We start from the raw sequence: 1,117,474 nt of genomic DNA, 5'->3' as shown, positions 1-1,117,474 counted from the left end.
GGGGTGAAGGGCTGCAGAGCCATAGCCCACCTTTTGATAAACATTATTTCCCACAGAGACTGCTTGAGTATGGGGCCTCTCTGTTTGGAAGAGAGATCAGTAGTAGCTGAAGGGTTAGAAATACAACAGTATTAAGGTATCACTTGCAGTTGTTTCTGTAGGAGCTGTGAAGTCTGTTTCATGTATTTTTTTTGCACATAGAATGAAAACTTACAGGTCAAATTCACATTTTTCTTTCCATAGTTCCCTTAGATCATTTGGTTAGAACGTGAATATAATTTTAGGCATGCATTTTTGGCTGTATCTTACCATCCCCTCATTCTTTCAGAAATACTGTACATATTCTTGATTGTTGTAGCTTTGTGCTAAGTACAGAAGTCACATTGTCCCAATTTGTATACAGTTTCTTTGTAATCCTATTGAGAATTCGTAGGTTTTTTTTTTTAACATGACACATAGCTTTGGGATCATCTTTCCTCTTATACATTTGTAGAAATTTTCTTTGGATTGCATTGAATTTATGCTGCAAATTGAATATAGCCAACAGTTTTTAATACATCATTTCAGTTGTGCTATTTACAGTAGTATAAAGGGGTGAAATACCATTTGTTTTTCAAAGGACACTGTGTGTAAATCTGAAAACTGATATGAAAGAATGTATAAAGCCATAAAAGGAGGAGAAGGCAGCAGCTCTTGAAGCCTCAGGTGGGGCTGCTCCTAACTGACTTATCCATTTGGAGCTAGTGAGTGAGCTCCAGCACCATCTCTGTGGCAAGAATGAATAAACTAGTCATTCCCCTGATGCAGGGAGCTATACATGGTCTGGCATGGTGAGCCAGAGACCAAAGCCAGGTATCTGTCCACTCAGCATAAGTTCACAGTTTATTTGAGAAAAGTTGTTTTGTTTAGCTCAGAATTGAAGTCTGTGAACCCCTTGAGACAGGAGTCCATGGGACCCTCTCCTGCACACTACTGTAACTGTCATAATTCCATTTTGCCTCTGTAACTGTCACAAAGGGCATCTCTATCCCCTATGTAGGACCCATCCCAGATTATGCTAAGTTTAAGTGAAAACTCTAAACAAAAATTCACTAATATTTGAGCAGGAAAGCCCATCAATTCCTAAATTAACCCCCCACACACACACACATAAATTATCCCTGAGTTGGAGATCGGACCAATCTCTGAACAACAACAAAAAACAAAAACAAACAAACAAAAAAAACAGGAAATCCTGAACTCCCCAAAGCTCAGAACTTGAAATCCTACCAATCCTCACTCTGAAAATCTCTGCCCTAGAAAGCTCTACCCCATAACAAATCTCCTATGAAGACTGTCTGCTCACTTCTCTGCTGCCATCTCCAGGGAGAAGAGGCAGCCACTCCTGGATTTCTTCTTCCACTCGCTGGATCCTCCAATATAAATCCCCTTTTTTTTTGAGGTTTACTGGATGCTCTGACTCTTAGTGGAAAGAGCCAAGAAGCACAGCAGAGAAGAGGCAAAGGATTAGAGCTGAAGATCCTGATGTACTTCCTCAGTTCAACTGGGGATACCCTGCCATGGAAGCTATAGCACTTAATGCTGTAGAGACCTCCTCTCAGAGTTGTGTGGTTTTTGGGCTCTCATGTCTCAGGATTCCATTCTATGGGGACCCTGTCCCACCTCAGAGCTGTTTTTTCCTGTGTTCCCAAGTCCCAGGACAGCTTCCCATTTGAGCTGGCAGGCCAACAGTTTAGTTTTTGTCTGAAGGAATGGTCCATTGGTGAGAGTTGCCTGTCAGGCTAGGAGGCAGTTCTTCAGCTAGTTATGCTGGAGGTTCTGCTCTGTAGCTGATCATGCTTGAATGATTCGGTGTGAGGTGCTCTGAGCACTGCTGCTAGGTTTTGTGAGGGAAACTCAAGCAAGTTCCAAATCCCAAAATGATGAGTGGAGGGTCACAGCCCATAAATAGGCAGAACAGGTGGCTGAGCAGTGCTATCTGGAGTGGTTGGGTCCTTGCTGGTGGGATAGGTGGGAAGACAGATGGAGGACAGGCACAAGTGCTACTGAAATGCAAGTCTCTGCAGGTGTGGAAAAGGCACAGCCCTGGGCTGGAAATCTGGGCCTGGTAGTATTATGCTGTGTCCCTCAGCAAAGTCTTCCCCTAATAGAGGTGCTCATGTCACTCAAGACTCACTGGCCAATCAGGGAGTCTAGTCTAAAGAGAAGGCGGGTCCTTCTGGGTGCCCTGCTCTAGGTTCTGCTCTGTTTCTGAGCAAGCTTGAACATCTGCCTGTGATGAGATGTGAGAGCTGCTGCTGAATGTTGTGAGGGAAGCTCACTCAAGCCCCAAATTCCCAAAATAGTGAGTGGAAGGTCATTGCCCACAAATGGGAGTAGCAGGCTGCTGAGGACAGCTCGATAAAGTGGTGGGTCCTGAAGCTGGATGGAAATACAGATTTGTACACTGTTGGAGGACAGTCAGTCACAAGGGCTACTGAAATACAAATGTGTGCAGATCTTGAAAAGGCATGGCCCTGAACAGGAAGCCTGGTACTGGTAGTGTTATGCTTTTTCCCCTTCTGCACACTCTAACCCTAAGTGAGGGGCTCATGTCACTCAAGACACACTGGCCAATCAGGGCCTGGCTGGATAAGAGGAAATGTGTTCTTCCAGGTACCAAGGTACAGTTGTTACTATTTAGGCAGCTTGCTTCTGGGTTGCCTAGCATCCCATGATGTCATCATGTGTCATCTGCCAGGTAGCCACACCTGACAGGCATCGTTAAGTTTCTCCTCAAAAGGATCAACCTGCCACTTTGTCTCTCTCTTGCCCTCTTGTCTCTTATCATCTCCCTTTTCTCTGTTGGGGCACACTACTCTCCTCTCCCTATTATGTCTTACTCTCTTCTTCTCACTCTCTCCATTTCCATCTAATAAACCTCTTTCATATAAAATCTGCTGTGTGCATCATCATTTCATTGGTCCTGACATCTGGGCTTTTTGTCAGGAAGGACTGTCCTGGTAGCACCTGGTCTAGTCATTAAAGGACCCCTTTAATCTCACCAAGAGGCCTGCAATATTTTTTCCTGTTCTATCTATCCCTAACCACAATTTAAAACCTACACTTTCTCTCAGCTGCCCTTACTGCACACGCCTGTACCTCTGCTCAAGGCTGCTCAGACTCAGCATCCTGTCAGATGCTCTGACCACCAAGCACCAGGGAGGAAGCTAACTCAGGATGCACCAAAACCAGTTTGAGGAAACTGCTCACACCATACGCTGAAACTGCCACTTCAGACGCAGACACAGCCTGCTTCTAAGCTATTGCTGTTAGGTAAGCAATTTCTGGGGACCCTGTGCACACAGAGATGGCTTTAAATTGCACTGCTGCCTCAGGCCCCATGGGAGAGATTTTAAATTTCCTGCTGAATGCCTGCCCTGAGAGGCTGTCTTGCAGAGGAGGGTTTTCAGTTGTGCAGACTTCCAATCAGCTGTGCCACATGCAGGCAGATTTTCAAACCAGGGCATTACAGCCTTCCCACCAGAAAGCACCTGGCCTCTCTGTGTTGCCACAGTTGCACACCACACATGCCAAGCTGCCATGTTGATTTTAAAATAGAGAAGCCACGCCATGTACTTGCTCCACCCTCATTCCTGCAAAACTCCATACAGCACATTATAAACACTGGCTCTCAATATTTCTGACCTCAAAGGTACTACTTCCAAGGTTTTAAAAATCTTTTCTTCCTGATTTCTGTACAGTATGCTCTTAATATATGAATATATTTAAATGCTATAAATTCTTATGTACTTATTTTTATAATTTTCTCTGTGTTTACATACATAAGATTCCCTTAATCATAACTAACTCTGTTTATTTTATCTCCTTTTAGACTAGGACAACAACAAGCCTCATTTTAAATTGGTATCTATTAAAATTCAGTTATGTTTTACAATATATATGATTCAGCCCTGGTTCAAAATAATTTTTATAATGCTAAAATTGCAAAGTTAAAAAGTCTATTCAATTAAGCTAATTTAAAATGTATGTCTAACTGCCTATGTCTTTATCAATTCCTAAATTAATAAATGCTGTGTCTCCTGCTATGAACTGCCTGTGATCCAGATTCACCACTAGGCTTTCTGGCTAACAGGTTTGCTATACTAAATTCAAATGTAAATTTAAAATCGTTTTATACTGTTCTACTCTATTGTTTGTTTTAACACTCATAACTCAAGGGTTACTATGTACCATTAGTAATAATACTTTATCAATTGTTATAATAAATTAGGATCTATTAATTTTAGAGGCATTTATTTATGTTAAAACTTGATCATTGTGCTGTATCTTCACTATCAAAAGGTTAAAATATGCTTGATCTTCTTTTCTTAAAAAAATGGTATCATTATTAATGTGTTCTATAGCCTTAGACTTTTATAAGCTATAAACTTTTTATATACTAAATCATACAATAAAATTTCTGTGTTGTCACTTGAATGGACTATATTAATGACTTTTAAGGCTCCAACTTAACAGGAACAAAACCTAAAGTCCTAATATTTGATGGTTAACAAATGCTAGTTAATAGTCATCTCATAGCTGATCAAGTCCTCTAACAAATCCAGAAATATATTTATAGTCCTACAAATGTAAACATGGTCTCACTGCCTTCTTTAATAAACAGCTGAGAATGGTCCTTAGGTCACCATACAGGAGTTGGTAAAAGTATAGAAAGAGCCTTCCCGAAAGGCTCACCTACAGCAAAAAGTATGCTCCAGAACTTGGCTGCTGGTCTCAGGCATTTGGCTTTCCCGCACAGAAAACAAGAGGTCTGCAATGCCCCATTCCACTGGGGTATAGCCAAAAGTCAATTCCACAGATGAGTGTTTCAAATGCAGCCAGAAAATGCTGGTTGCATAGCTGCCTCAACAAGCCATGGCTGCCTGCTGGCAGACTGCCTCTGGAAGTCAAAATGCTCCCATGCAGGCTTGTTCTCTGTGCCCAGCTATGGAGGCTCAACCAGCACAAGAGCCATAGACAATTCCAGCCTTCCAACTCCTTGGCCTGGCAAAGGACAAATGGCTCCTTGATTCAGAGACCTCCACCACCCTCGCTCACCCCAGGATAACATTACAGGTCTGTTTTGGCCTTACAAGGGGTCACACAGACATATTACCAACTTCTGTCTTGGGAGACTTCAGATGTCTTCTGAATTCTGTTCATATGCAGGAGACCAGGCTTAAGCCTGGGTCCTAGAGCTCTTACTGTCAGTCCTAGACACAACATGCCTTGTTGTCAGACTCAAGAAATAGGCCAGGATATAACCTTTTGTCATCTCGGTAGCTAAAGGACAATAAATGTTCATAACAGTCTCAACTATGTCTCATGGTAAGTGACTAGATTCTTAGGCCTAATGATGTTTGAGTATCTAAGAAAATATTTTAAGGTTGGTGAAAACTTATAGATGTTTGCAAGTTTAAATGTTTTAAGGTTGGTAAATGCAAGATATAAATGTTGCAAGGTCTAAGGTGATTTAAGGTATTCTAAATAGGTAAAAAGGCTTAATATTTCCTCCTCTTGCTATGCTACTGTTACTTTGATGGTCCCGAGCTTTGACCTTTATCAATAGAGTTCTGATTTATTAATCTGACTCTAATTCAAAACATTCCACTATACTACACACTTTCATGGTTCCATTTTAAATCTCTATAAGGTTAAGATCAAGTGAGCTTTTGTCCCTTCAACTTCACAAAAGTTTTTTGCTTTCTCAGAGCTCACCTTAAAGAATGCTTATTGTGTTAACACAAATTGTATGTCTATTCCATTTTCTACAAGTTATATTTCAGTGCAGATTACAGTTGTTATGCTAACATGTCTAAAGTTTTATCTCCTTCATAAAACTTAAAAATAATTCTTGTAAACTGAAGGTAATTCATCTGAATCCACCTCTCGGGTCAATTGGGCTCCAGGTAAGGACTACACTTATTGTCTATATCAGAGGGTGGTATTCTTCCCCTTTCCCTGGTTTTGGGACTTCCCTTTCCTGGCTACCTGATTGCTGCATTCCTACATCCAACACTGGCTTATTGGTGAGTCTTTCCTTCTGGTTGGTATCAATTCCTTGCTACATCCATACATCCAACACCAGCCATTTGGTGAGTCTTCACTTCTGCTTGGGGCAAATCCTACCATTCTCACCAATCTACATTCAAACCATTCACCTAGGACCTCCTTCTCTCTTGGTTAAGACTTTCCTTCTACTGGCATGGTTTCTCTCCATCCACCTCTCACTTGTCTATGAAAATCCTAGCTAGGTAAACCATATCTGCTATATGCTACTGTGCCCTTGATCTCTGGCCAGTGCTGACCAGCTGTTGGAACAGATTGTACATACTACTCTAATTAAACCTTGCTCTTTGGATGCCGTGACAGTCACTGACTCCTACCTCTCCAGTAAATAGTCCATTCTTCCATTCCTCTAGATTCTCTTCTGGGATGTCTTCTGGAGAACTTAAGATTTCTACAGATAGTGCCCACTTTAAGGGCCTCTAAGCTTACACACCTCTATAACCAAACTTGACTTCAATTTTCTTAAATGACAGATCCAAAGCAGACCCTTCCTAATTACAGCCAGTGATTTGGTAAATGGAAGTTACTTCAATTAAATGGAGGTTCCCATGTTCAAGTCTCTTTGACCCAAAGTTTCCAACTCTGTTCTCTCTCTCAAAAGTTTTAAATGTACACCTGAATAAATTTTCTGCATAACCTACATGACTTTGTATTATATATATACATATATATATGTGTGTATATATATATATAGACAGAATACCAATATATAATACATATATATAGAAAGAATACAAATATATAATACAAATATACATATATATACAGATATATAAAATACAAATATATTTTTTTCAGTATCCTGCCAGATGCAGATATTTCCTATATCCACAACAGCACCAAAGCATCTACCACAAGTATTCCAGTCTGACCTCACACACTTCCTCAAGCTGGACTTGCAGTTTTTCTCCCAGCCATGGATGTTCTCACAAACACTGAACAGCATCAAAACAGCTTGTTCTTCCTGGACTTGACCAGAGTTTCAGCCTTTTGACCTACCTACAGAGCCCCCCAGTATCAGCAGGACATATCCAGAAGAGAATCTACACCCGTTATTCACTTATTATTATCAAAAGCCCACCATGATGTGTTTCAGTCCCAGTACAGGTAGTTCCAGGTTCTCCCAGCATTCCTCAGTCCTTACCTGTTAGCTTATATGGCTGGCAACTCTACAGCCAACCCTCTACCCTGAACTTTCCAGGGCAGTGGATTCTTCTCCTCCTCTTGACCATGTAAACATAATGATGAACTGTTGGAGGGACAGCTCAGTGGTTAAAGTGGTGCTTACTCCTCCAGATGGACCTAGGTTCAATCCCCAACACCTACCACTGTGTGTGAATCCAGTTCCAGCGGATCTCACACCCTCACACAAACAAAATGGCTAAGAGTATTAATTACTGTCAAACAAAACTGTACAATTCATCTGGCAGTGGGATTTTTGGGTGAATAAAACTTAGAGACCCAGAGCTGGAGAGATGGCTAATAGGTTAAGAGCACTGTATTGTTCTTCCAGAGGTCGTGAGTTCAATTCCCCGCAACCACCTGGTAGCTCACAACCATCTACAATGAGATCTGGTGTCCTTTTCTGGTGTGCAGGTGTACATGCAGACAACATTGTAATATAATAAATAAATGAATATTTAAAAAGTCAGAGACATGCTTGCCACTGCTTGCAGGAATGCTGGGGTGGCAGGCATGTGCCGACACACCGGCTTTATTTTTTTAAATATTTTAAAAAGATTATCTGTGTCTGACTCCCAATGCTATAATCAAAGGCACAAAGACCCAAGACTACCTTCTCAAAATGCCAGGGACTGGACATGTTTTAATGAAGCAGCACCACCAGCTCCTGATGTGGTGACTTCTGGGAAAAGTGGCTGTGCGATGACCTCACGCAGCTCCTGGCCAGTTGTGATCCCAGGGACACTACGGCATTGCAGGGAGACCAGGGGAAAGGCTGTGTGGGCTCTGAGGATGACAATGGGCCACAGCTGCTTACAGCAGCATGAAGAGGCTTTCTGATCCTCCTACTTCCAGGCTGCTCACCAAGTGAGCGAAGCTGAGGAAAAAGGACACTTTATATTGGGAATAGCACGTGGTGGATTCTGGGATTCCTAGGTGGCACCCAGGCCACAGTCCAGGCAGAATACTGGCAGAGACATAGATGCCTGACTCTAAGCAATCCCAGTATGCATTGCAACGCCAGTATACCGTTTATATAGTTCTCAGCTACAATCCCAGAAGTCCATGGTCTGAAGCCATGTTTGTAGTTATCAGGCAGGTGGACCTCTGCTGCAATAAATCTTGGGATGGTTGGTACTTCCCTTACCAGGGAGCACTCTGAAGTGGGACCTGAAGGGATAGAATTCTGTATGTGACTAGAAGCTTTGTGTTTACATCCCCAGAGCAGCGGCCAGGCCAGGGAGATGGTGGTATGGCCTTGGAGACTCTGATCCTGGAAGTCTCTGCTCCCAGCAGGGTGGATCCGGGAGCAAAGACTGAAAGGGCGGGACTTCTGCTAACCTGCGCCACTGTCAGGACTGGTTTTCCCTCGTCAGAATCCTTCTTATCCCAAGCTGTTTGCCTAAACTCTGAGTCCCACTCACACGGGGAGGCTGTCCATCTTTCTGTCTCCCTGAAGTCCATCAGCGGCTTGTGCATGAGGCTCCACCATGTCTGCATGCATCCTGGAGGAGGTGGATGCACACTGCCAGGGGTTCAGGCTATGCACGACCTTGTATAGATTGTATAGGTGCCCTCAGCTAGCCTTCAGGTAAGCAATAAGGCAGGACACTATAAATAATTTTTAGGGTGCTGGAGACTGATTAGGTAAGGTGCTCTGTTCTTAGTGGTTAGGGTACTTGGTCTCAGTACATAAGGATCTCACTGCATCTGTTGACCTGAGGGTATACACACATGCTGAACAGTGTATAAATAGTGTTGAGGGTGCAGGGGCCTGAGTAGCCAAGGTGCTCTGTGCTTTGTTGTTAGGGTTCTTGGGACTCAGTACATAAGAATCCTGTCACCTCTGCTGGCCTGAAAGCATACACACGTGGGCAGAGACAAAAAGGAGGAGGATAAAGAAGAGGAAAGGGAAGAAGAAAAGTAAGAAAGATATCTGTGTGGTTTTTACAGAAAAACTCCCAGCTAATTGAAACATGGGTACGATTTAGTGTTGATATGCTTTATTTGAACCAACATACACAGGTAAATGTGCAGGTATTCTATAGTGACATGAATAACTGATGTTTTCTGGATGGTAAATAAAATATTTTCAACCAGAAGGAAGGTGTGGAACATGGCAAAACAACACATTATATTTAGAGTCTGTATCTAATAATAATGGTTTGGTAAACTTTTTCAGAGGAAGCTTCTCATATTCAAAGACTGGCTTAAAGCATTTTCTTATATACCCTCCCAGTATACGTGTACCCAGGAGAGTCTTAATTCTATAAATTCTGGATTGACAATTTTGATTGCTTACTTCCTGCTTTGCTATCTGAAAATCATAAAACATGCCCAGCAAATATTTTTATAAAGATTAAACCAGAAAAAAATGGTGTGATGACCATTTGTGAGTCCATCTACAAAATATGGAATGCAGTGTATGCAGTGGCCTATGTCCTCCGTAAAATGCTGTTGAGCAAAACAGAAAAGGGTCTAAAGAAGACTAAAACAAGCAGGGGCTTCTACCATGGCATGGAAGCCTCACTCATAAGCATCAGAAGCATTAAGATCTAACATCACTGGTAAGTAATTTGCAGTTGTCAAGCCAGTACAATATTTTTTCTTATAATTAAATACATAAGTTTAAATGGAAAAAAGGTTCTATCACAGGCTATTTGTCTATATAAGTAATTATCTTACATGATTTTAGGACTGAAAGCACTGACTTTAAGACATTGCATTTAAATATATTTCAGCAAATGTTTTCCTAGGGTGAGATGAACCTCTGTTTCTGACATGAACTCAGTGGGAGGCTCTTTGTACACCTACCCTGAGCAGCCTGGCCAGGCCACAGAGGAAGACAATACAGCCAGTCCTGCTGAGAACTGATAGGCTAGGGGCAGAAGGAAGGGGAGGAGGACCTTCCCTATCAGTGGACTTAGAGAAGTGGTTGGGAGGAGATGAGGGAGGAGGCTACAGATGGGATACAAAGTAAATAAACTGTAATAATATAAAAAAATAAAAGTTTAATAAAAATGACAAAGAAGTCATAAAAAAGATATATGGGTAATCAATGTAAAATATAACAAGTTAAAAAACAAAATTTTTTATATTTTCATTCAATTTGTCCAATGCCATAAGATACAGACAAAGGGGTCATATCCAAAGCAGCCATTTCATCTAAAATACAATCTATATTTACGACACAAAACTTTAAGAAGATCCTTTTGTGGATGATAAATAGCTTGTTCTACAGTCAGCAGAAATTGAAAAGTAAATGCTTTCACAGATTATTGAGTATTGATAAGGTAAGTTGAAGGTTAAACCAAAACTGTTTCCATTATTAAATTTTAGAACACAGACAGTACTCATGAACCCGGGCCATATCTCAAGATGTTAGTGATAAGTAGATATAAACTTAGGACTCATTTAAACATACAAGCCTTCAAGGAGGGTATTATTGAGAAGATGGCTGAGCAAGTCAATTGAACTTTTCATTCAGTCAATGATAAGTAAATAAAAGAACTGTGAATGTTTAGTAAACTATGTAATTTTTAGTATTATGGGAATCAGTAATATTTGACATTGGTATTGGCATAGTCTGTAATCACAGCTTCTAGTCATAGTATATTAGGTAAGTTAGTACATCTCTTGTACACATAACTGTGTACCTATATAAAAGTTCTTTAACACAAGTTATTAATTAGTTAACAATATTAGGTTGCATTATTAATTTTCAGAAGTTGATTTTTTTCGTTATCGAGATCATACTGGTATCTCAACAAAAAGATGGAATGTTTTTCCTTTTATTTATCCTTTTCCCTTCTGTGGAATACTTTGAGGAGTATTGCAGTGAGTACTTTGAGATCCTTGTAGAATTCATGCTGAATCTCTGGAGCTAGGCTTTCTTTTATTTTTACATTTAATTGAGATTTAAATTACTGTTTCTATTATGTTTGTGATGTGTCTGTTTAAATAATTTACTTCATCTTGATTTAATGTTGCTAGATTTTATAACTGTAGAAATCTACTTTTTTTTACAATTTAAAGTTTAGTTTAATGAAGACCTTTATAATATGAACCTATGATTCTCTGCTTTCCTCAGTGAACACTGTAGTGTCTGTTAGATCAGGATTGATGCAGTTGACATGGAATTAAAAGAGAGAAGACAGGCATTTCTAGATGGAGGATTATTCTCTCAAACAGAACACTGATGCACTAGTCTTTTGAGGGGGTAGAGAGTGGAGATTCTGTGCTGTAGTACCATGGGCTGCAGGTTTTAAGTGGCCTGATTTGGGAAAACATATCATTGTGGTTTAGTGTATAAATTTCTGGCTTTAGTCCTGCCACTGAGGCTTCATTCATAAATTGTGTGTGCTGGCAGTTATCCTTGAGCATGGGGTAATTTGGGGGGGAAGCATTTTCCAGTGTGAGATTTTTTTTCTTTGTTAATGTTTCCATTGCTATGATCCAACATTGTGTGTGTGTGTGTGTGTGTGTGTGTGTAATAACAATGAAGAAAGATAACACAATTTTACAAAAGTGCAATGAGGAATGTATGGGATTGTTTGGAAGGAAGAATGAGGAGAGGTAATGATGAACTTATATTAAGCTTGAAGTTATACCAGAATTGAAATATAATAGAAATAAAAATAATAAATCAAATCACTATCATTGATGTATTAAACTTTCTTGAAGGCAGCAAAAGTTCTAGTCAATTTTTTTTGTGTGTGTAACAATCTTTGCCACTTTGTTGTAAAATTGAGTCTCTTACTGCTGGAGTTTTACTGGAACATGTTTATAAATTCCCATTAGTTTGTTGATTTTGGTGTTATCCTTAGATTTAAAAAAATATTATTATTGGTTGCTTTCATTCTTATATTTAACTATAACTTAACTACAATCAACATTCAGTTTCCTTATAAAAGGAAATAGGTTGTTCAGCCCTGAAAACATACATACAGATAGCATTATAAAAAATCATCAGTTTATTTTTCAAAATGCATGTATATATAACACACGAAATAACAATAAAGAAAGAATCTGTGAATTTGAAGGTGAGCAGATGAGAACATGTGGGAAGGCCTGGAGGGAGAAAAGGGAAGGAAGAAATTTTGTAATGAAATTATAGCCTTAAAATAATTTGTAAGTGTTAATATCCAGAAGTCAATACCCAGAATGGAAAAACTGAGGCAAGTGAATTCAGGGTCAGGTACTGATATTTGTATCTTTCTGTACACCTTAACTTAATTTATTTGGGCATCTTGATGAGGAAGTAAATAGTTTTATTTAGGTGTGAACCCCCATCCTCCAGACTTGGAGCCAGCTACTTTACCAGCTGAGCCACTTAAGGCTTTCTTTCTGCTCTCTCTGCCACCAAAATCACTCTTTCCCTACTGTCTTTATTGTTTAACAACAGGTGGTCTTAATTAGACTGACAATGAGCTCCAGACTTGTTGAATCAGGGACTCTCTTCAGGCCTCTATGGGCTCAGTGGCAATCCTCTGTCCTCTTTCTGAGGTAGGCTCAGAGGGATGGTAGAGGTTTAGGGGCCCATTAACCCTCTGCAATTGAAGGAGAAATGGAGATAAAAGAGAGAAGTCTCAGCCACATAAGCTCACTGAAAAAAAGTGGATGGAACAAGAAATTTAAGAAATTCCCACAAGCTTACATATGATGGTGATTTCAGCTAGCATCTCCCCTGCTGAAACTGTAGCATATTAAGACTGCCCTTGGGGAAAACATCTTCTTCAACCAGCTGTTATGGCTGGTTCCCTCATGCTTACACATAGACAAATGATAAGACATATAAACCTGTATATACCCATGCACATATTGCATGGGTGATAAAGAGGAGCTCCTTGCAAGCAGTGAATTGACATACATTCATGTCACATGTACAAAAAAAACCCAGATAGACATATCCCATGCAAACACATCAATATACATATTTACAATGCACAGATGAAGCAAATCCCAGTCTGCTTCAATCCTACTATTATCTGTTCATAGCTTTTATATTTCTGAGACAAAGGAATTGCTTCATAGCCAAAAATGATTACAGATAAAGATGAATTTAAAAATGCAACAGTTTACATGTATTTTCATTAAAACTAAACATTTCATATTTGGGTATCCATTATAGAAGTTCATAGTGACAAACGTTGACAAGTGTTAAATGTTAACAGGGACCAAGAGGTTACAAAAAGATATAAGTCACTTTTATATTTTGGGTTTGGGGACCAGAAAAGCTCCCTATATTTATGGTGTGTACAAGAATTAATGGAGTCATCCCTAGAGTGAGAACTTCTCTGAAGCCACAAATCTATCTCAATCCTAGTGAGGCATTGGGAGGCATCCAGAAAGGTATTTGTTGCTGCCATAAAACTGTAAACTTGTTTTAGAACAAGTTAACTTCTAAAATTGTTTTAGTCAAATCAGGAATTCCATAATCAGGAATTAATTCACCTGAATAGCAGTTCATCTTCATAAAGATCCCATAGGAAGTTTAAGCAATCGATAAAACCCCCGAAAATGAGTGTCCGTGCTAAGCCAGATTTTTTAAAGAGACACAGTAGCACAGAATAAAGGAGTGTCAGGGTCTGGAAACAATTCTGTGTGCATTGGGGAATAGACCTTACAAATCACCAGCTCTCTCTTCCAGAAAGCTCACATGCATATTAAGCTTCCCCAAATGAATGGCTCTTAGTATATAGTCTCAAGAAATCTTTATTTACTTTTTAAAAATTTTTTGAAATAAAAATTTCAAAAAAGTAATCATGGTCTAAGAAAGATTACAAACGGAGAGCACTCAATTATTCTGCCAACTCCTCATTTTTAGAAAGAGGGACTATATCTTGTCCTTTATTTTCCTTGAATTTTTATTCAATCTCATCAATTAAAAATATGAGCAAAGAAACATTAGTGATTTTATTTACGTTTTTATTTTTTCTTCTGTTTATCAGTTATGATATAATTTCATCATTACACCTACTCTTTCTTCCCTCCAGATATTCCCGTACACACACATATTTTCCAGTGTAACTATAGCTATTATGAGGAAATAAAATCTTATGTCAAAATACCTGATCCTTGGTCTCTTAGACATTTGTACTCCCTCCTTCTCAATTACATTAAAAAAAATCCTAAATTCACAGGATGAAGATCATGCTTATCTGTGACAATAAGGATATATATTAAGGATGAGGTTAAGAATTTTGTAGGCTGGTTTCTGCCAAGGTATGTGTGCCACTACCTTATGCTTAAGGTTATCATGTGATGCTGATCATTGTTGTGGTTCATAGGCATCATAGCAAGGTAGGACTATTATTGCTTCACTTCCTCTTTTGAAACTGTGCATTGCACCTTCTGATACATAAATGCTAGTCCTCAGGGATGGTGTGTTCAAGTCAGTTTCAGCTCAGATGTCTCTGGGCTAGCATTTGGTGTCATCAGCAAAAGGGAAATGCCTTCCAAGTTTGGGATAAAAGGGAAATAGCAGCAGCATATAATGTCTGAGGAGTATCTGAGACAGCTCCCACCAATAACACAAAAGTGGACTTCTCGTGCCTGGTGTTAGAGTTTTTGTGAGATGGAGGTACAATTGTTATCAAAGATGGCAAATTTTCATTTAAACTAAATTTTAGTTTTATACAACAACTTACATGGATTATAAATGTTTTAGGTAGAGAGATACTAGTATGACTCCATATTTTTCAGACCGCCCTCCCTTTAGTATTTCTCTCAGTCTCACCTCCATAATTATTATAACACCTCTTGTTTTCCCATTTTCACTTTGAAATCACTTGTAACCTTCTACATCATACTGCCCTAAAAATAACTCCATTTTCACCTTGGAAATAATCCTTTTTCCATTCCAGGTTTTTGCAATTACTGCCAGATATGGACTCACATTTCAGTTCATAAATACTCAATGTTGAGCTAGAAAGCATAGAAGAGAGAAAATGTGAAGTTTGTTTTTCTATGCTTGGATTACTTCAAATAACATGATTTTTTTCTAGTTCCACCCATTTACCTGAAAATTTTATTTTTTAAATTACTGAATAGTAATTCATTTTAAAATCAGGAACGAATGAACCAATATTTAGTTCATTTTTCAGGTTATAATATAATTACATCATTTTCTGCTTTCTCTTTCTTCCCTCTAAACCTTCCCAAACACGTCTCCTGTCTCTCTTTCTCATTAATTCATATTATGTGCATATATATATGATGTAGACTTCTACATATAAGTTGCAAAGCCTAATAGTGTGATTTCTATGCATGTTTTCAGGGCTGATTGTTTGGGGTTAGATGACTAACTGATTTTATGTTCTTTCCTGGGAAGAATATTTAAACCACTCTCAGCCTTTATTAATTCCCTGTAAATTTTTGCATAGGATTGAGGCCAATGGTTTGTTTCTGGAGGAAATTCGCATGTCTATTAGCATTTTCCAACTTGCAGTTCAAGGTTATGCAGGTATATTGGTAAGCTTTTTTTCTTTATTTTTTATCTTGTTAATCTTAGGTCTGTAGCTTCTGGCATTATTAGGGGACACACTACCAGAACATACTCTGATGCTATGCCTTATATATTTTCTTTTACCACCTGTTCTGCATGACCTCTGAGCCTTAGATCTGAGAATTGTTTTGTAGATGTATCAGGTGTGACTGTTCTCCAGAATTTTGCCTTATGACTGGTTGTGGATTTCAGTCATGATTGTTGTTGCCAAGAAAAGCTTCTTTGGTCAGTGGTGAAGTATACTTAATGGTGTGCATTATTAAAATATTTAGGTTGCATCATGTTTATATTCATGCATAGACTTACATGTATTGTAAAAATTTTATATAGATGATTCACAGTATGATTGCTTAAAACTCTTATAAATATTTACTGTTATTTCATTCCCTTCCTTAATTTATATTTATCCAACTTCATATTTAGAATAACTCCCGCACATTATTCCAATCAGATGACCTTTTCCCTGCCATTGTATTGCTTGCCCACCATGTTTTCTTGTTTCCACAGTTATTCCATCGTGAATACACACATCTGAACATTTGGAGTTAGATGCCCAAGTGTAGAGAATGAGAGATATTTGTCTTCTTGATATGGGTTACCTAAATTATAATTTTTCTACTTACATCTATTATGTGGATGATATTTTTATTATCCATTTATTATTTAAAGATATTTATGAGTTTCCATTTCCTACCTATTTTGAATAGAATAGCAATGAAGGTGACTGAGAGCACATTTCTAGAGTGGGATGTCGAGTCATTTTTTCATATGTCTAGGAAAAGAGAGCAGAATCAGGTAGTAGATTTAATTTTTTTACTTTTAGAAAATTCTCGACACTGATTTCTAGAATGTCTCAAACTGTTTTAAAAGCCCTCCCCTTTCTAGAGAATGATTTTCTTGCCTGTTCTATAAAAGAATCTCAAATACCACACAAAACCCTGCTATACTCCCCAAAATAACAGTGAACAAGTAATTAGTTCATGTACTATTTATCTCAATTACTATCATGTAATTACATTTTGAATATGTATATTTCCACAAGTTAATAATTAATTTGCATAACTTACTAAAATGTGTTTTTAGGAGCAGCTTCTTTTCTGAAATAGAATGTCTGTGATTGTGAGACAAAGTGAGGGACTCTTATTTTTGTTTAAATATACATTTCAGAAAAAGTTACTTAAAAGTGGGTAATTTAATTTCAGTATACTAATGGATTTTATTAGAAAACTAATGTATCAATTTTATTTGCTATTTTTGTTTTTAATACATCTCAAAGAGTTTTTATCAGGTCTTAAGAGAATAATGTAGCACTTTGGCAAAAAGATGCACCCCAGCAGCCCTGCACTGGAGGCCAAGATGGAGAAAACCTCCACAGCTACCATGGCTTTGCCCTTGGTACTCTGGTAGACAGGGATGAAGGTGACTCAGACACTGCAAAACACCAGCATGCTGAATGTCAGGAACTTAGCCTCATTGAATGTGTCAGGCAGGTTCCTCACCAGAAATGCCATAGTGAAGCTCCCTAGAGCTAGGGTCCCCAAGTAAGCCAACACACAGTAGAAAGCAGTAACTGAGTCCTTGTTGCATAAAATGATGACATGAGAATTTTCAGAGTGTACATCTGTGTCAATATAGGGAGGTGAAGTTCCCAGCCAGACTCCAGAGAGAATAAGTTGGATCAGGACACAGATGGGGATAACAGCACTATAGACACCTGAAACAAACAACCTTCTCATTGTTCTCTCAGGTTTCATGACTCTAAAGGCCAGAATTACAGTTAGAGTTTTTGCCAAAATGGTGGAAATAGCCAAGGTGAACACAAGTGCAAATGTTATTTGTTGCAGTATGCAAGAGGCTGTGTGTGGGTGGCCAATGAAGAAAAAGGAGCAGAGGAAGCAGAGGAGGATGGAGATGAGCATAATGTAGCTGAGAGTTCTGTTATTGGCCTTAACAATGGGTGATTCTCAGTGTTTGATAAAGATCCCCAAAACTGCAGTTGTGCTAACAGAGCAGAACAGAGCTGTGCAGGCCAGAGCCATGCCCAGAGGATCCTCAAAGGACAGGAATGTCACTATCTTGGCCAGGCACTGGATTCTCTCAGGATTTATGTACTGTTGACTTGGGCAAGATATGCACTCCTGCTGATCTGTTGGGAAGAAGTGAATCAACATTTCAGCTAATGCAATTATTTAGTCATTGCACATTTAATTCATGAAAGTGTTTTCCAATGAAGCCTTGCATATTCTGCTTCCAGTGTCATGAACTCTATAATTTCCATTTCTACTATTTATCTTGTTTATTTAATAATAATCTTTCTGCTTAACAATTTATCACTGTTTCTCTAGGACATTGATATCTTTATTGCTCATATTCAGATGAAGTAAAACTGTCAAGTAATCCTTCAAATGCTTTTTTTAATACATTGAGTTTCTAAGTATATATATATATATATATATATATATATATATATATATATATATATTGTATTTTGAACAAAAATACATTTCCTTGTTTCCACCATCATGGGTTCTTCTCATTTTTCTTGTTTCTCACAGTTTCAGTGGATAATTTTCACCCCGCTTCTATATAATTTTTCTCAGGGAACATGGAATAAGTTAGATACCATCTCCATGACCTATGGAACAATTCTGATTTGGTAGTAAATACACAACAGTTGCATCAACAATTGCAGCTATAGTGTCAGATCAACTGCTGTGGAAATTGCCCATAAATATCTATAGTTTTGACATCCTTTGACTCAGGACAGGATCCATTGTCTTTCATTATTAAGTTCCAGATTAATCCTGGGAATTGTTCTAATTTTCATTCTTGTTCTTCTAGTGATCTTTTGAAGACTAAAACAATGCTCTATATGACATACAGTAGGTCTATATGTATCAATCATTAAATCAGAAATGAGGAAATTCAGAACCATATTAACTGGAATGGTGAGACTCATGAAGCCAGCACAGCTAATTGACAAAATTCCAGCAAAGCTGAGCTGAATGTTCAATCAATATTCTTCTGTCTCTAACTCTTTTTTTGTTTGTTTTCTGTGTGTTGTATTACTAGGGGCTTTCTGCACTGATTCAATTTCTGTTTGTTTGTTTGTTTCTACAAAAAAATTTTTTGAGTCTTTTTATGATAATCCTATACTTGACTTTACTTATCCATTATTTGGAAATCTTCTTTATGCCCTGGAGATCATTAAGCACAGATAAGCAGATAGAAAGAGAGGCCATTATTACAGGAATTTTCTTGGGGTATCAGCCTGTAAACAGTATATTGGTTCAGGGTAAACAGAGAAAATATAAAAACCTTGGCAGGACAGGATATTCTGTTACAGATTTAAGACATCTTTTTATTATAGGCTTAGAGCTCCCTGAAAATGTAGTTTAAAGACAGGAGGCCATAGAGGATACACTCCTGATGGAATAAAACTCAGTAAATATAATAGACTGACTAAAATAAAATTTTCCTACTTCATAGCATAGATGATGATATATATAATAAAGGGAGTTATTTATTAGTATTTGCTATTCATAGAAAGACCAGATCAGGTATTATCTGTTTATCAGGACTATGGTCATACTGCAAAAACTACCAGCCTAAAAGCAGACTGTCATATATTAAATGTGTTTTCTTGAAGGAGACATTATTTAGATTCCTTAAATTAAAGTTATAGAGCTAATAATAATAATAATTAAATCTGTTTTGTTTGTACTTTTTAAGTATGTGATGAATGAACTAAAAAGCCACTCTGTACCACTTATATAATCATTAGTCTCTGTTTGTACTGTGAAACTTGAATAAAAACATGTCTTGTTGATAGTAAGTTAGAGCCACAGAAAATCCTGAATTTTAGAAGATGGCAGCAAGATTCCCCTGACCATCGCACCTAACTCACTCCCTTCCCTCACAGTCCCCTCATCTGCTCTGTGGAGCAACCTGTATGCAAAGACTCTCCAACTCTCCTTTCCCTGCTGAGGATGGCCCCACAGAAAGGCTCCTGATACAATCTCACAGTAATGAACTGCCAACAAGAGAAGATGCATGAGACAGATCTGGGCTCTCTGCACATATGTAACAGTCATTCTACTCTACTTGGTTTTCTTGGGGGCCATCTAATAGCAAGACAAAGGCAATCTCTGTCTCTTTTGCCTGCCATTGGATCATTTTCCTACAATTATACTGCCTTGTGTAACCTCAATCGCAGAAATTGTACATAATCTTTTTGCAACTCTACATGAAAAGGCTGGTTGCTATCCATTGGAGGCTTCCTTTTTTTTCTGATAAAGAAATGGAGGAGTGACACATGGGTTGGGAAGTGAGGTTAGAAGGAAAGACTGGGAGGAGAGGTGTGAACAGATGATGCAATATTACATAAACAAAATAAAGAATATATTTAAAAAGAAATAAAAAGATTTTAATAGAAATCAATGAAATAGAAACAAAGAAAACAATACATAGAATAAACAAAGGAAGAGCTAGCTCTTTCTGAAGATAAACAAAATTAACAGATACTTGTCTCAAGTAAATCAAAGGAAGAAATAGAGGACTCAAATTAACAGAATCAGAAACAACAGAAAAACATTACTGCAGAAACCAAAGAAATTTAGAATATTTAAAGGAAACATTAAAAAATACCCTATTCCAAAAAATACCCTATTCCAGTAAGCTCATGCACATATATGTGCATTTTATGTGTATAAGTTTTAGATTTGTGAAGCAATCATGATTTAAACATGAATTCAACAATAATTCAACCTAAATACCCATGAAGAAATTCAATTTTTCACAAAGCCTCCCCTCAAAAAAGAAAGAAAGAAAGGATGAAAGTTTAAAAAAAAAAGAGAATCCAAAAGAGAATCCAAGATGGTAGAGACCACTGTGCACCATATCTGAGAGATAGAGGTTCAGAGATTATGAGTTCAGTAAGTGGACAGGTGGCTAGATACAGAGCGTCAACTTTAGTGGTTCCTGTTCTGGAAAGGACATCCAGGAATTGGAGTCAATATGATCTCATGGCTCCAGAAGTAGCAAATTTTAGACAACGTGCCCTTCCACATATTCCAGGGAGTTTGGACCTCCAGATCCAGGAACTCTGTGTTCTAGTAGCCAGACTTTGGATCCCTCTTACTACCCTGAGGGCAGCGCTAGGATTCCTGGGACAGCATCCTAGCCACAAAACGACAGTTCTTCTGGTCACCCTGTGGGCACCAAATGAACAATAGAATCACACAGCTCCTGGATCCAAGATGGCAGAGCTCTGAGGAATCTGAGAACAAGGAGCACAGTTTTGGGCAAGCCTGCAAGCTGTAGCTGTAGCCAGCTTTCTTCAGAGGAACTCCAAGGATGCCATTGTGCCTTGAGCCCTTTGGGACACCTATACCATGCTCATGACCACACTAGCACCTGCACCCAGAACTTCTGGGCTCCAGTGCATGCACACCCAATGATCTTCAATTCTCCAGCCCACACCTCTTTGTATGCCCACACACTGCCCTTCAAGACACTGGTATCTGAATTGCCAGCACCCATTCTTGAGCCACTACACATTTCTCATTTCCTGAACACTACTCTAGACTCAAAAGACAGGAATATCCAGTCTTTGGTGCGAGTGTCAGGAAGAAACAGCTAAGGCTACAGACAACCAGATGACTAAAGGCCAGCATAAGAACATAGCCAACCAAAACCATGACATCATTGCCCCACCATAACCCCTCCCCCAAAAAAATAATGGATATTCTAATGCAACTCAAACACAGGACCTTCAGTTTCTATTTATGCAGTTGTCAGAGGCATATAGAGGAAAAGAACAAATCTCTCAAAGAAGTACAGGTAAATAAAACCTAATAAAGAGAGGTCATCATAGAGAGAAAACCACAACCAAACAGGAGAAGAAAATGAATAAAGTTATTCAAGACTTGAAAATGGAATTATAATCAATAAAAAAATCACAAACCAAAAAAATCTGTGGAGATGGAATACGTAGAGAAGAGATCAAGCACCGCAGAGATAAGCATCACCAACAGAATACAAGAAGTGAAGGAGAGAATCTCATGCTTTGAAGATACAATTGAGGAAACTGATACATCCCTCAAAGCAAACATAACAATGGAAAATTCCTGATGCAAAATATCCAAGTAATCAAGGACAGCATGAAATGATGAAACCTAAGAATAATAGGAATATACTAAAAAATGATTCCAGGCTCCAAGGTTCAGAATATATTTTCAATAAAGTCACAAAAGAAAATTTTCCAAACCTGAAGAGATGTCCATAAACATACATGTGGTTTACAGAACACCAAATAGACTAGACCAGAAAAGAAAATTCTTGTACCACATAATAATAAAAACACTAAGTCTACACAATGAGGAAAAAAGTATATTAAAAGCAGCAAGGGAAAAATATCAAGTATAATATAAAGGCAGACCAATCAGAATTACAACAGACTTTTCAACAGAGCGTATGAAAGCCAAAAGGGTGTGGGATGTTGTCCTGAAGACACTAAGAGACTAGAGGTACCAACCCTGACTCCTATTCCCCGTAAAACTTACAGTCAACATAGATATTCCATGACAAAATTAAGGTTAAACAGTATCTGTGAAGTACTACATACATAATAAAGTTCCTAGAAGGAAAACTCCAACCCATTGAGGTCAACTAAACCCAAGAAATATAGGCTATATAAAAGTCATGACAAAAAAAATTGAAAGAAAAGGAGCACACAAACACACTATCCAAACCAACTCCACAAATAAAAGGAATTAATATTCATTGGTCACTAATATGTATCAACATCAATGGACTCAACAATCCACTAAAAAGACACATGCTAACAGAATGGTTACAAAAACAGGATCCAGCATTCAGCTGCATACAAGAAACAACATTTCAGTCACAAAGATAAGACACTTCCTTGTGGTAAAGTGCTGGAAAAATGTTTGCCAATCAAATGTACCCAAGGAGAAAGTGGCAGTACCATCCTAATATCTAATAAAATAGACTTCCTTCCAAAATTAATCAAAAGAGATGTGGAAGGATTCTTCATCCTCATCAAAGAAAAATCCATCATGACAACCTCAATATGTTGAACAACTATACCCAAATACAAGGGCACCTGAATTCGTAAAAGAAACATTATTAAAGCTGAAATAACACATCAGTGCCAACATACTAATAGTGGGAGACTTTAACAACCCACTCTCTCTCAACAAGTGACAGATCATTGAAATAGAAGCTAGTGAAATAATGAAGCTTACAGAGGTTATGAACCAAATGGACATAAGAGATTTCTACAGAACTTTTTATCCAGACACAAAAGAATATACATTCTTTTCAGCACCCCACGAACCTTCTCCAAAATTAACCATGTATTCCGGCACAAATCAAGAGTCAATGGATTCAAGTAGACTAAAATAATCCATTGTATCCAATTACACCACCATGTTCTAAAACTGGATCTCAGTAATGACAGAAAGAGCAAAAGGGCCCATACGCACATGGAACCTGAACAACTCTCTATTCAATGACAGGTGTCAGGGAAGAAATAAAGTAGTTTAATGTTTCCTAGAATTGAATGGAAATTAAGGCACAACATGCCCCCAAACTTATGGGACACATTGCAAGTAGTGCTAAGAGGAAACTTCTTAGCATTCAGTGCCTTTATAAGGAAATTTGGGACATCTCATACAAGCAATCTAACAACACACCTGAAAGACCTAGAAAAAAACCCAATAAAATGTAGACAAATTCAAGAGGAGTAGACAGCTGAAAAAAATAAAACTCATTTCTAAAATCAATATACTAAAAATAAAATAATTCAAAGACTCAACAAAACCAAGAACTGGTTCTTTGAGAAAATCAACAACATAGACAAACCCTTAGGCAAAGTAACTAAAAGGCAGAAAGACACTATCCAAATGAACAAAATAAAGAATGAAAAGGGGGACATCGGTAGACACCAAGGAAATCAAAAGAATCATTAAATATTACTTCAAAATCCTATACATCTTAACATTTAAAAACCTATTTGGATTGGAAAGTTTTCATGATAGATTTCATTTACCAAAGTGAAATGAAGATCAGGTAAATAGACAGTCCTATTTCCCCTAAGGAAATAGAAGCAGCCATCAAAATTCCCATCCAAAAAAAAGCCCAGGGCTAGCTGGTTTCAATGAAGAATTCTTCCAAACTTTCAAAGAAGAGCTAACGCCACTACCCTTCAAACTGTTCCACAAAATATAAACAGAAGGAACATTACCAACCTCATTCTATGAGGCCACATTCACCTTGATACCTAAACCACACAAAGACCCAACAAAGAAAGAGAACTTCAGACCAATTACCCTTATGAAGATTGATGAAAAAATACTCAATATAATACTTGCAAACCAAATCCATGAACACATTAAAGATATAATCCAACATGACCAAGTAGGCTCCATTCCAGGCATGTAATGGTGGTTCAGTCTATGGAAATCCATCAATGTAATCTACCATATAATCAAACTGAAAGAAAAAGAACCACTTGATCATCTCCTTACATGTCAAAAAAGCATTTGATAAAATCCAACACCAGTTCATATTTAAAGGCTTGTAGAGATCAGAAATACAAGGCACATACCTAAACATAGTAGAGGCAATTCACAGCAAGCTTATAGATAACATCAAACTAAATGGGGAGAACCTCAAACCAATCACACTGAAATCACAGACAAGACAAGGCTGCCTGCTCTCTCCATATCTCTTCAACAGAGTACTTGAAGTCATATAGCACACTGCCAAGAATTTATTCTACGGAAGCCTTAGATCTTAGAAAATAATAAATATTTAATTAATCTTTCAACATTTTATTGTTTTCAATAAAACATAAAAATTCTGTTGGTTATCCATTTGTATGAAAGTTGTCTTTTTTGAATATAATAAATAGTAGATTATCATCATTATAATGTATATTCCTTCTGACTTTTTATTTTTTTATAAAAATTTTCATTTTAAAAATAACACAATTACCTCACTATATCTCTTCTTGTTCTTCTCTCTAGCCCTTCTGGACCCACCTTATATTTATTCTCTCTAATATTCATGGATTCTTATTTTTATTAAATATTGTATTTTGCTTGTGTGTGTATATTAAAAAATACAACCTGCTTTTCCAATATGATGTTACTTGTATATGCTACCACATAGTTGAGTACAATCCTAAACAGGCAGCCATATTTATATTTACAAAGACTAGCTTTTTCTACTATTTTGACACTGAAAATGACAACTATAATTGTTGCAAATGCAGTTTCATTTCTTGTGCATTGAAGAAACAATCACATATATACTTTTCATGGAGTTATTTTTAGGCAGGAATCATTAGGTTTTCTTTGTTACAGAAATAAAATTTCTCACCTTCACTGGGAGCCTATAGCATGGGTCACTGCAAGAGTTGAGATGCCCATTACATGCACCAAAAGGGAGGGTTGAGGGTTTTAAAGTAGGTTGAAGATGACACATTAGCATGAGAACTGCCGCTCAAACATTCATACATTGTGTGACAACATCAGTAATTACTAATGGATTAAGGGATAAGTGAAAGAGACATAGGGAAAAGCACAGCAATCCAACACCATAGTCACTTCTTCGCTTTCTCCTTCTACATTCTCAAGCAGTTTGAGGTAAGGTATTAGTTTGCTACTTGTCTGGTTGGAAATGTGCCGCTCTGGACAAAATACACAAGACAAACAGCAGATGGGTCTTTCTTCTTGTGGAACTTTCCAGAACCCTGGACCACAGCTCTGTGCACATACAGATTGTGGAGTCTGAGAGCAACACAGAAAAACTGGTCATAATATTGTACATTAATTTAAAATACTTTAGGCTAAATAACTTAAATGCACATATTCTATGTAAATTCTATGTATGCACGAGGAACTCAGAGATTTTAATAAGGGAGTGTAGAATGGAGATTTGAAGTTAGCACACTTTCCAATACTAAATGCTCAACATCCCTGTATGGTGACTAAACTGTGACTCACTTCTTCCTAGCCTTTTTGAAATGTATATGACATTCATATATTCTCTCCTGTGAGGCAGCAAGCCAGAACTCATTTATCATATGAGTTATGGAAGGGTTGGACTGTGAGAGAGAAACCCAGTCACTCTTGCCTCATCTATTTCTACCTTTACATTTCCAGTCTTGTAGTGTTTCAGCTGCAAAAGAAAGTTCAATTTTCTCATGGAAGATGATTTGTCCATTGGTGAATTTTGATCTATTACGGTGACCTTTACCCTTGACTTCCAATGCTAGGAATAATTCTATGCCTTTCTTCTTAAACAATAATGACTTCATCACATAGGAGTTTAATTAGTTGCACCTTAGTTAATCACATTAACTACTAAACTTCTAACACAACCTTAGTTTGTTATATGTTAGAAATTGTGTAGAACAGGAACTATTTCTATCTTTTCTTAAACCTCTTTTATGCCTTGATTTGGATTTACTGTCTCATAAATATGTATATATTAACAGTAATTTGCTTCTGGATAACTTTCTCAGGAGTTATGGGTGCATACTGCTCTTGCAGAGAAATATGAGTTCAGTTCCTAATACACATATCTGGCAGCACATATACATTGGTTACAGAAATGACTTGTATCAAAATCCAAAATTTGTTCTTGTTCATGCTAGTTCACAACCTTGTAAATCTATTGGTATGCTTGAGTATGAGTTGTATGAATGGATGGATGCTTGAGCATGAGCATGCATGCATAATAAAATATGTGAATGTATACATATGTTTGTATGCATGTATGTATACACATATAAACACAAACCCACACCAATATAACCATGAAAACTCATATATTCACTACAGCATGAATGAATACACATTGAAATTCAATTAATCTAATTCTAGCTAGACGAATTAGTTAACATTATGTGTTTCTTTTTATGTATTTTTATGTGTATATATACATAATTTTGAAATATAGAATTTTATTTCTAAATTAAAGTAATAAAATATGACTGAAGAGATGATTTAGTGTTTAACATGTTTGTCACATGAACATGAGAACCTGAATGTGATCATGCTGAAGGGATGGAAAGAAAAGTTGGGTGTAGAAAATATTCCTATAATACAAATTTTGTGATCATGAAGACAGTGAGAAAGTCAACGAAATGGTGTCCAAATTGAATACATCAAAATCATGAAGGTTTCAGAGCTATGTCCTTGTTGAAAATAAAAGGCAGAGCAACTGAGTAAGATAACCAGTGTTGATTATGACCCTAACAGGTACATGTGCTCACATGCATGAGCACTCACACACAAGCTCACAATCACAATAGAACTAAGAACGACATATAACAATTATTTTAAAATTTCAAAGAGACATCATACAATCAGGGAAATAAGGCTCATAAACACAATAAGGGCAACATACAGCAAGCCAATAGCTAACATCAAGTTAAATGGACAAAAACTTCAAGCATTCCCACTAAAATCTGGGACAAAACAAGGCTGCCTATCATACCATAGCCCATCAATATAGTACTTGATTTTCTACCTAGAGCAATAGAAAGGAGATTAAAAGGCTACAGATTGAAATGAAGAAGTCAATGTATCACTGTTTGTAGATGATATGATACTATACATAAGTGACCCCCAAGATTTTACCAGAGAATTTCTACAGGTACTAGACACTGTCATAGAATTGTTTGTATACCAAATTAACTCAAAAAACATCAGTAGCCCTCCCATATGCAAGTGACAATAGGGCTGAGAGAGAAATCAGGGAAGCAACACACTTCACAATAGCTAAACATACTCCAACCAAGCAATTGAAAGACCTGTATGACAAGAACTTCAAGTCTTTCAGAAAAGAAACTACAGATTTTAGAAGACTGACAGTTCTCCCATGATCCTGGATCAGTAAGATTAACATACAAAAAAAAAGACTACCCTGCCAAAAGCCATCAACAGATTCAATACAATTCCCATTAATTTCCTACATAATTCTTTGGATACTTGGAAAGAGCAACCAGTAACTTTATATGGAAATATAAAAGACAAAGGATAGCCAAGACAATTCTATACAATAAAAGAACTTCAGGCAGTATCAACATCCATGAGTTCTACCTATACTACAGAGAAATAGTAATAAAAATTGCATGGTATTGGCACAGAAACATGTTGGTCAATAGAACAAAATTGAGCTTCTAACTGGATGTCTTCATGCAGAAAATGCAAATAGACCCATATGTATCTCCCTGCACAAACTCAAGTCCAAGTAACTCAAAAAACTTGACATAAAGCCAGACTCAAAAATCTATTAGAAGACAATGTGGGGAAAAGCCTGGAACTCATTAGAATAGCAGACAACAGAACCAAAATATCACAGGCTCTAAGATCAACAATTAATAAATGGGAGCTCATGAAACTGAAAAGCTTCTATAAATCAAAGGGCATGTCAATAGAATAGTATGACAACCTGCAAACTGGGAAAAGAGCTTCATCAACCCAACATCACAGAGAGGGCTAATATCCAAAATACACAAAGAACTTAAGAAATCAAACATCAACAAATCAAATGATCCAATTAAAACATGGGGTACAGAAGTAAACTGAAAATTCACAACAGGAATCTCAATTGGCTGAGAAGCACCCCCAAAAAAATGCCCAATGGTGTTAGCCATCAGAGAAATGCAAGTCAAAATGACTTTAAGATTCCATTTTCCTCCAGTAAGGATGACTAAGATAAAAACTCACGTGACAGAGTTGGAAAGGAGAGATAGGTGGAGAGGACTTGGAACCATGAGGAGAGATGAATTGGACCTAAGATAGGACTAAAAATTGGTTGCTCATCCAGTGACAGAGAATACGCTATATACTCACCAAAACCAGGCAGAAACGTCATACAACCTGGACACACCAGGCGCTGGGCCTCCCAAGCTTGGAGAGCACAACGAAGAGATCCCAGGACTTCCCAGAAAGCATTGGGACTAGCAACCCAGTCTCCAGTTACAGCGGGACGTGGCGGCAGAGCAGCACTGAACTGGCGGGGCACCACAGCCCTCCAGTTTAAGACTAACCAGGGACAAACCAGAGAACAGAGAGCCTGGTTACCCCATCCCTGCTGAAGTGACCACCCTGAAATCTCCAGCTGCAGCAAGACCTCAGAACCTGGCAGTGACAGCAGCACAGAACTGGCGGAACACATCAAAGAAGCAGGGCCAAACCAGAGAGCAGAGAGCCCCGGATACCAAGATCTCTGCCAAGAGACCTGCCTGTAAGTGAGTGCACCCTTGAGAATCTGCAGTTCCCCAGATCCTGGGTCCTTCTAAATCAGAAGCCAGGCATCGAACCCCCCTCCCACCCACATACCCACTTTGGGAAACAGAGGGGCACTAGGGACATTGAAGTTCCTGCCCTGTGGGCCTGATTGAGGAGTTAAGACAGTTAATGCCAGAAATTGCGCTGCGATCATCATTAGCGCCTGCGACATATACAGTGCAGAGCCCCTCCCACACACTCAAGGGTTCAACATTAGCCATCACTCTGTCCCTCGAGAAACTCATCCACGCACACTTACACACACAGACACACACACGCGCGTGCACACACACGCTTGCATTAGCCCCGTTTGCGCCTGCGTACTTTCCTCCCACAGGTACAGCTAGTCCTCAGCACACGCTGAGAGTGCTCAGCTTCCTGAAGAACTCTCCAGACACCAGAGAGAGACAGCACCAGTCTGATCTGCAGAATCCAAAAACAAACAGGGAAGGTTTCAGATAAGCCAATGGCCAGAGGTAGACGAAAGAACACTTCCAACATAAATCAGGACATCATGACTTCACCAGCAAACCCCAAAATCGATGGATACACCAATTCAGCAGAAGCACAGGAAAATGATTTTAAAGCCATGCTTGCCCAATTATTTGAGGCTCATAAGGAGGAAATGAACAAGTCTTTCAAAGAGATGGCCAGTCAATTGGAGGCAAAGAAAGAAGAAATAGACAATATCCTTAAAGAAAAACAGGCAAACATAGCCAAACAAATAGATACACAAGTAGAGGAAAAATTAGTGGCATATAAGAAGGAAATGAAAAAAGAAATAGAGGCCATCGTAGAGAGATAGGAATCCAAATTCAAACACATGAAAGAAATGGTGCAAGGCATGACAACAGAATTAGAATCAATAAAGAAAACACAAAATGAGAAAACCCTTGAGCTGGAGAACTTGGAGAAAAATCAGGAACCACAAAAGTAAGCATCACCAACAGAATACAAGAGATGGAAGAGAGAATCTCTGGAGCTGAAGACACACTTGCAGAAATGGATACTTCTCTCAAAGAAAAAGTAAAATCAGAAAAGTTCCAATCACAAAATATCCAAGAAATCAAGGATGCTATGAAAAGACAAAATCTAAGAATAATAGGAATTCACGAAAAAGAAGACTCCAGACTCCGAGGTCCAGAAAATATTTTCAAGAAAATCATAGAAGAAAATTTTCCCAACTTAAAGAAAGAGATGTCCATAAATATACAAGAGGCCTACAGAACTCCAAATAGACTAGACCAGAAAAGAAACACATCACGTCACATCATAGTCAAAACACTAAATCTACAGAACAAAGAAAAGATATTAAAAGCAGCAAGGGAAAAAGGCCAAGTAACATATGAAGGTAGACCTATCAGAATCACACCGGACTTCTCATCAGAAACTGAAAGCCAGAAGGTCCTGGGCAAGTATCATGGAGACTCTAAGAGATCACAAATGTCAACCCAGACTACTATACCCTGCAAAGCTTTCAATCAACATAGATGGAGAAAACAAAATATTCCATGACAAAACTAAATTTACACAATATCTACACAGCAAACCATCCCTACAGAAGATACTAGAAGGAAAACTCCAATCCAATGAAAACAAATTAACCCAAGAAAACAGGGCATACAGATAATGTCCCAACAAAAATGAAAAGAAAACAAGCAATGAAACAGGGTTAGATCATCGACTCCATTACAAAAGGAACTAACATGCATTGGTCACTATTATCTATCAATATCAATGGACTCAACTCACCAATAAAAAGACACAGGCTAACAGAATCGTTAAGGAAACAGGATCCAACATTCTGTTTCATCCAAGAAACACACCTATGCAACAAAGACAAACACTACCTCAGAGTAAAGGGCTGGAAAACTGTTTTTCAAACAAATGGTTCCAGAAAACAAGCTGGAGTAGCCATCCTAATATCTAATAAAATAGACTTTCAACCCAAGTTAATCAAAAAAGATAAGGAGGGCCAACATATTCTCATCAAAGGAAAAACCCACCAAGAGGACATCACAATCTTGAATATCTATGCCCCAAATACAAGAGCACCGACATTCGTAAATGAAACATCATTAAAGCTTAAATCATACATTGATCCTAATACCTTAATAGTGGGAGACTTCAACACTCCACTCTCACCAAGGGACAGATCAACTAGACAGACACCAAATAGGGTAATAAAAGCACTCACAGAATCCCTAAATCAAATGGACCTAATAGACGTCTACAGATCATTTCACCCAAACTCAAAAGAGTACACCTTCTTTTCAGCACCGCATGGAACTTTTCCAAAATAGACCATATAGTGGGCCACAAAGCAAGCCTCAACAGATACAAAAGGATTGAAATAATCCCTTGTATACTATCTGACCACCGTGGACTAAAAGCTCGACCTCAACAACAACAGAAACAACAAAAACCCGACACGCACATGGAAACTGAACAACTTACTACTCAATGACAGCTGGGTTAAGGAAGAAATAAAGAAAGAAATTAAAGACTTCCTAGAATTCAATGAAAAGGAAGGCACAACATACCCAAATTTATGGGACACATTGAAAGCAGTGCTCAGAGGAAAATTTATAGCACTAAGTGCCTGCAAGAAGAAATTCGTAACATCACATACAAACAACTTAATGGCCCAACTGAAAACCCTAGAAAAAAAAGAAGCAGATACACCCAAGAGGAGCAGACAGCTGGAAATAATCAAACTAAGGGCTGAAATCAATCAACTAGAAACAAATAAAACTATCCAAAGAATCAATGAAACAAAAAGCTGGTTCTTTGGGAAAATCAACAAGATAGACAAACCCTTAGCCAAACTAACTAAAAAGCAGAGAGAAACTATCCAGATCAGCAAAATCAGAAATGAAAATGGGGACATAACCACAGACACTGAGGAAATCCAAACAATTATTAGGTTATACTACAAAAGCCTATATGCCACAAAATTTGAGAATCTAAATGAAATGGATAATTTTCTTGAAAGATTCCATCTACCAAAACTAAGTCAAGATCAGGTAGAAAGACTGAATAGCCCTATATCTCCCAAGGAAATCGAAGCAGTCATTAACAGTCTACCCTCCAAAAAAAGCCCTGGACCAGATGGCTTCAGCGCAGAATTCTACAAGACCTTCAAAGAAGTGCTAACTCCAATTCTCCTCAAGCTATTCCACAAAATAGAAACAGAAGGAACACTACCAAACTCATTCTATGAAGCCACAGTCACCTTAATACCTAAACCACACAAAGACCCAACAAAAAAAGAGAACTTCAGGCCTATCTCTCTTATGAACATTGACGCAAAAATACTCAATAAAATACTTGCAAACCGAATCCAAGAACACATCAAAGATATCATCCACCATGACCAAGTAGGCTTCATCCCAGGCATGCAAGGGTGGTTCAACATACAGAAATCCATCAATGTAATCCACTACATAAACAAACTGAAGGAGAAAAACCACATGATCATCTCCTTAGATGCCGAAAAAGCATTTGACAAAGTCCAACACCCATTCATGTTTAAAGTCTTGGAGAGATCAGGGATACAAGGCACATACCTAAAGATAGTAAAGGCAATATACAGCAAGCCTATAGCTAACATCAAACTCAATGGAGAGAAACTTAAATCAATCCCACTGAAATCAGGGACAAGACAAGGCTGTCCATTGTCCCCATATCTCTTCAACATAGTACTTGAAGTCCTAGCCAGAGCAATAAGACAACTAAAGGAGATCAAGGGGATACAAATCGGAAAGGAAGAGGTCAAAGTGTCACTATTTGCAGATGATATGATAGTATACATGAGCAACCCCAAAAATTCAACCAGAGAACTCCTTCAGCTGATAAACACCTTCAGCAAAGTGGCAGGATACAAAATCAACTCAAAAAAATCAGAAGCCCTCCTATATACAAAAGACAAAAAGGCTGAGAAAGAAATTAGGGAAACAACACCCTTCACAATAGCCACTAATAACATAAAGTACCTTGGTGTGACTCTAACCAAGCAAGTGAAAGACCTGTTTGAGAAAAACTTCAAGTCTCTGAAGAAAGAAATCGAAGAAGATATCAGAAGATGGAAAGATCTCCCGTGCTCATGGATTGGTAGGATTAACATTGTGAAAATGGCCATACTGTCAAAAGCAATCTACAGATTCAATGCAATTCCCATCAAAATACCAACTCAATTCTTTACAGACCTTGAAAAACAGATTCTCAGCTTCATATGGAGAAACAAAAAACCCAGAATCTCCAAAACGATCCTATACAACATCAGATCATCTGGAGGTATCTCCATCCCTGATCTCAAGCTGTACTACAGGGCAACAGTAATAAAAACTGCATGGTATTGGCATAGAAACAGAAAGGAGGATCAATGGAACCACATAGAAGACCCAGAAATAAATCCACACACCTATGAATACTCGATATTTGACAAAGAAGCCAAATCCATTCAATGGAAAAAAGACAGCATCTACAACAAATGGTGCTGGACCAACTGGATGTCTACATGCAGAAAAATGAAAATAGATCCATATTTATCACCCTGCACAAAACTAAAGTCAAAGTGGATCAAGGACCTCAACATAATACCAGATACCCTAAATCAATTGGAAAAAAAAAGTGGGGAACAGCCTAGAACTCATTGGCACAGGAGACAACTTCATGAACAGAACACCAACAGCACAGGCTCTAAGAGCAACAATCAATAAATGGGACCTCATGAAACTGAAAAGTTTCTGTAAAGCAAAGGATACCGTCATCAAAATAAAACGACTGCCTACAGATTGGGAAAGAATCTTCACTTATCCTTTATCTGACAGAGGACTAATATCCAGTATATACATAGAACTAAAGAAGCTGAAAAGCAGCAAACCAAGTAATCCAATTAAAAAATGGAGAACAGAACTAAACAGAGAATTCTTGACAGAGGAATATCGAATGGCAGAAAAACACTTAAAGAAATGCTCATCCTCATTAGCCATCAGGGAAATGCAAATCAAAACGACCCTGAGATATCACCTTACACCCATCAGAATGGCCAAGATGAAAAACTCAAGTGATAACACATGCTGGAGAGGTTGTGGAGAAAGGGGAACTCTCCTCCTCTGCTGATGGGAATGTAAACTGGTACAACCACTCTGGAAAGCTATCTGACGCTTTCTAAGACAATTAGGAATAGTGCTTCCTCAAGACCCAGCTATACCACTGCTAGGTATATACCCAAAGTTCGTTCAAGTACACAAAAGGGATACTTGCTCAACCATGTTTATAGCAGCTTTATTTGTAATAGCCAGAACCTGGAAACAACCCAGATGTCCATCAATGGAGGAATGGGTACAGAAATTGTGGTATTTTTACACAATGGAATACTACTCAGCAATCAAAAAGGAGGAAATCATGAAATTTGCAGGCAAATCGTGGGATCTAGAAAAGATCATTCTGAGTGAAATATCCCAGAAGGAGAAAGACAAACACGGGATATACTCACTTATATAGACCTATAAGATATGATAAACATAATGAAATATATACACCTAAAAAAGATAATCAATTGAGCGGAGAGGGGTAAGATGATCAATCCTCGTTTAGAAAGACAGATGGGATGTGCATTGAACGTATGACAGGAGTCTACTGAGCGCATCTGAAAGACTCTAACTAGCAGTGTTTTCAAAGCAAAGACTCATGACCAAACCTTTGGCAGAGTACAGGGAATCATAGGAAAGAAGGGGAGTTAGTCTGATGGGGAAAGGATAGGAGCTCCACAAGGACCAAATATATCTGGGCACAGGGTCTTTTCTGAGACTGACATTCAACCAAGGACCATGTATGGATATAACCTAGAACCTCCACTCAGATGTAGCCTGTGGTAGCTCAGTAACCAATTGGTTTCCCAAAGTGAGGGGAACAAGGACTATTTCTAACAGGAACTCAATGACTGGCTCTTTGGTCTCCCCACCCCCGAAGGGAGGAGCAGTCCTGTTAGGCCACAGAGGAGGGCTTTGCAGCCAGTCCTGAAGATACCTGATAAAACAGGATCAGATGGATGGGGAGGAGGTCCCCCCTATCAGTGGACTTGGAAAGGGGCACGGTGGAGATGAGGGAGGGAGGGACTGGGAGGGAATGAGGGATCGGGACACGGCTGGGATACAGAGTTAAGAAAATGTAACTGATAAAAAAAATAATAATAAAATCAAAAAAAGAGAAAAAATCTATAAAAATAAAGAGAAAAAAACCATAACTTAGTTATTTAACATCCATTGTTCTTTACCTAGGTTTTTCAACAACCCTCATTTTGAACACAGCTAGTAGAGACATATGAGTGTTTTTAGACACTTGTAAACGTAGACATACATCTCTAAGTCAGTCTCTGTTAACCTGAATAGATACTTATGACCTTAGGAATTTATAAACCGTTGTCAAACATTTGATGTTAGTAAGTTCTATTCTCCAGAAACAGAAATTGTATTCTTATATCATATACTCTATGTTCTGACACGTTTATTTTTCTAAATATGAATTGAATGCACGTCATACACAAGTATGCTGTAGTTTTTTAGCTATTAATCTTTTTTCTTACAATTTTTACCCTGACATTTTGTTGATGATTTTACAGTTTTAAACCAAACCCAAGAATTTACAAATCCTGAGTTATTGAATGTATACAAAATAGTCTTAGAAATTTTGAAATAAATTTTATATATAAGCTACAAGTTTTTCTTCATTATTTTATATAATTATTGATTTTACATTCTGATAGAAGCCCTCCCATTATCCTCCATTCCCTCCTCTCACACACTCTTTTCCTCATTTTCCCTTCTCCTCTCTACAGCAGAGAAAGGTTCCACATAGGCATCAGCCAGCCCTGGGACATTAAGTCTCTACAGGACCAGGATCATCCTCTCCGACTGAGGCCAGACAATGCAGCCTGACTAATGGACTAGGATCCAAAGTCAGACCTCAGGTAGCCAAAGGTTAAAATCATCAATGAAGTTTTTATAACCAGTCTTTGCAGACATAGCTCTTTCCAGGAGTTATCATTCATACATGTACACATTCGCACAGTTGAATATTTGGTATTGAGTAATTCCTGGGAAAGACTAATTCTCCCTCTGTCAATGGTTGCTAATTGCATGGTTTAGAACAATAGATTCTCTTCACAGCATCTAGCCATAGACCTCAATTTAATATATTGCAACCAAATGAATTTCTACTTGGTGATGGCTGGAATGAAGGCAGAATCTTTCCTTCAGTAGAAACCAGTGGACTTCAGGCTAATGATTTCTGTTACTCTGCCTCTATTGGGGCTAGGCAGGCTCTCACCTACCCGGGGTTTGGAAAGAAGCATCTGAAGACCCATCCCCAAACATGGAAGTCTGAGTGAGACAGTTCAGCACAACTACCTGCACCAAAATTACATTTCCTCCTATAATGAGTAATTTTTTACTGCCTGATAAGACTTGTGTTTTCCTCCTTTTTTTCTTATTCTAGTTTAACTTTTTTATTTCACTGCCTTACCTTACCCAGGAAACTCAAGTTAACTATTTAGTCTGAAAACTTATAGAAACACTTTTCCTTTAGTTATTACTTTTTACATTTTTATAAATTTTTTTGTATTTTTATTTTGGGTTTATGAGTGTTTTGCCTACATGTTTGTTTGTGTACCACAGGTATGCTTGGTGTGGGCAGAGGGGAGAGGAGGACCCCTAGAACTGGCGTTAAATGGTATGGTAATCCAAAAACTGGCTACTGTGACTGAATCAGAGTCCTCCAAAAGTGCATCAAGTACTCATAACATCTCAGTCATTTCTGAAGTCATTCCCCAAACACTATTTTACACAGGTGTATTTATTTTTATTTCATGTACTTGAGTGCTTGCCTTCTTGTGTGAATACAACATGTGTGCCTGGTGGTCTTAAATTCCAAAAGGGATCTCATGACCTAGAGCTACAGATGTTTCCAGGACATCCTGTGGGCACTGAGACTGATGCTCTTCTTTGTACAAAAGGGTCAATGTGCCTAGAGGCTTGGACATCTATCCATCCTTTAGTGCAACACTTTAACACTAAGAGTGCATACAAACAAAGTTGTTACAATTTTTGTAAATGAGTACGAAAATGAATAATTGCAAAACAAAAGTATATGTAGCTCTTATTCACATTCCTAGTGAACACCTTAGTGACTCTTCCGTATCCCAATGCTTCCATGAAGAAAAACATCATAAGCACCTATATAGTCAGCAGTCACAGGACATAAAAATTGACACTTTATCCACAAAATCTACATCAAGGAAACCATTATTAGTTATAGTTCAATTTCTGAGAGTTTAGGAGCCATTCCATGATGTTCCTGATTCATCAGGTGCTTATTCACAAAAGCTGTACATGTCACAGTAAAAGTCAAGTCTTAACACTTCTAGGTTCTGAATTTGATAAAGAGTTTCTGAAAAAATGGACTGACTACACTCATCATTCTGTTCTTCTGGTTTAGACCGAAATGGAGAAACTATCTGTATTTGCTGACCTTATACTTTGCCATTGGTCAGATCAATAAGGACTCACAACTGCTTCCCAATGTGACCTTGGGTTTCCATGTCTACAATGCCTTTAATTATAACAAAAGAACCTTGGAGGGACTTTTGATGTTGTTGTCTGGAAGAAGCGAGTATGTTCCTAACTACAAATGCAACACACAACACAAAGCTCTAGAAATCATTTCAGGAACAAAGTCAGAATTTTTTGCTGCAAATGGAACACTTTCAGAGCTCTACAAAGTCCCACAAGTAAGTTAGGAAAGTATTTTTGTGCACAATCACAGGTCAAACCTGACAAAAACAACACAAACAAAAGAAAACAGAGAAGTGTTTTATGTTTAGTATAGGCAGATTTAAAAGAGAAGTGAATATATTACTTTGATATGGCAATGGTTAACAGTAGAAAAAGTGTGGTAAAAATCATGCTCAGTACATTCTGAAAATTTCTAAGCAGATCACTTAGTGGAAACCATGACTCTATTGTCAAACACTGGAAGATGTACTGTGGATACTCAGGCTGCATTTTGTCATAAGTCAAATTGTACAACAAAGATACCTAAGTACCAAAGACAGCATATAACCATCTCAGAATTCCTGCAGTTGTCATTACTGATGTATGAAAAAAAGAAAGTCTGGGACATGTAACTAAATTTAGAACAATGTTCAAGGTCATCACTGATGAAAATATTTCAAGAAATTAACGATCACATGCAGGAAAGTAGATCTCAGAATAGCACCCACAGAGACCAACCATTTAACTAGATTGCCACAATTGACTCTTTCCAGGATACACTGAAGAAAGGCATCCATCAGCAGGCACTACTACATGTAGAGAAAATACTTTGTGAGCACAAGGGTCAGGAATAATCAAGATTATAAAACCCATAGTGTAACTCTGATTGTTATCACTCAGTTAAACAATTCGTAAATGTATTTTATCCTAATGTAAAAAAAATGAAACACACAATAATTTACATCTGTTTCAGAGTTTTGTCTCAGTCAAATCTATCATTAGACAGGGATGATGCAATAACTCCTGGCAATGTGATTTCAGATCTTCACAACTTGCACCATTTTAACTTAGGTAACTGAATCTCTAAAAACTTTGTTAGTCTCTTTCTGTATTTGCTTTCCTAAAGCTGATGGTTCTGGGAAATATGGTGTTATGTGACCAGAAAGTACTTGGTAATGCTTTCTGCAGTCTTTCACTACATCAGATACTCTGTTGCATTGTCATTGTAACAAAGGAGATCTATCAGGTCTTTCAAAGACAGTGAACAGAATATTGTTTACTCCAGATACCTTAGTAACCTTGGAGCTCATGGTACTTGAAAAAAAAAACATATTCCATCACATGATTAGAGAGACAAGCTAATCTCAGAGAAGACAGCTCCTCACCAATATTCCGTCCTTTGATTCTCATGTGCAAAGAATGAACTCACTTCCCCCCTCTGGGTGATGATTCCAAATATGTAAAACTCAAGAATCACCTTTTTTTTTTTTCCTTTGCTTCTTCAGGTCACATATGGTCCCTTTGATTCCATGCTAAGTGACAAAGATACATTCCCAACCCTTTATCAAATGTCTCCTAAGGACAGAGCTCTAACCCAAGGATTGATCTCTTTATTGCTCCACTTTGGCTGAAGGTGGCTGGGGCTCATTGTGTCTGATGATGGGAGAGGAAGAGAGTTTCTCTCAGACCTGACAGTAAAGATTGGATCAGAAGATATCGGTGTGGCTTTTACAGAAAAACTGTCTGATAACTCAAAATTTAGAATAATATATGATTATGGATTGCTGAACTTGTACCAACATATACAAGTAAATGTGATTTTATTCTATGGTAATATAGATGACTTGGTGATCTCCCTCCCATACATTAAAAATTTTTTAACAATAAAGGTGTGGATTATGGCAAAGCAACACCTGACATATTTAGAGTCTACATTCAATGACAGGAATTTTTGGATATCTGTTTTCAGAGGAAGCTTCTTGTTTTCAAAGAGGAGAAGTATCCCTGGCTTCAAGCACTTTCTTGAAGCACTTACACCCTCCCAGTACCCAGGAGATTCTTACTTCTCTAAATTCTGGGTTGACAATTTTGGTTGTTCACCTCTTGGTTTTCTATGTGAAAAATTTAAACCCTGTCCAGCTAATATTTCCCTAAAGACTGGGGATGAAATAAATGATGTGATGACTGCATCTGAGCCCAGCTATTCCATATAGAATGCAGTATACACAGTGGCCCATGCCCTCCATAAAATGCTGTTGACCCAAACTGAAATGGGACCTATGGATGACAGAAACAAGGGTGAGATTTTACCATGGCAAGTAAGCCTCATGCATAAGCAAGGGAATCACGAGGATCATATATTATTGGTAAGCAATTTACTGTGGTTAACCAAGAAAGCATTTTCTTCTTATAATTAAAAGAATATTTTAAAAGGCAAAAGGGTTTGTCATAGTATATCTATATATGTCTATAATTATCTGACATGATTTTGGAACTGAAAGCACAGATTTGAAGATATTAAATTAAAATGTGTTTCAACAAATGTTTCCTAACCTAACATGAAATTCTGAAATATACATATGCGATTAATGTAAAAATATAGCAAGTTCAATAATCAAAATTTATATTTTCTTGGAATATACCCATTAAAATAAGCTTTAGTCATAATGACCATATCCAAAGATGCTATTTTACATAAAATTCAATCTATATTTAATGACAAAAGACCATAAAATTAATAGCCTGTGCAAGTGACATAAGTAACTGAAAAGTAATGGCTTTTATAATTTCTTCATTCTTAATTACTTAAAATGAAGGAAAAACCAAGACTGTGCTTCTATTATTAAATGTTAGAACACAGTGCTCATAAGCTTAGGCACTATCTCTGTGTATTAGTGATAAATGGATGTGTTTGGGTTTTAAAACAACAAGATATAAACATGGGATTCATTTATATATATGAGCCTTGATGGTCACATTCAAATAGGGTGCCATGAAGAAGTTTGTTGAACAAATCAACAAGGGAGGATTGAACTTTAAATCCACTCAAAAATAAATAAAAATGAATTCTGAACATAGAATGCCCTGTATAATTTAGAGTATCATGTAAAACAATATTTGACTTAAACACTGACACAGTTTGTGAACACAGCTTTCTAGAGATGTGATATTATCTAAGTTAGTATGTCCTGTGTACAAATAACTTAGTACCTAAGCAACCTTTATAACATATACTATTAATTAGGTAACACAATATAGTGTCTCAGTAGTTGAACTGTTTACCCACTGTATTAAGTTAGATATGTAATTGAATCATGCTGCAGGATGGCTCAGTGTTACACATACTTGCTGCCCATACAGAGGACCCAAGTATGGTTGTTAGCACATACATGCTTGCTCACGAATTACTAAGGTACAACTGCTCAACTTACTAAGGTACCCACATGAAGATCCAACATCCCATCATTTACATATATGTATTCGACATAGTTCCACTCCATGTATGAAGCCCCCATGGATCTAGGTCAGTTTATTCTGTATTCTTGCAACATTCTAGTGCACTTGGGCTCCTTATATCCTTCCCAACCACTCTTCCATGAGACTCTTCAATCTCTGTGTGATGCCGGACTGTGAGTCTCATAATATGATTTGATTAACTGGTGAGGGTGAAGGGGCTCTGTTAAGTTAGGCTCCTGTCGGTAAACATAGAACATATCATTAATGGTGTCAAGGACTGGCTCTCTCCCATGGGGTGGGTGTCAGGTTGGCACAGGTATTTATTGTTCATTCCTCAGACCTACTGTATCTTCGTCTTTGTCGATCGCATAGTTAGGATACATTTTGTTTGGAAGGTTGTTAGGTAGATTGGTGTTTCCCTCCCACCACTATAGGTCCTTCCTGGCTAGAAAGGGGCTTTCTACACTCTCCTCTCCCACACTGATGGCAGGCTCAGCTAGAGACATCCCCATATCCTCCCTGTACTATAGCCTGACCCATCTCTACAGGTTGTCTCAATGATTTCCCCAACATTCTTTCACCCTTTATCTCCAGGCCCTTAAACCTTGCCTCCCAATTCTCCTCATATCTGCTTTCCCTCATTTCGCTCCACACAACCTCTCCTGTCCAGTTCCCTCTATATTTCCTCTTTCACTGTCTATTTAATTTCTCCATTTGAGTGAGATTTAAGAAGGTCCTACCTTGAGCCCTTTTTGTTACTTAGTTTCTGTGGGTCCATGATTAGTAGTGTAGGTATCCTGTGCTATATGGCTAATATCCACTTATAAGGGAATACATACCATATGTGTCTTTCTGGCCATGGGTTACCTCACTCAGGATGATCATTCCTATTTCCATCCAATTGCCTACAAATTTCATGATTTATTTGATTTTAATAGCTGAGTAGTATTCCAATGTGTAAATGTACCATATTTTCTTTACCCATTCTTTGGTAGAGGAACATCTAGGTTGTTCCCAGATTCTTTCTATTACAAATAAAACTTAATGTATACAGTTGAGCAAATGTCCATTTATGGTGAAGTAACTTTGTTATATGTCCAGGAGGATTATAGATGGTTCTTGAGGTAGAACTGTTCCCAATTTTCTGAGAAAGCACCAGATTGATTTGCAAAATAGTGGTCCAAATTTGTACTTCCATGAAAAATGGAGGAGGGTTATTTCTCTCCATGTCCTTGTCAACATGTGTTGTCAAATGAGTTTTTGATCTTAGCCTTTCTGGTAGGTGTAAGATGGAATCACAGAGTCATCTTGATTTGAGTTTTCCTGCAGACTAATGACATTAATATTTCCTTATGTGCTTCTCTGCCATCTGAGATTCCTCTGTTGAGAATTCTGCTTAGTTCCATACTGTATTTATTAAATTGGACTATTTGGGTTGTTGGAGTCTAATTTCTTGAATTCTTTATATATTTTGGAAATTAGCCCTCTGTCTGATGGATGGTTGGTGAAGATCTCTTTCCCATCTGTAGTTTGTCATTTTGTTGTGTTGACAGGGTCCTTTCCTTTAAAAAAAATCTTCTCAGTTTCATGAGGTCCCATGTATTAACTGTAAATCTTACTGCCTGGATTGTTGGTGTTCTGTTCAGAAAGCTGTCTCTTGTGCCAATGAATTCAAGGATCTTTACTATTTTCTCTAATAGATTTAGTGTTTGTTTTTATGTTAAGGTCATTGCTCCACTTTGAATTGAGTTTTGTGTAGGTTGATAAATATGGGTCTATTGGTATTTTTCTACATGTAATCATCAGCTGGATCAGAGTTATTTGTTAAAGATGCTCTCTTCTTTTTTTCCATTAAAGGCTTTGAAATTTTTGTAAAAAATCAAGTGTCCATAGGTGCCTGGGTTTATTTCTGTGTCTTCAATTCAATTCCATTGATCAATCTGTTTCTTTGTGTGTGGGGAGAGGTTTGTTAATTTATTTATTTTTAAATCAATTACAGTTTATTCACTTTGTATGCCAGCTATAGCCCCCTCTCTTATCCCGTCACAATCCCACACTCCCTCCCTCATCTCTTCTTATGTCCCTCCTCAAGCCCACTGATGGGGGGGGTCATTCTTCTCTTCCTTCTGTCCCTAGCATATCAGGTCTCATAGAGACTGACTGCATTGTTTTCCTCTGTGGCCTGAAGTTCTTTTATTGCACAGAAATGCTGGGTTATTATTTTTTTGGTGTTTAATATAATATTGAGAATTGTTCTTTCAAGGTCTGTGATGAATTGTGTTGTTATTTGGATATGAATTATATTAAATATATAGATTGCTTTTGCTAATACGGTCATTTTTACTATGTTAATTTTACCGAGCCATAAGCATGGGAGCTTTTTCCATCTTTTGATATCTTTTCAGTTTATTTTTTCAGAGACTTGAAGTTCCTGTAAAAGAAGTCTTTCTTTTACTTGGGGAGAGTTCCACCAAGATATTATTTCTGGCTGTTCTGAAGGATGCTATTTCCACAATTTTCTTATCAGCCCATTTCTCATTTGTATTCAGGCCACTACTGGTTTTTTGACTTAATTTTATAGCAACCACTTTTCTGAAGTGGTATATCAGCTGTGTAAGTTTTCTGGTAGAGTTTTGGGGTCACTAATATATAATAGCGTATCATCTGTAAATAGGGATGTTTTTACTTCTTCCTTTCCAATTTGGACCCCCTGATCTCCTTTAGTTGTACTATTGTTCTAGCTATAACTTCAAGTACTACATTGAAGATATATAGAGAGAGAGTGGCAGCCTTGTCTTGTCCCTGATTTTAGTGTAATTGCTTTGAATATTTCCCCATTTAATTTGATTTTGGCTATCAGCTTGCTGTATATTACCTTTATTATGTCTATGTATGGGCCTTGAAGCCCTAATCTTTACAGAACTTTTGTCATGAAGTGGTGCTTGTTTTTATCAAAGGTGTTTTTTGCATCTAATGAGATAAACATGTTTATTTTTCCTTCCAGTGGATTACAGAGATGGATTTAAATATGTTGAACCATCCCCAAATTCCTGGGATGATGCTTACTTAATCATGGTGGATGATGTATTTGATGTGTTCTTGGATTGGTTTGCCAGTATTTTATTGAGTACTTTTGCATCGAAGTCCATAAGGGTCTTTGTGTGGTTTAAGGTATTAGAGTGACTGTAGACTCATGGAATGAGTTTGGCAATATTTCTTCTGTTATATTTTGTGGAATAGTTTCAGGAGTGTTGGAATGAGGTCCTCTTTGGAAGTCTGGTAGAATTCCATGCTACAACCATCTGGCTCTGGGATTTTTTGGTTGGGAGACTTCTGACGAGAGCTTCTATTTTCTTAGAGGTTATAGGACTGTTTAATGTGCTTACCTTATCTTGATTTAATGTTGGCAAGTGACATATATCAGGAAAATCTTCCATTTCCTTTTGATTTTCCAAACTTGTGGAATACAGTCTTGTGGAATAAGACCTAATGATTCTTTGGAGTTACACTCCTTTTTCATATCTGATTTTGTTTATTTGGATACTATCTCTCTCCCTTTTACTTAGCTTCTCTAGAGCTTTGTTTATCTTGTTGATGTTTTAAAAAAAACAGCTCTTGGTTTCACTGATTCTTTGTATTGTTCCCATTTTTTTCTATGACCCTAACTTCAGCTATGAGTTTGATTATTTCCTCCTTTCTACTCCTCTTAGGTGTTTACTTCAGTCTGTTCTACAGTTTTTACATGCATTTTTAAATTGCTACTATGAGAATTCCTTAATTCTTTTTAGAAAGGCATTTAATGCTATGAACCGTCCTTCTCCTTAGCACTGCTTTCATTGTGTCCCAGAAGTTTAAGTATGTTGTCTCTTCATTTTCAATGAATTCTAGAAAATCTATATTTTCTTTCTATATTTCTTTCCTGACCCAATGATCACTGAGTCATTCAGTTTCCATTAGTTTTATAGGTTTTCTATTGTTTCCATTGTTATTGAACTCTAGCTTTAATCCATGGTGGTCTGGTAAGATACAAGGGGTTATTACAAATTTCTTATACTTCTTGAGGTTTGCTTTCTGACCAAGTCAATGGGTAATCTTGAAGAAGTTTCTGTGAGGTGCTGAGAAGTTCTTATATCCCTTTTTGTCTGGGTGAAAATTCTGTAGATATCTGTTGGATCCATTTGATTTGAGCATCAGTTAGTTTAATTGTTTCTCTATCTAGTTTCTGTTTTCATGACTTGTCCTTTGGCTAGTGTGGGGTTTTGAAATCTCCCACTATTACTGTGGACATATTAGTGTATTATTTAAGCTTTAGTTATGCTTCTTTTACAAATGTAGGTGCCCTTGTATTTGAAGCAAAATATTCAGAATTGAGACCTCATCTTGGTGGATTTTTGATATGATATGTATCCTTTTACTATGATATGTATCCTTTCCCATATCTTTTGAATGAATTCAGTTAAAAGTTTATTTTATTAGATATTAGGATGGCTTCTTTCAATTTGCTTCTTGGGTCCATTTCCTTGAAAAAGCTATTTCCAGCCCTTCACTCTGAGGTAATGTCCTCTTTTTTGTTAAGATATGTTTCTTGTATGCAGCAATCCTATTTATGCATCCATTCTTTTAGTCTGTTTTTTTATTGAGGAATTGAATCCATTGATGTTGAGTGATATTAATAACTAATGTTTGCTGGTAATTTTGATTTTTATGGTTGTAGTGAGTTTCTGTGTTTCTCTCCTTTTGTTTTTGCTGCAATGGTGTTTTTTTTTTATATCTTATTTGTTTTCTTGGGTGTGGTTAACTTTCTTTGCTTGGGGTTTTCCTTCTAGTGTACCTTAAAGCTGGGAAGCATAGACATTGGTGTTTTGGGGTCCACAGCATAGCCTCTTACTTGCTGTGGAGTTACTAGAGTCCTAACAGTCAGTAATCATGTCCACTGGGCACCTTCATTTTTGATCCTCTTCAAATCTCCATCTTTTAAATGGAAATATTTTCTGGTGCTGGAGAAAGACACAGGACCTTTTTCCAACTAAGGACACGCTACACACTATCACACTATACTATCTTCTATCTCATAGGTGATATTTCTACTTATGTTTAGTAGCTCTAGCATTACTTCCACAGGGAATAATTTTAATCTCGCTACATAACTGGGGAGAAACCTAAACAAAGCACCTTCAAAAATAAACCCATATCAGAGGGAGGGAAAATGAATTTCTCTTAAAGACCAACCAGTATTCTGTGTGGGTCACTCATATAAAATTTTGTCTCTCTTCAGCTGCATCCATTTTTGAGGAAAATTGAAGTGACAAATGCTGCTGGAGATGAAATAAGCTTTGATGAGAACAAGAATATTATGGAAACATATGATATACAAAACTTTATTGCATATAGTAAGTAAAATTCATTAATACTTAAAGTGGGAGAATTTGTCTTCAAGAGTCCACAAGACCAAGGCTTTTTCATTAATGAAGTTCTGATTCGATGGCCAAGCAACTTTAATCAGGTTGGGAATTTTTTCAGCATTTACTATAAAGGGAATTATTTGTAAAGAATTATAAACTTGATTGCGTAATGTTTATTGTAAAATTTCAAGCTCTTAGCTCTGTTGTGACTGTGAGCTTGTTTGTGGGTATTCATGCATATGAACACATGTGCTGGTTAAGGCCACAGTTAACTGTGATTATCTTTCTCGGTTACTGTCCGCTTTCTTTTTAAATAGGATATCTCTCTGAAACCTTACTTTCTGATTTTGCTGTGCTCAGTAGACAGCATTACCTATGTACTCTCTCTGTCTTCATGATCATAAAGCTTGGATTACAGGCATATTTTCTGCACCCAAACTTTCTTTTCATCCCTTCATCATGATTAAATTCAGGCTTTCATGCTTATGTGGCAAGAGCATTAAATACTAAGTAATCCCTTTATTTCTGTATGATGACTTTAAATCTGAAATATACCAGTATTTCATATATATATATATATATATATATATATATATATATATATATATGATGTATACATACACAAATAAGTACACTTACAAACGCACACATAATGTCAACTAATTCCTTAGCTAGAATCAGATGACTTGAACTTGAATGCTTGTGTTCATTGATGATGCAATGAATGAATGAATGAGTGTTCATGGTTATATATAGGCATATTTGTGTGTGTTACCACATGTAAACACACACACATGATACACACATAGATACAAACTTATCTATATATTCACATATGTTAATTATACAGGCAAGCTGAAGCTCAGTGCATCCTTCCATTCACACAACTCCAACTCAAACATATCAATAGTTTTACAAGTTTTTGAGGTAGCATATAAACAAGAAAAATTATGGATTTTGATACAAGACATTTCTGGAACCAATGTATATGAGCTGCCCAATACGTATGTTTGGAACTGAACTCATATTTCTATGCAAGGAGTTATTTCAGTCTTCTTATAAATGTTGAGACTTGCTTTGTTCCTGACTTTGTGGTCAATTTTGGAGAAGGTTCCATGATGTGCAGAGAAGAAAATATATTTGTTTGTGTCTGGGTGAAAAATTCTGTAGACATCTGTTAGATCAATTTGATTCATGACCTCTGTAAGCTTCATTATTTCACTATTTAGCTTCTGTCTCAATGATATGTCACTTGGTGAGAGTGTGGTGGTGAAGTCTCCCACTATTACTAAGTTGGAACTGATGTGTGATTTCAGCTTGAATATTTCTTCTACAAATGCAGGTGCCCTTGTATATGGGGCATAGTTTTTCAAGATATTGATGTCCTCATGGTGGATTTTTCTTTTATGAAGATGAAGTATCCTTCCCAATCTTTTTTGATTAATATTGGTTAGAAGTCTATTTGATTATATATTAGGATGCTACTGCCACTTGCTCCTTCAATCTATTTGATTAGAAACCTTTTTCTAGCACTTTATTCCAAGGTAGCGTCTATCTTTATGGCTGAAGTGTTTCTTGTATGCAGCAGAATGTTGGATCCTCTTTCGGTAACCATTCGGTTAGAATGTGTCTTTTTATTGGACTTTTGAATCCATTGATGTTGATAGATATTAAAGACCAATGAATGCTAGTTCTTCTTATTGTAAAGTTGGTGCTGATAGTGTGTTTGTGTGCTTGTTTTATTTTGATTTTTTGTTGTGATGTCATCTATATCCTGTGCTTCTTGGGATTAGTTGATCTCATTGGTTGTAGTTTTCCTTCTAGAAGCTTCTCAATGTCTGGAATGCAGCAAAAATATTGTTTAAATTTAGTTTTTTCATGGAATATCTTGTTTCCTCCATCTGTGTTGACTGTAACTTTTGCTGGCATTTGTGGTATCTTAGTGTTTGCATGACATCCTCTGAGGCCCTTCTGGCTTTTCATCTCTGTTGGGGACTCTGGTGTGATTCTGATTGGTCTGCCTTTATATGTTATTTGGCCTTTTCCTTGCTGCTTTTAATTTTTTATTGCGTAGATTTAGTGTTTTGATTATTATGTTGCACAAGAATTTTCTTGTCTGGTCTAGAATATGTGGTATTCTGTAGGCCTCTTTTATGTTTAAGGCTATCTCTTTCATAAGGTTGATGAAACTTTCTTCTATGGTTTTATTGAAAATACATTCTGGACTTTGGAGTCTGGAATCATCTGCTCATTTTATTGCTATTATTCTTAGGTTTCATCTTTTCATGGTTTCCTGGATGTCTTGAATGTTTTGCATCAGAAACTATCCTTTTTCTTTCTTTTGAGAGATTTACCAGTTACTTCAATTATATCCTCAATGCCTAAGATTCTCTCCCCAATTTCTTTTATTCTGTTGGTGATGCTTATCTCTGTGGTACTTGATCACTTTTCTAAGTGTTCCAACTACAGAGTCTTCTTTGTTTGTGGTTTCTTTATTAATTCTAATTTTCTAATGTCCTGAATAATTTTATTTATTTCCTTCACCTCTTTGATTGTGGTTGCCTGTCTATGATGGTTCTGTTTGGTTGTATTTGCCTGTATTTCTTTGAGAGATTCATTGTTTTCCTCTTCATATACTACAAATATTTGCATAAGCACAGATTTAATTTCATTTTCTTGTGTTTCAGCTACATTAGTATATCCATTGTGTTGGGGGGTTTTAGTGGAGCCATGGTGTCCTAGTTTTTGTTGACTGTTATTTTATGCTAGACTTTAGTCATGTGGTTGTCTGTAGCCTTGGCTGTTTGTTCCTGGAACCTGCACCAAAGACTGGACCAGCTTGTCTTTGGAGTATAGCATAGTGTTCAGAAAGACGAGGAATGTGCAGTGTGGCTCAAGAATGGGTGCTGGCAATTCAAATGGCAGTGTCTTGGAGGGCAGTGAACAGGCCATGTAGTGAGCACAAAAACAGATGGGGGTAGGTGAAGGTCAGGGAGTATGCATGTATGGGAGCCCTGATGTTTGGGGTGCAGGTGCTGCTGCTAGTCATGAATACTGAGCATATGCAGGTGCCCAAAAGGGCTCCAGGCCAAGGTGACAACTGTGTGGGTTAATCAGAAGAAAGCTGTGTTGCAGCTTACAGGCTTCCCTAAAACTGTGTTCCTTGTATACAGATTCCTCTCTGCTCTGCCATATTGGATTTGGGATCCCTGTGTTTCTCTTGTTCCCCTGGTGTCCACAGGGTGACTGGAGAATCTGTAGCTTGGTGGCTGGGATGTTGTCCCAGTAATCCTGATGTTGACCTCAGGGGAGCAGGAGGGATCTGAGGTCTGGCTGCTACAGCAGAGAGACCCTGGGGGTCCAAACTCACTGGAGTATGTAGAAGTGCAGGTGGACCATAGTTTCCTACTCCTGGACCTGCTCAATGGACTTGGGGACCTGAATCAGGAAGAACCAAAGCCATTCCCCCAGACCTAGCCACTTGTCCACTCAGTGGTCTCAGAGTCTCTGATCCTCTACCCTTCAGATATGGTGCACTCTGGTCTCTAACATCTTGGAGTCTCCTTTTGTAATCTTTCAGCTTACTTTCTTTCTTTCTTTTTTTTTTTTTTTTTTTTTTTTTGGTGAGATGCTTTTGTAAGCTTTTGAATTTCCTCATGTTTTTTTTTTTTTAGGTCTCTTTAGGCTGTTGAATAAAAGTTGAATTCATGTTTGAATCATGGTTGCTTGGGTAAGTCTAAAACTTACCCATTTCATGTGCATTTTTAAGCACTCTGCTACATAATATATTTTTTAATGTTCCCTTAGAATATTGTGAATTTCTTTGGATTCTGTAGCAATGTTTTTCTGTCACTTCTGATTCTGCTAATTTGAGCTCTCTATTTCTTTCTTTGATTTACTTGAGACAAGGTTCTGTCAATTTTCTCTTCAGAAAGAACCAGCTCTTCCTTTAGTTAACTCTATGTATTTTCTTTGTTTCTGTTTAATTCATTTCTATTACAATCTTACTATTTCTTTTTAATGGATTATTAATTTGTTTATGTACTACTGCACCATCTGATCACATTTTTCCTCCTAGTCCCTCTCTGTCACCTCACCTGCCAACCCATGTGCCCTTCCTCTCTTTCTTTTCAGAAAAAAAGAAGCCTCCCTTAGATATCAACCAGCCTTGGTATATAAAGTTGCAATAAGACTATGCACAACTTCTGTTATTGTGGCTACACAAGGCAGTCTAATTATGAGAAAAAATCCAATGGCAGGCAAAAGAGTCAGAGACAGCTTTGATCTTGCTGATAAGGGCCCTCCATGAAGAACAAGCTGCACAATGGTTAAACATGTGCTGTTAGAAGTCCCAAATGTGGGCCAACCTGCACAACTATTACATATGTACAGAGAGCACAGATCTGTCCCATGCATGCTTTCTTGTTGGAAGTTCATTCTCTGTGATCCTGTACCAGGAGCCTTTCTGTGGGGCCATCCTCAGCGTGGAAAAGAGAGTTGGAGTATGTTTGCAAACAAGGTGCTCCACAGAGTAGATGAGGGGTCAGTAAGGGAAGGTAGTGAGTCAGGTGCAGTGGTCAGGGGACTCTATCAGTTGACATTTAAAATTCAGACATTTCTGTAGCTCTGATTTACTATCAACAAGGAGCTTCTTTATTTATACAAGTTTCACAGTTCAAACATAGACTAATGATTATATAAGTGGTACAGAGTGGGTGTTTGATTATTTTCATTATTTATCCAGGGTTACAAGTTCAGCAACAATTAAAAAATACAAAAAGAAAAGATATTATTATTAGCCCTATGACTCTAAGGAATCTAAAAATGTCTCCTGCAAAGAAAACATCTTTAATGTATGACAGTTTATTTTTAGACTGGCAGTGTTTCTAGTATGAGTGAAGTCCAGAAAAACAGAAAATACATTAACAGGTCTTTGTATGAATAGGAAATACTAATAAATATCTTCTTTTATTATTTGCATCATCATCTATGCTATTAAGTAGAAAAAGTTTATTTTTGTCAATCTATCCTATTTACTGAGTTTTTATTCCATCAGGAGTGTATTGTCTATGACCTCCTATCTTTAAACTACATTTTCAGGAAGCCCTAAACCTATAATGAAAGGAACTCTTAAATCTTGAATCTCCTGGACTCTCAAGGTTTGCATAATGTCTTGTTTACTCTGCACCAAAATACTGTTTAGGGGAAGATACCCCAAGAAAACTTCTGAAATAATGGCCTCATTTCTAATATGCTTATTTGTGCTCCTGATGTCCCAGGCAGATAGATTTCCAAACAGTGGACACATAAAGTTAAGTTTTGGATTTTCATAAAAAGACTCAGACATAATTTTTTGTAGAAAAAACACATGGAATCATAGTACAGAAAGGCCCTACTAAGGAAACACACAGGAAAAAATATCCAAAAAGTTAGAAGAACAGTGATTTTAACAATCTGCTCAGCTTTGCTGGAATTCCATCAAGCAAAGTGGATGACTATCACCAACTCCAGTGAATATTACTGTGCCATTTTCCCCTTTCTGATGTAATGATTTAAAGATTTATAGATCTCTTGTGTGACATATAGGGCCTTTTTTAGTCTTCAGAGGATGACTAGAAGAACAAGTGTGAAAATTAGAACAATTCCTAGGATTACTCTGGAATTATAATGAAAGGACAAAGAATCCTGTCCTGAATCAAAGAATGCCAAAGACTGTAGAAATTTATTGCAACTTCTACAGCTGAGATAGGTACTGGTTGATCTGAGCTTAGAGCTGCAATTTGTTGATGCAAGTGTTGGTATGCTTACCACCAAATCAGAACTGTTTCATAGGCCATGGATGTGGGATCTAACTTCTTCCCATGTTACCTTGGAAAAATATATAAAAGTGGGCTAATAAATATCTACTGAAACTGTGAGTAACAAGGAAAATGAGAAGAAACCATCATGGTGGAAACAGGGAAGTGCATTTGGCTACACTGATGTGATCAAAATACTATACTAAGTAATTTAAATCACTTCATTTAAAAAGCACTTGAAGAATTACTTTATAGTTTTACTTTCTCTGAATATGAGTAATATAGATTTCACTTTGATTGCCTTAGACAAACAGTAATAAACTCTTTAAATGAAACTTATTATTAAGTATCAAGGAAAAAAAAGAATTGGAATTTATAAAGAGTTCATGATCTTGGCACGATCATGAAGCAGGATATGCCAGGCTATACAAGTCATTAAAAAGAACTCTTATGAATTAAATGTGCAATGTGCAAATACACGTATAAGCTGAAATGTTGATTCACTTTCTCCACACAGATCTGCAGGAGTGCATTCCTTGCCTAAGTCAAGACTACCCAAACCCTGAGAGAAATCAGTGTTTGCCCAAGGCAGTGGCCTTCCTATCCTTTGAGGATCCTCTGGGCATGGCTCTGGCCTGCACAGCTCTGTTCTTCTCTGTCAGCACATTTATAGTTTTGGAGATCTTCCTTAAACACTGAGAAACAGCCATTGTTAAGGCCAATAACAAGACTCTCAGCTATATCCTGCTTATCTCCATCCTCCTCTGCTTCTTCTGCTCCTTTTTTTTTCATTGGATGCCCAAACACTGTTTCCTGCATACTGCAACAAATAACATTTGCACTTGTGTTCACCTTGGCTATTTTTACTGTTTTGGCAAAAAAAATATAACTGTAATTCTGGCCTTTAGAGTCATGAAACCAGAGAGAACAATGAGGTTGTTTGTCTCAGGCATCTATAATGCTGTCATCGCCATCTGTGTCCTGATTCAACTTATTCTCTCTGGAGTCTGGCTGGGAACCTCACCTCCCTATATTGACACAGATGTACACTCTGAACACGCTCATGTCATCATTTTATGCAACAAGGGCTCAGTTACTGCTTTCTACTCTGTGCTGGCATACTTAGGGACCCTGGCCCTAGGGAGCTTCACTCTAGCTTTCCTGGTGAGGAACCTGCCTGACACATTCAATGAGGCCAAGTTCCTGACATTCAGCATGCTGGTGTTTCTTAGTTTCTCGGTCACCTTGATCCCTGTCTACCAGAGCACCAAGGGCAAGGCCATGGTTGCTGTGGAGGTCTTCTCCATATTGGCATCAAGTGCAGGGCTGCTTGGGTGCATCTTTTTCCCAAAGTGCTACATTATTCTCCTAAGACCTTATAAAAATTCTTTGAGATGTTTGAAAAACAAAAACTAGCAAATAAAAATTGATCATTTTGATGTATTAGTTTTCTAATAAAATTCATTAGTGTACTAAAATTAAATCATTTATCTACTTTAAAGTAACTTTTTCTGAAATGTGTATTTAAAGAAAAATAAGAGCCCATCACTTTGTGTCCCAAGCACAGACATTTTATTTCAGAATAGAAGCTGCTGTTAAAAACATATTTTAGGCATGGTTGGATACCATAAAAAGCTAAAATGATACGCTCAGGATGCGAGGCTAAGCACTGCACTCAGGGTCAGCCGCTTTGGACCCAGAGAAGAGCATGTCTGATTGCATGCGGGTTGATGCCCCAGGTCCCGCCTCTGAGAAAAAGGTATCGGACGGTCTGATGCTCTTTGGGTGGATGACACCTAAATGAACATCTGTACAAAGTCCCAATTTATTTCTAATATCAGAGATCAGACCTCTACTCTTGCCTGATGCGTCTAAAACAAAAAGGGGGAACTGTAGAGAGCTGCGGAATGCTATGCCTTAAAGATGGAGCTGGTTTCTGCCTTCCACCTTCCCGATGGTGAGTGCTCTCTGTCACGAACAACTCCACATTTGGCTAAGGCCGAGGATCTGGCTTGCTTCCATGTATGTGGACCTATCTGCATTGCCCCCGTGGCACGCCTGGGTTGGCTACCCAGAGGCTATTTAAGCTGTGGGCTGGCTTTCCCCGGGGTCCGAGGATTGTTCAATGTTCCTGAATAAACTGCATTGGAAAAAAAAAAACATATTTTAGTAAGTTATGCATGTTACTTATTAATTGGTGGACAATATACATATTCAAAATGTAATTATATCATAGTAATTGATATAAATAGTACATAAACTAAATACTTGTTCTCTTTGTTATTTTGTGGAGTATAACAGGGTTTTGAGTGGTATATGAGCTTCTTCTACAGAACAGGCATGAATATCGATCTCAGGAAAGGGGGGTGTATATCTTTTAAACAGGTTGAGCCAATCCAGAAATCAGAGTGGAAAATTTTCTAAACAGAACAAAATGAATCTGCTGCCTGCCTCTGCTCTATTTTCCTTGACATACATAAAAATGACTCGACATCCCACTCTATAAATACTTGCTCAGTCACCTTCATTGCTATTCTGTTCACAATAGGTAGGAAATGGAAACTCATAAATATGTTTAACACAATAAATATCATACACATAAATAGATGTAAGTAAAAAAATATAATTTAGGCAACCCAATATCCAGAAGACAAATATCTTTCATTCACTACTCTGGGGCATCTAGCTCCAAATGTTGTTTGTGAGTATTCATCACAGACTAACTGTAGAAACAAGAAAGCATGGTAGTGTAGCAATACAATGGCAGGCACAATTTTTCCAATTGGGATAAACCAGGAGAAGTACTCTAATTATGGAGGAGGATAAATATAAAAGAAGGAAGTGGGTGAAATAACAGTAAATTTTTTAAAGAGTTTTAATCATACTGTGAATTATCTACATAAAATCCCTGTAATACATATAAGTCCATTCATTAATATAAACATGTTGCAATCTAGATGTTTTTAATAATGCATACAGATAAGTATAGTTCACCACTGAACAAATTTTATGCTACTGCTATATCTAACCTGGAAACTACAATCCATTTCCACCTTAACAGATGCTTTTTGTTCGGTCTGAAATACCTGAAAATAACAGGATACAGAATGAGGAACTAGAAAAGTGAAGAGGTGCCATGCTAACTCCTGAAAGTTGAATTTCCACCAAGTGTCAGATTCTTAGAACATAACTTTATAGTTATTCTCAAGTGCCTGCTTTTTCAACAATATATGACATTGATGACATAGCATGAATGCCTGTGGGTGCTCACGTTCCCCTTAACATTCACCACAGTCCACCTAAAGAGGAAAGTACACATCAACCCAGCCATACACCCTTCACTCTCCAATGGTAACCTGCCTGCAAGATTTGCTGGTGCACTTGTGGCACAAATTTCATGCAAGTGACCAATTAATATCTGGTTGAGTTTCAGGAAGCCCATTCCATGAAAAGGAACCTTGATCCAACATGGCTTGCGTGGCCAGGAGCCTGAGTCTACACAGGCCAAGGACATCAGAGAAATGTAAATGCTATAGTTGTGCTAAAGGAGCACAGCCATGCTCACAGATCAGTGCCTTGCTCGGCCATCATATAAAACTTCCTACAGCAGATGGGAACAAATACAGACCCACATCCAGATGATTCACAGACAGTGATGGACCTTGAACCATTCCACCCTAAATGAGATGGATTCAGTATTTCCCTCCCCTAAGGGCTCGAGAAACTCTGTGCAGAGTGTAAGCACCAGAGGGGATGAAGGACATGAGAGTAACAAGGTCTTGTAAACACAGCGGGACCAACACACATTATGAATGCACCCTGACCCATAAGCTAGCTTTTTTTTTATCACATTCCCCTGTCGGGGCTACCTTGCCACGCCACAGGGGAAGAGGATGCACTGAGTCCTGATGCTACTTGATATGGTGACGTGGGTGGGTGGACACAGGGGAGGGGGTGATCCTCTTCTCTGAGGAGCCAGTTAAGGGGTGATAGGGGAAACAGGGAGAGTAGGACCAGGAGGAGAGGAGGGAGTGGTCTATGACAGGGATGTAAAATGAATCAATAAAATTTAAAAAATAAAATAATATTAAATGAGGGGGCTGGAGAGACATCACAGCGCTTAAGAGCGCAGGCTTCTCTTCCAAAGGTCCTGAGTTCGATTTCCAGCACCCATGTAGTGGCTCACAACCATCTATAGTAAGATCTGGCTCCTTTTTCTGGTATGCAGACAAAATACTCTACAAATAATAAATTTTCAAAGAAAAAAAAAAAAGAAATACACCATGGATCATCAACAAAGTTCCCCTCCCTCCAAAAAGAACACTCACTACCTCTTTAAATAATAATAATAATAAGTTTTAAAGTTAGTTTTCTCCAAGGGGCCACAAACCAGACTAACTGGTTAGCACCATGAGCAGCAACAGATGGCAACAGAAAAACTCAAGGGCATATTTGTGGGTTTTCAAGGCTACAATATATATTCAGTTCTTTTGTATGCATATGGCTTCTAGTTTCACGCTTTCATGGTATTTCTGTTTTAGCGAATATCTGTATCTCTGCACCCACGTTTCCCTCGTGTTTTTTCTTTGCTCTTTTTATGAATAACATTAGACACCTCAACCGTTTTATTGATTTCTGGAACATTGAAGGCTGACAATTTCCTCTTTATGAAATACAAAAGTGTGTCCTGTGACATAAATCCACCTCCCCAAACTAATGATCTGGCCTGCCATTTAGGGTTTCCTGGTCATGGGATTGGTGCAGCTTTGTGCTTCTTTGCTATCACTGGTGTGGTTCTGGGTCAATTCGTGAAGTACTAAGCCTTTCCTGGCCATTGTCAAGGGCAATCCCAGAATTCTAAGCCATCTCTTGATTATCTGCTGCTACTGCTTCCTCTGCTATTTATTCTTCATTGGCCACCACAGCACAGTCATCTGTGTCACCCAGCAAGCGACACTGAGGCTCTGTTCATGATCCATTTGGGGTGTATATGTTTGAGAGAGAGAGAGAAAGAAAGGGAGACAGAGAGATAGAGACAGACAGAGAGAAAGAGACAAAGAGAATATTGCTATGTGTGTGTGTGGATATTGCTATAATTCAGAAACACTGAGGCGGTTGCTGGTATCAGTCGTCTGTCTGTCCTCATTTGCTCTTGGATTTGCTCACAGATTTGCTGTCTGTGGAGTTTGCTGGGAATTTCTCTCCCATGTTGACAGAGTTGCACACCCTGAACCTGACTGCCCACTTCATCATGGGAATGAGAATGCCCACAGAGGCGCTGTGTCTACAGAGTCTGACTGACCCATCAGAACTGGAGTGATGTGGAGACGTTGATGTGTCCAGAGCCTAATAACAATTTGTCTTGGGCCATCTTTAGACCCTATTTGCCATTCTTTGCCAGTCTCTTGGACCTAGTGTCCTAGGACTGATGAATACCTGTAGGGTCATGCTAAATAGAACACAAGCTTCTCCCAGGCCTGTTATTAAGAATTTCACCTGATGGCATTGGAGGCCCATAGCTGAGTTTTCTGTTTTGCCATAACTTGCTTTTCTAAGGTCCTACTGAAGAGCATTTATGGCTGTTCTGGTAGTATAAATATTTAATGAGACTGCCTCCACATGGGAACATGGAATTATCACGGTGCTTCTGAGCTGCATCGCTTCAAAATATGCTTTTCTGGTTGTGATGCAGTTGCACATTTACTTTTTAAAAGACACATATGTTCATGTGTGTGTTTCCGTGGAGGATAGAAGAGGATAGTGGATCCCCTGGAGTTGGAATTACAATTGGTTAGGGGTTGCATGACATGGCAGAGGGATACATTTTAATAATTATTAAATGTGTGAGATACATTAACCATATCAAGTTTGGAAATCTTAAAAGGTGATAATCCTTGCAAACAGATAAATGTACCATCTGCTTCAGTATTCTCACCTTAGTGGCCCAAGCTTTGAACCTCAGCATTCAGAAGGCTGACACAGGAGGATCACAAGTTCAAGGCTGGCATCCCCACCTCCCCATGAAAAGGTGCAATTTACTCATCCAGTTAGCTCAGCTAAGGCAGCATACAGCCTCCCATGGTCATGAGTAAGAAACATCATCCTGAAAACACAATGATAAATTTAATTCACCATATGGTGACATTTGAGATGAGCTTGACAGTATTCATTCAAGCTTATGTGTGACGATAGGAAAAAATCATTAAGACATTTGTTAATCATCTTTTCATTTTCTTCCTTGGAAAAAAATGTCTTCTTCTACAGATGTTCATAACACATTCATTTATGTTTTAGAAAATTTAAGCAACATGAAGAAAAGTGAGACCAGGGCTAGATAGGTAGCTCAGATATTAATAGCATTGGCTGCTCTTGGCCCTGAATTCAATTCCCAGCAACCACATGGTGGCTCACAACCATCTATAGTGAGATCTCATGCCCTCGTATGGCTTGCAGTGGTACATGCAGGCAGAACAATGTAAAATAAATAAATAAATAAACCAATAAATCAGAAGAAAGGACCACAAACAAATTAATACCTTAAATTCCTCCTGAATGTTCTTGGATGAGGCTGAAGAGGTGGCTCAGAGGTTAAGGGCACTACTCGCTATCCTTCCAAAGGTCATGAGTTCAATTTCCAGCAACTACATGGTAGCTCACAACTATCTATACTGAGATCTAATGTGCAGGCAGATTGTTGTATAAATAAGAAATAATTCTTTAAAAAGTTTTGGAAACATGATCCTCCTGCCTCTGCCTCCTGAGTGCTTATCCTGCAGGTGTGTTCCCCACACCTAGCCTTATCAGGCCACAGAGGAAGACATTGCAGCCAATCCTGATGAGTCCTTATAGACTAGGATCAAAGGGAAGGGGAGGGGGACCTCCTTTATCAGTGGATTGGGGGAGGGTTACTGGTAGGGGAAAAGGGAGGGTGAGATTGGGAGGGGAGGGGAAGGGGGATACAAGGGGGATACAAAGTGAATAAACTCTAATTAATAAAAATAAAAATAAATTTAAACAATATAAAAAAATGTAGCCTTGTAAGATGAATGCTGATTAACAGATATAAAGAGGGGGAAACGAGTAAACAGATCAACTGTGCTTAGCCCACCTCATAGAAATTGTATGAACAGTTTCTAAGTATAAAAACAATGGGCAAGCTGGGTGTATTTTATCATGCCTTTAATTCCAACAACCCTCAGGAGGCAGAGGCAGGTATATCTCATAGAGCTGGATGGTAGCCTGGTCTATGCAATGAGTTCCAGAATAGTCAGGGGCACAGAATACTCTGCCAAAATTAATCAAACAAACAACAGATAGAAAGAACTGACAGCTCTTTGATCAAGTTTCTACACAGAGCTATTCATTCCCTCTAGTTATGTACATATCTTCTAGAAACTTGAAGTGCCTCACTTTCACTTGTATCATTGATATGATCTTCCCAAAATGAAATCTATGTTTAAACAGTTACAAAAACAGATGAAAGCATCAGCAATGTAAATGTTGGTCAAAAATAGGCAACATAGGGCAGGAGAGTTGGATCAGCAGTGAATAGGTTTCAGTGGTCTTGCAAATAACTAATCCTGATTGCCAGTACCTACATAAATGTGGAAATCAGGAACTATGGGGAATTGGAGTGAGTGGAAACAGAGCCGACGCAGAATCCTGGGAAGCAAACTCCAGAGACAAGACTAAAAAGGGCAGATCTAACTTTATTATCTATTGTAACAGCCTTTAAATGACTGAAAGCCCAATCAGAACATCCCATGCCAGACTCAACCAGCAACAATCAATGCAGTTGGTACAACTATAAGGAAATGTGGTAGTTGAGTGGGGAGGCAAGTTCACCTTAGGAGATTCATAAAGAAGGGGGAAGCAATCATCACCCTTGGCTACCATCCATTTTGACACTTCACTAGTGTGCTAGCAGTTCCTAGTAGATCAACATTGTGTGCAGTGGATCAGGACCTTTCAAGGAGTCGTAGGAGTCACTGAAACTTCACATGCCATTCTCTATGGGCCTCTAAAAGGCTCACCTTGCCATACATATGAGCACACACCTATCCATTACTCTATGTTCAGGAGTTCTGAGGCCAACTTCTAACTGCTACAAGGACCAGACACACGTGAGGTACTTAAAGAAAAATAATAGTATTCATTCAAAAAAATTTTTAAGACAAGCACTAAAAAGGAAAAAATATCACACAGTTTAAATAATATGACTCAGTAGGTTCAAGTAGTATTAATATCATAATGAAGATCAATACAAGAGTATATGCTTGACATGTAAAAAAAAAACCTACATTCCAGGCTTATCAGATAATAATATAAAAACAAAACTAAAATGCCTGGCATGTGAGCCACAACCTCCATAAGATTAACTCTAAATGGATCTTACACCTGAATGTTAAATGTTTAGGGCAGATCTTGTTGAAGATTTTAGAGAAATTATTGCTCTCTGGGTTTGGCATCTTATCAAAGATGCTTCTACACACAAGCCCCACCTTCAAAAGTTTTGCCCAAATGTAGCCTCATAGTGAAGTTATTCAGAGGCCACCCTGGGTCAATGAAATGACTAGGACCACAACAGGCCCAAGGAGGTGGCTGCAGATGGTCACTGCTTACCACCCAATTTCAGCGAGAATCCTCCTCACCAGCTCCTGGAGCTCAGCTTCTTGCTCTTCCCTGTTGTGGGCAGTGAACCTGAGATCACACTGTTGCAACTTTAGATTTTGCCAGATCTCCTCTTGCAGCACCCTGTGGTGCTCAGAGATGCTGCAGCAAGCTCAGAAATGGCAGAACCTGTAGCTTGGGGCCTGGAAGAACATGCTTCCTCTTATTCCTGCAGGCCCGAAATGGACAGTGTGTCTTGAGTGACATGAGCTCCTCAGGGTTAGTATGTGGTGAAGGGGAAAAGCATAACACTACCAAACCTAGGCTTCCAGTTCAGGGCCATACCTTTTCCAGATGTGCACACATTTTCATTTCAGTAGCCCTTGTGCCTGTCCTCCCATAGTTTACTCATCTGTCTTCCCATCCAGGGAGGACCCTCCACTCCAGATAGCTGTGTTGAGCAGTCTCCTCCTCCCATTTGTGGGCAATGACTCTCCACTCATCATTTTTGGACTTCAGAACTTGCTCTAGCTTCCCTATCCAGCATCAGCTCTTCCATCTCATCACACATGGACATTCCACTCAGAAATAGAGTATTACCTAGAGCTGGGCACCCAGAAAGACCTGTCTTTTCTTCTGCTAGATGCCCTGATTGGCCAGTGAGTCATGAGTGACATGAGCCTCTCTCTTAGGGATAGAGTGTGCTGAACGACACTGCATAATACTACTGGGCCAAGGTTTGCAGATGAGTGCTGGGTCTTTTCCACACCCACAGAGATTTGCATTTCAGTAGCACTTGAGTCTGTCCTCCATCTGTCTTCCCAACTATTCCCAGGCAGGAACCACCACTCCATCTAGCTCTGATCAGCAGCATGCTCATCCTATTTATGGGCAGTGATCCTCCATTCACCATGTCTGGACTTTGGAACTTGCTTGAGGTTATACCCTAAGAACACCTAGCAGCAGTGCTCAAAACACCTCACATAGAATCATTCGAGTCTGATCAGCTACAAAGCAGACTCTAGCGTGACTCCCCAAAAAACCTGGCTCCTAGCATGACAGGCAACTCTCACCAATGGACCAGTCCTCTGGATAAAACCCATATTTTTGGCCTGCCTGCTCACATGGTAAGCTGTCCTGGGACTTAGGAGCCTAGGAACAAGACAGATCTGAGGAGAGACAGTATTCCAATGAAAAGGCATCCTGAGATATGGGATCCCAGAAACCACACAGCTCTGAGGTGGGACAATGTCCTTATAGAATGGAATCTTGAGACAGGAAGGCCAAAGAACCACACAACTCTGAGAGGAGGCCTCTTCAGCATAGGTGTTGCAGCTCCCATGGGAGGGTATCCCCAGTTGAACTTAGGAAGGACATCAGGAGCCTTGGCCCTACTCCTACTTCACTTCTCCTTTGCTGTGCTTCTTGGCTCCTTCCAAGGAGAGTCAGACCTGGCAGTAAATCTCATAAAAGGGGTTTATATTGGAGGATCCAGCCAGTAATGGAAGAAATCCAGGAGTGGCTGCCTCTGCTCTGTGGAGAAGGCAGCAGAGAAGTGAGCAGACACACCATTTTAATGTTATTTGTTATGGGGTGGAGCTTTCTAGGAAAGACATTTTCAACGTGAGAATTAGGAGGATTTCAAATTCTTCACTTAGGGGAGTTCAGGATTTCCTGGTTTTCCTGTTCAGAGATTGGTCTGAACTCCAACTCATGGATAATGTGTGTGTGTGGGGGGGGTAGCTCAGGAATTGGTGGTTTTTCCTGCTCAGATATTAGTGAAGTATTGTTTAGGGTTTTCACCTAAACTTAGCATAATATAGGGTGGGTCCTACATAGTGGCTCAAGATGGCTTTAGTGACAGTTACAGAGGCAGAAAATGCCATTGTAATAGTTACAGCAGTTGTGGGTGAGGGACCTCTTGACTTCTGCCTCAAGGGGTTTACACAGACTTCATTTCTGAGCTAAGCAAAACAATTTTCCTCAAATAAACTGTGAATTTATCCTGAAGGGGCAGAGACCTGATCAAGTTCACCATGCCAGAACAACTAAAGCTCCCTGCATCTGGGGAATGGCTAGTTTATACATTGTTGCCACAGAGATGGTGCTGGAGCTCACAAACTACATTCATATAGATAAATAGTCAGCAGCAGCCCCACCTGAGTCTTCAGAAACTGCTGCCTTCTCCTCCTCTTATGGCTATGTACATTATTTCATATCAGTTTTCAGAGTTACATACTTAATGTAGTTTGCTAAACACATGATTATGTAGAATAATATCTTTTACCCATTTGTATTACTGTAAACAACAACACTAAAATAATATCTTAAAAATAACAATTTGCAGCTTAAATTCAATACAATCCAAAGAAAATTTCTAGAAATGTGTAAGAGGAAAGATGATTCCAAAGCTATGTGTCATTACAAAACCTCAGTATTCACAACAGGACTATGAAGAAATTGTACACACATGGGGACAATGTGACTTCTGTACTCAATGCAAAGCTACAACCATCATGATTGTGTACAGTATTTGTGAAAGAATGAGGAGGTGACAAAAAGCCCAAAATATAAGCCTAAAAATATATTCAAGTTTTAATCCAAAAACCTAAGGAAAGTCTACCAAGAGAAGTGTGAATTTGACCAAAGTTACATTCATTCTATGTGTAAAACAAAATAATGCAGAGTTCTCAACTCCTACAAAAACAACTCAAAGTGACCCGTGAACTGATGTATTTCTAACCCTTCACCTATTACTGATCTCTCTTTCAAACCAGATGTCTTGCACATGTGCCAGAACTATGCTTTTCTCAAGAAGGAAACTGCAACTTTATGGCACCCCAGGAATTACTGTTGGCTGTGATTCTGTAATGGCCCATTAAGCAGCTTGTTAGATACCTCTTTTTTGACAGGGAGATGGGCCAATGGTTGGTATGAATCAGGGATTTCTCCTTGGTTATGGTTGGAGACAAATTTGTTGACTATCCTCTTGAGGAAACATGTTTCCTAGCTTTCTAATCTCTAACAGCCATGGTTGCCATGATACTTATCTATGGGGTGTTTTAAAACAACCCTTAGCTAAATTCTACTTGGTGTGACTTCCTGTCTCCTACGCACTGGTAAATCCCTTACATGAACAATTCTACTCATTTACCTCACATCTCTATGATGAAGTGCTACTTAACATATGTGTTATTTACAACCTTCACAAAATTAACTCCAAATGAATCTTATGCCTAAATGTTAAGTGCCAAGATCATAACTTGGAGAAAATACTAGAAACGAGGCCTCTCTGAGTCTGCATCCTACCAAGGATATTTCCACTTTCAAGCCCCTGCTGCAAATGTTTTGTGAACCTGCAGCCCCATAGTGTGTAAGAAGGCAGCCTCCATATCCCAGCATTCTCTAAGCAACTCTTAAGTTCTGCTCTTCCATTTTACTAGAAAAGTTAAACTAACTTCACATTCCCAAGCTTGCAGGGTCATCTCCCACCCTACCCCCTGAAACATTTTCCTAATTATCTGTAAACAGGTTAAATTTGCTCTCACCTTAACAGAGGTGCCTAAACTGTAAAAATGTATCACCTACAAAGCCCTCACTTTGGACAGAGGACTCACTTCTTTGGTCGCTCATCACTTAGATCTCCAGACCAAATGTCTAGCGGAATGAATTAAGAACCTTGGATTCCAGACCAAATGTCTTGGAAAATAGTTAAAAGCCTTGAGGCTAGCTGTCCTGGATCAGCACAGCCTCCAACAGAAACTCCCTTGCTTAACACACAATTTTAAAATTTGATTGGATGACTCCGAAACTCACCAAGAGTGCTTAGCTTTGTGGATTTAACCCTTTAAAAATATAGCAAACCTTACCCCCTTGGGGACTTTTCAGATCCAGAACCGGCCACCTCCCTGAGCTCAGAAAATAAAGCTTTCCTTTTAACCTTCTGTTCCTGAAGTGAGATTTCTCGGCTTCTACTGCTAACCCAATATAGTGAAGATATTCAGATGCCCCCAATGCATTCAAAGCTAGCACAAGGGATCTCTCCCGTGGTCCCACCCATCCCCAGGAAGGACCCGACATGCAGGCCTTGCTGTTCAGCCTCCTGCTCCACCAGGTTGGGGGCAGCAGCCACACACTCACCGTGTTGCGACTTTGGAACTCGCCTGAAACCCCTCAGAGCACACAGCAGCCGCGCTCAGACCACAGCACACCGACCATCAAGCCTGCTCAGCTACAGAGTGAACAGGGAGCAATGCACCAGGAAGAACCCGCCTTTTCCGCTGACTGGAGGGATGACCCCAGCGTCCTGATTGGCCAGGGAGTCTTGAGTGACATGAACACATCTTTAGAGTACAGCGTATGGGAGCAAAGAGGTACAGTGAGTGATTCCTGTCGCAGATTCCATTTCAGGAGAAGACTTTTTCCAGACCTGCAGAGATTTGTATTTCTGCATCATTTGTACCTGTCCGCCCCTAGCATACCTTGTCTTACACTCAGTAGGCAATTTCCCTCTTCCTCTTGGAATCAAGGTGGCTATATGCTGCACAGTCCATTATTCAACCCGCAGCAGAGTGAAGCATATGTCCTACAGGTGGCAGGTTGCCAAAAATATTAAGAATTAAAGAGAAATTTTAGAAAATGTAATGAAATTTTTGTTCTGTAATTTCATGCTGGGGTCACATAAACCGCAGCTAATTTCCTCCGGGAACGTATAAGACAACCCAGGGGTAAAAAGCAGAAAACATATGACACTTTGAAATATTAGTATCAGCCAGCACTTCTTCCTCGACGGAAAGGTGTGGAAAACAAAGCTGTGTTAGTAAAGGCTCTCAAGACGAACAGAACTGATAGATGGAATTTCTCTGTGTATGTAGAAAACTTTTATTAGAATGGCTCATAGGCTGTGGAGAGTTGAATCCAATAGCTGTTCAGAACGTTTGGCTGGATAACTAAGCTTCCTGATTATCAGAATATTTCAGAATTCCAAAGAAGTAGTCGCTAATGTCAGTGAAAATAATAATGATAAACTTACTAGGCAGAGCTTAGGCATGCAGAAAAGAGACGGATTGACCATCTTCAATGTCCATTAAATATGTAGGCTGCCACCAGATATGTGGGTTTGCTTAAAGAGGGAGTTTATCACCTCAAATAGTCCAGATTAAAGAAGGGTTTTCCTATGTCAAAAGATACAAATAAAATAAATCGCTCACAGTACCCAACTATTTGGGCTTTTACTTAAACTACACTAATTTGGTTTCATGGTAAGTTCAGGGTATTTGTTTATTTTCTTTTTATTCCTTTGATTGTTTTGTTTTTGTTTTTTGTTTTTCTACACAGGGTTTCTCTGTGTAGCTTTAGCAGTCAGGGACTTGCTTTTGTTGACCAAGCTAGCCTCGAACTCACAGAGATCCACCTGCCTCTGCCTCCCTGAGTGCTGGATTACCTGTGTGAACCATCTTAGCACTGCAGAATATGGTATATCCACATTCTTCTATTCTTAACTCTAAAGGAAGAACCACTTGGCTCAACCTGCTGAGTTCTGCTGCTTGAAAATGGAATCATTGTTCAGTGAATTCTACACAAGCTTCCTTTTTTCAGACTTTTTCTTCACTGATTAAGGTTGGCTCTGCTGGAACTTGCTCCATAGAATGACGTTGAACTCAGAAATCAACATGTTTCTATCCCCTGAGTGCTAGTGTTGAATGTGCATACCACCATGCATGGCCCTAAATATGCATGGAATGGAAGCTTGGCTGCATGGGATCTTACCTTGAGGTCACTACTCCCTTATTTCCATTTCTCTAGCTCTTTTCCTAATCCACAGTTCCCAAATCCACATTCCTCCATAGAAAAGCATGATAAGGCATATTGCATCAATACCACAGCTCCTAGTAACAACTTTAGCTTTAGTTACATTTTCCATTGCTGTGAAGAGACACCATGACCATGGCAGCTCAACAAAAGAAAACATTTAATTTGGGATGGCCCATACTATAATTTCAGAGTTTTATGTCATGGAGGGGAACATGACAGAGGAAGGGCAGGCATAGTTCTGGAGAAGGAGCTATGAGCATTACATCTATTTACAATTAATTAATTAATTAAATTTTTTTTTTACTAATTACAGTTCATTCATTTTGTATCCCAGCTGTAGCATGTCATGATCAGCTTACACTTTCAGACCACAACAGGAGGATTACTTTGTTGTGTACATTAGCGGGATGAACGGAAACAATAAAGGATAAAGAGGAGCAAAATAGTAAAGACAGGAAAAGCTTGGTTTTGACAGACAGGATTTCCGTTCTTTTTGTGTAGTGGCTGAACATCACACGGGAATTCATGACAAGCTCTTTCTCAGGCCATGTCTAGATCTGTGAAATGAGAAACATTGCTCTCAGCAAAGTGAAACAAAGAAAACAAACTCAGGGGCTGGAGTGATGGCTCAGAGGTTAAGAATACTTGCTGTTCTTCCAAAGGTCCTGAGTTCAATTCCCAACAACCACATGGTGGCTCATAACCATCGCTAATAAGATTTGGTGTACAGGTAGAATGTTGTATAAATAATAAATAACTCCTAAAAAAAGAAAATAAAACAAACTCAGGTCATTTTCTGGTGTTATCTTTCACTAGTTTTTATTGACGAATTACAGAAGTTCCTGCACATTTCATTCCAAAAGAATACTCTTCTTTCTTTGTAAGGAAACCAAGTGTTTGAATAACTATTCAAATAAAAATAAATATGAAATACTGTCCAGTACACATATATTTATTACATATGTTAAACATAAAGAAACTGATATATAAAAATGTTAAATGTTTAAACACATTATCCAAAGCAAAAGTGAAATTCTCACCATCTACAATGATTATTTAATCAGAAAAAAAGAGATGAGTCACTTTTCTAAGAATTCATTTTTTGTTCAACTGTAATTTATTGTCATTGTTTAAATTCACCCATGTCACTGTGTTTTAAACTCATTTGTAGTTTTGCATGCAGTGTGATTTATTGACAGAAATCTCTCATACCATCCAAGTAAAGCAACTTTCTGGATTTTTTTTATAATCTCCTGTAACAGCACATTTGCTTCTCCTTTTTATAACAACTCTTGCTACAAAATCTTGACATTTAATTTTTCTTATCCACATACCACCTAAAAAAACATTAGAAAAACCTTTTGAAGAAGACTGAGTGGGATAGATTCTGTGATTTCAGCCCGACATTTACTATTGCCACCTGAAGTGTAGACAAGATGGTTGAATCTCTCCTATTCATCTGGAAAAAAAAACAACCTATGCACTAATAATTAAAATCAGAAGAAAGAATAAGTGAGTTGACACTGCCTTTGCTGCTTATATATGATGTCTCGTGACTAATACAGCCCTGACTGTGAGAGTCAGTTATAAGTGTATAATCCTTTAGTGATTGTTATTGTCTTCACTCTTTTATCATGATGTCCTCTTGAGGCACCAGATTATCCTGGGCAAACAAGCATGGGAGATATTTTAATATGTAGGCAATGATGACTATAACTGCAATGAAAATGAGAACTGTGATACTTCTCAATACCAACTACATGTGACTAGACAATCTAATGAGAAGATTGCTTTAACCCATAGCAATTCAGTCCTTTTATAAGAACTGGGCTCAATGTGGTTGTTATGTGACAATATGAATGTATTAAGTGTCACTGAACTCTATCCCTCTTTCTATAGCTTTGAACATCATTTGACAAAAGTTTAAATGTCACACTTACTGTTTTATGCCAAATTAATGACCATATAATATTGTCTCCCATTTCAAACACTTAACCTATGTTTTCAAAAGTAAAGGATAAAAGACTTTGAACTTTCAATTTGCAGCATAAATTACAAACAATTCAAAGAGAATTCCTAACAATTTAAGGAAAAGCTGATTCAAAAGCCATGTACCATGTAAAAAATTCAGAATGCTCATTACAACTATGAAGACATTATACACACACTGGTAAAACACGACTTCTGTACTTCCCTAAAACTAAAATAATCAAAAGGTAAACAGTATTAGTGAAAGAATAAGTAGATGCAAACAAAAACACAGAAAACATAAGCCCCAAATTATATTCAGGTTTTCATCAAATGACCTAAGGAACCAGGAAGAATGTGAACCCGATCAATGTTACAATTGTATGTATATAGAAATTACAGAAACACAATTTTCACAACTCACACAAAATAAATAATCTCTGACTCTCAAGCTACTACTTATTTCTCTTCCAAACAGAGAGGTCCCATGTTCTATACATCTATCTGTAAACGAAAGTGATCAGAAAAGAGGGTTATGGATCCGCAGCTCCTCAAGCCTATTTGTAATTTCAGCAAACCCAGCCACAATGATTCCCACACACAAAACAATGTTGAAGTATAATTTCATGTCAGCTTTCTGACATACAGATAATGACACAAGCTATAAAATCTTCCCTATCTACCTGCATAACACATTCACACTGAGAAACCTCTGCAGCTCAAAATTTTCTTTTGTACCTGGAATTTAATTTTCCTTAATCACACTGCTGTAGCTGTTGGTAGTGGAATGGGAAAGAGATTCCAATTAAATGTTGCCTGACACTGAAAAAGATCAGGCCACTCCTTTGCAAAAGGAACTAGATTAATTTTTTTGCACTTTTCATTTAAAATTTATTTTTGTACATGTTATTAAAAATACACTACATCATTTCCTCGTTTACATATCCGTTTTCCATCTCTTACCATATACTTCATTTCGATTTTTTCCTACTAAGTATGCAAATTTGTATAATTATATAAACAATACCTGCTGAGTCCATTTCTGTTGGGTGTATTTATTATTATATGTTAATTAAAATATATTACATCAATTTTCCCTTTCCATGTCCTTTCTTCATCCCTTCCCAAATTCGTCCATTCCAATTTTTCCTTAGAAGTATGTGAGCAATTCTGTGCAAATATATGAATTAAACGTGAATACATTTCTGTTGGTTATATGTATATGGTTTCAGCGCTGAAGACTTTCCATTGGATAGGTAATGAGGGAGCTCATATCTGCCTGAGGCTAATTTCCCCACTTGCAGGAGAGATTCATTCATTAATGACTAACAGGAGTCGGACCCTGAAGTGACCTAAGCTGCTTTGAAAAAGAAATATTAGAAAAGACAAATTGGTAAAAACCTCAGAATTGCTAGTGCCATGGCTCTGAATTTCTGTAGCTGCAGGGAAGACACCAGAGACAACGTGTCCAAGCCTGTGGCCAGGTTGTATTCCCCATAAGATGTATAATGTGCTTTGCAATACTTAGATATCCCTGTGATTTGTGTGATTAAAGCAGCATTCAAAAATCATTCTGGGGTTGCTTTTATTAATACCTTGCCACCCTTTGTGTCATCTTGGTTAACGTCCTCCAGCATAATCAAGTGCTCGTGACAGATATGCCAGCCAAGAGAACCATATTAAGCTTTGGAAGGACCAAGGGATTTCTGGGAAAAAATTGGCAACTAATGTTTGATTTGTATTGCATTCCATGGACTAAAGAACACAAAGGCCTTACCACATTGCTTATATTCATAGACTTTCTCTCCAGTATGAAACTTTTATGACAATGAAGACTACAGATATGTGCAAAAGTCTCACATTTGGACACATCTATTAGGTTTCTCTCCAGTAAAAAATTGTTTTATGATCATGAAAATTATACAAATCTGGAATAGCTTCACCATGCTAAATACACTCATAGTCTTTCTGTTAAGTATGAATTAGAAGATGATTCTGCAGAGCAAAAGTTTTACCACATTGGTTACATTCATCTTTATGTCTTAGGAGATGACTATTTCGTGCAGTTTCCCACATTGGTTACATTCATAAATTTTCTCTTCAGTGTGTATTCTTTCATGTATTTGGAGATTATTATGGCAACGCAAAAGCTATGCCACATTGGTTACATTCATAGTTTCACTCCAGGAAATGTTCTTGTTCTAGGAGATGACTGTTGCATGAAAAGCCTTTACGACATTGGTTATATTCATAAGGCTTTTCTGCAGTACGCAAATGACTATGCTATATAAAGATGATGACACGCTGATTACATTCATAAGGTTTTTCTCCAGAGTATGTGCTTTGATGATTTCAGAGCATACTCTTGAGAGGCAGACTTTATCACGTTCAGTGCATTCATAAGGTTTCTCTCCAGTGAGTTCTTTTATGTCTTAGGAGATGACTTAGACTTTACCACGTTGGTTACATTCTTATGGTTTCTCTCCAATGTGAGTCGTTTGATGTCTTAGGAAATTACCATTCCGTGCAAAGGCTTTACCACATTGTTTACATTCATAAGGTTTCTCTCCACTGTGAGTTCTTTTATGCGTTAAGAGATTACTGTTACATGTAAAGGCCTTACCACACTGGTGACATTCATAAGGTTTCTCTCCAGTGTGAGTTCTTTTATGTGTTAGGAGATTACTGTTACATGCAAAGGCTTTACCACATTGGTTACATTCATAAGGTTTCTCTCCTGTGTGAGTCCTTTCATGTTTTCGGAGATGACTGTTACGTGCAAAGGTTTTACCACATTGGTTACATTTATAAGGTTTCTCTCCAGTGTGAGTCGTTTGATGTCTTAGGAAATTACCATTCTGTGAAAAGGCTTTACCACATTGGTTACATTCATAAGGTTTCTCTCCAGTGTGAATTCTTTTATGTGTTAGGAGATGACTGTTACGTTCAAAGGCTTTTCCACACTGGTGACATTCATATGGTTTCTCTCCAGTGTGAGTTCTTGTATGAGTTAGGAGCTGACTGCTAAATGCAAAGGTTTTGCCACATTGCTTACATTCATAAGGTTTCTCTCCAGTGTGAGTTCTTTCATGTAGCAGGAGACTACTGTTATGTGCAAAGGCTTTACTACATTGGTTACATTCATAAGGTTTCTTTCCAGTGTGAGTTATTTTATGTCTTAGGAGAACACTCTTATATGCAAAGACTTTACCACATTGGTTACATTCATAAGGTTTCTCTCCAGTGTGAGTTCTTTTATGTGTTAGGAGATGACTGCTATGTGCAAAGGTTTTAGCACATTGGTTACATTTATAAGGTTTCTCTCCAGTGTGAGTTCTTTTATGTACTACCAGAATACTGTTGTGTGCAAAAGCTTTCCCACATTGGTTACATTCATAAGGTTTCTTTCCAGTGTGAGTTCTTTTATGTCTTAAGAGAACACTCTTATATGCAAAGGCTTTACCACATTGGTTGCATTCATATGGTTTCTCTCCAGTGTGAATACTTTTATGTGTTAGGAGATTACTGTTACGTGCAAAGGCTTTACCACATTGGTTACATTCATAAGGTTTCTCTCCAGTGTGAGTTCTTCCATGTCTTAGGAGATTACTGTTAAAGGCAAAGGCTTTACCACATTGGTTACACCGATAAGGTTTTTCTCCAATATGTGTCCTTTTATGTCTTCGGAGATTACTGTTACATGCAAAGGCACGAAATTGGTTATATTCATAGCGATCCTCACCATTTTGCATTCTTTTATATGTGTGAGGACTACTGTGATATTCAAAGCCTACATCATATTGAATATCTTCAGAGGGCTTCTCTTCAGTCTGACTGTTTTCATACCTGCAAAGATAATATGAAAGCTTTACCACATTCTTTACACTGATGAATATTTTTGTCCTTGTCACTTAATTTTACAATTTAGTGTAAAGGTAAAGAAGAATTACATATAGGTTTCATTACTATTTTTACAGAGTGTTCTTCTCTGGGTTGTTTTGCATATTTAAAAACGTGATTGTGAAAATATTTGTTACCTGGTTCACATTTATATCTTTCTTCTATAAGATGTTTTATCACATATTTGTAAAAAACTGCAAGACTTCAGAGCTTTAACATACTGATTGGCTTCAAAATTTTCTTATGCAATGATCCATGCTAAATTTGCAAAGGTAACTATGACAAACAGAAGAATTTCCACATTCCTAATACTTATATTTACTGCAGTGTGAGTTTGTGAGTATTGCTAATGATGTTGATGTTGGTGTATATTGTGTGAAACTGTGTCAATATATGTGAATGTTGATTGCTGAGACAGTAAAGAGAGCTAAGTGCTGGCCAGATCTTTGTATTGTTCTTTCTATGGCCCATCACCTGTCGTATGTTTTGTAAACCTTTGTCCTTCCTTACTTGTCTATTGGACATAATGAAGCGCTAACAACTGATATCAGGGCATAAAATGGAGGGCAGAACTTCTGAATGAGAGACGGTTGCTGGAAAGAAGAAAGCAAAAAACAGCCAATAACACATAGATAGGAACCGGAACAAAGAGATAGAGTTGGCATTGCAGTGGGACACTGTGCTAGGTTTGTGTTAAAGGAGAAACAGGGTTCGGGATCTGTCCAACTAAATTACCTAAGATTTACAATATTAAGCCTCTGTGTCATTATTTGTAATGCTGTAAGATATAAATATCCCACATAAATCATAACAGGTATCACTTTGTAAAAATCTCCTCAAAATGGGGACTATTACATCTTTTAGTTGTTCTGCGAGGTATATTGCTTCTTTCAATATCCTTATGCTATCATGGCTTGTATTCATTGTGACAATGATATACCCATTAAAAGAAGAAGAATAAATGGCATGGTTTCACATTGCATTCACACATTTGATTTTTGTTCATAATAGACATGTGCTATATGGAGTACAGTTTTTCCACAACAACATTCTTGACTCTAAAAAACTGCCCTTCTCACAACACTTAGCAACATTAGTACAAGTATATGCATAATCCCAGCTTTAATATGGACTATTTGATTAGTACAATGTTTTGGACATATTTTCATCACCTAGTTACTATAAATACCATTTGTGATATCTGAGTTGTATGAGATTAAATTGCATTTCTATTGCAAAGCTCTTGTAAGGCTATGATATAAATTGTGTTCTTGGGTAAGGTATGGTTTCCATGCATTCTTTCTTAAGGAGTGCCTTGCAAACACACATCAAATACCTAACATAGAGGTACATGGTTTGTTAACAAGTTAGTTATCATCAATAAATACACTTAAAGTAGTTCATTTATACTGTTCACTTCTCTTTCAAACTTCTAGGACATATTAAAAATTTCTCAGAATCATATTCATAACAGCTTACACATGAATATTACCTTGCATGTCTTCTAGAACTTTGACAATGCTCTTCAACATTATGATCTTCCCAATTGCAGCCTAAAATACAGTACCAAAAAATATGAGTTATTATTGGAAATAAGGCAAAACGTAGGTCATGATCTATGGTCAATGAGGTCAACCATTCACCTCATTCTTCCTCATCTGCAAGTGAAATTACAGAAGTGCATCAATAATGAAGAGTTTTCCCAATATTTTAAAAAATGAAGAAAATTCACTGTCATACCTACAGCCGTGAGATTTCTGTAGGTCTCCAGCATCACATCTTTGTAGAGGCTCTTCTGCAAAGGATCCAGCAAAGCCCACTCTTCTTGAGTAAAGTTCACATGCACATCATTGTAGGTCAATGCAGTCTTGGATATCCGCACATGTGTACCACAGAAAGCATAATACTACAACATTTGAAATGTATACTTCATTTACAATATTTTCACATAATTCTGGTGTTTCTTCCACTTATTTTCTGACACATGGGTTCTAATGTTAACCACCAACTCATTTTAGAAGGTACCTGAATAGAGGCTCACATCTCTTAATTTCTATATCCTTTCCTTAGGATATATTCTTTCAAGAAAAATTCCAATTAACAGACATAAAGAGAGAGAGAGAGAAAAGTAAACAGATCAACTGTACTGAGAAATTGTATGAACAATTACTATCTACAAAAACAATGGGCAAGACGGGTGTATTTTCTCATGCATTTAATTGCAAAGACCCCCAGGAGATAGAGGCAGGTGTATCTCATAGAGCTGGATGCTAGCCTGATTTATGCAATAAGTTCCAGGACAGTCCAGGGTATATAATAAAAACCTTATTACTCTGCAGAAATTAAGCAATCAAACAAAAAAATAGAAAGAACTGAGAGAGCTTTTTGTGAGATTCTACAGAGTAATACAGTCTCTCCAGCTCTGTACACATGTTCTAGAAACTGGAAATCATTTAAAATGTAAGATTAATACAATCTTGCTAAAATGAAATGTTTAAACTGTTACAAAATGATAGCTGAAAATATTAGCAATGTAAATGTTGATCAAAAATAGGCACAATAAGAGGCTAGATAGATGGCTCATTGGTTAAGAAGACCGTCAGTTCTTCCAGAACACCCTGGTTAAATTCCCAGCACTCACATGACAGCTCATAGCTATCTGTAACTCCAGTTCAATGGATTTCACACACATCAATACATACAGAATAAAATTAAATAAATTATTAAAAATAAATACATAGTATAAAATAAAAGAGGCAGCATAGGGCATGAGACTTGGCTCAGCAGTGAAGCGGTCTTGCTGGTCTTGAAAATAATTGGGCCTGATTGCTAGTACTTCTAATAGGTGTGAATCAGGAAACATGAGGAAAGTGGTTAGGGGTGACAAAGAAAACCTGGTAATGAAACTCCAAAGACAATACTCAAGAGACCTAACTTTATTATCCAGTGTAACAGCCTTTAAATGACTGAAAAACCAATCAGACTATTCCATACTATCCTCAAGTAACAGTAACAAACCTGGTTGGTATAACTATAATGAAATTTGGGAGTTGGTCAAGGGCAAGGTCACCTTAAGAGACTACCAGCAAGATGAGGGTTAGAAGTCACCACCCTAGCCTTGGAAACATTTTGAGACTTCACTAGTATTCTAGATTCCCTAGGAGATCAATACTGTGTGCAGTGGATCAAGAACTTTCAATGAGCCAAAGGAGTTGCTGAAGCTTCTTTCGCCTTTCCCTATGGGCCTCTGAATAGCTTACCTTGATATAACCCACACATAGGAGCACATACCTAACCATTATCCCAAATTCAGGAGTTCTAAGGCCATCTTTTGACTACTGTGAGGGTGTGAGGGCCAGGCACATATGAGGTGCTTATTCATATATATATGAAAAATAGTAGTATTCATTCAAAAAATTTAAAACAAGCACTATAAAAGAATATCACACAGTTGCAATCATATGACTCAGAAAGTTCAAGTAGTATTAATAACATAATGAAGATCTACACAAGAGCATATGCTTGACATGTACAAAACCTCCATTCCAGGGCTTATCAGGTAATAGTATAAAAACAGGACAAAAAGGCCAGCCATGTGAGCCCAAACCTAATCCTAAGACTCTAGAGCCACTTTCAGGTGGATTTCTAAGTTTGAGGCCTGCCTGGTCTATGTACCTGTTGGATGACAGCCAGGACTACAAAAAGCAACTTGGACTTCAGAAATAAAAACAAAAAATGAGGCCTATAGACCTTAAAGAATGGAATCATTCATTAAAAGTGTACCATAATAAATAAAATAAAATAACTCCCTAATGAACAGTGATGCGAAAATACTCAATATAATACTTACAAACCATATTCAAAGCCACATCAATAATATCACCCACCAAAATGAAGTAGCCTTCATCTCAGGGATGCACAGATGGTTCAAGAAATGAAAAATCCATAAATTTAATCTAACTTATAGACAAACTGAAAAAGAAAAAAAAAAACCTGTTTATCTGATTAGAGGCTGAAAAGGCCTTTGACAAAATCCAACACCCCAATCACATTTAAAGAATTGGGGAGATCAGGCATACAAGGTTCAAACTTAAATACAATAAAGGCAACAAAGAACAAGCCTATAGCCTATATAAAATTAAATCAAAAGGAAGATAAAGCAATTTCACTGAAGTCCTAGCTAGAGCAATAAGACAACTGAAGGTGATCAAGGAGATACAGATTGGAAAAGAAGATATCAAAGTATCACTATTTGCAGATGATATACTAGTATATACATAAGGGACCCTAAAATTTTACAAGAGAACTCCTACATCTGAAAAACACCTTCAGCAAAGTAGCTGGATACAAAATTTACTGAAAAAGTCAGTAGCCCTTCTGTATGCAAAGAATAAATAGGGTAAGAATGAAATTAGTAAAACAACACCATAAACTATTATCACGAATAGTATAAAATATTTTGGTGTAATGCTAACCAACCTAGTAAAAGACCTGTATGACTAGAACTTAACACCCTTGAATAAAGAAACTGAAGATATCAGAAGATGCAAGTATCTCCCATGCTCACGAATCGTACAATTAACATAAGAAAATGGTCCTCTTAATTATTTCAATCTACAGATTCAAAGCAATTCCCATCAAAATTCTAACACAATTATTTACAGACCTTGAAAGAGCAACTATTACCTCCATACATAAATATAAAAAACTCAGGATAGCTAAAATAATTCTATATAATAAAAGAACATCTAGTGATACCAACATTCATAATTCCAAGCTATTCTGCAGAGCAACAGTAATAAAAATTGCATTATATTAGCATAGAAACTGACAGGTTGACCAATTAAAGACCCAGAAATAAACCCACATTACTACAGGAAAGTGATTTTTGACAAAGAAACTAAAACCACAGAATGAAAAAGAAAAAAAGGACATTCAACAAATGGTGCCAGAATAACTTGAGGTTTGTATGTAAAAGAATGCAAACACATCCATATTCATCACCCTGCACAAACCTCAAATCCAAGTGTTTCAAAGACTGCAACATAAAACTGGATCTACTAAATATAATAGAAGAAATATTGAGGAATACCCTTGAACTAATTATAGTAATAGGTGATACCTCTGTGAATAGTACACCAATAGCTCAGACACTAAGATTATCAATTAACAAAAGGGTCATCATGAAATGGAAAAGAATCTGGAAGATAAAGAACACTATCAATAGGACAAAAATCAGCAAGCAAACTCAGAGAGGACCTTTGCCAACAGTATATCTATCTGATTAAAGGCTACCATCCAAAATAAAGAATAAAAAAAAGTATATACCAACAAACCAAATAACCCAATTAAATAATGTGGTACAGTTAGAGAACTCTCAACACAGGAAGCTCTAATGACTGAGATTCATTAAAAGAAATGTTAAATTTCTTTAGCAATCAGAGAAATGCAATTCAAAACAACTCTGCATTTCCATCTTACACTTGTCAGAATGGCTGCGATCATAAACTCAGATTTAAACACATGCTGATGGGGATGTAGAGCAAGGAGAACACACCTTCAGGGCTGGCGAGAATGAAAACATATACAACCACTTTGGAAACCTATCTAGACATTTCTAAATAAAAATTATGAACATACCTACCTCAATATGTATATACCTCAATAGCTATATGATCCCTGGGAATACACCCAAAAAACGCTCTACCATTCCACAAGAACACTTGATCAACTATGTTCATAGCAGCTTTAATTGTAATAAATAGAAACTGGAAACAACCTAGATGTCCTTCAGCTGAAGAATGGATAAAGAAAATCTGGTACAGTTACACAGTGGAAGATCACTTAGCTATTAATAATAAAGACTTCATGCAATCAGCAAGCAAATGAATGGAAAGAGGAAAGATTTTTCTGAGTAAGGTAGCCCAGACACAGAAATACCCACATGGTACATACTAACTTCTAAGTGGAAATTAATCATAAATTACAGGATGATCATGGAACAATCCACAGGGATCTGAAGCAAATTGAGGAAAGAAACAGGGTGGGAGGAGGAGCGGGGAAGGTAACAGGGATGAATATCAGGTATGTGGAGAGCAGATGAGGGAGAGAACTAGGAGAGAGAATAGAAATCAATACAGGGGGTACTACTGATCTCTCTTACAGAGAGGCCCCATCGTCAAGAGGTCTCTTTGAAAATGACTGTTATCACAAAAGGGCCATGACACTGCAGCCCTTCATCCCCCCCCCTTGTGCTTTCAGGCACACCCAGAACCACTGACGCCCATATACAAAACAAGCATGAAGAATGATTTAATATCTACTTTCTCTCACATGCATTGTGTAAGATGTAGAATCTGCGATATTCACCTACTATGTACACCTGAGAAACTTCCAGATCTCAGAAGTTGCTTTAGTTATCCTGAAATTGAATTTCCCTGGATTGTACCATTGTGGCTGGTGATAACAGAAAGGCAAATAAAATTCTAACCAAGTATTATTGAACCATGATTCCCATCACCTCATATATACTAGTTTTGAAATTCTGTATAATTTTTTTTCACACAAAATTGAATGAAGTCTAGGTTCAGAACTTTTCGGAACCAGACCTTACGATTTTTAATCTGTCTTCCTATTGCACAACAAAAACAATGATTGTGTGTGCATTCCGCAGTATTATTATGACACCATACCCTTCACTGTAAGGGGTGCAAGCCTCCCTGTCCCCAGGGAAACCACACTCAGGATGGGTCAGAGGCCAAGGGTTTCAGCCAAGGGCTTCCGCCCAAGGCAACAAATAGACAATGAGAACCACAAGTCTGATGCAGAGTCCGTGTTATTCCCAGCAGATCAGACTCAGATAGTTCAACAGAATTGCTCCTCCTAGCCTGGGAAGAATGACCTAAAAAACATACCATAGTGTGGTTTCTAGTCTCCCTCAGAGGTCCCTGTAGCTGCATTAGGAGAGAATCTGGCAGAAAACCTGCACACTACCTTTTACCTCTGTTATTAACTTGGATACCCCAGCTGGACCTCATGACACTAGTGGCAAGGAGCCCGTCTACTTGGGGATGAAAGATCAAATCACTCAGATAGCTGAGGCCTTCCCAACTTGGGGCAGACACCGCCCTAGTCAGAGAAATTTGTGTTTCTGTAAAATTTCAGTCTTTCAGAGCTCTTCCTGCTCCTCTTAAATGGAACATGGTTTTCCACATTCCATTACACACTCAATGTCCAATGTGGCCAACTCTACCTCACAGCTGAGAAGCCCTGCAGCCAACCTTTAATCAAAATCAAAAAGTAACAAGACTTAATGAAAAAAGTGACCATGAATTCAAAAGTAATTAGTGGTAATTAGAAAGTGAATTAAAAAAAGGAACAAAAATGAAAAGACATGACTCTTCCTAGTTATAATGGAATAAAAAGTTTCTGTTAGATAAAAAAAGGAGAGCAAAGACAGACACAGGGACATTTGGGAGAGTCCACAGTGAATATAACTCTGTGCCATATGAAGAGAGCAAGGACTTGAGAGGCAGACCAAGAGGCCTCATATTAAGCGAGTGAGGACTAGAGAGGCAGACCAAGCGGCCAGGATGGTAAATGACAGATGAAAAAAACCAGGTAACCAAAATGGTTGGATAACAAAAGGTAGAGAGCATTGAGAAGGATAGACAAACCCTTGTGCTGGAGGTGCTGGAGGGCTTGCTATGCCATCTATACCCTGTAACAGATAGAAACAGAAGGATGCTGGGAGAACCCGGAAGGTCTGCTTTGATATGCTAAATAGGTACCTCAGCCATTTGTCCCAATATTTAAGACTTAATAAGGGGGTCAAAGGAGAAGATTGATTTACTTATAATCTAAAACATTATTTTTAAAAAGGTGAAACAGGCTTTATGGGAGAATATTCTCCAGGAACTACATATATTTACTAGAGCACACCAAGTATTACTCACACATTTTTCTCTCATATTGTACATTTTCAGAAAGAAAAAATAACATTCTTTCTATGTCCAGCCATACCAGTTTGACCAGATCTCTTGTGTTGATTGAAATAGTATTAACTACAGAAATTTATTTTCTAGAAATTCAGGTCTGCATTCAGATTCTTGATTTCCATGGTCTGTGAAGCACCAAAAAAATGTCCATTTTGGATTTTTAATGATCTTCCAAAATTGATTACTTGACAATTCATTGTTACCTACTATCAAAGCATAAGGCTCTAACCTTTTTCACTGTCTCTTTAAGGGGTACGACTACACCAGCTTTAAGGTTTGTCAGTGAACTCAATTCTTAAGCATGTCCCTCTTTGTCATTCCCCGCAAATGAACAAAGAGGTTGGATGACACTCATTCACTGGTCTCTTTTCCTTTGCACTGACCAGTTAAGAGACCACCTGAAAGGAGTTACAGGTCAGTTTTCCAGATGCTGGACAGCAGAGGAAAGATTAGGTATTCAAAGCAAATCTAACCTGCATAGCATGAGGAAAGGCTGAGCTACAAGAGACATGGGTCTAAAAACCACAAATATCACAGTCTTTGATAAAAGTAATGAAATTCTTAATGACTGGGAAACAGTGGTGATTAAAAACAAATAAGAGATCAGATGAGTAATAAATAAAGAAAATGTAACAGAAAAACAATACCTACAATTAATTTTTTAAAAAGATAAATATAACTGAAAAATACAGACATATTTATACTGTATACTCACTTTGAAAAAAGAAATGCAGGACATTTCCCTGTGAAGCAAGAGAACAGGAGCAAGGTGACCTGAGTCAACTCAGCCTAAGAAAGATTTTCCTAAAGAGACAAAATTTGCAGCTGTCCTAGAATCAATATACTCAATATTGTTCACTGTACACTCAAATAAAGATTAATTAAAAAAAATCTCTTTAATGACAGCACTCATCCAGCTCTGGCTAATGTTCAAAGAGGAGCCAGCTAAACACAGATTTTGCAATCCACATATGTTGTCACCATTAAGTTTCTTTCATGTTCGGGCCCCAGATTATATTCCAATTTATATATGGACAGGAGACTGTAAGTCTAGCCACTTAGACATTTGCACAGCAAAGATATTCCAAGAATAATTTCTTAAGTACACCAGTGCTCTGAAACAAAAAGTTACTCATCAGCAACAGTGTCCTTAGTAGAAGGCCCCAGAGGAAAAAACTGGGATAAGTAGAGGGCAGAAATTAGACAACTTGGGGTGGAGAGGTCTTCTATGAGCAATGTCTTATGCCAAGTAACCTTCTTAAGAATAGCATCTTGCATACCACTTACAAAGAGAAAAGAAAAAAAGAAATGGGCAACATCTATGAAGCCAGGTGAAAGTTTTGTTACTGAGAAAAATTCAAGAGGAATCTAATGAAACATTGCTGCACAAGAGGAAAACGAGGCATCTCAAGAAAATTACTGGCCATGTCCAGAGTGGCATTGGGAGTAGAAAACATAGCTTTATGAGGTAGAAAGTGTGGGATCTCAGGATCCGAAGCAATCCCCCTCCAAAGGCCCTGACCCCAGACTTTACCAGCAGAACTTGTAGCAGATTTTGGAGAAATAAGTGCTCTCCTGGTTTGGCATCTTGCCAAGGATGCTTCTACACACAAACCCCTGCTCCAAAATTGTTGAAATGCAGCCTCCATAATGAACTTATTCAGAGGCCACCACCTGGTCTGGGAAATGAACAGGACCACAGAGACCTCAGAGGTGGCTGCATATGTCTGCTGCATAGCTCCTAGAACTCAGCTTATTGCTCCTCCTCACAGGGCAGTTACACTGAGCTCATGGGGTTGCAAATTCAGAGCGTGCCAGGCCTCCCCTCAGAGCACTCAGTGGTGCTTAGAAAACAAGCCTGCTCAGAAATAGGGAAGAACCTGCAGCTTGGCTCCTGGAAAAACACTCCTCCTCTTATGCCTGCCATCCCCGATTAGCCAGTGAGTCAAGTGACATGAGCCCCTCCCTTAGGCTTACAGTGTGCTCAAGAGACAAAGCCTAATTCCACCAGGCCTTGGCTTCCAATTCAGGGCCAGACATGTTTCTGATCTGCAGCAATTTGTATTTCATTAGCCCTTATGACTGTCCTCCAATAGTGTACTTATCTGTCATCCCATCCAGACTCAGGCAGGACCCACCACTCCAGCTAGCTGTGTTCAGGAGCTTGCTACTCCCATTTGTGGACAATGACCCTCCACTCACCATTTTGGGACTTTGGTACTTGCCTAAGCTTCCCTCATAACATTCAGCAGGGGTTCTCACATCTCATCACAAGCAGACATTCAAGGGAGTTCAGACCCAGAAGGATTCACCTTCCCTTTTGCCTAGATGCCTTCATTGGCCAGTGAGTCTACAGTGACATGAGCACCTCTCTTAGAGTTAAGAGTGTGCTGAGGGACACTGCGTAACACTACCAGGCCCAGGTTTCCAGCCCAGGGCTTTGTCTTTTCCAGACCTCCAGAGACTTGCATTTTAGTAGCACTTGTACATGTCCTCTTCTTTCTTCCCACCTATCCCCAGGCAGGACCCATCACTCCAGCTAGTTCTGGTCAGTGGCCTGCTTCCTCCATTTATGGGTATTGACACTCCACTCACCATGCTGAAACTTTGGAGCTTGCTTGAGCTTCCCTCACAACACCAACTTGTAGTGCTCAGAGCACTTAATACTGGATCATTCAAGCCTCATCAGCTACAAAGCAGAACTCCAGAACTTCCCCAAAGAACCTGCCCCTTTACTAGATAGGCATGTCTACCCAGAGGCTCTGATTGACCAGTTCATCTTGAGTGGAATAAACACTTTTGTTAGGGTTAGAATGTGCAGAAGTTACATAGCCTGTGATTCAGGCTTACTATCCTGGACCAAAACTTTTCCAGGAATGCAGAGAATTTGTCTTTCTGTCTGTCTTCCCATCCAGCTCAGGGAGGACTCACCACTTGAGCTTTCTCTGCTCAGCTGACTGCTCCTCCCCTTTGTGGGCAGTGATCCTGACCTCAGCAAGTCACAGCACTCACTAGGCACTTCCACTACTTCCTGGAATCAAGGTAGATAACTTGTATCATCAACTTGCAGTGGAATTATGAATCTGTCCCACAATTAAAGAGGAAATTCAAGAGTTTTGGTTTTTATCTTCATGTTGGGTTCAGGTGAACTGAAGCTACTTTTTAACTGGTAGCCATGATACTGACCTAACAGAAGAGCAAGAGAGTGAACACAAAAGTATGGAGCACTGTTGTTAGCCTGCACATCTTATTCAGTGAGAAAGGGAAAAAGAAACACAAGGTTGCTTAGATAAATTAACCCTAAGAATGGATAATTTATTTGAATGTTTCGCAGGCTGTGGTCCAACTAGTCCAAAAACAATGGCAGACTAACAATGGAAAGCTAGCAGTTGTTCAATCCATAAAGTTCGGTGTCTCAGATGAGTATCAGTATATACCAGAATTCCAAAGAAGTAGGCTCTAATGCTAGAAAATATAACCTTGATATCCAGAAGTAGGGCAAGCAGAAAAAGAGAAAGAGCTAATATCTTCCCTGTATTTTATATATATAGGATGCAACCAGAAGCTGCAGCCTATAGGTAAATCTTATCACCTCAAAGCACTCATATTCAAGAAGGGTTTTTCCATGTAATAAGTTATAATGAAGAAAATTCGCCACTGTACCCAACTCTTTTGGTTTTAGTTAAATAGAGAGATGTTCAGATTGACTGCAGAATTGCCACCAGAACAGCCAAAACAAAGAATTGAGAAAGCTATTATTTTGTCCTAGGGCAGGCAATGAGAGCACGAGAGTCCCTTCCAAAGCAGTTTTTCTGCAACAAAGCAACCATTGGGATTTCACATAGGGAATATTAGTATGTTCATTTGTGTGTTTGCCTACCCTAAGTAATGCTAAATAAAATCTATGCTCAATAAAATTTTGAGTATGTCCACAATGTAAAATTGGAGCTATAAGGGCACTCTTAGCTCAAAGTCATGCAGAAATACATATAAATCTTTAAAAATGATAGGCATAAATGCCTCTGGAATGTCCATCCTGGACTACAAAGTGCTTAGCTGAAAATGATGTAAAGGACGTCATGAAAGTAGACTGCTAAAGAGGCATTGGTGTCTGGTAATCATGATATCTGCTATATCAGGTGGATGCTTCAATGTAAAATTATACAGTTCTACAGAGAGCAAAAATTCTGAAAACTTCAAGGAAAATAGGCAAATACATCTATCAGCACTGTTGACACTATCCCTGAGGAACACCTTTGTTGAGTCATTTTAACCTCTCAATAAAGCTATTTTTTTTTCCTCTGAGAACACTGGCTCAAAGAAAGGCCATAGCTGGTTTCGTGAAGAATCAGTAGAAGTTCATTTTAACTACCCTGACGTCTCTCTCAGGGCTGTGACATCACTAAAGAGAATTCGATAGTTTAAACTTTATTTTTATTTTATGTATATGGGAGTTTTGTTTGCATGTGTTTGTGTGCAGTACTGAGAGACCAGAAAAAAGCTCTGGAGTTAACAGGAAAAGGTTAGCTACCATGTGGTTTCTGGGGATGAGAACTATGTCTTCTTTCACAACTACCATTGCTCTTAATTGCCATTCTTTTATTCAAAATTTATTTTATACATTTTAATTAACTATCACTTCCTACCTTCCAGGCCTCCCTCCATTCCTTCCCAATTTCTTTTCTGCTAATACGTGTAAATATATATGCTCAAATATGTGAATAAAATTTGTTGCGTCTATTTCTGTTGATTGTGTATACATGGCTTCAGACCTGACCATAATGCATTGGAGAATCATTTATGGAGCTCATCCTTGCTAAAAGCTAATTCTCCCAATTGTGGGAGACTTCCACTCTTTAAACAGCCACTGGATGCTGGGAACAGAAAGGTTCTTGCACACAAAGATCACTAGGGATAAAAGGAATGTTAAACACACAGGTGTCTTTTCCCAATGAAGGAGATTAAGTATCTGCATTCAATCCAAAAGGCTGGAAGCAGATTTTGATAATGACCTGATGACCACCTTGCTTTCTGTGCAGGTAGACCTCACCTACCTTTTTTTATAGAGCAAATATTACCCACATTCCCCAGAATGATTATTATAGATACTTTCTTCCCTAGACTGTTCTCATTTTGGGGTGTTATGTCACATGTAATTTTTGGCAGACTGACCTCTATGCTATCACAAAGAAACAACATTATGTTCTCTGCCTTTAAGCTCTAGAACACACATGTATGGTCACATGGACATTATAAAGGAGTTTCTATGTAGGCACAGCATTATCTTTATTTTTCACATGAACTGTTTCCTGGAATTTTTTTTTCCCAAATCATACTGTGTTTTAAATATGCTGGCAATGAACGGCTTAGTATTACACTCCCCAAGTCTGATCCAGGTTGACACAGTCAACCTGCTGCAGGTTTTCATTGTTATCTCTTAGCATGTATGTTTCCTTGTCTGATAGCTGCACGAACCAGCTCAACAGAAGTTTGACCCCAGGTGAACTAGAATGCCTTGGAGTGGAAGCATAATCAGAAATAGGAAAATATACCAGAAGCCAGGAGCATAGGTTTCATTCCCAGCATATAAGGCAGATCACTACTATTTGAAATTCAAGTTCCAGGGATTCTGACAAATTCTCCTGGCCTTGTGTTCAAGAGGAATGAAAGGAGTACAAAGACACACACAGTAAATACACTCAGACATTTAAAATAATGACTGATTTTTTTTAAAAGAGAGAAAAGAACTTGTACCATAAAACTTATTGTTGAAGATGGTAGTTTCAATCCCAGCACTCAGAACACAGAGGCAGGAAGTTCTAGAGATGTTTTGCTGTTGCTCCTGCATGGCTCTCATCAGGAACAGGTAACCAAAAATAGTTTGACTGTATGGAAAAGTAGGTGAGGATGAATGTTAGCTCCGGCCCTGGGCAGGAGAATTCAGGGTATCTTGGGTTGAGCGATGCCAGCCTAAAGGATCATATAACAGGGAAGGACTGAGGGATTGCTAGGAGAGAATTGGCAGCTAGGTCTGTTTTGATATGCTAAATAGGCACTACTGTGATTTGTCCCATGTTAGAAACCTATATCTTTGGAAATATAAAACTTAAGAGAACAGCATGGGAGATCCAAAATGGCAGTGCACACAGTGGCAAGACATTGTGTCTGAGGAGTAGGACAGCAGTAACTACACAGTGACAAACACACCAAACTCTGGGCCCTAAAACACCAGCAATTGTGTTTCCCGAGTGAGAGAAAACTCCACAATGTGAGAAGCAATTGGGTCCATTCTCACCTCATTCAACTAAATCCTGGAAGAGTTCCTGGGTCCCTGCAGGTGCTTGGTTACCAGCCCAGAGCCACACGCCTGTGTGCTCTGATAACCATCCCAGACTGAACTGTGGGTCAAACAAAACCATAGACTGGGATTTACAGTTCAGAGAAAACTCCATGGTGAAGGAAGCAGTCGGAACTGAACTCACGTCACCCAGACAATCCCTGGAGAAAGTCTGAGGGTCCAACAGGAGCTCACCTGCCAACTCAGAGACCCGTCTGCATGTCAACTCCCCATCCAGGACAGAACTGTGGGGCACCAGAGACTGTGTTTCCCTGTCAGGAGGAAACACCATGGTGAGGGAAACATCAGGTCTAACCTCAGAGCACTTAGCAGGTGTCCACATCTACCCCAAAAAGTTCACAGGAAAAGTTCCTGTGTTCCTGCAGGTGCCCAGTTGCCAGCACAAAGCCATTTGCCTATGCCTGCATGCTCTACTCACCATCACAGACTGAACTGTGGACCCCAAACACCAAAGACAGGGTCTCCTTGCCAGGAGAAAACCCCACAGTGTGAGAAACATCAGGTTCCACCTCAGGACACCCAGCTCCGGAACAGTTTCTGGGATCATGCAGGCTCCAGGCTTTAGCCTCCTGCTGCATGAATGAGTGCTGTGCTCACCTGCCACTGATTACTGTTCAGTTACTGGGGTACAGAGCTCCAACCTCAGACCTACAGAAGCCTGAGACTCCCCAGATCAGACGCCAGATACTGCTCCATGGTGCAACCAGTTATCCCTAGCTAAAATGACCAAACCGTGGGGCTCCCAGATTCTTCAAGAGGACTGCACCCAGCAAACAGAGTGTAGGATCACCATCAGCAGTTCATTAAATTCAGAAGAAAAAATCTCTTCTGGCCTCCAGGGATTCCTGCACTCATGTGCACAAATAGTTCCACACAGACCCCTACAAACAGACATAACTAAAAATAAAATAATCCTAAAAATAAATCTTTAAAAATCAAGGTATAAAATGCTCCCTATTTTACTGAGAGGCAGATGAGTACATAACTTGGTAAAAAGCTGAAGATCTTCTGAGCTCCTCATCTCTCCTCCTGCAAATGTTGATATTATCGGCTTGTGCATAAAAATCTTTAGACATGTTTTTAAAAATAGTATTTCACTAATGGACCTTAGCAATCATACAGAAATCCAATCTGTGTGTGAATATGCATGTAGTATATATGTGTGGGGCATTTATGTGCATATGTCTGTGTATCTATATATGTATGCAAATATGACTTGTAAATATATAGGACAATTTTGGGTGTCTTCCTCCATTTATACAAACAGTAAAATTAAAAATAAAATAATTAAAACATCAATAACAGTTGAATACTATTAGCACAGTCATTTTGTTACCTAAAATTTAATCAGAATTATCTGGATGGTGGGCGGCACACACCTTTAATCACAGCACTCTGGAGACAGAGGCAGAGAATTCTCTATGAGATTGAGGCTTGTCTGGTCTATAAAGGGAATTCTAGGATAGCCACGGCTAAAAACAAACTTATAATTTATCTCACAAAAAGATTTGAGAGATTTATGAAGCACAATAGACCACATGAACTAATATTTTTATGAGTGGGTTATAGAATTTAGTAAAAAAAAAATTGTTCCAGTAATCATGTGATTTTCAGGGTCCATAGTGAAGGAGAAGGAAGGTAAGAAGACTGAGAAAATCCAAGAAAACTTACTCTTGCCATGGTTATACATTTAGGCCAGCAGCATGATCATTCATGACAGAGAAAGCCTCATCCTTCATATCTTAACATTTAGTATGGGTGGTGATGTTTCTTTAATAGTACTCCTGGAACAACAGGTATGTGTACAGAAACTTCTACACGCTACCACTGTTGTGTTATTCTCATAGAACTTCCTGACTGGTGTTATTTCACTATCCCCCACATATTCATCCACTAGAGTAAAATTTCCTTGAGTTAAGTGAGGCAACTGAAAACACAGTAAATGGTGAGAATCAGGTTTCTCAATAAGTATTCCCTAAACACTTTATTTTAGAATACTTTTGTATGTAATTGATATTTAGCATTCACTGTATTCTTTTTTTTTAAAGTTTATTTATTTACTTTAAATTCTAATCATACACCCTCCAGTACTACTCTCCATTCCTATTGTCCCAATCCCCTCTACTCTTCCACTCAGAAAGGGGTCCTTGGTAGCTGCTAGGGGAAAAGGCCAAGTACCTATCTATAAATCCAGCACTACAGAAGGTACTACAAACAAAACTCCAACACAAAGAAGAGAACTACACCCAGGAAAACACAGGAAATATATAACACCACATCAGCAAAACCAAAGGAAGGGACACGGACACACACACACACACACATCACCACTACCAACATCAAAATAACAGGAAGTAGCAAAAACTTCTCATTAATATCTCTTAACATCAATGGCATCAGCTCCCTTGTAAAAAGACACAAAAAAGGACCTCTCTTTCTTCTTCATACAAGAAACACACCTCAGCACTAAATTTAGACATTGCTGCTATTAATGATATGTTCCTAGGGCTGATTAGGTGACTCAGGACCAATGGGCACTGGCTGCTCAGCCAAGTGGCCTACCCAGGAGATAGCTCACAACCGTCTGTAACTTCAATCATGGGGGAAGAGACATTCTCTTCTGGCCCCCACTGATATCATGCATGTACTTGTATATACACTGGCAAAACCTATGCACCTAAATTAAATCAATTTTAATTTTTAAGGAATAACTAACATATGTGAAGAAAATGTGTTTTATATTAGGGAATCAGATATGCATGTGCGCCTTTTCACCATTTTCAATGTCCTGTCCTCTAGGAGGCCACAAGACTACTACATCTCATATCCTGGACTTTAAACACTTGAACTAAATTAAACTGGGTTCACAAGAGGAGCAGTACCACTAAATCTCTAGTTCCCAATGATGTCATTGTAATGCAGAGGATGAAGATGCTGCATTATCCCTTCTGTCTCTAATACTGAGGCTGATAAATTCCCTGATAAATGGCTAGAGAAGGAGCCAATGGATTTCTAGCCTTCTGTGATTGGACTTTCTACATTGCTTCTTATTTTCATTGTTACCACAGTTCTCTTGATGTAAGTAAATGTAACAAAAGGCTTTTTTGAAACCAGGAAGATTATATTAGAAAAAAATTCAATAGTCTACATTTTTGGAATCATTTTGAGACAGGATATATCTACATAGCCATGGCTGTTTTAGAATTCAATCTGTGGGGATTGGCATGGTGGCACACACCTGTAATCCCAGCACCCTGTTAGAAAGTGAAAAGCAGATCTCTGTGAATTTAAGAACAGCCTGGTCTACAAAGTGAATCCAGTACAGCCAAGGAAGAACAAGCAAATTCTATCTCCAAAACAAACAAACAAAAGAACTCACTTTGTAGACCAAGCTGGCCTCAACCTCAGAGAGACTGTGCTGCCACTAACTCCCAGATCTAGGATGACAGGGATGTACCCCTGAGCCTCAGCAAAAATATGTTTTTAAAATGACCTATCCTTGAATCAAGAAATGAAATGATAAAATAAGATGTAGGAAAGAATGGACAGTAGTAATTCTTCAAATTCTGCAGTTATTTACACTTGCAAATCATTTCTCATTTTGTCAATAAATGGGTTATTTCCTTTGCTTGTTAATTTCATCCATTTAAAAATGTTTTCATGTCAGAAAGGCAAACTGGATGGACATTGGAAGAGGGAGAAAATAGTAAACAGGATAGGATCCAACAACAGAGGGCCTCTGAAAGGCTCTACCAAGCAGGGTATCAAAGCAGATGCTGAGAATCATAGCCAAACTTTGGGCAGAGTGCAGGGAATCTGGGGGAGAAATAAAAATTTGGAGGGGACAGGAGCTCCACAAGGAGAGCAACAGGATAAAAAAAATATCATATTCTCTTATCTGAGAATGATATTCCAACCCAGGACCCCTGCACAGATGTATCCCATGACAGCTCAGTCTCCAAGTGGGTTTCCTAGAAAGGGGAACAGAGACTATCTATGACATGAACTCCATGGCTCACTCTTTGATCACCTCCCACTGAGAGGTGATCAGCCTTACCAGGCCACAGAAGAAGAAATTCTAGTCAGTCCTGATGAGACTTGATAGGCTAGGGTCAGAGGGAAGGGGAGGAGGACTTCTCCTAACAATGGACTTGGGGAGAGGCATGGGAGGAGATGAAGAAAGGAGGATGATATTGGGAGGGACTACAGCTGGGATACAAAGTGAATAAACTGTAATTAATAAAAAATAAATTTTTAAAAATATTTGAGTGTTTGTGTATATACATCTATGCCATGCTTTGTATGTGCCAGTAAGAAGACAACTTTTTTTGCTGTCTATTATCTACTTCCTCTACATGAGTTCTAAACCTGAAACCCAAAGAGTCTTTTGGTCAGTAACCACACTGGCCCTTTTTTATGTTTAAAATTGTCTATGTATGTGCTGGTGTGTGAGTTTGCATACACAAACAGTCCAAGTATAGAAATACTAGAAAATTTTGTGGGAGTATTAGGGGCTACCCAGAGATTGAGCTCAAATCATCATGTAACCACAACCAACATTACTCACTGAGAAAATCTTCTGAAATTCACTTGTAGATCTAAGAAAGAGTTATGAACAAGTCTTTACTCCTAAGAATGAAGTAATACATTCCAAAACACAAAAGCACCAAATCCTTTTCAATTGCAAACAGCATTTATTATTCAAATAATTTTGTTTCCCTCCATCCTTAGATGACATGTTTATAATCAGAATAGAAGACAATATATTATTGATGTAATATTTCAACTCAGTTTATTTGAGTATCAATGAGCTCAGTGGGGACTGTTTGTGGTATGCAAAACTGGTAACAAGACCTTGACCATCATATAAGAATGGTCAAAATAAACCCCAAAATGTGTCATCAAGTCTTCACATCTGTCATGGACTAAGAACACATATTCACATTACACACATACAACATACTTTTTTGAAATAAACCTTATTGTTTTTATATCATCTAACACCTCCAGATAATTCTCTTACAAGGCAGAACTTCAACAAGATGTGCCTTATAATAACTAATGAGAACATGAAGAAGCAGGGAACTTCAAACAATATATATGTACATAAAACAAATATTCTATTAAGCAGCTTAATAATATTAACATTGGTAAAATATGTTGACAACTCAGAACACATTGGGGGTATATCTTCTACCCTTGGACTTGTACTAAGAAGGCTGACACATAAGAATCAAGAATTCAAATGTAGCCTTGACTAATAACTAACATCCAGGCCAGGTTTTAATACAAACATCTCCATCCAAGAAATCAATCCCTGATTTTTATTTCTACCTTACTTAATTTCTTAGAACATGAGCAGAATTAGAATCTGGGGCCAAATTACCACAGAAATGACCTCTAGATTAATTTTTCATGGAACCTACTTTCCACTAAAATCCTATGACCTCCACTTCCTCTGTATGTACTACGCTCAACATTCTGAACTTCCAGGTCCTACAGAAAGAGCCAATAAAGCTCTGGACTTTTGCCATCTCATGTTCTGATATTTTCCACATTCCTCAAAAACAGAACATTCTCATGTCTGTCCAGAAGCCAGTTCACTTTCGGCATACCTGTTTTTGCCCTAACTTGCTAATGTGCTGCTGTGATTGAATCCCCTAACCAAAAGCATCTCAGGTCATGAGTGGGTTTACTTGTTTTGTCCTGTCAGATCACAGTCCATCATCTTGGAAGCTTAGGATAGAAACTCAAGTTTCAAGAAAACTAAGGCAAAAACCATGGCAAGTATTGTTTTCTGCCTTGCTCTCTTGTTTCTTCATCGTCTCATGCTCAGCTACCTCTCTTATCCAGCCCATAGACACCTGTTTAAGTATATTGCCACCCTCAATGCTTCCCAAAGATGTCATCAATCAACACAATCTCTCACTTACATAGAAACCAGCCATTTTCTCATTAGTTTATTTATTTTTTTCACTTTTCATCCTCTTTGCAGCTCTATACCTCCTCTCCTTCTGGTATCATCTTCCTACCCTCTTCCCCTATTCCTCCTGCTTTTCTCAGGAAAGGGGAGCCTCCCATCCCAACTCTCCTCAGCACATCAAGTTGCATACAAACTAAGTGCATTTTCTTCCACTGAGACCAGAAAAGACAGAACAGCTACAGCAAAATGATTCATAATCAGGCAACTGTGCCCATGTCACAGACAACCTCCATTTCAAATGCTAGGTGACCAACATGAAGACAAAGCTGCCCATCAGCTAGATATGTGTATGGTGCCTAGATCCAGTCCATGCACCTTTTTTTCGATGGTGGCAACCAATCTTTTTATGATGGCCTGCCATCAACTGAATTTACCGATGGGGGGGAACTTCAGAATTCTTAGCAGTATTATGAAGACATATTACAAACACAGACAAAATATGATCTCTGCACTTACTGTACAGCCACAACAAAGAAGATTATGCAAAATATATGTGAAAGAATAAAGCTAAAATGCCAAGAACATAAACCCAAAAACATAGATAAGTTTTCATCATGCTACCTAAGGAAACTCAACCAAGAAAACTATGATATAGACCACTGTTACCTATGATTGTATACATAAATTAAATAAATGCAAATGTCACAACTCCCACAAAAATAACTCAAAGTGACCCCTACACTGTTCAAATTACCCTCTAGATGCTACTGATCTTTTTTTTTTCAAACAGAGTCCCCATGTTCTAGACCTCTCTCTGTAAAAGGAGGTCACCAGGTTATGGTACTGTATCCCCTCATACCCCTCTAGTAATTGCAGGTAAACCAAGTTCCACTGATGCCCATAAACAAAACAATTTTAAATAGTAATTTTATGTCTGTTTCCTGCTACACCTATTACAGCACAAGATGTGAAATCTTCCCCATCTAACTACATAACACCATGTATACTTGAGACACCGCTGCAGCTCAGAAATTTCTTTTAACCCTGGAATTGAGTTCCTTAAGTCACATCATTTTGGCTGCTGTTAGTGGAAAGATAAAAGGATGCTAATTTAATATCGCTAAAGTTTTATCTACATTTTGTCCTTGACACGAGTTTCTAACATATTTGTAAAATTTATCACAAAAAATTGAATTTATAAAACAAAGTTAAAACACATAGAAATCTGACCTTCATTTTTCCAAGCAAGTATCTTCCCCCTGCATACACAAAGAAAACAGCTCACTACATGACTCAAATGAGTAATTTTTAAAATTCTGTTGTTGTATTACAGCCTTTAACTTAAGAATTTAGGAATTTTAACCAAGAGGAAAGCAAGGTCATTGCTCTGGGAGCAACAAATTGGGATCAATATGACCTGAGCCAATAAAGCTTGTCTCAGAAATATTTTTCCAAAAAGCTGAAGATGCAGCTGTTCTAGAATTAATATCCATCCCCAGGGAGAAAGTACTGCAAACACAAATAAATGGTTAAGTAAAAAAATTCTCTTTAATAGTAGCAAGTATCTACCTCTAGTTACTGCTAGAAGAGAAGAGAGCCTGAAACAGATTTTGCAATCCATACATACAGTCATCCTTAAGTCTCTTTTTAAGTTCAGGCAACATGTTATACGTTAAACAATTTTAATATGGACTAGAAATTTCAGCCTAGCCACTGAGACAAATGGGAGATTTACACAGCAAAGGTATTCCTAGAAATATTTAAGTACCTCACTCCTCTAATACAGCAGGTCATTCTTCAGTGACGGGTTCATAAAAAAGAGGTCTTAGAGGTTTCAAATACTAGAAAAAGTACTGATTTTTTTTCAGTTAATTTTGTATCCAGCCACTTTGTTTAAGGTGTTTAGCAGCTGAAGGAGTTCTCTGGTTGAATTTTTGTGGTCACTCATGAATAGTATCATACTATCTTCAAATAATAATACTTTGACTTCTTCCTTTCAGATTTATAGTCTCTTTATCTCCTTTACTTATCTTACTGCTCCAGCTGAGACTTCAAGTACTATGCTGAAGAGATACTGAGAGAGTGGGCAGCCATGCCTTTTCCCTGAGTTTAGTGGGATTGATTTAAGTTTCCATTTAGTTTGATGTTGGCTAAAGACTTGCTGTATATTGTCTTTACTATGTTTAGGTATGTACATGTCCTGATTTCTCCAAGACTTTAAACATGAATGGGTGTTGGATTCTGTCAAATGCTTTTTCGGCATCTAAGAAGAAGATCATGTGTTTTTTTTCTCCAGTCTGTTTATATGGTGGATTACATTGATGGATTTCCATATATTGAACCATCCCTGTATGCAGGGATGAAGCCTACTTGGTCATGGTGGATGATATCTTTGATGTGTTCTTGGATTTGGTTTGCAAGTATTTTATTGAGTATTTTTGCATCAATGTTCATAAGAGAAGTAGGTCTGAAGTTCTCTCTTTTTTTGTTGGGTCTTTGTGGGGTTTAGGTGTGAAGGTGACTGTGGCTTAATAGAATGAGATTTCAGCTCTGAATTTGAAGTAGACTACTGCACTTGGGTGTGTCTGCTTAAGATGAAGTCACACCAGAATTCTACCAGACCTTCAAAAAGGAGCTACAACAATCCTTCCTAATCTAGCATGAAAAGAAAAGAGAAGAAAAAAGGAAAAGAAACAGGAGCCCTTCGAAACTCTTTCTAGAAATCTAGCATTGCTGTCATAAGCAAACGAGTTAAAATCACAAAAAAAGAAAACCACAAGCCAATACTCTTGATAAAAATAGATTTTCAACCAAAATTAATAAAAAAAAAATGAGGAAGGGCAATTCATTGTCATCAAAGGAAAATCCACCAGGAGGACATCATAATCATGAACATCTATGCCCCAAATTCAAAAGCACCTGCATTTGTAAATGAAACATGATTAAAGCTTAAAATGCACATCGATCACAACACCTTAATAGTGAGACTTCAACATTCCACTCTCACTAAGGGAGAGATCATCTAGACAGAAGCTAAATAGGGAAATAATAACAATTACAGAGGTCCTATATTTTAGGTCCTATATTTTAGGACCTCTGTAATTGTTATTTATTTCAATAACATAGATGTCTACAGAACTTTTCACCCAAACACAAAAGAGTATACCTTCTTTTCAGCACCTCATGGAACCTTCTCAAAAATTATAATCAGGCACAAAGCAAGCCTCAAAACATACAAGATCAAAATAATCCCTTGTATTCTATCAGACCAATATGGCCTAAAACTAGACTTCAACAACAACAGAAATAACAAAAACCCTATATACACAAGGAAACTAAACATCTCTCTACTCAATGACAGCTTTGTCAGGAAAGAAATGGAAAAAGAAATTAGAGACTTCCTAAAATTCAATGAAAATTACCCAAACTTGTGGGACACAATGAAAGCAGTGCTAAAAGAAAAGTTCATAGCACTAAGTGCCTCCAGAAAGTAGTTCAAGACACATCATACAAGCAATTTAATGGCATACCTAAAAGCCCTAGTAAAAAAAGAAGCAGAGGAGTAGACGATTGGAAATATTCAAACTCAGAGCTGAGATGAATGCATTAGAAACAAAGAAAACAATTCGAAGAATCAATGAAACTAGGAGCTGGTTCTTGGAGAAAATCAACAAGACAGACAAATCCTTAGGCAAACTAAGTAAAGGGCAGAGAGAAACTATCCAAATCAGCAAAATCAGAAATGAAAAGAGGGACATAACAACAGAAACCGAGGACATCCAAACAATCATTAGCCTATATGCCATAAAATTTGAAAATCTAAATGAAATGGACAATTTTCTTGATAGATTACATCTACCAAAATTAAATCAAGATCAGGTAAATAGAGTCAATATTTATTCCCCAAGAAAACAGAATCAGTCATAAAAAAAAATCTCCCTTCCAAAAAAAAGAAAGCCCGGGGCTAGATGGTTTCAGCACAGAGTTCTACCAGACCTGTATCTCTTATGAACATTGATGCAGAAGAGCTAACTCCAATTCTCCTCAAAGTATTCCACAAAATAGATACAGAAGGAACATTACCAAACTCATTCTAGAAAGCCACAGTCACCTTGATACGTAAACCCCACAAAGACCCAACCAAAAAACAGAACTTCAGACGATATCTCTTATAAACATTGATGCAGAAATACTCAATAAAAGACTTGCAAACCAAATCCAAGAACACATTAAAGATATCATCCACCATATCCAGGCTAGAGCAGTAAGACAACTAAAGGAGATCAAGGGCATACAAATCAGAAAGAAAGAAGTCAAAGATGATATGATAGTATACATGAGTGGACCCACAAATTCTACCAGAGAACACCTACAGCTAATAAGCACCTTCAGCAAAATTGCTGGACATAAAATTAACTCAAAAAAATCTGAAATCTTCCTGTTTACAAAAGACAAGTGAGCTGAGAAAGAAATTGGGGCAACAACAACCTTCCAGTAGTCACAAATAACATAAAGTACGTTGGTTTAACTCTTATCAAGCAAGGGAAAGATCTATATGAAAAAAAACTTCAAGTTTCTGAAGAAAGAAATTGAAGAAGATATCGGAAGATGGAGAGATTTTCCATGCTTATGAATCAGTAAGAATAACAGCAAAAATGGTCATCCTACGAAAAGAAATCTAGAGATAGATTACTGCAATTCCTTACAGACCTTGAAAGAAGAATTCTCAACATCATATTAAAAAAAAATAGTTAAAACAACCCAGTACAATTAAGAACTTCTGAAGTTATCTCCATCCCTGATATAAAATTATACTGTAGAGCAAGAGTAATAATAACAGCATAGTACTGGCAGAGAAACAGACTTGTGGGTCAATGGAATTGAATCAAATACACAAAAATAAACCCACACATGACTACAGAAGGGAGGACTAAGGCCAGAAATTTATACACTGAACCCCCACGGTATGTCCTTCTCTCTATCAAGCCACATAAGACTTCCAGCCCCCAGGACTACAGCTCAGAATTTCCACTTCCCCCCTCAAAAGACTAGCATATCAGTGAGAGAAAAACCCTGCTTTTGGAAATGCCTATCTGTCTGCTCTCTTTTAAGTCCATGTCAACTGTATCAGTCCTGATCTAACAGACACTACAACATGCACTGAGGAAAGCAGAGAATCATAGGTTCATATTTTAAAAGTCTTCAACTAAGCATTTAGATGTAAAAAAATAAATGGGTAGACTTCTACATGTATAAAATCTAACAACATTAAATCAAGAAGTAAATTATTAAAACAGACATGTAACAACCAAGATAGAAATGATAATTTAAAAATCTCTCAATTAAAAAAATATAAAAGAAAGCAAGCCTAGGTCTAGTGATTCAGCATGAATTCTACAAGAGTCTCAAAGAACTAACTGCAATATTCCTCAAAGTATTTCACAAAAGGGAAAAGAAAGAAACACGTCTATATTTTTGTGAAGACACCAGTATTATCTTGATTACAAAAAATCAACTTCTGAAAATTAATAACACAACTTAATATTGTGTTAACTAATTAATAACTTGTGTTATAAAGAACTTCTATATAGTTACTCAGTTATCTGTACAAGAGACATACTTATCTAATACATCATGACTGGAGGCCATAATTACAGACTATTTCAATATCAACATCAAATATTACTGATTCCCAGAATACTAAAGTATATAGTATACAAACATTCACATTTTATCTTTTATTTACCTATCGACTGAATGAAAAGTTCAATTGACTTGCTCAGTAATCATCTTGATATCCTACTTGAAGTTGATCTCCAAGGCTCATAAGTGTAAATGAGTGCCAGTTTATGTCTTGTTGGTTTAAAACCCACATATTACACTCATCACTAACACGCTGGGTTACGGCCCAGGCTCATGAGTACTGTCTGTGTTCTAAAATTTATTAATGGGACCACAATTTTAGTTTCACATTCATCTTACCTTATTAATACTAAATCATCTGTGAAAGCAATTACTTTTCTGTTACTGCTGACTCGAGGACAGGCTATTTATTGTCCACAAAAAGGATCTTTTTATGGTTTTTTGTCATAAATACAGATTGTATTTTAGGTGAAATAGTTGCTTTGGATATGCTATATTTTTACACTGTGTACAATTGTATCTTACAAAACTCATCTCACACTAGGAAAACATTTGTTGAAAGACATTCAAATTTAATATCTTCAAATGAGTGCTTTCAGTCCCCAAATCATGTAAGATATATACACATACACTTTGACAGAACCTTCTTACATTTTAATGTGTACTTTCAACTATAAGATGAAAATGTTTTATTGGTTTGAGGATAGTGAATTACTTACCAATAATATAAGATCCTGATGCTTCCCTTGCTTATGAGTGAGGCTTACTTTAACAGAACCTTTTTACATTTTAACTTATACGTTCAACTATAGGATGAAAATGTTTTATTGTTTTGAGGATAGTGAATTATTTACCAATAATATAAGATCCTGACGCTTCCCTTGCTTATGAGTGAGGCTTACCTGGTATGGAAGAAGCCAGTCCATGTTTCTGTCTTCTTTAGATCCCATTTCAATATTGCTCAACAGCATTTATGGAAGGCATGGGACACTGCATACACTGCATTCCCTATGGAATAGCTGGGCTCAGAAATGGTCACCACATCATTTTCTTCTGATTTAATCTCTATATAAATTGGATATGGGTCATGATATTTACATAGCAAAGCAGGAGGTAAGCAATCAAACCTGTCAATCCAGAATTTATGTAAGTAAAATCCTCTGGGTACTGGGAGAGTGTAGGTGACTAGAGAAAGTTCATTAAGCCAGGGATAAAGCTCTTGCCTTTGAATATGAGAGACTTCCTCTGAAAAAGTTCATCAAGTCATTCCTAGCTGATACAGACTCTAACTAAAATGTGTTGGTTTGCCATATTCTACACCTTCCTTCTGGTTGAAATATTTTATTTACCATGTTGAATAACTTCAGTTACTTATATGACGACAGAATACCTTCACATTTACCTGTGTATGTTGGTTCAAATTCAGCAAATCATCAGCAAATAGTACCCAAGTTTAAATTAGCTGGGAATTTGTCTTCCTTTCTTGCCGTCCTTCCTTCCTTTCCTTTCCTTTTCTTTATTTCTTCCTTTTCTTTTCTCTCTCTCTCTCTCTTTTTCCTTCCTTCCTTCCTTTCCTCTTCTTCCTCCTCCATCTCTTACTTTTTCTCTTTGCCCATATGTATATGCCTTTAGAACAGCAGAGGTGGCCAGATCCTTCCGTATTCAGTCCCCAGCACCCTAACAACTAAGCCCAGTGCACCTTACCTACTCAACCCCCAGCCCCCTAAAAATTATCTATTGGATCCTCCCTGCTCGTGCACCCTCAGGCCAGCAGAGGGCGCCAGAACAACCAATACAAGGTCGTGCATAGCCGGCGGGGTGCAACCATGTCTCCCAGAAAGCACGCAGGCCTGGAGGGAGCGGAGGACTGTGCGTCTTCTCGTCCCGCCATCCCCCTGCCTTCGGTTCTGCCCCACGCACGAGCCGCTCGGGGACTCCGGGCGGATGGATGGAAGGCGAAGAGTGGACAGAGGAGGGAGGAGGGGAACCCCAAAATCCCTCCTAATCCCCTTCCTCCCCGTCCCCACCCCACGTGTGAGCATAACTGCTTGGGATAAGAAGACTTCGGACCTGGGAAAACCATTCCGGGTAGCAGCGCGTCTCTGGCGGAAGTCCCGCCCCTTAAGGCTTCGCATCCAGATCCGTCCCGCAGAGAGCCGAGACTTACGGGCTCGGAGGCACCGAGGCCGCCCCACCATCTCCCTGGCCCCCGCCACGGGGATTTAAAAGCAAACCCTCTAGTCACAGACAGACCTTTATCCCTTCGTTTCTCACTTCGGAGCTCTTGCTGGTCACGGAAGTCCCAACGGTCCAAGATACATCGCCTCTGAGACCCACCGGCCTGAGAAATACAAAGTTGGCTTCGGAGCAAGGACTTCTGGAATTGTACGTAAGAACTACAAAAATGGAGTCAAGGGGGGCGCGATGCATCCTGGGATTGCTCGTAGTCACGAGCCTGCGTCCTTCCCTGTCCCTGTCCCTTGCCTGGACCGTGGACCCTGAGTCGCCTACAAATCCCAGAATCCCCTGCGCGCTGTTTCGAGCATCATAAACGCTGGGAGGTGGAGATGCCACATAGTCCTCCAGGGCACATGGAGAGACCTGGTTTGTTTTTCTCCCGCTGGTGCCCTTGCCGGGGTCGTGAGCTGTGGTGGCGGCTTTTTGGGATTCAGTGGCCGCGCGCCCCGCTTTCCGGGAATCTCATCGGGGTCTCGGGGCCCCGGAGGCTGCGATGGCGGCGGCCTGCTCGGTGGTGCTGACGTTGAATGCAGAAGCGGAGGAGGAAGAGAAGGACCCCGGGGACTGGCGGGACCCCGACACATCCGGAGACCCTTCTGGCGGCTGCGCTACGGGCCGTTTCCGGCCCTGGGGAGGCGCTGTGCCGCCGCTGGCTGCGGCCCGAGCGGCGCTCCAAGGAGCAGATGCTGGAGCTGCTGGTCCTCGAGCAGTTCCTCAGCCTCCTCGCGCGCCCTGCACCCGACCTCCCCGTAGGTGAGGATCCCCCAAACCCCGAGACCTCAGGCGAATGAGTCTTCCCGCCGCCGTGTCAAGGGCTCCGAAAGGGAAGGGCGTATTTCGGGGTGTCAGTGTTGAACAAGAGCCACAGTCCAGGGCCAGGAAGGCACGGCAAGGGTCTCGTAGCTCGTTCCCTTGTTTACCGGTTAGTAGTGAGGAGGAGGTGGACGCTGGCACCCCCCTTGTCTCCCTTCCGCCCATTCAGCCCAGTCAAAGCTGCTGGGAGATGCTGGCTAGCTCAGGCTAGCCCCGAAGCTGCGTTTCATGGGTCCCTGAGTTCAGTCGAGATGACATGGAACGCTTTGTTACCCTGTCACTCGGCTCACCAGCCCCTTGCTCTCAGCAGGGACATCGAGCACTAACTGAGGTCTTGCGCCCCTCCAGGCCACCCCAATCAAGGCCGAGGCTGGATCTCCCACCCGGGGAGAATGGCAGCAGCTGGCCTTGGACCCCCAGAATGGCTCGTGCGAGGAGAGCACGGAGGACTACGGGAGCACGGCCATGTTGGGTGAGTGATGCTCCTTTCTGAGGCCCTGTGGTCCACGTGGCCAGGGTCTCCTCCCGGATGCTGTCATGAAGTGTCCTTCCCAGAATGCCCCAGTTCCTGTCCTCCTGCCTCTGGAACCCCTCTTCTTCCCAGAATGCCCCAGTACCTGTCCTCCTGCCTCTGGAACCCCTCTTCTTCCCAGAATGCCCCAGTTCCCATCCCCCCACCCCCACCTCCCTCTCCCCAAGCACCCAGGGGAACAGTTCTTATAGATCGACTCCCCTCCCCCGAACCCGACCAAGACCTCAGGTCCTGACACTGACATTGGAGTCCTGGGCTGGGCCCGTTCTCTCTCTGCTCACATTCTCCCATTTCAGGCCTGGAGAACCAAGCTGCCTGGAACCCCGACCTGATCCCAAAGCCTGCACAGGCCTGGGTACAAGGCGTGCCCCCGGGGACAGACCCTGACAGGGAAGAGAAACCACCTAAAGATGCTGTACTGCCACTGCCACAGACCCAGGGTTCTCCAGGAGAGCCAGGGGCCACGGCAACCTTACATGTCCCTTGGGCGCCCAAGGAGGAACGGCTTTGGAGAAGTGGAGAGCCGGGGCACACGACCACCTTGCACACCCTCTGCGGGGCCAAGGAGGAAGAACTTTGGAGACGTGGAGAGCCAGGATGCACGGCCACCGCCCACACCTTCTGCGGGGCCAACGTGGAAGGACTAAGGAGAAGTGGAGAGCCAGGCCCCACGGCCACCTCGCAGGTTTCTGTGAGGTCAAGAAGGAAGAGCTTTGGAGAAGTGGAGAGCCAGGGTGCACAACCACCTTGCAGGTCCCCTGGGGGGCCAAGGAGGAGGGGCTTTGGAGAAGTGACGACTTTGGGGAGGTTGCCACTGCCCCTGCCCTTGCTGGAGACAGCAGAACCTGCTGATGGCTTTGGGGAGGTTGCCACCGCCCCTGCCCTCACTCAGTATCAACTGTGCCACTTTTGTTAAGTGGTCCCCGCTGGAGAACAAGTTTGCTGTGGGGAGTGGAGCTCGGCTCATCTCCTCAGTCTGCTACTTTGAGTCTGAAAACGACTGGTGAGCCATGCTAATCTCCCTTCCCTTTCTTCCTCCCTCCGCTTCCTCCTTCATCCCTTCATCTCCATCCTTCCTTTTCCAGCCCCCGACTTTTCTTAATTCAGGTAGGATGCGTTTCCTCCTGACTGCCTTGGAGCAGTTGATTGTAGGTGTTCCCTGAGAGGTCATAGGTAGGCTGGACCTTACTGTGGTCACAGATGTAGTCCCTGAATGTGAGCTGTACGTCAGCCACTTAGGCCAGTGTGGTGCACAGGCCTGTAATTCTAGCTTGACTTTGAGACCAGTGTGGGGTTCACAGCAAGTCGGAGGCCAGTCTGAACTCTGTGTAGGAAGCTCTTCCCTGACAGAGAGCAAGCCAGCCTTCAGCAGGAGCAGCTGTGCACTATAGGGAGCTCATGAAAATACTCAAGCCAGGGGGCCGGAGAGATGGCTCAGAGGTTAAGAACACTCACTGTTCTTCCAAAGGTCCCGAGTTCAATTCCCAGCAACCACATGGTGGCTCACACAGATCTATAGTGAGATCTGTGTGCAAGCTGAATGCTGTATAGATAATAAATAAATAAATCTTTAAAAAAAATACTCAAGCTAAGTCAAAGGATAGTCTTACAACATTAAAAGTGATGGTGCGTACACGACTTAACTCTGTAAATGTAGCTAAGGTTGCCTATGGATTTCAGAATTGAAATGGTTTTTATGAATGTATAGATCGGTTTTATTTGGAGGGGGTTTATGGGGCGGCTTGGAAAATGCTGCTGTTTTTGTCTGTGAGGACAGTGTAAACTAGGTTTTCTCCTTCCTCAGGTGGGTGAGCAAGCACATTAAGCCAATTCTCTCCACATTCCTCTCCTTGCCTGGCACCCCAACAACATTTTGCTGGCTGCAGGGTCATGAGACTTCAAATGCAAGTGAGGATACATGGGCACTGCCTGTTGCTCAGCATTGACAGGTACCCATTGGGCTCCTTTATTTGCAAAGTACAGTAACCTGTGAGCAGCTCAGCGATAAAGGGAATTTCCTGTTCTAGAAAAGGAGCTGAGGCTCAGCAGGTAGAGAACTTGCTGAGCTGGTTACCGTCCCCCAGCACTGCAGAAGCCCGGCAGGTGCTGCACACCTGTAAACCCAGCACTGAATGTGGAGCTAAGATTAGAGGCTCAGTTACAGACCGAGATTGAGGGCAGCCAAACTATATGAGACCCTTTCTCAAGAAAGAGAAAAAGAACAAGTGAATTGGTGCACAGTGATGGACAGAGAAAGTAGCAGAAGACATGATGGACTCAGCCATAGGGTTAGCAGGAGCTGCAGCAGGTCGTTGGGCACAGCAGCCTGGCCAGTACAATGAGGGATCTTAGGCAGAGTCGGTAGTCTTAAGTGCAGGGTGAGCTCATGCTATGTCCACCCATCCATCTCTCTCTCAGCCTCTCTTCAGTTATTAAGTCAGTTGATTTTATTTATCTCTGTGCATGTGGGTATGCACGCCTGGCAAAGGCCAGAAGGGGTAAGAGATGCCCAAGAGCTAGAGATGGTTGTGAGCCACTTGATAGAGGTGCTGGGAGCCCAACCTAGTCCTCTAGAAGAGCAGCAAGTGTGTCAACCACTGAGCCATCTCTTCGAATCAGTTCTCTGGGTTTTGATGTGACAAGGAGTTGGAAGCATGAAGCCCAGGTTGGTCTGGAGCTCACCATCCTCCCTCAGCTTCTTGTCCTAGAATTACAAGTCTGCACCTTCATGCTCACCAGCCTCTTTCTTGGACCGTTGCAGGTCCTCATTTTGTGTCCCAGGCCACAGACTGCAGAGAACAGTGAACCTGACTTTAGCCACGTGTCCCTGAGGGTATCTAGACAAAACATTCTTTCTGTCTTTAGCCCGAGGCTAGAGGAGACTTGCCACCCTGTTAGAGCTTTACATCAGCAGCAAACTTGCGGTTACAAAGCAACAATGGGAATAATTTTCTGGGGCAGGGCACCACAGCTCGAGGAAGGTTGGGACCTACCAGCCCATGTAAAAAGTTTCCAGAAAACCAGCCTTGTCGTTTATACTCAGGCCTAATTACAAAATGAATAAGGAAAGGAAAACAAAAAACAAAACAAAACGGGCAGTGTTGCTCAGTGGTCCAGCGTTTGCCAGGTTCAATGCTCAGCACCATGAACAGAAAACTAAGAAGAAAAATCTGGGTGGTGGAGGTGGAGCTAAGGTAATCTTGGGGGTCTGTGCTCAGGAGTTTGTGGTCTGTTATTTTTCCAGAGTCCCCTGGCTGTCCCAGCAAATAAGACAGAACGGGACTGTCTGGGTACGTTCACAGTTGCCCATGACCCCCAGGCAGGAGAAGCCAACACCTCTAACCCTGCAGACCCTCAGCTGCCGCCATCATTTGGAAGTTGGGCTTAGGGAGCTAGAGGTTTGGTTTGGTTTGGTTTTGAAAACAGGGTTTATCTGAGTCACTCTGTAGCACAGGCTGGCCTCGAACCCACAGAGATCCCCCTGCCTTCGCCTCCCCGAGTGCTGGGATTAAAGGCGTGCAGCCCAGAGTTGTTTAAAGAGTCTTGAGGTTCAGGCTTCTCTTCCTCCTCTACTCCTCCTTTTCCTCCTTCTCTTCCTCCTTCTCAAATCTTCCTTGCCTCCTCCTCAACTTCTCCTCATCATCTTCTCCTCAAGTCTTCCTCCTCGACTCCTCTTCCTCCTCCTCCTCCTTCTCCTCCTCCTCCTCCTCCTCCTCCTCCTCCTCCTCCTCTTCTTCTTACTCCTCCTTGACTCCTCGACTCCTGGTTTTCCTGCCTTGGCCTCCAGGGGCCACACCCACGTTCAGATGCTTCCCAGAGAGTCAGAAGAGGCCAGAGTAGGCAGATTCCGGCCCTTTCCTGTCCCTCAACCTCCTAAGGCCTCAGAGATGACAGTGGAGCTGAGGTGGAGAGCAGGCCTCCCTCTCTCAGCCCTTTGTTGTGTATCTTCACCTCTACCTTTATTTATCTGTGTGTGAGCGCCCAAGACCTGTGTCCACCCAGCTCAGTGCCTGGATTCCAGGTGCAGGCTGCCATCTCTGGCTCCCTGTGGGTGATGCGGATCCGAACTGGGGTCCCTGTGCTGGTCCAGCAAGCACATCCCTAGCTGGCCTTTTCTGCATCTGCCCATCCTAAACCACCTCCTTCCCCACTCTTTCTACAACCGAGTGTTCTCAGCCTACATCAAGGAGGTGTGCGAGAAGCCTGTCAGCCAGCTGATGGCCGAATTAGGCAGCAGCGGTGCCAGCAGCTGGTGCACGGCGTCAGCTTCTCCACCAGCTGGTGCCGCCTGGCCTGGGTCAGCCACAACATCACAGTGTCTGTGGCCGACTCCTCCAAGAGCATTCAGTGAGTCCTCGCCTGGCTGGCGGGGGGAGGCATTGGAGGGTACAGTTAGGGATCTGTACACGCTGGCCCTACATGGCAGCGAGGGGTCTGGACACGCTGGCTCTCCTTGGCAGCTAGGGGAAGTGTATACAGCTGCGGCTGGAGGCTCCGGAGTTCAAGGCCAGCCTGGTCTCTGTCCCAGAAGACCAGAGCTGAAGCTGCTGCCACCACCCGGCACACACGCCCTCAGCTCCTTCCCCTGACACCACCCCAAACAGGACAGGAGCCATCTTCCTCCTGCCTTCATACCGCCCCAGGTCTGCAAGGAGAGCCCGAATGGTGCTTTGTCACCAGACTGCAGTGAAGGTGGCAAGGGAAGAAGCCCGGAGTCCCCTTTCAGGCGGCTTGGCACTTGCCCTCCCATGGGCATCCTGGGAACGTGCACGGGGGATGGCCTCCTCCTGGCCACCCCATGAGGATGCATGGTGTGGACAGATCCGGTGTAGTCTTCCCCGTGCTGACTCTACTAGTTCTCTTTTGAAAGGGTTGCCATGGCAGAACTGTGCTCTGGGACAGCTTTGCTGGTATCAAGCTTTTATTTTGTTTTTTGTTTGTATTTTGTTTAGTTTTTAAATTAAATTTTTATTTTTATATTAATTATATTTTATTTGTAGCCCAGCTTTAGCCGTCATTCCTCCCTTCCTCCCCACTAACCCTCCCTCCCTCCTGCATCATTCCTCCCTCCCTCCCCACCAACACTCCCTCCTTCCTGCATCATCCCTCCCTCCCTATCATCCCTTCCTCCTTCCCCACCATCACTGCCACCCTCCCTTCCCATCATCTCTCCCACCCTCCCTCCCCATCATCCCTTCCTCCCTCATCTCCCTGCTCCTTCCCCAGTCCACTGCTAGGGGAAGGCCCCCTTCCATCTGACCCTAGTCTTATCAGGTCTCATCAGGACTGGCTGCAATGTCCTCCTCTGTGGCCTGGCAAGACTGCTTCTCCCTTGGGTGGTGGTGGGGGAGATCAAAGAGCAGGCCACTGAGGTCATGTCAGAGACCTTGGTGTCAAGCTTTCACTCCTCCCTGTGAATATACTCTTACAAGCCAGGCATGGTGGCGCAGGCCCACAACCCCAGGAATCCGGGAAGCTGAGGCAGGGGGATCGTGAGTTCAGGGCCAGCCTGGTCCTCAGGGTAGGACCCTCACGTAAAGGTGGCACTGCCCGAGTTTGGTACCCAGTGTGTGCTTCACATAGGAGGAGAACCATGTGTGATGTGCGTTCCCCCTGCGCAGGGTGTCAACTCTGAAGACGGAGTTTCTGCCACTGCTCAGTTTGTCCTCAGAGAACAGCATCGTGGCCAAGATGAGTGTGCACCCCTCCCAGGACTTGCCTCACATACCCTCCCCTGCACACACTTCCCTGAAGTGGGCACCCTAGCTGGGTGCCACCTGTGTATGCCATTCCTGGGGCACGCCCCACACACAGTCTCCTGTAGTGTGCCCCTTCTCAGGCTGCCACCTGCCTATGCCAGTCCCAGGATGTGCCCTTCACACCCTCCCCCACACACAGTTCCCCGCACACAGTGTGCCCACTTGCCTGTGCCAGTCAAACAAGGTGCACGTGCTGCCCAGAGTCTGGACGGAGAAGGGAGAAAACAGATTCTCACAGTAGTCCGCTGACCAGTGTACCAAACACACAGCATGATGAACTAATAACAACCTGAAATGATAGTGAGTGTGTAAAGGCCCTTCTCACGGGTTGCCCTGTGGCCTCAACCCTCTAGGTCAGCCAGGCTGGCATAGGTCAGCCAGGCTGGCATCTGAGAAGGAGGAGGCTGTCTCTGGAAGCTCTGCAGATGGGTCAGCTCACCTGGGTGTCCCTTGTCTGCCCAGCTCTGTAAGCACCTGGGGGTGACGGCTCTGAAAGGAGTCATTTGTGTCCGAATCTGCTGAGCCCTGTTCTGTCCCTACCGGCCCCGTGCTGAGGCTGTGGCCTTTCCTCCTCCCTCCCTCCCTGTCTTCCTCCTGCTGCCTTCCCCCCCCCCCAAGCTCCTGTATCCCTCTCCCTCACCTTTCCCTTATTTCTTTATTCCCCCTCTCTCCCTTTCCCACTCCCTCTCCCTTCTCCTCCTTCCCCCTTTCTCCCCTTCCCCCTCCTTCTCCATCCTCTCTCTCCCTCTTTCTCCCAGTCTCCCTTCCTTTCTCTGCCTCTCTCATTCTTTCTCCCTTTCTCTCCCCCTTTCTCTTTTCTCCCTTTCTCTCCCTCCCTCTGCCTCTCCCACTCTCTCCCTTCCTCTCTCTTTCCCTCTCTCTACCTTCCTCTTTCCCTCCCTTCTTCTCTTTCCCTTCCTCTCCCTCTCTCTCTCTCTCTCCATTTCTCTCCCTCCCTCCCTCTCTTTCTGCCTCCTTTTCCCTCTCCCTCTCCTCTGACACCAGATGGCTGTGAGCCACCTTTTGAGTGCTAGGACTCGAACTCAGGACCTCTGGAAGAGCAGCCAGCACTCTCAACCTCTGAGCCATCTCTGCAGCCTCCCTGACCTTGAACTTGTAGCCTTCTGGCCTCTACCTTCAGATGGCTAGGGCTCCATGCAAGCACTAGTACCCAGTATATGTGGCTTTGGAGACCTGGCCAGGTCCTGGTGTAGTCTCGGGCCCGCCCGCTGGGCCACATTCTGGGCGAGTGACCCCGCCTGCTCTGGGACAGGATCTCACATGTGGCCCTGAGGGATCTGGAGTCCAGTGTACCCCTAGCTGTGAGTCAGTGCAGGGCTTGGGGGGCTGGCCTCACTCCACAGACCTTACGGTCCCACTCTTCTTTCAGCCAGGTGTCCATTTACGAGGTGGACAAGCAGGACTGTCACAAATTCTGCACCACTAGCATGGACGGGGCCATAACGATCTGGGATTTCAAGGTATGTATCCCCAGTTGTGATTGTCAGCGCTGGGGTACAGCCTGGGCCATGTGCACCCACTGAGCCACCCTGCCACAGTGCCTAGCAGAAGAGCTGTCCTTGGAGTTCCTAAGCCAAGGATAGCAAGGTGCCTGGCGGGTGGGTGGGTGGGTGGAGGCTCCAAGCTGCCCTCATCCTCAGGAAAACTTGGTACTGTGTTGAAGGCAGCAGCCCACACAGCTGTGCACAGACACAGCTTCACAGTTTACACAGTAGGCCTTGGGCTCAGTCCTGAAATGCCCAGGCTTGGGAGGCTGAGGCAGAGGGATTGCTCTGAGCTTGGTGCCAGCCTGAGCTAGATAGAACCTTATCCCCACACACACCAAAAAATAATGCAACGAGCCGAGAAGATAGAACATACACGCACACACACACACACGCACGCAACAAGTGTGATAATACAAAGAGTAGTATAGGGCCTGGAGTGATGGCTCAGTAGTTAAGAGCACTCACCTAGGTCTCAGGATTTGGTTCCTGACACCCCCTTGGCAGCTCACGACCAGTTCCATGGAATCTGATGCTCTTCCACCTTCCACAGACACCAGGCACACATGTGGTGTGTGCAAAAATACATATATACATACATGCCTACATACATACGTGCATGTGTACATACATACATAAATTAGCTGGGTAGTGTAGCACGCCTGTGAGAGGCAGAGGCAGGGTCATCTCTGTGAGTTCAAGGCCAGCCTGGTCTATAGAGCAAGTCCAGGATAGCCAGGGCTGCTTAAAGAGACCCTGTCTCAAAAAAACAAAACAACAAAATGACATAAATAAATCCTGAAATAAAGGTCCAGACTTACGGACACATGTCCTTAATTCCAGGAGTCAGATGAGGATTGGTCTCCATGGAGTTGGAGGCAGCCTGGTATATAGAGTTCCAGGCCAGCCAGGGCCATGCAGTGAGGGAAGGAAGGAAGGAGGGAGGGAGGCTGTGCAGCCAGAGGTGTGTGAGCTCTTGGGGAAGGAGATTCCATGCCCTAAGTCCGGGGAGTACAGCAGTGTGGCAGAGAGCCAAGGTCTCCAGGGCTGACAGCTCTGCTTTCTCCAGACCCTGGATTCATCCATCTAGGGCCTCCACATCATGTGAGGAGGAGCTACCCGCACTAGGACCAGGGCTCCTTAAATGAAATAACATGTCTTGGACATAGTAATATTCACTTAATAAAATATATACTTTAAATATTCAAACTGTATGAGCAGGAACAGTAGACAAACCAGTAAAATAGTAGCTACTTCATTATTACAGAAATTAATTTTATTATGAGTCAGAGAGGAATAATGTTCAGAGGCACCTGGAAGAGTTCATAGCACAGAGAAAAAGAAGCAGACTTGATATGACCAAGACTGTCATGAAGAAAATAGAAAATATTAGGAGAAAAGTAGAGGTAGCTTAGACAGAGACAAAGTATGTTTTCATCAATGCACAGGCTGGATCTAGGTCCCCCTTCACTTACGTAGTGGATGTGCAGCTTGGTCAACATGTGGGTCCTCTAACAATTGGACTGAGAGCTTTCAGTGACTCTGTTGCTTGCCCTTAGTTCCCTTTCCCCTAGCTGGGCTATCTTGCCTGTCCTTATTGAGAGAGGATGCTCTTAGTCCTGCCTCATGTGATATGTCAGGGTGGGTTGGTACACATACTACTGAGCCTCTCTGAAGAAAATGAGGTCATGGGGGAGGGAATAATGATGGTGGGACTGTGAGAAGAGAAGGGATGGGGGCCTGTGATGAAGATATGAAATTAATTAATTGGTGGAAAGAAAGGTTAATTTCTAGGATATTTAGAAAATTAGGATACTACAGAAAGAGATGAGGCTGTTTGGGAAGGCACAGGAATCTAGATGGGTGTTTTGAGGTGTATAACAAGTACATTTACTCCCCCTTCAGGCAACCCGGAAGTCACCATGGGTGTTAATATCCTGATAGGAGCCACAGGTCAGTAAAGAGCAGTATGTTCCTTTTGTCAGAGCAAGAAAAATGGTTATTTTGCTGGACAAGGACTATTTCACTAATTCTGGATGAATGCTAGTTTTTGGTATATGTGTTTATTTGTTTGTTTTTGTTGTTGTTTGTTTCTAATCACTAGAATTCCTTTGATACTGTGTGTTGAGCAGGTCCAGTACTGACATTTTTGGATAATTACATTTCTGGAAAGCCTGATTACACTCTTCACACCTATTATGTCCTTTTAAAAAGTAATGGGTTAAGTTATCACATGCCACTATAGAGATTTCCTTCTGATGTGTTTTTATTTCCCATACTCAAATGTGTCATATTTTTAAAATCATAATTATTCAGCAGAATATCTTTATGAAGAACGTAACAGTCTGGTAGAATGTTGCTATCTTAATGAGAACTGTGTAATTACATGTATTAATGAAATTACACACTTTGTAGAAGTAAAAAATTATTACTATCACCAAATACAGTCACCATAAAGACAGATAATTCTAATTTTGAATGATTTGTCCATGATTATATGTCCAAAGTATACTATATATTTTATTAATAAATGTACACAGCATCCCCCATGTTTCAGTTACAATTCTTTGTGTATCTAGGATTAATATATAAAATTTACTGTATACTAATAAGCATGTACACTCCTCTCCACTCTTCCAAACTTTCTGACTTCTCTGTGCATGAAGCTTTCTGACCATATCTCAGTAAAGCACATTCATCTTTAAAGTATTCTATGATTTTTGCATGTGCTAGACGCCAAGGTTCACAGTTGTAATGATTTTGCATGCTGCCTTTTTTTCACCTGGGCCTTTAACAGGTTAAAAAGTTAGGAATTGATAATCTTTGGAAATGAATATAAATTTCATGATATTTTTACATTACTGTCTTTTAAATATTATTATTGTTTATTTGAATTTATTCAAATTATATTGTGGCTGTGGCCCCCTCTCATCTCCTCCCAATCCCACCCTCCTTCCCTCTTCTACACCTCTCCCCTAGTCCTCCCCTTTTATTTAACACTGTACAAGTATTCCTCCTATTTGACCCTATATAAGTATGCCTCCTATTGTTGCGCTGATATCATTACAGTTATCTATACTTTTATCTAACATCTATCCTCTATTGTCTATATCATATATCTATTATACACACACACACACACACACAGTTTTGAATATGTTATTTCTTCGAAACACATGTAGCAGATGTGCATCTTGGTCAGCATGTAGGACCCCTAACAATTGGACTGAGGGCTGTCTCAGACTCTGTTACTTGCTCTTAGTTTCCTTTCCCCTAGCTGGGCTGTCCTGCCTATCCTTAGTGAGAAAGGAAGCTCTTAGTCCTACCTCATGTGATGTGTCAGGGTGGGTTGTTATACACAGTGAGCCTCTCTGAAGAAAAAGAGGGAGTGGGGGAGGGGAGTATGATAGTGGGACTGTGAAGAAAGAAGGGATGGGGCCTGGGATGAAGATGTGAAATTTATACATAAATTAATTAGTGTAAAAATAGTCAGGGTATTTCTAGACTATTCAGGAAATTAGGGTAGTGCAGAAAGAGATGAGGCTCTTTGGGATGGCACAGGAATCTAGACATGTGTTTTGAGATGTATAACAAGTCCATTTACTTCCCCTTCAAGGAACCTGGAGGCCACCATGGGTGTTGATATCCTGATAGGAGCTACATGTCAACAGAGAGCCATATGTCCCTTTTGTCGGAGCAAGAAAAATGGCTATTTTGCTGGACCAGAACTTTTGCACAAATTCTTGATGACTGCTGGTTTTGATATGTGTGTTTGTTTGGTTTTTGCTTGTTTCTTTCTAATCACCAGAATTCCTTCGAAAATGCATGTTGAGCAGGTCTAGGACTGGTATTTTTGGATATTTGCACTCCCTGGGACCTAAATAGTTTATACTATTAGGAAAGCATGATTACTTTCTTTACACATGCTTATAACTGTTTTAAAAATAATGAGGTTAGTAACCACATGGCACTATAGAGATTTCTTTCTGATATGTTTTTATTTCCCATACTCAAATGTATCATATTTTTAAAATCATAATTATTCAGCAGAATATCTTAATGGAGAACCTACAAGTCTGGTAGAGTTTTGCTATCTTAATTAGAAGTGTATAATTACACATATTAATGAAATTACACACTGTGCAGAAGGCAAAAATTATTACTGTCACCAAAATACAATCATTTTAAAGACAGGCATTCTAATTTTGAATGATTTGTCCATGATTATTTTCTGTCCAATGTAAACTACATTTCTTTATTATGAAACAGAGTATCTCTCATATTTCAGTCACAATTCTTTGTTTCTCTAAGATGAATATATAAAATTTACTATATACTAGTAAGCATGTGCACTCCTCTCCACTCTTTAAAACTTTCTGACTTCTCTGTGCATGAAGCTTTCTGACCATATCTCAGTAAAGCACATTCATCTTTAAAGTATGCTATGATTTTTGCATATGTTAGACTCCAAGGTTCACAGTCTTAATGATTTTGCATGCTACCTCATTTCACATGGACCTTTAACAGGTTAAAAAAAATTAGGAATTTATAATCTTTGGAGATGAATATAACTTTCAGTGTTTTTGTTTTGTTTTGTTTTTACATTTTTTTCAAATTTTATTGCAGCTGTGGCTCCCTCACTTATCTCCTCCCAATCTCACCATCTTCTCTTCTCCCCCTATGTCCCTCCCATAGTGCACTGATAGGTTTCAAGAGCAGTGCCTCTGGCAGCTGCTTTGATATTTAAATCTCAGCAGTGAGACTGATGGCAAGGAAGAATTTGCAAGTGCATCTCCTTTTGTTTGTGACAGCAGGTGGGATAGCTTGTGAGGATCACACCTCTTCCTCAGGCTCCTCGTGGAAATTAACCCATTATTCTGAAATGTTTCTACTCTGGCCAGAGGTTGCAGCTAGGAGAGTTGCTGTTAAAGGCTAAAGGCTTTTTGCTGTGGCTGTGAGTTCGGACCTTCTTTAAAAAAGCCTATGTACTGTGTGTTATTTTATTAATTGTAATCCTCACTCCCGACTCAAGAACCCTTAGACTCTGCTGGCTAGCTCCAGCAGATAGGGAAGGTCCTCCTCCCTTTCTATTTGACCCTAGTCTATCATGATGTTTTATACAAGTATTCCTTTTATTTTTGCACACATATTATTACAGTTATCTATCCTTCTACCTAACATCAATCATCTATCTATTATCTCTATCATATATCTTTTATACACACATACACACACATGCATGTGGTTATAAAAATGTTAATCCAAACATGTGGTTCAAGAATTGTTCAAAATCAATGTTTTAAAGTCAACAGTTTGAAAGAAATGAAATGCATGTGTCACATGGTCAATTATGGCATGAGCCTTGGAATGTTGACCTCACAGTGGTTTCTCCCCCTGACTACTACAGAATGTGTACACTTCAGCAGTGTAAACCCATCTTCTTGAAAAGCTACTCATTACAATTTAGTACCATTCCCCAAAAGAAAGGAAAAAATACCTGAAGTATGCTTTGAGCTATAAAGGAGAAAGGTGTTTGTATATCTTCAGAACTATATCTGACCAAGTTATGAGTGAGGACTATTCTCTATACCATCTAATTATGCTACTCATCCTGACTACAAGTATTTGTTTTAAATTTGTGTCAGATTTCAACTTTAAAATCTCAAAAGTTCTCGGGTTTTTAACAGACTTTTATTGTTTCTGACACATTTTGTGTTCTTTGGAACCTAAATCTCAATATTTTGATAGAGATTCAGACTAGACAAGAACTGTTTTCCAAACATGCTCTTTTACTTTCAATTCTGTTATTATGAAACTGAATTGGTACTGTTTTTAACATACCTCATACCTTTCATTTATATGCATATTGAAAACCATTGACTGCTGTCTGTCTTTGACACTTTCATTCATTTCATTAAGTGCTTTCTAACTAAAATCTATGGGTTCTCTGTATACATTCCTTAATTTTAGCAGAGTAATAGTCACTTTTACAGGTATATTTTAAATATTCAATTATATGATAACAGGAAAAAACACCAAATCTTAGAAGATTACAGGAAAGAATTTTATTATGGATAAAAAAGGAAAAATGTTCAGAGGATTCTAGAAAAGTTTAGACCAGAGGGGAGAAAAACATACTTCATGTAACCAAGCTGTCTGGGAAAAAAGAAAGAATATTAAGATAGAAAAGTGGAAATAGCTCAGACAAGTAAAGTAAGTGACTTCATAGATGTCAAAGAGATGGAGAATAATTCTAGAATATTTTGGGAGTTAGCAGAGGGCAGGAGGAGATAGGCTTGTTTGGGAAGTGACAGGAATACATGTGTGGGTTCTGAGATGTATAACAAGTACTTTTACTTCCCTTCACTTGACCTGGAGGCCAGCATTGGTGCTGATATCACAGGTCAATGGAGTGCCGTATGTCCCTTTTGCCAGAGGCAAGGAAAATGACTTCTCTTGCTGTATAAGAACTGTCTGACAAATTCTTGATGAATATTGTTTTGCTTTTTTGGTGTGTCTGTTTTTGTTTGTTTGTAACCCCATAAATTCTTCTATACTCCATCTTGAGATGAACAAAGATGGCCATTTTTGGATATATGTGCTCCCTACTGACTAGTTTAAACCATTAGAAAAACCTGATTATTTTCTTCACGTCTATTTACATTCACTTACAAAGTAATGGACTTCTTTAGTTACGGTGTTTCAATGCCAATACATAGATGTATATCAGTATTTTTTACTGCATTCCAATGATTCAGCCATTTGAAAGAATAAGTATTGAGTAGAAAATCTTTATAAAGTACTTTATACAATTTGGTAGAGTTTTTCTACTGTAAAATTATACATATTAAACTACACACTTTACAGAAGATACAGTTTACTATCAACAAAATTCAATCATTTAAAGAAATAGGCATTCTGATTTTACATGATCTGTTCATGATTATCATGTGTCCAAGGTACACTACATATTTGATCATGAGATTTACCAAGTATCTTCCAAGTTGTTTCAGTCACAATTCTGTGTCTTTAGCCTTTACTATATACTAATAAGCAAGTATCCTCCTTTGTAGACATCAATACTGTCTGACTTTCTTGTGCATGAAGCTTTCTGACTATCTCAGTAAAGCACATTTCCTTGAAAAATCTATTTTTACATCTGTTAGGCTCTAAAGTTCACAGGGTTAATGACATCTCCATGCTGTCTTTTTCTGGTGGAACTTTGATAGGTTAAAAGCATTAGAAATTAATAAATAGGGATAAATAATATATTTCACCATGTTTTGCACCAAATATTTCATCTCTAATTGCACACATATTACATTAGGGTGAACAATGACATCCATGTTGCTACTCCAGTGGCCAATTTTTAGGGGTCGCCTACTTGGGCCTTCATTTATTTTTTGGGGGGGCCTTCATTTAATGTTTGGCATTAATCTGTCTTTTTTGTGATTCACTCTAGTATTTGAGTATTTCTTTTTCTCTACAATATGATGCTTTGCAATGTGCTTCCTGCTTTTATTTTTAAATCATGAATAATATTGGCAAACTTCATTAATAATGGATAGTCTTTATTACTCAAATTTTAAAAATGATTTTAGTTGAAATACAATTACTTCATTCACCCCCTTCCTCACTCTGAACAAGTGGTTCTCAACTTGTTGGTCCTGAACCTTTTGGAGATTACATATTTGATATCTTCCTAATCAAAGACTTACAATAAAACTCATAACAGTTACAAAATTACAGTTATAAAGTATCAATGAAATAATTTTATAATAAACCATAATAATCGTAAAATATGATTGTATCCTATGACATGAGTAATAGTATTAAGGTGTTAACCATTGATTTATATCCTACCAGCTACTCTTCTTCCAACTTGAGTCTTCTCATGACTCTCAAGTTGATCACTTGGGGGAAAAAAAGCCTATTTCTCCAATCTATTCCCAATACTTCTCTTCTAAAGTGACCTCTTCCCTTCTATTGCATTTTAAGTATGTTTATAGCTCAACTCAACAGAATCCTGCTTTGGGAATTGAGCCTGTGTTTTAAAACTATGCACCTTTTGAAATTTAATATGGATATCAGTCTTGTAATTATCTACTGAATATCTGTTCTGCTAGGTCGAGACCTGTCCCATGAGAATCCATATTTACCCACATGGAAGCCTATGAGGAGTTCACCACTGATGGAATATACCAAACCTTGCTATGCCAAGACCCCATAAAATGCAGAAGAGATAGAACAAGAAAAAAACAGTATCTCTCCTTGTTCATTGATGTTTTGGATGGGTCTAATAACCTGTGAGTGTATCCCTCATGCCTACCATACTATTAGAGGCTACACTTTGATTAGACTTTACTGTACAAAAATAAAAGTTTTGATTTATGTTTTGCTTTATAATTATTTCATTATTTCCCATTTTATATTTTATTACACATCCTGCCATGTTCCCTTACTTGGGCTCTTCTAAAATCATAGCTTCTTTTTCAACTAATTGTTGTTACACAAATATATGTACATTAAGGTACATGTATGTGTGTGGTTTTATATATATATATATATATACATATATTCCTAACTACATAAATATAATCAGCCCAGTCAGTATAATGTTAATTGTATATATGTTTTCAGGATTGTCCATTTGATATTAGATAGCCAATTGGTCTGCTCTTCCTATGGGAAGGGTATTTCTCTTACTTTCAAAATTTCAAATTGGCACAGACTTTTTGAAGTAGGGTTGAAGCTTAGTGGAATTTCTTCTGTATACATTTTCACTTTGTTATCACATGTTTTAGTCATAATTCATTTTTAAAAATGAATTAAAGTGTGATTCTGCTCTTTGTATTGAGGGAAGAATAGCAACAATCATGAAAAGGAGAGAGGTGTGGTAGCAGATGTCAGCAATTATAGTTATTTTGAAGCTGACTTATAGATGAGTATTGGAAGTTTGTGGACTACACTGTAAATTTTTTCTCAAAAATTATTTAAAATATGAAGGTAAAATCACTAATTATATTGGTTGCTCAAAGGAGACCATATAAGCCTCTGAACTCATAACTTCCAAATTAGTGTGAAGAGATGAGAAGCAGACACTATCCCTACACTCATCAGGGGAACTGCTGGTACCATGTAGTTCCTGCTTGGTGATCCTGCGGATGCTAAGGACTGCTGTGAAAATATATATATATTTATATATATTTTATATATATTTATATATATATAATTTTTTTTGCATTGTCACATATGAGCATGTAAGTGTTTTCTGGTTCACATATAATCTCCAGAGGCCATGATCATAGTTTTCATATTATTTTGAAAGGTATAAAATTGGTCCTGACCTCATCAATACATATTTTAAGGGGTATTCTCATAAGTATGTAAATGGATTTTAGGACAAACATCAATAAAAGTCTACTCAGTTTGGGGAGTAAATTTTCTGGACTTTATTGAGTAATATTTCTGAAGATCTATTTAATGTGAGAAAAATGAAAGGTGCAGGAGAGAGTTCTATACATTATGGGGACAACGAAATGCATCCATTTTTCTCTCAAACCTGAGAGAAAACTCAACCCCCAACGTTTTTCTCTTCCTATGAGTTCCCACCCTAGAAAATGGTGACTTAGTGTCTGACCAATGCAGGCCCAAAATAAGTGACTGGCCCAGCTGTCTGTCCATCTTTCTTGTCATTTCTACTCAGTTCCCCTTTACTCCACAATTTGAAATCCTCATTTTATTTTAAAAGATAGTAATCAACTCATTTGAAATAAAAGAAAATACTGATCATTTTCCATCGATTTGTGAAACAAGTGAATTTCACTTTGACTTTTGAGGATAATGGGTAGTTTTCTTAAAAGAAAATCTATTTGTTCCCCTTTGGTTGAATTTCAAAAGCAGTTAAAACTGTTTTGAGATTATCATTTATAGTGTGAAAAGAAAACTATCAAGGTTATAAGAGATGATTGTCATTTTTCCATTTTCACTGCTGATTATTTCTAATCAGAATTATTAAAATTAGAAGTTACAGGTTTTATTAAGTATTACTTCGGGGGGTGTCATCCAAGATGGCGGCAAACAGCATGCATCATATCTGATGGGCACAGGATCTGAAACTACAAAATTGGTGAGTGGGGTGCTGCTGAACCCAGAACAACAACATTGAGGCTTCCAGGGAGAAAGGGGACTGTGAACTGAGGCAATTTAGATTCAGGTCACCTGCAGACTTCTCCTGGTGACTCAATCCCTAGGCACTTCCCCTTATCTACCTCCTTACTCCTTGGCAGAGGCAGCGGAGGTAGCCCACAGTGCCCACCACAGAGCATAGTGTCAGGCACACAGTGCTGGCTGCTCCTATTAAAGAAACCTGGCTCAGGATGTGGGATAGAGAATACTCAATCCCCACCCCACCCCCCACCAGGCACTCCCCTAGGACTGGCTGCCATTATCCTTCCCTCACAGAGGTGGAGCTATAGAGACAGCTTCCAGCATCTGCCACAGAGCACAGTGGCCAGCACCCAGTGCCCGCAGCTCCTAGCACAGCACACAGTGCTGGCAGGCACCAAGTTCTGTGGCTACAGCACCACTGAGCTGACTGTTAGCCTACCCCCACATTTGACCCAGCAGGATCATATCTGAGAATAGAGAACAAGGGGAACCCCTGTGCTTTCAGATTGGTCCTGCTAGACAGTGAGTGTGCCTTCAAGTAAGTGCTTGCAGAGCCCCAAATCCAGGGACCCTCTACACAGGCAGCCAGACATCAGATCCCTACCACCCACAACCCTATTGTGAGCAACATAGGGATTCTTGGGACAGTGTTCTCAACAATGAAGCCTCTGCTGTGCAGGTCTACCAGTGAATTCCAGGCAAACAATTCCTGGAGCCCAGATAGAATTGTATACCAGTGGCCTGTAGGCCACTGAGGTAGTCAGGGAATCTGTGCCTATGCACCGCACCCACTAACAGCACCTGAGAATAGTGCCAACATTACATTCCTCCTTTAGGTACAGTAGAAACATCAATGCACATTCTCAAACCAGTGGACCTCTCTCCTCTTCCTTAAAAATACTCCAGACACCAGAAAAAGATTGACCCAATCTGAAGTGCAGACTCCAGGAATAAGCAGTGACGGCTGCAGATAAGCAGATGGTCAGAGGCTGGCATAAGAACACACACAACAAAAATGGCTTCAACAGCAACCCCCAAAATCAATGGACATTTCAGTTTATCAGAAACACAAGAAAATTACTTTAAAACTATGCTTATCCAGTTATTAGAGGCACATAAAGAGGAAAAAATCTCACAGAAATAGCCGCGCAAATAGAGGCACATAGGAAGGAAATGGATAAAGCTCTCAAAGAAATACAGCCAAACAAGTAGAGGCACAATTAGTGACATACAAAGAGGAAACGAACAAAATCAAAGCCATTATAGAAAGGTAGGAATCCACATTCAAACATGAAGGAAATGGTATAAGACATGAAAACAGAATTAGAGTCAATAAAGAAAACACAAAGGAAATCCTGGAGCTGGAGAACTTAGAGAAAAGATCAAGAACCACAAAGGTAAGCATCATCAATAGAATACAAGAGATGGGAGAGAGAATCTCAGGTGTTGAAGGTACACTTACAGAAATTGATATGTCTCTCAAAGAAAAAGTAAAATCAGAAAAGTTCGAAACAAGAAATCAAGGATACCATGAAAAGACAAAATCTAAGAATAATAGGAATAGGTGAAAAAGAAGATACCAGGCTCCAAGGTCCAGAAAATATTTTCAAGAAAGTCATAGAAGAAAAAATTCCCAACTTAAAGAAAGAGATGTCCATAAATATACAAGAGGCCTACAGAAAACCAAATAGACTAGATGAGAAAAGAAACTCCTTATGTCACATAATAGTCAAAACACTAAACCTATAAAACAAAGAAAAAATATTAAAAGCAACAAGGGAAAAAGGCCAAGTAACATATATAGGTAGACCTATCAGAACCACACCAGATTTCTCAACAGAAACTATGACAGCCAGGAGGGCCTAGCAGATGTCATGCAGACTTTAAGGGACCCAGTCTACTATACCCAGCAAAGCTTTCAATCAACATAGACGGGGAAAACAAAATATTCCATGACAAAACCAAACTTAAACAGTATCTACACAGCAAACCAGCCTTACAAAAGATACTAGAAGGAAAACAGCAATCAAACAAAAACATCTACATCCAACAAAACATAGGATATAGATAAGTACACAACAAAAAATCAAAAGAATAGAAGAAATGAAAAACAGTAACACCACCAACCCCACAACAAAAGAAACTAACATTCATTGGTCACTATTAACTATCAACATCAATGTACTCAACTCTCCAATAAAAAGACACAGACTAACAGAATGGTTACAGAAACAGGATGGAACATTCTGCTGTACCCAAGAAATACACCTCGGCAACAAACATAAACACTACCTCAGAGTAAAAGGGCTAGAAAAAAATGTTTTTCCAAACAAATGGACCCAGAAACAAGCTGGGTTAGCTATCCTAATATCAAACAAAATAGCCTCTCAACAAAAATTAATCAAAATAGATGAGGAGGGGCACTACATTCTCATTAAAGAAAAAATACACCAAGAAGACATCACAATTCTGAACATCTATGCCCCAAATACAAGAGCACCTACATTTATAAATGAAATATTATTAAAGCTTAAATCACACATCGATCTCAACACCTTAATAGTCAGAGACTTAAACATTCCATTGTCACCAAGGGACAGATCATCTAGCGAGAAGGCAAATAGGGAAATAAAGGCACTTACAGAGGTCCTAAATCAAATGGACCTAATAGATATCTACAGAACTTTTCACCCAAATTCAAGAGTATACCTTCTTTTCAGCACCTCATGGAACCTTCTCCAAAATAGACCATATAGTTGGTCACAAAGCAATCCTCAACAGATACAAGAAGATTGAAATAAATTAAAGACTTCCTAGAATGCAAAAAAAAAAAAAAAGAAGGTACAACATACCCAAACTTATGGGGCACAATGAAAGCAGTGCTAAGAGGAAAATTCCATAGCACTGAGTGCCTTCAAGAAGAAATTTGAAACATATTGTACAAGCAACTTAATGGCCAAACTGAAACCCTAGAAAAAAAGAAGCAGATATACCCAAAAGGAGCAGATGGCTGGAAATAATCAAACTCAGGGCTAAAATCAACAAAATAGAATCAAATGAAACTATTCAAAGAATCAATGAAACCAAGAGCTAGTTTGTTGAGAAAATCAACAAGATAGACAAACCATTAGCCAAACTAACTAAAAGGTAGAGAGAAACAAGCCAAATCAGAAATGAAAAGGGGGACATAACTACAGACAGTGAGGAAATTCAAACAATCATTAGATCTTACTATGAAAGCCTATATCCCACAAAATTTGAAAATCTAAAAGGAAATGGGCATTTGTTTTCTTCACAGATTCCATTTACCAAAATTAAGTCAAGAGCAGGTATAAAGATTGAATACTCTTATATCCCCCAAGGAAACTGAAGCAGTCATCAACAGTCTCCTTTCCAAAAATAGCCCTGGGCCAGATGATTTCAGCGTAGAATTCCACCAGATCTTCAAAGAAGTGCTAGCCCCAATTCTCTTCAAACTATTCCACAAGACAGAAACAGAAGGAACATTACCAAACTCATTCTGTGAAGCCACAGTCAACTTGATGCCTAAACCAGACAAAGACCCAACAAAAAAGAGAACTTCAGACCTATCTTTCTCATGAACATTGATGCAAAAATACTCAATAAAATACTTGCAAACAGAATCGAAGAACACATAAATGATATCAACCACCATGAACAAGTAGGCTTCATCCCAGGAATGCAGGGGTGGTAAAATATACAGAAATACATCAATGTAATATATCATATAAAGAAACTGAAAGAAAAAAACCCATATGATCATGTCCTTAAATGCCAAAAAAGCATTTGACAAAATCCAACATCCATTCATGTTTAAAGTCTTGGAGAGATCAGGGATGCAGTGCTATCCCTAAACATATTAAAGACAATAGACAGCCTTTAGCCAACATCAAACTAAACAGAGAGAAACTTAACTCAATCCCACTGAAATCAGGGACAAGGCAAGACTGTCCACTTTCTCCATATCTTTTCAACATAGTACGTGAGGTCCTAGCTAAAGCACTAAGACAGCTAACTAAAGGAGATCAAGGAGATACAAATCGGAAAGGAAGAATTCAAAGTATCACTATTTGCAGATGATCAGATAGTATACATGAGCAACCCCAAAAATTCAACCAGAGAACTCCTTTAGCTGCTTAACACCTTCAGCAAAGTGACTGGATACAAAATCAACTCAAAAAAAAAAATCAGAAACCCTTCTGTATACCAAAGACAAAAGGGCTGAGAAAGAAAATAGGGAAACAACACCCTTCACAATAGCCACTAATAACATAAAGTACCTAGGAGTGACTCTAACCAAGCAAGTGAAAGACCCGTATGAGAAAAATTTCAAGTCTCTGAAGAAAGAAATTGAAGAAGTTACCAGAAGATGGAAAGATCTCCCATGCTCATTGATCGGCAGGATTAACATAGTGAAAATGGTTATTTTGACAAAAGACATCTACAGATTCAATGCAATTCCCATCAACATACCAACACAATTCTTCCTGGACCTTGAGAGAAAAATTATCAATTTCATATGGAGAAACAAAAATACCCAGAATTTCCAAAATGATCCTGTACAAAAACAGATCATCTGGAGGCATCTCCATTCCCGACCCCAAGCTGTATTACAGAGCAATACTAATAAAAACTGCATAGTATTGGCATAAAAACAGAATAGTGGAAACAGAAGACCCAAAAATAAACCCACACACCTCTGGATACTTGATTTTGGACAAAGAAGCCAAAACCATACAGTGAAAAACAAAAAACAAAAACTAAAAACAAAAAAACCCAGCATCTTCAACAAGTGGTGCTAGTCCAACTGGATGTCTACATGCAGAAAAATGAAAATAGATCCATACTTATCACCCTGCACAAAACTAAAGGCCAGGTGGATCAAAGATCTCAACATAAAACCAGATACACTAAATCGGTTAGAAGAAAAAGTGGGTAAGACATTGGAATTCACTGGCACAGGAGACAACTTCCTGAAAAGAACACCAACAGCACAGGCTCTAAGAGCTTCTGTAAAGCAAAGGACACAGTCATCAAAACAAAACGACCGCCTACAGACTTGGAAAGAATCTTCACCAACCCTATATCTGACAGAGGGCTGATATCCAGAATATATATATAAAAAAGAAAAAACTAAAAAAATTAAAAGGCAATCAAGCAATCTGATTAAAAATTGGAGTACAGAGCTAAACAGAGAATTCTCAGTAGAGGAATACAGAATGGCAGAGAAACACTTAAAGAAATGCTCAAATTCCTTAGCCATCAGAGAGATGCAAATTAAAACGACCCTGAGATTTCACCTGACACCCATAAGAATGGCCAAGATCAAAAACTCAAATGACAGTACATGCTGGAGAGGTTGTGGAGAAAGGGGAACCCTCCTCCATTGCTGGTGGGAATGTAAACTGGTACAACCACTTTGGAAGTCAATCTGGCACTTCCTCAGACAATTAGGAATAGTGCTTCCTCAAGACCCAGCTATACCACTGCTAGGTATATACCCAAAATTGGCTCAAGTACACAACAAGGGCATTTGCTCAACCATGTTTGTTGCAGCTTTATTTGTAATAGCCAGAACCTGGAAACAATCCAGATGTCCCTCAACAGAAGGTGGATACAGAAATTGTGGTATTTTTACACAATGGAATACTACTCAGCAATTAAAAACAAGGAAATCATGAAATTTGCAGGCAAATGGTGGGATCTAGAAAAGATCATTCTGAGTGAGGTATCCCAGAATGAGAAAGACACACATGGTATATACTCACTTATATAGACCTATAAGATAGGATAAATGTACTGAAATCTCTACACCTAAAAAAGATAAACAAGAAAGAAGACCCGGGGTAATATGTTCAATCCTCACTTAGAAAGACAAATGGGATTGACATTGGATGTAGGAGAAAGCAAGGAACAGGACAGGAGCCTACCACAGACGGCCTCTGAAAGACTCTACCTAGTAGTGTATCAAAGCAGATATTAAGACTCATAACCAAACCTTCAGTAGAGTGAAGGGAATCATAAAAAAGGGGGGAGGGAGTTAATATAAGCTTGTAAAGACAGGAGCTCCACAAGGACCAAATATATCTGGGCACAAGGGTCTTTTACAAGACTGTTTCTCCAAACAAGGACCATGTATGGATGTAACCTAGAACCTCTGCTCAGATGTAGCCTTTGGTAACTCACTATCCAAGTGGGTACCCTAGTAAGGGGAACAGGGACTGTTTCTGACATGAACTCAATGGTGAGCACTTTTACCTCCTTCCCCCCCATCCCAGAAAGAGAAGCAGCCCTGCTAGGCCACATAGGAGGACTTTGCAGCCAGTCCTGAAGATAACTAATAAAACTAGTATCAGATGAAAGGGGAGGAGGACTTGGAAAGGGGCAGGGAGGAGATGAGGGAGGGAGGATAGGATTGGGAGGGAAAGAGGGAGCAGGATAGAGAAGGGATACAAAGTTAACAAACTGTAACTAATATTAAAAAAATAAAAATAATAATAACAAAAAAACAAAACAAAAAATATATTACATCAATTTCTCCCTTCCATGTCTTTTCTTTATCCCTTCCCAAATTCTTCCATACCAAGTTTTCCTTATAAGTATGTGAGCAGTTATGTGCAAATTTATGAATTAAACCTGAATCCCTTTCTGTTGGCTCTGTGTATATGGTTTCAGGGCCGAAGACTTTCCATTGGATATGTAATGAGGGAGCTCATCCCAGCCTGAGGCTGATTTCCCCACTTGCAGGAGAGTTCCATTCATTAATGACTAACAGGAGTCTGACCCTGAAATGACCTAAGCTGCCTTGAAAAAGAAACATTAGAAAAGAGAAAGCAGTAAATACCTCAGCAAACAATTGCTAGTGCCATGGCTCTGAATTTTGCACCTGCAGGGAAGACTACAGACTTTGGCCTGGGCTACTAACTTCCTCTCTTTGTTCTGAAGGTCTCCCACTATAACACTCCTTGGGTGACCTTGAAACCTTGAAATTCCTGCCTCCTCTTTCCTTGATTACAGACCTGTGTCACCATACCTGGCTTTAACTTCATTTAGTGATGTAATAGAATGATGTGACGAGTAAGATGAGTTGTTACACTTACCTATATTACAAAACCACTTATCTCTGTGAGTCTCAGTTTCACTCTCTGTAGAATAAGGATAGAACTCTGCCCTAGTCTTAGATGAGTTATACATTTGATGATAAAGTAAAGCAATGCTGCTCATAGATGGTAGGCAGTGGACTTTAACCAGAAGGGCTACATTAGATGGGAGCCTTCTTCTGTTACTGGAGTTAGAACCACAGCCCTTGTACTAACTACCATAACCAGTCAGGCTCAGCCATTCATCCTCAATAAGCCAATTTAAAAAACTGAATTATCAAGCCGTGACATGTCTCCTATAATGCCAGCACTCTGGAGGGAAGGGGGGTATATCTAGAATATATACTGAGTTCCAAGACAACCTGAGATACGTACTGGGATTATTTTTAAAATAAAAAAGAGAGAAAACAATGACAAAAGGAAATTATTAATGAAAACTGAAAACATATTAAGGTATTTATTCAGTTGTTTTGATCAGTGATGAAGTTATAAGGTAACTAATACATCCTTGAGGTCTTACTGAGAGACCAAAAGATTAAAAATCAGGTGCTATTATTAAAGTTTAAGGCCTAATCTAAGGCTAGCTGGGTGGAGACTTGTCCAGTAATGCCCTGAGGGGAAAAACTGTCTTACTGCATTCTTTCCCTGCCCTCTAAACAGTTGCTAGGAAACCAGCTCATATGACCAGGCCAGAACTGTTTGTAGTGTTGGCACCTAAAGTGGACCAATCATTCCAAAAGTCAGTTTCCTTTATCCAATCATGTAATGCCAAAGCATGTATGTTTCTGCTTGTGTTTTATTTTCCCTTAAAACCTCTGTAGCCCTAGACCTTGGGGCCTCATTCCTCTTCTGTTTCCACAGGAGGGTTGAGTCCCGTGTATTTATAGTGGAGTCTATTTATCCCTGGTCTTTTGAGGTTAGCAAACCAAGCATAACACTAACAGTTTTAGATGGAAGGCAAGATACACAACACTAAGTAATCTAACCAAGCCATAAAATAATTTTTTTCCCATCCTTAAATCCCTCTTTCATTCTCAGCTCCATTATCTCCTACAAGGTATTCAGACATTGAGTTAATGTTTATTTAGCAAAGAAGTTCTCATCTGGAGAAATCAGCATTTTCACAGAAAGAGATTTGAAGGGAAATTAGAATTTCATGGAATCCACAGTTTCACTAGATGTTCGCCTAAGGGAGAGACATAAATGTGTCTTTAGAATATCCTTATTCCTACCAGGCAAGCAGGTCAAAGGGATGAAAGAGTGGGGACTGAGGAGCTTTAAAATCCAATAGGATGTTTTTTTCATACAAGTCTTTCACTTGCTTGGGTAGAGTTACACCAAGTTACTTTTTGTTATTTGTGGCTATTGTAAAGGGTGTTGTTAATTTCTCAACCCTTTTGTATTTTGTATACAAGAGGACTACTGATGTTTTCGAGTAACTTTTTTATCCAGCCACTTTGCTGAAGGTGTCTGTCAGCTGAAGGAGACTTTTGGCAGGCAAATCATCGAAACTAGAAAAGATCATCTTGAGTGAGGTAATCCAGAAGCACAAAGACACACATGGTATGTACTCACTCATAAATGCTTATTAGACATAGAGGATAAACATACTGAGATCTATACTGCTGCAGTAGCTGGACAACAGGGAAGACCCTAGGAAAGATGATCAATCCTCATTTAGAAGGGCAAATGCGGTAGATACCCAAAGCAATAGAAGACAGGGAATAAGACAGGAGCTTAGCACAGATAGACTCTGAAAGAATCCACTGATTGAGGTATCGAAACAGAGGCTGAGACTCACAGTCAAACTTTGGGTAGAATACATGGAATTTTATGAAAGAAGGGGGAGATAGAAGACCTAGAGGGGAAAGGATATACAAAAAGAGACTAATAGACCCCCAAAAATACTGGTCCTTGGGGCCCTTGTAGAGACTGATACCCCAACCAAGGACAATGCATGGAGAAGACCTAAAAACCCTGCTCAGATGTAGCCCATAGACTCACACTCACACCCACTTATTCTTGAAGATGAAGTAAGAGAGACTCAAGCAGGTAGGTTTATTTAAGCTTCTCTTCATTTATCTTATAGGATTCTTTTACTTTACACAATCACATACATACATATATACATACATACATACATGCCAGCATACATACATACATAAATAATCACATCCTGGGTAGATGGAGCAAACTACAGAGAGCAAGTTTCAATCCATCCTACATATATACAACTTGGTGGACAGAAGAAAATCCAAAGAGTAAGTTCCAAACTCTCTTACATATGTACATATTGGTGGATGGAGCAAACTCCAAAGAGCAAGCACCAATCCACCTTACCTACATATACATACATCATGATGGATGGAAAAAACACAAAGGAGCAACTTCCATCCCAACCTTACATACATACATATACATGCATCTTTAAGGATGAAAGATACTCCAAAGAGTGAGGTCCAAACCACTCTACATACATACACTTTGGTTGATGGAACAAGACCCAGAATGCCAGTTCAAACCACACTTTTACTCTTTTACCGCAGCTTATCTATCGCAGCTCCTAAATTATTTTCTGCTCTCAAATTACACAAATCTGTTTGAGCTCCTTTACGAACATTTGAAATAACCTTAGAAGTACTTTTTTCTGCCTGTTTGGTTGCTTTAATTTTTCCAAGCAGCTCTTTAGTTTTACAAAGTAAAGTGATTAGGGAGTTTTATTCTAATTCTCTGTGTCTTAAAAACCTATTTAAGGGATTTGATAGATCCCATCTTACTAGTTCCCTGCCCCTGATGGCCACCCAACTTTACCTTAGTCAGTTGCTTTGCGTGTGCTCCTGTGGTCCATATAACTTGCCTCAGCTGGTCCTCCATCTCAGGTTCCCGGGGTTTCGGCTCCATCTGTCACCGGCCAGCAATGACACCTGAATACCACCTGAGAGAGGGCTGGGAGAGAGAGAGACAGGGCGACACAGAGGACACCAAGTCTACATGCTGAGCCAGGTGTTGATTTAATGGACGTCAGGTTAACACTTAAGTAGGCAAAAAAGTACAGTTACTCATGTAGGAGCTTTACTTGGTCAAAACATAGAAGAGCTCACTCAAGGTTACACAAAGCCTGCTGTCTGGTTACTATGGTTGCACAGAGTTTCTCAGGGTCAGAGCAGCCTGCCGCAGGACCACCAAGGTCAGTCCATGAGAAACTGGACTTTGGAAAATAGCCAAAGCCAAGAGGCAGAATTCCACTGCTCAGATGCCATTAACTCCAAATTTGCCATTAACTCCAAAAAGGCTACCACAGTCTCTGTGGACAGTGGCCTCTGCGTTCTCCGTAGACCATGGACTCTGTGGACCGTGGCCTCTGTATCAACCTCTGTCAACGGCAGACACAGCCGGCAGTCACCTCCACGCTGCTGGGCCCCAGATTGATTCTGCCAATTCTCTGTCGTCCTTCTCCAAACTGCTACGCCGTCTCTGGTCTTTGCAGACAGCTCCACACCAACACTGAACCCCACACGGCCCTTCTCGGCCTCATATCTAAACCCCCGGGGGCCCAGACCACAGCCCTCGCCCTGCGGCACGTGCACGTGCATGGCCGACATCATTGGACTAAGGCCACGCCCCTCATGACACAAGTGACAGATGTGGACGAACCACCGCCCAACCCACACCCCTCGCTCAGGGTTGAAGCCAAAGCAACATACAGAGGAGGGAGACTCCCGTGACAATTCTGGCCTTTATTGGAATTTGGTCGACAAGAGATGAGGAAACATCACAACGCCCGCCACCGCACAGGGATTTGGTAGATTTGACCGAGTCACCAGTGTTCGCCTTTTCAAAAAACAACTATTGTTTCTGGAAAGCTTTAAAGGGCTTTCCAGGACGATTGGGTCATCTAGGCGAAGACCTCGTCTCCCTTGCTCATCTCGTCCAGCTCCGCCCGGACACATGAATCAGTTCCTGTGAGGGAAAGCAAGTGTGTCGGCGTGGATTCAGGAAATTCAACCCTCGGCGGGTGTCGGCAACCTAGGAGACACGGGACCTGCTGCTCTTCGGTGGGAACCCAGCACTGGGGTTGGCTGGGCCTCAGGCTCCCGTGTGTGACGCTTGCTGCGCTGTCGGGTGTCCCGGGGATCCGGTATCCAAATTACACATTTGTACATTAGCTGCTTTGAACCATTTTCCCAGAGCGACAGGAAAGGCCGGGAGACATACCAAGAGGGTCGTTGGCCCGGACAGGTTCCCCGACGTCACGGAAAAGACCGTGAGGGAGGGGGTTAGGCCCTGACGTCCGTCCACAGGGCTCCGGGCCTCGGGAGTGTGTGCGTGCGGAGGAGATGAGGAGGGGCGTCGGGATATCTGCCTGGACAGTTGACATCCGTCAGGTTGCTTCCCGTGGAACCCGCGATCCGGTGTCACCAAACGCGAGCGTGTCAGTGAGTGTGTTCCTGCGGCCTCCATCGTCACGGTGGCTCCCCTTCGGGATGAGTTCTCCCGGGACCACCAAGGCTCCAGGGATGCACAAAGTTCACCATGTTGGTCACTTTCAGAGGCTACTGAAATGCGCAAAGACTGCCATGTTGCGATGTGCAGAGGCATCACCACGTTGGTCACATTCAGAGTTTAAAAAGGCTTCTCCACGCCGGTCACCTCCACAGGCTCCTGGGATACGCAAAGGCCTTGCCACATCAGTCATTCTCATTGGGTCTCTTGCAGCGTTTCCTCTCGCATGGGCGGGGGCGACAGGCGCGGAGGAGGCGTCTCCTGCACTGGTCGCCCGGGTGGGACCTTCTTTCCCACGTGGGTCTTCTGGTGCTTCCGCAGGCTCCGGCTGTACGGGAAGGTCTTGCCGCATTGGTCGCATGCGTAGGGCCGCTCCCCAGTGTGGCTCCTGCGGTGCGTCAGGAGATGGACGGGCTGGGAGAAGGCCTTGCCGCACAGCTCGCATGAATAGGGGCGCTCCCCTGTGTGGGTCTTGCGGTGACTGCGGAGCTGACTTCGGGAGGCGAAAGCCTTACCACACCGCTCGCACGAGTAGGGCCTCTCCCCCGTGTGAGTCCTCTGGTGGAGAAGGAGGCTGCTGGCCCAGGCGAAGGCCTTGCCGCACCGATCGCAGGCGTATGGCCTCTCCCCGGTGTGCGTCTTCATGTGCTGCCGGAGGCTGCTGTGGGCTGCAAAGACGCGGCCGCACTGGGGGCACCGGGGACACCTCCCCGCCACGTGGGTCCGCCCGTGGGCACGGAGGCCGCTGTGACTGATGAAGGTCTTGCTGCAGCGGTCGCATGCGTATGGCCTCTCCCCGGTGTGTGTCCTCTTGTGGATCTGGAGGATCGCAGGCTCCGCAAAGGCCCTGGCACAGCGGTCGCACGCGTAGGGCCTTGTGCTGGTGTGGGTCCTCTTGTGACCCAGGAGGTGGGCGCGGGCGGCGAAGGCCCGGCCACACTGGTCGCACGTGTAGGGCCTCTCCCCGGTGTGCGTCCTCCGGTGGGCCCGCAAGCCACTGCCACTCACGAAGCCCTTGCCGCAGAGCTCGCACGTGTAGGGCCTCTCCCCCGTGTGTGTCCTCCGGTGCACGCGGAAGTGGGTGTCGCACGCGAAGGTTTTGCCACAGAGGTTACACGAGTAGGGCCGCTCCCCCGTGTGGGTTCGACGGTGGATCTGTAGGCTCTTGTGGTGCGAGAAGGCCCGGCCGCATTCCTCGCATGTGTATGGCCTCTCCCCGGTATGGACCCTGCGGTGCAGAAGCAGCTTGTGCCTCTGGATGAAGGCCTTGTCGCACTGGTCACACTGGTACACCTCCTTGGCAGGGCGCGGCGAGGCTGGCGGCTGGAGGCGGTCCCGGTGTGACCTCGATTGCTCATGCCTCTGGAGGTGGCTTGGGCGCAGGAAGGCCCGGCCGCACGGCTTGCACGCGTAGGGCCTCCGGCCAGCGTGCACCCTCTCATGGGCCAGGAGGAGGCTGAGCCGGGAGAAGCCCTCACCGCAGTGCTCGCACATGTGGACCCTCCCCTCGGCTCCACCAGGACCCTGGAGACGCTCCCGGTGCGACCTGGTCTCCTCGTGGGTCTGGAGGCAGCTGAGGCGCGAGAAGGTCTTGCCGCAAGGCTCGCACCTGTAGGGCTTTTCCCCAGCGTGCGTCGTGCGGTGACGGAGGAGCGCGCTGCGGAATGCAAAGGCCTGGCCACACCGGCCACACACGAGAGGCTCCTTCCCGTCCCGAGTCCCCCCACACGTCTGGAGACTACCAGGATGGGCAATGGCTCTGCCGTGCTGGGAGCCTCCGGCCAGCCGCTCTGCAGTGTGATTGCTCTTCGACCTGCAAAGACAATTAACTTATTAATTCACTAATTAATTATTTAACTTATTAATAAATTGTTCATCTGCATGAATTGACGTCACAACGGGGTCTAAGGTTCCATCACTTCTTTTTCTTTACATTCACGCCGTTCCCCTCCGCCGTGGGTCGCTGGCGTCTCCAGAGACGCCCGTGAGGCCAACAGCGTCCGTCAGTTCCACTGAGCAGTCATAATGGCCACAGGATCTGAACAGCGTCACCGGCTCTGGCGTCATTTTACCATCGCCTTTCCCTGGGGACATGGGTGCATGCGGCTCTGTGAGATCTTTAACGATCAGCAGCATGCTCAACGCGGCACTTTTTCACACTGTTATTTCTCTCTAAAACGTCCAGGATGCAGCCGGGACCAGCGGCCCAGGCCTCCAACCCACCCCAGGCCCGAGGGAGGCAGGAGCAGGCAGATCTCTGGGTTCGAGGTCAGCCATGTCCACCAAGTGAGCAGGAAACGTTCCCTCCTTCCCTTCCTTCCCTCCCTCCCCCTCCTTCCTTCTCCCCCTCCTTCCTCCCCTCCCTTCCTCCTTCCTCCCCTCCATCCATCCTTCCTTAATTCCCTCCTTCCTTCCCCCTCCTTCCTTTTCTACTTCCCTCCCTCCTTCCTTCCTTCCTTCCTTCCCCTCCCTTTTCTATTTCCCTCCCTCCCTCCTTCCTTCCTTCCTTCCTTCTCTCCCTCCTTCCTTCCTTCCTTCTCTCCCTCCTTCCTTCCCTACCTCCTTCCAAAACACAGAGAAACCCCATTTCACAAACAACCACCCAAACTGACCAACCAACTGAGACGAATGAATGTGAGCCCCTGGACCTGTTCAAACTCCCCAAGAGGCGCGTGTGCATGGGTTTGCACGGGGACGTTACCTTCTGCTTCCTGGGACGTTCCCGGGACGTTCCTCAGCGCCATGGTCGTCCCAGCGGTCACCTGAAACGCAGGAAGCAGATGACGGAGATCAGTGACACACAGGGCCGCGCCTGACTCAGTCACCTCTTTCCCCCACATCCCGTCCCCACCTGAGTCACCTCCTTCCCCTGTCCCCACCTGAGCGAGAGTCACCTCCTTCCCCCATACCCAACTGAGTGAGAGTCACCTCCTCCCCCACCCCCGTCCCCAACCAGAGTCACAGAGAAGGACTGGGAGCCAACTGAGTGTCGCCCCCTCGCTCTCTAGAGTGTCGCCCCCTCACCTACGGCGGCGAGGTTCCGCCGCGTCTCCAGCATCACCTCCTTGTAGAGCACCTTCTGGGCGGGCTCGAGCAGCGCCCACTCCTCACGGCTGAAGTCCACGCGCACATCCTCGAAGGTCACCGGGTCCTGGAATGGGCCACAAGCATGTGAGCACAGGAAGCACACGACAGCGACAATGTACGATAATCGCTCACTTCCTGACAGGGAAGTGTTGGGGGGAGGGGGAGAAGCCCGAAGACGGGATCATTAGAACAACCGAAGCCATGTGTTCTAGACCCGTTAGAGGAGCTTCCCTGCTCCGTAAGACACAGATCTGAAGAGGCCGGACATGGGGGACCCTGAGCGACCTGCGACTTGGTGTTCAGTTCCTTGCACGAGAGGGCCGGGGAAGGAAGAGAGAAAAAGAGACACATGGAGAGAGAGAGACCGAGAGACACACATGGAGAGAGAGAAACAAAGAGGGCAGAAGAGAGAGACCGAAAGACACATGGAGAGAGAAAAACAGAAAGAGACACATGGAGAGACAGAGGGAGAGCAAGAGACCGAAAAAGATACATGAAGAGACAGAAACAGAAAGCAAAAGAGAGAGACCGAAAGAGACACATGGAGAGAGAGAAACAGAGAGAAGAGAGACTGAAAGAGACACATGGAGAGAGAGAAACAGATGAACAGTTACTGACCACAAAACATGGTGGGCAAGCTGGGTGCCCGTCGTCGTGGTTTTAAAACCGACACTCAGGAGGCAGAGACAGGTGTATCTCCCTGAATTCGAGGCCAGCGTGATCTCTGCAGTGAGTTCCGGGGCGGCCAGACATGGATTTTAAGACAGAGCGTCCCTCGTAAACCAACCAGGACCCGGATGGTCCAGAGCTGGGAGCGTGTGTCATCTGGGAGATGGAGGATGTTGAGGAGAACAGGGGTAAGGAGACATGGGTGTCACCCGGTCACAGGGAATGCACAGTGGAGAGCTCGCCAGGTGTTGGCTGGGATTTCCAGGAGGAAACACAGAGAGACCAGGACATACATACGGAATCGGTGAGATGGTGATTCACTAATGCAGCAGCGTTCTCCAAACACCTGGAAGTGGATGGAGAGTCCAAACCTAAGAATCCTTAGCATGGAAGAGGAGGAAGAGGAAGAGGAAGAAAAGGAAGAGGAAGAAGAATCGGAAGAAGAGGAGGAGAAAGGAAGAAGTAGAAGAGGAAGAGGAGGAAAAGGGAGAAGGAAGAGGAGGAAGAAGGAAGAGGAAGAAGATGAAGAGGAGGAAGAAGAGAAAGTGAAAGAATAAGAGGCAGAAGGAAGAATAACAGGTAGAAGAAAAAAGGAAGAAGGAAGAGGAAGAAGAATGAGGAAGAAAGAAGAAGATGAAGAGGAAGAAGAGGGAGAAAAAGAGAAGAGGAAGAAGAGGAACAAAAGGAAGGAAGAGGAAGAACAGGAAGAAGAAGACACTAAGGAGAGGAAGAAGGAAAAAGAAGAGGAAGGAAGAGAAAGAAGAGGTAGAAGGAAAAGGAAAAAAAGAGGAAGAAGGAAGAAGAGAAGGAAGAGGATAAAGAGGAAGAAGAGGAACAAGAAGAGGAAGAAGGAATTGGAAGAAGAGGAGGAAGAAGGTAGAAGTAGAGGAAGAAGATGAAGAGGAGGAAGAAAATGAAGGAAGAGGCAGAAGAATAACAGGTAGAAGAAAAGGAAGAAGAGGAAGAAGGAAGAGAAAGAAAAAGGAAGAAGAGGTAGAAGAGGAAGAAAAGGAAGAGGAAGAACAGGAAGAAGGAAGAGTAAGAAGAGGAAAAAGGAAAAAAGGAAGAAGGAAGAGAAAGGTAGAGAAAGAGAAGGAAGGAGGAGAAAAAGGAAGAAGAGAAAGGAAAGAAGAGGAAGAAGAAGAGGAAGAAGAGAAAGAAGGAATCAGAAAAAGGAGGAAGAAGATAGAAGTATAGGAAGAGGAAGAGAAGGAAGAACATGAAGAGGATGAGGAAGAAAAAGAAGGAAGAGGCAGAAGGAATAACAGGTAGAAGAAGAAGGAAGAAGAGGAAGAAGGAAGAGAAAGAAAAAGAAAGAGGTAGAAGAGGAAGAAAAGGAAGAGGAAGAACAGGAAGAAGGAAGATGAAGAGGAAGAAGGAAAAAGAGGAAGAAAGAGAGAGAGGTAGAGGAAGGGTAGGAAGAGGAAGAAGAAAGAAAAAGGAGGAAAAGGTAGAAGAGGAAGAAAGAAGAGGAAGAAAAAAGAGGTAGAAGAAGAAGAAAAGGAAGGAAGAGGAAGAAAAGGAAGGAGGAAGAGGAAGAAAATAGAGAAAGGAGAAGAGGAAGAAAAGAAAGAGGAAGAAAAAAGGTAGAAGAGGAAGAAAAGGAAGGAGGAAGAGGAAGGAGAAGAGGAAGAAAAGAAAGAGGAAGGAAGAGGAAGAACAGGAAGAAGGAAGATGAAGAAGAGGAAGAAGGAAAAAGAAGAGGAAGAAGGAAGGGAAAGAGGTAGAAAAAGAGGAAGAGGAAGAAGAAAAGGAAAAAGTAGGAAGAGGAAGAAGAGGACAAAGAAAAAGAGGATGATGAAGAAGAAGACAAAGAAGAGGAAGAGGATGAAGAAGAAGGAAGCAAAAGGAAAAGGAAGAAGAGGAATAAGTTGAAGACAAGGAGGAAGAAGATGAAGAGGAGGAAGAGGAAGAAGAGGCATAAGGAAAAATAAGAGGTAGAAGAAGAAAAGGAAGAGGAAGAATAGGAAGGAAGACGAAGAAGAGGAAGAAAAAAGAGGAAGAAAGAATAGAAAGAAAAAGGAAGAGGAGGAGGAAGAAGAGGAGGAAAAAGAAAGAAGAGGAAGAGGAGGAGGAGGAAGAATCCCAGCTCAAAGGCTGAGAAAACATTTCCCACAGGAAATGAGTCTTCTGTGACATTTCTTCATTCTATTTCTATTACATTGTTTACTGTGGGTGGTGTCTGTGTGTGTGTGTGTGTGTGCGCGCGCGCGTGCGTGTGTGTCTGTCTCTATGTGTCTGTGTGCGTGTCTGTGTGTGTCTATGTCTGTGTGTGTGTCTGTGTGTGTCGGTCTGTGTGTATATATAAAGGAAACAGTAAACGGAGACCTAAAATACATACCATATAACACAACACAATATAACATGTATTACATGATGACTGTGAACACGTTCTCTATAACTCATCATTCACAACTGCGTGACTGCGCGTGCGCGCCAGCAGAGGGCGCCGCGGGGACTCGAACCCGGGATCTCCGGAAGAGCAGCCTCCCTCCTTCCTCTCCCTCCCCGCGGCCATCGAGAGTGCGCTGGAGGGGCGGCAGGAGGAGGCACGGAAGGAGGATTAACAGTGGTACTTGGGTCCCAGCATCCCGCTGCGCATGCGCCGACGCAGCCTGCAACATGGCAATAGGTGCCGGCGTGGCCCCGCCCCACAAAATTGCGTCGCGAGGAGGTCCGGGGCGGCCCCACCCACAAAATGGCGGCGCTCGGAGGCCCGACACTAGCTCCCTCGCCGCTGCGCTTGCACCGCTGAAGCGGCTCCACCCACAAAATGGCACCACGGGGCCCGAAGCTAGCGCCCTCCCCGATGCGCATGCGCCGCCAGAGCGGCTCCACCCACAAAATGGCGATGCGAGGAGGCCCAACGCTCGTTCCCTCCACGCTGCGCATGCGGTGCCGGAGCGGCTCAGCCCACAACATGGCGGCGCGAAGAGGCCGGATGCTCAGTTTCCTGCCCGCTGCTCATGCACCCGGCGCGGAAACGCCCACAAAATTGCGTCGCGAGGACGCCCGACACTCGCTCCCTCCCCGCTGCGCAGGCGCCGGCCTGGCCCCGCCCACAAAATGGCGTCACTCTGAGGCCTCGCTCCCTGCCCGCTGCGCAGGCGCCAGCGGGACCCCGCCCACAAAAGAGCTGTGCTCAGAGCCCCGACCCTCGCTCCCTCGTCACTGCGCATGCGCCGGTGCGGCCCCGCCCACCCCGCGGAACCCGGAAGTGACGGCCAAGCCCCCCCCAGCCGTGGAGCCCCGTGCTCCGCGAGGGCCCGCGAGGTCGCTCCGCTCAGCCTTCTCCTCCTCCTCCTCCTCCTCCCCTTCCTTCCCCTCCTCCTTCCCGCGCTCACCATGTCGTTACCGCGGCGAAGGCTGCGAGCTCCAAGCGCGGAAACACCTGAGCGCGCTCGGTGGCGGGAGCCGAACTCGTGGAGGGGCGCGCAGAGGGACACACGCGCTCTCCGCACAGGAGGCCCCGCCCCCTCGTTTTGATTGTCTCCCCACAGAGGCTCCGCCCCCCGTCCTGATTGTCTCCCCACAGGAGGCTCCGCCCCCTCGTCCTGATTGGCTTTCCCCTCCAATCAGGTGCTGGGGGCTAAGTAGAAGAGTTTCTGTGTGCTCAGTGGGAGGGGGCTGGGTAGACGAGGTGCTGTGTGCTCAGTGCTTAGGGTGGATGAGGTGCTGTGTGCTCAGTGCTGAGGGTGCTGAGGGCTAGGTAGAGGAGGTGCTGTGTGCTCAGTGCTGAGGGTGCTACAGGGAAAACCTACCAGCTCGGAGAGACTGAGAGGGAAAAAGAGGGAGAGAGAGAGGAAGAAAGAGAGAAGAGGGAGAGAGAGGGGGGAAAGAGAGGAAGAGAGATGGGTGGAGAGAGGGAGAGAGAGAGAGAGAGAGAGACCATGTATGCATATAACCTAGCACTCCTGCTCAAATGTAATCCATGTAAGCTCTGTATCCAAGTGGGTACCATACTATGTGGAACAGGGACTATTTTGGACATGAACTCAATGGCTGGCTCTTTGACCTCCCCCCTCCCAAGGGAGGATCAGACTTGCTAGGCCACAGAGGAGGACATTGCAGCCAGTCCTGATGATACCTGATAAGCTAGGGTCAGTTGGAACAGGAGGAGGCCCTCCCCCTATCAGTGGACTTGGAAAGGGGTAGGGAGGAAATAAGGGAAGGAGGTTGGGATAGGGAGGGAATGAGGGACTGGGCTACAGCTGGGATACAAAGTTAATAAACTAACTAATATTAAAAATAAAAATTAAAAAAGTGGTGTAAGACCTGGGGTCTCACAGCTCAGGAGTTCAATCGCGCCCTTCCCAGAAACTCCCCCAGACCAAGACTTGTTGCAAAAGCAAGAGATTTAACCATGGTATAACGGGGTCACCCCTGCCGGTCAGCAAAGAGTGGCCCCGGGAGACAAAGGCCTTTAGGTTTTTAAAAGAAAAATTGTGGGAAATTTGAAGTTGCAGTTTTGGCAATTTAGGATTGGATGAGGAAGCTATAAAGTAAGATAATTGGTTAGTCTTAGGTGCTCAAGCTTGGCCAGTCCTGCCAAGTGTGGATGCAGCTGCAATTTAAGGTGGGGGTGGTTAGCTCATCCTTGAAGATTAGGGGCTACAGACTTTTGGCTGGAGGTCAAAAGCTACTCAGAAGAAGTCTAGGTTCGTTGCTAAGAAACGCTATCTCAAGGACAAGGGTCTGGTCCTTCTTTTGCTGAGTGAAGGTCATTGTTTGCTTGCCCTTTTTTTTTATATCTGTCCTCACAGATAGGGTCACATTCCTTCACTCTCTGGAAAGGTACTAAGAGGCTTTAGCTTAACCTGGACCTAAAATTCAAGACTATAGGCTTTAGAAGACATATAGGTTACAAAGTTAGTCTAACCCTTTTATTTCCCCCTTCTCCTTGTAACTGCTTTAATCATGAAGCAGCTGCAGAGTGAGAATTTTATCTTAAGAAATTTTTTTTGACTCAACATTTCAGCCTGTAGAATGGGACAATGGGCCGATGATCCGTCTTCTGTAATTTTTTTATGCTGATGATTGGATCGTTGATATCTCAGTTTGAAAGAGGCTGAAATGCTGGTCAAAAGTTGGGGAGAGTACATGGGTAAAGATTACTAGGAGCCAGTCAAAGGCTGGTCAATGAGGCAGTCCTTAACAGTCTCTGGTTAGTTGATCCAATTGAAGAGACAGGGAGCAGTCATGTCAGCGTTCAACAAATCCAGATTTCAGCTTGCAGCCCAGAGTTAACCAGGTGAAAATCTGCTGAGACAAATTCAGACTAGAGACAGAAGTTAAGATTTGTCTGTTAAATGGAAAAAGTGAGGAATCCCAACAGCAGGGAAAAACTTTTCTGGGATCCATTTGAGTTATGCCAGATCTAGGTTTCATGACCTTTTGATTTTTATAAACTCATATGAATTTTTGGTACACAAAAGGAAATATATATAAAAACTCAGAAAAGTAACATATCAGCAAATCTAATACAGCAACATTTTGAGAGCAACAGGTAAAAACTACATCCAACAGAATTGGTACCAGTCAGCTGTTTGTTTTATAACTTTTATAAACAACTTAAGTGTGTCCATGTGGCAGCCTTTTTGGAGTTAACGGCATCTGAGCAGCGGAACTCAGCCTCTTGGCTATTTTTCAAAGTCCAGTCTCTCACAGACTGACCTTGGTAGTCTTACAGCAGACTGCTCTGACCCTGAAAAACTCCGTGCAACCATAGTAACCAGACAGCAGGCTTTGTGCAACCTTGAGTAAACCCTCCTATATTTTGGCTAAGTAAAATTGCCTGTGTGAGAAACTGCTTGTACTTTTTTTTTTAAGTGTTAACCTGACATCCATTAAATTGACACTTTGATCAGTATGTAGACCAACATTTTTTTAGATTTTTATAACCTGAATTCCTATATCCTCAGACCCTATATAAACTTTATATTTTTTTATTTAACTATTATTATAAGAAATTGGCAACTGATGTAAAGCCTGTGAGCAGGGCAAACCTGTTTTTTTTTTTTACACAAAAGATATAGTACCTAGTAGTTTTAACTAACTAATGAACTGTCCAATGAGCTGATAGTGAACCTAACTGTCTGCTCTTTAGCTGCCAAGTTACTGTTAACTAAGCCTAGCCTTTTAGCCTAGCTGTCAATGTGATTAGAGACCTGAGAAGGATAAATTATGAGCTAAGTAAATGTACCAATCAAAATGACAGAGATGACTAGTTAGTCCATCACCTAGACAGTGTCTCTGGCTCCTGTGGTCTTCTGGCTTTCTGAGCAGAGGCAGTCCAGCCATCAGGCATAGAGGATGAGAAACTGCTGCTGTGGAAAGAGGAACAGGAGAGATTGACCTCACCTTGCCTCTCACAATGTGAGACAATGGCTCTTCAGGTGTCCCTGACTTTGTTAGCAGTTTAGGCTGGGCCCTAGCAGTGGGCCAGCTGGGGCAGTATTGCCCAGTGGTTAGCATACCACAATCCAGAGTTGCAGTCATCTGTCGTTGTCCAAATCTTCTCGGAGACCTTGGGGAGCTACTGCCAGGATTTTGGGACTTTCTGTCACAATAAACTTACATATGTTAAAATGCCATATTCATCAGATCTCTGATAAGCTTGAGGGCCAGCATATCTGAGTTACTCTTTGTTTTTATCATCTGTTTTAAACTATGTCCTATAAAACAGAATGTTACTTAATCTAGTTTTAGCATATTTCTGAGATGCATGTTTTAGAACTATATATTTTAAGACAAATAGGTAAACTTTATAGTTATCCATCTTAGGCTTAACCTTAAAAAAACCTATACAAAGACACTAGGTAAAGCCCAACACCTTAACCAACTGCAGTCGTTAGCGTAGCTTTAAGTCTGCTCTTTCTGAACTAAAATCAAAGCAAACATTTTAATCAGATACAGTTTATAGAGAGGCTAGCAAATCTTGCTGACCCTACCACTTTGTATTAAAATTGAACAGTAAAAAGCTTTGCACTTAACACTAATCAGAGGACTGAACATAACTGAGATACTAAACAAAATGGTGGTAAACTCATGGCTCCACCCTCTTTATCTCCAGACCAGCATGGCGGCTGGCCACCATTTAGCTGAAACCCCTAAACAAATATGTCAGCAAAACTACAGCTTTACGTGCTCTCTATCTCTGAACCATCATGGCAGCTAGCCATGTGTTAGCACAGGCTGTGACTGACAATACCAAACATAGCCATTAGGTGCTGTTGATAATACAGCAAACACTGTGGAGCATCCATAATCCCCCACAACCAAAAGTTTTAACATAGTGATCAAATAAGTTTTAGAACCAACTGCATAACAGAACAGTACAGAACACTTTTAAACTGTATGAATAATTTTAGCCATACCAAACCTATCAGCCAGAATTTTTCCCCCTTAAAAGAGCATAAAAAAAAACACTTTGCAATGAAGAATTACCAGCCTTTTAAATGAATTATAACATATTTAAATACAGTTTTTTTCTCAAATCATATTAACTCTCTGGCTTTTTATAATACATCCACTAACCTTCTGCAACATCCTATATACCTTTAGGTTTTTAGCTTTCTTTTTCTGGCTTAACCAACATTTTTGTTTTAGACAAGTATTTTTTTTAAATATCTCTTGCTCACTCTCTCTCTTTTTTTTCAGACAACAGGAAAACTCTCATTAATTTTTTTTTAATTTTTTAAGGGTTGGCAAACTGTTTTAAGTTCGTTGTTAGACTGCCCAAGAGTTATTGCTTAAAAAATCTGACAAACTGTAAATGTTTTATCCTCTTAAACATCTAAACAATTTTTAAATCTCGTCCCTGCAATATCAAAGCAAAGTATCTTCTTTAGGAGTGAATTTATAAAGCATAACCATAATTTTAAAAGTCAAAACCAGATTTTAAGACCAAAATTTATCAGTGAAAACAACCCAAACTTCAGAACCAATATCAACTTAGAATAAGACTTTCTTCTTATACTAAAAGGAAATAAAATCATTTTGACTCAGAGATTTTGCAACCTTTGTTCTTTTCCTGAGCCACACCATGTGGCAATTTATATTGTTGTTATTTAAACATATGCATTTATAGACCCTACAAACACATAGGCACATATACGGATTTAAAACAAGAATTTGAATTTAACCTTAAAACATACCCAATTATTTTTTATCATATCAACCATTTAAGACCAGTTGAAAACAATCGTATAATGGCCATATATTTAAACAGACAGACTCAGCTGTAATTCTAAACATTACAGCAAGTGCAGTTTTTTTCCTAAATTACTGTTTGATCTGTAAGTTGCAAGCCCCCTAGGTGAGAGGAGGGAAGAGAGGAGCAAAAGGGCGTGGTGAGCTCTTGCCGCTCACTTCCCTGCTGAGCTGGCATGAAGGCAAGGCATGAAGGCAAGGGGGAGCAGCTCCTGTCGTGGAGCAGCTACGGTGTCAATCCCCGCCTAGCCATGTCTAAGGACTTCCACCTAGCAAGCCCATGAGCCTTGCCTGCTCCCTTGGCTCCCTTGTTAGCTTTACTCTAGCTTACCTCCCCCGCAGGTCCTGAACCTGCTTCCTGGCTGGGCCTCTCCCCTCCCCCATGCTCTCTGGCTGTCCATCGCAACAAGGGGCCGAATCAAGCCCATGCCCTGCTGGGTGTGCATTGTTATTTTACAGACCTTTAAGTGCCTGAGCACTGCCTGCCCAAGCTCCAGCCCCAGCTCCACATGTCTCCCCAGCCACCCGAAAGCATTCCCTCCTTGGCTCCCTCGGGAGGGAGAACACACTGCTTGGTGTCCTGCCATGCAGCCATGTGCACTCCCGGGCTGAGAACTAGTTCTAATTTTAACTATCCTCTGTCCGAATTTTTATCAGTCCAAGTCTACAAAGAAACAGACACAGAAAAATACATACATACATGAGAAACACAGGATTTAAATTGCTGGGGGAGCAGAATCTCTCTGCTCCTCCCTGTTCACAGAAAGGGGCAAGCTGAGTGTCCTACAGGATGTCCCATGGACTTGGCATTAATGACATGTGTGTCTGCCTTAATGAGACTGTTCCAGGCGAGTGGCTTCGAACCACTCAGGGGACTCGAACCCCTTCTACAGATGCTCTCGAGCTAGACCATCTCCCTGTCAAAAGAGTCAAAGAGGCAACAACAACAGAAACACAAAGAATCAGGCAAGTAATCAAACAAGGTCACCCTTGTGAGTGGTATCACAGTGCTCTGATAGAATGGCTGCCTGGTGGTGGTCGTTCTCTACGAAAATCAGGGTGGGGGTGGTTAGCTCATCCTTGAAGATTAGGGGCTACAGACTTTTGGCTGGAGGTCAAAAGCTACTCAGAAGAAGTCTAGGTTCGTTGCTAAGAAACGCTATCTCAAGGACAAGGGTTTGGTCCTTCTTTTGCTGAGTGAAGGTCATTGTTTGCTTGCCCTTTTTTTTATATCTGTCCTCACAGATAGGGTCACATTCCTTCACTCTCTGGAAAGGTACTAAGAGGCTTTAGCTTAACCTGGACCTAAAACTCAAGACTATAGGCTTTAGAAGACATATAGGTTACAAAGTTAGTCTAACCCTTTTAGTGGGACATAAAACAAAGTTCCTAAAGATGAAACACAAAATGCTGACAGTTTTTTGTTTGTTTGAAGACAGGATTTTTCTGAATAATTTTGGCTGTCTTGGACTCTCTTTGTAGAACAGCCTATGCTTGAACTCACAGAGATCCACCTACCTTTAACTTCCTGAGTGCTAGGACTGCAGGTGCTCACCAACAGGCCTAGCTGTTGATAGTTTATTTTGTTTTAGCATTTTATTTTTGTTGTTGTTTCATGCACTACATCCCAACTGCAGTTTCCTGTTCCTCCACTCCTCCCAGCCACAATCTATCCATCTCTACTCTGCCCACCTCACCTCTCCTTCAGATCCACTGCTTCTTTATTTTCAATGAAAAAAAAATCTGATGGCATAACAAGTTACAATAAGACTAGGAACAATCCCTCATATCAGAGTTGGTCAAAGCAATACATGAGGAGAGAAAGTGTAGCTAGAGAAGAAAAAAGAGTCAGAGACACCCCCTACTCTCACTGTTGGAAGTCCCTCAGCAACATCAGGCTAATAATCATAAGGTGTATGGCAGACAACCTAGCTCACAAGACTCATAGAATATTTATGTTTTTGTCCTTCAATCTCTGTGATCCCCTATGAGCCCAATTGACTCAGGCCATGTTCTTGTTGTGTCCTTGATATCTGTGGTTCCTACAATACATATTCCCTCATTTGTGGGGTTCCCCTGGATACATCATTGTGTTGGCTGTGGGTCTCTGCATCTGCTCCCATCAGATGCTGGGTGATGTCTCTCTGATGACAACTGGGCTAGGGACTCATCTAAGATTATAGCAGAGTATCTTTCATTGACATTTTTTTGCCTGTCATGTTTACAGATATCGTGTGTCTCTAGGCTGTCATGACTCTGGTTCATGGTCATCCAGGCAGTGTCAGGCATGGACTTCCTCTCGTGGTGTTGGCCTCAAGGTGTTTTCTTGAGTGTATTTAATATTGTTGGGTTGGAGTTTTCCTTCTAGTATGGAGTTTTCCTTCTGTAGGGCAGGATGGCTGCATATATACTGGGTATAGTAGTCTGGGTTGGCATCGGTGGTCTCAGTGTCTGCATGATATCCACCCAGGCCCTTCTGGCTTTCATAGTCTGCTGAGAATTCTAGTGTGATTCTGATAGGTCTACTTATTATTTTAATGATGTTTTGGTATTAGCAGTGTCATGAATAGAACAGTTAATTTTCATGGTGACATCCCCATATAAAATGGAATCTCTGTAACCTAAGAAAATGAAAAATGAACACAAACTTTAATGTGTGTTGAGGGAATTGAGACAAAGAAGGGACTAATTTGAGGTAAAAATAAACTATATATAAATGCTGCAAAAATTAAAATACTTGTAATTCAATTATGATATTTTAGAATATAACTGCATCAAAAAAGTTAATTCCTAGTCCATCAATATACCCAAAATTTTTTTTTAATTGTATTTTTTTCTTATCATTTACATTTTATTAACTCTGTATCCCAGCCGTGTCCCAATCCCTCATTCCCTCCCAGTCCCTTCCTCCCTCCCTCATCTCCACCGTGCCCCTTTCCAAGTCCACTGATGGGGGGGAACCTCCTCCCCATTCATCTGATCCTGTTTTATCAGGTATCTTCAGGATTGGCTGCAAAGCCCTCCTCTGTGGCCTAACAGGACTGCTCCTCCCTTCAGGGGTGGGGAGGCCAAAGAGCCAGTCATTGAGTTCCTGTTAGAAATAGTCTTTGTTCCCCTCACTTTGGGAAACCAATTGGTTACTGAGCTACCACAGGCTACATCTGAGCGGAGGTTCTAGGTTATATCCATACATGGTCCTTGGTTGAATGTCAGTCTCAGAAAAGACCCTGTGCCCAGATATATTTGGTCCTTGTGGAACTCCTATCCTTTCCCCATCAGACTAACTCCCCTTCTTTCTTATGATTCCCTGTACTCTGCCAAAGGTTTGGTCATGAGTCTTTGCTTTGAAAACACTGCTAGTTAGAGTCTTTCAGATGCGCTCAGTAGACTCCTGTCATACGTTCAATGCACATCCCATCTGTCTTTCTAAATGAGGATTGATCATCTTACCCCATGTCCGCTCAATTGATTAACTTTTTTAGGTGTATAGATTTCATTATGTTTATCATATCTTATAGGTCTATATAAGTGAGTATATCCCATGTTTGTCTTTCTCCTTCTGGGATATTTCACTCAGAATGATCTTTTCTAGATCCCACCATTTGCCTGCAAATTTCATGATTTCCTCCTTTTTGATTGCTGAGTAGTATTCCATTGTGTAGAAATACCACAATTTCTGTACCCATTCTTCCATTGATGGACATCTGGGTTGTTTCCAGGTTCTGGCTATTACAAATAAAGCTGCTATAAACATGGTTGAGCAAGTATCCCTTTTGTGTACTTGAGCAAAGTTTGGGTATATACCTAGCAGTGGTATAGCTGGGTCTTGAGGAAGCACTATTCCTAATTGTCTTAGAAAGTGCCAGATAGCTTTCCAAAGTGGTTGTACCAGTTTACATTCCCACCAGCAGTGGAGGAGGGTTAGAATATAACTGCATCAAAAAAGTTAATTCCTAGTCCATCAATATACCCAAAATTTATGTAGCATTTTGACTTTGCATGATGGTGAATATTTTTCTATAACTCCTCATATGCCAATTACTGTTGTTTAAGTGATTTCTGAATGAACTACATAACATTATTAAAAGCAGAAAATTTGGTAGTTCTATGTGAAAGATAATTATATGCATAGTTTATTTTCCCTTTAACTCTCTCTTTATAGGAAAGGATTTGTGACAATGATTTACAATCTGTGAGTCAATTAATTCAACAGTGGATAGCTAAAAATGGAAAGTTGAGGAATCTATTAGTGGCTTAGTCCATGAGGCTGGTTGGCTCAACTCATCTTCATATACACCGAAATCCTCAAGAAGAAGGTTCTATAGTCAATGAAGAAATAGACTTGCTACCAAAGCAAAAGGGAACAGGCAAAGAGTAAAACATTCCTTCTTCCATGTCCTTGTATAGATTTCCAATAGAAGATGAGGCAAAGATGAGTGGTTGGTTTTGCAGCATGAAGATATAGATTAAAGGTGTGTTTTTCAGCCTTTTGGATCCAGAAGAGAAGTAGAAAAGACTACTTCAAATAAGGAAGAGTACTTCACAATTGTGTCCGTAATTTTGGTGTTTTGCTTAATTCCATATGCAGTCAAGTTAAAAACCAAGACTCATGATCACACCTCTTTTCAGCTTGAAGAATAATCATATCTCCTCTTTACATTAACTTCCAAATGAAAAGAATAACCAGGTCATAGTGATGCCTAAAAATAATTTAATGACAGAGTACAATTGCAAACAAATTACATATTTATCCTGATCATACTTGAAGCTAACATTATATAACTGTCCTTCAAAAAACGTCCAGGTTAGAAACAACAAAGTCCAGGTTAGAAAACAACTCTCCACCACCTCTGCTGCCGCCCCACAACACCTCCCTCATAAGGCAACCTACATTAAGCACAAGTATTCACCTCCCACCCACTACGTGTGTGCAGGGGGCCTAGGTCCAGACCAAGCATGCTCCTTATTTGATGGCTCAGTCTCTGCAAGCCCCCTGGGGGCTGGGTCAGCTGTTTCTGTTGGTCTTCTTGTGAGGTTCCTTGCACCTCCAGGGCCTTCCATCTTTTCCCCAATACTTACTCAGGATCCCTAGAACTCTGCACCTTTCTTAGGTGCAAGTCTGAACATCTGTCCAAGCTCATTTCTGGCTGGAGTCTCTGAGACAATGGTCAGGTTAGGGTCCAGGCAACGGGTTTTACAGTCCCAATTCTAGGGGTTCCCAATGGGGTCAAATATTGTCCAACAGAGCCTGATATTCTTCTTCCGTGAGAGGAGCCTCAAGTATTGGTTTGATCTGCTCCCATGGGTCATCTGGGTCCAGAGCGGCTGGTCCCTGTTCCTCGACTTCCGCTGTACTCAGCAGTTGATCCAGGAAAAGCTGGGCAGGGCAGGAGTTGCTGGCTTCTGGGTAGGCCTCTGTGGAGAAGGTGAGCTTGGATGTTGGCAGCAACGTTTCTGCACACACGCCTCCTGCAGAACCCGGTGTCAACAAGCTGTCCCGGGAAGCCTCCTGCTCAATGCCACACGATGCTCCAGGAGCCCTTTCCGGGCCAGGAGAGGCAGGCAGGTCTTCACCTTTAGCTGTGCTGCCTCCAGCGCAGCCTTTCTGCCTGGCCTTTCTGTTCTGGAACCATATGTGGATGGTGTCCTCTGGCAAACCTGTGCTCAGGGCCAGTCGCACCCTTGTGGCATAGTCTGAGAATGGAGAGGTCTCAAAAGCTTGCACTAGCATCCTGATCTGTGCTGGGCTAAGCCGTGTTCGAGGCCTTCTCTGTTCTGAGGGTGGGCCTCTTGCTTGCTGCACCCTGGCGCCAAGCTCTTCAGGAGGCTATTGGGAGGCTTCATGGCTGGAGCCTGCGGTGGTCTGCTTTGGGTTCTTCCCTGACACGCCAGTTCTAATTCTGTGGTTTTGAAACCAAATACGGATGTGGGAATCCGTAGTCCGAATTCCCTGGCCAGTTCCTGCCTGGCCCTGAAGCTGGGGTAAGGTGACTTGGCGAAAGCTGAGAGGAAGGCCTCCTTCTGCCTGGCCTGCCAGTCTTTCGACGCCGGGATGTCTTGTCCGTACTGCTGTCACCCACATCTCCTTGATCTTCCATCCTGTTGAGGATACTTTGACAGGAGTCCTTCCTCTCCAGTGTCTACTCAGAACAACTTCAATAGATTCCAAGCTGTAGCAAGAGCGTGCAGAGTGCCACTGCTCTCCCTTAAATACCATCCTGTGGCCCCGCCCAGTCTCTTGAGGCTTCCAGTGACAGGCTAACCCATGGGAGACCCCCCGGACCCCTCTTCCTGTGGGTTTTCCCATACTCCATCCTAATGCAGCCTTTCCAGAAACTTGTGGCCTTGAGCTCTACCCAAATTCCCCCGCATAGCACCCTACCTGCTCCAAGTTTGGCCTAGAGTTAGTTGAGGAGAGAATCCAAGGCATGGCTTCCGGTCATTAGACAAGAAGGGGCAGAAGCCAGAAGTAGGCTTTTCCTACTTTCATGAGGTCATTTACTCAGCTCTGGTTAATGCTCTAACATGAACCAGGCTAGAACATATTTTGTATTCTGCCTGTGCTGTCTGCCTTATGTTCCATTCAGGTTTGGGCTCCGGCATAAGATTTCTTTATTTTTAATATTAATTTTTATTTTTTTAATATTAATTACAGGTTATTTACTTTGTATCCCAGCCGTCGTCGCCCCTCTCTCATTCCCTCCTAACCCCACCCTCCCTCCCTCATCTACTTCCTGTCCCTTTCCAAGACAACTGCTAGGGAAGGTCCTCCTCCCCTTCCATTTGACCCTAGCTTATCAGGTATCTTCAGGACTGGCTGCAATGTCCTCCCCTGTGGCCTAGCAAGGCTGTTCCTCCCTCGATGAGCCAGGGAAGGTAATGGAGCCAGTCACTGAGTTAATGTCAGAAATAGTTCCTGTTCACCCTTCTAGGGAAACCCACTTGGATACTGAGCTACCATGAGCTACAGCTGACTACATGGGCTACATGGATGGTTGTATCCATCCATGGTCCTTGGTTGGAGAAACAGTCTCATAGAGGACCCCTGTGCCCTAATATTTTGTCCTTGTGGATCTCCTGTCCTCTCCTGGGCATACCCCCCCCCTTTATCATATGACTCTCTGCACTCTACTGAAGGTTTGGTTATGAGTCTCAGCATCTGCTTTGATATGCTGCTAGGTAGAGTCTTTCAGAGGCCCTCTGCAGTAGGCATATTATTTCAACAATTTAAGTATGGTTAGGACACTGCAGGATGTTCTTAGATGCAGATAACACATAGACCCTGTTTCTTATTGCATTAGTTCTTCTGTTTTTAGTGAGATACTGAGACCAGTAATACAGTTATTATTGAAAGATGTGCATCAGTTCTTATCATTTATTTGATTTCATGCTGGTTTCTTGGATCTATTTTAATAAGTACAGATTGTGCTGGCAATATTTATTTGTCGCTTGTGACATTTGGGTGTGTTTATCCTTCACTTCAGATTGAAATATTAGCATTCCTTCTACTTTTTCCAGTCATTATCATCTTCTTACTAAGTAACTAACTTATTTTTCTTCAATATTTATCTTTAAATACTTGTGAGAAACTTTGGATGATACAGACATCTTAGTCTAAAAAGAACATAAGATGAAGAAAACTTGTGATTGTGTTTTTATAATCACTCACTTCACATATTGTAAAAATAATTTTCATCAGAAAATAACAAGAATAACAGAGTTTTAAATGTCCAGTCCTGTTACCAGGACATTTTCAAATCCATGTGTTTAAGTGTAATGGATATCCTGAATAATGTTGAATTATTTGTCAGTAAGCTTCCTGTTCTTCAGACTGAGTTCTCTGTGTCTAAGTAAGGGGCAATTTTGTGTTGATTGAAACACAGCTTTGCTTTATTATCCAGAATTGCACTAAAATGTGACTTACTGAACCAGGTTTTTCTATGCCTTTTCATTACATACAGTTTCATAATAGACAGCTTCTTCTATTATATACTCATTGCATTTTGTTAATCTGAAACAAAAAACAAAGTCCCAACAAACTAGTTTTTTGAAGCATTTAAGTTAATAAAGAAGGATTTCTCACACACCCTAATGATTTCGGAGCATGGTAAGCAGGTGGTGAGCACACTGACTTAGATGCATGGATTGATTACAATGATTCCTCTACTCAAAGATTAACCATGAAAGGAATTTTAAAAAAGGCTAAGAGCAGAGAAGCTCAAATCTCAGAAAGCAAATAAAGGACTTGATTATTTTTACTGAAATTAAGTAGGTAATTTGGAAATGAGGAATGCAGCAGGAATATTGTTTTTTTCCAAAATGATAAATAAGCTGATTGTTTTGGGTGCATTAATCATATTGTTCTGCATGTACAATATGTTGGGGCTGTCCAGGCACATTTCTGGCTGGATCCTCTGAGTCAATTGTCATGTTAGGCTCCAAGCAAGGAGGTTTTACAGTCCCAATTCTGTGGGTTCCTAATGGAATCAAATATCGTCCAACAGAGCCTGATATTCTTCTTCCGTGAGACAAGCCTCAAGTGTTGGTTCGATCTGCTCCCATGGGTCATCTGGGTTCAAAGCAGCTGTTGCCTCTTGCTCAACTTCCATTGTGCTCAGCAGTTGATCCAAAAAGAGCTGGACAGGGCAGGTGTCACTGGCTTCTGGGTAGGCCTCTGTGGAGAAGGTAGACCCAAGGATGTCTTGTCTGTACTGCTGTCACCCACATCTCCCTGATCTTCCATCCTGCTGAGGATACTTTGACAGGATTCCTTCCTCTCCAGTGTCTACTCAGAACAACTCCCAGGACAGTGCAGGCTATGGCAAATACATGCAGGGGCCCACTGCTCCTCTTTAAATACCGACCTGTGGCTCCTGCCCACTCCCTTGAGGCCTCCAATTACAGGCAAAACCATGGAAGAACCTTCGCTTCTTCCCTGTGAAACCCCTCCCTCCTCCTGCGAATTTTCCAGTACCTCACCGTAAAGCAACCGTTCCAGAAACAGATGGCCTTGTGCTCTACCCAAATTCCACTGCTTAGCTCACTGCATGCACCTGTACTGGCCTACAGGGAGGTTGAGGGGAGAGTCTAAGGCATGGCTTCTGATGATCAGGCAAGAAGAAGGGGCAGAAGCCAGGAGCAGTCTTTGCCTACTTTAACGAGGTCATTCATTCAGCTCTGGCTAATGATCAAGGAGGAATCAGGCTAGAACAGACCTTGCATTCTGCCTGTGCTGTCTGCCTTAAGTTCCTTTCAGTTTCAGGTTCCCAGTGTATGATTTCAACAATTTAAATGCAGTTAGGACACTGCAAGCCTGACCATTTGGGCATATAGGAAACTTATACTGCAGAGAGACTCCCTGAATTATTTAAGTGCTCCTTCAGTGGCAGGGCAAAGAAGGTGTCAACTTCCCTGTTGGTCAGTCTGATTCCACCCATTTAATCCACCATACAATTTGTCTTACTGGAAAATTTTACAGATTCCTAGAAACTGTTTATGAACCTTCAGAAGTGGAAATTTTGTATCCTGAGACTTTTGGGAGAGGATACTGAACTTATCTCCTGCATTTCAATGAGCACCACTCGTTGCTGCTATTAGTTTGGATCTCTGATCATTATGCACTGTTTTCCAGAACACACATTTTCCAGTACTGCTAAATGTGTCCTTCCTTGCTAAGGGTGCAACTTTGCCCTAGATATAGGGGAACAATAACAGCTGAGAAATTCTACACCCTGCCTTAATTTGCATCTCCTGTTTTACATATGCCATGATTTTAATTTCTTCCTTGCATTCCCAATTTACAGTACCTAGCTGTACAATAGATCTTGTAGAAGTTATTCTGCTTCTTCCCGAGATCCTCTCTACCGTCCCTGTATGCACAGGTCCATAAACACCTGTGTATAGTTTGTAACATAGAACCCTTGGATATAGGATCAGAGGTTTATCTGTAGCCAGATGCAAAGCTGCTCTGCCTGCAGTGGTGTGTATCAAATCTGAAATCCTCAGTTGAGATTTTCCTGCCTGCCCATTACTTCCTGGCTGCCAGATAGGAGACGACTGGTATTGTTGGCTGAGGGGCCTCGGCCTGACAGTCCACTCCATTGGTTTCCTGATGGCAAGAGGTTACCCTCTATGTCCCTCTTGGAGCAGTGATCCCTAGACCAGTGCTTTCTCTTGCCACAGCTGCCCTGAAACCCCGGGAACCTCTGCATTCCCTTTTAGCCAGAATCTGCTTGGTCCCTTCTGTGAGTAAAGGGACCACTTGCCTCTGTGTTACTACACCTCCTATTTTGTGTTCTAGAGATTTGAACCTTACAGAGTTTTTGTAAATGGCTGGATTCCCCAGAAATAGTTCACCGGATATTTTGAGAACTGGGGACTCTAGATCTAGCTTGTCCTGTAAGGTCGGCATGATGCTCCCGAGAGCCAATAGCGCTTGTCTCTCAATCATTCATTTCTTGGGGCTCCTCCTGCTTTTCATGTTCTAAATGCATGTGGTATTTGCAGTCTCATGAGCCAAGATCGGCATCAGTGCTTGTCTGGTGTCAGTCTGGTACTGCCCTCTTTAGAGCTGAACCCAATCTCTGTAAGAAGTTGGTGAAGGCTTCTCCAGGGCCCTGAATTACCTTCGTGAATGAGGTGGTTGTTTTGCAGAGGCTCCTCAATCAGATCCCAGCACTTTTAACCCTGCAACATGACGTTATACAATGACTTCATCATCAGATCAAATTGGTTGGCATAAATCAGCATAACAACCTTCACCAAGCAATAAAAAGGTACAGAGATACACGAAGAGGAATTCAGGTTCAGGCTCCAGCATATGATTTCAACAATATCAATATTGTTAGGACACTGCAGGAGGTTCTTAGATGCAGAAAACACACAGACCCTGTTTCTTTTTTATTTTAATTTTCATTAATTACACTTCATTCACTTTGTATCCACCTCAAAACCCCTGCCTCCTCTCGTCCCAATCCCACCTTCACTCCCCCTTCTCCATGCATGCCCCTCCTCAGGTCCACTGATAGGGGAAGTCCTCCTCTCCTTCTTTCTGATCCTGTCCTATCAGATCTCATCAGAAATGGCTGCATTGTCTTCCTCTATGGCCTGGTAGGGCTGTTCCCCCATCAGGATGAGGGGATCAAAGAGCAGGTCAATCAGTTAATGTCAGAGATAGTCCCTGTTCCCATTACTACAGAACCCGCTTAGACACTCAACTTCCATGGGCTACATCTGTGCAGGGGTTCTAGTTTATCTCCATGCATAGTACGTGGTTGGAGTATGACCCTCAGGAAAGACCTCTATGCTCAGATATTTTGCTTCTGTTGCTCTCCTTGTGGAGCACCTGTCCTCTCCAGATCTTACTATTTCCCACTTCTTTCATAAGATTCCACGCACTCTGCCCAACAGTGGGCCATAAGTCTCAGCATCTACTTTGATAGTCTGCAAGGCAGAGTCTCACAGAGTCTTTCACCCTCTCTGGCAGGTTCCTAACTTGTTTCCTGTTTTCTTCATCTTCTGATGTCCATCTTCTCTGCCTTTCAGTACGGGCATTGGGCATTTTAGCCAGAGTCCTCCCTCTTGATTTGTTTCTTTAGGTGGACAGATTTTAGGAGGTTTATCCTATACTATATGTCTATATGAGTGAGTATATACTGTGTGTGTCATTCTGCTTCTGGGATAGCTCACTCAGGATGATCTTTTTCAGTTCCCACAATTTACCTTTAAATTTCATGTTTTCCTTGTTTGTTTTTTTTTTTTTCTAAGTAATATTCCATGGTGTAGATGCACCACAATTTGTGTATCCATTCTTCAGTTGAGGGGTATCTGGGTTGTTTCAAGCTTCTGGCTATTACAAATAAGGCTGCTACAAACATGGTTGAGCAAATGTCCTTATTGTTTACTTGAGCCTCTTTTGGATATATGTCTAGGAGTGGTATAGCTAGATCTTGAGGAAGCACTATTCCTAGTTGTCTGAGAAACCACCAGATTGATTTCCAGAGTGGTTGTACAAGTTTACATTCCCACCAGTAGTGGAGGAGGCTTCCCCTTTCTCCACAACCTCTCCAGCATGTGTTGTCACTTGAGTTTTTGATCTTGGCCATTCTGATGGGTGTAAGGTGAAATCTCAGGGTCGTTTTGATGTGCATTTCCCTGATGGCTAATAACATTGAGCATTTCATTAAGTGTTTCTCTGCCATTCAACATTCCTCTATCGAAAATTCTCTGTTTCGCTATGTTCCATATTTTTTAATTGGACTACTTGATTTGTTGCTTTTCTACTTCTTTAGCATTTCAGCACAGAATTCAACCAGACCTTCAAAGAAGTGGTAACTCTTCAAACTATTCCACTAAACAGAAACAAAATGAACACTACCAAACTCATTCTATGAAACACATTCACATTGGTACCTAAACCCCACAAAGACCCAACAAAGAAAGAGAATTTCAGGCCAATCTCCCTAATGTACATTGATGTAAAACTACACAACAGAATACTTGCAAACCGAATACAAGAACACATCAAAGATGTCATCCATTATGACCAAGTAGGCTTCATCCCAGGTATGCAGGGATGGATATATGGAAATCCATCAATAAGATCCAGCATATTAACAAACTGAAAGAAAAAAAAAACACACGATAATCTCCTTAGATGCTGAAAAAGCATTCGACAACATCCATTCATATTTAAAGTATTAGAGAGATGAGGGATACAAGGCACATATCTAAACATAGTAAAGGCAATATACAGCAAGCCTATAGCCAACATAAAACTAAACAGAGAAAAACTTTAAGCAATCCCACTGAAATCAGGAACAAGGCAAAGCTGCCCACTCTCTCCATATCTCCTCAACATAGTTCTGGAAGTCCTTGCTAGAGCAATAAGACAATTGAAGGAGATCAAGGGGATACTAATTGGAAAGGAAGAAGTCAAAGTATCACTATTTGCAGATAATATGATAGTATACCTGAGTGACCCCAAAAATTCTACCAGGGAACTCCTACAGCTGATAAACACCTTCAGCAAAGTGGCTGGATACAAAATTAACTCAAAAAAATCAGTAGCCTTCCTGTATACAAAAGACAAAAGGGCTGAGAAAGAAATTAGGGTAACAACATCTTTCACAATAGCCACAAAAGACATAAAGTACCTTGGTGTGACCCTAACCAAGCAAGTCAAAGACTTGTATGAAAAAAAAAATTCAAGTCTCTGAAGAAAGAATTAGAAGATGATATCAGAAGATGGAAAAGATCTCCCATGCTTGTGGCTTGGCAGAATTAACATAGTAGAAATGGTCATCTTGCCAAAAGCAATCTACAGATTCAAGGCAATTCCCATCAAATTACACAATTCTTTACAGACCTTGAAAGAAAGATTCTCAACTTCATATGGAATAACAAGGAACCCAGAATTGCTAAAACTATCCTCTACAATAAAAGATCTTCTGGAGATATCTCCATCCCTGATCTCAAGCTGTACTATAGAGCAACAGTAATAAAAACTGCATGGTACTGGCATAGAAACAGAATGGTGAATCAATGGAGCCAAATAGAAGACCCAGAAATAAACCCACACACTTATAGACACCTGATTTTTTACGAAGATGCTAAAACCATATGATGGAAAAAAATAGCATCTTCAACAAATGGTGCTGGTCTAACTGGATGTCTATATGTAGAACAATGCACATAGATTCATACTTATCACCCTGCACAAAACTAAAGTCCAAGTGGATCAAACACCTCAACATAAAACCAGACACATTAAATCGGTTAGAAGAAAAGGTGGGAAAGAGCCTTGAACTCATTGGTACAGGAGACAACTTCCTGAACAGAACACCAAAAGCACAGGCTCTAAGAGCAACAATCAGTAAATGGGACCTCATGAAACTGAAAAGCTTCTTTAAAGCAAAGGACACTGTCATCAAAACAAAACGAATGCCTACAGAATGGGAAAGATTCTTCACCAACCCTCTATCTGACAGAGGGCTAATATCCAGTATATGTAAAGATGGACTCTGTTTCTTTTTTATTTTTTCCTATTTTTTAAACTTTTATTAATTACAGTTTATTTGCCCCATAACCCCCGCCCTCCTCCCCTCCTGATCCCACCTTCCCTCCTCTTTTTTCATGCATGCCCCTCCCCAAGTCCATTGATAGGGAAGGTCTTCCTCTTCTTCCTTCTGATCTTAGTCTATCAAATCTCATCATAAGTGGCAGCATCATAATCTTCTGTGGCCTAGTAAGGCTGCTCCCCCCCCTCAGGGGGAGGTGATCAAAGAGCAGGCCAATCAGATTACGTCAGAGGCAGTCCCTCTTCCCATTACTATATAACCCACTTGGACACTAAACTGCTACATCTATACAGGGGTTCTAGGTTATCTCCATGCCTGGTACTTGGTTGGAGTATGAGTCTCTGAGAAGACCCCTGTGTTCAAATTTTCTGTTTCTGTTGCTCTCCTTGTGGAGTTCCTGTCCTCTCCAGATCTTACTATTTTCCACTTCTTTCATAAGATTCCATGCACTCTGCCCAACAGTGGACCCTGTTTCTTAATGTGTTTGTTTGTGTGTTTTTAGTGAGAACCTGTGACCTATAATATAGTTATTAATAAAAGATGTGCATTTATTCTTAGCATTTATTTGATTTCTTAGATCTAGTTTAATAAATACAGATTGTGCTGGCAATATTTATTTGTCACTTGTGACATCTTGGGTGTGTTTATTTTTCACTTCAGATTGAAATATTAGCATTCCTCATTTTTTTCCCATCAATATCATCTGCTTACTGAGAAACTAATTTATTTTTCTTCAATGTTTATCCTTAAACACTTGTGAGAAACTTCATCTTATGTTCTTTTCAGACTGTGATGTCTGTATCATCCATAAAGTGATTGTTGTTTTATAATCACTCACTTCACACATTGTAAAAATAATTTTTTTGGTCAGAAAATAACAAGAATAAAAAGATTTTTTAATGTCTAGTCCTGTTACCAGGACATTTTCTCAAACCCATATGTTTGAGAAACCCATTTCTCAAACATTTTCTCAAACCCATACATGTCATTGCTATCCTGAATAATGTTGAATAATTTGTCAATAAACTTCCTATACTTCAGACTGAGTTCTCTGAGTCTAAGGGAGGGACAATTTTGTGTTGATTGAAACACAGTTTTGCTTTATTATCCAGGATTGCACTGAAATGTGAATTACTAAACACCAGGTTTTCTATGTCTTTTCATTGCATCCAGTTTTATAATAGACGGTTTCTGCTATTATCTACTCATTGTATGTTGTTACTCTGAAACAAAAATAATGTCCCAACAAACTATGGTTTTGAAGCTCTTAAGTTAGCTTGGTTGACTACAAGTTGAAATGAGAAACCATCTTGACCCAGGGCTGAACTCAGGTACCAGGAAATATCACAGAATATACACTTCAAAGAAAACAAAGTTAACTCTCCTAGCAACAGCTTCCAGGAAATGTCACAGAATAAATACTTGGTAGAAAACAGAGACAATCTCCCTGGCAACAATCAATGAGAATCAGTTGGGAAAATTCTCTCCAACGTTCCAGAGGTAGTTTAGAAGAATGGCAATTGTGATTATGTGCCTCAGCTAAAGGGTCACTTAGCTATATGCCTTTTACCCAATTCTGTAAAGCCAAGGCATGAACAGCCCTGTTTGCTGTCACAGAAATCCCCTGCTTGCATTTTTCCCTTAAAAAAAAACTGTTCACCCAAGGCTCAGGGTCCCACTTCTCTACTGCTGCATCAGTGAGACTTGGGTCCCGAGTTGGATCACTCTTGCTTTTGCATTGGGTCATCTTCTTGTGGTCTCTGAGGGTCTCGTGACCCTAGCATAACAGTTTGAACTGTAAACATTACTTTATATAGTACTTTTTTTGTTTCATTTTGTGTTTTTGTCACTCTACCCAAACATCCTTTTCTTAGATGAGTCAATTTATTCTTGTTTTTTCCAAAGTGATAAATAATCTGATTGTGTAGGGTGCATTAATCATATTCACAAAGTTAACAGATATGTCATTTTTTATTATTCTTTATTAATTACACTTTATTCACTTTTTTCTTTTCTTTTTTTATTAATTACAGTTTATTCACTTTGTATCCCCTCATAACCCCCCCTCCTCCCCTTCTGGTCCCACCCTCCTTCCCCCTTCTTCCCGCATGCCCCTCCCCAAGTCCACTGATAGGGGAGGTCCTCCTCTCCTTCTTTCTGATCTTAGTCTATTACCTGTAATAAGAAAAAAACAAATGTGTAATAGAAGAAATTTCTGAGGCACCTATAGTCAGTACAAAGAGTAGACTCCATCGGTTGTCTTATATTGAAAAAGCATGATTCCCCTTATTTTCTTTGTGGGTGCATGGCGTGAACATTTTCAGGCCTTCTCCTGATTCCCCTATCACAGGAACCTCTGTTGTAGCATGTTTTCATCAGCTGGAGGTGTTTTCATAAGAAAAGTTGCTTGCTTCAAACTTGGCCAAAACAGCCCAATCAGAAAGTTGATCTCTGAAGTAGGGTTGTCTACATTCTTGGCTGAAATCATGGTGCCTGTGGTTAGAGCAAAAGATCCAAAACATATTTTCCAACTTGTTTTCAAGCAGAACACAGGACCTCAGATGCAGAGCCTAAGGGAAGAAAGAATTTCAGAACCCTCAATGGCAGTGGAGGAAGTGTCACGAAGAACTTGGAGTGACTAGTGTGACAGCTGCACTCATTAACAAAGTGAGAAACACACATGATCACAAAAACTTGAGTTGAATATATACCTGCTGGACATTGTTAAATTTGTATTCACTAGTCTTATGCTGAGTCTATATGTATGTTAACGTGATGTTCTGGATTTTTATCTTCCAGCTCTTGTATATTCCTAATTTTGTCTGGGCCTTTTCTGACTATGACTGCTATGTAACTATGAAGGAAGATTTTTACCATCAAGGAGATGTGATGATTGGTGCATTTTTTCCTCTTCATATTTATTATACATGTAACAATGTTCCTGATATAAAGAACCCATACTATTTTAAGGAGATGTACATACAGTAAGTACAAGTATTCATTTTACAAGTGCAGAATGTGTGTGACTTAAAGGATTTAGATTAAAACTTCTTTCTTTTTTGCAAATTCCCTGGTTTCCAGTCTCAAATCTCTTCAAGTATATTTTCCCCTTTTTGTTTCAAAGGAAAAGTAATAACTTTCATGTTATTCATTTTGCTTTTTTCCTATGACAATGGAATTTCATGATCTTCTGTCATACTTGTAATGCCAGACTATTTAAATATTTTTAGTGTTGTGATATTAGAGTGTGTATAATTTAATCTAATAATGAGCTGGTACTTCTAAGCTTTCTTTAAGTGTAAATGTGCTCTTGTGAGAACAGCAATGTTGCTGAATGCAGGCAATACTGAGTGCCTGGAATGTTGCTGAACTGACAAGTCTTGATTATGTTTCATGCAGATGATTTCACAACAGGACAGCCACCATGAAATTTGGGAGCAATTTTGTACTCCACACATATCTTTGTATGTGTGGGGTTTGTTTTGTTTTGTTTTGCACGGCAGTGTTTTCGCTTTATTATTATTTTTTTGCTAAACTTTTTTATTTTCAGACAGATTTTAAAAATTAAAATCTATTTGCTATGTGTCCAGTGTTTTGTCTCATTTATATGGATGTGATCACCAAGATGACCTTTCTGTGAGAGTGGCCACTTAAAGCCACAATTTAGCTTTTCTTAAATATGCAAGAATATGTAATAGTGTCAAAAAGTCTAATTTTCTTACACAAATTAATGACAAATATTAAAGTGTGACTCTCTATAGTATAGAGGAAATAAAGTGAGCTTAAACATACAGTCATCCTGAATCTTTAATAATTGGTTCAAAAACACTCTGAAGTAGAGCAATAGAGCTTGTAAATATATGAACACCCAAGAAAACCAGTAGAAAGACAAATGATACAAATTTACAACATAAAATATACTTATGAAGGTGAATTGTGTTTGATGTAACATTATTGTGTATTTGTTAAAGCCATGGTGGGGTGTTAATAAAAAAAATCAAGGACAGTGGAGGAAGAAATATTTTCAGATATTAAAAAAATCATCAAATATTTGAGGGTGGTGACACATTTGGTTTTTAAATAACATAGCATAGACCAAAATGTTATATCTAGACTCAATAATTCATATCTTGATGGAGTAATTCAAGGTAGATATGATTTCATAAGAATCGTATTTTATCTCATATAAAACCACAAATTTGTGTCATAGAAGACTGGGAATTTTAATGCTGGACAGAGCCCCTTTTACTTCATCATAACTAAAACTTTGTTACTCTCCTCTTCCTTTTTTCTCTACTTTCAGCTGCTCAGGTAACTATATTCATGTATATGTGTTTTTCTCTATATGACAGAGCAACAAACCTGTATGTGAAAAAGAGTATACTTTTGGTTACATGAGCTATGTATATGATGGATGAAATGATCATTTCATGTAAAAAAAATCAACATTTATATAGCTAAAATGGTCAAAGTGGTTCATGTCAAGAAAACAGTATTTTTACTATGAAAGATTAACAACCTTGTCTTATACAATGTAGTTCCCAAACTTATTTTTCTGAATACACTTAAACAAATTTGTATTATATATTTGTTTCTGGGATATATAATAGTAGACTAAACGGAGCAACTGCAAGTGTTCTAGGATGTTGATCTGATATCTAAAAATCATCCTGGATTATGTTCTCCATTGTTTTATTCTTATGTGTATTAGCAGTGAAAATGGTTCTTCCTCTAACTCTATCTTGATCCTGAGCACTTTCCTCCATTCTTGCCTGTAGCCTTATAGTTGAGGTCTCTCTTTCCACAAATTATTACCATGTGGCCTTTACTTTGTACACAGTCAGAATGGCCATTGAGAGTCTTCTAAATCATTTCATGAAGGTCTATATTGTGTCTGGCCTGCAATCATTTAACTGAGAAGTATACCTTTGGTGTCTGCTCTTCTGTTTCCACTGATCTTTATTCATCTCCAGAATCTTCTTTGAATTGGCATTCTGTTTGTATTTGATAACTCAACTTTGCTTGGGAAAACTAACAAAGAAGAACTAATATACAGGTGTATTTTGAACACTGCCAGAGACACAAACACAAGCAGCCCATCAACTATAAACCAATTTCTCTGATATAAAAGTTTTAGTCTGAGTCAGGCTGAGATGAATGTAACACTGTGGTGATTATTCTACAGCTTCTCACGGACCCTCCATTACAGAAACAAATGTGAATGCAAAACCTGCACATTAATTTTCTTTTAAAGTAGTGGATTAAGAGATCATTTTATCATATTCTATTTCAACTTTAATTTAATGAGTAAATAATCTATTAAGTATTCTCTTATTTTTAATATAAATTATCTGATGAGTAGACATTTAGAATTAACACAGGAAATTTCTCAGATTTATTTTCTTTAAAACTGATTTGTCTGCCTCTTCTGCAACTTTTGCTATCCTAATAAGAATATTGTAAACAACCACTTAAGATTTTTTGAGCATTCATTAGCTCATACTTTTATAAAAATATTACTACCTCTTTCTTAACATTTTCATATGGTCTAAAACATTTGTAGACGTTTTGTCTCATATTTATTTGTGTCCTGGAATGTTTTCTGTGAACTAGACTCAAATCTGAGCCATTGGAGTGGAGGAAGATTCACTTGAGTAATGACTTAATATGATCAGTCTATGGGCAGGCCTGTAATGTGTATCCCTGAATATGGGAGATCTTTTCATCTTCTAATATCCTCTACTATTTCTTCATTCAATGATTTGAATTTTTTTCATACAAGTCTTTCACTTGCTTGGTTAGAGTTACATCAAGATACTTTCTGATTTTTGTGGGTATAGTTAAGGGTGTTGTTGCCCCAAGTTCTTTCCCAGCCCATTTGTCTTTTGTGTGCAACAGAGCTACTGTTTTTTTTTTTAATTTTCTTCCTTCTTTTTTTCTTTCTTCCTTTCTTTATTTTTTGAATTAATTTTTTATCCAGCACCTTTATGAGCTGAAGGAGTTCTCTAGTACAATCTTTTGCATCACTTATGTATACTACCATATCATCTGCAAATAGTGATAATTTGACTTCTTTCCAATTAATATTCCTTTGAGCTCCTTCAGTTGTCTTACTGCTCTAGCTAGGACTTCAGGTACTCTGCTGAAGAAATAAAAAAGAGTGGGCAGCCTTGCTTTGTTCCTGATTTCAGCAGGACTGATTTAAGTTTCTCTCCATTTAGTTTGATGTTGGCTATAGACTTGTTGTATATTACCTTTACTATATTTAGGTATATTTAGGTAAATACAGGTGTTGTATTTTGTCAAGTGCTTTTTTCTATCTAAGGAGATGATCCTGTGGGGGTTTTTTTTCTTTTAGTTTGTTTATACAGTGAATTACATTGAATGTTTTCTGTATATTGAGCCATCCCTGTATGCCTGGGATGAAGCCTACTTGAGAATCATGAAGAGTGTTTTTGATGTGTCCTTGCTTTTAGTTTGCATTTTTTATTGAGAATTTTCTCATCAATGTTCATATGGGAGATTGGTCTGAAACTCTTTCTTTGTTGGGTCTTTGTGTAGTTTAAGTAACAAGGAGACTATGGCCTCACAGATGACTTTGCTAATATTTGTTTGTTTATATTTTGTGGAATAGAAGTGTATTTTCAAGAATATTGATATTAGCTATTTTTGAAGGTCTGGCAGAATTCTGTGCTAAAACCACTTGGCCTTGGACAATTTTTGGATGGAGACTACTTTGGATGACTACTTCTATTTCCTTAGGGGATACAGAACTATTTAATTTGTTTAACTAATCTGGATTCATGGCAAGTGGAATCTATCAAGAAATTGGCCATTTCATTTAGATTTCCAAATTTTCTGGCCTATAGGCTTGTGAAGTAAAGCCTAATCATTCTTTTTATTTCCTCGGTGTCTGTTATTATGTCCTCCTTTTCATTGTTGATTTGGATAATATCTTTCTGCTTTTGAGTTACTTTGGATAAGAGTGTGTCTATCTTGTTCATTTTCTCATACCAAGTGTGCCCATTTTTGTACCAGAGAACATATCATATAAAGCCAGTCATTACTGGATACCTCATGGTTCACAGATGAGTGAGAGTGATGATTGTTTTTATTTTCTTTGGTAGAATGCATAACACCTTTAAGCACACCTTTAAGCACCATGAATCTAGCCAGCAGAGATAAAGCATCCAGGTGAGTACCAGTTAGATTTCTCCATGTTCTGTAACTCAAGTATGTAGCATCCTCAGCAAAGGAGTCATACCATCAAGTTCTGCAGGATCCAATCTTAGAGCTTCTTGATACATTCTAGATAATGAATATGAAAGATGCATGGTATTTTATTTTCTTTTAAAAATGCTTAAGAATAATATTTTAATTTTTTCCACATTTTAAAAATACATTTCTAAATTTAAATATAACATTCTTCTGACATCATGACAAGTAACATTGTTAAAAATTCCATTACTTGTTCAGAGCCTGCATAGCAAAATACAGTTGCTTTTTTTAAACTTTTATTAATTACACTTTATTCTCTTTGTATCCCCCACAAGCCCCCCTCCTCCCCTCCTAATTCCACCTTCCCTCTGCCTTCTTCATGCCCCTCCCCAAGACCACTGATAGGAGAGGTCCCCCTCTCCTTCCTTCTGATCTTAGTCTTTCAGATCTCATCAGGAGTGGCTGCATTATCATATTCTGTGGCCTGGTAAGGCTGCTCCTCCCTCAGGGTGAGGTGATCAAAGAGCAGGCCAATCAGTTTATGTCAGAGGCAGTCCCTCTTCCCATTACTATGGAACCCACTTGGACACTGAGGTATTTGATTTTCTTAACATGACTTGAATCATTGTTAAAATTTCATACAAGTTCGCTGAGATGTACAGACTTCTGGTCTGATTAATTTTAGCATCTCATGCTGATTTGAGAGTTCTTTGTGATGGATTTTTTTTAACTAAAATATTTTCATTGGTAGCCTTTGTATTCCTTCTTTATCCTTTGTAAAAGGTAACACTGCTCCTAAATTTTGTGTGATTTTATTAATTCCCCATGCTAAATACAACTGCTAATTGCTAATACAATTTACTAACTGGTTATAATTTTTATATAAGAAGTCTTTTGTTTGTTTTAACTTGTGTGAAGTTTCTTGATAAATCCATTTTGGTTTAAAAGAAATACACCTGAGTATGCAAGTTATAAATTTCAGAAACTTCTCAAAGAAGAAGTGTAGAGGAGAAAAGAAAATAATACAACGTCCTTTGAGCCAACATGCATATCAGATTTTTGGCAGACCAGCAGCTGTGCTAAAGGAAAAAAAAATTGGAAAAAGAGTAAGGATGAAAAAGAATCAGATATGCAAACACATGATGGAGAAAAAAAAAACACAAAAAAAACTATGTGACTAAAAGGCCAAAATTCCACATCTAAAGATGCCGTTTCTTTTCTGTCCAAGTATGCTTAATGTGGAAGAAATTTACTTCCCTATATATTTTATAAATTATACAAAATAATATTTTTTCTATAAATCCCTAAAAATGTCTTAATATAAAGTATTTCTATATTCAACTGAAGAACAATTTACTAAGTAAAAACGGAAAGAAAGAGCTTGTGAACAGCACACTTTGACACTAAAATGAGATGATATTCCTTTCCATAGGGGGTTTTGATATCATTAAGAGTGTAGTTTTTCTTCACAACATTATTAGACAGATCAAGAGTTGCCTAATAAGGTAAAATGCATTAGGTGCAAGTATGAGGACCTGAGGTCAGATCTATCAAAGAACATGAACCTACTCTTGTAATCCAGTGATCATATGGAAGGTAGAGCTAGGGAAAGGTGACTCCCTACAAGTTTGCTGACCAGAATGCCATGCCAGTTGTTATGGTACATTCTCCTCCTCACAGCACTGGGAAAGGAGATACAGAAAAATAAATTACTAATTCAAAGACCAGCTTGCTTTAAAGAATGTGTTCTTGGGCAAACTGTCTCTGCCAATCAAATAAGTCAGTCAGTCTCTCATTAGTGAAATAAATGATGAAGAGACACTGTGAATAAATGTGGATAGCTTGGACTGACACTGGACGGCCTTCTATGTTTTGCATTTAAAGTTCTTGAAACTCCTGTGCCTGAAAAGAGTCTCACAGCCTCATAAGTGATGCACACAGCTCATAAATACACACTAAGGTAAAACAAATTCAGGTGATAATACACATGGATTAATCCCAGAAATTTAGAAGGGAAGACAGTAAAATCCCCTTGAGTTCAAGGCCAGCCTAGTCTATATAGTGTGCTCTTGGATACCCCATTAAAAATATCATAAAATGACAACTATGACATTTTATGATTTGAATTAAATTTGTGCTATTCTTTACATATGATGTTCTCCCCCCAAAACTGGGTGATTGAAGCAAGATATAATCTCCTTTCATAATCATGGAGGTTGAAAGACCAAGGTCCAGATATCAAGAGTTATGATGATTTGTCAGAACCTAATTCCTTATACATGAACAGTTTTTTCCCTTCAAAATGAACACATTAACTTAATTTTTAAAGAAAAAAATTATTTTGCTTTTAAAATATGCTTCGTAAAATCCTAGTGATTACAGGCAACACAAAGATCAAGCAACTTGAAGACTGTTCATCACTTCTCTCTGAATGATCTTGGGTTGCATAAAATTTATCCCATATTTAATGTGAAATTAAATACATTTCAATATAAATCATATGATTTAAATTTTAATTACATTTTTATTTTTATATATTAATTACAGTTTATTCATTTTGTATCCCAGCTATAGCCTCCTCCTTTATTCCCTCTTCCTCCCACCCTGCTTCCCTCATCCCTTCCCATGCCCCTCTCCAAGTCCACTGATAGCAGAGGTCCTTCTCCTATTCCATCTGATTCTAGCCTATCAGGTCTCATTAGGACTAGATGCATTGTCTTCCTATGTGGCCTGGTAAGGCTACTCCCCCATCAAGGGAAGGTTATCAAAGAGCCAGCCACTGAGTTCACATGAGAGACAGGCCCTTTCCCCTTTCTAAGGAACCCATTTAGATACTGAGCTGCCATGGGCTACATCTGAGCAGGGGTTCTAGCTAATATCCATGAATGGTTCTTGGGTGGAGTATCAGTCTCAGATAAGACACATGTCTCCAAAGTTTTGGGTTCTGTTGCTTTCCCTGTGGAGCTCCTTTCCTCTCCAGGTCTTACTACCTCCCTGTTCTTTCCTAATATTCACTGCACTAAGCTCAAAGTTTGGTTATGAGCCTCAGCATCTGCTTTGATACACTGCTGGGTAAAGTCTTTCAGAGGCCCTTTGTGATAGGCTCCTGACCTGCTTCCTGTTCTCTCCTTCCTCCAATGTCCATCCTGTTTATCTTTCTGAGTGCGGATTGATCCTCATGGACAGTTTTTTAAATGTTTTTCCTCACATAAAAGATAAGTAAAACAATTACATAATTAATTATGGTGACCATAATTAATGAGTGTTTATACTGTAGGATCTCACCTGATTCTAGTTAAAATTCCTTTTTCACTTTCAGTCACTCATGAAAAGATATTAAAATATGGATTTTATAGAGACATTGACATTTGAATATAAAAGCTATTGAACTAAGTACAAAAGTTGTATGGTCTGTTTTTGTCCTTTGTGATTTTATGAAATCTATGCAGGAATAAGTTTAAGAGCTACCAGTTTGTTCTGGCCCTGGTATTTGCCACTGAGGAGATCAACAGAAATCCTCATCTTCTACCCAACACAACTCTGGGCTTTGAGCTACATATTAGATTTACTGAAAAGAGTATCCTTCTTGGCCCCTTTTTTTGGCTCACAAGTGTGAGCAATCATCTATTTAATTACAACTGTGTAAGGAAGAGAATGTCACCTGCTGCACTCACAGGAACATCATGGGCAACATCTGCTCACATTGGGACACTACTACAACTCTACAAAATACCTCAGGTGAGGGATGGGGAGTGAAAACTAGGAGTCATGTATTCTTTGTTAATGGAACAGGTGTCTGAAAATGTAAAAAGGAGGTACTAGATAATCCAATATCAAAGGAAAGTATGAAGGTCCTTGACGATAGATCCATATTTCCAGTACTTGAAATACAAAGGAATAAGAAGTGGATGAGACCATATAGCTTATTTAAACTGGAGACCTGTCAGTAATTTTTTGTGAAAAACTCTGTGTTTTTTTTTTTTTTTTGCTGGTTTTTTTTTTGCCTTTAAAAAAATGGCAAAACTATCTTCATCCTGAATGTTTTCATCTGTTGATTCAAGATGGAGATTGTGTTTGATGCCAGTGTTCTTTATCTGGTTACCAATTTTGTTTTTCTACAGCTCTCTTTTGGGGCTTTTGATTCTACCTTGAATGACCAAGGTCAGTTTAATTCTTTCTATCAGACGGTGCCCAAGGACACATATTTATCACTTGCCATAGTCTCATTGATGCTTTATTTCAGATGGTCCTGGGTTGGTCTGATCCTCCCAGATGACCACAGAGGGAATCAGAGGCTGTCAGACTTGAGAAAAGATATGGAGAATAATGGCATCTGCATAGCCTTTTTGAAACTGATCTCTGGCACCATGAATTCACTTTCCAATGAATTATGGAAAAATCTGGAGGAGTGTCAGGAATCCTCAGCAAATGTGATAGTTATATATGGGGACATTGGATCTTCACAAGGTTTAATGCAACACATTGGGCACCTGTTTATGACATGGAAAGTCTGGGTCTTAAACTCTCAGTGGGATTATGTCAGCCATGCTGATTAGTTCATGGGAGACTCATTTCATGGGAGACTCATTTTTACACACCATAAGAGATGGTTGAGTTCACAAATTTTATTCAGTTAATCCCTACAAATACCCTGAAGACACTTATCTTCCTAAGTTTTGGCATTTGTTCTTCAAATGCTCATTTTCTGAGCTTGACTGTCAACTTTTGGAAAACTGCCAACCCAACGCTTCTTTGGAGTTACTGCCCAGACACATTTTTGACCCAGCCATGAGTGAAGAGAGCTACAATATATACAATGCTGTGTATGCTGTGGCCTACAGTCTCCATGAGATGAACCTTCAGCAAATACAGACACAACCATATGCTACTGGAAAAGAAATGGAATTCTTCCCCTGGCAGGTAATATCCCTTCTTGTGTGTTGTAATATCAGCATTTTGACATTTTTTTAAACTTTTTTTCTTTTTTTATTAATTACACTTTATTTGCTTTGTATCCCCCCTGTGGCTCCCTCACTCTTCCCGTCCCAATCCCTCCCTCCGTCCACCCTCTGCATGCATGCCTCTCCCAAGTCCACTGATAAAGGAGGTCTTCTTTTCCTTTCTTCTGATCCTAGTCAATTAGGCCTCATCATGATTGGCTGCATTATCTTTTTCTGTGGCCTGGTAATGCTGCTTCCCCCTCAGGGGGAGGTAATTAAAGAGCAGGCCAATCAATTCATGTCAGAGACAGTCCATGTTCCTATTACAATGGAACCCACTTGGATTCTGAACAGCCATGGGCTACATTTGTGCAGGGGTTCTAGGTTATCTCCATGCATGGTCCTTGTTTGGAGTATCAGTCTCAGGAAAGGCCCCTGTGCTCAGATATTTTGCTTCTGTTTCTCTCCTTGTGGAACTCCTGTCCTCTCCAGATCTTACTATTTCCTACTTCTTTCATAAGATTCCCTGCACTCTCCCCAACAGTTGGCCATAAGTCTCAGCATCTACTTTGATAGTCTGCAAGGCAGAATCTTTCAGAGGCCCTCTGTGGCAGGTTCCTAACTTGTTTCCTGTTTTCTTCATCTTCTGATGTCCATCCTCTTTGCCTTTAGGGATGGGGATTGAGCATTTTAGCCAGAGTCTTCCCCTCTTGATTAGTTTCTTTTTAGGTGTACAGATTTTAGTAGGTTTCTCCTATATTATATGCCTATATGAGTGAGTTTATACCATGTGTGTCGTTCTGCTTCTGGGATAGCTCACTCAGGAAGATCCTTTCCAGGTCCCACCATTGATCAGCAAATTTCATTATTTCCTTATTTTTCATTGCTGAGTAATATTCCATTGTGTTTTGTACCACAATTTCTGTATCCATTCTTCAGTTGAGGGGCATCTGGATTGTTTCCAGCTTCTGGCTATTACAAATAAAGCTGCTGCAAACATGGTTGAGCAAATGTCCTTATTGTATACTTGAGCCTCTTTTGGATATATGCCTAGAAGTGGTAGAGCTGGATCTTGAGGAAGCATGATTCCTAGTTGTCTGAGAAACCACCAGATTGATTTCCAGAGTGGTTGTACAAGCTTACATTCCCACCAGCAGTAAAGGAGGGTTCCCCTTTCTCCACAACCTCTCCAGCATGTGTTGTCACTTGAGTTTTTGATCTTGGCCATTCTCATGGGTGTAAGGTGAAATCTCAGGGTTGTTTTGATTTGCATTTCCCTGATGGCTAATGAAGTTGAGCATTTCTTTAAATGTTTCTCTGCCATTCGATAATCCTCTATCGAGAATTCTCTGTTTAGCTCTGTTCCACATTTTTTAATTGGATTACTTGGTTTGTTGCTTTTCAGCTTCTTTAGTTCTTTATGTATGCTGGATATTAGCCCTCTGTCAGATAGAGGGTTGGTGAAGAATCTTTCCAATTCTGTAGGCATTCGTTTTGTTTTGATGACAGTGTCCTTTGCTTTACAGAAGCTTTTCAGTTTCATGAGGTCCAATTTATTGATTGTTGCTCTTAAAGCCTGTGCTGTTGGTGTTCTGTTCAGGAAGTTGTCTCCTGTACCAATGAGTTCTAGGCTCTTCCCCACTTTTTCTTCTAACCTATTTAATGTGCCTCTGGTTTTATGTTGAGGTGTTTGATCCACTTGGACTTTAGTTTTGTGCAGGGTGATAAGTATGGATCTATTTGCATTTTTCTACATGTAGATATCCAGTGAGACCAGCACCATTTGTTGAAGATGCTATTTTTTTTCCATCATATGGTTTTAGCATCTTCATAAAAAATCAGGTGTCTATAAGTGTGTGGGTTTATTTCTGGGTCTTCTATTTGGCTCCATTGATTCACCATTCTGTTTCTATGCCAGTACCATGCAGTTTTTATTACTGTTGCTCTATAGTACAGCTTGAGATCAGGGATGGAGATATCTCCAGAAGATCTTTTATTGTAGAGGATAGTTTTAAGCGGTTCTGGGTTTCTTTTTATTCCATATGAAGTTGAGCATCTTTCTTTCAAGGTCTGTAAAGAATTGTGTTGGTAATTTGATGGCAATTGCATTGAATCTGTAAACTGCTTTTGGTAAGATGGCCATTTCTACTATGTTAATCCTGCCAAGCCATCCATCTTCTGATATTTTCTTCTAATTCTTTCTTCAGAGACTTGAAATTATTTTCATACAAGTCTTTGACTTGCTTGGTTAGGGTCACACCAAGGTACTTTATGTCTTTTGTGGCTATTGTGAAGAGTGTTGTTTCCCTAATTTCTTTCTCAGCCCTTTTGTCTTTTGTATACAGGAAGGCTACTGATTTCTTTTTAGTTAATTTTTTATCCAGCCACTTTGCTGAAGGTGTATATCAGCTGTAGGAGTTCCCTGGTAAAATTTTTGGGGTCACTCAGGTATACTATCATAGCATCTGCAAATAGTGATACTTTGATTTCTTCCTTTCCAATTTGTATCCCCTTGATTTCCTTCAATTGTCTTATTGCTCTAGCAAAGACTTCCAGAACTATGTTGAGGAGATATGGAGAGAGTGGGCAGCCTTGCATTGTCCCTAATTTCAGTGAGATTGCTTTAAGTTTCTCTCCATGTAGTTTGACATTGGCTATAGGCTTGCTGTATATTGCCTTTAGTATGTTTAGATATGTGCCTTGTATTCCTCATCTCTCCAATATTTTTTTCTGATTTGAACCATTTTTATTGAGATAAGTATGCATTCTTGTTTATCTTCTTTTTTTTTCAATGCAGTTTATTCAGGAACATTGAACAATCTTCTGACCCTGGGGAAAGCCAGCCCACAGCTTAAATAGCCTCTGGGTAGCCAACCCCAGCATGCCACGTGGGCAATGCAGATAGGTCCACATACAGGGAAGCAAGCCAGATCCTCAGCCTTAGCCAAATATGGAGTTGTTTGTAACAGAGAGCACTCACCATCAGGAAGGTAGAAGGCGGAAACCAGCTCCATCTTTAAGGAGCAGCATTACGCAGCTCTCTACAGTTCCCCTTTTTTGTTTTAGATGCACCAGGCAAGAGTAGAGGTCTGATCTCTGATATTAGAAATAAATTGGGACTTTGTACCAATGTTCATTTAGGTGTCATCCACCCAAAGAGCATCAGACCCGTCCGATACCTTTTTCTCAGAGTCGGGACCTGGGGCATCAACTGGCATGCAATCAGACATGCTCTTCTCTGGGTTGAAAGCAGCTGGCCCTGAGTGCAGTGCTTAGCCTCGCATCCTGAGCGTTACATTTTTAGCTCCCATGCTTGGGGAGACTGTCCTGCTTCAATGGCTGTAAAGGCCTGAATGGTCATCATCTCTATGGGTCTCTGTATTTGTTTCCATCAGCTGCAGGAGGAAGCTTCTTTGATTATGGATGAACAAGATACTTGTCTATGAGTGTAGCAGAATGGTGGCAAGGGTCATTTTATTACTTTTAGTAGAACATAGTATTTGCTTTTTCCCTAGAACCATGGGCTATGTAATTTCTTTTTCTTGATCAATAAACCAGTGTCAGGTGTGGATTCCATCATGTGAAGTGGATCTTAAGTCAAACTATAGATTGGTTATTTACTCCTACAACTGTTGCACTAATATTGTCTTACAGGTAGGACATTGTTATAGTTCAAAAGTTTGGTAGCTGGGTTACTGTTTATATCTTCTCTTGTAGTTGCAGAATACTTTCCATATCAAGGTTGCTAGAATGTAGGTGTGAAGGTTCTATGTAGGCACAACCTCTATTTATCTATGTTCAATGATTTATGTAAGTGTTGTCTCAAGCAATAGGACATTCCAGTCATTTTGTGGAGAGCAACCTATAGTCTTGACAAAAGCCTGTTTTGTTTTGGCATTACAATCACACTACTTTGACCAATAGCTCAGTAAAATATAACTGATTACCAATACTGGATGCTTTATTTAGTGACAAGAGATTCCCAGTCAGGACTTTCCTGTTAATGTGGTGATTTCATTTCTATTGACTTCTTACATGTATATATTTTAGAAAGTTTCTATTGTATTAGGTTTCTACAATACCAAACAAATTATCCTTAATTTTACCTGTCTCTCCTTGTGTTACCTTTTCATTGCCCTCTTCCTTCCCCGATCCCTTTCAATTGTATCCTTTTAGCCCACCTTCAATTTGTAACTACCTATTTTATTTCCCGTTCCTAGGGAGAAATCTCTGCCTCCCTCTTACTCCCAGTTCTTAATTGGTATGTGTCCTCTGTGGCATTATGTTTACTTGCTTGGATATCATATGTCTTAAAACTATTTCTGTATAAGCAAATTCATACCATATATGTCTTTTGGGGTCTAGGTTCTCTCATTCTCAGTTTCCTGCAAAGGTGCCTTTACCTTCAAGTATCATGATTTGATTTTTTCAAAGTCTGAGTAATATTTGACTAGTAAATATTATGTAAATGTACTTGTACTCTATATTCCTTTTATAATGAAGCTAGAAATACACACTGGAAAAAAGATATAATCTTCACAAATGGTGTCAACTAAACTACATGTCTATATGTAGAAACATATCTATGTAGGAATAGATCCCTGTTTTCACTCAAAACTCACTTCCAAATGGGTTAAAACCTCAGCAAAGTCCATGTGCAGTTAAGGTATTTGAAGAGAAAATGACTAATAGCCTTGAACTCATTCACTCAGATAAAGATTTTCTGAACAGAATAGCATTTTTCTTGTCTTAAGATTCTCTTCCATGTCTTAGACTGTGTAGATGAGGCTTAACTCTGGAGTTTTTTACTTCCTCATTTTTTTTCATTTCTACCTTTATCTAGTTTGCAATTTTAGTGTGTCTTTTTCTATTGTGACACCTTGAACTGTTTTCATCATTGTATTCCACTCATTGTGTTTTCACAGGCATCACTAAGATTTTATCCATATCCACTGTAATGTCCTTGAGCATATTCATGTTTTGAAGTCCTTGTCTTCTACTCTGACTCTATTGCATTTTTCAGGGTCTACTCTAGTTGGGCTCCTGAATTTGTTAAAGGCATATTGTCTTCAGTGTTAATAATTTTGGTTTTGCACTGTGTTTAAGTATCAGGGATTGGGAAGATTGTTATTTTAGGTGTCAATATTTGGAGTTGACATTGGTAAGTTTGTTATGTTTTGTTTCTTGATTTCTGTTGCCTGCTTTGGATCTTAGGAAAGTGTGTTGGCTGTAGGTTGCCTTTTTGGGAGTGCTTCTAAGACCATGCCAGGTGTGGCTACTGTAGATCCTGGGAAGCACTTGTTTATACTTACTTAGGATGATACTAAGGAATGGGAGTTGGCTAAAGGGAGGATTAAGGAAATGCTCAAGTAGGAACAATCTGGGTCTACAAAAAGGTATGGCAAAGTTCTTATTGTTTAGAGGTAGGGTGGAAGACAAGCTTCCTGAAAATGGTGTGCTGCAGTGCTGTGGATGAGATTAAAGAGATTGCACTGAACTACAGAAAAGACAGTAAGAATCACTCACCTGTGTCCAGCCTTATTACGTCTACCCAGATCCAGGAAGATAGTGCTTTTATTTATTGCCCTTTGACACAAGTGAATGAGAATGGACTAGAAGAGTGGAATGAATAGGTCCTCAGAAGGGAGGAACTCTGGATTAACTGAAGTATTTGGCACAGTGTCTAGAGAATGGGAATAGAGTTGTAGACATTTCCATGGAAATGGTCTTTTACAGATTTGGAAATGAGACTGATGAATGTTTAGTGGAGGCCAGGAAGGAAAGTGCAGCTGGCCTAGCTGATATCTCAGTGGTGTTGTCAGAGGGTTCCTACGTAGAGAGTGTCTCCAGATATTGGTGGTTGACACATAGGAATGTAAATGGATTAGAGGAGAGTCTGATAGTCAACAGGGAAGAGGAAACTAGAGAATTACAAGTGATTCTCTGTGTAAAAAGTAAACATGAACACTCCAAGGTAGTGATGAAAAGAAAATCTTTATTATAGATATGAAAAAGAGTAAAGCCATAGGCATCTGGAAGATTTTAGAGCAGGGAGAGAATTAGTGAACTAAACAAGATCATTGGGCTGAATTCGATCAGGTAAAGAAAATGTGACAAGGAGAGAAAGAGAGAGAGAGGAGACAGAGTGAGAAGCAACAGGAGAAAGGCCTAAGAGAAAGGGAGCTAAGAGGACCAAAAGAGACCCATGGGGTACAAAATCAAAATGGCAAGCCTAAGAAGGATTGAGAAACTGAGGGGGAAGATAAACCCATGGACTGGAGAAATTTATATTAGGGGGAGGGGTGAGAAGATCTGATAAGAACCAAAAGGTCAGCATGGACTTGGTAACAGGTGCTTGAAATTCTGAGAGAGTATGGAGCTAAAATGTGCTTTTTATGCTAGTATGTACCACAAGTTAGCCATTTTAATCAGGTTCTTTTGGACTTGACACTTGGGGTCCCAATGGACAAAAATCAGAGAGATGCTCAAGAACCTTGCATGAAGATAATCATTTCTAATTGTTTCGCTTTCTGTCTCTTTGTTGTGAAATTAAGTCCATTAATAATGAGTTATTACTGAAATATATATACCACTTCTTTATATTTTGTTGCTTTTTGGTTTGATACCAGTTTTTAGAGAAATATAAATGAAAATATTTTTCTATTAAACCACACTCAGAGCCATTTAATTTTATTTTAAATACCAAATACATGTCAAAAAAGTGCAAAGGTATTTCTATCCTCCTTTTCTTTCATAAGACTCCCTGCACTCTGCTCAAAGTTGAGCTATGCTTCTTAGCATCTGCTTTGATACCCTCTAGGATGAAGTCTTTCAGAGGTCCTCTGTGATAGGATCCTGTCCTGTGCCCTTTTTCCTCCCTCTTCTGATGACTATCCTTTTTGCCTTTCTGAAAGAGGATTGAGCATCTTACCAAGAGTTCTCCTTCTTTATTAGCTTCCTTAGGTGTACAGATTTTAGTATGTTTATAGTATATTATATGTCTAATATCAACTTATGAGTGAGTGTGTCTTTCTGCTTCTGGGATACCTCACTCAGGAAATCAATCTGGCGCTTTCTCAGACAATTAGGAATAGTGCTACTGCAAGATCCAACTATACCATTCCTAGGCATATATCCAAATTATGGTCAAGTAACAAGGAAATTTGCTCAATTATGTTCGTAGTAGCTTTATTTGTCAGAAGCTGGAAACAACCCAAATGTCCCTCAGTTGAGGAATGGATACGGAAAGTGTGGTATATTTACACAGTGGAATACTACACCAATTTAAAACAAGGAAATCATGATGTTTGCAGGTAAATGGTGGGAACTGTAAAAGATCATCCTGAATGAGGTATCCCAGAAGCAGAAGACACACAGGGTATATAATCACTCATAAATAAAGAAAAAAAGAAAAAAAGGAGCAAAGGTTTGAAAAATATAATCCATAGGCTCATTCATTCCAATTCTTTGTCACTAAGGAGAGGCCCTGCTTGACAAGGGTCCTTAGTGTGGCCTTATTGTAGCTGGTGTGACCTTGTTGGAAGAAGTGTGTCAGTGGTTTTATAAGCCCATGGCAGAGTCTTTCTCTCCCTGTTCTCCATCCTTTCCCCTTCCTTCTCCAACCTCTTTTTTTCACCTGTGCATCCAGATTAGACCTGTCAGCAACTTCCGAGCACCATACTTGCCTGTATGCTACCATACTTCCGGACATGATGACAGTGAATTGTCTCAATTTTTAAGCCATCTTTAATTAAATGTTTTCCTTTAACAGAGTTGCCATAGTCATGGTGTCACCAAACAAAAATAGAACACTGATTGAAACAAGAGCAATACACTAAATCACCTCTTCCTTTTTAGTAAATCAGTTGACGCTATTTTGTCCTTTATTTTCCTGATATAATTTCCATTCAAATTTGTCAGCTGCAGATATACAAATATACAAAGAAATGCTATTGATAATATTTTTATTATTTTTTAGATTAAAATATAATTAATTTGTTTTTACTTGTCCATTTCTCCCTCCAAACCCTCCTGAATATCCCTAGCTGCTCTTTTTAAAATACATTGCCTTTATTCTCATTAACTGTTGTTACATATATATGTGTTTATATACTCACACACACATGCATAAGTACAAACTGCTCATTCTGTATATTATTTCAAATTGTGTTTACAGGAATGATTATTTAGTATTGAGTAATCAACTGGCATGTTCTTCCAAGGGAAAGACTTTTTACCTCTCTAATAATGTCTTTGTAGTCTGTAGTTCTTTTATTATATTTTGGGGCCTTGAGGGCTTTCCCCTACGTAGGTTAGCATGTGTACTGGTGTCATCCTCATCTAGCTCATGTATGAGCAGACATGCTGGTAAGATTTTGTGAGTATAGTATTGCTGGGGTGCCACGGACTGACCCAGTCGGGTCTCACAACCACAGGAGAATCATGGTTTTGGATATTCAGGAAGGTACGGGTTCGGTGGATGACAGACAGAGATGACACCAAGATGTCTTTTGAATCTGCTGCGATTTACTGAAGTCAAGCTAACACTTATATAGTGATTACATAAAGAAGCACCTTGAAGTCGACATATTTCCCGGATCATTTAGACTTTTACCAACAATACAAAGTTTACATTTTAACTGAAAGGGCAACCTAATATAAAGCAGTGTCTACAAAAAATCTTGGCCTAAAAGTTTCTAATCAAAGCAAACAATGGACATAAAACTTTAAACTCATTGCTATTTATGCAGTTTTATTGCTACTAATTAGTGAGGGGAAGGCCAGGGACTGTTATGGCCCTCTGAGCCAAGTTGGCTAAAAATTTACAATCCTCCTTAGAGATAAGCATTGAGGGGAATTCCTCATGTTTGTCCTGCTAAGGATTTACAATCCTCCTTAGAGATAAGACGCTTCATCTAGCCTGTCCATAAAACTCATAGTATAATTTAAAACCTTCTGACCTCCTATGTTTACCTATCTTCTTTTTGCCTCATCATAAACACCTGTGTAAAGCTCTTACTCTTTCATTACCTACAATGTTTGGATTTTCCACAAGCAATTCCTGATACTGAATCTGCCTGATACTGAATCTGATTTATTACCTCTCCTAAAATTTTATTTTCCTCCCACTCTTTTTTGCTAAAGCTTTTAGTAATCTATCAGAAATATGTTTCCTGGAATAGTTAATTGTGCTATTCCAAGAATCATAGAGAAACAGCAAAAAGCTCATTAATCCAACCCTGCAACCAAGGAAGGATAGGAATCTTGGAGTACATCTCTTTGGCTCAGGTGGCCAGGGGTGAGCATTTTGCCAAGGACCTCTGGGGAGCCTATTCCCGAGGAAAACGTATCTCCTGCCTAGCAGCACAACCATTGTAATGCTACACAGATGACACTGGAGTGGGTGTGGCACTGTGGGATACAATCTCATGACAAAATACCATTACCCTGTTTCTTAGAATGTTACCATCCCTCTCCTGCAATGATCCCTGAGTCTTGTGTTCAGGAGTTTTAGATGTGTATTCTTGGGACATAGCTACACAACTCTTCATTAGGTTAAGTATTAAACTTATCTGTGGCATAAAGACAATCATGCTGATCTTTTATGTGGTTCATAGTTGGGAAGATTATAGGGCACCAAATATGAAAATATAGTCCTGTGCTTTCTTGAAAATGAATAGCATGAAGAACACTTTAGAGAACCCTCTTTGACCCCGCTTTTTTGCATTTCATATGTTTATTTTCTTTATTTTTTATTGAAAGTAAATGCTTTTCTTTACAATAAATACATCCAGATTGCACTTTTGCCTCCCTCCACTTTTCCCATCTAACCCTTACCTTCTGCCAGAGCCTCCCACCAAAGTTCAACGGTACCTAAGTGGGGAATGAGGAATGAAATAAAGCAAGACCTCAAGAGGTCAGCTTGAGAGGGCTCTCAGTAAAAATGTAGCCTCCTGGTTTATGCAACAGCTCATTTTTATAGTCATAGCAAAACATATCAATACAAGGAAGGGGTTCAAACTTGTTTTCTTAGACCATATCTCTGTATAGCAGAAATAGTGCAAGATCACACAAACAAGGAGCTTGGCAAAACATCCTGTTATTGTCAAGGTAAAGGCCAGGAAGAAAACATGTTTTTTACTGTTTGCCAAACAAGCAGCTCTCCATAAACTCCCTAGATCCATTTCTCTTTCATTTCCTCTTTAGAAAAGAACAGGCCTATAAGATTCTGTCAATCAAACAGGAAAAAGAAGATACAACAAAATAAGGCAAAGCCTTCATATATAGTCCCAAATGTACTCATATTTCAAGCTAGGAACCTCAAAGGTAGAGAATATACAGGTTTGTATTTCTGCATCTGTGTTACCTCACTAAGCAAAATGCTTTTTCTAATTTTATCAATTTATCTTTAATTTTCATATTTATAAAAAGCAACTGAATGGTATTTTTTCTCTTTCTGTTTTTTGTTGTTGTTGTAATTGTAATGTAATTACATCATTTTTTGCCTGTCTTCTTTTTCTCTGAATAGTCCCAAACACCTTTCCTGGCTCTCTTTCAAATTCATACCCTCTTTTTTTCATTAAATTTTACTACACGCATATACGTATGCATATATCCTCCTAAATAAAACTTGTTCAGTAGCTTTAATGTTATTTTTATATGTGTGTTTCCAGGTCTGATCATTTGGTGTTGGATAACTTGTTGGTAGGGGCCTGCCTGGGGAAGACTAGTCCTCCTATTCTTAGGCTGTTTTAGTTCCCTGTAGATTTTTCTGTATGTGTGATTCTTTGTGGATTCTTTGTGGACAACTTTATCATGCATATTAGCATTTTCATGTTTATGCATTCATATTAGTAAGACCTACTGCTGTAGCTTCTTACATTTTTAGAAAACATGGTCCGAGAGCATATGCTAACTTTGTCATTTACACTTTTCTGCCCCTTGTTTTGCACCTTCTCTGAGTCTTAGACGTGAGAATTGTTTTGAAAATGCATCAGATGTGACTGTTTTACATAAGTCTGCCTTTTTGGTTTTACATAAGTCTGCCAGATTGGTCATGGTCTTCTGATTATTTTTTTGTGAAGATAAGCTACTTTGGTGCATGGTGAATTACACTTATCTGTAGGTATAATGAAATATATTTGGGTCTATATTACTATGTTTGGGTCTATATTACATGTTAATATTACTATATTAACATGATGGTTGTAGGTTTTCCATTTGAACTATATTTGTATATTTATTCATGAACTTATGTATGGTCATTTTTTGTAAATACTTCATAGTATGATTGCTTATGGCTTTTACAGACATATTTACTGGTATTTTGTCAACTTCCTTCATTTTAGTTTTTCTCCTGTGTTTATGCAGAGAGTTGTTGGGATCCACCGTTCTACCAACTGCTTTGATATTCAGATCTCAGTGGAAAGACTGCCTTCCCCAGGCCTTCACTGGGGTCAGTAAAGGATTTTCAAGTCTATCTCCTTTTGTTTGAGACAGCAGGTGGGCTACCTTGTCAAAATCACACCTCTTGTTTCACCTCCTTGTAAATTTAACTCATTGTGCTGATCTGCTTTTACTCTGGCTTAAAAGGAGTCTGAAATAAAATAAGGCATCTAGTCCGTACTAGGGCCTCTCAGAAAGGTCCCATGTGTTGTGTGTTAGTTTATTAATTTTAATCCTCACTCCCAACTCAAGAACTATTTGACTCTGCTGGTGGGCTCCGGGAGAGAGTACCCCTTGTTCTTCTTTTCTTAATCAGATCATACATACCCTGCTATTCTACTGTCCACTGCTTCCATGGCACTCCCATATCTAATGTGAACAGCAAATGCCAGGAAGCCAGCACAGTTTTCAACAAAGATCCAGCAAAGTTGAGCTGCATGTTTCAGTAGCCTCCATGCTGTCTTCCAGGTTTGGTCTTGTTCTCCACTTTCCACATGCTTAGGAGGCTTTCAATACATGCACACTTAGATACATTGGATCAATGAGACATTTTTTTACTGAATCATTTATGCCCTTGCCCAGGAGTACTGCTTCCAAGATTCCCCAGAAAACTCCTGAGCATACTACCCCTCTCATTTTAGGGAAAATATCTATTTTCTGGCCCTACATGAAGGTGTTCCATGTGATCTGGAAGTTGTAACTGACATAAAGATGGCAGAGATCTCCTTATGAGACTCCAGCTCCAAGATAGTCTTGCAAAATCTGCCCCTGTGCTTCTTCAAGAACAAAATTATTAGAATAAAGTACTCTTTAAAAGGCAAAGTATGTAGGAGTAGGAGAGTTTGCAGCATTTGAGATTAAAAGTGTCTTACTATTGTATCCTTAGGTGATTACATGGCATATAAGATTAGGAGCTGTATGCCCCTCAATGAAAATATAGCGCTATAAAATAAATGGCTGAAGACATCTTCACATACACTTGGGCTTATAATTATGGACAAAAAAATTTTAATAATAAAAGAGTGAGGTATTAGCATCTCCTTTTCCTAGAAATATCAGTTTGGACAGTTTCACTGTGGTGTTGTATGACCAAATAACAAAAGAATACTTTGATTAAACATATAAACAAATTCTACAAAGATATGAGATATAAACATTGTATTATTCCAAAAATGGAATAATAATGGTTGCAGATTTGGCCTAAATTGTTTTTCTTGGGGCTGACCATTAAGGGTTGATAGTATACTTCTTGGGACATAGCAATATGCCCAGGCTGGCTTGAAGAATTTTTTTTCTATGTAGTGCCATTTGAAACTCAAAAAGCTGAAATCCTGAGAATGGGTTTTCAGGCTTTGGCAAATATGCCTCCATTCTAAAAAGCTTAGGTTATGGTATTGATGGAGAAAAGTGATAGTAAAATGTTTAAGGCACCAGGTTGCTATGATCAGGGCTTGGTTATATATTGGAGACAAACTGTTGACAATACTTGTGGAAAACATTTGTTTCCTAGCATCTTAATCTCTAACAGATCTGGTTGGCAGGTCTGTTTTAAAAGATCCTGTAGATAAACTCTACTTGGTGTGACTTCCTGTCTCCTAAACACTAGTAAATCCCTTACATCAACAATTCTACCTGTTTACATCACAGCTTTACAGTGAAGTGCTACTCAACACGTTGTACCCGCCTAGGGGACTCGGTAATTCGTGGGTCTTGAAGATGGCTCTTCAAGCTTGGGAATATGAATCTAGTTTGACATTGCTAGCAAAATGGGGGAGCAAAATGTAAGTTGCTTGGAGGAGGCTGTGCTCTGGAGGCTGTCTTCCTTACACACTATGGAGCTGCATGTTCACAAAGCATTTTCAGTAAAGATTTGAAGGAAGAAATGTCCTTTGCAGGATGCAAACTTGAAGAGGCCTAGTTTCTTTTAGTATCTTCTAAAAGTTCTGCCAGTGGCACTTAACATGTAGATGCAAGATTCATTTGGAGTAAATTTGTGGAGGTTGTAAATAACATGTGTTGGTTGCCAGGGACCAAGAATCCCAGGTACGTAGTCACAACGGATGCTGGCGCCGGAGGCTGCAATTAGCTTTGACCACCTTGATAGATTGCTTCCTGAGACCGGGAACCCCCCCACACCTGATTCCCCCACCTGACCGGTTTCACGAGATAGCCTTCAAGGAAAACTGCTTGGTCCTGTTCTTCTCTCTTGCCCATTTTTCTTTCAGGCCTGGTCCTCTTCAAAGACCCACGAATTACCAAGTTCCCTAGGCGGGTACAACGTGTTGAGTAGCACTTCACTGTAAAGCTGTGATGTAAACAGGTAGAATTGTTGATGTAAGGGATTTACTAGTGTTTAGGAGACAGGAAGTCACACCAAGTAGAGTTTATCTACAGGATCTTTTAAAACAGACCTGCCAACCAGATCTGTTAGAGATTAAGATGCTAGGAAACAAATGTTTTCCACAAGTATTGTCAACAGTTTGTCTCCAATATATAACCAAGCCCTGATCATAGCAACCATTGGCCATCTTCATGTCAAAGGAAAGATGTCTAACAAGCTGCTTAATGGGCCATTACAGAAGTACAGCCAACATTAAAGCCAGAAGTGCCATAAAGTTGAAGTTTTCTTCTTGAGAAAAACATAGTTCTGCCACATGGGCAAGACATCTTACAATAATCATTTGAACAGGGAAAACACTGTTGTGTTGTGGTCTGGCCTGATCAAACAAGGCTTTCCTTGAGGTCCTTATGTATGGATAATGACATAACTGCTTCTCATACTCCTTCTTAATTATGCTTGTCAGAGCCAGAACAGCCTAGGGCCTAGGCCTTGGGAGATTTCCCAAGATTCTGAAGTATTGATAATAAAACAGAGCTCATTTTCTAAAGCCAGGTATATTCCTGGGTGAGTTGCCAGTCCAGGTCACTGAGGAGGGGTTGCTCCAGATCTGAGAAGCTAACTCTTCCCAACACATGGAAGTATATTTATCAGTTCCAAAGCCACTCTGGTCTTGGTAAATAATGTTCTGTTTGTGCAACATTGTTTTATTAATCTCCTAATGATTTTATCCTAGTCTATGAGAGTTTCTGATAAATTCATAGATGTCTCCTGTTTCCTTCCCTTTCTCCCCTGGAAGTAGGATACAAGATGCTATTCCTCTTAAGAAGCTTAGTTAGGATAAGACATAGCTTGTTCATGACCTTCCCACACAGGTTTATACTTTCTGCCTTCTACTTTTCCTGTCATTTGAAACCTCTGAGACCATTCACTTATGGTCCTGTCAGTGAAGACTGGCTTGCTTTTATTAGGCGAGTGTGGTACTTAAATAATTCTAGGAATATCTTTGCTGTGTAAATTTCTCATCTGCTTCAGTGGCTAGACTTGAAAACTCTAGCCCATATTGAAATTGTTTAATATATAACCTGGGGCCTGAACTTAAAAGAGACTTAAGGATGACTGCATAACGAATTCAAAATCTAGCCTAAGATGTCTTCTCTTTTAGCATTAACCAGAGCTGGGTACATGCTACAATTATAAAGAATTTTCTTGCTTAATATTTTAGTTGTGTGTGCAGTGATTTCTCCCTGGGAAGGCATATTACATTTAAAACAGCTGCACCTTCTGCCTTTTAAAAAAAATATACCTGAGATAAGCTGTGTTGCCTCAGGTCACATTGATTGTAGTGTTTTGTTACACAGAAAATGACTTTCCCTTCCTCTTGATTAAACTTCCTAAATTCTTAAGTTAAAGGCTGTACCACATTAGAGTTTTTAAATTACTCATTTAAGTCATTTAGTGAGCTCTCCATTGTAGTAACAGTTTAAAGGATTTGTGTGCAAAGCCTGGGTTTGGCCTTCAGAGTAGAAAAGGAGGATAATTTGTCTGTGTATTCTGCAGAGTGAAACAGGGTAGACAGTAGCTAGCTCACAGACAAAAGTTTAAGTGATTCAGTGGCTGTCACCACCATTGTGAAAAAAAAACCCTAACTGAGGTAAGGTGAGGGATTTTGGAATTATCCAGCATGTATTAATTTAAGCATATAAATAAAGACAGACAAGATTAGTGTATATACAATTTAGGGAGGTTAGATTGAACCACTGAATACTAAATTTCTAATTAAGGGACTGTTCTTTAATACACTGGAGATATGAGCAATCCTTATTGACATAATTAAGATACATAAAGAATATAAGGCACACACCATTGGCTGTAGCTGAGTGTATCAGGTTACAGAGCTCAGTAGCTAACATGACACATAGTGCATTGATTATTTCTATTTAGAGCAATATATTCTGTAGCTCAGGCTTCTCTCATGATTTTTAATTGAGAATTGTTTTGAATTCCTAATCCTGCCTCTGCTGCCCAGTGAGTCTTGAAATTGTCCAGGCTGGGCCATGACTGGTCAATGAGGAAGGGATGAGGAGGAGGAAGGTGAGAGCTTTCCTGCTTTGATGGTAGCTGGCATTAGCAGTAGGTAAGCAGGAAATCAATTGTAGATAATCACTGAAGTCTAACCTGGTCATGTTTTGGGGTCAAACATCAGGCAAATAAAGAATATGGATATGGACCTGAACTTGTCTCTAGAAATGAAATTATTGTAGTTGCATTTGTTCAACCAACACAGAAAATCTTGAAAAAGTGGTGTGGCAGTGCCTAACAGGAATGTTTTTTTTTTCCTGTCTAAAAATGTATAGTTTGAGAGAAAATGTATCTGTCACACTAGGTGTACTCTTGTACATATGTCTACCTCTGGAGAATACTGGGCCATAAAGCCTTTCTCAACATTTAAAAGTGATTTTTGAGAATATAGTTAAATCATTTCAGTCTTCTAATTCCTTCCCACTGTTAAATCTCAATTCCTAGGTCTGCTGAGCTGTTTGAGCTGTCAGAGCTCAACCTCTTGTGACTGGGATAGACTGTGAACCATACTGTGGTTCTTTTCACATACCTAGTTGCCAGAGCAGAGGCTCTTGGCCTTTGAACATTCCTGGCTGTGGATTCCTTTGGACGGGGAGGCTCTACTACTTCGGCCATAGGAAGCTCTGATGCTTATAATATCATCGTCCACCCTATTGTACTAGTTTTGTGTGTAGTGAGAAGACAGGTTAGAAAATGAAGGTCAAATTTGCAGAAGTTTTCAACATTGCTTTCTAAAGTCATTTTTTCCTGATAAATTTTACACATATGTTAGAAACTGGTGTGAAGGAAGAAATGTGAATCACACTTTAACAACAGTTGGTTTGTATCGTTTAACCTTTCTACTAATAGCAGCCACAATGAGGTGCCTTAAAGAAATCAATCCCAGGATATAAATGGAGTTTCTAAACTGCAGACGTGTCTCAAGTGTGCATGGTGTTATGCCATTAGATATGGTAGATTTCACATCTTGTGCATAAAGTCAGAATTTAAGCGTCTGCTTTGTTGCCTTGTTGGGTAGAGCCTTTCTAAGGCCCTCTGTTGTAAGCTCCTGTTTTCTCATTATTCCAATGTCTGTCCCATTTGTCTTTCTGAGTGAGGATTGACCATCCTACCCAGGTTCTTCCTTCTTTCTTAGCTTCTTTAGCTGTACAGAGTTTAGTATGTTTATCCTATATTATACATCTAATAACCACTTATAAACCATGTATGTCTTACTGCTTCTGAGCTATCTCACTCAGGATGGTCTTTTCTAGTTCCCACCATTTCCCAAAATTTCATGATTTCCTTGTTTTTAGTTGCTGAGGAGATGAGGGAGCGGTCTACAGATGGGATACAAAGTGAATAAACTGTAATTTATTAAAAAAATTAAAAAACTAAAAGATACCCAGGGTCAGATGGAGGGGGAGGAGGACCTCTCCTATCAGTGGACTGGGGGAGGGGCATGGGAGGAGAAGAGGGAGGGATGCCAAGATTGTAAGAGGACAAGAGAGGGGGGTAAAGCTGGGATGAAAAGTGAATAAATTGTAATAAATTTTAAAATATTAAAAAATTAAAAAAAGAAAAAATTAGAATTTAACATTGTTTTCATTATGGACTTCAGTGGTTCTGGGTTTGCCTGCAACCACAAGGGGTGCATGAGGAACTGCAGTGCCATAACCCACCTTTCTGGTGACCTCCATTTACAGAGAAAGCTCTGGGGCATGGGGACTGTGTCTCAAAAACGATCAATAGGGCTGTAGAGATGGCTCAAAGGATAAGAGTATTAGCTACTCTTCCAGATGTCTTGAGTACCATTCCCAGAACCCACGTGGTGGCTTAAAATCATCTATATTGAGATCTGGCACCCTTCTCTAGCATTCGGGTGTACATGTGGACAGAACATTGTATACATAATAAATAAATTTAATTATTTCTTGACCTTAACTCTGACCTTCAGGCTCCCCCTGACTCTGGCTCCAGAGTGTAGCAATTAAATGTGTCACAATAGGCATGTTTTTTTCTTGTTTTAACATTGTTTGCTCATGATCCTGGAATGTGGGTTTCTGTACATGTCAAGCATATGCCACTCTTTTGATTTCCATCCACATCCACATTTGAATTATTAAATTTGGTAGAGTATATTCTATTTCTTAGGATGGCCTATGTTTACCACATTAATACTTACTAAGTCTTTAAAATCATTACATTCCAGGTGCATGACATTCTTCCAACCTGTCTGTTTGTTTTGAAGATTTTAAATGAATGAGTATTTTACCTGTATGCATGAATATACCATCTCATGTATGCCTCACAGTAGTTAGAAGTAGTCCTCACAGTACTCAGAAGATGACTTCAGAACTCCTGAAGTTCAAATAAAGGATAGTTGTAAGCTTCATGTAAATAGTGGCAATTGTGCTCAATTATTTGTAAGAACAGCAGGAGCTCTTCACTGATGACCCATTTGTTTTGCCTTATGTTGCTTTTGTATGATCAACACTTTCATTGCTAATATTTCATTTGTCCATTCATAACTGTTTAAACATGCATTTCCTTTTAGGAAGATGTTACTAATATTATACTTTATTCTGGGACCCTTCAGGTTTTTAGAAGATGAATACAGAACTGGAGTGGATGTATAATTCTTTGTAGGGAAAAATCCTCTGAGTTTTTTAGCTATTTTTGATTATTAGAGTGATTTTTACAGGGGAGACAAATACTAGAGAGAAACCCTATGAATGATTGTAATGAATAAGCCATTGTATATTTCTATATAGCCTTCATTATCATGAAAGAATTCATACTGCACTGAAACCCTGTGAATATATTTAATATGGTAAATAAAACCTTTTTATTTTCATCTATCTGGTAGCGATGTAATGAAGTAAAATAATCATGAATCTTCTGTATATTTCACATTATAGTTTGATGTTCTATGGATGTGTCTATAGTATGTGGCATTCCACAAGTCATCATGTTCTCATTAGGGATCCATTTGGCACTTCATCTTGAAGTACTTCCTTTTAATGGAATTATGTAGTGATACTAGATATTGGAACAGGAACAAGATGTATCTTAAGAAATTCTAGTGTATTTGTGTATGTGTGTATATATGTATTTGATTATTACAGTTTGTGGACCATGGCACATCTATGGAGACTGGAAGCACTTTGTGTGGTGTAATTTTAGCCTGCCTTCATGGTGATCAAAGATCATGTTGCCAGGTTTGCACACTGTGGACACTTCCCACTGAGCCATCTCATCGATTCTCAAATAACATTGGTTGAAACATTATAATGTAAATATATTGTCTTCTTTTCAAGTTGTAATCATTGTCATCCAAGGATGGAGAAAAACAGAACAATTTGAATAATACCATTTGCAAAGAAGAGAATGTATTGCTGTATTTTTTTTAATGTGTTAGTTTATTTTTAGAAGTATGTTATGGGTTCAAGAATAGCCACAACCTGAACACTTGAATGCCAGACTCAAACTCAAAGTAGCTTATTGAATGATCAACAAAACCTGATTCGTCAGGACACAGCCTGGATGCAGAAACCAGATTGTGACACCAGTCTGTTTCTAAGGTGGGCCTCTCATAAGAAAAACTTTTACCAGGAAACAACCAGATAACCAGGTGGGAAGCAAGAGAAGGGTAGCATTACATCATTTTCCTAGCTAAATAGAAGAATTTCTTTTGTTCCAAGTGTATTGTATCTAGCTAGCGAGACAATGAATTTTAAGCTGATTAGTTAGGATATTAGCTTGGGGACTTTCCAGTTCTCCATCATTCTGGGAGAAAAGAAGATAGAAGGGCATTGTGGTTTTTTTTTTTTAAGTAGAGCATATATTAATTCAGGCAGAATGTTTAACAAGTACTGAATTGTAAGTAAAAGGCTATTCAAGCTCTCAGGCTGGCAGAACCTGAAAATGTGAACTTAATTCTACCTTCTGGTCAAAATGGATATTTAAAAACAAAATGCCTATGGTTATGTTAGGTAGTGAGGTCTAAACATGCCTGGACATATCTCAATGTTGATATGCCTAAACAAGTAAACAGTGTTCATAACATTTCTCAGAAACAAAAATATATAGCAGAGAATTGTCTCAGTGGTGAAAGTTGATGCCTGATAACCTGTGTTCAATTTCTCAGAGACTCATATGAGTACTACATGTTTTCTGTCATTTGTATGCTTGTGCTGTGACATATTCACACTTAGACACCAGCATATACATAAATAATTTTTAAACCTAAATAAGGGCCTATGAGATCACTTGAACCAAATGAATCCCTGGGTCTCACCTCTAGAACTCACATTGGGGAAGTAGATTATAGATGGCAATAAGTTGACCTCTTACTGCCATCTACACACACACACACACACACACACACACACACAAACGAGAGTTCATATATTTTAAGTGGATGAAATTAATAAATCAAAGAAAATAACCCAATTATTGAGAGAATATATGAAATTATTTGCCAGATTATTATTTTAGATTTTAAAGAACTATTGCTAGTAATGAAAACAATAATAAATTGCAGGTGCTTGCCAACAGAGTAAAAACATTCTTGAATGGAGAATGAGGACTAAAATAAAATTTTAAAATCAACATACTACATGTGGGACCTGTTTGAGAGGGCTTCCAGTAGAAACTGTCACACCAGTTTATTCCACAATCCCTTTTTCATAGTCATAACAAAGCATCTGAGTATGATGAATGTGTTCATGGAGAAGTCAAACTTGTTTACCTGGACCACCTGTCTGTGTGATCTTCACACAAGCAAAAGTTGTGAACATAATAAAACATCCTGCCTGCTGTATTAAACAAAATGATGTGGACTTGGCAAAACATCCTGCTTATCCCTGACTCCAGCTGAAGGCCAGGTTGAAAACATGTTTTTCCTCTGAGAACTCAATAACAAAGGAGCCTGACAAATAGTTCACAATTGAAGGACATCTCCTCTCTTTTCTATATCACCTCATATTCCTTCCACAAACTCCAAGTTTTTTGTTTTGTTTTGTTTTGTTTTGTTTTGTTTTGTTTTGTTTTGTTTTTAGGAGAGTTTGCACACTGAAAGCTTTTAGTAAATGTTTTAAAGTATGGAATACAGTTATAATATTCTTTCATAAACCATTAATTAAAATTAACAGATATCTTTTGTATGTACTTATTTATAAACAAATCTTTTGGTATGCCTCCATGAAAGACTACTAAAAGTTTTGATAGTATAAGATAAGATATTTAGAGAAAGCATTTATATTTTCCTGAACAACTTGCTCTTGTTTCCTGTGAAGTGATCGCTAAAATTTACAGGAATGGTGTATCAGTTTGTTTTACTTCTGGGCAAATAGAGGGATAAAAGTGTTTATTCTTTGATTTGTGCCTTAAGGCAGTTGTATAGCTTTACCTACATATTTTACCTACTCATTTTAGTACCTTGTCACTACAGTGCTTAAATCATGTACAGGGATATACACATGCAAAGCAAAATTCTGGTTTTGAGAGACCATGGCAAATGCTCTGGTAAGCTCCAGTGATCTTTAACTTGACATTTCTCTATCTCCACGACAACTTCATTCACATTCTCTTCCTGTGACAAGAGGATTACTCTGTTGGAGGTTTCTTACCTTCCATTCATTTCATCTTTCAAAATGAAGAATAGATGCTAGAAAAATCAGCAAAGTCTGTGTCTCCTGAACAAATTCCCTTAGTGGCTCAATGGTAGTACTGACATATGACCTAGGAGCTGAGGACTGTTCATGGATTTGAAGTGTATCCTCTCAGGATTAGTTTGTAAGTTCCAACAAAGCAAAATAACTTTTCAGGATTTAAAACAATAGTATAACATAATATACTCACATGTTCTACTCTAAATCAGCAGGGAACATAAATAATAGAAACAAATATGACTTGTCTACAGCCCTGAAGGAAGTAGGTTATCAATCGACATCTTACCCAATGCGTGTTTGGATGCATAGTCTCACCATCCAATTGACACAGTTTGGAGAATACGTAGATTCAAATATATGTCAAGAAATGTATCTTTAATGTTTCTGTAAAGCATTATTTAGCTAATTGTTTTTAACTTTTATTTTGGGGTTGATGCTGGTTCATTCATTGCATCTCAATATTTTATTCCACTGTTGATCATGTCTCTGAAATTAAGTAGACAAGCACCTCTTCAACCAGAAAAAAAAAAAACATTTTTATAAAGATTGTGTCACAGAATGCCCTCACAACAGGAGGGGTACTTTCCCTCAAGGGGTTCTGTTGTGCTCTTCAGAAGGGTGGTGTCTAAGAACATTGGACTCTTTAAATTAAATCACGAATTAAACTTACATGAAGTTGGGGATTAATCAAATGGCCTTGATGCATGGTTAAGTATTTGATAAACCCTCTGTATTTGATACAGAGTTTCTTCTAATGTAAAATAGATGACTAAGTCTGTGCCACAACAGGAAATTTATCTTCTCTGGTTCTTATGGGACCAGATCCATGAACATATCATTAGCTACATCTATTTCTTTCTAGCTCTTTTGAGTTACCATGTATCTTTAATTTGATCAATATGTTTTGATGAAAATGTGAACTATTGTGATGATTCTAATTGTAAAATTCATATAAGGTGTTTTAGTTGTAATATTCTAAAATAAATGTCACACTGAAAATATAAATAGACATCTCTTTCAAAAACCTCATTTTAAAAGTGATTTTATGTTCTTTGAGAGCTTCAAACAATGCATTTTGATAATATTAATTCTTTTCCTCCAATTCCTCCCATATATTCTTCCCCACCTCTGTTCCCATCTACCTTTATATTCTCTCCCACTCTTTCAAAAAAAAAAAAAGAACAAAAAACTATTAAGTCCAGAATGTATTATGTATCTATTCCTGTATGTGAGACCTGCTCTGGAGAGTAATTAATATACCCAATGTCATCCTATCGAACAAAACTGACTTTTCCTCTTTCAGGAGCCATCAGTTGAAAACATTTCCTTCTCATTAGGATTTTGTCTGCTTTAAGCTTGTGTGGATCTTGTGATTTTGTTAGTTTCTTGGAGTTCATATGTGCTGTTGTGTCTGGAAAATGCTGTTTCCTTGAAGTCTTCCACTATCTCTGGTTCTTATAATATTTCTGCCTTCTATTCCATATAGATCCCTGAGTCTTGAGGGGGGGGAGTTATGACATAGTCATCCTATGTGAGAGCCGAGAATTCCAAAGTATCTAAAACTCTTCATGTTGACAAATCATAGGTTTCCTTGTTAATTTCTATCTACTGCAGGAAGAAGCTTCTCTGAAGAGGGCTTAGCAATGCATTATTCTATACATACCTATGTCATAAGGAATCTTTTTATTGCTCCTTTAATTTAATAGCTAAATAGTAGTAGGCTGGCCTTGAACTCACGGAGATACGCTTACAAACAGTTTCTAGTCTCCTTACTTAGTGGAGGAGTCACAAGACCCTTGCAGAAGCTCACTGCACTTGCCACCTGCCATGTTTTGGGCTCCGTCGCCTGTGGCAATGGTTTTTCCTTCGGTTATGCACAGAGGGCCATCACATAGGAAGAAGATGAAGAGGAGAAGGAGAAGGAAGAAGAGGAAGAGGAGGAAAAGCAGGAGGGTTCTAGAAACAGTATCGAGTCTGTTCTTATTAAATTAAAATAAATACTTATTAGTAAACTATGATCTATATAAATTTGAATACAAACGATCCTAGAAGTCTTTGTTCTGCAGCCATATTTGTAGTTCTCATAGAGGCCTGGGTCCTATGCAATGCATTCTGGGATTGTCTGAAGTTCTGGAATGGCAGCGCACTCTGCTATGAGAAACAAAGGAAAAAATGGGTTCTCGTGACTACAAGATTTGTGTTTACAGAACATGCTAGAGCCTCTCTGAAGACAACTACAGACTTGCAAGTCTCCTCTCGGACCTCCCGGTTCAGGTCTCCTGCAGTTGACATGTGCTGCCCTGACTGGGTGGTCTGGAGGCACACTTGCATACATAACCCAGTATCCCGGGGGTACCACTGCCGGGCAAGGTGAGTCTCTTAAGAATGAAGCTGGGCCCCTAGCAACTGCTACTATCTCCTAGCAACCACTACTCTCTTCCTAGCCAAAGGTACAGATTCCCTGACAACTGCTGCATGGTCATGTGACACAGTTAGGCCTTAAGCAGGAGAGTCCCTGGAAGCCAGGCCAGTGGCCTAGCCACCCAAGATGGCCACATAATAGAGGAGAACTTTTACCCATCAGGTTATGGAAGCAAAGGCTAAGATACATAGCCAAACTTCGGGCAGAGTATAGAGAATCTTATGGAGAAAGGGGGACATAGAAAGACCTAGAGGGGACAGGAGCTCCACAAGGAGACCAACAGAGCCAAAAAAAAATCTGGGCTCAGGGGATCCTGCAGAGGCTGATGAATCAACCAAGGATCATGTATGGAGAGTACCTAGACCCCTGCTCAGATGTAGCCCATTGGGAGCTCATTCTCCATGTGGGTACTCAAGAAAGGGGAGCAGGGGCTGTCTCTGACAGGGACTCAGTGGCCGGCTCTTTGATCACCTCCCTCTGGAAAGGTGGACTAAATAGGCCACAGAGAAATTGGATTCAAACAGTTCTGAAGAAACTTGATAAGCTAGGGTCAGATAGTAAGGGAGGAGGACTTTCCCTATCAATGGACTAGAGGAAGGACATAGTGGGAGAAGAGAGAAGGAGGGTGGGACCAGGAGGAGATGAAGGAAGGGGCTACAGCTGGTATACAAAGTGAATAAATTGTAATAAAGAATAATAATAATAAAATTTTAAAATAAAGAGTATATGTGCATACATATATGCACATGACAATGAAAAAATATGCATTTGAAAGAGACAGGAGAGGAATTAGGGAAGGTTTAAAGGGAAGAAAAAAGAGAAGGGAGAAAATTATGTAATTACATTATAACCTCAAAGTGAACAAAATATTAGTTCATAATTTTAAAATGAATAACTATTCAGGTAAATAAAATTTGCAGGTAAGTGGATGGAACTAGAAAATATCATCTTAATTGAGGTAATCCAAACACAGAAAGACAAACTTCACATATTCTTTTTTCTAAGGTTCCTATCTCAAAACTGAGTATGTATGTACTCAGATGTGAGTCCATATCCGGCAGTAATTGCAAAACCAGGAATGGAAAAGGGGACCATTTCCAAGGCGAGAATGGAGTTGTTGTGGGGGCAATAGGAAGTTGAATAGTATAAGGGATTTCAAAGAGGAAATGGGAAAAACATAAAGGGGTTATAATAATTAGGGAGGTGAGACAGAGAAATACAAAAGGGAGGACAGTAAAATAACAATAAGGATGTCTGAAAAAGTAATATAGAATCATATTAGTAACTATCTACCTAGAACATTTATAATCCATGTAAGTTGTTGTATAAAATGGAAATTTAGTTTAAATGAAGTTTTGCCGTTGTGATGACAATAGTTCTGCCATCAAACAAAATCTCCAACACCAGGTATGAGACGTCAACTTTTGAGTTATTGGTGAGCATTGTCTAAGAGACTCCTCAACCATTGTATTCTATTTCTATTTCCCTTTTGTCTCAAAGGTAGATGGCATATCCCTATTGATGATGACACCAAGCACTTCAGACACAAGCCCAGAGCCATCTGAGCTGAAGCCAACTTGAACACACCCTCCCTGAATACTAGCATTCATGTATCAGGTGGTGCTATTCACTGTTTCAAAGGAGAAAATCAAGCAACAGTCCTGCCTTGCTATGAACCACAACAATGATCAGCATCAAATGATAACCCTAGGGATGAAGTAGTGGCACCCATGCCTTGGTACTAATCAACCAGCATGATTTCTAACTGAGGGAACAGGTGCTTGAGACTTAGTGGCTGGTGCTTTAGACCAGGTGAGTCAGGCTCCAGTGGTCAGGGTCTGGGTTTAGGGCTTAGGCTTGAGGCCTCAGAGCTAAGGGCTCAGTGCTCAGTGGTCTGGGGTCAGTCCTTAAAGCTGCAAGGCTTCAGGGATAAGGGTCAGTTCTTAGGTCATATGGCTAAGGTCTCAGGGGTCAGAGGTCAGTGTTTAGGGCTTAGGGATGAGGCCTTAGGCCTCAGGCCTCAAAGCTCATGTGTAATCAAGAAGCTGTCTGCCTCCTGCTCTGCTTTTTTGTGGAATGAAAACATGTTAGCATAAGATACTGTTGTGCCCGATTGGAGAGACCCCAAAAAAGTAGAGTCCATTGCAAATCACATGAAGATCTTCATTCAAACTTAAGCTGAGACCACCAATCTTCCCTGATGTAGGAGGTTAGAAAGTGAGGCCCTGAGTCTCAGGGAGACAAAGGTGTTATTTTTTTTAAGATTTATTTATTTATTATGTATACAATATTCTGTACACAATATTCTGTCTGCATTTACACCTACATGCCAAAAGAGGGCACCAGATCTCATTATAGATGATGGTGAGCCACCATGTGGTTACTAGGAATTGAACTCAGGACCTTTGGAAGAGCAGCCAGTGCTCTTAACTTCTGAGCCATCTCTTCAGCCTGAGGCAGAGTTTTTAAAAAGAAAAATGGCAAGCGGGGCATTCCAAGCCTTGGAGTTACAGATAAGGCTAAGTTTTGGTTGGTGGTGAGGGTGGGTTCAGCAATTAAGATGACCTTTAGGCTAATTGTTCCAAGCCACATGACCAAACTGACAGATATCTAAGATATCTCCCTGCTGAATGGAATGGTGGACCCACTAACACAGTCTGTGGCATTTATGACAACCTCTGGTGTGGAGGCCTGATTATAGTTATCTATAGAAATTTTGTGGTATCCATGACAACCTACAGAGTGGAGGGCTATTTGGCCCTTTTCGGAACCCACAGGTGGGGGTCAAGTCATTCCAAGGTCAGTCAACTTAAGATAGAGTCTGAGAAACAAAATGGAGCCACCCTTGCCATTCTCAGTTCCTTCAATACAAACAAACTACATCTGAAAAGGCCAGAATGAACCTGAGTTGTGTTATTTGTATACTACTAGCTTAAGACAGTCACACTGTGAATCCCAAATCTGTCTGTAGATTAAGAAATTCTGTTGCCCTAGAACTCAGTAAGAATTCTGATATTGCCATCCTGACTCACAGGGACCCATAGCCCTGCTAGTGAGTTCTCTAGTCCCTGTCTCCCCACAAGTGTCAGTGGATGTTCCCCTGAACTGAAAATGGCAAGACTGAAGAGCTAGCAAGGAGGGAAGCTGAGGCAGCAGGTCTCCATGAATTTGAGACCAGAAGGGTCTATGCACATGTGCAGGTGTCCTCAGACTACAGAAGGCATTTTTCACAACAGGAGCACTGCAGACACAATGGATTGTCACAGGACACCGCATAGATATGTGCAAATTTTTATTGGAAGAATTTTTGGTTACTGAAAGTTATTATTATTTAATTACAGAGGGTTTTTTTTTAAGATTTATTTATTATGTACACAGTGTTCTTCCTGTAGGCCAGAAGAGGGCACCAGATCTTGTTATAGATAGTTGTGAGCCACCATGTGGTTGCTGGGAATTGAGTTCAGAACCTCTGGAAGAGCAACCAGTGCTCTTAACCTCTGAGCCATCTCTCCAGCCCCACGTGCTCATGTTGTGTACTGTGTGGCTTTAAATTGAATGAGTGAGACGAGAAATTGGATAGTTAATGGATTTTCCACTGTCAATGGTTTTTAAACTGCTATGAGAATATTCACTAGGCCGCATTCCTGAGACATAAACAAAAAGCTTGGAAGATTAATCAGCAGTTTGGAACCACTGCGGGTTTGCGCCACGTTCCTTAACTGTAAACACAAACCTGTTATGCATAGGAGCCGTTTAGAACTACAAATAATCCAGAATACATTGTGCCCTTGGCAAGACTCTGTGAGAACTACAAACATGGCGGGCTGCAGGACAAAGATTTCTGGGATTGTTTGTAGTCATGTATCCACATCTCAACTTATTGCCTGCCTGTACCGTGGCGCAGGCGCAGAAATACAATTCCCAGAATGCTGCGCGCACTGTTCATGCCATCACATACCACCCTAGATAGTCTTCCCTCGCTGGTAGCTTAGCCCGGATTGGAAGTCGCCTCCAAAGCTCTTTTCCCTCGCAGGAAAGCGCCCGCTGTGGGATGTCACCGACTGCCCAGGGCACACAGGGTTTCTATCGGTCCCAAGGTTCTGTAAATATCCCCGCCCTGCGCTCCTCGCCATCTTCAGTATTATGAGCCTTACGGAATCCGTTCTTTGACGTCATTGCCGCACCCCTGGTAAGGGAAGTAAACACCGGTTACCGGAAGTCGCTTATGTAGAGGAAGACTGTGCAGTTGCATTCTCTTGCTCAGAGGCCTTACAGCCAGTCTCTGGTCACCGGAGAACAGATCCTGGTGTCCCCTATCCCTTTTTTTTTTTTTTTTTTTTTTTTTTTGTAATTGCGACTCTCTCACTCAAAGCAGCGCTGCTCTCGGGAAGGTAGATACACGCTCACCCTGTTAAATATTTTTAAAGATTAAACAACCACCCAAAAAAGGTGGCGCAGTGGCATACACCTGGGATCCCAGCACTGGGGAGGCAGGGGTAAGCGGGTCTCAGTGTGTTCCAGACCATCCTGCTCCAGAAAGCAAGTCCAGGAAAGCCAGGGCTCCGTGACACAGAATCCTTATCTCGTTCCCAGGTGCCAGGTTGGATCCCCAGGGACAACAGGGTGGTGCATGAACGTCTGGTTCCCTCTGATGATGTGCACGTGTCCATGCAGACAGAGCGCTCCTGCACCTAATAGCTAGATTTATATATGTGATAAGTTTAATACTATATATTTTAATTTAGTAAGGACAGACTGAGAACCCGCATCCTCTCAAGAGCCCGCATCCTCTAGTCCTGTGGCGTCATTGGATGAACCACTGAAAGATAAAGGCCTTAGTCCACCCTAAGCATGGAGGGACTCTTGCCAGACTTAAGCTCAGCGGAGTGGAAGGGAGGGGAATGCTAGGGCATTTACTTGGGCCCCTTCACCTGTATCCAACCTCTAAAAGTTGTTGCTGCAGGCTATGGAGGACACAGGTTTTCCCATAATTTAGCAAATCTCAAAACCACATACCATCCTTGGATAACGCAAATAAATAAATAAATAAATAAAAGCCTCAGAGAATTTTATTCCAAATTTTAATACAAACAAGTAATTGACCATGCACAACAATTTCAGTTCCTCTCCTCTGCTCACACACACAAAAGGCATATACTGTACATGACGCTACTTCACTCTTGGAGGAAAACATGACTGTGCTTTGGGCTGGTTTTGTGTTTCTGAGTTTTCTGCAGTGCTGTGGCAGTTATGATCCCACAAGCGATGACACATAGGGTGATCGGGTATGTACCCATCCAGGTACATAAAGGGTGCAGCAACTTTGATACAAAGGATAAAGACCAAACAAGCCATTCTAGGATGTGTAAATGGACACACACACATTCAAGGACCCCTTCATTCCTTCTCAAATAATAACAGTGGTTCCAGGTCGAGATGTAGTTTTGAATGAGTTTTGTTTTGTTTTTATTTTAATGGCTTGCATACAGATAAAAATTTGGCCAAGGATTTGGTTCTGGCTCCTGGTTGTATCAAGTGAAACCAAATTCCCACTGATCTCCATTTCTTGAGGAATACCTGAGGATGCATATACCTTCAGTCATGGCCTCTTAAAAGACCATCATATTATTTAGTGTAGTTTAAATAGCAAATGATGATGTTATTCCTATTAATTTCATCTTTGCTGTAAATTCATATTCCGAGGAACATGTGGAAGGTTTTCTAAAACGAGTCCCCCTACATGCACCACTTTCTCTCTCTCTCTCTCTCTCTCTCACACACAAATACAGCATTATTCTTTTCCCATGTCTGACAAAATCATAATCTCTGAAGAGCCTACGCTGCCAAAAATTCACCAGCTAGCATCCAGAACACATGCACCTATCATGAAGTAGAAGAATCATTGCTACAATGACCATCATCCATCTACCAAGATGGTCAGTATGAACTAAACCCTCACAGTGATGCTGCCCATTGACTGGTGTTATGGTGTGATTCAAATAAATCTATAGTCATTAACCGAATAATCAGGTAGACTGTCTGGGTAAAACAGTGATAGTGACTTGGGCTTGTGTGGGTAGCATCACTCCCAGCAGCCACAGAAGTAGACATGCAGCTCAGCTCTTCATGCCACATTCTCCCAAACTGTGCCCAGCCTAAACCCAGAAAACCATCAGCACCCCTCCCTTCCAGCTAGCTCCAAATGATAGCAAAGTATCTACAACAGTTCCAAGAACATGAACACTTGCCAATGTGTTCTTAACATCACTGAACCAGGCAGAAAACACGTCTGCTATTATCCTGGAAGAAGTGACTGCATAGCTTTCACCATGATCATACAAAAGGTTTAAAATAATTAGACATCTTTCAAAACACACAACAAGCAGTGTTAATGTAACTTGGTATTGTTGCTCCCCCCCCACCCATCACTGCAAATTCACTGTGTAGCCATGACTTTCTAGGTCCCAAGGTTCTTTTCTTACAATCTTATTATCTTCTCAAACCAAAATGAATCTCATAACCCAACATCTATTTGTTTCCTTCCCAGAAAAAGTAGATATCAAAATTGAATTGTTGAATTCCTTTTTGATGGGGTCACGCAAGCTGGTGCACCTCTCCAGAGAAGATGGAAAAGAGTAAATTTCCTAGGATGGTGTCCTAAAATGAATCAAGTATGGGAAAGCATGGTAACAGGAGCCATGCTTGCCCTGCACTGATTTCCAGAGCCCTTAAAATTTCACAAGGACAGTGAGATCAAATAAACCCCAGCATACTTTTCCTATTTTATCAGTCAAGATATGCTCAGGAAACCAACAGGTTTTGTATTAGGATTTCCACCAAATACCTTCTATTGGCTATTTGTGCAGGAGGTGCCCACAAATACCCAAAGTCTCATGGGTCCAAAAACGGTAAGAAATAATGAACCCAGAGTGCCATTACACTTGTGTTGGAGACACCATGATGGTTGAGGTTGTAGTTCTTGTCTATTCCAGATAGCCATTCTGAGCTCTGTGTTAAAGGCAGGACTCCCTCCCTTCATCAGTGCCTCCTGCTCTCTGCCTTTAGACACAAACATCCCCAACCACATCTGATGTATGGCCTCTGACACAGCTCCCTGCTAGCTCTTCCCTCTCTCAGTTTTCATCCTGTTTCTATTTTGTGAAGTAATTTCAGGATGATTGGTATTAGGCCTTCTTAGTAAGTCTGGTAGAATTCTGGGCTAAGACATTCCAGCCTTGTGCTATTTGTTTGGGAGACTTTTAATGACTGCTTCTATTTTCTTAGGGGTTAAAGGTCTATTTAAATTGTTTATCTGGTTTTGATTTAACTTTGGCATATGATATCTATTGAAAATATTGTCCATTTCATGTACATTTCTCAGATTTGTACAGTACAGTTTTTTTTTTTGAAGCAGGGCCTAACAATTCCCTGGATTTCCACAGTATCTATTGTTAAATCCATCTTTCTGTTTCTGCTTTTGTTAATTTGGATATTCTGTTCCTGCCGGTTAGTTAGTATGGACTACTGTTTGTCTATCTTTTGTTTTATTTTCAAAGAACTACCTGTTTCATTGATTCTTTGTTTTGTTCTCTTTGTTTCTATTTCTTTTTATTTTAGACAACAGTTTGATTAGTTCCTGTCATCTAATGCTCTTGAGTTTGTTTGCTTATTTTTGTACTAGAACTTTCATGTGAGCTTTTAAATTCCTAGTATGAGATTTTCCCAACTTCTTCATGGAGTCTCTAGCCTTCTCTCTCTTGGCCCTGTCTTTTATTAATGCTTTCTCACTGTCTGTCTATCTATCAATCTATCTATCCACCCATCCATCTGTTCTTCTATCCATCCATCCATCCATCTATATCTATATATAAATATCTATATCTATATAGGTATATCTATATCTAGCTCTTTTCTTATCTTCCTCTACATTTTACTATTTGCACATACTCTGTGCTTCCATGATGTACTTCAGTCTAATTACCATGCTTAGTCTATTACTTTCTCTCATTGCTCTGAACTCTTCCAGATAGATGCCTAATAGCTGATTTCTTCTTCATATCTACATAAAAAACCTTCCTTTCAACCATAATTTGGAGGAGTCATGTCCTTACTTATACACAGAGACCTCATGGCAGAGACAGATTTTCTTTTTCCCATGGACTCTATCAGCCTTCCTTCTAGCCTGTTCCATTTTCTTAGTGTTAGCCAACCATACCTGAAGACATGCTCTACATTCTGAAGACATGCTGTGAATCCTCTGACCATACTAGTCTAAATATCAGGTAGGCAAGCTTCAGTTTATTTTCTGTCTTCAATTCCAGATTCCTCAGTCTCATTTCCAAACCTCTAACACAACATATGCAGGCACCTGTCCTCTGATCCTCCATCCTTTCCCTGGTAACTGTGCCAAACCCTGTAGTGGCCCCAGATTTTCTCCTACTCAGTCCTCTCCTCTAGACCACTCCCATTTGTTCGTATCAATGACAAATAAGTAAAAGCACTCTATTTGGGAACACTGGTAGCCACATCAAAGCTGGGTACAGGCAAGTGATTCATACTGTCTTTTTTCCTAACCCACTATAATCCCTTCAGTCTCAACCACAGTGTTGCAGCACACACCTTTCAGAGCTTTGTTCTCCACACTTATTCCAAACAATTGAAACCTGTGATACAACCAAATTTCTTTTTCCCGAGCATGCTCTCAGCCTTCCCTTCTACCCATCTTTATTTTTTAGTGTAATCCCCAATACCTAGAAATGGGATCTACATAGGATCCCTAATGGCCTATCAAGACAGGAACTCAGAAGAATTTTCTACAAGACAACATACAGCCTATAATGTTTCCTAATATCCAGAAAGTAAAACAGAGGTGAAGAAATTAAACACCAAAACCGGAAATAGACAAGTCCAGATCATCAACAGCTCAAATCCAGATACATTGACACCAGTATGAAACCAGATCATTAACACCCAAGATGATATTATTCCACCAAATCACAACAACCTTACTAGAGGTAACCCTGAGAAATTCAGTATAGACACAGCACAAGACAATGACTTCAAAATATAAGTTTTTTCCAGGGTATTTCTGAGGGTATAGATAAAACTCAATGAAGTCTGTGAAAACAAACAACCAGTGAAATAAAATGCTTAAGACAGGTCAAGGCATCATAGTAGAAAAATAATCACTATAAATGAAAACTAAGATTAACCTAGAAAAGAAAAATTTAAGATGTCAAAAAAGTCAAGGGATAAGCCTCACCAACTCAGTCTAAGACATGGAAAAGAGAATTTCAATACTAGAAGAAATATTAATGTGTTTAGATATTATTTTTTCTCATTGAGTGACTTCAAGGCTCTTTGATATGTTTACATCCATCACATTCACTGTATCATGATTTTACTGAGGTCTTTAACCAATTTGGTGGTGAGTTTTGTGCAGTGTGATAAGTAGAGATCTATCTGCATTATTTCACATGCATATATCCACTTTGTTAAAGATGGCATCTTTTTTCCATTGTGTATTTTTTTAATTCTTATTATTAAAAAAATTCATTTCTCTGTAATTTTTAATTTATGCCTGGGTCTTCAATTTCATCATTGACCAATCATCTGTGATTCTGCTAATACCATGCTGTTTTTCCTGGAGTTCAGTTTAATCCTGTGGATAAGTGATCCTTCAAGCAGTATTATTCAGGGTTGTTTAACTATCATGCTTTGTTCATGCTTCTATGTGAGCTGAAAATTGTCCTATCAATATTAGGGAAGAATTGTCTGGAATTCTGATGGAGATTTTGCTGAATATATTGATTGCTTCTCTTAGGATGAGTCATTTTTACTACATTAACCCTACTTACTCATGAGCAGTGGAAATCTTTCCAACTTTTGCACAGGCATAAAGATAAAACATTTTTAAAATAAGGCATATAACTGAAAATCTTCTGCACAACAAAGGACACCATCATCGTGACAATGTGGAGCATACAGAAAGGTAAAAGGCTTTTACAAACTACACAGCCAAATAAGGGTTAATATCCAAATGTTTTAAAATGTAAAAAGGAAAAAAACTAAATATCAAGAAAACACAAAATCCAAGTAAAACACATATACCATTTTAAATAGTGAATTCTTAAAAGAAGAAATTCAAATGGCTGAGCAACATGTAAAGATATGCTCAAGATCCTTAGTCATCACAGAAATGAAAATCAAGAGGACTTTGAGATATCTAGAAAATCAGAATGGTTGAGATAAATAATAACAATTGTAGTTATTGCCAGCAAAGATATAGAGTAAGAGGAACATTCAGACATTGTCAATCAAAGTGCAAATTAAGAACATCCTTGGGGCTATTCCTCAGCAATATTGGAATTGTTCTACCCCCAAAATTCATCTATACACTTCTTGGACATATATCCAAAGGATGCTTCATTCTACCATGGAGACATTTGTTCAAACATGTTTATGGCTGCTCTAATCAACACATCCAGAAATTGAAAACAACAGAGATGTCCATCCACATAATATTAAAGAAAATGTGGTAGAGTTATACAAAGAAATATTCCTCAGTTGTCTAAAAAATGAAATCATGAATTTCCAAGTAAATGAGTATTTACCAGTAAACTGAAATTAATTATTCTTAGTATAGTAACCCAAACTCAAAATTCTAACTATGGCATGCATTTTCTAACATATGAATGTTAGTTGAAAAATTATAAGCAAGCTAGAGTACATAAATCCATGGGGATGGAAACAGAATAAAGTTATAAATTCTGAGAAGAGGTAAATAGATCTCCTTAGGAAAGGGAAATAAAATAGGTAGTTATAGATGGAAGTTGGGTTAGAAAAGGAGACTTATTTGCAAGTAAGAAGGGAAGAGAACATTAAGAAAGGTAATATGCCTCAGAGAGATATCAAAAATTAAATGTCATTTGAATGGTAGTGTAGTGACCTAAGACAGTAGAAACTTCCTAAAATATATACATATCTGAAGATGATCTAAATGAAATCGTATGAGGGAGTTCAAATAGAACATCAGTTGTCACCAAATAAAGATTCCAATACTGGGGCCTACAATATGTACTTGAGGTTTGGGCCAAAGGAGTCTGATTGGAAGGCCCAAACAATACAGGATTTTGTCAAGACTATAGGTTGTTCTCCACAAATTGACTGGAAGGCCCTATTGATGAATAGAACACCCACATTGAGTATGGAGAAATTGATCCAGTGCATACATAGAAACTTCGCACCTACATGCTAGCAACATTGATGCAGGATGCTACTCTGCACACTGTCAATCAAAGAAGAAACATAACATTGAACTCTAATGGTGTCCTACCTGCAAGATATGCTAGTACGATTGTTTTGGGATTAACCAGCCAATATCAGGTTTGAAATAAGTCTCACTCTATGGAACTCATACATCTTACTGCTTTGGTGACAAGAACATGAAACTAGATAGCAAAATGATCTAAGGAAAAGGTAAATACTACTTTTCTATTAAAAGAATGTAGCTATAAAATGACCCCTAATGACATTCTGCAATAATCTGTGAACTGTGCCTTGTTGACCCATCATCAAACATGCTTCCACATACAGCAGATGGGAACAAATGCAGAGACCCACAGAGACAATATGCAGACAATGAGAGAGCTCAGAATACTCAAGCAAAAATGGATGTCGTCATTACAGCCATCATCTCCAGGCTTAGGGAATTGTTCAATAATTAAGCCAGTAGAATGAATAGTCAGAAAAGATGAAGGACTTCATCATACATGTGTGTCACACATATGTGTGTGTATATATGTATATATATATATATACATGTGTATCCTATGCATATATTAAAAATTCTGATAACCAAGATTTTGTAAGATTACACATAAGAGACAATTAATTAATTTACTCATTTATTTATTTGTATTTTAAAATTATAAGTATGTCCTATTTCTTTAACTTTTCTCCCTTCAAACCACCCAGAAAACACTTTTTGCTCCTTTGAACATTCATGGCCATTTTTTTATACACTATTTTTTACGTAAGTAACATACCAAAATTTTCTTTGTATTATGCTATATATATTGTAAAAGTAATACATAATAATACCATTATAGTAAAAGTAATACATAATAATACCATAAAATGATATCAAGTATATTTATGATAAACAGTATTACAGAAAAGCAGAAAAAGTATAGAGGTAAAACATTACCTTTTTCTGTTGTTAGGAGATGGTTGCCAGAGTCAAGCCATCTCAGAAACCACCTCCTTCTTGATGACAGGAGCAAAACAGAGTTCATGTTACCAGGCTCCAGAACCAATTCCTAACCTTCTTCTTCAGGTGTTTCATGTTTGTCTGTTAACAGATAAGTAATGTTAAGAGGGAAGATGCTAATCATCTATACTGCAGCACAAGAGTTGTAAAGGTGTTGTCTGTCATGACGTAAATTGACTATGAGCAGCTTTACCCCTCTTTGTTCTTGTACAATTCTGAATTTGTGGCCAGCATTCCAGAAGAGGATGTGACTGCAAAACCTGAGTCAAGAACCCAGAAACCATGTATCCTGGATAAGGCTCAGTCACCAACATTTACTTCCTTGCTCAAAGCTTCTGTGTTAAAGTTTGATTGGAAATCCTTTGGCCCAACCTGATCCCCTTCCTTTGGAGTTCCATCCTATAAAAATGCTGTAAAATTTCACTTCAGTGTTTCAGTTAAGCTCCAAAGTCTGTTCTTAGACCTTAATTGATTAATAGCAGCCTGAATGCGCTAGGATTTTGTCATCTGCTTAAATAAGATGAAAGTTCAGAGAATCAGTCAGTTCCCAAATCTGTGCTTTTGTCTCTGACTGGTCAGGTTTTGGTGCCTAATTCAAATAAGGATATTGCTTTCTGTAACTGCTTTGACTTCTTGGATTGTTTTGGTGGTTCAGACCCCAACAATGTGATTTATTACAAAATGTAACTGTGGAGTCACTGGTACAAGAGTGTGCTATTAGCAGAACACAGATTGTTAGATTAAGGCTTGAGAATCTTAGTACTATGAAAGGGTGATGTAGGAAATGGTTATCTATACTTCACTATAATATCTTTACTCTTTTTTTACAACTTTATAATTATAGCTGCTAGGAGAAGACAACAGATCAGGGAGTCAAGATAAATACAAAGCTTCTGAATGTCAGACACAAGAGACTGACACCAACAGTTCCCCATCTTAAAAAAGTACTCTACAGAATATTTAAAGTGCAGCTTTGTGAAATACAGCTATGTTTTTTTATAATTTATTTTTTTATTTTATGTGCATTACTGTGAAGATGTCAGATCCCTTGGAATTTGAGGTCATAAGCAGTTGTGAGCTGCCATGTGGGTGCTGGGAATTGAACCCAGGTCTTTTGAAAGAGCAGACAGTGCTCTCAGTCACTGAGCCATCTCTCCAGCCCCTAAAGCTATGTTTTTAAATCACCTGTTCAAACTACTTTTCATAACAGCTATCCAAAACAAACAAGCTGGTTTTCATGACCTAAAACTCTGTCTCATGCTATTGTGCTCTCAAAGAGTCACCGTGGATCATGATGAAATCACACAGGTTGTGGAAGAAAGAAAGAACAAAACATGTTTTTCACCCTCATTGAGGATGCAGGTGCAGAGCCCCAACGGCTTCCCACAGCACACACATGAGAGAGAAATAGAACCATGAAAACCAGAACATTCAGAGCTACTCTGGGTACAGTTACAGAAAAGATTTCAACACCGTGAACTATCCTCAGTTCTCTGGACTATGCTTCCGTCTGTGTGCTTGCCTGTCATGAGAACCATTGGGTATGTACAGACTGAGAACCTGAAGCAACAGTAAAAGCAGCTGTAGCATACAAAGTCTTCTCTGACGCTATTGATGTCTATGCCTCTTCTATGACCTAAGCCAATAATCTCCTTGGATCAACCTAGAAGCAGAATACTGTCTCTGTCTCTGTTTAGGGAGGACCTTGACATGTCATTTCCTTTGCTTTGTCACTTCCTATTGCTGAAATCTGCATTTGCATCAATGGAGATGATTTACAATGGCTGTTTTGAGTACTGGAAGCCCAACACCAACATGAAGTCAGACATAATCCTAGGTGCATTTATCCCCATTTACCTCTCAGTAGAATCACCCGTCAAAGTCCTGGATATTTTTTACACAGAACCAAGTATACTCTGGGAAATATTTCTGTGAGTACTTGTTGAGGGCTATGGGTGTTCTGGCTACAATTAATTTCTTTGGCACATGTAATTTCTTTGACAATATTGAACTAGATACAGAGAAAGGTAAAAATATCTTCCTTCATGATACATCTACAAACATTTCCATTTATCTTCCTTACATGTCCACTGAGGAAGAAATGAGAGAGAGAGAAAACATTTGTGTCTGCTCAGTGATGTAACTCCATGGTCAGGCTTTATATTTTTGACTCTAATATCAAGAAAATTTTCCATGCTGCTCACCTCTATTTGGGCAACTAAATGTCTTTTGTTTGAATGTCTGTTTCTTTCCCCACATTTGGAGATTTTCAGCTAAAATGAAGTTGAATATCCCTATTTCCTTAATATAAATCTGACCATCTCCTGTTCCACATGCTTTAATCTCTTTAAAGTGTCTCAGTGTTTGGACACTGTGCTCATATTTATGACTTATTTGTTTCTCACTGATATTATAATGCCATGTTCTGCAAGTCATATTCTTCATGCCAGATATTCTGTCGTCTGCATAGTTAGCTCTGCTGGAAACACAGTGCCCTGTGTTGTGATTGGAGTCTTAGTGATTTCCATTTCCAACATTTCCATTTGCCCCTCTCCTCTTCCAGAATCTGAATTTTGTCTTAAGGTTTACCTTTTTTTGGTACTGAGTGTTTTATTTGTACTGCTGCTTTTTGATCCCTCATCCAAGATATCCAGAGCACTGTTGCTTCATGTGTAAAGCCCAGTCAAATTCACTGTTTTATTCCATCTTCCTTTGGGTTATTCATCTCTTTGCTCTCAAAAGTGTTTCTGAAGTATTTATCACTCAGTCTATTTTTGTTTATTTGTTGGTTATGCATGATATTGTGGAGGAGTCATTTGAACTTTTCACATTTCCTATTTTTCTACTCATGCTATACTTGGCATAATTGTTCACTTAAGCAACAACTTTGCCTTAGGATGGTACTTTACTGAGAAATACTTTCTGGAAGGATCATTCTATGCAAATCTCCATAAGCAGGAAACAAACATAGAAGCCTGTAGTCCTGGTAGGTATTGTTTTATGGATTATGTGAAGAGAAAAAATTAACCAGGATGCCTGCTTAGTTTTGCAAGTTAAGTACTCTTAGGGGTTCTTTCACAAGATGGGGAAACTATAGTCCCTATGGCAGGAGGTAGGAGTTCCATGATCAGAGAAAGAAAAGAGCCCGTCATCAGAGGTAGGCAACAGGCAGAAAGACTGAATTATTAATTTACAGAAGTCTTAATCTAAAGTGTTTCACCAATAATAGGTGGATCAATTCACAATTCCTTGAAGCTTAAAATATATTGTTTTAAAATTACAAAGGTAGATGAATGTTTTAAATATATTAACATGATCACCATCTGGAATACACACTACAATCTTTACTGAAGGAAAATCAGGTAACAAGTGTCTGTAAACATCTGGGTTAGAATCATGCTTTACAGCCTAGCTAAAGCTTTGGGACCAAAAAGGATGGTTATGGGCTAAAATCATGAAAAATGAACAGGCTTTTCTCTGTCTGTATATGAAATAACAGATAAGATTTCAGTGCAATAAGAACTGAAGTATGTCTTTAACAGCAATGAAAGCATATTAACAATTTAGATTTTGTAACTAAGAGAAGAGAAGCCAATGTTTTCTCAAGGTGGTTTCCACAGCATATCGGAAAACCACTGATTAATATTTTAAAACTCTGAAATTTTGAAATCTTCAAGTCTCATATTCACATACTTTAAACCACTTTCTCAGATATTTACAAGTTGCTCTACATACCTTAAATCACCTTCTTAGACATTCAAAATACACATCAAGTTTAAAGCATTTGTTTTCCCCCATATATCCATTTACCAGGAGACAGAGGTGGTTGATTAATTGAGCAGTAATGGAAAAGAAAGTTCTTTTAAATAAAAGAATACTAGCAAGTAAATTGTTAGATATTAATAGCCTTAGTTTGATTCTCATTTGTACCTATTTTTATGAGCTTGTGTTGTTAATTGTGATGCCTGTCAGCAAGATAAACCTGTCTGTGATAATGCCTCCTTCACCAGGTGACCTTTTAGCTGTAGAAAATAACAAAGCTTGACTTTCATATATGATATGTACCAACCATGCAGCTGCAGCCTTGTTTTGAGGAGCTACCTAAGGTTTCCTGGCTAAAATTCTATAGTGACAACTTGCTGTCAACACCACCAGATATCTGAGAGCAGTAAATGTGAGTAGGTAGTATAATCCAAATGGCCTCTGGATCAGTCAAAATGACAGAGACTTAAAAGATACCAGGGCACCCAGTCTGGGACTTCAAGGGCTATCTCAAATACCTTGTGGAGAGCAGAGATAGACAGTCTATGGATATCACCCAAGACAACATTAAGGCTTCAGCTACCATGCAGAGCATCATTAGCTTTCAAACACCAGACCCGTGAGGTCTGAGAGATGTTTTTATGGAGGAGGAACTTGGGAAAACTAACCTATGTTGGCCAGGCAGAGTAGGGTATTTAACTCAACAGTGTCCAAAGGTTGGGCAGCAATATATTGGTGGGTGAAGCATATTTCAGTTCTTCTGTTGTCAGCATTATCACTATTACAATATGATCAAGAGGAAAGTCGTTTATTCTGGCGGTATTTGTGAATTGCCTTAGCTTCTGACTGTAGAAGTGGGTATTTTTGTCTACCAGAGAAAACCTTTTCTTTCATCAAGTTTCTTAAATCCATATTCAGAGGAACTCAGTGAAGAGTTTGGGGAAAAGCATCTACTTTAATAAACACATTTTATTTTAAACAAATGTCACTGATATTTTGTTATTTGGTTCAGGTTTGACCTTGATAGCATATGCAGAAGTTTTTTTTCTCTGGCTAGGAATTATATTTGTACAGAGCATGATGATAAGCCTACCTCTGTACATGGTAAAGAATTTGGTCATTTGTAAGGTGACTAACCATTAACTTGCATGCCCTACTTATCTTTTATCATCTGGAACAAGTTTGTGCTTTTGTCCATGTTAAGTTTGAGCCTCAAATTTTTGAACAGAAGATTTAGTTGAAGATCTTTTACAACAAAAGAAAACCTTAAAACATAAATAAAGTCCACAGAAAGACTAGAAATATTACTTTCCCGGATCCATTCATATTGTACCTTTAGAGAATATTAGCTTTTTACGTGACTCAGTTTATCCAAACTAAGCAAAGACAAAGAGGTTATATTTACATCTTCAAGTAAAATTCTGGTATCCTGGATAGATCATAAGAACTTATAAACCTTATTTATAAAACATACCTTAGTCATTAAACATATGTTGTTCCTTACTTAGGTGATTCAAGAAGCCTAATGTTGAGCACAGTTAGTAGAGATATATGTGGGTTTTTAGACACTTATAAACTTAGACATACATCTCTAAGTCAGTTTTAATTAACCTGAATAGACATTTTTGACCTTGGGAATTTATAAACCATGGTCAGACGTTTGATGTTTCTAAGTTCTATTTTCCAGAAACAGTAATTGTATCCAAGTAACATATACACATGCTTTGACAGATCTGTTTTTCTAAACAAGAGTTGAATGAAAGTTACACATAAGCATACTGTAGATATTTTGTCTGTTAACCATTTTTCTTACAACCTTTAATCTGATATTTTTGAAGAGTGTACAGTTGTTGAAACCAAATCCAAGAATTTACAAACCCTGAGATATAAAACGTATACAAAATAGTCATAAAAATCTTGAAATACATTTTATACATTAGCTAAAGTTTTTCTCCATTAATGTATATATTGATTCATTTTACATCCTGATGGAAGCCCTCCAATTATTCTCTCCCCTCATGCACCCTCTCCCCAATTTTCCCCTCTCCTCCTCACAGCAGGGGAAGTTCCCCCATGGGAATCACCAGCCCTGGCATTTTAAGTCTCCAGAGGACCAGAACATCCTCTGCCTCTGAGGTCAGACAATACAGCCCAGTTAAGGGAATGGGATACAACAACACAACTCAGGAAGCCAAAGGTTTAAAGCTATAAAGATAAGAAGTATTTAAAGAGGAAAATAAGACTGAAAAGAGGAGTATCAGATTATCAGCCATATCCTTATTGGGAACAGTTTACATTTTTGCTATTTTACAAACTCTGTGTTTTCCTATGCTATTCTGTTTTGCTCTCCTTGTCATGTATTTCATTGGCCCACCTGACACAGGAAACATGGAACAAAATCTTTAAAACAGCATACTCAGTGGAATGTCAAACCCTACACCAGAGCAAACTTATTTATAGAGTACAACAATATAAAATAATTACTTTAATCATTCTCTCATATATTGCATCCTGATAGCAATTTTCCTCCACTCCCCACTTCTGGATTTTTCCCAATCACCTCCTCACACTCCCTGATCACTGAACCCTGTGCCTCAACAAAGAAAAGATCAGGTCTCTTAATGGCATCATCAAACATGACATAAGAAGTTCCAATAAAACAAGGCACATACTGTAATATCAAGGCTGGAAAAGGAAACCAGTAGGAGAAAAATTTTCACAATTTTAGATGAAAAAAATCATCCACAGCACTCACTGCTAAAATTCTCACAGAAACACCAATCTATGCAATAATAAATATATGCAGAAGTCCTACGTGAGAACCTTATAGGCTCGCTGAACTCTGAGAGCCTCCATAAGTTCTAATAACTTGATGTGTGGGCAGTGTTCTCCTAGTATCTCTGACACCTCTGCTTCCTTAAGTTCTTCCTCCCTCCCCCTTGACACAGGACACTACAGTTGTGCCTCATGTTTACCTGTGGAAATCTGCATCTTCTCCCATCTGTTGAAAGAGTGAAGTCTTTCTTATCTGTGATGATGATCCTGCAAGGGTCTCTTTACAGACCCCACTGAACACAAGACAAACTGTAGTTCAAATCTTTGTTTCTTGGTTGATATCCTAATACTCCATTTAAGGACATGACTGTGTATAGAATACGTTATGCTCAGGCAGACTTTGTCTCTGGCATTAATGGAAGAATTTGTGATGGTGACTCTAGTAGATTCCATGGAGTTTATGGAGCAAGCAGTTTTAATATGTATCTCAATGATTATAAAATAATTACATATAAGAATTACTATGGATGGTCTAGAAATTCTACTGTAGGATATGCAGTCCTTTGGGTATATGTCAAGGAATGATAAATACCAAAGATAACATATAGATAGATAGCTATAGATATAGATATAGATAGATATAGATAGATACTATATAGATATATACACTATATATATATACATATATATATATACACTATATATATATATATATATATAGTGTATATATATATATAGTATCTTTCTATATTTTAGAGAGCCTCCACTCTTTCACAGGACTCCACCAGTTTGTGGTTCCCTCAGTTGACATATATGCAAACATTTGCAGCCATTACTGTTACTGCATAAAATGAATTCTTAAGGAACTTTCAATTTCACAAGAGGATTGGGAAAAGATGTAGTTAGGAACAGTGGGCTCCAGGATTGGGTTGTGATGAGACGAAGAAAATACTGAAAGAAAAAACTTGAATTGGGGGATATTTCTGAAACAAGTAAGAAATTGCTTGCAATAATTGCTAAGGTGATTGAATACCTTTAAAATCTTTCTCATTCATTTGTTTTTTTACCTTCTCTAATCTTTGAGTTTACCTTCCTGTGTTTTAAAATTGTGTTGTTGTTTTATCTAGAATCAAGTCATTTTTTCTTGATAGGGTATTGGGACATCTGCTTCTTGTTATCACAACATATCTGGTTTTGGATCAGGTGAGAATGTTTGTGATATACAGTCTTGAGGCTACTAACTATTGCCATGTGAGTGGATTAGCTCAATTGTGTTGTATGGTTTGGTACAGCCTCTATAGACAAGAATAAACACTTTCAGAAATTGGATGGTTCTCCTTCCCCATCCTCAGAAGACTTTCTGACTTTAGAAGTCTGTGAAATGAGGCACACTTCTTTGGTGGTTCTAGGTGGTAAACAATGATGCTAAAATAATGTGGAGTGCTGCTACATGGAATGTCATCATGCTCCATAGGTTCATCAGCGGTTGCAACCTGTGTCAAAGTATTAGTGATGGTCTAGCCTTGGACAGGTGAATAAAGATAACTTGGTTCTTCATAAAATGGAAGGATCTTAGACTAGTAAGTTAATTCCACACTTGAAATATCAAGATCAAAAGCAAGCAGAGAGAGAGAGAGAGAGATACAAGGAAGCGAGCAGAGAGAGAGAGAGATACAAGGAAAGAAATAAATGGGGAATGAAAATATTAAAATACAAACAAAGGGAATAATACAAAGAATCAATAAAACAAAAGGATGGTTCTTGAGAAATCAGCATTATCAACAATTTTTATTGAAACTGACTAAAAGGCAGAGAGAATATCCAAATTAACAAAATAAAAAATGAGAAGGGTCATATAACAACTATAAAAGGCATCAAAGTGTCATTAAGTCATATCTTATATGCTGTACTCAAAAAAAACTACAATCTAAAAGAAATAAACAGTTATATTGATAAATGTCATTTATCAACCTTAAATCAAGAAAACATATTTTAAGTAAACCTATAACCCCTAAAAAACAGAAGCAGTCACTAAAAGTCTCCCAACCAGAAAGAGCTCAGAGAAATATGATTTTAGAACAGAATTCCCCAAGACTTAAAAGGAATAGCTAGATTGTTCGGGGCAAGATGGTGGTGCCAGGAGGACTCTCATTCTGAAAAACAGCAAAGCAGGATCGGCACAGTGACCAACAATCAGAACTCTCGGCCATAAAATACAAGAAATTGTGTTGCCCAGGTGAGAGGATACCCCACAGTGGGGGATTCAATCAGCTTTAACTCACCCGGCTAAACCGCGGAAGAGATCCCGGTTCCACCAGGCGCTTGGTCGCCAGCCCAGAGCTACATGCCAGCGTGATCTGGTCACTGTCCCAGACTGAACTGTGGGCCCACAACATCACAGACTGGATTTTCCAGTCTAGAGATAACCCCACGGAGCAGGAAATGATTGGGACCAACCTTAGGTCACCCAGACATCCCCTGGAAAAGACAAAGACTAGGGTTCCACGGGCGCCCCAGGAGCCAGCCCAGAGCCAGAGCCAGGGACCCAGGCACCTGCAGAGACCTGCCTGCATGCCTGATTCGCCGCCTTAGATAGAACTGTGGGCCCCAGGACTCCAGGGCACCAGAGGCTGAGTTTCATTGTCAGGTGCAAACCCACAGGGAGGGAAATGACTGGTCTGATCTCAGAGCACTCAGCTGATACCACCACCCCAAAAAGGTCTCGGGAAAATTACCCAGTTTAGGCAGAGGCCCAGGCTCCTAACGGACAGAAAGGCAGAGCCACCGGCGGGCGTCTGTGCCTGTGGGCTCTATTAGCCACCCCAGACAGAACGGAGGTCCCCAAAACGGAGACTGGGTGTTCCTGGCAGGAGGAAACCCCCAGCAGAGGGGATCATCAGGTCTAATGCTCAGGACACCCAGCACCAAAAGACTTTCCAGATCCATGCAGACTCTAGGCTCTAGTTTTCTAAGGCAGGCAGGAGGGCTGTGCTCAGCCACCATTATTGAGTACCCCTAGAGCACTGGGGCACACAGCTGCATCCTCAGACCTACAAAAGCCAGAGAGCCATTACAACAGCCCTCAGATACTGTGCCAAGGATCAACCAGTTATCCCTAGCTAGACTGACAAAACTGGGAATCCCTGGTCCTTCAAGAGGGTTGCACCCAAAGCGTCCGGACCAGAGCAGGGCCTGCAGCCGACACCCCAGACAGGGACACACAGCTTCCAGTCCAGACTGAAGCACCCAGCCTTCAGACCAGCGTGGAGCCCTCAGTTACCAGCCTCCAGACCAGAGCGGTGCCCCCAGGTGCCAACTCAACCTAGGTGCACATTCTCCAGACCCAGAGCAGAGCACTCAGCCTCTGGCCCAGAGACTTGCTGAGTGCTCCTCTCACTTTCCTGGACAGAACTGTGTGCCCCAGGATAACAGACTGAGTTTCCCTGTTGGGAGAAAAACCCCACAGCTAGGTAATCAGCAGGTTCTTCAAGAGGACTGTACCTGGAAAACTGTAACAGCAGCAGCTCACTAAATTTATAATGAGAAACCCAGCAGTGGGGCAGCTGTCTTGAGAACTTCTATGGGTAAGAGGAGAGCCCTCCCTGCCTAACAAAGACCACAGCTACTACTCAAGGCTATACACCTGAGGTGAGCAGTGGCAATTCCTGAGAAACACTGGCCATACAGTGACCATAACCAAAAGAACAGAGGAGGACTCCTTCAGGAAAAATCATCTTCCGGCCAAGGGGATTCTCCCTACCTCAGGACTCCAGGAAGCACAGAAACTAACAGCCAACACCTAAAACAGCCCAATGGGTAGAGGTCAGCATAAAAGCTCAACCAACAAAAGACAGAGAAATATGGCATCTCCAGAACCAAGCCATCCAGGGGCAAACAGCCCTGGACAACGCAGCATAATAGAAAATCAAGAAGATGACCTTACATCTATGCTGCTGAAGAGGATAATAGAGGAAATAAATAAAATACGTAAAGAATTAGAGGACAATAAAACCAAACAGATCATGGCTATCTGTAAAGAAATGGAGGAAGTTAAAGACAAGCAGATTATAGCCATCCGTGAAGAACTACGGGAAGATGCAGCCAAACAGTTTGCGGCCTTCAGAAAAGAAATAATTAAATCACTGAAAGAAATAAAAGAAACAGAGTTGAAGGAACTAAAAGAAAAAGAGGAAAATACAATCAGACAGGTGAAGGAAGTAAACAAAACAAATCAAGACCTGAAGATAGAACTGGAAGAATTAAAGAAAACACAAATGGAGGAAATAATGGAGAGGAAGAATTTAGGGAAGAAAACAAGAATTACAAAGGTAAGGATAACCAACAGACTACAAGAGATGGAAGAAAGAATCTCAGGTGTAGAAGATACAATGGAAGAAATCGATGTATCCGTCAAAGAAAATGTTAAATCCAAAAAATTCCTGACACAGACCATCCAAGAAATCCAAGACAATATGAAAAGACAAAACCTAAGAATAATAGGTATAGAGGAAAAAGAAGACTCCCTTCTCCAAGGCCCAGAAAATATTTTCAACAAAATCATTGAAGAAAATTTCCCCAAGTTAAAGGAGAATCCAATAAGAATACATGAGGCCTACAGAACACCAAACAAATTTGACCAGAAAAGAAAATCCTCCCACCACATAATAATCAAAACAGTAAGCATACAGAACAAAGAAAAATACTAAAAGCTGCAAGGTAAAAAGGCCAAGTAACATATAATGGCAATCCCATTAGAATCACACATGACTTTTCAACAGAAACTATGAAAGCTAGAAGGGCCTGGATGGATATCATGCAGACCCTAAGAGAACATCAGTCCAGGCTACTATACCCTGCAAAACTCTCAGTCCTCATAGACAGAGAAAACAAGATATTCAATGACAAAAACAAATTTCAACAATACCTACATACAAATCCAGCATTACAGAAGACACTGGAAGGGAAAATACAACCCAAGAAAATTAGCTTCTGTCAGGAAAACATAGGAAATAATTAACCTTACTACAGTAAAACAAAAAGCAACCAAGCACACAACCTTCTGACCACAACCAATATCAAAATCAAAGGATCTAACAGCCACTGGTCATTAATCTCTCTCAACATCAATGGACTCAACTCTCCAGTAAAAAGACACAGATTAAGAGAATGGATACGTAAACAAAACCCAGCAATCTGTTGCATACAAGAAACACACCTAAGGCACAAAGATAGACATTACCTAAGGGTAAAAGGTTGGAAGATGACTTTCCAGCAAATGGACCCAAGAAACAAGCAGGAGTAGCCATTCTAATATATGATAAAATAGACTTTCAACCAAAATTAATAAAAAGAGATGGAGAAGGACACTTCATACTCATCAAGGGAAAATTCCACCAGGAAGACATCAATCCTGAACATCTATGCCCCAAATACAAGAGCACCAACATTTGTAAAAGAAACATTGATAAAATTTAAACCACATTAGATCCCCACACATTAATAGTGGGAGACTTCAACACCCCACTGTCAACAAAGGACAGGTCAACATAACAGAAATTAAACAAAGAAACAATATCTCTGACAGAGGTCATGAATCAAATGGACCTCACAGACATTTACAAAACTTTACACCCAAACACAAAAGAATTTACCTTCTTCTCAGCACCTCATGGAACCTTCTCCAAAATAGAACATATAGCTGGTCACAAAGCAAGCCTCAAAAGATACAAGAAGATTGAAATAATCCCTTGTATCTTGTCTCATCACCATGGAATAAAGTTGGACTTCAACAACAACAGAAATAGCAAAAAGCCTACACACACATGGAAACTGAACAACTTGTTACTAAATGACAGCTGGGTCAGGGAAGAAATAAAGAAAGAAATTAAAGTCTTGCTAGAACTCAATGAAAATGAAGACACAACATACCCAAACTTGTGGGACACAATGAAAGCAGTGCTAAGAGGAAAGTTCATAGCACTAAGTGCCTTCAAGAAGAAATTCAAGACAGCTCATTCAAGCAACTTAATGGCCCACTTAAAAACCATAGAAAAAGAAGAAGCAGACACACCAAAAAGGAGTAGATGGTTTAAAATAATCAAACTCAGGGCTGAAATCAATCAATTAGAAACAAATAAAAGAATTCAAAGAATCAATGAAACCAAGAGCTGGTTCTTTGAGAAAATCAACAAGATCGACAAACCCTTAGCCAAGCTAACTAAAAGGAAGAGAGACTCCACCCAAATCAACAAAATTAGAAATGAAAAGGGGGACATAACTACAGACACTGAGGAAATCCAAACAATCATTAGGACTTACTTCAAAAGTCTATATGCCACAAAATTTGAAAATCTAAATGAAATGGACAATTTTCTTGATCGATTTGACTTACCAAAGCTGAATCAGGACCAGGTAAATCAATTAAATACTCCTATATCCCCCAAAGAAATAGAAGTGGTCATCAAAAGTCTCCCATCCAAAAAAAGCCCAGGACCAGATGGTTTCAGCGCAGAATTCTACCAGACCTTCAAAGAAGAGCTAACTCCAGTTCTCCTCAAACTATTCCACGAAATAGAAACAGAAGGAACATTACCAAACTCATTCTATGAAGCCACAGTCACCTTGGTACCTAAACCTCACAAAGACTCAACAAAGAAAGAATTTCAGGCCAATCTCCCTTATGAACATTGATAAAAATAATACTTAACAAAATACTCGCAAACCGAATCCAAGAACACATCAAAGATATTATCCATTATGACCAAGTAGGCTTTATCCCAGGTATGCAGGGGTGGTTCAATATACAGAAACCCATCAATGTGATCCACCATATTAACAAACTGAAAGAAAAAAAACCACATATAATCTCCCTAGATGCTGAAAAAGCATTTCACAAAATCCAACATCCATTCATGTTTAAAGCATTGGAGAGATCAGGGATACAAGGCACATATCTCAACATAGTAAAGGCGATATACAGCAAGCCTATAGCCAACATCAAACTGAACAGAGAGAAACTTAAAGCAATCCCACTAAAATCAGGGACAAGACAAGGCTGCCCATTCTCCCCATATTTCTTCAACATAGTGCTGGAAGTTCTTGCTAGAGCAATAAGACAGTTGAAGGAGATCAAGGGGATACAGATGGGAAAGGAAGAGGTCAAATTATCACTATTTGCAGATGATATGATAGTATACATGAGTGACCCCAAAAACTCTACCAGGGAACTCCTACAGCTGATAAACACCTTCAGCAACGTGGCCACAAAATTAACTCAAAAAAATCAGTAGCCCTCCTGTATACAAAAGACAAAAGGGCTGAGAAAGAAATTAGGGAAACAGCACCCTTCACAATAGCCACAAATGACATAAAGTACCTTGGTGTAACCCTAACCAAGCAAGTCAAAGACATGTATGAAAAAACTTTAAGTCTCTGAAGAAAGAATTAGAAGAAGATATCAGAAGATGGAAAGATCTCCAATACTCATGGCTTGGCAGGATTAACATAGTAAAATTGGCCATCTTACCAAAAGCAATCTACAGATTTAATGCAATTCCCATCAAATTAGAAACACAATTCTTTACAGACCTGGAAAGAAAAATTCTCAACTTCATATGGAATAACAAGAAACCCAGAATTGCTAAAACAATCCTCTACAATAAAAGATCTTCTGGAGGTATCTCCATCCCTGATCTCAAGCTGTACTATAGAGCAACAGTTATAAAAACTGCATGGTACTGGCATAGAAACAGAATGGTGGATCAATGGAACCAAACAGAAGACCCAGAAATAAACCCACATATTTATGGACATGTGATTTTTGACAAAGGTGCCAAAACCATACATTGGAAAAAAGATAGCATCTTCAACAAATGGTGCTGGTCCAACTGGAGGTCTATATGTAGAAAAATGAAAATAGATCCATACTTATCACCCTGCACAAAACTGAAGTCCAAGTGGATCAAAGACCTCAACATAAAACCAGACACATTAAATCGGCTTGAAAAAGAAGTGGGGAATACCCTAGAACTCATTGGTACAGGAGAGAACTTCCTGAACAGAACACCAATAGCACAGGCTCTAAGAGCAACAATCAATAAATGGGACCTCATGAAACTGAAAAGCTTCTGTAAGGCAAAGGACACAGTCATCAAAACAAAGCGACTGCCTACAGATTGGGAAAGAATCATCACCAACCCTTTATCTGACAGAAGACTCATATCCAGTATATATAAAGAACTAAAGAAGCTGAAAAGCAGCAAACTAAGTAATTCACTTAAAAAATGGGGAACAGAGATAAACAGAGAATTCTCTGTAGAGGAATATCAAATGGCAGAGAAGCACTTAAAGAAATGCTCAACCTCATTAGCCATTAGGGAAATGCAAATCAACCTGAGATTTCACCTTACACCCATGAGAATGGCCAAGATAAAAAAACTCAAGTGACAACACATGCTGGAGAGGTTGTGAAGAAAGGGGAACCCTTCTCCACTACTGGTGGGAATAAAATACTTAATTTGTAAATTTGTACAACCACTCTGGAAATCAATCTGGTGCTTTCTCAGACAACTAGGAATAGCGCTTCCTCAAGATCCAGCCATACCACTCCTGGGCATATACCCAAAAGAGGCTCAAATACACAAAAAGGACATTTGCTCAACCATGTTTGTAGCAGCTTTATTTGTAATAGCCAGAAGCTGGAAACAGCCCAGATGCCCCGCAACTGAAGAATGGATGCAGAAAGTGTGCTACATCTATACAATGGAATATTACTCAGCAATGAAAAATAAGGAAATCATTAAATTTGCAGGTAAATGGTGGGATCTGGAAAGGATCATCCTGAGTGAGTTGTCCCAGAAGCAAAAAGACACACACGGTATATACTCACTCATATAAACATACCACATAAGATATACCCACTAAAATTGGTACATCTAAACAAACTAAGCAAAAGAGAGGACCCTAACTAAAATGCTCAATCCACATCCCAAAAGGCAAAGAGGATGGACATCAGAAGAAGAAGAAAACAGGAAACAACCTAGGAACCTGCCACAGAGGGCCTCTGAAAGCCTCTGTCATGGAGACTGTCAAAGCAAATGCTGAGCCTGATGGCCAACTGTCGGGCAGAGTGAATGGAATTTTAGGTAAGAAGTGGGAAATAGCAAGAGCTGGAAAGGACAGGAATTCCACAAGGAGAGCAACAGAATAAGAAAATTTGAACACAGAGAACTTCCCAGAGACTCATACTCCAACCAAGGACTATTCTCAGAGATAACCTAGAACCCTGACAATGCAGCCACTTCTGATGAGAACTGATAGACTAAGATCAGAAAGAAGGAGAGGAGGACCTCCCCTATCTGTGGGCTTGGGGAGGGGCATGCATGCAGAAAGGGGGGGACCGGGAGGGGAGGAGGGAGGGGCTTATGGGGGGATACAAAATGAATAAAGTGTAATTAATAAAAGTTAAATAGAAAAAAAGGGAATAGCTAATACCAATAGTTCTCAAAATATTCCACAAAACAGAAATAAAAGGAAAACTGCTAAATTCATTTTATGAAGGCACAGTCACACTGATATCTAAATCACACTAAGAGTCACCATAGAAAAAGTATCACAGATCAATATTTTTTATGAACATTGATGTGAAAATACTCAATAAAATACTAGCAAACAGATCATCTATCATGATCATGTAAGCAGCTTCTCAAAGATAATTCAACAAATAAAAATATCATATGTTGATTAAATTTTATTAGTATTGCTATGAAATTAAAGCATACATATATAAATGAATAAGTACAAAAACATAACCAGCTGAATCCATTGTTTAGACTTCAGTATTGCTTTTATGTGATTGGAAACACCTCAGTATTCAACTCAAAGGAAAATAGAGTGAATTTATGAGAGTCTGTAGTCTGTGAACACAATTTAGCTTATCCCAAATTCCATGTTCTGTTGGGAGCCACTATTCTAGCAGCTGCTTTGATATTTAAATCTCAGTGGAAAGACTGCTTTTTCCAGGCCTTCACTGACGTCAGGGAAGAATTTCCAAGTCCATTTCCTTTTGTTTGTGACAGCAGGTGGGATAGCTTGTCAAGATCACACCTCTTGTTTCACCTCCTTGTAAATTTAACCCATTGTTTTGAGCTGGTTTTTTTTTAATTTTTTATGTAACTTTTATTAATTACACTTTAATCCTTTTGTATCCCCCCCATAAGCCCCTCCCTCCTCCCCTCTCGGTCCCACCCTCCCCCCCTTTCTGCATGCATGCCTCTCCCCAAGTCTGCTGATAGGGGAGGTCCTCCTCTCCTTCTTTCTGATCTCTTTTTTTTTTTTTTTTTTTTTGTTCTTCTCAATGCAGTTTATTCAGGAACCTTGAACAATCTTCTGACCCTGGGGAAAGCCAGCCCATAGCTTAAAATAGCCTCTGGGTAGCCAACCCCAGCATGCCTCGTGGGCAATGCAGATAGGTCCACATACACGGAAGCAAGCCAGATCCTCAGCCTTAGCCAAATATGGAGTTGTTTGTGACAGAGAGCACTCACCATCAGGAAGGTGGAAGGCGGAAACCAGCTCCATCTTTAAGGCGCGGCATTACACAGCTCTCTACAGTTCCCCCTTTTTGTTTTAGATGCATCAGGCAAGAGTAGAGGTCTGATCTCTGATATTAGAAATAAATTGGGACTTTGTACCAATGTTCATTTAGGTGTCATCCACCCAAAGAGCATCAGACCCGTCCGATACCTTTTTCTCAGAGTCGGGACCTGGGGCATCAACCCACATGCAATCAGACATGCTCTTCTCTGGGTTGAAAGCAGCTGGCCCTGAGTGCAGTGCTTAGCCTCGCATCCTAAGCGTGACATTTCAGCTTTTTATGGTAGCCAACCATGCTTGGGGAGACTGTCCTGCTTCAATGGCTGTAAAGGCTTGAATGATCATGGCTGCATTACACTGTTGTGAGACTCTAATCTTGCATATACCACACCACAGGCAAACCAAGGAGACCAACACCAGAAGGCCTGCTAATGCTCCCATGCCTGCCCATTCCTTCAGATGATTCATGGCTGCAGCAATCCATAATGATAATCCTGTGGCTAGTCCTGCGGCCACTCTGGTAGAATTTGCCGTAACAATGGCCATTCTCAGCTGCTCCATCATAGTATCGAATTCTCCAGTCCAATTACCTAAAATATAGCTAGACAATTGTTTAGACAGATTTGCAGCACAGGAAAAATTCTCATATTGTATGCTAGTGACACAAAGTCCAGCATACTTCCATTGACAGCCAAGTTGAGCAATTTGCCATAGGGTATCAATTTGCTCCTGCACGAGGTCAATCCTCTGATTGAACACCATCAAGTCTCCTTTCAGTTGAGCATTAATTTCTTTTTGTACATCTAAAGCATGAGCTACATTGGCTAAAAGATTATTTAGGGTCTGAGCAGTCTGCATAGTATGACTCATGGCTATTGCTGCGGTGGTAGCTCCAACAGCTGCCAATGAGATGGCAGTAACAATGGCAGCTGTAATTCCAAGATCCCTTTTCTGTCTGAAGAGAGTCATAGTGTAAGGGGCATCAACGGGCACAGGCACCCAGCGAGGCATGCGAGTAACCAGGGCATACCTAAATTCACTAGCATTACAGCATTGGGCAAAAAAGCAAGTATCATTACCACAATTACTTGGCTCTATCTGGGTAACAATGAATAAAAATGGGGGTTATAAACAAACAGGTGTGGACTTATAGGAAATATTATGAGAAGCCTTAACCCCCTCGTTGGAACATCCTGCATCAGTTCTAGAAGTAGCAGTGGTGGTGTCCGAGGTCTGAGTAGGTTCAGGAGACCATTGCCCCCAGGGGCGAGACGTGCTCCATGTAAATTGACTAACTCCATGTTTTCCTCCACTTTTGAAAGTCATTTAAGGTTCTTAAATTATCTTTTCTTTTTTTTTCTTTTTTTTTTAATTTTTCATCAATTACACTTTATTCATTCTGCATCCCCCCATAAGCCCCTCCCTCCTCCCCTCCCAATCCCACCCTCCCTCCTCCGTCTGCATGCATGCCACTCCCCAAGTCCACTGATAGGGGAGGTTCTCCTCTCCTTTCTGATCTTAGTCCATCAGTTCACATCAAAAGTGGCTGCATTGTCCTCTACTATGGCCTGGTAAGGCTGCTCCCCCCCAGGGGGAGGTTATCAAAGAGCAGGCCAATCAGATTATGTCAGAGGCAGACCCTCTTCACATTACTATGTAACCCACTTGGAGACTGAGCTGCCATGGGCTACATCTGTGCAGGGGTTTTAGGTTATCTCCATGAATAGTCCTTGGTTGGAGTATGAGTCTCTGGGAAGTTCCCTGTGTTCAAATTTTCTTGTTCTGTTGCTCTCTTTGTGGAGGCCCTGTTCTCTCCAGCTCTTACTATTTCCCAGTTCTTACATGAAATTCCATTCACTCTGCCCAACAGTTGCCCATCAGGCTCAGCATCTGCTTTGATAGTCTGTAGGGCAGAGGCTTTCAGAGGCCCTCTGTGGTAGGTTCCTAGGTTATTTCCTGTTTTCTTCTTTTTCTCATGTCCATCCTCTTTGCCTTTCAGGATGGGGATTGACCTTTTTAGGTAGGGCCCTCTCTCTTGCTTAGTTTCTTTAGATGCACAGATTTTAGTGGGTTTGTCTTATGTTGTATGTCTATATGAGTGAGTATAAAAAAGATAGCATCTTCAACAAATGGTGCTGGTCCAACTGTAAATGAAAATAGATCCATACTTATCACCCTGCACAAAACTGAAGTCCAAGTGGATCAAAGACCTCAACATAAAACCAGACACATTAAATCGGCTTGAAAAAAAGTGGGGAATACCCTAGAACTCATTGGTACAGGAGAAAACTTCCTGAACAGAACACCAACAGCACAGCTCTAAGAGCAACAATCAATAAATGGGACCTCATGAAACTGAAAAGCTTCTGCAAAGCAAAGGACACTGTCATCAAAACAAAGGGACAGCGGCTGCCTACAGATATGCAAAGAATCTTCACCGACCCTTTATCTGACAGAGGACTCATATCCAGTATATATAAAGAACTAAAGAAGCTGAAAAGCAGCAAACCAAGTAATCCACTTAAACAATGGGGAACAGAGATAAACAGAGAATTCTCTGTAGAGGAATATCGAATGGCAGAGAAGCACTTAAAGAAATGCTCAACCTCATTAGCCACTAGGGAAATGCAAATCAACCTGAGATTTCACCTTACACCCATGAGAATGGCCAAGATAAAAAACTCAAGTGACAACACATGCTGGAGAGGTTGTGAAGAAAGGGGAACCCTTCTCCACTGCTGGTGGGAATGTAAACTTGTACAACCACTCTGGAAATCAATCTGGTGCTTTCTCAGACAACTAGGAATAGCGCTTCCTCAAGATCCAGCCATACCACTCCTGGGCATATATCCAAAAGAGGCTCAAGTACACAAAAAGGACATTTGCTCAACCATGTTTGTAGCAGCTTTATTTGTAATAGCCAGAAGCTGGGAACAGCCCAGATGCCCCTCAACTGAAGAATGGATGCAGAAAGTGTGCTACATCTATACAATGGAATATTACTCAGAAATGAAAAATAAGAAAATCATGAAATTTGCAGGTAAATGGTGGGACCTGGAAAGGATCATCCTGAGTGAGTTGTCTAAGAAGCAAAAAGACACACACAGTTTTGAGCTGTTTTTATTCTGGCTTCAAAGCACTCTGCAGTAAAGCCAGGCTGCTGGTCGGGTCTACTCTCCACTAGAGCCTCTCAGAAAGGTCCCATGTGTTTTGTGTTAGTTTATTTATTTTAATTCTCACTCCTGACTCAAGAGCCATTCGATTCTGCTGGCAGGCTCCGTCAATGTTCTAATGTGAAAGTAGCTTCATGAACGTTTCATAGTAAAAAGTAAAATAAAATAAAGAAATCAATAAATCCAATGCATTGGTACAAACATCAGAGAAGAGGTTACAAGATTGGCAAAGTTATCATAAAGGCCCAAGATGCTACCTGATGTCAATGCTAACTTTTACATTGGCAGAAGCCAATGGTGTGCTGGGTTACTACATTCCAAAATGATTTTATTCTTCAGTTATATGACATCAGCTTGACTGCAGAGTTGTCCAAGAAATGGCTATTCAGGATGCTACAGGTCCCATGGAATATAGTAATGAGACACTAAACCTGCAACATTCCAGTTTGTTCACATCAATGAAGTTTTTATAGCCAGTCTTTGCAAACACAGATTTTCCAGGAGTTCTCATTCACACATGTATACATTCACACAGTTGAATATTTGGTATTGAATAATTCCTGGGGAAGCATATTCCTTCCTCTGTCAGTGGTTGACAATTGCCTGGTTTTGACTAGAAGATTCTCTCCTAACAGAACATCTAGCCATGGTCTTCAGATTAATATAGTACATCCAAATGGAATTTCTTCCTGTTGATGGCAGGTCTGAAGGCAGAATCTTTCCTTCAGTACAATACAGGTTCATGAGTTTTTTTAAGGTCCCTCTGTTGGTGCTAGCCAGTCTCTTATTACAGGCTTTGAAAGAGGCTTCTGAGGACACATCCCCAAGCAATGAAGGCAATGAGTGAGACAGTTCAGCCCACCTACCTACACCAAAGTTCCATTTCCTCCCATTGTGAGCAATGTTTTACTGCCTTGTGGGACTTATGTTTTCCTTTTATTCGAATGCTAGTTTTACTTACATTTTTATTTCACTGCCGTACACAGGAAACTCTAATCATTCATTTTGTCTGCAAGCATAGAGAAACACTTTTCATTTACTTACTACTTTGTACTTTTTCATAAAGATATATTTAATTTCATGTTCATGAGCGTTTTGCCTACATGTTTGTTTGTGTACTACAGGTATGCTTGGTTCCTGCAGAGGCCACTAGAGAACATGGAACCTCTAGAGCTGATGTTAAATACTATGGTAACCCAAAAAGTAGCTACAGTGACTAAATTAGAGTCCTCCACAAGAGACGCGAGTAGTCACAATATCTCAGTCATTTCTCAAGTCCCCAAACACTATTTTACACAAGTTCCTTTATTTTTATTTTGTGTACTTGAGTGTTTATTTTCTTGCATATGTGTGAATGCAACATGTGTGCCTGGCATCCAAAGATGCCAAAATGGTATCTTATGACCTAGAGCTACAGATGGTTCCAGGCTATCCTGTGGGCACTGAGAACTGATACTAACTTCCTTCAAAAGGGGTCAGTGTGCCTACATGCCTGGTCAACTATCTATGCAACCAAACAGATGATTTAACAATAGGAGTGCCTATAAACAAATTTGTTACAATTTTTATAAATGAGTATGAAATTGAATCATTACAAAATAGAAGGACATGAAGCACTTTATGCACACTATGCACACAAAAGAACCAAATACTAGATACAGTTCAATTTCTGAGAATTTAAGAGCGATTCCATGATGTTCCTGAGTTGTCAGGAGCTTATTCACACAAGCATTACATATCAAAGGAGAAGTCAAGTCCTAAGACCTCTAGGTTCTAAATTTGATATAGGGTTTCTGAGAAAAATGGACTGCCTATACTCATCATTCTTTTCCTCCGGTTTAGACTGAGATGGAAAAACTATCAATATTTGCTGACCTTATACTTTGCAATTGATCAGATCAATAAGGACTCACAACTGCTTCCCAATGTGACCTTGGGTTTCCATGTCTACAATGCCTTTAATTCTAACAAAAGAACCTTGGAGGGCCCTCTAATGTGGCTGTCTGGAAGGAGTGAGTATATCCCTAACTACAAATGCAACACTCAACACAAAGCTCTAGGAATCATTTCAGGAACCATGTCAGCATTTTCTGCTGCTATTGGAACACTTTTGGAGCTCACAAAGTCCCACAAGTAAGTTAGGAAAGTATTTTAGTCCACAATCACAATCATGTCAAACCTGACCAAAAATAAACAGAAAAGTGGTTTATGTTTACTTTAGGCAGATTTAAAATAGCAGTGAATGAATTACTTTGATATGGAAATGATTATCAGTGGAAAGAGGGTGGAGCAAAGCGTGAGCCATAAATTCTGACAACATCTAAGCACATCACTTAGTAGTATCCATGATTTTATCTCCAAACACTGGAAGATGTACTATGGATACTCAGTCTGTATATGATCATAGGTCAAACTCTACAACACAGATACCTAACTCCCAAAGAAAGCATATAAGCATCTCATAATTCCCACCGTTTTCAATATCTGACATTTGGAAAAAGAAATTTCAGGTCATGTAACTAAATTCGGAACAACCTTTAAGGCCATCACCAATGAAAATATTCTAAGGAATTAGTGATCTCACTCAGGAAAGTAGATCTCAGAATAGCACTCATAGATACCATCCACCTAGATATATCTCCAAAAATGCTCTTGTCAGGCTACTCTGAAGAAAGGTATCCATCAGCAGGCATTACTACAAACAAACAAAATACTGGGTGAGCACAAGTGTCAGAAAAAATAAAGATTATAAAACCCACAGTATAACTCCGATTGTTATCACTCAGCTAAACAATTCATAAATGTATTTTAACCTAATGTAACTAAAAATAAAACACACAATAATTTACATTTGTCTAAGTCATTAGGGATGATGTAATAACTGTTGGCAATGTGACTTCAGATCTTTACAACTTGCACCATTTTAACTTACAAAACTGAATCTTTTAAAACTTTATTAGTCTATTTCCATAAATGCTTTCCTAAAGCTGAAGGTTCTGGGAAATATGATGTTATGTGACCATAAAGTACTTGGTAATGCTTTCTGCAGTCTTTCTCTACATCAAATACTCTGTTGTATTGTGATTGCAACAAGGGAGATCTATCATGCCTTTCAAAGACAGTGAACAGAATATTGTTTACTTCAGACATTTTAGTTACTTTGGAGCTCATGATACTTCAAAAAGACTGTATTCCATCACATGATCAGAGAGACAAGCTAATCTCACAGAAGACATCCTCCTCACCAATATTCAGTCCCTTGATCCTCATGTGAAGAATGAACTCACTTTCTCTCTCAGCATGATGATTCCAAATACCCAAAACTCAGAATCACCTTTTTTTCTGTTTCTTCAGGTCACATATGGACAATTTGATTCCATGCTAAGTGACAAAGATATATTCCCATCCCTTTATCAGATGTCTTCTAAAGACAGAGCTCTAACCCAAGGGCTGATCTCTTTATTGCTACACTTTGGGTGGAAGTGGGTGGGGTTCCTTGTGTCTGATGATCTGAGAGGGAGGGAGTTTCTCTTTGACATGAAAGTAGAGATGGTATCAGAAGATATCTGTGTAACTTTTACAGAAGAACTGATGGATTTTTACAAGAAAAGGGTCGAATATATGCATGCTTTGGAGAATTTGATACAACATAAAGAAGTAAATGTGATTTTATTCTATGGTAATATGGATGAGTTGTTGTTCTTTTTCATCAACATTCATCTCTTCTTAACCAGAAAGAAGGTGTGGCTCATGGCAAAGCAACACCCAACATACTTAGAGTCTACATTACTTGAAAGGAATGCTTGGATATACATTTTAGGAGAAAGCTTCTCATTTTCAAAGATGAGAATTATTCCTGGCTTCAAGAACTTTCTTGAGGCACTTACACCCTCCCAGTACCAAGGAGATTTTCTCTAAATTCTGGGTTGACAATTTTGATTGTTCATCTCCTACTTTGCTATGTGGAAATCAAAAACCCTGCCTAGTGAATATTTCCCTAAAGACCAAGGTTGAAATAAATGATGTGATGATCACTTCTGAGCCCAGCTACTCCATATGGAATGCAGTATATGCAGTGGCCCATGCTCTACATAAATTGCTATTGAGCAAAACTGAAATGAGACTTAAGGAAGACAAAAACAAGCACAGACTACTACCATGGCAGGTAAGTTTCACTCAGGAACAAAGGAAATATCATGATCTTACATTATTGGCAAGTAATTTACTTTGGTCAAGCCAATAAAACATTTTCATATATTTTTTATTTTTATTAATTAGTTTATTCACTTTGTATCCTCTTGTAGCTCCTTCCTTCCCCCCAATCCTATCCTCCTTTCCCCTTCTCCACCCATGTCCCTCCCCAAGTCCACATTTTCATCTTATAATTAAAAGTATAAGTTAAAATTGAAAACGGCTCTCTCACAGTAATTATTGTATATGATTTTGGGACTGAAAACACTGATATGAAGACACTAAATTTGAATCTTTCAACAAATGTTTTCTAGTGTGAGATGAAATTCTGAAATATAGAAATGTAATTAATGTCACAAAATAGCAATTTCAATAATCAGAATTTATGTTTTCATGGAGTGTCCTGTACAGTAAGATATAGACAAAATGATTGTATCTAAAGCTACTGTTTCACATAAAATGCTATCTATACAAAATGACACAAGACCATAAAATAAGTAGCCTGTGCAAAAACACAAGTAACTGAAAAGTAATTGCTTTTACAGTTTATTTATTCTTACTTACATTAAATGAAGGAAAAACCAAGACAGCACTTCCATTATTAAATGTTTGAACAGAGACTGTGCTCATTAATCCAGGCAAGATCTGCATGTATTAGTGATAAATTGATATATTTGGGTTTTAAACAAATGAGCTATAAACATAGGATTCATTTACACATATGAGCCTTGATGATCACCTTAAAATGGGATGTCATTAACAAGATTGTTGAACAAGCCAATTGAACTTTAAATTCAATCAAAGATCAATAAAATTGAATTCTGATATATAGTGTACTACGTAATATCAAGTATCAAGTAAAACAATAATATTTGACATAAACATTGACCCCATTTGTGAACATGGCTTTCCAGAGATGTGATATTACCTAAGTTAGTATGTCCAAGGATAACTGAGTACCTAATCAAAAGTTCTTTATAACGTGAGTGCCAGAGCCTGCTAGCATAGTCAAACAGTTCCTTATTTGGGAGTGAGGATTGGAAACACACACACACACACACACACACACACACAAACTACACATGAGCTCAGTTTGAGAGGGTTGCCAGTAGAAACTGTGACACCGTGTTTATTCCACAATACCTTTTCTTTAGTCAGAGCAAACCACCTCTATACAATGAAGGGGTTCATGGAGAAGTCAAACTTGACCACCTGTCTGTGTGATCCTCATAAAAACAAAAAAGTCACTTCGCAAATCATCCTGCTTACTCTCTCTCCAGGTGAAGGCCAGGATGAAAACCTGGTTCTTGTTGAAAACTCAGTAACAAAGCAGCCTGATGAACAAGCAGCTTTCCACACATGAGCTATAAATTTGGTAACAACATTGGCTCTCAGAGTTGAAGTGTTAACCCATTGTTTTAACTTAGATATGTAATTAAATTATGCTGGAGGATGAGGCAACAGTTATAAGCACTTGCTGCCAATGCAGACAGAGGACCTAAGTAGGGTTGTTAGCACATACATGGTTGCTGACAACTTTTTTTATCTCTGGTTCCAAGGAACCTTTTCACTCTGCATACATCAGGCATGTATTCTGTACACATACATGTAGGGGAGAAAAAAAACAATAAAAATAACATACTTCTAGGGGCCAGAAATGGCTCAATGATTAGAAGTACTTGTTCTTGAGAAACATAAGTTCAGTTGCTGCTACTAGATGAAAGCTTACAACTGCCTGTAACTGAACTTCTGGAGGATCCAGCACCTCCTTCTGGCCTTCCCAGGCAACAAGCACAGATGTAGTGTACATACATGCATACAGGAAAAAAAAATCATACAAAAACAAAACAAATTAATCTAAAATATAAAGAAAATTATTTATTTATTTATTTATTTATTTATTTCAGTTTATTCACTTTGTATCCTGGCTGTAGCCCCCTCCCTCATCTCCTGCCAGTCCCATACACACTCCCTTTTCTCCCTCTATGCTCCTTCCCTAGTCCACTGGTAGGGGAGGACCTCCTCCCCTTTTATGAGACCCTAGCCTATCAGGTCTCCTTAGGGCTAGCTGCATCATCTTCCTCTGTGCCCTTTAGGCTGCACCCTTAAAGAAATATTTTAAAAATTTTAAAGTAGAGTACTTTGGTTTTAATATTGCCCCACATAGTGTTCATATCAACGTTGAATGGCAAATGTTGTGATCCAAACCAAGTCAAGGAGAAATTAAGACAGACAATTGGTCTTCTTTCAATTTCCTATATATTTTTATCAATTTTGAGCTTTGCATAAACTCCTACTAATATTATCACATCAATGTACTCCCTATACCTACATGTATACATATCCAACTAACTAAAAATATCCACATATATTCATTGTGTGGCATAAAAATGTACATATCAATACATATGAACCCACAGAAACCATGCTTTTTACATTTTACTCAAAAATCTACATTTTCCTCTAAAAATGTACATTTTCAGTAGATTTTTAAAATTCATTTTTAATTTATATATTTACATCCCTATAATAGTCACCTCTTTCCTTTTGGTCCCTCCTTCCCACCTCTTCACCCTCTTTTCCCTTCTTTTGTATTCAGAAAAGTCACCACCACCACCACTAAACCATCTCAGCAATTCAAGTTGCATCATCAAGACAGGTAAGGCTTTAGTGTGATGTGTTCAAAAATAGGCAAAAGAATGCATGTCATAGACAGCACCTGCTCAAATTCCTAAGGGACCCACAGGAAGATCAAACTGCCCATCAGTTACTTATGTGTATGGGACCTAGTTCCACTCCAAGTATGAAGCCCCCATGGGTCTAGGTCAGTTGACTCTGTTGGTATTCTTGAAATATTCTTGTCCCTTCTGGATCCTTCTATCCTTCCTTCCAACTCTTGCACAGGACTCTTCAAGCTCTGCCTGATGATCGGCTGATTTGACCAATGCTGGAGAAGCCTTTCAGAGAATGGGTAAGCCTGTAAACATAGCAGAGTATCATCATTTGTGGCAAGGATTGGCTTTCTTCCATGGACTGTGTGTCAGGTTGGGACAGGCCTTGATTGTTTATTCCATCAGACTGTACTATATTCTTATCTCTGACCATCTTTCAGGGAGAGTAAATTTTGGATAGAAGGTTTTTTAAGTAGATTGGTGTTTCCCTCCCACCACTATAGGTCCTTCCTGGCTATAAGGGGCATTTCTATACTCTCCTGTCCTCTACTGCTAGCAGGCTCAGCTAGAAACATCCCCATATCATACATGTACCCTAGCCTGTCACAGCTCTCCAGCTTGTCTCAGTGATGCCCCGAACATCCTTTTACCTTTTTTCTCCTGGCCCTTAAACCTCATCTCCTCATTCTCCTCACATCTGCTCTCCCTCGTTTTCCTCCGCACAACCTCTCCTGTCCATTTCCCTCTCTACTTCCTCTTCCACTGTCTATTCAATTTCCCCATCTGAATGAGATTTAAGAAGGGCCAGCACGGGAGGAGTGTTTGCCTTTCTCCACATTCTTACCAACATGTGCTGTCACATAAGGTTTTATATTAGCCGTTCTGATAGGTGTAAGATGCAACCTCAGAGTCATTTTGATTTGCATTTCCCTGCGGACTGATGACACTGAGCTTTTTCTTAAGTACTTCTCTGCCATTCAAGATTCTTCTGTTGAGAATTCTTTGTTTAGCACCATACACCATTTTTAAGTTGGGTTATTGAGTTTATTTGTGTTTATCTTCCTCAGTTATTTATATATATTGGGGACTAGCCATTTGTGTGAGGTAGGATTGGTGAATATCTTTGTCCAGTCTATAGGTTGTTGTTTTGTTGTGTTGATGGTGTTCTTTGCCTTATAGAGGCTTTTCAGTTTCATGAGGTCTCATTTCTTAATTGTAGATCTTAGTGCCTGTGCTGTTGGTATTCCATTCAGAAAGTTGTAACCTGTGCCAATGAGTTCAAGGCTATTCCCCACTTTTTCTTCTAAACGATTTAGGGTCTCTGGTTTTATGTTAAGGTCTTTAATCCATTTGTAATTAAGTATTGTGCAGGTTGATAAATATGGGTCTATTGGCATTTTTCTACGTGTAGATATCCAATTGGATCAGAAAAATTTGTTAAAGATGCTTTCTTCTTTTTTCCATCGGATGGTTTTGACTTCTTTGTAAAGAAATCAACTGTCCTTAGATGCCTGGTTTCATTTCTGTGTCTTCAATTCAATTACATTTATCAAACAGTCTGTTTCTATGCCAGTATCATGCAGTTTTTTACTCCTATTGTTCTTAATACAACTTGAAGTCAGGGATGAAGGTAATTCTAGAAATAATAATGATAATCATAATTATTATTATTGTTGTTATTATTATAGTATTAGTTCTTCTTGGTTCTTTGGTTTTCCATATGTAGTTGAGAACTGTTCTTTTAAAGGCTGTGAAGAATTGTCTTGGTATTTTGACAGGAACTGTGTTCAATCTATGGACTACTTTTGATAAGATGGCCACTGTTACTAAGTTAATGCTACTGATCCTTGTGCATGGGAGAGTATTTACTCTTCTGATATTTTCTTCAGAATTTTTCAGGGTCTTGAGGTCCTTGTAATACAAATCATTCTCTTGGTTGGTTAGAATTTCACCAAGATATATATTTGTGGCCATTGTGAGGGGTGTTGTTTCCCTAATTTCTTTCTCAGCCAACTTATCATTTATATACAGGAAAGCTACTGACTTTTTAGTTTATTTTGTAGCAGCCACTTTGCTGAAGGGGTTTATCAACTGTAAAAGTTATCTGGTAGAATTTTAGGAGTCACATACATATACTATATATATATATATATATATTACTATATATATATATATATATCTTTACATTTTCCAATTTTGTGGAATACAGTCTTATGAAATAAGACCATATGCTTCTTTGAATTTTCTCAGGGTCTGTTGTTATGTTCCCCTTTTCATTTCTGATTTTGTCTTTTTGGATACTACTTTTCTGTATTTTTGTAAAGTTTGCCTAGAGGTTTGTCTATCTTGTTGATTTTCTCAAAAAATAAAAGAGAAAAACAAAAACATAAACAAAATGGTTCTTGGTTTCATTGATCCTCTGTATTGTTCCCATTGTTTCTATGTCATTAATTTCACCCCTGAGTTTCATTATTTCCTGCTGTCTACTCCTCTTGGGTGTGTTTGCTGTTTTTGTTCTAGAGCTTTTATGTGTGCTTTTAAATTGCTACTGTGAAAATTCTCTGATTTCTTTAGGGAAGCACTTATTACTATGAAGTTTCTCCTCACCACTGCTTTCATTGGGTCCCATAGATTTGGTTATGTTGTCTCTTCATTTTCATCGAAATCTGGAAAATATTTAATTTCTATTTTTATTTCTTCTGTAAAGGTGGGAAGCACAGACACTTGTGTTTGGAGTCTACATTAGAGCCTTTCACTCATTCTGCACTCACTAGAGTCTTTGCATTCATTAACCATGTACATTGGGCACCACCATTTTTTATCCTCTTTAAAATCTACATTATCTTATTGAAAATATTTTTCTGGTGCTGGGGAAAGACACAAAACCTTTATCTAACTAAGAACATTCTCCACACTTCACTATCTTCAATATTAGACAATATTTCTACTTGTGTTCATTAGCTCCTCTATTAACTTTCACAGGGAATAATTTTTAATCTCACTAAACAATTGTGGATTTATCTAAACAAACGAAGCCCCTTCAAGAAGGCAGCCATGTCAGAGACAGAAAATGATTTTCACTTAAAGATCATCAACCAGTAAACTATGAGGACCACTCATATCCAAATAATATCTCTCTTCAGTTGCATCCATTTCTGAGGAAAACTAAAGTTACAAATGCTGCTGGTGATGAAATAAGCTTTGATGAGAACAAGAACATTATAGAAACATATGATATACAAAACTTTATTGGATATACTAAGTATAATTCAACACTAGTTAAAGTAGGAGATTTTGTCTTCAAGAGTCCACAAGACCAAAGCTTTTTCATCAATGAAGTTCTGATTGAATGGCCAAGCAACTTCAAAGAGGACTGGAAATTTTTCAATATTTAATATGAAGGGAATTATTTGTAAAGTATTATGAAAATTGATTGTGTAATGGTTCTTTGAAGTTTTAAAATAATTGTTATATTCTATGTTCTTAGCTCTACTGTGATTGCCATCTTGTTGTGAGTGCTCATGCATTTGAGCATGTGTGCTTGTTAAGGCCACAATCAACTGTGGTTAACTTCCTCAGTTGTTCTCCATTTTATTTTTAAAGAGAATAACTCTGAAACATTTGCTTCCAGATTTTGCTTTACTCATTGAAAACATTTCCTAGGCTCTCTCTCATAAAGTTCATGATCATCAAGTTTGGATTACAGGCATAGTTGTCTACACCCAATTTTTCTTTCCATTCCTTCATCATGATCAAATTAGGTTTTCATGCTTATGCATCAAGCATGTTAAATACTAAATCATCTCTGTAGTTCTGTTTTTTTACTTTAAACCAGAAATAAGCCAATGCTTCAGAATTATATATATGTGTGTATATATACATACACATATATACGTTCAGTTACACACACACACACACACACACACACACACACAGTTAATTCCTGTAGAGAGTATTGGATGAATTAGATGTTTCTATGTATAAATCCACACATGCACACAAAACTATTTATATATTCACATATGCTAATTATACAGGCAACCTGATGCTCAATGCATCTTTTCATTTACATATCTCATACTCAAGCATATCACTAATTTTAAAATGTTGTGAGGTGGCCCAAGTAAATAATTTATGGTCATTTCTGTAACAAATTATAGGAGCTGCCTGAAATGTGTGTTAGGAAATAAACTCTATTTCTCTGCAAGAGCATCATGCATTTTTAACTGCTCAACAATTACACATCCCCATATTGCTAATAATATTTAGATATTTATGAGACAGAAAGTAAATCCAAATAAGCCAGAAATGAAGTGTAAAGAAAGATATAAATATTTCTTGTTCTACACAATTTCTAAAATACAACAAACCAAAGTTGTGTTAGAAGATTACTAGTTAATGGGATTAACCCAGACTGCAAATGGTGAAAATAATAATTCATGACATCACTAATGTTTGAAAGAAAAGTCCTGGAACTATTCTGAGAAAGGAGAGTCAAGAGTGAAAGTCACAGCATAATTCGGTGTCAATGGAATATGAACATTGATGGTACCAGGAGAAGCTGAGACTATCCACCAATGACTAAACCATCTTTCAAATGAACACTGAGCTTCCTTTTGCAGATGAATCAGAGTGCATGGGTGTTACTACATGACTGGAAACATATAGGTAGAAATGAATGAGGCAAGAGTGGCTGGGTTGCTGTCTCACAATCCAACCCTTCCATAAGTCCTACTTTAAATGAGTTCTGGCTTGCTGTGTTACAGGAGAGAATAAATGTCCTACACATTTCAGAAAGGCTAAGTAGAAGTGAGTCACAGCTTGGTCACCATAAAGGAATGTTGAAAATTTACTATTGAGAAGTATGTTAACTTTAAATATACATTCTACACTCACATATAAAAATCTCACACTTCCTCATTAATACATACAAATTCCATAGTATATCTGCATTTCAGTTTAGTAATCTATTTTAAAATAATGTGCAATATTATTACCATTTTTTTCTGTGTTGTCATCAGATTCCTCGATCTGTATGCACACAGAGCTGTGGTCCAGGATTCTGGAAAGTTCCACAGGAAGGAAGACCTCTCTGCAGTTTTTCTTGTGTATTTTGTCCAGAGAGGCACATTTCCAACCAGACATGTAGGTACATAATGTGTTTCCTCAAACTGCTTGTGAATGTAGCAGGGGAACCTTGAGAAGTGACCATGGTATCATAATGTAGTGCTGTTCCCTATGTCTCTTTCACTTCTTCTGAATCTATTAATAATCATTGTAAACAATTATTAAACAATGTGTAAACTTTTAAATGGCAATTCTCATTTAATTCTCTCAGGTGGTTTAGTCATTGGTGGATAGTCTCAGCTTCTCCTGGTACCATCAATGTTCATATTCCATTGACACTGAATTATGCTTTTTTTTTCTCATGCAACCTACTTAAAAATCCTGCCTTTTGTATCACTGAATAGTCATCTCAGCTCTTGCAATGATCCATGATATTGGCTCCATATTAAAAGTGAGATCGCCAAGTGTCCAGTATCACTTGGAAGACAGCCTGGTCTACAAAGCCAGTTTAAGACAGCAAAGGTTGCACAGAGAATCCCTATCTCACAAAATCCAAGAAAGATGAGGGTTTTTTGTTTGTTTGTTTGTTTGTTTGTTTTTATTTATCTTCTATTTCTGTATGGATGGACATAATCTGCTAATCAAGAGAGAGGACCCTGACTAAAATGCTCAATCCCCATCCCGAAAGGTAAAGAAGATGGACATCAGAAGAAGAAGAAAACAGGACACAACCTAGAAACCTGCCACAGAAGGCCTCTGAAAGGCTCTGCCCTGCAGACTATCAAAGCAGATGGTGAGACTTATGGCCAACTGTTGGGCAGAGTGCATGGAATCTTATGTAAGAAGTGGAAAACAGTAAGACCTGGAGAGGACAGGAGGTCTGCAAGAAGAGCAACAGAACCTGAAAATTTGAACACAGGGGTCTCCCAAAAGACTCATACTCCAACCAAGTACCAGGCATGGAGATAACCTAGAACCCCTGCACAGATGTAGTCCATGGTAGTTTAGTGTCTAAGTGGGTTATTTGGGAAGAGGGACTGACTCTGACATAATCTGATTGGCCTGCTCTTTGATCACCTCCCCCTGAGGGGGAAGCAGCCTTACCAGGCCACAGAAGATGACAATGCAGCCACTCCTGATGTGATCTGATAGACTAAGGTCAGAAGGAAGGAGAGGAGGACCTCCCCTATCAGTGGACTCGGGGAGGAGCATACATGCAGAAAGGGGAGGAAGGGTGGAATCGGGAGGGGAAGAAGGAGGGGCTTATGGGAGGATACAAAATGAACAAAGTGTAATTAATAATAATAATAATAAATTGTTAAAAAAGATACTAATTTCTAAAAGGCTGCAAGACTGTATTGACTTCTCTTTTTCACTCTCACTTTCTTTTTATTTTTTTACTTAATTAAAAAAAATCAACTCCTGAAAATAACTCAACCTAATACTGTGATAACTAATTAATAACTCATGTTATTAAAGAACTTCTGTATAGGTATACAGTTATCTGAACAAGAGACATACTAACTTACTGAACATATTATGACTAGAAGTCATGATTATAGACTATGTCAATATCTATGTCAAATATTACTTATTCCCATAACACTAACTTACATAGTACACTAAAGATTCAGAGTTCATCTTGTATTTACCTATCATTGACTGAATGAAGAGATCTTGAAGAGACTTGCTCAAAAATATTCTTGATGATACCCTATTTGAAGGTGATCTCCAAGACTTGTTAAGTGTAAATGAGTCCTAAGTTTATATATTGTTTGTTTAAAACCCTCACATTACATTTATCACCAATACATTGAGATATGTCCCAGGCTCAAGAGCACTGTCTGTATTCTAAAATTTCATAATGGAAGCAGTTTCATCTTACTTTACTAATACTAAATAATATTAAATACTAAATTAAAATTTTAAAGCAAATTACTTTTAAGTTACTGTTGACTCTAGAACAGAGTATTTATTGTCCACAAGGGGATTTTCTTATGGTCTTGTGTCATAAATATAGATTGTAATTTTGGTGAAATGGCTACTTTGGATATGATCCCCTTGTTTATATCTTATGGTGTTGGACATATTCCATGAATTATTAAAAAAAAATTGTTACTGAACTTGCTATATTTTTGCACTGATTACACTTACAGAATTTTATCTCACATTGGGAAAACATTTGTTGAAATATATTCAAATTTAATATCTTCAAATTCAAATTCTTTCAGTCTCAAAATTATGTAAGATAATTATAGACATATATGCATACATTGCAATAGTTCCCTTTTCCATTTTAACTTATACTTTTAATTATAAGATGAAAATGTTTTATTGGTTTGACCACAGTAAATAACTTAACAATAATGTAAGATCCTGGTGCTTCCCTTGCTTCTGAGTGAGGCTTACGTGCCATGGTAGAAGTCCACCCTTGATTTTGTCTTGTTTAGATCCCATTCCAGGTTTCTTCAACAGCATTTTATGGACGGTATAGGCCTCTGCATACATTACATTCCAGAGAGAATAGCTGGTCCACAAAACAAGTCCAGGACATGCACGGCTACAGAGAGAAACCTTGTCTAAAAAACAGGCTCCTTCGCACCCGCATGACTAGATATGTCTGAAATCACATAGTGTGCCTAAGCTATAAGAAAGTCTTTGCCAGGCATGGTGGCACACATCCTTAGTTCCAGCACTTTGGAGGCAGATGAAGGTGGGTCTCTGTGAGTTCAAGGTCAGCCTGGTTTACAAAGAGAGTCCTGGACTGGCAACAATGCACTGAGACACCATGCCTCAAAATTAAAACACATTAAATTAAATATTAAATTAAAAGAAAAAATCAAAGCCTGGACTATTGGCAAATGTCTTAATACCAGCATTATGACTGGCAGAGGGAGATGGATCTGTGTTAGTTCAAAGCCTGTCTGGTCTAGAAAGCAGGACAGGTCAGTCAAGGCCATACAGAGAATCTCTTTCTCAAAAAACAACATCCTGGGATGTAAACAAAAACCTTCTAATAATGGAATCCTTTTTTTTTTTTTACTTTTTAAAATTTTATTTTTATTTTTATAAATCACAGTTTATTCACATTGTATTCACGCTGTAGCCCCATCCTTCATCCTCTCCTTTACCCTCCCTCTAAACTTCCTCCCATTCCCACCCCCAAGTCCACTGATAGGGGAGGTCCTCCTCCACTTCCATCTGACCCTAGCCTATCAGGTCTAATCAAAATTGGCTACATTGTCCTGCTCTGTGGCCTGCTCCCCCCTCAAGGGGAGGTGATCAAAGAGCCAGCCACTGAATTCATGTGAGAGACAGTTCCTGTTCACATTACTAGGGAACTCACTGGGCAGGGGTTGTAGGGGTTCTAGATTATTTTCATGCATGGTCCTCAGTTGGAGTATCAGTCTCAGAAAAGACCCCTGTGCCCAGTATTTTCTCATCTGTTGCTCTCCTTGTGGAACTCCTGTCCCCTCAAAAGTCTTCCTTAATCATCAGGGGAATGCAAATCAAAATGACCCTGAGATTTTACATTACACCCATTAGAATGGATAAGATCAAAACCTCAAGTGACAACACATGCTGGAGAGGATGTGCAGAAAGGAGAACACTCCTCCACTACTGGTGGGAATGTAAACTTGTACAACCATTTTGGAAATCAGTTTGTACTTTCTCAGAAAATTGGGAATAGTGCTACCTCAAGATCCAGCTATACCACTCCTAGGCATATACTCCAAAGAGGCTCAAGTACACAATGAGGACATTTGCTCAACCATGTTTGTAGCTTCTTTATTTGTAATAGCAAGAAGCTGGTGCCCCTCCATTGAGGAATAGATACAGGAATTGTGGTACATTTACACAAGGGAATACTACTCAGCATTTAAAAATAAGGAAATCATGAAACTGGCAGGCAAATGGTGGGATCTAGAAAAGATCATCCTGAGTGAGGTATCCCAGGAGCAGAAAGACACACAGGTTATATAATCACTCATAAGTGAGTATTAGACATATAATACAGGATAGAACATACTAATATCTGTACACCCTAAGAATCTATTCACAAAAAGAAACATTTTTAATCTGTTTTTCATCATAGCCTTGGAGAAAGTAAATTCTTTAGCATGTTCACTTATAATATAATGGAAAAGGTCACCAATTGTGGTTGTGTTTTATATTTTGAAACATTGGAGTAGGTATTGAAGTTTGCTCTATGTGTATCAAATCCAATCACAGAGGTTTATTAAGTCATTCTGATATTCTTTCTATGGCTTCTGTTGATCTAATGTATTTCCACTTGGTGATAGGTATTTTTCTGCTGCAAAGTATAGAATGGGATCTCCTTCATCTATGTGATCCATTGCTTATTTATATCAGGTAGGATGTGATCATGCTTTTCAATGAAGGGTCTCTGAGAAAGTGTGGTGCTTTTGTTTTTCATTTTCACAAATATCTTTAAGATGTTTGTTTTCAAGCCTGATTTGGATGTCAGTAATTAGGCAAAGCTGCATTTGAAGTCTTGATTATCATGTGTCAGCCTTCTGAGTACAAGTCCACGGGTGGAAGATAGTAAACAGCAATAAGTTGTCCTCTCACTGCACATACATACTCAAACATTTTTCAATGGATGAAATTAAAGCAAAGGAGAAAACCCACTTACTGACAACATCATAAATGATTTTGCAATTGTAAATAAATGTAGAATTTGAAGACTTATTACTGTTCATTAAAAGAAAAAATGTTACCTTTGTACATCTTATTTTATCCTTTCATTTCTTGATTCAAGAATAAGTCATTAAAAAATATCTTAGCTTGGCTCTGTCGGGAGCCATGACTCAGCGGCCTGCTTTGATATTTAAATCTCGGTGGAGAGATGGCTTTTAGCAGGCCTTTACTAATGGCAGAGGAGAACTTGCAAGTCCATCTCCTTTTGTTTGTGACAACAGGTGGGATAGGTTGTGAGGGTTACACCTCTTCCTCAGGCTCCTTGTGCAAATTAACCTATTGTTCTGAGATGTTTTACTGGCTAAAGTAACTCCTCAAAGAATAAAGTGGGCAGAAGGCTGGAGGCAGAGGAGGAGGCAGAGAAGGGAGATTTGCTGCTGGCACTGCTTGCCGCAAGCAGCCTGCCTTTTGCTGTGCCTTTTGCTGTGACTGTCGAGTCTGGACCTTTAAAAAGTTTCCTGTGTGCTGTGTGTTTATTTTATTAATTTTAATCCTCACTCCCAACTCAAGAACTGTTCGACTCTGCCCGGCTGGCTCCGGCAGGCTCAGAGAAGCATCCTTCTCATCCGAGACCTGGGAGTCCATGGCAACCTAATTTTTCTGAGATTGTGGTCAGCTTGGTCCACAGAGTGACTTCTCTTTTGGGTTTGTTCATTCGTTTATATATTTGTTTGTTTAGACAGAATTTCTTTTGTGTAAGCTTGACTGTCCTAGACTCACTTTGTAGACCTGGCTGGACTCAAATTCAGGCCTCTTCCTCCCTGCGTGCTGGGATTACAGGTGTGTGCCACCATGCCGAGCTCCAAAGATTGAGTTTTAAAACAGGCGTGCTATGTAGAAATATTATGTATTTAAATGATCCCAAAAAATTTACTGTATTTATAGGTCCCCCCTCATGGATAGTGCCCACAAAGCTGGGTCCTGGTACTGGTCCTGGTGCTTGACCTCAGAGCCTAGCCCTAGGCTCAGCTGTGGCCCCAAAGTCCGCTGTCAAGTGCTGGCCCTGTTGGGCTTTCTCTCTGGGACTCAATCTATCCCAGTAGACCCCCTGGGCACCAACTACACACCTGGCAGCATCTTCTATAGATGGATGCACATGCCCAACTCGCAGGAAACTCTTGACAAAAACAGGCTACATACCTCTTGGCTCAGTCAGGAACACAGCCCAGGAATGGCTCCACCCACTGTGGGCAGATGGAGAGGCCCCATCTCCGAATACATCACTTAAGTTGAGTAAGCAACACCTTTTTAATATTAATATGAAACCAACAACAATAACGCAACAGTAAAAAACAGCAATTTAAAAATATACAAAATAAAGGGAATCTTTTCTCTAAGGGGAGCAGGCGCTGGGTGCAGCGCAGCCAGCAATTGTACTAACTATATGTCTACCTTGGGCAATGAGGACAGGGGATCGGGTGCCCCCAAGTGCACCACAGTGGAGAGAAACAGTAGCTCATCCGCCAGGTCCACAAGGGCCTGTGCGTCCTCTGATGCTAAAGCCGGAGGTTGCACTGGTCCAGCTTCTGGCAAGACTGGGGTCCCACAGCCATGGGATCCAGGAGCTCAGCATCCTCTTGGGGCTTAGCATCTGGCCCCGAAGCCAGGCTCCGTTTCTCCTGTGTCACCAAAGCCTCTTGCATGGGCAGCTCTGCAGTTGAGGTCCCAAGTAGCCCAGGATCTGAGCACAGAAAGGGGTGAGCCGTCATCCGGGATAGGGGAGCAGTCTGAAGGCACGCAGAATAGGGTGCCTTCAAGATGGCCTCTCCATGCCAGGGAAGGCACAGTCCCCTCTCCTACCCGCAGGACAAGCGAGTTGACAGGCGTCCTCCTCTGCTTCATTGGCCAGAGCTTCAGGACACTTCCCCTGTGGGACACGGGGCTGGAATCAGCTGCTGCCTCACCAGGCGCTGCCCCTGGGTCCTCCTCCTCCTCCTAATCATTCTCCTCCTTCTTGGGCTTCAGTTTATTCTGGGCTTATCCATTGCCCAGAGGATTTCCCCAGATTGACAGTCCAACTCTGCGGTGGGCACATTGATCCTGGCATAGTCCAGCACCCGCCTGACAACGGCCAGCTCCGGAGCCCCACAGAAATCCTGAGGGTATTTCTGCAGCCACTGGGACAGGAATGAGAAGAAAGCCGGGCGAAAGCAGGGCAGATGGGAAGTGGGGTCGGGAGCCTGGCCTTGCTTCTGGGCTGCTGGGGGCATGGGTATCCCCAGGGTCCTTCCTCTCCTGTTCCTCCCTCTGCTGCTCAAAACCCAGGTGCCCAGTGAGAGGCCTCTGTCCTCCACTGCGGGACCTAGTTATTCGTGGGGGCGAAGGGGGTCAATCCTGAAAAAGATGGGCAAGAGAGAGAAAGGACACAAGCAGACGGTTGCCGGTCAAGTGTCAGCTTTATTGGGCTTCAGTGTTTCTTTTAAAGCACGGTTCTGGCAGGGCGGGGGAGAGGGGCGAGAAAAGGGGAGTAGTAGTGGAAAAATACCAAGGCCCTTGGTGGGGAGGTGGGAAGTTCCCAAGGCTAAGAAGGTGGGTTAAAGAGTTACAAGGCCCAAAGATAACATCTGTGGTCACGGATGTGTCCCAAAGCAAACAGTTTTGGGAACAATGGGTGGTAAGAAACTATGGCCTGCTGGCATCCGGTGCTTATCTGGCAGGCCAGGCTCTTAGGGAGGGTCCCAGGGCTTAGTGCCCAACACTCCACCAGCTGTTGAGGTTGCAGGGACAGTTCCTAGGGCGAGAATCCCAAAAGCGAGGCTCCTGCCCATTACTGGTCCTCCACCCTGGCCGTCCCAAACGCCCCTCCCCGCTCACCTCCCCCTCTGCCCCAAGCCCACTCACATCGTTGTCTGCTTGTCCCCCTCGGGCCTGAAGCATCTATACCTGTGACATTTCACGGGGGTGTCACCCGTAAGGCCCCGTGTCTCCAACCCACTCAGACATCCAGAAGTAACTATCAAAATCTTCCCAAGGAGGGGGGTGAGGGTGCTGGGGCCTCCATTCATCTCAAACACCACAGATGGGGTCCAGAATCCTTTACACAAACAGGGAAAGACACTCAGGGTGTGAGAAAGGGTGGTGTGTGACACTCCCTGGGGAAGGGGAATGGCACCTGGTAGAGCCCCACCCTTGCCCCAATAGCCCATGCCCAGCCATATCATTTTAAAGGGCCAGGCCCGGGCCCAGGCTGCTGGGACTCAGTGGCCCCAGTTCTGTGAGGACACAAGCCCTGGGAAACAGCAGGAGGAGGTCTGTTTGGATCCCTGGGGGAGCCACTTGCCTGACTTTTCAGGATCAGGTCCAGAATCACCCCATTGGTTGCAAACTTTGGATAAAGGGTCAGAAAGAGCGGTGGGCAAATAGGGGATCATCTGCTCCATGAAGCTCACACCATCATTGCTGAGCAATGGAGATACCATGCTGGAAGGCTCGTTTCCTTTCACTCTGAGAAAGGACCAGGGCAGGAGGGAGGTTTGAAGTGTGCAAACCCCGAGGGGCACCAACGACCCCTTTCCCTACACCGAAGCAGGCTTGAAAAGTATTCCTCAGTGACCCAACAGGAACACTTGCCCAGGCCGTGACCGCAGTGGATGAGGGGTGAGAGTGGACCAGAAAGCTCCCCCACCACATGGTGGCCCTGATTACGTTGGTCTCCCGGTGGGGAACAGGCCAGAAACGTGTCAGTGAGCGCACCACATGTCTCCAGCAGTGGCCCAGGCGACCACCGCTGGCTTCCAAGAGACCTAAGCCTTTGAAAGTCTGGAAGCAGAAGAACAGACTCCTCTCTCCAGCTCCTGTGGACCAGCTGGTCTGTCCAGGCAGCTGTTGCTGCTGCTGGCGTCTGGTTACCTGGCAACCAGGGTTCTGAGTTCCACCCGGAACAATGCTGAGGAAGCATGGTCACTTCCTGGAGTCTCCTGCCCAAGCCTCCCCATCATAGGCTCTCCCTGGGGGCCACCAGCCCTGCAGGCCCTGCAACAGTTCCAGAGAGAAATGATGGAGAAGTTGCCTCTCGTCACCACTAGAGGACACAGAGGCACATGAGAGGGTGCAAGGATGAAAAGAACAGCAGCAGCAGAGAGGGCTATCATCCCTCTTTAATATTATTATTATTATTATTATTATTATTATTATCATTCCTTTCTTCTTCCCTAGTATACTGCAAACAAATTCACCTTCTTTCATTTACCCCCTACTGAACTAAAATGTTCTCACCTCTCAGCCTTTGAATATGTATGTTCTTTATCCTTTCTGGGGTGTTAGGTACCTCTTGCTTTCCTTTAGGTTTCATAGTGGAATTTATGTGATGTATACATTTCTATGCATGGTCTATGGGTTTGTTTATGGTGGATTACCCCACAAGACTGTAAGCTTATAGAAAAAGAGTGGTGTTTACATCAATCATTTTTGTGTGTTCAGGACTTAGGTATTGGGTACCTAATTCACAGTAACTATCTGTGGAAGGACCCTTTTAAACAGTAAGTTCCTTTAACAAAGTCTTCATAATCTGATAGTAATACAAAATTCCCACCTAAAGGATGGAAGCATGTAGCTTTTTATTTGTTAATGCCAGCCATTGTGCCATCTGTAACAAACATTTCCTGAAGTCTCTTTATCTTGTTCTTTTACTGCTGTTACTAGGACAGCCTCCTCTATGCCTGTTGCCTTCTTTGTGTTCTCTTTAATTCATCCCATAACAAGTTACTTCCTTTAAGCTTTAGTGAGGTTTAGCATCTGGCTTTATTATATCCAAAGACTATCTGTTTCTGTCTGTTTTGTACAGAAGGTAGTAATACAACTCAGAGGTAGAACATTTGCTTCACATATAGGAGGTAAGGAAGGAGGAGGAAAGGGAGGAGAAAAAAAGGAACAGGAGAAGCGAAACATTGCTTTTCTTTATGCAGATGCACTGCCTTAAATACAGGGGTTAACAGTCTTCTTGTCTCTGCATTCCAAATAAGGTAGAAATTCCAGATAGAGCAACGGTGATACTTATTTGGTGTTAGTTTTTAACCTGGTCCCTCTCCTGACATTTACTCTGTACCTGCTTTATATGTAGTTGGTTTTATGTACATGTTCATTTTCTGGGAAGAATCTATATTTTCATTAGGTTTTATGAGAAGTCATATCCTCAGAAAGCTTTGAATCCTACCATACTTATCCCTAGGAGACCATATCTTCACAGGTGATTATGTCCTCTCTGTACATCATTTGATGTTATGACTTCAGGATGCATCTTGAACCTTCTTTTCAAGAGAATGTTATAAACAAGCCTTAAGCTTAACAGGCATTTGTGCCTCATGAAAAAATTTTCATCATAAAATGTCCTGTCTGAAAAGAGCATCTGAGATCATTGTAAAATGCACTCTATTACTTTCGTTTTAGTCATTAACATTATTAGTACTATTTACTGTTTTTCATTACTTTGTTAGAGACCCAAATATGATGACTCTGGTGTAAGGGACTGTGTACACACTGTTAACTAAAAAAATAAAACCACACATTCAAAACAAGTAAAACCTCCAAATATTGATAAGAATTAGTTTTAGATTTAGTGCCCAAAAATAATTCAGTTGAAATGTGGGAAAGACATTGAAACACCATTATTCAGCAAGCATTTAGAGTATATATGTAAATATGATGAAAGGAATGTACACATAAACACAAAAATTCTTGGCTCACGGTATATACTCACTCATATAGACATATAATATAGGATAAACCTACTAAAATCTGTACATCTAAAGAAACTAATCAAGAGGGAGGATCCTGACTAAAACACTCAATCCCTATCCTGTAAGGCAAAGGGGATGGACATCAAAAGACGAAGAAAACAGGAAACAAATTAGGAACCTGCCACAGAGGCCCTCTAAAAGGCTCTGCCCTGCAGAATATCAAAGTAGATGCTGAGACTTATGGCCAACTTTTGGGCAGAGTACATGGAATCTTATGAAAGAAGTGGGATCTGGAGAAGTAAGATCTGAAATCTTCTGAAAGAAGTGGGATCTGGAGAAGTAAGATCTGAATCTTCTGAAAGAAGTGGGATCTGAAAGAAGTAAGATCTGGAAAGGACAGGAACTCCACAAGGAGAGCAACAAGAATGAGAAAATTTGAACACCGGGGTCTTCCCAGAGACTCATACTCCAACCAAGTACCATGCATGGAGATAACCTAGAACCCCTGCACAGATGTACCCCTTGACAGTTCATGTCCAAGTGGGTTACATAGTAATGGGAAGAGGGACTGCCTCTAACATAAACTGATTTGCCTGCTCCTTGATCACAGGCCACAGAGGAAGACAATGCAGCCACTCCTGATGAGACCTAACAGACTAGGATCAGAAGGAAAGAGAGGGGGACCTCCCCTATCAGTGGACTTGGGGAGGGGCATGCGTGAAGAAAGGGAAAGGCAGGTGGGATTAAGAGGGAGGAAAGAGGGGTTTATGCAGGGATACAAAGTGAATAAAGTGTAATTAATAAAAGTTAAAAAAATTAAAAAAATATTTAACACAAAAAATTAAATAAATAATAATTTAAAAAATAATTCTTGGGCACACACACAAAAAGTGGGACTTCATTAAGCAAGATTTTTTTTTCCTTTTGTTTTCTTGCCAGGAAAAGTTTGAACATGTTCCTCCCCTGTTCTCCTTTTTATTCTCCTCCCCTCCCCTTCCCTTCCCTGCCTTCCTTGCTCATTGTGAATTTACAAACATTGCACTTGAATGGATGCAATTCTTCGAAAGCATTGCCGAAAGGACCCCTGCAGCCTCACTTCTAAACCTTGAACCTTAAATGCATTCTTGCTATTTTTTTTTTCTTGCATTGGTGATTAAGTAAAGCAACTCATTTTCTGGGGGGGGAGGGGTAGATACCCAGACATGATGAATTCTCATCTACCCCTCCCCTTTCCCCATGCAAAGTCCTTTAGCACTTTGGGGAGCACATTGACAGAGGTTCCCCACCCATTCAAACCACAATCATACATGTGATTTCTAAGATTTTCTAACAAAATTTTTCAAGTTGCCAGTCTGAGACCTCACCTAAAAAAGAATTGACTTGGGTCTCAGGTGACAATCTCTTAGGTGCAACCAAGTTAATAAGGCAAGTGCCAAGGCACTCAGATGGGTATTCTTGGCACATTGCCAGGACACTGGCACAGTTCCAGGAGCTCAGTGGAGCCACGCCTTTCCCATTTGGGTTCAGTTCACTTCCTTATTGAAGCCACCTAAGGTTCAAAAAAAATAAGTTTGAGGGATTGGAGGTGTAGCTCAGTTGATAAGAGATGGAGCAGAAGGATCAGAAATTCAAGGTCATCTTATAGCTGTTTAGTTTCAGGCCAGACTAGGATACAGGGGATACCCTAACCAAATAATAATAATATTAATAACTACAATACGTTTCATCTAAGAGCATATTTGGCGATCATTGTTCAAAGCCAGAGCTAACCTCAAGTCACTGACTTTCCTCAGAGAGGCAGCAAGGAGGCAACAAGGTCCAGCCTGGCAGAATTTTCTGCACACAGAACCCTCAAGATTGGTAGAGGATAGAGAGAGGAATTCAGCTTATGAGACATACCCTGGCTGTGAGCCAACATCCGGCTGTCCTTGACTTGGGTAGACTGGGCCAGGGAAATGAAAGTAAGACCTGATGTGGCTCAGGCCCAGCTGGAAGTTCATGACAGGTAGGTCACATCCTCAGAGAGACTGACAGTGGGTGCATTGACAGTTAATCCAGGGATGAAGTGAAAGGAAGGTCGAAGAAAGGGACAGAAGCCAGACAAACTATAGTGAAGATGGTGCAGACAAACCACCACCTTAGTGGGGCTGCTGCATTGACTGTCATGGATTGACTGTCACCCAGAGGGCCCTAATGAGGGCCAATTCATCAAGCTACGGCCCTTTCTATATCCATAACTCAAGCCCCTACCAGAAGCAGAACCTGGAATCTGCCCTCCACCCCAGGAGGAGGAACTCAGATCTCTTCTTCTAGGAAGATTCCTTGAATAAGTAACCTCAGTGCAGCCATTCCCCCCCCCAGGTTCAATGTCCATGGTTTATTCTGGAGAGTGATAACTGGGCTGAGCCAGCAGTGCTCAATCCAGGCCTTGCTTTGAGCAAGGTCCATGGGACACAGTGGCCATGTGTGTGGTCTCAGATCTGGTAGGAATGTTGGAGATCTGCCGGCCAGGATATGAATCAGACAGAGCTTATCTGTGTCCGGATCACTAGGACTTGAGGCTAGCAGCTGGGTAGATCATATCTTTAACTTCATGGACCTTCTAGGAAACTTGCCTGCAGAGCTATGCCTTGTTTCCCTATTTGGCCCTAGAAGGGAAGAAAGTGAACTCAAGGATCCATGAAGATCACAAATCAGAGGCAAAAGTGTTTGAGCTGATTCATCATGAATTAGCACATACCTCTGGGTGGGGGCAAGAATTTTCTTCTTTCCCCTTGATGAGAATGATGACTCCAGCCAGAAAAATTCGAGCCCTCTCACCCACACCACTGTCTTTCAAGTTTGGGCTCTAAAGCTTCCCACCTTTAGTATGATTGGGCAGTATACTTCCAATCTTTGAACTTTACTTTGATACATGAGAACCCCAGTTTGGGAGCATGTATAAGATCAAAAGAGACAGCAAGTAGCACACACGCCGTACTAGTGTTCTCCCTGTCAGTCAGTCCTTACATTTGCAATTGGTGAATGAAGGTAGTCAGGCCAATTCTCAGGTCACAGCCTTATAAGGATATAGTATTATGAGGAAAACAGAACTATCTCTCTTCCTAATTTTGGTTATTCCTGTATTTCCAAATAGGAATGTGAGTTCTCAATCTTCAGATAACTACCCTCTCCAAACCCTAATTTTCAATTCAGCTGTTTCCAGCTTTGCCCTTATTATGAAATCTTGCTAGCCAGGACATAACCCTTCCGGGTGTACTCTGCATGAAGAGGTAGGGATCAAGGCTCAGCCAGGTGCTACCCTGGCAGGGGCCAAGGCCCATTTGAGGCCATATCTCCCCAAACCTAAGGTCTAGGTTAGCCACGTGTCCCACCTGTCCCCCAGTTCTTTCAGTTCTATACTGAAAGCTCAGACCAGCACCCTGGTGTGTAGTCTTTCAAGGAAAAGGATTCCTCTAACCTAAGTTGTTCTGGCTTTCTTTTCCTTCTCACTGCCTGAACCCTAAGCCAAGAAATAAGGCAGCGGAAGTCCTGCACCAGTCTAATCTCTCAAAACTAATCTCCGAGTTGCCTGGCCACAAGGGACCTCTACCCTTTCCCCTATACCCACAGGCAAGCTTCTGGGCAGGTCTTATCTTAGAAGCCAGCACGCTGAAGGAAAGAGAAGGCTCCAAGGCAGATCAGGCCCCGCCAGCCCCTGAGTGTATAAAATGCTGGAGGTGACTTTGGTTATTCAGTGGTTTCTTGGTGACACTAGGCAGGAGAGCTCCAGCGTTACTGCTCTTGGCTTCTCATCGCAGTGAGTCTTGGACTTGGGGGTTTTGCCAGGGTCAGCTGGACATCTCAAACTTTCTCCTATTGCTTGACAACTCACTCCTTCAGCAGGTAAGGACTGCTGGTCTCCAGCGTGTTGGGGCGTGGGGTGTGGCTTTGCCAAATCCCCAAAGCTTGGAGACTTGGACAAGTGGATCCCATGGGGATCCACTGTAGAGCACACCTCATGTCCCAGGTCTATCTCATGCACCCAGCTGGATCTCACCTGAGATCCGTGGGCCAGGATCCTAGGACTTGAGTTGGAGACCTCTGGAAGCCTGCCACTCTGGCTTCCTTTGCTTTGCTTGTCACCTGCCTGGCCAGCACAAAAGCCTCTGGGTGCTTCTCTGCACCAGGGAGAGAAAAGCAGCAAAATCAGGTAGACTGCTGCCAAGCTACTCCCCTCCTCCCACCGCTCTTCGTTCTGCTCTGGGGCTGTGCAGCTGGCCCGGTTGAAAACCCTCAACTTCTTGCTCCTTTCTAGCATATCTGAGCATTAGCACAGAATGAAGCTGGTTTCCATCATCCTGATGTTCCTGGGTTCACTCGCCTTTCTAGGCGTGGATGCCACACAGACAGAAGATGTGTCCTTGCAGTGAGTTTGGGACAGTGCTTTCTTCAGTCCTAATACATAGCAGTCAGGGAACAATGAGGGATGGTCTGGAGGGGTTAGAAGGAAGTGGAGATGGGAGCTGGCTGGGGCATCACTTGAACTCAAGCCAAACACATCTGCTTTTGTTTTCTAGGTGGGATAAGCAGGCGCTAAGCAGTGGAGAGATGGAACTGCAGGCATCCAGCAGCGATTCCTCAGAACTCGCTGGTGAGGAGACAGTTCCTATGGAGACTTTTGTTCTGGACCAGGAGAAGGAGAGCACATCTAAAACCCCACAAGCCAGGTAACTACACCCTCTGCAGAGGATGTGCCCTCTCGACTACCCAGGCCCCGGGAGGATTGTCCAGGCCAGATTGCAGCTCCGGTGGAGGGAGCAGGTCCCAGCTCCCTCAGGTTCTGTTTGGCCCCGCTCCGAGGTGGTTAGGGCCAAAGCCCTGGTTGGTTAAGTTTCAAGTGTCCTTCCTTCTCTGCAGCACTCCGAGCTCAGCCCATTTTCGAGTCAAACGCTACCGCAAGATGATGAACCCTGGCTCCCACAACTCTCGATGCCGCTTTGGGACTTGCACGTTGCAGAAATTGGCCCAACAGATCTACCAGTTGACAGACAAAAGGAAGGACGCTGTTGCCCCCAAAAACAAGATCAGCCCTCAAGGCTATGGCCGCTGATGCCGGAGTTCCCTGCCAGAGGTCCTCCAGGCCCAGGCTGTGGTGTCCTCCCAAGAGCAGACACAGGCAACCGCAGCCTTCGGGGACCCACTGAGTCATCCCCAAGCTCTTTAGGATTTAGTTAAGGGTGGCAGCATTGAACAGTTGGGCTACTTTCCCATTGGCACCTGCTTTTCACCAGGGCAGACTAAGACAAACCTGCAGAGATCTGCCTGGCTGCCCCTAAGGGAGGCAGAGGAACCCAAGCTCAAGCCAGGCTCACCACACACACTGAGAAGTACAGACTGTTACTCTTCGGGCAGGGTTCTGAGCCGCTGCCTTGCCTGCTCACAAACTGGTTTCTCGCGCGGATAATAAGCCTCGTTACTACTTGAACTCTCCAAAACCCAGTGAGGAAAAGTGCAATGCTTGTTATACAAAGGTAACTGTCTTATTTAAGTTTGTTTCTGTCAAGAGGTACTTTTTTTGTAACTTCAAATACATAGAGATAGTTTTGTACGTTATATATTGCATTAAGGGCATTTTAGAGGAAATTATATTGTCACCATCCCCTATTTAAGAAGTGAAGGTCTCAGCGAGCTATAAGGTTGTTTGGTTGTGGGTGTGTGAGTGTGTGTGTGTGGGTGTGTGTGTGTGTGTGTGTATAAAGTGGAGAGCGCCTGATTACCACCTGTGGAAGAAGAAAAAACATTATGTCTCTTATAATCTATTTACTTAAAATAGGTGATCTGGGAAAAAGCAAACCAATAAACTATCTCAATGCTGATTCATTTTCAGTTCACACATCTAAAGAATGGTGGTCTTGGTTTGGGTTGGCCTGTGGGTACTGGTGGCTTGCTTTTTGTTTTGGGAAGACAGAACTGCAGTGTGGGTGTAAGCCAACATCCCTTTGCACGGCTCTATCTGTCACAAGTTCTGTTGTCCATATGGGTTTACAAAACACGTGTCCTGGTAGGAGTTCACCACTTTGGGTGTGTGGTGGCCAGACCAGGTGAGATAGGGTGAGCCCCAGTAGTTAGGCAAGACTGGGCCTCTTAGGTTGCACAACACACTCCCAATTTTATGGGTTTGCTTAGCGAACCTGAGCTAAGGAATTCTTTGGAGACTTTCTAAGTAGAGAAATTATGCTGCAGCTGCAAGTATTGAATAGCTATTCAGGCAAAGCCAGCAAAATGTTCTCAAGTCTCTGAGAAACACTCAACTAGGAGCCCAAATCCTCACTAGACCCTAGCATCCATGAGTGGGACTGTATAACCCCTGCTGTTTGTCACACATGGTCCCTGAGAGTGGTGTACAGTTTAATAAGTGCAGTTTAATAAATTCTCCTATGTGGGATTCAACACATAGCCTTAATGAAAGAGGAAAGAAAAAAAGCAGTTTTCAGATGCCAACTGGGCTCCCCGCCCCCCGCAACTGCATGATGGCTTGCTGTGCCAGGACAGTTACTCAGCGCCCTTACACTGTGCAGCAAGCAGCTACTGGCCAGAGACCGAAAGACAGACAGACAGATGTGCAGCCAGAACCATGTGCCTCTGAGGGCCTGAGACCCTCACTGTTCCTTAACCCCCTCCAGTCACCTCTTCCTTACTCTTTCTCAAGTCTTTTTCATGCTCCCTTCTCTTGTCTCTCTCTCTCTTTCCTTTGTCCTTGCTTTCTGTCACCTCCAGAGCAGGTGAGAAGTGCTAGATTCTAAGCTTGAAGGCCAGGTGGCATCATATACAGGCCTACCTAGTAGGCTATGTATTGTCTTGCTCAGCCAATCCCCGAAGATCAATTATTGTGCTTTCCTGAAAGTTTTACTGGCCATTTGGACACTGAATTACTTGTACCTCTAGCTAGTTTAGGATATCCAGAAGTTGTTTTGTTTGAAGGATGGAAGTGTCTGAGAATGACATTACAGAGTCCCAGCTAAGGGGCTGGATATTTTCTTCCTCACAGAAGAAGTGAATTATACACAATGAAAAGAACTGGGCCTGGGTCTGAGTCTACACACAACCTGATAGAGGCAGCTCCTGCTTCAGAAGAAAGTAGCCTACATAGCATGTAGAATCCCCCATAAGGCCTCAATTGTTGGCCCCTCCATATAAGTAGTATCAGTCCCATCCAGTTCCATGCCCTATTTGATCATAACAATTTCATGAGGCTCCCAGTGAGAGCAGATCAGAAATTCAGCAACAGACCACCCTGGCCCCAAGTACTTCTTGCTAAGCAGTAACTCAGAACTGTGCCAGCCACTGAAGAGGCACAAGGCATGTATGCAAGAAGAAATGACTAGAAGCTCCAATCCTGTGTCAGTGGGTTCATGGTGGTCTGAAGGGCCTATGGAAGCTGCCAAGAGCAAAGACCACTTTGGCCTCATTGACAGTGGCCCAAGCCACTCACTCATTTCCAAGGTTTGTCCCATAGCCACAGAGACGTCCAGCCAAAACCTCATTCTGGAAGAACTTCAACTTACCAGACAAAGCTGCCAAAGACAGGTTGGGCACCAGCTTAGTGGCAGCTGCGAGCAGGAAACAGGCATCTAGCCTTCATCTGAGGAAGTCTTATGACCTCAGGGAATTCAAGGCAAGTATAAGCACTGTGGTTCAGCCTTGACAGCAACCATACAGCTGCTCAGCTGGAATATTTTCCATTGCTAAACCTGTGACTTGAGACATTTCTGAGCAGACAGAGAGAGGCCCTCTTATGACCAGCCTGGCACAGCATTTGGGATTAGCTAAAGGTCACCACAAAGCCTTGGATCTTTCTCTCAAAGATGTTCAACTGGCTTTCTGGATATATATCCATCTCTATACAACAGCATTTTCATTTCCTGCATGGATTCTCATTAGATGAAAACATCACAATTTGTTTAATTGTTCCTGCCTGCTGTTACACAATATAATTTTCCTATATTTTTTCCCATTTAAAAAATGTTCCTTTTGCATTTATTTTTGGGTCATTTTAGGACTTATTTAGGAAGAATAATTGGAAGCGAAATGTTGGGGGGGGGAACAGAAGTAGGAAGATCTCTGTGAATTCTAGGCCAGCTTGATCTACATAGCAAGTTCCAAGCCAGCCAAATTTACATAGAGAGACTTTATCTGAAAGAAAGAAAGAAAGAAAGAAAGAAAGAAAGAAAGAAAGAAAGAAAGAAAGAAAGAAAGAAAGAAAGGACTATGATTTGGGCTTCTGGGTGTGTGCACACAGGTGGCGGCAGAGGACAGCTGCTGGGAGTTGGTTCTCTCCTTCCACTGTAGACTGGTGGTCAGTGGGGAGAGTGCAGGAGGCCAGGCCTGTACAGGGCTTCTGCCCACTGATCCACCTCACAGGCCCTCATGGTTCTGACACTGTTCTTTTTATCTTGAGGACATAAAAAATCCTTAATTTATAATCTTGTTCTAATAGCAGGGTTATCATTGTCAACTGACTCTTCTTCATGCTTCATTTCCTATTATAATCTGAACTTTCTGGATCATTTTATTAAAGCTTGATCTATGTTGCCTGTGTGGACTGAATTGAGGTGAGTAACTCCAGAGAGACTGTTTGCTTCTTTTTGAGTGGTGTGTGTGTGTGTGTGTGTGTAAAATATAAAATAACTTTTTCCTTCTATGCAGATCAGACTATGTCCTGATCCAATTATTTCCTTATTGTATGAAACAGTAGCATTCAGGGTGTGTCTTACTGCAAATGATTCTATTTGTAAACAGCAAGAGGACCCATTTTGAATTCAAAAGCTTAAACAGAATAAGTCCATGTCTTGTTTGTGTAAACAAACAACTGGCACAGAGAATGAGGCAAAAACTTGTAAGTAACACTTACACACAGAAAATATTAGCACCTATGAAGTTACCGAAGTAAGTTAGGAACACACGAGTGTATCGAAACCCTGTTAGAGAAAAATAAAAATAAATTAAACAGGCATGTGAGCTTATCAAACTCACCAGACCAATAGAGGATGCCAACCCTCACCTGGTTCATGTGAAAACAGGAACTCCTTGCACTGGGGAATGGCACTCATCAACCCGTCCTTAGACTATTGGGTACACATGTCTTTAAGGAGCGCCTCCTTGCCAGACTCCTTCCCCAGAGCTTCAGCTTTGTGACTGCAGTGACAGCAGCTCTTTGCAATAACTCTGAGCTCTTTCACTGAGGTCATTGGTGTCCTGTTGTCCTTTTAACCCTTTATTTGCAATTCTGTAATATTAAATATATGTGTGTATGAGAACTGTAATGTGTTGTCTGAGAGTTAAGATTAATAATTGTGATTGGAATAAAACACTTTGTGTTTGCCCTTTTAAGGCTATGGCTACCAGTAGTATTTGGTGATATAATGCCAAGGGAACTGATAAAGCTGTGAGTTTGTTATTCAATAATTATAATGTTTCCATCTGTATGTATGTATGTATGTATGTATGGCTTGCTATGCAGGGTTGGCTTGCCTGCAACTCAAAGCGATATGCCTGCCTTTGTCTCCCCAGTGCTGGGGAAAGGGACCACCAACTGCTCAGGTATGCTTCTTACATAGCTCCCTCCTGCCACCTTCATAATTTACATCTTCAATGGCCTACATGCAGTCTTTTTCTCCCTTAATGTTGTAGAATATCCACTTTTCTTTTAATGATGTTATGTTTTTTTCATTCTTTAAACATTTTAATGTAATATAATTTATTTTTGCTTATGATGAGAAGCAGGGATTTCACTTTATTCTCTTTCCAAACTGCCAGCCAGTTGTTAAGGATGCATATGAAATAAGATGCACACAGTCTTACAAGCTGCTTTCTTCAGTCTCTGCTGTGAAGTCTGAAGTTCTCTGAGGTGACAATGAGGAGAAAGCTAGCCAGGCTCTATCTTCAGCTTCCAGGGGGACAACTCCACTCCTTTTCTGTTTTATATGTTGGGGCTTCATGTCAGTTTTAATTTGAAGAAAAAGTTCATCTGCTTGTAGATGGGTGCTATGATAACTTCTCCAACAGTAAATAGTTGAATGTTTCTGTTCCTCTCGTTCTCTTCTGTTGCTCAGTTTCTCATTTTCTACACTACCTTAACAATATTTGAAAGCTTATTCTGAAACTGTTCAAACTCATGCAAAAGGTAGAGATGATAAAATGAAGATTCTTATATTATTAAAACCCAGCAAATAAAGTTGGTTGTGGTATGGGCCAGCATCCTGTCAGCTGTATTCCTTTGACTGCAGGAAGACTGACTGTCATCCACAGCACCCTGAAGACCCTGCTTCAGATGATCCCAGAGTTACTGCTGAGAACCACCCTCCACCTCCCATCCAGATTGCTCCACTCCACCAAAGACAGTCACGAGCTACCCCCAACTTGTTAGACAGGTGGTGGTGGTGCACACCTTTAATACTAGCACCCTGGAGGTAGAGGCAGGCAGATCTCTGAGTTTGAGGCCAGCCTGGTCTACAAAGTGAGTTCCAGGACAGCCAGAGCTACTCAGAGAAACCTTGTTCTTTAAAACAACAACAAAAAGGCTCACTCTAACCCTTTTACACAAGTGTTGCATATGGTCCAGGATCGCCAGCCTCTTGTTGCTTTTTCATCGAGCCTAGTTGGTAAACTTTGGTGTCAATTTGATGGACACCAGTTAAAGCAGCGATCCTTAACCTCTTTAGCCTATTACAAACACATGAACTTTGTAGAAACTCTGATAAGACCACCTTGCCAAACTAACTGAACTGAATGCTCTCTGGGCGGGGCGTGGCACCATTGCCATTTCAAGCAGTGTTTAGCTCATGAGACCACTCCACTTTGTTTAGCTCATACATTGTCATACCTAGGCAGTTCTAAAAATGGATCCATAACAGATTAGAAGAGTCGACTGGTTTATTTGTTTTAGACTCAGGACTTCATCTAGTGGAACAGCCAGAAATAGAAGGGTTAACTGCATCCAGAAGGGCAGGTGTTTGGAGAGAAGGCAAGCTGCAGCAATGGGAAGAAAGCCAGCTTGTGATGAGGCAGCACAAAACAGGTGTTCTGGTGGCCTGTGCAGGCATCCAGAAAGAGCTGCATTGTGTTACCAGGCACCAGGAATGGCAGAAAGCAAGGCAGATTGGTGTGAATTTGTAGTTCCAAGCCTCAGTCAGGAAGACTGTAGGTTCAAGGCCAGCCTGGGATACATACTGAGACATCACTGCAAAAATCAAAACAACAGCACAAATTTAATAGTAAATAAATAAATGAAAAGAATGACAGAAAGCCTTCTAGAAGCAAGCACACCAAAAGAAATCCTGCTTGGAATTCAGAGAAAGAACTGGAATTACTGATGAAGTGTATCCACCATTCATATGTTAAACTCTTAACCCTCAGACTCTCAGGACCTGACTTTGAAGGAAAATTCAGAAAAATTAAGGGGGCTGGAGCCAGGACTCAGTAGTTAAGAGTGCTGCTACTGCTGCTGCTGTTCTTATAGTAAAACCAGAGTTCAAGCCTGAACATGCTTTCAATCCCAGCTGTTGGGAGGCAGAGGGAGGCAGATCTCTGTGAGTTCCAGGCCATCCTGGTCTGCAGAGTAAGTTCCAGGACAGCCAAGGCTACACAAAGAAGCCCTGTCTTGAAAAACCATTTTTTTAATTAAAAAGAGAGAGAGAAGAGAGGAGAAAGGGAAAGAAAAGAAAAGAAAACCACAGTCTATTCCCCACCATCCACATCATGACTCACAAACATCTGTAACTTCAGTGCCAGAGACTCTGCTGCTCTTTTCTGCCTCCAAACCCAGAGGCACATAGCATGAATTTTGTGTACATGCACACACACAGATAAACACTCACACACATAAACTTGAAAAACGAACAAACGAATGAATGAATGTTTCAAACAAGAAGAAAATAACAATATTGTGTGTGTGTCTTAATCTAATCTGTACCTTCTTGTTTCTATTTATTTTTTGTGGCCATGAATTTAAGACTCTCTCAGCCTCCTGAGTGCTGGGAATAGAGATGTGGCCACCATTTTCTGTCTCCACAGGAAGACCCATCCTTAAGTACACAGAGAGAAGTTAGCTACCTGCAAGCCAAGGAGAGGGGCCATCCAGCCTGCAGAATCACAAAAAAACATGTTTCTACTGCTTAGTCTACCAGCCCTTAGTATTTTGTTGTGGTCCCAACAATCCAGTACCTGTTGAAGGAATTTGCAGGAACAGGGCATAGCTAACACCTCAGAGACATAGTACTGTGGCTAGATCTCAGACAATTATGTGACAGAGTCACTAATTCAGGACAAATAGAATTTCGTGTGTGTGTGTGTGCATGCTGACATACATGTGTTCCCATGATTATGCCAGAAGACTGTCCAGTGTCTTTCTTTATTGCCTCATTTTTTTTGAAACAGAGACTCTCATTAAACCTGGAATTCACCAATTCAGCTGTACTGGCTGAACACTAAGCCCTAAGGTCCCCCCGTCTACCTTCTTGGTACTGGGGTTACAGGCATACTGCTACTCCTGGCTTTTTATATATGAGCTGGGAATCTGAACTCAGGTCCTTGTGCTTGTACAGCAAGCACCTTACTCACTGAGGTATCTCCCCAGTCCGTGGTTTTCATTTATTCATTCAATAATGTACAGCCTTTGCATCTACTTTGTGCTGGGTCCTGTTCCAGGCATCAGGTATATTGCCAGTGGGATGATCCAGATGAGAGAGGATGTTGGAGTGGATTGGAGTGATAGAGAATGAGGTATTGACACTAGAACAATTAGTCATGGAGGTGATATTTGTTAAGTCAGCTTGGCCTTGAACATACTGCTCACAGAGGGGCTCAGAGTCCTTATTTGCAAAGATGAAGCTGTGAGAGCTGGGCCAAATGGGTTATCTATATCCATTCCAAGTATATTATTTTTCCTAGAGGATGAAGCTGATTTTCTGTGACTATTGTTTCCATTGGTCCTGGGTGGACAAACTTAAAAATTTCCACTGAAGGCACCATTTTGGTTCTTTGATTTAACACACAACATCCCAACTCTATCTTAACTTTGTTGGTTTTTCTGAAAGGCCAAAGTTCCTGCCCTAAAGTGGGAAGTTGGTGTTTCCAAGCAGTAATGCCACTGTAGACATCTGTGCCACTCTAGACAAAAATCAGATGCCCAAATTCAGAACACACTCGAGCTCCAGCCCTGTATCACCAGGATTAAGGGAAAAAAGGCCAACAACAAAAATGTCCTCCAAACTATTAGTTTTATTCCAGATAAATATCCATTCCAAATTCCCTCCACCAGTTTTTTTATTACACGATAGACAAATTATTTACACCAAGTCAGAAGATTCTCACTAAAAGCTGGGAAGCTTTAGAGCCAACTGTCAGGTCAGACATGACAAGCTGATAACAGTAGATACCCAGGGCTTTAAGATCTTGCTGTTTAGATACAGGCACCCCTCTCTGCTTTATAACTGTGGAGGACTCCTCACTCACCTCATTATTTGAAGCACCGAAGTGATGCGAGAGTCCAACAGAGCCTGGCTGAGTTATACTCTGGCCTTGTTTCATTTGGCAGTCAGTAGAGAGGACAGTAAAGGGGTTGGGCGTTGAAGTCAGGCAACCTTGAATTTGAGCACTTAGGTTTGCTCCTTCTGGCCCTGTATTGTGGACAAATCCCTTTAACATCAGTCTCTATTACATTAACTATAAAGCCACGGGAATCATATTTATCTTATTGGCTGGTAAGGGTGAATGATACAAGGTGTAGGAAAGCTTCAACCCCTGGTTGGCAGTACAGTCAATGCTCATTAACTGGACACTTTTAAAAACAGTAACAACTAAGGATGTCCTCTCCTAAAACAAAAGGCATCTATTCCTGTGTGTGTGTCTGTGTTTGTGTGTGTTTCTAGTGTATTCCCGCATGGATGCAGGTGCAGGTGCCTGGTGATATATGTGGAAACCAGAGGAAGATTTTGAGTTCCTTGTTTTGTCCTTTCCCTTCTCAGTCTCTTGAGACAGGATCTCTCACTGAGCCTGGAGCTATGCTGGCAGTCAGCAAGTCCCCATCACTGTTCTGTCTCCCCCCACACCATTCTCCCAGCACAGGCACACTGGCTTTTCACATGGTCCCTGGGATCTGAACTCAAATCTTCATGTTTGCTCAGCAAGTGCTCTTACCCACTGAGCCATCTCTCTAGCCCATTCCTGTTCTTTCTCCAACTGAGAACAGAAAGCAGAAGCAGTTGATAGACTGGTTTGGCTCAGTTAATTCATATGCAAGAACCAGATTTGAGGATCGCTAACAGCCCACCCCAACTCCAATATTCTAAGATATTTCATTCAGGGAGAGATGAGTATCAAAGAGCCACAGAAAAAGGAGGTCATCTTTTCTAAGCAGTTCCTCTGGAGAGGTGCTCCCCAGAACTTCCAGTTCTACTTACAAGAACCAGTTATTCAAAGAGAGCATGACTTGGAAAAGAAAGTCTGGACAGAGAAGAACAGCTAATTTCATGGTGCAAAAATGATTCTTTCTTTGGGGACATTTGACTCTTCCAAGATGTTTTCTTAATGTTAAATAGAAGGTATGCACACAATCTTGTTTTCTGAGAGATCCTTGAAAAAAATCTGGTGTATTAACGATCCTTCTTAAAATAACAAATATGGTGGCCAGAAGGGAACTTTTCTTTCTGAACAATGACCGAGAAGGGAATTCTAATGAATATTTTGGCACACAGATGTCATTTTCTGGCTCTATCAGGACCCAAGAGTAGCAGGTCATAATGAAAACTGTTGATGGCAACTCCAGTCCATCCAAATGTTTTCTCCATGCTGTCAGTTCTCTACATTAAATGATTTAACAGCATATTTGTGTAGTTGAACATATACACAGAGGTAAAATTAAATGTTGATATGAATTTTGGAGAATTTCTCTGAAATATATCCCTTATTACATTCAAGGGATTTGTACAGAGTTTTCCTCCGCTGATTAAGTGACCCTTTCCATGAAGAGAGCTTAAAAGTTCATCCTGAAGACAAGGTCTGTCTGCTTCCCTCCCTTCTTCCCTCTTTGCCTTCCTCCACCATCCTTCTCTTTCTTAATACAATATTATGTAGTTCAGACTGGCCTTGAACTCTATATATAGTGGAGAGCGACCTTGAATTTCTCACGTTTATGCCTCCACCTCCCAAGTACTGGGATCACGAGAATGTGTCGAAACCCTGGTTTTATGCAGTGCTGTTGATTCAATACTGAGATTAACATGCTAGATAAGCACTCTACCAATTGAGCCACACTCCCAGCCTCAAGACCATGTTTGCTATAGGAAAGTAAAACAAGCTCATTTGTTTGGAGTCGAAGCCACACACTAAGGCAATGAATGTCATCCCCACCTTTCCAGAGGCTCTTCTATGAGCTGTTGATGCTGCATGTTCATGTTTGATTGTGTAACTTAAAAAAAGGCCAAGGTTGCTCATTTTTCAGTTTGCATTCCATGCCAAAGAGTCAAAAAGAAAAAAAAAAGTAACCCTCTGCTGCCACTTGCTGTTTTCTTTGAAATACATTTGTGTTGGTTGATCTTTGTCAAATGTCTTGAGGAATTTGGGGGCTGTGAAATGTTTGTTTACATAGTTCTGTACTAGAAGGTCTGTTATGTTATGTGATAGGATAAACTGTAGGGTCCCATGGGTGCTTGCTCTCTCTTAAGCTAGTTTAATGGCTGTGTGCACCATCCATTAGAATAAGCTTGCTGAGACCCCACAGGACCTAGGAAGCACCTACAGGGTCTTATCTATTGAGGCCCTTGAGCAAGGACCAAGACTTAAGAGTTTGGGTATCTCTTCCTCATCGAGCAGCAATATCATAATAGCCATAACTGAAGGCTGGTTGCCCGCAAAGGACTGTTCTCTGATGCTCTGATGGGTGTGTCAAAGGTTTGCATTCCCACCCACCCCACGCTGGAAGTAAAAATGCTCTTACTAGTAGAACTGGCTGGTGGACTTCAGATGGATTCATTTGTGACGTCTTCAGGTGTTTTATCTTTGTCTTCTTTGAGGAAACTGAGGCAGATGAAGGAAGAGGCATTTTCAGGGAAGTGAAGATAACACTCCCAGATGGGAGACTCTGAGCTTTGGTTAGATGTGGAGATATTGGTAAGGAGTTCAGCATCTGGTGAGCTGGACTGGCCTGATAGGGGCTCTTAAGTCATCTTACGGGAATCGTAGAGGATAGAGTTGAACTATATTGACGGTTCTAGAAAGTGGAATTTTCCTCTTTGCCATCTTCGGGAAGATGTAATCACATGCAAGAGTTTCTTTCATTGTTCTTATTGTTGTCCTTCAGGAATTCTCTAAATCATAATCTTTTTATTGGCAGAGATTAATGTGCCTATTAAATGTTCTTTCATATAGTTTTTTTAATGTAAAATCTAATACTTTTTAAATGACATAAAGTATTAAGGAAATGACTGTGGATATCTTCTCTTATCAGACGGTGCCTGATAAAACCAAGTATGGGCCATCACATTCCTGTGTCTTGCACCACAGCTCATACTCAGGGGCACATTTGTTGAATGCCTGAGTCCAATCACCTCTCCACACATCTGAGGAAGTCCTGGTGGGGGTAGGGTTTGGAGGAAGCTTCCCAGGATTACTGAGATGGACAGTTCATGGTAGACAAACTCTGAGTGCTTGAGTGTGATAAGGAGACAGAAGGCTTTACTGTGTAAGCTTCAAATTACAGATGCATTTCCTGTAGAGTAAGCATGACTCTTGAAAAACTAATAAGAAAGTCATGCCATGCAAAAACCCCCTCCTCCCATGTCTGGTTCTCCAACTCTTGCCCTTTTTAATGCAGTTCGTAAGCCTGCTCTTTATATATCATGCATTTTCTTGTTAATGTCCTGTTTTTTCTCTGTAGGGTTGTGTAAAGGCTTTGGGAATATTCCAGCCTGGTGTAAGCCATGTCGAGAGGCCAGTCATTAAAGCAGTATTTTCTTGGGGGGTGGGAGCAATGGGATCATGGAAATAGAAATTAAGAGAAACCAATCTGAAGGAAAACTCCTGCAGGTCTAAGGTATTGACTCATTTGTCCTCTCCTCCGAAGGTACTCTTGACAGTTCTTATTTCTAGAAGATTCTTGGTTGTCTCACTTTTCTTTTCCAATCAGAGAGACAACTGTTCAGGTCAATAATAAGGTGAGTGCTTACTGGTATACTTGATTTGAGCAGTGTGGGAGCCCACTATTCCTTGCATCTGTTGTGTCCTTGGCTTACCCCAGAAGCCTTACCCCAAGCTCAAAGCTCCAGCCAGAAAGAGCAGCCAGCTTCTTCACTTTGAGTTTGTAGGAAGAGTAGAGACAGCTATTGCTGAGAGAATTGAAGATGACCAGTAGGTTGTACAAATGGACCAATTAGTCACAAGGCCACCACAGCTGCAGCCTGAGAAAGGTTTTCAATACAAGGGCATGGGGTAGGATCCATGATGAACAGGTGGACAAGGCTGTGGCTTCTTTAGCAAGTTTGTCTGTTGATGAGCAAGAAGTCTGTCAGGCAGTGTTAAGGCAGGACTGTTTTCCAGTGTTTGCCATGCCAATTTTCATATCTCCTGTTGTGTCTGGTGAGTAAGATGCTGTCAAGAAAATACAGTGAGGCTTCTCTGAGCTGAAAAAGAGCACTTTTGCAATTTTCTTTTTGTCCCTTTCATGTGTTCAGTCTGTAATCTTAGTCACTACAGACTGTTTAAGTGAGCCACCTAAAGCAAAGCTGCAGATATGCTATTATTTCAGCCATAACAGGTTTGATATGCAAGCCAGCTCCTAGTCACCACTCATGAGGGAGCAAAGGACTGTAGCTGTACACTCGCATGTATTTTGAGGCCAACATTAAGAACATCCAGAGAGAATGAAATGCCTCAGATGATGCATCTAGAAGTTCGATATGTTGCAGAGGCAAAGGGTCTTCACAAGCTCCGCGTTCCTCAGGACCCAAAATACGTGAGGGTTTTGCCCTCATTCATTACCCCTCCCTCTTCCCCCCCACCCCAGGAGTGTGCACAGAACCTTAGGGAAATTTCCTAGGGGCCTAACAAAAGGGTTAGAGGACTTTGTGGATGCTCTGAGAAGGAAATAAAAGCTTTAAACAGAACATTGTGCTATGCCTTGAAAAGTCATCATCTAGTTCACACTTGTGTCAAAATCTAAATATTGTCTGAAAAATGGCTAAGTTTGCCAGGATCATGAGTACTGAAACCACTCAAAATAGCTCTCAGGAATCTTGAAAGCCAATGTGGCTCTGGTAGGGAGTGGCACTCAAACCCATAGCTGCTTATAGGAAGGGTTACTCTGCAGCCTGTGGAAATGGCAGATGCCTCTCATCTTCAAGTGAGTCAGTCTCTCTCTTTTTCACCAGCTTCAAGTGTGGGGAGGGGACTTGTGCCCATCAAGTAAAGTCCTTAGTACTGTGAACCTCTGAACCCTTCCCCCAGCTCTGTCAGAGTGTGGAGTCTTAGTATGCAGCGGCAGCAGCTACCAGCTTTCCTTTGCTTCTGACCCCACCCTGGATTGGCTAAAGCCAGGTTGCCTCCTGCCAGGCAGCTGCAGGTTCGAAGTCCAGAGCAGTTCTCTCAAATAAACCAGTACAACAAAGGCAGTTCCCAGCAAGGGATGGGACTATACTCCAGAAAGCAGTTTGCAAGTCCATCCTTTGGAATCTGGAAGACTGTTCCTCAGGAGAACATTATACAGTTTGGCAAGGTTCCCAGGCTAACACGAGCCACTGAATGAACCCAGAATGGACTTAGAAGGAAGTGCTCTGAGCACACCATTGTAGGCGATAGATACATTTCCTGTGCCCTGTGGGATGCACTGTGATGTATGATTTCAAAGTTTCCTGAACCCCTGCTTTGCAGGGTGTTGACATAGTAGCTCCCACACTGCACTGCCCCTTGGGCTCAAGTCCAGACTGAATAATAAAGAGAAAAAAAAAAAGCTGATTGCTGGCACTTCTTTCTCTGCTTCCTGACTTCACATGTGATGTGACCAGCTGCCTCATGCTGTCACCATAAACTTTCTACCCACAATGGACTATACTCTCAAACTGTGAGCAAAAATAGACCCTTCCTTCCTTAAACTATTTTAGGTGTTTTTGAAATTTATTTTACTTTTATGTGTGTGGATGTTTGGCTCACATTGTATCTGTCCACCACGTGCACGCACACAGAGGCCAGAAGAGGGAAGCAGATTCCCCCAAGCTGGAGTTACATATTGATGTGAGCTACAACATAGGTGTTGTGGACCCAACACAGGTCCTTTGGAAGAGCAGCCCATGATCTTAACATCTGAGTCTGCCCCCACTTTTTATTCTTTGTTAGGGACTCATAATGTCATTTGCTGCTTCCATATCTTGAATGCTGAGATTAGAGGCAGAGATCCAATGTGTGACTTCTTCCTCTCTCTCTTTTGCTCCTCCTCCTTTTCTGGTTTTCTCCCAACTCCCACTTCTCATCAGGGCAAGGGTAGAGAGGAAAGTGAGAATTGGGACAGATCCCTGGGCAGGGAAGAACTATTAACTTGAAGGGTGGAGAGAAACTTCTTCTAGAAAAAATATTAATTGTTTTACTAAATATAGTTTATTCACTTTGTAGGAATCTAGGAAGGACAAAATGCTTGGTTAAGATTAAATTATGGGAGTCTGGAGTATATATAATGGCTGAAAAGCATGACTTCCACATTTAGGCCCAGGTTCCAAATGAGAAGAGACTATAATAGCAGAATCACTCAACAAAGCCAGTATGTGGCATTTTCAGGAAAGAACCAGGTTATCTGGTTAGTACTACTTTGTTATCTTTATATGTATAGTGTTTTGTTATATTTCTTTGTCTGTTCTCACATACTGTTTTCAAAAACATGCCAGAATGGAGGAAAGAAAAGACATGTGAGGAAACATTTCTTCACAGTAATGGGGTCAAGCAGGGGGTGGAAGGATTGTGAGATGGCTCCATGGTTAAAGATGCTTTTGCCAAATCCAATGACCTGAATTTAATCCACAGAACCCACATGGTGGAAGGAGAAAACTGACTCTCAGAAGGTGTCCTCTGACCACCACATGAGTGCCATGACACTTGTATGTGAATGCAGAGATACTTCTGAAAAATAAATAATTGTATAAAAAAAATGGTCAAGGATGCCGAGTTCCAACAGGGAAATGGATGCCTCACTGTGAAAATAGTGTGTGGTCTGCCTAGAACAGTATCAAAATGCCACTTTCTTATCAGGACAGTAGATTTATGGCTGTTTTGAAGAATTGCCCTAACCTTTGTTTTTATCAGCCTCATACCTTGAATGCTTCAGAACAAATCTGTGGTCAATTAAAAGCCCAGTTGTTTTTATTTTAATATTTTATTTTATTCTATTTTTACATGAATTACTATCAAGCCAGGTATCCCTGTGAATCTGTGCTCTTGAGGGTTTTTTATTTATCTATCTATCTATCTATCTATCTATCTATCTATCTATCTATCTATCTATTTATTTATTTATTTATTTTGGAAACTAAGCACAAAAGTTTACAATGGTCCTCGTTGAATCACAGGCCAACTCACATCTTGCTTCTTTATCCAGCAGCTAAATTTAAACTTTTTCTTACCTTTGTGTAAGTCAGACTTTAAAAATGTAGGTCGGGACTGGGTCACATGGCAGGCTCCTTTTTGGGGCATCCAGTGTATCAACCTCTGTAGGGAAGGAGATTCAGACAGCTGGAAACCCAGCTCATAATAGCTTTATACCATTCATCTTCTGGGGCTTTGTCATCTCTGGCTCCAGAGAGACTTTGTGTAGTATTTTAATGTGATCAAGTAACACTACCCTTGACATTTCTACCTCTGGAATTTTGGCCTTGCCCTCAATTCCTTGCAGGTAGAGTATTCTCAATAAAAGTTTGTGGAATTACATTGAATCCTGTTACTCATAAGTCTCTCAACCATATATTTCCAAAGGGGAGCAGAGATGCATTTCTCTTGTTTTTTTTTTTTTTTGTATCCTTTTTTTAAATTAAATTTTTATTTCTTATATTAATCACAGTTTGTTCACTTTGTATCCTGGCTGTATCTCTCTCCCTCATTCCTGCCCAATCCCACCCTCCATCCTTTATCTCCTCCCATGCCCCTCTCCAAGTCCACTGATAGAGGAGGTCCTCCCCACCTTCCATCTGACCCTAGCTTATCAGGTATCATCAGGACTGGCTGCAAAGTCCTCCTCTGTGGTCTGTCAAAGATGCTCCCCCCTCAGTGGGAGTGAGCAAAGAACTTGCCACTGAGTTCATGTCAGATACAGTCCCTGTTCCCCTTACTAGGGTACCCACTGGGATACTGAGCTGCCGTTGGCTACATCTGAGCAGGGGTTACAGATTATATCTATGAATGGTTCTTGGTTGGAGTATCAGTCTCAATAAAGACCCTGTGCCCAGATATTTTGATTCTGTTCCTCTCCTTGTGGAGCTCCTGTCCTCTCCATGTCTCACTATCTCCCCCTTCTTTCATATGATTTCCTGCACTCTGGCCAAAGTTAGGACATGAGTCTCAGCATCGGCTTTGATATGCTGCTGGGTAGAGTCTTTCAGAGGCCCTTTGTAATAGGCTCCTGTCTGGTTTCCTGTTTTCTCCTTCTTCCAATATTCATACCGTTTGTCTTTCTGAGTGAGGATTGATCATCTTACCCAGGGTTCTCCTTGTTGCTTAGCTTCTTTAGGTGTACAGATTTTAGTATGTTTATCATATATTACAGGACTAGTATCCTATAAGTATCCACTTATAAGTGAGTATATACCATGGGTGTGTTTCTGCTTCTAGGATACTTCACTCAGGATGATCTTTTCTTTTTTTCATATTATTTTAGTCATTTTATTATATTTGTGAGATAGAATTTTATCCTGGAGCCCATGCTGATCCAGAACACAGTGTGTAGTCCAGGTTGGCCTTGACTGCACAGTGGTCCTCCTGCCTCTGCTGCCCAAGTGCAGGGGTTGAAGATACAAATTATGACCTCTTTTTGTTCTTCTGAAACAGAGTTTCTCTGTGTAACCCGAGTCCTGTACTCACTTGTAGATTAGACTGGCTTTGAACTCACATCGATCTGCTTGCCTCTGTCTCCCTGAGTGCTGGGATTAAAGGTGTGCACCACCATTGCCCAGCTCTATTTCATTCTTAAATTGTCACCATTAATGAGGAGTGTATTTATGTATGTCCACTGGACAAGACTCAAATTCTTTAAAGAATTTTTAAAATTATGTTTATTTTATGTGTATGTCTATGCACATATGTATCAAGTCCCTGAGGATGCCAGAAGAATGCAATGGATCTCCTGAGACTGGTGTCAGGCAGTTTTGAACTGTTAGGTGGGTGCTGGGAATTGAAAATGGCTCCTTTGAAAGAGCAGCTAGTGCTCTTAGTCACTTAGCCATCTCATCTCACCAGGCCCCCCAAGACTCAGATTCTTAAACCCTACAATAGGTTAGTCATCTATACCATAATTCCTTCCTGCCTTCATGAAATAGGATTTATGCTTGCACACAAAGTGGAACAAATAGTGCTTAGCTCCCAGTTCCACTATTTTTAAACTTATTTAGGTTTTTTGTTTGTTTTTTTTTTATTTTTTGAGATAGGGTTTCATATAGTCCACACATTCCTCAAACTCTTTATGTAGTTGAGAAAAAAAGCTTGAGCTATTGATTCTCATGCTCTGACCTTTGAAGTGATGAGATCATGAACACACATCACCACACCTTCCCTCTGTCATTAACACCTTACATCAGCATGGTGCATTTGTTACAACTACTGAATGTCATCCATCCATCCATCCATCCATCCATCCATCCATCCATCCATCCATCCATCCATATGCAGTACTGAGGATTGAATCCAAGCCTCACTTGTGCTGGAAGGTGTTTTAGTACTGAGCTATATCTTCAGCTCCTGCTACTTTTTAATCTATTTTGTTAAAGGGTTTTATGAAACACAGGCTGGCTTTGAACTTGCTAGGTAACTAAGAATGGTCTTAAATTTCTGATCCTCCTACCTCCACCTCCCAAATATGTGGTTCAGAGGATCAAACCCAGGCTTTGTGATTCTGAAGCAAGCATTCTACCAAGTATATGCTATCCCCACCTCCTTCCCCTTGCTCTTTATGCCCAGGTCTGCAGGCTTCTACTGGCTTTTGTTTCCTTCTGCTGGAAGTGCAAGCTTGCCTCCCTTCAAGACACTGAATTCACTTTTGCTAGGTGGTCCAGACAGAAGATGTCTGTGGTCTTAGAGAAGGAGAGGAAAAGTTTAGAGAGCATTTATGTGATGATTCATTCTACGTAAAATTAAGGGAATCTGTGAGACCAGATTATAAGTTTGAGGCCAGGCTGGTCTAAATTGAGAGTTCCAAGACAACAAAGGCTACATACCTATCTCAAAATAAATAAATAAATAAATAGATAGATAAATAAATAAATAAATAAATGTCCCGTCTATTGACTTTTTATCTTAGAGCCTGTGCTGTTGGTGTTCTGTTCAGGAAGCTGTCTCCTGTGCCAATGAGCTCTAGGCTCTTTCTGACTTTTTTTCTAACCGATTTAGTGTGTGTCTGGTTTTATGTTGAGGTCTTTGATCCACTTGGACTTTAGTTTTGTGCAGGGTCATAAATATGGTTTTATTTGCATTTTTCTACATGTAGACATCCAGATGTACAGCACCATTTGTTGGAAGATGCTCTCTTTTTTTCACTGTATGGTTTTGGCTGTCTTGAAACTCACTTTGTAGACCGTGCTACAAACTGGACTCAAACTCACAGACATCAGCCTGACACTGTCTCCTGAGGGCTGGAATTAAAGACATGGGCCACTAGGCCCTGCCCTATCCATACACCAATACAGAACTTGATTTTTTTCTCTTCTTGCCTTTCATCAGACTGTATTATAATTAAATCTGTTTATCTGTATCCTGCCCTAGAGGAAAACAGACAAAGCTTGATAGAGTAGGGTCTATATAAGCAGTACCTATTAGTTTATCACAGTGCTCCTTTACATCTGGACACAGCATCTTTTTTGATAAATAATTTTCATATATTTTTTGGAGAGGCTGGTGTGTCTATGAAGCAATTATTATATAGAACTATGGTAAGATAATAACGAACTACAGTAGATACTGGATTCAAATCCTCACTCTTAATCTATCATTCAGAGCCACTTTGGGGTAGTGCCACAAATATTATGCAGAACTGTCTTGAGACAAGCCCTAGAGTCTCTTCCCATCTAACCTGTCATACAAAACTAGTAAGAGACCACAGATGCAACTGAAGGGAAGAAGCATTGGTACCCTTTTCTTATGCAAATTACTTATCCTTTCAGGATATCCATGAGCCTGATTTATGTGTAGCACTTTCAATTTAATGATGAAACACTGTTGAATGTGGCTAACTTTATGCCTTGGAGGACCAGAGGGCACCCTATTCATTATGGGGAAATTTGATCCCGTGATAATGTGGTGATTTGTGGTCAAGCATCTACAGTCATTCCTCAAAACACTTCTGTCACACGCATGAAAAAATAAACCCATAAAGATGTCCATACACTGTACAGTGAACATCTAGGATTTCTGGGAAATTGGTTGCTTGTTTGGAGGGAGGGATGTTGGCTGGTTGCTTTGGGTTGGGTTTAGGTTTTGTTTGTTTGTTTGTTTGTTTTAAACAGGTTCTTATGTGAGTATCCTAAACTTACTATGTAGCTGAGGCTGGCTTTGAAATCCTGAATCTTCTGCCTCCATCTCCAGGCTATAGGCTTACAACCCTATGTCAGTCATGTACCCTTCCTCCTGGGAGCAGTTGTCTGGTACAGTGACAGGGTGGACTTCCAGAAATTTGGTTACAGTGAGGATTGGATGAAGCACCTTGGAGCATCATCTTCTAGGATGTTACACATGTGTAAATTAGATTCACACATGTTGCTGTATTTCCCATCATCAGTTTTTATGGTTCCAAGAATCAAGAATAGAGATGTTTATTTTTAACTATTGCTTTTAGCAATTCACTAGGAATTTGTTTTTTCTTCTTGCTGCTACCACTTTAAGTTTTGCTGGCCTACAGGTCTTATTGAAAAGGCATGAATTGGGAAATGGCACATTGGTATGTATGTGAAAGCCACGTGGGACTCCTCAGATGAACAGGAATGAAGAGCTCTCTTAAGTTTTTGAAACAGGATGTCCTAGTTAGGGTTACCATTGCTCTGAAGAAATACCACAACTAAAGCAACTTTAGGAGGAAAGGGTTTATTTGGCTTACATACCAGCATCATTTATTTATTCTTATATATGTGTATGAGTGCCACCAAGCAAGAGGAACTTAGAGAACAGCTTTTTAGACTCACTTCTCTCCTTGCTCTTTGGAACTGGGTGTGTAATTCAGCTTATCATGTTTGGGCCAGTAAAGTGCCTTTATCTGCTGAAGCATCTCACTGGCTCTTATTCACTTATTTTTGAGATAAGGTCTCACAGAGAGTGTGCTGGCTGAGGATGGCCCCTTGAGGCCTACCTGGGATATTTCAGCTACTTCTTCTGGGCCGGATTTTATTCCCATGCTCCATGTGTGTCTGACTCTGTGGGATATGCTGATCCTGGACCCAATTTCTCACAAGCAAAAATGAATGAGAACAACAGTGCTGTTTTCTTACATTTATTATACCTGGAAATTTGCCAATTATCTGTTACATGATGAATTTAAACCCGAGGCTCATGAGGGTTCTACTTGACGGATAACTAGATATTCTGTTTGTTTGTTTGTTTGTTTGTTTGTTTGTAAAGACTGGGTTTCTTTGCATGGTCCTTGTAGACCAGGCTGACCTCGAACTCAGAGAGAGACCCCTGCCCTGTATCCCTTAGTGCTGGGATTTACAGGTGTGCACCAACATGCCCTGATATTATGGACATTCTTGATATTGGCTGAGTATTAAGGGAAGTACCAATTTATCCCTGTGGGTTAGGACAGAACTAAGGCTGGAAGTTCACTAAACAGACCCTGGCAGGTATTTTTTTAGGCCACATGATCTTCCTTCCTTCACTGCTGGTCCTGTTTGGAAACCAAACTGTGTGCCTTTCCACCGTTTCTCCTAACAGTGTCTTCTGGGAACAAGAAGCCACCATCTCAATGATCCTCATTTATCCTTTCTTGTTTACCTGTGTTGCTGTGTCTTAGTCAGGATTTCTATTGTGGTGATGAACCACCATGACCAAAAGCAACTTGGAAAGGAAAATGTTTACTTCAACTTAAATTCTGTAATCCACTAGACAGAAATTCATGACAAGAATTCAAGGCAGAACCTGAAGCAGAGGCCATGGAGGAATGCTGCTTAGTGTCTTGATTATCGTGACTTGCCAAGCCAACTGTCCTCCTCCTCCTTCTTCTTAAATTTTTAATGATGGAAACAAAAATGCACCTAAAAGTGAAGCTTCTGGAGAAACCACTTGTTCTTCCCTGTCTTGTATCATTCTTCAAACTTGACCTTGGCCTCCCACCTGGCCTTGAACTTCAGAGCTACATCACTAAAGAAATCCCTGTTGACAACAGTGTTGTCCAAGGGGATGTCCACAGAGTACCTTGTGGAGCACAAGGTGATTGTAGTTACAAATTTTCACAAAGACTTGATCTTTCATCTCTTGGCAATTTTCGTCTTCTCCATGGCAGCTGTCACTTTTGGGGGATAGCAGTCAATTCCAGCTACCAGGGCATGGCTGTAAGGGCTGTCTGAGGTGTCATCATCAATATTCTTCACAATGACTGCTTTGCATCTGAAGTGGCATCCAGCCAGGACCAGCACCATGTTTCATGAACTTTCCCATTTCAACAGCAAGCAGCCAGCACCCAGCAGAGAAGAAAGAAGGACATTTTTTTTGCTCGAGCCAGCTTTGTAACAGCATCCAGGACCACCGGCCCAGTCCAAGAATGGCACTGACCATAGCAGCCTGGAGAGACCCCATATGGACCATCTTTTAAGAATACATACCACAGGGCTTGCCCACAGGCCAGACTGGTGGGAGAATTTTCTCAGTTGAGGTTCTTCTTCCCAAATGATACAAGTTTATATCAAGTTGATGTAAATTAGCCAGCACACCTTTCAGTATGAAGAGGATTACAAGGAGGCTGTCTACTAAGCCAGCAAGACATCTCAGTCAGTAAAATCACTTGTTGCTAGGCCTGATAAACTGAGTTTAATTCCTGGGACCCATATGGTGCATGGAGGGTAACCATTCCCTCAAGCTGTCCTCTGACCTCTGTGAAGGAGAGTCTCTGGAAAGAAGTAGGGTCTGCAAAGACTCATTGCTTAGAGATGAAGTCATGTGCAGAGATGGGAAAGTTGCAGCCGAGAGCCAAACGATATCTTATCCTGGAAGTAGCTTTTGTCTTCCATTAGCTATTTCCTTGTCCACCTTTGTGTTTGACACAACACCCTATAGTGAACAGATAAAAACCACCAGTTATCTTAGCAGACCACTAGCTTCCACCAACCCTGAAGCTGATGATGTCATCAGATAGCATCTGACACCCGAGGAAGTGATTCCAGCATCTTGCTGTCATTGTCTCTTTGATGAACCCAACAGTGTATCTTAAAATTGCTCTGGTTTTAGGGTTTTCTTTATTCTACAACTATAAAACATAAAACTGCATCAGTGTGAGAACATGAAACCTGGGCTGACTTATCTGCATATTTCCTGGGCCTCTGTCACTCAAATTTGGCTCCAGAATAAACTGAGTTTTTTTTTCTTTGAGGCCTGAGCTGTGCATTTTGTGTCAACAGTGCCATGTATACACCACTACATCCTTGTATCTTTATACTACCTCTCCTGCCTACACAATAGGAAAATGAAATGTAATTTCTACAAAAAGATTTATTTAAAATTTTTCTATTATTTATTTTATGTGTATGGATATTGTTCCTGTGTATCTGGGCACTTTGTACATGTTTGGTGTCTGTAGAGGCCAGTAAAAAAATAATAAGATCCCCTGTAACTGGAGTAACCAGCATTTGTGAGGTGCTGTATGGGTGCTAAGACTTAAACCCTGGCACCCTGGAGGAACAGCCAGCATTCTTAACATCCATGCCATCTGTCCAGCCCAAGACCCACTTTAAAAAAAAGGTGTATATGTGTGTGGATCTGTATATATGAGTTTAAGAAGAGGTCAAAGAGGCTATGGGATGCCCTGAAGCTTGAGCTACAGGTTATAAGCCCTCCTTGCTGGGTTTTTGGAAGTGATACATGCTTTTAACAGCTTAGCACCTCTCCATCTCCAATAAAATGTAATTTTCAAAAGAAGATGACTCATGGATTGGTAAATTAACATAGTAAAATGATCATTCTACCAAGAGCCATTTGCAAATTCAGTGTAGATCCAATCAACCCCCCTCCCCATTCCATTCTTAATGGAAACAGTAAAATAAAAGAAAAACAAAACCAAAAACTATCCTAAAACTCACATGGAATCACAAAAGACCCTGGATAGTTGGAAGAACCATGAACCATGCTGAAGGAATTTCCATCCCAGATCTCAAGATACATTACAGAGCTATACTACTAAAACAGTATGCTATGGATACAGAAACAGAATTGGAAACTAAGGGAATAAGACTGAAACCCAAACATGAGTGTATTTAGCTGCAACCATCTAATATTTGACAAAGAAGCCAAGTAACAAACAAACAAACAGCAATCAATCACTGGAGAAAAGACAGCATCTTCAATAGATAATGCTGGGAGAATGGGATGTCCACAGGTACAAAAATGAAATTAGAGCCAAATCTATTACCTTGTACAAGAACTGACTACAAATGGGCCAAAGACCTAAATTTGAAACCAAGAACATTGAAACTTCTAGGAAAAAAAAAAAAACTTTCTCAATAGGACTCCATTTGCTCAAAAATTAAAGCCAACAGTTAGTTTTATGAGTGAGACCTAGGAAAACTCAAACTCCTTTGCACAGCTAAAGAAATGATGGAGTGAAGAACAAGTTCACAGAATGGGGGTCTTGCCAGTTATACATCTGGCAGGATGAATATTAAGAATATTTGAGAAACTCAAAAAACAAAACAAACAAACAAAAAAAACCCAAAGAGACAAAAAGAAAACAAAAACAAAGTATTCATTAAAAAAAATGGGTCTCATCAGGAGTGGCTGCATTATCTTCTTCTGTGACCTGGTAATGCTGCTTCCCCCTCAGGGGAAGGTAATTAAAGATTCAATCAGTTCATGTCAGAGACAGTCCCTGTTCCTATTACAATGGAACCCACTTGGATACTGAACTGCCTGCCGTGGGCTACATCTGTGCAGGAGTTTTAGGTTATCTCATGCATAGTCCTTGGTTGGAGTATCAGTCTCAGGAAAGAAGGAAGGAAAAGAAGACCTCCCCTATCAGTGGACTTGGGGAGGGGCATGCATTTGGAGGGTGGAGGAAGGAAAAGTTTGGGATGGGAGGATGGAGGGAACCACAGGGGGAATACAAAGGGAATAAAGTGTAATTAATAAAGAAAAAAATGTAAAAAAAAATTTGGGCCTGGGACCGAAATAGAGAGTTCTCAAAAGTAGAAAAAAAAATGGCTAAGAAATATCTCAAAAATATATATTATTCCTAGTAATTATTGAAATGTGAATCAAAACAACTTGAGGTTTCATTTGCCCTATTCAGAATGTCTAAAAGCAACAAAACAATAAACAAGAATGCTGGAGAAATGCAGGGAAAAATAAAGCCTTATTAGTTGATGGTGAAATTGCAAACTGCTCCAGCCACCCTGCAATTCAGCGTAGAGACCCTCAAAAAGCTAAAATTCAACCTACAGTATGAGTCAACAATTCCACTCCTTGACACATGCCCAGAGGACTCACAACCTACTCCACAGATCCCCACATAGCCATGTTCACTCACAATAGCTAGGAAATGGAAACACCTCCACAGCCCAGGTAGCCTTAACTCAAAACCATCCTGCCTCAGCCTCCCTAGTTCTGGGATTGCAGATAGGTGTTACCATGCCTGGCATTTTCTCCTGAGTATTTTCTATCTGCAGCCAGTTGTCTCTTTAGATATGGAGCATGTGGGTATGCAGCCGGACCCTTTATCAAGTACAGCATGATGTTTTGAATATACATGTATAAACACACACTCACACTTCTGGAATTATTCAACTGAGCTCATTAAAATAAACATTTCTTCACATATTTATGTGTCTGTTTAGTGACCATCATTCCCAGATAGGTAGTTGGCTGAAAAATTGCTGGGTTGTTTTTCTTGTCAAGGTTGATTTGCTTCTTTTCTTAAAATTTATTTTATTTTACTTGATGTGTGTGTGTGTGTGTGTGCGCATGTGCCCATGAGCACATATGTAAGTTAGGCTACAAATGTGTGGAATAGATGCCTTCTATCTGTACGTGGGTTTCTGAGTCTTGAGCTCAGTGTGTCAGGCTTGCACAGGGCATCTGCTGAGGAATTTCCTCACCTTTGGTTCAGGCTTTCCACTTAATAATAATGACAGCAAATATAAGCTAATTAACAAGAACTAATATGTTATTCATCTTGTACTGCCACCCCATACTGTGGGGTTTGGCACAGGATATGGGGACTGCATGGGTTGTGTATGCATACATGTGTTGTATTTGTAGTCTGTAAGGTAAGTTGAACTTTACATTTTTATTTATATGCACTAATTGTACAAAATAATTGGTTTCACTGTGACATTTTCATATTTACATATATTGCACTTTGATCATAGTTTCTTCCTGGAATTTTAATTTAAAAATTGTTTAGAAATTAAATATAATTCTTTCTTTTTCCTCTTTCCTTTCTTTCTCTCTCCAACCCTTCCCTTGTACCCATTCCCTTGCTCTTTCTCAAATTCCTGGCCTCTATTCTTTCATTGTTGTTACCTATTTGTATATATATTCCTAAATTTATAAATACAGCATGCTTGCTCTACATAACATAAGGTGTGTATATGATTTCAGGACTGACCACTTGTCATTGGATAACCAAATTGGAAGCTCTTCCTGAGGAAGACTATTTCCCTGCTTTCAGCATTCCTTAGTTGGCTGTAGTTCTTCTAGTATTGGGGCCCCTTGAGCCCTCCCTCTTGTCTATGTGTGTTGTCCTTGTTCAGATCTTGTTTAGGCAGCCATGTTGCTGAGGCTTCATTGGTGTAGCTTCTCTGACATTTCTAGGAATGCCTTGTTCCTCCTGCTCTTACAATCTTTCCACCCAATCTTCCACTATGATTCCTGAGCCTTAGCTGAAGGAGTTGTGCTTTAGATCATTTGGGGCTCAGCTCTACATCTCTGCATTTTGATCTGCTGTGGTTTTCTGTAATGGTCTGTGTCTGTTGCAAGGAGATGTGTCTTTGCTGAGAGGTAGATTCTATGCTTATCTGTGGGCAGAAACTTTAATTTTATCCATGCCTTATCGATGAGGAAACTAAGACTAAGAGAAAAATAAGTAATTGATTCATGTAAATGGCTGACTTAGAATTTTAAGCTAGACCTTCTTGTTTTTACGGACATTTGTTTCTTCTTTTCTCTTAGTTTTTTTTGGGGCCGAGTCTCACTATATGTGCCTGAACTATCCTGGATTTCACTATGCAGGTAGGTCCAGGTTAACTTTGAATTCTCAACCATCCCCATGCTTCAGTTCTGAGTAAGGATGTGAGTCAATACACCTGAATTCCAAGGGCTAACTTGTCAGGTGATAAGATAAGATACCTGCCTCACCTTGACCTCCGTTTAGTTCTGCTTCTCCAGGATATGCTCACACACCTGAAGACTTCCAGGTGTCAGCTGATTTGCTTGAAAGCCAAGCTGGGATGAGTCAGCTACTTCTACTGATTTTGCCTCTGGGTTTGGTGTGCCTGTCTCTGTGGGATTCTCTGACCCTGAGCCCAATTTCTCATGTATAAGAATAGATGGTTCTGAGAATCATGGAAAGTCATTGAAGCAAATGCTTTGGTCTCTAGTGTTCACCGCTGACTTCTGCCTCCAAATTTGACCCCTTGTCAATTAATTATTAAAGAATGTGTGTTTTTTTTTAAACTGGTCTCCTAAAAGTCTCACTAGAGAGATAATTAATTGGATATTCTTATTTTCTGCTACATATTAGATTTTTGTTTGTTTGTTTGTTTGGCAAGAGATATGGAAAGATATGGAGGGGGCTGTGTTTTGGCCCAGCAAGATGACATGAATGTAAAAGCAATTATCTCTAAGCCTGAATACCTGAGTCCAATCCTGTGACCCACATGGTTGAAGGAGAGAACCCACTCTCAGATTATCCTCTGACCTGCCATGTACACAAAATGAACAAATAAAATGTAATATCAATGTAGTTAAAAGCTGGATGTGGTGGTGTGCATCTTTAATCCCAGCACCCTGGGAAGCAGAGGCAGGCAGATATCTGAGAGTTCGAGGCAAACCTTGTCTACAAAGTGAGTCCAGGACAGTCAAGGCTACACAGACACACCCTGCCTAGAAAAAAACGTTAAGCATTTTTAAATTATGGGTGTATGTTTGTGCACATGAATGCAGACATCTGTGAGGTCCAGAGGAGAGAGCCCCTGGAGCTGGAGTTACAGAGGTGTGCTAGCCCTCCAAAATGGGCTCTTGGAATTAACTTGGATCCTTTTCAAGAGCAATAAGTACTCTGAACTGCTGAGCAGTGTCTGCATCCCCAATACAGTATGATTTCTTAAAAAGGAGGGTATGTCCATGGAGAGAGAGAGAGAGAAAGATGGGGATAAGGTTGTGGGTGTATGGTAGGAAATTCTGCTCTAGGAATGTTAGAAAGATTAGAGATGGAGCAAAGGGAAAAAGAAGACAGTGGAGACAAGTGATTAATGATTTTTCTGATTTATTTAGCTTAAAAATAACTTTTGAATATACAGTTTCCTCTTGATATGCACAGTTGTTTAGTTCAAGATTCTCCCACACAGATCTAAATCTTTGGGTGTACCTGTCACATTTACTTATTAACTTTTTAGTCTAGCAAGATAATGTACTGGGTTTCACCATGGCATCTTCAAACATATTCAGTCTTTTACATTAAGGAATTTAGCATTTGTGTAAAATAAACCTTTTACAGACTTTAAAGTTGAAATCATCTTTAGGTATCACTGTTACATAAGTAGTCACTAGAGTATTTCTTAGGAAATAGAAACAAGTAAAGATTATCTGTACATATTCAGAATACATGAAGTTAAAAAATGTCCTTCCTCCCTCCTTCATTTCCTCTGTGCATCTTCTCCCTCCCTTCCTCCCTCCTTACTTCCCTCTCTCCCTTCCTTTTACCCCCTTTCTTCTACTTTCTTTTTCTTGGCAAAGCAGGTCTTACTAAATGTAATCTCTTCTCACTGATGCTCACTGTGTAAACCTGGCAGCCTTCAACTCCCCTGCTACCCCCCACACACATATCAGCCTCCAAAGTTCTGGGATTACATGGGCCACAGACATGAGCCACCATGGTTGCTTTTGATTTTCTTCCTCAGTATTTTCCACCGGTATTCAGTTGACTTTGAAGATATGAAACATGTGGCCATGGAGGGCAGACTGTCTTTAGCATGTACAGCATGGAGCGGTTTAAATATGTGTACTCTATGGAATGGCTAAATATTGTGATTAAAATATTATATTCATATACTTTTTAGTGATATATGAAGAGTTAAAAATTATATTATTGCTGGGTGGTGGTGGCACACACCTTAGTCCCAGCACTTGGGAAACAGAGGCAGGTGGATCTCTGTGAGTTTGAGGCCAGCCTGGTCTACACAGTAAAGTTCCAAGACAGCCAAAGCTACACAGAGAAACTGTGTCTCAAATATATATGCCAAGCCATTCTCTGAGGACTCTGTTGGATATCCTGGCAAAACAGTGATCTGTGGAGATGCTTGTCTGTTTTCACCACAGCTGTCATATTACATGAGGCTGGAGCATAGTTGTTACACACATACACACACACACCACGTTCTAAAGACAGAACTCTTTAGGCTGCTTGGGAGACTGCTGGGTACCTGCTGATGTAATCTGTTTTCTTCAGAAATTATATCAGGCTTCTGAGTTAAGAATTTGCTCTGCTGGTCTTTGCCAAAGACAGCTGGGGCTTTCTGTCGCTGCCTGTTGACAATGGCTGTGTTCACATGCTGATCCTCAAAGATGGAGCCTTTCCAGAGTGAAATGATCTGGAGGATGGTGAGCTCCACCAGAGGTCTGGAGGGATCAGACTGGGTGCCCTGGATCTTCCAGATATAGAATGAGGATATCACAGCCTGTTTAGACTCCCACTATCCACAGGCACCCATGATCTCAATGTTGCCTTACCTGTTTTTATTAGAATGTTCAATGTGTTTGAATCAGAGAAAAGCAAATCCAGACTGACTAGTTTCTCTTTTGCTGCATTGTGAGGCTTGGAAAGGCAGGAGCCTCTGACTTTCCGATTGTCATCTGCCTGCCTCTTAGCACAAGGCAAGGCACAGAGGACGCACTGGCAAAAGCTTATGAGATGGACAGATCTATGCGATGACTCCCGAGTCCTCTCTTTCCTAATTCTTTACACTCCTTGGTACAGGCCCTGCTCACCACAGGTGCCTCCTAAGAGCTTATGTCCCAGCATTTCCTTAAAGTCCTGGAAATGGAAGATCACTTTGAAAGCAGCTCTATTATTTGTCCGGTTAAAACTCCAGCTGATCCGGAGCAACCAGCTGCATATTTGGCCACTCTGTATACAGAAGTTTTTTTTTTGTTTTGTTTTTTTGTTTTTTTTTTTTTTGCGATCTGTATCATTTCCTTTCAGATCAAGTAAGGCCTGGCATAACCACATATACATACTCTACCTCCATTAAAAATAAAAGAAATTAGGGACTATTTCTGACAGAAACTCAATGGCAGGCTCTTTGACCTCTCCATCCCTCAAGAGAGGAGCTAGGCAACAGAGGACTTTGCAGCCAGTTCTGAAGATACCTGATAAAACAGGGTCAGATGAAAGGGGAGGAGGTTCTCCCCAATCAGTGGACTAGGAAAGGGGCAGAGAGGAGATGAGGGAGGGAGGGTGGGATTGGGAGGGAATGAGGGAGCGGGATACAGCTGGGATACAGAGTTAATAAAATGTAACTAATAATAAAAAATTAAATTAAATTAAAAAAATAATAATATAAATTAAAATTAAGGTTTTTGGATCACCTTTATGGAGAATGTGAAACAAAATAACCTTTTCATTTGTAAGCATTACATATCAAATTAACATATAACGAACTTATATACAGTTAGGACTGGCATTAAAAGTAGAAGCTGTGGAGGCTGGAGAAATGGCTCAGAGGTTAAGAGCACTGGCTGCTCTTCCAGAGGCCCTAAGTTCAATTACAGGCAACCACATGGTGGCTTACAACCATCTATAATGAGATCTGGTGCCCTCTTCTGATGTGCAGATATACATGCAGGCAGAACATTGTGAACATCCTAATAAATACATAATATTTTTTAAAAAGTAAAAGCTGTGGATGTTCTCATTACATTTTACACTTCTAGTATGAAATATATTTTATGCACATATCCACCATCCAAACCAAAAAGTCCAGACAGGGTCTCATAATGTGGCTCTGGTTGGCCTGGAGCTTGCTTTGTAGACCAGCCTGATCTTGAATTCACAGAGCTCCACCTGCCTCTGTCTTTTGAGTTCAGGCATTAAAGCAATAATACCACCGTGCTCTGCTATTTGTTTTGATTTTTAAAGACAAAGCTAGTGTCAAGCTATGAACTCCTAACCTTCCTGCTTCTACTCCCCAAATGTTGGGAATACAGCTATGAACTAACCCATACTTCATGTTTTTCCTGCTGTGGGCTGAACCCAGAGCTTTGTTTATGCCAGGACAACACTGTATTGGCCATGCTCCAGCTCTAGCCATAAGAAAACCAAAAACAAGAAAAAAAGACAAATTAGTAAATGAAACATTAATTTAGAATTAATGAGGAAGTTCTAATAACTTGTCTCTAAGAACCTGGCATTTTTACTTGGCAAAATTAGGTCAGTTGTTGTCATGAATTATAGGGTTGACTTTTCCAAATGGCTTTGTCCTAGTTTTATTTTGTTGCTGTGATAAAACACTCTGACCAAAAGCAACTTAAGGAAGGGACGGGTTTATTTCAGCTTGCACTAACAGGTCACAGCCCATCATTGAGGCAGGGCCTCAAGACAGGAACCTAGAAGAGCTACTATGGAGGGATTTTATTTACTAGTTTATGTAGCTTTGTTAAACATCCCTGGTCTACCTGAGTAGAGATGGTGCCGCCCACAATGGACTAGGCTTTCCCACATCAATCATTAGTCAAGACAATTTTTCATAGACCTGGACATGGGTCAATCTCTAACCAGTAATTCTGAGGTTCTCTTTTCCCTGGAGAGTCTATGTTGTCTCAGATTGGCATTAAAATGTAACCAAGACAGGTTCCTTTGTGGAGCAGCTTTTATGTTCCAAGTGTATGCTTAAATCATCTGTAAGCTCTCAGCCACTGTTCTCTCTGGTGCTCTGCCTGTCATTCCTGTCGGCCACTATAGTCCCTGCCATGATGGTCATGGACTAACCCTCTGAAACTCTAGATACCCAACCAACTGTTTCTTCTATACCCAGCCTTGGTCATGATATCTTGGCACAGTGATAGAAAAGTAATTAAGACAAGGGGTTTGAAAACAGGAGAGAAATTATTTGATTTACACTTATCTCAAAGATCCTTTTGTCCTGTAAAATTAATAGTAAGATTTCAGAAATTAAACACACACACACATACACACACATGCACGCTTTTCTGCACTGTCCAGGGACAGGTCCATATGGCATTGTTCTTGATTCCTGCTGTATTTTAAGGGGAAACTTACACAATGTCCTGAGTCCTTGATGTCCTGCAGATGAAGGAGGAGGATGTCCTCAAATTCCTTGCCGCAGAAACCCACTTAGGTGTCACCAACCTTGAATTTCAGATGAAGCAATACATCTACAACAGGAAGAGTGATAGTATCTACATCATAAACCGGAAAAAATCCTGGAAGAAGCTGTTGTTTGCAGCTAGGGCTATTGTTACTATTGAGAACCCTCCTGATGTCAGCATCATATCTTCCAGGAACACTGGTCAGCAAGCTGTGGTGAAGTTTGCCACTGCCACTGGAGCAACTCCAATTGCTGGCCTCTTCACACCTGTGACCTTCACTAACCAGATCCAAGAAGCTTTCAGGGAGCCACAGCTTCTAGTGGTGACTGATCCCAGATCTGACCACCAGCCCCTCACAAAGGCTGCTTAGGTCAACCCGCCCACCATTGCTCTGTGCACACAGATGCTACTCTGCGCTGTGTGGACTTTGCCATCCATGCAACAAAAAGGGAGCTCACTCAGTGGGCCTGATGTGGTGGATGCTGACTCAGGAAGTACTGTGCATGCATGGCACTATCTCCCGTGAGCACTCATGGGAGGTTATGCCTGAACTTTACTTCTACGGAGACCCAGGGGAGACTAAGAAAGAGAAGCAGGGTACTTCTGAGAAGGCCATGACCAAGGAGGAATTCCAGGGTGAAGGAACTGCACCAGCTCCTGAGTTCACTGTCACTCAGTCCAAGGTGGCAGACTGGTCTGAGGGTATGCAGGTGCCCTTTCTATCCATCCAGCAGTTCCCTACTGAAAACTGGAGTGGCCCAGCCAGCCACTGAGGACCCACAGCACAGGCCACCTAAAAGGTTAGAGCCACAACTGAGTGGTACTGAGCTCATCTGCAGACCCCTGAGCAAAGGGGAAAATGTGGAAGGAAAATAAAGTTCTTAAAACCTGAAAACACACACACACACACACACACACACACACACACACACACACACACCATGTACAAAGAATAGTTTTGAGTGTTGGGTGTAATGGTACACTCCTGTGATCCTGGCTTTCAGGAGGTTGGGGCAGAAGGATTGTGAGCTTGGGTTATAAAGTGAAATCATCTCAACAATAATGACAAGACAACAGCAACCAGAGATTGTTTTGAGGCTGGGGCTTGTAGCTCAGTGGTAAATCATGTGCTAAGCATGCACAAGGCAATTCCAGGCCCTGTTGTCAGCTCCAAAAGCAGAGTATCAGGACTCAGAGGTTAAAAGGACTGGCTGTACTTCCAGAGTTCCTGAGTTCCATTCCTAGCAACCACCTATACTGGGATCTCATGCCCTCTTTTGGCATGCAGGTGTATATGCAGGTAGAGCACTCATATACATAAAAAACAAAAACAAAACAAAACAAAAAAACCTGGGCTGGAGAGATCTGATGCTCTCTTCTAGCACTGTATACAGAATAAACAAATAAATCTTAAAACAAAAAGCAAGAGCAGAGTATGGTCTCAACTAATGAATGTGGTGGATAGAATACAAGAGCAGGAAGGGAAGAAAGGTGGTAGCACCCAGGGTAGAGCTTGCACCAGATCTCCACCATCTGCACTTCCCCTCCCCACTCCAGCATGCACACACACTGCATCAAAACAGCCAGCTTTGTGCAAATGCACCCTGTTCATGTTCTCAGGATCTGCCCTCAGAGGAGCCCACCTTTGTTCTAATGTTCTGCTAAAGCTCTTTTGAACAAGGGGTCCTTCACTTTTGTTTTGCACTGGACTCTGCAAATTATGTAGCCAAGGCTTGATTACCAAACATGCAATCTAAGTAAGAGCAGCCTGCAAAGCCCCACAGTACCTATTTATACTGTAGCCACTGCAGTCACAGGTACTTCAAAAAATGTCAAGACTCAATGGCCTAGCACACAGTCTGTCAGCCATCTCTGGATTTCTCTTTCCTGCACCCCAAACATGGTTCAAACTGAAAATGGTGTGCTTGGTACACAAACTTTTTTTTTCTCAAGACATAGCTTTTCTGTGTAGCCTTGGCTGTCTTGGCTTTGTATATAAGGCTGGCCCTGAAGTCACAGCTACCCACCTGCCTCAGTCTCTCTGAATGCTGGGCTCACAGGTGTGTGCCACTGCACCCAGCTTACAGACTTAATTTTAAGACAGAGTCAATAGCCTACTTTTTGTCTTTAGGTTTTCTATATAAGGGCTTGGAATGTAGCTCAGTTGGTAAATCTTGCATTTGGTACACATCTGTAATCCCAATAAGGAGGTGCAGTCAGGAGGACCAGAGGTTCAATATCATCTTTGTTTCCTTCCCAAGTTTGAGGCTAGCCTGAGATACATAAAACCTGATCTTAAAAAATAAGTTTTACCTATATAAAGCCATCTTTTACATACATGAAACCAATCAACATGGGTACAGCTAAGGAAGATATTATAAACTATCAAGATGATGTGAGGGTGAAGTGGACATGTGGGAAGTAGGAGCAACAGGACTGAATGATGAATGTGGGGCTGAGTGAAAGGCCAGAATCAAGGGTGGCAGTCATTAAAAGTCTTGCTTACGCAACTGAGTGGATTGAGATGTGGCAATGCATCAGGGAAATTTTAACCACAGTGCTCAGTCTCCTTTGTTATGGGTTGTAAGAAACAATCTGAAGGGGCCCTGGTTATGCCTGCAGGACATATGGTCAAATCCAGACTGCCTGCCTGAACTGTAGTGGCTAACCACAGAAAACACTTGCAATGACTGTATAGTGAAACCACTTACCCCACCGCAGCCCATTACAGGAGTACCAGGGTGAGAAATCCTCCCCACTAGGAATCAGCTCTTTCTTGTCTTCTAAGGCAAAAAAGCCTGTTGCCTCTCTTTTGTAGCTTCATCTCTGTGCTGTATTGCCTTCCTCTCTTGTGGCTCTCAGCCCTCAGGAAAACAAATCTGGACTTGTTTTGTTCTTTCCCTTGTTAGTGAAAGGTGATGGTAGTTATATTAGTGGGTGGGATATCCTTCACCCAACCTCAGCAATCAGGCTTCCCTGTCCAGGCTTATCAGTTTCAGCAGCCTGGCAGTTGTTGGGTGAGAAAACAAAGCATAGCTTCAGTAGATGCTGATGTGTTCACTTGTAGATAGGAGCACACAGCACCTTTAGGCCTTTACCTTATGTCATGGGAAACTTCATTTACAAAACAGCCATTTAAATGTCCACTATGTCTAGGACCTTAATAGAATAAATATGCCCAGGAAGGTAGTGCTCAATTCTAGTTTTGAAAAACAACTTTGATAAAGAAAAAGAAATTAAAATAAACTTGCATGGTGGGAATATAGTTTACTATTAGTAGGAGGAATAATGATTACCTTGGGTTAATGTCAATATTTGCAAATAAAATTTAAACAATAGGCATTTAAAGAGTAAAAGGGGGCTGAGGAGATGGCTCAGTGGTAAAGAGAACTTGATTCTCATCTAAAGAACTAAGTTCAGTTCCTAGCATCCATGCTGGATAGCTCACAGTTGCATCTAACTCCAGCTCTGGGGGCCCTGACACCCTCTTTTGGTCATCACAGACACACACATACATATGTACACACAAAGAGTTATACACACACTCAAAATAAACATAGATCTTTTTTAAAAAGGTAAAATGAGAACCCTATCATTACAAAGTCAACCCAAAATGGATCAACGGCCCAAATATAAGAGCTATAATAATGCTTAGCTTACATATAGGTGGATCTTCATGATGTTACATTCAACAATGGATTCTTAGATATGACACAAAATCATAGAAAACCAATAAAAGGTTGGATTTCATCAAAGTAAAATACTTTTGTGGACCAAATGGCAATATCAAGAAGATAATATGACAGTCTACAGACAGAACATCTTCAGGGTTTATATTTGATAGAAATCTAGTTTTTAGAGTATACAAACAGAACAAAAACAAATAGGGCTGGGTTAGGGGTATGGCTCAATAGAACAGAGCTTGCCTAGCATTGGGGAAGCCAAGAGTTAGACCCTCAGTAGTGTGGGGTAAGGGTGTGGTTAGGCAAAGGACTTGAATGGACCTTTCTCCAAGTAGAATTAGAAATGGCAGACATAGACAGGAAAAAATGCTGAACACTATGAGTCATTAAAGAAATATAAATCAGAAGGACAGTAAGACATCTACTCAGCTAGGCCTTGTGGTTAATTCTATGCTGCTATCCTCTGTATTGGGGATGAAAATTAGGCAGGAGAATCCAGAGTTCAAGTATAAACTAGGTTACAGATTAGTTATGTCTCTAGGGAGACCTTGTCTTAAAAGCAACAGCAAAGGTTAATAATTCATACTTATTGCGCCAGGCAGTGGTGGGGCACTCTGTTAATCCCAACACTCACTCAGGAGAATGAGGCAGACAGATCTCTGAGTTTGAGGCCAGCCTGGTCAACAGAGTGTGTGCCAGAGCTACACAGAGAAACCCTGTCTTAAAAAGCAAGCAAACAGAAAGTAAACTAAAACAACAAAACCCCAAACAAACAAAAAAAAAAAAAAACAAATGAAAAGTAATCCATACCACTTATAATGTATATAACATTAAAAAAAAAGTTTTGACAAAGATATAAAGTTAGAAATAAAGTTAGAATCCTTGTTCAGTGCTGGTAGGTAAAATAATTACCATATGTAATTCACTATTGTCTAGTAGTGCTACTCCTAAGGATATACCAAGAGAATTGCAAATTGGTACTCAGACACTTTTTTATTCTTTTAAGATTTATTTATTTTACATATGTTAGTATTCTATCTGCATGTACACCTGCATGCCAGAAGAAGACATCAGATCCCAGTATAGATGGTTATGAGCCACCACATGGTGCTCGGTGGGTGCTGGGAATTGAACTCAGGACCTCTGAAAGAGCAACCGGTGCTCTTCACCACTGAGGCATTTCTTTAGCCCCACCCACATACTTTCTATACACAGTCATGGTACTAGACAGAAACAATGCACCAAACCACTAGTGGATAAGCAAAGCTGGTTTGTATATATAGTGGAAGGTTATTCAACAGTAAGGGAGAATGCAGTACTGATGCTCAAATGTAATACAAGGCAGTACTAATGATACAGCAGGGATAAAACTAGGAAACAAGCCAGGTGGTGGTGTGGTGGCTCACGCCTTTAATCCCAGCACTGAGGAGGCAGAAGCAGGCAGATCTCTGTGAGTTCAAGGCCAGCCTTGTCTATAAAGAGAGTTCCAGAACAGCCAAGGCTACAGAGAGAAACCCGATCTCAAAAACCAACCAACCAACAAGCAAAAACCAAAAACCTAGGAAACAATATACCAAACAAGATTAATTCAAGTTATAGGAAGTAGGCAAACAAACCCATAGAATCAGAAAGCAAGTGGTTATTGCCAGGGCCTAGAGAGGGAAATGGTAGTGTCTATTTAATGATTTTGGGTCGGTGAAGAAAATGTTTAGAAACTAGACAGATGTATCCAGTGTCCAACAGTGAGATATATTAAATGCCACTGGAGTGTATATTTACTTTTATGATATATAAGTTTTATCCCTGTATTAAAATATTTTTTATTTTATGTGTATCAATTTTGCATGTTCATGTGCCACATGCATGCCTGTTTCTGGAGGAGACCAGAGGAGGATCCCATGTACCTGGTGTTACAGTTGTCAATTGTCATTCGAATGCTGGGAGTCTAATCTGGTCTTCTGGAAGAGCAACACAGTCCTCTCAAATGCATAGTCATCTCTCCAGTACCTTATCCCAAATTTCAAAAAGAAGGTAAAATTGAGGGGCAAAATCCCACAATAATAATTATAAAAATCACACACAGTCATGTGGTATCCCTCCCCTTCTGGTAGCTTCAGAGAACACAAGGACCAACTCTGACTTCATAAGGAAGGACTTTCTAACTGGGTTGTAAGCCATGGAAAGGGCTGTCTCTGGAAGAAGTGAGAGTACTCTTTACTGAAAAGGTGGAGGAAGAGCTCCCAGGGACATGTCTGGGAAAATATCTATATGAGGTGTGGTTTATGGTTTTGTTTGCTTTAATTATTTTGAAAACCAACCTACTCTTCATCACTTCAGTTATGCTGACTCCTCTGACTGACTAGCAGCCATTTATAAAGGAGACCCTGAGTTAAATTCTTATAGCATGGCCCAGCTCAATCCACTCAGACCCCTGCTGAAAAAGTCTGCCATATCACTGGGAATCTAGCCTAATGGTAGAAGGCTTTCCTAGCATGTATGAGACCCTAAGTTCAATTACCAGCACAGAATCAGGAAGGGAAATGTGTGCCTATAAAAAAGAACGAGTCAGTCAGAGCAGCTAAACTCATGACCCTTTGGACTCTGAGTTCACAGCTCTAGTCACTAGCTTTCTGCTAGTCATTGGCAGAGGGTTTAGGTGTTGTGCTAAGCACATTGGCATCTACCATATACAATATATTAAGGATAAAACCCCTCAGCAGATGATGTCCTCACTAAGATAATTTCTAAACCAAAGGTTCTGAAAACTTCAGTCTTAATTTGCATACATATTCTACTACTAAACTTCATAATCATTAAGAAGTGACAAAGTAAACTCATCCAAGTGTTGTGCCAGCCAAATCTGAAAACATTAGTAGTGGATATTTTGGGAAGAGGGACTGTCTCTGGCATGAACTGATTGGCCTGCTCTTTGGTCACCTCCCCGTGAGGGGAGAGCAGCTTTACCAGGCCACAGAGGAAGACAATGCAGCCAGTCCTGATGAGACCTAATAGACTAGGATCAGAAGGGGAAGACTGGGGGAGGGGCATGGGTGGAGAGGGTAGAGAAGGGGGAGAGTGGGTGGTTAGGAGGGGAGGAGGAAGGGAGCTACAAGGGGGATACAAAGTAAATAAATTATAATTAATAAAAATTAAAAAAATAACAATATAAAAAATAAACTCAATCGACTTGGATAATCTCTAGACTGGACAAAGAGCCCCACGAATTTATTCTATTGTGCTTTTGCAGTAGAACAACTTGGAAGTTAACACTTGCTTCAGCTACCAGAACCTTGAGACAAAAAAGCAGTGAAAGTCAGGTGGACTGGACTGGGGGTGGGGGTGGGGGCTGGCCCATTTCAGGAGGATCCCGGGGGTGCTCTGTTCCTAGGTGGAATCCAACTCCTTCGGGGCCTCAGAGGAAAGCCCAAGCTGACCGCCCCCAGCCCAAGCAGCACTTCTGCAGATTGCTCAAGGCTTTTCCACCCTCACCCCCCCTCCCCCCCGCCAGCTCGGTGTCTTGTTTCTAAAATCCCCATCTGCATAACATAAACAGGAAAAGTGCAGCAAAAAGCCTTGGAGGTGCAAATTCCAAGCTTCCAGCTGAGGGCGGGAGAATCTCATCCACGCTGCCAGCAGCAAGCAGGCAGCAGAAAAGAGCAAACTTTCCAAGTGTGCCCGCGCCCCTCCATGCCCTTCTCCCCCCAATGCAAAAGGGAGAGAGAAGGCGGAAGGAAAAAAAACCCGCTCCAGGAAAATAAAGAATAAGGGAGGGGGGCGTTGAAGCAGAGGCCCGGCCTCTAAGAGCTCGGCCTCCGAGGCAAGAATGCACCCAGCCTCCCACTTCCCGAGCTGCGGATCCCAGCGGCCTTGGAGGAACCCGAAGGCCAAGCCCTCTCAGATGGGGCGGGGGAGGAGCTTTCGCGAGGCGTAGCGCAGGCGCAAGCGTGACGGAAGCGCCGTTGCTATGGCTACAGACACTGAAGAGAAAACGATGAGCTCTCTTGGGCCTGGTGGGTTGGCGATGGGAACCAGCTTCCTGGAGGCGGTGGCGGCGGTCAGGGATCGGCTAGTGGACTACTTCATCTTAGTAGGTTGAGACCAGGAGAAGCCAGGTAAGGGTGTGGGGCAGGCGCCGCCTCTGCCCCCGGGCTCCGCCTCCGCCCTCAGCAGTCAGTGATGGCTCAGAGGTTAAGAGGGCTGCTTTTCATCTGAGTTCAAGTCCCAGCAAGCGCATTGTGGCTCACAAGCATCTATAATGAAATATGTCGCCTTCTTCTGGTGTGCAGGTGTACATGCAAACATGATAAACCTTTAAAAAAATTCTCTGCTTTTTTTTTTGCAGAGTTCCTAGCATGTCCGTGGTGGTTGACAATCTTCCTGTTTAGGGGAATTTGATGCCATATGACCTCCTGGAATATAAGGCACAAATGTGTTACACTTATATACATTCAGGTAAAATACTCTTAATACTCATCTACGCAAAAGATAAAAATAGCCCCCCCAAAACAAACAAACAAAAAAACAAAAACTGAAGTCAGTGGGCCTGGTGGCACACACCAGATCTCAGTGAGTTCAAGACCATCCTAGTCAACAGAGCTAGTCCAGTCCAGACAAAGCTACACAGGGAAACCCTGTCTTGAAAAAGCAAAACAAAACAAAAACAAACAAACATAAAAGATCATAAAGCAAGTGTTGTGACACATGCCTGTAAATGGAGCATTAAGGTCAGGAATGAAGGTCAACCTGGACTATATGAAACTCTGTCTCAAAAACGTAACAGCAGCAACAACAGCACACAAGAGTCTGCCTGGGATGCTTTGGGACACTGAAATTTTTTATCTTAATTCTTGGCTACGTAGGAAGCTATTGAGGAGTGTAGTTCTTTGAATGAAAATGACCCCTACAGTATCATATGTTTGAAAATATGGTCCCCCATTGGTGGAAAAATTAGGAAGTGTGATCTTGTTGAAGAGGTGTGTCACTGTGGGTGGGCTTTGAGGTTTTAAAATCCCACATGATTTTTCAGTTAGCTCTTTGCCTCAAACTTGTGGATCAGGATGTAAGATCTCAGATCCACTGTTCTCTCTGGTTCTCTACCTGCCATTCCTGTCTGCCACCATGGTCCCTGCCATGATGGTCAGGGAATTACCCTCAGAAACTCTAGGTACCCAAACAACTGTTTCTTCTGTAAGCAGCCTTGGTCATGATATCTTAGCACAGTGATAGAAAAGTAACTAAGACAAGGGGTTTGAAAACAGGAGAGAAATGCTTTGAGGTACTTATCTCAAAGATCCTTTTGTCCTGTAAAATTAATAGTAAGATTTCAGAAATTTCAGGCCTCAGAGTGTCCCGACTCAGAAGGCAGAACCTACTCCAGTGGGGCAGGGGTGGGGCTTGTGCGAGGGGCTTGCGAAAGGGGCAGCATAGGCGCAGTGCGCGCCTCCATTGTCAAGCGTGATGTAAGCGCCGTTGCTATGGCTACAGCTGCCTAAGGGAAAACGCTGAGCTCCTCCGGGCCAGGTGGGCGGCGGCGGCGACGGGAACCGGCTTCCCGGGCGCGGTGGCGGCGGTCGTGGCTCGGCTAGCTGACTACTTCAGCGTGGTAGGCTGAGACCAGGAGAAGCCAGGTTAAGGGTGTGGGGCGGGGGCCGCCTGGGCTCCGCCTCCGCCCCCACCAGGCTCCGCCTCCGCCGCAGGCTCCGCCCCAGGTTCCGCCTCCGCCCCCGGGCACCACCCCCGCCCCTTGGGCTCCTCCTTCCGCCCCGGGCTCCTCCTCTGCCCCCGGGCTCAGCCTCCGTCTCCTGGCCTCCTCCTCCATCCCCCTGGGCTCCGCCTCCGCTCCTGGGCTCCTCCTTCCGCCCCCGGGATCCTCCTTCTGCCTCCGGGCTTCTCCTTCTGCCCCCGGGCTCCTCCTTCGACCCTGGGCTCCTCCTTCTGTCCCCGGGCTCCGCCTCCGCCCTCCCCGAGCTCCGCCTCCGTTACCAGGGCTACGCCTCCGCCCTCGGGCTCTGCCTCTGCACCCCCCCCAGGCTCCGCCTCCGTCTCCCGGCTCCGACCCCGCTCTCGGGCTCCTCCCCCAGCCTCCGCCTCTGGGCTCTGCCTCCGCCCTCAGCAGCCATCCGGTGTGCTAGGTGGTGCTGGGTCTGGGTTCGCAGCTGGGAGGCGGCAGGAGAGAGGGTTGGGTCCCGTGGTGGAGGAGCGGCGGGTCCACGGGGTTGGCCATCGCTGCGGGGCCAAGCCTGGCTGGCTGTGGGCGTGTGTGAGGGACCCACAGGACGGCGGTCGCGGGGCAAGGCCTGGGCGGTGCAGTCGGGGACTGGAGGACTGGGCGGGTTGGGAGAGTCTGCCTGCGTTCCAACTAGAGCTTCTGTGGGGCCTGTTGGTACCAGGGACCGCGTCCTAGGGATATACTTGTGCCCTGCATCCTGAGGAAGAGTGATGATGGGGCCAGTCCTCCAGGATAAAAATTGCTGAGTTCGGTGCTGCCTCCTGCCTGCCTGCCCTTGGGCAGGTGGGGTGGGGGAGCTTGGACATCCAGTCAAACAAAAGCCAGGTACTTGGAAAGGCCACAGGATCCATGCACATTTCTAGGAACATTGTTTAAGGACGTATGTGCCTGCATTCCAGAATGAAATGACTCTTCTTAACTAAAGACAGCCACTGCAGGTGCTCTCTATCACTTAGCTTTCACATGATTTGATTGTTCTCTTTATTCGTCAGAGAATTCTTCGTAAGGAACAATTTGGCAGATATATTGCTGTTTATACTTTGATGGACTTCCACACCCAGGAGTATGCAGGGTTCACGCAGGCTTATTTTCCTATTTGTATCTCTTTGTGTTGCTAATGTATAGATAACCAGGTCATAATAACAAGGTTACTGTAGAGCTGAGAAAGCTCTTTTATTTCAGGGTAATTCCAGTTTTACACTTGCAAGAAATTTTAGCTACCAGCCCTGCAGCTCTTTGTCTCAGGAGGTGCTTAGGTTGTGTTTTGCTGATTGTTAGTCGTTGGTAGCACTAGAGTAATGCTGTTCTACTCATCTCTTTTTATTATTGATTTATCCCTAAGAATTTGTTTAAGAGAAGGGATCGTTCACATTTTTTCTCACCACTGCCTAATTGAGGTCACTTAAGAGAATCGCTTGCAGGCCGGTGAGATGGCTCAGCAGATAAAGGCTCTTTCTGGGCAAGCCTGGAGACCTGAGTTCGATCCCTGAATTCATGAGAAGGTAGGAGGCAAGAAGTGATTGCACATAGTTGTGTTCTGAACTTCCTATGTGTATGCGTATACATGCTTCACCTACATCATGAACACAAGCACACACACAAACACACACTAAAAAAAGAAGACACTGAGCTGTGTTTAGACTCTTCTTGCTCCATAATGACATGTCGTTTCACTTGTCAGTCTCTTACAGACATAGTCTTACCCAGACTGCCAGTGTGGAGAATCAGTTTTGTTTTTAATGCTGTTAAGTTTTTCATTACATTGTTCTTCCCCTACAACAGATTTATTTGTTTGTTTGTTTGTTTGTTTAGACAAATTTTCTCTGCAGAGCCCTGGATGTCCTGGGATTCCCTATATAGATGAGGCTGGCCTTGAACATACAGAGATCTGCCTTCCTCTGCCTCCCAAGTGCTGAAGTTAAAGACCATTCCGAGCTTCCCTACAACAATTTTGAAACAATAAAAACTTGAAAAAAGTACCAAGTATGGTACACAGTTAATTACTGTTTTACTTTGGACATTTTGAGAGCAAGTTGCTGACCTTATGCCCTGCCACTCTGAGTGGTTTACTGTCAGTTTTATACAAGCAAAAACCTTGTCCTGCATAAGGTTCAATCTCTATGAGGCCCCATGGTCCCAGATTAGCTGGCTATGTAGGTCTTTTTGTGGTGTCCTACCCCTCCAGCTCCCTCAGTCCTTCCTCTAACTCTTCCACAAGACTCCCCAAGTTCTGCCTAATGTTTGTTTGGGTGTAGGTCTCTGCAACTCTTTCCATTAGCTGCTGGATGAAGCTTCTCAAATGACAGTTATGTTAGTTTCCTGTCTACAAGCAGAGCAGAGTATTATTGATAATGTCAGAAGTTGGGTATCTTCATGGGTTGGGTCTCAAGTTGTGCCAGTCATTGGGTGGCCATTTCTTCAATCTCTGTTCCATCTTTTATCCCTGCATGTCTTGTAGGCAGACAAATTTGAGTCAAGGGTTTTGTGAATTGATTGGTGTCCCCCTCCCTCCACTGGCTACAGGATGTGTCCACTTCAGTCTCAATATCCCTGCTGCTAGGAGTCTCAGCCAGGGTCACCCCCATATCTTCCCAGTTCCCTTCAAAATTCCAGTTCTTTATCTTTTCTCAGAAATGCCCCAACACCGATTTCCCTTTTCTCCTAGCCCTTTCACCCCTATCCATACTTTCCCCACAGCTGAGCCCTCCTCCTTTTCCTCTCTTCACTCCCCTCTCCCATCCATCTCCTCTCTCCCTCCACTTCCCATGTCTGTGATGTCTATTTTATTTCCCCTTCTTAGTCGGATTCAAGTATCCTCTCTTGATCCTTCTGTGTCACTTAGTTTATTTGGGTCTGTGGGTTCTACCATGCATATCCTGTACTATATGGCTAAGATCCCAGGTTAGTTATTTTTGTAGACTCTCTCTCAGCTCTCTGTGCTCTCATGGATCGATATGTATGCTTGGGCAAGGGTATCACAACAGTGGTGCACCCTGTGTCTTGTTAGGTGGTACATACTTTCATTTTCAGTGTCTGCCAGGCTTTTCTTCTAGAGAGTTAATACCCTGCACCCCATGAGTAGCTTGAAATTCTGTGTCTTGGTCTTTATCAGAATGTTAATGCATTATACACTTACATCAATATGGATTCATGATTTATGTGTCTTCTGTAGTGTACTGTACTGTTATTGTTTGTTTTACATTTCTGGGGCTGCTCTGACAAATGATTTATAAACAAAAGGCCTTACTTTTCACAGTTGGAACCTCTGGAAAGTCTAAAGTTAAAATATGTGGTCTAGATGGGGGCATGCTTGTCTACAGTCCTGTTCTCACTTTAATCTCAGTGGCCTAAAGGGCCACAATGTATTATAGGATCTCTTCAATAAGGTTATGAACCTATTTATAAAGACTTCACCTCCAAGACCTGAGTACCTCTCAAAGACCTCATGCAGTCTGTTTGTTTGGGTCTTAGGACTTCAACATAGGAATTTGGGGAGGACCTAGATATTCAGATCATTTTGATGTTTAAATTGTTTTGTCATTTGACCAATGAAAGCTCATATATATGGCTTCTGCGCCTTTTTTCTTTTCTTTTTCTTTAAGAATGTATCTTATTTTTACAGTGTTCTGCCAGCATGTGTGCCTACAGGCCAGAAGAGGGTAACAGATCTCATTATCAATGGTTTGAGCCACCATGTGGTTGCTGGGAATTGAAGTCATGACCTTTGGAAGAGCAGCCAGTGCTCTTAATCTCTGAGCCATCTCTCCAGCCCCTTCTGTGTCTTTTTGGCATGTCCCATTTCCATCATCTTTGAGCATCATTGCTTTTTGACCTAAGGTATTTCTGGCATACATACACACCCATTTCTTCTCCTTTGTGGTATTAAGCCTCTGATATGGGGCCGCTTAAACAATAAGCAAGTGTGGCCCTATAATCAACTATTCTTCTAGGGATCCCTGCTTTCTCCCAGTGGAGGCTAATTTACACTGTCTTGTAGCTCAGGCTAACCTGAAATTTAAGATATAGTCAAGGATGACCTTGGTCTTGAAATTCTCATCTTCCTGCCTTTATCCCCAGTGCTATGATTATAGTTGTGGACCCTCATGCCCAGTTTCTATGGCCCTAGAAATGGAATCTGGGACATTCTACATGGTAAAAAAGCACTCTTATCAATAGAGCTGCATATCCAGCCTTAGCAATAACATTGTTTGTTTATATTGAGATGTCAAATACACTTTGTTCATTCATTCATCTGTTGGTTGATATTTATGTTTCCTAATTTTGGTTATTCAGAATAAAATAGATATTTGACAGGATCTTTGAATATTGGCATGTTTTTATTTTTCTTGGGTTAAACCAGAAAAATTCTTAGATTATGGGCAAGTATCTGCTTAAATTTATATGAAACTGTCAACGGGTTGGTTGTCCCCTCTCACCCAAGAAGCCTCAATGTTGATGTTCTGGCTTCAGCTGCTCGTCCACTCACCAATTTTGGCATTTCAGATCCTGTGCCCCTCAGATATGGTGCACACTGGTCACCACCATCTTGGATTACTCTCCTATGCACTTTCTTATGACACATCTTAAAGTCCATGGAGCAGTCACTCTGAAATTCCTCAGGAAACAAGAATAGGCCAAGAATCAATCTTCTCATATGTAAAGGCAAGCCAATTAATCAAGCATTTTATTTGAACAGTTTCTCACATTTTTTCTTCAATATCATGTTCTTTTTATTTTAGTCCTTAATTGAAATAGTAAGCAATAAACATTACTTGTGTAAATGTGATAATGTCTTCATTTCCTGTGCAATAGTAATTGGACTGTTACGTTTTAATGCATTCTGACACAAATTTTGAAGACAAGAACAGAATGTAGTAGTTCTATACCAAGGTGATATGTATGACAGCTAGATAATCAATGTTCTTTCTGTGCAAGCATGACAACATAAATTTGATTCTCAGAATTCGCAGAAAGGTGAAAGTGTGTGTTAAACAAGATGGCCTCTGCCTTCCATGTGTAGCTGTCATTGCCTTGTGCAAAGACACCATGAGGTTAATTGCTTAAACAAGCTTAAGCTCATGTAAATGTACTGCATTATTTATTTTGCTTTCACACAGGAATGTGTCTAGAAGTACACTACCAAGTTCAGTGATATATGAAAACACCTTAAGCAAAAATTTGCTAACTGCCTTCAGTTTATGTTATATTATCTTGTGCAAAGACTCCATATGGTCAGTTGCTTAAAAAAGCTGAGTGATGGCAAACTGAAATCTGAGGAACGGATTTTAAAGATAATCAAGAGAGCAGACATGGGTTAAGATGATCAATCCTCATTTAGAAAGACAGATGGGATGTGCATTGAAGGTATGACAGGAGTCTACTGAGTGCATCTGAAAGACTAACTAGCAGTGTTCTCAAAGCAAAGACTCATGACCAAACCTTTGGCAGAGTACAGGGAATCATAAGAAAGAAGGAGAGTTAGTCTGATGGGGAAGGATAGGAGTTCCACAAGGACCAAACATATCTGGGCACAGGGTCTTTTCTGAGACTGACATTCAACCAAGGACCATGTATGGATATAATCTAGAACCTCTGCTCAGATGTAGCCTGTGGTAGCTCAGTAACCAATTGGTTTCCCAAAGTGAGGGGAACAAGGACTATTTCTAACAGGAACTCAATGACTGGCTCTTTGGCCTCCCCACCCCCAAGGGAGGAGCAGTCCTGTTAGGCCACAGAGGAGGGCTTTGCAGCCAGTCCTGAAGATACCTGATAAAACAGGATCAGATGAATGGGGAGGAGGTCCCCCCCCATCAGTGGACTTGGAAAGGGGCACAGTGGAGATGAGGGAGGGAGGGAGGGATTGGGAGGGAATGAGGGATTGGGACATGGCTGGGATACAGAGTTAATAAAATGTAACTGATAAGAAAAAAAATAAAATTCAAAAAAGAAAAAAAAAGAATATAACTTTTCCCAACTCAGTAAAAAAAAAAAAAAAAAAAAAAAAAAAAAAAAAACCAGATACTGAAATAATGTGGACAGCTTGGACTGACCCTGGAGTTTTTTTCTCCTTTGCATTCATAGTTATTGACACTAAAGAACCTATACATGCATAGAGACTCACATCTATACTGGAGATGCACACAGCTCAGGAATAAAAAAATAGTTAAAATAAATTTAAATGTGGATTCATATGAACTATTCTCAGCAATTAAAGGCAAAGACAAGGAGATGCCCATGAGTTCAATGCCATCCTGGTCTCCATAGTGTGCTCCAGGACATCCTATTCTAAAAATATCATAGAAATGACATCTGTGGCAATAAATGATTGGAATTAACTTTGTGAAATACTTTAAATAAGTTATTGTCACAGAAAACTAAGTGGTTGGATCAAGACACACTGAAATTTCACAATTGTAGAGGCTGAAGGGCCAAGTTTCAGACAGCAAAGGTTCTACTGTTTAGTCAGAACCCAATTTCTTATTCATAGACAGTTTATTTTTCTACACATAAAAGGTAAACAAAGCAATATAATAAATTACATTTTCTGAGACCATAACTATTGAATATTAATACTTTAGGATATTGCTTAATCGTATTTTCTTAAAATACCTAATTTAATTGTAGTCTTTCATTAGACTATATTAAAATAATTATTTTATAGAAACATTCGCATTTGAATTATAACAGCCATTGCACTTAATAGGATAGTTTGTGGTCCATGTTAGCCTCCTGTATATTTTTTTAATCTTTTCAGGTATCAGCTTAAGAACTACCAGTTTGTTCTGGCCTTGGTATTTGCCATTGAGGAAATCAACAGAAACCCTAATCTTCTACCCAACAGAACTCTGGGCTTTGATCTCTATAATGTTGCACCTTATGAAACAAATATTCTTCTTGCTCCCTTTGTTTGGCTTACAAATTTGAGACAACCTCTAGCTAATTACAACTGCGGGTTGAAGAGAATGTCACCTGCTGCACTCGCAGGAACATCATGGACAATATCTTCTCAACTTGGGAAACTGCTAAAACTTAACAAAATACCTCAGGTGAGGGCTGGGGTGTTGGATCTAGATGTCAAGAATACTTTTTTGACATTACTGGATGACTGAAAAGTGAAACAGGGGCACTTGGATAAATGATCTATAAAGAAAAGTATGAAGGTACTTGATGATAGATCCACATTTCCATTACTTGAAATAGAAAGGAAGAAGAGGTGGATGACCTTCCTGAAACTGGAGACTTGTCACTAGTATTTTTTTTAGAAAAGTCTCCTTTGGGTTTGCTTTTTAAATATGACAGAACAATCTTCATCCTGAGTGATTACATTTGTTCATTCAGGACTGATTCTCTGTTTGATGTCAATGTTCTTCCTCTTGTTTCCATTTTTTTCCCTCCAGCTCACATTTGGGCCTTTTGATTCTACCTTAAATGACCAAAGTCAGTTTAATTTCTATCTGATGGCCCCCAAGGACACATTTGTCACTTGCCATAGTTTTTTTGATGCTTCATTTCAGCTGTTCCTAGGTTGGTCTGATCCTCCCAGATGACCACAGAGGGACTCAGATTCTGTCAGACTTGAGAGAAGATATGGAGAGTAATTGCATCTGCATAGCCTATTTGAAAATGATCCCTGGTTCCTGAAATTCATATTTCAGTGCATTATGGGAGGATCTGGTGAAGATTCAGGAATCATCGGCTAATGTGATAGTTATTTATGGGGACATTGTTTCATTGCAAGGTTTAATGCGACATATTGAGCAATTGTTAGTGACATGGAAAGTCTGGATATTGAACTCTCAATGGGATGCTGATAACCTTGCTGATTATTTCATGGTAGAGTCATTTCATGGAAGCCTCATTTTTTCACACCACCATGAAGAGATAGTTGAATTTACAAATTTTATTCGCACAGTTAATCCTTACAAATATCCAGAAGACACTTACCTTCCTAAGTTTTGATTTTTGTTCTTCAAGTGCTCATTTTCTGAGTCTGATTGTCACCTTTTGGAAAACTGCCAACCCAATGATTCTTTGGAGTTACTGCCCGGACACCTTTTTGACCCATCCATGAGTGAAGAGAGCTACAATATATACAATGCTGTGTATGCTGTGGCCTACAGCCTCCATGAGATGAACCTCCAACAAATACAGACACAGCCATATGCTAATGGAGAAGGAAAGGAATTCTTCCCCTGGCAGGTAATATCCCTTCCTATGTATGGTAATAGCAGCAATGTGATGTTTTTATTATTTCCTTAGGCATTCAAATTTGGTATCATAGGTTTTTAGAATATGTTAAGAAGCAAGGATATGGTCTTCATATCAAATGTAGGAGCAGTTTATCCTTAAGGGTTAAAATGCTTCTGACTACTACCACAGGGTTATGAGTTAAGGATAACTTTATACTGCACTGTCAATTTCAGGGCCCTTGTTTTCAGGATGGGAGCTTTGAATATATTCTGAAAGTGCCTATGCCTAGCTTTCCAAAGCAATTTAAATAAACTGCGTCTGCATAACTTAGTGCCTTGCTGACTTAGCTGTGCTTACTTCAAGGATTTATCTTGAAGAGAATGTGGTTTTCAAAAAAGTTTTAAATGTATTTATTTTTAGTGTTAATTTTCTTTTCTATTAATTCATTTTTGATTAGTTTGTTTACTTTGTATCCCAGCTATAGCCCCTTCCCTCATCACCTCCCAATCCTACCCTTCCACCATCTTCTCTTCCCAGGCTCTCACCAAGTCCACTAACAGGGGAGGTCATCCTCCTATTTCATCTGACCCTAGCATATCAGGTTTCATCAGGACTGGCTGCATTGGTTTCCTCTGTGGCCTGATAAGGCTGCTCACACCTCAGGGTGAGTTGATCAGAAAACAAGCCACTAAGGTCATGTCAGAGACAGTGCCATTACTAGGAATCCCACTGGAAGACTGAGCTTCAATGGGCTACATTTGTGCACAATTTCTTGGTTATCTTAATGCATGGTTCTTGGTTGGAATATCAGTCTCAAGGAAAAACAGTTTGCCCATTTTTTTTTTTTTGGTTCTTTTGCTCTCCTTGTGGAGCTCCTGTCCCCTCCAGGCCTTTTTATCTCCCCCTTCTTACATAAGATTCCCTGTACTCTGCCCAAAGTTAGGCTATGAGTTTCAGCACCTGTTTTGATACCTTGCTGGGTAGAGTCATTCAGAGTCCCTCTGTGGTAGGGTCCTGACCTGTTTCAGATGTCTGTCCTGTTTGCCTTTCTGAGTGAGGATTAATCATCTTACCCAGGGTCCCGCTTCTTGATTAGCTTCTTTAGGTGTACAGTTTAATATGTTTATCCTATATTCTGTGCTTAATATCCACTTACAAGTGAGTATATACCACGTGTGTCCTTCTGCTTCTGGGAAACTCACTCAGGATGATCTTTTCTACTTCCCACCATTTGCCTGCAAATTCCATGATTTCCTTATTTTTAAATGCTGAGTATTATTCTATTGTATAAATGAACCTCCATTCTGTGGTTCTCATTTTCTCCATTGAGGGACATCTGGGTTGTTTCCAGATTCTGACTATTATGAATAAAGCTGTTATGAACATGGTTGAACAAATGTCCTTGTTGTACTCTTGAGCATATTTTGGATATGTGCCTATGAGTGGTATAGCTAGATCTTGAGGAAGTGCTATTCCTAAATGTTGGAGAAAGCGCCAAATTGATTCCAAAGTGGTTGTACAAGTTTACATTCCCACCAGCAGTGGAGGAGGGTTCCTCTTTCTCCACAGTTCTCCAGCATATTGTCAGTTGCATTTTTGATCTTTGCTATTCTGATCGGTGTAAGGTGAAATCTCATGGCTGTTTTGATTTGCATTTCCTTGATAAAGATATTGTGTGTTTCTCAGCCATTCTATTTTCCTCTACAGAGAATTTTTCTGTTTAGCTCTGTACCTCATTTTTAAATTAGATTACTTGATTTGTTGCTTTTTAATTTCTTGAGTTCTTTAAATATTCTGGATATTAGCCCTCTGTCAGAAATACGGTTGGTAAAGATCCATTCCCAGTGTGTAGGCTGTCATTTAATTCTGATGATAGTGTCCTATGCTTTTCAGAAGCTTTTCAGTTTCTGAGGTCCCATTAATTGATTGTTGATTTTAGAGCCTGTGCTGTTGGTATTCTGTTCAGGAAGTTGTCTCCTGTGTCTGAGGTCAAGGCTCTTACCCATTTTTCTTCTAACCAATTTAGTGTATCTGGTTTATGTTTCTGTTATGTTATGTTTGATCTTGGACTTTAGTTTTGTGCAGGGTGATCAATGTGTATCTATTTGCAATGCTCTACATGTAGACATCAATTTAGACCTGCCAAGAAGCTGTCTTTTTTCCATTTTATGGTTTTGGCTTCTTTGTACAAATTCAAATATCTGTAGGCATACGGGTTTATTTCTGGTTTTTCTAATTCCATTGACCCACCATGTTGTTTCTATGCCAGTACCATGCAGTTTTTATTACTATTGCTCTGTAGTATAGCTTGAAATCAGGGATGGAGCTACCACCAGATGATCTGTTGTTGTACAGGATTGTTTTAGCAATTCTGTTTTTTGTTTTGTTTTCCCCTATGAAACTGATAATTGTAATTTCAAGGCCTGTAAATAATTGTTTAGGTATTTTGTTGGAAACTGCATTGACTCTGTAGATTGCTTTTGTCAGAATGGCCATTTTCACAATGTTAATCCTATGGATCAATGAGCATGAGAGAACATTCCATCTTCTGATAGCTTCTTTAATTTCCTTCTTCAGAGAGTTGAAGTTTTTTTCTTTTTTTTTCCCCCACAGGTCTTTCACTTGCTTGGTGAGTGTCATACCATACTTTATGTTATTAATGCCTATTGTGAAGGGTGTGGATTCCCTAATTTCTTTCTTATCCCTTTTGTCTTTCATATACAGTAGTACTATGGGTAGGGAGTTAATTTTGTATCCAGCCACTTTGCTGAAGGTGTTTATCAGCTTAAGTAGTTCTCTGGTTCAATTTTGGGTGTCACTCATGTCCACTATCAATTTTGGGTGTCGCTCATGTCCACTATCACATCATGCGCAAATAGTGATGCTTTGACTACTTCCTTTCCAATTTATATCCCCTTGATCTCCTTTAGTTGTCTTCTTGCTCTAACTAGGATGTCAGGTATTCTCCTTAAGAGCTATGAAGAGAGTGTGCCGCCTTGCCTTGTCCCTGATTTCAGTGGGATTGATTTAAGATTCTTTCCATTTATTTTTATGTTGGCTATAGGATTCCTGTATATTGTCTTTATTATGTTTAGGTATGTGTCTTGTATCCCTGATCTTTCCAAGATTTTATACCTGAGTAGTAGGGGTTGGATTTTGTCAAATGCTTTTTCAGCATCTAAGGAGATTATCGTTTTGTCTTTTTCTTTCAGTTTTTTTTTATGGTGGATTATACTGATGGATTTCCATATATTGAACCACCCCTGCATGATTAGGATGAAGCCTAGTTGGTCATGGTGGATGATATCTTTTATGTGTTCTTAGATTCGGTTTGCAAATATTTTATTGAGTATTTTCCATCAATGTTCATAAAAGAGATATATCTGAAGTTTTCTTCTTTTTTGGGGTCTTTGTGTGGTTTAGGTAACTGTGGCTTCAAAGGATGCGTTTGGCCATGTTTCCTTTTTTTTTTTGGAAAATTTTTTTTTTCTTTTTTAAATTTTTATTATTAGTTACATTTTATTAACTCTGTATCCCAGCTGTAACCCGCTCCGTTATTCCCTCTCTCATCTCCTCCCTGCCCCTTTCCAAGTCCACTGATTGGGGAGCACCTCCTTCCCTTTAATCTTACCCTGTCTTATCAGGTATCTTCAGGACTGGCTGCAAAGTCCTCCTCTGTGGCCTAGCAGGACTGCTCCTCCCTTGGGGGGTGGGGAGGTCAAAGAGCCTGCCATTGAGTTCCTGTCAGAAATAGTCCCTGTTCCCCTTACTATGGGAAACCAATTGGTTGCTGAGCTACCACAGGCTACATCTGAGCAGAGGTTCTAGATTATATCCATACATGGTCCTTGGTGGAGTATCAGTCTCAGAAAAGACCCCTGTGCCCAGATATATTTGGTCCTTGTGGAGCTCCTATCCCTTCCACCTCATACTAACTCAACATAAAACCAGATACTCTAAATTGGTTAGAAGAAAAAGTGGGGTAGTGTTTCTTCTGTTTCTATTTTGTGGAATCGTTTGAAGAGAATTCAACTTAGCTCTTCTTTGAAGGTTGGTAGAATTCTGTGCCGAAACCATCTGGCCTTGCTATTTTTTCTTTTTTTATTTTGTTTGAAGGGAGACTTGATGACTGCTTCTATTTCCTTCAGGGATATAGGACTATTTAATCTATTAACATGATCTTGATTTAATTTTGGTAAATTTTAGTACATTTCAATTCAAGTACTTTTTATTTAATCATCCACATTGACACCTCCTTTAAGATGCTCTTTATTATTATGACTTCAAAACACTGAGTTTTATGTACTTCTTTGTAAAGAAATTTTTTTAGTATTTTAGATGTACTTCAAACTATGTTTCTACATCTCTTTCAGTTCCTTCCTTTCCTAAATAACTTCCTCCTGAAAAATCATGTGAGAAATAACATAGTAATGAATGGCCAAAAACACTTAGATATATTCTCAATTTTTGGAATTTTCCAAAGGGTCTTGGATTAAAGGTGAAAGTAGGAATCTTTTCTTCAGATGCCCCCTTGGTCAACAGTTGTCTTTATCTGAGCAGATGATTCAATGGCCTACAATATTTGCAAAGGTGAGTCCTGACTTATCTCACTTTGACCTTTAATAAAAACAAAAATAGTGTTTAGAATGTAATGATACTTTGACACTTATTAAGCACCAGTCAATATTCAGCAACCAATAAGGAACTTCATATAAAAAGAGCCAAAATAGACTGTTTTGTCATTTCCTGACTTTGACAATGAAAACATTTATTTTTATATCTTCTTAATGCCCACATATTTCTTAGGAATAGAGTGTCAGTTAGTTTTCTGTTATTACCTCAAAACATTGATAGGTTTATTTTGTCACCCATGCTTAAATATTTCAGAGAGAGGTAAAGAGGTATTTTCTGTCAGCCTCTAAAAAAGGTAGAATAGCATGGTAGGCCACAGAGGAAGACAATGCCACCAGTCCTGATGAGACCTAATAGGTTAGGGTCAGATGGAGGTGGACGATGAAATCCTCTATGAGTGGACTAGGGGAGGGGCCTACAGAGAGAAGAGGGAAGGTGGGTGGGACTGAGAGATGAGAGAGGCAGCCACAGCTGGCATACAAATTGAATGAATTGTTATAAATATTGATAATAATAATAAAGGAAAAAGTAACAAAAAGAAGTAAACTAAGTAAAACACACACATACACATACATATCCCATCTCCTTTTCATTCTGTCTGTGACAGTAGCTAATGAAATACGGACTCCAATTGTGTGTTGGCTTTATTCAGCTCAGGTAAATGCTTCCATACAAGTCCTCACAGAAATTCCCAAAGACCAGTTGCCATGATGAATCCAAGCCCTGTAAAGTTGTCTATCAACATTCACAACCACATTGGATATTAAAGCTCCCCCTAGTGTCTAGTAAGTATAAAGACAGTTTGACTCTGAAGTCATACCACGATCTTATAGAACACTTTAATGACAACAGTGTCATATATTGGACCAAGATTTAAATATGTGGGTTGTGTGGCCCAAAATGTTCCAAATTTAGCAATACCAAAACCTATTATCTTACATTGTAAGCATTTCCAGATGATACTTAATAATATGTCACTCACTCAAATTTTTAACATAAATCCAAACATTTGTTAATAGCTTTCATTTCTCTTAAATTTCTCAGTCTGTGTGCAGTGAGAGCTGTAGGCCTGGATTAAGGAAGTCTGCACAGGAAGGCAAGGCTGTCTGCTGCTTTGATAGCACTGCTTGTGCAGACAATGAGATTCCCAATGAGACAGGTAAATACAGGGTGACAGAGAACTTTCTAACATTTCCATAGAAGTCTGGAATAACTAAACCAAAGGAAAAGAATTGGAGAGAAGAGATAAGATTTTTGTTTTTTGGGGGCAAGATGGCGGTGCCGGGAGAGCACTGTGTCTTGAGAAGTGGGACAACACTCTCCATGCAGTGACCAGGAGACTGAACTCTGGGCCCTAAAACTACAGCAATCGTGTTTCCCAGGTGAGGGGAGGCTCCCACAGCATGGGAATCAGTCGGGTCCACTCTTGGGCCACCCAGTCAGAACCCGGAAGAGATCCCGGGTAACGCGAGCATTGGGTCTCCAGGCTGGAGCCACATGCCTGCATGTTCCGATCACTTTCCCAGGCTGATTGGTGGGCACAAGGGTGCCAGAGACTGGGAGTCCCAGTCACAAGAAAACCCCACGGGGAAGGAAAGTTGCGAGTCTGATCACGGGTCACCCAGTCTTTCCCTAGAAGGTCTCGCTGACCGAGGGTACCCGCCGCCATCACAACTGAGCTCCTGCCGCATGCAGAGAGTGGCTGCATGCCCAGCTCAAAATCCCTATTCCCTCTTCGGAGGAGGCAGGAGGCATCCAGCAGAATCTGCCACAGACCACATTGTCTGTACCCCAACCCGAGATCGGGGCTGAGAAAACCCAATCCTTTTGGGCACTCCCCCAAGAACTAGAATGCCGCCATAACACTGCCATGGTGGAGCGGAAGGATAAAGAGGTACACAGTGGCTTCATAGTACCCGGACCCCAGTGCTGCCGGCTGCTCCTAGCAAACTTCAGCTCGAGATCTGGGACTGTGGTCATTCAATACGTCCTGAGACTCTCCTGGGTCCAGCGCAATAAGGTCTAGCACCAAGTCCTAACATCGGCGACCCCCTGACCCCTGGCAGAGAAACCCTGGCTCAGGATTGGGACTGAGAAGTCCCAACCCCTTCTGGCACTCCCCTGAGAACATCGTTATAAGCTTGCCCCAGTGCCATAAGCTTGCCCTAGAGGAGGGGAAAGTCAGAGGGGAAGGAGTTAGAGGCAGCCTGCCACAGGACACAGCACCCCCTCTCCAGCTCACCTAGCGGCCCCTGGCAGAGAAACCCAAACTCTGGATCTAAGGACACTCAACCATACCTGGTACTCTCTCGGGATCAGCAAACATAGGTTCTACTACCAAGCTGCTTCTGGAAGAGAGATCTGGGCCTGGGATCTGGGATTGAGAACACTCAACCTAACTCTCGAGCTACCCTGGGACCAGTCAACATAACCCCTCCTGGTAGAGGGAAAGGACAGAGAGGCAGCACACAGGAAAGATGGATACTGAGTCCTGTGGCCACAGAGCTGACTGTTAGCCTACCTGTGCATTTTCCGAAACAGGACCAAATCAGAAAGTAGAGAGCAAGGGGAACCCCTGTGCATTCCAACTGGTCCTGAAAGAGAGTGAGTGAGCCTTCTAGAGACAGTTTGCCCCTGACCCAGGACCTCTCCACAGAAGCAACCAGACAAGATCCCTGCCACCCCTAGTGTGGGCATCATAGGGATTCTTGGGATAGCGACCCCAACGTTGAAGCCTCTGCCTTGTGGGTCCACCAGTGTAATCCAGGCAAACAATCCCTGGATCTCAGACAGAACTGCATAATAGTGGCCTTCAGGCCACTGCAATAGTCAGAGAATCCACACATGCACACTGCGCCCGCTAAAAGCACATGCGAATAGCGCCAGCATCACTTTCCTTACTTAGGCAAAACTGAAACCACAACACAAACTCCCAAACCAGTGAACCTCTCTCATCTTCCTGAAAAAAAAAAAAAAAAAACAGTCCAGAAAACAGAAAGAGAGGATCATAGCCCAAACTACAATCTTGAGGAACAAACAGTGAGGATTATAAATAACCAGATGGCTAGAGGCAGAAGTAAGAACACACCCAACAAAAATCAGGACATAATGACCTCACCAGCAACCCCACAAACCAATGGACACTTCAATTCACTAGATACACAAAAGAAAATGACTTCAAAACTATGTTTCTCCAACTATTAGAGGCCCATAAAGATGAAATGAACAAAGCCCTCAGAGAAATAGCCAAAGAAATCGAGACGAACAAAGAGGAAACAAATAGAGCTCTCAGAGAAATGACCACGAAGATTGAGGCAAATAAAGAAGAAATAAACAAAGCTCTCATAGAAATACAGGCAAAATATAGCCAAAGAAGTAGAGGCACAATTAGTGATACATAGAGAGGAAACGGACAAAAAAATAGATGCTGTCATTGAAAAGCAGGACTCCACATTCAAACAGATGAAGGAAATGGTGCAAGACACGAAAACAGAATTAGAATCAATAAAGAAAACACAAATAGATAAAACCTGGAGCTGGATAACATATAGAAAAGATCAGGAACTACAAAGGTAAGCATCACCAACAGAATACAAGAGATGGAAGAAAGAATCTCAGGAGCCGAAGACACACTTGCGGAAATTGACACATCTCTCAAAGAAAAAATAAAATCAGAAAAGTTCCAAACACAAAACATCCAAGAAATCAAGGACACCATGAAAAGACAAAATCTGAGAATAATAAGAGTAGAAGAAAAAGAAGAGCTCAAAGGTCCGGAAAATATTTTCAAGAAAATTATAGAAGAAAACTTTCCTAAATTAAAGAAGGAGATGTCCATAAACATACAAGAGTCCTACAGAACACCAAGTAGACTAGACCAGAAAAGAAATTCTTCACATCACATCATAATCAAAACACTGAACCTACAGAACAAAGGAAAAATTCGAAAAGCAGCAAGGGAAAAAGGCCAAGTAACATGTGAAGGTAGACCTATCAGAATCACACCAGATTTCTCAACAGAAACTATGAAAGCCAGAAGGGCCTGGACAGAAATCATACAGTCCTTAAGGGACCACAGATTCCAACCCAGACTACTATACCCAGCAAAACTTTCAATCAACATAGACGGAGAATTCAAAATATTCCATGACAAAACCAAATTTAAACAATATCTACATAGTAACCCAGCTCTACAGAAGTTACTAGAAGGGAAACTCCAAACCAAAGAAAATAACTACATCTAAGGAAACAGAGGAAATAGATAACTACACAACAACAACAACAAAAAACAAAAATCAAAAGAATACAAGCAATGAAACTCAGTGACACCACCAACCCCACATCAAAAGTAAGTAACAATTGTTGGTCACTAGTATCTATCAACATCAACGGACTCAACTCCCCAATAAAAAGACACAGACTAACAGAATGGTTGCAGAAACAGGATCCAACATTCTGTTGCATCCAAGAAACACCTATGCAACAAAGATAAACACTACCTCAGAGTAAAGGGCTGGAAAAATGTTTTTCAAGCAAATGGTTCCAGAAAACAAGCTGGAGTAGCCATCCTAATATCTAATAAAATAGACTTTCAACCCAAGTTAATCAAAAAAGATAAGGAGGGCCACTATATTCTCATCAAAGGAAAAATCCACCAAAAGGACATCACATTTTTGAATATCTATGCCCCAAATACAAGAGCACCTACATTCATAAAGGAAACAATATTAAAGCTTAAATCACACTTTGATCCTAATACCTTAATAGTGGGAGACTTCAACACTCCACTCTCACCAAGGGACAGATCAACTAGACAGAAAACATATAGGGAAATAAAAACACTTACAGAGTCCCTAAATCAAATGGACCTAATAGACATCTACAGATCTTTTCATCCAAACTCAAAAGAGTATACCTTCTTTTCAGCACCGCCTGGAACCTTCTCCAAAATAGACCATATAGTTGGTCATAAAGCAAGCCTCAACAGAAACAAAAAGATTGAAATAATCCCTTGTATTCTATCTGACCACCATGGACTAAAGCTGGACCTCAACAACAACATAAATAACAAACAGCCGACATGGAAACTGAACTCCTGTCTTGATATCAGGCACAAAACCCATTCAAGAAGGAAGTCAGTTAAATTTTAGTTAAAAACTAAAATTGATCTATGCTAGTAAATTAAATACAATGACTGAAACCACTGCCACACTTTTTCATATCACTTATTCAGGTATATTATGATGAGAGTTTGATGGCTCAAAATTCTTCATTTAATTTTACTGACATCTTTTTGAACTGGAACAGTTATTTTTATCTCATGTTTGAAAATTATGTTTTACACTATTACTGTAATAAAATTTCCCTGTTTCATTTTTTTTTTTTTTGGCTTGAAGCCTCACAAGTAGAGCAGTGTGGACTAAGCTCATAGATATCTGATTTCCTTTGCATGCAAGTGCTGGTGTTGAAGATGTGTCACCATTTTCCAGTATTTATTTGATCCATCTTTGATTAAGCAAAAATACATTAAATTTCATATAAATCATTTCAATTTTTAAATCCAGAAGATTCTATTATATTCTGCTGCAAAAATTGAACTTCATCAATTTCACAGGTTATTTTCAGTGATTTACAGAAGAAATTTCATTGTTTAGCATGACAGTAAAAGATCGTATTTTTTAAAATTATTATCTTAATTAATTAGTTTATTCACTTTGTATCCCCCTATGGCTTCCTCTCTCTTCTCGTCCTAATCCCACCCTCCCTTCCCCTTCTCCACCCATGCCTCTCCCCCAGTCCACTGATAGGGGAGGTCTTCCTCCCCTTCCTTCTGATCCTAGGCTATCAGGTCTCATCAGGAGTGGCTGCATTGTCTGCCACTGTGGCCTGGTAAGGTTCCTCTCCCCTCAGAGGGAGGTGATCAGAGAGCAGGTGGTCAGAGACAGTCCTTGTTCACATTACTATGGAACCCACTTGGACACTGAACTGCCATGGGCTGCATCTATGCAGCGATTCTAGATTATCTCCAGGAATGGTCCTTGGTTGGAGTATCAGTCTTAGAAAAGACACCTGTGCTGATTTTTTGGTTCTGTTGCTCTTCTTGTGGAGCACCTGTCCTCTCCATGTCTTACTATTTCCCATTTCTTTCATAACATTCTCTGCACTCTGCCACTCTGCCAAAAGTTTGGCTAAAAGTCTCAGCATCTCCTTTGTTACCCTGCAGGGTAGAGTCTTTCAGAGGCCCTCTGTGGTAGGCTCCTGTCCTGTTCCATGTTTTCTCCCTCTTCTGATGTCCAACCTCTTTGCCTTTCTGAATGGGGATTGAGCAACTTAGCCAGATCCTCTTTCTTGATTAGTTTCTTTAGGTGCACATATTTTAGCATGTTTATCCTATATTATATGTCTAATATCCAAATGAGTGAGTAGATACCCTGTGTGTCTTTCTGCTTTTGGAAAGACATACCTCACTCAAGATGATCTTTTCCAGTTTCCACCATTTACCTGCAAATTTCATGATTTGTTTTTTATTGCTGAATAATATTACATTATGTATATGTACCACAATTTCTATATCCATTCCTCAGGTGAGGGGCATCTGGGTTGTTTCCTACTTCTGACTATTACAAATAAACTGCTACAAACATGGTTGAGCAAATGTCCTTGTTGTATACTTGAGCATCTTTTAGGTATATGCTTAGGAGTGGTATAGCTGAATCTTGAGGAAGTGCTATTCCTAATTGTCTGAGAAAGTGACAGATTGATTTGCAAAGTGATTTTACAAGCTTATATTCCCACCAGGAGTGGAGGAGGGTTCCTCTTTCTCAAAATCCTCTTCAGTGTATACTGTCACTTAAGCATTAGATCTTAGCTATTCTGATGGGTGTAAGGTGAAATCTCAGAGTTGTTTTGATTTGCATTTCCCTGATGACTAAGGACATTGAGCATTTCTTTAAGTGTTTCTCTACCATTCGATATTCCTCTATTGAGAATTGTCTGTTTAACTCTGTACCCCCCTTTTTAAATTGGATTACATGATTTTTTGCTGTTTTACTTGAGTTCTCTGTATATTCTGGATATTAGCCCTCTGTCAGATATAGGGTGAACATCCTTTCTCAATCTGTAGACAGGGTTCTTTGCTTTACAGAAGCTTTTCAGTTTCATGAGGTCCCATTTATTGATTGTTGCTCTTAAAGCCTGTGCTTTTGGTGTTTTGTTACACCAGCGAAGACACAAGACCTGAGAAAGAGATTTCTGGCACAGGCAAGAAGAGCATAAGAGTCCTTTCCAAAGCAATGGTTTTCTTTAATAAAGCAATCACCGGAATTTAACTTATGGATAAGTTCAAATGTGGGTTCACCTACTCAGTGCCATTCTAAATTAAGTCCTATTCTCAATGTGATAATAATGTAAAAATAAGAGATAAAAAAGCACTCTTGGCTCAAAGTCATGCAGAAATAGATGTAAAATTTGTAAAATTATGGACAGAAAGGCCTCTGGAATGTTTACTTTTGACCACAAATTCTTAGCTGAAAATGAAGTAAATGAGGCCATGAAAACTGCTCTGGGAGCAATGCCATCTGGTAATAATGTCTGATCTATGAGGGGGATGTTACAATGCTACAGTTCTCACTTACACAAAGGACAGTGAACACAATTTCAGAAAGCTTCTAACATCATGTGTACACTATCCCTCAGGAAAAAAATTCTATAACTTGAAAGATAGTTTGCATTTTGAAATCATTTTGATACATGATATTCCTACATAGCCATGGCTGTTTTAGAAGTGTTCGTGGAGGTGGGCATGGTGGCACACACCTGTAATCCCAGCACTCAAGGAGGAAGAGGCAGACAGATTTATGTGATTTTGAGGACGGCTGGGTCTACAAAGTGAGTCCAGAACAGCCAAAGCTACACAAGAAAATTGTGTCTCAAAAACAAACAGAGAACACACTCTGTGGAACAATATGGCCTCAGTCTCAGAAAGATCAACCTGCCACTGAATCCTAGGTTTAGGATGACAAGGATGTACTTCTGAGCCAAGCTATGATTATTAAGTGGTCTATCCTTGAATCAATGAATCAAAGTATAAAATAAGATGTACAAAGGAACCACTTTCCTTTTAATGAGCAGCAATAAGGCTTCAAATTCTACAAATAATTTCTGTCTTCTATAAGTGGCTGCACTTTGTTAATTTCATCATTTATAACTGTCTAAATAATTATATTTAGACATATAGGATAATCATACTAAAATCTGTACATCTAAAGAAGCTAATCAAGAAAGAGGGCTTTAGGTAGGATGCTCAATCTTCATTCAGAAAGGCAAACTGGATGGACATCAGAAGAGGGAGAAAACAGGGAACTGGACAGGAGCCTACCACAGAGGGCCTCTGAAAGACTATCCAGCAGGGTATCAAAACAGATGCTGAGACTCATAACCAACGTTTGGGCAGAGTGCAGGTAATCTTATGAAAGAAGGGGGAGATAGAAAGACCTGGAGGGGACAGGCGCTCCACAAGGAGAGCAATAGAACCAAAAATATGGCAGAGGGATTTTTGGAGACTCCTCCAAAGCAGGACCATGAATGGAGATAATGTAGTACCCCTGACAGATTTAGCCCATTGCAGCTCAGTGTCCAAGGGGGTACCCTAGTAATGGGAACAAGGACTGTCTTTGACATGAACTCAGGGCCTGGTTGTTTGATCACCTCTGCCTGTGGGGGGAACAGCCTTACCAGTCCACAGAGGAAGACAATGAAGACAGTCCTGATGAGACCTGATAGACTAGGTTTAGATGGAAGGAGAGAAGTACCTCCCCTATCAGTGGACTGGGGGAAGGGCTTAGGAGAAGAAGGAGAGCGGGTAGCATTGGGAGAGGATGAGGAGGGGTCTAAAACAGGAATACAAAGTGAATAAACTGTAATCAATAAAAATAAAATAAATTTAAAAATGCTGGAGTGTGTTTGTACATACATATGTTATGGTGTATATGTGCTAGTGAGAGTAGAACTTATTGCTATTTATTACCTATATCCCATATATAAGTTCTTGACATGGAACACAAAGAGTCTTTTGGCCAGTGAACACACTGGCCCTTATTTAGGCTGAAAAATTATTTTTGTATCTGCTGGTGTGTGAGTTTGCATATACAGCAACCCAACTATAGAAACATTAGAAAAATCTGTAGCAGTGAAATGGACTACTCAGGGATTGAGCTCAAATCATCAGACTTAGCAATAACTAAATTTAACCACTGAGACAATTCTCTGACATTCACTTACAGTTTTGAGAAAGTCTTATGAACAAGTCTTTACTCCTAAGAAAGAACCAACACATTCCAAAATGAGACAGGAGTGTATAATTTTCATTTGCAAGTAGCATTTATTATCCAAATCATTTTATATTCTTCCATCCTCAGATGACAATATATTCATACTCTGAATAAAATACAATATTGTACTGATGTAATGTTTCAACTAAGTTTTATTCATCTCAATGAGCTCAGTGGGAAGAGTTTGTGTTATGCAAAACTGACAACATAAACTTGAAGATCATATAAGCATGACTAAAATAAACCCCACAAAGTGTCACACAGTCTTCATATATCTGTCATAGCCTAAGAATGAATAGTCCACTAAGCACACAACATGTTTTGAAATAAATCTCATTGCTGTTACATTAACTAGCACCTCTAGATAAATCTCTAAGAAGGCTAGAAAACTCTCTAAGGAAGCTAGATAAATCTCTAGGAAGATGATGTGCCATATACTAAATATGGGAACATGTAGAAGCATGGAACTTCAAACAACATATACATATATATACACACACATACTATTAAGCATTAATTAATTATTGATATCGAAGCCTGGATTGAAAACAAACATCTTAAATGAATTTGTGAAAACATAAAAAAAAATACCACACATTCTCAGAGACCCTTCCTTGAAAACTATGATTACACAATGCCTAATATAAATAAGCAATGGACCACGTAGATGATGGGGATCCCATTCAATACATTGTACAGAAAAATACCTATTACCAAGTTGAAGTGCATTAGAACATGAATTGCCACCATAGAAGGAATATCAGAACAACCTAATAAACTTCTGTGAATGGATTTGCTACACATACAGCAAATTCAATCCCTACTCCAATGTTTCAAAATTCAGACCACAATCACAGTTGGTGATCTCCTCCATTACATTTAAGAGGACATGGTAAATAATTTACTTCCTGCAAGGCTATGATAAAAACAGATTCAAAAAAGTTTCTATTCTTGAAAATAAATATATTATGTCCAAAATAATCAACTCTTTTGTATAAATAGGGTTGTTCTCTTCTATGAATTCTTTTGTACTTCCTGACATCACGATGATATATAAAGATTTAACATATTTACAGTGCGAGAGACATGGCTTTGCAGTTAAGACAACTTCATTCCCAGGACCTAGGTTAGGTTTTTGACAACTTTCTATAATTCCTGGTATGAGATCTGGTCTCCAGAAGACCAGATGAGGTCTGGTCTTCATGGAAACTAGAATGGACAGGCACACAAACACGCAGAGACAAACTGTTATCACATAATGGAAATTAAAACAAATTCTTAAACAAATATGTTTACTCATGAATGTTTTACTTATATAAGCATTCATTACTGAACTCAGGTGTTGAGGCAACTACAGGCTTATCTACAAATGTTTTCTTCATCATGAATTCTTTTATGTAACAGAAATCAAACACATAGGTTTGAAGTCAGGGAAATGAATCCTCCTCAGTTGGTGAAATTTGGGAAATTTTAAGAAATGTATCCCTGCTGGAGAAAGTATGTTATTTGGGGTGGGCTTGATAGTTTCCAGCTGCATACCTTCTGTAGTTCCCACTCTCTGCTTCATGCTGCAGGTGGAGGTTGTGAGCTCCAAGCTTCCTACTTTGGCTGCCATGTATGACACTTGTTTTGCCCAATTTAAAATGATCCCATATCCTCTCCCATATCATAAGGCAAAGTAAACAAATTTGGAAGTTGCCTTAGACATTGTGTTTGGTCACAGAAAATGAACTAATACGCACACATAAATTTTAAAACTGGATGGTTTATTTCATGTAATTGAAGTGAATTGTGAAATAAAAATGGATTATCTTATTGTTTCAATCCATATGCCTTTGGTCCATACGAGCTTTCAATTGGAAACAACTGAAACATAAGGATGGATGTCATAAATGCATGCACACATTCCTGACACTTGTTAGAATTTTCCTCCCAAATAATCTAGTATAACTGAAAGGAAATTGATGGGTCAAAGATCTTAAGAAAACTTTTATCCTGATAGATATTCTTCAGAATGAGTTCTTTTAGGTTCTAAAAGACTACTGTGATATCCAAAGGAGTTAAGATGTAGCCCACACACTACAGCTTTTACTCTTCTATAATGGTACCTTGAAGCTTTACCATACTAAAGAAAACTTTACCATACTTAACTACATTCATGGGGGTTCTCTGCAGCATGACTTTTTCTCACGATTTCCCATGAAACACAGCCCCATGAAAAGGATTTACCACATTGGTTATTCATAGGGTTTCACTGCAGTATGTGTTCTTTTATGTATTTGGAGATAACTGTATTAAGAAAATGCTTTATCACATTGAATACATATGTAAGGTGTCTCTCTACTATCTGTTCATTTATATACTTGAAGATGACTTTGGCAGGCAAAACATGTAAGAGCAATTTGCATGTGGGAACAGTTTAGCAATTTGCCCTAAGTATAGCCTTTTAGATACCAGCCTCCATTGATTTATAGGGTGAACATAAGTTTTAGTTCATAGTCCTTAGGAAAGCTGTAGATTTCCCAATAGCTTTCATTACTGAACTTTTGGTCCCCAAAAGGTGACTGTTCCATATAATGGTTTCTAATCCCCTAACATGATGACTGACTCAAACCACATTCTCTTTCATAAAACATAATACCTTTAACTAACCACAAAAGAACAAATGGATATGACTGTTTTGACTATAAAACCTACATTTTGCATCAGGTGATTTCCTCAATGACATAAACAAATGCCATATCCTTAAACCATGACTGATGGAAATAATTTAGTTGTAAAACAGCAAAGATGTTTACGAATTTCAAGTTCAGAACTTCTGTAACTTTCTGGCTCATTGGGTGGGTAGGTATCACAGTTCAGCTCCCAAGAACATTATGTGGCTGTAATCAACCAATAGTGCCTGGATGACAATAAGTTTTTGTCATTGGTATTGACTTATTGTTTGAGTTGTATTGAATTCAGTGGACTGAAGAACACAAAAGCCATAACATACTGCTTATATTCTCAGAATTTCTCTCCATGATGGAACTTTTATGATGATGAAGAATATAGATATGTGCAAAGGCCTCACATTTTAACACATTTATAATGTTTCTAATCAGTAGGAATTCTTTTACGATGATGAAGAGTATACAAATGTGTAATAGCTTCACCACGTTAAATACACTCATAGTCTTTCTGGCCAATATGAATTCTTTAATGAATTTGAAGATTGTGAAGAGCATGTCTTACCACATAGATTACATTAATAAGGCTTCTTTCCAGTGGGTCTTCTTTATGTCATAGCAGATTACTATTAGGTCGAAAGGCTTTTCACTTGGGTTACATTCATAAGGTTTCTCTCCAGTGTGTACTCTTCTATGTACATGGAGATTATTATGGCATGCAAAGGCTTTGACACATTGGTTCCATTCATAGGGTTTCACTCCAGTAAGTATTCTTGTTCAAGATGACTCTTACATGAAAAGTCTTTATGACATTGGTTATATACATAAGGACTTCCTGCAACATGCATTTTTATACTTAGGAGATGACTGTGTTGTACAAAGGTGATACCACACTGATTATATTCACAAAGTTTTTTTCGCCAGAGTAAGTCATTTTTTAGAAACTACTCTGAAATGCATACACTTCATAACATTGAGAACATTCATAAGATTTCTCTCCAGTGTGTGTTCTTTTATGTACTACCAGATGACTGTTCAGTGCAAAGGCTTTACCATGTTGGGCACACTCAAAAGGTTTCTCTCCAGTGTGAATTCTTTTCTGTAACAGAACATTGTTATATGAAAAGGCCTTATAATGTTGCTTGCATTCATAAGGTTTCTCTTCAGTGTGAGTACTTTTATGTACTAGGAGATTACTATTACATGCAAAGGCTTTACAACATTGGTTACATCCCTAAAATTTCTCTCCAGTGTGAGTTCTTTTATGTAGCAGGAGACTACTATTACATGCAAAGGCTTTATAACATTCGTTACATTCATAAGGTTTTTCTCCAGTGTGAGTTCTTCTATGTTTTAGGAGATCACTGCTACATACAAAGGCTTTACCACATTGCTTACATTCATAAGGTTTCTCTCCAGTGTGAGTTCTTTTATGTATTATAAGACTACTGTTACATGCAAAGGCTTTACTACATTGGTTACATTCATAAGGTTTCTCTCCAGTGTGAATTCTTTTATGTCTTAGGAGATCACTGCTACATGCAAAGGCTTTAGCACATTGAGTACATCCATAAGGTTTCTCTCCAGTGTGAGTTCTTTTATGTACTAGGAGATGACTGTTCTGTGCAAAGGCTTTACCACATTGGTTACATTCATAAGGTTTTTCTGCAGTGTGAGTTCTTTTATGTCTTAGGAGATTACAATTACGTGTAAAGGCTTTACTACATTGGTTACATTCATAAGGTTTTTCTCCAGTGTGAGTTCTCTTATGTATTATTAGAGTACTCTGACATGGAAAGGCTTTACCACATTGATTACATTCATAAAGTTTTTCTCCAGTGTGAGTTCTTTTATGTCTTAGGAGAGTACTGCTACATACATAGGCTTTACTACATTGGTTACATTCATAAGGTTTCTCTCCAGTATGTGTTCTCTTGTGTCTTAGGAGACGACTGTTCTGTGCAAAGGCTTTACCACATTGGTTACATCCATATGGTTTCTCTCCAGTGTGAGTTCTTTTATGTTGTAGGAGATGACAGCTACGTAAAAAGGCTCTACCACATTGTTTACATTCATAAGGTTTCTCTCCAGTGTGAGTTCTTTTATGTACTACGAGACCACTATTATCTATAAATGCTTTATCACATTGGTTACATTCATAAGGTTTTTTTCCAGTGTGAATTCTTTTATGTCTTGCAAGATCACTGTTACATGCAAAGGCTTTACCACATTGGTTACATCCATAAGGTTTTTCTCCAGTATGAGTTCTTTTATGTCTTAGAAGATGACTGTTCCATGCAAAGTCTTTACCACATTGCTTACATTGATAAGGTTTCATTCTTCAGTGAGTTCTTTTAGCAGATCACTTCTACATACAAAGGCTTTACCACATTGCTTACATTCATAAGGTTTCTATCCAGTGTGAGTTCTTTTATGTATTATAAGAGTACTGTTATATGCAAAGGCTTTACCACATTGGTTACATTCATGAGGTTTCTCTCCTATATGTGTTCTTTTATGTCTTAGGAGATGACTGTTATGTGCAAAGGCATTATCATATTGATTTATGCATAGTAATCCTCACCAGTATTGATACTTTTATATGTGTGGGGACTACTGTGATGTGCAAAGACTTCGTGATATTGAGTATCTTCAGAGGGTTTGTCTCCACTATGACCGTTTTCATACCTGCAAAGATAATTGCCACATATGAAAGCTTTACCACATTCATTACAGTAATGAATCTATTTGTCCATGCCACTTAATTTTACACTTTGGTGTAAAGACAGATAGGAATTATATCTTAGGTTTTCATAATTATTTTTACATTCATGGTGTTCTCCTTTTCTAGTGGTTGTTTGCATATTTGAAAATACTTGTGATAGTAAAAATATTTATCACCAGGCTCACATTTATACTATACTTTCTTCTATAAGATATTGTACCACATATCTGTAGAAAACTGTAAGACCTCAAGAGTTTTAACTCACTGACTGGGTTAATAAATTTCCCTATACTGTGCACCATGGTAAATTGGCAAAGATAACTGACAGAAGAATTTATATATTCCTAAAACTACATTATCTGAAGTGTGATTTTGTGAGAATTCCTAATGAAGTTGAACAACCAGTTAACTGATGTTGGTGTGTTTTGTGTGAAAAGTGTGTCAGTGTATGTGAATGCTGATTGCTGAGCCAGCAGGGAGCTAAGTGCTAATCAGATTGCAGAATTGTTCTTTTTATGGCCCATCACCTGCCCTATATTTTGTAAACATATGTCCTTCCTTACATATCTATTGGAAATTAAATAAAGAGCTCACAACTGATAGCAGGGCACAAAATGGAGGGCAAAACTTCTAGGTGAGAGAGGATTGCTGGGAAGAAGAAAGCAAATGACAGGCAATTCACAATCAGGACAGAGGGGTTAACAGACAGACATGAACATGAACAAAGAGGTAGTGCTGCCCATGTAGCAGGAGACACTGTGCTAGGTTTGTGTTAGGGGAAAAGAGGGTTCAGAATCCACCCAGTTAAATTGCCTAAGCTTTAAAATATAAAAAAGTCTCTGTGTCATTACTTGTACTGCTCGCATCTCTGAATAGCCCATATAAAGCATAACAAGTATCACCATTTAAACATCTACTCATAATGGGGATTACTATTTATTTTAGTTGTTTTGAGTGGTACATTGTTTCTTTCAATATACCTATGACTTGTATTCATTGTGATATATGATATCCCTATTAAAAGAAGTATAATAAATGACATGGTTTCGCGTTGCATTCACACAGTTGATTTTTGTTCATCATAGATATGTGCTATAGGGATTATGGTTTTTCCACAACAACATTCTTGACTCTAAAAACCTGTCCTTCTCACAAAGCTTAGCAACATTATTACAAGTATATGAGTAACCCCAGCTTTACTATGGACTACTTTAGTATAATGTTTTCTACATACTTTCAGCAACTATTTACTGTGAATACCATTAGCAATATCTGAGTTGTAGGAGACTAAACAAATTGCAACTCTACCTCATATCACTAATGAGGCTACAATTTAAATGTTGATCTTGCATAAGGTATGATTTCCTTGCATTCTTAGAGGAGTGCCTTGCAAACACACATCAAATACCTAACATGGAGGTAAATGGTTTAGCAACAAGTTAGTAATCATCAACAAATATACTTATAGCATTCCATTTACACTGTCCCTTTTCTTTCAAATTTCTAAGATATATTAATATTTTCTCTAACCATATTCATATCAGCTTGCACATGAAAATTACCTTACATGTCTTCTAGATCTCTGACAATGTTCTTCAATACTATGATCTTCCCAATTGTAGCCTAAAATACAGCACAGAAAACGTATAGTTTATTATTGGAAATAAGGCGAAATTTAGATCATGATCTATGATCAAAGAACCATTCACTTTAGTCTTCCTTATGCTCCAGTGAAATTATAGAAGTACAACAATAATGAATAAAGAGTTCCTCCCTTATTTTAAAAAGTAAAGATAATTCACTGTCCTACCTATTGCAGTGAGATTTCTCTAGGTCTCCAGCATCACATCTTGGTAGAGACTCCTCTGGGAAGGATCCACCAAAGCCCACTATTCTCGGGTAAAGTTCACATGCACATCATTGTACGTCAATGCATTCTAAAATATTCACACATGTGTGCAACAGAAAGGATGAAACGGACAAAGTATACGGGAATATTTTCACAGAATTCTGGTGTTTCTTCTATTTATTTTCTGACACAGGTTCTAATCATTAACTCATATTAGGAGGAAACTGAATAGTGAGGTTCACCTCTCTAATTTCTCCATCCTTTCAGTAGGATATAGCCTTGCAAGAGAAATGCCAATTCACAGACATAACGAGAGAGAGTAAACATTAACAGTATTGAGCCCATATCACATAAACAGTATGAACAAACCCTAACTATAATAACAATGAACAAGCTGGGTGTATTTTCTCAAGTCTTTTATTCCAAAAACACTCAGGAGACAGGCCCAGGTATATTTCATAGAGCTGGATGCTAGCCTGGTCAATGCATTAAGTTCCAGGACAGTCAGGGGTATGTAATAAAAACCTGAATATTATGTAAAAATTAATCAACAAAGTAAAAATATAGAGACACCTCTGTAAACACTACACCAACAGCTCAGACAATAAGATCAACAATTAACAAAGGGGCACATGAAAATGAAAAGCACCTGGAAGGTAAACAACTCTATCAATAGAACAAATGATAGCACATGGAGAGAGGACTTTCACTAACCCTATCTCTGACTGAAGGATAATATCTAAAATAAAGAATTGATGAAATTAGACACCAACAAACCAATTAACCTAATTAAATCATGGCATAAAGAACTAAACAGACAACTCTCAACAGAGGAATAGCTAATGGCTGAGACCCACTTAAAGATATGTTCGGTGTCGTTAGTCATCAAGGAAATGCAAATCAAAAGGACTCTGCACTTCAAGCTTACATTTGTCAGAATGGCTCAGATCATGAACTCAAGGGATAGCACATGGTGGTGAGGATGTGGAGTAAGGAAAACACACCTTCAGTGCTGGTGAGAATGAAAACTTGAACACCCACTTTGGAAATCTATCTAGACATTTCTCAAAAAATTTAGAATACCTAAAGAGCTATACTACTCCGGAGAATATACCCAAAAGATGTTCTACCATAACACGAGGACACTTGCTCAACTACGTTCATAGCAGATTCATTTGTAATAAACAGAAACTGGAAAAAACCTAGACGTCTTCTGTTGAAGAATGGATAAAGAAAATGTGATACAGTTATACTACAGAATACCAATTGGCTATTAATGACAAAGACTTCATGCAATCAGCCAGAGAATGGATGGAACCAGGAAAGATTTTTCTGAGTGAGATAACCCAGACCCTGAAAGAACCACATGGTACCTACTCACTCTTAAGTGGAAATTAACCATAAAGTATAGGATAACCATGGAACAATCCACAGACCCAGAGTGTCATGGAGAGCAAAGGAAGCATGGAGAAAACTCACTCAGAAGAGAAAATAAGATAAGTATCTGAATTAAATGGAGGGAAGGTTTAAGGTGGCAGAGGGAGGGGGAGGATAATGGGGATGGACTTCAAGTATGGGGAGAGTAGAGGCAAGGAAGGAATGAAAAGAGAGAAGAGAAATCAGGGTGGGTGAATCTGTAGGTCATGGGAGGCCCCTGGCAGAATATGGGTGTGACCCTATATGAGAAACCATAGCAGCATGGGTTAAGGACCATGAAGTTACCAAATGAGAAATAATATATGCTCTGTTAAATCTAAAAATTCAAAATGTGGATAAAGATCAATTGAAGAACAGATTTGATATGTACAAATACCTACATTTCAGGTCATCAGCCAATAATATAAAAACAAAACAAAATTACAAAGACAGCACTCTTCATTAAGATTCAGATGTATCTCTATGTCTGAGGCTTGTCTGATTTACATACCTACTTACAAGATACACAAGACAACAGAGAAACTTTTTCTTCAAAAACAAAAACAACAAAATTAATAATATAAAACAATAGATCAATAGTCCCTTAGAAAATGGAAGGAGTAATTAAAAGTCTGCCAAACACACACACACACACACACACACACACACACACGCCCTGGACTAGATAGTTTTAGCATAGAGTCATACTCGATTTTCAAACAAGACTTCATACCAATACTCATCAAAGTATTCCACAAAATACAAACAGAAGGGGCATTGCCAAAGTCATTGTGATGGCACAGTCACCCTGATACACAAACCAAACAAAGTCTCAACAAAGAAAGAAAATTTCAGACCAAGCTCACTTATGAACATAGACACAAATATACTAAATAAAATACTCATAAACCAAATCAAAAAACACATCAAAGATATACACGATGAACAAATAGGCATCATCTCAAGCATACCAGAATGGTTCAACATATGAAAATCCATCAGTGTAATCCACCATATAAACAAACTGAAAGAACAAAATCACATGATCTTCTCATTAGACAAGAAAAAGCCTTTCACAAAATCCAACACCCTTTCATGTTAACAGATTTGGAGAAATCAGACATACAAGGAATTGGGCACATATTTAACATAATAAAGGCAGTAAAAGGCAAGCTGAGAGCCAGAATGAAATTATTTGGAGAGAAACTTAAATTCCACTCATATGAGATACAGGACAAGGATGCCTACCCCCTCCATATCTCTTCAATATACTACTTAAGTCCTAGCCAGAGTAATACCACAACTGAAGGTGATCAAGGAGATACAAATTGGAAAGGAAGAAGTCAAAGTATCACTATTCGCAGATGATATACTAGTATACATACAGACTCAAGAAATTCTACCAGAGAATTCCTACAATTGATATAAACTTTCCACAAATAGGCTGGGAACACAATTAACGAAAAAGATCATTAGGCCTTCTGGACACAAATGAAAAAATGGGCTGAGAATGAAATTTGGGAAACAACACCCTAAACAGTAACCACAAACAATATGAAATATTTTGTAGTAACTCTAACCAACCAAATGAAAGACCTCTAAGACTACAATTTCAAGTCTTTAAAGAAAGAAACTGAGGAAGATATCAGATGATGGAAAGATCTCCCCAAATCATGGACATGTAGGATTAATATAGTAAAACAGCATTCTTAACAAATGCAATCTACAGATTCAGTCCATTTCCTACCAACATTCCAACATAATTCTTTAAAGACCTGGAAAGAGCAAACAAACGTCATATGGAAAAATAAAATACCCTTGAGAACAGACCAATCCTGTACAATGGGAATAAGGACACAGAAATAAACTCACACTCCTACTGAAACTTTACTTTCAACAAAGACAGAACCATACAATGGAAAAATGACAGCATCTTCAACAAATGGTTGTGGTCTAACTAGATATTTGCCTGTAGAAAAGTGAAAATTAGACCCCTTTGTATCACTGTGTGGAAACTCAAGTCCAAGGGTATCAAAGACCTTGACATAAAACCAGAGATTCTAAATCACTTAGAAGACAAGGTGGAGAAAAGTCTGGAACTCATTAACATAGGAGACAATAGAACAAATCAGCACAGGCTCTGAGATCAACGATTAATAAAGGGGATCTCAAGAAACTGAAAAACTTCTTTAAGTCAAAGGACATTATCAACAAACAAAACGGCAGCCAACAGATTGGGAAAATACCAATACCAACCCTACATCAGACAGAGCAGTAAAATCCAAAATATACAAAGAACTTAAGAAATTAATCACCAACAAATCAACTACTCCAATTCAAAAATGGGGTTCAGAGCTATACTGAGAAGTCACAACAGAGGAATCTCAAATGGCTGAGAAGCACTAAAGGAAATCATCAAAGTTCTTAGTCATCAAACAAACAGAAATCAAAATGAGTCCAGGATTCCATCTTACACCATTCGAATGGCTAAGATCAAAAACTCAAGTGACAACACATGCTGGTGACGATGTGGAGAAAAGGGAACATTCCTCCACTGCTGATGGGAATGCAAACTTGTACAACTCTGAAAATCAATCTGGTGCATTCTCAGAAAATTGGGAATAGTTCTACCTCCAGACCCAGCTATACCACTCCAGGGAATATATCCAAAAGATGTTCCATTATAGAACAATTTGTTCTACTATGTTCATAGCTATTTTATTCATAACAGCTAGAAACTGGAAACAACCCAGATGTCCCTCAGGTCTAGAAGAATGGCTAAAGTACTTCTGGCACATTTACACAATGGATTATTAATCAGTTATTAAAAATAAGAAATCATGGAAATTGCAGACAAAAGGGATCTTACTAGAAAAATATCATCCTGAGTGAGGTAGAGGTAAAACAGACACAGATAGAAACACATAGTATGTACTCACTTATGAGCGGATATTAGACCTATAGAACAGGATAACCATACTACAATCCACATACACAAAGAACCAAATAACAAGGAGGATGCACAGGAGGGTGCCAGAATGTCACTCAGAATAGAAAATAGAATAGACCGCAGAAGTGAATGAAGAGACGGAACTGGGCAGAAGTTGTTTTTGTTTTCCTATCTGTGAAGAATGAGATTATGCTTTTTATTGCATTTGCATTTAATTTGTGAATAGCTTTTAGGTGAATGATCATTTTCAAAATTTTATCTTTATCAATCCAGGAACATGGGATGTCTCCTCATTTTCCAGTCTTTCTTAATTTCTTCAGGTATTTGAAGTTCTCATGTAGGTGTGTTTTTGTTTCTCTTTCATCTGTTTATTACTAGATATTTTACTTTTCTTTAGACATTTCTAAATGTGAGTGTGTTCAAGGTCTCCTCTGAATGTTTGATGTTAGTAAATATAAAAGTAAATTGATTTGTTCAAGTTGGTTCTGTATACTGTCACATAGCTATCCTTGTTAATCATTTCATAAATTTTTGTGATAGAATTTTGGGGAACTGTAATGCAAAGAGTGATAGTGTTGGTATAATGCTCGTTTGAAATGTATACTCCTTACCCTTGTTCATTCAAATGCTGAATCCCCCCCTCTGGTTTCAATCCACATATTGCATTGATACTTACTGTAAGCATCCTGACTCAACTGTGTGTAAACAGGCCAAAATAAAACAACTAGCCATGATGTTGCACAATGGGAGGAGCCAGAGGGCAGGAAATGAGTGGGAGGAGAGGTACGAGAGGAGAGCTAGGAGAAAGAAGCAGGAGAGAGAGATCTTGGAACTACGTGAAGATGGACTGTACATAATATTTCACAAAAAGCAAGTATAATGTAGGAAATCCAAATGTTAGCAAACTTTTGGAGGGCTTGGAGGTTTAGGATGGAGTAATTATTGCCCAGCATTGTGTTCTAGGTTAACTAAATAAGCCCAGTCTCTGTGTAGTGATTTGGGTATACAGCTGTTTAGGATAAACAGCAAGCTTTACCAGAAGATATATCAATGGAAAATAAACACCACCTACAACATGATAGTTTGAATTCTACTTTCCCTATTTATATTCCTTTACATATTTTTCTCTATTGCCTAATCTAACACTTTGAGCACAATTTTTAAAAGGAATGGGGGAGGTGAACATAGATGACAAACTTGTGACCTGAGTAAACTAGCCTAAACCTTTTCTCCATTAGCGATGATTTTGGATGCAGGTTCCTCACCTATACCTTTATTGTGTTGAGAGGTGTTGCCTCTAGCCTTACAACTTTTGAAACTTTTTTGATAAAGGCATTTGGATTTTTTCAAAGATTTTGTTTGTTTGTTTAAGCTATTGGGATGTTCATGTGATTTTTCTTTATACATCATTTATGCGGTTTTCGTATTTATTGACTTATATTGTGCCATATCAGGGATAAGCAATTTGTTCATCGTGGAAATCAGAAATGAAAAATCAGAATTGAAAGGGGAAACCTAACAAAAGACACTGAGAAAATCCAAACAATCATTAGGTCTTACTACAAAAGCGTATGTGGCATAAAATTTGAAAATCTAAACAAAATGGACAACTTTCTTGATAGATAACATCTACCAAAGTTAAATCAAGGTGAGGTAAATAGATTGAATACTACTATATCCCCCAAGGAAATAGAAGCAGTCATCAACAGTCTCCCTTCCAAAAAAAGCCCCGGGCCAGATAGATTTAGTGCAGAATTCTACCAGACCTTCAAAAAAGTGCTAACTCCAATTCTCTCCAAACTATTCCACAAAATTGAAACAGAAGGAACATTACCAAACTCATTCTATGAAGCCACAGTCACCTTGGTACCTAAACCTCACAAAGACTCAACAAAGAAAGAGAATTTCAGGCCAATCTCCCTTACGAACACTGATGCAAAAATACTTAACAAAATACTTGCAAACCGAATCCATGAACACATCAAAGATATCATCCACCATGACCAAGTAGGCTTCATCCCAGTCATGCAAGGGTGGTTCAATATACGGAAATCCATCAATGTGATCCACCACATAAACAAACTGTAGGAGAAAAACCACATGATCATCTCCTTAGATGCCAAAAAAGCATTTGACAAAACCCACACACACATTCATGTTTAAAGTTTTGGAGAGATCAGTGATACAAGGCACACACTTTAACATAGTAAAGGCAATATACAGTAAGCCTATAGCCAATGTCAAACTCAATGGAGAGAAACTTAAATCAATCACACTGAAATCAGGGACAAGACAAGGCTGCCCACTCTCTCCATATTGCTTCAACATATTACTTGATGTCCTAGCTAAAGAAATAAGAAAACTAATTTTCTTATTTCTGATACAAATCAGAAAGGAAGAGGTCAAAGTGTCACTATTCACAGATGATACGATAGTATACATGAGCAACCCCAAAAATTTAACCAGCGAACTCCTTCAGCTGATAAACACCTTCAGCAAAGTGGCAGGATACAAAATCAACTCAAAAAAATCAGAAGCCCTCCTGTATACAAAAGACAAAAGGGCTGAGAAAGAAATAAGGGAAACAACACCCTTCACAATAGCCACTAATAACATAAAGTACCTTGAGGTGACGCTAACCAAGCAAGTGAAAGGCCTGTTTGAAAAAAACTTTAAGTCTCTGAAGAAAGAAATTGAAGAAGATATCAGAAGATGGAAAGATCTCCCATGCTCATGGATTGGTAGGATTATCATTGTGAAAATGGCAAGCCTGCCAAAAGCAATCTACAGATTCAATGCAATTCCCATCAAAATACCAACTCAATTCTTTACAGACCTTGAAAGAAAGATTCTCAGCTTCATATAGAGAAGCAAAAAACCCAGAATCTCCAAAATGATCCTGTACAACAATAGATCATCTGGAGGTATATCCATCCCCGATCTCAAGCTGTACTACAGAGCAATAGTAATAAAAAGTGCACAGTATTGGCATAGAAACAGAAAGGAGGATCAGTGGAACCGAATAGAAGACCCAGAAATAAATCTACACTTATGAATACTTGATTATTGACAAAGAAGCCAAAACCATTCAATGGAAAAAAGACAGCTACACCACTGCTAGGAATATACCCAAAACTTGCTCAAATACACAACAAGGACATTTGCTCAACCATGTTGGTAGCAGCTTTATTTGTAATAGTTAGAACCTGGAAACAACCCAGATGTCTATCAATGGAGGAATGGATACAGAAATTGTGATATTTTTACACAATGGAATACTACTCAGCAATCAAAAATGAGGAAATATGAAATCTGCAGGCAAATGGTGGAATCTAGAAAACATCATTCTGAGTGAAGCATCCCAGAAGGAGAAAGACAAACATGGTATATACTCACTTTAGAGACCTACAAGATACGATAAACGTAATGAAATCTATACACCTAAAGAAGATAAACAAGAAAGCAGACATGGGGTAAGATGATCAATCCTCATTAGAAAGACAAATGGGATGTACATTGGACATAGGACAGGAGCCTACACCAGAAGGCCTCTGAAAAACTCTACCTAGCAGTGTATCAAAGCAGATACTAAGACTCATAACTGAACCTTTGGCAAAGTGCAGGCTATCATATGACAGAAGGGGAGTTAGTATAACGTGGAAAGAATAGGAGCTCCACAAGGACCAAATATACCTGGGCACAGGGGTCTTTTCTGAGACTGACACTCCACCAAGGACCATGTATGGATATAACCTAGAAATTCTGCTCGGATGTAGCCTGTGGTAGCTCAGTAACCAATTGGTTTCCCATAGTAAGTGGAAAAGGGTCTATTTCTGACAGGAACTCTATGGCAGACTCCTTGACCTCCCCACCCCCCAAGGGAGGAGCAGTCCTGCTAGGCCACAGAGGAGGAATTTGCAGCCAGTCCTGAAGATACTTGATAAAACAGGGTCAGATGAAAGGGGAGGAGGTCCTCCCCAATCAGTGGACTTGGAAAGGGGCAGGGAGGAGACGAGGGAGGGAGGGAGGGATTGGGAGGGAATGAGGGAGCGGGATACAGCTGGGATACAGCGTTAATATAATATAACTAATAATAAAAAATTAAATTAAATTAAAAAAAGAAATGAAGAAAACAGTTCAATGAATCAAGGAGACTAAGAGCTAATTCTTGGAAAAAAAAATCAACAAGATAGACAAATCCTTAGCCAAACTAAGTAAAGGGCAGAGACAAACTATCCAAATCAGCAAAATCAGAAATGAAATGGGGGACATAACAACAGATATTGAGGAAATCCAAATAATCATTAGGTCTTACTACAAAAGTCCGTATTTGAAAATCTAAATGAAAAGGACAATTTTCTTGATAGATTCCATCTATGAAAATCAAATCTAGATCAGGTAAATAAATTGAATAGTCCTATATCTCCTAAGGAAATAGAATCAGTCATCAAAAGTCTCCCTTCCACTTGGTTTCAGCTCAGAATTCTACCAAACCTTCAAAGAAGAGCTCACTCCAATTCTCTTCAAACTATTCCACAAAATAGATATAGAAGGAACATTACCAAACTCATTCTAAGAGGTCAGTTACCTTGATACCTAAACCATACAAAGACCCAACAAAAAAAGAGAACTGCAGACCTATCTCTCTTATGAACATTGATGCAAAAATACTCAATAAAATACTCACAAAGCAAATCTAAGAACACATTAAAGATACCATCCACCATGTCCAAGCTACAGCAGTAAGCCAACTAAAGGGGATCAAGGGGATACAAATCAGAAAGGAAGTCAAAGTATCACTATTCACAGATGATATGATAGTATACATGAATGGCCCACAGATTCTACCAAAGAACTTGTACAGCTGATGAACACCTTCAGCAAAATTGCTGGATATAAATTTAACTCAAAAAAATCTGAAGTCTTCCTGTATACAAAAGACAAGTGAGCTGAGAAAGAAATTGGGGCAACAACCACCTTCCAATAGTCACAAATAACATGAACTATGTCAGTTTAACTCTTCTTAACAGGCAAGGGAAAGATCTGTATGAAGTCACTGAAGAAAGAAATTGAAGAAAATATCAGAGGATGGAAACATTTTCCATGCTTATGGATCAGTAAGAATAACAGCAAAAATGGTCATCCTACCAAAAGAAATCTAGAGATTAATACAAATCCCATCAAAACAACAACACAATTCCTTACAGACCTTGAAAGTATAATTCTCAACATCAAATTAAAAAATTAAAAGAGAATAGTTAAAACAACCCAGTATGATAAAGAACTTCTGAAGTTATCTCCATCCCTGAACTAAAGCTATACTATAGAGCAACAGTAGTAATAACGGCATAGTACTGGCAGAGAAACAGACTTGTAGATTGAATCAAATACCCAGAAATAAACACACACACACAGCTACAGACAGGCAGGACTAAGGCCAGAAATTTATACACTGAAACCCCACAGTGTGTCCTTCTCCCCCATCAAGCTACTTAAGACCTCCAGCCCCTGGTACTACAGCACAGAATCTCCACTTCCCCCTCAAAAGACAACCATATCAGTGTTCTGTCTGAGAGAAAAATCCTGCTTTTGGAAATGCCTGTCTGTTCTCTTTTAAGTCCATGTCAACTGCATCAGTCCTGATCTAACAGACACTGTAACATGCACTGAGGAAAGCAGAGAACCATAGGTTCATATTTTAAAAGTCTTCATTAAACTAAGCATTTAAATGCAAATAAATAAATAAATAAATGGGTAGAGTTCTAGATGTATAAAATCTAACAACATTAAATCAAGATGAAATAAATTATTAAAACAACTATCTAACAACCAAGATAGAAATAGTAATTAAAAAATCTCTCAATTAAAAGAAAAAAAAAGAAAAGCCTAGGTCTAGAGATTCAGCATGAATTCTACAAGAGTCTCAAAGAACTCACTGCAATACTCTTCCAAATATTCCACATAAGGGAAAAGGAAGAAACACTCCCATATTTGTGTTAAGACACCAGCAGCTTTATCTTGATTACAAAAAATCAACTTCTGAAAATTAATAACACAACTTAATATTGTGTTAACTAATTAATAACTTATGTTATAAAGAACATCTATACGGGTACTCAGTTATCCGTACAAGAGATATACTCACTTACCTAATACATTATGACTGGAAGCCATGATTACAGACTATGTCATTCTTAATGTCAAATATTACTGATTCCCATAATACTAAATTATATAGTATACAAACATTCACATTTTATCTTTTATTTGCTTATCATTGACTGAATGAAACGTTCAATTGACTTGCTCAACAATCATCTTGATATCCTTCCTATTTGAAGGTGATCTCCAAGGCTCATAAGTGTAAACGGGACCTAGTTTATATCTTGTTGGTTTAAAACTCACACATTACACTTATCATTAACAAGTTGAGATAAGGCCCAGGCTTGTGAGCACTGTCTGGGTTCTAAAATTTAATAATGGGAGCACAGTTTTGATTTCACCTTCATCTGACCTTACTAATACTGTCTGTGAAAGCAATTAGTTTTCAGTTACTGCTGACTCTAGGACAGGCTATTTATTGTCCACAAAAGGATCTTCTTATGGTCTTATGTCATATAGATTGTATTTTAGGTGAAATGGTTGCTTTGGATATGATGCTCTACTCTATGTCTTATGGCATTGGACATATTACATGAAATCATAAAAATTTTGGTTATTGAACTTGCTATATTTTTACACTATGTATACATATATCTTAGAGAATTTCATCTCATACTAGGAAAATATTTGTTGAAAGACATTCAAATGTAATGTCTTCAAATGAGTGCTTTCAGTCCCCAAATCATGTAAGATACAAATATATACACATACACTTTGACAGAATCTTTTTCCATTTACTTTCAACTATAAGATGAAAACGTTCTATTGGCTTGACAACAGTGAATTACTTACCAATAATATAAGATCCTGATGCTTCCCTTGCTTAAGAGTGAGGCTTACCTGGCATGGTAGAAGCCAGTCCATGTTTCTGTCTTCTTTAGGTCCCATTTCAATTTTGCTCAACAGCGTTTTATGGAGGGCACAGGCCACTGCATACACTGCATTCCCTATGGAATAGCTGGGCTCAGAAACGGTCACCACATCATTTTCTTCTGGTTTAATCTCTATAGAAATTGGGTATGGGTCACCATTTTCACATAGCAAAGCAGGAGGTGAGCAATCAAACCTGTCAATCCAGAATTCACGGAAGTACAAATCTCATGGATACTGGGAGGGTGTAGGAGACTAGAGAAAGTTCATTAAGCAGGGATAGCTCTTGCCTTTGAATATGAGACACTTTCTCTGAAAAAGTTCAAGTCATTCCTAGTTGACACGGACTCTAAATGTGTTGGTTTGCCATGTTCTACACCTTCCTTCTGGTTGAAAATAATTTATTTACCATGTGGAAAAAACTTCAGTTACTTATATGACGACAGAATACCTGCACATTTACCTGTGTATGTTGCTTCAAATTCAGCAAATCAACTGCAAATAGTACCCAAGTTTCAATCAGCTGGGAGTTTGTCTTCCTTTCTTGCTTTCCTTCCTTCCTTCCTTTCCTTTATTTCTTCCTTTTCTTTTCTCTCTTTTCTTTCTTTCCTTCCTTCCTTCCTTTCTTCTTCTACCTCCTACACCTCGTACTTTTTCTCTTTGTCCATATGTATATGCCTTCAGCCCAGGAGAGGTGGCCATATGCTTCTGTACTGAATCCCCAGCACCCTTACAATTAAGCCCAGTGCCCCTTACCTACTCAACCCCCATCCCCCCAAACATTATTTATAGGGTCGTCCCTGCTAGTGCACCCGCGGGCCAACAGAGGGCGCCAGAACAACCTGTAGGAGGTCGTGCACCTCACCCAGGGCAGGGTGCACCCATCTTCCCCAGGAAGAACGAAGGCCTGGAGGGAGCAGAGGATTGCGCTTTTCTCTTCCCGCCATCCCCCTGCCTCAGGTTCCGCCCCACGCTCGGGGACTCCAGGTGGATGGATGGAAGGCGAGGGGTGGACAAGGGAGGGAGGCGGGGAACCCCATAATCCCTCCTACTCCCCTTTCTGCCCTCCCCCCCACCCCACGTGTGAGCAGGACTACGAGTTCATAAAGTTTGGAATGAGAAGATTGCTGACCTGGGAAAACCGTTCCGGGTAGCAGCGCGTCTCTAGCGGAAGCCCCGCCCCTTAGGGCTTCGCTTCCAGATCGGCCCTGCAGAGAGCAGAGACTTCCAGGCTCGGAGGCACCGAGATCGCCTGGCCATCTCCCTGGCCTCCGCCAGAGGGATGTAAACACAAACCCTCTAGTCACAGACAGACCTTTATCCCTTCGTTTCTCACTTCGGAGCTCTTGCTGGTCACGTAAGTCCCAACGGTGCCCAGATGCTTCGCGGCAGAGACCCACCGGCCTAAGAACTACAAACGTGGCTTCAGAGCAAGGAATTCTGGGATTGTAAGAACTACAAAGATGGCGTCAAGGGGGCGCGATGCATCCTGGGATTGCTCGTAGTCACGGGCCTGCGTCCCTCCCTGTCCGCTGGCTGGACCTTGGCCCCTGAGTCGCCTACAAATCCCAGAATACCAGGCGTGGCGTTCCCAACATTATAAACGATGTGAGGGCGCATGGAGAGACCCAGGACAGGCGCCGCCTCTTTATCCCTCGGTCCAAGGACGGCGAAGGTTGATGACTCACTTCCGGCCTGGTTTGTTTTCTTTTTTCTGGCGCGCCGGGGCGGGGTCGTGTGCTACCGCGGTAGCGTTTTCTAGGAGAATGTGGCTGCGCACCCCGCTTTCCGGGAATCTCATCGGGGTCTCGGGGGTCCCGGAGGCTGCGATGTCGGCGCCCGGCGCGGTGGGTCTGGCGTTGAAAGCAGAAGCGGAGGAGGAAGTGAAGGACCCCGGGCACTGGCGAGACCCACATACCTCCCGGAGGAGCTTCTGGCGGCTGCGCTACGGGTCGTGTCCGGCCCGGGGGAGGCAGTGAGCCGCCGGCGGGAGCTGTACCGCCGTTGGCTGCGGCCCGAGCGGCGCTCCAGGGAGCGCCGGCTGCGGGACCACGTGCGCCACCGGCGGCCTCAGCGCGGGGAGGAGGCGGCGGCTTGGACAGGACGAGCCTTGCACCCGGCCTCTCCGCAGGTGAGGGAACCCCCCATACCCCGAGACCGTAGGCGAATGAGTCTTCCCGCCGCCGTGTCAAGGGCTCCGAGACGGAAGGGCTTATTTTGGGGTGTCAGGGTTGAACAAGAGCCACAGTCCAGGGCCAGGAAGGCGCGGTAAGGGTGTGTCTGGTCCCTTTGTTTCCCGGTTAGCAGTGAGGAGGAGGTGGACATTGGCGCTCCTCTTGTCTCCCTTCCTCCCATTCAGCCCAGTCACAGCTTCCGGGAGATGCTGGCTAGCTCAGGCTAGCCCCGAAGCCGTGTTTCAGGGGACCCTGTGTCCAGTCGAGGTGACATGCGACGCTTTGTTACTCTCTCACTCAGCTCACTAGCTCCTTGCTCTCAGCAGGGACAGAGAGCACTAACTGAGGTCTTGCGCACCTCCAGGGCACCCCAACTTTCAAGGCTGAGGCCGGAGCTCCGACCGGAGGAGAATGGCAGCAGCTGACTGGGGACTCCCAGAACGGCTCGTACAGAGAGAGCACGGAGGACTACAGGAGCACGGCCGTGCCGGGAGAGTGATACTCCTCTCTGACGCCCTGTGGTCCTCCTGGCCAGGGTCTTCTCCCGGATGCTGTCATCAGGCGTCCTTCCCAGAATGCCCCAGTTCCCATCCTGCCCACCAACCTCTCCCCGAGTGCCCAGGGAGAGTTTTTACAGATCGACTCCTCCATCCTATCGAGACTCTGGTCCTGACACTGACATTGGAGTCCCGGCCTGGGCCTGTTCTCTTTCTGCTCATGTTCTCCTGTTTCAGGCCTGGAGACCCAAGCTGCCTGGAACCCCGACCTGATCTCAAAACAGGAGGAGGACTGCAAGGAGGAAGCCAAGCCTGCGCAGGCCTCGGTACAGGGCGCGCCCCTGGGGACGGACCACAACAGGGAAGAGACACCACCTAAAGATGCTGTCCTGCCACTGCCACAGCCCCAGGGTTCTCCAGGAGAGCCAGAGGGCATGTCGACCTCACATGCCCCTTGGGTGCCCAAGGAGGAAGAGCTTTGGAGAAATAGATAGCCAGGGCCCACGGCCACCTCGCAGGTCTCTGTGTGGCCAAGAAGGAAGAGCTTTGGAGAAGTGGAGAGCCGTTGTGCACAACCATCTTGCAGGTCCCCTGGGGGGGCCAAGGAGGAGGGGCTTCGGAGAAGTGACAACTTAGGGGAGGTTGCCACTGCCCCTGCCCTCGGTTGGGATCAACCGCACCACTTTTGTGAAGTGGTCCCCGCTGGAGAATAAGCTTGCTGTGGGGAGTGGAGCTCGGCTCATCTCCTCTGTCTGCTACTTTGAGTCTGAAAACGACTGGTGAGCCATGCTAAATCTCCCTTCCTTTCCTTCCTCCTTCCACTTCCTCCTTTATCTCTTCATCTCCATCCTTCTCTTTCCAGCCCCCGACTCTTCTTAATTGATGTAGGAAGCATTTCCTCCTGACTGCCTTAGAGCAGTTGACTGTCTGTGTTCACAGAGAGGTCATAGGTAGACTGGACCTTACTGTAGTCACAGATGTAGACCCTGAACGTGAGCTGTACGTCAGCCCCTAGGCCAGTGTGGTGCACAGGCCTGTAATTCTAGCTAGACTAGTGTGGGGTTCAGAGCAAGTCGGAGGCCAGCCTGAACTCTGTGTAGGAAGCTCTTCCCTGACAGAGAGCAAGCCAGCCTTCAGCAGGAGCAGCTGAGCACTGTAGGGAGCCCATGAAAATAGTCAAGCCTAAGTCAAAGGACAGCCTCATAACATTAAAAGTGATGGTGCGTACATGAGTTACCTCAGTAAATGTAACTTACATTGTCTGTGGATTTCAGAATTGAAATGGATTTTATAAACATATAGGTCAATTTTATTTGGAGGGGATTTATGGGGCGGCTTGGAAAATGCTACTGTTTTTGTCTGTGAGGACAGTGTAAACAAGGTTTTCTCTTTTCTCAGGTGGGTGAGCAAGCACATTAAAAAGCTGATTCACTCCTGAGGAGCTTAGGCTGGCACCCCAACATTTTGCTTGCTGCAGGGTCATGTGACTTCAAATGGCAGGTGAGGATAAATGGGCACTGCCTGTTGCTCAGCACTGACAGGTACCCATTGGGCTCCTTTATTTGCAAAGTACAGTACCCTGTGAGCAGCTCAGAGATAAAGGGAACTTCTTGGTCTAGAAAAGGAGCTGGGGCTGGGATGTGGCTCAGCAGGTAGAGAACTTGCTGAGCTGGTTACCGTCCCCCAGCACTGCAGAAGCCCGGCAGATGCTGCCTGACAGGTGCTGCATGCCTGTAAACCCAGCACTGCATGTGGAGCTAAGATTAGAGGCTCAGTTACAGACCGAGATTGAGGGCAGCCAGGCTCTATGAGATCCTGTCTCAAGAAAGAGAAAAAGAACAAGTGAACTGGTGCACAGTGATAAACAGAGCAAGTAGCAGAAGATATGATGGACTCAGCCATAGGGTTAGCAGGAGCTGCAAAGGTCATTGGGCACAGCAGCCTGGCCGGTACAGTGAGGGGTCTTAGGTAGTTTTGAGGGCAGGGTGAGCTCATGCTATGTCCACCCATCCATCTCTCTCTCAGCCTGTCCTTCCCAGTTTTTAAGTCAATTGATTTTATTTATCTCTGTGCATGTGGGTATGCACGCCTGGCAAAGGCCAGAAGGAGTAAGAGATGCCCAAGAGCTAGAGGTGGTTGTGAACCACCTGATACAGGTGTTGGGAATCCAACCCAGTCCTCTGCAAGAGCAGCAAGTGTGTTAACCACTGAGCCATCTCTTCATTTCAGTTCTCTGGGTTTTGATGTGACAAGGAGTTGGAAGCATGAAGTCCAGGTTGGTCTGGAGCCCACCGTCCTCCATCAGCTTCTTGTCCTGGAATTACAAGTCTGCACCTTCATGTCCACCAGCCTCTTTCTTGCACCGTTTCAGGTCCTCATTTTGTGTCCCAGGCCACAGGCTGCAGAGAACACTGAACCTGACTTTATCCACGTGTCCCTGAGGGTGTACAGACAGAACATTCCCTCTGTCTTTAGCCCGAGGCTAGAGGAGACTCGCCACCCTGCTAGAGCTTTAAGAATCATGCCACGGGTTGCTTTTTAAAACCTGTCCTTCAACAGGGCCCTTTCCCCTTTAGCAAAAGGAAAAGCAAAGAATTCATCACTGTTTTGTGTTGACTGTTTGGGGCAGACTCAACCCACCTTCAGTACCTTTGTCAGGGTTTCCCAGCCTAAGGAGTATGACCCTTTCGTGGGTAAAACAACCCTTTCATAAGGGCCACCCAAGACCACCAGAACACACTTTAATCAGCAGCAAACTTGCGGTTACAAAGCAACAATGGGAATAATTTTCTGAGGCAGGGCACCACAGCTCGAGGAAGGTTGGGACCTACCGGCCCTTGTGAAAATTTTCCAGAAAACCAGCCCTGTCATTTATATTCAGGCCTAATTAAAAAAAAAAAAAAAGGCAGGCAATGTTGCTCAGTGGTGGACCATCTGCCGAGTCTGTAGCAAAGCGCCAGCACCATGAACAAAAAACTAAAAAGAAAAATCTGGGTGGTGAAGGTGGAGCTAGGGTAGTCTTGGGGTTCTGTGCTCAGGAGTTTGTGGTCTGTTAGTTTTCCAGGGTCCCCTGGCTGTCCCAGCAAATAAGACAGGACAGGACTGTCTGGACACGTCCACAGTTGCCCATGACCCCCAGGCAGGAGAAGCTGATGCCCCTAACCCTGCTGACTTTCAGCTGCCGCTATCATTTGGAAGTTGGGCGTAGGGAGCTAGAGGTTTGCTTTGGTTTGGTTTGAAAACAGGGATTATCTGAGTCACTCTGTAGCGCAGGCTGGCCTCGAACCCACAGAGATCCCCCTGCCTCTGCCTCCCCAAGCGCTGGGATTAAAGGTGTGCAGCCCAGAGTTGTTTTACAGAGTCTTGAGGTTCAGGCTCCCCTTCCTCTTCCTTTCTCCTCCTCCTCTACTCCTCCTTGACTCTTCCTCCTCTAACACCTACTGCTTATCCTCCCCTTTTTCCTCCACTTTCTTCTCCTTCTTGAATCTTCCTCCTTGCCTCCTCCTCAACTCCTCCTCTTCACCATCTCCTCAACTCTTCCTCCTCCTCGACACTTCCTACTTCTCTTCTTCCTCCTCCTCTTCCTGGACTCCTCGACTCCTGGTCTTCCTGCCTTGGCCTCCAGGGGCCGCACCCATGTTCAGATGCTTCCCGGAGAATCAGAAGAGGCCAGACGAGTCAGATTCTGGCCCCCAGTCCCTCAACATCCTAAGGCCTCAAAGGTGACAGTGGAGCTGAGGTGGGGGCCAGCCCTTTGTTGGCAGGGCAGGCCTGCCTCTCTCAGCCCTTTGTTGGGTAGCTTTACCTCTAGGTTTGTCTGTGTGTGTGTGTGTGTGTGTGTGTGTGTGTGTGTGTGTGTGTGTATGTATATGTATATGTGTATGTGCGCCCAGGACCTGTGTCTACCCGGCTCTATGCCGCAGGCTGCCATCTCTGGTTCCCTGTGGGTGATGCGGATCCAAACTGGGGTCCCTGTGCTGGTCCAGCAAGCACATCCCTGGCTGGCCTTTCCTGCATCCGCCCATCTTAACCCGCCTCCCTCCTCCTCCGCCACCCTTGCCACAACAGAGTGTTCTCGGCCTACATCAAGGAGGTGGATGAGAGCTGGCCAGCACCCTGTAGGGCAGCAAGATGGCAGCTGATGGCAGAGTTTGGCGGTGGCAGTGGCTGGGTATACAGCGGCAGCTTCTCAGCCAGCAGGAGTCCCCTGGCCTGGGTCAGCGATGACAGCACAGTGTCGGTGGCTGACGCCTCCAAGAGCATGCAGTGAGTCCTCACCTGGCTGGTGGGGGGCAGAGGGGAATACAGTTAGCGATCTGTACATGCTGGCTCTCCACGGCAGCTAGGGGAAGAAGTGTAGACAGCTGGCCAGCTGAACACGCTGGCTCTCCTAGACCACGGCAGCTGAGGATGGGGGTGTATACAACTAGGGATCTGTACATTCTGGCTCTCCATGGCAGATAGAGGGAGTGTATACAGCTAGGGGGAGTATATACAGCTGGTCATCTGGACATGCTGGCTCTCCTTGGCAGCTAGGGGAAGTGTATACAGCTGGCCACACACACTATGGACATAGTAGCCTAGAGTACCTGCAGCTAGGAGGAGTGTATACAGCTAGCTTTTCCTTGTTTCAAGGCCAAACTGGTCTCCAGAGCGAGTGGCAGGACAGCCACTACATGCAAACTAAAACCAAAGCAGAAAAAAAAGAAAAAGAAAAATAGAAATAAATGAAATGTGGACTCACAGATTGTGCAGGAACAACGCCTATGACGGAAAGACTGTATTTAGTTAGTTTTATTTATTCTATATTTATTCTTTATCGTATATCCTAAACCCAGCACAACCATAACCCTAACCCTTCCCCTAGCACAACCCTAACCCTAAACCTAATCCTTTACCTTATACCTAAATCTAACCCTAAAGGTAACACTAACCCTACCACAACACTAACCCAACCATAACCTTAAACCTAGAACAAGAGGTAGACGGTCAGCTAATGCGAATGTAAATATCTATGCCATTTCTAACCAGCAGTGGATGTACTCATTAGAACTGCAATCCAAGTATCAGCAATCCAGCAGCTAGCCTGTATAGGCTTAGCAGGCCCGGCTCCAGAGGAGCCCAAGTCCTAGGTAGCAGTTCAAACTGCCCTGAGCAGGGAACCGCGAGCCTGGCTAGGGGTCCACGACCCAGCAGCGGCCACGATGGCGGTGGGGGGGGGTGTCGGGGGAGCAGGTGCTTCTTGCCTGCCTGCCTGCCTGCCTGCCTGCCTGCCTGCCTGTCAGGGGCAGGGTGGCTAGCGCCTCAGGATGGCCAGGGGACAGAGGCCAGGCAGGGTGAGTGAGCTTTGAGCGAGTGGCCAGCGCGGGCAGCTCAACTCGTTTGAGGTCACCTGACTCACACAGCAGCAGCCAGCTTCGGGCCACAGCAGAGGGCACAGCCCGCGGCAGCAAGTGCTGGCGGGAAGGAGACGGGAGCAAAAGTAAACTTTTCCGAACTCCAAATCGTTTCCTAAGATTTTCTACGTCGGAGCCACTGACAAAAAGCACAGTTACCCAGCCTCTATTGCCAGAGACCAACCATTTCCAGCACAGCACCTAGGGAAAGACCAAAACCCGAACCAAGCAAACACAAAATTCCAGCACTTGAGAGGCAGAGGCAGGCAAATCTCTTAGTGTGTGTCCAGCCCATAGTCTCATACATATGCTCATGATGAGTTCAAAGCATAAGTTTATAATCTTTTTATTTCAATTGTTTTTGTTTGTTTGTTTCTTTGTTTTTAGTTTCGGCTCATTTGAGATGGGGTTTCTCTGTGTAAGTTTGGTAGACACATACGCAGAGAGGGAGAGAAGAAAGAAAGAAAGAAAGAAAGACAGAAAGAAAGAAAGAAAGAAAGAAAGAAAGAAAGAAAGAGCTCTTCCCTCAACTAGTAAGAGTGAACTTCAAATTGTTCCCTAAGATTTTCCCTAACCTTGCTAAACAATCTATTGCCAGAGACCGACCATCTTCCAGCAGACAAGGCAGGTCTGAGTCAGGGATGACCTGATGATGGCTGCTGCTATTTGGGGCTGCTGGTTGTGGCAAAAAAAAAAGAACTCTTCATATAATTTAACTCTTAAACTTCCATGGGCCTCTGGTTGTGGAGAGAGCCTCTAAAGCTCTAAAGGAAAAGAGTTAGAGGGAACTGAACCCTGGATTCTCAGATTCAGGGTCAAGAAACAGTGGTGGCAGCCAGGGGACATGGGAGAGAGGGGTGTTCTATGTCTCTATCCCTACTGTATTTACAGGGAGCCCTCTGATTGTCATGGTATCTCTCTCTTTTAAAAATCAGAGTAAAGAGCGAGCGACACTAAACCTCTGTGATGGTTTGTTTCTACAGAGTAAGAGGGGTTTCTGTGTTTGTTTGTTTTGTTTTGTTTTAATGTCAAAGTTTTTCTAAAATACAGGTGTCTGTCTTGTATGGGTAGCCATATATTCTTTGTTTCAATATTCATATGATCTCTCTCATCGTATCCTCATCCTTGGACTAAACCTAGAAGGAATGCATGTCCTTCGTCATTAATTTGCTTCATCTCCCTTTGGCACTCAGCATTTGGAGGTTCAAAGAGCTCCCAGCAGTCCATCTTCCCTTGCAAATTGCTGGAATGAAGTCAGAAACTCTTTGAAAAATCATGATCAGTCAGGGATTACAGAACCATCAGAATGTGAAAAACAACAGCACACTCTGTTATAGAGGTACACATCTTCCAAATATTTTATGGAAAATCTGCAATAAGGCCAGCCAAGAGAGCAAGGGCCGGGGTGGGCGGGGAGGGGAGGAAAGAGGGGGAGGGGGAAGGGACCTCCAGCTCACTCACTCCTCAGCTCAGCGGCACACCCATCATTGCTATGTTAAACCGGTGGGCCCGCATTCCAGGAATTCTAAGGAACTTTGTTCCTCTCCCAGGGGACAGAAGGGACAACTTTTTTTTTTTTCCGTTTTGTATTGTTTTGTTTTGTTGGGGGGGGGACAACTCTTAGTTGTGTATTAATGAGAGGAAACTGTTCCTTGAATCACCCCCACCCCACTTTCAGTGTTCTCTGCAGCCTGTGGCCTGGGACACAAAATGAGGACCTGAAACGGTGCAAGAAAGAGGCTGGTGGGCATGAAGGTGCAGACTTGTAATTCCAGGACAAGAAGCTGATGGAGGACGGTGGGCTCCAGACCAACCTGGACTTCATGCTTCCAACTCCTTGTCACATCAAAACCCAGAGAACTGAAATGAAGAGATGGCTCAGTGGTTAACACACTTGCTGCTCTTGCAGAGGACTGGGTTGGACTCCCAACACCTGTATCAGGTGGCTCACAACCACCTCTAGCTCTTGGGCATCTCTTACCCCTTCTGGCCTTTGCCAGGCGTGCATACCCACATGCACAGAGATAAATAAAATCAATTGACTTAAAAACTGGGAAGGACAGGCTGAGAGAGAGATGGATGGGTGGACATAGCATGAGCTCACCCTGCCCTCAAAACTACCTAAGACCCCTCACTGTACTGGCCAGGCTGCTGTGCCCAATGACCTTTGCAGCTCCTGCTAACCCTATGGCTGAGTCCATCATATCTTCTGCTACTTGCTCTGTTCATCACTGTGCACCAGTTCACTTGTTCTTTTTCTCTTTCTTGAGACGGGATCTCATAGAGCCTGCCTGCCCTCAATCTCGGTCTGAAACTGAGCCTCTAATCTTAGCTCCACATGCAGTGCTGGGTTTACAGGCATGCAGCACCTGTCAGGCAGCATCTGCCGGGCTTCTGCAGTGCTGGGGGACGGTAACCAGCTCAGCAAGTTCTCTACCTGCTGAGCCACATCCCAGCCCCAGCTCCTTTTCTAGACCAAGAAGTTCCCTTCATCTCTGAGCTGCTCACAGGGTACTGTACTTTGCAAATAAAGGAGCCCAATGGGTACCTGTCAGTGCTGAGCAACAGGCAGTGCCCATTTATCCTCACCTGCCATTTGAAGTCACATGACCCTGCAGCAAGCAAAATGTTGGGGTGCCAGCCTAAGCTGAGGACTGTGGAGTGAATCAGCTTTTTAATGTGCTTGCTCACCCACCTGAGAAAAGAGAAAACCTTGTTTACACTGTCCTCACAGACAAAAACAGTAGCATTTTCCAAGCCGCCACATAAATCCCCTCCAAATAAAATTGACCTATATGTTTATAAAATCCATTTCAATTCTGAAATCCACAGACAATGTAAGTTACATTTACTGAGGTAACTCATGTAGGCACCATCACTTTTAATGTTATGAGGATGTCCTTTGACTTAGGCTTGAGTATTTTCATGGGCTCCCTACAGTGCTCAGCTGCTCCTGCTGAAGGCTGGCTTGCTCTCTGTCAGGGAAGAGCTTCCTACAGAGTTCAGGCTGGCCTCCGACTTATTGTGAACCCCACACTAGTCTCAAGTAAAGCTAGAATTACAGGCCTGTGCACCACACTGGCCTAGGGGCTGACGTACAGCTCACGTTCAGGGTCTACATCTGTGACTACAGTAAGGTCCAGTCTACCTATGACCTCTCTGCGAACACAGACAGTCAACTGCCCTAAGGCAGTCAGGAGGAAAAGCTTCCTACATCAATTAAGAAGAGTCGGGGGCTGGAAAGGGAAGGATGGAGGTGAAGAGATGAAGGAGGAAGTGGAAGGAGGAAGGAAGGGAAGGGAGATTAGCATGGCTCACCAGTCGTTTTCAGACTCAAAGTAGCAGACAGAGGAAATGAGCCAGGCTCCACTCCCCACAGTAAACTTATTCTCCAGCGGGGACCACTTCACAAAAGTGGTGCGGTTGATCCCAACCGAGGGCAGGGGCAGTGGCAACCTCCCCTAAGTTGTCACTTCTCCAAAGCCCCTCCTCCTTGGCCCCCCCAGGGGACCTGCAAGATGGTTGTGCACAACGGCTCTCCACTTCTCCAAAGCTCTTCCTTCTTGGCCACACAGAGACCTGCGAGGTGGCCGTGGGCCCTGGCTATCTATTTCTCCAAAGCTCTTCCTCCTTGGGCACCCAAGGGGCATGTGAGGTCGACATGCCCTCTGGCTCTCCTGGAGAACCCTGGGGCTGTGGCAGTGGCAGGACAGCATCTTTAGGTGGTGTCTCTTCCCTGTTGTGGTCCGTCCCCAGGGGCGTGCCCTGTACCCAGGCCTGCGCAGGCTTGGCCTCCTCCTTGCAGTCCTCCTCCTGTTTTGAGATCAGGTCGGGGTTCCAGGCAGCTTGGGTCTCCAGGCCTGAAACAGGAGAACATGAGCAGAAAGAGAACAGGCCCAGGCCGGGACTCCAATGTCAGTGTCAGGACCAGAGTCTCGATAGGATGGAGGAGTCGATCTGTAAAAACTCTCCCTGGGCACTCGGGGAGAGGTTGGTGGGCAGGATGGGAACTGGGGCATTCTGGGAAGGACGCCTGATGACAGCATCCGGGAGAAGACCCTGGCCAGGAGGACCACAGGGCGTCAGAGAGGAGTATCACTCTCCCGGCACGGCCGTGCTCCTGTAGTCCTCCGTGCTCTCTCAGTACGAGCCGTTCTGGGAATCCCCAGTCAGCTGCTGCCATTCTCCTCCGGTCGGAGCTCCGGCCTCAGCCTTGAAAGTTGGGGTGCCCTGGAGATGCGCAAGACCTCAGTTAGTGCTCTCTGTCCCTGCTGAGAGCAAGGAGCTAGTGAGCTGAGTGAGAGAGTAACAAAGCGTCGCATGTCACCTCGACTGGACACAGGGTCCCCTGAAACACGGCTTCGGGGCTAGCCTGAGCTAGCCAGCATCTCCCGGAAGCTGTGACTGGGCTGAATGGGAGGAAGGGAGACAAGAGGAGCGCCAATGTCCACCTCCTCCTCACTGCTAACCGGGAAACAAAGGGACCAGACACACCCTTACCGCGCCTTCCTGGCCCTGGACTGTGGCTCTTGTTCAACCCTGACACCCCAAAATAAGCCCTTCCGTCTCGGAGCCCTTGACACGGCGGCGGGAAGACTCATTCGCCTACGGTCTCGGGGTTTGGGGGGTTCCCTCACCTGCGGAGAGGCGGGGTGCAAGGCTCGTCCTGTCCAGGCCGCCGCCTCCTCCCCGCGCTGAGGCCGCCGGTGGCGCACGTGGTCCCGCAGCCGGCGCTCCCTGGAGCGCCACTCGGGCCGCAGCCAACGGCGGTACAGCTCCCGCCGGCGGCTCACTGCCTCCCCCGGTCCGGACACGACCCGTAGCGCAGCCGCCAGAAGCTCCTCCGGGAGGTATGTGGGTCTCGCCAGTGCCCGGGGTCCTTCACTTCCTCCTCCGCTTCTGCTTTCAACGCCAGACCCACCGCGCCGGGCGTCAAGGAGTCTGCCATAGAGTTCCTGTCAGAAATAGACCCTTTTCCCCTTACTATGGGAAACCAATTGGTTACTGAGCTACCACAGGCTACATCCGAGCAGAATTTCTAGGTTATATCCATACATGGTCCTTGGTGGAGTGTCAGTCTCAGAAAAGACCCCTTGCCCAGGTATATTTGGTCCTTGTGGAGCTCCTATTCTTTCCACGTTATACTAACTCCCCTTCTGTCATATGATGGCCTGCACTCTGCCAAAGGTTCAGTTATGAGTCTTAGTATCTGCTTTGATACACTGCTAGGTAGAGTTTTTCAGAGGCCTTCTGCTGTAGGTTCCTGTCCTATGTCCAATGTACATCCCATTTGTCTTTCTAATGAGGATTGATCATCTTACCCCATGTCTGCTTTCTTGTTTATCTTCTTTAGGTGTATAGATTTCATTACGTTTATCGTATTTTGTAGGTCTCTAAAGTGAGTATATACCATGTTTGTCTTTCTCCTTCTGGGGTGCTTCACTCAGAATGATGTTTTCTAGATTCCACCATTTGCCTGCAGATTTCATATTTCCTCTTTTTGATTGCTGAGTAGTATTCCATTGTGTAAAAATATCACAATTTCTGTATCCATTACTCCATTGATGGACATCTGGGTTGTTTCCAGGTTCTGACTATTACAAATAAAGCTGCTACCAACATGGTTGAGCAAATGTCCTTGTTGTGTATTTGAGCAAGTTTTGGGTATATTCCTAGCAGTGGTGTAGCTGTCTTTTTTCCATTGAATGGTTTTGGCTTCTTTGTCAATAATCAAGTATTCATAAGTGTGGATTTATTTCTGGGTCTTCTATTCGGTTCCACTGACCTTCCTTTCTGTTTCTATGCCAATACCGTGCAGTTTTTATTACTATTGCTCTGTAGTACAGCTTGAGATCGGGGATGGAGATACCTCCAGATGATCTATTGTTGTACAGGATCATTTTGGAGATTCTGGGTTTTTTGCTTCTCTATATGAAGCTGAGAATCTTTCTTTCAAGGTCTGTAAAGAATTGAGTTGGTATTTTGATGGGAATTGCATTGAATCTGTAGATTGCTTTTGGCAGGCTTGCCATTTTCACAATGGTAATCCTACCAATCCATGAGCACGGGAGATCTTTCCATCTTCTGATATCTTCTTCAATTTCTTTCTTCAGAGACTTAAAGTTTTTTTCAAACAGGCCTTTCACTTGCTTGGTTAGCGTCACCTCAAGGTACTTTATGTTATTAGTGGCTATTGTGAAGGGTGTTGTTTCCCTTATTTCTTTCCTAGCCCTTTTGTCTTTTGTATACAGGAGGGCTTCTGATTTTTTTGAGTTGATTTTGTATCCTGCCACTTTGCTGAAGGTGTTTATCAGCTGAAGGAGTTCACTGGTTAAATTTTTGGGGTTGCTCATGTATACTATCGTATCATCTGTGAATAGTGACACTTTGACCTCTTCCTTTCTGATTTGTATCAGAAGTAAGAAAATTAGTTTTCTTATTTCTTTAGCTAGGACATCAAGTAATATGTTGAAGCAATATGGAGAGAGTGGGCAGCCTTGTCTTGTCCCTGATTTCAGTGTGATTGATTTAAGTTTCTCTCCATTGAGTTTGACATTGGCTATAGGCTTACTGTATATTGCCTTTAGTATGTTAAAGTGTGTGCCTTGTATCACTGATCTCTCCAAAACTTTAAACATGAATGCGTGTTGGACTTTGTCAAATGCTTTTTTGGCATCTAAGGAGATGATCATGTGGTTTTTCTCCTTCAGTGTGTTTATGTTGTGGATCACATTGATGGATTTCCGTATATTGAACCACCCTTGCATGACTGGGATGAAGCCTACTTGGTCATGGTGGATGATATCTTTGATGTGTTCATGGATTCGGTTTGCAAGTTATTTTGTTAAGTATTTTTGCATCAATGTTCATCAGGGAGATTGGCCTGAAATTCTCTTTCTATGTTGAGTCTTTGTGAGGTTTAGGTACCAAGGTGGCTGTGGCTTCATAGAATGAGTTTGGTAATGTTCCTTCTGTTTCTATTTTGTGGAATAGTTTGGAGAGAATTGGAGTTAGCACTTTTTTGAAGGTCTGGTAGAATTCTGCACTAAATCTATCTGGCCCGGGGCTTTTTTTGGAAGGGAGACTGTTGATGACTGCTTCTATTTCCTTGGGGGATATAGTAGTATTCAATCTATTTACCTCATCTTGATTTAATTTTGGTAGATGTTATCTATCAAGAAAGTTGTCCATTTTGTATAGATTTTCAAATTTTATGCCACATAGGCTTTTGTAGTAAGACCTAATGATTGTTTGGATTTTCTCAGTGTCTTTTGTTAGGTTTCCCCTTTCAATTCTGATTTTTCTTTTTTTTTATCAGTTACATTTTATTAACTCTGTATCCCAGCCGTGTCCCGATCCCTCATTCCCTCCCAGTCCCTCCCTCCCTCCCTCCCTCCCTCATCTCCACCGTGCCCCTTTCCAAGTCCACTGATGGGGGGACCTCCTCCCCATTCATCTGATCCTGTTTTATCAGGTATCTTCAGGACTGGCTGCAAAGCCCTCCTCTGTGGCCTAACAGGACTGCTCCTCCCTTTGGGGGTGGGGCAATTCTGATTTTTCATTTCTGATTTCCACTATGAACAAATTGCTTATCCCTGATATGGCACAATATATGTCAATAAATACAAAAACCGCATAAATGATGTATAAAGAAAAATCACATGAACATCCCAATAGCTTAAACAAACAAACAAAATCTTTGAAAAAATCCAAATGCCTTTATCAAAAAAGTTTCAAAAGTTGTAAGGCTAGAGGCAACACCTCTCAACACAATAAATGTATAGGTGAGGAACCTGCATCCAAAGTCATCGCTAATGGAGAAAAGGTTTAGGCTAGTTTACTCAGGTCACAAGTTTGTCATCTATGTTCACTTCCCCCATTCCTTTTAAAAATTGTGCTCAAAGTGTTAGATTAGGCAATAAAGAAAAATATGTAAAGGAATATAATTAGGGAAAGTAGAATTCAAACTGTCATGTTGTAGGTGGTGTTTAATATTTAACCATTGATATATCTTCTGGTAAAGCTTGCTGTTTATCCTAAACAGCTGTATATCCAAATCACCACACAGAAACTGGGCTTATTTAGTTAACCTAGAACACAATGCTGGGCAATAATTACTCCATCCTAAACCTCCAAGCCCTCCAAAAGTTTGCTAACATTTGGATTTCCTACATTATACTTGCTTTTTGTGAAATATTATGTACAGTCCATCTTCACGTAGTTCCAAGATCTCTCTCTCCTGCTTCTTTCTCCTAGCTCTCCTCTTGTACCTCTCCTCCCACTCATTTCCTGCCCTCTGGCTCCTCCCATTGTGCATCACCATGGCTAGTTGTTTTATTTTGGCCTGTTTACACACAGTTGAGTCAGGATGCTTTCAGTAAGTATCAATGCAATATGTGGATTGAAACCAGAGAGTGGGTGGGGGGGGAATCAGCATTTGAATGAACAAGGGTAAGGAGTATACATTTCAAACGAGCATTATACCAACACTATCACTCTTTGCATTACAGTTCCCCAAAATTCTATCACAAAAATTTATGAAATGATTAACAAGGATAGCTATGTGACAGTATACAGAACCAACTTGAACAAATCAATTTACTTTTGTATATACTAACATCAAACATTCAGAGGAGACCTTGAGCACACTCACATTTAGAAATGTCTAAAGAAAAGTAAAATATCTAGTAATAAACAGATGAAAGAGAAACAAAAACACACCTATATGAGAAATACCTGTAGAAATTAAGAAAGACTGGAAAATGAGGAGACATCCCATGTTCCTGGATTGATAAAGATAAAATTTTGAAAATGACCATTCACCTAAAAGCTATTCACAAATTAAATGCAAATGCAATAAAAAGCATAATCTCATTCTTCACAGATAGGAAAACAAAAACAAAAACAACTTCTGCCCAGTTCCGTCTCTTCATTCACTTCTGCTGTCTATTCTATTTTCTATTCTGAGTGACATTCTGGCACCCTCCTGTGCATCCTCCTTGTTATTTGGTTCTTTGTGTATGTGGATTGTAGTATGGTTATCCTGTTCTATAGGTCTAATATCCGCTCATAAGTGAGTACATACTATGTGTTTCTATCTGTGTCTGTGTTACCTCTACCTCACTCAGGATGATATTTTTCTAGTTTGATCCCTTTTGTCTGCAGTTTCCATGATTTCTTATTTTTAATAACTGATTAGTAATCCATTGTGTAAATGTGCCAGAAGTACTTTAGCCATTCTTCTAGACCTGAGGGACATCTGGGTTGTTTCCAGTTTCTAGCTGTTATGAATAAAATAGCTATGAACATAGTAGAACAAATTGTTCTATAATGGAACATCTTTTGGATATATTCCCTGGAGTGGTATAGCTGGGTCTGGAGGTAGAACTATTCCCAATTTTCTGAGAATTTTGAAAATTCTCAGATTGATTTTCAGAGAAGTTGTACAAGTTTGCATTCCCATCAGCAGTGGAGGAATGTTCCCTTTTCTCCACATCGTCACCAGCATGTGTTGTCACTTGAGTTTTTGATCTTAGCCATTCGAATGGTGTAAGATGGAATCCTGGACTCATTTTGATTTCTGTTTGTCTGATGACTAAGAACTTTGATGATTTCCTTTAGTGCTTCTCAGCCATTTGAGATTCCTCTCTTGTGACTTCTCAGTATAGCTCTGAACCCCATTTTTGAATTGGAGTAGTTGATTTGTTGGTGTTTAATTTCTTAAGTTCTTTGTATATTTTGGATTTTACTGCTCTGTCTGATGTAGGGTTGGTATTGGTATTTTCCCAATTTGTTGGCTGCCGTTTTGTTTGTTGATAATGTCCTTTGACTTAGAGAAGTTTTTCAGTTTCTTAAGATCCCCTTTATTAATCGTTGATCTCAGAGCCTGTGCTGATTTGTTCTATTGTTTCCTATGTTAATGAGTTCCAGACTTTTCTCCACCTTGTCTTCTAAGTGATTTAGAATCTCTGGTTTTATGTCAAGGTCTTTGATACCCTTGGACTTGAGTTTCCACACAGTGATACAAAGGGGTCTATTTTCACTTTTCTACAGGCACATATCTAGTTAGACCACAACCATTTGTTGAAGATGCTGTCATTTTTCCATTGTATGGTTCTGTCTTTGTTGAAAGTAAAGTTTCAGTAGGAGTGTGAGTTTATTTCTGTGTCCTTATTCCCATTGTACAGGATTGGTCTGCTCTCAAGGGTATTTTATTTTTCCATATGACGTTTGTTTGCTCTTTCCAGGTCTTTAAAGAATTATGTTGGAATGTTGGTAGGAAATGGACTGAATCTGTAGATTGCATTTGTTAAGAATGCTGTTTTACTATATTAATCCTACATGTCCATGATTTTCCATTATCTGATATCTTCCTCAGTTTCTTTCTTTAAAGACTTGAAATTCTAGTCATAGAGGTCTTTCATTTGGTTGGTTAGAGTTACTACAAAATATTTCATATTGTTTGTGGTTACTGTTTAGGGTGTTGTTTCCCAAATTTCATTCTCAGCCCATTTTTTCATTTGTGTCCAGAAGGCCTAATGATCTTTTTCGTTAATTGTGTTCCCAGCCTATTTGTGGAAAGTTTATATCAATTGTAGGAATTCTCTGGTAGAATTTTTTGAGTCTGTATGTATACTAGTATATCATCTGCGAATAGTGATACTTTGACTTCTTCCTTTCCAATTTGTATCTCCTTGATCACCTTCAGTTGTGGTATTACTCTGGCTAGGACTTAAGTAGTATATTGAAGAGATATGGAGGGGGTAGGCATCCTTGTCCTGTATCTCATATGAATGGAATTTAAGTTTCTCTCCAAATAATTTCATTCTGGCTCTCAGCTTGCCTTTTACTGCCTTTATTATGTTAAATATGTGCCCAATTCCTTGTATGTCTGATTTCTCCAAATCTGTTAACATGAAAGGGTGTTGGATTTTGTGAAAGGCTTTTTCTTGTCTAATGAGAAGATCATGTGATTTTGTTCTTTCAGTTTGTTTATATGGTGGATTACACTGATGGATTTTCATATGTTGAACCATTCTGGTATGCTTGAGATGATGCCTATTTGTTCATCGTGTATATCTTTGATGTGTTTTTTTATTTGGTTTATGAGTATTTTATTTAGTATATTTGTGTCTATGTTCATAAGTGAGCTTGGTCTGAAATTTTCTTTCTTTGTTGAGACTTTGTTTGGTTTGTGTATCAGGGTGACTGTGCCATCACAATGACTTTGGCAATGCCCCTTCTGTTTGTATTTTGTGGAATACTTTGATGAGTATTGGTATGAAGTCTTGTTTGAAAATCGAGTATGACTCTATGCTAAAACTATCTAGTCCAGGGCGTGTGTGTGTGTGTGTGTGTGTGTGTGTGTGTGTGTGTTTGGCAGACTTTTAATTACTCCTTCCATTTTCTAAGGGACTATTGATCTATTGTTTTATATTATTAATTTTGTTGTTTTTGTTTTTGAAGAAAAAGTTTCTCTGTTGTCTTGTGTATCCTGTAAGTAGGTATGTAAATCAGACAAGCCTCAGACATAGAGATACATCTGAATCTTAATGAAGAGTGCTGTCTTTGTAATTTTGTTTTGTTTTTATATTATTGGCTGATGACCTGAAATGTAGGTATTTGTACATATCAAATCTGTTCTTCAGTTGATCTTTATCCACATTTTGAATTTTTAGATTTAACAGAGCATATTATATTTCTCATTTGGTAACTTCATGGTCCTTAACCCATGCTGCTATGGTTTCTCATATAGGGTCACACCCATATTCTGCCAGGGGCCTCCGATGACCTACAGATTCACCCACCCTGATCTCTTTTCTCTCTTTTCATTCCTTCCTTGCCTCTATTCTCCCCATACTTGATGTCCATCCCCATTATCCTCCCCCTCCCTCTGCCACCTTAAACCTTCCCTCCATTTAATTCAGATACTTATCTTATTTTCTCTTCTGAGTGAGTTTCCTCCATGCTCCCTTTGCTCTCCATGACACTCTGGGTCTGTGGATTGTTCCATGGTTATCCTATACTTTATGGTTAATTTCCACTTAAGAGTGAGTAGGTACCATGTGGTTCTTTCAGGGTCTGGGTTATCTCACTCAGAAAAATCTTTCCTGGTTCCATCCATTCTCTGGCTGATTGCATGAAGTCTTTGTTATTAATAGCCAATTGGTATTCTGTAGTATAACTGTATCACATTTTCTTTATCCATTCTTCAACAGAAGATGTCTAGGTTGTTTCCAGTTTCTGTTTATTACAAATAAATCTGCTATGAACATAGTTGAGAAAGTGTCCTTGTGTTATGGTAGAACATCTTTTGGGTATATTCTCCAGAGTAGTATAGCTCTTCAGGTATTCTAAATTTTTTGAGAAATGTCTAGATAGATTTCCAAAGTGGGTGTTCAAGTTTTCATTCTCACCAGCACTGAAGGTGTGTTTTCCTTACTCCACATCCTCACCACCATGTGCTATCCCTTGAGTTCATGATCTGAGCCATTCTGACAAATGTAAGCTTGAAGTGCAGAGTCCTTTTGATTTGCATTTCCTTGATGACTAAGGACACCGAACATATCTTTAAGTGGGTCTCAGCCATTAGCACTTCCTCTGTTGAGAGTTGTCTGTTTAGTTCTTTATGCCATGATTTAATTAGGTTAATTGGTTTGTTGGTGTCTAATTTCATCAATTCTTTATTTTAGATATTATCCTTCAGTCAGAGATAGGGTTAGTGAAAGTCCTCTCTCCATGTGCTATCATTTGTTCTATTGATAGAGCTGTTTACCTTCCAGGTGCTTTTCATTTTCATGTGCCCCTTTGTTAATTGTTGATCTTATTGTCTGAGCTGTTGGTGTAGTGTTCACAGAGGTGTCTCTATCTTTTTTACTTTGTTGATTAATTTTTACATAATATACAGGTTTTTATTACATATCCCTGACTGTCCTGGAACTTATTGCATCGAGCAGGCTAGCATCCAGCTCTATGAAATATACCTGGGCCTGTCTCATGAGTGTTTTTGGAATAAAAGACTTGAGAAAATACACCCAGCTTGTCCATTGTTATTATAGTTAGGGATTGTTCATACTATTTATCTGATATGGGCTCAATACTGTTAATGTTTACTCTCTCTCGTCATGTCTGTGAATTGGCATTTCTCTTGCAAGGCTATATCCTACTGAAAGGATGGAGAAATTAGAGAGGTGAACCTCACTATTCAGTTTCCTCCTAATAAGAGTTAATGATTAGAACCTGTGTCAGAAAATAAATAGAAGAAACACCAGAATTCTGTGAAAATATTCCAGTATACTTTGTCCGTTTCATCCTTTCTGTTGCACACATGTGTGAATATTTTAGAATGCATTGACGTACAATGATGTGCATGTGAACTTCACTCGAGAATAGTGGGCTTTGGTGGATCCTTCCCAGAGGAGTCTCTACCAAGATGTGATGCTGGAGACCTACAGAAATCTCACTGCAATAGGTAGGACAGTGGATTATCTTTACTTTTTAAAATAAGGGAGGAACTCTTTATTCATTATTGATGTACTTCTATAATTTCACTTGAGCATAAGGAAGACTAAAGTGAATGGTTCTTTGATCATAGATCATGATCTAAATTTTGCCTTATTTCCAATAATAAACTATACGTTTTCTGTACTGTATTTTAGGCTACAATTGGGAAGATCATAGTATTGAAGAGCATTGTCAGAGTTCTAGAAGACATGTAAGGTAATTTTCATGTGCAAGCTGATATGAATATGGTTAGAGAAAATATTAATATGTCTTAGAAATTTGAAAGAAAAGGGACAGTGTAAATGGAATGCTATAAGTATATATTTATTGATGATTACTAACTTGTTACTAAACCATTTACCTCCATGTTAGGTATTTGATGTGTGTTTGCAAAGTACTCCTCTAAGAATGCAAGGAAATCATACCTTATGCAAGATCAACATTTAAATTGTAGCCTCATTAGTGCTATGAGGTAGAGCTGCAATTTGTTTAGTCTCCTACAACTCAGATATTGCTAATGGTATTCACAGTAAATAGTTGCTGAAAGTATGTAGAAAACATTATACTAAAGTAGTAAAGCTGGGGTTACTCATATACTTGTAATAATGTTGCTAAGCTTTGTGAGAAGGACAGGTTTTTAGAGTCAAGAATGTTGTTGTGGAAAAACCATAATCCCTATAGCACATATCTATGATGAACAAAAATCAAATGTGTGAATGCAACGTGAAACCATGTCATTTATTGTACTTCTTTTAATAGGGATATCATATATCACAATGAATACAAGTCATAGGTATATTGAAAGAAACAATGTACCACTCAAAACAACTAAAATAAATAGTAATCCCCATTATGAGTACATCTTTAAATGGTGATATTTGTTATGCTTTTATATGGGCTATTCAGAGATGCGAGCAGTACAAGTAATGACACAGAGACTTTTTTATATTTTAAAGCTTAGGCAATTTAACTGGGTGGATTCTGAACCCTCTTTTCCCCTAACAGAAATAAACCTAGCACAGTGTCCTGTTGCATGGGCAGCACTACCTCTTTGTTCATGTTCATGTCTGTCTGTTAACCCCTCTGTCCTGCTTGTGAATTTGCTGTCATTTGCTTTCTTCTTCCTAGCAACCCTCTCTTACCCAGAAGTTTTGCCCTCCATTTTGTGCCCTGCTATCAGTTGTGAGCTCTTTATTATTTCCAATAGATATGTAAGGAAGGACATATGTTTACAAAATATAGGGCAGGTGATGGGCCATAAAAAGAGCAATTCTGCAATCTGGTTAGCACTTAGCTCCCTGCTGGCTCAGCAATCAGCATTCACATACACTGACACACTTTTCACACAATACACACCAACATCAATTAACTGGTTGTTCAACTTCATTAGGAATTCTCACAAAATCACACTTCAGATAATGTAGTTTTAGGAATATATAAATTCTGTCTGTCACAGTTATCTTTGCCAATTTACCATGGTGCACAGTATAGGGAAATTTATTAACTCAGTGAGTTAAAACTCTTGAGGTCTTACAGTTTTCTACAAATGTGTGGTACAACATCTTATAGAAGAAAGTATAGTATAAATGTGAGCCAGGTGACAAATATTTTTACCATCACAAGTATTTTCAAATATGCAAACAACCACTAGAAAAGGAGAACACCATGAATGTAAAAATAATTATGAAAACCTAAGACATAATTCCTATCTATCTTTACACCAAAGTGTAAAATTAAGTGGCATGGACAAATAGATTCATTACTGTAATGAATGTGGTAAAGCTTTCATATGTGGCAATTATCTTTGCAGGTATGAAAACGGTCATAGTGGAGACAAACCCTCTGAAGATACTCAATATCACGAAGTCTTTGCACATCACAGTAGTCCCCACACTTATAAAAGTATGAATAATGGTGAGGATTACTATGTATAAATCAATGTGATAATGCCTTTGCACATAACAGTTATCTCCTAAGACATAAAAGGACACACATAGGAGAGAAACCACATGAATGTAACCAATGTGGTAAAGCCTTTGCATATAACAGTACTCTTATAATACATAAAAGAACTCACACTGGAGAGAAACCTTATGAATGTAAGCAATGTGGTAAAGCCTTTGCATGTAGACTTGATATGCTAAAAGAACTCACTGAGGAATGAAACCTTATGAATGTAAGCAATGTGGTAAAAACTTTGCATGGAACAGTCATCTTCTAAGACATAAAAGAACTCATACTGGAGAAAAACCTTATGGACTTTTATAGGCCCAGGATATAGACTTATAAGGCCCAGGATAGAGCAGCTGGGTCCCATTGGGGATCAGTAACCTGCCCCCGCCCGTCAGGCAGCGCCTGTAGCCAGCAGGCCTGGTCTCTGCCGTCCTGATGAAGATGATGGCTGGGAGCTGGGAGGATGGCACCGCAGTCACCTGTCTCCTCATGTCTGTGGTCCCCACCAGACCCCAGGGAGATGGGACAGAGTGTGGTGGCCCAGGAGGCAAAAGGAGGAGGCTCAAGAGTTCAAGGTCAGCCCAGTCTCTGTCCCAGAAAACTAGAGCTGAAGCTGCTGCCCCCGCCCAGCACACACACACCCTCAGCTCCTTCCCTTAACACCATCCCAAACAGGAGAGGTGCCATCTTCCTCCTGCCTTCATGCCCCAGGTCTGCGGGAGAACCCTAATGGTGCTTTGTCACCATACTGCGGTGAAAGGTAGTTCAGTGGCAAGGGAAGAAGCCTGGAGCCCGCTCTCGGACACCTTGGCATTTGCCCTCCCATGGGTAGCCTGGGAACGTGCCCAGGGAATGGCCTCCGCCTGGCCACCCTGTGAGGATGTAGTGGCGTGTGGACAGCTTAGATGTGTTCCTTTCCATGCTGACTTTACTAGTTCTCTTGTGAAAGGGTCACCATGGCAGAACTGTGCTCTGAGACAGCTTTGCCGGTGTCAAGTTTTTTGTTTTTTGTTTGTTTGTGTTTTGTTTTATTTTTAAATTAAAGTTTTATTTTTTATATTGATTATAGTTTATTTACTTTGTAGCCCATCCCTCTCCCCCTGGCATTCCTCCCTCCCCACCATCCCTCTCTCCCTCCCCATCATTTCTTCTTCCCTCATTTTCTCCCTACTCCTCCAGTCCACTGCTAGGGGAGGTCCTTCTCCCTTTCCATCTGACCCTTGTCTATCAGATCTCATCAGGACTGGCTGCATTGTCCTCTGTGGCCTGGCAAGACTGCTCCTTCCTCAGGGGGTTGGGGGGAGATGAAAGAGCTGGCCACTGAAATCATGTCAGAGACTTTGGTGTCAAGCTTTCACCCCTCCCCGTGAATACACTCTTCCAAGTCAGGCACGGTGGCACAGGCCCACCATGACAGCATCCGGGGAGCTAAGGCAGGGGGATTGTGAGTTCAAGGCTAGCCTGGTCTGCAGGGTAGGATCATCAGGTGTAGGTGGCACTGCCCGAGTTTGGTCTCCAGTGTGCGCTTCACATAGGAGAACCATGTGTGATGTGCGTTCCCCATGTGCAGGGTATTGACTCTGAAGACAGAGTTTCTACCACTGAGCAGTTTGCCTCTCTCGGAGAACAGCATCATGGCCAAGGTTAGTGTGCGCCCCTCCCAGGCCCAGGACTTGCCTCACACATCCTCCCCCCCACACACTTCCCCCGAGGTGTGCACCCTAGCTGGGTGCCACCTGCTTGTGCCATTCCCAGGGTGCGCCCCTCACACACTCCCCTGCACACAGTCTTCCTGTAGTGTGCCCCTGCTCAGGGTGCTACCTGCCTATGCCAGTCCCAGGACGTGCCCCTCACACCCTCCCCCGCACACAGTTCCCCGCACACTCGAAGGGTGCCACTTGCCTGTGCCAGTCAAACAAGGTGCATGTGCTGCCCAGAGCCTACACAGAGAAGGGAGAGAACAGATTCTCACAGTCGTCCGCTGACCTGGGTACCAAACACACAGCATAATGAACTAATAACCTGAAATGATAGTGAGTGTGTAAAGGCCCTTCTCATGGGCTGCGCTGTGGCCTCTGCCCTTCAAGGAGTCTGAGGCTGGAGTCTGAGGAGGAGGAGGCTGTCTCTGGAAGCTCTGCAAACAGGTTGGTTCACCCTGTTGTCCCAGCTCTGCAGACATCTTGGGGTGAAGGCTCTGTAAGGAGTCTCCCTATTTGTTTCCTTTGGGGTTGTGAATTGGGATGGAACCTGGGACTCCTGAAGGCCGATTTCAAAAGCCAGGAAGGCTCTGGCTGCCCAAGCATGCTGCTCTCAAAGGCCTTGTTGGGGACTGGTTGGCTTCAGCCAAGCTCCGGTCACTTCTGAGCTTGGAAGGAGAAAGCAGTTTTTTTCAGTGTTCGCATCTGCTGAGCCCTGTTCTGTCCCTACCAGCCCCATGCTGAGGCTGTGGCCTTTCCTCCTCCCTTTCTCCCTGTCTTCCTCCTGCTGCCTCTCCTTCCCTCTCCCTTACTCTTCTTTTCTTTCCTGTATCCCTCTCCCTCCCCTTTCCCTTACTTCTCCATTTCCCCTCTCTCTCTTCCTCCCTTTCCCTTCCCCTCCTTCCCCTTTTCTTCCCTTCCCTCTCCTTCTCCCTCCTCTCTCTCCCTCTTTCTCCCACTCTCTCTTCCTCTCTCAGCCTCTTTCCTTCTTTCTCCCTTTCTCTCTCCCCCTCTCCCTTTCTCTCCCTCTCTCTCACTCCTATCTACCTTTCTCCCATTCTCGTTCCCTTTCTCTCTCTTTCTCCCTCCCTTCCTTTCTCCCTCGCTTTCTCGCCTTCTCTCTTTTTACATCCCTCTCCCTCCCTCCCTCTCTCTCTACCTCCCTCCTTTTCCCTCTCCCTCTCCTCTGACACCAGATGGCTGTGAGCCACCGTGTGTGAGTGCTGGGACTCAGGACCTCTGGAAGAGCAGCCAGCACTCTCAACCTCTGAGTCCTTCCCTGCAGCCCCAGTGACCTTGAACTTGTAACCTTCTGCCTCCACCTTCAGATCACTAGGGCTCCATGCAAGCACCAGCTACCAGTATATGTGGCATTGGGGACCCAGCCAGGGCCTGGTGTAGTCACTGGGCAACATCCTGGGCGAGTGACCCCTCCTGCTCTGGGACAGGGTCTCACATGTGGCCCTGAGGGATCTAGAGCCCAGTGTACCACTAGCCGTGAGTTAGTGCGGGGCTTGGGGGGCTGGCCTCACTCTCCTCCACAAACCTCATGGTCCCGATCTTTCAGCCAGGTGTCCATTTACGAGGTGGACAAGCAGGACTGTCAAAAATTCAGCACCACTAGCATGGACGGGGCCGTGATGATCTGGGATTTCACGGTAAGTGTCCCCAGTTGTGGTTGTCAGCGCTGGGATACATACATCCTGGGCCATGCGTATCCACTGAGCCACCCTGCCACACTGCCTGGCAGAAGACCTGGCTTAGGAGTCCCTAAGCCAAGGGGAGCACGGTGCCTGGCAGGTTGGTGGGTGGGTGGAGGCTCCGAGCTGCCCTCATCCTCAGGAAAGCTTGGTGCCCTGTGGAAGCCAGCAGCCCACACAGCTGTGCACAGACACTGCTTCACAGTTTACATAGTTGGCCATGGGCTCAGTCCTGGAATTCCCAAGCTTCAGAGACTGAGGTAGAAGGATTGCTTTGAGCTTGGTGCCAGCCTGAGCTAGATGGTAGAACCTTAACCCCCAACACCACCAAAAAAATAATGCGATAGAGAAGATAGAACATGCATGCATACACATACACACATGCACACATGCAACAAGTGTGATAATACAAAGAGTAGTGTAGGGCCTGGAGTGATGGCATAGCAGTTAAGAGCACTCTCCTAGGACTAAGGATGTGGTTCCCGACAATCCCTTGGCAGCTCACAATCAAATGTCACCCCAGGTCCATGGAATCTGATGTTCTTCTACCCTTCACAGACATCAGACACACATGTGCATTCAGACATACATATGTACGTACATACATACATGCCTACATATATACATAATTAGCCAGGTTTGGTTAGCACGTCTGTGATCCCAGTGTTCGGGGAGGCGGAGGCAGGGCGATCTCTGTGAGTTCACGGAGCGAGTCCAGGACAGCCAGGACTACATATAGAGACCCTGTCTCAAAAAAAGCAAAACAACAAAATGACATAAATCTTGAAATAAAGGTCCAGACTTAGGGGCGCATGTCCCAGGAGTCAGAAGGGGATTGGTCTCCATGAGTTGGAGGTAGCCTAGTATATAGAGTTCCAGCCCAGCCAGGGCCAGGCAGTGAGGGGAAGAAAAAGTGGGAGGGAGGGAAGGGTGGAAGGAAGGAGGGAGGGAAAGAGAAGGAAGGAAGGAGGGAGGGAAGGTGGAAAGAAGGAAGGAAGGGAGGACAGGGTAGAAGGAAGGAATGAGGGAGGAAAAGAAAGGAGGGTGGGAATAAGGAGGGAGGGAAGAAAGGAAGAAGGCAGCCTGTGCATCCAGAGGTGGTGTGAGATCTTGGGAAAGGAGACTCCAGGCACTGAGGCCAGGGAGTGCAGCAGTGTGGCAGGGAGCCAAAGTCTCCAGGGCTGACAGCTCTGCTTTCTCCAGACCCTGGCATCATCCATCCAGGGCCTCTGCATCATGTGAGGAGGAGCTGCTCAGTTTAGGATTGGGGCTCCTTGAATGAAGTAACATGTCTTGGGCGTAGTAATATTCACTTAATAAAATATATACTTTAAATATTGAAAGTGTATGAGCAGGGACAGCAGAGAACCCAGCAAAATAGTAGCTGGTCCATTATTACAGTGAGTAATTTTATTATGGATCAGAGAGGAAAAATGTTCAGAGGCACCTGGAAGAGTTCAGAGCACAGAAAAAATGAAGCAGACTTGATATGACCAAGACTGTCTAGAAGAAATGGAGAATACAAGGAGAAAAGTAGAGATAGCTTAGACAGAGACAAACTGTGCTTTCATAAGTGTACAGGCTGGACCTAGGTCCCCCTACACTTATGTAGCAGATATGCAGCTTAGTCAACATGTGGGTCCCCTAAAAATTGGACTGAGAGCTTTCACTGACTCTGTTGCTTGCCCTTAGTTCCCTTTCCCCTGGCTGGGCTGTCTTGCCTGTCCTTAGTGAGAGAGGATACTCTTAGTTCTGCCTGATGTGATATGTCAGGGTGGGTTGGTACACATAATGAGTCTCTCTGAAGAAAATGAGGTAATGGGGGAGGGGAGAAGGGATGGGGGCCTGGATGAAATTAATAAATTAATTGGGGGAAGGAAAGACAGGGAAATTTCTAGACTATTTAGGAAATTAGGATAGTGCAGAAAGAGATTAGACTGGTGGGAAGGCACAGCAATCTAGATGGGTGTTTTGAGGTGTATAACAAGTACATTTTTTCACCCTTCAGGAGACCCGAAGGCAACCATGGGTATTGAGATCCTGATAGGAGTCACATGTCAATAGAGAGCCATATGTCCCTTTTTTTGGAGCACAAAAAATGGTCATTTCTCTGGACAAGAACTATTTCACTAATTCTGGATGAATGCTGTTTTTGGTTTGTGTGTTTTTTTTGTTTGTTTGTTGTTTGGTTGTTTCTAATCACCAGAATTCCTTTGATACTGCGTGTTGAGCAGGTCCAGGACTGGCATTTTTGGATATTTGCACTACCTGGGACCTAACTAGTTTATGCTATTAGGAAAGCCTGGTTACTTTCTTCACACGTATTTATTACTACTATTTTAAAAATAATGGGTTTAGTTATCGCATACCACTATATAAATTTCCTTCTGATGTGTTTATTTCTCATACTCAAATGTGTCATATTTTTAAAATCAAAATTATTCAGCAGAATATCTTTTTTAAGAACCTGGTAGAATTTTGCTATCTTAATGAGAACTGTATAACTACACATATTAATGAAATTACACACTTTGCAGAAGTAAAAAATTATTATCAGCAAATACAATCACCGTAAAGACAACCAATTCTAATTTTGAATGATTTGCCCATGATTATTATATGTCCAAGGTATACTACATATTATGAAATTTACAGAGTATCTCTCATGTTTTCAGTTACAATTCTTTGTGTCTCTAGAATTAATACATAAAATTTACGGCATACTAATAAGCATGTTCACTCCTCTCCATTCTTCAAAGCTTTCTGACTTTTCTGTGCATGAAGCTTCCTGACTATATCTCAGGAAAGCACATTAATCTTTAAATTATTTTATGATTTTTTTCATGTGTTAGACTCCCAAGGTTCATAATTTTAATGATTTTGCATGTTGCCTAGTTTCACATGGGCCTTTAACAGGTTAAAAGAATTAAGAATTGATAATCCTTAGAGATGAATAGAAATTTTATGATTTTTTTTTACATTACTGTCTTTTTAATATTATTGTTTATTACAATTTATTTAAATTACAGTGTAGCTGTGGCCCCCTCCCTCATCACCTTCCATTTCTATCCTCCTTCCCTCTTCTCCCCCTACGCCCCTCCCCTAGTACACTGTTAGGGAAGGTCATCCTCCCCTTCTATTTGACCCTATACAAGAATTCCTCCTGTTGTTTCACTGATGTCATTACAGTTATCTATCCTTCTGTCTAACATCTATCTTCAGTCTATCATCTGTATCATAATAGCTATTACACACACATACACACACAGTTTTGAATGTTATTTCTTTGAAACACATGTGGTTCAAAATTTTTTCAAAATCAATGTCTTAAAGTCAAAATTCTGAAGGATTTGAAATGCATGCATCACTTTGTCAGTTATGGCCTGAGTCTTGGAATGTTGACATCACAGTGGTTTCTTCCCCTGACTACTACAGAATGTTTACACTTCAATGGTTCATCTACAAACTGCTGAGCCATTTTTGGTTAGTGCCAGGAAAGAAAAGGATAATTTTGTGCACAGTGAAAGTTTCTCTATCCCAGGCTCCACTGTAAAGGTATTTTAAAATGATCATTATGATTTTCATGCTAGACCAATAGTTTCAGGAAACGTTCTGTCTTCATTTCTCTAGAACATCTGATCTAGTTCTTAACAGTTATTTCATGAAAAGCTATTCCTGTTATCAATAGTCAATACCATTGCCCCAAAGAAACAAAGTTATCATGACAGAGAGGTATGCTCTGAGTTATTATACAAGAGAATGATATCCATGTATCTTCAAAACTATATGCCCAAGTTATGAGAGATTATTTTCTCTTTCATCTAGTTGTTTTATCCACTATTCCAACAAAGCTTTGTTGGAAACTGCTCAGATTTCAGCCTCAAATCCAACAACCTTCTGGTTTCAAAAATATATTTCTCAATATATGAACATTAATTTTGCTAGATAGGAATGACTTTCCAGACATACTCATTTAATTTCAATTTTATCATGAAACTGCATTGGCAATATTTTATAAAATACCTTTACATTGTTGCCAGATGCGTTTGATGACAACTATTAGCTGATGTCTCTCTTTGACTGTTCAGTTCAGAGGGATCTTTAATCCTTCCCAAGTAAAAACTATAGCTTGTCAGTACATATTCCTTGAATGAAGTAAAATGACTTAGGCATAGTAATATTCTAATAAAATATATACTTTAAATATTCAAACTGTATGAGCAGGAACAGTAGACAAACCAGTAAAATAGTAGCCACTCTGTTATTACAGGGAATGATTTTATTATGGATCGGAGAGGAAAAATGTTCAGAGGCACCTGGAAGAGTTCAGAGCACAGAAATAAAAGAAGCAGACTTCATATGACCAAGACTGTCTAGAAGAGAATGAAGAATATTAAGAGAAAAGTAGAGATAGCTTAGACAAAGACAAACTGTGTTTTCATAAGTGCACAGGCTGGACCTAGGTCCACCTACACATATGTAGCAGATGTGCAGCTTAGTCAACATATGGGTCCCCTAACAATTGGACTGAGAGCTGTCTCTGACTCTATTGCTTGCTCTTAGTTCCCTTTCTCCTAGCTGGGTTGTCTTGTCTGTCCTAAGTGAGAGAGGATGCTTTTTAGTCCTGCCTGATGTGATATGTCAGGGTGGGTTGGTACACATAATGAGTCTCTCTGAAGAGAATGAAGTAATAGGGGAGGGGAGAATGGTGGTGGGACTGTGAGGAGAGAAGGGGTGGGGCCTTGGATAAGGTGTGAAATTTATAAATAATTAGTGTAAAAAAATTCAGGGTATTTCTAGACTATTTAGGAAATTAGGATAGTGAAGAAAGAGATGAGGCTGTTTGGGAAAGCATAGGAATCTAGATGGGTGTTTTGAGATGTATAACAAGTCTATTTACATTCCCTTCAAGGAACCTGGAGGTCACCATGGGTGTTGATACCCTGATAGCAGTCACAGGTCAATAGAGAGCCATATGTCCCTTTTGTTGGAGCAAGGAAAATGGCTATTTTGCTGGACTATTTCACAAAATCTTGATGAATGCTGGTTTTTTTTTTCCGTTTTTTTTTTTGTATGTTTGTTTGGTTTATGCATGTTTCTTTCTAATCACCAGAATTCCTTTTATAATGCATGTTGAGCACTTCCAGGACTGGCATTTTTGGATATTTGTACTCCCTGGGACCTAACTAGTTTATACTATTAGGAAAGCATGGTTACTTTCTTCACATGTATTTATTACTACTATTTTAAAAATAATGGGTTTAGTTACCGCATGCCACTATGTAAATTTTCTTCTGATGTGTTTTTATTTCCCATACTTATATATATCATATTTTAAAAATCACTTATTCAGCAGAATATCTTTATGAAGAACTTTATAGTTTGGTAGAGTTTTCCTGTCTTAATTAGAAATGTATAATTACACATATTAATGAAATTACACACTTTGAGAAAGCAAAAATTATTACTATCACCAAATACAATGATTGTAAAGACAGGCATTCTAATTTTGAATGATTTGTCCGTGATTATTTTATGTCCAAGGTATACTACATTTCTTTATTAGGAAACTTAACAGAGTATCTCCCATGTTTCAGTCACAATTCTTTGTTTCTCTAGGATTAATATATAAAATTTACTATATACTAATAAGCATGTGCAGTCCTCTCCAATCTTTAAAACGTTCTGACTTCTCTGTGCATGAAGCTTTCTGACTGTATCTCAGTAAAGCACATTCATCTTCAAAGTATGCTATTATTTTTGCATTTGTTTAACTCCAAGGTTCACAGTCTTAATGATTTTGCATGAAGCTTTTTTTCACATGTGCCTTTAACAGGTTAAAACAATTAGGAATTTTTCGAGATGAATATAAATTTCATGATTTTTTTTTACATTACTGTCTTTTGATATTTCTGTTAATATTGTTTATTACAATTTATTCAAATTACATTGCGGCTGTGACCCCCCTCCCTCATCTCCTCCCAATCCTATTCTCCTCTCCTCTCCTCTCCTCTCCTCTCCCCCTACGCCCCTTCCCTAGTGCACTGATAGGGAAGGTCCTCCTCCCCCTCTGTTTGACCCTAGTCTATCATGATGTTTTATACAAGTATTCCTCCTATTTTGCGCACATCTTATAGGTATCCTATCTAACATCAATCACCTATCTATCATCTATGTCATATATCTTTTACACAAACATACACACATATATGGTTGTGAAAATGTTATTCCAAATACATGTTGTTCAAGAATTGTTCAAAATCACTGTTTTAAAGTCAACAGTTTGAAAGAAGTGAAATGCACATGTCACTTTGTCAGTTATGGCTTGAGCCTTGGAATGTTGACATCATAGTGGTTTATCCCTCTGACTAGTACAGAATGTGTGCTCTTCAGTAGTTTTCTACCAACTGCTGTAGCAGTTTCTGTTTAGTGCTAAGAGAGAAAAGCTTAATTTGTGCCCAGTGAAAGATTCTCCATTCCAGGCTCCACTGTAAAAGTATTTTTAAATGACTATTATGGTTCTCATGATACACTAATGGTTTCAGGAAGCATTATGTCTTGATTCATTCAGATTATGTAAACCCAGATTCATGAAAAACTACTCATACTACAATTTAGTACCTTCATTTAATGTTTGGCATCAATCTGTCTTTTTTGTGAGTCACTCTAGTATTTGAGTATTTCTTTTTCTCTCCAATATGATGCTTTGCAATGTGCTTCCTGCTTTTATTTTTAAATCATGAATAATATTGGCAAACTTCATTAATAATGGATAGTCTTTATTACTCAAATTTTAAAAATGATTTTAGTTGAAATACAATTACTTCATTCACACCCTTCCTCACTCTAAACAAGTGGTCCTCACCTTGTTGGTCCTGAACGTTTTGGAGATGGCATATTTGATATCTTCCTATCAAAGACTTAAAATAGAACTCAAAACAGTAACAAAATTACAGTTATAAAGTATCAATGAAATAATTTTATAATAATAAACCATAATAACCATAAAATATGGTTGTATCCTATGACACGAGTAACAGTAGTAAAGTGTTAACTATTGATCTATATCCTACCAGCTATACTTCTTCAAACTTGAGTCTTCTCATAACTCTCAAGTTGATCATTTCTGGGGAAAAAATATAGCATATTTCTCCAATCTATTCCCAATACTTCTCTTCCTAAGTGAACTCTTCCTTTCTATTTTATTTTAAGTATGTTTATAGTTCAACAGAATCCTGCTTTGGGAATTGAGCCTGTGTTTTAAAACTATGCACCTTTTGAAATTTAGTATGGTTATCAGTCTTGTAATTATCTACTGAATATCTGTTCTGTTAGGTCGAGACCTGTCCCAGGAGAATCCATATTTACCCACATGGAAGCCTATGAGGAGTTCACCACTGATTGAATATACCTAACCTTGCTATGCCAAGGCCCCATAAAACGCAGAAGAGATAGAACAATAAAAAAACAACATCTCTCCATGCTCAGTGATGTTTTGGATGGGTCTAATAACCTGTGAGTATGTCCCTCATGCCTGCCATACTATTAGAGGCTACACTTTGATTAGACTTTAATGTACAAAAATAAAAGTTTTTGATTTATGTTTTGCTTTATAATTATTTCATTATTTCTCATTTTATTTCTTATTACACATCCTGCCATGTTCCCTTACTTGGTCTCTTTTAAAATCATAGCTTTTTTAATTAATTGTTGTTACACAAATACATGTATATTAAGGTACATATATATACATATGTATACATAAATATATACATATGTTTACATATATATATGTTCCTAACTACATCAGTATAATCAGCATAGTCAGTATAATGTTAATTGTATATATGTTTTCAGGATTGTCCCTTTGATATTAGATAGCCAATTGGTCTGCTCTTCCTATGGGAGGGGTATTTCTCTTATTCTCAAAATTTCACAGTGGCACATACTTTTTGAAATAGGGTTAAAGCTTAGTGGACTTTCTTCTGTACACATTTTCACATTGTTATCACAAATGTTTCATTCATATTTTAAAAATGAATTATTTAAGGTGTGATTCTGCTGTTTGAATTGAGGAAAGAATAGCAACAATCGTGAAAAGGAGAGAGGTGTGGTAGCAGATGTCAGCAATTATAGTTATTTTGAAGCTGATTCATGAGTATTAGAAGTTTGTGGTCTACACTGTAAAATTTTTTACAAAAACTACTTAAAATATGAAAGGTAAAATCACTAATTATATTGGTTGTTCAAAGTGCACCATATATGTAAGCCTCTGAACTCATAACTTCCAAATTAGTGTGAAGAGATGAGAAGCAAACACTATCCCTCCACTCATAAGGGGAACTGCTGGTACTACATCATTTCTGCTTGGTGATCCTGCGGATGCTAGGGACTGCTGTGAATATATATATATATATATATATATATATATATATATATATATATATATTGCATTGTCACATTTGAGCACAGAGGTGTTTTCTGGTTTACATATAATCTCCAGAGGCCATGATCATAGCCTTCATGTTATTTTGAAAGGTAAAAAATTGGTCCTGACCTCATGAAGTACATATTTTAAGGGGTGTTCTCATAAGTATATAAATGGATTTTAGGACAAACATCAATAAAAGTCTACTCAGTTTGGGGGGTAAATTTTCTGGACTTTATTGAGTAATATTTCTGAAGATCTATTTAATAAATTGTGAGAAAAATGAAAGGTACAGGAGAGATTTCTTGTATACATTATGGGGACAACCAAATGCATTCAACCCTGAGAGAAAACTCTCAACCCTCAATGTTTTTCTCTCCCAATGGTGACTTAGTGTTTGACCAGTGCAGGCCTAAAATAAGTGAATGGCCCAGCTGTCTGTCCAATCTTTCGATCTTTGTCATTTCTACTCAATTCCCCTTTACTCCACAGTTTGAAATCCTCATTTTATTTTAAAAGATAGTAATCAACTCATTTGAAATAAAAAAAAATACTGATCATTTTCCATCAATTTGTGAAACAAGTGAATTTCACTTTGACTTTTGAGGATAATGGAAACTAAAATGGGTGGTTTCCTTAAAAGAAAATCTATTTGTTCTCCTTTGGTTGAATTGCAAAAGCAATTAAAACTCTTTTGAGATTATCATTTGTATTGTGAAAAGAGAATTATCAAGGTTATAAGAGATGATTGTCATTTTTCCATTTTCAATGCAGATTATTTCTAATCAGAATTATTACAATTAGAAGTACAGGTTTTATTAAGTATTACTTCTGGGAGGGGGATCCAATATTGTGGCAACCAGTATGCACCATATCTGAGGGGCACAGGATCTGAAATTCCGATATTGGTGAGTGGAGGTGCTGATGAACCCAGAACAATGACATCAACGCTTCCAGGGAAAAAGGGGACTAATTGTGAACTGAGGCAATTTAGATTCATGTCACCTGCAAACTTCTCCTGGGACTTCACCAGGAACTTCACCGAGGACTTCTCCTGGGGACTCAATCCCTACGTGTTTTCCCTTATCCACTCCCTACTCTCTCCTTGGCAGAGGCAGCAGAGGGGGCCCACAGTGCTGCCTGCTCCTAGCAAAGAAACCTGGCTCAGGATGTGGGACAGAGAATACTCACCCCACCACCACCACCAGGTACAACCCTGGGACCGGCTGCCATTATCCTTCCCTCGCAGAGGGGAAGGCTAAGAAGGCAGCCTGCAGCATCCACCACAGAGCACAGTGTCCAGCCCCCAGTGCCGTGGTTCCTAGGACAGCTCACAGTGCTGTCCCTACAGATTGGGAAAGAATCTTTACCAACCCTTTATCTGACAGAGGACTCATATCCAGTATATATAAAGAACTAAAGAAGCTGAAAAGCAGCAAACCAAGTAATCCACTTAAAAAATGGGGAACAGAGCTAAACAGAGAATTCTTTGTAGAGGAATATCGAATGGCAGAGAAGCACTTAAAGAAATGCTCAACCTCACTAGCCATTAGGGAAATGCAAATCAAAACAACCCTGAGATTTCACCTTACACCCATCAGAATGACCAAGATCAAAAACTCAAGTGACAACACATGCTGGAGAGGTTGTGGAGAAAGAGGAACACTTCTCCACTGCTGGTGGGAATGTAAACTGGTACAACCACTCTGGAAATCAATCTGGCATTTTCTCAGACAACTAGGAATAGTGCTTCCTCAAGATCCAGCCATACCACTCCTAGGCATATATCCAAAAGAGGCTCAAGCACACAAAAAGGAAATTTGCTCAACCATGTTTGTAGCAGCTTTATTTGTAATAGCCAGAAGCTGGAAACAACCCAGATGCCCCTCAACTGAAGAATGGATGCAGAAAATTGTGGTACATCTACACAATGGAATATTACTCAGCAATGAAAAATAAGGAAATCATGAAATTTGCAGGTAAATGGTGGGATGTGGAAAGGATCATCTTGAGTGAGTTGTCCCAGAAGCAAAAAGACACACATGGTATATACTCACTCATGTAGACATACAACATAGGACAAACCCACTAAAACCTGTGCATCTGAAGAAACTAAGCAAGAGAGAGGACCCTAACTAAAATGTCCAATCCCCATCTGGATAGGCAAAGAGGATGGACATCAGAAGAAGAAGAAAATAGGAAACAACCTAGGAACCTACCACAGAGGGCCTCTGAAAGCCTCTGCCCTGCAGACTATCAAAGCAGATGCTGAGCCTGATGGGCAACTGTTGGGCAGAGTGAATGGAATTTTATGTAAGAACTGGGAAATAGTAAGAGCTGGAGAGGACAGGGTCTCCACAAGGAGAGCAACAGAACCAGAAAATTTGAACACAGGGAACTTCCCAGAGACTCATACTCCAACCAAGGACTATTCATAGAGATAACCCAGAACCCCTGCACAGATGTAGCCCAGGGCAGTTCAGAGTCCAATTGGGTTACATAGTAATGTGAAGAGGGACTGCCTCTGACATGAACTGACTGGCCTGCTTTTTAGTCACCTCCTCCTGAGGGGGAGCAGCCTTACCAGGCCATAGTAGAGGACAATGCAGCCACTTTTGATGTGAACTGATGGACTAAGATCAGAAAGGAGAGGAGAACCTCCCCTATCAGTGGACTTGGGGAGTGGCATGCATGCAGAGGGAGGAGGGAGGATGGGACTGGCAGGGGAGGGAGGGACTTATGGGGGGTACAGAATGAATAAAGTGTAATTGATGAAAAACTTTAAAAAAAAGGGAAAAGAAAATAATTTAAGAACCTTAAATGACTTTCAAAAGTGGAGCAAAACATGGAGTTAGTCAACTTATATGGAGCACGTCTCGCCCCTGGGGGCAATGGTCTCCTGAATCTACTCAGACCTCGGACACCACCACTGCTAGTTCTAGAACTGATGCAGGATGTTCCAACGAGGGGGTTAAGGCTTCTCATAATATTTCCTATAAGCCCACACCTGTTTGTCTATATCCGCCATTTTTATTCATTATTAACCAGATAGAGCCAAGTAATTGTGGTAATGATATTTGCTTTTTTGCCCAATGCTGAAATGCTAGTAAATTTACTAGCTGGTTACTCGCATGCCTCGCTGGGTGCTTGTGCCCCTTGATGCCCCTCACGCTATGACTCTCTTCAGAAAGAAAAGGGATCTTGGAATTACAGCTGCCATTATTACTGCCATCTCATTGGAGGCTGTTGGAGCTACCACTGCGGCATTAGCCAGGAGTCATACTGTGCAGACTGCTCAGACCCTGAATAACCTTTTAGCCAATGTAGCTCATGCCTTAGATGTACAAAAAGGAATTAATGCTCAACTAAAAGGAGGCTTGATGGTGTTCAATCAGAGGATTGACCTCGTGCAGGAGCAAATTGATACCCTATGGCAAATTGCTCAACTTGGCTGTCAATGAAAGTATGCTGGACTTTGAGTCACTAGCATACAACATGAGAATTTTCTCTGTGCTGCAAATCTGACTAAACAATTGTCTAGCTATATTTTAGGTAATTGGACTGGAGAATTCGATACTATGATGGAGCAGCTGAGAGTGGCCATTGTCATGGTAAATTCTACCAGAGTGGACGCAGGACTAGCCACAGGATTATCACCATGGATTGCTGCAGCCATGAATCATCTGAAGGAATAGGCGGGCATGAGAGCGTTAGCAGGCCTTCTGGTGTTGGTCTCCTTGGTTTGCCTGTGGTATATATGCAAGATTAGAGTCTCACAACAGCATAATGCAGCCATGACCATTCAGGCCTTTACAGCCATTGAAGCAGGACAGTCTCCCCAAGCATGGTTGGCTACCATAAAAAGCTAAAATGTAACGCTCAGGATGCAAGTCTAAGCACTGCACTCAGGGTCAGCCGCTTTGGACCCAGAGAAGAGCATGTCTGATTGCATGCGGGTTGATGCCCCAGGTCCCGCCTCTGAGAAAAAGGTATCGGACGGGTCTGATGCTCTTTGGGTGGATGACACCTAAATGAACATCAGTACAAAGTCCCAATTTATTTCTAATATCAGAGATCAGACCTCTACTCTTGCCTGATGCGTCTAAAACAAAAGGGGGGAACTGTAGAGAGCTGCATAATGCCGCGCCTTAAGATGGAGCTGGTTTCCGCCTTCTACCTTCCCGATGGTGAGTGCTCTCTGTCACAAACAACTCCACATTTGGCTAAGGCCGAGGATCTGGCTTGCTTCCATGTATGTGGACCTATCTGCATTGCCCACGTGGCATGCTGGCTTTGGCTACCCAGTGGCTATTTAAGTTGTGGGCTGGCTTTCCCCAGGGTCAGATGATTGTTCAAGGTTCCTGAATAAACTGCATTGAAAAAAAAAATACTTGCAAACAAAATTCAAGAACGCATAAAAGATATCATCCACCATGACCAAGTAGGCTTCATCCCAGGAATGCAGGGGTGGTTCAGTATACAGAAATACATCAATGTAATATGTCATAAAAAAAAACTGAAAGAAAAAAACCCACATGATCATCTCCTTAAATGCCAAAAAAGCATTTGACAAAATCCAACACCCATTCATGTTTAAAGTCTTGGAGATATCAGGGATGCAAGGCGCATACCTAAACAGAGTAAAGACAATACACAGCAAACCTTTAGCCAACATCAAACTAAACAAAGAGAAACTTAAATCAATCCCTCTGAAATCAGGGACAAGGCAAAGCTGCCCACTCTCTCCATATCTCTTCAACATAGTACTTGAAGTCCTAGCTAGATCACTAAAATGACCCTGAGATTTCACATGACACCCATAAGAATGGCCAAGATCAAAACCTCAAGTAACAGCATATGCTTGAGGGGTTGTGGAGAAAGGGGAACCTTCCTCCATAGCTGGTGGAAATACAAACTTGTACAACCACTTTAGAAATCAATCTGGCCTTTTCTCAGACAATTAGTAATAGTGCTTCCTCAAGACCCAGCTATACCACTCTAAGGCATATATCCAAAAGATGCTCAAGTATACAACAAGGACATTTGCTCAATCATGTTCGTAGCAGCTTTATTTGTAATAGCCAGAACCTCGAAACAACCCAGATGTCCATCAATGGAGGAATGGATACAGAAATTGTGGTACTTTTGCACAATGGAATACTACTCAGCAATTAAAAATGAGGAAATCATGAAATTTGCAGGCAAATGGTGGGACCTAGAAAATATCATCCTGTTTGAGGTATCCCAAAAGCAGAAAGACACACATGGTATATACTCACTTATATAGACTTATAAGATAGGATAAACATACTGAAATCTATACACCTAAAGAAGATAAACAGAAAGAGGACCCAGGGTATGATGATCAATCCTTACTTAGAAAGGCAAATGGGATGGACAGTGGATGTAGAAGCAAACAAGTAACAGGACAGGAGCATACCACAGATGGCCTCTGAAAGACTCTACCTAGTAGTGTACCAAAGCAGATATTAAGAGTTAAGGGAATCATAAAAAAATGGGGGAGTTAATATGAGCTGGAGAGGACAGGACCTCTACAAGGAAGAAATATATCTGGACACAGGAGTCTTTTATGAGACTGTTTCCATAAACAAGGACCATGTATGGACGTAACCTAGAACCTTTGCCCAGATGGTAGCTCAGTATCCAAGTAGTTCAGTTGGTACCTTACTAGCTCAGTATCCAAGTGGGTACCCTAATAAGAGGAACAGGGACTGTTTCTGACATGAACTCAATGGTGGGCACTTTTACCTCCTCCCTCGACCCCAGAGAGAGAGAGAAGCAGCCCTGCAAGGCCACATAGAACTTTGCAGCCAGTTCTGAAGATACCTGATAAACTAGTATCAGATGAAAGGGGAGGAGGTTCTCCCCTATCAGTGAACTTGGAAAGGGGCAGGGAAGAGATGAGGGAGGGAGGCTGGGATTGGGAGGGAAAGAGGGAGCAGGATACAGAAGGGATATGAAGTTAAACTGTAACTAATATTAAAAAAATAAAGCATAATAAAAACAAAACAAAAAATATATTACATCAAGTTCCCCTTTCTATGTCCTTTCTTTATCCCTTCCCAAATTCTTCCATTTCAATTTTTCCTTATAAGTATGTGAGCAGTTATGTGCAAATTTATGAATTAAACCTGAATCTTTCTGTTGGTTCTGTTTATATGGTTTCAGGGCTGAAGACTTTCCATTGGATATGTAATGAGGGAGCTCATCCCTGCCTGAGGCTGATTTCCCCACTTGCAGGAGAGTTCCATTCATTAATGACTAACAGGAGTTTGACCCTGAAGTGACCTAAGCTGCCTTGAAAAAGAAACATTAGAAAAGAGAAAGCAGTAAATATGTCAGCAAAAAATTGCTAGTGCCATGGCTCTGAATTTTGCACCTGCAGGGAGGACTACAGATTTTGGCCTGGGCTACTAACTTCCTCTCTTTGTTCTGAAGGTCTCCCACTATAACACTGATCATTCACTCCTTGGGTGACCTTGAAATCTTGCAATTCCTGCCTCCTCTTTCTAAGCACCTTGATTACAGACCTGTGTCACCGTACCTGGCTGAGGTGGCTTCAACTTCATTAGTGATGTAATAGAATGATGTGACAAGTAAGATGAGCAGTTACACTTACCTATATTACAAAACCTCTTATCTCTGTGAGTCTCAGTTTCACTCTCTGTAGAATAAGGATAGAACTCTGCCCTAGTCTTAGATGAGTTATACACTTGATGCTAAAGTAAAGCAATGTTGCTCATAGATGATAGACAGTGGACTTTAACCAGGAGGGCTACATTAGATGGGAGCCTTCTTCTGTTACTGGAGTTAGGACCACAGCCCTTGTACTAACTACCATAACCAGTCAGGCTCAGCCATTCATCCTCAATAAGCCAATTTAAAAAAAAAAACTGAATTACCAAGCCGTGACATGTCTCCTATAATGCCAGCACTCTGGAGGGAAGGGGGGTATATCTAGAATATATACTGAGTTCCAAGACAACCTGAGATACGTACTGGGATTCTTTTTAAAATAAAAAAGAGAGAAAACAATGACCAAAGGAAAGTATTAATGAAAACTGAAAACATTAACATATTTATTCAGTTGTTTTGATCAGTGATGAAGTTATAAGGTAACTAATACATCCTTGAGGTCTTAATGAGAGACCAAAAGATTAAAAATCAGGGGCTATTATTAAAGTTTAAGGCCTGATATAAGGCTAGCTGGGTGGAGACTTGTCCAGTAATGCCCTGAGGGGAAGAATTCGTCTTACTGCATTCTTCCCCTGCCCTCTAACTATACAGTTGCTAGGAAACCAGCCCATATGACCAGGCTAGAACTGTTTGTAGTCTTGGCACCTAAAGTGGACCAATCATTTCAAAACTCAGTTTCCTTTATCCAATCATGTAATGCCAAAGCATGTATGTCACTGCTTGTGTTTTTCCCCCCCTTAAAAACTCTGTACCCCTACACCTTGGGGCCACATTCCTCTTCTGTTTCCACAGGAGGTTTGAGTCTCATGTATTTACAGTGGAGTCTATTTAGCCCTGGTCTTTTGGGGTTAGCTAACCAGGCATAACACTAACAGTTTTAGATGGAAGGCAAGATACACAACACTAAGTAATCTAACCAAGCCATATAATAAATTTTTCCCTTCCTTAAGTCCCTCTTTCATTCTCAGCTCCATTATCTCCTACAAGGTATTCAGACATTGAGTTAATGTTTATTTAGCAAAGAAGTTCTCATCTGGAGAAGAAATCAGCATTTTCACAGAAAGCGATTTGAAGGGAAATTAGAATTTCATGGATTCCATGGTTTCACTAGATGTTCACCTAAGGGAGAGATATAAATGTGTCTTTAGAATATCCTTATTCCTACCAGGCAAGCAGGGATGAAAGAGTGGGGAATGAGGAGCTTTAAGATCCAATAGGATGTTTTTGTTTGTTTGTTTGTTTGTTTGTTTGTTTGTTTATATATACAAGTCTTTCACTTGCTTGGTTAGAGTCCACACTAAGTTACTTTTTGTTATTTGTGGCTATTGTAAATGGTGGTGTTAATTTCCCAACCCTTTTGCATTTTGTATATAAGAGGACCACTGATGTTTTTGAGTAACTTTTTTATCCAGCCACTTTGCTGAAGGTGTTTATCAGCTGAAGGAGATTTCTGGCAGGGAAATTGTGCAAACTAGAAAAGATCATCTTGAGTGAGGTAACTAAGAAGTACAAAGACACACATGGTACATACTCACTCATAAGTGCTTATTAGACATAGAGGATAAACATACTGAGATCTATATGCCTGTAGAAGCTGGACAACATGGAAGACCCTAGGGAAGATGCTCAATCCTCATTCAGAATGGCAAATGTGATAGATATTCAAAGTGAGAAAAGACAGGGAATAGGACTGGAGCCTACCACAGATGGACTCTGAAAGAATCCACTGATGGAGGTATCAAAGTAGAGGCTAAGACGCATAGCCAATCTATGGAAAGAATACATGGAATTGTATGAAAGAAGGGGGAGAAGGAAAGACCTAGAGGTGAAAGGAGCTCCAAAAGGAGAACAAGAGTCCCCAAAATTACTGGTCCCTGGAGCCCCTGCAGAGACTGATACCCCAACCAAAGAACATGCATAGAGAAGCCCTAAAACCCTGTTAAGATGTAGGCCATAGACTCATACTTACACACACACACCCCACACTTATTCTTGAAGATGAAGTAAGACAGACTCCAGCAGGGAGGTTCCAAAAGCTTCTTCTCTTTATTTAAGCTTCTCTTCATTTAGCTTCTCTTACAGGCTTCTTATACTGTACACAATACATACATACCTACATACATACATACCTGCATACATACATACATACACATTCACAAACTGGGTAGATGGAGTAAATTCCAGAGAGTGAGATTCAATCCATCCTACATATATACAACTTGGTGGATGGAAGAAACTCCAAAGAGTAAATGTCACCACCTTACATACATACATATTAGTGGACGGAGCAAACTCCAAAGAGCAAGCACCAAACCACCTTACCTACATACACATACATCATGATGGATAGAACAAACACAAAAGAGCAAGTTCTATCCCAACCTTACATACACACATATACATACATCTTTGTGGATGAAACAAACTCCAAAGAGTGAGTTCCAAACCACCCAAAATACATACACCTTGGTAGATGGAACAAGACCCAGACTGCCAGTTCAGTCCACACTTTTACTCTTTTCCCACAACTTATCTATCCCAGTAGTACTAAACACACGATATAGTTACACTCTATTTTTCTTTCAGTGAATGAGTACAATGAATATATGCAAAAAAACACATATCCCCCAATACTTTCACATAATCAAATGTTTTACATATTATGGGTAAAAAACATATGAAAAACAAGTTTTTTCCGAAGACCCGATATACACTTGTAAGTAACCAACTTGTGATCAATTAACAAGATGAACAAGAAATGTAACTTCTCATCCAGGTTTTCTTTATTGGCAAGCTGAAATTTGGGGTAACCAAGAATCAATTATAATAAAAAAATAATCTTACACAAGTCTTAAAAGTATCACAAATCTAAACTTTTATATATAAAAAAACAATCAGCCACCTCTACTTTAAATCTTGAAGGGGTGTGTACCTGCTCATTAATAACTTTTATTAAATCATATCAAGAAGCTGAGAACAAAACAAATATTAGGAAATCAATTGCTGTCCTAGTTACATGCCCAGCTGGAGAGTGTCCAGTCAGTAAGTGCTACCTGGGCTTTTGTTTCTCCTCATCAACCTTAAAGAGTCCCTGGCTTTACTATTAAGAGTGTACTTTTCTTAACTTCGCATGGTCCTCTAAAATTGTTTATATCAGAGCCATTAAAAACATCTTATCTGGCCTTGCTAAACCATCTACAAGTTGATATGGGCAGAAAAAATTCAGGGTAGAGAGTGGGGGATGTCAGCCAAGAGAACCATATTACACTTTGTAAGGACTGAGGGATTTCTGGGAGAAAATTGGCAGCTAGAATGGTTTTAATATGTTAAATAGGCACCTCTCCCATTTGTCCCAGGTTTGAAACCTACATCTCTGGAAATACAAACTTTAGGTAGCAGCATGATTGCTATTGAGTAATGATTATCAAATGAGCCCACAAAGAAAAGAAAGGTAGCAAAGAAGATTCTATTTTTTTTTTCTTTATATCTTCTATCTTTTCTGTAAGGGAGGGCAGTTATCCAGGCTGTACTCAAATGTCTGCTCTTCTTTCTTCTCCATCCACCACTGTGCTTGGCTCAAAAAATTCTGTACTCTGAAGCATGCCTGCAACATTACTGTGAAATAAACATTAGGTGTAACACATTTCACAGAGTCCCACCCCAAAGTCACTGGTTGATTGGGCATCTCACATCCAGAAACATCTGAAATATGAAATGTTATGATGTTTGAAACTTTTGATCCCAAGGTTTACAAGCATTACAGAGATAAATTGGTTCTCCTCCTGCCTTGGAGGCTGTTTCCCACAAACCCAGGAAGGCAGGAGGGAAAGAAGATTGGGTGTAAAGCTTGGAAGGCAAGCAAGTATGACAGAGATTGGCCATTCTGGGAACCCCTGCAGAAAGCAAGTTCAATTTTAATTCCAGAAAGTAAAAGCTATATACTCCTTGGAATTGGGGTGCTCCAAGGACAGGTTGCATAATTATTTAAAATTAGTCACTTCTAAGATGCTTGATTTGCATTAAACAGCACACTCCTATCATAGGAACAAGAACAGAGTATCTAATTATCCTTTAGGTGAAGGGAATGGAAAGTTAGATAGGATCTGTGTCCAAGGCCATGTATCAAATGCTGTGGTTGGCTTCTTTATCTAAATGCACTCTACAGATATAGTTAGGCTCTGGTGGGGAGCAGGCATCCTGCACCTTAATGTCCAGCTCAGAATGGCTATCCAGACTGGGAGGGCTGCAACCTGAAACAGCAGGGTACTTCCAACCAGAGAAGAGACATTCAGCATGCAATTAGGGTGTAATTAATAACTGAAAGTGGAAATCTTTTGTTGGCAGAGCTTTTAAGCTTTTCACATTCAAACTCAGATCCTCAAGAGCAATAAGAGCTCCAACAAATAAATGAGCCATTGCTCTAGGGTAACAAAATTCACTTCCTACTGTGTATACCAGTCAGGTCACAAGCATCTTTAACTTAACCCACAGGCAGTCTGAAATTATCTTCTGGCCTCCAGAGATACCAGCACTTATTGTGCACAATCTTCCACACAGTCCCCTACAAATATACTTAATTAAAAATAAAATAAACCTAAAAATAAATCTTTAAAAATCAAGTTATAAATGCTTTCTATTTTACTAGAGGCAGATGAGCATGTAACTTTGCACAAAGCTGAAGATATTCTGAGCTCCTTATTCTCCTACTCTTTCAAATGTTGATATTACAGGCATGTGCATCTGAAAGAATCAGATTAACTTTGTAACCTATGTTTCTTTTAATTGACTTATAATTTATATTTTCAAGTTTTAGGCCCATGTTATTTAAAGCCTCTTAGTGCTTCTCCAGAGAGCGGAGGAATGTAAAAGTTCCTGAATTCAGCCATCTGTGAGGACAGAGATAAGGAAGAGTACAAGCAGAGATCCCTACTAAATGGAGAATAAATCACCAGCTATACCTGTGAGATGAGCTTTGTTTGGAAACCAGGCCAAATGACCCCAATCCTTCTCCTGCCTAGCTCCTGACCTTTGATCCAAAGCCTGAAACCCCCACTCCTCAGAACAGACATGGGATGAGTTAATCATTCTCCCACCTTTAACTGTAGCTATATCTTGTTGGGACCCCCAAACGGGGAGACCCCCCTGTACCGATGGGAAAACGAGACCCCGAATGACCAATGAAGATGAGATCTTGATGCAATCAGCAAGAGGATTTTTTTTTGCAGGCCGACGACGTTGGGGCTCGACACTCTGATCCCTCGCAGGGGAGAGTGTGGAGCCCCGAATAACAAAAGCACAGGCCTTTTAAAGGAAAAGGCTACAGAGCAGGTAGTCGGGGGTTAGGGGCTTTCTATCGGGGCAGTTACTGATTGGCTAAAGTCAGGTGCAGCAGTTCGACCAAGAGTGCTTAGGAGCTTCCTGCCTTTGTCGTTTGGGAGTTTTCCTGTTTTTATCACTTCAGCAACAATGGTGAGCTCCCTTTTTGGAAGTGTGTTGCTTCACATCCTGGTCTGTAAGTTCATAGGTTCAGGTTCCCAGGGGCACATCCTGGTCTCATTCTTAGGTTCAGGTTCCCAGGGTAGGGGCACATCCTGGTCTATTCATAGGTCCAGGTTCCCAGGGAAGGAGCACATTAAAAAGTTTTCCACTCTTACAATCTCATATAGCAAGAAATTCCAAACTGACTTGGAGATCAGATATTTACAGTAGGACTGACCAGACCTAAGGGTGACCAGAACTAACCAATTATTTTAAAAGTTAAACACCTCATCCAATCCTGAATCACCAAAATAGCAACCCCAGGAGATTCCCGCCTTGTGTCTTTTAAAAACCTAAGGTCTTTGTCTTCGGTGCCACTTCTTGCTGACCAGCAGGGGTGACCCCATTGCACAATGGTCAACAATAAACTAACCTCTTGTGATTTTGCATCAATGGATGATTAGTTTCCTGAGTTCTCTTCATACCTTCTTATATTTAGGCTCTTGCTGGGTCTCACACATCATTCAATGACAAAAACAAATTTCATAATCTTTAAACATGTTTTAAAAAATACTACTTCATTAATGAAACTGAGCAACCATACAGAAATATAATCTGTGTGAACACATATGATATATATATATACACACATATATCTATGTTTGTGATTATGTGTATCATACATGTATATACATATAAACTTGTAAGTATATAGGATAATGTTGGCTGTCTTCCTCCATTTATACAAACACATAATTCAAAATAAAATAACTTAAACATTAATAACAGTTTAATACAATTAACTGTCATATAGTTAACCTTAAAATTAAACAGAATTATCTAGATGGTGGTTGGCTCTTGCCTTTAATCCCAGCACTCTGGAGACACAGACAGAGGATTCTCTGTGAGTTTGCGGCTAGTCTGGTCTGCTGAATGAGTTCCATGATAACCAAGGCTAAAAACAAACAGAACTAATCATAATTTAGCTGACTAAAAGATTTGAGAGGTTGATGTAGCACAAAACACCACATAAACTCATTTTTATGAATGTTAATTACTTAATTTCTTTTTTAATATTTTCATGTTCTCATAAAGCACTGGGTGTTGTTTTTTATCCAGTGGTGGTTTGGGAACTGGCTCTCAGCTTCTGAACAAAGAATGGAGGGTCCCTAAGACCATAGGTACCATTTCTCTCTAGAAACACTTAGAGAGCTCAAGGGAGTAGGCTAGTTCAAGCTCAAGGCCTGTGCTCTAGGCCGGGTGTCACGAGTGCTTAATTATGCCGGAGGACTTTAACCAAGATGCCACAAAGGGTGGGAAGGTATTGATAAAAGCCAACGCTAGAATGATTTTTGAATGTTGCTTTAATCACACAAATCACACAAATATCTAAAGGTTGCCAAGCTCATTATACATTCTATGGGGAATACAACTTGGCTGCAGGTAAGGGCTGGGACACTTTGCCTCCAGTGCAGAGAGTTGTCTCAGTCCCGGAACTTCTCAGTTCCAGCCAGACCTTCGACTTGTCTTCTGATGATTTGACAGGCCTTGGAGCTTCTCTGCTCCAGCCAGGCCTCAGATGCAAAGGAAGTTGCAGTTGCTCTGGAGCTGCCTTCCATGGCCGGTCTGATAAGGGGGCTCCCTTCAGAATTGGTTTGTTAAGGTGGTCTGGGCTTTTCAAGCAGCCGTTCAGGAATAGGCTGGTTAGTGGCGGTCTTTCGGCGTACTCACCAAAGAGTCTGGCCTGCCGCACCTGAGTGGGCTCTGGCTCCAGTTTTTATACCTTTTTTCAGGGCATAGATTTGACTTATCACTCGTTCACACGCACCAGCTGCTAATCGGCTGGCATTACCCAATTTCATTACTTAGTGCCTTAAGGGCGTTACCTTAATTTCTATACTTTATTCTAAACTATCACTTAGCTTACTACTCTTTCACACACACGCCAGGTGCTAATCAACTGATATTATTTAATTTTACTACTTAATATCTTAAGGGTATTACTTAGTTGCTATTACTTAAAATATCTTCTTATCTATCCTTGACAGCTTTGCTGTCTTAGAAACTCTCAGTGTCTTAGGGGCGTTGTCCAGTCACTGTAACCAAAAATATCTCTCAGCTTTGCTCCTGACAGCTCTGCTGTCTTACAGGCTCATTATATTCCACCCCCTGACACCTGAAATGAAATCAACATAAAGGTATCAATTTTTGCTCACAGGCGGGGGGTTTACATTTTGAAATCCCTCTATCTCCTGAATTTGTTGTCTGTTGTCCATAAAGAATCTCAAAGTTGTTGAGTGAGGAACTCTAGTCATGGATTCTTTTTTCCAAATACTCAGTGTATAATCCTCTTGATTTTTATAAGCTAAATACATTTCATACCAAGTAATATATGCTGAAAACTCAAACAATAAATCTCTAATAAAATTTCTACTGAAAGCTCTAATGCAATAAGCTTCGAGCGATTTTCGTTCTTTCTTCTGTGCTAATGTATCTAGTCTAGAGTACCAATCATCATCCAATAGCACTAATGCCTCGTGTGTTGTATATCTTACTAGGGACCTACACATCCCATAGTGTGGGTAGTAGCTTTTGGTAAAATAGCAACTTAGTAGGGAAGCTAACATACAGGAACCTGTCAAATGGATGTTTATGTATTGGGTTCCATTCCCTTGGGTAGTAGAACACTACATGGTTTATTATTTCAGCCATCAGATCATAATTATTATCTCTATGTCCCAGATACATCATAGACGTTTTAGATTTACAGAAGTAACAAGTATGCTTAGGGTTTCCAAACAATCCCATTCTAGTAATTACATCTGCAATTGGTTCCCAATGTTTACAATAATGATAAATTAACCATTTTTAATTCCTCCTTTTTGTAGAAAATCAGTTCTTTTCCTTGATCTGTTCACGTTTCATCTCTTTGCCTTAGGATTCCCTCTTCTTTGGGATGACATTTCTGAGGAGAAATAAACTGATTCTGATAATAATTATTGCAATGACTATATACAATATAGTCCAAAAGATTGTTTTTATCCAGCCCCACCAGGTATAAATAGGTGTACAAGTAAAATCCAATTGTACCAGTCTTGCTAAATAGTGCCAAAACTATATTCTTCCATTTTCTTATGCCAATCTTTATGTATGTAAGTATTTGATCTAAGTACTCCCACCTGATTATGCAATGTATGACTTTCTGCTGTTAGGTTTTTTTTTTTTTTGCATTTTTTGTATCGTATTACTTATAGAGTCATTGTTTTTCATTGAATTTTGTTATTGTCTGTATTTCATTAATCCTCTTAACAAAATTATTAAAGTGATCCATCTCTAATTCCTCGTCAAAACTCTTTTCTGTAGCAAAGAAATGTTTATGTCTAAAGGACAATGTGGTAATGTATGTTTTATTTTTTACCTCTAGAACTGGACAATTATGTACCATAAAGCATCCTTCTTTCATAAAGAATGTTTTTATTGTATCATTAAGGGTTATATCATTATAATTGATACACATTATATTTGTTTTAGTCCTGGTACATACCATGAATGTCCAATCACCCATGTTCCGTACTGTATCTGTCATTGTTGATACTGATAATCTTGTTTCTTCCATTTTATACATTGGTATATGTGGATATACGTATGTGTTTGAGCCTAGGTGGAAACAATCCTCCATTGGTATATATGCTGGGGTACCATTCATATTTAACCATAAAAAATGGTCAATGGGTGTTATCCATTTGGGTGTTATATCGCCAAATGGTGTTTATTGATGTTTCCATTTTTGGGGTATTGATTTAGTATGATATGCATTAAGGTGATTATCTAACATTACTTGTATTAACTCTAAAGTACATAATCCATTTGGCAATAGGAATTTCCATCTGGATCTAAAATAGTTTGGTAAGTTGGTGTTCTTCTACTTAGACCTGTTGAAAATAATTGGTCTAGTTCTCTAGTCATTTGGTTAATATTAATCTGATAGCCCAAACACATTGTATTATGGTGATTGGAATAAGTCATAAATTGTAGCTGGTCAGTTTTATCTTTATATAACCTTTTCTATAACTCTATCTCTATCTGCATCTGCTGAGTAAGAATTTGTAAACCATCTATTGAGTATGAGATTGAGGAGATAGTTTGTGATGTTTTGTGATTAATCTGTTGTATATGATATGTCTCTGCCTTAACTGGTTCTAGCATTGCTGCTGACACTCCTCCTCCAAAAATAGCTCCTGTTAAGGCACTAAATCCAATAACTGCTGCAGCTACCAATAGTTGTAATGGCTTTTTCCTGTTCTAGCTGGCGTAGAGTATGCCAGAGAAGATGTCTGCATATATCCTCCTCTGCAATAATCATCTGCATAATGGTTTAAGAACTTGTAAGTCTATATTTAGGGAAATCTTCCTAATTCTTGAGAATAATATCACTTGGGCCACTGCAGTTAAATCTGGCACTAAAAAGGGTGCTGTCACCACCTTAGATTCTCCTGGTGGGGGTATTAAATATCCCTGAGGATAGTGTGCTGAATATAATTTATATTCTTTAATATTATTAACATCTGTATTGTTAACAATCTGTCTTCTAAAGATTAGTCTAGGTTCATTCTACTTATAATTAGGCCATGTATGCATTTTTATTGGCAAATAATATACTATATCCCAATCTCTTGAAAATGCTGAATTTAATCCTAGGTTTTTAACCTACCCAATCTACTTTATGCCATTCCTTATATTTGGGGTGTATCATTAATGTGGAGAAAAAAGAAAAGGACTCCTGCATGTTGAATAGTAATTCCATTATATAAATTTCCATTAAAAATTTTGAACCACTGTAGTGATTTTCTTAAACTTGTTAAATATCTTGAGTAGGCATGTTGTAATGTATGGTTATCTAAACGAAACCATTTCCTTTTTACTGTGTCTAATTGTTTTACATGTAATGCTTGTAGCACTTCTACTTCAGCAATTATATATTCTGTCTCATTGCTTTCTCTCCAGAATTTTTTAGGTTCTTTGGATGTTTCTCCGAAGAATAGTTGGAAATTTTTAGGAACCTTAAATGTTCATCCAGGGAATGTCTTTTTATACAATGTATGAAGTTTTTTAGGGACTTTAAATATTTGTTCATTATGTGCAGGGATTGTATGATTTTCAGGTTTTACAATAATAAATTGAATGGAATTGGAAATTCATCTTGTCCTCCTGTTTGGTAGGCACAAATATAATACTTATCATATTCTGAATATAATCTATAATTATGTATATTCCATGTGGTCATATCATCATTAACATTTATATGTGGTGATATTAATAATGAATAAAAGGTGATATCTTTTTTGACATCAAACTCAGCTATTTTTAAAGTTGCTTGATGGCATAATAATGTCTATTCTCTCTTGCTTTCTTTGGAATATTTATTTCTAATGCTATTACATATGACCAGTCAGGAAACATAATTGGTATATGTGTTGAATTATTTGGAATCAGCAGAAAATTTTCTTTACTCCCTATATTGTTACATAATGTTATATTATAATTGATATGCATAATACCATAATGTGTTTCATTATTACATCACTTTTTATTTAATAAAATTGTCTAATTAATGTTTTATATTCTAATGTAGGGTAATCTAACATAATGTTCATTTGTCTTGATTGTTTTAATGTACTCTATCTATTTAATCTGGGTCTATTATTTAATTCTATACATGCTAGTTTTAAAGCTTTCTCTAAAGGAGGATTTCAGTCTAATAATTTAACTTTTGACAGCCCATTAAATCTTTCAGTGGCTCCTGCAGCTGTTGGGGTATATGCCTTATGGAAATCCCATTGTATGTCAAGTTGTTTAGCTATTCTTTGGGTGTCTTTGCCTGTAAAGTGTGTTCCTTGATCTGATTGTATTACTTCTGGTGTTCCTAGCATGGTATACCATGTTAATATTGTTAAAATTGCACCTTGTTGATCTTGATGTGGTGATGCTCTTGCTAGTCCTAGTCCTGTACATATATCCACCATTGTACATGCATATTTAATTTTAAAATTTGACAATGGTCCAATGTAGTCAATCAGTACTATCTTATTTAAATGTAGTTTGTGTCCTACAATTCCTCTATAATTGTGTCTAAATCTCGTTTGTGATGCTGGACAGTCTTTACTTTGCTATAGTGCCCATTTAATATCTGTTCTATTTGCCTTAAGATTCCTCTGTTTAAACCACTAATCCATGGCATGTTGTCCTATATGTCCTATGCTTTTATGTAAATGTAGAATTTCTTCTCTACTGATAGGTATATCTTGTATGTATGGCTCTTGTATTTTCCAGTTTTATTTTAATTTAATCTTTCCATCCCTGTTCTCTCTTACTTCCCATAATGGTTTCAACTTAATTACCTGCAATACCTTGGAAAGTTTATCTGCTATATCATTATTTTTGGAAGTTTCTTCTTGTTTCTTTGTATGTGCATCTAAATGTGTTACTCTAATCTTACTTGTTTGGCTATCTCATCTAATTCTATCCATGCTTCTTTGGACCAAATATCTTTAACTCCTAGCTAGTTTCCATTTTCCTAAAAAGATAGCTATTCCATTATCTACACACCAGGAGTCTGTAAATATATACAGGCATTTTTGTTTTTCTTTAAGAGATTGTCTGGCAGCTAATAATGCTGCTATGACTTCTGCATGTTGAGCTGATTTTTCTGTGCCTTGTTCGGATATAACCAGGTCATCCCCTGGTCTGTAGGCTGCTGCTTTCCAGTGTGTTTTATTGTTCATGGTGGTTGATGAACTATCCGTGAACCAGGCATTAACCAGAGCGGAGGAGTATTCCTCTGTACCCTATTGCCCCATTGGCATCTGTTTTGGGGGAGGGGAAATGTTTGGGAAGGTCATACCTTCTGGAGTCATGGGGCTGTTGGTCTGTAATATCGACTCCAACATCTTTGACGCCGTCCCCTTTGCATACAGAGGTACAACCCACAGGAATTCCGACAGGTACCATTTCTATTGTAGCACCTTTCCTTCCATGTAGACCAGTCCATGCCTTTCATGGTGCCTTTACCCAGTCTAGCAAGGGTATCGGTGTTCAGATTGTCACCGAGTTCTGTCTCAACAGAGATTGCACTGTTCTTATGGCCTCATATATGGTCCATATTGTTTTTTCAAACAGTGAGTATTTGTTTTCTGACCATGGGAATTTTTTGGTATAAAATCTGATTGGCCTTAGCACATTTTTATTTTTTGCAAAGATGTTCCAATTACCATGTCCATGCATATATAATATATCAATAATAACTTCATCATTTTCCTGTATATATGTCAGAGCCTGGTATTGTTTAATATATTCTAATATTAGCTTCACTGCATCTTCCTGTTCTTTGGTCCATATAAAGTCCTGTGCTTTTTTTTTTTTGTTGTTGTTATTTTATACAATGGTTGTAGAATTACTTGTATATATGGGATATGCTGTCTCCAATAGCCAAACAATCCTATTAGGTGTTGTACTTCTGTCTTATTATAGGTACCTTGAGTGTTTCTAATTTATTTATCACTTCCTTTGATATTTTTGGTCTGTCTGTTGACCAGTGGACTCCTAAGAACTTAATCTCTTGTGCTACTGCTTGAATTTTATCCTTATTAATAGTCCTGATCTCTAAGATGTTGAATTAGCCTCTCTAGTGTGTCTTGTACTTCCTCTTTTTCCTTTCCAAAAATAATATCATCTATATATGTCAAAATAGTTGCCTTTGAATCCATAAAGTCTTGTAATGTTAATTGTAAAGTGTTATGGGCTATTACTGGGCTATTTAAATAACCCTGTGGTAATCTTAAAAATTCGTATTGCTGCCCTTGCCAAGAGAAAGTAGTTATCTCTTGGCTGTCTGGGTGCAATGGGATTCTAAAGAACCTATCTGACAAGTCCACAGCTGCTAGCCATTTGGGTGCGGCCTGTCTTATCTGTAAGAATATGTCCTCTACATCTGGTAAGTTTCCTGGCATTTTAGGGCTAATTCCATTAATTCTTCTATAATCCACTGTAAATATCCATTTGCCATTTGGTTTAAGAACTAGCCATACTGGAGAACTGTAATTAAATGATTGTGTTTTTGCTATAATTCCTTCTTTAAGTAAGTCCTTGATAGCTTCAGTTATTTCTTCAATTCCTCCCTTAATAGGATATTGGTTTGTAAAGGAAGGTTTAATTTTTGGTAAATGTACTGGGTCTATTTTAACCTCTGCTAAGTTACAAGCATGTTTTTTTTTATTGTTTTGTAATTTAGAAAGATAAGAAAAAGCCTATCTATCTCCTTAATTCCTAATACATTTTGTGGAGCTGAAAAGCTTGCTATTCTATCTTAAATTCCTTATCCTATAATTGCAAATTAATATTAATAAGAGGTACCTTAGTTATTGAATTTACTCCTTGTATATTAATATATTTTTTAGTTTTAAAAGTATCTTGGAATATATTTATAATTGATATATCACTTCCAGTATCTAGTAGCCATTTTAAGGGTATCAATTTATCTTTTACCTTAATGTATATACACACCATAGGTCTATATTTCTGTTCATCTATGCAGAATAGTGTTTGTTTTGTCCCTTCCATCTCAGGTCCCTTGGCTTCCCAGGGTCCAGAGGGCCTTTGGCCAAAAAAGGCTTTTTAGGCTGGAAGTTAGGTCTATATTTTTAGTATTTTGTGTTGGTTTAGAATGACTGTTTCCCCAAGCATATATTTGTCTTTTTACCACCTTATTAAATGGTCCTGGTTTATTTTTCTGTATTGAAGGTCTAATTGGCATCCTGTTTCCTAATCCAAATGGTTTTATTCTGGGTAAATTTTTAAGTGGTCTGGGGGAGGTTGGTTTTTTTCTGTGTTTTTTATTTGCTTGAAAGCTAGCTACCTTTTTTGTATCTAGTTTTATAAAATTCTGAAAATAGATTATAGCCTCTGCTATAGTCTGGACATTTTGTAATGGTCCAGCCAAGTTCATTTTTAAGTGACTTGGTGCTCCCTTAATAATCATCTTTTTAATTGGGGAATAAAGAGTGCTGCTTCTGGTTTAGGAGTTTCATTATATATAAAATGTAATACTCCTAGTTTTCTGCATAAGTTTATAGCTTCTTGGTAGGTGTTCCATTTACATCCTGACTCAAACTGTGTTAGATCTAGGTTAGGAAAGGCAAGTCTCCATGCTGTGGTTATCCAATCTAATAGTGGGTGAGTGTCTCCTCGGGATGTATCTAGACAGTGTTCAAGTGCCTCAGAGACAGAGGGATTCTCGATTATATTTCTTATTTTGCACATTTTTTCTCTCATGTAACATGACTGTGTCTGCACCTTTTCCCACAGTCTTATCATGTAAGTGGCATTTTTCATGCCATTTTGGGCATATTTCCTCCTTAATTTAGACAGTTCCTGTGGAGTGAACGGTCTGAACTCCCTTATTTCTACTTCGGTGCGAGTTTGTGGTCTATCCCCTGAACCTGTTCCTGTTTCTGGCGAGAAAGGATTGCTAGGAGAAAAGGGGTTGAGGCAATCGATCACTCTTTCCAATTTGGGAGTGTGTTTAGTGGTGGTTTCCACCAGAAACGATGGAACCAATCCAGAGTTGGACTTGGGGTAGATACTCCGGTCATTCTCTTTATTATATTCATGGCTAGCCTTTTGCCCATTAATCTATCCTTATTAATATCTTAATATCTTGTACTGTCTTTACTAATATTGCTTGTATCTCTCTTTCAGGCGCCTGTTTAATAATAGCATTTACTATTAGAGGATCTACTAAAGGTACCTTTACTGCTGTGGGTTTAATTTCTATCCTATCCTGCGTTGTTTGAGACACTTCCTTTTATTTTTGTTTTTCCTCAGTCTCAGGTAGCCGGCCTGTGACTGGGGTAATTTCTATACCCTTCATTCTCCTAGTTAACCGTTTCATTTCCAAATCACTGTGGCGAGGCTATACAAGAATTTATTTTTTTCTTTTGCAAATACCAGACCAGGTTTGAATTTGGTGGGTTTAAAATATTTTTTTCAACTAATTTATCTGCCTTTTTTTTTTTTTTTTTTTTGGTCAACCAGCACCCCATTTGTTTCTGTGGCATCCAATATTTTAACAAAATTTGGATTGCCTTTTTTTTTTCTTTCTTTCTTTTTTTGTCATAATGGAGATGGGCTATATTAACACATTGGCCAAAAGTTTTATCCTGCCTTCTATGCCAGCTGTCACGAGCGCTTACTTATGCTGGAGGACTTTAACAGAGATGCCACAGAGGTATTGATAAAAGCCAATGCCAGAATGATTTTTGAATGCTGCTTTAATCACACAAATCACACAAATATCTAGAAGTTGCCTAGCATATTATACAACTTATGGGGAATACAACCTGGTCACAGGTACGGGCTTGGACACTTTTGTCTCCAGTGTCGAATGTCTTCTCAGCCCGGAACTTCATAGTTCCAGCCGGACCTCAGATACATCTTCTGATGACTTGATGGGCCTCGGAGCTCCTCTGCTCCGGCCAGGACTCAGATGCAAAGGAAGCTGCGGTTTCTCGGGAGCCACCTTCCATGTCAGGTCTGATAAGGTGGTCCTTTCACAACCGGTTTGTTAAGGTGGTTTGGGCTTTTCAAACAGCCGTTCAGGAATTGGCTAGGTATTGGAGGTCTCTTGGTGTACTCACCAAAAAGTCTGGCCTGCTGCACCTGTGTAGGCTCCGGCTTCATTTTTATACATTTTTGGGGGGCATTGCTTGGCTTATCGTTCTTTCACAGCACGCACACACATCAGCCGCCTTAAGAGCGTTACTTGGTTATTATTACTACGAATATCTTCTTATCTATCCTTGACAGCTCTGCTGTCTTACAAGCTCTCAATGTCTTAGAGGCGTTGCCCAGTCACTGCCACAGAAATGTCTCTTAACTTTGCTCCTCAGAGCTTTGCTGTCTTACAGGCTCATTACATGACAGGCTGCAAATGACCTGAACTCTGTGTAAGGAGAAGCAATTACCTCTCAAATTTAGCGAGTATTGCTTGTCACCCTTTTCTATGTCGAATGAGCCTTGGACCTGTCTCCAGAAGGGCAGAGAAAGCTGCAGGTGCTTATTCCAGGGGCCGAAGTTCAAGGGAGCTAAGGCCATTTCCCTTTCCAAACTCTCATGCTGGGAACAGAGGTCAAGAGCCAAGGAAAGTTCCATAAGGAAGTAGACCTCAAAACAGGAGGGGTCCATCTGCAAGTGCTCATACAACCACCAAGAATTGGTGCCAGGTAGCTGTAGAAAAATGGAATGTTCCCTGGGTGATTTCTTCATAGCTGGGGCCAGAATCACATGGTGTTGGGCTCCAGGCCCACACCAGCAGGGAATGACAAGAGTTCCAGGGCGATGGAATGTGTCAGGTGTTCTCTTGTAGCTGCTAACAGCCATGGTGGTGCTGGAATGTTCTCTGGTTTTAGGGGGGATGCATTTCAGGACTGCTGATGGAATGGCTCAGCGTTCTGTGAGCATAGGATGCTCCTGGCAGGGGACCCGGTTTGATTCCGAGCACTCACGTGGACTCCGGTAGTGCCCATCCTATCTATTTTTTTCCTGTGGTTCACTCCTCCAGGAGCAGGCACCATTTCTTCCAGTTTCAGCCCACCTCCTGGACCCTAGTTGTCTGAACTGGGTCTCCTGGGTGAAGAGCTGCTTTCAAAACATGAAACAGTGACTTGTGCCTTGGAGAGGTCTGAGTACACAGTGGGTAATTCAGCATCTTTGCATCAACTGAGCCCTTAGATCTCTCTGCTGTGCCCTTCTTTCCCTTGATGCACACAGAGTCTGTCCCCCAATCCACACCCAAGGCACTTCAGCCATCTCATTTAATTTGGCTTTCGTCTGCAGCTAGATTTGAATCCAAAGTAATATTCAGTTACAGCAGTAAAAAAAAAAAAAAAAAAAAAAAAAAAAAAATTAAAAAAGAAAGTACTGACTGCTCTTATAAAAAAAAAAAAAAAAAAAAAAAAAACAACCCTGTGTGAATATTTTCTCTATTCTGTATCCTCGGGGAGGCGATTTCATACTGAGAGACCAAAAGATTAAAAATCAGCAATTATTATTAAAGTTTAAGGCCTGAACTAGATGGGTGAGGTCCAGTAATGCCCAGAGGGGAAGAACCCACCTTAGTGCATTCTTTCCCCACTCACTAGAGATACAGTTGCTAGGAAACTGGCCCATCCCTGTAGGGAGGGACACCAAATCATTAATGGTTTGGGGATCTTCCTATAGCCAATAAATTCAAAATGCAGCATTTTGACCAGTAGATGCTTGCCAGGCAGGAATCATCCCAACCTTGGGCATGCTGGGAGGGACCAGAATCTTTAAATCACCCCACTAACCTGAGCACGGGGCTCTCGGCTCTCACCGCTTTGGCTGTGGGGGGTGTGAGCCCAAGCTGAAGTTTGTCATTTGTAATAAAAAGATCTTCATGTGGTTTGCAATGGACTCGGTTCCTCATGGTGGTCTTTTGGGGTATCGTGATTCGGGTACAACACATCTCCTCTGGAATTTACATTCTGCATACAAATCATTTAGCCCTTAGGGGAGGGATTTGCTGGAGACATCTTATTTAGCTTGGAATGGTCCAAGGCCTCTCACTCTCTGCATATCAACTGGACATGGATCTCTTTATTTGTTCCCATCTGCTGCAGGAGGAAGTTTCTGATGATGTCCGAGCAAGGCACTGATCTGTGAGTATGGCTGTGCTCTTTAGGGGAACTGTAGCTTTTAGATTTCTCTTATGCCCGTGGCCTGTGTAGACTCAGGCTCCAGGCCACCCAAGGAGTGTTGGATCAAGGTTCCTTCTCATGAAGTAGGCCTTCTGAAACCCAACCAGATATTAGTTGGTCTCTCCATGATGTTTGTGCCACAAGCACACCAGCAAATCTTGCAGGCAGGTCACCGTTGGAGAACGAAGGGTGTGTGACTGGGTTAGAGTGTGCTTTTTTTCTTCTGGTGGCACGCAGCAATTATTTCATTATCATGAACAGCAGTCCATCGAGGGCGAAGGTTCTAGGTTGGTGCCAGCTAGGATTCTCTGTGTCCAAAGACTTGTGGGGGTGTTTCCCTCGGCAACAGAATCTTACCATCTGATTGGGGAGAGCCCGAGAGGATGGACACATGTTGGGTGGCCCCAGGCCCTGCTTTCATCTAGTACAGAGTCCTCCCTCGTTCTGACTTCACAGGACTCTGGGAGGCCAGTTCTCGACACTACTTGGTCTGTTCTTATTAAATTGAAATAAATACATAGTATTAAATTAAGCACATCATGTATTTAAGGCTGGTTACTAAGTGACACATGTGTGCCACCAGAGGGCACCGGATCCCTTGACATATGGGTCGAGCGCCACCGTGTGGTCGCTGGGGATGGAACCCAGCACCTCGGTAAGACAGAGGGATTCTTTGTGTCACAGAGCCCTGGCGTGAGCCTCTGAGTCCGGGTTTTTTGTTTTTTCATTTTTAGATTCATCCATCCAGCCATCCGTCCTTTCATTCATTCTTTCATTCAAGAGCATTCTGCCTGTGCACTAGAAGAGGGCACCAGATCTTATTGTACACGGTAATGAGCCACCACGTGGTTGCTGGGAATTGAACTCTGGACCTTTGGAAGAGCAGCCAGCGCTGTTGCACTGTTAACCTTTGAGCTATTCTCCAGCCTACAGCTTGTTGGGTTTTGTTTGTTCGTTTGTTTTAATGTGAGCACGTTTCTGCCTTCCTGAGACCAGCCCTGCTTTTACTGGGAGAATCAAAATGACTATAAAAGGGAACGGGGACCCCAGGATCCCTTCTCCAGGGACAAAAGACCGGCTAGACTGCTTCGTATCAGGAGAATTCAAAGTGCACATTTTCCCTGCACACAAGCAGTTTCCAGCAGCCGGTGTGTTTACTTCCGGTACTAGAGGGCGGTGCGATGATGGCACTAATAGGCTCCGAAAGGCTCGTGATCCTGAAGGCTAGGGTCGCACAGCGGGGACATTAACAGAACACCGGGGACCGGGGAAAACGCTGTGTGTGCTGTGGCGATAGGAAAGGCCTTTGGAGGATACTTCTAGGTCCAGCAAAGCTGCTGGCGAAGGAAGGAGATAGAGGTTGGCGTGGGAGGGTGTAAGCAGTGCACACAGCATTCTGGGAATTGTATTTCCGCGTCGCGACGCGGTTAAGCGAAAGACAGGGTGAGACCAGGCCACGTGACTACAAACAATCCCAGAAGGCCGTTCTTTGAGGCCCGCCATGTTTGTAGTCCTCACAGAGGCTAGCAGCCGGCACAATGCACTCTGGGATTGTTTGTAGTTTCCTGGCTCCGGAGTGCTAGGCTTTAGGAATTCTCCAGGTCCGTCGTTCACATCCGTGTCTGGGACGTTTCATCCTGAGTTCAGTGCTCTGTCGTAAGGATGTTCATAGCTGTACTAGATAAAATACATAATTTTTGTCTCGTACGAGACACCTATACTACAACGTGAGTGGCTAGATGTGGGGCTGAAATGCTGTAGATAGATTTTGAGTCAGGACGGCTCCTAAGATGGTTGGCTGGGGTGGGGGCTTTTGGACAGGACTGTGGTGAATGTTAAATGGAACATGAGCACCCACAAGCATACATGCCATCTCTTCAATGTCTTATGTACTGTTGAAAAGGCAGGCACTTGAGGATGTTATTGCAAGAACCTGACAGTTGGTGGGAATTCAAAGTTCAAGAGTTAGCATGGCACCTCTTTGTTTACTTAGTTCCTCGTTCTGTATCCTGTTATTTTCAGGTATTTCAGACCGAACAAACAGCATCTTCTCGGGCTGGAAATGGACTGTAGTTTTCAGGTCAGATATGTAATATCATATAATTTTTGGAGATTCTTTTAGAAAACCCTTACCAATAATTCAAAAGTGGACTTCTCATGCCTGGTATTGGAGTTCTTGTTAGATGGAGGGACCGTTGTCATCACAGGGGCAAAGTTTCATTTAAACTAAATTTTTGTTTTATACAATTTATATGGATTATACATATTTTAGGAAGATAGTTACTAGTATGATTCGGTATTACTTTTTCAGACATCCTTATTGTTATTTTGCCTTCCTCCCTTTTGTATTTCTCTCAATCTCACCTCCTGATTATTATAACCTCCTCATGTTTTTCCCATTTCCTCTTTCAAATCACTAAAACCCTTCCACTTCCTACTGCTCCCACAACAACTCCATTCTTACCTTGGAAATGTTCTCTTTTTCACTCATTGTTATTGCAATTACTGCCAGATATGGACTTACATATAGTACATACATACCCAGTTTAGAGTTAGGAACCTTAGAGGAGAGAATATGTGAAGTTTGTCTTTCAGTGTTAGGATTACCTCATATAACATGATTTTTTTTTCTAGTTCCATCGCTTTACCTGAAAAATTTTTATACTACTCAATAGCAATTCATTTTAAAATCATGAGCTAAAGAGGTAATATTTAGTTCATTTTTCAGGTTATAATATAATTACATCATTTTGTGCCTTCTCTTTTCTTCTCACCAAACCTTCCCACATACCTCTCCTGCTTCTGTCTTAAATTCACGGTCTTTTTTTCATTCATTGGTATTACACTCTTAACTTAATTTGCTCAGTTTAATACTGTGACTTCCATGTATGTTTTCAGGGCTGATTGTTTGCTGTTGGATAACTAACTGATTGTATGCTCTTTCCTGGGAGAAATATTTATCCCACTCTCAGCCTTTATTAGTTCTCTGTAAATTTTTGCATACGATTGAGGCCAGTGGTTTCTTCCTGGAGCACATTCATATGTCTTATAATTTTCAACTTCCAGTCCATGTTTATGCAGGTATATTAGTAAGTCTTTTTTTTTCTTCATTTTTTTATATTAGTAAGTCTTATGGGTGTAGCCTCTGGTTTTATTAGGAGACACACGACCAGAACTTACTCTGATCCTCTGCCTTCTATACTTTTTTCATCACCTGTGCTGCGTGATCTCTGAGCCTTATATCTGGGAATTGTTTTATAGATATTTTAGTGTGAGTGTTCTCCAGAATTCTGCCTTGTGGTTGCTTGTGCTTTTCAGTTATGATTGTTGGTGCAAAGAAACACTTCTTTGGTCAGTGGTGAACTATACTTCTCTGTGTGCATTTTAAAAAATATTTTGTTTGCAGTGTTTATATTCATGCGTGGACAGGTATTATAGGGATTTTATGTAGATACTTCAGAGAATGGTTGCTTAAAACTCTTTCACAATTACTATTATTTCACCCACTTCCTTGTTTTATATTTATCCATCTTCATATTTAGAGTCCCTCCCCCACATTATCCCAGTCAGATCAATTATACCCACCACTGTATGTTTTCTTGTTTCTACAGTTTTTCCATGGTGAATACTCATATATGAACATTTGGAGCTAGATGCCCCAGAGTAGAGATGGAGATATTTGTCTTCTGGATATGGGTTACCTTAATTATAATTTTTCTCTTACATATATTTATGTGAGTGATATTTTTCTTATCGATATATCATGTTAAAGATATCTATGAGTTTCCATTTCTTACCTATTGTGAATAGAATAATATTGATCATGACTAAGCAAGTATTTCTAAGTGGGGTGTCTAGTAATTTTTGCATATGTCAAGGAAAAGAGAACAGGGTCATGTAGTAGATTTATTTTTATCTTCTACAGAATTCTTTATACTGATTTCTGGAATGACACAACCTGTTTAAAAGCCCCTCCCCTTTGCAGAGATAGAGTTTTTTGCCTGTTATATAGAGAATCTCAATGCCACCTAATACCCTGTTATACTCCCCAAAATAACAAAGAGAAGTATTTAGTTCATTTACCATTCATCTCAGTTACTGTCATGTAATTACATTTAGAATATTTATATTGTCTGCAAATTGAATTCATAAGTAACATGCATAACATACTAAAATTTTAGCAGCTTCTCTTCTAAAATAAAATGTCTGCGATTGTGAGACAAAGTGAGGGGCTCTTATTTTTGTTTAAATATACATTTCAGAAAAAAGTTTCTGAAAAGTAGGTAAATATTTTATTTTTAGTATACTAAATCAAAATGATCAATTTTTGTATGCTACTTTTTTGTTTTTCAAACATCTCAAAGAGTTTTTATCAGGTCTTAAGAGAATAATGTAGCACTTAGGGAAAAAGATGCACCCCAGCAGCCCTGCACTGGAGGCCAAGATGGAAAAGACTTCCACAGCGACCATGGCTTTGCCCTTGGTGCTCTGGTAGACTGGGATGAATGTGACCCAGACACTGCAAAACACCAGCATGCTGAATGTCAGAAACTTGGCCTCATTGAATGTGTCAGGCAGGTTCCTCACCAGGAAAGCCACAGTGAAGCTCCCTAGAGCCAGGGTCCCTAAGTAAGCCAGCACACAGTAGAAAGCTGTAACTGAGCCCTTGTTGCATAAAATGATGACATGACCATATTCAGATTGTGTATCTGTGTCAGTATAGGGAGGCGAGGTTCCCAGCCAGACTCCAGAGAGAATAAGTTGGATCAGGACACAGATGGGGATGACAGCATTATAGATGCCTGAGACAAACAACCTTCTCATTGTTCTTCCTGGTTTCGTGACCCTAAAGGCCAGAATTACAGTTATAGTTTTTGACAGAACGGTGGAAATAGCCAAGGAGAACACAATCGCAAATGTTATTTGTTGAAGTATGCAGGAGGTTGTGTTTGGGCGGCCAATGAAGAGAAAGGAGCAGAGGAAGCAGAGGAGGATGGAGATGAGCAGGATATAGCTGAGAGTCCGGTTATTGGCCTTAACAATGGCTGATTCTTGGTGTTTGAGAAAGATTCCAAGAACTGCAATTGTGCTGACAGAGAAGCAAAGAGCTGTGCAGGCCAGGGCCACTCCCAGATGATCCTCCAAGGAAAGGAAGGTCACTGCCTTGGGCAGGCATTGGTTTCTCTCATGGTTTGGGTACTCTTGACTTGTACAAGGGATGCACTCCTGCTGATCTGTGTGGAGGAAGTGATTCAACATTTCAGCTTTTACAATTGTATAGTCATTGCACATTTCATTCATTACAATGCTTTCCAATGATGTGTGTATTCTATCATATTTTGTTTACTGATACTGCCATGGACATGAACTCTTTATAAATCCCATTTCTAGTGTTTATCTTGTTTAATAAACAATAAGCTTTCTGCTCAACAGCTTACCACTGCTTCTCTAGGGCAGTGAAATCTATTTTATTCATATTCAGATAAAGTAATACTGTCAAGTAAACCTTCAAATGCTTTTCTTACACTTTGAGTTTCTAAGTATGTGTACATTGTATTTTGATGACATCAATGTATAAAAATGCACTTCCTTGTTTCCATCATCATGGGTTCTTTTCATTTTTCTTGTTACTCACTGTTTCAGTGGATATTTGCTATCCCACTCCTAAAATTTTTTCTAAGGTAACATGGGGATAAGTTAGGTCCCACCTCCATGACCTATGGAACAGTTCTGATTTGGCAGTAAATATACAACACTGACATCAACAAACGCCAGCTTTAAGCTCAGACCAATCATTACCTATCTCAACTGTAGAAGTTGCAAATAAATTTCTATAGTCTTTGACATCCCTTGACTCAGGACTCTTTCCCTTTCATTATTAATTCCAGAATAATCCTGGGAATTGTTCTAATTTTCACTCTTGTTTTTCCAGTAAATTCTGGAGACTAAAAAAAATGACCTACATGTCATAAATACCATAAATCTATGAAAATGTTAAATGAGAAAGGGAGCATGACATAGCCATTTTCACTGAACTTGTTGAGAGTCATGAAGCCAGTACAGTTGCTTGGTGCTATTCCAGCAAAGCTGGGTAGATTGTTACAATCATTGTTCTTCTATCTCTAACTTCTGGGTTTTTTTTTTTTAATTTTGTTTTGCATTACCTGGGACTTTCTGCACTATGATCCAATTTCTGTTTTTGTTTTTCTACAGGAAAAATATGTCTGAGTCTTTTTTAAAATTAGGCATTTAAAAATTAATTATAGCTTATTCACTTTGTATCTCAGCTGTAGCACCCTTGCTGATTCCCTCCACACCTTCCCACCCCATCTCCTCCCATGCCCCTCTGCAAGTCTTCTGATAGGGAGGTCCTCCTCCCCTTCCCTCTGACCCTAGCCTATCAGGTCTCATCAGGACTGTCTGCATTGTAAGGGGAACAGGGACTGCCTCTGACATAAACTCAGTGGCTTCCTCTTTGATTACCTCTCCTTAACAGGGACCTACCAGGCCATAGAGGAAGAAAATGCAACCAGTCCTGATGAGACCTGAGTCTTATGAAAATTCTAAAATTAACTTTATCTGTCCACTGTTTGCAAATCTTCTTTATGCCCTGGAGATTTTTTAAGCAGAGGTACGCAGATAGATAGATGAGGCCATTATTTCAGGAGTTTTCTTGGCGTATGTTCCCCTAAACAGTATATTGGTGCAGGGTAAACAAAAGCAATGTGCGAACCCTGAGAGGCCTGATGATTCAGGTATAAGTTTAAGATCCTTTTATTGTAGGCTTAGAGCTCCCTGAACATGTAGTTTGAAGATAGAAGGTCACAGAGGGTACACTCCTGATGAAATAAAACTTAGTAAATAACATAGATTGACTTAAATAAACTTTCTGTACTTTGTAGAATAGATGATGATACATATAGTACAGGGAGTTGTTTCTTTGTATTTGCTATGCATAAAAGAGCAGTTAAAGTATTTTCTGTTTCTTTGGACTGCACTCATACTGCAAACAATGCCAGCCTAAAAGCAGGATTTCATATATGAAATGTGTTTTCTTTGAAGGAAACCTTCTTTAGAGTCCTTAAAGTAGAGTTATAGGGCTAATAATGATAATAAAAAATGTTCTGTGTGTACTTTTTAAATTGTAACTGAGCTTTTATCCCTGTATAATGAAAAAAAATCAAACACCCATTCTGTACTAATTGTATAATCATTAATCTGTGTTTGTACTGTGAAACTTGTATAAACAAAGAAGAGCCTTATCAGCAATAAGTAAGAGCCAAAGAAAAGTCTAAAGTTTAGAAGTCAGCTGCTAGACTCCCCTGACCACTTCAGCTAACGAACTCTTCTCTCTCTCTCTCTCTCTCTCTCGTCGCTGACCCCTGCTCTGCTCTCTGGAGTACCCTGTAGGTAAAGACCTCTCCTTTCCATGCTCAGGATTGCCCCACAGAAAGGCTCCTGGAATGAGCTCACAGAGAATGAACTTCCAACAATAGAGCATGCATGGGACAGCTCTGGGATCTCTGCACATATATAACAGTTGTGCAGCTTGGTCTTTGTGGGAACACCTAACAGCAAGACCAAAGCCATATCTGACTCTTTTGTCTGCCATTGGATCCCTTTTTCCTAATTGGACTGCCTTGTGTAGCCTCAATAATAGAAGTTGTAAATAATCTTATTGCAAATTTATATGCCAAGAGTGGTTGATATCCATGGGAGACTTCTTTTGTTTGAAAAGGGAGGAGGGGCACATTGGGTCAGGAGGTGAGGTTACAGAGAGGGTCTGGGAGGTGTGAGCAGAAGCTACAATAGTACACAAACAAATGTATAATAAAGTAAAAAGAAATAATAAATTGTAATAAAAATGAATGAAACAGAAACAAAGAAAACAATACATAGAATTAACCAAAGGGAGAGCTGGCTCTTTCTGAAGAAAAACAAAATTGAAAGACCCATATCTCAAGTAAATTAAGGAAAAAAATAGAGTACTCAAATTAACAGAATCAGAAATTAAAGAAAAACATTACTACAGAAACCAAAGAAATTCAGAATATTCTAAGGAAACATTTTTAAAACATCGTATGTTCCAGTAAGCTTAAAAATGTACATGAAATGGATAAGTTTTAGCTTTGCCCAAGCAACCATTATTCAAAGATGAATTCACCAATAATTCAACAACCTAAATAGACCTAAACAGACCCATGAAGAAATCCAGAAGTTCACAAAAGGCTCCCACCAAAAAAGTAAAGGATGAAAGATCAAGAAAAAGAGACTCCAATATGGTGGAAACCAGTGTGCCCCATAGCTTAGGGGCAGAAATTTAGATAATCTGAGACCAGTGTATGGACAGGTGGCTAGATCCAGAGCATCAAGTTTGCTGCTTTCTGTTCTGGACAGGTCATCCAGGAAATGGAATCGATCTGATCCAGGCCCCCTGTGGCCATCTCATGGATCCAGGAGTAGCAAACTTTGGACCCCTTCACATAATACAGGGAGTTTGGATCCCCATATCCAGGGACTCTCTGCTTTAGCAGCCAGACTTCGGATCTCTCCTGCTCCTTGTGGGACAGCTTTAGGATTACTGGGAGAGCATCCCAGTCAGCAAGCCACTGTTATCCTGGTCACCCTGTGGACACCAGGTGAACAATAGAATTACAGGGATCCCGGATCCAAGAAGGCAGAGCTCAGAAGAATCTAAGTACAGGGAGCACAGTTTGGGGCAGGCCTGTAAGTGGCAACCCAGCTTTATTCTGAGGAATCCCAGGGATGCCACGTGGGGCACCTGCACCTTGATAATGATGAGCACCAGTACCTGCACCCCAAAATTCAGGGTTCCAGTGCATGCACACCCCTGTCCTTCAATTCACCAGTGTCTACACGTTTATGTGTCCATACACTGCCCTGTGCCTTGACCTTCAAGATGCTGTCATCTGAACCATCAGCACCCATTCCTGAGCCATTGCACATTTGACATCTTCCTAAATATTACTCTAAACTCCAAAGACAGGAGGATCCAGTCTTTGGTGCAGTTTCCAGGAAAAAAAAACAGGTAAGGCTACAGACAACCAGATGGCTAAAGGCCAGTATAGAAACGTAGTAAACAAAAACTGGGACATCCTGGCTCCACCAGAACACACCCCCAAGAACAGTGGATATTCTAATACAGCTGAAACACAGGAAAACAACATTAAATCTATGTTTATATAGTTATTAAAGACATATCAAGAGGAAAAGAACGAATGTCTCACAGAAATGCAGGGAAAGACAAGGCAAACAAAGAGAGGCCATCATAGACATGAAACCACAATTAAACAGGTGAAGTGAATTATTAAAATTATTCAATTCTTGAAAACGGAATTTGAATCAATAAGGAAACACACAGAAAACCCTGGAGATGGACTACATAGAGAAGAGATCAAGTACCACAGAGATAAGCATCACCCACAAAATATAAGAAATGGAGGAGAGAATCTCAGGTGTTGAAGATACAAATGAAGAAACTGATCTATCTCTCAAAGAAAACATACAATTAGAAAAGTTCAAGGACTCCATAAAAATGTGAAACCTAAGAACATTAGGAATAGACTAAATAGATGATTCCTGGCTCCAAGGTGCAGAATATATTTTTAATAAAATCATAGAAGAAAATTTCTCCAACCTTAAGAAAAAGATAACCTTAAACATAAAAGAGGCTTACAATACACCAAATAGAATAGACCAGAAAAGAAAATCCTCTAGTCATAAAATAATCAAAACAATAAATCTACACAATGAGAAAAAAAATTATCAAAAGCAGCAAAGGAAAAAGATCAAGTGACATAGAAAGGCAGACCTATCAGAATCACACCAGACTTTCCAATAGAGGCTATGAAACCCAGAAGGGCCTGGGAGGATGTCATGCAGATGTGAAGATACCACAGATGCCAAAGCAGACTACTGTACTAAGCAAAACTTATTATCAACAGAGATGGAGAAAACAAGATATTCTAAATTAAAACAATATCTATGCACTATCCCTAACTTTGAGAAGCTACTAGAAGGAAAACTCCAACACCCACAAAACACACGATATAGATATCAGAACAAAAATCAAAAGAAAACAAGCACACAAACACACTATCCACAATAACACCACAATAAAAGGAACTGAAATTCATTGGTGACTAATATCTATCAACATCAATGGAATCAGCAATCCAATAAAAAGACACACTAACAGAATAGTTATGGAAACAAGATCCAACATTCTGCTGCATACAATAAACACAATTCAGCCTCAAAGATAGACACTACCTTGGAGTAAAGTGCTAGAAAAAGATTTTCCAATTAAACGGACCCAAGGAGAAAGTGGCAGTACCATCTTAATATCTAATAAAACAGTCTTCCAACCAAAATTAATCAAAAGAGAATTGAAGGATACTTCATCCTCATCATAGAAAAATCCACCATGAGGAGAACAGTATCTTGAACAGCTCATCCCCAAATAGAAGGGCACTTGCATTTGTAAAAGAAACATTATTAAAGCTTTAATCACACATCAGTCCCGACACAGTAATAATGGTAAACTTAAATACCTCGCTCTCACCAAGTGACAGATTATTGTCACAGAAGCTAAACAGTGAAATAATGAAGCTTACATAGGTCATGAAGCAAATACCTAATAGAAATCCTAAGAAAATTTCACCCGGACACAAATAGGCCTTCTTCTCTGCAAATCAAGGAACTTTATCCAAAACTGAACATATATTCAGGCACAAAATATAGTCTTAACAGATAAAACAAGACTGAAATAATCCCTTGGATCCCATTACACCACCATTTTTTAAATATGCACCTCAACAACGACAGAAAGAGCAAAATGCCTACACATACACATGGAACCTGAACAACTCCACACAATAACAGGTGTCATGGAAGAAATAAAGTAATTAAACATTTCCTAGAATTCAATGAAAGTTAAGGCACAGCATGCCCAAACTTATGGGACACAATGAGAGCTGTGCTAAGAGGAAAATTCATAGCACTAAGTGCCTCCATATAGGAATTTTAGATGTCTCACACAAGCAATCTAATGACACAACTGAAAGAGCTAGAAAAAAAACAGCAAGATGTAGACAGGTTCAAAAAGTGGAGTAGAGGGCTGGAAATAATTAAATCCAGTGCTGAAATCAACATACTAGAAATGAAATTATTCAAAGAATCAACAAAACCAAGAGCTGGTTCTTTGAGAATATCAACCAGAGAGACAAACTCTTAGCCAAAATAACTAAAAGGCAGAAAGACACTATCCAAATTAACAAAATAAAAAACGAAAAGGGTGATAGAAGGACAGAAACCGAGGGAATCAAATGAATCATTAGGTCTTACTTCGAAAGCCTATACATCACAAAAATTTAGTATCTGTATAAAATGGACAATATTCTTGATAGATTCCACTTACCAAATTTACATCAAGATAAGGTGAATAAAATGTCCTATCTTTCCCTAAAGAAATAGAGGAAGTCATCAAAAGTCCCCATCCAAAAAATCCCGGGACTAGATGGTTTCAGCTCAGAATTCGACCAGACCTTCAAAGAAGAGTAAATACCAATACTCTTCAAGCTATCCCACAAAATAGAAACAGAAGGAACATTAACAAGTTAATTCTATGAAGCCGCAGTCACGTCACAGTCAAGACCCAAAAAAGACATGAACTTCAGACCAATTTCCCTCATGAAGACTGACACAAAAATACTCAGTAAAATACTCACAAACCAAATACAAGAACACCTAAAAGATATCATCCACTGCTATCACATAGGCTTCATCCCTGGTGTGCAGGAGTGGTTCAGTCTATAGAAATCCATCAATTTAATCCACCACATAAACAAACAGAAGGAAAAGAATCACATGATCATGCTCATAGAAGCCAAAAGTCCAGCAATAGTTCATGTATAAAATTTTGGAGAGATCAGGGACACAAGCACATGCCTAAACTAAAGTCAATATACAGCAATTCTATAGCCAACATTAACCTAAACAGAGAGAAACTCAAACAATCCCACTGAAATCAGGGACAAGGCAAGGCTGCCTGCTTTCTCCATATCTTTTTAACATAGGAATTGAAGTCATGTGTCACTCTGCAAGGAATTTACCCTATGATAACATTAGATCTTAGAATATAAAGAATAATTAATTAAAGTTAATTAATTAATTAAATTACTATTTTGATTATTTAAACCAATATTTAGTTAATTATTTAATTTCAATCATTTGCAATAATACATAAAAATATTCTGTATTACAGTTGTCTAAGGATTGGCCTTTTGTAATATAATAAATAGTAGATTCTCATCATTATATTAATGTATTTTCCTTCTGACTTTTTTATTTTTCTCATAAAAATTTCATTTTAAAAATAATATAACTACCTCACTATGCCTCTTCTTTTTCATTGCTCTAAACTTTCTCCCTAACACACCTTATATTGATTCTCTCTCAAATACATGGGCTCTAGTCTCATGTGCTTGAGTCTTTGTGTGTGTGTGTTTGTATATAAAAATGCAACCTGCTAATTCCATATGATGTTACTTATATATGTTTTCACACAGTCAACCCCTACCATAAACAGGCAGACATATTTTCATTCACAAAGGCTTGCATTTCCTATTGTTGATACTAAAAATGACAACTATGTTGTAAATGCAGTTGAGTTTCTTGTGCGTTCAGAAACAATCAGACATGTAGTTTTCCTGGAGTTACTTTGAGGCAAGAATCATTAGTTTTGTTAATCACAGAAATACAAATCAATCCTGGACAACTGGAGATATCATATTTAATGGGGAGTTTATAGCATGGAACACTGCAAGAGCTGAGATAGACATTTTATGCACCAAAAGGCAGGTTTTTAAAAGTAGGGTGCATATGACACAATAGCATGGGAATTGCCAGTCTAAACGTCACACATTGTGTGGTTTCAACAATGACAAATAATGGCTTCAGGGATGAGTGTTAGAGACGTAGACAACATTATGACACCAGGTCACTTCTTAACTCTCCCCATCTCCATTCCCAAGCAATTTGAGTAAAAGAATTATTTTTCTACCTGTCTGATTGGAAATGTGCTGCTCTGGACAAAATGCACAAGAAAAACAGCAGACAGGTCTTTCTTTTTGTAGAACTTTCCAGAATCCTGGATCACAGCTGTGTGTACATACAGATTGAGGAGTCTGAAGGCAACACAGAAAAACTGGGCATGATATCGAACATTAGTTTAAAATAGTTTAGGCTAAATACATGTAACCTATGGAAATTGTATTTATTTTTGAAATTGTATTTATTTTTGAAATTGTATTTATTTTTGAAATTGTATTTATTTTTCACATTTTAAAAAACAGAATCATTACACAATCAATTTTTATAATTCTTTGCAAATAATCCCCTTCATATAAAATACTGAAAAAATTTCAGACCTGTTTGAAGTTGCTTGGCCATTGAATCAGAACTTCATTGATGAAAAAGCCTTGGTCTTGTGCACTCTTGAAGACGAACTCTCCCACTTTAAGTTGTAATACATTTTGAAAACTATATGCAATAAAGTTTTGTATATCATATGTTTCCACAATATTCTTGTCCTCATCAAAGCTTATTGCATCTCCAGGAGCATTTATAAGTTTAATTTTCCTGAGAAATGGATGCAGCTGAAGAGAGACATCATATGAGTGGCTTACACAGATTACTGGCTGACATTAAAGAGAAGTTCATTTTCCCTCCCTCTAACATGGTTTTCTTTTTGAAGGTGCTTAGTTTGTTTATTTGTCTTCCCAGTTGTTTAGTGAGATTAAAATTATTCCCCATAGAAATAATGCAAGAGCTACTGAACACAAGTAGAAATATTGTCTATAAGATGGAAGATAGTATAGTGTGTAGCATGTCCTTAGTTGGAAACAGGTCCTGTGTCTTTCTCCAGCACCAGAAAATAATATTTTCATTTAGAAGATGTAGATTTGAAGAGGAGCCAAAATGGTGGCACCCAGTGCCCTTGGTTACTAAGGATTTGACTGTAGTGACTTCACAGCAAGTGAGAGGCCATGCTGTGGACTTCAAAATGCCAGTGTCTATGCTTCACAACTGTATTGAAGTTACTAGAAGGAAAACTCCAACCAAAGGAAGTAAATAACAACCAAAGAAACACAGAAAATAAATAACACCACTGTTGCAAAAACAAAAGAAGACAAAAACACAAACTCACTGAAATCATAAAAATCAAAATAACAAGCATGAGCAATCATTAATCATTAATATCACTCAATATCAATGGACTCAATTCCTCAATAAAAAGACACAGACTACGAGAATGGATGCTTAAACAGGACTCATCAATCTGATGCATGCAAAAACACATCTTAAAAACAAAGGAGGACATTACCTCAGAGTGAAGGGCTGGAAAAGGGTTTTTCAAGGAAACTGACCCAAGAAGCAAATTGAAAGAAGCCATCCTAATATCTAATAAAATAATCTTTTAACTGAATTTATTCAAAAGAGATGAGAAAGGACACATATCACAGCAAAAGGATACATATGATAGAAAAAAAATCCACCAAGATGATGTCCCAATTTTAAATACTTTGTACTAAATACAAGGGCATCTACATTTGTAAAAATAACATTAATAAAGCTTAAATTATACTCTAATACTGCCACAGTAATAGAAAGAGACTTCAAAACACCACACTCACCAAAGGACAGGTCACAAAGACAGAAAATAGAGAAACAATTAAACTAACAGATGCAAGATCAAATGGATTTAATGGACATCTACAGAATTTTCACCCAGACAAAAATATACCTTCTTTTCAGCACATCACAGAAGCTTCTCCAAAAGTACGCATTGACTTGGTAGGAAAGTAAGCCTCAAGAGGTACAAGAAAGTTATAATAAACCTTTTATTTTATCAGACCACCATGGATTAAAGCTAGATATCAATATCAATGGAAACAAGAAACCCCCCCCCTAAAAAAAAAGCTGAACAACTTAGTGACCACTGAGGCAGGGAAATTAAAGATTTTCTAGAATTCAATGAAAATAAGGGATAACATGCCTAAACTTCTGGGACACAATGAAAGCAGTGCTAAGGAGAAGTTTCAATGCAGAAAGTTCCTTTGTAAAAGAATTAAATTATCATAGTAGCTGTTGGGATCAGTAAGCAGGCACCTCTATGGCCAGCCCCAAGGGACCTGAAAAACCAGTTATCAGGCATTTGTGAAGACACCCAGACCACCTGGAATTACCTGCTCATGCCCTGGGTATAAGAACTCCTGAAGCCCCCCCCTTCTCTTTCTCTCTCTCTCTCTCTCTCTCTCCCCTCTTATTCTCTCTTTCCCTCCTCCTCCTTCTCCTTCTCCTCCTCCTCTCTCTCTCTCTCTCTCTCTCTCTCTCTCTCTGCAACCCCCCTTCCCCTAATAAACCTCCCACATGGAACCGATCTCGTGGTGTGATTTGTGAACCCGCGTGTAACCTTCACAGGCTCACATTTCCTAACATTCGTAAGTTTCCTAACAGTAGCAATTTAAAAACATATGTAAAAGCTCTAGAACAGACAGAAACAAACACACTCAAGAGCAGTTGACAACAGGAAAGAAACTCATGAATGAAATCAGTATCATAAAAAAACTGGAAACAATACAAAGAATTAGTGAAACCAAGAGCTGTTTTTTTTTTAGAACATCAACAAGATAGACATACCTCTAGACAAACTAACAATAAGTCAGAGAGACTGTATCCAAATAAACAAAATCAGAAATGAAAAGGGGGAATAACTCCAATGAATCATTAGATATTATTTCAAAAGACTGTATTCCACAAGTTTCAAAAATCTAAAGGAAATGGAAAATTTTCCTGATAGATTTCAGTTACCAAAACCAAAGTTAACTCAAGATCAGGTAAGCAGGTTAAAGAGTCCTATAACCCCTAAGAAAATAGAAGCAGATATCAAAAGTCTTCCAACCAAAAAAAAAAAAAAAAAAAATCCCAGAACCAGATGGCTTTAGCCTTTAGCATGGAATTCTACCAGACTTTCAAAGAGGAGCGCATACCAATACTTCAGAAATTATTGAAAAAATCAAACAGAAGGAACATTGCCAAACTCATTTAGAGTCACACTGGTACCTAAACTACACAAGGATCCAACAAAAAAAGAAAAGTTCAAACCTATTTCCCTTATGGACTTTGATGCAAAAATACTCAGTAAGATACTGGTAAAACCAGTCCAAGTCCACATCAAATATATCATCCACTATGATCAAATAGGTATCATCCCAGGGAGGCAGGGATGGTTCAACATATTTAAATCCATCATTGTAATTCACTGAAAGAAAAAATAAATAAATATGTCCATCTCACTAGATGCAAAAAAAAAAAAAAAAAAAAGCTTTTGATAAAATCGTGCACCAGTTCATGATAAAAACCCTGTAAAGATCAGGGATACATAAACATAATAAAGGTAATATACAACAAGCCGATAGCCAAAATCAAATTAAATGAGGAGAAACTCAAAGCAATTACACTAAAGTCAAGGAAAATACAAGGCTGTCCACTCTCTTCAAATCTTTTCAGTGTAGTACTTCAAGTTCTAGCTAGAGCAATAAGACAACTAAAAAAGATCAAGGGGCCCAAATTGGAAAGGAAGAAATCAAAATATCCCTATTCACAGACGATACACTAGTATATATAAGTGACCCAGAAAATTTTACCAGAGATCTTGTAAAGGTGATAAACCCCTTTAGTAAACTGGCTGCTATAAAATTAACTCATAAAATCAGTACTCTGCTTGACTATAAATGATAAATGGCTGATAACAAAATTAGGGAAACAACATCTTTCACAATAGCCAGAAATAATATAATATATCTTGGTATAACTGCCCAAGCAACAGAAAGACCTCTATGTCAGGAACTTCACATCTCTGAAAAAAGAAACTAAAAAAGATATCAGAAGATGGAAAGATTGTCCATGCTCACGGACTGGTCAAATTAACATAGTAAAAATTGCAATCCTACTAAAAGCAATCTACAGATTCAATGCAATTACTATTAAAATACCAACCCAATTCTTCACAGGCCTTGAAAGAACAATTCTCAATTTCATATCAAACACCAAAACAAAAACAAAGAAACAACAACAACACAAACAGAATAGCTAAAACTTTTTTATAATAAAAGAACTTTTGGAGGTATCTCCATCCCTGACTTCAAGTTGTATTAAAGAGCAATAGTAATAAAATCTTACGGGATAAAATTAAAGCAGTGCGAAAAGGAAGTTCATAGCACAAAGTGCTGCCAGAAATAAGGTTGAGACATCTCATACAAACAACTTAATGACACACATAAAAGCCTTAGGGGGAAAAAACCAAGCAGACACACCCAAGAGGAGTAGATAATTAGAAATAATTAAACTCAGAGCTGTAATCAATGAATTAGAAACAAAGAAAACAATTCAAAGAATCAATGAAACCCAGAGCTGGTTTTTTGAGAAAATCAACAAGATAGACAAACCCTTAGGCAAACTAACTAAAAGGCAGAGAAAAACTATCCAAATCAGCAAAATCAGAAACGATAAAGGGGACATAACGACAGGTACTAATGAAATCCAAACAATCATTAGGTCTACTACAAAAGCCCATATGCCAAAATATTTGAAAGTCTAAATGAAATGGACAATTTTCTTGATAGATTCCATTTACCAAAATTAAATCAAGATTGTGTAAATAGATTAAATAGTCCTATATGTCCCAAGGAAATAGAAGCAGTTTCAAAAGTATCCCTTACAAAAAAGCCCTGGGCCAGAGGGTTTCAGTGCAGAATTTTACAGACCTTAAAAAGAACTAACTCTAGTTTTGTGCAGGGTGATGAGTATGGATCTATTTTCATTTTTCTACATGTAGACATCCAGTTAGTCCAGCATCATTTGTTGAAGATGCTATCTTTTTTACATTGTATGGTTTTGGCATCTTTGTCTTTGTTTTGGCATCAGGTGTCTATAAGTGTGTGGGTTTATTTCTGGGTCTTCTATTTGGTTCCATTGATCCACCATTCTCTTTCTATGCCAGTACCATGCAGGTTTTATTACTGTTGCTCTATAGTACAGTTTGATATCAGAGATGGAGATACCTCCAGAAGATTTTTTATTGTAGAGGATTGTTTTAGCAATTCTGGGTTTCTTGTTATTCCATATGAAGTTGAGAATTTTTCTTTCACAAAACTAAAGTCCAAGTAGATCAAAGACAGTATAAAACCAAACACACTAAACCTGTTAGAAGAAGAAGTGGGGAAGAGCCTTGAACTCATTGGCACAGGAGACAACTTCCTGAACAGAACACCAACAGCACAGAGCAACAATCAATAAGTGGGATCTCATGAAACTGAAAAGCTTCTGTAAAGCAAAGGACACTGTCATCAGAACAAAACGACTACCTACAGATTGGGAAAGGATCTTCACCAACCACATATCCACAGAGGGCTAATATCCAGTATATATAAAGAACTAAAGAAGTTAAAAAGAATCAAATTAAGTAATCCAATTGAAAATGAGAAACAGAACTAAATAGAGAATTCTACATAGAGGAATATTGAATGGCAGAGAAACACTTAAAGAAATGCTCAACGTCATTAGCCCTCAGGGAAATGCAAATCAAAACAACCCTGAGATTTCACCTTACACCCATCAGAATGTCTAAGATAAAAAACTCAAGTGACAGCACATGCTGGAGAGGTTGTGGAGAAAAGGGAACCCTCCTCCACTGCTGCTGAGAATGTAAACTTGTATAACCACTCTGGAAATCAATCTGGCGCTTTCTTAGACAATTAGGAATAGCGCTTCCTCAAGATTCAGCTATACCATTTCTAGGCATATATCCAAAAGAGGCTCAACTATGCAATAAGGATATTTTCTCAGCCATGTTTGTAGCAGCTTTATTTGTAATAGCCAGAAGCTGGAAACAACCCAGATGCTCCTCAACTGAAGAATGGATACAGAAATGGTGGTACATCTACACAATGAATACTACTCAGCAGAAAATAAAAGGAAATTTAGAGCGAAATGGGGGGGACTGGAAAAGATCATCCTGAGTGGGCTATCCTAGAAGCAGAAAGACACACATGATATATGCTCATTCATATAGATATATAATATAGGATAAACCTACTAAAATCTGTACACCTAAAGAAACTAATCAAGAGGGAGAACTCTGGCTAAAATGCTCAATTCCCATCTGGAATAGCAAAAAGGATGGACATCAGAAGGAGAAAAGAGGGAACAAGTTAGGAGCCTGTCACACAGGGCCTCTGAAAGGCTCTGCCCTGCAGAATATCAAAGCAGACTTATGGCCAACCTTTGAGGAGATTGAAGGGAATCTTATGAAAGAAGTGGAAATTAGTAAGACCTGGAAGGGACAGGAGCTCCACAAGGAGAGCAACAGATCCAAAAAAATCTGGGCACATAGGTCTTCTCTGAGACTGATAGTCAAACCAAGTAGCCTGTAGGGAGGTAACCCAGAAGCCCTGCACAGATGTAGCCCATGACAGTTAAGTCTCCTTGTGGGTTCCATAGTATTGGGAACAGGGACTGTCCCTGACACAAACTGATTGGTCTGCTCTTTGATCATCTTCCTCTGAGGGGGGAGCAGCTTTACCAGGCCACAGAAGAAGACAACACAGCCACTCCCGATGAGACCTAACAGACTAGGATCAGAAGGAAGGAAAAGAAGTCCTCCCCTATCAGTGGACTTGGGGAGGGGAATGCATGGTAAATGACGAGGAAGGGAGGGAATGGGAAAGGAGGAGGGAGGGAACTACAGGGGGGATACAAAGTAAACAAAGTGTAATTAATAAAAAATAGTAAAAAGAAAGAGCTAACTCCAATTCTCTTCAAACTATTTCATAAAATAGAAGCAGAATGAACATTACCAAACTCATTTTATGAAGGCACAGTCAGCTTGATACCTAAACCTCACAAAGACCCAACAAAAAAGAGAACTTCAGACCTATCTCTCTTATGAACATTGATGCAAAAATACTCAATAATATACTTGCCAACCGAAACCCAGAACACATAAGAGATATCATCCACCATAACCAAGTAGGCTTTATTCCATGCATGCAGGTTCAATAGAGAGAAATCCATCATTGTAATCAATCATATAAACAAACTGAAGGAGAAAAAACACATGATCATCTTATTAGATGCCAAAAAGGCATTTGACAAAATCAAACCCATTCATGTTTAACTAAGTCTTGGAGACATCAGGGATACAAGGCACATCCCTAAACACAGTAAAAACAAAATACAGCAAGCCTATAGCCAACATCAAACTAAATGGAGAGAAACTTAAACCCTTTTCCATTTTAACTTGTACTTTTAATTATAAGATGAAAATGTTTTATTGGCTTGACCATGGCAAATTACTTACTAATAATGTAAGATTCTAAGCTTCTCCTGCTTATGAGTGAGGCTTACCTGCCATGGTAGAAGCCAGTTTGTTTTTCTGTCTTCTTTAGATCCAATTTCAGTTTTGCTCAATAGCATTTTATGTAGGGCATGGGCCACTGCATACACTGCACTCCATATGGAATAGCTGGGCTCAGAAATAGTCAAAATATCATTTATTTTATCCTTAGTCTTTAGGGAAATATTCACTGGACATGGTTTATGATTTCCACATCGTGAAGCAGGAGGTGAACAATTAAAAGTGTCAATCCAGAATTTAGAGAAGTAAACATCTCCTGGGTAATGGGAGGGTGTAAGAGCCTCAAGAAAGTGCTTGAAGCCAGGGATAGTTCTCTTCTTTAAAAATGAGAAGCTTCCACTGAATAGGTTTATCATAACATGCTTTTCATTTATTATAGACTCTAAGTATGTTGAGTGTGGCTTTGCCAAGATCCACACCTTCTTTCTGGTTACAAAAATGTGAATGTCTACACAGAAGAATAGCAAGTCATCTATATCACCATAGAATAAATTCACATTTACTCGTGTATGTTGTTTCAAGTTCAGCAAACCATAATCATATTTTACCCTATAGTTCCACTTATCTGGGAGTTTTTCTGTAAAAGCCACACAGATATCTTCTGGTACCATCTTTACTTTCAGGTCGAAGAGAAACTCCCTGCCTCTCTGATCATCAGACACAATGAGCCCCACCCACTTCCAGCCAAATTGGAGCAATAAAGAGATCAGCCCTTGGGCTAGACCTCTGTCTTTAGTAGACATCTGATAAAGGGATGGGAATGTATCTTTCTCACTAAGCATGGAATCAAACGGTCCATATGTGACCTGAGGAAGCAAAGAAAAATAGTGATTCTGAGTTTCAGGTATTTGGAATCTTCACCCTGAGTGAGGAAGTGACTTCATTATTCAAATATGAGGGTTAAAGGACTGAATATTGTTAAGGAGGATGTCTTCTGTGAGATTAGCTTGTCCCTAAATTATGTGGTGGAGTACAGTCTTTTACAAATACCATAGGCTCCAAAGTTACTAAAGTGCCTGAAGCAGCCAAGAAGAAAGCAATAAGCTGTTCACTGGCTTTGAAAGGCCTCTTTGTTGCAGTAACAATGCAAAAGAGTATCTGAGGTAGAGAAAACTACAGAAAGCATTAACAGGTACTTTCTAGTCACATAACACCATATTTCCAAGAACCTTCACCTTTAGTAAAGCAAATACGAAAAGAAACTAACAAAGTTTTTAGAGATTCAATTTCCTAAGTTAAAATGGTGCAAGTTTTGATGACCTGGGGTCTCATTGTCAGGGTTTATTATATCATCCCTCTCAATAGATTTGATAGAGAAAAAACTCAGACAGATGTGAATTATTGTCTTTTACTTTTTATTACATTAGGTTAAAATACATTAACAAATTGTTTAACTGAATGATAACAATGAGAGTTACTGTGTGGGTTTTTTAATCTTGATCATTGCTGACTCTTGTGCTCATGAAGTATTTTCTCTGTTTGTAGTAATGCCTGCTGACAGATGCATTTCTTCAGTGTAGTCTGGCATGAGTCAATTGCAACGATACCCCTAAATGGTTGGTCTCTGTGGCTGCTATTCTGAGATATACTTTCTTGAATGAGATCATTAATTCCTTGAAAGATTTTCACAATGATGGCATTAAATATTGTTCCAAACTTACGTTATATGTCCTGGATTTTCTTTTTCCATATGTCCAGTATTGACAATGATAGGAATTTTGAGATGTTTATATGCTAGATTGGGTAGTTAGGAATCTTTGCTGTAGAATTTGACATATGATCAAATGCAGACTGAGTATCTACAGTACATCATCCATTGTTTGGATATAGAATCATAGATAGTGCTAAATGATCTGCTTAGAAATTTCCAGAATTTGCTGTCCATGCTTTTCACCACACTCTATCATCTGTTAACTATTGCTATATCAAAATAATTCATTCACTGCTATTTGAAATCTGCCTACACTAGACATAATCCACTTCTTTGTTTTCTTTTGTTTGTTTTGTAATTGATTTTTTTGTTTGTTTGTTTCAGTCAGGTCTAAGATGTGATTGTGCTTAAAAATATGTCTCTAACTTACTTGTGGGACATTGTAGAGCTCCAGAAGTGTTGCAATTGCAGCAGAAAATTCTGGCTTGTTTCCTGAAAGGATTCCTAGAGCTTTGTGTTGAGTGTTGCACTTGTAGTTAGGGATATAATCACTCCTTCCAGACAGCCACATCAGAGGGCCCTCCAAGGTTATTTTGTTAGAATTAAAGGCATTGTAGATGTGGGAACCCAAGGTCATATTGGGAAGCAGGTTTGAGTCCTTATTGATCTCTTCAATGGTAAAGTATAAGGCCAGCAAATATTGATAGTTTCTCCATCTCAGACTAAACCAGAGAAACAGAAGGATGTGTATTGTCAGTACATTTTTCTTAAAAAGTCTTTATCAAATACAGGTACCTAGAGGTCTTAGCCTTTGACTATTCCTGTGACATGTAAATCTTGTGTGAATAAGCCCATCACAACCCAGGAACATCATCAAACGGAAGTTTAACTGTTTCTAATATTTTTTGGTGTACATCGTGTGCATAAAATATCACTTGTTTGTTTCTTATGGGTACTAAATACATAGGTGCTTATGATGTTTTAGTTCATGGAAGCACTGGGTTATGGAAGAGTCACTAAGCTGTTCACTAGGAATATAAGTAAGAGCTTCATAACCTTTTCTTTTGTAATGTTTCAATTTCATACTCACTTATGAAAATTCTAACAAGTTTTGTGCACTCCTAGTGTTAAAGTGTCTCTTTGTGGTATAGACAGATGCCCAGGCATCTATCTATAGATAGACCATTTTGAATAAAAGCTAGTATCAGTTCTCAGTGCCTACAGGGTGGCCTTGGAAACAAGTGTAGCTCCAGTTCATAAGATCTCTTCTGGCATCTTTGGTCACCAGGCTTACCTATGGTATTCACATATATATAAGAAGGTGAGTTCTCAAGTACATGAAATAAGAATAAATAAGCATGTGCAAAATAGTTTTCTTGGGTTTGAAAAATGATTGATATATTATGACTAGTTGCTGCTCTTGTGGAGGAACCTGATTCAAGTCATAGTAGCCAGCTTTAGGTTCTAATAGTGTGTAACACCAGTTCTAGGGGATCCATGTCCTCCACTGGCCTCTGAAGTGACCATGTACACAAGTGGTACACACACAAACATGTTGTCAAAACAATCATAAACATAATGTAAAAATTAATAAATCTTTACAAAAATTCAAAAGGTAGTAAAAAAGTAGTAAAGGAAATATGTTTCTCTAAGCTTGCAGATTAAATGAATGAGTAGTTTCCTGGGGGAAAAAGTAAGTTAAAGTAACATATAAAAGAGAAGAAAACCCCAAGTACATTAAGACAGTACAAAAGTGCTCACAATGGGAGAACCTGGAAATTTGTTGCAGGTAGGTGAGTTGAACTGTGTCACACAGAGCCTTCAGCACTTGGAGATGGGCCCTCAGAAGCTTGTTTCAAAAGCTGTGGTAGATAAGATTCTAGGTCACCTAATAGAAGGAGCTTAACAGAAATCATTAGCCTAAAGTCCACTGGGTTCTACTGAAGGAAGGATTCTGCCTTCTGACCTGCCATCACCAGGAAGAAATTCCATTTGGTTGTACTACATTAATCTGGGATCTGTGGCTGAATGTTCTGTTAAGAGAGAATCTATTGGGCAAAAGCAGGCAATGAGCAACAACTGAGAGAAAGGAATTATTCTTCCCCAAGGATTATCCCATAGTAAATCTTGAACTGCAGGAATGTATGTTTGTATAAATGAGAACTCCTGGACAGAGCTGTGTCTGCAAAGACTACCTATGAAAACTTCATTGATGTGGAGAGATTGCAATGTTATGGTTAGAGAGGCTCATTACCTTAGCCCAGGCTACATGCAGCACCCTGAGGAGCCATTTCTTGGACATCTCTAGGATTAAGATGATAACTATATCTATATATGTATCTGTATCTCTCTCTCTCTCTCTCTCTCTCTCTCTCTCTCTCTGTCTGTCTATCTATTTATCTATCTATCTATCTTTCCTATAGCTGATGAAAAAAATAATTTTAGAATGTAGTAACTCAGGACACTCCTGGATTTTTCCAATCTAAAAGACAAGTGACATCACATAGCCATCTTGGGCCTGTATAATAACTTGCCCCATTTTGCTGTTAATGTCCTCTCTGAGGTTTCCAGTACTGTATTGGATTCATAGTTTTCTTTATTTATTCTGTTACTATAAACATTCATGAAGCTGCTTCCACATTGTATCAGGAAATTTGGGATAACCTAAATATTTTTCCTAGACTCTCAAATTTATTCAAGAAGAAATTCTCTCTGTTTTCATTTGTGCTGAGGGCTTATGTTTTTCCAGTCACATAAAAGTGATACTAAAGACTAAAGAATCGATTCAGTTGGTAACATCTGTACACTTATTCATTTATATTTGTGTGACAGGAATGCCACCAGAAGATCATCATTGCCAATCAACCAAGTCCCAAAGGGTCCTAAAGAGTCTGATGCACCCACCAAGGACAATGCATGGTCTCAACCTAGTCTACATATAAGTAGCTGATGTGCTGATTATGCTTCACATGGGCCCACTAGTTAGTAGAGTGGACATGGACTATATTTTCTGTTTGTTGATCACTTTCCCCTGATGGAACTGCCCTAACAGACCACAAGGGAGGAAAACGAACTCAGTCATCATAAGACTACAGGGGCTGGGGTGTGTAGGTAGGGGACAGAATACTGGAGGAGGATGTGGGAGAGAGAGTAGGATTGGGAGGAGAAGAGGGTGGGGCCTATGACCAAGATGTAAATGGAATTAATTAATAAAAAGTATTCAAGTGAAAAAATATGGCAATAAGTTAGATGCTCTCCCTCAAAGCCCTCAGAGACTTCTGCTGAGTATGGATTTAAGATGTAATGAAAACGATTTCTCTGCCAGACATCTAGAGTCCGTAGCTAAGATAGGCAGAAATGGCCTTTCCTTTGATCATATTTCAACTGTGATGATGACGACTGAACCATGAATTGCCACATGCTTCACCCAACAATAAATCCCTGCCCAACCTTTGGACACTGTTGAGTTAAGTGCTCTGGTCTGCCTGGCCAAGGTAGGTTACGTTTCCAAGTTCCTGCTGCATAAAAAAAATCTCAGGCCTCAGGAGTCTGATGTTTGGTGGGTCATGATGCCTTGTGTGGCAGATGAAGATAATGTTGTTTTGTGTGTCATGCAAAGACTGTCAAGCCTTGCTCCCTACAAAGTCTTTGAGAATGCCATGGGGAACCCCAGACTGGGTGCCCAGGTATCTATTAAGTCTCTGTCAATTTGACTGATATTTGGATTATACTGATATTTGGATTATACTTCCTACTCAAACTTACCCCTCTCAGATCTCTTGTCCTGTTCACAGCAGGTTGTCACTATAGAAGTTTAGCAGAGGTTATGAAACTTTAGGCAGCTCCTCTGAACAAGGCTGCAGCTGCATGGTCAGTCCATATCATACATGAAAGTCAGGCCTTGTTCTTTTCTACAGATACTAGATTCCCTGCTGAAGAAGGCATTACCTTGCTGGCTTCACACTGAAAAATCTAATCTCACAAAATTAGATTTAAATGAGATTCAAACTGAAGCTACTAATACCTAACAGTTTACATTTTATGGTTCTTTCATTAAAAAAAAAAAACTTGCTTTTCAATCATTTCTCCCAGTTATCAAACAAATCTGTCTCCAGGTAAATGCATAGATGGGGGAAACAAACACTTTAAAACTGATGGAAATTTTGAATGTCTAAGAAATGGATTTAAGGTATGTAAATGCAAGTTGTAAATGTCTGAGAAAGTGGTTTAAAGTATGTGAAAATGAGACTGAAAGACTTTAAAATATCAGAGTTTTAAAATATTAATTAGTGGAGTTTTGATATGCTATGAAAACCACATTTTAATGTCCTTTCATTCCTGCTCAAGATATACTTCAATGCTTCTCATTGTGCTGAAAGCTTATCTGTCAATACATATTCAGAGAGAGGAAAGGTTGTTCTGTTTTTAGCCCAGAGCCATCCTTTTTTGGTGCCCAAGTTTGTTTGTAAAGCATTAGTATACTCCAACTGTTTACAGACACTTGTTCACTGCTTTTCCTAGAGTGAGACTTTCAGTGTAGACTATGGTTTGTGGTCATGTTAATATATTTAAAATTTTTATATCATTGTGTAAACTTTAAAAACCATGATTTAAACTTTAAGAAATTGAGACTTGATGTACCTATCAAAGGTCAAACAGAATCTAGAGTAAGACTTCTGTCAGTTAAAAATTCAGTCTTTTCTGTCTTTTCTGTCTCTGAGGATGGGCTATTTTCTTCCTCGTATGTTGGGATTCCTTCTCTCTCTGGCTGCAGTGGGCTACTGAACTATGGTTTCTCTATCTTGTGAAAGCATTCCTAAGAGTTCTTTACTTCCAGAATAAATTGGGCATCCTGTTTTGTTTTGTTTTGTTTTGTTTTTCTATTTAAGTACTCCATAACAACACAACTACTAAAACCTTAGGCTAGTATGTTTGTTTTCTCCTCAGAGAAGAAATATGTGTTGAGGTTTCAAGAAGGTACTTTTTCAGCAAAGGACAACCTTAATCCCAAAATTGATGTTCAAATGAATGTATGTACCAATTATATCATCAACTGAAAAATAGGAGTATGAAAAAGCCTAATGAGTCTTCCACAGTATCATAAATAACCAACAACCTTACTCACAGTTTCTCAGAGAGAAAAAATGGCAGATGAATACTTCAGGAAGTAAAGAGATGAACAACAAAAAGAAGACAGAACCAAGCACTGAATTCAACTGGCCATTGAGACAAGAATCAGCAGTCTCTACCAGAACTTGGATGAGGGATATAATAAACAGCTGTACACAGGAAATAATAAGACAAAATTGAGATTCTGAGGGAGGAGAAAGACATATAGAAAGGCTGCAAATGAAAATCATAAAACAGCCAATCTAATCACAGAACTATGGGTTTCCAGCAGAGCTAACTAATTAGAGGACAGCATATGGGCTGAATGACATGAATTTCAGAACACTATATTACAATATCGGTGATAAATAAGTTATAAGTATGACCACAGTGTCTAAACTCTGAGATACTTTAAAGATACTAAAGCCAGAACACGTGAAACAGGAGATTCTAAGATTTGTACTGAGGACATAGGGATATTCAAGTTCACTTTAGCAGAAACTCTCCAAGTCTCTGGAAGGAAACAGATATTCAAACAGAAGACATTTAGATGGAAAAGTAGATCTGAGAGGAATGGAAACTTATCTTGACCTATTCGCATCAATGTGGTAAAAATTCATAAGTCTGACCATTGAATCACACCATGGAGCAGACACAAAAGTTGGTGGTTTTTTTCCCTGATTTCTTTCTAACTGAAAATATAATAAAGAGAAATGTAAATGTCTGTAGATGAACAACAAAGCTGGAAAATGTGAAAGTGTTTTTCACACTGTTCTGTAACTAGTTCATCATTCTCAATGGAATTACACGTGTTTAGCAGGTCATGTACTATCTTGTAGCCAGAACAACCATAGCACATTCAAACAAGTACTCACAGAAAGGTGTTCCAAAAACAAGTTGATCCTTTGACAAAAAGGTTCTGGACATCTTTGGGTAGAACAAGTGGAATGTGAATGGGGATAAATGTACCAAGGATAATGTCTGCCTCCATGTAGGTGCTGGGTTTCCAGTAAACATCACAATTGAGCAGTGACATCTCCATTAATGTATATGCAGGTTGCAGGAAGAGGCTGAGGCAAAGCAAAGGAAGGGACATGTCAGGCTTTTCACTAAACAGAGACAGTCCCCTGCATCCAGGTTGATCCAAGGAGATTATTGGCTGAGGTCTGGAACAGGCTCAGACCTCAACATGTGAGGGAAGACTTTGAATGCTAGAGCCACTTCCTACAGTTGCTTCAGGCTATCAGTCTGTGCACACCCAATGGTTCTCATGACAGGCCAGCACACACACTGCAGCAAAGTCCAGACAACTGGGGGTCACAATGCTGAGATATTTCTGTCACTGTAGCCAGACTTGCTCTGAATTTGCTGTCTTTTTATTGTTCTATTTCCCTCTCATCCACATACTGTTGGAATCCCATAGCCCTGGGGCTCTGCACCTGGTTCCTCTATGTGACTGAAAAACATGTTTGGTTCTTTCTTTCTTACACAACCTGTATGATTTCATCATGGTCCACAGTGACTTTGGAGTGCACCATAGTCTGAGACAAAATTGTAGGTCATCCAAAAACAGCTTGTTTGTTTTGGATTGCTGTTGTGAAAACTAGTTTGAATATTTGATTTCCTCCAGTAAGGGGTTCAGGGGCAGTTACTCTTTGCTGCCTCTTTGATCACTTCCACCAGTCAAGGTGGTTAAACTAAGCAACAGGGAAAGTAGATCCAGACAGTTATGAGGAGACCTGATTGGCCACAGTAAGATAGTAGAGGAAGCGGACATCCCTTATCAGTGGACTATAGGAGGGACATGGGGGTTCTGGAGAGGGAGAAATTCCAATCATACTTTGACATGGGGTTTTGACCAAGAAAGTAAACACTGGTAACTCAGCCTTATGAAGGACAAGTGGGCTCAGGGTTCTCAACTCATCTTTTGCATTCAGATCTCCTCCTTGATGTTTGGCACCAAATTCAAAATTATACAGGACCAAAAGAGGGGGCAAGCTGTGTATAGTCAATTTAAGTCATGACAGGCAACACATTTATGACTTGTGTGCTTATTTTAGATTATCAGGCACTTTCCTCTTTACGTTTTTTTTTTCCTGATTAAAAGGCAAACATGAATCAAGTAGGAGCAGGAAGAATCAAGAAGAATCAGGATAGGAGCAGGTTTGCAGGCTTGTGAATATGAACTCAGTTTTGAATTGGCATCAGAAGTCTTTAGATGGCTGGACTAAATCAACTGTCTCATAACAACAACCAAAAAAATACTCCTTCATCTCCACATCTCTATACTTTTTCTACTTTACTGTAATACTATTTATCATAATTACTACTGATATAATTTCATGGCATTATTATATATTATTGTTATAATAATATATATATAATATAATGCAAATCAAATTTCAATATCTAACTTAGGTAAAATTCATTCATGAAAATGCAGCCATGAAATTTCAAAAGAGCTAAAACTACAAGAAGCTTTGAAGGTAGGAAAGTGAAAAAATGATGTAATGTTAATTCTTATATATAAACAAAGAAAATAATTAATTGATGTCTCTTATGTATAATCTTACAAAATTTTGGTTACTGGAATTTAAAATATATATACAGATCACACACACAAATTATCTATCTATCTAGATATAGATATATTTATCTATATCTATATACCTATGTTTATATCTATCTATACCTATATAGTGAAATTTCTGTGTAGGCACCAGCGATAGAGACTTGCAGTGAATTTATGGAGAGCAAATTATAATCTTGACAAAAGTGTGTATTCTTCGGGCATTCCAATAAGACTCCTTTGGCCACCACCTCAAGTAGATATAACCCAGTCTTCATTTGATGACAAGCAACATCCTGTTAGGACTCTCTCATTGCATTTGGATCATCTTCAAATATGTATATATTTTAGGAAGCTTCTACTGTATTAGGTTACTACAGTAACATTCAAATGACATTTAATTTTAACTGTCTCTCTTCATATTACTTTCCTTAATGTCCTCTTTCTTCTCCACTTCCAAATGATTCTCCTTTCTGAGTCCATCTTCAATCTATAAATAACTTTTTTATTGCCCTATCCTAGGGAGATCTATTTACTTCTTCTTGAACACTAGTCCCTTATTCTGTTTGTATCCTACATGTTTTATGTACTATAGGTTGCTTATCATTCACTTTACAAGTAATATTAACCTGTAAGTAGATATATGTCATATTTGTATTTTTGAAATTGTGACTAATTTTTTCTAGTTTACCTGTATATATGCTTTTACTTTGAAATTTCATGATTTACTTTGTGAAATGACTGAGTAGTATTTTGCTGTGTAATTATCTACATTTTCTTTATCTATTCTTCTGTTGATGGACATCTGGGTTATATCAAATTTCTGGAACTGTTGGTTAGACATGTTTGCACAAATATCTCCATTGTAGTATGAAACATTCTTAGGATATATGCCCAAGAGTGGTAGAGCTCGTTCTTGAGGCAGAGAAATTCCCATCTTGCTGAGGAACAGCCACAAGGATGTCCTTAGTGGTTAAACATGTTTGTACTCCTACTAGCAATGTCTGAATATTCTTAGCCATTGTGACTCTCTTTAGACTATATCTCAAACCAATTTTTGTTTCCATTTCCCTGATGACTATGAATCTTGCACATATTTTTAAATGTTTCTCAGCCATTTGAATTTCTTTTTTTTAAGAATTCTCTATTTAGAACTGTATATGTGTATTCTTTTGATTATATAATTTCTTAATATTTACTTTTTTTCTTTTTACTGATTTTTACATTTTAATATTAGCTTTATTTCGGTGTGTAGCTGGTAAAAGTATTATAAGCTTTCTGTATGCAGATACATTGTCAGAATGATGGTGTCCTTTGTCATGGAAAAGATTTTCAGTTTTCTGCTGTATTTATGAGGATTGTTTATCTTTATGCCTGGGCAAGGGCTAGAAAGATCTCCATTGGTCATAGATAAGTAGGATTAACAGACTAAATCTCTCAATCCTAAGAAAGATAATCAACACATTTAATGCAATTCCTATCAAAATTCCAGACAATTCTTGCCAGATGTTGAAAGGACATTTTTTAGCTTCAAACAAACCATGACAGATAAAACAATCCTAAATAAGAACTAAAAGAGGGATCATCCATCAAAAGATTAAACTGAACTGCAAAACTATAGTAGTAAGTAACAGCACGGTATTGGCAAAGTTAACCAACACTTTGGTCAATGATGACATCGAACACCCAGGCAGAAAATCACATACCTATGGACACATGATATTTTTTAAATAATACATCTTAAAACAAACACTGAGTAAAAGAAAGCATCTTCAAAATATTGTGGTACTCAACCTGTATGTATACATGTAAAATAATTCAAATAGATCCCTATTTATCACTCCACACAAAACTCAAAAATAGATTGAAGAGCTCAGTAAAATTAAGAAACAGAGTACCTGATGGATGAGAAATTAAGGAATAGCCTTGAACTCACTTGCTGAGAAAAAAAGACTTGCTAAACACAGTAGCATTTGTTCTAATCTTGAGAGAGTCTTTTTCATGTTTTGGACTGTGTTGGTGAGACTTATCATTTGAATTTTTGTTTGACCTCTTCAGTTTTTTATTTCTATGTTTATCTCAGTTTTTAATTTTATTGATAAGTTTTCTAATATGATGTCTTCCACTGCATTTAGCATTTTATTTCACTGTGTTCATAGACATCATTGAGATTTTATCCATATCCTCTGTAATATTCTTGATTTATTTATGTTTTGAGGTCATTGTGTTGTTCTGAGGCTATACTGAATTTCTCAGGGTCTCCTCTAGTGGGGTTGTTGTGATTTGGTGTCTTGAGTGTTAATGATTTTGGTTTCTTACTGGTGTCTAGTTATCTGGGTTTGGGAAGGTTGTGATTCTAGCTTTTGATATCTGGACTTGTTTTTTTAGGTTTGTGATGTTGAATTTCTTCACTTCTGTTCCACTCTCTGGATCTTAGAAAACTGTATTGGCTGTTTATTGTCATGTAGAGAATATTTCTGATGTGTGTCTTGATAGGTCATTAGGGATACTAGACAAAGACTGTTTTTAGGTGTTGATGATTACACTAAAAAATAATGATGAATAAAGATAGACATTACTGGGGGGCTTGCTTGGTAACACACACCTTTAATCCTTGCATTTGGAAAGCAGAGGCAGACAGATCTGGTCTATAAATTCAGTTTCAGGACAGCCAAGCTTAAGCAGTGAAGGAAATCATCAAAAACAGAAAGCTAATGAAAATACATTTGAATGTAACTGAATGAGGGGACCATGTTCCAGGCTAGCAGTAGAACTTGGCAGCTTCAGCCACATGGTTTAGAGTCAAGGACACAAGAAAGGGGTTGTGGAACCTCTCTACTCAACTAAGTAAAGCCACTGAGGCCAGGCATGTTTCAATGGTGTCCTTCTATGAGGACCAGAGAAGCCATTGTGTGAAGCTGTGAAAATGAAGCCTGTATGCCATTGGAGACCCCAAGAAGTTATCAGAGATATCAGAGCTGTGGGATTCCTGCCAAGGATATCTGTTGACAGGGAATGGAATCAGCTCAAGAGAGAAAAGTGTGTTGCAGTCAACAAAGCTGAAAGGAGGTGGATATATGAAGAGTACTTTGACCTCATTCATGGAGCTTCAGAGTTTGGAGATAGCATCCCTAGCAAACTTGTTGGTAAGACCCTGTTGCTGAAGACACCATATACTTGAATCATAGGACATAGAAAAATCAAGCTGGTACAGACCACGGACTGGGAAGCTTCATCTCTCCTGACAACCTCCCATAGTGCTGGAAGGTGCTATGCATGTGGCTGGGAGGGGAAAGTCACCAACAGTATTACTCAGCTGTGAACCTGTGAACTACAGTAATGATGGACCTGGAAAGATGTGCTGCAGTAGTGGGGTTAATCAATCACTTTCTGATTGTCTTTAAAGCCATCTTTATAAGGTAGAACTCATGGTTGCTACAGTTAACTGAGAAACAAACAAACAAACAAACAATGCAGACCAAACAAACCCCCAAAAGTAAATAAATAAAACAAAATGAAATAACCCCCCCCCAAATACAAGATAGACATTACCTCAGACTAAATTGCCGGAAAAAGTTTTCCAAGCAAACAGACCCAAGAAGCAAGATGGAGTGGCCATTTTGTATCTCATAAAATAGGCTTTCAACCAAAATTAATCAAAGAGATGAGAAAGAACAGTTCAAACTCATCAAAGGGAATATCCACCCCAACAACCACTCAATTATGAACATCTATGAACCAAATGCAAGGGCAGCCTCATTCATAAAATAAATATTACAGAAGCTTAAATCACACATTGAATCCCACACATGAATAGTAGGAGAATTAATTCAACACTCACTTTCTCCAAGAGACAGATCATCAAGACAGAGACTAAATAAGGAGATAAAGAAACTAACTGACATATTGAATCAATTGGGCCTAACATATCTACAGAACATTTCTCTGCAGCTCATGGATCCTTCTCCAAAACTGATCATATATTCAGACACAAAGCAAGCCTCAACAGATATGAGAAAATCAAAATAACCCCCTGAATCTTATCAGACAACCATGGATTAAAGTTGGACTTCAACAACAAGAAAAACAACAGAAAGCCTAAAAACTTTTGAAAACTGAACAACTCTACTCATTCACCACTGGGTCAGGGAAGAAACAAAAAAGAAATTAAAAACTTTCTAGTTATCAATGAAAATAAAGGTACAACATCCCCAAACTTATGGGACACAATGAAAGCAATGCTAAGAGAAAAGCTCTTAGTATTTTTAGAAAATAAAGTGCCTACATAAACCAACTGGAGAGATCCCATACTAGTAATTTAGCAGCACACTTGAAAGTTCTCAAACAAAAGGAAGCAAACACAACAACTAGGAGTAGATGACAGGAAATATTCAAACTCTGGGCTGAAATCACTAAATTGGAAACAAAGAGACTGATACAAAGAATCAATAAAACCAACAACTGGTTCTTGAATAAAATCAACACGATAGACAAACCCTTATTCAAACTAACTGCAAGGCAGAGGGAGAGTACCAAAAACAATAATATTAAAAACAAAAATGAGGGCATAACAATGGACAATGAGTAACACCCTCCTCCCCAAAAAATCATTAGGTCTTATTTCAAAAGCCTGCATTTCAAAAAATTCAAAAATCTAAAGTAAAAGGACAATTTTCTGGATAGATGTCACTGACCAAACCTAAATAAAGATCAGGAAAAATTTAAACAGTACAATAACCACTAAAGAAATAGGAGTCAATAAAAATCTCCCAACCAAAAAAAGCCCAGATCCAGATGGTTGTAGTGCAAAATTCTCCAAGACATTCAAAGAAGAGCTAATACCAATGTTGATCAAACTACTCCACAAAATAGAAACAGAAGGAATACTGCCAAATTCACTCTATGACGCCTCAGTCAGCCTGATATCTAACACACACAAATACCCAACCAAGAAAGAGAATTTCAGATGAATTTTATACATGAACATTGATGCAAATCTACTCTATAAAACACAAAATGAATCCAGGAACACATCATGTACATCATCCCAGTGATGCATGTATGGTTCAAGACACAAAATCTTCATCAATCTAATCCACCATATTAACACACTCAAAGAAAAAAAATCATATGATCATCTCATTAGATGCAGAAAATGTCTTTGACCAAATCCAACACATCATGATGAAAGTCTTAGAGAGATCAGGATACAAGGTTGATACTGAAACATAATAAAAGCTATATACAGCAAGCTGATTGCAAGCATCAAACTAAATGTAGAAAAACACAAAGCAACGCCACTGAAATCAGGGACAAGAGAAGGATGCCCACTCTCTCCATACCCCATCAATATAGTACTTGAAGTGCTAGCTAGAACAATAAGAAAACAAAGGGAGATCAAGGACATGCAAATCAGCAAGGCAGAACTCAAAATAACACTTTTTGCAGATGGGATGGTAATGTGTGTATGCGACCCCAAACATTCCACCAGAGAACTCCCATAGCTGATACACAGCTTTAGCAAATCACCTGGATACAAAATTAATTAAAAAAAATCAAGTAGCCCTCCCATACACAAGGGACAAATGTCGAGAAAGAAATTAGGAAAACTACACTATTCATAATAGCCACAAATACTATAATGTATTTTGGTGTGACTCTAACCAAACAAGTGAAAGACCTGTATGAAAAGAACTTCAAGTGTCTGAAGAAAGAAACTGAAGATGTCAGAAAATGGAAAGATCTCCCATTCTCCTGGATCCATAGGATTAACATAGTTTAAATGGCCACCTAACGAAAGACAATCTACAGATTCAATGCAGTCACCATCAAAATACCAACACGGGTCTTTTAAGACCTTGAAGGAACAATTCTAAACTTCAAATGGAAGAACAAAAAAAAAAAAAAAAAAAAACCAGAACAGCTTAAACATCCTACACAATAAAAGAACTTCTGGAGTTATCTCATCTCTGACTTCAAGCTATACTACAGAGCAAGAGTAACAAAAACTGCATAGTACTGGCATAGAGATGGACTGATTGGTTGATCAAAGGAATTGAATCAAAGACCCAGAAATAAACACACATGCCTTTGCTCAATTGATTTTTGACAAAGAATCCAAAATTGTACTGTGGAAAAAAGACAGCATCTTCAACAAATGGTGATGGTCTAACTGTATCTCTGCATGTAGAAAAATGCAAATAGATACATATTTATCTCGCTGCAAAAAAATAACCTCAAATCCAAGTGGGTCAGAGACCTCAATATAACTGCAGATACACTAAATCTGTTAGAAGAGAAAGTTGGGAAGAGCCTTGAACTCATTGATACAGGAGACAACTTCCTGAACAGAACACACAGATCAAGCTCTAAGATCAACAACTAATAAATGGGACCTCATGAAACTGAAAACTTCTAAAAGGAAAAAATACACTATCAATGGAACTAAAGGTCAGTCTACATATTAGGAAAAGAACTCATCAATCCTATTTTCAACAAAGTGCTAACATCCAAACTATACAATAGACCCAAGAAATCAAACACCAATAAAAAATGACCCAATTAAATAATTGGCACAGAATTAAACAGAATTTTCAACAGAGAAATCTTGACTGGATTAGAAGCACTTAAAGAAATGCTCACCTTCCCTCATCATCAGAGAAATGCAAATTAAAATGACTCTGAGATTCCATCTCATACCAGTCTGAATAGCTAAGATAAAAGTCTCAAGTTACAGCACATTCTGGCTAGGATGAAGACAAAGGGAAACACACCTTGTTGCTGGTGTGAGTGTAAACTTTTACAAGCACTGGTGTTTTCTCAGAAAATTGGGAGGAGCCTTACCTCAAGACCCAGCTACACCACTACTGGATATATATCCAAAAGATGCTCAACAAGAAGGACAACCTTATCAACTACTTTCATAGAAATTTTATTTGTAGTAGCCAGAATCTGGAAACAAACTAGATGTCCCACATCTGAAGAGTGGATAAAGAAACCATGGCACATTTACACAATGAAATACTACTCAGCCATTAAAAACAAAGCAATCATGAAATTTGCAGGCAAATGGATGAAACTGGAAAAGATCATCCAGAGTGAGGTAATGCAAACCAGAATGACACACATGGTATGTACTTACATGTGGAGTTTAGCCATATCGTACAGGATAAGTATACTATGAGGCACAGACCCATTGGAGATAAGTAACATAGAGGATCCAAGGGAGGATACATAAATCTCACTTGGATGTAAAGTCAGCATGGACAGAATTAGTGGTTGAAGAGAGGGAACAAAGCAAGAGAGGTGATAAGAGAGTTAAGAGAGTGGAGATCAGAAATGGGGAGAGAAGATAGAAGGCTTTTAGGGAAATGGTCTGAAGGTGTGTTATCTCTGTGACAAGCTGGTGATCTAACTCAGAGTAGACCCCTGGGAGAATATGAGGGAAATTCAAGCAGAGACTCCTAATAGCAGATGCCACAGAGACTGAAGCGTGCACCCTCTAACTAGAGTAGTCTCCTAGTACAGGGAAGGGAACACCAACACACCCTCAATAAATTCAATCTCAAATTTACCCTGCATTCAAGATGTGAAGGAAAAATGATAGAGCAGTTTGAGCCTGTCCCAACTAAATACCCATATGGGAGAGTGGCCACCTCTGTTACTATAAATGATACTCTGCTAAGGTTCCTTACAGGAACCTGTGAGATGTACTCTGAGAGACTCTATGTAATAGTGCCTCAAAACATATCTTGAAACTAATAGGCCAACATATGATGATGAGTAGGAAGTCTTGTGGAAAAGTGGGAGAAAAGAGAGAAGTACCTGGAGGTGACAGGAGCTCCATAGGAGGACCAATAGAGCAAACCAACCATGCTCCAGGGATGCTAGCTGAGACTGATGCATCAACCAAGACCCATGCATCAACTGAACCTAAGCCCCTACTAAAATGTAGCAGATGGGAAGTTTAGGAATCTTGTGAGTCCTCTAGTAAGGGAAGTGAGGTCTGCATTGAAACCTGACTAATTTGCCAGCTTTTTGATCACTTCCCTCTGGTGGGACTTCCTTGCCAGACTACAAGTGAAGAAGACATGCTATTTCCTAATGCAACTTGATGATCTGGGTTGTATGGGAAAGAGGGGTTACCTTTACTGAGGAACAAGCAAGGGTAGAAGGATCAGGGAGAAAGGTAGGGAAGGTGATACTGAGAGGGGAGGAGGGATGGGGCTACAACCATAATTTAAAGTTAATAAAAAATAAATTTAAAAACAGAAGGAATATAGGAACAATAGGAAAATGGTAGATTATTGAATCTATTCTTATAGATGTTTGGATATTGACACCAAAATTACGCTCATAATTGGTTACATTGGTATAGATCATTTGTATAATGATACAAAATTAAGGTTATGTTTTGAGCTTTCTGTGAACAGGATTTGACAAAGTTAACCATAGGTCAAGAGGTGGACCTAAAACAAGCTGACAGAGATTAAAGAGCAGGAGGGACTTTGAGTTGAGGGGTATTGAAGACAGTGTGGAGAAGAAGAAAGGGGTTATCTTAAACTCTGGCTTTAGCTTATGCTTCAGCTTTTAGCTCTCTGGTTTTGGGGACTTTGACCTAGTAAGCCTTCAGCCTCTAGTTTTTTGGCCTTTTCCTCCTGGGTGTTAGTTGATCTAGTGAACCTATTGGGATTTATTTCCCATCTGGACCTGAGCTGCGAAGTAATGTCAGCTGGGTGCTTTCTCTTCTTCTCTGAGTTAGAAGGTTTTCACTGCAGCATATGGCCCCTGACTCTTTATTGGTAAAATTGAATGTTTGGGATTTTCATTTTTGTTTATAACAACGTTTGCCATTCAAAACATTCTCCCAACATTCTGCCTGAACTGTTACAGCATAAAAAATTCATCTGATCATGGTAATTCTGGGATAAAAAATGGTTTATATTTAAAAGATAATGTCATGTTCACCTGCTATGCCTAGATCATGAGACATCCCCCCCCCCCAAAGAGACTACCAGGAATACGAGTCTGATGCAAACACACAAGGGTTTTTATTCAAGCTTGAGCTTAAGCCATCAATCATCCCTGACACAGTAATTCAGAAAGAGAGTCCCCGAGCCGAGAGAGGGTAGGGTTTTTAAGGAAAACCACAAGCGGGGAATTCCAAGCCTTGGCATTACACAGTTGGGTAAGAAGTGAGCAGGTAGATTGAGGTAGATTGTCCTTTGAGCTGATTGTTTTGGACCAGTTGGCCAATCCATAAGGAGGAAACAGGCTACTGAAAAAGGAACTTTGACTTGGGCAATGCCCTGAACTATGTATGTACTTTTATTTCACTGGTTGGCTCCAGGTGCTGGGCCTAATTATTCTTGCCAAGTTCATCCTGTGGGCCTATTTGCTGTTGCCAAGTTTCCCCTGGCGTTTTTCACTTGCCAGTTTCCTTCTGTATATATTTTTATTTGCCAAGATCTTCGTGGGAGAACTTGGGTCACCCAAAGGACAGAGACATTCAAAATGGTGTCTGAAAAACAAGATGGTGTCAGTTCTGCCCTTGCTCTCTCACCTGTTGTATTTCAGTTGGTGTCAACATTTAAAGATTTGTGTGTTTGGTTGTGTTAAAGGAGGGTCTCTTGTAGCCAGGTTGAAGTCAGAGTATAGAATTGAGGCTAACCTTGAATCTCTGATCTTCTGGCCTCTGCCTCTCAGATAATGAGATCACAAGAAGGGACCAACATACACAGTATATGTGGCACTAGAGATGAAAACCAGGACTTTCTACATGCCAGACAAATCCCATACTAAAGAACACAATTAAGTCCATAAGAAAGCTTTCAGGCTGTTTCCTGGGGACTGGGTTTCCAGCTTGAGTCAGTTTAGTGGAAGTCACGTGTCTCCACAGGGAAAATGCAAAGTTCCTTCTCCCTTGAGTAAGTGACCAGAAGTGCTGTGAGAACAAAAACAGAAATATAAAAGGAACCTGATAAGTACCATGTATGGAAGAGAAGAAAGTTGTTGTAGATGTGGGGAAGAATGTAGACAGAGCAGAGCAGGGACACCTGGAAGAATCCAAAGTGAACGTGACCCTGGGCCATGTGAATAAAATGAAAAAAATAAAAATAAAAAATAAAGGAATGACTGGGATAGTTTTCCAGCTCAGCATACCTCTATCCTCAGCTCCAACCACAGCCCCCAGAAATGATTAAAGCAGTGGCCTTCCGTTATTAGAAGTTGTTTGTTTACATACCAGGATACTATTTTTTTGAGACAGATTCTCGGAATGGACTTGACTTACCTGACATACTTTCTAGATAAGGCAGGCCTTTACCTCACATAGATCAACCTCCCTCTTCTAGACAGAGTGCCGGTATTACAGGCATGTGTCAACCTGCCAGGCTCTGATTTTTTTGTTTAAATTTAATTTAATTTAACTTAACTTAATTTAATGTGGGGGGTTGTTTTTTTTTTTGTTTGTTTGTTTTGTTTTTGGGTTTTTTGTTTGTTTTTTTTTGTTTTGTTTTGTTTTGTTTTTTTGAGACATGGTGTCTCTGTGCATCATTACCAATCCAGGAATCTCGTTGTAAGTCATTGAATTTATAGAGATTCACCTTCATCAGCCTCTCAAGTGCTGAGACTAAGGATCTGTGCTACCATGCCTAACGTGACTTTCTAATAGCCTAGTTGAAGTCACAGTATGTGATTTCAGACATTTCTAGACATGTGGGTATGAAAGCCCTTGTTTTATTAGACAAGGTTTCTCTCTGTAGTCTTGCATATCCTGGACTTTCTTTATAGACCAGGTGATGTTTAACTCACACAAAACAGCATAGTTGAGCCTCCTGGAGGTCTGGGATTATAGACATGTACAACCATGCCTGGCTCAGATTTTATATATATGATTAAAATAATATTTATTAAATATGTATATTAACCACATTATGTATTTATTAAATATTTTATATAAATATATTAAAATATAGATTGAATAAATATATATTTACATGCATGTTAAAATATATTTATATACATGGATGATTTGGTATTTTTGAGACAGTGTTTCTCCTTTTACCTGTGGCTGTCTTGGACTAGATCTGTAGAATAACCTGACCTTGAACTGACAGAGACTGGCCTGCTGCTGCCTGCCAGAGTGCTGGTCATAAAGGCCTGTGCCACCAAACCTGGCTCAGATTTTTGTTTGTTTTAATCTTATTTTTTGTTTTGCTTTGTTTTGAATAGCGGATTTCTCTGTGTAGGCCTGTCTGTCCTGGACTCTCTTTGTCAACCAGGCTGACATTGAACTCACAAAGATCGGCCTGTGTCTGATTCTCGTGTGCCTGGATTGAAGGCTTGTGCAATCACATCTGGCAAGACCTTAGACTGTTATGAATTGTTGTAGGAGGGTTTCTTATATATTAAACTTTTTATAAGATTTATGAGTGGGTGGATGAGGGGACCTTTGATTATATTACCTGTGTGTGCATGCACAGACATTAAATCATACATCCCTGACATCTTCACAGTCCTTTTTTGATCAGAGCTTTTGTTCTCCTTAATAAATTTTATTTTATTTTTTTTAGAAAAGTATCTCTTAGCCTTCCTGTGTGTAAGAGGGAGTCAGATGCACTGGAACTGGATTCACAGACAGTAGTAGGTGTTGGGGGTCGAACCTAGGTCTATCTGGAGCAGCAGGCACTGCCTTAACGACTGAGCCATCACTCCAGCAGTTCGTCATGTCATTTTAAAAACGGAGTATTAATCACTGTCACACAAAATCGCTACAATTCATCTGATAGTGGTATTTTGGGGTGTTAAAAGCTCAGAGACCACCTGCCACTGCCTGCAGGAATGCTGGGACGACAGGGATGGGTCGCCACATCCGGCTCTTTAAAAAATATTTCAAAGAGATTTATTACCTGTGTCTGACTCCCAATGACGTACTCAAAGGGGCAGAGACCCAAAGACCCTTCACAAGCTACTGACACTGAAATTAGTAGCAACCCCTTCTCCAGCACCCAGGGACTGGACATTCTTTACTGTAGCAGCAGCAGGAGCAGGAAGAATATGTGTTGAATTCTTGGGCAAGGGACGGGGCGATGACATCACAATGCACCTGGACAATCTTGTCCCAGGGAAATTATGACGTGGCAGGGAGATTCGCAGACGCGAGTACAGGAGAAAGGTTGTGTGGGCTCTGAGAACGACGATGTGTCACTGAGCATTAACAGCATGAAGAGTCTCCACGAGCCTCCTCACCAGCCACCCGTGAGGGAAGTGGAGGAACCCTGGCACGTGATGTTGGGAGCCATACGTGGGGCATTCTGGGATTTGTAGGCGGCATAATGGCCAAGCACCATCCTGCAGACAGGGAGAGACACAGAGGCGTACTGCAAGTAATCCCAGTATGCATTAATCTCCGAATTCCTTGCTCCTAAGCCATGTTTGTAGTTCTCAGGCAGGTGGGCCTCTGCCTTGATGCATCTTGGGACTGTTGGTACTTTCCTGAGCCAGGAGTTCTCCAAAGTGGGAAAGGAAGGGATAAAGGTCCGTCTGTGACTAGAGGCTTTGTGTTTACATCCCCATGGCGGGGGTCAGGGAGATGGCGGGAAGTGGGAGGTGGGGAAGGAGGGTTACCCAGGAGCCTCCACGCCCGGAAGTTTCTGCTCTCACAGGGCGGGCAGATGAGGAATCGAAGCCAGAAGTGGCAGGACTTCCGTGATAGGTAAGCCAACATCCGGACCGTTTTCCCAGGTCAGCATCCTTCTTATCCCAAGCTGTTTGACAGAGTTCCACATCATACTCAACACGCGGGGAGGCTGCGAGGTTCCCCGACTCCCTCTTCCTACTAACTGCCTGCTGTCCATTAGTCTGTCTGCCAAGAGTCCTGGAGCAACTGCTGCCTGGGGCAGAACCGCAGGCAGGGGGATGGCGGGAGAGAGGAGCACAGTCCTCGGCTTCCACCATGCCTGCAAGCACCCTGGGGGAGATTGGTGCACCCCGCCCTCACCCCTAACCCTCGGGGGTCGGGTTGTGCACAACTTTGTATAGGGTGTTCTGTGCCCTCTGCTGGCCTGTGAATGCACGAGCAGGCAGGACACTATAAATAATGCTTAGGGTGCTGGCTAAGTAAGTAAGGTGCTCTGTCATTAGTGGTTAGGTCGTTGGGGACTTATTATATAAGGATCCTGTCACCTCTGCTGGCCTGAAGACATGTACTCATGCTGAACAATGTACAAATAGTGCAGGGCCTGAGTAAATACGGTGCCCTGTACTTAGTGGTTATGGTGCTGGGGACTTACTTCATAAGGCTCTAGCCACATCTGCTGGCCTGGACGCATACACATATGGGCAAAGAGAAAAAGTAAGAGGTGGAGGGAGGAAGGAAAGAAAGATGTATGTGTTTTGTTTTGTTACAGAAAATCACCCAGCTAATTGAAACGTGGTACTATTTGGTGTTTATTTGTTGAACTTGAACCAATGTACACAGGTAAATGTTCAGGTATTCTGTAGTGATATAAGTCATTGATGTTTTTCTGCATAGTGAATAAAATATTTTCAGCCAGAAGGAAGTTGTGGAACATGCCAAAGCAATACATTATATTTACACAGTGTATCAAATAAAAATTATTTGACGAACTTTTTCAGATGACGCTTCTCATATTGAAAAACAAGAACCATCCCCCTCTTAAAGCATTTTCCTGAGTCACCGACACCCTCCCAGTACGCAGGAGATTCTTACTTCCATAAATTTTGGAATTTCACTTTTGATTGCTCACTTCCTGCTTTCCTGTGTGGAAATCATACACCATACCCAGCAAATGGGAACTAGAAGGGAAAGGAAGTGAAGGAAAAAGAAAGGGAAGGAATAGGAAAAGGGAAAAGGAAAGGAAGTGAAAGGGAAGGGAAGGGAACATAAAGGAAAGGGAAGGGAAAGGATAAGGGAAGGGGAAAGAAAAGTGATGGGAAAGGGAAGTGAAGGAAAAGGAAGGGAAAAAGGAATGGAAGGGATGGGAAAGGGGAAGGAAGGGAAGTGAAAGAGAAGGGGAAGGGAATGGAAGGGATGGGAAAGGAAAGGGGAAGGGAGGGGAAAGTGGAAGAGAAGGGATCGGAAAGGGAAGGGAATGGAAGGGGAGGGGAGGGAAGGGAAGGGAAGCAAAGTAAAGGGAAAGGGGAGGGATAAGGAAAGGGAAGGGAAGGTAAAGGGAAGGGATGGGAAACAGAAGGCAAGGAAAGGCTAGGGGAAGGGATGGGGAACAGAAAAGATGTGGAAGTGAAGGAAAGGAGAGGGTGAATTAAAGGGACAGGGAAAGGAAGGGAAAGGGAAAAGAAACTGAAGGGAAAGGAAATGGAAGGGAAAGGAAGGAAAGGGGGAAAGGGAAAGGAAATGGAAAGAGAACAAAAAGAACAGGGAAAGAGAAGGAAAAGGGAAGGGAAGGGGAAATAATGGAAAGGGAAAGAGAAGAGAAGGGAGAAAGAAGGGAAGGGATGAGAAAGGAAAGGGAAATGGAAAGGAGGGGAAGGGAAAGGGAAGAGAAGAGGAAAGGAAGGGAAGGGGAAAGAAAGGGATAGGAAAGGAAAAGGGAATTGAAAGGGAAAAGGAAGGGAAGGTAAAGGCAAGGGAAGGGAAAAGAAAGGAAGAAAATGGAAGAGAAGGGAAAGGGAAGGGGAATGGAATGAATGGGAAAGTGAAAGGGGAGGAAGGGAAGGGAAGGGAAAAAGAATGGGAAGGGATGAGACAGGGAAGAAAAAGGAAGGAAAAGAGAAAGGAAGGAAAGGGAATGGAAGGGATGGGAAAGGGAAGGGAAGAAAAAGGAAAGGAAAAGGAATAGGCAGGGAAGGGAAGGAAAAAGAAAGGGAAAGGGAAAAGAAGAGAAAGGGAAGGGGAAGGGAAAAAAGGAAAGGGAATAGAAGAGAAGGGAAATGGGAAGGGAAGGTATCGGGAAAAGAAAAAAGAAGAAAAGGGAAAGGAAGGGAAGAGAGGAAAATGGATGGGATGGAAAAGGGAAGGGAAAGGGAAGTGAAGGAGAAGGGAAGGAAGGGGGTGGGAAGGAAAAGGGAAGAGAAGGAAAGGAAATTAAGGGAAAGGAAAGGAAGGAACAGAATGGGAAGGAAAAGAACAGCAATGATTATAGCTCTGTGGTAGTGAACATGCTTAGCATGGGTGAAGCACTGAGTTCAATAACACTAAAGGGAAAGGGGAGTAGTGCAAGGGTAAAATTATACAACATGGGTTAATCTCAGTGTATGAATCAAAGTGGAAAATAAGCCAAATATTTTTTTAAATGTCTGATTCTATTTATATGCCGCTCTACAAACAATAAAATCATACAGACAGAAAGCAGATCTGTAACCAGGAGAAAACAAGGACAAAACAGAATGCAAAAGAGCATAAGAGGACTTTTGTTTTGTTTTGTTTTTCAAGACAGAATTTCTCTGTGTAGCCCTGGCTATCTTAGGATCTCTTTGTATACCAGCCTGACCTCGAACTCACAAAGATTTGACTGCAGATGCCTCACTGAGTTCTGGGATTACAGGCATGCACCACCATGCCCTGCTTTATAAGAGTACTTTTTATAAGGGAGAAAATGTACAATAACTTGGTTGTAGTAGTGATTATACTAGTGTATATAATTGCTTAAGGCCACTGAACTGTTTGCCTATTTTTTTTTGCGCAAAGATTATGCTTGAATAAACCACATAAATTATATAAAAATATAACAGTAAGAAGTATACATTTCACACTTCATATTATAATTCATGCAAGAGTCTGAGTTTCATTTAAAAAAAAACAAAAGGAAAGAAAGAAATCTTCCCTTTGTTCATGTGGTAAGAGAATGGCCAAAGCCAAACACATTGTATCAGAAACTGTGGGTTAAAGTTGAAGGAACAAACTGTCCTTGAGCATTAAGATGGAAAGAGAGTGAGGGTGAAGACACCTAAGTGCAAGGTCAGAGCATGAGCAGAAGAATCCATCATAAGCATAAGCACACTGGGGAGACCCTGTGTGGTGGCATCCTAACATGGCTTTTATATCCAACAGGGCTGAAAATGAGGGAGGAGGATATGAAATGAAGAAATAGCCTCAGTAGAGAGAGAAAACAAGTCATTATAAACAAAAAATAAACAAGGTGTGTGTGTGTGTGTGTGTGTGTGTGTGTGTGTGCGCGCACGCGCGCATGCAAATCCTGATTTCTCACTGTTTGAGAAGACCATTACAACATAAAAAATGCATATGCTAGATTTCTGGGCTGAAGTCAGAAGTACTGAATTAGTTCACAGTTTTCAATGTACACAGACAGAAATATAGATATATGTGAAGATATGGATAAATATATCCTCTAGCTCCACATAAAGAGAACCTGGGAATACTTGTAACTCAACAGCAATAAAGATGCTAACTGGGAGAAATTAGCCTCCACTGAGAAAGCAGGGTTCCCTAGAGTAATAGTTAATTACAGGGCCTTACTTGCTTATTGTGTAAGCAGCCCTGTATTAGACACTCTCCACAAAGGAGAAGAAATGTGTGTGTATGTATGCCAGAAATACCTTAGGTTGAAAAGTAGTGCTACCTCAAGATCCAGCCATACCACTCATAGGCATATATCCGAAAGATGCTCAAGTATACAACAAGGACATTTGCTCAATCATGTTTGTAGCAGCTTTATTTGTAATAGCCAGAAGCTGGAAACAACCCAGATGCCCCTCATTTGAGGAATGGATAAGAAATTGTGCTACACTTACAGAATGGGGTATTACTCAGAAATTAAAAACAAGGAAATTATGGAATTTGCAGGCAAATGGTGAGAACTGGAAAATACCATTCTGAGTGAGGTATCCCAGAAGCAGAAAGACACAGAGGGTATATACTCACTCATAAGTGGATATTAGACATATAATATTGGATAAGCATACTAAAATATGTATAACTAAAGAAATTTATCAAGGAGGGGGACTCTTCTAAGATGCTCAATTCTCATTCAGAAAGGCAAAGAGGATGGACATCAGAAGAGGGAGAAAACAGGGAACAGGACAGGACCCTATCACAGAGGGAATCTGAAAGGCTTTACCAGGCAGAGTATCAGAGAAGATGATGAGACTTATAGCTAAATTTTGGGCAGAGTGCAGGTAATCTTATGAAAGAAGTGGATATGACCTGGAGAGGACAGGAGCTCCATAAGGAGAGTAAGAGAACCAAAATTTCTGGGCAGAGGGGTCTTTTCTAAGACTGGTGCTCCAACCAAGGACCATACATGGAGATAACCCTGCACAGATGTAGTCCCTGGCAGTTCAGTGTCCAAGTGGGTTCCATAATAATGGAAGAGTCCCAGGGACTGTCTCTGACATGAACTCAGTGGCTGGTTTTTTGATCACCTCCCTCTGAGTGGGGGATAGAGGAAGACAATGCAGCCACTCCTGATAAAACCTGATAGACTAGGATCAGAAGGAAGGGGAGGAAGACCTCCCCTATCAGTGGACTGGGGGGAGGAACATGGGTGGAGAAGAGGGAGGGTGGGAAGGGAGGAGGAGCTCCAGGTTGGAAACAGAATGAATAAACTGTAATTAATAAAAATATAAATTAAAAAGTAATGATGCTCAAAGAACGATGGAAATAGGACATGTCAAAAAGACACAGAAGGGACTGGAGAGATGGTTCAGAGGTTAAAAGCGCTGGCTGCTCTTCCAAAGGTCCTGAGTTCTATTTCCAGCAACCACATGGTGGCTCAGAACCATTTATAATGAAATCTGCTACCCTCTTCTGGCCTGCAGGCATATGTGCAGGCAGAATACTGTATAAATAAGAAAAATTCTTACAAAAAAAAAAAAGGACAGAAAAGGCACAGAAGGCAGATATATGAGCTCTCATTCGTCAAATGACAAAACATTTTAAACATCAAAATGGTCTGAATATCTACGTCCTGCCAAAATTCCTATGTTAAGGTCCCAATACCCAAAGTAACAGAACTGCATGAGATCTTTGGGAGGTACTTAGGTCTTGGAGGTGAAGTCCCTATAAAGACGTTCATAACCTTATTAAAGGGATCCTATAAAATCATGTGGCACTTTATGCCAGTGAGGTTAAAACATGCCACCAAGTAGACCTCATATTTTAACTTTAGACTTTCCAGAGTTTACAACTGTGAACAGTAAAGCCTTTGCTTATGAATCATTTGTCTTGTAGCAACAGCAGACTAAAACAAAAAATAATAGTACAGTCCACTACAGAATGTACATAAATCATGAATCCACACTGATGCAAGCGCATGGCAAATGCATTAACCTTCTGATGAGGACCAAGATAGAGAGTGTCAGGGTATTCATGGGGGTGCAGGGTATTAACTCTGTAGTAGAAAAGCCTTGCAGATACTGATTATAAGTAATCAAAGTGAAACTATGTACCACCTGATAAGACACAGTTTGTGCAAGTATTGTGATGACCTTGTCTAAGTGTATGCAGTGATCCATGAGAGCACAGAGAGCTGAGAGACTGTCTACAAAGATAACTAACCTGGGATATTAGCTATATAGTACATGATAACCATTGTACAATCCACAGACCCAAATAAACTAAGTAACATGGAGGGTGCAAGAGAGGACACTTGATTCCCACTAACAAGAGGAAATAAAATAGATATCACAGACATGGGAAGTGGAGGGAGAGAGAAAGTAGGTGGAAGAAAGGGGTGAAGAGAGGAACAGGAGGGGGATCAGGTGTGGGTAAAGTGGGAATGGGGGTGAGAGGGCTAGGAGAGAAGGGAAATTGGTGTTGAGGCATCTCTGAGACAAGATGAAGACCTGGAATTTTGGAGGTGCCTGGGAAGATATTGGAGTGATGAGCCTGGCTGAGACTCCTAGCAGCAGGGATATTGAGACTGAAGTGGACATATCCTGTAGCCAGTGGACGGAGGGGGACACCAACAAATTCACAAAACCCTTGCCCCAAATTTCTCCACCTACAAGATATGCAGGGATAAAAGATGGAACAGAGATTGAGGAAATGGCTAACCAATGACTGGCACAACTTGAGACCCAACCCATGGGAGAGACCCAACTTCTGACACTGACACTATTAATAATACTCTGCTATGCTTATAGACAGGAGAATAGCATAACTATCATCTGAAAGGCTTCATCCAGCATACAATGGAAACAGTTGCAGAGTCTCATAGCTAAAGAAACATTAGGCAACAACTCAGGGAGTCTTGTGGAAGAGATAGAGGAAGGATTGGGGGAGCTGGAGCTCAAGAAGACCTACATAGCCAGCTCACCTGGGACCATGGGGCCTCATAGAGACTGAACCACCAACAAAAGAACATGCCTGGACTAGTCCTAGGACCCCTCCACATATGAAATTTATGGGCTGTTTGTCCTCAAGTTGGTCCCCTAAAAACTAGATCAGGGGCTGTCTCTGACTTGGACTCCTATCTCTGTTGCTTCCCTCTGGATCCCATTTTCCTAGCAGGGCTGTCTTGTCTTGCCTCAGTGAAAGAGGAGGTACTTAATACTGATGTAACTTGATGTGCCAGGGTGGGTTAGTTGGGAGCTATCTGGGGAAAATGGGTGAGTGAGAGGAGGGTGGGACTGGGAGGAGAGGAGGGAGTGGGGTTGTGAGTGGATGTAAAATGAACAAATAATAAATTAATGAAGAAAAAATTATAATTGACACACAGTCATCAAAAGTGACAGGATCATGAAAAAGATGATGGAACTATTCCATACTGAAAGAGACTAAAGAGATAAGGAAACAATGCAACACTTAATTGTACCAACTTCTTCAACAATTATGTGAGTAATAACATAGTCAACACAACCCAAATTAAATGTAATACTGTGTCAGCATGAATTACCAATTTTGATAACTTCACTGTCATTATGTAAAACAAAGTTCTTGTTTGTATAAAATCAACACTAAACCATTCTGAGTGACAGGGCATAAGGTCAGCAGCTTCCTCTCAAAATGTGCAAAGTAAAACAGCAATTAACTACATACTTGGAACTATCTTCAAGTTTGTAATTGTTTCAAAATTGTTGTGGGGAAGCTGCATGTGGTCTTTAACTCCAGCACTTGGGAGGCAGAGAAAGGCAGATCTCTGTAGGTTCAAGGCCAGCCTGGTCTACATAGGGAAGCCCAGGACTACCAGGTCTCTGTAGAGAGAATTTGTGTCAAAAATCAAACTAAATAAAATTGTTGTAAGGAGAAGGACAATGTAACTGAAAACTGAACAAGATTAAAAACAAAGTTGATTCTCCACACTGGCAGTCTGGGTAAGACTATGTCTGTAAGAGACTGAAAAGTGAAATGACATGACATTTTGGAGCAGCAAGAAGATTCTCTAAATACAGCCCACAGTCTTCTTTTTTACTGTGTATGTGTGTGCGGGAGTGTTCATGATGTGGGTAAAGGATGAATACTAGTGAACACATGGGAAAGTCAGATGACAACTCTGTGCAATCATTTTTGCCTTCCACCTTTTCAGGAATTCAGGGATCAAACTCAGGTCTTCAGGCTTGCCCAGAAAGAGCCTTTATCTGCTAAGCCATCCTACCGATATGCAAGCAATTCTCTTAAATGACCTCAATTAGGTAATAGTGAGAAAAAAAATGTGAAGGGTCCCTTCTCTTAAGCAATTTCTTAGGGATGAATAAATAATAAAAAAAGAGATGAGTAGAACATTAGTACACTAGTGCTACCAACGACTAACAATCATCCAAACACAACCTAAGCACCTCCTGAGACAAGGGGCAGCTGGGCTGGTAGCTAAAATTCCTTGCAAGTGTAAAACTGGAATAAACCTGAAATAAAAGTAACCTTGTTATTACATCCTGATTACCTACACATAGCAACACAAAGAAATACAAATAGGAAAATAAGCCCGCATGAACCCTGTATACTCCTGGTTGTGCAAGTCCATCGAAGTATAAACAGCAATGTATATACCAAACTGTGCCTTAAGAAGAATTCTCTGATGAAATAAAGAGAACAATCAAATCACTTGAAAGCTAAGTGAGAGAGAGCACCTGCAGTGGTTGGCTGGCTGTCTTTACGTAAGAAGAAGAGTCCTTTCATTCTGGAATGCCAGCACATATGTCCTGAAACAATAGTCCTAGAAATGTTTCAAGGTGCAAGGATCCTTTCCAAGCAGCTCGAGTTCATTCCACTGGGATGTCCAAACTCCCCCACCCAAACCCGCCCCAGGCCAGGCTGGAGGCAACACCAGACTCTGCACTTCCTTTCCGGGAGGACTGGCCCCAGCATCACTCTTACTCAGGATGCAGGGCGCAAGTGTATCCCTAGGAACTCCGCACAGTGTGCTCCCGCCCTCCCATCACTGGTGGCCCGAAGGCGTGGTCCCCGGTACCCACAGCCTCCACAAAAGCTCTTGGAGGAACTTAGGCCGGCTGACCCGACCCGCCCAACCTGCCAGCCCCCATCTGCACAGCCCTGGCCTCGCCGGCGACCGCCATCCTGTGGGTCCCTCACACACGCCCTCAGCCAGCCATGCTTGGCTGCTCCGCGATCACCTAGCCCACTGGATCGCTGCTGGGGGAGGAGGCGGAGCCCCGAGGCGGAGGAGGGGTAGGAGCCCGCAGGCAGGGGCGGAGCCCGGGGGACGGAGGCGGAGCCCTGGGTAGTGAAGGCGGAGCCAGGGGAGGAGGGAGGCAGAGCCCGAAGCAGCAGAGGCGGAGCCTAGTGGGAAAGGAGGCGGAGCCCGGGATGGAGGCGGAGTCTGGGGGCGGACACGGAACCCGGAGTGGGGGTCGGAAGCGGAGCCCGGAGGAGGCGGAGGCAGAGCCCGGGGGGGGGGGGGGGGGAGACGGAGGCGGAGCCCAGGGCGGAGGCGGAGCCCGGGGCGGAGGCGGAGCCCAGGCAGCGCCTCGCCCCACTCCCTTACCTGGCTTCTCCTGGTCTCAGCCTACCAGGATGAAGTAGTCACCCAGCGGAGTCAGCTAGTAGTCTTCCCAGGAAGAGGGTTCCCTTCGCCCCCCTCACGGCCGCTGCCCACCAGAACCGGGACAAGCTCAGGGTTTTCCCTTCAGCGTCTGTAGCCATAAACAATGGTGCTTCCGTCACGCTTGACTGCACCTCGCGAAAGCCCCTCCCCCGCTCCACCCGAGTAGGTTCTGCCTTCTGGGTCCGGGTTCTCTGAGGCCTGAAATTTCTGAAATCTTACTATTAATTTTACAGGACAAAAGGATCTTTGAGATAAGTGTACATCAAAACATTTCTTTCCTGTTTTCAAACCCCTTGTCTTAGTTACTTTTCTATCACTGTGCTAAGATATCATGACCAAGGTTGCTTGCAGATTTGGTTGGGAACCTAGAGTTTCAGAGGGTAAGTCCATGACCATCATGGCAGGGACCATGGTGGCAGACAGGAATGGCAGGCAGAGAACCAGAGAGAACAGTGACTGAGATCTTACATCCTGATCTACAAGTATGAGGCAAAGAGCTAACTGAGAACGGTGTGGGACTTTAAAACCTCAAAGCCCACCCACAGAGACACACCTCTTCAACAAGATCACACTTCCTAATTTTTCCACCAATGGGGGACCATATTTTCAAACATATGAGACTGTAGGGGTCATTTTCATTCAAACAACTACACTCCTCAATAGCTTCCTATGGAGCCAAGAATTAAGATAAAAAATTTCAATATCCCAAAGCACCCAAGGCAAGATTCTCGTGCTGTTTTGTTGTTGTTGCTGCTGTTTTGTTTTTGAGACAGAGTTTCTTATAGTCCAGGTTGACCTTCATTCCTGACCTTCCTGATGCTCCATTTACAGGCATGTGTCACCACACTTGCTTTATGATCTTTTTCGTTTGTTTGTTTTTTGTATTGTTTTGTTGTTATTTGTTTTGCCTTTCAAGACAGGGTCTCCTTGTAGCTTTGCCTGAATTGGACTAGGTCTGTACACCAGAATGGCCTCAAACACACAGAGATCCAGTGCGTGCCACTATGCCCACTGATTTCTTTTGTTAAGGGGGGTATTTTTATCTTTAGTGTAGTTGACTGATAAGAGCATTTTACTTGTATGTATATAAGTGTACCACATGTGTGCCTTATGTCCCAGGAGGTCACATGGCATCAAATTCCCTGAAACAGGAACTACAGAAGATTGTCAACCACGATGGACATGCTAGGGAGTCTGAAAAAAAAAACAGAGAATGTTTTGGTTTGGTTTTTTTTCTTTAAGATTTATTATTTATTACATACACAATGTTGTGTGGATGTACACCTGCACGCCAGAAGAGGGCACCAGATCTCATTATAGATGGTTGTGAGCCACCATGTGGTTGCTGGAAATTGAACTCACGACCTCTGGAAGAACGTCCAGTGCTCTCAACCTCTGAGCCATCTCTCCAGCCTCACAGAAAGTATTTTTCATCAGTAAGCCATCTCTTCAGCCTTTCTGGCTTCCTCTTTAATCGTTATTATTATTATTATTACTACTACTACTACTACTATTATTCCTTTTTTCTTCCCTAGTATATTCAAAACAAATTCACCTTCTTTCATTTCCCCTACTGCACTAAAATTTTCTCAACTCTGAGCCTTTGAATACATATGTTTGTTTGTTTTTTTTTTTTTTAATCCCTTCTGGGGTATTAGGTCCCTCTTGCTTTTTTTTAGTTTTCATTGTGGAATTTATAGTGATTTATACATTTCTATGCATGGTCTATGGGTTTGTTTATGGTGGATTACCCCACCAAACTATAAGCTTATAGAGACAGAATGGTGTTTGCATGAATCATATTTGTGTGTTCACGACTTAGTACAGTATTGGGTACTGTGCTAAGTATTGGGAAGGACAAATAACCTTTTAAAGAGTAAATGTCATTAACAAAGTCTTCATAATCTGAAAGTAATACATAATTCCCACCTAGATGATGGGAGAACATAGCATTTTATTTGTTAATGCCATCCATTGTGCCATCTGTAATAAACTTCTCCTGAAGTCTTTTTATCTTGTTTATTTACTGCTGTTAATAAGATGGCCTCTTCTATGCCTGTTGCCTTCTCTGTGTTCTCTTTCATTTATCCTATAACAAGTTACTTCCTTCAAGCTTTAGTGAGGTTTAGCATCTGGCTTTATCATATGTATCTGCCTTTGTTGTACAGAAGCTAGGAATAAAGAACAGAGGTAGAACATTTGCTTCACATACATGAGGTAAAGAAGGAGGAAGAGGAGAAAGAAAAGGAACAGGAGAAGCAAAGCATTGCTTTTCTTCATGCAGATGCTTTGTCTTAAATACAGGGGTTAACGGTCTTCCTGTCTCTGCTTTCCAAAGAAGATAGAAATTACAGATACAGCAACAATGCTACTTTTTTGGTGTTAGTTTTTAACCTGGTGCCTCTCCTAACATTCACTGCATACCTGCTTTATAAAGATTTGGTTTCATGTACATGTTTATTTTCTGGAAAGAAACTATATTTTCATTAAGTTTTATGAGATGTCATATCCTTAGAAAATCCTGGGCTTTGCATCCTGCCATACTTATCCCTAGGAGACCATATCTGCAAAGCTGATTATAACCTCTCTGTACATCATTTGATGTTATGACTTCAGGATGCAGCTTGAACCTTGTTTTTAAGAAAATGTTGTAAACAAGCACTAAGCTTAACAGACATTTTATGCCTCATGAAAAAAAATTTCATGATAAAATGTCCTGTCTGAAAAGAGCATCTGAGATGATTGTACAATGCACTCTGTTACTTTCAATTTAGTAATTAAAATTATTAGTACTATTTATTGTTATTACTTTGTTAGAGACCTAAACATGATGACCCTGGTGTAAGGGACTGTGTACACACTGTTAACTAAGAAAATAAATCCACACATTCAAAACAAGAAAAACTACCATATATTGATAAGAATTAGGTTTAGATTTAGGGCCTAATATGAAATGTGAGGAAGACATTGAAACACCACTATTCAGCAAGCTTTTAGAGTATATATATATATATACTCTCTTTATATATATATATGTTTGTGTGTATATATACATACATATATATATATGTTTGTGTGTGTGTGTGAATATGATGAAAGAATATACACATAAACACAACTTAAGAATTCTTGGGCATACACACAAAAGGTGGAATTTCATTAAGCAGGATATTTTTCCTTCTGTTTTCTTGCCAGGAAAATTTTTCCCTTACTTTCTCTCTCTTCCTCTCCCCTTCCCTTCCCTCCCACTTCCTTTCTTCATTGATCAGTATGAATTTACAAACATTGCACTTGAATGGATGCAATTCTGTGAAAGCATTGCCGAAAGGACCCCTTCTAAACCTTGAACACAAAATGCATTCTAGCTATTTTTTCTTGCACTGGTAAAGTGAAGCAACTCATTTTCTGAGTGGGGAGGGGTAGATACTCAGACATGGTGAATTCCTCATCTATCGCCCGCCCCTGCTTTTGAGGAGCACATTGACAGAGGTTCTCCACGCATGCAAATCACAATCATACATATGCTTTTTAACATTTTTCTAACAAAATTCTTCTGGTTGCCAGTCTGAGACCTCACCTAAAAAAGAATTGGTTTGGTTCTCTAGTGACAATCTCTTAAGTACAGCCAGGCTAATAAGTTCTTGGCATAGTGCTAATACACTGGCACAGACCCAGGAACTCAGTGGAGCCAAGCCTTCTCTTTTTGGTTTTGGTTCAATTCCTTGTTGATGGCACCTATCATTCAAAACAAGGAGTTTGAGGGATTGGGAGTATAGCTCAGTTGATAAGAGGTGGATCAGAAGAATCAGAAATTCAAGGTCATCTTATAGTTAAATGCCAGTCTGGGCTACAGGGGACCCTAACCAAATAATAATCACAATATGTTTCAGCTAAGAGCATATTTGGTGGTCATTTTTCCAAGCCAGAGCTAACCACAGGTCACTGACTTTCCTCAGAGAGGAAGCAAAGAGACAACGAGGACCAGCTCAGCAGGATTTTCTGCACATAGACCTCTCTCCAACTGAGCCTTCCCAGCCAATCATGTGGAAATGTATGCTCCCACTGGTGACCAGAGGTGCCCCAGCTTGTAGCACTAGGAGCATGGGGCAGGTAAAGTCACCTTGGAGCACAGCTGTTTGGTCACCAGCCCACTGAGACCATCACAAGCAAACAAAACCACAAAAAAGAATGACACAAGAAAAGAATGTACCAGATACAGTGGGTGCAAAGAGAATGAAAGAAGAAGAAAATAGCAAAACTCAGAACAGTGGCCTGCCTTTCTATGGGCCATCTATTCTGTTCCATTAGTGGTGGCCTACCCCAAAATCAGGATCCACCCAACTCCATCAGAGTTTTGAACAGTGACCTGCATTCAGCCAGACCAGAGACTGGAGCAGCAACATATCTGTTAATTTCTACCAGACAAGAGGCCAAAGCACCAGCCAAACTCTGCCAGACCAGAGACCACAGCAGCAGCAAATCTCTGCCAGATCAGAGTCCAGAGCAGTGGCCAAGCTCTGCCAGACCCGAGGTCAGAGTAGTGGCTAAGCTCTGCCAGATCAGCAACCAGAGAACATTGGCAGAGGTGCCAAGCTTGGGGTTCCACATACTGTATCCATCCCTTGGCACTTCCTCACCACTCTCACTGGAGCATGTGGAGCATGGCTCAAGATTCCCTGAAATGGGAAAGAATCAAGTCTAGGGAGATAGAAGGATTCTATCCCATGTCCTCCGTCAGTCCCAGAGACAAAAAAAAAAAAAAAAAAAAAAAAAACCTAGCAGAGACAGACAAAACAGTTAAACAAGACACAAACAGCTAGACCCCATTGCTTGTGCAGCAGAAAAATATACAGAGCCAGACAGCAGATTCCAGCACTCCTGCAGTGGAAAAGATGAAAGTAGGATATCAGCGAATCCCTGATGCAGGAGCTACCTGCATTGTCCTTGTCCAAAGATCCAGAGATCACAGAAAACTGGGTACTCACCCTTTACAGATAGGGGCACATCCATCCTCTCTGAGGTACAGAGATCACAGAAAACTCAACTCCCTTTGCAGATGTGCCCCTTCTTTCCAGGCCCCCTCTGGCCCACAGCCATCCAGAGCATCAGCTCTAACCTTTCTGACCACATAGATTACACATTTTGCCTCAAGGCCCGAAAAAAGAAACTGGAGAAACACAGAGACAGACACAGACAGAGTGCTCACTTACTGGCTGTTGTTCAGTTCCATGTGCCAGGGGTGCTTGGGAGCCTTGAGGATCCAATATGAGACCCCACATGTTATGCCCAGGTCTTAGGGTCCCCAAAGATCATCAGAAGCCAGACCACACATGCAAGAGCAAAGAGTTTTATTTGGGCTTAAGCTGGGTCTCTCCAACATCACCAACACAGTGGATCAGAGAGGAGAGCCCTGAGCAGTTGCATGGCAGGGTTTTGATTATGGTTTTAGGAAGGATGAGGAAGTTCCAGTTTAACAGTTACAGGATTGGGTGGCATTCAGCAAGGGCAAGCTTTTCAGAAAGTGATTGGCTAGCTAACATAACTAACATTGAGCAAGCTATCTCTAGGCCTCAGGAATGTTAGGTATTTTCTGTGTCATTCAATGTTCTACTACAAGGTTGGTAGGCTGCTCAGCACAAATGCCTCACTTTGAGATTAGATACCTTCCCATCCTTGTGGTTATCCTCAGGCTGTTCCTTGGGTAGGGAATCTTACGACATGGCCAAATTCCTGTTTGCCTTATGGTAGAGTCACTAGTCTGGTGACCTTTAGGTGACCTTTTTAGGCCTAGTTCCTGGTGATATTTGGGGGTGTCAGGTGGGTTCTCTCAGTGCTAAAAGATCCATTTGGATTTTGTGGGGGTTGTAAATGGTATGTCCTGTGTCAGAGAGCACTCCAATATTAAACTGTGATATAGAAGAGTAGAACTGATGATGTAAAGGATTTACTATTGCTGAGAAACTAGTGGTCCCAGTTAGAATTTAGCTGAGGGAAGACTGTCTGTAAAACACTCCACAGATAAGCAGTATGCTAAACAGGCCTGTTAGAGATTAGGATCCTGGATTATCTAGAAATGTGGCAGGGTGAGGTTTTTTAATTTGTAGTTTCCTAACATGTGTTTATTAATTCATGAATGCCAATGAAAACACACCAGATTGGTGGGTGTACAATTTGGGTCAGGTAGCTTGATCCAGTGAATATTGAATTTCAAATTAAGGGACTGTCCTATGCCTATATGTACAATCCTCATTGACACAGTTCTTCAGTTCAAATTTGAGACACAGTCTATTGGCTAAAGCTGTGTCTGTCAGGATACAGGTCTCAGAAGCTAATATTGGACACAGGGGCAACATCAAACATTATCTTATTAATGGCTTTCCCTCTACCACAGAATGGCCTGTGTTTTTCAAAGTCAGTATGCTTATGTGTTTTTTTCAACTAAGTTTAAGAGCACTGGCTGCTTTTCTAGAGGTCACGAGTTTAATTCCCAGCAACCACATGGTGGCTTACAAACATCTATAATGAGATCTTCTGGTGTGCAAGTGTGCATGCATGCATAACACTGTATACATACTAAATAAATAAATCTTCAAAAAAGTCAGTTGTTGGTATTATTACACTTTATTTTGTTGATGCATCATTGCTCTACTCTCCTATTAGTTAATATTCTCTGATAATTCCCAGTCATTAAGAATTTCATTCCTTTTTCCCTAGTGCTTTGATATTTGTTTTTGTTTAAAGCAATGTCTCCTGTAGATCAGCCTTTCACATGTTATGTAGTTTATACTTTATTTGAACATTGAATGCTGCCCCTACTGCCCAGTGCCTAGAACATAGACCTGCAGCTCTTTTTAGGTGGGCCCTGACTGGTGAATGAGAAGTGAAAAAGACCAGTAAATGAATGTCCACTGAACACCCTGATTTTTTTGGGAGGTGGGCAATTACAAATAAACAGGGACCTGTGTAAGAATTGAGCTCACTGACCTAGTTTGAAGCTGGTGTAGTCACAACACAGAAAATGAGGGGGAGGAGGAAAGATGACAATGAGTCAGGTAATCAATTTTAGATGGTCAATAAAAGTGAAATCTGTGCATTTGGGGGGAGTAATACACAAAGGGAATCAAGAATGTGGATTAGTTGCTGAACTTGTGCCTGGAAGCAAATTTCTATAGGTGCACGAGTTCAAACAACACAGAAGTTCTGGACAAACTGCTGTGGTAGTGACTAACAGGAATGTTCCCCCACCCCCTGTTTGAAATTGCACAATGTGAGAGAAAAGGTGTGAGTAATACTTGTTATTATCTAATACATACCTGAAGTTCCTGAAGAATATTGGACCTTAAGGTCATTTTCAACTTTTAAAAATTACTTTTGAGATTATAATGAAATCATTTCAATCTCCTCATTCCTCTCTACTCTTAAGTTTCAAATGCTGGGATGAATGGTTGAGGCACCTACTTAACAAATCAAAGCAGACCTGGCTCTCAGGTTCTCCCAGCATCCCTCAGTCCTTACCTGTTACAAGGTCTAGGTGTCATAACCAGGTCTCTAGCCCAGGAGCTGAGCTGCCCTCCTCCTAGCTCTCCTTCCTTATGTATCCTAACCATTGTGGTTATCTGGTCTTTTTCATTTATCATTTACCCTCCTGACCTTTTGTTCTGGCTCTCCACTTCTCTCTCTCTCTCCTATCTTCTCACATGGCTCAAGGTCATGTCAACTCTAGAGTGTCCCAGATGTTCCTGTTTCTAACTATGTTCTCTCTTCTATCTGTATTAAACTTTCTACTCCAACATACCTAGGAACCGCCACATCCTTTTTGTTTTATTTCTCATTTTCATTGAGCTCCCAGTAATTACTCCTTGTTTGCAAGTTCATGGCCATTTGTTTCTTTAATGGTTGTTACTTTTAGGCCTTGACTGAAGTTTGGCTTAAGGACTTCCCAACTATCAGGTAGAGATGATTGCACTGGACACTGATCGTGTAATGGGATGTGCAACATAAATGACCTGTATCTCGGAAGATGAACAGGTGCCCTGGGAGAATGGAAGATTGTATTTCAAAACATTTCCAAGATGATGGTATTACAGGATATTTGATCCCAGTGTGATCCCCTAGATTGGGAACTGTAAAAACCTGTGCTTTGTTTGGTGTGGTTGAGCCCTAACACAAACCTTAATTCCAAGAACTTTCTGTTTATTGTAAACAGGTGATTATGGTATGGTTCCGTCAGCCCTAGAATATACCTTTAATTCAAAAGCTCTCTGTGCACAGGGTTTAATAATGTTAACCCTAGTTCAAGAGGCAAAGCAAGAAACCAGCTGACAGGGATTAAAAAGTAAGTGGAATTTTCAGTTGAAATATATTTAAGACAGAGTATAAAAGTGGAAGGAGTTTTAGCTTGTTAGCTTTTGGTATTTTGGGGCTTTGAGCTAGAAAACCTTTGGTCTTGTTTTTTTTTTTTGCCTATCCCTCCTGAGCTGTCATCTGAGGTGGTGGGATTTTGGAGCTTTTCCCTCTTAGAGGTGAGGTGAGTAGCAGGGTCAGCTGGGTGCTTTCTCTACCTCTCTGAGATAGCAGGTTTTCACCCCAGTATCTGGCTTCTGGGTCTGTATTGGTAAAATCGAACAACTGGGATTTTCCTTCTTTTATAACAACATAAGGTCTCTGTGGGATTACAGGGGTTAGGACAAAGCTATCTGCATCATTTGATCTTTGATCCACTGGTAGAGGAGCTACTACTGTCCTGAGTCTCAGATGTATTGCCCAAGCTAATGAGGGACTAGCAGTCAGCGGCAACAGTGGGACGTAGCTTATGGGTTTGTTCTGGGATTTTTTTCCTAATGTGGCTGTAGGGAGCTTTGAGTGAGACCACATGCCATGCCATGGTGAGTGTGGGGCCATTTTTCCCAGGCCAGGCAGAGCAGGTCTGCTGAGATATCACAGCCTGATATGCTTTGACCAAGATGGTCTGTGGTTCTGTTCTTGTGGTCACCTGGGCAGAGACCCTTGGCCTCTGACCTTTCTTCACTGTTGATTGTCCAGCGAGTTGGGGACTTTGGTGCTTATAATCTAGTGTGAACACATAGGCATTGTTTTGGTATGCAATAGATAGACAGATTGGAAAACTGAAGATCTGCTGAAGTTGTATTCTACACATGGTTTTGTGTAACAAATTTTACAAATAGTTTTGAAACTGGTAGAAATTAGGTGGTGAGGTCATCATTTCAGCAGTACTTGATTATATTTATTTTAACCTTTCAACTACCACCAGGCACAATGTTGTGATTTAGGGAAATTCAATTCCAAGGTACAAAAGGAACTTCGGAAATGCAAAATTTTCTCAGGTGTGCCTGGTTTTAGGTAAGTGGATAGGGCAGATTCCACATCTTGTGACATAATCCATGCAGCAGGAAATAGATATTAAATTATTTTCCAACATTGTTTTTCGTGTAAGTGTAGGAGAGGGAAGGGCTGTGCCTGAACCCACAAGGGGACATGGGGGACTGCAAGCCATAGCCCAGCTTTATAATTATCTCAATTTTCCAAGAGACTTCCAGAGCAAAAGGACTCTCTGGAAAGGAGGTTAGTAGTAGCTGGAGGGTCAGAAATGTAACAGTTTAGGTGTCATTTTGTGTTTGTCTTGTAGTAGTTGTGAAATCTGTGTTTATTTAATTTGTATTAGTTAGAAAATCAAAGGTATCTCTGGTCCAGTGCACATTTTTCATACTAGAGTTTCCTTATGTCTTTTCATGTAAACTTTATATTAGGCTTATGTTTTTGGCTTTTTCTCACACTCCTCATTCTTTCACAAACACTGTACACATTCTTGATTATTGAAGTTTGTGGTAAGTACAGAAGTCACATCATGCCAGAAGATTATGAGATTCATGACAGTAGAATCATCCCTTATTTTTCTGTTTTCCTCTGTTTCTTACCAGGTGGCTTTTCTGATATGAGATAGAGATTTTGGATGGTTCTTTAGCAATCACATCGAGACAATTTGCACTTATGTCTTTAGGAGGCAGAAGAGACAACATGAAGGTTAGTCATACCAGTTGGCCAGTTTACTCCTTCTTTTTTGACATTTTCTTTTGGTGATATGTCATTTTCTTCAGAAGTTTCATGTGTCCAGTGGTCTCCATATTCTTTAGTTGGATGATTTTATTCTCCTTAAAAGATTAAATAAAAATCCTGCCCCATCCCTAATTCAGGGGCGAGGGTTGTACATTTTTAGGCATGTTATATCTTTTATAGGGGAAAATGCTTTTTTGGAAATAGAAAAAGTATAATATCTGAATTAAAGTTAAAAAATCTTTTGAAAGTTTACAAATATACCTTAAAGTGTATTTATTTCTAGATAATAAAGGGCATTCACTTTGATTTTCAGCCTGCCTTTTACAAGCAGCTTTTAAATAAAATCACTGTAAATCCTATGTGCCTGTCTCTGCCTCCCAGGTGGTATGTAAAAGGCACGTGCCCCCCAAATGCTGGGATTAAGGCTATGAACCACCAACACCCTGTCATTGTAACTCCTGAATTTAGAAAACAACTAATTAATAGAGAACTGCTTCTCTTTGCTGGGATTAAATGCATGGTCTATCTCAAATATGTTATATTCACTCCAAATTATTCCAAATCAAACAAGTTTATACCTTTGAATTTACTTAAAACATTTTAAACCTCTTAACAGTTTTTAATATGAAACAACAAAAGTATACTTTTTTATTTAGGAAGAAAACTTTAGTCTTTATTAAGTTAGTTTGGACTGAATGACCACGCTGTCTGATGAACAGTTACCTCTGCTTACTCAGGAGATTTCTACTATTCAAATTCGTTATCAATTTTGATAGGATCCACCTTTCTTTTCCTGTGGAAACATTCAGTTTTACTAGTGAAAACACAGTGCAGTAGTTTCTCACTGTCTACTCCTTTTAGTTATGTTTACTTCTTTTTGTTCTAGAGTATTTAGGTATGCTGTTAAGTTGCTACTAAGAGATCTTTCTGATTATTTTTTTCTGAATGTACTTAGTGCTATGAACTGTCTTCTGGTCAACATTTCCATTGTGTACTATGAGTTTTGATATGTTGTGTATTCATTTCATTGACTTCTAGAAAGTCTTTAATTTCTTTCTTTATTTCAGATTTGATCCATTTTTATTGGGTAGAGAGTTGTTCAATTTCTATGAGTTTGTAAGCTTTCTATTGTTTTTGTTATTGGTGATATGCTGCTTTAAATCTTAGTGGTCTGATAGGATGCAGGAGGTTATTGCAAGTTTCTTATATCTTTTCAGACTGCCACTGTTCAAGTATATCAATTTTGGAGAACAATACATGAGTTGCTGAGAAGAGGGAACAATCTTTTGTGTTTGGGTGGATGTTCTGTAAACATCATTTGGGTATATTTAGTTTTTTGATGTTAGTTAGCTGGAGCATTTCTCTGTTCAGTGTAATCAGGAGGACCTGTCCATTGGTGAGAGTGATATATTGAAGTCTTCCTCTATCAGTTTATGAGGGCTAGGATGGGATACAAGCTGCAGAAGGGTTTCTTTTATAATGGTGATCTTATTTTGGGGGGATAAATGTTAAGTATTGAAATGTTATATTGCTGGATTTTTTTAATATGTCATGTCCTTTGCCATCTTTTTATTAGTTGTTTTTGAAGTCTGTTTTGTTAGATATTAAAATTGCTATATGAGCTTGATACTCTAGTCCATTCATCTGGAATATCTTTTCCAACCCTTTACCTTGAGATAATGTTTATCTTGATGTGAAGCTGTGTTTGATGTGTTTAGAAGAAGGGTGGATTCTGTTTTATCATCCATTTTGTGAGCCTGTGTCTTTTTATTGGTGAATTTGGGTCAACGGTATTAAGAGATATCAATGAACAGTGATTGTTAACCTTGGTATTTTGGTGGTGGAGGTGGTGGTGGTTTTAACACCTTGTGTGGGGCTGTATTTATAGATACATATTGTTTAAATTTGACCTTAACATGCAACATCTTATTTTCTCCATTTACTGATTGAAAGGATCTGGGCATAGTTAGTAATTTTTCTTGGCTTCTGTAGTTTTTTAGAGTCAGAAGCACACTTTCTATGTCCTTCAACTTCTAGCATCTTTACTGAGAATACAGGATTAATTCCAATAGATCTGCTTTTATTTATTTCTTGGTTGTTTTTTGTTTGTTTTGGTTTGTCTGTTTAGTTAGTGTGGTCTGTTTGATTTTTTTTTCTGTTACAACTTTTCATATTCTTTCTTTGTTCTGTATATTTAGCATTTTGATTATTCTCTGGTAAGAGGACTTTCTTTTCTGGTCCAGTGTCTTTGGTATTTTTGTATGCTTCTTGTGCCTTGATAGACATCTTCTTCTTTAGTTTAAGAAATTTTTCTTGTATGATTTTGTTGAAAATATCTTCTGGACCCTTGATCTCATCCTTCTTCTGATAATCTGATTATCAGTATGCTTTGTCTTTTCATAATGTCTCAGAGTTCCTGGATGTTTTGTGATAGGGAACTTTTGGATTTAACATTTTCTTTGACACATGCATCTATTTTACCCTTTTTCTGTTTTTGTTTGTTTGTTTGTTTATTTTCAGACAGGATTGCTTTTTATAGCCTTTGCTGTCCTGGAATCACTTTGTAGACCATGCTGGCTTCAAACTCACAACAGTACAGCTGTTTCTGCCTCCCTGAGTTCTGGTATTAAAGGAGTGTGTAAACACACCTTTCTTCCATTTCTTCTATTTTGTATTCAGTGCATAAATTTATCTCCCTGATCTCTGTTTTCTGTGTCAACCTTGCCTCTGTATTTCCTTGCTGTATTCTTTAATTTTTTTCATTTCCAGGATTCCCTAAATTTCTGCATTAAAAAAAATAAGTTTTCTTTGTTTTTTTTGAGTCTGGGATTCTCTGTGTTGCATATGCTGTCCTTGCCTTGCTTTGTAGACCAGGCTAGCCTCAAAGTCACAGAGACCTCTCTGCCTCTACCTACCAAAGTGATGGGATCACAGTTGTTCACCACCATGGCCAGCTTGTTTTTGCTTTCTTTTTTTATTATATTTCCATATTTCCAGAATGTGTTTTATTCTGTCTTTCTTCATTCAGCAGAGGCCTGGAGCTCAGCTTCCAGATGGAGAACAGTGGTTCCATTTCTCTCAGGGACAGCGAGAACACTTTAGGGAAACACCCATGTTCACTAGATGGGGGTGTGGAAAGAATTTTCTATTGACTGTTACAGGTAGCTAGCTCTTTTGGAATGAAATCACCAGTGGTAGTGGAAATTCTGGTATTCCAGAGCCTATGGCAATACCAAAGTGTTACCTTTCTCAGATAAGCTGCTGTAACTTGCTCTGAGGACTTTCACCTCAGAAGTTCAAGTAAAAGTCCATGCCTGGCTGGCTTGCAACCAAGAGATATGCCTAGTGAGACACAGACCCAGTGAGGCCTAGGCTCAGTGGGCCAGTGAGGAGGCTCAGAGGGGGATAAATGATGAATCTCAGAGGCCATGATGGAAGGCTGATGGTATCAGGTGGCATACAACCTGCCAGCATGCATGCACCCCCAGCCTGTTTGTTTGAGGTCAGAATTTATAAACCTTGGGTAGAGGGAAGGATTCCGAGGATGAGTATTTGATTTGCTGGTGTCTAGGGATCAAGGATACTTGGCTTAAATATTGTGCCATCGTGCCTCATTTTACATCCAGTAGCATGGTCCTATTGCAAGAAGGAGAACACAGGACTAAATTATCCTATATATGTGAAGGAAAAAAAAATCTCTGAGTACAGTTGAAAGTCATTGCTGAAGACTACCATCCTTAGCAGGCTGATCCATTTTAATGAATTCCCAGATGCTTGTTGGAGCAGTTTCCTTCTCAGGAAAGGGTTTGGATAATAATCTTCCCTGAGGGCTATGTGAGACATTTTATAAGTCTTGGAGTCATACAGATCAGGAGGCAGATTTTTAGGCCCTTCACTGAGAAAAGAGAGTTCATCTTCTTAGACTGAGTGGAAATAAATGGTTATCCAGTGATGTCAGACTTCACCCTAATCAAGCAAAGCCTCTCATTCCTCAAATGTTTGTTTGTTGTTTCGTGGCTTTATTTAAGGAATTTAATGGTTACCTCCAATTGTTTGATTATGTTTTGCCTGGATTTCTTTATGGAATTTATTCATACCACATACCACAGCATATCCTGAATATACAAACATAGCTGAAAGCACAAGAAAAAGATCTTGAAACAAACTACATGAAGATGATATTGGTCACTAAAGCAAATTGGTGCAAAAGGCGGTGTTTAAGTACAAACACACTGTTTCTTAAAAATCTGCTTTTTTCTACTTGGCTTTTAAAACTTTACATTTTCTCACACTGACACAGACATATATCCAACCATCAGTCATAGAAAATAATATGGTTCCCAAGTGATCATAATAGATATCCTTTTCTTTATCAAAGAGTATGATTTAATTTTAGTAGTCAAATTTGTTTTTTCTAATGTTGAAACATTTGTATGCTTTAATGAATCTCTTCAGTTGGAATAGCCCTCAACTCCAATGCATTCTTTTTTATTGTTGCCAAAGAAAATAACCAGATTGAACAAGTTGGGTGCTGGCCAATGATTTCTTTGATTTTGATTTTGACTATAATGTCATTGTATTTACTTATAGGACTGTATTATATTTATAGGGCTAGCTTTGTGTTTCCTTTTGACAGGGCTGCTATGTATATTGTGTGATTTGATTAGTTATAATCTAACTATATTTTTTCTCTTGAAAGTCATAGACCTTCACATACTTTTTGCCTTCTGAAAATTTATTATATTATGCTATAATTCCTTGAGTTTTTTTTATTTCGAGACTTGATTTAGAGAAATAGTTTTATTTTACTCTTATTGATCTTAAAGACTTGCCTCTCCTCATTTCTTGGTTTATCTGTGTTTTTCATGTTGTTGTAATCATCAATTTCTCGGTTTTTGCTACTTAAGTGACTGATAGAATTAACACATTGGTTTAGGGTTTTTAAAACTTTCTCATATATTGTTGTCTCTTTGTCCTTATTAGCTTCAGTTGTCAACATTTCAAAGCCTACAGTCATTTGAGAGAGCCTCAATTAAGGGTCTGCGCTCATTAGAGAAGCTGGGTACTATATCTGTGAGAGATTGTGTTGATGGATGATTGATGTGGATAGGCTCTTTCACTGAGAGATGCAATATCCCTAAGCAAGTAGGCCTGGGCCATGTAAGACAACTACCTAAGTATGAGACAGTGACGAAGCAAGAGACCAACCCAGAAAACTTTTGCCCATGGCTTTTGCCTTAATTTTCTTCAAGCTTGACTTTCTATGCTAAGCTCCCAAAGTAATGGACTGTGATCTGACAGTACCAAAATCAATGAATAAACCCATTCATGACCTGAGATTCTTTTGGTTAGGGGATGTAGTCATAGAACAAAGTAGCAAATTAGAACAAAAAATATATGCAAAGAGTGATTTTGCTGCTGGACAAAATCTTGGAATGTTCTCTTTGTAAGGAATGTGGAAAACACCAGGATTTAAGATGGCAAAAGCTTTAGAAAGCTGTATACAGAGCTTCATCAGCTGTTCTGGTAGGACCTAGAAGATCAGAGTGTTGAGAGTACTGCAGACAGAGTAAGTCCAGGTCATAGGATTTCAGTGAAAAATAGACTCCATGGAAAATTAAGCTAGATGTTATTTGTGTGATATTTTAGCTGCAAATCATACTTATTCTGCCCACATCTTGAGAAATTGAGTAATGCAGAATTAAAAAAATAATGGGCTGGATTTCTTTTATTATTATTATTATTATTATTATTATTATGATGATGATGATGATGATGTTTCCATGACTCATCCATACAGTGACGAAATCAGTGCCCGTTTCTTGTTATTGCTGAGTAACATTTCAGAGTGGGATATGTCATATGTTTACCTACTCATCCGGTGATGGCCCTTTTGTCTCTTCCTATTTTTTGGAATAATTTTGTTATAAACAATCGTGTGGCTTGTGACTCACATCCTGTGAGTACATACCCATACCAGTAGGGTAGCTGTGACACACGATGACTGTTTCATGGTGTGAGGAACTGCCAAACGCTGTCGAAAACCAAATTATCCACTCCCAGCAGGGGCGTAGAGTAAGGTGTGTTTGTTTCCAGATTTTTACCAGCTGTTGCTGTTTGGCTTGTTGATTCTAACTGCTGCACTTGGCATCAAGGGGTAAGATTCTGGTTCCAGTTGTGTTTCCCTGAAGGTACATGATATTGAATACCTTCCCACATTCCTGTTTATCATTTGTAGATCTTTCCTTGGAGAAATGTTCATTCCAATTCTTCACTCCTTTTTGGTAGGATTGCCATTTTATTATTGAGTTGCCTGAGTTCTTTTTTTTTTAAATTTATTTAATTTTTATTAATTACACTTTATTCATTTTGTATCCCCCATAAGCCCCTACCTCCTCCCCTCCTGATCCCACCCTCCCTCCCCTTCTTGCATGCATGCCCTTCCCCAAGTCCACTGATAGGGGAGGTCCTCCTCTCCTTCTTTCTGATCTTAGTCTATCAGTTCTCATGTAGCCCATGGCAGTTCAGTGTCCAAGTGGGTTACATAATAATGGGAAGAGGGACTGCCTCTGACATAATCTGATTGGCCTGCTCTTTGATCACCTCCCTCTGAGGGGGGAGCAGCCTTACCAGGCCACAGAAGATGACAATGCAGCCACTTCTGATGGGCTGGATTTCTTAGAAGGAATATTGAATCTGTTGAATGGTTATTATTAATGAGACTTTCAGGACCACAATGAAAGAAAGAGTCAAGTGGAGCAGAAATACATGTAAAGTCTTTGGTTTGTAGAAAAAAGCATCACTAGGTAGTTTCAGATGGCAGTCATGTGCTGAAACAAAGACAGGAATTTTTAGGAGATCATCATCATCAAAGAGAAGGTACTAGGTCTGGATTTGAAACCTAAGATGGTGTCCTTAAATTAACACACCCTCCTGATAATTCTTCTGTTAATCAATGGAGCAGGCTAAGTGATTCCTAGTACCAGGAAAGAACTTCATATAAAACCTGCTCCAAATGTGTTCCAAGTGTGGGACGGTCCATCCCATTTTGTCCATCCCAACTTAAAATCCAACTTGACAGGCTCACCCATGTTATGCTTGTTCTGGAAACAAGAAAGATGCAAAATTTAAGATAATAGATTCTTTGTGTTTTCAGTTCAACACTGTGACAGCCATCTGTGTTTGGCAGAGTCAGCTCCCCAGTGAAGATACTGTAAAGGTTCATTGCATGAAGCAGTGAAGGTGAAGCCTGAGTTGCGTCTTGACAATACAAGATGTTGAGGTACCTAAGTTATGAATATACCTCCCATAGAGTGCTGCCTGTAGCGAGTGGAAGTAACCAAACTGACATGTATGAAACATTGTGGGGATAGGGCCATCTTTAAAAAGAGCAATAGAATTTGTTTTCCTTGCTAAATTTCTTTCCTTGGTCCAGTCTTCCCACACTATGTATGCATTCCTCTTTACTGGAATGGGAAGGGGTATTCTGTGCATCTAAGTTAGAATGATGTGATTTGTTTCTGATGTTAAAAGATGTGGCAGCCAAGAGATTTTATTGTATGTCAGAAGAAACATTGGATATTTGAACAGTGTATGAGCTATTGCAGAATTTTAGGATCGTTAAAGTTAGACTACATTTTCATTAGGGGATGACAATAAGCCTATAGGGAATTTGGTCAGAACTTATTTGCTTGAATCAAAAAAGCTTCCAGAGAAGATGATGTTTCTGTTTTTGACATTGAAGAAAAAGTTTCTGTGTAGCCCTGGCTATCCTGAAAGTCGGTATGTATACCAGGCAGGTTTTGAACTTGTAGGTCAACTCCAGTGTTGAGTTGAGCTTAAATTTAGGCCAACATGCCTGGCATCAACATCATCATCATTGGCTGCTGAGCCTGCATATTTTTATTTTGTTTTGTTTTGCATATGTAAGCATAGGTTGTTATGCTCCTCTTCATCCACATCTTGCATTTAAAATTTGGCAAAGAGTTTATTTAATTTCTTAGGATTCCATGGGAGGCATATATTCATGACACTAACACTGTCTGAGCTTTCTGAGTCATTGAACTGAAGGTGTGTAACATTCATCCTAACTGCTGTTTTTTGTTTGTTTGTTTGTTTGTTTTGGGTTTTTTTGAAACTTTGTGTTTATTTTGTTCATATTTTAATTTGTTTTTTATTTAAAACTTGTTTTCCTGTGATTTATTCTCTGACATGAACTCAGCTCTTTGATCACCTCCTCCTGGGGGAGCAGCCTTATGAGGCTCAGAGGAAGATGATGCAGCCATCCTTGATAAGACCTGATAAGCAAGGGTCAGGCTGAAGGGAAGGAGTTCCTCCCCTATTAGGAGACTAGAGCAAGGGAATAGGGGGAGAAGGAGGGTGGATAGGACTGAGAGGAGATGAGGGAAGGGGGTACTATTTAATATCTTTACCTGATCTTGATTCAACTTTAGTAAGTGAAGAATTGTATATTTCATTTAGATTTTCAAATTTTGTGGCATATAGGATTTTGACATAAAAGTTAAAGTTTCTTTGGATTGTCTCAGTGTCTGTTATATCTCCCTCTTCCTTTCAGACTTTGTTGTTTTGGGTAGTGTCTCGCTGCCATTTACTTAGCTTGGCTAAGAGTTTGTCTATGTTTTTTATTTTCTCAAAGAACTATCTCTTGGTTTCATTTATTCTTTGAATTATTCTCTTTGTTTTTAATTTTATTGATTTCAGCCCTGAGTTTGGTTATTCCTAGTGGCATACTCCTGTTGTGTGTGTCTGCTTCTTTTCTCCAAGGGCTTTCAGGCATGCCATTAAGTTGGTTATATGGAATGTCTCCAATAGCTTATGAAGGCACTTAGTGCTATTAAATCTCCTCTTAGGACTGTTTTCATTGCATCCCATAAGTTTTGTTATGATGTGCCTTCATTTTCATTGAATTGTAGGAAGTTCTTTCTTTATTTCTTCCCTGACCCAGATTTCATTGAGTAGGGAGTTGTTCAGTTTCCATGTGTGTGTAGGCTTTTTGTTATTTCTGTTATTGTTGAGATCCATATTTCATCCATCACAGTCTGATAGGATACAAGATATTATTTCTGTCTTGCTGTATCTGTTGAGACCTGTTTTGGGAACTACTGTATGGATAGTTTTGGAGAAGGGTCTGTAAGGTGCTGAAAAGAAGGTATATTCTTTTCTGTTTGGGTGAAAATTTCCGTAGATATCTGTTTAGTCCATTTGATTCATGACATCCATTAGTGTCATCTCTCAGTTTAGGCTCTGTTCCATTGATCTGTCCTTTGATGATAGTGAGGTGTTGAGGTCTCCCACTATTAATGTGTAGGAACTGATACGTTCTTTAAGTTGTATTAATGTTTCTTTTACAAATGTAGGTGCCCTAGTATTTGGGACATAGTTGCTTAGAATTGAGATGACATCTTGGAATTTTCCTTTGATGAGTATGAAGTATCCATCCTCATCTCCTTCAATTAATTTTGGTTGAGAGTCTGTTTTGTTAGATATTAGAATTGCTACTCCTGCTTGCTTCTTGGGTCCATTTGCTTGAAAACATTATTCCTCCTGCAACAGCCCAGGAACTTTTCTGGGGATTAGCTGGGTGCTCTGAGGTTGGAACCAATTGTTTCCCTCACCATTGAGTTTCCTCTCACCTGGGAAACACAGTAGTGCTGTTTTGGGGCCTGTAGTTCCAACTATTAGTCACTGCGCAGTCTCTGCTAACCCACAGACCAGAGAGAGTGTGCAATCAGCCCTGCCATCTGGAATCTGTTTTTAATTTTTACTTAATATGAGTATTTTCCTGGTGTGCATGAATATGAAGCTCTTGTGTGCTTGCTCCTCACAGTAGTCAGAAGATGGCCTCAGATCTCATGAACTTAGAGCAATTAATAGTAGTGGGTCCCATGTAAACACTGACAATTGAGCCCAAGAGCAGAAAGTTTCCAAGAGCAGCAAGAGCTCCTCACTCCTGAGCCATCTCTCCTGCCTATGTTTCTTATATATGATCAACATTTACATTGCTTATATTTTCATCTTTCTATTTTTACCTGTTTAAACATGTATTCCCTTTTAGTAAGATCTTATCAATGTCACAGTTTAAGCTGGAGCACTGCAAGTTACTGGAAGATGAATACAGAACTGGAGTGAAAGTATAATTCCTTGTAGGAGCTTCAGTAAAGACCTCTGATTTCTTTCTATCTTTTATGTTTTTTATTGACTTTTAGGGGAGGCTCTGTCTTATTATAGGTCTGGCTGTCCTGGAACTCTTTGCATAGATCATGCTGACATCCAACTCAATAAGATACACCTGCCTCTGAATCCTGGGTGATGGAATTAAAGGCATGAGTGAATATGCCCAGCTTGTCCATTTTTTTGTAGTTAGTAACTGTTCATAAATTTCTCTGATGTGTACTCAGTACTTTTCACCTGTTTGTTTCTCTCTCTAAGTCTGTGTCTCTGTGTCTTTCTCTATTTTGCTCTCTTCTCTGTTTGTCTTTGTCCACATTAATTGGCACGTCTATTCTAAGACTCTATCCTATTCAAAGAGTTCAGATATGACATAAACCGCATTATTCACTTTTCTTCTAAAAGAACTCAGTGATAACATTAGCAGTTCTTTTTTTAATATAAAACATTTAATCTCCTAAAATATAGCTAGACAATTGTGTAGACAGATTTGCATCCCAGGAAAAATTCTCATATTGTATGGTAGTGACACAAAGTCCAGCATACTTCCATTGACAGCCAAGTTGAGCGATTTGCCATAGGGTATCAATTTGCTCCTGCACGAGGTCAATCCTCTGATTGAACACCATCAAGCCTCCTTTTAGTTGAGCAGATTCCTTTTTGTACATCTAAAGCATGAGCTACATTGGCTAAAAGATTATTTAGGGTCTGAGCAGTCTGCACAGTATAACTCATGGCTAATGCCGCAGTGGTAGCTCCAACAGCCGCCAATGAGATGGCAGTAACAATGGCGGCTGTAATTCCAAGATCCCTTTTCTGTCTGAAGAGAGTCATAGCGTGAGGGGCGTCAACAGGCACAGGCACCCAGCGAGGCATGCTAGTAACCAGGGCATACCTAAATTCACTAGCATTCCAGCATTGGTCAAAAAAGCAAGTATCATTACCACAATTACTTGGCTCTATCTGGGTAACAATGAATAAAAATGGGGGATATAAACAAACAGGTGTGGACTTATAGGAAATATTATGAGAAGCCTTAACCCCCTCGTTGGAACATCCTGCATCAGTTCTAGAACTAGCAGTGGTGGTGTCCGAGGTCTGAGTAGGTTCAGGAGACCATTGACCCCAGGGGCGAAATGTGCTCCATGTAAATTGACTAACTCCATGTTTTCCTCCACTTTTGAAAGTCATTTAAGGTTCTTAAATTATCTTTTCTTTTTTCTTTTTTTTCCTTTTTTTAAAATTTTTCATCAATTACACTCTATTCATTCTGCATCCCCCCATAAGCCCCTCCCTCCTCCCCTCCCAATCCTACCCTCCCTCCTCCCTCTGCATGCATGCCACTCCCCAAGTCCACTGATAGGGGAGGTTCTCCTCTCCTTTACTATGATGGAGCAGCTGAGAGTGGCCATTGTCACGGTAAATTCCACCAGCGTGGACACAGGACTAGCCACAGGATTATCATCATGGATTGCTGCAGCCATGAATCATCTGAAGGAATGGGTGGGCATGGGAGCATTAGCAGGCCTTCTGGTGTTGGTCTCCTTGGTTTGCCTGTGGTGTATATGCAAGATTAGTCTCACAACAGCGTAATGCAGCCATGACCATTCAGGCCTTTACAGCCATTGAAGCAGGACAGTCTCCCCAAGCATGGGAGCTAAAATGTTATGCTCAGGATGCAAGGCTAAGCACTGCACTCAGGGTCAGCCTCTTTTGACCCAGAGAAGAGCATGTCTGATTGCGTGCGGGTTGATGCCCCAGGTCCCGCCTCTGAGAAAAAGGTATCAGACGGGTCTGATGCTCTTTGGGTGGATGACACCTAAATGAACATCGGTACAAAGTCCCAATTTATTCTAATAGCAGAGATCAGACCTCTACTCTTGCCTGATGCGTCTAAAACATAAAGGGGGAACTGTAGAGAGCTGCGTAATGCCTCGCCTTAAAGATGGAGCTGGTTTCCGCCTTCCACCTTCCCGATGGTGAGTGCTCTCTGTCACAAACAACTCCATATTTGGCTAAGGCTGAGGATCTGGCTTGCTTCCAAGTATGTGGACCTATCTGCATTGCCCACGAGGCACGCTGGGGTTGGCTACCCAGAGGTTATTTAAGCTGTGGGCTGGCTTTCCCCAGGGCCAGATGATTGTTCAAGGTTCCTGAATAAACTGCATTGAAAAAAAAAAAAGAAATGTAAAAACAAAAACAAAACCAAAAACATTTACTCTTTATTTTTAAACTATAGACTGTACGTGGAATAGAGAATGTACCAAACAATGATCAAAGAAGAGTCATATATTTTATGCCTTTTCTTTTGTCTCTTCACTCAGAAATATGATGTTATCAGCTATAATTGTTGTTGCTTGCCACCTCACATCATTTTTATCCATCTATTCACTGGAGTCCTCTTTCCCTTCCACAAATATACGAGCTTCCCTTTTCACATACCGATATGCCATATCCCTAAGGCTTGGTCAAAACACAATAGTCAGTACCATGTTTCACTGATGTCACCCATTTGGTCAGTGTCCCTTGTTTGCCACATCTCATTTGTTGCAAGAGAAAATATCGTGACTGTGTTGTTTCCTTCCACCTGTCTCATGACAGGGTCCTGGCCAACTTGCCGAAATAAGCAAACACAATTCATAGATCACTCAAGAACCCAACTGTTGGCTACTTCAGCAGTCTTATAAACTGATGAAACTCCTGTAAAAAAGGTTTTCAAGGAACAGATTTTGTTTTTCTTACAATCTAATCTTTAGGCTTTTCCTTTTCCCCTCTTTGACCTGATGCACAGCATCCAACTGTCTAACATTAGCACTTATGTGTCAGAAAATAAATAGAAGAAGCACTAGAATTATATGAATATGTTGCCAATTTATATTGTTGCCACTGTTTCTGTTGTACACATGTGTGGTCTATTTTAGAATTCAGTGACCTACAATGATGTGCTTGTGGAATTCAGCCAAGAAGAGTGGGCTTTGCTGGAACCTTCCCAGAAGCAACTCTACAAAAATGTGATGCTAGAGACTTACAACAATCTCACTGCTATAGGTAAGACTGTGAATTTTCTTTCATTTTTAAAATAAGAAGACAACTCTTATTTTGTTATTGATCCTCTTCTGTAATTCCAATTGAGAATGAGGAGGAATGAGGTGAATAAATTAGGCATGGTTCTAAGGGTCACTGAAGATAGTGATTTAAGTTTTGCCTTAATAATAATGTTATTTCCAATAATATATATTTTCTGGTACTATATTTTAGGCTACAACTGGGAAGACCATGATATTGAAGAACATTTTCAAAGTTCTACAAGTAATAGGAGGTAATTTTATGTGCACACTGATACAGATTTGCCTCTTAAGAAATTTTAATGTGTCCTGGAAGTTTGTTTTTTTATTTTTTGTTTGTTGGCTGCATTTTATTTTTGTTTTTGAAACAGTTTTTTTTCTGTGTAGCCATGGCTATCTTAGACTTACTTGGTGGACCAACCTGACCTCAAAATCACACTTATGTGCCTGCTTCTGCCTCCACGAGTGCTTGGATTAAAGGCATGTACCAGCACACCTGGCTGTGTCCTAGAAGTTTTAAAGAAAAGTAACAGTGTAAAAACAGCACTGCTTTATGTGTACTGATGATCATAAAAATCTCACAATTCCTTGTACTTCAATGTCAGGTATCTGGTTTGTGTTTGCAAGGCACTATCCTAAGAAAGAAGACAATAAAATAATGCTGTAACAGATAATATCATTTGAATCATATGGACATTACAGCTACTCAGTTGAACTTCAAACTCTGTTTAGTCTCAGTCTATGTACTCAGATATTTTAAGAGGTATACAAATTGAATAGGTGATCAGTACATTGCTAAAACCTTCTAATAAGCAAACATTTCATAGTACAAATAGTGTTACTCATATTCTTGAAGTAACATTGTAAAGTTTAGTGAAAGGAGCAGCTTATGAGAGTCAAGAATATTGTTGTGAAGAAATCTTAATCAATATATCACATGTCTATGATGAACAAAATTCAAACTGTGTTAATTCAATATGGAAATCTCTTATTATTCTTTTAATTTAAATATGTATATCATATGTCACAATGGTTCCAAGCCAAATGAGCATAGGGATATTGAAAGAAACAATCTACCTCTCCTTCTCCAACAACAACTAGAAGTTTTGTAGTAGTTTCCACTGTGAGTAGATTTTTCTGAATGTGATACAATATAACTGTTAATTGGTTTTGCAATTTCAGTGAGAATGCACCAGCAAACTCACACTGCAGAAAATACTTATGAATACTAGGAATTTGAAAATTTTTCTGCTTGTCCTGGTTCACTTTGCAAATTAAGTATCATTCATACTGTACAAAAATTTTGAACGTGATTGCTGTCGTAAAGCTCTGAGTTCTTACAATATTCTTCATAAGTACAAAAAAAACAACCTTATAGAGAAATGATGCTATGAAAGTGATCCATGTAACAAAAGCACTTCCTATTACAGCTATCTTAGAAGATGTAAAATAACCCGTGATGAAGGGGAATACCAAGAATGTAAATAAATTGATAAAACTTTAAGATTTGATTCTTCTTTATCATTAGACCAAATTATGAAATTAATTCATAGATAAATATATTTATTAGTGTAATGAAATGACTGTGGCAAATCTTTCACTTGTGCTAATTATCTTTACATTCATGAAAGCAGTCATACTGGAGAGAAACGCTCTGAATACACTCTGTGCTAAAGCCTTTGCATATACCAGTGATCTCATAAGGAGTAAAAGAACACACTCTGGAGAGAAGTCTTATAAATGTAACCAATGTGTTAAGCCTTGGCACAATGCAGACATCTCCTAAAACATAAAACAAGACATGGTGGAGAGAAACCTTATGAATGTGTTAAAATGGTGAGGCCTTATACATATCTATAGTCATCATCATCATAAAAGTATTTGTACTGGAGAGGAATTCTATGAATATAAGCAATGTGGTGAGGCCTTTGTGTTCTTCAGTCCACAACAGAACTGTAAAACTATCATTGCAAATGACCTCCCTTTTCTAAAGGGGAAGGGTAGAGAGAATAGGGCCAATAAAGGGAGAAGGGGCAGAGAAGGGAGGATGCTAAGATTGGAATGTAAAGTAAATAAATAAACTTATTTTTTAAAAATACAATTAATGGTAAATATCAATTACATGCAAAAGTATTCTAAAATTGTTTAGGGAAGACTTATTGATAAGCCTGATTCTCACCATTTACTGTTTTCAATTGCCTCACTTTATACAAGAAAATTTTCATTCAGTGGATGAATATGTGGGGAATGGTGAACTAACACCAATCAGGAAGTTCTCTGAGAATAACTCAACAGTTGTAGCCTGTAGAAGTTTCTTTATGCACCTATTGTTCCAGGGGTACTATTGAAAAACATTACAGTCCAGACTGAATTTTGAGATATGAGAAAGGAGGCTTTCTCTTCTACGTAAAACCCTGCTGCTGGCCTACTTGTAGGGTGAGTTTTCTGCGCCTGACTTCATCTGGAGAGTATATGTACACATAGATGCCACCAATCACATTTGATAGATGGCCTTTTACACAGATCTGCCTAATTCTCTCCTCCCTTCAAATATAGGATAATTAGGTGCTATATTCTTGTTCATATGATAGGAATGTGTTGTTTAATGCAAATCAAGAATGCTTGAAGTGTCAATTTTAAACAATTATGTACACCTATCCTTGGAGCACCCCAGTAACTCCCCAAAGGGTATATAGCCTCTGTTTTCTACAATTAAAGTTAAACTTACTCTCTGAGGTATTCCCAGAGTGTCTAATCTCTGTCAGGCTTATGTTCTTTCCAAATTTTAGATCTCATTTTCTGCCCCTCCTGCCTTCCTGGGCTGGTGGGAAACACACAACTCCCAGGCATGTTCTCTGAAATGCTTAAGATCAAATGTTTCAGACTTTATAGCATTTCATATTTCACATGTTTCTGGATGTGAGATGGCCTATCAACCAGTGTCTTGAGGGTTGGACTCTGTAAAATGAGTTACACCTAGTGTTTATTTCACAGTAAGGTTTCAGGAAAGCTTCAGGGTATGGAATCTTCTGAGGTGAGCACAGTGGCCCATGGAGAAATGAATAAGAGCAGAAAATTTATTTCCTTGTTTTTAGTAGCTGAGTAGTATTCTGATAGGTATGGTAGATGGCAAAGGAGGGGAACTCCCCTTCTGAGTGGACTAGCGAAAGGAGACAGGGGGAAGAGGAAGGGAGGGTGAGACTAGTAGGAGTTGAGGGAGTGGCCTTCAGTCAGGATATATAATGGATAAATTGTGAAAAAATAAAAAAATATAATTAATAAAATAAATCACAAGAGCAAAAATTCGAGTCCAGTCTGGGTAACTGTCCTCTCTAAAAAAAAAAAAAAAAAAGAGAGAGATATAAAGAAAGAAAAAAAAGTAGAATCTTTGTCTTTGCCACCTTTCTTCCTTTTGGGCTCATTTGATAATTATTACCCAATGGATACCATGCTGCTGTCTCTGAAGTTTATATTTCCACAGATGTAGGTTTCAACCATGGAACAAATAGCAAAGGTTCCTATTTAACATATCAAAACAAACCTAGCTGCCAATTTTCACCCAGCAATCCCTCAGTCTTTTCATGTTTTATGGTCCTCCATGCCGGCATAGCCTCCCTCCCCCATACCCTGAATTCTCCTTCCCAGGGCCTGAGAGCTAACCTCACTCCCCTCTCCCCCATATAAAGACAAACTATTTTAGCTACCTTTTCCAGTTGAGAGCTGTGCAGGAGCAACTGCAAAACAGCTATAGAACTCATGGAATGTGGCTCCCCTGTTAGCATAGTCACAATGAGTTTGTCTTATGAGAAGCATAACCCCAGGAATTGCTTATACAGAGGACTTTGCACTGTTGTGGAACAAAGCTCTGCTTGATGCCCTTATGATGCCTATATTCCTCATAACAGGAGTTAGTATGAAAACTCTATGGAGTCTTCTAGCCCCTCCCTGGACAATATCACTGGCATTTAAAATTAACAATGCTCGATTTCTTTTTCTCATGGTTGCTGGAGTAGATTAATGAATTAACCACCATCCTTTAAAGGAGCCACAGATGTAGGTTATTAGCAATGACCATTGCACTTAGAAAGAATTTAGAAAAATAGATTGTTTAACAAGGTCAAGGAAGATATTTTTGCTAATGTCTCGGATGTAAAAAAAAATGTTAGAGAACAACTTAAAGTCAAGAAAAGCACACTCTTAATAGTAAAGCTAGGGATGCTTTAAGGTTGTTGTGCAGAAACAGTAGCCCAAGGTAGCATTGGCTGACTGGACACCCTCATGTTGGGACTGTACTTGAGACAACAATTGAATCCCCTAAATTTGTTTTTATCCTCAGCTTCCTGATATAGTTTAATAAAAATTATTAATGAATAGATGCATACCCCTTAAAGAGGTAAAGTACAGGTGCCAGTAACATGAGATTTTTTTATTACTGTTGCTCTATAGTACAGCTTGAGATCTGGGATGAAGATACCCCCAGAAAATCTTTTCTTGTACAAGCATGTTTTCATGAATTCTGGGTTTTTGTTTTTGTTTTTCCATAGGAAGTTGACAATTGTTCTTTCAAGGTCTGTAAAAAACTGTGTTGATATCTTGATTGGAATTGCATTGAGTCTGTAGATTGCTTTTGGTAGGATGGCCATTTTCACTATGTTAACCCTACTGATCCTGGAGCATGGGAGATCTTTCCATTTTCTGATATCTTAGTTTAATTTCTTTCTTCAAAGACTTGAAGGTTTTTTGTTTGTTTGTTTTTTCATACAAGTCTTTCACTTGCTTGATTAGAGTCATACCAAGGTACTTTATGTTATTTGTGGCTATTGTGAAGGGGTGTTGTTTCCCTAATTTCTTTCTCAGCCCCTTTGTATTTTGATTTAATTTTGTACCCAGCCACTTTGCAGAAGGTGTTTATGAGCTGTATGAGTGCCCTACAGCTGTGAATTTTGGGGGTTATTAATGTGTACTATCACATCATCTGCAACACATGCTGGAGAGAATGTGGAGAAAGGGGAACCCTCCTCCATTGCTGGTGGGAAGGTAAATTTGTACAACCACTTTTGAAATCAGTCTGGTGCTTTCTCAGAAAATTATGAATAGTGCTATGTCAACATTCAGCTATACCAGCCCTGGGCATATACTCAGAATATTCTCAACCATAAAAGGCTATACTCATAGCAGTGTTATTCATGATAGCCAGAATCTGGAAAAAAACTAGATGTCCCACAACTGAGAAGTGGATACTGAAATTGTGGTACATTTATACAATGCAATACTATTAAGCAATTAAAAACAAGGAAATGAGCAGACAAATGCATGCAATTAGAAAAGATCATCCCGAGTGAGGTATCCAGAAGCAGAAAGACACACATGGTATATATTCACTTTTTAGTGGATAATAGTCAATAATATAGGATTAGGCATCCTAAGATCTATAGTCCTAATGGACCTAAACAACAGGGACACCCCTAGGGAAGATGCTTAATCCTTATTAGAAGGGAAAACAGGATAGACATCAGTAACAGGAGAAGACAAGGAACATGGCAGGAACCTACCAAAGAGGACCTCTGAAAAAATCTACCTAGTAGGGTATCAAAGCAGATGCTTAGACTCATAGCCAGAGTGCATGGAATCATATGGAAGATGCAGGAGATAAATACCTGGATGGGACAAGTGCTACACAAGGAGACAAATAGAGCCAAAAATTATAGGCCCATGGAGTCCTGCTCCAACCAAGGACCATGCATGGAGAATACCTAGAACCCCTGCTCAGATGTAACCCATAAGTATATCAGTCTCCATGTGGGTTCCTTAGTAAGGTTAGCAGGGGCTGTCTTTGAAGTGTACTCTGTGGCCAGCTCTTTGATCACCTACTTCTAGGAGGTACAGCCTTGCCACACTACAGAGGAAGAGGGTGCATCCATTCCTGGTGAGACCTGGTAATATAGGCTAGTATAGATAGTAGGGGAGGAGGACTTCCCTTATCAGTGGACTAGGAGAGGGGAATAGCAGAAGAGGGAGGTAGGTTATGATTGGCAGAAGATGAGGGAGGGGCCTACAGTCAGAATACAAAGTGAATAAATGGTAATAATCAATAAAAAGAAAAAATGATTTTTTTCCTGAGATGGCTCAACTCAGGCAACTGTCTCCTAACAACAATGGGAAAGAATAACTATTTCATCTCTACATATTTCCTTTTTCTAGTAATACTATTTATAATAAATACCCTTGATAAAATTCAGTGTTTTGTTACATATTCCTGGTATTACAATATAGTATAATATATTGTAAATCAAATTTTGACATGTTAAGTGTGTAAAAATAGTTTATGAAAAAGTGGCTTGAATTTTCAAAAGATCAAAGAGTGTTTACTCAAAACTCTGGAGGGTGAAAATGGAAGAAAAAATGATGGAAGAATAAGATAATATATAAATAAATTAATATCACCTTCATATAAACTACATTTGGTTATTGAGATTTTAAAAATATACACAGAATACTTTTCAAGTAAACAATGTGTGTTACTATTAATAGCCATTCTGCATTTCTTCTGAAGTATTTCTTTATATTATTCTTCTCTTGTCACTGAAATGTGTTTTTTGACAAGTCATGCCACAACACTCTGATGTTCAGGCTCTAATACTGACCATTCAATTCTTATTTCAGGGTACTGACTACTTATAGCCCATTTAGGAGTGAAGTCAGACAATGTTTGATTTCTGTGTCTAGCTAAGGTCACAATTTTTGATGATACATTTTTAGTTCATCCACAATTTCAAAGTAAAATGATTGACTTTCTTGAAATGTTAAATGTTCTTTCTCACACACATGCACACACACACACACACACACATACATAATGCATGATACATGTAATAGCAGGTATTGGAAACACAAGACTTGAAATTGAAAGAATCAAAAGAGGGCTGTATGGGAGATTTTGTGGGGGGGGGAGAGAGAAATGAGAAAAATGTGATTATATTAAAATCTCAAAAAATGTACATGTTTTCCATGAATAAAAAATATTGAATAATATAATACTTTGCACTGATGTGATTCAGGACAATCAAGTCTATTTTATCTTAGCACACAGTCAGCTGTGTTTCAGTAAACATGAGTATACACGTGTGCTGGACCTGCCCAAGTCGTCTGTTGTTTTCATATGGATAAGGGTGGAACTCCTCATTCAGTGTGTACAATATATATTCTCTTTTAAATTAACTCAATAATTTTAGGTATTTTTTGTGTGTGAACAGTATAAAATAAAGTTCCCCTAAACTTCTTTCATGGTCCACTTTATTCTACTGTCTCCTTCCATCCTTTTACACAGAGATGCTATTTAACCTGGATGGTAAAGAGTGTTCAGTAGATGCAGCAGAAGAATGGGTATTTTTTGTCTAGTCCATTCTGTTAGTTCCTGTCTTTCTATTGGAGAATTGAACATCCAAATTGAGAGTTTTCAATGAGCAATGTTTACTATTTCCCTTTATTTTGTAGTTATGGTGTGGGGGTTTTGCCTCTTTTTATTTGATGCTTGGTCTTATTCATTTTTTGTGTTTTATTGGGTGTGATTAACATTTTTAGATAGGAGTTTTGCTGTGATTGGTTTTACAGAGATACTGCTCATATTTGGTTTTATTGTGCAATACATTTTTATTCACCATTTATTATTGAAAGTTTACTGGATATAGTAATAAGGATCCCTTAAAGATTAAATACCTTTTAGCCAATGTAGCTCATGCCTTAGATATTCAAAAAGGAATTAATGCTCAACTAAAAGGAGGCTTGATAGTGTTCAATCAGAGGATTGACCTCGTACAGGAGCAAATTGATACCCTATGGCAAATCTCTCAACTTGGCTGTCAATGAAAGTATGCTGGACTTTGAGTCACTAGCATACAACATGAGAATTTTCTCTGTGCTGCAAATCTGTCTAAACAATTGTCTAGCTATATTTTAGGTAATTGGACTGGAGAATTCGATACTACGATGGAGCAGCTGAGAGTGGCCATTGTCACGGTAAATTCTACCAGAGTGGACGCAAGACTAGCCACAGGATTATCATCATGGATTGCTGCAGCAATGAATCATCTGAAGGAATGGGCGGGCATGGGAGCATTAGCAGGCCTTCTGGTGTTGGTCTCCTTGGTTTGCCTGTGGTATATATGCAAAATTAGAGTCTCACAACAGCGTAATGCAGCCATGACCATTCAGGCCTTTACAGCCATTGAAGCAGGACAGTCTCCCCAAGCATGGGAGCTAAAATGTTATGCTCAGGATGCAAGGCTAAGCACTGCACTCAGGGTCAGCCTCTTTTGACCCAGAGAAGAGCATGTCTGATTGCATGCGGGTTGATGCCCCAGGTCCCGCCTCTGAGAAAAAGGTATCAGACGGGTCTGATGCTCTTTGGGTGGATGACACCTAAATGAACATCAGTACAAAGTCCCAATTTATTTCTAATATCAGAGATCAGACCTCTACTCTTGCCTGATGCATCTAAAACATAAAGGGGGAACTGTAGAGAGCTGCGTGATGCCGTGCCTTAAAGATGGAGCTGGTTTCTGCCTTCCACCTTCCCGATGGTGAGTGCTCTCTGTCACAAACAACTCCATATTTGGCTAAGGCTGAGGATCTGGCTTGCTTCCAAGTATGTGGACCTATCTGCATTGCCCACGTGGCATGCCGGGGTTGGCTACCCAGAGGCTATTTAAGCTGTGGGCTGGCTTTCCCCAGGGTCAGAATATTGTTCAAGGTTCCTGAATAAACTGCATTGAAAAAAAAAAAGATTAAATACAATCTATCTCAGCCATTCTAGGTTTAGAATTTTTCTTGAGAGATCGGGAGTTACTCTAATGAGTCTGAATGTATATGCAACTTAGTCTTTTCAACTTGCAACTTTTAATATACTCTAATAAGTTACTCTAATGAGCCTGAATGTATATGCAACTTAGTCTTTTCAACTTGCAACTTTTAATATACTTTTCTTTACATTTAGGGTTTTGATTTTATGTGCTGAGCACAATTTCTTTTCTGGTATGTTCTATATACTTTTTGTACTTTTATAGGCTACCCCTTCTTCATTAGGTTAAGGATACATTCTTCTATTATGTTGCTGAAAATATTTTCTAGGATTTTGATGTGAGTTTTGTCTTCTTTTTCTAATTCTATTATTTATAAATTAGTTTTTTGTACTTTTTAGATTTCCTGGATCTTTTGTGCATGGCTATTTAACATTTCTTTTGACACAATTGTTGTTGTTGTTGTTGTTGTTGTTCTTCTTCTTCTTCTTCTTCTTCTTCTTCTTCTTCTTCTTCTCATTCTTCTCCTCATCCTCCTGCTTCTCTTCTTTCTCCAACTCCTCCTTCTATTATTTCTTAATAATTTATTTAATTTTATTTTATGTGCATTGGTGTTAGGGTGTCAGACTACCTGGCCTGCTTATGGACAGTTGTTAGCTACCATGTGGGTGCTGGGAGTTGAACCCGGATCCAATGGAAGAAGAGACAGCGCTCTTAACCACTGATCCATCTGTCCAGCTCCCATATTCTATTATTTTGCTGAAAATATTTCTGGGATTTTGATGTGAGTTTTGTCTTCTTCCTCCATTTCTATTATTCATAAATTACTTTTTTGCACTTTTTAGATATTCTGGATCTTTTTGCATGGCTATTTAACATTTCTTTTGATGCAATTATCCAGTTGTTTTTGTTTTTCTTCTTCTTGTTCATAATCATCTTCATCTTCATCTCCTCGTCCTTCTCCTCCTCCTGCTTCTCTTCTTCCTCCTTCTTCTTTTTCTTTCTCTTCATTCTCCTCATTCTCCTCCTGCTTTTTTTTTTCCAAAATAGTCAATTTAGTCATATATTCACTCTGATTAAAGTTTTCTTGGAACTCTTTTCCATCTTCCCTTCTATCTTGTCTAAATTACCATCATACAAAACAAGGAGGGCTGTAATACATAATAAGAAAATAAAAGAGCAAAAAGACAAAAGCAAACACATCTGAGAAGGAAAACAAACAAACAAAAGAAAAAGAGCCCAGGTTGGGAAAAGATGTAGACTTGTTCACACATGCAGGAATCTGATAAAATATTAAACTTGAAACAGTGGTATACACATAGAGGACATGTAGCTTTAAAAATAGAAAAAAATCTTCAGCAAATTAAAATGAGAACTATGATAATTTTTTAATGCATGCAAGAATTATAGGACATGAGAATCCAAACATGCCAGTGAATGAAATATTTTGCCACCTACCTTTTGGAATGTACTCTTAAAAGTACAATTAAGAGTCATCCCTTTGATACAATGAGTGTACCTTGGAGAAAACTACATTTTAATTTACAAGCACCTATCAATTAGAGATAGGGCTAGGGACAACATTAAAGGCCTTATGCATGCTGCCTCAGTCTCTTGCAGCTTATATATTCTTCAGTCCTCTTAATTTATAGTGATTTATTCTTTGATAGCCTCTATCCTTTCTGGCTCTTACCCTCTTCTGGCTGAGTTACTGAAGAGCCTGGAGGGCATATTCTGAGGTCTCTCATTGACTGTCTATTTTCTCTATGGGTCTCTGAATTTGTTTCCATCAGCTGCAGGATTAAGCTTCTTTGATGATGGCTGAAAAAATACTGCTCTATGAATAGAGCAGAATGGTGGCAAGGGTCATTTTATTACTTTTAGTAGAACATAGTATTTGCTTTTTCCCTAGAACCCTGGGCTATGTAATTTCTTTTTCTTGATCAATAATCCAGTGTCAGGTGTGGATTGCATCATGTGAAGTGGGCCTTAAGTCAAACTATAGATTGGTTATTTACTCCTACAACTCTTGCACTAATATGTCTTACAGGTAGGACATTGTCATAGTTCAAAAGTTTGGTAGCTGGGTTAGTGTTTATATTTCTCCTCTTGTAGTTGCAGAGTACTTCCCATATCAAAATTGCTAGAATGTAAGTGTGAAGGCTCTATGTAGGCACAAACTCTGTTTATCTATGTTCCATGTAAGTGTAAGTGTTGTCTCCAGCAATAGGGCATTGCAGTCAATTTGTGGAGAGCAGCCTATAGTCTTGGCAAAAGCCTGTATTGTTTTGGCATTACAATCACACTACTTTAGCCAATACCTCAGTTAAATATTACCTGTACTGATGCTTTACTTAGTGACAAGAGATTTCCAGTTGGGACTTTCTTCTTGTGTGGTGATCTCATTTATATTGGCTCTTAATATTAATATGATTTAAAAACTTCTATTGCATTAGGTTTCCACTGTACCAAACAAATGACCCTTAATTTTACCTGTGTTTTCTCATGTTACCTTTTCATTGCCCTCTTCCTTTCCCTTCAATTCTATCTTTTTAGCCCACCTTCCATTTGTACCAAGTATTTTATTTCCCTTTCCTATGGAGAAATCTCTGCCTCCCCTAACCTCCAGTTCTTAATCTGTATGTATCCCCTGCAGTATTATGTTCAGTTGCTTGCATATCATACATATTGCAAGTAATATATATGTAAAAGCAAATATACACCCTATTTGTCTTTTGGGGTCTAGGTTCTCTCACTCTCAGTTATCTGCAAAGGTGCATTTAACTTCACATTTCATGATTTGATTTTTTAAATGTCTGAGTAATATTTGATTATGTAAATACACTAGTACTATAACAAAAATAGAAATACACACTGGAAAGCTAGAAATACACACTGGAAAAACAGATAAAATCTTCACAAATGGTGCTGACCAAACTAGATGTCTATATGTAGAAACATAAAAATAGAGGCTTATTTTCATTCAAAAGTCACCTCCAAATGGATTAAAACCTCACCAAAGTTCATATACAGTTAAAGCCATGAAGTCAGCACAGCTACTTGACAAAGATCAAGCACAGCTGTGCTGCATGTTACAATAGCCTTCATGCTGTCTTTCAGGCTTGGTCTTGATCTCCACTTACATGCTTAGAGAGCTTTCAATACATGGACAACCTGGGGGCATTGGAGCAATGGGAAATTTTTTAATGAATCATTTATGCCTTCACCCTGGAGTACTGCTTCTAAGCTTCCCCAGAAAAAACCTGAGCAGACTGCCCCTCTCATTTTTAGGGGAAATATTAATTATCTGGCCCTACATGAATGTCTTCCTCATGGAAGTTGTAACTCACATAAAAATGGCAGATAACTCCTTATGAGACTTCAGCTCCAAGATAGTCTTGCAAAATCTACCCCTGTGCTTCCTCAAGAAGAAAATAATCAGAACAACATATTCTTAAAAGGCAAACAATGTTTGTATTAGGACTTCCTTTTCCTAGAAATATTAGCTTGCACAGTATCACTGTGGTGTTGTATGACCAAAATAATGAAAGAATACTTAGATTTAGCACATAAATAAATTCTACAAAGATATGAAGTATAGACATTGCATTATGACAGGAATTTGATTTTCATTTCTCAGATTTTTAAGGACATTAGCATTTTTAAGTGTTTCTACACCATTCAATATTCCTCTGTTGAGAATTTCTGTTTAGCTCTGTACCCAATTTTTAATTGGATTATTTGATTTTTTGGGTTCTTTATATATTCTGGGTATTAGCCTTCTGTCAGATGCACAGTTGATGAAGATCCTTTCCCCGTCTGTAAGCAATCATTTTGTTCTGCTGACAGTGTCCTTTGCTTTAGAGAAGATTTTGAGTTTCATGAGGTCCCATTTTTGATTGTTGATCTTAGAGCCTGTGCTGCTAGTGTTCTGTTCAGGAAGTTGTCTCCTGTGCCAATGTGTTCAAGGCTCTTCCTCACTTTTTTAAATAACAGATTGAGAGTGTTAGTTTTATGTTGAGGTATTTGATCCACAAAGACTTTGCTTTTGTGCAGGGTGATGAGTATGGATCTATTTCTATCTTTCTATATGTGGATATCCAGTTAGACAAGCACCATTGGTTGAAGATATTCTTTTTTCCATTGAATGGTTTTGGCTTCTTTGTCAAAAATCAGGTGTTGTAGGTGTGTGGGTTTATTTCTGGCTGTTTGATTCAATTCCACTGATCCACCAGTATGTTTCTATGCTGCCAATACCACATCATTTTTACTGTTTCTCTGTAGTATAGCTTGAGATCCAGGATGGAGATACCTCTAGAAGTTTTTTATTGTACTGGATTCTTTTAACTATTCTGGCTTTTTTTTGTGTTTTTATATAATGTTGACAATTGTTCTTTCAAGGTCTGTAAACAATTGTCTTGGTATTTTGATGGGAATTGCATTGAATCTCTACATTTCTTTTGGTAGGATGGCCATTTTGCTGTTATTACTACTGATCCATGAGTATGGGAGATCATTCCATCTTGTGATATCTTCTTCAATTTCTTTCTTCAAAGACTTGAAGTTTTTTACACAGATTTCTCACTTGCTTGGTTATTTGTGCACCAGTGCACTTTATGTTATTTGTGGCTATTGCAAGGTTGTTGGTTTTTTTCCTAATTTCTTTCTCAGCCCTCTTGTCTTTTATATACAAGAGGGTTTCAGATATTTTTTAGTAACTTTGTATCCACCCACTTTGGTGAAGGTGTTTATCAGTTGTAGTAGTTCTCTGGTAGAATTTTTAGGGTCACTCATGTGTACGATCATATCATCTGTGAATAGTGCTATTTTGACTTCTTCCTTTCTGCTTTGTATCCCTTTCATTTCCTTTAGTTGTTTTACTGCTCTAGCTAGAACTTCCAGTACTATGTTGAAGAGAAAGAAGAGAGTGAGCAAACTTGACTTGTCTCTGATTTCAGTGGGATTGATTTAAATTGCTTTCCATTTAGTTTGATGTTTGCTATAGGCTTGTTGTATATTATCTTTGCTGTGTTTAGGCATGTGCCTTTTATCTCCAAGACTTTAAACATTAATTGAGCTTGGATTTTATTAAATGTTTTTCAGCATCTATTGAGATGATCATGTGGTTTTTCTTTTTCAGTTTGTTTATGGGTGGATTATACTGATGGATTTCTGTATATTGTACCTCCCCTGCATGCCTAGAATGAAGCCTACTTGGTCATGGTAGATGAGATACTTGATGTTTTCTTGGATTCATTTTGTGAGTATTTTATTGAGTATTTTTGTTTCAATATTCATAAGAGAGAATAGTCTGAAATTATCTTTCTTAGTGTATCCCTGGCTTTTAGTTAGCTTTTGTGAGGTTTAGGTATCAAGGTGAATGTGGCCTCATAGAATGAGTTTGGTAATGTTCCTTCTTTTTTTGTTTTGTGAAATAGTTTGAAGGGTATTGGTGTTACCTCTTCTTTGAAGATCTGGTAGAATTCTGCGCTGAAACCATCAGGCTCTGGGCTTTGTTTGGCAGGGAGACTTTTGATGACTGCTTCTATTTCACTAGTGCATATAGGTCTATTAATTTAGTTACCTGATCCAGATTCAACTTTGATAAGTGGAATCTAGCAAGAAAATATTCCATTTCATTTAGATTTTCAAAGTTTGTGGCATATAGACTTTTAAGGTAAAACCTATTGATTCTTTGAATTTCCTCAGTGTCTGTAATTATACCCCCTTTTATTTTATGATTTTGCTGATTTGTATAGTGCCTCCCTGTGTTTTAGTTAGTTAGGCTAAAGGATTTTCTATCTTTGTCATTTTCTCCAAGAACCAGCTCTTGCTTTTGTTTATTCTTTGAATTCTTTGTTTCTAATTTATTGATTTCTACCCTAACTTTGATTATTTCTACTCCTCTCGTGTATGTCTGCTTCCTTTTGACTACGTCTTTCACGTGTGTTGTTATATTGATTTGAGATGCTCAGATTTCTTTATGAAGGCATTTAGTTCTATGAACTTTCCTCTTAGAATTACTTTCATTATGTCTCATTAGTTTGGGTAAGTTGTGTCTTCATTTTTGTTAAATTCTAGAAAGTCTAGTTTATTTCTTCCATAATCCAGCTGTCATTGAGTAGAGTTCAGTTTCCATGCATATGCAGGATGTTTACTATTTTTTGTTACTATTGAGGTCTAGCATTAGACCATGTTGTTCTAATATGATACAAGGGATTATATTGGTATAATGTTCTTTTTTTGGAATGTATACAATTTACCCTTGTTCATTCAAATGCTGATTTCTCTCCTCCTCTGTCTGGTTTCAATCCAGGTATTGCATTGTGATGCTTTTAAGCATCACCTGTCTCAAGTTTGCATAAACATGCCACCATTTGTTCTCTATATTGTCAATTAAAACAACCAGCCTCAGGGGCAAGATGGCGGGCTGGGACAAATCTCTTTCTGACCAGCAGCACAACAGGATCAGCACAGTGACCCACAATCAGAACTCGTGGCCATAAAACACAAGTGATTGTGTTTCCCAGGTGAGAGGATACCCCATGGTGGGTTATTCAATCAGCTTTAACTCACCCGGCTAAACCGAGGAAGAGATCCCGGTTCTGCCAGGCATTTGGTCGCCAGCCCAGAGCCACATGCCAGAGTGCTCTGGTCACTGTCCTAGACTGAACTGTGGCCCCACAACATCAGAGACTTGAATTTCCAGTTGAGAGATAACCCCATGGTGTAGGAAATGATTGGGACTGACCTTAGGTCACCCAGACATCCCCTGGAAAAAACTTGGGTTCCACAGGCACTCCAGGAGCCAGCCCAGAGCCAGAGCCAGGGACCCAGGCGCTGGCACAGAGCCTTGCCTGCACGCCTGATTCACTGCCTCAGATAGAACTGTAGGCTCTAGGGCACCAGAGACTGAGTTTCACTGTTGGGTGCATACCCACAGGGAGGGAATCGGCTGGTCTGATCTCAGAGCACTCAGCCGACACCCCCACCCCGAAAAGGTCTCCAGAAAAATTCCCAGTTTAGGCAGATGCCCAGACTCCCAAAGGCCAGAAATGCAGAGCCAAACGCGCCTGTGCCTGCAGGTTCTACTCGCTATCACAGACAGAAAGGCAAAGACTGGGTGTCCCTGTCAGGAGGAAACCCCACAGTGAGGGGGATCATTAGATCTAATGCTCAGGACACCCAGCACCAAAAGACTTTCTGGATTCACGCAGACTCTAGGCTCTAGCCTTCTACTGCAGGCAGGAGCACTGTGCTCACCCACCATTATTGAGTACCAACAGGGCACTGGAGCACACAGCTGCATCCTCAGACCTACAAAAGCCAGAGAGACATTACAACAGCCCTCAGATACTGCACCAAGGATCAACCAGTTATGCCTAGCTAGACTGACAAAACTGTGGGAATCCCTGGTTTTTCAAGAGCTCTGCACCCAAAAATTACACCTTAAGAGCAACAGCTGCTGCTCATTAAATTCAGAGCAAGAAACCCAGCAGCAGGGCCGCCATTACCAGGACCTCTCCTGGTGAGAGGAGAGCTTTCCTGAATACCACAGTTACCATACAGGTCCATACAACTGAGGTGAACTGTGACAATTCCTGAGAAGCACCAATATTCAGTTGACCATACCCAAAAAGCAGAGGAGAACTTCAGAACCCCGCCAAGTGGATTCTCCCCACCCCAGGACTCAGCAGGCACCAGAAATTAACAGACAACACCTGAGACAGAGAGATGGGTAGAGGCCAGCGAAAAGTCACAACCAACAAAAGGCAAAACAATATGGCATTCCAAGAACCCAGTTATCCAGGGGCAAGTAGCCCTGGACACCCTAACATAAGTGAAATTCAAGAAGATGACCTTACATCTATGCTAATGATGAGGTTAATGGAGGAAGTAAATAAAATGCATAAAGAATTAGGGGAAGATATAATAGAACAGCTTATGGTCATACGTAAAGAAATACAGGAAGATGCAGCCAAACAGTTTGTATCACTGAAAGAAATAAAAGAAACAGAGGAACATTCAAACAAAAGGCTGAAGGAAAAACAGGAAAATACAGTCAGACAGGTGAAGGACATCAACAAAATAGATCAAGACCTGAAGATAGAATTGGAAGAATTAAAGAAAACACAAATGGAGGAAATCATGGAGAGGGAGAACCTAGGAAAGAAAACAGGAACTACAGAGGTAAGCATAACCAACAGACTACAAGAGATGGAAGAAAGAATCTCAGGTGTGGAAGATACAATGGAAGAAATTGATGTATCCATCAAAGAAATAATAAATCTAAAAAATTCTTGACACAAACCATCCAAGAAATCCAAGACAACATAAAAAGACAAAAGCTAAGAATAATAGGAATAGAGGAAAAAGAAGATTCCCTCCTCCAAGGCCCAGAAAATATTTTCAACAAAATCATTGAAGAAAATTTCCCCAACATAAAGGAGAGACCTATAAGAATACAAGAGGCCTACAGAACACCTAATAAATTAGACCAGAAAAGAAAATCCTCCCGCCACATAATAATCAAAACAGTAAGAATACAGAACAAAGAAAAAATACTAAAAGCTGCAAGGGAAAAAGGCCAAGTAACATATAATGGCAAACCCATTAGAATCACACCTGACTTTTCAACAGAGACTATGAAAGCCAGAAGGGCCTGGATGGATATCATGCAGACCCTAAGAGAACACAGATGTCAGCCCAGGCTACTATACCCTGCAAAGCTCTCAGTCCTCATAGACGGAGAAAACAAGATATTCAACGACAAAAACAAATTTCAACAATACCTACACACAAATCCAGCATTACAGAAGATACTAGAAGGAAAAATACTACCCAAGAAAACTAACTACTTACAAGAAATCACAGGAAATAAATAACCTCACTACAGCAAAACAAAAGTAGCCAAACACACAAACACACTACCATGGCCAACAGCAATATCAAAGGATCTAACAGCCACTGGTCATTAATCTCCCTCAACATCAATGGACTCAATTCTCCAATAAAAAGACTAACAGAATGGATGCGTAAACAAGACCCAACAATCTGTTGCATGCAAGAAACACACTTAAATCACAAAGATAGATATTACCTGAGAGTAAAGGGCTGGAAGACAGTTTTCCAAGCAAATGGACCCAAGAAGCAAGCAGGAGTAGCCATTTTAATATCTAATAAAGTAGATTTTCAACCAAAATCAATCAAAAGAGATAGAGAAGGACACTTCATACTCATCAAGGGAAAAATCCACCAGGAAGATATCACAATCCTGAATATCTATGCCCCAAATGCAAGGGCACCCACATTTGTAAAAGAAACTTTAATAAAACTTAAACCACACATAGACCCCCCCACATTAATAGTGGAAGACTTCAACACCCCACTCTCAACAAAGGACAGGTCAACAAAACAGAAATTAAACAAAGAAACAATAAATCTGACAGAGGTCACGAATCAAATGGACCTCACAGACATCTACAGAACCTTTCATCCAAACTCAAAAGAATTTACCTTCTTCTCAGCACCTCATGGAACCTTCTCCAAAATAGACCATATAGTTGGTCACAAAGCAAGCCTCAACAGATACAAGAAGATTGAAATAATCCCTTGTATCCTATCTGATCAGCATGGACTAAAACTGGACCTCAATGACAAAAATAGCAAAAGGCCTACACACACATGGAAACTGAACAACTTGCTTCTAAATGACAGCTGGGTCAAAGAAGAAATAAAGAAAGAAATTAAAGACTTCCTAGAATTCAATGAAAATGAAGGCACAACATACCCAAACTTATGGGACACAATGAAAGCAGTGCTAAGAGGAAAGTTCATAGCACTAAGTGCCTTCAAAAAGAAATTCGAAACATCTCATGCAAGCAACTTAATGGCTCACTTAAAAGCCCTAGAAAAAAAGAAGCAGACACACCCAAGAGGAGCAGATGGCTGGAAATAATCAAACTCAGGGCTGAAATCAATAAATTAGAAACAAATAAAACAATTCAAAGAATCAATGAACCCACGAGCTGGTTCTTTAAGAAAATCAACAAGATCAACAAACCCTTAGCCAACCTAACTAAAAGGCAGAGAGAAACTATGCAAATCATCAAAACCCCAAAATGAAAAGGGGGACATAACCACAGACACCGAAGAAATCCAAACAGTAATTAGGTCTTACTTCCAAAGTCTATATGCCACAAAATTTGAAAATCTAAATGAAATGGACAATTTTCTTGACTGATTCTACATGCCAAAGCTGAATCAAGACCAGGTAAACCAATTAAATAGTCCTATATCCTCTAAAGAAATAGAAGCTGTCATCAAAAGTCTACCATGAAAAAAAAAACAAACCCAGGGCCAGATGGTTTCAGGGCCGAATTTTACCAGACCTTCAAAGAAGAGCTAACACCAATACTCTTCAAACTATTCCACAAGAATAGAAACAGAAGGAACACAACCAAACTCATTCTATGAAGCCACAGTCACCTTGGTACCTAAACCTCACAAAGACCCAACAAAGAAAGAGAATTTCAGGCCAATCTCCCTCATGAACATTGATGCAAAAATACTCAACAAAATACTTGCAAACCAAATCCAAGAACACATCAAAGACATTATCCACTACGACCAAGTAGGCTTTATCCCAGGCATGCAGGAGTGGTTCAATATACAGAAATCCATCAATGTGATCCACCACATAAAGAAACTGAAGGAGAAAAACCACATGATCATCTCCTTAGATGCTGAAAAGGCATTTGACAAAATCCAACATCCATTCATGTTTAAAGTATTGGAGAGATCAGGGATACAAGGCACATACCTGAACATAGTAAAGGAGATATACAGCAAGCCTATAGCCAACATCAAACTCAATGGAGAGAAACTTAAAGAAATATCACTGAAATCAGGGACAAGGCAAGGCTATCCACTCTCTCCATATCTCTTCAACATTGTTCTTGAAGTCCTAGCTATAGCAATAAGACAATTGAAGGAGATCAAGGGGATACAAATTGGAAAGGAAGAAGTCAAAGTGTCACTATTTGCAGATGATATGATAGTATACCTGAGTGACCCCAAAAACTCTACCAGGGAACTCCGACAGCTGATTAACACCTTCAGCAAAGTTGCTGGATACAAAATTAACTAAAAAAATCAGTAGCCTTCTTGTATACAAAGGACAAAAGGGCCGAGAAAGAAATTAGGGCAACAACACCCTTCACAATAGCCACAAAGGACATAAAGTACCTTGATGTGAACCTAACCAAGCAAGTCAGACTTGTATGAAAAAAATTTCCAGTCTCTGAAGAAAGAATTAGAAGAAGATATCAGAAGATGGTAAGATCTCCCATGCTCATGGCTTGGCAGGATTAATATAGTAAAAATGGCCATTTTACCAAAAGCAATCTATGGATTCAATGCAATTCCCATCATATTACCAACAGTTCTTTATAGACCTTGAAAGAAAAATTCTCACCTTCATATGGAACAACAAGAAACCCAGAATTGCTAAAACAATTCTCTACAGTAAAAGATCTTCAGGAGGTATCTCCTGATCTCAAGCTGTACTATAAAGCAACAATGCTAAAAACTGCATGGTACTGGCATAGAAACAGACTGGTGGATCAATGGAATAGAATAGAAGACCCTGACATAAATCCACACACTTATGGACAACTGATTTTTTGACAAAGATGCCAAATACATTCAATGGAAAAAAGACAGCATCTTCAAGAAATGTTGCGGGTCTAACTGGAAGTCTACATGCAGAAAAATGCAAATAGATCCATGCTTATCACCCTGCACAAAACTAAAGTCCAAGTGGATCAAAGACCTCAACATAAAACCAGACACACTAAACCACTTAGAAGAAAAAGTGGGGAATATCCTTGAACTCATTGGCACAGGAGAGAACTTCCTGAACAGAACACCAATAGCACAGGCTCTAAGAGCAACAATCAATAAATGGGACCTCATGAAACTGAAAAGCTTCTGTAAAGCAAAGGACACTGTCCTCAGAACAAGATGACAGTCTACAGATTTGGAAAAGATCTTCACCAACCCTATATCTGACAGATGGCTAATATCCAATATATATATATAGAACTAAAGAAGTTAGATAGCAAAAACCCAAGTAATCCAATTAAAAAAATGGGGTATAGAGCTAAACAGAGAATTCTCTGCAGAGGAATACCAAATGGCAGAGAAACACTTAAAGAAATGCTCAACCTCATTAGCCATCAGGGAAATGCAAATCAAAACAACCCTAAGATTTCACCTTACACCCATCAGAATAGCTTAGATCAAAAACTCAAGAGGCAATACATGCTGGAGAGGTTGTGGAGAAAGGGGATCCCTCCTCCACTGCTGGTGGGAATGTAAACTTGTACAATCACTCTGGAAAGCAATCTGGCGCTTTCTCAGACAACTAGGAATAGCGCTTTCTCAAGATCCAGCTATACCACTCCTAGGCATATATCCAAAAGTTTCTCAAGTACACAATAAGGATATTAGCTCAACCATGTTTGTAATAGCCTTATTTGTAATAGCCAGAAGCTTGAAACAGCCCAGAGGCCCCTCAGTGGAGGAATGCATGCACAAATTGTGGTATATCTACACAATGGAATATTACTCAGCAATAAAAAAAAAAAAAACAAGAAAATCATGAAATTTGCAGGTAAATGGTGGGATCTGGAAAAGAACATCCTGAGTAAGCTATCCCAGAAGCAGAAAGATGCACATGGTATATACTCACTCATATAAACATATAATATAGGATAAACTTACTAAAATCTGTACACTTAAAGAAACTATTTAAGAGGGAGGACTCTTGCTAAAATGTTCAATTCCTATCCAGAAAGGCAAAGAGGCTGGACATCAGAAGAAGGAGAAAAGAGAGAACAAGTCAGGAGCCTGACACAGAGGACCTCTGAAAGGCTCTGCCCTGCAGACTATCAATGTAGATGCTGAGACTTATGGGCAAGCATTGGGCAGAGTACAGGGAATCTTAGGAAAAAGTAGGAAACAGTAAGATCTGGAGAGGACAGGAACTCCACAAGGAGAGCAACAGAACCAAAAAATCTGAGCACAGGGGTCTTTCCTGAGACTGCTATTCCAACCAAGGACTATGCATGGAGATAACCTAAGGCCCCCGCACAGATGTAGCCCATGGCAGTTCAGTATCTAAGTGGGTTCCATTGTAATAGGAACAGGGACTGTCTCTGACATGAACTGATTGTCCTGCTCTTTAATTACCTCCCCCTGAGGGGGAAGCAGCCTTATCAGGCTACAGAAGAAGACAATGCAGCCACTCCTGATGAGACCTAATTGACTAGGATCAGAAAGAAGGAAAAGAAGTCCTCCCCTATCAGTGGACTTGGGGAGGGGCTGTCATGCAGAGGGTGGAGGAAGGGGAGGATTGGGATGGGAGGAGGGAGGGAACCATGGGGGGGATACAAAGTAAATAATGTGTAATTAATAAAGAAAAAAATACAAAAAACCCCAACCAGCCCCAATATTGAGCAATGGAGAGGATAGGGTGAGACATCCTGATCCAGAGAGGGAAAAAGAGGTAGGAGGCAGGAGAGGAGAGGAGGAGAATCTGCAGGAGAGGTCTTGGCACCACATGCATAAATGAACTGGAACTAAAATATCACTAAAAGCAAGTATGATGGGTTAATCTGAATGGTAGGAAACTGCAGGCTTGGAGGTTTAGGATGGAGTAACTGTTGGCTAGCATTGTGCTCTAGTTTAATTAATTAAATCCTAGTCTCTGTGTGGTGATTTTGTTATACAGCTGTTTAGTAATAACCACTGCTTAATTAAAAGATTTATCAATAGTAAATATTAATAATCTACAACAAATGGCACCCAACTAATCTAAGTATCCACACCCTTTAAATCCTACTTTAATATAATTTGGTGGGGGAGAGGAATAAGCTCTCAGTGATGCAATCCAAACTTTAAACCTAAAAACTCCCAGATAAATTACTGGCTCTTTAAAAGAGACTCTTAAACATGCCTCAGAGCAAAAGACAACCTACTGTGGGTAGACCTGAGACTGAACAAAACTGGGTGCCACTACAGTCTAACAGGATGAGAGAAACATTAAAACAGACTTCTTTGAGCTTGGCTGATAATCTCTTCTATGGTTTTAAGACAGAAATAAAGGAAAGTTTAGAAATTATGACTATAGTTACATTCATATTCCTCAATTTAACTTAATAATTGATTTAGCCTTTTATGTTTTATCAAAGGCAAAGGCTTTAGAAAAGATAGTGGAACAACACAAAGAACAAGTAGAACAATATGAAGAAAAAAATGAAGGTTGGAAACAGGACATAAAACAAGAGATACAAAAACTTACAGAACATGATAAACAACAGGAAAAAAGGGCAGAGGTTTTAGAAAAGATACTGGAAAACACAAAGAACAACTAGAGCACTATAAAGAAAAAATTAAAAGTTAGAAGAGAGGCATAAAACAAGAGATTGAAGAGATTATTGAACAAAACAAACAACAGAGAGATAGGTGTGAAATATGGGTACTGACCTTAAAAGAAGAGTTTAGAATACTAAGTAACGAAAATACTCAAGCAGGCGCAAAAGATAATAATAAAGAAAGCCAAACAAAGGTGGTTAGAAAACAAATGTTAGCTTATCCAGTCAGTGTACAACCAGAGACCAGCAGACGATGATCACCCATGGGATTACCATGAGGCTGAATGGCAGCCTGTGGAAGTGCTAGACCTGAGAAAATTTAAAGGAAGTGTCACCAATTTTGGAATGCATTCACCATTTGTAAAACAAATGCTGACTTCCTGATCAATCAGTATAGTAATCTCAAAAGACTGGGAGTATATGGCAAAGGCAATAAAAGAACCTAAGCCATATTTACAATGGCTATCATGATGGAGAGAAGCGGCTAGAGAGATAGCATACAAAAATAGAGCCAGGGGTGTTGGTGTTTCTAAGCAACAGCTGCTTGGTGATGGCCAATAGGCTGACACAGAAATACAAGCGGTATATAATGAAGAAACCTTAGCATTATGTCACCTAGCAGCCTTAAATACATGGGACAAGGTTGAGGAATCAGGAAAAAGGCTTGAGCCATTCTCTCAGGTCATACAAGCTCCAAGTGAAACATTCACTAATGTTTTGCAAAGCTGGAGATACAAGTATATCAGATCCACTAGCTAGAAAAGCACTAATAGAACCTTTAGCTTTTGAAAATGCAAAGATTTTGAATGCAAAGAGGTAATACAGCCATTAAAAGCAAGGTGTGCACAAATAGACGAATGGGTTATAAATACGATTAACATCAGACCTCAATTTGACCTTGATAGGAGAAGCTACCCCTAAAGACATTGGGAAATGTCTTAATTTTGATGGGCAAGGTTGCTGCAAATGGAGTTACCAGGAAAAACAAAATAATTCAAAAAGGGAGCCTATACGTCCTAGAATATGCAGAAGATGTGGCAAGGGTTGACATTGGATTAGTGAATGTAGAGCACAGATAAATGGGGTAATCCTTCATCAAAAAATGCCTGAGGGGGCCTTTCTCAGGCCCCAGTACAGGACAGGGATACTCTTCCACAAGAAAGTTAAATGCTATTGCTCTGGGAATAAACATTAAAAACTTGGACAGCAAGGCCAAAGCAGATTCTATATATAAATAAAAAAAATGACCAAAGGCCAAAGTTAAAGATAATTTTAAATAATATTGAAATTGAAGGCATGGTAGATACTGGGGCTGATGTCACAATTATTACTTCTAAATCCTGGCCCCCAAATTGGTCACTTCAAGAGGTGGATATTCAATTCCAAGGAGTTGGAACTTTATTTAAAGTGAAACAAAGTGTTAGATGGCTTAAATGTACAGGACCGGAAGGTCAAATAAGAAAACTAAGACCATGTGGCTGAGATAGCCATAAACTAATGGAGAAGAGATCTGTTACAACAATGGAAGACCCAGATTAACATCCCCCCAAGTTCTGAGACAAGCCAAAAAACAGGTAATACTCCTGATAAAGAAGCTAAAATTATTTAAAAATGTCATCAAAGACAGTTTCAGACAACCTAGGAACCTGCTACAGAGGGCCTCTGAAAGCCAGAAGAAGAAAACAGGAAACAACCTCGGAACCTGCCACAGAGGGCCTCTGAAAGCCTCTGCCATGCAGACTATCAAAGCAGATGCTGAGCCTGATGGCCAACTGTCAGGCAGAGTGAATGGAATTTTATGTAAGAAGTGGGAAATAGTAAGAGCTGGAGAGGACAGGAACTCCACAAGGAGAGCAAGAGAACAAGAAAATTTGAACACAGGGAACTTCCCAGAGACTCATACTCCAACCAAGGACTATTCATGGAGATAACCTAGAACCCTGACAATGCAGCCACTTCTGATGAGAACTGATAGACTAAGATCAGAAAGAAGGAGAGGAGGACCTCCTCTATCAGTGGACTTGGGGAGGGGCATGAATGCAGAAAGGGGGAGGAGGGTGGGACCGGGAGGGGAGGAAGGACCAGGAGGGGAGGAGGGAGAGGCTTATGGGGGAATACAAAATGAATAAAGTGTAATTAATAAAAGTTAAATAAAAAATTAAAAAAAAGTTTCAGACTGTCCAGGCTGTCCATAAACAAAATACAGCAGAGGCCGTCTTTTCAACTGCCTGTTGGAAAGCCACTGCTAATAAAATTCCCACAGCCTCACCACTAAGGTGGTTGGCAAACCAACCTATTTGGATTGAACAATGGTCTATGAGTAAAGAAAAATTACTGGCATTAAAACAGCTAGTCCTGGAAGAACTGGAGGCTCAACATATAGAGGAGTCCAACAGCCCTTGTAATTCTCCGGTATTTGTCATAAAAAAGAAATCTGACAAATGGAGGATGTTAACAGATCTAAGAGCAATTAACAAAATTATTCAGCCAATGGGGTCATTACAATCCGGAATCCCATTGCCTTCCTTGTTACCTAAAGAATGGCCTATTATAGTGATTGATTTAAAGGATTGCTTTTTCACAATTCCTTTACATGAACATGACAGGGAAAGGTTTGCTTTCTCAGGACCCACTTTGAATAGAAGCTGTCCAATAAAGAAATATCACTCGAGGGTCTTAGCACAGGGGATGTTGAACAGTCCTACTTTGTGCCAATATTTTGTTCAACAGCTGTTGGAGATAATTCATAAACAGTTTCCTCAATCCATAATTTACCACTATATAAATGATATCTTATTAGCTGATTAAGATAGAAAAACATTAGAAAATATTTTTGATGAAATAAATAGAACTTTGCCTTGTTGGGGGTTGGAGATTGCTCCCGAAAAAGTACAACGAGGAGATTCTATTAATTACCTAGGATACAAAATAGGTCTACAGAAAATTCGACAACTTGGAAGAACCCAATTAAAAACTCTCAATGATTTTCAAAAAATTACTGTAAGATATTAACTGGCTATAGCCTACATTTTTTTTAGCTACTCAAAAGCTAAATAACTTATTTTATTTTATTTTATTTTTTATTTAACTTTTATTAATTACACTTTATTCCTTTTGTATCCCCCCATAAGCCCCCCTCCTCCCCTCCTGGTTCCACCCTCCCCCCCTTTCTGCATGCATGCCTCTCCCCAAGTCCACTGATAGGGGAGGTCCTCCTCTCCTTCTTTCTGATCTCTTTTTTTTTTTTTTTGTTCTTCTCAATGCAGTTTATTCAGGAACCTTGAACAATCTTCTGACCCTGGGGAAAGCCAGCCCACAGCTTAAAATAGCCTCTGGGTAGCCAACCCCAGCGTGCCTCGTGGGCAATGCAGATAGGTCCACATACTTGGAAGCAAGCCAGATCCTCAGCCTTAGCCAAATATGGAGTTGTTTGTGACAGAGAGCACTCACCATCGGGAAGGTGGAAGGTGGAAACCAGCTCCATCTTTAAGGTGCGTGCAGGACTAGCCACAGGATTATCATCATGGATTGCTGCAGCCATGAATCATCTGAAGGAATGGGCGGGCATAGGAGCGTTAGCAGGCCTTCTGGTGTTGGTCTCCTTGGTTTGCCTGTGGTATACATGCAAGATTAGAGTCTCACAATAGTGTAATGCAGCATGATCATTCAGGTTTGTTTTTGGATTCTGCAGATCAGACTGGTGCTGTCTCTCTCTGGTGTCTGGAGAGTTCTTCAGGAAGCTGAGCACTCTCAGTGTGTGCTGAGGACTAGCTGTACCTGTGGGAGGAAAGTACGCAGGTGCAAACGGGGCAAATGCAAGTGTGTGTGTGTGTGTGTGTGTGTGTGTGTACACGTGTGTCTCGAGGGACAGAGTGATGGGTAATGTTGAACCCTTGAGTGTGTGGGAGGGGCTCTGCACTGTATATGTCGCAGGCGCTAATGATGATCGCAGCTCAATTTCTGGCATTAACTGCCTTAACTCAATTAGACCCACAGGGCAGGAACTTCAATGTCCCTAGTGCCCCTCTGTTTCCCAAAGTGGGTATGTGGGTGGGAGGGTGTTCGATGCCTGGCTTCTGTTTTAGAAGGACCCAGGATCTGGGGAACTGCAGAATCTCAAGGGTGCACTCACTTACAGGCAGGTCACTTGGCAGAGACCATGGTATCTGGGGCTCTCTGCTCTCTGGTTTTGGCCCTGCTTCTTTGATGTGCTCCGCCAGTTCTGTGCTGCTGTCACTGCCAGGTTCTGAGGTCTTGCTGCAGCTGGAGATTTCAGGGTGGTCACATCAGCAGGGATGGGGTAACCAGGCTCTCTGTTCTCTGGTTTGGCCCTGGTTAGTCTTAAACTGGAAGGCTGTTGTGCCCCGGCGCTGCTCCGCCGTCATGTCCCGCTGTAACTGGAGACTGGGTCGCTACTCCGGATGCTTTCTGGGAAGTCCTGGGGTCTCTTCATTGTGCTCTCCAAGCTTGGGAGGCCCAGCGCCTGGTGTGTCCAGGTTGTATGACGTTTCTGCCTGGTTTTGGTGAGTATATAGCGTATTCTCTGTCACTGTGGGATTGGGCGGGCCGTACGGTCAATGATGGCGATCCTGCGGAGCTAGTATGACGTCTAGCAGATTCGCGCCCTGGGAGGATGGTGCAGCTGCTGCGCGAATCTGGGACTCCGGGACACGTACTGCTGGCTTTTGTCTGCCGCTAAAGTGCTTGGGGCTCCGTCTCAGCGGCTGTATACCCCAGGCAGTTAGGTCTGTGCTGAGAAAGACGAGTCCGCTGTGCTGCAGTGCCGAGGAGGAAGGAGGTCTGGGGGAAGGGAGTGCCGCAAGATCAAAGGATCGTTTCTCTCCTTCCCCAAACAAGTCCCTGGGTGACCGGAGACCAAAGTTTTCACCTCCTGCGATGTTCCCTGTTGTTCAGAAAGCCTCACCGTGGTTTTCCTGGGTTAGGGGTCCTTCCATTCACCAACTCAGAAGTTCAGGTATCCCACCGCTCAGAAACTGTGTGTTCTAGTCACCATCTTGGCTCCGCCCTCCCCCCCCCCAGTATTATGCTCTTAACATAAGTTGCTCAGTTTAATAATGTGACTTCCATGCATGTTTTAAGGATTGATCGTTTGGTGTTAGATAAACTGATTTTATGATCTTTCCTGGAAAGATTGTTTTTCCACACTCTCAACTTTTATTAGTTCCCTGCAGATTTTTACATAGGATTAAGGAAAATTGTTGCTTCCTGGACCACTTTTCCATGTCTAGTAACATTTCCAATTTTCAGTTCATGTTTATAGAGGTATAATGGTAAGCCTTTTTTTTTTCTTTAATCTTTTTATATTGGCACGTCTCATGGGTGTAGCTTCTGGTGTTATTAGGAGACACATTTCCAGAACATAGTCTGATCCTCTGACATATATTTTTTTTCACCTCCTGTTATGCATGATCACTTAGCCTAAGATCTGGGAATTGTTTTGTAGATATATCAACTGTGACTGTTCTCCAGAATTCTTCCTTGTTATTGGGTGTAGTTCTCATTCATAATTTTGGTTGCAAGGAAAAGCTTCCTTGGTCAATGGTGAACTATACTTATCTGTGTGCATTATTAAAAATATTTAGGTTGCAACATGTTTATATTCATGCATGGACTTACATGGATTATAGGAATCTTAGGTAGATAATTCACAGTATGATTGCTTAAAACGCTTTCAAAAAATTTGCTATTATTTCACCCACTTCCATTTTTTATATTCATCCACCTTCATATTTAGAGTACCTTCCCCCACTTTACCCCAATAAGATCAATTGTACCCTGCCATTGTATTGCTTAGCCACCATGCTTTCTTGTTTCTACAGTTATTCCATGATGAATATTCACATAACAACATTTGAAGCTAGAGTAGAGAATAGGAGATGTTTGTTTTCTGGATATGGGTTACCCAAATTATAATTTTTCTACTTACATCTACTTATATGTATGATATTTATCTTGTTAAACATATTTATGAGTTTCCATTTCCTACCTATTGTGAACAGAATAGCAATGAAGGTGACTGAGCAAATGTTTCTAGAGTGGGATGTCAAGTCATTTTTACGTATGTCTAGGAAAAGAGAGCGGGGTCAGACAGTAGATTTATTTTTTCCTTTTAGAAAATCCTCTACTCTGATTTCTGGAATGATTCAACCTATTTAAAAGACACCCCCCTTTCCAGAAATCGATTTTCATGCTTGATTAATAGAAGAATAAGAATCTCAAATACCACTCAAAACCCTGTTATACTTCCAAAATAACAAAGTAAAGAAGTATTTATTTCATTTATTTCAATTACTATCAAATAATTGCATTCTGAAGATGTATATTTCCACAAATTAATAAGTAACATGCATAACTTACTAAATGTGTTTTCAACATCAGTTTCTCTTCTGAAATAGAAAGTCTGTGATTGTGAGACAGTGAGGGGCTCTTATTTTTGTTTAAATATTTCTTATGTTTGTTAAACTGTTTCTTAAATACATTTAAGAAAAAGTTACTTAAAAGTGGGTAACTGATTTAATTTTAGTATACTAATGGGTTTTAGTAGAAAACTAATACATCAAAATGATCAATTTTTATTTGCTATGTTTTTGTTTTTAATACATCTCAAAGAGTTCTTATCAGGTCTTAAGAGAATAATGTAGCACTTAGGGAAAAAGATGCACCCCAACAGCCCTGTACTGGAGGCCAAGATGGAGAAGACCTCCACAGCCACCATGGCTTTGCCCTTGGTGCTCTGGTAGACAGGGATGAAGGTGACCCAGACACTGCAAAACACCAGCATGCTGAATGTCAGGAACTTGGCCTCATTGAATGTGTCAGGCAAGTTCCTCACCAGGAAAGCCACAGTGAAGCTGCCTAAGGCTAGGGTCCCTAAGTAAGCCAGCACACTGTAGAAAGCAGTAACTGAGCCCTTGTTGCATAAAATGATGACATGAGCATGTTCAGAGTGTACATCTGTATCAATATAGGGAGGGGTCGTTCCCAGCCAGACTCCAGAGAGAATAAGTTGGATCACCACACAGATGGGGATGACAGCATTATAGACACCTGAGACGAATAACCTTCTCATTGTTCTCCCTGGTTTCATGATCCTAAAGGCCAGAATTACTGTTAGAGTTTTTGCCAAAACGGTGGAAATAGCCAAGGTGAACACAAGTGCAAATGTTATTTGTTGCAGTATGCAGGAGACAGTGTTTGGGCATCCAATGAAGAAAAAGGAGCAGAGGAAGCAGAGGAGGATGGAGATGAGCAGGATGTAGCTGAGAGTCCGGTTATTGGCCTTAACAATGGCTGATTCTCTGTGTTTGAGAAAGACTCCCAAAACTGCAATTGTGCTGACAGAAAAGCACAGAGATGTGTAGGCCAGAGCCATGCCCAGAGGATCCTTAAAGGACAGGAAGGTCACTGCCTTGGGCAGGCACTGGTTTCTCTCAGGGTTTGGGTACTCTAGACTTGGGCAAAGGATGCACTCCTGCTGATCTGTGTGGAGAAATTGGATCAACATTTCACCTTATGTATCTCCTCTTTGCACATTTAATTCATTAAAGTGCTTTCCAATGATGTGTGTACCCAGGTATATTCTGCTTCCTGTTACAGCCAAACACATGAACTCTTTATAATTCCCATTTCTACTGTTTATCTTGTTTAAATAAAAATAAGCTTTCTTCTCAACAGTTTATCACTGTTTCTCTAGGGCAGTGAAATCTATTTTACTCATATTCAGATAAAGTAATACTGTCAAGTAAGCCTTCAAATGCTTTTTTTTTTACACTTCGAGTTTCTAGGTATGTGTACATTATATTTTGATGACATCAATGTATAAAAATACACTTCCTTGTTTCCATCATCATGGGTTCTTCTCAGTTTCTTGTTACTCACTGTTTCAGTGGATATTTGTTATCCCATTCCAATAATTTTGTCATCCCACTCCTATAACATGGGACTAAGTTATGTTGCACCTCCATGCCTATCGAACAGTTCTGATTTGGCGGTAAATATACAACACTTGCATCAACAATCACCAGCTATAATCGCCGCCCAATATTACCTATCTCAGCTGTGGAAGTTTCAAATAAATTTCTATAGTCTTTGACATCCTTTGACTCAGGACAGGATTCTTTTTCTTTCATTATTAATTCCAGAATGATCCTGGGAATTGTTCTAATTTTCACTCTTGTTCTTCCAGTAATATTCTTAAGACTAAAAAATGACCTACATGTCATAAATACCATAAATCTACAAAAATGTTAAATCAGAAAGAGAGAATGACACAGCCATATTCACTGAAATTGTTAAGAGTCATGAAGCCAGTACAGTTGCTTGGTGCTATTCCAGCAAAGGTGAGCAGATTGTTACAATTGTTCTTCTATCTCTAACTTCTGGGTTTTTTTAATTGTGTGTTGCATTACTGGGGACTTTCTGAACTATGATTCAATTTCTGTTTTTTTTTTCTACAGAAAAATTATGTCTGGGTCTTTTTTTTATTAGGCATTTTTTAATTATTCATAGTTCATTCACTTTATATCTTAGCTATAGCACCCCTGCTCATTCCCTCCAAATCTATCCATGCTCATCTCCTCCCATACCCCTCTCCAAGTCTGCTGATAAGGAGGTCTCCCTCACTTTCCTTCTGACCCCAGCCTATCAGGCCTCATCAGAGCTGGCTGCATTGTAAGGGGAACAGGGACTGCCTCTGCCATAAACTCAGTGGCTGTCTCTTTGATCACCTCCCCTTAACAGGGAGCAGCCTTACCAGGCCATAGAGGAAGACAATGCAGCCAGCCCTGATGAGACCTAAGCCTTATGAAAATACTAAACTTAACTTTATCTGTCCACTGTTTGAAAATCTTCTTTATGCCCTGGAGATTGTTAAGCAGATAGAGAAATGAGGCCATTATTTCGGGAGTTTTCTTGGGGTGTGTGCCCCTAAACAGTATATTGGTGGGGGGTAAACAAAGGCAATATGTGTACCCTGAGAGGCCTGGAGATTCATGTATAGGTTTAAGATCTTTTATAGGCTTAGAGCTCCCTGAAAATGTAGTTTAAAGATAGAAGGTCACAGAGGATACACTCCTGATGGAATAAAACTTAGTATATATGATAGACTGACTTAAATAAACTTTTTCTAGTTTGTAGCTTAGATGATGATACATGTAGTAAATGGAGCTATTTATTTGTATTTGCTATGCATAAAGAAACCAGTTCAAGTATTTTCTGTTTCTCTGGACTGCACTCATACTGCAAACAATGCCAGCCTAAAAACAGGCTTTCACATATTAATTGTGTTTTCTTTGTGGGAGACATTCTTTAGATTCTTTAAAGTAGAGTTATAGGGCGAATAATGATAACCATATATGTTCTGTATGTACTTTTTAAATTGCAACTGAGCTTTTATCCCTGGATAATGAAAAAAATCAAACGCGTACTCTGTACCACTTGTATAATCATTAATCTGTGTTTGTACTGTGAAACTTATATAAACAAGAAGAGCCTTGTCAACAATAAGTCAGAGCCAAAGAAAGGTCTGCATTTTAGAAGTCAGCTGCTAGATTCCCCTGACCACTTCAGCTGACTAACTCCCTCTCATTGCTGACCCATCATCTGCACTCTGGAGCACCCTGTAGGCAAAGACCTCTCCTTTCCATGCTCAGAATTGCCTCACAGAAAGACTCCTGTCACAAGCTCACAGAGAATGAACTCCCAACAATAGAGCATGCATGGGACAGATGTGGGATCTCTGCACATATATAACAGTTGTGCAGCTTGATCTTTATGGGGACACCTAACAGCAAGACCAAAGCTGTCTCTGACTCTTTTGTCTCCTAATTTGACTGTGTGGTGTAGCCTCAATAACAGAAGTTGTGCTTAATCTTATTGCAACTTTATATGCCAAGGCTTGTTGATATTCATGGGGGACTTATTTTTTTGAAAAGAAAGGGAGGAGGGACACATTGGGTTGGGAGGTGAGGTGAGAGGGAGGGTCTGAGAGGAGAGGTGTGAGCAGTTGCTGTGAGAGTACACAAATTAATTAATAATATAATAAAAAGAAATAGTAACATTGTAATAGAAATGAGTGAAACAGAAACAAAGAAAACAATACATAGAATTAACCAAAGGAAGAGCTTGCTCTTTCTGAAGATAAAGAAAATTGACAGACCTATAGCTCAAGTAAATGAAGGAAAAAATAGAGTACTCAAATTAACAGAATCAGAAATTGCAGAAAAACATTACTACAGCATTCAATGAAATTCAGAATATTCTAAGGAAATATTTTTAAAACATACTATATTCTAGTCAGCTTAAAAATGGTCATGAGATGGATAAGTTTTAGATTTACCTAAGCAACCATTATTCAAAGATGAATTCAACAATAATTCAGCAACCTAAATAGACCTAAACAGACCCAAGAGGAAATCTAAAAGGTCACAAAAGGCTCCCACCACAAAAGAAAGGAAGGATGAAAGATTAAAAAAAAGACTACAAGATGGTGGAGCCCAGTGTGCACCATATCTGAGGGGCAGAGATTCAGAGACTCTGAGACCAGTGTATGGAGAGGTGGCTAGATCCAGAGCATCAACTTTGCTGCTTCCTATTCTGGACAGGTCATCCAGGAAATGTATTCGATCTGATCCAGGCCCCCTGTGGCCATCTCACGGAATCAGGAGTAGCAAAATTTGGGCCACCTGCCCCTTCACATACTCCAGTGAGTTTGGATCCCCCTATCCAGGGACTGTTTGCTCTAGCAGCCAGACTTTAGTTCCCTCCTGCTACCTGTAGGGCAGCTTCAGGATTACTGGGAGAGCATCCAAACCACCAAGCCACTGTCCTACTGGTCACCCTGTAGACACCAGGTGAACAATAGAATTACAGGGATCGCAGATCCAAGAAAGCAGAGCTCAGAGGAATCTGAGTACAGGGAGCACAGTTTGGGGCAGGCTTGTAAGCAGCAGTGCAGTTTTATTCTGAGGAATCCCAGGGATGCCACCTGAGGTACCTGCACATTGCTAATGATGACCACCAGTACCTGTACCCCAACATTCATGGTTCCAGTGCATGCACACCCTTGTCCTTCAGTTCACCAGCCCCTACAGGTTTATGTGTCCATACACTGCCTTGTACCCTACCCTTCAAGATGCTGGCATCTGAAGCTCCAGCACCCATTCTTGAGCCACTGTACATTTGACATCTTTTTGAACACTACTTCCAAAGACAGGAGGAATACAGTCTTTGATACAGTTTCCAGGAAGAAACAGGTAAGGCTACAGACAACCAGATGGCTAAAGGACAGCATAGAAACACAGTCAACAAAAACCGGGACATCCTGGCTCCACCAGAACCACCCCTGAGAGCAACTGATATTCTAATACAACTGAAACACAGAAAAAGGACTTTAAATCAATGTGTATGCAGTTATTACATAAATATAAAGAACAAAAGAACAAATGTCTCAAAGAAATACAGGGAAATAGAGGGCAAACAAAGAGAAGCCATCAAAGACAAGAAACCACAATTAAACAGGTGAAAGAAATTATTAAAATCATTCAATTCTTGAAAACAGAATTTGAATCAATAAGGAAACACACAGAAAACCCTAGAGATGGACTATATAGAGAAGAGATCAAGTACCACAGAGATAAGCATCACCCACAAAATATAAGAAATGAAGAGAATCTCAGGCATTGAAGATACAATTGAAGAAAGTGATCTATCTCTCAAAGAAAACATAAAATCAGAAAAGTTCAAGGACTCTATGAAAATGTGAAACCCAAGAACAATAGGAATAGACTAACTAGATGATTCCTGACTCCAAGGTGCAGAATATATTTTTAATAAAATCATAGAAGAAAATTTCTCCAAACTTAAGAAAGAGATAACCTTAAACATACAAGAGGCTTACAGTACCTCAAAAAGAGTAGACCAGAAAAGAAAATCCTCTTGCCATAAAATAATCAAAACAATAAATCTAAACAATGAAGAAAAAATATCAAAAGCAGCATAGGAAAAAGATCAAGTGGCATAGAAAGGCAGACCTATCAGAATCACACCAGACTTTCCAACAGAGGCTATGAAACCCAGAAGGGCCTGGGAGAATGTCATGAAGATACAAAGAGACCACAGATGCCAAAGCAGACTACTGTACTAAGCAAAACTTACAATCAACACAGATAGAGGAAACAAGATATTCCATGACAAAATTAAATTAAAACAATATCGATGCACTATCACTGACCGTGAGAAGCTACTAGAAGGAAAACTCCAATCCAATGAGATCAACTACACCCACAAAACACACGATATAGATAATATCAGAACAAAAATCAAAAGAAAACAAGCACACAAACACACTATCCACAATAACACCACAATAAAAGGAACGGAAATTCAATGGTGACTAATATCTATCACCATCAATGGAACCAGCAATCCAATAAAAAGACACGTTAAGAGAATAGTTATGGAAACAAGATCCAACATTCTGCTGTATACAATAAATACACTTCAGCCCCAAAGATAGACACTACCTTGAAGTGAAGTGCTAGAAAAAGGTCTTCCAATCAAATGGATCCAAGGACCAAGTACCATATTAATATCTAATAAAATAGTCTTCCAATCAAAATTAATAAAAAGAGAAGTGAAGGATACTTCATCATCATCATAGAAAAATCCACCATGAGGAGAACAATATCTTGAACAGCTCATCCCCAAATAGAAGGGCACTTGTATTTGTAAAAGAAACTTTATTAAAGCTTCAATCACACATCAGTCCCAACACAGTAATAATGGTAAACTTAAATACCTTGCTCTCACCAAGTGACAGATTATCACAGAACCTAAACAGTGAAATAATGAAGCTTACATAGGTCATGAATAAAATACCTAATAGAAGTCCTCTATTTTCACCCAGACATAAATATGCTTTCTTCTGTGCAAATCAAGGAACTTTCTCCAAATTTGAACATATATTCAGGCACAAAGCAAGTCTTAACAGATACAGTAAGACTGAAATAATCCCTTGGATCCAATTACACCACCATGTTCTAAATCGACCTCAACAATGACATAAAGAGCAAGATGCCTACACATACACATGGAACCTAAACAACTCTACTCAATGACAGGTGTCATGGAAGAAATAAAGAAAGTAATCAAAGACTTCCTAGAATTACAGAATATACAGAAAGCCTATAGCCAACATTAAACTAAACAAAGAGAAACTCAAATCATTTCCACTAAAATCAGGGATAAGGCAAGGCTGCCTGCCTCTCCATATCTTTTTAACATAGGACTTGAAGTCATGTATCACTCTGGAAGGAATTTAACCTATGATAGTATTAGATCTTAGAAGATAAAGAATATTTAATTTTTCAACACTTGATTGTTTGAAATAAAACAAAATGTTCTGTTTATATTAAAAAGGATTGGCCTTTTTAATATAATAAATAGTAGATTCTCATCATTATATTAATGTATTTTCCATCTGACTTTTTTTCATAAAAATTCATTTTAAGACGAGAAGGGGCAAGATGGCGGCGCCGGGAGGACTCTCATTCTGAGCAGCAGCACAGCAGGATCAGCACAGTGAACAGCAATCAGAACTCTCGGCCATAAAACACAGTCATTGTGTTTCCCAGGTGAGAGGATACCCCACGGTGGGGGATTCAATCAGCTTTTAACTCACCCGGCTAAACCGCGGAAGAGATCCCGGTTCCGCCAGACGCTTGGCTGCCGGCCGCCAGCCCCAGCCCCAGCCCAGAGCCACAAGCCAGTGTCTCTGGTCACGGTCCCAGACTGAACCTTGGGCACCACACTATCAGAGACTGGAATTTTCAGTCGAGAGATAACCCCAGGGTACAGGAAACGATTGGGACCGGCCTTAGGTCACCCAGACATCCCCTGGAAAAGACTCGGGCGGGTTCCACGGGCACCCCAGGAGCCAGCCCAGAGCCAGAGCCGGGGACCCAGGTTCCGGCACAGAGCCCTGCCTGCCTGCGCGCCTGATTCGCCGCCAGAGATAGAAACGGCGGGTCTGATCTCAGAGCACTCAGCTCACCCCCAACCTGAAAAGGTCCCCGGAAAATTACCCAGCTTAGGGAGCCACTCAGACTCCCAAAAGCCACAAAGACAGACACAGGCAGTTTCTGCGCACCAGACAGCTGGCAGAGACTGAGCCGCCATCACACAGCTGTGCTCCAGGCACAGGCAAATTTCTGTGGCCAGCCAGCTGGCGGACACTGAGCAGTGTGCCTTATAGTAATAATGGTAAACTTAAATACCTTGCTCTCACCAAGTGACAGATTATCACAGAACCTAAACAGTGAAATAATGAAGCTTACATAGGTCATGAATAAAATACCTAATAGAAGTCCTCTATTAGGGATAAAATGCTTATCAGGAAGACATCACAATAGGGATAAGTCCTCTATTAGGGATAAAGCAGCCTTGCCTTATCCCTGATTTTAGTGGAAATGATTTGAGTTTCTCTTTGTTTAGCAGTGGGCAAAAAAAGACACTAGGAGTCCGTGTCTCCAGAGAATCCACGGGGAAGGAAGGAAACTGTACTGATCTAAATCACCCAATCCTTCCCTAGAAAAAGTCTAGCAGTCTAGTGGGGCCGAGGCGCCAGCACTCAGCTGTGCTCCAGACACAAGCACAAACAGTTGAGGCGTGCCTGATGTCCAACTGGGTCACAGCAGCTGATCATTAAATTTGCAACAAGAAACCCAGAAACAGGGCAGCTGTTTCTGCCCTCAGGACTTCCCTGGGTGAGAGGAGAACCCTCTCGACTAACAAAGACCACAGTTACCACTCAGGTCTATATCCCTGAGGTGAGCAACTCCTGAAAAAACACCAGCCATCCAGGGACTATACCCAAAAAGCTGAGAAGACATCCTTCAGGAAAATCCAGCTTTCTGCAAAGGGGATTCTCTCCACCACAGGATCCCCAGGAACCACCAGAAAATAACCCCAAACTCCTAAGATAACACAATGGGTAGAGGCCAGCGTAAAAGCTCAAGCAACAAAAGACAGAGCAATATGGCATCTCCAGAACCCAGTTACCCAGGGGCAAGTAGCCCTGGACACCCCACCATAACTGAAATCCAAGAAGATGACCTAACAAGTATGCTCATGAAGATGATAACAGAGGAAACAAAGAAGTATTCGTAAAGACATAGAGGAAGATAAACTCAAACAGAATATTGCTATCCGTAAAGAAATAGAGGAAGCTGCAGCCAAACAGTTTATGGCCTTTAGAAAGGAAATGCTTAAAACACTGAATGAAATGAAAGAAACAGAGTTGAAGGAACTAAAAGAAAAACAGGAAAGTACAATCAGACAGGTGAAGGAAGTAAACAAAACAACTCAAGACCTGAAGATAGAATTGGAAAAATTAAAGAAAACACAAATGGAAGAAATAATGGAAAGGAAGAATCTAGGGAAGAAAACAGGAACTACAGAGGTAAGCATAACCAACAGACTACAAGAGATGGAAGAAAGAATCTCAGGTGTAGAAGATACAATGGAAGAAATCGATGTATCTGTCAAACAAAATGTTAAATCTGAAAAATTCCTGACACAGACCGTCCAAGAAATGCAAGACAATATGAAAAGACAAAACCTAAGAATAATAGGTATAGAGGAAAAAGAAGACTCCCTTCTCCAAGGCCCAGAAAATATTTTCAACAAAATCATTGAAGAAAATTTCCCCAAGCTAAAGGAGAGGCCAATTAGAATACATGAGGCCTACAGAACACCCAGCAAATTTGACCAGAAAAGAAAATCCTCCCGCCACATAATAATCAAAACAGTAAGTATACAGAACAAAGAAAAAATACTAAAGGCTGCAAGGGAAAAAGGCCAAGTAACATATAATGGCAAACCCATTAGAATCACACCTGACTTTTCAACAGAGACTATGAAAGCCAGAAGGGCCTGGACAGATATCATGCAGACCCTAAGAGAACACAGATGTCAGCCCAGGCTACTATACCCAGCAAAACTCTCAGTCCTCATAGATGGAGAAAACAAGATATTCAATGACAAAAACAAATTTCAACAATACCTACAAACAAATCCAGCATTACGGAAGACACTGGAAGGGAAAATACAACCCAAGAAAGCTAGCTACATTCAAGAAAACACAGGAAATAAATAACCTCACTTCAGTAAAACAAAAAGCAACCAAACACACAACCTGATGACCACAGCCAACATCAAAATCAAGAGATCTAACAGCCACTGGTCATTAATCTCTCTCAACATCAATGGACTCAACTCTCCAATAAAAAGACACAGATTAACAGAATGGATACGTAAACAAAACCCAGCAATCTGTTGCATACAAGAAACACACCTAAGACACAAAGATAGACATTACCTGAGGGTAAAGGGTTGGAAGACGAATTTCCAAGCAAACGGACCCAAGAAGCAAGCAGGAGTAGCCATTCTAATATCTGATAAAATAGACTTTCAACCAAAATTAATCAAAAGAGATGGGGAAGGACACTTCATACTCATCAAGGGAAAATTCCACCAGGAAGACATCACAATCCTGAACATCTATGCCCCAAATACAGGGCACCCACATTTGTGAAAGAAACATTGATAAAATTTAAAGCACATATAGATTCACACACATTAATAGTGGGAGACTTCAACACCCCACTCTCAACAAAGGACAGGTCAACCAAACAGAAATTAAACAAAGAAACAATGTCTCTGACAGAGGTCATGAATCAAATGGACCTAACAGACATTTACAGAACTTTACACCCAAACACAAAAGAATTTACCTTCTTCTCAGCACCTCATGGAACCTTCTCCAAAATAGACCACATAGTGGGTCACAAAGCAAGCCTCAACAGATACAAGAAGATTGAAATAATCCCATGTATCTTGTCTGATCACCATGGAATAAAGCTGGACCACAACAATAACAGAAATAACAAAAAGCCTACACACACATGGAAACTGAACAACTTGTTACTAAATGACAGCTGGGTCAGGGAAGAAATAAAGAAAGAAATTAAAGTCTTTCGAGAAATCAATGAAAATGAAGACACAACATACCCGAACTTGTGGGACACAATGAAAGCAGTGCTAAGAGGAAAGTTCATAGCACTAAGTGCCTTCAAGAAGAAATTTGAGACAGCTCATTCAAGCACCCTAATGGCTCACTTAAAAACCCTAGAAAAAGAAGAAGCAGACACACCAAGAAGGAGTAGACGGCTGGAAATAATCAAACTCAGGGCTGAAATCAATCAATTGGAAACAAATAAAACAATTCAAAGAATCAATGAAACCAAGAGCTGGTTCTTTGAGAAAATCAACAAGATCGACAAACCCTTAGCCAGGCTAACTAAAAGGCAGAAAGACACCACCCAAATCAACAAAATCAGAAATGAAAAGGGGGATATAACTACAGACACTGAGGAAATCCAAACAATCATTAGGACTTACTTCAAAAGTCTATATGCCACAAAATTTGAAAATCTAAATGAAATGGACAATTGTCTTGATCGATTTGACTTACCACAGCTGAACCAGGACCAGGTAAATCAACTAAATAGACCTATATCCCCCAAAGAAATAGAAGCGGTCATCAAAAGTCTCCCATCCAAAAAAAGCCCAGGACCAGATGGCTTCAGCGCAGAATTCTACCAGACCTTCAAAGAAGAGCTAACACCAATTCTCTTCAAACTATTCCACAAAACAGAAACAGAAGGAATATTACCAAATTCATTCTATGAAGCCACAGTCACCTTGGTACCTAAACCTCACAAAGACTCAACAAAGAAAGAGAATTTCTGGCCAATCTCCCTTATGAACATTGATGCAAAAATACTTAATAAAATACTTGCAAACCGAATCCAAGAACACATCAAAGATATTATCCACTATGACCAAGTAGGCTTCATCCCAGGTATGCAGGGGTGGTTCAATATACGGAAATCCATCAATGTGATCCACCATATTAACAAACTGAAAGAAAAAAACCACATGATAATCTCCCTAGATGCTGAAAAAGCCTTTGACAAAATCCAACATCCATTCATGTTCAAAGTACTGGAGAGATCAGGGATACAAGGCACATATCTAAACATAGTAAAGGTGATATACAGCAAGCCTATAGCCAACATCAAACTGAATGGAGAGAAACTTAAAGCAATCCCACTGAAATCAGGGACAAGACAAGGCTGCCCACTCTCTCCATATCTCTTCAACATAGTGTTGGAAGTCCTTGCTAGAGCAATAAGACAGTTGAAGGAGATCAAGGGGATACAAATTGGAAAGGAAGAAGTCAAATTATCACTATTTGCAGATGATATGATAGTATACGTGAGTGACCCCAAAAACTCTACCAGGGAACTCCTACAGCTGATAAACACCTTCAGCAAAGTGGCAGGATACAAAATTAACTCAAAAAAGTCAGTAGCCCTCCTGTATACAAAAGACAAAAGGGCTGAGAAAGAAATTAAGGAAACAACACCCTTCACAATAGCCACAAATGACATAAGGTACCTCGGAGTAACCCTAACCAAGGAAGTCAAAGACTTGTATGAAAAAAATTTCAAATCTCTGAAGAAAGAATTAGAAGAAGATATGAGAAGATGGAAAGATCTCCCATGCTCATGGCTTGGTAGGATTAACATAGTAAAAATGGCCATCTTACCAAAAGCAATCTACAGATTCAATGCAATGCCCATCAAATTACCAACACAATTCTTTACAGACCTGGAAAGGAAAATTCTCAACTTCATATGGAATAACAAGAAACCCAGAATTGCTAAAACAATCCTCTACAATAAAAGATCTTCTGGAGGTATCTCCATCCCTGATCTTAAGTTGTACTATAGAGCAACAGTTTTAAAAACTGCATGGTACTGGCATAGAAACAGAATGGTGGATCAATGGAACCGAACAGAGGACCCAGAAATAAACCCACACACTTATGGACACCTGATCTTTGACAAAGACGCCAAAACCATACAATGGAAAAAAGATAGCATCTACAACAAATGGTGCTGGTCTAACTGGATGTCTACATGTAGAAAAATGAAAATAGATCCATACTTGTCACCCTGCACAAAACTGAAGTCCAAGTGGATCAAAGACCTCAACATAAAACCAGACACATTAAATCGGCTTGAAAAAAAAGTGGGAAATACCCTAGAACTCATTGGTACAGGGGGAAACTTCCTGAACAGAACACCAACAGCACAGACTCTAAGAGCAACAACCAATAAAGGGGACCTCATGAAACTGAAAAGCTTCTGTAAAGCAAAGGACACTGTCATCAAAACAAAGCGACCACCTACAGATTGGGAAAGAATCTTCACCAACCCTTTATCTGACAGAGGACTCATATCCAGTATATATAAAGAACTAAAGAAGCTGAAAAGCAGCAAATCAAGTAATCCACTTAAAAAATGGGGAACAGAGCTAAACAGAGAATTCTCCGTAGAGGAATACCGAATGGCAGAGAAGCACTTAAAGAAATGCTCAACCTCATTAGCCATTAGGGAAATGCAAATCAAAACAACCCTGAGATTTCACCTTACACCCATCAGAATGGCCAAGATCAAAAACTCAAGTGACAACACATGCTGGAGAGGTTGTGGAGAAAGGGGAACCCTTCTCCACTGCTGGTGGGAATGTAAACTTGTACAACCACTCTGGAAATCAATCTGGCGCTTTCTCAGACAACTAGGAATAGCGCTTCCTCAAGATCCAGCCATACCACTACTGGGCATATATCCAAAAGAGGCTCAAGTACACAAAAAGGACATTTGCTCAACCATGTTTGTAGCAGCTTTATTTGTAATAGCCAGAAGCTGGAAACAACCCAGATGCCCCTCAACTGAAGAATGGATGCAGAAATTGTGGTACATCTACACAATGGAATATTACTCAGCAATGAAAAATAAGGAAATCATGAAATTTGCAGGTAAATGGTGGGATCTGGAAAGGATCATCCTGAGTGAGTTGTCTCAGAAGCAAAAAGACACACATGGTATATACTCACTCATATAGACATACAACATAGGACAAACCCACTAAAACCTGTGCATCTAAAGAAACTAAGCAAGAGAGAGGACCCTAACTAAAACGTCCAATCCCCATCCAGAAAGGCAAAGAGGATGGACATCAGAAGAAGAAGAAAACAGGAAACAACCTAGGAACCTACCACAGAGGGCCTCTGAAAGCCTCTGCCCTTCAGACTATCAAAGCAGATGCTGAGCCTGATGGGCAACTGTTGGGCAGAGTGAACGGAATTTTAGGTAAGAACTGGGAAATAGTAAGAGCTGGAGAGGACAGGGTCTCCACAAGGAGAGCAACAGAACAAGAAAATTTGAACATAGGGAACTTCCCAGTGACTCATACTCCAACCAAGGACTATTCATGGAGATAACCTAGAACCCCTGCACAGATGTAGCCCAGGGCAGTTCAGAGTCCAATTGGGTTACATAGTAATGTGAAGAGGGACTGCCTCTGACATAATCTGATTGGCCTGCTCTTTGATCACCTCCCTCTGGGGGGGGGGGGTGCAGCCTTACCAGGCCACAGTACAGGACAATACAGCCACTTTTGATGTGAACTGACAGACTAAGAACAGAAAGGAGAGGAGAACCTCCCCTATTAGTGGACTTGGGGAGTGGCATGCAAGCAGAGGGAGGAGGGAGGGTGGGATTGGGATGGGAGGAGGAAGGGGCTTATAGGGGGATGCAGAATGAATAAAGTGTAATTGATGAAAAATTTAAGAAAAAAAAGGGAAAAAAATAATTTAAGAACCTTAAATGACTTTCAAAATTGGAGGAAAACATGGAGTTAGTCAATTGGCATGGAGCACGTCTCGCCCCTGGGGGCAATGGTCTCCTGAACCTACTCAGACCTCGGACACCACCACTGCTAGTTCTAGAACTGACGCAGGATGTTCCAACGAGGGGTTAAGGCTTCTCATAATATTTCCTAAAGCCCACACCTGTTTGTCTATATCCCCCATTTTTATGCATTATTAGCCAGATAGAGCCAAGTAATTGTGGTAATGATACTCGCTTTTTTTTAAACCCCAATGCTAGTAAAGTTAGGTATGCCCTGGTTACTCGCATGCCTCACTGGGTGCCTATGCCCATTGATGCCCCTCACGCTATGACTCTCTTCAGACAGAAAAGGGATCTTGGAACTACAGCCACCATTGTTACTACCATCTCATTGACGGCTGTTGGAGCTACCACCAGGGCATTAGCCATGAGTCATACTGGGCAGACTGCTCAGACCCTGAATAATCATTTAGCCAATGTAGCTCATGCCTTAGTTGTACATAAAGGAATTCATGCTCAACTAAAAGGAAGCTTGATGGTGTTCAATCAGAGGATTGACCTCTTGCAGGAGCAAATTGATACCCTATGGCAAATCGCTCAACCTGGCTGTCAATGAAAGTATGCTGGACTTTGTGTCACTAGCATACAACATGAGAATTTTTCCTGCGCTGCAAATCTGTCTAAACAATTGTCGAGCTATATTTTAGGTAATTGGACTGGAGAATTCGATACTACGATGGAGCAGCTGAGAGTGGCCATTGTCACAGTAAATTCTACCGGAGTGGACGCAGGACTAGCCACAGGATTATCAACATGGATTGCTGCAGCCATGAATCATCTGAAGGAATGGGCGGGCATGGGAGTGTTAGCAGGCCTTCTGGTGTTGGTCTCCTTGGTTTGCCTGTGGTATATATGCAAGATTAGAGTCTCACAACAGTGTGATGCAGCCATGATCATTCAGGCCTTTACAGCCATTGAAGCAAGGCATTCTCCCCAAGAATGGTTGGATACCATAAAAAGCTAAAATGATACGCTCAGGATGCGAGGCTAAGCACTGCACTCAGGGTCAGCCGCTTTGGACCCAGAGAAGAGCATGTCTGATTACATGCGGGTTGATGCCCCAGGTCCCGCCTCTGAGAAAAAGGTATCGGACGGGTCCGATGCTCTTTGGGTGGATGACACCTAAATGAACATCTGTACAAAGTCCCAATTTATTTCTAATATCAGAGATCAGACCTCTACTCTTGCCTGATGCGTCTAAAACAAAAAGGGGGAACTGTAGAGAGCTGCAGAATGCTATGCCTTAAAGATGGAGCTGGTTTCCGCCCTCCACCTTCCCGATGGTGAGTGCTCTCTGTCAGGAACAACTCCACATTTGGCTAAGGCCGAGGATCTGGCTTGCTTCCATGTATGTGGACCTATCTGCATTGCCCCCGTGGCACGCCTGGGTTGGCTACCCAGAGGCTATTTAAGCTGTGGGCTGGCTTTCCCCGGGGTCCGAGGATTGTTCAATGTTCCTGAATAAACTGCATTGAAAAAAAAAATTCATTTTAAAAATAATATAATTACCTCACTATGCCTCTTCTTTTTCATTTGCTCTAAACCTTTTCCCAGACCCACCTCATATTTATTCTCTCTCAAATACATGGACTCTCTTCTCATTAAATGTATTTGTGTATTTGTGTGTGTGTGTTTGTATATAAAAATGCAACCTGCTCATTCCATATGATGTTACTTATATATGTTATCAGAAGGTTGACCACAATCCTAAACAGGCAACCATGTTTTCATTTACAAAGACTTGCCTTTTCTATTGTTGATACTGAAAATGAGAACTGTGTTGTAAATGCAGTTCTGTTTTTTGTGCATTCAAATACAATCAGAAATGTACTTTTCCTGGAGTTATTTTGAGGCAAGAATCATTAGGTTTGTTAATCACAGAAATACAAATCGATCCTGGACAACTGGAGATCTCACATTTAATGAGGAGCTCATAGCATGGAACACTGCAAGAGCTGAGATGGCCATTCCATGCACCAAAAGGCAAGTTTTTAAAAGTAGGGTGCATATGACACAACACCATGAGAATTGCCACTCTAAACTTCATACATTTTGTGGCTTTGGCAATGACTAATAATGGATTCAGGATTGAGTGTTAGAGACATATGGAACAGCACTACATTATGACACCAAGGTCACTTTTTAACTTTCCCCATCTCCATTTCCAAGCAGTTTGAGTAAAAGTATTATTTTTCTACCTGTCTGGTTGGAAATGTGCTGCTCTGGACAAAACGCACAAGAAAAACAGCAGACAGGTCTTTCTTTTTGTAGAACTTTCCAGAATCCTGGACCACAGCTCTGTGTACATACAGATTGAGGAGTCTGAAGGCAACACAGAAAAACTGGTCATGATATCGAATATTAGATTAAAATACTTGAGGCCAAATACAAGTAACCTATGGAGAGTGTATTTCTTTATGAGGAACTCTGAAGTTTTAATGTGGGAATGTAGAATGGAGATTTAAACTTACCACACTTTCCAATACTAAATGTTCAATATCTCTTTATGGTGACCAAGCTATGACTCACTACTGCCTATCCTGTGTGAAATGTGTAGAACATCAACATATTCTCTTCTGTGAGGCAGCAAGCCAGAACTGATTTTACTGTATGAATTTTGGGACACTTGGGTTTTAAGACAAGAATCCAATCACATTTGGCTCCAAGCACACTTGTTCCTACCTTTATATTTCCAGTCTTGTAGTAACACCCATGAACTCTGATTCAGCTGCAAAAGGAAGTTCAATTTTATCATGAAAGATGGTTTAGCCATTGGTGAATTATAATCTGTTACCCTTGACTCCCAATGCTAGGGATTGTTCTATGCCTTTCTTTTCAAATGTTAGTGATGTCATCAAGTGGGATTTTCACCAGTTGCATTCTTAGTTAATCGTGTTAGCTAATAAAATTCTAACACAATTTTAGTTTGTTATATGTTAGAAATTTTGTGGGACAGGAAATACTTCTATCTTAGACCTCTTTTCTGCCTTGGTGTGGATTCAGTGTCTGCCGAATGAATATGCACATATTAACAGCAATATGCTTCCGGATAACTGGATCAGCTGTTAAGCTTGCATACAGCTCTTGCACTTAAATATAATGTCAGTCCCTGACCCACATATTGGGGCAGCTCACATATATTATATACAGAAATGTCTTGTGTACAAATCCATAATTTATTAATTATTTATGCTGCCTCACAACCTTGTAAAACTATTGATATGCTTGAGTTTGAGTTGTGTGAATGGAAGGATGCTTGAGCATCACCTAGCTTGTATAATTAACATATATGAAAATTTACATAAGTTTGTGTGCATGTATGTGTTAACATATAGAAACACACACACATGCTTCCATATAACCATTAGCACTCATTCATTCGCTGCTTTACGAATGAACACAAACATTCAAATTCAATTCATCTAATTCTAGCTAAGGAATTAGCTGACATTATGTGTGCATTTGTATGTATATTTATATGTGTATGTATATATACATATATGTAATTCTGAAATATTGATTTATTTCTGATTTAAAGTCATCAAAGAGAACTAAAGGGATGATTTAGTATTCAACATGCTTGCCACATAAGCATGAAAACATGAACTTGATCATGATGAAAGGATGGAAGAAAAGTTGGGTGCAGAAAAATAGAACTGTAATCCAAACTTTATGATCATAAAGACAGATAGAGAACCTAAATAATGCTGTCCACTGAGTTCAGCAAAATCAGAAAGTAACGGTTTCACACAAATAAAAATAAAGTTGACAGCAACTGAAGAAGATAACCACAGTTGACTCTGGACTTAAGAAGCACATGTGCTCATGTGCATGAACATCCGCACACAAGCTCACAGTCACAATAGAGCTAAGAAACTGGAATTTCACAATTATTTTAAAAATTCAAAGAATCAGTACACAATCAATTTTCACAATTCTTTACAAATAATTTCCTTCATATTAAATACTGAAAAATTTCCAGACCTGTTTGACATAGGTTGGCCATTGAATCAGAACTTCATTGATGAAAAACTCTTGATCTTGTGCACTCTTGAAGACAAACTCTCCCACTTTAAGCAGTAATACATTTTGTAAACTATATGTAATAAAGTTATGTATATCATATGTTTCCATAATATTCTTGTTCTCATCAAAGCTTATTTCATCTCCAGCATCATTTATAAGTTTAATTTTCCTCAAAAATGGATGCAACTGAAAAGAGACATCATATGATATGAGTGGCTCACACAGATTGCTGGATGGCTTTAAAGAGAAGTTCATTTTCCCTCTTTCTTTTTTTTTATTTTTGTTTTTTTTTTTTAATTTTTTTTATCAGTTACATTTTATTAACTCTGTATCCCAGCCGTGTCCCGATCCCTCATTCCCTCCCAGTCCCTCCCTCCCTCCTTCATCTCCACCGTGCCCCTTTCCAAGTCCACTGATAAGGGGGGACCTCCTCCCCATTCATCTGATCCTGTTTTATCGGGTATCTTCAGGACTGGCTGCAAAGCCCTCCTCTGTGGCCTAACAGGACTGCTCCTCCCTTCGCGGGTGGGGAGACCAAAGAGCCAGTCATTGAGTTCCTGTTAGAAATAGTCCCTGTTCCCCTCACTTTGGGAAACCAATTGGTTACTGAGCTACCACAGGCTACATCTGAGTGGAGGTTCTAGGTTATATCCATACATGGTCCTTGGTTGAATGTCAATCTCAGAAAAGACCCTGTGCCCAGATATATTTGGTCCTTGTGGAGCTTTTTGAAGGTGCTTAGTTTATTTGTTTGATCAGTGGTTTAGTGGGATTAAAATAGTTCTCCATAAAAATAATGCCAGAGCTATGGAACAAAAGCAGAAATATTGTCTATGCGATGGAAGATAATATAGTGTGTACCATGTCCTTAGTTGGAAAAAGGTCCTCTGTCTTTCTCCAGCACCAGAAAATAATATTTCCTTTTAGAAGATGTAGATATATATATATATATAATTTTTATATATTTTTATTATTAATTACACTTTATTCATTTTGTATTTCCCCATAAGCCCCTCCCTCCTCCCCTCCTAATCCCTCCCTCCCCCTTCCTCATGCATGCCCCTCCCAAAGTCCAATGATAGGGGAGGTCCTCTTCTTCCTTCTGATCTTAGTTTATCAGATCACCTCAGGAGTGGCTGCATTGTCATCTTCTGTGGCCTAAGGCTGCTCCCCCCTCAGGGGGAGGTGATCAAAGAGCAGGCCAATCAGATTATTCGAGAGGCAGGCCCTCTTCCCTTTACTATGTAACTCACTTGGACACTGAACTATCATGTGCTACATCTGTGCAGGGGTTCTACATTATCTCCATACTCATGGTTGGAGTATGAGTCTCTGGGAAGTTCCCTGTGTTCAAGTTTTCTGGTTCTGTTGCTCTCCTTGTGTGGTTCCCGTCCTCTCCAGCTCTTACTGTTTCCCACTTCTTACACAATATTCCATGCACTCTGCCCAACAGTTGGCGTTAAGTCTCAGCATCTGCTTTGATCGTCTGCAGGGCAGAGCCTTTCAGAGGCCCTGTGTGGTAGGTTCCTAGATTGTTTCCTGTTTTCTTCATCTTCTGATGTCCAGCCTCTTTAACTTTCAGGATGGGGATTGAGCATTTTAGTCAGGGTTCTCTCTCTTGCTTAGTTTCTTTAGATGTACAGTTTTTACTAGATGTACAGTTTTTAGTATACTATATTATGTCTATATGAGTGAGTATATACCATGTGTGTCTTTCTGCTTCTGGGACAGTTCACTCAGGATGATCCTTTCTAGGTCCCACCATTTACCTACAAATTTCATGATTTTTCATTGCTGAGTAATACTCCATTGTGTAGATGTACCACAATTTCTGATTCTATTCTTCAGTTGAAGGGCATCTGGGCTGTTTCCACCTTCTGGCTATTACAAATAATGCTGCTACAAAGGTGGTTGAGCAAATGTCCTTATTGTGTACTTGAGCCTCTTTTGGATATATGCCTAGGAGTGGTATGGCTGGGTCTTGAGGAAGCGCTATTCCTAGTTGTCTGAGAAAACACCAGGTTGCTTTCCAGAGTGGTTGTACAAGTTTACATTCCCACCAGCAGTGAAGGAGGGTTCCCCTTTCTCCACAACCTCTCCAGCATGTGTTGTCACTTGAGTTTTTGATCTTGGCCATTCTGATGGGTGTAAGGTGAAATCTCAGGGTTGTTTTGATTTGCATTTCCCTAATGGTTAATGAGGTTGAGCATTTCTTTAAGTGTTTCTCTGCCATTAGATATTCCTCTAGAGAGAATTCTCTGTTTAGCTCTGTTCCCCATTTTTTAATTGGATTACTTGGTTTGCTGCTTTTCAGCTTCTTTAGTTCTTTATATATACTGGATATTAGTCCTTTAACAGATAGAGGGTTGGTGAAGATTCTTTCCCAATCTGTAGGCAGTCGTTTTGTTTTGATGATGGTATCCTTTGATTTACAGAAGATTTTCAGCTTCATGAAGTCTCATTTATTGATTGTTGTCCTTAGAGCCTGTGCTGTTGGTGTTCTGTTCAGGAAATTGTCTCCTGTGCCAATGAGTTCAAGGGTATTCCCCACTTTTTTTCTAACTGATTTAATGTGTCTAGTTTTATGTTGAGGTCTTTGATCCACTTGGAGTTTAGGTTTTTGCAGGGTGATAAGTATGGATCTATTTTCATTTTTCTACATGTAGACATCCAGTTAGACCATTACCATTTGTTGAAGATGCTGTCTTTCCTCAATTCTATGCATCTTTGTCAAAGATCAGATGTCCATGAGTGTGTGGGTTTATCTCTGGGTCCTCTGTTCGGTTGAAGATGTAGATTTTAAGAGGATCCAAATGGTGGCACCCAGTGCACATGGTTACTAAGGCTTGGACTGTAGTGATTCCACAGCAAGTGAGAGGCCATGCTGTGGACTTGAAAATCTTATGTGTTATGTGTCTATGCTTCACAACTCTACAGAAGATACTAGAAGAAAAACCCCAACCAAAGGAAGTAAACAACACCCAAAGAAACACAGAAAATAAATAACACCACTGCTGCAAAACCAAAAGAAGAGAAACACACAAACTCATTACAATCATAAAAATCAAATAGCAGGCACTAGCAATCATTAATATCACTCAATATAAATGGACTCAATTCCTCAATAAAAAGACAGATTCACAGAATGGATGCATAAACAGCACTCATCAATCTGCTGCATACAAAAAGCACATCTTAAAAACAAAGGAGGACATTACCTCAGAGTGAAGGGATGGAAATAGGTTTTTCAAGGAAATTGACCCAAGAAGCAAGTTGAAAGAAGCCATCCTAATATCCAATAAAATAATCTTTTAACTGAATTTATTCAAAACAGATTGGAGTGGACAGATATCATAGCAAAAGGATACATATGATTGCAAAAATCCACCAAGATGAGGTCTCAATTCTGAATATATTGCTCCAAATACAAGGGCACTTACATTTGTAAAAGGAACATTACTAAAGCTTAAATCATACACTAATACCTCCACAGTAATAGAGGGAGACTTCAAAACCCCACACTCACCAAAGGACAGGTCATGAAGACAGAAACTAGAGAAGCAACTAACAGAAGCACAGGTCAAGTGGATTTAACAGACATCTACAGAATTTTTACCCAGACAAAAAGGAATATACCTTCTTTTCAGAACCTCACAGAAGTTTCTCCAAAAGTGCTCATTGACTTGGTCAGAAAGCAAGCCTCAACAGGTACAAGAAATTTGAAATAACCCCTTTTATCTTATCAGACCACCATGGATAAACACTAGATTTCAATAACAATAGAAACAAGAGAAAAAAAACCTCATGGAAACTGAACAACTCGGTGACCACTGGTTCAGGGAAGAAATAAATTAAAGATTTTCTAGAATTCAATAAAAATGAAAGGACAACATATCTAAACATCTGGAACACAATGAATGCAGTGCTAAGGAGAAGTTTCAATGCATTAAGTGCCTTACTAAAAATAATTAATGAATTCTCATAGTAGCAATTTAAAAACACGTGTAAAAGCTCTAGAACACACAGAAATAAACACACTCAAGAGGAGTTGACAGCAGGAAATAATCAAACTCATGGATGAAATCAGTATCATAGAAAAAAATGGAAACAATACAATCACTGAATCAAAGAGCTGTTTTTTTTTTGAGAACATCAACAAGATAGACAGACCTCTAGACAAACTAGCAAAAAGTCGGAGAAAGAGTATCCAAATGAACAAAATTAGAAATGAAAAGGGGGAAAAACTCCAAGGAATCATTAGATATTATTTCAAAAGAATGTATTTGGAAAATATAAAAGAAATGGAAGATTTTCCTGCTAGATTTCACTTAGCAAAGTTAAATCAAGATCAGGTAAGCAGGTTAAACAGTACTATAACCTCTAAGGAAATAGAAGCAGACATCAGAAGTCTCCCAACCAAAAAAAAAAAAATCCCAGAACCAGATGGTTTTAGCATGGAATTCTACCAGACTTTCAAAGAGGAGCTCATACCAATTCTTCTGAAACTATTCTACAAAATCAAACAGTAACATTGCCAAACACATTCTATGAATCCACAATCACACTGGTACCTAAAACACACAAGGACCCAACAAAGAAAAAAAAGTTCAAACCCATTTCCCTTATAGACTTCGTTGCAAAAATACTCAATAAAATACTGGTAAACCCACTCCAAGACCACACCAAATACATCATCGACCATGATCAAGTTGGCACCATCCCAGGGATGCAGGGTTCATTCAACATATTTAAATCTATCACTGTAATTCACTGAAAGAAAAAAAATAAACATCTTCATCTCATTAGATGCAAAAAAAAGTTTGATGAAATAGAGTACCACGTCATGATAAAAGCCTTGTAAAGATCAGGGATACAAGGCACATACATAAACATAATAAAGGTAATATACAACAAGTCAATAGCCAAAATCATTTAAGTCAGGGACAATACAAGGCTGCCCACTCTCTTTATATCTTTTCAGTCCAGTTAATACTTTAAGTTCTAGCTAGAGCAATAAGACAACTAAAAAAGATCAAGGGATCCAAATTGGAAAGGAAGAAGTCAAAATATCTCTATTCATAGATGATATACTAGTATATATAAGTGACCCACAAAATTTTACCAGAGATCTTCTACAGTTGATAAACCCCTTCAGTAAACTGGCTGCTATAAAATTAACTCATAAAAGCAGTTGTTTGCTTGACTATAAATGATAAATGGCTGATAACAAAATTAGGGAAACAACATCTTTCATAATAGTGAGAAATAATATATCTTGGTATAACTACCCAAGCAAAAGAAAGCTCTCTATGATAAGAACTTCATATATCTGAAAAATGAAATTGAAAAAGATATCAGAAGATGGAAAAATTGCTCATGCTCATGGATCAGTAGAATTAACATAGTAAAAATGGCCATTCTACTTAAAACAATCTAAAGATTCAATGCAATTATTATCAAAATACCAACACAATTCTTCAAAGACCTTGAAAGAACAATTCTCACTTTCATATGGAACACCAAAACAAAAACAAAAAACAAAAGAATAGCTAAAACGTTTTTTGTACAATAAAAGAACTTATGGAGGTATCTTTATCCCTGAATTCAAGTTGTACTACAGAGCAATAGTAATAAAATCTTATGGGACAAAAGGAAAGCAGTACTAAGAGGAAGTTCATAGCACAAAGTGCTGCCAGAAAGAAGTTTGAGACATCTCATACAAGCAACTTAATGACATACCTAAAATCCCTAGGAAAAAAGCAAGCAGACACACCCAAGAGGATTAGGCAATTGGAAATAATCAAATTCAGAGCTGTAATCAATGAATTAGAAACAAAGAAAACAATTCAAAGAATCAATAAGACCCAGAGCAGGTTCTTTGAGAAAATCTACAAGATAGACATACCCTTAGGCAAAGTAACAAAAAGGCAGAGAGAAACTATCCAAATCAGCAAAACCTGAAATGAAAAAGGGGACATAATGACAGATACTGAGGAAATCCAAACAATCGTTAGGTCTACTACAAAAGCCTATACACCACAAAATTTTAAAATCTAAATGAAATGGACAATTTTCTTGATAGATTCCATTTACCAAAATTAAATCAAGATCGGATAAATAGATTAAATAGTCCTATATGCCCCAAGGAAATAAAAGCAGTCTCAAAAGTCTCCCTTACAAAAAGCCCAGGGCCAGAAGGTTTCCGCACAGAATTTTACAGACCTTCAAAAAGAGCTAACTCCAATTCTCTTCAAACTATTCCACAAAACAGAAGCAGAATCAACATTACCAAACTCACCCTATGAAGCCACAGTCACCTTGATACCTAAATCTCACAAAGACCCAACAAATAAAGAGAACTTCAGACCTATCCCTCTTATTAACATTGATGCAAAAATACTCATAATAAAGTAGTTGCGAACCGAAACCCAGAACACATGTAAGTAATCATCCAGCATGACCGAGTAAGCTTCATCTCAGGCATGCAGGTTCAATATAGAGAAATCCATCATTGTAATCAATCACTTAAACAAACTGAAGGAGAACAACCACATAATCATCTTCTTAGATGCCAAAAAAGCATTTGACAAGATCCAATATCAATTCATGTTTAATGTCTTGGAGAGATCAGGGATACAAGGCACATCCCTAAACATAGTAAAGACAATATACAGCAGGTAGCCAACATCAAAATAAACAGAGAGAAACTTAAACCCTTTTCTATTTTAATTTATACTTTTGATTATAAGAATGAAAATGTTATATTGGCTTAATCACAGTAAATAACTTACTAATAATGTAAGATTCTAAGCTTCCTCTGATTATGAGTGAGGCTTACCTGCCATGGTAGAAGCCAGTCTGTGATTCTGTCTTCTTTAGAACCCATTTCAGTTTTGCTTAATAGCATTTTATGTAGAGCATGGGCCACTGCATACACTGTACTCCAGATGGAATAGCTGGGCTCAGAGGTAGTTATCACATCATTTATTTTATCATTAGTCTTTAGGGAAATATTCACTGGACAGGGTTTATAATTTCCACACCGCGAAGCAAGAGGTGAACAATTAAAATTGTCAATCCAGAATTTAGAGAAGTAAACATTTCCTGGGTAATGGGAGGGTGTAAGGGCCTCAAGAAAGTGCTTGAAGCCAGGGATAGTTCTCTTCTTTAAAAATGAGAAGCTTCCACTGAATATGTGTATGATAACATGCTTTTCATTTAATATAGCCTCTAAATATGTTGACTGTGCCTTTGCCAAGATCCACACCTTTCTGGTTAAAAAGGTACGAACGTCTACACAGAAGAACAGCAAGTCATCTATATCACCATAGAATAAGTTCACATTTACTCGTGTAGGTTGTTTCAAGTTCAGCAAACCATAATCATATTTTACATTATCATTCAAATTATTGGGGAGTTTTTCTGTAAAAGCCACACAGATATCTTCTGATACCATTTTTGCTTTCAGGTCAGACAGAAACTCCCATCCTCCCAGGTCATCAGATACAATGAGCCCCACCCACTTCCAGCCAAAGTGGAGCAATAAAGAGATCAACCCTTGGGTTAGAGCCCTGTCTTTAGTAGACATCTGATAAAGGGACGGGAATGCATCTTTGTCACTAAGCATGGAATCAAACGGTCCATATGTGACCTGAAGAAGGAAAGAAAAAAAGTGATTCTGAGTTTCAGGTATTTGGAATCAACACCCTGAGTGAGGAAGTGACTTCATTATTCACATATGAATGTTAAAGGACTTAATATTGTTAAGGAGGATGTTTTCGAAAAGATCAGCTTGTCTCTCAGTCATGTGGTGGAATACGGTCTTTTTCAAATAACACAGGCTCCAAAGTTACTAAGATGTCTGAAGCAGCCAATAAATAAACGATAAGCTGTTCACTGGCTTTGAAAGGCATGATAGATATCTCTTGTTGCAATAACAATGCAATAAAATATCTGATTAGAGAAAGACTGCAGAAAGCATTAACAGGTACTTTCTAGTCACATAACACCAAGAACCTTCATCTTTAGGAAAGCAAATATGGAAAGAGACTAACAAAGATTGTAGAGATTCAATTTCCTGAGTTAAAATGATGCAAGTTGTGATGATCTGGGGCCACATTTACAGGGGTTATTGCATCATCCCTCTCAATAGATTTGATAGAGACAAAACTCAGACAGGTGTAAATTATTGTTACATTAGCAAATTTTTGTTACATTAGGTTAAAATACATTTACAAATTGTTTAACTGGGAGTTACCGTGTGAGTTTTCTTGGAAAATTTAATTTTTTTATTAACTACAGTTTATTCACTTTATATCCTTCCTCCACCTCCCTCCTCCTCCCTCCCTCCTCCCTTCCCAATCCCATCCTCCCAATTCTCCACCTTTGTCCCTCTCCCAGTCCACTGCTAAGGGAGGTCCTCCTCCCCTTCCCTCTGATCCTAGTCTATCAAGTCTCATCAAGAGTGGCTGCATTGTCTTCTTCTGTGGCCTGGCAAGGCTGCTCCCCCCTCAGGGGGAGGTGATCAAAGAGCAGGCCAATAAGTTCATGTCAGAGACAGTACCTGTCCCCATTACTATGGAAGCCACTTGGACACTGAACTGCCATAGGCTATCTCCATGCAGTGGTTCCAGGTGATCTCCATGAGTGGTCGGTCCTCGGATGGAGTATCAGTTTCAGAAAAGACCCCTGTGCCCAGACTTTTTGGATCTGTTGCTGTCTTTGTGGAACTCCTGTCCTCTCCAGGTCTTACTATTTCCCACTTCTTTCATAAGATTCCCTGCACTCTGCCCAAAATTTCGATATGAGTCTCAGCATCTGGGGCCACATTGCCACATTCTAGTGGTCATTGCATCATCCCTCACAATAGATTTGATAGAAACAAAACTCAGACAGTATTACTCTGCAATGAAAAATAAGGAAATCATGCAATTTGCAGGTAAATGGTGGAACCTGGAAAGGATCATCCTGAGTGAGCTGTCCCAGAAGCAGAAAGCCACACATGGTATATACTCACTCATATAGACATAGGATAAACCTAAAATCTGTCCATGTAAAGAAACTAATCAAGAGAGAGGACCCTGACTAAAATGCTCAATCCCCATCCCGAAAGGCAAAGAGGATGGACATCAGAAGAAGAAGAAAGCAGGAAACAACCTAGGAACCTGCCACAGAGGGCCTCTGAAAGGCTCTGCCCTGCAGACTATCAAAGCAGATGCTGAGACTTTATGGCCAACTGTTGGGCAGAGTGCAAGGAATCTTATGTAAGAAATGGGAAATAGTAGGTTATAGAGAGGACAGGAATCCCACAAAGAGAGCAACAGAACTAGAGAATTTGAACACAGGGGTCTTCCCAGAGACCCATACTCCAAGCAAGTACCAGGCATGGGGATAACCTAGAACCCCTGCGCAGATGTAATCCATGGCAGTTTAGTGTCTAAGTGGGTTAGATAGAAATGGGAAAAGGGACTGCCTCTGACACAATCTGATAGGCCTGCTCTTTGATCACCTCCCCCTGAGGGGAGAGCAGTCTTACCAGGCCACAGAAGATGACAATGCAGCCACTCCGGATGTGATCTGATAGACTAATATCAGAAGGAAGGAGAGGAGGACCTCCCCTATCAGTGGACTTGGGGAGGGGCATGCATGAAGAAGGGGGAGGGAGGGTGGGATCGGGAGGGGAGGAGGGAGGGGTTTATGGAGGGATACAAAGTGAATAAAGTGTAAAATAATAACAATAATAAAAATAAATAAAAAACTCAGACAGATGTAAATTATTGTCTTTTATTTTTTGTTGCATTGGGTTAACATACATTTATGAACTGTTTAACTGAGTGATAACAATGAGAGTTACTGTGTGGGTTTTTCAATCTTCATTATTGCTGACTCTTGTGCTCACCAAGTATTTTCTCTGTTTGTAGTAATACCTGCTGATAGATGCATTTCTTCAGTGTAGCCTGGCAAGAGTCGGTTGTGATGATACCACTAAGTGGTTGGTCTCTGTGGGTGCTATTCTGAGATCTACTTTCTTGAATGAGATCATTAATTCCTTGAAAGATTTTCATTGGTGATAGCATTAAATATTGTTCCAAATTTAGTTACATGTCCTGGACTTTCTTTTTCCATTTGTCAGATATTAACAGCTGTAAGAATTTTGAGATGTATGTATGCTAGATTGGGTAGTTGGGTATCTTTGCTATAGAATTTGATTTATGATCAAATGCAGACTGAGTATCTGCAGTACATCATCCATTGTTTGGAGACAGAATCATGGATACTACTAAGTGATCTGGTTAGAAACTCCCAGAATTTACTGACCATGCTTTTTACCACACTCTGTTATCTGTTAACTATTGCCATATAAAAAATAATTCGTTCAGAGCTATTTGAAACCTGCCTACAATAAACATAATCCATTTCTCTGTTTTCTTGTATTTGTTTTGTTACTGTTTGTTTGTTTGTTTGTTTCAGTCAGGTCTAAGATGTGATTGTGCTTAAAAATATGTTTCTAACTTACTTGTGGGACATTGTAGAGCTCCAAAAGTGTTGCAATTGCAGCAGAAAATTCTGGCTTGTTTCCTGAAAGGATTCCTAGAGCTTTGTGTTGAGTGTTGCACTTGTAGTTAGGGATATACTCAGTCCTTCCTGTCAGCCACATCAGAGGGCCCTCCAAGGTTCTTTTGTTAGAATTAAAGGCACTGTAGATGTGGAAACCCAAGGTCATATTGGGAAGCAGGTTTGAGTCCTTATTGATCTCTTCAATGGCAAAGTATAAGGCCAGCAAATATTGATAGTTTCTCCATTTCCATCTAAACCAGAGGAACAGAATGATGGGTATTGTCAGTATATTTTTCTCAGAAAATCTTTATCATATACAGGAACCTAGAGGTTCTAGCACTTTTCTAGCACTTTTCCTGTGACATGTAAATCTTGTGTGAATAAGCCCTTGACAACTCAGGAACATCACAGAATGGCTCCCAAACTCTCAGAAATTTAACTGTTTCTAATATTTTGGTGTACAATGTGTGCATAAAATGTCACTTGTTTGTATCCTATGAGTACTGAATACATAGGTGCTTATGATGTTTCGGTTCATGGAAGCACTGGGTTATGGAAGAGTCACTAAGGTGTTCACTAGGAATACAAGTAAGAGCTTCATATCCTTTTCTTTTGTAATGATTCAATTTCATACTTACTTACAAAAATTCTAACCAGTTTATATGCACTCCTAGTATCAAAGTGTCTCTTTGTGGTATAGACAGATGCCCGAAAATCTATCTATAGCTAGACCTCTCTTAATAAGTTCTCTTAATAAGTTTTCTCAATAAGTTCTCAGTGCCCACCGGGTCGTCCTCAAAACGTGTAGATCCAGTTCATAAGATCCCTTCTGGCATCCTTGGGCTCCAGACACACCTGTGGTATTCACACATATATAAGAAGGTAATATCTCAAGTCCATGAAATAAAAATAAATAAGCATGTGCAAAATAGTGTTTGGGGGGCTTGAAAAATCATTGATATGTTATGACTAGTTGCTGCTCTTGTGGAGGACCATGAATCAAGTCACGATAGCCAGTTTTAGGTTCCAAATGTGTGTAACACCAGTTCTAGGGGATCCATGTCCTCCACTGGCCTCTGAAGGGAGCATACACACAAGTGGTACACACACAAACATGTAGGCAAAACACTCATAAACATAAGGTAAAAATTAATCGATTTTTTTTCAAACACATTTGAAAAAAATTATTTAATTCCACTAGCCTTATGTGCTGATCTCTAAAACAGGCAGCAATGTAAAATACAGACAACTGATTGTAAGAACAGACAAGATAATTAATGCATTTCTTGGTTCAGAGAAATTATTTTTTATAAAAACAAGAGAAGGGATTATCTGAGTACTTCAAATTGTTTATAAGAAAAATTTCCAAATAAAATTAATCGATTTTTATTAAAATTCAAAAAGTAGTAAAAAAAAGTAGTAAAGGAAATGTGATTCTCAAAACTCGCAGATTAATATAATGAGTAGAGTTTCCTGTGTAAGGCAAGGAGAAAATAGTAATTTAAAGTAGCATATTAAAGTGAGGAAGACCCCAAGTACATTAAGACAGTACATAATGGGAGAAAGTGGAACTTTGTTGCAGGTAGGTGGGTTGAACTGTGTCACACACAGCCTTCAGTGCTTGAGGATGGGTCCTCAGAAGCTTGTTTCAAAACCTGTGGTAGATAAGAGTCTGGGTGACCCTAATGGAACTTAACAGAAATCATTAGCCTGAAGTCCACTGGGTTCAGCTGAAGGAAGGAGTCTGCCTTCTGACCTGCCATCACCAGGAAGAAATTCGATTTGGATGTACTACATTTATCTGAGATCTTTGTCTAGATGTTATATTAAGAGATAATCTATTGGACAAAAGCAGGCAATTAGCAACAGCCAAGAGAAAGAGAATTAGTCTTCCCCAAGGATTATCCCATACTAAAATTGAACTGTAGGAATGTACACATGTATCAATGAGAACTGGAAAGAGCTGTGTTTGCAAAGACTGGCTATAAAAACTTCATTGAAGATATTACAATGTTGTAGTTTGAGAGGCTCATTACCATAGCATGGGCTACCTGTAGCACCCTGAGTAGCCATTTCTTGGACACCTTTGTGGTTAAGATGATAGCTACATCGATACCTGTATCTGTATCTATATCTGTATCTATATTTATATAACTCCCATAGCTGATGAATAAAATCATTTTAGAATGTAGTAACCCAGCACACTACTGGCTTTTGCCAATCTAATGACATCACATAGCCATCTTGGGCCTGTATGATAACTTGCCCCATTTTGCTGTTAACATCCTCTCTGAGGTTTCCAGTGCTGTATTGGATTTGTAGTTTTCTTTATTCCGTTGAAAATTCATGAAGCTGCTTCCACATTGTATCATGGAATTTGGGATAACCTAAATTGTGTTCAAATACTCTCAAATTTATTCAAGATGAAATTCTCTCTTTTTTCATTTGAGCTGAGGGCTTATGTTTTTCCATTCACATAAAAGCAATACTAAAAACTAAAGAATTGATTCAGTTCTTTCTATCCTTATACTTATTCATTTATATATGTGTGACAGGAACTCCACAAGATCATCAGGACCAATCACCCAGGGCCCAGAGGGTCCTACAGAGTATGAAGTACCCACCAAGGACAATGCATGTAGGTCCTCTACATATAAGTAGCTGATGTGATTAGGCTTCATGTGGGCCCACTAGTTAGTGGAGTGGTGACAAACTATATTTTCTCTTTGTTGATCACTTTCCCCTCATGGAACTGCCCTAAAAGCCAACAGGGGAGTCTACAAACTAAGACTACAGGGGCTAGGGTGTGTAGTTAGGGAGCAGAATAGTGGAGGAGGTTGTGGGAGAAAGAGTAGGATTGGGAGAAGAGGGTGGGGCCTATGACCAATATGTAAATTCAATTAATTAATGAAAAATATTCAAGTGAAAAATATGGCAATAAGTTAGATGCTTTCCCTCCAAGCCCTCAGAGAGTTCTCCTGAGTACAGACTTAAGGAATGTAAGGAAAATGATTTCTCTGCCACATATCAATAGGCAGAAATGGCCTTTCCTTTGATCATATTTCAACTGTGGTAATGCTGACAACTGAACCATGAATTGCCACATGCTTCACTCAACAATAAATCCCTGCCCAACCTATGGACATTGTTGAATTAAATGCTCTACTCTGCCTGGCCAAGGTAGGTTATTTTTCCCAAGTTCCTGCTCCATAAAAAATCTCTCAGGCCTCATATGTCTGATATTTGGAGGCTCATGATGCCTTGTGTGTCAGCTGAAGACAATGTTGTTTTGTGCAGCATCCAAACACTGTTGAACTCTGGTCCATACATAGTCTTTGAAAATGCCATGGAGGATCCCAGACTGGGTGCCCAGGTATCCATTAAGTCTCTGTCATTTTGACTGGTATAGAGGCCATTTGGATTATACTTCCTGCTCAAATTTATCCATCTCAGATCTCTAGTCATTTGCATAGCAGGTTGTCACTATAAAAGTTTAACAGAGGTTATGAAACTTTAGGCAGCGCCTCTAAACAATGCTGCAGCTGCATGGTCAGTCCACATCATACATAAAAGTCAGACCTTGTTCTTTTTCTACAGATACTAGATTCCTTTTTGAAGAAGACATTACCTTGCTGGCTTCACACTGAAAAATCTAATCTCACAAAATTAGATTTAAATGAAATTCAAATTGAATCTACTAATACCTAACAGTTTACATTTTATGGTTCTTTCCTTTAAAAGAACTTGCTTGTCGATCATTTCTCCCAGTATTCAAACAAATCTGTCTCTGGTTAAATGCCTGGATGTTGGAAACAAACACTTTAAAGTTGATGTAAATTGTGAATGTCTAAGAAAAGGATTTAAGGTATGTAAATGCAAGATATAAAAATCTGAAAAAGTGGTTTAAAGTTTGTGAAAATGAGACTTAAAGATTTTAAACTTTCTGAGTTTTAAAATATGAATCAGTGGAGTTCTGATATGTTATGAAAACAACCAGGAGAAAGCCCTGTGTAGTCTTGTCATAGTTACAGAATCAGACTTTTTAATGTCCTTTCATTCCTGCTGAAGATATACTTCAATGCTTCTCATTGTGCTGAAATCTTACATGCCAATACACATTCAGATTGAGGAAAGGCTGTTCATTTTTAGTCCAGAACCATCCTTTTTGTTGCCCAAGTTTATCTGTAAAGCATCGGTCTACTCTAATTCTTTACAGACATTTGTTCACTGCTTTTAGTCAAACAGAATCTAGATTAAGACTTCTGTCAACTAACAATGCAGTCTTTCTATCTACTGTCTATATCTGAAGATGGACACTTTCCTTCCTCCTATCTACTGTCTATATCTGAAGATGGACACTTTCCTTCCTCCCGTGTTGGCATTTCTTCTCTTTCCAGCTGCAGTGGACTCCTGATCAATGATTTCTCTATCTTGTGAAAGCATTCCTACGAGTTCTTTACTTCCAACATAAATTAGGAATCCTGATTTTTTTTTTCTATTCAAGTACTCCACAACAATACAACTACCAGGATCTTAGGCTAGTATGTTTGTTTCCTCCTCAGAGAGGACATATGTATTGTGGATTCAAAAAGATACTTTTCAGCAAAGGAACAGAACAACCTAATTCCAAAACTGATGTTCAAATGAACACATGTACCAATTATAGCATCAACAAAAAAACCAGGAATATTAAAAAGCCCACTGACTCCTCCACAATATCATAAATAATTAACAACCTAACTCACAGTTTTTCAGAGAGATAAAGTGGCATATAAATACTTCAGAAAGTGAAGAGATGAACAACAGAAAAGAAGACAGAACCAAATAATGGATTCAACTGCGAATTCAGACAAGAATCAACATTCTCCATGAGAACTTGGATGAGGAATAGAATAAACAGCAATACACAGGAAAAACTAAGTACCATAAAAGACAAATCATAAGACAAAATTGAGATTGTAAGGGAGTAGAAAGACAGATAGAAAGGTTGGGAATGAAAATCATAAAACCTCCAATCATATCACAGAACAGTGGGTTTCCAGAAGACAGAAGACAGAATGCGGGCATGAATGACATGAATTTCAGAACACTACATTACAATATCAATGAAAAATAAATAAGTTATAAGTATAACCAATGTCTAAACTCTGAGATCCTTTAAATATACTAAAACCAGAACAAATGAAACTGGAGATTCTAAGATTTGTACTGAGGACATAGGGACATTCAAGTTCACTTTAGCAGAAACTCTCCAATTCTTGAAAGAAACAGATATTCGAACATAACACATTTAGATGGCCAAATACACATGAGAAGAATGGAAACTTATCTTGACATATTAGCATCAATGTGTTAAAAAAAACATAAGTTTGTCCATGGAATCACACCATGGAGCAGACACAAAAGTTGGTGGTTTCTCTTCCTGATTTCTTTCTTACTGGAAACATAACAAAGAGAAGTGGGAATGTCTGTAGATGCACAATGAAGCTGGAAAATGTCAAACTGTTTGTCACATTGTTCTGTAACTAGTTCATAATTCTCAATGGAATTACATGTGTTTAGCAGGTAATGTACTATCTTGTAGACAGAACAAACATAGCATATTCAAAAAAGTACTCACAGAAAGGTGTTCCATAGACGACTTGGCTCTCTGTCAAAAAGGTTCTGGACATTCTGGGGTAGATCGAGTGGGATGTGAATGGGGATGAATGTACCAAAGATTATGTCTGCCTCCATATAGTTGCTGAGCTTCCTGTAATGAAAACAACTGAGCTGAGACATCCCCATAGATGTATATGTAGGTTGCTGGAGTAGGATGAGAGAAAGCAAAAGAAGGAACATTTAGGCTCTTCACTACACAGAGACAGTCTCCTGCATCTAGAATGATCCAAGGAGATTATTGTCTTGGGTCCTGGAATAGGCTCAGACCTCAACAATGTCAGAGAAGGCTTTGTATGCTCTAGCTGCTTCCTACTGTTGCTTCAGTTTCTCAGTCTGTGCATACCCATAGGTTCTCATAACAGGTCAGTGCAAACACTGTAGCAAAGTCCAGACAACTGAGGGTCACAGTACTGAGATATTTCTGTCACTGTAGCCAGACTTGCTCTGAATTTGCTATCTTTTTATTGTTCTATTTCCCTGTCATCCATGTACTCTTGGAATCCCAAAGCCCTGGAGCTCTGCACCTGCTTCCTCTATGTGGGTTAAAAACATGTTTGGCTCTTTCTTTCTTCCTTGAACAACTTGTATGATTATTTCATCATGGTCCACAGTGACTTTGGAGAGCACCATAGTCTGAGGCAAAATTGTAGGTCATAAAAAAAAAAACCTCCCAGGTCCAGATGGTTTTAGCACATAATTCTGCCAGACATTCAAGACATTAAAAAAGAGCTAATGCAGATATTCTTCAAAGTGTTCCATAACATAGAAACAGAAGGAACATTGCCAAATTCATTCTACAAGGGAAGCCACAGCCACCCTGACACCTAAACCATACAAAGACCCAAAAAATAAAGTGAATTTCAGAGCACTTTCATGCATGAACTTCCATGCAAAAAAATCAATAAAATACAAACTGAATCCAAGGACACATCATATACATCATCCCAGGGATGCAAGGATGGTTCAACATACAAAACGTCATCAATGTAATCCACCATATTAACAAACTCAAAGAAAAAATATCACATGATCATCTCATGCAGAAATGTCTTTGATCTCTGACCAAATCCAACCACTCCATCATGATGAAATTCTTAGAGAGATCAAGGATACAAGGTCGATAGTTAAACATAATAAAGGCTATATACAGAAATCTGATTACAAGCATCAAACTAAATGTAGAAAAATTCAAAGCAATTCCACTAAAATTAGGGACAGGAGAAGAATGCCCACTCTCTCTGATCCTCTTCAATATAGTACTTTAAGTTCTAGCTAGAGCAATAAGACAACTAAGGGAGATCAAGGGCATACAAATTAGCAAGGAAGAAGTCAATATACTGCTATTTGCAGATGAGGTGGTAGTGTATGTAAGCGACCCCAAAAATTTCACCAGAGAATACCAACAGCTGATAAACAGCTTCAGCAAAGTAGCTGGATATTAAAAACCATCAGTAGCCCTCTTGCACATAAAGGACATATGTGCTAAGAAAGAAATTAGGAAAACTACACCATCCATAATAGCCACAAATGCTATAATGTATCTTGGTGTGACTCTAACCAAATAAGTGAAAGACCTATATTAAAAGAACTTCAAGTGTCTGAGAAAAGAAAAAGAAGATGATGTCAGAAAATGGAAAGATCTCCCAATCTTCTGGATCCATAGGATTAGCATAGTGAGGCAACCCACAGGTTCAATGCAATCACCATCATAATACCAACACAGTCCTTTTCAGACCTTGAAAGAGCAATTCTAAACTTCACATGGAAGAACAAAAAACCCAGAACAGCTTAAACAATCCTGTACAATAATAGAACTTCTGGAGTTATCTCCATCCCTGATCTCAAGCTATACCACACAGCAATAGTAATAAAAACTGCATGGTACTGACATAGAGATAGTCTGGCTGGTTGATCAAAGGAATTGAATCAAAGACCCAGAAATAAACACACATGCCTTTGGTCAATTGGTTTTTGACAAAGAAGTCAAAAGTGTACAATGGAAAAAAGACAGCATCTTCAACACATCGTGCTAGTCTAACTGTATCTCTGCATGTAGAAAAAATGCAAATAGATATATATTTATCTCCCTCCAAAAAAACCTCTCACATCTAAGTGGGTCAGAAATCTCAATATAACAGCAGATACACTAAATCTGTTAGAAGAGAATGTTGGGAAAAGCCTTGAACTCATTAGTACAAAAGACAACTTCCTGAACAAAACACCAACAGCTAAGGCTCTAAGATCAACAAATAATAAATAGGACCTCATGAAACTGGAAACTTCTTTAAGGAATAAAAAACACTATCAATGGAACTAAATGTCAGTCTACACATTAGGAAAATCCTATTTTCAACAAAGTGCTAATATCCCAACTACACAAAGGACTCAAGAAATCAAACACCAATAAAAAATGACCTAATTAAATAATTGGCACATAATTAAACAAAATTTTCAATAGGAAAATCTTGAATGGCTTCGAAGCACTTAAAGAAATGCTCACCCTTTCTCATCATCAGAGAAATATAAATCAAAATGACCCTGAGATTCCATCTCATACCAGTTGGAATGGCTAAGATAAAAATCTCAAATTACAACACATCCTGGCCAGGATGAGGACAAAGGGGAACTCGCCTTCCTTGCTGGTGTGTTTGTAAACTTTTACAAGCACTTCGGAAATCAATCTGGTGCTTTCTCAGAAAACTGGGAAGAGCCTTAACTTAAGACCCATCTATGCCACTACTGGATATATAACCAAAAGAGGCTCAACAAGGACACCTAATCAACTACATTCATAGCAGTTTTATTTGGAATCTGGAAACCACCTAGATGTCCCACAACATAAAGAGACGGTGGCACATTTACACAACAGAATACTACCCAGCCATTAAAAACAAAGCAATCATAAAATTTGCAGGCAAATGGATGCAACTAGAAAACAACATCTTGAGTGAGGTAATGCAGACTCAGAATGATACACATGGAATGTACTCACTTATATGTGGATTTTAGCCACTTCAAACAAGTTAAGCATAATATAAAGCACAGATCAAAAAGAGATAAGAAACATAGAGGATCCGAGGGAGAATGCATAAATGTTACTCAGAAGAGTAGGAAGAATAGACAGAAGTAGTGGTTGAAGAGAGGAAACAGGGCAGGAGAAGGGATTTAGAAAGTTAAGAGAATAGCGATCAGGGATGAGAAGACAGAAGGCATATAGTAAAAAGAGAAACTGAGGGTGGGATATATCTGTGACAAGTGGAGACCTAACTCAGGGTAGGCTCCTGGGAGGATATGAGGGAATTTCAAGCAGAGACTGAAGAGGACACCCTCTAACTAATCTAGGGTAGGATTCCTAGTAGATGGAGGGGAATACCAACAAATCTTCAACCCCCAACTGACCCTGCCTTCTAGATGTGTAGGGAAAAAGATAGAGCAGGTAAAGCCCATATTGAAGGAATAAACAACCAATGCCTGACCCAACAAATACCCACACTGTGGGAAAGTGACAACTTCTGTCACTATAAAGAACACTCCACTAAGGTTCCAGAAAGGAGCCTGTCAGAAATATTCTCTGAGAGTCTCTATCCAGCAGCACTTCAAAATAGAAGTTGAACTCACAGCCATCCATTGTGTCATGAGTAGGGAGTCTTGTGGAAAGTGGGTGGAAAGAGAGAAGGACCTGGAGATGACAGGAGCTCCAGAGGAAAACCAAAAGAGCCAACTAACTAAGCCCCAGGAATGCTTGCTAAGACTTAAGAATCAACCAAGGACCAGGTATGGACTGGATATAGGTCCCTACTAAGATGTAGCAGATGGGCAGCTTAGGAATCATGTGAGTCCTCTAATAAGAGGAGTGGTGTCTACACTTACTCACTTGCTAGCTTTCTGATCACTTCCCCATGGTGGGACTGCCTTGTCAGACCACAGGTGAAGAGGACATGGTATATCCTGGTGTAGCTTGATGATCTGGAGTGTATGGGAAAGGGAGTTTTCCTTTGCTGAGGAACAGGCAAGGGTAGAGGTTTGAGAGAGGCGGAGGGAGGGTAAGACTGGGAGGAGAGGAGGGATGGGGCAACAACCATGATGTAAAGTGAATAAAAAATAAACTTAAAAACAGAAATAATATAGGAACACTAGGAAAAATGGTAGATTATTGAATCTCATAGATATTTGGATATTGACACCAAAATTAAGCTTACAATTCCTTGCATTGGTATAGATCATTTTTATATCGATAACAGAATTAAGGTTATGTTTGGTTACAGCATACAATGTATCAACTCTTTTTGAAGTCTTGTACCTATTTAAACCTTTAAAATGCAATGTGAAGTTCTAGTACTGTTGAAAGCTACTATCATAAACTCTTTAGGATATCTAAGAGATACAAACTAATAATGAATCAAATTTGTTGTTTTGTTAGGTACTAAATTAGTTAAATGCAGATGTTTTCTAACCTAATCAGTCAGTTCATAGCTATAATACCAGCTGCATAAGATGTCTGCCACATATTCTGAGCCAAAAGAGTAAAGATGATGCTCAGTGCTTTAGAGATATCTTGGTTGCTTGTACACACAGTCAGAAGTTTCTGTCATTTCTATAGCTTTGGAAGATGCTTGCTCTGTACTTCCTGATTATTCAGATAATATTACTCCTTCTCAGGTCTCTGGGGATGAATGCTAAATAGTTATAATCTTATAATTTAGATTAAGTTCTTTATAAAATAAGACTTTTTTTTTTGTCCTAGAAAGACATTTTTTGGATTAGTATTGCAAATGTTGATACAAAGTGATTCAGGTACAGAACTTTTCACTCATCAAGATAAGATAGAGAGTAGAATAGTTTTTTCAAGTTTGCTAATTACATATGGACTAGACATTGTGAATGTAATTTATACCCGATAATATATAGTTTGTTGTTTTATATAGTATATAGTTTGAGGAAGAATTCTTTTATTTAGGCAAAAAGGGGAAATGTTGCAGGATATTTGATCCCATTGTGAACCCCAAAATTGTGAACTGTAAAACACTACTTTTTGATCAGTGTGGTTGAGCCCTATCATACACCTTCACTCCAAGAAATTTCTGGAGACGCCATACTAGCTCCGCAGGATCGCCATCACTGACGGTACTGCCCGCCCAATCCCACAGTGACAGAGAATACACTATATACTCACCAAAACCAGGCAGAAACGTCATACAACCTGGACACACCAGGTGCTGGGCCTCCCAAGCTTGGAGAGCACAATGAAGAGACCCCAGGACTTCCCAGAAAGCTTCAGGACTAGCGACCCAGTCTCCAGTTACAGCGGGACTTGGCGGCTGAGCAGCACTGAGCTGGCGGGGCACAACAGCTCTCCAGTTTAAGACTAACCAGGGCCAAACCAGAGAACAGAGAGCCTGGTTACCCCATCCCTGCTGATGTGACCACCCTGAAATCTCCAGCTGCAGCAAGACCTCAGAACCTGGCAGTGACAGCAGCACAGAACTGGCGGAGCACATCAAAGAAGCAGGGCCAAACCAGAGAGCAGAGAGCCCCAGATACCATGGTCTCTGCCAAGTGACCTGCCTGTAAGTGAGTGCACCCTTGAGATTCTGCAGTTCCCCAGATCCTGGGTCCTTCTAAAACAGAAGCCAGGCATCGAACACCCTCCCACCCACATACCCACTTTGGGAAACAGAGGGGCACTAGGAACATTGAAGTTCCTGCCCTGTGGGTCTAATTGAGTTAAGGCAGTTAATGCCAGAAATTGCGCTGCGATCATCATTAGCGCCTGCGACATATACAGTGCAGAGCCCCTCCCACACACTCAAGGGTTCAACATTACCCATCACTCTGTCCCTCGAGACACACGTACACACACACACACACACACACACACACACACACACACACGCTTGCATTTGCCCCGTTTGCGCCTGCGTACTTTCCTCCCACAGGTACAGCTAGTCCTCAGCACACACTGAGAGTTCTCAGCTTCCTGAAGAACTCTCCAGACGCCAGAGAGAGACAGCACCAGTCTGATCTGCAGAATCCAAAAACAAACAGGGAAGGTTTCAGATAAGCCAATGGCCAAGGATAGGCGAAAGAACACTTCCAACATAAATCAGGACATCATGACTTCACCAGCAAACCCCAAAATCGATGGATACTCCAATTCAGCAGAAGCACAGGAAAATGATTTTAAATCCATGCTCGCCCAATTATTTGAGGTTCATAAGGAGGAAATGAACAAGTCTTTCAAAGAGATGGCCAGTCAATTGGAGGCAAAGAAAGAAGAAATAGACAATATCCTTAAAGAAACACAGGCAAACATAGATAAACAAATAGATACACAAGTAGAGAAAAAACTAGTGGCATATAAAAAAGGAAATGAAAAAAGAAATAGAGGCCATCATAGAGAGACAGGAATCCAAATTCAAACACATGAAAGAAATGGTGCAAGGCATGAAAACAGAATTAGAATCAATAAAGAAAACACAAAATGAGAAAACCCTTGAGCTGGAGAACTTGGAGAAAAGATCAGGAACCACAAAAGTAAGCATCACCAACAGAATACAAGCGATGGAAGAGAGAATCTCTGGAGCTGAAGACACACTTGCAGAAATGGATACTTCTCTCAAAGAAAAAGTAAAATCAGAAAAGTTCCAATCACAAAATATCCAAGAAATCAAGGATGCTATGAAAAGACAAAATCTAAGAATAATAGGAATTCATGAAAAAGAAGACTCCAGACTCCAAGGTCCAGAAAATATTTTCAAGAAAATCATAGAAGAAAATTTTCCCAACTTAAAGAAAGAGATGTCCATAAATATACAAGAGGCCTACAGAACTCCAAATAGACTAGACCAGAAAAGAAACACATCACATCACATCATAGTCAAAACACTAAATCTACAGAACAAAGAAAAGATATTAAAAGCAGCAAGGGAAAAAGGCCAAGTAACATATGAAGGTAGACCTATCAGAATCACACCGGACTTCTCATCAGAAACTATGAAAGCCAGAAGGGCCTGGGCAAGTATCATGGAGACTCTAAGAGATCACAAATGTCAACCCAGACTACAATACCCTGCAAAGCTTTCAATCAACATAGATGAAGAAAACAAAATATTCCATGACAAAACTAAATTTACACAGTATCTACACAGCAAACCATCCCTACAGAAGATACTAGAAGGAAAACTCCAATCCAATGAAAACAAATTCACCCAAGAAAACAGGGCATACAGATAATATCCCAACAAAAATAAAAAGAAAACAAGCAAAGAAATAGGGTTAGATCACCGACTCCATTACAAAAGGAACTAACATGCATTGGTCACTATTATCTATCAATATCAATGGACTCAACTCACCAATAAAAAGACACAGGCTAACAGAATGGTTAAGGAAACAGGATCCAATATTCTGTTGCATCCAAGAAACACACCTATGCAGCAAAGATAAACACTACCTCAGAGTAAAGGGCTGGAAAACTGTTTTTCAAGCAAATGGTTCCAGAAAACAAGCTGGAGTAGCCATCCTAATATCTAATAAAATAGACTTTCAACCCAAGTTAATAAAAAAAGATAAGGAGGGCCACTATATTCTCATCAAAGGAAAAATCCACCAGGAGGACATCACAATCTTGAATATCTATGTCCCAAATACAAGAGCACCTACATTCATAAATGAAACATTATTAAAGCTTAAATCATACATTGATCCTAATACCTTAGTAACACCCCACTCTCATCACGGGACAGAGCAACTAGACAGACATCAAATAGGGAAATAAAAGCACTCACAGAATCCCTAAATCAAATGGACCTAATAGACATTTACAGAACTTTTCACCCAAACTCAAAAGAGTACACCTTCTTTTCAGCACCACATGGAACCTTCTCCAAAATAGACTATATAGTGGGTCACAAAGCAAGCCTCAACAGATACAAAAGGATTGAAATAATCCCTTGTATGCTATCTGACCACCATGGACCAAAGCTGGACATCAACAATAACAGAAACAACAAAAAACCGACACGCACATGGAAACTGAACAACTTACTACTCAATGATAGCTGGGTTAAGGAAGAAATAAAGAAAGAAATTAAAGACTTCCTAGAATTCAATGAAAAGGAAGGCACAACATACCCAAATTTATGGGACACATTGAAAGCAGTGCTCAGAGGAAAATTTATAGCACTAAGTGCCTGCAAGAAGAAATTTGTAACATCACATACAAACAACTTAATGGCCCAACTGAAAACCCTGGAAAAAAAGAAGCAGATACACCCAAGAGGAGCAGACAGCTGGAAATAATCAAACTCAGGGCTGAAATCAATCAATTAGAAACAAATAAAACTATTCAAAGAATCAATGAAACAAAAAGGTGGTTCTTTGAGAAAATCAACAAGATAGAGAAACCCTTAGCCAAACTAACTAAAAGGCAGAGAGAAGCTATCCAAATCAACAAAAACAGAAATGAAAATGGGGACATAACTACAGACACTGAGGAAATCCAAACAATTATTAGGTCATAATACAAAAGCCTATATGTCACAAAATTTGAAAATCTAAATGAAATGGATAATTTTCTTGACAGATTCCATCTACCAAAATTAAGTCAAGATCAGGTAGAAAGACTGAATAGCCCTATATCTCCCAAGGAAATTGAAGCGGTCATTAACAGTCTCCCCTCCAAAAAAAAAAGCCCTGGGCCAGATGGCTTCAGCGCAGAGTTCTACCAGACCTTCAAAGAAGTGTTAACACCAATTCTCCTCAAACTATTCCACAAAACAGAAACAGAAGGAACACTAACAAACTCATTCTGTGAAGCCACAGTCACCTTGATACCTAAACCACACAAAGACACAACAAAAAAAGAGAACTTCAAAGCTATCTCTCTTATGAACATTGATGTAAAAATACTCAATAAAATACTTGCAAACCGAATCCAAGAACATATCAAAGATATCATCCACCATGACCAAGTTGGCTTCATCCCAGGCATGCAAGGGTGGTTCAACATAAGGAAATCTATCAATGTAATCCACCACATAAACAAACCGAAGGAGAAAAACCACATGATCATCTCCTTAGATGCCAAAAAAGCATTTGACAAAGTCCAACACCCATTCATGTTTAAAGTCTTGGAGAGAAAAGGGATACAAGGCACATACCTAAAGATAGTAAAGGCAAGCCTATAGCTAACAACAAACTCAATGGAGAGAAACTTAAATCAATCCCACTGAAATCAGGGACAAGACAAGGCTACCCATTGTCTCCATATCTCTTCAACATAGTACTTGAAGTCCTAGCCAGAGCAATAAGACAACTAAGGGAGATCAAGGAGATACAAATCAGAAAGAGGTCAAAGTGTCACTATTTGCAGATGATATGATAGTATACATGAGTGACCCCAAAAATTCAACCAGAGAACTCCTTCAGCTGATAAACACCTTCAGCAAAGTGGCAGGATACAAAATCAACTCAAAAAAATCAGAAGCCCTCCTATATACCAAAGACAAAAAGGCTGAGAAAGAAATCAGGGAAACAACACCCTTCACAATAGCCATTAATAACATAAAGTACCTTGGTGTGACTCTAACCAAGCAAGTGAAAGACCTGTTTGAGAAAAACTTCAAGTCTCTGAAGAAAGAAATTGAAGAAGATATCAGAAGATGGAAAGATCTCCCGTGCTCATGGATTGGTAGGATTAACATTGTGAAAATGGCTATCCTGCCAAAAGCAATCTACAAATTCAATTCCCATCAAAATACCAACTCAATTCTTAAAAGATTCTCAGGTTCATATGGAGAAACAAAAAACCCAGAATCTCCAAAATTATCCTGTACAACAACAGAATCATCTGGAGGTATCTCCATCCATGATCTCAAGCTGTACTACAGGGCAACAGTAATAAAAACTGCATGGTATTGGCATAGAAACAGAAAGGAGGATCAATGGAACCGCATAGAAGACCCAGAAATAAACCCACACACCTATGAATACTCGAATTTTGACAAAGAAGCCAAAACCACTCAATGGAAAAAAGACAGCATCTTCAACAAATGGTGCTGGACCAACTGGATGTCTACATGCAGAAAAATGAAAATAGATCCATATTTATCACCCTGCAGAAAACTAAAGTCAAAGTGGATCAAGGACCTCAACATAAAATCAGATACTCTAAATCAGTTGGAAAAAAAATGTAACTAAAAAGAAAAATTAAATTAAAAAAAAACATACTAAAGGCCTACAGAACACCAAATAGACCAGACCAGAAAAGAAACTCCTCATGTCACATAATAGTCAATACACTAAACCTACAGAACAAAGAAAAAATATTAAAAGAAACAAGGGAAAAAGGCCAAGTAACATATAAAGGTAGGCCTATCAGAATCACAGCCTAGAACTCATTGGCACAGGAGACAACTTCCTGAACAGAACACCAACAGCACAGGCTCTAAGAGCAACAATCAATAAATGGGACCTCATGAAACTGAAAAGCATCTGTAAAGCAAAAGACAGCGTCATCAAAACAAAACAACTGCCTACAGATTGGGAAAGAATCATCACCAACCCTTTATCTGACAGAGGGCTAATATCCAGTATATATAAAGAACTAAAGAAGCAGAAAAGCAACAAACCAAGTAATCCAATTAAGAATTGGGGAACGGAGCTAAAAAGAATTCTTGACAGAGGAACATCGAATGGCAAAGAAACACTTAAAGAAATGCTCAACCTCATTAGCCATTAGGGAAATGCAAATCAAAAAGACCCTGAGATTTCACCTTACACCCATCAGAATGGCCAAGATGAAAAACTCAAGTGACAACACATACTGGAGAGGTTGTGGTGAAAGGGGAACCCTCCTCCATTGCTGGTGGGAATGTAAACTGGTATAACCACTTTGGAAGTCAATCTGGCACTTTCTCAGACAATTAGGAGTAGTGCTACCTCAAGACCCAGCTATACCACTGCTAGGTATATACCCAAAATTTGCTCAAGTACACAACAAGGACATTTGTTCAACCATGTTTGTAGCAGCTTTATTTGTAATAGGCCGAACCTCGAAACAACCCAGATGTCCATCAACGGAGGAATGGATACAGAAATTGTGGTATTTTTACACAATGGAATACTACTCAGCAATCAAAAAGGAGGAAATCATGAAATTTGCAGGCAAATGGTGGGATCTAGAAAAGATCATTCTGAGTGAAGTATCCCAGAATAAGAAAGACAAACATGGTATATACTCACTTATATAGACCTACAAGATATGATAAACATAATGAAATCTACACACCTAAAGAAGATAATCAAGAAAGCAGACACAGGCAAAGATCCTCATGTAGAAAGACAAATGGGATGTGCATTGAACATGACAGGAGTCTACTGCAACAGGCATCTGAAAGACTCTACCTAGCAGTGTTTCAAAGCAGACACTAAGACTCATAACCAAACCCTCCACAGAGTGCAGGGAATCATATGAAAGAAGAGGAATTAGTATGATATGGAAAGGATAGGAGCTCTACAAGGACCAAATATATCCGGGCACAGGGTCTTTTCTGAGACTGGCACTCAACCAAGGACCATCTATGGATATAACCTAGAACTTCTGCTTGGATATGGCCCGTGGTAGCTCAGTAACCAAGTAGTTTTCCAAAGTAAGGGAAACAAGGACTATTTCTCAAGGGCAGGCTCTTTGACCTCCCCCCCCTGGGGTAGGAGCAGTCCTGTTAGGCCACAGAGGAGGACTTTGCAGCCAGCCCTGAAGATACCTGATAAAACAGGGTCAAATGAAAGGGGAGGAGGTCCTTCCCTATCAGTGGACTTGGAAAGGGGCAGGGAGAAGACCAGGGAGGGAGTGTGGGGTTGGGGAGGGAATGAGGGAGCGGGATACAGCTGGGACACAGAGTTAACAAAATGTAACTAAAAAGAAAAATTAAATTTAAAAAAAAAAAAACATACTAAAGGCCTACAGAACACCAAATAGACCAGACCAGAAAAGAAACTCCTCATGTCACATAATAGTCAATACACTAAACCTACAGAACAAAGAAAAAATATTAAAAGAAACAAGGGAAAAAGGCCAAGTAACATATAAAGGTAGGCCTATCAGAATCACACCCAACTTCTCAACGGAAACAACGAAAGCCAGAAGGGCCAGGGCAGATGTCATACAGACTGTAATAGACCACAGATGCCAACCCAGACTACCCTACTCATCAAAGATTTCAAACAACTTATATGGAGAAAACAAAATATTCCATGACTAAATTAAATTTAAACAATATCTACACAGCAACCTAGCCCTACAGAAGATACTAGAAGAAAAATTCCAATCCAATGGAAACAACTACACCCAAGAAAACATAGGATATAGATAACTTCACAACAAAAAATTAAAAGAATAAAAACATAGAAACATAGTAATGCCACCATATTCACAATAAAAGGAACTAACATTGTTCACTGTTATCTATCAACATCAATGGATTCAACTCTCCAATAAAAAATACAGACTACCAGAAACGTTGTGGAAGCAGAATCCAACATTCTGCTGCATCCAAGAAACATACCTCTGCAATAACGATAAACACTACCTCAGAATAAATGGCAAGAAAATGTTTTTCAAGCAAACTGTCCCAGAAAACAGGATGAAGTAGCTATCCTAATGTCTAATAAAATTGACTTTAATCCAAAAAAGATGAGGAGGAATACTTTATTCTGATCAAAGGAAAAATCCACCAGGAGCCCATCACAATTCTGAACATCTATGCCCCAAATATAAGAATGCCTACATTTGAAAATGAAACATTATTAAAGCTTAAATTACACATTGATTCCACCTTAATAGTGGGGGACTTCAACACCCATTCTCACCAAGGGATAGATCACCTACACAGAAGCTAAATAAGGAAATAATGACACTTACAGAGGTTAAAAATCAAATGGACCTAATAGATGTTGACAAAACTTTTCACCCAAACTTAAGAGTATACCTTCTTTTCAGCACCTCATGAACATTCTCAAAAATTGACCATATAATCTGGCACAGAGCAAGTGTCAAAAGATACAAGAAGATAAAAATAATCCCTTGTATCCTATCAGACCACCATAGACTAAAACTAGACCTCAACAAAAACAGAAATAACAAAAAGCCTACATAGGCATGGAAAGTAAACAACTCTCTACTCAATGACAGTTTGGTCAGGAAAAAATAAAAATAAAAAAGACAACTAGAGACTTCCTAAAATTCAATGAAGGTGAAGGCACAACTTAACCAAACTTAAGGAACACAATGAAAACACTGCTAAAAGGAAAGTTCATAGCACTAAGTGCCTCCAGAGAAAAGAGTGAGACATCTAATACAAGCAATTTAACACCTCTAGAGATAAAAGCAGACACATTCAAGAGGAGTAGACAATTGGAAATAATCAAACTCAGAGCTGAAATAAATAGATTAGAAACAAAGAAAACAATTCAAAGAATCAATGAGAACAAGAACTGTTACTTTGAAAAACATCAACAAGATAGACAAACCCTTAGCCAAAGTAACTAAAAGGCAGAGAGAAACTATCCAAATCAGCATAATCAGAAATGAAAAGGGGCTCATAACAACAGACACTGTGGAAATCCAAATAATGACTAGGTCTTACTACAAAAGCATATATGCAGCAAAACATGAAAATCTAAATGAAATGGATAATTTTCTTGATATATTCTAGTTCCCAAATTTAAATCAAAACAGCAAATAGATTAAATAGTCCTATATCAGCCATGGAAATAGAAGCAGTCATCAAAAAGTCTCCCTTCCAAAAAAGCCCTGTGGCACATGGTTTCAGCACAGAATTCTACCAGACCTTCAAAGAGGAGCTAACTCCAATTATCTTCAAACTGTTTCACAAAGTAGAATAAGAAGGATAATTGCCAAAATCATTCTGTGAAGCCATAGTTACTTTGATACCTAAAACACACAAAGGACCCAACAGAAAAAGAGAATTTGAGACCTATCTTTCTTAAAAACATTGATGCAAAAATATTCAATAAATACTTGCAAACTAAATCCAAGAACATAAAATATTTCATCCACCATGACCAAGTAGTCTTCATACCAGGCATGCAGGGGTGGCTCAGTATATGGAAATCCTTCAATGTAATCTACCACATAAACAAACTAAGGAGAAAACAACATGATCATCTCATTAGATGTTGAAAATGCATTTGAAAAAAATGAACACCCATTCATTTTTAAAGTCTTGGAGAGATCAGAGATACAAGGCACATATCTAAACATAGTAAAGACAATATACAGCAAGCCTCTAGCCAACGTCAAGCTCAATGGAGAGAAACCTAAATCAATCCCACTGAAATCAGGAAAAAATCAATACAGCCCACTCTCTCTTTATCTGTTAAACGTAGTTCTTGAAGTCCAAGCTAGAGTAATAAGACAACTAAAGGATATCAAGGAGATACAAATTGGAAAGGAAGAAGTCAAAGTATCACTATTAGCACATGATATGTTAGGATACACGAGTAATCAAAAAAATTCAACCAGAGAACTCCTTCAACTGATAAACAACTTCAAAAAAGTAGCTGGGTACAAAATTAACTCAAGAAACTTGTAGTCCTCCTATATATGAAAGACAAAAGGAATGACAAAGAAATTAGGGATACTACTCCCTTCACAATAGCCACTAATAACATAAAGTACCTTGGTATGACTCTAACCAAGCAAGTGAAAAATCTGTTTGAAAAAACCTCAAGTCTCTGAAGAAAGAAAATGAAGATTTTAGAAGATGTAAAGATCTCCCATACTCATGAATCTGTAAGACTAACTGTTGGAGGCCCTCTGCTATAGCCATGCAAAGAATACCTGAATGAAAGCTGTATCCTCAAATATCAGACAGAGAAAATCAAGACACCAAATCTGTTTTAGTTAGCTGGCTCAGCATTTAAAATCATTGGTAAGATTTCCACTGATTGAGATCTATTCCTAGCACTGACATTGTGGCTCACAACTTTCTGTATGTGTAGTTTCAGAAAATCCAATACCTATTTTGGCTTCTGCAGGCAATAGGTATAGTGAAAATGGTCATCCTGTAAAAAGCAATCTACAGATTCAATGCAATTCCCATCAAAATACAAACACAATTCTTTATAGAATTTGAAAGAACAATTCTCAATTTCATATGGAAAAGCAAATACCCAGAAATGCTAAAACAATCCTGTATAATAAAAGAGCTTATGGAGATATTGCCATCCCTGATCTCAAGCTGTACTAGAGACCCACAATAATAAAAACTCCATGGTACTGGCATAGAAAAAGAATGTTGAATCAATGGAACCAAATAGAAGTCCCAGAAATAAACCCACAGACTAATGGATATTGATTTTTGACAAAAAGAAGCCAAAAAGATAAAACAAAAAAGAGACAGCATCTTCAACAGACAGATCGAACTGGATGTCCACATGTAAAAAAATGCAAATAGATGCATATTTATCACCATGCACAAAACTAAAGTCCAAGTGGATCTCAACACAAAACCAGACACACTAAATATGTTAGAAGAAAAAGTGGAGAAAAACTTTGAACTCATTTGGACAGGAGACAACCTTCTGAAGAGAACACTAACAGCACAAGCTCTAAGGTCAACAATCAATAAATGAGATCTCATGAATCTGAAAGTGTCTGTAAAGCAAAGGACACTGCCATTAAAACAAAATTAGAGCCTAGAGACTAGGAAAGGATCTTCACCAACCCTATATCTGACAGAGGGCTAATATCCAGAATACAAAAAGAACTCAAGAAATCAAAAAGCAACAAATCAATACTCCAAGTAAAAACAAAAACAAAAACAAAAAAACAGAGAGCAGAGCTAAAGGCTAAAGGGAGAATTCTCAACAGAGGAATATTGAATGGCAGAGAAACACTTAAAGAAATGCTCAAAGTCCTTAGTCATCTGGGAAATGCAAATCAAAATGATCCTGAGATTTCACCTTACACTCTTCAGAATGGCTAAGATCAAAAACTCAAGTGACAATGCATGCTGGAGAGGATGTGGAAAAAGGGGAACCTTCTTCCATTGCTGGGGTAAATATAAACTTGGACAACCACTTTGAAAATCAGTCTGGTGCATTCCCAGACAATTAGGAATAGTGCTACCTCAAAATCCAGTTATACCTCTTCTAGGCATATTTCCAAAATATGCTCAAGTATATGACAAGGACAGTTGTTCAACCTCGACCAGAGCAGCTCTCTTCCCAATAGCCAGAATATGAAAACAACCCAGATGTCCCTCAGCAATTAAAAACAAGGAAATTGTGAAATTTGTAGGCAAATGGTGGGAACTAGAAAAGATCATCCTGAGTGAAGCAGAAAGACACACATGGTATATACACACTTATCAGTGTATATTATACATATAACAGGATAAATATACTAAAATCTAAAGAAGCTAAGTCTTGAGTTTGATTATTTCCAGCCATCTGCTCCTCTTGGTACATCTGGTTCTTTTTTTTTTTTTTTAGGGCTTTCAGTTGGGACACTAAGTTACTTGTATGAGATGTTTCAAATCTCTTCTTGAAGGCACTTAGTGCTATGTATTTTCCTCTTAGTATTGCTTTCATTTTGTCCCATAAGTTTGGGTATGTTGTACCTTTGTTTTCATTGAATTCTAGGAAGTCTTTACTTCTTTATTTCTTCCTATCCCAGCTGTCATTGAGTTGTTCAGTTTCTGTGAGTGTGAAGGCTTTTTGCTATTTTCATTGTTGTTGAGGTCCAGCTTTAGTCCATAGTGGTCGGATAGAATATAAGGGATTATTTCAACCTTCTTGTATCTGTTGAGGATTGCTTTGTGAACAACTATATGGTCTATTTTGGAGAAGTTTCTATGAGGTGCTGAAAATAAGGTATACTCTTTTGAATTTGGATGAATAATTCTGTAGACATCTATTAGGTCCATTTGATTTAGGACCTCTGTAAGTACCTTTATTTCCCTATTTGTCTTTTCTCTAGATGATCTGTCCCTTAGTGGGAATAGAATTTTTAAGTGTCCGACTTTTAAGGTGTTGAGATCAATGTGTGATTTACACTTTAATAGTATTTAATTCATTTACAAATGTGGGCGCTCTTGTATTTGGGGCATAGATATTCAGAACTGTGATGTCTTCTTGGTGGATTTTTCCTTTGATGAGAATGTAGTGCCACTCCTCATCTATTTTTGATTAGTTTTGGTTGAAAGTCTATTTTATTAGATAGTAAGATAGCTACCCCTGCTTGTTTCTGGGTCCATTTGCTTGAAAAACCTTTTTTCCAGCCCTTTTACTCTGACGTATTGTTTTTGTTTGTTGCAGAGGTGTGTTTCTTGGGTGCAGCTGAATGTTCAATCCTGTTTCTGCAACCAATCTCTTAGTCTGAGTCTTTTTATTGGCGAGTTGAGTACACTTATTGTTGATAGTTAATAGTGACCAATGAATGTTAATTTCTTTTGTTGTGGGGTTGGTGGTGATACTGTTTCATTGCTTCTATTCTTTTTGTTGTTGTGTACTTATTTATATCCTATGTTTTGTTGACTGTAGATGTTTTTGTTTGATTGGAGTTTTCCTTCTAGCATCTTTTGTAAGGCCAGGTTGCTATGTAGATTGTTTAAGTTTCGTTTTGTCATGAAATATTTTGTTTTCTCCATCTATTGCTTGAAAGCTTTGCTGGTTATAGTAGACTAGCTTGGCATCTATGGTCCCTTAAAGTTTGCATGACATCTGCCTGGGCCCTTCTCACTTTCATAGTTTCTGTTGAGAAATCTGGTGTGGTTCTGGTAGGTCTACCTTTATATGTTACTTGGCCTTTTTCTCTGGTTGATTTAATATTTTTTCTTTGTTTTGTAGGTTTAGTGTTTTGACTATGATGTGAAATGAGGAGTTTCTTTTCTTGTCTAGTCTATTTGTTTTTTTCAGGCATCTTATATATTCATGGACATCTCTAGTTGGAAAATGTTTCTTCTATGATTTTCTTGAAAATATTTTCTGGACCTTGGAGCCTGGTATCTTCTTTCTCATCTATTCCTATTAATCTTAGATTTTGTCATGGTGTCCTTGATTTCTTGGATTTTTTTGTGTTTGGAACTTTTCTGATTTTACTTTTTCTTTGAGATACATATCAATTTCTGCAAATGTACTTCAACAGATGAGATTCTCTCTTCCACCTCTTGTATTCTATTGGTGATAATTACCTCTGTGGTTCCTGTTTTCTCTAAGTTCTCCAGCTCCAGGATTTCCTTTGTTTGTGTTTTCTTTATTGACTCTAATTCTGGTTTTATGTCTTATACCATTTCCTTTATCTGTTTGAATGTGGATTCCTACCTTTTCATGATGGCTTCTATTTTTGTTTCCTCTTCATGTCACTAATTGTGCCTCTACTTGCTTGGCTGTATTTCTTTGAGAGTTTTGTCCATTTCTTTTCTCCATGCCTCTATTTGTGTGGCTATTTCTCTGAGAGATTTATTTCCTCTTTATAAGCCTCTAATAACTGGATAAGCATAATTTAAAAGTCATTTTCTTGTGGTTTCTGATAAACTGAAATGTCCATTGATTTTGGGGGTTACTGTTGAAGCCATGATGTCTTGATTCTTGTTGCATGTGTTCTTACACCAGCCTCTGACCATCTGCTTATCTGCAACCCTCAGTGTTTATTTCTGGAGTCTGTACTTCAGACTGGGTCAATCTTTTTCTGGTGTCTGGAGTATTTTTAAGGAAGAGGAGAGAGGTCCACTTGTTTGAGAGTGTGCATTGGTGGGTGTATCTGCTGTACCCAAGGGAGGAATGCAATGCTGGCACTATTTGTAGGTGCTGTTAGTGGGTGCAGTGCATAGCACAGATTCCCTGACCACCACAGGCCTCTGGAATTGTTTGCCTGGAATTCACTGGTAGACTCGCACAGCAGAGGCTTCAATGTTGAGAACGCTGTCCCAAGAATCCCTATGTTGCCCACAATAGGGGTGTGGGTGATAGGGATCTGATGTCTGGCTGCTTGTGTAGAGGGTCCCTGGATTTGGCGCTCTGCAATCACTCACTTGAAGGCACACTCACTGTCTAGCAGGACCAATCTGAAAGCACATGGATTCCCCTTGTTCTCTACTCTGATTTGATCTTACTGGGGCAAATGTGGGTGTAGGCTAACAGTCAGCTCAGTGGTGCTGTAGGCCCAGAACTTGGTACCTGCCAGCAATGTATGCTGTGCTAGGAGCCGCTGTGCTCTGTGGCAGATGCTGAAGCTGTCTCTATAGCTCCACCTCTGCGAGGGAAGGATAATGGCAGCTGGTCCTAGGGGAATGCCTGGTGTGTGTGTGTGGGGGGGGTGACTGAGTATTCTCTATCTCACATCCTGAGCCAGCTTTCTTTGCTAGGAGCAGCCAGCACTGTGGGCCTGACACTATGCTCTTTGGTGGGCAGTGTGGGCTACCTCCTCTGCCTTTGCCAAGGAGAGAGTAGGGAGGTGGGTAAGGGGAAGCGCCTAGGAACTAAGTCGCCAGAAGTCCACAGATAAGTTCCTGATAAAGTCCCAGGAGACGTTTGCGGGTGATGTGAATTTAAATTGCCTCAGTTCACAGTCCCCTTTCTCCCTGGAAGCCTCAATGTCATTGTTATGGGTTCAGCAGCACCTCCACTCACCAATTTTGGAGTTTCAGATCCTGTGCTTTTGCAATTCAAGCAAAGGGGAACAAATAGATTTTCTTTTAAGAAAAACACCCATTTTAGTTTCCATTATCCTCAAAAGTCAAAGTGAAATTCACTTGTTTCACAAATCAATGGAAAATTGTCAGTATTTTTTTATTTCAAATGAGTTGATTACTATCTTTTAAAATAAAATGAGGATTTCAAACTGTGGAGTAAAGGGGAACTGAGTAGAAATGACAAGAAAGATGGACAGATTGGACAGACAGCTGGGCCATTCACTTATTTTAGGCCTGCATTGGTCAGACACTAAGTCACCATTTTCCTAGTGTGGGAACTCACTGGGAGAGAAAAACATTGAGGGTTGAGAGTTTTCTCTCAGGGTTGAGAGAAAAATGGATACATTTGGTTGTTCCCATAATGTATAGAAGAACTCTCCTGTACCTTTCATTTTTCTCACAATTTATTAAATAGATCTTATGAAATATTACCCAATAAAATCCAGAAAATTTACCCCCCAAACAGAGTAACTTTTATTGATGTTTGTCCTAAAAATTAATTTACATACTTACGAGAATTTTATACCTTTAGACCAATTTTATACCTTTGAAAATAATATGAAAGCTATGATCATGGCCTCTGGGGATTATATGTGAACCAGAAAACACCTCTGTTCTCACATGTGACAATAGTACCTAACTAATATATTATATATACGTAATATAAGTTTATTGTCAAGAAAATCAAATCTCCATTTTTATATCTTGTTTTTCTTTTTTAGTGATCGTGGAACTCTAATAAAAATTTTCTCAATATATTTTCTTTACTTCCTCTGGATGCTCCACATCCCACTTTCCAGACTGTGCCATTTACTTCATCTGTGCCCACCATGATCTGTGTCCCCTGGAACAAGTATAGACCAGGGAGCCTCAGTTCCCTGGCATATGCTATCTGCGGTACCCACCCTGATCTGGACACCAAGTCCAGCACACACCAGGGAGCAACAGTTCCTGGGACTGCACCTTTTCCTGGAACCCATCCAAAGCTGAAGCCCCCAAGTCCAGGAAGAGTCTGGGAACAGCAGAACCTATGCTGATCTGAGGCACTGGAGACCAACAAGGATCAGGGAGCAGCAATAAAAAACCAAAGAACTGCAGCCACCTAGGACTGTGAGCTGTACCCACAACCCTACATATCCATTAACATCAGAGACCAGTAGACCTGCTAATAAGTGAGTCAACCAGATGGCTAAGGGCCAGTGCAAGAACACCAGCAACAAAATCCAGGGCCATATGACACCACTTTCCTACCACCTCCAGCCCTAGGGATCCTATCACACCAGAGGCACAAGAAAACAATGAAATTTGAGGTTATGAAAAATGATAGAGGCCTTAAAATGAGAAAATAAATATTTTAAAGAACATCAGGAACATACAACTAAACAGGTGAAGAAGCAGGAAAATACAATAAAAATGGAGAAGGAACTGAACAAATCCCTTAAAGAAATAAACACACAGAGAGACACAATCAAATGAGAGAAGGAAATGAATAAAACTGTCCTGGACCTAAAAATGGAAATAGAGGCAACAGAGAAATCACAAACTAATACAATCCTGGAAATGGAAAACCAAGGGAAGAGAACAGTAACTACAGACACAAGCATTAATAACAGATTACAGGGGATGTAAGAGAGAATCTCAGATGTAGAAGATAAGGTTGAATAAATGGATACATCAGTCATAGAAAATGTTAAACCTAAAAAGTTCCTGACATAAAACATCCAAGAAATCTGGGAAAATATCCCCAACCTAAAACAAGAAATACCTATAAACATACAAGAAGCCTACACAAAACTGAATAGACTGGACCAGAAAAGAAAATTCTCCTGTCACATAATATTCAAAACACTAAATATACAAAGAAAAAATATTAAAAGCCACAAGTTAAAAGACCAAGTCACATATAAAGGCAAACCAATCAGAATTACAGCTGACTTCTCAACAGTCTGGGAAAGCCATAAGGGCCTAGACAGATATCATGCACACAGTGAGGGAACACAGATATCATCCCAGACTACTATACCCACCAAAACTTTCAGTCACCATAGATGTAGAAAACAAGATATTTCATGACAAAACCAAGTTTAATATAATATATATAATATATATATTAGTTATGTACTATTTATATATATATATACCATATATATATATATACTACAGCAGTCCTTAGCATCCGCAGGATCACCAAGCAGGAACTACGTGGTACCAGCAGTTCCCCTGATGAGTGTAGGGATAGTGTCTGTTTCTCATCTCTTTATACTAATTTGGAAGTTATGAGTTCAGAGGCTTACATATATGGACCCCTTTGAACAACCAATATAATTAGTAATTTCACCTTTCATATTTTAAATAGTTTTTGAGAAAAATTTTACAGTGTGGTCCACAAACTTTCAATACTCATAAGTCAGCTTCTAAATAACTATAATTGCTGACATCTGAAAGAGAAGTCATTTTCCTTGCCTCTGGCAAAAGGGTTTTTGGCACTTCATTGACCTGTGATATCAGGATATCAGCAACAATGCTGGAATCCAGGTCAAGTGAAGGGAAGTAAAAGTACATGTTATACATCTCAGAACCAACACATATATTCCTGTCACTTCCCAAACAAGCCTATCTCCTCCTGCACTCTGCTAACTCCCAAAATATTCTAGCATTACTCTCTATCTCTTTATGAAGTCAGTTACTTTACTTGTCTGATCTATCTCCACTTTTCTATCTTAATATTCTTTCTTTTCTCCCAGACAGCTTGGTCACATGAAGTATGTCTGAACTTTTCTAGAATCCTCTGAACATTTTCCTCTTTATCCATAATAAAATTATTTCCTGTAATCATCTGAGATTTGGTGTTTTTTTTCCTGTTATCCAGATCATATAATTGAATATTTACAATATATCTGTACTTAAGTGATTATTACTCTGCTAAAAATAAGGAATGCATACAGAGATCCCATAGCTTTTAGTTAGAAAGCACTTAATGAAATGAATCAAAGTGTCAAAGAAAGAGAGCAGCCAATGGTTTTCAATATACACATAAATGAAAGGTATGTAATGTAAAGGTATGTTAAAAGTACTACCAATTCAGTTTTATGATAACAGAATTGAAAGTAAATGAGCATGTTTGGAAAACAGTTGTCTAATCAGAATCTATACCAAAATATTGACATTTAGGTTCCAAAGAAAACAAAATATGTCAGAAACAATAAAAGTCTGTTGAAAACCAGAGAGTTTTTGAGATGTTAAGGTTGAAAGCTGACACAAATTTAAAACAAATCCTTGTAGTCAGGATGAGTACCAAAATTAGATGGTATAGAGAATAGTCCTCACTCATAAATTGGTCAGATATGCAAACACATTTCTCCTTTATAGCTCAGAGCATACTCCAGGTATTTTTTTCTTTCTAAATTGTAGTATGAGTAGTTTTTCATGAATCTGGGTTTACATAATCTGAATGAATTGAGACATAATGCTTCCTGAAACCATTAGTGTATCATGAGAACCATAATAGTCATTTAAAAATACCTTTACAGTGGAGTCTGGAATGGAGAATCTTTCACTGGGCACAAATTAACCTTTTCTCTCCTAGCACTAAACAAAAAATGCTACAACAGTTTGTAGACAAACTACTGAAGAGCACACATTCTGTAGTAGTCAGAGAAAGAAACCACTGTGATGTCAACATTCCAAGGCTCAGGCCGTAACTGACAAAGTGACACATGCATTTCACTGCTTTCAAACTGTTGACTTTAAAAGTGATTCTGAATAATTCTTGAACAACATGTGTTTGGAATAACATTTTCACAACCATATATGTGTGTATGTTTGTATAAAAGATATATGATATGGGTGATAGATAGGTGATTGATGTTAGATAGGATAGATACCTATAAGATGTGTGCAAAAATAGGAGGAATACTTGTATAAAACATCATGATAGACTAGGGTCAAATAGAGGGGGAGGAGGACCTTCCCTATCAGTGCACTAGGGGAAGGGCATGGGGGAGAGGAGAGGAGGGTGGGATTGGGAGGAGATGAGGGAGGGGACCACAACCACAATGTAATTTGAATAAATTGTAATAAACGATAATAACAGAAATATTAAAAAGACAGTAATGTAAAAGAAATCATGAAATTTATATTCATCTCGAAAGACTAATTCCTAATTCTTTTAACCTGTTAAAGGCACATGTGAAAAAAAGCTTCAGGCAAAACCATTAAGACTGTAAACCTTGGAGTCTAACACATGCAAAAATAATAGCAGACTTTAAAGATGAATGTGCTTTACTGAGATACAGTCAGAAAGCTTCATGCACAGAGAAGTCAGAACGTTTTAAAGATTGGAGAGGAGTGCACATCCTTATTAGTATATAGTAAATTTTATGTATTAATCCTAGAGAAACAAAGAATTGTGACTGAAACATGAGAGATACTCTGTTAAGTTTCCTAATAAAGAAATGTAGTATACCTTGGACATAAAATAATCATGGACGAATCATTCAAAATTAGAATGCCTGTCTTTAATAAACACATGTGAAGAAAGTAACCAGGCTTTCCTAATAGCATAAACTAGTTAGGTCCCAGGGAGTACAAATATCCAAAAATGACAGTCCTGGACCTGCTCAACATGCATTATAAAAGGAATTCTGAAAGAAACATGCAAAAACCAAAGAAACATACAAAAGAAAAAGAAAAAAAACCAGCATTCATAAATAATTTGTGAAATAGTCCAGCAAATAAGCCATTTTCCTTGCTCCGACAAAATGGACATATGGCTCTCTATTGACCTGTGACTCCTATCATGGTATCAACACCTATGGTGACCTCCAGGTTCCTTGAAGGGGATGTAAATGTACTTGTTATACATCTCAAAACATCCATCTAGATTCCTATGCTTTCCCAAACAACCTCATCTCTTTCTGCACTATCCTAATTACCTAAATATTTTAGAAATACCCTAAATTTTTTTACACTAATTATTTATAAATTTCATACCTTCATCCTAGGCCCCACCTGTTCTCTCCTCACAGTCCCACCACCATTCTCCCCTCCCCTATTACTTCATTCTTTTCAGAGAGACTCATGATATGTACCAATCCACCCGGACACATCACATCAGGCAGGACTAAGAGCAATCTCTCTCACTAAGGAAAGGCAAACAGTCCAGATAGGAGAAAGGGAACTAAGGGCAAGCAACAGAGTCAGAGACAGTTCTCAGTCCAATTGTTAGTGGACCCATATGTTGACTAAGCCGCACATTTGCTACATATGTGTAGGTGGATCTAGGTTCAGCCTGTGCACTTATGAAAACACAGTTTGTCTCTGTCTAAGCTATCTCTACTTTTCTCTTAATATTCTTTACTCTCTTCTACACAGTCATGGTCATATCAAGTCTACTTTTTTTTCTGTGCTCTGAACTCTTCCAGGTGCCTCTGAACATTTTTCCTCTCTGATCCATAATAAAATCATTCCCTGTAATAACAGAGTGGCTACTATTTTACTGGTTTGTCTACTGTTCCTACTCATACAGTTTGAATATGTAAAGTATATATTTTATTAATTGAATATTACTATGCCTAAGTCATTTTACTTCATTCAAGGAATATGTACTGACAAGCTATAGTTTTTACTTGGGAAGGATTAAAGATCCCTGAACAGTCAAAGAGAGACATCTGCTAATGGTTGTCATCGAACACATCTGGCAACAATGTAAAGGTATTTTATAAAATATTGCCAATGCAGTTTCATGATAAAATTGAAATTAAATGAGTATGTCTGGAAAGTTATTCCTATCTAGCAGAATCAATGTTCATATATTGAGAAATGTATTTTTGAAACCAGAAGGTTGTTGGATTTGGGGCTGAAATCTGAGCAGTTTCCAACAAAGCTTTGTTGACATAGTGGATAAAACAACTAGATGTAACAGAAAATAATCTCTCATAACTTGGGAATACAGTTTTGAAAATACACAGATATCATTCTTTTGTATAATAACTCAGAGCATACCTCTCTGTCATGATAACTTTGTTTCTTTGGGGCAATGGTATTGACTATTGCTAACAGGAATAGCTTTTCATAAAATAACTGTTAAGAACTAGATCAGATGTTCTAGAGAAATGAAGACAGAACGTTTCCTGAAACCATTGGTCTAGCATGAAAATCATAATGATCATTTTAAAATACCTTTACAGTGGAGCCTGGGATAGAGAAACTTTCACTGTGCACAAAATTATCCTTTTCTCTAGCACTAACCAAAAATGGCTCAGCAGTTTGTAGATGAACCACTGAAGTGTAAACATTCTGTAGTAGTCGGGGAGAAACCACTGTGATGTCAACATTCCAAGGCTCAGGCCATAACTGAGAAAGTGATGCATGCATTTCAAATCCTTCAGAATTCTGACTTTAAGACATTGATTTTGAAAAAAATTTGAACCACATGTTTCAAAGAAATAACATTCAAAACTGTGTGTATGTGTGTGTAAGAGCTATATGATACAGATGATAGTCTGAAGATAGATGTTAAATAGGATAGATAACTGTAATGATATCAGTGCAACAATAGGAGGAAGTCTTGTATAGGGTCAAATAGAAGGGGAGGATGACCTTCCCTAACAGTGCACTAGGGGAGGGGCGTAGGGGGAGAAGAGGGAAGGAGGATGGGATGGGGAGGTGATGAGGGAGGGGGCCACAGCTGCACTGTAATTTAAATAAATTGTAATAAATGACAATATTAAAAAGACAGTAATGTAAAAAAATCATGAAATTTATATTCATCTCTAAGTATTATCAATTCCTAATTCTTTTAACCTGTTAAAGGCCCATGTGAAAATAGGCAACATGCAAAATCATTAAAACTATGAACCCTGGAGTTTAACACATGAAAAAAAAATCATAAAATAATTTAAAGATTAACGTGCTTTCCTGAGATACAGTTAGAAAGCTTTGAAGAGTGGAGTGAACATGCTTATTAGTATACCGTAAATTTTATATATTAATCCTAGAGACACAAAGAATTGTGACTGAAATATGGGAGATACTCTGTAAATTTCATATGGACTATATGTTGGACATATAATAATCATGGGCAAATCATTCAAAATTAGAATTGCCTGTCTTTACGGTGATTGTATTTGCTGATAATGATTTTTTACTTCTGCAAAGTGTGTAATTTCATTAATACGTGTAATTATACCATTCTCATTAAGATAGCAAAATTCTACCAGACTGTTAGGTTCTTCATAAAGATATTCTGCTGAATAATTATGATTTTAAAAATATAACACATTTGAGTATGGGAAATAAAAGCACATCAGAAGGAAATCTATATAGCGATATGCGGTAACTAAACCCATCATTTTTAAAATAGTAGTAATAAATACGTGTGAAGAAAGTAACCAGGCTTTCTTAATAGCATAAACCAGTTAGGTCCCAGGTAGTGCAAATATCCAAAAATGACAGTCCTGGACCTGCTCAGCACACAGTGTTGAAGGAATTTTGGTGATTACAAACAACCAACCAAACAAAAAAAAAACCCACACAAACCAAAAACAGCATTCATCCAGAATGAGTGAAATAGTTCTTGTCCAGAGAAATGACCATTTTTTGTGCTCCGACAAAAGGGACATATGGCTCTCTAATTGACCTGTGACTCCTATCGGTATCTCAACACCCATGGTGGCCTCCGGGTCTCCTGAAGGGGGAGTAAATGTACTTGTTATACACCTCAAAACACCCATCTAGATTGTTGTGCCTTCCCACCAACCTCATCTCTTTCTGCACTGTCCTAATTTCCTAAATAGTCTAGAAATTACCCTGTCTTTCCTTCCACCAATTTATTTATTAATTTCATATATTCATCCAGGCCCCCATCCCTTCTCTCCTCACAGTCCCACCACCATTCTCCCCTCCCCCATTACGTCATTCTCTTCAGAGAGTCTCATTATGTGTACCAACCCACCCTGACATATCACATCAGGCAGAACTAAGAGGATCCTCTCTCACTAAGGACAGGCAAGACAGCCCAGCTAGGGGAAAGGAACAGCCAGTGAAAACTCTCAATTCAGTTTTTAGGGGACCCACATGTGCACTAAGCTGCATATCTGCTACATAAGTGTAGGGGGACCTAGGTCCAGCCTGTGCACTTATGAAAGTAGTTTGTCTCTGTCTGAGTTATCTCTACTTTTCTCCTAATATTCTCCACTTCTTCTAGACAGTCTTGGTTATATCAAGTCTGCTTCTTTTTTTCTGTGCTCTGAACTCTTCCAGGTGCCTCTGAACATTTTTCCTCTCTGATCCATAATAAAATTACTCACTCTAATAATGGACCAGCTACTATTTTGCTGGGTTCTCTGCTGTCCCTACTCATACACTTTCAATACTTAAAGTATATATTTTATTAAGTGGATATTACTATGCCCAAGACATGTTACTTCATTCAAGGAGCCCGATCCTAAGCTGAATAGCTCCTCCTCACATGATGTGGAGACTCTGGATGGATAACTCCAGGGTGTGGAGAAAGCAGAGCTCTGTCAGCCCTGGAGACCTTGGCTCCCTGCCACACTGCTGCACTCCCTGGCCACAGTGCCTGGAGTCTCCTTCCCCAAGAGCTCACATCACCTCTGGCTGCACAGGCTCCTTTCTTCCTTTCCTCCCTCCCTTCCATCTTTCCCTCCCTCCCTCCCTCCCTCATTCCTTCCTTCCACCCTTCCCTCCCTTCCCTCTTTCCTTTCCTCCTTCCCTCCCTTCTTCCTTCCTTTCCTCCCTCCTTTCTTCCTTCCTTCCCTCCCTCCCACTTTTTCTTCCCCTCACTGCCTGGCCCTATCTGGACTGGAACTCTGTATATACAAGGCTACCTCCAACTCATGGAGACCAACCCTCTTCTGACTCCTGGGATTAAAAACATGCATCCCTAGGTCTGGACCTTTATTTCAAGATTTATTTCTGTCATTTTGTTGTTTTGGTTTTTTTTTTTTTTTGAGACAGGGTCTCTCTATGTAGTCCTGGCTGTCCTGGACTCGCTCTGTAGACCAGGCTGGCCATGAACTCACAGAGATGCCCCTGCCTCCGTCTCTGCCTCCCCGAACACTAGGATCACAAGAGTGTTAACCACACCTAGCTAATTACATATGAATGTATGTATGCAGGCATGTATGTATGTACATATGTACATAAGTATGTTTGAATGCACCACATGTGTGTCTGATGTCTGTGGATGGTAGAACATCAGATTCCATGGATACTGGAGTGACATTTGATTGTGAGCTGCCAAGGGGTTGTCAGGAACCACATCCTTAGTCCTAGGAGAGTGCTCTTAACTGCTAAGCCATCGCTCCAGCCCTATACTACTCTTTGTATTATCACACTTGTTGCATGTGCGCATATGTACGCGTGTATGCTTATGCATGCATGTTCTATCTTCTCGGCTCATTGCATTATTTTTTTGGCGGTGTTGGGGGGTAAGGTTTTACCATCTAGCTCAGGCTGGCACCAAGCTCAGAGCAATCCCTCTATCTCAGTCTCCCAAGCTTGGGAATTCCAGGACTGAGCCCATGGCCAATTGTGTAAACTGTGAGGCTGTGTCTGCACAGCTGTGTGGGCTGCTGGCTTCCACATGGCACCAAGCTTTCCTGAGGATGAGGGCAGCTCGGAGCCTCCACCCACCCACCCGACAGGCACTGTGCTCCCCTTGGCTTAAGGACTCCGAGGACGGCTCTTCTGCCAGGCAGTGTGGCAGGGTGGCTTAGTGGATACCCATGGCCCAGGCTGTACCCCAGCGCTGACAACCACAACTGGGGACATATACCCTGAAATCATCATGGCCCCGTCCATGCTAGTGTTGCAGAATTTGTGAGTCCTGCTTGTCCACCTTGTAAATGGACACCTGGCTGAAAGAAGAGCAGGACCGTGAGGTCTGTGGAGGTGAGTGAGGCCAGCCCCCCAAGCCCCGCACTGACTCACGGCTAGGGGTACACTGGGTTCCAGATCCCTCATGGCCACATGTGAGACCCTGTCCCAGAGCAGAAGGGGTCACTCGCCCAGGATGTGGCCCAGCAGGCAGGCCTGACTACACCAGGCCCTGGCCAGGTCCCCAATGCCACATATACTGGGCGCTGGTGCTTGCTTGGAGCCCTAGTCATCTGAAGGTGGAGGCAGAAGGTTACAAGTTCAAGGTCACTGGGGCTGCAGGGAAGGGCTCAGAGGTTGAGAGTGCTGGCTCCTCTTCCAGAGGTCCTGAGTTCAAGTCCCAGCACTTACACAGTGGCTCAAAGCCATCTGGTGTCAGAGGAGAGGGAGAGGGAAAAGGAGGGAGGGAGGGAGAGAGAGGGAAGGAGGGAGAGGGATGTAGAAAGAGAGAGAAGGCGAGAAAGGGAGGGAGAGAGGAAGGGAGGGAGAGGAAGAGAGAGAAAGGGAAAGAGAATGGGAGAAAGGGAGAGAGAGGGAGTGAGAGGAAGGTAGAGAGGGAGAAAAAGAGAGAAAGGGAAAGAGAGTGGGAGAGAGGGAGATAGAAGGAGAGGGAGAAAAAGGGAGAAAAGAGAGGAAGAGAAAGGGAGAGGGGAGAAAGGAAGAAAGAAGAAAAGAGGCTGAGAGAGGAAGGGAGAGTGGGAGAAAGAGGGAGAAAGGTGGGAGAAGGAGAGGGAAGGGGAGAAAAGGGGAAGGAGGGGAAGGGAAAGGGGGCAAAAGGAGAGAGGGAATGGAGAAGGGAAAGGGGAGGGAGATGGATACAGGACAGAAAAGGAGAGCAAGGGAGGGGAAGGAGAGGGAAGAGAAGGCAGCAGGAGGAAGACAGGGAGGGAGAGAGGAGGAAAGGCCACAGCCTCAGCATGGGGCTGGTAGGGACAGAACAGGGCTCAGCAGATGCTGACACAAAGAACTGCTTTCTCCTTCCAAGCTCAGGCGTGACTGGAGCATGGCTGAAGCCAACCAGTCCCCAACAAGGCCTCTGAGAGCAGCCTGCTTGGGCAGCCAGAGACTTCCTGGCTTTTGAAATCGGGCTTCAAGAGTCCCAGTTCCATCCCAAATCCACAACTCCAAAGGAAACAGGGAGACTCCTTTCAGCGCCCTCACCCCCAGGTGCTTGCATAGCTTGGCAGAGAAGGGACACCAGGGTGAGCCCACCTGTCTGCAGAGCTTTCAGAGGCCACCTCCTCCTCCTCAGATGCCAGCCTGGCTGGCTGAGGGTTGAAGCCACAGTGCAGCCCTTGAAAAAGACCTTTACACACTTATCATTTCAGGTTGTTATTAGTTCATTATGCTGTGTATTTGGTACACAGGTTAGTGGACGACTGTGAGAATCTGTTCTCTCCCTTCTCCGAGCGGGCTCTGGGCAGCACATGCGCCTTGTTTGACTGCCACAGGCAGGTGGCACCCTGAGTGGGAGCACAGTTCGGGGAACTGTGGGGGGGGAAGGGTGCGCAGGGCACATCCTGGGACTGGCACAGGCAGGTGGCACCCTGAGAAGGGGCACACTGCAGGAGACCGTGTGCAGGGGAGTGTGTGTGAAGCGCACCCTGCCTCAAATCCCCGGATGCTGGGATCGTGGGCCTGTGCTACCGTGCCTGGCTTGTAAAAGTGTATTCATGTGGAGGGGTGAAAGCTTGACACCAAGGTCTCTGAAATGACCTCAGTGGCCTGTTCTTTGATCTCCCCCCACCCCCTGAGGGAGGAGCAGCCTTGCCAGGCCACAGAGGACAATGCAGCCAGTCCTGATGAGACCTGATAGACTAGGGTCAGATGGAAGGGGAGAAGGACCTCTCCTATCAGTGGACTGCAGGCCCCGGGAGGAAATGAGGAAGGAAGGAAAGATGGGGAGGGAGGGAGGGATAATGTTGGAAGGAGGGAGGGTGGTGGGGAGGGAAGGATGATGAGGAGGGAGAGAGGGATGGTGGGAAGGGAAGGATAATAGAAGAGGGAGGGATGATGGGGAGGGAGTGAGGGATGATGGGGAGAGAGGGATGATGGGGAGGGAGAGACGACGGAGGAGAGGGAAGACAGGAGGAAGGGAGGGGGGCTACAGCTGGGCTACAAAATAAATAAACTATAATTAATACAAAAACTAAAAATTCAATTTAAAAACAAAATAAAACACAAACAACCAAAAAATTAAATAAAAGCTTGACACCAGCAAAGCTGTCCCAGAGCACAGTTCTGCAATGGTGACCCTTTCACAAGAGAACTAGTAGAGTCAGCACAGGGAGGACCACATCCAAGCTGTCCACACGCCACTGCGTCCTCAAGGGGTGGCCAGGAGGTCATCCCCCGGGAACGTTACAGGCTGCCCATGGGAAGGCAAGTGCCAAGGCGTCCGAGAGCGGGCCCCAGGCTTCTTCCCTTGGTACTGAGCTACCTTTCACCGCAGTCTGGTGACAAAGCACCATTTGGGTGCTCCCTGCAGACCTGGGGCACAAAGGCAGGAGGAAGATGGCACCTCTCCTGTTTGGGGGTGGTGTTAGAGGAAAGAGACCGGGCTGACCTTGAACTTTTGAGCCTCCTGCTTTCGCCACTATGCTCTGTCCCATCTCCCTGGGGGCTCGTGGGGACCGGACGTGAGGAGACAGATGACTGCGGTGCCATCCTCCCAGCTCCTAGCCATGATCTTCATCAGGGTGGCAGAGACCGGGCCTGCTGGCTACAGGCGCTGCCTCACGGGCGGGGACGGGTTACTGACCCCCAGTGGGACCCAGCTGCTCTATCCTAGGCCTCTCGGCCAGCTGTATACATTCCTCCTAGCTGCAGTGCTCTAGGCTACTGTGTCCAGAGTGTGTGTGGCCAGCTGTATACACTTCCCCTAGCTGCCAAGGAGAGCCAGCATGTACAGATCCCTAGTTGTATATAACCCCCATCCGAAACTGCCATGGTCTAGGAGAGCCAGTGTTCAGGTGGCCAGCTGTATACATTTCTTCCCCTAGCTGCTATGGAGAGCCCGCATGTACAGATCGCTAGCTGTATAAACAACCCCTAGCCGACGTGGTCTAGAAGAGCCAGCACATACAGAACGCTAACTGTATTCCCCTCTGCCCCGCCCCCCTCCCCCCCCCCCCGGCCAGGCAAGGACTCACTGCATGCTCTTAGAGGCATCGGCCACGGACACTGTGCTGTCATCACTGACCCAGGCCAGGTGACTCTCGCTGGCCGAGAAGCTGCCGCCACCAAATTCTGCCATCAGCTGGCTGAGGGCATCTTGCTGCCCCATAGGGTGCTGGCTGATTTTTGTCCACCCCCTTGATGTAGGCCCAGAACACTCTGTTGTGGAAACAGTGGGGGAGGAGGCAGAAGGCGGGTGTGGGGGGCGGATGCAGGAAAGGACAGCCAGGGATGTGCTTGCTGGACCAGCACGGGGACCCAAGTTCAGATCCGCATCACCCACAGGGAGCAAGAGATGGCAGCTTGTACCTGGAACTCAGGCACGGAGCTGGGTGGACACAGGTCCTGGGCGCGCACACACACACAGATAAATAAAGCTAGAGGTAAAGATACCCAACAAAGGGCTGAGAGAGGGAGGCCTGCCCTGCCAACAAAGGGCTGGCCCCCACCTCGGATCCACTCTCACCTCTGAGGCCTTAGGAGGTTGAGGGACAGGGAAGGGCCAGAATCTGCCTCCTCTGACTCCCTGGGAAGCATCTGAACATGGGTGTGGCCCCTGGAGGCCAAGGCAGGAAGACCAGGAGTCAAGGGGAGTCAAGGAGGAGGAAGAAGACGAAGAGGAGAAGGAGGAGGAGTAGAGGACTAGGAAGAGCTGAGGAGGAGTGGTGAGGAGTTGAGGAGAACAAGGAGGAGGAAAAAGGGGAGGAAAAGGAGAAGCAGGAGGAAGAGAAGGAGAAAGAAAGAGGAAGGGGAGCCTGAACCTCAAGACTCTGTAAAACAATTCTGGGCTGCACGACTTTAATCCCAGCGCTCAGGGAGGCTGAGGCAGGAGGATCTCTGTGAGTTTGAGGCCAGCCTGCACTACAGTGACTCAGATAAACCCTGTTTTCAAACCAAACCAAAGCAAACCTCTAGTTCCCTAAGCACAACTTCCAAATGACAGCTGCAGTTGAGGGTCTGCAAAGTTAGGTGCGTCGGCATCTCCTGCCCGGGGGTCATGGGCAACTGTGAACAGACATGTCCAGACAGTCCAGTCCTGTCTTAGTTGCTGGAAGAGCCAGGAGACCCTGGATAAGTAATGAACCACAAACTCCTGAGCACAGAGCCCCGATACTACCTTAGCTCCACCTTCACCACCCATATTTTTCTTAGTTGTTTGTTCACAGTGCTGAATAACGAACACAGCGCTTTGCTACAGACTCAGCGAATTCTCCACCACTGAACAACCCTGTCCAATTTTTTTTTCTTGTTTGTTTGTTTGTTGTTTATTCGTTTTGTAATTAAGCCTGAGCATCAATGACAGGGCTGATTTTCTGGAAAATTTTCACATGGACCAAGAGGTGCCAACCTTCCTCAAGCTGTGGTGCCCTGCCTGAGAAAATTATTGTCATTGTTGCTTTGTAACTGCAAATTTGCTGCTGATGTAAAGTGTAACATATATGTGTTCTGGTGGTCTTGGGTGGCCCTCATGAAAGGGTCGTTTTACCCACGGAGGGGTCATACTCCTCAGGCTGGGAAACCCTGACAAAGGTACTGAAGGTAAGTCGACTCTGCCCCGAAGAGTCAACACAAAACAGTGAAGAGTCAACACAAAACAGCGATGAATTCTTTGCTTTTCCTTTTGCTCAAGGGGAAAGGGCCCTGTTGAAGGACAGGTTTTAAAAAGCAACCCGTGGCATGATTCTTAAAGCTCTAGCAGGGTGGGGAGTCTCCTCTAGCCTCAGGCTAAAAACAGTGGGAATGTTCTGTCTGTACACCCTCAGGGACATGTGGCTAAAGTCAGGTTCACTGTTCTCTGCAGTCTGTGGCCTGGGACACAAAACGAGGACCTGAAACAGTCCAAGAAAGAGGCTGGTGGGCATGAAGGCATAGACTTGTAATTCCAGGACAAGAAGCTAAGGGAGGATGGTGAGCTCCAGACGAACCTAGGTTTCATACTTCCAACTCCTTGTCATATCAAAACCCAGAGAACTGATCCAAAGAGATGGCTCAGTGGTTGACACACTTGCTGTTCTTCCAGAGGACTGGCTTGGGCTCACAGCACCTGTATCAGGTGGCTCACACCACCTCTAGCTCTTGGGCATCTCTTACCCCTTCTGGCCTTTGCCAGGCGTGCATACCCACATGCACAGAGATAAATAAAATCAATTGACTTAAAAACTGAGGACAGGCTGAGAGAGAGATGGATGGATGGACATAGCATGAGCTCACCTGCACTCAAGACTACCGACTCTGCCTAAGACCCCTCACTGTACTGGCCAGGCTGCTGTGCCCAATGACCTGCTAATCCTATGGCTGAATCCATCATATCTTCTGCCACTTGCTCTGTTCATCACTGTGCTTTCATCAGTTCACTTGTTCTTTCTCTAATCTTAGCTCCACATGCACTGCTGGGTTTACAGTGCCGGGCTTCTGCAGTGCTGAGGGATGGTAACTAGCTCAGCAAATTCTCTACCTGCTGAACCATATCCTACCCCCAGATCCTTTTCTAAACCAGGAAGTTCCCTTTATTACCGAGCTGCTTACAGGGTACTGTACTTTGCAAATAAAGGAGCACAAGGGGTACCTGTCAGTACTGAGCAACAGGCAATGCCCATTTATCCTCACCTGCATTTGAAGTCACATGACCCTGCTGCAAGCAAAATGTTGTTGGGGTGCCAGCCCAAGCAGAGGACTGTGGAGCGAATTGGCTTAATGTGCTTGCTCAGCCACCTGAGAAAGGAGAAAACCTAGTTTATACTGTCCTCACAGACAAAAACAGCAGCATTTTCCAAGCCGCCCCATAAACCCCCTCCAAATAAAACTGATCTATTTGTTCACAAAAACCATTTCAATTCTGAAATCTACAGACAATGTTAGCTACATTTATTGAGGTAACTCATTTACACACCACCACTTTTAATGTTATGAGGCTGTCCTTTGACTTAGGGCTTGAGTATTTTCATGGGCTCCCTACAGTGCACAGCTGCTCCTGCTGAAGGCTGGCTTGCCCTCTGTCAGGGAAGAGCTCCCTACAGAGTTCAGGCTGGCCTCTGACTTGCTATGAACCCCACACTGGTCTCAAAGTCAAGCTAGAATTATAGGCCTGTGCAGCACATTGGCCTGAGGAGCTGATGTACAGCTCATGTTCAGGGACTACATCTGCGACCACAGTAAGGTCCAGTCCACCTGGAAGGGAAGGGAGATTTAGCATGGCTCACCAGTAGTTTTCAGACTCAAAGTAGCAGACAGAGATGAGCCGGCTCCACTCCCCACAGCAAACTTGTTCTTCAGGGGGGACTACTTCAAAGTGGCACCGTTGATCCTGAGCAAGGGCAGGGGCGGTGGCAACCTCCTCAAAGCCGCTCCTCCTTGGCCCCGCAGAGGACCTGCAAGATGGCCTTGCACCCTGGCTCTCCACTTCTCCAAAACTTTTCCTCCTTGACCACGCAGAGGACCTCTAAGGTGACCATGCGCCCTGGCTCTCCTGGAGAATCCTGGGGCTGGGGTGGTGGTGGGAGAGCATCTTTAGGTGGTTTCTCTTCCCTGTCAGGGTCTGTCCCCAGAGGCGCACCTTGTACCCAGGCCTGCACAGGCTTGGCCTCTTCCTTGCAGTCCTCTTCCTGCTTTGGGAACATGTCAGGGTTCCAGGCAACTTGGGTCTCCAGGCCTGTTTTTTTTTTTTTTCCTATCTGTGAAGAATAAGGAATGTAGAATTCAAACTATCATGATTTAAACAGCTGTATACCCAAATCACCACAGAGACTGGGCTTAGTTAGTAACGTAGAACACAATGCCGGGCAATAGTTACTCCATCCTAAACCTCCAAGCCCTCATAGTTTCCTAACATTTAGATTTCCCAGATTATACTTGTTTTTTGTGAAATATTATGTCCAGTCCATCTTCACTTAGTTCCAAGATCTCTCTTTCCTGCTTCTTTCTCCTAGCTCTCTTGCACCAATCCTCCCACTCATTTCCTGTCCTCTGGCTCCATCCATTGTACAACATTGTGCCTAGTTGTTTTATTTTGGCCTGTTTACACACACTTGAGACAGGATGCTTACAGTAAGTATCACAATGCAATATCTGGATTGCAACCAGAGGGGGGGAGAAATCAGCATTTGAATGAACAAGGGTAATATGTATACATTTCAAAAGAACATTATACCAACACTATCACTCTTTGCAGATGATGTAATAATATGCATTACAATTCCCCAAAATTTTATCACAAAAATTTATGAAATGATTAACAAGGATAGCTACATGACAGTATACAGAACAACTTGAACAAATCAATTTACTTTTGTATATATTAACATCAAACATTCAAAGGAGACCTTGAACACACTCCCATTCAGAAATGTCTGAAGGAAAGTAAAATATCTAGTAATAAACAGATGAAAGAAAAAATAACACACCTACAATGAGAACTTCAAACACCTGAAAAAATCAAGAAAGACTGGAAAATGTGGAGGCATCCCATGTTCCTGGATTGATAAAGATAAAATTTTGAAAAGGTATTTACAAATTAAATGCAAATGCAATAAAAAGCATAATCTCATTCTTCACAGATAGGAAAAAAAAACAAAAACAACTTCTGACTTCTGCCCAGTTCCCTCTCTTCATCCACTTCTACTGTCTATTCTATTTTCTATTCTGAGTGACATTCTGGCACTCTCCTGTGGACCCTTCTTGTTATTTGGCATTTTGCATCTGTGGATTGTAGTATGCTTATCCTGTACTATAGGTCTAATATCAGCTCATAAATGAGTACATACTATGTGTTTCTCATTCAGGAAACACAGGGTTACCTCATTCAGGATGATTTTTTTTTCTAGTTCGATCCCTTTGCAGTTTCCATGATTTCTTATTTTTAATAACTGATTAGTATTCCATTGTGTAAATGTACCAGAAGTACTTTATCCATTCTTCTAGATTTGAGGGACATCTGGGTTGTTTCCAGTTTCTAGCTGTTATGAATAAAATACCTATGAACATAGTAGAACAAATGTTCTTGTTCTATAGTGGAACATCTTTTGGATATATTCCCTGGAGTGGTATAGTTTTGGAGGTAGAACTATTCCCAATTTTCTGAGAATGCACCAGATTGATTTTCAGAGAAGTTGTACAAGTTTGCACTCCCATCAGCAGTGGAGGAATGTTCCCTTTTCTCCACATCCTCACCAGCATGTGTTGTCACTTGAGTTTTTGATCTTAGCCATTTGAGTGGTGTAAGATGGAATCCTGGAGTCATTTTGATTTCTGTTTGTCTGATGGCTAAGGACTTTTGATGATTTCCTTTAGTGCTTCTCAGCCATTTGAGATTCATCTGTGGTGAATTCCCAGTTTAGCTCTGAACCCCATCTTTTAATTGGATTACTTGTTTGTTGGTGTTTAATTTCTTAAGTTCTTTATATACTTTAGATTTTACCGCTCTGTCTGAAGTAAGGTTGGTGTTGGTATTTTCGTAATCTGTTGGCTGCTGTTTTGTTCTTTTGATAATGTCCTTTTGACTTACAGAAGATTTTCAGTTTCCTGAGATCCCATTTATTAATCGTTGATCTCAGAGCCTGTGCTGATTTGTTCTGTTGTCTCCTATGTTAATGAGTTCCAGACTTTTCTCTACCTTGTCTTCTAAATGATTTAGAGACTCTGGTTTTATGTCAAGGTCTTTGATCCCCTTGGACTTGAGTTTCTGCAGGGTGATACAAAGGGATCTCTTTGCATTTTTCTACAGGCAGACATGTAGTTAGACCACAACTATTTGTTGAAGATGCTGTCATTTTTCCATTGTATGGTTTTATCTTTGTTGAAAGTAAAGTTCCAGTAGGAGTGTGGGTTTATTTCTGTGTCCTTATTCCAATTGTACAGGATTGGTCTGCTCTCAAGGGTGTGTTATTTTTCCATATGAAGTTTGTTTGCTCTTTCAAGGTCTGTAAAGCATTATTTTGGAATGTTGGTGGGAAATGGATTGAATCTGTAGATTGCATTTCTTAAGAATGCTGTTTTACTATGTTAATCCTACATATCCATGATTTTGGGAGATCTTTCCATCTTCTGATATCTTCCTCAATTTCTCTCTTTAAAGACTTGAAATTCTAGTCATAGAGGTCTTTCATTTGGTTGGTTGAAGTTACTACAAAATATTTCATATTGTTTGTGGCAACTGTTTAGGGTGTTGTTTCCCAAATTTCATTCTCAGCCCATTTTTCATTTGTATACAAAAGGGCCAATGAACTTTTTAGTTAATTGTGTTCCCAGCCACTTTGTGGAAAGTATATATAAATTGTAGGAATTCTCTGGTAGAATATATTGGGTCACGTATGTACACTAGTATATCATCTGCGAATAGTGATACTTTGACTTCTTCCTTTCCAATTTGTATCTCCTTGATCACCTTCAGTTGTGGTATTATTCTGGCTAGGACTTAAGTAGTATATTGAAGAGATATGGAGAGGGTAGGCATTCTTGTCTTGTACCTCATATGAGTGGAATTTAAGTATCTCTCCAAATAATTTCATGCTGGCTCTCAGCTTGCCTTTTACTGCCTTTATTATGTTAAATATGTGCCCAATTCTTTGTATGTCTGATTTCTCCAAGTCTGTTAACATGAAGGGGTGTTGGATTTTGTGAAAGGCTTTTTCTCATCTAATGAGATGATCATATGATTTTGTTCTTTCAGTTTGTTTATATTGTGGATTACACTGATGGATTTTGAACCATCCTAGTATCCCTGAGATGAGGCCTATTTGTTCATCATGTATATCTTTGATGTATTTTTGGATTTGGTTTTTGATTATTTTATTGAGTATATTTGTTCATGAATGAGATTGGTCTGAAATTTTCTTTCTTTGTTGAGACTTTGGTTTGTGTATCAGGGTGACTGCCATCACAATGAGTTTGGCAGTGTTCCTTCTGTTTGTATTTTTGATGAGTATTGGTATGAACTCTTGTTTGAAAATTGGGTATGATTCAATGCTAAAACCATCTAGCCCAGGGCATGTATGTGTGTGTGTGTGTGTGTGTGTGTGTTTGTGTGTGTGTGTTTGGCAGACTTAATTACTGCTTCCATTTTCTAAGGAACTATTGATCTATTGTTTTATATTATTAAATTTGTTGGTTTTGTTTTTGAAGAAAAAATTTCTCTCTGTTGTCTTGTGTGTCCTGTAAGTAGGTATGTAAATCAGGCAAGCCTCAGATGTAGAGATTCATCTGAATCTTAATGTAGAGTGCTATCTTTGTAATTTTGTTTTGTTTTTATATTATTGGCTGATGACCTGAAATGTAGGTATTTGTACATACCAAACCTATTCTTCAATTGATCTTCATCCACATGTTGAATTTTGAGATTTAACAGAGCATATTATATTTCTCATTTGATAACTTCCTGGTCTTTAACCCATGCTGCTGTGGTTTCTCATCTAGGGCCACACCTGTATTTTGCCAGGGGCCTCCTATGACCTCCAAATTCACCCACCCTGATTTCTATTCTCTCTCTTCATTCCTTCCTTACCTCTACTTTCCCCATATCTGATGTCCATCCCCATTATCCTCCTCACTCCCTTTCCCACCCTATTCCTTCCCTTCATTTAATTCAGATACCTATCTTATGTTCTCTTCTGAGTGAGTTTCCTACATCCTCCCTTTGCTCTCCTTGACACTCTGGGTCTTTGATTTGTTCCATGGTTATCCTGTACTTTATGGTTAATTTCCACTTATGAGTGAGTAGGTACCATGTGGGTCTTTCACGGTCTAGGTTATCTCACTCAGAAAAATCTTTCCTATTTCCATCCATTCTCTGGCTGATTGTATGAAGTCTTTGTTATGAATAGCTAATTGGTATTCTGTTGTATAACAGTATCACATTTTCTTTATCCATTCTTCAACAGAAGACGTCTAGGTTGTTTCCAGTTTCTGTTTATTACAAATAAATCTGCTATGAACATAGTTGAGCAAGTGTCCTTGTGTTATGGTAGAACATCTTTTGGGTATATTCCCCATAGTATAGCTCTTCAGGTATATAGGTATTGATGTTGGACTGTTATAAAGTTTTTGAGAAATGTCTAGATGGATTTGCAAAGTGGTTGTTCAAGTTTAGTTTTCATTCTCACCAGCACTGAAGGTGTGTTTTCCTTACTCCACATCCTCACCACCATGTGCTATCCCTTGAGTTCATGATCTCAGTCATTCTGACAAATGTAAACTTGAAATGCAGAGGCCTTTTGATTTGCATTTCCTTGATGACTAAAGACACCAAACATATCTTTAAGTGGTTCTCAGCCATTAGCACTTCCTCTGTTGAGAGTTGTAAGATTAGTTCTTTATGCCATGATTTAATTGGGTTATTTGTTTTGTTGGTGTCTAATTTCTTCAATTCTTTATTTTAGATATTATTCTTCATTCAGAGATAGGGTTGGTGAAGGTCCTATCCCAGTCCATGTGCTATCATTTGTTCTATTGATAGAGTTGTTTACCTTCCAGATGCTTTTCATTTTCATGTGTCCCTTTTTTAATTGTTGATCTTATCGTCTGAGCTGTTGGTGTGCTGTTCACAGAGGTGTCTTTATCTTTTTTATTTGGTTGATTAATTTTTACAGAATATTCAGGTTTTTATTACATAACCGACTGTCCTAGAACTTATTGCATAGACCAGGCTAGCATCCAGCTCTATGAAATACTCCTGGGCCTGTCTCCTGGGTGTTTTGGAATAAAAGACTTGAGAAAATACACCCAGCTTGTCCATTGTTATTATAGTTAGGGATTGTTCATACTATTTATCTGATATGGGCTCAGTACTGTTAGTGTTTACTCTCTCTCTTTATGTCTGTGAATTGACTCTCTCTTTATGTCTATGAATTGACATTTCTCTTACAAGGCTATATCCTCCTGAAAGGATGAAAAAATTAGAGAGGTGAACCTCACTATTCAGTTACCTCCTAAAAAGAGTTCGTGATTATATTAGAACCTGTGTGTCAGAAAATCTGTTAACCCCTCTGTCCCGCTGGTGAATCACCTGTCATTTGTTTTCTTCTTCCCAGCAACCTCTCTCACTCAGAAGTTCTACCCTCCATTTTGTGCCCTGCTATCAGTTGTGAGCTCTTTATTATTTCCAATAGATATGTAAGGAAGGACAAATGTTTACAAAATATAGGGCATTTGATGAGCCATAAAAAGAGCAATTCTGCCATCTGGTTAGCACTTAGCTCCCTGCTGGCTCAGCAATCAGCATTCACATACACTGACACATTTTCACACAATACACACCAACATCAATTAACTGGTTATTCAACTTAATTAGGAATTCTCACAAAATCACACTTCAGAAAATGTAGTTTTAGGAGTATATAAATTCTTGTTTGTCACAGTTATCTTTGCCAATTTACCATGGTGCACAGTATAGGGAAATTTATTAACCCAGTCAGTGAGTTAAAACTCTGAGGTCTTGCAGTCTTCTACAAATATGTGGTAAAACATCTTATAGAAGAAAGTAAGAAATTATAATATAAATGTGAGCCAGGTGACAAATATTTTTACCATCACAAGTATTTTCAAATATGTAAAACACCCCCTAGAGAAGAACACCATGAATGTGAAAATAATGATGAAAACCTAAGATGTAATTTCTATCTATCTTTACACCAAATTGTAAAATTAAGTGACATGGACAAATAGATTCATCACTGTAATGAATGTGGTAAGCTTTCATATGTGCCAATTATCTTTGCAGGTACGAAAACAGTCATAGTGGAGACAAACCCCATGAAGATACTCAATATGACGAAGTCTTTACACATCACAGGAGTCCCCACACATATGAAAGTAAGCATACTCGTGAGGACCACTATGAATCAAACCAATATGGTAACGCTTTTGCACATAACAGTCATCTCCTAAGACTTAAAAGGACACATATAGGAGAGAAACCTCATGAATGTAACCAATGTTTTAAAGCCTTTGCATGTAACAGTACTCTTATAATACATAAAAAAACTCACACTGGAGAGAAACAATATGAAAGTAAGCAATTTGGTAAAGCCTTTGCAAGTAATAGTCATCTCCTAAGACATAAAAGAACTCACACTGGAGAAAAACCCTATGAATGTAACCAGTGTGGTAAAGCCTTTGCATGTAACCGTGATCTCCTAAGACATAAAAGAACTCACACTGGAGAAAAACCCTATGAATGTAACCAGTGTGGTAAAGCCTTTGCATGTAACCGTGATCTCCTAAGACATAAAAGAACTCACACTGGAGAAAAACCCTATGAATGTAACCAGTGTGGTAAAGCCTTTGCATACAACAATGTTCTCCTAATACATAAAAAGAATTCACACTGGAGAAAAACTTTATGAATGTTACCAATGTGGTAAAGCCTTTGCACAGAGGTGTACTCTCCTAGTACATAGCAGAACTCATACTGGAGAAAAACCCTATGAATGTAACCAGTGTGGTAAAGTCTTTTCATATAACCATAATCTCCTACTTCATAAAAGAACTCACACTGGAGAGAAACCCTATGAATGTAACCAGTGTGGTAAAGCCTTTGCATACAACCATGTTCTCCTAATTCATAAGAAAGCTCACACGGGAGAGAAACGTTATGAATGTAACCAATGTGGTAAAGCCTTTGCACAGAACAGTCATCTCCTAAGACATAAAAGAACTCACACTGGAGAAAAACCTTATGAATGCAACCAATGTGGTAAAGCCTTTGCGTCTAACAGTGATCTCCTAATGCATAAAAGAACTCACACGGGAGAGAAAAGTTATGAATGTAATCAATGTGGTAAAGCCTTTGCATGTAAAAGTAATCTCTTAAGACATAAAAGAACTCACACTGGAGAAAAAACTTATGAATGTAACCAATGTGGTAAAGCCTTTGCAGATAACAGTGATTTCCTAAGACATAAAGGAACTCACGCTGGAGTAAAACCTTATGAATGTAACCAATGTGGTAAAGCCTTTGCACAAAGGTGTACTCTCCTCGTACATAACAGAACACACACTGGAGAAAACCCCTATGAATGTAACCAGTGTGGTAAAGCCTTTGCAGATAACAGTAATCTCCTAGTACATGTAAGAACTCACACTGGACAGAAACCTTATGAATGTAACCAATGTGGTAAAGCCTTTGCATATAACAGTGCTCTCCTAAGACATAAAAGAACTCACACTGGAGAGAAAATGTCATAAAGAAAGTATTTCATAGTAGTTTCTAAAAACATGACTTACCCTGGAGGAAAAAAAAAATCTTTGTGAATGTAATCAGTGTGGCATCACCTTTGTACAACACAGTCATCTCCAAAGTATAAAAATGCATGTTGCAGGAAATCCTTATGAATATAACCAATGTCATAAAGGCTTTTTATGCAAGAGTCATCTTGAACAAGAACACCTACTGGAGTGAAACCCTATGAACAATGTCTCAAAGCCTTTGCATGCCACAATAATCTCCATGTATATAGCAGAGTACACACTGGAGAGAAACTTTCTGAATGTAACCAATGCAATAAAGCCTTTTGACGTAATAGTAATCTCCTATGACATAAAGAACACCTACTGGAAAGAAGCTTTATGAATGTAATTGATGTGGTGAAACTCTTCACAATTATCTTCAAATTCATGAAAGAATTCATATTGGACAGAAAGACTATGAGTGTATCTAACATGGTGAAGCTATTCCACATTTGTATTGTCTTCATCATCATGAAAGAATTCCTACTGAAGAGAAACGCTATAAATGTGTTAAAATGTGAGGCCTTTGCACATATCTATATTCTTCATCATCATAAAAGTTTATACTGGAGAGAAATTCTGAGAATATAAGAAATATGATAAGGCCTTTGTATTCTTCGGTCTGCTGAATCTAAAATAACTCAAACACTAGGTTAATGCAAATAACAAAAAAATTATTGTCACTAGTCACTACTGAGTGATTAGCACCACATAACACTCTTGGGAACTGAACTCTTATACATACTTTCTTATACTTTCTGAACCAGAAAGTTACAAAGATTCTGAGCTTGAAAATCATAACATATGTGCTGTTTTACAACTATATTTTTAATCAGTCAGGATTTAGGGATATAGGATTTGTTTATGTCATTGAGGGAGTCACCTGATGTAAAATGTAGGTTTTACAGTCCAAATAATTATATCTGTTTGTTCTTTGTGGTTAGGAAAAGGTTTTATGTTTTCCCAAATAGAATCTCTTCACTTTGGGACAGTCACTATGTTAGGGGAATAAAAGACATATTACGGAACAGTAATGTTTTGGAAATCAAAAATGAAAGGTTGTCAGCTATTGGGAAGTGTGCAGCTTTTCTAGGGACTATGAACTTAAATTTAGGTTCACCCTAAAATTTAGTGGAGGCTGGTATCTAAAAAGCAATGCATAGGAATTATTTTTTTTATCATGTTCAAAGTCTATGAAAGAACAGATAGTAGCGAGAAACTTTACACATAATCAGTATGATAAAGCCTTTTCTTAATGCAGTTATCTCCACATACATAGAAGAACACATACTTCAGTAAGACCCTATGGATAAGCAATGTGGTAAATCATTTTCATGGACTTGTCTTTGAAATCAGAAGAAAAACACATGCTCCAGAGAAACCCTATAAATGTAGTCAGTATGGTAAACTTTTGCACTTCATGGTACCATTATGGAAGAGTAAAAGCTTTGGTGTGTGAGAAACTTCTTAAAGCCCTTGCATATCACAGTAGTCTTTGAGAACCTGACTCATTCTCAAGAAAATCTGTTAGGATAAAAGATTTGTTAAGGTCTTTTACCAACTAACTTGCATTCAATTACAGGACATTATTTGGGAGGAAAATTCTAACAAGTGTCAACAATGTATTCATGCATTATGACATTCCATCCTTCTGTTTCCAATTAAAAGTCGATATGGAAAAAAAGGCCTACGAATTTAAACTGTAAGGTAACCTTCTTAGATTTCTCAATTTTCTTCAATTACATGAACTAAATCATCCAGTTATAAAATTTATGTGTGTGTATTAGTGCTATTTCTGTAACGAAACACAATGTCTGTCAACTTCCAAATGTGTTGGTTTTGCCTTACGGTTCCAGTGGGATATGGGATCTCTATGAAATGGGGATCACAAGTGTCATACATGGTGGCTAAAGTAGAAAGCTTGGAGCTCACATCCAACCTGCAGCATGAAGCAGAGAGTGGGAATTACAGATGCTATGCAGTTGAAAACTATCAAGCCCACCCCAAGTAATATACTTCCTCCAAGAGTGCTGCATTTCCTAAACATTGACAGATGATACAAACAACTGAGAAGAATTCATTTCTCTGACCTCAAAGTTAACTGTTTGATTTCTATTATATGAAGGAATTCATGATGAAGAAAAACTCTGTAGATAAGCCTGTAGATGCCTCAACACCTGAGCTACAGAAATGAATGATGAAACAAGTAAAATATTCATGAGTAAACATATATTAGTTTAAGAATTTGTTTTAATTTCCATTTTGTGATTTCAGTGTGTCTTTCCATGTTTATGTTCCTGTTCATTCTGGTTTCCATGAAGAACAGACCCTTTGATCTTCTCGAATGAGGAATTATATAAAGTTGTCAAAAACCTGACCTAGGTCCTGTGAATGAACTTGACTTAAATGCAAAGCCAAATCTCTAGTTCTGTAAATATCTTAAATCTTTATATATCATCTTGAAGTCAAGAAGTAGAACAGAATTCATAGAAGAGATCAACCATATTTGTATATAAGATTTGATGACTTTGAACATAATAAATTTATTCAATTTCAAGAAAATAAACTTTTTCGAATCTGTTTTTACAATAGCCTTGTAGAAAGTAAATGATTTACCATATTCACTTTAATGTAATGGAGGAGATCTCCAACTGTGGTTGTGGTCAGTATTTTGAAACATGGGAGTAGGTATTGAAGTTTGCTGTACGTGTAGCAAATTCATTCACAGAAGTTTATTAGGTTGTTCTGATATTCTTTCTGTGACGGCTGTTCATCTTCTAATGCATTTCTACTTGGTGATAGGTATTTTTCTGCTGCAATGTATAGGATGGTATCCCCATCATCTATGTGATCCATTGCTTATTTATATCAGGCAGTGTGTGATCATAGTTTTAAAGGAAGGGTCTCTGAGAAAGCGTGGTGCCTTTTAAAAATGTTTTCACAAATTCAATTAAGATGATTGTTTTCAGCCTTGCTTGAATGTCAGTAACTAGTTAATGTTAAAATGCTCAATAGTATGTGTTTATGTATGAATCTCTTATTTAAAGTTCCATGCTTCTTCATGTTCCCACATCATCTATGTCACATCACATTGAATAACTGCCTTCTAAGAGAATTATCTAGAGGTGTTAGATAATGTAACAGCAATGAGATTTATGTTAAAAAACGTTGTGTGTGTGTGTAATGTAACTGTGGGATCTTGGGTGATGACAGATATATAAAGATTGTGTGATGCTTTTTGAGGTTTATTTTCATTATTGTTATATGATGTTCAAGGTTATGTTGCCAGTTTTATATACCACAAACATTCCGCCACTGAGCTCATTGATACTTAAATAAACTTAGTTGAAACAGTATGTCAGTACAATATTGTCTTCTATTCATGTTATAAACAAATTTTCCTTTGAGGATGGAAGAAAATGATATGATTTGGATAATAAATGTTATTTGCAAATGAAAATGATTTACTGCTTTCGTGTTTTGGAATGTGTTAGTTTATTCTTAAGAGTAAAGACTTGTTCATAACACTTTCTCAGAACTACAAGTGAATGTCAGAGAATTGTCTCTGGGTAAAGTTGGTTGTTGCTCACCCTGATGATTTGAGCTCAATCTCTGGGTAACCTATATCACACCTACAGATTTTTGTAATATTGCTATACTAGGGTTGCTGTATATGCAAACACAAACTAGCACATACATAATTTTTAACCTAAATAAGGGCCATTGTGGCCACTGACCAAAACACTCTTTGGGTTCCATGTTGAAAACTCAAATAACTAGAATTTTAAGAATTATTTTCTTTATTAAAAGAATAATAGTTCCTTTATACATCTTATATTATCATTTCATTTTTTGATTCAAGGATAGGTCATTTTAAAAACATATTTCAGCTGAGGCTTAGAGGTGATCCCTGTCATCCTAGACCTGGGAATCAGTGGCAGGTCCCTGTCTCTCAGGTTGAGGTCAGCATGGTCCACAGAGTGAATTCTTTTGCTTGTTTGTTTGCTTTTTTTTATTTGTTTTTGAGCAAGAATTTGCTTTTGTATCCTTGGCTGTCCTGGACTCACTTTGTAGACCAGGCTGGTCTTAAATTTACAGAGTTCTGCCTGCCTCTTGATCTCTGAGTGCTGGCATTACATGTGTGTGCCACCATGCCCTGCCCCACAAATTGAGTTCTAAAACAGCCATGGCTATATGGACATATCCTGTCTCTAAATGATTCCAAAAGGTAGACTAGATCTCAAATGATGGGTCTTTTTCCAATATAATTGACGGGTTTCCACAAATCCTTTTGTTACATTTACTCACATCAAAAGAACTGTGAAAATAATAACCAATGTGGAAAGTCCATTCATACAGCAGTAAAAACTGATTGATTCCTTCTCCAGACATTTATCAGGGACATCATCACCTTCAAATGCTAGGAAACAAGTGGAGTAATGCAGCATCTTCATCCTCTATTTTAATGGCACCACTGGGAACTAGAGGGTTAGTGGTACTGCTCCTTTGTAAACCCAGTTTAATTTCTAGCACTCACATCAAATGGCTCATCAACCTGTGTTTCTAGGTAGAGGATATCAGATGTAGTCTTCTGTCCTCCCAGAGGACAAGAAAAATTAAAATGGAGAAAAAGACACATGAACATGTGATTCTCTGGTGTAAAACATTTTCTTCACATATATCTTATTTTTTAGTTTAAAAATTAAAAGTGATTTAATTTAGGGGCATAAATTATGCCAGTTATGCCAGTGTGTATACCATATTCATGCTCAGTATCAGTGGAGGCCAAAGAGAATGTCTGTTCCCCCATGATTTTAGTTACAGACAGTTGTGAAGTGTCTCTTGCATAAGCCATGTGGTTGTGCAGCCAGTGCTCTTATGTTCTGAGCCATCTATTCTGCCCTAGGAACATATCTTTAGTGCTAGGGCATGTTTCTTGTATGCAGCAGAAATATGGATCCTTTTTTCCTGTCCATTCTGTTAACCTGTACCTTTTCATTAGGGACTTGATATCATTGATGGTGAAAGGTATTAATGAAGTAAAAGCTTCATTTAAAAAAGCTAACTTTAACACCTGGTGAAAACCTCATTTCCACCTCCCACAGTGAGACCAAGTGCCTGGCCTAGAGTTCAGGCCTTGAGCTTGAACTACCCTACTCGCTTGAGCTCTCTAAGTGGTTCTAGAGAGAAATGGTACCTATGGTCTCAGGGTCCATCTGTTCTTTGTCCAGAAGCTGAGAGCCAGTTCCCAAACCACCACTGTTTTGTTTATCAGAAACAACACACAGTGTTTTTTGAGAACACGAAGATATTAAAAAAGAAATTAAATAACACTCATAAAAATGAGTTCATGTGGTATTTCTTGCTGCATAAAATTCTCAAATCTTTTAGTCAGCTAAATTATGATGAGTTTTCTTTGCTTTTAGCCTTGGTTATCCTGGAACTCACTGTGTAGACCAGACTAGCCCCAAACTAATGGAGAATCCTCTGTGTCTGTCTCTAGAGTGCTGGGATTAAAGGCAAGAGCCACCCACCATCCAGGTAATTCTGATTACTTTTTACATAACAATATGACTGTTAATTTTATTCATTGTTAATGTTTTATTTTATTTTGAATTATGAGTTTGTATAAATGGAGGAAGTCAGCCAACATTATCCTATATACTTAAAAGTTTATATGTGCATACACATATGATACACATGAACACAAACATACATATATGTATACATATAGTGTGCATGTTCACACACATTATATTTCTGTGTGATTGCTCAGTTTTTTAATGAAATAGTTTTTTAAAAATGTGTTTAAAGATTATGATGCATATGCCTGTAATATCAACATTTGAAAGAGGAGAAGAATAAGGAGCTCAGAAGATCTTCAGCTTTATACCAAGTTACATGCTCATCTGCCTCTAGTAAAATAGAAAGCATTTATAGGTTGATTTTTAAAGATTTATTTTTAGGTTTATTTTACTTTTAATTAAGTATATTTGTAGGTGTCTGTGTGGAAGATTGTGCACAGTAAATGCAGGTATCCCTGGAGGCCAGAAATAATTTCAGACTCCCTGAAGGTTAAGTTAAAGGAGCTTGTGACCTGAATGGTGTACACAGTAGGAAGTGAAATTTGCTACCCTAGAGCAATGGCTCATTTATTTCTTAAGAGCACTTGTTGCTCTTGAGGACCTGAGTTTGAATGTGAAAAGCTTAAGAGCTCTGCCAACAAAAGATCTCCCTTTGTAGATGCTAATTACATGCTAATTGCAGGCTGAATGTCTCTTCTCTGGTGGAAGTACCCTGCTGTTTCAGGTTGCAGCCCTCCCAGTCTGGATAGCCATTCTGAGCTGAACATTAAGGTGCAGGACTCCCACTCCCCACCAGAGCCTGGCTGTATCTGTAGAGTGCCTTTAGACAAAGATGCCAACCACTGCATTTGATAGATGGCCTTGGACACATATCCTCGTTAATTCTCCATTTCCTTCACCTAACGGATAATTAGGTACTGTGTTCTTGTTCATATGATAGGAGTGTGCTGTTTAATGTAAATCAAGCATCTTAGAAGTGCCTAATTTTAAACAGTTATGTAACCTATCTTTGGAGCACCCCAAATCCAAGGAGATATAGCTTTTATTTTCTGGAATTAAAATTGATCTTGCTCTCTGCAGGGGTTCCTAGAATGGCCAATCTCTGTCATGATTGCTGGCCTTCCAAACTTTACACCCAATCTTCTCCCCCTCCTGCCTTCCTGAGTTGGTGGGAAACAGCCCCTGAGGCAAGAGGAGAGCCACCTTATCTCTGTAATGCTTGGGATCAAAAGTTTCAAATGTCATAGCATTTCATATTTCAGATGTTTCTGGATATGAGATGCCCAATCAACAAGTGCCTTGGGGGTGGGACTCTGTAAAATGAGTTACACCTAATGTTTATTTCACAGTAATGTTGCAGGCATGCTTCAGGGTATGGAATCTTCTAAACCAAATACAGTGGTGGATGGAAAAGAAAGAAGAGCAGAAATTTGAGTACAGCCTGGGTAACTGCCCTCCCTCACATAAAAAAAAAAAGAAGATATAATGAAAGCAAAGAAACAAATAGAATCTTTTTTTGCTACTTTTCTTCCTTGTGGGATCATTTGATAATCATTACTCAATGTGAAAGACTCCCAAGAGCCTATCTAGATGGGGAGACCCCACTTCCCAAGGAACAGCGAGACCAGCCTTCGGATGCAAGCCGCAAGAGGTTTATTTTGATACACGGGTACCCAGGGCGACCAAGCCTATCGGAGGACTTGCGCGCCTCTCGGTTGGGGTGATGGGTTTTTATAGGGCTCGGGAGCAGGAGGCGCGGTTACAGAAGCGAGAAGCATAGTTACAGGGGTCTGATTGGGTGGTTTGAACAAAGCCGTAGTTAAGTCACGTACCCAGAACAGGGAAGGCGGGAAGGCAGATTGTGAGCCGAGTCACGTACCCACCCGGAACCGGGAAGGCGGGAAAGAATGCAGCGAGGTAGCTCTCCCCTCAGGGAACTTACTGCTATACCGCGCCTACTCTACATAGTGTTAACAATCGCTGCTTATCTTTTGGTCTCTCAAATGGAGACCATACTGCTATCTAAAGTTTGTATTTCCATAGATACAGGTTTCAAACCTGGGACAAATGGGAGAGGTGCCTATTTAACATATTAAAATATTAAAAACCAATCTAGCTGCCAATTTTCTTCCAGAAATTCCACAGTCCATAGAAAGTGTAATATGGTTCTCTTGGCTGACATACCCAACTCTCTACCCTGAATTTTCTGCCCAGGGGCTCTGGGCTAAACTCCCTTCCCCATGTCAACTTGTAGATGGTTTAGCAAGATAGGTTTTTGCTCAGGGGTCTGATGTAAATAATCTTAGAGAACCATGTGAAGTTAAGAAAAGTACACCCTTAATAATAAAGCCAGGAACTCTTTAAGGTTGATGAGCAGAAACAAAACACCCAGGTAGCACTTACTGACTGGACACTCTCCAGCTGGGCCTGTAACTGAGACAGCAATTGATTTCCTAATATTTGTTTTTGCCCCAAGGTTCTTGATATGACTTAATAAAAGTTATTAATGAGCAGGTACACACCCCTTCAAGATTTAATGTAGAGGTTGCTGATCGTTTTATACATATAAATGTTTACATTTGTGATCCTTTTAAGACTTTTATAAGCTTACTTTTTAATATAATTGCTTCTTGATTACCCCCAAATTTCAGCTTGCCAGTAAAGAAAAGCTGCCTGAAAAGTTATGTTGTTTTCTCATCTTCTTAATTGATCACAAATTGGTTAATTACAGGTATATATGGGGTCTTGGGAATAACTTGATTTCATATTTGTTTTTCACCCATAATAGATAAAACATTTGATCATGTGAAGGTACTGGGGAATATGTGTTTTATTTTGCATAAATTCATTGTACTCATTCACTTAAAGAAAAACAGTGTCACCACATTTTGTGTTTAGTATTGCTTGCAATATCTTGCTGGGTTAGATAAGCTGTGGAAAGAGAGTAAAAGTGTCGTCTGAACAGGCACTCTGGGTCTTGTTCTGTCCACCAAGGTGTATGTACTTAGGGTGGTTTAGACCTCCCTCTTTGGAGTTTGTTTCATCCACAAAGATGTATGTACATGTATATATGTAAGTTTGGGGTGGAACTGGCTCTTTTGTGTTTGTTCCATCCATCATGATGTATGTATATGTATGTAAGGTGTTTTGGTGCTTGCTCTTTGGAGTTCGTTCCACCCACCAATATGTATGAATGTAAGATGGTTTGGAACTTATTTTTCAGAGTTTTTTCCATCCACCACAATATATATATATGTAGAATGGACTGAAACTCGCTCTCTGGAGTTTGCTCCATCTACCCAGTATGTGAATGTGTATGTATGTATGTAGGTAGGTAGGTAGTGAAAGACCAAAAGATAAAGTAGCAGCGATCGTTAAGACTATGTAGAGTAGGTGCAGTATAGCAGTTAGTAAATTCCCTGAGGGGAGAGCTACCTCGCTGCGTTCTTTCCCCACCCATTAGAGATACAGTTGCTAGGAAACTGGACCCTCCCCCTAGGGAGGGACACCTGGTCATTAATGGTCTGGGAACCTTGCTATAGCCAATCGATTCAAAATGTAGCATCTTGACCAATAGATGCTTGCCAGGCAGGAATTGCCCCTGCCTTGGGCATACTGGGATGGACCAGAATCTATAAATCACCCAACTAACCTGGGGCGGCATGCTCAGCTCCCACCGCTTCCACGGTGGGGCTGTGTAGGCCCAAGCTGCAGCTTGTAATTTACAATAAAAGGACCCTCATGTGTTTTGCAACGGAGTCGATTCCTGGAGATCTTTTGGGGGCTCGTGAACTGGGTATAACATTTGGAGGTCCCACCGAGATTGCAGGGCCCCCAAGACCTCAGGACTGATCCAGAGGGTCTCATACCAGCTGGTAAGTGTGGTGTCTGTGTCTCAGTCTCGGTCATTGTCGCTTTGTGCGGTGTGCAGTGTTCCCGTTGGTGCCTATTTTCTGAATTCTGCTCTGCCTTGAGGCATCTGTATGAGTGACTAATGTGATTTGCACAGACATGTCAGACAATCACAGTCACTGAAGTTGGGAGAGACGTCCCCCAACTTCATCAGTATCTGGAGGTGGTCTAGAGCCACCCACCACTCTGAGGCTTTTGTGGCAGAGGAGCCAGAGTGGGAATCTGAAGGTCTGTTTTTACAGTACCTTACCCCGGAAGGGACTTGGGCCCATCCTGGAGGAATTTCTGTAAGAGTCAGTCAGTTTTGGTCTAGGGAAATTTTGCCAGCTGTCTCAATGTCTCTCTGCAGTATCTGTGTCTACCTTTTGTTTTCTGTTCTGAAAGGCCTCACGAAACTTGTTTAAAATGTGTGCTTATGTGTTTATTAGATGTGTAAACACATATGTACAGGTTACCACGTGGTATGAAGTGCCTCAGTGTCTTGCCGCCATCTTGACTTTACCATGTGATTTTATAGTGTGACCGCCATCTTGGTATGGATAAAAAAAAAAAAAGAAAGAAAACCTTGGTCAAATAATTCTCATTTCCATCTAGGTTAAAAGGATGACTTATTTTAAATTGATATTGGTTTTAAAAATTAAATTGCTTGCACTGGTAAATTCTGGTTTTAAAATCTGGTTTTGATTTTAAAGATTATGTTTATGCCTTGTGACTTCTCTCCTACAAAAGGGGTACTTTGTTTTAATATTGCAAAAACGGGTTTTAAAAAAATGTTTAAATGTTTAAGGCTATAAAACTTTTAAAGATTATCAGGCATTTGGGTATGACAATAATCTTGGGTATTTATTTTATCAATTTTACTAAATAAAACCCTGCCGTATTGTCTGTGCTAATTAAGAGAATTGCAGTTTTTAGAATGTATCTTATGGAGAGCTGTTTGTTTGTTAAGCTGCTTTGTGACCATCTTATCTACTACAGGACAGTTATTTAAAAAATTTTGGCAGTTTCAGAACTCCTCTTTGTAGTAATGTGACTTGTTTTTGCTTTGCCTATAAAAAGCAAATCGTAGACGCTGGGCTCCAGCAGGATCATGTTAGGATAAAAAGGATTTTGATGAGAGTTTTTATGTTGTCTAAAAAGCAAGAGAGAGAGCATGTCTGGTTAAGCCAGAAAAAGAAAGCTAGGAACCTGAATGTATATAGGATGTTGCAGAAGGTTAGTAAATGTACGTATAAAATAACCAGAGGGTAAATATAATTTGAGAAAGAACTGTATTTTAAAATATGTTGTGCTTCATTTAAAAGGCTGGTGATTCCTCATCACAAAATGTTTTTTATGATCTTTTAAGGGGAAAAAAATTCTAGCTGATAGGTTTGGTATGGCTAGAATAATTCTTACAGTTTAAAATTGTTCTGTACTGTTCTGTTATGCAGTTGGTTCTAAAACTTATTTGATCACTAAGAACTTTTGGTTGTGGGGGATTATGAATGCTCCACAGTGTTTGCTGTATCATCATCAGCACCTAACGGCTATGCTTGGTATTGTCAGTCGCAGGCTGTACTAGCACATGGCCAGCTGCCATGAGCAATAGAGAGCGCGTAAAGCTGTAGTTTGGCTGCCATATTTGTTTAGGGATTCCAGCTGAGTTCAGTTACACTTGGCCAGCCGCCATGCTGATATGGAGATAAAGAGGGTGGAGCTATGAGTTTGCCACCATTTTGTTTAGGTATCTCAGTTATGTTCAGTCATATTAGTGCTAAATGCAAAGCTTTTTACTGTTCAATTTTAATGCAAGTGGTAGGAGCAGCAAGATTTGCTAGCCTCTCTATGAACTGTATCTGATCAAAGGGTTTGCTTTGATTTTAGTTCAGAAAGAGCAGATTTAAAGTCATGCTAAATACTGCATTTGAGCCTTACCTAGTCTCTTTGTTCAGGTTTTTTTTAAGGTTAAGCCTAGGACGGGTAACTATAAAGTTGCCTTTGTAAATCTACTTAAAATATATACTTCTAGAACATGCATCTCAAAAATATGCTAAAACTAGAGAGTATAACATTCTGTTTTATAGGACACAGTTTAGAGCAGATGATAAAAACAGAGTAACTCAGATATGCTGGCCCTCAAGCTTGTCAGAAATCTGAATATGGCATTTTAACATGTGTAAGCTTATTGTGACAGGAAGTCTCGAAATCCTGGCAGTAGCTCTCCCAAGGTCTCCAAGAAGATTTGGGCACAATGACAGATGACTGCTACTCTGGATTGTGGTATGCTAACCACTGGGCAATACTGCCTCAACTGGCTCACTGATAGGGCCCAGCCAAAACTGTGTACACCTGGAGTCAATGTTTCACGTTGCTAAGGGTGAGGTGAGGCCATTCTCTCGTTTCTTTCTCCACAGAAACAGTCTCTCATCTTATATGCCTGGCAGAACTGCCTCTGTTCAGGATGCCATGAGACACAGGAGCCAGGGACACTGCCTAGGTGATGGACTAACTAGTCACCCCTGTCATTTTGATCGGCACATAAATTGGTATATTTATTTAGCTTAGAATTTATCCTTCTCAGGTCTCTGAACACCTTGATGGCTATGCTAAGCTTACAGTAGCTTTGCAGCTAGAGAGAAGACAATTAGATCGACTGTTAGCTCATTGATCAGTTCATTAGCTAGAACTACAGGGTACTAGATCTCTTATTTAGAAGAAAACAGGTTTGCCTTGCTCACAGGACTCATGTTAGTTGCCTGTGTCTTTTTTTATTTTATTTTTTATTTTTTATTTTTTTGCCTGTGTCTTAAGATAAATAAATAGAGCTTATGTAGGGTCTGAGGATACAGGAATTTAGGTTGTAAAAATCTAGAGAGTGTTATTTGGTCTAAAAAATGTTTCAGGGTTGATAGATGCAAAAAATTAGAGAGTCTAAGTAGGTTTTTTAAGGTATATAATTATGAGTTGTAAAGAGATAAAAAATATTTTAAAGCAGATTAAAAATGGGAGATATTTTCAATTTCTCTCCCCCCCCTTTTGCTACTGTCGTGCTTATGTTATAAGATTTCAGAAGTTCAGAGTTTTGGCATTGATCAATAGAGTTTTAGCATTGATCAATAGAGTTCTGATAAGTTGATGGAGCAATGGCTGCTTATTATTCTGTCACCAGGTTGAGATTTTAATTTCCTTTGGTTGACTTATGGAGATAGACTTAAAGGTGCTTCTCGTTATGTTAAAAAACATCTGTTTAATGTCTATATCTGACCCAAAAGTCATAGCTTTTAGTATAGTATTCTAAATATCTGCCATTTCTGGGGTAGATTTTGACACAGGAATATCTTAAACCTAATCCTTCTAGTTGCTTTGTTAAGGAAAGTCCAAGCATCCAGGGTTTAGCACTAAAGCCTGTAATGTATTTCTGCCTAACTTTCCAGTGTAAACATGAAAGTGGGAGCTAAAAGTAGATGCTGAGTGTATAAAAATGGCCAAGCTCCATTCGTGACTAATTACCAACAGCTATGCCCACAAAAAAAAAAAAAAACTGTTACTATGGACACACTTAAGTTGTGTATAAAGGTTATAAAAACAAACAGCTGATACTCATTCAGTGGGATGCAGTTTTACCTGTTACTCTCAAAATGTTTGATTTGCTGATATGTTTTTTCTGAGTATTTAAAATTGTATATTTCCTTTTGTGTACTAAAAAATTTCATATGAGTTTTAAGATGTGACCTGGATCTGGCATAGCTCAAAAGGATCGCAGATGAGATTTTCCCTGATTTTTCCCATTTAATAGACAAATTTTAACTTCTGTCTCCCGTCTAAATTTGTCTCAGCAGATTTCCACCTGTTTAACTCTGTTCCAGGATCAGCTGTGGACTGCAAGCTGAAATCTGGACTTCCTGGAAACTGACATGATTGCTCCCTGCCTCTTCGGGTGGATCAACTAACCAGATGCTTGGGACTACCCCATTGCCCAGCCTTTGACTGCTATTTCAGCCTCCCTAGCCCCTGATGCCTACAGTCCAACGGTCAGCATCGAAGAAGCTCCAGAAGACGGATCTTCACCCAAACCCCCCCTAGCAGGCTGAAATACTAAGTCAAAAGGGGCTCCCTGGCATTAGCTATTATCTTGGGCATCTGCTTAGCTGAAATGGACACTAATATTGCAATAACTGGGCTAAAAGCCTAGAGAGACCCTAAAAAAGAGGATAATAGTTCTCCTTGGCTTACTACCCCTATATCCACCCTGAAGGGACCCCAGATCCCATTATAAAAAGATAAATCTATAAGATACAAGAGGTCATATCTGGAAGACCCAAGATTGGGTCTTCAAATGATCATGGGAAAGGGGGAAATGCGAGACCAAAAGATAAAGTAGCAGCGATCGTTAAGACTATGTAGAGTAAGTGCGGTATAACAGTTAGTAAATTCCCTGAGGGGAGAGCTACCTCGCTGCGTTCTTTCCCCACCCACTAGAGATACAGTTGCTAGGAAACTGGATCCTCCCCCTAGGGAGGGACACCTTGTGATTAATGGTCTGGGAACCTTGCTATAGCCAATCGATTCAAAATGTAGCATCTTGACCAATAGATGCTTGCCAGGCAGGAATTGCCCCTGCCTTGGGCATGCTGGGATGGACCAGAATCTATAAATCACCCAACTAACCTGGGGCGGCATGCTCAGCTCCCACCGCTTCCACGGTGGGGCTGTGTAGGCCCAAGCTGCAGCTTGTAATTTACAATAAAAGGACCCTCATGTGTTTTGCAACGGAGTCGATTCCTGGAGATCTTTTGGGGGCTCGCGAACTGGGTATAACAGTAGATATGCAGGTATGTATATATGTATGTATGTAATTGTGTACAGTATAAGAAGCGTGTAAGAGAAGTTAAATGAAGAGAAGCTTAAAGAGAAGAAGCTTTTGGAACCTACCTGCTAGAGTCTCTTAGTTCATCTTCAAGAATAAGCATGTTGTGTGTATGTGTGTGTGTCTGTGTGTAAGTATGAGTCTATGGGCTACATCTGAATAGGGGTTTTAGGTATTCTCCATGCATGTTCTTTGGTTGGGGTATCAGTCTCTGCCGGGGCCCCAGGGACCAGTATTTTGGGGACTGTTGGTTTCCTTTTGGATCTCTTTTCACTTCCAGGTCTTTCTCCCGCTTCTTTCATAAAATTCCATGTATTCTTTCCATAGTTTGGATATGAGTCTTAGCCTCTACTTCGATACCTCCATCAATGATTCTTTCAGAGTCCATCTATGGTAGGCTCCAGTCCTATTCCCTGTCTTCTCTTGCTTTGGATATCTATCGCATTTGCCATTCTGAATAAGAATTGAGCATCTTCCCTAGGGTCTTCCCTGTTGTCCAGCTTCTGCAGGTATATAGATCTCATTATGTTTATCCTCTATGTCTAATAAGCACTTATGAGTGAGTATATACCACGTGTGTCTTTGTGCTTCTGAGTTACCTCACTCAAGATGATCTTTTCTAGTTTCCACAATTTGCCTGCCAGAAATCTCCTTCACCTGACAAACATCATCATCAAAGTGGCTGGATAAAAAAGTTACTCAAAAACATCAGTACTCCTCTTGTATACAAAAGACAAAAGGGTTGAGAAATTAATAATACCCTTTACAATAGCCACAAATACCAAAAAATAACTTAGTGTGACTTTAACCAAGCAAGTGAAAGACTTGTATGAAAAAAAAAAAACATCCTATTGGATCTTAAAGCTCCTCAGTTTCCACTCTTTCATCCCTTTGACCTGCTTGCCTAGTAGGAATAAGAATATTCTAAAGACACATTTATATCTCTCCCTTAGGCAAACATCTAGTAAAACTGTGGAATCCATGAAATTCTAATTTTCCTTCAAATCTCTTTCTGTGAAAAGGCTGATTTCTCCAGATGAGAACTTCTTTACTAAATAAGTATTAACTCAATGTCTGAATACCTTGTAGGAGATAATGGAGCTGAGAATGAAAGAGGGATTTAAGGATGGGAAAATTTTATTATATGGCTTGGTTAGATTACTTAGTGTTGTGCATCTTGCCTTCCATCTAAAACTGTTAGTGTTAAGCCCAGTTCGCTAACTCCAAAAGACCAGGGATAAATACATGGGACTCAAACCTCCTGTGGAAACAGAAGAGAAATGTAGCGTTAAGGTCTAGCGGTACAGAGTTTTTAAGGGAAAAAATGCAAGTAATGACATACATCCTTTGGCATTACATGATTGGATAAAGGAAACTGACTTTTGAAATGATTGGTCCACTTTAGGTGCCAAGAATACAAACAGTTCTGGCCTGGTCATAATGGCTGGTTTGTTAGAAAATGTATAATTAGAGGGTAGAAAAAGAATGCAGTAAGACGAGTTCTTCCCTTCAGGGCATTACTGGACAAGTCTCCAGCCAGCTAGCCTTAGATTAGGCCTTAAACTTTAATAATAGTCCCTGATTTTTAATATTTTGTTCTCTCATTAAGACCTCAAGGATGTATTAGTTACCTTATAACTTCATCACTGATCAAAACAACTGAATAAATGTCTTCAGTTTTCATTAATAATTTCCATTTCTCATTGTTTTCTCTTCTATTTTAGATATAATCGCAGTACCTATTTCTGGTTGTCTTGGAACTCAGTATATATCCTAGATATACCCACCTTCCCTCTAGAGTGCCGGCATTATAGGAAACATGTCACAGCTTTGTAATTCAGTTTTTTTTTAATTGGCTTATTGAGGATGAATGGCTGAGCCTGACTGGTTATGGTGGTTAGTACAAGGGCTGTGGCCCTAACTCCAGTAACAGAAGAAGGTTCCCATCTAATGTAGCCCTCCTGGTTAAAGTCCACTGTCTACCATCTATGAGCAACATTTCTTTTCATCAAGTGTATAACTCTTCTAAGACTAGGGCAGAGTTCTATCCTTGTTCTACAGAGAGTGAAACCAAGACTCACAGAGATAAGTGGTTTTGTAATATAGGTAATTGTAACTGCTCATCTTACTCATCACATCATTCTATTACATCACTAAATGACGCTGAAGCCACCTCAGCCAGGTATGGTGACACAGGTCTGTAATCAAGGTGCTTAGAAAGAGGAGGCAGGAATTTCAAGGTTTCAAGGTCACCCAAGGAGTGAATGATCAGTGTTATAGTGGGAGACCTTCAGAACAAAGAGAGGCAGTTAGTAGCCCAGGCCAAAGACTGTAGTCTTCCCTGCAGGTGCAAAATTCAGAGCCATGGCACTAGCAATTGTTCGCTGAGGTATTTACTGCTTTCTCTTTTCTAATGTTTCTTTTTCAAGGCAGCTTAGGTCACTTCAGGGTCAGACTCCTGTTAATCATTAATGAATGGAACTCTCCTGCAAGTGGGGAAATCAGCCTCAGGAAGGGATGAGCTCCCTCATTACATATCCAATGGAAAGTCTTCAGCCCTGAAACCATATACACAGAACCAACAGAAAGGGATTCAGGTTTAATTCATAAATTTGCAAGTAATTGCTCACATACTTATAAGGAACAATTGGAATGGAAGAATTTGGGAAGGGATAAAGGTAGGTCATGGAAATGGGAAATTGATGTAATATATTTTTTGTTTTGTTTTTATTTTTTTTTAATATTAGTTAGTTTGTTAACTTTGTATCCCTTCTGTATCCTGCTCCCTCTTTCCCTCCCAATCCCATCTTCCCCTCATCTCCTCCCTGCCCCTTTCCAAGTCCACTGATAGGGTAGAACCTCTTCTTTCATCTGATACTAATTTATTAGGTATCTTCAGGACTGGCTGCAAAGTCCTCTTATGTGGCCTAGCAGGGCTGCTTCTCTCTCTGGAGTGCGGGGAGGAGGTAAAAGTACCCACCACTGAGTTCATGTCAGAAACAGTCCCTGTTCCCCTTATTAGGGTACCCACTTGGATACTGAGCAAAGGTTCTAGGTTACATCAATACATGGTCCTTGTTTGGAAAAAACAGTCTCATAAAAGACCCCTGTGCCCAGATATATTTGGTCCTTGTGGAACTCCTGTCCTCTCCAGCTGATATTAACTCCCCCTTTTTATATTCCTTTCACTCTGCCGAAAGTTTGGTTATGACTCTTAATATCTGCTTTGATACATTACTAGGTAGTTTTTCAGAGGCTGTCTGTGGTATGCTCCTGTCCTATTACTTGTGTGCTCCTACATCCAATGTCCATCCCATTTGCCATTCTAAGTGAGGATTTATCAACATACCCTGAGTCCTCTTTCTTATTTATCTCTTTAGGTGTATAGATTTCAGTATGTTTATCCTATCTTATAATTCTATATAAGTGAGTATACACCATGTATATCTTTCTGCTTTTGGGATACCTCAATCAGGATGATCGATTCTAGGTCCCACCATTTGCCTGCAAATTTCATGATTTCCTTGTTTTTAATTGCTGAGTAGTATTCCATTGTGCAAAAGTACCAGAATTTTGTATCCATTCCTCAAGTGAGGGACATCTTTGTTGTTTCCAGGTTCTGGCTATTATGAATAAAGCTGCTATAAACATGGTTGAGCAAATGTCCTTGTTGTGTACTTGAGCATCTTTTGGGTATATGCCTAGGAATGGTATAGCTGGGTCTTGAGGAAGCACTATTACTAATTGTCTGAGAAAGAGCCAGATTGATTTCCAAAGTGGTTGTACAAGTTTACATTCTCACCAGCAGTGGAGGAGGGTTCCCCTTTCTCCACAACCTTTCCAGCATGTGTTGTCACTAGAGTTTTTGATCTTGGTCATACGTATGGGTGTCAGGTGAAATCTCAGGGTCATTTTAATTTGCATCTCTCTGATAGCTAATGAATTTGAACATTTATTTAAGTGTTTCTCTGCCATTCTGTATTCCCCTACTGAGAAATCTGTTTAGTTCTGTACCCCATTTTTTAATCAGATTGCTTGATTTATTGCGTTTTAAACTTTAGTTCTTTATATATATTCTGGATATCAGCCCTCTGTCAGATATAGGGTTAGTGAAGATCTTTTCCAGTCTGTAGGTTGTCATTTTGTTTTGATGACTCTGTCCTTTGCTTTACAGAAGCTTTTCAGTTTTATGAGGTTCCATTTATTGATTGTTGATCTTAGAGCCTGTGCTGTTGGTGTTCTGTTCAGGAAGTTGTTTCCTGTGCCAATGAGTTCCAAAGTCTTACCCGCTTTTTCTTCTAACCAATTTAGTGTATCTGGTTTTATATTGAGATCTTTGATCCACTTGGCCTTTAGTTTTTTGCAGGGTGATATGTATGGATCTATTTTCATTTTTCTGCATGTAGACATCCAGTTGGACTAGTACCACTTGTTGAAGATACTGTCTTTATTTTCACTGTATGGTTTTGGCTTCTTTGTCCAAAATCAAGTACTCATAGGTGTGTGGGTTTATTTTTGGGTCTTCTATTTGGGTCCATTGATCCACTATTCTGTTTTTATGCCAATACCATGCAGTTTTTATTACTATTGTTCTGTAGTACAGCTTGAGATCGGGAATGGAGATGCCTCCAGACGATCTGTTGTTGTACAGGATCATTTTGGAAATTCTGGGTGTTTTTGTTTCTCAATATGAAGTTAATAATTTTTCTCTCAAGGTCTATGAAGAATTGTGTTGGTATGTGGATGGGAATTTCATTGAATCTGTAGATTTCTTTTGGCAGAATAGCCATTTTCACTATTGCCTGGGAGACCAAGAATCCCAGGCACATAGTCAGGAAGGATGCTAGCACCGGAGGCTGCAATTAGCTTTGACCACCTGGATAGATTGCTTCCTGAGACCGGGAATCACCCCCCACCTGATTCCTCCACTTGATTCCCCGACCTGTCCGGTTTTAACAGTTAATGTTAAAACATGATGAATCATGAGATAGCCTCCCACCCCCATTCCTCCTATTCTACTACCTCATTCATTGAGCATAAAAGTAAAGTCTTGCCCCATAATAAACGGACTTTGACAAGGAAAACTGCTTGGTCCCGTTCTTCTCTCTCGCCCGTTTTTCTTTCAGGCTTGGCCCTCTTCGAAAACCCACGAGTTACCATCCCTGCAAGCAGGGACAGGTGACACCCAACGTGGATTTGAAGCACGGACCACTGCCGGATGGAGGTCTACATGGATTGATCCAGATCGCTCACAAAACTCCACAACGAACCGAAAGTAAGATCGGCCGCTTATGGCTAGTAAAGACGTACGTTCCTGTCACTCATGGGAAAAAGATACGTCGGGTAAGTTTTTCTCCATCCCATAAAAATGGGCCAACAGTTGTCTAAGGAGGCTGAATTTGTGACCTCAAGACATCGCTCAGAGAGAGAAGAATTAGAGTTAAGTGAAAGGATTTAATTAAGTTCTTTGTTTTTGTGTTGGACATTTGTCCATGGTTTGCTATTGATGGGCCAGAGATATGCCAAAAAGTGGGATCAGGTTGGAATCTGCCCTCTCGAGAACCTTAGAGAAAGAGGCCCTCTGGCCGAGATAAAGATAATAATTATCCCCCCATTATTGCTGCTAATTCCCTAGCTTTCCCCGTTTTTTCCTAAAAAAAAAAAAAAAAAAAAAGCCCCCTGGGCATGGAGCAGAGCCGTAGCGTGGTGAGCAGGAGATTAAATTGTGTTCACTGATAAATTCTGAGTTTTTCTAGTTCTGACTTAAAATCATGGCTATGCTCTGTATATATATTTAAATGTTTAAAAAGCAGGTACCACGGTTGTTTTATTTGTTTCTGTTTTTTGTTTTTGTGTGCCAGCCATAAGTATCTAAATGTTTCTGTGCAATATTTCTGTGTGTAGTACTTTCTGTTCTCTGTTCTGAAAATTCCTCAGAGCTTGACGTGTCTCTATCTGGGTAGCAAGACGTGATCAAGGTGGTCACACTGGTGGTCACAGCTGCCGAAGTTCAGGGGGATGCCCTAGCGTCATCAGTATTTTCAGTATTTTGGTGGGTAATCTATACTGCCTGGTCCCAGTGAGCGCCACTAGGTGTTTCCTGGGGCAACAGCCCACTCTCGAGGTCTCCTGGGGCATCAGGGCCCTTGCCTCCCAATGCAGGAGGAATCTGTATGTTCGGCCTGCCCCAGAAGAGTCAGTTTTGGTCCCAGGAAATTTGGCCAGCTGGTGAGTGTTTTTTGTCTCAATGTCTCTGTACAGTATTTGTTTGTGTCTACCTTCTGTTTTTTGCCTCATGAAACTTGTTTAAAATGTGTGCCTATGTGTTTACAGGTCTGTAAACGTATAGGTTACCACGTTGGTATATGAAGTGCCTCAGTGGATCACCGCCATCGTGACTTTACCGTGTGGGTTATAATGTGACTGCCATCTTGATATAGGTAAAAAAAAGAAAAAAAAGAAAAGAAAAACCTTAGTCAAATAATTTTCATTTCCTTCTAGGTTAAAAGGATGAGTTATTTTAAATTGGTATTGGTGTTAGAAATTAAATTGTGTGCACTGGTAAATTCTGATTTTAAAATCTGGTTTTGACTTTTAAGATTATGGTTATGCCTTGTGACTTCTCTCCTACAAAAGGGGTACTTTATTTTGATATTGCAAAAATGGGTTTTAAAAAGATTGTTTAATCGTTTAAGGCTATAATAAAATGTTTAAAGTTTATCAGGCATTTGGGTATGACAATGATCTTGGGTAGTCTAACAAAATTTTAAAGTTTCTCGATACTTTGGGGGAGAATAAAAATACTTTGGTATTTATTTTACTAATTTTACTAAGTAAAACTGAGCCATATGGTTTGCATTAATTGAGAAAATTACAGTTTTTAAAATGTATCTTGTAGAGAGCTGTTTGTTAAGCTGCTTTGTTTATGGAAAAACATATTTTCACCTAGTTCCTTAAAACTTGTTCTAAGTTCCTTGGAGTTTGTTTATATTACCTTTATGTTATCTGCTACAGGAAAGTTATTTTAAAAAAATTGGCAGTTTCAGAACTTTTTGTAATAATGTAACTTGTTTTTGCTTTGCTTATAAAAAGCAAATCATAGACGCTGGGCTCCAGCAGGATCATGTCAGAATGGAAAGGATTTTGATGAGAGTTTTTAAGGTATATAGAATGTTGCAGAAGGTTAGTGGATGTATTATAAAAAGCCAGAGAGTTAATATGATTTGAGAAAGAACTGTAAAATATGTTGTTCTTCATTTAAAAAGGTTGGAGATTCTTCAATGCAAAATGTTTGCTTGTGGTTTTTTAGAGGAAAAAAAGAAACTGCAGTTCCATGTTAGTCCAGGGTTATGCAGGGTTATTTTCAGATAATTGTTAACCATTATGTAAAATATATGCCTGGCTGCCAGCACCTAAATAAATAAATTAATGTGGTTTCTTTCTGGCCTATAGATTTGATATGGCCGAAATATTCCATTTTTGCTGAGGGCTACAAGCTGAGTTTAGTTCTCTGTTTAATGCTAAATAAAACTTTTGTCCTTTAACTTTTTGCTAGTAAGTCTTAATGCAATATGGTAGGATTAATAAGATTTGCTAGCCCCTTTATAAACTATGTCTGATTAAAAGTTTTTTTAGTTTTAAAAAAAGCAGATTTAAAGTTATGCTAAAGATTATAGTTAAATATAAGACTGAGCTTTACCTACTCTCTTTGTTTAAGTTGTTGTTCTTTTTTTAAAAACTTAAATCTAAACTGGGTAACCATGAAATTTGCCTATATAGGTTTATTTAAAATTTGGTTATAAAACATGCATCAAAAATATGCCAAAATTAAAGATTATAGCATCCTGTTTTATAGGATGCAGTTTAGAGCAGATAATAAAGATAAACAAAGAGTAACTCCAATATGCTGGCCTTCAGGCTTGTCAGATATCTAATAAATATGGCATTTTAACATATATATGTTTATTATGACAAAGTCCAACCTGTTGATGCACAAGAAAACAAATTAATTCAGTTTTTAAAGGTACAACCTATAGTTTTTCCATTTAAAATAAGTTATTCCAATTGTTAATACTTTAATGGTATTTACTGATGGTTCATCATCTGGTGTTGCTGCCTATACTTATGATAAAAAAACAGTATCTTTTCAAGTATCTAGCACATCTGTGCAAATAACAGAGTTATCTGCAGTATTGGCTGTGTTTTAAAGTTCTAATAAGCAGTATTTAAATATTTTTACAGATAGTGCCTATGTAGCTCAGTCTTTACCTAGGTTAGAGATTGCAAATTAAATTTAGATATCTCCTGCAAAAATTTTATTTTTTTACAGGTTCAAAGTTTGATGCAAGAAGGAACTTTTCCTTTTGCATTGGATATTTGCAAGCTCATTCTAACCTTCCAGGACCTTTAACTAGGGTAATTGTAAAGCTGACTTGTTTAAACAGTTTCCTTCTTGTGTTGTCCTTTTGCCTACTCCCCATCTTGTGGTCAGTCCCTGTGGCCTTGTGCCTAGTGTTGTTTGGCAGGTGGATGTTATACATATTCATAAATTTGGTAATTTAATCCAATGACGGGCTTAGCAAGGGTTAAAGACCCCGGATTCCCACCTAAGACAGGCACGGTTCCCTTGGGATTATGACCCTGTAAAAATAAAATAAAGGGGGACCTGTCAGGGTCCTCCCTTCTGGCACCTTGCTGCCCCCTGAATTTTGGCATCTGGCTCAACCGGACTACTGCCCGGATACAATAGTGCATTCCTGGCTGACCTGGGGCTTTTGATAAGATCATCTTCCTGAAATACCTTAAATCCTCCTCTCCCTCGGGGCTTCCTAAGTAACTCTTCTGAGGAACTTTCTAAATTACCATTATTAGCACATCTTGGTGGGCCATCCTGTGATTTCTAGTCACTGAGTAACCCTGCCAAAGGCAATTACATTCCTTCTGCTTCTGCCCTTCAATGAAGAGGCCATACATCAAATTAATGCCACTGATTTTCAGGAATGCTAGGTGTGTTACTCACCATGGCCACCCTTCTACGAGGGCATGGCCTTACCCTTAGAAGTAATTACAACTAATAATTCTAATGCCTTACGGTGGCAGCACCCAGAGGGAGTTGGCCTTACAGTCACACAGGTGTCCGGAATTGGAACGTGCCTACTGGGGCCTTTTATGCTTCCCCCAGGTGGCCCTACAAGAAACTTGCAATATTACTCTTGTAAATTCAAGCTTTACATATATTGTTACACCTAATGGCACTTATTTTGCCTGCTCCACTGGTCTTACTCCTCATCTTGTAAGCTCCACCTTTTTAGCCCATAGAGATTATTGTGTCCTTGTATGGCTTTTCCCAAGACTGACTATACATTCTAAGGATGAATTCCTTCAGTTTTGGGAAAAAGGGGTACGTCCATCTCGAGTTAAATGTGAGCCCTTAACTGCCATTACTCTTAACTGTAATTCTGGGGCTCAGAGCAGCTGGAGCTGGTACAGGCATAGCCTCCCTAATTACCAGCAATAATTTAATCAACTCTCGCTGGCAGTGGACAAAGACCTACAAGATTTGCAAAAAGGCTTACAGGACCTAAAAGATTCTATGGTATCCTTATCTGAGGTAGTTTTACAAAACAGGCACGGTTTAGATTTGGTATTTCTCCAGGAAGGTGGACTTTGCACTGTGCTCAAGGAAGAATGCTGCTTTTACACTGACAAAACAGGTTTAGTGCAAAGCAGTATCGATAAAGTCTGCTCCAGTTTGGAGGAATGAAAATGGAACAGAGAAAAAGAAGAGTCCTGGTATCAAAATTGGTTTTCCATTTCTCCTTTATTATCCACCCTTCTTCCTTCTATCCTCGGTCCTTATAACTATAATTATAATTATAACTATAATTGCTGACATCTGCTACCACACCTTTCTCCTTTTCATGACTGTTGCTATTCTTTCCTCAATTCAAATAGCAGAATCCCACTTTAAATAATTCACTTTAAAGTGAAAATGTGTACAGAAGAAAGTCCACTAAGCTTCAACCCTACTTCAAAAAGTCTGTGCCAATGTAAAATTTTGAGAGTAAGAGAAATACCCCTCCCATAAGAAAAGCATATATATATATGTGTGTATATATATATGTATATATCCACACACATATGTGTACCTTAATATACATATATTTGTGTAACAAAAATTAACTAAAAAAGAAGCTATGATTTTAAGAGACCAAGTAAGGGAACATGGCAGGATGTGTAATAAATAAAATGGGAAATAAGTAATTATAAAGCAAAACATAAATCAAAAACTTTTACTTTTGTATAGTAAAGTCTAATCAAAGTGTAGCCTGTAATAGTATGGCAGGCTTGAGGGACATACTCACAGGATATTAGACCCATCCAAAACATCACTGAACAAAAAGAGATGTTTTTTTCTTGTTCTATCTCTTCTGCATTTTATGGGGCCTTGGCATTGCAAGGTTTGGTATATTCCATCAGTGCTGAACTCTTCACAGGCTTCCATGTGGGATTCTCCTGGGACAGGTCTCTACCTAACACAACAGATATTCAGTAGATAATAATTACAAGACTGATATTCATACTAAATTTCAAAAGGTGCATAGTTTTAAAACATAGCCTCAATTACCAAAGCAGGATTCCGTTGAACTATAAATGTACTTAAAATGTAATAGAAAGGAAGAGGTCACGCTAGCGCTCCCCTTGTCTCCCTTCTGCCCATTCAGCCCATTCAAACCTGCTGGGAGATGCTGGCTAGCTCAGGTCAGCCCCAAAGCTGCGTTTCAGGGTCCCTGAGTCCAGTTGAGGTGACATGAAATGTTTTTTTTTACCCTGTCATTTGGCTCACCAGCTCCTTGGTCTCAGCAAGGACAGCGAGCACTAACTGAGGTCTTCCATCCCTCCAGGGCACCCTGACTTTCAAGGCCGAGGCCGGATCTTGGACCCAGGGAGAATGGCAGCAGCTGGCCACGGTCACCCAGAATGGCTCATGCCCAGAAGTGATCAACTTGAGAGTCATGAGAAGACTCAGATTGGAAGAACTGTAGCTGGTAGGATCAATGGTTAAAACTTTAATACAGTTACTCATGTCATAGAATACAACCATAATATTTTATGGTTATTACGGTTTATTATTATAAAATTATTTCATTGATACTTTATAACTGTAATTTTGTTACTGTTATGAATTCTATTGTAACTCTCTGTTAGGAGGATATCAAATATGACATCTCTAAAGGGTTCAGGACCAACAAGTTGAGAACCACTTACCCAGAGTGAGGAAGGGGGTGAATGAAGTAATTGAATTTCAACTAAAATAATTTTTTTTAATTTGAGTAATAAAGACTATCCATTATTAATGAAGTTTGCCACTATTATTCATGATTTAAAAATAAAAGCAGGAAGCACATTGCAAAGCATCATATTGGAAAGAAAAAGAAATACTCAAATACTAGAGTGATTCACAAAAAAGACAGATTGATGCCAAACATTAAATGAAGGCCAAAATAGGCAACCCCTAAAAATTGGCCACTGAAGTAGCAACATGGCATCATGCCACTGTTCACCATGATGTAATATGTGTGCAATAGGAGGTGAAATACTTGGTGCAAAACATGGTGAAATGTATATTTATCCCCATTTATTAATTCCTAATGCTTTTAACCTATCAAAGTTCTACCCGAAAAAGGCAGCAGGGAGATGTCATTAACCCTGTGAACCTCAGAGCTTAATAGAGGTAAAAATCATAGGTTTTCAAAGAGAATGTGCTTTACTGAGATAGTCAGAAAGCTTCATGCACAAAAAAGTGAGACAGCATTGATGTCTACAGAGCTAAAGACATATAGAATTGTAACTGAAACAACGTGGAAGATACTCAGTAAATCTCATGATTAAATATGTAGTATACCTTAGACACATGATAATCATGAACAGATCATGTAAAATTAGAACGCTTATTTCTTTAAATGATTGAATTTTGTTGCTAGTAAAATGTACCTTCTGTAAACTGTGTAGTTTAATATGTATAATTTTACAGTATTAAATGAGATAGCAAAACTCTAGCAAATTGTAAAGTACTTAATAAAGATTTTCTACTCAATACTTCTTCTTCAAATGGCTGAAACACTGGAATCCAGTAAAAAATACTGATATACATCTATGCATTGGCATTAAAACCACAACTAAAGAAGTCCATTATTTTTTAAGTGGACATAAATAGATGTGAAGAGAATAATCAGGTTCTTATAATGGTTTAAACTACTTAGTAGGGAGCACATATGTCTAAAAGTGGCCGCCTTTGTCCATCTCAATATGGAGTATAGTAGGATATATGGGGTTACAAACAAACAAACAAACAAAAACAGACACACCAAAAAACATTCACCAAGAATTTGTGATACATTTCTTACCCAGCAAGAGAAATCATTTTCCTTGTCTCTGGCAAAAGGGACATATGGCACTCCATCGACCTGTGATATCAGGATATCAGCCATCAATGCTGGCCTCCAGGTCAACTGAAGGGGAAGTAAAAGTACATGTTATACATCTCAGAACCCACACCTGTTTACTGACACTTCCCAAACAAGCCTGCACTCTGCTAACTCCCAAAATATTCTAGCAAACTATCTCTTTATAAAGGCAGTTTTTTTTTACTTGTCTGAGCTATCTCCACTTTCCTGTCTTAATATTGTTTCTTTTCTCATAAACAGCTTGGTCACACGAAATATGTTTTCCTTGGTCTGAACTTTTCTAGAATCCTCTGAACATTTTTCATCTTTTATCCATAATAACATTCTTTCCTATAATCATCTAAGATTTGGTGTTTTTTCCTGTTATCCAGATCATCTATTACTCTGCTCAAAACAAGGAATGTATACAGAAATCCCACAGCTTTTAGTTAGAAAGCACTTAATGAAGTGTCAAAGAAAGGCAGCAGCCAATGGTTTTCAATCTGCACATAAATGAAAGGTATGTAACATAAAGGGGTATGTTAAAAATAGTACCAATTCAGTTTGATAACAGAATTGAAAGTAAATGACCATGTTTGGGAAACAGTTGTCTAATCTGAACATATATCAAAATATTGAGATTTAGGTTCCAAAGAACACAAAATATGTCAGAAACAATATAAGTCTGTTGAAAACGAGAGCTTTTGAGATTTTAACGTTGAAACTGACACAAATTTAAAACAAATCCTTGTAGTCAGGATGAGTATCATAATTAGATGGAATAGAGAATAGTCCTCACTCATAACTTGGTCAGATATAGTTTTGAAGATATACAAACACCTTTCTCTTTTATAGCTCAGAGCATACATCAGGTGCTTTTTTTTTTCTTTCTTTTGGGGAATGGTACTAAATTGTAGTATAAGTAGGTTTTCAAGAAGCTGGGTTTACATAATCTGAATGAATCAAGACATAATGCTTCCTGAAACCATTAATCTATCATGAGAACCATAATAGTCATTTCAAAATACCTTTACAGTGGAGCCTGGAATGGAGAGCCTTTTAGTGGGCACAAATTAAGCACTTCTCTTCTGGCACTAACCAAAAACAGCTACAATAGTTTGAACATGAACTATTGAAGTGTACACATTCTGTAGTAGTCAGGGGGAGAAACCAGTGTGATGTCAACATTCCAAGGCTCATGCCATAACTGACAAAGTGACACCTGCAGTTCATTTCTGCCCTGGACCAGCAGGGCTTCAACGGGGTTCCTAAGGAAGGAGAGTGGAAGGAATTGGGGAGGGGAACAAGAAGCGCAAGGAAGAAAGCCAAGTCTGTTTGTCTGATCAAGGTTTCCTTTATTAGAAATTTTTACCCAACTCATATAGGGAGAAGGCAGGAAATGGGGGAAGGTAATTAGCTGCTGCAGGAGACAGGAAGAGTGCTTTCATGTGTTAAATAGGGTGCCTGCAAAATACCATAGGGATGTTTTCTCACGGATGCTCTAACAAACGGATGTCCTCACAGTCTCTCACCCATGAGTTAGGGTCCTAGATAACTTTCATTAAATAGCTTTAGGTCTCCACTAAATGACCTTTGCTCACTATTTGGATTTGGCCTAGCAAACACCTCTTGTCTCCACTAGATAGCTTTCACTCACTAATTGACTTAGGCTTCAGTAGATAGCTTTGGCTCCACTAGATAGCTTTGACTTTGGCTTCAGCAGATAGCTTTGGCTCCCGGCACATTTCTTTCAAACTGTTGACTTTAAAACAGTGATTCTGAACAATTCTTGAACCACATGTGTTTGGATTGACATTTTCACAACCGTATGTGTGTGTATGTGTGTATAAAAGATATATTATAGAGATGATAGATATATGATTGATGTTAGATAGGATAACTGTAATAATATGTGTGCAAAAATAAAAGGAATACTTGCATAAAACATCGTGATAGACTAGGGTCAAATAAAAGGGGAGGAGGAACTTTCCTATAGGTGCAATAGGGGAGGGGAATAGGGGGAGATAAGAGGAGGATGGGATTGGGAGGAGATGAGGGAGGGGCCATAGCTGCAACAAAATTTGAAAAAATTGTAATAAATGATAATAAAATGAATATTAAAAATCAGTAATGTAAAAAAAAACATGAAAATTATATTCATCTCCAAAGATTATCAATTCCTAACTCTTTTAACCTGTTAAACGTCTATGTGAAAAAAGGCAGCATGCAAAATCACTAAGACTGTGAACCTTGGAATCTAACCTATGCAAAAATCACAGCATATTTTAAAGATGAATGTGCTTTACTGAGATGCATTTAGAAATCTTCATGCACAGAGAAGTCAGAAAGTTTTAAAGAGTGGAGAGGAGTACACACGCTTATGAGTATATAGTAAATTATATATATTAATCCTAGAGAAACAAAGAATTGTGACTGAAACATAATAATTTCATAATAAAGAAATGTAGTATACATTGGACATATAATAGTTATGAACAAATCATTCAAAAGTAGTAATAAACACGTGTAAAGAAAGTAATCAGGCTTTCCTAATAGTATAAACTATTTAGGTCTCAGGGAGTGCAAATATCCAAAAATGCCAGTCCTGGACCTAATCAACATGCATTTTCAAAGGAATTCTGGTGATTAGAAAGAAACAAGCAAAAAACAAACAAATACACATACCAAAACAGCATTCATCAAGAATTTGTGCAAAAGTTCTGGTCCAGCAAAATAGCCATTTTCCTTGCTCCAACAAAAGGGACAAATCGTTCTCTATTAACCTGTAACCCATGGTGGCCTCCAGGTTCCTTGAAGGGGAAGTAAATGGACTTGTTATACATCTCAAAACACACATCTAGATTCCTGTGCCTTTCCATAGAGCCTCATCTCTTTCTGCACTATCCTAATTTCCTGAATAGTCTAGAAATACCCTGACTTTTTTTACACTAATTATTTATAGATTTCACATCTTCATCCCAGGCCCCATCCCTTCTCTCCTCCCAGTCCCACCTTCATTCTCCCCTCCCCCATTCCCTTTCTCTTCTGAGAGGCTCACTGTGTGTAACAACCCACCCTGACACATCACATGAGGTAGGACTAAGAGCTTCCTCTCTCACTAAGGATAGGCAAGACAGCCCAGCTAGGGGAAAGGAAACTAAGGGCAAGCAACAGAGTTAGAGACAGCCCTCAGTCCAATTGCTAGGGGACCCACATGCTGACCAAGATGCACATCTGCTACATATGTATAGGTGGACCTAGGTCTAGCCTGTGCACTTATGAATGCATAGTTTGTCTCTGTCCAAGCTATCTCTACTTTTCTCCTAATATTCTCCATTCTCTTCTAGACAGTCTTGGTCATATCAAGTCTGCTTCTTTTTCTCTGTGCTATGAACTCTTCCTGGTGCCTCTGAACATTTTTCCTCTCTGACCCATAATAAAATTATTCCCTGTAATAATGGAGTGGTTACTATTTTACTGGTTTGTCTACTGTTCCTGCTCATACAGTTGGAATATTTAAAGTATATATTTTATTAAATTAATATTACTATGCTTAAGTCATTTTACTTCATTCAAGGAATATGTACTGACAAGCCATAGTTTTTACTTGGGAAGGATTAAAGATCCCTGTGAATTGAACAGTCAAAGAGAGAAACATCAGCCAAGGTTGTCATCAAATGCATCCAGCAATAATGTAAAAGTATTTTATAAAATATTGCCAATGCAGTTTCATGATAAAATTGAAATTAAATGAGTATGTCTGGAAAGTCATTCCTATCTAGTAGAATCAATGTTCACATATTGAGAAATATATGTTTGAAACCAGAAAGTTATTGAATTTGGGGCTGAAATCTGAACAGTTTCCAATAAAACTTTGTTAGCATAGTGGGTAATACAACTAGATGAAAGAGAAAATAATCTTTCATTATCTTGGGCGTATAGTTTTGAAGATACATGGGTATCATTCTCTTGTATAATAACTCAGAGCATACCTCTCTGTCATGGTAACTTTGTTTGTTTGGGGGAATGATACTGATTACTGCTAACAGGAGTAGTTTTTCATGAAACAACTGTTAAGAATTAGATCACAGGTTCTAGAAAACTCAAGACAGAACACTTCTTGAAACCATTAGTCTAGCATGAAAATCATAATGATCATTTTAAAATACCTTTACAGTGGAGCTTGGAATGGAGAACCTTTCACTGGGCCAAAAATTATCCTTTTCTTTCCTGGCACTAACCAAAATGGCTACAGCAGTTTGTAGACGAACCACTGAAATGTGAAGATTCTGTAGTAGTCAGGGGGAGAAACCACTGTGATGTCAACATTCCAAGGCTCAGGCCATAACTGAAAAAGTGACACATGCATTTCAAATTTTGACTTTAAGACATTGATTTAAAAAAAAATTGAACCACATGTGTTTCGAAGAAATAACATATTCAAAACTGTGTGTGTGTATGTGTGTGTAATAGATATATGATATAGACAGAGAATAGATGTTAGATAGGATAGATAACTATAATGATATCAGCACAATAGGAGGAATACTTATATAGGGTCAAATAGGAGGAATACTTGTACAGGGTCAAATAAAAGGGGAGGATGACCTTCCCTAACAGTGGACTAGGGGAGGGGTGCAGGGGGAGAAGAGGGAAAGAGATTGGGAGGAGATGAGGGAGAGGGCCACAGCCACAATATAAGTTGAATAAATTGAAATAAACAATAATAATAATATTTAAAAGACAGTAATGTAAAAATATCAGGAAATTTATGTTCATCTCCAAAGAATATTAATTCCTAATTTTTTAACCTGTTAAAGGCCCAGGTGAAAAAAGGCAGCATGCAAAATCATTAAAACTGTGAACCTTAGAGTCTAACACATGCAAATAAAGATGAATGTGCTTTACTGAGATATGGTCAGAAAGCTTCATATACAGAGAATTCAGAAAGCTTGGAAGAGTGGAGAGGAGTGCACACGCTTATTAGTTTACAGTAAATTTTTTATATTAATTCTAGATACACAAAGAATTGTAACTGAAACATGGGAGATGCTCTGCACATTTAGTAATAAAATATGTAGTATACTTTGGACATATAACAATCATGGACAAATCATTCAAAATTAGAATTACCTGTCTTTATGGTGATTGTATTTGGTGATAGTAATAATTTTTGACTTCTGCAAAGTGTATAATTTCATTAATACATGTAATTATACAGTTCTCATTAAGATAGCAAAATTCTACCAGACTGTTAGGTTCTTCATAAAGATATTCTGCCAAGTAATTATGATTTTAAAAATACGACACATTTGAGTATGGGAAATAAAGACACATCAGAAGGAAATCTCTATAGTGGCATGTGATAACTAAACCCATTACTTTTAAAAGGACATAATAGGTGTGAATAGTGTAATCAGGCTTTCCTAAGAGTCCCAGGAAGTGCAATTATCCAAAATGGCAGTCCTGGACCTGCTCAACATGCAGTATCAAAGGAATTCTGGTGATTAGAAACAAACACAATAAACACACATACCAAAAACAGCATTCATCCAGAATTAGTAAAATAGTCCTTGTCCAGCAAAATAACCATTTTTCTTGTCTGACGAAAGGAACATATTGCTCTCTATTGACCTGTGGCTCCTATCAGGATATCAACACTCATGGTGGCTTCCAGGTTGCCTGAAGGTGGAATAAATGTACTTGTTATACACCTCAAAACACCCATCTAGATTCCTGTGCCTTCTCAAACAGCCTCATCTCTTTCTGCACTATCCTAATTTTCTAAATATTCTAGAAATTACCTTGTCTTTCTTTCCACCAATTAATTAATTAATTTCATACCTTCATCATTCCACCATTATTATTCCCTCCCCCATGACCTCATTCTCTTCAGAGAGGCTATGTATACCAACCCACCCTGACATATCACATGAGGCAAGACTAAGAGCATTCTCTCTCAATAATGACAGGCAAGATAGCCTGGCTAGGGGAAAGGGAACTAAGGGCAAGCAACAGAGTCAGTGAAAGCTCTGTCCAATCGTTAGGGGACCCACATGTTGACCAAGCTGCAAATCCGTTATGTAAGTGAAGGGGGACCTAGGTCCAGCCTGTGCACTGATGAAAGAATACTTTGTCTCTGTCTAAGCTACCTCTACTTTTCTCCTAATATTCTCTATTTTCTTCGAGACAGTCTTGGTCATATCAAGTCTGCTTCTTTTTCTCTCTGATCTGAACTCTTCCAGGTGCCTCTGAACATTTTTCCTCTCTCATCCATAATAAAATTACTCACTGTAATAATGGAACAGCTGCTATTTTTCTGATTTCTCTGCTGTCTCTGCTCAGTTTGAATATTTAAAGTATATATTTTATTAAGTGAATATTACTATGTCCAAGATGTTACTTTGTTCAAGGAGCCCTGTTCCTAGTGTGGGTGGCTCCTCCTCACATGCTGTGGAGGCCCTAGATGGATGATTCCAGTGTCTGGAGAAAGCAGAGCTCTGTCATCCCTGGAGACCTTGGCTCTCTGCCACACTACTGTACTCCCCGGCCTCAGGGCATGGAATCTCCTTCCCCAAGAGCTCAAATCACCTCAGACTGCACAGCCTTCCTCCTTCCTTCCATCTTCCCTCCCTTCCTTCCCTCACTCCTTCCTTCCATCCTTCCTTCCCTCCCTCCCACTTCTTCCGCTCACTGCCTGGTCCTGGCTGACCTGGAACTCTGTATACCAGGCTGCCCCCAACTCCAGGGAGACCAATCCTCATCTGACTCCTGGAATTAAAGACATGTGTCCCTAAGTCTGGACCTTTATCTCAGGATTTATGTCATTTTGTTGTTTTGTTTTTTTGACACAGGGTCTCTCTATGCAGCCTTGGTTGTTCTGGACTTGCTCTGTAGACAAGGCTGGCCTTGAACTCACAGAGATGCCACTTCCTCTGCCTCCCCGAGTACTGGGGTCACAGGCATGCTACACCACCCAGCTAATTTATGTATGCATGTACGCATGCATGTATGTATTTTTGCACACACGTGTGCCCGGTGTCTGTGGAAGGTGGAAGAGCATCATATTCCATGGACTTGGTTGTGAGCTGCCAAGGGGGTGTTGGGAACTAAATCCTGAGGCCTAGGCAAGTGCTCTTAACTGCTGAGCCATCACTCCAGGCCCTATAATACCTTTGGTATTATCACACTTGTTGCATGTGCGTGTGCGCGTCCATGTTTTATCTTCTCGGCTCATTGCATTATTTTTGGTGTGTGTGGGGGTAAGGTTCTATCATCTAGCTTAGGCTGGCACCTAGCTCAGAGCAATCCCTCTGCTTCAGCCTCCCAGGCTGGGCATTCCAGGACCGAGCCCATGGCCAACTGTGTAAACTGTGAAACAGCTGTGTGGGCTGCTGGCTTCAACATGGCACCAACCTTTCCTGAGGACGAGGGCGGCTCAGAGTCACCACTTACCCACCTGCCAAGGGCTGTGCTTCCCTTGTCTTAGGGACTCTGGGCCCAGCTCTTCTGCCAGGCACTGCCGCAGAGTGGCTCAGTGGATAGTGCATGCATGGCCTGGGCTGCACTCCAGCACTGCCAACTACCACTGGAGAGACCACCTTGAAATCCCAGATCATCATGGCCCCGTCGATGCCAGTGGTACATAATTTGCAACTGTCCTTCTGGTCCACCTAGTAAGTAGACACCTGTCTAAAAGAAAAGCGAGACCCTTCCCCTAAGCCCCACACGGAGAGATGGCTGGGGGTGCACTAGACTCCAGATCCCTCAGGGCCACACGACGAGACCCTGTCCTAGAGTGGGAGAGCTCACTCACTGGGATGTGGCCCTGTGGGTAGGCCCAAGACTACATCAGGCCCTGGCCAGGTCCCCAAAGGCACATACACTGGGTACTGGTGCTAGTGTGGAGCCCTAGCCATCTGAAGGTAGAGGCCAGAAGGTTACAAGTTCAAGGTCAGGAGGGCTGCAGGGATGGCTCAGAGGTAGAGAGTGCTGGCTGCTCTTCCAGAGGTCCTGTGTTCGAGTCCCAGCACTCACACGGTGGCTCACAGCCATCTGGTGTCAGAAAAAAGGGAGAGGGGAGAGAGGGAGAGGGATGGAGAAAGAGGGGGAGAGAGGGAAAGAGATGGAGAAGAGAGAAAGGGAGAAAGAAGGAGAGTCAGAGAGAGGAAGGGAGAGTGGGAAAAAGAGGGAGAGAGAGGGGATGGAGGAGGGGAGAGGGATACAGGAGAGAGAAGGAGAGCGAGGGAGGGGGAAGGAGAGGGAAGAGAAGGCAGCAGGAGGAAGACAGGGAGGGAGAGAGGAGGAAAGGCCACAGCCTCAGCATGGGGCTGGTAGGGACAGAACAGGGCTCAGCAGATGCTGACACAAAGAACTGCTTTCTCCTTCCAAGCTCAGGCGTGACTGGAGCATGGCTGAAGCCAACCAGTCCCCAACAAGGCCTCTGAGAGCAGCCTGCTTGGGCAGCCAGAGACTTCCTGGCTTTTGAAATCGGGCTTCAAGAGTCCCGGTTCCATCCCAAATCCACAACTCCAAAGGAAACAGGGAGACTCCTTTCAGCACCCTCACCCCCAGGTGCTTGCATAGCTTGGCAGAGAAGGGACACCAGGGTGAGCCCACCTGTCTGCAGAGCTTTCAGAGACCGCCCCCTCCTCCTCAGATGCCAGCCTGGCTGGCTCGAGGGTTGAAGCCACCACAGTGCAGCCCTTGAAAAGGGCCTTTACACACTTATCATTTCAGGTTGTTATTAGTTCATTATGCTGTGTATTTGGTACACAGGTTAGTGACTGTGAGATCTGTTCTCTCCCTTCTCCGAGCGGGCTCTGGGCAGCACATGCGCCTTGTTTGACTGCCACAGGCAGGTGGCACCCTGAGTGGGAGCACAGTTTGGGGAACTGTGTGTGGGGGAGGGTGCACAGGGCACATCCTGGGACTGGCACAAGCAGGTCGCACCCTGAGAAGGGGCACACTGCAGGAGACTGTGTGCAGGGGAGTGTGTGTGAAGCGCACCCTGGGAATGGCACAGGCAGGTGGCACCCAGGAAGGGCCGGATATTTGAGAGTTGACATCCTGCACAGGGGGCATGTGCATCACACATGGTTCTCCTCCTATGTTAACCGCACACTGGGGACCAAACTCGGGCAGTGCCACCTTCATGTGAGGTTCCTACCCTGTGGACCAGGCTGGCCTCGAACTCACGATACCCTGCCTCACCTCCCCGGATGCTGGGATCTTGGGCCTGCACCACCGTGCCTGGCTTGTAAGAGTGTATTCACGTGGAGGGTTAAAAACTTGACACCAAGGTCTCTGACATGACCTCAGGGGCCTGCTTTTTGATCTCCCCCTCACCCCCGCTCCCCAGAGGAGCAGTCTTGCTTGGCCACAGGGGAGGACATTGCAGCCAGTACTGATGAGACCTCATAAGACTAGGGTCAGATGGAAGGACAGAAGGACTTCCCCTAGCAGTGGATTGGAGAAGGAGCAGGGAGATGAGGGAGGGATGATGGGGAGGGAGAGATGATACAGGAGGGAGGGGTTGGTGGGGAGGGAGAGAACTAGTAGAATCAGCACAGGGAGGACCACGTCCAAGCTGTCCACACGCCACTGCGTCCTCACAGGGTGGCCAGGAGGAGGCCATTCCCCAGGCACGTTTTTAGGCTGCCCATGGGAGGGCAAGTGCCAAGGCACCCGAGAGCGAGTTCCAGGCTACTTCCCTTGCCACTGAGCTACCTTTCACCGCAGTCTGGTGACAAAGCACCATTTGTGTAGACCTGGGGCACGAAGGCAGGAGGAAGATGGCGCCTCTCCTGTTTGGGGTGGTGTCAGAGGAAAGAGCTGAGGGTGAGGGTGAGGGTGAGGGTGTGTGTGTGTGTGTGTGTGTGTGTGTATGTGTGTGTGTGTGTGTGCGCGCGTGCTGGACGGGGGCAGCAGCTTCAGCTCTGGTTTTCTGGGACAGAGACCTGGCTGACCTTGAATTCTTGAGCCTCCTGTTTCCGGCTCCTGGGCCACCACACTCCATCCCATCTCTCTGGGGGCTGGTGGGGACAACAGAAGTGAGGACACAGGCATCAGCGGTGCCACCTCCCAGCCATCATCTTTGCATCAGAGTGGCAGAGACTGGGCCTGCTGGCTAAGGTGCTGCCTGTCAGGTGGGGGTGGATTACTGACCCCCAGTGGTACCCAGCTGCTCTATCCTGGGCCTCTTGGCCAGCTGTGTACACTCCTCTTAGCTGCAGTGCTCTAGGCTACAGTGTCCAGAGTGTGTGTGGCCAGCTATATACACTTACCCTAGCTGCCAAGGAGAGCCAGCGTGTCCAGATTGCCAGCTGTATATACTCCCCCTAGCTGTATACACTTTCTCTATCTGCCATGGAGAGCCAGCATGTACAGATTGCTAACTGTATTCCCCTCTGTCCGCACCAGCCAGGCGAGGACTCACTGCACTCTCTTGGAGGCTGCTGTCGTGGCTGACCCAGGCCAGCCGAGTCGTGCTGGCCGAGAAACTGCCACCATGTACCCAGCTGCTGCCGCCAAACTCTGCCATCAGCTGGCCGAAGGGCATCTTGCTGCCCCACAGGATGATGGCCAGTTCTCGTCCACCTCCTTGATGTAGGCTGAGAACACTCTGTTGTGGAAAGTGGGAGAGGAGGCAGGAGGCGGGTTAGGATGGGGGGATGCAGGAAAGGACAGCCAGGGACGCGCTTGCTGGACCTGCACAGGGACCCAGAGATGGCAGCCTGCGCCTGGAACCCAGGCATGTAGCCGGGGGGATACAGGTCCTAGGTGCACGCACACACACAGATAAATAAAGCTAAAGGTGAAGATACCCAACAAAGGGCTCAAAGAGGGAGGCCTGCCCCCCACCTCGGCTCCACTGTCACCTCTGAGGCCTTAGGAGGTGGAGGGACGGGGAAGGGCCGGAATCTGCCTCCTCTGGCCTCTTCTGACTCTCTGGGAAGCATCTGAACGTGGGTGTGGCTCCTGGAAGCCAAGGCAGGAAGACGGGGAGTTGAGGAGTCAAGGAGGAGAAAGAAGAGGAGGAGGAAGAGTTGAGGAGAAGACGGTGAGAAGGAGGCAAGGAAGAAGATTTGAGGAGAAGTAGGAGGAGGAAAAAGGGGAGGAAAATGAAAAGCAGGAGTTGAGGAGGAAGAGAAGGAAAAAGGAAGAGGAAGGGGAGCCTGAACCTCAAGACTCTTTAAACAACAATGGGCTGCACGCCTTTAATCCCAGCACTCGGGGAGGTGGAGGCAGGGGGATCTCTGTGAGTTCGAGGCCATCGTGCACTACAGAGTGACTCAGATAAACCCTGTTTTGAAAACCAAACCAAAGCAAACCTCTAGCTCCCTAAGCCCAACTTCCAAATGACAGAAGCAGCTAAGGGTCTGCAGGGTTAGGGGCGTTGGCTTCTCCTGCCTGGGAGTCACAGGAAACTATGGATGTCCAGACAGTCCCGCCCTGTCTTGTTTGCTGGGAGAGACAGGGGATCCTGGATAACTAACGGACCACAAACTGCTGAGCACAGAGCCTAAGACTATCTTAGCTCCACCCTCACCACCCAGATTTTTTTTAGTTTTTTGTTCACAGAGTTGAGCACTGAACCTGGCACTTTGCTACAGACTCGGCAGATGCTCCACCACTGAGCAACACTGCCCAGTTGCGTTTTTTTGTTTTTTTCTTATTAGGCCTGAATATAAATGACAGGGCTGGTTGTCTGAAAAATTTTCACATGGGCTGGTAGGTCCCAACATTCCTCAAGCTGTGGTGCCCTGCCCCAGAAAATTATTGCCATTGTTGCTTTGTAACTGCAAGTCTGCTGCTAATGTAAAGTGTAACGTAAATGTGTTCTGGTGGTCTTGGGTGGCCCTCGTGAAAGGGTCGTTTTACCCACGGGTCACACTCCTCAGGCTAGGAAACCCTGACATAGGTACTGAAGGTAGGTTGACTCTGCCCCAAAGAGTCAACACAAAACAGCGATGAATTCTTTGCTTTTCCTTTTGCTAAAGGGGAAAGGGTCCTGTTGAAGGACAGGTTTTAAAAAAGGAACCCGTGGCATGATTCTTAAAGCTCTAGCAGGGTGGGGAGTCTCCTCTAGCCTCAGGTAAAAGACAGTGGGAAGGTTCTGTCCATACACCCTCAGGGACACGTGGCTAAAGTCAAGTTCACTCTTCTCTGCAGTCTGTTGCCTGGGACACAAAATGAGGACCTGAAACAGTCCAAGAAAGAGGCTGGTGGGCATGAAGGTGCAGACTTGTAATTCCACGACAAGAAGCTGAGGGAGGATGGTGCGCTCCAGACCAACCTGAACTTCATGCTTCCAACTTGTCACATCAAAACCTAGAGAACTGAACCGAAGAAATGGCTCAGTGGTTAACACACTTGCTGCTCTTCCAGAAGACTGGGTTGGGCTCCCACCACCTTTACCAGGTGGCTCACAACCACAGTGTATCTCTTGGGCATCTCTTACCCCTTCTGGCCTTTGCCAGGCATGGATACCCACACGCACAGAGAAAAATAAAATCAACTGACTTAAAAACTGAGCAGCACAGTCTGAAAGAGAGATGGACGGGTGGACACAGCATGAGCTCACCCTGCACTCAAGACTCGAGTCTCCCTAAGACCCCTCACTGTACCAGCCAGGCTACTGTGCATAACAACCTGCTGCAGCTCCTGCTAACCCTATGGATGAGTCCATCATATCCTCTGCTACTTGCTCTTGTTCATCACTGTGCATTAGTTCACTTGTTCTTTTTCTCTTTCTTGAGACAGGGTCTCATATAGCCTGGCTGCCCTCAATCTCAGCCTGTAACTGAGCCTCTAACCTTAGCTCCACATACAGTGCTGGGTTTACAGGTGTGCAGCACTTGCCGGGCTTCTGCAGTGCTCGGGGACGGTAACCAACTCGGTAAGTTGTCTACCTGAGAGGCCACATCCCAGCCACAGCTCTTTTTCTAGACCAGGAAGTTCCCTTTATCGCTGAGCTGCTCACAGGGTACTGTACTTCGCAAACAAAGGAGCCCAATGGGTACCTGTCAGTGCTGAGCAACAGGCAGTGCCCGTTTATCCTCACCTGCATTTGAAGTCACATGACCCTGCAGCAAGCAAAACGTTGTTGGGGTGCTAGCCCAAGCAGAGGACTGTGGAGCAAACCGTCTTCTTTTTTTTAAAATTTATTTATTTATTTATTTTTTATCAGTTACATTTTATTAACTCTGTATGTATCCCAGCCGTGTCCCGATCCCTCATTCCCTCCCAGTCCCTCCCTCCCTCCCTCATCTCCACCGTGCCCCTTTCCAAGTCCACTGATAGGGGGGACCTCCTCCCCATTCATCTGATCCTGTTTTATCAGGTATCTTCAGGACTGGCTGCAAAGCCCTCCTCTGTGGCCTAACAGGACTGCTCCTCCCTTCGGGGGTGGGGAGACCAAAGAGCCAGTCATTGAGTTCCTGTTAGAAATAGTCCCTGTTCCCCTCACTTTGGGAAACCAATTGGTTACTGAGCTACCACAGGCTACATCTGAGTGGAGGTTCTAGGTTATATCCATACATGGTCCTTGGTTGAATGTCAGTCTCAGAAAAGACCCTGTGCCCAGATATATTTGGTCCTTGTGGAGCTCCTATCCTTTCCCCATCAGACTAACTCCCCTTCTTTCTTATGATTCCCTGTACTCTGCCAAAGGGCAAACCGTCTTCTTAATGTGCTTGCTCACCCACCTGAGAAAGGAGAAAACCTAGTTTACACTGTCCTCACAGACAAAACAGCAGCATTTTCCAAGCTGTCCCATAAACCCCCTCCAAATAAAACTGATCTATATGTTTATAAAAACCATTTCAATTCTGAAATCCACAGGTAACGTTAGCTACATCTACAGAGGTAACTCATGTACGCACCATCGCTTTTAATGTTATAAGGCTGTCCTTTGACTTAGGCTTGAGTATTTTCATGGGCTCCCTACAGTGCACAGCTGCTCCTGCTGAAGGCTGGCTTGCTCTCTGTCAGGGAAGAGCTTCCTACACAGAGTTCAGGCTGGCCTCCGACTTGCTGTGAACCCCACACTGCTCTCAAAGTCAAACTAGAATTACAGGCTTGTGCACTATACCGGCCTGAGGAGCTGACATACAGCTCACGTTCAGGGACTACATCTGCGACCACAGTAAGGTCCAGTCCACCTATGACCTTTCAGCGAACACACAGTCAACTGCTCCAAAGCAGTCAGGAGGAAATGCTTCCTACATGAATTAAGAATCAGGGACTGGAAAGGGAAGGATGGAGAGGAAGGGATGAAGGAAGGAAGAGAAAGTAGATTAGCATGGCTCACCAGTTGTTTTCAGACTCAAAGTAACAGATGAAGAGGAACCGGGCTCCACTCCCCACAGCAAACTTGTTCTCCAGTGGAGACCACTTCACAAAAGCGGCGCAGTTGATCCTGAGCGAGGGCGGGGCAGTGGCAACCTCCCCAAAGTCATCACCAGGTTCTGCTGTCCTCAGCAAGGGCAGGGGCAGTGGCAACTTCCCCAAAGTCGTCACTTCTCCAACCCCTCCTCCTGGGCCCTGCAGGGGACCAGCAAGGTGGTTGTGCACCCTAGCTCTCCACTTCTCCAAAGCCCTTCCACGTTGGCCCAGCAGAGGGTGTGGGAGGTGGCCGTGTGCCCCCGCTCTCCACTTCTCCAAAGCTCTTCCTCCTTGGCCCCGCAGAGGGTGTGCAAGGTGGCCGTGTGCTCCAGCTCTCCACTTCTCCAAAGTCCTTCCTTGTTGGGTGCCCAAGGGACGTGTGAGGTGGCCATGCTCTCCTGGAGAACCCGGAGGCTGTGGTGGTGGCAGGACAGCATCTTTAGGTGATTTCTCTTCCCTTTCAGGGTCCCGCCTTGTACCCAGGCCTGTGTAGGCTCTGCCTCCTCCTTGCAGTCCTCCTCCTATTTTGGGATAAAGTCAGGGTTTCAGGCAGCTCGGGTCTCCAGGCCTGAAACAGGAAAACATAAGCAGAGAGAGAACAGGCCCAGGCCCAGCCCCGGACTCCAATGTCAGTATCAGGACCTGAGGTCTCGGTGAGATGGAGGGGTCGATTTATAAACTGTCCCGGGGAGAGGAAGGTGGGGGGGGGATGGGAACTGGGGCATTCAGGGAAGAAGAGGGATTCCAGAGGCAGGAGGACAGGAACTGGGGTATTCTGGGAAGGATGCTTTCCCACAGTATCCGGGAGGAGACCCTGGCCACATGGACCACAAGGCATCAGAGAGGAGCATCACTCACCTGGCACGGCCGTGCTCCTGTTGTTCTCCTCGCTCTCTCGGCACGAGCCGTTCTGAGGGGACAGGGCCAGCTGCTGCCATTCTCCCCGGGTTGGAGATCCAGCCTCGGCCTTGAAAGTCGAGGTGTCCGGCACAAGACCTCAGTTAGTGCTCACTGTCCCTGCTGAGAGCAAGGAGCTGGTAAGCCGACTAACAGGATAACAAAGCATTCCATGTCACCTCGACTAGACTCAGGGTCCCCTGAAACGCGGCTTCGGTGCTAGACTGAACTAGGCAGCATCTCCCGGCAGCTTTGACTGGGCTGAATGTGCGGGAAGGGAGAGCCAGCATGCATCTCCTCCTCACTGCTTAATGGGAAACAAAGGGACCAGCCACACCCCTGTCGCGCCTTCCTGGCCCTGGATTGTGGCTCCTGTTCAACTCTGACACCCCAAAATACGGCCTTCCTTCTCGGAGCCCTTGGCAAGGCGGCGGGCAGACTCATTCGCCTGCGGTCTCGGGGTTTGGGGGGGTCCTCACCTGCGGAGAAGCCGGGTGCAGGGCGCGCGCCCAGGCCCGCCGCCTCCTCCCCGCTCTCGGGGTGCCGGTGGCGCACGGGGACCCCCAGCCTGCGCGGGAGAAGGCTCGAGGACCAGCAGCTCCAGCATCTGCTCCTAGGAGCGCCGCTCGGGCCGCAGCCAGCGGCGGCACAGCTCCCGCTGGCGGCTCAGCGCGTCCTCCGTGCCGGACACGTGCCCGGAGCGCAGTCTCTGGAAGCGTTTCTGGGAGGTTTCGGGGTCCCGCCAGCCCCGGGGTCCTTCTTTTCCTCCTCCGCTTCTGCTTTCAACGCCAGCACCACCGCGCAGGCTGCCGCCATCGCAGCCTCCGGAGCCCCGAGACCCCGATGAGATTCCCGGAAAGCGAGGCGCGGGGCCACCGTCTACCAGAAAACGCGGCCGCAACGGCGCATGCCCCCGCCCGACGCGCCAGAAAAAGAAAACAAACCAGGCCAGAAGTGTGTCATCAACCCGCGCCGGTTCCAGACGCCGAGATAGAGAGGCCGTTCCCGTCCTGAGTCGCTCTATTCTGATTGGAGGACTAAGAGTAGTCTCTATGTCTGTGTCTGTGTGGACGGGATTGAGGGGACAGGCTACACGGAGGGTCCCTGTTATGAAAGGAAATCAGAAGTGGCGAAATAAATCAAAGGGTGGGTTGGAGAGATGGGTGGTTCAGCTACTTTCTCTCCAGGATGCAGGGATCTGGGTTCAATTCCAGGCTCCAATGTGGTGCAGAGACGGAACAATAATAATAACAATGCTGACAATAAAATTATTTCAATTTTTAAAGTGTTTTTTTTTTTTCGAAAACAAAAAAATCTTTAGGCTATTCTGGACTCCCGCTATAGACCAGGCTGGCCTCGAATTCAGAGAGTGCCCAGCCTCCGCCCCCGCCCCCGCAACCCGGTGTTTATGTTGATGAGAACAGTGCGCAGGGGATTCTGGGATTCCTAGGTGACTCAGGGGCCAGGGTCAGGGAGGGACGCCGGCTCGTGACTACGAGCAATCCCAGGATGCATGGCGCCACCTGGACGCCATTTTTGTAGTTCTCGGATACAATCCCAGAAGTCCTTGCTCCGAAGCCATGTTTGTAGTTCTAAGGCTGGTGGGTCTATGCCTTGAAGCATCTTGGGACGGTTGGGAGTACCGTGACCAGAGAGCAATCTTAAGTGAGAAACAAAGGGATGAAGGTCCGTCTGTGAGTAGAGGGTTTGTGTATACATCCCCGTGGCGGGTGGCGGGGCGGCCTCGGTAAATCTCTTCTCTCTGCAGGGCGGATATGGAAGCGGAGGCCTAAGGGGCGGGACTTCCGCTAGAGACCGCTGCTCCCCGGAACGGTTTACCCAGGTCAGCAATCTTTTTATCCCAAGGTGTTATGAACTCATAGTCCTGCTCACACGTGGGTGGGGGGGTGGAGGGATGGAAGGGGAGTAGGCGGGATTTGGGGGTTCCCCGCCTCCCTCCCCTGTCCACTCCTCGCCTTCCATCCAGCTGCCTGGAGTCCCCGAGCGGCACGTGCATGGGGCGGAACCGCAGGCAGGGGATGGAGGGATGAGAAGACGCACAGTCCTCTGCTCCCTCCAGGCCTGCGTGCTTCCTGGGGGACATGGTTGCACCCTGCCCGGGGGTGAGGTTGTGCACGACCTTGTAGTGGTTTTCGCGCCCTCTGCTGGCCTGCGGGTTCACTACAGGGACATAATCAAGATAATTGGCGTATGGGTGCAGGGAGGACCCTATAAATAATGTTTAGGGTGCTGGAGGTTGAGTAGGTAAGGTCCACTAGGCTTAGTTGTTAGGGTGCTGGGAACTCAGTAGAGAAGGATCTGGCCATCTCTGCTGGTCTGTAGGCATACACACATGGGCAAAGAGAGAAAGTAAGAGATGGAGGAGGAAAAATAGGAAGGAAAGAAAGAGAGAAAGACAGCTAATTGAAACTTGAGTACTATTTGGTGCTGATTTGCTGAATTTGAACCAACATACACAGGTAAATGTGCAAGTAAGTATTCTGTAGTCATATAAGTAATTGACTTTTTTCCACATGGTAAATAAAATATTTTCAACCAGAAGGAAGGTGTAGAACATGGCAAACCAACACATTTTAGTTAGAGTCCGTATCAACTAGGAATCACTTGTTGAACTTTTTCAAAGGAAGTGTCTCATATTCAAAGGCAAGAACTATCCCTGGCTTAATGAACTTTCTCTAGTCACGTACACCTTCCCAGTACCCAGGAGATTTGTACTTCCGTGAATTCTGGATTGACAGTTTTGATTGCTTACCTCCTGCTTTGCTATGTGAAAATCATGACCCATACCCAATTTCTATAGAGATTAAACCAGAAGAAAATGACGTGGTGACCGTTTCTGAGCCCAGCTATTCCATATGGAACGCAGTGTATGCAGTGTCCCATGCCCTCTATAAAACGCTGTTGATCAAAATTGAAATGCAATCTAAAGAAGACAGAAAGATGGACTGGCTTCTTCCGTGCCAGGTAAGCCTCACTCATAAGCAAGGGAAGCAACAGGATCTTATATTATTTGTTAATTAATTCACTGTTGTCAAGCCAGTAAAACATTTTCATCTTATAGTTGGGAAGGTTCGGTCAAAGTGTATGTGTATATATCTGTATCTTACATGATTTGGGAACTGAAAGCACTCATTTGAAGACATTAAATTTGAATGTCTTTCAACAAATGTTTTCCTAGTGTGAGATGAAGTTCTGTAAGATATATGTGTAAATAGTGTAAAATATAGCAGGTTCAATAACCAAAATTTTTATGATTTCATGGAATATCTCCAATGCCATAATATATAGCTTAGGGCATCATATCCACAGCAACCATTTCACCTAAAATACAATATGTATTTATAACAAAAGACTATAAGAAGATCATTTTGCGGACAATAAATACCCTGTCCTAGAGTCAGCAGTAACTGAAAAGAAATTGCTTTTACAGATCATTTAGTATTAATAAGGTATGATGAAGGTGAAACAAAAACTGTGCTCCCATTATTAAATTTTAGAACACAGACAGTGCTCATGAGCCTGAGTCATATCTCAACGTGTTAGTGATAAGTGTAATGTGTGGGTTTTAAACCAACAAGATATAAAGTAGGACTCGTTTACACTTACGAGCCATGGAGATCACCTTCAAATAGGGTATCATGAAGAAGATTGTTGAGCAAGCCAATTGAACTTTTCATTTAGTCAATGTTAGGTAAATAAAAGATGAAATGTGAATGTTTGTATACTATATAATTTAGTATTTTGGGAATCAGTAATATTTGACATTGATATTGACATAGTCTGTAATCATGACTTCCAGTCATAATATAGTAGGTGAGTATGTCTCTTGTACAGGTAACTGAGTACTTATATAGAAGCTCTTTATAACACAAGTTATTAATTAACACAATATTATCTTGTGTTATTAATTTTCAGAAGTTGATTTTTTGTAATCAAGATAATACTGCTGTCTTCGCAAAAATATAGAAGTGTTTCTTCCTTTTCTCTTTTGTGGAATCCTTTGAGGAGTATTGCAATGAGTTCTTTGAGACTTTTAGAATTCATGCTGAATCTCTAGACCTAGGCTTGCTTTCTTTTATTTATTTATTTATTTATTTTTGTTTCAATTGAGAGATTTTTAAATTATCATTTCTATCTTGGTTGTTATGTATCTATTTTAATAATTTACTTCTTGATTTAATGTTGTTAGATTTTATACATCTAGAAGTCTACCCATTTATTTTTTTACATTTAAATGCTTAGTTGAATGAAGACTTTTAAAATATGAACCTATGATTCTCTGCTTTCCTCAGTGCATGTTGTAGTGTCTGTTAGATTAGGATCGATACAGTTGACGTGGACTTAAAAGAGAGCTGACAGGTATTTCCAAAAGCAGGATTTTTCTCTCAGACAGAACACTGATATGGTAGTCTTTTGAGAGTGGAAGTGGAGATTCTGTGCTGTAGTACCGGGGGATGGAGGTCTTAAGTAGCTTGCCAGGGAGAAGGTCACATCGTGGGGGTTCAGTGTATAAATTTTTGGCCTTAGACCTGCCTTCTGTAGGTGTGTGGGTTTATTTCTGGGTATGTGATTCAATTCCATTTACCCACAAATCTGTTTCTCTGCCAGTACTATGCCATTGTTATTACTATTTCTCTATAGTGTAGCTTTAGATCAGGGATGGAGATAACTTCAGAAGTTCTTGAAGTTATTGTACTGTTTTATTTTTTTATTGTACTATTTAGTCATTTATTTATTTTATTTATTTATTATTTTATTATTTATAATATTAAAATAATGAATAAAATTATTTATTAATTTATTATTTATTTATTGTACTATTTTAAAATAGTTTTAACTATTCTGATTTTTTTTTAATATGATGTTGAGAATTGTTCTTTCAAGGGCTGTAAGGCATTGTGTTGGTATTTTAATGGGAATTACATTAATTTCTAGATTTCTTTTGGTAGGAAGACCATTTTTGCTGTTATTCTTACTGATCCATAAGCATGGAAAGTGTTTCTATCTTCTGATGTCTTCTTCAATTTCTTTCTTCAGAGACTTGAAGTTTTTTTTCATATGTATCTTTCCCTTGCTTGGTAAGAGTTAACCTGACATACTTTGTTATTTGTGACTATTGGAAAGATGTTGTTGCCCCAATTTCCTTTTTTATTGGATTGTTTTAACTTTGTGCTGCAAATTGAATATACCCAACACTATTTTGTCTGAAAATGCATTGTTTTAATGGTGTGGTTTACAGTTTGATGTGAGGGTAAACATTTTATAATCATTCATTTTGCAGCAAGAGTGGGTGAAACTAAAAATGGTAATGAAACAATGTACAATGTCATAGAAATAAGATTTTAGTATAAAGTTTAGTGAAGCAGTGCAACTTGTTATGGTCACATAAAAGACAGCACACTAAGTATGATTTAACTGAGAAAACAAAAAGTGCAATTAAAATATGCTGCAGAACTGAGCAATGAATCTGAACGTGACACTGGTATCTTTTTGAACATGCAAAATAAAATCTGATATCACTGGGATTTTCCACAGACACTGACTAAAATTAAAACCATCTTGTATTGTTATAGTTCATGTAAAATTGTGCATATTTTCTACTTGTATTCTGAGACATTTTGATGGAATACCTACACACTGCCTATACAGAGTTGTCATAAACTGACAGAATTGCTGTGGATCTCCACAATCTTCTCAGTAGATTTTCCATGCACTTGAAGTTGCTAATGAGAAGTATCAACATTATCATACCATTGTACTTAAACTCATGGTGGCCTAAATATGAAAATAACCTCAATGTTCATTTGTTATAGACAAGCTGAGTGCCTAAGGAGGACATTGTGCTAAAAGAATGAAGACAGTAGTAATAATTAAAGGATTGTACACTTAAAAAGAATCTCATAGTCATGCTGTATTGGGCATGAAACAACATATAATTACTTTTTTGTTTTGGTTTTTAAATACAGGGTTTCTCTTTGTATTCTTGGCTCCACTGGACCTGCTTGTGTAGACCAGGTTGGTCTGGAACTCACAGAGATCCAACTGGAAGGAGTAGGCAAACTAATTCTTAGTCTCAGGAAGGAACTTAATATGAAACATGCTTGCAACTGTGGTCCAAGAATGGCAGGGTCTATCCCACCTTAGAACCCAGACTTGGAGGGACACTTATGTTGGGTTGGTTCTCCAAGAAAGATGCAAATTTTAAGGTCATGGATTCTTCCTCTGTGCTTTTAGTTTAGCACTGTTCCATCCATCTATGTCTAGCAGAGTCAGAGCCCTACTAAGAAAACTGTGAGGGTGTATTGCATAAAACTGTGAGGATGAAGACTGAGTTTCACATTATGACCACAAGATGTTGAGATACCTAAGCAATGAGACACTTGCCATGGAGAGATGCATATAGGTAGTGGAAGTAACCAAATGTGGAGATGTATGAGAAGTTGCAGGTATAGGGCCACCTAAGCCCTGTGAAACTCAAGACACATGTGTGTGAGATCAGCAACAGGATTTGTTGTTTGCCCTACTTGTTTTCCTGCCTTGGTCCAATCTTCCCTCACTGTGTACACATTGCTGTCTATTGGAATTAGACAGTATATTCTGCGCCATTGTATATTGTAAAGATATAACTTGCTTTCTGATTTTACAAGATGCAGCAATGAAGAGATTATCTAGTGACAAAATAGACCTTGAACACTTGTGCAATGTCTGAGCTGTTTTGGACTCTGAGTATCATTGACGTAAGACTAAATGCATTTTTATCATGGATTCACCATGAGCCTATTGTGAACAGGGTTAGAATGTAGTTGATCAGACAATAAAGCTCCCACATGGGATGATGCCTTTGAATACTTCTCTGTTCTTTTGTGGCTTTCATTGTGGAGCTTTTAGAACCTTTTTAGATTCTTTATTGGGTAATGGATTTGTGTGTATATAGTCTCAACTCATTTCTTATTCTTTGTGCCTGCTGTGTTGTTGTTGAAAATAATCAGTCACATTCCTTCTTATGCTGCCATGCCTACACACTTATAGACTCTTATCACTAAATCACATAAGATACAATAGAAACACTTCTTATTCAGTGCTAAGCTACTTTGCTTTCCCGTTGTTTTTATGTTTTTGGTTTTGTTGTTTTGCTTTTGTTTGTGAAGACATAGTTTTTCTGTGTAGACCTGCTTGTTCTAAATGTAGATAAGTAGACCAGACAGGCCCAGAACATATCTCACAATATAGTTTGATGTTCTGTGGATATGTATATATTATGTGGTGTTCCACAACTCTTCATGTTCTCATTAGATAACCATTTGGCACTTCATCTTGAAGTATTTCCTTCTATTGGAATTATTTAATGATGCTAGATAATATCGCAGCAATGAGATTTATTTTTAAAAATTCTGTGTTGTGTGTGTTTGTGCATGTATGTAATTTATTATTAAGGATTGACCAGAGCAGATATAGAGAATGGAAGCAAACTTTGTGGGGTCTAATTTTGCCTGCCATCATATGGTGATCAAACATCATGTTGCCAGGTTTGTACACTCAGTGGGACATTTCCCACTGAGCCATCTCACTGAGTCTCAAATATCATTGGTTGAAACATTACATCATAAAATATTTTCTTTATAATTGTAATCATTGTCATCTAAGGATAGAGAAAAATAGACAATTTGAATAATAAGTCTCATTTGCAAAGAAAGTGGTATATTGCTATATTTTTTATTGTTTTAGTTTATTTTATCAGTATGTCATGGGTTCATCAATAGCTGCAGCCAGACCACTCAAATGCCAGATTCAGACACATAGTAGTTTATTGAATGCTGAACAAAAACTGACTGGTCAGGACACTGTCTGGATTCAGGAACTAGATTGTGACATCAGTCTGTTTCAAAGGTAGGCCTCTCCTAAGAAAACTCATAACCAGATCACAACCATGTAACTAGGTGGGAAGCAAGGGGAGGGTAGCATGGCCTCATTTTGCCTTGGTAAATACAAGAAGAATCAGTTTTGTTTTAAGTGTATTGTATTAGGTAGCTAGACAATGCATTTTAAGCTGATTAGTTGGGATATAGGCTTAGGGACTTTACAGTTCTCCATCATTCCGGGAGAAAGGAACATGGCAGGGTGTTGTGGTTTTGTTTAAGTAGAGCATCTATCATTAATTCCACCAGAATGTTTAACAAGTATTGTAAGTAAAACGCTATTCAAGCTCTCTAGATGGCAGAGCCTGAGAATGTGAAGTTAATTTCACCTTCTGGTCAAAATGGATACTTAACAACCAAATGACCATGGTGGTGGTATGCAGTAAGGCCAGACATGCCTGAACAGGTCTCAATGTTAGTATGTCTAAACAGTTAAACAGTAGTTCATAACATTTGTCAGAACCACAGACATGTTGCACAGAATTGTCTCTGTGGAGAAGGTGGATGCCTGATAACCTGTGTTCAATTTCTCAGAGACTCATATTGAATCCAACATGTTTTCTCTCATTTGAACACTTGGGCTGTGGCATATGCATACTTAGCCACCAGCACATACAGAAATAATTTTTAAGCTTAAATAAAGGCCAAGGAGATAATTTGAACCAAGCCAACTCTCTGTGTCTCATCTCTAGTACAGACATAGTGGAAGTAGATTATAAATAGCAATAAGTTGACCTGTTAGTGCCATTTACATATCATGACACACACACATATACATACAGAGTTCATATATTTTTTAGTGGATGAACGTAACAAATCAGAGAAAACAGCTGAATTATTGAGAAAGTACCCAAAATTATTTGCTAGGTTATTGATATAGAATTTGAAGAATTTATTACTACTCATAATAAATAATAAAATAATAAATAAATAAATCTTATAAATCTTATTTATATTATATTACAATTATATTATACTATATAATATATATAAATATATTATATAGTATAATATATATACTATATAATATATACTATATAATTATATATTACAATTATATTATATTATACAATTATATTATACTTTATATTATTATCAGATATTATATTATTTATTATAAATAAATAATAAATCTTTTTTTTTCTTTTTTTTTTCTTTTATTTTTTTTATCAGTTACATTTTATTAACTCTGTATCCCAGCCGTGTCCCGATCCCTCATTCCCTCCCAGTCCCTCCCTCCCTCCCTCCCTCATCTCCACCGTGCCCCTTTCCAAGTCCACTGATGGGGGGGACCTCCTCCCCATTCATCTGATCCTGTTTTATCAGGTATCTTCAGGACTGGCTGCAAAGCCCTCCTCTGTGGCCTAAAAGGACTGCTCCTCCCTTCGGGGGTGGGGAGACCAAAGAGCCAGTCATCGAGTTCCTGTTAGAAATAGTCCCTGTTCCCCTCACTTTGGGAAACCAATTGGTTACTGAGCTACCACAGGCTAAATCTTATTTTATCCTTTTATTCTCAGTTGGGATTAGAGGTGCATGCCTATAATCCCAGTACCTGGGAGACAGTGGCAGAGCGATCTGTGTGATCTTGAGGCCTGGTGGGTCAAAATAGTGAGTTCCAGTACAGCTCTGGCTATGGAGAGCTATTCTATCCCCAAATGTTTCAAAAATAAGAATATATCTCAAGTTACGGAAATATTTCTGGTATAATCTTACCAGACTGTGAGCGGTTTCAACCAATCCTTTTGTCATCTCTACTCACATTAAGAGAACTGTGTTAACAAACAAAATAGGAAACAATGAGGGGAGTCCATTCACTGAGGGATAGAAATCCATTGAGTCCTTCAACAACCATTTAGCAGGGACTTGTTCACCTTCAAATGCATATATCTGTGATTCAATATTGTGAAGAATTTCTTAATATATATTATTAAAATATATATTAAATATATATATATATTATATATATATTAATTAAAAAATAATATATATTATTTTTAATTAAAATTGATTTAATTTAAGTGCATAAATTTTGGCACTGTGCATAGCAAGTGCATGCCAGGTATCAGTGGAGACCAGAAGAGAGTATCTGATCCATGTGATTAGTTACAGACTGTTTTGAGCTGTCCCTTGGGGATGGGAATCAAAGCTAGGCCCTGTGGGTGAGCAGTCACTGCTCTGCGGGGCTGAGCTATCTTTTTAACCCCATGAGCATGCCATTAATTGCACCATTTTATAGTTGATCCTAAGTTAATCTTTAACTCAGTGCTGATGATCCAGAAGAAATATAAGATTGATGTCATCAGAAACTAACTTAGACTTGGTGCCTAAAAAGATTCTCACCCCAGACCTCCACCAAATCAGGCAAGTGTCTAAATGCTGATTGCAGAGATATTGACAGTATCAGTCATTAAAAAGAGACTTAGCCCTTAGCCAAAGGCAAAAGACTGAGTTTATCTCACATGTCATAAATAGGCATGAAGGGGTGTCCACAAGGATACATGTCAGATGTCCTCTGGCTGGAGATTATGCTTCCTAGAAAGAGAGAGAAAGAACTTCCAGGCTTGAAGACAGACTTGTCTGAATGGAATTGTATACTGCTTCACCAGGGTTAGCGAAATATTTAGTTAGGAGCCTGAAGTGGTGATTACTCGAGATGGCATGTTGATTGCTCTCAGGGGAATCCTGGATTTAAAAAAAAAATACTCTAAGGCTCAGGAAAGCAGGCATTTCTAAATAACTGTGGGGTATGAATGGAACTGATAGGGAGAGACCTTTGGATAATAAAGGAAGAAGATGAACAGGCCAAAGAGCAATGCTTGGGGCTTCCCTGAGAGCTAGCCTCTGACTCTATTCTCTGTGTCTGCTTAGCTGTGGTGGGTCAGTCCCCTCCAGGTCCTCCACTCTTTCCTTTCTTGGCAACTACATGTAGCTGTCTATGAAAGCTCCCTTCAGGCCTCCCCTTTGTGGTCTCCTAATGGAACTTTTTTTTTTCATTTTTTTAAAATTTATTTTTATTTTATGTACATTGGTGTTTTGACTGCATGCATGTCTATGTGAGAGTGCCAGATCACCTGAAACAGGAGTTATAGACAGTTGTGAGCTGCCATGTGGGTGCTGGGGATTGAACCAGGGTCCTCTAGGAAGAACAGTCAGTGCTCTTAATCACTAAGCCATCTCTCCAGCCTTTTTTTTTTCATATTTTATTATTATTTATTAGCATTTATTCACTTTGTAACCCGGCTGTGGCCCCCTTCCTCATCTCCTCCCAATCCGACTCTCCCTTCCTCTTCTCTCCTTATGCCACACCGCTAGTCTACTGATAGGGGAGGGCCTTCTCCCCTTCTATCTGACCCTAGCTTATCAGGTCTCATCAGAACTGGCTGCATTGTCTTCCTCTGTGGCCTGGCAAGGCTGCACCCCTCCAGGGGGAGGTCGTCAGAGAGCCAGCCACTTCGTTCATGCCAGAGACAGCCCCTGCTCCACTTACAAGGGAACCCACTTGGAGAAAGAGTCTATGAGTCTATGGGTTACATCTGAGAAGGGGTTGTAAGTCCTCTCCAAGAATGGTCCTTATTTGGATTAAGAGTCTATGTTTTTGTTTGTTTGTTTGTTTGTTTTGGCTCTGTTGGTCTTCTTTTGGAGCTCCTGTCCCCTCCAGGTCTTTAGAGCTCCGACTTCTTGCATAAAATTCCATGCGTTCTGCCCAAAGTTTGGTTGAGTCTCAGCCTCCGCTTCATTCCCTCAATCAGTGGATTCCTTCAGAGTCCTGTCTGTGGTAGGCTCCTGTCATGTTCCTTGTCTTCTGCTTCAGATGTCTATAGCATTTGCCCTTCTGAATGAGGCAAATGAGGATTGGGTATCTTCCCTTGTCCAGCTTCTTCAGGAGTATAGAATTCAGTATGTTCTCTTTTATATGTCTAATAGCCACCTAGGAGTGAGGATATACCATGTGTGTCTTTCTTCTTCTGGGTTACCTCACTCAAGATGATCTTTTCTAGAACCACAATTGGCCAGCCAGAAAATTCCTTCAGCTGATAAATGCCTTCAGCAAAGTGGTTGAATACAAAAGTAACCCCCCCCCCCCACACACACACATACACACACAAAATCTGGAATATGAAAGACAAATGGGCTCTGGAATATGAAAGACAAATGGGCTGAGAAAGAAATTAGGGAAACAACACCCTTTACAAGAGCCACAAATAACATAAAGTACCTTGGTGTGAGACTCTAATCAAGCAAGTGAAAAAAGACCTGTATTAAAAAAAAATCCAATGTGATCCTCAGTCCTTGAACCTGGCTGCCTGGTAGGAATACGGATATCCTAAAGAAAAATTAATATCTCCCCCTTAGGTGACATCTAGTGAAACCGTGGGTTCAATGAAATTCTAATTTCTGTGAAAATGCTGATTCCTCCAGAGGAGACCTTCTCTGTGAAAATGCTGATTCCTCCAGAGGAGACCTTCTCTGTGAAATAAACATTAACTCGATGTCTGAATATCTTGTAGGAGCTAAAGGAGCTGAAAATGACAGAGGGATTTAAGGATGTCAAAATTTTTTATATGCCTTGGTTAGATCACTTAGTTGTGTGTATCTTGCCTTCTGTCTAAAACTGTTAAGATTTCAAGGATGAATTAGTTACCTTATAACTTTTCCATTGGTCAAAATTACTAAATAAATATTTTAATTTGTTTTCACTTTTCATTACTAATTTCCCTTTGTCATTGTTTGCTCTCTTCTTTATTTTAAAGAGTAGTCCCACTATGTATCTCTGGCTGTCTTGGAATGCAGTATATATCCTAGATATAACCACCTTGCATTATAAGTAGGCATGTCATAGCTTGATAATTCAGTTTTTTTCATTGGCTTTTTGAGGATGAGTGGCTGAGCCTGGCTGGATAGGGTTGCCAGGACATGAGCTCTGGGCCTAACTCCAGGACCAGAAGAAGGTTCCCATCAAATACAACCCTCTGGTGAAAGCCACTGTCTTTTATCTATGAGCAATATTGTTTTTCTTTATCATTGAGACTGTTATAACTCATCTGAAGACTAGGGCAGAGTTCAAGCCTTAGTCTATAGAGAGGGAAACCCAGGCTTACAGAGATGAGTGGTATTGTAATACGATTATGTGTAATTGTGCCTTTTACTTATCCCATCATTCTATTACATCCCATCATTCTATTACATCACTAAATGAAGTTGAAGCCACCTCAGCACAGGCCTGTAATCATGGTGCCTACAAAGAGGAGGCAGGAATTTCAAGGTTTCAAAGTCACCCAAGGAGAGAATGGTCAGTGGTATGGTGGGAGGCCCTCAGGACAAAGAGAGGCAATGATTGCCCCAGGCCAATATCCATGGACTTTCCTGTAGCTCCAGAAACTCAGAGCCATGGCATCAGCAATTGTTTGCTGAGGTATTTACCACTTGGTGTTTTCTAATGTTTCTTGTCCAAGACAGCTTAGGTCACTTCACGGTCAGACTCCTGTTAAATGGAATTCTCCTTCAAGTGGGGAAATTATCCTCAAGGGGGGATGAGCTCCCTCATTACATATCCAATAGAAAGTCTTCAGCCCTGAATCCATATATACAGAATCCACAGAAATGGACTCAGGTTTAATTCATATATTTGCACATAATTGCTCACATACTTACAAAGAAATATTGGAATGGAAGAATTTGGTTAAGGATGAAGAAAGGTCATGGAAAGGTCAGTGTCTCAGCATGCTCGAAGGATGAATTCTATCTCTGGTGTCCAGTCCTTTTGTTCAGCAAACATATAACTTCTCACAACTATTATACAGTTCTAAAATTATCAATGTATGAGATGTGCAGGATGAGACTAAATTGTAAACCAATTTTATCTGTGTAAAAAGAATGGCATAAATGTTGAGGCTATTATAGCAAAGGGTTTATTGTCTATGTATTGTTGGAGTTCTGGCTAGAGATGTTTTTTATGTCTCATTCAGTTTTAGACTTGTTCCCATTTGAATGGATTACCAATTTATGTTACCTGGTCTGTTTGATCTTCTTGATTTCTCTGTTCTTGTCCGTGGCCAAAGTCTTCAGGTGGTCTTCCTCTGTCATATCTTATTTTTATTAGTTTTGATGGAACCCATAATTTCTCTTCTCCTGTTTGATGGAACCCATAATTTCTCTTCTCTTCTCATAAGCAAAACCTGTTCCCCAGCATAATACATTCCCTGCGCTTGATTTTGAAATGGTATTTTTGAAATACATTAATTCAGCCTCTGAAAGGCTCTGCCCTGCAGACTATCAAAGCAGATGCTGAGTCTTATGGCCAACTTTTGGGCAGAGTACATGGAATCTTATGAAAGAAGTGGGAAATAGTAAGATCTGGAGAGGACAGGAACTCCACAAGGAGAGCAACAGAACCAGAAAATTTGAACACAGGGTTCTTCCCAGAGATTCATACTCCAACCAAGTACCATGCATGGAGATAACCTAGAACCCCTGCCCAGATGTAGCCCATGGCAATGTAGTGTCTAAGTGGGTTACATAGTAATGGGAAGAGGGACTGCCTCTGACATAAACTGATTGGCCTGCTCTTTGATCACATCCCCCTGAGGGGACAGCAGCCTTACCAGGCCACAGAAGATGACAGTGGAGCCATTCTTGATGAGATCTGATAGACTAAGATCAGAAGGAAGGAGAGGGGGACCTCCCCTGTCAGTGGACTTGGGGAGGGTCATACATGAAGAAGGGGGAGAGAAGGTGGGATTGGGAGGGGAGGAGCGAGGGATTTATGGGGGGATACAAAGTGAATAAAGTGTAATTCATAAAAGTTAAAAAAAGAAATACATTAATTCAGCATTTTTTTTCTATAACCCAGTGTCTCCCTGCAGCCGTTGTTTGTTGTTCCTATCATTTAAGAAGTTTAAGGTTAGTCAAGCATTATGTAATCTATCTCTGGCGGTCTTTGATACCCCTCTCTGTTTGTTAAGCATGTCCCTTAAAGTATGATTGGATCTTTCCATGACTACTTGACCAGTAGGATTGTGCAGTATACCTGTGACATGTTTTATCTTATACTATATTAAAAAATATTTACATTTTATTAGAGATGTACGCTATAGCATTATCTGTCTTAATTTGTTTAGGAGTACCCATAACTTCCATCACTTTTAATAAATGTGTAATAACTGAATCAGCCTATTCAGAACTTAAGGCTGTTGCCCATTGAAACCCTGAATAGGTATTAATAGTATGGTGCATATATTTCAGTTCATGAAACTGTGTAAAATAAAACACGTCCATTTGCCAAATATCATTTCTTTGATTACCTTTAGGGTTACTTCCTGCAGGTAGTGGAGTTTGATTTTATAATGAACAAGTGGGGCATTTTCTCACAGTTTCTTTGGCTTTTTGCCAAGTGATCGAAAACTTCCTTTTTAAACCTTTGCTGTCAACATGATGTTTTCTACGAAATTCTGAGGCCTCTAAAACACTTCCTATCAATAGTTTATCAATGTCATCATTGTCTTGTGCTAGAGGGCCTGGTAGACCCATATCAGATCTGATATGTGTTACACACAATGGGTTATTTCTATTTCTAATTATTTGCTGTAATTGAAGAAACACCGAGGTTAAGTCCGAATTCTCCTGAATTTGATCAGCAGTTTCTCTATGCAGAACAATTCTTTCTGCATATTGAGAGTCAGTGAGTGTATTAAGAAATTCATGAAATCTTATAACACCAAGAGAATAGCACAGTATTCTGATTTTTTTTAAATCACAGTCCTTCCTCTGCATAAGAATCCTGTGGGAGAATGAGTGGAAGGCAAGATAACCAAAATACAGGCCCTCTTTGGATCAATACAGTCTATATATGCATCTTGTAATTTCCTTTCTACCATAGTCAATTCTTTTTTAGCTTCAGTTGGTAATGTTCTTGGACTATTTAATTCCTTATCACCCTGTAAGGTTTGAAATAAGTTACTTAGTTCTTGATTAGCTAAACCAGTGGCAGGCCATAGCTAGTTAATATCTCCCATCAATTTTTGAAAATCATGAAGAGTTCTTAATTGGCTTCTTCTAATTTGTACTTTTTGTGGCCGAATTTTTGGTAGACCTATTTTGTATCCTAGGTAATTAATAGAATCTTCTCTTTGTACTTTTTGGGGAGCAATCTGTAATCCTCAACAAGGCAAAGTTCTATTTATTTCATCAAAAATATTTTCTAATGTTTTCATATTTAAACATCAGCTAATAAGATATCATCCATATGGTAGTCAACTATGGATTGAGGAAATTGCGTCTGAATTATCTCCAATGCCTGTTGTACAAATATTGGCACAAAGTAGGACTGTTTAACATCCTCTGTGGTAAGAATGTCTAGTGATATCTCTTTATTGGACAGCTTCTATTCAAAGTGGGTGCTGAGAAAACAAACCTTTCCCTGTCATGTTCATGTGAAGGAATTGGGAAAAAGCAATCCTTTAAATCAATCACTATAAAGGCCATTCCTTAGGTAACAAGGACGGCAATGGGAATCTGGATTGTAATAATCCCATTAGCTGAATAATTTTTTTAATTGCTCTGAGATCTGTTAATATCCTCCATTTGCCAGATTTCTTTTTGATGACAACTAAAGGAGAATTCCAAGGGCTGTTGGACACCTCTATATGTTGAACCTCCAGCTGTTCCAGGACTAGCTGTTCTAGTGCCAGTAATTTTCTTTATTCATGGACCATTGTTCAATCTAAACAGGTCAGCCAACCACCTTAGTGATAAGGCTGTCAGGGTTTTTTTAGCAGCGGCTTCCCAATATGAAGTTGAAAAGACGGCTTCTGCTGTATTTGGTTTATAGACAGCCTGGACAGTCTATTACTTTTTGACTGCATTTTTAAATAATTTCAAATTCTTTATCAGGAGTATTAGTTGTTTTTTGGCTTGCCTCTGAAATTCAGGGAGTGTTAATCTGGTTTTTCATTGTTGTAACAAATCTCTTCCCCATATGTTTATGGCTATCTCAGCCACATATGGCCTTAATTTTCCTATTTGACCTACTGGTGCTATATATTTAAGCTACCTCACACTTTGTTTTACTTTAGATAAAGTTACAACTCCTTGGGAAATTGGATATCTGCTGGAGCCAGCCAGCAGAGTCGAATGGTTCTTGAGTCGGGAGTGAGGATTAAAATTAATAAAATAACACACAGCACACAGGAGGCTTATTTAAGAAGGTCCGGACTCAACAGCCACAGCAAAAAGCCGCCTTAGCAGCAACCTCAAGCCTCTAGAGCAAAACTAGCAGCAACTGCTGGCCTGTCTTTTTATTGTAGAGTTTTTTAAGCCAGAGTAGAAACATCTCAGAACAATGGGTTAATTTCCACGAGGAGCCTGAGGAAGAGGTGTGAACCTCACAAGCCATCCCACCTGCTGTCACAAACAAAAGGAGATGGATTTGCAAATTCTTCCCTGCAAGAATTAGTGAAGGTCCCATAAAAGCAGTCTCTTTCGCTGAGATTTAGGTATCAAAGCAACTGCCAGAGGCACCTCTCCCGACAGATATCCACCTATTGAAGTGGCTACTTTGGAGCCAGGATTTAGGAATAATAATTGTGAGATCAGCTCCGGTATCCATCATGCCTTCAATTTCAATATTATTTAATATCGTTTTTAACTTTGGCCTTTGATCATTTGTAGAGGTCTGCCAATATATTTGTTTTGTTGTTGTTGTTCCCTTTCTGGTGTTTTGATTTATCTATAGAACTTGCTCTGGCCTTGCTGTCTAATTTTTTAACGTTTACTTCCAGAACAGTGGTGTTTAATTTTCTTGTGGAGGAATATCCCTGGCCTGTATTGGTACTTGCGAGAGGCCCCCTTGAGTGTTTTTGATAAAGGATTACCCCACTTATCTGTAACTGCTCTACATTCACTAGGCCAATGTCAGCCCTTGCCTTCTGTGTATTCTAGGAAGCATAGGCTCCCTTTTTGCATCATTTTGGTTGTACTGGTAAGTCCTTTTGTAGCAACCTTGCCCATCATAATGAAGGCATTTGCCAAGGTCTTTAGGGGTAGCTTCTCCTATCAAGGTAACATTGGGTGAATGAGGTCTGATGTCAATCTAATCCATTTGCCTATTGGTGTAGATCTTACTCTTAATGGATTTATTTCCTCTTTGCATTCAGAATTAGCATTTTCAAAAGCTAAAGATTCCATTAGTCCTTTTCTAGCTAGTGGATCTGATATACTTCTATCCACAGTTGAGGTCAATCTTTTTAAAAAATTAGTGAATGTTTCACTTGGACCTTGTATGACCTGAGGGAATGGCTCAAGCCTTTTTCCTGATTCCTGAACCTTGTCCTAGGCATTTAAGGCTAGGTGACATAATGCTAAGGTTTTTTCATTATATAAAGCTTCTATGTCTGTGTCAGCCTATTGGTCATCACCAAGCTGCTGTTCCTTAGAAACACTAGTACCTTTGGTTCTATTTTTGTGTGCTATCTCTCCACCATGATAGATAGCCATTGTGAATATGGCCCAGGTTCTAATATTGCCTTTGCCATATCCTCTCAGTCCTTTGGGATTACTCTACTTCTGATTGACCAGGAAGTCAGCATTTGTTTTACAAATGGGAAATACATTCCAAAATGTATTGTTTTATGCCTCGCTTCCAACTTTTAACTTTTCTTTATATTGGTCTAGTTCTGTGTGTTTTCAGTATCTTTTCTAAAATCTCTGCCCTATATTTCTGTTGTTTATTCTGTTTTGTAAGTTTTTTGTATCTCTTGTTTTATGTCCTGTTTCCAACCTTCATATCTTTTTATGTTGTTTTACTTGTTCTTTGTATTGTTCTAGTATCTTTTCTAAAGGCTTTGCCTTTGAGAAGACAAAAAAAAAAGGTTAATCCAATGATTAAAGTTAAATTGAGGACTATGAATGTAACCATAGTCATAATTTCTAAACTTTCCTTTATTTCTGTCTTAAAACCATAGAAGAGATTATTAGCCAAGCTCCGAGAAGTCTGTTTTATTGTTTCTTCAGTTCTGTTGACTCTAGCAGCAGCCAGTTTTGTTAAGTCTCAGGTCTGCCCACAGGAGGCTGTCTTTTGTTCCAGAGCTTGTTTAAGAGTCTTGGGAGTTGACCTGGGAGTTTTTAGGTTTTAAGTTTGGGTTGTATGACTGGGAGTTTATCGCCCCCACCAAATTATGTTAAAGTATGGTATAAAGGGTGTGGAGACTTTAGATTATTTGGGTACCATTTGTTGTGGGTATTAAAATTTACTATTGTATATCTTTTAGTTAAGCAGCGGTTATACCTAAACAGCTGTATAACCAAATCACCACACAGAGACTAGGATTTATTTAATTAACATAGAGCACAATGCTGGGCAGCAGTTACTCCATCCTAACCCTCAAGCCCTCATAGTTTCGTACCATTCAGATTCACCTGTTACATGTGCTTTTAGTAATATCTTAGATCCGGTTCATTTTTCCACATGGCTCCAAGACCTCTCCTCTAAATTCTCCCTCTTTTCCCTAGCTTCTTTCCTCTTCCTCCCACTCCAGACCAGGATGTCCCATCCTATCCTCTCCATCAATCAACATTGTGGCTGGTTGTTTTAATTGGCAATTTAGAGAACAAATGGTGGCATGTTTATACAAATTTGAGACAGCTGATGCTTAGAATAAACATCACAATGCAGTATCTGGATTGAAACCAGATAATGGGAGAGAGAAATCAGCATTTTAATGAACATGTGTAAATTGTATACATTCCAAAAGAACATTATACCAACATGTGTAAAAAGATTAAATAAAAAGTGGCTAGAAAGATGGCATCGCAGTTAAGAGCACTGGGTGTTGTTACAGTGGTCACAGGTTCCATTTTAGAATAGTAGATGGCCATCTGTAACTTCATTCCAAGGGATCTGATGCCTTCTTTTGGCCTCCATAGGTCCTATGCATAGAAACATGCAAAACATCCATGAAAATAAAAATAAAGCTTAATAAAATGGAATTTGCTGCCTTGATGTCATAGCCCTCCCAGAGACTGCAGCTAGGGCTAGTTGAAATAAACTCCACTTCGTCCTGCATTTGTGACATTTTTCTGAGCCAGCCTCCTCAGAGGCAAAAGCTGGCGTATTCTGAAGTTAGCTCAGTATAGCTTTTGTCTAAGAACTGCAAACATAGTGTTCATAGTTAACTTTTCCATGGTGTTTTCTTCATTAGTGTTCTCTCTCCTTTGTATGTGTGCGACTTTTGACCATCATAAATCCTTTAAGTCTTTTAGATTATACATGAGGGTCTAGATGACAGATTTGCTCTGTAAAATTCCGTGTCCTTTCGGGGCTAGACTTTCAGTCTTCTGTCCCTATTGGAATTACTCAAAGCATAATGTGGAATCTGACCCTAAAAGAGACTTAAGAGTGACAGCATATGTGAAATGCAAAATCTGTTGTAGTCATTTACTCTTTGAGCAGTATACAGAATTGAATGCATTCTATCTTTGAAGAGGTTTTTGTTTATCCTATGAAGGAAGTTAATTCCAGAACAGCTACGACTCAAGTCTTCTAGAAAAATGTTTCTGAGTCAAGCCCTTCTGTGTTGACTCAGGTGACCTTGATCCCAGTCTGTTGCTCTCCATGGCAAGGACCTTGTTGTCATCTTGATTAAGGTAAATAAAAATTTCAGTTAAAGGTTGGTACCACTACTGAGTTTTAAAATTACCCATTGGGGTCATATAGTCAACCTTCCATTGCAGTAGCAGAAAAAAAATATGCATGTGGAGCTCGGCTTCTGACTTCAGACCGGAATAGGAGGACTTGCTTATTGTGCACATCACACAGAGCATTAGAATAGGCAAAGAGCTGCTGATGTCACCATTGTGAAAAAGGATCTGATCACGATTTTGCTATTTCACAGCATGTGTGAATTAGCGTCAGATGAATGAAGACAAACCAGATTGGTGGGTGTACAATTTGGGGAGGAGAGCTTGATCCAGTGAATATTAAACATCCGACTAGAGGACTGTTCTTTGCAGATATGCCTAATCCACTTGTACGTTTATGACGGTTCTGAATGTTGAGTCATAGGCCATTCACTGGAGCTGTGTGTGTCAGGTTACAGATCTAGGCAAGCAACATTGCACTTGAGGGAAGGACACACAGCATCTTATGAATGCCATTTTCTCTACCAGGAAATCACCTGATCTTTTTCCAAGTCACTAAACCTGTAGTCTTTTTTTTTCAATTACATTTATCTTTTTTAAAAGTCAGTTATTGACTTCTATTAAATTTGATTGTCTCTAAGTGCATCACTGCTCTATTTTCTTAAGTGTTGTTATTCCCCAATGTTTCCATATCATTGGGAATGTCTTTCCTTTTTTTTTTCAAGTGCTATTGATTATTTGTATATAGAGCAATGTCTCCTATAGCTCATGCCAATGTATGGGGCATTGCTTTAAACACTACTGCACTGTGCTGGGAAAGCAGTTCTAAAACTCCTTCCAGGCTGGACCTTGACTGATCTGTGAAAAAGAAAAACAGGCCAGTGAATGAGTGTCCTCCAGTCTCTCTGTCTCTTATTGGGCTTACAAATGAAGAAGGGCTTGTGCAAGAATTGAGATCTATGACCAGATTTTAAGCTGGTATAGTTACAGCACAGAAAGTGATGGAAGAGAAGGAGGACAGCTTTCTTGCTTTGACAGTAGTTGAAGTTAGCAATGTGTAACCAATTTTATGATGATAAACCCTTACCAGGCTGCCACATCCGGGTATGTATATGGGGATGGTGTTAGGCCCAGCAGGAGCCCAACTACTGGAGAGGCAGATGGAGGAAACTCAGAGACTGAATTGATGGAATTGCAAGAGGCTTATTCAAACCATTGTGTGATGGGGCTGCCCTACAATCCAGGGAGGAACAGCCCCAAGGAACAAAATCATTGGGTTTTAAAAGGAAAAATCACAGGGAAGTGTGAGGGTTGCAGGCTTGGCAGCACAGAATTGGATGAAGGGGTTGACTTTTAAAATGACTGGTTTATATTAAGCACCAAAGTCTGGCCAGTCCCGGCCCGGACATCTGGGGGAATATCTGATTTTTAAGTCACATTTGGAATACCCTGCTATGTACAGATGTAGCCACCATTAAACGTGGTGGAGAGCGATTAGCACATCTCTGAGAAGTGGGGCTTCGTGCCTTTGGTCAAAGGTCAGGGGCTATTCGGAGAAGAATTGAGGCCATCTGGGTTGGTTGCTAGGCTGTCATTCTTTTACAGCAGGATAGGTCTTTTCTCAATTCACCTGCTTCATCTTTTGTCTGTGTCCTTCTGCTTTCTGGAAAAGTACTGAGAGAACTTAGTTTAACACAGGGTATAAAACTCATGAAGAAACCTGGAGAGTTAACTTGCTCCTTTCAGTGGATTCAGTGTTATCATTTGGAAGTCCTGGGTGTTCATTTCTTCAGGAAGCTGGGTTCAAGATGGGTCAGTATCAGCAACAGTGCAAAGTCTTTTCAATAGACAAGAAGTGATTTTTATAGTGATATCCTTGACCAGGAGGAATGTCACATGCACAGGCTGGTATGATGTCTGTGGATTCAGGTGTGAGAGGCATGGGTTTTTGGAGAGTCAGAAGGAAAGGGTACAGGGTTCTGATGTTTGGTGCAGGCCAGACACAGGATGAACCCAAGTGAGCAGATTAGGAGGACATAAAGGCAAGGGAAGTGCATGTGGGAGGGTTTCTGGGACCCTGCTGGTGGATTGGAGGCAGACACACATGGTGGAGGGCAGGTCTCAGATTGGTGGATGGGAAGCCCTTGACAGATTCTTAGAAAGGGGTACTGGGAAAGATACACAGGGATCCTGATCCTGTGTTTGGAGTTGTGAGTGAGAGACACTAGGTCCTAAATAGCCTGGGAGTGATGTGGAGGGAGCATGCAAATATGGTTGGGAAGAGGCCCAAGTTCCAGGGTCCAGAAATGGGAATGCTTTGTCTATGTTTCTAGTGTGGTTTGGGAGGCAAGGCAAACCCAGGTCATGCTCCAAGCTGGGCTTCCCCACAGTGCCCCACAGTACTTGATGCCTCCTGAAAAGGCCATCTGGGCCAGGTCTACCTGCACCAAGAGTGCCACCATCACAGCATCGAGCTTCCCTGTCCTTCTACTGCTTCTCCAATGCCCATGGTTGCTTCTGAGCAACCCCTGCAGCCTGGGCCCTGTCTTTAGGGTTCCTGGGGCCAGAGGCCATGGACAGTTCTGCAGCAGCCATTTTTCCCACTGTCGGGAGCTGCTGCCCTGCCCCACTCCAAATGCTTTCAATCAATTCTCCACCCCATTATGTCCACTAGAAAAGACTGACAAGAGAACTGGCCATTCGATCTGTGACCCAGGAGGCGGGGTCCCTGGTTAGGGGATTTCTACCTAGTCATGAAACGTCCTGAGATGTCCATTATTTTCTATTCCAAAATTGGCCCTGGCAACTGTTGAGATGGGAGATGGTGCACTATGAAGAAGATTGACATCTAAGTCAGGCAGGGGCTGGGGCTCTTGGTTTGGGTCTTAGAATGGGTGTGACCAGAAAGAGCATCTTCAGAGCCCAGGTCTGGGGCATGGGCAGAGTGGTTAGGTCAGGTCTTACCCCTCCCTGTTGGGTGAATCTGGCATCTAAACTCTGATTGCATCCTCCACCTGTCTTGGGGAAGAGTGGTGGTGGTGGTGGTGGGTAGGGCATGGATGTGTCTATGTCAGGTCTTTTTGAGGTCAGTAGCCGCACATGTGAAAGCTGCTTGTAAAAGCTTGAAGAATGAATGAATGGGCCCATGATAGTTTTGTCACCTCTTCTCTTCCTCTTCCTTCCCCTTTCCTTTTTATTTATTTTATTTTTGAGACAGGATCTCCTGTAGACCATGATGACTTTGAACTTTTCTATGTAACAGAGGGTGACTTTGAACTCTAGAGCCTCCCTCCTCACCTCCCTTTCCCCATCATGGTCGGACCTTAGATTCTTTTAGTAAGTAAATGAGGGCAAAGACCATGTTTGGGCCATCAGTGACAGTCAGCATGACTTATAAAATAGATTATTCTAGGATGTGGAAATGGGTCTTGGTCAGATTGGGCAGGGTGGAATGTGTCATAGAAGGAAAGGTGAGATCATAGATTCAGCAGGGGTGGTGGTTCCCCTCTGGGGGAGACTACTGAGTGCTGGAGGGTAGCCTGATTCCCAGAAAGAGTTCTAGACCATTCTAGGTAAAATAAAATTCAGCATGGTAGCTGTAGTTAGGGAGACAGGAGGAAAAACAAAGGTCTATTCAGAATAGGGAATGTCAGAATTTCTAAGGTCTGAGATCTTAAACTTTTATATAGTTAGAGGTTCTCTTTGATTTTGTGAGTAACACTTGACATTCATGTGGCCTTTTTTTTTTTAATTTATGCTTGAAGTTGAGTCTCAACACAGCGCAAGCTAACCTCCAACTCATAGCACAGCCTAGGCTGGCATCAAACCCTGGATTTTCCTACCTCATATTTCAGAGTGCAGAGAATCCTGGAGTGATTACTGAGCTTACACATACTCTTTCCCTCTACATGGTACCTACTAAAATTCTGAAGCTGTCAAGAAAATCTAAACTATTACTAAAATTTCATGTGATAAAAATTCAATTAACTTCTCCTGCCATCCACATTCCTCTATTTCTTTACCTCATTAAAAATATATTCTTCTATAGCCACTTTGTGTGCTAGCTTCTGTTGAACATCATCATCATGAAATGGACCTCCTGTTGAGGCTGTAGCTCAGTTGGTAGAGTGACTAACTAATATGGATGAAGCCCTGGGTTTTATCCTCAGTAATTTTGTAAGTGAGAGATGGTAGTAAACATAGTCTCCAGCACAGGAGAGGTGAAGGCAGAAAGACAGAAGTTCAAGGTCATCCTCAGCTACATAGAGTTTGCAGCCAGCCTAAGTTACATGGAACTATGCCTCAAAAGGGAAGGAGCACCTGACCAGGTGGGTCAGGAGTAAAGATTAATACTTGCTCTTGCACAGGACCTGAGTTTGTTTCCCAGCACCCATATCTCATGGCTCATGTCCACCTTTAACTCCAGGTTTAGGATATCCCGTGCCTCTATTGGCCTTTAATGCAATGAAATTATTTTGAAAAACAATTTAAATTCTCATACTTATTTATTTATTTTTGTTTTTTTTTTTTCAGAACACGGTCTCATTATGTAATCCTGTCTATCCTGGAATTACCTGTAGACCAGGCTGGACTTGAACTCAGAGGTATCAGCCTGCCTCAGCCTCCCAAGTGCTGGAATAAAAGACTTTGTTAGATTGTTTGTTTTAGGTCCATTCCTATGTTTGTCATCTGAGGATTCCAGAAGAAGACACTGGATCCTGTGGAGGTGGATAGGCTGCTGTGAGCCACCATAAGTGGATACTATGAATTAAACTTAGGTTTATTTTTGGAATAGCAGAAAATGTTTTTATCCCCTGAGCCATTCCTTCAGCCCTCTCATTTATTTTTATTTTTATTTTTAATTCATATAAGTAAATTTGGGAAATCTGAGGGTGTAGCTCAAGGGTAGAAAGCATGCTAAGAATGTATGAAAGAAAATATTTCATGCTCAGTGCTACAAAAAAAAATTCCTTGTTTTGTTTTGCTTTTCCTTTTCAGACAGGACCTCATTTAGCTGAGGATAGTCATAAACTCACCAGCCAAGGATATTCTTAAACTTCTGATTCTCCCACATGTACCTCCTAAGTGCTTTATTTACAGGCAGTGACACCATGTCAGAGTTTAGGTGGTTTTGGGCTTTAACCCACAGCTTTATGCATGCTAGGCAAGCACTATACCAACTGAGCACAAGACTAGACAATTTTTCTTCTGTGAAATCACAGAAAAAAAAAAACCCAACTCATTGCAGTTTCTAAAATTTCTCTAATTATTAATAGTCTTGGCACCCTTCCAAACCTGTGGGACAGATTGTTCACTCCCCTGCAGGTTGAATAATGGGCTGTGCAGCTATCCACCTTGATTCCAGGAGGAAGAGGGGAAGTGCCTACTGAGTGCTGGAAGACAGAGGGTAAGCTAGGGAAGGACAGGCACAAATGATGATGAAATACAAATGTCTGCAGATCTGGCCCTGAATTGGAAGCCTGGAACAGGAATTACTAAGTCTTTTTCTGTCAGTATATTCTAACCCTAAGGGAGGTCCTCATGTCAAGAATCACTGGCCAATCAGGACCTTGAGGCCATCCCTCCAGTCAGAGGAAGAGGCAGGTTTTTCCAGGCACTATGCTCCATGTTTGCTCTGTAGCTGAGCAGGCTTGAATGGTTGGTCTGAGCATAGCTGCTGTGTGCTGTGAGGGGATTTCAGCTGATTTCTAAAGTTGCAACATGGTGAATGTGTGCCTGATGCCCTCGACCTGGTGGAGCAGGAGGCTGAACAGCAGGAGCTGCTGTGTAGGGCCAATCCTGGGACTGGGTGTGAATATGCAGCCAGTACTAGCCACAGGACCGATTCCTTGTCCTAGCCATGACCACAGTGGGGGGAATCTGAAAATCTTCATATTATTGGGTTTGGGATGGAGCTGAGAAAACTCACTTCAGGAAAAGAACATGAAAATGAAAGCTTTATTTTCTCAGCTCAGAGAGGCAGCCAATTCTGGATCTTAATGCATTCAAGAGGATAAGCTTTATTGTATCTTTAAAGGATTAAATCCATAAGGTGAGGGCCCTTGGTGAGTGTCAGGGTCAATCAATTAAATTTTAACATTGCAGTTTTATCAAGGATGTTTCTATTAGAAACTGGGCTGGGTCTATAGCAATTAGCCTCAAGACTTGTAACTGTTTTCCAGGACATTGGGTCTGGAATCCAAGTTCCTTATTTTATATCCTTAGACATCTGGTCAGGAGCTCAAGGTAATCAGGGAATACTGAAGTGGATCTTCTGTCCATTAGTAAGGGAGGGCTATGTAGGTGATATATTTTTACAATTGAAGGTACCATGGTTAAGACAACAGCAAGTTTAACCAGTGAACAGGTCATTAGAAAAATATTTCAAGGGGCCATGGGGGAGATGGCTCTGCAAGCTTGGGAATGTGAAGCTAGTTCGAACTTGCTGGCAAAATGAGGGAGCAAAATGCAAGAGTTTCTGGGAGAAGGCTGGCCTCTGGGAGAAGGCTGCCTCCTTTCACAATATTGGGACTGCATGTTCAAAAAGCATTTGCAGCAGGGGCTTGAACATAGAAATGTTCTTGGCAGGATGCCAAACTCGGAGAGGACTAGTTTCTTTAATAGCTTCTAGAAGTTCTGCCCTCGCCGTTTGATGTGTAGGTGTAAGATTCATTTGGAGTTAATTTTGGGGAGATTTAAAGTAACGTGTTGAGTAATACTTCAGTATAATGCTGTGAGGTAAATGCTGTGAGGTAAATGCTGTTGATGTAAATGATTTTACCAGTGCTTGGGAGATAGGAAGTCATACCAAATCATATATAGCTAAAGGATATTCTAAAACAGCCCACAGATATGTAGCATGCCAAAAGGTCTTTTAAGAGATTAGCATGCTCCTAGGTTGTTTTTTGTTTTCTTCTTTTTCTGATGTCTATCCTCTTTGCCTTTCAGGATGGGGATTGAGCATGTTAGTCAGGCTCTGCCCTGCAGACTATCAAAGCAGACACTGAGACTTATGGCCAACTGTTGGGCAAAGGGCAGGGAATCTTATATAAGAAGTGGGAAATAGTAAGATCTGGAGAGGACAGGAACCCCACAAGGAGAGCAACAGAACCAGAAAATTTGAACACAGGGTTCTTCCCAGAGACTCATACTCCAACCAAGTGCCATGCATGAAGATAACCTAGAACCCCTGCCCAGATGTAGCCCATGGCAGTGTAGTGTCCAAGTGGATTACATAGTAATGGGAAGAGGGACTGCCTCTGATATAATTTGATAGGCCTGTTCTTTGATCACCTCCCCCTGAGGTGATCAAAGAAGAAGGCCACAGAAGATGACAGTGCAGCCATTCTTGAGGAGATCTGGTAGACTAAGATCAGAAGGAAGGAGAGGGGGACCTCCCCTATCAGTGGACTTGGGGAGGGTCATACATGAAGAAGGGGGAGAGTAGGTGGGATTGGGAGGGGAGGAGGGAGGGGTTTATGGGGGGATACAAAGTGAATAAATTGTAATTAATAAAAAATTAAAAAAAGAGATTAGCATGCTAGGAGATACATGTTTGTTCACTGGGATTGTCCACAAAATTTTCTCCAGCTCACAACCAAGGAGATAGCCTGGTTTAATACCATCTATTTGCCCATTTCCATATCAAAGCAGAGGCATCTAACTGGCTGGTTAATGGGCTATTATAGAAACACAGCCAACATTAAAGCCTGGCGTGGCATAAAGTTGCAGTTTTCTTCTTGAGAAAAGCATAGTTCTGTCACATGGGCAAGACATCTAGTAACACCCATTTGAACAGGGAAAACATTGTTGTGTTGAGGGCTGGCCTGATCAAACAAAGCTTTCCCTGAGATCCTCATGTATGAAGAATGACATAATTGCTTCCCACACTCCTTCTCAAATATAATTGGCAGAGCAAGTACAACCTGAGGCCTAGGCCTTGAGAAATTTCCTCAAGATTCTGAGGTATTGATAATAAAAACATAGCTCCTTTCCTAAAACCGTGTATTTACTTGGGTGAGCAGTGTGTCCAGTGCATTTCATTTCAGGAGGGTTTGCTTCAGATTCTGAGAACCAAACTATTCCCAAAACAGGGAGCTATAGTTACCAATTCAAAGGTCACTGTGGTCCTGGTAAATAATGTTCCCCTTGTGTAGCATTGTTTTTATTAGATGCCTCATTGTTCTATCCCATTGAATGAGAGTTTCTGATCAATTGATAGGTGTCTCCTATTTCCTTCCATTTCTCCCCTTGGAGTAGTATACATGATGCTATTCTTAAGAAGCTTAGTTAGGATAAGACATAGCAAGACCGTCCCACCCTTGCTTTTATGCTTTCTACCTTCTGCTTTTCATGTCATTTGAAACATTTGAGACCTTCCACTTATGAACCTGGCACTGAATAATGACCTGAAATATTAGGGGAGTGGGTAGTTAAATAATTCTAGGAATATCTTTGTTGTAAATTTACATTTGCCTCAATCGCTAGACTTGAAATCTCTAGTCCATATTGAAATTGTTTAATATATAACTTGGGACTTGGGCCCTGAATTTAAAAGAGACTTAAGGATGACTGCATATAGGGGATTCAAAATCAGTTCTAAGCTATCTGCCTTTCTTTTAGAATGAACTAGAGCTGGATACATGCTTAGTATTAAACAGACTGTTTTTGTTTGTTTGTTTTTTCTTTTCTTTTTTTTACTTAGCCATCTAATTGTGTTTGCAATACTTATCCCTGGGGAAGCATATTTACTCTAGAACAACTTGGTCTTAGCCTTTTGGAAAAGTATTTCTGAGACAAGCTATGTTGCCTCAGGTGACATTGATCACTGTCTATTGCTACCCAGGGCAATGATCTTGCTTTTATCCATGTTAAAATTCCTAAATTCTTAAGTTAAAGGCTGTACCACAGCAGAGTTTTAAAAATTATTCATTTGAGTCATGTCATGAGCTCTTTATTTTTTTATGCTGTGGGAACACATCTTGTAAAATGAAGGTCAAATTTGTAGAAGTTTTCAATATTGCTTTCTAAATTCAATTCCATTGTGTGATAACTTTTATAAATAGATTAGAAATGGGTGTCAAGGAAGAAATGTGGATCAAACTTCAGAAGTATTTGATTATTATCCTTTAACCTTTCCACTAATAGTAGTCACAATGATGAGAGTTAAGGAATTCAATTCCAGGGTATAAAAGGGTTTCTGAGCTGGTGAGGTGTCTCTAATGTGTATGTTGCCATGCAATTAGATAGGCAGATTTCACATTTTTGTGCTGTAGTCAATGTGGCAGGAAACAGAGATAATATTTAACATCATTTTGTTTATAGTCATCAGTGGGACTGGGTTTGCCTGCAATCACAAGGGGAGCATGAAACACTGCAACACCATAGCCCACCTTTCTGATGACCTCCATTTACAAAGAGCACTCTAGAGAATGGGGACTCTGTTTGAAAACAAGGTCAGTATTATCTGGAGGGTATTTAGAAAAGTGTAGGTGTCAATTTGAGTTATTTTTTTGAGAGTTGTGTTTATTTAATTTCTATAGGAATACAATCATAGGTAACATTGGACTAAGTCACATCTTTCTTGGCTGAGTTTCCTTAGGTACCTTGATGAAAACTTGACTATTTTGTAGGGCATATGTTATTGGCATAGTCTCTGCCTCACCTTATTCTTTCACAAATATTGTGCACTTTCTTGATTCTTATGGATCTACAGTAAGTAAAGAAGTCATATTTTGTCTATGTTTGTAATGTCTTTCTAATCCTACTGAGAATTTTGAGGTTTTTTTCGACATAGCAAATTCATTTGATAGCATGCCATCATAAAATGGCATGCATGGACTGGATGTGTGCCCTGGACAGATATTTAGCTGATGGGCAACTTTGTCTTCATGTTGGTCCCCTAGCAATTGTAGTAAGGGGTGTCTGTGACATGGACACAGTTGCCTGCTTTTGGATCACTTTCCCTCACAGGGTTGTCCAGTCTGGCCTCATTCTGTGAAAAGGTTGATTCCTCCAGATGAACACTTTTCTGCTCCTTAAATATTAACTCAATGTCTTAAGACCTTGCAGGAGGAAAAGGTTCTGAGAAAGAAAGAGGGACTTAAGGTTGGCAAAAATTTATTATATGGCTTGGTTAGATTACTTAGTTGTATTTTCTTTGCCTTCTGTCTAAAACTGTTAGGGCCTCAAGGATGAATTAGTTACTTTATAACTTCATCAGTGGTCAAAATTACTGAGTAAATATGTTAATATGTTTCCAGTTTTCATCAATAATTTGCTTTTTGTCATTGTTTTTGTCTTTTTTTTTTTATTTTAAAGAATAGCCCCCCTATTAGGATGTCCCAGTATGTATCTCTGGTGTTCCTGGAACTCAGTATATATCCTAGAACTACCCACCTTGCTTCCAGAGTGCAGCATTATAAATAGACGTCACAGCTTCATAATTCAGTTCTTTTAATTGTCTTATGATGCAGAATGGCTGAGCCTGGCTTTTTAGGGTAGCCAGGTCATGGGCTCTGGTTCTTATTCCAGTAACAGAATAAGGCTCCCATCAAGTGCAGCCCTCCTGGTCAAAGTCCACTGTCTTCCATATATGAGCACTATTGTTTTCCTTTATCCCTGAGTTTGTTATAACTCATCTAAAGTATAGGGCAGAGTTATATCCTTATTCTATACAGAGAGAAACCCAGGCTCACAGAGTTAAGTGGTTTTGTAATATAGATAAGTGTAACTGTTCATCTTACTCATACCATCATTTTATTACATCATTAAATGAAGACCTCAGTACAGTCCTATAATCTTGGTGCTTACAAAGAGAAAGCAGTAATTTCAAGGTTTCAAATTCACCAAAGGAGAAAATGGTCAGTGGTATGGTGGGAGGCCCTCAGAACAAAGAGAGGTGGTAATTTGCCCAGGCCAATATCCTTAGTCTTCCCTGCAGCTCCAGAAACTCAGAGCCATGGCACCAGCAATTGTTTGCTGAGGTATTTACCACCTGTGTTTTCTAATGTTTCTTGTCCAAGGCAGCTTAGGTCACTTCAGGGTCAGTCTCCTGTTAGTCATTAATGAATGCAACTCTGCCTCAAGTGGGGAAATTAGCCTCAGGCAGGGATGAGCTCCCTCATTACTTATCCAATGGAATGTCTTCAGCTCTGAAACTGTATACACAGAACCAACAGAAATGGATTCAGCAGGTCTAATTCATATGATTTCACATACTTGCTCACATACTTCAAAGAAAAAATTGGAATGGAAGAATTTGGGAAAGGATGAAGAAATTACATGGAAAGGGGAAATTGAGGTAATATATTTTAATTAACATTTAAAAAGAGAAAGTTCAAAGAAAAAGCAGCTAGAATGCTGGCCTAACAGTTAAGAGCACTGATTGTTGTTACAGTGGACATGGGTTCCATTTCAGAAACCAGCTGACCATCTGTAACTTCATGTCCAGGGGATCTGATGGCCCCTTCTGGTTTCTATATGTACCATGCAAACATCCGTAAAGTAAATATAAAGCTTCATATAATGGAATTTGCTGCAGTGGGGTCACAGCCCTGAACGAGACTGGTAGCTAGTGTTGGTTGAAATGAACTCCCTTTGGTCTGCATATAAGCAGTTGTGGCATTGTGAGGAAAAAGCCACTGTATTCTGAAGTAAGAATAGCTCTGTATAACTTTTGTCTAAGAACTGCAAGCACAGTATTCATAGTTAACTTTTCCATGTTGTTTTCTGCATTAATGTTTCCTCTCCTTTGTATGTGTGAGGATTTTGACAGTCATATGTCTTCTAGATTATTCATTATGGTCTAGAAGACAGATTTGCTCTGTAAAATTCCATGTCCTTTCAGGGCTAGACTTTAAGTTTTCTGTCCCAATAGGAATTACTCAAAGCATAATCTGGAACCTGAACCTAAAAGAGACTTCAGGGTGACAGTATTTGTGGAATGCAAAATCTGATGCAGTCAGTTACTCTTTGAGCAGTATACAGAATTTAATGCATTTTCTATTTGAAGAGGATTTTCTTTATTAAACTCTTAGATATATGGAGTGATTTCTCCCTGGGAAGGATATTAATTCTAGAACAGCTGCAGCTCAAGTCTTCTGGAAAAATGTTTCTGAGTCAAGCTCTTTTATGTTGACTCAGGTGACTTTGATCCCACTCTAAAGTAAAGGCATCTTGATTAAAATAAATAAAAATTTCATTTAAAGGGCAATACCACTACTGAGTTTCAAAATTACTCACTGGAGGCATAGGGTCAGCCATGGTTGCAGGAAAAAATATGCTCGTGGAGCGTGGCTTTTGACTTCAGACCAAAACAGTTGTACTTGCTTATTGTGCACATCACATGGAAATTTATGACCAGATTTGAAACTGATCTAGTCACAACATAGAAAATGATGGAAGAGAAGGAGGGGGGAAGCTTTCTTGCTTTGACAGGAGTTGACGTTAGCAATGTGGATTGAGGTAACCAATTTTATGATGATCAACACTTCTCAGGCCACCAGAACAGGGTGTGTCTATGGGGGATCGGATTCAGCATTAACTTGGGAAGTCTGGGTAGATGGGTCAAGATCAGCAACAGTGTATAGTCTTTTCAGAAAACAAGAAATTATTTTTATAAAGGTGTCCTTGATCAGGAGGAAAGTAAAATGTGCAGGCTGGGCTGATGTCTGTAGATTCCTTTGGGAATCTTCTCATTTATTTAAGAAGTGAGGCATGGGATTTTGGAGAGTCAGAATGAAAGATAGCAGGGTGCAGGGCAAATACAGAAGAAGAACCTACACGAGGAGTTTAGGAGCACATAAAGGCAAGGCAAATGGGAAGGTTTCTGGGACCCTGATGGTGGATTGGAGGGCAGGTCTAAGGATTGGTCAATGGGAAGCTCTGTATTGGTTCTGAGAGAGGGGTCCTAGAAAAGTTGTACAGGGATCCTGATCCTGTTTGGGGAGTCATGAGGAAGATATTGATAGCTGCTCTTGCAGAGGACCCGAGTTCACTTTCTAGCATCCAGCTCATGGACCTGTAACTACAGGGTTAGGGTATCCGATGCCTCTTTTGGCCTGTTAATGCAGCGAAATTATTTAAAATTTAATATTTAAATATAAATTCTCATATTTATTTATGTACTTTTGGTTATTCCTGACAAGGTCTCCCTATGTAGCCCTGGCTGTCCTGGAATTCCTCTGTAGATGAGGCTGGACTTGAACTCACAGCTATTTGTCTTGCTCTGCCTCCAAAGTCCTGGGATTACAGACTTTAATTATTAGTTAGTTAGTTTGTTTGTTTTAGTTCCCTACATGTGTTTGTCATCTGAGGAGGCAGAGGAAGTCACGGGATCTTGAGGAGGTGGACCAGCTTCTGTGAGCCACCTTAAGTGAATACTATGAATCAAAGTTAGATTTATTTTTAGAATATCAGGAAGTGTTCTTATCCACTGAGCCATTCCTTTAGCCCTCTCATTTTTGTTTAATTTTTTATTTTTAAACATTTTTTTTAATTTTTATTAATTACATTTTATTCACTTTTTATCCCCCCGTAAACTCCCCTCCCCCTCTCAGTCCCCCTCCTCCTTCTCCACGCATGCCCCTCCCCAAGTCCATTGATGGGGAGGTCTTTCCTTCTGATCCTAGTCTATCAGGTCTCATCAGGAGTGGCTGCATTGTCTTCCAGTGTGGCCTGGTAAGGCTGCTCCCCCCTCAGGGAGAGATGATCAAAGAGCAGGCCAGTCAGTTCACGTCAGAGACAATCCCTGTTCCCATTACTATGGAACCCACTTGGACACTGAACTGTCATGGTCTACGTCTGTGCAAGGGTTCTAGTTTATCTCCATCAATGCTCCTTGGTTAGTGTATCAGTCTCAGGAAAGAGTCCTGGGCCCAGATTTTTTGATGCTGTTGCTCTCCTTGTGGAGCTCCTTTCCTATCTAGGACTTAATATTTCCCACTTCTTTCATAAGATGCCATGTACTCTGCCCTAACGTTGGCCATAATCTCAGCATCTGCTTTGATAGTGTGCAGGGTAGAGCCTTTCAGAGGCCATCTGTGGCAGGCTCTTGTCCTGTTTCCTGTTTTTTCCTTCTTCTGATGACCCTCCTCTTCATATAGGGAAATCAAAATATGTTTTAAGCTGTCTTGTCTTTTAGCATGAACTAGAGCGGAATACATGCTACTATTAAAGAGTTGTTTTTTTTTTTAACTTAACCATTTAATTGTGTTTGGAGTACTTTCTCTATGGGGATGCATATAGAAGACAGGCACAAATGATCCTAAATCCTACAAGAGCACATCTTTAGCCTTTTGAAAAATATTTTTGAGGCAAGCTATGTTGGCTCAGGTCACATTGATCCCAGTCTATTGATGCACAGAGCAATGACATAGCTTTTCTCCTTGTTCAGATTCCTAAATTCTTAAGTTAAAGGTTGTACTACAGCAGAATTTTAATAATTACTCATTTGAATCATGTAATGAGCTCTCTATTTTTTAAGACAGGCTTGAAAAATGAAGGTCAACGTTTTCAACATCGCTTTCTAAATTCAATTATTTTTTTCTCACATATTTTACAACTATTTTAGAAACTGTTGTCAAGGAAGAAATGTGGATCAAACTTTATCCATAGTTGATTTGCATCCTTTACCCTTTCTGGTAATAGCAGCCACAATACTATGGCTTAAGGAACTCAATTCCAGGGTATAAAAGGAGTATCTGAGCAGAGATGTCTCAAGTGTGCATGGTGTTATGCAGTTTGATAGGGCAGATTTCACAGCTTGGGCTGCAATCAGTGTGGCAGGAAATGCACATTCAATTACTATTTCATTTTTGTTGTTGTTGTTGTTTAAGGGCAAAAGTGAGACTGGGTTTGCCTTTTAGTCTCTTAGCACTAAATCACGTAAGATACAGTAGAAGCAATTGTTATTCGCTGCTAAGCTATTTTTCTACCCTGATGTTTTTATATGTTTAGTTTTGTTGTTTTTGCTTTTGTTTGTGAAGACAAAAGTTTCTATGTGTAAATCCTAATTGTTGATAAGTAGACCAGACCGGCCTTGGAATTCAAGCTTTCCCAGATTCTGGCTCCGGATGGCAGTGATTAAATGTGTCCCAATATAAATGTATTTTTTGTTGTTGTTTTAACATTGTTGGACTGAACTCGGGACTCAACTACTGGGAAGGAGACTCGAGGCCGGATCAATGCAAACTGCAAGAGATTTATTCAAGACATGCCTGATGGGGCTGTCTGCATCCAAGCTCGAGACAACCCTGAGGAACAAAAGCTTTGGGTTTTTGTAGGGAGAAACCTCAAGCAGGGAGTTACATGCCTTGGCGTTACAGGATTGGGTGAAAGGGTCTATAGGGAAGTTGACTTTTAAAATGCTTGGTCTGTTTTAGGCACCAAGTCCAGTCGGTCCTGGCCTGGCCATCTGGAGGACATTTGATCATGAGCAACCCCTGGAATGGCCTGTTACATGCTGATTTGGATGTTGCTAAGGGTGGGGGGAGCGATTAGCACATCTTGTGGTTTCTACATGACTGTGGTCACAGGCTAGGGACTTTCAGGAAGGGAAACTGGGGATATCTGGGTTGGTTGCTAGGTAAGGGTACCTCCCAAGTGCAGGCCTGGTTCCTCTTTTATAACAGGGCAGGGCGGGTCTGGAGGTCTGTCTCCACTTGACCTTCATCTCTGCCTGTGTCCTTCTGCTTTCTGGAAAAGTACTGAGAGAACTAACTTGGACATGGGGCCTAAAATTCAAAATGGAGTTTATGATATTTGTCTGACTCTTTCAACATTATTGGCGGATGGTGCTGGGATGTAGGTTTTTGTACATGTCAAACATATACTGTTGTTCTGATCTTTATCCACAGCCATAACTGAATTTTTAAAAATGCCAAGTATTTCTCAGGACTCCATATGTTTACCACATTAATACTACCCATGCAGAGACATTTGATTCTAGGTACATGACATTCTTCCAAACTCTGTTTTGAAATTTTTGAATGAATGAAAAAGAGTATTTTGCCTATATGCAGGTAGAATAATAAGCTGTGTAATATATGCACCTTGATCCCAGGAGAAACAGGGAAAGTGCCTACTGAGTGCTGGAAGACAGAATGTAGGCTATGGAGGACAGGCACAAATGATTCTGAAATAGAAATCTCTGCCTATCTAGAAAAGATAGGGCCCTGAAATGGAAGCCTGGGCCAGGAATCACCAAGCCTGGTCCCTTTAGTACAATCTAACCCTAAGGTAGTGTAAGACCTGGGGTCTCACAGCTCAGGAGTTCAAGATCGCGCCCTTCCCAGAAACTCCTCCAGACCACAACTCGTTGCAAAAGCAAGAGGTTTATTAACCATTGTGCAATGGGGTCACCCCTGCTGGTCAGCAAAGAGTGGCACTGGGAGACAAAGGCCTTTAGCTTTTTAAAGGAAAAATTGCAGAAAATTTGACGTTGCAGTTTTGGCAATTTAGGATTGGATGAGGAAGCTATAAAGTAAGATAATCGGTTAGTCTTAGGTGTTCAAGCTTGGCTAGTCCTGCCAAGTGTGGATGCAGCTGCAATTTAAGGTGGGGGTGGTTAGCTTATCCTTGAAGATTAGGGGCTTCGGACTTTTGGCTGGAGGTCAAAAGCTACTCAGAAGAAGTCTGGGTTCATTGCTAAGAAACACTATCTTGAAGACAAGGTCTGGTTGTTCTTTTTGCTGAGTGAAGGTCATTGCTTGCTTGCTTTTTTTTCTATCTGTCCTCACAGATAGGGTCACATTTCTTCATTCTCTGGAAAGGTACTAAGAGGCTTTAGCTTAACCTGAACCTAAAACTCAAAACTATAGGCTTTAGAAGACATACAGGTTACAAAGGTAGTCTAATCCTTTCAGTAGATGCTCACTCAAGGGAGATGTCACTCAAGACTCACTGGTGAGAAAGGCTGAGGCCTTTCTCCAGTCAGAAGAAGAGGTGAGTTCTCCTGGTGCTTTGCTGCCTGTTTGGCTCTGTAGCTGGGCAGTCTTGAATAGTTGGTGTGCTATGGTCTGAGCACAGCTGCTGTGTGTGTTGTGTGCTGTTATACCCAGTTTACAAACCCCCAATAGACCTGCTGGTATTGACTCCATTGCAAAACACAGGAGGGTCTTCTTATTACAACCTCAAGCCGGGTGGCTGCTCTTTAGAAAGACATAGGGACAAGTGACACTCCCTCCGGCTCCGGGAGAATAAGGTTTTTAAAGGAACAAAAATGCAAGCAGTGTAGTACAAGCTTTGTTGTTACAGGATTGGGTAAGAAGAACAAAAATGCAAGTGGGGTAGTCTCTAGGGAAGCTGGCCTTTAAAATGATTGGTCTGTTTTTAGGTGCCAAGACTGCAAATGGTCAGGCCTGGCTACCTGGGGAACATCTGACCTCTAGTACTGCCCTGTTATGTGCAGGTTTTCTTAGGGGCTATGTGACTCCAGTCACACCCTGAGGGTTTATCTGGATGGTCGACTGCTGTTGGCCCTCTGCTCTGAAAGGAATGTGGTCTGGTGATTCTGCCCCAAAAATTAACTCTTAAGTATTTTAACCTTTCACTGTGAGGGGATTTCAGGAGAGTTTGGAAGTCACAACATGGTGAGTGTGGCCACTGCCTCCAACCTGGTGGAGCCAGTGGCTAAACAGCAGGAGCTGCATGTAGGGTCCCTCCTGGGCAGGGTGGGAACCTGCAGCCAGAAACAGCCAAGGGAGAGATCCCTTGTCCTAGCTGTGAACTCATTGGAGGAATCTGAATATCTTCACTATAATGGGTTCGGGTGGAAGCCTAGAAGATTCACTTCAGGAACAAAAGGTTCAAATGAAAGCTTTATTTACTGATCTCAGGGAGGAGGCTAGTTCTGTATCTGAAAGGTCCATGAGGGCCTAAGCTTTGTTGTATTTTTAAAGCATTAAAATCCACAAAGTGAGCAGCCCTTGGTGATTGTCAGGGTCATCCAATCAAATTTTAAAATTGTGGGTTAAGCAAGGGAGTTTCTGTTGGAGGCTGTGCTGATCCAGGATACCTGGGCTCAAGGCCTTTAATGTTTTTTCCAAAACATTAGGTCTTGAATCCAAGGTCCTTAATTTGTCTCCCTAGACATTTGGTCCAGAGCAAGGTGATAAGGCAGCAAAAAAATAGGTCTTCTTTCTGTAGTGACAGCTTTGTGGGTGACATCTTTTTACAATTTAGGCACAACAGATATTTAGGAAAATGATTCAAAGGGCCAAGTGGGAGGCTGCTCTTCAAACTTGGGCATGTGAAGTTGTTTTAACCTTGGTGGCAAAATTGAGGAGCCAAATGGAAGAGGTGCTTGGAGAAGGCTGAGCTCTGGAGGCCACCTCCTTACACAGTATGGGGCTGCATGTTCACAAAGCATTTGCAGTAGGGGCTTGAACATAGGAATGTTCTTGGCAGGATATGAACTCTGAGAGGCCTTGTTTCTTTAAGAGCTTCTAAAAGTTCTGCCCTTGGCATTTGACATGTAGATGTAAGATGCACTTGGAGTGCATGTTCCTCTCGTACAGCAATGTTTTTCTTAGACACCTTATGTTTGATCTCATTGTGTGGGAGTTTCTGATTGATTCATAGATGTCTCCTGTTTCCTTCCCTTTCTCCCCTGGAAGTACTATACAAGATGCTAGTCTTCTAAAGAAGCTTAGTTATGAGACATATCTGGTGCAAGACCTTCCCACCGGGGATACTGTATTTTCTACCTTCTACTTTTTCTTTCATTCAAAACCACTGAGACCGTCCACTGATGACCCTGGCCCTGAAGAATGACCTGCTCTATTAGGGGAGCGCAGTATTTAAGTGATTCTTGGAATATCTTTGCTGTTCAAATCTCCCATCTGCCTCATTGGCCAGTATTGGAATGATTAGTCCATATTGAAATGGTTTAATCCATAACCCTTGGCCTGAACCTAAAACTTAAGGATGATTGCATATATGGAATTCAAAATCTGTTCTAAGCTGTGATGGGGATGATTTAAATAATGGTGATTACAACAGATTTTATATGAAAGAGGCTTATTAGAGAGAAAGAGAGAAGGGAGAGCAGGACATGATGGGTGGAAAGAGGGGTACCCCGAAGGACAAAAGGGAGAGTAAGGAGGGGTGAGAGAAGCAAGAGAGGGACCATGTATGTGTCGGGTTATTCCCTTTAAGATGCAAGGTAACCAGGCCTTGCAGGTGTGGCCAACTGGCAGGTGACATGATGACATCATAAGTTGCTGGGCAACCCAGGAACAGGTTTAGTTCCAAAATCTTAACATTCCTCCCTTCTTCTATAAATAAAAAAATGAGGAACTTGAACTGCTTCTCATGTAAGGTAAGTTAGAGTATATAAATTTAGGCTCATTGGAAGCAGCTCTTAATTGTCGTGAAAAGGGTTAAGAGAGAGAGAGAGAGAAGAGATAATAGCAACAAAAATGGCCAGATTACATAGTCATGTGGAGGAGAAGCCTCTGCCTTGGAAGATTTAGGGTAGAGGGTTGTCAATAGGGAGTTGCTGGCCATGCAAGGCAGCACATAGGGACTGAGGAATGCTGGGAGAACCTGGAGCTGTTTGTCCTGGTCCTGAAGCACACCTTGCTAGCCTTTTGTTAATAATAAGTGAATAATGGGCGTGGGTTTTTTTCTGGCCACGTCCTGCTGACACTGGGTTGCTGTAGGGAAGTCAAAAGGCTGAAATGCTGGTCGATTCCAGGAAGAACAAGCTGCTTTTATGCTCTCCAGGGTTTGCAAGAACATCTATGGCTGGGAGGGAAAGTGCAGGTCCAGCTTGCTGGAAGTCTTCAAGGTCACAGTGGAACACTTGTGGTAGCTGCTTTGGTCCTGTTGTGGATATAGGAAGCATCTGTGTTTGGCAGGCTATGGAAACATATATATGTGTGTGTGTGTATTCGTGTGTTTAGTGCAGAAGATCACATTAAATAGGTTATGGAGAAAATTCTTTAGGTGTCCATTTAAAACTTTTTGGAAGAGCTAGCAGAGGTGGAAGGTTTGGATCGAAGAGACTTGAACATGGGAACCTCCATTTACCTGAGGGAACCTACCTTTACCCAATCACTGGCAGTAATTAAAAGGCTTTGCTCTGGATCTGTAATTGAGGCGAGGTTTGGTTACAGAAGTGTGTAAACTTAGAGTCCCTTCAAGTGGGTACTAGGTGTAGAAACTTGAAATGCTCCAGAAGACATTGCAGAGGATAATCTGGAGAAATGGATGAATGGACTATACTTGTTGGGAGGGTAGGCATCAGTGACCTGTCAAGGCATCCCAAGAGCAAGGTTTGACCTAGTAGAGATGGTCCTACCTGATTCAGTAGTTCCTCAGCTTTCGGCCAGAGATCAGGGGCAGAGTTGCCCAAGAATGCACAGTCTACCTAGTCCTAGGGTTTTTGTGCTAGCGTGAGGAAAAGACACTGTACATGTGGGGATGAGATCTCTCTGGGGAAAGAGAAAGTCCTAAATGTAGATCAGTAGAGAAGATCAGCCATAGCCAGTGAATGCTATGGATGGGACGCTCCCTGTGTCTCAAAAGACCGTAGGAAGTTGCTGGACTCCGAACAGTTAAGCTTCCCCTACCCAGGGAGGTGTTTTATGCTGATCAATGAGATGAAGTCACCAATCTAGTGGCTGGCCAAGGAGGAGAACTCACCAATCCAGACGGTGTTGCAGGCGGCAGATAGCAATCGGGTAGCAGGAAATATAGCTACCTATATTAAGAAATATTAAGCCTTTTTTTTTACCTATTTTTGGATACTGTAAATCCCCTTAGACCTTGCAACCTTTATACTTTGAATTTACCAACCTTAAAATTTTTTTTAGACATTTAAACATTTATAACTTCCATTTATCGACCTTAAGATGTTTTCTTAGACTCTCAAACATGTATAATGAATATTTACCAATCTTAAGGCATTTTTTTAGATCCTCAAATAATATTTTTGAGGGGGGCCTTTGTATCTAGTCATTTACTATGAGACATGGGTGAGATTGCTATGAACATTGATTGTCCTATAGCTAAATAAAGGGATGGTAAAAGGTTAGAGTTAGGCCTTTTTTTGTTTTTTTTTTGTTTGTTTTGTTTTGTTTTTTGAGTCTGGCAACAAGGCATATTGTATCTTGGCCTGACAATAGCAACTCTAGGACTTAGGCTTAAGGCCCAGTCTCCTGCCTATGAAGAGAAATAAGAAGGCATCTGAAGTCTCCCAAGACAGAAGTTGGCAGTATGGCCATGGGACCCTATTGTGAGGCCAAAACAGACTTGCAATGTTACCCTGGGCTGGGTGAGAGTGGTGGAGGTCACTGAGTAAAGGAGCTATTTATCCTCCACTGGGCCAAGGAGTTGGAAGGCTGGAAATGTCTGTCGCTCTTGGACTGGTTGAGCCTCCATGGCTGGGCACAGAGGACAAACCTGCATGGGAGCATTTTGACTTCCAGAGGCCAGTCTGCCAGCAGGCAGCCATGGCTTGTTGAGGCAGCAGTGGGACCAGTGTCTCCTTTGGCTGCATTTGAAACAGTCACCTGGTAGAACTGACTTTTGGCTCTACCTCAGTGGGATGGGGCACTGCAGACTTCTTGGTTTTGTGGGAGATTGCCAGGTTTGCTGTGGATGAGCTGGTCGGTAAGACTCCTCTCTTATTATTTTTACTAACTCCTGTATGGTGGTGACTCAATGACCATCCTCAGCTGTTTATTAAGATGGTAGTGAGCCCATGTTTGCATCTGTAGGACTATAAATATATATTTTGTCATCTATGAGATGACTATTAACTTATATCCGTTAACCATTAACTATTAGGACTTTAGGTTTTGTCCCTGGTAAGTTGGAGCCTTAAAAGTCATATAGACCATTAAAGTGAAAGCATAACAGTTTTCTGTGTGATTTAGTATATTAAAAGTTTATGGATTATAAAAGTTTAAGGCTATCCTATAGCTTGATAACAATTCCATTTTTAGAAGATAAGACCAAACATTTTAACCTTTTGGTATCAGAGATACCAAGTTTTAACATAAATAAATCCTCTAAAATTAATAGATCTTAATTTAGAATATTGGTAAAGACCTGTATACAGTAACAAACTCGAGTTATAAGATTTAAAATCAACACTTTAGTAGAACAGTATAAAGCAATTTTAAAATTACATTTGAATTTATTAAAGCAAACCCATTAGCCAGAAAGCCTAGTGGTGAATCCCGATCATAGGCAGCACACGACAGGAGAAACAGCAACAGCATTTCTTAATTTAGCAACTGAAAAAGACATAGGCACTTAGACAGACATTTCAAACCAACTTCATTTGAATAGATAGTTATAATTTTGAAATTTTAGCATTAGATAAATTTATTTTGAAGCAGGGTTGAATTATAGATAGTAGAACGTAACTTGGAATGTTTGTAAAAATTCACACCAATGTAAAATGAGGCTCGTTGTTGTCCTAGTCTAAAAGAAGAGAAAATAAAGTTAGTTATGATTAAGGAAATGTAATGTAAATGTAAACCCAATGGGAAAATTATATAAATCATTGGATATAGATATAAAGCATTATATATATATAATATTTATCTTTTATATAAAATATAAATATATAAACATAAATATATAATTATATAAATATATATTTATATGATATATATTTATTATACATATATTGCTTTAAATATATATTTAAGAGTAGAGTGTATAGAAATCAGGAAGAAAAGATTTTTGCAGGAATGGGAGAGTGTCGAGCACATGGCAAGACAGAGATCCTGTAGAGGTTGCTCTAAGTCAAAATGGCCGTGAAGCCAAATGGAGGCGATAGTGAAGCCGTGGCTCCGCCCGCTTCCTCCCCAAACCAACATGGCGGATAGCATCCTGCAGGAGATTCAAGATCTCACTCATGGGAGCTCAGGCAGCCTTGCAAATCTGTGTACAGGGTCCCCAGCGATGTCTTCCCTAAAGCTGGTTTGTCTGAAGCATCACTCCAGTGATTGCCCAAGGCGATTTTCATCCCGCTGTGTCCCAGGGGCTCGGGGGACCTGAGCAACTGCAGGGGGGAGCAGTCCTGAGCAGTTGCAAATAAAGGCAGTGAGAGGAAGTAAAGAGCTTCAGGTGTAGGTGAGGGCACACCAGCGACTTTTCCAGGTTGATTTTGGCGTGGCTTGAATTCCTGGAGTTCAGAGCATTAGGACAAGTCCGGGCAGTGGGTAGCCAGAGTGGGGACACTGCCGCTGGTCATGGGTTGCTGTGGCTGCCACAGGTGGATGTGTGGTGCACAGTAAGACAGTTGAGGAAAAACAAATCTTTTTAGGCTTACATAGAGCAGAAAGGAATTTGTTGTAGCCATCCATTTTTGTCCCAGAGGAGTACAAAAGGGTTCTGGCAAAGCCAGGGGATCCCACTCCCCCGGACCCCACCTCCCCGACCCCTTTCTCCCCCCTCCCCCCCCCCCCCGGTTTCAGCAGCAATGATGGGGATGACTTAAATAATGGCAATTGCAAACAGATTTTATATGAAAGAGGTTTATTAGATGGAGATGAAGAGAGAGAGAAGGGAGAGCAGGACATGATGGGTAGAAAGAGAGAGGGGGGTGCCTCGAAGGACAAAGGGGAGAGTAAGAGGGGACAAGAGAAGCAAGAGAGATCAAGAGAGGGACTATGTATGGGTCGGGTTGTTCCCTTTAAGAAGCAAGGGAACCATGTCTTCCATGTGTGGCCACCTGGCAGGCAATATGATGACATCATAAGTTGCTGGACCACCCAGGAACAGGTTTAGTTCCAAAATCCTAAAAGCTGTCTTCTATTTTAGTATGAACTAGAGCTGGATACATGCTACAGTTAAAGAGAATTTTCTTACTTAATATTTTACATGTATGTGGAGTGGGTATTCCCTGGTAAGGCATATTACATTCGGAACTGCCGCACATTTTGCATTTTGAAAAAAAAAATCTGAGAAAACCTTTGTTGCCTTAGGTCACATGGATTCCAGTGTTTTGCTCCCCAGAAAAATAACCTTGATTAAAATTTTTAAATTCTTCAGTTAAATGCTGGACCACAAAAGAGTTTTTAAATTACTCATTTAAGTCATTTAGTGAGGTTTCCATTGTAGTAACATGAGAAAGATTTGCATGTGGAGCATGTATTTGTCCTTCAGACCAGAAAAGGAGGGGAAAAAATGACTGTGTATCCTATAGAATGAAACATGATAGACAGTAGATAGATCACAGACTAAAGTGTAAGGGATTCAGTGACTGGTGTCACCATTGTGACATGAAACCTGACTAAGGTGGGATGAGAGATTTTGTGATTGCCTACCATGTATTCACTCAAGCCTCAAAATGAAAACAGACAAGATTAGGGACAATTTAGGGAAGTTAGGTTGAACCAAAGCATACTGAATCTCCAACTGAGGGATTATTCTTTAATGCACTGCAGACATGACCAATCCTTATTGACACGATTCAGTCACATAAAGAATATAAGACACAGAGCATTGGCTATGGCTGAGTGGATCATATTACAGACCTCAGTAGCTAACATGACACATAATGTGTTGATTATTTTTTTTCCAGTGTATAGCAATATATTCTGTAGTTCAGTTTTGCCTCATGCTATTTTTTATTGAGAATTGTTTTGAACTCTTAATCATGCCTCTGCTGCCCAGTGCCTGGAAGACTATCTTGCAGCGCCATCCAGGCTGGGCCATGACAGGATGTGGAGGAAGAAGGTGACAGCTTTCCTGTTTTGAAGGCAGTTGGCATTAGCAATGAGTAATCAGAAAATCAATAGAGGACAATCACTGAAGTTGAACCTGGCCAGGCAAATCAAGAATCTGTATATGGACCTGAACTTATCTCTATAAATGAAGTTGTTGTAGTTAGACTCATTCAACCAACACAGACGATCTTGACAAAGTATTGTGGCTGTGTCTAGCAGGAATGTTATTTTCCTGTCTGAAAATGCACAGTCTGAGAGAAAAGGTACGAGTCAGGCATGCTGTACTCTTAATACATGTGTAGCTAGAGTCTGGAGAAAACTGGACCGTACATCCTTTCTCAGCATTTAAAAATAATTTTGAGAATATTGTTCAATCATTTCAATATTCTCATTCCTACTGTTTAGTCTCAGTCCCTAGGGAAAAAAAGGCTGATGTGACTATTTAAAATATCAAAGCAGCTATGCCAACCATGTTGTTCCAGCATACCTTATTCCCTACAAAGGTAATGGTTGGCATGCCCTGTCCTCTAGCCCAAGATTTGTGTAGCCCTTCTTACATTTGCTCTTCTTTATGTAATTCAAACATTTTGCTTAACTTTTTTTTTTAATTTATCATTTACCACCCTAGACTCTTGATCTGGCTTCCTCCTCTTCCCTCTTCTGTCTTCTAAGAAGGCTCAGAGTCATGTTCACTCTCAACTCACTCTGATGTACCAGACTGTGGGTATGCTCTCTGTTTTATATATAATAATATTATTACTGCATCATACTTAGGAGTAATCACGTTCCTTTATTTTTTATTCACCTCCCATTTACTATTACTTACTTTCAAATTCATAGCCACATTTTGCCTTCACTTGTTATTCCTGTGTGAATTTGATGGAGAATTTGCTGTTGAGAGTAGTGCCTAGAGGAAGTTGAGTTCATAGGATTCAGTGGAAAATACACTCCATGAGAAATTAAGCTAGAGGTCATTTGTTTGGTAATGTGTTCCCAAATCTTTCTTATCTTGTTCATGATAAGAAAGAAATTAAGTAAGATAGAATTAGAAAATTGGGCGCTGATTTCTTAGATGAAATATGGAATCACTTAGATGGATATTACTAGTGAAGATTACATTAAAGATTATAGTTGTAAACTAGAACAACAATTGGTCAGAAATAAATGTAAATTCTGGGTTGTAGATTAAAATAGAACCGTGTAGTTTCAGATGGCAGTCATGTGCTAAAACAGAGGCAGGTATTTTCAAGGAGTTTATCCCCATTAAAGAAAGGCCCTTGCTTTGGATTCAAGCCTTAGAACGTTCTCAGGAAGGAACTTCATCAGAAATGTGCTGCAGCTGTGGTCCAAGAATGTCAGGGTCTATCCAAACTTAGCAAGGTAGCTTACGTGGCTTTGATTCTTCAAACAAGAACGATATAAAACTTAAGGTCATGGATTCTTCCTCCGTGCTTTCAATTCAAAACTGTTCCAGCCAGCTGAGTTTGGCAGAGTCAGAGCAGCAGTGAGAATATTGTGAGAGTGCATTGCATGAAGCTGTGAGGAGGAAATCCAAGTTGTAAGTTGTGACCGCAAGATGTTGAGATAACTAAGCAATGAGACACCTGTCATGGAGAGACACATACAGACAATGGAAGTAACCAACTGAGAAGTTACAGTTTCAGAGCCACCTAAGCCCTATGAAACTGAAGACACATGTGTCTGAGGTCAGTGACAACATTCGGTGTTTGCCCTGCTGGGTTTCCTATCTTGGTCCAATCTTCCCTCACTATACACATTGCTCTCTTTTGGAATTAGACAGTGTATTCTGTGCCAGGGTGTGTTTTAAGGATGTAACTTGCTTTCTGATTTTACAAGGTGTAGCAAGAAATAGATTATCTAGTGTCAAAACAGACTTTGGATATTTGAACATTATCGGAGCTGTTGCAGACCCTGAGGACTATTGAATTAAGACTAAATGCATTTTCATTATGGGATGACCATGAGCCTATAGTAACAGGCTTTAGAATGTAGTTGATTGTATCAAAAAGCTCCCAGATAATAGAATGCCTTTGAATACGTGTCTTTTCTTTGTAGAGTTTATGGAAGATTTGGTAGGAGGAACCTTTCTAGATTTTTCCTGGAGATGGCATTGGAGTATCTATGGACTCAATCTATATTCTGATCTTGGTGTCTACTGTGTTATAATTGAAACTGATAAGTCAGCTGCCTTCTGGTGCTGTCATACCTCAACTATTATAGACTCTAGTACTAAATAACATACGATATGAGAAGCAAGTGTTATTCAGTTTTAAGCTATTTTGGTAGTTTGATGTTATTATAGATTTCATTCATTAACATATATACATATACATACACATATACATATTCATGTACATACAGTGAAGGGAATGTTTGTTTGCTTAGACCTGGCTGTCCTGAAAGTAGATATATAGGTCAGACAGGCATTGGAATTAGAAGATCCACCTGACTGGCTCCACAGTGCTGGGATTAAATATAGGCTGGCATGCCTGGGATTTTTGTTTCATTTTGTTTTGTTTTTCTATTATTGTCTATAGGTCTTGAAATGTAGTGTTTTGTGCCCACCAAGCATATGCCCTGTTCTCATCTTCATCCAAGTCCACCTTTAAATTTTGAAATCTGTCATAGGATATATTTTATTTCTCAGGATGGCATATCTTTACAGCAATAATATTGGCTGAATCTTTGGAGTCATTGCATTCCAGGTGCATGAAAGTCTTTCTCCAGTTTTGTTTTGAAGGTTTTGAATGGATATGAGTATTTTGCCTGTATGCATGTATGCCTCACAGGAGTCAGAAGATGGTCTCAGATACCCACAACTTGGAGTAATGGATAATTGTGAGCCTCCATGTAAATACTGGCAATATGTCCCAATTATTCGCAAGACCAGCAGGAGCTCTTCACTGCTAAGCCATTCTTCCTGCCCTATGTTGTTTATTTATGATCAAAATTTTCAGTGCTAATATTTTATTTTTCATTTTATTATTTTTTAACATGCATTCCCTTTTAGTAAGATCTTATTAATTGTATAGTTTAAACTGGGGCCCTTCAGGTTTTTGGAAGATGAAATATTATTCTTTGTAAGAACATCTGTGAACATCACATCTACTTTTTTTGTTTCTTTGATTGATTTTTGCAGAGGAGACAGGGTCTTAATATGTACCTCTGGCTGACCTAGTACACATTGCCTGAGACAATACACCTAGCTTGTCCGTTAGTTTTAGTAGTTAGTAATTGTTCTCACAATTTGTCTGATGTGTGCTCAGTACATTTCTCTCTGTCTATCCCCACCACCACCACCCCTTTCTGTTCATTGCCATTTCTCTTTTCAGGCTATATCCTATTTCAAAGGAGTAGAAATGAGAGACGTAAACCTCATTATTCAGTTGCCTTCTAAAATGACTTAGTGATTACATTAGAACTTTTGTGTCAACAACTATACATGACTATATTCTCAATGGAGTATATATGTACAGGGTTGTCATTTTCATGCTTTCTTTTCCACACATGTATGGGATATTTCAGGATGTAGTGACTTATGATGATGTGCATGTGAACTTCACTCGGGAAGAGTGGGCTTTGCTGAATCCTTCCCAGAAAAGTCTCTACAAAGATGTGATGCTGGAGACCTACAGGAACCTGTTTGCTATAGGTAAGACTGAACTTACTTTCAGTTTTTAAAACAAGGGCACAACTGTTATTGCTGCCATTGCCTGTAACTGTAATTGAGAAGGTTGAAGAATGATATGTATAGATCAGGCTTGGATCTAAAGTTCACTGAAGATAATAACTTAAAGTATGCCTAATTATGAATAATATCTCATACATTTTCTGATACATATTTTAGGCTTCAATTGGGAAGACCATAATATTGAAGAACACGGTCAAAGTTCTGGAAGACTTAGAAGGTAATTTTCATGTGCAAGAGATGTGAATATGAGTTTTCTGAATGCCTCTTAGTAAATTTCAATGTTCCAGGAATGTTAAAGAAAAGCATCATTGTTAAAAACAAACTAAGAAAAAAATGCACTACTTCAAGTGTATAAAGGATTACGAAATTCTTACAAATCCAAAATCTGAATAGAATTCCTCCAAGAAAGCTGGCAAGAAAAGAGTTCAGTCACAGATGTTACCATTTGAACCATAGCCCCATGAGAGCTATGATGTTGAACTATCAATCTGTATCATCTCCTACAACATAAACATTGCAAAATGTATACACATTGGATGATAAGTATATGTCCAGTATCTTCCAGTTAGCAAATAGTCCAGAGTAAAGCATTTGTTCCTTACATGCTTTTAAACCATCGCTAACTTTAGAGAGTGGGGTCCTTTATGGGATTCAAAATGTTGTTGTGGAAAAACATTAATCCATATAGTACATGTCTGAGGATCAAAATATCAATTGGTGAATGTGAAAAATCTTTCATTTGTTATTTATCTTTGAAGTATTGTAATATTGGTCAGAGTGGATACAAGCCTCATAAGCATAGTGATCCTGAAAATAGCAACGTACCTCTCTCTCTCCCAGAACAATGAGATATGTAGTAGTTCCCACTGTGACTATACTTTCTGAATGTGATACAAGTTTACAGTTACTATATTATTAAATATTAATTAGTTAATAATGAAATTATTAGTGAAAAAGTAAAAAAATAAAAGAACTCATAGCTCAAGGTGTAACAGTGAGAATCTTGTAGTTTCTCCAGGATCACCTCTTTGTAGAGGCTTTCCTTGGAACGAACCCAGCAATGCCTACTCTTCCCAAGTGGCATTCACATATACATTACCTCAGGTTAATGTTTTCTAAAATATCCAATGCATGTGTACAGCACAGTCTGATAGTAAATCTGTACTTCATTTTTGCTTACCTAATTATGAATTATTAATAAGCCATTTTTTAAATTTGTTTCTCATTCAGGAAATCTAATGTAAGTGGGGGACTACTAATAAACTAATAAAATTAATTAGTTTTTCAACATCATTGGGAATATATCCACAATCTCACACTGTGGACAATTTCTATGAATACAAAAATTCGTGGAAATTCATGTGTTTGTTTTGATTTACTTTACTGATGCAATGTATAGGAAAAGTATAAATTCAGTCACTGTGGTTAATATCAGAATGGTCTCCATTTCTCTTTACATTTAAGAAAAACCTCATCAAAGGTTAAACCATATAATAAATGCCCCTACTGTCACAGATGTCTACAAAGACTCAACAACCCATTAAGAAAGGGAAAATTATGAATGCAATGTGATGAAACCTTAATATCTGGTATCCCTTTTCAATGAGACCAAATTGTAAAATTAATTCATACAGATAAAAATATTTATCAGTGTAATGAATGTGGTAAAGCTTACATGTGTACCAATTATCTTTGCAGGAATGAAAGAACACATACCAGAGAGAAACCCTATCAATGTAATCAATGTGAAAAAGCTTTTTCCCAACCCAGTCATCTCCAAAGACATAGAGTAACACATACTGGAGACAAACCTTATGAATATAACCAGTATGGGATAGACTTTTTACAACTCAATCATCTGCAGAGATATAAAAGAACTCATGCCAGAGAAAAACCCTATGAATGCAACCAGTGTAGTAAAGCTTTTTCATGTCAGGGTAATCTCAAAATTCATAAAAGAACACATACTGGAGAGAAACCCTATGAATGTAACCAGTGTGGTAAAGCCTTTTCACAACATGGTAGTCTTTTGGTACATGAGAGAATACATACTGGAGAGAAACCATATGAGTGTAACCAGTGTGGTAAAGCCTTTTCATGTCATGGTCATCTCCAACGTCATAAAAGAACACATACTAGAGAGAAACCCTGTGAATGTAACCAGTGTGGTAAAGCCTTTTCATGTGATCGTAATCTCCAAAGACATAAAAGAACACATACTGGAGAGAAACACTATGAATGCACCCAGTGTGGTAAAGCCATTTCATGTCAGAGTAATCTCAAAATTCACGAAAGAACACATACTGGAGAGAAACCCTATGAATGTACCCAGTGTGGTAAAGCCTTTTCACGTCATGCTCATCTCGAACGTCATAAAAGAACACATACAGGAGAGAAACCCTATGAATGCAACCTGTGTGGTAAAGCCTTTTCATGTGACCGCAATCTCCAAAGACATAAAAGAATACATACTGGGGAGAAACCCTATGAATGCAACCAGTGTGGTAAAGCCTTTTCATGTCAGGGTAATCTCAAAGTTCATAAAAGAACACATACTGGAGAGAAACCCTATGAATGTACCCATTGTGGTAAAGCCTATTCATGTGACCGTAATCTCCAAAGACATAAAAGAACACATACTGGAGAGAAACTCTATTAATATAACCAGTTACATAAAGGTTTTTCAAAATGTGGTAATCTAAAAATTGATAAAAGAACACATACTGGGAAGAAACCCTATGAATATAACCAGTGTGGTAAAGCCTTTTCAGAATGTTTTAATGTCCAAAATCATAAAATAGTACTTACTGGAGAGAAACAATGCAAATGTAATCAGTATGCTAGAGCATGTTTACAACATAGTCATCTGCAAGTACATGAAAGAACACATACCAGAGTGAAATCCTGTGAATGTAACCAGTGTTGGAAAGAGTCACCACAGCATGGTATTCTCCAAATACATAAAAATGCACAGACTGGAGAGAATCCGTATGAGGGTAACCACTATAAAACTTTTTCACCATATGGTAATCTCCAAATACATAAAAAGACACACAAGGGAGAGAAAGCCTACAAATGTATTCAGTGTGGGAAAGTATTTTGTCAAAACTTTTATCTGCACCCTGCACAAAACTAAAATCCAAGTGGATCAAAGACCTCAATGTTAATCCAGACACATTAAATTGGTTAGAAGAAAAAGTGGGAAATAGCCTAGAACTCATTGGCACAGGAGAGTACTTCCTGAACAGAACACCAATAGCATAAGCTCTAAGATCAACAATAAATAGGACCTCATGAAACTGAAAAGCTTCTGTAAAGCAAAGGACACTGCTTTCAAAACAAAATGACAACCTACCAACTGGGAAAGGATCTTCACCAACCCTGTATCTGCCAGAGAGCTAATATCCAGTATATATAAAGAACTAAAGAAGTTCAAAAGCAACAAATCAAGTAATCCAATTAAAAAATGGGGTACAGAGGTAAACAGAGAACTCTCTGTGGAGGAATGTAAAATGGCAGAGAAACACTTAAAGAAATGTTCAATGTCCTTAGCCATCAGGGAGATGCAAACCAAATGACCTTGATATTTCACCTTACACCCATCAGAATGGCTAAGATAAAAATCTCAAGTGTCAACACATGCTGGAGAGGTTGTGGAGAAAGGGGAACCCTCCTCCATTGCTGGTGGGAATGTAAACTTGTACAACCACTTTTGAAATTAATCTGGCCCTTTCTCAGACAATTAGGAATAGTGCTTCCTCAAGATCTAACTATCCCACTCCTAGGCAAATATCCAAAATATGCTCAAGTACACAACAAGGATATTTGTTCAACCATGTTTGTAGCAGCTTTACTTGTAATAGCCAGAACCTGGAACCAACCAAGATGTCCCTCAACAGAGGAATGGATACAGAAGTTGTGGTACTTTTACACAATGGGATGCTACTCAGCAATTATAAACAAGGAAATCATGAAATTTGCAGGCAAACAGTGGGACCTAGAACAGATCATCCTGAGTGAGGTATCCTAGAAGCAGAAAGACACATACAGTGTATACTCACTTATAAGTGGATACTAGACCTGTAAGATAGGATAAACATACTAAAATCTGTACACCTAAATAAGCTTAACAAGGGGCAAGAAGATCAATACTTACTTAGAAATACAAATTTGATGGACATTGGAAGTAGGAGAAAGCAAGAAGTAATATAGGAGCCCATCATAGAGGGTCTCTGAAAGACTCTACCTAGCAGTGTATTAAAGAAGATGCTGACTTTGGGCAGAGTACAGGGAATCATATGAAAGAAGAGAGAGTTAATAAGACCTGAAGGGAACAGAAGCTCCAGAAGGACCAAATTTATCCTTGTTTGAGACTGATACTCCAACCAGGGACCATGTTTGGATATAACTTAGAATCCCTGCTTGGACGTAGCCCATTGCAGCTCAGTATCCAAATGGCTTCTCTTGTAAGGGGAACAAGGACTGTCTCTGGCATGAACTCTGTGGCTAACTCTTTGACCTCCTCACCTCCCCCATGGGAGGAGCAGCCTAGCTAGGCCACAGAGGAGCACATTGCAGCTTGTCCTGGTGAGACCTGATAAGGGTCAGATGGAAGGTGAGGAGGAGGACCTTCCCTATGAGTGGACTTAGAGAGGGGCAAGGAGGATATGAGGGAGGGAGGGTGAGCTTGGGAGGGAATGAGGGAGGGGCTACAGCTGGGATACAAAGCATACAAACTGCAATTAACATAAAAAATAAAAATTTAATAAAAAATTTTATCTGCAAAGACAAAAGAACACATACTGGAGAGAAATCCTATGAATGTTTTTAATAGGATGAAGACTTTGAACATTTCTGTAGTGTCCATTATCAGAAAAGAATTCATTGTGCAGGAAATCTCTATGAACATATTTAATTTGGTACATGAAACTCTGCCTTTTCATCTATCTGGTAGAGATATAAGGAAATAGTATATTCATCAGTCAACTGCATATCTCACAACATAGCTTGATGTTCTATGGATATGTATATATTATATATTGTTCCATAATTCTTCATATTCACAGTAGGTATCCTTTGACACTTCATCTTGAAGTATTAGCTTCTCAGGAAATTACGTAGTGATGCTAGACAATGTAACAACATTTTCATTTCTTGCTAGTAAAAAGAATTCTGGTGTGTGTACTATGATTATGGGTTTTTAGCACATGTCTATGTGGATAGTAGAAGACAACTTTTTGGTCTACTTTTTGTCGTCTTTGTATGCCAATGAAATGTCAAGTTGCCAGCTTTGCATACCTCAGATATTTCCACAAAGCTGACAAACTGATTCTGAAATAAGGTTGGTTGAAATATCCATAAAATCTTGTCTTCTTTTCAAATTGGAAATGTCATCATATAAGGGTGGAGAAAGCATGATGATCTGAATAATAAATCGTATTGTCAAAGAAAATTATATAGTGTTGTTTTGTGAATGTGTTTATCTAGTCTTACTAATAAACAGTTGTTCGCTACATATCTTAGAACGACACACAAATGCCAGAGAATTGTCTCCATGGGTGAAGTTGGTTGCTGCTAACCCTGAAAACCCAAGTTCACTCTGGGAGATTCATATTACTTCTACATTTTTTTCTCTCATTTGTACAATTGGGATTTGGAATATTCACACCAACACACTGAAGGTAAATAAGTTTTAAATCCATATAAGTGCCATTGACATTACTTGAACAAAATGACTTCCCGGGTTATTTTATAACTTATATAGGGGAAGTAGTGATAGAATGCAGTACGTTGTCCTCTCACCGCTTAAAGATCAATTGACGAAATGTATACACACAAAAACATATCCACCATTATTAAACTGATGAAACTAACATAAAAAAATCACCCAATTGTTGAAAACAGAGAAATTTAATTGCCAGATTTCTATACATTAGTATAGAAATTCAAGAGGTGTTACTGTTTATCAAAACTGATGGTTCCTTTTAAAATCTTATTTTGTCCTTCCTTTCTCTGTTTCAAAGAGAGGCCATTTTACAAATAAACCTCAGTTGGGATTAGAGGTGCACGCCTATCATCATAGCACCTAGGAGACAGTGGCAGGCCGATATGTCTGAATTTGTGGCCTGCTTGGTCAAAAGAGTGAGTTCCAGTAAAGCTAGATAGAGATATTCTGTCCCCCAAAGTTTCAAAAATGAAAGAATATATCTCAAAATATGGAAATGTTTCTGATATATTCTTACAAGGTTCTGAGTGGTTTCAACCAATCCTTTTGTCATCTTTACTCGCATTAAGAGAACTGTGTTAACAATGAAAAAAAATAGAAATATGAAAAGTCCATTCACAGAGGGATAGAAATCCATTTGAGTCCTTCTACAACCATGTAGCAGGGACTTTTTTTCACCTGGAAGTGCTAGGAGACAAAAGCAGAAATGGAAAATCTCCATCCTCTGCACTCTAATGACACATTTATGAGGTGGAAAGTTCATAGTTCTGCTTTCCTTGTGTACCTAAGTATGGTTCATATTACTGACATTGGAGGGCTCAGAATTACCCGTCTTCCTATGTCCAAGGCACCTAATGTATTCTTCTGTCCCCCTGGGGACCAGTATGCAAGTGGTGAAAAGACACACACATACTTGACTCTATATTGTGAAAAAAAGCCAAAAAAACCCCCAAAAATTTTAATATTAAAGGAAACTGATTTAATTTCTATGTATTAGTTATTTCACAATGTATAGCAAGTGCATACTATGTATCAATGGAGGACAGAATAGAGGATCTGATGCATGTGATTAGACCTCAGGCAGTTGTGAGCTGTCTCTTGGGTGATGGAGTTCAAAGCTAGGCTCTGTGTCAGAGCAGACAGTGCTCTTAAGGACTGAACCCATGAGCACGTCATTCATAGCAGTAAGGTATGAATAGTTGATCGTAAGTTCATCTTGAACACAACCTTGATGATGCAGAAGAAAAATAAGGCTTAGAGCATCAGAACATCATTTAGTTTGGGAGTTAAATAAGTCTCTCTGCCCTGATCTCCCCCAAATGAGGGAAGTGTTTAAAAAATGAGAAATTGAGAATACAAGTGTTTAAGAAGCGGCTGACCACTTCACCAAAGCCACAAGACTGAGTTCAGCTCACAGGTGGTAAGTAGGCAGCTCTGGGGGACTGTAAGGACACATTTAAAGTTTACCCCTGCTGAAGCTTATGCTTATTTTAAGGACAGAAAAAAAAAAAAACTGGCAGCAATAAAGACTGCCTTGTCTAACTGGGATTGTATTCTGCTTCACAGATGCCTGAAAAACATTCAGTAAGCATTCCTGAGTGCTGGTTACTCCAGAGGACATGGGGGATGTTGTCAGGGGATTCTGAGACTCAATCATGTACTCTAGGGCTGGGGAAATCAGGCATTTACAAAAAGCTTTGAAATAGGAATGAAGTTAGGGAGGGATGCTAACCATACAGGATTAAAATGCCAAAGAACAATGCTTGTGATATGCCTGAAGACAAGATGGTTTCTGCTATATCTTCTATCTACTCGGCTGTGGTGGGTCAGCCCCCTCCAAGTGTTCTACTCTTTCCTTTTCTTGGCAACTATATGTAGCTGTCAGTGACAGTACCATACAGGCCCATACTTGCTGGTCTCCAATTGGATCTTAAAGTCCTTGGTTCCCACTTTGTCATCTCTGTAACCTGTCTGCTTGGTAGCAATAAGGATATTCTGAAGAAACATTTGTATCCTCTTAAGTGAAAATTAGTGAAGCAGCAGACTCCATTAACTTCTAATTTCCCCTTGAATCTCATTCTGGGAAAGGCTGTTTCTTCCAGATGAGAAATTCTCTGCTGAATAACTCATTATCTGAATACCTGGTGGGAGAGAAAGTAGCTATGAATGGGTGAGGATTTGATGAATGGAAAAATTCATTACATGTCTTGATTAGATTACATAATAGTGCATATCTCCTGGCTTCTATCTAAACCTGTTAGGACTTCAAAGATGTACTAGTTACCTTTTATCTTCATCACTGCACAACATTTTTACTCCAAATACATATATTCATATGTTTAAAATTTTCTGTGATAATTTGATTTTATCCATTGTTTATTCTCTGTTTGTTATAAAGAATAGTACCAGCATGAATCTCTGGCTGGACTTGAACGTGGTATATAAACTAGATAGGCCTACTTTGCCTCCAGAGTATCTGCCATATAGGTAGGCAGGACATACCTCAATAATTTATGTCTTTTGATGGGCTTATTGATGATGAGTGGTTAAGCCTGGCTGGTTAGGGTAGCCAGGATATAGGCTCTGGTCCTAACTCCAGTAACAAAGGAAGGCTGCCATCCAATGGTGCCTTCCTGCCTTATAATCTGCTCTCTCCATCTATGAGCAATGTTGTTTTTCTTCAGCATGTAGTCTAATAACACATCAAAGTACTATGGCAGAGTACTGTCCTCATTCTACTGTTAGTGAAACCTGGCTCACAGAGATAAGTAGTTTTATAATCTAGTAGTTTTATAATCTAGTTAAGTGTGACTGCTTATCTTCCTCATCCCATCATTCTAATAAATCACTAAATGAAGTTGAAAGCACATAAACGAGACATGTTGCTTTGAAAGAGGAGGCAGGAATTTCAAAATTTCCAAGTCACCCAAAGAAAGAATGGTCAGTGGTATGCTGCTAGGCCTTGTGATTGGCTCAGGCCAATGTCCATAATAGTCATTGCAGTTCTATCTTTTAAAAGCCATGACACCAGCAAGTGTTTACTAAGGTATTTACCAACATGTATTTTTTAATGTTTTCCATCCAAAGCAGCTCAGGTCACTTAGGTTCATATTTCTATTAGTCATTAAACAATGCCAACTCTCCTGCAAGGGGGAGATTAGTCTCAGTCTGGGATGAGCTCCCAAATGACATATCCAATGAAAAGTGTTCTGTCCTGAAACCATATACACACAAGAGAAATGGACTAGACGTGCACTATAGCACGTCTCACTACTAAAATTGTTCAAAGTATATCCTGGGTCCTTAACCTAGAAGAGACTTAAGGATTACAGCATATGTGGAATGCAAAAATCTGTTGTAGGCTGCTCCTCTTTGAGTGGTAGCCAGGGATAAATCCATGCTATCATTTAAGACATTTTTTTATTTTTAATCTCTTAAGTGTACAGAGTAGTTTCACCATATACAGGATATTAATTCTAGAACAGATGCTTACCAAGCCTTTTATAAAAACATTACAGAGTCAGGCTCTTCTTCTATGTCAAATCAGGTGACCTTGATCCCATTTTGTTGCTGTCCATGAAAATGACCTTGTCATCTTTTAGATTATGCTAAATATCATCTTTAATTATAGGGCTGTACCACCACTCAGTTTTGATATTACCCATTTGAGTCATATGGTCAACTCTTTTTTGCAGTAGCAGGAAGAATTGCATGTGGAGCTCAGATTTTGCTTTGAGACCACAATAAGAAGACTAGCTCATTTTATATATCAGAGGGAGAAATAGGGTACTCAAAGGGCTGCTGATGTCACCATTTTGAAAATGAACTGATTGTAGCAGGGTGAGTAATTTTGTAATTTCCCAACAGGTAATTAATGTCAGACGAATGAAGACAGACCAGATTGGTTAGTGTACAGTTTGGGGAAGGATAGCATTGTGGGGATCAGGAACCAGGTGAAGGAGGTGTGTGAGTGGTGACAGAACCCACACAGCATCCTGGCAAATAAGACTCAGGAGACTGGACTAAGGTGTATGTCTAACTTTATTGTCCATTGTAAAAGTCTTTAAATGATTGAAAGGCCAATCAGACCATCCCATGGTAGTCTCAGGCGCCAACAACAAAGCATGGTGCAACTATATGGAAATGCATGTAGGACAAGGTCACCTTAGGACACTTCTGTGAATAAGGGAGAAACAATCTTTGCCCAAGCCTCAGATCCATTTTGAGACTTTAACAGTGTGCTAGGAGTCCCTATTATGTCACCACTGTGTGCAGTCGACCAGGATCTTTGGGGGACCCATAGGAGTCACTGATGTCACTCACCATTCCCTATGGACCTTCAAAAGGCTTAGCTTGACAGTCCTCACAAAGCATCATCTAATGAATATTGAATATCCACCTGAGGAACTGTCCTGTGCAGATATACACATTCCACTTGCATGTTCATGTCAGCTATGGGGATTGAGACACAGAGCATTCACTCTAACTGTGTGTCAGGTCCCAAATCTAAAGAAGTAATACTGTGCTTGTGAGAATTTCACACAGTATCTTAATGTTGTTCCCTTTGCAAAAGAATGGCCCCATCTTTTTCAAAGTCGTTTTAGTTAGTTTTTTGTTTGTTTGTTTGTTTGTTTGTTTTAAATTACGTTTATCCCCTTAAAAGAATCATTTGGCTTCTTTAAATTTGGGTTTCTCTAACAAATTATTTATTTTATTCCCCTTTGTTTTCTGGCCATTGAGAATATCTTTTCATTTTTCTCAAGTGCTGTTGATTATTTCTATATAGAGCAACATCACCTGTATTTCAGGCTTGCCTCAAGTTATGTAGGTAATTGAAAAGCTCTCTGAACCCTGAATCCTATCTTTGCTTTTCAATGCTGGAAAAGTGCTCTATAAAATCTTTCCAGGCAAGACCTTGACTAGTCAGTGGAGAGGGAAATTAGGCCAGTGAATGTGTGTGTTCCAACATCTCTGGCTTTATTGTGCTTACAGATGAAGGGTGGCCTCTGCAGGAATTGAGTTCTTTGAGAACATTGAAACTGTCATTGTCACAGCACAGTATGTGATGCACAAGAAGAAGGGGGAAAAGTACTGAACATTAGCAATTTTTACTGAGGTAATCAATTTTAGATGATCAATAAATGTCCTGACTGGCCACTTCTGAGTCCCACAGACCAGGGAATGAAGAATCAGGATGAATGACTGAACTTATGTAATGCAAAATTACTGAATTTTTCAACAATCACTGTAGTTCAAACAAAAAAAGTTTGTAATATGGTGTGGCATGTTATTTTCCAGGTTTAAGATGCTCAGTCTGAAAGAAAAGTTATGAGTAGTATTTGATGTGCTCTAATAAAAATCTCTAGTCTCTGAGCACATGGGACCATAAAACTTGGTTTAGCCTTTCGAAATAATTTCTTGTGATTAAAGCTATAGCAATCCTGCTCCCTATTTCCTGAAAAAACACCTTCTCTATTTTTAATTAAATTTTTATTTTTTATATTAGTTTATTTACTTTGTATCCCTCCATCCCTCATCTCATCCCATGCCTCTCTCCAAGTACACTGATAGAGGAGGTCCTTCTCCCCTTCCATCTGAATTTAGCTTATCAGGTCTCTCAGATCTGGCTACATTTCCCTTCTCTGTGGCCTGGCAAGGCTGCTCCCCTCTCAGGGCAAGGCTGTCAAAGAGCTAGCCACTGAGTTCATGTCAGAGACAGTCCCTGTTCCCCTTACTAGAGAACCACTTGGATACTGAGCTGATATGGGCTATATCTGAGCAGGGGTTCTAGGTTATATCTGTGAATGGTCCTTGGTTGGAGTATCAGTCTCAGAAAAGAAACCTGGGCCCAGATATTTTGGTTCTGTTGCTCTACTTGTGGAGGTCCAGACCTCTCCTGGTCTTAACCATCTCCCTCTTCTTTCCTAAGATTCCCTGCACTCTCCCCAGAGTTTGGTTGAGTCTCAGCATCTGCTTAGATACACTGCTGGGTAGAGTCTTTCAGAGGTCCTCTGTGGTAAGCTCCTGTTCTGTTTCCTGTTTTTTCCTTCTTCCAGTGTCCATCCTGTTTGTTTTTGAGTGAGGATTGATCATCTTACCCAGGGTCCTCCTTTCTCAGCTTCTTTAGGTGTATAGATTTTTGTAGGTTTATCCTATATTATAGGTCTAGAATACTCTTATAAGTAAGTATATACCATGTATGTCTTTCTGTTTCTGGGATACCGCATTCAGGATGATCTTTTCTAGTTCCACCTTTTGCCTGCAAATTTCATGATTTTCTGTTTTTTAATTGCTGAGTAGTATTCCATTGTGTAAATGTACCACAATTTCTTGTATCCATTCCTCATTAAGCGACATCTGGGTTGTTTCCACTCCTGGCTATTATAGATAGTTGCTAAGAACACGGTTGAATGTCCCAACCCACAGGATTGTCAGCATAGAACCTGGATAGGGCTGTGGGAATGGGATAGAACAGGAGTTGTGAAGAATGGAGACAAGACAAAATTCTGATCAAGTCTCAGTTCATTGATCTTTAGGTTACAGCTTATAAAGAATGAGAATGGGCAATTCAGGGGGAGGAACTAGTTTTAGTGAAAATCTCAAAACAGGACATTCTCAAGGAAATTCTCAAAATGAGACAACATTCTCAGGTAAGTGGGAGGCGAGTTCTCATAAGCATACCTTCCCAAATCTAAACGGTTAAACCTCTACAAAGCTCAAAGCAGCACCTGTGGTCCAGGAATGGAAAATCACTGTTCCATGCAAGGCACAATGTGCGTCATAGATATCAAGCAGACAGGAGTCAAACAGCCATTCCCTGGCTCCACACAGGTCTCCCTTTTTTATATTTTTTCAAGCCTGTGATCCCAAGAGAACTGTGCCTGTCTTAGGTTGGAATCCTGCATCTTTAACCCTTGCTTGCCAGTCATTGGATACATCAGCAGTTATTGGCTGAGCTCCTGTTTTAGGATGCAACAAGGGAAAAATACCACTGTGGATTCTTGTCCCCGTCACTGGCTAACTGGTTCAGCTCACTGGGATGGTCAGTATTCTGTAAGAGAAGTCTCAAAGAGGCTGTTATCTGCCATTTTTAGCCTGTGGTAAGGGACCTGTATGGGTTTTGTCTTGATGGCATCAATCTACTGCTTAAGGAAAGCCATGAGCTTATTAAACAATATTGGACTGAGGGAAAGCAAAATGAGCAAGCCTATCAGGGGCTTCTAAAATGGAGGGTAAAAGGGTAGTAAGCCAAGGAGAATTTCTAAACCAAGGCTGAAACCACCCCTGTTCTTGTTCCCTCAGAAGTTTTCTTTGCTCCAAGCCTTCCCTGAATCCTTTTCTACTCCTGAATAATCTACATAGAAACAGCATTCCTCTTTTAGGGCAGCACAGAGTCCTTCCTGCTGAGCAAACAAAAGGTCTAATCCTCTTCTATTACATAACACTACTTCTGAAAGAGAGATTAAAGATTTTTGTAAGTGGGAAATAGCAGTTTTCATTCTTTCAATATCTATGTCAATTGACGAACTCAGCTGATCATAATATCTGTCCTGCAAAACTAGAGAAGAAATTCCTGTACTAGCCCTAGACAGGCAGAAGCCCAGGAGAACAGCCACTGTAACTACAGTAACTGGTTCTCTTTTAGGGTGTAGCAAGACTTGATCCTACTTTGGGTCCCAAAGATGAGAAAACTGATCAGAGGAATAATATGTTAATCTTGGCACTAATTGTACTAAAACACAATAAGAATCATAAAACAAATGGTCTTACCTTGTTCTGAGGTAAGACCATCAGAACAAGCCCATCAAGTATTGTTTGGAGGAATTACGTATTGTCCTGCTCCTGAGGCATTTATACTCTAAAGGTTTCATTGCAAAGATGTTTATGTGAAGCAGGAATTTTACCAATACATGTACCCTGCCCTTGGAGTGACTGTAGAGTTAGATGAACTTGAGTGGTTTGTCACCATCTACATGAGCTGTGATCTAACGAAATATAGAAACTACCTAAAACAGCAATTCCTTTATAATAGGAAGGTTTTGCATCATAGCAAAGCCAGAAGGAGTCTGTTAGCTCAGGTCTGGATTAATTAAGGGTAAGAAAGGTATGCTGTACAAGTTCTAGAAGAGAATCCTCAGTAGATTATCTGATAAAGGAGTTACTATAGGAACAGGTGTTAAACCTGGGAAAGCATGCCCCAGGGCAGGGTGGTAGGTGCTGGTAGAGGTTTCAGAACTGGAGCCAAAACTGGATTTGGTCCTATTCCTACTGTTTTATCTGTAGGTAATTGGCTGAGTAACCTCATAGTGAAAACAGTACCAGGGTGTTTGCTGAGTTTTTTTGTAAATTCTAATTCCCCAGGATAGTCCTGTGTCCCAGTTTTTCCTCTTTCCTGACTCCGTAAATGAAATATTTAAGGTGGGGTGCCTCTAAAACAACTATAGAAACATATCTGACCATCCTTAAGATCTTTTATGTTTACTTTTATGGAGTCTGTGATTGTAGGAAGTCTCCACCATGCCTGTGGTCTCGCATCCCCACTTGACACAATAGCTATCTCCTGATCCTCCCCATCATCTTTTTCTACTATTCTTAGCCCCAATTGTTTGCCCAATTACCACAATATGAGAATAGCTTGGATGATGGAAATAGTATATCAGGAAACCAGGTCCCCTTATGTGCGAGTTTAAAGACACCACAGACAGCTTCTCGTTCTAGCCCCAAGATTAACCAAGTAAGATTAAGTGGAATGTGTGGATTTGAGTGTTGATGTTCCATTCCCCATCCTAGTGCAGCCACAATCAATGTCATCCAGGCGATGATCCAATTAATTTTTCTTTTTCCGTTATACAACAAGAAGAAGCATTCTCAGGGACTCCTTTTTCCCTGGATATATTATTGTCATCTATTTGCTTTATAAGTCTTTCAGATAACCATTGTGCTGCATCTATTGGTCTGGAATAAACACAAACTGCACCTCTGCCCCATATTAGGACTGGGACTGGGCCATGCCATTTATCATCCAAAGGATCCTTCCAGAGAACAGTAGCATATTGAGTTTTTGTATTTGTATGCCAGAATCACTCAGTTGCTGAATGACCATCTTTATCAACATTTAAAAAATATAAAATAAAAAGTGGGGAACAGCCTAGAACTCATTGGCACAGGAGACAACTTCCTGAATAGAACACCAACAGCACAGGCTCTAAGAGCAACAATCAATAAGTGGGACCTCATGAAAATGAAAAGCTTCTGTAAAGCAAAGGACACCATCATCAAAACAAAACGACTGCCTACAGACTGGAAAAGAATCTTCACTAACCCTTTATCTGATAGAAGACTAATATCCAGTATATACAAAGAACTAAAGAAGCTGAAAAGCAGCAAACCAAGTAATCCAATTAAAAAATGGGGAACAGAGCTAAACAGAATTCTCGACAGAGGAATATTGAATGGCAGAGAAACACTTAAAGAAGTGCTCAACCTCATTAGCCATCAGGGAAATGCAAATCAAAATGACCCTGAGATTTCACCTCACACCCATCAGAATGACCAAGATGAAAAACTCAAGTGACAACACATGCTAGAGAGGTTGTGGAGAAAGGGGAACCCTCCTCCACTGCTGGTGGGAATGTAAACTGGTACAACCACTTTGGAAATCTATTTGGCACTTTCTCAGACACTTAGGAATAGTGCTTCCTCAAGACCCAGCTATACCACTGCTAGGTATATACCCAAACTTTGCTCAAGTACACAAAAGGGATACTTGCTCAACCATGTTTATAGCAGCTTTATTTGTAATAGCCAGAACCTGAAAACAACCCAGATGTCCATCAACAGAGGAATGGATACAGAAATTGTGGTATTTTTACACAATAGAATACTACTCAGCATTCAAAAAGGAGGAAATCATGAAATTTGCAGGCAAATGGTGGGATCTAGAAAAGATCATTCTGAGTGAAATATCCCAGAAGGAGAAAGACAAACACGGTATATACTCGCTTATATAGACCTATAAGATCTGATAAACATAATGAAATCTATACACCTAAAAAAGATAATCAAGAGAGCAGAAATGGGGTAAGATGATCAATCCTCGTTTAGAAAGACAGATGGGATGTGCATTGAACGTATGACAGGAGTCTACTGAAGGCATCTGAAAGACTCTAACTAGCAGTGTTTTCAAAGCAGATACAAAGACTCATAACCAAACCTTTGGCAGAGTACAGGGAATCATATGAAAGAAGGGGAGTTAGTATGATGGGGAAAGGATAGGACCTCCACAAGGACCAAATATATCTGGGCACAGGGTCTTTTCTGAGACTGACATTCAACCAAGGACCATGTATGGATATAACCTAGAACCTCTGCTCGGATGTAGCCCGTGGTAGTTCAGTAACCAATTGGTTTTCCATAGTAAGGGGAACAAGGACTATTTCTAACAGGAACTCAATGGCTGGTTCTTTGACCTCCCCACCCCCCAAAGGAGGAGCAGTCCTGTTAGGCCACAGAGGAGGACTTTGTAGCCAGTCCTGAAGATACCTGATAAAACAGGATCAGATGAATGGGGAGGAGGTCCCCCCATCAGTAGACTTGGAAAGGGGCAGGGTGGAGATGAGGGAGGGAAGGTGGGATTGGGAGGGAATGAGGGAGCGGGATACAGCTGGGATACAGAGTTAATAAAATGTAACTGATAAGAAAAAAGAAAATAAAAAAAGAAAAAATATAAAATAAAGACAATGTGATAAAAGATTTCATGGTGATCTTTTCATTGGGTACCATTCCCCCTTTTTAATTTTTTCAAGAGTATTTTTAATAGATAAATGAGCCTTTTCTACCATGCCCTATCCTTGTGGATTATATGGAATTTTAGTGGTATGTTTAATATTAAACTTAATACAAAATTGTTGAAAAGTTTTTCCAATATAACCAGGGCCATTGTTAGTTTTAATTTGTTGAGGGAATCCCATCACTGCAAATGCTGAAAGTAAATGAGCTATGACATGTTTACCTGTTTTCCCAGATTGTAGGATGGCAAAAATAAAGGTATCGATATTAATATGAACATATTTTAAATTGCCATTACCAAATTTATTTATATGTGTAACATCCATCTGCCAAACAGCGTTTGGTATGAGTCCTCTAGGATTTACTCCTAGGTAAGGTGTGGGCAAAAATGTCACACAGGAATGGCATTGTTTAACAATTTGTCTGGCTTTTTCTTTAGGAATTTTAAACATTAATTGTAAAGTATGAGAATTAAGATGATGAATTTTATGAGCTTTAACAGACTATGAAAGATTGTCCATTGTATGTTGTATGTTGCATGTTAAAGTCAATAATTTTAGTTGTCAAATCAGCTTTAAAATTATCTTTTGCTAATGGACCAGGTAGTGCTGAATAACCTTGAATATGACCAATATAGAAAGGCTGAGAACATTTTTGAATTAGAGACTGACATTGTAAAAATAATTTTGCTGTGTCAGAAGCATATTTTATTTGTGCTGAAGTTTCTAAAATAGGAATCAAATGAGCCAAATAAGCACTATCTGTGTAAATATTTAAAGCTTTATCTGGAAAGGCTGAAAATATGGGAAGAATAGCTTGCAGCTCTACAAACTGAGCTGACTTTAACAAGGTCTGAAAACTTATAGTTTGTTTATTAAAAGAATATGCCACTTGACCATTAGAAGATCCATCTGTAAATATAGTAAATTCATTTGCAAGAGGTTGTAAAGAAGTCTTTTGGGGAAACACAAAGGCATGCAAATTACAAAACTGAATTAATCTATCTGGTGGATAATGATTATCAATTTGTCCTGAAAATGAGGCACAAGCAATTGGCCAACAATCTGTATTTTGAAATAACCAATCTACTTGTGCTTTAGAATAGGGCTGAATTTTTTATTAAGTTCTATGCCAAAATATTTTTTTGCTACTATCTCTTCCTAATAAAATAATATCTGCAATTGCATTATAATATGGACATATTACCTTACTAGGAGAAGAGGGAAGGTGCACCCACATAATTGGTGCTACTTGCCAGAACACTGCAGTTGGTTAATAGTGGTATTAAATATGATAAGCATTAGAGGTTTGGAATAATCAACACAAGTAATACATTGGGATGCAATAGCATGTTTAACCTTTTTATGGGCTAAGCCTCCTTCCATAGTAAGAGCTCTAGGAGACTTAGGATCATTATCTCCTTTTAAGCTGTCAAATAATGGTTTTTATTTACCTGTGGTTAGTTTTAGATAAGGTCATAGCCAATTAATATCATCTAGCAATTTTTGAAAATCATTAAGTGTCATTAAATTACACATTCTAAAAGTTGCCTTTTTATTTATAATTTTTGCTCCATTAATCTGAAATCCCAAATATGTATAAGGATCTTGAAGCTGAACTTTTTCAGGTGCAATTTGTACTCCTGAAAATTTTTTTATAAAGTTTTTCTTTATTTTTACATTTTTCTTTATTAATTACACTTTATTCCCTTTGTATCCCCCCTGTGGTTCCCTCCCTCCTCCCGTCCCAATCCCTCCATTCCTCCACCCTCTGCATGCATGCCCCTCTCCAAGTCCACTGATAGGGGAGGTCTTCTTTTCCTTCCTTCTGATCCTAGTCAATTAGGTCTCATCAGGAGTGGCTGCATTGTCTTCTTCTGTGGCCTGATAATGCTGCAGGAACCTGACACAGAGGACCTCTGAAAAGCTCTGCCCTGCAGACTATCAATGCAGATTCTGGGACTTATGGGCAACCTTTGGGCAGAGTGCAGGGAATCTTATGAATGAAGTGGGAAATAGTAAGATCTGGAGAGGACAGGAACTCCACAAGGAGAGCAACAGAACCAAAAAATCTGAGCACAGTGGTCTTTCCTGAGACTGATACTCCAAGGACTATGCATGAAGATAACCTAGGACCCTTGCACAGATGTAGCCCATGGCAGTTCAGTATCCAAGTGGGTTCCATTGTAATAGGAACAGGGACTGTCTCTGACATGAACTGATTGGCCTGCTCTTTACTTACCTCCCTCTGAGGGGGAAACAGCATTACCAGGCCACAATCCTGAAAATTTTTAAAACTGTTTTTAAGTCTGTAAAAACACTTTGAATTTTCCTCTTTGCTTGCCAGTATGATATCATCCATATAATGAATAATATAAATTTCTTTCCAATTATCTCTAGCTCTTTGTATAGCAGAAGCTACAAATTTTTGACACAAAGTTGGACTATTTGCCATACCCTGAGGCAACACATTCCAATGATATCTTTTTATAGGTTCCTTAAAGTTAATTGATGGTACACTGAAGGCAAAATGCTTTTGATCATTTTGGATGCAAAGGAATTGCAAAAAGAAAAATCAATTTTTTAAATCTATAATTATTTTATAATACCCCTGATGGATGGCTACAGTCATACGAAGTCCAGGTTGCCGGGCTCCCATAAGAACAATGGTAGAGTTAACTGCATGCAAATCTTGTAACAATCTCAGTTTGCCTGATTTCTTTTTGAGACAAATACAGGAGTATTCCATGGAGAGTTATTTTCTACTATATGACCAGCCATTAATTGCTCTTGCACTAGCATCTGAAGTGCTGTCAATTTTTCCCAAGCTCAAAGGTCACTGATCAACCCATACAGGGATGTCAGTTTTCCAGGTTAAAAAGTTTTGCATTTTGTTTTTGCCACCTCAGGCAAAACTGAAACTAAAGACCTGTACCTGGGCTAATATCCTGGGACAAAACTGAAATCACAGAAACGAAAATAGCCGCAATTTTGAACAAAAGTAAAATCAAGCACTTTCAAGTAGACGCAAAACCACAAATAATTAATCACAGAAATGAAACGGTAACTCTGGGCACAACACCAAGAAAAAGACAATTAATTATACATAGAGATGAAGTAAAACCGAAAACCTGGCTTTTCCCAGGTTTCTCTGCCACAGAAGTTCCAGAAAGGCTACTAAAACAGATCCTCATTCCAGTTCCCCTATCCCAGGAGTTCTGGGGAGGCAGAAACTGATAGGATCAAAAACTTCTTTTTGACCTCAGTGGCTTGCAACTTTTCAACTCTCAAATTTTGTAGTGGTGGCCACAGTTTTTGAGCAATGTTCCAGACTCTCAATGAATTCTCTTCTGAGATGAGAAATTCTCTTCTGAGATGAGAATTCTCAACGAATTCTCTTCTGAGTATGAGAAAGCTGTGACTGAACCTTGTCAGGTCCAAAAGTACTATAGGAATCTTGCAGCACGTCTCCAACTCGAGACCACCATCTTACATTAATTGTTCCTTCTTCAAGAAACCATGGACAAATGTCTTTAATAAAACTGAAAAATCTAAATAGATGCTTTGATTTAACCTTTACCTCTGGAGCATTGAGAGCCTCTCCTACTTGTCCTGTCACATGATCACCGATTCTTACCTCAGACAGAGCGCTGAGGCAGGCTCCCTCTGCGTCCCGAGGTTTTTATTTTCACTTCTTCACCGGCCTTGCACTCTTGGCGCTCTTCACAGAATCCCCCATATTCAGGCCTCCATGTTGGACACCAATTTTTTTCCAATCCGCTGTTAGCGTGGAACCTGGACGGAGGTGTGGAAATGGGATGGAACAGGAGACGCGAAGAATGGAGACAAGACGAAAATCTGATCAAGTCTGTGTATTGTTCTATAGGTTACAGCTTATAAAGAGTAAGAATGGGTAATGGGGGTGGGAGGAGGAACTAGTTTCAGTGAAAATCGCAAAGCAGCATATTCTCAAGGAAATTCTAAAAGCAGGAGGACAGTTCTCAGGTAAGCGAGAGATGAGTTCTAATATGCATACCTTGCCAAATCTAAACGGTTGAACAAATCTCTACAAAGCTCAAAGCAGCACCTGTGGTCCGGGGATGGAAACTCACTGTGCCATGCAAAGCACAACATGCATCATAGATTCCAAACAGGCAGGAGTCAAACAGCCATTCTATGGCTCCACACAGTAGGATCTCATTTTGTTCTTACAACAATGTCCTTTGCTTTACAGAAGCTTTTCAGTTTCATGAGGTCCCATTTATTGATTGTTGATTTTAGAGCCTGTGCTGTTGGTGTTCTGTTCAGGAAGTTGTCTCCTGTGCCATGGAGTTCAAGGCACTTTCCCACTTTTTCTTCTAACAGGGTTAGTGTGTCTGGTTTTATATTGAGGTCTTTGATCCACTTGAATTTTAGTTTTCTACACAGTAATAAGTATGGATCTATTTGCATTTTCCACATGTAAACATCCTGTTAGACCAGCACCATTTGTCGAATATGCTATCACTTTTTCCAATTTAAGGTTTTGGCATCTTTGTCAAAAATCAGATGTCCATAATGTGTGGGTTTATTTCTGAGTCTTCTATTCGGTTCCATTGATCAACCATTCTATTTCTATGCAATTACCAGGCATATTTTACTACTGTTGCTCTAAATTATAGCTTGAGATCAGGCATGGAGTTACCTCCAGAAGATCTTTTATTGTAGAGGACTGTTTTAGTGATTCTTGGTTTCTTGTCATTCCATATGAAATTGAGAATTTTTTCTTTCAAGGTCTGTAAGTATTTGTGTTGGTAACTTGATGGGAATTGCACTGAATCTGTAGATTGCTTTTGGTAAGATGGCCATTTTTACTATGTTAATCCTGCCAAGCCATTAGCATTGGATATCTTTCCACCTTCTGATATCTTCTATTTATTTCTTCAGAGACTGAATGTTTCTTTCACACAAGTCTTTGACTTGCTTGGTTAAAATAGCCACCAAGGTACTTTATACCCTTTGTGGCTATTGTGAAGGATGCTTGTTTTCCTAATTTTTTTCTCATCCCATTTGTCTTTTGTATATAGAAAGGCTACTGATTTTTTTTAGTTGATTTTGTATCCATCCACTTGGCTGAAGGTGTTTATCAGCTGTATAAGTTCCCTGGTAGAATTTTTTTGTGGTCACTCATTTATATTATCATATCATTTGCAAATAATGATACTTTGGCTTCTTCCTTTCTGAACTGAATCCACTTGATCTCCTTTAATTGTCTTATTACTTCAAGTACTACATTAAAGAGGTTTGGAGTAGGCAGCCTTTCCTTGCCCCTGATTTCAGTGGGATTGATTTAAGTTTCTTTCCATTTAGTGTGATGTTGACTATAGGCTTGCTGTATATTGCCTTTACTCTGTTTAGGATTAGTGTCTTGTATCCCTTATCTCTCTTTGACTTTAAACATAAATGAATGTTGGATTTTATTAAATGCTTTTTCAGCATCTAAGGAGATTATCAGGTTGTCTTTATTTCAATTTGCTTAAATGGTGTATTACATTGATGGATTTCCATATATTGAACCAGCCCTGCATATCTGGTATGTAGCCTAGTTGGTCATTGTGGATGATATCTTTGATTTGTACTTGGATTCAGTTTGCATGTATTTTATTAGATTTTAGTGTCAATGTTCCATTTTTCCTTTTAATTATGTGAGCAAGAATGTAAAAACATATGGATTAAACTTGCTGGGTCCATTTCTGTTGGTTCTGTGCATATGGTTTCAGGGCTAAGGACTTTCCACAATTAGGAAACTCATCCCTGACTCAGGCTAACTTCCCCACATGCAGAAAAGTTCCATTCATTAGTGACTAGCAGGAGTCTAACCCTGAAATGACCTAAGCTGCCTTTGACAAGAAACATTAGAAAGCACAAGTAAACACAATTAAATACCTTAGCAAACAATTAATGGTGCCATGGATCTGAAATTTTGGAGCTGCAGGGAAGGCTAGGGACATTGGCCTGGACCAATTATCACAAGTCTTTATTCTGAGTATCACCTACAATACCACTGACCATTCTCTCCTTGGGTGACTGAAATATTGAAATTCTTCTTTCCTCTTTCTAAGCACAATTACAGGCATGTGTCATCATACCTCACTGAGGTGGCTTCAACTTCATTAGTGATGTACTAGAATGATGGGATGAGTACAAAACCACTTATCTGTGTGAACCTTGGTTTCTCTCTCTGTAGAATAAGCATAGAACTCTGCCCTAAATTTTAGATGAGTTATAACAGACTCACGAATAAAGGAAAATAATATTGCTCATAGAGGGAAGACAGTGGACCTTAACCAGGAGTGCTGCACTTAATGGGAGCCTTTTTCTGTTACTGGAGTTAGGACCAGAACCCATGTCCTGGTTACCCTAACCAGCCAGGGTTAGCCCCTCAGAATCAATAAGACAATGAACTGAATTATCAAGCTGTGACATGTCTATTTATAATGCCAGCACTTTTGGAGGCAAGGTAGGTACATCTGGGATATATACCAAGTTTCAGGAATGCCAGGTATACATAGTGGGACATCTCAATTGTGAGACTATTCTTTAAAATAAAAAAGAGAGAAAACAATGACAAAAATCAAATTATTAATGAAAACTGAAAACATGCCAACATATTTGTTCAGTAATTTTGACCAGTGATGAAGTTATAAGGTAACTAATTCATCCCTGAGGTCCTAACAGTTTTAGACAGAAGGCAAGGAAGACACAACTAAGTAATATAACCAAGCCATATAATAAAATTTTGACATATTTAAATCCCTCTTTCATTCTCAGCACACTCATCTCCTGCAATGTATTCAGACATTGAGTTAAAGTTTATTTAGCAGAAATGTTCTCATCTGGAGGAATCATCCATTTGGCAGAATGAGATTCCTGGGGTAATTTGAGTTTTATGGACTCCACGGTTTTACTAGATGTTCACCTAAGGGGGAGATACAAATGTGGCTTTAGAATATCCTTATTCCTACTGGGAGGCAGGTTAAAGGGATGAAAGAGTGGAGACTGGGGAGCTTTAAGATCCAATTGGATTATTTTTCATACAGCTCTTTCACTTGCTTGGTTAGGGTCACACCAAGCTACTTTATGTTGTTTGTAGCTATTATAAAGTGTGTTGTTTCCCTAATTTACTACTGAGATCTATACTCCCAGAGAAGACCCTAGGGAATATGGTCAATTCAGAAGGGTAAGCACGATGGACATAGGAAGCAGGAGAAGACAGGGAACAGGACAGGAGCTTTTCACAGACAGCCTCTGAATGATTCAGAGTATTGATTCAGGCATTGAAGCACAGGCTGAGACTCATACCCAAACTTTGGGGAGAGAAAACACAATTTTATGAAGATAGTGGGAGATAGAAAGACCTGGAGAGGATAGGAGCTCCAAAAGGAGACCAACAAAGCAAAAAGCAACTGTGCACTGATACCACAACCAAGGACCACACACAGAGAGGAGCTAAAACTCCTGCTCATATGTAGCCTATAGACACACACACACACACACACACACACACACACACACACACACATTTATTCTTGAAGAAGTAAGACAGACTCCAGCAGGTAGGTTCCAAAAAGCTTCTCTTTATTTAAGCTTCTCTTCATTTAGCTTCTCTAACAGGCTTCTTTTACTTTACCCAATAGCATACATGAGTGCATACATACATACATACATACAAACACATTTACATACTGGGTGGATGGAGCAACTTTCCAGAGAGCAACTTTCAAACGACCTTACATATATAGAACATGGTGGATGGAAGAGACTCCAAAGAGTATGTTCCAAACCACCTTATATACATACATATTGGTGGATGGAACAAACTCTAAAGAGCAAGCGCCAAACCACCTTACATACATATACATATATCATGATGGATGGAACAAACACAAAGGAACAAGTTCCATCCCAACCTTCCATACATACTATTTGTGGATGAAAGAAACTCCATGAGTGAGTTCCAAACCACCCTACATACATACACCTTGGTGGATGGAGCAAGACCCAGAGTGCCAGTTCAAACCACACTTTTACCCTTTTCCCACAGCTTATCTAACCCAGCAAGATCTTGCAAGCTGTACTAAACACACAGTGTGGTTACATTCTACTTTTTCTTTAAGTGAATTATTAAAATGAATATAGGCAAAAAACCCACACATTCCCCAATATCTTCATATGATCAAATGTTTTACATATTATGGGTGAAAAACAAGTTATTCCCAAGACTCCATATACCCTTGTAACTAACCAACTTGTAATAAATTAACAAGATGAGCAAGCACCTTAACTGCTCAGCCAGCTTTTCTTTACTGGCAAGCTAAAATTTGGGGTAACCAAGAATCAATCACATTGAAAAGTAATCTTATAAAAGTTTTAAAAGGATAACAAATCTACACACACACATACATAAACAAATTAGAAACCTCTACTTTAAATCTTGAAGGAGTGTGCATCAGCTAATTAATAAATTTTATTAAATCCCATCTGGAGAGGGTCCAGTCAGCAAGTGCTACCTTGGGCTTTTTATTTCTGCTCACTAATCTTGAAGAGTCACTGTCTTTACTATTAAGAGTGTACTTTTCTTTACTTCACATGGTTCTCTAAAATTTTTTACATCAGAGCCATTAGCAAAAACATCTTACCTGACCTTGCTAAACAATCTACAATTTGACATGGTGAAAGGAGGTAAGCCCAGACCCTGGGCTGGAAAATTCAGAGTAGGGAGTGGGGTATGCCAGCCAAGAGAACCATATGAAATGTGGTCCACTGCAGCTGTATTTATTATATAATATGTTAAACATAAACCGATGTATAAAAACGTTAAATGTTTAAACACATTATCCAAAGCAAATGTGAAAGTCTTACCACCTACAGTGATTGTTTAATCAGAAAAAGTGATCAGTCATTTTTCTAAGAAATCATATTTTTGTTCAACTGTAAGTTATTGTCATTGTTTATATTCAACCATGTCAGCCTGTTTCTTAAACTTATTTGTATTTTTGCATGCAGTGTGATTTATTGGCAGAAATCTCTCATACCATCCAAGTTAAGCAACTTTCTGGATTTTTTTTTTACAATCTACTGTAACAGCACATTTGCTTCTCCTTTTTATAACAACTTTTGCTACAAAAATCTTGATATTTAATTTTTTCTTATCCACATACCACTTAAAAGAACATTAGAAAAACCTTTTGAAGGTGATTGCTTGAGCTAGATTCTGTGCTTTCAGCCCATCATTTTCTATTATCACCTGAAGTGTAGATAAGATGGATGAATCTCTCCCATCCATCTGAAAAAATGTGTGCACTAATAATTAAAATCAGAAGGGAGAAAAAGTGGGTTGACACTGCCTTTGTTGCCATTACATGGTATATCATGACTAATACAGCACTGATTTGAGAGTCATTTGTAAGTGTATAATCTTTTAATGGTTGCTATTGTTTTCACTCCTTTATCACGATGTCCTCTTGAGGCACCATATTATCCTGGTCAAACAAGGATGGGAGATATTTTAATATGTAGGACACAATGAATATAACTGCAGTGAACATGAGAACTGTGATACTTCTTAATACCAATTACATGTGACTGGAAAATCTAAGAGATGATTGCTTTAACCCATAGCAATTCTATCCTTTTATAAGAACTCTGCTCAATGTGGTTGTTATGTGACCATATGAATGTATTAGGTATCACTGAACTATATCAAAAAGGCCTCTTTCTATAGCTTTTTACATCATTTTACAAAGGTTTAAATATCTTGCACTTACAGTTTTTGTCAAATTTATTACCATATACTATCTTCTACCATTTCAAACATTTAACCTATGTATTCAAAAGAAAAAGATAAAAAGACTTTGACCTTTCAATTTGCAGCATGAATTAAAAACAATTCAAAGAAAATTCCTAACAATTTATTATAGAAAAGATGATTCAAAAGCCATATGCTGTGCAAAAAACTCAGAATTCTCATTATGATTATGAAGACATTGTACACACTAGTACAATGTAATTTCTGTACTACCCCAAAACTACAATAATCAAAAGGAGTACACTATTAGTGAAAGAATAAGTAGATGTAGACAAAAAACCAAAAACATAAGCCCCAAATTATATTCAAGTTTTCATCAAATGACCTAGGAAACAGGAAGAATGTGAACCTGACTAATGTTACAATTGTATGTATACAGAAATTAAACAAACACAAATTTCACAACTCACACAAAATAACTAATTTCTGACTCTCACACTACTACGTATTTCTCTTCCAAACAGAGAGGTCCCATATTCTATATAGCTCTCTGTAAACAGAAGTGATCAGAAAGATGGGTTATGGATCTGCAGCTCCTCAAGCCTCTTTGTAATTTCAGCAAACCCAGCCACAGTGATGCCCACACACAAAATAATGTTGAACCATAATTTCATGTCAGCTTCCTGGACATATGGATAATGGCACAACTTATAAAATCTGCCCTATCTACCTTCATAACACATGTACACTTGAGAAACCTCTGCAGCTCAGAAATTTCTTTCCTACCTGGAATTTAATTTTCCTGAATCACACCACTGTGGCTTCTGGTAGTGGAATGGTAAAGAGATTCCAATTAAATATTGTCTAACTGACACTGAAAACAATTGGGCTGTTCCTTTGCAAAGGAAACTAGATTAATAAAATGCTGTGTGAACTTAATCCTGAGTGCAGTGTTCCCTGTTTAGATCTGTGACCTGACACACACAGCTATAGTGAATGGCCCATGTCTCAAGCCTAAGAGCTGACTTAAATATGCCTGTGGACTAGACATATCTGCAAAGGAAGTTCCCTGGTTGGATATTCAATATTCAATGGATCGTGCTATGAGGGAGTGTCAACATGGTCTTATTGGAGGCCCAAAGGGAATGGTGAGTGATGTCAGTGACTCCTATTGTTATGCAAATGATCCTGATCCACTTCATATAGTGTTCACCATCTAGGGACTCCTAGCTCACTATTAAACTCTCAAAATGGATCTGAAACTTGGGTCAGGACTGCTTCCCCCTTCTTTACAGAAGTCTCCTAAGTGACCTTGCCCCCACACACATTTCCTTATAGTTGCACCAAACTTTGTTGTTGGTGCTTGAGACTACCATGGGATGGTCTCATTGGCTTTTCAGTCATTTAAAGACTTGTACACTGTACAATAGTTAGACCTGCACCTTCAGTCTCATTTCCCAGGATTCTGTGTGCGTTCTGTCACCACTACCACACCTTCTTCACCTGACTCCTGATTCCCACAATGCTGTCCCCCCCCAAATTGTACACCCCACCAATCTGCTCTGACATTAATTATTACATTTTTGGAAATTACAAAAGCACTCACCCTGTCACATTCAGTTCATTTTCACAATGGTGAAATCAGCAGCTCTTTGAGTACCCTATTTCTCTCTGGGATGTACAAAAGAGACTAGTACTTCTATTGTGGTCTGAAAGCAGATGCTGAGCATGACAAGCAAATCTTTTTTTCTGTTACTACAATGGAGTATATGTTGACTATATGATTCAAATGGATAATATTAAAACTGAGTGGTGGTGCCAACCCTTAATTGAAGAAGTTATTTATCTTAATAAAAAAAAGACGACAAGCTCATTTCCCTGGGGAGCAATAGAATGGTATCATGGTGATATACTTCAATGTAGAAGACCTTGGCTCTGAAATATTTTTATAAAAGGCTTGATAGGCAGCTGTTCTAGAATTATTAACCTTTATATGGAGAAGTTATTCCATACATTTAAGAGATTATTAAATGAAACTATCTTAAATGGTAGCATGCATTCCTCTCTGGCTACTACTGAAATGGGAGCAGTCTAAAATAGATTTTTTTTTTTGCATTCCACATATCCTGTCATCCTTAATTCTCTTCTAGGTTCAGGACTCAGGTTTTACTTTGAACAATTTCAATTCTTAGCAATGATAGACAGCAAATCTCACCCTTAAAGTACTGGGATACTTCCAGATCTAGCTTTTGGATCAAAATGTATACCCTAAAATATAGACCTGAAGAATTTATCAATGCCACAATGCTCACACATACAAAGAACAGAGAACACAAATACAGAAAACATCAAGGAAAAGTTACCTATAAGCACTGTGTTTGAAGTTCATAGGTGAACAGATATGCTGAGCTACTCCTACTTCAGAGTTAGGTGGCTTTTGCCTCTGAGAAGGCAGGCTCAGAGGAGAATCACAGCTGCTTCTATGCAGAACCAGAAAGGGTTCCTTTCAACTACCCCTGGCTGCAGTCTATCTCAGGGCTATGACATCATCTCAGGGAATTTTATTTCATAAGGTTTATTTATATTTTATGTATGTATATATTAAAGTTTTTTTCTATGTATCTGTGTACAGTACAGATAGAGGCCAGAAGCAGGCATCAGATTCATTGAGAATGAAGTTAAGGAGCTGTTTAGCTACCAGCTTCTTTCCAAATTGGAACCTATGTCTTCTGTAACACCACCCAGTGCTCTTCACTGCCATGGTATCTTTCTAGGCACTTTTCATTCAAAATTTATTTTGTACATGTTAATTAAAATACACTACATCATTTCTTCCCTTACATGTCCTTTCTAGATCCTTTCCCATACACTTCATTTTGATTTTTTCCTATTAAGTATGTAAGTTTGTATAAATATATAAACAATACATGCTGAGTCCATTTCTTTTGGGTGTATTTATTGTTGTAAGTTAATTAAAATATATTACATCAATTTCCCCTTTCCATGTCCTTTCTTCATCCCTTCCCAAATTCATTCATTCCAGTTTTTCCTTATAAGTATGTGAGCAATTATGTGCAAATATATGAATTAAACATGAATCCATTTCTGTTGGTTCTGTGTATATGGTTTCAGGGCTGAAGACTTTCCATTGGATATATAATGAGGGAGCTCATCCCTGCCTGAGGCTTATTGTTAAAGTTTATTATTAAAGTTTAAGGCCTGATCTAAGGCTAGCTGGGTGGAGACTTGTCCAGTAATACCCTGAGGGGAAGAACTCATCTTACTACATTCTTTCCCTGCCCTCTAACTGTACAGTTGCTAGGAAACCAGTCCATATGACCATGCTAGAACTGTTTGTAGTCTTGGCACCTAAAGTGGACCAATCATTTCAAAACTCAGTTTCCTTTATCCAATCATGTAATGCCAAAGCATGTATGTCACTGCTTGCATTTTTTCCCTTAAAAACTCTGTACACCTACACCTTGGGGCCACATTCCTCTTCTGTTTCCACAGGAGGTTTGAGTCTCATGTATTTACAGTGGAGTCTATTTATCCCTGGTCTTTGGGGGTTAGCAAACCAGGCATAACACTAACAGTTTTAGATGGAAGGCAAGATACACAACACTAAGTAATCTAACCAAGCCATGTAATAACTTTTTCCCTTCCTTAAATCCCTCTTTCATTCTCAGCTCCATTATCTTCTACAAGGTATTCAGATATTGAGTTAATGTTTATTTAGCAAAAAAGTTCTCATCTGGAGAAATCAGCCTTTTCACAGAAAGAAATTTGAAGGAAAATTAGAATTTCATGGATTCCACAGTTTTACTAGATGTTCGCCTAAGGGAGAGATATAAATGTGTCTTTAGAATATCCTTATTCCTACCAGGCAAGCAGGTCAAAGGGATGAAAGAGTGGAAACTGAGGAGCTTTAAGATCCAATAGGATGTTTTTATTTTCATACAAGTCTTTCATTTGCTTGGTTACAGTCACACTAAGTTACTAAGTTTAATTTGTGGTTATTGTAAAGGCTGTTGTTAATTTCTCAACCCTGTTGTATTTTGTATACAAGAGGACTACTGATGTTTTTGAGTAACTTTTTTATCCAGCCACTTTGCTGAAAGTGTTTGTCAGCTGAAGGAGATTTCTGGCAGGTGAATCGTGGACACTAGAAAAGATCATCTTGAGTGAGGTAATCCAGAAGCACAAAGACACACATGGTATATACTCACTCATATGTGGTTATTAGACATAGAGGATAAACATACTGAGATCTATACTCCTGCAGTAGCTGGACAACAGGGAAGACCTTAGGGAAGATGCTCAATTCTCATTCAGAAGGGCAAATGCAGTAGATATCTAATGCAAGCGAAGACAGAGAATAGGACAGGAGCTTACCACAGGCGGACTCTGAACGAATCCACTGATTGAGGTATCAACGCAGAGGCTGAGACTCATAGTCAAACTTTGGGCAGAATACATGGAATTTTATGAAAGAAGCTAGAAAGACCTAGAGGGGAAAGGAGATGAAAAAAGAGACCAATAGACCCCCAAAATACTGGGCCTTGGGGCCCTTGTAGAGACGAATACCTCAACCAATGACAATGCATCGAGAAGACCTGAAAACCCTGCTCAGATGTAGCCAATAGGCCCTCTCTCTCTGGTCAGCAAAGAGTGGCACCAGGAGACAAAGACCTTAGGTTTTTAAAAGGCAAAGTGCAGGAAATTCTTGGCAATTCATGATTGGATGAGGTATTTAACTTTTAAAATAATTAGTTGGTTCTGGGCATTCTTAGGTCTAGTCAGCCCTGTCATAAATACCTGATCTTCAAGTCAGTTTGGAATTTCCTGCCATATAAGATATAGCCACAGTTAAAGGTGGGAGAATGATTAACTCATCCCATGTCTGTTCTTAGGAGTGGGGGTTACAGGCTTTGGATGAAAGGTCAGGAGCTATTCAGGAGAAGGATTGGGGCCAGTTTCCAAACAAAGCTCATCTCACAGACGCCAGCCGGTGATTTTCTCTCCATTTAGTAGAGATCTCTGCTTGTTCTCTTCCTTATCTCTGCCCTCACAGATGGCTAATGTCAGGAACTTTTACATTCGTTGGCTCTCTGGAGAAGCACTAAGAGGCTTTAATTAACATGGGCCTAAAACTTGAAAAATACAAGTTATAAGGCAGTTAAAGAAACATAGGTTACAAAGTTAGTCTGATTCTTTCACTTTGGTTTCTGTTATTGTTGTTTTAATTGTTTTGTTTTTCTTCTTTCTGGCAATTCTAGCACACATAGAGACAGACAGATAGACACACACACACACACACAGTAGTGGATTCTGCTTCTTGGTTTTACATTTGTTGTAGTTTCTCAAGGGCCTGTTTCTGTCTGCTGATGGGTCTTGGGCTTCACATGGCCTATCACGGTATATTTTGCTAAATAATTAAGTTTGCTATGTATCCTGTACCCTGGCATTTAGTTAAGGGTTTTCGTTTGTTTGTTTTGTTTTGTTTTGAAGTTGATTGCTATTCCATGGAGTATTATTCCTTGGTAAATAGTTGGGGGAAAGTGTTATATCTCATCTTTTTAAAAATTGTGTGTGTGTGTGTGTGTGTGTGCAGGTGCCCTTGGATGTCAGAAGAGAGCATGGGGTCTCCTGGAGCTGGTTTGCCTAATGTGGGCACTAGGAACTGAACTTGAGTCTTCTGGAAGCTTGGGTGAGAATGGCTGAGTCTTCTAGAAAAGCAAGCAGTGCTCTTGAAATCTGAGCTGTCTCTCCAGCCTCTGCTTTAGGGTCATTTCCTCTGTTTGCCTCCTTTCTCTACAGCCATCTCAAACTTAAGATGGGTTTGGAGTGGCTCTCCACAACTCTGGGCAAGAATAAGGATTCCCAGGCAATGCCACTGGTGATAAGGTTCTTGGCATGATGGATTTCTGGGATGCCATGTGTATCAAAAGCTGTCCTTTTTCTTTTAAAATTTACTTCTATAGTATGTGTTTGTATGTTTACCTGTGTGTAGGACCATGTGCCATATATGTGCCTAGGGCCTGAGGAACCCAGAAGAGGGTTTCAGGGCCCACACTTTGACTGAGACTGTTTAGATGTCCTTATCACTGTCCCCTGTTTAGTCTCCCTTCAGAACAGACCTGGGGGAGCCTCTGTGTTTCTTTGTTGCTCTTCTCAGTGTGACTACATTGAGCAACTCTCCTTTTTCCTCCCTTCTTTCTATTTTTAACTTAGCTCATTGAATTGGCTTGTTGGGGACAAGTAGCTGAACCTACCTGACTTAGGGTGAGAGACCAAAAGATTAAAAATTAGCAGCTATAATTTAAGGCCTGAACTAGGTGGATGGAGAAGTCCAGAAATGCCTTGAGGGGAAGAACCACCTTACTGCATTCTTTTTCCATCCACTAGAGATACAGTTGCTAGTAAAGTGGCCCACCCCCCTAGGGAGGGACACCAGATCATTAATGGCCTGGGAACCTTCCTATAACCAATCAGTTCAAAATGTAGCATTTTGACCAATAGATGCTTGCCAGGCAGGAATCGCCCCTGCCTTGGGCATGCTGGGAAGGACCAGAATCTTTAAATCATCCAACCAGCCTGAGCATGGGTCTCTCAGCTCCTACCACTTCGGCGGTGGGGGATGTGGGCCCAAGCTGCAGCTTGTAATGTTTTATAATAAAAAGAACCTCATGAATTTACAGTGGAGTCTGTTTATTCTTGGTCTTTTGGGGTTCACAAACTGGACAGAACAGGGGCACAGGTTGTGACTCCCACCCCAAGTTTCATAACACTGTGACACTCTGAAGGACTCAGATGGACCACTCTCTACTGAGAACTGTGCACTCATTGTGCTAGCTGCCAAGTGGCTTATCTGTTACTGAACCGCAACCTGGCCTGTGGTAAAGGAGGAGAATATAAAAAAGTAAGAGCTGTTTCCAAGATCTAAGTCAGAAAAGAATGATATGAAGTCTATCAAAACTGAAATGGAAACTTAAGAGAGATGGAAGCATTTTTTGAATGAACATTTTCCATCTTCGCTTCCAGCCACAGCATGTGGGTTACATTCAGACAACTGGTCAACCAGCTTCCTTGCCTCACTTTACAGGTTATCATACATTACCATTTAACTTTTCTTCCTACTGTGAACTTAGATGTGCTCTGGATCACACAATCATAATTCCCCAGGGTGATAAATGTGATGGGTCCAACCAGGTCTCTGTAGGATGTTTTTGACTCAGTTGTCTCTTTGGACATCACTGAGCACATCTGAAACCTATAAAATTCTTAACTCTAAAGAAAATGCTCACACACATTTAGTGGCCATCTTGTATCCCCCAGGCCCTCTGCTAAGTACTTAAACATGTGAACTCATTCATTCCCACTTACCTGACAGAAGTTACTCAGGGTTATTCGGGGAATGTAGCCCAGACAGGCACATGGGCAGTGAGATGGTGAATCCTGACTCCTCTAGACAGGATTTTAAAAGAAGGGCTTCTGAATGTGGTTCTCACCCTTTGTTTTCTGGCAGCAACATGAAATCTTGCAGCGGAGGAGGCAGAGGCAGAGAGTGCAGTGTGACCGGGTGCTGCCTGAACTCTTGTCCTCAGATAACTTAATATTCTCATCCAGACTCTCAGCTCTGCCAGCAGATGCTGGGTGACCCAGGACAAGCCAGAAAACCTCCACCCAGCTTCTTTCTTTTTTTTAAGCTATCAGATCTGAACTTTATTAATCTATGGCCTGTTTTCAGAAATGAAATTCTCTAGTAATCCCAAGTAGGAAAACGGTCTTCCATGAAAGTTACTGTATTTGCCAATCATTTAATTTACCTGTGTTTCACAGGCCAGCAGTGGCCATGAAATTAATTCCATCTTAAAAAGGGTCACAGCCTGGGGATGATGAACAAGTTACGTTAGACAGACTAGGGTCTCTTTAGAGTACCAAAGGCGTGTTCTCCTGTCACCAAGGAGGAGAGTCCATCATTTTGTTGGTTGCCAAGAATGTCAATTGGCCCAGCATTTTTTAGGGCCTTGCTATTTATATGTACGGAGACAGGCAAGATGGGGGCCTTATCTATGACACAGATCTATGAAGACTCAGGGGAGGCAAGGACACTATAGAAATGAAATATAGAAGTGGGGACCAGGAAAGGGCAGCAGAAGATGGCCTGGAAATGTTCTGCCATCTGTTAATAGGTGCATAACTCAGAAAGGTCTGTGGCTTCCACCTCGAAACCACTTCGATGTTTTATTATTATTATTATTATTATTATTATTATTATTATTATTATTATCTGTGACAAATTATGGGTAACAGAAACTCCTCTCAGTTATGTTCTTTTAAAGATTCATTCTTATTTTATTGGTGTGTAGAAAGCCAGGAGAGGGCATCAGACACCCCTGGAAACAGTGTGACACGAGTTAGTTACCACAAGGGTGCAAGGAACTACCTCAGGGAAGAGGAAACAAAGTTTTCTTGCTTAAGAAATTGCCCACCTGGCCGGGAGTGCTGACACACATGCCTGTGATCGTTGCCCTTTGGGGAGGCAGAGGCAGGCAGGAGTCTGTGAGTTCGAGGCCAGCCTGTTCTACAGAGCGAGTCCAGGATGACCAGGGCTACACAGAGAGACCCTGTCTCAAAAAGCCAAAGTGTAGGGGAGGGGGGAAGGGGAGTTTCCCAAGGCTTCCAATAGGGTGGACAGTGGATTTGTTTGCCTGCAAACAAGGCTCTGCCAGGCTGGAGGTTCCTGTTTCTCGGGGAAGGTCTCTGGCTCCCAAATGAGGAATGTGCTTTTGTTTGTGAGATTCTGAAGAAAAAAATTTAAACGAAACCAAAAAAACGAGACGCTGTTTGCTCGCGTTCAGGACCTTCTCTGGGGTCTGCAGGCTCCTCCAGGTTTAAAAGCAAGTTTTAAAAAGATCCAGAAACCTCTTTGGCACAATCTAAGGCCAACCCTCTGCCAGAAGAGCCAAAGAGGGAGATGGTTAAGTCCGTCAGTGTTCCCAGCAGTGGACCAGGCCCAGCTTGCACGCGGGGGGGGGGGGGGGGGGGGAGAGGATGTGGGATGGGGACGGAAGTGGGAGAGGTTCTGGGTCACGTGACTGGAGATCTTGTTTTCTCTTTAACTGAGGCTCTTCTGTTCGTGTCTATTGGAATGTTAATTAAGGCCGGCCCTGTTGCTTCCTTGGATCTCTCTGCCCAAGATAAAAAGATACCACTGCTAAAAATCTTGGAGGAATAGACCCTCTGATCCGTGCCAAATCCTGGGTCACTATTAGGTAGAGAAGAGCAACAGACAGACCCCTGGGATGGTTGGGAGACCCTGCCTACTGAGGGCGGAGCCATGCCTGGTCTGGTGGTTCTAGGTGCTATAAGGGCCCACATCTTCTTGATTAATGATTGATGAGGAGGCCCCACCCACTGTAGGCAGAGTCATCCCTGGGCTGGTGGTCCTGGGTGCTGTAAAGGCCCCACATCTTCTTGATTAATGATTGATGAGGAGACCCCACCCATTGTGGGTTGAGCCATGAGGGCTGGTGGGGAGCCCCGCCCACTGTGGGAGGAGCCATCCCCAGGGTCTATAAGAAAGGCTGAGTGAGGCAGTGAGCAGGGCCCTCCTTGGGCATCTTCTTTAATTAGTGATGGTTGGGAGGCCCTGCCCACTGTGGGCGGAGCCATCCTGGACTGTGGTTCTGAGTGTAATAAGGGGCCGCATCTTCTTGACTGATGACTGAGGAGGAAGCACAGTCCAGTGTGGGCTGAGCTATTCCTCAGCTGGTTGGGAAACCGCACACACTGTGGGTGGAGCCATGAGGACTGATGGAAGGTCCTGCCCACAGTGGGCAGAATCACACCCAAATAAAAGCGCAGTGGGGAAGGTGGGCAGATGGCTTTCAGGTGAAACCAGAATGGTTTCCTGAAACTGCTCACTGTACATGTGGGAGGCCAGACAGGGTAGCGGTGGCGGGGCCTGAAGGAAGTGAGCCTCACTGTGTTCAAACCCGTGTGCGCATGTGCTTGTGTGTTTCACACCAGGTTAATAAAAGGCTCCCTTCTTTATTTTCTTTCCATCTTGCCAAACTTCCCCTCTTAGAGGGGCTGGAGAGATGACTCACAGGGTAAGAGTGCCGGCTGCTCTCCCAGAGGTCCTGAGTTCGAGTCCCAGCACCCACAAGGTGGCTCACAACCGTCTGTAGTGAGATCTTGCACCCTCTGCTGGTGGCAGGCATACGTACAGAGAGAGCTCTCATAGATTTGCTCTTCAAGAACTAGAATAAGGCTGAGAATGAAACAAAGTAACAGACCCTATTTGGGTGGGAAAAATATAACATGGAGATAGATAGATGATAGATAAGTAGATGATAGATAGATAAATAGTTAAATGATAGATAGACAGATAGATAATAGAGAGCCATATACATATTATGTGAATATATATGTGTGTGTGTTTTTTACATACATAAAATATATGTGTTTACATGGGATATCCAAAGTGAACTATTGCGTTTACATGAAAAAAAATATCAGGACACAAAAAACTCATTTAGGCAGGAAAATGGAATTAGTAGCTGCAAATAATGAAAACGGGCTGTCAGACTTTTGGTCTATGTTCTGCAGTGTTGGGACTTTACAATGAGCATTATTTTAACGTATTGAATATTGTAGGTACTATTTTGATTTTAAAATGGTCTAAGAAAATATTTCGAATGTTATTTGTTGTTTTTTTTTAAATGTGTGCAATATTCTTTGAAGTTAAAAAAAATATCTATGCCAGGTCGCAGGGGCACCTGGGGAGGTGGAGGCAGGAGGATCTCTGTGAGTGCGAGGCCAGCCTGGTCTACAGAGCAAGTTTCAGGACTCAAAAAAAGCCCAATAATAATAACAACAATTTATTAAAAAAGAACATATCAATTGTTGGGAGCTGTGGCTCTGGCAGCTGCTTTGATTTTTAAATCTCAGTGGAAAGACTGCTTTTACCAGGCCTTCACTGAAGTCAGGGAAGAATTTGCAAGTCTGTCTCCTTTTGTTTGTGACAGCAGGTGGGATAGCTTGTGAAGATCACACTTCTTGCTTCACCAACTTGTGAATTTACTCCATTGTTCTGTGCTATTTTTACTCTGGCTAAAAAGCTCTCTGCAATAAAAAACTCAGCCTGCTGCTATGGCTGCTGCTGCTGCTACAGCTACTACGGCTGCTGTCGTGGCTGTCAAGTCTGGAGCCTCTTAAAAAGTCTCCTGTGTGTTGTGTTTTTTTTTATTATTAATTTTAATCCTCACTCCCAAATCAAGAACCATTCTACTCTGCTGGCGGGCTCCGGTAATCAATTTTATGAGGACTATATCTTTACATTTAATTACACCCGTAGAATATAATAGCAATGTATGATGTAATTCTGCCCTTTGTTTTATTCCTAATTCACTAATTACTTAGCATCTAAAAAATCCAAATGGGTTCAGTCTTGACATCTCTCCTTGCCTTCTCTGGCTGAGCAAGCTGGAACTTCTCCTAGCTTTCTTTCATGTCCTGTAGGCTTCGATATGGGTACCCAACAGGACCAAATACCTCCGGACACAAAGACCCTGCTCCTTTTTTTGACACAGGATCTCACTCTATAGCTTAGGCTAGCCTAGACCTCTTTTTGTAGCCCAGGCTGCCCCAAGAACTCCCTTTGTAGCCCTTGCTGACCTGAAACTGACGCATACCACGTCAGTTGGTTCCTGTGAACTGTGAGCAGACTTGAAGATGCTCTAGCTGTTCACTGTCCTTTCAGATGTCTCAGTCACAGAGACTCAAATGACCTGTGCTCCAGCCCTAGCAGGGCTACCCAGCAAAGAGAGATCACAGGTCTTCCCAATCCATTTCTTAGGGCTGGCATTGCCTCCTGTGTCACTGCCTCAGTCCCTCTTCATGGTTTGTCCCTCTCAGTCAGGAGTGCCTGAGTGCACAAATGCTCTCTGGATTTTCCTGCTCCCCAGCAGGGTTCCTGTTTCTCCTCCTCCTACTCATCTTCTTTGCACACTGTGAGTTCAAGGCCAGCCTGATCTACAGAGTCCAGTACAGCCAAGGCTCCACAGAGAGAACCTGTCTCAAGAAAGGAGAGGAAAAAGAAGGAGGAGGGGGAGGAGGTAGAGAAGGAGGAGGAGGAGAGTAAAAAGGAAGAGGAGGAGGGGAAAGAGGAGGCAGAGGAGGGGCAGGAAGAGAAGGAGGAGGCAGAGGATGGGAAGGAGGAGGAAGAGGAGACAGAGAAGGCAGAGGAGGAGGGAGAGGAGAAATGGGGGAGAGAGTAGAAAGTTTTATAACATGAAACCTTGCTGCACAGATTTTCTCAAAGTGTTACATTAAAAAATACAGGCCAAAGTGTATGATGCATACATGGACATGTAAACTTTCTATTTAAAGTTGGCTCCAATCCCCAGGACATCTCGTCAGAAACATATACAAGGGGGCTGGAGCAACGGCTCAGAGGTGAAGAAAGCCGGCTGCTCTCCCAGAGGTCGGGAATTCGATTCCCAACACCCACATGGCAGCTCACGACTGGCTATAGTGAGATCTGGTTCCCTCTGCTGGCAAGCATCTGTACATGCAGCCAGAGCACTGTATACATAATAAATAAATAAATCTTAAAACAAACAAACAAACAAAAAGAAACATACAAATACTCTAAAACCTGAACAGCCCTGCTTCCCGATATTGCATTTGTCCTTGTGACTTTGAAGTCCTGATGGCAAGCTTACACAAGAACACAGAATGACAGTAGCTTTGGCAATGAGGTGCCATACAGGTTAGGCAAGCAGGCACCTCCCCTCTTTCTCTTTCCCCGGGTTCCCAGCACACAGCCCTGGGTGAGGAGGGACCCCTTGACTCAGAAAGTCACCTCTTGCTTGGCCACAAGCAAAGACTTTTGCAAAAGCTTCAGATCTTGCTTCGGTAACTACACCTTTGAGAGTTTTATGGGTACAACAGACACCTTCAGGGGGTCCTCTGGCTTTTATAGTCTTTCTTGTCAGTCTTCTGACATGTTTCCTGAGGCTTGGTCATTCATCCTTCACTGTCTCCATCACCTGGCACTCTTTACTGATACATTCATCTGTCCCTTGATTACTTGGCACTTGCTGTCATTTTTCCTAAGCACGGTGGCGAAGGCTGTGTTGCATTTGCTGGACAGATGAAGGGAAAGTGGCTTCCACCATCTCCTCATGGTACTTTTCCATGGCACAGCACACTTTTGGGGGGACCATTCAGGTGTGTCTGGAACTTCTTGACCATTATAATGACATATAGACTCTTTAAGACTGAAAGTCCTGGGCTGGAGAGATGGCTCAGTGGTTAAGAGCACTGTCAGCTCTTCCAAAGGACCCAGATTCAATTCCCAGCACCCACACGGCAGCTCACAATTGTCTATAATGACAATTCCAAGGAATCTGATGCCCTCATACTAATGTACATAAAAGAAAATTAAATAAATTATTTTTTAAAAAAGACTGAAAGTCCTGCTAGATCTTCAAGCAGTTAACCTATTGCCTTAACCTCAGTCCTACTTTTACACTTGCTTTCATTTTGGTACTTATGTACATGTGTGTGTCCTTTTGCACATATCTGTATGACATATCCATATGCTACATGGCAGACAGGAAGTGAATTCCACAAGTGTGGTGTGAGCGCTTCACAGCCGTGTCTTCAGTCAGGAGATGGGCAGTTTGTCTAACCACCTTGAGGTCTCCTTCAAGCAAAGCTGAAGACAAGGAAACCTGGACGTGCTTGCCAGGGGGACAAGGAAAAGCTATGCAGATCACGGGAGCTTTCTCTGATTTTGCACTTAGTGGCTCTTCCAAAAAAAAGTGGATGGCAGAGGCAAAGCCAATTCCCATCACAGTGTCTCTGCATGTTGAATCAGGATGAGAGGGGCAGTGGCAGGTCCCGAGTGACCCTTAGGGTGCACCCCACTTTCGGTGCTATCAGTAGCCATGCCAGGGAGACAGGCTGGCAGACAGTGCAGCTTTGCATTCTGGCCGTTATGGGGCATCTTTAAAGATGCTTCAGGATGCTCCTGAGTGGACATGTGCCCTGTGCCCTGCAGAGTACATGAGATCACTCTTCTGTTTTCTGTTTATGTGGTGAGAGGATGTCCACCTAGCAGATGAATATTGGCAGGAAAGATGGCTCGGTGGCTAAGAGCACCCACCGGCTGCTCTTCCAGAGGACCCAGGTTCAAGTCCCAGCACCCACATAACTGTCTATGGCTCCTATTCTGTGTGAGGATCTGACACCTTCACACAAACGTGCATGTGCTCAGAACACTGATATTGGTACATGAAATAAAAATGAGGACTCCATTCATCCTCAGTAAGGCTTGGGAGGTCTGAAGAGGTGCCACCTTCACAGTGTCAGGTAGTAGCTCACTCCTTCCAGGGATGTCACACACACACACACACACACACACACACACACACTGTGTTCGAAAATATGATGCCCAAATGTATTCTCCTTAAAGACGGCTCCATTCAGATAAAGCTCGCTCTCCAGCAAGAACAGAGGGAAACAATTGAAACCATTCACTCTGGTCTCACCAAAGTTCTTACACAAGAAGTGAAAAAACATGGGGAAAGATGAAGTTGTTTTTTGGGTTCCTCCCCCCCCCCTTAAGTTTTCCCTGGAAGTCCCTGCAAGACTGTAGCATTTCTCCATATTGAAATCTGGGTCTACTTACAGAATTGCCACAAGCCTAGCCTTTAAGGAAGTGACCCGGCTTTAAACATGAAATAAGTACATGGCATCATTTGGACATGGGCTCTGTCTCACTGTCCATTGCTGTGGCTCTTCTGTTTCGTGAAGGCAAGAAGAGGCCTCAGGACCATGTCTGTGAGCTCTCACTCAGCAAGGATCCTTCTCTTTCTCTTTGCACAAGGCGTGTGAAAACCAGCTCTAACAATTCTTGGGGTCTCTGGGGTGACCCTGAAATAATAGCAAAATAGCACAGAAACCTTGGCTTTAAGGCTAGGCATTTTTTGCTTAGGCTACAGGATCGGGGTTAGGTGTGCATAATCCAATTATGCCCTGTTATCGGTACCATTTGAAGTCTCCTACAATGGCTGTCTTGTTAATTACCATAGAGCCATGCAGGATTTAGCAGGTAGCTATGATTGTAATTAATATAATTATAGGTGAGCAGACTGACCTGTCTTTTTCACTATTTACCAACCCATGGCTAGCTGTGTGCATGAATTTCTCCGATGGCTGGCAACAAAGCGGAGTTGGTAAAGTCAACCTCAGAGTGTCTGGGGGCTTTGCTGGGGCGGCCAGCAGCACAGCCTGCTCTGATGTTACCCAAATGTCGCCCTACCACTCCCCGGCCTTCACCTCCATCCATTAAAGCTTCTAGGGGTTTCGCTCCACAAGGAAACCCAGAGTTCTCCTGTAGATCCTTCTGGAAAGCTACCGAGAGCACTGGAGATTGTGGCTTGGTGATTCTACCTGTTCCCCTCATTTATTGGTCAGCAAGTTCTATCTTTTTAATTTTTATTAATTTATTTATTTGCTTATTTACTTTTTTATTAATTACACTTTATTCACTTTGTATCCTCCCATAAGCCTCTCCCTCCTCCCCTCCCAGTCCCGCCCTCCCTCTCCCTACTTTGCACATGCCCCTCCCCAAGTCCACTGATAGGGGAGGTCCTCCTCTCTTCCTTCTGGCTATTACAAATAAAGCTGCTACAAACATGGTTGAGCAAATGTCTTTATTATGTACTTGAGCCCCTTTTGGATATATGCCTAGGAGTGGTATGGCTGGGTCTTGAGGAAGTGCTATTCCTAGTTGTCTGAGAAAGCGCCAGATTGATTTCCAGAGTGGTTGTACAAGTTTACATTCCCACCAGCAGTGTAGGAGAGTTCTCCTTTCTCCACAACCTCTCCAGCATGTGTTGTCACTTGAGTTTTTCATCTTGGCCATTCTGATGGGTGTAAGGTGAAATCTCAGGGTCATTTTGATTTGCATTTTCCTAATGGCTAATGATATTGAGCATTTCTTTAAGTATTCCTCTGCCACTCAATATTCCTCTACAGAGAGTTCTCTGTTTCACTCTGTTCCCCATTTTTTCATTAGATTACTTGGTTTGCTGTTTTTCAGCTTCTTTAGTTCTTTATATATACTTGATAATAGCCCTCTGTCAGATAAAGGGTTGGTGAAGATTCTTTCCCAGTCTGAAGACAGTCGTTTTGTTTTGATGATGGTGTCCTTTGCTTTACAGAAGCTTTTCAGTTTCATGAGGTCCCATTTATTGATTGTTGCTCTTAGAGCCTGTGCTGTTGGTGTTCTGTTCAGGAAGTTGTCTCCTGTGCCAATGAGTTCAAGGGTATCCCCCACTTTTTTTTCTAACCTATTTAATGTGTCTGGTTTTATGTTGAGGTCTTTGATCCACTTGGACTTCAGTTTTGTGCAGGGTGATAAGTATGGACCTATTTTCATTTTTTTACATGTAGACATCCAGTTAAACCAGCACCATTTGTTGAAAATGCTATCTTTTTCCATTGTATGCTTTTGGCATCTTTGTCAAAAATCAGGTGTCCATAAGTGTGTGGGTTTATTTCTGGGTCCTCTGTTCAGTTCCATTCATCCACCATTCTGTTTCTATGCCAGTACCATGCAGTTTTTGTAACTGTTGTTCTATAGTACAGCTTAAGATCAGGGACGGAGATATCTCCAGAAGACCTTTTATTGTAGAGGACTGTTTTAGCAATTCTGGGTTTCCTGTTATTCCATATGAAGTTGAGCATTTTTCTTTTCAGGTCTGTAAAGAATTGTGTTGGTAATTTGATGGGAATTGCATTGAATCTGTAGATTGCTTTTGGTAAGATGGCCACTTTTACTATGTTAATCTTGCCAAGCCATGAACATGGGAGATCTTTCCATCTTCTGATATCTTCTTCTAATTCTTTCTTCAGAGACTTGAAAATTTTTTCATGCAAGTCTTTGACTTGCTTGGTTAGGGTTACTCCAAGGTACTTTATGTCATTTGTGGCTATTTTGAAGGGTGTTGTTTCCCTAATTTCTTTCTCAGCCCTTTTGTCTTTTGTATACAGAGTGCTACTGATTTTTTTTTTTTTGAGTTAAATTTGTATCCGGCCACTTTGCTGAAGGTATTTATCAGCTGTAGGAGTTCCCTGGTAGAGTTTTTGGGTCACTCATGAATACTATCATATCATCTGCAAATAGTGATAATTTGACTTCTTCCTTTCCAATTTGTATCTCCTTGATCTCCTTCAACTGTCTTATTGCTCTAGCAAGGACTTCCAACACTATGTTGAAGAGTTATGGAGAGAGTGGGCAGCCTTGTCTTGTCCCTGATTTCAGTGGGATTGATTTAAGTTTATCTCTGTTCAGTTTGATGTTGGCTATAGGTTTGCTATATATCACCTTTACTATGTTTAGATATGTGCCTTGTATCCCTGATCCCTCCAATACTTTAAACATGAATGGATGTTGGGTTTTGTCAAATGTTTTTTCAGCATCTAGAAATATTATCATGTGGTTTTTATTTTCAGTTTGTTAATATGGTGGATCACATTGATGGATTTCCACATATTGAACCACCCCTGCATGCCTGGGATGAAGCCTACTTGGTCATAGTGGATGATATCTTTGATGTGTTCTTGTATTCGGTTTGCGAGTATTTTGTTGAGTATTTTTGCATCAATGTTCATAAGGGAGATTGGCCTGAAATTCTCTTTCTTTGTTGGGTCTTTTTGTGAGGTTTAGGTACCAAGGTGACTGTGGCTTCATAGAATGAGTTTGATAATGTTCCTTCTGTTTCTATTTTGTGGAATAGTTTGAAGAGAATTGGAGTTAGCTCTTCTTTGAAGGTCTGGTAGAATTCTGCACTGAAACCATCTGGTCCTGTGCTTTTTTTGGATAGGAGACTTTCCATGACAGCTTCTATTTCCTTGGGGGATATAGGGTTATTTAATTGATTTATCTGGTTCTGATTCAGCTTTGGTAAGTCAAATTGATCAAGAAAATTGTCCATTTCATTTAGATTTTCAAATTTTGTGGCATATAGACTTTTGACGTAAGTCCTAATGATCGTTTGGATTTCCTCAGTGTCTGTGGTTATGTCCCCTGTTTAATTTCTGATTTTGTTGATTTGGATGCTGTCTCTCTGCCTTTTAGTTAGCTTGGCTAAGGGTTTGTCGATCTTGTTGATTTTCTCAAAGAACCAGCTCTTGGTTTCATTGATTCTTTGAATTGTTTTATTTGTTTCTAATTGATTGATTTCAGCTCTGAGTTTGATTATTTCCAGCCATCTACTCCTTTTTTGGTGTGTCTGCTTCTTCTCTTTCTAGGGTTTTTAAGTGAGCCATTAAGTTGCTTGAATGCACTGTCTCAAATTTCTTCTTGAAGCCACTTAGTGCTATGAACTTTCCTCTTAGCACTGCTTTCATTGTGTTCCACAATTTTGGGTATGTTGTGTCTTCATTTTCATTGAGTTCTAGGAAGACTTTACTTTCTTTCTTTATTTCTTCCCTGACCCAGCAGTCATTTAGTAGTAAGTTGTTCCGTTTCCATGTGTGTGTAGGCTTTTTGCTATTTCTGTTGTTGTTGAGGTCCAGCTTTATTCCATGGTGATCAGACAGGATACAAGGGATTATTTCAATCTTCTTGTATCTGTTGAGGCTTGCTTTGTGACCCACTATATGGTCTATTTTGGATAAGGTTCCATGAGGTGCTGAGAAGAAGGTAAGTTATTTTGTGTTTGGGTGTAAGGTTCTATAAATGTTTGTTAGGTGCATTTGATTCATGACCTCTGTCAGAGACATTGTTTCTTTGTTTAATTTCTGTTTTGTTGACCTGTCATTTGTTGAGAGTGGGGTGTTGAAGTCTCCCACTATTAGTGTGTGGGGATATATATATATATATATGTGTGTGTGTGTGTGTGATTTAAGTTTTATTAATGTTTCTTTTACAAATGTGGGTGCTTTTGTATTTGGGGCATAGATGTTGAGGATTGTGATGTCTTCCTGGTAGAATTTTCTCTTGATGAGTATGAAGTGTCCTTCCCCATCTCTTTTGATTAATTTTGGTTGAAAGCCATTTTTATCAGATATTAGAATGGCTACTCCTGCTTGCTTCTTGGGTCCATTTGCTTGGAAAGCCATCTTCCAACCCTTTGCCCTCAGGTAATGTCTATCTTTGTGACTTTGGTGTGTTTCTTGTATGCAACAGATTGCTGGGTTTTGTTTACGAATCCATTCTCTTAGTCTGTGTCTTTTTATTGGAGAGTTGAATCCATTGATGTTGAGAGAGATTAATGACCAGTGGCTGTTAGATCCTTTGATTTTGATTTTGGCTGTGGTCATAAGGTTGTGTGCTTGGTTGCTTTTGTTTTACTGTAGTAAGGTTAATTATTTCCTGTGTTTTCTTGAAAGTAGCTAGTTTTCTTGGGTTGTATTTTCCCTTGTAGTGTCTTCTATAACGCTGGATTTGTGTGTGGGTATTGTTGAAATTTTTTTTTGTCATTGAATATCTTGTTTTCTTCGTCTATGAGGACTGAGAGTTTTGCGGGGTATAGTAGCCTGGGCTGACATCTGTTTTCTCTTAGGATCTGCATGATATCTGTCCAGGCCCTTCTGGCTTTCATAGTTTCTGTTGAAAAGTCAGGTGTGATTCTAATAGGCTTGCCATTATATGTTACATGGCCTTTTTCCCTTGCAGGTCTTAGTATTTTTTTCTTTGTTCTTTATACTTACTGTTTTGATTATTATGTGCTGGGAGGATTTTCTTTTCTGGTCTAATTTATTGGGTGTTCTGTAGGCCTCTTGTATTCTTCTTGGCCTCTCCTTTAAGTTGGGGAAATTTTGTTCAATGATTTTGTTGAAAATATTTTCTGGGCTTTGGAGAAGGGAATCTTCTTTTTCCTCTATACCTGTTATTCTTAGGTTTTGTCTTTTTATGTTGTCTTGAATTTCTTGGATGGTCTGTGTCAGGAATTCTTTAGATTTAATATTTTCTTGACAGATGCATTTATTTCTTCCATTGTATCTTCCATACCTGAGATTCTTTCTTCCATCTCTTATAGTCTATTGGTTATCTAACCTCTGTAGCTCCCGTTTTCTTCCCTAAGTTCTTTCTCTCTGCACTTTCCTCCATTTGTGTTTTTTTTAATTTTTCCAATTCTATCTTCAGATCTTGAGCCATTTTGTTGATTTCCTTCACCTGTCTCACTGTATTTTCCTGTATTTCCATCAATTCTTTCAGTTGTTTGTTTGAACAAACCTCTGTTTCTTTTATTTCATTCAGTGATTTAAGCATTTCCTTTCTAAAGGCCAAAATCTGTTTGGCTGTAACTTCCTCTATTTCTTTATGGATGGCCATATTCTGTTTGAGTTTATCTTCCTCTAGGTCTTTTTGTGTTTTATTTGTTTCCTCTGTTATCATCTTTATTAGCATAGTTGTTAGGTCATCTTCTTGAATTTCAGTTATGCTGGGGTGTCCAGGGCTACTTGCCCCTGGATAACTTGGTTCTGGAGATGCCATAATACTCTGTCTTTTGTTGGTTGAGCTTTTGTTTATGTTTGGGGTTAGTTTCTGGTGGTTCCTGGGGGATATTGTGGTGGAGAGAATCCCCTTGGCAGAAAGCTGGTTTTTCTTGAAGGAAGTCTACTCAGCTTTTTGGTTATAGTCAATGGATGGCTGGTGTTTTTCAGGAGTTGCCACTGCTCCCCTCAGGTATAGAGACCTGAGTGGTAACTGTGGTCTTTGTTAGTCAAGAGGGTTCTCCTCTCACCCAGGGAAGTCCTGAAGACAGCTGCCTTGCTTCTGGGTTTCTTGCTGTAAATTTCATGATCTGCTGCTGTGACCTGTGTGTCCCGTGCTTTGGTCAGTTTTGTTAGGGATAACTAGTTGCCCCTTGGAGCTGTATCTGGGGGTTGATCTCGGGGATTCTGGGCTTTTGTAGGTCTGAGGTTGGGGCTCTGTGTCCCAGTCCCAAGCGGTAATCTGTGGTGGGTGGGTACCGCTTTCCTGGTAACAGCAGGCTATCTGGTGCACAGAAGGTCCCTGGGTTGGGATGGTCTTGGGACCTATTCCAGGGATATACTGGGTGGCCTAAGTCTGTCCTCTTTGCTTAGTTTTCTGTGAGGATTTCTACTGACAGTGACTCCCAGTCTCTGTTGCCCTGGGGCACGCAGTTGGAGAACTGGCACGCAGCAACTGTTTGTTCCTGCTGCTGGAGCCCAGTTCAGTGATGATGGCTCGGACCTGCTGTTCTGTCAGACTTTTTCCAGGGAAGGACTGGATGATTTAAGTCAGTACAGTTTCCTTCCTTCTCTGTGGATTCTCTCACAACAGGGACTTCGGTCTCTTCTGGGTTCTGGCTGGGGAACCTGAGAATGGACCCGACTGATTCCCATGCCGTGGGGGTTTCATCTGCCGTGGGGGTTTCATCTCACCTGGGAAATACGATCGCTGTTGTTCTAGTGCCCAGAGTTCAGTCTCTTGGTCTCTGCACAGGAACTGTTGTCTTACTCCTCAGACGCTCTATTCTCCTGGTGTCGCTATCTTGTCATCCCCCAGCAAGTTCTATTTTTAGCAGCCTTTGATAAGTCTTTCCTTATGGGGTGTCATTTTTTCATTCCTTATTCTGTCTGGTGAGGTATTAATCAATGTATCTGTGTGTATACATATATACCTATATGTGTATATACAAATTTAATTATACATTATATATGTATATATTTAATTACATATACATATATATGTTTATACACATATTTAATTATATATTCAAAATATTTCATATATTTATATATTTATGTTTATACATTTAATATATTTAATTATATATACATATATACATGTATACATATATGTATACATACATATTTAATTACCAATAATTGTATATGTGTGTTTATATGTGTATGTGTATGTATATATACATATAGAAACTATATTAGCAACTGCTGCTGTTTTTTTATCCATTATGTATAGCCTAGCTTCATTGAGAGGATTTGGAAGAGTTTACATTTATAGACAAACACTGGGAGCAAAAACACTTTTTCCAAGTTTGTGAGGCCTGGGTCACCTTATTTAAGCTCCCTGAGCCCAGTTTTTTTCTTCCTCATGGGGGGAGGGGATTAAATGACCCTTTTACCTAAGGCACTGGGCATCAGGCCTCTCCTGTCTTGTCAACAGTAGCCACATAGATTTGATTTTTGTTTGTTTTATTGGTTTGGTTTGTTCTTCCAGAGAGGGTAAACCCTGGCTGTCCTGGACTTGCTCTGTAGATCAGGCTAGCCTTGAACTCATGGAGATGCTCCTGCCTCTGCATCCCTGAATGCTGGGATCAATGGTGTGTGCCACCATGCCCAGCCATGCAAATTTCTTTTAGCAGAATATCTGAACAGTCTATAGGAGGAAATTTTTTGTTTTAAAATAATAAAACACACACACATAGACTCTGTGAGCCTTATAAACCTTTCTCATGGGATTTATGTTAAAAGACCACATTCCAGAACATGATGGCACAGCTGATATGTAGGCTGGTCCTGAGGCCATTTTCCTACCAAGACGTTCTAAGATCCTCCTTAGAGCCACAGAGACTGAGAGGGACATCTCCAACATCCCATTATATTGAGCATCTCTGGTTGTAGGTACCATTGGCATTGCACTTCCCCTCCACAAGATTCTCCATGCGCCTAGGAGACTGTGGAAGCAGCTTTCTCTTCCCGGGGAGAAAGAAGGCTTGAGGTTGAAAAAGGGTCGAGTTTTGGAGCCAGTCACACAACTAAAAAGAACACCCTGCAGGGTCAGAGCCTTATCCCCTTCTCCACTCACCTCTGAGACAGTAACGTCCTACAAAAGCCATTACATTCTGAGAAACTCCTTTCCTCCTTCATTTTCTGGCTTCATAGATTAAAAAAGGTGGGGGAGTTTCATAAATGTTTTGGTAACAAGAGATAGACTGTGATGGATGAAGTCGCTTTTAAAAAGAAAACTTAAATCATTTCTTAAATCAATTTGCTGGCTGTCTCACCACCTTTCATGGCTAAATCAGCAGTTTTCCTGAGAAAAGTGCACTTCAAAAGTCAGAAGGTGTGGGTATGGTTTTTGGGCACTATTTTGCTCTGGGAACTGTTGCATTGGGAAGCCAGGTTCTAAAATAACCACAACAAAAATCCTAGGGTCAGATTGCAGGCTGTGGTTTTCAATAGCCTTTGAAGAGTTAGATTTGGTCCAAACCAGAAAGCTGTCAGGTGTCACATTGCAGTGAGGTAGGCTTCCCTACCTGTCACCTGCCAGAAACCCAGGAAACCCAAGGTAGGCCAGACATGAGTGAACTGAGCAGCGCCCTGAACCCAGGAAGGTGGACTTAAGAAAGATGGCACAAACTCAGCAATACACAAACATTTAATACCCAGTATTATCTTAAATATCTACCTAAAGTAAATAGTACTTACTTTTCATTTCAATTTTGTTTATTTTTTTCCTCTGAGAAAGAACTAGAATACACATTCGTGTGTGTGTGTGTGTGTGTGTGTGTGTGTGTGTGTTTATTTGTTTGTCTATTGTAAAAGGTCTTGCTGTGTGGTCCTAGCAGGCCAAGAACACTCTTTGTAGACCAGGCTGGCCTCGAACTCACAGAGACACCTGCCTCTGCCTCCCTGAGTGCTGGGATCACAGGTGTGCACCACTGTGCCTGCCTGAGTACTTGTTTTAAAATATGTTCTTACTCTGTCACCTCCTGCTTGGGTACACTGTATCTGCTATCAATGTGAAAAACACACTGAAGGAGTTAAAATCCTGGTATGTACCTCTCCCTTATGGTTTTGTGGTATTATATCAAGATAGGTGCCTATGGCCTTTTTTTTTTTTAAAGAAAAATTCAAGGAATAGAATCTGTTTAAATGATAGGAGAGAAGCAGGACTGCAGGGCCAGAGAATCTTTGGCTCATTCCTGGCACATGCCACCTGTCCCAAGAGTAAGGGACAATTATAAAAGAAAAACTAAAGCTGGAGAGATGGCTCAGAGGTTAAGAACACTGGTTGTTCTTCCAAATGTCCTGAGTTCAATTCCCAGCAACCACACCGTGGCTTACAACCATCTATAGTGAGATCTGGTGCTCTGTTCTGGTGTGTATGGCAGAACACTGTATAAATAATAAATAAATCTTTAAGAAAATAAAGAATGTACATACAAAAGTCTTGTAAAAAAATACCAAGTTGTCTTGGGGAGTCTTAATCCTGGAACTTGAATTCAGAATGAAAATAAATGCAAAAAACAGTAGAGGAATTTGCTGGTAATCTTAAGGGAAAGGCCTTTCACAATTGTCATTTTCATTGGCCTCAAGGCTTGAGAGGCAAAAGAGCTTTCTTTATGGGGAGATAATGATCACGGTGAGGAAACATAAGCCACACCTAGCCAGCACCTCCTTCAGGAGGTTTGCCTTTCAGGTCTTATAAAAAACAACAACAACAACACCAGGAACTTATTTTAAAAATGCATTTAATTCTCTTTAAGAACTTAACAGCACCAAAGGAAACCTCCCATGTCAACTGAAGAAGAAGAAGAAGAAGAAGAAGAAGAAGAAGAAGAAGAAGAAGAAAAGATCGAATCCTTTTCTAAAGCAGCCATTACACAGTCCAACCTGGTGGAAGTTGAGTGGCTTCCATGGAAACAAAAACAAACACAAGGGACAAAAGAGTTTCTGAGTAATATTTAGAGTGAGGGCGTGCATGGGGGTGGGGACAAGGGAGGACAGCAGGTGGAGCCACTGGCCAAGTCACCCACAAAAGACCCGGAACCCACAGTCCACAGCTGTTAAATGACCAGGCTGTGCTTCTGCCACGCTATTCTTTCCCTTCTCTTTTCTTTTCTTTTCTTTTCTTTTCTTTTCTTTTCTTTTCTTTTCTTTTCTTTTCTTTTCTTTTCTTTTCTTTTCTTTTATTATTTTATTTTATTATTTATTTTTAACTGTGAATCTTGAAGGCAGGAAGTGACTCAGTGCCCCTAGTGTCAGGTGTGGGTAGTGAGGATGTGAGCTAGAGTTTGAGAAAGTGTGCCCCCCACTCCCCTGGGGGAGTCAGCAATGGCAGTGATGTCAGCTCTGGAATCCCTCCTTCTCCACCTTCTGGCTTCTTGGGAAGGTTCTGGCTCAAGCAGCTAAGCGCTTGACACACTATCTAGCCTTTGGGATTTAAAAAAAACTACAATGTCATTTCAACACTGTACTCACTTAATGAAATAAGTACCTTTATCGAATGCTTAATCAGTGAGATGTAGCTTAAAAATGTGCATGGAAACCACCCTGAACCAAGAAAAGGAGCCTTTGTGAACATTTAAGAGGTCGTATATGCATTCCGGAGAAGGAGGCAGAAGGACTGCTGGTTGGAGGCCAGCCTGAGCTACAGGGGTGGGGGTGGGGATGGGAGTGGTGGGGGAGGTCCAGGCCACACCCTGGGCTGCACAAACAGAAAACCCAGAGTGAAATGTAATTTTAAAGAAGGAGCATTCACGGATGCCCAAAGCTTGGGCATCAATCACGTCTTTGTACCAAGGACAAGGAGGAGGTCTCCATGGATGGATGAGACCTCATCCTGGCCATGTTCAGTGCTGTCTTTTGGTTTTCCATTTGCTGTGACTACCCAAAGCCTGAGTGCCATGGACCGTTTTTCCAACTGTGTGTTCCTAATCTTTGGGGGTGTGTAAGGAAAAGATGTGCAATTTTCCAAGAAGAGAATAGCCCCCACCCCTGGCATCTCACAGTGGGCTCCATCTCTGAATCCTCTGTTGACAATGGAATGTACCCCACCTTTTACTTCAGTAGTCTCCTAGAGGGCTTTGCATGCCCCTCCTTCCTTCTAGTGGCTCTGATGCAAATTCATGATGCTTTCTTTTTTTTTAATGTGAATGAAAACAGGGTGGAGGGGAAGTGTGGAGGACTGAAATCTCAAATGAAGCCCCCCTATGGGTCACTGGGGACTAGGGAGGTTCCCCTCAGCTCTCTGTGGTCAGAAGCTGGTAGCCTCCTCAGAGTCCCCACACCCCCAAAACATTAACCAAGCCCTTCTGGGATGCTGAGCACCCAGCTGGCTGACATCAGTAGGGGGCTGAAGGCAGTGAAGAGAACAGGAAAAGTGGGGTAGAGCCAATATCCCAGCACTGAGGGAGGGAGGTGGCTGTCAGGAGAGGGAGATGGCATGGCACAGGGAGGTTTGAGCAGCTGATGGTTGAGGAGGCAAAGGATGGGAGAGAGAGATCATCCTGGGTGGAAGATGACATCCAGGCATCCAGGAAGTGATGGAAGTGGGGTTGCCACAGTTCTGAGAACCCCTGGTCTGTTTGGAACTCCTCTGGGATGCAGACCTTGGGGATGGCAGGTAGGGGTGACCTCCCACTGAGGCCAGGAAAGCCACACTGTCCCCAGGAGAGATCCAGGAACGATGGAGGGCAAAGGAGAGAGCAAGAATCAGATTGTCTCCACCTCTATCACCTTGAGTGAGGTTGGTGGCTTTCTTGAGGCTCTCTCATGGAAGTCACATTCGAGAACAAGTCTGTCTGCAAGCCAGCACTTGACACGGTTGAGCAAGGAATTTGGCCAGGCCTCGTGGCACTTGGCCGAGTCTCTGAGTCCCACTATGGGATCAGAACTCATGCTGTGTGTGGAGGGTGACCTGAAAGTACAGATCTTTTCTTTTAAGTTGCACATGAGCTGCTTCAGTGAGAGTCAAGATGCTCATGAGTCTTGAGAAACTGCAGAATCTTATGTTCCATCTCCCCGGATCATCATCTCCCTCACACTTAAGAGATTTTTGTATTTAAAAAAAATTCGAGGACATTACATTCTAAATACATATAGAAAAATATAAATCTCATCGAGAGTACCTTTTTTTCTGCTGTTCAGGTCTATTTGTGGGAAAAGTGAAAAGAAAACACACAAGTTTAATTTAGAAGAATGATGGCTTCAGGGATTGATTGATTGAGGTATGTGCGTGCACTGGTGTTTCAACTGCCTGTAAGGGTGCATCACATCCTCTGTATCTGTGAGCTGCTGGGTGAGAGCTGGGAATTGAACGCAGATCCTTTGGAAGCCAGGGCTCCTGACAGCTGCGTGGTCCCCTCAAGCCCAGGCTGCAGGGTTTTTTTTTAATTTTTTATTTAACTTTTATTAATTATACTTTATTCATTTTGTATCCCCCCATAAGCCCCTCCCTCCTCCCCTCCAGGTCACACCCCCCCCTTTCAGCATGCATGCCCCTCCCCAAGTCCACTGATAGGAGAGGTCCTCCTCTTCTTTTTTCTGATTTTAGTCTATCAGTTCTCATCAGAAGTGGCTGCATTGTCAGGGTTCTAGGTTATCTCCATGAATAGTCCTTGGTTAGTCTCTGGGAAGTTCCCTGTGTTCAAATTTTCTTGTTCTGTTGCTCTCCTTGTGGAGTTCCTGTCCTCTCCAGCTCTTACTATTTCCCACTTCTTACATAAAATTCCATTCATGCTGCCTGTCAGTTGGCCATCAGGCTCAGCATCTGCTTTGACAGTCTGCATGGCAGAGGCTTTCAGAGGCCCTCTGTGGCAGGTTCCGAAGTTGTTTCCTGTTTTCTTCTTCTGGCTTTCAGAGGCCCTCTGTAGCAGGTTCCTAGGTTGTTCCCTGTTTTCTTTTTCTTCTGATGTCCATCCTCTTTGCCTTTCAGGATGGGCATTGAACATTTTAGTTAGGGTCCTCTCTTTTGCTTAGTTTGTTTAGATGTACAGATTTTAGTGGGTTTATTCTATGTTGTATGTTTATATAAGTGAGTATATATTGTGTGTGTCTTTTTGCTTCTGGGACAACTCACTCAGGATGATCCTTTCCAGGTCCCACCATTTACCTGCAAATTTCATGATTTCCTTATTTTTCATTGCTGAGTAATATTCCATTATATAGATGTACCACAGTTTCTGTATCCATTCTTCAGTTGAGGGGCATCTGGGCTGTTTCCAGCTTCTGGCTATTGCAAATAAAGCTGCTACAAACATGGTTGAGCAAATGTCCTTTTTGTGTACTTGAGCCTCTTTTGGGTATATGCCTAGGAGGTTTTTAAATTGGGTGGCAATGTAGGAAATCCACTGTGTTTGGAAGTTGTGAAAACAGAGCTGCCTGCCCATCCTTAATCTTCCTTTAAGCATAAGAGGACAAGGGGTACCCTGAGTCAGCTCTACCCTAAGATAGATACTAACCAGGGTCTTTCCTCTCCCTTAGAACCCAAATATTCATTGCTGAGCAGGGTCCAGGCATCACTGTCATGAATCACATCCCGTGTCCACACTCCCCATCATGGCTGGGGTACCAGGAGCCCCTGGTCTTTGGCTCACCACCAGGCCTGGGACCAGGCTCTCAGCCCCATCTGTAGCATCTGTCTCCCCAGCACTATTCCAGAGCCACATCTGGAAGGCCTCTGCAGTGTGTGCCATCCCTTTGTTGATTCATTATTGATGAAGCCTGGGGTCTGGTACTCTGCCCAGCATCAGCTCCAGCAACAGGCCTCTCTAACAGGGTGAAACAGAGAGCTGTGATTCCCAGCCTGTGTCCCCTCCCGTCCCACCACGACAGCTTCTTCGAATCAAACTGGGAAAGGAAAAGGAGAGCAAAGGAGATGTCCCAGAAGTTTCCACAGCCAGAGTTCTTCGGAGGGAGTAGGTCTGCAAAGTGGAAAGGCTTGAGAGTTTGGTTCAATGCCAACGGAGCATACAGCAGTTCCCACATGCTGGTGCTAGGCGCTTGTGGTGCCAGACTGAGCAAGGTCGGGTGGGAGCGAGGACATTCCAAGACCATCCTGTAAGACAGGCCAACCTGAGATTTCACTGTCAGGATAGAAGGTGAGCAAGAAGGAGCCGGGAGGTGAGGACATAGGGACTGTGATGAAGGCAGAGAGGAAGCAGTTGGAACTGGCTGAGGGCCTTGAAGCCCAGCCTGAGTCTGGGCAGCGCCTGGCAGCTGGCAGTGAGGACTGGCTGGCAGTAGCTGGCCATTATGCTGAGCTGACTCTCAGTCATGATGGTGACAGGGAATGATGAAAAGCTTTTACAGCATGAGATGTTAGCATCCCACTGCACTTGCACTGGAAATGGGGGAGCCTAAACCAAGGAGGAGGCAAAGTGCCAAAGGAGCCAAAGAGGGGTTTGGGAAGTGTTACGGTGGCAGATTTGGGGGGAGGCATCCCCAAAATTCTGTTGTGAGACATTGGGAAAGGAAGAAAGAAGGGGACCTCTGAGGAGACCCGAAGGCACAAAGTCGAGATGTGTGTTGGCTGTGGCAGACACCTGAGGAAAACAGAGCAATAAGGATGTAGTTTGGCTCAAGGTTTCAGTGGTTTCCCTGTCATGGCAGGGAGGCGGGAGCCGGGATGGAGAGAGGAGGAAGGGGGTGGAGGCTCCCATTTTTCCCCTCTGGAGCCTGCAGAATGGTGCTGCTTCCTGTAGGTCAGTCTTTCCCCCTCCCCCATTAAGTGACCCTCTGCAGAAGCACCCCACAGACACTCCTGGAGGAAGCACCCCCAAACAATCCCCTGGAGGTTCCCCCACTAATTGCTGAGGTGCTGTCAGATGACATAGGTGAGGAGGGAAAGAGAAGGGGAGGGGCATAGAGGGGAGGAGGGGGAGGGGAGGATAAGAGAGGGTAGTGAAGAGAAAGGGAGGGGAGGGGAAGGAAAGAGAGGAAAAGAAAGAGGAAGGGAGGGGAGGGAAAGGGAGTCAAAGGAAGGAGAGGGGTAGGGAAGGAAGAAGAGGGAAAGGCAGGGGAAGAAAGGGAAAGGGAAGAGAGCAGAAGGAGGGGAGAGAAAGGAAGGGGAAATAAGGAAATGGAAGGAAGGGGAGAGGAAGGGAAAAGGAAGAGAAGGGAGAGGAATGAAGGGGAGGGGGTAATAGAGGGAAAAGGACAGAGAGAAAGGGGAGGAGAAAGGAGGGAAAGGAAGGGGAAGGGAAGGGAGAGAAAGGAAGGGGAGGAGAACAGAGGGAAAGGAAGAAAAAAGGAGGGAGGAGAAGGGAAGGAAGGATGGGGAAGAGAAGGGAGAAGGGGAGGGGAAGAGAGGAAGGGAAAGGGAGAGAAGGGAAGAAGGGAAGAGAGGGGAAGAAAGGGGAGGGGAAAAGAAGGGAAGGGAGAGCAGGGGAAGGGAAGAGGGGAGGAAAAGAGAGGGGAAGGAAGGGGAGAGAAAGTGAGTTTGCATACCTAAAGGGTTGTTTTTTTGCTGTGAAACTCTGTGTCTGCAGGCGTCCAGCACATGCCCTCTCACAGCAATATGAGTTCTCTGCCTCTCCTGCAGCAAAGGCTGTGGCTGAACATTTGATCAAAGTCCTGTGGTGCTCTTCTCTCATCTGGTGACTGAACCGTGAGTGATTTTTCAAGGGTGATTATATTCACTGGGAGCATGATCACCTTAAAACAGTAACAGTGGTTCTTCATGAGGATGAAGTGAGGCGTGGTTTTCTTTTACACTCTCTCCCATCCTTCCTTCCTTCCTTCCTTCCTTCCTTCCTTCCTTCCTTCCTTCCTTCCTTCCTTCTTTCCTTCCTTCCTCCCTTCCTGTCTGTGTGTGTGTGTGTGTGTGTGTGTGTGTGTGTGTGTGTGTGGAGAGAGAGAGAGAGAGAGAGAGCCATGCTTGCATGAAGCAAGCTTTCCAGGCCCCTGGCTCCTCTCTCAAAGTCCCATGGAAACTCACAGGAGCCACAACCAGAAGCTGAGGAGCCATTGGTAGCTCTTAACTTCCAACTGTGATCGAGTCATCATGGCCCGGTGACGGGGTCACTGGTGGGAGTAATTGGACTCAGTAGCTGCGCCCGGTGGACTCTTTAGTGGGAAGAAACGGAGGGCATTGGAGGCATCGGAGGCAGGGGAGTGGCAGGTTGGAGATAATCAGAACATATCGCAATGTGCCTTTAAAGTCCTCAGAGGGGACATTCAAAAAGCAGTCGCACAACAGGACCCTCAGACAGACCATCCTTCAGTCTGATCAAGACAGGCTTCCTATCCTTTTTTTTTTTCTTTTCTTTTTAAAGTTACTATTGGGATTAACTTGTTCTTGAATTTTGAGAAACTGGGGGTGGGGAGGGTCCCTCTCATTTTTTTCCTTCTTTGTCTTCTCTGCCTGGCTCCAGGCCCTTCCTGTCCCCTGTCTCGGGAAGCCATGCTGCCATCTACCTGGCTTACCTCCAACCAGGGCACTCCACAGCTGTCTGTAGAAGTAAGCATGCCAAACCCTTCCTTCCTTTATTTTTTTGAGGTCAAATGAAGAGCCAAATAGGTAGAAATGGGTGAACTAACAAACACCTCTGCCTCTTGCAGAAAAAAATAAAAATAAATGTGCATTTTCCCCCATAGTGCTCCAGAATGACTGTAAGCATTTTACAATGATGCAGCCGTTTGCTGTCCATTCATTCTTCTGAGGATGAACAGTCCAAGGGCTGATCCATCTAGCCCAGCCAAGGTCAGGGAGGTCAGGGGACCTGGAGCTGGAAATGCGAAACCTTTCAACCATTGCATCCAACTGGGTTTGTCTTTGTTTTTTTTCCCCTGTGTTTTATTTCCCCCTGTGTTATTGCTCAATCCATTAGTGGCCTCAGGTTCAGGGCTGTCTTATAGATAAACCATCAGGCTCTCTTTAAAGAGGAAAGTGCAATTTGAATGGGGGGGAACAAAACGAGCAAAATGAAGCTAAAATACATTTCCCATTTTGTTGTTGTTGTTGTTCGTTTTAACTTCCCTTCAAGGTGGGAATGAACACTCACTTTGCACCAAACAGAAATCATCCATTGACTGAGTTGTTTCATGTGTCTGCCGGTAACACTTCTGCTGACTTCAGGAGAAGGGGTCCGCTGTGTGTCTGAATATGTTATGTGACTTGGGTAATCTACCATAGGTGCACATGTTTGTTTTTTTAAAGATGTAGAATTTTCCTTTGTTTGGTCTTGTTTGTTGTTTTCTTTCTTTCCTTCATTCCTGGAAAAGAAAGGACAAAATACAGTCCCTCTCTTTCTCAAAGTGAGGAGTGGGAAGAATAATTTAGTGTGCTCTGCCTTTGCAGTGCTTTCTTAGAATTCCTATTTTTGAATTTTATTTTATTTTTTATCTTTTATTATGTGAGACCATACACTAAGAGCCATTCACTAGGGAAAGTTCAATAGGCATGTGGGCTTTCTGGATGGAAGAGTTGGCATTTTTCAAGATCTATACCCCAAAGCACCCCTAAATTGCTTCCAGACACTGATAACCCCTTTATTCTGTGCTACTGTGTCTTTTAAAAAATTCTGGTTTGGCACAAACACTCACTTTCACAAGCTCTGAATGAATAAACTTCCTATGGGATCTTTTTGAAGTTGCACTGCTGTTCAGAAGAATTGATTTCTGATTATCAAATTTCCTGATTTGAATAAAACAATTTTAGAAGGTAATCTATTTCAGCACTTCTAGAACAATTTTACAATTTTATGACAGCAATAAATACTTTTGTGGATCCCAGATGCCTCACTAAGAAAAGGGCTTGAGACAGATTTGTTGCTTTAGATAAGCTCTGACTCCAGGGATGGCTCCATTCACTCTTGTATACACCATAAATATAGGCAAGTTTACTCTTCCCAAAACCCAAAGTGTAATGGAGTTACCAATAAATGTCTAAAGTACAAATCTTGATGTCAATACATACAAATTGTTTCATTGTAATTCCTTATGCCTTGTCAACTTGTGGCATAAAATACTGTCAATCTAAATTCACTTTGTATGTTAGAATGACAGATAGAGAAAAAATTTTGTCCTGAATGGACTATAAACTAAGAGATAGCTGGAGAATGTTGCTGGAGCCTGACAGCAGAGTTGAACAGTTCTTGAGTTGGGAGTGAGGATTAAAATTAATAAACTAACACACAACACATGGGACCTTTCTGAGAGGCTCTAGTGGAGAGTAGACTCAACCAGTGCCCTGAATTTATTTCAGAGTGTTTTTAAGCCAGAGTAAAAACAGCTTAGCATAATAGGTTAAATTCACAAGGAGGTGAAAAAAGAGGTGTGATTTTGACAAGCTCTCCCACCTGCTGACACAAGCAAAAGGAGATGGACTTGGAAATTCTTCCCTGACTTCAGTGAAGGCCTGGTAAAACCAGTCTTTCCGCTGATATTTAAATATCAAAGCAGCTGCTAGAATGTGTAGCCATGTCAGGCCTAATTGAACAGACATATATCTTCTTGTAACCTCTTGGATCCTGATAACCTTTAACACTTGTCAACCTTTGTCATTCTGAACTCACCATGAATTTCTGTATTGGACACACAAGTACGAAATGTTTAGTTTTAATGAAAATACATGTAACCTGTTGCATTTTCAAGTTCACCTTTATCTGTGATTAATTACAGTTTTGACTATGAATTAAGTCCTTTGTCTCAGAAATATAAAAGCTATGACCACACAACAAGCAGGGCTGAAGCCCACTGTAATTTGCTTCATCTCTCACTTCCTGCTCTTTCTGCTTTCTTTCCTCTTTCTCTTCTTCCATCTCCCTGCTGTAGAAAATCTTTTCTGCTACCTGCACTAAATCCTTCAACAACTTGTCCTGTAAACCCTCTATTTTCTGGAGTTTTCTATGAATAACTCTGGCTGACTGGTCTATAAAGGTTATAGTCACCATTGCCTTATGCTCATCTGAGGTAGGGTCATAGGGCATAAACCGGCTGTAAGCCTCCATCAGCTGTTCAAGAAAGGCTTCGGGGAATTCATCCGGCCCCTGAACCGTCTCTTACCTTTGGCAAATTGGTGGGCTTTTGAGCAGCCCCACGGAGACCCGCCATTAAAGTCTGGCAGTAGACCTTCAGGCGTTCCTTACCTCTGGGTGTGTTGTAATCTCAGTTGGGGCTGGTGAGGGGAAAGCCATCATCAATCTCATTAGGGAGGATGGAAGGCCTCCCATCCATTCCTGGCACATTCTTTCTTGCCTCAAGGAGGACCCGTCCCCATTCCTTGGTAGTCAGGAGGGCCTGCAAGAGTTGCTGCAATCATCCCAAGTGGGCTGGTGTGAGAATAGGACAGATTCAAACAAATCAGCTAGAGCTTGGGGATTTTTGGGAAAGGGGGTTTACTTTTGGAATCTGGAAGTGACTGCAGTGGTGCAGAGGGACTGCTGGCAACACGCTTGCTTTCAGAATCTGGTGGTGCCAAGGGACTAGTAGCACCCTGCTGCAGACCTGCTGGGGGATTAGTGGGGGAAAAGCTGGTGGATAAAGAGGTGGAAGGTCAAAAAGAAGTCACAGTCTGTCCCATAATAAAGTCTTCCGTCAAGAAAGTCAAAGAAGCAACAACAAAAGAGACAAAGAGAACACGACAGGCAATTCAGATAAGGACGCATGCCCTTACCGGTACCACAGAATTCTGATTGAGAGGCTGCCTCATGGCAGCCATATCCAGTGAGAAACAGATGGGAGGAGGACCATCACAGACCTAGCTTCCCCAGATGGAGAGGCTGCCTCATGGCGGCCGTCTACTACAGATGGGAGGAGGACCACCATGGACCTAGCCTCCCCAGATGGAATCTGGAGCATCCTCCAGTTCCCAGTCACAGCTATCAGAGGCTAGAAAAGAGACTGTATTTCATATTCCCCCTCTGCGGACTTCTAAACAACTTAAGGAATTCTTAGGTACAGCGGGGTTTTGCTGGCTGTGGATTCTGGGATTTGCCAAGATAGCAACCCTTCTGTATGCCCTTACAAAGGGCAAAGACTCTTTCATCTGGGGAAAGGATGAACAAGCCGCATTTGATAATATTAAACAAGCCTTAATGTTGGCCCCAGCATTGGGACTCCCTGATGTGACCAAACCCTTCCATCTCTATGTGACCAGAATCGGGGAATGGCCAAAGGGGTGCTAACATAGAAAATTGGACCCTGAAAGAGACCGGTAGCCTATCTATCCAAAAAGCTTGATTCAGTAGCGGCAGGATGGCCAACCTGCCTGCGAATAGTAGCAGTAGTGGTGGCACTAGTAAAAGATGCAGACAAACTGACTCTGGTACAGGACCTCACTATCTATGCTCCTCGTGTCCTTGAGAGTGTCCTAAGGCAGCCACCTGATCACTGGCTCATGAACACCCGCATGACACATTACCAGGCTTTGCTCTTGAGTAATGATAGAGTCACCTTTGCCCCAGCGACAGGGATAAACTCCGCCACCTTATTGCTGAATCCAGAAATCCAGCCCCCGGAGCATGATTGTTTGCAGGTTCTAGCAGAGGAACAGGGATGGTGAAAGGACTTGAAAGATCAACTTCTGCCTGATGCTGAGGTGACATACTATACGGACGGGAGCAGTTTTTTGGAAAACGGGAAGAGAAAGGCAGAGGCACCGGTGGTAAAGGGACACAAGGTAATATGGGCCCAGGTGTTGCCGGAGGGCACTTCTGCTCAGTGAGCAGAATTGATCACTTTAACCCAGGCATTAACTCTGGGAAAGGATAAAAAGGTAAACATATACATTGATAGTCGGTACGCCTTTGCAACGGCCCATGTGCTCGGGGCCATCTATCAGCAGAGAGGCCTGCTAACATCGGCCAGTAAAGAGATCAAAAATAAAAACAAGATTCTGGCTTAGCTCAATGCCTTGTTGCTGCCCGCCAAGGTAAGCATTATTCATTGCCCGGGACATCAGAAGGGAACTTCCAGGGCAGCAAAGGGGAATAACATGGCCGATTTAGAGGCTAAAGCAGCTGCCAGTGGAAACTCTGTCCTAGTGGTACTGACCGCTGAGCTGCCCAGAGAAGAACAACTAAACTACTCAGAAAGTGACTTAAAGCTAATAAGGCCAAAACAGGGGATATTTGACATCGATGTGGGGGCATAGATTGACTCCAAAGGTAAGATCATTCTACCACAGAAAGACGCTGAGAAATTAATAACTCAGATGCATAAGTGGACTCATTTGGGGGCAAAGAAATTGGCTGAAATTGCCCTCCAATCCCAGTACCAAATACTAAACCTCACCACTCTGACTGAGAGAGTGACTTGAGAGTGTAAACCCTGTCAGAAGGTAAACATAAGTAGGAATTTCCAGAGCCCAGGGAAGTGGCTGAGAGGAACTAGACCTGGAATGCATTGGGAAGTGGATTTCACTGAAACCAGCCAGGTACAGCAATAAATATCACCTGGTCTTTGTGGACACTTTCTCAGGATGGGTGGAAGCTTATCCAACAAAGAAAGAAACTGCTGTGGTCATAGCCAAAAAGATTCTGGAAGACATTTTTCCTCAGACAACGGGCCTGCCTTCATTGCTAAGGTAAGCCAGGAGGTGGCCAGATTTCTGGGGCTCGATTGGAAATTACACTGTGCTTATAGACCCCAAAGTTCAGGACAGGTAGAAAGAATGAATAGAACTCTAAAAGAGACTCTCACCAAATTGATCATGGAGATTGGTGGTGACTGGGTGGTGCTCCTTCCCTTGGCCCTTTTTAGAGTCAGAAATAGAAATAGAGTCCTTACTGGGCCTGACTCCCTTAGAACTACTCTATGGGGTTCCTGTTCCCCTGTCTCTCCTTGGGAACCCCCTTGACATAACTAGTGGTATCTCTGACTTGTCCAGCTGAAAGGACTGCAGCTTATTCAGAAAGAAATTTGGAGCAAGGTTGGCAGTGCATATGAGCCTGGGTCCTTGGAGGTGCCCCATCAGTTCCAGGTTGGAGATCTGGTATATGTATGATGACACCATAGCCAGAATCTGAAACGTCGGTGGAAGGGTCCTTATTATGTCCTGCTCACCACCCCAACTGCTGTCAAAGTAGACGGCATCGCAGCTTGGATCCACGCGTCACATGTCAAGCCTGCTCTTCATCAACCTGCAGACACCTGGAAAGTCCAAGCCTCCAGCAACCCGCTAAAACTGAAACTCATCAGGGAAAATAAACTCTCCGGCCAGAACTCGCCTTCATCAGGGAATGTGTAAATGCAGTTTAGGTCCTGATGCTCCAGAGACAGTAGCAACCTCTCCCTGAGGTTGATCCACAATTTTAGGGTTAAAATTGAGGCAAAAAGAAAAGGGGGGAATGAGGGACCACCTGGGAATAAGAAACAATTGTGATTATTTGAATTGAAGCCAGGTGCAGAGCGCTCTTAAAGGGTGGGATGAACTGTTCTGAGAAGCAACCAGCTGTAAACTATAAAGCAAAGTGATCTGATTTTCAGATATAAAAACCCTGTGCTTTGCATGTTCAGGGTCGTTTCCTGTCTTTGGAGGGGTGACCCTATCACGATAGCAGTAAAACCTCTTGCTTTTGCATCGAGCTGTGGTCTGTGAGAGTTCCTGGGAAGGGCGAGACCCTGAGCTCCTGAGCAGTGAGACTCCAGGTCCCACAGTGTATGTATGGTGGAACCAGCCCTAACAGCTGGTGGGGGAAGATGTTTTCCCCATGGGCAGCATGAACATGCTACAGTTTCTGCAGGGAAGAAGGTAGCTGAAATCAACATCATCATCATATGTAAGCTTGTGGGAATTCGTTGGTAAAATTTCTTGTTTCATCCACATTTTTATCAGTGAGTATGTGTTCCTGAGACCTCACTCTTTCTTTTCTCTCCATTTGTTTCTTTCACAGAAATGGGCTGTAAGCCTGCCTCAAAGAGAGGACAGAGGATTGCAACTGAGTCCATAAAGGCCTAAAGAAAGTCTCTGAGTAAACAAGCCTGGAGGTCTTTATCAGTCTAATTAGGAACACCTGTTGTTAAGCAATAAAAATGCTAGAGAAAGAGTGATTTTGATGGCAGAGAGTGTACAAAGTCTTAAGTGGCTTACTTTGTACAATACCAGGTTCCACGTCTGGAGATTGGGAATTCAGACCTAAATAAAACTACTTTCTTGATGACTTCCTCTTTAAGATGCCCAAATAAATTAAGTTTAGGTATACAAAAAGATACAAATATCAGTCCCTGATGATGAATTGCCCTGCCTCATTCTCACCATACTGGGTATTATCTTCTGGATATTAACACTTATTTTGAAGCTATAATTTCATTATAAAATTTCTTCCTTCTCTTTTCTTCCTCCAGGCCTTCCCACATACTCTCTTCTTCTCAACTTCAAATTCTTGGCTTCTTTCTTCATTGTTATTTCATGTGTTATATATACATGTGTTTTGAAATATTAAGTGCATATTTTTGAAATGCTATTTGTATGTATGTTTTCAGGGCTGAAAAACATTTCTTTTTATAAGAAAACTAAATGTTCTAAGTGATTGTAGCTAAATTTAGGAATGAAAGTACCCGATAATAATGAATATTTAAAAAATATAAGGAAACACCAAAAACCAACAAAATAATGGGAATTTATAAACATAGTTCAGTAAAACCTCAGTAGGAAGACACTCACTTCTACAAGTGAGAGATCAAAAGATTAAAAATCAGTGGCTATTATTAAAGGTCAAGGCCTGATCTAAGGCTACCTGGGTTCAGACTTGTCCAGTAATGCCCTGAGGAGAACTCGTCTTATAGCATTCTTTCCTTGTCCTCTAATTATACAGTTGCTAGGAAACCAGGCCATATGAGCAGGCCAGAACTGTTTGTAGTCTTGGTGCCTAAAGTGGATCAATCATTTCAAAAGTCAATTTCCTTTACCCAATCATATAATGCCAAAGCATGTACATCACTGCTTACATTTTTCCCCTTAAAATCTCTGTACCCCTAGATCTTGAGGCTGCATTCCTCTTCTGTTTCTACAGGAGGTTTGCATCCTGTGTTTGAACTCATATACAATTTTAAAAACCTCATGTATTCACAGGGGAGTCTATTTATTCCTGGTCTTTTGGGGTTTGAGAACCAGGAAGAACACAAGAACATGGTAAAGATTGCTAGAAAAAAAATTCAAGTAGAATTTTTGTTGCCTTCAAGAAAGTATAATACATCAACAATAATAATTTTATTATTTTTATTATTTATTTTATTTGGCAATTATGATGTGATTTCAAGTATAATATAATTTCATCATTACCCCCTCCTCATTTCTCCTTCCGAACACTCGTCATTGGTTTTTTACAAAATTATGGTGTTTATTTTATTGTTACAGTATTTGATCACAGTAATAGAAACCCAAACAAAGACAGACACTAAAGAAAATGTCTCAGACTGGAAAATGCTTGCTAAAAATTACCTCATGTTCAAAAATAACTGCCAGCACACACAATTACTAAATGAAACCTCAGAGGCCAGACTAAGACCAGAAATTTATACACTGAAACCCCATGATATGTCCTTTTCCTCATCAAGCCACTGAAACCCTCAAGCCCAAAGTACTACAGCACAGAATCTTCACTTTCCCCCTCAAAAGGCTAGGGTATCAGTGTCTGAGAGAAAAATCCTGCTTCTGGAAATGCCTGTCTTCTCTCTTTGAATTCCATGTCACCTGCATCAGTTCTCATCTAACAGACTCTACAACATGCACTGAGGAAAGTAGAGAATCATAGGTTCATATATTAACAGTCTTCACTCAGCTGAACATTAAAATGTAAAAAATAAATGGTAGACTTCTAGATGTATAAAATTAACAACATTAAATTAAGATGAAATAAATTATTCAAACAGACACATAACAATCAATATAGAAACAATAATTTAAATCTCTCAATTAAAAGAAAAAATAAATTAAGCCTAGATTTGGAGATTCAGCATGAATTCTACAAGAGTCTCATAGAACTCACTGCAATAATCCTCAAAGTATTCCACATAAGGGAAAAGGAAAAAATGCTTCTATATTTTTGTTAAGATACCAGTATTGGGCTGGAGAGATGACTCAGAGGTTAAGAGCACTGGCTGTTCGTCCAAAGGTCCTGAGTTCAATTCCCAGCAACCACATGATGGCTCATAACCATCTAAAATGGGACCTGGTGCCCTCTGCTGGCACGCAGGTGTACACGCAGACAGAACTTTGTATACACAATAAATAAATAAATCTCTTAAAAATAAGACACCAGTATTATCTTGATAACAAAAAAAATCAACTTCTGAAAATTAATAACACAATGTAACATTCTGTAAACTAATTAATAACTCATGCTATGAAGAAGTTCTATATAGGTACTCAATTATCTGTACAAGAGACATGCTAACTTACTTAATATATTATGACTGGAAGCATGGTTACAGACTATGTGAATATGAATGTCAAATACTTCTGAGTCCCAAAATAGTAAAAATTACACAGTATACAAAACATTTAGAGTTCATCTTTTATTTACCTATTGTTGACTGAATGAAAATTTCAATTGACTTGCTCAGCAATCTTCTATGATACCCTATGTGAAGGGTAACATCAAGAATCCAAGGCTCATGAGTGTAAATGAGTCCTAAGTTTATATCTTATTGGTTTAAAACCCTCACATTACACTTACCACTAACACACTGAGATACGGCACAGGCTCATGAGCACAGTGTGTTCTAAAATTTAATAAGGGGATCACAGTCTTCATTTCTCCTTCATCTTACCTTATTAATACTAAATGATCTGTGAAAACAATTACTTTTCAGTTACTGTTGACTCTAGAAAGGCTTTTTTCCAGAAAAGGATCTTCTTATGGCATTGTGTCAACAACAAAGATTGCATTTTAGGTGAAATGGCTGCTTTGTCTATATCTTATGGCATTGAACATATTCCAAGAAATTATAAAAATTTTGGTTATTGAACATGTTATATTTTTATATTAATTACACTTTTAGTAAATACACTTTTACATTAATTACATCTTTTATCTCACACTAGGAAAACATTTGCTGAAATATATTCAAATTCAATGTCTTCAATTCAAAGCTTTCAATCCCCAAGTCATGTAAGATAATTACAGTCATACACATCCACACTGAGACAGAACCCTTTTTTATTTTAACTTGTACTTTTAATTATAAGATTAAAACATTTCATTGGCATGACCACAGTAAATTACTTATCAATAATATAAGATCCCAGTGCTTATGAGTGAGGCTTATCAGCCATGGTAGAAGCCCACTTTGTATCTTCTATAGATCCCAATTAAGTTTTGCTCAATAGCATTTTCTGGAGGGCATGGGCCACTGCATACTTTGCACTCCATATGGAATAGCTAGGCTCAGAAATAAACATCACATCATATTTTCTGGTTTAATATTTTTTTGAAATGTTTGTTGGTTATGGTTTATTATTTCTACATAGCAAAGCAGGAGGTGAGCAATAAAAAATGTCAATTGAGAATTCATGCAAGTAAGAATCTCCTGGGTACTGGGAGGGTGTAGGAGCCTCTACAAAATGCATTAAGACAGGGATAGTTCCTGTCTTTGAATATGAGAAGCTTCCTCTGAAAAAGTTCATCAAATCATTCTTATTTGATACAGATGCTAAATATAATGTGTTGCTTTGCCATGTTCCACACCTTCCTTCTGGCTGAAAATATTTTATTTACCATGCGCAAAAACAGCAATTATTTATATCACTATAGAATGCCTGGATATTTGCTTGTATATGTTGGTTCAAGATCAGTAAATCAACACCAAATAGTACCAAAGTTTCAAATAGCTGGGAGTTTTTTTCTGTTAAAACCACAGATATCTTTCCTTCCTTCCTTCCTTCCTTCCTTCCTTCCTTCCTTCCTTCCTTCCTCCCTTCCTTCCTTCCTCCCTTCCTTCCTTCCTTTTTTCCTTCCCTCTTCTTCCTCCTCCATCTCCTTCTTTTTCTCTTTGCCCATATGTGTATGCCTTCAGGTCAGCAGAGATGGCAGGATCTTTATGTACTAAGTCCCCAGCACCCTGCCCACTAAGCCAGAGCACCTTATCAACACAGCCCTCAGCACCTTAACCTTTATTTATAGACTGTTCAGCAGCATATGTGTATGCCTTCAAGTCAGCAGATGTGGCCAGATTCTGTACTGAGTGCCCAGGACCCTAACCACTAAGCATAGAGTACCTTGTCTATTCAGCCCCCAGCACCCTAAGCATTATTTATAGTGTCCTGCCGGCTTGTGCAGAGGGCGCCAGAACACCCTATACAAGTCCTTGCACAGCCTGACAACCGGGCGGGTGCACCCATCTCCGACGGGATGAACGCAGGGGGGTGGGAGCGGAGGCTACTGACTCTCTCTTCCCGCCATCCCCCTGCCCACAGTCCTGCCCCACGCACGAGCCGCTCAGAACTCCAGGCAGACAGACGGACAGCGGGCAGTAGACAGGGGGAGGGAGGCGGGGAACCCCGAACCTCCCCGCGTGTGTGCGGGTCACTGAGTTCAAGTGAACAGCTTGGGATAAGAAGGATGCTGACCAGGGAAAACCGGCCAGGGTTGTGGGAGGATGATCGTGGAAATCATGCCCCTTCCAGCTTCGCTTCCGGATCTGCCCTGTTGTGAGCCAAGACTCCCTCCCCCCCCCCCCCCCCCCCCCCGGGGATGTTAACACAAAGCTTCTAGTCACGGAGAGACCTTCATCCTTCCTTTCTCAACTGGCAGCGCTCGCGGCTAAGGGAAGGACCAAGAGTCCCAAGATGCATTGCGGCAGAGCCCCCCCCATGCCTGAAAACTACAAACATGGCGTCAGAGCAAGGATTTCTGGGATTGTAACTGAGAACTACAAACATGGCAGAGCAAGTTCTTCTGGGATTGTAACCGAGAACTACAAAGATGGCGTCTGAGCAAGGATTTCTGGGATTGTACTGGGAACTACCAAAATGGCGTCCGGGTAGCGGTATGCATTCTGGGATTACTCGCAGTTCCGGCTCGGCGTCTTTCCCCTTCAGTAGCCTGGACCGGGTACCGGGTACTGCCTACAAATCCCAGAATGCTCTGCGTTCGAACTGTTCCCAAAGTCACGCGCTGGCGTCATTCAGCTTCCCTCACGGGAGTCTTGGCGAAAATCCCAGAAGTAGGCGCGGGGAGACTCTCATGCAGCTGCTGCTCTGTGGCCCATTATTGGCCTCAGAGCCCACAGGGCCTGTCCCTTGCTCCGGTGTCTGCAAATCTCCCTGGCACGCCATACTATCCCTGGATCACGATTGGACAGGACCTTTGTGACGTTGTCGTCCCGGAAGTCAACACATTTTAATGCTGCTGCTGCTGCTACAGTAGAAAATGTCCAGTCCCTGGGAGGTGGAGAAGGGGTCCTTGCATCTCTGCCGCTTTGATTACGTCGTTGGGAGTCAGACACAGGTAATGAATCTCTTTCAAACATTAAAAAAAAAAAAAAAGGCCAGGTGTGGCGGCACACGCCTGTCGTACCTGCCGGCAGTGGCAGGCGGGTCTCTGAGTATTCTTCACCCCCAAATCCCACTATAAGATGAATTGTATCGATTTTGTATGACAGTGATTAATATTCTATTTTTATTATTTTTATCTTTATTAATTACAGTTTATTCACTTTGTATCCCCCCTGTAGTTCCCTCCCTCCTCCCTCTCAATCCCACCCATCTTCTTCCACACCTGTGCCCCTTCCCCAGTCCACTGATAGGGGAGGTCCTCGTCCCCTTCCCTCTGATCCTAGTCTATCAGGTCTCATCAGGAGTGGCTGCATTGTCTTCTGTGGCCTAGTAAGGCAGCTCCCCCCTTGGGGAGAGGTGATCAAAGAAAAGGCCAATCAGTTCCTGTCAGAGACAGTCCCTGTCCCCATTACTATTACTAGGGATACTTGGATACTGAACTGCCATGCGCTACCTTTGTGCAGCTGTTCCAGGCCATCTCCATGAGTGGTCCTTGGTTGGAGTATCAGTCTAAGAAAAGACTCCTGTGCCCAGATTTTTTGGTTCTGTTGCTATCCTTGTGGAGCTCCTGTCCTCTCCAGGTCTTACTATCTCTCACTTCCTTCATAAGATTCCCTGCACTCTGCCTAATTTTTGGCTATGAAACTCAGCATCTGCCTTGATGCCCTGCAGGATAGTCTTTCAGAGGCCCTCTGTGGCAGGCTCCTGTCCTGTTCCCTGTTTTCTCCCTCCTCTGATGTCCATTCTCTTTGCCTTTCTGAATGTCGTTAGCCAGAGTCCTCCTTCCTGATTAGCCAGCTTCCTTAGGTGTACAGATTTTACTATGTTTATCCTATATTATATGTCTAATATCCACTTTTGAGTGAGTATATACCCTGTGTGTCTTTCTGCTTCTGGGATACCTCACTCAGAATGATCTTTTCCAGTTCCCACCATTTCCCTGCAAATTTCATGATTTCCTTGTTTTTTTATTGTTGAGTAATATTCCATTCTGTAGATGTACAACAATTTCTGTGTCCATTCCTCAACTGAGGGGCATCTGGGCTATTTCCAGCTTCTGGTTATTACAAATAATGCTACTACAAACATGGTTGAGCAAATGTCCTTATTGTGTACTTGAGCATCTTTTGGATATGTACCTAGGAGTGGTATAGCTGGATCTTGAGGAAGTGCTATTCCTAATTGTCTGAGAAAGCACCAGATTGGTTTTCAAAGTGGTTGTACAAGTTTACATTCCCACCAGCAGTGGAGGAGGGTTTCCTTTTCTCCATATCCTCCCCAGCATGTGTTGTCACTTGAGTTTTTGATCTTAGTCATTCTGATGGGTGTAAGGTGAAATCTCAGGGTCATTTTGATTTTCATTTCCCTGATGACTAAGGATGTTGAGCATTTCTTTAAGTGTTTCTCTGCCATTCGACATTCCTGTATTGAGAGTTCTCTGTTTAGCTCTGTACCCCAGTTTTCAATTGGATTACTTGATTTATTGCTGTTTAACTTCTTGAGTTCTTTATATATAGTGGATATTAGCCTTCTGTCAGATAGAGGGTTGGTGAAGATCCTTTCCCAGTCTGTAGGCAGTCGTTTTGTTTTGATGACAGTGTCCTTTGCTTTACAGAAGCTTTTCAATTTCATGAGGTCCCATTTATTGATTGTTCATCTTAGAGCCTGTGCTGTTAGTGTTCTGTTCAAGAAGTTGTCTGCTGTGCCACTTTTTTTCTAACAGGTTTAGTGTGTCCAATTTTATATTGACGTCTTTGATCCACTTAGATTTTAGTTTTGTGCATGGTGATAAGTATGGATCTATTTGCATTTTTCTACATGTGGACCTCAATATAAATCCAGACACACTAAACGTGTTAGAAGAAAAAGTGGGGGAAGAGCCTGGAACTCATTGGCACAGGAGACAACTTCCTGAACAGAACATCAGCAAAGGACACTGTTGTTAGAATACTCTATTTTTAAACTTACATAATGAACTGCTGGAGGGATGGCACAGTGGTTAAAGCAGTGCCTGTTGCTCCAGATGGACGTAGGTTCAATTCCCAACACCCACTACTGTCTGTGGATCCAGTTCCAGCAGATCTGATAGCCTCACACACACAGGAAGGCTAGGAAATGTTTTTCTAAAAAATAAAATTTCTTAATCATAAGAATAAAAGCTGATCTCAGAAGGACTGTGAGGATGGCAGCAATGTCTGATTTAATGTCTGTGCATACACAGAAACACACAGATAATAATAATCAGAGGTCCCTTCATCAACCCACTCAGAAATCTTATAAAAATATAGTTATATAAGAAACCCTCCCTTAAACAAATCTTTAAAAGTCTGGGGTCTTGCCAGCCATGCTTGCACAAGCCTTTAATCCAGGTACTTGAGAGACAGACACAGGCTGTTTGTTCTCTGTGAGTTCAGTGTCGGCCTGTTTGACAATGAGAGTCCAGCACAGACAGGCCTACACAATGAAACCCAGTCTTAAAAAAGAAAAACAAACAAAAATCAGAAAATCTAAGCCAGATTTGGTGGCACAGGCAGGAAGAAGCAGGTCAGTCTCTGTGAGTTCAAGGTCAGCCTGGTCTACAGATCTAGTCCAAGATAGCCAGGGCTAAAAGGACAAACCCTGTCTCAAAATACCAAATCATTCATATATGTATGTGTATATGTATGTATACATATATATGTATTAGTTTTATACATACACAGATAAATTCATTCTATCACTTCTGTTCATCTAGAGAGCCTTCACTAGTACAGCTGTTTTCTTCATCTTCCCATTGAGGAAGAAGTTTTACCTGATGATAGTACTCCAAAGTGTCCTGTGTTTTCTGCTTTTTTTTTTCTCCTGGGTTATCTCTTACCTTCCAGGAGAAAAGTGGCTGCAGTTTATCTGACCCCAGCGTGAATTCACAGAACAAAACTCTGCATTTTCTAAAATTTATCTTTAATTCTTAATCTTGGCACCTTTCCACCCGAGGGACAGACTGTTCACTCCACTGCAAGTTGAATAATAGTTGTGCAGGTATCCACCTTGATTCCTTGAGGAGGAGGGAGATTGGATTTTTGGTATACTGTTCTTTTGAAATGTATACACTTTACCCTTGTTCATTCAAATGCTGATTTCTCCACCACACTCTCTGGTTTCAATCCGGATATTGCATTGTGATACTTATTCTAAGCATCACCTGTCTCAACTTTGTGTGGGCATCCAGGATACAACAACCAGCCACAACGTTGAGCAATGGAAAAGGAGTAGGCAGGAGAGGGGAGGAGCCAGAGGACAAGAAGTAGTGGGAGGCAGAGAAGGAGAACTTGGAAGAGACAGGCTGGAGGAGAGGTCTTAGAACGACATGGAGATTGAACCGGGCCTAATATCACACACCACACACACACACACACAAAACAAAAACAAAAACAAAAAACAAGTATAATGGGTGAATCTAAATCTTAGGAAACTATGAGGCTTGGAGGTTTAGGATGGAGTAATTATTGCCCAGCATTGTGTTCTAGGTTAATTAAGTAAATTCCAGTCTCTGTGTGGTGACTTGGTTATACAGCAGTTTAGGATTTATCAATAGTAAATAATATTGATTTACAACATTGCATCCTGAGTGCTGGAAGGTAGAAGGTAGACTAGGGGAGGACAAGCACAAATGATGATGAAATGGAAATCTCTGCAGATCTGAAGAAGGTTTGGTCCTGAAAGGGTCCACATGGTTCCAAGACCTCTCCTGCCAATTGTCTTCTCTCCTGCTTCCTCTCTCTTCCTCCCTTTTCCTTCTCCCATCTGGCCCAGGATGTTCCACCCTATTCTCTCCTTTGCTCAGCACTGTGGCTGGTTGTTGACAATACAGAGAAACAATGATGGCAGTGTTTATATAGACTGCAACCAGATAGTGGGGGAGAGAAAGAAGCATTTGAAAAAGGGTAAAGTGTATACATTCCAAAAAAGTACATTATGCCAACAGGTGACTTCACATTTTTTCTTGGTTGGGTTTTCTTAGGTATCTTGATGAAAACTTGACTAGATTATTGGGCTTATGCTCCTGGAAGTTTTGCTTTATTCTTTCACAAATATTGTACACAATCATTATTGGCTTTGCTGTACAGTAAATACAGGAGTCATATTTTGTGTGTGTAATATGTCTTCTTAATCCTGAGAATTCTGAGGGTTTTTTTTTTTCACATGGTAAATTCATTTGGCAACATGCCATCATAAAATGTCTGGTTGCCACTGTTCAAAGAGCATGCATGGGCTGGACCTAGGCACCATACACATATCTAGTTGATGGGCAGCTTTGTTTTCATGTCGGTCACCTAGAATGGGGCTGTCTGTGACATGGACACAGATGCCTGTTTATGAATCAGTTTGCCCTAGCTGGGCAGCCTTCTCTGGCCTCAGTGGAGGAAGATGCACTTAGTTCATATGCAACTTGATGTGCTGAGGAGAGTTGGTATGGGGAGGCTCCCTTTGCCTGAGAAGAAGGGGAGGAGGAGTAAGGGAAGAGGATGGGAGGATGATACCAGAAGGAGAGGAAGTACAGAGCTGTAAGCATGATATAAAGTGAAAAAATAAATAAACTGAGAAAATGGCTGTTTTCTATGTAAGTGAGAGATTGTGTTGACTGATGATTTCTATTGAAGGCTCTTCAATTGAGTGTGGCAATATCCCTGAGCAAGTGCCTTTGGGTTGGATAAGAGAGCTAGCTGAGCATGAGATGATAAAGAAAAAAAACAAAACAAAACAAAACAGAACAAGGTGGGACAGAATATTTGCCATGGTTTTTGCCTTACTTTTCCAGAAACTTGAGTTTCTATCCTAGGCTTCCAAAATGGTAAACTGTGGTCAGACAGGACCAAACAAGTAAACCCATTCATGACGTGAGATGTTTGTGGTTAGGGGATTCAATCACAGCAGCACAGTAGCAGGTTAGGAGAAAAAAAAAAAAAAAGGTATGCCAAAAGTGACTTTGCTCCTGGACAGACCTGAGAATGTTCTCTTTTTTGAGGAATGTGGAAAATATCAGGACTTAAGATGGCAAAGGTACAGAGCTTAATGAGTGTAGGGCATACAGAGGAAGTGGAGATCATAGGATTTCAGTGGAAAATAGACTCCATGGAAAATTAAGCTAGAGGTCATTTGTGTGGTAATTTGGCCCCAGGTCATTCTTATTCTGCTCATGTCCTAAGAAATTAAATAAGGTAGAATTAAAATTTGGGGACTGATTTCTTAGATGGAAATGTTTGTTTTCAAACCTGGCTTAGATGTTAGTCAAAGCTACATTTGAAATCTTGATTCTCATGTGAGAGCCTTCGGAGTACAAGTCCAAAGATGGAAGGTGTACCCACAATGTGTTCTGTGTTGTCAACATATTTTACCAATGTTAATATTAAAATGCATCATAGAATACATGTATGTATGTATTGTTTGAAGCTTCATCCATCTTTATGTTCTCATTTGTTAATATTAAAATGTTAATATTAACATGCTTAATAGAATATATTAAAATGCTTAATAGAATATGTATGTATGCACTATTTCAAGTTTCATGCTTCTTTGTGTTGCCATTTGTTACTATATGGCTCATCATGCTGAAGTTTTGCCTTGTAAGAAAATTATCTAGAGGTGCTAGATAATGTAAGAACAGTAAGATTTATTTCAAAAAGCATGTTGTCTGTGTGTAGTGTGACTATGTGTTCTTAGGCCATGACAGATATATGAAGACTTGATGACATTTTGGGGGTTTATTTTGACCATTCTTATTTGATGGTCAAAGTCATGTTTGTTCTTAGGCCATGACAGATATATGAAGACTTGATGACATTTTGGGGGTTTATTTTGACCATTCTTATTTGATGGTCAAGGTTTGGATTTTTCAGAGTGTGTATTAATATTTTTCTTTTTTTTTTCTCTTTTATTTATTATATCATTCATTTTGTATCCTACCTACAGCCCCCTCCTTTATCCCCTCTCAATCATAGTCCCTCTCTCTGAGTATATTAATTTTTTTTAAATATAGTTTTTTACTTTATATCCAAAGGGTGATCCCCTCTTCCTCTTCTCTCTGTCTAGCCTCACTCTTCTGCCTCTTCTCCTAGAAAAATGGAGCCCTCCTCTTCCTGTGTCAACCAATCACAGCCATCAAGTCCCAGCAGGACTGAGCATATCCTCATCCACAGAGGCCAGGCAAGGCATCTCTGACAAGGGGGAGGTGATCTAAAAGCAGGCAGTAGAGTTCATATTAGAAACACTCCCCTCCACTTACCATTCAAACCACATGGACCAAGCTGCCCATCATACAGATAAGTTCAAAAGGCCTAAGTCTAGACCGTGCATGCTCCTTAGTTGGTGTAATTTTCTGTAAGCCCCCCTGGGTCTGCATAATTTGCCTCTGTTGGTTTTCTTGTGGCTTCCTATCCCGTCCAGGTTCTTCCACCTTTCCCCCAGTACTTCCATGTGATCCCTGGAGGTCCATCCCATGCCTACTTGCAAGTTCCAGCATCTGTCTCTATTGGCTGCTAGGTGGAGCCTCTCAGATAACAGGCATGTTTAGGCTCTTTTCTACAAGCACAGAAAAGCAACATTTACAGTTTCATTGGCTGGCTCTCTAGTATAAGGTGGGTCTCAGGTTGGCCCAATTATTGGTTGGACATTCCCTCAATCTTTGTTCCCTCATTATCCCTAAACTTCTTGTAGGCAGGGTAATTTTTGGATCGTGGATTTTGTGGTTCAGTTGTTTCCCTTTTCCACTAGTCCTGTCTGGCTAGGAGGTGGTCACTTCAGTTCCCATGTCTCCTTCCCCCACCTCATAGGAGTCACACCCATACCCTCTCAGGAACCTTCCCTGTCAAATGTCTCCAGCTTGTCAAAGAGAAGCACCCCTCGGTTTCCCTTCTTGTTCTCAGCCCTCTCCCCTCCTACTACAATTCTCCCCATGTCTGATGCCCACATTCTAACTTCTGCCCAGTTCCCTCTCTTCACCCATTTCTGTTTTCTATCATATTTTCTGTTCTGAGTGACATTCTGGTACCCTCCTGTGGACCTCCTTGTTACTTAGCTTCATTGAGTGTGTTGATTGTAGTATGATTATTTTGTGCTATAGGTCTACTATCAGCTTATAATTAAGTACATCTGTGTGTTTCTTTGGGTTACCTCACTCAGGATGATCTTTTCTAGTTCGATCCATTTGCCTGCAATTTCCATGATTTTTTTATTTTTAATAACTGAGTATTATTACATTGTGTAAATGTACCAGAAGTTCTTTATCCATTCTTCAGTTGAGGGACATGTAAGTTGTTTCTAGCTGTTATGAATAAAACAGCTATGAACAAATATCCGTGTTCTATAATGGAACATCTTTTGGATATATTCCCTGGAGCGGTATAGCTGGGTATTGAGGTAGAACTATTCCCAAGTTTCTGAGAATACACCAGATTGATTTCCAGAAAACTTGTACATGTTTGCACTCCCATCAGCAGTAGAGGAATGTTCCCTTTTCTCTACATCCTCACCAGCATGTGTTGTCAGTTGAGTTTTTCATCTTAGCCATTTAAGTGGTGTAAGATGGAATCTTAGAGTCATTTTGATTTCCATTTGTCTGATGGCTAAGGACTTTGATCATTTCTTTAAGTGCTACTCAGCCATTCAGTATACCTCTGTTGTGAATTCACAGTTTAGCTCTGAACCCCATTTTAAAATTTGATTATTTGACTTGTTGGTATTTAATTTCTTAAGTTCTTTGTATATTTTGGATATTAGCACTCTTTCTGATGTAGGGTTGGTGAAGATATTTTCCCAATCTGTTGGCTGCTTTTGTGTTCTATCGATAGTGTCCTTTGACTTACAGATGCTTTTCAGTTTCTCGAGATCCCATTTATTAATTGTTGATCTCAGAGCCTGTGCTTTTGTTTTTCTATTGTCTCCTGGGTTAATGAATTCAAGACTTTTCTCCACCTTGTCTTCTAAATGATTTAGAGTCTCTGGTTTTACGTGAAGATCTTTGATCCAGTTGGACTTCAAGGTGATACAAAGGGGTCTATTTGCATTTTTCTACATTCAGATATTTAGTTATACCACCACCATTTGTTGAAGGTGCTGTCTTTTTTCCATTGTATGTTTTTTTTCTTGTTTGTTGAAAATAAAGTTCCTGTAGGAGTGTGGGTTTATTTATATGTCTTTATTTCAATTGTATAGGATTGGTCTGTTATCAAGGGTGTTTTATTTTTCTACTTGAAGTTAATGTTTGCTCTTTCAAGGTCTGTAAATAATTGTGTTGAAATGTTGGTGGGTAATGGATTGAATCTGTAGATTGTATTTGTTAAGAATTCTGTTTTACTATGTTAATCATACATATCCATGAATTTGGGAGATCTTTCCATCTTCTGATATCTTCCTCAGTTTCTTTCTTTAAAGACTTGAAACTCTAGTCATAGAGGTTTTTCACTTGCTTGGTTAGGGTTATTAGAAAATATTTTATATTGTTGATGGCTGCTGTTTAGGATGGTGTTTCCCAAATTTCATTCTCAGCCCATTTTTCATTTTTATTCAGAAGGTCAAATGATCTTTTTAGTTAGTTATGTTCCCAGCCACTTTGTGGGAAGTATATATCAACTATAAGAATTCTCTGGTAGAATTTCTTGGGTCACTTATATATACTAGTATATCATTTGCGAATAGTAATACTTTCATTTCTTCCTTTCCAAGTCTTTTAACATGAAGGGATGTTGGATTTTGTCAAAGGCTTTTTCTCCTGTAATGAATTGATCATGTGATTTTATTCTTTCAGTTTGTTTATATGGCGGAATACATTTTGATGCATTTTCATGTGCAGAACCATCGCTGTATCTCTGAGATGAAGCCTATTTTTTCATCACATATATCTTTGATGTGTTCTTGTATTTGGTTTGGGAGCATTTTATTGGGTATATTTGTGTCAATGTTCATAAGTGAGATTGGTCTGAAATTCTCTTTCTTTTTTGAGTCTTTATGTGGTTTGGGTATCAGGGTGACTTTGCCATCAGTATGAGTTTGGCAGTGTTCCTTCTGTTTGTATTTTGTGGAATACTTTGATGAGTATTGGTATTAACCCTTGTTTCAAAATCGGGTATGACTCTGTGCTAAAACCATCTGCCTCTCTATCTGTGTGTGTGTGTGTGTGTGTGTGTGTGTGTGTGTGTCAGACTTTTAATGACGGCTTCCATTTTCTAAGGCATTATTGGCTCTATTGTTTTAGTTTATTAATTTTGTTGTTTTTGTTTTTTAAGAAAAGGTTTCTCTTCGTTGTCTTGTGTGTCCTGTAAAAGGTATGTAAATCAGGCAGGCCTCAGACTTAGAGATCCACCTGAATCTGGATCTAGAGTGCTGGCATTAGATGTGGGCCCACATTCGTGTCTTTGTAGTGTTGTTTTGTTTTGTTTTTATATTATTGGTTAATGGGCCTGAAATGTAGGCATTTGTACATATCAGTCCTATTCTTGAATTTACTTTTACCCACATCTTGAATTTTGAGATTTTGCAGAGCATATGATATTTCTCATTTGGCAACTTCAGGCTCCTTATCCCATGCTGCTAGGGCTTCTCATCCAGGGCCACTCCCATAAATTTCCAGAAGCCTCCCATGACCCAGAAACTCACCCACCCTGATTTCTATTTTCTCTCCTTGTTCCGTCCTCCCTCTACTCTCCCCATACATGATGCCCATCCCCATTACCCTACCCACTCCCTCTTCCACCCTATTTCTTCCCTCCATTTAATTCAGATACTTATCTTATTTTGTCTTCAGAGTGAGTTTCCTACATCCTTCCTTTGCCCTCCTTGACTCACTGTGTCTGTGGATTGTTCCATGATTATCCTATACTTTATGATTAATTTCCACTTATAAGTGAGTAGGTACCTTGTGGGTCTTTCTGGGTCTGGGTTATCTCACTCAGAAAATTTTTCCTAGTTCCATCCATTCTCTTTGCAAAGACTTTTAATAAAGTCTTTGTTATTAATAGCTAATTGGTATTCCATTGTGTAATTGTATCACATTTTCTTTATCCATTCTTCAGCAGAACGATGCCCAAGTTTTTTCTAGTTTCTGTTTATTACAAATAAATCTGCTGTGGACATAGTTGAGCAAGTGTCCTTGTGGTATGGTACAGCATCTTTTGAATAAATTCCCTGCAGTAGTATAGCTATTGAGGTATATATTGACATAGGTCTATTCTAATTTTTTTGAGAAACAGCTACATGGATTTCCAAAGTGCTTGTTAAGTTTTCATTCTCACCAGCACTTGAGGTGCTGTCATTTGAGTTTATGATTTGAGCCATTCTGACAAGTGTGAGATTGAAATGCAGAGTCCTTTTAATTTGCATTGCTTTGATGCCTAAGGACACTGAACATTTCTTTAATTGTTTCTCAGCCATTACCACTTCCTCTGCTGAGAGTTCTGTGTTTAGCTCTGTATGCCAGTATTCAATTGGGTTATTTGGTTTGTTGCTGTCTAGTTTGTTGAATTCTCTAATTAGAATATTATCCTTCAGGCAGGTGTAGGATTGGTGAAGGTCCTCTCCCAGTCTGTGTGATGTCATTTGTCTTATTGTTAGTGTTGTTTGCCTTCCAGATGCTTTTCACTTTCATGTTGTTAATTGTTAATCTTAGTGTCTGAGCTGTTGGTGTACTATTCACAGAGTTGTCTCTGTACCAATGCTATATCAAAGCTATTCCCCCTTCTCTCTTCTATTGTATTTAGTATATCTAGTTTTATGTAATAGTCTTTGATCCAATTGGACTTGAGGTTTTCAGGGTGATAAATATGACTGTGGTAAATATGCTTCTACATGCAGACATCAAGTTAGAGAAACACCAATTGTTCCACATGCTTTCTTTTTTCCATAGTATCTTTTTGGCTTTTTTTGGTCAAATATCAAATTCCTGTAGGAATTTGTGTTTATTTCTCTGTCTTTAATTTGATTCCATTGATCAACCTGTCAGTTTCTATGCCAAAACGATGCAATTTTTGTTACCATTGCTCTGTAGTATAGCTTGAAATTATGGATATTGATATCCTCAGAAGTTCTTTTATAGTACAGAATTGTTTTAGCTGTATTGCTTTTCATTTTTCCTTTGATGTTAATGGTTATTCTTTCAAAGTCTATAAATAATTTTGTTAGAATTTTGTTAGGTATTGCTTTGAATTTGTAGCTTGCATTTGTTAAGATGGCCATTTTTTACAATGCTAACTGTATGATTCATGAGTTTAGGAGATCTTACCATCTTCTGATCTCTTCTTCATTTTCTTTCTCCAGGGATTTGAAGTTATACAGGTCTTTTACTTGCTTGCTTAGAGTTATACCAACATATTTTGTATTGTTGTAGTTATTGTTCAGGATGTCCTAATTTCATTCTAAGCCCATTTAAGTTTTGTATACAGAAGGGCTACTGATTTTTTTCTAGTAAATTTTGTTCTAAGCCACTTTTTGGAAAGTGTCAACTGTATAAGTTCTCTTATAGAATTTCTAGATTCACTTATGTATACTAGTGTATCATCTTTGTATAGCGATGCTTTGAATTCTTCCTTTCTAATCTTTATCTCATTGATCATGTTCCATTGTCTTATTGCTCTGTCATGGAACTTGTTGGAATTGCTTTAAGTTTCTTTCCATTTATTCAGATGTAGGCTATAGGCATGCTCTTCATTGCTTTTATTATATATAGATTTGAACCTGATCTCTACAAGTCTTTTAACATGAATGGGGTGTTGGATTTTCTTTGAAAGTCTGGAAGAATTCTCTGCCAAAACCCGCTGGTTCAGAGCTTTTTATTTTGTTTGGGATACTTTTAATGGCTGCTTCTTTTTCCTTAGGGCATATAGGCCTTATTTTTGTTTTATTTTGTTTTGTGGTGTTTGTTTTTGAAGTCAAAGTTCCTTTTAGTAGTTCTGTCTGTCCTGTAAGTAGGTATGTAGACCAGGCAGGCCTAAATTTAGAGATCCCCTTTAAAGTGTCTCTAGAGTGCTGGGATTAGTTGTGGCCCCACAAACCTGGCCCTTTTTTTTCTTTGTTATATTATTATGTGATAGGCTTGGAAAACAGGTTTTATACAAGTCAAACATGCTCTTGCATTGATCTTCATTATGATAATACTGCTTGAACCTTCTGAATCATATGACTATAGTACTTTTTATGCTTATTTTAAATTATTTTGAATGAATATGACTATTTTGCATATTTATGTGAATAAGTACCTCATGTGTGCCTGGTTCTTACAGTAGTCAGAAGATGGCTTCAGAACTCTTGAACTTGGAATAATGGATAGGTGTGAGCTCCTATGTTAGGAGGCCCATAGGGAATGGCAAATGAAGCTTCAGGAACTCCTACAACTACTTGAAAGGTCCTGATCCAGTGCACATAGTTGATCTACTAGGGATTCCTAGCACACTAGTGAAATCTCAAAGGTAACTAAGTCTAGGGTGGTGCTTATTTCCTCTTCTTTATGGAAATCTCCTAAGTTATGGAGTGCCATAACTTGCCACCCCACAACTTCCACATTTTCTTACAGTAGTACCAATCTGATTGATTGTTACTGTTACTTGAGGCTAGCATGGGATGGTCTGATTGGGCTTTTAATCATTTAAAGGCAGTTACACTGGATAATAAAGTTAGATCTGCAGTTTTCAGTCTTGTCTCTCGAGTTTGATTACCAGTTTTCTGTGTGGACTCTGTCACTCCCTAACCCACTTACCCCATGGTTCCTAATCCCCACCTATGTAAGTACTGGCAATCAAACCCAAATATTTGCAAGACCAACAAGACCTCTTCACTGCTGAGCCATCTCTCATGCCCTATGTTGCCTGTTTTATTTATTTATTTAATATACTTTTTATTTTTTATGTTAATTACAGTTTATTCACTTTTTATCCCAGCTATTGCACCCCCACTCATTCCCTCCTAATCTCACCCTCCCTCATTTTCTCCATTCCCCTCTCCAAGTTCCCTGATAGGGGAGTGGACTTCCATCTGACCCTAGATTATCTGGTCTCATCAGGTCTGGCAACATTGTCTTCCTCTGTGGCCTGGCAAGCTTGCTTTCCCCCTCGGGAGGGGTGATATTCAAAGAGCCCACCACTGAATTCATCTCAGTGACAGTCCCTTACTAGGGGAGTGTTCCTCTTCCTAGGGTACCCACTTGGATACACCAGTGACTCTCCTGACTCTTTCATTTTCAGGAATGAAAAGCATGAGAAAATACATTTGGCTTGCCCATTGTTATTATAGTTAGGAATTGTTTATACTATTTCTCTGATGTGGGCTCGGTACTGTTGATCTGTTTACTCTCTGTCTCACTTTATGTCTCTTAATTGGCATTTCTTTTGCAAGGATGTATCCTAATTAAAGGATGCAGAAATTAGAGAGATGAACCTTACTTTTCAGTTTCCTTCTAAAAGGAGTTGGTGGCTATATTAGCACTTGTGTGTCAGAAAATAAATAGAACAAACACTAGAGTTATATATGACTATATTTGAAATGAATTATACATTTCCCCTGTTGTCACTTTCATGCTTTCTGTTGTCCACTTGTGTGGATATTTTAGACTGCGTTGACATACAATGATGTGAATGTGAACTTTACTCAAGAAGAGTGGGCTTTGCTGGATCATTCCCAGAGGAGTCTCTACAAAGATGTGATGCTGGAGACCTACAAGAACCTCAATGTTATAGGTATGGCAGTGAATTTTCTTTACTTTTTAAAATACGGGGAGAAATCTTTATTTGTTATTAATGACCATCTAATTTCACTTGAGGATGAGGAAGAATGCGGTGAATGGTTCTTTGACCATAGGTCACAGTCTAAATTTTGCCTTATTTCCAATAATAAGTCATACATTTTCTGGTACTGTGTTTTAGGCTACAATTGGGAAGATCATAATATTGAAGAGTGTTGTCAAAGTGCTAGAAGACATGCAAGGTAATTTTCATGTGTAGGCTGATATAAATATGGTTCTGAAAAAATTTTAATGTGACCTGGAAGTTTGAATGAAAAAGAACAGTGTAAATGAACTGCTTTAAGTATATGTATTGATTACTAACTTGTTACCAAACCAAGTACCTTCATGTTAAATACCTTCATGTGTGTTTGCAAGGCACTCCTCTAAGAAAGAATGCAAGGAAATTATAGCCCTACCTATGATCACCATTTAAATCATACCTGCATTAGAGCTATATGGTAGAACTGCAGTTTGTTTAGTCTCCTACAACTCAGTTATTGCAAAAGATATTCACAGTAAGTAGGTGATGAAAGTATGTCCACATCATATTAAGCAAATAGTTCATATTAAATGTGGGATTACTCATATACTTGTAGTAATGTTACTAAGCTTTTTGAGAAACACCGTTTTATAGAGTCAAGAATATTGCTGTGGAAAAAAACATAATCCCTATTGTAGATGTCTATGACAACAAAATTAAATGTGTGAATGCCATGTGGAACCATGCCATTTATTTTTCTTCTTTTAATAGGTACATCATATGTTACAATGAATACAAGCCATGTTAGCATGGGGCTATTGAAAGAAGCAATGAAACTCTCAGAACAACTAAAAGATATAGTAGTCCCCATTTTGAGTAGATTTTTAAAAGGTGATACCTGTTATTCTTTATATGGCATATTTGAACCTGCTAGCAGTACAAATAACGATACAGAGCCATTTTGATATTGTTAAGCTTAGGCAATTTAATTGGGCAGATCCAGAACCCTTCATCTCCCTTAACAAAAATAAACCTAGCATGGAGTACTGCTGCATGGCCAACTCTACCTCTTTGTACTGGTTCATGTCCAACTGTTAACCTCAGTGTCCTGCTGGTTAATCGCTTGTTTTTTACTTTCTTCCTAGCAACCCTCTCAAAAGTTCTGCCCCCCATTTTGTGCCCTTTTCTCAGTTGTCAGCTCTTTATTATTTCCAATAGACAAGTAAGGATGGACAAATGTTTACAAAATATAGGACAGGTAATGGGCCATAGAATGAATAATTCTAAAATCTGGCCAGCACTTAGCTCTCTGCTGGATCAGCAATCAACATTCGCATTTACTGACACATTTTCACAGTTTACCTCAACTTCATTAGGAAATCTCACAGCATCATACTGCAGAAAATATGAGTTTTAGAAATATATGAATACTTCTGTTTGTCCCAGTTATCTTTGCAAATTTAGCATGGCGCACAGTATATGGAAATTTATTAATCTAGTCAGTGTGTTAAAGCACTGAGGTCTTGCAGTTTTCTACAAATATGTGGTAAAACATCTTATAGAAGAAAGTATGGCATAAATTGAGCCAGGTAAGAAATATTTTTACCATCACAGTTATTTTCAAATATGCAAAACAACCCATAGAGAAAGAGAACACCGTGTATATAAAAATAATGATGAACGCTCAAGATGTAATTTCTCTTTACCTTTACACCAAATTATAAAATTATAAAATTAAGTGACATGGACAAAAAGATTCATTAGTGTTATGAATGTGGTAAAGCTTTCATATGTGCCAATTATCTTTGCAGGTGTGAAAACAGTCATAGTGGAGAGAAACTCTCTGAAGATCCTCAATATGAAGTCTTTGCACATTACAGTAATTCCCACACATGTAAAACTATGCATACTGGTGAGAATCGCTATGAATGTAAGCAATGTGGTAAAGCCTTTGCACATAATAGTCATCTCCTAAGACATAAAAGGACACATACTGGAGAAAAACCTTATGAATGTAACCAATGTGGGAAAGCCTTTGCGCATAACAGTCATCTCCTAATACATGAAAGAACTCACACTGGAGAGAAACCTTATGAATGTAACCAATGCGGTAAAGCCTTTGCAGATAAGAGTGTTCTCCTAAGACATAAAAGAACTCACACTGGAGAAAAACCTTATGAATGTAACTGGTGTGGTAAAGCCTTTGCATGTAACAGTAATCTCCTAATACACAAAAGAACTCACACTGGAGAGAAACCTTATGAATGTAACCAATGTGGTAAAACCTTTGCACATAGCAATCATCTCCTAAGACATAAAAGAACTCACACTGGAGAGAAACCTTATAAATGTAACCAATGTGGTAAAGCCTTTGCATATAACAGTATACTCCTAATACATAAGAAAACTCACACTGGAGAGAAACCTTATGAATGTGACCAATGTAGTAAAGCCTTTACATGTAACAGTAATCTCCTAATACACAAAAGAACTCACACTGGAGAGAAACCTTATGAATGTAACCAATGTGGTAAAGCCTTTGCACAGAACAGTCATCTCCTAATACATAAAAGAACTCACACTGGAGAGAAACCTTATGAATGTAGCCAATGTGGTAAAGCCTATGCACGGAACAGTCGTCTCCTAATACACAAAAGAATTCACACTGGAGAAAAACCTTATGAATGTAAACAGTGGTAAAGCCTTTGCATGTAACAGGAATCTCCTAATACATGAACTCACATTGGAGAGAAACCTTATGAATGTAACCAATGTGGTAAAGCCTTTGTACAGAACAGTCATAAAAAACACATACTGGAGTGAAACCTTTTAAAGGTACCTAATGTGATGAAGTCTATGCATATCAGAGTAGTCTCTGAGAACATAGAAGAGCACAGCCTGGAGAAAAACCTTATGAATATAATCTCTGTGTTAGGACATTTGTACAACACACAATCCCCAGTCATTTAAGTCATTTCCTAATAGATAAAAATGCATACTGCAGAAAATCCTTATAAATATAACCAATGTTATATAGGCTTTTCATGCAACAGTCATCTCCTAGGACAAGAACACATACTGGAGTGAAACCCAATGACTGTAACCAGTATAAAAAAGCCTTTGTACATAACAGTCATCTCATAAAACATGAAGAACACATACTAGAGGGAAACTTTATGAATGTAACAAATGTGGTAAAATTTTTGCTCTTCAGAATTGTCTTCAAAGTCATGAAAGAATACATATTGGACAGAAAGACTATGAGTTTATTTAATATGGTGGAGCTACTCTACATTTGTATAATCATCATCATGACTTTGTACTGGAGACCAACATTATGAATATGTTAAAATGTGAGGGCTTTGCACATATCTATATTCTTCATTGACATAAAGTTTCATACTGGAGAAAGATTTTGTGAACATAAGCAATGTGGTGAGGCCTTTTTGTTTGTCAGTCCACTGAATCCAATACAACTCAAACTCAGTTCAATGAAAATGACAAAAAAACATTGTTATCCAGACACTACTGGTTGATTAGGCCCACATAACATTCTTGGGAGCTGAGCTGTGATACCTACATACCCACTGAGCCAAAATGTTACGGAGGTTCTGAGATTAAAAATCGTAAACATTTGTTCCATTTTACAACTATTCTTTTTCATCAGTCAGGGTTTAGAGATGTGCTTTATGCCATTGAGGAAGTCACCTGAGGCAAATGTAGGTTTTACAACTCAACCAATCATATTCATTTGTTCATCTGTGGTTAGGAAAAGGTATCATGTTTTAGAGAAGAGAAGCTGTGGTATGGGACAGTCATTATGTTTGGTGACCAGAAAACATGGTATGGAACAAAAGATGTTTGGGGGAACAAAAGATGAATAATGAAAGCTTGTCGGCTATTGGGAAGTGCGCAGCTTTCTAGGGAACTTAAATTTAGGTCCACCCTATAATTCAATGGAGGCTGGTATATAAAAGGCAATATTTAGGGCAAATTTAGGGCATATTCCCACATGCAAATTACCTTTGCATGTTTTGCACATCACAGTCATCTTCAAGTATATAAAAAAAACAGATAGTAGAGAGAAACCTTACATGTATAATCAATTTGATAAAGCCTTTTCTTAACAGTCGTTTCCAAATACATAGAATACTTACTGCAGTGAAACCCTATGAATAAGCAATGTGGTAAAGCATTTTCATGTGGTTGTCTTTGAAATCATAAGAAAAAGTCATGCTACGGAGAAACCCCATGGGCGTAGTCAGTATTATAGTTTTGTACTTCACAGTACCATTATAAAAGAGTAAAAGATTTAGTATGTGAACAACTTCTTAAAGCTTTTGCATATCACAGCAGTCTTTGAGAACCTGAAAGAACTCATTCTGAAGGAAATCTATTAGGATTTATTAAGAGGTGTCAACAGTGTATTCATGCATTATGACATCCGTCCTTATTTTGTTTCCAATTAGAAGCTCATATGGACAAAAGGCCTATAAATTTAAACAATCAGCTAACCCTTTTAGATTTCAAAAGTCTCTTCAATTACATGAAATTAATCATCCAGTTGTACAGTTTATGGGTGTGTATTAGTGCCTTTTCTGTGACTTAACAGGACATATAAGGCAAATTCCAAATGTGTTTAATTTGCCATATGGTTCCAGAAGTATGTGGGATCACTATGAACTGGGCATGACAAGTTTAACAAATGGCATGCAAAGTAGGAAGGTTGGAACTCACATCCTCAACTTGCAGCATGAAGCAGAGGGGGAACTACAAATGGTATACAGTTGGGACCTATCAAGCCCACCCCAAGTAACATACTTCCTCCATCAGGGCTACTTTTCCAAAACATTCCCAAATTCTACCACCAACTGAGAAGGATTCATTTCTCTAAGTTCAAGGACATGTTTGATTTCTGTTATATGAAAGAACCCATGATGAAGAAAAACTCTGTAGATAAGCCTGTGGTTGCCTCAACACCTGAGTTAAAGGAATGAATGCTTACACAAGTAAAACATTGTGAATAAACATATATTAGTTTAAGTTTTTTTTCAATTTCCGTTATGTGATATCAGTGTGTATTTGTGTATTTGTGTGCTCTCCATTCTGGTTTCCATGAAGAGCAGACCCTTTGCTCTTCTTGTACCAGGAATTACAAGAAGTTGTGAAAATCCTGACCTAGGTCCTAGGAATGAACTTGTCTTAATGCACAGCCATGTCTTTAGTTCTGTAATATCTTAAATCCTTTATATATCATCTTGATGTCAAGAAGTAGAAAAGAATTCATAGAAGAGAGCAACCCAATTTATATGGGTTTTGATGACATAATGGGTTATGGGTTTATATGGGTTTAGGTGGGTTTTGGACATAATTAATATTCATTTTCAAGAAAAACTTTTTAAAATCTGTTTTTATCATGACATGTAGGAAGTAAATTATTTACCATGTTCACTTATTGTCATAGAGGATATCACCAATTGTGATTGTGGTCTGTATTTTGAAACATTGGAGTAGGTATTGAAGTTGGCTGAATGTGGAACAAATCCATTCACAGAAGTTTATTAGATCATTCTGATAATTCTTTCTGTGGCTGCTGTTCATCTAATGCATTTCCTCTTGGTGATAAGTATTTTTCTGCTGCAATGTATTGAATGGGATCCCCACCATCTATATTATCAATTTATTTGTGTCTGGCAGTGTGTGATCATAATTCTCAAAGACGTGTCTCTGAAAAAGCATGGTGTTTTTTTATTTCATATTTTCACAAAATCCTTTGAGATGTTTGTTTTCAAACCTGGCTTGTATGTTAGTAATTACTCAAGGCTACATTTGAAGTCTTGATTCGCATGTGTCAGCCTTCTGAGTACAAGTCCAAGGGTGGAAAATGTACCTGCAATGTGTCCTGTTTTGTCAACATATTTTGCCAACGTTAATGTTAAAATATTTAATAGAATATAGGTATGTATTTTTTGAAGTTCCATGTTTCTTCATGTTCTCATTATTTACTTATGGCACATCATGTTCAAGTTCTGCCTTCTAAGAGAATTATCTAGATGTTCTAGATAATGCAACAACAATGAGATTTATTTCAAGAAAGCATGTTGTATGTGTGTAATGTGACTATGTGTTCTTAGGCCATGATATATAAAGACTTGACAATTTTTGGAGTTGATTTTTACCATTCTTATATGATGGTCAAGATCTTGTTGCTAGTTTTGCATACCACAAACATTCCCCACTCAATTCATTGGTAATCAAATAAACTTATCTGTAACATTACATCAGTAAAATATTATCTTCAATTCAAATTATAAACATTATCATCTAAGAATGGAAGAAAATGAAATTATTTAAATAATAAACACTGTTTACAAATGAAAATGTTCTGGTTACACATGATTTGAGCTCAATCTCTGGGTAGCCCATATGTCTCCTATAAAATTTTCTAATATTTCTATACATGCGCTGTTGTGTATGCAAACTCACACACCAGGACATACCTAAATAACATTTAAATCCAAATAAGGGCCAGTGTGGTCACTGACCAAAGGACTCTGGGTTTCTGGTTTAGAACTGATCTAGGGAAAGCAGATAATAAGCAACAATAAGTTGTCCTTACACTGACACATACACATTATTGCATAGGTGTATACACACAAACACTCAAACATTTTTAAATGGGTGAAATTAACAAAGCAAAGAAATTGACAACATCAGAAATGATTTAGAAGTATAAATCACTGTAGACTTTGAAGACTTATTACTATTCTTTAAAAGAATAGTGGTTTCTTTGTACATTTTATTTTATCCTTTCATTCTTTGATTCCAGGATAGGTCATTTTAAAAACATATCTTAGCTGAGGCTCAGAAGTACATCCCTGTCTTCCTAGATCAGGGAGTAATTGTCAGGCCACTCTCTCTGAGGTTGAGGCTAGTGTGGTCCACAGAGTTAATTCTTTTGTTTGTTTCTTTTGGAGAGAGAATTTGCCTGTGTATCTTTGGCTGTCCTGGACTCCCTTTGTAGACCAGCCTAGTCTTAAATTCACAGAGATCTGCCTGCCTCTTCCTCCCTGAGTGCTGGAATTACACGTGTTTGCCACCATGCCCAGCTCCACAGATTGAGTTCCAAAATAGCCATAGCTATGTAGATATATCCTGTCTTCAAATGATTCCAACAAGGTAGACTGTACCTCAAATTATGGATTTTTTTTCCCAATATAATTGACTGGTTTCAACAAAGCCTTTTGTTACATTTATTCATATCAAGAGAACTGTGGTAACAATGAATATAAGAAGCAGTGTGGAAAAACCATTTATACAGGGGTGGAAATCCATTTAATCCTTCTCCAGCTATTTATCAGGGACTTCATCACCTTCCAGTGCTAGGAAGCATCTACTTCCTCTGCATTATAATGACATCATTGGGAACTAGAGGGTTAGTGGTACTTCTCCTTTGTAAACCCAGTTTAATTCCTAGCACTCACATGAAATGACTCAGAACTACCTGTGTTTCTAAGTCAAGTATATTGGATGTAGTCTTCTGGCCTCCTAAAGGACAAGACAGTGAAAATGGTAAAAAATAAACAAACATGAATATGAACATGTGATTCCCTAATGTAAAATATTTTCTTCACATATATCTTATTTTTTCTCTAAAAATAAAATTGATTTAATTTAGGTGCATAAGTTTGCCAGTGCGTATACAGTGGAGGCCAGAAGAGAATATCTGTTCCCCCATGATTGGAGTTACAAACAGTTGTGGTCTATCTCTTATCTAGGCCATATGGCTGAGCAGTCAGCACTCATAGGTGTTGAGCCATCTACTCAGTGCTAGGAACATACCATTAATAATAGTAATGTCTATCTTTAGTGCCGAGGTATGTTCTTATATGAAGCAGAAAGGTAGGTCCTTTTTTGTGTCTGTTTTGTAACTTGTGGTTTTTTTTTACTAGGAACCTGTTGCCATTGGTGTTGAGATATAATAATGACGAGTTTTTGTTACTTCCTGTTATTTTGATGGTGGTGGTGGTAGTGTGTCTCTTATATTTTTGGTAGTGAGCCTAGTCTTTAATGGCTGAGCCATCTCTCCAGCCCAGACAGTATGTGTCTGTATGTGTGTGATAGTGTGTGTGATACTGTGTGTGTGTGTGTGGTTGTGTTTCCCTTCTTTGGTTTTGCTGATATGAAGTTTTATTTTTACTGTTTCCTTGTTGTATTTGATCTCTTTGGTTTGGAGTTTTCCCTGTAGTATCTTCTGTATGGTTGATTTGTGGATAGGTACAGTTTAAATTTGTTTTTGTCCATGGTATATCTTGTTTTCTCTCTCTATGGTGTTTAAAGGTTTTGCTTGGTAAAGTATTTGGGGCTGACATCTGTGGCCTTTAGTGTTTGTAGGATACATGTCCAGGCCCTTCTGTCTTTCAAAGTTTCCAATGAGATATCAGATATAATTGACAAGGTTTGCCTTTATATGTGACTTGGTCTTTTCCTGTTGCAGCTACCTAGGATGATGCATGTACTAGACGAAGATCAGTGCATATATATGGCTTATGCACAAGCTAGTCTTCATATGGGTCTCCTGGTAGTGGAGCAGGGACTGTCTCTGACATGGACTCTACTTGCTTTTTGATCACTTCCCACTGGTGGGGCTGCCTTGCCCAGCCTCAGGAGAAAAGGATGACTTGGTGTGGTAGAGTAGGGCTCCCCTACTCTGAGGAGAATGTGAAAAGGGATTGGAGCAATAGGAATGGAAGGTATTACTTACTGATCTATACTGCTATGTAGTGACTCTTGGTGTTGTAAAGGCATGCTTTCTTTCATGTCATAACATAAAGTTTGCACAGTTTAAAAATTGTCACAGAAATGCAAAACCATTAGTAAATAAGATGCTGTTATTGATACTGACAAAAATGAGTGTGGGAATGTAGGTTTTTGCTAAAAGGTCTGCCAGTTCAGAATTCTTTGAGCTTAATTCCCACCAATGCAAGACAAATAAGCAAGCAAACAGACAGGCTGGTACTGGATAAGGAGCACTGTTAAACAGACAAAGAGTTGATATTGAAAAGTGGTTGCAGAACCTCAGTTGTGGGACTCTGCTGGTAATTATGAAGTATAGCCTCTTCGCTAGGTCTATACAGTGGACTCTCTTTCTCAGTGGGGTTCTATTTTTGCCTGATGTGGGGAACCCCAGATATTAAGGAGTATCACATAGCTCTAAGTGAAGATTACAGGCCTGACCCTTTTCTGATAATAACCCTGCTCAGCAAGAACTTGGGGATTCCCGGAAATACACCACCTTATGCTAAGGAGATTTTAGCTTTCAGCAAATGCCTTTCAGCTATACCTAGAGATATACCCCACCACGGGATAATTAATTTATATATTCTCCTCATCATGGGACTGTGATACTGCATGCAAATGAGGTACTGCACCACAACATATAAATCAACTATTCCTAGCATCTAGCCCCAGGAAAACAAACACATTCATCCTCTAAGCCCAAGATTTATAAATTTCTGATTTCACAGGAAAATAACATTGTGATAACATCAGTTTCTACCATGGCTACCTGAAATTTGTCAGTCCTTTATTCTGGAGGAGAGAGGGTTTTCCCTCCTCCCTTGAGATTTGCCACTGAGATCCCAGAACTTGGGTACCAGCTAGGATGGCTGGATACTGTTGGACAGCTAAAAACCATGTTGACCTCAAGCAATGCACCCACTGGGCCTAGACCTGCCTTTCAGCCCAACAGGCCTACAACCCACTGGACCTATTTCCTGGCATGCTTGGTCCAAGCCTGGCAAGGCCTGTAATTTGGCTGCAATCCCACACCAGCTTAGTCAAAGAGATGAAACACTTCCACATCATCACAGGCACAGCTGTGTGATTGTGAAAGCCTCATTTAAAAAAGCTAATTGTAACACCTGGTGTGAACCTCATTTCCACTTCCCACAGTCAGACCTGGCCTAGAGCACTGGTCTTGAACTTGAACTAGCCAAATCCCTTGAGTGTTTGAATTTATTCTAGAGAGAATTGGTACCTATGTTCTGAGGTACCCATAGTTCTTTGTCCAGAAGCTGACAGCCATATCCCAGACAACCACCAGATAAAAAAGAACACTCAGTGCGTTAGGAGAACATAAAAATATTACAAAAGAAATTAATAGACACTCATAAAATATTAGTGTATGTGGTCTTTTGTGCTGCATAAACCTCTCAAATCTTTTAATCAACTAAATTAGTTGTGTTTGTTTTTAGCCATGGTTTTCCTGGAACTTACTCTGTAGACAAGAATATCCCCAAACTCGGAGAATCCTCTGCCTCTGCCTGCAGAGTGCTGGGATTAAAGGCATGAGAAAATTCCACCATCAAGATAATTCTGATTAATTTTAGGTAGCAATATGACTTTTAATTGTATTCAACTGTTATTAATGTTTTAATTAATTTTTTAATTAAGTGTTTGTACAAATGGAGGAAGACACCAAACATCCTATATACTTACAAATTTATATGTGCCCATGTATGGGTGCACAGAAACACACATACTGATGTATCAGTATATATTATTGTATGCATTTTAACACACAGTACATTTCTGTATGACTGCTAAGTTTCATTAATAGCATTTTTAAAAACAGGATTTTAAGGATTTTGATGCACATGCCTGTAATATCAACATTTTTAATTAAATTTTTAGTATTAGTTACAGTTTATTAATTTTGTATCCCAGCTGTATCCCACTCCCTCATTCCCTCCCAATCCAACCCTCCCTCCCTAATTTTCTCCCTACCCCTTCCAAGTCTACTGATGGGGGAGGACCTCCTCCCTTTTCATCTGACCCTAGCTTATCAGGTATCTTCTGGCCTGGCTGCAAAGTCCTCCTCTGTGGCCACCAGGACTGCTCCTCCCTTGGGTAGGGGTGAGGTCAAATAGCCAGCCATTGAGTTCATGTCAGAAATAGTCCCTGTTGCCCTTACTACAGAACTCACTTGGATACTGAGCTACCATGGGCTACATCCGAGCAGGGGTTCTAGGTTATATCCATACATGGTCCTTAGTTGGAGTGTCAGTCTCACAAAAGACCCTGTGCAGGATACATTTAGTCCTTGTGGAGCTCCTGTCCTTTCCAGGTCATACTAACTCCCCCTTCTTTCATATGATTCCCTGTACTCTGCCATGGGTTTTGTTATGAGTCTTAGTATCTGCTTTGATACACTGCTAGATAGAGTCTTTCAGAGGCCCTCAGTGGTAGGACAAGTAACAGGTTGTCCTGTTACTTGTTTTCTCCTACAACCAGTGTCCATCCCATTTGTCTTTCTAAGTGAGGGTTGATCATCTTACCCAGCCAAAAGATGCTCAAGTACACAATAAGAACATTTGCTTAACCATTTTGTAGCAGCTTTATTCATAATAGCCAGAACCTGGAAACAACCCAGATGTCCATCAATGGAGGAATGGATACAGAAATTGTGATACTTTTACACAATGGAATACTACTCAGCAATTAAAAACAAGGAAATCATGAAATTTTCAGGCAAATGGTAGGATCTAGAAAAGATCATTCTGAGTGAGGTATCCCAGAAGGAGAAAGACACACAGTATATACTCACTTATAAGCAGGTACTAGACCTATAAGATAGGATAAAAATACTGAAATCCATACACCTAAAGAAGATAAACAAGAAAGAGGACCCTGGGTAAGATGATCAACCCTCACTTAAAAAGACAAATGGGATGGATATTGGTTGTAGGAAAAAAGCAAATAGTATCAACATTTGAGAGAGGAGGAGAATAAGGAGCTCTTCAGCTTGTACAAATTACATGCTCATCTGCCTCTAGTAAAATAGAAAACATTTATAACTTGATTTTTAAAGATTTATTTTTAGGTTTATTTTACTTTTAGTTAAGTATGTTTGTTTGGGTCTTTGTGGAAGTATATGCATATGAGTGCAGGGAACCCTGGAGGCCAGAAGAGACTTTCAGACTCCCTGAAGGTGAAATTAAAGGAGATTGTGATCTGACTGTGATGTGCACAGTAGGATCAGAACTTTGGCACTCGGGAGGAATGGCTGATTAAGAGACTTGTTGCTCTTGAGGACCTGAGTTTGAATGTGAAAAGCTTAAGAGCTCTGCCAACAAAAGATCTTCATTTTTGTCAATTACATGCTAATTTCAGGCTGAATGTCTTTTACCTGTTTGGAAGTACCCTGCTGTTTCAGGTTGTAGCCTTCCCAGTCTGTACAGCCTTTCTGAGCTAGGTATTAAGGTTCAGGATTCCCTCTCCCCACCAGAGCCTCCTGTTCTCTGAATTCATCCCATTAGTGTCTTTAGATATATAGATGGCACCAAGCACATTTGATAGATGGTCTTTGACACAGATCCCGGCTAACTCTCCCCTCCCTTCACCTATAGGATAATTAGGTACTTTGTTCATGTTTATATAATAGGAGTGTGCTGTTTAATGCAAATCAAGAATCCTTGAAATGTGTAGTTTTAAACAATTATGTACACCTGTTGTGCCTGAATTGTGATGCCCCAAGAGACCACCACCAGGAGCTGAGTCCATTGCAAACCCCATGAGGATCTTTTTATTATAAATCATTACAAGCTGCAGCGTGGGCCCACAGCCCCCACCGACAAAGTGGTGAGAGCCAAGAGCCCTGTGCTCAGGGTAGTTGGGTGATTTAAAGATTCTGGTCCCTCCCAGCATGCCCAAGGCAAGGACAATTCCTTCCTGGCAAGCATCTGTTGGTCAAAATGCTACATTTTGAATTGATTGGCTATAGGAAGGTCCCCAAACCATTAATGATCTGGTGTCCCTCCCTAGGGGAATGGGCCAGTTTCCTAGCAACTGTATCTCTAGTGGGTGGTGAACAAATGCAGTAAGGCAGGTTCTTCTCCTCAGGGCATTACTGGACCTCACCCAGCTAGTTCAGGCCTTAAATACCAATAATAACTGCTGATTTTTAATCTTTTGGTCTCTCACACTTATCCTTGGAGCACTCCACTCTCTCCCCAAGAGGTATATAATCTTTGTTTTCTGGAATTAAAGTTAAAATTGCTCTCTCTGTTGGTTCCCAGAATGTCTGAATCTGTCATGCTTGTTGGCCTTCTAAGCATTACACCTCATCTCCTGCCCCTCAGGCTTTTCTGGGTTGGGGAGAAACAGCCCCCAAGGCAGGAGGAAAACCACCTTATTTATGAAATGCTTGGGATCAAAAGTTTTAGACATCATAGCCTTTCATATTTCAGATGTCTCTTGCCCAGTCAACCAGTGCCTTGGGGTTGGGACTCTGTAAAATGGTTTACACCTAATGTTTATTTCACAGTAAGGTTGCAGATAAGCTTCAGGGTAAGGAATCTTCTGAGCCAATCACAGTGGCCTATGGAGAAGAAATAAGAGCAGAAATTTGAGGCCAGCCTGGATACCTGCCCTCCCTCACAGAAGAGATAGAAAATATAAAAAATGAAAAGAAAAAAATAATCTTCTTTCTTCCTTGTGGGCTCATTTGACAATCATTACCCAATGGAGACCATGCTGCTCTCTAAAGTTTATATTTCCATAGATTTCAAATCTGGGACAAAAATGGGAGAGGTACCTATATTAAAACTAACCTAGTTGCCAATTTTCTCCCAGAAATCTGTTGGTCCTTCCAAAGCTTAATATGGTTCTCTTGGCTGGCATATCCCACTCCCTACCTTGAGTTTTTCTGCCTAGAATCTGGGCTAACCTCCCTTCCCCATATCACCTTGTAGATTGTTTAACAAGGTCAGGTAAGATGTTTTTGCTAGTGGGTCTGATGTAAAAAAATTTATAGAACCATGTGAAATTAAGAAAAGTACCCTCTTAATAGTAAAGCCAGGGACACATTAAGGTTGATGAACAGAAACAAAAGCCCAAGGTAGCACTTGCTGACTGGACACTGTCCAGCTGGGCCTGTAGCTGAGACAGCAATTGATTTCATCATACTTGGTTTTGCCCTCAGGTTCTTGATATGATTTAATAAAAGTTATTAATTAGGTACATACCCCTTCAAGATTTAGTGTAGAGGTGGCTAATTGTTTTATACATATAAAACTAGATTCATGATCCTTTTAAGACTTTTATGAGAATATAATATAATTGCTTCTTTTAATTACCCCAAATTTCAGCTTGCCAGTAAAGAAAAGTTGGCTGAGTAGTTACGTTGCTTGCTCATCTTGTTAATTGATCACAAGTTGGTCAATTACAAGTGTATATGGGGTCTTGGGAATAACTTGTTTTTCATATTTGTTTTTCACCCATAATATGTATAACATTTGATCATGTGAATATGTGGGTTGGTTTTTTTTTGCGTATATTCATTGTAATTCTTCACATAAAGAAAAATAGAGTGTAACCACATTGTGTGTTTTAATATTGCTATAAAAATCTTACTGGGATAAATAAGGTATGGAAAAAGAGTAAAAGTGTGGTCTGAACTGGCACTCTAGGTCTTGTTCCATCCACTAAGGTCTATTTATGTAGGTGGTTTGGACCTCACTCTTTGGAGTTTGTTTCATCTGAAAAGTTGTATGTATATGTATGTATGTATGTATGTATGTATGTATGTATGTAAGGATGGGATGGAACTTGCTCTTTTGTGTTTTTTCCATCCATCATGATGTATGTATATGTAGATAAGGTGGTTTGGCTCTTGTTCTTTGAAGTTTTCTCCATCCACCATTTTGTATGTATGTAAGGTGGTTTGGAACTTACTTTTCGGAGTTGCTTCCATCCACTGAGTTGTATATATTAGAATGAATTGATTCACTCTCTGGAGTTTGCTCTGTCTACCCAGTATGTGAATGTGTATGTATGTATGCAGGCATGAATGTATGTATGTATGTATGTGATTGTGTAAAGTAAAAGAAGCCTGTAAGAGAAGGTAAATGAGGAGAAACTTAAATAAAGAGCTACCTACTGGAGTCTGTCTTACTTCATATTCAAGAATAAGTGTGTGTGTGTGTGTGTGTGTGTGTGTGTGTGTGTGTGCACGTGTGTGTGCACGTGTGGGTGTGGGTGGGTATGCGAGAGAGAGTCTATGTGCCACATCTGAGCAGGGGTTTTAGATCTTCTCCATGCATGGTCCTTGGTTGGGGTATCAGTCTCTGCAGGGACCAGTATTTTGGGGGACTGTTGGTCTCCTTTTGGACCTCATTCCCCTCCAGGTCTTTCTTTCTCTCCCTTCTTTTATAAAATTCCATGTATTCTTCCCAAAGTTTGGCTATGAGTCTCAGCCTCTGCTCAATACCTCCATCAGTGGATTATTTCAGAGTCCATCTATCATAGGCTCCTGTCCTATTCCCTGTTCTTCTTTGGATGTCTATCATATTTGCCCCTTTGAATGAGGATTGAGCATCTTTTCTAGGGTCTTCTCTGTTGTCCAGCTTCTCCAGGAGTATAGATCTCAGTATGTTTATCCCACTTATGAGTGAGTATATACCATGTGTGTCTTTGTGGTTCTTCGTTACCTCACTCAAGATGATCTTTGCTAGTTCCCACAATTTGCCTGCCAGAAAACTCCTTCAGCTGATAAATGCCTTCAGCAAAGTGACTGGATAAAAAAAAAAAAAAAAAAAAAAAACTTCCTCAAAAACATCAGAAGCCCTCTTGTATACAAAAGACAAAAGGGCCGAGAAAGAAACAACACCCTTAAAATAGTCACAAATAACATAAAGTCTCCTGATTTAACTAAGCAAGTGAAAGACATGTATGCAAATAATATCCTATTGGATCTTAAAGCTCTTCAGTTCCCCACTCTTTCATCCCTTTAATCTGCCTGCCTGGTAGGAATAATGATGTTCTAAAGACAGATTTTTATCTCCCCTTAGGAGAACATCTAGTGAAACCGTGGACTCCATGAAATTCTAATTTTCCCTCAAATCTCTTTCTGTGAAAAGGCTGATTCCTCCAGATGAGTACTCTGTTAAATAAACATTAACTCAATGTCTAAATAACTTGCAGGAAATAAAGGAGCTAAGAATAAAAGACGAATTTAAAGATAACAAAAATTAATTTTATGGCTTGGTTAGATTACTTAGTTGTGTGTAGCTCACCTTCCATCTAAAATTGTTAGCACCTCAATGATGAATTAGTTATAACTTCATCACTGGTCAAAATTACTGAATAAATGTGTTGATATGTTTTCAGTTTTCATTAATATGCTTTTTGTCATTGTTTTTACTCTTTTTTATTTTAAAGAGTAGTCCCACTATGTATCTCTTTGTCTTCAACCTCAGTGTATATCCCACTCAGTATATATACCCACCTTGCCTCCAGAGTGCCTGAATTATAAGTAGACATGTCACAGCTTGATAATTGAGTTCTTTTAATTGAGGCTGAGTGACTGAACCTGCCTGTTTAGGGTAGCCAGGACATGGACTCTGGTCCTAACTCCAGTAACAGAAGAAGGCTTTCATCAAATGCAGCCCTCTTGATTAATGTCCACTATCTTCTCTCTCTCTGAGAAATATTATTTTCCTTTATCATGGAGTCTAAACTAAAGACTAGGTTAGAGTTCTATCCTTATTCTACAGAGAGAGAAACCCAGGCTCATAGAGATTAGTGATCTTTTAATATAGTTAAGTGTTAATTTTATTCAACCCATCATTCTATTACTTCACTAAATGAAGTTGAAGCCACACAGAACTATAACTGTGGTGCTTAGAAAGAGGAGGCAGGAATTTCAAGGTTTCAACATCACCCAAGAAGAGAATTGTCACTAATATGGTGGGAGGCCCTCAGAACAAGGAGAGGTGATGAGTGGCCCAGGTTAATGCCCATAGTCTTCACTGAAGCTCCAGAACTTCAGAGCCATGGCATGTGCAATTGTTTGCAAATATATTTTCCACCTTGTGTTTCCTGATGTTTCTTGTCTGAGGCAGATTAAGTCACTTCCGGGTTAGACTCCTGTTACTCATTAATGAAAGGAATTCTCCTGCAAGTGGGGAAATTAGCCTCAGGCCAGGATGAGCTCCTTAATTATATGTCCAATGGAAAGTCTTTAGCCCTGAAACCATATACACAGAACCAACAGAAATGGACTCAGTGGGTTTAATTCATTGTACATACATGCTCCTTGGGAAGGATGTTAATTCTAGAATATCTGTAGCTCAAGTCATCTAGAAAAATGTTTCTGAGTCAAGCTCTTCTATGTTGACTTAGGTGACCTTGATCCCAATCCGTTGCTCCCCAGGGCAATGGCCTTGTTGTCCAGAGCTGTGAATGACTTGTCCATGATTCCAACGTGGTTCTTGAGGTGAGGTAGGACAAGTTCATGTTCTTAGCTTGGCTTCCCCACAATGCCCTGCAGCACTTGATGCCTCCAGGAAAAGATGCCATCTGGGGAAGGTCTACCAACATCGAGAGCACCGAACTCCCCTGTCCTTCTCTTGCTTCTACAATGCCCACAGTCACGTCTATGCAACCACTGCAACCAGAGCCCTCTCGATTTAAGCTTCCTGGGGCCAGAGGCTATTGACAGTTCCTCACCTGCCATTTTGCCCACTGACTGGAACTGCTGCCCTGTCCCATCCCAAGTGCGTTTAATCAATTCACTGCCTCCTTAGGTCCACTAGAAAAGACTGACAAGAAATTGACCAATCCATGAGGTGGGGCTCTGGCTAGGGGACTTTTACCCAGTCATGAGAGGTCTTGACATGTCCATTATTTTCTATTCTAACCTCTGCCTGGCAACTGTTGATATGGGAGGAGGTGTGCTGTGAAGAAGATTGGCATCTAAGCATCCAGTGATACTGGTGGAAGGTGATCTATTGTTGTATTTGACTAATGGTGTCTTGAGAATGGGAATGAGATTGGTGTCCTGGTGGTGGGACTTGAAACAACAGGCTGAATGAAATGGAGGAAGAGATAGTGGAAAGGGCAAATCCAGTTCAAGGATAGGCGATATCAGACAAAGGCGGGACGTTGTCTTGGGTCTTATAGAAGGGGCATGACCAGAAAGAGCATCTTGAGAGAACATGTCTGGGGCATGGGCACGGTGGTTAGATCAGGTCTTACCCCTCCCTGTTGAGTGACTCTGACATCAAAACTCCAATTGCATCCTCCACCTGTTCCAACTGTTACCTGTCTTGGGGAAGAGTAGTGCTGGTGGGGGCAGGTGAGTGTGTGTATGTCAGGTCTTTATCAGATTAACAGCCACGCATAGCTGCTTGTAACAGCTTGAAGAGTGAATAAATGGTTCCATGATACTTTTGAGACCTCTTCTCTTCCTCTTTCTTCCCCTTTCCTTTTTCTTTCTTCCTTTTTTTTTTTTTTTTTTTTTTTTTTTTGATTTTTCAGACAGGATCTCCTTTAGTGTCGAACTTTTCTATGTAACAGAGGGTGACTTTGAACTCCAGATCCTCCTGCTTCCACCTCCCATTCGCCACCATGGCAGGACCCGAGATTCTTTTAATAAGTAAGTGAGAGCAAAGACCATGTTTGGACCATCAGTGACAGCCATCATGACTTATAAAATAGATTATTCTAGGATGTGGGGATGGGCTTTGGACAGGGTGGGCATAATAGGATGTGTCATAGAAGGGAAGGTGAAATCACAGATTCAGCAGGGGTAGTAGCTCCCCTCTAAGGGAGACTGTTGAGTAGTGGAGGGCAGCCTGATTCACAGGAAGAGCTCTAGACAAGTCTAGGTAAAATAAAATTCAGCACAATAGCTGTAGATAGGAAGACAGGAGGATAAACAGAGAGGTCTATTCAGAATAGGGAATGTGCAGATTTTGGACATCTGAGATCTTAATCTCTTATATAGCTAGGGGTTCTAATGGATCTTGGGAGTAACAGTTGACATTCACATGGCCTTTAATTTTTTTTAATCAGGTGTCATCATGGGAGAAAGTCCTCCCCTATCAGGGGACTAGGGAAAGGACATAAGGGGAGAAGAGGGAGGATGGGTATGCGTAGGAATAGAAGAGATAAGAGGCTTCAACAGGGACACAAAGTGGATAAATTTTAATAAAGTTTAATTTTTTTAATTTTTTATTTAACTTTTATTAATTACACTTTATTCCTTTTGTATCCCCCCATAAGCCCCTCCCTCCTCTTCTCCCGGTCCCACCCTCCCCCCCTTTCTGCATGCATGCCTCTCCCCAAGTCCACTGATAGGGGAGGTCCTCCTCTACTTTCTGATCTTTTTTTTTTTTGTTCTTCTCAATGCAGTTTATTCAGGAACCTTGAACAATCTTCTGACCCTGGGGAAAGCCAGCCCATAGCTTAAATAGCCTCTGGGTAGCCACCCCAGTGTGCCACGTGGGCAATGCAGATAGGTCCACATACACGGAAGCAAGCCAGATCCTCAGCCTTAGCCAAATATGGAGTTGTTTGTGACAGAGAGCACTCACCATCGGGAAGGTGGAAGGCGGAAACCAGCTCCATCTTTAAGGCACGGCATTACGCAGCTCTCTACAGTTCCCCCTTTTTGTTTTAGACACATCAGGCAAGAGTAGAGGTCTGATCTCTGATATTAGAAATAAATTGGGACTTTGTACCAATGTTCATTTAGGTGTCATCCACCCAAAGAGCATCAGACCTGTCCAATACCTTTTTCTCAGAGGCGGGAAAATTTTAATTTATTCTTGAAATAGGATCTCCACACAATCCAAGCTGGCTTCAAATTCACAGTGCAGCCAAGGCTGTCATTAGACTCTGGATTTTCCTAACTCATCTTCCAGAGTGTATGGATTACTAGTGGGTATTAGTGAGTACTCTTCCCCTCTACCCATTAAAATTCTGAAGTTATTAAGACAATCTAAACTATCATGTGATAAAACCCAATGAATTGCTCTTGCCACGTTCTTCTAGTCCTTTCCCCCATTTAAAAAAGTATGTCCTTCAACACAGGAATGGATACAGAAATTGTGGTACATTTATACAATGGGATACCACTCAGCAATTAAAAACAAGGGATCATGAAATTTACAGGCAAATGGTGGGAAATGATCATCCTGAGTGAGTTATCCCAGAAGCAGAAAGACACAAATGATATATACTCACTTATAAGTGGATATTAGACATATAATATAGGATAAGCATACTAACTTGTCTACACCTAAAGAAGCTAAACAAGAAAGGAGACCCTGGGTAAGATGATCAATCCTCACTCAGAAAAGCAAATGGAACAAACATTGAAAGAGGGAGAAAACAGGGAACAGGACAGGAGCCCACCACAGAGGGCCTCTGAAAGACTACACAACAGGGTATCAAAGCAGATGCTGAGAATAATAGCCAAAATTTGGGCAGAGTGCAGGAAATCTTATGAAAGAAGGGGGAGATAGAAAGACCTGGAGGTGACAGGAGCTACAGAAAGAGAACAACAGAACCAAGAAATCTGGGCCCAGGGGTCTTTTCTGAGACTTATACTCCAACCAAGGACCATTCATGGTGATAACCTAGAACCCCTGCACAGATGTAGCCCATGGCAGCTCAGTCTCCAATTGGGTTCCCTAGTAATAGGCACAGAGTCTTTCTATGACATGAACTCAGTGGCTAGTTCTTTGATCACCTCCCCCTGAGGTGGGAGAAGCCTTACCAGGCCACAGAGGAAGACAATGCAACCATTCCTGAGGAGATCTGATAGGTTAAGTTCAGATGGAAGAGGTGGAGGTTCTCCTTTATCAGTGGACTTGGGGAGGGGTATAAGAGAGGATTAGGGAGGGCTTGTGGGATTGGGAGAGGAGGAAGGAGAGTAAAATATGTTCTTCTACAGCCAGTTTGTGTGCTGGCTTCTATTGAACAACATCAAGATGAAAAGGACCTCCTGCTGAGGCTATAACTCAGTTGGGAGTGACTACTACCTAACATGCATGAAAACCAGGGTTGATCCTCAGCACTTTTGTAGGAGGGATATGGTAGTAAACACCTGTAGTTCCCAGCACAGAGGAGGTGAAAGCAGAAAGACAGAAGTTCAAGGTCATCCTCAGCTACATACTGAGTTTGTGGTCAGTCTAGGTTACAGGGAAGCACGTCTCAAAAGGAGAGGAACACCTGACCAGATGGGTCAGGGGTAAAAACTGATAGTTGCTCTTGCAGAATACCTGAGTTCGCTTCCCAGCATCCATATCTCATGGCTGTTACTACCTGTAACTCCAAGTTTAGGGTATTTGATGCCTCTTTTGTCCTGTTAATACAGTATAATTATTTTGAAAAAAAAAACCTTTAAATTCTCATATTTATTTATTTTTGTTTTTTCATGACAAGATCTCATTATGTAGCCCAGGCTGTCCTGGAATTACTCTGTAGACCAGGCTGGACTTGAACTCACAGGTATCTGCCTACCTTTTCTCCCAAGTGTTGGGATTAAAGACTTTATTTATTTGTTTGTTTGTTTTACATCCGTTCATGTATTTGTCATCCGAGGAGGCCAGAAGAACTCATGGGATCCTGTGAAGATGGATCAGTTCCTGTGACCCACTCTAAGTGGATACTATGAATAAAACTTAGGTTTATTTTGGAATAGAAGGAAGTGTTCTTATCCACTGAGACATTCGTTAGCACTCACAGTTTTTTTTTAATTGATATAAGTAAATTTTTGCGAATCTGAGTATGTAGTTCACTGATAGAAAGCACGCTCTGCATGTATGAAAGCAAAGATTTTGTCCTCCATGCTACAGAAAATAAAATGCTTGTTTTGTTTTGCTTTTCATTTTCAGACAGGACCTCTTTTAGATGAGGTTGGTCATAAACTCACTAGCCAAGGATACCCTTGAACTTCTGATTATTCCACATGTACCCTCTCAATGCTTTGATTCCAGACAACACCACCACGTCAAGTTTTATGTGGCTGGACTTGAACCCACAGCTTCATGCATGCTAAGCAAGCACTGTACCAAGTGAGCAACATCCCCAGATCATTTTTTCTGTGACAGAAAAAAAAATCTCATTGCATTTCTTTTTTTTTTAGTCTGATAAGAGTCTTTTTTAATTATTTCTTGCACTTTATTCACTTTGTATCCCCCCAAAGCCCCTCCCACCTCCCCTGCGGATCCCACCCTCCCTCCCCCTTCTTCACAAATGCCCCAAGTTCTCTGATAAGGGAGGTCCTCCTCTCTTTCCTTCTGATCTTAGTTTATCAGATCACATCAGGAGTGGCTGCATTGTCATCTTCTGTGGCCTGGCAAGACAGCTCTCCCCTCAGGGGAAGGCCAATCAGATTGTGGCGGAGGCAGTCCCTCTTCCCATTACTATGAATTACATTATTCTTAAGATGTACAGATTTTAGTAGGTTTATCCTGTAAGTCTATATGAGTGTTTATATACCATGTGTGTCTTTCTACTTCTGGGACAGCTCACTCACGATGATCCTTTCATGTCCCACCATTTACCTGCAAATTTCATGATTTCTTTATTTTTCATTGCAGAGTAATACTCCATTGTGTAAATGTACCACATTTTCTGCATCCATTCTTCAGTTGAGGGGCACCTAGGCTGTTTCCAGCTTCTGCCTATTACAAGTCAGGCTGATATAAACATGGTTGAGCAAATGTTCTTATTGTGTACTTGAGCCTTTCTTTTGGATATACGCCTAAGAGCGGTATGGCTGGATCTTGAGGAAGCACTATTCTTATTTGTCTGAGAAAGCACCAAATTAATTTCCAGAGTGGTTGTACAAATTTACATTTCCACCAGCAGTGGAAGAGGGTTCCCCTTTCTCCACAACCTCTCCAACATGTATTGTCACTTGAGTTTTTTATCTTAGCCATTCTGATGGGTGTAAGGTGAAATCTCAGGGTCGTTTTGATTTGCATTTCCCTGATGGCTAAGAAGGTTGAGCATTTTTAAAAGTGTTTCTCTGCCATTTGATATTCCTCTGTCGAGAATTCTGTTCCCCATTTTTAAGTGGATTACTTGGTTTGCTGCTTTTCAGCTTCTTTAGTTCTTTATATATGCTGGATATTAGCCCTCTGTCAGATAAAGGGTTAGTGAAGATACTTTCCTAATCTGTAGGCAGTCGTTTTGTTTTGATGATGGTGTCCTTTGCTTTACAGAAGCTTTTCAGTTTCATGAGGTCCCACTTACTGATTGTTGCTCTTAGAGCCTGTGCTGTTGGTGTTCTGTTCAGAAAGTTGTCCCCTGTGCAAATGAGTTCTAGGGTATTCCCCACTTTTGTTCTAGCTGATTTAATGTGTCTGGTTTTATGTTGAGGTCTTTGATCCACTTGGACTTCAGTTTTGTGCGAGGTGATAAGTATGGATCTATTTTCATTTTTCTACATGTAGACATCTATTTGGACCAGCACCATTTGTTGAAGATGCTATCTTTTTTCCATTGTATGGTTTTGGCATTTTTGTCAAAAATCAGGTGTCCATAAGTGTGTGGGTTTATTTCTGGGTCTTCTCTTCAGTTCCATTGATCCACCATTCTTTTTCTATGCCAGTACCATGCAGTTTTTATAACTGTTGCTCTATAGTACAGCTTGAGATCAGGGATGGAGATACCTCCAGAAGATCTTTTATTGTAGAGGATTGTTTTAGCAATTCTTGGTTTCTTGTTATTCCATACGAAGTTGAGAAATTTTCTTTCCAGGTCTGTAAAGAATTGTGTTGGCAATTTGATGGGGATTGCATTAAATCTGTAGATTGTTGGAAAGGGACACGGTGGAGATGAGGGAGGGAGGGTGGGATTGGGAGGGAATGAGGGAGCGGGACACGGCTGGGATACAGAGTTAACAAAATGTAACTGATAAGAAAAAAAATAAAATTAAATGAAAATATCTGTAGATTGCTTTTAGTAAGATGGCCATTTTTACTATATTAATCCCACCAAGCCGTGAGCATGGGAGATCTTTCCATCTTCTCATATCTTCTTCTAATTCTTTCTTCAGAGATTGAAATTTGTTTTATAGAAGTCTTTGACTTTCTTGGTTAGGGTTACACCATGGTACGTTATGGTACTTTATGTCCTTTGTGGCTATTGTGAAGGGTGTTGTTTCCCTAATTTCTTTCTCAGCCCTTTTGTCTTTTGTATACAGGAGTGCTACTGATTTTTTTGAGTTAATTTTGTATCCACTTTGCTGAAGGTGTTTATCAGCTGTAGGAGTTCCCTGGTAGAGTTTTTGGGGTCACTCACGTATACTTTCATATCATCTGCAAATAGTGATAATTTGACTTCTTCCTTTCTAATTTGTATCCCCTTGATCTCCTTCAACTGTCTTGTTGCTCTAGCAAGGATTTCCAGCACTATGTTGAAGAAATATGGAGAGAGTGGGCAGCCTTGTCTTATTCTTGATTTCAGTGGGATTGCTTTAAGTTTCTCTCCATTCAGTTTGATGTTGCCTATAGGCTTCCTGTATATTGCCTTTACTATGTTTAGATATGTGCCTTGTATCCCTGATCCCTCCAATACTTTAAACATGAATGGATGTTGGATTTTGTCAAATGCTTTTCCAGCATTTAGGGAGATTATCATGTGGGTTTTTTTCTTTCAGTTTGATAATATTGTGGATCACATTGATGGATTTCCGTATATTGAACCACCCCTGCATATCTGGGATGAAGCCTACTTGGTCAGAGAGGATATCTTTGATGTGTTCTTATATTTGGTTTGCAAGTATTTTGTTGAGTATTTTTGCATCAATATTCATAAGGGAGATTGGTCTGAAATTCTCTTTCTTTGTTGAGTCTTTGTAAGGTTTAGGTACCAAGGTGACTGTGGCTTCATAGAATGAGTTTGGTAATGTTGCTTCTGTTTCTATTTTGTGGAATAGTTTGAAAAGAATTGCAGTTAGCTCTTCTTTGAAGGTCTGGTAGAATTCTGCACTGAAACCATCTGGTCCTTGGCTTTTTTTGGATGGGAGACTTTTGATGACAGCTTCTATTTCCTTGGGGGATATAGGACTATTTAATTGATTTACCTGGTCCTGATTCAGCTTTGGTAAGTCAAATCGATCAAGAAAATTGCCCATTTCATTTAGATTTTCAAATTTTGTGGCATATAGACTTTTGAAGTAAGTCCCAATGATTGGATTTCTTCAGTGTCTGCAGTTATGTCCCCCTTTTCATTTCTGATTTTGTTGATTTGGATGCTGTCTCTCTGCCTTTTAGTTAGCTTGGCTAAGGGTTTGTCTATCTTGTTGATTTTCTCAAAGAACCAGCTCTTGGTTTCATTGATTCTTTGAATTCTTTTATTTGTTTCTAATTGATTGATTTCAGCCCTGAGTTTGATTATTTTAAACCATCTACTCCTTTTTGGTGTGTCTGCTTCTTCTTTTTCTAGGGTTTTTAAGTGGGTCATTCAGTTGCTTGAATGAGCTGTCTCAAATTTCTTCTTGAAGCCACTTAGTGCTATGAACTATCCTCTTAGCACTGCTTTCATTGTGTTCCACAATTTTGGGTATGTTGTGTCTTCATTTTCATTGAGTTCTAGAAAGACTTTACTTTCTTTCTTTATTTCTTCCCTGACCCAGCTGTCATTTAGTAACAAGTTGTTCAGTTTCCATGTATGTCTAGGCTTTTGCTATTTCTGTTGTTGTTGAGGTCCAGCTTTATTCCATGGTGAGAAGACAAGATACAAGGGATTATTTCAATCTTCTTGTATCTGTTGAGGCTTGCTTTGTGACCAACTATATGGTCTATTTTGAAGAAGGTTCCATGAGGTGCTGAGAAGAAGGTAAATTCTTTTGTGTTTGGGTGTAAAGTTCTGTAAATGTCTGTTAGGTCCATTTGATTCATGACCTCTTTCAGAGACATTGTTTCTTTGTTTAATTTCTGTTTTGTTGACCTGTCATTTGTTGAGAGTGAGTTGTTGAAGTCTCCCACTATTAATGTGTGGGGATATATATGTGGTTTAAGTTTTATCAATGTTTCTTTTACAAATGTGGGTGCTCTTGTATTTGGGGCATAGATGTTGAGGATTGTGATGTCTTCCTGGTGGAATTTTCCCTTGATGAGTATGAAGTGTCCTTCCCCATCTCTTTTTATTAATTTTGGTTGAAAGTCTATTTTATCAGATATTAGAATGGCTACTCCTGCTTGTTTCTTGGGTCCATTTGCTTGGAAAGCCGTCTTCCAACCCTTTACCATCAGGTAATGTCTACCTTTGTGACTTAGATGTTTTTCTTGTATGCAACAGATTGCTGGGTTTTGTTTACGCATCCATTCTGTTAGTCTGTGTCTTTTTATTGGAGAGTTAAATCCATTGATGTTGAGAGATATTAATGACCAGTGGTTGTTAGATCCATTGAATTCAATGTTGGCTGTGGTCATAAGGTTGTGTGCTTGGTTGTTTTTTGTTTTACTGTAGTAAGGTTAATTATTTCCTGTGTTTTCTTGAAAGTAGCTAATATTCTTGGGTTGTATTTTCCCTTCCATTGTCTTCTATAATGCTGGATTTGTGTGTAGGTATTGTTGAAATTTGTTTTTGTCATTGAATATCTTGTTTTCTCTGTCTATGAGGACTGAGAGTTTTGCAGGGTATAGTAGCCTGGGCTGACATCTGTGTTCTCTTAGGATCTGCATGATATCCGTCCAGCCCTTCTGGCTTTCACAGTCTCTGTTGAAAAGTCAGGTGTGATTCTAATGGGTTTGCCATTATATGTTACTTGGCCTTTTTCCCTTGCAGGTTTTAGTATTTTTTCTTTGTTCTGTATGCTTACTGTTTTGATTATTATGTGTGGGGAGGATTTTCTTTTCTGGTCAAATTTGTTGGGTGTTTTATAGGCCTCTTGCATTCTGATTGGTCTCTCCTTTAACTTGGGGAAATTTTCTTCAATGATTTTGTTGAAAATGTTTTCTGGGCCTTGGAGAAGGGAATCTTCTTTTTCCTCTATTTCTATTATTCTTAGGTTTTGTCTTTTCATTCATTGCATTCCTTAAAACCTCTCTTTAATTCTTAATGTCCTTGGCACCTTCCCACCTGTGGAACAGATTGTTCATTCTGCTACATATTGAATAGCTATTCACCTTAATTCCAGGAGGAAGAGGGAAACTGCCTCCTCAGTGCCGGAAGGCAGAAGGTTGGCTAGGGGAGAACAGGCAAAAATGATACTGAAATATAAATCTCTGAAGATCTGGAAAAGGTGTGGCCCTGAAATGGAATCCAAGGCCAGAAATCACTGAGACTTGTTTCTTCAGTACTTGTAACACTAAGGGAAGTGGACATGTCACTCAAGACTCACTGGCCAATGAGGATCCTCCTTCCCTCCAGTAAGAGACAAGCAGGTTTTTCTGGGAGTCATGCTGCAAGTTTTCTTTATAGCTGAGCAGGCTTGAATGGTTGACCTGCTGTGGTCTGAGCTGGTCTGCTGTGTGCTGTGAGTGGATTTCAGGCGAGTTCCAAAGTCATAACAGGTTAGGGTGTGGCTGCTGCCCACAACCTGGTGGTACCGAAGGCTGAACAACTGGACCTGCCGTACACGGTTCTTCCTGGTGCTAGCTGGGAACCTGCAGCCAGAAGGAGCCATAGGAGCAATTCCTTCTCCTAGCATGACCACAAGGGTTTGGGGGATTTCTGAATATCTTCACTATATTGGATTTTGGATGGAAGCCAAGGAAACTCACTTCAGGACAGAAGGTTAAAATGAAAGCTTTATTTTCTGAGCTCAGGGAGGCAGCCAGTTTTGGATCTGAACACACTCAAGTGAGTAAGGTTTATTGTATATATAAAGGGTTAAATCCACAAAGTGAGGGCCCTAGGTGAGCTTTGGGCCAACCAATCAAATTTTAACATTGTGGGTTTATCTAGGGTACTTCTGTTCAAAGCTGCGCCTGATCCAAAACAACTGGCCTCCAGGCCTTTACCTAGTTTCAAGGATATTCAGTCTGGAATCAAAGGTCCTTAGTTTATATCATTGGACATTTGATCAAGAGCTCAAGGTGATCATGGAACAAAAATGTGGGTTCTCTGCTCAGGAGTATTTGAGGGCTTTGCAGGTAATATATTTCTACAATTTAAGGCTCCCTGGATGAGGCAACAGCAAGTTTAACCTGTTAACTGGTAATTAGGGAAATGTTTCAAGGGGCCGGGTGTGAGACTGCTCTGGAAGCTTGGGAATGTGAAGTTAGTTTAACCTTGATAGTATAATGAGGGAGCAAAATGTAAGACTTGCTTGGAGAAGGCTGGGCTCTGGAACATGCCTCCTTTCACACTATGGGGCTGCATGTTCACAAAGCATTTACAACACGGGCTTGATGATAGAAATGTCCTTGGCAGGATGCCAAAGTTGGAGAGGTCTAGTTTCTTTTGTATCTTCTATAAGTTCTGCCCTTGGCATTTAACATGTAGGTGTAAGATTAATTTGAATTTAATTTTGTGGAGTTTGTAAATAAGGTATGTGTTGAGCAGCACTTCAGTAGAAAGCTGTGATAAAAATGAATAGAATTGTTGAGGTAAAGGATTTACCAGTGCTTAGGAGTTAGGATGTGACACCAAGTCATATATAGCTAAGGTATATTCTAAAACACCCCACAGATAAATAGCATACCAACAAGGCCTTTAAAGGATTAGGATGCTAGGAGACACATGTTTGTTTATTGGGATTGTCCAAAAAATTGATTCCAACCCATAACCAAGGAGACAGCCTTGTTTCATACCAGGTATTGGTCCATCTCCATATTGAAGCAGACATCTAACTGGCTGCTTAATGGGACATTACAGAATCACAGCCAACATGAGAGCCTGGTGTGCCATAAAGTTGCAGTTTTCTACTTGAGGAAAACATAGTTCTGCCACCCATTTGACACTCATTTGAACAGGAAAAACACAGTTGTGTTGATGGCTGGCCTGATCAAACAAAGCTTTCCCTGAGATCCTCATGTATGAAGACTGACTGCTTCTCATACTCCTTCTCAAACATGCTTGGCAGAGCCATTACAACATAGGGCTTAGGCCTGGTTATATTTACCCAAGATTCTGAATTATTGATAATAAAACAGAGCTCCTTTTCTAAAACCAGGTATGTTCTTGGGTGTGCAATGGGTCCAGGGCATTTGAGGAGGGCTTGCTTCAGATTCTGAGAACCCAAAATATTACCAACTTAAGGCGCTTTACTTATCAGTCCCAAGGCCACTGTGGTCTTGGTAAATAATGTTCCCCTTGTGCGGTATTGTTTTTATTAGACTCCTCATGATTTTATCCTATTGTATGGGAGTTCCTGATAAATTCATAGATTTACTTCCATTTCTCCCATAGAAGTAATATAGAAGATGCTAGTCTTCTATAGAAGCTTAGTTATAATAAGACATAGCTTGTGCAAGATCTTCCCATCACAGCTTTATACTTTCTAACTTCTACTTTTCCTATAATTTGAAACCTCTGAGACCTTCCACTTATGACCCTGGCACTGAAGACTGACCTGCTGTATTAGGGGAGTACAGTACATAAATATTTCTAGGAATATCTTTGCTCTGCAAATCTCCCATCTGCCTCAGTGGCTAGACTTGACATCTCCAGTTCATATTGAAATTGTTTAATATATTACCTGGAACCTGAATTTAAAAGAGACTTAAAGATAACATCATGTAGGGAACTCAAAATCTGTTCTAAGCTGTCTTCTTTTTTAGCATGAACTAGAGCTGGATACAAGAGAATTTTTTTGTACTTAACCATTAAATTGTGTTTTGAGTACTTTCTCCCTGGGGATGCATGTTAATTCTAGAACAGCTTCATCTTTAGTCTTTTGGAAAAATATTTCTGAGACAAGCTATGTTGGCTCAGATCACATTGATCCCAGTCTATTGCATCACAGAGCAATGACCTAGCTTTTCTCCTTGTTCAAATCCCTAAATTGTTAAGTTAAAGGCTATAGCACAGCAGAGTTTTAAAAATTACACATTTGACTTATGCAATGAGCTCTAAATGTGGGAAGACAGGTTTGAAAAATGAAGGTCAAATTTCTAGAAGTTTTGCTTTCTAAATTCAATTTTTTTTCTGGTAATTTTGCAAATATGATAGAAACTACTGTCAAGGAAGCAATGTGGCTCAACCTTTAGCAATAGGTGATTAGCATCCTTTACCCTTTCCAATATAGTAGCCACAATGCTGTGTCTTAAGGAAGTCAATTCCAGGATACAGAAGGAGTTTCTGAGCTGCATAGGTGTCTTAGGTGTGAATTATGTTATACAGTTAGATAGGGCAGGTTTCACATCTTGCGTTGTAATTGATGTGGCAAGAAACAGAATTTAAATTACTATTTAAAATTTTTTTGTTATTAGGCACCAGTGGATTGGGTTTGCCTTATAGACTCTTATCACTAAATCACAAAAGATACAGTAGAAGCAATTGTTATTCAGGGCTAAGCTGTTTGGCTACCCTGATGCTTTTATACTTTTAGTTATTTTGTTTTTTTGTTTTGTTTTTGCTTTTGTTTGTGAAGACAAAGATTCTGTCTGTAGACCTGCGTGTCCTAAGCATTGATAAGTAGACCAGACAGGTTGAACTTCAAGCTCCTCCTGACTCTGGCTCCAGCTTGCAGCCATTAAATGTATTAAATATACAAGCATTTGTTGTTGTTGTTTTAACATTATTGGCTGACAGTCCTGGAATATAGGTTTTTGTACAGGTCAAGCATATGCTGCTGTTCCGATCTTCATCCACATCCATATTTGAATTTTTAAAAATCCCGAGTATTTTTCAGGATGGCATATGTTTACCACATTAATACTGCCTGAGTCTTCGGAGTCATTCGATTCCAGGTACATGAAATTCTTCCTGCCTGTCGGTTTTGAAGTTTTTGGATGAATAAATATGAGTATTTTGATTATATGCAGGTAGAATAATGGACAGTGCACTATATTCACCTTGATTCCAGGAGGAGGAGGAAAAGGGCAAGTGCTTACTGAGTGCTGGAAGACAGAAGGTAGGCTAAGGAGAACAGGCACAAATAATACTGAAATATAAATCTCTGCAGATCTGGAGAGGGTCTGGTCCTGAAATGAAAGCATGAGCCAGGAATCGCTAAACACTTTCCCTTCAGTATACTCTAACCCTAAGGGAGGTGCTCATGTCACTCCAGACTCACTGGCCAATCAGGACTCTGAGGTCCTCCCTCCAGTCAGTGGAAGAGGCGTGTTCTTCCGGGAGCCATGCTGCCTGTTCAGCTCTGTAGCTGAGCAGGCTTGAGTGGCTGTTGTGCTGTGGTCTGAGCGCAGCTGCTGTATGCTGTGAGGGGATTTCAGGAGAGTTCCAAAGTTGCAACATGCTGAGTGTGTGGCCGCTGCCCCCATCGTGGTGCAGCAGGACGCTGAACAGCAGGAGCTAGTGTAGTTGGTCCTTCCTGGGGTGGGCGGGAACCCGCAGCCATCAGCTACTTGTGAGGTCCTTTGTCTTAGCCTTAGTAATGCTGAGCTATCTGAGTCCCTTATGTTAGAAGTTGGATGGACTGTGAGCCAGACTGTATGTGGTGACCTGGGCAGAGGCCCTTGCCCTATCAGCTCTCTGAGTGTGGATTCCCTGGAGAGGAGACTGCAGCTCTGGCCTGTAAAAGGGACTTTTATTCTCCTGGTTTAGTTGTCTTCAAGGATTAGTACCATCTTCTGCTTACTTAGGTCTAGTCCTGGATGCATCTAGCTTTCATATACTACAATCTAGGCCTAGAATGTTTTCAGCCTCTGAGACGTAGTTCTTAATAAGCTCACAGTTTCTAGTTCTTTCTCAGTTCTGGCTGACTGGTTCATTTCAGCTGTTCTGGTTCAGGCTCCTTTCTAAGATGACTGATTTAATCTTGCTTCTCTCACAGTCTCTGAGTTGCTTTTCTTGGCCTCAAAATAACTCCAGCAATCTGCTCTAATCTTCTGGTTCATTCTCATTCTCTGGCTTGTTCTGTCTTTACTGTTGTCTAGCTTGTTCTCTCATTCAACTTCTCTATGTAACCATCTCCTGTAAAACTTCCCCCTGTCTCTATGCATTGCCCCTTAAGTAGCTTCCCTTTCCTCTCTTTCCTGAAAATTGTTGGGCTTAGTCTATTATGTCATGTCTTTCCCTGATCCTACACTGTTTCTGCCACCCTTTTAAACATTGCTTTCAAACATGTTGCTGCAAACTCTATTTACCTTCATTGTTTGTAATTAAAGCTGTATACTACAACACTTGGACCTAAGCTTTTCTTTACCTGAAACTTGCTCTTTACCAGGCTGTTCTTGAAGTTACATCTGCTTGCTTCTGTCTCCTGAATTAAAGGTGTGTTTGTATTCCAGCTGGATCAGACAGACTTAGATGGACTTTGGATGTGATCTCTTGCCAGAACAGCTATGTTCTGAATTAAAATTCCTCTGCACTAGCCATAGGAAGCTGTGGTGCTTAAAATATAATTGTCAATGTGCACACAGATACTGTTTTTAGCATTCAATATGAAGAAAGATTAGAAATCTGAAGGTATGGTTTCTACAAGTTCTGAACACTACATTCCACATTTAGTTTTGTGTAATAACATTTTCAAATAGTTTAGAAACTCATAGAAAGCAGGAGATGAAGCTTATCCTTCAGCAATATTTGATTAGCATTCTTTTACCTTTCTACTACTACCAACAGTCACAATAGTGTTATTCACAGAAATTAATTTCTAGAGTATAAAAGACACTGCTTAAATTGCAGAGGATTCCAGGTGTACATTGTAATGTTTGTTTGATAGGGCAGATTTCATATCTGGGGCCATAACCTGTATGGTAAGAAGACCTTAAATTCCTGTTCAACATTGTTTTGTTTGTGGGCACCAGTGGGGCTGGGATTGCCTGAAATCCCAAGGGTTTTGATGGGAGTCAGAGCCAAAGCCCATCTTTCTGATCACCTCCACCTACAGAGAGAGGTCTAGAGCATGGTGCCTCTCTGTTTAGAAGAACGATGAGTAGTATCTGGAGGATCAGAAATAGAACAGTTTAGAGGTCCCTTTGAGTTACTTTTGTAGGAGTGGTGATGTCTGTGTTTGTTTCATTTCTATACACATACAATCATAGGTAACATTGGTCAAGTTCACATTTTCCTGGCTGAGTTTCCTTAGGTATTTTGATAAAATTTTGACTATATTTTGGGGTTATTTTTTTATTTTTCTCTCTGTGGAGAGCTGAGACTCAGACGCCACCAGATGGCACTGACATTCTGCCCTCAAAACTGTAAACAACCTCCAGTACACATGCGCGAATTACGTAAGCACGCTAAGCACACCAAGCCCGAGTCATCAGATGAGGTAAAGAGTGAGCAGCCAATCAGGGTATTGACACATCACTTAGGTGGTGACGTGTCAATACCCTGATTGACACATCGGGCTCTCCCTCTCCTCTCCTCCTTTCATCGTTTAACTGTAATAAAGGCTTGTTGCGGAAGGATCCTTGTGTCTGCGTGCGTTTCTGCTGGGATGACCACGCGGCTCCCAACATCTCTCTACCCATTTATTCCTTTACAAATATTCACTTTCTTGATTATTGTAGCTTCATGGTAAGTACAAAAGTCATGTTGTGCCTGTATGTATACTATTTCACATAGCACATAGTTTGAAATAATCTTTCTTGTTCTAAGCCATTAGGAACTTGGTTTGGAATATATTGATTTATGCTGAAAATTGAAAATGCCCAACACTTATTTTGAAAATACATCATATTAATGGTGTTGTTTACAGTTGTATTAAAAGTTAAAAAACATTCAACAGTCATTTAATGAAAAGAATAATTGTGTGCAACTGAAACTGATGTGAAAAAATTGTACAAAGCCATAGGATCAGGACTTTAGTATAGAGTTTAGTGACACAGAATACATGGTTATGATCACATTAAGTATGATTTAATTGAGAAAACAAAAAGAATGAAGATAAAACATGCTCCAGCATTAAACAGTGAATCTGAGTGTGACATAGGATTATATATTAGCATGCAAAATCAACTCTGATAGTAGTAGGTTGGACTTTTTCTCAGATAACAAGTAAATTTAGTTGAAACTGTGTTGTAATTTTAGAGTTGATTTAACATTGCGTGTGTTTACTGAATGCATGCTGAGACATTGGGGCATAATATATATTCACAAGCAACCCCATTATACAGAGTTTTCATAAAATGGCAGATATTACTGAAGATCCCAGGAATCTACTAAGTAGATTTTTCGTAAACTTGAAATACTTCAGGGCACTGTGCTAAATGTATGAAGACAATATCAATGAATAAATTAGTATACACTTATAAAGTACTCTCATGGTCAGTGCTGTATTGGTGTTGAAATAGCATGTAATTACAGCTTAAGCTGTGTTCACCCATTTCTTTTTCCTGTCTGATTTTTATGTTTCATGGGCTCTTTTTGGTCAGGTGTATATGAGAGCTTCAGCCATCTTGTCCATACTGCAGGTAGCAACAGAAAATGAAGAGCAGAAAGCATAGAAGCAATTAACTACAAAAGGTTTTTAAAAAACATTTTTAGTTAGTATGTACAGAAAAAAATTAAATACCAAGATTTTTGTAACAAGAGTTGTTATGAGAAGCAAATGTGCTGTTATAGTATAGTGTCAAAATGCAGGAAGTCATTCTATTTGGAAGGAATGAGAACTTTCTGCCAACTGCATGAGAAATGAAAAATGAGGTTAAGAAACAGATTGACCTGTTTTGTTTCTATTTAAATAATGACAATAAATTATAATTTAAGAAAAAATGTAAGTCTTAGACAAGTTACTCATCTCTCTTTTTAATTCTGATAGTAACCCTTTCAGTTTTGCATGGGAGAATATGTTTAAATATTTAATATTTTAATGCATCAGTTTCTTTATGTTTTATATATTATACAATTAATGCAGCAATGATGTATAACCTTACATAGGGATTTCTTTTTAAATAATTATTAAAACACTTGTTTTTATTAATTAACTAAATTTATATCTTAGTCATATGTCCCTCCCTCCTTTCCTTCCATTTCCACTCTCCCTCCTCCCTTTTGCATTCTCAGAAAAGAGAATTCCCCCTACCCATACAATCAAGCTCATCTATTCACTTTAGGATGGAGTTCATCTTCTTCCCTTGTGGCCTGGTACTGAAGTTCCATCAGGGGAACATAATAAAAAAGCAGGCAACATAGAGATATCCCACCTTACCATAACTAGGAGGTCTACATGAAGCTTAAGATACTCATTGGTCTTATGTTCTTGGGGTCTGTGCATTGTAGTATAACTATCCTTTAGTAAATGACTAAAATCCACTAATAAGTGAGTATCTACCATGTGTGTTTTTCTGGGTCAGTGTTAACGTCACTCAGGATGATCTTTCCTATTTGCTCCCATTTGCCTAAAGATTACGTGATTTTCTACTTTTTAACAGCCGAGTAGTATTCCATTATGTAAATGTACTACAGCTTCTTTACCCATTTATCAGTTGAGGGACATCTAGGTTGTTTCCAGTTTCTTGTTAGTAGAAATAAAGCTACAATGAACATGGTTGAGCAAATGTCCTTGTTTTATGTTGGAGCATCTTTCAGGTATATACCTAGGAGTGGTGTAGCTGGGTCTTGAGGAATGGTTATTCCCAGTTTTCTGAGAAAGTGCCAAATTTTTGTACAAATTTGCTCCCCCACCAGCAATGGAGGAGAGTCCCCCATTCTGCACATTTTTGCCAGCATGTGTTGTCACTTGAATTTTGGATGTTAGTCATTTTGAGAGGTTTAAGATGGAATCTCAGAGCCATTTTGATTTGCATTTCCCAGATGACTAAGGATGTTGAGCATTTTTTAAGTGCTTATATACCATTGAATATTAAATTCTCCCAAACCCATTTTTCTCACAGTCAGGTGTCTGATTTAAGTTTTCAAGGCATTTCTTTAAGAAAGAAGATGATGAAACACTTGCTTAACAGATATTGTTGTAAAAAGGACTTCAATTCACATTTAGTAATTGCTGTATCTGAGGATTACTGCCCCTGTCTGCTGCCCTAGACCTGGGCAGGGCAGGTCTAGATTCCATATAATCTATATTAAGCATAGAAGATTTTCAGCCTCTGAGAATTACTGCTTAATATGCACACCCTTTCTTGTTCTTTCTGAGCTCATAGATGACTGATTCAGTTCAGCTGTTCTGGCTCAAACTCCTTTCCTAGCTAACTTATTAAATCTGGCTTTTCTCCCATCCTCTGAATTGCTTTGTTTGGCCTCATACTAACTCCAGCAGTCTTTTCTAATCTTCAGGCTCTTATTTTCTCGATCTTTTGATCTTCACCTTAGTTCTCTCTTTACAACCTGTCTTTCTCTTACTGTCCCAGAAAAACTGTCTCCTCTCTCCATGCAGTGGCCCTTAAGGAGCTTCATTTCCTCTCTATTTCATGAGAGATGCATGTATCCTGTTCTGTCAAATATTGTTCTGAATTTGTCCCCTTTTCTGCCACTCAATTAGATATTACTTTCAAACACATGTGCTTCCTTCTCCCAATTAGTTTGCTACACCTGTTGTTTGAGATTAAACACATGTATCACCATGCCTGAAACTAAGCTTTTCTTTACTGGACATTGCTCTATACCAGGCTGGCATTGAAGGCAGATCTGCTTGCCTCTGTCTCCTGGATTAAAGTATTGTTATATTCCAGCCAGATCACATAGACAAAGAGGGTCTTCGGATGTGATCTTTTGCCAGAGCAACAAGTCTCTAAATCAAATTCCTCTATATAATCATTACTCATATCCACATTACAGATGCTCTGTAGAAATTCTAATCTCTTAAGTCTTATACAATTCAGATATTAGAAAAAGCAAACTCATTAAATATGTAATAATTTTATGTACAAAACCTACTCAAGAGCAAATATTCCATAGAAAAGCTGATGTAACTCAAATACTTAAAGTAAACTTGCTAAGTTTAGTTAGATGGAAAGTATGAAAGTCAAGAAATTTGTTGTGGAGGAAAAATTATCTCTATAGCACATGTCTTTGAAGACAAAAATCAAACTGTGAATATCGGGATCTTCCATTTGTTACTCAAGTCATTTGGGCATAAGGACATGAAAAAAAAATTATCTCCCAGAACAAGTAGAAGATATGTAGTAGTCCTTACTTGGAGTAGACTTCATGAATGTGATTCAAGTTTGCATTTAAGTTATTAATAATCACTAATAATAAATAATAATCATAAATAATAATCACAATATTATTTAAAGAGTTAAAGAAAATTCCCCATCTACCCAATAGCAGTGAGATTCCTTTAGGTCTCCAGCATCACTTCTTTGAAGAGATTCTTTTGGGATGGATCCAGTGAAGTCCACTTTTCTTGAGTGAAGTTAACATGCACACCATCATAGGTTATTGCATTCTAAACTATCCTATACAAATATACAACAGAAACCATGAAAGTGACAACACTATAAATTTATAATTATTCATTTATTAATTCATTATTAATGACAAATGAATCAAAAACTTGAATCACGTTCAGAAAGTCTAGTGAAAGCAGGGGAAAATTAATAAATTAAACTAGTATACTTAATTAATTTTTGAAACTAATTGGGAATATAGCCAAAGAAATCACACTAGAGAAAATCCCTATGATTACTAGTTCTGTGGAAATTGTTGTGTTTACCCTGGTTCAGTTTACAAATGTAGTGTGACTCCCACTATAGGAAAATTTATGAATGCAGTCATTATTGTGTAGCTGAGTTCTAGTTCTTTTCAAATATGTGAAAAACCACTTATAGAAAAAGGACCCCCCTACCAGTGGACTGGGGGAGGAGCATGGGTGGAGAAGAGGGGGGGAGGATGAGATTTGTTAGGGGCAGAGGGAGGGAGCTCCAGGTGGGATACAAAGTGAATAAACTGTAATTAATAAAAAATATACTCTCTAAAAAAGGAAAGAAAGAAAAAGGATGCTATAAGGAATCCATGTAATATGTTTCTCACCACAAAGGTATCTTCAAAGTGCAAAATTTCCACAATCAAGGGGGAAACTATAAATGTAAACAAAGTGATAAAACATTAAGATGTAAGTCCTTTTTACATTTATATCAAATTGTAAACTTAAATCACTGTAAATGTTATGCCAGGTTCACGGGACCCTCAGAGACCACCAGGAGATGACTCGATGCAATTTTGTGTACTTGAACAAACTTTGGGTATATACCTAGCAGTGGTATAGCTGGGTCTGGAGGAAGCACTATTCCTATTTGTCTTAGAAAGCGCCAGATAGCTTTCCAGAGTGGTTGTACCAGTTTACATTCCCACCAGCAGTGGAGGAGGGTTCCCTTTTCTCCAGAACCTCTCCAGCATGTGTTATCGCTTGAGTTTTTCATCTTGGCCATTCTGATGGGTGTAAGGTGATATCTCAGGGTCGTTTTGATTTGCATTTCCCTGATGGCTAATGAGGATGAGCATTTCTTTAAGTGTTTTTCTGCCATTCGATATTCCTCTGTGGAGAATTCTCTGTTTAGCTCTGTTCCCCATTTTTTAATTGGATTACTTGGATTGCTGCTTTTCAGCTTCTTTAGTTCTTTGTATATACTGGATATTAGTCCTCTGTCAGATAAAGGGTTAGTGAAGATTCTTTCCCAATCTGTAGGCAGTCGTTTTGTTTTGATGACGGTATCCTTTGCTTTACAGAAACTTTTCAGTTTCATGAGGTCCCATTTATTGATTGTTGCTCTTAGAGCCTGTGCTGTTGATGTTCTGTTCAGGAAGTTGTCTCCTGTGCCAATGAGTTCTAGGCTGTTCCCCACTTTTTTTCCAATTGATTTAGGGTATCTGGTTTTATGTTGAGGTCCTTGATCCACTTTGACTTTAGTTTTGTGCAGGGTGATAAATATGGATCTATTTTCATTTTTCTGCATGTAGACATCCAGTTGGTCCAGCACCATTTGTTGAAGATGCTGTCTTTTTTCCATTGAATGGATTTGGCTTCTTTGTCAAATATCGAGTATTCATAGGTGTGTGGATTTATTTCTGGGTCTTCTATGCGGTTCCATTGATCCTCCTTTCTGTTTCTATGCCAATACCATGCAGTTTTTATTACTGTTGCCCTGTAGTACAGCTTGAGATCAGGAATGGAGATACCTCCACTTGATCTGTTGTTGTACAGGATCGTTTTGGAGATTCTGGGTTTTTTGTTTCTCCATATGAAGCTGAGAATCTTTTTTTCAAGGACTGTAAAGAATTGAGTTGGTATTTTGATGGGAATTGCATTGAATCTGTAGATTGCTTTTGGCAGTATGGCCATTTTCACAATGTTAATCCTACCAATCCATGAGCACGGGAGATCTTTCCATCTTCTGATATCTTCTTCGATTTCTTTCTTCAGAGACTTGAAGTTTTTCTCAAACAGGTCTTTCACTTGCTTGGTTAGAGTCACACCAAGGTACTTTATGTTATTAGTGGCTATTGTGAAGGGTGTTGTTTCCCTAATTTCTTTCTCAGCCTTTTTGTCTTTGGTGTATAGGAGGGCTTCTGATTTTTTTGAGTTTATTTTGTATCCTGCCACTTTGCTGAAGGTGTTTATCAGCTGAAGGAGTTCTCTGGTTGAATTTTTGGGGTCGCTCATGTATACTATCATATCATCTGCAAATAGTGACACTTTGACCTCTTCCTTTCCGATTTGTATCCCCTTGATCTCCTTTAGTTGTCTTATTGCTCTGGCTAGGACTTCAAGTACTATGTTGAAGAGATATGGGGACAATGGACAGCCTTGTCTTGTCCCTGATTTCAGTGGGATTGATTTAAGTTTCTCTCCATTGAGTTTGATGTTAGCTATAGGCTTGCTATATATTGCCTTTACTATGTTTAGGTATGTGCCTTGTATCCCTGATCTCTCCAAGACTTTAAACATGAATGGGTGTTGGACTTTGTCAAATGCTTTTTCGGCGTCTAAGGAGATGATCATGTGGTTTTTCTCCTTCAGTTTGTTTATGTAGTGGATTACATTGATGGATTTCCGTATGTTGAACCACCCTTGCATGCCTGGGATGAAGCCTACTTGGTCATGGTGGATGATATCTTTGATGTGTTCTTGGATTCGGTTTGCAAGTATTTTATTGAGTATTTTTGCGTCAATGTTCATAAGAGAGATAGGCCTGAAGTTCTCTTTTTTTGTTGGGTCTTTGTGTGGTTTAGGTATTAAGCTGACTGTGGCTTCATAGAATGAGTTTGGTAGTGTTCCTTCTGTTTCTATTTTGTGGAATAGCTTGAGGAGAATTGGAGTTAGCACTTCTTTGAAGATCTTGTAGAATTCTGCGCTGAAGCCATCTGGTCCAGGGCTTTTTTTGGAGGGGAGACTGTTAATGACTGCTTCGATTTCCTTGGGAGATATAGGGCTATTCAGTCTTTCTACCTGATCTTGACTTAGTTTTGGTAGATGGAATCTTTCAAGAAAATTATCCATTTCATTTAGATTCTCAAATTTTGTGGCATATAGGCTTTTGTAGTATGACCTAATAATTGTTTGGATTTCCTCAATGTCTGTGGTTATGTCCCCATTTTCATTTCTGATTTTGCTGATCTGGATAGTTTCTCTCTGCTTTTTAGTTAGTTTGGCTAAGGGTTTGTCTATCTTGTTGATTTTCTCAAAGAACCAGCTTTTTGTTTCATTGATTCTTTGGATAGTTTTATTTGTTTCTAGTTGATTGATTTCAGCCCTTAGTTTGATTATTTCCAGCCGTCTGCTCCTCTTGGGTGTATCTGCTTCTTTTTTTTCTAGGGTTTTCAGTTGGGCCATTAAGTTGTTTGTATGTGATGTTACGAATTTCTTCTTGCAGGCACTTAGTGCTATAAATTTTCCTCGAGCACTGCTTTCAATGTGTCCCATAAATTTGGGTATGTTGTGCCTTCCTTTTCATTGAATTCTAGGAAGTCTTTAATTTCTTTCTCTATTTCTTCCTTAACCCAGCTGTCATTGAGTAGTAAGTTGTTCAGTTTCCATGTGCGTGTCGGCTTTTTGTTGTTTCTGTTGTTGTTGATGTCTAGCTTTAGTCCATGGTGGTCAGATAGTATACAAGGGAGTATTTCAATCCTTTTGTATCTGTTGAGGCTTGCTTTGTGACCCACTATATGGTCTATTTTGGAAAAGGTTCCATGCGGTGCTGAAAAGAAGGTGTACTCTTTTGAGTTTGGGTGAAATGATCTGTAGACGTCTATTAGGTCCATTTGATTTAGGGATTCTGTGAGTGCTTTTATTTCCCTATTTGGTGTCTGTCTAGTTGATCTGTCCCTTGGTGAGAGTGGAGTGTTGAAGTCTCCCACTATTAAGGTATTAGGATCAATGTATGATTTAAGCTTTAATAATGTTTCATTTACGAATGTTGGTGCTCTTGTATTTGGGGCATAGATATTCAAGATTGTGATGTCCTCTTGGTGGATTTTTCCTTTGATGAGAATATAGTGGCCCTCCTTATCTTTTTTGATTAACTTGGGTTGAAAGTCTATTTTATTAGATATTAGGATGGTTACTCCAGCTTGTTTTCTGGAACCATTTGCTTGAAAAACAGTTTTCCAGCCCTTTACTCTGAGGTAGTGTTTGTCTTTGTTGCATAGGTGTGTTTCTTGGATGCAACAGAATGTTGGATCCTGTTTCCTTAACCATTCTGTTAGCCTGTGTCTTTTTATTGGTGAGTTGAGTCCATTGATATTGATAGATAATAGTGACCAATGCATGTTAGTTCCTTTTGTAATGGAGTCGATGATCTAACCCTGTTTCATTGCTTGTTTTCTTTTCATTTTTGTTGGGACATTATCTGTATGCCCTGTTTTCTTGGGTGAATTTGTTTTCATTGGATTGGAGTTTTCCTTCTAGTATCTTCTGTAGGGATGGTTTGCTGTGTAGATATTGTGTAAATTTAGTTTTGTCATGGAATATTTTGTTTTCTCCATCTATGTTGATTGAAAGCTTTGCAGGGTATAGTAGTCTGGGTTGACATTTGTGATCTCTTAGAGTCTCCATGATACTTGCCCAGGCCCTTCTGGCTTTCATAGTTTCTGATGAGAAGTCCGGTGTGATTCTGATAGGTCTACCTTCATATGTTACTTGGCCTTTTTCCCTTGCTGCTTTTAATATCTTTTCTTTGTTCTGTAGATTTAGTGTTTTGACTATGATGTGACGTGATGTGTTTCTTTTCTGGTCTAGTCTATTTGGAGTTCTGTAGGCCTCTTGTATATTTATGGACATCTCTTTCTTTAAGTTGGGAAAATTTTCTTCTGTGATTTTCTTGAAAATATTTTCTGGACCTTGGAGTCTGGAGTCTTCTTTTTCGTGAATTCCTATTATTCTTAGATTTTGTCTTTTCATAGCATCCTTGATTTCTTGGATATTTTGTGATTGGAACTTTTCTGATTTTACTTTTTCTTTGAGAGAAGTATCCATTTCTGCAAGTGTGTCTTCAGCTCCAGAGATTCTCTCTTCCATCTCTTGTATTCTGTTGGTGATGCTTACTTTTGTGGTTCCTGATCTTTTCTCCCAGTTCTCCAGCTCAAGGGTTTTCTCATTTTGTGTTTTCTTTATTGATTCTAATTCTGTTTTCATGCCTTGCACCATTTCTTTCATGTGTTTGAATTTGGATTCCTGTCTCTCTACGATGGCCTCTATTTCTTTTTCATTTCCTTCTTATATGCCACTAATTTTTCCTCTACTTGTGTATCTATTTGTTTGGCTATGTTTGCCTGTGTTTCTTTAAGGATATTGTCTATTTCTTTTTTCTTTACCTCCAATTGACTGGCCATCTCTTTGAAAGACTTGTTCATTTCCTCCTTATGAGCCTCAAATAATTGGGCAAGCATGGCTTTAAAATCATTTTCCTGTGCTTCTGCTGAATTGGAGTATCCATCGATTTTGGGGTTTGCTGGTGAAGTCATGATGTCCTGATTTATGTTGGAAGTGTTCTTTCGCCTACCCCTGGCCATTGGCTTATCTGAAACCTTCCCTGTTTGTTTTTGGATTCTGCAGATCAGACTGGTGCTGTCTCTCTCTGGTGTCTGGAGAGTTCTTCAGGAAGCTGAGCACTCTCAGCGTGTGCTGAGGACTAGCTGTACCTGTGGGAGGAAAGTACGCAGGCGCAAACGGGGCAATTGCAAGCGTGTGTATGCGCGGGCGGGCGTGTGTGTATCTGTGTGTGTAAGTGTGCGTGGATGAGTTTCTCGAGGGACAGAGTGATAGCTAATGTTGAATCCTTGAGTGTGTGGGAGGGGCTCTGCACTGTATATGTCGCAGGCGCTAATGATGATCGCAGTGCAACTTCTGGCATTAACTGCCTAACTCCTCAATCAGGCCCACAGGGCAGGAATTTCAATGTCCCTAGTGCCCCTCTGTTTCCCCAAGCGGGTATGTGGGTGGGAGGGGGGTTCGATGCCTGGCTTCTGATTTAGAAGGACCCAGGATCTGGGGAACTGCAGATTCTCAAGGGTGCACTCACTTACAGGCAGGTCTCTTGGCAGAGATCGTGGTATCCTGGGCTCTCTGCTCTCTGGTTTGGCCCTGCTTCTTTGATGTGTTCCACCAGTTCTGTGCTGCTGTCACTGCCAGGTTCTGAGGTCTTGCTGCAGCTGGAGATTTCAGGGTGGTCACTTCAGCAGGGATGGGGTAACCAGGCTCTCTGTTCTCTGGTTTGGCCCTGGTTAGTCTTAAACTAAAGGGCTGAGGTGCCCCGCCAGTTCAGTGCTGCTCCACCGCCACGTCCAGCTGTAACTGGAGACTGGGTTGCTAGTCCCAATGCTTTCTGGGAAGTCCTAGGATCTCTCCGTTGTGCTCTCCAAGCTTGGGAGGCCCAGTGCCTGGTGTGTCCAGTTTGTATGACGTTTCTGCCTGGTTTTGGTGAGTATATAGGGTATTCTCTGTCACTGTGGGATTGGGCGGTCCGTACCATCAGTTATGGCGATCCTGCGGAGCTAGTATGGTGTCTAGCAGATTCACGCCCTGGGAGGATGGTGCAGCTGCTGCGCGAATCTGGGACTCCAGGACATGTACTTTTGTCTGCTGCTAAAGTGCTTGAGGCTCTGTCTCAGTGGCTGTATACCCCAGGCAGTTAGGTCTGCGCTGAGAAAGATGAGTCAGCTGTGCCGCTGTGCCGAGGAGGAAGGAGGTCTGGGGCAAGTAATGGTTTCTTGAAAGCAATAATATAACAGTTTAGGCTGTCATGCAGAATTTATTTTTTTGTGAGTTGTGAAATCTGTGTTTGTTTAATTTCTACATACATAAGTAACAGTGGTCAAGTTCACATTCTTCCTCTTTCCTAAGGCATTTGATTACGGTTTTGGATTTTTGTCTACATCCAGTTTTTCTTTCACTAATAGTGTATACCTTTTGCTTCTTGTAGTTTCAGGTAAGTACAGAAGTCACATCGTACAAGTGTGTGTCTACAATTTCCTCATAATCCTAATGAGAATTCTGAGTTTTTCACATAATACATGGTTTTGTAATCATCTTTCCTGTAGTAAATTGTTAGGAATTTTCTTTGGATTGTTTTTAATTCAAGCTGCAAATTGAAGTTAATTTTTTTTAGTCTTTTTCTTTTGAAAAAATATCTGTTTAATAGTGGTGCTTACACATGTTTGAAAGGGTAAAATATCTTATTGTATAATCATTAATTTGGCAGAAACCATAAGTTCATACCACTGAAGATTATGTGAAATAACGTAGAAAGTGATACCTAGTGACTTTAGTATAGAGTTTGGAGACACAGCATATATTCGTATGGTCACATAACAACTACATTATGCAGAGTTCTAATAAAAGGACAGAATTGCTGTGGATTCAAGCAATTCTTATTAGATTTTCCATGCACATGAAATTGGTATTGTGAAATGTCACAGTTCTCATGCTCATTGCAGTTATAGTCATAACGTAGCCACAGAAGACTTGGCACAGACTTAGAAAAGTCCCAAGTTTGCTAATTATGTCTCTATGATATTCCTGAAAATCTAAGCAGTGTAAGACATGTGTTCCCTCTCATCTCCTTAGCTTCAATTTAAAACAGATGTTCTCTTGGCACTCCCAAATGTTCTGTACCATCAAGTTCCAGTACAACTTTTGTGGCTCAGTTGGTGGTGAGGTTTCTCTTTCTATAGTGTGTAGAGAACTTTCTTTCTCCCCAAAGACTGGAATATAGGGTTGAAGGCTCCAAGCCTGTACATGCTCATCTTCTGTATATTCAGCAAAGCACTGTGACAGTGGCCCTCAGCAAGGGGGCCCTTCTGTCAGTTTTCAGAGAGACCTTTTGTACTTCCTTCAGCTTGGTTAGTTTAGGGATATCTACAGGGACCATGAACCAATTCAATTCCTGCACCATAGTGGGAAACATGACAACAACGAACTAAACCTCAGAAAGAATAAGGCAGCCAAAATTAATGTTTTGTTTTTATAAGAGATACCATGGTCATGGTGTCTTCCCAGCAATGGAAACTGTAACTATGACTGAAGTTCCTACTGGGAGCTTGGGTATTGCTGCAATATTTCTTACCATACTTTTCTTTGGAGAAATGTGGATATTTGTAACTTTGAATTAGGGAAATAGTTGGAGAAATGGAATTAAGGAAGTAGTGACCACAGGGGAATACTCCAGGTGGTGAAGTTTTCATCACATAAAACTAAAACTTAGAGCCATTCATAATGGTATACACCCTCAACACCTGCACTCAGGACAGAGCAGAATATAGATTTCTGAGCCCAAAATCAGTCTGTGGAGCAAGTTCTAGTAGAGCGAAGCTTAATTAGTGAAGAAAAACATTAGAAACAAAGGAAGCTTATGTAAATATTGGACAATGGTCCCATTTTCCAGCCCCAGCAAGCAGCAGAACTCAGCAGATTTAGCCAATTGGTTCTGGCTTTAGACTCAATAATAGAAGATAAAGGTAGAACAATAATAGAAGTCAACTTTGGAAGAGTGGGGTAATGTCATCATTCCCTGTGCTGAGGTGGTTCACACAAGTAATCCCAGCTGTCAGGGAGGCAGGGGTAGGTGGATCTCTGTGAGTTTGAGGCCAACCTGGTCGACAAAAGCCAGTACAGCACAGCTAAGGCTACACAGAGAAATCCTGTCTGGAAAAACAAAAAAATAAAACAAAAATTATTTAAAAATGAGATCAAATAACTGTATTTCATGTAAATAAAATCCAAATAGTTGGGTATTATCAGGGAACTTTTTAATTATATCTTTTGAAGCAAGAAAACCTTTCTTTGGTCTGGACCTATTGAGGTGATAAGCTCCCTCCTTAACCTAAGCCACATATCTAGTGGTAGCCTAAATATATAATGGAAACTGAAGATCGTCATTCTGTCTCTTGTTCTTCGTGCCTTAGCTCTGGCTAGCATTAGGGTCTACTTTTTTGAAATTCTAGTGTATCAACTCTGCACAGCCTTTGAGGCATTCTTATAAATCAACTTTCTATATACACAGAGAAATACATTCTATCAGATCTTTTCATGTAGAGTGCCTTTATTAATACAGCTTTTCCCTCACCTTCCATTGAGAACAAGTGCTTGCTTAAGTGGTGTTAAAAAATGTCACATGTTTCCTGCTTTCCTCCTGGGTTGCCTCAGTGCTACACCCATGCCAGTGTCGCCATAGTAGCATAAGCTACAGGGCGGGGGATATGATTTCCCCGGAAATACGCCCCCCTGGAAGGTCCCTGGAAAACTCATCCCACTTGGAAAAGAGATGTGTTCTGAGATTTCTATGCTTCTTCAGTTGGGGCTCTGGGGCTGGAATAATGAATTCTTTGATCTTTCTTTGTGACACCTGAAACAGCACAACTAACTTTATTTAAAAAAAATTATCATTAGTAGATTGTTAAAGGCTTTAATAAAAAAAAGTTTAAAAAAGTAATGAATTAGATTTAATATTAATAGGCATTAAGAATAGTAAAACAATAATAGGCTCCTTCTTAAGAAATAATAGCATGAGAGGTGCAGCTGGTGGGAGTTTACCCCTCCCTTCAGTGCCTTGTTCCTAAAGAAGATCATAAATCTTTAGCAGGACTTAAGGGAGGATGGTTGACAAAGGTGTGTTTAGACTTTGGCAGGCATCTGACTTAGCTCCTGACTTTCCTCTTCATTGGTTAGCTATATTTGAAAATATATATATGAAACTATATTTGAGGTTTCTTTTCCTTTGTTTGCTCTGATCAAAAAGTTTTTAGGCCAAGATTACTTGTGGGTACTGCTTTATGTTTGACTGCATTTTGAGTTAAAATGTAAACTTTGTATTCTTGGTAAAAGTCTAAATGTTCTTGGAAGTATGCCAATTTTAAGGTGCCTTTTGTGAAATCATTATAAAAATACTAGCTTGATTTCAGTAAAGTTGCAGCAGAGTCAAAACCATCAAGGTGTCTCTGTCTGTCAATTCTTCGCCAAAACCGTGTCTTCCTGTCTAAAGCCTTGTTCTCCCGAGGATGACAGGAGCCCGACTGGGCCGATCCGTGGCACCTCAGACCTTGCAGGGGGAAAGTAACTGCAGTTTACTTGACCCTAATGTGAAATCACTAAACAAAAATCTCATTGCATTTTCTGAAATCTCTCTTTAATTCTTAATATTCTTGGCACTCATACACCTGAGGGACAGAGTTTTCACTCCTCTGCTGATTGAATAATGGGCTGTGTAGCTATACACCTTGAAGTATATATAGAGGAAGTGGGAAAGTGTCTCCCAAGTACTGGAAGACAGAAGGTAGGCTAGGGGAGGACAGGCACAAATGATACAGAAATATAAATCTCTGCATATCTGGAAAACGTGTGGGCCTGAAATGGAAACCTGGGCCAAGAATCACTAAGCCTGGTCCCTTTAGTGCACTCTAACCTTAAGGGAGGTGCTCATGTCACTCAGGACTCACTGGCCAATCAGGACTGTAAGGCTACCCCTTCAGTCAGCGAAAGAGGCTGGTTCTTCCTGGTTCCATAGTGCATATTGGCTCTGTATGTGAGTGGCTTTTAAAAGTTGGTGTCCTGTGGTCTAATCAAGGCTGCTGTGTCCTGTGAGGATATTTCAGGTGATTTCCAAAGTCGTAACTGGTGAGTGTGTGGATATTGCCCCAACCTGTAGAGCAGGAGGCTGAAGAGCAGGACCTACTTTATTGGGTACTTCCAGATTCTTGGTGGGAACCTGCAGCCAGAAGTCACAGGAGGGATCACTTGTCCTAGCCATGACCATAGGAGAGGCATTTGAATATTTTCACTATATTGTGTTCTGGATTGAAACCAATAAATCTCACTTCAGGAGTAGATTAAAATCAAAGCCTTATTTTCTGAGCTCAGGGAGTCATCTAGTTCAGGATCTGAAAATTCCCCAAGGGTAAGCTATTTTTGATATTTAAAAGGTTAAATCCACAAGGCAATGCACCTTGGTGAGTGTCTGGGTCATCCAATCAATATTTAACATTGTAAGATAAGCAAAGGAGTTTCTGTTGGAGGGTTGGCCTGATCCAGCACATTTTGCCTCAAGGCCTTAAACAATTTACAAGACATTCGAAATGGAATCTAAGATCCTTAATTTATATTCCTAGACTTTTGGTCTGGAGCTTAAGGTGATAAGGAATGAAGAATTGGGTCCTTGGTCCCATAATAAGTGAGTGTGTTGTGATTAAGATATTTTCACAATTTAGGCACCTCCATTAAGGTAACATTAAGTTTAATCAGTTAACAGATAATTGGGTAAGTGTTATAAGGGGGCCCAGAGGGAGATGGCTCTGCAAACTTGGCAAATCTCAATTTTGTATGGGAAAACAATAAACCCAGAATTGATAAAACAAGCCTGTATAATGACAATTTTCTGGAGGTATCTTTATCCCAGATATCAAGCTATGCTGTAGAGCAACAGTAATAAAAAAAAATGGCATAGTACTGCCACCTGTACTTTAAATCTTAAAGGGGGGTATGCATCTACTCAATAATTTTTATTAAATCATATCAAGAAGCTGAGAACAAAAAATAAGTATAGGGGAATCAACTGCTGTCTCAGTTTCAAGCCCAGCTTGAGGGTGTCCAGTCAGCCAATGCTACCTTGGGCTGTTGTTTCTGCTCATCAACCTTAAAGCATCCCTGACTTTACTATTAAGAGTGTACTTTTTTTTTAACTTTAAATTAGTCTCTAAGATTTTTTTTTTACATCAGAGCCATTAGCAAAAAATCTTCCCTGACCTTGTTAAACAATCTGTTTTTCCAAATTCCTTCTAAGGGTAATGGTCATTGCTAACAACCTACATCTACGGTTTCTTTCAAGGGCAGTGGTTAATTCATTAATATGCCCCAGCAACCATGCGAAAAGAGATCAAGCATTTTTAATTTTAAATGCCAGTGGTATTGCCCAGTGAGGGGCTAGAAGCCTCCTTAGAGTTTTCAAACAACTCATGTTATGAGGAATATGGGCATCATAAGGGCATCAAGAGAGCTATATGCCATAACAGCACAAAGTCCTCAGTATAAGCAATTCTTGTGGCTATGCTTCTCCAAGACAAACTCATCATGGCTATTCTGACAGGGGAGCCAAATTCCATGAGTGTTACAGCTGTTTTGCTATTGCTCCTGCATGGTTCTCGACAGTACTAGGTAGCCAAAATAGTTTGACTATGTATGGGGGAGAGGGGAGTGAGGTTAGCTCAGGTCCTATGCCAGCTTGGAGGACCATATAACATGGAAGGAGTGAGGGATTGCTGGGAGAAAATTGGCAGCTAGGTTTGTTTTGATATGTTAAATAGGAACCTTTGACATTAGTTTCAGATTTGAAGCCTACATCTATGGAAATATAAACTTCGAGAGAGCAGCATTGTCTCCATTGCATAATGATTATCAAATGAGCCCACAGGAAGAAAGGTGACAAAGACAAAGATTTTCTTTTTGTTTCTTCATATCTTCTTTCTTTCCTTTGAAGGAGGGTGTTTACCCAGACTGGACTGAAATATTTGATTTCTCATTTTGTTTTCCTAATTGTTTTATATTTTATTAATTATTTTTATTTTTCACAATTTATTCATTATATATCCTGATTGAAGGCCACTCCCTCAACTCCTACTGGGCCCACCTTCCCTCCCTCTTTCCCCTATCATCTTCTGCTAGTCCACTCAAAAGGGGAGTTCCCCTCCTCTACCATCCACCCATACTTTCTCTGAATACTACTCAGCTATTAAAAAAAATGAAATAAAAGTTCTCCTTTTATTTCTTCTCCATAGGCCACTGTGCTCACCTTAGAAGATTTAATACCATGAAGCTTGCCTCCAACCTTACTGTGAAATAAACACTAGGTATAACTCATTTTTTTCTTTTTTTTTTTCAATGCAATTTATTCAGTAACCTTGAACAATGATCTGACCCTGGGGAAAGCCAGCCCATAGCTTAAATAGCCTCTGGGTAGCCAACCCCAGCATGCCACTTGGGCAATGCAGATAGGTCCACATACACGGAAGCAAGCCAGATCCTCAGCCTTAGCCAAATATGGAGTTGTTTGTGACAGAGAGCACTCATCATCGGGAAGGTGGAAGGCGAAAACCAGCTCCATCTTTAAGGCCCGGCATTACGCAGCTCTCTACAGTTCCCCCTTTTTGTTTTAGACACATCAGGCAAGAGTAGAGGTCTGATCTCTGATATTAGAAATAAATTGGGACTTTGTACCAATGTTCATTTAGGTGTCATCCACCCAAAGAGCATCAGACCTGTCCAATACCTTTTTCTCAGAGGCGGGACCTGGGGCATCAACCCGCATGCAATCAGACATGCTCTTCTCTGGTTTGAAAGCAGCTGACCCTGAGTGCAGTGCTTAGCCTCGCATCTTGAGCATAACATTTTAGCTCCCATGCTTGGGGAGACTGTCCTGCTTCAATGGCTGTAAAGGCCTGAATGGTCATGGCTGCATTATGCTGTTGTGAGACCCTAATCTTGCATATACACCACAGGCAAACCAAGGTGACCAACACCAGAAGGCCTGCTAACGCTCCCGTGTCCGCCCATTCCTTCAGATGATTCATGGCTGCAGCAATCCATGATGATAATCCTGTGGCTAGTCCTGCGTCCACTCTGGTAGAATTTACTGTGACAATGGCCACTCTCAGCTGCTCCATCGTAGTATCGAATTCTCCAGTCCAATTACCTAAAATATAGCTAGACAATTGTTTAGACAGATTTTCAACACAGGAAAAATTCTCATGTTGTATGCTAGTGACTCAAAGTCCAGCATGCTTTCATTGACAGCCAAGTTGAGCGATTTGCCATAGGGTATCAATTTGCTCCTGCAAGAGGTCAATCCTCTGATTGAACACCATCAAGCCTCCTTTTAGTTGGCCATTAATTACTTTTTGTACATCTAAGGCATGAGCTACATTGGCTAAAAGATTATTCAGGGTCTGAGCAGTCTGCACAGTATGACTCATGGCTAATGCCTCGGTGGTAGCTCCAACAGCTGCCAATGAGATGGCAGTAACAATGGTGGCTGTAGTTCCAAGATCCCTTTTCTGTCTGAAGAGAGTCATAGTGTGAGGGGCATCAACGGGCACAGGCACCCAGCGAGGCATGCGAGTAACCAGGGCATACCTAAATTCACTAGCATTCCAGCATTGGGCAAAAAAGCAAGTATCATTACCACAATTACTTGGCTCTATCTGGCTAATAATGAATAAAAATGGGGGATATAAACAAACAGGTGTGGGCTTATGTGAAATATTATGAGAAACCTTAACCCCCTCGTTGGAACATCCTGCATCAGTTCTAGAACTAGCAGTGGTGGTGTCCAAGGTCTGAGTAGGTTCAGGAGACCATTGCCCCCAGGGGCGAATCGTGCTCCATGTAAATTGACTAACTCCATGTTTTTCTCTACTTTTGAAAGTCATTTAAGGTTCTTAAATTATTTTTTCCCTTTTTTAAAATTTTTCATCAATTACACTTTATTCATTCTGCATCCCCCCATAATCCCCTCTCTCCTCCCCTCCCAATCCCACCCTCCCTCCTCCCTCTGCATGCATGCCACTCCCCAAGTCCACTAATAGGGGAGGTTCTCCTCTCCTTTCTGATCTTAGTCCATCAGTTCAGATCAAAAGTGGCTGCATTGTCCTCTACTATGGCCTGGTAAGGCTGCTCCCCCCCAGGGGGAGGTGATCAAAGAGCAGGCCAATCAGATTATGTCAGAGGCAGTCCCTCTTCACATTACTATGTAACCCAATTGGACTCTGAACTGCCCTGGGCTACATCTGTGCAGGGGTTCTGGGTTATCTCTATGAATAGTCCTTGGTTGGAGTATGAGTCTCTGGGAAGTTCCCTGTGTTCAAATTTTCTTGTTCTGTTGCTCTCCTTGTGGAGACCCTGTCCTCTCCAGCTCTTAATATTTCCCAGTTCTTACATAAAATTCCATTCACTCTGCCCAGCAGTTGCCCATCAGGCTCAGCATCTGCTTTGATAGTCTGTAGGGCAGAGGCTTTCAGAGGCCCTCTGTGGTAGGTTCCTAGGTTGTTTCCTGTTTTCTTCTTCTGATGTCCATCCTCTTTGCATTTCAGGATGGGGATTGACCGTTTAAGGTAGGGTTCTCTCTTTTGCTTAGTTTCTTTAGATGCACAGATTTTAGTGGGTTTGTCCTATGTTGTATGTCTATATGAGTGAGTATATACCGTGTGTGTCTTTTTGCTTCTGGGACAACTCACTCAGGATGATCCTTTCCAGATCCCACCATTTACCTGCAAATTTCATGATTTCCTTATTTTTCATTGCTGAGTAATATTCCATTGTGTAGATGTACCACAATTTCTGCAGCCATTCTTCAGTTGAGGGGCATCTGGGTTGTTTCCAGATTCTGGCTATTACAAATAAAGCTGCTACAAACATGGTTGAGCAAATTTCCTTTCTGTGTACTTGAGCCTCTTTTGGATATATGCCTAGGAGTGGTATGGCTGGATTTTGAGGAAGCACTATTTCTAGTTGTCTGAGAAAACGCCAGATTGATTTCCAGAGTGGTTGTACAAGTTTACATTCCCACCAGCAGTGGAGAAGGGTTCCCCTTTCTCCACAACCTCTCCAGCATGTGTTGTCACTTGAGTTTTTGATCTTGGCCATTCTCATGGGTATAAGGTGAAATCTCAGGGTTGTTTTGATTTGCATTTCCCTAGTAGCTAGTGAGGTTGAGCATTTCTTTAAGTGCTTCTCTGCCATTCGGTATTCCTCTACAGAGAATTCTCTGTTTAGCTCTGTTCCCCATTTTTTAAGTGGATTACTTGGTTTGCTGCTTTTCAGCTTCTTTAGTTCTTTATATATACTGGATATGAGTCCTCTGTCAGATAAAGGGTTGGTGACGATTCTTTCCCAAACTGTAGGCAGTCGCTTTGTTTTGATGACTATGTCCTTTGCTTTGCAGAAGCTTTTCAGTTTCATGAGGTCCCATTTATTGATTGTTGCTCTTAGAGCCTGTGCTGTTGGTGTTCTGTTCAGGAAGTTTTCTCCTGTACCAATGAGTTCTAGGGTATTCCCCACTTTTTTTTCAAGCCAATTTAATGTGTCTGGTTTTATGTTGAGGTTTTGATCCACTTGGACTTCAGTTTTGTGCAGGGTGATAAGTATGAATCTATTTTCATTTTTCTACATGTAGACATCCAGTTAGACCAGCACCATTTGTTGAAGATGCTATCTTTTTTCCATTGTATGGTTTTGGCGTCTTTGTCAAAGATCAGGTGTCCATAAGTGTGTGGGTTTATTTCTGGGGCCTCTGTTCAGTTCCATTGATCCACCATTCTGTTTCTGCCAGTACCATGCAGTTTTTAAAACTGTTGCTCTATAGTACAGCTTGAGATCAGGGATGGAGATACCTCCAGAAGATCTTTTATTGTAGAGGATTGTTTTAGCAATTCTGGGTTTCTTGTTATTCCATATGAAGTTGAGAATTTTTCTTTCCAGATCTGTAAAGAATTGTGTTGGTAATTTGATGGGCATTGCATTGAATCTGTAGATTGCTTTTGGTAAGATGGCCATTTTTACTATGTTAATCCTGCCAAGCCATGAGCATGGGAGATCTTTCCATCTTCTGATATCTTCTTCTAATTCTTTCTTCAGAGACATGAAATTTTTTTCATACAAGTCTTTGACTTGCTTGGTAAGGGTTACACCAAGGTACTTTATGTCATTTGTGGCTATGGTGAAGAGTGTTGTTTCTCTAATTTCTTTCTCAGCCCTTTTGTCTTTTGTATACAGGAGGGCTACTGATTTTTTTGAGTTAATTTTGTATGCGGCCACTTTGACGAAGGTGTTTATCAGCTGTAGGAGTTCCCTGGTAGAGTTTTTGGGGTCACTCATGTATGCTCTCATATCATCTGCAAATAGTGATAATTTGACTTCTTCCTTTCCAATTTGTATCCCCTTGATCTCCTTCAATTGTCTTATTGCTCTAGCAAGAACTTCCAGAACTATTTTGAAGAGATATGGAGAGAGTGGGCAGTCTTGTCTTGTCCCTGATTTCAGTGGGATTGCTTTAAGTTTCTCTCTGTTCAGTTTGATGTTGGCTATAGGCTTGTTGTATATTGCCTTTACTATGTTTAGATATGTGCCTTGTATCCCTGATCTCTCCAATACTTTAAACATGAATGGATGTTGGATTTTGTCAAATGCTTTTTCAGCATCTAGGGAGATTATTATGTGGTTTTTTTCTTTCAGTTTGTTAATATGGTGGATCACATTGATGGATTTCCATATATTGAACCACCCATGCATACCTGGGATGAAGCCTACTTGGTCATGGTGGATGATATCTTTGATGTGTTCTTGTATACGGTTTGCGAGTATTTTGTTGAGTATTTTTGCATCAATGTTCATAAGGGAGATTGGCCTGAAGTTCTCTTTTTTGGTTGGGTCTTTGTGAGGTTTAGGTACCAAGGTGATTGTGGCTTCATAGAATGAGTTTGTTAATGTTGCTTCTGTTTTGATTTTGTGGAATAGTTTGAAGAGAACTGGAGTTAGCTCTTTTTTGAATGTCTGGTAGAATTCTGCGCTGGGCTTTTTTTGGATGGGAAACTTTTGATGACTGCTTCTATTTCCTTGGGGGATATAGGACTATTTAATTGATTTACCTGGTCCTGATTCAGCTTTGATAAGTGGAATCAATCAAGAAAATTGTCCATTCCATTTAAATTTTCAAATTTTGTTACATATAGACTTTTGAAGTAAGTCCTAACTATTGTTTGAATTTCCTCAGTGTTTGTAGTTATGTCCCCCATTTCATTTCTGATTTTGTTGATTTGGATGGTGTCTCACTGCCTTTTAGTTAGCTTGGCTAAAGGTTTGTCTATCTTGGCTAAAGGTTTGTTGATTTTCTCAAAGAACCAGCTCTTGGTTTCATTGATTCTTTGAATTGTTTTATTTGTTTCTAATTGATTGATTTCAGCCCTGAGGTTGATTATTTCCAGCCGTCTGCTCCTTCTTGGTGTGTCTGCTTCTTCTTTTTCTAGGGTTTTTAAGTGAGCCATTAAGTTGCTTGAATGCGCTGTCTCAAATTTCTTCTTGAAGGCACTTAGTGCTATGAACTTTCCTCTTAGCACTGCTTTCATTGTGTCCCATAAGTTTGGGTATGTTGTGTCTTCATTTTCATTGAGTTCTAGGAAGATTTTAATTTCTTTCTTTATTTCTTCCCTGACCCAGCTGTCTTTTAGTAGCAAGTTGTTCAGTTTCCATGTATGTGTAGGCTTTTTGCTATTTTTGTTGTTACTGAGGTCCAGCTTTATTCCATGGTGATCATACAGGATACAAGGGATTATTTCAATCTTCTTGTATCTGTTGAGGCTTGCTTTGTGACCAACTATGTGGTCTATTTTGGAGAAGGTTCCATGAGGTGCTGAGAAGAAGGTAAATTCTTTTGTGTTTGGGTGTAAGGTTCTGTAAATGTCTGTTAGGTCCATTTGATTCATGACCTCTGCTAGAGATATTGTTTCTTTGTTTAATTTCTGTTTAGTTGACCTGTCCTGTGTTGAGAGTGGGGTGTTGAAGTCTCCCATTATTAGTGTGTGGGGATCCATGTGTGGTTTAAGTTTTATCAATGTTTCTTTCTTTCACAAATGTGGGTACCCTTGTATTTGGGGCATAGATATTCAGGATTGTGATGTCTTCCTGGTGGAATTTTCCCTTGATGAGTATGAAGTGTCCTTCCCCATCTCTTTTGATTAATTTTGGTTGAAAGTCTATTTTATCAGATATTAGAATGGCTACTCCTGCTTGCTTCTTGCATCCATTTGCTTGAAAAGCCGTCTTCCATCCCTTTATCCTCCGGTAATGTCTATCTTTGTGACTTAGGTGTGTTTCTTATATACAACAGATTGCTGGGTTTTGTTTACGCATCCATTATGTTAGTCTCTGTCTTTTTATTGGAGAATTAAGTCCATTCATATTGAGAGAGATTAATGACCAGTGGCTTTTAGATCCTTTGAATTTGATGTTGCTGTGGTCATACGGTTGTGTGCTTGGTTGCTTCTTGTTTTACTGTAGTGGGGTTATTTATTTCCTATGTTTTCTTGAATGTAGCTAGTTTTCTTGGGTTGTATTTTCCCTTCCAGTGTCTTCTGTAATGCTGGATTTGTTTGTAGGTATTGTTGAAATTTGTTTTTGTCATTGAATATCTTGTTTTCTCAGTCTATGAGGACTGAGAGTTTTGCAGGGTATAGTAGCCTAGGCTGACATCTGTCTTCTCTTAGGGTCTGCATGATATCCATCCAGGCCCTTCTGGCTTTCATAATCTCTGTTGAAAAGTCAGGTGTGATTCTAATGGGCTTGCCATTATATGTTACTTGGCTTTTTTCTCTTGCAGCTTTTAGTATTTTTTCTTTGTTCTTTATACTTATGGTTTTGATTATTATGTGGCTGGAGGATTTTCTTTTCTGGTCTAGTTTATTGGGTGTTCTATAGGCCTCTTGTACTCTTATTGGCCTCTCTTTTAAGTTGGGGAAATTTTCTTCAATGATTTTGTTGAAAATATTTTCTGGGCCTTGGTGCAGGGAATCTTCTTTTTCCTCTATTCCTATTCTTCTTAGGTTTTGTCTTTTTATGTTGTCTTGAATTTCTTGGACGGTCTGTGTCAGGAATTTTTTAGATTTAACATTTTCTTTGACAGATACATCTATTTCTTCCATTATATCTTCCACAGTTGAGATTCTTTCTTCCATTTCTTTTAGCCTATTGGTTATGCTAACCTCTGTAGTTCCTGCTTTCTTCCCTAAGTTCTTTCTCTCCACAATTTCTTCCATTACTGTTTTTTTTTTTAATTTTTCCAATTCTATCTTCAGGTCTTGAGTTATTTTGTTGGTTTCCTTCCCCTGTCTGACTGTATTTTCATGTTTTTTCTGTGAATTCCTTCAGCTGTTTGTTTGAATAATCCAGTGTTTCTTTTATTTCATTCAGTGATTTAAGCATTTCCTCTCTAAAGGTCACAGACTGTTTGGCTGCAGCTTCTTCTATTTCTTTTTTATTTTATTTGTTTCCTCTGTTATCATCTTCTTGAGCATAGATGTTAGGTCGTCTCCTTGAATTTCATTTATGCTGGGGTGTCTAGGGCTATTTGCCCCCGGATAACTGGGTTCTGGAGATGCCATAATGCTCTGGCTTTTGTTGGTTGAACTTTTACACTGTCCTATACCCATTGAGCTATCTTAGTTGTTTGAATTTAGATTCTGGTTGTTCCTGGACTCTTGTAGTGGAGAGAATCTCTTTGGCAGGAAGATGGTTTTTCCTCAAGGAAGCCTTCCCAGCTTTTTGGGTATAGTCACTGGATGTCCGGTGTTTTTCAGGAGTTGCTACAGCTCACGTCAGGCATAGAGACCTGGGTGGTAACTGTCGTCCTGATCAGTCAAGAGGGCTCTCCTCTCACTGGGGGAAGTTCTGGACACAGCTGCCCTTCTTCTGGGTTTCTTGCTGTAAATTTAGTGATCAGCTGCTATAACCTGTGTGTGTCCCGTGGTTTGGTCAGTTTTGTTAGGGATAACTGGTTGCCCCTTGGAGCAGTATCTGGGGGTTGATATCAGGGTTCCCGGTCTTTTGTAGGTCTGAGGTTGGGGCTCTGTGTCCCAGAACCCAAGAGGTAATCTGTGGCGGGTGAGTACTGCTCTGGTGTCTTGGGGCACACAGTTTTGTCTGTAAGGAGTAGTTGGTGCAAAGCAGTCCTCTGGGCTGGCAGAGTGTGCGCCCACCTGCTAGTCTGCGGGAGCTGAGTTTCCAATCACTCTGTGGTCCCTGTTTGGGCCCAGATCTGTGATGGCTGGGTGTACTCACCTGTTTGTGATCTGAAGTCTGCTAGACTTTCCCTCGCTGACCCCAGCAGCACAGTTTCTTCCTTCTCTGTGGGGTCCTCTTCAGACAGGGGTTCCCAGTCCCTGTTGTACTGGGGCGTGTAGCTCGTCTGTACCGCTGAGCTGAGTGTGCAGCTCTCCGTGTGTGGCAGGAGCTCAGCTGTGATGGTGGCAGAGACCTTCCGGGGAAAAGATTGGGTGACCTGCAATCAGACCCAAAACCTTGCTTCCCCGTGGGGTCCCCCCACGACTGGGACTCCAAGTCTCAGGCACCCTTGTGCCCACGGATCAGCCTGGGAAAGTCGGTATAACTCATTTTAAAGAGTCCCACCCCATGACTCCAGTTGATTGACCATCTCACATCCAGAAACGTGAAATATGAAATGCTATGAATTTTGAAACATTTTATCACAATAATTTCAGAGAATGTGGTTCTCTTTCTGCCTGGAGGGCTGTTTCTCATTACCCCAGGAAGGCAGGAGGGACAGAAGATGAGGTATAAAGCTTGGAAGGCCCGCAAGCATAACAGCGATCAGACACTCTGGGAACCACCTCAGAAAGTAAGTTCAACTTTAATTCCAGAAAACAGAGGCTATATACCACTTGGGAAGTGAATGGGGTGCTCCAAGGATAAGTGTACATAATTGTTTAAAACTAGGTACTTTAAGAATGCCTGATTTGCATTAAACAGCACATTCCTATCATATGAACAAGAACACAGTACCTAGTTATCCTATGTTTTAAGGGAGGGGAGAGTTAGCTGGGATCTGTGTCAAAGGCCATCTATCAAATGTGGTTGGTGGCTTCTATGTCCAAAGACACTCTCCAGATGAAGTCAGGCAGAGAAAACGTACCTTTGCCATGGTTATACAACTAGGCCAGCAGCAGGGTCTTACGTGGAAGAGAAAGCCTCCACCCTCATATCTCAAAATTCAGTCTGGGTTGTGATGTTTTTCAATAGTATCCCTGGAACAATAGGTATATGTACACAAAGAAACTTCTACAGACTACCACTGTTGTGTTACTGTCAGAGAACTTCCTGGTTGGTGTTAGTTCGCCATTCCCCACATATTCATCCACTGGATGGAAATTTTCTTGTGTAAAGTGAGGCAATTGAAAACAGTAAATGGTGAGAATCAGAATCAATATGTCTTCCCTAAAACGTGTTTATTTGCATGTAATTTATATTTACAATTCATTGTATTCTATTTAAAAATAAGTTTATTTATTTACTTTACATTCCAATCGTAGTCCCTTCCCTTCTCTCCCCCAGTACTACCCTCCATTCCTACCACTCTTATTTTCTTTCCCCTTCAGAAAAGGGAGGTATTTCCATAGAGCTAGTTTTTTTGTATAGTATGAATGATACTTCATATGCAAACTGAACCAGAACAAGCAGAAGAATTTCCAAATTCCTAGTATTCATAGTTATTTTCAGCAGTGTGAGTTTCCTGGTGCATTCTTAATGAAATTACAAAACCAATTAACAGTCACCTTGTATCACATTCAGAAAATCTACTCAAAGTGGGGAAAACTACAAAACCTCTAATTGTTCTTGGAGAAAGAGAGGTCCATTGCTTCTTTCAATATCCCTATGCTCATGTGGGTTGGAAACAATGATACTCCTATTTAAATTAGAATCATAATAAAAGATTTCTACGTTGAATTAGCACAGTTTGACTTTGGTTTATCATAAATATGTGGTATAGGGGTTATGATTTCTCCACAAAAATATTCTTGACTCTCATAAGCTGCTCCTTTCACTAAATTTTACAATGTTACTAAAAGAATATGAGTAACACTAGTTATACTATGAACTATTTGCATATTAGAAAGTTTGGGACACATACTGATTACTTTTTCAATGTGTATACCTCTTACAATATATGAGTAGATAGAATGAACCTAAAAAGATTGACAGTTCAACTGAATAGCTGTAATATCCATAAGATTCAATGGTATTATCTGTTACAACATTATTTTATTTTCTTCTTTCTTAGGGGAGTGCCTTGAAAACACAAACCAGATAACTGACATTGAAGTACATGGAACTGTGAGATTTTAACGATCATCAGTACACATAAAGCAGTGCTGTTTTTACACTGTTGCTTTTCTTTAAAACTTACAGGAGACAGCTAGGCATGGTAGTACATGCCTTTAATCCCAGCACTCATGAAGGCAGAAGCAGGCAGATCTGTGTGATTTTGAAGTCAGCCTGGTCTGCCAAGCAAGTCTAAGACAGCCAAGGCAACACACACACACACACACACACACACACACACACAAAACCCATTTCAAGAACAAAAACCAAAAGCATCCAACAAACAAACAAATACAAACTTCCAGGACACATTAGTATTTCTTAAGAGGCATATCTGTATCAGCATACACATAAAATTACCTTCTATTACTTGTAGAACTTTGAAAATGTTCTTCAATATTATGTTCTTCCAAATTGTAGCCTAAAACATAGTACCAGAAAATATACGATATTGAAAATATCATATAATTATTAAGGCAAAACTTAAATCACTATCTTCTGTGACCCTTAGAACCATGCCTGAGTTATTCACCTCATTCCTCCTCATTCTCAATTGGAATTACAGAAGAGGATCAATAACAAAGTAAGAGTTGTCTCCTTATTTTAAAAGTGAAAGAAAATTTGCAGTAAGGTTTCTGCAGGTCTCTAACATCACATCTTTGTAGAGTTGCTTCTGGGAAGGCTCCAGCAAAGTCCACTCTTCTTGGCTGAATTTCACATGTACATCATTGAAGGTCACTGAATTCTAAAATATGCCATACATTTGTACAATAGAAAGAGTGGGAGCAATATAAATTTATACTTCATTGGCAATATAATCATATAATTCTAGTGCTTCTTCCATTTATTTTCTGACACAGAAGTGCTAATGTTAGACAGTTGGGTGCTGTGCATTGGGTGAAGGAGGAGAGAAGAAAAAGCCTAAAGGTTAGATTGTAAGAAAACCCAAAGGTGTGCTTTGAAGACCTGTGTTACAGAAGTTTCATCACTTTGTAAAACAGGAATCTAAAGTAGTGAGCAGTTGAGTTCTTGAGCGATCTATGAATCCTGTTCAGTTCCTTGATTAAGTCAGTCAGGACCCTCTCATGAGACAGGTGGAAGGAAAAAACAGTCACGATATTTTATCTAGCAACAAATGAGATGTGGTGATCAGGGGACACTGTACAAATGGGTGACCTCAGTCAAAACACAGCATGGCACTGAATATTATGCTTTGACCATGCCTCAGGGAAGTGGCATATCAGTATGTGAAAAGGGGGACTCATATATTTGTGGAAGGGAAAGCGGAGTACAGTGAATATATGAATAAAAATAATGTGAGGTGGCAAACAACAACAATCATAGCTGATAAGATCATATTTGTGAGTGACCAGACAAAAGAAAAGGCATAGAACACATGATTCTTCTTTGATAATTGTTTTGTATATTCTCCTTTCCAAATCATGTATAATCTATAGTTGAAAAATAAAGATTAAAGCTTTTATATTAAAAAGGAAGTGTTAATGTTATCAATAAGTCATTCTTAGAAGAAAACTGAATAACTGTGTCATATCTAAACTTTTTGAATAGGATATAGCCTTGGAACAGACATGCCAATTAATGTGTACAAAGACAAACAGAGAGAAGAGAGTGAAATAGAAAGAGAAAGATAGAGACAGAGACACAGAGAGAAATGAACAGATGAACAGTACTGAGTACATATTAGAGAAATGTATGAACATTTATTAAATACAAAAAATGATGGACAAACTGGGTGTATTCAGTTATGCCTCTAATTCCATCTATCAGGAGGCAGAGGCAGGTGAATCTCATTGAGTTGATGCCAGCATGATCTATGCAAAGAGTTCCAGGACAGCCAGACCTATATTGTAAGAGAGAGCCTCCCCTAAAAGTCAATCAAACAAATATAATAGGTAGAAAAAACTCAGAGATCTTTACTGAAGTTCCTACAAGGAATTATACATTCAATCCAATTCTGTATTAATCTTTCAGAAACCAGCAGTGCCACAGCTTAAAATGTAACATTAATAAGATCTTACTAAAAGGGAATGCATGTTTAAACAGGTAAAAATAGAAAGATAAAAATATTAGCAATGTAAATGCTGACCATAAATAAGCAGCATAAGGCAGGAGAGATGGCTCAGCAGTGAGGAGCTCTTGCTGCTCTTGCAAATAATTGGGCTCAATTGTCAGTGTTTACATGGAACCCACTACTATCCATTGTTCTAGGTTCATGAGTTCTGAGGTGATCTTCTGACTACTGTGAGGAGCAGGCACACAAGAGGTGCATAGTCATGCATACAATCAAAATACTCATATTCAGTAAAAATTCAAAAAAAACATATCCCAGATGGCAGAGTTGATTGCACACTGTGTCTGATCATCAGGGTAGCAGAGACTGCACAGTGACCAATAGTTGGAACAGTAGGCCACAAAACACCACTGACTGTGTTTCCCAGGTGAAAGGAAACCCACTGGTGAGGGAAAAATTGGTTCCAACCTCAGAGCACTGAGCTAATCCCTGGAAAAGTTCCTGGGATGTTGAAGCAGGAATGCGGTTTTCAAGCAAATGGACCCAAGAAACAAGCAGGAATAGCAATTTTAATATCTAATAAAACAGACATTCAACCAAAATTAATTGAAAGAGATGAGGAAGGATACTTCAAACTCATAAAAGGAAAATTCCACCAAGGTGGTGTCTCAATTCTGGGCAACTATGCCCCAAATTCAAGGGCACCGACATTTGTAAAAGAAACATTAATGAAGTTTAAAGAACATTTCAATTTCCATACATTAGTAGTGAGAGACCACAACAACTCAATATCATCAAAGGACAGAGCAGTGAAACAGAACCTAAAATGAGATATAATGACACTAATGGATGTCATGAATTAAATGGACCTACCAGATATCTAGAGAAATATTCACCCAAACAGAAAATATAATATCTTCTTTTCAGCACCTCATGGACCCTTCTCTAAAAATGACCATTCAGTAGGTCACAAACCAGGCCTCAACAGACACAATATTGAAGTAATATTTTGTATCCTATCAGACCATGATAGACTAAAAATGGATCTTGACAATAACAGAAATAGCAAAAATACAAATACAAGGAAACTGAACAACTCCCTACTCAATGAAATCTGGGTCAGGGAAGAAATAAAAAACTTCCTATAATTCAATGAAAATGAAGGCACATCATACCCAAACTTATGGGATGCAATGAAAGCAATCTTAAGAAGAGATTTAATAGCACTAAGTGCCTTCCTAAGCTATTGGAGACTTCCCATACAAGCAACTTAATGGCACACCTGAACACCCTAGGAAAAAAGGAAGCAGACACACCCAACAGGAGTAGACCACTAGAAATAACCAAACTCAGGGATGAAATCAATACATTAGAAACAAAGAGAACAATTCAAAGAATCAACAAAATCAGGAGCTAGTTCTTTGAGAAAATAAAAAACATAGACAAATTCTTTTTCTGCACATTTTTTATTATTATTAATTACACTTTATTCACTTTGTATCCCCCTATAAGCCCCATAGACAAATTATTAGCCAAACTAAATAAATGGCAGAGAGACACTATCCAAATCAACCAAGTCTGATAAAAAGAGAGAGAGATATAACAGACACTTAAAAAATCCAAAGAACCATTAGCTCTTATGTCAAAAGCCTATATGCCACAAAATTTGAAAATCTAAATGAAATATACATTTTTTGATTGATTCCACTTACCAAAGTTGAATCAAGATCAGGTAAAGAAATTTAATAGTCTTACAATTCCTCAGTGAATAGATGCAAACATTAAAAGACTCCCAACCAAGGGCCAAATGATTTCAGAGCAGAATTCTACCAGAGCTTCAAAGAAGAGAGAATACCAATATTCTTCAAACTATTTCATAAAATATAAATGGAAGCAATGTGACCAAACTCCCTTTGTAAGACTGTAGTCACCTTGATAAATCCTCAAAGACCCCCAAAAAAGAAAGAGAACTTTAGACCAATCACTCTTATGAACAATGATGCAAAAATACTCAATACAATACTCACAAACCAAATCCAAGAACATATCAAAGATATCATCCACCATGACCAAGTATGCTCCATCTCACGCATGCAGCGGTGGTTAAATACATGGAATCCATCAATGTAATCCATCATATAAATAAATTAAAAAAATAAGACAACCACATGATCATTTCCTTAGACGCTGCAAAAGCATTTGACAATATCCAACACTTATTCTTGTTTAAAGTCTCAAAGAGACCGAGGATACAAGGCACATACCTAAAAACAGTGAAGGCAATACACAGCTAACATCAAACTAAATGGAAAGAAAGTTAAATCAATTCCACTGAACTCAGGGACAAGGTGAGGCTACCCACTCTCTCCAAATCTCTTCAATATAGTACCTGAAGTCCTATCTAGAGCAATAAGACAACTAAAGGAGTTTAAGGGGATACAAATTGAAAAGGAAGAAGTCAAAGTATCACTATTCACAGATGAAATGACAGTATACATAAGTGTCCCCAAAAGTTCTACCAGGGAATTCCTACAATTGAAAAACACTTCAGTGAAGTGGCTGGGTACAAAGTTAACAAAAAATCAGTAGCACTCATGTATACAAAGACAAACTGCCTGAGAAAGAATTAGGCAAACAACACCCCTCACAATAGCCAGAAAAAAAAAAACCCATAAAGTATCTTGGTGTTACCCTAATCAAGCAAGTGAAAAACCTATATGAAAAAAAACCTTCAAGCCTCTGAAAAAAGAAATTGAAGAAGATAACAAAAGATAGATCTCTCATGCTCATGGATCAGTAGGATCAACATAGTAAAAATTGCCATATTACCAAAAACAATCTACAGATTCAATGATATCCCCATCAAAATATCAACACAATTCCTTGCAGACCTTGAAATAACAATTCTCAGCTTCATGTGGGAGAAAAACAGAATATCTAAAACAATCCTATACAATAACAGATCTTCGGGAAGTTTCTCCATCCCTATCTCAAACTATAGTATAAAGCAGCAGTAATAAAAACAGCATGGTACTATTAAAGAAACAGACTGGTTTCTGTATTCTGTATTCTGTATTCTGTATTCAATGGAATTGAAGTGAAGGCTCATAAATAAACCCACAAACCTATGGACACTTGAGCTGGGTTGCTGCGTAGATATTGTTTAAGTTTAGTTTTTCATGAAATATTTTGTTTTCTCCATGTATGTTGAGTGAAAGCTTTGCTGGGTAGAGTAGTCTAGGTTGGCATCCGTGGTCTCTTAGAGTCTGTATGACATCTGCCCATGACCTTCTGGCTTTCATAGTTTCTGTTGAGAAGTCTGGTGTGATTCTCATAGGTCTACCTTTATATGTTACTTGGCCTTTTCCCCTTGTTGCTTTTAATATTTTTTATTTGGTCTGTAGATTTAGTGTTTGACTATGATGTAATGTGAGGAGTTTCTTTTCTGGTCTAGTCTATTTGGTGTTCTGTAGGCCTCTTGTATGTTTATGGACATCTTTTTAAGTTGTGAAATTTTTCTTATATAGTTTTCTTAAAAATATTTTCTGGACCTTGGAGACTGGAATCTTCTTTTTCATCTATTCCCATTATTCTTAGATTTTTGTCTTTTCATGGCATCCTTGATTTCGTGGCTGTTTTGTGTTCAGAACTTTTCTGATGATACTTTTTCTTTGAGAGATATATCAATTTCTGCAATTATATCTTCAGAGCCTGAGATTTTCTCTTCCATCACTTGTATTCTCTTGGTGATGCTTACCTTTGTGGTTCCTGATCTTTTCTCTAAGTTCTCCAGCTCCAGAGTTTTCTCTGTTTGTGTTTTCCTTATTTGTTATAATTTTGTTTTCATGTCTTGCACCACTCTCTATGTCACCCTTTTTTCTCTCCTATCTAGTATTTGGGTGTGAAAGTGTAAAAGTGTAATTCTTAATCTCTTTATTCTTGGCTGTCCTGGACTTGCTGACATGAAACTCAGAGTCCTGACTGCCTCTGCTTTCTGGAATATTGGGATTACAAGCATGTGCCACCATGCCTGGGAACAATGGCTTTATAAAATGAATTGTGCAATGTTCCTTCTATTTCTATTTTGTGCTATAATTTCAAAAGTATTGGCATTAGCTCTTGTATTTGTTGTATTGTTCTCTTTGTTTCTATGTTTATAATTTCAGCCCTTAGTTGGGTTATTTCTTGCCTTCTACTATTCTTGTGTGTGATTCCTTCTTTTTGTTCTAGAGTACTCAGATGTCCTGCTAATTTACTATTATAAGATCACTCCAGTTTCTTTTTTTAAATGTGGGCACTTAGTACTATAAAATTTCTCCCTATTATTACTTTCATTATGTCCCATAAGTTTGATTATGCTGTGTGTAAATCTTTATTGAATTCTAAGAAGTCTTTTCTTTATTTCTGGTCTGACCAATTTTTCATTTAGTTGAGAGCTGTACAGTTACCATGACTTTGTAAGTTTGTTATTGTTGATACCCAGCTTTAATTTGTGGTGCCATGACAGGATGCAGGGAATTCAATTTTCTTGTATCTGTTCAGGTTTGTTTTGAGTATGTCTTTAATTTAAGTAAAAGTTTGAAGAGGTGCAGTGAAGAAGGTATGTGTCTCTGTGTGTGTTGGTGGGTGGGTGGATATGGCTGTGAAATGTTTTGTAAATATCTATTAGGTTCATTTGGTTTATAGCACCTAAAAACTCCAGGGAGAGGGAGATTGAAAGGGAGAGAAAGAAGAGGCAGTAATAGAGACAGGTTGCAGAAAGAGAAGTCAGATGAAGACAGAATGAGACAGAGAACAAGAGGGAGCCATAATATTAGAGCGGATTGCTAGAGTTAGTTTGAGGCCAAGCAGAGCAACTCAGAGGCCAAGAGAAGAGCTCAACTGAATGAGTCAGCTGGGAGAAGAGTTAGAGCCAGAGCAGCTGAGTTGAGCCAGCCAGCCCAGAGCTCAGAAAAGCAAGAAAGGTTATACAGTAGTAAATCTGAGAGGCTGAAAACATTCTAAGCATAGGTTAGATTGTATTAAAGGCTATAAGCTTCCAGGAGTATGCCTAGCTTAGCAGAAGAAGGTAGTAAACTTCTCAGACAACAACCAAGATAGGCAAAAAGTTACCTTTACAGAAAGGTTCTATGCACAATACTGGATGAGAAAAGTAATATTCAGTCCCACCTAGATGGGAACTATGTAAGCTACAATAATAACCAGCCTGAAAGTTATGCCCACTGGTGCAATTGTGGCACAACTGTTATTGAAGAAACCCACCACTTTTTAAATTGGATTTTATGCCCACTCATAAGATGGAACCCATTCCTGATACTGTCATTGAGGGCATGAACCAGAGAGCAGATAACTCATGAGCCCTAAAAGAAAACCTACTATTATTAACCTATTAAATTAATGTAGCAATAAAAAGATTCCTAATGACACATATCTGTATCTGTAAAATAGTGCATAACTCAACCCTCATCAGAGAAGCTTCTTCCCATAGTAGATAGTAATTAACAAGGAAACCTATGACTTCTCAACATGAAGAATGTTAGATACTTTGGAATTCTCTGCTCTCACTTTGGATGTCTACATCAGGATCTAACTGAGGAGGCATCCTCAGAGGCCTGTTCCTACATAGGAGCCAATTTCAAGTCAAAGGGCCCCTTTTAACAACCTCTTCCAGTTTTGACTAGGAGAAACCTTTTACATTTTCAGTCAGAGAAAAAAAAATGTATTTAGTTTTAGTTTTCCTCCTTAGAAGCAGTATAGCCAGTCCCTAAACCTACAGAAGGAATTCTGGGCTCCCTCCCATATTTCTTTTCCTTTCAATCATCCTTCCTGGTCAATTGCCTGGTGACACAAGAGATAAAGAAAACAGGGATGCATCATCCTGTCTCAGATCCTACCCTGTACACTGGAACCCTGCCAAAGCAGAAAGAGAGAGACATTGGCCCATATGTACTCTACTCCACTCTTCAAAACTTCCTGACTTCTCTGTGCATGAAACTTTCTGACTGTATCTCAGGAAAGCACATTCATCTTTAAAGTATGCTATGATTTTTGCATGTGTTAGACTCTTAGGTTCACAGTCTTAATGATTTTGCATGCTGCCTTTTTCACATGGACCTTTAACAGGTTAAAAGAATTAGGAATTGATAATCTTTGGAGGTGAATATAAATTTCACAATGCTTTCTTTTTACATTACTGTTTTACTATTCTTTTTATTATCATTATTACAATTTATTCAAATTGTTTTGCACCTCACTCATCTCCTCCCAATCACATCCTCATTCCTTCTTTTCCTCCTATGTTTCTACCCTAATCCACTGACAGGGATGGTCTTCCTCCCTTTTATTTGATCCTAGCCTATCACAATGTTTCAAAACATGTTATTTCATGTTTTGCGCAAAGTATTTCTCCTCTTGTTGCACACATATTATGACATTAGGGTAAACAATGACATCCATGTTGTTACTCCAGTAGCCAGTTTTTAGGAGTCACTGATTTTGGCCTTCATGTAATGTTTGACATCAATCTGTTTTTTTCTGTGAATCATTCTAGAATTTGAGTATTTCTTCTTATCTCAAATATGATATCTTGCAATGTGCTTCCTGCTTTTATTTTTAAATCATGAATAATATTGGCAAACTCCATAAATAATGGATAGTATTTATTACTCAAATTAAAAAAAATGATTTTAGTTGAAAAACGATTACTTCACTCACCCACTTCCTCACTCTGGACAAGTGGTTCTCAGCTTGTTGGGCCTGAACTCTTTGGAGAGAGCTTATTAGATATCTTCTGCCAGAGACTGCTAGCAGAGTCGAACAGTTCTTGAGTTGGTAGTGAGGATTAAAATTAATAAACTAACACACAACACACAGGAGACTTTTTAAGAGGTTCCAGATTCGATCAGCCACAGCAGCCATAGCAGCAGCAGCCTTAACAGCAGCAGCTTTACTTTTTTATTGCAGAGAGCTTTTAAGCCAGAAAGAAAACATCTCAGAACAATGGGTTAAATTTCCACAAGGAGGTGAAGCAAGAAGTGTTATCTTCACAAGCTATCCCACCTGCTGTCACAAACAAAAGGAGATGGACTTGCAAATTCTTCCCTGAGTTCATTGAAGGCCTGGTAAAAGCAGTCTTTCAGCTGAGATTTAAATATCAAAGCAGCTGCCAGAGCCACGGCTCCCAACAATCTTCCTATCAGAGACTTACATTAGGATTCATAACAGTAACAAAATTACAGTTATTAAGTAGCAATGAAACAATTTTATGGTTGGGTGTCTTACAACATGAACAACTGTATTAAAGTGTTAATCACTGATCTATATTTTACCAACTACACTTCTTCAAACATGAGTTTTCTCATGAATCTCAAGTTGATCACTTCTGGAAAAAAAAGTCTACTTTTCCAATGTATTCCCAATATTTCCTTTCCCTAGTGACCTCTTCTGATTACATTTTAAATATGCTTATAGCTCAATAGAATCCTGCTTTGGAAACTGAGCCTGTGTTTTAACACTATGCACCCTTTGAAATTTAGTATGGACATCAGTCTTATAATTATTCACTGAATACCTGTTCTGTTAGGTGTAGACCTATCCCAGGAGAATCCATATTTACCTTTATGGAAGCCTGTGAGAAGTTCACCATGGAAGGAATATATTGAACTTTGCTATGCCAAGGCCCCATGAACCTCAGAAGAGGCAGGACAAGAAAAAAATAACATCTCTCCTTGTTCAATAATGTTTTTGTTGTGTCTAATAACCTATGAGTATGTGCGTCATGCCTGCCTTACTACTATGAGAAGCTACATTGTACAAAAATGAAATAGTTTTATTTTATGTTTTGCTTTATAATTACTTCATTATTTCCCCATTTTATTTCCTATTACATATCCCCCCATGTTCCCTTACTTGTTCCCTTTTAAAATCATAGCTTTTTTTAAAATTAATTGTTTTTACACAAATATATGTATATTAAGATACATATATATGTATGTGGATATATATATATATATTCTAACTACATAAATATAATCACCTCAGTAATTATAATGTTAATTGTATATACATTTTCAGAACTGTCCATTTGGTATTAGATAGCCAATTGTTCTGCTCTTACTATGGGGGTGGTGATATTTCTCCTACTCTCAAAATTCCACAGCAGCACATACTTCTTAGAATAGGGCTGAAGCTTAGTGGACTTTCTTCTGCATACACTTTCACTTTGTTATCACATATATTTTAGTCATAATTTAAAAAATGAATTATTTAAAGTGTGATTCTGCTGTTTGAATTGTGGAAAGAATAGCAACAAATATGAAAAGGAGATAGGTGTGGTAACACATGTCAGCAATTATAGCTATTTGGAAGCTGATTGATGAGTATTGAAAGTTTGTGGAATTTGCGGACTCTACTGTAAATATTTTTCTCAAACATATTTAAAATATGAAAGGGAAAAACACTGACTATATTGCTTGCTCAAAGGGGACTATATATGTAAGCCTCTGAGCTCATAACTTCCAAATTAGTATGAAGAGATGAGAAGCAGACACTATCCCTATACTCATCAGGGGAACTGCTGGTACCAAGTAGGTCCTGCTTGGTGATCCTGCAAATGCTAAAGAATGCTGTGATTGAAACCTTATTTATATTTGCATTGTCACATATGAGCATGGAGGTGTTTTCTGGGACCATATCACATATAACCGCAGAGGCCATGATCATAGCATTCATATTATTCTGAAAGGTATAAAATTGGTCCTGACCTCAAGTACATATTTTAAGGGGTATTTTTCATAAATATATAAATGGATTTTTAGGACAGACATCAATACAACAGTCTGCTCAGTATGGGGGGTAAATTTTCCAGTTGTCATTGAGAAATATTCCTGAAGATCCATTTCATAAATTCTGATAAAAATGAAAGTTGCAGGAGAGAGTTCTTCTATACATTATAGAGACAACCAAATACATACATTTTTCTCTCAACCCTAGAGAAAACTCTCAACCCTCAACATTTTTTTCTCTCTCTCTAGCCTCCCACCCTTTAAAATGATGACTTAGTATCTGACCAATGCAGTCCTAAAATAAGTGAATGGCCCAGGTGTCTCTTCAATTTGTCCATCTTTCTTGCATTCCTTCTCAGATCCCCTTTCAGTCTAGAGCTGAAAATCTTCATTTTATTTTATTTTTTTAATTTTTATTTTTTATATTAATTACAGTTTATTTACTTTATATCACAGCTCTAGCCCCCTCCCTAATTCCCTCCCAATCCCACCCTTCCTCCATCACCTCCTCCCATGCCCCTCTCTGAGTCCAATGGTAGGAGAGGACCTCCTCCCTTTCCATCTGACCCTAGTCTATCAGTTCTCATCAGAACTGGCTGCATTGTCCTCCTCTGTGGCCTGGCAAAGCTGCTCCCCACTCAGGGGGAGGTGACCAAAGAGCCAGCCGATGAGTTCATGTCAGAGACAGTCCCTGCTCCCCTTAGTAGGGAACCCACTTAAATACTGAGCTGCCATGAGCTACATCTGAGTAGGGGTTCTAGGATATATCCATAAATGATCCTTGGTTGGAGTATCAGTGTCAGAAAAGGCCCCTGTGCCCAGATTTTTTTTGGTTTTATTGCTCTCCTTGTGGAGTTCCTGTCTCCTCCAGGTCTTACTCTCTCCCCCTTATTTCATAAGATTCCTTGCACTATGCCTAAAGTTTGGTTATAAGTCAGTATCTGCTTTGGTACATTGCTGGGTAGAGTCTTTCAGAGGCCCTCTGTGGTAGGCCACTGTCCTGTTTTCTATTGTCTCCTTCTTCAATGCCCATCCCATTTGACTTTCTGAATGAGGATTGAGCATATTCCCCACATTCCTCCTTGCATAGCTTCCTTAGGTGTACAGATTTTAGTATAATTATCCTATATTATATGTCTAATATCCACTTATAAGTGAGTATATACCATGTGAGTCTTTCTGCTTCTGTGATATCTCACTCAGGATGATCTTTTCTAGTTCCTACCATTTGCCTGCAAATTTCATGATTTCCTTGTTTTTAATTGCTGAGTAGTATTCCATTGTGTAAATGTATCACAATTTTTGCATCCATTCCTTCACTGAGAAACATCTGGGTTGTTTCCAGCTTCTGGCTATTGCAAATAAAGTTACTACGAACATGGCTGAACAAATGTATTTGAGCATCTTTTGGATACTTAGAAGTGGTATAACTGGATCTCGAGTAAGCACTATTCTTAATTGTCTGTGAAAGTGCCAGATTGATTTTCAAAGTGATTGTAAAAGTTTACATTCCCACCAGCAATGGAGTAGGATTCCTCTTCTTCACAACCTCTCCAGCATGTGTTATCACTTAAGTTTTTTATCTTAAGCATTATGATGGGTGTAAGGTGAAATCTCAGGGTTGTTTTGATTTGCATTTCCCTGGTGACTAAGGACATTGAACATTTATTTAAGTGTTTCTGTGCCATTCAATGTCCCTCTATTGAGAATTCTGTTTATCTCTGATTCTCAGTTTTTAATTAGGTTACTTGATTTGTTGCTGTTTAACTTTTGATGTTCTTTATCCATTCTGCATATTAGCCTTTTTTCAGATATAGGTTTGGTCAAAATCCTTTCCCAGTCTGTAGGCTGTCATTTTATTCTGACGACAGTGTCCTTTGCTTTACAGAAGATTTTTCAGTCTCATGAGGTCTCATTTATTGATTGTTGATCTTAGAGCCTGTGCTGTTGGTGTTCTGTTCAGGAAGTTGTCTCCTGTGCCAAGGAGTTCAAGGCTCTTCCCCACTTTTTCTTCTAACAGGTTTAGTTACTCTGGTTTTATATTGAAGTCTTTGATCCACTTAGATTTTAGTTTTGTACACAGTGATGAGTACAGATCTATTTGCATTTTGCACATGTAGACATCCAGTTAGATAGCACCATTTATTGAAGAATCTATTTTTTCCATTGTATGGTTCTGGCATCTTTGTCAAAAATTAGGTGTCCATAATGTGTGGGTTTATTTCTATATCTTCTATTTGATTATGTTGATTAACCATTCTGTTTTTATGCCAGTACCATGCATTTTTTTTATTATTGTTGCTCTAAAGTATAGCTTGAGATCAGGTAAGGAGATACCTCCAGAAGATATTGTAGTGGAGTGTTTTAGTGATTCTTGGTTTCTTTGTATTCCATATGAAGTTGAGAATTTTTCTTTCAAGGTCTGTAAATATTTGTGTTGGTAACTTGATGAGAATTGCATTGAATCTGTAGATTGCTTTTGGTAAGATGGCCATTTTTACTATGTTAATCCCACCAAGCCATGAGCATGGGATACTTTTCCACCTTCTGATATCGTCTTCTATTTCTTTCTTCAGAGACTGAAAGTTTGTTTTCTTTTTTCATATAAGTCTTTGACTTGCTTGGTTAGAGTTACACCAAAGTACTTCATGCCCTTTGTGGCTATTGTGAAGGATGTTGTTTTCCTAATTTCTCTCTCAGTCTATTTGTCTTTTGTATACAGGAGAGCTACTGATTGTTTTTGAGCTGATTTTGTATCCAGCCACTTGGCTAAAAGTGTTTATCAGCTCTAGGAGTTCTCTGGTAGAACTTTTGGGGTCACTCATGTATATTATCATATCATTTGCAAATAGTGATACCTTGACTTCTTCCTTTCTGAACAGAATCCTTTTGATCTCTTTAATTGTCTTATTACCCTAGTAAGGACTTCAATTACTATGTTAAAAAGGTACGGAGAGAGTGGGAAGCCTTGCCTTGTCCCTGATTTCAGTGGGATTGATTTAAGTTTCTCTCCGTTTAGTGTGAAGTTGGCTATAGGCTTGCTGTATATTGCCTTTACTCTATGATAAGTGCCTTGTATCCCTTATCTCTATTTGACTTTATACATAAATGAATGTTGGATTTTATCAAATGCTTTTTCAGCATCTAAGGTGATTATCATATGGTCTTTTTATTTCAGTTTGTTTATATGGTGTATTACATTGATGGATTTCTGTATATTGAACCAGCCCTGCATATCTGGGATGAGGCCTAGTTGGTCAGTGTGGATGATATCTTTGATTTGTACTTGGATTCAGTATGCAAGTATTTTATTGAGCACTTTTGTATCAATGTCCCATTTCTCCTTTTAATTATGTGAGCAAGTATGTACAAGCATATGAATTAAACCTGCTGAGTCCATTTCTGTTGGTTCTGTGTGTATGATTTCAGGGCTGAAGACGGTCCTCTGGATATGTAATTAGGGAGCTCATCCCTGACTCAGGCTAATTTCCCCACATGCAGGAGAGTTCCCTTCATTAGTGACTAACAGGAGTCTGACCCTGAATTGATCTAGGCTGCCTTGGACAAGAAACATTAGAAAAACACAAGCAAACACAATTAAATACCTTAGCAAACAATTGCTGGTGCCATGGATCTGAAATTCTGGAGCTGCAGGGAAGACTAGGGACATTGGCCTGAACCTGTCTTTGTTCTGAGGGCCACCCACAATACCACTGACCATTCTCTCCTTGGGTGACTTTGAAACCTTGAAATTCCTGCCTCTCTTTCTACGCACCATAATTACTGGCATGTGTCACCATACCTCGCTGAGGTGGCTTCAACTTCATTTAGTGATGTAATAGAATGATGGTTTGAGTAAGATGATCAGTTAGACTTAACTATATTACAAAACCACTTATCTGTATGATCCTGGGTTTCTCTCTCTGTAGAATAAGAATATAACTCTGACCTAGATTTTAGATGAATTATAACAGACTCACTGATAAAAGGAAAACAGTATTGCTCATAGATGCAAGACAGTGGACCTTAGCCAGGAGGATTGCACTTATTGGGAGCCTTCTTCTGTTACTGGAGTTAGGACCAGAGCCCATGTCCTAGGTACCCTAACCAGCCACTCAGCATCAATAAGACAATTAAAAGAACTGAATTATCAAGCTGTGACATGTCTATTTTTAATGCCGGCACTCTGGAGACAAGCTGGGTAGATCTAGGATATATACTGAGTTCCAGGAATGCCAGAGATATATAGTGGGACATCCCAATTGTGGGGCTATTCCTTAAAATAAAAAAAGAGAGAAAACAATGACAAAAAGCAAATTAATGAAAAAATATCAACATATTTATTCAGTAATTTTGACCAGTGATGAAGTTATAAGGTAATTAATTTATCCTTGAGGTCTTAACAGTTTTAGACAGATGGCAAGGAACACACAAATAAGTAATATAACCAAGCCATATAATAAAATTTTGCAACACTTAAATCCCTTTCATTCTCAGCACATTCATCTCCTGAAAGGTATTCAGACATTGAGTTAATGTTTATTTAGCAGAGAATTTCTCATCTGAAGGAATCAGCCTTTTCACAGAATGAGATTCGAGGGGCAATTAGAATTTCATGGAGTCCATGGTTTCACAAGATGTTTGCCTAAGGTGGGAATATAAATGTGTCTTTAGAATATCCTTATTCCTACCGGGCAGGCAGGTTAAAGGGATGAAAGAGTGGGGACTGAGGAGTTTTAAGATCCAATTGGATTTTTTTTTAACATACAGCTTTTTCACTTGCTTGGTTAGGATTACACCAAGTTACTTTATGTTATTTGTGGCTGAAGGGTGTTGTTTCCCTAATTTATTACTCAGCCCTTTTGTCTTTTAGGAGGGCTGTTTTTGTTTTTGTTTTTGTTTTTGAGTTAATTTTGTATCCAGCCAATTTTCTGAAGCTGTTTATCAGCTGAAGGAGTTCTCTGGCAGGCAAATGGTGGGAACTAGAAAAGATCATCTTGAGTGAGGTAACTAGAAGCAGAAAGACACATATGGTATATACTCACTTATAAGTGGTTATTAGACATATAAAAGAGGATAAACATACTGAGATCTATACTCCTAGAGTATAGCAGGGAAGAACCTACAGAAGATGGTCAATCCTCATTCAAAAGGGAAAACATGGTTGACATGGGAAGCAGGAGAAGACAGGGAATATGACAGGAGCCTTCCACAGAAAGCCTCTGAATGACTCCACTGACTGAGGTATTGAAGCAGAGGCTGAGACTCATACCCAAACTTTGGGGAGAGAGCATGGAATTTCATGAAAGTAGTGGGAGATAGAAAGACCTGGAGGGGACAGGAGCTCCAAAAGGAGACTAACGAAGCCAAAAAACTGGGCCCTGAGGCCCCTGCAGAGACTGATACCACAACCAAGGACCATGCATGGAGAGGACCTAAAACTCCTGCTCAGATGTAGCCCAAAGACTCATACACACACACACACACAGAGAGAGAGAGAGAGAGAGAGAGGAGAGAGAGAGAGAGAGAGAGAGAGAGAGAGATTTATTCTTTAAGAGGTAAGACACTCCAGCAGGTAGGTTCCAGAAAGCTTCTCTTTAAGCTTCTCTTCATTTAGCTTCTCTTACTTCACACAATCACATACATACATATATACATACATACATTCATGAGTGCATACATACATACATGTTCACATACTGGGTGGATGGAGCAAACTCCAGAGAACAACTTTCAAACCATCTTACATATATACAACTTGGTATATGGAAGAAACTCCATAGAGTAAGTTCCAAACCCCCTTACATACATACATATTGGTGGATGGAACAAACTCCAAAAAATGAGGTCGAAACTATCCTACACACATACACCTTGGTGGAGGGAACAAGACCCAGAGTGCCAGTTCAAACCACACTTTTATTCTTTTTCCACTGCTTATCTAGCCCAACAAGATTTTAAGTACTAAACAGACAATGTGGTTACACTCTACCTTTAAGTGAATGATTACAATGAATATATGCAAAAACCACTTACATATTCTCCAATACCTTCACATGATCAAATGTTTTACATATTGTGGGTGAAAAACAAATGTGAAAATAATTATTCCCAAGACCCCATATACACTTGTAATTAACCAACTTGTGATCAGTTAACAAGATGAGCAAGCAACATAACTTCTCAGCCAGCTTTTCAGCTAGCAAGCTGAAATTGGGGTAATCAAGAAGCAATTATATTAAAAAGTAATCTTATAAAAGTCTTAAAAGGATCACGAATCTAAACATTTATGCATATAAAACAATCAGCTGCCTCTATATTAAATCTTGAAGGGGTGTTCATTGCTCATTAATAACTTTTATTAAATCATATAAGAACCTGAGGGAAAAAACAAACATAAGGAAATCAATTGTTGTCTCAGTTACAGGACCAACTGGACTGTCCATTCAGCAAGTGCTAACTTGGGCTTTTGTTTCTGCTTATCAACCTTAGAGTCCTTGGCTTTACTATTAAGAGTGTACTTTTCTTAACTTCACTTGGTTCTCTAAGATTATTTACATCAGACCCATTAGCAAAAACATCTTACCTGACCTTGCTAAACAATCTACAAGTTGATATGGAAAAGGGATGTTAGCCCAGACACCCTGGGCAGGAAAATTTAGGGTAGAGAATGGAAGATGCCAGCCAAGAGAACGATATTATGCTTTGTAAGGACTGGGGGATTTCCGGGAGAAGACTGGCAGCTAGTTATGTTTTAATATGTTAAGTAGACATCTCTCCCATTTGTCCCAGGTTTGAAACCTACATTTATGGATATGCAAACTTTAGAGAACAGCATGGTCTCCATTGGGTAATGATTATCAAATGAGCCCACAAGGAAGAAAGGTAGCAAAGAAGAAGATTCTATTTTTTTTCTGTCTTTTTTTCCTTCCTTCCTTCCTTCCTTCCTTCCTTCCTTCCTTCCTTCCTTCCTCCCTCCCTCCCTCCCTCCCTCTCTCCCTCCCTCCCTCCCTCCCTCCCTTCTTTCCTTCCTTCCTTCCTGTGAGGGAAGGCAATTACCCAGGCTGGACTCTGATTTCTGCTCCAATGGCCACTGTGCTTGGCTCATAAGATTTTGTACCCTGAAGCTTGCCTGCAACATTACTATAAAATAAACATTAGGTGTAACTCATTTTACAGAGTCCCATCCCCAAGGCACTGGTTATTGGGCACCTCATATCCAGAAACATCTGCAATATGTAATGGTATGATGTCTGAAACTTTTGATCCCAAACATTACAGAGATAAGGTGGTTCTCCTGCCTCAGGGGCTGTTTCCCACAAACCCAGGAAGGCAGGAGGGGGAAAAGATTAGCTGTAAACCTTGGAAGGCCAGCAAGCATGATGGAGTTCAGCTATTCTGGGAACACCCCACAGAGAGCAAGTTTAACTTTAATTCCAGAAAACAAAAGCTATATAACCCCTTGGACTTGGGGTGCTCCAAGGAGTGGTGTACATATTTCTTTAAAATTAGGTACTTCTAGGATGTTTGATTTGCACTAAACAGCACACTCCTATCATATGAACAAGAACACAATACCCAATTATCCTACAGGTGAAGGGAGGGGAGAGTTAGCCTGGATCTGTGTTGAAGGCAGCTATCAAAAGTGGTTGGTGGCATCCATGTCTAAGGACACTCTCCAGATGTAGTCAGGAAGAGATCAGGAGGCTCTGGTGGGCAGAGGGAGTCCTGTACCTTAATGCCTAGCTTAGAATGGCTATCATGACTGGGAAGGCTGCGACTTGAAACAGCAGGGTACTTCCAACCAGATAAAGAGACATTCATCCTGCAATTAGTTTTACTTATCAACTAAAAATGGAGATCTTTTGTTGGCAGAGCTCTTAAGCTTTTCACATTCACAAACTCAGGTCCTCAAGAGGAACAAGTGCTCTTATCCAATCAATCAGCCATTGCTCTAGAGTACCAAAGTTCATTTCCTACTGTGCACACGAGTCAGGTTACATTCTCTTTTAACTTCACCTTCACAGAGTCTGAAAGTCTCTTCTGGCCCCAAGTGATACTTACACTCACATGCACATACTTCCACACAGGTCCCTACAAACATACTTAATTAAAAAATAAAATATAACCGAAAATCTTTAAAAATCATATATAATAATAAATGCATTTTACTTTACTGAGAGGCAGATGAGCATCTAACTTGGTACAAAGCTGAAGATCTTTTTGAGCTCCTCCTCTCTTAAATGTTGATATTATAGGCATATACATCAAAATCTTTAAACGCATGTTTTAAAAATACTACTTAATTAATGAAACTTAGCAATCATACAGAAATGCAATCTTTATGTGAATATGCACGCATATATGAGTCTGTTTGTGTGTGTGTATCCATAAATGTGTGCACATGTAACTAATAAGTATGTAAGACAATTTTGGGTGTTATACTACATTTATACAAACACATAATTCAAAATAAATAATTAAAACATTAATAATGGTTGAATACTAGTAACACATTTTTCTACCTAAAAATTAATCAGAATAATCTGGATAGTAGGTGGCTCATGCCTTTAATCCCAGCACTCTGGAGGAAGAGGGTTCTCTGTGAGTTTGAGGCTAGCCTGGTCTACATAGGGAGTTCCAAAATAACCACAGTAAAAACAAACAAAAAATAATCATAATTTAGCTGACAGAAAGATTTGAGAGGTTTATGTGGCACAATAGACAATGTAAACTAATATTTTTATGACTGGTTTGTAGATTTCAGTCAAAAAATGGTTTCAGGAATCATGTAATTTTCAAGGTCCATAGTAAAGGGGAAGGAAAGTGAGAATGTCCAGATGAAAGAACACTGACAAATACTGAAAAAACTCACTCTTGCCATGGTTACACATGTAGGCCAACAGCAGGTCATTAAATAGCAGAGAAAGCCTCTTCCCTCATATGTCAACATTCAGTCTGTTTTGCAATGTTTTTAACAGTACCCCTGGAACAATAGGTAGGTATGTGTACACAAAGAAATGTCTATAGGCTACCACTGTTGTGTTATTCTCAGAGAGCTTCCTTACTGGTGTTAGTTCACCATTCCCCACATATTCATCCACTGGACTAAAATTTTCTTATGTAAAGTTAGGCAATGTCAAACAGTAAATGGTGAGAATCAATTTTATCAATGTCTTCTTCCCTAAACACTTCATTTTACAATACTTTTGCATGTAATTGATACTTACCATTTGCTGTATTCTTTTTAAAAATAAGTTTATTCATTTATTTACTTTACATCCTAATCACAGTCCCCTCCCTTTTCTCCTCCCAGGAATACCTTCCATTCCTATTGCCCCTCTCCCCTTCTCAGAAAGGGGGGAGCCGTACATCCACGACAGCAACTCACTGCCACACAAGTCATATCAGGACTGAATGCATCTTATTCCACTGAAGTTAGGCAAGGCAGCCTCACCAGGGGGAAGTGATTGAAAAGCAGATAACAGAGTCCATGTCAGAGACAGCCCCCACTCCACTTCCTAGGGGGACCCACATGAAAACTAATTTGTGAATAAGCCATATATATATATATGGGATCTAGGTCCAGTGTATGCACGATCCTTGGTAGCTGCAAGTGGAAAAGGCCAAGTACCTATCCACAAATCCAGCCCTACAGAAGTTACTACAAGTAAAACTCCAACCCAAGGAGGCCAACTATGCCCAAGAAAACACAAGAAATATTTACCACCACATAAGCAAAACCAAAAAGAGAAATACACACACACATACTCACTACCACCACCACTATCAAAATACCAGGAAGTAAAAACTGGTCATTATAATCTCTCAACATCAAGGCCATCAAGTGCCTAGTAAAAAGACACAGGTTAACAAAATGGATATGAAAAAAGGACCTACATTTCTGCTTCTGCTCAGCACTAAAGACAAACATTACTGTTATTAATGATACGTTCCTAATGCTGAATAGATGGCTCAGCACCTCTAGCCTAGGAAAGAGATAGCCCACAACTGTCTGAAACTCCAATCATGGGGGAACAGACATTGTCTTCTGGCTTCCACTGATAACATGCATGTACTTAGTATACACACTGGCAAAACTTATGCATCTAAATTAAATCAATTTTAATTTTTAAAGAAAAATATTATATAGGAAGAAAATGTTTTATATTACAGAATTACATGGTCATGTATCTTTTCACCATTTTCATTGTCTTGTCCTCTAGGAAGCCAGACGAATATATCTGATATCCTGGACTTGGAAACACATATATATTTCTGAGCCCTTGACTTAAGTGCTAGGAATTAAACTGGCTTCAAAAAGTAGCAGTACCATGAATTCTCTAGTTCCCAATGACATCACTACAATGTAGAGGATGAAAATGCTGCATTACCCCTTCTGTCTCCTAGCACTTGAACATGATGAAGAATCTGATAAATGGCTGGTGAAGAATTCAATGGATTTCTACTCCTCTGAGTGGACTTTCCACATTCCTTCTTATTTTCATTGTTATCACAGTTCTCTTGATGTGAGTAAATGTAACAAAAGGCTTTGTTGAAACCAGTCAGATATTAGAAAAAAATCCATAATTTGAGATATAGTCTACCTTTTTGGAATTATTTAGAGACAGGATACGTCTTCATAGCCATGGCTGTTTTAGAACTCAATCTGTGGCACACACCTGTAATCCCAGCATTCAGGGAGGAAGAGGCAGGCAGATGTCCATGAATTTAAGGCCAGCCTGGTCTATAAAGTGACTGCAACACAGCCAAGGATACACAAGCAAATTCTCTCTCATAAACAAACAAACAAAAGAACTCACTCTGTGGAACAAGCTAGCCTCAATCTCCAAAAGATTATCCTGCCACTGACTCTCAGGTCTGAGATGACAGGGATGAACTTGTGAGCCAACCTGAGGTATGTTTTTAAAATGAACTATCCTTGAATCAAGTAATGAAAAAATAAGATATACAAAGGAACAATTGTTCCTTTAATGAACAGTAATAATTCTTCAAATTCTACAGTTAGTTACACTTGCAAATCATTTCTTATTTTGTCAATAACTGGGTTCTTTCTTTAGCTTTGTTAATTTCATCCATTTAAAAATGTTTGTGTTTTTCTGCATACACCTATGCCATGGTATGTATGTGCCAGTGAGAAGACAACTTATTGCTGATAACTATCTACTTACCCTATGTGAGTTCTATACCTGAAACCCAAAGAGTGTTTCAGCCAGTGAATACACTGGTCCTTTTCAGGTTTAAAAATTATTTATGTATGTGCTGGTATTTGAGTTTGCATACACAACAGCCCATATATAGAAATACTGTAGGATTATATAGAAAATTCTGTAGGAGTAATATGGACTACACAGAAATTGAGCCTAAATCATCATGTGTACATTACACACACATACATTCTCTTTTGAAATAAATCTCATTCTGTTACATTATCTAGCACCTCGATAATTCTCTAAGAGAGTACTACTTCTAGGTGATGTGCCATATAGTAAGTATTGGGAACATAAAGAAGCATGGAACTTCAAACAATATGTACATACATACTCACACATGCACACATACATACATACTATTAAGCATTTTAACATTCATGTGGGTAAAAATATGTTGATAAAACAGAACACATTAGGGGAATATTTTTCACCCTTGGACGTCTACTCAGAAGGCTGGCACATGAGAATCAAGACTTCAAATGTAGCTTTGACTAATTATTGACATCCAAGCACAGCTTGAAAACAAATACCTTAAGGAATTTGTGAAAACATGGAAAACATAACCACCATGCTTTCTCCTACACTGCCTGATGTAAATAAGCAATGGACCATGTAGACAATGGGAATCCCATTCTATACACTGCAGCAAAAAAATACCTATAACCAACTGAAAATGCATTGAGAAAATGAACAGAAGCCACAGAAAGAATATCAGAATGACCTAATAAACTTCTGTGAATGGATTTACTATACATGCAGCAAACTTCAATACCTACTCCAATGTTTCAAAATACTGACCACAACCACAGTTGTTGATCTCCTCCATTAAGTGAACATGGTATATAATTTACTTTCTCCAAGGCTACGATAAAAAACAGATTAAAAAGAGTTGAATATACTTATTATGTCCAAAGTCATCAACTCTTTTACAAAAATAGGGTTGATCTTTTCTATGAAGTAATTTCCACTTCTTGACATCAAGATTATATACAACGTATTTAAGATGTTTAAAGAACTAGAGAAGTGGCTGTGCAGTTAAGACAAGTCCATTCCCAGGACCTAGGTAAGGTTTTTGACAACTTCCTGTAATTCCTGGTACATGAAGATAAAAGGGTCTGTATTTCCTGGAAACCAGAATGGACAGGCACATAAACATGCAAAGACACACCAATATCACATAATGGAAATGAAAACAAATTCTTTTTTTTTTTTTCAATGCAGTTTATTCAGGAACCTTGAACAATCATCTGACCCTGGGGAAAGCCAGCCCACAGCTTAAATAACAAATTCTTAAATATATGTTTACTCATGAATGTTTTACTTGTGTAAGCATTCTTTCCTTTAACTCAGGTGCTGAGGCACCTAAAGGCTTATCTACAGAGTTTTTCTTCATTATGAATTCCTTCACATAACAGCAATCACAAATGTAGACTTGAAGTCAGAGAAGTGAATCCTTCTCAGTTGGTTGTATCATTTGTGAATGTTTAAGAAATGCAGCCCTGCTGGGGGAAGTATGTTACTTGATAGTTTTCAACAGCATCTGGAGTTTCCACTCTATGCTTCATGCTGCAGGTTGAGGATATGAGTTCCAAGCTTCCTACTTTAGCTGCAATGTATGACACTTGTGATGCCCATTTTATAGTGACCCCAAATTAAACACATTTGGAAGTTGCCTTAGACATTGTGTTTTGTCACAGAAAAGGCACTAATACACACCCATAAATTTTACAACTGCACGATTTATTTCATTTAATTTAAGAGAATTTTGAAATTTAAAAGGGTAGGCCTTTTGTACATATTGAGCTTGCAATTAAAAACAAAAGGATGGATATCATAATGCTTGAACAGATTATTGAAACCTGTTAGAACTTCCCCCAAATAGGGTCAAAGACCCTAACAAACCTTTTATCCTAATAGATTTCCTTCAAAATTAGTTTTTTCGGGTTCTCAAAGACTACTGTGATATGCAAAGGCTTTAAAAGGTTGCTTGCACTGTAAAGCTTTTATTTTTCTATAACCGTATCATGAAGCACAAAATTTTACCATACTGACCACATTCATGGGGTTTCTCTGCAGCATGACTTTTTCTCAGGATTTCAAAGACAACTACATGAAAAGGCTTTACCACATTGCTTATTCATAGGGTTTCACTGCAGCATGTGTTCCTTTATGTATTTGGAGATAATGTGTTAAGAAAATGTTTTAGCACATTGATCACATGTGTAAGGTTTCTCTCTACTACCTATTCTTTTATATATTTTAAGATGACTGTAACATGCAAAACATGCAAAAGAAATTTGTGCTAAGTATTGCCATTTAGACATCAGCTTCCATTGAATTATAGGGTGAACCTAAGTTTAAGTTCATCATCACTAGGAAAGCTACAGACTTCCCAATGGCTGACCAGCTTTTATTATTCATCTTTTGTTCCCCCAAACCTGACTGTTCCATACCACGGCTTCTGTCGTCTAACATAATGACTGTCCCAAACCACAGCTTCTTTTCCCTTAAACATAACACCTCTTCCTAACCTCAAAAGAATAAATAGACATGATTGGTTGGACTGTAAAACCTCACATCAAGTGACTTCCTCAATGACATAAACAAATCCCGTATCCCTAAACCCTGATTGATAAAAATTTAGTTGTAAAACACACAGATGTTTATGATTGTCAAGCTCAGAACCTCTGTAACTTTCTGGCTCACAGTTCAGCTCCCAAGAATGGTATGTGGCCCTCATCAATCAGTAGTGCCTGGATGAAATAATTTTGTTATTTCCACTGACCTAGTGTTTGAGGTGTAGTGGATTCAGTGAACCAAAAAGCATAAAAGCCTTACCACATTTCTTATGTTCACAGAATTTCTCTCCAGTATGAAACTTTTCTGAAAATGAAGACTATAGATATGTGCAAAGGCCTCACATTTTAACAGATTCATTAAGGTTTCTCTCCACAAATTCTTTCATGACAATGAAGATTTTACTAATGTAGACTAGTTTAACTACGTTGAATACACTCATAGTCTTTCTGTCCAGTATGAATTCTTTCATGACTTTGAAGATGATTCTTAAGAGCGTAAGTTTTAACACATTGGATGCATTCATAAGGTTTCTCTCCAGTGTGAGTTTTTATGTAGTAGATCACTGTTACGTGCAAAGGCTTTTCCACGTTGGATATATTGATAAGGTTTCTCTCCAGTGTGAGTTCTTTTATGTCGTAGGAGATGACTGCTCTGTGCAAAGGCTTTACCACATTGGTTACATTCATAAGGTTTCTCTCCAGTGTGAGTTCTTTTATGTCGTAGGAGATGACTGTTCCTTGTAAAAGCTTTACCACATTGGTTACATTCATAAGGTTTCTCTCCAGTCTGAGTCCTTTTATGTATTAGATGACTCTTCCTTGTAAAGACTTTTCCATCTTGGATGCATTCATAAGGTTTTTCTCCAGTGTGTGTACTTTTATGTTTTAGGAGAGTGCTATTATATGCAAAGGCTTTACCACACTGGTTACATTCATAAGGTTTCTCTCCAGTGTGCGTTCTTTTATGTAGTAGGAGATCACTGTTACGTGCAAAGGCTTTACCACATTCGTTACATTCATAAGGTTTCTCTCCAGTGTGAATTCTTTTATGTATTAGGAGATTACTGTTATGTGCAAAGGCTTTACCACATTGGCTACATTTATAAGGTTTCTCTCCAGTGTGTGTTCTTCTATGTATTAGAAGATTACTATTCTGTGCAAAGGCTTTACCACATTGGTTACATTCATAAGGTTTCTCTCTACTGTGTGTTCTTTTATGTATTAGAAGATGACTGTTGTGTGCAAAGGCTTTACCACATCGGTTACATTCATAAGGTTTCTCTCCAGTGTGAGTACTTTTATGTCTTAGGAGATGGCAGTTCCATGTAAAGGCTTTACCACATTGCTTACATTCATAAGGTTTCTCTCCAGTAAGGGTTCTTCTGTGTATTAGGAGACAACTGTTGTTTGGAAAGGCTTTAGTACATTTGTGGGATTTCTGTCTAACATGAATTCTTTCATACATTTGAAGTTCACTATTATATGCACAGGCTTTACCATATTGGTTACATTCATAGAGATCCTCACCGGTATGCATTCTTTTATATGTGTGAGGACTACTCTGATGTGCAAAGACTTCAGAGGGCTTCTCTCCAAAATGACTGTTTTCATACCTGCAAAGATAATTTGCACATATGAGTTTTACCACACTCATTACATTGATTAATCTTTTTATCTGTGTCAATTAATTTTATACTTTGGTATAAAAGTAAAGTGAAATTACATCTTGAGGTTTCATCACTATTTTTACATTCATGGTGTTCTCCTTCTCTCTGGGTTTTGTATATTTAAAAATATTTTTGATGGTGAAAATATTTGTTACCTGGCTCACATTTCTACTGTGCTTTTTTCTATAAGTTGTTTTACCACATATTTGTAGAAAACTGCAAGACCTCGGGGCTTTAACACACTGAGTGGATTAATAAATTTCCCTGTAGTGTGCACCATGCTATCTTTTTGCAAAGATAACTGCAAAAACAGAGAATTTATATATTTCTAAAATTTATATTTTCTACAATGTGATTTTGTGAGTATCCCTAATGAAGTTGAATAACCAATGAATTGATGTTGGTGTATATTGTGTGAAAGTTGTGTCAGTATATGTGAATATTGACTGCTGAGTCTATAGAGAGCTAAGTGCTGGATAGATTTCAGTATTGTTCTTTCTATGGCCCATCACCTGTCCTATATTTTGTAAACATTTGTCCTTCCTTACTTATATATTGGCAATAAGAGCTGACAACTGATAGCAGGGCACAAAGCGGAGGACAGAACTTCTGAGTGAAAAAGGATTGCTGAGAAGAAGAAAGCAAAAGACGGGAATCACCAGCAGGACACTGAGGTTAACAGATGGACACAAACATGAACGAAGAGGTAGAGCTGGCATGCAGCAGGACACAATGCTGGGCTTATTTGGGTTAAGGGGAAAAAAAGGGTTCAGAATCTGCCCAGCTAAATTGCCTAAGCTTTAAAATATTAAAATAACTCTGTGTCATTTTTTGTACTGCTGGCAATTCTGAAATTTCCATATAAATCATAACAGGATCACATTTTAAAAATCTACTCAAAAATATCGTTTAGTTGTTCTGGGAGGTTCATTGCTTCTTTTAATATCCCTATGCTAACATGGTTAGTATTCATTGTAACATGATATACCCATTAAAAAAGTAATAAATGACATGGTTTCACGTTGTATACACACATTTGATTTTTGTTCATCATAGACATGTGCTATATGGATTGTGTTTTTTCCACAACAACACTCTTGACTCTAAAAAAACTGCCTTTGTCACAAAACTTAGCAACATTACTACAAGTTTACGAGTAACTCCAGTTTTACTATGGACTACTTGATTAGTATAATATTTTGAACATACTTTCATCACCTATTTATTGTGAATAACTTTGGCAATAACTGAGTTGTAGGAGAGTAAACAAATTGCAGTTCTACCCAGCTAAATTCTACATAGCTCTAATGTGGCTATGATTTAAATATTCACCTTGGGTAAAGTATGATTTCCTTGCATTCTTTCTTAGAGGAGTGCCTTACAAACACACATCAAATAACTAACATGGAAGTATATGGTTTGGTAACAAGTTAGTAATCATCAATAAATATACCTAAAGCAGTTCATTTACACTGTCCCTTTTCTTTCAAATTTCCAAGACATAAAATTTTCTCAGAACCATATTCATTTCAGCTTACACATGAAAATTACCTTCCATGTCTTCTAGAACTTTGACAATGCTCTTCAATATTGTGATCTTCCCAATTGTAGCCTAAAATACAGCCAGAAAATGTATGATTTATTATCAGAAATACGGCAAAATTTAGGTCATGATCTATGATAAATCAAAGAACCATTCACTTTCTTCTTCCTCATGCTCAAGTGAAATTACAGAAGCACATCAATAATGAATAAAGAGTTTCCCCATATTTTAAAAAGTAAAGAAAATTCATCTCATACTTATAGCAGTGAGGTTCCTGTAGGTCTCCAGCATCACATCTTTGTAGAGACTCCTCTGGGAAGGATCCAGCAAAGCCCATTCTTCTCGAGTAAATTTCACATGCACATCATTGTAGGTCAATACATTCTAAAATATTCACACATGTACAACAGGAAGCATGAAACTGACAATGTATACTGGAAATGTATACTTCATTTACAATATTTTCAAAGAACTCTGGTGTTTCTTCTACTTGTTTTCTGACACACGTTCTAATGTAATCATGAACTCTTTTAAGGAGGAAACTGAACTGTGAGGTTTACCTCTTTAATCTCTGCATCCTTTCAGGAGGATATAGCCTTGCAAGAGAAATGTCAATTCACAGACATAAAGAGAGAGAGGAAACAGTTTAATAGTACTGAGCCCACATCAGAGAAACAGTATGAACAATTCCTGACTATAATAACAATGGGCAAGCTGGGTGTACTTTCTCATGCCTTTTATTCCAAAAACACTCAGGAGACAGGTGCAAGTGTATTTCCTAGAGCTGGATGTTAGCCTGGTATATACAATAAGTTCCAGGACAGTCAGGGGCATACAATAAGAACCTGAATATTCTGCAAAAATTAATCAACCAAATAAAAAAGATAGAGACATCGCTGTGAACACTACACCAACAGCTCAGACAATAAGATAAACAATTAACAAAAGGGACACATGAAAATGAAAAACGTCTGGAAGATAAAAAACTTTATCAATAGAACAAATGGCAACACATGGACTGGGAGAGGACCTTCACCAACCCTTCCTCTGACTGAAGGATAATATCCAAAATACAGAATTGAAGCAATTAGATACCAACAAATCAAATAACCAAATTAAATAATGGAATACAGAGCTAAACAGACAACTCTCCACAGAGGAAGTGCTAATGGCTGAGATGTACTGAAAGAAATGTTTGTTGTCCTTAGTCAGGAAATGCAAATCAAAAGGACTCTGCATTTCAAGCTTACACTTGTCAGAATGACTCAGATCATGCCTCAAGTGATAGTACATGGTGGTGAGGATGTGGAGTAAGGAGAACAGACCTCCAGTGCTGGTGAGAATGAAAACTTGAACAACCCCTTTGGAAATCCATCTAGACACTTCTCAAAAAATTTAGAATAGACCTATGTCAATACGTATATACTTCAATAGCTACACTACGTCAGGGAATATACCCAAAAGATGCTCTACCATACCACAAGGACACTTGTTTAACTATGTTCACAGCAGATTTATTTGTAATAAGCAGAAACTGGAAACAACCTAGATGTTCTTCTGTTGAAGAAATGATAAAGGAAATGTGATAGTTACACAATGGAATACCAATTAGCTATTAATAACAAAGACTTTATTCAAAGTCTTTGCAAAGAGGATGGATGGAACTAGGAAAGATTTTTCTAACTGAGATCACCAGACCCCAAAAGACCCACATGGTACCTACTCACTTATAAGTGGAAATTAACCATAAATTACAGGATAGCCATGGAACAATCCACAGACCAGAGAGTGAAGGAGAACAAAGGGAGGATGTAGGAAACTCACTCAGAAGAGAAAAATAAGATAGGTATCTGACTTAAATGGAGGGAAGGGATAGGGTGGAAGAGGGAGTGGATAGGGTAATGGGGATTGACATCAGGTATAGGGAGAGTAGAGGCAAGGAACAAATGAAAAAAGAATATAATCAGGGTGGGTGAGTTTCTAGGTCATGGGAGACCCCTGGCAGTATATGGGTGTGGCCCTAGATGAGAAGCCATAGCAGCATGGGTTAAGGAACCTGAAGTTGCCAAATGAGAAATATAATATTCTCTGTTAAATCTCAAAATTCAAAATGACGATGAAGATCAAGTGAAGAACAGTTTTGATATGTACAAATAACCTACATTTCAGGTTCATCAGCCAATAATATAAAAACAATACAAAACTACAAAGACAGCCATGTGGGCCCACAACTAATACTAGCACTCTAGATTTTATATTCAGGTGGATCTCTAAGTCTGAGTCCTGCCTGATTTACATACCTACTTATAGGACACACAAGACAACAGAGAGAACCTTTTTCTCCAAAAACAAAAACAACAAAATTAATAATGTAAAACAGTAGAGCCAATAGCACCTAAGAAAACAGAAGCAGTAATTAAAAGTCTGCCAAACACACACACACACAAGCGCACACACACACAGCCGTGGGATAGACTGTTTTGCATAGAATCATTTTCAAACGAGATTTTCAAAAAAGAGTTCATACCAATACTCATCAAAGTATTCCACAAAATTACAAACAGAAGGAACACTGCCAAACTTATTCTGATGGCACAGTTACCCTGATATGCAAACCAAACAAAGAAAGAGAATTTCAGACCAATCTCACTTATGAACAGACACAAATATACTCAATAAAATACTCTCAAACCAAACCCAAAAACACATCAAAGATATACACAATGAACACAATGGCTTCATCTCAGGGATACCAGGATGGTTCAACATATGAAAATCCATCAATGTAATCCACCATATAAACAAACTAAAACAACAAAATTACATGATCATCTCAGACGAGAAAGAGCCTTTCACAAAATCCAACACCCCTTCACGTTACAAGACTTGGAGAAATCAGGCATACAAGGAATCAGGCACATACTTAACAAAATAAAGGCAGTACAAAGCAAGCTGAGAGCCTGCATCAAATTATTTGGAGAGAAACTTAAAATTCCACCCATATGAGGTAAAGGACAAGGATGCCTACCATCTCTGTATCTCTTCAATATACTACTTAAGTCCTAGCTAGACCAATAACAAAACTGAAGGTGATCAAGAAGATACAAATTGGAAAGGAAGGAGTCAAAGTATCACTATTCGCAGATGATATCCTAGTATACATAAATGGCCCAAGAAATTCTACCAGAGCATTCCTACAGTTGATATACACTTTCCACAAAGTGGCTGGGAACACAATTAACCAAAAGATTCATTAGCCCTTCTGTATACAAATGAAAAATGGGTTGAGAATGAAATTTGGGAAACAACACCCTGAACAGTAGCTACAAGCAATATAAAATATTTTGTTGTAACTCTAAGCAAGCAAGTGAAAGATGGCTATGACCAGAATTTCAAGTCTTTCAAGAAAGAAACCAAAGAAGATATCAGAACATGGAAAGATCTCTCCAAAAATCACAGATATGTAGTAAAACAATATTCCTAACAAATGCAATATTCAATATTCAATCCATTTCCCACAACATTCCAACACAATTCTTTACAGACCTTGAAAGAGCAAACATAAACTTCATATGGAAAAATAAAACACCCCTGAGAGAAGACCAATTCTGTACAATTGAAATAAGGACACAGAAATAAACCCACACTCCTACTGGAACTTTACTTTCAACAAAGACAAAACCATACAATGGAAAAAACGACAGCATTTTCAACAAATGGTTCTGCAAATAGATTCCTTTGTATCACACTGCAGAAACTCAAGTCCAAGTGGAACAAAGACCTTGACATAAAACCAGAGACTCTAAATCATTTAGAAGACAAGGTGGAGAAAAGTCTGGAACTCATTAACATAGGAGACAATAAAACAACAGCAGCATAGGCTCTGAGATCAACAATTAATAAATGGGATCTCAGGAAACTGAAAAGCTTCTGTAAGTCAAAGGACATTATCAATAGAACAAAACAGCAGCCAACAGATTGGGAAAATAGCAACACCAACCCTACATCAGACAGAGCAGTAAAATCCAAAATATACAAAAAAAACTTAAGAAATTAAACACCAACAAATCAACTAATGCCATTTAAAAATGGGGTTCAGAGCTAAGATCAAAAACTCAAGTGACAACACATGCTCGTGAGGATGTGGTAAAAAGGGAACATTCCTCCACTGCTAATGGGAATGCAAACTTGTACTTCTCTGGAAATCAATCTGGTACATTCTCAGAAAACTGGGAATAGTTCTACCTCAAACCCAGCTATACCACTCTGGAAAATATACCCAAAAGATGTTCTATTACAGAACAAGAATATTTGTTCAACTATGTTTATAGCTTTTTTATTCATAACAGCCAGAAACTGGAAACAACCTACATGTCCCTCAAATCTAGAAAAATGGATAAAGTACTTCTGGTACATTTACAAAATGGAATACTAATCAGTTATTAAAAATAAGAAATCATGGAACTTGCAGGCAAATAGATCAAATTAGAAAAAAATCATGCTGAGGTAATGCAGACACAGAAAGATACACCGCAGGACGACTGATAGGGAAGGTCTTCCTCCTCATCCACCTGAACCTAGCCCATCAGGTCTCATCATGACTTGTTACAATGTTTTCCTTTGTGGCCTGGTAAGGCTGCAGCCCCATCAGGGGGAGATGATCAAAGAGGCAGCCACTGAGTTCATGTCAGACAGTCCCTGTTCCCCTTTTTAGGGAACCCACTTGGAGACAGAGCTGCCATGGGCCATATCTGTGTAGGGGTACTAGAGATTCTAGGTTATCTCCATACATGGAGTACCAGTCTCAGAAAAGAATGCTATGCCCCAATTTCTTGGATCTGTTATTCTCCTTGTGGAGATGTCCCCTCCAGGTCTCCCATCTCCCTCTTCTTTCATAAGATTATCTGCTCTCTGCCCAAAGTTTGGCCATGAGTGTCAGCATCTGCTTTGATACCCTGTGGGGTAGAGTCTTCAGAGGCCCTCTGTGGTAGGTTCCAGTCCTATTGCCTTGATACCTAACCCCACAAAGACCCAACAAAAAAAGAGAACTTCAGAACCATGTCTGAACACTGATGCAAAATACTCAATAAAATACTTGCAAACCAAATCCAGAACACACTAAAGATACCATCCACCATGTCCAGGCTAACACAGTAAGAAAACTAAAGGAGATCATGGGCATACAAATCAAAAAGGAAGAAGTCAAAGTTTAGTGAACTATTCACAGATGATATGATAACATATATAAGTGGTCCCAAAAATTCTACCAGAGAACTCCTACAGCTGATAAACAAACACCTTCAGCAAAATTGCTGGACAAAAAATTACCTTAAAAAATTCTTAAGTCTTCCTGTATACAAAAGACAAGTGACCTGAAAAAGAAATTGGAAAAACAACAACCTTCCAATAGTCACAAATAACATAAAGTTCATTGGTTTAACTCTTAACAACCAAGGGAAAGATCTGTATAAAAAAAAAATTCAAGTCTCTGAAGAAAGAAATTGAAGATATCAGAACATGGAAAGATTTCCCATGCTTATGGGTCAGTAAGAATAACAGTAAAAATGGTCACCCTACCAAAAGAACTCTAGAGATTAATGCAATTTCCATCAACATACCAACACAATTCCTTATAGATCTCAAAAGAACAATTCTCAACATCGTATTAAAAAATAAAAACAGATAGTTAAAACAACCCAGCACAATAAAGGACTTCTGAAGTTATCTCCATCCCTGAACTAAAACAATACTATAGAGCAATAATAATAATAACAGCATAGGACTGGCAGAGAAACAGACTTGTGGGTCAATGGAATTGAATCAAATACCCAGAAATAAACCCACACACCTACAGACAGGCAGGAATAAGGCCAGAAATTTATACACTGAACCCCCACGGTATGTCCTTCTCCTCATAAAGCTACTTAAGACCTCCAGCCCCTGGTACTACAACACAGAATCACCACTTCCCTTCTCAAAAGACTAGCATATCATTGTTCTGTCTGAGAGAAAAATTCTGCTTTTGGAAATGCCTGTCTGTTCTCTTTTAAGTCCATGTCAACTGCATCAATCCTGATCTAACAGACACTACAACATGCACTGAGGAAAGCAGAGAATCATAGGTTCATATTTTAAGTCTTAATTCAACTAAGCATTTAAATGAAAAAAAAATGAGTAGACTCCTAGATGTATAAAATCTAACAACATTAAATCAAGAGGAAGTCAATTATTAAAACAGACACATAACAACCAAGATAGAAATGGTAATTAAAAATCTCTCAATTGTGACCCCAAAAACTCTACCAGGGAACTCCTACAGCTGATAAACACCTTCAGCAAAGTGGCCGGATACAAAATTAACTCAAAAAAATCAGTAGCCCTTCTGTATACAAAAGACAAAAGGGCTGAGAAAGAAATTAGGGAAACAACACCCTTCACAATAGCCACAAAAGACATAAGGTACCTCGGAGTAACCCTAACCAAGGAAGTCAAAGAATTGTATGAAAAAAATTTCAAATCTCTGAATAAAGAATTAGAAGAAGATATCAGAAGATGGAAAGATCTCCCATGCTCATGGCTTGGCAAGATTAACATAGTAAAAATGGCCATCTTACCAAAAGCAATCTACAGATTCAATGCAATGCCCATCAAATTACCAACACAATTCTTTACAGACCTGGAAAGAAAAATTCTCAACTTCATATGGAATAACAAGAAACCCAGAATTGCTAAAACAATCCTCTACAATAAAAGATCTTCCGGAGGTATCTCCATCTCTGATCTTAAGTTGTACTATAGAGCAACAGTTTTAAAAACTGCATGGTACTGGCATAGAAACAGAATGGTGGATGAATGGAACTGAACAGAGGACCCAGAAATAAACCCACACACTTATGGACACCTGATCTTTGACAAAGACGCCAGAACCATACAATGGAAAAAAGATAGCATCTTCAACAAATGGTGCTGGTCTAACTGGATGTCTACATGTAGAAAAATGAAAATAGATCCATACTTGTCACCCTGCACAAAACTGAAGTCCAAGTGGATCAAAGACCTCAACATAAAACCAGACACATTAAATCGGCTTGAAAAAAAGTGGGAAATACCCTAGAACTCATTGATACAGGGGAAAACTTCCTGAACAGAACACCAACAGCACAGGCTCTAAGAGCAACAGTCAATAAATGGGACCTCATGAAACTGAAAAGCTTCTGTAAAGCAAAGGACACCGTCATCAAAACAAAGCGACCACCTACAGATTGGGAAACAATCTTCACCAACCCTTTATCTGACAGAGGACTCATATCCAGTATATATAAAGAACTAAAGAAGCTGAAAAGCAGCAAACCAAGTAATCCACTTAAAAAATGGGGAACAGAGCTAAACAGAGAATTCTCTGTAGAGGAATACTGAATGGCAGAGAAGCACTTAAAGAAATGCTCAACCTCACTAGCAATTAGGGAAATGCAAATCAAAACAACCCTGGGATTTCACCTTACACCCATAAGAATGGCCAAGATCAAAAACTCAAGTGACAACACATGCTGGAGAGGCTGTGGAGAAAGGGGAACCCTTCTCCACTGCTGGTGGGAATGTAAACTTGTACAACCACTCTGGAAATCAATCTGGCGCTTTCTCAGACAACTAGGAATAGCACTTCATCAAGATCCAGCCATACCACTCCAGGGCATATATCCAAAAGATGCTCAAGTACACAAAAAGGACATTTGCTCAACCATGTTTGTAGCAGCTTTATTTGTAATAGCCAGAAGCTGGAAACAACCCGGATGCCCCTCAACTGAAGAATGGATGCAGAAATTGTGGTACATCTACACAATGGAATATTACTCAGCAATGAAAAATAAGGAAATCATGAAATTTGCAGGTAAATGGTGGGATCTGGAAAGGATCATCCTGAGTGAGTTGTCCCAGAAGCAAAAAGACACACATGGTATATACTCACTCATATAGACATACAACATAGGACAAACCCACTAAAACCTGTGCATCTAAAGAAACTAAGCAAGAAACTAACTAAAATGCCCAATCCCCATCCGGAAAAGCAAAGAGGATGGACATCAGAAGAAGAAGAAAACAGGAAACAACCTAGGAACCTACCACAGAGGGCCTCTGAAAGCCTCTGCCCTTCAGACTATCAAAGCAGATGCTGAGTCTGATGGGGAACTGTTGGGCAGGTGAACGGAATTTTAGGTAAGAACTGGGAAATAGTAAGAACTGGAGAGGACAGGGTCTCCACAAGGAGAGCAACAGAACAAGAAAATTTGAACACAGGGAACTTCCCAGAGACTCATACTCCAACCAAGGACTATTCATAGAGATAACCCAGAACCCCTGCACAGATGTAGCCCAGGGCAGTTCAGAGTCCAATTGGGTTACATAATAATGGGAAGAGAGACTGCCTCTGACATAATCTGATTGGCCTGCTCTTTGATCAACTCCCTCTGGGGGGGAGCAGCCTTACCAGGCCATAGTAGAGGACAATGCAGCCACTTTTGATGTGAACTGACAGACTAAGTTCAGAAAGGAGAGGAGAACCTCCCCTATTAGTGGACTAGGGGAGTGGCATGCAAGAAGAGGGAGGAGGAAGGGTGGGACTGGGAGGGGAGGAGGGAGGGGCTTATGGGGGGGATGCAGAATGATGAAAATTTTTTAAAAAAAGGGAAAAAATAATTTAAGAACCTTAAATGACTTTCAAAAGTGGAGGAAAACATGGAGTTAGTCAATTGGCATGAAGCACGTCTCGCCCCTGGGGGCAATGGTCTTCTGAACCTACTCAGACCTCGGACACCACCACTGCTAGTTCTAAAACTGACGCAGGATGTTTCAATGAGGGGGTTAAGGCTTCTCATAATATTTCCTATAAGCCCACACCTGTTTGTCTATATCCCCCATTTTTTATTCATTATTAGCCAGATAGAGCCAAGTAATTGTGGTAATAATACTTGCTTTTTTGCCCAATGCTGGAATGCTAGTAAATTTAGGTATGCCCTGGTTACTCGCATGCCTCACTGGGTGCCTGTGCCCGTTGATGCCCCTCACGCTATGACTCTCTTCAGACAGAAAAGGGATCTTGGAACTACAGCCACCATTGTTACTACCATCTCATTGGCGGCTGTTGGAGCTACCACCAGGGCATTAGCCATGAGTCATACTGGGCAGACTGCTCAGACCCTGAATAATCATTTAGCCAATGTAGCTCATGCCTTAGTTGTACATAAAGGAATTAATGCTCAACTAAAAGGAAGCTTGATGGTGTTCAATCAGAGGATTGACCTCGTGCAGGAGCAAATTGATACCCTATGGCAAATCGCTCAACTTGGCTGTCAATGAAAATATGCTGGACTTTGAGTCACTAGCATACAATATGAGAATTTTTCCTGTGCTGCAAATCTGTCTAAACAATTGTCGAGCTATATTTTAGGTAATTGGACTGGAGAATTCGATACTACGATGGAGCAGCTGAGAGTGGCCATTGTCACAGTAAATTCTACCAGAGTGGACGCAGGACTAGCCAAAGGATTATCATCATGGATTGCTGCAGCCATGAATCATCTGAAGGAATGGGTGGGCATGGGAGCATTAGCAGGCCTTCTGGTGTTGGTCTCCTTGGTTTGCCTGTCATATATATGCAAGATTAGAGTCTCACAACAGTGTGATGCAGCCATGATCATTCAGGCCTTTACAGCCATTGAAGCAGGACATTCGCCCCAAGCATGGTTGGATACCATAAAAAGCTAAAGTGTTAGGCTCAGGATGCGAGGCTAAGCTCTGCACTCAGGGTCAGCCGCTTTGGACCCAGAGAAGAGCATGTCTGATTGCATGCGGGTTGATACCCCAGGTCCCGCCTCTGAGAAAAAGTTATCGGACGGGTCTGATGCTCTTTGGGTGGATGACACCTAAATGAACATCGGTACAAAGTCCCAATTTATTTCTAATATCAGAGATCAGACCTCTACTCTTGCCTGATGCGTCTAAAACAAAAAGGGGGAACTACAGAGAACTGCGGAATGCTGTGCCTTAAAGATGGCGCTGGTTTCCGCCTTCCACCTTCCTGATGGTGAGTGCTCTCTGTCACAAACAATTCCACATTTGGCTAAGGCTGAGGATCTGGCTTGCTTCCATGTATGTGGACCTATCTGCATTGCCCACGTGGCACGCTTAGGTTGGCTACCCAGAGGCTATTTAAGCAGTGGGCTGGCTTTCCCCAGGGTCAGATGATTGTTCAAGGTTCCTGAATAAACTGCATTGAAAAAAAAAATCTCTCAATTGAAAGAAAGAAACAAAAGAAAGCAGGGCTAGGTCTAGAGATTCAGCATGAATTCTACAAGAATCTCAAAGAACTCACTGAAATACTTCTCAAAGTATTCCACAAAAGGGAAAAGGAAGAAACACTTGTATATTTTTGTGAAGACACCAGTATTACCTTGATTAAAAAAAATAATTTCTGAACATTAATAACACAACCTAATATTTTGTTATCTAATAACTCGTGTTATAAAGAACTTCTATATAGGTACTCAGGTATCTGTACAAGAGACATACTCACTTACCTAATATATTAAGACTGGAAGCCATGATTACAGACTATGTCAATATTAATGTCAAATACTACTGATTCCGGCTGCGTGCTCAGCTCAGCGGTACAGACAAGCTGCGCACCCCAGTGCAACAGGGACTGGGAACGCCTGTCCAGAGAGGACCCCACAAGGAATGAAGAGCTGCTGGGGTCACCTAGGGAAAGTCTAGCAGACTGCAGATCGCAAACAGGTGAGTACACCCAGCCATCAAAGATCCGGGCCCAAAGAGGGAGCACAGAGTGATTAGAAACTCAGCTCCCGCAGACTAGCAGGTGGGCACACGCTCCGCCAGCCCAGAGGACTGCTTTGTACCAACTACTCCTTACAGACAGAACTGTGTGCCCCAAGACACCAGAGCAGTACTCACCCGCCACAGATTACCTCTTGGGTTCTGAGACACAGAGCCCCAACCTCAGACCTACAAAAGACCGGGAACCCTGAGATCAATCCCCAGATACTGCTCCAAGGGGCAACCAGTTATCCCTAACAAAACCAACCAAACCACGAGACACACACAGGTTATAGCAGCTGATCACTAAATTTACAGCAAGAAACCCAGAAGAAGGGCAGCTATCTCCAGGACTTCACCCGGTGAAAGGAGAGCCCTGTTGACTAATCATGACCACAGTTACCACCCAGGTATCTATGCTTGAGGTGAGCTGTAGCAACTCCTGAAAAACACCGGACATCCAGTGACTATACCCAAAAAGCAGGGAAGGCTTCCTTCAGGAAAAACCATCTTCTTGCCAAAGAGATTCTCTCCACTACAAGAGTCCAGGAACAACCAGAAACTAAATTCAAACAACTAAGATAGCGTAAAGAGTCCAGGAACAACCAGAAACTAAATTCAAACACCTAAGACAGCGTAAAAGTTCAACCAACAAAAGCCAGAGCATTATGGCATCTCCAGAACCCAGTTATTCAGGGGTAAATAGCCCTAGACACCCCAGCATAAATGAAATTCAAGGAGATGACCTAACATCTATGTTCATGAAGAAGATAACAGAGGAAACAAATAAAATACGAAAAGAAATAGAGGAAGCTGCAGCCAAACAGTCTGTGACCTTTAGAGAGGAAATGCTTAAATCACTGAATGAAATGAAAGAAACACTGGATTATTCAAACAAACAGCTGAAGGAATTGACAGAAAAAACATGAAAATACAGTCAGACAGGGGAAGGAAACCAACAAAATAACTCAAGACCTGAAGATAGAATTGGAAAAATTAAAAAAAAAAAAACAGTAATGGAAGAAATTGTGGAGAGAAAGAACTTAGGGAAGAAAGCAGGAACTACAGAGGTTAGCATAACCAATAGGCTAAAAGAAATGGAAGAAAGAAACTCAGGTGTGGAAGATACAATGGAAGAAATAGATGTATCTGTCAAAGAAAATGTTAAATCTAAAAAATTCCTGACACAGACCGTCCAAGAAATTCAAGACAACAAAAAAAGACAAAAACTAGAATAATAGGAATAGAGGAAAAAGAAGATTCCCTGCACCAAGGCCCAGAAAATATTTTCAACAAAATCATTGAAGAAAATTTCCCCAACTTAAAGGAGAGGTCAATAAGAATACAAGAGGCCTATAGAACAACCAATAAATTAGACCAGAAAAGAAAATCCTCCAGCCACATAATAATCAAAACCATAAGTATACAGAACAAAGAAAAAATACTAAAAGCTGCAAGAGAAAAAGGCCAAGTAACATATAATGGCAAACCCATTAGAATCACACCTGAATTTTCAACAGAGACTATGAAAGCCAGAAGGGCCTGGATGGATATCATGCAGACCCTAAGAGAAGACAGATGTCAGCCTAGGCTACTATACCCTGCAAAACTCTCAGTCCTCATAGACTGAGAAAACAAGATATTCAATGACAAAAACAAATTTCAACAATACCTACAAACAAATCCAGCATTACAGAAGACACTGGAAGGGAAAATACAACCCAAGAAAACTAGCTACATTCAAGAAAACATAGGAAATAAATAACCCCACTACAGTAAAACAAGAAGCAACCAAGCACACAACCGTATGACCACAGCCAACATCAAATTCAAAGGATCTAAAAGCCACTGGTCATTAATCTCTCTCAATATCAATGGACTTAATTCTCCAATAAAAAGACAGAGACTAACATAATGGATGCGTAAACAAAACCAGGCAATCTGTTGTATATAAGAAACACACCTAAGTCACAAAGATAGACATTACCGGAGGATAAAGGGATGGAAGACGGCTTTTCAAGCAAATGGATGCAAGAAGCAAGCAGGAGTAGCCATTCTAATATCTGATAAAATAGACTTTCAACCAAAATTAATCAAGAGATGGGGAAGGACACTTCATACTCATCAAGGGAAAATTCCACCAGGAAGACATCACAATCCTGAATATCTATGCCCCAAATACAAGGGTACCCACATTTGTGAAAGAAAGAAACATTGATAAAACTTAAACCACACATAGATCCCCACACACTAATAGAGGGAGACTTCAACACCCCACTCTCAACAAAGGACAGATCAACAAAACAGAAATTAAACAAAGAAACAATGTCTCTGACAGAGGTCATGAATCAAATGGACCTAACAAACATTTACAGAACTTTACACCCAAACACAAAAGAATTTACCTTCTTCTCAGCACCTCATGGAACCTTCTCCAAAATAGACCATATAGTGGGTCACAAAGCAAGCCTCAACAGATACAAGAAGATTGAAATAATCCCTTGTATCCTGTCTAATCACCATGGAATAAAGCTGGACCTCAGTAAGAACAGAAATAGCAAAAAGCCTACATATACAAGGAAACTGAACAACTTGCTACTAAAAGACAGCTGGGTCAGGGAAGAAATTAAGAGAGAAATTAAAATCTTCCTAGAAATCAATGAAAATGAAGACACAACATACTCAAACTTGTGGGACACAATGAAAGCAGTGCTAAGAGGAAAGTTCATAGCACTAAGTGCCTTCAAGAAGAAATTTGAGACAGTGCATTCAAGCAACTTAATGGCTCACTTAAAAACCCTAGAAAAAGAAGAAGCAGACACACCAAGAAGGAGCAGACGGCTGGAAATAATCAACCTCAGGGCTGAAATCAATCAATTAGAAACAAATAAAACAATTCAAAGAATCAATGAAACCAAGAGCTGGTTCTTTGAGAAAATCAACAAGATAAACAAACCCTTAGCCAAGCTAACTAAAAGGCAGTGAGACACCATCCAAATCAACAAAATCAGAAATGAAAAGGGGGACATAACTACAGATACTGAGGAAATCCAAGCAATCATTAGGACTTACTTCAAAAGTCTATACGCAACAAAATTTGAAAATTTAAATGAAATGGACAATTTTCTTGATTGATTCCACTTACCAAAGCTAAATCAGGACCAGGTAAGTCAATTAAATAGTTCTATATCCCCCAAGGAAATAGAAGCAGTCATCAAAAGTCTCCCATCCAAAAAATGCCCAGGAACTGATGGTTTCAGCACAGAATTCTACCAGACATTCAAAGAAGAGCTAACTCCAATTCTCTTTAAACTATTCCACAAAATCGAAACAGTCACCTTGGTACCTAAACCTCACAAAGACCCAACCAAAAAGAGAACTTCAGGCCAATCTCCCTTATGAACATTGATGCAAAAATACTCAACAAAATACTCGCAAACTGTATACAAGAACACATCAAAAATATCATCCTCCATGACCCATCCCAGGTATGCAGGGGTGGTTCAATATGTGGAAATCCATCAATGTGATGCACCATATTAACAAACTGAAAGAAAAAACCACATGATAATCTCCCTAGATGCTGAAAAAGCATTTGACAAAATCCAACATCCATTCATGTTTAAAGTATTGGAGAGATCAGGGATACAAGGCACATATCTAAACATAGTAAAGGCAATATACAGCAAACCTATAGCTAACATCAAACTGAACGGAGAGAAACTTAAAGCAATCCCACTGAAGTCAGGGACAAGACAAGGCTGCCCACTCTCTCCATATCTCTTCAACATAGTTCTGGAAGTCCTTGCTAGAGCGATAAGACAGTTGAAGGAGATCAAGGGTATAGAAATTGGAAAGGAAGAAGTCAAATTATCACTATTTGCAGATGATATGATAGCATATGTGAGTGACCCCAAAAACTCTACCAGGGAACTTCTACAGCTGATAAACACCTTCAGCAAAGTGATCGCATACAAATTTAACTCAAAAAAAAAGCAGTAGCACTCCTGTATACAAAAGACAAAAGGGCTGAGGAAGAAACAACACCCCTCACAATAGCCACAAATGACATAAGGTACCTCGGAGTAACCCTAACCAAGGAAGTCAAAGACTTGTATAAAAAAAAATTTTCAAGTCTCTGAAGAAAGAATTAGAAGAAGATATCAGAAGATGGAAAGATCTCCCATGCTCATGGCTTGGCAGGATTAATATAGTAAAAATGGCCATCTTACCAAAAGCAATCTACAGATTCAATGCAATGCCTATCAAATTACCAACACAATTCTTTACAGACCTGGAAAGAAAAATTCTCAACTTCATATGGAATAACAAGAAACCCAGAATTGCTAAAACAATCCTCTACAATAAAAGATCTTCCGGAGGTATCTCTATCCCTGATCTTAAGTTGTACTATAGAGCAACAGTTTTAAAAACTGCATGGTACTGGCATAGAAAGAGAATGGTGGATGAATGGAACTGAACAGAGGCCCCAGAAATAAACCCACACACTTATGGACACCTGATCTTTGACAAAGACGCCAAAATCATACAATGGAAAAAAGATAGCATCTTCAATGAATGGTGCTGGTCTAACTGGATATCTACATGTAGAAAAATGAAAATAGATCCATACTTGTCACCCTGCACAAAACTGAAGTCCAAGTGGATCAAAGACCTCAACATAAAACCAGACACATTAAATCGACTAGAAAAAAAATGGGGAATATCCTAGAATTCATTGGTACAGGAGAAAACTTCCTGAGCAAATTGATACCCTATGGCAAATCACTCAACTTGGCTATCAATGCAAGTATGCTGGACTTTGTGTCACTAGCATACAACATGAGAATTTTTCCTGTGCTGCAAATCTGTCTAAACAATTGTCGAGCTATATTTTAGGTAATTGGACTGGAGAATTCAATACTATGATGGAGCAGCTGAGAGTGGCCATTGTCACAGTAAATTCTACCAGAGTGGACGCAGGACTAGCCACAGGATTATCATCATGGATTGCTGCAGCCATGAATCTGAAGGAATGGGCAGGCATGGGAGCGTTAGCAGGCCTTCTGGTGTTAGTCTCCTTGGTTTGCCTATGGTGTATATGCAAGATTAGGGTCTCACAACAGCGTAATGCAGCCATGATCATTCAGGCCTTTACAGCCATTAAAGCAGGACAGTCTCCCCAAGCATGGGAGCTAAAATGTTACGCTCAGGATGCGAGGCTAAGCACTGCACTCAGGGTCAGCTGCTTTCGACCCAGAGAAGAGCATGTCTGATTGCATGCGGGTTGATGCCCCAGGTCCCGCCTCTGAGAAAAAGGTATCGGACGGGTCTGATGCTGTTTGGGTGGATGATACCTAAATGAACATCAGTACAAAGTCCCAATTTATTTCTAATATCAGAGATCAGACCTCTACTCTTGCCTGATGCGTCTAAAACAAAAAGGGGGAACTGTAGAGAGCTGAGTAATGCCGCGCCTTAAAGATGGAGCTGGTTTCCACCTTCCACCTTCCCGATGGTGAGTGCTCTCTGTCACAAACAACTCCATATTTGGCTAAGGCTGAGGATCTGGTTTGCTTCCTTGTATGTGGACCTATCTGCATTGCCCACGTGGCATGCTGGGGGTAGCTACCCAGAGGCTATTTAAGCTGTGGGCTGGCTTTCCCCAGGGTCAGAAGATTGTTCAAGGTTCCTGAATAAACTCCATTAAAAAAAAATACTGATTCCCATAATACTAAATTATATAGTATACAAACATTCACATTTCATCTTTTATTTACCTATCGTTTACTGAATGAAAAGTTCAATTGACTTGATCAACAATCTTCTTCCTGATACCCTATTTGAAGGTGATCTCTAAGGCTCATAAGTGTAAATGAGTCCTAGTTTATATCTTGTTGGTTTAAAACCCACACATTACACTTATCACTAACATGATGAGATATGGCCCAGGCTCATGAGCACTGACTGTGTTCTAAAATTTAATAATGGGAGCATAGTTTTGGTTTCACCTTCATCATACCTTATTAATACTAAATAATCTGTGAAAGCAATTACGTTTCAGTTACTGCTGACTCTAGGACAGGCTATTTATTGTTCATAAACGCATCTTCTTATGGTCTTTAATCATAAATACAGACTGTATTTTAGGTGAGATGGTTGCTTTGGATATGATGCCCTAGTCTATATCTTACAGCATTGGACATATTCCATGAAACCATAAATTATTGAACTTGCTTTATTTTTACACTACTTACACATATATCTTACAGAATTTCATCTCATACTAGGAAAATATTTGTTGAAAGACATTCAAATTAAATGTCTTCAAATGAGTGCTTTCAGGCCCCAAATCATGTAAGATATAGATATATACACATGCATGTTGACAAAACCTTTTTCCATTTTAATTTGTACTTTCAACTATAAGATAAAAATGTTTGATTGGCTTGATGAAGTGATTACTTACCCATAATATAAGATCCTGATGCTTCCCTTGTTTATGAGTGAGGCTTACCTGGCATGGTAGAAGCCAGTCCGGGTTTCTGTCTTCTTTAGATCCCATTTCAATTTTGCTCAACAGCGTTTTATGGAAGGCATGGGCCACTGCATACACTGCATTCCATATGGAATAGCTGGGCTCAGAACACAGAAACAGCTGGGTCACCACATCATTTTCTTCTGGTTTAATCTTATAGAAATTGGGTACGGTTTATGATTTTCACATAGCAAAGCAGGAGGTGAGCAATCAAACCTGTTAATCCAGAATTTTTGTAGTACAAAATTCCTGGATACTGGGAGGGTGACTAGAAAAAGTTCATTAAACCAGGGATAGCTTGTCTTTGAATATGAGACCCTTCCTCTGAAAAAGTTCATGATGTCATTCCTACTTGATAAGGACTCTAAATAAAATGTGTTGGTTTGCCATTTTCTATACCTTCGTTCTGGTTGTAAATACTTTATTTACCATGTGGAAAAACTTCAGGTACTTATATATCACTACAGAATACCTACACATGTACCTGTGTATGTTGGTTCAAATTCAGCAAATCAACACCAAATAGTACCCACGTTTCAATTAGCTGGCTGTTTGTCTTCCTTTTCTTTTCTTTCTTGCTTCATTTCCGTCCTTCCCTTCCTTCCTTCTCTTTTTTCTCTCTCTCTTTCATTTTCTTTCTTTCCTTCCTTCCTCTTCTTCCTCCTCCACCTCTTACTTTTTCTCTTTGTCCATGTGTGTATGCTTTCAGACCAGCAGAGGTGGCCAGATCCTCCTGTACTGAATCCCCAGCACGCTAACAACTAAGCCCAGTGCACCTCACCTATTCAACCCCCAGCCCCCTAAACATTATTTATAGGGTCTTCCCTGCTCGTGCACCCGCTGGCCAGCAGAGGGCGCCACAACAACCTATACAAGGTCAATCACAGCCTCGCCCAGGGCGGGGTGCACCCATCTCCCCCAAGCCTGGTGCACGCAGGCCTGGTGGGAGCGGAGGACTGTAAATCTTCTCTTCCCGCCATCCACCTGCCTGAGATTCTGCCCCATGCACGAGACGCTCGGGGAGACGGACGTACCGCGGGTGGTGGATAGGAAAGGGGTTGGAGGAGGGGCTGGGGAACCCCGAACCCCCCTCCTCGTCCCCACCTCCCGCGTGTGAGCAGGACTATGAATTCATAACAGCTTGGAAAAAGTAGATTGCTGACCTGGAAAAACGTTCCGGGTAGCGGGACACCTCTAGCGGAAGTCCCGCCCCTTCGGACTTCGCTTCCGCATCCGCCCCGCAGAGAGTAGAGACTTCTGGACTCAGAGGCTCCGAGGCCTCCCCGCCATCTCCCTGGCCCCTGCCACGGGGATGTGAACACAAACTTTCTAATCACAGACTTCATCGCTTTGTTTCTCACTTCGGAGCTCTCCCTGGTCACGGAAGTCCCATCCGTCCCAAGATGCATCCCGGCAGACACCTACCTGCCTGAGAACTACAAACATGGCTTCGGAACAAACACTTCTGGGATTGTGTCGAACTACAAAAATGGCGTCCAGGCTGCGCGATGCATCCTGGGATTGTTTGTAGTCACTATCAGGTGCCTGGATAGTGACTATAGTCACTATCAGTGCCTGGATAGTCACTATCCGTGTGCCCTGAGTCGCCTACATATCCCTGAATCCTCTGTGTGCTGTTTCCAACGTGACTCGTATGTGATCCTAAGCTTCCCACCTTGTGCTTTGGCGAGGAGCACGGAAGTAGTCAGGTCTAAATTTCATGATGTCTGACCCCTCAGACCCCAGCGTTCTCAAACAACAAAACTTTAAAAACGGAAATAATTTTATCAGTATTGTTATTATTATTATTAAGTATATGGTTGTTTGGCCTGCAGGTCCGTTTCTGCACCACGTTGTGGGAGTCGGGAATCAATCCCACATCTGGATAGAAAGCCGCTGAACCATCCATCTCTGATTTTTTTTCATGACATCCCTCTGTGTAGCGCGTCCCCCCAACCTCCGCCCACAAAAACACACCCTACCCGTTTTACATTGTTTTCTTCAAAGACCTGGCCTGGAAGCCCAGTCAAAGAAAAGTGAACCATAGAGACACCACTTAGTCCTCCTGGGCGCCTAGAGGGACCCAGGATTGGAGGGGCCTCTCTGCATCCACAACGGGGGCGGGCTGATGACGCACTTCCGGTCTCTTTTGTTTTTCTTCTGGAACCTGCGCACGACAGTGCCGGGTTTGGGTTTGAGCTGTTGCATCTACGTTTTCGGGGAGACAGTGGCCGTGCACCCCGCTTTCCGGGAATCTCATCGTGTTCTCGGGGGCCCGGAGTACATGTCCAAGCCTGTGATGGCAGCTGGTTGCGCGGTGGTCGTGGTAAAGGCGGAAGCGGAGGTAGAGGAAGAAGATGAGGAGGAGGACTCCAAGGACTGGCGGGACCCTGAGACCTCCCGGAGACGCTTCCGGCGGCTGCGCTACGGGGACGTGTCCGGCCCGGAGGAGGCGCTGAGCCGCCTGCGGGAGCTGTGCCGCCGCTGGCTGCGGCCCGAGCGGCGCTCCAAGGAGCAGATGGTGGAGCTGCTGGTCCTCGAGCAGTTCCTCAGCATCCTCCCGCGCAGGCTGCGGGACACCGTGCGCCACCGGCGCCCCGAGAGCGGGGAGGAGGCGGCGGCCTGGGCGCGAGCCCTGCACCCTCCCGAGCGACAGGTCCGGTCCTCCCAGCAGGTAAGGGGCCCCTCTAAACCCCGAGACTGCAGGCGAATGAGTCTTCCCGCTGCCGTGTCAAGGGCTCCGAGAGGGAATGGCTTATTTTGGGGGGTCAGAGTTGAACAGGAGCCACAGTGTGGGACTAGGAAGGTGCGGCTGGTGTGTGGCTGGTCCCCTTGCTTCCCCATTTAGCAGTGAGGAGATGGACACTAGCGCTCCGTTTGTCTTCCTTCCTCATTCAAAGCTGCTGGGAGATGCTGGCTACTTCAGGCTAGCAGTGAAGTCACGTTTCAGGGGACGCTGAGCCCAGTCGCGGTGACATGAAACATTTTGGTACCCAGTAACTCGACCCACCAGCTCCATGCTCTTACACCAGAGGTCATACTCGTAGTGACAGCACTAACTGGAAGTCTTGCCCCCCTCCAGGGCAGGCCGACATTCAAGGCTGAGGCCAGATCTCCAACCCAGGGAGAGTGGGAGCAGCTGGCCGTGGCTCGGAACGGCTTGTGCAGAGAGAGCTTGGAGGATGGTGAGAGCACGGCCGGGCCGGGTGAGTGATGATCTTCCCTGACACCCTGGGGTCTCCGTGGCTTGTGTGTGCCAGGGTCTAGGACCATTTTCTCTCTGCTCACATTCTCCCATTTCAGGCCTGGATACCCGAGCTGCCTGGAACCTGGACCTAATTCCAAAGCAGGAAGACGACTGGGAGGAGGAGGCTGAGCCTGCACAGGCCTGGCTACAAGGCTCGCCCTGGGACACGATCCCCAGCCAGGAAGAGAAGCTGCCAAAAGATGCTGTCTTGCCTCCACCACAGCCCCAGGTTTCTCCAGGAGAGGCAGGATATAGGGCTACCTCCCAGGCCCCCTGCGGGGCCAAGGAGGAAGAGCTTTGGAGAAGTGGAGAGCCGGGGCACACGGTCACCTGGAAAGTCCCCTGCGTGGTCAAGGAGGAAGAGCTTTGGAGAAGTAACGATTTTAGGGAGGTTGCCACTGCCCCTGCCCTTGCTCAGCACAAGGGGACAGTAGAGCCTGTTGACAACTTTAGGGACATTGCTGTCGTCTCAATCCTAGCTCAGCACAGGGAGACAGCAGAGCTTGGCGATGACTTTAGGAAGGTTGCCACCACCCTGGTCCTTGCTCAGGCTGGGCCTGGGGAGGACCACAGCCATGGATGTGTCCCGGGGACACCCCAGTCCTCCTTGGACACTCAGGGCCCCCCTGGAGACAAGCGTTACCGATGTGCCTGTTGCGGGAAGGGATTCCGCTATCGCTGCTACCTCCTCAAGCATGAGCGCACGCACATGGGAGAGACGCCATACCCGTGCCGGGTGTGCGCCAAGAGCTTCCGCCAGCGCCGCCACCTCCTGACCCATGAGCGCACGCATACCAAGGAGCAGCCGTACTCATGTTCTCCGTGCGGGGAGCACTTCCACCTTCGCTGCCACCTTCTAAAGCACGAGCACACGCATATTGGGCAGAAGCCGTATGCATGTCCATTGTGCACAAAGAGCTTCGGCAAGAGTTCAAACTTGGTCAGACACCTGCGCACACACACCGGGGAGAGGCCCTTCATGTGCCCCACGTGCCCCAAGAGTTTCAGTGAGCGCGCCATCCTCCTTAACCACCTGCGCACACACACCGGGGAGAGGCCGTACAGGTGTCCAGCGTGCACCAAGAGCTTCAAAGACAGGGCCAACCTGGCCAGGCACCTGCGCACGCACCCCGGGAAGCAGCAGAACCCTGTCCTTGCTCAGCACAGGGGGACAGCAGAGCCTGGCGATGTCTTTGCGGAGGTGGCCACCACCCCGGTCCTTGCTCAGGTCGAGGGTGGGGAGGGCCACAGCCTGGTCTCCCTCGGGGGATGCGCCCTGGGGACCCCCCAGTCGTCTGAGAACAGTCAGAGACCCCCTGGAGACAAGCCTTACAGATGCGCCAGCTGTGGGAAGGGCTTCCGCTATCGCTGCCACTTCCTCAAGCATGAGCGCACACACACCGGGGAGAAGCCTTATGCATGCCCGTCATGTGCCAAGACCTTCAGCAGGAGCGATCAACTGGCCACGCACCAGCGCACGCACAGCGGGGAGAGGCCATACACATGTCAGACGTGCACCAAGAGCTTCCGAGAGCGCTCTGTCCTCCTCAGGCACGAGCGCACACACACCGGGGTGAAGCCATACACGTGCCCAGCATGCGCCAGGAGCTTTCGCCATCGCTCCGTCCTCCTCAACCACGAGCGCACTCACACCGGAGAGAGACCATACTCATGTCCAGCTTGTGGGGAGCGCTTCCGCCAGCGCAGCCACCTTCTCACCCATGAGCGTACGCATACCGGGGAGAGGCGGTACACGTGTCCAGTGTGCGCCAAGAGCTTCCGCCAGCGCCGGCAACTTCTTAAGCACGAGCGCATGCACACGGGGGAGAGGCCGTACCCATGCCCATCATGCACCAAGAGCTTCGACAAGAGGGCCAAACTGGTGGAGCACGAGCGCACACACACCGGGGAGAAGCCATACTCGTGCCCGGCGTGTGCCAAGAGCTTCAGCAGGAGGGGCAACCTGGTCCAGCACCTGAGCATGCACACCGGGGAGCGGCCATATCCATGCCCAGCATGCAACAAGAGCTTCCGCCACCGCAGCCACCTCCTCAAGCACGAGCGCACGCACACCGGGGAGAAGCCATACTCGTGCCAGACGTGCACCAAGAGCTTCAGCAGGAGAGACAACCTGGCCACACACTTGCGCACGCACAGCGGGGAACGGCCAATCCCTGTCCTAGCTCAGCACAGGGGGTCAGCAGAGCCTGGTGATGACTTTGGTGAGGTTGCCACCACCCCGTCCTTGCTCAGACTGAGCCTTGGGAGGACTACAGCTGGGGCTCCTGTGGAATATGTGCCCCAGGGACCTCCCCAAACCCCCGCTGAGTGAGTATATACCCTTGTGTCTTTCTGTTTCTGGGATACCTCAGGATGATCTTTTCCAGTCTCCACCATTTACCTGCAAATTTTATGATTTCCTTGTTTTTTTATTGCTGAGTGCTTCTATAAAGCAGGTCATCAGAACAAAACGATTGGGAAAGTATCTTCACCAATCCTATATCTGACAGAGGGCTAATATCCAGTATATATAAAGAACTCAAGAATTTAAACAGCAACAAATCAAGTAGTCCAATTAAGAAATAGGGTACAGAGCTAAATAGAGAATTCTCAATAGAAAAACATTGAACGGCTGAAAAATATTTAAATGCTCAACATCCTTAGTCATCAGGGAAATGCAAATCAAAGTGACCCTGAGATTTCACCTTGCACCCATCAGATTGGCTAAGATCAAAAACTCAAGTGACAACACATGCTGGAGAGGATGTGGAGAAAGGAGAACCCTCCTCTATTGCTGGTGGGAATTTAAACTTGTACAGCCACTTTGGAAATCAATCTAGCGCTTTCTCAGACAATAAGAAATAGCACTTCCTCAGGATCCAGCTCTATCACTACTAAGCATATATCCAAAAGATGCTCAAGTACACAACAAGGACACCTGCTCAGCCGTGTTCATAGTAGCTTTATTTGTAATAGCCAGAACCTGGAAACAACCCAGACGTCCCTCAACTAAGGAATGGATACAGAAATTGTACATCTACACAATGGAATATTTTCTTCATCTGATTGTCTTCCAAGACAGGAACTCTCCGAGTAGCGTCTTTCCCCAACCCCCGTCCACAGACAGACCCTACGCGTTTTACATCATTTTCTTCAAGGACCTGGCCTAGGAGCAAAGCCACAGGAAGGCGAACCATAGAGAAACCTCTTAGTCCTCCAGGGTGCATAGAGGGACCCAGGACAGGCATGGCCTCTCCATCTCTGCGTCTGGAGCAGGCATGGGTTGAAGACGCACTCCCGGCCTGGTTTGCTTTCTTCCACTGGGGCACCGGGAGGGTTTCTTAAGCTGTTGCCGCCGCGTTTTCAGGGAGACCGTGGCTGGGTGCTCCGCTTTCTGGGAATCTCATCGGGGTCCCAGAGGACGGGGCCGAGCCTGCGATGGCCTGTGCAGTGGTGGTGACTGTGAAGGCGGAAGAGGAGAAGGAGGACCTTGATTAACATTTCCCAGATCCCCCCACCCCCAGAAATGTCATTTCATAGTTTAGCCACGTTCCTTCCCCCCCCCCCCATTGAGTCTTCTCTCTGCCTTGTCAAGGGCTCATCAAGGGAAGAGCTTATTTTGGGGGGGGAGCGCGGCAGGGATGTGGTTGTTTCCCTTGCTTCCCCACTAGCAGTGAGTAGGAGGTGGACGCTGGTGCTCCCTTGTCTCCCTTCCGCCCCTCCAGCACAATCAAAGCTGCTGGGAGATGCTAGCTAGCTCAGGCTAGCCCTGAAGCCGAGTTTCAGGTGACAGGGAAGCGTTGGTACCCGGTCATTCGACTCACCAGCTCCTTGCTCTCAGCAGGGACAGCAAGCTCTTACAGGTTTTATGCCCCCTCCAGGACATTTTCAAGACCTAGGCCGGATCTCCAACCTGGGGGGAGTGGGAGCAGCTGGCAATGGCCAGGAACTGCTCTTGCAGAGAGCTCTAAGGATTGCAAGAGCATGACCTGGCCAGGTGAGTAATGCTCTTCCCTGACGCCCTGTCCCCAGTTAGCCAGGGTCTGGGGCCATTTCCTCTCTGCTCACATTCTCTGGTTTCAGGCCTGGAGACCCGGCTGCCTGGAACCCCGACCTGATCCCAAAGCAGAAGGAGGACTGGAAGGCGGAGGCCGAGCCTGTGCAGGCCTGGGTACAAGGTATGCGCAAGGACACGGTACCCGACCAGGAAGAGAAACCGCCTAAAGATGCTGTGCTGCAACCACTGCAGCCCGGGGGTTCCCCAGGAGAGCCAGGGGTGCACGGCCACTTCGCAGGTCCTCTGCGCGCCCAAAGAGGAAGAGCTTTAGAGAAGTAGAGAGCCAGGGTGCACGGCGCCTCGCAAGTCCCCTGTGCGCCCTAGGAGGAAAGGCTTTGGCAATGGCAAGGTGGAGAGCTGGGGCGCATGGTCACCTCACAGGTACCCTCTGCGCCCTAGGAGGAAGGGCTTTGGAGAAGTGGCGAGCCAGGGCGTATGTCCACCTCGTAGGTCCCGTGTGCACCCAAGGACAAAGGGCTTTGGAGAGGTGGAGAGCCTGGGCTCATAGCCACCTCGAAGGTCCCTTGTATGGTCAAGGAGGAAGGGCTTTGGAGAAGTGATGACTTTGGGGAGGTTGCCACTGCCCCTGTCCTTGCTCAGGCTCTGCCTGGAGAGGACCACAGCTGGGGCTCCCTCGTGGGATGCGCCCTGGGACCCCTCAGGCCCCCGTGGGAGTGGGGGCCTCCCCAGAGACAAGCCTTACAGCTGTGCCCGCTGCCGGAAGGGCTTCCACCAGTGCTACCAACTCCTCAACCATGAGCACACGAACACCAGGGAGAGGCCATACAAGTGCCCGGCTTGTGCCAAGAGATTCCGCCTGACAGATGCCCTGGTCAAGCACCTGCGCATGCACACCAGGGAGAGGCAGTACTTGTGCCTAGCTTGCAGGGAGAGGTTCCCGTAGAGCATGCACCTCGCGGCAGCAGGGAACCTCAGGGGCGCTCATGGAGCTTTCGGGGACCCTCAGCCTCCTGGTCCCTCCACCAGTTCGAGTACTGCCCCAAGCCCTTCTGCCAGTGCTCAGACCTCCTCAAGCATGTGTTCACCCACACTGGGGAGAAGCCCTAAGCTTGCCTGGCCTGCACCGAGCGCTTCCGCCAGGGCCCCGCCCTAGTCAGGAACACGTGCACACAAACCAGGCAGCAGCAGTATGCCTGCCTGGAGTGTGGAAAGCACTTCGACAGAGCACACACTCAGCCCGCCACCAGCACATGCACGCCGGGGAGGGGCCGGACTCTGTCCTTGCCCAGCAGAGGGGGACTATCCCTGTCTTAGCTCAGGCCGAGCCTTGGGAGGATCACAGCCGGGGCTCACCCGCCAGGAACACACCCCAGACTCCTGTGGACAGTAGTTCGGGTGCCCCGGGAGACCAGTCTTAATAGCTGCGCCTGCTATGGGAAGGGCTTCTGCCAGGGCTCGGACCTCCTCAAGAACGAATGCATGCATATGTGTCCGACATGCGCCAAGAGCTTCCGCCACAGGGTCACCCTGACCAAGCATGCGCGCACGCACACCCTGGAGCGGCCCTTGGCCTGCCCGTTGTGCGCCATTAGCTTCAGCCAGAGGGCCACCCTGGTCAGGCACCTGTGCACGCATACTGGGGAGCGGCTGTACCCGTGCCCCGCGTGTGGAGAGGTTCCGGGAGAGCTCCCACTTTGCGCGCCACTAGAGGGTCCACGGGGGCGCCGTCTCCTAGCTGATCATTTGAGGCGGTTGTCAGCCACGTAGGCGACTTTGCAACCACTGTGGGGACCACTTAAGCGACATGCATGGAATTGGGGAGGCTAAAAACAAAAAGTCCCAGGGCTGGAGAGAGACTTCGGCGGTTAGGAGAGCGCTGCCTGCTCCTCCAGAGGACCTGAGTTCGAGTCCCTCCAGCCACTACCATCTGGCGCACATGCAGCCAGAATACTGTACACGTAATCTTTAAATTAAACAAATTAAAAATTAAATTAAAAAAAAAAAAGCTCCTGCCCATGAGGCTTCTCTCCTCTTCCTTTTCTCTGATCAGACCCCAAAGCGGAGGACAGACAGCCGGACGCCCCTTTTCTTACGCCTCGGGCGGGACACGCGGAAAAAAAAAGCAGGCGGGGGGTGGGGTGGTGTTACTATCTCAGGAGCATTCTTCCGCTTCAGGAATGCAGGAGCCCAGCACGGTCCCCTAAGGGGCGGAGTCTACTTCCCGAGAGCCTCTTTTCGCTCCCTTCCCGGCATCCCCGGGTGCGACCGGTCCGTGCTTTCCTTCCGCCGGGGGCGGGGTCTGTTTCCCCCAAAACAGCAGACTCCGCGTGAGTGCTTTACGGTCTCCGGAGCATCTTTCCCTTGCAAAGGATGCAGGAGCCGAACGTGGTCCCAAAGAGGCGGGGTGAGGAGCGGTGGGGGCGGGGCCTGCGCCTGCTTCCCGTGAGCCGCTTTGCTCTCCCTTCCTAGCCTCCCCAGCTCGCGACCAGCCCTGCGACACTGGGGACTGCAAGATGGCTTTGCTCGGTGAGTCGGAGTGTCTGCGGGACCCAGGGCCGCGGGGTATGGGATGCAAACGCTCGCACGCTCGCTTATGTGGCCAAGCTGCCGCTTCTCCGTCGTGCAACGCACGCGGGGGCCGCTTGAACCCCCTTTTTTATTTTGCACGATGGTTGAGGTCCAGATCCGGGGTCCCACGGGTGCCCAGCGTGGTTGGCACACGCCACGGTGTGCCCGCAGCGCCCGCGGGGTGAGCCTGCCCGGGTGGTGACATCACGGTCAAGGTCACCTGTACCCGGGTGAGCCCCAGCTACGGGGTCTCCTCCCTCCTCAAGGGTGCCCTGGACGGGGAGGAGCCGTGGGCGGTCCCTTAACGCGGGCATGCAAATCGGGGTTATGTTAGCACACACGCCTACCTGTGTGCCTCGGTGTCGTCACAGGAGTAGTCAGTAGTGCAGTACTCAGGTCTCCTCTTTCTCCCCCTTCCTCCTCCTCCTTCTCCCACTCCTCCTTTTCTTCTCCTCATCCCCCTTTTCCTTCTTCTCTTTCTCTTTCCTTTTTTGACGTCTCCAAGAGTGTGCAGTAAGGGGGGTTGGGGGTGGGGGCTGTCCAGCCGATGAGCGTCCTGGGCAGAGCAGACAGCTGGGGGAAGTGTAGACAGCTGGCCACCTAGACCACAACAGCTAAGGGCAGCGTAGACAGCTTGGGAGAGTGTAGAAGGCTGGGGGCGGGGGCAGTTTTGACGGCTGGGGGGAGTGTAGATAGCTCTGGGAAGTGTAGACAGCTGGAGGAGAGTATAGACAGCGGGCCACCTGCACACGCTGGCTCGCCTAGACCGAAACAGCAAAAGGCAGTGTATACAGTTGGCCACCTGCACTATGGACAAGCTGGCTCTCCTAGACCACGGCAGCTAGGGGGAGTGTATACAGCTGGCTGAGAGGCCCAGGATAGAGCAGCCAGGTATCAGTGGGGGTCAGTAACCCGCCTCCCGTCCATCAGTCAGTGCCAGTAGCCAGCAGGCCCGGTCCTGAGGGTCTCTGGAACCATCCCCACCACCCTGATGAAGATGATGGCTGGAGCTGAGAAGATGGTGCCGCAGACGCCTGACGGTCTCATGTCCTCATCATCTCTCCCTCCTTCCTCATCACCCCTCCCTCCCCATCATCCCTTCCTTCCTCATCTCCACCCTGCCCCTCTGCTAAGTCCACTGCTAGGGGAGGTCTTGCTCCCCTTCCATCTAACCCTAACCTATCAGGTCTCATCAGGACTGGCTGCAGTGTCTCTCTTGGGGGGCAGGGGGGTTCAAAGAACCCTCCGCCGAGTTCATGTCAGCAACAGTCCCTTGGTGTCAAGCTTTCGCACCTCCATGTGAATACACTCTTACAAGCCAGGCACCGTGGCACAGGCCCATGATCCCAGCATCCGGGAAGCTGAGGTAGGGGGATCATGAGTTTGAGGCCAGCCTGGTCCGCAGGGTAGGACCCTGAGGTGACACTGGCATGGCCTGAGTTTGGTCCCCAGCGTGCACTTCATAGATGGGGAGAACCATATGTGATACCCGCACCCTATACACAGGGTGTCCACTCTGAAGATGGAGTTCCTGCCGCTGCTCAGCGTGTACTTCCTCAACGGGTGCCACCTGTGATAGGCCTGAGGGACGCCCCACAAACACTCCCCCGCAGTGTGCACCCTGAGGGGGTGCCGCCTGCCTGTGCCAGTCCCGGGGCCCACCCCAAATCCTCCTCCAGGGTGGGCAGGTGGGTAGCCCCACCTCCAACCCCCCTATCACAGGGCCATGACTGCTGCCCGATGCTCTTCAGCTACAACGACCACGGTGGCCTGAGCTTCATGTCCAAGCGGTGTCCCCAAGCAGAGTGTCCAGCGCAACATGTCAGCCATGGACAAGAGGGCCACCATTGAGGACCGAAACTCCACAGCCCTGGAGATGCTGCACCAGAACAGCATCACGTGGGTCGGGGTGACAGACAGGGGTGGCCAGGCTGGCCCATCAGCTCATGACAGGCCTCCCTCTCCCTCCCCTTTCTCATACTTCATTCTACCTCTCTCCTCCCTCCCTCTCCCTTCTTCTCTTTCTCTTCCTTTCTCTCCTCTCTATCCCCTTCTCTCTCCCTCTTTCTCTTTCTCTGCCTCTCTCCCTCCTCTTTGTCTTCTTCCTCTTCCTCCTCTTCCTCTCTCTCCTTTTCTCCTCTTCCTCTCTCTCCCTCTCTGTACCTCCCTTCCTCTCTCTCTCCCATCCTCTCCCTCTCTTCCTTCCTCTTTTTCTCTCCCTTTCTCTCCCTCTCTCTCTATCCCTCTTCCTCCCTCTCTTCCCCTCCCCCCTATACCTCCTTTTCCTTCCCCCTCTCCTCTGACACCAAATGTTCGTGAGCCACCGTGTGGGTGTTAGGACTCGAATTCAGGACCTCTGGAACAGCAGCCGGCACTCTCACCATCTGAGCCCTTCCCTGCAGCTCTCCAACCTAGAACTTGTAACCTCCAGCCTCTACCTTCAGATGGTTAGAGCTCCATGCAAGTGCCAGTGTATGTGGCATTGGTGACCCGGCCAGGGCCTGGTATAGTCTCGGACCTGCCCACTGGGCCACATCCTGGGCGAGTGAGCCCTCCTGCTCTGGGACAGGGTCTCGTTGTATGGCCCTGAGCGATCTGGAGCCCAGTGCACCCCCAGGCATCTGTGGGTGTGGGGTTTGCGGGCCTGTCCTCACTCCCCTCCATAGACTTCACGGTTCCACTCTTCTTTCAGCCAGGTGTCCATTTACAAAGTGGACAAGCAGGACTGTTGCACATTCTGCACCACTGGCATCAATGGGGCCATGAGGATCTGAGATTTCAAGGTATGTGTCCCCAGTGGCAGTTGGCAGCACTGGGGTGCAGCCTGGGCCATGCGCACACTCACCACTGAGCCGTCCTGCTGCAGTACCTGGCAGAAGCGCTGGCCCCAGAGTCCCTAAATGCAGGGGAGCATGGCTCCCAGCTGGTGGGTGGGTGTCAGCTCTGAGCCGCCCTCGTCCTCAGAAAAGCTTGGTGCCATGTTGAAGCCAGCAGCCCACACAGCTGTATAGTTTACACAGTTGGCTGTGGGCTCAGTCCTGGAATGCCCAGGCTTGGGAGGCTGAGGCAGATGGATTGCTATGAGCTTAGTGCCTATAGGACCTTCCCTCTCCCCCCCTGGAAAAATAATGCAATGAGCTGAGAAGATACCCACACACACATGCACACAGGCACACATGCGCACATGCAACAAGTGTGATAATACAAAGAGTATAGAGCCTGGAGTGATGGCTCAGCAGTTAAGAGCACTCGCCTAGGACTCAAGATTTGGTCCTGGACACCCCCCTTGGCAGCTCACAACCAAATGTCACTCCAGGTCCACAGAATCTGATGCTCTTCTGCCTTCCACAGACACCAGGCACACGTAGTGCGTGCAAACATACATACGCACATACATACATACATGCCTATATACATACCTACATGCATACATACACACATAAATTAGCCAGGTGTGGTGTTGCATGCCTATGACCCCAGCGCTGGACGAGGTGGAGGCAGGAGCATCTCTGTGAGTTCAAGGCCAGCTTGGTCTACAGAGCAAGTCCAGTACAGCCAGGGCTACATAGAGAGACCCTGTCTCAAAAAAAAACAAAACAACAAAATGACATAAATAAATCTTGAAATAAAGGTCCAGACCTAGGGACTCATGTCTTTAAATCCAGGAGTCAGATGAGGGTTGGTCTCCGTGAGATGGAGGCAGCCTGGTATATACAGAGTTCCAGGCCAGCCAGGGCCAGGCAGTGAGGGGAAGAATAAGTGGGCGGGAGGGAAGAAGGGAGGGAAGGAGAAAGGCTGTGCAGCAGGAAGTGATGTGAGTTCTTGGTGAAGGAGACTCCAGGCGATGAGGCCGGGGAGTGCAGCAGTGTGGCAGGGGGCCAAGGTCTCCAGGGCTGACCTCCACATCATTTGGGGAGGAGCTGCCCGCCTTAGGACCAGGACTCCTTGAATGAAGTAACATGTCTTGGGCGTATTCACTTAATAAAATATGTACTTTAAATCTTCAAACTGTATGAGCAGGGACAACAGAGAAACCAGCAAAATAGTAGCTGGTCCATTATTACAGTGAGTAATTTTATTATGGATCAGAGAGGAAAAATGTTCAGAGGCACCTGGAAGAGTTCAGATCAGAGAGAAAAAGAAGCAGACTTGATATGACCCAGACTGTCTAGAAGAAAATGGAGACTATTAGGAGAAAAGTAGAGAGAGATAAAGTGTGCTTTCATCAATGCACAGACTGGACCTAGGTCTCCCTACACTTATATAACAGATGTGCAGCTTAGTTAACATGTGGGTCCCCTAACAATTGGACTGAGAGCTGTCTCTGACTCTGTTGCTTGCCCTTAGTTCCCTTTCCCCTAGCTGGGCTGTCTTGCCTGTCCTTATGGAGAGAGGACACTCATAGTCCTGCCTGATGTGATATGTCAGGGTAGGTCTGTACACATAGAGAGCCTCTCTGAAGAGAAGGAGGGAATGGTGGAGGGGAGAATGATGGTGGGACTGTGAGGAGAAAAGGGATGGGATCCTGTGAAGAAGATATGAAATTAATAAATTAATCGGTGGAAAGAAATGGTAATTTCTAGGCTGTTTGGGAAATTAGGATAGTGCAGAAAGAGATGAGGCTGTTTGGGAAGGCACAGGAATCTAGATGTTTTGAGGTGTATAACAAGTACATTTACTCCCCCTTCAGGGAGGCCACCATGGGTGTTGATATCCTGATAGTAGCCACAGGTCAGTAGAGAGCAGTATGTCTCTTTTGTTGGAGCAAGAAAAATGGTTATTTCACTGGACAAGAACTATTTCATAAATTCTGGATGAATGCTGTTTTTGGTGTGTGTGTGTGTTTGTTTTTTGTTGTTTGTTTCTCATCACCAGAATTCCTTCAATACTGCATATTGAACAGGTCCAGTACTGACATTTTTGGATGATTGCACTTCCTGGGACCTAACAAGTTTAAACTATTAGGAAAGCCTGATTACACTCTTCACACCTATTTATGTCCTTTTAAAAAGTAATGGGTTTAGTTACCGCATCTTCTGATGCATTTTTATTTCCCACACTCAAATGTATCATATTTTTAAAATCATACTTATTCAGCAGAATATCTTTATGAAGAACTTTACAGTCTGGTAGAGTTTTGCTATCTTAATTAGAAATGTATAATTACACATATTAATGAAATTACACACTTTGCAGAAGGCAAAAATAATTACTATCACCAAAATACAATCATTTTAAAGACAGGCATTCTAATTTGGAATGATTTGTCCATGATTATTATATGTCCAAGGCATATTACATTTCTTTATTATGAAACCTACAGAGCATCTCCCATGTTTCAGTCACAGTTCTTTGTTTCTCTGGGATTAATATATAAAATTTATTATATCCTAATATACTAATATATACTAATATAATGTATATAGTATACTGTATACTAATGTGCATTCCTCTCTACTCTTTAACACTTTCTGATTTCTCTGTTCATGAAGGTTTCTGACTGTATCTCAGTAAAGCACATTCATCTTTAAAGTATGCTATGATTTTTGCATGTGTTAGACTCCCAAGGTTCACAGTCTTAATGATTTTGCATGCTGCCTTTTTTCACATGGACCTTTAACAGGTTAAAAGAAATAGGAATTCATCTTTGGAGATGAATATAAATTTCATGATTTTTTTTACATTACTGATTTTTAATATTCATTTTTATTATCATTTATTACAATTTTTTTCAAATTTTCTTGCAGCTGTGGCCCCCTCCCTCATCTCTTCCCAATCCCACCCTCCTTCTCTCTTCTCTCCCTATTCCCTTCCCCTAGTACACTGATACGGAAGGTCCTCCTCCCCTTCTGTTTGACCCTGGTCTATCACAGTGTTTTATACAAGTATTCCTTCTTCTATTGTTGCACACATATTATTACAATTATCTATCCTTCTATCTAACATCAATCATCTGTCTATCATCTATATCATGTATCTTTTACACACGCACACACACACACACACACACACACACACCTATGGTTGTGAAAATATTATTCCATACACATGTGGTTTAAGAATTGTTCAAAATCAATGTTTTAAAGTCAACACTTTGAAGGAAATGAAATGCATGTGTCACTTGTCAGTCATGGCTTGAGCCTTGGAATGTTGACATCACAGTGGTTTCTCCCCCTGACTACTACAGATTGTGTACACTTCAGTGGCTCGTCTATAAACTGCTGTAGCCATTTTTCCTTAGTGCCAGAAGAGAAAAACTTAATTTGTGCCCAGTGAAAGGTTCTCCACTCCAGGCTCCACTGTAAAGGTATTTTTAAATGACATGATAGACTAATGGTTTCAGGAAGCATTATGTCTTGATTCATTCAGATTATGTAAACCCAGCTTCATGAAAAGCTACTCATATTACAATTTAGTACCATTCCCCAAAAGAAAGAAAAAACACCTGAGGTATGCTCTGAGCTATAAAAGAGAAAGGTGTTTGTATGTCTTCGAAACTATATCTGATCAAGTTATGAGTGAGGACTCTGCTCTATACCATCTAATTATGGTACTTATCCTGACCATAGATGTTTTAAATTTGTGTCAGATTTCAACCTTAAAATCTCAAAAGCTCTGTATTTCAACAGGCTTTTATTGTTTCTGACATATTTTGTGTTCTTTGGAACCTAAATCTCAATATTTTGAAACTGAATTGTACTATTTTTAACATACCCCTTTACATTACATACCTTTCACTTATGTGCATATTGAAAATCATTCGCTGCTGTCTTTCCTTGACACTTTCATTCATTAAGTGCTTTCTAACTAAAAGCTATGGGATCTCTTGTTTTTAGCAGAGTAATAGTCATTTAAGTACAGATATATTTTAAATATTCAATTATATGATCTGGATAACAGGAAAAAATACCAAATCTTAAATGATTACAGGAAAGAATTTTATTATGGATAAAAGATGAAAAATGTTCAGAGGATTCTAGAAAAGTTCAGACCAGAGGGGAGAAAAACATATTTCATGTGACCATGCCGTCTAGGAGAAAAGAAAGAATATTAAGACAGAAAAATGGAGATAGCTCAGACAAGTAAAGAAACTACCTTCATAAAGAGATAGAGAGTTATGCTAGAATATTTTGGGAGTTAGCAGAGTGCAGGAGGAGATATGCTTGTTTGGGAAGTGACAGGAATACAAGTGTGGGTTCTGAGATGTATAACAAGTATTTTTACTTTCCCTTCAGTTGACCTAGAGGCCAGCATTGGTGCTGATATCCTGATATCACAAGGCGATGGAGTACCATATGTCCCTTTTGCCAGAGGCAAGGAAAATTACTTCTCTTGCTGTGTAAGAACTGTCCCATAAATTCTTGATGAATGTTTTGTTTTTTGGTGTGTCTGTTTTTGTTTGTTTGTAACCCCATAAATCCTCCTATGCTCCATTTTGAGATGGTCAAAGATGGCCTTTTTTGGACATATGTGCTCCCTACTGACTAGTTTAAACCATTAGAAAAACCTGATTATTTTCTTCACATCTATTTATGTCCACTTACAAAGTAATGGACTTCTTTAGTTATGGTGTTTCAATGCCCATACACAGATGTATATCAGTATTTTTTTATTTACTGCATTCCAATGTTTAAGCCATTTGAAAGACGTATTGAGTAGAAAATCTTTATAAAGTATTTTATAATTTGGTAGAGTTTTGCTATCTCATTTAATACTGTAAAATTATATGTATTAAACTACACAGTTTACAGAAGGTACAGTTTACTAGCAAAAAATTCAATCATTTAAAGAAATAGGCATTCTAATTTTACATGATCTGTTCGTGATTATCACGTGTCCAAGGTATACTACATATTTAATCATGAGCTTTACCAAGTATCTTCCAGGTTGTTTCAGTTACAATTCTATGTGTCTTTAGCCTTTACTATATATTAATAAGCAAGTATCCTCCTCTGTAGACATCAATACTGATTTTCTTGTGCATGAAGCTTTCTGACTATCTCAGTAAAGCACATTCCCTTTGAAAAACCTATGATTTTTACCTCTGTTAGGCCCTAAGGTTCACAGGGTTAATGATATCTCCATGCTGCCTTTTTCAGGTGGAACTTTGATAGGTTAAAAGCATTAGGAATTAATAAATGGGGATAAATATACATTTCACCATGTTTTGCACCAAGTATTTTGCTTCTTATTGCACACGTATTATTACATTAGGGTGAAAAATGGCATCCAAGTTGCTACTCCAGTGGCCAATTTTTAGGGGCACCTACTTTGGCTGTCATTTAATGTTTGGCATCAATCTGTCTTTTTTGTGAATCACTCTAGTATTTGAGTATTGCTTTTTCTCTCCAGTATGATGCTTTGCAGTGTGCTTCCTGCTTTTATTTTTAAATCATGAATAATATTGGCAAACTTCATTAATAATGGGTAATCTTTATACTCAAATTTTAAAAACTGATTTTAGTTGAAATACAATTACTTCATTCACCTCCTTCCTCACTCTGGACAAGTAGTTCTCAACTTTTTGGTCCTGAACCCTTTGGAGATGGCATATTAGATATCAGAGACTTACATTAGAATTCAGAACAGTAACAAAATTACAGTTATAAAGTAGCAATGAAATAATTTTATAATAATAAACCATAATACCCATAAAATAATTTTATGGTTGTATCCTACGACATGAGTAACTGTATTAAAGTGTTAACCACTGATCTATATCCTACCAGCTACACTTCTTCAAACTTCAGTCTTCTCAAGTTGATTACTTCTGGGAAAAAAAAGCCTATTTCTCAATCTATTCCCATTACTTCCCTTCCTAAGTGACCTCTTCCTCTCAATTACATTTTAAATCTGCTTATAGCTCAACATACTCCTGCGAATTGAGCCTGTGTTTTAAAACTGTGCACCCTTTGAAATTTAGTATGGATATCAGTCTTATAATTATCCACTGAATACCTGTTCTGTTAGGTCGAGACCTGTCCCAAGAGAATCCATATTTACCCACATGGAAGCCTATGAGGAGTATACCACCGATGGATTATACTGAACCTTGCTATGCCAAGGCTCCATGAAACTCAGATGAGACAGAACAAGAAAAAAACTCCATCTCTCCTTGTTCAATGATGTCTTGGTTATGACTAATAACCTGTGAGTATGTCCCTCATGCCTGCCATAGTATTAGAGGCTACACTTTGATTAGGCTTTACTGTACAAAAATAAAATGTTTTTGTTATGTTTTGCTTTATAATTACTTCATTATTTCCTCATTTTATTTCTTATTACACATCCTCCCATGTTCCCTTACGTGGTCTCTTTTAAAATCATAGCTTCTTTTTTAATTAATAATTGTTACACAAATATATGTGTGTGAAGGTACATATGTGTGTATGGATATATATATATGTAAATTCCTAACTACATAATCAGCTCAGTCAGTATAATGTTAATTGTATATATATTTTCAGGACTAACCATTTGATATTGATAGCCAATTGGTCTGCTCTTCGTATAGGAGGGGTATTTCTCTTACTCTCAAAATTTCACATTGGCACAGACTTTTGGAGTAGAGTTGAAGCTTAGTGGACTTTCTTCTGTACACATTTTCACTTTGTTATCACAAATGTTTCAGTCATATTTTAAAAAATTAATTCTTTAAAGTGTGATTCTGCTGTTTGAATTGAGGAAAAAATAGCAATAATCATGAAAAGAAGAGAGGTATCAGCAATTATAGTTATGTTGAAGCTAACTTATGAGTATTGGAAGTTTGTGGACTACACTAAAATTTTTCTCAAAAACTATTTAAAATATGAAAGGTAAAATCGCTGATTATATAGGTTGCTCAAAGGGGATCATGTATGTAAACCTCTGAACTCATAACTGCCAAATTAGTGTGAAGAGATGGGAAGCAAACACTATCCCTATACTCATCAGGGGAACTGCTGGTACCAAGTAGGTCCTGCTTGGTGATCCCACACATGCTAAGGACTGCTGTGATTGAAGATCACATATATATACATACATATATACTTGCATTGTTACATATGAACATGGAGGTGTTTTCTAGGACTACATTACATATAATCTCCAGAGGCCATGATCATAGCCTTCATATTATTCTGAAAGGAATAAAATTGGTCCTGACCTCATCAAGTACATATTTTAAGGAGTATTCTCATAAGTATGTAAGTAGATTTTTGGGACAGACATCAATAAAACAGTCTCAGTTTGGGGTGTAAATTTTCCAGTCATTGAGTAATATTCCTGAAGATCCATTTCATAAATTGTGAAAAAAATGAAAGGTGCAGGAGAGAGTTCTTCTATACATTATAGAGACAACCAAATGCATAATTTGTCTCTCAACCCTGAGAGAAAACTCTCAACCCTCAACATTTTTCTCTCACTGTATAAGCTCCCACCCTAGAAAAGGGTGACTTAGTGTCTGACCAGTGCAGGCCTAAACTAAGTGAATGGCCCAGCTGTCTGTCCAATCTGTCCATCTTTCTTGTCATTTCTCCTCAGCTCCACTTTAGTTCACAATTGGAAATCCTAATTTTATTTTGAAAGATAGTAATCAACTCATTTGAAATTAAAAAAAAAGATACTGGTCATTTTTCATCAATGTGTTTGTAAAACAAGTGAATTTCACTTTGACTTTTGAGGATAATGGGAACTAAAAAATGTTTGATTTTCTTAAAAGAAAATCTATTTTGTTCCTCTTTGGAAAATCTATTTTGTTCCTCTTTGGTTGAATTGGAATAGTAATTAAAAATGTTTCGAGATTATCATTTATATTATAAAAAGAGGATTATCAAGCTTATGAGATAGTTGTCATTTTTCCGTTTTCAATGCAGATTATTTCTAATAAGAAATATTAGAATTAGAAGTTACAGGTTTCATTAAGCATTACTTCCCAAATTTGGTTCATATATGTATTATATATATGTGCATATATATATTATGTATATACATATATATATACATTCATACACACATATATGCATACATTCACAATGTCTTGGGTGGAAAGCAAATGTAAATATGAATATTTCATATATTTGAGGTGTGTGTGTATATGTGTATCCTGAAGTATATGTTACATGATATGTATGTATTTTCACTATATCATGTTATGTTAGATGGGTGGGAAATCTTTATTTCTTCACATTTTGGATTTTAGAAATATTTACGTGTAGGATTTTTGAGTCAAGGTTTATACTTGTCACCTAATTTTCCTGAATCTGAGAGAGTCAGAGTCCTTATGTTTAGTTGTGTAGCCACATATTAGCTCGCCAGTATCCAATGAAGAATTCCAAATTCAGGTTTACATAACAAATGCCCCAGAAAATTCTCAGTCCATCATAAAAATAATACAAAAGAATCACAAATGTGGAAAGGAGAACTCTCAGGAGGTAAAAAGGAGAGAGTGAGAAAAATTAATCAGAACACATTGAATATGTGTATGAAATTCTCATTCAACTTCATATAAAAAGTGTGAAGAAAGAATGAAACTTAGGCTCCCAGGTAATTGTTTTTCAAGAACACTTTTGATAACATCAGAATGCTTGATAAGATGACATTTGTAATCAGTTGATGAGGTTACTGGAAAAACGAATCGTCTTTGTGTTACTTGCACATCGTGGGTTCACTGAAGGAGCAACAGCAGTGAGCTGGCATGACTACTTAGTACAGGGTAAAGGGCAATGCAACGTGAATATTATTATGTCAGACAGTATTTCTATAGTATTTATTTTGAAAAGGTTATCAAAATTATTTAATAAAAAATCTTAACTAGTTTTTGATATGAAATTATGGAAATAAACAATGCCAAAAAGTTAGTATTCAATTAAACAGGGGGGAGAAATATTGAAAGAGATAGCTTTCTAAAAAAGCTATGCCTTTAAAATCCATAGTATACCTATACTACAAAACACTCACTAATCAGAAAAAGACCAGTGTACGGGTATTTGTGACCATCAAAAAGTGTGTACTAAGTGACTTCCTTCAACACAAGCTTTGTTGAGGTCTGTGTACCATGGCATAAGCTGTGCCTTGATCATAGAGAGGTATGAGTCCTCCTCTGCTTTGGGACAGGAAGAACTGGGTCTTACTACAAGCAATTGCAACTACAATGAAAAGCAAATTAACAGATACTTGATTCTCTTTCTAGGGGGAACAAAGGTTTAAAATAAGAGTCCATTTCACTGAGTTACTTAGGGATAGATGACTTTGTGGACATAGTCAGGACAGACAGCAGCTCTGCTTGTAAGTCCATTCACCTGTTCTGTCCCAAGGAGCATCTTGTTGCCACTCTTTGGTAAGACCTACAGCTTGGACCTGTGTTCAGAAAAAGGCTGGCTGTAGAAATTGTGGGTCAGAATAATGCTTAACTCACATGGAAAATATAAATCTCTTCACCAGAATATTTTCTAAGTAAGAATTTATTAGTGTCATTGTATGCAAGCTGCCAACTCAAGTTTTCCACTTCTATGAAGACCAAGTATGTCTGTTCTTTTCATCACACACATTTCTATATGTAAGTAGGTTCCTTAAGATTTTGATCTGTGATGTTCATCAGGACTCCACAAAATCCTTGGGGTGAAAATGAAGTGCATTCTGTTATATGAAGAACGTGACAGGACCAGGCCTTACCTCATTCTTCACATTCCTCACTGCAAAATGACCTGGTATTTTCTGTGTTTTTAAAGTACACAAATTGATCTCTCCTAAGTGATATTGTGTAGTATAATTGATTTTGAAAAAAATACCTCCTATACCCTCAAGTTAATTTCCTAAAAGTTGTATTTGATTGTACACATAAAAATAGTTACCCTTGGACTGCTCAAGGTCTTAAATGTCTGTGCAGCAGAATATCACTGGTGTCTATATTCAACAGATGAGGACCAGTGTCATTATACCATCAGAATCATTGGTTTGTGCACTGCAGGTAAATTTCAAATTCTGATCTTTCAAGAGAAGATGTGATCATGGTATACTGAGAATATCTTGAATATGAAGGTTGGAATCACAGGGATTATGTATTGTAAACCTTCTGTTCTATGCAAGTATACACCAGAATTCATATGTCTTTCCCACTTGTCCATATGTCTAGTCTCATCACAGAGTTGACTCAGTTAACACAAGTGCTTGCAAGTTGTATAAACTTCTGGGTTCTGTGACTTTACTCTTTACCTGGAAAAGCATTTCCATAGACTTGAGGAAGAAGATCATCTTTGTGTTGTTCTCTCATTATTTTCTGTCCTTTTGTTAATATATCTGAAGATTTTCTATGTTAATTTTTGGTGTTTCTCTCATCTGGAATATGAGAAAATACTATGTCTAGGGATATATGAAGTATTTACTGACATCATTTCCATTAAACTTTTTATGACTGAGTGAAGTTTGGAAGTCAAATTGACACTAGTGCACATTCAATTAAATACGTACCAGGCATTTTCAATAATGCATATAACCAAATTCCTTTGATGTTTCTATCTATGTCATCTTTTAATTTGGTGATATTCGATGTGTTATCTGTTTACACTTGCATATTGAGGGCCACAAGCATAATCCACCCTTCTGATAAGAGTGGTTTCAGGCAGAATATAAAGTGGGTGAGCAGTTAATAGTGGAAACATGAAAGGTGAGAGTCTGTTGTCAAGAATCAGTCACAGAGAATTTCAGTATGAATATGCAGCTCCATTTATGGATGTAGAACCATGGCAAAAGAGAAGTAAAATGTATCTGAATGTTCCTGGCAACAAGGATCACAATTTTCAGAAATTTGAAATAACTCACATTTTAGCTTATGATTGAAAAACTACCTGGCATAAGGCTATAAAATAGTAGAATTAAGAATAGTGGAATGAGTCTTTCAGAGGCCCTGTGTGGTAGAATTCTTTCCTGTTCCCTGTTTTCTCCCTCTTCCAATGTCTGTCCCATTTGCATTTGTGAATGAGGATTGAGCATCTTACCCAGGGTCATCCTTCTTAACTTCTTTAGGTATACAGATTTTAGTATGTTTACCCTATATATTATGTCTAATATACACTTACAAGTGAGTATATACTATATGTATCTTTTTCCTTCTGGGATAACTTAGGATGATCTTTCCTAGTTCCTACTATTTGCCTACAAATTTCATGATATCCTTGTTTTTATTGCTGAGTAGTATTCCATTGTGTAAATGTACCACAATTTCTGTATCCATTCCTCCACTGAGGGACATCTTGGTTCTTTGCAGATTCTGTCTATTATGAATAAAGCTGCTATGAACATGGTTGAGCAAATTTCCTTGTATATTTGAGGATATTTTGGATATATGCCTAGGAGTTGTAAAGCTGGATCTTGCGAAGGAGATGCTGAGACTCATAGCCAAACTTTGGGCAAAGTGCATGGAACCTTATAAAAGAAGGGGGAGACAGAAAGACCTGGAGGGGACAGGAGCTCCATAAGGAGAGTAACAGAACCAAAAATCTGAGCCCAAGTATCTTTTCTGAGACTGATTCTCCAAGGAAGGACCATACATGCAGATAGTCTAGAATCGCTGCACAGATGTAGCCCATGGCAGCTCAGCGTCCAAGTGGGTTCCCTAGTATGTAGAAGAGGAGCTGTCTCTGACATGAACTCAGTGGCTGGCTCTTTTATCACCTCTCCCTGAGGGGTTGTGGGCAGCTTTATGAAGCCACAGAGGAAGACAATGCAGCCAGTCCTGATGAGACCTGATAGGCTAGGGTCAGATGGAAGAGCAGGAGTTTCTTCTCTATCAGTGGACTCTGGGAGGTGCAGGAGAGGAGAAGAGGGCATGATTGGGAAGATATAAGGGAGGAAATTACAACAAGTATACAAAGTGAATAAATTATAATAAAGTAAATCAGTTAAAAAAGACTATAGAAAAGAATAGAGAAATGAGTAAGGGTTGTGCTTTGGATAAAAAAAATGTTCATCAACAAAATAATGTTGATGGTGATATGACCCTTTGAATATATCCAATATAACTGTGGTCTAACTCATTCAACACAATACTTTTCACTTTATGAAATCTTAGTGTGCCACATTCATCTTAAACCATTTTATATTTGAGTGTTACATGCTACAATTAAATAGAGGTGGGCTCATTATTAATTAGCACCAGAGGAATTGATCTTACGTTTCACACAGATAAAGCACTAGTTTTCTAGGAATGTCTTTCATGCCAATTCTATAATTCATATGAGAAAATAATGACAAATTTTTATCGTAAAAAGTGTTTTCCCTGCATAAGTTTGTGTTCTAACCAAAGGTCACATTCTTTATGTTTGCATTAGTGTGAATAATGAAATAATAATTTCTTTCTATGTGAAAAAGACATTCCCAGCCAGCATCACCATTATTGTTTAATTCCTATCATGTATGTTTTCCGGTGAAATAACAGATCTAACAGCAGCCCAGTCATGTGAAGAATGCCAGCTACACCTGCATGCTTACAGATGAAAATTGGCTTTATATTATTTTTAATGAGAAATAATATTAAATACCTTAGCATTTTTCAATAGTCTAATTTTTTTTTCACTTTTTAAATTATAGTTTCATGGACTAGAAAGAGCGGTGGTACTGTTTTCTCTAAAGGTATTTTACTCATTTTAATTCCTCATTGAATGACAGTCTGCTGTATTTTTTTTATAAAAATGTATTTCATAGACTGTATTTTTTTTCACTGTATTTTTTTTCATTTTTTTCACTCATTTCAATTCCTCATTGAATGACAGTCTGCTGTATTTTTTTTATAAAAATGTATTTCATAGACTGTTTCCTAGCTAGTGCTTTAAATTTTCTTGTTCAAATGCATATTTTGCTTAATTATGAGGAAGTTCTATATGCTGTGCTCTTCATCATGTCTTTCTATTGGAGGAAGCAGTCTTCTCCAGACTTATTTTAATTTCCACTCAGTAGATGTTACTCTCCCATGTATGCTCAAATCATCTGCTTTCTGCTTTAAAGTCAAGGAGGTTTCTGCCCTTCCCTCACAGACAAAAATTTTGAAGACTGGCTGTGCTGGCTAGATCAATGTCTTTCTTTCTGAAATTATTTGAATATTCTCAATTCTAATAATGCATAGTCCTGAAGTTGTGTTTAAAGCTAAGATAATATTGATAAAATATTGACAATAATTAGCTTGTAATACTGTACTTACCGATTCATTTTATTGTATTGTGTTTTTTTTTAATTGCATTTGAGCAGAGCCATGAACGATGCCAAGAAGGGAAACAGGAAACCTCTTCCACTGAAGATAATCATTGAGGACATCTACGGAGATCTTAGCTTTGAGCAAATGTCCTTCAACTGTACCTGCAGATGTTCCCCCATGAATAGGATAATTAATTAACATATCTGCCTTGTAATAGTACTGTGATACTACATGCAAATGAGCTACTGTACCATAACATATAAATCAACTATCCATAGCATCTCTATCCCCAGGGAATCAAACACATGTACCCTTTAAATCCCTCCCATGGCCCAACATTTATAAATCCTTGATATTGCACGAACAAAACGTGTTTTGTGATATAATCAGCTGTCCACCATGGTTACTTGAAATTTGTCAGTCATTTATTCTGGGGAGAGGGAGTACGCCCCTCCTCCCTGGAAATTTGCCACTGAATTTTCAGGGCTTGGCCACCAGCTATGGTGACTGGATAGTGCAATATATCCACAAAACTGTTGACCTCAGGTGAAGCACCCACTGGGCTGAGACCTACCTTTCAGTCCAAGAGGCCTGCACCTCACTGTATCTGCCTCCTGGCTTGTTGGACCTGAGCCTGGTCAGGCCTGTGATTTTTCTGCAATCCCACACCAAAGAGATGGAACACTTCCACATAATCACAGGCACTTATGTGTAATACCAAAAACCTCATTTAAAAAAACTGTAACACCTGTTGTAAACCTCATTTCCACCTCCCACAGTGAGACGATGTGCCTGGCCTAGAACACAGGCCTTGAGCTTGAACTAGTTTTCTTCCTTGAGCAGACTAAGTTGTTTTATAGAGAAATGGCACCTACAGTCTCAGGATCCCTCTGTTCTTTGTCCAGAAACTGAGACCTGGTTCCAAAAATACCACCGGATGAAAAAATGACACTCAGTGCTTTGTGAGAACATGAAAATATTTAAAAAGAAATCAAGTAATAAACATTCATAAAATATTAGTTTACTGGTCTTTTGTGCTGCATATGCCTCCCAAATCTTTTAGTCAACTAAACTATGATTATTTTTGTTTGTTTTTAACCATGTTTATCCTGGACCTCCCTCTATATATTATGATGCTGTAATATTAACATTTGAGAAGAATAAAGAACTCAGAAGATCTTCACTTTTTACCAAGTTACATGCTCATCTGCCTTTAGTAAAATAGAAAGTATTTATAATTTGATTTTTAAAGATATATTTTCGCTTTATTTTATTTTTAATTAAGTATATTTGTAGGAGCCTGTGGAAGTATATGCACACTAAGTGCAGGTATCCCTGGAGGCCAGAAGAAACTTTCAGATTTCCTGAAGGTAAAATTAAAGGAGATTGTAACCTGACTGATGTGCACAGTAGGAACTGAACTTCGGTATTCTAGAGCAATGGCGAGATTAATTGGCTAATTAATTAGTTAAGAGCACTTTTTGCTCTTGAAGACCTCTGTGAATGTGAAAACATCTGCTAACAAAAGATCTCCATTTTTACTTGTTAATTACATGCTAATTGCAGGCTGAATGTCTCTTCTCTGGATAGAAGTACCCTGCTGTTTAAGGTTGGAGCCCTCTCCTGGATAGCCATTCTAAGCTAGATATTAAGGTGTAGGACTCCCTCTCCCCATCAGAGCCTCCTGATCTCTCAGATGCCACCAAACCACATTTGTTGGATGGCCTTGGACACAGATTCTAGCTAACTCTCCACTCTCTTTACCTATAGGATAATTATTTGGTACTGTGTTCTTGTTCATATGATAGGAGTGTGCTGTTCAATGCAAATCAAGCATCCTAGATGTGCCTAATTTTAAACAATTATATACACCAATCCTTGGAGCACCCCAATCGCAAGGGGTATATAGCCTTTGTTTTTTTGAATTAAAGTAGAACTTGCTCTCTGTGGTAGTTCCCAAAATGTCTGATCTCTGTCATGCTTGATGGCCTTCCAATCTTTTCACCTAATTTTCCCCTCCTGCTTTCCTGGGTTGGTGGGAAACATGAGGCTGGAGGAGAACCACCTTATCTCTGTAATTCTTGGGATCAAAAGTTGCAGACATCACAGCATTTCTGGATGTGAGGTCCCCAATCAACCAGTGCCTTGGGGGTGGGACTCTGTAAAATGAGTTACAACTAATGTTTATTTCACAGTAATGTTGCAGGCAAGCTTCAGGTTACAGAATCTTCTCAGTTGAACACAGTGGCCTATGGAGAAGAAATAAGAGCAGAAATTTGAGGCCACCCTGTTTAACTGCCCTCCCTTACATAAAAGAGGAGATTAGGCTTATTTGATAATCATTACCCAGTGGAGACCATGCTCTCTAAAGTTCATATTTCCATAGATATAGGTTTCAAATCTGAGACAAATGGCAGAGGTGCCTATTTATCACATTAGCTGCCAATTTACTCCCAGAAATCCCTCAGTCCTTCCAAAGCATAATATGGTTCTTTTGGCTGGCATACCCCACTCCTTACCCTGAATTTTCCTAGTCTGGGCTAACCTCTTGTCCCCATATCAACTTTTAGATTGCTTTGCAAGGTCAGGTAAAATGTTTTAACTAATGACTCTGATGTAAAAAATCTTAGAGAACCATGTAAAGTTAAGAAAATACACTCTTATATAACTACTCTTAGTAGTAAAGCCAGGGACTCTTTAAGGTTGATGAGCAGAAATAAAAGCCCAAGGTAGCACTTGCTGACTGGACACTCTCCAGCTGGGCCTGTAACTGAGACAACAATTGATTTCTTTATACTTGTTTTTGCCCTCAGCTTCTTGATATGATTTAATAAAAGTTATTAATGAGCAGGTGCACACTCCACCATTTAAAGTAGAGGTGGCTGATTGTTTTTTATATATAAAAGTTTAGATTTGTGATACTTTAAAGACTTTTATAAGATTATTTTTATTGTAATTGATTCTTGGTTACCCAAAATTTCACCTTGCCAGGAAAGAAATGCTGGCTGAGAAGTTAAGTTGCTTGCTTATCTTGTTAATTTATCACAATTTGGTTAATTACAAGTGTATATGGGGTCTTGGGAATAACTTGTTTTTTATATTTGTTTCTCACCCATAATATGTAAAACATTTGATCATGTGAAGGTATAGGGGAATATGTGGGTTTTTTTTTCATATATTCATTGTACTCAACTCAAAGAAAAATTGAGTTTAACCACATTGTGTGTTTAGCTTGAAAGATCTTGCTGGGATAGATAAGCTGTGGAAAAAGAGTAAAAGTGTGGTCTGAACTGGCCTTCTGGGTCTTGTTCCATCCACTAAGGTGTATGTATGTTGGGTGGTTTGGACCTCACTCTCTGGAGTTTGTTTCATCTGAAAAGATGTATGTATATGTATGTATGTAAGGTTGGGATGGAGCTTGCTCTTTTTTGTTTGTTCCATCCATCGTGATGTATGTATATGTAGGTAAGGTGGTTTGGTGCTTGCTCTTTGGAGTTTGTTCCATCCACCTATATGTATGTATGTATGTAAGGTGGTTTGGAACTTACTCTTCAGAGTTTCTTTCCAAAAACAAACAAGCAAACAAAAAGTCATTTCTTTTGAATGCTCTATCACATCCCAGAAAAGAGCCCTAAATGGCAGAGTAGATAGTTGTAAGCTGCCTTTGTGGATGCTGGGAAATGAACTCAGGACCTCTGGGAGAGCAGCTGGTGCTCTTAACCACTGAGCCATCTCTGGAGCCCCCAAGTGCTTATCTCTTAGACTGCTTAGAATCCCCTGCCTTGGGAATATCGCAGCCCACTAGGGCCTAGGACTTCCTCCATCAATTAACAATTGCCATTTCTGAATTTCAGTGACCTGATAATTATTAACTGACTATCTTCACACCTAATGGACCAGCTTTGACAGCTCAGCATGGCCAAATTCCATATTGTATGATTGGCTTTCCCTTGTGATCCCCTGGCTGGGAGCTGCAGCCCTGGCCAGTGTCAAAAGAAGGAGGGTCATCTGCCACCGCCTTTGTGGCTAGACTGTAATTGTTGGTTCCACCATATGTGTGCACTTTGATTTCTAGTTTATACATGATACTGTCTTTCTCCCTTCCCTCCCTCCCTCTCTCTTTCTCTTTTTAATTTTTTTTTAAGACATGGTTTCTGTTTGCAACCCTGGCTGTCCTGGAACCCCTCTGTAGACCAGGCTGGCCTCAAACTCGGACATCCACCTGCCTCTGTTTTCCAAGTGCTGGCATCAAAGGTGTGTGCCCTCACTGCCAGGCTCCCTGTCCTTCTCAAAGTTTCCTTCAGAAAATTATTCCCAAAGACCCTCCATGGTTCTTCAGACTGTTCCCTAAAGGAACTGCTACACTAACCTCAGAAAGTCTGTAGAGCATAAACATGTGTTATGCAAGCATAAAATTATGCAAAGAGACAAGACACATTTCCTACGGGAATCAGCTTCCTGGAAGTCCCTAGCAAGAAACCTAACATGGTTATCTAAGCCGAAAGACATATTTTAAGTCCCACGCTTATTTGGTTACAAGACTGGAATTGATGAACTCCTTTTTTGCTGTTTCTCTATGATTCTTGAAACAGTACAATTAACTATTCAAGGAAACATTTCTAAGAGATCACTAAAAGCTTTAGCAAATAAGAGTAGAAGGAAAATAAAATTTTAGGAGAGGTAATAAATCAGATTCAGCATCAGGAATTGCTTGTGGAAAAACCAAACATTGTAGGTAGTAAAAGGACAAGAGTTTTAGGGCTTTCTAAAGAAAATGTTTAATCAGGATCTGTTGGGATAAATGCTCTGGATATTCCCACTGCAGTAAAGCTACTACAAAACCATTACCTAACACAGGTATTTATGATGAGGCAGAAAGAAGATGGGCAAACATAGGAGCTCAAAAAGGTTTGTATTATACTATAAGTTTTACAGACAGACTAGCTCAAGCATCTTAAGGAAAGATTGTAAATCTTTAGGAAGCCAAACAGAAAAAATTCCCCTCAGTGCTTACCTCCAGGGGAGTTTAAATCTTTAGCTGACCTAGTTGGGAGGATTATTAACAGCCCCTAATTAACTAACAATAAAATATGTAGACAGACCACAAGTTTAACAAGCCCCTGGCCCTCTAAATTGGCAAACAAGTCACTAGTTCTATGTTTGCTCTGCTTAAGAGGCTGTTAGGCCAAGATTTTTTGTAGACACAGCTTCTACCAGGTTACTCTTTCAGTTAAAATATAAACTTTGTAAATGTTCCGGGGGATATGTCAACTTTAAGGTGCTTCTTTGTAAGATTACTATAAAAGTGTTGGCTTGACTTCAGTAAAGTGCAGAAGATCCAAACCAATACCACCTAGTGTGGGTCTGACTGTCATTTCGCCTATCTGTGCCTTCCTGATATCCGAATTCTCTGATTTTCCCGTGGATGCAGGGCATCCAAGGGAGCTGGTCCGAGGCAAGGAACACATAGTCTTGCTGTACAGATCTCTTGGATGAAACTAATGGTGGCCAATACCTTCATTATGTGCTTTCACCTTCTAAACCCATTTTAATTGTCACCTTGACACATAGGAGGCTCATCTGAGAGGGAAGCGTTCATGGGGGAATTGTCTAGATTTGGCCTTGGGGCATACCTGTGGGAAATTGTCTTGGTTACTGACTGATTCAGGGGTACCCAGCTGATTTCAGGTGACACCATTTCAACTCCAGTAATCTTGGGCAGTTTTATAAGAAGGCTAGCTAAGTGTGAGCCTGTGAACAAGGAAGCCAGCAAGCAGTGTTGTTCCTCCGTGGGTCCTGTCATGACTTCCCTCATAGATAGATTGTGACCTGGAAGTGTTAAATCAAATCCTTTTCTCTGCCAGTTGCTTCTGGGTGGAAAGTTTTATCATCATAGCAACAAAGTGAAACCAGAACAGCACCCACCTTGGGAAGAGCTGATGAGAAGTATCAGTCTCATAAAAGATTCTTAGGCCCAGATTTCTTGGTTCTGTTGCTCTCCTTGTGGAGCTCCAGACCGTTCCAGGTCTTCCTATCTCCCCCTTCTTTCATATGATTCCCTGCACTCTGTCCAAAGTTTGGCTATGAGTCTTAGCATCCACTTTGATACCCTGCAGGGTAGAGTCTTTCAGAGGCTCTCTGTCTTATTCCTTATTTTCAGCTTCTTCCGATGTCCATCTTCTTTGCCTTTCTGAATGAATATTGAGCATCTTACCCAGGCTCCTCCTTGCTTAGCTTCTTTAGGTGTACAGATTTTAGTATGATTGTTCTATATTATATGTCTAATATCCAGTTATAATTGAGTATTTACCATGTATGTCTTTCTGCTTCTAGGATAACTCACTAGGGATGATCTTTTCTAGTTCCCACCCATTGTCTATAAATTTCATGATTTCGTTGTTTTTAATTACTGAGTAGTATTCCATTGTATAAATGTACCACGATTTCTGTATCCATTCCTCAGTTGAGGGACATCTGGGTTGTTTCCAGATTTTGTCTCTGACATGAACTCAGTGACTGGCTCTTTGATCACCTCCCCCTGAGGGGGGAGCAGCCTGAGCAGGCCACAAAGGAAGACTATGAAATATGAAAGACAGTCCTGATGAGACCTGATAGGTTATGGCCAGATGGAAGGGGAGGAAGGGAGGGCTTGGGAGGGCATGAGGGTAGGGCTACAGCTGCGATACAAAGTGAATAAATTGTAATAAATAAAAATTATATTAAAAAAGAAATGACAGTAGTTGGATTTATCCATTATGAAAAACTGTATGCAATGAAATATAATTGTATGCACAAAAAGAACTGATGAAGAAGGGCAGACTGTCCTCCAGCTGATGTAGGAGGTTCCTGAAAGAACTGATGAAGAAGGGCAGACTGTCCTCCAGCTGATGTAGGAGGTTCCTGAAAGCTACTTTATGATCTTCTGGACTTCATTTCCCTGTACTAAACAAGGCTTTCCTGAACAGGCAACTCTGCCTGCCATTTTCCTGGAGTTTACCTCCCAAGAGTGGCCTGGAGTTCACAGGGGGAACTTTAAACTGCAGAATGATAGAGGGGAGGAGGGGAGGAAACAGACCGTCAGTACAGTCCCACTGAGCCCCAAAATATCCCCAGTGATATCCAATTAGATCAGCACTTCCTCCTAAAATTCTCCCAGCAGGCAGAGTGCATGGAGAAATGAAAGGGTCACATCAGGGGATGGAGACGTGGTTCAGTTGATTGAGAATGTCTTGAGTCCCACCCTCACCACTGCTTGAACTGGGGTGTGGTTCTGCACACCTGGAATCCCATCACCCAGGAGGTAGAGGCAAGAGGATCAGAAGATCAAGGTCATTTTAGTTTATATGTAATTTTTAAAGACAATACAGATGGGAGATCCTGTCACACATCCACACAAAAGCAACTTCTAGCCTCTCCTCTTTCTGTGTGTGTTTACAGATGAATGTAGGTGCTCACGGAGACCAGAAGAGGGTGTCAGATCCCCTGGATCTGGAGTTACAGGCAGTTGTGAGTAGCCCAACATGAATGCTGGGAACTAAATTCAGTTCCCCTGGCAGAGCAGCAAGTGCTCTTAACTGCTGTCCCTATTTTTAGCTTCTAAACTGTGATACCCATTTTCCTGTGGAATTTGTGAAAACATACTCCAGTCAAAACAGGCAACACGGAAGGGAACACTCATCACAGTCCTCAATAGTATACATTTATGTCTCCAGCAGAATCTTATATTAAGATATAGCTTTGGTGTTCAGGCTTTCTATTGGGTATGTATAGTGTGTGTGACGTCTTAGTTACTTTTCTGCTTCTGTGATTGAAGAGTTTAAGTTAGCCTGGGTGACTACATTTTGAAATGAGAAGCCATCTTGACCGGAAGCTGAACTCAGGTACCACAAAATATCACAGAGTGTACACTTGGCAGTAACAAAGTTAACTCTCCTAGCAACAGCCTCCAGGAAATATCACAGAATAAATACTTGGTAGGAAACAGAGACCATCTCCCTGGCAACAATCAGTGAGAAACGTTTGGGCAAATTCTCCCCAATGTTCCAGATGTAGTTTAAAAGAATGGCAATTGTGATTATGTGCCTCAGCTAGAGGGTCACCTCACCATGACTTTTACCCAACCCTGTAATGCCAAGGCATGAATACCCCTACTTGCTGTCATGGACACATCCTGCTTTCGGTTTTTCCCTTTAAAAACCCTGTTCACCCAGTGCTCGGGGTCCCACTTTTCTCCTGCTGCATCAGTTAACCTGGGGTCCCGAGTTCGATTGCTCTCATAATAAAGCTCTCTTCCTTTTGCATCAAGTCATCTCCTGGTGGTCTCTGAGGGTCTTGTGATCCTGGCATAACACTCAGAGTCCTTAGATGAGAAGGACTCCCTTAGCCTTCCTGTGTGTGAGAGGTTGTGAGATCCGCTGGAAGTGGATTCAGATAGTGGTAGGTGTTGGGGATGGAGCCTAGATTCATCTGGAGCAGCAGGCACCTCCTCAACCACTGTGACATCCCTCCAGCAGTTGGTTATGTAATTAAAAAAAGAGTATTAATCACTGTCAAACAAAATCGCTACAAATCATTTGATACTGGGATTTTGGGGTGAAGAAAACTCAGAAATCTGCCTGCTACTGCCTGCAGGAATGCTAGGATGACAGGCGTGTGCTGCCACACCCTGGCCTTTTTTAAATATATATTTGGAAGAGATTTATTATCTGTGTCTGACTCCTACTAACATAATCCAAGGTCCAGAGAACCAAGGACCCCTTCTCCCAACTCCCAGGCACTGGATATTTTATACTGTAGCAGTAGCTTCTGAGACATGGGCGGGGCGATGACATAACAGAGCAACTGGGACTGTATGGCATGCCAGGGAGATCTGCAGACACCGGGATCAGCGGAAAGGCACTGCAGTCTCTGACGATGATGGGCCATAGAGCAGCAGCAGCGTGAAGGATGTCCTCACGCCTACTTCCTCTGTAAGGGAAGCTGAGGGACCACATCACGAGTTGGTGGGAACAGCCTGCGTGGCATTCTGGGATTTGTAGGCGTCCCCCCTACCCCCACCCCGTCCCTGCTGCTCACAGGGACAGACACAGAGATGGGACTGCAAGCAATTCCAGACGTCATCGCGGCGCCCGACGTCATTTTGGTAGTTCTCAGATACAATCCCAGAAGTACTTGCTTCGAAGCCATGTTTGTAGTTCCCAGATAAAATCCTAGAAGCCCTTGCTTTGTAGTTCTCGATACAATCCCAGAAGTCCTTGCTCCGAAGCCATGTTTGTAGTTCTCAGGCAGGTGGGTCTCTGCCGCAATGCATCTTGGGACTTTTGGTACTTAGTGATCAGTGAGCTCTCCGAAGTGAGAAACAAAGGGATAAAGGTCTGTCTGTGACTAGAAGCTTTGTGTTTACATCCCTGTAATGGGGGCCAAAGAGATGGCGAGGGTCTCAGCGCCTTCGAGCCCAGAAGTCTCTGCTGTCTGCGGGGAGGATCCAGAAGCCAAACGCGAAGGGGCGTGACTTTCGTTAGAGGCCTGCCGCTGCCTGGACCAAAACCGGTCAGCAATCTTCTTGTCCCAAGCTGTTATGAACTCATAGTCCTGCTTACACGCGGGCCGGGGGGTGGGTGGGGGGGAGGGCGGCTATTTGGGGTTCCCTGCCTCCCTCCTCTGTCCACCGCCCGCGGACTATTTGGAGTCCCCGAGCGGCTCGTGTGTGGGGCAGAACCGCAGGTAGGTGGATGGCGGGAAGAGAAGAGTCCCACTCCTCTGCTCCCACCAGGCCTGCGTGCATCCTGGGGGAGATGGGTGCACCCCGCTCTGGGTGAGGTTGTTCACGACCTTGTATAGGTTGTTCTGGCGCCCTCTGCTGGCCCACGGGTGCACAAGCAGGGAGGACATTATTATATAAATAATGTTTAGGGGGCTGGGGGTTGAGTAGGTAAGGTGCACTGCGCTTGGTTATTAGGGTGCTGGAGAGTCAGTACAGAAGGATCTGGCCACCTCTGCTGGTCTGAAGGCATACACACATGGACAAAGAGAAAAAGTAAGAGGTGGAGGAGGAAGAAGAGGAAGGAAGGAAAGAAAGAAAATGAAAGAGAGAGAAAAAGAAAGGAAGGAAGGAAGGAAGGAAGGAAGGAAGGAAGGAAGGAAGGAAGGAAAAGAAGGAAGGAAGGAAGAAAAACAGCCTGCTAATTGAAACTTGGTTACTATTTGGTGTTGATTTGCTGAATTTGAACCAACATACAAAGGTACATGTGCAGGTATTCTGTAGTGATTTAAGTAACTGAAGTTTTTCCACATGGTAAATAAAATATTTTCAACCAGAAGGAAGGTGTGGAACATGGCAAACCAACACATTTTATTTAGGATCTGTATCAAATAGGAATGACTTGGTGAACTTTTTCAGAGGAAGCTTCTCATATTTAAAGACAAGAGCTATCCCTGGCTTAATGAACTTTCACTAGTCATCTACACCCGCCCAGTACCCAGGAGATTTGTACTTCCTTAAATTATGGATTAACAGGTTTAATTGCTCACTTCCTGCTTTGCTATGTGAAAATCATGACCATGAAAATCATTCCATATGGAATGCAGTGTATGCAGTGGCCTGTGCCCTCCATAAAACGCTGTTGAGCAAAATTGAAGTGGGATCTAAAGAAGACAGAAACCCGAACTGGCTTCTACCATGCCAGGTAAGCCTCACTCATAAGCAAGGGAAGCATCAGGATCTTATATTATTGGTAAGCAATTCACTGTCATCAAGCCAATAAGACATTTTCATCTTATAGTTAAAAGTACAAATTAAAATGGAAAAAGGTTCTGTCAAAGCATATGTGTATATATCTGTATCTTACATGATTTGGGGCCTGAAAGCACTCATTTGAAGACGTTAAATTTGATTGTCTTTCAACAAATGTTTTCCTAGTGTGAGATGAAATTCTGTAAGATATATGTGTAAATAGTGTAAAAATATAGCAAGTTCAATAACGAAAATTTTTATGATTTCATGGAATATGTCCAATGCCATAAGATATAGACTAGAACATCATATCCAAAGCAGCCATTTCACCTAAAATACAATCTGCATTTATGACAAAAGACCATAAGAAGATCTTTTTTGTGTTAGCAGTAACTGAAACGTAATTGCTTTCACAGATTATTTAGTATTAATAAGGTGTGATGAAGGTGAAACCAAAACTGTGCTCCCATTATTAAATTTTAGAACACAGTCAGTGCTCATGAGCCTGGGCCATATCTCATCATGTTAGTGATAAGTGTAATGTGTGGGTTTTAAACCAACAAGATATAAAGTAGGACTCATTTACACTTACAAGCCATGGAGATCACCTTCAAATAGGGTATCATGAAGAAGATTGTTGAGCAAGTCAGTTGAACTTTTCATTCAGTCAACGTTAGCTAAATAAAAGATGAAATGTGAATGTTTGTATACTATATAATTTAGTATTATGGGAATCAGTAATATTTGACATTGATATTGACATAGTCTGTAATCATGGCTTCTAGTCATAATATATTAGGTAAGTGAGTATGTCTCTTGTACAGATAACTGAGTACCTATATAGCAGTTCTTTATAACACAATTTATTAATTAGTTAACACAATATTAGGTTGTGTTATTAATTTTCAGGAGTTAATTTTTGTAATCAAGATAATACTGGTGTCTTTACAAAACTATACAGTGTTTCTTCCTTTTCTCTTTTGTGGAATACTTTGAGGAGTATTTCAGTGAGTTCTTTGAGACTCTTGTAGAATTCATGCTGAATCTCTAGACCTAGGCTTGCTTTCTTTAATTCTTTTCCTTTTAATTGAGAGATTTTTAAATTATCATTTCTATCTTGGTTGTTATGTGGTTGTTACTTCCTCTTGATTTAATGTTCTTAAATTTTATACATCTAGAAATCTACCCATTTTTTTTTTACATTTAAATGCTTAGTTGAATTAAGACTTTTAAAATATGAACCTATGATTCTCTGCTTTCCTCAGTGCATGTTGTAGTGTCTGTTAGATCAGGATTGATGCAGTTGACATGGACTTAAAAGAGAACAGACAGGCATTTCCAAAAACAGGATTTTTCTCTCAGACAAAACACTGATATGGTAGCCTTTTGAGGGGGGAAGTAGAGATTCTGTGCTGTAGTACCAGAGGTCTGAAGTAGCTTGATGGGAAGGACATACTGTGGGGGTTCAGTGTAAAATTTCTGGCCTTAGTCCTGTCTTCTGTAGGTGTGTGGACTTATTTCTGGGTGTTTGATTCAATTCCATTGACCCACAAGTCTATTTGTCTGCCAATACTATGCTGTTATTATTACTGTTGCTCTATAGTATAGCTTTCGATCAGGGATAGAGATAACTTCAGAAGTTCTTTATTGTACTGGGTTGTTTTAATTATTTTTTTTAATATGATGTTAAGAATTGTTATTTCAAGGTCTGTAAGGAATTGTGGTGGTATTTTGATGGAAATTGCATTAATCTCTAGATTTCTTTTGGTAGGAAGACCATTTTTGCTGTTATTCTTACTGATCCATAAGCATGGGAAATCTTTCCATCTTCTGATATCTTTTTCAGTTTCTTTCTTCAGAGACTGGAAGTTTTTTTCATACAGATCTTTCCCTTGCTTGGTCAGTGTTAAAGCGACATACTTTATGTTATTTGTGACTATTGGAAGGTTGTTGTTGCCCCAATTTCTTTTTTTATTGGATTGTTTTAACTTTATGCTGCAAATTGAATATACCCAACACTACTTTGTCTGAAAATGCATTGTTTTAATGTGGTTTACAGTTTTATGTGAGGGTAAAGTTTACTCTATCATCATTCATTTAGCAACAAGAGTGAGTGAAACTGAAAATAGTATGAAACAATGTACAATGTCATAGAAATAAGACTTTAGTATAAAGTTTAGTGAAGCAGTGCAACTTGTTACAGTCACATAAAAGACAGTACACTAAGTATGACTTAATTGAGAAAACCAAAAGTGAAATTAAAATATGCTACAGAACTGAGCAATGAATCTGAATATGATACTGAAATCTTTTTGAACATGCAAAATAAAATCTGATATCACTGGGTTGGTATTTTCCACAGAATCTGACTAAAATTAAAACCACCTTTTGTTATAGTTCATGTAAAATTGCACATATCTCCTACTTATATTCTGAGACATTTTGATGGAATACCTACACACAGCCTATACAGAGTTGTCGTAAACTGACAGGATTGCTATGGATCCCCATAATCTTCTCAGTAGATTTTCCATACACTTGAAGTTACTAATGAGAAGTATCAGAATTATCATACCATTGCACCTATACTCATGGTGGCCTAAATATGAAAATAACCTCAATGCTCATTTGTTGTGGACAACATGAGTGCCTAAGGAGGACATTGTGCTAAAAGAATGAACACAATAGTAATAATTAAAGGATTTTATACTTAAAAAGAATCTCATAGTGTTGCTGTATTGGGCATGAAACAACTTATAATTACTTTGTTTTTCTTTTTCTTTTTCAAGACCGGGTTTCTCTTTGAATTCTTGCCTCTACTGGACCCACTGTGCAGACCAGGCTGGCTTGGAACTCACAAAGATCTGACTGGAAGGAGTAGGCAAATTGATTCTTAGTCTTAGGAAGGAACTTAATATGAAATGTGCTTGCAACTGTGGTCCAAGAATGGTAGGGTCCATCCCACCTTAGTGGCAGCGACACATATTGGGTTGGTTCTTCTAGAAGGATGCAAATGTTAAGGTCATGGATTCTTCCTCTGTGCTTTCAGTTCAACACTGTTCCATCCATCTATGTCTGGCAGAGTCAGAGCCCCACTGAGAATACTGTGAGGGTGCATTGCATGAAGCTGTGAGGACGAAGACTGTTTCATGTTGTGACCACAAGATGTTGAGATACCTACGCAATGAGACACCTCCCATGCATATAGGTAGTAGAAGTAACCAAATGTGGAGATGTATGAGAAGTTGCAGGTATAGGCCACCTAAGCCCTGTGAAACTTAAGACACATGTGTCTGAGATCAGCGACAGGATTTGGTGTTTGCCCTACTGGTTTTCCTGCCATGGTCCAGTCTTCCCTCACTATGTACACATTGCTGTCTATTGGAATTAGACAGTATATTCTGTGCCATTGTATGTTTTAAAGATATAACTTGCTTTCTGATTTTACAAGATGCAGCAATGAAGATATTATCTAGTGACAAAACAGACCTTGTTTGTTTTGTAGTGTGTGAGCTGTTTCAGACTCTGAGGATCATTGAAGTAAGACTAAATGCATTTTTATCATGGGTTCACTATGAGCCTATAGTGAACAGGGTTAGAATGTAGTTGATCAGATAAAAAAGCTCCCAGATAGGATGATGCCTTTGAATACTCGTCTGTTTTTTGTGGCTTTCATTGTGGAGCTTTTAGAACCTTTCTAGATTCTTTATTAGGTAATGGATTTGTGTGTATACAGACTCAACCCATTTCTTATTCTTTGTGCCTACTGTTTTGTTGAAACTAATCAGTCACATTCCTTCTTATGCTGCTATGCCTACACACTTATAGACTCTTATCACTAAATCACATAAGATACAGTAGAAATACTTCTTATTCAGTGGTAAGCTATTTTGCTTTCCTGTTGTTTTTATGTTTTAGTTTTGTTGTTTTGCTTTTGTTTGTGAAGACAAAGTTTCTCTGTGTAGACTTGCCTGTCCTAAATTTAGATAAGTAGACCTGACAGGATCTGAACATATATTACAACATAGTTTGATGTTCTATGGATGTGTATATATTATATGGTGTTCCACAAGTCTTCATGTTCTCATTAGGTAACCATTTGGCACTTCATCTTGAAGTACTTCCTTCTATTGGAATTATGTCATGATACTAGATAATGTAACAGCAATGAGATTTATTTTTAAAAATACTGTGTTGTGTGTGTTTTTGCGTGTATGTAATTTATTATTAAAGGTTTTTTGACCAGAGCAGATATATAGAGAGTGGAAGCAAACTTTGTGGGGTCTAATTTCGCCTGCCATCATATGGTGATCAAACATCATGTTGCCAGGTTTGTACACCGTGGATATTTCCCACCACGCCATCTCATTAAGTCTCAGATATCATTGGTTGAAACATTATATCGTAAAAGATTTTCTTCCTTAAAATTGTAAACATTGTCATCTAAGGATAGAGAAAAATAGGACAATTTGAATAATAAGTCTCATTTGCAAAGAAAGTGGTATATTGCTATATTTTTTATTGTTTTAGTTTATTTTATCAGTATGTCATGGGTTCATCAATAGCTGCAGCCAGACCACTCAAATGCCAGACTCAGACACATAGTAGTTTATTGAATGCTGAACACAAACTGACTGGTTAGGACGCTGTCTGGATTCAGGAACTAGATTGTGACATCAGTCTTTTTCAAAGGTAGGCCTCTCATAAGAAAACTCATAACCAGATCACAACCATTTAACCAGATGGGAAGGAATGGGAGGGTAGCATGACCTCATTTTGCCTAGGTAAATACAAGAAGAATCAATTTTGTTTCAAGTGTATTGTATCTAGGTAGCTAGACAATGCATTTTAAGCTGATTAGTTGGGATATAAGCTTAGGGACTTTACAGTTCCCCATCATTCTGGGAGAAAGGAACATAGGGTGTTGTGGTTTTGTTCAAGTAGAGCATATGTGATTAATGCAAGCAGAATGTTTAACAAGTATTGAATTTTAAGTAAAAGGCTGTTCAAGCTCTCCAGATGGCAGAGCCTGAGAACGTGAAGTTAATTCCACCTTCTGGTCAAAATGGATACTTAACAACAAAATGACCATGGTTATGTTAGGCAGTAAGGCCAGACATGCCTGGACATGTCTCAATGTTAGTATGTCTAAACAATTAAACAATAATTCATAACATTTCTCAGAACCACAGACATACTGCAGAGAATTGTCTCTGTAGAGAAAGTGGATGCCTGATAACCTGTGTTCAATTTCTCAGAGACTCATATTGAATCCAACATGTTTTCTCTCATTTGAACACTTGGGCTGTGGCATATGCACACTTAGCCACCAGCACATACATAAATAATTTTTAAACCTAAATAAGGGCCAAGGAGATAACTTGAACCAGACAACTCTCTGGGTCTCGTCTCTAGAACTGACATAGTGGAAATAGATTATAAATAGCAATAAGTTGACCTGTTAGTGCCATCTACATATCGTGACACACACATATATATGTACAAACAGAGTTCATATATTTTTTTAGTGGGTTGAATGTAACATCAAAGAAAATAGCCCAGTTTTTGAGAAAACACACAAAATTATTTGCCAGGTTATTGTTATAAAATTTGAAGAATTCATTACTACTCATGGTAACAATAATAAATAATAATAAATCTTGTTTTAGCCTTTCATTCTCAGCTGGACTTAGAGGTGCATGCCTATAATCCCAGTACCTGGGAGACAGTGGCAGAGCAATCTGTGTGATCTTGAGTCCAGGTTGGTCAAAATAGTGAGTTCCAATACAGCTATGGCTATGTAGAGATATTCTGTCCGAAAATGTTTCAAAAGTAAGAATATATCTCAAGTTATGGAAATGTTTCTGGTATAATCTTACCAGACTCTGAGTGGTTTCAACCAATCCTTTTGTCATTTAGAGTGAGTGTGTTAACAAACAAAATAGGAAGCAATGAGGGAAGTCCATTCACTGAGGGATAGAAATTCATTGAGTCCCTCAACAACCATGTAGCAGGGACTTGTTCACCTTCAAGTGCTAGGAGACAAAAGCAGTGATGGAAAATCTCCAACGTCTGCATTATAATAGCATATTTGGAAGCCTGAGAGTTAGTAGTTCTGCTTCCCTTGTGTACCTAACGTTGGTTATTCTCACTGATATTGCATGGCTCAGAATTACCTGTCTTTCCAGGTTCATTGCATTTGATGCATTCTTTCCTCCTAGGGCACCAGATATACAAATGGTGAAAAAAATGCATATATATGTGATTCATTATTGTAAAAAATATTTTCTCAATGTATATATTATTTTTAATTAAAATCGATTTAAGTGCATAATTTTTGGCACTATGTATAGCAAGTGCATGCTAGGTATCAGTGAATGTCTGATCCATGTGATTAGAGATACAGATTGTTTTGAGCTGTCCCTTGTGGATGGGAATCAAAGCTAGGCCCTGTGGATGAGCAGCCACTGCTCTGAGGGGCTGAGCCATCTTTTCAGCCCCCTGAGCATGTCATTAATTGCACTGTTTGCATAGTTGATCCTAAGTTAATCTTTAACTCAGCACTGATGATCTAGAAGAAATATAAGATTGATAACACCAGAAACTAACTTAGACTTGGTGCTTAAAGAAGATTCTCACCCCAGCCCTCCACCAAATTAGGCAAGTGTCTAAATTATGATGACAGAGATATTGACAATACAAGTCATTAAAAAGATACTGAGCCCTTAGCCAAAGGCAAAAGACTGAGTTTATCTCACATGTAATAAATAGGCATCAAGGGGAGTCTACAAGGATACATGTCAGATGTCCTCTGCCTGGAGTTTATGCTTCCTGTAAAGAGAAAAAGAACTTCCAGGCTTGAAGACTGACTTGTCTGAATGGAATTGTATACTGCTTCACCAGTGCTAGGAAAATATTTAGTTAGGAGCCTGAAGTGGTGCTTACTTGAGATGATGTGTTGATCGCTCTCAGAGGAATCCTGGATTCAGAAAAAAAATTACTCTTTAAGGCTCAGGAAAGCAGGCGTTTACAAATAGCTGTGGAGTATGAGTGAACTAATAGGGAGTGACCTTTGGATAATAAAGGAAGAAGATTAAAGGCCAGAAAGCAATGCTTGGGGAGTATCTGAGAACTAGCCTCTAACTCTATTCTCTGCATCTGCTTAGCTATGGTGGGTGGGTCAGTTCCATCCAGGTGCTCCACTCTTTCTTTTCTTGGCAACTACATGTAGCTGTCTATGAAAGCTCCCTTCAGACCTCCACTCTGTGGTCTCCTAATGGAACTTTTTTGCATTTTTTACTAATTATTATTTATTAGCATTTATTCACTTTGTATCTCGGCTGTGGCCCTCTTCCTCATCTCCTCCCAATCCAACTCTCCCTCCCTTTTCTCTCCCTATGCCCCACCACTAGTCCACTAACAGGGGAGGGCCTTCTCTCTTTGTATCTGACCCTAGCCTATCAGGTTTCATCAGGACTGGCTGCATTGTCTTCCTCTGACCTGGCAAAGCTGCAACCCCCAGAGGGAGGTGATCAGAGAGCCTGTCACGGAGTTCATGCCAGAGACAGCCCCTGCTCCACTTACAAGGGAACCCACTTGGAAAATGAGTATATGAGCTACATCTGAGCAGGGGTTGTAGGTCCTCTCCAAGAATGGTCCTTATTTGGGTCAACAGTCTCTGCAGGGTCTCCAGGGCCCAGGTTTTTTTGTTTTGCTTTTGTTTTTGTTTTTCTCTGTTCATCTTCTTTTGGAGCTCCTGTCCCCTCCAGGTCTTTATAGCTCCAACTTCTTTAATAAAATTCCATGCATTCTGCCCAAAGTTTGGCTGAGTCTCAGCCTCTGCTTCATTACCTCAATCAGTGGATTCCTTCAGAGTCCTGTGTGTGGTAGACTCCTGTCCTGTTCCCTGTCTTCTGCTTCAGACGTCTATCGCATTTGCCCTTCTGAATGAGGATTGAGCATCTTCCCTTTTCCAGCTTCTTTAGGAGTATAGATCTCAGTATGTTTATACTCTTTTATATGTTTAATATCCACATAGGAGTGAGCATATACCATATGTGTCTTTGTTTCTGGGTTACCTTACTCAAGATGATCTTTTCTAGAACTTACAATTTGCCAGCCAGAGAATTCCTTCAGCTAGTAAATGCCTTCAGCAAATGGTTGAGTACAAAAGGAACACACACACACCACAAAATCAGTATGCTCTGGAATACAAAAGACAAAAGGGTGAGAAAGAAATTAGGGAAATAACACCCTTTACACAAATTAAATAAGGTAGCTTGGGTGAGACTCTAACCAAGCAAGTGAAAGACCTGTATTAAAAAAAAAAAGTCTAATGGGATCCTCAGTCCCACTCTTTCATCCCTTTAATCTGCCTGCCTGGTAGGAATAAGGATATTCTAAAGACACATTTAATCTCCCCCTTAGGTGACATCTAGTGAAACCATGGATTCAATGAAATTCTAATTTCCCCTCAAATCTCATTTTATGAAAATGCTAATTCCTCCAGCTGAGACCTTCTCTGTTAAATAAACATTAACTCGGTGTCTGAATGTCTTGTAGGAGATAAAGGAGCTGAGAATGACAGAGGGATTTAAGGATGTCAAAAATTTATTATGTACCTTGGTTAGATCACTTAGTTGTGTGTATCTTGCCTTCTGTCAAACTGTTAGGATTTCAAGGATGAATTAGTTACCTTATAGCTTCTTCATTGGTCAAAATTACTAAGTAAATATTTTGTTTTCATTTTTCATTAATAATTTCCCTTTGTCATTGTTTTCTCTCTTTTTTATTTTAAAGAATAGTCCTACTATGTATCTCTGGCTGTCCTGGAACTTAGTATATATCCTAGATCTACTCACCTTGCCTCCAGAGTACCTGCATTTTAAGTAGACATGTCATAGCTTGATAATTCAGTTCTTTTAATTGGCTTATTGAGGATGAGTGGCTGATCCTGGCTGGGTAGGGTCGCCAGGACGGGCTCTGGTCCTAACTCCAGGACTGGAAGAAGATTCCCATCAAATGTAACCCTCCTGGTAAAAGCCCACTGTCTTCTCTTTATGCAGTATTGTTTTCCTTTATCATTGAGTCTGTTATAACTCATCTAAAGACTAGGGCAGAGTTCAATCCATAATCTATAGAGAGTGAAACCCAGGCTTACAGAGATGAGTGGTTTTGTAATATAGTTAAGTGTAACTGTTCATCTTACTCATCCCATCATTAAATTACATCACTAAATGAAGTGGAAGCCACCTCAACCAGGTATGGTGACACAGGCCTGTAATAGTGGTACTTAGAAAGAGGAGGCAGGAATTTCAAGGTTTCAAAATCACCCAAGGAGAGAATGGTCAGTGGTATGGTAGGAGGTCCTCAGAACAAAGAGAGGTGGTGGTTGGCCCAGGCCAATGTCCATAGTCTTCCCTGAAGCTCCAGAACTTCAGAGCCATGGCACCAGCAATTGTTTGCTAAGGTATTTTCTAATGTCAAGATGTCCAAGGCAGCTTAGGTCACTTCAGGATCAGATTCCTGTTAGTTATTAATGAATGTAACTTTCCTGCAAGTGGGGAAATTAGCCTCAGGTAGGGATGAGCTCCCTAATCACATATACAAAGGAAAGTCTTCAGCCCTGAAACCATATGCACAGAACCAACAAAAAATGGACTTAGCAGGTTTAATTCATACATTTGTAAATACTTGCTCACATACTTAAAAGGAAAAATGGGAGTGGAAGAATTTGGGAAAGGATGAAGAAAGGACATGGAAATTTCTGTTATCTATCTTTTATTTAAAGATTTATTTATTTATTTATTTATTATATATAAAATGTTCTCCCTGCATTTGTTCCTGTGTTCTGGAAGAGGGCACCAGATCTTATTATAGACGATTTTGAACCACTGTGTGATTGCTGGGAATTGAACTCTGGACCCTTGGAAGAGCAGCCAGTGCTCTTAACCTCTGAGCCATCTCTCCAGCCCCAATGTAATATATTTTAATTAACATGAACAAAATAAAGAAAAAGTGGTTAGAAAGCTGGCATAGCAGTTAAGATCAGTGGACATTTTTACAGAGAACATGAGTTCCATTTCAGAAACCAGCTAGTAGATGTCCATCTTTAATTTCATTCCCAAGGAGACACATGCAAAACATCCATATAAATAAAAATAAAGCTTAATAAAATGGAATTTGCTGCAGTGGGGTCATAGCCCTGAGAGAGACTGCAGCTAGGGCTAGTTGAAATGAACTCTTTTTGGTCCTGCATATAAGCAGTTGTGATGTTGTTCTGAGCCAGCCTCCTCAGAGGCAAAAGCTGCTGTGTTCTGAAGTTAGAATAGCTCAGTATAGCTTTCGTCTAAGAACTGCAAGCATAGTGCTCATAGTTAACTTTTCTGTGATGTTTTCTGCATTAGTATTCTCTCTCCTTTGTATTTGTAAGAATATTGGCAATCACAAATCCTTTACATCTATCTTCTAGATTATATATTACAGTCTAGAAGACAGATTTGCTCTATAAAATTCTGTGTGCTTTCAAGGCTAGACTTTTAGTCTTCTGAACCTATTGGAATTACTCAAAGCATAACCTGGAACCTGAACCTGAAATAGACTTAAGGGTGACAGAATATGTGGAATGAAAAATCTGTTCTATTCAGTTCCTTTTTGAGCAGTATACAGAGTTGAATACATTCTATCTTTGAACAGCTTTCTATGCACAGAGTGATTTCTCCCTAGGAAGGGTGTTAATTCTAGAACAGCCACAGCTCAAGGCTTCTAGAAAACTGTTTCTGAGTCAAGCTCTTCTATGTTGACTCAGGTAACCTTGATCCCATTATGTTGCTTCCCAGGGCAATGACCGTGTTGTCATCTTGATTAAAGTAGATAATAATTTCAGTTAAAGGGCAGTACCACCACTGAGTTTTAAAATTACCATTGGAGTCATATAGTCAACCCCCCATTGCAGTAGCAGGCAAAAATATGCATGTGGAGCTCGGCTTATAGGAGGACTCACTTATTGTGCACATCACAGGGAGAAATAGAATAGGCAGACAACCTGCTTATATCACTGTTGTGAAAAGGGATCTGATCATAATTTTGTTATTTCACAGCAGGTATGAATTAATGTCAGGTGAATGAAAATAAACCAGATTGCTGGGTGTACAGTTTGGGGAGGATAGCTTGACTCAATGAATATTGAATATGCAACTAGAGGACTGTCCTTTGCATATATATCTAATCCACTTACACATTTATGCCAGTTCTGAGGTTTGAAGCATAGGCCACTCACTGTAGCTGTGTGTGTCAGCTTACAGATCTAAACAAGAAACATCACACTTAAGCAATTACCATTGCCAGGGAATCACCTGATCTTTTTCCAAGACACTATAGCAATGATCTTTTGTTCAATTACATTTATCTTTTAAAAAGTTAACTAATTGAGTTCTATTAAATTTGATTGTCTCTAAATGCACCACTGCTCTAATCTCTTATGTGTTGTTATTCCCATTGTTTCCATGTCATTGGGAATGTCTTTTCATTTTTCTCAAGTGCTGTTGATTATTTATTTCCATATAGAGCAATGTCTCTATACGGAATGGCTTGCCTCATACCATGTTATTGAGAATTACTTTGAACACGTAATCTTACCTCTGCTGCACAGTACTGGGAAAACAGTCCTAAAATTCCTTCCAGGCTGGACTTTGACTGGTCAGTGAAAAAGAAAAACAGTGAATGAGTGTCCTCCAGTCTCTCTGGCTCTTAGTGGGCTTACAAATGAAGAAGGGCTTGTGCAAGAATTGAGATCTATTACCATATATTTTTAAGATGGTATATTCACAGCACAGAAAGTGATGGACAAGAAGGAGGAGAACAGCTTTCCTGCTTTGACAGTAGTTGACATTAGCAATACATAGTGAGGTAACCAATTTTATGATGATCAACACTTCTCAGGCCTACACACCAGGGTGTGTCTCTGTGGGATGGGAATCAGTGTTATCTTTTGGTATGTCCTGGGTCTATTTCTTCAGGAAGGTAGGATCTGCATGGGTCAATATCAGCAACAGCGTATAGTCTTTTTGGAAGACAAGTGATTTTTGATGTCCTTGAGCAGGAGGAATGCCAAATGAGCAGGCTGAGCTGATGTGTGTGGATTCAGTCGGCAATCTTCTCATTTTAGAGACAAGGCATAGGTTTTTGGGGGAGTCAGAAAGAGTACAGGGTACTGATGGCAGGTGCAGGTGAGACACGTAAGAAGAACCCAAGTGTGGTGAATAGGAGAACATAAAGGCGAGGGAAGTTGAAGTGGGAGGGTTTCTGGGACCCACCTGCTGGTGGATTGGAGGGAGACATGCATGGTGGAGGGCATGTCTATAGATTGGTGGATGGGAAGCCCTGGACAGGTTCTTAGAGAGGGGTCCTGGAAAAGATCTACAGGTATCTTGATCCTGGGTGTGCAGTCATGAGGAAGAGACACAGGGTCCTAGAAGCCCTGAGAGGGACCTGGAAAGATTGCAAAAGTGGGTGTCAGGAAGCCTGAGTTCCAGGATCCTGAGCTAGGAATGCCTTGTCCATGCTTCTTATGTGGTTCTGGAGGCAAGGCAACTCCAGGTCATGCTCCTAGCTGGGCTTCCCCACAGTGCCCCACAGCACTTGATGCCTCCAGGAGAAGAGGCCATTTGGGGCATCAAGAGCTCCACCATGACAGCGCAGAGGTTCCCTGCTACTCCAATGCCTGCAATCATGTCTATGCAACCTCTGCAACCTGGGCCCTCTCTGTAGTCTTCCTGGGTCCAGAGGCCATTGACAGCTCTTCAGCTGCCATTTTGCCCTCTAACATTAGCAGCTGCCCTGCCCAACCCCAAGCTAGTTCAATCAATTCACCACCCCTTTAGGTCCACTAGAGAAGACTGACAGTAAAACTGGCCAATCCATGAGACAGGGCTCTGGCTAGGGTGTTTTTACCCAGTCATGAGAGGTAGTGAGATGTCCATTATTTTCTTCTCAAACCTTTGCCCTGGCAATTGTTACAATGAGAGGAGGTGTGCTGTGAAGAAGATTGACATCTAGGCAGCCAGTGATACTGGTGGAAGGCAGGCACTTGTGATATTTGACCAGTGGAGTCATGAGAATGGGAATGGTTTTGGTAGGTCCTGGACAGTGGGACTTGAGGCCAGGGGCCAAATGAAATGAAGGAGTAGGTAATAGAAGGGGATTGTCCCACTGCAAGGATAGGCAAGATCAGACAAGGGGAGTTTCTGGCTTGAGTCTTAGAGGGGTGTGGCTAGAGAGAACATCTTCAGAGCCTGGGTCTGAGCGGTGGGCAGCATGGTTAGGTCAGGTCTTACCCCTCCCTTTTAGGTGAATCTCTCATCAAAACTCTGATTGCACCATCCACCTGTTCCAAATGTTTCCTGTCTTGGTGCAGAATGGCGGGGGTGGGGGTAGGACATGAAGAAGGGCTTGTGCAAGAATTGAGATCTATTACCATATTTTTTTAAGATGGTATATTCACAGCACAGAAAGTGATGGATGTGTGTGTGTGTGCATTTGTCAGGTCATTTTTAAGTCAACAGCCACACACTTGAAAGCTGCTTGTAAAAGCTTAAAGAAGGAATGAATGGGTCCATGATTCTTTTGACACCTCTTTCTTCCTCTTCCTTCCCCTTTCCTTTTTATTTTTCTTCTTTTTTAATTTTTGAGATAGGATTTCCTGTATACCAGGTTGACTTCAAACTTTTCTGTGTAACAGATGGTGACTTTGAACTCCAGATCCTCCTGCTTCCACCTCCCATTCACCACCATGGCCAGACCCTAGATTCGTTTAATAAGTAAGTGAGGGCAAACAACATGTTTGAACCATCAGTGACAGTCAGCATGACTTATAAAATAGATTGTTCTAGGATGTGTGGATGGGCCTTGGACAGGGTGGGCAGGGTGGGATGTGTCATAGAAGGATAGGTGTGATCATAGATTCCACAGGGGTGGTGGTTTCCCTCTGAGGGAGATTGCTGAGTAGTGGAGGCCAGCCTGATTCACAGAAAGTTCTTTATGAGTCTACGTAAAATAAAATTCATGGCAGTAGCTGTAGAGAGGGAGACAGGAGGAAAAACAAGGAGGTCTATTGAGAATAGGGAATGTCAGGATTTCTAAGGCCTGAGATCTTATCCGTTTATATATTAAAGGGTTCTATCGTGGGAGTAACAGTTGACATTTGTATGAGCCTTTATCTTTTTTAAATTTATTTTGAGACATGGTCTTTTTTTTTTTATCAGTTACATTTTATTAACTCTGTATCCCAGCCGTGTCCCGATCCCTCATTCCCTCCCAGTCCCTCCCTCCCTCCCTCATCTCCACCGTGCCCCTTTCCAAGTCCACTGATAGGGGGGACCTCCTCCCCATTCATCTGATCCTGGCCTTTTCTAGATCCCACCATTTGCCTGCAAATTTCATGATTTCCTCCTTTTTGATTGCTGAGTAGTATTCCATTGTATAAAAATACCACAATTTCTGTACCCATTCCACCGTTGATGGACATCTGGGTTGTTTCCAGGTTCTGGCTATTACAAATAGAGCTGCTATAAACATGGTTGAGCAAGTGTCCTTTTTGTGTACTTGAACGAACTTTGGGTATATACCTAGCAGTGGTATAGCTGGGTCTGGAGGAAGCACTATTCCTATTTGTCTTAGAAAGCGCCAGATAGCTTTCCAGAGTGGTTGTACAAGTTTACATTCCCACCAGCAGTGGAGGAGGGTTCCCCTTTCTCCACAACCTCTCCAGCATGTGTTATCGCTTGAGTTTTTCATCTTGGCCATTCTGATGGGTGTAAGGTGATATCTCAGGGTCGTTTTGATTTGCATTTCCCTGATGGCTAATGAGGATGAGCATTTCTTTAAGTGTTTTTCTGCCATTCGATATTCCTCTGTGGAGAATTCTCTGTTTAGCTCTGTTCCCCATTTTTTAATTGGATTACTTGGATTGCTGCTTTTCAGCTTCTTTTTTTTTTTTCAATTATATGTCTTTTTTTTTCTTTTTTTTTTATTATCGGTTACATTTTATTAACTCTGTATCCCAGCCGTGTCCCCATCCCTCATTCCCTCCCAGTCCCTCCCTCCCTCCCTCCCTCATCTCCACCGTGCCCCTTTCCAAGTCCACTGATGGGGGGGACCTCCTCCCCATTCATCTGATCCTGTTTTATCAGGTATCTTCAGGACTGGCTGCAAAGCCCTCCTCTGTGGCCTAAAAGGACTGCTCCTCCCTTCGGGGGTGGGGAGACCAAAGAGCCAGTCATCGAGTTCCTGTTAGAAATAGTCCCTGTTCCCCTCACTTTGGGAAACCAATTGGTTACTGAGCTACCACAGGCTACATCTGAGTGGAGGTTCTAGGTTATATCCATACATGGCCCTTGGTTGAATGTCAGTCTCAGAAAAGACCCTGTGCCCAGATATATTTGGTCCTTGTGGAGCTCCTATCCTTTCCCCATCAGACTAACTCCCCTTCTTTCTTATGATTCCCTGTAGTCTGCCAAAGGTTTGGTCATGAGTCTTTGCTTTGAAAACACTGCTAGTTAGAGTCTTTCAGATGCGCTCAGTAGACTCCTGTCATACGTTCAATGCACATCCCATCTATCTTTCTAAATGAGGATTGATCATCTTACCCCATGTCCGCTCAATTGATTATCTTTTTTAGGTGTATAGATTTCATTATGTTTATCATATCTTATAGGTCTATATAAGTGAGTATATCCCATGTTTGTCTTTCTCCTTCTGGGATATTTCACTCAGAATGATCTTTTCTAGATCCCACCATTTGCCTGCAAATTTCATGATTTCCTCCTTTTTGATTGCTGAGTAGTATTCCATTGTATAAAAATACCACAATTTCTGTACCCATTCCACCGTTGATGGACATCTGGGTTGTTTCCAGGTTCTGGCTATTACAAATAGAGCTGCTATAAACATGGTTGAGCAAGTGTCCTTTTTGTGTACTTGAACAAACTTTGGGTATATACCTAGCAGTGGTATAGCTGGGTCTGGAGGAAGCACTATTCCTATTTGTCTTAGAAAGCGCCAGATAGCTTTCCAGAGTGGTTGTACCAGTTTACATTCCCACCAGCAGTGGAGCAGGGTTCCCCTTTCTCCACAACCTCTCCAGCATGTGTTATCGCTTGAGTTTTTCATCTTGGCCATTCTGATGGGTGTAAGGTGATATCTCAGGGTCGTTTTGATTTGCATTTCCCTGATGGCTAATGAGGATGAGCATTTCTTTAAGTGTTTTTCTGCCATTCGATATTCCTCTGTCGAGAATTCTCTGTTTAGCTCTGTTCCCCATTTTTTAATTGGATTACTTGGATTGCTGCTTTTCAGCTTCTTTAGTTCTTTGTATATGCTGGATATTAGTCCTCTGTCAGATAAAGGGTTAGTGAAGATTCTTTCCCAATCTGTAGGCAGTCGTTTTGTTTTGATGACGGTATCCTTTGCTTTACAGAAACTTTTCAGTTTCATGAGGTCCCATTTATTGATTGTTGCTCTTAGAGCCTGTGCTGTTGGTGTTCTGTTGAGACATGGTCTTGACACAGCCCAAGCTGTCCTCCAGCTAACAGGGTCGCCTAGGCTGGCATCAAACTCTGAATTTTCCTACCTCATCTTACAGAGTGCAGGGAAAACTAGTGTGTAATACTGAGCTTACAAATACTCTCTCTTTCTGCGTTGCACTCATTAAATTTCTGAAGCTGTCAAGAAAATCTAAACCATTACTAAAATCTCATTTGATAAAAACCCAATGAACTGCTCCTGGCATCCACATCCCTCTATTCTTTTACCCCATTTTTAAAAAGATGTTCTTCTACTGCCAGTTTGTGTGCTGGCTTCTGTTGAACAGCATCAAGATGAAATAGACCTCCTCCTGAGACTGTAGCTCAGTTGGTAGAGTGACTAACTACCATTCATGAAGCCCTGGGTCTGATCCTCTGCACTTTTGTAAGAGAGATATGATAGTAAACACCTGTAGTTTCCAGCACAGGGGAGGTGGAGGCAGCAAGACAGAAATTTAAGGTCATCCTCAGCTACATAGAGAGATTTTGGCCAGTCTAGGTTACATGGAACCATGTCTACAAAGGGGAGGAGCACCTGACCAGATGGGTCATGAGTTTAAACTGATAGTGGCTCTTGCACAGTACCTTAGTTTGCTTCCCAGCAACCATATCTCATTGCTCATGGCCACCTCTAACTCCAGGTTTAGGGTATCCAATGCAGGGTAATTATTTTGAAAACTAATTTAAATTATCATATTCATTTATTTTTTTGTTTGTTTGTTTTTGTTTTTCAAGACAGGGTCTCATTATGTAGTCCTGGCTGTCCTGAAATTACTCTGTAGACCATGGCTGAACTTGAACTCACAGGTATCTGTCTGCCTCTTTTTCCCCAGGGCTGGGATTAAAGACTGTATTTTTTTTTTGTTTATTTGTTTGTTTTAGTTCCTTTCCTATGTTTGTCATCTGAGGAGATCAGAAGAATTCATGGGATCCTGTAGAGGTGGACCAGGTGCCGTGAGTCAGCCTAAGTGGATACTGTGAATTAAACTTAGGTTTATTTTTGGAATAGCCGGAAGTGTTCTTATCCACTGAGCCATTCCTTTAGCCCTCTCAGTTTTTTTTTTTAAGTTGATATAAGTAAATTTGGGGAATCTGAGGATTTAGCTCAATGGAAGAAAGCATGCTCTGCATGTACGAGAGCAAAGATTTCATCCTCCATGCTGCAAAAAAAAAAAAAAATGCTTGTTTTGTTTTGCTTTATATTTTCAGACAGGACTTCTTTTAGCCATTGATAGTCATAAACTCACTAGCCAAGGATATCCTTGAACTTCTGATTGTTCCACCTGTACCTCCTAAGGGCACTGATTACAGGTAATACCACTGTGTCAAGTTTTATGTGGTGTTGGGCATGAACCCATAGCTTCATGCATACTAGGCAAGCATCATGCCAACTGAGTTCCATCCCCAGCCATTTTTTTTTTCTGTGAAGTCACAGAAAAAAATAATCTCATTGCATTTTCTAAAACCTCTCTTTAATCTTTAATACTCTTGGCACCCTTCCACCTGTGGGACAGATTGTTCACTTTGCCACATGTTGACTAAGGCTGTACAGTATTCACCTTAATTCCAGGAGGAGGAGGGAAATTGCTTACTGAGTGCTGGAAGACAAAAGGTAGGCTATGAAACGACAGGCGTAAATGATACTGAAATAAAAATCTCTGAAGGTCTGGAAAAGGTGTGGCCCCAAAATGGAATCCAAGGCCAGAAATCACTGAGCCCGTCCCTTCAGTACACTGTAATCCCAAGGCAGGTGCACATGTCACTTAAGACTCACTGGCCAAGGTGGCAGCGCCAGGAGAACACTGCTTCTGAGGACCAGGACAACATTTTCTGTACAGCAACCAAGAGACTGAACTCTGGGCCCTAAAACAATAGCGATCATGTTTCCCAGGTGAGAGGAAACCCCCACAGTGTGGGAATCAGTCAGGTCCACTCTCAGCTCACCCAGCCAGAACCCGGAAGAGATCCCAGGTCGTGCAGCCACTAGGTTGCCAGACCAGAGCCACATGCCTGTGTATCCTGATCACCTTCCCAGGCTGAATGGTGGGTACAAAAACACCAGAGAATGGGAGTCCCAGTTGCGAGAAAAACCCACAGGGAAGGAAGGAAAAGGGTCTAGCCTCCGGTCAGCCAGTCTTTCCCTGGAAAAGATCTCACAGAATGGTGGGTGTGCACCACCAGCACTGAACTGGGCTCCAGCTGTGAGCACAGAGACTTGCTGCATGCCCAACTCTCCATCACAGACAGTACTGTGCACTGCAGGGCAACGGAGGCTGGGAGTCCCTGTTGGGAGAAAACCCCACAGGAAGGAAGCAGATGGGGACTGAATTAGGTCATCCAGTATATCCCTGGAAAAGGTCCCATAGACCAGCGGGCACTCGTGCTGCCAGCCCAGAGACCTGCTGTGCACAGTTGTTCAGTAGAGACAGAACTGTGTGCCCCAGGGCACTAGAGACTGGGAGTCCCTGTCGGGAAAAAAAACTCACAGGGAAGGAAGCAAATGCGGATGGATGGAGGCCACCCAATATATCCCTGAAAAAGGTCCCACAGACCAGCGTGCCTGCCAAGCCAGGGACCTACTGTGCACCAGCTAGCCTGCTGCTCCCAGGAGAGCGGTACTCACCTGCCACTGATTACCACTTGGGTACTGGGGCACAGAGCCCCAACCTCAGACCTACAGAAGCCTGGGATCCCCGAGATCAACCCCCAGATACTTCTCCAAGGGGCAACCAGTTATCCCTAAACAAACCAAACCACGGGCTACCCAGGTTACAGCAACAGCTCACTAAATTTACAGCAAGAAACCCAGAAGCAGGGCAGCTGTGACTTCTCCGAGTGAGAGGAGAGCCCTCTCCACTAACAAGGACCACAGTTACCACTCAGGTCTGTACACCTGAGGTGATCTGTGGCAACTCCTGAAAAACACCGGCCATTCAGTGACCATACCCAAAAAGCTGAGGAGGCTTCCTTCAGAAAAAAAGAAACATTCCTGCCAATGGGATTCTCTCCACCACAGGATTCCAGGGACCACCAAAAACTAACACCCAACACCTAAGATAGCCCAATGGGTAGAGCCAAGGTAAAAGCTCAACCAACAAAAGACAGAGCAGTATGGCATCTCCAGAACCCAGTTATACAGAGGCAAGTAGCCCTGGACACCCCAGCATAACTGAAATTCAAGAAGATGACCTAACATCTATTCTATGCTCTTGAAGAGGAAAATAGAGGAAACAAATAAAATGTGTAAAGACCTAGAAGAACATAAAGACATAACAGCTTATGACCATTTGTAAAGAAATAGAGGAAGATAAAAACAAACAGATTATGGTCATCTGTAAAGAAAGATGGGAAGTTGCAGCCAGTTTGTGGCCTTTAAAGAGGAAATACTTAAATCACTGAAAGAAATAAAAGAAACAGGATTGTTCAAACAAACAGCTGAAGGAATTGAAGGAAAATACAGTCAGACAGGTGAAGGAAATCAACAAAATGGCTCAAGATCTGAAGATAAAATTGGAAAAATTAAAGAAAACACAAATGGAGGAAATCATGGAGAGAAAGAACTTGGGGAAGAAAATAGGTACTACACAGGTAAGCATAACTAATAGACTTCCAACAAGAGATGGAAGAAAGAATCTCAGGTGTGCAGGATAAAATGGAAGAAATCAATGTATCCCTCAAAGAAAATGTTAAATATTAAAAATTCCTGACACAGACTGTCCAAGAAATTCATGACAACATAAAAAGACAAAACCTAAGAAGAATAAGAATAGAGAAAAAAGAAGACTCCCTGCTCCAAGGCCCAGTAAATATTTTCAACAAGATCATTGAAGAAAATTTCCCCAACTTAAAGGAGAGGCCAATAAGAATACAAGAGGTCTACAGATCACCTAATAAATCAGAAAAGAAAATCTTCCCATCACATAATAATCACAACAGTAAGTATACAGAACAAAGAAAAAATACTAAAAGCTGCAAGGGAAAAAGGCCAAGTGACATATAATGGCAAACCCATTAGAATCACACCTGACTTCTCAACAGAGACTATGAAAGCCAGAAGAGCCTGGATGTATCCATCCAGACCCTAAGAGAACACAGATGTCAGCATAGGCTACTGTACCCAGCAAAACTCTCAGTCCTCATAGATGGAGAAAACAAGATATTCAATGACAAAAATTTCAACAATACCTACACACAATTCCAGTGTTACAGAAGATGCTAGAAGGAAAAATACAACCCAAGAAAACAAACTACTTTCAAAAAAAAACAAAAACAAAAAAACAAAAACAAAACAGGAAATAAATAACTTCACTACAGCAAAACAAAAACAAGTAGCCAAACACACTATCGTAGCCAACATCAATATCAAAGGATCTAAGAGCCACTGGTCATTAATCTCCCTCAACATCAGTGGACTCAATTCTCCAATAAAAAGACACAGATTAACAGAATGGATGCGTAAACAAGACCCAACAATCTGTTGCATACAAGAAACACACCTAAATCACAAAGATAGACATTACCTGAGAGTAAAGGGCTGGAAGACGGTTTACCAAGCAAATGGACCCAAGAGGCAAGCAGGAGTAAGTAAGCCATTTTAATATCTAATAAAAGGTAGTTTCAACCAAAATTAATCAAAAGAGATAGAGAAGGACACTTCATAATCATCAAGGGAAAAATTCACCAGGAAGATATCACAATCCTGAACATCTATGACCCAAATGCAAGGGCACCCACATTTGTAAAAGAAACTTTAATAAAGCTTAAACCACACATAGACCCCCACACATTAATAGTGGGAGACTTCAACACCCCACTCTCAACAAAGGACAGGTCAACAAAACAGAAATTAAACAAAGAAACAATAACTCTGACAGGTCATGAATCAAATGGACCTCGTGGACATCTACAGAACCTTTCACCCAAACAAAAAAAATTACCTTTTTCTCAGCACCTCATGGAACCTTCTCCAAAGTAGACCATATAGTGGGTCACAAAGCAAGACTCAACAGATATAAGAAGATTGCTTTTTTATGACAACAACTACATTTAAACTAAACATAAAGTTTAAATACATGGATGAAGTGTTGTTAATAAGGCACTTTAAAAAAATACATATTAATATTTTTGCTTCAATAAAGAAACAAAAAGTTATCAGCATTCTCTTTTGTTTAAATTAGCACAGCTTTTGATTATCTGAAACCAGAAAATTATAAACATCTAAAAAATATTTTTCTTAGTTACGCTGGAATCTGCATCAGTTAATAGTGTTAATTCACTCTAAATTTAATAGTTAACACTCTAAACAAATAATTCAGAGTCAATTATATACTTATAAAGTCAACAAAAATAAGAAAATGTGTAACTACCCCATTTTTTAATTGGATTACTTGGTTTGTTGGAGTTTAACTACTTGAGTTCTTTATATATTCTGGATATTAGCCCTTTGTCAGATATAGGGTTGGTGAAGATCCTTTCCCAATCTGTAGGCTGTCATTTTGTTCTGATGACAGTGTCCTTTGCCTTATAGAAGCTTTTCCATTTCCTGGGGTCTCATTTATTGATTGATGATCTTAGAACCTGTGTTCTCGGTGTTCTGTTCAGAAAGTGGTCTCCTGTGCCAGTGAGGTCAAGGCTCTTCCCCTCTTTTTTTTCTAACAGATTTAGTGTGTCTGGTTTTATGTTGAGGTCATTGATCCACATGGACTTTAGTTTTGTGCAGGGTGATAAATATGGGTTTATTTGCATTTTTCTGCATGTAGACATCCAGTTGGAACAGCATCATTTGTTGAAGATGCTATCTTTCTTCCATTGCATGGTTTTGGATTCTTTGGAACTTTTCTGGCATGAACCAAGTGGCAGTCTCTCTGATCCCCTCCCGTTTATTAGTTGATGGTCTTCATGTTTTTTGCATGTTCCATTTTAGTCCTGATCAGAAAATTCTTTCCTGAAAATTCCAACGTATCTCTTATTTTTCTTTTGTTAGTTTCAGGATATCATGAAAAAGATTGCAGTTCTTCTATGATACCTCTGGAATTGTTTTGTGCATGGTGAGAGATATGGACAGTTTCATTTTTATGTGGAGGTAAATAGTTCAGCAAGTACTACTGAAGGTGCTCTTTTCCCTAATTTTCAAAAGCTGTAGGAGTGTAGCTTTGTGTGGTGGTCCTCAGTTCTATTCCAATGGTCAGTAAGCCCATTTTTAAGACAGTACCATGCTGTTTTTATTACTATAGCTCTGTAATGTAACCTGACACATGAAATGGAGATACCTCCAGTAGTATTTTTGATGTTAAAGACAGTTTTTGTTGTTCTGGATTTTTTTTTTCTTACAAATGGATTTCAAGAACATTTTCAGTTTCTTTGAGGAACTATATTGGAAATTGGTGGAGACTGCATTGAATATATGAATAGGTTTTGGTAGAGTGGGCATTTACACAACATTATTCTTATAAAACCCTAAGCATGTGCAGTCTTTCCATCTTCTGGTTTCTTATCTAATGTCTTAAAATTTGCCTTGTGTTTGTTAGGTGCATTTGATTTATGGTGTCTTTAAATTCCACAGTTCCTCGGATTAGTTTGTTTCCAGATAACCAGTTTATTAGCAAAAGGGATTATTGATTATCACTGTTTTGGAGCAAATCTGTTGTTTCATATGCAATTTTTTCTTTTAGGAAACTGAGTACACTTGTTTTTGATGTCTGTGTGTTGGGATTGTAATATCTTTTTGTTTGTTTTTTTTCCAAGACAGGTGTCTCTGTGTAGCTCTGGCTCTCCTGGACTTGCATTTTAGGCCAGGGAGGATTTGAACTCACTGTGACCAAGCCTCCTCTGCCTCCAGGATTGCTGGGATTACAAGTGCACACTGCCACCACTACCAAACTGATTGTAATATCTTTTGGTGGATTTTTCTTGAATGAGTATGAAGTGCCCCCCTAACTACTTTTGTCTTGAAGTACATTTGGTCAGACAATAAAATACCTATATATATGGTGGTTTTCTGGTTCCATTTCATTGGAATCTTATCAAATCTATTTCCACAAGTAAGTGTCTGTATTTAACGTTGATGTAAGGTTCTTAGAGGCAGAAAACAGATGTATCCTGTTTCTTATCCAGTCTGGTAGTTTATGCGTATTTATTGAGAAATTGAGACCAGTAATATAGTTATTATGAAAGCTGTGTATTGATTTTTGTTATTTTCTTGATTTCATGCTTTTTTTCTTGGATATATTTGACAATTAAACATTGTACATGCAATATTTTTTAGTACCTTGTGATATCTTGGTCATTCTTCTTTTTACATTGAAATATTCCTCCTAATTTTTTCCATAGTGCTGTTTTGTACACATGAATTCTTTTAATGAGTGTTTACTGTAAAAGCTTATTCCTCCTGCAGTTTTAATACATATTTTTGTTGAGTATAACTTCTTGTCTAACAGTTACGATGTTTCAGGGGTTAGAGTATATCCTTTGATTTCCTTCTGTGGTTAAGTTTATGTGAAACTCTTTTGTATTATTCTAATAAGTGGGCTACCTTTTTAAGTTACTTTATCTTCCTCAGTGTAAAATTTAATACCATTTTTAAATTTTGTGTTTCTAGTATTTTAACTATACTACATTGTTAAAATCTCTATGCCAATCTCTCTCTTTCTCTCTCTGTTTGGCAGGGTTCCAATGTTCAGGATATGACTTGTGACAGGATGAAGAATCCCTGTTCAATTTATCTCTTGAGTGGTCAGGTAAAAGGGACTGGATACACTGTTGCTAAGGCAGAAAACTTAACCTGGCCACCTGTTTTGTTTTCACTGATTGAACTTGTCAAAATCTGCTCTGGCCCAAACTGGAAGAGTCCTACTCAGTTAGGTTCTGAATCTATTCACTTATTTGTGGATCGATAGGAAAAGGAAAGTAAGCACAGACTGTTCCTGTACACATGCTCAACAGAAAGGGTAGATGAAATTAAAACCTTATAGTTCATCTTAAACAAATTTTCAAGAGTTTACATATGATGATGTTGTTGCTGTTAGCTAGCAACTCCTCTGTAGAAACTGCGTCAGGCTTCTGGTTCCACAGTTCACACCCATATATACATATAGACAAACAATCAGACATATGGATTTGTACATATTACTACACACATTCCATGGTTGATAAAAGTGGAGCTCCTGACCTGCAAACAATTGACATACACTCATATAAAATCACTGGCCATAAAAAACTCATTTATTATCTATTTATACTTTTATATTTCTGAGGCAAAGGAATTACCTCATAGTCAATAAGACAATTGATCACAAAATAAGATGAATTCTAAAATACAACAGTTTACACATTTTAAAACTAAACATTTCTTATTTATGTATCCTTTACATGTGTTCATAGTTTAGAATGACAAAGGCTGAAAAGGGTCTCAAAGTTCCAAGAATATATGTATTTTCAGTTAGGACTAACCTGGCTACACCTTTCAGCTCTCTCTAAGTTTATACTGAGTTCAAGATAATAATTTTTTTTGCTTCAAATTCTAAGAAACAACGTTTATTTAAAATGATAGTATGCCATTAGTTGACAAGGTATAAGAAATTACAACAAAATAGTTTATATTTAATGGCATCAATATTTGTACTTGATTTAGACATTTTATGGTAGCTCTATTATATTTTGGGTTCATGGGAAGTTTAAAATGACTTGCCTGTACCTATGGTGTATACCAGGGTTCGTGGCATCATCTGGAATGAAGGCTATCTGAGAGGTCACAAATGTGCCTCATATCTGTCTCCTAGTAATGTATCTGGAGGTTCACAAAGCTGTTTATTGCAGTCATAAACATTCTAAAGTTGTTTTAGAAGTTTGAAAGCAATTTAACTTTAAAATTATTTGAATCAAATCAGGAATTCCATAATTAGGAAATAATCCAGTTAAAAAGCAGTACATCTTCAATAAGATTGTTCAATTAGAGTGGGTTAGTCCCCAGAAAGTGATGGTTCAAACCATGCCAGGTTTTAGAGAGATGCAGCAGTGCACAAATGATGGTATTGTTAGAGGTTGGAATCAGTTCTGTGGTGCATGACAGTACAGTCCTTGCAAAATACAGGATTCCCTTCCAGAGAGCTCTCCTACCTACTGAACTTTCCTAAATCAGTGGCTCTTGACATCATTTCAGATGCTGGAAGCATTTCTGCGGCTGCATCACAGTACAGATGCAAAATACTGGACAACCTTCCAGAAGGCTCACATTCCTAAAGAGCTCCTTTTATAGAAGGGCTCCTGACAATACGTCACGGAGAATTTGTTTTCTAGTCTTATGTAATTGACATTCTGTAGTTCTCTCACAACTTGGTAGGCATCCCTTTTATTAGCTTTTGGAAATTTTCTTCAATACCTTTACTGAAGATACTTTATATGACTTTGCTAATGTTTTTATGCTCCTCTTTTTATAAATATACTTTAGGTGTTTGATATTTTCTTTGTATCCCCAAACTCTGTCATTTCCATTCATATATGCTTTTAAGTTTCTCATTTTCTTTTATTGAGTCTTCTGGTTCCTCTACTTGGTCTTCTTTCCTAAACTCTCTCTTTTCAACAAGATCAATTCTGTTAGTGTGACTTTACACTGAGATTTGTATTTCCTTGACTGGGTTTTCCTATTTAGCATTGTTTCAGTTTGAGTTTTTGAAAAAAAAAAATTAATTTATTTTATTTTTATTATTAGTTACATTTTATTAACTCTGTATTCCAGCTGTATTCCGCTCCCTCATTCCCTCCCAACCCTACCCTCCCTCCCGCATCTCTTCCCTGCCCCGTTCCAAGTCCACTGATTGGGAAGGACCTCCTCCCCTTTTATTTGACCCTGTTTTATCAGGTATTTTCAGGACTGGCTGCAAAGTCCACCTCTGTTGCCTATCAGGACTGCTCCTCCCTTGTGGGGTGGGGAGGTCAAAGAGCCTGCCATTGAGTGCCTGTCAGAAATAGTCCCTGTTCCCCTTACTGTGGGAAACCAATTGGTTAATGAGCTACCACAGACTACATCTGAACAGAGGTTCTATGTTATATCCATACATGGTCCTGGGTGGAGTGTCAGTCTCAGAAAAGACCCCTTTGCCCAGATATATTTGGTCCTTGTGGAGCTCCTATCCTTTCCACGTCATAAAAACTCCCTTCTTTCATATGATTCCCTGCACTCTGCCAAAGGTTTGGTTATGAGTCTTAATATCTGTTTTGATACACTGCTAGGTAGAGTCTTTCAGAGGCCCTCTGTGGTAGGCTCCTGTCCTGTTACTTGTTTTCTCCTATGTCTAATGCCCATCCCATTTGTCTTTATAAGTGAGGAGTGTATAGATTTCAGTATGTTTTATCATCTTGTAGGTCTATATAAGTGAGTATATACCGTGTGTGTCTTTCTCCTTCTGGGATACCTCATTTAGAATGATATTTTCTACATCCCACCATTTGCCTGCAAATTTCATGATTTCCTTGTTTTTTTATTGCTGAGTAGTATTCCATTGTGTGAAAATTGCCACAATTTCTGTATCCATTCCTCCGTTGATGGACATCTGGGTTGTTTCCAGGTTCTGGCTATTACAAATAAAGCTGCTACAAACATGGTTGAGCAAATGTCCTTGTTGTGTACTTGAGCAAATTTTGGGTATATGCCTAGCAGTGGTATAGCTTGGTCTTGAGAAAGCACTATTCTTAATTGTCTGAGAAAGCACCAGATTGACTTCCAAAGTGGTTGTACCAGTTTACATTCCCACCAGCAATGGAGGAGGGTTCCCCTTTCTCCAGAACCTCTCCAGCATGTGTTGTCATTGGAGTTTTTGATCTTAGCCATTCTGATGGGTGTAAGGTCGTTTTGATTTGCATCTCCCTGATGGCTAAGGATGTTGAGCATTTCTTTAAGTGTTTCTCTGTCATTCTGTATTCCTCTGCTGAGAATTCTCTGTTTAGTTCTGTATCTCATTTTTTAATTGTATTACTTGTTTTGTTGGTGTTTAACTTCTTTAGTTCTTTATATATTCTGTATATTAGCCTTCTGTCAGATGCAGGGTTAGTGAAGCTCTTTTCCCATTCTGTAGGATGTCGTTTTGTTCTGATTGATGGTGTCCTTTGCTTTACAAAAGCTTTTCAGTTTCATAAGATCCCATTTATTAATTATTAATCTTGGAGCTAGTAGTGTTGGTGTTCTGTTCAGGACATTGTCTTATGTGTAAATAAAGTCAAGGCTCTTCCCAATTTTTTCTTCTTACAGGTTTAGTGTGTCTGGTTTCATGTTGAGTTCTTTGATTCACTTAGACTTTAGTTTTGTGCAGGTTGATAAATATGGGTCTGTTTGCATTTTTCTACTTAGACATTCAATTAGACTAGCATAATTTGTTGAAAATGCTGTTTCTTTTCCATTGTGTGGTTTTAGGTTCTTTGTCAAAATTTAAGTTTTCTTAGATGTGTGGATTTATTTCTGGGTTTTCTGTTGGAGTACAACAATCTACCAATCTGTTTGTATGCCATTACCGTGCCATTTTTATTAGTGTTGCTCCATAGTACAGCTTGAGATCTGGGATGGAGATACCTCCAGAATCTCTGTTATTGTACAGGATTGGTTTTAGGAATTCTATGGTTGTTTTTTTGTCTTTTTAATTTGTTTTGTTTTGTGAAATTGAGAATTGTTCTTTCAATGTTTGTAGAAAATTCTGTGGTATTTTTACGGGAATTGCATTAAATCTGTAGATTGTTTTTGGTAGCATGGACATTTTCACTATGTTAATCTTACAGTTCCATGAGCATGGGAGATTTTCCATCTGTTATTGTACAGGATTGTTTTTAGGAATTCTGTAGTTTTTTTTTTATTTTGTTTTGTGAAATTGAAAATTGTTCTTTCAATGTCTGTAGAAAATTCTGTGGTATTTTGATGGGAATTGCATTAAATCTGTAGGTTGCTTTTGGAAGCATAGACATTTTCAATATGTTAATCCTACAGCTTCATGAACATGGGAGATCTTTTCATCTTCTGATATCTTCTTCAATTTCTTTCTTTAGACACTTGAAGTTTTTTTTTTTTCCCTGTGCTTCTTTCATTTTTTTGGTTAGAGTTACACCAAGGTTCTTTAAGTTCTTTGTGGCTATTGTGAAGGGAGTTGTTTGCCTAATTTCTTTCTCAGCCTTTTGTCTTTTGTATAAGGAGGGTTTCAGATTTTTTTTTGAGATATTTTTTATCCAGCCACTTTGCTGAAGGCATTTATCAGCTGAAGGGGTTCTCTGGTAGAATTTTTGGGGTCACTGATGATCTGCCAATAGTGATACTTTGACCTCTTCCTTTGCAATTTGCAATTCCTTAATCTTAATCTTAATTCTTCCTTTGAAACTCCCTTAATCCCCTTTAGTTGTCTTATTGCTCTATCTAGGGCTTCCAGTACGATGTTGAAAAGATACAGAGTGGGCAGCCTTCCCTTGTCCCTGATTTCTGTGGGATTGATTTAAATTTCTGTCCAATTAATTTGATGTTGGCTGTAGGGTTGCTGTACGCTGCTTTTACTATGTTTCGGTATGTGCCTTGTATCCATGATCTCTCCAAAGCTTTAAACATGAATGGGTGTTGAACTTTGTAAAATGTTCTTTCAGCATCAAAGGAGATGCTCATGTGTTTGTTTACTTTTTCAGTTTGTTTTTATGGTGGATTACATTGATTTTTTTTTTTATGTTTAACTACTCCTGCATGGCTAAGATGAAGCCTACTTGGTTGTGGTGATCGATATCTTTAATATGCTTTGCATTCAGTTTACAAGTATTTTATTGAGTAATTTTGCATCAATGTTCATAAGTGAATTTGGTCTAAATTTCTCTTACTTTGTTGGGTCTTTGTGTGGTTTTGCTATCAGCATGACTGTGGCCTCACAGAATGAGTTTGGCAACATCCCTTCTGTTTCTGTTTTGTGGAACAGTTTGAAGAGTATTGGTATTAGCACATAGTTGAAGGTCTGGTAGAATTCTGCACTGAAACAATATGGCCCTGGGCCTTTTATGGATTGGAGATTTTTGATGAAACCTTCTATTTCCTTATGTGATATAGGACTGTTTAATTTATTTACCTGATCTTGATTCATCTTTGGTAAATGGAATCTGTCAAGCAAATTTTCCATTTAGTTACATTTTCAAATTTTGTTGCATATAGCCTTTTGAAGAAGGACCTAATGATTCCTTAAATTTCCTCAGTGTCTGTTGTTATCTTCTCCTTTTCACTTTTGATTGTGTTGATTTGTACAATGTTCCTTTGCCTTTTAGTTAATTTGGCTAAGGGTTTGTCTGTCTTGTTCATTTTCTCAAAGAACCAGTTCTTGAATTTGATGATTCTTTGACTCGTTCTCTTTGTTTCTAATGTATTTATTCCATCCCTGAGTTTGATCATTTTTAGTTGTATACTCTTCTTAGGTGGCTCTGCTTCTTTATTTCTAGTATTTTAAGGTGTGCCATTAAGTTGCTTGTTTGAGATGCCTTGAATTTTCTTATGAAGGCACTTAGTGCTATGAACTTTCCTCTTAGTACTGTTTTCATTGTATCCCATAAATTTGGGTGCCTTCATTTTCATTGAGTTTTAGGAATTCTCTGATTTCTTCTTTTTTATTTCTTATCTGATCTTGCTGTTGTTGAGTAGAGAGTTGTTTAGTTTCCATGCATATGTAGGCATGTTGTTATTTCTGTTGTTGTTGAGGTCTAGTTTTGGGCCATGGTGGTCTGATAGGATACAAACAATTATTTAAATCTTCCTATATCTGTGAAGGCTTGCTTTGTGCCTGGCTGTATAGTCAGTTTTGGAGAAGGTTCCACGAGGTGCTGAGAAGAATGTATACTCTTTTGTGTTTGTGTGAAAGTGTCTATAGACATCTATTAGGTCCATTTGATTTAAGACCTCTGCAAGTGTCATTATTTCTCTATTTAACTTCTATCGCAATGATCTATCCTTTGGCAAGAGTGGGGTGTTGAAGTCTCCCTCTAATAAAGTATTGGGATCAATGTGTGATTTAAGATTTAATAAAGTTTTTTTGACATATCCTTGTGTTTTGGTGCATAGATGTTCAGGATTGTGATGTTCTCCTGATGTATTTTTCCTCTGACGAGAATGAAGTATCCCTCTTCATCTCTTTTGATTAATTTTGGTTGAAAGCCTATTTTATTAGATATTAGGATGGCTACACAAGCTTCCTTCTTGTGTCCATTTGCTTGGAAAACTTTCTTCCAACTCATTACTCTGAGGTAGTGGCGACTTTTGTTGCAGAGGTGTTTCTTAAATGCAACAGAATGTTGGATCCTGTGTCTGCAACCAGTCTGTTTGTCTGAGTCTTTTTATCAGAGAGTTGAGACTATTAATGTTAATAGATATTAGTGACCAATGATTTTTAGTTCCTTTTATTGTTGAGTTGTTGATGATTTTGTGTTTGTGTGTTTGCTTTCTTTTGTTTTTTGATGTGAGGTGTGTTTATTCTCTGTATTGGGTGTACTTGATCTCATTGGGTTGAAATTTTCCTTCTAGTATCTTCTGTAGGGTTGGATTGCTGCATGTATATTGTTTAAATTTAGTTATGTCATGGACGATTTTGTTTTCTCCATCTTTGTTGATTGAAAGTTTTGCTGGATATAGTAGTCTGGGTTGTCATCTATGATCTCTAATCTCTCCATGATATCTGTCTTGGCCCTTCTGGCTTTCTGTTGTGAAGTCTGGTGTGATTCTGATAGGTTTGACTTTATATGTTACTTGGCTTTTTTCCCTTGCCACTTTTAATAATTTTTTTTCTCATTTTTCTGTAGATTTAGTGTTTTGATTATTATGTGACAGGAGGAGTTTCTTTTCTGGTCTAGCTTATTTGGGCTTGCTGATTTTGTCATATGTGAGCCAAAGTGTTGGAGCAATGGCAGGTAGATCTCTTTGCCTAGAACTGCCCCAGTGTCCCACAGGCTTCACTTAGATGGTGTGGAATAGAACTTTAGTCCAAAGCCTAGGTTAGCTCTGCTGTGTTCACTGTCTGTGCTGTGCTGGCTGATTCTGACCTGGGTGAGCCACACAGAAGAGGATTAGGCATAAAGGAGCTGTACGTTCTCCACAATACCAGAATGTATCCCCTCCACTGGGCAGAGAGAGTAAGTGACACTAACTGCTGTGACTAGGAAGGTGTCCAAAGAATGTTGAGTGTGGTCTCCCGGGTTTGGAATCAGGAGCCTCTATTACCGAGAAGGTGTCCACAGTACTGTGATGGTAAGCATCCAGGTTTGGAGTCTCACCCACAATACAGGCAGTGAGTGCCCAAGGTCAGAGCTGTCTTACTCTGATTCTAGGAAGATATCCACAGAAAGTGGTCTTAGGCAGTGGGTGGCAAGTTATCCACAGATGGAGTGTTTTGGCAGGTGGGTGGCCTAAGGCTGTAGGGTTGGACCCCAGTGTGCTTACTGCTTGTCCCAGACTGATGGGGGGGGGTTCCAATGGTTTCCTGTGCTTCCGGGTCAGATCCAAGCCCACTGCTCCTGCCAGTATTTTAGCATCAATTTTCATAAGCTAGATAGGTATGAAGTTCTCTTTTTTGTTGGATCTTTGTGTGGTTTAGGTTTCAAGGTTACTGTGGCCTCATAGAATGAGTTTGGCAATGTACCTACACATGCATGTCAACTAAACAACTCTCTACCCAATGACAGATTGGTCAGGGAAGAAAAAAAAAAAGAAATTAGACACTTCTTGAAATTCAATGAAAATGAAGGCAAAATTCACACAATTTATGGGACACAATGAAAGCAGTGCTAAGAGGAAAGTTCATAGTACTAAGTACCTTCAGAAAGAAGTTTGAGACATCTCATACAAGCAACTTAAAGGCTTACCTGAAAGCCCTAGAAAAAGAAGAAGCTGGAATACCCAGTAGGAGCAGACAGCTGGAAATAATCAAACTCATGGCTGAAATCAATCAATTAGAAACAAATAAAACAATTCAAAGAATCAATGAAACCAAGAGCTGGTTCTTTGAGAAAATCAACAAGATAGACAAACCCTTAGCTAAACTAACAAAAAGGCAGAAAGAAAATATCCAAATCAGCAAAATCATAAACAAAAAGGAAGATATAATGACAGACACTAAGGAAATTCAAAGAGTAATTAAGTCTTACTTCAAAAGCTTTTACACAACAAAACTTGAGAATCTAAATGAAACATAATTTTCTTGATAGATTCCATTTACGAAAGCTAAACTAAGATCAGGTAAATAAATTAAACAGTCCTATATCCCTCCAAGCAAATAGAAGCCGTCATCAAATGTCTCCCTGTCAAAAAAAATGCCAGAGTCTGATGGTTTCAGTGCATAATTCTACCAGATGCTCAAAGAAGAGCTGCCACCAATTCAAACAATTCCACAAAATAAAAACAGAATATTTGTTACTTTTAAACTTAATAGATTTGTCTAGAAACTTCACACAAAATTAATCGGAACAAGAGATATTGTATATATCATAATTTAAAAGTGGTAAGTAAGAATGCAATTGTATTTAGCAGGATGAGATCATGAAAACCACAAAATTGAGGAGCACTGTGACAGTCTACAAAGACTGAAGTAGGACTGTAGAGACTAACAATAAAAATATTTTAAGTAAAATTCTATTATGAAGAAATCTTAAATCAAAACACCAGGCACCAAAATTAACCAGACCAGAATTCTGTACATTTCAGAGAAATTGTATACATTTAATATGTGCATTCTGAGTCACATTAACAAATATAAATATCATGTATCTTTCATGTTTATTATCTATAATATGTATCAGGAAGCTACAAGATTGTATACTACAGAACTTAATGTCAAGACTCCATTGCTGAAGATACCAGAAAACTTGAGTTAATGAACATGGAGAAATCAAGCTATTAATCACCTGGATGCTTTATCTTTGCTGGCTATATTTCATAGTGCTGGAAGGTGCTATATATCCTACCAAAGGAAATAAAGGTAATATCACTTTATCTGTGAACCAAGAGGGATACAGTTATGATGGGCCTTATATGATATACAGTCTGGTTCAGTAATAGGCACACATATTTTATGTGTAATTAATCTTTCTCTGATTCGATTTTTAAGGTCCCCTCATGATATAGAACACATGCTTGGCATTCAAAATTGCCATAATCTGTGACTAGGTAGGTCATAGACTCAAGTGGTGTACAAGTTTATGACATACTATGGTTTTCAAAACATGAATCTAAAATAAAGTGATGAAGTCTTCCATTTCTTTATCACTGCTGTGTGTGTCGAGGATTGGAGCCCCTCTGCTACTTTATCATGAACTATGAAGTAGTGATTGCAGTCTATAATGTGTTTGCAATCCTTTACTTACATGCATAAAGTTGTGTAAAATGATATATATCATATGTATGTAGATATACATTTGGATCTATGCTGTCCTTTGGCAAGAACTACTATTTATTTTTCTTGTTTCTCACAATTTCAACAATGCCCTTCCATCACACATTTAATTTTATTTTGGTCTTTAAATATATATTGTTTAATATTTTAGTGCAAACATTTTGGTCATATTCACCAACACCACCACTTCCATATCCGCCTACAGTAAGCCCCCTACCTATCTGACTTTGTGTTTCCTTTATTCTCCCAGTCAAGGGCAGTGAGTGTTCTATAAGTACTATTTTAACTGGAGCCTTCTTGTGTGTGTGGATGGCCACCTAGTGATCATAACAGTGAAGAAACTCTCTTCACTTTTCCAGTAACTCGCAAATCTCAGTAACTCTCTTTCCCAGTAACTATCAAATCCCAATCAAATTTCAGCTAGCAGTGATATTTTCTTCCCCTCTCCTTCTTCATGCTGGTATTTTGTTTTGTTTAAGTACACATGATCTGGCACATCTTTTCATAATTATTGTGAATTTACATGTGCAAGTAGCCTGCTGTGGACAGAAAATGTTGTTTTCTTGAGGTTATCCAAGCCTCTGGCTCTTACAATCTACCCAGGTCTCTTCAGCCATGACCCCTCATCCTTATTGAAATGGGTGTGATATGTAAGCCACATTTGTGTCTGAGCACTTCATAGTCTATTATGATATGTACCATGAGCAGTTTCTATACCTTGAACAGTCACTGATTTCTGCATTATTTTCCATCTACTGCAAAAAGAATAAAAGCTACGCTGATGAAGGCTCAGGGATGCACTAATCCATGGTGCAACAACAAATGAGTTGATTTCATATATAGTCCATTTTGTAGAATAACAGCATTAAGTTCAATCCTTGGGTCTTTGCTGTATCTAGTCACAGATTCTGGCTATTTTTATGGTGCCAAGTGTGTGTTCCATTCCATTGAGGAGACCTTAAAATCAAATCAAACAAAGGTTGATTCCATATATAATATGTTTGCCCATTATTGGACCATAGTACATATGATGTAAAGCCCAATCATAACTACATACCTCATAGTTCATGGAAGAATAGGAGTTGGTGTTACCTTTATTTTCATTGGTAGCAAGTGTAGAACCTTCTAGCATTATGAAATATAGCCAAGATAGATAAAACATCCAGGTGATTAATAGCTTGATTTCTCCATGTTTAGCAACTCAAGTTATGTAGTATCCTCAGCAGTGGAGTCTTGACATCAAGTTTGCAAGTTTCCAATATCGTATCTTCCTGACACACATTATAGATAATAAATATGAAAGATGAATGATATTTAAATTACCTTTTTATTAATTAAAATTTATATAATTTGTATCCTGGCTGTAGTCCCCTCCCTTGTCTCCTCCCAGTCTCCCATTTGCTCCTCCTTTTTCCCCTATGTCCCTCCACTAGTCCACTGATAAGAAAGGTCCCTCTCCCCTTCTCTCTGATCCTGGCCTATCAGGTCTCATCAGGACTGGCTTCATTGTCCTCTTCTGTGGTTTGGCAAGGCTAAATCCCACAAGGGGAGGTGATCAAGAGTCTGGCCAATGAGTTCATATCAGGTGTTTTTTTGAAATTTTACTTTATTTATTTTTTAATAAATTACACTTTGTATCCCAGCTGTAGCTCCCTCTTTCATCCCATCCTAATCCCACCCTCAATCCCACAATACCTCCCAGTCCCCTCCCAAAGTGCACTGGTAGGGTGGTCCTCTTGCTTTTCCATTTGACTCTAGCCTATCAAGTCTCATCATGTTTGGCTGCATTGTCTTCCTCTGTGGCCTGATAAGGCTACTCCCCCATTAGGGGGAGGTGAGAAAAGAGCCAGCCACTGAGTTCATGTCAGAGACAGTCCCTGTTACTATTATTAGGGAGACCACTTGGAGACTGAGCTGCCTTGGACTACATCTCTTACCTCCATACATGGTCCTTATTTAGAGTATCAGTCTCAGAAAAAACCCCTGTGCCCAGATGTTTTGGTTCTGTTGCTCTCCTTGTGAAACTCCTGTCCACTCCAGGTCTTTCTATCTCCCACTTCATTAATAGGATGCCCTGCCCAAAGTTTGGCTATGAGTCTCAGCATCTGCTTAAATACTCTGCTGGGTAGAGTTCTTCAAAGGCCATCTGTGCTAGACTCCTGTCCTATTCCCTATATTCTCACACTTCCAATGTCCATTAAATTTGCTTTTCTTAAGTGAGGATTGATCATCTTTCCCAGGCTCCTCCTTCTTGCTTAGCTTCTTTAGGTCTACAGATTTTAATATGATTATCCTATTTTATATGTCTAATATCCATTTATTAGTGAATATATACCATGTGTGTCTTTCTGCTTCTAGGATACCTCACTCAGAATGATCTTTTCTACTTCCCACCATTAGCCTGAAAATTTCATGGTTCCCTTGTTTTTAAAAACCGAGTATTATACCATTGTGTAAGTGTATCACAATTTCTGTATTTATTCCTCAATTGAGGGACATCTGAGTTGTTTTAGATTCTGGCTATTACAAATAAAGCTGCTCCAAAAATGGGTGAGCAAATGTCATTTTTGTATACTAGAGCATATTTTGGATATATGCCTAGGAGTGCTATGGCTGAATCTTGAGGTAGCACAATTCCTAATTGTCTGAGAAAGTGCCAGACTGATTTCCAAAGTGGTTGTACAAGTTTACATTCCCACCAGCAAAGGAGTAGGGTTCCCCTTCCTCCACATCCTCTCCAGCATCTGTTGTCACTTGAGTTTTTGATCTTAGCCATTCTGATGGATGTAAGGTGAAATCTCTGGGTCATTTTTATTTGCATTTCCCTGGTGACTAAAGATGTTGAGCATTTCTTTAAGTGTTAAGTGTTTTTCTGCCATTTTATGTTCCTCTATTGAGAATTCTCTTTTTAGCTCTGTATGCCATTTTTTAATTAGATTACTTGTCATGTTGGTGTTTACCTACTTAAGTTCTTTATTTATTCTGGATATTAGCCCTCTATCAGATATAGGGTTGTTGAAGATCCTTTCCCAACTGTACTATATTTTCTGTATCTAGTACTCTGGTTAGGGACATGTAGGGTTTTCCAGATTCTGGCTATTACAAATAAAACTATGAAGATGGATGAGCAAAGGCTCTTATTGAATGGTGGAGCATCTTTTGGGAATATGCCAAGGAGTTTAATAACTGCGTCTAGAGGAAGCACTATTCTAAATTGTCTGAGAAAGCACCAGATTGATTTCCAAAGTGGTTGTAGAATTTCCAACAGAAATGGAGGAGGGTTCCCCTCTCTCCACATCCTCTCCAGCATGTGTCTTCACTTGAGTTTTTGATCTTCATCTTTCTGATCAGTGTAAAGCGAAATCTCTGTGTCGTTTTGATTTGCATTTCCTGATTACTAACAATGTCGAGCATTTCTTTAAGTGTTTATCTGTCATTCAATATTCCTTGATAGAGAATTATCTTTTTAGCTCTGTACCCCATTTTTTAATTGGATTACTTGATTTGTTGCTGTTTAACTTCTTGAGTATTTGTAGATTCTGGATATTATCCATCTATCAGATAGAGGGTTGGTGAAGATTCTTTTCCAATCTATAGGCTGTCATTTGGTTCTGACAACAGTGTCCTTTGCATTACAGATTTTTAGTTTCATGAGGTTCCATTTATTGATTGTTTAGGATCTTAGAACCTGTGCTGTTGGTGTTCTGTTCAAGAAGTTGTCTCTTGTACCAATGATTTCAAGGCTCTTCCCCACTTTTTCTTCTAACAGGTTTAATGTGTCCACTTTTATACTGAGGTCTTTGATCCCCTGGGTGATAAGTATGAATCTATTTGCATTTTTCTACATGTAGACATCCAGTTTTACCAGCACCAATTGTTGAAGATGCTGCCCTTTTCTATTGTATGGTTTTGGGTTTTTTGTCAAAAAGCAAGTATCCATAGGTGTGTGGGTTCATTTCTGAGTTTTCTATTCTATTCCACTGATCCACCATTCTGTGTCTATGCCAATACCATGCAGTTTTTATTACTATTGCTCTGTAGTACAGTTTGAGATCACGGATGAAGATACCTCCAGACTATCTGTTGTACAGGATTGTTTTAGTAAGTCTGTTTTTTTTTTCCCATATGAAATTGAGACTTGTTCTTTCAAGGTCTGTAAAGAATTGTGTTGGTATTTTTATGGGAATTGCATTGAATCTGTAGATTGCTTTTGGCAGGATGTCCGTTTTTCACTGTGTTAATCATACTAATCCATGAGCATGGGAGATCTTTTCATCTTCTGATCTTCAATTTCTTTCTTCAGAGACTTGAAGTTTTTTCTAACAGGTCTTTCCCTTGCTTGGTTAGAGCCAGACTAAGGTACTTTATGTAATTTGTGGCTCTTGTGAAAGTTGTTATTTCCCTAATTTCTTTCTCAGCACATTTGTCATTTGTATACAGAAGGGCTACTGATTTTTTTTTTTATTTAATTTTGTGTCCAGCCACTTTGATGAAGGTGTTTATCAGCTGAAAGAGTTCCTGAGTAGAATTTTTTGGGTCATTCATTATATTGTCATATCATCTGCAAATAGTGATACTTTGTCATCTTCCATTCCAATTTGTATCCCTTGTTCTCCTTTAGTTGTCTTATTGCTCTAGCTAGAAATTCAAGAACTATGTTTAAAAGATAACAAGAGATTGGCCAGCCTTGCCTTGTCCCTGATTTCAGTGGGATTCATTTAAGTTTCTCTCCATGTATTTTGATGTTGACTATAGACTTACTATATATTGTTTTTACTGTATTTAGGTATGTGATTTTTATCCCTGATCTCTCCAAGACTTTAAGTATGAATGGTGTTGGATTTTGCCATATGTTTTTTAGGCATCTAAGGAGATGATCATGTGGTTTTTCTCCTTCAGTTTGTTCACATGGTGGATTACATTGATGGTTTTCCATATTTTGAACCACCCCTACATGCCTGGGATGAAGCCTACTTTGTCATGTTGGATGATAGCTTTATGTTTTCTTGAATATGGTTTGCATGTATTTTAGAGTATTTTTGCATCAATATCCAAAGAGAGATAGGTCTGAAGTTCTCTTTTTTTGTTGGGTCTTTGTGTGGTGTAGGTATTAAGGGCTTCATAGACTGAGTTTGGCAATATTCCTTTTGTTTCTATTTTGTGGAATAATTTGAAGAGAATTGGAGTTAGCTCTTCTTTGAAGGTCTGGTAGAATTCTGCACTGACACCATTTGTCCCTAGTCTTTTTGTTTGTTTGTTTGTTTGTTTGTTTAAGAGAGACTTTTGATGACTCCTTCTATTTCTTTGGGGTGGATAGGACTATTTAATGTATTTACCCAATCTTGATTTAATTTTTAATTTGGAAAAGAAAATTAGAGATTTCATTTAGATTTTCACATTTTGTGGTATACAGGTTTTATAGTAAGACCTAATGATTGTTTGGATTTCCTCAGGGTCTATTGTTATGTCCCCCTTTTCATTTCTGATTTTGATGATTTGAATAGTTTCTTTCTGCCTTTTCATTAGTCTGGCTGTGGGTTTGTCTATCTTATTGATTTTCTCAAAGAACCAGCTCTTGGTCACATTGATTCTTTGATTTTTTTAATTTTTACTTTTTATATTAATTATAGGTTCCTCCTCCCCTTCCATCTGACCCTAGACAATCAAGTCTCATCAGGACTGGCTTCTTGTCCTCCTGTTTGGCTTGGCTCCCCTCTTAGGGGGAGGTGATCAAATGTTCATAGCAGCTTTATTCTTAATAGCCATAACCTGGAAACAACCCAGATGTCCCCCAACTGAGGAATGAATACAGAAATTGTGGTACATTTACACAATGGAATACTACTCAACAATTAAAATCAAAGAATTCATGAAATGTGCAGGCAAATGTTAGAATCGAGAAAAGATCATCCTGAGTGAAGTAGTTAACAAGCATAAAAACACACATGGTATATACTTACTTATTATTGGATGTTTTCTTTGTTTCCAATTCATTAATTTCACCTCTGAGTTTGATTATCTCTGATAGTAGTTATTACTTTTAAATTATGACATCACAATATTTTCATTTTGTTTCATATTTTTGTGAAGTTCCTAGACAAATTTATTAGATTTATAAGAAACATAACTCAGAAACACAATCTGTACATCAGAGCAGATTCATAGAAAAGGACTTTAGGTTTGGAAAGAAAAAAAAAATACAATGTACTTGGAGCCTGTGTGCATGTCAGATATGTGAGAGAAATGCAGTTTTTCAAAGGAAAATTTTTTTAGAAAAGGAATAAGAAATCACAAAGCATCTTCAACAAATGGGCTGGTCCAACTGGATGTCTACATGTAGAAAAATGAAAATAGATCCATATTTATCACCCTGCATAAAACTAAAGTCCAAGTGGATCAAAGATCCAGCTACACTAAATCGGTTAGAAGAAAAAGTGGGTAAGACGTTGGAACTCATTGGCACAGGAGACAACTTCCTAAACAGAACACCAACAGCACAGGCTCTTAGAGCAACAATCGATAAATGGGACCTTATGAAACTGAAAAGCTTCTGTAAAGCAAAGGATATAGTCATCAAAACAAAATGACAGCCTACAGACTGGGAAAGGATCTTCACCAGCCCTACATCTGACAGAGGGCTGATATCCAGAATATATAAAGAACTAAAGAAGTTAAAAAGCAGCAAATCAAGCAATCCGATTAAAAAATTGGGTACAGAGCTAAACAGAGAATTCTCAGTGGAGGAATACAGAATGGCAGAGAAACACTTAAATGCTCAATGTCCTTAGCCATCAGAGAGATGCAAATCAAAACAACCCTGAGATTTTACCTGACACCCACCAGAATGGCTAAGATCAAAAACTCAAGTGACAACACATGCTGGAGAGGTTCTGGAGAAAGGGGAACCCTCCTCCATCATTGGTGGGAATGCAAACTTGTACAAACACTTTGGAAATCAATCTGGCACTTTCTCAGACAATTAGGAATAGTGCTTCCTCAAGATCCAGCTATACCACTCCTAGGCATATATACAAAAGGGGCTTAAGTACACAACAAGGACATTTGCTCAACCATGTTTGTAGCAGCTTTATTCGTAATAACTAGAACCTGAAAACAACCCACATGTCCCTCAGTTGAGGAATGGATATAGAAATTGTGGTACTTTTACACAATGGAATACTACTCAGCAATTAAAAATGAGGAAATCATGAAATTTGCAGGCAAATGGTGGGACCTAGAAATGATCATCCTGAGTGAGGTATCCCAAAAGCAGAAAGACACACATGGTATATACTCACTTTTATAGACCTATAAGATAGGATAAATATACTGAAATCTATCCACCTAAAGAAGATAAACAAGAAAGAGGAACCAGGGTGTGATGATCAATCCTCACTTAGGAAGACAAATGGGATGGACGTTGGATGTAGGAGCAAACAAGTAACAGGACAGGAGTTGTACCACAGAAGGCCTCTGAAAGACTCTACCTAGCAGTGTATCAAAACAGATATTAAGACTCATAACCAAACCTCTGGCAGAATGCAGGAAACCAAAAAAAAAAAAAAAAGGGGGGGAGTTAATATGACCTGGAAAGAACAGGAGTTCCACAAGGACCAAATATATCTGGGCACAGGGGTCTTTTATGAGATTGATTCTCCAAACAAGGACGATGTATGGATGCAACCTAGAGCCCCTGCTCAGATGTAGCCCTTGGTAGCTCAGTATCCAAGTGAGTACCCTAATAAGGGGAACAGGGACTGTTTCTGACATGAACTCGATGGTGGGCTCTTTGACCTCCCTGCCTCCCAGGGAGAAGCAGCCTTGCTAGGCCACAGAGGAGGACTTTGCAGCCAGTCCCGAAGACACCTGATAAATCAGTATCAGATGTAAGGGGAAGAGGTTCTCCCTTATCAGTGGACTTGGAAAGGGGCAGGGAGGAGATGAGGGTGGGAAGGTGGGATTGGGAGGGAAAGAGGGAGTGGGATACAGCAGAGATTCAAATTTAACAAACTGTAACTAATATTAAAAAATAAAAATTAAAAAAAAGAAAGCACAAAGAATCAGCAATACAAACAATGTAGAAAAACAGCAACAGAAAAAACTGACTAGAAAAACATAATTACGCAAAAATTCTACATCTAAGGGTACACTCTTTGTTTCTTTTCAAGTATGTAGAATTTAATCTTCTTTAATGTAGAATTAATCTTCTTTCCTATAGATCTTTCCAAAATATAAAAAAATATTACTTTTCCAGAAAACTCTGAAAATATATTAATATGTAGCATTTCTATAGAAGATCAATTTACTAAATAGAAAGTTAAGAAAACTTTTTTTGTGAACAGCACACTTTGACACTAAATGAAATGCTATTCCTGGTGTGTGGGACTTTTGGCATCATGAAGAATGTGAAATCTTTCCTCACCATATTATTGTTAGCATTATTATTACATAATAAGATAAATTGATCCAGGTGCAAGTGTGAGGATCTAAGTTCAGATCTCCCCCCAAACATAAATGTACTATTATAATCCAATGATCACATAGCAGGAAGAACCCAAGAGAGGAGACCCTCTACAAGTTTGCTGTTCACAGTGGCAGGCTTATGTGGTGAAAACAATGAAGTCAGTTAGTGTGGTACTCTGCCTTCTGCACAGCAGTGGGTAAGGAGAGGCAGAAAGAATCTTAGTGATTTCAAGGCCAGAGTATGTTCCAGGTCAGCCAGTGCTACATGGTCAGACTCTGTCTCAGTCAATCAAATAAGTCAGTCAGTCAGTAAGTGAATAATTAACAAATGATAAAGAACCACTGTGAAATAATGTGGACAGCTAGGACTGACCCTGGATATTCTTTCTGCCTTGCACTAATAGTTATTGACACTCATAAACCTGTACATGCACAGAGAGACTCACATCTACAATAGTGTTGCACAGTTCATCAATACACAAAATGTTAACATAAATTTAAATATGGATTCACATGAATTAATCCCAGTAATTGAATGCAGAGACAAGAATATTCCCATGAGATCAAGGGCATCCTTGTCTACATGCTGTGTTCCAGGCCACACTATTGAGAAAATATCATAGAAATGGCAACTGCAGCAATATATTATTTGAATTAACTTTGTGCTATACTTTAAGTAAGTTATTTTCTAAAACCTGAGTGATTGTATCAAGACATAATGACATTTCTTAATTGTTAAAGTAGAAGGGCCAAATTCCAGACACCAAAAGTTGTGATGTTTTGTCAGAACCCAATTTCTTATTCATGGACAGTTTAAGTTTATTTTTCTGCACATAAAAGATAAATAAAGCAATGTAATAAAAAATTATATTTCCTGAGACCATAAATAATAAAGGTTAATAATGTAGGATCTTACCTAGTCTTATCTACTTAAATTGCCCATGTTAATTCCAATCATTCATGAGAATATACTTAAAAAAGTGTTGTATAGAAACATGGGCTTTTGAGTTATAAAAGCCATTGCACTAAATATGTGGGTTTATATTCTATGTCTTTTTCCTATATGTTTTTGTATTGTTTTGTTTTAATCTGTTCAGGTATGAGTTTAAGAACTACCAGTTTGTTCTGGCCCTGGTACTTGCCATTGAGGAAATGAACAGAAACCGTATTCTTCTTCCCAACACAACTCTGGGCTTCGCTCTGTATAATGCTGCACCTTTGGAAACGAGTATCCTTTATGCTCCCTTTATTTGGCTCACACGTTGAGGGTACCTCTAGCTAATTTCAACAGTGGACTGAAGAGAATGTCATCTGCTGCACTCACAGGAACATCATGGAAAATATCTTCCCACCTTGGGAAACTGTTTCAAATTTACAAAATACCACAGGTGAGGGCTGGGGTGTTGGAACTCAGGGTCAAATGTCAGTTTTGATAGTATTGGTTGATTGAAAATGTAAAATAGGAGGTCTAGGATAAGTCATCTAACAAAGTAAAGTACAAAGGTGCTTCATGATAGATCCACATTTCCATTACTTGAAATATAATGAAGGAGAAGTTGATGAGAAACTTACTGAAACTTGAGAATAGTCAGTAATTTTTTTGGAAAAGTCTCCGTTTGGGTTTGCCTTTTAAAATATGACAAAACCATCTTCATACCAACTGTTTATGCTTGTTGATTCAGGACTGATAATCTGTTTGATGCCAATGTTTTTCTTTTTTTTTTTTCAATTTTCTTTTTCTACAGCTCACTTTTGGACTTTTTGATTCTAGCTTAAATGACAGAGGTCAGTTTAATTCTATCAGATGGCCCCCAAGGACACATTTCTGTCACTTACCATAGTTTCTTTGATGCATCGTTTCAAATGGTCCTGGGTTGGTCTGATTCTCCGATGGCCACCAGAGAGAATCAGATTCTTTCAGACTTGAGAGAAGATATGGAGAGTACTGGCATCTGCATAGCCTTTTTGAAAATGATTTGTGGTTCCTGGAATTCATATTCCAGTGCATTATGGAAGGATCTGGTAATGATTCAGGAATCATCAGCAAATGTGATATTTATGGGGATGTTGTTTCTTTGCAAGGTTTAATGCGACATATTGAGCAGCAGTTAGTGACATGGAAAGTCTGGATCTTGAACTCTCAATGGGATGTTGATCACAATTATGGTAGAGTCATTTCATGGGAGTCTCATTTTTTCACACCACCATGAAGAGATGGTTGACTTTACAAATTTTATTTAAACAGTTAATCCCTACAAATATCCAGAAGACACTTATCTTCCTAAGTTTTGGTTTCTGTTCTTCAAGTGCTCATTTTCTGAGTTCGATTGTCAACTTTTAGAAAACTGCCAACCCAATGCTACTTTGGAGTTACTGCCAAGACACTATTTTGACCCAGTTATGAATGCAGAGAGCTTCAATATATACAGTGCTATGCATGCTGTGGCCTACAGTCTCCATGAGATGAATCTTCAGCAAATACAGACATAACCACATGTTAATGGAGATGGAAAGGAATTCTTCCCCTGGCAGGTAATATCCCTTCCTGTGTTGTTTTAACATCAGCAATGTGAGGTATTTTTAGGCATTTAGGCATTTAAATTAGGTATCACAGGGTTTTTAGAATACATTGTCAACAAGCAAGGATGTATTCCTCAGAGCAGAGGTAGTAGCAGTAGATCCTTAAGGTTTAAAATGCTTCTGAGCACTACCACAGGATTATGAAGTTAAGGATCACTTTAATGTGTACTTTCCACCCCAGGGCCCTCGTCTAAGGATGGCAGCTTTGTATATATTCTGAAAGTTGGTTAGCTTTCCAAAGGAACTTGAATCAGCAGAATCCACATTACGTTGTTTATTGCTGACTTAGTTGTTCCTAGTGCAAGGATTTATCTTGAAGAAAATGTGGTTTCCAAATTTTAATGCATTTCAGTCCAAGTATTGTTCATTTACTCAGCCACACGGATACCTCCTTTAAGGTGCTTTTTATTCTAGTTCCCACCGATGGCCTGCAAATGTCATGATTTCCTTATTTTAATTGCTGAGTAGTATTCCACCATGTAAATGTACCACAATTTCTGTATCTATTCCTCAGTTGAGGGAAATATGAGTTGTTTCCAGATTCTGGATATTAAGAATAAAACTGTTGTGAACATTGGCAAGCAAATGTCCTTGTTGTATACTTGAGCACATTTTGGATATATGCCTAGGAGGAAGTATAGCTGGATAGCTGGATCTTGAGGTAGCATTATTCCTCATTGTCTGTGAAAGCATCAGATTGATTTCCAAAGTGGTTGTAAAAGTTTACATTCAAAATACCAATGGTGGAGGGTTCCCCTTTATCCACATCCTCTCCAACATATATTGTCACTTGAGTTTTTGTTCTTACACATTCTGATGGATGTAAGGTGAAATCTCAGGGTTTTGTGATTTGCATTTCCCTGATGACCAAGGACATTGAGCATTTCTTTAAGTGTTTCTCTGCCATTCGATATTCCTGTATTGAGAATTCTCTGTTTAGCTCTGTACCCCAATTTTTATTGGAGTACTTTATTTGTTGCTGTTTAACTTGTTGAGTTCTTAATATATTCTGGATATTAGCCCACTATCAGTTATAGGGTTGGTGAAGATCATTTCCCAGTCTGTAGCCTGTCATCCTGAGTGAGGTATCCCAGAAGCAGAAAGACACACATGGTATAGACTCATTTAAAAGTAGATATTAGACAAATAATATAAGATAAATTATATGAAAATCTTTATACCTAAAGAATCTAAGAAAGAAGGAGGACTCTGGGTAAGATGACCAATCCTTATGCAGAAAGGGAAAGGTGAAATACATTAGAAGAGGGAGAAAACAGGGAACAGGACTGAAGCCTACCACAGAGGGCCTCTGAAAGACTCTAACCGGCAGGGTATCAAAGCAGATGCTGAGACTCACAGTCAAACTTGGAGCAGAGTACAGGGAATCTTATGAAAGAAGGGAGAGATAAAAAGATATGGAGTGAACAGGAGAGCTACAAGAAGAGCAACAGAACCAGAATATCTGGCCATAGGGGTTTGTTCTGAGACTGATACTCCAAAGAAGGGCCATTCAAGGAGATAACCTAGTACCCCTGCTCAGTCTTCAAGTGGTTCCCTAGTAAGGGGAACAGGGGCTGTCTCTGACATGAAGTCAGTGGCTGGCTCTTTGATCACATCCCACTGAGAAAGGACTTCCTTACAAGACCGCAGAGGAAGACAATGCAGACAGTCCTTATGAAACCTGATAGGCTAGGGTCAGATGAAAGGGAAGGAGGACCTTCCTTATCAGTGGACTAGGGAAGGCGCAGAGGACTAAAAGAGGGACATAGCAGGGGTTTGGGAGAGAATGAGGGAGGGTCCTACAGCTTGGATACAAATTGAATAAATAGTAATAAATAAAAAATAAATTTTAAAAATTATCCTTTTATAATGATTCTTTGTACTACTTTTTAAATAAAATGTTTTTAGTATCTTAGATGTACTTCAAACTATATTCCTACATCTCTTTCAGTTCCTTTATTTCCTAAAGAATGACCTACTGAAAAATCTCTTGAGAGGTCACAAAATACTGGATGGGAGAAAATGCCTAGATTCAGAGTATGACATTCTCAATTTTTGGAATTTTCCAAAGGGTCTTGGATTAAAGGTTAAAGTATGCACCATTTTCATATGCACCATTTTCTTCAGATGCTCCTCTTGGTCAACAGTTGTCTATGTGCGCAGATGATTCAGTGGCCTACAAAGTTTATAAAGGTGAGTCATGACTTATCTCATTTTGATCTTTAATAAAAACAAAAGTAGTTTTCAGGATGTTATGATCTTTTGACACTTATTCAGTACCAATTATTATTCAGCAACCATTTAGGCAGTTAAACAGCCAACATAAACTGTTTTCTCATTTCCTGACTCTGATCAATGGAAAAGTTTGTTTTTAAATCTTATTATGCCAACATATTTCTTATGAATAAGTTAAGTTTCTGTCATAGCCTGAAAACACTGATAGAAGATTTATTTAGTGACAGGGCCTTAGAAATTTTAGTGAGAAGTAAAGTGGCATTTTTTTTTTCAATGCAGTTTATTCAGGAACATTGAACAATCCTCGGACCCTGGGGAAAGCCAGCCCACAGCTTAAATAGCCTCTGGGTAGCCAACCCAGGCGTGCCACAGGGGCAATGCAGATAGGTCCACATACATGGAAGCAAGCCAGATCCTCGGCCTTAGCCAAATGTGGAGTTGTTCGTGACAGAGAGCACTCACCATTGGGAAGGTGGAAGGCGGAAACTAGCTCCATCTTTAAGGCATAGCATTCCGCAGCTCTCTACAGTTCCCCCTTTTTGTTTTAGACGCATCAGGCAAGAGTAGAGGTCTGATCTCTGATATTAGAAATATATTGGGACTTTGTACAGATGTTCATTTAGGTGTCATCCACCCAAAGAGCATCAGACCTGTCCGATACCTTTTTCTCAGAGGCGGGACCTGGGGCATCAACCCGCATGCAATCAGACATGCTCTTCTCTGGGTCCGAAGCGGCTGACCCTGAGTGCAGTGCTTAGCCTCGCATCCTGAGCGTATCATTTTAGCTTTTTATGGTATCTAACCATGCTTGGGGAGAATGTCCTGCTTCAATGGCTGTAAAGGCCTGAATGATCATGGCTGCATCACACTGTTGTGAGACTCTAATCTTGCATATATACCACAGGCAAACCAAGGAGTAAAGTGGCATTTTTATTGTCAGCCTTTAAAAAAGATAGATTAGGATGACAAGTGAGTGTGTGTGTGTGTGTGTGTGTGTGTGTGTTTGTGTGTGTGTTTGCTTTGCTACCTCAAATAAATAGTCAACAAAACAACTGAAGGGAGAGCAGGTTTGTTTTTGCTGACTCTGTGAGCAATCAGTCTTACCCTAGTGGGAAAATAATGTTTTAGGAGCCAGAGAATGTGATGACACTAAACTCACAGTAGCCAATTAATTATTGACCCCCATTTTGTGGTAGCTTTTTCCACATCAGGTAAATGTTTCTCTACAACTCCTCACAGAAATGCCCAAAGACTTGTTTCCATGATGAATCCAAGCCCTATAGAGTTGTCAATCAACATTCACAACTACATTGGATATTAAAGTTCCCTAGTAGCCAGTAAAATTGAGCCAGTTTAAATCTGAAGTCATACTGTGACCTTCTAGAACACTACTTTAATGACAACAGCTTCATATATTGAACCAAGGTTTAAATATGTGGGTTTTGTATTGCAAAATGTTCTAAAATTAGTATCACTAATACCCATTACCTTTCATTTTATGTGTAAGCATTTCCAGATTAATATTTGATAATACTTAGAAACATGCCACTCACTCAAAAATTTCACAAAAATCCAAACATTTGCTAATAGTTTTCATTTCTCTTAGATTCCACAGTCTGTGTGCAGTGAGAGCTGTATGCCTGGATTAAGGAAGTCTGCCCAGGAAGGCAAGGCTGCTTGCTGCTTTGATTGTACTCCTTGTGCTGAAAATAAGATTTCCAATGAGACAGATAAATACAGGCTGATAGAGAACTTCCCAACTTGTCCTTAGAAGTCTGAAATACCTAAGCCAAAGGAAAAGGACTAGCGAGAAGATATAGACTTTTGTTCCTTGATTAGAAATTTAAAGTTTCCCAAGAGGAAACAAAAGAGTCAGAGACACACTCATCCTCAAAGTCAGAAGTCTCATTGTCATACTAAGCTAAAATACATGCAGAAGACCAGGTGTACTCATGTAGGCCTTATGCTTGCTGTTTCGGGCTCTGTGAGTTCATATGCACCATTTTTGTAGTTGATTCAGAGGGCTTTGTTTTCCTGGTGCCTTCCATCCCCCCAACTTTTATAATCCTCCCACTTCCTGCTCTCAGTGGAATCCCTGAGCTCTGCAGGGAGGGCTTTGCTGGAGACCTCCAATTTAGACACTCTTCACACAGTCTGGCTGTGGATTTCTGAATCCACTCTGAACTCTTGCCAGAGGAAACTTCTGTTGATGATGATTGGATAAGGCATTCAACTATGAATGTAGTAGAATATCATTAGGATATTCTAATTAGGATATTCCTAATCATTAGGCATCATTTTATTGAGGTTTTCTTAGATCAGTTATATTTCATTTTACCCTAGGTTCTGGAATATCCAATCTCCTGCTCTTGGTTACCCAAGAAGTGTCATTCATGCTCTGCTTCTCCTTGAGTGGTCCTTAAATCAGATCAAATAATTCTTGGCTACTTCCATGACTTCTTTTTCATTTTTCAATTATTTATTTTTAATTTATTACAGTTTCTTCACTTGGTATTCCAGCTGTAGCTGTCTCCCTTGTCCCTGTCCAATCCCACCCTCTCCTCTTCTCCCCCTATTTCCCTCCCCCAGTCCACTGATAGGGGAGGTCCTCCTCCCCTTCAGTCTGACCCTAGCCTATCAGGTCTCATCAGGACTGGATGCATTGTTTTTTGTTGTTTTTTTTTTTTTTTCCTGTTGCCTGGAAGGCCTGCTCCCCCATCAGGAGGAGATGATGAAAGAGGCAGTCATTGAGTTCATGTCAGAGACAGTCCCTCTTCTCTGACTAGGGAAGCCACTTGGAGGCTGAGCTGACATGGGCTACATCTATGCAGGGGTTCTAGCTTATCTCCTTGCATGGTCATTGGTTGCAGTATCAGTCTCAGAAAAGATCCCTGTGTGTGTGGTCAATGGAATGTTGTTTGGTTGTTATTAATCTAAGGGCTACTCTCCACTTTGAAGTGGTACTCAACAAACTTGTCTTTATAGGTCTGAATTATCTCACTCAGGATGTTTTTTTTTTTCTCGTAATATCCATCTTATTGCTAATTTCATAATGTCTTTTAAAAAAACAGCTGAGTAATAATCTAATGTGTAAGTGTACCAGATTTCTTTATCTATTTTTCTGTTGAGGGATATCTAGAATATTTCTAGTCTCTAGATATGGATAAAGCTACAATGAACATGGTTGAACAAGTGTTATTGTGGTTGGATGTTGCATTCTTTGGTTATATGCCCAAAAGTTATATGTCTAGATACTGTGATAGATCAATTCCCAACATTCTGAGGAACTGCTGTATTCATCTTAGAGCTATTTTTGTATTCACGTCAACATTTAAGAGATGTTCTTACTCCACATCCTTGCCAACATGAGGTGTCCATTATGGTAGAAATAGGAATGTCAAAGTATTTTTGATTTGCATTAGATATTTTGATGCCTAAAAATATTGAACACTTCTTTAAGGTTTTTTTTTTCCAGCTATTTGTATACCTCTATTACACACTCGTTGTTTAGGTCTGCACATCAATTTTATTTTTGTTTTTTTGAAATCAGGTTTTTTAAGTCCTTTATATAATCTTTACAATTAGTACTCTATCAGATGTGAAGTTTGTGTAAATAATTTCTCTTTATGTAGGAAGCTGCCTGGCTTAAATAACTGTGTCCTTTGCCTTACAGAAATTTTCAATTCCATGAGATGCCATTTATTAATTGTTCCCCTTGGTGCCTTTCCTTCCAGTGTTCTAGTCAGAAAAGCTTTGCCTGTTCCAATGCATTCATGGCTATTCCAAACTTTATCTTCTATACAGTTCAGTGTATCTTCTTTTATCTTGAGATCTTTTATCCACTGATAGTTGGGTTTTGTGCAAGGTGATGAATTTGTTATTTGCATTATTATATTATTATATATTATTATATATATTATATATATTTTATAGTAATCTAGTTTTAGTACTATCATTTGATGAAAATGCTGTTTTTTTATCCTTGTAGGTAACTTTGGATATTTTTATAAAAATATCAGGTAGTAATATGTGTTTGGATTTATATTTATTTCTTTAAAAATTTTTAATTATCTTTTATTAAAATTTGTTCAATTTGTATCACAGTTGTGGTTCTCTTCCTTGTCTACCTCCAGTTCCACCCTCCCTCCCTCTTCTTGCCATATGCCCCTCATCTAATATGCTGATAAGGGAGGTCCTCTTCCCCTTTTCTTTTGACTCTACTATCAGGTCTCATCAGGACCATTGAATTGCCTTCCTCTGTGGTCTAGCATGACTGAACCCTGCAGGGGTAGGTGATCAGAGAGCCTGCCACAGAGTTCATTTCATAGAAAGTCCCTGCAATCCTTATTAGGGACTCCACTTGGATGCTGAGTCTATGGGCTACATATGAGAGTGGGTTAAATGTCCTCTACACGTCCTTGGTTAGGTTATCAGTCTCTGCAGGTCCCCTTCCAGGGCTCAGATTTTTTGGCTCTGTTGGTCTCCTTTTGGAGCTTCTTTCCCCTCCTGGTCTTTCTATTTAATCCAGGCATTTTGCCCAAAGTTTGGCTACGAGTTTCTGCCCCTGCTTTGATACCTAGATCAGTACAGACTTTCAGAGGCCTACAATTGTAGGCTCCTGTCCTGTTACCTGGTTTCTCCTGCTTCCAATGTCTATCACATTTAACCTTCTGAATGAATATTGAGCATCTTCCCTAGGGTACTCCTTCTTGTTTACTTTCTTTAGGAGTATAGATTTTAGTATGTTTATCCTATATTATATGGCTAATATCCACTTACAAGTGAGTATATACCATGTGTGTTTTTCTGCTTCTAGGTTACCTAACTCAAGATGGTCTTTTCTAGTTCCCACAATTTGTCTGCAATTTTCATGATTTCCTTGTTTTTAATTGTTGAGTAGTATTCCATTGTGTAAAGTACCACAATTTCTGTATCCGTTTCTCCATTGAAGGACATCTGGGTTGTTTCAAGCTTTTTATTTTTAATAATATAGCTGCTACAAACATGGTTGAAGAAATGTCCTTGTTGTTTACTTCAGAATATATGCTCATCTAATATGCTGATAAGGGAGGTCCTCTTCCCCTTTTCTTTTGACTCTACTATCAGGTCTCATCAGGACCATTGAATTGCCTTCCTCTGTGGTCTAGCATGACTGAACCCTGCAGGGGTAGGTGATATACTTAAATTTACTTTGGATATATGCCTAGGAGTGGTATAGCTGGATCTTGCAGCAGCACTATTCCCAATTTTCTGAGAAAGCACTAAATTGATTTCCAAGGTGATTGAACAAGTTTAAATTCCCACCAGCAATGGAGAAATGTTCCCTTCTCCACATCCTTTCCAGCATGTGAGTTTTTGATCCTAGCCATTCTGATGGGTGTGAGGTGAAATCTCAGGGTTTTTTATTTGCATTTTCCTGTTGACTATGTATGTTGAGCATTTCTCTGTTTCTCTGCCATTTGATATTGCTCTATTGAGAATTCTCTGTTTAGCTCTGTACCCCATTTTTAATGGGATTAATTGGTTTGTTGGTGTTTAACTTTTTAAGTTTTTTATATATTCTGGATATTAGCCTTCTGTCAGCTGTAGGATTGGTGAAGATCTTTTCCCAGTCTGTGGTCATTTGGTTCTGATGACAGTGTCCTTTGCTTTATAGAAGCTTTTCAGTTTCATGAGGTCCCTTTTATTGATCTTAGAGCCTGTGCTGTTGGTGTTCTCTTCATGAAGTTGTCTCATGTAACAATGAGTTCAAGGCTCTTCCCCACTTTTTCTTCTAATGGGTTTAGTGTGTCTGGTTTTATGTTGAGGTCTTTGATCCACTTGGACTTTAGTTTTGTGCAGGGTAATAAAAATGGATCTATTTGCATTTTCTACATGTAGCCTTCCAATTAGGCCAGTACCATTTGTTAAATATGCTATCTTTTTCCATTGTATTGTTTTGGCATCTTTGTCAAAAATCAAGTATCCATAGGTGTATGGGTTTATTCTGGGTTTTTTCTATTTTATTTCATTGATTCACCAGTCTGTTTCTATGTCAGTACCATGCAGTTTTTATTACTATTGCTCTATAGCACATGTTGAAAACAGTTTGTACCGGATTGTTTAAGCAATTCTGAATTTTTTTCCCCATATGAGACTTGTTCTTTCAAGTTCTGTAAATAATTGTGTTGGTGTATTGACGGGAATTGAGTTGAATCTGTAGACTGCTTTTGGTAGGATGGCCATTTTCATGTTAATCCTACAGATCCATGAGAATGGGAGCTCTTTGCATCTTCTGATATCTTCAATTTATTTTTTTATTTTTTATTCATTACAACTTATTCACTTTGAATTCCAGCTGTTAGCCCCTTCCCTCATCTATTGCTAATACTGCCCTCCCTCTCTCTTCTCCTCCCATGTCCCCCCTTGCATCTGACCCTAGTCTATCAGGTCTCATCAGGACTGTCTGCATTGTCTTCCTCTGTGGCCTGGTTAGACTGTCCCTGCCTTCAGGGGGAGTTGGTGATCAAAGAACCAGCCACTGAGTTCATGTCAGAGACAGCCCCAGTTCCCATTACTAGGGAAACCACTTGGAGACCGAGCTGCCATGGTCTACATCTGTGCAGAGGTTCTAGGTTAACACCATTCATGGTCCTTGGTTGTAGTATCAGTCTCAGAGAAGATCCCTGTGCCCAGATTTTCTGGCTTTGCTACTCTCCTTGTAGAGCTCCTGTCTCCTCTACATCTTTTGCTCTCCCCCTTCTTTAGAATCCCTGCACTCTGTCCAGAGTTTGGCTATGAGCCTCAGCATCTGCTTTAATACCCTGCTGGATAGTCTTCTTCAATTTCTTTCTTCAGAGTTTTGTACTTTTTAATATAGGTATTTCATTTGCTTGATTAGTAACACCAAGACACTTTATGTTATTTGTGGCTATTGTGAAGGGTGTTGTTTCCCTAATTTCTTTCTCAGCCCATTTGATTGTTGAATATAGGAGGGCTTCAGATTTTTTTGAGTTAATTTTGTATACAGCCACTTTGCTAAAGGTGTTTATTGGCTGAAGGAGCTCTCTGATAGAATTTTTGTGACTTCTTCCTTTCCAGTGTCTATTCCCTTTATCTCCTTTAGTTGTCTGAATGCTCTAGCTAGGATTTCGAGTACTATTTTGAAGAGATATGGAATAGGGGGCAGCCTTGCCTTGTCCTGATTTCATTGGGATTGATTTAAGTTTCTCTCTCTTTAGTTTTTTGTTGGTTCTAGGATTGCTGTATATTGCCTTTACTATGTTTAGTAAGTGCCTGTATAACTGATCTTTCTAAAAGTCTAAACATGAATGAATGTTGGGTTTTGTGAAATGCTTTTTTGGCATCTCAGAAGATGATCATGTTTTTGTTTTGTTTTGTTTTGTTTTCTCCTTCTGTTTGCTTATGTGCTGGATTACATTAATGGATTTCAGTATATTGAACCACCTCTGCACACCTGGAATGAAGCCTACTTGGTCATCATTGATGATATCTTCTATGTGGTTTAGGATTTGGTTTGCGAGTATTTTATTGAGACTTTTTTTTTCTTTTATTGTGTCATGTTCATAAGAAGAGATGGGTCTGAAATTCTACTTTTTGTTGGATCTTTGTGTAGTTTAGGTATCAATGTGACTGTGTCCTCATAGAATGAGTTTGTTAATGTTACTTCTCTTCTTATCTTCTGGAATAGTTTGAAGAGTATTGGCTTTGGGTCTTCTTTGAAGGTCTGGTAGAATTTTTCCATTTCTTTGGGCCATGTAGGACTGTTTAATCTATTTACCTGATCTTGGTTTAACTTTCCTAAATGGAATCTATCAGGAGAATTGTCCATTTCATTTATATTTTCAAAATTTGTGACATAGGTGTTTGAAGTAAGACCTAATGATTCTCTAAATTTCCTCAGTGTCTGTCATTATAACCCACTTTTCATTTCTGATTTTGCTGACTTGGATAGTTTCTCTCTGCCATGTACTTAGTTTGGCTAAGGGTTGGTCTATCTTGTTGATTTTTTTCAAAGAACCAGCTCTTGCTTGATTCTTTGAATTGTTTACTTGTTTCTAATGTATTGATTTCAGCCCTGAATTTGATTATTTCCAACCCTTTACTCCTCTTGGGTGTGTCTGCTTATTATTTTCTAGAGCTTTCAATTGCCATTAAGTTCCTTCTATGAGATATCTCCAACTTCTGTCTGAAGGCACTTAGTGCTGTGAATTTTTCTCTGATCGCTACTTTCATTGTGTCCCATAAATTTGGGTAAGTTGTGCCTTCATTTTCATTGAGTTACATTGAGTTTCTTTGTTTTATTTCTTCCATGACTAAACTGTCATTAGGTAGAGAGTTGTTTAGTTTCCATGCATGTGTAGGCTTTTTGTTATTTCTGTTGTTGTTGTGGTCTAGTTTTAGGCCATGGTGTTCTGATAGGATTATTTCGATCTTCTTGTATCTGTTAAGGCTTGCTTTGTGTTTGACTATGGAGAATGGTCAACTTTGGAAAAGGTTGTGTGGGGTGCTGAGAAGAAGGTAGACTCTTTTGAGTTTGGGTGAAAATTTCTGTAGGCCCATTTTATTTGGGACCTCTGTAAGTGTCATTATTTCCCTATTTAGCTTCTGTCTTGATGATCTGTCCCATGGAGAGAGTAGAGTATTGAAGTCTGCCACTATCAAGGTGTTGGGATGGTTATGTAATTTGAGCTTTAGTACTGTTTCATTTACAAATACCAATGCTCTTGTATTTGAGGCATAGATGTTCAGGATTGTGTTGTCCTCATGGTGGAATTTCCCCTTTGATGAGTATGAAGTTTCCATCCTCATTTTTTTTTATTAATTTTGTTTGAAAGTTTATTTTATTATATATTAGAATAGCTACCCCAGCTTTTTTTTCTGGGTCTGTTTGCTTTAAAAATATTTTTCCAGCCCTTTATTCTGAGGTAGTTTCTCTCATTCTTGCAGTGGTGTGTTTCTCGGATGCAGCAGAATGTTGGATCCTGTTTCTGCAACCATTCTGTTAGTCTGTGTCTTTTTATGGGCGAGTTGAGTCCATTGATGTTGATAGATAAACCAATAAATGCTAGTTCCTTTATTGTGAAGTTGGTGGTGATAGTGTGTTTGTGTGCTTGTTTTCTTTTGACTTTGTTGTTGTTGTTGTGAGGTTATCTATGTTCTTTATTTTCTTGGGTGTAGTTGTTTTCGCTAGATTGAAGTTTTCATTCTAGTATCTTCTGTAGGGCTGGGTTGCTATGAAGATGTTGTTTAAGTTTAATTTTGTCATGGAATATTTTGTTTTCTTTATCTTTGGTGATTGAAATTTTTGCTGGGTATAGTAGTCTGGTTTGGCATCTGTGTTCTCTTAGAGTCTGCACGACATCTTCCTAGGCCCTTCTGGCTATCATGCTTTCTGTTGAGAAATCTGGTGTGATTCTGCTAAATCAACCTTTACATTTTACTTGTCCTTTTTTCCCTTGCTGCTTTTAATATTTTTCTTTGTTCTGTAGATTTAGTGTTTTGACCTTGGAGCCTGGGATTTTTTTTTTTTTTTTTGGTCTATTCATATTATTTTTAGATTTTTTTTTTCTTTTCATGATGTCCTTGATTTCTTGGATGTTTTGTGTTGGGAACTTTTCTGATTTTACTTTTTCTTTGAAAGAAGTTTCAATTTCTGCAATTGTATCTTCAGTGCCTGAGATTCTTTCTTCCATCTATTGTATTCTGTTGGTGATGCTTACCTTTTTTGGCTCCTGGTCTTTTCTCTAAGTTCTCCAGCTCCTGAGTTTTCATTGTTTGTATTTTTTCATTGATTCTAATTCTAATTGATTCTAATTCATGTCTTGCACCATTTCCTTCATCTGTTTGAATGTGAATTCCTATCTTTCTATGATGGCATCCATTTTTAAATTTGTTTCCCCTTTATGTGTCTATATTTGGGTTGCTATTTTTTGTTGGTATTTCTTTGAGAGCTTTGTTTCTTTCCTCTTTATGTGCCTCTATTTTTGTGTAGCTGTTTAAGAGTTTTGTTCATTTCTTACTCACGTGCCTCTAATAATTCAATAAGCATAGCTTTACAATAATTTTCCTGTGATTCCAATGAATTAAAATATCTATGTTTTTTGGAGGTTGCTGGTGAATCCGTGATGTCCTAATTTATGTTGGATGTGTTCTTAAGCCTGCCTCTAGCCATTTGATGATCAGTAGCCTTTTCTGTTTGTTCCTTAGAGCCCATACTGCAGACTGTGTCTGTCTTTCTGTGGAGTCCAGGGAATTCTTCAGGAAGATTAGAGAGGTCCACTGGTTTGAGAGTGGGTGTTGGTGTTTCAAATGCAGCTAATCGAGGAAGGTTGCAGGTGCAAATGTGCAAGTGCAGGAGTGTGGGTGTAGGTGTGTCTGCCTGGAGAAGTGAAGTGTAAGGACAAAGCTTAAGTACAGGTGAGGGTTCTGGCATATTTTGCAGGCTCAGTGTGCATGTCCAGGTGCCATGAATGGCTCAGTGGCCCACAGGCCTGTCCAAGTATTGTGCTTCAATCCCTCAGATCTGCCTAAGCTGCACTGTCTTGGTTCTAGGAAATGTTTGTCTGGACTCCACTGGGAAACCCAGAGAACAGGGGCTTCAGTGTTGAGGTTGTTGTCCCAGACATCCCTATGTTGCCCATAATGGGGGTGTGTGTCAGAGGAATCTGATGTCTGGCTGCGAGTGCAGAAAGACCCATTTTCCAGGCTCTGTATGCACTCTCTTGCAGAAGCACTCACTGGCAGGCTGTGTGGAAAGTGCTGAGGACCTGCGAACTCACTCACAGGCATGTGTGGGAGCACTAGGGCCCATGCACACTCACTTGCAGGTGGGTGTGCAAAGCATAAAGGGCCCATGAACTCACTTTCAGGCTTGTGTGGGAAGCACAGAAGTCCTGAGCACACTCACTCACAGGTGTATGTGATAAGCACAGAGAGCCCACAGATTTCTACTTTCAGATTTGGGTCCCTGTTTGGCTTTTAGAGTAAGGAGGTGCCCCATACCTGGGGTTATGCACTCCCCACCTCTGTTGCACCACCAGGGCAAGCTGAGCAAGCGAAGGTGCAGCTGGGAGTGCAGGGTTCCATAGTTGGCCACTTTTCAGACCCCGGAGACATCCACGAAGAGGATGGATCCAGGGTGTCCCAGCACATGGGTCTAGCCCTGGAAACCTCAAAGTCAATGCTCTGGCTTCAGCTAACCATCCACTCACAAGTTTTCAAGTTTTTGGTGTTCTGCCCTTCAGAAATGGTGTGCACTGGTTGCCACCATCTTGGAACTCTCAGATAGATAGATAGATAGATAGATAGATAGATAGATAGATAGATAGATATAGATCTATTCAATTACCAATATGTCTGTCAATATTTCTGTTTTTATGCCAACACCATTCTTAGTACAAATTCCAGTCAGAGGTAATGATATCTCCTATAGTTATTGTATTGTTCAAGACTGTTTTGAGTATTTTGGCTTTGTAATTTTCACGTATGAAGTCAAGATTTATCCTTGCATAATCTGTAAATAATTGTGTTGGAAATTTTAAGGGGAGTGCATTGAATCGGTAGATTGATTTTGGTATGGTGGTCATTTTTACTGTGTTATCCTATTGATTCATAACCATGGAAGAATTTTCCATTTTCTCATAGCTGCTTCAAATTTTTTTTCTTCAAAGACTTGAAGTTTTACCACATAATTATTTCCCTTGCTTATAGTTACACTAGGAAATTTAATATTATTTGAGGCTATTGTGAAATATCATGGAATTTTATTTGTGTTAATATGTAATATTATTACCCATCTCTTTTGATTAGATTTGCTGTGTAGTCTATTCTTTAGATATTGAAATGTCTACACAAGCTTCTCTCTTTTAATTTTTAAGTTATTTATTTATTATTTATTACAATTTATTCATTTTGTATCCCTGATATAGCTTCTACCTTGTCTCCTCTGAGTCACACCTGTCTTCCCACTTCTACCCATTTACCTCTCCCATTCCCCTAATACACTGACAGGGAAGGACCTCCTCCCCTTCTATCTGACCTTAGTCTATCAGGTATCACCAGGGCTGGCTGCATCATCTTCCTCTGTGGCCTGGCAAGACTGCATCCCCTAGAAGGAGGTGATTAAAGAGCTGGCCACTGACTTCAAGTCAGAGACAGCCCTGTACTTGGAAATCACTTTGAAGCTGAGCACCTATGGACTTCATCTGAGCAAGGTGTCTAAGAAATCTCCATTCAAGGCCAATGGTTGGAGTTTCAGTCTCTGCATGTCCACTATGGGCCCAGGTGTTTTTGGCTCTGTTGGTCTCCTTGTGTAGCTCTTGTCTCCACATCTTTGTAACTCCCCCTTCATAAGTTTCCGTGCACTCTGCCCAAAGTTTGGATATGAGTCTCAGCATCTCCTCTGACAACCTGATGGGTAAAGTCTTTAAGAGGGCCTCCCTGGCAGGCTTCTGTCCTGTTCCCTGTCTTCTTTTACTTCAGTCTTGTTTGCCCTTCTGAATGAGGTATCAATCTCTTCCCTAGGGTCTTCCTTGTTTAGCATTTTAGGGCTAGAGATTTTACTATGTTTATTCTATATAATGTGAAGTATATCCACTTATAAATGAGCATATACCTTATTTGTCTTTTTGTTCTGTGTTACCTCACTCAGGATGATATTATCTAGTTCCCAGCATTTGCCTGCAAATTTCATGATTTCCTTGTTTATAATTGCTGAGTAGTATTCCATTGCATAAATGTACCACACTTTCTGTACCCGTTCCTCTGTTGTGGGAAATCTGGGTTGTTTCCAGATTCTGGCTATTACTAACAAAGCTGCTATGAATATATTTTGAGCAAATGTCCTTGTTTTATGGTTAAGCATCATTCGAATATATGCCCAGGAATGGTATAGGTGGATCATGAAGTAGCACTCTTCTTATTTTCTCAGAAATGCCAGATTGATTTCCAAAGCAGTTGTACAAGGTTACATTCCCACCAGCAATGGAGGAGGGTTCATTCTCTTCCACAACCTCTCCAGCATGTGTCATCCATTGAGGTTTTGAGTTTAGCCATTCTGATGGGAGTGAGGTGTTAAAACTCTAGCCTTTTCTTACACACTGCACTTGTCTAACTCAGTTACCTTCCAAAACATGTATGTTGATAGCCAGGTCAAAGCAGTTTCTTAAAAATAAAATGGCCTTGTGTAGACAAACAGTCCAGGAAGTGCAGAGGGGCATATAGCCCCCAAAACTGCATTTAACTTCCCAGTTTTCCAAGAAAATCCTATATACAACCAGAAAGTCCTCATGCCTATTTGCAGGAACCCAATAGGTCAAACATTCCAGATAGTTTCCACAGACAAACGAACTACCGACTCTTCAAAATATAGTCTGGGAATGCCCTGCATGATATCCAGTATTGTTTTGTCAATCCAAAACTAAAAGGAAGTACCAGTTCAGTGATTTTGACACCCAGTTTTACCTTATTTCTTCACTCTTTGTCTATGGGCTAAGCCAACAAAGCTCCATTTGGTAAACCTCAGACTGGTTATATTTGGATGTCTCTCAGTCCTATTGTGACTTCAATATACATTGAACAATGGCTATTTATAGCCTAAATTTGAAACTTTCAATTTTAAAGTCTAAATTGATTTAGAATAGTTCATAAGATGGAAAAATTTCTGAAATGTATTCAGTATATCCCAGGTATGCTCCACCCTACTAATGCTTATTACTCTTCTCATCCTTAACTGTCCCTTTATCAGTTGCACGAATTTTTTTTTTCATTTTTCTGTGACATATTTGGTTTAATCTTCATGACCTTTGGATTCAGAATGTGCCTTGGAGCCAGATACAGTCATCACTTGTTACACATTTACCTCTCCTTTTTAAAAATATCTTTACAGGCAATACTTTAACAGGGAAGGGAACAGTAATTCTCTCATTCTTCATCTCATCCTTATGAAGAATCAACCAGCGACATTATCCGTAATTATTGAGAGTTCTTTAGTGCAATACATATGATGCCTAGACACAATTAGCAACCATCATCTTGTGTACATTTTGCATTTATTTCCATTATATTTCTTGAATGTTGGAATAGATGGTTTAAAAGTCATTCTTTATGGATGGGCATTAATGCATCACTCATTCTCAGGATCTTTCACAGTCATATTTCTTGGCCTTCTTCATAGATCACAGCAAAGAGAGGCTTCTTAGAGTAAGAATGAGAGTATTACTTTTCCATGTGCATAAACAAGAACATTTAGAAGTTTGTTTGACAATAAGTACATTAAACTAATTGGCAGCATCAAGTTCCTCCTCTTATGATATGGTCTCCCACCTCCTGAAATTGTGTGTGGTCTATAGGACCAGGTATGTAATACTCTTTTGATAAATGTCCTTCCCTGTATTTCAGATATATGTTAAGTGCATAAATATATTCAATATGCACAGAGTAGGAACACGTCAGTCATGAATGCAATATCCTGTCTTTGTGACTATATTTTGAAATACAGTAAAATATGAGTGAACACATACATGGTCAAAATTAAAATTTCAAACTAACAATGATTCAATATTGCAGAATATGAAGAACTTATTTTTTAAAAAAAGATGTTATCCACATATATATATTAGTTAATGAAACATATAAATAAAAGCTTAAAGCATACATTGTACAATAGAAAAGCAACAAAAAACACTCATAACAAAAGCAAAGGAATAAGCTCTGAGTGTGAAATTATCTTGAGAAAAAATTACTATTCAAGATCACTAAAGAAAACATATATCAAAATACAGATTTGATTTTTCTGACAATAAATTTGATAATGTTCAGTTCAAAATGTAAAACAGAAAATTATTTGATGAAGTGATAATTTTTAGAAATACAGAAAGGTTTAATATAATAAAAATATTTCATTGCAAACCAAGGAGTATATGTTATTAATTCAAGATAAATGACACAAATGTTAGAAGCAGAGTATTTCAAACTTCTTTTTTGAATATATAGAAATACTTCAAAATTTTCTTCTTTTATGTTAAACATAAGGCTATAGTTAAATGTAAAAACATATATTAGTGAAGGTTTTAAGCTTCAAGGATATAATGGTATTTATTATTTCAAAATCATACATAATATGAACCAAATTGGGTGTATCCAGGGGATTTGGGGAAAATAATTTAATATGGGTCCTGAATCTTAGAACAGTATATAAGAAATTAATTTCAAAGCCTATTGTCCATACTGTACAAAGTATGCACCTAGAAATTAGCAATTTCTTCATAAAGTGAAGTATGAATAAAATTAGCATTGTACAATATTATTCTGTAATCTTATGACTTATAAAATAGATGCATGAAGCCATAAATTCAAGCCAAACATACAAAAACAGCAAAGATCATTGGGATTCTTTGATTTTTGTCACCATAAACAAAAATGGCTTCATAGATTTGAGATGATTCACAGACAACCTGGTATTTCTTTCTGAAACAATAAACAATAAAGGAGGTGAATCAGGAAACATTTTGATGAGCTGAGGCTGAGTAACAACTTAGGGGAAAAGGGAACACCTGAGGATTGATTCACAGTCACCTTTATTTCTGAACAGATATCGACCAGTGTGTGATGTGTCCAGAAAGTCACTATGCAAACTCAGAGAAGAGTTACTGCCTCCAGAAATCTGTGACCTTTTTGTCCTAAGACTTCTTGGGTATGGCTTTCACCACTGCAGCACTGTGCTTCTCTGCACTCACAACTGTGGTTCTTGTAGTCTTTGTGAAGCACAGAGACACATGCATTTTCAAGGCCAATATTCAGGCTCTCAGTTACATCCTGCTATTGACACTCATCATCTACTTCCTCAGTTCCTTGCTCTTCATTAGCCCATACAACACAGCCACCTGCATCTTGCAGCAGACAGCATTTGGAATTCTGTTCACTATGGCTCTCTCCACAGTACTGGCCAAAGCTATCACAGTTGTTATTGTATTCAAGGTCACTGTTCCAGCTAGATTGGTGAGGTGGTTAATGGTATCAAGGACCCCTAACTTCATCATTCCCATCTGCACACTGATCCAACTTGTTCTCTGTGGAATCTGGCTGGTTACCTCTACACCATTCATTGATCATGATGCTCATGCTGAACATGGCCACATCATCATTGTGTGCAACAAAGGATCAGCAGTTGCCTTTCACTATGTCCTGGGATACCTCTGCTCCTTGGCACTTGGGAGCTATGCCATGGCCTTCTTGTCTAGAAATTTGCCTGACACATTCAGTGAAGCCAAGTTCCTGTCATTCAGCATGCAGGTATTCTTCTGTGTGTGGGTCACCTTCCTCCCTGTCTACCACAGCACAAAAGAGAAGATTATGGTGGCTATGGAAGTCTTTTCTGTGTTGGCTTCCAGTGCAGCACTCCTTGGTTTGATCTTTGTCTCCAAGTGCTACATAATTTTGTTAAGACCAGATAAGAACTCCCATCTTGATATCAGGCACAAAACCCATTCAAAAAGGAATTTTAACTTAAAATTTAGTTAAAATGAAAATTAATCTGTTAGTAAATTATAAACAAAAAATAAAACCAGTGCTACACTATTATAAATCTTTAATTATGTATAATACCATGTGAATATTTAATTAATTGTACTAAAATCTCTTGAAATGGAACCATTATTTTAATCTTATGTTTGAGATTTATGTTTTACACTTTTTCACTAATAAAATTTCTTTATGTTTCTTTCTTTTAGCTGAATCCCCATAATTAGAACAGTGTGGCATAAACTCATGGATAGATGATTTCCTTTGGCTACAAAGTGCTAGTTTTGAAGTTGTGTCACCGTGTGTCAGCCATGATGTATTTGTTTTATCCTTCTCTCGTTAAAAACAAACCATTAAATTTTGTGTAATTATTTCATTTTTGAACTCCAGAAGATTCTGTTTTTTCACAGGTTATTTTCAGTGAAATTCAGAAGAAATTTTATAGTTTAGCATGACTGTATAAGATCCTATTTTCTCATATGAGGGAAAATAAAAGCTCTTACTATGGGGAACTACACCGGATGCCTGATTTGTAACTAGTAGTTGTTTAGATACACAGAGATCAGAAAAGGGATATGACTGACTGATCAGGTGGTTCATATTGTGTTATGAGAACAAGGCATTGGAGTAGAGGCAAGCAGAGCAGTAGGAACTATGGAAGATGGAATTATTAACACTCCACAGCAGAATAATATGGAGGGTATATTCTTCATTGTAAAAAATTAAACGTCTTTCTTAGAGGAGTAGAGTTGTGGATAATGGGCAATGGAAATGGAAATATCATTTTAAATGACCTCTTTGAATATGATCATAGAAACCACATTTGGATATTCAAAATATCTGAAGAAAACTCATGTCTCTAAAAACAGGGGTGTTAGAGTCTCTTATGTTGGTAACATCCTTGATGCCGAAAATATGAATGAACAGTAGCTGAAGCATTTGGACATGTGCAATCCCTTACAGGTTTTGTTTGAAGCTTTGTTATCTTTGTGGTATGATTTAGAGGTAAGTTTTCAGAGGTTTGTTAGATAGTTTTAACTTCAAGTATCTGAGGCAATTTAGTAAGTGAGACTACAGAAAGTGACTAGTCTTCCCTCAGCAGAAGTGGTTGTTTGTTTTTAATAACAGAGATAAGACATTTTTCAGTGGGAAAAGGGGTATTTTTGAACAGGGATGGATTCACATAGAGTTTATGTAGGGTTTTTTTTTTTTTTTTGTACAGATGCAGATTTAAATATAGATTCAGATGCCTTCATGCTAGTCTCTACCTCCTCAGACATTTCTGTCTTCCTGGGACATGTTATCTATTATATATTTGGAAATTGTCTTGTCCTGACTACCATAATGCATGTTGGAATGGATGACTGATTTAGGCAAGGGCAGTGAATGTGAAGAGGCTGGGGTTTCAATGTAGAATCAGATTTCAGCCAACCTTTGTAGAAGGTACTTGGCTTGATGTACTTATGTGCCAATCCAGGGTTACCTGAATTAGGTCAGAGGGAACATTGTCTATCTAGCAAAGGTTAGTGCAGTCAAAGTAAGATTGATGATTGACAAATTTATTGCATGAAATCAGATTTTTACATATTTATCAGAAACAGAATGTAATTGCAGCTCCCCTGAAGAATACAGTCATAGTTGCTGACATTTGCAAACTATACAGGGCACACAGGATTAGTATATAAGACTAAAAGTTCTTTCAAGCTTCAATATGCTTTTCTGACTTCTAGGAGATGCACAGATACACAGGTGTCCTGAATGCTTCAAAGCCTGAGGGAGTGCTTCAGGTCTTGGGAACTGAAATGGACAGTGTCTTAGGAGCTCCTGACTATAAACTGAAAATCCCATGGCACATGCTTCTCAAGGCATCTAGATCAGACCAACTCCATGATTCCCCAGAGTTATCTCTTTTTTTATTTTTTAATTTCAAAGTATGGAATTCAAACTTCAAAGCAGGCATGGAGTAGCCAATCAACCTCAAGGCTATAATGTTGTCCAGCATAATCAACAAAAAAAAATTTCCAGAGACATTGCTGTGCACCACATTTTAGAAGTCCAACTAGAATCAGAAAAAATAATGAACAAAAGTTTTTGCTAGTTTTTGCCCAGCAATAAAGGAGGGTGATTCATCTAAATTTCAGTGTTGCATAGCTAATATTTTATCACCCAAGCATGAACATCAATGTTGTCGTGTGACCATCTCTGCCAACGAAACCATATGATCATCAGTAACTTATTCAAAAGAGACAATATAGCAAAAAACAGCAATTTATCAGTCACACCCTTCAGCCTTAGATTTCACCAACTATCTTCCTTCAGTCACTAGTTTCTACATCTGAGAAGTTGGTAGAAAGACTGTTTTTCAGGGCTCCATGACTCCATTACCCCATTCATGAGCATATTTTAATTTCCACAAACTGGGGACAAAATTAACATCTCCACACATATGATTTGGCAGTAATCCTCTGGGAGTTTACATCACAAGAAGGTAGAAGTTTTATATTAACTCTTACATATAAAGGACATTTGTTCACAATCAAGGGAGCCTGCACTTTAGTTAGTGAAAAGTGATATTTCAATCCCGAAACATTTTGATGAAATTATTCCTGGGATTCTTGTGCTCCCTGTGGTTTGTTACTTCCTAGGAAAACAGGCAGTGTCAAAAGGGAATATTCCTTTGCATTTCTCACTGATGAAAGTCCTGAAAGATTAGAATGTGATCTTATATGACAATAAAAAAACTGGACATTCCTCTGTTCTTAATTTCTGTTGAATCAATTTTACTAAATCATGAGTGGAGGTGCCCGGTGAAGAAATCCACCCTTATTCTAGATGCTGCACTGCCATCACTGGTACTATGTGTCAGAATATAAGTTGGGAGGTTGAAGGTAACATTTTAAGGCAATGCAATCATGTGTAATTCCATTTGTTGTACATAAGCACTTATATGAAAAAAATCAGTGAATCATCTTTGGTGACATCTACAAATACTACTTTGTGTGGAGAGTATCCTCTGAAGCCTGATGTGTTTTTAAAATACAGCCACTGTCATGACTGATTTTTCTTCCTGTTGTTTGACTGCCCATATTACATTACTGTTTCCCCCAAGAGGGCTACAGTAAGAAATATATTCAGCCTTGAGTATATAAAGGCCCTATATTAGTACAGAGACAATATAATCATTAATACCTTCTTTATTTCCAAAGGGACACATGGCTGATTGTCTTAATTAAAATTCTAATACATCAGTTGCTTGAAAATAATTACTGCTCTCTGTCCATCAACCATTAGGTGACTGAGAGCCTACAAAAGATGAGAAAAAGACTCTTGATTTGGCTCATCAGACCCCTGTCTAATTTTAGAACGCTCTGTCTTTCTTTCAGAATCTATTAACTTACAACATGCATGCAGTGCCAAAGCATTTATTTGCCCATAAGCCTCTGGATATGTAATGTGTCATTACATGTATCATTACTATACAAGCCTTCTCCTGGTAATATCTCCAAAGTTATAGTTACATTGTTTTGGTGATTTCGGTCAGTGTAGTCTTCACATGTTTCTTTTTTTTTTCTTTTTTTTTTTGCATCCCCCCATAATCCCCTCCCTCCTCCCCTCCCAAACCTATCCTCCCTCCTCCCTCTGCATGCATGCCACTCCCCAAGTCCACTGATAGGGGAGGTTCTCCTCTCCTTTCTGATCTTAGTCCATCAGTTCACATCAAAAGTGGCTGCATTGTCCTCTACTATGGCCTGGTAAGACTGCTCCACCGCAGGGGGAGGTGATCAAAGAGCAGGCCAATCAGATTATGTCAGAGGCAGTCCCTCTTCACGTTACTATGTAACCCAATTGGACTCTGAACTGCCCTGGGCTACATCTGTGCAGGGGTTCTGGGTTATCTCCAAGAATAGACCTTGGTTGGAGTATGAGTCTCTGGGAAGTTCCCTGTGTTCAAATTTTCTGGTTCTGTTGCTCTCCTTGTGGAGACCCTGTCCTCTCCAGCTCTTACTATTTCCCAGTTCTTACATAAAATTCCATTCACTCTGCCCAACAGTTGCCCATCAGGCTCAGCATCTGCTTTGATAGTCTGTAGGGCAGAGGGTTTCAGAGGCCCTCTGTGGTAGGTTCCTAGGTTGTTTCCTGTTTTCTTCTTCTTCTGATGTCCACCCTCTTTGCCTTTCTGGATGGGGATTGGACATTTTAGTTAGGGTCCTCTCTCTTGCTTAGTTTCTTTAGATGCACAGGTTATAGTGGGTTTGTCCTACGTTGTATGTCTATATGAGTGAGTATATACCATGTGTGTCTTTTTGCTTCTGGGACAACTCCATCAGGATGATCCTTTCCAGATCCCACCATTTACCTGCAAATTTCATGATTTCCTTATTTTTCATTGCTGAGTAATATTCCATTGTGTAGATGTACCACAATTTCTGCATCCATTCTTCAGTTGAGGGGCATCTGGGTTGTTTCCAGCTTCTGGCTATTACAAATAAAGCTGCTACAAGCATGGTTGAGCAAATGTCCTTTTTGTGTACTTGAGCCTCTTTTGGATATATGCCTAGGAGTGGTATGGCTGGATCACGGGGAAGCACTATTCCTAGTTGTCTGAGAAAGCGCCAGATTGATTTCCAGAGTGGTTGTACAAGTTTACATTCCCACCAGTAGTGGAGAAGGGTTCCCCTTTCTCCACAACCTCTCCAGCATGTGTTGTCACTTGAGTTTTTGATCTTGGCCATTCTCGTGGGTGTAAGGTGAAATCTCAGGGTTGTTTTGATTTGCATTTCCCTAATGGCTAGTGAGGTTGAGCATTTCTTTAAGTGCTTCTCTGCCATTCGGTATTCCTCTACAGAGAATTCTCTGTTTAGCTCTGTTCCCCATTTTTTAAGTGGATTACTTGGTTTGCTGCTTTTCAGCTTCTTTAGTTCTTTATATATAATGGATATGAGTCCTCTGTCACATAAAGGGTTGGTGAAGATTCTTTCCCAATCTGTAGGCAGTCGCTTTGTTTTGATGACGGTGTCCTTTGCTTTGCAGAAGCTTTTCAGTTTCATGAGGTCCCATTTATTGATTGTTGCTGTTAGAGCCTGTGCTGTTGGTGTTCTGTTCAGGAAGTTTTCTCCTGTACCAATGAGTTCTAGGGTATTCCCCACTTTTTTTTCAAGCCGATTTAATGTGTCAGGTTTTATGTTGAGGTCTTTGATCCACTTGGACTTCAGTTTTGTGCAGGGTGATAAGTATGGGTCTATTTTGATTTTTCTACATGTAGACATCCAGTTGGACCAGCACCATTTGTTGAAGATGCTATCCTTTTTCCATTGTATGGTTTTGGCGCCTTTGTCAAAGATCAGGTGTCCATAAGTGTGTGGGTTTATTTCTGGGGCCTCTGTTCGGTTCCATTGATCCACTATTTTGTTATTATGCCAGTACCATGCAGTTTTTAAAACTGTTGCTCTATAGTACAACTTAAGATCAGGGATGGAGATACCTCCGGAAGATCTTTTATTGTAGAGGATTGTTTTAGCAATTCTGGGTTTCTTGTTATTCCATATGAAGTTGAGAATTTTTCTTTCCAGGTCTGTAAAGAATTGTGTTGGTAATTTGATGGGAATTGCATTGAATCTGTAGATTGCTTTTGGTAAAATGGCCATTTTTACTATGTTAATCCTGCCAAGCCATGAACATGGGAGATCTTTCCATCTTCTCATATCTTCTTCTAATTCTTTCTTCAGAGACTTGAAATTTTTTTCATACAAGTCTTTGACTTCCTTGGTTAGGGTTACTCCAAGGTACCTTATGTCATTTGTGGCTATTGTGAAGGGTGTTGTTTCCCTAATTTCTTTCTCAGCCCTTTTGTCTTTTGTATATAGGAGGGCTACTGATTTTTTTGAGTTAATTTTGTATCCTGCCACTTTGCTGAAGGTGTTCATCAGCTGTAGGAGTTCCCTGGTAGAGTTTTTGGGTCACTCACGTATACTATCATATCATCTGCAAATAGTGATAATTTGACTTCTTCCTTTCCAATTTGTATCCCCTTGATCTCCTTCAACTGTCTTATTGCTCTAGCAAGGACTTCCAGCACTATGTTGAAGAGATATGGAGAGAGTGGGCAGCCTTGTCTTGTCCCTGATTTCAGTGGGATTGCTTTAAGTTTCTCTCCATTCAGTTTGATGTTGGCTATAGGTTTGCTGTATATCACCTTTACTATGTTTAGATATGTGCCTTGTATCCCTGATCTCTCCAATACTTTAAACATGAATGGATGTTGGATTTTGTCAAATGCTTTTTCAGCATCTAGGGAGATTATCATGTGGTTTTTTCTTTCAGTTTGTTAATATGGTGGATCACATTGATGGATTTCCGTATATTGAACCACCCCTGCATACCTGGGATGAAGCCTACTTGGTCATGGTGGATGATATCTTTGATGTGTTCTTGTATTTGGTTTGCGAGTATTTTGTTGAGTATTTTTGCATCAATGTTCATAAGGGAGATTGGCCTGAAGTTCTCTTTTTTGGTTGGGTCTTTGTGAGGTTTAGGTACCAAGGTGACTGTGGCTTCATAGAATGAGTTTGGTAATGTTGCTTCTGTTTCGATTTTGTGGAATAGTTTGAAGAGAACTGGAGTTAGCTCTTTTTTGAATGTTTGGTAGAATTCTGGGCTGAAACCATCAGGTCCTGGGCTTTTTTTGGATGGGAGACTTTCGATGACTGCTTCTATTTCCTTAGGACTATTTAATTGATTTACCTGGTCCTGATTTAGCTTTGGTAAGTGGAATCAATCAAGAAAATTGTCCATTTCATTTAAATTTTCAAATTTTGTTGCATATAGACTTTTGAAGTAAGTCCTAATGATTGCTTGGATTTCCTCAGTGTCTGTAGTTATGTCCCCCTTTTCATTTCTGATTTTGTTGATTTGGATGGTGTCTCACTGCCTTTTAGTTAGCTTGGCTAAGGGTTTGTCTATCTTGTTGATTTTCTCAAAGAACCAGCTCTTGGTTTCATTGATTCTTTGAATTGTTTTATTTGTTTCTAATTGATTGATTTCAGCCCTGAGTTTGATTATTTCCAGCTGTCTGCTCCTTCTTGGTGTGTCTGCTTCTTCTTTTTCTAGGGTGAGCCATTAAGTTGCTTGAATGCGCTGCCTCAAATTTCTTCTTGAAGGCACTTAGTGCTATGAACTTGCCTCTTAGCACTGCTTTCATTGTGTCCCACAAGTTTGGGTATGTTGTGTCTTCATTTTCATTGAGTTCTAGGAAGATTTTAATTTATTTCTTTATTTCTTCCCTGACCCAGCTGTCTTTTAGTAGCAAGTTGTTCAGTTTCCATGTATGTGTAGGCTTTTTGCTATTTTTGTTGTTACTGAGGTCCAGCTTTATTCCATGGTGATCATACAGGATACAAGGGATTATTTCAATCTTCTTGTATCTGTTGAGGCTTGCTTTGTGACCAACTATGTGGTCTATTTTGGAGAAGGTTCCATGAGGTGCTGAGAAGAAGGTAAATTCTTTTGTGTTTGGGTGTAAGGTTCTGTAAATGTCTGTTAGGTCCATTTGATTCATGACCTCTGTTAGAGATATTGTTTCTTTGTTTAATTTCTGTTTAGTTGACCTGTCCTTTGTTGAGAGTGGGGTGTTGAAGTCTCCCACTCTTAATGTGTGGGGATCTATGTGTGGTTTAAGTTTTGTCAATGTTTCTTTCACAAATGTGGGTGCCCTTGTATTTGGGGCATAGATGTTCAGGATTGTGATGTCTTCTTGGTGGAATTTTCCCTTGATGAGTATGAAGTGTCCTTCCCCATCTCTTTTGATTAATTTTGGTTGAAAGACTATTTTATCAGATATTAGAATGGCTACTCCTGCTTGCTTCTTGCGTCCATTTGCTTGAAAAGCCGTCTTCCATCCCTTTACCCTCAGGTAATGTCTATCTTTGTGACTTAGGTGTGTTTCTTGTATACAACAGATTGCTGGGTTTTGTTTACGCATCCATTCTGTTAGTCTGTGTCTTTTTATTGGAGAATTAAGTCCATTGATATTGAGAGAGATTAATGACCAGTGGCTGTTAGGTCCTTTGAGTTTGATGTTGGCTGTGGTCATATGGTTGTGTGCTTGGTTGCTTTTTGTTGTACTGAAGTGAGGTTATTTATTTCCTGTGTTTTCTTGAATGTAGCTAGCTTTCTTGGGTTGTATTTTCCCTTCCAGTGTCTTCTGTAATGCTGGATTTGTTTGTAGGTATTGTTGAAATTTGTTTTTGTCATTGAATATCTTGTTTTCTCCGTCTATGAAGACTGAGAATTTTGCAGGGTATAGTAGCCTGAGCTGACATCTGTTCTCTTAGGGTCTGCGTGATATCAGTCCAGGCCCTTCTGGCTTTCATAGTCTCTGTTGAAAAGTCAGGTGTGATTCTAATGGGTTTGCCATTATATGTTACTTGGCCTTTTTCTCTTGTAGCTTTTAGTATTTTTTCTTTGTTCTATATACTTACGGTTTGGATTATTATGTGGCGGGAGGATTTTCTTTTCTGGTCTAATTTATTGGGTGTTTTATAGGCCTCTTGTATTCTTATTGGGCTCTCCTTTAAGTTGGGGAAATTTTCTTCAATGATTTTGTTGAAAATATTTTCTGGGCCTTGGTGCAGGGAATCTTCTTTTCCCTCTATTCCTATTATTCTTAGGTTTTGTCTTTTTATGTTGTCTTGAATTTCTTGGATGGTCTGTGTCAGGAATTTTTTAGATTTAACATTTTCTTTGACAGATACATCTATTTCTTCCATTGTATCTTCCACACCTGAGATTCTTTCTTCCATTTCTTGTATCCTATTGGTTATGCTAACCTCTGTAGTTCCTGCTTTCTTCCCCAAGTTCTTTCTCTCCACAATTTCTTCCATTTGTGTTTTTTTTTAATTTTTCCAATTCTATCTTCAGGTCTTGAGCTATTTTGTTGGTTTCCTTCCCCTGTCTGACTGTATTTTCATGTTTTTCCATCAATTCCTTCAGCTGTTTGTTTGAACAATCCACTGTTTCTTTTATTTCATTCAGTGATTTAAGCATTTCCTCTCTAAAGGCCACAGACTGTTTGGCTGCAGCTTCCCATATTTCTTCACAGATGACCATAATCTCCTTGTCTTTAATTTCCTCCATTTCTTTACGGATAGCCATGATCTGTTTGTTTTTATCTTCCTCTAATTCTTTTCGTATTTTATTTGTTTCCTCTGTTATCTTCTTCATGAGCATAGATGTTAGGTCATCTCCTTGAATTTCATTTATGCTGGGGTGTCTAGGGCTATTTGCCCATGGATAACTGGGTTCTGGAGATGCCATATTGCTCTGGCTTTGGTTGGTTGGACTTTTACACTGTCCTCTACCCATTGGGCCATCTTAGTTGTTTGAATTTAGTTTCTGGTTGGTCCTGGACTCTTGTAGTGGAGAGAATCCCTTTGGCAGGAAGATGGTTTTTCCTGAAGGAAGCCTTTCCAGCTTTTTGGGTATAGTCACTGGATGTCCGGTGTTTTTCAGGAGTTGCTACAGCTCACGTCAGGCCGAGAGACCTGGGTAGTAACTGTGGTCCTGATTAGTCGAGAGGGCTCTCCTCTCACTGGGAGAAGTCCTGGAGACAGTTGCCCTCCTTCTGGGTTTCTTGCTGTAAATTGAGTGATCAACTGCTGTAACCTGTGTGTCCCGTGGTTTGGTTGGTTTTGTTAGGGATAACTGGTTGCCCCTTGGAGCAGTATCTGGGGGCTTGATCTCAGGGTTCCCGGTCTTTTGTAGGGTTGAGGTTGGGGCTCTGTGCCCCAGAACCCAAGAGGTAATCTGTGGCGGGTGAGTACTGCTCTGGTGTCTTGGGGCGCACACCTTCTGCCTGTAAGGTGTATTTGGTACAATGCAGGCCTCTGGGCTGGTGGAGCGTGCGCCCGCCTGCTAGTCTGTGGAAGCTGAGTTTCTGATCACTCTGTGCTCCCTGTTTGGGCCCATATCTGTGATGGCTGGGCGTACTCACCTGTCTGCAATCTGCAGGCTGCTAGACTTTCCCTAGGTGACCCCAGCAGCACGGTTTCTTCCTTCCCTGTGGGGTCCTCTCTGGACAGGCCAGTCCCTGTTGTACTGGGGCGCGCAGCTTGTCTGTACTGCTGAGCTGAGCGCACAGCTCTCTGAGTGACAGGAGCTCAGTTGTGTTGGCGGTGGGTACCCGCCGTCCTAGCGACCTTCCGGGGATAGACTGGGTGACCCGTGATCAGTCTGGCAAGATTGCTTCCCAGTGGGGTCCCCCCGAGGTTGGGACTCCCAGCCTCAGGCACCCTTGTGCTCACGGATCAGCCTGGGAAAGTGATTGGGGCACGGACGCTTGCGGCTCCAGCCCGGAGACAGGAAGCCCGCGTTACCCGGGATTTCTTCCGGGTTCTGGCTGGGTAGCTGTGAGTGGACCCGACCGATTCCCACACCGTGGGAGCCTCCCCTCACCTGGGAAACAGGATTGATGTAGTTTCAGGGCCCAGAGTTCAGTCTCCTGGTCTCTGCATGGTGAGTGCTGTCCTGCTTCTCAAACGCAGTGCTCTCCCGGCGCTGCCATCTTGGCTCCCCATACTTATAATTTTTATACATCTGATTTTTTTTTTCACTTTTTTAAAAATAAGCCAACAATGTGGTAGCCAGGCTCCCCTTGAGCTCAAGCCTTTGGGATGTTTTCTAAAGTAAGCAAAGCTTGTGTAGTCATGGCGGGAAGGGGTGAGTGGGTGGTGGCAAGTGGCTCAGAGAGGCACTCTCCGCACATGGAACTGTCATTCTCCTGGGCTCTGCACAGAAGAGCAACTCTGGTAAGCTGAGGGGAGGGATGGGCTGCATGGCTGGGGAACCATGGCAGTTGCCATGATTCCCTTGTTGGAATGTTTTCAAGCACAAGCCTCAAAAACTGCACCCCTGGCCTGCACCATTGAGTTCTTTCACACCACTGAAGCTGTGGGAGGAACCCGCGGGCACCTTAATGTCAGCAGCCATTCTCCTGTCTCTCTCTCTCTCTCTTTAAAGATTTACTTTTATGTGCATTGATGTTTTGCATGCATGTATGTCTGTATGAGGGCTCCAGATCCTCTGGAACTAAAGTTATTGACAGTTGTGAGTAGCTATGTGAGTGCTGGGAATCGAACCCAGGTCCTCTGGAAGAGCAACAAACACCCTTAACCATTCAGCCATCTCTCTGGCTCCCTCCTGTCTCTCTTGTCATGTGCTCAGTGGCAATGCAAATCAGACCTGTGGCCACCAGATCATCTCTGTGAGCATTGTCTGCTTTTCTTGGATGACAATCTGGAAATTACTGGGAACTTGAAAAATTCAATTTAGTAGTTTATGAATAAAAGGTCTAGGATGCATCAAGTATTTCTTATCTTTTAAAAATTTAAGTATGACAAAAAGAAGTGTCAGAATACCATTTTATTGAGAAAAATGAGATTAAATGAAAGGACTCTGTTGGAAACAAAGATCCTTGGATGATTTTTGAGAAGAAATATAAAGACTGAAAAAATATGAATGTATCTTTATTTCCTTCATTCTTTTGTTTCTCTTTCATTATTTCTCATTTTTATTTATTTGGTCTCTTTTTTTTCCTACTACCAGGGATTAAATGCAGGGACCCCCACTCATTAGGTCACCACCTTACCACTGAGCTACACATCCAGACCTTTTGGGGACCAGGGGGAGTCAGGGTCTTACTAAGATGTCATGCTGGAAGTGAGCTCTGCATCCCACACTGGCTGTGGCAAATTCACAGGTCTCCTGCATAGCTCTTAAATACAATCCTTTGTTGCCTGTTTTGATTAGCAATGAGAACATCTCTCTTGGCTTCTTGTAGTCTTCTTTTTGTGATTTACTGCCCAGACTGGGGCTCCTACCTTCCCCACCCCAGTTCCTGGCAAGGGAGACACAGTCCTCAGCACTGGCTGAGCCCCATTACAACTTCTCTGCATCATGAGAGAAGACAACAAGATGATGTCAGAGTTCTGCGGATGTCAGTGTGAACAGGGAAATCGCTGTTGGGTGTGCATTTGGTGTGTGCTGCGTCGACTTTCAGAGGCAGTGGGTATTTGGACTGGGTTTCCTGGTCGAGTCACTGTGACTGAACAGGGTACAGTTCAATCTCTGGGGTATAGTGTCAGTACTAGACCTATTGAGAGAACGCCTGTCGGTTCCTCAGCTGTTCATGTTTCAGTCAGCTTTCTCCTAGCACCGGAAATGAAGAGGATCATCTAGATCGCACGCCACTTAGCTGTCATGGAGTCTTCTTGGTAGAGTTTTACAAGAAAAGTGAGTCTTTAGCTAGCTACAAAGTCATGTTCTTCAAGGATTTAGTCAATTAAAAGTTATATCATTATATGCCAGAAACTATGTTTAAGAGGTATGTGGTAACCATGTGGGTGACATAGGTGGGTAGAAGGAAAAATAACTCAGAAGTCCAGCCAGCAAAAGTGAGGGAAAGCAGTTTGCTTTGCACGGAAAGACTTGAAACTCTAATCTCATCACCAGACTGAGTCAGCATGAGCTGCTCTGTGCCTGCCTCTGCGGCTTGCACCCTGTGAGGTCTGAAGTGGACGTGAAATAAAGACACAGATCCTTGGACCATAACTGTCATTGTCAGTGCTGTTGCTTGATCGTGTTTGGGGTAGTTTTCAGCCTCACCACACACCTCATCTGACCCATACTGCATAAGGTATTGTTTTACATACGTGAATTTGTGGCCCAACCAGCTAAATGACATGCTCAGGGGATCAAGTGAGTATATGACAGAAGAGGGACCACTACACCTGATGACCTGAGCTTGACCCCCAGGATTCACATGACGGGAGAGAAACAGCTCCCACAAATTGTCTCTGACCTCCGCAGGCTTGTATATACACAATAAATGAATACATTTAATTAGAAAAAAATAAAGAACAAGAATTAAAACTTACACCTTTAACCTCAAAACCCATATCTTTTTGCTCACCACCAACCACCCTTCTTGACTCTTAGTATTTCTGAATTCTGTGTTTTCACCAGAAACCAAAATCCTCCTCAATGATGTTCCCTCTCTGAGCATCAGTGTCTTTGCTGTAACATGAGATAAGTAGGTCACAGACTCAGGGAGGTTAGCTAAAAGGTGGGTGTGGGGATTCTTGATAAATTGCACAGGATTACAAAGATTCTCGAGTTCCATTCATTTCACTTATATGTGGCATGGTGTGCCATAGTGAACAAAGCAGGATCTTCAAGTTCCCTGTGACTGGAATTCAACTCTGCCCTCAGCTCATACTCTGTCCAGTCTTGAAGAAATTATCTCATTTCCCTAAGCCTTGGTACCCTGTCTGTGTAGTGAGGTGCGCTATTCTTTCCCCGCAGGGTTGTCATGGGGATTAAATGACACAGTGTACAGAAAACATTTAGCAGGTGCCAGGACGTTGAACGGTGACGAAGCGAGAGTGACTCTTAGGCTTGGGGTCATAGAGATGCATTGCACAGCAGGTCATGCTGGTAAGGGCAGGTAGCCAAGAAAGAATAGGCTGTACCACTCCCCACTGCCCTCATCCCCCTCCCACTCCTGTGGACCCTTTCTCCCAAAACGTCTTCTTCTGCTTTCTCTCTCTATCTCTCTTTCTCTCTCTCTCTTTCTTTCTTTCTTCTTTTTTTTTTTTTTGGTTTCAGTATATTTACATCACAAGGGTGCCCATCCCTCCTCTCCTCCCAGCCCCACCTTCCCTCCTTTCCCTTTCCCCTCTCCCTTCCCTTCAAAAAAGGGGAGCCCCTTCCTCCACATCAATACTCCCACCATACCAGTCCTCTTCTTGTTTGTGACCCACTTGAGCTTCTTGGGATTATTTATAGGCGTGTGAAGGTTACTTACTAGATTATGAGCACTTACCACTGTCTGCATCACTGAAGACATCACTGTCCCTCCTTCAGCAACCATTAACTTCAGAAAACCATTCAGGGAGCAGTGGGGCCTCGTGAGCGCCCCACATCTGTGATGGGCAGTTGATGGTGCCTGGCTTTTTTTAGTGTAGGTTCTGGGGATTGAACTCTGGTCCTCAAGCTTGTAAGGCTGATGGGACCATCTCCCCAAATCCTAATTTTGTATTAAAAAAATCTTTGCAGAGTTTGTATAAACTGTGTTGGAAAGAAAGTGTTGGCTGATTCTCCTCACTTGAGTCTCAGCTGCCAGTTTCAGTACCCATTTCCACACCGTCAGAAACTGCCTGGGCCCTTTTCAGTCAAGGCTTATGTATATTTTAAGCAAGAGATGTGTATTAGGGTTCTCTAAAGGAATAGAACTAATAAAATAAATGTGTGTATGTGTGTGTAGAGATAAAATGAATATACATGTGTATTTTCATTTTAGTATTTAACAAATGATTTCAACTTAATATTTAATGAATATGGTCATTTTAATATATATAATTTCTTAGAGTGTCTTAAACTCTAAGACCCAGCTAGTTCCATAATGGCTGTCTCCTGACAGGAAGGCTGAGAATACAGGGGTTGTTCAGTCCCCAAGGCTGTTTGTCCAGTCTGGTGCTGGAGTCCTAGAGGAGTCCTACAAGTATTCTTAAGGAGTTGCGGGTCGTCAGTCTCTGCTGGAACCCAGATGAGCTAGGTTCTAACATAGTGGAGGAGTGCCTGCCTCAGCAACAGGCAGATGAACTCGTCACAGAGGGTAGGATGAGCATGCAAACAAGCAAAGCTTTCTTTTTTCCATGTCCTTTACGTGGGCTGTCACCAGAAGGTGTGACCTAGGTCGGCAGTCCCACCTCAAATGATCCCTCAGGAATGTCCCTCACAGAGCTGATTCCAGATGTGGTCTCATGGACGGCCAAGGTGACAGGTTGAAATAGTGAAGTGCATCTTTATGCAAAAGAGAAAACATAAACTATTCTGAATTGATGGAGGAGCGTGAATAATAAATTTGAGGTATTTTCTCCTCTTTTAATTACTAAATTTTCTCCTCTTCAGATTTATTTTTCTTATTTTTTATTATGTGCCTTTGACAGTGTGTGTGCACATGAGTGCAGGTGTCCCCTGGGACTCACAGGTGTCATTACCCCCTGGATCTTAGTCACATGGGGTTATGATCCACCCAATCTGGGTGCTCGGAAAGGAGGGTCCTTCCTAGGAGAGGTGTTTGCTCACTACCAACTGCTGAGCTGTTTCCTCTTTTGCTGCTTCTAGTCAGGTCTTCTCATCGTGCTGGTGAGGACTCCTAGTGAGCTGGGAGTGAGCTGTGTCCCTCCGTTTCCCTGGGCAGCCAGGAAGGCCTGGCTTTCTCAAGCCCATCCCGACCCCCTCCACTTACCCCAGGGTACTGCATAAACAGAGCCCCTTTCCTCTCTATAAAAAAGGCAGGAGGCCTAGCTGTGGATGCCGGGTGAGTCTGATTGTTTCCTGCTCCCACGGTGGGGATACAAGTTAGCGGACATTCTCATAGGCTGTTTCCTGATTGAGTTTGACCTTGACAGTGAAGACATATGGCAGATAAACTAACATCAAATCAGGATGCCCGGCCTACCCAAAGTTCCGAATGGAAAGATGTTCTCAAGCTTCAGCAGCAGAAGCTTTAAACCACGCACCAGGGCTGAGGACGAGACCCTGTGGGCAGGGGCCAACCCATAGAATGTGGCTGATCTTGGGCTAAGCATGCCTAAGCCCAGGGCTCAGTCCCAGCACCCAAAAACAAAGTCAGGGAGAAGGAAAATCCACTGAAAGTTCTGCCTAGTCTAACTGCCTGTTAGCTGGGGAGAGAGACTTCTTGGTTATGTTGCGGTTATTCCCAAGTGAACTTTGAATTACCTGATGTGAAGCTTTGGTTTTCTTTGAAAACAGAGTTATTTAAAGTTTGATCATATTTACCCCCAACTCTTCCCATATTCCGTTCCCACTACCATTCAAGTTAATGTCCTTTAAAGAATGTTCACACACACACACACACACACACAAACACACACACTGCAATAAATATAAAACTCTCCAAATCCAATTTGTGCCGTCTGTAACTCATAGGTGTGGGGTGATCCAGTGGAACGTGGTTTACCTACCAGCAGCCATATCCTTAAAGAAAACCAATTCTCCCTTCCCCAGAAGCCGGCAACTGCCTTTGCTAAGGGTTGAGGCTCATAATCACCCCCTCCCCATTTGACTTAGCTTAATCTAATCATTGACAACCTTAAGCTACAAAAACATCTTTAAATGCTTCAGAATCTTTGTAAACTAATGAGGACTAAGACAAGGACCAGGTTATTGTACTAAGTGAATATCACTGTTGAAATACAGTTTTTAATATTTTGAAAAATGGATCCAACTTACTTTTAATCCATGGCACCTGCTCACACGTAATTTGTACTGGGCTTCGATATCCTTTTATTACCAATTTCTCTTTGAATACAATCAAATCTTCCTTTTGCATAACTTTATGATGATGGAAAGTGCTACCCTTAAAGAAACAAGCAACTGGCCTGGAAAATTGGAGCTATGTTTTCTATTATTTCATGCACTGTCACACATCCCCAGGGGCAGGGGAATATTGGCAAATCCATGCCCCATTACTCAAACAGAGTCACTGCTCACCATACCACACCCTGCCTTTACTGCTTTCTCCTTCTACAAAATTGTTCACATTAATTTCACATTGCCTTCTGGTATTCTTTAGTTGTAATCATCTTCAAAGTCTGAATTTGGCTGTGAGAGCAAGCATATTGGAGTCTTCAGAAGAATTAGGCCATCACTTTTACCCATTTGCATTATGGTTTTATTTGTGCTTCTGAGTATGTGCTCTGCTTACCTCATAAATTTAAGGTGTTTGCTGGTTATGCATGGCAAATGCACCACTCTAATGTCACTTCTGCTGAATTCATCTTTGCAGCTTGCCACAGAGGCTGTACTTGCTGGTGCCATGGCTGCTGAGATGCACCTGCTACTAAACTCTATTCAAGCAAGATTAAGCTTGAATGACCAGAAGTTACATTGATCTAGAAAAGACAGAAAATGGTTTTCTTTGCACTTGCCTTTAATGAGGTCAGTACATTTCCAGGACCTGCAATTCAGACATTTTTAAGTGTGTGACTACCTATATGTGGGGGCCAAAGGCAACAGGGTGTTTCTGCTTGGCCAGGCCTGGTTAGCAGAGGGGCAGGTGTTAGGGTTCATCTGTGCATCCCACATGCTCATGTGCTTGACCACTTGCTCCCAGATCGTGGTGATAACTGTAGAACCTTATGGACATGGTTCCTACCTGGCAAGCTAAGCCACTGCAGGGGGCTCTAAGGGCATTCGCTTCTGGTTTCTGCCTGAGATCTTTATTTCTAATTGGCCTCCATGAAGTGAGCAGTCACCAGCTCCACCACCACAGACTGAGCCGCTCCACCATAACGGGCCGTCCCTTTGAACCATGAGCCAAAATAAATCCTGCTCAAGTTGCCTCTGTCAAATATTCTGCCACCACTATGAAAACAGTAACTAATGCTGTAAGTCTGATACTGCCTTAGCTGTCCTCAGCTCAGGTGTGAGGGACAAGAGAAGCACAGAACCTTGTTTGACCTACTTACAGACACTTGGAAACCTTTCTTTCTTCCTTCATTCCTTCCTTCCTTTCTTCCTTCCCTTTTTGATTGACGGCTTGATTGATTTATTCTAGTGCTGTGCCCTATCTGATGGCATTTGCTGTAACATGAGGACTGGAGACATCCATGGGAGTTCAGGCATACTCTTATTAGCATCTAGAAGGAACAGGAAACATTTTTGAGCTCTCTGGTGTGACAGTGATGAGGTGGGCTCACACGATGATCTCTGAGTAAGCCCACCCAGACATACCAGAGGTGCCCTAAAAATAACGCTGGTTTGTCCTGGTTGCACCCACAGCTTGTCCTTCAGATGCTGGAGCCTTCACTTGGATGCATTCTAATTACTTTGTGGCTATACATTCAGCATGGATTCCTTTAGATTTTACTTTCTCTGAATATGGAATAAAAATAGCAACCAGAGAGTACACAAACAAACAGAAAGATGTGTGCGCACACACACACACGCACACACACCATCCTCCCTAAGCCTCTACTCTGATTTCTTCCAGTCCCTGTGCTGACAAAGGAGAGTGCAAAGCATTCTGCCTCTGCCACTGACCCTCGGCTACCTAACCTTAGGCTAATACTTAAATCTTTACTCTGATTCTTTAATATGGAGATTCTCTTTCACACAATATTTCAATCATCTACTGAAAAAATAGTGTGAACATTCTGTAAATTTATACAAGAAGGTACTATATTTCACTTGAGTTTGTTACGCAGGGCACTGATAGGCATGTGCTCTGAGTCAGTCAATGTTGGTGTAAGAATGAGTGTATTTAAAACATCAGCTGGTTTGATTGTAAAAGTAGTATTCTCTGTTTTACTAAGAATTTTTATAAGCTGAACAGAAGGCTGAGAAGCAAAAAAGAACAAATCAAATGAAAACTGAGCAAACTGAGTTATAAGTCAATCAATAGGTTTTTATTGAGTAACTAGTTTGTTCTAAATCTTGTCCCTCAGTATTGGGATTGTGGGGACTGTGAACAAAACAAAACCAAATCTGTGACTTCATGAAGCCTCCATTTTAGTAGAGAAAGCTAAGCAATAAATATAATAAAGCTGTTAGTGTGCTGGAGGTTGAAAGTACTAAGGCAGACAGTAAAGTACTCAAGGAAGACCTGTCGTTACGATTTTAACTAGGGATCTGAGGAGAAACACCGCTGGAAAGGTGATATTGGGGTTATCGTGAAAGAGGCGAGGCATGGGTAGTGAAGATGGGTTCTCTTCTAGCTGCTTTGAACTGAGAGCAAACTCACGATAGGACATGTAGCCAATATTGAGTCTTCTCGGAGAAGACCATAAAGGATAAGATTAGAAACACTATGTATTTTTCTTGTCATGTGAGTAGAAGAGCTGTGGTGTGGTCCTGCCTGTACAGTGTTGGTTCCTTGTTAGTGTGGACTGGGTTCTTCAAGGAATGCATCTCTTTTTCCGTAGCTATGTAAGAACAGAGTACTGTATGCCTTTGTCCAGGTGGGCAAAGAGCCCAACCTTGAGTGGAATAAGGGAGCCACAGCAGAAGAAATGCCTGTCCATGACAACAGTCATCAGCTTGTCAGTGACAGCAGATACCTCCTAAGCAGGCATCATCTTCTTGTCTCTTCAAAGAAAGACTTCAGCTGAGAGACACATGGTTTAAGCAAAGCAAATTACACAAGTGAGTTCTCCAGTGTGGACATTTAAGAAGTTTCTTATAGGCCCCTACCTCCTTTGACATCAGTGCTTAGTTCTTCCTCTTGGGTACCACCTTCATTTCACCCCATTGTACTCAGCATGCTCTGGAGCTAAGATGTTGCTCACTGTGGCTTTTCCTCCCTTGGTTGTTGGGATCTTCTCTGGTGGGCCTATGTGGGCCACAAGAAAGTGCCCTATCCTTTCCATTTCTAAGATGGTGGCACAAAACTACTTCACCTCAAGATGTCAAGCCACAAAGCAGTATTTTACCTACCAGGAGACAGTAGTTTCCCTGATTACCTTGTGTGTTATTCTCTGCCCGCCTAGTCAGGATGTACTGAACAACAAAAAGGACCTATCTACATGACACCCCTTCCCTCCTGCTCATCATGCCTGCCTCACTACTTCCTCTCACAGTATGAGAAAGAAAACACAAAACAAGACAGACTCTCCTGCAATTGGTTTAACATCTGGCTGGAGAAGCTGATCTGGAACAAAATGTAAATAACTAATTCCAGATGTAGCTAAATGCAAGATGTGACTGCAGTGTGTAAAGGAAGCCCTCTGGATGACCAGAGGTCTCTGGAGAAAGAGCTGTTCTATTTGGGTTGAGTATGTGTGAGTTGGGTCAGTGGGCATTTAGAAAATGGAGGCAACTAGGTAGAAAGAGCAGCCTTTTGGGGTACAGAACATGGCTACCATATATAAAGGAGATCTGATGGAACAGGAGCATCCAGGAAAGCCAGTGGGGGGCACCACTGGTGTCAGGGAGCTAAAGGCTCTGCCTGCAGAAGGTATTCAGCACCACTTTTGCTCTGTAACTCCAGAGTCACATGGCTAAAGTCATTGTTTTGTGGCGCTCATCAAGCATCCATGGTATCTTGCTACAGAGCCATAGCCTCCCCAGAACCAGAGGGGAAGGCAGGATGAAATCCAGAGCCCTTCTCATCAGCTACAACTCCCAGGGGACCCATGCACTTCATTTCTGGTTGTCATAATGACCACCACATGGAAAACATTGACCTAGGGGCTAGCCTCCTGGAGTACAGACCCACAAAGATTTTTCATAGCTAGGTAATGACCCAAATGGGAGTCAGGCTAGAGAGAAATGGCTCCTGCTCTTTTTCTTTGTGCATCACCTTCCTGGACACTGGGCAAGAGGGAGAATTCCTTCACACCCTTGGAGCACTTGTTTCTATAAGTATGCCAATGGGACAGTACCCTTATCTTACTTAGGTTAATGGTGTTTATTGAACATCTGCTGGAGCCAGGCATGATGTTGATTTTTTTTTCCATTGCTCAGCAGCAGGAGGTTCTCTTTCTCTCATTCAGTCCTCTGGACAGCATGAGGACATAGGTGTCAATTGTGCCTAATTACTGTATAGTAACTAAGAGGAGGAGACGTGTCCCCAGGGCCACATGATACACTGCTATAATAGTGACTCTGATTTAGTTGTCACCTACCCTGCAGGAGCATCACATAAGGCACTCCATAACTTCTCCTATCTGGTCAATGGGTGTCTCGTGCTCTACATCCAAAACACAACTGTTGCACGTGTTTTGTAGATAGATAGTATATCCTGCCATGCTAGTCAGGATGAGGAATCCCAGAATACATTTTAGCATAATCAGCCATTCAAACAACAGAAACCTCCCAGCCAGGGGAAACAGCAGGGGTGGAGGTGGGAGCAGATAGGTCACCCTCCCCTGGGACCACAGCTGCATGTCACGGCTGTTCATTGCTTCATAACTCTCATCCTTGGAGTGAAATCACAGACTTTCAAAGAAAAATATTAATAAAACTTCTATGAACTATGTCCCAAACCGCAGACTCTTGCTACTTCCTTACCCCATGTAGGAGTATTTTTATAGAACTATCCCTTCTAAGCCCGGAAGCCATATGCCAAATAAATTTTAAAAATTATGAACTATTCTTGGACTCTATGGGGCCTGGAGCCATTTACTAAATGCATTTGTGGCCCCCAGAGGAAGTCTAAAATTGGGGACATGAGCCTCTGGTCCTCCAGCTGCTGGTAAGCAAATTGGCCTGGATGGCTGAAACTGATCTGTTTGCTCCCCTAGTCTAGGAAGCTCTGTGCCCTGTCTGCTGTCACAGTGATTACTGTTAAGCCATAGTTTGTGATTAAAAATAAGAATATTTAGTGCCTTAAGCTGAGCAGACATTGCTTGAGATCAGAATTCCAAGCAACTCCATCTGGTTGGACTGCGGCAACCCTGAGAGACTATTGAGGCCACAGTGTACCCCCAGCCTTACCCCATAATGTGGCTGTAGTCAAGTCTGCCACAGCAGTCAAGTGGCCATGGACATAGGGACTTTCTCCAAAGCTCTTGACTTCTGACACTCACACGGTCTCTGTGCTGGGTCAGCTGTATAGTACGAATAGGCCTGGACAGTGACCATCTCATGGGGCCTGTCCACTAACTCATGGCTCATTTACATGGACGGGGTAAATGAGCCTCCAAATGCTGACCATGGATTATGCAGGAAGGGTAGAACCAGACATGAGCTGGATGACCAGCTGACGGCAGAAGGGATGCCTGAGAAGCTGGCTGTTTTCTCTAACGTGCTTTCAGGCTAGTTGGTTTCTCATTTTTTACAGCCTCTTATTCCTTAGATTTTTTTTTTTCAAAGAAAGTTATTCACCATATGACTCCAGCTGGCCGAGAATGCACTAGTAGACCAAGCTGGTCTAAGCTTGCAGAGCCCTCTCCCCCCCACACACACACCTCCTGAGTGCTGGTTAAGGCGTGAGCCACCAAGCACAGGTTGTGAAATGTTTTACAGCCAGTCACATTGTTCCTCCACCTCACCTGCTGGCAGTGTCTGTTACCTATGTCCACCTATATCCAAAACTGCTTCATGGAAAACTCTAGCAACAAACAATTCAATGGCCTTTATTGCAGTACAATTGCCTTATTTTCTTGTAAGTTTTTATTAATCTCTTGTTTCCAACTTATAAATTAAACTTTATCATTGATATATATGTATATGAAAACCAGCATAGCTATGAATAGGATTGGTACTCTCTTTGGATTTAGGCATCCACACAGGATCTCAGAATGTATCCCATGCAGATAGCAAGAAACTACCAAAATGATGCAGTCTTTGGTGATGAGCTTAGTTAAAAGTAATGTTTCTATATTTTAAGAGGAGGTTAGAATATTGTTAGACAATGCTTTATTTAGATTTTTTTATCAAAATACATGTTTTATTGACATTAATGTAAAAAAGAAAACTTTGGAAAGAGCCAAAGGCCAATCCTTGCCTAGCCTAAAATGCAAGGTCTCCAATGCCTTAGAAACTGTTACCCCTGAGCTCACCCAGAGCAAACCTGGGCCTCATCTCATGCCTCAGGGGACATAAAAAAACTATCAATCAAGCCTCCAGGGCAAGAGCATTTTCTGTGCCAGTTCAGCTGATGTCCTTTTGCAGGGAAAGTGGGCGCAGGCGTGTGACATCACTCAAGACATACGGGCCATTCTCCTGGGAAAGAGACTTCACTGTAAGCAGTGGCTTTGTACATTTGTTCAAATGACTTCAGCAAGCCACATAAGTTTTCTTTTTCTTTATCATTTTTGTGTGCCAGCCTGTGTGAATTTATGTGTATCACCTGTGTGCACGGGTCCAAAGAGGCCAGAAGAGGTCCCCTAAAACTGTAGCTGTGAGCTGCCATTTGGGTGTGGAAACTGAATGGTCCACTTTTCAGTGAAAACTGAAATGGTCCTCTGCAAGAGCAGCAAGCTCATTTAACTGTGGTGCCATCTCGCCAACCTCTTCAGCAAGCTGCGAGTCCTGTGCCCATACCACAGGCTGGAGGAGAAAAATGTGGTCGAGGGCTATCACACAGCTCCCCAGTCCTCCTTTCATACCTCACCTCTTCCTTGAGGCATCACTGTTTAATTTCCTAATCTGCCTGTGTCCTTGTGTTGGTTTGGGTGGCCTCCTGTCACACTCCGCTGAGTTTATTGAAGGGAAGTTCTGAGGGAACAGAGGTCCCTCGGCTTCTTGCCCAGTCATGCTTTTCTCCACTGAGAACCATAGACAGACAGCCTAGAAATGAATTTGAGGATTTTAACCATCAGTCAGATGGCATCTAAAACAAGTCATGAAAAACAGCACACCTCTCCATTCATCCATAGCGTTTATAATTTTCCTGACATTTTTCTAGTTGTGTTTTTGTAGTTGAAACAGAAGAGTCAAAACCATGCTTAGTGGACAGGATGAAGCTTCCACAGGGGACAGACGTTTTTCATCACCCTGCTCTTTTCTGGGGATTCTTTGTTTTGGATGCAGCAGACTTGACTTCAGCTGCTAGCACCTTACAAATACCATTTTAGGAGACCACAGTGCAGCTTACATTGAGACTTCCCCTCCAAAGTTAGCCAGGCTGTCTAGGGTAAGTTATGGGCTTTTCCCTGGAAAATCTAATTCTGGGAGCTGAGGAATGAAGCTACAGAGTTTTCAAAACCTTTTGGGGAATCACAGAAGTGCAAGGCTTCCTCCTTCCCTGCTCAGATGCAGAAGGGAAGAAGGGAGGTCTTGCCCTTGAAAGAACATCGGCTAGTCGCCATTGCCTTTACTGGAGGAGGGGTGGGGTTTTTGTTTATTTTGTTTGGGGTTGTGATTTCTTTTCTTCTTTGATGGAAAAACTGGCTTCACATGTTTTTCTTTTCCATCTCTGACCAAACTCTACACTTTTTTCTTTCTTCCTTCTTCTTCCTTCCTTCCCTTCCTTCCTCCCTCCTTCCTTCCTTCCTTCTTTCTTTCTTCCTCTCTTTCTCTTCCCCCTGGAAGATTGGGTGTAGCCCAAAATAAGTTAAGAAATTCCACACTACCCTTCTTGGAGGAAACTATTGAAAATAGGATGTCAGTGTTTAATGAAGCACCTGCGGGACATGGACCCACCTGGGGAAAAGCGGAACTGAAACAAAGATCATTAAGTGAGCCAGGTGTCTGCAGTGGAAAGACTGCAGGAGTCTACTCAGGATCTGCACAGCTTGTGGGCAAGCAGAGGGAGTACAGACCACACAATCTGAGGGTAATGGGGAGCCCTGTAGGATTTTGAGAAGACAGGCATGTGGCACAGAGAACATTTCAAATTTGAAGCCAACTTCTGCTCCTACACCCTATCTCGAAATCCAAAGCAAGCAAGAGAGAGAACGTAGCAGTGGTATGACATAGTATGGCTTGTGTTTTTAGAAAGTCATCGTAGGCGCTGAGTGGAAAATAGATGAGAACTGGGATAAGAAGAAAGGAAATTAGATGAAAAGAGCTCAGGCAAGGAAGGTCTTAGAGGAGCAGTGAGGACCACTGTCGTCTTCACTGGGGTGGTGATGAAGATGGTAGGCAAGGTGGATTTGAAATTTTGATTAGAAAATCAATGTCCCATGCCAATGGAATTAAAGTGAAAGAAGTCACAGGCGATCCTTGAGTCCTGGGGTGAGCAACTGGAGGCAGGGGGGAGGCCTTTACTGAGATGGAGCAGATGGGAATCTGGGAAAGCTGACAAGATTCAGTAGGAAGCCAGGAGCTTTCAGGGCAGCCTTGAACTAGGGTTGATGGGCAGAACTGGGTGTGAAGCATGCCCACTGAGGGGTAGGACTCAGACTCTTTGTATGTTCCCACTAGCTCTGCCTCCTCACTCTCCTTTGCCGGTTCCATCCCATTGTTTAAGGTCCGAATGTCACAGTGATAAGGACCCAGTCTTCAGGAGAATTGGCTTCCGAGACTGAGTGTTGTAAGCTCTGTCTGCTGCTGGCTCCATGTACTCCTGACTCCAGACTTCTGGGCTCTCAGCAGCTCGTCTTCTGCAGCTGCACTTTTAGTAGACATCTAGGGATTACCATGTGCCCTGACTCACCGAAAAGCCCTGTTTCTATATTTTCCCCAACTTTGTGTCAATCCTTGGAGCTACTGAGGCCAGACACTCAGCATCCAGCTGAAGTTCTGTTTGTTGCTATTGTTCTCTACTTTACAACCCAAGGCCACTGCCTAGAATCCAGCTACATGTCCCTTCTCCTGCTGTAACCACCCTTCCAGCCAGCACAGCCTGTGTCTAGGTCACTGAAGGGCTATAGGACTTCCTCCAACCCACCAGTGGTAAATAATGACACAGAGACTTTTATAAGTCTAAAGTTGAGGACTTCACCTGGGCAGATTCTCATCTACCATCTAGACTTGACCCAACTATTCTTGCCTATGACCTCTGCTCTGCTCTGCCCTTCTGCTCTCTTCTGTGTCTGTTCCAAAACCTTCATATTTGCCTTCTTATCCCAGACTTCCTCTCTCTCTCTCTCTCTCGAAGCTCTGTCCTCTACTTCCTGCTCCAGAAATTGGTCATTAGCTCTTTATTATAACCAAACAGCAGTAAGAGAACACTTGAACATCTTTTAGAGTGCCTCTAGGTAAATGAGGAAAGTCAAACATTCACAAACTAGAACACCCAGTGGTGGGACACAGAATTGACAATAGCAGTATCCTGCCAGCACTGAGTTCTCTGTCAGAACAGTCCAGAGACGTTTCCTCACACAATGTGAAGGAAGGTTACTCCAACACAGGGCCTTCCTCACTGGCCCCCCTCGGTTTTTCTCTTTTTAGTCTGTCTCAGCACAATGTCCACAGCACTGGCCCAATGGCCCCACTGTTCTCAATTCTCATGTTTCCACTCTGCCACATTCTGGGTCATGCTAAGACCCTGTTCAGAACAATTTAGCTAGCTGCTCTCACTACCCATGTGACCTTCTTCCTGCTCTGCTCTGGCCATGGCACATTCTCAGTGAGGTCTTCTCTGACTTCTCATTTGAAATTCTAACCCTCCGGGCACTCCCCCTTCTACTCTTTACCTTCTCCACTGCACATGTACACCCAACACTTCTCTTACTGTTTTTTTCTTTCTGTATGTCTCTTGCCGCCAACTATAAACTCCATAAAAGGCTCTTTGCCTACCTGTCCCCTGTCTTGTGTCTCTCCCGACAGATACTCAGTACCTATTTGTGGTGTAAAGGGGTTACAACAGGAGACTGTCTGCTCCTTTTCATCTGCTTCCTTCTAACTCTTTATTAAACTGTTGTAATTTCTGCATGTTCATAAAGGATATAGGGCAGAGTGAAAGCCAATGGACAGCAGTCTAGGCTCATGGCTTCTCCACAAGCTGTTTGACCTAGGTCGTGTCAATTAGTTTTTCTGAGTTTTGATCTCTTTGCTAATAAAATGGAGAAAGCCTGCCCTGCCTATCACAGGTGGCTAAGATGCTACAGAGTAATGTGTGAGGGACCATTGTCTTAGTCTCTTATTTTGCGAAAACAAATATCTGGGGCTGTATTCACACAGAAAGGACATTTACTTCATAGTTTTAAAGGTTGGAAGACTACGATTAGGTGGTAAATATTGACACAGAGACTTTTATAAGTCTAGAGTTGAAGATTTCACCTGGGCAGATTCTCAGATTCTGTCTGTTTGACCTCTGGTTAGAGCCTTCAGATCATATCACAACATGGTAGAAACACATATGACAGAGAGGGAGGTCACATGGCAAGGTGAGAAACCGGGATCTGGGAAAGAGGCCAGGCCAGCTCTTTTGTAATAACCCATTGTCTCAGGAAGTAATCCATGGGATTCACCCTCTCTCCTTCAAAGGAGCATTACATCATTTGTGATGGAGGAATACCATTACCTACCTACCTTCTACTGGACCTCACTTTTAACAGCTCTTTCATTTCAGTACCACTGGGGACCAAACTCGCAACACACCAGTCTTTATGGTTACGATGAAAACCATTCCTAATTCAATACTATAACTTTATATGTGTGACCACCTCATTGAATTCTCATATCAAGGCAGTGAAATTGCAGTATTGAATTCATTTCACTGAGATGCACCCCCAAATTAAATGGTTTGTTCAACCATTAAACAACAGAACTAGCCTTTGAACCTAAATGTTTTCTTTTTAAAAGAATCTTATTTTGTTTATGTCTATATATGTGCATGTGTGTGCCGTTGTTCATGGCAGATATCCTAGGAATGGAGGTACAGGCAATTGTGAGCCTCCTAATGTGGACTGTGGGTGGTAGGAACGGAACTCACGTCCTCTGAAAGGGGAGTGCTTCTTCCTAATGAACTCTCTCCAGTCCCTGAACACAAGCACTTCACTTCTATGTCCTGAGCAGTTGTCCCATTATGCTCAAAATCAGTTAATGACTGTGTGCAGAGATGAAGAAGATTTGACCCAAGGTGAAACTGTTGCTTCTGCAGTTTTTTTCCCCGACTGTTATTTAATGTAGTATTTCCCTGACAGTATTCTCTGTGCCCTTCTTTGGATTCAAATAGGCACACAGTCCTGTTTCCCACAGGCAAACAACCTTCAGGCCTCTCTACCCAGTGAACGAAAGCCTGTCATGGGTCTCTCAGGCTTTTGTCGTGTGTCCGACTAAGCAAGGGTAGATGGCTTCCTCAGGTTGAGACACCAGTCCTCAGTCAAGTATTTGTTGACAACTACAGAGATGAAGACTGGACTAAGCTGCAAACACCTGCTTCCCAAACAACCAAGCTATGCTCTATTCTTTGTGTTACGGTCTTTCTGTGTTAATGAGTTTGTTAATGTGCTTTAATTAGTGTTTACTGAAAAATAGCTGCACACAGATTAGTCTTGTGAGAGACTTAGCCAAAATGTTGAGGCAATTTGTTCCTTGTATAAAGCAGCTAATAAGTGAGAAGTACTCTGTAAAGGTTGGAAAAGGACATTAAGTTGGTTTTTAAGAAATAGAACTTTGTTTCTACAGGAAAAGAAATGATTTATTTGAATAGGTAGATTGAAATATTAAAATAGCAATCCCCTCCTAACTCAGGTACCAGATGATTTGCATATAACAAAACTGGATAGTGGCAATCTGATTGGAAGCCATGGCATCCACCAAGAGGGGAGGTCTACAGAGATCCTGAAAGAACTTGAAATCACTTGTAAATTTCATTAAGTGTTTTGGTTCCCTTCAAACCTATGCATTATGTATCAACTTTTGTTTCTGAATTCTGGCCTCAGGCAAATTGCCAATGTCACAACCAAATGAGGGTTTTAAAATTCTCATAAACTGCTCCCTCTTCATTTGGGAGGATTTTCACTTCCAGAGGAGGAAAGTGAACGTTACTGGATTGTTATTCAATCTGGGCTTCATCTGTAAGTTAATTTGTCTCTGTATAAATGTAGGGACCTGGATGAGGTCTCCTTGCAGCTGTTGTAGGTTGAAGGAACACCCTCTTCAACCTACCCCTCAGAGGTAGCTTGTATGTGAGCTGAGTCGGGTTCCCACCTCAATGCAGAACTCAGATCCTAGAAAGGAGTGAGATAGGGTGTGCCACAGCTCGATGGGGGGCTTAGGCTCCGGTGTTCTGCAAAGTAGGGGGTATCATTAATGTATTGTGTTTTCAAATAGCTAGGAAGGAAGATGAATGCTCTCATCACAATGACATGGTGAGTGTTTGCGAGGCTGAATATGCATATGCCCAATTTAATCATCACATTAGGCATGTCTCTATAAAAACTTCACATTGGAAGCCACATATGTTCAATTTTATGTATCAGTTACAAGTACCTAAAGTCAAAACTAACCAGTCAGGTGATTGATGACGATCCCTATTTCCTGATCTATGGATTTTACAAACGAAATTTGAGCCCTGTGAGCCACACAAATGCTGCCCGGTAGGAATTTCGTGAATGAGGGCCTCAGAAACAGTTTGGTATCAGAGGCCCTGAGACCAAGGTGTAACTCCAAGCACCTGGTGCTTTCCAGCACGATGAATAGCACCAGAAAGCCAGCCTGCTTCCGGGAGACTAGTCTTCCAAGTCTAGCATCTGTGTCCATCTAGTAATTAGTCATCCTTCTGATTACCCATGATGCTTTTCCTACTTGTTCTTTAGTTTTGTTTTTTGTTTGTTTGTTTGTTTGTTTGCCTTTAGTTCACAGTGTGTTTTGTGATGGACCTTGGAGAGGCAAAGCCTAACAGCCATTAAGATCTGCCTGCAGAGTAGACAGCAGCAGGAGAGACAAATACAAATGACAAGAATCCCAAAACGAAAAATCAGAGGTCAGGTTGTTGTCCTTCAGGTCGTCTGAAGTGAAAGGGCAGAGCCGCTTCTGTGTGAAGGGGTATATACAGACTACAAGTCCTACTGAGCACTGCCTGTCACCCAAGCATCCTAGAGGCAATTGGGAGAGGAATTGCCTAGAGCAGATTGGCTTATGGGTATATTTTTGGAGAATTGTCTTGATTGCTAATTGATATAGAAGGCCTTACACCACTGTGGGCAGCACCATTCTCTAAGATGGTTTGAGCCTTCAAGGAAGCCAGCAAGCAGCAGTCTGTCACAGTCCCTGCTTCAAGTTCCTGCTTATGTTCCTTCCCTGGCTACCCTCAGTGGAGGAGTGTGGCCTGCAAGCTGAAACAAACCCTTCTTCCACTAAGTTGATTTTCGTTAGAGAATTTTATCATTCACAGACAGGAAACTAGAACACTACACAACAGTCTGAAAGCTCGTGACTAAAGTCAGGCATTATCCCCTCTGAGCAATGTCCTGTGATGGCACCTCTGCCCCTTTCTAGCCTCCCCCAGAGTGTCCCTCCTCCATGTACCACCCATGTACCACCGCACCGGACCCAGTCTTCTGCCTCCATGGGTCCCCTCACTGCCACCACCACCCCCTGTGTACCGACGGCTGAGTGTCCTAAGGGAAAGGTCACATCTCACTCTTGGCATCCACATCTCTGGAAGTCTGAGAAAGGCTGAATGAACACTAACTGGATATGTGAGTGGAAGCCAGTATTGAGAGCGACACCTCCACCCCCATGGAAGGCACTTCCTCCCCCACACCGTGCCAAGAAAAGAGTAACACGGGAGTGTATACTTCTACTTTACAAATGGAAACATGGTGCTAGGGAGGCAGCTCAGCAGTTAAGCCCTTGCTGTATACCCATGAGGTTCCCAGCTCAGATCCAAGCACCACGCAATCAGTGGACATACAGTACAGATCTGTAACCCCATCTCTGGGAGAGGCGGAGACAGGAGGATTGCTGGAACTTGCTGGCTGGTTTCCAGCCTAGCCTAAAAAAAACCTGCCCCCACCCTTTCTTAAAGAAATAGGTGAAGGGTAGCAGCAAAGACCATGTGATACCCTCATTTGGCCTCTGTATATTCAAACATATACGTACACATAAGTGAATAAACCTTTTTCAATGAAAAAATACTTAAAAATACAAACACTCCTTAATGTACAGTGGAGATAAATCCTGCTAAACCCATGCATGCTGTGAGACTGTGATTTGTGTGGAAAATGCATCAAATAATCTCACCTGCCCAGCATCCCGGCCTCCTGGGCCACTGTAGGGCAAAGCTCTCTGCTGTAGGTCAGGACTCCACAGAAGATCCCACCAGGGAATATGGAGGATGTGAGCAATTGGCAATATTAATTCCAGGTCTGGAGAGGTGGCTCAGGGCTTAAGAGTACTTGCTGCTCTTCCAGAGGACCCCAGTTCAGTTCCCTGGATAGTCTGCTCACAACTATCCATAATTCCACTTCTAGGGGATCCCTCTTCTAACCTCAGGCACTAACCACAGGAGGATGAAATCAAACACATTATGCAGACTAAACTCTCAAGCACATAAACAAGTAAATCTAAAAATAGTTTTCAATTAACTCAAAATCAAACACATAGTGAATCTGAGATGTTCCTGGTGAAGCTTGCTTGAGTTGCATCATGGGACTCCACTGTAGCATTGGCTCCGGAGGTGCCATGTGAGCACTTTGCACCACACAGGCTGCCACACACCGCACACACACACAGACACACACATATGCTGCCATGCACACACACACACACACACACACACATGCTGCCATGCACACACACACACACACACACACATGCTGCCACGCACCGCACACACACACACACACATGCTGCCCCCCCCCACACACATGCTGCCATGCACACACACACACACACACACACACACACATGCTGCCACACACCGCACACATGCTGCCTCACACACACACACACACACATGCTGCCTCACACTGCACACATGCTGCCTCACACACACACACACACACACACATGCTGCCTCACACACACACACACATGCTGCCTCACACACACACACACATGCTGCCACACACACGCACACTCACACACACTCACACATGCTGCCACACACACATGCTGCCACACACACACACACACTCACACACACACATGCTGCCTCACACACACACACACATGCTGCCTCACACACACACACACACACACACATGCTGCCACACACACACACACATGCTGCCACACACACACACACACACACTCACACATGCTTCCTCACACACACACACACACACATGCTGCCTCACACACACACACACACATGCTGCCACACACACACACACTCACACACACTCACACATGCTTCCTCACACACACACACACACACACACGCTGCCACACACACACACACACACACACACACACACACACACACACATGCTGCCCCTCACCGCACACAGTCAGGGAAGGCTGCATGAAAACGCTCTTTTCCCTCTTCCCAAGGAACAACACCTGATAATCACGTAGGACAGCTCTACAAACTATGATGTGTATTTTCTTTTCTCTCTGCAGTTGAATTTTCGTGGCCAGAATGGTGAAGCAGAACAGCAAGCTGGGCCCTGAAGTCATGCAGGACTTACTGGAGATCACGGACTTCCCGGAGCATGAGATCCAGGAGTGGTACAAAGGCTTCTTGAGAGACTGCCCCAGTGGACACTTATCAATGGAAGAGTTTAAGAAAATATATGGGAACTTTTTCCCTTATGGGGATGCTTCCAAATTTGCAGAGCATGTCTTTCATACCTTTGATGCAAATGGAGACGGGACAATAGACTTTAGAGAGTTGATCATAGCCCTGAGTGTGACCTGAGGGGCAAGCTGGAACAGAAGCTGAAGTGGGCCTTCAGCATGTACGACCTGGACGGTAATGGCTACATCAGCAAGGCAGAAATGCTGGAGATCGTGTAGGTAGGGGCCCTGGCATGTTAGAGGGAGAAGCATGTGTCACAAGAAAGACCCAAGAGGCACCCGGAGAATTGGGACTGAGTGTGTAATCTGGTGTGTTTCTGAGGCAGTTAACTTTTTGAAAAGTTTGAATTTGCATGCCCAAAAATGGCATAAAAATCTCCACTGGTCAGAATTTCCTGCAAACCCAGGAGCTGCAACTCTGCTGCCTGCACATGCTCTCCTGTCAGCAGTCACCTGGGCTTTGGGGTGGCTCCCACACTGCAGAGAGACAGGGCTCTCCCTGGTGGCCACCCTTGTTATAGTCTTCCCATTGGTCAATATAACGACCTGCTCAGTCATAGAGTTTGCGGTCACGTCTTCTGAAGTTGCGTGAGTAACAAAGCCCTGGCTTGGGTCCCCACCTGCGTTTTTCAGGGACCACCTCTGTGGCTTTGATCAGCAGTCAACGCAAGCAGTGTCTTCACCTGTGAAGTGGGACTGCCTGTCATGGGGCTCGTTTAAGTTTAGATTTACCTCCCCATGTGAAATGCTGTCTTAGTTACCGTTCTGTTGTGAAGAGATACTGTGACCAAGACAACTCTCATAAAAGAAAGCATTTAATTGGGGGCTTGCTTACAGTTCTGGAAGGTTAGTCCGTGATCATCAAAGTAGGAAGCAAGCAGACAGGCATGGCGCTAGGGCAGTAGCTGAGAGCTTTGCATCCTGATCCATAGGCATCAGGGAGAGAGAGACTGGACCTGGTGTGGGCTTTTGTACCCTCAGAGCCCAACAAGACCACACCTCTTAAACTTCTCTAAACAGTTCCACTGTGCACCAAGATTTCAAACATATGAACCTATGGGTGCCATTTTTATTCAAATCACCACAAATGCCCAGGACCAAACACATAGTCAAGATCACTGTTCTTAATTTACAGCTTTGTAGGGTCTGGACTCTTTATCCTATCCAGGATGCAAATACAGAGAGCTTCTTCATTTTACTAAGAAACGCTGAGTTTGGCCTCCCCAAACCACTCGGTTTGAGTAAATTCACTGAAGCAAACAGGAGAAGGTGGTGCTGGTAGGCTCGTGGTAATGGCAGCTTGCTGAGCAGTGGGTGGGGTCTGGGGACAAAGCTAAGGAGATTCACTGAGGGCTCAGGAGAGACTTGGAGAGCTTCTGCTACCGCCATTACTAAGAACTAGATGATGACAGAGACCACGGGAGCTGGCTGCCGTTCACCTCTAGGTAGGTGAGGGAAGCTCGGTAGAGAACCACGTGGTGGAGGTGGGTCAAGGGCGTGGGTTTTGGATTCTTGGAGGGCTCAGCTCAGAGGTCACATTCATTGCAGGGCTTCTGGGCAAATGTCCTATTGAGATAGAGCTGCTGCCCTGGGAAAATGGTAGCGTTGGGTAGGAAGGGATGGAACAAGGAGATGAAAGAAGTCAGCTGCTGTAGGAGTGGGGTTAGCATATTAGGATAGAGGATGGCTAGCTTGCGGAGAATGTTGGGGACCATGACAAGGGAAACTGGACAGAGCTGAAAAGACTACAATAGAGCTGTGACTGAACAGTAGTCATGTTCAGGTGGAGCCTGCATGGGCAGTTACAGCACAAACGTTAGGAAGATGCAAGATGAGGGTTTCTGGTGACACTGCCTCACCCAGGAATCGCTCTCCAAGCACTTCTCTCTTCTGAATGGCCACCAGTGGCTCTCCTTCCACCAGAGGGTAACAGGCCATACCAAAATAATCACTCAGTGATATAGATCTTAAGCATTTCCCCTCCTCTGCAGAGGGGGACAGCTAATGTAAAAGATGGACAGATAAAGGGGTGGGCTTGAGAGATAGTTTAGTGGCTAAGACCACTGACTGCTCTTCCAGAGGACCAGGGTTCAATTCCCAGCATGGTGGTTCCCAACAGTCTGTCACCCCAGGCTCAGGAGATACACTGTCCTCCTCTAGCGTCCACAGGTACTGCAAGCACAGGACATACATGCACCCAAAGCACCCATATTGTACAATAAAGCAGAATATTAAGAGAAAAGTATTCATTATTCCATCCTACCCTCAATTTTTTTTTATTTTTAAAATTTTTTTGTGGGTAGGACAGTTTCTTAAATGATATATTTCTTGATAATTTTTAATATGATGATTTTTAAATTATATATTTCCTGGTCCTCTTACCATGCATTAAAAATATTCAGTTACGTCTGTAAGGTGTATGTTATTTTCTACCTTGCCATTTTCATCTTGCAGAGTAACACAAGTATTTCTGTGTTTATAATGATGTCTTATAAAAATATTTAATAAAATGCATAATAATCCTACAGTATATTAAAATTACTTAATTTTCTACTGTTGGATATTTAGGTTACCTCCAGTTTTCATTATAAATGATTTATTCTTTAAAAATAAAATAAATCTGCCAGGTACAGTGGTGCATACCTGTGATCATTTCAGGCCAGTCTGATCTACAAAGTGAGTCCAGGACAGCCAAGGCTACACAGAGAAATCATGTCTTAAAAAAAAAAGTCAATCTTTCTATATAAAGTTTTTCTATATAAAGTTTTTCTTTCCATTCTTAGGATGGAATCCCAAAAGCTGGGTCAATATTTCTAAGATCTCTTGATACATCTTATCAAAGTAGTTTTTCTAATGCCCCCACAAGTGGAGGTAGGACAACTGCTTATCATTTTGCACCTTAGATTTCCCTTATTTTTTGATAGTTAAACAAAAATTAAAATTCCAAGGTTTGGTTTCTGTAACTATAATGAATGCCTGAAACAATCAACTTACAAGGAGGTTTGTTTTGACTTACAGTTTTGTAGATTTCGTCCCCTCTGTGAGTCTGGGCCTGTGGCAAAACATTACATCAGGGTCGGGAGTGTGAAGCAGAGAAAAACCATTCACCTCATGGCCAGCAAGCAGTGAAAGAGAAAAAGACTGAGGTGCCGCAGTCTCCTTTGAAGACTCACTCGGACTACCTGAAGATGAGCCCAGCAGGCCCCCTCTTAGAGAGTCTACCACTTCTCAGCAGGGCCAGACCTTCAGGTGCAGAGCTTCGGGAACACATGACATTCAGTTGTAGCTTTCATCCTAACTAGGCTTTTTTGCTATTATGTGTTGTTTTACTATTTGGTACTGGGAACAGAACCAGGGGGTTCATGAGTACTAGGCAAACTCCCACACACCCCAGTGCGGACTTTGCTGCATTCCAGGCCTTTCTATCTCAGAGCGCTGGGCTCTGCCCTTGGAAGAGTGGAAAGGGCTATACTCATTTTGGACAAAACTTCTTCCTAACTGGAATCTGAAACAGAAATGCCCAAGAGCCATGGTGTTATCTTCTAATGTTTTGTTTTTTGTTTTGTTTTGGTTTTTGCCCAATTTTCCTGGTGGTTTTTGCAGCCATTGTTGATGAACCTGTAGATAGCAAGACTGTAAGGAACATGAGCTTACGAGAATGGAGATGCAGCTATGCACTCATCTGCTATCCATAGCTCAGCAAAGGCCCTGGCAAGGGGAACAGTGTTCAGGAAGGTCACATTGCCCCGTGCTTTGGAATGTGGCTTGGAAGAGCAGGTAGGAGAACGCTGGGACATGCAGAACACGACAGCAGACCCCAGACCCTGAAGGGTCTTCCACCATGTTCAAGCCTGGTGAGAAACATGAAGGTGTGCTCAACCTGATGGAGGCCTGCCCCTCACTGTAAAGTGCCCTAGGCCACTCCCAGGCCCTCATAAGTGTCCAGACCTGAACTTCAGACATGCGTGTGTAAGGCTGAGGTTCTTAAGAAGCCTGTCAATAGAAGACTCAAATTCTTCAACCGTTGGACACCCCCATGCCTTTGATGGTTAATACTCATGGCTGCGAACACCACAAGCACCTGAAGTGACTTTAGATCATCGAAGAGATTAAATTAAATCTCAAACCATTTTCATACCCAGGGCTATTTTGCAAGCTGACAGTCCACACAGTCCATCACATTCTTAGGCTGATCCCTATCATCAGTTATTTGGGATGAACTGGAATTCAGTGTACCTCACTGAGCTCCACGGTCTGGTTTTGTTTTTGTTTCTGTTTTTTGTTTTTTAATCTTTTATTCCTTCCCTTTTTGAAAGCCTACACTCTCTAAGCCCTGTCACAGGAAGCTATTTGTGGGGATATTCTTGTCTTTGTCCTAGCTGGTCTGCACCACTTAGGAAAACATTGATTACTTCAAAGCAGTCACTGTCTGCTGAGTGTCTGTGGTAAGCTGGGCAAACAGCTGTTCGGAAGCAGGGAGGCGGGGCCAGCTATGCTAGGGAGCACCATAAACGGACTAAGGGTCTCATTGTTGAAGGAACACTTGTAGCTTAATAACAATCTCTGAAAGCAACTTCCTAGCTGAATCACCATCCCTTCAAGACTCAGCAATTCAAGCCATTTAATGGGGAATGAGGGGAGGAAAATTTATGATCATTTGCCTACAAATGCTGACAGGGTCAGGGCGTAGACCAGGATGAAAGTGAGTCTTTAATTAGGCTTTGCATAGAGATGGAGGGACGTACGCTGTTCAGAAATCATCCATTTGTTGTACTTAGATCTTTCCCTCGACTTAGTTTTGGAATAGTATTAGTGACAAAAAGGCTAGAATTCATTTCCGGATATTGGTATGAAAGACTAGAATTTACCACACTACCATGAATTCTGTGCTGAAGCCAGCTGAATTAGTCTTTATGGCTGCTACAGCAAGGAGCCCCAAAGCTCATGGCTTACAAGCCCACAAATATATTATCTTATAGTTCTGAAAGTCTGACCTCAGTTTCACTGGACTAAAATTAAAGTGTGCTTATGGTTGTGTCCCCTTCTGGAGCTATTTGGAGAAAAGATTTCTCATCTGCCCCAGTTCTTAGAAGAAGTTTACATTCCCAGGCCTGCTCATTCACCTTCAAATCCAGCTGCACAGATGCTGGCTCCCTGGGACTGCAACCCTGATCGTCTCTTCCGTTCATGCATGCATTTGTGTAGTTATGAATGTTAATCATTGGTTCCTGTGTTTTCCGGGGCCATGTGTGGAATCCAGGTGTACCCTCCCATCTCCAGATCTGTGATTGATTCATCCAGTTTTGAGAAGTCTCTTTGCTATGTAAGGTAAGACAGCTCCAGGCTTCAAGCGTCAGGACACAGACATCCACAGGGGGTGGGGGGGTTCATTACTCAGTCTACCACATATGCTGGAGGACAGTTGTGGCTCTTTTTAAAGAAAACTATTTATTTTCACTATTTTTTGATGTACCATCATCTGGATGAATAAATTAAATTTGGTGAATTTGGTTTAGAGCCTTAAATGAACACTTCTTTTTTACAGTTATGTGTCTGATTTCCTGTTAGTTACAAATTTAGGATCCTGATTTAGGCTGGTTTTTAGTATTGTACAGAAGCACTTCCTGCAGCTTAAAGCAGGCTGAAACGGGGACCTTTCCCCACCATACTCTGAATTCTCTGCTCTCCATGGGAACAGCTGCCTGTCACTTTATGAGGAAGGAAATTCCTTTCTTCCTCTCATAGTTCCAGCTCCCTGCCCTGCTTGGGGGCAGTCTAAATGCCCACACACCCACCATGGCACAGGCTGAGTCTATGGAAAGGGCCAAGTGATACCTGAAAGACATCACCAGTTCTCCTGTGGCCTAGAACTTCCTGGAGCTGTCAGAGACAGAAGCTGGGATGGGAATACAGCATCCAGTGTAAGAGATGGAGTGACGCTTGCCTCCCGTCTGTTCGCAAGTAGTCACTGAGCAAGGCCGATGTGACGGCAGGACTGTCATTGGTTACAGGGACAGGCGTCAGCCTCATAACTCAACGTGAGCAACAAACAAGTGCAGGCAACAGCCACCTTTACCCAAAGTAAAGATGATGGCTAGGCATCTTGAGGAAAGCAGGCCAATGTCCCCTTCTTTTTAAAACTTCAGGTTCCCCTATCCTCCTTTTGCATCTATTATGTGCTCCTTGCAGGTCCCTTAAGAAGAAATTTAACCATGAGTCTACTTTCTTGACTAGTGGAATGCACAAACTATCTAGTTCCTTCTGGATGCTATGTTTTTGTCTATCAAAGTTTTGATCTGTAGACTTATGGTTTTTATCAGATTTGGAATGTTTTTAGTAATTATGCTTTTGGCTCTCTTTCTTCCCTCCTTCAGTCTTTAATTATGGACATACTGTACAGCCTGAAGCCCACACACAATCCACCAGCATTGCAGATGCTAACTGTTCTCCCTTTGATCTTGGGTAACTTAGCCTCATGTCTACATGAGTACTTGTTTTACTAGTAGATCTGATTTGCCATCAATCTCACTCTGTGCATTTTCCACCTCAAACATTGTAGAATTCATTGCTAAAAATTCAAGTTGGGTTCTTTGTAATGTCTTCTCCCATCTCTTTTGGGGAAAGATGGAGCACATTTTTGTATGGGTTTAAATGGCTTTCTGCTAATTATAACATCTGTGGCAGTTCTGGGCCACTGGATGGAGTTACTCCTCCTTCTGTGTGGATGATACTGCTTCCTTAGGAGACTGATAGCTTTGGGTGGGAGGGCACAAGACATTGTGAATTTTACCCGTTGAGAGGTATATTTTGTAAATATAAATTCTGTCCAGCTTTTTAATGTCCTTATGCTTTGTTCGGAGAAGTAGTTAAGTTTCTAGGAAATGGCTCGAACTTTCCAGATCTTGGTTTTAAAATTTGAGCAGGGATCACTGGGACTAACTATTTCCCAGTAGACAGACCCCACAAATCAGGAGGTTTTCCATGGATGGTGACATTCTTCCTGACCACAGCTGACGGTCAGGCTCTCCTCATCCATCTTCCCATTTGATTCTTTCAACCCTGTTTTTTGCTAGTTCTCATTCTTCTGCACAGGAACTCAGCCAGACACACATGGGGAACCTCAACAGTGCTCTGGACTCCTGCCTGTGTGGTTTTCTCCTTTACACTGTCTTTGAATGACTAAACACCTTGGTCTGTCCACCCGCCAGTGAGTCTATAAAGCTCCTTCCATAGGGGTGAGTCAGTCACTGTCACAGCATCACAGTGGAGATGTCCAGGGCTTACTTCTTCTGGTTCTAGTTTCTCAGGAATCACTGTCATTGGCTGCCTAATTTACAGATCTTATAAGCTTATACATCAGGTTCGATGTATTTCGTCTTTGTCAAATCAAAATATTCTCCAACCATTTCTTGTGTGTAGATGATCCATTCTGATTACTCACACCTCGATCTCTATTACCTCCTTCCTGTCCTCATACCTACCCTCCCCCCATGTAAGTTGTTTTCCCATTTTCATGGTTTTTTTGCTTTGTGACCCGTTGGCTTTAACCAGTGCCATCTATGGAACATGTTTGGTTTCTGTTGGTGATGGCTTTAACTGGGAGGGTAGTCCAGTCCCTGAGAATCCTGGTTGGAAGTAACCTTCTCTGTTTCCATTTTCACATTCAGTCTGAATGCCTGTCTCTCTGCCCCCTGTGAGTTTCTTGACCTGGACCATGCTTTCCTTTTCTAAATCTGAAAGATATTGTACGGTCCCTGTGCTTATCACAAAGCCAGCATGCATTCATCAACCAAAGCAAATACTAAGCCACAAAACATACACAGATGAATAAACATCCTATGAAGCAATGTAGATTCCACTGGGAAGAGAAAACTCATGGAGAAGCATCATGGGTCTTGGATCATTAGTTCTGCCAAGAAGAAGAGGGAAAAGAACAGAGGATTCCAGGAGAAGGTGTTAGCATCAGACTTGGTCTTGGCTCAGAGAGACTCTCCTTGGGGTGCTGATTTTACCAATGCTTTGTAACAAAAGGATTGGTCAAACCAGTTTGGGAAGTGCTGGATTCAACTTAGTGGGCATCTTCAGTGCAGAGATTCTAAGGGCCTTTTTAACATTTGCGCTGTGGTATTCTTACCCTTCTTTAATACTTGTAAGCTTCATTTTCACAGATCTCTCTTCATTTCTATTTCATTCATTTGTTCACATTTTATAATATATTAATTTTACAAAAAAATTGACTCTGGTCAAGTCAGAGACTTTCTCATTATTCTTCTATTAAAACTTGATTTTATTTAAAGTATAAGAAATATACATTGTTCAATCTCTGTAATCAGAAGTGGAAAGGTAGCCTATCTCTGCACTTGAGCCCCTAAGTACTCTACTTTCTACATGAACTAAAAGTCAGTGTTGTCTGCTATTATATTTGAAAAGCTACAGATAGGTAGAATTGAAGTATTTCAAGATAAATATGAGCTACGGACTCAGTCAAAACTAGCACCCAGTGCATCGAAGGGTGCTGGCACAGAAGCCCCTGGGGTGGTGCTAGGGACCACCAGCACTCAGTAATTTTCCAGTTAATTCTCTCTGTCCTAATACATTTCAGTCAGCATAAACCAGTGTTTCTCACCTTGTTTGGGTGATGGTGGTCTTAGGGCATCTTGAAAGACACATTTCTTAAAAAGAGCTGTAGGGGCACATTGGCACTGGCTCACACCTTAATCCCAGGGCTTGGAGGGAAGAGGCAAGCAGAACTCAGAGTCTGAGGCCAGCCTGATTTACAGAGAGGATTCCAGGACAGCTAGGGCTCCACAGAGAAATACAATTTTGGGAGAGAAGAAAAAACAAAACAATACAAAACAAAAAACTTTAGTGAAAGCACTGTATCGCAGAGTTTGTCCCGCTTATGTGTGTATAGCTTTAATTTCCACACACTTGGTTCTATAGATTATCTAATGTCTATCACCTTTAAATGATAAAAAGGCATCGTGCTGGCCTTTTAAATAGTAAGCTGTTGTGTAGGAAGGAAGAGTCAGTTTATAAATCTGTACTTAAGATCTTCAAAGTTCTCAGGCTTGTATGGGGAAAAATATGCAAAGTGGACAGACCCTATTTTGAACAGGAAAAACTGATAGTTTATTTTTTCCTAAGTAAAAACCTTCATGAAATGTAGTATAAGAATGAGATGTCATTTATGGAGAGGGAGCAAGAGGGGCTGAAGAAATGACTGACTGGTTAAGATCACTGCTCTTCAGAGGGTAGAGATGGAGTCCCAGCCCACATGGCAGCTCACAGCATTCTCTAACTCTACTTCCAATGGATCTGATGCCCTCTTCTGGCCTTCGTGGTCACCAGGCAAACACTCATGCACATAAATAAAAAATGTTTCAAATAATAAAATAAAAGAGGAGATGGGAATGCTGTTCTCTTGTCAGAAATGGTACTCAAATACCTCAGCAGGACATGGTGATGGACATTGATGTAGTTTACCTTTCCAGCTGAATGACATATCATTCCAGCATGTAGACACTGACTGCAGTTTAAAATTATTACCAGAAAAGGTTTTCAGGGTCTCTTATCCTGGTGTAGAAATCTTTCTAAGTAGGATGCTTTTCCTTATCTGCAATCCACAGACAGCACTGCTCAGCTAACCTCCGCTGCCATCAGAGAGCACTGAATGTCTGGTGCTTTATAGGAAGAGTCTAAATTCTCTGGTGAAAAGAGTCGCTTTGGTGTCTTTCAGAGAAAACGCCTTGATTCTTAAAATTGTGCCTGGCCTTGGTCGATCCACAGCCCTGTCAATCCAGATGTGACTGTTTCTAAGAGTTTGTTCTTTCAGGATGGAAGGAATGGAGGGAGGGAGGAAGGAGGGAAAGTAAGGAGGAGTGAGGAAAGACCACAAAGAGGAAGGCCACAGTGAGCCTAACAGGGAACAACCTTACTGGGCTTCTGAGTGTCCCAAAGGTACACATATACCCAGGGACAGCGTCCTTCTAACAGGACTTAAAAATAGGCTACCTCTGCCAGGTCTTCACTGACATTGCTAAAACTAACATGCGGAAGCAGCTTGGTTTCTCTATGGCTTAATCCCATTAAGTTTGGGGGAAATGGTGATAATAAAAGACATGGTTTGCCTCAGAGCACTGGTTGGGACTGTGTCTTTTCTCTTGAGGCTCTAGAGCCCTAGACTGAAGCTCAACAGTAGTCAGTTTTGGTTGTTCCTGCTCTGGGGAACAGAAGGAAGCCATCATCCCTCCAAGCTAAGCTTGTGAGACTGACACCACTGGGGCCTGAAGCCCCACCTGCCCTATCTTCTCTGTCCTGGGGCCTGAAGTCCCCCCACACCACTGTCTGTGCACTGCCCTGGGGCCTGAAGCCACCCCTGTCTGCTCTGCCCTGGGGCCAACCACATTACAAACTTGGTTTGGGGATCACTGCATTCATCCTATTGGCTAATTGATGCACAAAGAACAAATCTAATCTAATTGCCATAACAAAGCCATTATGCTTGGCCAAAGACCAGCCTCTTAAAGGAAACCTAACCATCCAGACATCCAGGTGCCCAGTTTGCAACTGCTACTAATGCATCGTCTTGTGGAGGATTCAGTGACTGTTCTTTGTGGGCTGGTGATGTGGCGAGGGAGCTGTTTGTAGAGCCCTCATTTCTCTGAGCCAGTTCTATTCCTTTGTAACAGTTCAGGACCCTGTCGGCTGTTCTCAGCTGTTCTCACAAGCCTCCATCTGTGTCATCACCTGTGCTGTGGTTTAGAACCACAGGCCAACCTGTTGGCTGTAGAGGTAGTCTCCTCTTACGCCCTGTGTTTGTGTCAGCTTTCACGCCTCCACTCTAGCAGAAGTGTTAAAGGACTGACCTCCATACTGCTACTGCTCGTTGTCATCAAAGTCCCAAGAAGGAGGATTCCATTTAGCCCTAGCCTTCCAGGCCCAGGGTTCTTAAAGGGTCAGTGGGTTTCTAAGGGAGCACTAGGGACTGAGAAGAATGGAAGTGAAGGCTTTCATGACAACTACTAAGGCGTTGCCGGTGTGCCTAAGCCCATCTAAACGGTGGTCTCTGGAAAGTGGGATACTTTTCTCAGTGTGGTAGCATCCAAGCTCTTTCTAAAGGGCAGATGAGATGTGAGAGGACAAACCCCGCCAACTGCTTTTCTTTGGAAGGTCTGTGCTCTTTTCATGTCTTGCTTCATAGTCAGCCTTCAGGGCGGCCTGCCCTAGCCTCCTTTCAGACTCAGAGTCCCACACCTCTTGTCATCATGCCACACAGTCCCTTTGCCCATCCCACAGTGGGCATCTCATCCTTCTGCCTGCTTCCTGGTAAACCCCTCAGGACAAAGGCAGGGCTGGGCGCAGTATCCTGGTGTGTCAGACTCAAGACAGAAAATGACAGGTGAATGAGTGGGTTGGGAAAATGAATGGTAACTGAGACCTGTGGAGGGGATAGTCAGGAGCAGAGGCTTACAGGGTTGGGGTGTTGGTGGATATGCTCCTAAATCCGCAGGTCTGCATAGTTGTCTGCAGTGATAGATATGTATCCACAAACATTTGCGCCAAAGGGGGAAGCTGCAGCTGTTGGCAGACTCCGAGAGTGTAGGGAGCTTACAAGAATTAGATTTTATGTATAAATACAGATTTACAGAGGGAGAGAGACATGGGAAACAAAGGGTGGGAAACAAAAACTGTGAGACAAAGAGGGAACCTTATATAGAGAAGCAGAGTAAAGGAGAAGAGAGGAAGAATATGAGAGCTGGGCTGGAGAGATGGCTCAGTGGCAAAGATTCTCTCTGCTCTTCCAAAGGTTCTGAGTTCAGTTCTCAGCACCCACATGGCAGCTTTCACCTGTCTGAACCCTCTTCTGGTGTACTCATATACATAAAATACACAAATAAATAAATCTTAAAAATGTATATATGAAAGAAGACAAGTGAGGTGGGGCTCTCACTCTGGAACAAATTCTTTACACTGGTGCTATACAAGACCTTGCAGTAGCCACTGCCAGTAGCCTGATGAGTAGCCAGGCATGATCGCCCGTCACAAAAGGAGGGTGACCTGGCCAACTATAATTGAGGGTAAGTGGAATGAAATGCTCCCAGAGACGTTGCAATAGAGCCATTTGTTTGTGCAGAGGAAGGGAGAGTGCACGCTGAAGAGGAAGGAAGGGAAGGCATAGGTGGCTTCCTGTGGTAGGGTCCCGTTTTCTTTTATCCTTAGTACATGGGCCAGGCTTGGGGGTGAGCAGGTGAACACTCAGATAAGAAATGAGTGCGAGTGAAGCCACTCATCTAGGAAAACAGGAGAGCACCTGACTGCAAGACAGTCACAAACACAAACCAGGAAGGAGCCCCCAAGAGGCAAAAAGACTCAGGAGAGAAACAACTGGGTCCAAAAGAGATTGGGGAAAGACAATCACAGTATGCTGAAGTCTTGAGGCAAAAAATAAATGCCTCTGTTGTCTGTAAATATTCCTCAGCTGACACCTCTACGCATGCTGACGGAGCAGTGCTTGCCCTGGACAGAGGCTGTGCTGGGGTGAACCGGTGGGGTCCAGACACTGCACTGCTGTTGCTGTTCTGAGATCCCTGAGATTATGAACTCACAGAACACAAAGAAGCTCAAAGTGTGTGTGTGTGTGTGTGTGTGTGTGTGTGTGTGTGTGTGTGTGTGTGTTGCCTGGTCCCATCTTGCCTTGTTCTGGAGTTAGCAGGAAAGCTTTCCCACTTTTAAAAAGAGCACTACCTCTATGGCCAACAGGTTGGCCTGTGGTTCTAAACCCATAGCACAGGTGGAGACACAGATGGAGGCTTGCGAGAACAGCCGAGAACAGCCGACAGGGTCTGGGACAAGAACTAATTACAGCCCTATTCTTGCCTGCAGGAACTCTTTAGCAAGCACTTTTCAGGAAAGCTGGATGTGGCTGAGTTTATCCAGTGTTGGCCATCACTCTAAACTGGGCCACGGTGCTGGCCTTGACTGTCTTCCTAGAGTGACTGACCATGGGGTGTCCCTGGAGTTCAGCAAGGGACGTGGAAGTCTGCCGCAGGGGTCTCTGAGGGATGGTATCTGCCCAAGGGGACCTCTACTGGGTGAATCCACCTTCATTCTTATTTTGTTGGCTGGGATTAGAACATGTCTACAATATTTTAGGTATTTCTGATAGGATTGATCCTAAACAAGAATGTAAAGCAGGGAAATTTAACCCTTACTATCACCTTCGCCTGGCATTTCCTCTTCTCTTTAGTTGTCTTTATTTCCCTGTTTTTCCCAGTTACACTGATGTACCTAGAACTCCAGAAAGTTCCAGAACTTTCTGACAAAATCTATTTTTTAAACGTTTTCACCATGCTGAAGTGCCCAAAGTAAAATTGATTAACAATGTCATGATCTAAACAATGACTTCATCTTGCTCTTCCTAAATACAAAGTACCTTTGATGAGTGAGGCCCTCGAACCTTTCCTGTGCATCTTCACTTCCACTTACTCAGTCCTTCAGTCAAATCTCTTTTTCTTCTATCATATTTCACAGAAGTCTATCTCAGCCTGAGATTGCAAAGTTATTATAATCCAAAACTCTAACAGCACCTGCCTTCCCTCTCAGAGCTACTTGGATCTTCAGAGAATGAGTGAGCCCATAGCCACGCACTGTGGAGAAAACAGTGCTGCACAGGTTGAGAGGACTGATAGGGTCTGCCAGGGGGAAGATAATGACATACACATGACCACCCTCACCCCAGTTCCTGTAATAATGACTCTGAGACACAACTGCTGAGAGCTCCTTTACACTATAACACATCAGAGGCAGCAGGATGGGCTTTTCTGCCAGTTGGCACTACCGAGGGTGTCGTTGGTGGAGAGCAAGTTTGAGGGCCTGGCTTCTACCACAGACTTCACATTCTGTCCTGTAAAAGGCTCAGGGACAGACGGCGCTCCAGCAGAGCAAAGGGCCCTTCCCCTTACTCCAGCATCTGACTCTTGATAGAGCTACTGTTGGCTTGAACTGTTTCCATATCACAACCCGGCTGCTTCTTTCCCTAGGCTATCTACAAAATGGTTTCCTCTGTCATGAAAATGCCTGAAGATGAATCAACCCCAGAAAAAAGGACAGAGAAGATCTTCTGCCAGATGGACACCAATAGAGATGGTAAGAGGCTAAAGGACTTTGCTTGGGTCAAGCTTCTGGTGGAGTCCAGGCAGGGTGGCTTTATAAAAGGACCAAATGTCAACCACAGGGACCTTATGCACAGTGATATGTGACAACCACCTATGCTGGGTGGGGAGGAATAGAAGTGGGTAGACCCTGGAGCTGGTCCCAGTCTAGAGCAAAGGCCTTATTTTCTAGGCCCTTCTAGCTTTCTCCTAAGTTAGCCTTCCCCAGAATAGAATGGGTCCTGTGGAGCAGAAATAAAAGGACCCAAGAAGCCACTGAGGTAGGATGGGCCTTTTCTAGAAGTCTGGATCCTTGTGGCCAATAGGCCAGAGTATGGGGATGTGCCTGCTGTTTCTTAAAGACCCCAACAGCTTTTATCCCAGCCTGCCTGAGTGATCTTATGAGCAGACTCTACAATGCTGCGTCCAAGTGAAAGCTCAGGTAGTGGGAAGCAGGTTGGAGTGGTCTGCTGGTTCCACTGGGTGAGGGTGCTGCCTGGATGCAGCCAGCAGGTGCACAAACCAAAGAGCGCTTGGTGACACAGGAGGACCACAAGTCTGAAGATATCTGCAAAATCAAATAAATAGATATGGTTTCTGCATGCTGGGCTACCAAATAAGATACAGGATCCCCAGGCAATTGAAAAATAATGACTTCTTTATAGCATCTCTCTCTGTGCAATATTTGGGGCATACGTATGCTAAGTAATTGATCGTTATTCAACTGAAATTTAAAGTTATTTTAGAATCATTATTTTTATTGCCAAATCTTGAAATGCTATTCAGAAATAGTTCCTGAGTTTACAGTGCTAAGTCAAGGCCTACCATTGATGACCCAATGCTGCCAAAAGCTTCACAGCTCTTTAAACAAACATGTATTTCTTTATTATTTACATGCATGTATGTTTGTACCTGCACACATGTGTGAGTTTATATGCATCACACGCATGCAGAAATCTGAAGAGAGCATAAGAGGATATACAGTTCCCTGGAACTGGAGCTGCAGGTGGTTGTGATCTACTCAACATGAATGCTGGAAATCAAACTGGTCCTCTGCTCTTGACTGCAGAGCCATCTCTCCAGCCAACTAATTTTTAAAACATAAAACTCATTTTAATATTACAGTGTAGAATTTTGCAAGTATTATTACATGACATGTATGAGTGTGCCATGGTGCACACATGCAGAAGACATGTTTATGAAGTTCGTTGTCCCCCACTTTCCTTTACATAGTTTCCAGGAATCAAATTCAGGTCATCAGGTTTACGCATCACATACTTCTATTCACTGAGACAGCTCACTGGCCCCAGACCCTCACACCTCATGTTTAATAATTCTAGTGAGCTGTGTTCAAATAGACCAGGTCCTTCGTGGTGTGTATGATAGCATGTTCTGCATAGAATAAGCCTCCTTTTTCCCCCATACGTGGGGCGAAAGCTCCCTGAGAATCTTGGTTTGGTGGCACAGCCAGCTTGTTCACTGCTAGAAGTTGCCTCCATGAAGCTGCCTGACATCCTCTGAGAGCTGTTTTCCCTCATGTGCCCTGATTCACAGCACATAGTTTGTTTCACAAGTTTAAATAAACATGGGATTGTTTTTATGATATTGAACCACAGGTTTTGGTCATCTGGGGAACATGATGGCTTTAAGACCCAGCCTCTTCCTTAGAGGAGGACTAAATGATGGGGGGAAAGACACTTCTGGATATCTGGCTCAAGGCAATGGCAGAGCCTCTCCACTGGGATTTTTTCTATGGGATCAAAGAGCTCTGCCTGGGCCCTTGCCCAATGCACAGCCGAGTACTACTGCCCTGGGCTTTGAGAAGGAAAGATTTGTTTAAACAAGGAAAGCTATGGGGATGGAGGCAGTGAGGGCAGGAGGGCAGGAGGGCAGGGACTGCTGAGCACCCGAAAAACACACTGCTTCAGCTCAGGGCTTGGCTTCAGTGCTTCGGGCATGAGCCTCCTGTCCCTCCTCACTTGGAGCAGAGCCGGCGTGGTGTGAAGCCTGCTGCCACCAGAGTCTCCTTAGATAAGGGTCTTTGCATCCCACTGCTGGCCTCTGCCATGGAAAGTCTGCACCTACAAGCAAGTCAATCTGGGAGTCTGTGCAAGAGGCAGAGTTCATATGGGGTACCAAATGCTCTACAGCTTGTGGTGCCCGATGCCTGTGCTTGTGCCTGCAGCTTTAAAGTGTTTAGAAGATGCTGCTTCCAATCCCATCCCCTCATTCTCATCCTGCAGGGGCTGAGCAGGTAGCATGGAAGAGCAGCTAAGGAGGTACTGAAGTGCACAGGCCTGGAGGAGCCTGGCAGCCTCGTATCTGTCTTTGGAAAAACAGATGGGGCTAAGTCTGCAGGGAAGGAGAGAGGGCAAAGTTAGGTAGTTAGGTAACGGCTCCCAACAGTTCTATTTCCAACTATCAGTCAATGAGTCACTTCAATCAAATGGTCACCATGGAAGTGCCAGGAATGAGGAAAGCCACCCCCACCCCCATTTCTCCAAAGTGATAGTGACAGAGACCTTTACTGGCAGAAAGTTGAGGAGGAAGGATACTGAAGATCCAGGAAATTGAGGAGCCTGAGGTAAAAAAAGGAAGCTTGGGCTACACAGTAGAGTCCATATCAAAAAAGAAGAAAGAAAGCCGTCTGGTGAGAGATCCAGGTTTTTGGCTTCCTTCTCAAGCCGCCTGGGTTGACAGAAGTGTATCACCTTCTGTCTAGAACACACTCCTTTATCCTCCCGACTTTGGATGACGGTGGTGCTATCCTCAAAAGTTGTTAAAAAGAACCTACACTCCTGCTCTGCCCACTGGGAGCGGGGTGGGGGGAGGAGTCTTCTGCAAACCAGAATACAGCAGTACACAGGGGCTGAAGGGCCTGAGCCTGGCACACGCAAATGAGCTAGGGCTACTCAGTCCTCAGAAGCTGAGCATGAGCACAGGGGCTCGAGGAGTGGGGTGAGGCCCCGGTATAGGTAGAGGCAGAAGAGCCACTAGGGCAAAGATTCAGGTCAGGGTAAGCCAGTACCCTCCCCAGGCCCTGGGTCCTGTCCTGGAGGTCTTGTTAAATGGCCCTGTGCACTGAGCGAGGTGGGGGAATGCCATGGTAAACAGAGAATTGGGGTCCCTGCCTCATGGTCTCCTGGCTTCTGGTGGGTGAAGCTGTGGGCTTCTGCTGTGCCCCGTGTGCAGTGCAAAGGACCACAGGCCGTCACTCACTGGTCCTCTTGCCTTCTAGGAAAACTCTCCCTGGAAGAATTCATCCGAGGGGCCAAAAGAGATCCATCCATAGTGCGTCTCCTGCAGTGTGACCTCAGCAGCGCCGGCCAGTTCTGAGCCCCGCACCCTAAGGACGCTACAGCTGCCTGGGTCTCTCCCAGTTGGCTTTTAAACTTATTTTATTTGTATTTTTTTGCCAAACAATATTGATGGTGAAGCTGTCCCCTCTTCAGTCCCCTCTTCACAGCGCTCTGCTGTGACACCCTTGCCCCTTGCTTCTTTCGTCGTGGACGTGAATGCCCAGAGCGCTTGTGGAGAGCATGAACAGACTTCGTGGTGTTCCCTGTTGGATGACTTTTTAATCATCATTACTTTTTCCCCTTTGATTCTAATGTATCTGTCTTAAAACCCAAGACTGGTGGGGCCAGAGAAAAGAATTCCATTCTGCCCCTGAGATCCTTCAGCAAGCTTTGAGGGGCTTTGTTTGAAAGACAAAACTCCTAATCTGGGTGTGTTGTCACGCATGCCCTCAGGGCTATGGCAGGCACCCGGAGGCTAGGTTTTCTAAGAGCAGGTTACCCCCTGGGGTAAAGCTATTAAAGCCAGCTGGGACATTCCCCTCCACCCCAGCAGGCTGTAGTTTCCAAGCTGTGAACATTACAAGGTAAATTAACAGAGATGGGGAAAGATGACTCAGCGGTTTTCCCACCCCACAGGTTTACAGAGGTTTATGAGGCCCTTTGAAAAATCAAACACAGATGGTAACATTCTAAAACCAGACCCATCTTGCTACCTACTTGTGATTTATAAAAAGACTGCTGTATATAAAATATTGGGTATTGCAGACCAAATTAAGTGTTTTGCCTTGTAAATGCATGTTTAGTGAGCGCTAATGCAATCTTACTACAGAAGACTTGTTTTAGCAGTTTATTGTGAAGCCAACTACAACGAATGTCAGTGTCTTGTTTTAAAGTCCTGTCTTTGCACAAATGTACCAGTCAACAAGTGTATTTTATATACTCCATAAAATTACAAAAGAATGATGACAAGGGCCTGCAAAACCTGCACTCCCGGTGCAGGGTCCGTACCGCTCCCTCCCCCAAAGTGACTCACAGACCGCTGTTCCATGCAAAAGCAAGAGGCAGTTTATTCCGATCGCTATGGGGGTCGTCCCTTCAAAGCAGGAGATGACCCCGAGCATACAAAGCACAGAGTTTTTATTTCAGGCCTTTACATTGATTAGTTAGCAGAAAAGATAGCAGTTATGCGGTTGGCAGCTGTAGCGGGGAACTCATAGCTTCAAGGACAGTCCTCCCCTAAATTGCCTGACTTGCTCTTTCTTTTTAGCTGGCCCTTATTCAAGGTCCAGTTGTTTTTCTTTCTAATTTGGGATGGTCCCATTTCTCAGGCCCAGCTTTGATTTCGAATGGTTTTACAGAGTCAAGGTGGCCAGAGGAAGGCAGTTTCCAAGCGTCTTGTCCACCAGCAGCTCTGAAAAGGGGCCAAGGTCCAGCAGCGCACTGGCAGGTGCAGGTGTGCTGTCTTTCTAAGCAGATGAATGTTCCATAGACTCGGAAAAGCAGATTGGTCCTAACAGTATAAACCTACATCCTCAGTGGGGGAGCCACGCCTAGAATCTTCTTTTTCTGCCCCCGGGTATCTTTCATGTAGTGAGGTGTGGGCCAGCCAGGCAGTTCACCCACCCACTGTAGGTGCCCGCTAGGGAGCCTGCAGTGTCTGAGGCCACCGTGGGTCCCAACAGCACTCCCTTTCACCGTGTTATTTGAATCTAGCAAAGCTGAGTTGTTGCTTGGGCTGGTCACCTCATATACACTACTTTGAAATACGGGTTGGAAGCAAAAACTTCTGGCTACAGGCAACCAAAGCCTCACACACAGTGGCATCAACAAGGCCCAGACACTCAAGGATGTTGGTGGCAGAGCCTGCCTAAGAGGAGTCAGGAAGGTCTCTGCTGCCTGTAGCCACTTCCTGTAGAACAAAGCCGCAAAAAGTTAAATAAAGCTATAAGAAATGATGCCCAGGCAATTCTTGCTGGCTGAAGGTCCCCCCCCCCCCATGGCGATACTCTTAACTGGCAGAAGTTCAAACTTTAATGGTGTCTCCATAGGTTGAAATTTTGTGACCTAGATTTTGTAATCTTAATTTTTCCTAGTGTCATTTCCTTACCTTTTGTAGCAAGGCTTGCCAAATGATAAAGTCTGTTTTTGGAAAGCAAAATTAACCCAAGTTGGGATGGAAACCAGAGGTGGCCTCCAGCTCTTCAGAATTCAAGAGCCAGATGCACAGGTTATGAACCCTGTGGTCCCCAGAAGGCCTGGAGAGCTCCAGACCAGCTAGACACACAGACATAACAGACCTATCTGTATGTTTCCTCCTCTTCTCCACCTCTCCCAGGAAGGCATTGGGTGTCATTTTATGCATGCATGTTTGACCAACGAACGTCACAGCATCAGGAGGGCCGAGTGTCTGAAGACATCTGTCACTCCTGTGGCCAGGCAGTGTTTGTGCTGTGTTCAGGGGCCTCTGGTGGAGGTAGAGCCTGTTTTGTTCCAAGTAAAGGAAGTCTGTGCTGTCCACAGGACTGGAGGACATTTCAGAGTGCTTGACTGTTCATACCTCGCTCAGGATGGAGAAGGGGCGGTGTGGTACTCCCCAGGGGGACTTTCTGGAAATGGATTTAATTACATATATATGTCATATTATGTGAAGTGGTCCCATTCTCAGTTGATTGTATAGCTCTTGCCTGGCATTAAAGCATGTTTATTATTTAATATCATTGTCTGGAGCATGAGATTTTTTTCTTACTAAGCTGCCTCAGCTGACAGTGTGTGTCAGTGTGTGTGACAGTGTGGAAGCTTGTGTCTTCCAGGTTTGAGGGTGGAAGAGTTTGAAAGCAGTTCTGGTCCATGTGTGGCTTCCTTACTTCCTTCTCAGCTTGGCCTTCACTCCCTCCCACTTTGTGCTTCTCCAAACATGAAGCACCAAAGCAAAACTCAGAAAAACTCCTCAGTAGGATCAGGGAAGCACTCAGGAAGCAAAGCAGGCAGATCTGTAAGTTCAAGGCCAGGCTGGTCTATGTAGTGAGTTCTAGAACACCCAAGGGTACACCAAGAAATCCTGTCTCAAAAACCAACCAAACTAAAAATACAACAGCAATATAATCCTTTCCCTTCCCACTCTGTTGGAGATTTAGTGGGAGAGATAACTAAATGTTCCCCCAAAGCCATCACATCAAGCTTTTCTCATCTTGTTCCTATCACTGGCCTTGACTACAGCCCCAAAGGCTAATGCTGTATGACCAAGAGCTACTAACTTGCTCCCTAGATTAGGAGGTACAATAGGCTCCTCACAGGCCAGCTAGACCTTTGGGGTACAGATGTGGAGGAGACTCTTTTCCTCTTCCACAGTTAGTCTCTGTGTGTAAGCAATATCTGAAACACAACACGTGATGATGAGGTGATGATGGGAATGTGGCCAGAGCCCTGAGGAGCCTGTATACCTACAACTCAACCATTTCCCCACTTTTGTAGCATCAATATGCCTGTTGCCTAGGACTTTCTGTACTGAGTGCTAACGTGTGGTGCATAGTTCCAGACCTTCCTTGGGTGCAGAGATAGTGACCATCAGGAGCTAACTAGGGGACAGCTTGGAGCACCCAGGCCATAGGAAGGCATTAGCGCTATGAATTTCCAGGGAATATTTGATATTTTAGTATTTCTCTGTGACAAACAGTAAAAACACTCTAAGGTACAATGCAGCTGGACTTGCCAACCCCACTTAGTTAAATATTCCCTCCTATGCCCAAGATTGGGCCCATGGACATTCTAACATGGGTGGGGTTTGGGGTAGGGGGTAGGGACAGGGAAGAGACTCCACCCCTCCCTGAGGAGGAAGGGGAGACATTTTCCTTAGCAGTGTAACTTGGTGTAACAGTGATACTAAGTTGCCCATGCCCATGCTCTAAATAACTTTCTCCCCATGCTCACATAAGCAACTCTAAACTCATTGAGTCTACACACACACACACACACACACACACACACACACACACACGGTGCACATGGAAATGTGGGAGACATGTGAAAGGAGCCTGGTTAGGAAAAATGAAGGGATCAGCAAGAGTGGAAGGGGAACAAACCAGAGTAATGAGGTTGTGATCTACTCAACATGAATGCTGGAAATCAAACTGGTCCTCTGCTCTTGACTGCAGAGCCATCTCTCCAGCCAACTCATTTTTAAAACATAAAACTCATTTTAATATTACAGTGTAGAATTTTGCAAGTATTATTACATGACATGTATGAGTGTGCCATGGTGCACACATGCAGAAGACATGTTTATGAAGTTCGTTTTCCCCCACTTTCCTTTACATAGTTTCCAGGAATCAAATTCAGGTCATCAGGTTTACGCATCACATACTTCTATTCACTGAGACAGCTCACTGGCCCCAGACCCTCACACCTGATGTTTAATAATTCTAGTGAGCTGTGTTCAAATAGACCAGGTCCTTCGTGGTGTGTATGATAGCATGTTCTGCATAGAATAAGCCTCCTTTTCCCCCCATACGTGGGGCGCCAGCTCCCTGAGAATCTTGGTTTGGTGGCACAGCCAGCTTGTTCACTGCTAGAAGTTGCCTCCATGAAGCTGCCTGACATCCTCTGAGAGCTGTTTTCCCTCATGTGCCCTGATTCACAGCACATAGTTTGTTTCACAAGTTTAAACAAACATGGGATTGTTTTTATGATATTGAACCACAGGTTTTGGTCATCTGGGGAACATGATGGCTTTAAGACCCAGCCTCTTCCTTAGAGGAGGACTAAATGATGGGGGGAAAGACACTTCTGGATATCTGGCTCAAGGCAATGGCAGAGCCTCTCCACTGGGACTGTTTCTATGGGATCAAAGAGCTCTGCCTGGGCCCTTGCCCAATGCACAGCCAAGTACTACTGCCCTGGGCTTTGAGAAGGAAAGATTTGTTTAAACAAGGAAAGCTATGGGGATGGAGGCAGTGAGGGCAGGAGGGCAGGGACTGCCGAGCACCCGAAAAACACACTGCTTCAGCTCAGGGCTTGGCTTCAGTGCTTCGGGCATGAGCCTCCTGTCCCTCCTCACTTGGAGCAGAGCCGGCGTGGTGTGAAGCCTGCTGCCACCAGAGTCTCCTTAGATAAGGGTCTTTGCATCCCACTGCTGGCCTCTGCCATGGAAAGTCTGCACCTACAAGCAAGTCAATCTGGGAGTCTGTGCAAGAGGCAGAGTTCATATGGGGTACCAAATGCTCTACAGCTTGTGGTGCCCGATGCCTGTGCTTGTGCCTGCAGCTTTAAAGTGTTTAGATGCTGCTTCCAATCCCATCCCCTCATTCTCATCCTGCAGGGGCTGAGCAGGTAGCATGGAAGAGCAGCTAAGGAGGTACTGAAGTGCACAGGCCTGGAGGAGCCTGGCAGCCTCGTATCTGTCTTTGGAAAAACAGATGGGGCTAAGTCTGCAGGGAAGGAGAGAGGGCAAAGTTAGGTAGTTAGGTAACGGCTCCCAACAGTTCTATTTCCAACTATCAGTCAATGAGTCACTTCAATCAAATGGTCACCATGGAAGTGCCAGGAATGAGGAAAGCCACCCCCACCCCCATTTCTCCAAAGTGATAGTGACAGAGACCTTTACTGGCAGAAAGTTGAGGAGGAAGGATACTGAAGATCCAGGAAATTGAGGAGCCTGAGGTAAAAAAGGAAGCTTGGGCTACACAGTAGAGTCCATATCAAAAAAGAAGAAAGAAAGCCATCTGGTGAGAGATCCAGGTTTTTGGCTTCCTTCTCAAGCCGCCTGGGTTGACAGAAGTGTATCACCTTCTGTCTAGAACACACTCCTTTATCCTCCCGACTTTGGATGACGGTGGTGCTATCCTCAAAAGTTGTTAAAAAGAACCTACACTCCTGCTCTGCCCACTGGGAGCGGGGTGGGGGGAGGAGTCTTCTGCAAACCAGAATACAGCAGTACACAGGGGCTGAAGGGCCCGAGCCTGGCACACGCAAATGAGCTAGGGCTACTCAGTCCTCAGAAGCTGAGCATGAGCACAGGGGCTCGAGGAGTGGGGTGAGGCCCCGGTATAGGTAGAGGCAGAAGAGCCACTAGGGCAAAGATTCAGGTCAGGGTAAGCCAGTACCCTCCCCAGGCCCTGGGTCCTGTCCTGGAGGTCTTGTTAAATGGCCCTGTGCACTGAGCGAGGTGGGGGAATGCCATGGTAAACAGAGAATTGGGGTCTCTGCCTCATGGTCTCCTGGCTTCTGGTGGGTGAAGCTGTGGGCTTCTGCTGTGCCCCGTGTGCAGTGCAAAGGACCACAGGCCGTCACTCACTGGTCCTCTTGCCTTCTAGGAAAACTCTCCCTGGAAGAATTCATCCGAGGGGCCAAAAGAGATCCATCCATAGTGCGTCTCCTGCAGTGTGACCCCAGCAGCGCCGGCCAGTTCTGAGCCCCGCACCCTAAGGACGCTACAGCTGCCTGGGTCTCTCCCAGTTGGCTTTTAAACTTATTTTATTTGTATTTTTTTGCCAAACAATATTGATGGTGAAGCTGTCCCCTCTTCAGTCAGACGCGCTCTGCTGTGACACCCTTGCCCCTTGCTTCTTTCGTCGTGGACGTGAATGCCCAGAGCGCTTGTGGAGAGCATGAACAGACTTCGTGGTGTTCCCTGTTGGATGACTTTTTAATCATCATTACTTTTTCCCCTTTGATTCTAATGTATCTGTCTTAAAACCCAAGACTGGTGGGGCCAGAGAAAAGAATTCCATTCTGCCCCTGAGATCCTTCAGCAAGCTTTGAGGGGCTTTGTTTGAAAGACAAAACTCCTAATCTGGGTGTGTTGTCACGCATGCCCTCAGGGCTATGGCAGGCACCCGGAGGCTAGGTTTTCTAAGAGCAGGTTACCCCCTGGGGTAAAGCTATTAAAGCCAGCTGGGACATTCCCCTCCACCCCAGCAGGCTGTAGTTTCCAAGCTGTGAACATTACAAGGTAAATTAACAGAGATGGGGAAAGATGACTCAGCGGTTTTCCCACCCCACAGGTTTACAGAGGTTTATGAGGCCCTTTGAAAAATCAAACACAGATGGTAACATTCTAAAACCAGACCCATCTTGCTACCTACTTGTGATTTATAAAAAGACTGCTGTATATAAAATATTGGGTATTGCAGACCAAATTAAGTGTTTTGCCTTGTAAATGCATGTTTAGTGAGCGCTAATGCAATCTTACTACAGAAGACTTGTTTTAGCAGTTTATTGTGAAGCCAACTACAACGAATGTCAGTGTCTTGTTTTAAAGTCCTGTCTTTGCACAAATGTACCAGTCAACAAGTGTATTTTATATACTCCATAAAATTACAAAAGAATGATGACAAGGGCCTGCAAAACCTGCACTCCCGGTGCAGGGTCCGTACCGCTCCCTCCCCCAAAGTGACTCACAGACCGCTGTTCCATGCAAAAGCAAGAGGCAGTTTATTCCGATCGCTATGGGGGTCGTCCCTTCAAAGCAGGAGATGACCCCGAGCATACAAAGCACAGAGTTTTTATTTCAGGCCTTTACATTGATTAGTTAGCAGAAAAGATAGCAGTTATGCGGTTGGCAGCTGTAGCGGGGAACTCATAGCTTCAAGGACAGTCCTCCCCTAAATTGCCTGACTTGCTCTTTCTTTTTAGCTGGCCCTTATTCAAGGTCCAGTTGTTTTTCTTTCTAATTTGGGATGGTCCCATTTCTCAGGCCCAGCTTTGATTTCGAATGGTTTTACAGAGTCAAGGTGGCCAGAGGAAGGCAGTTTCCAAGCGTCTTGTCCACCAGCAGCTCTGAAAAGGGGCCAAGGTCCAGCAGCGCACTGGCAGGTGCAGGTGTGCTGTCTTTCTAAGCAGATGAATGTTCCATAGACTCGGAAAAGCAGATTGGTCCTAACAGTATAAACCTACATCCTCAGTGGGGGAGCCACGCCTAGAATCTTCTTTTTCTGCCCCCGGGTATCTTTCATGTAGTGAGGTGTGGGCCAGCCAGGCAGTTCACCCACCCACTGTAGGTGCCAGCTAGGGAGCCTGCAGTGTCTGAGGCCACCGTGGGTCCCAACAGCACTCCCTTTCACCGTGTTATTTGAATCTAGCAAAGCTGAGTTGTTGCTTGGGCTGGTCACCTCATATACACTACTTTGAAATAAGGGTTGGAAGCAAAAACTTCTGGCTACAGGCAACCAAAGCCTCACACACAGTGGCATCAACAAGGCCCAGACACTCAAGGATGTTGGTGGCAGAGTCTGCCTAAGAGGAGTCAGGAAGGTCTCTGCTGCCTGTAGCCACTTCCTGTAGAACAAAGCCGCAAAAAGTTAAACATAGGTATAAGAAATGATGCCCAGGCAATTCTTGCTGGCTGAAGGTCCCCCCCCCCCATGGCGATACTCTTAACTGGCAGAAGTTCAAACTTTAATGGTGTCTCCATAGGTTGAAATTTTGTGACCTAGATTTTGTAATCTTAATTTTTCCTAGTGTCATTTCCTTACCTTTTGTAGCAAGGCTTGCCAAATGATAAAGTCTGTTTTTGGAAAGCAAAATTAACCCAAGTTGGAATGGAAACCAGAGGTGGCCTCCAGCTCTTCAGAATTCAAGAGCCAGATGCACAGGTTATGAACCCTGTGGTCCCCAGAAGGCCTGGAGAGCTCCAGACCAGCTAGACACACAGACATAACAGACCTATCTGTATGTTTCCTCCTCTTCTCCACCTCTCCCAGGAAGGCATTGGGTGTCATTTTATGCATGCATGTTTGACCAACGAACGTCACAGCATCAGGAGGGCCGAGTGTCTGAAGACATCTGTCACTCCTGTGGCCAGGCAGTGTTTGTGCTGTGTTCAGGGGCCTCTGGTGGAGGTAGAGCCTGTTTTGTTCCAAGTAAAGGAAGTCTGTGCTGTCCACAGGACTGGAGGACATTTCAGAGTGCTTGACTGTTCATACCTCGCTCAGGATGGAGAAGGGGCGGTGTGGTACTCCCCAGGGGGACTTTCTGGAAATGGATTTAATTACATATATATGTCATATTATGTGAAGTGGTCCCATTCTCAGTTGATTGTATAGCTCTTGCCTGGCATTAAAGCATGTTTATTATTTAATATCATTGTCTGGAGCATGAGATTTTTTTCTTACTAAGCTGCCTCAGCTGACAGTGTGTGTCAGTGTGTGTGACAGTGTGGAAGCTTGTGTCTTCCAGGTTTGAGGGTGGAAGAGTTTGAAAGCAGTTCTGGTCCATGTGTGGCTTCCTTACTTCCTTCTCAGCTTGGCCTTCACTCCCTCCCACTTTGTGCTTCTCCAAACATGAAGCACCAAAGCAAAACTCAGAAAAACTCCTCAGTAGGATCAGGGAAGCACTCAGGAAGCAAAGCAGGCAGATCTGTAAGTTCAAGGCCAGGCTGGTCTATGTAGTGAGTTCTAGAACACCCAAGGGTACACCAAGAAATCCTGTCTCAAAAACCAACCAAACTAAAAATACAACAGCAATATAATCCTTTCCCTTCCCACTCTGTTGGAGATTTAGTGGGAGAGATAACTAAATGTTCCCCCAAAGCCATCACATCAAGCTTTTCTCATCTTGTTCCTATCACTGGCCTTGACTACAGCCCCAAAGGCTAATGCTGTATGACCAAGAGCTACTAACTTGCTCCCTAGATTAGGAGGTACAATAGGCTCCTCACAGGCCAGCTAGACCTTTGGGGTACAGATGTGGAGGAGACTCTTTTCCTCTTCCACAGTTAGTCTCTGTGTGTAAGCAATATCTGAAACACAACACGTGATGATGAGGTGATGATGGGAATGTGGCCAGAGCCCTGAGGAGCCTGTATACCTACAACTCAACCATTTCCCCACTTTTGTAGCATCAATATGCCTGTTGCCTAGGACTTTCTGTACTGAGTGCTAACGTGTGGTGCATAGTTCCAGACCTTCCTTGGGTGCAGAGATAGTGACCATCAGGAGCTAACTAGGGGACAGCTTGGAGCACCCAGGCCATAGGAAGGCATTAGCGCTATGAATTTCCAGGGAATATTTGATATTTTAGTATTTCTCTGTGACAAACAGTAAAAACACTCTAAGGTACAATGCAGCTGGACTTGCCAACCCCACTTAGTTAAATATTCCCTCCTATGCCCAAGATTGGGCCCATGGACATTCTAACATGGGTGGGGTTTGGGGTAGGGGGTAGGGACAGGGAAGAGACTCCACCCCTCCCTGAGGAGGAAGGGGAGACATTTTCCTTAGCAGTGTAACTTGGTGTAACAGTGATACTAAGTTGCCCATGCCCATGCTCTAAATAACTTTCTCCCCATGCTCACATAAGCAACTCTAAACTCATTGAGTCTACACACACACACACACACACACACACACACACACACACACACACACACACGGTGCACATGGAAATGTGGGAGACATGTGAAAGGAGCCTGGTTAGGAAAAATGAAGGGATCAGCAAGAGTGGAAGGGGAACAAACCAGAGTAATGAGGTTGTGATCTACTCAACATGAATGCTGGAAATCAAACTGGTCCTCTGCTCTTGACTGCAGAGCCATCTCTCCAGCCAACTCATTTTTAAAACATAAAACTCATTTTAATATTACAGTGTAGAATTTTGCAAGTATTATTACATGACATGTATGAGTGTGCCATGGTGCACACATGCAGAAGACATGTTTATGAAGTTCGTTTTCCCCCACTTTCCTTTACATAGTTTCCAGGAATCAAATTCAGGTCATCAGGTTTACGCATCACATACTTCTATTCACTGAGACAGCTCACTGGCCCCAGACCCTCACACCTGATGTTTAATAATTCTAGTGAGCTGTGTTCAAATAGACCAGGTCCTTCGTGGTGTGTATGATAGCATGTTCTGCATAGAATAAGCCTCCTTTTCCCCCCATACGTGGGGCGCCAGCTCCCTGAGAATCTTGGTTTGGTGGCACAGCCAGCTTGTTCACTGCTAGAAGTTGCCTCCATGAAGCTGCCTGACATCCTCTGAGAGCTGTTTTCCCTCATGTGCCCTGATTCACAGCACATAGTTTGTTTCACAAGTTTAAACAAACATGGGATTGTTTTTATGATATTGAACCACAGGTTTTGGTCATCTGGGGAACATGATGGCTTTAAGACCCAGCCTCTTCCTTAGAGGAGGACTAAATGATGGGGGGAAAGACACTTCTGGATATCTGGCTCAAGGCAATGGCAGAGCCTCTCCACTGGGACTGTTTCTATGGGATCAAAGAGCTCTGCCTGGGCCCTTGCCCAATGCACAGCCAAGTACTACTGCCCTGGGCTTTGAGAAGGAAAGATTTGTTTAAACAAGGAAAGCTATGGGGATGGAGGCAGTGAGGGCAGGAGGGCAGGGACTGCCGAGCACCCGAAAAACACACTGCTTCAGCTCAGGGCTTGGCTTCAGTGCTTCGGGCATGAGCCTCCTGTCCCTCCTCACTTGGAGCAGAGCCGGCGTGGTGTGAAGCCTGCTGCCACCAGAGTCTCCTTAGATAAGGGTCTTTGCATCCCACTGCTGGCCTCTGCCATGGAAAGTCTGCACCTACAAGCAAGTCAATCTGGGAGTCTGTGCAAGAGGCAGAGTTCATATGGGGTACCAAATGCTCTACAGCTTGTGGTGCCCGATGCCTGTGCTTGTGCCTGCAGCTTTAAAGTGTTTAGATGCTGCTTCCAATCCCATCCCCTCATTCTCATCCTGCAGGGGCTGAGCAGGTAGCATGGAAGAGCAGCTAAGGAGGTACTGAAGTGCACAGGCCTGGAGGAGCCTGGCAGCCTCGTATCTGTCTTTGGAAAAACAGATGGGGCTAAGTCTGCAGGGAAGGAGAGAGGGCAAAGTTAGGTAGTTAGGTAACGGCTCCCAACAGTTCTATTTCCAACTATCAGTCAATGAGTCACTTCAATCAAATGGTCACCATGGAAGTGCCAGGAATGAGGAAAGCCACCCCCACCCCCATTTCTCCAAAGTGATAGTGACAGAGACCTTTACTGGCAGAAAGTTGAGGAGGAAGGATACTGAAGATCCAGGAAATTGAGGAGCCTGAGGTAAAAAAGGAAGCTTGGGCTACACAGTAGAGTCCATATCAAAAAAGAAGAAAGAAAGCCATCTGGTGAGAGATCCAGGTTTTTGGCTTCCTTCTCAAGCCGCCTGGGTTGACAGAAGTGTATCACCTTCTGTCTAGAACACACTCCTTTATCCTCCCGACTTTGGATGACGGTGGTGCTATCCTCAAAAGTTGTTAAAAAGAACCTACACTCCTGCTCTGCCCACTGGGAGCGGGGTGGGGGGAGGAGTCTTCTGCAAACCAGAATACAGCAGTACACAGGGGCTGAAGGGCCCGAGCCTGGCACACACAAATGAGCTAGGGCTACTCAGTCCTCAGAAGCTGAGCATGAGCAAGGGGCTCGAGGAGTGGGGTGAGGCCCCGGTATAGGTAGAGGCAGAAGAGCCACTAGGGCAAAGATTCAGGTCAGGGTAAGCCAGTACCCTCCCCAGGCCCTGGGTCCTGTCCTGGAGGTCTTGTTAAATGGCCCTGTGCACTGAGCGAGGTGGGGGAATGCCATGGTAAACAGAGAATTGGGGTCTCTGCCTCATGGTCTCCTGGCTTCTGGTGGGTGAAGCTGTGGGCTTCTGCTGTGCCCCGTGTGCAGTGCAAAGGACCACAGGCCGTCACTCACTGGTCCTCTTGCCTTCTAGGAAAACTCTCCCTGGAAGAATTCATCCGAGGGGCCAAAAGAGATCCATCCATAGTGCGTCTCCTGCAGTGTGACCCCAGCAGCGCCGGCCAGTTCTGAGCCCCGCACCCTAAGGACGCTACAGCTGCCTGGGTCTCTCCCAGTTGGCTTTTAAACTTATTTTATTTGTATTTTTTTGCCAAACAATATTGATGGTGAAGCTGTCCCCTCTTCAGTCAGACGCGCTCTGCTGTGACACCCTTGCCCCTTGCTTCTTTCGTCGTGGACGTGAATGCCCAGAGCGCTTGTGGAGAGCATGAACAGACTTCGTGGTGTTCCCTGTTGGATGACTTTTTAATCATCATTACTTTTTCCCCTTTGATTCTAATGTATCTGTCTTAAAACCCAAGACTGGTGGGGCCAGAGAAAAGAATTCCATTCTGCCCCTGAGATCCTTCAGCAAGCTTTGAGGGGCTTTGTTTGAAAGACAAAACTCCTAATCTGGGTGTGTTGTCACGCATGCCCTCAGGGCTATGGCAGGCACCCGGAGGCTAGGTTTTCTAAGAGCAGGTTACCCCCTGGGGTAAAGCTATTAAAGCCAGCTGGGACATTCCCCTCCACCCCAGCAGGCTGTAGTTTCCAAGCTGTGAACATTACAAGGTAAATTAACAGAGATGGGGAAAGATGACTCAGCGGTTTTCCCACCCCACAGGTTTACAGAGGTGAGCTAATATGAGGAGGTCCTTTGAAAAATCAAACACAGATGGTAACATTCTAAAACCAGACCCATCTTGCTACCTATTTGTGATTTATAAAAAGACTGCTGTATATAAAATATTGGGTCTTGCAGACCAAATTAAGTGTTTTGCCTTGTAAATGCATGTTTAGTGAGCGCTAATGCAATCTTACTACAGAAGACTTGTTTTAGCAGTTTATTGTGAAGCCAACTACAACGAATGTCAGTGTCTTGTTTTAAAGTCCTGTCTTTGCACAAATGTACCAGTCAACAAGTGTATTTTATATACTCCATAAAATTACAAAAAAATGATGACAAGGGCCTGCAAAACCTGCACTCCTGGTGCAGGGTCCGTACCGCTCCCTCCCCCAAAGTGACTCACAGACCGCGGTTCCATGCAAAAGCAAGAGGCAGTTTATTCCGATCGCTATGGGGGTCGTCCCTTCAAAGCAGGAGACGACCCCGAGCATACAAAGCACAGAGTTTTTATTTCAGGCCTTTACATTGATTAGTTAGCAGAAAAGATAGCAGTTATGCGGTTGGCAGCTGTAGCGGGGAACTCATAGCTTCAAGGACAGTCCTCCCCTAAATTGCCTGACTTGCTCTTTCTTTTTAGCTGGCCCTTATTCAAGGTCCAGTTGTTTTTCTTTCTAATTTGGGATGGTCCCATTTCTCAGGCCCAGCTTTGATTTCGAATGGTTTTACAGAGTCAAGGTGGCCAGAGGAAGGCAGTTTCCAAGCGTCTTGTCCACCAGCAGCTCTGAGAAGGGGCCAAGGTCCAGCAGCACACTGGCAGGTGCAGGTGTGCTGTCTTTCTAAGCAGATGAATGTTCCATAGACTCGGAAAAGCAGATTGGTCCTAACAGTGTAAACCTATATCCTCAGTGGGGGAGCCACGCCTAGAATCTTCTTTTTCTGCCCCCGGGTATCTTTCATGTAGTGAGGTGTGGGCCAGCCAGGCAGTTCACCCACCCACTGTAGGTGCTGGCTAGGGAGCCTGCAGTGTCTGAGGCCACCGTGGGTCCCAACAGCACTCCCTTTCACCGTGTTATTTGAATCTAGCAAAGCTGAGTTGTTGCTTGGGCTGGTCACCTCATATACACTACTTTGAAATACGGGTTGGAAGCAAAAACTTCTGGCTACAGGCAACCAAAGCCTCACACACAGTGGCATCAACAAGGCCCAGACACTCAAGGATGTTGGTGGCAGAGCCTGCCTAAGAGGAGTCAGGAAGGTCTCTGCTGCCTGTAGCCACTTCCTGTAGAACAAAGCCGCAAAAAGTTAAATAAAGCTATAAGAAATGATGCCCAGGCAATTCTTGCTGGCTGAAGGTCCCCCCCCCCATGGCGATACTCTTAACTGGCAGAAGTTCAAACTTTAATGGTGTCTCCATAGGTTGAAATTTTGTGACCTAGATTTTGTAATCTTAATTTTTCCTAGTGTCATTTCCTTACCTTTTGTAGCAAGGCTTGCAAATCCTGTGAGCCAAATGATAAAGTCTGTTTTTGGAAAGCAAAATTAACCCAAGTTGGGATGGAAACCAGAGGTGGCCTCCAGCTCTTCAGAATTCAAGAGCCAGATGCACAGGTTATGAACCCTGTGGTCCCCAGAAGGCCTGGAGAGCTCCAGACCAGCTAGACACACAGACATAACAGACCTATCTGTATGTTTCCTCCTCTTCTCCACCTCTCCCAGGAAGGCATTGGGTGTCATTTTATGCATGCATGTTTGACCAACAAACGTCACAGCATCAGGAGGGCCGAGTGTCTGAAGACATCTGTCACTCCTGTGGCCAGGCAGTGTTTGTGCTGTGTTCAGGGGCCTCTGGTGGAGGTAGAGCCTGTTTTGTTCCAAGTAAAGGAAGTCTGTGCTGTCCACAGGACTGGAGGACATTTCAGAGTGCTTGACTGTTCATACCTCGCTCAGGATGGAGAAGGGGCGGTGTGGTACTCCCCAGGGGGACTTTCTGGAAATGGATTTAATTATATATATATGTCATATTATGTGAAGTGGTCCCATTCTCATTTGATTGTATAGCTCTTGCCTGGCATTAAAGCTTGTTTATTATTTAATATCATTGTCTGGAGCATGAGATTTTTTTCTTACTAAGCTGCCTCAGCTGACAGTGTGTGTCAGTGTGTCAGTGTGTGTGACAGTGTGGAAGCTTGTGTCTTCCAGGTTTGAGGGTGGAAGAGTTTGAAAGCAGTTCTGGTCCATGTGTGGCTTCCTTACTTCCTTCTCAGCTTGGCCTTCACTCCCTCCCACTTTGTGCTTCTCCAAACATGAAGCACCAAAGCAAAACTCAGAAAAACTCCTCAGTAGGATCAGGGAAGCACTCAGGAAGCAAAGCAGGCAGATCTGTAAGTTCAAGGCCAGGCTGGTCTATGTAGTGAGTTCTAGAACACCCAAGGGTACACCAAGAAATCCTGTCTCAAAAACCAACCAAACTAAAAATACAACAGCAATATAATCCTTTCCCTTCCCACTCTGTTGGAGATTTAGTGGGAGAGATAACTAAATGTTCCCCCAAAGCCATCACATCAAGCTTTTCTCATCTTGTTCCTATCACTGGCCTTGACTACAGCCCCAAAGGCTAATGCTGTATGACCAAGAGCTACTAACTTGCTCCCTAGATTAGGAGGTACAATAGGCTCCTCACAGGCCAGCTAGACCTTTGGGGTACAGATGTGGAGGAGACTCTTTTCCTCTTCCACAGTTAGTCTCTGTGTGTAAGCAATATCTGAAACACAACACGTGATGATGAGGTGATGATGGGAATGTGGCCAGAGCCCTGAGGAGCCTGTATACCTACAACTCAACCATTTCCCCACTTTTGTAGCATCAATATGCCTGTTGCCTAGGACTTTCTGTACTGAGTGCTAACGTGTGGTGCATAGTTCCAGACCTTCCTTGGGTGCAGAGATAGTGACCATCAGGAGCTAACTAGGGGACAGCTTGGAGCACCCAGGCCATAGGAAGGCATTAGCGCTATGAATTTCCAGGGAATATTTGATATTTTAGTATTTCTCTGTGACAAACAGTAAAAACACTCTAAGGTACAATGCAGCTGGACTTGCCAACCCCACTTAGTTAAATATTCCCTCCTATGCCCAAGATTGGGCCCATGGACATTCTAACATGGGTGGGGTTTGGGGTAGGGGGTAGGGACAGGGAAGAGACTCCACCCCTCCCTGAGGAGGAAGGGGAGACATTTTCCTTAGCAGTGTAACTTGGTGTAACAGTGATACTAAGTTGCCCATGCCCATGCTCTAAATAACTTTCTCCCCATGCTCACATAAGCAACTCTAAACTCATTGAGTCTACACACACACACACACACACACACACACACACACACACACACACACGGTGCACATGGAAATGTGGGAGACATGTGAAAGGAGCCTGGTTAGGAAAAATGAAGGGATCAGCAAGAGTGGAAGGGGAACAAACCAGAGTAATGAGGTTGTGATCTACTCAACATGAATGCTGGAAATCAAACTGGTCCTCTGCTCTTGACTGCAGAGCCATCTCTCCAGCCAACTCATTTTTAAAACATAAAACTCATTTTAATATTACAGTGTAGAATTTTGCAAGTATTATTACATGACATGTATGAGTGTGCCATGGTGCACACATGCAGAAGACATGTTTATGAAGTTCGTTTTCCCCCACTTTCCTTTACATAGTTTCCAGGAATCAAATTCAGGTCATCAGGTTTACGCATCACATACTTCTATTCACTGAGACAGCTCACTGGCCCCAGACCCTCACACCTGATGTTTAATAATTCTAGTGAGCTGTGTTCAAATAGACCAGGTCCTTCGTGGTGTGTATGATAGCATGTTCTGCATAGAATAAGCCTCCTTTTCCCCCCATACGTGGGGCGCCAGCTCCCTGAGAATCTTGGTTTGGTGGCACAGCCAGCTTGTTCACTGCTAGAAGTTGCCTCCATGAAGCTGCCTGACATCCTCTGAGAGCTGTTTTCCCTCATGTGCCCTGATTCACAGCACATAGTTTGTTTCACAAGTTTAAACAAACATGGGATTGTTTTTATGATATTGAACCACAGGTTTTGGTCATCTGGGGAACATGATGGCTTTAAGACCCAGCCTCTTCCTTAGAGGAGGACTAAATGATGGGGGGAAAGACACTTCTGGATATCTGGCTCAAGGCAATGGCAGAGCCTCTCCACTGGGACTGTTTCTATGGGATCAAAGAGCTCTGCCTGGGCCCTTGCCCAATGCACAGCCAAGTACTACTGCCCTGGGCTTTGAGAAGGAAAGATTTGTTTAAACAAGGAAAGCTATGGGGATGGAGGCAGTGAGGGCAGGAGGGCAGGGACTGCCGAGCACCCGAAAAACACACTGCTTCAGCTCAGGGCTTGGCTTCAGTGCTTCGGGCATGAGCCTCCTGTCCCTCCTCACTTGGAGCAGAGCCGGCGTGGTGTGAAGCCTGCTGCCACCAGAGTCTCCTTAGATAAGGGTCTTTGCATCCCACTGCTGGCCTCTGCCATGGAAAGTCTGCACCTACAAGCAAGTCAATCTGGGAGTCTGTGCAAGAGGCAGAGTTCATATGGGGTACCAAATGCTCTACAGCTTGTGGTGCCCGATGCCTGTGCTTGTGCCTGCAGCTTTAAAGTGTTTAGATGCTGCTTCCAATCCCATCCCCTCATTCTCATCCTGCAGGGGCTGAGCAGGTAGCATGGAAGAGCAGCTAAGGAGGTACTGAAGTGCACAGGCCTGGAGGAGCCTGGCAGCCTCGTATCTGTCTTTGGAAAAACAGATGGGGCTAAGTCTGCAGGGAAGGAGAGAGGGCAAAGTTAGGTAGTTAGGTAACGGCTCCCAACAGTTCTATTTCCAACTATCAGTCAATGAGTCACTTCAATCAAATGGTCACCATGGAAGTGCCAGGAATGAGGAAAGCCACCCCCACCCCCATTTCTCCAAAGTGATAGTGACAGAGACCTTTACTGGCAGAAAGTTGAGGAGGAAGGATACTGAAGATCCAGGAAATTGAGGAGCCTGAGGTAAAAAAGGAAGCTTGGGCTACACAGTAGAGTCCATATCAAAAAAGAAGAAAGAAAGCCATCTGGTGAGAGATCCAGGTTTTTGGCTTCCTTCTCAAGCCGCCTGGGTTGACAGAAGTGTATCACCTTCTGTCTAGAACACACTCCTTTATCCTCCCGACTTTGGATGACGGTGGTGCTATCCTCAAAAGTTGTTAAAAAGAACCTACACTCCTGCTCTGCCCACTGGGAGCGGGGTGGGGGGAGGAGTCTTCTGCAAACCAGAATACAGCAGTACACAGGGGCTGAAGGGCCCGAGCCTGGCACACGCAAATGAGCTAGGGCTACTCAGTCCTCAGAAGCTGAGCATGAGCACAGGGGCTCGAGGAGTGGGGTGAGGCCCCGGTATAGGTAGAGGCAGAAGAGCCACTAGGGCAAAGATTCAGGTCAGGGTAAGCCAGTACCCTCCCCAGGCCCTGGGTCCTGTCCTGGAGGTCTTGTTAAATGGCCCTGTGCACTGAGCGAGGTGGGGGAATGCCATGGTAAACAGAGAATTGGGGTCTCTGCCTCATGGTCTCCTGGCTTCTGGTGGGTGAAGCTGTGGGCTTCTGCTGTGCCCCGTGTGCAGTGCAAAGGACCACAGGCCGTCACTCACTGGTCCTCTTGCCTTCTAGGAAAACTCTCCCTGGAAGAATTCATCCGAGGGGCCAAAAGAGATCCATCCATAGTGCGTCTCCTGCAGTGTGACCCCAGCAGCGCCGGCCAGTTCTGAGCCCCGCACCCTAAGGACGCTACAGCTGCCTGGGTCTCTCCCAGTTGGCTTTTAAACTTATTTTATTTGTATTTTTTTGCCAAACAATATTGATGGTGAAGCTGTCCCCTCTTCAGTCAGACGCGCTCTGCTGTGACACCCTTGCCCCTTGCTTCTTTCGTCGTGGACGTGAATGCCCAGAGCGCTTGTGGAGAGCATGAACAGACTTCGTGGTGTTCCCTGTTGGATGACTTTTTAATCATCATTACTTTTTCCCCTTTGATTCTAATGTATCTGTCTTAAAACCCAAGACTGGTGGGGCCAGAGAAAAGAATTCCATTCTGCCCCTGAGATCCTTCAGCAAGCTTTGAGGGGCTTTGTTTGAAAGACAAAACTCCTAATCTGGGTGTGTTGTCACGCATGCCCTCAGGGCTATGGCAGGCACCCGGAGGCTAGGTTTTCTAAGAGCAGGTTACCCCCTGGGGTAAAGCTATTAAAGCCAGCTGGGACATTCCCCTCCACCCCAGCAGGCTGTAGTTTCCAAGCTGTGAACATTACAAGGTAAATTAACAGAGATGGGGAAAGATGACTCAGCGGTTTTCCCACCCCACAGGTTTACAGAGGTTTATGAGGCCCTTTGAAAAATCAAACACAGATGGTAACATTCTAAAACCAGACCCATCTTGCTACCTACTTGTGATTTATAAAAAGACTGCTGTATATAAAATATTGGGTATTGCAGACCAAATTAAGTGTTTTGCCTTGTAAATGCATGTTTAGTGAGCGCTAATGCAATCTTACTACAGAAGACTTGTTTTAGCAGTTTATTGTGAAGCCAACTACAACGAATGTCAGTGTCTTGTTTTAAAGTCCTGTCTTTGCACAAATGTACCAGTCAACAAGTGTATTTTATATACTCCATAAAATTACAAAAAAATGATGACAAGGGCCTGCAAAACCTGCACTCCTGGTGCAGGGTCCGTACCGCTCCCTCCCCCAAAGTGACTCACAGACCGCGGTTCCATGCAAAAGCAAGAGGCAGTTTATTCCGATCGCTATGGGGGTCGTCCCTTCAAAGCAGGAGACGACCCCGAGCATACAAAGCACAGAGTTTTTATTTCAGGCCTTTACATTGATTAGTTAGCAGAAAAGATAGCAGTTATGCGGTTGGCAGCTGTAGCGGGGAACTCATAGCTTCAAGGACAGTCCTCCCCTAAATTGCCTGACTTGCTCTTTCTTTTTAGCTGGCCCTTATTCAAGGTCCAGTTGTTTTTCTTTCTAATTTGGGATGGTCCCATTTCTCAGGCCCAGCTTTGATTTCGAATGGTTTTACAGAGTCAAGGTGGCCAGAGGAAGGCAGTTTCCAAGCGTCTTGTCCACCAGCAGCTCTGAGAAGGGGCCAAGGTCCAGCAGCACACTGGCAGGTGCAGGTGTGCTGTCTTTCTAAGCAGATGAATGTTCCATAGACTCGGAAAAGCAGATTGGTCCTAACAGTGTAAACCTATATCCTCAGTGGGGGAGCCACGCCTAGAATCTTCTTTTTCTGCCCCCGGGTATCTTTCATGTAGTGAGGTGTGGGCCAGCCAGGCAGTTCACCCACCCACTGTAGGTGCTGGCTAGGGAGCCTGCAGTGTCTGAGGCCACCGTGGGTCCCAACAGCACTCCCTTTCACCGTGTTATTTGAATCTAGCAAAGCTGAGTTGTTGCTTGGGCTGGTCACCTCATATACACTACTTTGAAATACGGGTTGGAAGCAAAAACTTCTGGCTACAGGCAACCAAAGCCTCACACACAGTGGCATCAACAAGGCCCAGACACTCAAGGATGTTGGTGGCAGAGTCTGCCTAAGAGGAGTCAGGAAGGTCTCTGCTGCCTGTAGCCACTTCCTGTAGAACAAAGCCGCAAAAACTTAAACATAGCTATAAGAAATGATGCCCAGGCAATTCTTGCTGGCCGAAGGTCCCCCCCCCCATGGCGATACTCTTAACTGGCAGAAGTTCAAACTTTAATGGTGTCTCCATAGGTTGAAATTTTGTGACCTAGATTTTGTAATCTTAATTTTTCCTAGTGTCATTTCCTTACCTTTTGTAGCAAGGCTTGCCAAATGATAAAGTCTGTTTTTGGAAAGCAAAATTAACCCAAGTTGGGATGGAAACCAGAGGTGGCCTCCAGCTCTTCAGAATTCAAGAGCCAGATGCACAGGTTATGAACCCTGTGGTCCCCAGAAGGCCTGGAGAGCTCCAGACCAGCTAGACACACAGACATAACAGACCTATCTGTATGTTTCCTCCTCTTCTCCACCTCTCCCAGGAAGGCATTGGGTGTCATTTTATGCATGCATGTTTGACCAAGGAAAGTCACAGCATCAGGAGGGCCGAGTGTCTGAAGACATCTGTCACTCCTGTGGCCAGGCAGTGTTTGTGCTGTGTTCAGGGGCCTCTGGTGGAGGTAGAGCCTGTTTTGTTCCAAGTAAAGGAAGTCTGTGCTGTCCACAGGACTGGAGGACATTTCAGAGTGCTTGACTGTTCATACCTCGCTCAGGATGGAGAAGGGGCGGTGTGGTACTCCCCAGGGGGACTTTCTGGAAATGGATTTAATTACATATATATGTCATATTATGTGAAGTGGTCCCATTCTCAGTTGATTGTATAGCTCTTGCCTGGCATTAAAGCATGTTTATTATTTAATATCATTGTCTGGAGCATGAGATTTTTTTCTTACTAAGCTGCCTCAGCTGACAGTGTGTGTCAGTGTGTGTGACAGTGTGGAAGCTTGTGTCTTCCAGGTTTGAGGGTGGAAGAGTTTGAAAGCAGTTCTGGTCCATGTGTGGCTTCCTTACTTCCTTCTCAGCTTGGCCTTCACTCCCTCCCACTTTGTGCTTCTCCAAACATGAAGCACCAAAGCAAAACTCAGAAAAACCCCTCAGTAGGATCAGGGAAGCACTCAGGAAGCAAAGCAGGCAGATCTGTAAGATCAAGGCCAGGCTGGTCTATGTAGTGAGTTCTAGAACACCCAAGGGTACACAAAGAAATCCTGTCTCAAAAACCAACCAAACTAAAAATACAGCAGCAATATAATCCTTTCCCTTCCCACTCTGTTGGAGATTTAGTGGGAGAGATAACTAAATGTTCCCCCAAAGCCATCACATCAAGCTTTTCTCATCTTGTTCCTATCACTGGCCTTGACTACAGCCCCAAAGGCTAATGCTGTATGAACAAGAGCTACTAACTTGCTCCCTAGATTAGGAGGTACAATAGGCTCCTCACAGGCCAGCTAGACCTTTGGGGTGCAGATGTGGAGGAGACTCTTTTCCTCCTCCACAGTTAGTCTCTGTGTGTAAGCAATATCTGAAACACAACACGTGATGATGAGGTGATGATGGGAATGTGGCCAGAGCCCTGAGGAGCCTGTATACCTACAACTCAACCATTTCCCCACTTTTGTAGCATCAATATGCCTGTTGCCTAGGACTTTCTGTACTGAGTGTTAACGTGTGGTGCATAGTTCCAGACCTTCCTCGGGTGCAGAGATAGTGACCATCAGGAGCTAACTAGGGGGCAGCTTGGAACATCCAGGCCATGGGAAGGCTTAGCTCTATGAATTTCCAGGGAATATTTGATATTTTAGTATTTCTCTGTGACAAACAGTAAAAACACTCTAAGGTACAATGCAGCTGGACTTGCCAACCCCACTTAGTTAAATATTCCCTCCTATGCCCAAAATTGGGCCCATGGACATTCTAACACGGGTGGGGTTTGGGGTAGGGGGTAGGGACAGGGAAGAGACTCCACCCCTCCCTGAGGAGGAAGGGGAGACATTTTCCTTAGCAGTGTAACTTGGTGTAACAGTGATACTTAGTTGCCCATGCCCATGCTCTAAATAACTTTCTCCCCATGCTCACATAAGCAACTCTAAACTCATTGAGTCTACACACACACACACACACACACACACACGGTGCACATGGAAATGTGGGAGACATGTGAAAGGAGCCTGGTTAGGAAAAATGAAGGGATCAGCAAGAGTGGAAGGGGAACAAACCAGAGTAATGAGGTATGAAAATGACCAAATCATACATGTGTGTAAATATCTAAATTAGTATATGCTAATAAAAATCCTCACCAGTACACACCACCCCCAGGAAGACAGGCAAATGGCTAGTCAGACCTCTCGCTGAACCTCAATAGCAACATCTCATCATTTGGCTGGACTCATACTGAGTGTTTGATGGGGCTGCCAGTCAGCATAAGTGTGGCAGGCTTGGAAGTGTATGTGTGAGCTAGAGAGGCCTTGTTAGCAAAGGAGATGGCCGGAGGGGAATACCTAACTCAGGATCAAATACCACTATAAACACTTCATGGCGAATGGGAAATGTTCTTTCCCAAGTACCACGTGATGGATACTGATGCCCAATGAACATGGGTGGTGCTCACCCTTGGTGTCTTTTCACATTTCTCTTCTCTGCCTCTGGCTCATCAGAGGCCCCCACCATCTTTCCTCAAATTCTTGACTTCCCAGTATAAACCATGGACCCATTTAGAGTTGCTTAGGAGTACAGAGCTGAAGAACCCTTTGGAATAGATGGAATATGTCACCAAAAATCTCCCCCAGTTTGGGGAGCTTGGGGAGGGGGGAGGAGGGGATAAGCACAGTTCACTGATGTCCACAGGGAAAGGAAGATGTGATAACACTCACATCCCCCCAAACGACCCATTCAGGCAGATATGAAGAACAATCAGACCCAAAGATGAGGAAGGACATGGGTAGCAATAAAAAAAAGACCATGGCCCATTTCTAATTACATGATCTTTCCAGAACTTTCCGTAATAAACACTCTCCATCCACCCCAGGCCTGTTTTTCCCTAGCACTGATCTGAGAACAAAGGGCAGGGATCCCATTGGGGGTGAGGCCAGGGAAGGCTTTTTTGAGGCAAGATTTTAGTACTGTGCCTTAAAGAAGGGTGCTGTAGAAAATGCTAGCATTCTGCCTCTTAGAATGGCTGCTCCTGGAGATCATTGACGATACCAGCTGGAGCAGTGTGAATGCTGCATAATGAGGTGGCTAGCACAGGAGCCCTAGTATGGGTTTTCAAGGGTCAGAGCGTGTGGAGATGGAACTGAAACAGGAGCCGTGCGGTTTCAGCCTCTCTGTAGCGGTTGGCACAGATCTAATGAAGCAGAAATAACCACAAAGTGCCAGAGAGAAGGGAGTGGAAAGAACCCACCTGAGAGGCCAGTCAAGGGCAGCTGTGCTGGCAGCCACCCTGGAGGCCTCTTGTTGCCCTTTGGCCCTCTTCTTTTGCAAGCCTGGCGTAAGGAGGAGGGAGAGCACTGGTAGGCAAGTCTCCACTGTATGAAGGACTGAAGGGGCAGGGACAGCCAAGACCCCAGGCTGGTGACTCTTCCCCACACCAGCAGCCACTGCCCAGAAAGCAGCAGACACAGCTGTTTGACTCATATTGTGAATATTTATTTATTTTTCTTCTTAAAAATGTACAAAAAAATAAAATAACATATTTATAGTTTATAGATTCCCCTCTCCCATTTACAAAACTATTAAGTTACATTTACTCTTTTTTTATGTGGGAGTAGATTGTATACAAATCAGTCTCCCCTTGTTTGTCTTTCAGAAAGGGCCATTCTTAGAATTTGGCATAAACCCTCTTTTCCTGTTGCATGAAAAATAAATGTTTTAACTCATTTCATGCTTCCCAGGTTTCTGCTTTGGGACATGCCTTAGTCTTTTAGGAACTGATTTCAAGATGGCAGCCCATTGTGTATTTTTGTTGTTGTTGGTTCCAATTTCTAAACACTGAGGAAGTTTCAGTGGGGACGTAGAATGAAAACACCTGCTTCATGTATTCCCCAACCTTTTATGGATTACAAAAAAAAAAGTTTGGGTGCGGTTAATTCAGGAACAAAGGAAAGACAGCTTTTCTATCTTGCTATTTTTGTTCAGGAAATGATGCTCAGCAAAGCTCTGCTAATACAGCGAGGGACGGATGCAGAGAAGTCCACCAACAGACACTCCTGGACCTGCCGCTGTACCCCTATTTGTGGTCCTGGCTTCATGTCCCTTGTTCTGGCTACCACAAGGACTGTAGTGACTCAGGACAAAGGCAAAGCTATCTCCAGCTGGTCCTCTGCCTTGGGAGAGATGGGCAGTTTGCCAGAAACCGGAGAGAAGAGCTGGGAGCCTGTCAGATCACTACAGATCTGTCTCCCTGGAATCCTGAGCCACCCTAAGGTCTGCCATTCATGTTTGGAGCTAACCCCAAGTGCTGTAGCATGGGAAGCGCATAGAGCATATATTTCCAACACTGAGTTTGTCTGCCTTAGATCAGAGCCCTGCTAGTACCCTAGAGGGTCCCCAAGCTGCTGGTTCAGCAAGTGATGTGGGGTGGAGCAGAGGACTAAGCAGAGCTGAGCCCAGGATACAAACCTTTGGCAACACAGAGGGATTCGGAGCCCAGTGGGCTCTCAGAAAGGTGCCCCTGCTATTCTTTGGATCCTCTTGGTCATAGCACCTACTCTCCAGCCCATTCCTCTGCAGCTTTGGGTAGCTAGGCTAGAGTCAGCCTCGGCTGCCCAGGCTCTCAGGGGAAGGTGGGGCAAGAAGGCAGGAGCTGGAGAACAGAGCCTCCAGGTAAGACATCAAAGTGCTTCATAGACAAATTTGGACCTTTCCATGGAAGCTGCCCCATTATCCAGGCTTTGGGGTGGGATGTGCCTGACTATCCCAACTAGTGCTCAGCCCACAGTGTAACAAAAAAATCCCCAAGCTACCAACCTGTCCTCTCAAAGAGAACTGAGGCCCACCATGGGGCATGCTGTTCAGGAAAGCCGTTTTCTCTTGCCCTCCCAAGGGCCAGGAGAGGAGGAAACAGCCTTAGCTCTCCAGTGTGCCTCTCAAAGCCAGTCTCAGAAGTGCCAGAAATCCCACGCTTTCCACAGCCAGGGTGGACAGCCTCACCTCTTCCCATCTTCAGAAGCCAGAGGAAGCAATGTCTGCTGGTCACAGCCCAGCCGAGCTGCTGGCTCGCTTCGAAAAGCTGCAGCTGGGTTTGCAAAGGGGCCACTTGAGATGAAGGACATGCTTGTAAACTATGAGGCACTACTGTGTCCATCCCCATGTAAGCCAAGCAGTTCTGCAGCAGGCCCCAGGGATAGGACCCCAGTGCAAACCCTTGCGGAAACTTTGCATAAGCTTCAAGGTGTCTCACTCCAGTGCTAAAGAAGGCGCTGACAGCATGATCTTTCCTGAACAGCTCAAAGGACACTCTTAGACAACAGATCACCATGAGACAAAATGTGATGGCCTCAAGGGAGAGTCATGTCTGAGGGGAGAGGGCTCCATTTGGGGAAACAAGTCCTCAGCATGGCTCAGTGGAGAATCCATCTTGGCATTCACCAGTCACGTGATACCTTAAAGGCCTCTTTCCTAGCCTCCTCTCAGATAGAGCAGAATGCTCTGAGTCTCCAGGTATGTCCCCTCCAGGGCAACGGCAGTAAACATGCCCACACACCACAGGTAAAATATATTATTGCAATATTATGTACAAATTATGTACATGGCTGTCAATCATACTTTGTGCTCCTTATTACTGACATGGTAGCGGAATGTCTTCCTGAACAAGGCCCAGTGGCTATTTGCTGAGATCCCCTGGAGGTATTTAAGCAAAATGACCTTCCTCAGAGCAACCTGAAGGTTCCAGGCCAGAAAATGGGTGTCCTCTTTACCCCAACCATGACGACTGTGCCAAGAAGCAGCTCATCTTGTCCATCCACTCAAGAAATGTGGAGAGGTAAGAAAAAAGGCATCGCAGTTCCCCAGGCTCTTCGAGATGAATGGACTAGCTGTGTTTCCCTTGAAGGGGGAACTCTGGAGGTCTCAGGTGGAGCTATCAGTAACTTGTAGAGTCCTGGAGGGCCTGGACTCCAGGCTCTTGGGGAAAAAATGGACAATAAATAAGGGCCTGACAGGCTTAAAGAACTTAGCCGAGGGATACAGGCTTCAGCTCCAAGCAAGTAGAAGAGTTGACTGTTGGTCTGTTGGTGGGCCTTGGGCCCTGCCCCCTTCCAAGCAGTCTTGTAACAGTCACTTGAGATGGGTGAGATGGGTCTCCAGGTTGTAGGGCAGCGAGCCCACCTCTCCCAGGAAGGAGTGCACCAGAAGCTCCTGTCAAGGGGACTTGGGCCCAGCGCTCAGATCTCCATAAGCGTGATCTTGAAGCCTTCCACCATGCTCTCCATGTTGAGGATGAAGGTGTCCTCATCTGAATAGTGTTCAATGATGTTGTCATCCATGTTCACCAGGATGCTGCCGAAATTGGGTGAGATGGGGTGGGGTAAGAAACAAAGCCAGTGAACAGAGGGCTTTATGCAAGAGCAGCCTTCAAGCTACTGACTAATCACATTCTTAGGCCCCTCTGTATTTTCATTACAAACCTCAACTGCCCTTGGCTGAACACACATGTACAGTAAAAGTTACATATGACTCTACAGCAACTATAAAGGCAAGTTTTATCAGCAGCGTTTTGCAAGTAAGAAACAACTCAGTAAGGTCAATGGCTCTCCAGCCAATGAACGCCTGAGCTGGGTCTAAAGCTGGCTTTGCCTCACCCCAAGCTACTTCACCTCTTCCTGGCTGCCTACTCCATGGCGGTTTGGTTTCAAGAAAACCAACTTCCAGAGTCTATATCTGTGATTTTTTTTTAATATAAATTTTGTTTTTGTCTTATATTTGAGTGTTTTGCCTGAATGCATCTCTGTGTATGGTATGTGTGCATGGTACCCTCAGAGTTCTGAAGACCAATTTAATCCCCTGGACTAGAATTGCAGGTAGTTGTGAGATGCCATGTAGGTGCTGAGAATGAAACCAGGGTCCTGTGGAAGAGCCACACACGCTCTTAACCGGTAAAGTGTCCCTCCAGCACCTCTATCTGTGACTGAGAAGTGCCTGAGCCTGTCTCACTCTTGTTAGCCAAAGAGATTTCCATTTGAGAAAGAATGACTCCCTGAATCACTTTATAGTGGTGTCATCAGGGATGCTGCCATACCTTCAGTTTGTTCTTTTACAGAATTAAAAGGCACCCACGCTTAGTGGGCTGATGTTGGGATAAAAGCCTTATGCATAGGCCTTCACAGGCCCAGTGCTGAAAGGCAGTGCTATCAGCAGTGTGTTTGTCCACACTGAAGCTCTCTAGCCAGCAAGACTTGAGGCTTCACTCAAAGTGGTATCCCCAGCCTACTGCACTGATCTTGGAAAGAACTGCAGCACACATTCACTGAGTGTCTAACAGGAGTTCAAGTTTGATGCTCCGTCAGCCAAAGACTGCAAAATCAGAAAGCCCGAGAACCCAGGTCACATTTTCTTTATGAAAAGGGTCCAGAAGAGTTTTATGGTACCTACTCCCAAAGAGGAAGCCTTAGAAAGGTCTTAAGAGGGGCAGAGGAGAGGGAAGCACTTCCTCCTTGAGGCCATTGAAGCGGCCCACCTCCCTGCAGGCATTGACTATGCTTTCTGTTTACTGAAAGTGAGACCTGGGGCAAATACTTAAGCAGGCCCTGGGCTTCATTCCTCCTCAGTGAGCCTGTGAGGAGGAAATGGATCAGGGAACCCAGAGGCTCCTCACCACCCAACCAGGAAGGACTAACTGTTCACTGTTCCTTACCATGTGGGCGAGCAGCCTGACGCCCATTTGAGATTTCATTAATGATTACCTTGAAATAATTTCCTTTAGCCTCAGCTAATTTTTGTCCGTACTGTGTCACTCAGAAGCCAATGTGAAGAGCTACATGTAGTTCTGCAACGTCATTTTCCCTGATGTCCTACCACCTCTAGACCACTCCCGCCCTTGTGAGGCTGTCAGTAGATGAAAGCACCTCGGGTGACATGTTAGAAATGCACCGTGGGTCTCCCTGCCTGAACTGCTAGCATCGTGGGCCACGGATGTGACAACAGGTAAAGCTATATTAAAAATGTACCTTGCAGACAGGGCAGCTAGCTGAGTTAGCTTTTTTCTTACCCCTTTTTGCTCTTCTTATAAAGCTTTGTGATTTTCTCCACTGGCAGCCCTTACTTCTCAGACAGCTGAAACATGAATAACAGGAAAGTGGTCAGCAGAGAGCAGGGACACACTGGGAAGCACAACATTCCAGCTCAGACCTCACATCTGAGCACAGCACAGTCCCCTAATGAGACACGTCAGGAAATCTCATGATGAACACTTTCCCTGCACTAACTGCTGAGACCATTCAGCCCAAGCCACTGGCTTTATAGATTAGCAAAATGAGGCGTAGAGAAGTGAATGGAGCCCCAATCCACGTTAGCAGCCACAGAGTCACAGCTCACTAACTATGGCCCTGACTAGTTTCACCAAGTCATTATTTCCTCTGCCCTTAGAAGGAAGAGAAATGCAGCTCATGCTTCGCAGTGTGTCAGAGCCCATGTCTAGTGCCATCCCAATTTTGATTCTCCCTTTGGATAGATCTTAAATCAGTCAGCAAAACAATCTTGATAAAAGTGGCATTTCTGATCCCTTGGAAAAAAAAAAACATCTACTCACAATGTTGGATTAAATAGGTAGCCATGCATCAAAACACATTTCAACTGAGCCACTTGCAGTGGCTCACCCCTGTGAGCCCAGCCCTGAGGTCAGCATGAGCGATGGAATGCTCTCCAGACCAACCTCAAGAGGTAGTGAGAGAAAAAGTTCAGGTGGATAAAAGATTTATATATGAAAGATGAGACCACTGAGACCATGAAAGCACAGGAAAAGATAAACATGAGTTCATTCTTCAGATAGCCATCATCCTAAGTACAGTTTTTCTGGGAGACATGACACCTGCAAAACAGGCCTGAATAGTAATAACTGTGGAATTCTGAAATATCAGTAGCTCAAACATACCACAAAGAAAAATAATGTACTGGGAAGCATTTTAAAATACAAACAATATATACAGAGCAAACTGCTTTGTTAAAAAGAACTCGATGGGGAACAGGGCAGAGAAGAAAGAAAAAAACAGAAAAATTATATACAAGAAGAATATAATCAGGCAATAAGCATATGAAAACTGCACTGAACTTTTATTTAAAAATTTCAAATGAAAATAATGATAGGATAGTACTTTTAATTTAACTATCAAAAATGCAAATGAGCCAGGTGCCATGACACACCCCTATAATCCCAGCACTCTGGAAGGCAGAGGCAGGTGGATCTGTGAGTTGGAGGCCAGCCTGGTCTACAAAGTGAGTCCAGGACAGAAATCCTGTCTTGGAAAACCAAGCAGGGTGGGGGGGGGGAAGAAGGGGAATGAGAGATCCAGCAGGTTTAAACATTTTCTGCTTTTGGTTTACAGCTCTGATGGATCTGATGCCCTCTTTTGGCCTCCATATGTACCTGCATACACGGCAGACAAATGACACATTAAAAATAAATCTAAAAAATCTAAAACAAAACAAAACTGAAGTCATAATCTAATGTTGGTCAGAGCATGAGGAAACAGCAGTGTTCAGATTCTATATAAGGAATAGTGACCCCTCAGCCTCCTGGAAAAGAAGTTTGACAGAAGCATAGTTTTTAAAAGTGAATATGAGCCATTGACATCATGTCTAGTAATCGGACATACAGAAATACTCTCATGCTCAAACATGTTTGGAACATACCTGTTCATAACAGAGGAAAGTCATAACAAATATGCATTAAATATCTTGACATTTTCTTCACTTACACTTTAAAAATTGCTAGCATATTAGAGGGGAAAATAAGTGAAAATTTGTCAATATAATATAATCTTGTCTGAATTTTTCACGTTTACATATATTTAAATGTATATAAAATATTTAAATGACATAGCAATCTATTAATGATAGCTACATTGATAAATGGTCAGATTCAAGCTCCCTTTTACTTTGTATAATTCCACAGTGCTTATTTTTATGATTGTGTCATTTTTGTAAGTACAAAGTGGCAAGATGTATTCGAGAAAGATCTACTCCAAATATGTGCCATGCCCTCGCTAGTGGCTCACAGGTAAGGTTGGGACCCAGACTTAGGAAGTGCAGCACAGGCTAGAAAAGGGCTGCAGAACCCTAGGGGAGAGCTGAGATCCTGAGAAAAGTTTGTTCCAGAGAACCCTAGGTTCCTGCCTTTCCATCCCTACCACAGGGCAGAAAGACCTCTTCACCATATGTACACTCAGAAGCAAGACAGAGAGGCAGGGTGATAAAGACAGACTAGACAAGTATCCTCTTGCCTGCGTGGGGCACATCACTGGTGGTCCTGATGAGGTTTCCCCACAGCCACAATAAGGCCCAATGAACAAAAGTTAACAAAACAAAACAAAACAACACACTTGTTGGCCAGTGGGATGGCTCAGTGGGTAAAGGCCCTCACCACCAAGGCTGGCCAGGTGAGTTCAACTCCAGAAACACAAGGTGGAAGGCAAGAACCTTGACACTTGCAAGTTGTTTACTGACTTCCAAATGAATGTGCAAATAAATAGAAAAGGCAACATTTCTCACAAGAGCCTGGAGGCAGCAAAGAAAACAGGCCTTGTGTTAGAAGGGCCTGTTTGCAGAAAATGTAAACAAACAAATAGGCAGATAAAATGAGAAGCAGATGAGTAGCAGCTGGAGAGGCAAAAGCTAAGGGAAATGAATGGACACAGGAAGTCTCAAAAACACACACGCATGGTGGAAGACTTAATTCAGAATTGGAGAAATTTAGCAGATAAATTACAATGACACGGTTGATCTAGTTTATAAAATAGTAAATGCATATACACATACATACTGAATTTCCCAAAGATACTCTGTCATATAATGTGTAACAAAGACAATTGAACCATAATTCAATAAAATGAGAAATAAAAAGTTGAGAAGTTAATAAAAAATGTTAAGCCTCTCAGGAATACTTTACATTGCCTCTACTCTCTTCTCTCTTCCTCCCATTGAGGCCCCTACACTATTTGGCAAGCCCCTTGGTGTCCTATTTGCATATGCAAATAAAAGGAAGCCACTTCCATTTTAGACAGATTGATAAGAGTGCTTTCCTAGTATACACAAGGCTAGGTTTGAGCCCCAAGACCACATAAACTGGGTGTGAAGGGTATCTGTACAATCTCAGCACTGCAGGTGGAGCATATGTTCAAGGTCAACCTCCCCTGCATAGCAAGTTTTGAAGGCAGCCTGGGACACATGAGACCCAGAAAGAGATGGAAGAAGGGAGAGGGAGGAGGGAGAGAGAGAGGAACCCAGTATGGTGAACTAGCTCTGTCTTTTGAGCTCTGAACTGAATTCAGTTCTTGCTGAAATGGCAAGGCTCTCAAGAGTGACCTCACTTCCTTACTCATTCCCTGGGGATCTAGAACCACTCAGTGAACAGAACTAGTTCTCAGAAACTCCTTGAGAGCAGCCTGCTTCCACATTATTTCCTGATTACTTCCTCAGCATAGCTGGCCAGAGCCACAGCAAGACGATGCACAGAACTCGGATAGGACAACATACATACACCCATACTTAAATTAGCCTCAAACCAGAACCTTTCTATGCCTTTCCCACACAGCAACTAGCTTTTTTTTTGGTGGTGGGGATCACGGATATTTTGTGGTGCATTAGCATTCGGCCTGCAGGGTGGAAAGCTGGCTCAGCGGCCAAGAGCACTTGTTCTTCTTGCAAAGGACTCGGGTTCTATTTCCACAAGGATGTTCACTACTTCCTCATCAGTAGGGACAGATGTGCACAGACATACACACAAAATAATGAATCTTTAAAAATTTCCGTATGCATTTCACAGTATGGGCTGCACTCACCCACCCCACTGGGTGCTACTCATCTTATCCCTACATCATATCTGATGCACTATCCTACATCACAGACACTTTCTACCATCTTGGTGACTGCCTTTCATAATGCCATTTCTTTTCTTTGTAATTCTGTTTTATTTTAGATACTTAAAAGCACTCTCAAAGAGTCAATGGATTTGAAATTGCAAAAGGCACCCATGGCACAAAAAAGTAGGAAGCCCTGGATAGCATTCCTTTCTGTGCATAGTGCTTGCTGCATGTGTACATGTGCTGGGGGTAGGGGGAGGGGGAGGGGGAGGATGGAGTCCCCAGTATTTTCACCTAATTATTCTCACTCAGTTGCCTTCTAAGATTTGGCTTTGGTTAGTGTCACTTGCAATTTCTTTTTAATTTTCAAGTGAAAAAGTTTGCTTACTCAACAGCAGTAGTCTCATGTCTGTTCATTTGCCCTTTTCTAAAAGAAAAAGGAATCCATTCCTGGCTCCTCTTTTCAGTAATTAGGCTCTCCACTCTCCAAAGCATGTACTCGGCAAAGGGCTGATCAATCAACTGTCTATCCCGCCTCTTTCCCGGATGCTTATTATCGATTCTTGCTTTCCCTTTACTCTTTGTGTGACTGGCATTGTTTATTCTTCTTTTATGTAAACATATGGACATCTGCCTACCTAGACTTGAGTTGATGGAGAGCTTAGGGTGGTGCCACCATTTGGGGTAGAGCTAGGTAAAAGAGGCACCTATGTCTTCCAGCCTCATTTTCCCTATCTGTAAAATGGTGATGATGCTATTTCCATGCCATGTTCATAGGAGTATGACAATAATTAAAAGGAGCCTGTAGCACTCAGCATGGTGGGACATACTCTGCGAATAGCAAACATTTGCAACAAACATTGTGCCCAAGGCCTGAGGATATGCAACTGACAGCAAGAGACAAACCCCTCGGGACTGCATATTCTACTGGAGAAAAGAAGGAAGGAACACCCAACCAATATTAGGTATGCCAGGGGGTCTGGCTTCTTTCCTCTTGCAGTAGCAAAACATTCTGACCATCAGCAACTTGAGGACAAAGTTTATTTCCTCTTATACCTCAAATACCAGTCTGTTACTGAGAAGCTAAAAAACTCAAGCAGGAAGTAAAGCAGAAAGGCAGAAAGGAAAGCTGCTTACTGGTTTTCTGACTGGCTCTTGCTCAGCCGTCTAGAGACAGTGATGACTCAGCAGGCTGGGTCTTCCCATATCATTCATCAGTCAAGACAATTTTTCACAGAAATGGCCAAAAGCCAGTCTGTCTCAGGCAATTCTTCAACTGAGGGTCCCTTGTCCTAGGTGACTCTAGGTCATGTCAAGTTGACAATAAAAACTGATCAAGACACCAGGTTGAAATAAAATAAAGCAGGTGGAGGCACACAGAGAAGAGGTGTTATTTATGTGAGTGGTCTGACAGGCCCCACGAGCTGGGGGTGAGCAGCCCCAACATCGTGATATGAAAGAAGAGCATCCTGTCAGAGGGGACAGCATGTGCAAGAGCCCTGAGGTCTGAGTGGCTTCACTGACCTCCAGAACAAGCTCCCAGGTTCCATGGTCAAAGTTCACTCTTCGTAAGGTTACTGTGTGGTGGTTTCAGGAACGGCCCCCCTAGACTAGTGTGTGTGAATGCTTGGCCCACAGGAAGTAGCACAGTTAGGAGGTATGATCTTTTGCTTGCTGCTGTGTATGCTTGTGGTAAGAGCCAGGCAAGCTCTGAAACAGTCTCAAGAAATAGCAAGCCCACACACATCAGTGGTTAAGTGGTTAAAGTGCCTGCCACACAGCATGGGGACCTGAGTCTGGATGTCCAAACTGCACGTTTAGCCAGATGCTGCAGTGCACACCTGTGATGGCCGAGCTCCCATGGACTTGCAGCAGGTGCTACAGCAGAGACTGAGCCTGTCTCAATCAGGGGGAAGCTGAAGTGACCTCAGTGTTGTCCTCTGACCTCCACACATGACACAGCCCATGCTCACTGATGAAAATACATGTGCACACACATACACACAAACACCAGTTTTTTTAAAGTGAGCATACCACCTTCTAGCTAACCGAGCTACTGCACCCATCGTGTGGCCTGGCTCACAGGCTGTAGGACATCCATGTGGGCTACAGAAAGTCACCACCTCGGAACTGTTCATGAATCTGTCTGATATGGTACCTTCTGATTCAAATACCAGTTCACACCTGAAGGAAGGGTGGGAACACAGTTGTATTTTTTTTAGGTGACAGAGTCACATTTCATCACTGTCAATAATTATTTTCTTTTTTTAAAAAGTAAAAGACTACTTTAAAAACAAAACCAGAAAAAACGAGGGCACGTATGACATGAAAGAAGAAAAGAGACTGAAGGAGGTTGCCAGAGGTTGGGGACAAGAGGTGGGAAGACTGAGGGAGGAGAGTGTACTAAAACTCACTTCGTTCAAAAATGTTTTAATCTAATGTCTTGTATGCTAATGACAAAACTGCAATAAAATAAGTAAGAGGGAACATATATCCAAGTAACAGAGTCATGGCTGAAGACAGGAATACTGACCACTCCACTGTACTCTTGACACGTTTACATATGTGGATTCATTTCACACAAGCACATATCACCCATATTTATGCCACTAACAATACGGACATCTATACAGTCTGCCCTCGATAACTGCAGGCATCACCCACAGGGTTAAGTGACTAAAGATCAAAAGTATTTTATAAAAGTTGTGCTTGTGCTGAATATGTATAGACATTTTTTGCCATTACTTCTTAAACAATGCTATTTACATAGCTTTTACATTCATCAGGTAGTGTAACTAGGGATGGTTTAAAGCAGATGGAGGATTGCCGAAGTTGCATAGGAATATGCTATTTTATATAAAACACATGGACTTGAGTACTCATGAAGTTTAGTATTATGGAAAGTTGTGAAACAAATTCTAGATATGGAGAGATGATGTATAAATTTATGTATTAATTTTATGCATACATATTACAATATATAGGAATACACATACATTACACATGCATATTATATACCCATGTACATATTTATTATAACATACAAACATGTACTGGTAAATGTGAGTATAATAAAATATCCTGGTTCTCGGCGGATCCACATTCCGGTCAGTGTTTTCCTACCTCACACAGAGACACAAATCAACTCAGGATAGAATTACATTAGCTGGAGAAATGGCTCAGTGGTTAAGAGCACTGCCTGTTCTTCCAGAGGACCTGAGTTCAATTCCCAACACCCACATGGCAGTTTACAACTGACTGTAATCCAGCTCCAAGTGACTTGACACACTTACACAGACATATATGCAGGCAAAACACCAATTCACATAAAACAAATAAATCATTTTTAAAAAGAGAACTACATCAGTAAGCTCTAGTGTTCTTCAAAAGACACCATCTCCATCACACGCTGATGGTCCCCTTCGACAGAGCCTGTGGTCTTGACACCCCTAAGGTCAATGAACTTGGTTTGTAGATCACTACCAGCCCACTTGTGGACCCTGAAAAGGCTCTTCTTGACCACCTTTCCCACTTGTAACACTCCAGAAGCAAGCAGGTAGTTTGTGTTAAACGTTAAGGAAACTTTTTGTTCCAGAGTTGAAAGGAAGATGAAGCCAGAATTGCCTGAAAACTATGACTAAAGCCATGGAGGGAACCTGAAGTTTCCAAGGCTTGCAGCTCTCTCTACCCATTCCCCTGCCTCACCCCCATTTACCATCTACCAAAACAACACAGGAGTTGAAGGGAGGCTGAAAAGTTAGAAAAGTTGCTGTTGAGTAGGTGAAGTGACCTTTTGTTCCACAGTGGTCCAGTATGAACACATCTTCAGGGTACTTATGAAAGTAGACAGAGGTTACAGAAGGAAAAAAAGACATCAAGGACCAAAGCAGGATCCCAGAATAGCACAGCAGTTCAAACCTGTTCTAGATCTGTGGCATCCATCCCTCAGGCTGTTCTAGGAGTTGGTTAAATATGGATTCCTACAAGGCCTCATGGTATATGCTTACAGTCCCATAATCCCTGTGCTCAGAAAGGTGAGGCAAGAATCCAGGTCAGCCTGAATCTTCAGCAACATTGCCTCTTCAGCAGGAAGGACTAAGAATGTGCATTGAAATAACCTCTAGATACTCCTATAAACACTTATTTTATCTGCTCTTAAAAACCAGACTAAGGTATGGAAGTGGACAATGATGTTCAGAGAAATCTGACTATTTTACATTATTTTGTAGACCATTTATCCATCCTTCAGCAATTTCAAGGTCATTAAAAAAAAATCTTGGTTCATCCCTTCTAGGCCTTTTGCAGTATCTGTTCTTTCTAATCAGTTTAAAATTCAGAGCCCATGATGGTGGTGACACAGCCTTTAGTCCTGGCACTACCGGGGCAGAAGCAGGTGGATCTCTGAATTATATAGGCCAGCCTTGCTTATACAGTCAGTGAATTGCAGGTCAGCTGGGGCTACACAGTAAGACCCTGTCTCAAAACAAAACAAACAACAACAAAAATCATAGTTCATTAGAAGTTCCATAGTCTTTCTTGCATTTGCTTCTGGATTTGTTTCTGCTCTGAGTAGAATAGAAATCAATAGTCCCCACAAGTCACGACAAACAAAAAGCTGCCAAGCCTCCTCCTGCGCTTTCTGGAGAGTGACAGTGCTGCTCTGCTCAGAATGACCAGGGTCATGAAATGCCAGAGTGGGAGCAGTATGAAACCCACCGTGGCCACATTCTTCTAATTTTTTTCTGATTACTACTCAGAACTGTAGATAGACACTCACAATACATTCACAATATCACACAGCTGTTCTCTCAAGTTCCAAAACTTTCTCATCACTTCCACAGGAAATGCACTAGTGTAGATCTTCCTTCTGCTCCCCAACCCATGGCAAACTTGCCTGCTTTCTCTCTCCCAGAAGTCATTGATTCTGGACATTACTGATAAATTGAATCGTGTAATAGAGGACATTTTGTGTCTTCCTGCCAGTTTTACTCTGTATATACTCCTAAAGAATTGGAAACAGATGTCCAAACAGAAAGTAGCCCGTGAGCATTCACAGCAGGGCATTCTCAGGAGCACCCCAAGAAGGAAAAGCACATGGACCTGTTAGCTGAATGAATGAAAAAAAAATGAAGTATGTTGTGTTCATACAGTGAATGATTACTCTGCCAGTAAAGAGAAGGAAGCGCTGGTTTGTAGCATGTTCTAGCATGGACACACACCAGGGAAAAGTACAAATGAAAGTGATCTCAGGCCACTGCGTTGTGTGGTCTACACATAGGAACTTCCTCACGTACTGCAGTGTTCAGCCATAAGCCCAAATATCCCATCCGATGCATTTCTCAGACCAGCAGCCCCCAGGAGAGGTGAGAGGCAGCGCTGGTCCCCATCACTGTCACAGCCTATCCCCTACTGCACAGCTGTCTCTGAAACTGCTCATACTGAGGCACAGTCAAAGCTGGGTGAACAGCGTGTGAATAAAACACAGCTTTCCCTAGGTCGTGCTGCTAACCCTGGCCTAGGGCAGTGGAGAGAAGGGGAGAATCATCTCAAACCACTGCAGTTCTGCAGCAGATCTTTCCCCATAACCAACATGTCCTCTCTCCACTTTGGAATACGCTAGCCAAGCCAACAAGGCACCATGGAGCCACCTAAGTTCTGCCCAGGTGGCAGGGCAGGGACTCTGGAGGCTGAGGGGGCTGTGGCTTACCGCTTCCATCAGGCCCTTCACTGTGGGCGATCTCAGCATCAGGGCGTCGAACACGTCATCACTCTCCTTCCGCACGTACAAAAGCACTGCAAGAGAAGGGGACAGCCAGCGTGACTCCTGTCACATGGGAGTCTCAAGCTGACACCACCTGCTCTGCCAACAGGCCAATGACTACTGGGATGTACCAGCTCTGACACCTAGATCCACACTTTAGTTTCTCAAGAAAGGCACACAGTCTCCTCATGACTACTGTTCCCTGTGCTCATTCAGTGAATACCACTGAAGGCTCCTGGGTGCCATAGGCTGTATATACCAAGAGCTGAGGTTGAGGCAGAGAGCTAATAGACCCCATTCTCTGTCTTTAGGGAGTTTATGGTCCATTAGGAGAGACAGGCAGGTACCAGATGACCTAGACACCATTGTGAGAGTCATAAAGAAAGAGCCAAAAAGAGGATGCTTTCCAGACAGCTCCTACCATGGTGAGGTGAGGGAGAAGGCTAAGATACTCAAGTATCTCTGAGTTGTGAAGAGCATAGAAGCACCAAATCTAGAAAGGAATGACACCAGGAGAAGAGCAGGTCAGGCAGACATTCTCCTGCACAGGCTTGGAAGGGTACCAGGGTAGCACCTAGGACAGTCCAGGAAGAACTTAGGATGCAGAGAATCACAGATTTGGGTGCAAGTCCAGCTCAGCCCCTGCTGTGACCCTAATGACTTAATCTTTCCCTGTCTGGATAATCTGTGAAGTAGGACACTAGCATCCAGCACATAGGTGCCTGCTGCCAGTTCTGGGAAATAAGGTCCTTGTGGTAGGCTTCATCTAGGCCCAGCACACAGAGAGGCTCAGTCTTCAACCTACAGAAGCAACCAGGAAGTAGGTGTGGTCCCTGTGCCCTCCAGCGAGGGCATAGCTTTTCCTTTCACTTCTCTGTAAGAGCTCTGAACTGGGGAGTGTGCAGGCTAAGATGGGCAGGCACTGCCGATCTCAGCAATGTAAATGGACCTCGGGAGGCTAAGATGCACCTGTGGGGTCCCACAAACATGGTCACCCTTGCTTCTGCTTCCCCTGACCACTGAGTCCTCCTCCTGTGCCCACCACTCCAGCAATCATGCTGAAAGGTCAGCTCCCAGAAAACAAAAACAAACAAAACAAACAAACAAACAAACAAACAAACAAAAAACTGGCCACTGTCATTCAGGTGCAGTCCAGCATCCCAGAGGGCTACTCTTTTTATCCTCTGGCAGCAGCGTAACTTCTCACCCAAGGGAAGAAAAAGCTGAAACCCCTCATCTGTCCACACTAGGGAAAACTGCCCCAGGCAAAAACAATAACAGCAAAACACTGGTGAGCCTACATCTCAACTATCATCTTAAATCCACCTAGCTACCATCACCATCAGCAGAAAAACAAAGGCAGGACTGGGAAATGAAATCAGCCAAATCCAAACTCCATGTCTCCCCTCCCCCTCCATCCCAAAGGCTTTCTTAAAGCTGTGCATATAAAGGCCACATTGACAGGGGTTCTGCCCAAACTCCCTTCTGTGGCCTGTGAATGTTCAGGTAGATTGTGGTGACTGTGGTAACGGGAGGAGAGGCAGAGGAAGGAGAGAGGCAGACTTGGGCACTGGTACCTTCTTTATCAAACATCAAAACAGAAGTGCCGAGTAAATATGCAGACTGACTGCATTTCCTACAAGTTTACAACTTTAGTCCCTTGAAGCAATCCTGCATCACTTCCATGTCAGTTAAGCTGCCTAGAACCCAAAGGCTATCAGAAAAGGAGGCAATGTGAACAGTGTGAGAAAAATACTTAGAATGCGGACCCTGGCTACATCCAGATAAGGAAGAGTAAACCCAAGAGGAAGACATACTGGCAGCTATTACTTGATGGAAATTCTGTAACTTCTTGAAGCTCTCAACAACAGAAAGAGAGGGAAAGAGCAACTTCCATCAGGATGACCCTAGAGAGCTTACATTCTATTAAAATTAGCACTACTAATAAATAGCCTCAGCTTAAACCATTGCTTTTCCTGTTGCTCAGGGGTGGCTGGTAAGAACTCAGGTGCTTCATTTTGTTCTGTTTTGTTGAGCAGGTGGGGCAGTCTCAGCCTTCCCCTGTCAGGCTTGCTGACAGCTAGCCTAGAGGCCATACTGGGCTCCAGACCGTTAGAGGGCTTGCCCACAGAGCCAGTTTTCATTAGATTTATTCTGGGGTGTACCAATGGCAACAATCCTGCCAACCACAACAGGAACCAGCACTGAACATCCCAGACATCACACAGCCAAAGGCAGGCAGCCTCTTGTGGAGCCCCAAAATGACTCTGACCCAGTTACCCTGACAAGTGGCTGCAAAGGAAAAACAACCTGTAACGATGGCTTTGCTGTTAACTGTCACCATTCTTCTTGAGCGACTTCTGACAAGTAGGAGCTGCCACTAACCCTCAATACCCGAGCCAAGCACCTGCTCAGAGCAAGGGGCCCAGTGATGTCTCCATCCTTCTCCAAAGAGAAGCTCTTGGAGGTAGCGGGGAGGTGGTTCTTACCGCTGGTAGGTTACAGCGCCCTCTGTGTCTGAATTCAAAGTTTCAGAAGCCATACCTTAACTTTTACTTATAGGCCAATACAATTTGTAGTGGCAATTTTGGTGGCAGTTTCACAAGCTTTGAAAAATAGTTTATTGGACCAGCTACCAGGCTGTAAATATAATTCCACACACCAGTGTGACTCCTGGTTTCCCTATGACTCTGCCCTATTCCTAAGTAAAGTCAGGGAGGAAAAGACACCAAGGAATGGAGGTGAAAACAAGTGATGGTGAACTGGGAGCCACCATCTCATATGGGCGTGCCCAACCTGTTGTTGTTAATTGTTTCATCTATTGAATATCTCTGAATCACTGGTTCATGAGACGCACTCACAGAGCCAATGTCCTCTGAACTATGTATTTCCCTGCTGGAGGAGTTGGGAGCCACATAACCGTTCCTCCAAGGCCTGTAATGGAAAAGCCTGTAACCTCCCATATGAGGGAAACCCCACCAGGATTGGGAATGGTTCAGTCTCAGGGAGTGAGTTCTTGACAAGACACTCCCTAACCTTCACACCAGTGGCACACAGGAAGGAGAGATACCTCGCTTTACGTTTTCTTCTTTAATCTGCTTAGACGGTGTCGGACCAAACTCCTCTTCCATGGGCCTGAACATCCGTTTAACAAGGACGCTGCTGCTGGAGAAGACAGGCAGAAATGGTTAAATACATCAGAGGGTACTGACCTGTCCTCCCCTGCAGGCTCTACACCACCATCCCCACTGAGGGAGAAAGATGGAGCCACAAAAGGGAGGTTGCTGAGCCTGCCTCTCCTTTTCTGTTCAGAAGGTCAGGGCCACGGAAAAGCTGATGGCACCCAAGTTGCAGCAGCCTCTCACATCCACGGTGAGCTCCCGACAGGAGACAACACAGGCCACTTCAACAGACCTCTCTTGAAGACTGTCCTGGCTTCCTACAGTTCTCCCTTTCCTGGTTGCTACAGTGAAGGTTCAACCCACTCCACTGAGACCAGAACATTCTCTCTGGAGTCAGTTCTGCGTTTGCTTTCAAAGTTCTTATGCTTTTCAGACAGACTAAGGGAATTAGAAGAGAAATCAGAAAAGTGGAGATTTTCAATTCTTTAGTCTCAGGCGTAGATGCAGACTTGTAGAAAATGATCATTTCTCTGGAGACTAGCCCATGAGGCAGTGTCTAGCAATCACTTAGCAGAATGGTTAGGACAGGACTTCAGCAGTCAGACCACCTCGATGGATTTTAAATCCCTGCTTTGTAGTTTATTACTGTACAAATTTGGCATGTTGCTCAACTTCCCTGCTCCTCAGTCTCCTAAAAGGAGGCTGTTGACTTAGAAATGATAATATTTGAGGAACTAGAAGTATTAATTACACCAAATTGATCAGTATACACTATTTACACTGTCAAGTGATCGTACCACACCAGATAAATAAGTACAAATATTATGTGCAAATAAAAATTAATTACTTTAATACAATTTAAAAGGAGGCTGGGGAGGCGGTTCAGCAATAAAGGCTGTACACTGCTCTTGCAGAGGACCAGAGTTAGGTTCCTAGCACCATGGCAGGGGCCTAAGCTTTCTGTCCTCCAGCTCCGAGGGATCCAATGCATCTGACCTCCACTAACACCTGCACATGTGTGTACATACCCACATGCAATGCACACATGGTTTAAAAAATAATAAAAATGCTAAATTTAAAGGAGGCTCTCTACAGGAGGCTCCCAGGAGAATTCCATGAGTGTCGGGGACTGAGGGGAAGCACCACCAAACTGCTAGATGAAGACAATGAAGATGCCGATGATCACAGGCTGAGGGCAAGAACAGAGAAGACTAGATTTTCCACCCAGAGCAAACAGCTCACTACCTCCTGGTCTCACATAGGAGATGGACACAGTAATTAACCCCAGTCCTGCGGGTAACACAAAACTGTGACTCCTGCCTGAGTGAGCTTCCTGCCACCAGAGAGCCATTCAACACTTCTCAAGTCAGGTTGGTAGGGACCCAGCTTATAAAAGCACATGCACACTACCTGGGACAGTCTGAAAACATTCCTATCCATGTTGGAAGCGTATATCACTAAAACCAATGGTACTTAATTTACCTCCAAAGGGAGCATCAGCCAACTGAGTTTCTTAACATACATCTCCGCCTTGCTCACTTACGTCCCGAGCACTCTGAGGCAGCTGGATAAGAACAATCTTAGCCCTTGTGTCCACAATGACAGAATGCTCAAATGTGTTATCAGCCTTCCACACTGTGATCCAGCTAATAGGAAAAAAGGCTATTCACATGTGCCACCTTCAAGGGAACCATCTCATGAAAGAGCTACCCAAGAAGCATCTGAGATGCTTTTGAGGATAGCCTATCAAGAGCCATCTTATTTTATTTCCTCTATGTCAAACAGTAGAAACAGCTAAGGAAAAAACTATGACTCAGGTCTCACCTGAAGGCAGTAAAGAACTTTTAGGACACTGCTGCCTCTGCCTTGCCCTTGCTGCTTTGTCATAAAAGCAGGCATGATACTGTCTCCTCTTGGAACTGACCAAGAACTTAGAACTGTAATAGTAGTGACCATGAACTAGTGACCATGAACTTAGAACTAGAAGATTAAAAAAAAATCCATACACATAGCAGCCAGGCACCATTAGGTTAATAACTGGTAAATTGCCTGAAATGTTATCAGATACCTTCTCGTGCTGTGTGAGTCAAGCTGCTTCACAAAGCAAGATTCATTTATATTTTTCCAGTTCAGTTGACTTTTGAGAACAACTTAATCCAAGCCACAGCAGGCTTTGTCATTAAAATAGTATCTCAGATAAACCACATTTCTCTTGGGAGGCCAAACACTTTCAAATCTATAAACCCAGTAGGAGTCAGTAAGTTTTCTATGTTATGAATCCAGTAGTTTCATTTATTTTTCAAAGCAAAACCAAACAAGGCAGCTATGACTTGCCTGCATTCTAATGAGAAGAATGCAGGCTGAAGGCCTTCTTGTGCCCAGCTCAGTGACACTATATAATCATTTGCAAAGGATCAGAGAGCAACAGAGCAGAGCTTTCCCTGACATCATCTCCATCACGAGGCCATCAGTTAGAAAAACCCAGGGCCAGCAGCACACTCAGCCATAGGCTTGTGGGGTTAATCACAAGGAAAACAAGACCCTTGGAAGCAACAAACAATATTAAGATTCATCCAAAAAATCCTGAGAAATGTTAGGTCTGATGCAAGAGCTACAAAGCTACCAGGACTTGTGGTGAAACTTCTGGAGAGCACAAGGCACAGACACGCTCTGCGGGGTATTCTCCAGCCTCTTTAACTACCGCAAACAGTGAAGCTAACTCAAAATCACAAGCTTGGCCTGATCCATCGTCCTGATGGCTGCTGTGACAATGCCACTGAAGTCAGTACCTCCTCAGGGCTAGATGAGCACACACGGTGTCCTCAGAGCTCAGAGATCTGTCTGCCCTGCCAGGAGAGCTCATGAGATGAAACAAGGTTAGGCCTTGGTAAAGACCAGAAAGCTTACACAATAGGATATGCCCAGCCCCCACCCCTGTGCCTTCCCCTCAGCCATGGGTCTAGAATTGAGGAAACAGGGCAATGGAGGCACATTGGTGAGTGCTGGGAATTATGGGTAAGCACTGGCTCAACCTGTGCTTCTATCATGTACCAGCTAGACAACTTTGAAGAAGTTTCCAAATTTCTCAAGGCCTTTTTCCTCACTGTTAATGGCAGATAATAGGAAATCTGGGAGATAACAGGAAATCTCCCAGATTTCCTATTATGAAAAGAATACACATAAAAGCATTCAGAACCTAGCCAAGGTATCCAGGGAGTGCTATTACTTTAACATATAGCAATAGCCAAGGACCCAGCATGCATTAACACAGAGGCACTAACCTGTCCACATTGCTCAATCAGAGATGTATGGAAGTACAGGACATGGCTGTCCTTGGAATGGATGACTACGCAACAACACAGGCAATTCTTATGGAGAGACCAGTGGAGTTACAGGTAGGTCACTGGCCACTTAGCTTGCAAAAGACAGGCTGATGGGTCTGCACAATCACTTCACACTCTCCTAAAGTTCCCCTTTATAACACTCCCTGTGAACTTTATCTCAGGAATACCACTAAGCAAAATGCCAAATGCTGGGGATGTAAGAGAGAGAGCCTTCTACAGCACCCTCAGTATAGACCTGAGGACATGGAGGTTAGGGACAGGAAGGCTGGATGAGGCTTCATGTGGATAAACAACAGTCCAGAGGGTGGACTTGGCTTCCTGAGCTCAAGCCAACATTCTTTTCATGACGCCATGCTGTCTCTTTATAAAATATGTGATTTAAAGATTAGAATTCATAGATCTAATCACTTGTTTGTTCCAACCAACTGAAATCTGATTATTTCTGTCCCAGGATAAAAAGAACAAACTACCCATTTCTGTTTTTGAAATGGGAGTTTTTATTTTCTAGACAGACTGGGCTAGCCAAAACGTTTGATTCTCCTGCCTCAGATCCCTGATTTCTGGGACTAAAGGCATGAGCCACTATGCTTGTCTTTCTAATCAATACTTAAAGGATTTACAACTGATTTTAGAGATTTGGTCCTGGACAAGTTCCAGTCCTAAGCAGCCTGAGGGTTATTTAATTTAATTCCTTTGAGAGTGTCTTCCTCTGAGACAGAAGGTGGCAAAGTTTGTCTGAAAAGGGCCCAGCAGCAAAGGTTTTTCAGATTCTTACTGTAACACTCAATTCTGCTGCTGTATCACCAAAGAAACCATAGAGAACACATGAAGGAACTAATACAGCTGTGTTCCAGAAAAACATTCCTTGCAGAGGCTCAGGTGTACTTCATATCACCGATAATGTAATGCCAGTCTTCACTGGAGGTTTTTAAACTATTGAAACTATCTTAGTCTGTAGACCATTCAAAATGGGTGATTGAGGCTGTGTGGCGTACACACCTTTAATCCCAGCACTCAGGAGGAAGATCTCTGTGAGCTCAAGGCCAGCCTGGCCTACATGCTGTGTTCCAGGCAGCTAGGGCTACAGACTGAGACCCTGCCCACCCCCACCACCACCAAAAGAAGATCTGGCCCTTGGTCTGTCACTTGAAAACTTCTGCTTCAGGAATAAAGCCAGCAATATCAGCTATACTTCCTTCACCAATTATGAAGTGTCTTACATAGGAATGGAAAAGTTTGACTATGGTTTGTAGGAAATTTATCTTGGGATGTTAGGTATACACAACTAATGCAAACAATAAGCATAAAATACGTATTAAGGAATGAATGTGGTTTTAGCCTGCTTTAAGAGAAAAATATAGCATTGAGCTTATAAGAGAGTTCCCAACATAATCTGCAATTCAGGAGGTTCTAAACACATGTATTCAGAAAACAAAAGCAAATAAAAACAAAACAAAACCAACTTAGTGGTCAGGCTGGAGAACTATGAGGTTAAAAGCACTGGCTGCTCTTCCAGAGGACCTGGGTTTAATTCCCAGCATCCATAGCACAGTTCATAATCACCTGTAACTCCAGTTTCAGGGATTCAATGCCATTTTCTGGCCTTCATGGGCAATAGGCATGTAACTGGTACACAAACCCACACAGAGGCAAAATGCTCTTTTTTTTTGCTGTTGTTGTATAAATTTAGTAGTCTCCCATGAGAGAAATTAAGATATTAAAAGATAAAATTATATTGTAACTAAGAACAGTTTCAGGAAAGAACAGAAGTTTGAATGTTGAGGGTGGAAAAGGCTTATCCAGAGAGCAGAGCAGGAGTGAATGGACAGAAGTTGAACACTGTTATCAGAGAGAACGTGCTATGATAATCTCAACTGTTAACCAATATGAAATGAGAGACCCTAAGAAGATTTGTAAAACACACTCTTGGGTATGTTTGTCAGGATGTTTCCAAAAAGAATTAATTAACCAGAGAAGATCATACTAAACATAGGCAGTGTCATTCAAGAGACTGGAAGCCTAAATGACATTCTCTAACTGGCAGAGGCCACAGAGGAACAGCTCTGGCGTCTGCCCCTGCCTCTGCCCTATGTTGTTCCAAAAGAATAAGCCAAAGTACAGTTTTCCTCCTTTAAACTCTAAAAGCTGAAACCACCCAGCTCTTAGAAATAATATAATGAGCTTCCTCATATGCAGAGAGCATTCGTCACTGGCAATATTCAAATAGAAGGCAGCTAGCTCAACACCTACCCTGTGAGAATGTGCTACCAACGTCACTGTGTCCTAGAAGAGTCATCTCGTGACCTTAAAACAGCCCTTTCATACCTGCAAGCTTCTGAGTATATAAAATGAGTTAAGGAAAGAAACTACACTGAAGAGTTAGCTGCCCCTAAACATTTATAGGTGGGCATATATTCTCTGCAAAGATGGGGCCAGAGAGACACATCTGGAAGATACAGAAGACAACTTCCTACCCCAAACCCACAGTGCAGTGAACAGGTTCTCAACCTACTCAGGCCCCATTCAACACCTTGAGTAAGGCTTCAGGAGCTGTTTGTGTCTCGGGCAGTTTTGAAAGCAGGAAAGGCTTTTACACTCTCAACCAGATCTTGTGCTGAGATGAAACGATGGGAAGCAAGAGCTATCAGAAAGATTTCAACAAACAGTGCACTAGAAGGGATGGGCCACATTTGCAAAATTACCATTTAGTCAAAGGCAGATCACAGGGAGAAAGGGAAGGTACAGAAGATGGGCTTGCAGGAAAAGGTGACCACCTGTTGCCCCTCTCTCCATTCTAGGTCACAGCACACGGGAAGGTCCCATCTCCTGCCCAGGGCGGCCCAGGCTGGGAAGGTGCATTGCCACCCCACAAACAAACATTATGTGCTTAGAATGAAGGACTGCTCTTACCCTTCTCGTTCGTCATCTGTGTTGTAATACACCTGTGGGGAAAACAAGAGGCTCATGTCAGACAGCATAAAACAGAAATCTGAATGAGTTGTCTGACTGTACAAACTATCTGTGAAGAGGAAAAAAGATACATTTGATTAGCAATGGTGTGTGTGTTAGATTTTATAAAGTAAATTCAGAAATGTGACTATTTCTAGCTTAAGCTGGTCTGATCTGATCAGGTTACTCTGGCTCTCTGCCAAATGCTGCTCCTGACAATAAGAAAATCTGTTGGTAAGATCTAAACACATTCTTTAGAAAGGCTGTGCTGGCTCCCGCGTGTTTGTTCATCAAAGCGGGCTTACCCTGGTTTCCCATCACCACAGAAATGTAAGGGTAAACTGTCAGCAAAGAAACTGGTGGACAAATATTTAACTGGGATGCCTATTTCACATATCAAATAGGGCCAGCATCCCTCAGGACTTGTGGCTCCTCTCAGCATACCTCACCCCAACCCCTCCTCTACACTCCTCTCTTGGCTGGACTTCCTGTTCCAACAGCATGTAACTCAGCCATTTTGGCTTTCTTTGCCTCTTGAACCTGGTGGCAGCTCTTGGCTTCTCTCTTACTTCTCTCTCCTCACCCGTTTAGTCAGCTGGCCGTGTTCAGCCTGGACTCCTCCCTCTGCCTGCTTTGTCCTTTACATATACAATAAAAATCTCCACACTTTAAGGGTAGCCACATCCTCCTCTTTTTATTTCAGTTTTTCATTCATTAACTCTCTTCATGCTCTAAAGGTCATGTGGCAAAAGGAAGCTCTCCAAGGACAAGTGTCATTAGGAACGAGCAGTGGCAAGCACAATCAGAATTAGAGAAACTGAAGCATCCTGCAGACAGTGCCAGACAGTGGTGGCACATGCAGGCAACCATCTCTCTCTCACACACACAGCCTTGCTGGCTGTCTTTTCTGGACAAGATACAATATTCATATTCTTTCCTCTTATATATTGGTTCCTATGTAATAAGACAAGATAGAAATGTTAAAATGAATTTTAGTAGAAATGTACTCCATGCAAAAAGTATGAATATATTTATTATCATATTATATCATGAACCGAGAAACAAATAAACACACACACTCATGCATATGCACACATGCAACCCCCCCCCACACCATGATCCTCTGGTTGTACAGCTGCCTTGTCACTATATAAAACATTCTCCAGAAAAAGGAGAAGCTGCAAGATTGAGAAATCAGGCTGATGTCAAGTCCCAGCACTTAGAATGCGAGGGGACTTGAGTTTGTCATAATGCTCCTATTTCTCAAAACAATCCTTTCAGCTAAGGATTCTGGATTCAAAAGAAAACAAAACGAGGCAAAATTAAAGTCCCAATTAGTATGGCCAAAACAAACTCGGGCTGATGCTAAGAAACATCTTCTCTTTCTTCTCCAGTTTTCATTTCTCCCTTGGGAGAAGTAACCTTAAAGAGTAAAGGAAATAACATCAGCATCACCCGAGAACTCTGGAAACCTTCCCTTATAGAGGACCGGTCTTCAGTTAGCACAGGAAAAACCGTGAGCAAGGTCCAGTTCAGCTCCGTCAGCACTGGAGTGCTAGACCCAGCACACCAGTACCCTACTTTTAGTTTTTATTGAACAAAATCATAATTAATTCTCCTGTGGATGCATAGTTTTCATCATGAAATTTCAGTGTCTGCATAATCTTCCACAAAACTAAGCTGTCATAATGATTTAATTATTGAATATTTATTTGATTTCCAATCCTTCATTTCATTTGTAGATATAACCATAGGACTTGGCTATTGTGTTTTTGAAGGAAGATCTAACACTCTTTTTCCTTCAGATGACTAATGATTTATCCACTCAATGAGAACTACTAATTTGCTAAGGAAAAAATTGTTGACAAGATCTTAATTTCTCTCCTCTGGGCAAATGTATGTATGAAATGTATGAAACAGTTTTACCTCTCACCACTAGGTGGCGATATGTGCACTGACGGAGTCTGCTTCACAGACACCACAACTTGAACAGGCAGATGAGGAGCTTTCTCCTGTCCTGTTGTCAACAATGTTCTAATAACAGCTCACACCTTTCTTTGCCTTAGCATGCCAGGCTTTCCTCCCAAGACAATGTTTTCTGTAAAAACCTACTTTTTGTGTTGCCATTCCCCTGCTGCTTGAGTTTATTTTTGTGGCCTGTTCTGCGTACACACCAGCACACCCTGAGGAGGGCAGTAGGAGGCTGTGAGCAAAAGTAGTACCTGTCCAGTCCTCTGCAGGTTGGCAAAGTGAACATCTGGTATGAAGAGCACGGGCTGCGAGTGCAGGTCAGGCATGGTTTTGAAGTACGTGATGTCACTTTTCTTCTGTAAAGGTATGGCAGCCAGCTTCCCGTCAGAGGCTGCACGAAACCACAACAACCACAGAACAGGGCTATGCACACATGAACACTGTCAGCCAAGTCCATGATCCTCCCCCAAAGCTTTCCCAGCAGCCTAGATTATGCTTCAAATGCCCTTCCCCAGGCCCAAATAAACAAAAAGAGCATGGGATTCTGGGAAGTACAATGAGGGTGGAAGGCTCCTCCACTTCCAGCTGTCCTGTGTGTACCGCGGAGGACTTCTGTTTGCTTTCCATATCAACGCTGCCCCTGTCTGCACTGTAGGGGCAAAGCAGGCCACACCTGGAGCCTTCGTACCTTCCCCTGTAGCCAGCTTCTTCTGTCTCTTCAAAGGACCCTGCTGGCTACCATCAGCATTGGGGAGGGGTTGACTTACAGTTGTTGCACTGGGTTTGGGAGGCCTGGCCCTTCCCTTTCTTCCTATTCTGCTTTCTCTCTTCATCTCGGATTTTTCTTTCTGCTCCCTGATGGGGAAAACAGAGACCAAGCAAGGTATGTTTTCAGAGCATAAAAGAATATTCTCATTTTCTTTCTCTCTCTCACACACAGCGTGAAGATGGGAAGAGGAAGCCAGGAAGCCTCCTGCCTCAGCGAAATGAGAACACTCACAGATCTTCATGCTACATTCTGACCTGTAAGGCCAGCTCATCGGATTGCTGCCTCTTCCTGTCTCATGCCTACTCCATGAACTTGGCTTTTGAATCCATGGGGAAAGAACAGGCTGAGTTCTCTGGCCCAGTGTCACCTGCTGGGTAGCTCAGTGCTATTAATAGAACAGCCTAAGCACTGGCCCATGGCGTCCGCTCCTAGGCACAGACAGCTTTCAGGCAAGTGCCACTTCCCAGGGCAAGTTTTCCTCTGCCTATGGTTATGAATTTTTTCAAAAAATCATCACAGGAAGAAATAAAGGGGGCGTTTTTGTAGCCACACAAAGATGTGGGATCACTCTGCACATGAAATTATCGTATTTCCCTGTATGCTTGGAGATGGTGCTCACTCTACCACGTAGGAGAAACATGCATTCACTCACTTCTGTGCTCCTGTTCTTTGTAATTTGACTTCTTATTAGCCAAATTCAAGGCCTTCTCCTGCTCCACTACCTGATCAGCTGCCCCTGGTGTCAGCATCATTTGCTGTTCATATTTCTTTTGGGCCATTTCTTAACCTATTTTCCTCTCCTGATCCCAGAAAGGCATCCAGCACAGCTTCCTCCATTCTGGCTTCAGCAGAATTCAAGTAGACCATGAATTCACAATGCCCTACACAGGTGACATTCACAGGACACCAAGCCAAACCTGCTTCCTAGGTCCATGTTAACAGTCTGTTTAGGAAACAGTGACACACACCACATAAAGCACCCAGTAACCTGCACCCTTCAGACAAACCAAATACACTTTTGGTCACACTGACTCTTACTGGTCTTACTGACTCAGAGCAGAAAGCCAGACAAGACTAGGATACAGTGGGGACTTGGGTTCAGCAAGAGCACCATGGCTTTGGAGGGAGTTCTTGAAGGATGGGCCACTGCTGTTTTCCATAGATGAGACTCAGACAATCACAATGCACCTTTCATACCAAAAACTACCAAAGAACTAGCAGTTCTTATGCTATTTTACATTAAATTTTGAGGTGTCATTGATACTTACAGGTCATGGAAATCCACAGCAAGAGGGACAACATAGAGAAATATAGATACACCGGCTACAAAAAAACTCATCAAAAACCCAGATTTTTGTAGAGCCTTTGTGTTTAAACAAAGAGAAATCAATTCTAAATGCCCCCAATAACACCTTGCTCAAACCAACTTCAAGTTTGGAGTGGGAAATGGCAACATTTTTTCTTAGATGCATACAGAGCACTTTGCCATGTGTTGGAAGCTATGTGTAATTCAGTATTCCATACAAATATGTATTATCTACCCCTATAAATTATAGTTCACTCAAGACACATCCCAAATTATACAAATTATTTTTTCATTGTCAAATTTTGTGTTCTTTTTAAGTATTAGTGTCATGTGAAAAACACTCATCATGCTGAATATTGCCCTGGTTAGTTTGTTGTGTTTTTGTTTTGTTTTATTTGTTTGTTGATCAACTTGACACAAGCTAAGGTCATAGGAGAGAATCTCAACTGAGAAAATGCCTGTGGAGCATTTTCTTGATGGATGAGAAAAGGCCCAGCCTGCTGGCAGTGGTGTTGGCCGTGGCACAGGCTCCTGGATCTAAGAAAGCAAGCTGAGCAAGCCGGGGAGAGGGGGTGTGCAGGAGCAGGGCAAGTCAGTAAGCAGCTCTCCTCCATAACCACTGCCTCAGTTCCTGCCTCCAGGTTCCTGCTGTGAGCTCCTTCCCTGCCTTCACTCTGTGATGTGCCCTGGAAGAATAAGACGAAACAAGCCCACTCTCCCACCTGCTGCTTTTGGTCATGGGCTTTATCCCAGTGCTAGACGGCTAACTCAGACAGATAGTGCAATGACCTGAATGAGAACATTCTCCAGAGCCTGGTATGCAAACACTTGGTCCCCAGTTGGTGGTGATGCCTGGGAAGGTGGCAGGCTCATTGGAGAAAGTGCATCACTGGGGGAGGGCTTAAGAGAGTTTAAAACCTTACTCCACTTTCTCTCTCTGCACTATGCCTGCATCTCATCTTCTTGCTCCTACTTTCATGCTCACTTTCACACTGCTATGCCTCACCTGCCATGATAAACTCAACCCTCTGGACCCATATGGCATTTTATCTTAGCACGAGAAAAGTAACCAATAAAAATGGGTACAGCCCAAGAAATTTTACTTTTAAAGAATGGTTTTATTTGTGCTATTTCTGAGAATAGCCAAGAAAGAATTGTTTAAGAATTATCTATATCATCCTCCTCTTCAGGAAAACAGCAAACAGCGGATGGTGCAGAATACCTCTGGTCCAGGCTTGGAAGGCCACAACAGCTTCTGCAGAGGACTTGGCAGTAGCCTTGGGGACTGAGGTTATAATAGATGCTGTGAGGCTTCTGGAGGTAAAGCCAAAGACAAGGAGTGGATCCCTGTCACCAAGCTGGGCCACCTGGTCAAGGACTTGAAAATCGAGTTCCTGGAGACAATTTACCTCTTCTCCCCACCCATTAAGGAATCCTAGACCATCAGCTTTTTCCTGAGAGCATCCCCAAAAGATGAGATTCTGAAGATCGTGCCAGGGTAGATGCTGCAATGAGGACCCAGTTCAAGGCTTTAGTTGCTATTGGGGACTAGAATAGTTATGTTGGCCCTGGTATTAAGTGGTCCAAGGATATAGCCAATCAAAACCCGAGGGGCTATCATCTTGGACAAGCTTTCCACTCTTTCTGTATGGAAAGGCTAGTTGGGGAACAAGATTGGCAAGCCCCACATTGTTCCATGCAGAGTGACAGGAAGCTGTGGTTCCACACTGCTGAGTCCCCCCCAACCGAGAGGCACTAGCATCATCTCTGCTCCTGTGTCCAGAAAGCTGCTAAGTATGGCCAGTATTAATGACCGCCAACATCAGACAGGGCTGCACTGCCACCCTGGGCAACTCCATCAAGGCCACCTTTCATGCCATCTCCAAGTCCTACAGCTTCTTGATCCTGGAACCTCTGGGAAAGACTGTGTTCATCAAATAACCTCATCAGGAATTCATGGACCACCTTGAGAAAACCCTCACCAGAGTTCAGAGGACCTAGGCTCCAGCTGTGGCTACCACATATGGGGTTTTATACAAGATCATAAAATGAATTAAGCGTATTTTTGGAAAAAAATTATATATGTGCAGTATAGTTTTCAGGAACTAGAAACACATTATACACTCTTGGGGAACTGTCATTCTCATTTCTAAATAAAGCTGTGATTTCAGTAAGACCCAAAAAAGCACTACACATTCAGTACAGACAGATCTGCCTCCACCAAGATCTTGCATCACTTTATTTCCTAGGAGTACTTGTCGCCAAAACTTCCAGAAAACATTACTTCTACACTTAGGGAAGAAGTCCATTTCATTTAAGAGGGCAAATTTGATGCAGCTGATGCAATTACAGTTAACCCATCCGCAAGGTCCTAAGACTCTTCTTCATGTGAGTTTCTTGACATTCCCCACTCCTTAACACTGCAATATACAGAAACCTATGTCATCACTCACTGCTTGAAAAAAATGCCAATCCATCATGCTTCATTAGGGCATTTAAAACAGGAACTATTAGGAATGTGACCTTTCTTATTGGCAAAGCGTACACGAGAGTGATCCATTCTGGGTTTTCAATGTTTAAAATCATAGCCATACAAGTAAATGGTTTTTCCAACCACCTTTTCCTAGCCTAAGGCCCCGCCATGTGACTTCAACAACAAAGCTTTGGGGCAGGTAGGGAACGTACACATTCCCCTTCTCATCCTTTCTCACTGAAAGGAAAAATAACTGAATGAAAATAGGTTTGTTTTTTTTTTTCAATTGGCAAACAACTGGTATAATGAGCCCATTTTATCCCTTAAAGCCTCTTTTCCTCTAGGACATAGGCTCACAGCCACAGTGCAATACTCTCCTCCCTACAAGTTTGGGGTTTTGTGTGTGTGTTTGTTTAGTTTTGGGTTTTTTGAATGATCAGTAGTCACTCTCACATTCAGTGTATAAAGTTAGTTATTGATTCAAGGAGTCTGAACTGAGACAGATCTATGTCTGGACCCAGCTCCTCTGCTGCGTGAGTCCAGCCAAGTGCCTTTGACCCATGTGTATGTACTCACTGAGTGTTGCGTCAAATGGCCTCTGGGCTCTGGAGGCTACCTAACTGTCCCTCGGTTCTATAAGGGCTATACAGCTGTGCCTACAGTGCAATTCCAGTGGCTTTTATTATCTTCTCTTAACCATTTCCTCTCTGCTGTCACTTCTCTCGGCTCACAGGGACGCATTCCTCCCTGTGCTATTTCATTGCTATAACAGGCAATTTAAAACAGACTGGTGTAGCTTTAAGAATGAAGGGTAGCATGGAATTAGCTACGGGCCTCTTTTCATTTCTCTTCTCCATCATCTAATCTGAAGTAGTCACCAGTGCATACCTATAAGCAGCCAGTGAGATTACACCGTCTTTGTTACCTCACTTGTATGTATGTGTGTTGTGTGCAAGTGTCCTTCAGTGTGTTCTGAGGCCAGAGAAGCATTTGGAATGTCCTCCTCTATTATGCCCTGACTTATTGCCTTGAGACAGGTCTCTCATTGAACGTAAAGTTTGCCATTTAAGCTACAGTGAGTGGCTGGACACCCACATGCCTCAGAAACAATCCCAATGTTACAGGAACATGCAATACACCCAGATTTTTATACTAGTGGTAAGGATTCAAATTTAGGGCCTTGTGCTTACATGAAAAGTACTCTTATCCACTGAGCAGTTTATTTATTTATCCCTGCAGTTTATTGAGCTTTTCAGTAGTCATCCTATGGCCACACTGATGGCTACATGTCTGCACTCTCCCCCATCACTCACCAATTTACAGATAACTGTGTGCCCTCCATCAGCATATCACCTGTGCTTTCACATTCCATGTCTAGAGTTTATTCTCTACTAGATTTACGGAGAAGCAATATTCACCAGAATTGGGATGTTATATTGTCGTTTAGGTTTTATTTGAAGTTTCTGTTTTTCTATATTCTTTACATTGGAGTTAATTGGGTCGAAAAAAAGTCCTTGGTTTACTTTATTCTATTCAGATAACTATTTTCTCCTGATATAGTATTACTGTTGAAATTTTTGATGATAAAAATATCCCTATTCACTTCTAATTATGTATTTTCCTTTAATTAAATGCCCAAAGAATAGTTTTCATCTTTTCAAAGTCTGATAGCTATGCTTTCTTTTTTTAACCCCCTGAGACAGAGTCTCACTGGCTGTCTTGGAACACACTACATAGACACGGCTGGTCAAACTTACAGACACACACCTGCCTCTGCCTCCCTAGTGCTGGGTTAAAAGGTGTGTGCCACTCTGCCCATCTGATAGCTGTTGCTTCATATTGTTTTCCTGAGCCAGTTCCCCCAGCACGGTATAAACACTCTCCCATGGTTCTGATGTACCATTTTTGCATTTGTTGTATTCTGTTGCTTGGGAGTTTGTTGTTTTTTTTTTCTTGGTTTGTTCTTCTCAATGACCACTGTTCTACAAATATTCGGCCATCTCTAGCTCTTGTCTGTGGTATGTTCACTCCTCTCTTTCATAATTTCCTTCTATTCTGCGCTGTTTTCCCACCTGCACCTCCTTATGACCTGTCACTGGCCTAGCTGCTAGCTGCTTCTCGTACATTATGGAATACTTCTGCTTCTATTGCAAGTTCTTGCCTGAGCTCAAGCATAGGTCTATTCTTCATATACATGGTTTTCAAGCTTCCTGTTAGCGAGATTCATTGGCTCACTTTGAGATATTGGGCTATTTTTCATCTGCTGGGTGGTAGTAGCTTCATGATGTTCATTCACTGTTCATAAGGAAGTTGGTCTGACCTTAATCTTGTTTTTAATGAAATGCAGTTTTTTTTGGGGGGGGCTATTTTCTGAGTCACGTTGGGCAACATGAGAAGCCAGGACAGTTCTCCCCTGAGGCTTGTAACCTACAATCCCTCTTCTTAAATGTTCACACAGTAATACAAAGAAGCGCACTGTTATTGTTGCTTTAAGGTGTATTCATTTTATTTTGGGGAGTGTTTTGTTTGCATGTGTGTACATGCACCACATGAGTGCCTGGTGCCCACAGAGGCCAGAAGAGGGTACCAGATCCCTTGGAACTGGAGTTGCCAATGGCTGTAAAGCTGTCAGTTACTGGAAACTGAATCTGAGTCCTTTTCAAGAGCAGCAAGTGTTCTTTAGGACTGAGCCAGCCCCTAGTCTTTTGTTTTATAAGATGGCCTACTCTGTATATAAATACAGAGTATAGACTTTGAAAAGATGAAAACTATTCTTTGGGCATTTAATTAAAGGAAAATAAATAATTAGAAGTGAATAGGGATATTTTTATCATCAAAAATTTCAACAGTAATACTATATCAGGAGAAAATAAAGATATTTCTGTGTGCTTTCTATTGTTACAATAAAGACCACGGCAAAAGCAACCTGGAGAGCAAAGGGCTTACTTCTTCTTACAGGTGCAGGCCATCACTGAGGGAGAAAAACTCAAGGCAGGAACCTGGAGGCAGGAACAGAATCAGAGACCATGAAGAAATGTCTCGTACTGGCTTGCTCTTCAAGATTTGCTCAGTTTGCTTTCTTATATACCCAGGATCTCCTGCCCAGGGCTAGCAAGCTAAGCCCTTAGTAAGCTAAGCCCTTCCACATCACCCATCAATCAAGAAAATGCTCCATAGACTTACACACATGCCAATCTGCTAGAGGAATTTTCTCGGTGGCCCTTCTCTTACGAGAAAACTCTCCAGCTGTGTGGCAAAAACTAACCAGGAGAGTGTCCCTTCCTATCTTAATTTTCTTTTGTGCTTTTCTTTCCTGGCCACCTGTTTGCCCATTCCAGCAGCTGATTTTACTCTTACCAGTTTTGCCCAGAACAGGGTTTTCCCCCTAGATCAGGGCTTTACATTGTAACTTCTCATGAAAAACAACATAGCAATGTCAGTCCCTTTGCACACACCAGCCAGCTAGGGTCTTTAGAATTTTTTCCCCCAGCCCACCTCACACCCTGTCCTCAGAAGGCCCCTTGGTGCTTTCCAATGAGTGCCTTAGGCTCCGTTACTTGCCCTCACAGAGGCTGACCTCACACAGGCTGTCAAATGATCAGGACACGTGCTCACACCTGTGACCATCTCTTGTACCTGACCTTCAGGGTTGAAGCTTTCTTATTCTAACTATTCTGTTAAAGTTTATAGTAGCAATCATGGAGACGAAAGCACTGTGTGCTGTGTAAAAATGATGAACTTATTTTGTAGGCAAGGTTTCTAGTCCTGAAAGTTCTAGGTGAGGCCCCATGCAACTCAACAAATGGCCAAGATTGCAATGTGTGTTCTACAGTAGTGTCTACACCCAGCGGATATTCCAGATCTGTCATCTCAGCTGCACGCTCGGACCAAAGCACAGTATGCTACAAACTGAAGGTTCCCACACTTCACCCGCCATGTGCTGAAGCGAAGCCCTTAACGCTGGTGAGGTGATGAGGCTGATCCCTGATGTGACAGTGTCCCGTGAAAAGACACAGGAGAGCTCTTCTCTTTTTCTTCCATGTGAGCACAAGGAAATAACATGCCTACCGGCAGCCAGGAAGTCGCTCACAGGGACAGAACTCATAGCGCTGAGGTTTCCGTAGAGAGTACATTTCTATTGCTCACACCACCTAGCCTCAGGTATTTTGTTTTATCAGCCTGAGAGAACTAAGCCCCAGGGCAATGCCAGTCATTAAATTAATGGTAAAAATACTGAAAACAGCAAGAGCCAAGACAAAGGACAGTGGATGGATTGGTGACTCCCTAAATATCTAACAGGACTTGAGAATAAAAGACTGCCATGTCTCTGTGGTTGGCCGAGAACAGCGACAAGGGAGAAATGTCATTAAAAAGAACATCTAGCCATAACAGAACCTTTCTGACAAATTTGTCTTTACTCACCTTGTCACAGAAGACCTTGATCTGGTGGTACGCTCTGTGGACGGGTTTATTGCTGCGGTTATTGTAACTGTATGTGTCAATCTGAATCATCAAAGGAAGTCCTTTCACGCCCTTCTGGGAGGAGAAATCTGTACTCAAACAATTCACTGTGATGAAAAGCTGAAGGAGGCAGCAAAAGAAGAAAATTCACAAACTGCCATGCAGAGGACCTTCAAAGAGGGAGGCAGGCAGGCATGTGAAGTGAAAATCCTACACAAACCTATAAGGACAACTGATAACTGTTCAATACTCTCCCATAGAATCCTGCCAGATGCACAAAACATTATATGGCTGTAAACTTCTAAACAATTTGCTTTGATATTTGAACTTGAAATAGACAATTTAAATGACTGTCTAGAAAGAACATCACTATAAATGAGTTAACTATGTTATTTTCTTGGTATATTAAAATCGCCACTTCTGGGGCTACAGAAATGTGTCAGCAGTTAAGAGCACTTGCTACTCTTGCAGAGGACTAGGGTTTGATTTCCAGGACCCACACGGTGGTGCACAACTGTTGTAACTCCAGTTCCAGGGGATCTGACACCGTCTTCTGGCTTCTCTATGCTCCTGGATGCACGTGGCACACATACATACACTCAGGCACACCCACATACTAAATTAGTCAATTAATCTAAGAAGTTGACACTTCTAGTTATAACTTTCCCTAACCTCTGACCTGCAGGATAAAAAATAATAATAATGAGATAACTATTCTTTTTTAATAGAATAGCATTGAAACCCAGTTATGTTTTGTAAAACTTCCTTCCTTGACTGTGGAGCGTGAGGTCTGTCTGGAATAATTTCTTATTATTTAATATGACCTGGCACCTAATACAATGCCTAGAAAAGAACTCACTAAGCATTAGATAACTGAACTTACAGGAATCCCACTAGATTGCAAGGCAAAAGCCCCGACTTCAGCCTCTGGTAGCATTAACCAGCTAAGGGGCCTCATACATGTCACTCAATACTTGCCATGTTCAATGGTCCCGTTAAAGTGCCTGCAAGCCCTCTCCCTGAAAAAGAAAATCTAAATGCTAACCTACTCCACGTTAGTGAAGAAGAGGAGCTGGCAAAGGCAAGAAACGAAACAGGAGGGATTAAATAACAGCATAAACCTCCTCCTGTTAACAGGAAGTGGTGGCACACACCTGTAATCCAGCAGTCAGGGAGCTGAGTCAGGAGGATCATGAGGACCAGTGCATCCTCGGAATTATAGCAAGATTCTGAACAAACTAAATCCTCATCTTATAACATGTGGCATCAGGAAATTCAATAGAAAAACTTTTAAAACCTTCAAGCTAAAAAAAAAAACAAACAAACAAAAAATATACAATAGAAATGACATGATGCCAACAGGACAGAAACTCTAATCAGTTTTTGAGAGTTCTATTTGATTAACAGAATAAAAAACAAGTTTCACTGTAAAGGATTGGTAAAGACAGAGGATGAGTGTAAATGAGCTAAAAATGACCCTGTTCTACATAATGGTGGGTCACAGCCAAAAGATGGCATTTTCATAGTTTGCATCTACAATTCCCCCAGAGATGAGTGCTGTTAGAGGCTATGAAAGCTTTAGGAAGTGGCCTGGCTGGGAACTCTGTCTCTGGGTCCTATGTTATATAGCCAGCCCCTGGCTCTTGGCATGCTCTCTGCCTTCTGGTCCACCTTGATCTGAACAGCCTCTGCCACACACTCCTACCATGATGCCTCCCACCCACAATGCACTGGGACCTTCTGAAACTCTGGGAAAAGAAAGAAAAACAAAACACCTTTCTTCCACTAAGCTGTTTCTAACAGGTGCTCTGGTCATTGTGACACAAACTAATATAGACACTATGTAATAGCGATTTTTATTGGAATGAGCAAAGAACACTGACAAGAACTAGGAGGAAGGGTAGCAGGGACAGGGGTGGACCGGGACATATATTATTATGTGTAACACAGTTTCAAAAGTGTTATCCCATCAAAAGTGGGCTTTTGATGGATGTCAAAACCTTTGTGCCTCTGTGAAAGTGCCTAGAGTTGCCCTGAAGGAAAATGAAGGCCACAGAGTTCTTCCTAGGTACAGGGCTGATCTGTTTGATACCCTGTAGACTTTTAGTAATTTACACCACCAGGCATCTAATTGTCAGTGCTTCACCTCTTCACACATCCTTTTACCTGTGAGCTCCTCCTTATGCCCATCAGGGGTGTCTAAGGACATTTGACAAGTTTCAATGATGTGCTAATTACAACAACTTTGCCAGCTGTGCCACTAGCTCCCACCTTTCTAGCCAAAACCCGAAAACAAATACTAAAGGTACTCTGTCTCACTGTACGTCTAGAGATCTAATGTGTGGGTACTCTGAGAGACATTGGATTTGTGTTAAAGAAATGTTTTCCCATCTGTTTGTCTTTGAGACAGGGTCCCCTTGGCAGCTCAAGGTCACCTGAAACTTGAAGCTCCCTCTTTAGCCCAGGCTAGTATTAAACTTGTGGTGATCCTCCTGATGAAGGCTCTCTAGAGCTGGAATTACAGGCATGGTGTACAATAAATTTTAGCGGCTTTGTACACAGACACAGGCATAGGTGCGTGCGCACAGGAAGGGAAAGAATAACTGTATAATACATAGTTTAATTTCCCTACTTTGCTCTTTATATACCCTGTAATATCATGTTATATATTATAAAAATAAAGAAAAGATACTTTTAAATATATACATTCATTTCACTCATTCATTCTTTTCATTCATTTATTCAGTCTATAAGTATCCATGGAAGCACACAGTGAAGCACACAATGCATTAAATGGTGTAGGATCTTAGAAAGAGACAGAAGCTAACAATTCGAGGAGAATGCAACCAGTGCTCAGCAATGACCATCATACAGTGGTCGAGTACAAGAGAGGTGTGAGCAGAGGTCCCGCAGAACAAAGTCCTCAGCCTGGAGGAAACTAGTGAAACATAAGCCACAGATACTCTAGATTTGAGCAGGGGCCTCACAGAATCTAAAGAAGCCTGGGGGCAGGGGGGTGAGATCCACTGAAGATGCAAATGCCTGAGTAATGAAGACTATGGCAGGCAGGATGCATCTTCCAAACTTCCAGGGTAGAAATATTCTGTCCATAACAGTCACAGTAACAGAAAATGCTACCTTGGAGAGTCCCTAAATGACAGAGAAATTTTATTTAACATTCACTTAAGCAGCAAATGTTTTCAAATATCTTAAGTTTCCTGAGGCTGCAGCAACACAAATATGCAAGCTCTGTGCCCTGCAACCACAGAAGGCAGGGGTGAGATGGGGTGAGAGATACGTGCTGGTGTCTTAAAGATTACAGTAGCAACGTGACCACTGATGTGATGGTCAGGAAGGAGGCATCCTTTTCTAGGCACACTTGACTTGTTCTATTGCTGCCAATGGGATGATCTAGGCCAGAATGCAGTTTTGTATCAGCAAACAAAATGCTCACTCTGCTGAATTAGTGGTTGTCCCTAATTCTGGCCCTGCATTTCACAAAGATCTCCCTGATGTAATCCACCATCACTCCAGACTCCATCTATAGGTCTGCCTAGTAGAAGAGAAGACAATGTTCCGGTGGATATTTCCTACATGACTGGCTTGCTAATTTGCATGTCATTCACTGAGGGTCAATGATAGCTAGGAAGAAAAGCTAATTATGGTCTGTCATCTCCAAGTCTGACCTAAGAGAGCTAGAGCAACAGATCATGACTATTTACAAGGACCACTTAAGTAGCCTAGTCATCTAGAGCCAATGAGATAACGGATGCTCACTGGCAATAAATAGACTCAGTCATTCTTGGAGAAGGCATAAAAGTCAATCACCCTTTACACAAGGTCCTTAAGAGCCAATAGAGTTCAACAGGGAGATATTTAGATTTAATGCTCTTAAAAGAGAAAGGTCTCCACAGAAGGCCCAGAGTGGCTCAGACTCAAGGCAGCCTGATCCCATAAAAGGTAAACCTCAGGAGCCTGCCTTCTGTGCTGGCATCTCTCGGGTCAGCCCAGCATGCAGGGTGCTGTGCTGGGCTCAGCAGCGCTTCCTTCTCCTGGCCACCTCCTGGAAAGCAGTTTCAGGGTCTGATGGCATCAATCACAGCCTGGCTGTGCCACACTCAAAATCCAAATGGTTGAACTTTAACGGAAGTGGGGGTGGGGCTGCACAGAAGGCTGTTAACTGAAACCTTGGCCGAGGAGCTGATAAGCATTTGCTTCTTTTGGCAAACCCAACCATGTCCCACAGCTCCACCAGCAGCAGGCAAACACAAGAGCAACTTTCCCCTAAGTTGACCTACAAAGAACCCAACGTAAATGTGTTGCAGAGCTGAAGACAAAGCATGATTTCACCCCCTGAATGTTCATCTAAATGTCAAGCACAGAAAGTTATTTCTAGCTTCAACAGGAGCTCAGGCTATGCAAAGAGCAGAAGGACCCGGTACACAGTTGACCTGTCCCTGAGTTACACACAATTGTGCGGCCTCTGCTTACATCCTTCCCAAACCTCAGGTGGATTCCTCTAATTCTAGAAGCACACTTTTCCTTCTTCAGGAAGACTAATTAAATCTTGTGCAGTCAGGCAAATAATAGACACCATTTCAATTTCCTCACATGTTCAGAATGAAGCAGATAATTTTTTAGACACCTTCCCCAGAAAAAGCAGTCTAAAGCATGTGACTTTTTTAAAAATAAAATCACTTGTTACATGTGAGTGACAATTCCCCTTTTGTGGCTTCGAACATAAAAGTGACTTTGCTGAGGTCTCAACCCCAGCTGCACACCAGGCAAATAAGACAGTTTATTAAAATAAACACAGCAGGGAGCTTCAGAGCCAACCCATGATCTCATTATTTTTTTTTTCAATGCAGTTTATTCAGGAACATTGAACAATCCTCGGACCCCGGGGAAAGCCAGCCCACAGCTTAAATAGCCTCTGGGTAGCCAACCCAGGCGTGCCATGGGGGCAATGCAGATAGGTCCACATACATGGAAGCAAGCCAGATCCTCGGCCTTAGCCAAATGTGGAGTTGTTCGTGACAGAGAGCACTCACCATCGGGAAGGTGGAAGGCGGAAACCAGCTCCATCTTTAAGGCATAGCATTCCGCAGCTCTCTACAGTTCCCCCTTTTTGTTTTAGACGCATCAGGCAAGAGTAGAGGTCTGATCTCTGATATTAGAAATAAATTGGGACTTTGTACAGATGTTCATTTAGGTGTCATCCACCCAAAGAGCATCAGACCGTCCGATACCTTTTTCTCAGAGGCGGGACCTGGGGCATCAACCCACATGCAATCAGACATGCTCTTCTCTGGGTCCGAATCGGCTGACCCTGAGTACAGTGCTTAGCCTCGCATCCTGAGCGTATCATTTTAGCTTTTTATGGTATCCAACCATGCTTGGGGAGAATGTCCTGCTTCAATGACTGTAAAGGCCTGAATGATCATGGCTGCATCACACTGTTGTGAGACTCTAATCTTGCATATATACCACAGGCAAACCAAGGAGACCAACACCAGAAGGCCTGCTAACACTCCCATGCCCGCCCATTCCTTCAGATGATTCATGGCTGCAGCAATCCATGTTGATAATCCTGTGGCTAGTCCTGCGTCCACTCCGGTAGAATTTACTGTGACAATGGCCACTCTCAGCTGCTCCATCGTAGTATCGAATTCTCCAGTCCAATTACCTAAAATATAGCTCGACAATTGTTTAGACAGATTTGCAGCGCAGGAAAAATTCTCATGTTGTATGCTAGTGACACAAAGTCCAGCATACTTTCATTGACAGCCAGGTTGAGCGATTTGCCATAGGGTATCAATTCGCTCCTGCAAGAGGTCAATCCTCTGATTGAACACCATCAAGCTTCCTTTTAGTTGAGCATTAATTCCTTTATGTACAACTAAGGCATGAGCTACATTGGCTAAATGAGTATTCAGGGTCTGAGCAGTCTGTCCAGTATGACTCATGGCTAATGCCCTGGTGGTAGCTCCAACAGCCGTCAATGAGATGGTAGTAACAATGGTGGCTGTAGTTCCAAGATCCCTTTTCTGTCTGAAGAGAGTCATAGCGTGAGGGGCATCAATGGGCATAGGCACCCAGTGAGGCATGCGAGTAACCAGGGCATACCTAACTTTCCTAGCATTCCAGCATTGGGCAAAAAAGCAAGTATGATTACCACAATTACTTGGCTCTATCTGGCTAATAATGAATAAAAATGGGGGATATAGACAAACAGGTGTGGGCTTATAGGAAATATTATGAGAAGCCTTAACCCCTCGTTGGAACATCCTGTGTCAGTTCTAGAACTAGCAGTGGTGGTGTCTGAGGTCTGAGTAGGTTCAGGAGACCATTGCCCCCAGGGGCGAGATGTACTCCATGCCAATTGACTAACTCCATGTTTTCCTCCAATTTTGAAAGTCATTTAAGGTTCTTAAATTATTTTTTCCCTTTTTTCTTAAATTTTTCATCAATTACACTTTATTCATTCTGCATCCCCCCATAAGCCCCTCCCTCCTCCCATCCCAATCCCACCCTCCCTCCTCCCTCTGCTTGCATGCCACTCCCCAAGTCCACTAATAGGGGAGGTTCTCCTCTCCTTTCTGATCTTAGTCTGTCAGTTCACATCAAAAGTGGCTGTATTGTCCTCTACTGTGGCCTGGTAAGGCTGCTCCCCCCCCAGAGGGAGGTGATCAAAGAGCAGGCCAATCAGATTATGTCAGAGGCAGTCCCTCTTCCCATTACTATGTAACCCAATTGGACTCTGAACTGCCCTGGGCTACATCTGTGCAGGGGTTCTAGGTTATCTCCATGAATAGTCCTTGGTTGGAGTATGAGTCTCTGGGAAGTTCCCTATGTTCAAATTTTCTTGTTCTGTTGCTCTCCTTGTGGAGACCCTGTCCTCTCCAGCTCTTACTATTTCCCAGTTCTTACCTAAAAGTCCGTTCACTCTGCTCAACAGTTGCCCATCAGGCTCAGCATCTGCTTTGATAGTCCGAAGGGCAGAGGTTTTCAGAGGCCCTCTGTGGTAGGTTCCTAGGTTGTTTCCTGTTTTCTTCTTCTTCTGATGTCCATCCTCTTTGCCTTTCTGGATGGGGTTTGGACGTTTTAGTTAGGGTCCTCTCTCTTGCTTAGTTTCTTTAGATGCACAGGTTTTAGTGGGTTTGTCCTATGTTGTATGTCTATATGAGTGAGTATATACCATGTGTGTCTTTTTGCTTCTGAGACAACTCACTCAGGATGATCCTTTCCAGATCCCACCATTTACCTGCAAATTTCATAATTTCCTTATTTTTCATTGCTGAGTAATATTCCATTGTGTAGATGTACCACAATTTCTGCATCCATTCTTCAGTTGAGGGGCATCTGGGTTGTTTCCAGCTTCTGGCTATTACAAATAAAGCTGCTACAAACATGGTTGAGCAAATGTCCTTTTTGTGTACTTGAGCCTCTTTTGGATATATGCCCAGTAGTGGTATGGCTGGATCTTGAGGAAGCGCTATTCCTAGTTGTCTGAGAAAGCGCCAGATTGATTTCCAGAGTGGTTGTATAAGTTTACATTCCCACCAGCAGTGGAGAAGGGTTCCCCTTTCTCCACAACCTCTCCAGCATGTGTTGTCACTTGAGTTTTTGATCTTGGCCATTCTCATGGGTGTAAGGTGAAATCTCAGGGTTGTTTTGATTTGCATTTCCCTAATGGCTAATGAGGTTGAGCATTTCTTTAAGTGCTTCTCTGCCATTCGGTATTCCTCTACAGAGAATTCTCTGTTTAGCTCTGTTCCCCATTTTTTAAGTGGATTACTTGGTTTGCTGCTTTTCAGCTTCTTTAGTTCTTTATATATACTGGATATGAGTCCTCTGTCAGATAAAGGGTTGGTGAAGATTCTTTCCCAATCTGTAGGTGGTCGCTTTGTTTTGATGACGGTGTCCTTTGCTTTACAGAAGATTTTCAGTTTCATGAGGTCCCATTTATTGGTTGTTGCTCTTAGAGCCTGTGCTGTTGGTGTTCTGTTCAGGAAGTTTTCCCCTGTACCAATGAGTTCTAGGGTATTTCCCACTTTTTTTTCAAGCTGATTTAATGTGTCTGGTTTTATGTTGAGGTCTTTGATCCACTTGGACTTCAGTTTTGTGCAGGGTGACAAGTATGGATCTATTTTCATTTTTCTACATGTAGACATCCAGTTAGACCAGCACCATTTGTTGAAGATGCTATCTTTTTTCCATTGTATGGTTTTGGCGTCTTTGTCAAAGATCAGGTGTCCATAAGTGTGTGGGTTTATTTCTGGGTCCTCTGTTCGGTTCCATTGATCCCATGATCTCATTATTAATTTCCACTGTTTCTTGGGCTTTCCAATAGAAACAGTCAACCCTATCTTTAATTGATTTAATTTAGAAAGCAATTTAAGATTTAAAACTAAATCCTCACAACCATGATTCAGTGTCATGGATTTATTTGACTTCATACAAATTGAATTTTGTACTTGTACTATCTTTCTGGCTAAAGGCTATTTATATATTAATGTATTTCCTAATACTCAGGATCCTAAAGAACTCATCTAAAGAATCACACAGGTTTATTGCAATAACCACAGGTAGGGTGTGCACCCAGAAATAAGTTTAACACTAGAACCCATTCTCCCTTCATGAATATTATATAAATAAGTAAGTGTGTTGGTGCCAATTTCTCTCCTCTTTTTTCTTCTTCCTCCCTCTCCTCCCCCTCCTTCTTTCCCTTTCTCCCTCTCTCCTTCTCCCACCCCTCCTCCTTCTTCTCTCCCCTTCTCCTTCCTTAGGCAGGATCTCACTATGTGGCTCTAGCTGTCCTGGAACACACTAGATAGATAGTTCTCTGTCCTGAACTCAGAGATCCTCCTGCCTCTTCCTCTGCCTCTGCCTCTGCCTCCCAGGTGCTGGGATTAGTTCTTGGTTCTTATTAAAGACCTTTAGATAGTTTCCTTACATTTTGTCATTTTTCTTCCACATGAGTGCAGATGGAATGACAAATGAAACAGGCAAAAAAGTAAGAGTAAACTCTAGCCAAGCAAGAACATAATAAAATGTGAGCTATCACTCACTTCACGCTGTGACTCACCCAGCAGTGACAAGCATCCTCCTGTGCTGGCAGTGTGCTCAGAGGTGAGGATAGCAAGGCAAGACCAGCCCCCACACCTGCTCTCAGGCCCCTTTGCTGTTTTGTTCAGGATTTCCTGAAGCCTCCGATTATACAGCACTTGTAGATATGATTACTGTATTTCTTTTTTTTGTTTGTTTTATCTTTCATTCTTACAATGTATTTTATTTTTTACACATGCTACAAGTGCGTCTGAATACACAGATGAACATTTGAGTTGCTCTCACATTCTACCCTGCCATGGTTTTTCTGTTTTTCCACCACCAGTGTGTTTTCTGTTGTTGTTTTCAGAGCACGTCAAATCTGGTCCATTTCAGGGCACTTTGGTCTGCTGTCTCTGCAGATCCACACTGGACGACTGGACGACTACCCCGCCCCCTTTGAGACTTCAGTTCAATACTAACTCTTCAGACACACAAGCCAGAGTTACTTTTCTCTCCTTCCCATCCAGAGGCATACTTGACTGCATTTCTCTTTTCTGTTTTCTTCATACACTGAAGAAGTATTTGAATTTAATGTGTTTAGTTACCTGTTCCATGAGGGCAAAAGCCCAAAAGGCCATTTCTCTGTCTCAGGTCAGCTTCATTCTGCCAGGCTTAGGTTCCTCATCAAGTATTTACTCAATGAGTTAAGAAACATAATTTTTTTTCCAAATATGCATTTTTCCTTTATGCACAATCGTGCTTTCATAATAGTACCTAGAAGCTGAGACTGACAGAGTAGCTGAAGTTGTCAAGACCACACAGTGGGTCACTGCTGACCGGATATACCCTCTGAAGCTACCTGACAGCGCGTCTGCGTGCCCATTTACCTACCTAGTGACTGAGGTAGCAGTATAGCTACGATAAGACCAACAACATAGTCAGCATGATTGTCTGTCTGTCCGTCCAGCAAACCACCTCCCTATCCACACATGCTCACACCCTTGGAAGGGCTACAGATGAGAAGCACAGAGGCTCTCTAACAGCAGGCCCTGCTCCCGGGACAAGAGCACTGCTCATGCCCAGTTCTAGTCAGTGTTGTGGAACAAGCATAATTAGTTGAACAATACAAACCATACTTGCTATGAGAACTTGCAAAGAAGTAAAGAGCTTAACTGGGAAGGCTCCCTGTAGGAATCAGGGGTGAGAACAAAGGCTGCAGGATGCGGAGATCCCTGGAATCAGCGCCGAAGCTGCCCTGGGGCCCGTGTGTCATGGGTCAAGTGGGACAAGTAGGTGTGGGCCACAGTACCCAGTAAGAGGCCCAGTGAGACCTGAGAAAAGCAGTGGGGCTCCGGAGTGGCAGGGTTCACACCCTTCCAGAGTAGGTGAAACATTAAAAATGTAAGACAAACCTGGGCCAGGCAGGCTGGTAGTGAAAGGGCACAGGGCTCCCCAGGGAGCCAGAGGCTTCGGCTACAGCCTCCAAAGCAAGTGGTAAGTGGTGTCACCTGCAGTGAGGGGGTTAGAAGATGCCAGCTTTCTCTACAGCTGAGAGCAGGGTGAAAGTCTTGAACAAAAACAGAGAGAGAGAGAGAACGAAAGAATGAAAAAAGAAAGAAAGAGAAGGGGAGAGGGAGGGAAGGAAGGAAGGAAGGAAGGAAGGAAGGAAGGAAGGAGCAGAAGGAAGCTCCTTCAGCCAGCCCTCCTTCTTGCAGACCCTGTCTTTTGAGAAGCTCTAATAATCCCCACTTTGGTGCTATGGTATTTAAATGAGGCCATACTTTTCAACCGGAAAGGAACCATGCAAGCAAAAGTAAGGAGCTTCCCCAACCTCGCCACCCACCACACAGCCCACAGCCAACCTCCATGATGCTCATCTTTGTAACTGTTCTTCCTCAGAGCCAGAGCAGTCAAGCAGACCACCCCTGTGCACTGCTCAGGTAGCTCTACTGCACCACAGGGGCCCCCAACCCTGCTCTTTCAGGGGGACACTACCCTATCCTGGCCAGATTTTTCCTCAGGGAGTTTGTAAAGCCAACCTCAGATGACTCCAGTTTCTAAGCCTCAATGATTAAACAAACATTAAATCAAGGTAAATTTATTTTTAAAATATCAAATCGGCTGACTGGTGGTGCATGCCTTTAATCCCAGCACTGGGACGCAGAGGAAGGTGGGATTTTTAGTTCAAGGACATCCCAGTCTAAATAGTGAATTCCAAGACAGCCAGAACAACACAGAGAAACCCTGTCTCAAAAAAAAAATCATTAAGTCTACTTCTCCACAGAACTTAGCAGGAGGGATGTCTAGGCCAGAGACTCCATTCATCTCCAATTTTCACTGTTCAGCTCTGCCACCCCATTGGATCTTACACAGCAGCATACTAGGATGAGGAGGGCCTTGGACACTGCCTAACAGTGACTGCTTCACACATTGACAAGCTCCCTGTTGTGGGAATTTAAGTGTAAATTCAGTCAACTTTTTGGTGGTTTTGCTTTCTTGTCCTCTCTTTCTCTCTATCACACCCTCTCTGGATAGGGCCTCATATATCCCTGGTATGTGTGTGGCTGGTGATCAAAACCTGGGCTTTGCACATACCAGGTGAGCAACCTAGCAACTTAGCCACATCCCCAGATCTAAAAACTTTGTAATGCTCCAATCCAATACAAAACTCAAAAGGCACCAAAAGCAAAACTGCAAACACTCTCCCGCCCTTGCTCCCCAGTCAAGTACCTCAGTGTACTATGCAAATGTGAGTTCTGTCCTATTCTCAAAGGGCAGAAGAGAACACATATTCCCAATTCTCACTTTTCCCACATAATGATGAAATCTGATAGCTGTGTCTCTTTAAAAATGCTTACATATAGCATGAGAAATCCCCCCCCCAATTAGGCTGTTTCCAGCTTTTAGTTTATAACCAATGCCAGTGTGAATGTCTGTGTGGTTTTTGTATACAACTGTACACAGGAACATAAATTTGCTGCTTAAGTTGTTTTCTCCAGCTGAAAGTGGAGAAGAAAAAGCCATGCCTCAGTGGTTCCTGCCTGTGATACCAGTGCTGGGAGGTGGAGGCAAGAGTCTTGGAAGTTCACCTTAGTTCCAGGCCTGTCTTAGCTTCTCTGAGAGCAGGACCTGTGCCTGGCCAGGAATCCCATCTCTCAAAACTGGTATCTCATCTGCTGCCTCAAATACACCCTTGTCTCCCTGGCCATGAGAGTGGAGATGTCCCTTCACAGTCCTCCCAACATAGACCAGCACTATGGAAGGACTAGACTTGCTCAGCCTAGACTTGCTTGGCTCTGTTGTGAATTTGCTGTGTTACTGAGGTAAGCTACTAACTTCAACTCACTCCTCAGATGAAAGCTGTCACCTGGTTAGAATCACGAATAATTGGATAATACGTATAAAGGCCTAGCAGGGTGCCTGATATATAGTAATTGCTGAACAAATATTAGTCATTGTGCACACAGGCACACACCATTATGTCATGAAATCCAAGTGTGTAATCCAATTCTCTGCACAACACAATAGTTTATAGCTGTGAAGTTCAGAGCTGTAAGTAGAATGCAGGGCAGAGACCATGGCTGCTCCACACTAACAAAAGATCAACTGATATCTTCGGTGAGATGCCATCCAAAGATTACTCCTTGTTCACAAGCATTAGCTCCAGTTTTCCTGTCAGCCCTTACCTTATAAAAGAGGAACAAAGGCAAGGCTTTGTTTAAGTTCAATACCACAGATTCCAGCAAATGTTTGTCTTTCCCTTTTAAAGCTCCCTCCGCCCACACCACGCCCCAGCAAACCCATAAAAAAGCCATTTGCCCTGCTCGGCTGTGTGTAACTCAATCCTTCTGAGACCTCTCCCAGGAGCCTCTCCCAGTGCTCTCTTTACTTTTGAGACCATGGGATGCCCTATAATATTCTCTATCAGATAACCTGCCTAATCGGCCTAAGTTAAGCAAAATACTAACTTAGTCTAAGTGAATGGTAACTTCTGCACAAACGGCTTTATCTTTTAACTGCCATAGAAGCTCCCTAAGAAAAGGCATCAACTTCCTGTTGATGCTGTGGGGTAGGGAACCAGCAAAGTTATGAACCTTGCTCACCCGGAACTATGGCATCCTTTAGGCAGTCCATTCTCTCTCTCTGTGCATTCTGAAAACCAATGTTTGCACATCTTGTCCCCTCCTCTGGTGTCCAGGAGTTCAAGGAAGAGTTCAAGGGAGAGTCCATTTAGAAGCATGCCCTAGGAAGGTACACCATGACTACCAAATTTAGATTTTTGTAAATTACTTTTCAGATTTATGCATTTTATTCTATGAACAGAAGTGTTTTGCGTGTGTGTGCGTGGTGTGTGTATGTGGTGTGTGTGTGTATGTATGTATGTATGTATGTATACCATTTGCATGGCCCAGGCTCTATGAGTTTAGAAGCATCAGACCCTTCAAAGCTGGAGTCACAGATGGTTGTGAGCCACCATGTGAGTGCTGGAAATAGAACTTGGGTCCTCTACAAGACTAGTGCTCTTAACCACTAAGTCATCTCCAGACTCAGAAGTTTAGCTTTCTAAGAGCCCTGTACTTGGCACAGAGCACCAATAAAGCAGGGTGTGATTGCACAAGCCTGTAATTCCAGCACTGGGCAATGGTGGCAGGATTATCAAGAGATCACAGCCAGCCTCTGCTACATGAAAGCTTGACTCAACAACAGCACCTGTTAGACATCTCAGATGAAAAAAGAAATACTGGAAAAGAGACAGCTAGATGAGGCTGGAAAAATGATTCAGCAATTAAGTGCATTCAGTGCTCTTCCAGAGGATCCAAACTTGGTTCCTAGCACCCATGTTTGTGAGAGACCAAAAGATAAGCAGCGATTGTTAACACTATGTAGAGTAGGCGCGGTATAGCAGTAAGTTCCCTGAGGGAAGAGCTACCTCGCTGCATTCTTTCCCGCCTTCCCGGTTCCGGGTGGGTACGTGACTCGGCTCACAATCTGCCTTCCCGCCTTCCCTGTTCTGGGTACGTGACTCGACTCACAATCTGCCTTCCCACCTTCCCTGTTCCGGGTACGTGACTCGACTCACAATCTGCCTTCCCGCCTTCCCTGTTCTGGGTACGTGACTTAACTACGGCTTTGTTCAAACCACCCAATCAGACCCCTGTAACTATGCTTCTCGCTTCTGTAACCGCGCCTCATGCTCCCGAGCCCTATAAAAACCCGTCACCCCAACCGAGAGGCGCGCAAGTCCTCCGATAGGCTTGGTCACCCCGGGTACCCGTGTATCAAAATAAACCTCTTGCGGCTTGCATCCGAAGGCTGGTCTCGCTGTTCCTTGGGAAGCGGGGTCTCCCCGTCTAGATAGGCTCCTGGGAGTCTTTCATTTGGAGGTCCCACCAAGATCTGAGACCCCCGCCCAGGGACCACCGACCCAGCGTCGGGAGGTAAGACCTGCCGGCTTCTTGTTCTGTGAGTCTTGTGTCTCACAGAACGGTCTGTCTTTGTGTGAGTTCATTTCCAGGGGGTTCGAGTCCCCCTGTGGTCTGGACTTGGCCAGGTCATCTGTATCAGACGGAAACTAGAAGGAGCCGACGGGCTTGGACTTCTTTTCCGTGCCTCCTGGGAGACGTCTCAGGAGTGCCTGGTAGGGGAATCATTTGCTTCCCCGTCTGAAAGGTAACCCTTCTTGGGTTCCCTCCTGTCTGGAAACACGAGCCGAGTGGGACTCTTTGGGGCGACGCCCCTGAGAGAAGGCTACGTGCTTCATCTGGGAGACGGAGGAACCGGACCTCCGACAAGGTCTCCATCTGAATTTTTGTGTTCGCTTTGGCACCGATCTCGTACCGCGCGGTTTGTGTTGTCTTCTGTCTGCCTGATTTTTGTCATAAGTGTAGTGAGTGTTGTTTGTCTGTCTACCTTTTGTTTTCTGTTCTGAAAGGCCTCACGAAATTTGTTTAAAATGTGTGCCTATGCGCCTTATTAGATCCATAAGCGCATATTGTATAGGCTGCCACGTGGTCTAAAGTGTCTCAGTGTCTCGCCGCCATCTTGACTTCACCATGTGATTTTATAATGTAACCACCATCTTGGTATGGATAAAAAAAAAAAAAGAAAAACCTTGGTCAAATAATTCTCATTTCCTTCTAGGTTAAAAGGATAGCTTATTTTAAATTGGTATTGGTTTTAAAAATTAAATTGCTTGCACTGGTAAATTCTGGTTTTAAAATCTGGTTTTAATTTTAAAGATTATGTTTATGCCTTGTGACTTCTACAAAAGGGGCACTTTGTTTTAATATTGCAAAAACGGGTTTTAAAAAATTGTTTAAAGTTTATCAGACATTTGGGTATGACTATGACTGAGAAAATTGCAGTTTTTGAAATGTATCTTATGGAGAGCTGTTTGTTTGATAAGCTGCTTTGTTTATAAAAAAAACATGTTTACACCCTGTTCTTTATCTTGAGACAAAGAAAAGGGGAAGTTTCACCAAGTTCCTTAAAGCTTGTTCTAAGTTCCTTAGAGTTTGGTTGTTACCTTTATGTTATCAGATGCAGGAAAGTTATTTTAAAAAAAAATTTGGCAGTTTCAGAACTCCTCTTTATAGTAATGTAACTTGCTTTTGCTTTGCCTATAAAAAGCAAATCGTACGTAGACTCTGGGCTTCGGCAGGATCATGTCAGAATGGAAAGGATTTTAGTGAGAGTTTTTATGTTGTCTAAAAAGCAAGAAAGAGAGCAAAAAAGTAAGCATGTCTGGTTAAGCCAGAAAAGAAAAGCTAGAAATCTAAATGTATATAGCATGTTGCAGAAGGTTAGTGGATGTGTTATAAAAAGCCAGAGAGTTAATATGATTTAAAGAAAAACTGTATTTTAAAATGTTATACTTCATTTAAAAGGCTGGTGATTCCTCATTACAAAATGTTTTTTTATGCTCTTTTAAGGAAAAAATTTTAGCTGATAGGTTTGGTATGGCTAAAATAATTACAGTTTAAAATTGTTCTGTTATGTAGTTGGTTCTAAAGCTTGTTCGATTACTGGGAACTTTTGGTTGTGGGGGATTATGGAAGCTCCGAAGTGTTTGCTGTATCATCAGCACCTAATGGCCATGTTTGGTATTGTCAGTCACAGCCTGTGCTAATGCTAGCACATGGCCAGCCGCCATGATGGTTCAGCAATGGAGAGCTCGTAAAGCTGTAGTTTGGCTGCCATGTTTGTTTAAGGATTCCAGCTCAGTTCGGTTACACGTGGCCAGCCGCCATGCTGGTCCGGAGATATGTTTAGTCATTAGTGCTAAATGCAAAGCTTTTTAATGTTCAATTTTAATGCAAGTGGTAGGAGCATCAAGATTAGCTAGCCTCTCTATAAACTGTATCCGATTAAAAGGTTTGCTTTGATTTTAGTTCAGAAAGAACAGATTTAAAGTCATGCTAAATACTGCAGTTGAGCCTTACCTAGTCTCTTGTCTATTTGTCTTAAAATATATACTTCTAGGACATGCATCTCGAAAATATGCTAGAATTTGAGATCATAGCATTCTGTTTTATAGGACACAGTTTAGAGCAGATGATAAAAACAGAGTAACTCGGATATGCTGGCCCTCAAGCTTGTCAGAAATCTGAATTAGGCATTTTAACATGTGTAAGCTTATTGTGACAGGAAGTCCCGCAATCCTGGCAGTAGGTCCCCCAAGGTCTCTGAGAAGATTTGGGCACAACGACAGATGAATGCTACTCTGGATTGTGGTATGCTAACCACTGGGCAATACTGCCTCAACTGGCCTACTGTTAGGGCCCAGCCAAAACTGTGGACACCTGGAGTCAATGTTTCACATTGCTAAGGGCGAGGTGAGGCCATTCTCTCGTTTCTTTCTCCACAGAAACAGTCTCTCATCTTATGTGCCTGGCAGAACTGCGTCTGTTCAGGATGCTGAAACACAGGAGCCAGGGACACTGCCTAGGTAATGGGCTAACTAGTCATCCCTGTCATTTTGATTGGCACGTGGATTGGTATTTATTTAGCTTATAATTTATCCTTCTCAGGTCTCTGAACACCTTGACGGCTATGCTAAGCTTACGGTAGCTTTGCAGCTAGAGAAAAGACAATTAGATCGACTGTTAGCTCATTGATCAACTCATTAGCTAGAACCACAGAGTACTAGATACCTTATTTAGAAAAAAAGACAGGTTTGCCTTGCTCACAGGACTCATGTCTTATGATAAATAAGTGGAGCTTATATAGAGTCTGAGAATATAGGAGTTTAGGTTGTAAAAATCTAGAGTGTTATTATTTAGTTTAAAAAAATGTTTCAGGGTTGATAAATTCAAAAGATTGGAGAGTCTAAGTAGTTTTTTTAAGATATAATTAAAGCAGATTAAAAATGGGAAATATTTTAAATTTCTCCCCCCTTTGCTACTGTTGTGCTTATGTTATAAAATTTTAAAAGTTCAGAGTGTTGACATTGATCAATAGAGTTCTGATAAGTTGATGGAGCAATAACTGCTTATTATTCAGTCACCAGGTTAAGATTTTAATTTCCTTTGTTGGCTTCTGAAGATAGACTAAAGGTGCTTCTTGTTATTTTAAAAACATCTGTTTAATGTGTGTATCTGACCCAAAAGTCATAGCTTTTAGTATGGTATTCTTAATATCTGCCATTTCTGGGGTAGATTTTGACACAGAAATATCCTAAACCTATTCCTTCTAGTTGCTTTGTTAAGGAAAGTCCAAGCATCCAGGGTTTAGCACTAAAAGCCAGTAATGTATTTCTGCCTAACTTTCCAGTGTAAACATAAAAGTAAAAGTGAAAACTAAAAGTATATGCTGAGTGTATAAGAATGGCCAAGCTTCATTCGTGACTAATTACAAACAGCTATGCCCACAAAAAAAAATGTTACTGTGGACACACTTAGGTTGTGTATAAAGGTTATAAAACAAACAGCTAACTGATACTCATTCAGTGGGATGCAGTTTTACCTGTTACTCTCAAAATGTTTGATTTGCTGAGATGTTACTTTTCTGAGTATTTAAAATTATGTATATTTCCTTTTGTGTACTAAAATTTCATGTGAGTTTCAGGATGTGACCTGGATCTGGCATAGCTCAAAAGGATCGCAGATGAGATTTTCCCTGATCTTTCCCATTTAATAGACAAATTTTAACTTCTCTCTCCAGTCTGAATTTGTCTCAGCAGATCTTCACCTGTTTAACTCTGTCCGGGATCAGCTGTGGACTGCAAGCTGAGATCTGGACTTCCTGGAAACTGACATGATTGCTCCCTGCCTCTTCGGGTGGATCAATGAACCAGATGCTTGGGACTTCCCCATTGCCCAGCCTTTGACTGGCATTTCAGCCTTCCTAGCCCCTGATGCCTACGGTCCAACGGTCAGCTCGAAGAAGCTCCAGAAGACGGATCTACGCCCAAATTCCCCCTAGCAGGCTGAAATGCTAAGTCAAAAGGGGCTCCCTGGCATTAGCTATTGTCTTGGACATCTGCTTAGCTGAAATGGACACTAATATTGCAGCAACTGGGCTAAAAGCCTAGAGAGATCCTGTAATAGTTCTCCTTGGCTTACTACCCCTATATCCACCCTGAAGGGACCCCAGATCCCATTATAAAAAATAATCTATAAGATACAAGGGGTCATATCTGGAAGACCCAAGATTGGGTCTTCAAATGATCGTAGGAAAGGGGGAAATGAGAGACCAAAAGATGAGCAGCGATTGTTAACACTATGTAGAGTAGGTGCGGTATAGCAGTAAGTTCCCTGAGGGAAGAGCTACCTCGCTGCATTCTTTCCCACCTTCCCGGTTCCGGGTGGGTACGTGACTCGGCTCACAATCTGCCTTCCCGCCTTCCCTGTTCTGGGTACGTGACTTAACTACGGCTTTGTTCAAACCACCCAATCAGACCCCTGTAACTATGCTTCTCGCTTCTGTAACCGCGCCTCCTGCTCCCGAGCCCTATAAAAACCCGTCACCCCAACCGAGAGGCGCGCAAGTCCTCCGATAGGCTTGGTCACCCCGGGTACCCGTGTATCAAAATAAACCTCTTGCGGCTTGCATCCGAAGGCTGGTCTCGCTGTTCCTTGGGAAGCGGGGTCTCCCCGTCTAGATAGGCTCCTGGGAGTCTTTCATTTGGAAGTTTACAACTGCCTATAACTCCAGTTCAAGGGGAATCTGACAGCCTCTTTTGGCCTCTACGGGAAATGCATACAAACACACACACACCCAAATAAAAATTAAAATGAAAAAATGAAAGAGGAGGAGGAAGAAAAGAAATAGCAAACCTGAGACATGATAGGTACTGAGTTTAAGGATAGCTTTTAATTAGCATAATCTCACTCACCTAAAGTAACTATAAAGTTGTACAAGATTAAAAAATTCTGTTCTCCCCATTTCACTGCTTTCTTGTAGTGAAATGTCACTGCCATCACAGACCTGCTCTGTTAACAAGTTGTCTCTTAAACTCAGAGGGACTGTACTGTCCACTCCTGGCTCACATGCAGGGACTGGGTGGGGCTTGCTCACCACTAGCTGCACCTTGAGAGAGGAGCACCTGAAGGAAGAAACCAACACACAGGAGGAGAGACAAGGGAAGTTGCTCTACAGGACACAGGTCCTCAGATCTCTACACACTGACTCTGCCTACTTGCCCTATAGTACAGGTGCTGCTAGGCACTGCTTCCCATTGGCTTTTGTCTTCCTCAGAGACAGATTTACAGATGGATGGAGACCTCTTATCTTCAGTTGTCATCAGCCAGCCATCTCAACAACCACTCCTCAAAAAACAGCCTCAGCTTTAGATGACATCTTTTAAATATTAGAGCAAACTCAGATACTTAACATTAATTAGAAGTAGACTAGTAAGGAAGCAGGGCTCAGGGGAAATGTCAGCACGCCATGGCCACAATCACCTGATGGGTTTCTACAGGTACAAGCTTACAGACAACTTTTTATTCTAAATCCTCTCTCTCTCTCTCCATTCCTCCTCCTCCTCTCTCTCCTGTGGGGTGTGTGTGAAGGTCAGAACAACTTGCAGTGTGTTTGCTTATTTGATTGCTTAAGTTGCACATACCTTCATCTTCTCTGAAAATAATCTCCATCTTAGTTTTGTTTGTGTGTTAGATGCTGGGCCTCTTGCATGGTTTTGAACAAAAGGAAAAGAACAAAAAGTCTCTACTATTCATGACAGGAAAAAAGTATAAAAGAAAAACACAAGCCCATAAATGTGAAAATAAATTTCAGGATACCAGAGAAAGAACTAGAGAGGTGAGTAGATAGAGAATAAATGTGTAAAGGTAGAAAGAACCCAGTTAAATACCTCAGAACTGCAGTCTTGGGAAATGCTGCTCTTTAGTATGTACAGAGTAGAAAGACCCACTAATGTTAGGCTATTCAGAGCACGCATGTGTGAGTGGGCACGTACACACACATTCAGCAGAGATTGTTGATGTCAAGTTAGTCTACACACATACAAGCACTCAGCTGAAGAGAGCAAAATATCTGAAGTAGTAGCTACGTCCATTCTGGTCAATGGTTTGGGCTTTTGTTATTGTTGGTGGTGGTAGTTCTTTTTGGTTTTTCAAGACAGGGTTTCTCTGTGTAGTCCTGGCTATCCTGAAACTCACTATGTGGACCAGGCTGGACTCAAACCACAGAGATCCACCTGGCCTCTGCCTCCTGAGTGATGGGATTAACAATGGTTTTTATGATACAAACAAGTAATGCTCCAGGGCATAAGGATAAGGAAAGCTCTGGGCTCTGAAGTGTTAAAACAGCACACCAGCTTTTCTGGGGGCCGGCTGCTGTGGGGCTGAGGATGTTAAACATGGGGCCTGTGGCCAAGCAGGAAGAGTCATTTAATCCGCTTTGCTGAGGAGGTGAAGCTGATGCCCATCTTCCCTCCTGGGCCCATGTAAGTTGCACTCTGCAATTATTGGAAAAGGAAAATTATAGCACTTTTTTTTGGTCTCATTGTAATGGATGATTTGCTTCCATGAAGATGGGTAGGACAGGAGCCTGAGGGTAGCATCCACCCTTCCATCTACCTAATCTTGCAGGACTGGGATGCAAATTGGAAGTTGAGATGCAAAGAAATGTCCTCCATGACATCTCTTAGCCCTGTACATCCAGTTGCATCCTAAACATCTGTTGATACAGACGTGTTTCTGAAACTCTCTTCCTGAGACTGGAAGAACATTCACTGGTAATCTAATAATAAAGGGATGAGTGGGACACATCAAGTCCTTAAGTGCAGCTAGTGGAAGGTATTCAGGCAAACAGGACAGACAGCATCAAACAGGAAGCCTTGTTCTACCCTGACAGGCAGAGACGCTAAATCCAAAGGCAGCAAAGAATACCCTACTATGCCAGCTTAATATTACTGAATTATTTTAGGTTGCTTTTGTTTGTTTGTTTCAAGATGGGGTTTCACCATTTAGCCCTGGCTCTCCTGGAACTAGCTCTGTAAACCAGGATGTCCTCAAACTCATAAATACATCAGTCTGCCTCTACCTCCCCAGTACTGGGATTAAAGGCATGTACCACCACAGCCTGGCAGGTTTTTCTTTAAAACTTGTCAAAAGAAAGGCCAACAAGATGTCTTAGTGGGCAAAACTACTTGCCACACAAGCTTGGCAATCTGAGACCTGTTCCCACAACCTAGATAGGGAGTTAGGGATGCTGGTGTGTCTGTAATCCCACAGTCCTCCTGAGAGATGGGATGCAGAGACAGGAAGTTTATGTCCTCCTGCCTGGACTGTGGAGGGTGACAGAGACAAGAGACCCTGACTCAGAACAAGGTACAAAGAGAGATACAACTCTGGGAAAGTGTCCTCTAAGCTCTACATGCATGTCCTCACTCCTGTGCACCCAGGCTCACACAGAGAGACACATTAATAATAATAATAGACAGTAAACAAAAATTTTTCTAAAGAAAGATGTAATAGACTCGTCTTTAGTGGTGGTGAAGGAGAAATATTTTTTAATTCTTTATTAATTACACTTTATTTATTTTGTATCCTTCCTGTGGTTCCCTCCCTCCTCCCGTCCCAATCCCTCCCTTCCTCCCCCCTCTGCATGCATGCCCCTCCCCAAGTCCACTCTTAGGGGAGGTCTTCTTTTCCTTCCTTCTGATCCTATTCTATTAGGTCTCATCAGGAGTGACTGCATTGTCTTCTTCTGTGGCCTGGTAAGGCTGCTCCCCACTCAGGAGGAGATGATCAAAGAGCAGGCCAATCAGTTCATGTCAGAGACAGTCCCTGTTCCTATTACTATGGAACCCCACTTGGACACTGAACTGCCATGGGGTATTATCTGTGTAGGGGTCTTAGGTTATCTCCATGCATGGTCCTTGGTTGGAGTATATCTCAGGAAAGACCTCTGTGCTCAGATTTTTTGGTTATGTTGCTCTCCTTGTGGAGCTCCTGTCCTCTCCAGATCTTACTGTCTCCCACTTCCTTCATAAGATTCCCTGCACTCTGCCCAAAGGTTGGCAATAAGTCTCAGTATCTGCTTTGATAGTGTACAGGGCAGAGCCTTTCAGAGGTCTCTTTTTCTCCTTCTTCTGATGTTCATCCTCTTTGCTTTTCTGGATAGGGATTGCACTCATATAGACATATAATATAGGATAAACCTACTAAAATCTGTACACCTAAAGAAACTAATCAAGAGGGAGGACTTTTGCTATGCTCGATCCCTATTGAGAAATATTTTTACTGAATTAAGATTCTTCCAAAATATTGGCTGCAGAGGGATTTTTTTTTAAAGACTGGGGAAGGGGTGACCTCCCTCATCCTAGCATTTGCTAGAGTAGGAAGGCGCAAACACAAAACAAAGGGTGTAGTGTGCTGGTCTCCTAATATGGTAACAAGGCAAAGAGTGCAAGGAATTCTGCAGCACTCTAACGCTCACGCTGGTCTCCTGTATGGTCTCCATGACAGACATCCTAGCACTCAGGGACTAGGTTAACCTTGGAATCAGTATGGAAGAGAGAGCAACACTGAAGAGGCAGGGGGCATTTGAACTCTCCCTGGAAACCTGAGAAAGAGCTGCAGTTAGGGCTGCACCGTGTGGGTGATGTCACCGTCGCAGAGATGCTCTGAACCAGTACTCCAAGCTCACTACTCTTGAATGACTCAACAGTCTTGTGTGAAAAATCACCATCTTGGAGATTTGTGCTTGGCAAACCTGCTTTCTAGTACCAGTGTTTGACTTAAAACTTAAAATCGGAATGCCCTGCAGGTGAGAGTCATGTGAGAAAGTAAGGCTCAGAAGCTGTCCCATCATAACCCTCTGGGTGGGACCTCAGGCATCTGTGGAGTGTTTACCCTGACTCCCCACCATTCCACAGCTCGGCAAATAAAACTGAGGAAGGGGACATGAGATGCTGGAAGCCGGCAATGCCTGTAATACCAGCATTTGGAAGGCTGAGACAAGAGGATTGCTGTGAGTTCTGAGCCAGTCTGGGCCACACAGCTTGGCTTAAAAACCACCCCTGTCCCCAGAAAAAATAAACACAAATGCTGGAAACTCTGGTGCCAGGTCTAGGCCACAGCTGTACCTCACTGCAGGTGCCTTCTGCTGCACTGGCCAGGACCCATGCCCACCTGTGGGGACAGTGGGGACACTCAGAACTCCACCATCTACACACCAAGAACCTGAGACAATGCACAGTGCATGGTCCTCCAGACTGCACAGACCCCGAAGGGAACAGGTCCTGTCCAAGACTGTTTAGCCTGCTTGAGTCACCTACCAGAAAGCCACTGTGGCACAACCAGAAAAACCGGCTCTGAGAGGTGGAACCTTGCAGCCACTAGGCCTGAAGCAGGCAGCCAGCTTGGGACCATGGCCAGAGCCTGGGACCACCACAGAACTTGAGCACATTCCTGGCCAAATGTTGTTCCCATTACTAAAGGAAGCTAAATGACTCAGTGTTGGTGTCCTCTCCTTTCTCCTGCTTGCTCCAGAGGAAAGACAGATGCAGGGCTAAGAGGCAGGGCTGCGTAAGGTCCTCAGAAGCAGAGCACTTGCCTAGCACATGGGAAGTCCTGGGGTCAATTTTAAGGACCACACAGGAGTGTGCGCACACACAAACAATAAACACAACATTAGAAGAGGGGCTAAGGAGAAGGCCCAGTGGGTAAAGTACTTGGCACATACACATGAGAAACATTTTAAATCTCATTGTGTTGCTACCTCCCAACAGTGGAAGCCAGCAAAGACCTGAACCTCGGGTGGATGCCATAGTGCATAAAAATTCAAATGTATACCCAGGGCTGGGCAGAGAAAGTTCCAGAACAGAGTAGCACTAGGATAATGTCACTGATCATGAAAGCCACTTACAACCTTGAAAACTTAGGCCCAGTGCCTCTAGAATTCTTAATTATCAAAATAATTAAAAAACCTGCATCTAATAATAATAATAATAATAATAATAACAACAACAATAGTGATAACAACAACAATAGTGATGATGATGATAATGATGAAGCCTGGTATTATAGTTTAGGCCTATAATCCCACACCCCAGAAGGCAGCACAGGGAGACCCTATCTCCAAAAAAAATGCTACAAACAAACTAAAAACTCTTTATTTTTAAACATGGGTGAAAATGTTAAAATTTAGAATAATTCATAAATGCACAATATTAACACATGTGCTTTGTGGACCATTGGTCTGTGTTTTCTGGCCACCAAAAAAAAAATCCCAAACATCCTGTGATATAGACTGAGCTGCTGAGACCCCCTCCTGAAGCCTGCAGATATCTGTTGGGTATAAACGTAACAGCAACCCCCGAAAAGAAAACATTTTCTGTATGATATCACCAATCCTCCCTGTTTAGCTGACAGTCTTTCCCACAACTGCTATCCTAGTGTTTCTTTTGCAGTCTACTTACTATAAAATCAGTAATAACCATTTGTAACATTAAAAAGCTTACTTATCACTTAAAACAAAAGACATTCACTAAAAATAGGTATTAAGGAAATAAAACAAACACTGCTGCAGGAAGTATCATAAAATATTGCCCAAGACCATTTGCCAATGTGTACAGAAAACCAGTATGTGTGCCTAGAAGTATACCTGTGCACATATGTGCAAACTCACATACAGACAGGCACACATGTGCACACTCATGCACACAGACATACATGTATCCATCCATGCATACATAAAGTGAGCACTTGTATATGGCAAGTGAGTGGTGTAGAATGAACTGGCTGCAAGATCAGCTAGTGTAGCCCCAAATCAACTATTCCATCAGCTTCCATGGAACCTGTCTCTTGGGATGTCCACTTCTCTTTCAAAGGTCCCTACTGAAACAGCCCTTAACTCACTTGTCTCTACCATCCATTATAGCAGACTGTAATACTGAAAATACAGAGAGGACTGTGGTGCATGTTTAGAGCTAGCTTTAACACTCTAGGACATCTTCTGTGGCAAAATCCCATTTTTCTTCTCAGTAACCATGAAGTGGATATGGCCTCCCCCTGGTCACACTGCTGATTGGTTACTGGATCCCTTGCTGGATCGATATCCCCCAAAGCCTAGTAAGATGCCTGTAGAGACATTTGTTTTGACTGCCAGAGATTCCAGCACATCCCAGTACTGTGCCCTAACACAAACCCCCTTTGTGCAATAGTCTAGCCTCAAAGAGAAACAGAAAGAGCAGGGGCCAGCACAGGCTAAAGAAAGATAGGCGGCAGGAGCCGTGGAATGGCGCAGACAACCTCAGTAAGCTGTGACAGTCTCAGGAGTGAGGAGAGAGTTGGAGAGGTCTCAGGCAACCAAGAGCACATGCTGTGTGCAGGCATGCTAGAGACACATTTTGCCTGAAGTTCTGTGTGAAGCATCTTGTAGTAGGGCCTGTTCCCTTCTCTGGAACATTCTCCAGGCTGCACTGCTGACTTGTCACTGAATGCCCATTTGGGTCAGCTTTCTTGGGCCTAAAGCCAGTTTCACCTACATTGTTTTATACATGAGTGGAATGAGACACTGAGCAATTCATTTTCTTCTGGAAAGCCTGCTTGCAAACTCCCAGCCAGTTTCCTCTCTCACCCAGCCTTCCCGCTGAGGACAATGAAGCATTGACAGCCTTGTTTACATTGACCTCCTCCTGAGATGAAAGACAAAGTCTTCTAACACTCTCCAGCCGGTACACAGGTACACAACTGAAGCAGAAAACAAGCTTAGGTTTTATCTGAAACATCCTTTAAGTGCAAAATGAGGCTGAAGAATAAGACACTGAGACCCAGAATGAGCTTTGGGGCCTTCAAAACAGACCTGTGAGCAAACAGGGCTATCTGTGGAAACACTTCCTTATCCAAACCAAGGTAGGGCAGGCATCTGTCCTTGATGCCTGTTTGTCAGAGACATTACTTACCCCTGCACGTCTCAGCTACACTTACACCCAAAGAAACAGAAGAGGGTCAGTCAACAAAGAAGTGTTTCAAAGTCATCGTGGTGAAGGTGATTGGAAGCCCTACTTCTGGAGCTCTGCTCCTTCACCTACTGAAGCTGTATGTCGCTCACTGTGAAGATACAAGCTTCCTGATGGTGGCATAGAGAAGCTGGGGGGCTTACAAGAATCCAAGTGTTAGATGCAAGTTCTAGACTGGAACATGTGGCCTGAAGAACTGAGGAGGGGCAACATGGCGGCTCATCACATTTTTTCAGAGCAGAAGCTCACACCCCACAACAAAAGGAGAAAGGCATGAATCCTCTAAAAGGGAATATAGCAGCGCCCCAGTGCTTGGGAGGAAGAGGCAGTTGAATCTTTGTGAATTCAAGGCTGGCCTGGTCTACAAAGAGAGTTCCAGGAGAACCAAGGCTGTTACACAAAGAAACTCAGTCTTTAAAAACCAAAATAGACAGACAGATACATACATGCATACAGATACATAGATAGATACAGAGATGATAGATAAACAAATAACTAAATAAATAAATAAAATAAGAAAGGGACCACGCTCATTTTCTTCTTTTTGACTCAAGTTTCTAGGAAAACACTACACAGGGTTTTGAACAAGAGTCTTCATTCATTAAGAGTCATGGTAGGTTTCACTAACCTTTGCCTCTTCATTCACATCCCAGGTAAAGGAAACAGCATTGTACGCGATCTCTTCAATGTTTCCAATGGTGTTGAAGCTCTCCTTGTAGTCAGCTATGACAGTGAAAGAGAAAAAGGGCTTAGCAGGGTGGTAGCCAAGAGGAGAGGCACAGGCCTCTAATCCCTGCACTTGGGAGGTAAAGACAAGAGGATCTAGAGTTCCGGGTCATCCTTGTAACAGAGACCAGCCTTGGCCAGTACATGAGACCCTGGCTCAAAACACTCACACGCCACACACATACATATGCACCCATGCACGCACACATGATTGTACACTAAAGTAAGAGTCCCTCGATGACACATTATTTGTCAATGGTAAAGTTTTGAATTTGCCTATTTTGCAATGTGACAAGCTACATATTTCTGCTTACAGAATTCTACGGCTGAAAAAAAATTTACTCACGTCTTTTTATTAAGAGTAAATCTATGTGAACCATGTCTTTATCTGATTTGATTATTAGGTCTTTTTTTCTGTTCACCTTCCTACTTCCCACTTTTTTGACAGCCATCCCCCGCCTCCCCCATACACACACAGGGACAATTTTTAGAAGCAAAATATTCTGCCAGTCAGGCGATGTCACTAAAGGAACTGCAGTAGAGTGAAGGCTTTCCATGAGCAGTGATGGTGATAGAGATCAAACACACACTAAGCACATACTACACTGAGGCACCCCCATGCCAAAGAAGGACATTTCTAAAACTTATCTTAGTACTCCAGAGCGTTGCATTAATCTCACTCGGCTGTCATCACCTGACCACTTTGGGCTCTGTCCTATGGTCACTCCTTACACAATATGTTATCTATTCCCTTATAGTATGCGTCTATTCCCTCATACAGTATGTAGTGATTCCCTTACAGAGTAGGTATCTATTTCCTTATGGTATGTAGCTATTCCCTGTCATCCCATTAGACTCCCCATGGAGTCAATAGAGATCAGCATGGGTGCTGTGTACTGTTATGGGCATGTTGGGCTACACAGAAAAGCCCAATTTGCTTATCTCCAATGATGAAACTGGTACCTCAGCACTGCAGGAAGATTCCTTATTGCTGGGAGCAGAATGGTGCAGGAAAACCCACCTCATGCTCTCCAGACTCCCTGGGATAGGCTGGCTGGTCTAGCCTCAGGCTGAATTCTATTTCCCCCTCTTTCTCGGATCACCTCTGCTTTCTATGATCCCTGAGGAGTTCAAAGCAGTTTGCTGAATGCTGTGTCTTCATTTCATCTACCCTACATGCAAATATCTGCCCATATGCACCTAGCCAGCCTAGACTCTTCTTGTGGAGAGTGCTAACTTATTTCCTTTTCACTCACTCCAGTGGTCTTGCCTAGAGAAACCTCAAAGCAAGATAATGTTTCTTTTCTTTTTTGGCATTGTTTTGTTTCTCTGTGCCTTGAGACACAGTTCCACAAGTATAACCCAAGCTGGTTAAACTTGTCCTGAATGCTGAGATTACAGGTTTGAGCTGTCATATCCAACTCCAAACCTTTATATTTTAAACAAAGCACATAAACTTTTAGCATAAAAGTATGTATATTCAACATAGGAAAGTCAGAGACCATGAATAAATAAAAAAATTTAAGGACAACCACAGTCTACTAACCCACAATTAACTGCCTTTAAACTTTATCTATGTGCTCTTATCTCTCATCTAGCTCCTTTTCTCCAAACATGTAGATATTTTTATACCGTGATTAATAAACATCTTTTTCATTGCTATATTGTTTTGCTTGGCTCATCTCTGGTGTCTTCCATATGTAAAACCTTCTGTAAAATTATACGATTGTATCAGACCATGTGTCATGGCTTTATTCTTATTGGTCACTCAGCTGACAGCTGACAGTCTGCTGCCCTACCCCAGTGTTTCACTTCTTTGTACAGCTAAATTTCATTTAAATTTAATTATATTTTATTAAAGTAAATTCTCAGGGGCAGAAGTATAGCTTGCTGGTAGAGCAAGGGCTAGGAGAAGTTGGGTTCAACAGCTAGCATTAAAACAAAAGACATTTTAAAAAAGCATATTTCCAGAAATAAGTTTTTTGTTTCTTACTTTGTTTTGTTCTGTTGAAACAAGGTCTCACTGTGTATTCCTGGCTAGCCTGGAACTCACAGAGATTGCCTGCTGCTACCTCTCAAGTGCTGAGGTTAGGGATCTGAGCCACTAGACCCAGCTATAATTTTAAGGCTGATTAATATTGCCACACTGGTCCAGGGAGGAACAATTTACACTTAGGGCAATTATGTCTTTTCTTCTCAGATTGTCTTTTTTCCAAACTAATATTCAAAACATTATTTTAATCTGAAATTCCTTGATTGCTAAAGGCGTTGAATAGTCATTCTTGTTCTCTGGCTATTTGCATTTCTTCTTATTATTTTTATTTTTGTAAGTTCATTCATTTATTTTGGCTTTTCTAATTTTATTCTTGATCCACTTTTCTCTTAGGGTAGTCATGATTTTAAAATAAATACTCAAAGGTAAATGAGGGGGAAAATCAAAAGAAAAGAACATTACCCCTTACAGTTTCTAAAAAGGCTTTATGTTTGGGACGATCATGAATGCACACCTGTGCTTTCTGCAGGCTTCCTCTATGAGAGAGAGAAGAAAGCCAAATTTAAATTTGAATTCCATGATTCTTCACTAATCCCTTGCAAGATAATCTTATAGCTGTTTGAGTGAAGAGCAGGTAAGATCAGCTGTGAAGAAGAAATGTCACATCTAGAAGTTAAGACAAGAAAGGTGCTTAGATGGACACTGTGGAGTCCTACATCACAAGGCTTCATTTTTCCAGTTTTAATTTCCCCCAAAAAGGGCTGAAAAAAAGAAAAAGAATTTCATACCACTTGTCATATAGAAACACACCAGAGTCTTCTAATATGGCACTCAACCAATAAATATGGCAACCAAAATGCTCATTCTGTGCCAGGAAATGTCCTCAGTAGGCCCCTAGTCTTATAGCTCTTGCAATATAGAAAATAGAACACAACTAAATACATAAACATAAACAAACAAGATAATTATTCTAAATCTGCCTGATTTTTCAAAGAAGTCTTGAATGTTCTTTTCTCTGTTTCTTACCCAACAAAAACAGAAAAATAGGATGAAGGCAGTTCTTATTAATTATGATAATTTACACTCAAAAGGACAATCACTAAATGCTCAGCTAGTAAGTCATGTTGAAATAAGTGGAATCACGGGGAGGAGTAATTCTAATGAAACTGATCCCATTGATGCCATGGTGCCAGCCATAAAGCCACATCTCCAGTCTGAGGTTATCATGTCCTGAACTTCCAAGTCAGGCCAAGTAGTATGGAAATACACAGCCACAGACATCATCCAGGGTGTGTCAGGATGCCCCAGAGCAGTATGGTAATTCATGGATTCTCGGGGTTTAAAGACTATCTGAGAAGCACATTTTCAAATGTTGGAGGCCAGCATAGGGCTTTGGTGAGACATAGGCCAGTGCCAGATATTCTCAGTCATGAGCATGGAGTGAAGCCAATACTACATTTCTGCCAACTCTCATGTGGGGCTGGTGGGGTTCCTACATTTGAGAAGTCTTGACTCTGTTGTAAAATGGAATGGATCTTTTGGGTACTTCTGGTTTTCACCACCATGATCTTAGAAAGCACATTAGTTGGTGGTGCACGCCTATAATCCCAGCACTCAGGGAGACAGAAGCAGGTGGATCTCTAGGCGATCAAGCCCAGCCTGGTCTACAAAGAGTCCAGGACAGCCAACGATACACAGAAAAACCCTGTTTGGGAAAAAGTAAAAAGAAAAAAATATATATACATTAGTCTTTATTTATGAGGTCCATGTAATGGTCTATTCTTCCCCACCAAAAAAAAAAAACAAAAAACAAAAAAAAAACAAACTTTTTTTCTTGATGAACAGACACAAGGCTATACAATGGCGGAGGACTTATCTAACCAGGAACACTTAGACTCACTCCAAGAGGTCTATCCTTGTACCTAGAGTGGACTCAAAGATATTGTTTCTTTCTGATAAAACCACTCTCATCTCTTGGCAGTCAGACCCAAAGACTCCTGGAATGATAACTGTGGTCTAGTTAAGAACATACATGTTCATGCTGGACAGGCCTTGTGCCAATGATGAGGTCTGTTTTTGGAATAATTCCTGAGGTAGCAATCAGCATGTTTTCTCATAGGGAGAAGCCAAACTGTTTATGGAAGTCAAAAATTCTGATAACTAATTAACTATGATTTGAATTCAGTTCTGTCTGATACCAACAGCCGCATTTTTAACTGCAATTTCAAACATAAATCATCAGCAGATATTGAAGCACATACTTCAATGGCAACTGCTTTATGAGGTGCTGAGGGAATGTATGGTGAAGGAGGAAAGGAAACTGGGCATTTGGGGACTGTGGGAAGTTACTTACAAAGGAAGGCAGGAATAGGGTACTTTGGCAGGGAATGCTGAAATGTTTTCTTCAACAAGAAAATATTTTTAGAACTTGCTAGCATGAGAAGGCTGAGTGAGAAGGTCAAGCTAGCCCATCTAAGAAAACCAAAGGCACTGGTGCTGTGGAAAATGATGAGTATGCCCACATATTCGCTTTCTTTACTCATTTCTTGCAAGTTATATTTCTTTTTTTAATTTTTTTTATTTTTTTTAATTTTTTTTATCAGTTACATTTTATTAACTCTGTATCCCAGCCGTGTCCCGATCCCTCATTCCCTTCCAGTCCCTCCCTCCCTCCCTCATCTCCACCATGCCCCTTTCCAAGTCCACTGATAGGGGGGACCTCCTCCCCTGATCCTGTTTTATCAGGTATCTTCAGGACTGGCTGCAAAGCCCTCCTCTGTGGCCTAACAGGACTGCTCCTCCCTTTGGGGGTGGGGAGACCAAAGAGCCAGTCATTGAGTTCCTGTTAGAAATATTCCCTGTTCCCCTCACTTTGGGAAACCAATTGGTTACTGAGCTACCACAGGCTACATCTGAGCGGAGGTTCTAGGTTATATCCATACATGGTCCTTGGTTGAATGTCAGTCTCAGAAAAGACCCTGTGCCCAGATATATTTGGTCCTTGTGGAGCTCCTATCCTTTCCCCATCAGACTAACTCCCCTTCTTTCTTATGATTCCCTGTACTCTGCCAAAAGTTTGGTCATGAGTCTTTGCTTTGAAAACACTGCTAGTTAGAGTCTTTCAGATGCGCTCAGTAGACTCCTGTCATACGTTCAATGCACATCCCATCTGTCTTTCTAAACGAGGATTGATCATCTTATCCCATGTCCGCTCAATTGATTATCTTTTTTAGGTGTATAGATTTCATTATGTTTATCATATCTTATAGGTCTATATATGTGAGTATATCCCATGTTTGTCTTTCTCCTTCTGGGATATTTCACTCAGAATGATCTTTTCTAGATCCTACCATTTGCCTGCAAATTTCATGATTTCCTCCTTTTTGATTGCTGAGTAGTATTCCATTGTATAAAAATACCACAATTTCTGTACTCATTCCACCGTTGATGGACATCTGGGTTGTTTCCAGGTTCTGGCTGTTACAAATAGAGCTGCTATAAACATGGTTGAGCAAGTGTCCTTTTTGTGTACTTGAACAAACTTTGGGTATATACCTAGCAGTGGTATAGCTGGGTCTGGAGGAAGCACTATTCCTATTTGTCTTAGAAAGCGCCAGATAGCTTTCCAGAGTGGTTGTACAAGTTTACATTCCCACCAGCAGTGGAGGAGGGTTCCCCTTTCTCCACAACCTCTCCAGCATGTGTTATCGCTTGAGTTTTTAATCTTGGCCATTCTGATGGGTGTAAGGTGATATCTCAGGGTCATTTTGATTTGCATTTCCCTGATGGCTAATGAGGATGAGCATTTCTTTAAGTGTTTTTCTGCCATTCGATATTCCTCTGTGGAGAATTCTCTGTTTAGCTCTGTTCCCCATTTTTTAATTGGATTACTTGGATTGCTGCTTTTCAGCTTCTTTAGTTCTTTGTATATACTGGATATTAGTCCTCTGTCAGATAAAGGGTTAGTGAAGATTCTTTCCCAATCTGTAGGCAGTCGTTTTGTTTTGATGACGGTATCCTTTGCTTTACAGAAACTTTTCAGTTTCATGAGGTCCCATTTATTGATTGTTGCTCTTAGAGCCTGTGCTGTTGGTGTTCTGTTCAGGAAGTTGTCTCCTGTGCCAATGAGTTCTAGGCTGTTCCCCACTTTTTTTTCCAATTGACTGAGGGTATCTGGTTTTATGTTGAGGTCCTTGATCCACTTTGACTTTAGTTTTGTGCAGGGTGATAAATATGGATCTATTTTCATTTTTCTGCATGTAGACATCTAGTTGGTCCAGCACCATTTGTTGAAGATGCTGTCTTTTTTCCATTGAATGGATTTGGCTTCTTTGTCAAATATCGAGTATTCATAGGTGTGTGGATTTATTTCTGGGTCTTCTATGTGGTTCCATTGATCCTCCTTTCTGTTTCTATGCCAATACCATGCAGTTTTTATTACTGTTGCCCTGTAGTACAGCTTGAGATCAGGAATGGAGATACCTCCAGATGATCTGTTGTTGTACAGGATCGTTTTGGAGATTCTGGGTTTTTTGTTTCTCCATATGAAGCTGAGAATCTTTTTTTCGAGGTCTGTAAAGAATTGAATTGGTATTTTGATGGGAATTGCATTGAATCTGTAGATTGCTTTTGGCAGTATGGCCATTTTCACAATGTTAATCCTACCAATCCATGAGCACGGGAGATCTTTCCATCTTCTGATATCTTCTTCGATTTCTTTCTTCAGAGACTTGAAGTTTTTCTCAAACAGGTCTTTCACTTGCTTGGTTAGAGTCACACCAAGGTACTTTATGTTATTAGTGGCTATTGTGAAGGGTGTTGTTTCCCTAATTTCTTTCTCAGCCTTTTTGTCTTTGGTATATAGGAGGGCTTTTGATTTTTTGAGTTGATTTTGTATCCTGCCACTTTGCTAAAGGTGTTTATCAGCTGAAGGAGTTCTCTGGTTGAATTTTTGGGGTCGCTCATGTATACTATCATATCATCTGCAAATAGTGACACTTTGACCTCTTCCTTTCTGATTTGTATCCCCTTGATCTCCTTTAGTTGTCTTATTGCTCTGGCTAGGACTTCAAGTACTATGTTGAAGAGATATGGAGACAATGGACAGCCTTGTCTTGTCCCTGATTTCAGTGGGATTGATTTAAGTTTCTCTCCATTGAGTTTGATGTTAGCTATAGGCTTGCTATATATTGCCTTTACTATGTTTAGGTATGTGCTTGTATCCCTGATCTCTCCAAGACTTTAAACATGAATGGGTGTTGGACTTTGTCAAATGCTTTTTCGGCATCTAAGGAGATGATCATGTGGTTTTTCTCCTTCAGTTTGTTTATGTAGTGGATTACATTGATGGATTTCCGTATGTTGAACCACCCTTGCATGCCTGGGATGAAGCCTACTTGATCATGGTGGATGATATCTTTGATGTGTTCTTGGATTCGGTTTGCAAGTATTTTATTGAGTATTTTTGCGTCAATGTTCATAAGAGAGATAGGCCTGAAGTTCTCTTTTTTTGTTGGGTCTTTGTGTGGTTTAGGTATTAAGGTGACTGTGGCTTCATAGAATGAGTTTGGTAGTGTTCCTTCTGTTTCTATTTTGTGGAATAGCTTGAGGAGAATTGGAGTTAGCACTTCTTTGAAAGTCTTGTAGAATTCTGCGCTGAAGGCATCTGGTCCAGGGCTTTCTTTGGAGGGGAGACTCTTAATGACTGCTTCGATTTCCTTGGGAGATATAGGGCTATTCAGTCTTTCTACCTGATCTTGACTTAGTTTTGGTAGATGGAATCTATCAAGAAAATTATCCATTTCATTTAGATTCTCAAATTTTGTGGCATATAGGCTTTTGTAGTATGACCTAATAATTGTTTGGATTTCCTCAATGTCTGTGGTTATGTCCCCCTTTTCATTTCTGATTTTGCTGATCTGGATAGTTTCTCTCTGCTTTTTAGTTAGTTTGGCTAAGGGTTTGTCTATCTTGTTGATTTTCTCAAAGAACCAGCTTTTTGTTTCATTGATTCTTTGGATAGTTTTATTTGTTTCTAGTTGATTGATTTCAGCCCTTAGTTTGATTATTTCCAGCCGTCTGCTCCTCTTGGGTGTATCTGCTTCTTTTTTTTCCAGGGTTTTCAGTTGGGCCATTAAATTTTTTGTATGTGATGTTACGAATTTCTTCTTGCAGGCACTTAGTGCTATAAATTTTCCTCTGAGCACTGCTTTCAATGTGTCCCATAAATTTGGGTATGTTGTGCCTTCCTTTTTATTGAATTCTAGGAAGTCTTTAATTTCTTTCTTTATTTCTTCCTTAATCCAGCTGTCATTGAGTAGTAAGTTGTTCAGTTTCCATGTGCATGTCGGCTTTTTGTTGTTTCTGTTGTTGTTGATGTCTAGCTTTAGTCCTTGGTGGTCAGATAGTATACAAGGGATTATTTCGATCCTTTTGTATCTGTTGAGGCTTGCTTTGTGACCCACTATATGGTCTATTTTGGAAAAGGTTCCATGCGGTGCTGAAAAGAAGGTGTACTCTTTTGAGTTTGGGTGAAACGATCTGTAGACGTCTATTAGGTCCATTTGATTTAGGGATTCTGTGAGTGCTTTTATTTCCCTATTTGGTGTCTGTCTAGTTGATCTGTCCCTTGGTGAGAGTGGAGTGTTGAAGTCTCCCACTATTAAGGTATTAGGATCAATGTATGATTTAAGCTTTAATAATGTTTCATTTATGAATGTCGGTGCTCTTGTATTTGGGGCATAGATATTCAAGATTGTGATGTCCTCTTGGTGGATTTTTCCTTTGATGAGAATATAGTGGCCCTCCTTATCTTTTTTGATTAACTTGGGTTGAAAGTCTATTTTAGTAGATATTAGGATGGCTACTCCAGCTTGTTTTCTGGAACCATTTGCTTGAAAAACAGTTTTCCAGCCCTTTACTCTGAGGTAGTGTTTGTCTTTGTTGCATAGGTGTGTTTCTTGGATGCAACAGAATGTTGGATCCTGTTTCCTTAACCATTCTGTTAGCCTGTGTCTTTTTATTGGTGAGTTGAGTCCATTGATATTGATAGATAATAGTGACCAATGCATGTTAGTTCCTTTTGTAATGGAGTCGATGATCTAACCCTGTTTCATTGCTTGTTTTCTTTTCATTTTTGTTGGGACATAATCTGTATGCCCTGTTTTCTTGGGTGAATTTGTTTTCATTGGATTGGAGTTTTCCTTCTAGTATCTTCTGTAGGGATGGTTTGCTGTGTAGATATTGTGTAAATTTAGTTTTGTCATGGAATATTTTGTTTTCTCCATCTATGTTGATTGAAAGCTTTGTAGGGTATAATAGTCTGGGTTGACATTTGTGATCTCTTAGAGTCTCCATGATACTTGCCCAGGCCCTTCTGGCTTTCATAGTTTCTGATGAGAAGTCCGGTGTGATTCTGATAGGTCTACTTTCATATGTTACTTGGCCTTTTTCCCTTGCTGCTTTTAATATCTTTTCTTTGTTCTCTAGATTTAGTGTTTTGACTATGATGTGACGTGGTGTGTTTCTTTTCTGGTCTAGTCTATTTGGAGTTCTGTAGGCCTCTTGTATATTTATGGACATCTCTTTCTTTAAGTTGGGAAAATTTTCTTCTATGATTTTCTTGAAAATATTTTCTGGTCCTTGGAGTCTGGAGTCTTCTTTTTCGTGAATTCCTATTATTCTTAGATTTTGTCTTTTCATAGCATCCTTGATTTCTTGGATATTTTGTGATTGGAACTTTTCTGATTTTACTTTTTCTTTGAGAGAAGTATCCATTTCTGCAAGTGTGTCTTCAGCTCCAGAGATTCTCTCTTCCATCTCTTGTATTCTGTTGGTGATGCTTACTTTTGTGGTTCCTGATCTTTTCTCCAAGTTCTCCAGCTCAAGGGTTTTCTCATTTTGTGTTTTCTTTATTGATTCTAATTATGTTTTTATGCCTTGCACCATTTCTTTCATGTGTTTGAATTTGGATTCCTGACTCTCTACGATGGCCTCTATTTCTTTTTTCATTTCCTTCTTATATGCCACTAATTTTTCCTCTACTTGTGTATCTATTTGTTTGGCTATGTTTGCCTGTGTTTCTTTAAGGATATTGTCTATTTCTTCTTTCTTTGCCTCCAATTGATTGGTCATCTCTTTGAAAGACTTGTTCATTTCCTCCTTATGAGCCTCAAATAATTGGGCAAGCATGGCTTTAAAATCATTTTCCTGTGCTTCTGCTGAATTGGAGTATCCATCGATTTTGGGGTTTGCTGGTGAAGTCATGATGTCCTGATTTATGTTGGAAGTGTTCTTTCGCCTACCCCTGGCCATTGGCTTATCTGAAACCTTCCCTGTTTGTTTTTGGATTCTGAAGATCAGACTGGTGCTGTCTCTCTCTGGTGTCTGGAGAGTTCTTCAGGAAGCTGAGCACTCTCAGCGTGTGCTGAGGACTAGCTGTACCTGTGGGAGGAAAGTACGCAGGCGCAAACGGGGCAAATGCAAGCGTGTGTGCGCACGCATGTGTGTGTCTGTGTGTGTAAGTGTGGGTGGATGAGTTTCTCGAGGGACTGAGTGATGGCTAATGTTGAACCCTTGAGTGTGTGGGAGGGGCTCTGCACTGTATATGTCGCAGGCACTAATGATGATCGCAGTGCAATTTCTGGCATTAATTGTCTTAACTCCTCAGTCAGGCCCACAGGGCAGGAACTTCAATGTCCCTAGTGCCCCTCTGTTTCCCAAAGTGGGTATGTGGGTGGGAGGGGGGGTTCGATGCCTGGCTTCTGATTTAGAAGGACCCAGGATCTGGGGAACTGCAGATTCTCAAGGGTGGTCTTACAGGCAGGTCTCTTGGCAGAGATCGTGGTATCCTGGGCTCTCTGCTCTCTGGTTTGGCCCTGCTTCTTTGATGTGTTCCGCCAGTTCTGTGCTGCTGTCACTGCCAGGTTCTGATGTCTTGCTGCAGCTGGAGATTTCAGGGTGGTCATTTCAGCAGGGATGGGGTAACCAGGCTCTCTGTTCTCTGGTTTGGCCCTGGTTAGTCTTAAACTGGAGGGCTGTGGTGCCCCACCAGTTCAGTGCTGCTCAGCCTCCACGTCCCGCTGTAACTCGAGACTGGGTTGCTAGTCCCAATGCTTTCTGAGAAGTTCTGGGATCTCTTCGTTGTGCTCTCCAAGCTTGGGAGGCCCAGTGCCTGGTGTGTCCAGGTTGTATGACGTTTCTGCCTGGTTTTGGTGAGTATATAGTGTATTCTCTGTCACTGTGGGATTGGGCGGGCCGTACCGTCAGTGATGGCAATCCTGCAGAGCTAGTATGGTGTCTAGCAGATTCGCGCCCTGGGAGGATGGTGCAGCCGCTGCACGAATCTGGGACTCCAGGGCACGTACTGCTGGCTTTTGTCTGCCGCTAAAGTGCTTGGGGCTCCGTCTCAGCAGCTGTATACCCAGGCAGTTAGGTCTGCGCTGAGAAAGATGAGTCTGCTGTGCCACTCTGCCGAGGAGGAAGGAGGTCTGGGGGAAGGGAGTGCCGCAAGAACAAAGGATTGTTTCTCTTCTTCCCCAAGCAAGTCTCCGGGTGACCAGAGGCCAAAGTTTTCACCTCCTGCGATGTTCCCTGGTGTTCAGAAAGTCTCGCTGTGGTTTTCCTGGGTTGGGGGTCCTTGCATTCTCCAAATCAGAAGATCAGGTATCCCACCACTCAGAAAATGTGTGTACTAGTCGCCATCTTGGCTACCGCGTTTCTGTTCTTTCGATGAAAACTTGTTTCTGTGACCTACAGTGGGAGATAACACTTTTCAGTTTTCCTGTAATCCTAATTGAGCGAGCAACACACATGTGATTCCGTTTAAAAGTAGTGCTTTGCTTTTCTGTTCTTTCGTTGGACACTTGTTCCTGTTAGGAACAAGTTAGGGTTAGGGTTAGGGTTACGGTTAAGATTAGGGTAGGGTTAGTGTTAGGGTTAGGGTTAGGGTTATATCACTTTTCAGTTTTCCTGTTATAATAATTGAACAGGCGACATGTATGTGAATTAATTTACAAAGTAGTGCTTTGCTTTTCTGTTCTTTCGTTCAAAACTTGTTCCTGTGCAGTACAGTGCGATATATCACATTTCAGTTTTCCTGTATTCCTAATTGAGCGAGGGACACACATGTGATTTAGTGTACAATGTAGTGCTTTGCGTTTATGTTCTTTCATTGGAAACTTTTTCCTGTTAGGATCAAGTTAGGGTTAGGGTTAGGGTTAGGGTTAGGGTAGGGTTAGGGTTAGGGTTAGGGTTAGGATTATATCACTTTTCAGTTTTCCTGTTATAATATTTAAAAAGGCGACACGTATGTTCATTAGTTTACAAAGTTGTGCTTTGCGTTTCTGTTCTTTTGTGGGAAACTTGTTCTGGGTAGGAACAATTTAGGGTTAGGGTAAGGGTTAGTGTTTGGTTAGGGATAGGGTAGGGTTAGGGTTAGGGTTAGGGTTAGGGTTTTGGGTTAGGGTTAGGGTTAGGGTAGAGTTAGGGTTAGGGTTATATCACTTTTCAGTTTTCCTGTTATAATAATTGAACAGGCGACACGTATGTGAATTAGTTTACAAAGTAGTGCTTTGCTTTTCTGTTCTTTCGTTGGAAACTTGTTCCTGTGCTGTACAGTGCGATATATCACTTTTCAGTTTTCCTTTATTCCTAATTGAGCGAGCAACACACATGTGATTTAGTTTACAAAGTAGTGCTTTATGTTTATGTTCTTTCGTTGGAAACTTTTTCCTGTTAGGAACAAGTTAGGGTTAGGGTTAGGGTTAGGGTTAGGGTTAGGGTTAGGGTTAGAGTAGGTTTAGGGTTAGGGTTAGGGTTAGGGTAATATCACTTTGCAGTTCACCTGTTATAATAATAGAACAGGCGACACGTATGTGAATTAGTTTACAAAGTTGTGTTTTGAGTTTCTGTTCTTTCGATGGAAACTTGTTCCTGTGCTGTACAGTGCGATATATCACTTTTCAGTTTTCCTTTATTCCTAATTGAGCGAGCACCACACATGTGATTTAGTTTACAAAGTAGTGCTTTATTTTTATGTTCTTTCGTTGGAAACTTTTTCCTGTTAGGAACAAGTTAGGGTTAGAGTTAGGGTTAGGGTTAGGGTTAGGGTTAGGGTAATTTTAGGGTTAGGGTTAGGGTTAGGGTTAGGGTTAGGGTAATATCACTTTGCAGTTCACCTGTTATAATAATAGAACAGGCGACACGTATGTGAATTAGTTTACAAAGTTGTGTTTTGAGTTTCTGTTCTTTCGATGGAAACTTGTTTCTGTGCTGTACAGTACGATATATCACTTTTCAGTTTTCCTGTTATAATAATTGAACGGGCAACAAATATGTGAATTATTTTACAAAGTTATGCTTTGCCTTTCTGTTCTTTCGATGGAAACTTGTTTCGGTGCAGTACAGTGCGATATATCACTTTTCAGTTTTCCTGTATTCCTAATTGAGCGAGTGACACACACGTGATTTAGTTTACAAAGTAGTGCTTTGTGTTTATGTTCTTTCTTTGGAAAATTTTTCCTGTTAAGAACAAGTTAGCGCTCGAGGGGCAAGATGGCAGAGCCGGGAGGACTCTCATTCTGAGCAGCAGCACAGCAGGATCAGCACAGTGACCAGCAATCAGAACTCTCAGCCATAAAACACAGTCATTGTGTTTCCCAGGTGAGAGGATACCCCATGGTGGGGGATTCAATCAGCTTTTAACTCACCTGGCTAAACCTCGGAAGAGATCCCGGTTCCGCCAGACGCTTGGCTGCTGGCCGCCAGCGCCAGCCCCATCCCAGAGCCACAAGCCAGTGTCTCTGGTCACAGTCCCAGACTGAACCCTGGGCACCACACTATCAGAGACTGGAATTTTCAGTCGAGAGATAACCCCAGGGTACAGGAAACGATTGGGACCAGCCTTAGGTCACCCAGACATCCCCTGGAAAAGACTCGGGCGGGCGGGTTCCACGGGCACCCCAGGAGCCAGCCCGGAGCCAGAGCCGGGAACCCAGGTTCCGGCACAGAGCCCTGCCTGCCTGCGCGCCTGATTCGCTGCCGGAGATAGAAACGGCGGGTCTGATCTCAGAGCACTCAGCTCACCCCCAACCTGAAAAGGTCCCCGAAAAATTACCCAGCTTAGGGAGCCACTCAGGTTCCCAAAAGCCGCAAAGGCAGACACAGGCAGTTTTTGCACACCAGACAGCTGGCAGAGACTGAGCCGCCATCACACAGCTGTGCTCCAGGCACAGGCAATTTCTGCGGCCAGCCAGCTGGCGGACACTGAGCAGTGTGCACCAGCGCAAAAAAAGACACTAGGAGTCCGTGTCTCCAGAGAATCCACGGGGAAGGAAGGAAACTGTACTGATCTAAATCACCCAATCCTTCCCTAGAAAAAGTCTAGCAGTCTAGTGGGGCCGAGGCGCCAGCACTCAGCTGTGCTCCAGACATAAGCACAAACAGTTGAGGCGTGCCTGATGTCCAACTGGGTCACAGCAGCTGATCATTAAATTTGCAACAAGAAACCCAGAAACAGGGCAGCTGCCCTCAGGACTTCCCTGGGTAAGAGGAGAACCCTCTTGACTAACAAAGACCACAGTTACCACTCAGGTCTATATCCCTGAGGTGAGCAACTCCTGAAAAAGCACCAGCCATCCAGGGACTATACCCAAAAAGCTGAGAAGACATCCTTCAGGAAAAACCAGCTTTCTGCAAAGGGGATTCTCTCCACCACAGGATCCCCAGGAACCACCAGAAAATAACCCCAAACACCTAAGATAACACAATGGGTAGAAGCCAGCATAAAAGCTCAAGCAACAAAAGACAGAGCAATATGGCATCTCCAGAACCCAGTTACCCAGGGGCAAGTAGCCCTGGACACCCCACCATAACTGAAATCCAAGAAGATGACCTAACAAGTATGCTCATGAAAATGATAACAGAGGAAACAAATAAGATTCGTAAAGACATAGAGGAAGATAAACTCAAACAGAATATTGCCATCCGTAAAGAAATAGAGGAAGCTGCAGCCAAACAGTTTATGGCCTTTAGAAAGGAAATGCTTAAAACACTGAATGAAATGATAGAAACAGAGTTGAAGGAACTAAAAGAAAAACAGGAAAGTACAATCAGACAGGTGAAGGAAGTAAACAAAACAACTCAAGACCTGAAGATAGAATTGGAAAAATTAAAGAAAACACAAATGGAAGAAATAAGGAAAGGAAGAATCTAGGGAAGAAAACAGGAACTACAGAGGTAAGCATAACCAACAGACTACAAGAGATGGAAGAAAGAATCTCAGGTGTAGAAGATACAATGGAAGAAATCGATGTATCTGTCAAAGAAAATGTTAAATCCGAAAAAATTCCTGACACAGACCGTCCAAGAAATGCAAGACAATATGAAAAGACAAAACCTAAGAATAATAGGTATAGAGGAAAAAGAAGACTCACTTCTCCAAGGCCCAGAAAATATTTTCAACAAAATCATTGAAGAAAATTTCCCCAAGCTAAAGGAGAGGCCAATTAGAATACATGAGGCCTACAGAACACCCAACAAATTTGACCAGAAAAGAAAATCCTCCCGCCACATAATAATCAAAACCATAAGTATACAGAACAAAGAAAAAATACTAAAAGCTGCAAGGGAAAAAGGCCAAGTAACATATAATGGCAAACCCATTAGAATCACACCTGACTTTTCAACAGAGACTATGAAAGCCAGAAGGGCCTGGACTGATATCATGCAGACCCTAAGAGAACACAGATGTCAGCCCAGGCTACTATACCCAGCAAAACTCTCAGTCCTCATAAATGGAGAAAACAAGATATTCAATGACAAAAACAAATTTCAACAATATCTACAAACAAATCCAGCATTACAGAAGACACTGGAAGGGAAAATACAACCCAAGAAAGCTAGCTACATTCAAGAAAACACAGGAAATAAATAACCTCACTTCAGTAAAACAAAAAGCAACCAAGCACACAACCTGATGACCACAGCCAACATCAAAATCAAGAGATCTAACAGCCACTGGTCATTAATCTCTCTCAACATCAATGGACTCAACTCTCCAATAAAAAGACACAGATTAACAGAATGGATACATAAACAAAACCCAGCAATCTGTTGCATACAAGAAACACACCTAAGACACAAAGATAGACATTACCTGAGGGTAAAGGGTTGGAAGACGACTTTCCAAGCAAACGGACCCAAGAAGCAAGCAGGAGTAGCCATTCTAATATCTGATAAAATAGACTTTCAACCAAAATTAATCAAAAGAGATGGGGAAGGACACTTCATACTCATCAAGGGAAAATTCCACCAGGAAGACATCACAATCCTGAACATCTATGCCCCAAATACAAGGGCACCCACATTTGTGAAAGAAACATTGATAAAATTTAAAGCACATATAGATCCACACACATTAATAGTGGGAGACTTCAACACCCCACTCTCAACAAAGGACAGGTCAACCAAACAGAAATTAAACAAAGAAACAATGTCTCTGACAGAGGTCATGAATCAAATGGACCTAACAGACATTTACAGAACTTTACACCCAAACACAAAAGAATTTACCTTCTTCTCAGCACCTCATGGAACCTTCTCCAAAATAGACCACATAGTGGGTCACAAAGCAAGCCTCAACAGATACAAGAAGATTGAAATAATCCCATGTATCTTGTCTGATCACCATGGAATAAAGCTGGACCTCAACAATAACAGAAATAACAAAAAGCCTACACACACATGGAAACTGAACAACTTGTTACTAAATGACAGCTGGGTCAGGGAAGAAATAAAGAAAGAAATTAAAGTCTTTCTAGAAATCAATGAAAATGAAGACACAACATACCTGAACTTGTGGGATACAATGAAAGCAGTGCTAAGAGGAAAGTTCATAGCACTAAGTGCCTTCAAGAAGAAATTTGAGACAGCTCATTCAAGCACCCTAATGGCTCACTTAGAAACCCTAGAAAAAGAAGAAGCAGACACACCAAGAAGGAGTAGACGGCTGGAAATAATCAAACTCAGGGCTGAAATCAATCAATTGGAAACAAATAAAACAATTCAAAGAATCAATGAAACCAAGAGCTGGTTCTTTGAGAAAATCAACAAGATCGACAAACCCTTAGCCAGGCTAACTAAAAGGCAGAGAGATACAACCCAAATCAACAAAATCAGAAATGAAAAGGGGGATATAACTACAGACACTGAGGAAATCCAAACAATCATTAGGACTTACTTCAAAAGTCTATATGCCACAAAATTTGAAAATCTAAATGAAATGGACAATTTTCTTGATCGATTTGACTTACCAAAGCTGAACCAGGACCAGGTAAATCAACTAAATAGACCTATATCCCCCAAAGAAATAGAAGCGGTCATCAAAAGTCTCCCATCCAAAAAAAGCCCAGGACCAGATGGCTTCAGCGCAGAATTCTACCAGACCTTCAAAGAAGAGCTAACACCAATTCTCTTCAAACTATTCCACAAAATAGAAACAGAAGGAATATTACCAAATTCATTCTATGAAGCCACAGTCACCTTGGTACCTAAACCTCACAAAGACTCAACAAAGAAAGAGAATTTCCGGCCAATCTCCCTTATAAACATTGATGCAAAAATACTTAATAAAATACTTGCAAACTGAATCCAAGAAAACATCAAAGATATTATCCACTATGACCAAGTAGGCTTCATCCCAGGTATGCAGGGGTGGTTCAATATACGGAAATCCATCAATGTGATCCACCATATTAACAAACTGAAAGAAAAAAAACCACATGATAATCTTCCTAGATGCTGAAAAAGCCTTCGACAAAATCCAACATCCATTCATGTTCAAAGTATTGGAGAGATCAGGGATACAAGGCACATATCTAAACATAGTAAAGGCGATATACAGCAAGCCTATAGCCAACATCAAACTGAACGGAGAGAAACTTAAAGCAATCCCCCTGAAATCAGGGACAAGACAAGGCTGCCCACTCTCTCCATATCTCTTCAACATAGTGCTGGAAGTCCTTGCTAGAGCAATAAGACAGTTGAAGGAGATCAAGGGGATACAAATTGGAAAGGAAGAAGTCAAATTATCACTATTTGCAGATGATATGATAGTATACGTGAGTGACCCCAAAAACTCTACCAGGGAACTCCTACAGCTGATAAACACCTTCAGCAAAGTGGCAGGATACAAAATTAACTCAAAAAAATTAGTAGCCCTCCTATATACAAAGGACAAAAGGGCTGAGAAAGAAATTAAGGAAACAACACCCTTCACAATAGCCACAAATGACATAAGGTACCTTGGAGTAACCCTAACCAAGGAAGTCAAACACTTGTATGGAAAAAATTTCAAATCTCTGAAGAAAGAATTAGAAGAAGATATGAGAAGATGGAAAGATCTCCCATGCTCATGGCTTGGTAGGATTAACATAGTAAAAATGGCCATCTTACCAAAAGCAATCTACAGATTCAATGCAATGCCCATCAAATTACCAACACAATTCTTTACAGACCTGGAAAGAAAAATTCTCAACTTCATATGGAATAACAAGAAACCCAGAATTGCTAAAACAATCCTCTACAATAAAAGATCTTACGGAGGTATCTCCATCCCTGATCTTAAGTTGTACTATAGAGCAACAGTTTTAAAAACTGCATGGTACTGGCATAGAAACAGAATGGTGGATCAATGGAACCGAACAGAGGACCCAGAAATAAACCCACACACTTATGGACACCTGATCTTTGACAAAGACGCCAAAACCATACAATGGAAAAAAGATAGCATCTTCAACAAATGGTGCTGGTCTAACTGGATGTCTACATGTAGAAAAATGAAAATAGATCCATACTTATCACCCTGCACAAAACTGAAGTCCAAGTGGATCAAAGACCTCAACATAAAACCAGACACATTAAATCGGCTTGAAAAAAAGTGGGAAATACCCTAGAACTCATTGGTACAGGGGAAAACTTCCTGAACAGAACACCAACAGCACAGGCTCTAAGAGCAACAACCAATAAATGGGACCTCATGAAACTGAAAAGCTTCTGTAAAGCAAAGGACACCGTCATCAAAACAAAGTGACCACCTACAGATTGGGAAAGAATCTTCACCAACCCTTTATCTGACAGAGGACTCATATCCAGTATATATAAAGAGCTAAAGAAGCTGAAAAGCAGCAAACCAAGTAATCCACTTAAAAAATGGGAAACAGAGCTAAACAGAGAATTCTCAGTAGAGGAATACCGAATGGCAGAGAAGCACTTAAAGAAATGCTCAACCTCACTAGCCATTAGGGAAATGCAAATCAAAACAACCCTGAGATTTCACCTTACACCCATGAGAATGGCCAAGATCAAAAACTCAAGTGACAACACATGCTGGAGAGGTCGTGGAGAAAGGGGAACCCTTCTCCACTGCTGGTGGGAATGTAAACTTGTACAACCACTCTGGAAATCAATCTGGCGCTTTCTCAGACAACTAGGAATAGTGCTTCCTCAAGATCCAGCCATACCACTACTGGGCATATATCCAAAAGAGGCTCAAGTACACAAAAAGGACATTTGCTCAACCATGTTTGTAGCAGCTTTATTTGTAATAGCCAGAAGCTGGAAACAACCCAGATGCCCCTCAACTGAAGAATGGATGCAGAAATTGTGGTACATCTACACAATGGAATATTACTCAGCAATGAAAAATAAGGAAATCATGAAATTTGCAGGTAAATGGTGGGATCTGGAAAGGATCATCCTGAGTGAGTTGTCCCAGAAGCAAAAAGACACACATGGTATATACTCACTCATATAGACATACAACATAGGACAAACCCACTAAAACCTGTGCATCTAAAGAAACTAAGCAAGAGAGAGGACCCTATCCTGTCAAATCCCCATCCAGAAAGGCAAAGAGGATGGACATCAGAAGAAGAAGAAAACAGGACACAACCTAGGAACCTACCACAGAGGGCCTCTGAAAGCCTCTGCGCTTCAGACTATCAAAGCAGATGCTGAGCCGGATGGGCAACTGTTGGGCAGGTGAATGGAATTTTAGGTAAGAACTGGGAAATAGTAAGAGCTGGAGAGGACAGGGTCTCCACAAGGAGCAACAGAACAAGAAAATTTGAACACAGGGAACTTCCCAGAGACTCATACTCCAACCAAGGACTATTCATGGAGAAAACCCAGAACCCCTGCACAGATGTAGCCCAGGGCAGTTCAGAGTCCAGTTGGGTTACATAGTAATGGGAAGAGGGACTGCCTCTGACATAATCTGATTGGCCTGCTCTTTGATCACCTCCCTCTTGGGGGGGAGCAGCCTTACCAGGCCATAGTAGAGGACAATACAGCCACTTTTGATGTGAACTGACAGACTAAGATCAGAAAGGAGAGGAGAACCTCACCTATTAGTGGACTTGGGGAGTGGCATGCAAGCAGAGGGAGGATGGAGGGTGGGAGTGGGAGGGGAGAAGGGAGGGGCTTATGGGGGGATGCAGAATGAATAAAGTGTAATTGATGAAAATTTTTAAAAAAAAGGGAAAAAATAATTTAAGAACCTTAAATGACTTTCAAAAGTGGAGGAAAACATGGAGTTAGTCAATTGGCATGGAGCACGTCTCGCCCCTGGGGGCAATGGTCTCCTGAACCTACTCAGACCTCAGACACCACCACTGCTAGTTCTAGAACTGATGCAGGATGTTCCAACGAGGGGTTAAGGCTTCTCATAATCTTTCCTATAAGCCCACACCTGTTTGTTTATATCCCCCATTTTTATTCATTATTAGCCAGATAGAGCCAAGTAATTGTGGTAATGATACTTGCTTTTTTGCCCAATGCTGGAATGCTAGTAAATTTAGGTATGCCCTGGTTACTCGCATGCCTCACTGGGTGCCTGTGCCCATTGATGCCCCTCATGCTATGACTCTCTTCAGACAGAAAAGGGATCTTGGAACTACAGCCACCATTGTTACTACCATCTCATTGGCGGCTGTTGGAGCTACCACCAGGGCATTAGCCATGAGTCATACTGGGCAGACTGCTCAGACCCTGAATAATCATTTAGCCAATGTAGCTCATGCCTTAGTTGTACATAAAGGAATTAATGCTAAACTAAAAGGAAGCTTGATGGTGTTCAATCAGAGGATTGACCTCTTGCAGGAGCAAATTGATACCCTATGGCAAATCGCTCAACCTGGCTGTCAATGAAAGTATGCTGGACTTTGTGTCACTAGCATACAACATGAGAATTTTTCCTGCGCTGCAAATCTGTCTAAACAATTGTCGAGCTATATTTTAGGTAATTGGACTGGAGAATTCGATACTACGATGGAGCAGCTGAGAGTGGCCATTGTCACAGTAAATTCTACCGGAGTGGACGCAGGACTAGCCACAGGATTATCAACATGGATTGCTGCAGCCATGAATCATCTGAAGGAATGGGCGGGCATGGGAGCGTTAGCAGGCCTTCTGGTGTTGGTCTCCTTGGTTTGCCTGTGGTATATATGCAAGATTAGAGTCTCACAACAGTGTGATGCAGCCATGATCATTCAGGCCTTTACAGCCATTGAAGCAGGACATTCTCCCCAAGCATGGTTGGATACCATAAAAAGCTAAAATGATACGCTCAGGATGCGAGGCTAAGCACTGCACTCAGGGTCAGCAGCTTTTGACCCAGAGAAGAGCATGTCTGATTGCATGCGGGTTGATGCCCCAGGTTCCGCCTCTGAGAAAAAGGTATCGGAAGGGTATGATGCTCTTTGGGTGGATGACACCTAAATGAACATCAGTACAAAGTCCCAATTTATTTCTAATATCAGAGATCAGACCTCTACTCTTGCCTGATGCGTCTAAAACAAAAAGGGGGAACTGTAGAGAGCTGCGGAATGCTATGCCTTAAAGATGGAGCTGGTTTCCGCCTTCCACCTTCCCGATGGTGAGTGCTCTCTGTCACGAACAATTCCACATTTGGCTAAGGCTGAGGATCTGGCTTGCTTCCATGTATGTGGACCTATCTGCATTGCCCACGTGGCACGCCTGGGTTGGCTAACCAGAGGCTATTTAAGCTGTGGGCTGGCTTTCCCCAGGGTCCGAGGATTGTTCAAGGTTCCTGAATAAACTGCATTGAAAAAAAAAAAAAAGAACAAGTTAGAGTTAGGGTTAGGGTTAGGGTTAGGATAAGGGTTAGGGTTAGGGTAGGTTTAGGGTAGGGTTAGGGTTAGGGTTAGGGTTATGGATAGGGTTAGGGTTATATCAATTTTCAGTTTTCCTGTTATAATAATTG

The 1,117,474-nt window shown here is 40.8% G+C and overlaps 11 protein-coding genes, 4 long non-coding RNA genes and 7 pseudogenes across 50 annotated transcripts; 14 read left to right on the top strand and 8 right to left on the bottom strand.

Moving 5' to 3' along the window:
* The first annotated feature begins 37,639 nt into the window (after positions 1 to 37,639).
* LOC110539894 (vomeronasal type-2 receptor 116-like) lies at positions 37,640 to 53,745 on the top strand (annotated as a pseudogene).
* Positions 53,746 to 67,557: 13,812 nt separating this feature from the next.
* LOC110539897 (zinc finger protein 431-like) lies at positions 67,558 to 100,942 on the bottom strand. Its single transcript, XM_021626716.2, has 5 exons — positions 100,808 to 100,942; positions 99,457 to 99,562; positions 74,374 to 74,539; positions 74,126 to 74,186; positions 67,558 to 72,579 (listed from the first exon to the last, which is right to left on the bottom strand). The coding sequence occupies exons 2-5, from the start codon at positions 99,523 to 99,525 to the stop codon at positions 71,205 to 71,207; spliced, it is 1,671 nt and encodes a 556-aa protein (XP_021482391.1). The 5' UTR covers positions 99,526 to 99,562; positions 100,808 to 100,942; the 3' UTR covers positions 67,558 to 71,204.
* Positions 100,943 to 101,406: 464 nt separating this feature from the next.
* On the top strand, positions 101,407 to 107,125 carry LOC110539898 (uncharacterized). Of its 2 annotated transcripts, XR_002475910.2 has the most exons (4): positions 101,407 to 101,545; positions 101,954 to 102,077; positions 102,434 to 103,140; positions 103,942 to 107,125. XR_002475910.2 is itself a non-coding variant. In XM_021626717.2 (3 exons), exons 2-3 carry the CDS (start codon positions 102,071 to 102,073, stop codon positions 103,051 to 103,053), a joined length of 627 nt encoding a protein of 208 aa, XP_021482392.1. In that variant the 5' UTR covers positions 101,407 to 101,545; positions 101,954 to 102,070; the 3' UTR covers positions 103,054 to 103,835. The 2 variants fall into 2 exon arrangements, 1 of the variants encoding a protein (XP_021482392.1); XM_021626717.2 differs by lacking the exon at positions 103,942 to 107,125 and having other exon boundaries at positions 102,434 to 103,835.
* Positions 107,126 to 130,414: 23,289 nt separating this feature from the next.
* On the bottom strand, positions 130,415 to 138,419 carry LOC110539896 (zinc finger protein 431-like). Its single transcript, XM_021626715.2, has 4 exons — positions 138,296 to 138,419; positions 134,220 to 134,346; positions 133,897 to 133,957; positions 130,415 to 133,008 (listed from the first exon to the last, which is right to left on the bottom strand). The coding sequence occupies exons 1-4, from the start codon at positions 138,296 to 138,298 to the stop codon at positions 131,391 to 131,393; spliced, it is 1,809 nt and encodes a 602-aa protein (XP_021482390.1). The 5' UTR covers positions 138,299 to 138,419; the 3' UTR covers positions 130,415 to 131,390.
* A 21,596-nt stretch (positions 138,420 to 160,015) lies between these two features.
* LOC110561735 (vomeronasal type-2 receptor 116-like) lies at positions 160,016 to 959,673 on the top strand. The gene is given in 10 exon segments (XM_060376155.1): positions 160,016 to 160,224; positions 167,908 to 168,196; positions 168,580 to 168,866; positions 302,264 to 302,807; positions 307,172 to 307,250; positions 307,253 to 307,332; positions 620,850 to 620,860; positions 942,689 to 942,734; positions 944,383 to 944,512; positions 958,375 to 959,673. Coding segments are annotated over 10 exon segments (2,598 nt in total). The 3' UTR covers positions 959,298 to 959,673.
* On the top strand, positions 252,560 to 253,446 carry LOC132650893 (pro-adrenomedullin-like; annotated as a pseudogene).
* Positions 285,151 to 286,024, top strand: LOC110561731 (small ribosomal subunit protein uS2-like; annotated as a pseudogene).
* LOC110561730 (zinc finger protein 709-like) lies at positions 316,787 to 336,671 on the bottom strand. Of its 3 annotated transcripts, none has more exons than XM_060376163.1 (4): positions 336,533 to 336,671; positions 335,371 to 335,477; positions 323,716 to 323,776; positions 316,787 to 322,116 (listed from the first exon to the last, which is right to left on the bottom strand). In XM_060376163.1, the coding sequence occupies exon 4, from the start codon at positions 321,764 to 321,766 to the stop codon at positions 320,663 to 320,665; it is 1,104 nt and encodes a 367-aa protein (XP_060232146.1). In that variant the 5' UTR covers positions 321,767 to 322,116; positions 323,716 to 323,776; positions 335,371 to 335,477; positions 336,533 to 336,671; the 3' UTR covers positions 316,787 to 320,662. The 3 variants fall into 3 exon arrangements, with proteins under 3 accessions (XP_060232146.1, XP_060232148.1, XP_060232147.1); XM_060376165.1 differs by lacking the exon at positions 336,533 to 336,671 and adding an exon at positions 335,864 to 336,478 and having other exon boundaries at positions 321,782 to 322,116; positions 323,721 to 323,776; XM_060376164.1 differs by having other exon boundaries at positions 321,787 to 322,116; positions 323,721 to 323,776; positions 336,533 to 336,665.
* On the top strand, positions 337,080 to 345,272 carry LOC132650847 (uncharacterized). The gene is made up of 5 exons (XR_009588932.1): positions 337,080 to 337,531; positions 338,309 to 338,850; positions 339,470 to 339,571; positions 340,301 to 344,806; positions 345,146 to 345,272. It is a non-coding gene; the product is annotated as an uncharacterized LOC132650847 (long non-coding RNA).
* LOC110561729 (uncharacterized) lies at positions 357,123 to 369,829 on the top strand. The gene is made up of 4 exons (XR_009588935.1): positions 357,123 to 357,186; positions 358,781 to 358,884; positions 362,188 to 362,278; positions 369,656 to 369,829. It is a non-coding gene; the product is annotated as an uncharacterized LOC110561729 (long non-coding RNA).
* Positions 399,931 to 424,072, bottom strand: LOC110561734 (vomeronasal type-2 receptor 26-like). The gene is made up of 6 exons (XM_060376230.1): positions 423,852 to 424,072; positions 418,298 to 418,589; positions 416,207 to 417,022; positions 409,168 to 409,395; positions 408,801 to 408,924; positions 399,931 to 400,950 (listed from the first exon to the last, which is right to left on the bottom strand). Exons 1-6 carry the CDS (start codon positions 424,070 to 424,072, stop codon positions 400,037 to 400,039), a joined length of 2,595 nt encoding a protein of 864 aa, XP_060232213.1. The 3' UTR covers positions 399,931 to 400,036.
* On the top strand, positions 457,425 to 472,226 carry LOC132650846 (zinc finger protein 431-like). The gene is made up of 4 exons (XM_060376166.1): positions 457,425 to 457,530; positions 470,673 to 470,799; positions 471,010 to 471,070; positions 471,204 to 472,226. Exons 1-4 carry the CDS (start codon positions 457,498 to 457,500, stop codon positions 471,292 to 471,294), a joined length of 312 nt encoding a protein of 103 aa, XP_060232149.1. The 5' UTR covers positions 457,425 to 457,497; the 3' UTR covers positions 471,295 to 472,226.
* LOC132650848 (uncharacterized) lies at positions 528,774 to 571,653 on the bottom strand. Of its 2 annotated transcripts, none has more exons than XR_009588933.1 (4): positions 571,189 to 571,653; positions 570,596 to 570,700; positions 535,153 to 535,337; positions 528,774 to 530,387 (listed from the first exon to the last, which is right to left on the bottom strand). It is a non-coding gene; the product is annotated as an uncharacterized LOC132650848 (long non-coding RNA). The 2 variants fall into 2 exon arrangements; XR_009588934.1 differs by having other exon boundaries at positions 535,153 to 535,284.
* On the top strand, positions 578,026 to 579,163 carry LOC110541205 (zinc finger protein ZFP2-like; the record flags this gene model as incomplete). The annotated part of the gene is given in 2 exon segments (XM_021627993.2): positions 578,026 to 578,298; positions 578,300 to 579,163. Coding segments are annotated over 2 exon segments (1,137 nt in total), but the record flags the coding sequence as incomplete, so codon positions are not given.
* LOC110541659 (uncharacterized) lies at positions 603,830 to 622,664 on the bottom strand. The gene is made up of 8 exons (XR_009588931.1): positions 621,762 to 622,664; positions 621,244 to 621,405; positions 613,457 to 620,953; positions 611,534 to 611,679; positions 610,167 to 610,345; positions 608,683 to 608,807; positions 605,959 to 606,063; positions 603,830 to 604,083 (listed from the first exon to the last, which is right to left on the bottom strand). It is a non-coding gene; the product is annotated as an uncharacterized LOC110541659 (long non-coding RNA).
* On the top strand, positions 622,855 to 675,711 carry LOC110541660 (zinc finger protein 431-like). Of its 5 annotated transcripts, XM_060376161.1 has the most exons (7): positions 622,856 to 622,968; positions 623,051 to 623,125; positions 624,104 to 624,267; positions 667,173 to 667,268; positions 670,091 to 670,217; positions 670,413 to 670,473; positions 671,955 to 675,711. In XM_060376161.1, the coding sequence occupies exons 5-7, from the start codon at positions 670,184 to 670,186 to the stop codon at positions 672,913 to 672,915; spliced, it is 1,056 nt and encodes a 351-aa protein (XP_060232144.1). In that variant the 5' UTR covers positions 622,856 to 622,968; positions 623,051 to 623,125; positions 624,104 to 624,267; positions 667,173 to 667,268; positions 670,091 to 670,183; the 3' UTR covers positions 672,916 to 675,711. The 5 variants fall into 5 exon arrangements, with proteins under 5 accessions (XP_060232141.1, XP_060232144.1, XP_060232140.1 ...); XM_060376158.1 differs by lacking the exon at positions 667,173 to 667,268 and having other exon boundaries at positions 622,855 to 622,976; XM_060376157.1 differs by lacking the exon at positions 667,173 to 667,268.
* Positions 739,390 to 759,846, top strand: LOC110562861 (zinc finger protein 431-like). Its single transcript, XM_060376162.1, has 4 exons — positions 739,390 to 739,694; positions 753,312 to 753,438; positions 753,625 to 753,685; positions 755,277 to 759,846. Exons 1-4 carry the CDS (start codon positions 739,617 to 739,619, stop codon positions 756,163 to 756,165), a joined length of 1,155 nt encoding a protein of 384 aa, XP_060232145.1. The 5' UTR covers positions 739,390 to 739,616; the 3' UTR covers positions 756,166 to 759,846.
* Positions 800,734 to 814,986, top strand: LOC132650892 (single-stranded DNA-binding protein, mitochondrial-like; annotated as a pseudogene).
* Positions 837,376 to 859,968, bottom strand: LOC110539968 (zinc finger protein 431-like; annotated as a pseudogene).
* LOC110539970 (zinc finger and SCAN domain-containing protein 2-like) lies at positions 860,657 to 885,830 on the top strand. 28 transcript variants are annotated; one of them, XR_009588911.1, is made up of 13 exons: positions 860,657 to 861,487; positions 861,896 to 862,019; positions 862,117 to 864,388; positions 865,942 to 866,057; positions 866,144 to 866,238; positions 868,254 to 868,405; positions 868,548 to 868,604; positions 869,577 to 870,012; positions 870,398 to 870,545; positions 871,339 to 871,429; positions 875,882 to 875,985; positions 877,617 to 877,796; positions 884,865 to 885,830. XR_009588911.1 is itself a non-coding variant. In XM_060376154.1 (5 exons), the coding sequence occupies exons 1-5, from the start codon at positions 860,942 to 860,944 to the stop codon at positions 866,176 to 866,178; spliced, it is 3,093 nt and encodes a 1,030-aa protein (XP_060232137.1). In that variant the 5' UTR covers positions 860,658 to 860,941; the 3' UTR covers positions 866,179 to 867,807. The 28 variants fall into 28 exon arrangements, 1 of the variants encoding a protein (XP_060232137.1); XR_009588908.1 differs by lacking the exon at positions 868,254 to 868,405; XR_009588915.1 differs by lacking the exon at positions 869,577 to 870,012.
* LOC132650845 (neurocalcin-delta-like) lies at positions 894,096 to 1,011,564 on the top strand (annotated as a pseudogene).
* Positions 1,011,565 to 1,036,133: 24,569 nt separating this feature from the next.
* Positions 1,036,134 to 1,095,652, bottom strand: LOC132650928 (grainyhead-like protein 2 homolog; annotated as a pseudogene).
* Between the last annotated feature and the right edge of the window lie 21,822 nt (positions 1,095,653 to 1,117,474).

This window comes from Meriones unguiculatus (assembly GCF_030254825.1).
Source record: "Meriones unguiculatus strain TT.TT164.6M chromosome 13 unlocalized genomic scaffold, Bangor_MerUng_6.1 Chr13_unordered_Scaffold_34, whole genome shotgun sequence".
Taxonomy (NCBI): Eukaryota; Metazoa; Chordata; class Mammalia; order Rodentia; family Muridae; genus Meriones; species Meriones unguiculatus.
The sequence above is the reverse complement of the archived record's forward strand: the minus strand, read 5'-3'. Positions and strand labels throughout refer to the sequence as shown.

Coding starts and splice junctions, on each gene's coding strand:
- LOC110539897 (XM_021626716.2), bottom strand. CDS start 99,525: ATGCTGTTGAGCAATATTGAAATGGGATCTAAAGAAGACAGAAACATG. Junction 74,187..74,373: donor CAGAAATCTCACGGCTGTAG/GTATGACAGTGA, acceptor ACTGTATTTTAG/GCTGCAATTGGGAAGATCAT. Junction 72,580..74,125: donor AGTTCTAGAAGACATGCAAG/GTAATATTCATG, acceptor TTATCTTTGCAG/GTATGAAAACAGTCAGACTG.
- LOC110539896 (XM_021626715.2), bottom strand. Junction 133,958..134,219: donor GCGGAACCTCGCCGCCGTAG/GTGAGGGGGCGA, acceptor CCTGCGTTTCAG/GTGACCGCTGGGACGACCAT. Junction 133,009..133,896: donor AACGTCCCAGGAAGCAGAAG/GTAACGTCCCCG, acceptor TTGTCTTTGCAG/GTCGAAGAGCAATCACACTG.
- LOC110561730 (XM_060376163.1), bottom strand. CDS start 321,766: ATGAAACCTTATCAATGTAAGCAATGTGGTAAAGACTTTGCATGGAAC.
- LOC110561734 (XM_060376230.1), bottom strand. CDS start 424,072: ATGTCCCTTCCTTTGCTTTGCCTCAGCCTCTTCCTGCAACCTGCATAT. Junction 408,925..409,167: donor GGCCAAGCAACTTCAAACAG/GTCTGAAATTTT, acceptor TGTTGCCTTCAG/ACTCCTCAATCTGTATGTAC. Junction 400,951..408,800: donor GCACATTTCCAATCAGACAG/GTAGAAAAATAA, acceptor TCCTCCACACAG/ATCAGCAGGAGTGCATCCCT.
- LOC132650846 (XM_060376166.1), top strand. CDS start 457,498: ATGTCTTTAGGAGGCAGAAGAGACAACATGAAG. Junction 470,800..471,009: donor CAACAATCTCACTGCTATAG/GTAAGACTGTGA, acceptor ACTATATTTTAG/GCTACAACTGGGAAGACCAT. Junction 471,071..471,203: donor AGTTCTACAAGTAATAGGAG/GTAATTTTATGT, acceptor TTTTCTGTGTAG/CCATGGCTATCTTAGACTTA.
- LOC110541660 (XM_060376158.1), top strand. CDS start 624,220: ATGCAATCTAAAGAAGACAGAAAGATGGACTGGCTTCTTCCGTGCCAG. Junction 670,218..670,412: donor CAGGAACCTGTTTGCTATAG/GTAAGACTGAAC, acceptor TACATATTTTAG/GCTTCAATTGGGAAGACCAT. Junction 670,474..671,954: donor AGTTCTGGAAGACTTAGAAG/GTAATTTTCATG, acceptor TTATCTTTGCAG/GAATGAAAGAACACATACCA.
- LOC110562861 (XM_060376162.1), top strand. CDS start 739,617: ATGTCCAGTCCCTGGGAGGTGGAGAAGGGGTCCTTGCATCTCTGCCGC. Junction 739,695..753,311: donor TCGTTGGGAGTCAGACACAG/GTAATGAATCTC, acceptor TGGATATTTTAG/ACTGCGTTGACATACAATGA. Junction 753,439..753,624: donor CAAGAACCTCAATGTTATAG/GTATGGCAGTGA, acceptor ACTGTGTTTTAG/GCTACAATTGGGAAGATCAT.
- LOC110539970 (XM_060376154.1), top strand. CDS start 860,942: ATGACGCACTTCCGGTCTCTTTTGTTTTTCTTCTGGAACCTGCGCACG. Junction 861,488..861,895: donor AGGTCCGGTCCTCCCAGCAG/GTAAGGGGCCCC, acceptor GCCCCCCTCCAG/GGCAGGCCGACATTCAAGGC. Junction 862,020..862,116: donor TGAGAGCACGGCCGGGCCGG/GTGAGTGATGAT, acceptor CTCCCATTTCAG/GCCTGGATACCCGAGCTGCC.